The following is an 886934-nucleotide window of genomic DNA, read 5'->3' on the forward strand; positions in this document are numbered from 1 at the left end:
AGGGATCTACCCCACTCACACTGAAGCAGCTATTTCCCATTAGAGAAACAGTTCTTTTGCTCCCCTAGGGGCCATGTCCTGCATAATAATGGGAACTAGCCCAATCACACTGAGAAGGCTAGTTTCCATTAGAGAAATTGCCTTTTTTTGCCCTAATGGACAAGTCCTACATAATAATGGGAACTAGCCTACTCACTTTGAGAAGGCTAGTTCCCATAAGAGAAATGGCCCTTCGACCTGCAGAGGCAGAAAGGTCCTTTCGTCCAATGAGAACTAGCCCACTCCCACTGAAGCAGCTATCTCCCATTAGAGAATCAGCCCTTTTGCTCCCCTAGAGGCCAAGTCCTGCATAATAATGGGAACTAGCCTACTCACATTGAGAAGGCTAGTTCCCATAAGAGAAAAGGCCCTTCGACCTGCAGAGGCAGAAAGGTCCTCTCGTCTAATGGGAGCTAGCCCACTCGCACCAAGCAGCTATTTCCCATTACAGAAACAGCCGCCCGACCTGCAGAGGCAAAAAGGTCCTCTCGTTTAATGGGAGCTAGCCCACTCCCACTGAATCAGCTATTTCCCATTAGAGAAACGTCCCTCCGACCTGTAGAGGCAGAAAGGTCCTCTCGTCTAATGGGAGCTAGCCCACTCCCACTGAAGCAGCTATTTCCCATTAGAGAAACGGCCCTCTGACCTGCAGAGGCAGAAAGGTCCTCTTGTCTAATGGGAACTAGCCCACTACCACTGAGAAGGCTAGTTCCCATTAGACAAATGGCCCTTCTTGCTCCCCTAGTGACCAAGTCCTGCATAATAATGGGAACTAGCCCACTCACACTGAGAAGTCTAATTCCCATTCGAGAAATGGCCCCTTTTGCTCCTAGTGGCCAAGTCCTGCCTAATAATATAACTAGCCTACCCACACTGAGAAGGCTAGTTCCCATTAGAGAATTGGCCCTTTTTGCTCCCCCAGTGGCCAAGTCCGGCATAATAATGGGAACTAGCCCAATCACACTGAGAAGGCTAGTTCCCATTAGAGGAATGGCCCTTTTTGCCCTAGTGGCCAAGTCCTGCAAAATAATGGGAACTAGCCTACTCACATTGAGAAGGCTAGTTCCGATAAGAGAAATGGCCCTCCGACCTGCACTCACACTGAAGCAGCTATTTGCCATTAGAGAAAAGGCCCTCCGACCTGCAGAGGCAGAAAGGTCCTCTCGTCTAATGGGAACTAGCCCACTCACAGTGAAGCAGCTATTTCCTATTAGAGAAACGACCCTCCGACCTGCAGAGGCAGAAAGGTCCTCTTGTCTAATGGGAACTAGCCCACTCACAGTGATGCAGCTATTTCCTATTAGAGAAACGCCCCCCCGACCTGCGGAGGCAGAAAGGTCCTTTCGTCTAATGGGAACTACCCCACTCACAGTGAAGCAGCTATTTCCCATTAGAGAAACGGCTCTCCGACCTGCAGAGGCAGAAAGGTCCTCTTGTCTAATTGGAACAAGCCCACTCACATTGAAGCAGCTATTTCCCATTAGAGAAACGGCCCTCTGACCTGCAGAGGCAGAAAGGTCCTCTCGTCTCATGAATACTGGCCCACTCCCACTGAAGCAGCTATTTCCCATTAGAGAAACGGCCCTCTGACCTGGAGAGGCAGAAAGGTCCTTTTGTCTAATGGGTACTAGCCGACTCACAATGCGAAGGCTCGTTCCCATTAGAGAAATTGCCCTTTTTTGCCCCTAGTGGCCAAGTCCTGCATAATAATGGGTACTAGCCTACTCACACTGAAGCAGCTATTTCCCATTAGAGACACGACCCTCGAACCTGCAGAGGCATGAAGGTCCTCTCGTCTAATGCAAACTAGCCCACTCACACTGAATCAGCTATTTCCCATTAGAGAAACTTCCCTCCGACCTGCAGAGGCAGAAAGGTCCTCTCGTCTAATGGGAGCTAGCCCACTCCCATTGAAGCACTTATTTCCCATTAGAGAAACGGCCCTCTGACCTGCAGAGGCAGAAAGGTCCTCTCGTCTAATGGGAACTGGCCCACTACCACTGAAGCAGCTATTTCCCATTAGAGAAACGGCCCTCTGACCTGCAGAGGCTGAAAGGTTCTCTCGTCTAATGGGAACTAGCCCACTGACACTGAGAAGGCTTGTACCCATTAGAGAAATGGCCCTTTTTGCTCCCCTAGTGGCCAAGTCCTGCATAATAATGGGAACTAGCCCACTCACACTGAGAAGGCTAGTTCCCATTAGAGAATTGGCCCTTTTTGCTCCCCCAGTGGCCAAGTCTGGCATAATAATGGGGACTAGCACACTCACACTGAGAAGGCTAGCTCCCATTAGATAAATGGCCCTTTTTGGCCCCTAGTGGCCACGTCCTGCATAATAATGGGATCTAGCCCACTCACACTGAGAAGGCTAGCTCCCATTAGACAAATGGCCCTTTTTGCTCCCCTAGTGACCAAGTCCTGCAGAATGATGGGAACTAGCCCACTCACACTGAGAAGGCTAGTTCCCATTCGAGAAATGGCCCATTTTGCCCCTAGTGGCCAAGTCCTGCATAATAATATAACTAGCCTACTCACACTGAGAAGGCTAGTTCCCATTAGAGAATTGGCCCTCCGACCTGCAGAGGCAGAAAGGTCCTTTCGTCTAATGGGAATTTGCCCACTCACAGTGAAGCAGCTATTTTCCATTAGAGAAACGGCCCTCCGACCTGCAGAGGCAGAAAGGTCCTTTTGTCTAATGGGAACTAGCCGACTCACAGTGAAGCAGCTATTTCCCATTAGAGAAACGATCCTCCGACCTGCAGAGGCAAAAAGGCCCTCTCGTCTAATGCAAACTAGCCAACTCACACAAAAGCAGCTATTTCCCATTACAGAAACAGCCCTCCGATCTGCAGAGGTAGAAAGGTCCTCTCGTCTAATGGGAACTAGCCCACTCACACTGAAGCAGCTATTTCCCATTAGAGAAACGTCCCTCCGACCTGCAGAGGCAGAAAGGTCCTCTCGTCTAATGTGAACTAGCCCACTCACACTGAGAAGGCTAATTTCCATTAGATAAATGGCCCTTTTTTGCCCCCAGTGGCCAAGTCCTGCATAACAATGGGAACTAGCCTACTCACACTGAGAAGGCTAGTTCCCATTAGAGAAATGTCCATCTGAACTGCAGAGGCAGACAGGTCCTTTAGTCTAACGGGAACTAGCCCGCTCACACTGAAGCAGCTATTTCCCATTAGAGAAACAGCTCTTTTGCTCCCCTGGGGGCCAAGTCCTGCATAATAATGGGAACTACCCCAATCACACTGGGAAGGCTAGTTCCCATTAGAGGAATGGCCCTTTTTGCCCTAGTGTCCAAGTCCTGCAAAATAATGGGAACTAGCCTACTCACATTGAGAAGGCTAGTTCCCATAAGAGAAATAGCCCTCCGACCTGCAGAGGCAGAAAGGTCCTTTCGTCGAATGGGAACTAGCCCACTCACACTGAAGCAGCTATTTGCCATTAGAGAAAAGGCCCTCCGACCTGCAGAGGCAGAAAGGTCCTCTTGTCTAATGGGAACTTGCCCACTCACAGTGAAGCAGCTATTTCCTATTAGAGAAACGACCCTCCGACCTGCAGAGGCAGAAAGGTCCTCTTGTCTAATTGGAACTAGCCCACTCACAGTGATGCAGCTATTTCCTATTAGAGAAACGCCCCCCCGACCTGCAGAGGCAGAAAGGTCCTTTCGTCTAATGGGAACTAGCCCACTCACAGTGAAGCAGCTATTTCCCATTAGAGAAACGGCCCTCTGACCTGGAGAGGCAGAAAGGTCATTTTGTCTAATGGGTAGTAGCCCACTCACAATGCGAAGGCTCGTTCCCATTAGAGAAATTGCCCTTTTTTGCCCCTAGTGGCCAAGTCCTGCATAATAATGGGTACTAGCCTACTCACACTGAAGCAGCTATTTCCCATTAGAGACACGACCCTCGAACCTGCATAGGCATGAAAGTCCTCTCGTCTAATGCAAACTAGCCCACTCACACTGAATCAGCTATTTCCCATTAGAGAAACGTCCCTCCGACCTGCAGAGGCAGAAAGGTCCTCTCGTCTAATGGGAGCTAGCCCACTCCCACTGAAGCACCTATTTCCCATTAGAGAAACGGCCCTCTGACCTGCAGAGGCAGAAAGGTCCTCTCGTCTAATGGGAACTGGCCCACTACCACTGAAGCAGCTATTTCCCATTAGAGAAACGGCCCTCTGACCTGCAGAGGCAGAAAGGTCCTCTCGTCTAATGGGAACTAGCCCACTGACACTGAGAAGGCTAGTACCCATTAGAGAAATGGCCCTTTTTGCTCCCCTAGTGGCCAAGTCCTGCATAATAATGGGAACTAGCCCACTCACACTGAGAAGGCTAGTTCCCATTAGACAATTGGCCCTTTTTGCTCCCCCAGTGGCCAAGTCCGGCATAATAATGGGAACTAGCCCACTCACACTGAGAAGGCTAGTTCCCATTCGAGAAATGGCCCTTTTTGCCCTTATTGGCCAAGTCCTGCATAATAATGGGAACTAGCCTACTCAAACTGAGAAGGCAAGTCCCCATTAGATAATTGGCCCTTTTTGCTCCTCAAGTGGCCAAGTCCTGTATAATAATGGGAACTAGCCTACTCACACTGAGAAGGCTAGTTCCCATTAGAGAATTGGCCCTTTTTGCTCCCCCAGTGGCCAAGTCTGGCATAATAATGGGGACTAGCACACTCACACTGAGAAGGCTAGTTCCCATTAGATAAATGGCCCTTTTTGGCCCCTAGTGGCCAAGTCCTGCATAATAATGGGATCTAGCCCACACACACTGAGAAGGCTAGCTCCCATTAGACAAATGGCCCTTTTTGCTCCCCTAGTGACCAAGTCCTGCAGAATGATGGGAACTAGTCCACTCACACTGAGAAGGCTAGTTCCCATTCGAGAAATGGACCCTTTTGCCCCTAGTGGCCAAGTCCTGCATAATAATATAACTAGCCTACTCACACTGAGAAGGCTAGTTCCCATTAGAGAATTGGCCCTTTTTGCTCACCCAGTGGCCAAGTCCGGCATAATAATGGGAACTAGCCCACTCACACTGAGAAGGCTAGTTCCCATTCGAGAAATGGCCCTTTTTGCCCTTATTGGCCAAGTCCTTCATAATAATATAACTAGCCTACTCACACTGAGAAGACTAGTTCCCATTAGACACATGGCCCTTTTTTCTCCCCTAGTGGCCAAGATCTACATAATAATGGGAACTAGCCCACTCACACTGAGAAAGCTAGTTCCCATTAGAGAAATTGCACTTTTTCCCCCTAGTGGCCAAGTCCTGCATAATACCGGGAACTATCCTACTCACAATGCGAAGGTTATTTCCCATTAGAGAATTGGCCCTTTTTGATCCCCTAGAGGCCAAGTACGGCAGAATAATGGGAACTAGCCCACTCACACTGAGAAGGCTAGTTCCCTTTAGACAAAGGGCCCTTTTTGCTCCCCTAGTGACCAAGTCCTGCATAATAATGGGAACTAGCCCACTCACACTGAGAAGGCTAGTTCCCATTTGAGAAATGGCCCCCTTTGTCCCTAGTGGCCAAGTCCTGCATAATAATATAACTAGCCTACTCACACTGAGAAGGCTAGTGCCCATTAGATAAATGGCCCTTTTTTGCCCCTAGATGCCAAGTCCTGCATAATAATGGGAAATAGCCTACTCACACTGAGAAGGCTAGTTCCCATTAGAGAAATGTCCCTCTGACCTGCAGAGGCAGACAGGTCCTCTCGTCTAATGCAAACTAGCCCACTCACACTGAATCAGCTATTTCCCATTAGAGAAACGTCCCTCCGACCTGCAGAGGCAGAAAGGTCCTCTCGTCTAATGGGAGCTAGCCCACTCCCACTGAAGCAGCTATTTCCCATTAGAGAAACGGCCGTCTCACCTGCAGAGGCAGAAAGGTCCTCTCGTCTAATGGGAACTAGACCACTACCACTGAAGCAGCTATTTCCCATTAGAGAAATGGCCCTCTGACCTGCAGAGGCAGAAAGGTCCTCTCGTCTAATGGGAACTAGCCCATTCACACTGAGAAGGCTATTACCCATTAGAGAAATGGCCCTTTTTGCTTCCCTAGTGGCCAAGTCCTTCATAATAATGGGAAATAGCCCACTCACACTGAGAAGACTAGTTCCCATTTGAGAAATGGCTCTTTTTGCCCTAGTAGCCGAGTCCTGCACAATAATGGGAACTAGCCTACTCAAACTGAGAAGGCAAGTCCCCATTAGATAATTGGCCCTTTTTGCTCCTCTAGTGGCCAAGTCCTGCATAATAATGGGAACTAGCCTACTCACACTGAGAAGGCTATTTCCCATTAGAGAATTGGCCCTTTTTGCTCCCCCAGTGGCCAAGTCCTGCATACTAATGGGAACTAGCCTACTCACACTGAGAAGGCTATTTCCCATTAGAGAATTGGCCCTTTTTGCTCCCCCAGTGGCCAAGTCCTGCATACTAATGGGAACTAGCCCACTCACACTGAGATGGCCAGCTCCCATTAGACAAATGGCCCTTTTTGCTCCCTAGTGACCAAGTCCTGCAGAATAATGGGAACTAGCCCACTCACACTGAGAAGGCTAGTTCCCATTAGATAAATGGCCCTTTTTTGCCCCTAGTGGCCAAGTCCTGCATAATAATGGGAACTAGCCCACTCACACCGAGAAGGCTAGCTCCCATTAGACAAATGGCCCTTTTTGCTCCCCTAGTGACGAAGTCCTGCAGAATAATGGGAACTAGCCCACTCACACTGAGAAGGTTAGTTCCCATTCGAGAATGGCCCCTTTTGCCCCTAGTGGCCAAGTCCTGCATAATAATATAACTAGTCTACTCACACTGAGAAGACTAGTTCCCATTAGAGAATTGGCCCTTTTTGCTCCCCCAGTGGCCAGGTCCGGCATAATAATGGGAACTAGCCCACTCACACTGAGAAGGCTAGTTCCCATTAGACACATGGCATCTTTTTCTCCCCTAGTGGCCAAGATCTGCATAATAATGGGAATTATCCCACTCACACTGAGAAGGCTAGTTCCCATTAGAGAAATTGCCCCTTTTGCCCCTAGTGACCAAGTCCTGTATAATAATGGGAAATAGCCTACTCACACTGAGAAGGCTAGTTCCCATTAGAGAAATGTCCCTCTGACCTGCAGAGGCAGACAGGTCCTCTCGTCTAATGCAAACTAGCCCACTCACACTGAATCAGCTATTTCCCATTAGAGAAACGTCCCTCCGACCTGCAGAGGCAGAAAGGTCCTCTCGTCTAATGGGAGCTAGCCCACTCCCACTGAAGCAGCTATTTCCCATTAGAGAAACGGCCGTCTCACCTGCAGAGGCAGAAAGGTCCTCTCGTCTAATGGGAACTAGACCACTACCACTGAAGCAGCTATTTCCCATTAGAGAAACGGCCCTCTGACCTGCAGAGGCAGAAAGGTCCTCTCGTCTAATGGGAACTAGCCCATTCACACTGAGAAGGCTATTACCCATTAGAGAAATGGCCCTTTTTGCTTCCCTAGTGGCCAAGTCCTTCATAATAATGGGAAATAGCCCACTCACACTGAGAAGACTAGTTCCCATTTGAGAAATGGCTCTTTTTGCCCTAGTAGCCGAGTCCTGCACAATAATGGGAACTAGCCTACTCAAACTGAGAAGGCAAGTCCCCATTAGATAATTGGCCCTTTTTGCTCCTCTAGTGGCCAAGTCCTGCATAATAATGGGAACTAGCCTACTCACACTGAGAAGGCTATTTCCCATTAGAGAATTGGCCCTTTTTGCTCCCCCAGTGGCCAAGTCCTGCATACTAATGGGAACTAGCCTACTCACACTGAGAAGGCTATTTCCCATTAGAGAATTGGCCCTTTTTGCTCCCCCAGTGGCCAAGTCCTGCATACTAATGGGAACTAGCCCACTCACACTGAGATGGCCAGCTCCCATTAGACAAATGGCCCTTTTTGCTCCCTAGTGACCAAGTCCTGCAGAATAATGGGAACTAGCCCACTCACACTGAGAAGGCTAGTTCCCATTAGATAAATGGCCCTTTTTTGCCCCTAGTGGCCAAGTCCTGCATAATAATGGGAACTAGCCCACTCACACCGAGAAGGCTAGCTCCCATTAGACAAATGGCCCTTTTTGCTCCCCTAGTGACGAAGTCCTGCAGAATAATGGGAACTAGCCCACTCACACTGAGAAGGTTAGTTCCCATTCGAGAATGGCCCCTTTTGCCCCTAGTGGCCAAGTCCTGCATAATAATATAACTAGTCTACTCACACTGAGAAGACTAGTTCCCATTAGAGAATTGGCCCTTTTTGCTCCCCCAGTGGCCAGGTCCGGCATAATAATGGGAACTAGCCCACTCACACTGAGAAGGCTAGTTCCCATTAGACACATGGCATCTTTTTCTCCCCTAGTGGCCAAGATCTGCATAATAATGGGAATTAGCCCACTCACACTGAGAAGGCTAGTTCCCATTAGAGAAATTGCCCCTTTTGCCCCTAGTGACCAAGTCCTGCATAATAATGGGAGCTAGCCTATTCACACTGAGAAGGCTAGTTCCCATTAAAGAATGTGCCCTTTTGCTCCCCTAGTGCCCAGGTCCTGCATAATAATGGGAACTAGCCCAATCACACTGAGAAAGCTAGTTCCCATTAGAGAAATTGCACTTTCTCCCCCTAGTGGCCACGTCCTGCATAATACCGGGAACTATCCTACTCACACTGCGCAGTTTAGTTCCCATTAGAGAATTGGCCTTTTTTGATCCCCTAGACGCCAAGTCCAGCATAATAATGAGAACTAGCCCACTCACACTGAGAAGGCTAGTTCCCATTAGAGAAATTGCACTTTTTTGCCCCTAGTGGCCAAGTCCTGCATAATAATGGGAACTAGCCCACTCACACAGAGAAGGCTAGTTCCCATTAGACAAATGGCCCTTTTTGCTCCCCTAGTGACCAAGTCCTTCATAATAATGGGAACTAGCCCACTCACTCTGAGAAGACTAGTTCCCATTTGAGAAATGGCCCCTTTTGCCCTTAGTGGCCAAGTCCTGCATAATAATATAACTAGCCTACTCACTCTGAGAAGGCTAGTTCCCATTAGATAAATGGCCCTTTTTTGCCCCTAGTGGCCAAGTCCTGCATAATAATGGGAATTAGCCTACTCACACTGAGAAGGCTAGTTCCCATTAGAGAAATGTCAGTCTGACCGGCAGAGGCAGACAGGTCCTTTCGTCTAATGGGAACTAGCCCACTCACACTGAAGCAGCTATTTCCCATTAGAGAAACAGCCCTTTTGCCCCCCTAGTGGCCACGTCCTGCATAATAATGGGAACTAGCCCAATCACGCTGAGAAGGCTAGTTCCCATTAGAGAAATGGCCCTTTTTTCCCCTAGTGGCCAAGTCCTGCATAATAATGGGAACTAGCCTACTCACATTGAGAAGTCTAGTCCCCATAAGAGAAACGACCCTCCAACCTGCAGAGGCAGAAAGGTCCTCTCGTCTAATGCAAACTAGCACACTCACACAAAAGCAGCTATTTCCCATTACAGAAACGGCCCTCCGATCTGCTGAGGCAGAAAGGTCTTCTCGTCCAATGGGAACTAGCCCACTCACACTGAAGCAGCTATTTCCCATTAGAGAAATGTCCCTCCGACCTGCAGAGGCAGAAAGGTCCTCTCGTCTAATGGGAGTTAGCCCACTCCCACTGAAGCAGCTATTTCCCACTAGAGAAACGGCCCTCTGACCTGCAGAGGCAGAAAGGTTCTCTCGACTAATGGGAACTAGCCTTCTACCACCGAAGCAGCCATTTCCCATTAGAGAAACGGCCCTCTGACCTGCAGAGGCAGAAAGCTCCTCTTGTCTAATGGGAACTAGCCCACTCACACTGAAGCAGCTATTTCCCATTAGAGAAACGGACCTTCGGCCTGTAGAGGCAGAAAGGTCCTCTCGTCTAATGGGAACTAGCCCATTCACACCGAAGCAGCTATTTCCCATTAGACAAATTGTCCTTTTTTGCCCCTAGTGGCCAAGTCCTGCATAATAATGGGAACTAGCACACTCAAATTGAGAAGGCTAGTTCCCGTTAGACAAATGGCCCTTTTTGCTCCCATATTGGCCAAGTCCTGCATAATAATGGGATCTTTCCCATTCACACTGAAGAAGCTATTTCCCATTAAAGAAATTGCACTTTTTTGGCCCTAGTGGCCAAGTCCTGCATAATAATGGGAGCTAGCCTACTGAAACTGAGAAGGCTAGTTCCCATTAGAAAAACGACCTTCCGACCTGCAGAGGCAGAAAGATCCTTTCTTCTAATGGGAACTCGCCCACTCACAGTGAAGCAGCTAATTCCCATTAGAGAAACAGCCATCCGACCTGCAGAGGCAGAAAGGTCCTCTCGTCTAATGGGAACTAGCCCACTCACAGTGAGGCAGCTATTTCCCATTAGAGAAACGGCCGTCTCACCTGCAGAGGCAGAAAGGTCCTCTCGTCTAATGGGAGCTAGCCCACTCCCACTGAAGCACCTATTTCCCATTAGAGAAACGGCCCTCTGACCTGCAGAGGCAGAAAGGTCCTCTCGTCTAATGGGAACTGGCCCACTACCACTGAAGCAGCTATTTCCCATTAGAGAAACGGCCCTCTGACCTGCAGAGGCAGAAAGGTCCTCTCGTCTAATGGGAACTAGCCCACTGACACTGAGAAGGCTAGTACCCATTAGAGAAATGGCCCTTTTTGCTCCCCTAGTGGCCAAGTCCTGCATAATAATGGGAACTAGCCCACCCACACTGAGAAGGCTAGTTCCCATTAGACAATTGCCCCTTTTTGCTCCCCCAGTGGCCAAGTCCGGCATAATAATGGGAACTAGCCCACTCACACTGAGAAGGCTAGTTCCCATTCGAGAAATGGCCCTTTTTGCCCTTATTGGCCAAGTCCTGCATAATAATGGGAACTAGCCTACTCAAACTGAGAAGGCAAGTCCCCATTAGATAATTGGCCCTTTTTGCTCCTCAAGTGGCCAAGTCCTGTATAATAATGGGAACTAGCCTACTCACACTGAGAAGGCTAGTTCCCATTAGAGAATTGGCCCTTTTTGCTCCCCCAGTGGCCAAGTCTGGCATAATAATGGGGACTAGCACACTCACACTGAGAAGGCTAGTTCCCATTAGATAAATGGCCCTTTTTGGCCCCTAGTGGCCAAGTCCTGCATAATAATGGGATCTAGCCCACACACACTGAGAAGGCTAGCTCCCATTAGACAAATGGCCCTTTTTGCTCCCCTAGTGACCAAGTCCTGCAGAATGATGGGAACTAGTCCACTCACACTGAGAAGGCTAGTTCCCATTCGAGAAATGGACCCTTTTGCCCCTAGTGGCCAAGTCCTGCATAATAATATAACTAGCCTACTCACACTGAGAAGGCTAGTTCCCATTAGAGAATTGGCCCTTTTTGCTCACCCAGTGGCCAAGTCCGGCATAATAATGGGAACTAGCCCACTCACACTGAGAAGGCTAGTTCCCATTCGAGAAATGGCCCTTTTTGCCCTTATTGGCCAAGTCCTTCATAATAATATAACTAGCCTACTCACACTGAGAAGACTAGTTCCCATTAGACACATGGCCCTTTTTTCTCCCCTAGTGGCCAAGATCTACATAATAATGGGAACTAGCCCACTCACACTGAGAAAGCTAGTTCCCATTAGAGAAATTGCACTTTTTCCCCCTAGTGGCCAAGTCCTGCATAATACCGGGAACTATCCTACTCGCAATGCGAAGGTTATTTCCCATTAGAGAATTGGCCCTTTTTGATCCCCTAGAGGCCAAGTCCGGCAGAATAATGGGAACTAGCCCACTCACACTGAGAAGGCTAGTTCCCTTTAGACAAAGGGCCCTTTTTGCTCCCCCAGTGACCAAGTCCTGCATAATAATGGGAACTAGCCCACTCACACTGAGAAGGCTAGTTCCCATTTGAGAAATGGCCCCCTTTGTCCCTAGTGGCCAAGTCCTGCATAATAATATAACTAGCCTACTCACACTGAGAAGGCTAGTGCCCATTAGATAAATGGCCCTTTTTTGCCCCTAGATGCCAAGTCCTGCATAATAATGGGAAATAGCCTACTCACACTGAGAAGGCTAGTTCCCATTAGAGAAATGTCCCTCTGACCTGCAGAGGCAGACAGGTCCTCTCGTCTAATGCAAACTAGCCCACTCACACTGAATCAGCTATTTCCCATTAGAGAAACGTCCCTCCGACCTGCAGAGGCAGAAAGGTCCTCTCGTCTAATGGGAGCTAGCCCACTCCCACTGAAGCAGCTATTTCCCATTAGAGAAACGGCCGTCTCACCTGCAGAGGCAGAAAGGTCCTCTCGTCTAATGGGAACTAGACCACTACCACTGAAGCAGCTATTTCCCATTAGAGAAACGGCCCTCTGACCTGCAGAGGCAGAAAGGTCCTCTCGTCTAATGGGAACTAGCCCATTCACACTGAGAAGGCTATTACCCATTAGAGAAATGGCCCTTTTTGCTTCCCTAGTGGCCAAGTCCTTCATAATAATGGGAAATAGCCCACTCACACTGAGAAGACTAGTTCCCATTTGAGAAATGGCTCTTTTTGCCCTAGTAGCCGAGTCCTGCACAATAATGGGAACTAGCCTACTCAAACTGAGAAGGCAAGTCCCCATTAGATAATTGGCCCTTTTTGCTCCTCTAGTGGCCAAGTCCTGCATAATAATGGGAACTAGCCTACTCACACTGAGAAGGCTATTTCCCATTAGAGAATTGGCCCTTTTTGCTCCCCCAGTGGCCAAGTCCTGCATACTAATGGGAACTAGCCTACTCACACTGAGAAGGCTATTTCCCATTAGAGAATTGGCCCTTTTTGCTCCCCCAGTGGCCAAGTCCTGCATACTAATGGGAACTAGCCCACTCACACTGAGATGGCCAGCTCCCATTAGACAAATGGCCCTTTTTGCTCCCTAGTGACCAAGTCCTGCAGAATAATGGGAACTAGCCCACTCACACTGAGAAGGCTAGTTCCCATTAGATAAATGGCCCTTTTTTGCCCCTAGTGGCCAAGTCCTGAATAATAATGGGAACTAGCCCACTCACACCGAGAAGGCTAGCTCCCATTAGACAAATGGCCCTTTTTGCTCCCCTAGTGACGAAGTCCTGCAGAATAATGGGAACTAGCCCACTCACACTGAGAAGGTTAGTTCCCATTCGAGAATGGCCCCTTTTGCCCCTAGTGGCCAAGTCCTGCATAATAATATAACTAGTCTACTCACACTGAGAAGACTAGTTCCCATTAGAGAATTGGCCCTTTTTGCTCCCCCAGTGGCCAGGTCCGGCATAATAATGGGAACTAGCCCACTCACACTGAGAAGGCTAGTTCCCATTAGACACATGGCATCTTTTTCTCCCCTAGTGGCCAAGATCTGCATAATAATGGGAATTAGCCCACTCACACTGAGAAGGCTAGTTCCCATTAGAGAAATTGCCCCTTTTGCCCCTAGTGACCAAGTCCTGCATAATAATGGGAAATAGCCTACTCACACTGAGAAGGCTAGTTCCCATTAGAGAAATGTCCCTCTGACCTGCAGAGGCAGACAGGTCCTCTCGTCTAATGCAAACTAGCCCACTCACACTGAATCAGCTATTTCCCATTAGAGAAACGTCCCTCCGACCTGCAGAGGCAGAAAGGTCCTCTCGTCTAATGGGAGCTAGCCCACTCCCACTGAAGCAGCTATTTCCCATTAGAGAAACGGCCGTCTCACCTGCAGAGGCAGAAAGGTCCTCTCGTCTAATGGGAACTAGACCACTACCACTGAAGCAGCTATTTCCCATTAGAGAAACGGCCCTCTGACCTGCAGAGGCAGAAAGGTCCTCTCGTCTAATGGGAACTAGCCCATTCACACTGAGAAGGCTATTACCCATTAGAGAAATGGCCCTTTTTGCTTCCCTAGTGGCCAAGTCCTTCATAATAATGGGAAATAGCCCACTCACACTGAGAAGACTAGTTCCCATTTGAGAAATGGCTCTTTTTGCCCTAGTAGCCGAGTCCTGCACAATTATGGGAACTAGCCTACTCAAACTGAGAAGGCAAGTCCCCATTAGATAATTGGCCCTTTTTGCTCCTCTAGTGGCCAAGTCCTGCATAATAATGGGAACTAGCCTACTCACACTGAGAAGGCTATTTCCCATTAGAGAATTGGCCCTTTTTGCTCCCCCAGTGGCCAAGTCCTGCATACTAATGGGAACTAGCCTACTCACACTGAGAAGGCTATTTCCCATTAGAGAATTGGCCCTTTTTGCTCCCCCAGTGGCCAAGTCCTGCATACTAATGGGAACTAGCCCACTCACACTGAGATGGCCAGCTCCCAATAGACAAATGGCCCTTTTTGCTCCCTAGTGACCAAGTCCTGCAGAATAATGGGAACTAGCCCACTCACACTGAGAAGGCTAGTTCCCATTAGATAAATGGCCCTTTTTTGCCCCTAGTGGCCAAGTCCTGCATAATAATGGGAACTAGCCCACTCACACCGAGAAGGCTAGCTCCCATTAGACAAATGGCCCTTTTTGCTCCCCTAGTGACGAAGTCCTGCAGAATAATGGGAACTAGCCCACTCACACTGAGAAGGTTAGTTCCCATTCGAGAATGGCCCCTTTTGCCCCTAGTGGCCAAGTCCTGCATAATAATATAACTAGTCTACTCACACTGAGAAGACTAGTTCCCATTAGAGAATTGGCCCTTTTTGCTCCCCCAGTGGCCAGGTCCGGCATAATAATGGGAACTAGCCCACTCACACTGAGAAGGCTAGTTCCCATTAGACACATGGCATCTTTTTCTCCCCTAGTGGCCAAGATCTGCATAATAATGGGAATTAGCCCACTCACACTGAGAAGGCTAGTTCCCATTAGAGAAATTGCCCCTTTTGCCCCTAGTGACCAAGTCCTGCATAATAATGGGAGCTAGCCTATTCACACTGAGAAGGCTAGTTCCCATTAAAGAATGTGCCCTTTTGCTCCCCTAGTGCCCAGGTCCTGCATAATAATGGGAACTAGCCCACTCACACTGAGAAAGCTAGTTCCCATTAGAGAAATTGCACTTTTTCCCCCTAGTGGCCACGTCCTGCATAATACCGGGAACTATCCTACTCACACTGCGCAGTTTAGTTCCCATTAGAGAATTGGCCTTTTTTGATCCCCTAGACGCCAAGTCCAGCATAATAATGAGAACTAGCCCACTCACACTGAGAAGGCTAGTTCCCATTAGAGAAATTGCACTTTTTTGCCCCTAGTGGCCAAGTCCTGCATAATAATGGGAACTAGCCCACTCACACAGAGAAGGCTAGTTCCCATTAGACAAATGGCCCTTTTTGCTCCCCTAGTGACCAAGTCCTTCATAATAATGGGAACTAGCCCACTCACTCTGAGAAGACTAGTTCCCATTTGAGAAATGGCCCCTTTTGCCCTTAGTGGCCAAGTCCTGCATAATAATATAACTAGCCTACTCACTCTGAGAAGGCTAGTTCCCATTAGATAAATGGCCCTTTTTTGCCCCTAGTGGCCAAGTCCTGCATAATAATGGGAATTAGCCTACTCACACTGAGAAGGCTAGTTCCCATTAGAGAAATGTCAGTCTGACCGGCAGAGGCAGACAGGTCCTTTCGTCTAATGGGAACTAGCCCACTCACACTGAAGCAGCTATTTCCCATTAGAGAAACAGCCCTTTTGCCCCCCTAGTGGCCACGTCCTGCATAATAATGGGAACTAGCCCAATCACGCTGAGAAGGCTAGTTCCCATTAGAGAAATGGCCCTTTTTTCCCCTAGTGGCCAAGTCCTGCATAATAATGGGAACTAGCCTACTCACATTGAGAAGTCTAGTCCCCATAAGAGAAACGACCCTCCAACCTGCAGAGGCAGAAAGGTCCTCTCGTCTAATGCAAACTAGCACACTCACACAAAAGCAGCTATTTCCCATTACAGAAACGGCCCTCCGATCTGCTGAGGCAGAAAGGTCTTCTCGTCCAATGGGAACTAGCCCACTCACACTGAAGCAGCTATTTCCCATTAGAGAAATGTCCCTCCGACCTGCAGAGGCAGAAAGGTCCTCTCGTCTAATGGGAGTTAGCCCACTCCCACTGAAGCAGCTATTTCCCACTAGAGAAACGGCCCTCTGACCTGCAGAGGCAGAAAGGTTCTCTCGACTAATGGGAACTAGCCTTCTACCACCGAAGCAGCCATTTCCCATTAGAGAAACGGCCCTCTGACCTGCAGAGGCAGAAAGCTCCTCTTGTCTAATGGGAACTAGCCCACTCACACTGAAGCAGCTATTTCCCATTAGAGAAACGGACCTTCGGCCTGTAGAGGCAGAAAGGTCCTCTCGTCTAATGGGAACTAGCCCATTCACACCGAAGCAGCTATTTCCCATTAGACAAATTGTCCTTTTTTGCCCCTAGTGGCCAAGTCCTGCATAATAATGGGAACTAGCACACTCAAATTGAGAAGGCTAGTTCCCGTTAGACAAATGGCCCTTTTTGCTCCCATATTGGCCAAGTCCTGCATAATAATGGGATCTTTCCCATTCACACTGAAGAAGCTATTTCCCATTAAAGAAATTGCACTTTTTTGGCCCTAGTGGCCAAGTCCTGCATAATAATGGGAGCTAGCCTACTGAAACTGAGAAGGCTAGTTCCCATTAGAAAAACGACCCTCCGACCTGCAGAGGCAGAAAGATCCTTTCTTCTAATGGGAACTCGCCCACTCACAGTGAAGCAGCTAATTCCCATTAGAGAAACAGCCATCCGACCTGCAGAGGCAGAAAGGTCCTCTCGTCTAATGGGAACTAGCCCACTCACAGTGAGGCAGCTATTTCCCATTAGAGAAATGGCCTTCCGACCTGCAGAGGCAGAAAGGTCCTTTCGTATAATGGGAACTAGCCAACTCAAACTGAAGCAGCTATTTCCCATTAGAGAAACAGCTCTCTGACCTGCAGCAGCAGAAAGGTCCTCTCGTCAAATGGGAACTAGCCCACTCACAGTGAAGTAGCTATTTAACATTAGAGAAATGGACTCTCCGACCTGCAGAGGCAGAAAGGTCCTCTCATCTAATGGGAACTAGCCCACTTACACTGAAGCAGCTATTTAACATTAGAGAAACGGCCCTCTCACCTGGAGAGGCAGAAAGGTCATCTTGCCTAATGGGAGCTAGCCCACTCCCAATGAAGCAGCTATTTCCCATTAGGGAAATGGCCCTCCGACCTACAGAGACAGAAAGCTCCTCTCGTCTAATGGGAACTAGCCCACTCACACTGAAGCAGCTATTTCCCATTATAGAAACGGCCCTTTGACCTGGAGAGGCAGAAAAGTCCTCTCGTCTAATAGGAACTAGCCCATTCACACTGAAGCAGCTATTTCCCATTAGAGAAATGGCCCTTTTTTGCGCCTAATGGCCAAGTCCTGCATAATAATGGGAACTAGCCTACTCAAACTCAGAAAGCTAGTTGCCATTAGGGAAATGGCCCTCCGACCTGCAGAGGCAGAAAGTTTCTTTCGTCTAACGGGAACTAGCCCACTCTCACTGAAGCAGCTATTTCCCATTAGAGAAACGGCCCTCTGACCTGGAGAGGCAGAAAGGTCCTCTCGTCTAATGGGAACTAGCCCATACACACTGAAGCAGCTATTTCCCATTAGAGAAATTGCCCTTTTTTACCCCTAGTGGCCAAGTACTGCAAAATAATGGGAGCCAGCCTACTCAAACTGAGAAGGCTAGTTCCCATTAGAGAAACAACCCTCTGACCTGCAGAGGCAGAAAGGTCCTTTCGTCTAATGGGAACTCACCCACTCACAGTGAAGCAGCTATTTCCCATTAGAGAAACAGCCATCCGACCTGCAGAGGCAGAACGGCCCTCTCGTCTAATGGGAACTAGCCCACTCACATTGAGGCATCTATTTCCCATTAGAGAAACGGCCCTCTGACCTGCAGAGGCAGAAAGGTCCTCTTGTTTAATGGTGACTAGCCCACTCACACTGAAGCATCTATTTCCCATTAGAGAAACCGCCCTCCGACCTGGAGAGGCAGAAAGGTCCTCTCGTCTAATGGGAACTAGCCCATTCACACTGAAGCAGCTATTTCCCATTAGAGAAACGGCCCTCCGACCTGCATAAGCAGAAAGGTCCTCTCGTCGAATGGGAACTAGCACACTCCCAGTGAAGCAGCTATTTCCCATTAGAGAAACGGCCCTCCGACCTGCAGAGGCAGAAAGGTCCTCTCATCTAATGGAAACTAGCCCACTCTCAGTGAAGCAGCTATTTCCGATTAGAGAAACAGCCCTCCGACCTGCAGTCGTAGAAAGGTCCTTTCGTCTAATGGGAACTAGACCACTCACAGTGAAGCAGCTATTTCCCATTAGAGAAACAGCCCTCCGACCTGCAGTGGTAGAAAGGTCCTTTCGTCTAATGGGAACTAGACCACTCACAGTGAAGCAGCTATTTCTCATTAGAGAAACGGCCCTCCGACCTGCAGTGGTAGAAAGGTCCTTTCGTCAAATGGGAACTAGACCACTCACAGTGAAGCAGCTGTTTCCCATTAGAGAAACGGCACTCCGACCTGCAGAAGCAGAAAGGTCCTCTCGTCTAATGGGAACTAGCTCACTCACACTGAAGCAGCTATTTCCCTTTAGAGAAACGGCCCTCTGACCTGGAGAGGCAGAAAGTTCCTCTTGTCTAATGGGAACTAGCCCATTCACACTGAAGCAGCTATTTCCCATTAGAGAAACGGCCCTCCGACCTGCAGAAGCAGAAAGGTCCTCTCGTCGATTGGGAAATAGCCCACTCACAGTGAAGCAGCTATTTTCCAATTCGAGAAACGTCCATCCGACCTGCAGAGGCAGATTGGTCCTCTCGCCTAATGGGAGCTAGCCACACCCACTGAAGCAGCTATTTCCGATTAGAGAAACGGCCCTCCGACCTGCAGAGGCAGAAATGTCCTCTCGTCTAATGGCAACTAGCCCACTCACACTGAAGCAGCTATTTCCCAGCAGGCAGTCAGGAAGAAAGAACAGTACATATAATTTAGATACAACTATCCCATCCCAAACAAGAGAAAAAAGCGTTTGGAAATCTTGCACTTTTAAAATGACATTCGAAAATGGCTGAGCAAATAAAGAAAAGTGTGCAAAAGTCCTTAAATCAATATAAATCCCTACGGCAGCCACATGGGAAAGATGCCAACAATCTTAAGCTTCAGTATGAGCAACAGCAAACACTGTAAATCTTAATGGAAGTTTGGAAATACTTGAAATTGAAAATCACATTTGTAAAACTTTGCAAAAATGCAAATGTCCACCTAAAATTCACTAAACATTTTTTTTGAAAAACAGGTGTGTTGGGATGTAGCTACAGGCCTTATGTTTAAGTCGGAGTTGAAATGAAGTCTCTAGCGATTAAATTGAGGAAGTTATGCAAGGTTGAATGAGAGGTCTTTTTAGAAAAATAGAACTGAGAAAAACAGAAAATCGGTTTTAAGATCACAGGTTAATTTTACTTAAACTAGATTTAATGGCTAAGAAAAAGAGAATGCCACACGTGAATCTCCACAGTTACACAGCCGCTTGTAACCCTTTACGTTGCGGGTACCCCGTTTTCTTTATAGAAATTACTTTATTTAATCAAAATCACTAATGGCTTATGGTCTAGTAAAAAAAGAATGAAGGTAAGATCGGCGCTGACATTAAGGATAACAGACTGGGTTGCAAGAATGGTTCTGACAATTTTACACGTTCTTCAGGTAAAGATAGGATGGTTGAGATTGGGATAGGACAAGGCAAGGCAAGATATGCTATGGTTTACTATGATTCCTATTGATACAGTCAACTTTAAATTAAGATAGGGACCGTCAAGGACTCTGGTCATCACACGGATCGGGTCTAAGGGACAGCAGGGCACATCTGGCGGAATTGCATCAGCTGAGCGGTTCTGGTCACATGGACTGGCACCTCAGACCGGACTGCACTGGACTGCGCTGGTTACTGGAGACCGGAGATCAGTGGAATGGCGAGTTTGGAGTAGGCAAGCATTTAGTGGTAGCAGGCGAACTGGATCAATTGCTTCCCTTAGTTTTGCTGAAGCCTTGGCTTTGTAAAGAAATTTGGAATCAGGAACAAGATGGAGAATTCAGGAGCAGGACACAGAATGGAGTCAGGAATCAGTGTGTGTGTGTGTTGTCAGTTCCACTGGCGTAACAGGGTACCCCGCAGCCCCCGCGGTGCGGGTGGCCCCGCGAGTGAGTGTTCTGAAAGGGGCCCCACTTGGAGTAAAATAAAAGATATATATATATATTTTTTTTTACATTTTCTTTTTTGTATTCACTCTGCATTTCTAAAGAAATGATTTCTGTAACAGAAATAATTTCTTTATGAAGGCAGAGTGACTTCAAAAAGAAACAATGGGCCTCATTACGAGCATGGCGGTAGCCGTGCCTGTATGGCAAGCACGGCTACTGCCATGCTCACTACCGGCACCGCCTCCCGCGAATTGGGCAATAACCGGCCCATTACAAGATGAATGGGCCAGAAATTGCCCATTCGCGGGTGGCGGTATTGCCGGGCTCCCGATCCCCATTCCGCTCAATAGGGCAGAATGGGGGTGGGAAGCATGGTTGCGCCGGCACCGTTGATAACGGTGCCGGCGCAATTATAAGTAATGCTCGCAAGTGCCGCCCAGCCCGCCAGGTAAAACCTGGCGGGCTGTCAGGAACCCGCGAGCAGAACTTGTAATGCAGCAGGACGGTATGAACGGTGCCGGTGCCTTACCGGCACCGTTCATACCGTCACCGCCAGGGTCCTAATGAGGCCCAATGTATTTTTGAAGTATTATGGCTCCCCTCAACCCATGACGTGTGCGTGTGTGAGTGTATGGTGAAAGAGTGCACACAAATGTATGGGTGGCTGGGTATGCATGTGTGTGTGTACGGTGAAAGGATGCACACTGAAATGTCTGGGTGGCTGCTTCGGTGTGCCTGTATGGTGAAAGTGTACACACTTAAATTTATAGGTGACTGTCTGTGTGAGGGTATGGTGAAAGGGTGCACACTTAAATGCATAGGTGACAGCCTGTGTGAGTGTATGGTGAAAGGGTGCACACAAATGTATGGGTGGCTGGGTGTGCGTGTACGGTGAAAGGATGCACACTGTGTGGGTGGCTGCCTGGGTGTGCCTGTATGGTGAAAGGGTGCACACTTAAATGTATGGATAGGTGCCTGGGTGTGTGTGTCTGTGTGGTGAAAGGTTGCAAACTTAAATGTACGGGTGGCTGCCTGGGTGTACCTGTATGGTGAAAGGGTGTACACTTAAATATATGGATGGCTGGGTGTGCATGTGTATATACGGTTAATGGTGTGTGTGCTTGTGTTCAGGACAAAACCTACATTTCAGGGCGGCTAACTTTTCAAATGTTGGGAGAGGTGCTAACTTCACGTGTGGTGGGGAGGAGCAAACTTATTTGTGTGGGGGCATCTAACTTCTTTATGCATTTTAATGAGACTATTCAAGTGCAGCTTCAATGTTATAAGCAGTTAACCCTCTCCTTTAGATCTGAAAGCACCCACTTATGGGCTGCTGTGAGAATGACTGGTCTCCTGTTTCCGCTCTACCCTTCCAATCACTCCCCTGGCATGCAAGTACTAAACCCACATCACAATTTCAATTGCTTAAAAAATTTGGCATTTGAATGCAGGTAAAACAGTGAAATGATGTACATTAGTAATTGCTTTGCCCTTCTTAATGGCAAAACCGAGGTGCCGTTTAACATCTGTCTCCTTTTCTGTCAGCAACTGCTCTGAAGGTCAGCCAGGTCAAGTCAACATAGCCCACAATTTCAGTGGGGGGGGGAGTGCTGAAGCACAGTCAGCTCAATGGTGTTGCACCACTATCTTTGTTTAATTCCTTGATTAATTATTGGTAATCTTCTTTACACCTATCCCTATTCCTCCTCATCCCAGTCCTTGTGTATGAGGCAGTACTTGTGTATGAGGCACTATGCCTCATACTCAAGTACTGGGATAAGGTAGAGGTACATGAAGGAAATGCCTGACTTAGCTACCTGTAATCTTCATTACTCCTAGTCCCACTCTTACTCCAGTACTTACTAGTGAGGCAAGGAGCCTCATACGTAAGCACTGGGACAAGGAAGAGGGACGTGGAGGTAATTCTGAGCCATTGAGCTGATTTTGGAGGTTGGGGTAGGGTTTGGGAGGGAGAAGGGATGTGTGTTGGGTGGGGTTGTGCAATAAATCATAATGGTCATCCATGTCCATGCTAAGCAGGCATGATATGTGGTATTAGTGGCTAGAGAGGCATTTTGGTGCAGCCAGTCTAGTCATTCCTCAGTTTGGTATGACTTTTTTTAACTGGACATTTCTGATAAAGCAGTCCTGCTAAGTGTAATTACCTGGCTAGACTGGCATTTGGGTTCTGCCAGTCTAGCCGTTTCTTACTGCGGCACTGTATATTTTTCTGGGCATCTGTGATAAAATGATATGTTATGATATGATAAGTCAAATATAACGCACCTGTACACAAGTGTTTTTAGGCACGACAAGACAAGAGAAGGAAAACTGAGGGAGGACAAGACAAATGATCTTACTAAGTCTTGTGTCATTCAGATCGTGCAAGTGTGAGAACGAGAAGTGCAAGGGTAAAGGGAGGGGGAAGTGCAAGTGAGAGGGGAGGGGAAAACTGGGCAGCAATGCTCTGGCAGAAAGCCTTGTGGACAATGAAAAGGGTCTTCAACTTGATCCTTGCAGCCACCGATAGCCAGTGGAGAGATTTCATGGCTGGAGAGATACAGTCCCTGGGCTTGAGGCCAAGGATAATTCTCGCAGTCCTGTTCTGGATTAGTTGCAGAGGGTGGAGAGTAGAGGAAGGCAGATTGAGAAAGTGGCTGTTGCAGTAGTGCAGCCTAGAGAGAACCGGAGCTCTGGAGACAGTGAGCTTCTGGGGGAAAGTGAGAAATTGAAGAGTCCCTTTGAGGCGGTGCAGTTGGTAGTGGGATTTCTTGGCGATGTCCCAGATGTGAGGAGAGAAAGATAGAGTGGAGTTGAAGATGACACCAGGAATGAGCGAGAGAGGAGAGTAGGCAGAGGGGAGCCTGAAGGAAAGCTGAGTGTCATCCGCATAACACTGTAAGTTAGAGGATAAGGTGGAGATCAGGTGGGTCAAAGGGGCCAAGTAGAGGTTGAAAAACCAGTGTGAGAGGATAGAGCCCTGGAGAACACCACATGTAGAGAGAGGTGGCGGAGTGAAAGGGACAAAGTTGGACCTGGGAGGGCCGGTCCAAGAGGAAGGAGGTCAGCCACTCCAGGGCCTGAACCATGATGCCCAGGTTCTCACAGAGTCAATTGATCAGGATGGCGCGGTTGACTGTGTCAAAAGCAGAGGAAAGTTCCAGGATGATGAGGACAGAAGGAATGCTGGAATCAAGGTTAGAGATTAGATCTTCACAGGTGTTCAGGAGTGCAATTTCCGTGCCTCTGGCAGCTCTTAAGCCAGACTGATTGTTATGGAGACAACCAACAGATTCAGTGTGGAGTGTAAGCTGGCAGTTGGCCAGCTTTTCCAAGAATTTGGGAGAGGGGAAAGTTCCAGTGGCAAAAGAATGATTACAGAAATCGGCCAAGGCTGGAACGTGTCAATGTGGTCCTTGCTGGTTCTGGAGGAGCAGGCGAGCACCTGTTTCGACGACACTTCCATAGATGGGACTTTGTAAGCTGTTAGAGAGAAAGAGGAGAAAGGAGGAGGAGAGGGAGAGATGGCCAAAGGTGGCCGAGAGTGGACGAGGGGGAGGAAGAGGAGATAGTGGACAGGATGTCCTGAGTTTTTGCAGAGAAGCGAGAGGCCAAAGCTGTACAGAGGGCCTGTTGAGAGAACAGGAGAGGTAGAAACCGCAACAGGATTGACCAGTTCCTTGCAGATTTTAAAGAGTTTGGCTGTGTTGTTAGAAGCCGTAGAGACGCAGGATTGAATGTGTGCTCTCTTCTTGATGAGTCTTATTGCTTCAACTGGCATTTGGTGCAATCAATTTAGGTATGTCTTAATTTTACTCTAATGTTATTATGTGTCTACACTGGTCTACATTGTGCAGCCAGTTGGACATGTTTTTATTGTGGCATGGCATTTTTAATAGCAAAGCATTAATGTTCATGTGCACTGTTGGTGACTTGCATGTTTTGGATTGCTGTTACCCTACACAACAATAGCAAACACTGTGGCTTTTTAGTCAATTTTTCTCAGAAAGTGTGCTGTATATTGCATTAAAACACATATTTATATCTTTCTCCTAGTGCAGTGTGTGGCATACCCCTTCAGCAACACGTTTGTGCGTATTGCGCAAGCGTGGTAATCTAGGGCGGCCCAGAGGGTGGCGCGACTCATGATTTTTTGCCGAGTTGGGAGGGCCCCCTCAGCATGGCTTGCATGGGGGGCCCCAGAGCTTGTGTTACGCCACTGGTCAGGTCCCCTTATTTATCATGCCAAATTACATCACTAAAGTTTGTGGTAGGGGCAGACTTACTACCCACACCCACAAGGCTTTGATTGGGCAAGGGCACAGTTCCCACCTTGCTCTCTGCTGGTTGGAGGACAGAAAGGGCTGTCATGTTTTATGATATGATCTGGAAACCTCCCATAGGTATTGGGACTAAAATCTAACTTTCCCACAAATACATATTTATGTAGGTATGCCCTCTAAGAAAATCGGATACATACATTACATATTTCGTGGGTCACATTCTAATCTAACTCCCAAGTTGGTGGGACCTGGCTTAGTCTTTCTGTTGAAGTTTGGCAATTTTGACCATGAAAGGTTTGGCCTAACATTTCCCAATTCTGTACATATATGCACAATTACCCCATGAATATGGGTACACAATATAGTATTTGCAACATTAATAGTTTCTGCGCAATTGGTCATTCTTTGTAACTTCTGTTCCTTACGCAGTAAGAAATTCTACCAATTTTTCAAATGAGTAGCAGAAATTCATATTTAGATTTATGTACTTTTCACTCTTTTTCTTATTCTTGCTGCCAAGTTAAATGTCTTTAAGTTCAGTGGCAAAATAAGTACTTTAAACCCAAAAATCACATGTCCATTTTTTTTTCTTTCTTCGCAAGTGTGAGCAAATGGCAAATCTTTTGAAGTTGAAATAGGGGCCTCTCCCTGGAGAGTGGAGCTTCCTGTCCCTACCCTGGAAGGGTGAGTGTCCAAGCCTGCCATTGTCTTCGCCTGGGGCACAGACGAATGTCTAATGAGGTTCTTTATCATGAGTATGTGAGGCCTCCCAGCAGCAATTAGCCTTTCCTGCCAGCAGTGGAGCTGTCAACCTTTCTCAGGCTCAGAGCAGGGTTGTTTTTTTTATATAGTTGATTGACTCAAACTAGGCTTAGCTTTAAGTTTCACCTAAATCTTTCATTTAAACATATAAAATTAACACAGTTCATAGGTGGATTTTTTTTAACATTAGTAATCCTTTGACATTCTTAAAGAATTAAGCCTTTAAACAAGAACATACTTTAAAACAGGCGATTTTGCCTTTCATCCATGAAAAAGCACATTAAACTGATCTCTTTAAATCCGATTTTTCTCTGCAGCAAATACACCTTTTAGTCAGCATTAGTCCTCCCTTTGAGTGCTGGGATTGTTTGCAGCCTGGATACATGTATCATGACTTTGTTTACAGTTTCTCTCTGCACGATGATTCTGATACTTGTTGCAAAGTTTAGCGCTTCTCCCCCCCCCCGCGGAAAATGAAAACAAGGGTTCCTGGGTTACATTTTGTAGCAGCTGTCATTAATTGAGGCCCGGGTACTCTGAGCCACACTGGATGGTCCTGGGCATCGCAGGTCCCTTTTAATCTCAATGATTCAGTAGAAATGAATGGATCTAGTGCCAAAAACAGCACTTTTTAAGGTTGCAAAGCTAACATTTTAAAAGGCATTTTTGGTTTCCAGCACAATGATGCTGTTTCTTTCCTTGGCTCCATGTTGAATGTGGCAGAGCCCACTGGCATGCTCCTGCAGTGAGAACTCTGTTTTCACCCCCCCTGACTGTGTGTGGCAGGGTGTGCATCTTTTTTATGGTTGTGACCCAAACGCAGTTTTGAAGATTTTGGCGTGCATAGGAGCGAGCGCATCCATTCTGGGCTGTTTCTTTCACCATTTCAGTACAGTGATGTAGTGAGGCAAATCGGAATGGGTCAACATATCCCACAGCAACTAACCCTGTACCTGCTCAACCAGGGCAACCACAATCTTTGTCATTGCCGTAACTCATCACCAGTTAAGGAAGTGAACCAGAACACAGCCAGTATGTGTGGCTTAATTTATTTTTAGTTCATCTTTATGCAGTAACAACTCTCTCTGTCCTCACCCTTACACCAACCACCGTACTACTTGCCTTGCATTCTCTTCTAGTGTTCTTTGTTCGCATTCCACACCCATAACATTCCCTCTGCTGACATTCCTAACAGCATGAGGAATCACACTTTCTTCTAGAGGACTTTATTATCATGGCCACTTTCCGTATTCTAATATTACTCAACTAGAGTAGTACTGCCAAGTGTGAATGGTTCAGTTAGTCCCCCTCTAGTGCTCTATATGAGCATGGGTTGACCCTCCTAGGATTGACGACACATTGGCCCTATTAGGCATGAAGATTTGATTGCTCTCCTGGCCAGAAAGACCATTTGTCGGTCCTGGGCTTGAAGATGTGCTGGCACTCCTGGGCTTCAAGACAAAGATAGGCCCTTCCAAGGGCCAGAAACTGATGATGTGATGCATCAGCAGGGCCAGAAACCAAAGGGAGGCCCACTCAGCTTGGTGTTGAGATTTAAACCACAGTCAAGTTGGTTTATCCAGGGTACTGCACCCCTCCTCATCTTTCCACTACCCCTCTCTACTTTTGATGGGCTAGTTATTAGGTTAAGATGTACAACCAGGCACCAGATAGCATACTTAATGGACACAGATCTTCTTCCACAGTATTAAAAAAAAAAACATTTTTAAACTCTTTATTGATTTTATAATAACATTACAAAAACAAACACAACATATAACATAATTGGCTGTTTGGCACTATGCGTGGGTATCACTTCACATCTTCCATCTCACAGTGATTAGGCGATCGTGTTGCTTCGGGCTGCCTCTGTCCCTGTGATAGTTTCAGAGTTTTCGGTTTATGCCCTCCTGCTCTTGGGGGCTCCTCAAGTGTATTTACGTCCTTTCTCTACTGTTCCTCTTCCCTTCTAGGATCGTCCTCTTCACTTTCCTCTCTTTGTTCGAATAAGTTCTACATCAGGGAGTTCCATGATGTTATTTTTTGTCCTGTTTCCCCTTCTCCTTTCTGCGCCGCCCTCATCCACACTGTCGTTTCTGCCATTACCCACTTCCTGAGGTCTACCCACCATGAGTCTACTGTCGGGCCCTCCTTTGAGTTCCACGCCATTGCTATCCGCCGTTTAGCTAGTATGCATACTGGGTCTTTCATTTTTGCAAGGTGCGACCTATGTCTGCCTCCTCTCGGGAAGAGACCCAGCAGGTACAGTTGCGGGTATTCTAATTGTATTTGTAGTCCACTTCCGGCCACTCTATGCTTGATTCTGTCCCAAAAGACCTGTATAACTGGGCAGGTCCAGAACATGCGTATCATGTCTGCTTCCTCGTCAGGGCAGCGGGGGCATGTGCAGGGGTCTCCCAGCTTCATTCTATTCATCCTCTTGGGCGTGAGGTACGCCCTATGGGTGGTATATAATTGTGCTTGCCTGAACCTTGTGTTCATCAATAACTTTTAGGGTATCTCAGTGCCCTGGTCCATTCCTGGTCGCCAAGGGGTCTTTCAAGTTCTTCTTCCCAGCGTCCTCTTATGCGTAGCTCTTGCTGGTTATTGGTTCTGAGCAGTTGTTCGTATAGCCTCCAAGTTGTGTGTCCCCCTTCTGATATATCATACCATTCATCTAGTTCTCCTCCTATGTCGTCTTGTTCTGGCCATTCCGGCCACCTCTTTTTAATTGTCAGTACTATTCTGTTATATCAGATGAATTGGCCTTCATGTATGTCATATTCATCCACCATATCCTGGAACTCCACCCATTGTTCGTCCTTCCTCAGATCTCCTATTTGCACCACCCGTTTAGCTTCCCATTGGGATCTGTATATTGCGAGTGTATTTGTGTCTGTGCCTAGTAATCCCGCTAGTGGGATCTGTGTTGAACAGGGATCTGGTAACATAATTTCAATGCTGGCTGAAAGAGTATTTTATCTATTGATTCGTCTTCCCCTAGCCATTTGACTACAAATTGCAGTTGCCCTGCTAGGTAGTATCTTTCTAAACCTGGCAATCTGATGCCGCCTTCCTCATACTCCCTCTGCAGGGTTGTCATAGCGATTCTACACCCCCCCCCACAGGAACTTTCGTGTTATTGTGTTCAGCTTCGTGAAGAAGGCTCTGGTTATGGCGTGCGGAATGTTCGTAAAGTAGTATAACAGCCGTGGGAGTACCACCATCTTTAGAATGGCCGCTCTTCCCATCATCCCCAGCGGGAATGTCTCCCAAAAGCCCATGGCCTTTTGTATTTTATCTAGGGCCGCCTGTATGTTGCGATCGTGTGACTCTGCGGTGTTGTGATGTATCTCTATTCCCAAATATCGGAAGGAGCGTGGTGCCCATGCTAGACCCATGTCTGGAAGTTTGTCTCGGGGGACGCGCTTCAAGTCAGCCAGGGGGAATAGGACGGACTTCTCTTTATTGATGGCTATCCCTGAGAGTCTGGTGTATGTGTTAGCCGCTTCTAAGAGGCAAGGTAGGTTAGTGCGCAGGTTCTCTACGAAGAGAAGGATGTCGTCTGCATACAGCGAGATCTGATACACCACTCCGTCTATATCTATCCCTGTGTCCCCATACTCTGCCCTGAGAAAGTCCACCCACGGTTCCAGAGCCAGTATGTATAACATTGGTGACAGTGGGCAACCCTGTTTGGTTCCTCTGTATATTCTCCAGGCTTTCGAAATATGTCTTCCCGTTTTCACTCTTGCTCTGAGATCTCTGTACAGCAGCCTGATCCATCTAAGAAACCCCTCCCCTATACCAAAGTGGGCCAAGACACTCAGCAACCACTTCCAGTTCACAGAGTCACAGGCTTTAATGGCGTCTAATGACACTACTGCGTATTCGCCCAGTCTCTGATTCGTCTGATCTATGACATGATGTAATCTGCGGAGGTTCCATGACGTGTTGCGCCCTGTGACGTAGCCCGTCTGGTCTGAGTGGATCAATGTGGGTATTACTAATTTCAGACGGTTAGCTAGGACCGCTGTGAGTATTTTGGTGTCTTGGTTGATGAGGGAGATCGGCCTATAGGAGGCGCACTCTACTGGGGACTTGTGTTTTCTCATATGCCTCCTGGCATGTTTCTAGCAATTTTGGGGCTATAGTGCCCTTACATGTCTTATAAAACTCACCCGGGAGCCCGTCTGTGCCTGGAGATTTGCCCGAGGGGAGCTCAGAAATCACTGTCTCGATTTCATCTACCAAAATAGGGGCATCCAATAGTTGGGCCTGTTCTGCTGTTAGTTTCGGTAGCCTTATCTCTGCTAGGGCGTCTACGATGTCCTTCGGCTTCAACTCCGGATTAGGGGCATAGAGCCGCTCATAAAAGCCAGCGAATAGATTGTTTATATCTCCCTGGTTCCTGACCTCTGTCCCTGTTCCATCTTTTAGTACAACTATGGGGTCTCTCTTGTTTTCCTGTTTAGTAAGCCATGCTAGAAGTCTACTAGGTTTATCCCCTTCTGCGCGCAATCTCTGTAAATATTTCCCATACTTCAGCTTCCCTAGTTTCTCCCAGAGTTCTATACATCTTTTTCTTAACTCCAGTAGTTCCCCGGGTTCCTCACCCTCCATCTCTGCCCTATGTTCCTCTGTTTTTATCTCCCTTTCCAGTTTGTCCAGTTCTTCTGTGATTGCTCCTTTCAACCCCCCTGTTTTCCCAATTGCCGCCCCTCTTATCACTACCTTGAATGCGTCCCAGAGTGTGGCGTTACTTTCTACGCTACCCTTGTTGTGTTCAAAATAGTCTTCTATTACATCATGCAGGTGTTCTTCAAGTTCGCCCTCCCCTAGAGCTTCAGCTTGGAGGTGCCATGTTGGAATTGGGGTGTGGGCTGTGCCCATGTTGCTAATATCAGGGCGTGGTCTGAGAGTGTGCATGCTTTTATGTCAATTCCCGTGAATTCTATTAGAGACTCAGCGCCCGTATATAGGTAGTCTATTCGTGTAAATATTCCGTGGGGTGCGCTATAGTGTGTGTACCCTCTCCCGCTTCCTTGTACCTGCCTCCAGAAGTCCACCAGCTGTAGTTCTGCGAGGGTCATCTGGAGCTCTTTAGCAGGGGGTGCTGGCTTCCTATGCTTGTCATCCGACCTGTCGAGAAGTGGATCCAAGGTGCAATTAAAATCTCCTGCCCAGATGAATGTAGCTTCCCTGTATTGAGCCAGTGTGGGCGCTAAGTTCTTGAAGAATTCTGTTGCATGGTGGTTTGGGGCATAGGTATTGATCAGACATATTTCCCTGTTTTCTAGCATTCCGTGCACCAACACTAGTCTTCCCTCTGGATCACTTTCTTGCTTTATCAGCTGGAACGGTACTCCCGGCGCAATCCATGTTAATGCTCCCCTTGCATAGTTCGAGTATGTAGTACTGTATACCTGCCCTCCCCATTTCTTGCTCATCTTGGCCTGTTTTTCTGATGTTAGATGGGTCTCCTGCAGCATTGCTATCTTAACTTTCATCTTGTTTAACCAGACATATACTCTGAGTCTTTTGACATAGGCATTGAGTCCTTGCACATTCCAGGTTGCTATTTTTATCTCATCTGGGCCCATATATGTATTGTTTTCCTGGGCTCTGTTGTCCCATAGCCTTCATCTGGTTTTTTGCCCTGTTTCTTATTCTTACGTCCATCCCTTGGGGCGTTCGCCTTCCTCAGGGTCTTTTTCGCCTTTGCGTCCGGGGTGATTTCCCCTGGTTTGTTGCTGTATGTCTTTCCGCTCTCCGTTCACTCAAGCTGTCCTGTGATTGCATAAGTTGTCCTTCCTACCGTTAGTGCCGTGTGCCAACCAGCCAGACCCGTTACTGACCAACATGTAAACAAAAACTTCCAAACTAACGCCCAGCCACCCCCCCCCTGCTCGGGCCTCGCCACTTCTCTTGCTCTGCCTGCCGAAGTGGAACTGGCTCGCCGCAGCGTGATGCCTCCAAACTAGCATCCGAACTTGTAAAACGTTCTTATTAGGGGTGTGGATTTTCTGTGCCATCACGGCTGGATTGGAGCAAGTCGCTCCTTCGTGCTGTACATCTGGCCTGGTCAAGTTACTTTATGTTGACATCTTGTTCCTAGGAGTCGACGCTCCCTTCCACCAGGGCTGGTTCTCATTGTTATTCGGCTTTCTCTGTCTTTGCTGGGGGATGCCTTGCTGGTCCATCCATATGTGGGCATCTTCGGTTGAGTCAAAGAAGCAAGATTTCCACTGATGTATTACCTTAAGTTTGGCGGGGTATAGGAGCATGTATCGCACTCCTGCCGTCCTGAGGCACTCTTTAGTCGGGCCGAATCTCGCTCTCTGTTTTTGGACCATGACTGTGTAGTCTGGGTAGATGGTAATCTGGGAGGAGTTCCTTGTAATCACTCCCCCTTCTCTTGAGAATGATAGTATCTTCTCCCTGTCCCTGAAATTCATGATCATGGCATTCATCGCTCTCGGGGGGGCACCTGGCTGAGGTCTTTTGGTCAGTGCTCTGTGCGCCCTCTCCACCGCGAAACCCTGGGACAGTGTTCCAGCCCTGATCTCCTGGAGCAGCATGGATTTGCCATATTCTGTGGGATCTCTGCCCTCTTCGCCCTCCGGAAGCCTGACTATGCGGCTATTATTCCTTCGCGCCCTTCCTTCTGCGTCTTCCGCCCTTTGTTCAAGGATCTTTATCTTCTGCATCACCTCCGACATTTGTGTTTGTGTGACAGCGACGTCTGTGGTGTTTTGCTGCACTAGCTGTTCCATTGTTGTTACTCTGTCTGTCAAGTTTCTGGCATCCTGGCGAAGGAGGCCCACAGCTACCATGACTGTATCTAGTTTATTTTTTAAGGATGCTTTGAGGGCGCCTATTGCGATGTCCATTTTGGTTTCAAGGGACGCTTTCAGGGCAGATATTGCTTCTTGGATCGGTCCTTCATTTGTGTTTACCACTTGTTGTGTCGCGCTTGAGGTAGCCATTGCTGTATTAGGCTGAGCAGGTTGTTTATTTCCGGTTGTTTTAGTGAAGGCTTTTATGCTGGTTTGTTTAGATTTTCCCTCTGTTTTCCGATTTGGCATTATCTCTGTGGAGCCCTCTTCGACACTGCTCGGTAGTCAGTGGGTCTGTGCCCCGGCCCTATCGGATTCTGAATGTCCTGGGTTCGGTTCCTGGGCTTCTCAGCTGTAGGTTCTGACTTTTCTGCGGGTTGTCGTGCCCCTCTTTATCTGCTGGGGGAGCTTATTGTGCTGGATGTTGTGCCTTGGCTCTGCTTCGTGCAGTCCCTTCTCTAGTGCACTTCGGTGTGCCTTAATAGTTCTCTCTGCGGCACTAGCCTTCCGGGTTTACAGGGTGAGTAGCGGTCCCGTTTCACTCATTATTTGCATGAATTGCCCTGTGGTCAATATTGTTCAGTGTGCACTGGCTCTCGTCCACTGTGTACCCTCATTCTCCCAGTTTTATCTGCTCTCCTCACCTGGCAACGTGTGGTTTTCTCCGTGTGTGCCTTCCGTTAGCCGCAGGTCACCGGCACGGCAGGGTATGCTTCCCTTTATGATGTATGCCTCTCTCTCCTCCTGCTGCTTCCCCCAGCATCTGGGTATGCTTCCTCCAACAGCCGTGGGCGCTTCCGGCTGATTATCGTGGCCCTCGTGTGCTTTATTTTCTTTCAGACAGGGTGGCCCCGGAGAGGGATGGGCCTGTGGGCCGCCGTGCCTGTGTCGGAGTGGGGCCCGGGTGCGCTCTCTCCGCTGGGCTGGGCCACTGGGCTGCTGGGCTTCTTCCAGCCCCGTCCCTCTGCCATGTCCGTAACGACGCCCCAGGCTCCCCTTCCCGGATCGCCACTGTTCGACTTCGGGACGCCATTCGGGAGGATCACCTGCTATGCTGGGTGTTGTCTGTCCCCAGCCAGCCACTCTCCACCTGTGGTCTCCTCACCCCCAGGTCACGAAGCACTGACGTTCTCTCCGGTGGTTCGGCTGCTCGCGGCCGCCATTTTGTTTCCCGCGGGCGGCGTCTTCGTTTATCTTTTTCTCCTCGATCCTGGTTCCGATTTTTGTCGGCAGACTCAGCAAGTGTTCTACGGATGTTCCAACGTCTGTTTCTATTCATTTAGATGCTGTTTCAATGGTTATGCGCCAGTTTGACTGGATCTGCTTCAGGATCTCTAAGGAGCTTCTCAATGGTACCTCCTACTGCATGGCCGCCAAGCCACGCGCTTCTTCTTCCACAGTATTTACCTCATTTTCAGGGTCTACCCTCTGCACTTCTTCCTTCCTCCACCTTCCTTTTCTTTCTCCGTACCTCGCCCAAAATGTTCCTCCATCGGTGGCCCTCATCTTCTTACACCGATTTTGTCTGTACCTTTCAAAAGGTTCTCCAAGTAATGTCCTTCTTTCTCTTGTGTCTCACATTCCATCTCTCCTTTCCCCCTTGCTAGTTTTCCCCTCTTCACGCTGCTCTCCCCTCTCCCTTCTTTTGACGCATCTTCACCTTTCTCTCCCATCCACCTCAAGTCTTACTCTCCATCCACTCCCTTCTTCCTCTTTTACTCAGCTCTTTACTGCAATGCTTGTTTCCAAACTCCCATACTAGGCCTTCTACCAAAGCCTCCCTGTATAGTACTGCCCCTTTTGAAACTGGAAAAGGAAGGATGTTAATTAATGTGCCCAAGTCCTTGTATGTACGTGACGAAGTGATTGGCTCTTCTGCGTAACTTACCATCTTCAGATCTAGAGATTTGTATCAGTTATAAATTGTCAGCTGCCAACTTGAAGTCAAGCAATGCTGTCATGGTAGCTGCCTGACCCCACCATGGTGCCTCCTGCAGGCAGCTGCACAATAACTCTGCCAACCTTGAACCTCCTCATCTGCCAACTTCCTTGCATACCCTCAAGCTCAAGTAGGTCTTTTTCACAGTCCATCCTGCAGACTGTGTATTCAAATGCACTTTTAGTGAGATCAAAGACGATACCCACAGACCTTTTGGCCTTCTAATGCAGAGTTGTTCATTCTTCAAAACTCTACCAGGTCTTGAATTATAGAGTGGTACCTTGTGTTAGGCAGAATCCTGTGCAGTTCCTTTAGGGAGTACTACAGAAGATTAAGACTACAGGTATGAGCTATAAATCCCCTTTGGTATCAGTCTGTACCACAAAGATTTAGTTGGTAGCTGTGGCTAAGCAGTCATACTTATCTCAAGAGGGAGATGAGCAGTATTCAGGGTTTACACAAAAGGGCTACAGTACTATGGTACAAGGAAACACTGACCAAAGCTTTGTATTAAAAAGAATATATATATTTATTTTACACACTTCTAATTCAATACATTAATCACAGTTATTAAAGCAAGTTAAATTTGGTCAAGAAAAGTATACACAACTCCCTGGTTAAATTGTAGACAAGTTTGAGCAAGAGTGAAAACTGAGCAAAACGGCACCGTGAAAACCAAACACAAATGGCACTCTAGCAATTTCTCACAAGGGAGGGAAAGAACAAGTTATACAGGAATATACTCTTAGCAACACTTCCCAATAAGTTTGTGAACAAGTTTAGGCAAGTCAGTACTTTAGTATGTAGAACACTTAAATGAAAACCGAGCAAAATGGCACTTCACAAGTTTTAAAAGTGGGAAGGAAAAGGTGGTTATAAGAATTAGGTGCACCAACACAGTTCTAGTTGAGAAGGCAGTTATAACAGATTCATCCAGAGTCAAAAAACCTGTGCCAGAGTAAATGGTACAGGGCAAAGAGCCCAGGAGCAAATGTTCTTGTAGCTGCAGTCAAGTCTTTGTTAAACGATTTGAAAAGGTGGTTGCAGAAGGTGAAAGACAATGTTAGATGATAGGGGTGGCCAACCCAACAGGTAGGTAAAGGATTTAAAACACCTTTAGCGCTACCAAATGAAAAGGGAGGCCTGGCGGAACAAAGTACCTTAAAAAGCAGAAGAGGCTCCTGCGGTGGCGGTTGTTCCTGGCAGTTCCTGCATTTCGGGAGATCCAGCAGAGGAAGAGAGACTCTCATCATGGAGGAAGGTTCGAGTTACTGCACTGCCCAGGGATGAAATCAGCTGTGATGCTGCCAAACGAATAAAAGGTACGCCCTTTAAATCGCGGTCCGGGTGGACAGGTGCCTGGCTATCCGGTCTCCGAGTGCAGGACACTAGAGATTCAACCAAGGCAGGTCCTGGAAAGCGATTGGCAAACTGGTTGGCTCCACCAGCTCAAGGGAAGAAGGCTCTTGCAGATGAAGATCTCCTCTCGTCGTGTGGAGAAAAGTGGTGAGACGCTGCAGCAGGGCTTCACCGGTGGTTCAGTTGGTGCAGATGTCTTTGGCTTCTCTCCTCTTCTGCTTCTTAGTTCGAGTAGCGACATCTTGCTCTTCCAGTCCTCAGGACCCTGCTTTTATGCAAAAAGATCCCCATTCATACAGCCTAGCTGTCACTCACGCAGTGGAGTGGTCATCCTGGCGGGAGACCCTCCAGCCTATCAGGGCACAGTGCGACATGCGTTGCTGAGGCAACCCTGTCCAGGGGTCCTACTCCCCCTCCCACGCAGTGGTCCCACCCCAGACTCAGTGGCGCCAAAAGGAGGACTTCTCGGCAGAAGCCCGCCAAAAGGACGAACAAAGGATCCCCGACCTGGGTTAGGATCTTGGAGAAAGACACGAGAAAGAATTTATATAAAAGTTCTGGCAAATAAAACCTACCGGAGTAAAGTTAATAATAAAATAGACTGGCGGTATGTTAGAGGCTGTCAGTAAAAGTGGTAGCCTCAAACAATGGTAAAATTCCATAGGGAAATATTTGCGGTCGAATATTTTTGGTAGTAACCACTGCCACCAGCCAGAAACGTTTGAGAGGGACTGTACGGTACCCTCTCGGAAATTAACATAAGGGAAAAACTATTAACCCTTGCCAGTACCTCCATAGTAAGATGGGTTGTGCTGGTTTTTTCATAAAGATTGACTAGTAAAGTCAATGGGGACTTTACATGCCCTGGGAGACAGTAGTCAGTCCCAGGGTATGGAGTCTATGTTTGGGGGTCACTACGACACCCCTGTGTCACTGCACAGAGGTTGCTGTGTAACACATGTGGATAAAGATGGTTCCTATGAGGGTGAGATAAAACCCCATAGACATTAAACACAAAAAATAGCCTAGAACACACATAGCAAATATGCCTAAGAGTGGAAAAAAGAGTCACACTCTTAGCAGGAGAAAAAAACAAACCCTTTAAATCCAGCAAAGCTGCTGGGGGACTCTATAGGTAAGGGAAATTAGCCATAGAATGAGAATTCTCCCTAACACTCACCCCCTCCCCCCAAACTAAGGGACAGGAGGATCTAATCCACTCCTGGATGAGTCTCTTACCTCTAGTCGGTTATAAACATCCTAGAGAGACCATCAGCATTTTGGTGGTGACATCCTGACCTGTGCTCAATGGTAAAATCAAACCCTTGGAGGCAGATTGACCATTTTAGCAATTTTGGGTTTTCCCCTTTCATTTGCATAAACCATCTCAAGGGCTGGTGGTCTGTTTGAATAATGAAAGTAGATCCATACAAGTATGGTCTAAACTTCTTCAAAGACAACACAATGGCAAAACATTCTCTTTTAATAGTTGCCCACCTTGTTTCATGTTCCTTCAGTTTCCTACTGATGAAGCAAATGGGGTGATCCCTACCTTTCTCATCCAGTTGACTGAGGACTGCACCTATACCTATATTGGAAGCCTCTGTCTGCACAATGAAGGGTTGGTGGTAGTCAGGAGCTCTGAGAACTGGAGCTTGACAAAGGGATTTCTTCAGGTTTTCAAAGGCCTGATTGCACTCTTCTTTCCATTTGACCCTTTTAGGGGATTTTGGAGAGGAGAATACATTCAGAGGAGAAGCTATAGATCCATAGTTCTCAATGAAATTCCTGTAATACCCAGTGAGACCTAGGAAGGCTCCATCTGGGTTTGAGTAGAAGGGGTTGTCCAATTGTGCACAGCTTCAATCTTGCTGAGCAAAGGCCTTATTTCACCTCCTTCTACCTCATGCCCAAGGTAGACCTCTTTACTCTGACCAATTTGACATTTACTTGCCTTTATGGTCAGATGGGCCTGTTCAAGAGCCTGCAAAACATATCCTAGGTGGTCAACATGTTCTTTCCAAGTAGGTCTGAACACTGCAATGTCATCCAAGTATGCCATGCAGAAGTTCTCCATCCCATTCAGAACCTGATTAACCATCCTTTGGAATGTAGCAGGTCATTCTTTAGTCCAAAAGGCATAACCGTAAACTGGTATAAGCCAACTGGGGTGGAGAATGCAGTTTTCTCCTTTGCATGGTCAGTCAGGGCTATTTGCCAATAGCCTGACATGAGATCAAATGTGCTGAGGAACTTGGCTGAACCAAGTCTATCCATCAGCTCATCTGTCCTTGGCAAAGGATGGGCATCAGTCTTAGTGACTGCATTTAGGGCTCTATAGTCCACATAGAATCTCAACTCCTTGGATCCTGTCTTTGGTACTAACACAACTGGGCAAGACCATGGACTAGTAGAGGGCTCTATTACCCCGAGATCAAGCATCTTGTTGACCTCTCCTTTGATGTGGGTTCTTACATTTTCTGACATCATGTAACCCCTGCTTTTGACAGGTAAACAGTCACCAGTATTGATATCATGCTGGCCCCAAGGGGTCAAGCCGGGTGCTAGAGAAAACAGAGGGGCAAATTGATTTAACAAAACTTTGCACTCCTCTTGTTGTTCAGGTGTCAGATTAGAAGAGAGATTAACTCCTTCTACTTTCTCATCTAAAGGTTTTCCTCCGAGGAGGTCAGGTAGTGGTTCACTTTCCTCCTCCTCTTGAGCTGAAGCTAGAAGCAAAGCTCCCAGTTCTGGTCTCGAGACATAAGCTTTTAGACGGTTGGTGTGAAAGACTCTCAGAGCCTCCTTAGGATTGCCTAAATCCACCAGATAGTTCACCTCTCCAGGTTTTCCCACAATCTTGAAGGGTCCCATCCATTTGTCCTGAAAAGGCCCTCTGCATTGTTGGCACCATAACAAGAACTAGCTTGTCTTGAGTGAACTCAACCATGTTGCCCTTCTGGTCATGCCAATGCTTCCTCAGAGCCTGACCTGCTTTCAAGTTATCACTTGCTTCAGCCATCATGTGTGACATTCTCCTCCGGAGTCCTATCACATAGTCAGTGACTCTGACTGGTGTGGAGGAAGGACCACTCTCCAACCCCTCCTTGATCAGGGCCAATGGACCTCTGACCGTATGGCCATAGAGAAGTTCGAAGGGACTGTAACCCACTCCCTCTTGAGGGACTTCTCTATATGCAAAGAGAAGGCATGGCAGTAGAAGATCCCACTTTTTCTTAAGGGGGTCCTCTAAAGCTCCTATCATGCTCTACATGGGTCTGTTAAACCTTTCTACCAACTCATTTGTCTGAGGGTGGTAGGCTGTTAGAAGTGTAGGTAACTCCACAGTTTTTCCACATGGCCTTCATGTAGTGGGACATACAATTTGACCCCCTGTCGGATATTACCTCCTTAGGAAACCCAACCCTGGTAAAAATACCAAGGAGGGCCTTAGCCACAGCCTGAGCTGTAACAGTCCTCATAGGAATTGTTTCAGGGTACCTAGTAGCATGGTCTACTACAACAAGTATAAACCTGTTGCCTGAAGATGTTGGAGGGTCAAGAGGACCAACAATGTCGATCCCTACCCTTTCAAATGGTACTCCCACCACAGGGAGAGGCACTAAAGGTGCCACATTCTTGGAGCCACTTTTACCAGAAGTTTGGCAAGTGTGGCAACTCTTGCAATACTTATCTACCTCAGCCCCCATTTTAGGCCAATAAAAGTAGAGAGAGAGTGCCTTTCCTTGGTCTTCTTGAAACTGAAGTGACCAGCCAAAGGTATCTCATGGGCTAGTTGCAAGAATTGGAGTCTGTTCTCTTGGGGCACTACAAGTCTTTTGTAGTCTCCAGGGATTGACTCTGTCGGTTCACTATAGAAGAGGCCATCTTCCCAGTGTAACTTATACTTCACAGGCTCTTGCCCTTCAAGCTGAGAGGCTGCCTGGTGGCAAAGACCTTCCAGAGTTGGACATTCTCTTTGTCCCCTACTGAAGTATGCCCTGTTGGGGCCACCTTCTGCCAGTAAAGACTGCAGCTTAAGATGGTCCCCAGGGTCAAGATCCCCAATGAGTTCCTGGCCTTCTACTAGATCTGAGTCCTCAGGCTCTAGTTCAACCACACAGGATTGTACCTCACTCTCAGACCCAGCTGGAGGAGGAATCACAGGTGTGATTTTGGACAACCTAGGAGATTTCCTGGTTGGAAGCACTGGATTGCTTTCTGCAGGTTTCTTCTTAGAAGTCTTCGGTTTCCCCTTTGCTTCTGGTGTTTTTGAAATATCAGTTAGTAACTCCGGTGGAGTAGGAGTGATCTCTTTGTCCATCATCTCCTCAGGAGAGCCTCTCAAGGTCCTCTCCCTTGCAGGTCTGGTGAGCTCCTGTAATCTTTTGCTGGGAGGTTTGGGACTATTTGACACTACTCCCAGTTCCTTAAGGTCATTCCCTAAAAGAACCCTTCTAGGCACTTCAGATTGCACACTAACAGGTAGCCTCACAGTCATTTCATTGCACTGGATGAGAGCTGGTAATTGGGGAACGATCTGCACAGGCCCTCCAGCTAACTTGGTGAGGCGTTTGGGTGCCCTAGCAACATTCTCCACCTTGAAAAAAGATTAATCCACCACACAGTTATGCTGGCCACAGTGTCTCTAATGGCAGGGGTCTCTTGACCATTTACTAGGACACTGTCCTTATAATACTCTTTAGTATTAGGAGGGATAGCATTATACACATCTAAATTCTGTTGTTCCCACAACCATAGGGATACTAAAGCTACACCAGCTGAGACTCTGATGGGGTCTTCAGCTAGTAGTTGAAAGTTTCCACTGGCCATATGTACTTCCTCCTCTGGAGCGAAGGCTAAGGAGACAGTGTGGACCCCTGAAGGTTTACCCTTACATCTGGGATCCCCTTTCACATGGTCAGTAGAGCCACAAACATAACATTTCACAAATGTCTTTATGAAAGGTGGCTTGTTCTTACCTCCTTCTGGTCTGCGACCAGAAGGTGCACTAGCCTGATTAGGTTTCCCTTGGGGCTTACCCTTAGAATTTTGTTTGGGGGCCTCTTTGGAATTGGAATTATTTGAATTCTCTTTGTTGTCTTTCTTAGGCTGCTTTCCCTCATCCTTTTTCTGAGTGACCCCTGAATCCTTGTGAGTAGCCCTGTTGGCAACCCACAAGTCAGCAGCCTTAGCCAGTTCTTAGAATCTAGTTCTTTTGAATCAGCCAAGTGCTGTCTGAGTTCAGGAGAGCAGGCATCATAGATATACTCCAACATTACAAGATTTCTCATTCCTTCATAAGTGTTAACTCTGTAGCCCTTGATCAATCCCTCTAAGTTCTTCAAACACTCATTCACCCAAGTAGCCCAAGGGGTACTATCATGCTTTTTGAGGGTCCTAAACCTCTTAAGGTACTGGGAAGGAGTCTTCCCAAATCTAGCTATTAAGGCTAGCTTTACACATTCATAATCCATCCTATCCACCTCCCCCAACTCCATTACCACATCAGATGCAACAGGGGGGAGCCTAGAGAATAACCAGGGGATCAACTGATTCCCTGTGATATCCTGGAGCCCATGATTGTATTCAAACATAGCTAACCAATCTAATACATCCAAACTAGGTTCATACCCACAATCTCTTTAGGCATCCGGGGTCTTTTTGGACGGGAAGATCTAGAGGATTTGGGGAGAGATTAATTTTCCAAAGACAATTCCTTCATCTCTAGCTCATGATTGAGCTCCAATTCTTTGAGCCTTAGTTCTTGATGTCTCTGTTCAGTTTGGGCACTAATTCTTTTGAATTCTAGCTCAAGTCTCATTTTCTCTAGGGTGATAAATTCAGGACTTAATGTGGACCCGGCACAATGGTCCAGTAGTCAAGGGTTGAGGCCTTTGGCCAGGCAGAGAGCCAGAGGGGGTGACATTGTTATCCTCCTCTTCCTCATCTGCTTCAACAATAACATCATCAACATTATCATCCTCAATGTTTGCTACATTTGCTGGAGTAGTGGGCACTACAGCACCACTATCCAGACTTTGTTTTTCTAAGAGTCTATCAATCATTTCTGATTTCTTGCCTTTGACAGGAAGACCTTTCTGTCTACACAGATCCCTTAGAGATAATCAGCAGTATTAGCAAGGAGGGTCTCCTGGCTGTAACTTTCCACACTTTGACTTTGTTTAAAATAAACCTTTTGTGATTGTTAGACTTGTGGTTAATTGAACCAGGGTACTAGCAGCAAACTAAAATGTAAATCCAATACTTTTATCCTCACCGCTGTACACCAGTGTTAGGCAGAATCCTGTGCAGTTCCCTTAAGGAGCACTACAGAAGATACAGGTATGAGCAATAAATTCCCTTTGGTATCAGTCTGTACCACAAAGATTTAGTTGGTAGCTGTGGCTAAGCAGTCAGACGTATTGCAAGAGGGAGATGAGCAGTATTCAGGGTTTACACAATAGCGCTACAGTACTATGGTACAAGGAAACACTGACCAAAGCTTTTTACTAAAAATAATATATATATTTATTTTACACACTTCTAATTCAACACATTAATCACAGTTATTACAGCAACTTAAATTTGGTCAAGAAAAGTGTACACAACTCCCTGGTTAAACTGTAGACAAGTTTAAGCAAGAGTGAAAACTGAGCAAAACCGCACAGTGAAAACCAAACACAAATGGCACTCTAGCAATTTCTCACAAGGGAGGGAAAGAACAAGTTATACAGGAATATACTCTTAGGCCCCCTAGCAACACTTCCCAATAAGTTTGTGAACAAGTTTAGGCAAGGCAGTACTTTAGCATGTAGAATACTTAAATGAAAACCAAGCAAAATAGCACTTCAAGATTTAAATGTGGGAACAAAAAGGTGGTTATAAGAATTAGGTGCACCAACACAGTTCTAGTTGAGAAGCAATCTAGAGAAGGCAGTTATAACAGATTCATCAGAGTCAATAGGCCTGTGCCAGAGTCAGTGGTACAGGGCAAAGAGCCCAGGAGCCAAATGTTCTTGTAGCTGCAGTCAAGTCTTTGTTAAACGATTCGAAAAGGTGGTTGCAGAAGGTAAAGACAATGTTAGATGATAGGGGCGGCCAACTCAACAGCTAGGTAAAGGATTTAAAACACCTTTAGCTCTACCAAATGAAAATGGAGGTCTGGCGGAACAAAGTACCTTAAAAAGTAGAAGAGGCTCCTGCGGTGGCGGTTGTTCCTGGCAGTTCCTGCAGTTCGGGAGATCCAGCAGAGGAAGAGAGACTCTCGTCGTGGAGGAAGGTTCAAGTTACTGCACTGCCCAGGGATGAAACCAGCCGCGGTGCTGCCAAACGAATAAAAGGTACGCTCCTTTAAATTGCGGTCCGGGTGCACAGGTGCCTGGCTATCCGGTCTCCGAGTGCAGGGCACTGGCAATTCGACCAAGGCAGGTCCTGGAAGGCGATTGGCAAACTGGTTGGCCCCACCAGCTCAAGGGAAGAAGGCTCTCGCAGGTGAAGATCTCCTCTCGTTGTGTGGAGAAAAGTGGTGATACGCTGCAGCAGGGCTTCACCGGTGGTTCAGTTGGTACAGATGTCTTTGGCTTCTCTTCTCTTTGGCTTCTTAGTTCCAGTGGCAACGTCTTGCTCTTCCAGTCCTCAGGACCCTGCTTTTATGCAAAAAGATGCCCATTCATACAGCCTAGCTGTCACTCACACAGTGGAGTGGTCATCCTGGCGGGAGACCCTCCAGCCTATCAGGGCAGAGTGCGACATGGGTTGCTGAGGCAACCCTGTCCAGCGGTCCTACTCCCCCTCCCACACAGTGGTCCTACCCCAAACTCAGTGGCGCTGAAAGGAGGGCTTCTCGGCAGAAGCCCACCAAAAGGACGAACAAAGGATCCCCGACCTGGGTTAGGATCTTAGAGAAAGACATGAGAAAGAATTTATATAAAAGTTCTGGCAAATAAAACCTACCGGAGTAAAGTTAATAATCAAATAGACCGGTTTATGTTAGAGGCTGTCAGTAAAAGTGGTAGCCTCGAACAATGAAAAAATCTGATAGGGAAATATTTGCGGTCGAATATTTTTGGTAGTAACCACTGCTACCAGCCAGAAACTTTTGAGAGAGGGACTGTACGGTACTCGAAAATGAACATAAGGGAAAAACTATTAACCCTTGCCAGTACCTCCATAGTAAGATGGCTTGTACTGGTTTTGTTCATAAAGATTGACTATTAAAGTAAATGGGGACTTTACATGCCCTGGGAGACAGTAGTCAGTCCCAGGGTATGGAGTCTATGTTTGGGGGTCTCTACAACACCCCTATGTCACTGCACGGAGGGTGCTGTGTAACACATGTGGATAAAGATGGTCGTATGAGGGTGAGATAAACCCCATAGACATTAAACACAAAAAATAGCCTAGAACACTCATAGCAAATATGCCTAAGAGTGGAAAAAAGAGTCACACTCTTAGCAGGAGAAAAAAGACAAACCCTTCAAATCCGGCAAAGCTGCTGGGGGACTCTATAGGTAAGGGAAATTAGCCATAGAATGAGAATTCTCCCTAACACCTTGCAAAGGATAAAGTGGATTGGGTCGACACCTTGGGAATACCTTAAATACTGGCTATTATCTTTCTGAAGGTACAGGCCCCACACCCCCCTCCCCAAAGTCTAGTAGCTCCATTCTCATGTGTCCACCTAGAAACATGGTCACAGTTCTCTCCTTTTTTAATGCTATCACTCAGTTCATTGTTGTACTCAATATGTAATTCGTTTCATTGACAGTTTCATATTTTCAGTCATTTTATATTCCATGAAAGTATTTATATCGTTAAAGTAGGCCTTATTTTCATTTATTATATTACTCGAGTTATCAGTTCATGGTTCTTACATATTTATCATATTCAAGATTATAACCATTTAATTGGACCAAAGTGTGAGATATCTTAGCCGTTGGCATAATTATGGATCTATGTGTTCAAATTGAACCTGAACTAGTTGCATTTTTTCCAAATGTTCTGTACCTAATTTTTTTTAATGCCAGATTTTGGGGTAGGTCGCCCCTCCACCACTCACCTCCCCACCCCATACACAATCCAATATGGCCTGACCCCAACCCACCATCTACCTTTGGTGGTATAAAATATGTAAAGAAATTGAGGGGAAGAGCCAGGGGATTCTCAACCAGTTTGGTGGGTGGTCGACCAAAATCCATAAACCTATAATTATACTGTTAAATGGTGTTATGGTCACTAATAGTCTTAATAAAAATCTGCCCCTAGGAAGGGGCAAATGTGCTTTTACTGGGGTGTGAGGGTCACTAGACCACCAGGTATGGCTTGAAAGGCGGGGCAGTGATCGGAACCTGATAGTTGCGATTTGTTTTTGCTGGGCTGAACATAGGTAATGAATGTTTTTATTTTGTATACAGGTTTCTTTACGCAAGGAGCTGCAACGTTATGCGAGTAGTTTTTTTATTCTACGGGATTGGGCAGTCTGGGGAGGTATTTTGGTGGGCTGGGACACAAATGCAGGGTCAGGCCACAAATTGCCCATGTCAGTAAAACATTGGTGTTTCCCTGGGAGCGGCTGTCTCCCATGTGGGTTGACTGTCCGCAAGCCCAGGCTGCAACTCTGGCTGTGCTGCATTACAGATTTCACCTCCGGGGAAGAATGGGGACCCTTCGCCTCCAGGGAGGAATGGAGACCCTGTCGGGGCTTGCCAGAACTGCAGCGGACTTGGGGATGATCAACCCACATTGGAGACAGCAACCCAAGGCCAGGGACATCACCCCCACCTTCCTGGAGCTCTGGCTGGCCTGCGTTACAGCTTCTCCCTCCGGGAAAGGACAGGGACCCTGCCAGGGCTCCCTAGGACAGCCGCTGTGCTTGAAGATGGTAGACCCACATGGGAAATGAATGTCCAAGGCCAGGGATAGCACCCCCAACCGTGCTGGAGCTCTGGCAGGGTTGCGTTACAGCTTCCCCTCTGGGAAGGGTGCAGACCCTGCCGAGGCTCCCTGGAGCAGCTGCTGGGTGGTGGACAGTCAAACCACATGAGGGACAGCCGCTCAAAACCATGGATAGCACCCCTGACCATCCTGGAGCTCTGGGCTGGCCTGCATTATACAATTCCCCTCCGTGAAGAGGACCCTGCCAGGCCCCCTGTGGCTGCAAACTGCACTTGGGGATGGTGGACACACATGGGAGACAGATGCCGAAGGCCGGGGACATCATCTCCAGCCGTCCTGGAGTTTTGGCTGGGCTGCATTAAAGCTTTTCCCTCTGTGGCACCCTGTCAGGGCTCCCTGGTGGGGAAAAGCTGTAACAGAGGCCAGCCAGAGCTCCAAGATGGTTGGAGGTGATGTCCCCGGCCTTGGGCGGCTATCTCCCATGTGGGTTAAACCTCCCCAAGCACAGCGGCAGTCCCAAGGAGCCCCTGCAGGGTCCCTGACTTTTCCCAGAGGGAAAAGTTGCAACGCAGGGCAGTCATAGCTCCAGGATAGTCGGGGGCGATGTCCCTGGCCTTGGGCAACTGTCTCCCATGTGGGGTAACCATCCCCAAGTACAGCGGCTGTCCCAGGAAGCCCCCAGCACGGTCCCCATCTCTTCTCCAAGGGAAATTCTGTAACAGAGCCAACCAACACTCCAGGATGGTCAGGGGTGAAGCCCCTGGCCTTGGGAACCTGTCACCCATGTGGGTCGACTGTCCCCAAGTCCAGTGGCAGTTCCAGTGAGCCACGGGAGGGTCCCCATTCTTCCTTGGAGGGACAAGCTGTAACGCAGCCCAGCCAGAGTTCCAGGATGGTCTGTGGTCATATCCCTGGCCTTGGGTGGCTGTCTCCCATGTGGGTTGACCATCCCGTAGCCCAGCAGTGGTTACAGGAAGCCCGGGAAGGGTTCCACTCCCTCAGGGAAGGGGACCCTGTCTGGGCTCCCGGGGATAGCCGCTGCACTTGGAGACGGTCGCTCTATATGGGAGACAGCTGCCCAAGGCCAGGACATCAACCCCGACCATCCTGGAGCTCTGGCTAGGCAGCATTACAGAATGTCCCCTCAGGAAACAGATGGGGACCCTGCTGAGGCTCCTTGGGACTGCTGTTGGACTTGGGGACGGTTGACACTTTTTCTTTTTCACCCAGGTAGGTACACTCACACATTAGGTACTGTTTTCATCCAGACACATGTGGGAAGGTAGGACATGTGTTGTTTGCAGTATGTTTCAGTAGTTCCCAGGTTGGAAATGTCAGAAAATTCATTTTTTTTCCTTAAAATTTTTGACTTTGCCGGGCTTTTGGGTAATAAATTCTGGGGCAATTTTGCACTAGTCTGACCTCTGTGGGTTCCGACTGGAGTCTGCTCTCCTGAAACACTTGGGTTACCAGTGGTTTAGCCTTTTCCCTTTGCACCCAGGTAGGTGCACCCACACATGAGGTACAGTTTTCGTCGAGACACCTGTGGGAACACGGGAAGGTACATGGGTTGTTGGCACTGTGTTTTCGTGGATTGGAGGTGGGAAATGGCTGAAAATTGATTTTTTTCCCTATTTGCCAGAGCTTGTGGGTAAATACATTCTGGGGCGATTCACACAAGTCAGACCTTTGTGGATTACCATGAGTGCCTTCTTTTCGGAAATGCATTGGGTTCCCTGTTTTCCATGGTGGCTGCGACACCCCAGGCCCAAATCTGTAGGTTGACCACAAGAGCAAATTCTTGCAAAATCTGCTCTGCCAAAACAGTTGGGGTTACCAGTGGTTTAACCTTTTTCCTTTGCGCCCAGGTAGATGCACCCCCTCATGTTAGGTACCGCCTTCGTCAGGACACCTGTGGGAATGTGGCAAGGTAGGACAATTGTTTTTCTTTCTTGGTTTTCATACATTTGCTACTGCACTTTGTTACACTACCCTTTCATTTGCCAAATGTGAACTACATGTAGTTTGTCACCTGCACAAGTCTCCTGGCCGTCAAAAGGTCTGCAGTGCTCTTTCAAAAACGGTATGCTTGCCATTCCTCACATTTATTTTCCTTAATTACACATGCTAAGTATGTCTGTTTAGGCCATCAGCATAAAAATCCTGTGTACCATGGCTCAGTTTTTGGCTTGTAGTATTGCTTGGTTTGTGAAACAATACAAAAAATGTGCGATTTCCTAACTGGAAAAGTAAGGGGAATGTAGCGGGGCATTACTTTTCTCAATATTCACAGGAGCCATTATGTTACAGGTCCAACCATGTCCAGCACATACCTTTTTTTAATCTGTCATTTTTCAAATGTATCCCCAAACTATGGGCATTTTCCCTACATTTATATTTATTTATTTATATTTTATTTATCTATTTATATAGCGCCGACTGCCCGCAGGCCTCGGGGCACTTACATGGAGGCAGGCCTCAGGGCGCTTACATGGAGACAAGGACAGACACAAATTCGAACAGTGATGAGACGGAACAATTCACATGAGTTTAGTCGTTAACTGGTTCGAAGGTCTGGAAATTGGTCTACTTGAAAAGCTCAGTTTTGAGCTTTTTGAGAAAGACGGAGAGGTTGGTCTCCAACCTAAGACATTTCGGCAATTTGTTCAAGTTAGCTGCAGCTCGGTTAGGGAAAGCTCTACCTATACCAAGTTCTTTTTTGTGTTTCAAGGTAGTTATAAGTCCCTTGGCTTCTGATCTTAGTGCCCTGGGGGTTGTAAAGAGTGAGTTTGGACTTCAGATAGGCTGGTGCTTTGCCGTAAAGGCACTTGTGTGTTAGGCACATAGACTTGAATTGTACACGATCCTCCATTCTCAGCCAGTGGAGATCCTGTCTAGCTTCACTGATGTGTTCACTTCTTGCTTTATGTTTAATCATTCTGATGGCGTTATTTTGGACCAACTGGAATTCTTGCATGCTTTGCAAAACATAGATGTTGCCAGACCTGCGCAAATCACCCTTTCCTAAACTTGGAATTTTGTCTACCTTTCAGAAATGTATGCCTTTGTCTTCCAATTCAGCGTTCCTACCCTCCTCCTCCATTCCGTCCACGCATGGACTATTGGGAAAAAAGTGATAAAATCACATAGCTCTCACAAAATTGATGGTAACCTTATAAAAATGTTTTTTTCTGGTTTCCATTCAACCTGTAGTTGAAAGTCTGGAAAATGGCAAATTCAGCACAGCAAACCATATGTTCCTAGCTCTTACAAGGAAACAACCACAGGCTTCTTTGTACATCATTTTATTGGCATTTTCTGGAAAAACAAATAATGTGCTCCTTTTTGGTTATTTTCTCTCACCCCCATACAGCAAACTAGGATTCCTTGGTGGCGTTATGAACGCCTACAAGTGGGAAGAAAGGGGGCCAAATTTGGCAGAGATATCACATGTAAAAATAAAGGTTACAAGGGATTGAATGGCGACATACCAAAACCACCAAAAAAGGGCTTAGCACAGGGGAGTAAGACGACCATTGGCAGTTAAGGGATTAAAAACAAAAAACACATTAGCTTAAAGAAATAGATAGTTGGGTAATGGAAGTGTTTTTATTAAGACAAGTGCTTACACTGTAAAGCAACAAATAATACATATACATGTGTAAACCAAAGATCGCATTGGTGGAGCCATATGGAGTGAACCTGCTTTACCTGAGGGGGGAGGGGATGGGAGGGCAGGGGTAGGAGGGGATTGAAAGAAAAAGAAGCCGAAAAGTGAAACATTTATGGAAAAGCAGTTCTCATAACTGCACATGAAAAGCTACAAGAATTGGATAACAGAAAAAGTAAACCTTATTATTGCAAATGTGCACATTCTTTTGTCACAATGACTTCACACCTCCAGCAGGGGCACGCTGATACACAGTGCCAGGGGTTTGTGACGCAATTATCAATCTATAAATTATTTGCTTTGCATAATGGTGCTGTAGTGTGAACAAGTATGACTAAACTAAAGACAACTAAAGACCTCAGAAAGAACATTTCCAAGTTAAAATGTCACTCGAAATATGGATTTATAGGAAAGTGTGTTAAAATAACATGAAAAGCAACTCACACTGCCTAAAATAAAAAATGCGATTATAGTTGAAGAAACACTAGACACTTTTCTCAAGCGCACCTGGCACTTTGTGAATCCGTTATACTCTGCACTTTACTCAGGCATTTCCAATAGTTACGATTTGCCTTGGTGAAGTAATATGGTTCGGCTTTGACTTTATGACGCATTTTGCACACAGCACTTTTATGTGGATGTATAATGGATTTGTATGTACAAGGCAGTTTTGTCAGTATTTAACATCAGGCATTTACCAAGCGGAGTAGCCGAGCAGGAATGTACAGACAGAATTTGGCTTGTAGATATTCTGCCCCAGTTCCATAAAAGGCATGATGAACTAGACATTAGGCCATGACCTGAATGTGCTTGGCCATGGGTAGCCAATGAAGATGGTGCACAAATGGAAGTATGTGAGCACAACGAGATGTGTAAGTGGCTATTCTGGCTGCTTAATTCTGCAGGACCTGAAGGTGCCATAAGAAGTAGAAATAGGGCATTGTAGTGGTCCATGGAGGACATAACAAGTAAGGACACCACAGGGGCATGCAACTGAGAAAGGAGTAAACAACGAACCTTACTTTGGGGTTTTCAGTTGAAGATAGCCCCTTTGGCATACTGGACTTGAGATTCCGCAGACAGAAAAGCTAAAAATGTCCAAAAAGAGGGGGTCCAAAAGAGGGGGTCAAAAAGAGGGGGTCCAAAAGGCAGTAGAGGAAGGAGGGCCCACCACCAACACCTCAATTACACATCCATGCACCCACAGCTTCGAAGCAGGCCCTAAATCTGGTCTCTGTCTCGACAAGAGAGAGATCTAAACGGACCAGGATCTGTGTCATCTGTAAGAATAACATTGGAAGCCGTGAGAGCAGATAAGCTTGATAAGAGGCTGCATGTACATGTTAAACAAAACCTGGAAGATGGAGGAAACCTGAGGGGCTCAACATCTCAAGGCAGACGGCACAGAGTGAAAGGGGGGGGGTGGAAATTGACTGTTCGGTCAGAAAGAAACGAAGAAAACCAGGAAAGAACGGCACCAGAAAGGCTGGCCCGGACGAGCAAGGCAGCATGGTCAATGGTTTCAAAGGCAGCAGATAAGTCAAGTAATAAAGCATCCTTGTAGTTGTGGACTTATTCTCGAGGATGGCCCATTTTATTCCTCTCAAAGTTCTCCCAGACGCAGCCACTTTAGCAAAAGTGTTCCTGGAGGGCGTGGTTAAGCTACATGGCTTCCCTTTGGTTCTGGTCTCTGATCGAGGCAGCCAGTTTGTTTCAAACCTCTGGAAAAAATGTTGTGCAATGGCGCCGATCGACGTTCAGCTATCTACCAGTCACCATCCCCAAACGGACGGCCAAACCGAGAGAACCAATCAGACACTCGAGCAATATTTACGGTGCATGCTGCACCACGAACAAAGGAATTGGAAAGACCTACTATGGATAGCCGAATATGCATATGACAATTTTTTGCATTCAAGCACGGGACAAACGCCCTTCTATACCCTTTATGGCAGACATCCACGTACCTCTGAACTAGACCTTCCAGCCAGCTTGGAAATGCCAGCGGTAAAGACTCTACACACAACCATTACTCAGGCTTTCAAAAGGGCGAAGGAACACCTTATTCATGCCAAAGAAAAACAAAAGAGATTTGCCGACCAACACTGGAAAAAGGCCCCTGATTATCAAGTAGGAGACAAAGTTTGGTTAGCCGCTAAATTCCTACCCATCAAGGGAACCCGGACCTTTCATCCCAGATTCTTAGGACCCTATACCATTAAGGCAATTGTCAACCCAGCAGCCGTGAAACTGGATTTACCACCTTGGATTTACCACCTAATCTACACATCCACCCAGTATTCCATGTGTCTCTCCTGAAACCAATGCAACCCGGCACACGGATTGGGACACCACCTAAGCCCATACTTGTTGACGGAGAGCCAGAATTCGAAGTCAAAGATATCTTGGACTCTAAATACTCTAGGACCAAGCTATATTATCTCGTCGATTGGAAAGGATTTGGACCACAAGATAGATCCTGGGAGCCCAGTGAGAATATCCACGCACCACGTCTAATCAGGAAATTCCATCGGAACTTCGAAACCAAACCTGGGCCAGACAGAATGAACAAACCCATTGGCCAGGTGGAGTCAGGATTCGGGCCTCTAGAGCCTGGCATCCTCTTCAAAAGCCCTCATGGGGCCAGTCCTGGTGCCTATGGCGCCAGGCTCATACATCATGAAAAACAATGTGCTTGGGAACTACTTTATTGTATTGTCAGCCAACATGGAGGTATCCACATAGCTTGGTTCCTAAAAACCAAGCTATGCGGTCTAGTGTTTTGGGTGTGGTAGCCTAGGGACTACTTTACCTGGACTATTTTGTTGGGGCTATTTAAACCACACCCGAGCAAGACAACACGCTTCGCATTACTTTGCTGCTTGTAACGTGACGCTCACCGTGTCCAGCTATTCCCTCGAACCTCGGAGAAGCAGAACCTGCAAGGAGACAAAAGGAACATCATTAGCAGCAGCATCTTACCTGCAGTCTTGATCTTTAAACACTCGCAGCTACTGAGAACAGCTTCCTCGAATCTGCACGCCTCCCGGACAGAACGACCTGAAAGAGGAAGATAGAGGCAACATCAAAGAAAGCAGTAGAGACATTTACAAATTACGAACTGCTCAAAGGGCTTACCTGGCTGGTCGCCTCTCGGCTGGCACCACTCCGGACATTCCACTTGGGCTGAAGAACACCGCAACCTACAAGGAAGGAAAACACAGGTTAGCAAAGGGAAGACTTGGCAGCGCTGCGCATAGCCCTTGCTTACCGCATCATAGCGCTCTTAATGCGCCATCATTTACCAGCGGGGCTCAACCAAGCCAGTTCGCCGCACTGAAGCTCTGCATACCTAAGGGAGAACAAAGAGACATTTTAAACAAAGAAAGGCATGCAGGATAGCAACAAAACTAAAGAACAGCAATAAGACCTACCTGAACAATATCAAACGGGCCAGCGTCTGTGAAGTAACTGGACCGCACTCGCCCATGAAAGACAACGCGCCCCTGCAAAGAAGGCAGGATGGAGATCACGCCTAATTCTACCACAAGGTGAGGAGAGGGTGCCAGAGGGACTGATATCATACGGGGGTGGAGGGAGGATACTTACCCCAGTCGGTCAGTCTTGATCACAGTCCTCCTGTATTTTCAGGCAGAACCTTCCCCGCAGACCACAACAGGGCAACATAACAGTGAATAACCCAGCTGGGTGGCGTCCCTGTGGATACCAGGTGAGCATAACACTGGCCAAATCCATACTAACAAAGAGGAGGCAAATGGGCCGGTGACCAAAGCCCTTACCAAAACCCAGATAAGATCCAGGTGGACATTCCCCCTTGGAATGGTCTTCAAGTGGGAAGGGCGCCAACACTGCATCAACACGTTGGATGAGGGACTCAAGATTCTGAATATTGAGGAAGAAGGGGATGCTGGGAGAGGACATGATAGGAGGCCAGAACATGAAGGCCACCAAGAGAAGCCATGCGAGTGGAGAAGAGTAGAGAGGCCAAAGAATTGCGGGGTCCCAGGAGGGCAGCAACCGAAGCCCCAGGTTGAATAGGCCACCCACTTAACAGCAGCAGCGTGGGATCACGAGACAAGGGTTAAGACCCGGTGGGGTTAAAAGGAGAATATCAGCCTAAGGGTCAGCTTGGGGAGACAGGGTCAGGGGGAGGTTTGTGGTGACGGATCTTGGAAACAGATGAGAGCAGAGGAATGGCTCACCCCGCACAGTTATTCTCCTGGGTGGGAACGAGATCCGGCAACCTAGGACGACGTTAGAGCCTGGGGAAGTTGAGCCGAGTGCAGCTGGAGGAGGCGAGAGGGAAGGTGGGGTGGGAAATCGAGGGGGATCGCTTCGACATGGTTACTCTCAGGGCGTAATGGGGTATGGGTAGCAGAAAGTGGGAAATTGAGGGGGATCGCTTCGACATGGTTACTCTCAGGGCGTAATGGGGTATGGGTAGCAGAAAAGGGATCCAAATACTAACACTCAATGTTAGAGGACTAAACACACCAGCTAAGAGATGAAAACTGGAGAACTGTAACACTCACCTGATTCCCACGGAGGCGCAGGTCTGGCTTCGAGTGCTGATGCTTCTTCAATGGTGAAGCGCAGGACTCTGAAGATGGACAGGAAGGGCCCTCTACTCTGGCTTCTCCGGCTCGCAGGAATATTCCCCTGTGCGTGAAAAGGGAGTATTACCTACTGACTGAGTTATGCTCGAGCCTCCCACTCTCTTCCAACCCTCCACGATACCCTTCCACGATTCCCCGTGAAGTCTCACCTTAGGGTCAGAAAGGATGAGCTCTCCATCCTGCTTCTGATGCAGGGGCGCGTTGAAACCCAGTTACTTCACTGGATTGAGGATTGTTGGGAGTTCAGGTAAGCTTGACTATTCAGGTAAGGCTCTGTAAAAGTTCTGTTGCAAGTTCAAAAGTCCAAGCTTAATAATAATGTTCATTGTCTTTTTGCAGCAAGCGCTAATGCTTATGTCTTTTTTCCCCTTAGGGGCCGGGGTTCGGAATGCCGGAGATATGGCGCCGACCCGAAGTGAAACGTGCAGTTCCAGTTCCAGTAAATGGCAGGTTAGTTCTGGATGAGCGCTCGGGAACTGTCTTTGCATACGCTCATTCAATGTCTTTGTCTTTTTTCCCCATAGGGGCCGGGGTCCGGAAAATGCCTGGAAGCGGCAAGACCCGAAATGGGAATGACCCAACAGGTAAGTCTTATTCCCTTCCTTCTCTCACCTCTTATTCTTGTCTTTTTCTCTAGGCTCCGGGAAGTGGCTGTGTATCCGGATGATCGCTGCTGAAGATGGAGGAACCCAGGAAAGGGGAGTGAAATGCAGCGCTGCAGCGATCGTAACGAAATGCTTTTAAAAATGATGTCTTCCCTTTCAAGATCGTCGGTGATGTCTCCGTGGTGCAGATTAGCTGGTAGGTCTCTTGTCTCCCTTTGCAGGTGACCCAGGATGCTGACAGGCGTGGCTGAAGTCCAGATGCAGGAGCTGACACGGTGAGCGTCCAGCTGCGAGGAGCAGAACAATGCGAAGCGTGAGTTACTGATCGGGTGTGGTTTAAATAGCTTTGGAAGAAGTTCCAAGTGTGTATCCTTCCTCCGATCAGGTATGTATCCTTTCCCGACCACACCCGGGTGGAAAGTAGTCCCACAGGTAAAGTAGTTCCATTCAGGCCTCAAGAGGGCCTGGATGTGGCAGCATGGTCTGCATCAGGTAAGTGCACATTAAAACACTTGAACACATGTCTAGCTTTATGAGCCTGGCGTCTAAGGTGCCAGGACAGAGGTCCAACATGAGCCTGGCGCCTAAGGCACCAGGACTGCGTCCAAAGTGCCCCAGCTTGGGCCCGCTGGCACTCCCCTGGGGGAAATGATGCCTGCCTCTGGGGTTGCTGGGTCGGACCTGGCTCCTTGGAGGTAGGCATCATGACAGTACCCCCCCTCAAGGCCCCTCCCAAGGTTCTTCCGTCCGGGGGTTTGGGCTTGTTCGGAAATCTCCCGTGAAACCTTTGTACTAATCGAGGTGCGTGGACATGGTTACTAGGCTCCCACAATCTCTCCTGAGGTCCATATCCCATCCAGTCAACAAGATAGAAGAGTTTCGACTTTACCACCTTGGAGTCTAAAATGTCTTTAACTTCGAATTCTAATTCCCCTTCAATTTGAACTGGATCTGGAGGCTTGGACAATCGGGTTCCTGGTTGTACTGGCTTCAAAAGTGATGCATGAAAAACTGGATGAATACGCATGTTGGACGGTAGATCCAGTTTAAAGGCCACTGGGTTGATTATAGCTTTGATGGGATAAGGTCCTATGAATCTGGGATTGAAGGTTCACGGGCCCTTGAGGGGTAAATGTTTAGTTGCTAGCCATACCTGGTCTCCTACTTGGTAAGGAGGAGTTTTACTTCGGTGCAAATCAGCGTTTTCTTTATACTTTTTCTTGGCTTGCTGTAAATGAGTTACAGCTTCTTTGAAGGCTCGGGTTATTGTGGAATGCAGATGATTTACTGCAGGCATTTCCAGGGTCAGAGGTGGATCTAGGTCAGAGGTCCGAGGATGGTGACCATACAAAGTATAAAAGGGGGTTTGTCCGGTTCCAGAATGCACTGAATTGTTGTATGCATATTCTGCGATCCAAAGGATGTCTTTCCAATTTAACTCGGATTGGTGTAACATGCACCGAAGATATTGCTCGAGAGTCTGATTGGTTCTCTCGGTTTGTCCGTCGGTCTGGGGGTGGTGGCTGGTGGATAACCGCACATCTATTTGTGCTAGTTGGCAACACTTCCTCCAAAAATGTGAGATAAATTGACTTCCACGATCCGAGACTAATATGGAAGGGAAACCATGTATGCGAACTATATTCTCCAGGAATTCCTTGGCCAAGGTGGAAGCTGAAGGCAAACCCTTTAAAGGGATAAAGTGGGCCATTTTGGAGAATAGGTCCACAATTACAAGGATTGTGTTGTAACCAGCACAAGGAGGCAGATCGGTTATAAAGTCCATTGACAGGGTGTGCCATGGTGCCGGTGGAATATCCAAGGGTTGAAGTAGGCCGGCTGGCCTTTTCTTTTGAGCCTTGTTTTGGGCGCAAATTCCACAAGACAGTACAAAAGACTTTATGTCTTTTCTCCAAGAAGGCCACCAGAAGTGGCGTTTGATTTTTTCCTCCGTTTTAGCGATACCAGGGTGTCCTTCCATTAAAGATTCATGATGATGGGCAATAACAAGTTCTTGCAATTCTTTACTTGGCAGAAACAACCGCTCCTGGAAGTAGGGTAAGTCATCCTTAACGGTGTAATGAGGACCCTTTCACTCCATTCCAGTAAGGTTGAAGAGTCTAGAAGTTGTTTTACTTGCATTTGGATATCCTCAATAGTTTGCAATGAAGTTAAGCCTAGGATTCTTTGCTCAGGTATGATGGGCACAGGTTCTAAGCTCGAATTAGTGTTAAAGATGACGTCACTAGGGCGCAGCGTACCTGTTCGTCCAGAAGTCTGTTTAGTAGATGATGCCAGATTGCCAGTAGTTCTGTAGTGAAGTGAGAGTGACACCAGGAACCAGCCCAACTCCCGTCCAAATAGGTACTGGACTGGAGGTGAACCAGCTCCCGATGCCACAGGTTCGCTCACCCCTGATTAATGTGGCATCAGGACAGTGCAAGCACTGACAGGGGGAGCCTGATGGTCTTTAGCTGGAGGTTCTCTGAAGACAACTGGAGCGAGATGAGAAGTGTCGAATCCAGAAGCAGGAATCAGGAAGCCACTGAATGCAAGGGAAGGCGGGAAGGCAAGGAGCTCAGGGAGGACAAAGAACCCAGAGAAGGAACAGAGAACCACTAGAGAGGGGAACCACCCCAGGAGGGAAGGAGCAAGGAACTGGGAACAGGAAGGGATTCCCTAACCGGCTAAGGAAGGGACAGACCGGAAAGGAAGGGAAACCAGCAAGCAGGACAGAACGGTATTCAGGACAAGGGCAAGGAGCAAAACAACGATCCGGTCAAACCACGTTGAGACGCGATTTGCCAAACCACCGGGCTCCTTAAATAGGACCTCCCACAGCCGGGAGGCTTGAAACGCAAGCCGTGTAGCTTCCCAGGTGCTGGAGACCCAAAGCGAGGCTTGGGCCGCAAATCGGCCGGGAGCCGAGAGCATCGTACACCGCGCATGCGCAGAAAGCAGGAAGAGGTCGGCCGTACCTGCGCGGAACGACACGCCCCGTACCTCCCAGGCGAAAGCGAGGGTAAACCCTCCAAGGCGTGGCACGCCGCATCGCCCGAGTGGGCTGGGACAGGACCGGGTTGGGTGGCGTGACACCATGCCCCCTCCCAGAAAGACCCGGGGCCCCAGGCTTCCAGGGAAAACGGAGAAAAAAGTCACGGACAAGGCGAGGTGCATGCACGAAATTGTGCGGTTCCCAGGTACGGTCACAAGCAGGATAACCCTTCCAATCTACCAGAAACTGGAGCACACCTCGACGAATTCGGGAGTCACAAATCTCCTGTACTTCAAATTCCGGTACCCCCTGAACCTGAATTGAGGCTGGACATGGGCTGGCACGTCCAAATGTGTCTTTCACAAAGGGTTTTAACAGGGAAACGTGAAAGACAGGGTGTACCTGCCAAGATTGGGGCAATATCAATCGAAATGCTACTTCCGATATGCATTTGGAAATCTTGAAAGGCCCAAAAAACCGTGGTGCTAGTTTAGTGGGCAGATTACGTACAGGTAAGTTCTTGGATGATAACCAAACTTGATCTCCCACCTGAAATCTGGGTTCAATGGTCCTTCCCCGATTGGCCTGCTCCCTCATGCGCAGTTGTGCATCTGCCAGGGCACTCCGAGCCAAATCATGCTGCTTTTGGATATCGCGGATCATCTGGACAGCCGATGGAACAGCGCTTGGTGGCATAGGACAGAAGGGGATCAGCTTAGGATGCTGTCCGGTAGAGCACATATAAGGACTGACACCAGTGGCTGCGTGAGTCGCATTGTTGTAAGAAAGTTCCGCCAAATCCAGGTATTTCATCCAGTTGGATTGGGTGGCATTAGTGTAGCAACGCAAGTATTGCTCCAAGGTCTGATTTGTTCTTTCAGTCTGCCCATTAGTCTGCGGGTGATAACCCGAACTCAAAGCTCTGCGTATTCCAAGGTGACTGCATAACTGATGCCAAAAGGAGGAGAGAAACTGAGATCCACGATCTGAAATGATCTTTTCTGGTAAACCATGTAAGCGGTAGATGTTATGCAGAAAAGCCAAAGCCATTTGAGAGGAAGTAGGAATCCTGGTAAAGGGAATAAAATGTGCAGACTTAGTGAAACAATCCACCACTACCATGATGCAGGTGTGTCCCTCTGATGGTGGAAGCTCAACAATGAAATCAGTGGCAATGGTATGCCAGGGATAGGGTGGTAGTTCTGTGGGTCGGAGCAACCCCAAAGGTCTTCTTCTGGGTGTCTTGGTCTGGGCGCAAACTGGGCAGCTCTCCACATATAGTTTAGTTTCCTTAGCCCAACCTGGCCACCAGAACTGTCTGGAAATCAACTCCTGAGTTGCCTTGATGCCCCGATGACCTCCTACTAGTGAGTCATGGAACCCATGGAGAATGTCCAAACGTCGTGCTCTAGATGCTATGTACAACCGGTGTAGGAAGAAGAGAAATCCTTCACGTTCTGAGATTTGAGGACGTTTCAGTAGATTGGTGCGGTCTGGGTCTGTCTGGGTTTCCTGGAGGATCTTCTGCAAATGGGGAGAGATCGTGAGAAGAAAGTGCTTGGGGGAAATTAACGGAATGGGTTGGTTGATCCCCTCCACCTCTCTTTCCAAGGAGCGAGATAAAGCATCAGCTTTTAGATTCCGGGCACTCGGAATATACGTGATGTTAAAATCGTAATGGGAGAAGAAAAAGGCCCATCGAGCTTGACGGGCGGTATGACACTGCAAAGATCGCAAATACTGCAGGTTGCGGTGGTCGGTGCGGACTTCAACTGAAAAGCGGCCACCAAGTAAATGATGCCTCCATTCTTCAAACGCTGTCTTGATTGCCAATAACTCCTTTTCTATGACTGAGTAGTTTTGTTCGCAGGGAGTGAGTTTCCGTGAGTAATAGGCCACAGGATGTTCGTCACCCGTAGAGGGATGTTTCTGCAACAGGACTGCACCGACAGCAAAGCTGGAAGCGTCGGTTTCGACGATGTAAGGCATCTCGTCATTGGGGTGACAAAGTACGGGTGCTGTACAGAATGCAGACTTCAAAGCATCGAATGCTACTGATGCCTCAGTATCCCAGAGATAGGGTATCTTCACACTGGTCAGACGTGTCAATGGAGCTGTGAGTCGTGAAAAATGTGGAATGAAACGCAGATAGAAGTTTGCAAATCCCAGGAATCGCTGAAGTGATCTCACGTCCTGTGGTTGTTTCCAGTTCTGAATAGCCCGGACCTTACCGGAATCCATACTAATTCCTGTAGCCGTGATTACATATCCCAGGAATTCCATCTCATCCTGATGAAAAGAACATTTCTCAGCCTTGGCAAACAGATTATGTTGTAACAATCGTTGAAGAACTACGCGAACGTGGGAGATATGTTCCTTTATATTGTCGGAGTAGATCAAGATGTCATCTAAATACACCCAGACAGAGATGCCAATTAAGTCGCTGAAAACATAGTCCATAAACCGTTGGAAGACAGCCGGGGCGTTACACAGCCCAAAGGGCATGACCTTGTATTCATAATGCCCGAAAGGTATCTTGAAAGCCGTCTTCCACTCATCTCCCTGTTTGATTCTGACGAGATGATAGGCTCCGCGGAGGTCTAATTTAGTAAAGACCCTGGCTGAACGTAAGGACTCCATGATATTCCGGATCAATGGTAACGGGTACCTGTCCTTAAGGGTGATGTCGTTCAATTGGCGGTAGTCAATGCAAGGCCGTAAAGAACCCTCCTTTTTCTTCACAAAAAACAATGGGAAACCTGCAGGTGACTTGGAAGGGACGATGTACCCTTTCTTGATGCACTCATCGAGATAATCCCGGAGGACCTGTTTTTCGGACTGGGTGAGGGCATACACCTTACCATGTGGCATTACGGCTCCGGGAACCAAGTCTATGGAGCAGTCAAAAGGCCTATGAGGCGGCAGAGCTATGTCCCTTGGTTCGGAGAATACCGACATCCAATCAGCATATTCAGATGGTATCATCGACAAGGAACATAAACCAGATGATTCTTTAGCTGGGACTAAGGCCGTCGAGACTGACGTCTTAGAGGATGTGTTTGAGTTACAGCATTCTTGAAGGCAAAAAGGGGAAGCGAACTCCAAAGTATGTGTTTCCCAGTTTATAGTGGGGTTGTGTCGCTGAAGCCAAGGTAACCCCAAGACCACTTGATATGAAGGTGTCTTTATAACATCCAGCGCGATTTTCTCCTCGTGTCCCTTGATGCATAACAACATACCTATAGTATGTAATCGTATGGGGCCGGAAGCCAATGGTGTTCCATCAATTACTTCAACTGGAATCACTTCTTTCTTGGTAAGCAAAGGTATGCCGTTGTTGATGGCAAAGCGCTCATCGATGTAGTTCCCAGATGCCCCACAATCCAATAATCCATGGATCTCGACTGTTCTATTCAGCCACTTGAGACTGACCTTCAAAATCATGAGGACTGCAGGCAACATGGGTGGAAATACCGATTCAGAGCAGGAAAGGACTGGTGGCTTGATCAGACCTGTCGGGGCCTTTCCAGAGCAGGACAGGTCACCTAGTTTCCCCCTTTCTTGATTGGTCTTAGAGGACAGGTACCTAGAAAATGACCTGCGGCTCCACAGTATAAACATAAACGTTGGCTCCTCCTCCTCTTCTTCTCTTCCTCAGACAAAGGGCCCCTTACGGCACCTAACTGCATGGGTTCTTGAGTGGTGCTCGGGGACACTGGTGTCCCAGCGGGCGGAATTGGAGGTCTGAGGTCCGATCTCTCAAAACGGCGTCTTTCGCCTCTTCTCTCTGCCAATCTCTGATCGATCTTTAGCACCTGTTCAATGAGCTTCTGTAGATCTTCGGGTTCAGGAATGTGTAACAACTCGTCCTTGTACTCTTCTCTTAATCCTCGGCGAAACAAGGTCTTTTGTGTTATTTCAGGCCATTGAGAATCTGTTGCAAGTTGGCGAAAACGGCCTATATAAGAGATTATGTCTGTGTTGGCTTGTTTTAAATCCATTAACTGGTTCTGTGCTGTTGAAGCCAGATTGGGGGACTGAAATACTTCCAAAAATGCCTTTTCAAAGGCCACAAAATCACCTAAAATGGGACTGTTAGAAACCACAAGTGGTGTTACCCAAGCAAGCGCGTTGCCAGACAAATTGCCCAAAATATATCCAATCTTGGCTCTATCGTTGTTAAAGTGGGCTGAACGGTACAGGAAGTGTATCCGGCAATGATTGCAGAATTCCCCCACACGTCTGGGGTCTCCATCAAACTTGATTGGAGTGGTATGAGCCATAGCACTCTCAGGCGGAGGAACAGCATTATTGCTTTGGGTTACCATCTGGCGTAGGGTCTGGTTCTCCTGGCGGAGTGCAATCATCTCAGCACGTAAGGCCTGCATCTCATCACGAAGACTGGTGTTCTCATCCATCTCTGATTCCGAAGAATTTGAAGTCTGGCGTCTCAATCTGTTAAAGATGGCGTCACTAGGGCGCAGCGTACCTGTTCGTCCAGAAGTCTGTTTAGTAGATGATGCCAGATTGCCAGTAGTTCTGTAGTGAAGTGAGAGTGACACCAGGAACCAGCCCAACTCCCGTCCAAATAGGTACTGGACTGGAGGTGAACCAGCTCCCGATGCCACAGGTTCGCTCACCCCTGATTAATGTGGCATCAGGACAGTGCAAGCACTGACAGGGGAAGCCTGATGGTCTTTAGCTGGAGGTTCTCTGAAGACAACTGGAGCGAGATGAGAAGTGTCGAATCCAGAAGCAGGAATCAGGAAGCCACTGAATGCAAGGGAAGGCGGGAAGGCAAGGAGCTCAGGGAGGACAAAGAACCCAGAGAAGGAACAGAGAACCACTAGAGAGGGGAACCACCCCAGGAGGGAAGGAGCAAGGAACTGGGAACAGGAAGGGATTCCCTAACCGGCTAAGGAAGGGACAGACCGGAAAGGAAGGGAAACCAGCAAGCAGGACAGAACGGTATTCAGGACAAGGGCAAGGAGCAAAACAACGATCCGGTCAAACCACGTTGAGACGCGATTTGCCAAACCACCGGGCTCCTTAAATAGGACCTCCCACAGCCGGGAGGCTTGAAACGCAAGCCGTGTAGCTTCCCAGGTGCTGGAGACCCAAAGCGAGGCTTGGGCCGCAAATCGGCCGGGAGCCGAGAGCATCGTACACCGCGCATGCGCGGAAAGCAGGAAGAGGTCGGCCGCACCTGCGCGGAACGACACGCCCCGTACCTCCCAGGCGAAAGCGAGGGTAAACCCTCCAAGGCGTGGCACGCCGCATCGCACGAGTGGGCTGGGACAGGACCGGGTTGGGTGGCGTGACAATTAGGTTCTTCCATGCCAATCCGGGATAAGGCGTCCGCTTTTCCATTCTTGCAGCCAGGGCGATAGGTAATTACAAAATCAAATTCCGCAAAGAACAGAGCCCATCGGAGTTGTCGTGAAGATTGAGCTTTGGCCGTCTTTAAATACTGTAAGTTTCTGTGGTCCGTAATTAAGGTGATGGTGTGTCTTGCCCCGAGAAGGTAGTGACGCCAAGCCTTGAAAGCAGATTTGATGGCCAGTAACTCTTTATCGGTAATTGCGTAGTTGATTTCAGGAGGAGAAAACTTTCTGGACCAAAAGGCCACTGGGTGTAGTTGGTTAGTTTTTGGGTCTCTTTGCGACAGGACAGCTCCCATGGCCGAACTGGATGCATCGGTTTCCACTATGTACGGGAGATCTGGGTGCGGGTGCTTGAAAACAGGTGCAGAGGTGAATTTGGTTTTCAGGTCCTGGAAGGCTTGTTCGGCCTCAAGAGTCCATTCAAAGCGTTTGTTTTTCTTTAGGAGAGCGGTGATGGGTTGGACTATTCGGGAAAATTCCGGGATGAATCTTCGATAGAAATTGGCAAAGCCGAGCATGCTCTGAACTCCCTACACCGAGCTTGGAGTTGGCCATTTGAGGATGGCGTCCACCTTTCGCGAGTCCATTCGGACTCCTTGAGGTGTCAGGATGAATCCGAGAAACTCAACTTCTGTGGTATGAAAAACACATTTTTCGAGTTTTGCAAATAGTCTGTGCTGGCGCAGTTTCTCAAGAACTGCCCTAACATGTTTTCTGTGATCAGATTCTGAAGAAGAGTACACCAGGATGTCGTCAATGTAAACAATGACACAGACATCGATAAGTTCCCGAAGAACATCATTCATAAAGTACTGAAAGGCGGCAGGTGCATTGCACAAACCGAAGGGCATCACCTGATATTCGAAGAGCCCAAATTTGGTGCGGAATGCAGTCTTCCATTCGTCGCCTTCTTTTATGTGCACCAGGTGATAAGCTCCTCGGAGATCTAACTTGGTGTACACACAAGCGTCTTTCACCTGGTCGATAAGCTCAGGAATCAAGGGCAGAGGATAACGATTCTTAATCGTTATTTGATTTAGGGCGCGATAGTCTATACACGTTCTAAGATCGCCTTCTTTTTTCGGCACAAAGAACAGAGCTGAAGAGACAGGAGACTTGGATGGGCGAATAAAACCATTGGCTAGGTACTGATCTAAATACTGACGCAAATGCAGGTTCTCAGGTTCCGTAAGAGCATAAATCCTACTACAAGGTAGTTGAGCATTGGGTACCAGATCGATTTGGCAATCATAAGACCGATGGGGAGGTAATGTGTTAGCCTGTTCTTTCTGAAAAACGTCTTGGAATTCTTGGTATTCTGACGGTAGCTGTACAGGGGTGGAAGTTGCTGAGGCTAGACCCATAGCTGGATTTCTTGGATAACAAGTTGGTTCACAATCAGGAAAACTTATCTTCTTTGCTCGCCAGTCAATTCTGGGATTATGTGTTTCTAACCAAGGAATTCCAAGAATTACTTGAAATTGTGGGACCTTGATCACATCAAACACGATTGCTTCCCGATGTCCATCCTGACCCACCAGTGTCACTTCAACAGTGGAATGCGTTACAGGCCCTGAGGCTATTTCGGTTCCATCTACTGTAGTAATGACATCTTGGGTTACTTTCGGGCGGAGAGGAAGCTTAATCCTGGAAGCCAATTCACGGTCTATGTAATTTCCAATAGCTCCACTGTCGATGTATGCTTTTAAAGCATGCAACTGCTGAGGCTGTTTTGGTTCCACGAGCACCATTGGCATGACAAAATGCGAGGTCAAAGAGTTAGTTTTCAAGCTCGGCAAGCGGACCCCTACGCTTGCCGGGCTAGGTCGTTTCCCGAATCAGATGTCACTAATTCGTTATCAGTAGCTCCAACCACCTTCTTAAGTAGTTTAACTGGACAATTTCGAAGAAAGTGACCGGAAGTCCCGCAATACAGACAAAGTTGCATATGCTGCCTTCTCTCTCATTCTTTCTGCGTTAATGATCCTTTAACACCACCGATTTGCATAGGTTCAGATACGTCGGTACTCTTGGAGTTAGCGTGGGTTTTGATCGGTGCTCGGTTTTCATACTTGAACTGATCTGCTTTTCTATTTTGAAGTCTGTGATCAAGTTGAACCACCAAGTCAATGTAGTCTGCGCAGACCTGGGGTGGGTTTACTATCTGAGCTAGAACATCCTTAAGCTCTCCGCGCAGGCCTCGATGAAACAATGTGATCCTTTTGCTTTCTGGCCATCCAGTTTCCACAACCAGTCTGTTAAAGGTGGCTATGTAGGACAGAATATCCTGATTACCTTGTCGTAAGGATAGCAGTTCGTTATCAAGGGCCTGTCCTTGAGAGTGTCGAGCGAACAATCTTTCCATGCTGGCCTGGAAGCCCTGAAAATTCTGGAGAATGGGATCATCCTGATTTACCAATGGAATAGACCAATCGGCAGCACTGCCACTGAGGTAGGATAGTATAAAGGCTACCTTGGTCTGGTCGTTAGGGAAGGCTCCGGGTCTGCATAGAAAGTGTAAACGACATTGGTTCATAAAGACGGCATATTTCTTGGGATCCCCCGCAAAACGTTCAGGCGGGGCCAAAGGCATGTGCCCAGGTAGATTAATTTGTACCGGGTTACTCAAACCCATTGATGTGGAAATGTCTCCGGAATTAGGTAAAGGAGTGTGCCCTGCCTGGGCCTGTAATAACCTTTTGGCTAGGTCATCTGTTCTTTCCTTGGATAAGATCAGTTCTCTTTTGAGAGCGTTAGTCTCCTGGCGGGCTGAGTGCACCTCTGCCCGTAATTCCCCCAAAAGCTGGGCCAGCTGATCAGTCTCGGAAGTCTCCATAGCGCCCGGGTGGGAAATTGTGGGTAGGCTTCGCGTTCTGTAACGCTCACCTGATTCCCACGGAGGCGCAGGTCTGGCTTCGAGTGCTGATGCTTCTTCAATGGTGAAGCGCAGGAATCTGAAGATGGACAGGAAGGGCCCTCAACTCTGGCTTCTCCGGCTCGCAGGAATATTCCCCTGTGCGTGAAAAGGGAGTATTACCTACTGACTGAGTTATGCTCGAGCCTCCCACTCTCTTCCAACCCTCCACGATACCCTTCCACGATTCCCCGTGAAGTCTCACCTTAGGGTCAGGAAGGATGAGCTCGCCATCCTGCTTCTGATGCAGGGGCGCGTTGAAACCCAGTTACTTCACTGGATTGAGGATTGTTGGGAGTTCAGGTAAGCTTGACTATTCAGGTAAGGCTCTGTAAAAGTTCTGTTGCAAGTTCAAAAGTCCAAGCTTAATAATAATGTTCATTGTCTTTTTGCAGCAAGCGCTAATGCTTATGTCTTTTTTCCCCTTAGGGGCCGGGGTTCGGAATGCCGGAGATATGGCGCCGACCCGAAGTGAAACGTGCAGTTCCAGTTCCAGTAAATGGCAGGTTAGTTCTGGATGAGCGCTCGGGAACTGTCTTTGCATACGCTCATTCAATGTCTTTGTCTTTTTTCCCCATAGGGGCCGGGGTCCGGAAAATGCCTGGAAGCGGCAAGACCCGAAATGAAATGGGAATGACCCAACAGGTAAGTCTTATTCCCTTCCTTCTCTCACCTCTTATTCTTGTCTTTTTCTCTAGGCTCTGGGAAGTGGCTGTGTATCCGGATGATTGCTGCTGAAGATGGAGGAACCCAGGAAAGGTGAGTGAAATGCAGCGCTGCAGCAATCGTAACGAAATGCTTTTAAAAATGATGTCTTCCCTTTCAAGATCGTCGGTGATGTCTCCGTGGTGCAGATTAGCTGGTAGGTCTCTTGTCTCCCTTTGCAGGTGACCCAGGATGCTGACAGGCGTGGCTGAAGTCCAGATGCAGGAGCTGACACGGTGAGCGTCCAGCTGCGAGGAGCAGAACAATGCGAAGCGTGAGTTACTGATCGGGTGTGGTTTAAATAGCTTTGGAAGAAGTTCCAAGTGTGTATCCTTCCTCCGATCAGGTATGTATCCTTCCCCGACCACACCCGGGTGGAAAGTAGTCCCACAGGTAAAGTAGTTCCATTCAGGCCTCAAGAGGGCCTGGATGTGGCAGCATGGTCTGCATCAGGTAAGTGCACATTAAAACACTTGAGCACATGTCTAGCTTTATGAGCCTGGCGCCTAAGGCGCCAGGACAGAGGTCCAACATGAGCCTGGCGCCTAAGGCACCAGGACTGCGTCCAAAGGGCCCCAGCTTGGGCCCGCTGGCACTCCCCTGGGGGAAAAGATGCCTGCCTCTGGGGTTGCTGGGTCGGACCTGGCTCCTTGGAGGTAGGCATCATGACAAGAACCTCCTCCAGGATACCAAGCCCGACATTGTGACACTCCAGAAGACCCATATCCTTAAGCAAGACAGACACAGAAGGAAGTTGAGAGGGTTTCCCCAGGTTCTGAAGGCTAACGACAAGAGCAAAGCTCGAGGGGTCCTCGTAGTGTTTAGACACCTACCTGATGTCGAAATAATAGGCACAAAAGACAACAAGGAAGGTAGATTCCTCTTCGTCCAGCTACAATGGGGGGGGCCTCTCACAATCGCCACGGTGTATGCCTCCAACTCAGGGCAGGAAGGATACTTGCAGGGGGTTTTGGAAAAGCTAGACCAGTTAACAACAGGCCAGCTAATACTGACAGGGGATTTTAACTTGGCGTGGCACCCATCCATGGACAGAAGCGCGCACAGGACGCCCACATATAAAGGCCCATCCAGTAAACTACAGGCTAGCATAAACAGAATGGCATTAGCGGATGCATGGCATGAACTAAAAAGGGACTCAAAATAATACACAAGGGCAGAGCAATCTTCCTAGAATCGCCGGCAGCAGCCACCATTTGGCTAGAACACAACAACCTAGCAGACGGAGATGAGAAGGCATCATGATCTGCCCGCTGAGCCCACCAGACAGGACCACCCAAATACAAGCTGAATTCAAGGATCGACCCACGGATTGCATATTACAAGGCAGGAGGGAGTCGGCCCACCAGACCGAACCAAGACACCCCCCAGCGAAAGGACTCGCGACAGCATCCTGCTGTCGCACCACACCCGCTCAAGATGACCTGGAAGCGCCCTGACAGAGCGGGTGCTCCCGAGCAACGCAGAAACTGCACGTCTGCTGGGTGCAGTTTGTCCATTTGGAGAAGTTTGGTTTGTTTTACTTGTTGTTTATGGTTAAAAGGTCTTGCAGTCTTCAATATCATCACCTTCCGGAGTCATGGGGCACATCACAACGGGCCGGGGGTCCAACGCTACAACAATTGCAACTGACATTAAAGTATTGACATGGAACGTCAGGGGGATGGGGACATTCATGCGCCGGAACAGGATAAAATCCTTCCTCAGAAGAAAACATGTATCCATCGCGATGCTCCAGAAACACACCTCATCGCGGAAGTCGACTCCCGAATCCTGGACTGGTGGGGGGGACAGGGCCTTGGAGCACCATACTCCAAATATGCCCGCGGAGTCCACACATGAATAAATGGCAAAGTACCCTTCAAACTCTGGTCCAAGGAGGAGGACCCCGAAGGCAGATACCTGATACTTCATGGCAGCATTGAGCAGAAGGAAGTATGCCTAGTCAACATATACCTCCCCAATTGCGGAACCACAGCTTACCTCACTAAACTCCAGCAGAGGCTCGCACCCTACAGAGACTGCTTTTTCATATGGGGAGGCGACTTCAATTGCGTCCGCGACCCTGCTCAAGACAGGTCCGCTCCTCCGACGCAGCCATCCAACCAACCTTCCTCAGCCCTCCGGAAAAACTTACAAGAGCTGGACCTATCGAAGGTGTGGAGGGACCTGCACCCTGAAGGTAGGGAATTCTCATACTATTCGTCCCCACACAAGGTATACAACCGAATAAACTATTTACCGATAGACAAGATGCACCTCCCCCAAATAGAATCCGCCTCCTATCTAGGCAGAACTATATCGGACCACTCCCCGGTCCTCGTTGAATGGAGACCAAAAGTCCCTAGATCACCCATACCAATGTGGCGAATGCCAACCGACGCCCTAACAGATAGAGCATTCAAAGAGGGGCTCTGCGATAAAATAGTGGAATATACGGACAATAACGTGGGTAGCGTGGACAGATGGAGCACCATTTTCGAAGCCCTGAAGGTAGTCGTAAGGGGGGAGGTCATAGCCAGCGCCGACGGGATCCGGAGGACACTCAGGGGAGAGTTGGAGGCCAGTGAGGAAAAGATCCAACAACTAGAGGCCGCGGCCAATAAATCGCAAGAACTTGAAAAGGAAATGTCCACAGCGAGGAAAGACTGCCAAGAGGCCTGGGCCAGATTGGCCAAATTTGACTATATCACAAAAACCTCGTAGGGGTATAACCAGGTAGCCTACTTTCGTGGCTCTGCAAAAAAGAGAACCCGAAAACCTCAATCCTCGAAATCCAGGATCAGTCGGGTACCAAACACATTACACAAACAGGGATCAACGAGGCATTCAGAAACTTTTACTCCCACCTATACAGCCACAAATCCATCATTCCCCAAGATGACATTTTCGACACTCTAGAAGAAATAGGTCTTCCCTGTCAGGATTCCGACTGTGCCTAATGCAGGTTTGGGGCATTTGGTACACACCACGCACAAAGAGCAACATCCTGGGCTAGGGAAGAACAGGCAGTGGTCCAAGCATCTGTATTTTAGGACTTTGTTGTGCCCTATTTGTAGAATACAAGCCTGGAGGCAGCAGAATGCAGCATTCGGCATCAGGAACAAGAAAGACTTCAATACCCAGCATGCTCGCACCTTCGTGAGCAAAAGAACTACTTCGGGACAACGTCCGAGGACCAGCGCATGCCCGCGACGCGCGTAAGGATCCCTGCTTGTGCTAAAGGAGTTTGACCTGAGAAGACATGCAGATCGAGGGCTCCTGCAGGCAGCGACCCATGGGGCCAAACCCCGCCTGTGAATACTGCAGGCCCCGCGCACCATGACAGATAAGTGCATTCCTTTCTTGGGCTAAACTAATGTGAACAAGCGACCGCTAACGGAACGCTTACAAAGAATAACAGATACTTCCAGCGTGTGTCTGGAACACGCTGGTTGGGATTCAGCGTTGTGTGCACACGTCGGGAGTGGGGTGAAGCCTAGCACTGGAAGGGATTCCAAAGTCCGTCTTGGCGGAACATTCACCCGGTGCCAATTAGTTTGTGTGAAGTAACACGGCCTGACTATACTCGGAACTAATGAATGTGTGATTGTGCCGTGTGAGGAAACACGGTTGTTGACATTACACTCACACCTGTTTTTGGTTTTCTTGTAGCGGCGCTCCGCTGTAGTGTACAGCAAGAACTCGTATTGCGCCGTAGTGTTACGGCAAGAACTGGGGCAAGCCGCATACCTCTCAGCTGCATCACACGAAGCTAAGTGTCTCTTGAGTTATTCTATTACTGTGTATAGTAATACTTGTTCCAGGGGTGTCTGTGCGAACAGCTCAAGAAGCGTGATAGGAACGCTTCTATCAGAGTAACGTACTATGTGCATCAATCACCATTGTGTATAGCGTGAGACCCAACAGGTCTCTGAGGTTCTTGCTGAGTGTAAGAGTGAGTGTAAGGGCGGAGTGCCATCGATCTCAGGAACCCCACAAGGGGACAGCAAGACAGACCTTTCCTAATAACCCCCTTTACCTACCATTCCCTTACCCCTTCTTCCCGGTTACCCTAACTTCCCCCTACCTATCCAATCCAGCGGACCCTAACCCTCTTTCCCCGGCGGGTTACGGAAGCTTGAGTTTATTACCAAGCCAGGCACCAAGACCCAACGGGGAGGCAGGTGTACGTGCTACCTCCGCGCAAGGTTGAGTGTCTGACAGTAGCACACGCCCAAGTATTTTTAAGCGCCTGGGTAGCACGACACCATGGAGGAGGTTTTGGCAGCATTACGGGAGTTGAAAGACGAATTGCAGGCCACCCGTCAAGATTATGTAAACTTAGCTGGTCAAGTGCATACCCTTACTGTGCAGAGTAATGTCCAAGCTACCCCCTTGCCCAGGGATCAGGTTCCACCCACCCCAGTTCAGGTACACGTATCTACTGAACCGCCCTTGCCCTTGTCAGCCCCGGAAAGGTATCATGGCGATCCACAGCGTTACAATCAGTTCATCATGCAATGTCAGCTGCATTTTATCACCAAGCCTACTATATTTCGCAGTGCTCAGTCCCGTACAGCATTTGTAATCTCTTACCTGGGTGGGGATGCTGCATCATGGGCTACGCCCCTGGTATCGAAGGATGACGCTATCCTGTATCATTGGGATACTTTTCTAGAGGAATTTGGTAAGATCTTTAACCGTAAGGCAGCAACTCTAATTAAAGACAGAGAATTACTTACCCTGCGTCAAGGAGGTAAGGACTTGGTTACTTATGTAACCACTTTTAATCGCTTAGCGGTGGAAACTGACTGGCCAGAAGAGAAGCGCCTGGCTTTGTTTTACCAAGGGCTAAGGGATGAGATGAAGGACCTCATAGCGCAAGTAGACCCGCAGCCTGAAAGCTGTTCCTCCATGATAGACCTTGCATTGCGTCTGGATCAAAGACAAAGCGAGAGAAGGCAGGATAGAAGGAAATGGGATTCGAGACCACTAGCCAGATTAGACCATCAACCAAAACCTAGTAAGAATGAGAAGCCAGTGGACGAACCCATGCAGATAGGAACGGTGCGTGGGCCGTTAACCAAAGAAGAGAAAGACAAAAGACGTAGGGAAAAGCTTTGTTTGTATTGCGGTAAAGGCGGACATTTTGTAAGAGAATGCCCTGCTAAACCCAAGGGGGAACTGCTGCCGGGAAACGAGAAAGCGCGCCAGTAAGGGTGGTCCGGGCGAGCCAATTAGAAAACACCCCAAAGCACTTGGCTAATACTCACCACGTACAGGTGGTTCATGTGACAGTCTTAGGTCATATCAGTTGGGCGGCCAAACGGGTTCCAGTATCATTGATGATAGACTCAGGAGCCACGGGCAATTTCATCAACCAGGACCTAGCATGTAAATTGGGAATACCTCTACACGCAAGGAATGCAAGGAAGAAGTGCAGTCAGTGGATGGGTCACCACTCACTTCTGGATCATAACTAAGCAGACTAGGTGGGTACATTTGGAATGTAATTCCCAGCATCATGAAGACATTAGGTTCGATGTAATTGCAGCACCCCAGTTCGGAATGATCCTCGGGTTGCCTTGGTTGGGAACTCACAATCCGGAAGTGGACTGGGCTCGGGGTACCTTACGTTTTTCGTCTTACCACTGCTTGGAACATTGCCTCAGCAACCCCACCAAAGTTCCGGAAAACCCTAAAATCCAGGGTACGCCTAGGCAAGGGCACGTGATTGGGAGTACAGAAACCCCACCAGCAGTCTACCAAGCCTATAGGGATGTTTTCAGCAAGGCCGCAGCAGAAACCATACCACCTCATCGTACATTTGATTGCAGAATAGATTTAGAACCAGGAGCAGCACTTCTGTGTAGTCGAATCTACGCATTGACCGAATCAGAAAACAAACACCTGCGAGAATACATAGACACGAATTTGGCTAATGGATTTATACGTCACTCCATGTCACCGGTGTCGTCACCCTTGTTCTTCGTCCCTAAGAAGACCGGAGACCTAAGAACTTGTATTGATTATAGGGCAATCAACCGAATAACCGTAAAAAATCGATACCCGCTTCCATTTATACCCACCTTGTTAGATCAGGTGCGAAATGCTAAAATCTACACCAAACTAGACCTACGAGGGGCTTACCATCTCGTGCGGGTGCGTGAGGGGGACGAGTGGAAGACTGCTTTTAGGACCAAGTGTGGGCTCTATGAGTATCAAGTCATGCCGTTCGGACTCTGCAATGCACCCGCCGCCTTTCAACATTTCCTAGATGAAGTTTTACGGGGTTATTTGGATCTTTTTGCCATCGTTTACATAGATGACATACTTATCTATTCCCAGAATCTAGACGAGCACCAAGAACATGTTAAGGCTGTCTTGCAGCGATTAAGAGAACACCAACTATATGCCAAATTAGAAAAATGTGTATTTCACCAAACCACGGTAGAATTCTTGGGATTTGTTCTCTCGCCAGAAGGAGTCACCATGGACCAAGGCAAGGTGAGAGCCATAGTAGAATGGCCTTCCCCCACGTCTGTTAAGGATGTGCAGACTGTCCTAGGTTTCGCCAATTTTTACCGACGGTTCATTGACGGGTTTGCCCAAAAAGTACAGCCGATTACCCGTTTATTGAAAAAAGGGGTAGTGTTTCACTGGGATGAGGCAGCGGAGGCAAGTTTTCAGACTCTGAAGAAAGCGTTCACAACTGCCCCAATTTTGTTACATGCAGATCCCACTCGTCCCTACGTCTTATAAACGGATGCTTCGAGTTACGCTCTTGGTGCTATTCTATCCCAACGAGATGGCACTGGTCAACTACACCCAGTAGCGTATTTCTCTCGCACCTTGTTACCTGCAGAACGTAACTACGTGATAGCGGATAGGGAATTACTAGCTATCAAAGCGGTGTTCAGGCAGTGGCGTCATTATCTAATGAGAGCCCAACATACAATAACAATATTGACCGACCATAGGAATCTGCAATTCCTGAAGTCAGCCAAGGCTCTAAATCCCCGTCAGCTGCGATGGGCCATGTATTTCGCTGACTTTGATTTTGTGGTCACATACCGTCCAGGGGTAGAGAACAAGAAAGCGGACATCCTGTCCCGGTATCCAGAACCAGAGGTCAAATACGATACAGAAGAGGAACCAAAACCCATTGTGCCACCAGCACGGATCATAGGTAGTGTTGTAGTGGATGATATGTTTACCAACATCAGAAAGGCGCTAACAGCACAAGAGCTGGCCCAATGGAGTGATCCTAGCAAGAAAAAGACTGTTAAGGATGGGCTCCCCTTTTTGGGAACCAAATTGTATCTGCCCACGACAGCTATTCGGCAACAAGCAGTCAGGTGGTGCCATGACTCGCCCTTCGTGGGACATCCCGGAATAGCCAAGACTTACGAACTACTGACGCGTCATTTCTGGTGGCCCAGAATGAAACATGATGTTCAACAAATTCTGCGAACATGTGAATGCTGCTTACGGAACAAGGCATGTCATCAAAGACCAGCTGGGCTGTTACACCCTTTACCCACACCACCAGTACCGTGGCATACTATTTCATTAGACTTTATTGTGTACCTACCAACGAGTCATGGTTTCACCACTGTGTTAGTGGTTGTAGACTCCTTGACTAAGCTCGCACACTTCATCCCTTGTAAAGGGGTTCCCACGGCCAAAGCTTTAGTTGATCTTTTTCTCCAGAAGATAGTGCGCCTTCATGGTATCCCCCTTCATGTTGTATCCGATCGAGGGGCGCCATTTACGTCACGCTTTTGGCAAGCCTTTTGCGCCAACGTGGGTATGCAGCTAAAATTGTCCACTAGTTATCATCCAGAAACAGATGGGCAGACTGAGAGGGTGAACCAAACCCTGGAGCAGTACATCCGTTGTATGACATATGATAATGAATCCTCTTGGGCAGATGTCATCTGGCTAGCAGAGTTAGCATACAACAACTCGGTGCATGCATCCACCAAAGTAACTCCTTTCTATGGTACTTACGGCTTTCATCCACGTTTCCAACCGGTGCCTCAAGTGAGCTTTGCAGAAGTTCCGGCTGTGTCCCAGCATAAAAAACACCTTGAAGGCGTGTGGCGCGATATCATCACTAATCTAAACACTGCCAAATCAAACTACAAGAGATATGCTGATACTAACAGGGAACAAGCTCCAGCATACAAGGTTGGGGATATGGTGTGGCTGAACACGCAAAAACTTCACTTGCTAGGCCCACGTAACTTCCAGCCCAGTTTTGTGGGTCCATTCCCTGTGGAAAAGGTTTTAAATCCCGTAGCAGTTTGCCTCACTTTGCCAACACAAATGAAAATTCACCCTGTGTTCCATGTTGCATTGTTAAAACCCGCCCCAACGTCCATTTGCCCCAAGAAACCTCCACCTGTCACTGTTAACGGGGTTCCTGAGTTCGAAGTAAAAGCAATTTTGGATTCACGTTTTCGTTTGGGGCAATTGTATTACTTGATAGATTGGCTGGGTTACGGGCCCGAAGAGCGCTCTTGGGAGCCAGCGTCGAATGTTCATGCACCCCGGCTGATACGTGTTTTTCATAAGAACAACCCCTCTAAAGCAGGCCCTGTTGGGAGGGGGAGTACTGTCAGGATTCCGACTGTGCCTAATGCAGGTTTGGGGCATTTGGTACACACCACGCACAAAGAGCAACATCCTGGGCTAGGGAAGAACAGGCAGTGGTCCAAGCATCTGTATTTTAGGACTTTGTTGTGCCCTATTTGTAGAATACAAGCCTGGAGGCAGCAGAATGCAGCATTCGGCATCAGGAACAAGAAAGACTTCAATACCCAGCATGCTCGCGCCTTCGCGAGCAAAAGAACTACTTCGGAACAATGCCCGAAGACCAGCTCATGCGCGGGACACGCGCAAGGATCCCTGCTTGTGCTAAAGGAGTTTGACCTGAGAAGACGTGCAGATCGAGGGCTCCTGCAGGCAGCGACCCGCGGGGCCAAACCCCGCCTGTGTATACTGCAGGCCCCGCGCACCATGACAGATAAGTGCATTGCTTTCTTGGGCTAAACTAATGTGAACAAGCGACCGCTAATGGAACGCTTACAAAGAATAACAGATACTTCCAGCGTGTGTCTGGAACACGCTGGTTGGGATTCAGCGTTGTGTGCACACGTCGGGAGTGGGGTGAAGCCTAGCACTGGAAGGGATTCCAAAGTCCGTCTTGGCGGAACATTCACCCGGTGCCAATTAGTGTGTGTGAAGTAACACGGCCTGACTATACTTGGAACGAATGAATGTGTGATTGTGCCGTGTGAGGAAACACGGTTGTTGACATTACACTCACACCTGTTTTTGGTTTTCTTGTAGCGGCGCTCCGCTGTAGTGTACAGCAAGAACTCGTATCGCGCCGTAGTGTTACGGCAAGAACTGGGGCAAGCCACATACCTCTCAGCTGCATCACACGAAGCTAAGTGTCTCTTGAGTTATTCTATTACTGTGTATAGTAATACTTGTTCCAGGGGTGTCTGTGCGAACAGCTCAAGAAGCGTGATAGGAACGCTACTATCAGAGTAACGTACTATGTGCATCAATCACCATTTTGTATAGGGTGAGACCCAACAGGTCTCTGAGGTTCTTGCTGAGTGTAAGAGTGAGTGTAAGGGCGGAGTGCCATCGATCTCAGGAACCCCACAAGGGGACAGCAAGACGGACCTTTCCTAATAACCCCCTTTACCTAGCATTCCCTTACCCCTTCTTCCCGGTTACCCTAACTTCCTCCTACCTATCCAATCCAGCGGACCCTAACCCTCTTTCCCCGGCGGGTTACGGAAGCCTGAGTTTATTACCAAGCCAGGCACCAAGACCCAACAGGGAGGCAGGTGTACGTGCTACCTCCGCGCAAGGTTGAGTGTCTGACATTCCAACACTCGAAGATGCTCAGAGGGATACATTGAACCAGGAGCTCACAATGGAAGATTAGGGCCCTGTCCACATGCAAGACCCCTGGGAGCGATGGGCTACCCCCGGAGTTCTACAAGACCTTCGCAGTCGAATTAACTCCTATCCTAAACGAGGTCTATAAAGAAGCCTTCGATACGGGGGTGTTACCAAGCAGCATGAACGAGACCCTGGTGATCCCCATACCTAAACCCGGGAAACCAACCACTGAATGTGGCTCTTATAAACCAATAGCCATTTTACGATATAAAAATCTTCACCACCATACTTGCTAAAAGACTATCAAGAGATATTGGGTCCCTAGTACATGGGGATCAAAACGGGTTTGTCCTCAGCCGCAGCACAACAGCAAACTTATGTAGACTACAGCATATCATAGCACAAACAACAGGCTCGCAAGAACCTTATGCTGTAGTCTCCCTAAATGCCATCAAAGCATTTGACTCCATATACTGGGAGTGGCTCCTGGCTACTTTGAAACAATTCGGGCTGTGCGGATACTTCATCCGCTGGATCGAGATTCTGTACAAAACACTGCGGATCAGGGTGAAGACCGGGAGGATGGTGACAGCGCCATGGGACATACAGAGGGGCACCAGGCAGGGATGACCCCTTTCCCCAATGTTGTACATCCTTGGGCTAGAACCGTTGGCCATATTTATTAGGAAACAATTTTTCGACACAGGCATAAAGATTGGGGGCCTTTACCACGTGATCTCGCTATATGCGGATGATGTCTTACTTTACTTAAGGGACCCTCAATTCAACATACCTACAATTCTGGAGGTATTAAGAAATTTTGCAAGAGTATCCGGGATATCATTCAACCCGGAGAAGTCCCGTATATACCCACTGGCGGGGTTGGTTGGGGCCCAAACATCAGCACTCCCAGAGGTCAGGTTAAAATGGGAACCACACACGTTTAGATAGCTGGGTATCAACATTTGGCACACCCCTGAGCAGACACATGGAGGAAACACCCTGGTGGCAGTGCAAAGACTCAAGAAGTCAACACGCTTCTGGATCAGACTTCCTTTATCGATGATGGGCCGAGTGGCCATTGCCAAAATGATAGTGCTTCCATGCTTTTTGTACTTTTTTCAAAACATCCACTACTACCTGCCCGCCTCCTTCTTTCGACAGCTGGGCATACTCCTAAAGGACTTGGTGTGCGAAAGCTCCAGACACAAGCTCGCCCTCGGCACACTAATGCTACCAGATCTGGAGAGATACTTCTTGGCAGCACAACTCACCTTTGTGACCAAATGGCTCGCAGACGATTCTACGTCAGAGACTGACCTCTTGAGCCACCTAATAGCACCGGTGCGACTAAAATAAATTCTCTGGGTCCGATGGAAACACTCAGCAAAAGCCCCCCTGCTTGTTCAGATGGGACTCCCCAGAGACACCATTGTCCGCTGACGCCTGCTCTAGCAGGGACAAATTGGCGCTCATACGCCTATAGGAAAGGCACGCCATCTACAGCTGGTGGGCCGTCTACGAAGAAGACTCCTTCCGGGAGTTCGACTCCCTAGTATCGAATGACAGACTTCCCAGAGACCAGCACCTCAGCTACCGGAAAATTCGAGAAGTGGCAAAACAAAAATGGAACGTATGGCCAGAGGAACCGGAACTAAATCCGACCCTGACCTTGCTGCACAATCTGGGGGATAACTGGAAACCAACCTCCCGGATATATGCCCAGCTCACAGACAGGCCCAACCCCAGGAGTGACGCCCTAAAGAGCTCATGGGAAACAGATCTAGGTAAAGCATCACGGAACAGGAATGGGGAAGGATCCTACAATACCCCAGAGAAGTGTCTAGAAATGCAAGATTCAGACTAAACCAATTAAATGTCCCCCACAGAACTTACATGACCCCCAGCAAAATCGCGAAATTCTGCAGACCCCCGGCCCGCTATGCCCCCGGTGCAACTCAGAAGACTCAGGCATGGCACACATTTTCTGGAGCTGCCCAAAGATACAGCATTTCTGGACCAATATCGAACAAGCGTGCAGAAGAGCGGGCCTGACCCGCTACGAATGGACACCTAAGGAATGCTTGCTGGGATCCTACCCACGGATAAGCAAGGTCAGGCATACTGTCAAAGTCATGGACATGGCCTGCATAATGACCAAACGGGCAATCGCCATGACATGGAAAACATCAACAGGCCCCTGCTATGCCAAATGGCTCAAGGAACTTGAACACTGGTCAGAGGCGGAAACTAGGCTATGGCTTGAAGGAATAACCAAGACGGGGGAGGGGCCGATCATGACCTATGAAGCCTTGAAATCTCTGCTATGATACATGTTCCACCCGCCTGACGACAAACTCCTGTGAACGCGCCACCCTATCAATAAAGTTGACTTGGAAATAAACCCTACGACGAGCCGTCTCGCCCCACCCAACAACTGCAGCTCCCCCTCATGGCGGGCGATACACCTGCCTCACTCCACCCCCAAATCGACTCCAACAGTAGACATGGACTTGTTACGACCTTTGTTGTTTTTCAAAGTTATGTTAACAGCTGATAATATTCCCCTTTCTCTCTCCCCACTCCCCCCTCTCTTCCTTTTTCCTTTTGCCCGCCTCATAGAAGAAATTATTCTTAATATGAGTATGCCTAATATATGTTTGAAATGTCAATAAAAATATTTTAAAATAAATGAACTAAAAGGGGACCCCAAGGGGTATACTTACTACTCACATATGGACTGATCATTCTCAAGAATTGATTACATATGGGTTTCGGTGACACTGCTTGGCCAAGTACGGATCATAGAAAGGGAACCCATAGCCCTGTCCGACTACACCCCCATGCAGCTAGAAATCCAATGGGAAGGGGGGGCGGAGGCTCTGGAAGTGGCGGTTCCCCTGCCATCTGCTGAGAGACGCAGTACTTTGCGACGAGATAGGTGAGTACATCTGCAACTTCTTTAGGGAAAATAAGACCCCCAAGGTGCAGTAACATGTAGTATGGGACGCCTTTAAGGCAACCATGCGGGGGGTGCTCATAGCAAAGAAGGCATCTCGAGCCAAACAGGAGAAGGCCCTCCAGGTGGACCTAGAGCAATGCTTAAAAGGTGTAATGGAAACAATGGAGACCAATAGGGGGGTTAATGATCAGGAGGGAGCATAGGCATATCAAAGGGAAAATCAATATCCTATCTAAACAAGCAGTAAAATCGCTCCTATTCTTGAGGCAGAAGTATTACCTCCAAGCAAATAAGACAGGTCGGTTAAGCAGAAGATGGCGGTAGGTACTATACGCAGTTTAGAAGAAAAGTAAGGTAGCATTACCTTACTAAAGGCTAGAGCTCTCAGTTGACCCTTGGCAGGGTTGCGCAATTTTATTCAAAAATTCAATCAAGTATTAAATATTGATTCAAAGATATGAAATGGTTGTAGTGAATTCTTCAACAAGAAATGTTTTATTCACATTTCTAGGTTTAGTATCGCCAATTCAATTCTCATATAGTGAGGCAACTTTGAAAAACATAGGTTGTTTCATCAGTAAGCACATATGCCAATGCATTTCGGTCTATGACCATCGTCAGGGCCATGTTTTAGTGAATATACCAACAACTAATCATTCATATAACAATACAATATTTCAACACAAAACATATATCAATGATTCAAGGATAATGCAAAAACAGATAAAGCACATACCCCCAGGTGGATCCGTGTGAGTGAACAAGGGAGAAAATAATTGGAAAGTATGTCAATAATGTTAAACAACTATGTATTTACAGTGTTTAACTATTCCCAACGTGTGGCAGTCTGTACCTGCTTTAAATTGGTTGTCCTCTCGTATCGGTATTCTCAATAGTTGTCTCCAACATTCCTGTTGATTAACAGTAGGAGAGTCTGAGTGCTTCTATCTGTTCATTTACATATAACCAATATCTCCGCACTAAAGAGTATCTTACCTTTGTGCACGGAGCTCGCACGCAGAACCGATCGCGTTGAAAGCGAAAGTGTAATGCGCGCGAACCCAGACGCCATCTAAGATCGCCATGGGAACGTGGGCGGGGTGACGCTGAGCAGCGCGAGCGCTGCTGCACGTACGCCTCGGGTCCCACCTCTCTGCAGAGCAGCAGAGGGGCGGGATTGTTGCCACAGAGATCCGTGTCATAGAGCGTTAAAGAAAAAGTGTATTTTACTGTGCGCAAATGTCAGTGTATATACGATCACTTCATTCTGTGATCTTGGATCCTGAATCAAGTAATAAAAAGTTAGACATAAGAAATAAGAAATAAGAATATTAATGTTTAAAACCATATGCAAATGCTAATCCAAAAGGAACATCTTAATTGAGGAAAGAACGTATAGCCATATCCGGAATACATCTGCTGTACGTTATTATAATGTCCTTATGCTGTGTATGGAACAAAATTTCTTTGCAAAAAATTGCGTCCACAATGTTCTGGTTCGCAGTGCTACAGTTGGGAGCTGCAGACATACACTTGTTATCTAAATTAGAGAAAACACATGTGATTGATACTGCTTCCCAGAATATCTGTCCCGAAGCAACATCTGGTTATGTTTATTACAGGAAACACATGTAATTGATATCTTCATTAATTCCTTTTGGGGTGAGAGAACTCAATCTATCAATCCAAAACGTCTCACGTTGATCCAGTCTTTTCTGTAAATCCTCATGTTTCTCTCTTCTTTGGACCCTCTCTAAGATCACGAATTTTATCTGTGCCAAATTGTGTTGTTTGTTCTGCCAATGTCTTGCCACCGCCGAGCTTACAGTATTGTTCCTAATACACGATCTGTGCTCGTTCCACCTCATTTTAGCAGTACGTTGCGTTTGTCCAACGTAATACAATCCGCATGGGCATTTGATCCCATATATGATTCCTGGAGTGTCACATGTTGCATAGCATTTTAATCTTATCTTCTCTCCAGTATAGGGATGATTGATTGTTTCTCCTTTCATGATATAACTGCAGTTGCTGCAGTTCAAACATGGAAATGTGCCTATTCGGTCTGTGTTCTTCTTCTTCTGTGGTGGTCTCGTGTGAACTAATCTGTCTTTGAGGTTGGAGCTCCTTTGGTAGGCAAACATGGGAGTTTCTTTAAATAGATGTTCAACCCTTTTATCGCATGTGACGGTGTTCCAATTTTTCTTTATAATTGCCTTAATGCGATTACTTTGGCGTGAATATTTGGAAACAAAGACTAGTGGAGGTGAAGTATCTTTCTTGGTTTCTCTTGGTTTGAGTAGATCTTCTCGATTCTGTGTAATTGTCCGTGCTTCTGCCGATGCAATTTCTTCCTGTGAGTAGCCTCGTGCAAGAAATTTGCTGCCCGTTGCCTTAACTGCTACTTCGTATTCACTTTGGTTGCTGACAATTCTTTTAACTCTAAGCATTTGGCTATAGGGTAGATTTCTAATCAAACTTGGTTGGTGAAAGCTGAGCCGTTGTAACAGACTGTTCCTGTCTGTGCTCTTCCGATGGATTGTTGTCTGATATTCAGTTTGTGTGATGTTAATCTACACATCTAGAAAGTGGATGGATTTCTGTGAGTATTCATATGTAAACTGTATCCGAGGGTCTATACTGTTGATATATCCGAAGAATTCTAAGAGGCGTACTTCTGTGTTCTTCCAAATGCCAAAAATATCATCGATATATCTGATCCAAATAATAAGATCTTGATTCCACAGATGATTTAAGAGGACATATTCTGTTTCAAATTTATGCATAAATGAGTTCGCATATGAAGGGGCCATGGTTGCCCCCATGGCCGTACCTGCGACTTGTAGATAATATGAATTCTTGTATTGGAAGTATGAGTTATTACTGATAAATTCAAGAAGTCCCATGATGAATTCTTTTTGTGCAGCTATATTTCCCTCTTTCAAAAGCATCCACTCCACTGCTTCTCTGCCGAGATCATGGGGAATTGAAGTATATAGGCTTTTCACATCCACCGTGAAGCAGATGTTGTTGTTGTCAAATGCGATGCTACGTAAATACTGTAGGAAATGTGTAGAGTCTTTGATGTAAATGCTCGTTTTCTGAATTAATGGCTGTAAAAAATAATCAATGTATTTGCCCAGTGGTTCAAGAATGCTGTTGATCCCCGCTACTATAGGTCTTCCTGGAGGTTTTTGCATATCTTTATGGATCTTTGGGAGAGTATAGAAATGTGGAATCTTGGGATGTGTGTTCATCAAAAATTTCTTTGTGTTATGATTAATCCATTCGAGTTCTTCAGCCCTTTCAAGGAATGTTTCCAAGTTGCAACATATTTCTTCTGTGGGATCTGATTCAAGTATAGCATAGGTGTTACTGTCACTATAGGTACTATACGCCGCATTCAGATGGTGGGGGGGACAGGAAACCACACGTACAGAAGAGATCCTGCAGGCGTTCACAGAGTTCTATACGAGCCTCTACTCTACCGAGGCACCGGAGAGTGACCTCCAAAAGGCCTTAAAATCTTGCCAGCTAAAAAGATTAGAACAGAGCCAGCATTACGCTTTAGAAGGGATGATTATCGAAGACGAGGTGTGTGGGGCGATCCAATCGCTACAACCAAATAAAGCCCCGGGCCCGGACGGGTACCCCGCCACATTCTATAAAGCATTCCATACCACATTAGTCCCATTAATGACATCCCTGTTCAACTCCTTCTCCGATACGGGCTGCATCTCCCAGTCCATGGAGGAGGCCAAGGTAATCCTCTTCTCTAAGCCAAATTAGAAACAAACCCTCCATAGCTCCTACCGCCCTACTGCCCTAATAAACATTGATGCCAAAATCTTTACAAAACTTCTAACATCTAGAATGGATAAAGTAATCCCCGACCTGATCCACCCGGATTAAGCACGCTTTGTCAAGGGGAGACAAAGGTTTGACAACATTAGGCAAACATCCCACCTGATAGAGAAGTCAAACCTGAGGGCGGGGGTGTTAGCGCTAGATGTAGAAAAGGCATTTGAATGAGTCGAATGGTCATTCTTGTTTGCTACCATGGAGGTTATGGGGTTTGGCCCGGGCTTTCACCACCTGGCCAAAGCCAACTATGGAGCACCACTTATCAGGCTAGCTATCAATGGGCATGTCTCCCAGGAGATAAAGGTCACTAGGGGTACTAAGCAGGGCTGCCCCATGTCACCAGTCCTGTACGCAATCTTTCTCGAACCCTTCCTACCTAGAATTAGACAGGGAGGGATTACATTCGGTGGGGAAGGCAATGGCCTTTGCCGACGACCTCCTGGACGTGCTAACAGACATGGACACTTCCCTCCCGAGGTTAACGGCACTCTTAGGGGAATTTGGGAGAGTGGCAGGACTGAAGACCAACAACCAAAAATCAGAACAAATGCTTAAGTCCGTGAGCGTAAAGGGCGAGAGTTTTCTCACTGACTGTTTGGCGTTTGCTCTTTGTCCAGTGGGAGCAGCTCACGGACTGCATCTTTGCCCCCTGCCTTGTTTGCTCTGCATCTGCGTCATTCTTCGAGCCACAAGGAAACTGGCCCTGATACCAGTGACGTGACGTGTGAGAAGAACACGCCCCTGTGAAGCCACGCCCACACCCGGAAGCGAGGAAGAAAAAGACTACCCAACCGCCCCTGCGGCGTTAAGCCAGTGAGCGTAAAGGGCGAGAGTTTTCCCACTGACTGTTTGGCGTTTGCTCTTTGTCCAGTGGGAGCAACTCACGGACTGCATCTTTGCCCCCTGCCTTGTTTGCTCTGCATCTGCGGTGCTCTTTGAGCCGCGAGGAAACTGGCCCTGATACCGGCGGTGCGACGCGTGAGAAGGACATGCCCCCTGTGAAGCCACGCCCACACCAGGAAGCAAGGAAGAAAAAGACTTCCCAACTGCCCTTGCGGCGTTAAGCCCCTGAGCGTAAAGGGCAAGAGCTTTCTCACGGACTGTTTGGCTGTTTGCTGTGCCGCTGTCCCGCTTCGCCATAAAACCACAGTCACCTAAGAATTGTGGTCGCAAGACAACAGGTAATTCTCCATAACATCATTACCTGACTTTAATTCTATGCCCCATTTCACCAGTTTGACACTTAAACATTTCAACACTGACTATAATTGATCTTCCCCTTGCTAACCAAGTCTATTAGAGACGCATGGGCATATAACATCTACATCTCTGCGACCCAATACCATGTTGACCAGCACTACAAGTATCCGGTGTACTGTATAACAACACAAGACTGATAAACCTAAAATAAGTGTAACATCTGTCATCTACTGCAACTTGAGAAAAGTTTACATCCATTTTTACTTTCTCTTGCGGACTTTCTTTATCCTTGAACTATCATTAGCGGAGCATATCAGTTCGAAAAGGCGAAAACATATGGGTATCCCATAAGCAAATCAACATTGAGGACTGCGGGCAGTAGCCTTTGACTCAGTGTGATAAATTACCTAGCCTTTCAGCATCACCGGCACTGAGGACTGCGGGCAAAAGCCTTTGACTCAGCAGCACGGACAGACCCAAAGTAGCATTTTACACTGACAAATTGCAATTCTTAGAACCACTCAAGACACCCGTAAACTCAGATCAATGCAAAGTCCTAATAACTCTGCACTCTGCCATAAAATCAATGCTTGACCCTTAACCCCACCACACTCAATGATTCTAAAATGGTCCTCACACCAGGCAACACGCAAAGGCATTTCCTATCATAATACCTTAGGAAACCACAATACCAATGGAAGAGGAGACTCAAATGAATCAATCCTCTGGCACGCCACAGCTCCTACCTTTGGCTAACCCCAAAAAACTACATACTCATCTTGATCCACTGATAGAACAATAGAACAAGGAAAGCTATCGCAAATACCAAAGACCGATCAGAAGAGCAATGATCCTACACACACCTCTTCACCTGCCTCGATCATGCCAGAACAAGAAAATTTACCACCCAAAATGCCAAATTCAGCTTTAAGCTGTATAACGAAATCCCAAACCTCAGATACTGTATTAGATATAATAACACCAGCAACCATCCATCAACCTGCACAAAGTCTTATGCAACATATTAGTTCAATCTCGCCCTCAAATGCTACCACAATCCAAACAAAAGATATCATGGAATCTATAAGCAAAGAGGAGAGCCTTTAATGTGATAAGAAGACAAAAACCCAGGAGATTGATTCACAGACTTCTGCCTTTCTAATGATCTCTGGCCTACAAAAACAGGTCGATGCTGTAAGACCACAAGCCTGCTATTCCACTCTCCCAACCTGGAATCCAGAAGTCGACTCACAATTCACTCTGGTGATCTCACAGCGAGATAAAGTAGCATTGGCAAAAAGACGATGGCAATCGCTCTACGAAAGCAAACGCCTATCACGAGATATAGCAAATTCACCTACAGCTCAATGAAATCCAAGGATCGCTTGCTTATCCCTGGACATGATCGAGATCGAAGCACTTTTGGCAAATCAAGAAAAGCGCAAAGAAGTGTTTGGCCATTCAACTTACAACACTTCGTCTCCCATCTCACCATCATGTCATCTAGGTGGCCTTTCCAAATTCGGTCCATCCAACACAGAGGTTCCAAAATCAAACCTCAAGCGACAAATTTCACCACTGAGACAACCAAATCCTATTGTTGATACAAGAGAGACCAAACCACCGATCTCTCTGAACCCTGACTCTTCGCATGAAACAGGCAACATGCCATCCATTCCAACGACTATGCAAGATCTTCAAAATATGCTAATAGCGGTAACATCCCAGACAATGATACCATTCTTAAACATGCAAGAAGCATGCGTAGATGCGAGTAACGATCAAGCAACACTTCTGGCACTTATCCATGCAAAACAGATCTTTTTAGAAGCTTTTGTACACAAGATCCAGGACCGATTGGACCATGAAGCAGAAATGAGCCAAATGTGTCAATCCCGGTTATCAGATACCGCCAGAAAAGATTGAGCAGATAACACACAGCTCACTTCGGCTCTAATTACCATGATGACTTCTATGAATCGCCCAAGCAATCCATCATCGATCATTAACCTTCAACGGTCTACACATACTATGAATCAGATGGTGAGTAAAGAAAAAACTGCCAGAACCCCGGTGAACGTACCTCAAATTCAAGTGGATCCTAAGCCAACAACCTCTATTCCACCTCCAAACGATCAACCTCAAAATAGGGAAATACATTTGAATTCAAGAGCAAGCACCTATCCCATTTTTCTGCCTACTGTACCGAACCCAAAAGCACAAAATAAAACAAAAACAAAAAAAAGGCAGACTGGATCTAGAGCTTTCCTCTGAAACTTGACAGCGCCCAAACCAGCGCTCCACAAGCCATTGATTAAAAATCTACCTGGTCCAACCATCGCCCCTACTCAATCTGTAACTCCAGCCGAAGCCAGAACCTCGACACCTCAAGGAGAAAACAGGGTGGCAGAAACTTCTGATGATGCACATATGAATGACCTATTAAACCTATCGCAACACCTAGACTATGAAATAGACATCTCAGAAGAAGCACAAATACAGCCAAGTGATACCTCACTCGTCATTGTAGACGAATACGAGCAAACCAAATCTCAGCAGGACTCTCAAATGAGTCTATAATTTGAAGACATATCAAATACAACGTAGGGTGCAGATGAAGTAGCCCTGTTTCCTGACGGCTTCATTGCTCCTCAGACTCAACACTCTCCTCAAACAAAAAAATCGTCAACTGCTGCATTAACATAGCCAATTTTTTATAATCCAAGAAAAACTAAACCGCCACGGGCTGTACTTTTGAAACGTGCAGAAGTCGACACTCAGGAGTTGATATTGAACAGAACAAATGTCCTACGTCTCTTCAAAGCCATACCGCAATTGCAAAATATTACAACACAAGAGATCCTCACAGTCGAATTTGTGGATGGAAACCATTTGGATCAAATTTATTTACTCCTTATCTCTACCAATGTAAAGGATCAGATCATGAAAGAAAAACATAATCTAAATACATTGGGATTTGATATACAACATGTTGACTCCAAAAAAGAAACGCAGATGGAACTAATTTTACAAAGGAAAGGTCATTCAAAGAAACAAGAACATCAGACGCATAGCAATCGAAGGAGACTAGGAGATGAAAATATCAATAAACAGGACTGGCAGACACAACATTTTCATCAAGAATTCCCTAAAATGGAGGCCCGGCCTGCGTGCCAACAATGTGGACATGAGCTCAGTGAGCTCCTCCAAGCGCCGAAAGAATCCTGTCAAAATATCCTGATTTCGTGGGTTCATCAGCCCCAAAACACAGCGACTGAACCCCAGGGGGTTGCTGAGCGGTGGCTGGCCAAATCTGAAGCACACAACTGGTCGGATCGCAGAGAAATTCGATGAGCCACGGAGGACCGCGGCCTCGGAGGGCGCAAATCCAAAATGGCGGACGCTACCTAAGAACGACCTGACACCCGGGGGGCCCCGGAGGTAGCGGCACAGGTGGCCTCCAATGACCTCCTGCAACGTCACATAGAAACCCGTGCACACCCACCTCCACGGAACCCGCTGCAGAGGTGACACGCAACATGACACGCGTCCTGCCTGGCGGCGCGTAGTACAAAGCAATACGGACCTGGGCAGCGCCTGGGCCCCACCAACGAGGCATTCGGAGCCGCACAGCGCAGATCGGCCCAACACTCACCGAGTGATCAGCAACTGGGGCGGCTCTTACAGAAACCTGTGGAGGCCAGCCTGCAGCCCCCCTGCGGCGACGTGCGGACTACCTGTTCGCTCTGTGCAATAGCCCGGTGCGTGGTAAACGACCTGATCCAGGGAAGGGAGCTGCCCGAGGCGGAGGCTGTTCTGCCGTATCCAGGTGGTGAAGGCGAGCGGGGCTGCATCCACGGCCCGGGGCGCAAAACAAGTAAGTCCCCCAACCCCTCCACCCCGGCAACCTGCCTTATAACCACTGGATGGGTGAAGCCCTATATACCTAGACGGACCTGTCTCAGAGAAGGGGTGGAAGTGGACCCAAACCCCTGACAACCTTGATCTGCCACTACCCTGGGCCACAGATTCTACCAAATACTCACCTCCTGCCAAGGGCGACCCCTCACTCGCAACAACTGTACACAGACAGGCCTGGGTCACGGTGGTGCAAGACCAGCCCTCATATCATTGGCTTCCAGAAATCAGAACCACGGCACAGGCACGTTACCAAACAACAACCAAATCTCACCCCCAATAGTGCTCTGCAGGGCCCCGACACGAAGCAATGCGACCGAAAGACAGCAAGGCCTGCGCCTCCGTGAAGCACCCAAAGAACTACGCTGGTGGGGGGGAGGAAGCTGCGCGCACACTGACGCTGTGCACACGGGCGAGAGCCGAACCTGGAGACCCGTCGCTGCGGCGGGGGTGGTGTAGCACAGCCACGCAGACTGGTGTGACCCTAATCCGGCATAGCTAGACAACAATCGGAAAGAATCCAGGCACCCAAGTCAACAACACGATTGGCAAGGACAAGCAACAATGGAAGACAGTTACACAGAGCAGCATGGACCAATTCGCGGTCGCCAACACCCCGGCATCGGCAAGTCACATGCCACACTCAAACTCTCCAGGGGGCGAAGAAAACCTGTCACTGCGAGATGTAATGGCCGCAATAGCCAGCTCGCGCTCCTCCATGGAGATCAAGATGGACAGCATTGCTCCAGACGTTTCCTTCCTACGCCATGATCTCCAGAAGCTCACTGCCTGTACAGGGGAGGCAGAACATTGCATCTCTGGAACAGAGGACAACATCAGAGGCATCAACCAGCAACCATCGCAGGCTCTAAATCGCCTCAAAACACTAGAAACCCGGGTGGATGAAGGTGAGGGCAGATCACGCCGCAACAACGTACGCATTCTCCGACTGCCAGAGGGAGAGGAAGGGCAAAGTATGGAATTGTTTCTGAAACAGTGGCTAGTGGACATCTTTACACCCCACTCCTTCTCAAACTTTTTCTCAGTGGAAAGTGCACACAGAATGCCATCGGGCAAACCACCTCCGGGCACACCTCCACGAACGGTGTTTGCTAAATTGCTTAACTATCGGGACAGAGATGCACTACTCCAAATGTCCCGCACAAAAGGATTGATTACCCATAATGGATCCCAGATTACATTCTTCCCTGACTACACCAGGGAGGTACAGTGAGCAAGACAGTCATTTGAGCCACTCAAGAGACAACTGGCCCTCATGAAAGTGAAATATGGGCTACTGTTCCCGGCCCAACTCAAAGTTTACTGTAACGGATCTACGATCCACTTCACGGACCCACAAGAGGAGTGGAAATGGGCGGAAACAAACATCGAAGGCGACTGGTCTGCGAGACCACAAAGATGCGAGAGGAGGCCCCGACCCGGGCCGGACTGCCCCCTCCCACGGGAGAAACCCAGAAGCCCCTGGCGTGGACGCCCCAGACCCGGCAGCTAACCAGATGGAGCATTGACAGCCGCCCGGGTCAACGGATACCTGAAGCACAGAATGATGCAAGGCCAAATGGCCCGGAACCTCGTTGGGTTACCACATAAAGCAACCTAACATGAAAACTCTGAACAAATGGTGCTGGAGAAAGAGCCCCAGAGGAAGGTTCCTCCAAAGAAACCCCCCCCACATAAGACTTTTCAGCAAAGACCGGAAAGCAAAGATCGAGACTAAGCAGAGGGAGGGAAGTTGGGTAACAGTTATTAACTAATGAGTTGACTGTCTATTTTTGGCAGTGTGTTTAGTTTGTTATATTGGGCGACATGCTTCAAGTTGGGTGGAGTATGGGGTGGGCGGATCCAGGTTACAATGTTAAGAATCACACCGTCTCTAACACACACTATGTAATGCTCTCATTGCTAGTAAACTACGTAACACAAATGAACAAGCATGTCTCGAAAAGAAACCATCCTACACATAGGCACGGCAAACCATTAACTATGGTGCAAATTTACACAGCACCCCAAATGTCCGACGCATACTGACACAATTTATATACAACTCAAATGACAGGGGTTACCAATGCGAATAAAAATAGAACCATCCAAGTGATGACATGGAATGTAAATGGGCTTGCCAACAGTATCAAAAGGCGACTGGTACTGCAAGCACTGAACCGACACTCCCCTGATATGGCGTTCCTTACGGAGACACACCTAGCTGGTACAAATTGCACACTATTTAGACGCACTAACTACAAGCTAGCACTACATGCCGGATTCACCATGGGATCGCAAGGGGTACTAATCCTGATACACAAAAGACTCCCCTTCGCACCCGTGACCATCACATACGACACAGGAGGGAGATTTGTACACATGACAGGGACCCTCTGGGAATGCACTGTAACTATGATTGCTGTATATGCACCACCTAATCTACTAACCCCTCTGACCAATGACGTTAAACCCCTACTCGCCGACAAACCTGCAGACCTCACACTAATTAGAGGAGACTTCAATGAAGTAATGATTGTAGACCTCGACAGAACACATGTACGATCCAGCAACCCAGACGTACACACCAAGCTCGCCACATTCACTAATGCATTGGGTCTGCAAGACGTGTGGAGGACGCTACACCCCGACACAAGGGAATATTCATACCACTCCGGAGCACATGCCTCACTGTCCAGGCTAGACTATTTCTTTCTACCATTAAGTAACATACATGAAGCATGTGAAGCACAACTACTCCCCAGAGGTATATCGAATCACTCCCCACTCACAATAACGATTACAACCAACAGATCGATCCCCCCACCCAGCTAGCGACGGAACAGCTACTATCTAGGATTCCCAGAACTAGTAGAACACATCCAAAAGACTACTGAAGCATACTTTGAGATAAATACCAACTCTGTAGACAGCCCGGTAACGCTATGGAAGGCGCTAAAGACAGTGCTCAGAGGCAAAATGATAGCCTGGACCACAGCCCATAAGAAAAAACACCTTAAAGCAATACGCGAAGCCAAAGCAAAGGTACAAAAAGCAGAGGCTGATCGCCCAACCCATGACCAACCTGAAACACACCGTGCACTACAATTAGCACAGAAACTGCAACACATAGCTTTCGATAATGCAAACAGGCACACACAGCGATGCGGGTGAAGGTATATGAAACAGCAGACAAAGCCGGGAAAATACTGGCATGGCTAGAACGTAGAGATCTGGGCCTCACCCAAATTAGGAAACTAACAACAGAAGAATCAGAACCACTAGTATCAGACATAGACATAGCAGAAGGCTTCTCAAAGTACTACGCTGAGCTATACAAAGCACCATCCGCACCACTCGCGGCCGACATCCTGGAGGAAATTACCCTCCCCACCCTAAACGCACAACAGTCTAACCTATTAGAACAAGAAATCACTGAGGAAGAAATAACACAAGCCATGTCAAAACTCCAATCGGGCAAAACCCCAGGCCCGAACGGCTTCCCCATCAAAATATGGAAGAAAATAGGCACGAACATAATCTCCCCACACTTGTTACACCTATTACAACACTCACACTCACAGGGTTGTCTCCCCCCAGACCCAAGGAAAGCCACGATAATAGTTCTGCCAAAAGCAGATAAACCACCCGACAAGTGCAGTTCCTATAGACCCATCTCTTTTATAAATTGAGAAGCCAAAATACTTGCGAAGGTATTGGCCAACCGGCGGCAGCAAGTTATACACACACTGGTACACTGGTACATCCGGACCAGTGTGGATTCATGCCACAGAGATCCACTAGGCAGAACATATACAGACTGCATACAGCGCTAGGAAAATCACTCAAGCTACAGGACACCCTGGCCCTACTAGCCATAGATTTCGAAAAAGCCTTTGACTCGGTCTACTGGGAAGCAATCTGGGCAATTATGCAACGCATGGGCATAGGACCGTACTTTATGAGCTGGGTTAAACTGCTATATAACCTCCCAGAAGCGGTAACAAAGGTGAATGGACATGTTCCAAACCCTTTCCAGCTAGGCAAAGGCACGAGACAAAGTTGCCCCCTATCAGCTTTGATCTTCGTGCTAGCAACTGAACCTCTAGCAATCCTATTAAGATCTACACAAACATGGAGTGGCTTCAGGTGGTGGAGAGACTGGGAGGTCAAGGTGTCCTTATACGCAGACGACCTGCTAATATACCTAAAGGATCCACGTGAATCCTGCCCCATAGTGACACAATTATTAAATAGAAATGGCATGTTCAGCGGTCTCCCTGTCAACTGGTCTAAGTCCATATTATTCCCACTGAAGCAAACGGATGATGCAGTGCCAGACAAATGCCCCTACCGTGTGGAGGAGGAGCAATTCAGATACCTAGGCATACAAATTACAAACAACCTAACAGACTATGTGCCCAAGAACCTACACCCAATAACGGCGACATTCAAAGAAGACATCCGCCATTGGATGTCCTTATCATTAACACTACTAGGTAGAGCTGCACTTTTTAAGATGATGGCTCTCCCCCGCTTTCTGTATATATTACAAAATGCTCCATTACACATAGCGCCCAGTGAATTCCATAAAATAGACCAGACACTTCGGAAATTGCTATGGAACGGGGGTCACCCTCGTTTGGCACTCACCACCATACAAAGATCCACATGGGAAGGTGGAATTGGACTCCCTCGTCTACAAACCTACTACTGGGCCAGCCAGATGGCAATAGTGAACGATAGACTCCACTGGGACACCACATTACCACACAACAGAACGCAGGACCACAACCAGCAAGAAAGACCCATTATGAAACACCTCTATCGTAAAAAGGACTGGTCTACTACCCCATCCATGATGTCACACATAACTCGAGTATGGACAGATACACATAAATACGTAGGCGGGGACAAAAAACTAACTCCAGTACAACCACTGTGGAACGATAAACACCTCCCGGAAGTGAATAAGCTACCGAAATGGCACTCTTGGTCCCAATTAGGCATTAACAGAATTGGGGACGTAGTGAGAGAAAACGAAATAATACCATTCGCAGACTTAACCACCACCTTCACACTCCCACCCAATGAGTAGTATCACTACACGCAACTTAAACACGCAATGCAGACCCATCTCCCTGAAATGGTTGATATGCCTGACTATACCCCGCTGGAACGTAAACTCTTCCCAGAAACGATTAAACATAAAGTCACATCCACCATGTACAGCGGCATAACCTCCTTTGCTACCGGGTAACTGTCGGGTCTGAAAACCAAATGGGAGAGGGATGTGGGTGCCATACCTCCGGAGGAATGGGTGGCTGCTTTGATGTTCCCCAGAGAATCCGCTATTTCTTGGAGGCTCAGATTAATCCAACTGAAGATATTGCACAGAATCCATTACCCAAGGTGGCATTATTCAACTGGGGCAAGACCGCTAACTCATCCTGCTTGAGATGCAAAAGGGAAGAAGGCTCTTATTACCACATACTATGGGAATGTACCTTGATTCAACAATACTGGCAGAAGTGCTGCGATGAACTGTCAAGGGTGATGGGCAAAACGATCCACAGAAACCCAAAACAGCTACTGCTGGGGATAGAGGAGGAGATCGAGCTATCATGCTACGAAAAACTGTTTTTATCCACCAGCACTGCATTAATCAAGAGAAACATAACGCAACTCTGGGGTTCTGAGACGACACCGAGCTACATGCAATGGACCACGGACGTGGACATTTGTATTGCAATGGAAAAAAGAGTTTACACAGCTAGGGGATGCCCTAAGAAAGCCCAGAAAATATGGCAAAAGTGGGAAGATGCACACTGAGAGTTAATCTGCACCGACAGACCGAGCCCGTACCCAAAGCCATGCAAAGGAAACTAGAATTATGAGACACTAGTGCAACAAACGCAACTAGATGTGTTAAGAGACTCCATTGCATTGGAGCCATGGTGTGGAATTTTGTTGGGTGAGAAAAGGGAATAACCGTTACCTTGCTGTGCAAGGCTGTATGTTTTCATGTTACTAAAAACAATAAAATGTTTTATTAAAAAAAAAAGAAATCCCTAAAATATCCCATAAATACCCAGACCACACTATGCATCACATACGGATGGTAATGGAATGGTCGCAATTAACAACTTCAGGGAGCGCAGACTCTACTCAATAACCACCATTGCAACCGTCCAGATCTGAAATTTCATTATGCTCCTGGAACACTCGAGGACATGGCCATCTTTTTTGCAACCAGTCACACGATCTCTCTCGATACGACATCGTCTGTATCCAAGAATCATGGATCACATCACAGCCAATCTGTGACGGATACACAACAATGATGGTTCCAGCAATAAAGAACAAAAGAGGACATCCATCTGCAGGCCTTTTGACCCTCATTAAAATGTCCAGTAATTTCATAATCACGGACTCAATGAAAATAAACGACTGGATCCATATCACGACATATTTGGAATTCTCAATACTTACTGGATTCCAATGGCCATTGCTGATGACATATATATCGACAAACTCTTTACTTGCATCGATGAAATAATATGTTCCCACAAGCTCGACGATGGCTGAAAGAAACATACACCAGGGGCCTCATCAGAGTGTACTTCCTTGACACTCAAACCAACAAGCCTATGAATACATGGAACCGAGGCTCATCTGGCAGCATCATAGACTACATCTATACACCGAATCAGATCGCATTGAAGCTAATACAGAAAAAAATATAAAAACAGATTACAGCGATCATACTTCACTGAGAATCACGTGGGAAATGTATAATCCTCAGAAAACAAAGCTAAATCTGACAAAACTAGTTGTAAACTCGGGACAGAATAGGCTGAAGATCTCTCAACAGTCCCTGACAACGCTAGCGCATCAAATTACCTCACCCACTATGACTGATGATGAACGGCTAAATTATCCGCAACTATTGGTTCCGTTCAAACTAATCAGAACAACAAGTACCTATAAGAACCATTGCCACACACATGCTTATTCGACTATAATTGCAGGAAAAAAAAGAAATTGAGAAGCAACATAAAAGAAATACTGCAGACGTCACATAAGGACCATGACAAAATAAGATTACTAAAACAACAGTACAAAAATTGGATGTGATCCAATAGAGCACTTCAAGTTCAAAATGACACTGAAAAAATGCTGCTCGCTCTTAATACAAGAGACCTATGGAAACTATTGAACCCACAAACAACTGGGGTAGAAAAGATATCAAATGACGTCGACGAGCACGGATGGAAATTACACTTTCAGAAACTCTACACCACTACCTCCAACCCAGACATCCAAGATCCAACTCAACAACATCCCTGGACCTTTTCATGGCAGCCGGAAGATATAGAAAAAGCTATTACCAACCTGAATCCCTCACGTACTCCGGGACCGGATGGCCTCTCAAATGAACTTATTAAAGCTAACAAAACCCTTTGGGCAGTAATCTCCTCCCACATCTATAAAACAATCAACAAAACCCAGATCATTCCACCTTCCTGGCAAACGGCAACTCTGATACCAATCTTTAAAAAAGGAGACACAAAAGACCCATTGCCCTTTTAGATCCCCTAGGGAAAATGTTTGCTAATCTTTTGCTGGACAAACTAAACATCTGGGCTAAAACAAATAACATACACGCAGCTAGGCAAACGGGTTTTGTTAAACATGTCGGAACCAACATCAATCTACTTTTACTCAATTTGTTGAAACAAGAGGCCATCCATAACCAAAGGCAAATATATGTAGCATTCATAGATCTAAAACTTGCATTTGATCTAGTCAATAGATCAATCCTTTGGTCGAAATTATGGAAATGGGGCTGTCCTGATGACATCTTGGAACCAATAAAGTTACTTTTTGGGAAAACATCTATCAGAGTCCGACTATCACAAGACGGCACAGTAACAGATCCCATATCAACCAACAATGGACTCAAACAAGGCTGCCCACTTGCAGCCACGCTTTTCAACCTCTTTACATCTGATTATGAAATTGAGACAAACTCGCCACAGTCAAATCCACCAAAATTAAACGCTACAACCATCGCCTGCATGATGTACGCAGACAATATCGTTCTGCGTTCGCAAACTCCAAGAGGCCTCCAAACAGCCTTGTCAAAACTAGAAGCGTATATAAAGACAAATTAACTTCAAATAAACACATAAAAATCAAAAGTGATGCTTTTAGCTCCATCCCACAAAGCAAAACAGCACCCGAAACCTTTTCTTCTAAATAATCTACCCCGTGAACAGGTGACAACAGTTAAGTACTTGGGGATTTGGTTAAATCAATCACCCACTGAAACAAATTGGTCCAGCTATCTAATGGCGAAAACTCTATCTTTAGCCCGCCGGGGACGGTTTCTACATCTGAAACACAGAAAATTCACATTAAAGCCAATCATAACATTCTATAGGCAAAAAGTCACTGCAATTCTTCTCTATGGAAGTGAATCTATGATTAACATCGATAGATGTATATGGCTGCGTCTTGAAGATATGTTTTGGAGGAAAGTTCTTTCTTTACCTGTGTCGTTTCCGATGGCTCGCGCTCGTTACGAATTGGCACTTCAGTCTCTCACCTCACTTCACACATGGCGAAAGCTAGATCTTTATAGGAAAATCGTCTCTGGCGCACATATCCCAGCGCTACATGTTTTCCAGCAAAAACACTGCACAACTCAGGCAACTGCACTACAGACCTGGAAAAACCATATGGAAAATACCAGATTAATGGCAGATATATCCACTGAACAGCTAACCCAGCGCCAGAAAAAGCGAAAAAAAAACTTGCTCGTGATGATTGGATAGCGACCATCAACGCCAAAACACAACTCAAACTTAATTTGGAATGCAAATTGGATATGCACCCACTAAACTGTCTTCTGTTATATCTACAACGTTTCCCATCTGCTTCTGTCAGAGATACCTTTCTACGTTTTTGATTGAATTTGATGCCAACCAGAGAGCTATTACTATCCAGGCAACTTGTATCAAAAGACAATTCCTTCTGCCGTTTCTGCAAACAACCAAACAACCAAATTAATTGGAAACATTACAGCCTACAGCCTTACAGCCTATAGTTACTTCATGCCCGGCACTGGATGACACAAAAGCATACATTATTTTGAATTGAATTGAGAAAGTTAAATAGAATAAGAATTTGCTTCTTTCTCTGACTGTACAAAAGATTAAAGGTTTAAAATTTGAACCATATCATTTTAATAAAAAAAAAACAACAACAAAAAACAAATGGTGCTACAAGAAGGCATGCCCTCAGAATCAGATACTGTTACGCTCACCTGGTCTCTGCGGAGGCGTTGGGGCACGGTTGCAGCCCTCCCAGGAATTAGATCTCTCCCTTCAGGTCTCTCCCCCTGCGGATACGCTGTGGGCGGCGACAATTGGTGGCACTGCTCCTGCGTGGATATGGGAAAACGTGAGTGCACTGATTGGTGACTGTGTACCTCTCAAACCCTTCCACCCAAGGTGCAATTTCTGTGGGCATGTACCGGCCCATAAGGCTCACCTGGTAAGTATGGATGATGAGCTCTCCCACCTGCTACTTCTGACTGGGGCGCTTGTTGGTGGGATCTAGTTCCTTCACTGATGCCTGGTAAGTAATAGTCCAGTCCAGCTGCGACTATGCTTCTCCTGGTTGGTGGTAAGTGTCTATCAATGTCTCTTGCCTTTTCCCCTTTCTGTTTTCTCTCAATGTCTCTTGCCTTTTCCCCTTTCTGTTTTTCTGTCTAGAAACTGTAGTTACTGTGCCGTCTTGTGATGTCTGCTCTCCGAGATTAGGAGGTGAGCCGGGGTGCCAAGATGAAGACGCGCACAGGTGAGAGCAGGATCCTCCATGTGGTAAGTATGGAGGCAGGAGACAAGATTTCCAAAGGTAAGTTGAATCCCAGGTGGCGGTGAGCGTTACGCTGCAGGGAAGTGCAGAATAACGCGAAGCGTCTGCCTCAGGGATCGGAGGAGCTTTTATAGCTGTGATCGTGGGCACGCCCACTAGGCTTGGCTTGCCTGCCACTCCTAGTGAGTCAGCACGTGCCAGGCAATACAATAGCAGTAGCCACACCCAAGAATACACGCGGGGCTGCTTTAAAGATGAAAGTTCCATGTGAAATACACGATGCACCCGAAATGAAAGTGCCATGTTCATAATAAAAGTATTTCTTACTCAAATGAATGTCTTGTTTATTGTTCTTTATGAGCCTGGCACTAAAGGTGCCAGGACTGTGTCCATCTGGGCCCCGTGTGTGTGTGACCCTGTAAGGTCTGCGTCTGTGGCCCGATGACCATGACAGATACAGGGCAATTTGCACAAGCAGAGGATCCCTTCGATACCTGGGGGTGACAATAACCAGTACCCTAGAGGATATGTACCAATCAAACTATCCCCACCTGTTGGAAACTATCAAGACCTGGCTGGGAGAAAGGAGGCTCCTTCACATATCATGGATGGGCCGCATCAATGTCATTAAAATGATAATTCTCCCAAGAGCACTATTTTACTTTAAGGCTCTCCCCCCTGGCGGTCCACCGAAAACTCTTCAAAACCCTGAATAAACTAGGACGTAACTACATCTGGCATGGGAAAAGACCGAGGGTAGCCTGGAGGGTCATGGTCACTCCCATGGGGGCATGGGGAATGGGAGTTCTGAACTTTCAAATGTACTACCCAGCAGCTCAATTGAGAGTCATCCAAGACTGGTTCAATGGGAATCCCTAACAAACTCCAGAGAGACTAGAGGAAATATTTATATAGACCTCTTGTGAACAGCCCTCTACAACACAGTACAATATAATATGTTCACAGGGTCACTTGCTTCCCCAAGACCATTTGGGTTTGCCCCTTTTGTATGTAAGTAACATTCATAAAAGTATCACATACGATTCAAGTTTGTATCAAAAATAGCAATTTATTTATCCTTTATATAAAGTGTTTCAATAAAAACTTTCTCATCTATAATTATATAGATTATTTTTACACAATTCTAAAACAGACATTTCACATTAGAACTCGATTCTACTGTACAACAGCAATGTTATGTGGTACTCCAGTTCATCAACAATTCTTCATATCACAAGAATAATTTTTCAATTGGGATCTGTTGTTTGCTACCCTCTCTCATTAGAGAGGCACACCCCAGTCCATACAATTTTTAACTGTCCGTGCTCATGTCACTCATTCCATCTCTCAAACAACACTCATAACATACCCAACATGTTTCTTTCCTTTACACTGTCACGCTTATAGCTAGGAAATTCTTCAGGGGTTATGTCCCACATTCATTAGAAATGTACACTTGTGTTTGTCTTCTTTTGGATTCGTTGGGGGCTTAACTTCAAATAAACTCCCTTTGATCCTTTCTTCGGGCCAATTCGCCGAATGGATATCTGTGGGAAGCAAGTACAGGATGTTCAAATTTTAATGCTCAAAAAATCCTAGTTGTCATTATTATTACAAACAACCAGCTGTACTAAGTGTCACAGCAGAAGAGAATCATTAACTTGGTAAACTCCTTCTTGTCACCTGTTTAGAAATCATTTCTCTTGGGACTTGGTACAGGTTTTCCATGGTCTGGTCATTCGATATCTATTTGTCAACTAGCCAATTTTAAGTTGAAATATTTTGCCCAAGTTTTTTGGGGAAAAGTATTTGTATACTCATACAGGGCTGTGTCTTTAGGCACCCACCCTTTCTTTTTACCTTAAATCGGTTGCCCCGATTCTTTTTCTTTCTTTGACCTGTTTATGTTATGGCTACACCTCCAAGCCAATGTAGTGGGCAATGTCTCCTCACAACCTCTGTTAGTCGATGGAAGCCGCCCCTGTGCAAACAGAGAGTGTGTACAACGAACATTTTGTCAACCTGATCATTTAACGATAATTGCACATCACCCTAGCATACTGTTGTTTCTAGTACTATTACCCTGGCTATGAAGATGTTATCTCACCAGCTTGATTCAGTTGTTCTGATAAGTCCCTCTGTTATCATAAGGATCCTTCGTCCCTCCTTTGATCAGTTATCTTGGATTCTAACGTTCCCGACTGTGGAGGACACAAAGCAACATCAGTCCTCAGTTGGCCTTTTATGCTGTTTTATACCTAACTACTAGTTGGCTATGCGTCTATGGTGAAAAATTTGCAATTGCACCTTTAGTCCTTACTGCCAAAAAAAACAGGCTGTTGTCTCGCTCTTGTTTCCCCAGGCTTCTCAATGCCTGGTGGCTTAATTCAATTCTGTCTACGGATCGCACAATAATCTTGGGCTGGTGTTCTGATGTCCTCAGTTGATGGACTATGGGGTTCAATCCCACGCTGTTTCTGTGGGGGACAGGGTAAGGCGGAAAAAGAACTTTATCACACCCCTGTCATTTATCTGGCTTGATCTATTTGCCTATCAGGCTAAGAGTCAGCCTTCTACAGCTACCCGCCCCTCCAGTCTTACCTGGGGTTTCCTTTGATGGCACACCCCTTCTGGGGTTAGGGTTGCTCCTAACCCGGCTCCTGTCTGGATTGTACGCATCCAACGCTGTCTGCAAATTCTCCTCTAACCTCGCCGGTCGCTTATTTTTCACCCAGTGTTGAACTTTGCTTTTTGTTAGTTCAGACCATCACGTGACCACATTGTCACATGATCCTTTGTCTCTTCAGGTGGTTTTTTAAAACTATTTCAACCCGGGTGACCGTGTCCTGCCTTCGGCCCACCCCAATGCCGCAAGATTCAACAACACGCCGACCGCGCACTGGGAATCCTGACAGCATCTGGCAAAGGATGGATAGGGCAGTGGTGGGAAAGGCCCCTGGACGAGGTTATGTGGTGCCCAAGAGCGGACCTGCCCCCCAACATGTACAGAAGCCGACTTATAGCCCTGGTGGGGGATACATGGGATGCTATGGTTAAAAAAGCAAAGTTCATGTCCTCCCCATCTCCGATCACTCCCCTATTCCGCAACCCACAGTTTACCCCAGGGCTAGAGAAAGGAACATATGCCAGATGGGAACAGGCGGGCAGCATTCGGGCAAGGGACATGATGGTGGGACAGGAGGTTAAGTCATTCCAGCTCTGCAAACAAACCATGGGTTTGCGGGAGAAGGATAGGTAGCGCTATGCTGAACTGCGGCACTGGCTCTCTTCTCGAGATATGAAACAATCCACCACCAGAGAATTCACTCTGCTAGAAAGTTACGTGATAGGCAACGGGGCGAGCTGCGCGCCCACCTCAGAACCAACCTTCGCACCCTCTGGGGCTGTCTGCAGGATCTGAGCGTCAAAGAGCACCCCCCGACGCACGCAGGCGGGTGGACAGGTTGGTCACGCGGATGCCGGCGACCCGGCCTGCTCCGTCATGCCAGAGGGTGGGAGGGAGAGGCCAGGCCCAGGCACAACTTGAACCAGTAGGAGGTTTGCCCGCATGCCACCACCCGTCAGAGGGGGTCAGCACCCAACGTGCATTCTGATCTGCTGGGGAAACGTGCTTGGTGGAGGAGGGGCCGCGTTGTGGCTTGCAGGGGGATCCTGTCTGATCTGGGGAGCTGCTTGGCCTTCGCTCTGCTCGGAGGGGAGATCCACCCACACGAGGGGGCCCTCCCAGAGGGGGGCATACCCTTGACATGGTCCCAAGATGGGTGGAAGCAAATTGCTTGAAATAGCAGCCAAGGCTGGCCAAGCAGTCCAACCCTAGACGGCTCAAGTGCACCAAATCGATCCCATGGAGTGCTCGGAAGAGCACCCCCAGCAGGCTAGTCTCTGCTGTGCATTGTGTGGGGCACACCCCCCCGGCCGGCCCCCCGGTTAGGTCAGTGGCTTTGCCACAGAGCTCGGGTCGGGCAGCGAGTGTAACGCTCACCTGATTCCCGCAGAGGCGCCGGTCTTGACTGGGTGAATGCCGTATCTTCAAAGGTGATGTGTAACACACGGTTGGCTCTTTGGGCTGGACCTCTGTGCACTGTATGTCTGACTCGAAGAGTAAGATGTCTGCAGATAGAAAATATGGGATTAATGAACTGGGGTTATTGGGTGCCTCTCTCCTCTTCCCTTTCTCTTCTCCTGTAGAACCCCAAAGGTTAACGCCCTCACCTTAGGTAAGTGAACGCCAAGCTCTCCATCTGCCTCGGGGCAGGGTGCCGTAACCAGTTTCTTCACTGGATAAGGGTGCAGGCCTCTTGACCTCAGAGGATTGCTGTCCGTCGTTAACTGCACGAAAGGTAAGTTCTGGGCACTTGAAATGTCTTAAAAGTCTTTTGTAATGATATCTCTTGTTTTGCAGGGTTCCGGCGATGGCGGATGGCGGGCTGATGAGAGTTGAGGATCGAACCCGCGTGAGGAATAGAAGCGCCTGGAAGCACGTAAGTAAGCGCTTGTAGCCTGCTTCACGATGCGCACTAACTGTCCCTTTTATCTTGCAGGTACAAGTTCGGAGCTTTAGAGAAGCTGAAGGGTGCTGGATACCCACTGGATTCGGCGTGGGAAGGAGTAATGGCACGTGAGTAATAAAGTTGCCCAATGTCTTTAAACGCACCTTCTTTTGTCTTTCAGATGCGGGATGCAGCGCCGAAGGCCTCCGGAGCGTGCGAAGAGCTGGTAAGCTTTTGTCTTTCGGATGCTGGAATGCAGTGCGAAGACCTCCGGAGCATGCGAAGAGTAGGTAAGCCTTTGTCTTTCAGATGCCAGAATGCAGCGCGAGGCGTTGGTGACAGCCGATGGACCAGGTAAGAGATGCGCTGCCACTGAAGACCGTAGTGCTAACCTGTTCTTTCTTTGTCTTTACAGGTGCTGCTGAAGACTGGATTCCAGGATGGTAAGCCTTTGTTCCCTTAGGCCCAGGATCAGAAGCAGAAGACACGATGAGCGTTCTGCTGCAGAGAATGCAGAATAACACAAAGCAAGATTCATCCATCGGGTGTGGTTTAAATAGCCTCCTGTAGTGCTTAGGTGTCTCCTTCCACAGCCACGCCTAGGTAAGAAAAGAGTTCCTGCTTTCCAGAAGAGTTCCAGTGTTCTGAACCTAGGGAGTGGCTCCTGCCCCACCCAACAGGAAAAGTAGTCCCAAACAGAAGAGGATCAGGGGTTCAACTGGCAGGTAAGTAAGCAGCATGGTCTGCTGCAGGTAAATCCACCCAAGCATTATGAGCCCGGCGCTTCCAGCGCTGGGACTGGGCATCTTTATGAGCCTGGTGCCACTGGCGCCAGGACAGGGTCCAAAAGGTCCCAATTGGGACTGGCTGGCACTCGGAACCGTGGTTATGGGTCTGCTTCCAAGGGAGTCGGGCAAGTCCTGATCTTTTGGAAGCAGAGATCATGACAGCGAGAACCAAGAGGAGCGCAGACAAGCCCCTCTCACCCTGTTTATAGTAATCTGGAGGAAGGTGAATAAGCTTTCCTGTAATCTGTGTACCCAGAGGGACAGAGTGGGACCTCAACTGGAGACAAATGTAAAACTGACACCCATCCAGAGAAGCCCGGCCATCTGGTCCTTGCAGACATTCCTTTGGCCTATGACCAGGCTCGGAGAGCGGCCACTGGGAGGGCAATGCATTCCAATGGGCCTGGACGGAAAGGGCCTTTGGTCCCACGCCTGACAAAGGACAGGTGACCGGCAGGTGACCAAGGGCATGAGCCAGCACCAATCATCTTCCTTGAGCTCTGGCCAGACCACCATAGAGCTTTTCCCCATCTCCACGTAAGAGGTTTTTCATCCGCCTTGAAGCTTACCCCTCTCGGGAGGGACAGTCCACCCAGATGTGAGACAGGCACCCAAGGCCGGGGGTGGAGGGCCCTCCCCCCCAGCCAGCCTGGAGCTTTAGTAGGGCCCCTTCAGAGCTTCTCCCTCTGGGGAGGGATGGGGACCCCACCGGGGCTCCCCGCGACTCTACCGCCATGATTTGGGACTCTCTACCCACACGCACAAGGCTGGCACCCAAGGCCAGTGGGGGAAACAGCCCCGGCCACCCTGGAGCTCTGGCCCTGGCCACCATAGAGCTTCTCCCGCCTCATTAGAGCTTTTCCCTACCGGGGGGGACAGGGCTCCCACAATCACCACCAGGCTTGGGGACAGTCAACCCAGACGTGACAAAGGCACCCAAGGCCGGGGGCCAGGACCCCCCCTCCAGCCACCCCGGAGCTTTAGCAGGGCCCCTTCAGAGTTTTTCCCTGTGGAGAGCGATGGGAACCCAACCAGGGCTCCCCGCGACCACCCCTGGCCTCGAGGGCTTTCAAAACCAGGCATGAGACAGGCGTCCAAGGCCTGGGGCAGCAGCCCCAAATGTCGTCCTGGAGCTCTAGCCGGGCCCCCACATTAGAGCCCTTTTCCTCCAGGGCTAACCCACAAACACTGTGGAACTCAGGGCCGGCCACTGCGAGTGCATTTATCCCCACACAGAGGAAATTGACCCATTCAGGGTGCTCCTTGACACACGCACCTCGTCTTGAACCTGACCACACATGGTTGATACTTGCCCGAGGACCGGGAGCAAACCACGAACACCATTGAACCGAGGCTGGTAATTGCACCACGGCCGCCCTGGAGGCCGCAGGGTGACACTTCCATGCAGACTATTAGGACACGCAGTGGAGGCTTATGAAACCCGACCAGAGACAAATGCAGGAGTCAACCATGCCAGTCGCAACTTGGGCCAGATGGTCCAGTGGTCGTGCCTGTCCCCACTGTCCAGGGGCACTGGCTTGAGGTACCACCCCGGTGCTATGTGGTGGGTGCTTAAGCTGCCGCCTCTCTTCCTCGCCCTGGGCAGGGCTTAAGGCACCACCTCCACACACTCGGGCCAGAGCCTGGGAGACACTTCCATGCCGACTATTAAGCCCCCACAAGATAGGGGCTTACAGAACCTAACCGGAGACAAATGCAGGAGTCAGCCGCAACTCAGGCCATCTGGTCTGCCAGCCACAAATCAAGCCATCTTGGCCTACTCCCGCGCCAGTTGGCCCGGCCGTGCCTGCCCAGACCTCACCGTCCAGGGGCACAGGCTTAAGGTACCACCCCCGGCACCCTGTCCGGGGCCTTAAGGCACCACCTCGAAGGCCCAGGACCGAGGCCATCCGGTCCACCAGACTGACCGGTAAAGGTGACAAGAGCGCTCCCAGCCCAGCCTGCACACCCCCACGGGTGCGCATCTAGGGTGGGTGGGATTATCCTGTGTGCCCCCAGGCACCAGGAGGAAGGATGGAGAACTTTGGCGGCGGCGCCTTGCGATAAAAGCGTGGCTCAGAGGATGACTTTCAATAGATCGCAGCGAGGTAGCTGCTCTGCTACTTACGAAACCCTGAACCAGAATCAGGTCGTCTACAAATGATTTAGCAGAAGATTTCCCACGAACATGCTGTGCACTATGGGCAAGAGAGGAGACCCCCTTCTGTCCACACTCAAGTCCCGAGGAGAGCAGCTCTACACACCGGCCCGAAGGCCGGCTATCCTATGCCAACTGATGCTCGACAGCACTGCAGTATCATAGTGTAGGGGAGTGAGGGGAATTCTGTCTTGGAGGCGTTCAGTTATAATCCCACAGATGTTAGCTTCACCCCATTGGCTCCTCAGCCAAGCATGCACATCAAATGTCTGAACCTGCGGTTCCTCTCGTACTGAGCAGAATTACTATTGCAACAAAACATCAGTAGGGTAAAACGAACCTGCCTCACGATGGTTTAAATCCACCTCACGTTCCCTATTAGTGGGTAAACAATCCGACGCTTTGGGAATTCTGTTTCACAATTATAGGAAGAGTCGACATCGAAGGATCAAAAAGCGACGTCGCTATGAACGCTTGTCACCACAAGCCAGTTATCCCTGTGGTAACTTTTCTGACACCACCTGCTTGAAACCCAAAAATTCAGCAGGATCGAGAGGCCCTCTTTCACGGTCTGTATTCATACTAAAAAATCAAGATCAAGCTAGCTTTTGCCCTTCTGCTCTGCGGGAGGTTTCTGTCCTCCCTGAGCTCACCTTAGGACACCTGTCATGCGCAGTAGGAAGGTCAGGCACACCAGGCACACCGCCTTACCAAACACTCATACCCGCTGTGATTCTCTGACACATAACACAGCGAGAATCTCCAAGTCACAGTCAGCCCTTCACATGATCACGCTACCTGTGGTGCGAGGGAAGCGTCACCAATTTCCAGGCTCTATCAGAGGGCGATACTATTTGTTCCCTCTTTTCCGCTGGCAACTGCCATGGAGATTGCGAGAGGGCTGCAGCAAGAGTAATCGACAACAACTACTTCCTGGTTCCGGGCCGAACTCTCGGTCACGTGCCTTGAACTCCGCTCACGTGATCAGGAGTCGACAGGTATAAAAGCGAAGCACTTTGAATCACTCGTCGCTTCACAGCTGTTTCGCAACACTGTTTGGCGTTTTCAAGTCACGTTGGATTCATTTGGTTACAGATCTCAAGCTTACGGATTACAGACTGGGTTTTCTTGTTCCTTGGATTTGGCGTTTGGTTTCTGCTTGGATTTATGGACCTTTTGACTTTAGCTCACGTTTCATGGATTGATTGGGTTATCCTTATCTGCTTTGTCAAGTATTCTACGCTCTCCAGAGTTCCTCGAACTGCCACGTTACCACAGTTTTCAGAATACTTCCAAGAATCATCAGGTGGTAGCCAGTGCTGAGTTTCTGGCGCCTTGGCTTTGAAGTATTACCAACGCTTCCCTGCACCACAGCCTCAGAGTTACTGGCAGTTAGAATATAACCCTTGGGTAAGCCCTATTTCAATAACAGTTACATTGTTAACAGTACTGTGTTTGTTTGCACTAATACCTAATTCATTCCACAGCTCTGGGGTCCTCAGCGGCGTCTGGTCCTGCGAAAGAACAGCAACCACCTGTGGCCTCAAGGCTCGCACGAGGAGTGATTTTCCTTCTCTCCGTGTGGAACTTGGGGACAGAGGCCCAAATATTCTTCACAACGAGTCAAGTTACGACAACACCTGCGTTATCCTTTGACAGGTGTACCACCCCAGTCAAACTCCCCACCTGCCACTGTCCCCAGAGCGGGTCGTGCCCGGCAGGTGCCAGGTGCTTGAAGCCAGAAGCGAGAGCCCCACGGGGCTAGCCCCCACCTTACCGGGTAAGTGGAAAAACAATAACAGTAGTGGTATTTCAACAGCAGCCCAAGGGCCTCCCACTTATCCTACACCTCTCATGCCTATTTACAGTGCCAGACTAGAGTAAAACTCAGCCCGGTCTTCTTTCCCCGACAATTCTGCCAAGCCCATTCCCTTGGCTGTGGTTTCGCTAGATAGTAGGTAGGGACAGTGGGAATCTCATTCATCCATTCATACACATCACTAATTAGATGACGAGGCATTTGGCTACCTTAAGAGTCATAGTTACCCCAGCGGTTTACCCACGCTTCATTGAATTTCTTCAATTTGACATTTAGAGCACTGGGCAGAAATCACATCACATCAAAACACCCACCGTGGGCCTTCGCAATGCTTTGTTTTAATTAAACAGTCAGATTCCCCAGGTCCGCACCAGTTCTAAGTCAGCTGCTAGGTGTCGGCCGAGGCAGAATGCCGGCCCTGAACCCCAGGAGGGGGAACGAGAGAGGCGATCATTGCAGCTAGGGTGATACACAGGAAGGGCCCGGCTCGCATCGTTACGGATCCAACTTGCCGACTTCCCTTAGCTACATTGTTCCAAAATGCCAGAGGCTGTTTGGCTTGGAGACCTGCTGCGGATATGGGTATGGACTGGCGCGACATTTACACCATCTTCCCTGGATTTTCAAGGACCAGCGAGAGCTCACCGGATGCCGCCGGAATAGCAACGTTTTCCAAGGCTCAGCCCCCTTTCTCACCCATTCCAGGGTGCCCTGCCCTTCACAAAGAAAAGAGAACTCCCCCCAGGGTTCCTGCTGGCTCCTCTTGGATCATTTGTGTTACCGCACTGGATGCCGCAAGGGACCCTGTCTCTGCCACTCCAGGTTTGGGGATCTAAACCAGACTCCCTTTTGATCGGCTGAGGGCAACGGAAGCCATCGCCCGTCCCTTCCGAACGGCGCTCGCCCATCTCTTAGGACCGACTGACCCATGTTCAACTGCATGGAACTCTTCTCCACTTCAGCCTTACAATTTCTAGTTTGAATATTTGCTACTACCACCAAGATCTGCCCCTGCGGCAGCTCCACCCGGGCCCTCACCCCCGGCTTCTGTGCGCACCACAGCGGCCCTCCTACTCGTCGTAACTTAGCCCCCGTGGCTCTCAGCGCCGGCCGGGTATGGGCCTGACGCTCCAGCGCCATCCATTTTCAGGCCTAGTTGATTCGGCAGGTAAGTTGTTACACACTCCTTAGGGGATTCCGACTTCCATGGCCACCATCCTGATGCCTATAATCAACCAACACTGTTTCTGGGGTCTGATGAGCACCGGCATCAGGCGCCTTAACCTGGTATTCGGTTCATCCCGCAGTGCCAGTTCTGCTTACCAAAGTTGCCCACTGTGCACTTGCATACAATGCCCGGCTCCACGCCAGCAAGACGGGCTTCATACCCATTTAAAGTTTGAGAAAAGGTTGAGATCATTTAGGCCCCAAGACCTCTAATCATTTGCTTTGCTAGATAAAACTGGGGTTTCTGTGCGCCAGATATCCCGAGGGAAACTTCGGAGAGAGCCAGCTACTAGATTGTTCAATTAGTCTTTTGCCCCTATACCTAGGTCGGATGACCGATTTACACATCAGGACCGCTACGGACCTCCACCAGGCCAAGTTCAGCATCTTTCAGGTCCTATCACATACGCTCATGCACCATCTTCCTGACAGAGCGGGTGAGACGGGTCGGTGGAGCGCCCACCGCAACAGGATCCCACTGCAATCGGCGATTGCTGGCACTCACCATCATTACTTCAAAGGGTTTCATTCGGCCCTCCTTGGTCCGTGTTTCAAGACAGGTTGGGTGGATAACCGTCATCCCCTCAGGCCCCTGGCGTCCTTTTTGGGCCTCCTCGCCCAGCAGCACGACATGGTCGGGGCGCACTGAGGGAAGTCCACCACAGTCCTGTCTCCTGTCACCACTCTGGCGTCCCCAACAGGGGCCAGGACGCTTGCCGGAGAAGGGCACAGTGGCCCTCAATCTCCCTCGGCCCTGTGGTTACAGCAAAACTGCTGTTAGGGGGCTGTAAAACTCTGCTGGAGCAGAGAGCCACCTGCCCCCTGGGGCCTTCCCAGCCAGTCGTGGCGCACCGCCAGAGGAAAGGCGCCCTCCTGTGGCTGGGTGTGCCCCGGCCGCAGTCCTGCAAGGGCCTCCACCGTTCCAGGTCGACTGACCTGAATGCCATGTTGAATCCTGTGGGCGGACTGCACGGACCCCACCAGAACGGTTTCACGCCCTCTTGAACTATCTCTTCAAAGTTCTTTTCAACTTTCCCTTATGGTACTTGTTGGCCATCAGTCTCGTGCCTGTATTTAGCCTTAGACAGAGTTTACCACACTCTTTGGACTACATTCCCAAGCAACCCGACTCCAAGAAGACCTGATCCGGGTGTGCAAGAGGCTGCTACCAGCCTAACATAGTCTGCAGGGATGGACTCGATCAGAGGGACTTCAGCACCCTGAGCGATGCCGGTGAGTTGGTCTTCTGTACTCCACATTTCCCACACCTGCCGCTGAATGGGGATTTGGCGCTGGGCTCTTCCCTCTTCACTGGCCGTTACTGAGGGAATCCTGGTTAGTTTCATTTCCTCTGCTTGGTAATATGCTTAAATTCATCAGGTCACCACGTCTGATCTGAGGCTGTAGTCGGGGGAGCACAAAGCTCGGGGCAGCTGGCCTTGGGCCTTGGGCCCATACGGGGGGTTGCCCCAGCCCTGTGCCTTTGGCACAGGTGAGTGTGCGCTGTCACAATCTGCGACCGAAGCCCATACGGTCACGAGGACCGCGCTCCATGGCCATTCTGCGCCGTAAGTGTTGGGACATCACAGACAGCCACACACAGCACGGCTAGGTGCCCAGGGGTAGGGTGAAGGTGCAACAGGCTTTTTCAAGACCCGCTGCCACTGCCACCACATCCAGGCACAGCAGCCACCCGGCCCTCCTGAAACCAGCATGAGGCGGGGAAAATGGGGAGGCCTGGACAAGTCAGCAGTGATCGTGCGCGCCAGGTCCAGGGATCCAGTCACGGTGCTGATTGATGTACAAGCGACCCTCAGACAGGCGTAGCCCCGGAGAAACCGTGGCCGTATGGTGCGTTCGAAGTGTTGATCAATGTGTCCTGCAATTCACACTAATTCTTGCAGCCAGCTACATTCTTCATCGATGCACGACCTGAGTGATCCACTGCCAAGAGTCACAGGCAACTTTTTTTTGTTGTTCCAGACGTCGGCCTGACCCTGCCGGTGCAGGAGAGGCTGGGGGGAAGCAGCGCTCCCTGTGGCGGGAAAGTCCAGCACCCTGTCTAGCTCGGCCGAGATCATTGTGGATTAAAAAAGAAAATGAAAAAATGAAAAATCCAGGCGCTCAGCCTGACCCCCGCCTGCAGCAGCACAGTGCTTTCCAGGGGGATGGAACCAAGCCGCTCTACCACCTGCCCACCCGGCACGATCCACTCATCCTTCCCCGACCCCTTTCCTTTGGACGATGGCTGGGAGACGGACGGCGAGGCGGGCCTGAGACAGCACAGACAGGGAGTCGTGTGGGACTGCTAGAGTCTTCAAACCCCAGCCTGGCTGCATAGGGCCCGGCTCCAGGTACCTGGGCAAGAGGGAAGGTCACCCGCTGTTCCAGCGGGCCTGGCCATCGCTCACCCACAGATGCTGGAACCTTGGCGCCTGCCCATCGTCAAAACCTGCTGCACCATGGCTCAGGGGTCATGGCTGGCGTGCGGGGCCCCTGTCTGTGTGGTGAGGCGCTCCTCGAGAGCAGTCAGGTTTCCCTCGGCTCCTGGCTGCCCTCACTCGGGGCTTCCCTGCTGACCGGGGTGTGCCCACCAATGCCCACCCGCTGGCAGGTCAGAAAGAGGAGTGCGCACCCCAGCTAGCGCAGAGGCGGGCTCAGTGAGTAGAGGGGGCCGCATGGGGCTCCCTTTCTGGTGTGTAGTTGGGGACATCCCGAGCAGGTTAACCCAACCCTGCCAGGCGTCCCCGTCCATCTGCTGGGTCACAGACCCCCCTCCGGTGACAGGTAATCCTCGCTCCCTGGCGCCTGGTTGACCGCGTGCACTGGCCGTTCTGCGAAAGGTGCCCCGGGCTGTGGGTGTGCGTGTTTTGGGTGCAACCAAGGTCGGGCCTGCGGCTCTCCCTCCTGCTGCTCTGTTGTTAATGATCCTTGATGCCCCCACTCAAAAGCAGATACCCCAGCCCTACATGTCCCAATTCACACTCAAATACCCCATTTCTCCTTCCAAACACACATTCCAGATTCAAATGCCACTTCCCTCCTGACCCACATGCCACCATCCCTCCATCCAAACCCACACAAAGACACCAACATCCTTCCCTCCATACCTACACCAACATGCTCCACCCCTCATAGCCACACCCATATGCTTCACCTCTACCGACTCACACTCGGATGGCGCCATCCACCCCATCCCTTCAACACACACATGCTCCCACCCCTCCAATAAACCAACATCCTTCTCGCCAGACATACTTACCCCATCCCTCCATTCACACCCATATACCCCTCCCTTTCCACCAGAGTGCTCCAGCCCTGACCCACATGCTCCATGTTAGGCAGAATCCTGTGCAGTGCCCTTAGGGACCACTACGCACAATTAAGACTACAAGTGGTAATACAAGTTCACCTTTGGTACAAGCCTGTACTACACTTTTAAAGTGGTAGCAGTAGCGGAGTAGCCAGACTTATCTCAAGAGTAAATGAGCAGTAGTAGAGATTACACAAAGGACCACAATTACTGTGACTCAAGCAAACACTGACTCAAGGTTTCAGGGAAAAAATATAAGTACATTTATTTTAAACCATCTGTTCACAAAACACTAAAACCACACGTAAAATACACTACACATACCCACTTCCACGTGTTCCAGCAAATTCAAGCTAAGTACATTAGGATTTGACAGACCGGTGTTGCGATACTAACGCGTACCCGCGAATAGAAATGCTCACGAAGTTAAAACACACTTTGTACTTTAGAATTTCAAACAATGGAAAAGGGGATAAAATCACAGGCAATACTTTTGTCAAGGCAAGGGAATCGGAGGACTCGTTCAAAGATACAGATTAAAGTCAATAGGCCTGGCCAGTGTCAATGGAGCAGATGCTCAGTTGCCGAGGATCACACGTTGAACAGTTCGAGATTCGATATGCCAAGAGTACTTAGATATTGTCAGATGGAAGGAAAAGTTATAAGAGGGAAGGAAGAAAGAACAAATCTTCATGGAGGAAAAGGGGTTCACCCCGATTCTGGATGGTCAGTCGGAGAGAACGACCAAATGTGCATAGTACCTTATTCCGTTGGAGAAAAGCTGGTGCCACGGCAGTTGTTCCTGGTAGTTCCTGCAGACTCACGGTTCCTGCGGCTTCAGTCATGGGGACAAGAAGGAGGATGTCTGGAGCGATCTGCACTACCCAGGGATGAGGCCAGCAGCAGCGAAAAAGACAACGATGAATAAAAGGTGCGCTCCTTTAAATCAGGAGAGGGCTCTTCTGTTGGCTATCCGGACCACTACAGCACAGCAGTGATTTCGACCCAGGAGAGGATTCTCTGACTGAAGAAAGGGTGAGCTGGTTGATCCCACCAGGCTCCAGGGAAGAAGACTCAGGACTGGATCTTCTCTTGTCGTTGAAGGATAGATAGCTCAGGACTGCAGCAGGGCTTCACCGGGATTTGGAGTTGCAGTCTTCTTCTCTGCTTCTCTTTGGTTCTTTGCAATTCCAGTGGTGACTCTGACTTCTAGCCCAAGTGTCCTGCCTTCTACGCCAAAATCCCCCATTCACACAGCCTGGCTGTCAATCACTTAGCAGGGGGGTTGTCCAGCCCGGACAACAACCTCAGCCAATCAACACAAAGTGCGACTTGGGTCTCCAAGGAGACCCTGTGCAGGGGGTGACTACACCCCTCCCTCACATTCAGCCCACCTAGACACCCAGACGCCAACAGGAGGGCTTCTGGTCAGAAGCCCGCCAAAGGTCGGCGAACAAGGAAGGCAAATCTGGTTTGCCACGCAAAGAAAGACCCAAGAAGGATATTAACAAAAAGAAATGGTGATTAAACCCAACCGGAGCCATAATAAAAAGTATTTGGACAAGCGGATTTAAAGTTCGAGGCTACTAAAATAGCATAAAACGTTACCACGTTATGTAATATAATCACGTTAGGAAAATTAGGGTAGATAACACTGTCACCAGCCAAGTCTTAATGTTAAGGGAGCGAAACAATGCTCCAAGAGGCACAGATAAAAAGGGCTAAGAATTAACCCTCTCCAATACTCCATATAAGATGGGGTGTACTGGATCCGTGGTAAAAGTGACTATGTAAAGTTAATGGCAACTTTACCCTTTTCTGGGGGACAGTAGTCAGCCCCAAAAAATGGAGTCGGTGGGAAGTCTAAGAGACAACCCTGTGTCACTGCTCTGAAGGTGCTGTGTAACACACAAAGGATGGGGCTACTGAAGTGGTGTACTCCAGAGTCCACAATCACAGAAACAGTTGAAATACACATGGCAAAACACAGGTAAGAGTGGGGGAAAAGCTCACACTCTTCCCAGGTGGAAATATAAACTCCAGAAATCCAGCAAAGCTGCTCAGGGACACACTAGGTAAGGGAAATTAGCCATAGAATGAGAATTCTCCCTAACACTTATGCCCCCCCGCACCAAACTAAGGGACAGGAGGATTTAATCCACTCCTGAATGGATCTCATACCTCTAGTCGGTGATAAACATCCTAGAGAGACCATGGGCCTCATTTTGAGTAGTGCAGTAAAAACGGGGTCATTACCGGGATGGAGGTACGAGCGGGTCCGTGCTCATATGACGCCGCTAATAGCCGGTGATTATGAGTGCACGAGCACGCGCGAACCCCCATGCCGGTAATGGCGATACCGACATGCCACTAAAGGCCCTCCAACCCCCCGATAGCGCCATCATGGGACTTGCCGATATCGCCACCGCCTAGGAGGAACTCCTTAATACCGACCCGGTAATAAGAACATGCTAATACCGGAATCGTAATACCGGACCCGGAAGTAACGTCATCGCGGCGGAACGGGAAATGGGCCCGCGGCCATCTTTAAAAACACAATCCATTGCAATCCTCCCAAACCACCAGTTGTTTCCAGGAGAGCTCAGTGGCAAAACTTTCATTATGTCTAAGGCAACCCGGAAGAACATCTCCCCCCCGGCTGCGGAAACAGCACTTTTCAGATGCTGAATTAAACATGCTTGCAGACACCCTTGCCGCACATGCTGATGTCATCAAATCCGAGAACCTGAAGCGAGAGGTGCAGCACCGCAAGAAGGAGATCTGGCAGGAGGTAGCCTGCAAGGTCTCCGCTGTTGGAACCTGCCCACGGACTGTTAGGGATTGCAAGAAGAGGTGGGATGACCTCCACCTCAGGGTCCGTAACATTCTTGCAAGCAACAGGAGGGAGGCCATGGCCGCAGGCGGGGGTCCCCACTCTCCTGCCAAACTGACCACCTGGGAGGAGACGGCAAGCACCTTCATCAGTCCGGAGTCTATCAAGGGATTTGGGGAGAGGGAGACGGGTGCGGCAACATCACCAGAAGGAGGTGAGTGACCTGTAGGGGAAACCATGATGTAGAACAAGTGATGTGGAAGAGAGTCTAGGCAAGGCAATGCATGTCCCAACCCCCACATGAACATATCCAAGTCCAGATGGACGGCCAAACCCTGCCACACAGAAATGCATGCTGAGTGCCAATCCCATTACCAACACACAGCCAACACACATGGACCTTGCCCATGTAACACATCACACAAACCCCAATACAACGGCATGCCACCTGCCATGCAGCAAATGCCAAAATGCCCCCTCAGACTACCCTCTGTGAGACACCTGTAAGACATAAATGCATGATTAAATAAATATTGAACAGCACCATAGTATGCTTCTGGCATGTAACACCATCACTGATGCCCTGCATCTCTTCTACCCCCCCAGGCACTGATGTAGAAGATGCCAGCCAAAATACCACCACAAGGGCATCCATGTCCCGCCCACAGAAAAGGGCTACCGACACCACCACCTCCGGGGCAGCCTTGCAGCCCACACCTACAGCCAGTGCGCCTGACACTGTCGAGACCCAGCTGACAACACCTACAACCAGTGTGCCTGACACTGTCGAGACCTAGCTGCCCAAACCCACACCAGTGGAAGGGGAGTCCCTAGAAGCACTGGCCACCACAGAGGATGACTTGGAGGAGAATGTGGACCAGGAAGGAGTCACGGAAGTGGCATGTCCACCCACCCCAAGCCCCGTGTCCACACCCCCGCCCCAAACTCAGCCTTCACCCATCTACAGCAGTGCTGATCCCTGCCTGCATGATTCGGACCTGAGCCCCTTCCTCGAGGACAGCACTGAAAATGCAGGCCCCGTGAGAGCACACCCCACCACTCATGCTCCCACCAACACCCTCGAGTCATGGCTGTTGTGGGTGGAGGCCCGACAGGAGTCGATGTTGGAGCTCCTGCGCCAATACATAGTGGATGGCAAGGCCACCAGGCGGGAGATAGCCACAGCCATAGCGGGGACCACAGCCACCATTACAACCAACACAGCTGCAGTGAATGCCTCGGCAGTGCTGATGAGAGACTGTCTGGGGGCCATAACACAGGTACTGACATCCATCCTGCTGCACATGCAGCGGCCACGACTTGCAGCAGGCATGGAAATCCCCACCGACTCCTCATTAGCCACCACATCTGCTTCCTCTGTCCCCACCAGCCCTGTGCGTCCTACCAGAAGGAGTGCGAGGCACACCGAAATGCTGCCTTTGGACAGAAAGAAGTGCTGCAAATGGTGTGGGAGGACAATGGGAGTGGGTCACATGGTGTTGGGGGTGAATGGGAGCATTTGGGGGAGTTTAATGGGGGGTCTGGGAGTTCACTGGGGTTTTTTGGAGTTTATTGTGGGGGTTTGGAGTTAACGGGGGGGTTTGGGAGTTCACTGGGGTTTTGGGGGGGTTGTCACATTTTTGCAGTTTGAACCAATACACCCGTTGTGAGAAAAAACATAATGCCTGGACATTGTTCAATTCGTGTGTATCCATTTAATGTATGACGGTGTTCAGTGCCCAAATCCCAACATTCCCTGTGTGCATGTCCACATGGACCCGGTGTGTCACTGACACTTGTCTATCAAAGTCCCTGTGATTCAGAAGCATTTGTGAATCAGTGATTGGCGTACTGCATGGCCATCCTGTGCATCACATACTGGCAGGGTTGCTGCTTCACCTCCGTCTCTATCCTCATCATCCTCACCCATTGCATGCATGTCAATGTCAGGTGGCAGTGGTACATTTCTCTGGACGCACATGTTGTGCAGCATGACACAGGCCATGGTGATCTTTGCCACCTTCTCAGGCCTATAACGCAGTGCCCCACCAGACCTGCTTAGGCAGCGGAACCACGCCTTCAACAGGCCAAAGGTCTTCTCAATCACAACACGGGTACGGGTGTGAACCCGATTGTACTCCTCTTCATGGCTGTTCTGCGGGTTCCGCACAGGGGTAAGTAGCCACAGCTTCAAGGGATATCCTCCATCACCTGCAAGCAAATACAAATAGGTGTGTGTCACTCTGAGCTGCCACCTTTAGGAATCATCACAGTCATGGCCGCAGCTATTTGGTGTGGACATGCACATGTCCCTGTATGTATGCACGAATGTCATCTAGAAGCATACTATACTGCTATGAGATGTGGTGGTAGTCTGGATGGCGTTCAATAGATGATGCACAGTGAAATAATGCATGCTGAGGCGGATTTACTGTGGTTGTACGACAATGTTTAGCCTCCCATTTATGCTGTGTATACTACACTGTGCATGGACACACTAGCCACATTGGCACAGTTGCAATCCTGTTTAGTCATGCATTGCTTGACATACACATGGTGGTCAGGTTGTGCGTCTTACATGTGGTCATTGATATGCGTTAATAGTCAGATGTGTGCCAATGATGTGTCCTGTTGGGGTTGGGGGGGGTTCAGGTCAGATGTCATTAGCTCTGCGTGCATTCTCCACTCCCCGTCCATTCCCACCCAGGTGGTGTATGCAACCCCCATTCCCACCCAGGTGGTGTGTGCATCCCCCCCATTCCCACCCAGGTGGTGTATGCATCCCCCCCATTCCCACGCAGGTGGTATATGCATCCCCCCCATTCCCACCCAGGTGGGGTATGCATCGCAACACATCCCTGCCCCGATTCACTGACATGGCCCACTCAGGCAACTCACCAAGCAGCCAGGCACGTGGTCCAGCATGTCGCTCCATGTGACAGGGTAGCGTGGAGTTACGCAGCACCATGGCATCATGTGTTGATCCGGGAAATCTCGCGCAGCAATGTGTGATGATCTTGCTGGAGTCACATACCATCTGCACATTAATGGAGTGGTATTGCTTGCGATTGCAGTACACCGCCTCTACCGCATGGGGGACTACCAAGTCTACATAGTTGCAATCCAGGGCACCCACACAATTGGGCATGCCTGACAGTGCATGGAAGCCTACTTTGGTGTCGGCTATCTCCTGGGCAGTCCGTGGTAGGGATATGTGGGTGCTAGCATGCTTCAGGAGGGCATCCAGCACTTGGGTCAGCATGCGTGAAAATAGTGGTTGTGAAATGCCATGCAGCTGGCCCACTGTGTGCTGGTAGGTGCCTGTGGCCAGGAAGTGGAGCACAGAAACCACCTTTAGTAGCGGGGGGATGGCAGTGCGTATTTCTATGAGGCAGGCAATGTCGTTGCCTATCATGTCCACTATGGTGGTGACAGTGTCCCGGTCCAACCGGTACAGGGTGTGGATCTGGTCAGGGGTTATATTGAATGGGCTGGGTCTGATGCGAGGGATTGGCGGCTGCCTATGTGGAACTACTAGCTGCACTGGTGGTAATTGCTGGGCCTGTCTCACCCTCCTTCTCCTCCTGCGTCTCCTCTGTGCTGCCTGTTGTTGCTGATGTAGTTGTTGTAGTTGCTGTTGTTGCTGTAGCTGTAGCAGTATAGGCATGTCCTCCAGCGCCATGATTGCAACAGCTAGTGGTAGCATTTTGGTGTAGGAAGGGGTGTGGTGTGTGGGTGTACTCCTTTTATACTGGGCCAGACTAAATTGAGTCCACCTGTGGCTATTGTGTGCACCTGTGCCAGTTGCCTTGATTGCTGATTGCTGTTTACGGGTGGTCCGCGATGCCTGTATGGCCGCCATCGTGCAGCCCCTAATTACCACCTTCGGGATGCTGGTATTTGCATGCCCGTCTGGGTTGTGATGTCCTCCAATTACCGGCATGCCGGTATTTGCTCCACGAAGGGGCGCGTGTACGCACCCATGCCGGTATGAGGGGGCACGGTAGCGGCGGTGCCGGTATTGCGGGTTGTCGGGTCGTAATGACCAGGACCCATTAACGATGCCGCTATTACCATTCCGCCTTCCTTTTTTCATTACCTCCATTCTCGTTATGAGGTCCCATCAGTCTGTTTGGTGGTGACTTCCTGCTCTGTGCTCAATGGAAAAATCAAACCCTTGCAGGCAGATTGACCATCTAAGTAGTTTTGGGTTTTCCCCTTTCATTTGCATCAGCCATCTCAAGGGTTGGTGGTCAGTCTGAATAATGAAGGTGGAACCATACAAGTATGGCCTAAACCTCTTCAGTGACCACACAATAGCAAAACATTCATGTTTTATTGTTGCCCACCTTGTCTCAGGATCCTTTAACTTCCTGCTGATGAAACAAATGGGATGTTCCCTACCTTTCTCATCCAGTTGACTAAGGACTGCACCTATACCTACATTTGAAGCATCAGTTTGTACAATGAAGGGTTGGTGATAGTCAGGAGCTCTTAGGACTGGAGCTTGACAAAGGGCTTTCTTTAGACCTTCAAAGGCTTGATTGCACTCCTCATTCCACCTGACCTTTTTAGGAAATTTGGGAGAGGAGATGACATTCAAGGGAGAAGCTATGATCCCATAGTTCTCAATGAAGTTCCTGTAATACCCAGTGAGACCTAGGAAGGCTCTCACTTGGGTTTGAGTAATAGGGGTGGCCCAGTTTTGTATAGCTTGTACTTTGCTAGGCAATGGCCTTATTTCACCTCCTCCTACCTCATGTCCAAGGTACACCACTGTACTCTGACCAATTTTACATTTACTTGCCTTTATGGTCAGATGGGCCTGTTCCAGAGCCTGCAAAACATATCCTAAGTGATCAATATGTTCTTTCAATGTAGGGCTGAACACTGCAATGTCATCCAAGTATGCCATGCAGAAGTCCTCCAGCCCATTCAGAACTTTATTGACCATCCTCTGAAATGTAGCTGTCAGGGATGGCACTCTATTAAGAGTGGCACAGGACACCCAGAAAGGGTTTGGGTGGTTGTGCCAAATAAAGTGGACAGATAAGAACACACACAGCGGAAAGGAAAGAAAACGAAGAGTAGGCAAGAGTAGCAAGGGAAAAGATACAGAACGAATACCCTCTTGGGGTGTATGCAGATATAGGAAAAGAGTATTCCACGAACCTTGGAAATACTCTAGCCTTCTGCACAGTTTGCTATAACAGAGGCCCACGCTGTTTGCTCATGACTTGGAACAGCAGCTATGGGTGTCTGTAATGTAGAAACGAGACAAGGGAAGGGGCAGAGGTTGACTGATGGGAACCAACAGACAAGCTCTGTACAAAAGGGTCTACAAACAGTACAAGAGAAGATACTACAGACAAATCCAGGAAAGGAGGTGATAGCAAACTAGCAGAAGGAAATGAAGGGAAAGTCGTGTAACAGGATAGGATAGCATAGGACAGTAAGGAACAAGGTTGAGAGCTCAGAGGAGCAGGAAAGCAATGAGTAAGCCCACAGGAGTAGGACTGTAAGGTAGAAAGCCCAGAGGAAAAGGGCTTAGGGCAGCAGAGTAAAGAAGACTGCACGGCAAGGACCCAGAAGGGCCGGGCAGTAAGGAGTGAACCCTGAGGGGCAGGGCCGCTGAACGTAGAAGGTAGCAGAGGACTGTAGAGGGCTGCTAGGCCGAGAACCCAGCGGAAAAGGTAGGTAGTAGGCAGCGGAGCGTGATAAGCTGCAAAGTAGGAAGGCCCAGAGGACAAGGGCTGTAGGTAGCTGGAGTGAGGTAGGCTGCAGAGCAGGGAGCCCAGAGGACAAGGGCTAAGGCAGCCGGAGTGAGGCAGGCTGCAGAGCAGGGAGCCCAGAGGACAAGGGCTGAAGGCAGCCGGAGTGAGGCAGGCTGCAGAGCAGGGAGCCCAGAGGACAAGGGCTGAGGCTGGAAAGCAGCAGAGCGTGATCAGCTGCAATGTAGAGAGCCCGCAGGTTAAGGGCGGAGGCTGGAAGGCAGCAGAGCGTGATCGGCTGCAATGTGGAGAGCTCAGAGGACAAGGGCTGAAGGCAGCCGGAGTGAGGCAGGCTGCAGAGCAGGGAGCCCAGAGGACAAGGGCTGAGGCTGGAAAGCAGCAGAGCGTGATCAGCTGCAATGTAGAGAGCCCGCAGGGCAAGGGCGGAGGCTGGAAGGCAGCAGAGCGTGATCAGCTGCAATGTGGAGAGCCCAGAGGAGCAGGGCTGTGAGGCAGGGAGCCTGGAAGGCTATAGCTGGAGGCAGCAGGGTGGAGCAAGCAACAAGGCAGGGTCCAAGCAGGAGTGAAGGTAAACAGCATACAAAGATCCGTAGGAAGACGCGAAAGGTGGAGGAAGGACTCTCAATGCAAGAGGCTGAGCCACTGCAGGCAGCAGCCTTTATACTGCCTAGCCCAGCACAGAGGCAGGCTAATTGGTTGCACCTGGCTAAGCACACCTGCAGGCAATCGGCCACCTCCCTTTCTGTTCCTGGGCTGGTGGAAGCAGGGCAAGTCCCTAGGGCTTCTGGGGGGTGTAGTTCCTTTGATGACCAATAGGAACAGCCAGGAATCGATGCTTGTAGCCAGGTGCATTGTGGTATACGTAGTTTGTTGGAAAAAATAATAAAGCACCAAAGTCTCGCAAATGGGAAATAAAGTCCCCAAAGTAAATATAGATTGATCCAAGAGTCTGTTGTAAATAAATGATAAACAAATAGTCCATATTGAGCGTAAATGGATGCGCCCATGGCGCAGGCATGACAGTATGCCCCTCTCTAGACCCCTCTCCAGGCTCCCTGAAGACCGACCTACAAGAAGAGTGTCTGTCACACCGTACAAGAGTCTTAATCCAAAAAGGCACATCATGAAGCACCAGAAACGGGTTGCAAGGTGAAAGTCTTGAATGACGGAGACAGTACCAATGGTCTGAACTTTTGATGTAGAAATCAGAAAAGACGAAGTCTTTGGAACACAGACCCCAACTGTGTGTGCATGAAGAGAGGAACTGCGAAAAACTGCTGCAGGCTCCATGATAGATTTTGCTTTGACGGGCAACAGTATGATGCTGGAAAGTGGAGCCATAGGTACAGCAGAGTTGGTAGCTTTAGGAAGGTTTTCCAAGACATCCGGAGCAGCAATGACAACGTTAGGGTTAGCCGCAGAGAGTTCAGGAGTCACAGCGGCGGTTTTCCCATGATTAGTAGACAGTTCAGAGGTTACAGCAGCAGTGAGATCTTGAATGGCTGTAGAGAGTATCAAGGCTGTAGCAACTGGGTGTGTGGGTGCCATGAGAGAACCAGCGGGCTGGACGCACCTGAGACTGGTAGAGTAGAGTCTGGCAGTCTTAGTGCTATAGATACACCAGCAGGAAAAACTGGAGCAGTAGTCTTAACAGGGAAACCCTTCGCTGACTTAGCAACAGTTAACATGGCGGATGTAGGATCAGGAAGAGAAGGTGCTGCGGGATCAGGTTGTGTAGCAGAGGATTCTGCTGCAGCGAGCACAGCTGCGAAGGAAGTAGAAATCTGGGCATCGGGAGCATCAGAATTAGCAGTAGCTTCAGGAATCACAGTAGCTATAGCAACCTCAAGATTTGCAGCAGGGACTTCAGGAGTCTCAAATGTGGCAGGGAGTTTAGGAACCACAGCAGCAGGAAGATCATGAATTGCAGTTGGAAGTTCGGGTGCTGTAGCAGCTACAGACAGTTCAGGTGTTGCAACGACTGGTAGATCGGGTACCACAACCACTGGCGATTCAGGGGGTATCGAAGCAACTGAAGATGTTGATTGCTCAAGAGTGTTGTCTGATAGCACAGCCACACTTTGGTAAGCCCCGCTTGCCAACTCAGCATGCTTGGTGTGAACTGCGCCAGTCTCCTCAGCTGCCGTTGTCATTTCAGAGGTTGTAAGTGTGCGTACTGGACAATAGGCATGGGTGAGGGCAGAACCATCCTTTGACTCAGAGGAATCTCCAATGAGAAGACCACCCTTGTTTTGTGGTGTTATGGCTGTGTGAGTGATTTGACCCACCAGAGGAGTTAATTCTTTTCTGTCAGTACAACAACCTGAGTTACTGTGGCTGGAAGGTGAACGAGCTGTGTCAGTCTTTAGAAGGGATACATATGCTGCATTTAGGTCTTCCATCTGCTTGTTATAAGTCTGTATCCTTTTCTGCGTGGCAATTCCAGGCCTTATCATGTCGATCTCTAAAGATAAGATGTCAGGTGTTGGACATAGTGTCAGATGGTCTGGTAACCTGTGTCCCTTCATAAGATTCTTATAATGCAAATAAACAAAGTCATCATAGAGGTCTTCGGTCTTTCTTTTAAGGCGTAGGAGTTGTTCTTGTAGCAGGTAAGTAACATTAGTTTGATCTAAAGCTTCAGAAGCTGGTGTGGCAGAAAATTCGGTTGTAGCAATGGGAAGACTGACCTTAGGGTTATTGTGGTTAGTAGATACTGTGGAAGCATTAAGACAACCGATGGTTAGTACAGGTCTTTTGTACCCAGGATCAGATGCACAAACCTCTGGATAATGACTGCCTTGTCCTGTCAAATAAGGGTTTCCAGCATTCTGGGGAGCTTGCAAAGCTGATCTTGCGCATATCACTCTGGCAACAGCGTATTCTGGTTTAGAGTCTCCCACAATGAGTGCTATATCCTTGGCTGTTGCGGTGTTAGAAGGCTTGTCAGAAGACGCAGGAGTGTTTTTCACTCTTTGGTCTAACAAGATCTGTAAGAATTCATTATCTTGCTGTAGCTCTGCAACAGATAAGGACTGCGGATCATAGTCGCAAATGTCATAATAATTGTACATGGAAGAAGGGTCAGCTAGCCAGTGAGTATAGTACCGTGCCGTGCTTGTAAATCTTTGTTTACTAAGGCGAGACTGTCCTTTAGACTAAGGTTCTTGTTTGCTGACTTTAGGGAAACCATAGGTTTATGCAAAGGTTTCTTAACTCGAAAGGAAAGCATCTTTGGTCTGTGTGTGCCTTTCCGGCCAATGGAACAAGAAATTTTTGGCTCTTGCATTCTGTCAGGGATGGCACTCTATTAAGAGTGGCACAGGACACCCAGAAAGGGTTTGGGTGGTTGTGCCAAATAAAGTGGACAGATAAGAACACACACAGCAGAAAGGAAAGAAAACGAAGAGTAGGCAAGAGTAGCAAGGGAAAAGATACAGAATGAATACCCTCTTGGGGTGTATGCAGATATAGGAAAAGAGTATTCCACGAACCTTGGAAATACTCTAGCCTTCCGCACAGTTTGCTATAACAGAGGCCCACGCTGTTTGCTCATGACTTGGAACAGCAGCTATGGGTGTCTGTAATGTAGAAACGAGACAAGGGAAGGGGCAGAGGTTGACTGATGGGAACCAACAGACAAGCTCTGTACAAAAGGGTCTACAAACAGTACATGAGAAGATACTACAGACAAATCCAGGAAAGGAGGTGATAGCAAACTAGCAGAAGGAAATGAAGGGAAAGTCGTGTAACAGGATAGGATAGCATAGGACAGTAAGGAACAAGGTTGAGAGCTCAGAGGAGCAGGAAAGCAATGAGTAAGCCCACAGGAGTAGGACTGTAAGGTAGAAAGCCCAGAGGAAAAGGGCTTAGGGCAGCAGAGTAAAGCAGACTGCACGGCAAGGATCCCAGAAGGGCCGGGCAGTAAGGAGTGAACCCTGAGGGGCAGGGCCGCTGAACGTAGAAGGTAGCAGAGGACTGTAGAGGGCTGCTAGGCCGAGAACCCAGCGGAAAAGGTAGGTAGTAGGCAGCGGAGCGTGATAAGCTGCAAAGTAGGAAGGCCCAGAGGACAAGGTCTGTAGGTAGCCGGAGTGAGGTAGGCTGCAGAGCAGGGAGCCCAGAGGACAAGGGCTAAGGCAGCCGGAGTGAGGCAGGCTGCAGAGCAGGGAGCCCAGAGGACAAGGGCTGAAGGCAGTCGGAGTGAGGCAGGCTGCAGAGCAGGGAGCCCAGAGGACAAGGGCTGAGGCTGGAAAGCAGCAGAGCGTGATCAGCTGCAATGTAGAGAGCCCGCAGGGCAAGGGCGGAGGCTGGAAGGCAGCAGAGCGTGATCGGCTGCAATGTGGAGAGCCCAGAGGACAAGGGCTGAAGGCAGCCGGAGTGAGGCAGGCTGCAGAGCAGGGAGCCCAGAGGACAAGGGCTGAGGCTGGAAAGCAGCAGAGCGTGATCAGCTGCAATGTAGAGAGCCCGCAGGTTAAGGGCGGAGGCTGGAAGGCAGCAGAGCGTGATCGGCTGCAATGTGGAGAGCTCAGAGGACAAGGGCTGAAGGCAGCCGGAGTGAGGCAGGCTGCAGAGCAGGGAGCCCAGAGGACAAGGGCTGAGGCTGGAAAGCAGCAGAGCGTGATCAGCTGCAATGTAGAGAGCCCGCAGGGCAAGGGCGGAGGCTGGAAGGCAGCAGAGCGTGATCAGCTGCAATGTGGAGAGCCCAGAGGAGCAGGGCTGTGAGGCAGGGAGCCTGGAAGGCTATAGCTGGAGGCAGCAGGGTGGAGCAAGCAACAAGGCAGGGTCCAAGCAGGAGTGAAGGTAAACAGCATACAAAGATCCGTAGGAAGACGCGAAAGGTGGAGGAAGGACTCTCAATGCAAGAGGCTGAGCCACTGCAGGCAGCAGCCTTTATACTGCCTAGCCCAGCACAGAGGCAGGCTAATTGGTTGCACCTGGCTAAGCACACCTGCAGGCAATCGGCCACCTCCCTTTCTGTTCCTGGGCTGGTGGAAGCAGGGCAAGTCCCTAGGGCTTCTGGGGGGTGTAGTTCCTTTGATGACCAATAGGAACAGCCAGGAATCGATGCTTGTAGCCAGGTGCATTGTGGTATACGTAGTTTGTTGGAAAAAATAATAAAGCACCAAAGTCTCGCAAATGGGAAATAAAGTCCCCAAAGTAAATATAGATTGATCCAAGAGTCTGTTGTAAATAAATGATAAACAAATAGTCCATATTGAGCGTAAATGGATGCGCCCATGGCGCAGGCATGACAGTAGCAGGTGCATTCTGTAATCCAAAAGGCATTACCTTAAATTGGTAGAGGCCTGCTGGGGTAGAAAATGCAGTTTTCTCCTTGGCATGGTCTGTCAGGGCTATTTGCCAATAGCCTGACGTTAGGTCAAATGTGCTGAGGTACTTGGCTGCACCAAGTTTGTCCACCAGCTCATCTGTCCTTGGTAAAGGATGGGCATCAGTCTTAGTGACTGCATTTAGAGCTCTATAGTCCACGCAGAATCTCAACTCCTTGGATCCTGCTTTGGTACAAGCACAACTGGGCTAGACCATGGGCTAGTAGAGGGCTCTATAACCCTGAGATCAAGCATCTTGTTGACCTCATTCCTTATATGGGTTCTTACATTGTCCGACATGCTGTACCCCCTGCTTTTGACAGGCAAACAGTCACCAGTGAGGATATCACGCTGGCTCCAAGGGGTCAAGCCTGGTGAAAGTGAGAACAGGGAGGCAAACTGATTTAACAGTAATTTGCACTCATCCTGCTGGTCAGATGTAAGACTGGAAGAGAGATTAACCCCTTCATCTAAAGGTAAGCCTCTGAGGAGGTCAGGTAGAGGTTCACTCTCCTCCTCCTCCTGAGCTGAAACTAGGAGCAAGGCTCCTATGTCAGGTCTAGAGACATAAGTCTTTAAACGGTTGGTGTGAAAGACTCTAGGAGCCTCCTTAGGATTGCCTAAGTTCACCAGATAGTTCACCTCTCCAAGTTAACTCACAACTTTGAAGGGTCCTATCCATTTGTCCTCTGCCTTGTGGGCACCATAACAAGAACAAGCTGGTCTTGTGTAAACTCAACCATGTGAGCCTTCTGGTCATGCCAATGTTTGACCAGAGCTTGACCAGCCTTCAAGTTATCACTTGCCTCTGCCATCATGTGTGACATTCTCCTCCGGAGACCTATCACATAGTCAGTCACTCTGACTGGCTTGGGGGAAGGAGCACTCCCCAACCCCTCCTTAATCAGGGCCAATGGACCTCTGACTGGATGGCCATAGATAAGTTCAAAGGGACTGTAACCTACTCCCTCCTGAGGGACTTCTCTATATGCAAAGAGAAGGCATGGCAGTATAAGGTCCCACTTTCTTTTAAGGGGTTCTTCTAAGGCACCTATCATGCTCTTCATAGTTCTGTTAAACTTCTCTACCAATCCATTGGTTTGGGGATTGTAGGCAGTAGAGAACTTGTAGGTGACTCCACAGGTTTTCCACATGGCTTGCATGTAGTGGGACATAAAATGTGATCCCCTATCAGATATCACCTCCTTAGGAAAACCTACTCTGGTAAAAATACCAAGTAGGGCCTTAGCCACAGCCAGAGCCGTAACAGTCCTCATAGGTATTGCTTCAGGATACCTAGTGGCATGATCAACTACAACCAGTATAAACCTGTTGCCTGAAGATGTGGGAGGGTCAAGAGGACCAACAATGTCAATCCCGACCCTCTCAAAAGGAACTCCCACTACTGGGAGAGGCACCAGGGGTGACACATTCTTGGCTCCACTCTTGTCAGATGTTTGGCAAGTGTGACAGCTCCTGCAGAATTTGTCTACTTCTGAACCCATTTTAGGCCAGTAGAAGTAAAGAGAGAGCCTTTCCTTGGTCTTCTTAAAACTTAAGTGACCAGCCAAAGGTATCTCGTGGGCTAACTGCAGGAACTGGAGTCGGTTCACTAGAGGTACTACAAGTCTTTTGCCGTCTCCAGAGGTTGACTCAGTCGGTTCACTGTAGAAGAGGCCATCTTCCCAGTGCAACCTATACTTTCCAGGCTCAGTCCCATTGAGCTGAGAAGCTGCCTGTAGGCGAAGACCTTCAAGAGTAGGACACTCCCTTTGTCCTCTGCTGAAGTCTGGCCTGTTGGGTCCACCTTCTGCAGGTAAAGACTGAAGCTAAGGATGGTCAACGGGGTCTAGATCCCCAACCAGAGTAAGATCTTCTTCTAGATCTGATTCCTCAGTATCTAGTTGAACCATACAGGGTTGAACTTCACACTCAGCCTGAGCTGGTGGAGGAGTCACAGAGGTGACTTTGGACAATCTTGGAGATGTCCTTCTGGGCACGGGAGTGCTTGCTGGTTTCTTGCTGGCAGACTTGGGTTTCCCCTTGGTCTCTTTCTGTCCTGCAATAGCAGTAAGTAAGTCCTGTGGACTTGGGGTGATAGTTTCTTCTATCAAATCCCTAGGAGAGCCTCTGAAGGTTCTCTCCCTAGCAGACCTTGTGAGCTCCTGCTTCTTTTTGCTGGGAGGCCTGGGGGTACTGGACACAACTCCAAGAGTTTTAAGGCCATTACCCAACAGGACTCTCCCAGGCACATTAATTTGCACACTTACAGGTATTCTGACAGTCATGTCATTGCACTGGATGAGATCTGGTAACTGGGGAACCATTTGCACAGGGCCTCCAGCTAACTTGGATAGGTGTTTGGGTGCCTAAGCAACATCCTCCACCTTGAAAAAACATTCATCAACAACAGTTATGCTGGATCCAGTGTCTCTGATGGCAAGGGGTTCCTGACCAGTCACAAGAGCACTATCTTTGTAATACTCTTTAGTATTATATGGGATTGAGTTATAGACATCTAAGTTCTGTTGTTCCCAAAGACCCAAGGACACTAAAGAAACACTAGATGAGACTCATAGGCTCATCAGGTAGTAACTGAAAGTTTCCACTGGCTATGGGTACTTCATCCACTTGGGAGAAGGCTAAGGAGACAGTGTGGACCCCTGAAGGTTTACCCTTACATCTGGGATCTCCTTTCACATGGTCAGTTGACCCACAAACAAAGCATTTACCAAATGCTTTATTGAATGGGGGTTTGTTCTGACCTCCATCTGGTTTGGGACCAGAGGGTAAACTAGCCTGATTCGGTTTCCCTTGTGGCTTACCCTGGTTATGTTTGGGGCCCTCTTATGGATTGGAATTATTGGAATTCTCTTTGTTGTCTTTCATTGGCTGCTTTCCCTCATCCTTCTTCTGAGTTGCCCCAGAATCCTTGTGAGTAGCCCTGTTGGATGCCAACAAGTCAGCAGCCTTACCTAACTTCTTAGGATCTATCTCCTTTGAATCAACCAGGTGCTGTCTAAGCTCAGGAGAGTAGACATCAAAAATAGACTCCAACATTACAAGATTTCTCAAACCTTCATAAGAGTTCACTTTGTAACCCTTAACCCAACCATCTACATTTTTCAAACATTCACACACCCAGGTAGCCCAAGGGGTACCATCATGCTTTTTGAGGGTCCTAAACCTCTTAAGGTACTGGGAAGGGGTCTTCCCAAATCTAGCTATTAATGCTAGGTTCACACACTCATAATCCTGTTTATCCTCCTCCCCCAGCTTCATTACAGCATCACTTGCAACAGGGGGAAGCCTAGAGAAAAGCAAAGGAATCAACTGTTTCCCTGAGATACCCTGAATCCCATGATTGTACTCAAACATTGCTAACCAATCCAAAACATCAAGTTTAGTCTCATACATACCAATCATTTCCTTTGGCATACAGGGTCTCTTAGGACAGGAAGACCTAGAAGACTCTGGGAGAGAAACATTTTCCAAAGACAATTTCTTCATTTCTAGAGCATGAGCCATCTCCATTTCTCTGAGCCTTAACTCTTGATGTTTCATGGCAGTTTGTGCTTCAATACGTTTCACTTCTAATTCAAGTCTCATTTTCTCTAGTGCAATAAACTCAGGAGTGAATGTAGGACCTTTGGGGGTCCCTGTGGACAGAGGTTGTGGTTGCTAAGCAGGCAAGGGATGGGTAGGCACTCCTAACAAAGAGTTATTTACTTCTTCTTCAACACTCTCAGAATCAGAAACATCACTATCCACATTTGCTGGAGGGGTAAGTCCTTCTGACCCACTCTCCAGACTTTGTTTCCCCAATAATTTAGCAACCAGTTTAGATTTGTTTTCTTTACCAGAGAGACTCCTCTCCCTACACATGGTTCCCAAAACCTCAGCAGTGTAGTTTAAGAGACCCTCCTCAGTGTAGCTTTCCATATTTGACATGATTTCTCAGTTAATATAATTAGTGGTGTTTAGCCTTGTGGTTAGTTGACCCAAAGCAATAGCAGCACTCTAAGCGTAATCACTATACTCCCAAATCCTCACCGCTGTACACCAGTGTTAGGCAGAATCCTGTGCAGTGCCCTTAGGGACCACTACACACAATTAAGACTACAAATGGTAATACAAGGCCACCTTTGGTACAAGCCTGTACTACACTGTTAAAGTGGTAGGAGTAGCAGAGTAGCCAGACTTATCTCAAGAGTAAATGAGCAGTAGTAGAGATTACACAAAGGACCACAATTACTGTGACTCAAGCAAACACTGACGCAAGGTTTCAGGTAGAAAATATAAGTACATTTATTTTAAACCTTCTGTTCACAAAACACTTTGCTTCTATAAATTCAAAACCACACGTAAAATACACTACACACAACCACTTCCACTTGTTCCAGCAAATTCAAGGTAAGTACATTAGGATTTGACAGACCAGTGTTGCGATACTAACGCGTACCCGCAAATAGAAATGCTCACGAAGTTAAAACACACTTTGTACTTTAGAATTTCAAACAAGGGAAAAGGGGATAAAATGAAAGGCAATACTTTTGTCAAGACAAGGGAATCGGAGGACTTGTTCAAAGATACAGATTAAAGTCAATAGGCCTGCGCCAGTGTCAATGGAGCAGATGCTCAGTTGCCGAGGATCACACGTTGAACAGTTCGAGATTCGAGATACCAAGAGTACTTAGACATTGTCAGATGGAAGGAAAAGTTATAAGAGGGAAGGAAGAAAGAACAAATCTTCGTGGAGGTAAAGGGGTTCACCCCAATTCCGGATGGTCAGTCGGAGAGAACGACCAAATGTGCACAGTAACTTATCCCTTTGGAGAAAAGCTGGTGCCACGGCAGTTGTTCCTGGTAGTTCCTGCAGACTCACGGTTCTTGCAGCTTCAGTCGTGGGGACAAGAAGGAAGACGTCTGGAGCGATCTGCACTACCCAGGGATGAGGCCAGCAGCAGTGAAAAAGACAACGATGAATAAAAGGTGCGCTCCTTTAAATCAGGAGAGGGCTCTTCTGATGGTTATCCGGACCACTAGAGCACAGCAGTGATTTCGACCCAGGAGAGGATTCTCTGACTGAAGAAAGGGTGAGCTGGTTGATCCCACCAGGCTCAAGGGAAGAAGACTCAGGACTGGATCTTCTCTTGTCGTTGAAGGATAGATAGCTCAGGACTGCAGCAGGGTTTCACCGGGATTCGGGGTTGCAGCAGCCGCCTTCTTCTCCGCTTCTCTTCGGTCCTTTGCAGTTCCAGTGGTGACTCTGACTTCAAGCCCAAGAGTCCTGCCTTTTATGCCAAAATCCCCCATTCACACAGCCTGGCTGTCAATCACTCAGCAGGGGGGTTGTCCAGCCTGGACAACCAACTCAGCCAATCAACACAAAGTGCGACTTGGGTCTCCAAGGAGACCCTGTGCAGGGGGTGACTACACCCCTCCCTCACATTCAGCCCACCTAGACACCCAGATGCCAAAGGAGGGCTTCTGGTCAGATGCCCGCCAAAGGTCGGCGAACAAAGGAGGCAAACCTGGTTTGCCGCGCAAAGAAAGACCCAAGAAGGATATTAAGAAAAGGAAATGGCGATTAAACCCACTGGAGCCATAATAAAAAGTATTTGGGCAAGCGGGTTCAAAGTTCGAGGCTATTAAACTAGCCTAAAACGTTACCATGTTATATAATATAATCGTGGTCGGAAAATTAGGGTAGATACCATTGCCACCAGCCAAGTCTTAATGTTAAGGGAGCGAAACAATACTCCATGAGGCACAGATAAAAAGGGCTAAGAATTAACCCTCTCCCATACTCCATATAAGATGGGGTGTACTGGATCGGTGGTAAAAGTGACTTTGTAAAGTTAATGGAAACTTTATCCTTTTCTGGGGGACAGTAGTCAGCCCCAGAAAATGGAGTCGGTGTGAAGTCTAAGTGACAACCCTGTGTCACTGCACTGAAGGTGCTGTGTAACACACAAAGAGTGGGGCTACTGAAGTGGTGTACTCCAGAGTCCACAATCACAAAAACCGTTGAAACACACATGACAAAACACAGGTAAGAGTGGGGGAAAAGCTCACACTCTTACCAGGTGGAAAAAATAAACTCCAGAAATCCAGCAAAGCTGCTCAGGGACTCACTAGGTAAGGGAAATTAGCCATAGAATGAGAATTCTCCCTAACACTCCATCATTCCCTGACATGCCCCATTATATGCCCTGTCTCTCCATTCCAGATCAACAATGCCCCCCTCCGATCCAGATTCCACCAAGATGCCCAATCCCTTCCTCAAGACCCATACTATGATGCCCCATCCTCCCTCCACACAGAAAGATGTCGATATCCCTCCTCTAACCAATGTGCCTCATCCCTTCCTCCAGACCCACATCAATGTGTCCTATGCCTCCCTTCATACCCACAGCAATGTCCCCATCCCTCCCTCCAGACCCACACCCAGGTGCACCATCCCTTCCTCTCAGACCCACACCAATATGCACAATCCCTCACTTTCAGAACCACACCAAGATGTCCCATACCTCCCTCTCAGACCCTCACCAAGATGCAACCATGCCTCTAGACCCACACCAAGATGCCACCATGCCTCTAGACCCACACTACAATGCCCCATCCCTCCATTCGAGAGCCCACCAAGATGTCACCAACCCTCGATGCCAGACCCCACCAAGATGCCACCAATCCCCCCTCGAGACCCATACCATGATGCCCCATCCTTCCTCCACACAGGAAGAAGCCCCCATCCTGCCCTCCAGACTCAAACCAAGATATCCATCTCCACACGCCAAGATACCACCCTTAGGCCCCAGAAAAATGTTCCCCATCTCTCCCTCCAGACCAATGTGCCCCATCTCTCCCAGACCCACACCAAGATGCTGCCATGCCACCCTCCCAACCAACACCTAGATGACCCATGCCAACCCCCAGAACAGATGCCCCATACCTGTTTCAAACCAACACTAATGTGCCCTCACTCACTGCAGAACTCCCCGCAAGATGCCACCATCAGTCCCTCCAATGAGCAAGATGCCTGCATTGTGCCCCCCAGACCCACACCTAGATGATCCATCCCTCCAGACTCATACCAGGCCCCTATAGCTCCCCACAGACCCATACTAATGTGCCCTGCCCCAACATCAAACCCACACCAATGTACCCCATTCCCACACTCCAGATGCACACAGATGTCCCCATCCAACCCACACCAGGATGCCCCACCCCACCCTCCAAACCAACAGATGCCCCTACCTGTTAAGACCGACACCAATGTGCCCCATCCATTGCAGACCAACCCAGGATGCCACCATCCCTCCATGCAAAGCAAGATGCCCCCATCCTGCCCTCCAGACCCTCACCTAGACAAACCATCCCTCCTCCCAGATGCAAAATGTGCTCCCATCCTTCCCCCAGACACAGACCAATGTCCCCATCCCCTCCCTCCAGACCCACATCGATGTCCCCATCCAACCCAAACCAGGATGCTCCATCCCTCCCTGCAGACCCAAACCAATGTGCTCCATCCCTCCCCAGACCCACACCAATGTGCCTCCATCCACTCCCTTCAGAGCCACACCAAGATGCCCCATCCCACCCTCCAGATGCACACAAGATGTCCCCATCCCACCCACACCAGGATGCCCCATACCTGTTCCAGACCGACACCAATGTGCCACCATCCATTGCAGACCCCACCAAGATCCCACCATCCCTCCATCCACAGAGCAAGATGCCCCCTTCGCGCCATCCAGACCCACACCTAGATGAACCAACCTTCCCCACACACAGACCAGTGTCCCCCATCCCTCCCATCAAACCCACACCTATGTGCCCCATCCCTTCCCCCAGACCCACACAACTATGTTCCTATCCCTCTCTCCAGACCCACACCAATGTGCCCCCCGCCTCCAGACCCACACCAATGTGCCCCATCCCACCAGACCCTCACCAGCGTGCCTCTATCCAACCATTCAGACACCACCAAGATGGCCAATGCCTCCCTCTAGACCAATACCATAATGCCACATCCCCCTCCACATAGCAAGATGCCCCTTCCCCTTGCAACAGATGCCCATGTGCCGCTCCCCAATCACACGCAGATAGCCACAGGCAACCCCCTCTAAAACCACCCATCCTAATATGCCCCCATCCCCCAGACCCACACCAATGTGCCCCATCCTCTCCTTCCAGACCCACACCAATATGCTGCCATCCTTCCCCAGACCAATGTCCCTGTCCCTCCCATCAAACCCACACCAATGTGCCCTGCCCCCACATAAAACCCACACCAATGTGACCCCAGACCGATACCAATGTTCCCCTATCCATTGTAGACCCCACCAAAATGCCCCCATGCCTCCATCCACACAGCAAGATGCCCCATCCCACCTTCCAGACCCACGCCTAGATGAGCCATCCCTCCCCCAGTCCCACAATGTGCCACCATCCCTCCCCCAGACACACACCAATGTGCCCCCATCCCCTCCCACAAACACACACCAATGTGCCCCCATCCCAAGCCAGACCAAGATGCCCCATCCACCCTCTCAAACCCACACCAACGATGACCCATGCTACCCTCCAGACCCACTGTGCCCAATCTCTCCCTCCAGAAACACACCCATGTACCCCATCCCTCCACCCAGACCCACACCAGTGTGCACCATCCCTCCCATTAAACCCACACCAATGTGCTCCTATCCCCTCCCTCCAGAGCCACGCCAAGATGCCCTGTCCCACCCTACACCTAGATGACCCATGCCACCCTCCAGACCCACTGTGCCCCATCCCTCCCCACAGACCCACACCAATGCGCCCCATCCCTCCCATCAAACTCACACCAATGTGCCCTCACCACCTCCCTCCAGACCCACACCAATGTACCCCAACCCTCCCCCCAAACCCACACCACTGCCCCTATCCCCCAAGTCCCACACCACTATGTTCCTATCCCTCCCTCCCCACACCAATGTGCCCCCTTCCTCCAGACCCACACCAATGTGCCCCATCCCACCAGACCCACACCAGCATGTCCCTACCCAACCATTCAGACACCACCAAGATGCCCCATCCCTCCCTCTAGTCTAGATCAATACCATAATGCCCCATCCTCCCTCCACATAGTAAGATGCCCCTTCCCACTTGCAACAGATGCCTGTGTGCCGATCCCAAATCACACGCAGATAGCCCCAGCCGATCCCCTCTAAAACCACCCATCCTAAACACACCCTCATGAAACATTAAATTACTCTATTAGTCTCATTTAATCAGTTAAACACCACCATCCACTGTCTCCGTGTTCCTTGTGTTAGCCCTCCATACCTTTCATGTTGAATAGCTGAACATGATTTTAAAGTAAATCTAATTTCCCGCTCCCCTAACGAAATCTGGTGTCTTCAGGAACCTTCACGATATCCCGAAGAAAATGCAAATTGTATTTGAAGCCAGGCAAGAGCACACGGATTGCTGCTGCTCCTGCAGCCTGGCAGTCAGAGCCTTGCCGCTCAGACAAGATGAAGTCGGACGCTCCAGGGTCTCATAGAAACGTTCCCGGTATCCCAAAGAAAATGCCTACCCCAAACACTTAGCCCCAGCCGACCCCCTCTAATACCACCCATCCTAAACACACCCTCATGAAACATTAAATTACTCCATTAGTCCCCTTTAATCAGTTAAACACCACCATCCACTGTCTCTGTGTTCCTTTTGTTAGCCCTCCATACCTTTCATGTTGAATAGCTGAACATGATTTTAAAGTAAATGTAATTTTCCGCTCCCCTATCGAAATCTGGTGTCTTCAGGAACGTTCACCATATCCCGAAAAAAATGCAAATTGTATTTGCAGCCAGCCAAGAGCACACGGATTGCTGCTGCTCCTGCAGCCTGGCAGCCAGAGCCTTGCCGCTCAGACAAGATGAAGTCGGACGTTCCAGGGTCTCGTAGAAACGTTCCCGGTGTCCCAAAGAAAATGCCCACCCCAAACACTGCAAAAGGCAGGCAGAGTCCGGATGCACTTGCACCGGCAGCTAGAGCCTTCCTGCTCAGCCCTGCTCACTGAAAGTGCTCCCGAAGTAACCGCTTCATTGCTGTGGAAATCACACGGATGACATCAGAGGTCACGTGAAGACGAGTGGGTGGCCCGTTGCTATGGTCCTTTCCTCGGATGGGAACTAGTCGCTACCATACACATACTTGCCAGCCCTACTGATTTAGGCAGTAGGCAACTGCTTTTTAAAGGAATAGTGCGCTCAAAAATATTATTGTCCCGGGCGTTTGGGCATGTGGTTTTAAGCATATGTTGATCGATCGTAAAAACATTTCCTATGCACCTTACTGTCGTTTTCCTCACTTTTACACATGCGAAATCAGACAGCAGGGTGCAGCCATCTTGTGCTAATCTTATCCATTTATCCATCGCTCTAAGGTGAACTGCCCTGGCGGCACTAAATCATATCCCCCTCCCCTGAAGCTGACATCACCATTCCTAGCGATATTCTCCGCCTATCTCCATGACGTTGTTGTGCAGCATAGCCAAACACAACCAGTCATTGACGTCTTGAGGTCAGTTGACGCAGAACCCGAAATATCAACGCACATCCTCTCACAGCAGAGCGCATCCCGATTCTGAATACAAAACACTATTTTTAAAGGAAACCACAATACTGTGCAATTTAGAATGTGCTTTTATTTCACAATAAACGCTCTGAGAACATTCGCTGATTTCCATATTCAACCACATTCATAATTTCTTTCTTTGTTCTCGATCCACCAATGTTTATCGTGAGTCACACGGTGTTCCATTGGGTATAAGAAGCGCATTGGACGCACCGTGAATCGCAAGGCTTCGGCGTCAGCTTGTTGCTAGACCACCGTAAACGATGTAAAGTTGCTCCATGCCGCTGGTACAGCGAAAGGGCATATCGGCCCAGGCGATCATCCCAAAACAGTATGATGGAAAGCCAGCCATTTAGGTGCATCTGCAACTGCCTGCTGAAGAAGCCGTCCATTGGTATCTGGAAATGATGATATTCGCAGAATGGGAGGATGTAGCTTTGTAGAAAACATAACATAAATGTGTCTCAGTAGCCGTTCTTTAATCTAATTTATCAATTTACACATTCATTATGCACCCTGTGAAACTAATGATGAACATAAACGTGAAAAATTGGAAACACAAAGAAAACATTGTGCAATCGTGGAGTCTACGATGTGCTTGAGAGGTTAGTGCGTTGAGTATGTTTAGCTTGCAATGGGATGCTGATGCAGAAGAATTCGAAGCACACATAGAGGGCATTTTAACGGAATATTAGCGTAGAATTTGGCGTTGGTGGAACCTGTGGGAACCCAGACGTGGACTACATGCATTTCGGTGCTGGACTGCTCATGTGCCTGGGACAAAGACAAGTATACACAGGTTGTTTTTGCGTGTCGTTACAATATGCCAAAAACAACAACCCATTACAATGTTAGGCAGCAATACCGGTCATAAAATGAAACCTTGACTCGTTCGTCTATAAACTCGTCTACAGTAAAACTTAAATAATAATCGGCATTCCATTCTCTCGGCTTAACGCAGAGTGTCCGTTCAGATCAACGAATTTTCATAAAATTAAATTACATGTTCCTTTGTCCAGTTTTGGAATGGTGAACCTTATCATATTTGACGGTATTACACACCTCCCTTCATTCATTCCATTGCGAATCCTCCCTTTCTTCCAAGGACGAAAAACAATCGACCCTGCTCAGAAGTGCCTATGCTACGTTTGCTTTTGATGAACGGAAGCCACAAATCAGAAACATACAGTGTATGATGCGTGGGTGTGCGCAGCTCACAAGCAAAAATCAAAAGTGGTGACCTTCAGTCCCATGGGAGCGATTAGCCCTGCAGACCAACGTGTATTTGAAATATTTTTGAAAAAGGAAGAAATTGTTTGCTGGCATCCACCAATGGCGTGCAAAGTTTATAGTGATTTACTTTTTTTTATGAAAACAGTTCCAGTTAGTGTCCTCTCCATTGTCACATCTGCGTGCGCCCTGTTTTCGAGGAGGAATGTGCTATGCGGATAACGAGAGACACTCACAAGTCATAAATAGAAGTGCCCTTCCCATCTCCACTGAACTTCGCTCGCACTAACAAATGTTGGAGGAGAGGCAGTATATCCCACCCCCCTCAACCATTCTCGTACCCATTCTCGTACCGGTCAAATGACGTCTAAGATAAGGTGGGAGACACCTTCACCACTCCGGTACCTATTTGCATCACCCATGTTTCAATGTGTATGTATTGAACCTTGTTTTGATTACTTCCAAATGCCTTATTTTTAGAGTCCCTCTGCCCCTCTGGTGAACTGCTCACTCTCCCAGCGCCTCGCACAGCCAGCCTCTACCACCTGTCAGCTCAGCCTGTCTCCTGTTCTCACGACAATGCAGCTATTCATTTTTGCAAGTAGCAAGTCTCAAGCCCTGACACAATGTGCTTGTACGAGAATGTCAGACCAAGCCCTGCTCCAACCTTTGGGCACAATCCGTCTCTGCTGACTGACTCATGCCATCTCCAACCCCCTTGTGCCGGGCTGCGGTCCCCCGAACCCATGACCCCTGTTCCCTTTGAACACATCTGTTGCCCAAACCCCACCCCCGCACCACCTCAAATTCAACTCCCATATACCTAATCTGCAGTGGTCATATATTTTGGTAACACTAAGACCTATCCCCATTGTGTTTTAAATCGTTAGACTCCAAAGGCCGCAAATCAAAGATCGGCCCTTCTGATAAGGCATCCGATAGCAACAACGTCTAACACATGCCCCCATAAAAACATATAGGTCAGAATGCACCTATTTCACACCAACAGCCCCCTTTCATGCATTGTCTTGCTTACAGTCAGTAGTTCTTGTATGCCATGTTTGTTATCTAGCCTAGGTCTCGTTCCTTAATGGGACGCATATTTATTCAGCAATTTGGACATGTGCTTGCTAAGGCAACTGCAGACCCCGCAGTTGCTTTCATGCTGACTCATCTGACCCTCCCCCAATCAGTGAAGGACCCACAAGAGCTCGGCGAAAGCAGGGATTTACACTGTATGGCATCCTCCAACAGGCACTTCTTGCAAAAAGAAATTGAGAAAGAGGACACAATTGAATAGACAGTTTGGATGCTTTATTTGGACAATTGACAAAGAGGATACATTTGAAAAGACAATTTAGACGCTTTATTTAGACAATTGACAAAGAGGATACATTTGAAAAGACAATTTGGATGCTTTATTTGGACAATTTATACTTTTAATAGCTTTGAAATTCAAGTTGAATAGATTTCTATTGGTCATGTACAATGTATAAACATTGTTGAACATATATATAGCAGCTAATCATTTGAACCGGGAAGTGAACTGTTCAACAAGGTCTGTTTTCGGTGGACAGGGCATGTTTGCAATGTTTTGTGGCAATGTATGTGTCCTAGGAACTCATGAGCAATTCCATGAGTATGCATGTCCAACACAATCAAAGTGAGAGCTTTCACAAAATCAAATTCCATTTCCTGGTATATTGGCTTGAATACCCCTTTTTTGATTCTTTTTGCAAAGGCCATTGTGTAACGAAGCATCCCAAAGTTTCCCATAGTTCATGATTGTTCTCGTTATGCGCTAATACCGCTAGTAGTGTTCCATATGGCTTCCCGTCTATGCCGAAATGCAATCTCTTGGGCCTGTACTTTAGGCACATATTGTGGAACACCTCCAAATCACCTGTGTGACAGAATTCTGTGAGTCCCTTCAGATCTCTTGATAGAGTTTTATCAAACACGATCTTCTCAAGAGCTTTGTGTGGAGGTGAAGATGGAACCAACCACTTCTTCTTGCGTTCCTGCTCCTCCGATAACGGTCCATGTGCACATTGGTGAAAAAGTAGGTTTTCTGTCCACGAGTGGACGTTGGAACAGTGGTGCATCAATGAGCATCATTTTTCAAGTAGAATTTCCAAAGACCCATCACAAGTTTTGGAGCACCACCAAAGATGGTTGCTGAAAGACTGGGACCACTGTAAAATATTTTCAGAACCCTTTTTTTACTAGCAGTAAAAAAAGGCTGTGGCAGCTGTGATTTTTTTATTGATTGATTTGGAAACATGCCATACATCAAATTGACGGTGAATGTTTGGAAACTGCACTCACATGGCCTTGGCTATTGAAGCATGTCAGTCGGTGGCTATGAGGTCTATTTGCATTCCCCTTGATTGGAGGGATTGTATAAAACCATGTTTGTCCATGTCCACTGAGGATATACATTGGGACATCTGCACGATCCCAGAGCGCACAATTCTTTTAGTTTCCATGTCCTGAAAGTGGTATGTGCAGTACTTTGCTGAAATTCGGGGCTGTCACACTGTCCATCGCCAGCTAGCCTGAACCGTTTGCCAGAGAATGTCCTTTCAAAAGACATTTGTTCAATTTTCCAGGCTTCACTAATAGCGGGAAAATAAATTCTCTTTGATATTTATAGTACTGCGTTTTAGCAAGGAACTGAAGTCCCACAAATTGACAGAAACTGGACAACTTACTAAAAGTAGAGCCACTGAAAAGTAAAGCTGCTGCACACAGTAGATTTCCAGCAGGCACTTTGCCCAGCATCGGTTGAGCTGACCATGAAAATGTGTCATGGAGCAGGACACAGGTGGCTTGGATTTTCAGGTTAGTGCCTTGTGATACACAAGTCACATTAACCAATGGCCCCCCGCATACTTTCCCCTTCACTGGATGGACACATTTCAGCATCAGTATAATCTGTACCAGGCAGCTGTCGAATGCAATGTATTTGTGCTCCTTTCTTAGACTATCGTCCTGCATGAATGTGGTTTGTGACTCAACTGTGGGGGACATATCGGTCAAACTCACTGAAGTCGAGATCTTTGGAAAGGTCCTCTGTAAATTGCGTTGAGGCTTCAGTGTCTGTTATTTCAGCTTGTGTTATTTGCACACAAATTGGAGAAACCATCTATGTCGATTTTTTATTAGGTGGCCCCTTTTTTGTGGGTGTAGATTGTGTGAAGCGGTCACTTACTAATTCAAAAGCATCTTCCTTATATTCAGCTTCTTCTTCATCTTGTCGAGTTCTCATACTGTAGCAATGGTCCAAAGACACTTTACTTGCTTCGCCGGTCACATTCAATTCATTTTCTGGCCATTGGGCAGAAGCATCTCGAGTCTGCTTTTTGACTGGACCACGCCGCGCCTCAAATAATAGTTGCTCCATGGTGAAATCTGTTTGGCAGGCAGCATCTTTGGTTTCATTTGTTGTCTGTGTCTTCATACTTTTTCCCCTTCTCGGCCTCTAGGAGATGGGTTGTAAAAACATGTTCAATGTAATTCCAACATACAGTATATAGCACTTTAGATTTTTTTTAAAACATGCTATGAAGACAACACCAGCCCAAAACACTTTTCGTAAACGAAATAGTTTGTAAGTTACCCTTGTTTTCTTGATTTTCTGTGAAACCGTGTTCTTCAATGTAGCGACCGCACCAGCAAGTTGGTCCACCACCTCTAATCCATGTGCCCCCTCTTCTAATTCCCGACCTTGTATACATCCCTTGAATATAATATTCATTAAAAAAATCTATTGTGTTTGAAATCAAATTCTTTCATCGCACACATCGCTTACATACATACCCTCGTAAACAGTGTACGTCATTTAGTGAGAATAGACATTTCAAATTTCACCTGATTGATGACAAGTGTACTCACGAGAGATCAACGTGCAATACCTACTGATTGTAATGCTGCACTCAAGCATTTTGCATTGTATTCAGCAATAGGGTAGAAATCCTAACGTTAAAACTGAAATTATAAGTTTGAAACACTGCACGTTTACATGAATGTCACTGTCTAATAGTATCAGATGTAGGATTTACTTTCTTCCATTCAAGGGAACTGTCATGACACATACCTCATACTCTGGACCAGCTCCAAAGGATGATATAATTGTAGTCGAAGTACCAGCATCCCCCTGCAACACAGTACTTGTTTTGGTATGGATGAAAACAGTGAAATTGTACAGAGACAATCGGATGCAGACAATGGTACATATAAATAAAAACCCATAACTGAAGAATTATGTAAACAAACAATAGTATACATAAACTTTTTCATATTATTTAAAATTCCATGCATAATACATACCTTTAATCAAAAGGCGAAATTAAACTACCTGATCGGCGCTCGAAGTTGTCGTTGACTCCTGAAAAGAAATGGATGCAGAATCTTGCTTCTTCATTTTCAGTGTAGTGTCACGAAGTGGTAAAGGTAAAAATAGATTTGCATTAGATATGTGGGATGGTGCAACTCTCAATAATATGAACTTCTACATGTTTGTATGGCTCACCATTGGTATACTGGACGTGTCGGTTATGTCGTCACTACCAATGGTCTGTGCTTCAGTCAATATGCTCACCTAAAAGAATTGACATGTGAAGCAACCGATTACGAAAAGATTATGCTTATTTCAAAGGGCACTATGGCATGCTTTTCTATGTTCATAATTAGTTTCTATGATGCTCCTAAAACCAGGGATAGATGTCTAGCAAAATGTGGTATAGTTATAAAGTAATACAATCCGGTAAATATGCAAAGTTTAGTAAGAAACATTTACACCGAAAGCACCAATCCGTTCATGTAGTTACCTGTTCAGTACTAGTATAAACTGGAACAGTCGTAGGCTGATTCCGGCGCTCCTCAAAATGTTAGAGAGAGAGGGGGAGTGGAGCTGCGAGACTGGGGTCTATTGCCCTTAGACTGCAAAGGGAAACAAAACTAAATAACTATCTATTTAGACCTCTAGGTGTTTCCCGCTCCACTAATAACTAAATTGTGATACTAATGTATTCTGTGAAGATATGTTCTTCAATGCTTAGCCCAGGCTAAAATAGTTATATGATCTAGAAATAAATTTATGTAGACTGTTATATCACAATAAGTACTTTTACCCAAATTGGTATAGTTTAATTAGGTGCATTCCCAAGTGGTTGAACATCGAAGACCAAAACTTAGAAAGTAAAATGCATATAATTCAAAAGTCCTATTATGGATGAAACAAAAAATAGCAATAGTTCTCTGTTTAGAACAAAAAGGAATTGGTTGCACTTGTTGGTTTACAAATTCAGTATCTCCTGATAATTCACGAATGGATCCAAGTTTATGAATTCAGTATTTCTTATTGGTTCACAAATGGATTCAGTTATCGGTTAATGAAATGGATATATTAAGTCACTGTTGCTTCACAGTTCAAGGTTGCCTGAATTACCAGTTGTGGAGTCAAAATGTTTGCAATCACTGTTACTTCACAGTTGGAATGAAGTTAAATATTTTAAATCATTGTTGCTTCACAGTTGGAGGTTCACTAAGTTTTGGGTCTGGAATAATCAGAGGTAATTGGTCAGAGTCTAGGCCCTCTTATGTTTCAAAGTTGTTATCGCAGTTCCATTAAGTCTGTTAACCCTGTGTTAACTTTGCCGTTCCTTTATTTGTTTTGTTCCCCGTTCTGTTGCCCAACACGTGTTTCACCGTCTGGTTGGTGACGGATCTTCAGGGGTTAGTACGGTTTAGAGTTATACTGATGCATGGAAACAAATATGAAAAATATTCATCAAAAAATACTATGCGTTATGTATCCTGAGGTTCTTGAGTAGCCCTTGCTTTGCGTATGCACTGTAGTAGGTATGTTTCAAAGGAAATGGCGAAATCACAAGAGATTTTCTATGGCTACTCTCCACGTCCTATAGTTGTGGGTAGCGCTGAGGTGAGGCACGGGTGTGTGCGGCTTGTTGTCGTCCGTTCGTTGTGAATTGCTGTATGCGAGTACCTGTTCAGTACCCCTATGCCTACAGCTAATTGATCATCCGGGACTCACCTGGTCCCGTGTTTGCATGAATAGAGTTGGAATTGCATTTGGAAGCAATTTAAGAGACGTTCTGGGTTGATGTTTCTTTGTGTACTGCGATTGGTCGTACATATCCACGGTAAAGTGCAGGCTGCAGATGCGCAATCGATCGCCCCTCAAGTTCCCCAAGACATCCTGGGCTCTACTTTCAAGCTAGCCTGGCGCAAATCCACAATATCTGACCCATTCTCTTATTAGATCTATATTCCTTGGGAATGTATGCATTATTGTGCCCTTAGGTTTGTTATGGGTCTTAGAATGGAAACCGCCAACCATACAAGCAGGCATTTTTGAAAAATCTGTTTAAAAAAAGTACACATAGGTACAAAAATGTTTTACGTGAATGTGTGAGAAAGATGGAATTATATCATAACTTTTCTATGCAATGTTTGTTTTGGTCACAGAAGCAAAACCTGTGTAGCGTATTCGACTATACACTAGGATAACTTTCATACAGAATTGATTGATGTGACGCAAATCATAACGTGTTACTCGTCCGTTGAATGTACTTTCATGCATCAAAAGGAAACTTGCTTATAGACATGGTCTGCGAAGGATGCACTTCTATCCGAATTTACACTGATGACATTTGCCATATATCGAGAACAGAACAAATTAAACAGAAGACAATGGTAAAGGCAAAGACATGAATGAACATTACACTACTGGGTACGTTCGTTCAAAATAGATAGAAATTTAGAGATCAAAAAGAGATGATTATGATTATGTGGCCTGTCCTTACCTTGACTAACAAACAGTTAGATTCAGCTAGCAGGGTAGTTAATAGCAGGAGAACAGGTAGCGCAATCACAAGCTGACTTTCACTGCTCACAGATGTTCACAGGTAGCACGATGACTAGCTGACTTTCACTGCTCATAGATGTTCTCAGCATAAATATCAAGGGGTTTACAAAGAATTAGAAAAGTGGGTGTGTATGTGAATGAGTGTCAGTAGACACAGGTTTTGGCTAGGCCATGTGTTCAATATCCACTCTGCGGAAGATACCTTTGAAGTGTACATGATGTTTGGCACCTTGGCCGTTCCCGCCCTGTCAGCCCCCTCGGAAGGGCATGGCCACAGGTGCATACTGCCATTGATACTGGAGGGGGGGGTGGATGACCAAGAGGCATGCAGATAAGGGCTGGAACACTACTGAATGGAGACACATTTATGTGGATTGCAGGGGCGCGGTCTGCTTCACGGGAGCATGCCTGGAGACAGTGGATCTAGGGAAGCCATGTGTACAATGGCCCATGCGTGTGAAGTGTACATGCTGTTTGGCACCTTGGCCGTTCCCGCCCTGCCAGCCCCCTCAGGAGGGCACGGCCACAGGTGCGAACTGCCATTGATACTGAAGGGGGGAGGGTGGATGGCCAAGAGGCATGCAGAAAAGGGCTGGAACACTGCTGAATGGAGACACACTTATGTGGATTGGAGGGGTGCGGTCTCCTTCACGGGAGCATGCCTGGAGACAGTGTGTCAGGGGAAGCCATGTGTACAATGGCCCCTGCGCGTAAGATACCTTTGAAGTGTACATGCTGTTTGGCACCTTGGCTGCTCCCGCCCGCCCTGCTAGCCCTGCCAGGACAAGTGAGCGTGTCCTTGATTCAATGATGCTATTCATAAAAGTTCAGTTGTATTTTATTTTGTTGCTGATGTTGAGGGCACAAATGTACTACACATTGTATACTTCAGGTTGCAGCACAGTGTGGGAAAATCCACTGTACTGACCGCTGTCACTGGGGAATGTGGGTCTAATGGCACCAACGACACATGCAGGTATTACTTGTTGAACGCGATATCCGAGTCTTCCATGAAGCCACCATGTAACGCACAATAGGCCTCCAGCCTGTACCACCTGTGGAAGAGAAAGATACAAACTGTATTTAAATTAATATGATAAGTGCAAATGCAATCTTGTATCCTATGACATAGTTGCCAGCACAAATGTTACTTCATGGATAAATCAACTTGTGCTTTAAAGTGTAGACACATTACAAATGTGAACAGCTATGGATTCCGTAACGCTTGGGGCACAGAGAAATATTGTTTCTTGGTTGTACGTGAAAGACACATAAGATGACCACTATGATTTCCCCCAATCGCGAGTGATGTATAGAAATGCAAGACTACATTAATTTGGCAGTGATAGATCAAAGTTAAGACAATATAGGAGACAAACATGAAATTTAAGTGGCCTAAGTGACATCAGAACTAGAGTACACTTACTCGTTATTTGGATTGCAAGGGCGAACTGTTGCGCGAAGTTTGTGCATAAGCACCATCATAATCCTCACCACGGACCTTGTGAGGCAGGCTGCCCTGAAGTCATGCAGCTCGGTAATGCATATTGGTGGTGTGTCTTCTTCTAATATGTAGGCCGAGCATCCAGAGTTTTCTCGGCAGCAGTAGTTCTCCTCCTTGGTTGGCCTGACTTTGCACCGATTGCAGGTACACCAGGTGGAGATGTCGTCCATGCGACTAGGCTCAGGCTCTTAATCTGGTGATTCGTCCTTCCAACTGTCGTCCGAAGCCCCATTGTTTCTGCATCTTTATCTTTTGACTAATTCCGCCTCGGAATACTCCGGCTCATACTGGTAGGACTTTATTGTTGCCATTATGCAACAAAATTAAAATAGATAGTAATGTTAGTACAGGTATCTGTTCGCACGGACTATGAGCAATGAAGAGAGCTGAACAGAGCAGAAACGAGCCACAGGATACACAAAAAAAGACAGTGAAATGATTGAAAAAACAACTCTGATGTTGTCTGATGAGAAGCGGTCTGTTTATACTTATTGAGGAAAGAGGCGTCCTGCCATTTCCATGGAGACACGTCATTAGCTGGAGTGCAGAGAACGTTGACACGAGACGTGCATTGGCGTTGTGAAATGGGCCGTACGTGTCTAGTGATGTCAGCTTCAGGGGCGGGGGATATGATTTAGTGCTGCCAGGGCAGTTCACCTTAGGGCGATGCAGCAACGGATACGATTAGCACAAGATGGCCACACCCTGCTGCCTGATTGTGCATGTGTAAAAGTGAGAAAAACTACGGTAAGGTGCATAGGAAATGTTTGTGCAATCGATCAACGTATGCTTACAAACACATGCCCGAACGCTCGGGACAATAATATCTTTGAGCGCAATATTCCTTTAAGCAGGCCTACCACCTATAGATTTGGGTGACAGGTCCAACTGCTTTTTCCAGTGGCAGGTAATTTGAGTGACTCTAAGGCAGGCTGCTTGAGACTGGGTCTTGGTCAAAGCATACAACACATTAATTTGTCTGTGCGGTGGGCGGGTAAGTGATTACTTTAAGTGATTGGCTCAAATCAATCCATTGACCTGACAGCTACGTGACTCTGCCCTGCACTCTTGCCGGGACAGACCTTTGGTGAGCCACCAGTGAAGTGAGTGGCAGAGCGTACCACCATAACACAGCATCTGCCTATCAGACATAGAAGGGTATCAGTCTGTCGTTCAGTATTCAATTTGCACTGCAAGAATAAGTATGTTCTCCCAGGCTGATTCTACAGAGCAGTGGCAAACGTTGCCTAACAGCTCTGTGTGATGATCTTCTGTGAAGTTAGGTAATTGAATTTGGTGTTAATTTACCATTCAGAAGTATACATTTTAAACATTTGTACATCTTTCCATGTTGCGGTGTTTGAAGGGTTGTGTATTTTGGAATGCTCCAGTGGTGCCAACAATGTATGTTTTGTATTTTCCTGTGATATCAGCATTATTTTTGAAACTTGAAAAATTCGACATCTTTTTGGTCACAGAATGTTGGCAAGTATGCATACATGCCAACCTTTTAGCTCCCCTGAGAGGGAGATTTGTTCAAGAAAATCGGGAGAATGAAATTTCCCCATTCAATTACATTGGGCTTAGGGATAAATCGGGAGGGTTGGCATGTATGCCTGGGAGGCAGATTTTGTTTGAGAAATATTATTTTTTCCATAGGAATGTTTTGGGGTTAGAATTTATTAGGCAGGAGAACGTGAAAAATAGCAATATTTTTCTGTGAAAAAACAGGAGTCTCCCACCTAAATTGGGAAGGTTGGCATGTATGCTGTTATATCTGCCTCACATCCCGCATGCGCAGTGACGTGAGGCGCAATAAGAACCCACCCTGCCGGGAAGTGATCAAGCAACTGGTGGGACGCGTGTTCCTTAGCTCTGCACTGCGCACCAAGAGGCCTACATGTCGGGCCCATCACTACCCCGCACTCTGCCGGCAGCACCAGCCGGGGACTTCACACTGGCGACGAGCACACAAAATGAACACACGCGCACGGCTGGCAACACGTTCTCATCCTGCTGAATGAAAACAACGCAGACATTTTTTAAAACACAGAGGGGCGAGTCTCCTCTAATTGTGGAAGTAAAACAAGCAACGTTTTCAGCCCACGCACTACAAAGGCACTGGTGCAGTGACAGGAGGCACATCCTGACCCCATGCAACCCACACCTCGCCACAGCAAACAGGTGAGGAGGAGGGGGACACCCATTGCTCACAACCACACGAGTGAGCACACATACATTGGTCCAACATGGCCACTGGACTAGCCACACTGAGGCCCAGCACACCACCAAGAATGGCAGCGTCACTGACGCCACCAGCACCATTACTTGGAAACCACAGAGAACCCACAGCATCACTAGGACCTTTCGGCTCATATACAGATCCATCATCAGTGGGGCCTTGCTGGATTATCTGGATTCAAAAATGTGAGATGGCAATGGATTGTAAGGACATGACAACACCAAGAATATTGAGATCACACCTTCTGCTCAACGTTGGTGACGATGTGCTGCACATCTTTAACTCTTTGTCTGTGGGCGATGGTGCAGATATGTATCAACTGGCAAAAGACGCTTTGACGGCACACTTTATGCCACAATTAAACCCGATTACGAAACATTCAACTTTTGCATCACAGTGCAAACGGAAGAAGAAGCACTCGATGTATACCACACAAGACTCAGATGACTAGCACTATCTTGCAAATTCAATGACATAGAAAAGGAAATAAGGTGCCAAATAATCAATGAGATGAGCACGGAAAAGCTGAGTGAACAAGGAATCACCATGTGAGAATACTGGAATACGGACGCCAGAGGGAGCTGTCATACGCAAGAGCTGCGCAAATTGGTACCACCATACAAAATAACAACTTGCACCAATGACAGCAACGATAGCACAAATCACAAACCATCTATCACCAAGGGAAGAAAGTAGCAAAACCCACTATACAACACAGTAGCAACCAAGAATCCTGGAGCTGACCGAATGAGGATGGTGTGGCGGAGCATGAAACAAGAAAAGAAATTGGCCAGCACAAGGGACCATGTGCGGAGCATGCAGCAGAAAGGACAACTACCCACGTGTCTGCAGATCATCAGGCCCTCCTGAATGCACGCAACCGCAGCTGCCGAATCCTCTCCCCAAGAAGAAGAAAGAAGCCGACACATGTTTGGTGGTAACCGGGCACAATTCTTCAACAGACGAATCCAGGGACGAGCATGAAGAAGCAGCAACGGCTGAGGATGCAGGATGAACGAAGAGAAGAGGCAAGATTCACCTCATCTCAGGATTGTAACGAGGAGGTATAACACTGAAAAAGAAAAAGAGAAGACCCAAGTGCCCCGTAAACATAAAAAGCCTGGAAACAATGATGGCGATTGACACAGGGGCCCCTGTAAACGTGATGCCGACCGACATGTTCCGACGATTGAGTCCACAGCCAGAACTCAAACACACAGAGACCTTACTGTTTGCCTATGGCAGCAAGAAGCCACTTCCAGTGGTGGGGCGTTTCAGAACTGTACTGAGTAGAGCTGAAAGGACAATTCAATCAAAGCTCTATGTAGTTGAAGTAGGCATTGAATGTCTGCTCAGTTGTGAGTCAACTGCGGAACTAGGGCTCATAAGATTTATCTGTGACATCACTGACTCTAAGGACATCACTAACCTGCTCGTTAACTGCCCAAGCATCTTCAAGGCATAGGATGCCTGGAAGGCAAGATGATAAAGCTACACATCGACCCTACAGTTCAGCCCTGAGCAGTATGCTACAGGAGAACTCTGTTCCACATGCAGGAACTACAGGAACTGGAGAAGGCAGGCATCATTGAACAAGTGACCAGCCCAATGCCATGGGTAACCCTGATGGTTGTCTCGAAGAAACTCAAACAACCAGGAAAAGTATGGATCTGTATAGACATGCGCATACTCAATGATGCGGCAATAAAAATGGAATGGCACATCACCCCTACTCTAGGTGAAATAATCACAGGCCCCACAGGGTCCAAAGTCTTCTCGAAGCTAGACCTCAATGCTGGCTACCATCAGTTGAAGCTGCACTGTGATTCAAGATACATAACAACATTTTCGACTCCCCTGGGCGTGAGGTGGTATAAGAGATTACGTTTTGGAATATCGTCAGCGGTAGAGGTGTTCCAACAAGCCAACCAAGAGGCAATCCAAGGAATTCCAGGAGTGCTTAATGTCAGTGACGACATCTCATCCGCGCCAGCGACAGGGAAGAACACATGCACCACCTAGAGATGGTAATTAACAGACTGGAGACAGCAGGTCTTACAATTCACCGCCACAAATGTGAGTTCCTAAAAGAAGAAATAACATTCTTTGGGTACGTCTTCAACAGTGATGGAGTATCTGCCGACCCCCATAAAGTGGCAGACATAAAAGGAGCATCGCCACCAACCACACCTACAGAGATGCACAGTTTTCTGGGCATGGCCACATACTGTGGCAGGTTTATTCCTAACCTCACAACTATGTCAGAACCACTCGGATAACTCACCAGATACAAAATCAAATGGGACTGGAGCCCCAAATGTGAGGAAGCGTTTGAACAAATTAAGGCATTGTTGTTGTCGGACACAACCATGGCACACTACAATCCGACCCTACCAACAGAGCTATACGTGGATGCAAGTCTCGTTGGACTCGGAGTAATACTTGTCCAACAATCATGAACAGGTGAGACCAGACCCATTGCCTATGCCTCCCAACTCTCACAACAACCGAACAACAGTATTCACATATAGAGAAGGAGGCCATAGCGGTTCTCTGGGGCTGTAGACATTTTCACATCTATCTCTATGGGTGGAAATTCAAAGTCTACACTGACCACAAGCCTCTGATTCCAATTTTCACTGGGTCATCAGCACACCCACCAGCCAGAATGTGGAAATGGCTGCTACACCTCCAATAATACGAGTTTGAACTGGCATACTAGGCAGGAACTGAAAATCTGGTGGATATCCTATCCAGGCATCCAAGAGCCGCAACACTCTGCGAGGTAGATGAGTCAGAAGAGACCGAAGAACACATATGTCAGATCCTCCTCACCATGAAGTCTAAAGCGGTCAGAATTGCCTACATCGTGGCGGCCACACAGGCCGACCCATGTTGTGACATCGTGAAGAACACAATAATGGCAGGAGAATGGAAGTCATTCCTCCGCCATGTGCACAAATGCACACCAGCTGCAAAGGACTTCCTCACTGGGATGTTCCTGGTAAGACAGGAACTGTCAATTACCAGCGAGGAACTAACCCTGAAGGGCAGACACATAGTAATCTCCATTAGTCTACATGACAGGATTGTCACACTCGCTCACAAAGGACATCAATGAATGGTCAGAACAAAGGCCAGGATATGACACTGAGTGTGGTTCCCCCAAATAGATGCTAAAGTAGAAGAAACCATTGCATCCTGCCACCCATGCCAAATAACGGGGGCACCGCCAAGCCCTGAACCAATCCAGTCAGCCGAGCGAGGATCATCAAGGCGGTAAGCCATCAGCGTTGACTGCTGCACAGTACAGGAAGGGACATACCTGCTGGTGGCTATTGATGACTACTTGCAGTACCCGGCAATGGAGATAATATCATCAATGGCGACAGAAACAGTGATCCCATCACTCGAAAAAATGTTTGCCACACACGGACTGCCAAGGTACATCAGAAGCAACAATGGACCGCCCTTCCAAGGGATCAAACTAAAGAAATACATGGATCACCTACACATCTGGTACCACCACATCGCCCCAGGTGGCCGTGAGTGAACAGGGACGTGGAGAGATTCATGAGGATGGTCAACAAAGTCCTAAGCATATCCAGAGCCCAGAGCAGCCTGTGGCGAGTAGACCTGTACCGATTCTTATGAAACTACAGAGTGACTCCCGACAGTTCCACAAACATACCCCCAGCAGACTGCATGTATGGAACAATAGTAAATTCAACCATGCCACATCACTCCAACAAGAGTGTGGATAATCTCGACAACGAACGCATACAAGCCAAGAGAGTAGCGGCACACAAACATATGAGCATCAGGAGAAAGGCGAGACAATCCAAGAACATGATTGGCGACCAGGTACTGGTGTTACAATACCCCACGAAGTCAAAGTTAGAGACCCGTTATGACCACACACCATGGAGGGTAATCAGAACGGAAGGAACGATGGTGGGGGGTGCGTGAGAGTCCCAGCTATATGGCGGCAGGTTGAGAGCGCTCTGGCGTAGAGGAGCCTTTGGCGCCAAAATTTGTCCTGTCTTCGCAGCGATAAAGAGACTTCAAACGCCGCCAACATGCTGCCAATGTGTGGGGGCTGATGCCACCCAAATCTCCACTCCCTTGCTGAGTTTCACATGACAAGCGCCCAGCGTACCGTGATGCACAGAGCGCTGACTGACGATGCAGCCGCAGCCCCATGTGGCACTGGGTACTACGCAACGCTTTGCCCGAACTCTCTGCACCACCTACCATGGCGGGCTGAGGCCGAACGCTCCCCGCTAGAAATGCAACCGACAGAGGCTATGAGACCGGCTACAATGCACAGAGACTGAAGCCCGCAAGGGCACACATCGCCCACACATAAGAACTGGTCCGGAGGCCGGCACTGCAACGCACCACCCTGGGAATCCCTCCGGCTGCCAACAGAGGTACATGCAGTCGCAGAGACACCAGGCTGAGGCCGGGGAGCCACATTGAACGAAGACAATCAGGAGAGTTAATCACCCCCCCTGCAGGGCACACTAGGCTCCACGCGGATGAAGCGGATGAAGCGGATCACCGGCCCCCGCCAGGCTGATATTAAAAACAGGTGAGCCGTTGAAATGAGAGGCTGAGCATGGGGATCCTGGTGGGGGGAGGGGTGGACCACGCGCCGGAGCGCCCCAACTGCAACCCGGGGCCAGGACCCAGGCGGCTGAACTAATAAGCCTGGGAAGCACACATAACGCACTACCTCCAACGGGAGACCACAGAACCCTGTACACCAGAGCTGCTCGAGACACAGAGGCCATAACACCCAGGGCAACACTGATATGTGCTACTGGGAGAACACTCATACCTCCAGAGCAGAGGACATCCCGCCTACTCCCCCCATGAGCAGACAAGATCCCATAGGGCCTCCCCCGACAAAGCCAACCCAGGATAGCGACCTAGATCACTGCTGAGCAACCACAAACGAGGGGCTTCTAGATGAGCACGTGTCCATACCATTGGTGCCACCAATAGCCCAGCAGCTGAATCCAACTGCACAACCAAGCATTCCACCCAACTGGGATGCTGGAGCCCCCGCCCTCGATATTGGCCCCAGAGTAGTAGACAGAGACAAAGGGCCTCATTACACGGAAGGCGGTGAGCCATGGCGCTATTAGCGCCATGGCTCATGCCGGTAAAATACTGGCACCGCCTTGGCGGAAAGGGGATTTACCGCCCCATTCCAAGGTTGGAGGGGCGGTAAATCCCCCTTCCGCCATTGCCCTTCCCCATTCCCATTTCTGCCCCATAGGGCTCTATGGGAATGGGGAAGGCGCTAATTACGGCACCGCAATTTTGCAGTGCCGTAATTAGCTCTGAGGTCCCTTAGCGGGTTGGTTTTTAACGCCTGCAAAAAGCAGGCGTTAAAGCACCAACCCGCTAAGGGACCTCGTAGTAAGGCGGTAATGGTTAACGGTCACCGTTACCATTAACGGTGGCCATTAACCATTACCGCCTTCCGTGTAATGAGGCCCAAAGACTCAAGGAGCGCACAGCTGCAACGCTAGATGCAGAGACAACAAACTATGGAGGCCCAAATCCATACCGAGCTACAGGCGATTCTCTAGGAAATTAGACTATAGGCCAAAGGACACAAGAAACAAACAATACAGTTCAAGACATCAAAAAAGACCTTCAAGGCGTCCATACCCGCCTTAACGCACAAGCGGAAACCGACAACGGATAATGAACAGCGCATCAGCTCATTGGAGGACAACACAGACACGGCTGTAACCGACATCGATGGTCTAATTAAAGAGGTTCAAGGCCTGGGTGCAAAAATGGAGGACCAAGAAAACAGGTCCCATCGCAATAACCCCAGTGTGGTGGGCCTCCCTGAATAAAGCGAGAGACCAGACCTAGAATCCTACATGTATGACTTCCTCCAGGGTAAACTCCAGATCCAGAAATCGAGGAGCCTCATCATTGAAAGGGTACAGAGGCCGCCATTCCCCAAGCCCGCTCCAGGCGAAAGGCTGAAGGTCATTACTATGCGCCTATTGAACTTTCAACATAAGCTCAGCATCCTAAAAGCCTTCCGGGTTGTGGGTACAGTATGGTTACAAGGTACCAATACCCGGATATTTAATGACTACGCCATCAAGGTCTCCAGACGCAGAAAGGGGTTCAACACCATATTTGATGCTCTGAAAGGAACTGACCATAGACATTACCTGAAATTCACGGTCATCTGGTGCATCATGATCGATAAACAATGGCACTCATATGAAGACCCAGAAGAAGCCTCGCGCTTTCTCAGACAACGAGAATTGGTCTCCATCGAGTTCCCAACCACTGAAACCCGGAACCCCGGAACTGAATACACATCACCCTCTTCCAGACCACAACGCCAACCTCAGAGCCATTGGCAGAGAGTGGGCAGGTGGTCAAGGCAACTAGGTCAATGCTATGAGGCCCCGGTAAAATGAGATCCAGAAGGTCAGCACCAATGATCCATATCCGGGAGACAAAATTGAAACTCTAGACCTAAGGCACTCAGAAAGAATACTGAAACTCTGATGCGGGCGGCTATCATATACCCCCTCGATCCGTATCGAACTGAACCTAACTGTGTGGATTCAATTGGCAGATCATGAACAGGATGATGCACAAGCCACCGCCTGCCTTACTGTGCTCATCTACCCCACCACTGGTTTTATGTTTTAAGTTTCTGTTTTTTCTCTTTTTCATTTTCTACTCGATTTTACTAATCCCCCCTGAACGGGGCACTGGTATGCACGGGGAACAATGAGGCTCCTCGGAACCTCTCAGATGATCCCCAACGAAGGGCTTTTTTTTGCTCTGTATTGGGACACAGTTTTTAGGGCCCAATGTTGTAAAAGTTGTTTTTGTTCGGGGTGTTGTTGGGGTTGTTTAATATGAAGGACAGTCCTCCATATATATCCACACTGGTATTGTGGCCAAATACCCTAACAAATGATTGGTACAGCGAACCCGGAGATATCGGGCACCCACCTTCAGAAATATGATGACCTCTCATATTTATCACCATCAATATACAAGGAATAGGTCACCCAATAAAAAGGAAGCGAATGCTTAGCTACATGCAGGACATGAAAGGGGACATTATCTTTTTACTGGAAACCCAGATAAATGGGGCAGAATCAGGGAAGCTGGGGCGGGGTTGGGTGGGGGTAGCAGTACACTCGCCATGCCATGGGAAGAGGGAGTTTCTATCCTAGTACATAAACGGGTTCCCCTCCAGGTTACGCATACATTGGTAGAAGGGGATGGTAGATACATACTGGTAACAGGGCCGCATATGACACCAACAGCTCACCCTCCTAAACATCTATGCCATAGCTCTCAACCATTTATGTCGGAAAGGCGGGTGAAAACACCCGATTTTATTTTTGGCGATTGAGAGACCCATTGAAACGAATGGGCGTGAAGTTGGCGTGGCGGGTGAGTCAGCTGTTTACAAGGCGGGTGACACCCGCCAAAAGCGTGTGAGTTGAGAGCTATGCTATGCACCTACATCAGACTCCATGTCCTTCTTTACCCATGTTTGTATATGCACTACAGCTGTGTAAACAGCCCGAGGTAAGAACACACAACGGTAGTTAAAAGTAAACCATTGCCACCAGCCATTAATTGTGGAAAGGGTAACATAAAAATGTTACAGGAGAAACTAGAACAAGGGGATACTAAGTAAACCCTCCAGCACCCTTTTGTAAGATAGTGTGTCAATTTCACTTCACTGCTCTTGAAAACAGTAGTTATCCAAGAGAAAGGTATTTAAACCTTTGGGAAATCTGAGAGACTTCCTTGTGCCACTGCATCTGCACCTTTATGGTGGGATGGGCCTGTTCAACATCGACAAAAGAAGCTCCGGAAGGGATGCCTTCTTCCCTTGGGTTAGTGGGACCAACTAACCCAGAGACTAACTTTGCTGGAAGACCTTCCCCAACTTGCTGTGCTTCTTTGCTGCTGCGGGAACCGAGTGCCAGGGGTTGAGAAACCACTAGTCGAGTGCAACGTCTGTAAGCCTCCTCTGGGCCCGTTAGCCTCCTCTCCCTCGCTCTGATCTCCTGCTCCAATCCCCTTCCTCCCGCCTCCCAAGCCGCCCACCTCCCCTGATTGGCCTTCCGCCGGTGTTGTGTTTGGTGCCCCGTTCGAGGTGCACACCGTGCTCACCATTTCTGTGCGGCTGAGCAGGTGAGTCAAGGGCCATCCTCTGAGACCCTCCTGGGCTCTTTTCACTCCATTTGGCCTCCTCTGGGCCTGTTAGCCTCCTCTCCTTTCCCTGCTCCCTTGGTCTGCTCTCCTGCTCCATTCCCCTTCCTCCTGCCTCCCAAGCGGCCCACCTCCCCTGATTGGCCTTCCCCTGTTGTTGTGTTTGGTGCCCCGTTCGATGTACACACCGTGCTCGCCATTTCCGTGTAGCTGAGCAGGTGAGTCAAAGGCCATCTTCTGAGACCCTCCTGGGCTCTTTTAACTCCAATTGGCCTCCTGTGGGGCCGTTAGCCTCCTCTCCCTTCCCCGCTGCCTCGCTCTGATCCTCTGCTCCCTTCTCCTCCCTCCGCCTCCCAACCCACCCACCTCCCCTGATTGGCCATCCAACCCTTCATCATGACCTTCCCAGGGCAGGCCTCTGCCCATGCAGCCCCTTTGGCTAAGGTGGCTCCAGAAAGTGTCAACAGGTGTCCGCAAGAGAAGCCAGTTGCCAGCCGTCAACTAGCATCTACCAGGACCAGTACGGTTGGAGGGACCTAGAATCCCATCCATTGTCAAATTCACCTATAGTAGCACAATATTGCATTAATTCCGCCTTCTGCAACCTCACATGTCTCTAAAATCTAGCTGTTCCTTGTTTGAAGCTACACTGTTTGGTATTCAGGTTGCATTGATAGGCCTCTCTCCCACTATACAGGTCTCTCAAATCTAGCTGTACCCTGCTTCAAACTGCACTGTTTGGTATTCAGGTTGCATTGAGAGACCTCTCTCCCACTATACAGGTCTCTCAAGTCTAGCTGTACCCTGCTTCAAACTGCACTGTTTGGTATTCAGGTTGCATTGAGAGGCCTCTCTCCCACTATACAGGTCTCTCAAGTCTAGCTGTACCCTTCTTGAAACCGCACTGTCTGTTATACAGGTTGCATTGATAGGCCTCTCTCCCACTATACGGGTCTCTTAAATCTAGCTATGCCTTGTTTGAAACTACACTGTTTGGTATACAGGTTGCATTGATAGGCCTCTCTCCCACTATTCAGGGTCTCTCAAATCTAGCTGTGCCTTATTTGAAGCTACACTGTTTGATATTCAGGTTGCATTGATAGGCCTCTCTCCCACTATACAGGTCTCTCAAGTCTAGCTGTACCCTGCTTCAAACTGCACTGTCCGGTATCCAGGTTGCATTGATAGGCCTCTCTCCCACTATACAGGTCTCTCAAATCTAGCTGTACCCGGCTTCAAAGGACAGCCACTTGAATACCCTGACGATATAACCCTAACAAACCTCACCGACCTTACCCGAGACAATGACTGAACTAACCAACAATATTAGCTGACCAGACCAAAACAGACTGAACCCAAACTTCCACCGGACAACTCCTGACACCCGGTACCGCACCACAAACAGCTCAACCAAAGCAAAGTCAACTCTGCATCAACAAACACAAATAAAGATCAACAAAAACACTCAAGCTAAAAATGCCACGCAAATGACCAGGACCAAAGGAAAGACAAAGATCAGAAAGAACAAAAACAACCGGCTACCACCGAAGACTCACAATTGTACAACACACCCCCACAGATAGGAACGACAACCAAACCAACACTGAGAGAAGAGAGAAATCACTCTACCTAACTCCATACCTCGCAAAAAACCAGTCACCAGAACAAGCCAACCTATAGCAAGAATCGACAACAAACACAACCACGCAGAAGAAGAACGAACAAAGCCAGAAACAACAAGAACCCAACCGACGCAATAACACCCTACATCACCAAAACTAGAGGAACATCCATCCAACACCCACAAAATTCAGAAGAAGAACATGATGAAAACAAAAACCCAAGACTGAACCTAGAAGAACTCTTCGACAACACAGACACACCCGTACCAACACCTTTACTAGAGATCGTCCTGGAAGATAACCTTAACTCCAATCAGAGGACAACACCGTAAACAAAACACAAACCAAACCACACCTTTAAACTCCACTGCAACCTAATAAACGCAAGATCCATGTCAAAACACTCAACAGAGATCTTCAACCGCATGAGATGGTTAACTGCATCAACATCCTATTCATCACAGGCTGGATGACAACTACAAAATCACACTCCAAAGCTGCCTCCCAACAAACTTCAAATGCCTTCAGGTAAACAGGAAAAACAAAAAATGAGGAGGCCTCGCAATAGCATTCAAAGGACACCTGAACATAAAAACTGACGAACCTCTCAACATCATCAACTGCGAAACCATGGTCATGCACCTATCAGAGAACCCAAAAACTAACATCACATTTGTTATGATGTACAGACCACCGACATATGATCCAACCTTTTTCGTCAACTTCATAGAAGCCATCACCAACCTAGCCATCAGGCACAAACATCTAATAATCCTGGGGGACTTCAACATCTGGTTTGAAGAAAAACACGCCAACTCCAAAAACTCAGTAATTGCCATGACGACTACCCCTCGCCCTGGCAGTCAGGCCCCCCGGGCCGCAGCACGGTGTCTCATCATGGCCCCAAGGCCCAATCTTGTTCCCCAAGACTCTGTTGGAGTCAGTCCTGGCGCCTCTGGAGTTCAGAGTGGCAGTGTCCCAACATGGATGCCCCCACATGGTTCAGTTCCAGAACTGAACCATGCGGTCTAGCATTTAGGGTGTGGTCTGGCCTGAAGGCACCTGGGATACCGGCAGGCTGTATAAGCCACGCCCAAGCTGGAGAACATGCTTCGCGTTGCTCTGCTCTTGCAGCGTGACATTCACCACGACCTGTCGGATCTTCTTCAGCATTCCGAGCCGACACCTGCAAGAAGAAGAAGAACACCATTAGTACTCTTACCTGTTAGCGAGCCCAGCTCCTGCCATCTGCTCCAGACCATCCAGCATATCGGCAAACGCTCGCTCTCTCTCTTGGAAGCCGCAACCTGGGAAAGAAATAGAAAAGCAGCATTAGTAGGTGTTTATTGTTCACATTTAAACAACGATCGGCAGTCTCACACTTACCGGAGTTGAACTTGCTTCTGGTTCATTCCGGTCTTCTTACAACCTGCAAGAGAAAAGGCAAGACTGATTAACACGCATAATTACTTGGAGGCAATTCGAACAACACCTACTCAAAGATCCGCATCCTCTGAGCAGCTTATCATCCGGAACATCACGGTGGCCTGCAAGAGAGGGACAACACAGGTTAGCACACCGCAAGAAAAGCACATAACGCTGCGATCTGCGCTTTCACTTACCATTTCGAGCACAGCCCCAGCCATCATGGCATCTTCAGAACTCTTTCCGTACCTAAGAGAGAAGGAAAGACATTAACAGGAGCAATTATAATTAAGGACAAGTTGTCAAAACAGCAGATTTACCTGAGGAACTGAGTCGCAGCAGGACTGGACTCACAGGGCCCACACCAGTGAAGCAACTCGGTTGTGAAGCACCCATCCACGAAGCACCCCTGCACAGAATAGCAGGACGGAGAGCACACTATATTGAAAACAAGGTGAGGAAAACACTAAGGGGTTGTTGGGTCCACAAGGGAGGTGGGCTCAGGGAAAAAGAGACTATAAGCTAACATCAGAAATCCTGTATTCCAGACTAGGTCCTCAGCAGAACAAGAACCAGAGGGAGTGGGTCCAGGTCGGAAGCAGGCCAGCCAGATTGGGTGGCGTCCCTGTGGATACCAGGTGAGCGTTACAGAACGCAAAGCCTCACAACCACTATCCACCCGGGCGTCAAGCATGGAAACCTCGGAAACCGATCAGTTAGCTCAGGTGCTGGGGCAGTTACGCACTGAGGTGCATTCAGCCAGGCAGGAGACCAATGCCTTGCGGAGAGAATTAATAGTGGCCAAAGAACGCACTGATGATTTGAGTAAACTCCTTCAATCACAGGCCAGACAATCCCCATTGCCTGGGACCGTTCCATCACTGTGAGCACCACCAATCAATCCGGTGCAGATTACCCTCCCAGGAACAGTTCCTCTAGCCCCACCGGAGCGTTTCACGGGGGATCCAAGGAAGTATGCGACCTTCATGAACCAGTGTCGCCTACATTTTCTTTGCAGGCCTGGGGCCTTTCCTAATGATCAATCACGGGTGGCCTTCGTGTTGTCTTATTTGAGTGGCAGTGCTGCGGACTGGTCTGTACCTTTCGTCAGTCGGGATGACCCACTGCTACATGACTTTGGGGGCTTTCAGCAGGAGATGGAAAAGCTCTTCGCCCGTTGTACCCATGGACAGGCACTAGACAACAAACTCTTGTCCCTCCGTCAAGGAACCCAAGACCTATTGACCTACATAGCAAACTTCAATAGGCTCGTGGTCGAAGCAGGGTGGCTGGAGGAAATGAGAACCACGCTATTTCACCGGAGCCTAAGGGGGGAGCTTAAAGATGTTCTTGCCCAAGTAGTGGATCCACCAAAAGACTGTGCCGAGTTTATCAACCTTGTGGTTCAACTTGATCACAGGTTGCAAGACCGAAGAGCAGATCGGAGCAGACCAGACACTCATCCTATGTTCGTGCGCTTGAAGGACCATGTTCCAAGAGGGGCAGACAGTTCTGTGGAACCAATGCAACTAGGTGGGGTAAGACCTCCTTTAACCAAAGCTGAAAGGGACAAAAGGAGAGAACAGCAGCTATGCCTATACTGCGGAAAAGCAGGTAATTTCCTCAAGGAGTGTCCAGTAAAGCCACCAAGGAGGACCGTAGGAGCCACGGATAAGGAAAACCTGAGTGAAGAGTCAGAAAACTGCTAAGCCTGGCAAACGTAGGGGTCCATTTGTCAAGCGAAGAAAGTCAACTACAGACCTCCCATTTTGCATTGCCAGAGATCTTAATCAACCACCAACAGTCGTCTAGGATGCATACGGTAGAAACATACATTGACAGCGGAGCCGTTGGGAATTACATGGACCAGGATCTTGCAGCAAAGATGGGGCTCTCTCTATGTTCTAAGTCAACCACCGAGACAGTGACCACTGTAGACGGTACAGAAATTGCTTCTGGCCCTGTATCCAAATGCACAACAGTTCTAACCCTCCTATGTCAGGATGGCCACAGGGAATCTATCGCTTTTGATCTCATCAAGGCACCTCAGTTCCGGTTAATCCTAGGGATGCCATGGTTGGTCGCACACAATCCGCACATCGACTGGCATGCAAGGAAATTGGTCTTTTCCGAAGGCTGTTCACACACTTGCTATTATAATGGAAGGAAGTCAATGAACACAAGCTCGCCTGCCAAGGAAAAAGCGGCAATTACCCTGAGTGTGATCGGTACCCTACCAGACGAATACCAAGACTTTCAAGATGTGTTTCAAAAGGAACAAGCTAACACCTTACCACCACACAGGCCCTACGATTGCCAGATCAATCTGATACCTGGTGCACAAATCCCTTGTGGCTGAATTTATGCGCTTACAGAACCAGAGAATCAACATTTGAAGTCCTACCTAGAACAATATCTGGGTAACGGTTTTATCCGCCCCTCAAAGTCACCTGCAGCATCTCCCCTATTCTTCGTGCCGAAGAAGGAAGGAGATTTGAGGACTTGCATTGACTATCGCGCACTGAACCAAATCACTGTTAAAAATCGTTACCCCTTACCCCTTATTCCGGAATTGTTAGACCAAGTTAAAGACGCCCAAATCTACATAAAATTGGACCTTAGAGGGGAATACCATCTTGTCCGAATTAAAAAGGGGGACAAATGGAAGACCGCATTTCGTACCAAATATGGCTTATATGAATACCAGGTAATGCCATTTGGCCTTTGCAATGCCCCCGCCGCATTTCAGTATTTCATGAACGATGTCTTGAGAGAACTGAATGACATCTGTGCCCTGCCTCAAAACAGGAACACGTCAAGCATGTTCGTTCTGTCCTCACCAAGCTCTGCCAACATCACCTCTATGCCAAACTGGAAAAATGTTCATTTCACGTCACTGAGGTAGAGTTCCTTGGGTTCATCCTCACTCCAAAGGGAATCCAAATGGATGTACACAAGTTTGACGCCATTCTAAACTGTCCAGCCCCAAGTTCATTCAAAGGGATCCAGAGCATGTTGGTCTTTGCAAACTTCTACCGCTGATTCATCCCGGGATTTTCTCAAATAGTACATCCAATCACATCTCTATTGAGTAAGTGCAACAAGAAGTTCCAGTGGGCAGAAGAGGCACAAAAGGCCTTTCAAGAACTCAAAGTGAGATTCACTTCCACCCCAATCTTACGGCTCCCTCACCCAGATCTTCCGTATGTGGTGGAAACGGACGCTTTCAGCATGGTGATGGGTGCTGTTGTATCGCAAAGGGACCCACACACCGGCCAGTTACATCCAGTAGCCTTCGGGTCGCGCAAGTTTTGACCACCAGAACTTAATTATGCCATCACGGACAAAGAGCTCCTGGCCATAAAATCAGCCTTCAAGTCCTGGCGACATTATCTGCTAGGTGCCAGGCACACTATCACCGTGATAACTGACCATCGAAATCTACAAAACTTACAAATGGCAAAGGCTCAATCCTCACAACAACTACGCCTGGCCCTCTTCTTTGTGGAGTATAATTATGTGATCACATTTCGACCCGGGGTAAAAAACGGGAAAGCCGATGCCCTTTTGCGCATGGGTACTGATGAACTGGGATACAAGACCCCTGATCCTGTGGCCATTATCCCGAGTGACAAACTTTTGGGCATCACAACCACATTGACTCAAGATGAATTGCTGCAAGGAATCCGACATGTGGTGACTCCTGAATGATTGCAAGAATGGGGTTCGCAAGGAGAACACTATGCAGTTAAAGACCAACTCCCATACTTCAGGAACCGTCTATTCGTGCCCAAGAAAGAGCTTCAGGAACAGGTCATCTCAGGATATCATGACTCCCTCATGGAGGGCCACCCTGGATTTGCTAAAACACTAGCCAAAGTGAAACAAAGTTACTGGTGGCCCACGTGGCGTAAGGACATCATTCAATTCATTATCTCTTGTGGTATTTGTGCACAGAATAAGTCATCTAAGAGAAACCAACTGGACTCCTCAGACCATTGGAAATTCTGCCAGCACCCTGGCATACATTGGCCCTCATCACAAGGTTGGCGCTCCGGTAAGAACGGCACCGGTAAGGCAATACCGGCATCGATTACCGGGCCGGTGTATCATGACCCTAGATGCCGTTGCTACGGGCATCATCAAGGACCCGCTGTGGCCGTGCACCACCGTACCGGCATGTGGGCAAGCGCGCAGATGGGGAGGCCTTAATACCGGCATGCCGCAAAGAAGGGGATACCACGAGTCACACATACAAGTACATACCAGCATTGAGATGCCGGTAAGAAGGGCCGCCATGATGCCGGCAATACCGGCATCGCGGACCACCCGTAAACAGCAAACTGCTGTGTAACCAAGTGCCACAGGTGCACTCAATCAGCACAGGTGGAGGCAATGGAGTCAGGGTCAGCACAAAAGGAGCACACCCACACACCACACCCCCCTCCAAGGCAAAATGCTACCACTTGTACTTGCCATACTGGGCCTGGAGGACATGCCTGCACTGCTACTCCTTGAACAGGCAGTACAACAGGAAACACAGAGGAGACGCCGGAGGAGAAGGAGGGTGAGACATGGCCAGCAAATCCCACCAGTGCAGGCAGTACCTACCCGCAGACAGCCAACAATCCCACGTATAAGGGCCAATCCATTTGACTTAACCCCAGCACAGATCCACACCCTGTACCGCCTGGACAGAGACACCATCACCAACATAGTGGAATTAATGCAGGATGACTTGGTCAGCCTGATCAACATCCGCACAGCCATCCCCCCTTTGCTGAAGGTGACATCTGTGCTCCACTTCCTGGCCACAGGCACTTATCAACACACAGTGGGCCAAATGCATGGCATGTCCCAATCATGCTTCTCTGTTGTGTTAAACCAAGTGCTGGATGCACTACTGAATCATGCAAGTGCCTACATATCCTTACCAAGGACACCACAGGAGGCAAATGCCACCAAAATAGCATTCCATGCACTGGCAGGCATGCCCAATGTAATTGGTGCCCTCGACTGTACCCAGGTAGAGTTGGTAGTCCCACATGCCGTGGAGGCGGTGTACCGCAATCGGAAGCTATACCATTCCATCAATGTGCAGATGGTGTGTGATGCCAGCCAGATCATAACACATTGCTGTGCCAGATACCCAGGATCCACGCATGATGCCATGGTGCTGCGGAACTCCTCACTACCCCGCTACATGGAAGAAGACGTTGTACGAAGTGACTGGCTGTTGGGTGAGTCTGCCCTCTGGGCCATGGGGGCAGATGGATTGGGGGGAGGTACATGCATATGCAAGGGGAATGCCCTCTGGCCCATGGGGGCAGATGGATTGGGGGGAATGGAAGTTTCTTAAGTCATCCGCCGACACACAGCCCTCACATTTGCATGCAAAATGCCCCTAGCCAAGACATACATTGGGTGGCCTGGTGCTTTAAAATACTAGGACCCTAGGTCGTGTATGTCACACAAGGCTCCCTCTATGGATTGGCATGCACTGTACAGGGCTGACAGTCATGTGGATGTGGCTGCCATTGACGAGATAGTGCATATGAACTTGAATGATGTACAGGCTGAGCACACCTGTCAACTGAGCCTCATCCTCACACATACCTCCTTCTGCTCCCATGTAGGTGATTCTGGATATCCTCTGAAGCCGTGGCTACTCACCCCTGTCAGGAACCCGCAGAACAGGCACGAGAAGGACTTCAATCTTGCACATACACGTACACGTGTGGTCATTGAGCAGACGTTTGGCCTTTTGAAGGCACGGTTTCGCTGCATCAGCAGGTCGGGAGGGGCACTCATATACGGGCCTGAGAAGATGGGCAAGATCATCACGGCATGTGTAATGCTACATAACATGTGCATCCGGCGGAACATACCCCTGCCACCTGACGTGGAGCTGCCACCACCTGGTGTAGGAGAAGGAGAGGAAGGAGTAGAAGTAGGACATAGGCCAGGGCGCGAAACTCGTGAGGGTCCCGCAGTGCGCAAAATGGTCATTGACAAATCATTCTGATGTACTTTAATGCAGAGGGTGCCATGTGTTGTGTACTGTGGGCACTGGTTGTGTGGGCACATGTGCACGAATCACCATGAAGCAATAAATTGACATACAAAAAATCAGCAATGTCCACTCATGTGATGTTTGTTACACAACTGGTGTATTCGTGAGAAATTATGTACAACATGATTCAACAATCCATGCCCCCACCACCCCTCCACCTCCCCCACCCTACTCCCATGCCCCCAAACACCCCAGTACTACACACTACACCCACCACCACCCTCTAACACCCAAAGTCAACTATGGCACGACATGTGTCTGGATGTATGCCCAAAGGGATTATGCAGGGTGGCCCTGCTACTGTTGAGCCCCCTTCGGAGGTGGGGGTTGGATCTCTGAGTGGTGCGAATTTCGCAGGGACATGCGCACGGGGCTGGTCTGCCTCGAGCTCTCTGGCATGGATGATGCGGATGACCCAGATGGTTGTGATCCAAGGGGCAGGGTTTGCCGTTGGTCCATGCGGTCAGCAATCCTGGTGAGGATCTGACCCAAGGCATTGAAGCCATCACGCACTTGCTGTGCACTTGAGTTAATGGCCTGGATAACGGCCGCAGTGCTGTCCTGGATTATATGGCGTGTTGTCTCCCCTTCAGCAAGGTACTGCTGCACATAGCCTTGCATCACCTCCTGCCGGGCCTCCATCCTGGAGAGACGTCCCTCAAGGTCCCGTATGGCAGTGTGGGTTGTGGTCGGTGGGTGATGTGGTGGGACAGCATGGATCATGGGGCTATGCATGGCCGGAGACCACTCTCCATGGCTGCCCTGGTCGGATGAGTCCCGCTGAGGTGTGTCCTGTGGGGTGGCCGGCGGGCTTGGTGTGTGCACTACAGGCTCTGAGTGGACAAGTCCTGCATCGCCCTCATTGTCCGGCTCAGCTACCTCATCAACACTATGATCTGCCGATGCAGCCATCTCCCCAATTGTGCTGGCAGCAGCAGAATGTGTGCCATCCTCCATGCCTGCTGTGTTCTTAGCCAGTGTGGATGGTGTCACCACGGATGCAGGTGCAGGTGTCAGCTCGTCCTTTGTGTTTGTCTGTGGTGCTGTTTTTGCACCGGTTCTTGGCCCGCTTCCCGCATGGTCCATCCTTGGTCCACTTGAGGTTGATGGATCTGTGCCATCAGATTGCCTCCTAGGCCTTTTGGCTGGTGTTGTGCATTGTGCACTCCCTTGCGCTTCGTCACTATCAGCATCTGTACCTGTGGGGGACAGAGAGTGGCAGGATATCAGTGATTGTTCCGCTTGCATTGTGCACGCATTAGTCATTGGACATGTGGCGCCATCTGATCAGTTGCAGTTGTGGCTTTGTAGGGGACTTTGTACATGCAATGTTGAAGAGTGGATTTTGATAGCATAGTCCACATGTACGCATTGTTGGGTGCAGTTGGACATTGATGTGTTTTGGGAGGGTCGTCCTGGGTGGCACATGCCCATGAAATGTGTCTTGTGGGTGTATTCGTGTATGACCGCAACATGCATTGGGATGGGATGGTGGTAGACCCAGAATGTGTACATGGATATGTGTAGGTGTGCATGATGGCCCATTTGTTGACTGGTGTAGCAGCCACATTTAGGGGAGGATGATTATGATTATTTTTACTGTTTCAGTAGGGACACTCACCTTCATCTGCCCATGTTGGCACGCCAAACTCTGCTTCACCGACTCCTTCGATGTACTCTACGTCTATGATGGAGCTGCAGGTCTCCTCCCATCTGGCCAATTTCAGTGGGGAGTGTGGTCCTCCTCCTGTTGCCAGCCCCTGGCTCCGATTAGCTGACAATATGTGCCGGACTCTCAGCCTGAGGTCGTCCCAATGTTTTTTGCAATCACGCACTGTGCGTGCGGTGGTGCCGACTGCACTTACTTTCTGTGCAACTTCTTCTTAGATGGCCTTTTTCATGAGCTGGGCTGGACGCCTGAGGTCGTTGCAGAACACCACTTCAGCATTTGCCACAAGGGTGTAGGCCAACATGTTCTGCTCATCGTCTGTAAAACGTGGTTTGCGCAGGCGGGCCGCGCCTCTCCGGTTGGTCTTCAACATGTTGTCCGTGGTGGCCTGGGAGTTGGGGTGTAGAGGATCCTGTAGGTGGAGGATGGCAATGGATTGTGTTTTTAAAGATGGCCGCCATGGCATTTCCCGTTCCGGCGTGATGACGTTACTTCCGGGTCCGGTATTAACGCACCCGTTATTTGCACTTTGTTAATAACGGTAACGGTATGTGCGTATTGGTCGATGCCGCTGTCTGGGGGTTTGTGGGTCGTTACCGGCATGCCGGTATGGCCGTAACCGGCATGCAGGGATGCGCGCGCCCGCACACTCTTGATCATCCGCTATTTGCGGGTTGCTGCCAAGCCGGACATGTTATTACCGCCATGCCGGTACGGCCAGATTTTTAGCGCCTACCTTGTGATGAGGGCCATTGTCTCTTGACTTTATCACCGACCTACCATCCAGTCAGGGATACGATACCAGTCTAGTGGTGGTAGACTTGTTTTCTAAAATGGCCCACTTCTTGCCGTTTAAAGGTCTTCCAAATGCATCCAGACTGGTGAAGACGTTCCTGGAACACATCGTAAGGCTACATGGGTTCCCGTGTCATGATGCCTACCCCCGGGGACCCAGACCGGTCCAGCAACCCTGGAAGCAGGCATCAAGTTATTTTGGGCAAGCTCATATGGAGAGTCAGTCCTGGCACCAGGCACATAGAGTAGAACTTACCAGATGCAGGCCATGCTGCAAGCTTACCTGATGCAGACCATGCTGCAAGAGCTCCAAGCCAAATGAGGCTTCGAAGGGACTATTTTACCCAGGGACTATTTTTTTACTCGGGCGGGGCTGGGGAGGAATACATACCTGGGACTACTTTGGAGGCTATTTAAACCACGCCCGAAGAGCAGCACACGCTTCGTGTTATTCTGCATCCAGCAGCGTAACGCTCACCGTGCCTGCAAGTCTGCATCCAGTCTTCTGCCACGCCCGCCTCGAGTTTGGAGCTCCTACAAAAAGGGAGAAAGAAGGAGAAAAGGTTAGAACAAGAGCAATACCTTTGATCCTTATCTGAATTCCTGATCCATCGCGCCTTCGAGCTGGAAGAAAGAAGTTATTTTATGCGCGTCGCCTCGCCTGCTGCGGAGCCGCGCTTAACTCACCGGACTTCGCAGCATCTTCACATTCCACCGCATCCTCCTGCATGTTCCCGCGCATTCCGGCACCTAAGGAGTAGACAAGAACAGCAAGGCGAGCCAAGGGAATACACACAGGAATATTAGTAACCATAGACTTACCTGATTTTACCACCGGGGGGTACTATTCCTCTTCACGGGTCGGCGCAGCGTCCAATGCATCTTCGCCGAACCCCGGCCCCTAAGGGGAAACAAAAGGACAGCAAGGTGAAACAAACAGACTATCAAGGGGAACACTCCTCAACACATTAGACTTACCTGATTTTACCGCCGGAGGTATTATTCCCCAAGACTTCATACTTTCTCTCAGTGCCTGAATAAGGGAGAAAGCAACAGGTTACATATTGACATTATTTATCGAACTGTGTTGAAAATACAAATCCTTAGCAGAATGTTACCGGTTGCCACGAGGAACTCTTCACTAGGGTCAAGCTGCAATCTGCAAGGAATCGGACAAGAGTGAAAGTCAGGCATTTGAACTCTTACGAACTACATACTTTTCGGAGTCAATATTGTTCTGGAACTCACCAATTCCTTCGAGCCAGTGAAGCAACTGGTCATCAACGAGCCCCTGCGCTCAATGCAGGATGGAGAGCTCATCTTTTCAAACCATCTGGTCAGACTATAAGAGGGTTCATCAAAGGTGATCCGTGGGGAGAACAGCGGGGGTGGGGGGATTTACAATCAACTCCACGGGTGGTTAATTCCCTTTCTCCATTTGCAGAAGAATATTCCTATGGGCCAAGCAAACGAAGCTAGGTGGGCCAGTCCAGTCCATCATCTCGGCCCTACGCGTCACATTGGTGGAGACCGCAGCTGTCCAGTTCAGATCGACGCCTCTGTGGGAGCCCGGTGAGCGTAACACCTGTCAGTACTGATCTCGGATCGAGGTACCCAATTCGTATCTAACTTCTGGAGAAAATTCTGCTCAATGGCTCAAATCGACATCAGACTATCCACTAGCCATCAAACGGATGGCTAAATGGAAAGAACAAACCAAACACTCGAACAGTACTTACGCTGTATGCTCCTGGGAACTGGAAAGACTTGTTGTGGATTGCCGAGTATGCTTATAATAACTCCCGGCACAGCAGTACTGGACAGACCCCATTTTATACAATATACAGCAGACACCCACGCACGTCCGAACTGGACGTCCCCATGGCTCTGGAAATGCCAGCCATCAAAACCTTACACACCATCATTTCTCAGGCCTTCACAAAGGCCATCGAACATTTACGTCAAGCCAAAGACCGCCAAAAGAAATACCCAGACCAGCGTTGTGAAAGGGCTCCCAACTACCAGGTGGGAGACAAAGTTTGGTTAGCATCAAAGCATGTACCTATAAAAGGGACCCAGACATTTCGCCTACGATACCTAGGACCGTTCATTGTTGAATCTGTTATAAATCCAGCTGCAGTCAAACTGGCCCTGCTGACCAACATGCATATTCATCCTGTGTTCCATGTATCTCTCTTGAAACCAGTGCAGCCTGGAACACGGGTAACCACACCACCCGAACCGGTAATGGTCGATAGGGAACCAGAGTTTGAGGTCAAGGACATCCTGGACTCAAAGTACGTCAGAACAGAACTGTACTACCTAGTGGACTAGAAGGGATATGGCCTGCAAGACCGGACATTGGAACCCTGTGATTACATCCATGCACCACGTCTGATACGATGTTTCCATCGTGATTATCCCACCAGGACCAGATAGAACCATCCTGAGAGGGGCCTTGGGGGGGAGTGCTGTCATGACCACTACCCCTCGCCCTGGCAGGCAGGCCCCCCGGGCTGCACCACGGTGTCTCATCATGGCCTCAAGGGCCCAATCTTGTTCCCCAAGACTCTTTTGGAGTCAGTCCTGGTGACTTTGGCACCAGGCTCATATGGCAGAAGGGGAACTGGAGTTCACAATGGCAGTGTCCCAACATTGATGCCCCCACATGGTTCAGTTCCAGAACTGAACCATGCGGTCTAGCATTTAGGGTGTGGCCTGGCCTGAAGGCACCTGGGATACCAGCAGGCTATAAAAGCCACGCCAAAGCTGGAGAAGAGGCTTCGCATTGCTCTGCTCTCACAGCGTGACGTTCACCACGACCTATCGGATCTTCTTCAGCATTCCGGGCCCACACCTGCAAGAAGAAGAAGAACACCATTAGTACTCTTATCTGTTAGCGAGCCCAGCTCCTGCCATCCGCTCCAGAACATCCAGCATTTCGCCGAACGCTCGCTCTCTCTCTTGGAAGCCGCAACCTGGGAAAGAAATAGAAAAGCAGCATTAGTAAGCGTTTATTCTTCACATTTAAACAACGATCGGCAGGCTCACGCTTACCGGAGTTGAACTTGCTTCTGGTTCAAGGCCATTCCGGTCTTCTTACAACCTGCAAGAGAAAAGGCAAGAGTTATTAACACGCATAATTACTCGGAGGCAATTCGAATAACACCTCCTCGCCGCTCCGCATTCTCTCAGCAGCTTATCATCCGGAACATCACGGCGGCCTGCAAGAGAGGGACAACACAGGTTAGCACACCGCAAGAAAAGCACATAGCGCCGCGCTCCACGCTTTCACTTACCATCTCGAGCACAGCCCCAGCCAGCACGGCATCTTCAGAACTCCTTCTGCACCTAAGAGAGAAGGAAAGACATTAACAGGGGCAATTGTAATTAAGGACAAGTTGTCAAAACAGCAGACTTACCTGAGGAACTGAGTCGCAGCAGGACTGGACTCACAGGGCCCGCACCAGTGAAGCAACTCGGTTGCGACACGCCCGTCCATGATGCACCCCTGCACAGAATAGCAGGACAGAGAACACACTATATTGAAAACCAAGGTGAGGAAAACACTAAGGGGTTGTTGGGTCCACAAGGGAGGTGTGCTCAGGGAAAAGAGACCATAAGCTAAAATCAGAAATCCTGTATTCCAGACTAGGTCCGCAGCAGGACAAGAACCAGAGGGAGTGGGTCCAGGTAGGAAGCAGTCTAGCCAGATCGGGTGGCCTCCCTGTGGATACCAGGTGAGCGTTACACTAATAGGGCACCTAATAACAATGAAACTACGACAGTTGGTCAAAGGGGCAACACACTTGGCAGGACACACACTTGACGCAATCTTCGCAAAGGAAAAACTCATCACCACGGCACCACCATACAAATACTGTGGAGCGACCATCTCATCATCCCATTCGTGATCACACTACCAACCCAAGTCCACATCCAGCCCCCCAAGCTCACAACCATCACAAAAAGGAACTGGAAAAACATCAAAACAAGCAACCTAATGGAACAACCGGAGATGACAAAACCCTCAACTACCGAACTAGAGCTGGCTGACCTAGACGGGAAAGTGGAGCTACTCCACAAATGGATTGCTGATACAATCGAAAACATTGCCCCGGAAAAACCATTCACCCCCTCAAAAAAAAGGGCCATGGCAAAATGATTCACCCCACTACTAAGCACCATGAAAAAGGACAACAAAAAAGATGGAATTGGAATGGAGAAAAGAATACAACCAAGACAAGAAAATACTGTTCCAGAAACAAATCCGCGCCTACAAAAAGGAAATACAAAAGGCGAAGAGAAGGCATTATGATGGCAGAATCACCAATGCCAGCAAAATACAAAAAGAAATGTTCAACATCATTGAAGAAATGAGAAACCCACTTGGCTGCGACAGCACTCCAACCCCCTCAGAAAAACTCTGCCACAACTTGGAAGACCATTTCAAGAAAAAAATGAACGACATCCGACAAATAACCAACCATAACACTGAACCAACCGGACTTAAAGAAGAGCCACAGCACAAACTCCAAAGCTTTCCTGAAATTTCAGCAGAGGCTTTCGTCAAGCTGGTTAAACACAGCAAGAAAGCAGGATCACCCATGAATCCCTGCCCCCCCCGACATCTACAAATCAATCCTCGCACAAGGAACGCTATCAGAATACTACAGAAACCTCCTAAATCTCTCACTTGCAACAGGAACAGTACCAAAATCCTTCAAAGCAGCATATATCAAACCACTTCTAAAAAACACAAGTGGTGACGTTGATGACCTCTCCAACTACAGACTGATTTCAAACATTCCCTACCCGGCAAAACTCCTAGAAATGTACGTATACATATTAACACAAGAACATGTTGAAAAACACCACCTGCTAGACCAAGCACAAGTCGGTTTCAGACCCACAAGGGGAACAGAATCGGCACTACTATCCATCTGGGATGACCTAAAAACAAACGCAGACTCCAACTCAACCTCAGCTTTAATTCTACTCGATCTTTCCGCAGCCTTCGACACAGTTATCCATGGTACCTTAACCAAAAGACTGGAAGACATAGGCATAACGGACATGGCAGTACTCTGGATTAAATCATTCCTAGCAGACAGAACAGAAACTGTATGGCTAAAACCCTTCAAATCTACTCCACGAGTTAATGACTGTGGAGTACCACAAGGATCCTCACTATCACCACTGTACTTCAACATCTACCAGACTCCAGTAATCAGAATCTTCAAAAAATACAACATTACATGCTACAATTACGCAGGCGACACTCTAATCATCTACAAAGTTGAAGACACTCAAGCCGATTACTGAACCCTAATTGAGTGCCTAAAAGAAGTCTTCAACTGGATGAGCACCAACAACTTGAAGATCAACCCAGGAAAGACAGAAATCATGATTATATCCAATAACCAAGAGAACAACATCTACATTGCGTGGCCGACGGAAATAGGAACAGAGCCAACTCCATCTAAGTTAGCAAAAAATCTGGGAGTCCTGATGGACAACACCCTACCCTTAGAACCACAAATAAATGCAATAGTCAAGAAATGCTTCTTCCTCCTTCACACAACAAGAAGAAACGCAAACAGCCTCTATCTCGGGATGCCAGAATACCTCATGAAGAAACTAGAAACGCATCCAAAATGCAGCAGCCAGACTTCTCCTCAAACTATTCAGAAGAGACCACATCACCCCAGCGCTAAAAATACTACACTGGCTACCAATCAAACATCGCATCACCTTCAAAACAATGTGCATAACACAGAGGGCAATCAGCGGACAAGGAGCAGAATTTCAACAAAAGAAAATAATCTACAAACCAACCATACTTCTCAGGTCAAGCAACGAAACCCGCCTGGAACAAAAACCATACCTCAAGAAAAAACTAGGAGGCTCCTCCTTGTCCCACCTTGCTGAAAAAACCTGGACCATAAACCCCCAAACCATACCAGCACTGCAGAATTGGGATTTGGTCCCCTGAGACGGTTGCCGACTCCTAAGAAATCACACGAGATACCACAACATTATAACTAAGAAGACAATGCCGCCGTTGGCCGGAGCCTGTACATAACACACAAGGAGACCTACCTGAGGTTCTTCACAATTTGGAAGCGACTCTTCTGAAGGAAAAAATATACTTGGATTACCAATTGTAACACTTTGTGAAGCGAAAGGAATTAGCTTGGAAATTGAATGAAATTTGTCAATTCACATCAATCAGAACTTTGTTTTTAGAAATTGTGTTTGTTTGTAATGTATACGTCCTGATGAGGTGCACCAGACAGAAGTTGTATAGACCGTTCTGGCAGTCCGAAACTCAAGTCGACAACACCATAGAGCCTACTCTTCCCAGAGCTGGCTCTAACTTGGGTTCACACAGACAAAATATGGGGATCAATATGTGTCCATAAATAATCACTTTGGAACATCCATCCAGTGTTTTATATATTTTTATAAACAAAATAATGCCAAATAGGCATACTTTGAATTATTGAAATGTTAAACCCAATGGATGGGATGTTCTGAGTCACAGAACAAAACTACCAGGATTGCGTTCTTTGCACAAGTATGAGTGGTTGTTTGTATGTATGGGGATGGAAGAGTATGTAAGGAATGATATGTGAGACGTGAGCTTCTTTTCGGTTGATGTGATAAAATGTGTATTGTCTAACAATTGGTTTGTTTATAGATGTGTTATTAATATATTTTTTGATATGCTCTTTTTTGTAAAAAATGTCCGCAATTAAAATATGATGAAATAAATTTTAAACAAATGAGTTCTGACATGCTGTCTTGTACCTTAAATATACACTCTTCAAATAGGGTTGTTGTTTTTGGAGGGGATTAGGCAACGTTCTCTACATATGAATTTATAGGAATCAATAATAGGAGGATGTGCAGTTTATCTACGGGTAACTGCGACCTTTTTTGTTCGAAAAAACCTGGAACAACATCCCAAAAAGAATAAGAAACACCAAAGACCACCTACAATTCAGAAAACGACTAAAAACCTGGCTCTTCAATACTGCAAGTTCAAACTGAAAACTAAAACAATCAAACAAGACACAAAGAACAGGATGACAGATGTTAGGATGACACTGACAAAAACCAAGGCCCGATCAAATAAAACCCCTGCAATAACAAAAGAGACGACGCTAGATCACATAGGTGTAACGCTCACCTGATTCCCGCAGAGGCGCCGGTCTTGACTGGGCGAATACCGTATCTTCAAAGGTGATGTGTAACACACGGTTGGCTCTTTGGGCTGGACATCTGTGCACTGTATGTCTGACTCGAAGAGTAAGATGTCTGCAGATAGAAAATATGGGATTAATGAACTGGGGTTATTGGGTGTCTCTCTCTTCTTCCCCTTCTCTTCTCCTGTAGAACCCCAAAGGTTAACGCTCTCACCTTAGGTAAGTGAACGCCGAGCTCTCCATCTGCCTCGGGGCAGGGTGCCGTAACCAGTTTCTTCACTGGATAAGGGTGCAGGCCTCTTGACCTCAGAGGACTGCTGTCCGTCGTTTACTGCACAAACGGTAAGTTCCGAGTATTTCAAATGTCTTTAAAAGTCTTTTGTAATGATGTCTCTTGTTTTGCAGGGTTCCGGCGATGGCGGATGACGGGCTGAAGTGAGTTGAGGATGGAACCCGTGTGAGGAATAGAAGAGCCTGGAAGCACGTAAGTAAGCGCTTGTTAGCTGCTTCACGATGCGCACTCACTGTCCTTTTATCTTGCAGGTACACGTTCGGAGCTGCTGAAGGGTGCCGGAATACCCACTGGGTTCGGCGTGGGAAGGAGTAATAGCACGTGAGTAATAAAGTTACCCAATGTCTTTAAACGCACCTTCTTTTGTCTTTCAGATGCGGGATGCAGCGCCGAAGGCCTCCGGAGCGTGCGAAGAGTTGGTAAGCTTTTGTCTTACAGATGCCGGAATGCAGTGCGAAGACCTCCGGAGCACGCGAAGAGTAGGTAAGCCTTTGTCTTTCAGATGCCGGAATGCAGCGCGAGGCGTTGGTGACAGCTGATGGACCAGGTAAGAGAAGCGCTGTCTCTGAAGACCGTAATGCCGTAATGCTAACCTGTTCTTTCTTGTCTTTATAGGTGTTGCTGAAGACTGGATTCAGGATGGTAAGCCTTTTTCCCTTAGGCCCAGGATCAGATGCAGAAGACACGATGAGCGTTCTGCTGCAGAGGATGCAGAATAACGCAAAGCAAGATTCATCCATCGGGTGTGGTTTAAATAGCCTCCTGTAGTGCTTAGGTGTCTCCTTCCACAGCCTCGCCTAGGTAAGAAAAGAGTTCCTGCTTTCCAGAAGAGTTCCAGTGTTCTGAACCTAGGGAGTGGCTCCTGCCTCACCCAACAGGAAAAGTAGTCCCAAACAGAAGAGGATTAGAGGCTCAACTGGCAGGTAAGTAAGCAGCATGGTCTGCTGCAGGTAAGTCCACCCAAGCATTATGAGCCCAGCGCTTCCAGCGCTGGGACTGGGCATATTTATGAGCCTGGTGCCACTGGCGCCAGGACAGGGTCCAAAAGGTCCCAATTGGGACTGGTTGGCACTCGGAACCTGGGTTATGGGTCTGCTTTCAAGGGAGTTGGGTAAGTCCTGACCTTTTGGAAGCAGAGATCATGACAGCACCCACCCTCAAGGCCCCTCCCAAACCGGGCTTCTCCGGGTGTTTGGGCTTGTCAGGAAAGGTTTGATGGAATCTTTTGATTAGACGAGGAGCGTGGACATATTCTGCAGGTTCCCAGGATCTTTCTTGGGGGCCGTAGCCTTTCCAGTCAATTAGGTAAAATAGTTTAGATTTGGAGATCTTGGAGTCCAGGATGCTTTTGACTTCAAACTCGAGTTCTCCATCAACTAGGATAGGTTTTGGAGATTTAGTTAGTCGGGTTTGAGGTTGCACGGGTTTTAATAGAGAGACGTGGAAGACCGGATGTATCTTCATGTGAGGGGGCAAGTCCAACTTGACCGCTACTGGGTTTACTATGGTAGTGATGGAATAGGGACCAAGGTATCTTGGGTTGAATGTGCGTGGTCCTTTTAGAGGTAGATATTTGGTGGATAACCAGACTTGATCTCCTACTTGATATTGGGGGGCTTCCTTCCGATGTTGATCTGCTCCTTTCTTGTATTGTTCCTTAGCCCTTTGAAGGTGAGAAACGGCTTCCGTAAAGGCTTGGGTGATTGTAGAATGCAGGTAGTCTACTGCTGGTGTTCCAAGATCTTGGAGTGGATCCAACTCCGAGGTTCGAGGGTGACTGCCGTATAGAAGAAAAAACGGGGTTTTCCCAGTTCCCGAGGGGACAGAGTTATTGTAGGCATATTCGGCTATCCAAAGGATATCTTTCCAAGTTTTTTCAGTTTGTTGCAGCATGCAGCGTAAATACTGTTCCAGAGTTTGATTGGTCCTCTCGGTTTGTCCGTCGGTTTGAGGGTGGTGACTGGTAGATAGTCTCACATCAATTTGAGCCGACCGACAGCAACTTCGCCAAAAATGAGAAATAAATTGACTACCTCGATCCGAAATAAGAACTGAAGGAAAACCGTGCAGTCGGACGATGTTTTCGAGAAATTCTCGGGCCAGAGTTGTTGCTGTTGGCAAGCCTTTGAGTGGAATGAAATGCGCCATCTTGGAGAATAAGTCCACGATTACTAGGATCGTATTGTATCCGGAGCATGGAGGTAGATCGGTGATGAAGTCCATAGAAAGCGTATGCCAAGGGCGAGGTGGGATGTCAATAGGGCGTAAGAGGCCGGCTGGTTTTTCCTTTTGACTCTTGTTTTGGGCGCATACTCCACAGGACATTATAAAGTCTCTGATATCTTTTTTCCAAGACGGCCACCAGAAGTAGCGCTTGATCTTTTCTGAGGTTTTGGCCATACCGGGATGTCCTTCCATTAAGGAATCGTGATAACAAGAGATTACCTTTTTCTGTAAATCTGTGCTGGGTAGGTATAATCGTTCTTGGAAATACAATAAGTTGTCCTTCACTGCAAAGTCCTTTCCCTGCAGATGCCAATTCTGTATGTCTGCTGGAGTTACAAGTTGCCTGGCTTTATCCTTAACTTCCTCTATGGATTGTGTGGCGATTACACCCAGAATTCTTTGTTCGGGAATGATAGGTACAGGTTTAGGGTTGATCAAGTGTTCTTCCACTCCCATCCGAGAAAGGGCATCAGCTTTACCGTTTTTTGTACCAGGTCGATAGGTAATTATGAAGTCAAACTCGGCAAAGAATAGTGCCCAACGGAGTTGTCTAGAGGATTGGGCTTTTGCGGTTTTCAAATACTGCAGGTTTCGGTGATCCGTAATCACAGTAACGGTGTGTCGGGCCCCCAGAAGATAATGCCGCCAAGGCTTAATGGCAGAATTGATAGCCAGAAGTTCCTTATCAGTAATAGTGTAATTGATTTCAGGAGGCGAGAATTTGCGGGACCAAAATGCCACGTGATGCAACTGATTGGTTACTGGGTCCTTTTGTGATAGAACTGCCCCCATGGCAAGGCTCGAAGCATCAGTTTCAACGATGTAGGGGAGTTCGGGGCGAGGATGTTTTAAAATTGGTGCAGAGATAAATTTAGTCTTCAAATTCTGGAAAGCTTGCTCCGCCTCGGTAGACCATTCAAAACGTTTGTTTTTCTTTAACAAGGCAGTGATGGGCTGGACTATTCGAGAGAATTCGGGGATAAACCTGCGGTAAAAGTTAGCAAAGCCTAACATGCTTTGAACACCTTTTACTGAGGATGGTGATGGCCATTTGAGAATTGCATCGACCTTCTTTGAATCCATACGCACTCCGCTAGGTGATAATATGAATCCCAAGAACTCAACTTCAGTCACGTTGAAAACACATTTTTCCAACTTGGCGAAAAGTTTGTGTTGACGCAATCTCTCGAGGACCATTTTCACGTGTTTCCGATGTTCAGATTCCGATGAAGAATAAACGAGGATGTCGTCAATGTAAACAACAACACACACATCTATGAGCTCTCTGAGGACATCGTTCATAAAATATTGGAAGGCGGGCGGGGCATTGCAAAGTCCGAAGGGCATGACCTGATATTCAAATAGCCCATACTTGGTGCGGAAGGCCGTCTTCCATTCATCGCCCTCTTTTACTCGTACCAAGTGGTAGGCTCCTCTAAGATCCAGCTTTGTATATATGCATGCTTTTCTGAGTTGGTCCAGGAGTTCAGGGATCAAAGGTAACGGATATCTATTCTTAACGGTGATCTGGTTCAGGGCACGATAATCTATACAAGTTCTAAGGTCCCCTTCTTTTTTTGGAACGAAGAACAAAGCTGAAGAAGCAGGGGACTTGGACGGACGAATAAACCCATTCGCTAGGTATTGATCCAGGTATTGTCGGAGGTGAAGGTTCTCAGGCTCGGTGAGGGCATAAATTCTACTACAAGGAGGAGTAGATCCAGGTATCAGGTCTATCTGGCAGTCATAAGACCTATGAGGAGGTAGAGAGTTAGCCTGATCCTTCCGGAAAACATCTTGGAATTCTAGGTATTCGGGAGGTAACTGGGGAGTCTCCGAAGAAATTGCTGCTAGTGCAACACCAGGTGGAGGGTGAAAAGTAGAGACACATTCTGGAAACTGAACCGTTCTTGCTCGCCAATCGATCTGAGGATTGTGTTTCTCTAACCAAGGTATTCCTAGAATAATCTGGAACTGAGGGGCCTTGATCACATCGAACACGATCTTCTCATGGTGTCCAACTTGACTTACTAGCGTCACTTCTTGAGTGGTATGCTTTACTGGTCCGGAGGCTATCTCCGTACCATCCACCGTAGTAATGACGTCCTTTACAGCCTTGGGACAAAGAGTTAGATTCATCCTCAAAACCATTTCATGATCCACATAATTGCCGATGGCACCGCTGTCGACGTAAGCTTCAATCGCATGTAATCGATCCGGATGATCAGGGCTAATGAGGACCATAGGTATCACGAAATGCGAGGTCACGGAACTGGTTTTAACGCTCGGCAAGAGGACCTCTATTCTTGTCGGGCGAGGTTGTTTCCCTGCTCAGAGTTTGTGACCTTGGTAACTGCAGCTCCTACTGCCTTCTTGGCTGGTTTCACCGGACACTCTCGAAGAAAGTGCCCTGAGTTTCCGCAATAGAGGCATAATTGCAACTGTTTTCTCCTTTCCCGCTCCTTTTGTGTTAGTGGTCCTTTCAGGCCCCCTATTTGCATGGGTTCCCCGGAGTCTACTCCTTTGGAAGGAGTTGGTGGTTTGGAAAATAATCGAGCATCAAACTTGGAACGATCGGCCTTCCTGTTCTGCAGTCTGTGATCTATTTGAACGACTAAGTCTATAAAGTCCGAACAATCTTGCGGGGGATTCACTACTTGGGCTAACACATCTTTGAGCTCTCCACGTAGACCTCTATAAAACAGCGTAATCCTTTTGTCCTCAGGCCATTGAGTTTCCACTATCAGTCTGTTGAAAGACGCAATATAAGCCAAAAGGTCTTGATTACCCTGTCGCAACGAAAGAAGCTCATTGTCCAAGGCCTGCCCCTGTGAATGTCTTGCGAACAGTTTTTCCATACTGAGCTGAAAAGCTTGAAAATCATGGAGAACCGGATCATCTTGATTAACTAGAGGGATCGACCAGTCTGCCGCATTGCCACTAAGGTACGAAAGCACGAAAGCTACTTTAGCTTGATCAGTTGGAAAGTCTGCTGGCCGGCATAAGAAATGCAACCGGCACTGATTAATAAATACTGCAAACCTCTTTGGGTCACCAGAAAATCATTCGGGCGGAGCCAGAGGTACATTCCCAGGTAGGTTGATTTACACTGGATTCATAGAGGATGTTGAAGGAAGATTTGCCCCTGATGCGGGTAATGGGGTCTGTCCGGCTTGTGACTATAGCAATTGTCTAGCGAGATCGTCTGTTCGCTCCTTGGAAATAATCAGTTCCCTTCTTAGAGCGTTTGTTTCCTGACGGGCTGCATGCACTTCTGCTCTTAGTTCCCCAAGTAACTGGGCTAGCTGGTCGGTATCCATAGCGCCTGGGCGGGAGTTTTGCGGTAGGCTTTGCGTTCTGTAACGCTCACCTGATTCCCGCAGAGGCGCCGGTCTTGACTGGGCGAATACCCTATCTTCAAAGGTGATGTGTAACACACGGTTGGCTCTTTGGGCTGGACCTCTGTGCACTGTATGTCTGACTCGAAGAGTAAGATGTCTGCAGATAGAAAATATGGGATTAATGAACTGGGGTTATTGGGTGTCTCTCTCTTATTCCCCTTCTCTTCTCCTGTAGAACCCCAAAGGTTAACGCTCTCACCTTAGGTAAGTGAACGCCAAGCTCTCCATCTGCCTCGGGCAGGGTGCCGTAACCAGTTTCTTCACTGGATAAGGGTGCAGGCCTCTTGACCTCAGAGGACTGCTGTCCGTCGTTTACTGCACAAACGGTAAGTTCCGAGTATTTCAAATGTCTTTAAAAGTCTTTTGTAACGATGTCTCTTGTTTTGCAGGGTTCCGGCGATGGCGGATGACGGGCTGAAGTGAGTTGAGGATGGAACCCGTGTGAGGAATAGAAGAGCCTGGAAGCACGTAAGTAAGCGCTTGTTAGCTGCTTCACGATGCGCACTCACTGTCCTTTTATCTTGCAGGTACAAGTTCGGAGCTGCTGAAGGGTGCCGGAATACCCACTGGGTTCGGCGTGGGAAGGAGTAATAGCACGTGAGTAATAAAGTTACCCAATGTCTTTAAACACACCTTCTTTTGTCTTTCAGATGCGGGATGCAGCGCCGAAGGCCTCCGGAGCGTGCGAAGAGTTGGTAAGCTTTTGTCTTTCAGATGCCGGAATGCAGTGCGAAGACCTCCGGAGCACGCGAAGAGTAGGTAAGCCTTTGTCTTTCAGATGCCAGAATGCAGCGCGAGGTGTTGGTGACAGCTGATGGACCAGGTAAGAGAAGCGCTGTCACTGAAGACCGTAATGCTAACTTGTTCTTTCTTGTCTTTATAGGTGTTGCTGAAGACTGGATTCAGGATGGTAAGCCTTTTTCCCTTAGGCCCAGGATCAGATGCAGAAGACACGATGAGCGTTCTGCTGCAGAGGATGCAGAATAACCCAAAGCAAGATTCATCCATCGGGTGTGGTTTACATAGCCTCCTGTAGTGCTTAGGTGTCTCCTTCCACAGCCTCGCCTAGGTAAGAAAAGAGTTCCTGCTTTCCAGAAGAGTTCCAGTGTTCTGAACCTAGGGAGTGGCTCCTGCCCCACCCAACAGGAAAAGTAGTCCCAAACAGAAGAGGATTAGAGGCTCAACTGGCCGGTTAAGTAAGCAGCTTGGTCTGCTGCAGGTAAGTCCACCCAAGCATTATGAGCGCAGCGCTTCCAGCGTTGGGACTGGGCTTATTTATGAGCCTGGTGCCACTGGCGCCAGGACAGGGTCCAAAAGGTCCCAATTGGGATTGTTTGCCACTCGGAACCTGGGTTATGGGTCTGCTTCCAAGGGAGTTGGGTAAGTCCTGACCTTTTGGAAGCAGAGATCATGACAATAGGACACAAGTAACGCCTCATGAAGACAGAATCAGCTCCCCTCTCCAACCCTCCCTACAAGCTCACCCCTTCCTTAAACGCTACCAGATACCATACTTGAACTGAGTTGAGTGGATTTTGGCAGCTGCCACACTTGAACTGAGTTGTGGACATTGGCATGGACTACGCCAGGATAGACTTGTGGATGATGGCAGGTGCCACGTATGCACGCATCAGCCGGCGTCGCATCTGGATGGAATCATGAATGTCGGCGTGAGCTGTGCCTGGATGGAGTTGTAAATGTTGGCATATGCCGCACTCGGATGGACCTGTGGTTGTTGGCACGTGCCGCACTTGGATGGAATTCTGAATGTTACGACCACACATGGTCGTAATCGTGACCACTTGCCGGTGACATGTCTGGATGGGATCGTGAATGTCGACATGTCGCACTGGGACGGAGTTGAGAATGTTGGCATGTGCCACACCTGGACGTAGTCGTGAACGTTGGCCAATGTCGCATCTTGAAGTAATCGTGAACATTGGCCGGCTTCATGTCTGGATAGGATTGTGACGGTCGGCTTGTGCCGCACTTGGATTGCGTTGTGATTGTTAGCACTTGCCCAAGCAACCACCTGAATAACAATTTCACCCCTATGCATACACCTCTCAAACTCTAACCAAACACAACCATAAGCCTATAACACAACAATCTGCACAAACTTCACTACACTGCAACAACAAAACAAACCACAAATAGACTCACACAACAGCACACGACGACTACAAACCGGAAAACACCCCAAACCCAGCCAACAGAGTTACCGGGTTGAGGCTGCCAACAGCACATCACTGCTCCCTTGCACTTTTCCATCTTATCCCCACTAACTCACCCACCTCCCTTTTTTTTCAGAGCCGCCAGAGCACCAGGGGACTACTCCGGTGGTGATAATGCGCGGTACAAATATCCTTTAACATTAACATTAACATGTCTATGCTGAATGTACATGCTATATGGGAGAAATTACACTAATTGGAAGGGATCTAAATGTTACTCTATACCCAGCGCTGGACCAGAAGAGCTCTCCCACAACACCACAACCCAACCCACAGAAGCTAACTACCATCCAATCTCTACTCACTGAACTTAGATTCAAAGATGCATGGCGAGTAACCCACAAACATCTGAGAGACTACACCTTTTACTCTAATAGACATGGCAGCTACTCCAGTCTAGACTATTGGCTCCTCCCATCTAACACTAAGCATCTCATCCATAAATGTGACATACTGGCCTCTACTCTCTCACGCGCCTGTCCTACTTAGCATAGAATTACCAGTGGTCCCACACAGGAGAATGACCTGGCGCCTTAATTTAAGGACCTTGGGATACGCAGACATCCGTGAGTACCTCGAGGGGGATACAGACATGTTCTGGCAAACAAACCTATCCCCGGAATACCCGGCCCAGCACTGCTGGGATGCGTATTAGGCATTCATGAGGGGACAATGGATATCAAGATGGGGTCATAAATTAAAGAAGTGGGGAGAACAGGAAAAATAACTGATGACACACATACGGGGAGCTGAAAAAATCCATAAAAGCACACATGACCAACAAACAGTCGCGAAACTCAGGGCGGTCAGAGCAGACCTGAAACAGGTAACCTCCCCCACGGCCAGAAGTTCTTTACAAGCTGGTAGCAAACATATTACTGTGAGGGAGACAGACCGCCGCGCCTTATGGTGCTGGCCCTGTACAGCAGGCAAACAGCAGAGATCATCGACTCCATCCGGGATCAAAATGGGACATACTGGAAGGAGAGGAACACAGTTAATGGTTCACACAATTCTATGGTACACTTTACACGAAACAAACCCCAATTGCCCCCACCATATTGATAACTTCCTGGCAACCATGAAACTACCCAAATTAGACCCGACCCAGGCCGACAGTCTCGCCTCACTGATTACCGCGAACGAGATAGCCCGCGCCATTCAATCGTTATTGGCAGGGAAGGCAGCCGGCCCAGGTGGGCTCCCCATTGCCTTTTACAAGGCACTGACCGATCGCCTTGCACCCACTCGAGAGTTGGTGTTTGAGGGGGCGGGGACCAGCGGACAATTACCACGCTCCATGCTGGCGGCCAATATAATAGTATTCCGCAAGAAAGGACGTGGCCCAAGAGACTGTGGGTCCTACCCCCCATCTCCTTCATCAATTCTGATGCTAAAATCCTGGTGAAATGCCTAGCGCAATGCATCGAAAGACTGATCCCGCACCTCATCCATAGGGACCAAACAGGCTTTATCTGCAGCAGACATTCCAATGACAATGTCTGCTGATTACTACATGTTATAGCTGGAGGGTCCGATCCAGAAGAAGGGATCCTAACGCTCGATGCCGAATCCTCTCGGGAGGATAGCTCAGTGGCAACATGCTCGCCTTGGAAGCAAGTCGACACGGAGCAGCACAGGTTCGATCCCCGGGTCAGCGCTTAGAAACCTCTGGGTATTAAACGCGGTATAAATAACCAATTACAAAAAAAGGCTTTCGACAAAGTTCAAAGGGACTTTATGTTTTCAGTTCTGGACACCTATGATTCCCGAATGCATACAATAGATGGTAAAACCCCTGTATACTAATTCAATAGTATCAGTGGTCACTAATGGCGTCACATCGACCCCCTTCACTGTACACTCAGGCACAACATGAGGACCAGGGGACCGAACAAATAGACCATCCACAGAGCGGACACAAATACTTGGGGCCCCCAACCTACCTTTGTTTCCTATGTACACCATGAACGGCACTTAGAGGAGTGTGGGAAGAACCCGATACTACAGGGCTGGAACCCATAATCTCAACACTCAATACTGATGAGGGGGAGGCCAAACAAATCAAACAAAAAATGCTGAGTGAAGAAGCTAGGGGGGTGAGACAACCCATGAGTCAACAGGGGGGCCTTTAGAACCTGATGCCATACACGAAATACTACTGATCATAAGAACTGTGGATGATTAAAAAAGTCTTGCCACTGTGCTGATAGAATGAGCTGGTGATGAAAGGAGGATTGTGGGGGAGGGGTTAAGTATTACAGAGATTGTAGTGGACAAAACAATATGACTACCTTAATTCTGAAAGTGTAGAGGACTTAACCGCAAACAAGGTAAACTACTTACTGTAACATATGCTCACTGCCTTTAATCGACTGAACTGATGGAACAATGGTGACAGCAAGCCGAGGGCAAGAGACCATTGCCAGAAATGTTCAAAAAGTTACCAGAAGAGATGTGGACTGTAAGGAACTCATGGTGGCAACAGTAAAGACAGATACAAGTGATCACAGTTCAAGGGTTTTTATTGAACTTTAAAGTGGGTGAGATAAACGCGTAATCTAAACCTAAATCTAAGATGGGAGCAAGCTACGACCATCAAATAATAATAAAGCAGTACAAGTGGCATCTTGTCAAATGAGAAGGGCCTATACTAAACGAAAACTGTTGCCAATCCTTACTACAAGTTACAAAAAGACTGTGGGAAAAAGTTCACCAGAAAAGAAAGAAGTGTTCACAAAATGATAAGTCAGGATGGTATGGCTTGGTCCCCCTTTCCCACCTTTTAAGCACGGGACAAGGCAGGGTTTTGCGTCCTGGCCACCTGGATGAAAGATCTTCGGGGACCAGTGGGTGAGACACCTTTGGGTTTCTCACAGGACAGACGGGGAGAGACAGCCACGAAAGGATGTTGAACACACACTGCACGCCTCAAAACAAAGGACAGAGGAGGACGTTAAACAAGGCCATGACACAGATGACCTGTCAGAATGTGAGGAGGCCTTTCCCCAAGTTGAAGGTGAGCCGGAAGGGGGAGGAGAATCAGAGACAATGGGCCTCATTACAAGTTTGCCGGTCTGGAAACAATGGTGCCGGTAAGCAAACTAGGAGTCTGCTGGGCGCAGCGGCCATGGTAGGTGGACCGTTCACAGAAGCATCGGCACCGTTAGCAATGGTGCCGGCGCTTCCGAGTCCACACTCCCATAGAGTCCTATAGGAATCTATGGGAATGTGGACTTACCTTTTACTGGCGCCTGACTTCCCAGGCCTCTGGATTTGTAATCTCTCTGTGGCACCGGGAAGTCAGGCGCCGGTAAATGTTTATGAGTCTGGTAGCAACCCGCTGGTAGCACCGGCAGGGTTACTGCCAAACTCGTAATGAGGCTCAATGCCTCAGCTGCGGTCCAGTGGATACAACCTGAGGGCAGCCCCGTGGGCCCCAGAGAAGTTGAGAGACTATGGGCCTCATTACACGAATGGCGGTAAGGATTTACCGGTACCGGTAAAATTCCGGTACCGGTAAATCCTTACCGCCTTACTACGAGGTCCCTTTGCGGGTTGGGGGATTTAACGCCTGCTTTTTGAAGGCGTTAAAATCCAACCCGCAAAGGGACCTCAGAGCTAATTACGGCACCGCAAAATTGCGGTGCCGTAATTAGTGCCTTCCCCATTCCCATAGAGCCCTATGGGGCAGAAATGGGAATGGGGAAGGGCAATGGTGGAAGGGGGATTTACCGCCCCTCCAACCTTGGAATGGGGCGGTAAATCCCCTTTCCACCAAGGCGGTGCCGGTATTTTACTGGCATGAGCCATGGCGCTAATAGCGCCATGGCTCACCGCCTACCGTGTAATGAGGCCCTATGAGTGGTGAAAACACATTCAAGGGGCAAGGCAAAGACAAAGTCACCATTTCCAAAAAGAAAACAAAAGGTTGCACAGGTGGAGGCGGCCGAGAAAGGAAGATGAGCAGTTAGTCAGGGAAGAGGATTATTATTATTATTATTATTATTATTATTATTATTATTATTATCCACAATACGGACACCCCTATCCTCAGCGACACAAGTGCCTTGGTTAACATGATGGCCGACTCTCATTACATAGCTCTGCATGAGCCTCCACCACTAAATTGCACACACATGTGAATATTCATGTTTGGGAGAAAACACCTTTGCTGCTGGAGGGCATCTTCATTGCCTCTGTACAGCATGGGAGAGAATTAAGCCCAGGTTCTTTGTAACGAAAGTGAGTGAAGACACGCTCCTTGGCTGTGCTGCGACTGAAGCTCTCAAAATTGTGAATTTTGCATTCAGATTATACATTGAAGATGTGCAGTCATTAAATGAGCGGTTCATGGATGTATTCTCAGGGATTGGAACGATGAAAGGAGAACCAATTCATCTACATACAGATGAGACAGTTCAGCCAGGGGCTCTTAAACACAGACACATACCGTTCGTTCCACCTAAGAGAACAAGTAGCCCACAAGCTTGAAAAGCTGGTGCAAATGGACATCATTGAACCTGTTGACGGTCCCACCCTCTGGGTGTCCCCAATAGTGGTGGCACATAAGCCCAAACTGCCAAACTCTGTTTTTTATCTGTGTTGACATGCATCTCCCCAATAAGGCGATTAAAAGGGAGATGCACATCACGCCAACAATAGATGATATTGTAGCTGACCTGTAGGGTGCAGTGTTTTTGGCAAAGCTAGATTTGCGGGCTCACTATCATCAGTTGTTCCTTCACCCTGCTTCACAATACATTTAGTTCTTTATTAAAATTGTATTTTATTATGTATAAAGCACCAACGCTAGTCCGTAGGCATCAGGATGCTAACACAAACAAGACCAACAATAAACAAGTATAACAAAGCATAGCAAACAATTAAGAAAGAAACAGCATGGGAAGCCATATCAAAGCCAGCACATATAGAAAAGTCTGGTCAGTATGCACAAATCATAATATGCAGAGTGGACTATCCATTCCAAATCATATCAAGAACACTACACATCATCAACAATCAATTTTAGATTAGATGGCCAGTGGGAAGGTTTTTGTAAATGCTAAGCAAATGTGGGAGGTTGCTGCCACCACACCCCATCAATACACCATCTCTATTTTCCTGTGTACACCATCCATCTAATTCAATTTGCCGAAGGATCTTAAAATCAAAGGTTCTAATAATCCTGAGCCCAGTTTTTTGGTGAAGCCATGCGAGCACTTTATTTCTTAATGCTTCCCTGGGATCGTTCCCTGCCGGCTTCTCCACGTTGGTGATTAAGACATTTCTTTTGTCCATAATACATTTTTTCAAGGTCTTATCCTCGATTATGGGCATATGCGTTTTGCCTACACGCAGGTCCTTGGTACAGCAAGTTTTTCTTCTAAACTGTGTGGACGGTGCAGACATAGGGATATTTGAGTAAGCTATATATCTGCCAGAGGAGGAAGATATAAGAAAACTAGGGAGACAGATGAGCCTCCTGTGTTTCAGTAGATTTTTCCTCAAATACAGAGCTCACATTCACCCCAAAATTAGTCTGACAATGCTGATCTAACAAGTCATATTTCGGAACAGTTTGCGAAAGATTTTCTAACGTATCCGTCAGGAACAAACAGGCAGAGTCATCAATAGTATCCACCCAGGCACACAAGTCTGCAAAATATCTGCACTGAGTTAACTCCCGAATTATGTATATCATGACGTTCACCACTCACAAGGGCCTATACTAATATAAGCAGTTGAATTCTGAAATATCCTCGACCGCTGAGCTTTTCAGAACGCAGTGATGGGGGCGATTGCTGGCTTACAAGGGGCCATCAATATAAGTGATGACTTTCTGATGTTTGCCCTATCTGAGATTGAATACCTGGAACGATTGGAGAAGGTACTGGAGAGGATTTGCTCTTTGGGCTTAACTCTGTATGAAGAAAAATGCACATTTCTACAGCAAAGGCTGGAGTTCTTTGTTTTTATATTTCAGGAACGAGAAATTCTCCACGGATCCTGCTAAAGTGAAGAGCGCCAAGCCTCCAGAGAATGCCTCAGAAATGGGGAGCTTCCTATGCATGATCATGTTCTGTGGGAGGTTCATTAAGGATCTTGCTACCATAACCAAGCCTATACCGAGCCTCTTGGGAAGTTGACGAAGAAAGAGAGTCTGTGGCAGTGGACACCGTTGGACCTAGCAGCATTTGACGACATCAAAGGTGCGCCCATTGCGGTCAGAACAATGTTTTTATTTCTATCCTAGATGAAAAGGGGAGATGGTCACAGATGCAAGTCCTATTGGCTTACAGGCCATGCTAACAGAGTCAAACAAGAGAGGGGTGGTGATTCTGGTGGCCTATGCAATCAGGGCACTGTCAGCTACGGAGCAACAGTACTCGCAAATTGAACAAGAGACCCTGGCAGTGCTGTGGGGATGCACGCATTTCTATCTATATGTGTATGGAAAACCAGTAGAATTGATCACTGACCACTAACCTCTCATTCCCATCGTGGCAGGGTCTTCTTCAAAGCCCCCGGGCACAAATAAAAAAGTGGATGCTGGCCCTCTAAGAATATGACGTGAGCTTGGTATATCACCAAGGGAGTAATAACACAGTGGACTATTTGTCAAGGCACCCGGCTCCTCGCAACACAAGGTTGATTGATGAAGAGGACGAGACAGAAGAATTTGTTCAGGTAATCATCAAAGCAACCCTTCCTAATTCCATGTTGGTTGATTAAATGAAGAGTGCATCTGCGGACGATGAGTGTTTTCAGATAATGCGAGAAGCAGTCACGAAAAACAGGTTGAAAGGGGTGCTGGCTAATCTGGACAAGCGCACAAGCAGTGCCAGAGTGGCGTTGGAACAATTGTGGCATGTCAAGAGTGAGCTCACAGTCACAGCAGATGGGTTAGTACTGCAGGGGTCATACATGATAGTAGTCACTAAGCTCATACCAAGAGTGATTGCGTTGGCACATCATGGACACCAGGGGACGGACAAGACGAAAGCTCACCTGAGGATGAAGTAACAGCTTTGGCTTTAGGTGAGGACTGGTCAATTTGGCGACACCTGTTCACTTGTTGCTGCTTAGGTTGAATGATCAAATAGCTTCTACTTGTTCCAAAAAGGAGTATCTCTCTTTACTATCGCATCATGGTGAGTGAGGTGTTCCAAAAAGCCATAAAACCACAAAAATTGTGAAGTAAAGCAACACTCATGTAGATCTGTGCCAGTGAAGTATTATTCATCAAGATTAAATTAAAAAAAAAGTCATACAGTGCCTTTATGATGACACGTGTTTCGGCGTTCACTGCCTTTTTCAAATCAGGGCATCAAAGAAAAAACATTTGTCTTCCATATGCCAATGCAGTTGAGTATGATTTTAACGGGTTCAATCCCACAGCTCCATGTGTTAAGGTCTTCCGCGTTGGCTGTTGTTAATTGCATTAGCATAGCAAGTTGCTCATGTTTTATCAACATATCATCATAGTTGCCACCTCTTCGTGGTGGTCTTTCATTTTCCAAAATTGTCCATTTAAACTCATCCAAACTAATGGACATACTCAGGATGAGTTTAAATGGACAATTTTGGAAAAGGCAAGACCACTGCGAAGCGGGGGCAACTATGCTGATATGTTGCTAAAACGTGAGCAACTTTGGATCTCTCGTCTCAACACAGTCCAGGATGGCCTCAACGAAGAGATCCAATGGCACGATTTGGCTCTGATGAAAAGAATATTTCAACGTAAGAAATTGGGTTTGTGTACCTATCAGAAAAGATGTCGATGGAACATGATGTCAGACAAGATGGGACCGAGAAATAATTAGACACAACGGCTATTGCGAGACAACACTAGCCGTCATGGTAACCTGGAAACCAACTGTGATACACAATATCCCTCTAGGGCAACTCTCTAAGAAAAAAAGTAAAAACAATAGTGAGACTGAATACTCTAATATAGCCGACACATGAGGTTATACACAATGCCACGCTACCAAGTAGTCAGATACAATGACCAGCACCAGATGACCTTGTAACCTTGCACACCAAACTGGGATACATATTATTCCCTTTGCAATACCAGTCTGGAAGTATTATATTACTTGCATCTGTCATTATATCAGAGATCCATGCACTAGCATCTATGGCACTTAGAGACAACAGAGAAAAGGAAAGCATTAGCTGCCTATTAACCACACTCCAACATAGCCGACAGAGCTCCAACAGAAATAGAAGATGGTGCTTATAAGGAACCAGGTGGTTCCCTAGCAGCCTTTTTGTTTTACCGGCAGAGGAGCGCGACTCGGATGGCGTCTCCCCACATTGCAGGATAGGATCTCCCAAAATTACGGTAAGGAAGAACCAGATGCTATGATTGTTCCCGTTACAAGTATTGTTACATTAGCCGATCCTTAGCCCACACTGGGAAGCTGGATCAGGCTTGCCGTAGATTCATATTGCAGCTACACAAACACAAAGAGCTCCTCCTCTTCTGTAACAGCAGACGCGGCAGCGCAATGCAGACGCTGTAATGTGTAAACGGATCTGTATATACATCAAATATTTCGAATCAGCAATCCCTGTTGCACTGTTCAGACAGTGCAACAAGATAGGCATGTCCTTAACAAACCCAATCGAAAAAGATGCAAAAGACTAACACAGACGCCGATCTCCAGCGCATATGCATGGACACACAAAAGAGAGCTGGTTTCAATATATCAATGGTGAACAGCTTCAGCTAAGAATGCACACGCTTTTGTAAAAGTAAATACGTGCACTGGGCTGTGGAATCGATCGGTCTAGGTCTAGACACTACAGACAGAGGTGACCAATCGCCTACATTTTCATATTGGGACCTGACGTCGTGACAATGATTTACAGGGATCCATATTCTAAAGGATAACGTGAATCAATGGATTTAGCAACTAATAATTACATTTTTTCCCCATTTGGTTCTAGGGGACCGGACAGTAAGCCCATATACCTGGGATCTCTTGCACTAACCCAGAAACCGGGTTCTTCACACCACCAGATGTAGATCCATCACATCTGGCTATAAGGTAACCATTTACAATTTTTGATACTGATCCAAGTCTAACTAGACTACTCACCAAAGTGAAAATGTTACGAAGTTTTAGGGGGGTGGCACAAGTGCCTGTTGGCTCTTGCCAGAACATTGAACCTCTCATTAAAAATAAGTTCTTCAGATTAAATAACATGTATTGATGCAATAAAGCATATAAAAACCAAAAGAAAACTACAGAACCCAGACCAAAAGCATTTATATTAACTCTCCCTAGGTAGATGAGGTAACCGACACCATATCCCGTGAAGTGAATGATCTAACCAGACGCAGAAAGGGAAAGGACCTGATGAAGATGATATACGCAAGAAGGTAATCGAAACCTGTCGACCACCCAAATTGACGATAACCCCCAAGGAACATGGGATACGGGATATAATCGACACTACTGCACTGGAGAACATATCTCCTCCGCCTTTTGATATCTGATTAACTCTGTTGAATAATTATAGTCGGGATAACCTAAGTTTGTGACAGATAGCCACAATAGAACAGAATAGCAAGTTCCGAACAAGGAGCACTCCTGGCTCCTGAGATAGAAGACAAAGAGAAAAGAAAAATCAGACACGAGTGGCTAATCAGTACTCTCTCTCTGTACCCGTAAAAAGCACACCCTGACCCAGAAAAATTCAGATTTCTAGGAATTTATTCTCCAATTCAGCTTTTTAGATAAGTGGGGCTTGCCCACAACCCTTTAACTTTATAGAATCAACTTTTTAGAAGTATTTCGTTGGCCCACTTTTCTGGAAGGTCAATAAAGCAATATAAGGCCCAGGTGCCTTATGGAAATAGTTCCTCCTGGAAATGTTAACGTGACTAATCACTGATATCTGTTTGTGAATCAGAACAATATCTAAAGTAGAAATAACATTGTAGATGTAGGGACAGCTCTCCTTGTCTTTCCCTCTTAGATAGGCAGTCCATCACGCGCTACCTAGGGATTGACACCCGACACTAGGGAAAGGGTGTTCTTCCTCGAAAGGTTTTTGCGCTTCAGAGCAAGTGTGTTCTGATAATGCACCCCCATTTCAGGGAGAAGGATTTTCATCCTTCGATGTGAGGATAATGAGAATGGTTCACCTAGAAAGGGGGCTCATTCCTCAAGGTTGGGGGAGAGAGACGAAGGAAATGAGAGTGAGTGAGTGTATACAGTCAATGGAAGAAGAGCGTGACCATGTTGCACGAAGTAAAATACAGGGTTTCATTTCTGTGTATGACTATGCGCTTTTATCTGTTATGTTTTCATTGTGTTCAATTGGCAGAATAAAGTATAAAGAGTGAAGATCTGTGTTTCTATAGGCACACATTTACATAGGTAAATAAGCACACACGCATACCCTGGATGATTCACCCAAGCCTTCAGTGGCATCACATGCCAGCATCTTGCTTTGCAGTCAAACTCTGATCGGGGCTGCTGCCACAGTTAGAATGCCCTGCATGTGTTGCTGAAACTTCTGGACCTTTACGGTATCAAAAAGGATCCCTTTGAACTGGGGCTATTATGCCGGAATCAGAGAAGACGCCTAGTAATTTATCCTGAATCATGACTCTTCAGGAATTTGTACACCCTTGACATATCAAGAACTTAGCTATCCCTTGTTGGGGCTTGCGGTATAACTGGATACCTTTCTCGTGGAGCAGGCCCTCAAAGGTAAACAAGATCTTGGTAAAGCCTCAGCGGATGATACTAAGCCAAAATGGAAGGGCCTGATAGCTTTCCTCTGCTACTGAAAACTGGAGGCAATGCTGGTGCACTTCCTTAATGGGACATGCAGGCAAACATCCTCCAGATCTATTGCTGTGAGCCAATCCCCTGGTTGAACAGCTGCAATGATCTTCTGCTGGGTTATCACATGAAAGGGCTGGTACTTCACACACTTGTTAAATTGCTGATGTCCTGATGACTTGAAATAGTGTCTGGCTACCTTTCAGGCGGGCCTCTCCTTTCTCTGGGAAGCTGGACAGAGGAGTAGAGATAATCATGGAATGTGGAGGCATCTCCCTGAAGTCGATGGCGTATCCATCTAATATGACTTCCCCGACCCAGCTATGTGAGGTATCTGCAGTGGTTACCAGACATTTGGTCGAAAAAAATTGGTCGACTGGACAAATGGTGGAACCAATTTGGTCGAAAACCAAATGGTCGCATTTTTTTTTGTTTATTTTCACCCCTTTTTTTGGGGGGGGGGCCCCCCAACCCCCTTTTTTTCTAAAAAACCCTTTTTTTGAAAAACGAAAACCCGAAAAATAAATATATAATTTAAAAAAAAAATTCGACCATTTGGTTTTCGACCAAATTGCGTCGACCAAATGTCTGGACACCATCTGCAGTAGCTTGTGAGATGCACAAGCAATGACATCCTATAGAAAGGTCTACAAAATGTCATTGCACGTGAGTAACGGTTATGCAAAACTTGAGTATCTGGCTGATGTATGCAGCTGGGGCTTACTCTATACAATAAACTTAATGTTATTACCTTAACATTGGGAGTGTTAATTACAACACTGTGGCAGCAAGTCAGAGAGAAAGCCTCAGCGCAAACATACATACTGCGTGGGTCGGCAGACCCGCCAAGAAGACATGTCGTGAGCAGACAGTGATCAGGGGCACCAGATCTCCAGAAATTGCTGAGCGAGTAGTCAGTGATGGCAAAGATGCATGGTTGCATGGACAGCTGTTAAGTTGTTCGGCTCTTGACTGCCCCAAGCAACGAATGCCTAAGCAGTTCCCCCCAGAGGCATTGGAAGCAGGTCCAGCTGAAGTCGTTGTGGAGGTACTTAGGGAAGTTGGAGGCCTTGGAAGGAACGGACTGACATTCAACAGAGGGAGATGTCATTATGTAAAGGTGCCGGCAGCTATTTTTGAACCAGGCATCCTGAAGGACGCTTGCTGACACCTACATGGATGGTGGCGCCCATTATTGAATCAGGCAACTAGGTGGCGTGGGATTAGGATGTTATAAACAATTGGATCGGAGTGCATGGATTGGAGTAGGCCATTTTTGGATCAGGCGAACAGGTTTCCTGGAAGGAGGAAGATATAACTAATTTGATGGGAGTACTTTCAGTACTGAAGAAGAGAGGAGAGTGATCAACGAAAATAGAAAGAAGCAAGAACTAGGATTACCAAATAGTAGAACATAGGAATACTGTGGCAGTGCAGAACCTGGGACCACCACCTAAATTCCTGGCAACACCTGTGGAACCACCAGTGCCTTTGGAGGATTAGAAAGACCTATTCAGATTCTATTTTGTGGCATCGGGTGACTGGGGGTAGAGGTTTTCTGACGAGTGTTGTTTGGGAGCTGAAGCAGTGAGGAGTGTGAAGAAGTTACCTGAAATGGAGAGGGGTGGTGAAGGTGGGGAGGATGGTAGAGGGGAAGGGGGTGGCTTGTACAATAAGCCCATGAGAAAAATTGATGAACTGTTTGGGAAACAAATTAATGTGGTATCGGAAAGGTATACGTTTTTCACGAGAAGGCAAAATATTGGGGACACAGTGAATGTGTTTATAGCTGATTTGAGGGGATTGTTGGCATCATATGAATTCACTACGGTGGGAGACAAATATATAAGAGACCAGTTAATGATGCACACATCTAATCTTAAAATACAGGAACGACTGTGGTAAGCAAAAAATCTATTGTTAGAGGAGGCATTAACGAATGTGAAAGGCATGGGGCATTACCCAATTTTGTAATTTTTAAAAATCGTTTTGCCTTTTTGACGTACCTTTTGCTGTACTTTTTTACCTTCTTCGTTTTTAACCTACATTCACATAAACCTACATGAAAATGAGGAGCAGGGGTTGCGGTGTCTGCGGCAGGGCTGGACTGGGAACTAAAAGAGGCCCTGGAAATAATTACTGGGGACCAAAAGAGGCCCTGGAAATAAAGTTCAAAGTGGCCCTGTATGACACCTTTCAGCAAGCCCAATGCTTTTCCTATGAGAAAATTTGGAAATACCACAGAAAAGAGGCCCAGGGTGCAGAGGCCCACCGGGAAATCTCCAGAGTTCCCTATAGGCCAGTCCACCCCTGGTCTGCGGCCTCACAAGTTGTAGGGTTCTCCCCCGCATCCTTAACAATGGAGGTGGGGACAAAAATTGCTCGGCCCCCGTTTTCAATGAACGGGCAAAACGGGGGCCCAAGCAGTTTTACGGAGGGAAGCCTGCCCGCAAACAAAACGTTCATGGGCAGATCACACAGATCCGGGCATGGAACTTACAAGTAAATGTCTTAAGGAAGTTCATGATAAAATGGAAAGGAAGATGTAGAAGTAGTCAGTGAAAGCCAAAATAAGTGTGAGGCATGCGGGGATGAAGAACAAGTGCATGATGTAAAGAAAGAAGGGAGGTCTCAGACAGTAGAAGATGGCAAGAAAGGGCAATGCACTAGGTGTGGATCTCAGAAGCATGCAATGAATTCAAAGGAATGCACAGCAATGACAGTTAAATGCCACAAATGTGGGAAGATGAGACACTTTGCGAGATTATGCAAGACAAATGAGATAGGGAATGAAAGAAGTGTAAAATATGTAGGCGAAGAAAGGCATGAGTGGTGCAAAAAAGTTGTAAATATTTTAGGGATGGTGTAGGATGATGGGGAGGGTGAGTATGTACCGCCAGAAGTGGAAATAGAAATAGCGGGAGTGAGTGTGGAGATGTTGGCAGACTCGGGATCACCATACACCATAATATCTGAAGAGAAGTATCAAGATTTAGTTTGAGGAAGAAATATGTATTGTATGGAAGTGCTATGAGGCCAAAAGCATATGGTGGGGGGTAGATTGAGGTGCAGGGGTTTATTTATGATAATATTGCATTTGGTGAGAAGACGGTGAGGCAGGAAAATATATGTGACAGTGAAAGGCGATTGCCTATTGGGATGGCGACAGTATGGGAGGTTGGGAATGGAATTACACCAGAAAAGATGCAGCAGGTGAAGACGATACTGGAGGACACGTTAGCTATTTTCTGAAAAATAATGGTAAAAACGTACAAGAAAGTATTTAGTAAAAAGACAGGGAAGTTGAAAGGCTATTGTCATCAGATCAAGCTCAAAGAAGAGACAATACTGTGTGTGCACAAAGCGAGACCGGTTCCACTGGGTGTACCTGCGAAGGTCAAGGTGGAGTTGGAAGGGTTGTGCCAAGCGGGGATAATTCAACCTGTTGAATGTAGCAAATGGTTGTGAAGAGGGGGTCCCAGGAGTCCTAGGAGTCCCATGAATGCCCCTCTGCCCTCCGAAGTTCATGACAAGAAGAAAGGCCAGAAATGCTCACAGCCACCCATCTTATTTTGGATGAATCCCAAGTGCACCAATGATTGACAAATACACTGAATGGTATCCTCTCAGCCAGCCATACAGACCAAATACAATGCAAATCTTTTTATGTGTGGGAGAAGAGCCTGTGATCGTGGACAGAGACGCCTATATGGACAGCCTCAACTGAACACCAAGAAACCATGATGCTGACGTCATTAGAGACACCATGACATAGCAGCGTTAGACATGAAGCACATTCGCAGTCCTGCATCCCACAAACACACACTCGAATACATGAAGAACATGAGAATACAGTTCTATAGCTAGAGGACAGATACATATACATACGGTCATTACGTTTATTATTTTTGCACTAGCAAAATGCAGTAATGCAGAACCACAAAGCGCAAGAGATCCTGAGCAAGCTTGCTGATGCTTAAAGCCAATAGTCGTGTGGACATACAGGTGTATATGAAACCTGATCGAACAACGTATAACTAACCCATAGAGAACATAGTATAGCATGGACGATGTAGAAACTGCATTATATGGTTTAGGAAAATTACAGCAGGCCTCAAGCCACTAAACATGAGACGAGTCGAGCAGACTCAGGCTGCACAGAGAGCAAGACGCGTGAGACAGGAAAACAGCCAACGTGAGAGATACAAAGACACATTCCAATCTCCAGACGTCAAAGGGACCAGCTGCAGAGAAACGGGATACATTCTCATAAATGGGAGCTGCAGAGCTCAATTATGTGGTCTCTAGACACATGATGCATCCAGACGAGACAATGGGCAGCCATCCACTGTGGGAAAGGGTAGCCGATCCCAGCAAGACATTTGCAGACAGCTACAAGTGTTGCAAACATACAGAGCATATTTTCATAGGCAAAGGTGGTACACACAAGTTACAATACAGACACATAATCGTTCACATCACCTTGAAGAGGTGCACAGCGAGCTGAGAACTCGATTGAGTCCCAGGCCTGGGGGCATCAGCTCTAACCAATCACAGCTTAGAATCCCAGGGGTGGATGGCAAGGGGCAAGAACCAATGGTAAGCCCACTACTCTGCAACAATGTAATAGATTGTTTTTGGGGATGGGACAGGCCCGCCACCTGACATGTGAGGAGCAGTAGAATAACACCTATAGGTGACCGTATAGGTTATACAACTCTCAATACCCAATCCCTCAGCCCGATTGGTTTGTTGGAGAAGGGTCACAGTGATGACGCCAGAGTCATACAAAACCGGCCTGCGCGCCGTGGAGCTTTGTGATGTACCAGAACCTCCTGTGTTCTTGTATTGATCCCTATTGGATTTATTTGCAATAAACCACAGTTTGTATTTGCCGTTGACGGAGTCCTCCGATGGTCCTGGGGAGGCTGTTGGGTCCTCCAAGTCTGTGAACCCCTATTCTCACTCTGGCATACCTGGGAGCCGCACCCAACAAGTTGGTAGCAGAGCTGATGGTTGGCTGCACCAGCCCATCAAAAAAAGGTGTCGCCTCTGCAGCGAAACCTGAGAGGCTGCAGGACCCTCGCATATTTCGAGAAAGACGGGGAACGCGTACCCGTGGGAAGGCCGCCAGGAGCCAGCATGGAAATATCCTGCCCGAAGTCAGCGAGGAGTCCAGGCAGACCATGAGGGGGAAATGGCAGCTTTGGAAGACGCAGCGGCCGAGCAGCGTCAGCAGACCACGGAGTGTAAGTATTGACCCAGTCACACAGCAACTATGGGTGTGAGGGAGGGTATTGAGTATTGTGGAGTATTGTTTAGTATTGTCTAGCACAGTCGAGTATCATAAACGTATTGTCTAGCATTGTCAAACTTGGTAGGGACAGGAACAGAGGAAGACGTCATTTTTATGTGGTTAGGGTACATTTGAGTTTAGAGGTAAACAGTTCTGGTGAACAACCTAGACTATTCACTCGAGGGCACGGATGACAGAGGTTATGTAAATAGTGCATTTGCTGTGGGTTGGGCATTTTAGCTTGGGTCATAGATGGCGGTATCCCCGTAAGGTTTAGCAAGAGGAGCTGGGCTAGGTTACAGAAGGTGATTCGACTTGTTACGTTTCGAGACAAAGCATATTATTTGCTAAGTGTTGCAGCAGGTACAGCTCGACCACAGGAGAATAGTGGTATACTCTGCCTGGAGGCAGGAAGACATCTGTGGGGTTTTGTGTTGGGGATGTGTGAATTTTGGGGTAACGGGTTGTAGAATTGTGTGCGCGGTATTTGATTTCTTAGCACTACGTGGTTGATAAATTGGTGACGTCACCCATAGGTTTGTGAATAGGACAAGGAGAGCACAAGACGGTAGGGAACTAGCATTGGAAAACTTGGGATTGACAGACGAGGTGAACGAGTGGCGGTGCGTGGAAGGTGCATGCGCACGATTGGGGATGTGCCTGACTAGGCAGTGATTTTGAAAAAGGGGTGGTGCGCAGAGCACGCCTGACAGGTTGTGGAGCAAGAGAGGCTCGTAGTAAGCTAAAGAAGGTATTGTGATTACATTGTGATTCTTCTGTAACATTGGATTATCAAAACCCTCGACTTGAGGTCAGGTAAAACAAAAACAATGTATTAAGGGAAGTGCAGGGGTGACACGCCCATACAACAAGGGTGCAAGACACTCCCACCCTATAAGGACAAAATCTGTAAATATAGCATAGAATGGTCTAAGGGCACAGAGGAAAAGTTAACTAAACCATGGCAACCGTGTAGAAGTTTCTCCAAAGATGTGCAGTAATCACTAGTGACACACATACAAGGTGCCTATAAGGGGAAGAAACTAGTCGGCTGGCTATATTCGAGCTCTGGCAGATTTTTCAAGAGAGCGAGGGGGACAAAGCGAGGCATCAGTGGATGCTGAGCCAGCAGGAGCTGCAGGGGTCTATGACCCCGCCCTCAGCTCCCCCATATGTCCTGCCGAGCGTGGTCTCCGATGACACAGACGATGAGCAGGGGATGTACCCATTACAAGAGTTAAGGGCAGCAGAGGGGTATTCAAATCCGACACATACACCAGTACCATATACTAGGGAAGAGGGGTGAGAGAGGTGCAGGGCAGCCGACACTGACAGAGGAGAGAGCAGCGAGGCACAGAAGGGTGCAAAGGAGGGGCAAGGGGGCATAGCAAAAAACAAGTGGATATGGGACAGATACTCCAGAAGTTTGAGGGGAAGATGGTTGGGGAAGCAGAGGGGGCGACTAAGGCAATGGAAGACTTGAGGGGGAGCAGCAAGGCTATGGACTGGGCTGAAATTATGGAGGAAAAGGACAGAAAGGAGAAGGAAATAGAAGAGAGATTAGAAAGAGAGGACAGGGGGAGGAGAAGAGAGGAAGAGAAGGAACAGGTGCAGAGAGAAAAGGAGGAAAGAATGGAAAGGAATCATAGAGAGAGAAAGTGAGAGGAGCGGGATCACCGGGAAAGGAGGATAAGAGAAGTAGAAGAGATTAAGAGATGGAGGGAGGTAGCAGAGAAGACAAACGTAAGTTTATTCAGAGGGAACAAAGAAAGTTGCAGGTGGACAGATTGGCAAGCTAATGCGCACGCAAGAAGGAGGACGAGCGAGCAATCAGGGCTGTAAAGACACAATGGACAATAGAACGGGGAAATGACAGAGCTGGAGGGGCGGACGAGCAGAAGCAGAAAGCACAGTACAACCACACAGAGTAAGGTTAGGTGGATCAGGCCAAGGGGAATGGGGGGAGGAAGCAGGTACGACTTGCAGGATATCAACATTAACTTGAAACCTAACATGGACATGACAACTAGAAGGCTGAGCTTCGTAGAGGACTATTGCAGTAACATGGGCTCGGGATCCGACAACCAGAGGAGGAACAGTGGGGATGAGAGGGGTGAGCTACATAGGCTCCAATCCACGGGGATGGGTACAGACAAGAGGGTGATGTGGGAAAGTGGGATAAGAGCAGGGGGAAGGAGGCAGCACGGATGAGCGGATACCACGTTCGATTTATGTAATATTAATGACATAGCATCATATGTAGGGAGGCTTCGAGACCTCCCAGGATGAACGAAGGGGGAAACAGCTATAGTATGCTCAAGAGAAAGGTTAACGTGGGAACATGATGACAGTGTCTGAATACCCATACCAGAACTGATAGACGTATACATTGGCATTGGAGATGCAGACAGACAGATCAGGCTGACTAGGAGCATGCACGGGGAGGTAGGGTGTACACAGATGCCCTTACTGAAAAAGGGAGGGGGCTGCCTCAGTATATACCATGGAAGCACATCGATAAGGAGAATGTGAGGTGTCGGTTACCATCATTATCAGCGGGGGATGGAAAGTGGATATACGAGATGGAAAGGATGAAAGGGGGTCAGAGGTTAGCAGTGGGGGACGTTAAAGGACTGTTGGTAGCGATCCTCAGGGATGCTGTCGATGATGTATGGAAACGGGAGGGCTTCCCTGGAATGACAACACAAAACACACACACGACGGTTCACTGTTTGCAAATTGCAGGGCTGCCATCTGGCAAGCCAAAGGACACAATACCCATACACATCAGACATCGGTGCAATTATGTCTCCCAAAATGGAACCAGACGAAGACCCCTTACACTGTATTCAAGCGATCCAAGAGCTCTGGCGCCTTGAAACTTGAGAACCGTGGGACAAAACAGTAGCAGTATTTTATCACATATTATGCCGGGGATTGCCAGAACTGGTCCAGAAGTAGCTAAGGAAACCGATAGGCATGGAGGCAAAATCTTGGCGAGAAATACAGATTATGATTGTTCACCATTGTATGCTGTTGCAAGAGAAGCTAAAGAAAAAGGCAGAGGAAAGAAAGTTAGAGGAGGCGAAACTAGTGCAGAAAAAACTATTGAAGTATGCAATAGAAGGGGCGGTGATAACAAGCACGAGCATACAGGGGACACAGCAGCAGCAGTACACACAGCCACCCATGGGGGGAGGATTCATGGGGTGGGGAAACATGCAGCAAGGGTTCTGAGGAAGAGGAGGGCAATCGAGAGGACACGGGTTTGGGCTGCAGATACATCAAAACCAAGGGGGCTTCCCAGGGGGGTTTTGGGGATATGGACAGTAGGTGCAGCAATGCCCAGGGGATTACGCAGGTTTCCAAGGGCAAGGGAGGGAGCCACCACAGTGTTGGACGTGCAGGGAGATAGGACACATATTGAGAGCTTGTAGGAGCAGGGGGATGCAGAGGTATTGGGGAGCACAGTATCAGCAGGCATATCAGGGGGACCAGGAGAACTATTACACACCAGACCAACAACAACAACAACAGAAAGGACAGATACAGATCACACACCAGCAGGTACCACAGATGCAAGCAACCATACAGCCGAAGCAAACACCTGTACCACAGTATCTACAAGCCCCACAGATTCAAGTAAACACACAGCAGTTGCCCCAGATACAAGACAACACACAGCAAAACAACAGCACAGTGTAACACATGGATTCCATGGCAACGGTCCCCATTAGAAAACTGGGAGGGATCACCATGGTGGGCAACAACCCCTTTTCAGGGAACGGGATGTCCCTATACCCTCAATAGGACAGCCCACAGGCAGACTTGATGTGTTCCATCCTGTCATTACACCCAACCCTGCAGAGGAACCTCCCATAGGGGTGGCGATAGGTGACAACACTCTTTCTTTCTTGTAGACGCAGGGCGACTAGGTCCTGCATTTGGGAAGGAGCATTTAAATTGTCAGGCGATACCATGAATACTCAAGGATTCTCTGGGGCTCAGGAAGTGGTACCTTTCATAGACGACATTTCTCTTTCTTTTTTTTAAAAACGTTTTATTTTTATTGGCAGAGGTTTACAACAAACACACATGTCAAAGTGCAAGATGCATACAGCAAACACATAATTAGTGGTACAGTAACTGCAAAGGCAATAGTCATATATGTGGGGAAGCAACAGAGTCCAATGTTTCATAACGTTTAAGTACTTTCTAATGGGGCTAGGGATGAGCCACTCGCAGATGTTCTTTCCTATTGATTGTTAAGGTAGCTGTTGAATGCAGTCCATATGTTCCTGTGGCGGGAGTGGGCAGGGAGCATAGTAAGGTACTCTTCTTCACAGTTTCGAGACCATGTGAGCAAATTCAACCATTTCTGAAATGTCGGGGGAGAGGGGCTCTTCCAGCTTTGAAGCACACATTTTTTAGCCACTAGGCAGCTTATGTTGAGGAATTTAGCCATGCATTTAATATCGTCGGTTTTCCACACCCCAAACAGGATCCCCAGCGGGTCAAGGTAGACCGTAGTGTCAATTACCTCAGCAAGTGTCTCTAGGATTCTGCTCCAGAATTCCCCGAGTTTATGGCAAGACAAAAACATATGCAAATGATCAGCTTTCTCCGCCTTGCAGCGGGGGCAGGAATGCGCAGTGGTCTGGGCAAACTTAGAAATTCTGAGAGGGGTGTAGTACAACGTGTTCAGTAGTTTATACTGCATGGCTCGGCAGTGGAAGTTAAGGGAAACCTTTCGGTGTGTAAGCACATTTTCCTCCACAACTGGTCAGTGATCTCTAGGCCCAGTTCCTCTGACCATTTGCGACATGCCCTGGAAACCGTGTCCAGGGCGTTCTCCTGTAACATCTTATAAAAGGAGCAGATGACGCCGCAGGCGCCGCCCGAATTAACAATATATGCAATTGCCTGAGTGTCAGGGGGTTCATTGGGGAAAGTGGGCCATGTAGCGCGGAATGCAGCCCGGAGCCTATAGTATTGCAGGGTCTCCAGAGCAGACCCAGAATGGCCCGGTTTCCATGTCTGTGGGTCGATAAACCTGCCATCGGGGTAGAAGTCTGTTAGTGCCTGGTAGCCCAGATTCCCCCAGTGCCGAGCCAGAGCGGTGTCGTATGTAGGCTCCAGCCCAGGGAAGGCCCACACGGGGAGCCATTTATAATATGGAGGGGATTCCGCTGCTGGATGTAGCAGTCGATTCCAGGCATGTAAGGTGGTTCCGATTGGGTCGATGGGAGAGTCGGGTACATAGTGCTAGTGTAATATTAGGGACATTATGTTGATTCCGGAAGCTGCCAGGATTTCCAGCTTGACATGTGGGCAGGTTGGGGAGCCGGGGTACCAGAGAGTGGTGTGCTGGCCTGCGCCGCTGTCCAATAGGATATTAGGTTGGGAGCAGTAAACCCCCCTTTCTCGTATGTGAGCGTCATATCAGACCATTTCTTGCGCACCGCACCAGAGTGCCATAGGAACTGTGCACATGATTTATGTAGTCTCATGAAGTATTTCCCTCTGGGCCATATGGGTATGTTACCGAAAGTGTATAACAGCTTGGGAAGCAGGACCATCTTGATAAGAGAGAGCCTCCCAGCAAATGACAGTGGGAGAGAGCACCACTGTGCCATTTTCGGCTCAGCTAGCTGTGCTGCAGCCAGGTAATTATCTGCGAGCAGGGTGGTCTTAGTTAAGGACACCTGAACTCCCAAATATCTGATTCCACCGGAGGACCAGCGGAGAGGGTATTCAATAACTGGTTGTGGGGTAGAGTTAGTGAGCGGAAAGACTTCAGATTTGGAATAATTAATTGTGAATCCTGAGAGGGTGCCTATGCGTGTGATGTCTCGTAGTATGGGGTCAAGATGGGTTGCAGGATCCCTGATATATAGTAATACATCATCTGCATAGAGGGATATAATTTCCAGGGTGACTTTTAGTCTTATCCCCCTTTGGGAATGTCGTGCTCTGATATGGTCTGCCATAGGCTCTATCGCTAGAGCAAAAAGGATCAGGGAGAAAGGGCAACCTTGCCGGGTGCCCCTGAAGAGTGTGAACAGGGTGAATGTTAAAGAGTTAGCCAGAACCCTAGCCACCGGGGAGGTGTATAGTAGTTTAATGTATCTAATCATATTGGGGCCGATGCCCATTGTCTCCAACACCAGCCACATATACTTCCATGATACCATATCAAACGCTTTCTGAGCGTCGAGTGTGACCGTGATTGTGTGCACGTCTTGATCAATACGAGCCATCACATTAAACAGCCGCCTGATGCTATGGGAAGTGGATCTCCCTGGTACAAAGCCCGCTTGGTCTTCATGGACCAGATGCGTCATAATCGGGAGGAAATGGTTCGCTATCACCTTGGCGAAGATTTTAGTGTCTAAGTTCATAAGGGAGAGGGGACTATATAAACCGCATTCGCTGGGCTTGCCGGGCTTGAGCAGCACCTTTATGATGGCCTCACGTAGCGAAGGAGGGAGGACGACACACGGAGCAATTCGTCCCAGACTTCCAACAACTTGGGAGCTAGTATGGCGATGTGTTCTTGGTAAAATTCAGCCGTGAGACCATCAGGACCCGATGCTTTAACCTTGGGCAGGTCTGAGATGGCCCTGACTATCTCGTCCAGAATGATTGGGGAGTCCAGCTGGTCTCTGGTTGAGGAGGAGAAGTATTGGACTTCTCTGGTGGCATGTGTGTTGAATGTTTGGAGTTCCTCGCTAATTAGAGCAAGTTTGGTGGGGTCAGCAGCAGTCGAACATTCCTGTTCCAACTCCCGCGATTTGGTTTCAGAGCGACCGAGGGTGACTCTTATCATTTTTAATACTCCTGATTCTCTGGATATGGACATCACCCTGATATATGCTTTGAAGGCATCCCACCTGACGCCAATGGAAGTTGCCTGGCGGGTGTTCTGCTCAAAGAAGGACTCAATGTCAGCTAATATGTCAGCCTTGAACACAATGTTCCTAAGGCCCGTGGATTTGAAGCGCCAAGTGCTGAATGTCAGGACAGGTGTTCCCAGTTCTACCGATAGGGTAATCGGGGCGTGGTCAGACAATGTGCAAGTTAGTATCTGTGCTCCCTCCACTCTGCATCACATCATTTGACACTAGGAACAGGTCAATTCTACAGGAGCTATCGTGGACAGAGGAGTAATGAGTATATTCACGCCGTTGAGAGTGGAGTGCCCTCAGGCGTCTCGGATGTTAAGCGCTGCGCTGTGACTATGTAGCCTGCATGTGGCGCTGGACATGACCTGGAGGTGCTCCCGGTCCTGTCCAGGTTAGTGTCCAGTATTAGGTTCATGTCCCTCCCATATGATCTGGATTCCACGTAGCCCAGCAGTATAGTCGCCACAGTGTCAACAAACTCAGGGGTATCTACATTAGGGCCGTAGGTCTTCACAAGAAGGTACTCCCTGTTTACTATGGTACAGTATAATACTACATATCTGCCTTCAGGATCTATGTAGCTCTTATGCAGTATGAATTTGATGGATTTATGGATCATTGTCAGTACGCCTCTGGCCTGTGTGGAATATGAAGTGAATTACCTGTTAGGGCCCCACGACGGTGCCATGCTCCCTGCCAGGTGGCCCGTAGAGTGCGTTTCTTGCAGCAGCAGTATTTTGCTACCGTGTCTATTGGCATAAGCCATCATTTTCTGGGCCTTGGTGTGGTTACTCAATCCCCGTACATTCCAGGACATTATGGTAGTAGGCATTTTACTGGTCTAGGGCACATCCCAGCTCACCTGTCGTGGCATGCACTTGCAGTATGTGTAGTTACTCTTAAGACGCTTTAACATAGCGTAATTTGTTAGTTCACCTTTGCCTTTTCCAATGTAACTCTCCAGAACTCTGCCTCCCCCACCCTTACCATCCAGTTGTGACCAGCGGCACCCGCTCCCTCCCTCTTCCACTCCCCTCTAACAGCCACCCAGAAATAGGTGTCAGCGGATGGGTCCCAACATGGACCATCCGCGTTTTGGGCCCAACGGGGGTCCACATCAACCAAAAATTCCAACATAGTTTGCAACTGCAGTGGGGTACGCTGTTGACGTGTTGCCAACCAGCCAAAGTAAAGAGAAGTGTTTAAGTACTGCAAGGGTACGTAAGTTTGGCGCTGTAGGTACTTAGAACGTAGTTTTTCCCTTTGTAAGGAAGGACATGTGGGCCAGCAGATGGAATCATTATATGAGTAGCTGTGGTCCAGCAGTTACGATCAAGCCAGCTAAAAATTGTTGAATTGTGTGAGAGCATAAGCCAGTGTCTCTTCACGGCTGAGCTGGGAGTCGCAGGGCAGCTTCGAAGTTGGCCTGTGCAGCATAACAAGGCAAGTGTCAAGAGTAGAAATTGCTATCTTATTGGAGACCTAGGGGCAGTTGAGCAGGGTCAGTCATTATTCACGTCCATGTGGTCCTCAGGTGGGGCATTGAGCGGTATCTGTGCTTCTATGAACTTCACTGCTTCGTCGGGAACCGTGAAAAAGTAGATTTTCCCTTTGAATGTAAAGTTCAGCCATCCCGGGAACAGTATTGCGTAGAGGATGCTACGTTCTCGCAGCATCTTCTTGACCCCAAGGAACTGGAGCCTGTCCTGCTGTACTCCCACCGAGAAGTTAGGGAAGATCCTGATTGTCTGGGAGCCCAGGTGCAACTCCCTCTTCTCATGGGATAGACGGAGGATAAGGTCCCTGTCTCTGTAATTGAGTATTTTAGCGATAACAGGCCTGGGACAATCTCCGGGTGCAGGGCGTGATGATAAGGCACGATGAGCTCGCTCCACCGTTAAAAAGGGAGACAGGGCAGGGTTGTCAAGCAGCTCTTTGAACAGATCATCAACTGCCAATTTCATGCGGCCCTTGAGAGCATTCTCGGGAACACCAATTATACGTATATTGTTCCTGCGCGATCTAGATTCCAGTCATCACATTTGGCCTTAACCATTTTCATATCACGTCTGAGGGAACCAACTGTGTGTTGGAGGGTGTGTATACTATCTTCATTAGCACTTACCCGTGTTTCGGCCTCCGTGATCCTAGTACCAGCGTAGTCTTATTGGGAATTGAGCAACGCGACTTTGGCATTAAAGGCATAGTCCAGTAAAAAATGTTATTGTCCCTACGGGTCGGCCATGTTTTTTTAATCCTAAGTGGCTCGATTTTAGAAAACTTTCCTATGGACCTTACCCGAGTTTTCGTCCATTAAACGCACGCGAAAACAGGCACCAGGGAGCTACCATTTTGTGATAATCCTATCACTTGCCGCATCGCCCTGGCTGACCTGCTTCTGCGGCACTAAATCAATTCCCCCGCCCCTGAGCCTGTCATCAGCAGACTCGTACCGCCCATTTCCCAACGCCAAAGCACGTCTTGTGTCAACATTCGCTGCGCTTCAGCTAATGACGTGTCGCCATGGAAATGGCAGGACGCCTCTTTCCTCAATAAGTATAAACAGACCGTTTCACAACACACAGCAGAAGATTTTCGATTCCATTCCTCTCTCTGTGTTACTTAGAGTATTTTGTGACTCGTTTCTGTGCTCTGGTCAGCTACCTTCGCCGCTTGTAGCCCGTGTGAACACCTGTACCATCTCGGTAAATTATTTTACTTTGTTTACCACACAATGGCTACAATAATGCCCTACATGTACAAGCCTGAGTATACCGAGGAGGAACTACTGGAAAGGGAAGCACGCGAAAACGATGGGGATTCGGACGGCAGTTGGCAGGACGAATCAACAGATGAAGAGCCTGGGCTTAGTCGCATGGACGGCGTCTCCACCTGGTGCACATGCAATCGGTGCGAGCTAATGCCAACCGAGGAGGAGAACTGCTGCTGCCGAGAAAACTCGGAATGCCTGGCCTACATTTCGGAAGGCGAGCCACGACCGCAATGCATCACCGAGCTGCCAGACTTCAGGGCAGCCTGCCTCACACGGGCCGTGTTGAGAATAATGATGGTGCTTATGCACGAACTTCGCGCAACTGTTCGTCCTCGTAATCCGAGTAACGAGTAAGTATACTCTGCTTGTCATGCCACTCCTATTTCATGGTCTTCTACTATATCCAAAATTATATATTCATATCATAGTAACGCATGAAAGTCGTTCAATAGTGTGCATTGTCTAGATAGCATTTGTCCGTGCAGAATGCCATTAGTTACAAGAATTGCCATTGACAACAAACGTTTATTAAACTTATCTTGGTCATTTAAAAACAGTTTGTTTCATTCCTTTTCACAGGTGGTACAGGCTGGTGGCCTATCGTTCCTTTACATGGTGGCTCCACGGGAGGCTTGGACACCGCGTTCGAAGAGTGATACCCGCCTGTGCCGTTCCTGCCATAAGAGAAACGTTCCCGAGTGACAGCGGTCAGTACAGGGGATTTTCTCTCGCTGTGCTGCAACCTGACCTGTATAATCTTTAAAGTCTTGTATTTTTGTGTCATGAAAATAAGATACAAAATAAAACACCACATATATTTTAACAACGGTTGTTTCGATTTATTAAATGAATCAAGTGTGTCTCCATTCAAGGATGGACGTCAGACATCTGTGCTCCGAATGGGTTAAGGTCTGGTCGCTGTGAAGCAGGGTGGTCACTATCTATCTAAGGTAACATAACATATTCTCGATAATGCATGCACTAAATAACACTTGTTCAAAGTCTTTCAGTAGGTTATGTCTCTATAAAAGTCACACATATATCTATACTAACAATTACCATTGGATTATATAGGCCTTAGGGTCTTGACCACTATAATACACCGGTTGAAGTGTGTCTGTGCTCACAAGAATCTCCGGTATGTGGCATTTGTTATTGATAAGCAATGATATACTATCAAAGGCGGTTCGCGCCAGTGGATGAGCACTGGCATGGGGGGCTGTCATGGGCGCGAAAGGCCAAGGTGCCAAACTACATGTACACTTCAAAAGATATCCCAGGCCAAGGGGCCATCAGTCACATGGTCTCCTCAGACCCCGTGTCTCCAGCCAGGCCTCCCCTTGCAGCAGGCCGCCCCCCTGCAATCCACATAAGTGTGTCTCTATTCAGCAGTCTTCCTGTGCCTTATCTGCACCCCCCAGGCCCCTCCATCCCACCCACCCTCTATCAAAGGCGGTTTGCGCCAGTGGATGCGCGCTGTCAGGGGCTCGAAAGGCCAAGATGCCAAACTCCATGTACACTTCAAAAGGTATCCCACGCCAAGGGGCCATCGGTCACATGGCCTCCTCAGACCCCATGTCTCCAGCCAGGCCTCCCCTTGAAGCAGGCCGCTCCCCTGCAATCCACATAAGTGTGTCTCTATTCAGCAGTCTTCCTGTGCCTCATCTGCATGCCCGAGGCCCCTCCATCCCACCCACCCTCTATCAAAGGCGGTTCGCACCAGTGGATGTGCGCTGTCAGGGGCGCGAAAGGCCAAGGTGCCAAACTACATGTACACTTCAAAAGGTATCCTACGCCAAGGGGCCATCGGTCACATGGCCTCTTCAGACCCCGTGTCTCCAGACAGGCCTCCCCTTGAAGCAGACCGCCCCCCTGCAATCCACATAAATGTGTCTCCATTCAGCAGTCTTCCTGTGCCTTATCTGCATGCCCAAGGCCCCTCCATCCCACCCACACTCTATCAAAGGCTGTTTGTGCCAGTGGATGCGCGCTGTCAGGGGCGCGAAAGGCCAAGGTGCCAAACTACATGTACACTTCAAAAGGTATCCCAAGCCAAGGGGCCATTGGTCACATGGCCTCCTCAGACCCCGTGTCTCCAGCCAGGCCTCCCCTTGAAGCAGGCCGCCCCCCTAATACCACGACATACATACGTCATTCATTCACAAACACACCCCTGTTTCTAATACTTTATAAACCACTTGATATGTCTCATAAGAACATCTTTGTGCTTTGCAAGTCAACTCCTGAACGTGCTACCTGGCAACCACTGAGATCTACGCTAATCTGCTCGTCGTCGTGCTATCCGTGAATTTATGTGACCGCTTAGAGCAAACCCATCAGTGTGCTACCTGTGGCCACCCACCTATTCTCCTGCAACATACTGCTCTGCTTGCTGAATCCAACTGTTTGTTGGTCAAGGTAAGGCCATGTATCCTAGTCATATTTCGCAGATTTTTTAATTTCTATCTATTTGCGAGTAGAGTACACAATAGTGCTATGTTCATTGGTCTCATTCCTATTGACTTGAGTTTCCATTGCTATGCTATCAATAGATCTATTTATTTTCATCTGTGTCTATTGTCATCGAATTGCATCCTTCGGGGGTCCAGTCTATAATGTAAGCATGTTTCCTTCTTGCGCAAGACAGAACATCCAAGGGATGAGTCACATGTTCAGATTTTAGTCACATCATTTATACATTTCTGCAACTTATGCAAATACTAAGCCGCACATAATGAACTGGTATAGTTCCTGCGACCAAAACAAACCTTGCATTGATCATTGTATGATTCATTTACTTTTGTATCAAATCTTTATTCTTGAAGATTGTATAATAATGTCGATATTTACTTTTCAGATTTATCAACAATGCCTGCCTGTTCGATTAGCGGTTGCCCTTCGAAGACCCATGCGAAATCTGAAGGCACTACAATGCATGTATTCCTGAAAACTGTTGATCGAATAAGAGAATGGGTCAGACATTGCGGATATCCATTGGATGAGCTGGAAAGTAGAGTCCAACAAGTCTTACAGGATAAGAGGGGTGATCGATACCGCATCTGCAGCCGGCACTTTTCCTTGGACATGTACACAACATCGTGGGTAACAAAGAAGAATAAACGGCGAGCGACACGGAAATTGCTCGAAAACGCTATTCCCACTCTATTCTTCCACATTCCGCCAACGGTGAGTCAAGTGTCCGGATTTAGCTTTAGGCCTTGCGGTAGTGTGTAGGTAGCCAAATGGATTAATTGATATTGTAGGTGTTCTATCCCTTGTAATAATTTCGATATTGATATGAGTGTATAATTTTTTGAATAATGACATTTATCAATATATTCTTTTTCGATTTCATAACCCACAAACGCAATGTATATATATGGGAACAGGGAACTGTGCTGTATTGAGCATTTTTCAAGTATTCTGTCGCCTTACATGGCTATTTTTAATATTGGCATTTCATTATCAATCATTAATTTACCTTTACAACTTCTTGACTATCCCTTGAATCTGAAGCAAGAACATTCTACATCCTTGACGTGGTCGCAGTTATCATCCACTTCTAGCGCGTATCAGGTAATCTTACTAGGCTAATCCGCTACAGACTTGTTTTATGCATGTCAAGTAATAGTTTTATTCTATCGTGTAATTATTTTACCGAATGTTTGGTTAGTGCTTTCCAATTGATATATACCTTAGTTATCGTCCACTGGTGTTTGTTTTCAGTTATAATTAGTGTTATCCTTACTAATGCATGTACTGTCTTTCAGGGAGATGCTGAAGCGTCCGCCACATCTACAACATTTCTAGATGTTCTTCACCAGCAGGAGGTATGGATACTGACAGCTCCATCGAGTGTCATCATCAGAGCTGGAATTCTTGTTTTTTGATTATTCTACACAATGTTTCATTCGTGGTTAGCCGTTGATATGTACCTGTGCTGTCGACCCCAGGTGTGTGGTATGTTTTCACTATTGTAATCCTCACTAATGCAAGGACTATGTTTCAGGCAGTTGATGGAGCATCAACCCCTGCACTTGATGCAGAGCCTGACATTCAAGTAATTCCAGGGGAAGTGGAAGCGGGACCATGCGTATACGAATCGGCGCAACAGCTTTCGAAAGTGCGCACTACATTTGCAACATCCATAGATATTCTTCAGCAGCACGAGGTATGGATACTGACAGCTCCACCATGCGTGATCATATAACGTGATTCCATTTGCTATACTTTCTTCCCTATTAACGCAAGTGCTGTGTTTCAGGGAGACGACGGAGCTTCCACTACAATCACAACATCCCATTTAGATGATGCAGATGTAAATAAATCGGAGAAATAAGTCGATGAAATGTGATCATATTTAGATTTTCCTTGATTCTGTTAGACAATGCATCATTTGTGGTTATCGCTTTATATGTACCTGTGCGTTCGACCCCAAGTGTGTGTTATGTTTCCAATATTGAAAACCATACTAATGCAAGTACTGTGTTTCAGGGAGATGACGGAGCTTCCACTACAATCACAACATCCCATTTTGATGATGCAGATGTAAAGGAATCGGAGAAATAAGTCGATGAAATCTGCATATTTATATTTTCCTTGATTGTTTTAGACAATGCATCATTTGTGGTTATCTCTTTATATGTACCTGTGCCGTCGACCCCAAGTGTGTGTTATGTTTCCAATATTGAAAACCATACTAATGCAAGTACTGTGTTTCAGGGAGATGCTGATGCCTCCTCTCCAATACAACCATTCATGGCAGTCCATGCAGAGCCAGAGGTATGGATACTGACAGCTCCATCGAAATAGATAATCACTGGTCGAATACTTGTCGTTTGATTGTTGCACACAATTTTTAAATCGTGTTTAGCTATTGAGATGTACCTGTGTGTTCGTCCTCACGTGTGTTTTATGCTAACAATATTTTGATGCAAAGTAATGAAAGTACAATGTTTCAGGGAGACGATGGAGCCTCATTCCGTGCTGTCTATGCGGATACAGAAAATATAGTCGTTGCAGCGCAAGAGGAAGGGAGGACATGCGGAAACGAATCGTAGCTACAGCGTGCAGATGTTGAAGGTCGAGTCAAAAAAGTAGCTAAGAAAAAAAAAACAAAAAAAGGTTAGTTACAAACAGTTCATAACTTTAAAAAAATGTTTGTGCTGGGGACTATTTTATGTTTTTTCCAGTCAATTGGACTACACTTTATCTTGTGTTTAAACTGAACATCCCTTTTCCAATCTCTCCTCCAGTTACCCGTCGGTGTCAGAACTATACATACACAGACAGTGAAGCGAATGAGAGATGTTGCTTGCCAGACCATGTACACTATGGAGGAACTATTAATTGAGGCGAGGTGTGTTCAGGCTCGAGATGCTCATGTCCAATGGCCAGAACATGAATTAACTGTGTTTGGAGAATACAGCAAAGTTGCATTGGACCATTGCTACAGTGCGACCGCACCACCACAAGAAGATGATATTGAATGTATTGAAGATAGCTCTGAAGTAGTTGCAGATCAATTCACACAATCTACACCCGCCCAAAAAACCTGTCGACATTGTTGTGTTCTCCCATCAATGTTGAAGTAACAGATGTCGAAATGACAGAGAATGAACCAGCCGCAGCATCCATAGACGCATCGGAACTTGATATTAGCGATATTACTTTCCAATGTGTTGAAATCTCTGCAACGTCACAGGCCGAAACAACGTTGACGCAGGATGACAGTCTAATGAAAGAGAGCAAATACATTGTATTCGACAGTTGTTTGATGGAAATTATAAATATGCTGAAATGTGTGCATTCCGTTAGAGGGAAAGTATGTGGGAAGCCATTGATTAATGTGACTCGTCAAATAAAAGGCAGTAACATCAAAATAAATGCCGCCTGTAGATTAAATCATAGGTTCTCATGGTCTGCACAAACGTTGCTGGGGAAAATGCCAGCAGGCAATCTACTGTGTGCAGCTGCATCACTTTTTAGTGGCTCCAGTTTTAGAAAGTAAGAGGCTTTCTTTCAGTTTGTGGGACTCCATTTCATTTCTAAATCGCTGTACTACATATACCAACGTGATTATCTGTTTCCGGCCATTAGTGATGCTTGGAAAATTGAACAATTGTCTCTAGTAAGTACATTCGAAGGGAAACGTTTCAGGCTAGCCGGCGATGGACAGTGCGACAGCCCTGGATTTTCTGCCAAGTACTGCACCTACCACTTTCAGGACATGGATAGTAAGAAAATTGTGAGTTCGGTGGTCGTGCAGGTAACACAATGTACATCCTCAGTGGCCATGGAGAAACTAGGATTTATAAAATCAGTGGAATATCTAAAATCAAGGGGAATGCACATCGACCTCATAGCCACGGACAGACGCGATTCAATTGCCAAGACAATGAGAGAGCAGTTCCCACATATTAATCATCAATTTGACGTATGGCATCTTGCTAAATCAATCAGTAAGAAAATCTCGGCTGCAGAAAAAAAAAAAGGTTTTGAAAGTATTTTGCAGCGGTCCCAGTCTATCACCAACCATCTTTGGTGGAGCTCAAAAACTTGTGAAGGGTCAGTGGAAATACTACTTGAAAAATGGCGGTCACTGATGCACCACTGTACCAACGTTCACCGCTGGTCAGAAAACCTACATTTCCACCAATGTGAACATGGCCCTTTGTCCCCAGAGGAGGCACGGAAGAAGAAGTGGTTGATTCCATCTTCACCGACACACAAAGCCATTGAGAAGATTGTTTTCGACAAAACTCTATCAAGAGATTTAAGAGGACTGACAGAATTCTGTCACACAGAAGATTTGGAGGTGTTCCACAATATGTGCCTAAAGTACAGGCCAAAGCGCTTGCATTTTAGCTTTCAGGGCATGAAACATCGCACTCTACTAGCGGTCTTGGCCCATAACAGCAATGTCGAACGTGAACAATCTAGGACTACGGGTAAAGTAAGGATGCCTCGCTACACTAAGGTGTTTTCAAAATGAAGTAAGCAATGGGTGATCAAACCAGTCTATGATGAAATGCAGTTCGACTTTGTGAAAGGCCTTATTGTTGCTGTGTTAGAGAAGCACAGATATGGAATTTTGGACGTTTCTGTGCAGAGCAGTGATCCATTGTCACCGAACATTGCAACTGTGCCATGTCCACCAGAAGCACAGCTGGTTGTGAAGTACAAATCCCGGTTTAAATAATTGCAATACGATTGTCTTTTTGTAAATAAATGTTATTATACAGTGTACCTGTAACCCTAACCCCTACCTTCACCATCATGGGTGGCGAACAAGCTGGGTGTCATCTTTGAATTCTCTCTATTCACCTCATATATGTGTATGTATATATTTTTCTCATGTCTCATCTCATGTAAATGTAAATGCTGCGCACTGTTGCGCACTGTTAACGGAGGGGAGGCTTGCGTATTGCAAATAATAAAACAAACAAACAAACAATAAATCTCCCCTTTAACTCAACTCCTGTGGTACTTTATACTTTCCCTGACCTTCCGCCAAAAATTAAATGTCTCCATAGTTATGATTTTTTGGGGCTGCAAAGCTCGCAGACAACGGGGACAAAATTGGGGGCCTTAGAATGCGCCAAGCGGGACGTGGCATTTGGGAGAGAAGCCAGTTCGCATTTGCACATTGAGGCGCACTACATAGAGGTATTCTAAACTTCAAGTTCTCACAGATGCCTTTACTACGTGATGTTGCAAATAAAGAATGCGAAGGACAGCGGCTGTGATTTTCAGCTCGCGCCCAGAAGAGGCCCACAAGTCACACTGGAAGTATTAGGGTCTATTGTTTTTTGACCTTGAGACAGGGACCATGCCGAATGAACTTCATTTGAAGGGGGTGCGCAATAACGTAAGAGACGATAAGGCAGAAAATTCAGAAACTAGACCGAGTTTCATTTTAGTTCAGTATACGAAAAATCGTTGTCAAGAGCACGGTCCGTTTTACAGACTGCATTACGAAGAGACACAATGGAAATTTCAAATATAATGTGAGTAAATCTTTAGACGCTTTTATACCGGAATGAAGAATTAATGAATGGATGCATGAATAAATGAATGAATGAAGAGCTAGGAAAAGCAAGGAAAACGTGTTCGTAGTGGGCACATGGGCATGCAGGTCCACTGGTCTCACCGATCTCGGTCCTTGGCCCAGCCACTTTTCCCTGCACTGCCTACCTGCACTACGGGACTGTCTCTGTATCCTTTGGCCCTTTCTCCCGGCATTTACCTTGCACTTGCCACCAGCTGGCCCTATTATTTATCTTGTATTCTACTAACCATGTACAGCACTTTTACCCCCCTCTCCCCTTCCCCATGCGCGATCTGAAAGACACCTGGCCTAGTAGGATCGTTGTCTGTCTGCCCTTGTTCCCCCCCTGCCTTGTCGCGCCTTGAAACACTTGTGTATAGGCGCATTACAAATGTGGTTTCTCATTGTGTGTTGGCCTCAATTTATTTCGTTACTTTTCGCATTGATTTTAGAGCCGAACATACTCCATTGAACTATCCATGCAAGCAAATAGTTTCTGATCGACCGTAATAAATAAAATGAGTAATATTAATGAAGATCCGCTGGCGAGACTAATTATAATTTTTTTGTTTTCATACAGGTATTTGCTCCCCTTCTGCTACTGTCATCGGTTTGAGACACCGGCAGACGGTTTTTTTGTCAGATACCTGCAGCTTTGTGTGAACAACTGGAGCACACTGACAATTTTATGGGATGATCGCCAAGGGCCCACATGCCCTTACGCTGTACTAGTGGCTAGAAGCAACATATCAACCTTTACGATGGACTAGTGTCTAGTTGATGGAACAGCCTTGTGGTTCACCGTGCTTCCAAAGTGCTTCTTTTAACGAAAAGCAACACCCTGTGTACCATTGCGGATACAGATAAAAGAAAATAAATGGCTTTCGGAGTTCATATGGGAATTGCTGAATATTCTCTAAACATTTAATGTCAAATAAATGTACTTTACCAAATGTACCGTGTTGCTGTTTGATTTTAAAGTACAGTTTCATCTTCCGAATTGTGGCGCGCTGTGTTGTGAGATGGTCTGTGTTGGTTTCTGGGCTCTGTGTGGAGTCGCATAGAAGACGACTGGGCGCGTTTGCCTACGCAGCTCAGTAACGTCACGGAGAGAGGCGGGGAATATGAATGTTTTGATAATGTCAGGCTCAGGGGCGGGGGAATTGATTTAGTGCCGAAGAAGCAGGTCAGCCAGGGCGATGCGGCAAGTGATAGGATTATCACAAAATGGCGCCTCCCTGGTGCCTGTTTTCGCGTGTGTTTAATGGACGAAAACTCGGGTAAGGTCCATAGGAAAGTTTTCTAAAATCGAGCCACTTAGGCTTAAAAAACATGGCCGACCCGTAGGGACAATACATTTTTTTACTAGACCATGCCTTTAATATCATCTAGTTTCTCATGAAAGGAGGCAAAAGTTTTGGTCATAGATTCCAATATTGCCGCAAGGTCAGATGCCGGGGCAGGTGATGGTGAAGTGGGTTCATCTTGATTGGATGATGTGTGGCGCTGGTCAGATCTAGGCATCGCTTTAGCAAATATAGCTCCCGTTTTACTGGCGCCCCGGGATCTGCTAGACATGACAGTGCAGTTGAATGTATGGTTTCCACCGCTGGTCGGTATCCAAGTGTAGTGGCAGGGCAGCCAAGCGGGTGGGAGCCAAGGAGTATTATGAGTCCGTAATAATGGAGAATGTACCACTATGGCGGTGCAGATGCACCGTAGTAGGCAGACAAAGTTGGTGCGCTGATTATGCGCTCTCCGTTCAGAGGAGTGGGTATTTCAATGTGGTAATGCAAACCAGTTCGTGGCTCGAGCGATGGTGAAATAGGCAAAAGCAGACAAAGAAGTAGTATGGGTGATCACACCCCCGTCACCTGCCCAGTGAGGTGCCCTGTGGTTAGTAATGTCTCTGTCGAAAGCTGCACGTGCAGGGGCGGAATCCAGCAATCCATGAAGTGTAAATGAAATATGGACCAAAGCTCAGAGCGCACTACAATTAGGGGATTTAGGACTTAGAGCTCCCACCCAGACTCTACACATCAGCCTGGGCCAGGTCACTGCAGCTCAAAAGTCATTTCCCCAAGTTCGATGGGAGATGGGTGGGCCGGGGCCCGATGGGGGGAGTTATGTGAGGAGGTGACAGGGATACTAGGGGGCCCAGGGGCCCAAAAGGGAAAAGAACAGGCAACAATCCATGTGCAGGCCCCCAGCACCCACCTCTCAGCCTTCAGGGCGGCTGTGCCCGTTCCGCACGTAGTGTCCAGCTGTAGGCCAATGGAGCAGCTCAGTTGTGATGAAGGCCCCCGGTGATGGCGTCTCGGAGGGGTGGCCGCACCACACTGGGGCGCAAAAGGTCCGCTCCCAGGTCCCCCACGGGTGGATGCAAGCAGAAGAGAAGCGAGGGAGCCGTCCGGGGGCAGGCCACCTCGCAAGCCGGCAGCAACAGCCACAGGCCACCCACAGGAACGTTGATGCCCTCGATGCCGCTCCTATGGCAGTGGAGGGCAAGGCAGGCAGCCACTTGGCCTCGGGGACGGATCCCAGCAGCAGTATCACAGGTAAGCCAGAATTGAGGGCCGGAGGCTCCAACACACCCCACGAGGCGCCGCGGCCCGCAGAGTTAGTCCAGGCCGGCAGCGGAAGTGGCAGAGCGATCACCTCGCACCAAGGTGCTGCCAGGCGCTGGGTGCCTCCAGGCAGGGGGACCCCGCAGCACTGCCCCCACGGGTGCGGATGGCACCAGTCCCCTCCAGATCCGGTGTATGCACCACAGGGCCCGCAGGAGCGGGGAGCCGACGCGGTGCGTCATGCCGCAGCCCAGATGGAGTTCACTCGTAGGGCCAGTCAGGCACGGCAGCGGCCAGCCGCACCACGAGGCAGCGCCACCAGGCCGCACGCCGAGTCAGATTTCGGGAGGCCACAGCATGGGCCCCCTACTCCGATTCTCCTCCGACTTGCATGAAAGTGCCCAGCAGAATGTCAGCTGTCAGACCGTGAAGTGATGGCAGGGGATTTGCCAGATAGCCGCTGGTATTTTCGGATGAATGCTGGCGGTCCACGGAGCACAAGGGCTAGGCAGCCATTACTTGGGCTGCTCAACAGCGCCCCCGACATTTCTTTTTCAATAGGGGAACATGACTTATCTCTACCATTACTTTACTCTCGACGGACACCTGCAAATATACTAGGACGAGACATTATGAACAGACTGAACATGACGATTTCATTCACAGACAAGGGGATAGTGTGCTCCACACCAGGAATACACATGCTCAATGTAAGAGAGATCATTCAAGCATATTATGGACGGAAGGTACAGAGGGGGTTGCCGGTGGAACAGGAGCTGTTCCAGTACGCAACTGATATTGCTATTGCATGGCTCCCAGGGATTGCAGGGAAGATGTGGCATGTCCCAAACTAGTATTTGTTCAGTACAGAGATACCATTGGATGTGGCAGAAGGAGCAATAGTCCCAATAGAAATTGAGGCAGTGGTTGTGACTGTCATATGTACTGGGGTACAGGCAGGGGCAAGTTGGGCTAGGGCCTGGCACACTAGACACACCTTGCAGGCATCCTCCGCTCCCATTCCACCCTCTCTCAATAAGGTTCACCTTACAACTGGCCCCAGCCCCATAGATGAGCCTGATTGGTTCAGCCACACTTCCTGTACATCCAATATGGCCTCTGGCAGCCCTTCATTGAATCTTGGAGCACGCTCTAGCCTCTGGGCGTGGATAGCTTTATAAGCCACGGCCAGAGGCAGACCCGTGCTTTGTGTTGCATCTGTAGCATCAAGCAACATGCCCACCGTGGTCCAGCTCACTGCGGCCCTCGAGTGGGACACTTTGAACTTCAGCTACCTCGGTCTGCTTTCAGCTCCGGAACTGCTGCACGTACACTCCTGGACTCTGCACCTAAGAGAAAAGGAAAGACAAAAGACAATACCTGTAAGTGCTCACGCTTTGATCCGACTCCTGGCTCACCCTCGTAAGCACGCACGCAAGCTGCAGCACAATTTACCTGAACTCTTGGGTGAATCCAGAGCAGCATCGTGAGTTTTCGCAAACTTCCTTCTCTCAGCGAACTCTTCTGAGAAACCTGTGGAGAGAGAACAAGGATTAGACTTGCATCAGCAACTCTTTTTCTCACGTGCGCTGGCATGCAAAACTCCCCATAACCTAAGACTACATCGCGGCCGCTCAAAGTCGCCTTAACACTTACCTTCAGATACTCACCAACCTACGAACTGGGAACAGCACCGGATCCAGTGAAGCAACTGGACACCCAAACTTACCTGCAACAGCACGCTTGAAATCCCACTGGGGGGAGAAACTCAGTGAGTGGCAGAACAGTGATACCAGACCCAGGATCCAGTGGAGTAACTGATCCGTGGGCTCCAGAGACACAGCGCCCCTGCCTTGTTCAGGATGGAGAGTTTGTCTAATTAATCCCTAAGGTGAGCCAAACTCCTTACGACTACACCACCACAGCACACTACATGGGGAGGGAGGAGGAGGGCTCAGGGTCCGAATCTTGGCAGTCTAAGCATCTTACCTCTCTATCGGCAAGTGGTCTGCGGTCGAACGCTTGGGGTCCCGAGGAAGCAGGGAAGGGTTTAGAAGGCATCATCGCTCCCACAGAGACCCAGGTGTGTGTGACAGAACACAAAGCCATTCTAAAACACTCTGCCTGAGTGATGGAGACTTCTGAGGTTGACCAGTTAGCACAATTGTTTGGGGAGTTGCAGGCAGAAGTACATGCGGCTCGCTCAGAGACCAACTCATTGAGGCAGGAGTTAGTGGTAAACAGACAAGACCGAGGAGTTGGCAAGGCAGTTACTACAGACACAGGAAGGTTTGTCCCCTCTTCCGGGCGGGGTTCCCCAGGGGCCGAGCCCAACATCTTCATCTGCGGCACCTGTACAGGTAGTCTTCCCTGGGAATGTACTCTTGGCCCCTCCAGAGCGGTTCACAGGAGATCCAAGAAGGTTCGGAACCTTCATGAATCAATGCCGCTTACACTTTTTGTGTAAGCCTGGACTGTTCCCCACAGACCAGTCGAGGGTAGCTTTTGTGCTCTTGTATTTAGGAGGTCATGCAGCAGATTGGTCGGTACCATTGGTCAGCAGGGACGACCACATACTACACAATTATGCAGGTTTCCAACGTGAGTTGGAGAAGCTATTTGCCCGCCGCACGCAGGGCCAAGCACTTGATGAGGAGCTACTGTCTCTTCGGCAGGGTAACCAAGAACTTATAGCATATGTAGCCACTTTCAACCGCCTGGTTGCTGAATCAAACTGTCCAGAAGAAAAACGCATCACGTTGTTTTACTGGGGTTTACAAGGTGAATTAAAGGATGTCTTTGCCCAAGTAGTTAATCCTCCGGAGAGCTGTTCTGAGTATTTATATTTAGCTATGCAATTAGACCATCGTCTACAGAACAGCAAGGCCCATACTGAAAGTCAGGCAATTTACGTACGACCTAAGGAGAACTCGACCCGACAACACGCAGAAACGCATCCAGAACCCATGCAATTGGGGGTTCTCAGTGGCCCTCTCACAAAGGCTGAACGCGAACAAAGACGCCAGGAACAACTATGTTTGTATTGTGGCCAATCAGGTCACTTCCTTCGAAATTGCCTCGCAAAACCACCACGAAAACCGGTAGGAGCCATGGATAGCAGCAAAGTTGAAGATGAGACGGGAAACGCCGATGCCCGACAGGCCTAGAGGTCGGTCTGTCGAGCGCAAGAAAGATTCACTTGACCTCCCATTTTGAAATTCTGGTGGTCTTAGTATATCAGCAACAACCAACTAAGATGCATGCACTTGAGGCATTTGTGGACAGCAGAGCTGTCGGGAATTACAAGGATTTAGAGGCCGCCGGCAGGATAGGGTTGCCAATCTGCACGAAAAAGAACATAGAGGATAGATGGAACCCACTTGCTTTCGAGCCCAGTGACCCAATGCACCGCCAAAATCACATGAATCTGTCAAGACGGCCATAGGGCAAGCATCTCATTTGACCTCATCGCTGCTCTTCAGTTCCAGGTGATACTTGGCATACCCTGGCTGGAACTACACCATCCACTTATAGATTGGCGCGCACGAACGCTGACTTTCCCCAAGGAGTGCAGCCACAGTTACAGACAGGGAACGGGAATCAGAATATCCATTACCAGCGTCCCTAAGGGTGATATTGGGGTTGGGTATTATAGGAATATTACCTACAGAGTACCAAGAATTCCAGGATGTTTTTGCCAAGGAGCAGGCCAACACATTGCCTCCACACAGGGTCTACGATTGCCAAATTGACCTGATACCTGGTGCGCAGATACACTGCAGTCGGATTTACACCCTGACCGAAAAAGAGAATGCTCATTTGAAGGCTTACTTAGACCAATATATAGCAAACGGTTTCATCAGACCCTCAAAATCCCCTGCAGCCTCGCCACTTTTCTTTGTACCCAAGAAAGAAGGTGACCTACGAACATGTATCAACTGCCGGGCCTTGAACCAAGTAACGATAAAAAACAGATACCCGTTACCATTGATCCCAGTACTGCTCGACCAGGTGCGACGATCTAAGGTCTTCACAAAATTGAATCTTTGCAGCGCCTATTTAGTACGCGTCAAAGAAGGCAATGAATGGAAGACCACTTTCCGCACCAGTTACGGCCTGTTTGAATACCAAGTAATGCCCTTCGGGCTTTGCAACGTGCCAGCAGCATTTCAACATTTCATGAATGATGTACTCAGGGAATTACTGGACGTCTGTGCAGTCGTATACATCGACGACATTCTTATCTATTCAGCTAATATGCAAGAATATGTGTCGCATGTATGAGCAGTGCTTCAGAAATTACGGCAAAACCACCTATATGCCAAACTTGAGAAATGTGCGTTTCATATAAACGAAGTGGATTTTCTGTAATTTCTGTTATCATCGTGTGGAATTAAGAAGGACAACTCCTTACTACCACACCACCACAGCACACTACAGGGGGAGGGAGGAGCAGGGCTCAGGGTCAGAATCTTGGCATCCTAAGCATCTTACCTCTCTATCGGCAGGTGGTCTGCGGTCCAATGCTTGTGGTCCAGAGGAAGCAGGGAAGGGTTTAGAAGGCTTCATTGCTCCCGCAGAGACCCAGGTGAGTGTGACAGGGACGAATGGATAGCAATGCATGGGATGGATGACACAGGACGGCTATGGTGAGCAGTGATTGCAGTAGCAGAAGGGTGCAGGCTAACCACAGTAACAGATGAAGAGCTATTCAGGGATGAACGAAATGTCAGAGAGCGAGGTGGTGTTTGAAATGAACACGATGTAGTGGCTGAAAATACATTACAGAGAGGTACCACAAAGGATGGAAATGGGGTTGGAAGCACCACCATCCTTCTGCTAGGAGGATCTGACCAAGGTGACCAGCATGCTATGGACCACAAGTCCCTATGATGTGGGGCTTCTCAAGGGAATAGGGGGAGTGAAGAAAACTGAAACAAGGAGCAATCTTACCCAGAGTAAAACAATATCCACTATCAAAAAGGCAGACGAGGGCATTTATGAAACAATTGCAGTACTAGTGGAGCGAGGCATTCTAGTACCATCAGAATTACCATGCAACACTGCCCTGTTCCCAGTCAAAAAAGCAAAAGTGGGGCTGTGGCGTTTCATCCAGGACTGACACCTCCTGAACCACATTGTAGAAGCAGAGTATCCACTGGTTCCCAATCCAGCAACAATTTTGTGTAGCTTTCCAGCTGAAGCTGCCTGTTTCACGGTCATAGACTTGAAAAATGTATTTTTCTCAGTACCATTACACCCAGAATCATAAGACTTGACTTCCTTTATGTATAGAAACCGGAAGTGGAGACATACAAGACTTCCTCAAGGGTACTGCGAGTCACCATCTATCTTCAACAGGGCCCTCCAGATGGACTTAGGCAATGTACAGATGGAGAGCACAATTCTGCAGTACATACATGACATTTTGATTTGTAGCACGACTGAGGACCAGTCTAGAGACGACTCAGTGCACATGTTGACAGTGTTAGCAGAAAAGGGATATAAAGTGGACATAGCCAAACTACAGTATTGTCAAAAAGAGGTGCTATCCATTGGACAGACAATATCACAAAATGGCTGACAGATAACACCAGAAAGGACGGAGACAATAGGCAAGACAGCCAAACCCACGACAGTGAGAGAGATGAAGCAATTTCTGGGGTTGTGTAATAACTGCAGAGCATGGGTTTTTATTACAGTACATATAGGAGACCTTTACTGGGAGCTCTGAAGGAATCATAAAAGGGGCACAAGACACTGAACTCGACAAAAGAGATGACTGAGGCATTGGAGTAGCTGAAAGAAGTCATATGCATAGCTCCAGTGTTAGGGATCCCGGTCTACAGACAGGAATTCATCCTGTTCTCACACACCGACGGAATAGTGATGAAGGTAGAACTGACACCGAAGACAAGTTTAGGGCACAAGCCCATAGTTTACTACAGTGGGAAACTTGACCCAGTTATGAGAGGACACTATCAGTGTGAATAAGCTTTGGCTTGTGCCGCATTCGTAGTGGAGAAATCAACAGGAACTACAATGGGGTGCACAACCACTCTCTACGTGGAGCATGCACTGTTTGCGATACTGCAAAAGGCAAAGAGCGAGCACACTGACAACACAGAGAGCATCAGGGTACGAGGTGCTACTATCAAACGCATCACTAAAGGTAGTGAGGTGTAGAGTTGTTAATCCAGCGATTTTCTTGGCAGATATTTTAGAAGAAGAGGACTATGCACATGACTGCACAGAGACTTTACAGGAATTCAGTGACACTCGTAAGGTACATGAGGGCGCACTTGAGGGGGGAGATGTGCTGTACATTGATGGGTCTTCGACAATTGACCAGACAGATGGGGTCAGACATGCAGGCAGTGCAGTGTTGAGGTTGAGGGAAGACGGAACGAGTGAGGTAATAGCCAGTGTGCTGTTGCCATCACACTATTCGGCACAGGTAGCAGAATTAGCGGCATTCATTTTAGCATTAGAACAAAGTAAGGGAAAGGAAGTGACAGTGTATTCTGACTCTGCCTATGTGACATTAACAGTGCCCTCAGGACTGGCACAATGGATGAGGAGGGGGTTTAGAAGAGCAGATGGGACACCTGTACAGCATGCACTTCTATAGAGTAGACTGATTGACGTTATACAGCACCCCACATAGATTGCAATAGTGAAATGCCAGACACACACCCGAGGGGAAGATCCTATCTCAAGGGGAAACGAAGCAGCAGACTCAAAAGGAAAATGCACAACAAATATTGGAGAGTTACTAGAAGTGGAGACAGCATCACATGCCCGAGACTATGCAAGTAACATGGTACTGAAGGAAGGGTACAATGCGCTGCCAGAAGCACAGATTATGGAGTTGTAGGGAGCTATACGCAGGGAGGAGAAGGATCTATGGACCAGGAGGGGATGTACAGTATCTCCGACAGATGCCCTATGGCGACAGAACAACACAGGGAAAGTGGCGATGCCACTAGCATTATTGAACACAGCACTGATCCAATGACGCTATCCAACACACACAGGAAGTAAGTAATTGCTACCGATATTGGAAAAACATGGTTCTGTGATAATTTGGCAGAACACATGCTTGAATTTGTAAGCAATTGTTTGATACGTAAACAATTCACAGCAGGGCATACATTGACCCATTCCAGCATCTACATGTCGACTATGTTGACATGATCCAAGTGTGTCAAGGATACCGCTATATGATAGTGGTTGTGTGCCCATTCTCTAGGTGGATTGAGACAGGTCCCTGTGCACATCCAGGTGCTCTCAGAGCAGGAAAGTGTCTGGTCAGAGAAGTATTTCCGAGATGGGGCGTGTGTGAGGTCCTGCGATCTGACAACAGCCCTCACTTCACCAATGAGATGTTCAAGCACATCACTATGTTGCTGGGCATTCAACATAAGTTCTCTTGTGCTTATCACCCACAAGCAAATGGACTGTGTGAACGCCTGAATGGTCTCTTGAAAGAAGCAATAGCTAAAACAAAGCAGAACACAAAAAAGAACTGGCTACACTGCCTACCCATTGCACTGTTTGGACTGCGCAGCCTTGGTCCGACCACCATTTAACGCCTCATGAGGTGGTGACAGGATGACGCATGCAACTCCCATTGGCTTCTCCCACAGAGCATTGAAGGATGCAGAGAGCAGAGCAGATGTGTTAGGTCAGGACATGTATGATTACATTACTTCCTTGATTGCTAGTGCCTCTTTTATCTCTCACCACATACGAAACTGGGGAAGCCTAGGAGACAGCAGAGAAAGCAACAGTGACAACAGACCAAAAGACTGTGGGACAAAAAAGCAGGTTAAAGTTTGTAATACCGTCCTCCTCAGGAACTTCGTCAGGTGGGATGCTCCCAGATTTACGGGACCCCATATTGTAAAGGCGATAGCAGACAGAGCGGTGAGGTTGGCAGGGAAAATTGTCTGGAATCACCACTCGGACGTCAAGCACTACCAAGCAGTGGCCTTGCCTGGCAACGAGATTGACAGGGCCAATGATCAGCAGCAAGAGGAGCAAAATATTGATTTGGAACTTACACTGCTGAGTGGAGGACAACCAATGGTTACTCTCTTAAGGGCAGTAGAGCTAGGGAAAGAACTACTCATACATTTAGAGTGAGGATATACTGTCTGTTATTTTATCCTCTACACACATTCTTCGAGAAAGCCAACTGTAATAAATGTGTGTTTATGTTACCCACTGACTATCACCCTGATACTTTCTCGGATCAATTTGTCCACAATGTGAGAAGCCCCACCAGTTTCAGAGCACGATCACCCAGAGTGTGTTATCTTGCCTTGATAGAATATTTGCCCAAGCTTACCCACAACTCGGACAAGGCAACCCTTCTGTTCTCGCCACATTGAGAGACCTAGGAGTAACAGCAGTGTGGGAGCAGATGATTGTCTTTGTGATTAATTTCTATGTGGTCCACGGGGCTTAGTGTACTAACAGAATGCTAAACAAATAATGCTAATTATTGTGCATTTCAGGCAGGCAATTATATCTTCAAGTTGCACAAGAATTAGCAGCACAGGCAAAAATGGGTGAAATAATCAAAAATGTGATTATATTGTCGTGTCTCTATATTCCAAGTGGAGTATTTGCATTTATATTTTGGAGAATTTCGCTGGTTGCTAGCGCTACTGCTGTACCCTCTACTAACATTCCCCCGACCCAAGCAGGTGGAACAAGCACATCAGTTAGACAGGAGAGCACTGCAAGCACGGTAAGGAGAGGTAAGCGCAGTGCTGACACAGACATGAAAGGGGTAAATATCTATCTCAACGACACTGCTCGAATGTCTAACAACATGTGGTATAAACACATGACAAAAGTAGGTAAGGAAACCACCGAGAAGAGCTGTTATGTTGGCTCATCAATCCCCTATGCCATGAGTGCCTCCAGAATGTTCATAGCAAATGAAATACCAGCAGCAGGAACTCAATGCCCGATGTACCTGTCGATAATAACAACTCGAGGAAGGTTTCAAGGGAAGACAGAAACACTAAGGTGGATGTCTCGAGCAACGTTCCTGTATGAAGGTGTTATGACCTTTCCTTGGTCATAGGTTCACTCATCAAGGAGCTACTGGATACTCAAGACAGGTACTCTTGGTGGTTACTTTATTGGCTTCTTAGTTACAAAGATCAGATGTCATAAAGTCATTAAGAGATAAAAGGAACAAGGGACTCCCCCTCCCGTTTCCACTCCTTCCAGCTCCTAACCCCCCTGCACTGGAACTCCCCACCTCTCTCAATCCACTCTCTTCCTACCTTCTCCTCATTTCGCACCTCCCTTTAATCTCTCCTTCTCCATTCCCCGCCTTGAAACCTCTTCCCCTTCTTGCTCCCCTACATCCCACTCTCACCCTTTCCCCTTCCCTCCTCCTTCTCCTCCTCACCCCTCCCTCTCCCTCACAGTCCTACGGCACTACTCTCCCAATTCCCTTCAGTTTAATTGCTCTTCTTACCGTTTAGTTGACTGATTCATAATTGTAATTTGCTTCTACCATTATATTGTTTTATGTTTTATGTATCAAGTTGTTCAATTGTGCAGCGTTTTGGTGTAAGGAGCTATATAAACAAATAAATACAAATACGACTACAAGAGCCCACTGGCTCCCACCACCCAGGCTCAGATACTCTAACTGCCTGGATTACAACCAATTCAACTCCAAACATTCTAACCTCACACTCCACGCTCACAGCCTACATTCTGAGGATGACATCAGTCCTGGCACAGAACACATGCAGGAGTAAGAACTAACCCTAACAGAAGGCAATTACATAAAGGTTTCAAAATAAAGGGTACCTAAACTGCCACAGACCCTTTAGCCTAAATATACTGAAACAACAAAAATGGACCTTGGCATCTGAGAACATTTCTTAATATTGACAACACCAACTTTAAAAAAAAAAAAACATTTGTCGAACAGATACCTGTATATATAAAAGACATGACTCATATGCTCCTCACTCTATAAAATGTCATTATGGAACCAGGGGACATTTCAGTGAGGATGGACGTCGAATCATTATATATGTCCATCCCACAGATGCAGAGTTTAGGGGTTTTAAGGACTATCCTTGATACAAGGGAAATACCATTAACTCCACCAACAGGCTTTACACTTGAATGTGCACGTTTAGCTATGTGCAAAAACTTTTTCTTGTTTAAAAAAAGTCTATACAAACAACTGAGCTGTAAGTATGGGCGCTACTTTTGCGCCCAATGTGGCAAATTTGTATATTGAAGATTTCAAGCACATATTTGTACTGGGACCTTCAAACGTTTTGAAACAACAACTGTTCGAGGACAACCTGGTAGTGTGGAAACGGTTCATAGACAATGTGTTTTTTGTGTGGAGAGGTGATGAAGACTCGTTGTTACCCTTCCACCTGTGGATAAACTCTTGTGATCCTCAGATCAGTTTCACGATGGAAGGGAACAAAGCTAGTGTAAGTTTCCTGGATTTGCTGATCCAAAAGAAGGAAGACCATTTGGAAACAACGTTAATTAGAAAGATCAAGGATAAGAATACACTGTTACACTATTCAAACTTCCATCCTGTGGGTTTAAAATTAAATCTACCTTATGGTCAATTCCTTTGTATTAGAAGGAATTGTACAGAAAATATCGAGTTTATCAATCACTCAGTGAAATTGAAGGACAGATTAATTGAGAGAGGGTATCCTAAAAAGTTGGTTAAACAACATTACAAACGTGCCTTGAACACTCATCGAAAGGTCTGTCTGTCACCAAAGGTCAAAGAAAAAAATGACAGACTTATCTTTGTATCCACTTTCTCCCCAATAATCAACCTGATTAAAAGGAGTGTGAATAAGAACTGGCACCTGGTGAAATGTCCTGGGAGTTTGGCACAAAGACCAATGTTTTCATTTATACGCAATATGAACCTAAAATAAAAACTGGTACAGACCTATAAAGAATCTGAAGACAACAAAACAGTGATGAACCAATGGGGTCTGAAACCTGTCACAGGACATCACAAATGTGGCCACTGCGTCGCGGATCAATTCACCTTGATGAGAACATCTTTTTAAAATGGCAATAATAAGGAGTGCATCCTAAGAAACCACACTAATTGTCTGAGTAAAAACGTTATGTACGTTATTCAATGCCCATGTAATCTAATATATGTGGGAAAAACGATGAGAGAGGTGTGCCAAAGAATATCCAAACATTGTTCCTGTATAAGGAACAAGGTGCAAGACAAACCACTGGTAGAGCATTTTTCTAAAATGGGACACACAGGAAGGATTTTAGGTGGTTTGTTCTTCAAACTATCAGGACCCCCATGATATGTCCCTCATGTTACATCGACATGAACAAAGGTGGATCCATTCTTTGGATTCAGTCAAGAAGGGCCTGAATATCTCGATCGAATGGAACAAATTGGTCATGGGATAAGGGAATGGGACATGAGTATGCACTGTCTCTCCAGGGCAGTAGATTCTTGTGGGAAGATTTTTACATACTAGACACTTTTTCTTGTATGTTTGTGAATCCCGCATAGATTACACTGTGCGACAGCAGCCAATGGAAACAGAGTTTCCTTTTTGACATAAGCACGTGTGTTTATCCACCCCATACAATTATATACATAAGGTTGGGGCACTATATGGGCAGAAGTGACAGGATGCTGTTTGCATATAAGTATATATACCCATAGAATCTGAGACCCGCAATAATCTTTAAAAGAAATTTGTTTTGCAAAAATTATAATGCTTTGTAAGAATGTTTTTGCGGGGAACAGCCCACACATGGAGGTGAAATACAGGAGACAGTGCACTTCAAATAGGCATCACGAATGCAGAACTTACATCCCTACATGCATGTGAAGGCAGCAACATTCATATGTTTGTTTTAAATGGGAGCACTACATATCCCAGGATTCCGAGAGGTTGACGCAGAGCAGTCCTTCTGCCGTGTCCATGGTTTTGATAAGGAAGCCATGCCCAACCTCACTTGAGTGTGTCTACGGCGAGTGGAGACAGAGCAGCACACTGCGTGTGTATAAGTAAGAAACAACGGCAAGAAACAGCTTTTTTTCCCGTAAGAAAAAGACTAATTACACACCCATATGTTTTTTTAAATGGTGGGACTATATGTCCCAGTATTCAATGAGACTGATACAGAGCAGTCCTTCTGCCGTGTCCATGGTTTTGATAAGGAAGCCACGCCCAACCTCACTTGAGTATGTTTGCCGCTAGTGGAGATAGATCAGCATACCGTGTGAGAATAAGTAAGAAACAACGGGAAGAAACAGCCTTTTGTCCCGTAAGAGAAAGACTAATTGCATAAAAGCATGCCAGGGTTTTGAGGTTGAGGTTGTTTAATTTTACAATAACCAGGAATAGTCCGTTCTTGCAGGCAATGGACATGAGACAATGCGTGAGGTGCCAGGGTATTTAAGCTGGGCATGACCCGAGCAGAGTGAACTTGAAGAGTGTGGGAGAGTATTTATTTGCCTGAGGTCCAGGATGCAACGGGATGAATAATTTTCTTTTCTCTCCTGGTTGCTGCTGATATACCAAAATGGAAAGGGGAGCCACACCCATACCCATGGAGGTGCGCTTCCTTCGTGTAGTTACACATCAGCATGCCGTGTGGGTTTTTGAAAAACACCAGTGAGGAAACAGGTTAGAATAGCTCTTCCATCCAGGAAATGATGGATTGCGAACGCAAGTGCGTGCATATAACGCCTTGATTGAACTTTGGATGGTAAGATGCATTCTAGACGCATGTTAATTCCAGGATGACATTGTTATAAGTGCCTAACTCTGCACATGAACCAGAGAGAGATTTATTTCTATATGGTCTGACCAGGAACCATGAGGGAGGAGCCAATACACTCTCCCACACTGAAAAAAACAGCAAAAACTCTCAAAACACCGTATCTGGGTTGCAAGGTAGCGAGACTAAGGACAGGAAGTTTGATAAATCACCTTATTTTGAAGGTTTGGCTGACTGCCAAAAAGCAGCACTAGTGGGTTCCTCTGGTTCAAGTGCAGTGAACATGGTTAGAATGCAGTTTGACAAGTTCGATGCAGCTGAACAGGACACCTTAGTTGATCGCGACCTCCACATGCTGTGAAACCCACTCCAAAGGCTCTAAAATGGGATGAGTCTGTTCAGGTTTTGCTCTGCCAGCCTAGGGAGGTTTGGTGCTCAGTGCACAGTGGCAGGTCCTTACTCTCAGAAAGAGTCACCCCCAATGTGCCCTGGGAGTGGGTATGGAGCAAAGCTTGCTTCTGCATAGGAATGCTTCTTCTTCACTACAACGGACCTCAATAGAGGGCTTTGGAAAGGTTACTTCTTCCATAGGAAAGGTCCAAATTAATTTTCCTTAAGCTTTTGTCCAAAAGTGAAAAGGAGTTGGAGAGACCTCTTCATTTAAAGGCAAAAGTACACAGGTGACTGGATTAAAGTAAGCCTGCTTCGGGGATCCAATCCGTTTCCTTGAGATAAGTAGCCTTTTACCTTCTGACATCATACCCAGAGCGCTTTGTGTTAAAGGAAGTGAAGGGGACAGGAAGGAGGGAGAGAAATAGGGGAAAACAAGATGGTAGCATCTTCCTCCAGCGATGCCGGACTCCCTCTGTCTACACTATCTCCGACCCTTCCCTTGTCAATAGCATGAAAGGGCCCTTCGTGTGAGGCTAGTCATTTTGGGGGTCACTGCCCCCTTTGATTCCTGTTTCCCAGGACACCCCCTGCTGGGAGGTGGTCCTGCTACAGAGAGGTGTTACGAGACCTGACAAAGGATCAAAGGAGAGACCCAGCCATTCTGTCTCCTGCGTTGCTACTGGCAGGGGCAGGCAGTGTCAACAGAATAGACATAATCCTTCCACAGCTGAGCTGGACTCACAGGGCTGGCATATATATGATAGCAGTCAGATGTGGCTTAAGTAATTATGAGAGATACTAGCCACCATACCTTAAACTCAGGTATGACCTATAGTCAAAGTTTACAACTGCCACCAGGATAGTAACTGTGATAGTTATGAGCTTTGGAAACAGGTGCATATCTTAAATGCAGACCCGACACTGGAGTCACTAGGCTGTCTCTGCAGCTGTCAAGAGTGCACCCGTGACCCCTGAACCTGCTCTGCACGACTGGAGAGCAGGTGCTGCAGATCCGGATACTGATTCAGGAGGGCACATGTGTACACCATGTTTTTGGCATGGAGTTTGCTAAAAGGGGGTTCTGATTAGCAGACACTCCTTCATTAGACAGATTTTTCATTTTATTATTAATAAAAATATTTTAAAAGCCAGGGCTTCTTCATCCTTTATGGAGAGGTACATGTGCTCCTCTATAGCCACTTAACAATGATGTTGGCACCTGCACGAGTGGGAGCAATAAAGTTCTGTGTAGTGTAAATCTACAAAATATGTCTTTTTGGACTCAGAGGAGGCTGTAACATTTCTGGAGAAGGTCATTGCAGAAGCTCCTACCTGATCATCTATGGTGGACAGCGTTTGCCTACGTATGTCAATGGAGTTGGCTATCCCAGCAAACTGTCCTCTTTAACGGTGCCCTTGATTGTCAGTTAGCAATACGGGGAGGATGTGGAGAGTAAGGAGTTCCATAATGGATGATTATCCTATGGTTTTTGCATATGGTGTAATTTGCTCTGATCTCTTGTCCTCCCACTTATGTACACTAACCCCATTCTATCCTTCTTACCCCTATTTATACTTATTCTTTCTGTATGCATTGCTGCTGAGTTGGTTGATTGGGTGTTCTTTGGCCAGTTAATCTTTACATGAACGGAGCAGCTTTCTCACTTTGTACTTTCATTGTGGGATTGCCTTTGTACATTCTATTGTGGTTTTGAAGATCTTTCAATAAAACAAATGTCAAATCACAGAAATAACTGGGCAATTGGGACCAATTGAGTGGGAATGAAAAGTACTGTATTAAAGAAGTGTGCTAGTCAGGTAAGAAATTGGAATTACTGAATAGAGTTGAATTATGACATTGATAGAAAAGAGGGTGAGCCCTGAACGAATGACTTTGAATGAATAAAACACGTATATACCCCTCTTTACCTCAGATATCCTTGAATCGATTATCTAGATGACTTGCAGAGGGTCCAGATTGGGTCATGCTTGCAGATGAGTATGTTCAATACTTTGGCTGCAAGAACCAAGATCAGATGGAATGTTTTCTTCTTAAACCTTTTTTTTTTTTTAAAAAAGAAACATTTATTTATAGTTGGACACAGATCGGACTCATACACATTATGTATTAATTACGAAACATTTACATTACAATAAGTTGCATTCCATATTATTCTGGGTCGCCGGCCTCAGTTTTGTCAGACAAGTATTGTTTGTATCTGGCCCATATAATTCTGGGTCTAGAGGTGGCCTGTACTGAGTCTATGTATAGTTCCTTGGTGTCGTTTGTCCATATCATACCTCTATCCCAGTCTCCCTTCGTTGGGTGGGTGTTGCTTTTCCACTTCAGCAGTATCGCCCTCTTAGCTATCAGTAAACTCAAGTTCAGTAGCTTCCGCCAAGTTAGGTTCATCTTTCCTGTAGCACCCAATAAACATAGCATCGGTGACCATTCGACAAGCTGATCAGCCATCTCGTCTAACGCTGTACAGATCTCCACCCAGTACTCTTTCAGTTTTATACATGTCCACAGCATGTGGAAGATGTCTGCATCTTCGGATTGACATCTCGGGCATGTACTTACTACTGTAGGGTATATGCGTTTCAGTTTGGCAGGAGTGTAATGTGTCCTGTGAACATTTTTATAATGAATTAGTTTATATCTGGCGTTACGTGATATGTGTTTGGTCAAAGTGCATATCTGTTGCCATTGGTAGTCCTCTATTTGGTGCCCCAGATCTTGTTCCCACTTGATTTTGGCGTTATGTGTTTCTGGTGGGGGGGTCTGAGTAATGGTCTTGTACAGTGTGGATGCCGAAATGTTCCCTTTCGCCGCAGTGAACATGTACCCCAGACCCAGGTTTATCACTGGCTCTGCTGGAAAGGCAGGCCATAGGTTTGCAATGGATTTTTTTATACGCATATAGTGCAGCTTGTGTTTGGCCACGTCGCCTACTATGTCTTTGAGGTTTTCCCAGGTCACAAAGCCTTTGTCTGGGAACAATTGACCCCACTGGACTAAGCTCTTGGCGCACCAATGTGTATCTGCCTCCTTGTCCAAAGTAGGTGGTATACGGGGGGCGCCCCAGATTGGCATGCTCAGGTGGTATAGCTTATCTGTGCCATATATGTCGGCGATTCTGGCCCAAGCTGTGGCCTGTGTGGGGTCAGTGGAGTTGTGAAGTTTGGGACGCCACTCTGTCATATTTTGGAGTAGTGTGGTGGGTTTTGGTGGGTGGTGTTCATTCAGTGTGTCCTTGGGATTGAGGAAGTCTGTATCCCATTGGGCGGCATAGTGTGTTTGTGCGGCTAAATAATAGAGTTCAAAATCAGGCGCCGCTAGGCCTCCCTGTGGACATGGGTCAGTTAGTACCGTTAACTCAATCTGGAATGTCCCCCCCATGTGAATGTGGTGAAGGCACTTTTTATTTTTGCGAACAGTGCACGACCTGGCCATACTGGAACTGTGTTAAATAGGTAGAACAGTTTTGGAAGAATTATTTTGATAAGGGCGATTCTCCACATCATTGAGATAGGTAGGGCGCTCCAGCGTGCCATTGTAGCACACAGGGCATCGGCCAGGGTGTTGTAGTTCAGAGTGAGAGATAATTGAGCAGTCCTAGCCACATATGCCCCTAGATATTGAATGTGTATCGGGCTCCAAATGAGTCTGTGAAGGTCAGTCGGTGCAACTGTTGCTTCTGTGAGTGGAAACATTTCAGATTTTTTAGCATTGAATCTTAGGCCGGAAAACTCGCCGAAAATCTTGACCTCTGATAAAACCTTCCCGAGCGCATGGTCTGTGTTTTTAGATATAATAAAATGTCATCAGCATATAATGTTATGATTTCCAATTTTTTTTTTTTTTGTTTTTTTGTTTTTAATCTTTAAGATTTTTACAAAGGAAGGAATAATTCTTCGTTGCTAACTTCATGTCCTGAGTCTCTCTGAAACTATCAGCGGAGACACTTTTGTTTTAATGTGGAGAAGACGTTTGTGGAGAGCAAGACACCACTACGTTTGGAGGAGCCTGCAGGATTTCCTGTAAGTTGCGTAAAATGTTGTAGGATGCTATCAGCCATGAGGTCTTGTCGCCCGCTATTAGTCTTGACCAACAATTTGCCTCCGAGCCACAGTCCATGCGCGCTGTAGCGGGCCCTAAGTATGTCCGCCAGGGGTACTATCACCAATGCGAATAGGAGGGCTGATAATGGGCAGCCTTGACGGGTGCCTCCTAGGAGCTCCAGTATGTCAGATAAGGAGCCATTGATACTTATCCTGGCGTAGGGGCGTGTGTATAATATTTTGATCCATTTAATAAAGTTAGGGCCAAACCCATAGTTCTGTAATGCCCTGAATAAAATGGGCCAGTATACTGTGTCAAATGCTTTTTGCATGTCCAGAGAGACCGCCACCCCCTGTGTTTCTTCTGGTATTGCCGTCAAAATCTTGTGGCAACGTCTAATATTTGTTGTGGTGGACCTACCCACGACGAATCCCGCTTGGTCTTCATGGACGATCTAGGGCATTAACGAGGTTAGCCGGGTGGCCAGTATTTTCGCGAAGACTTTAGCGTCAATGTTTATTAATGATAGCGGTCTGTAGGAGCCGCATTCCTCCGGCGGTTTTCCCAGATTAAGCAGTAAGGTGATGAGCGCTTCTCTGGTGGTTTCTGGCAATTCCCCTTTTTCTAAGGCCTCTTTCCATACTGCATATAGCCTGGTTACTAGGAGCTGGCTGAATTCTTTGTATAATTCCGCCCCAAGGCCATCAGTGCCTGGTGCTTTCCCGTTGGTTAGCGTTTTTATAGCTTCAGCTATCTCAGCCTCTGTGATTGGGTTTTCAAAGGTCTCTCTGGTGGCATCTGCTAGTAATGTCATGGGAATGCGGGAGAGATATTGGTCTATTCCCTCATCAGTAGCATTACTCTGAGGGGAATATAGCTGCTTATAGAAATCATAAAATGCCCACATAATCTTTTGTCTGTCCGTGGTCACAGTGCTGTCTGTTTGTTTTATGCATGGGATGGTAGTCGGGCCCCGCTCGCCTTGCACCATCCTGGCCAGCAGTCTCCCAGGGCGCTTGCGCTCCCCGTATCGCCGTGCTGCTGCGGGCCTGTCGAAGTAGCGGATCACGTAATCGGCCGCTTCTTTAAATTTGTCAAGTTTTGTTTTAATCTCCAGTCCTAGTTGTGGGGACGGTGATTGTGCATACTGCGTTTGTTTATTGGCAATGTCTGTTTCACGGCGCACTAGGTCTCTGCGGATGTCTTTGAGGACTCCGAATTCAGTGGACATTGAAGTGCCTCTGATACAGACTTTAAATGCTTGCCATAATACCGCTTGACTGGACACAGAGCCCTCATTAATGTCGAAGTATTCCCATATGCTGGGCTAATGTCATCTTATAGACCAGATCCTGGAGGGCAGCTGGTTTAAACCTCCAGGGTGGTCTGTTTATTTTTATGTCGGGGATTCGTAATGTTAGCTGTATAGGTGAGTGGTCGGAGTATGTCCTAGGGTAAATATGAGCATCAGGAACCCATCTTAATGCGTCATTAGCAATTAGCCATATGTCTATTCTGGAATGCATATCATGCATGGACGAGTAGAACGTGTACGTCCTTTTGGTGGTGTTTAAGGAGCGCCATGCGTCCCTCAAGTTCAAATCAGTCATATGGGTGACTATCATTTGGGCGGATTTAGACAGTGCCCTCGGCTGATCAGACGTGCGGTCCAGATGTACGTCCAGAATGGTGTTGATATTGCGGCCTCATATCAGACGAGCCGTGGGAAATTTTGCAAGTTTCCCGAATAAAATGGAATAGAAGCCAGCGTCATCTGTATTTGGGCCATAATATTTAGTACCACCTCCCTGTCAAGATATGTTTTGGATATCTGCCCTCAAGATCACATTCAGTGTCGAGACATGCGAATGGTAAAGTTTTGGGTATAAGGGTTGCTACCCCCCTCGCCCGTCTGGAGTATGATGTATAGTATTGATGTGTTCCCCAACTCGGAGCAAGCTTTCCGGCTTGTTGGTGTAGTAAATGTGTTTTTTGCAAGAAAACTATCTTGGGGCCCAATCTATTGATGTATGCTAACATCTTTCTTCTCTTGATCTGGGATCCCAGCCCTTGGACATTCCAGCTTAACATTTTAATATCCTCATTTCCTGGTTTAGCCATCTTCTCGGATGTGTATGTAATTGTGGTTAGTATGTTCCATCTTTGGTATGATCGTGTTCATGCTCAATACCTGTGTGCTTTTTATTATAGTACCCTCCTCTCCCAAACTGTACCCCAACAGAATTGCCCCGTTTCCCTCCCCCACCCTTATAGTGCCCCGAACTTTAACTATGCCCGCATATCCCTCCCTTTTCACACCCATTAACTCGTAGTGCACCTGCTACAGGGGGACTGTAGTAACATCCCAGGCCACTGATGCTTATGTTCTCTTTCATCGCGGACAGTTCCGCATGTTGTTGCTCTAACTCATTATGAACACTAAAGGTGCTCACAACATTATATAGGTGGACTAAATTGGTTCTTCCATTGTTATGGAGCTCGCCCAAGCGGGGGGAGCCCCGGTTTTCACGTCATTGTTCCTTCATCTTGTTTGTTTGTTGTCGTAGGGTCTCATCACTTCAGGAGTCCTCTTCAGTTCTTGGCTGGTGAGTTGGTATTGGGATATGAGTCTCCACAAAGTTTGCCGCCTCCTCGGGAAATGTGAAGAAGTAGATTTTGTTCTGGCTTAGCCTGGCTGGGTATAGCATCGCATAGGTGACATGCTGTTCGCGCAATAGTTTTTTGACCCCGGTAAATAGACGCCTTTCTTGTTGTACCGCCAATGTGTAGTCTGGGAAAATGCAGATAATATTGGCCTCCCTTCTCAGTTCTTGTTTTTCTCTGTCGGTTTTCAACACTAAGTCTCTGTCTCTTTACTTCATCATGCATGCTATGATGGGCCTCGGGTATGCTCCAGGCTTGGGTCGTGGCGCCAGGGATCTGTGTGCGCATTCCACAATGAACATGGGTGACCATCCGGGATCTCCCAGAAGATCGCGTAGGAGTTTTTCCACCGCTTGTGCCATGGGCCCTTTCAGGGCTTCCTAGGAGAATCCTTGCTGCATAGCCAGGAAGACTGCCTGAGGGTCTGTCGCTGGAGCAGCTGTAGCTTGCTGGGCTTGCAGTGGTATTTCTCTGGACATCGTGGCTTCCGCGTCCCTCTTTGTCATTTTTGTATATTTCTCTATAGCTCCTTTCCCTTTCTTGGGACCGAAGCCCTTGGGCATCGTATTTTGCTCCTTCGGGGCCGGTCCCTGAAGATGTTCTGCTTTTGGTTAGTTTGTTGCCCTGCACCAGGGTCGTGGCGGTTACATTATATCCCATAGCGTGCATGGTGAGGTAGGGTGATGGGGCTAGGGGAGATGGCTCTCCGCCCCGTCCGACGTGCCTTACTATTGTCTGTTACGCTGTAAAGTCTGGTAAGGCTGTTCACTGTCGCTGTCTTTTGTTGCCTTCAGCGGCACTGTTAGTGCTTAAGGTGTATTTGCGGCCAGAGGGCAGGGGTTTGTGGGTCTCATGCAGATTATGGACCTTGTGTGTGTCCAGGATGCACCCCCCCTTGGGTTCCGTAGGGTGATTTCTGTTAGTCTTGATGATAGCATGGGTATGTAAAGACCCCACAGCTTTAGGCGGAGGTGAACTGTGCCTCAGCATGTTCCCTTTCTCCACGGCCGTGATCTGTCCTGAGAATGTAACTATCCGCACTTGGGTGTGGGCGCCTTAGTTTGGGCCAGCCCAGGGGACCTATATGTCCGTTTTGCTGTAGTTGCTGCTCATTGGCCACTGGAATGGCTTGTCCCCGAGGTGACAGTGGGTGAGCCCCCTTTTGTGGTATGTCCAGTATGAGATACGCAAGAATACATGTGGGGTGTCACTCTGTGGAGGTAGGTAGAGTCCATCCGTATCCTTGAGGCATTGCATGTGGAGACTGCCACTAATGTGCTTTGGATCATGGGTTCAAAGATTAGTGCAGCTGAGTTTGCTTGTGGATCAGCACCACAGTTAGTCGTAATGCTGAAGTTGGCAGTGGAGTATCTTTGCCTGCGGTTATTCCTGCGGCGTTGCCTGGGTTTTTAAGTGATGTGTGCTCACCCAGAGCAATTGGTGGTGGATGGAGGAGCGGCCGCGTTGTTGGCACTCAGAACCGCTACAAGTGTTAACAGGCTTGCAGCGCCGGTCACGCCTTGGAGCCAGGCGCGGGCCGGTTAGAGCCACATGTCTATGCTGTTGGGCGACTAGTGTTTGGATCCCCCTAGTCTTTCTGTGGTAAATTAATCTGGTGGAGGAGGTGGGGGCGGCCAGCCGGGCGGAGGACGGCCTGCAGGGGCCTGGGTCGCTGTGAGGCAGGCTGGGTAATACACACCCTCCACCCGTGCCCCTTCTCCCTACCATTCATTTGGGAGGCTGAGTTTGTTAGGTCAGCAGGCGCTCAACAAGAGTCGGAGCGCCCGCTGCCTTCTTATGTGTGTTGGCAGGCCACACCGTTCGGGCTTCCAGTTCTCAAGTCCTCTCACTGTTGGGCTCCTCCCCCTGCACCGTGGGCTGGCTGGCTTCTCCCGCTGGCCGCGTGGTAACTCTCCCACGGTGTATCTCAGGACCCGTGCTGCCGATTTAAACTAGACTTTCCAGATATGTTCTGTTATCTCAACGGAGCACTTTTAAAGATTTTTAGGTGGAACCAGCCCGTTCTGGCAATGTTGATCACATTACGGCCCAGGATGTCTGCAGGGCTCACACGGGAGAAACCATCTCTCTGCATGCGCAACAGCGCCCCCCGCTTCTTCTTAAACTTAAAACAGTGGTACAATTTGTTTCCTGGGGAATGAAGAAAGGCTGGGTAAATGTACAGTTTGAATGTGTTACTGAAATAAAATAGGAGGTTTTGCGTGTGGGGGCCTTATATTTAACTTTAGAAGCCACAAGTAGTCAGGGGGTAGCCGTCAATCTTTGAAAAGTTATCAGTCTTCCAGAGTGGGACGGCTATTCCAGATGTGGGTCCCAAGCCTGCTGGGCCTAGAGACCCAAGCTACTCCTCACCGATGATGCCTAATGAGGCCAAAACATGTTGGGGAAGCTTGTGGTCTCGTGCAGAAGGGAGGCGACCTTGCAGTTTGGGCTGGACAGCCCCTTTTGCAGTGGGACCAAGCCTGTTTTGCATATGGTCTTTCCCCTTCAGTAACGGCTTAGCAGACTGAAGAACAATGGTGTGGAGGGTTGCCGAGAGCAATGCCAGAGGTTAGGATTAATTCCAAAACTTTCCAGCCATTACTTCTTTTGTTTTCCTTAGGTCACAGACATGCCCAATGTAAGTGTTCTGGTATGTTGTAGTTTTGCAAACGCTCTCCTTGGTGTGGCCTGTGTTCAAAATATAGTTTTGGGGATAGTGCTGCTCCCACAATTGAGCCTTGGTTTTGGAAATATAGCACAGACATGGCTTTCCAAAGAAGCAGGCATTAGCTGAAACATCTTTGGACATCCCTGGAAATGTGTGATTCGTGGGGTCTAGAGAAAAAACAATATCTATTTTTTCCTTTTTGGAGAGAGTTGGAGTATCTGCCAGCAACAACAGAAAGCTTAGTGATTTCATTCAGTAAGTTTAACTTACCAGAATGCATTTTGGTTTTTATACATTAATCTGGACCTTATCCAGTTTTTAATGCTGCCCCTCTCCCTTCCCAAAGGATCAAAAGTGAGTTGGTCCGAGACTACCCAAGCAGGACTTGTGTGTCATTTGCCTTTGAGTTACTACCCGCCCAGGACTAGTTCCTCGGAAGAGAAGGGCCATACAGAAAACATACAAGAGAAGAGCCAAAGGGACTCCACATGTGCTTTCTAAGGGGGATAAGTATGGGTCCAACCTGATCTATTTGGTCTAATCCTCCATGAATCACTGAAACTAGGCTATATCCCCAAAATGTTTTCATCCAAGCAGTGCAATCCACTGAATGAGGGTGGTCAACCATGTCAAATATGTGGCAGAGGGCTCTAATTAGGGCCGGCATTGATGTATTACCTTCATTCATATACTTTAAGGTGGTAGCCCAGATATCAATCCATGTCGTTTATGTTCCATGGCTTGGGCGGAATGCCATTTGGAGCCGGTGAAGCCCTCCAAGTAATTCTAGGAAGGCTAACTATGATTAGTGAGCAAGCAAGAAGGGCTTTGGAGATGCTGGGAGCCGCGCAGGAGCTTTTGGATGTCAAGCCGCTCGAAGAGACAGCGTTCTTCAGTCTGGGCCGAAAAGGAAAGCCGGTTTGTGATTGCAGAGCCGTGCAGGACACTCAAAGAACGTCTGCACACTTCAAAAGTAGAAAGCGGGTGATGGAATCACAACCCCAGAGGCGCGAGCAGAATCAGAGATGCTGGAAGGAACCGGTGAGACTGCCCAAAGCATTCCGACAAGTGCACCAACAAATGTGTGAATGGTATGAAATTGCTGATGCAGAAAATACCCAAAGTTTGTTTGAATGTAGTCAAGGTAAAGTACAAATCCAACACCCAATATGAAGAATGTGTGGGAAAAATGTGAGCAACACTCAATAAGAAGAATGTTTGAATGCCGACAAGGCAAAGCACAAAGGCAAACCTCAATCAAGTACAGATGCATGAGATGCCAGTGTGGGAGAAAAGTTTGCACTAATGTTATCATAGATAGATTTACCAAGTACCTCACGGTATATGCTATTGTGGTATAACCACAGAACTGTGAAATGCTTAAGATGTCCTGGCAGGCAAGTACACCAGGCAGCTGAAATTGTATAAGGATTCCTGGCAGGGGAGTATACCAGGCAATCTACAGAGTTAAAAGAAATTCTACAGAAAGACTATTACAGAACCTATTGCTTAAACAAGAGCTTTGTGAGTCCAGCGAAGACACAAAGGAACTGTTAGTTAAAAAGACATTTGTGCCATTCTATTTAAGGGGAAGGGGACCACCCTCTGGATACAAGGGTTTTTACTTTGGAGAACATTTTTCCTTGGAGTCATTCTTATACTTTTGATTTTGAACACTTTTGCAAACATCAAGTTAAAGAAATTTTCTTGCACTGCTATGTTGTTTTGTTTATAGTGTGAGGGGCAGGATAGGTCACAACGGCTGCTTTTCAGTTACTGACATCTTGACACAAACAGATCCTTAGTTTTTTATTTCTAGGTAGGGAAATTCCTCTTTAGAATAGGGCCAGAAAGGTATTTTCCCAAGCCATTTTTATTTAATAAATGTGTCTTTGTTTGAAAACATGACTACCTTGTGTCCGTCTCTCAATCCTGACCTCTCACAGAGTACAGTGTAATTATTACTGTACACATTGAGACCCTGTGTGAGAAGGGGTTAGTACAAAGAAGTACACTGTTTAAACATTAAATATTTTCCTTTTTGGATACTCAAATAAGAAATTTGAAGATTATGTTTCATAATTTATGCAATCGACTATAGCGTGATTTAGCCACAATGGAAACTCTTACTATATATATACTTTTTCTGAAACACCAGGGATACATGTGTTCTCTTTTGCACCAATCAGCAGCAGACTAGTCAACAAAAACATACATCAACAAGCGCCAAAATAAGAGCTTTAATATATGTTTAAAACATATAAGATAAATAAAATGCTACAATGCACTTCGATATTCAATGTTCTTGAGTGTTTTGCTCATTCGCCATATTTGCTTTCTAAGTAACAGTCCTATGTAAGTCCTATGATTTTAGTGAGGCGCCACCAATACCCAGCACCCCCACTGAAATCATTGTTCCAGCACCACTGCGCCATGCCCCTTTCTTAAAGTGCTGCTCATGCAGACTTTGGCAGAACGCTCGGCAGCAGCTGAGCTCTTTGCTGATGCACTCCTATTTATTAGGAATAAAATACTTGTCCATGCAAGCAGTGTCTTGGGCCTTTTTCCCTAGTGGGTTGTATATTTTCTGGTGTTCGTGTTGAGTGGCTTTCCTACATTATTTCAGTAGTCTGAGCTGGTTCAATGATCTGGAAGGAGACCTTGTGTTTCCATGCAAAAGTTATCCTCCATCTCCTCGATGATTTTTCCTTCTCACTTTTGCCCCAGCCCTTTCACTACTTGGAGCCCCGAGGACGCTGTTAGGCAGCGAGTAGTGAGTGACTTTCAAGGGACCTATAAATAGGTATGCAAATAAATGAATATTCCAAGGGCTAAAAATAAACCTCAAAGAAACTCTTGCATGATGCCAAATTAGCCACTAGGTGTCAGACTCCCCAAAGCTGTTAGAGCCAGCGTAAATGCATTCTGAAGTTACTGTTTCCTGAGAAATAAAAAGCAAAACATTTCAATATAAGGATGGCATTAACATCTGATGAACTGGATATCATCCAGTGAGCTAAGGACATCAAGGATCTGCTGTAGAAGAACAGAAAGGCCGCACACCTAACTTTAAAAAGAAATGATACCAATGTCCCTTTCCAAAATATAAAGTAACACACAAATTGCGACTTTTTATTTAACATCTTATAGAGGAATTCCCATGTAGCAACATACAATGGAATAATAAGAACGCAAACGAAAAGGTGTTTGGTCCATATTACGCACATTATCAATATATGACTTTGAGATAACGTCAGTTATAAAACCCAGACTGACAGGCGACTAGTCATCATATTGGCTCATTTTTCTAAGTTTCTGAAAATCACAATTATAAATGTGAACAAAATGGATAATTGTGCGACTCCCTGAATAGCCAACACAGATGTACTGTCAAAAGTAGTACCTTGTAGCTGTCTGTCAGCGCTTTGGCGTAAGGCGCTTTATAAATCAATAAAATACAAATACAAAATAGTGGGTAAACTGAGTGTCATTTAAAGGGGTAGTTCGCTCAGAAATGTTATTGTCCCAATTGATCGGGCATGTATTTTCAATCATACATTGATCCATCTTAGAAAAAAATCCTATGCCTCTTACCTTAGTTTTCCTCATTTTTATACATGCAAAAACGCCTTCCCGGGCAGTGCCATTTTGTGGAAATCTGTTGATCCATTGCCCTAAATTCAAGTGTCCTCGCAGCACTAAATCATTTCACCCGCCCCTCAAGCTGACATCACTTGTCATAAATATATGCTCCACCTATTTTAATGAAGTTGGTGGGCAGAGTAGCCCACCAACATCATAATATCTCATCATCAACATCATAACGGTATCTAACACTGAACCCGGAACATAAATACACAGATCCACACAATACACGATACTTTTCTTTCGTTTCACAAAAAGGGTAAAAAAATGTATATTTAGAAGAAAACAGCGATAATCGTAATGGTAACAAGTCCTTTTTGTTTGTCAAAACGATGAAAAGAGGAGATTATGGCCCCGAAAACATGTTATAATGCTGATTACCTTCAGCGATCGATTAATCACAGTCTTTGTATTTTTCGCAGAAAGATTTTTTAGATTGATGTACACTGCGATACGTTAGTGAGAAGGACGGAGTGCAACACTTCCATATCCATATCTGCACGTTTTCATAATCTATAGTTTGCCATGATGCTCCTTGCTGCTGCAACGGTGAAAGGACATATGTGTCCCAGATAATGGTTATCACTGATGCGTTGTTCAATAGTATTTTCCAATTTCTATTGAAGAAGCCATCCACAGGAAGCATCACTCCATGACATGCACACATTGGTACGATGTAACTGTAAAATCGAGAAAAAAAACAATATTTAAGTACAAACTTTTAAATATAATATAGACAGTAAATAGATACGTTAACTATGATTCCAAGTTATAATGAACACAAAAATGTCGATTCTTTGCATCTACTTGAACATTCATCCATTACATCGTTAATCATATAGCATACAGCACACTTGAGATTCTCACTTGCATAAATATTAATTAAAATTTTGCTTACATTGTGTATTGAATATCCATTCTCTCTGTCACGGGAGACCAACTGCTTCAAGATTTCACTAATAGAAACCTAACTTTGCCGTGTCTGCTTTCAATATAATTAATCTTATCAATTCTTTGTGGATATTCGCAATATTGGGTCTCATTACAAGTTTGGCGGTAGCCTTGCCAGTAAAACCGGCAGGCTGCCGCCAAACTTGCAATTATTTCCAGTGCCCGCAAATGGGCAATTACCGGGTCATCCATTGCCCATTTGCGGGGGCTGAAAAAAAGATGCTCCCCATTCGGCCCCATAGGGCTGAATGGGAAAGGGGAGGTTGGATGCACCGGCAATTCGTACTACAATTCGTAGTTTGCCGGTCTCGAAACTACAGTACCGGCATGCTTACCGGTACCATAGTTCCGGGACCGGCAAACTTAGAATGAGTCCCATTGTGTCCTTCAAGTTGTTGATGTGGTGGATTGAAGCCCAAATAACATTGGGACCCTATATCCAGTGTTCACAGTGAGTTTAGTTTCTGAGGGTATGCATCCCACAAAAAGGAACAATATTCACGGGAAGCTGTGCAGTGAAACACAATGAATTCTTTCAAGTATTCCGCTTAGAGAAATATTTACCACCATTCTAACGGAAACAACGGGGATTGTGACACAACATTTACAGATTCTGTCACAGATGCGCCTAGTCCAGGGGCAGACAGGCTCCTGTACGGCAATAGGGCAATGTGTGAAAGTGTGGAAACCTTTTATGGCAAAAAACAGAATTTACATCAATATAATTAATGCATGTCTAGTGTGGTTTCAATTTTGAAAGGCTTACTTGCCTTATGTGTCGATCTATTACAGCAATCATCTTCATTTCTGCATCGATTTCACTTTGATTTGATGAGTATTTGTAAAGCGCCACAAATAGTGTTACCACCATGACATAGACAATGTTGGTGGTGAAACGAGGGGAGTTACTAAAGAATAACAATAAATAAACAATAACAGTCCTGCTAAGCCTTGTTACATTCGTATTGTGAAAGTGATAGTGGAAGTGAAGGAGAGAGGAAAGGGGCTGGGTTGAGGGTGGTGGACCAAGTTATGGGCAAGTGCAGGTCAGAGCCCAGGATGGTAAGTGCCAGGGGGGTACCAAAGGAAGAGGCTATTGGCTAAATGCTTGTGTGGGCATGTCTCAAGGGGTGGATGCCCAGCCAACCGGAAGTAATGGGGGTGGACCAGAAGGAAGTGCTGATGGGGTGGGTGCTGGTGTCGGCTGGGCAGAGGGTGTGGTAAACTATAAGACACATGAAGGACCAGGCTGCAAGTGACAGCTGCTGTGGGCGACCACCACGAGCCAGTGGAGGTATTATAAAGCTGTAGAGATGCGGTCCCTGTATTTGTATTTGAATTTATTGTGTTTATATGGCGCTTTAATCCAAAGCGCTTTACATTATAACAACAAGATACATAGAAATTTATAACAGTAGAAAAAATTTACAAGATATGAATCAAACCAATAAAACAGTAAGTAGAGCAATTAACCTGTAAGGGTAAGTAAGGGAAGGAGCGGGGTGAGGAAGCAAAGGAGGGGGTGAAGAAGGGAAGGAGGAGGGAGACAGAAAGGGCATTAGGGTGAAGATGTAAGGAGGGAGAGGTACGGGTAAGGGGAAAAGGAGCGGGTATGGAGAGGTTAGCAGGGGAAGATGTGAGGGAAGAGAGAGAGAAGTGAGAGGGGGTAAAGGGTATTGGGGTGGGAATGGAGAAGGAGAGATTTCAAGGAAGGACAGAAGGAGGAAAAGGTGGGGATGGAGTGAATAGAGAGAGGTAGGGAGTTCCAGTGCATGTCATTTGAAGCTTGAATTCAACCTTTCAACAAGTTGAAGATTGGGAGGGCAAACCTCTTTGGCAATGTTCTGTGGCACAGACTGGGTTATGGGAACAAAATCAGGAGCTATTCCAGGCATTGTATGGTCAGCACATTCAATGTCAGATCTTTAACAAATTTGAAATCCATCGGCAGAAAGATTGGCTTTGCCACTCACTGTTTGCTTCTTTTGATAAACTTCTTGATGTAACAGAGATTACCGAATGCTCCGGCAGTTTTTGATTGTTCCATGCCAATGTTCTCATTATGTGCAAGTACATCTATTGCAAAATGCAACCTTTTAGGCCTGTACTTTAGGCACATATTATGGAATGCTTCCAAATCTCCAATGTGGCAGAATTCGTTAAGTCCACTAATGTCTCTTGAAAGCGTTTTGTCATACACAATCTCCTTGAGTGCTTTGTGAGGAGGGGACTCTTGCACCAAACACATTTTCTTATGCTCATGCTCCTCGCTCAATGGTCCATTCTCACATTTGTGGAAATTATTGTTTTCTTCCCAAGAGTGTTTTTTTTTAACAATGGTGCATCAATGAACGCCATTTGTGGAGCAGCATATCTACAGATACATCACGCATTTTTTGAGGTCCACCAAAGATGGTTGCTGATAGAATGTGACCAACTTAATATGTTTTCTGTAGCCTTTTTTCCAGCAGCTGAAAGTTTTTTAGAAATTGATTTTGCAACATGCCATACATCAAACTGATTCTGTATGTGTGAGAACTGCTCTTGCATGACCTTGGCTATTGCCACATGCCTGTCATTGCTATCAGGCCTATTTGCATTCCTCTGGACTGCAGAATTTCAGGATTTAATGAACCCATATTTTTCCATTGCAACCAAAGATGTACATTCAGACACTTGCACGACGACTGAACTCACTATTGTTTTGGTTTCCATGTCTTGGAAGTGGTAAGTGCAGAATTTAGCTGAAAATCCAGGACGGTTACACTGTCCATCACCCGCAAGCTGGAGACTTTTTCCATGTAACACATTGTCCAATGATATTTCTTTCTGTGTCCATGCCGGGCAAATCAACGGGTCCAAGAATTTCTTCTGATAGCTGTAGTATTGTTTTTTTAATGAACTCAAGTCCCACAAATGTACAGAAACTTGAAATTTTGCTCAACGTTGTTCCGCTGAACAGCAAAGCAGCTGAACAAATAACATTTCCAGCAGGCACTTTTCCATGTATAGATTGAGCAGACTATGCAAATGTGGTATGGTTGTGTAGACAGTTACCCTTCATCTTTAGGTTTGTGCTGTTAACTACACAAGAAAAGCTCACCAATGGCTCCCCACAAACCCTACTATTTAATATTTGATGACATCTTATCATTTTCATAACCTGAATCAGGCAGCAGTCGAATACAAAGTATTTTGGCTTCTGTTACAGCAATCGTCCTGCAGTACTGTGGTTTGCAATTCTGTGGTGGTGGATAAGTCCTCAACACTCAGAAGAGTGAAGTCCAGATCAAGAGCACAATCGTCAACCACTTGCGAATTTGCTTGACATATTTCAGATTGTGACATTTCTGGATTTTCCAAATGTATTGGGGACAAAGTGAACAGGTTCTCTTTCTTAGATTGTATGTTTTAGCGGGTGTGGATTGTGTGATCGGTTCTGCCAGCAATTCGGAAAAATCGTCAGTTATTTCTCTATCTTCATGGAGCCTTTTTTTTCTGTAGAAATGATCCATGGTTACTTTACATGGGTCACTGGTGACATTCCATTCAAACTCCGGACACTGGACATCTGCATTACAGCTCTGAATTTTGATTGGACCATGCTGAGCTTCACAAAGTAGCTGCTCCCAATTGACATTGGTTTGGCAGGACACTTCATTAGTTTGTGTTGTTGTCTGCGTCTTCATGCTCCTCTTCTTCCTAGGTCTCTAATGGATGAAAAGGAACATATTTAATTTCTTGTACACATACATTATATAGGAATCACACCCTCAAAATGTAAAATCAACACAATACTGCATAAACCAATGATTTAGATTTTTAAAAAAAGCTTTTGTTTGCCCTTTTTTTCTATATTTTCCTTGGAACATTCGATTCTGATTTGCTGATCACAAGACCAAGCTGAAAAACAACATTTTGGGGGTCATTCCGAGTTTGGAGGTAGCCATGGTGCCTCCAAATCCGGTGTCATGATGCCTACCCCCGGAGCACCAGGCCAGGCCCAGCACCCCCGTGAGCACCAGGCTCATAAGGGGAAGTGTTTGGTGCACTTACCCGAAGCAGACCATGCTGCACACTCACCTGATGCAGACCATGCTGCATGAAGAACCAAGCCAAATGAGGCTTAGGAGGGACTATTTTTCTGAAGGAACTATTTTGTTACTTGGGTGGGGCTGTGGAAAAATACTCACCTGGAACTTCTTCCAAGGCTATTTAAGCCACGCCCGGACAGCCACACGTGCTTCGCGTTGTTCTGCATCCCAGCAGCTGAACGCTCACCGTGTCTGCTCCTGCACCTGGACTCCGGCCACACCCGCCTCGAACCTGGAACACCTGTAAGGAAAGAAGAGAAGAGAAAGGTGAAAACCAAGAACTTATTCAACCTTCTTACCTGCATCCGGAATCTTCACGCCAGCATTCCTGAAGGATGACTTCCATTTAAAAGCACTGCGTTGCTCGCTGCAGCGCCGCGCTTCACTCACCTGTTCCCGAGACGCCGCCCGGCTCCATCGCGGCTCTCAGCACCGGTCGCCACATCTCTGCACCTAGGGGAGAGAAGAAGAGACAAAAGGTGAGCAAGGGAACACAAGAGGAAAACCGAATTTTCAGCCATATTACTTACCGGCTTTTCTTGGTGAACCATTCCAGATCTCGGGGTGGCGCCGCATCTTTGGCAGGTACCGCACCCCGGACCCTATGGGGAAAGGACAAAAGACATTACTGGGGAATTATAAAGACATTTAGAGGGGTCGCCCTCATCACTAACTCACCTGATTTTACCACCGGCAATTTAACCCCTCAACGCATCGCCTTTGTACTGCACCTGAAATAAAGGACAGATCACAGGTTAGGAAAAACAACATAAAGGAGGCTCACACTTGAACTTTTGCATCTTCATACTTACGGCGTATCGCTCAGAAAAGTCAAGTGGATTTGCCAGCACCATTCTGAAAACCAGTGAAGTAACTGGACGAACGCGCGCCCCTGCACCAGAAGCAGGATGGAGAGTTCATCCTTCCAAACCATAAGGTGAGCTTAAACCGGGGGTTTTGGAGGAAGTCAGAGAAGAACGAAGGGGGAAAGGGGGGAGCAAGCACACTATTCAGCAGACAGTTAATCCCCTTTCTCATCTGCAGAAGGATATTCCTACGGGCCAGACAAGCAAGATTTGGGGGCCCTGTTCAATCGGTGGTCCGAATTCTGCGCATCAGGCTTGAAGAGGCCACAGCAACCCAGACCAGACCAGCGCCTCCGTGGGAGCCAGGTGAGCGTTACAGAACGCGAAGCCTTCCTACAAATTCCCACCCAGGCGCTATGGAAACTTCTGAGACTGACCAGTTGGCCCAACTACTGGGGGAATTACGGGCCGAAGTACACGCCGCTCGTCAAGAGACTAATGCTCTCAGGAGGGAAGTGATTGTAACAAAGGAAAGAGCTGATGACCTGGCTAGACAGCTTTTGCAAGGTCAAGCTGGACAAACTCCTTTACCCGGTTCCGGAAGGAACCCCGCTCCTGTGCTTTCCAGTAACCCGGTGCAGATTAATCTACCTGGAAACATGCCGCTGGCCCCACCCGAACGCTTTGCTGGGGACCCCAAACGATTCGCCGTATTCATGAATCGTTTGCATTTCCTGTGCAGACCTGGGGCCTTCCCTAATGACCAGACCAAGGTAGCCTTTGTGTTGTCATATCTCAGCGGCAGTGCTGCCGATTGGTCAGTTCCACTGGTAACTCAAGATGACCTGATTCTTCGTGATTTTCAAGGATTTCAAGCAAGCATGGAAAGGTTATTTGCTCGTCACTCCCAGGGGCAGGCTCTAGATGACGAACTTCTATCTCTGCGACAGGGCAATCAAGACCTCCTTTCCTACATTGCAACCTTTAATAGACTAATTGTGGAAACTGGGTGGCCAGAGGATAAAAGAATCACGTTATTTTATCGAGGTCTACGCGGAGAACTTAAAGATGTCCTGGCCCAAGTTGTAAATCCGCCCCAAGAATGCTCAGAATATATAGACTTAGTGGTCCAATTGGATCACAGACTGCAAAACAGAAAAGCAGATCGGTCCAAGTTTGAGACCCGGGTGTTAGTCAAGACCCACGCTAACCTCAAGGGGGCTGAAGCCTCTGAGCCAATGCAAATCGGAGGAGTTAAAGGACCTTTAACTCAAAAGGAACGTGAAAGAAGACGGCAGATGCACTTATGTCTTTATAGTGGATCCTCTGGACACTTTCTACGAGATTGCCCGGCAAGGCCGCCCAGGAAGGTGGTAGCAGCCGCTGATAAAATCCATGAAACCTCTGTATCGGGAAACGACCCCGCCCGACAAGCGTAGGGATCCGCTTGCCGAGCTTGAAAACGAACTCTCAGACCTCGCATTTCATTGTGCCAATGGTCCTCGTAGATCCAGAACAGCCTAAGCGGTTGCATGCAATAAAGGCATACATCGATAGTGGGGCTATAGGAAACTACGTGGATCGTGAATTGGTCTCCAGGATTAACCTCCCTCTGCGTCCTAAAACCAGCAAAGATGTCATCGCCACAGTTGATGGAAACGAAATTGCCTCGGGACCGGTAACACATTCCACAGCTGAGGTGACACTTGGAGGTCCGGACGGCCATTGGGAGGCAGTTGTGTTTGATGTAATCAAGGCTCCACAGTTTCAGGTTATTCTCGGAATCCCTTGGTTAGAGACACATAATCCTCGAATTGATTGGCGAGCGAAGAGAATAACCTTTCCGCAGTGTGCACGAACCTGCTACCCAGAAAATCTGAAGATCAGTCTAGCATCAGTAACCTCTGTCTCCATGCAACTACCTCCGGAATACCAAGACTTTCAGGACGTCTTCCAAAAGGAACAGGCCAACACGTTACCTCCTCACAGATCGTACGATTGCCAAATCGATCTGGTGCCCGGTGCACAACCCCCTTGTAGCAGGATTTATGCCCTTACAGAGCCGGAGAATCTGCATTTGAGACAATATTTAGATCAATACCTAGCCAATGGTTTCATTCGCCCGTCAAAGTCTCCGGCATCCTCGGCTTTGTTCTTCGTGCCAAAAAAAGAAGGCAACCTTAGAACTTGTATCGATTACCGCGCATTGAACCAGATAACTGTTAAAAATCGTTACCCTCTGCCTTTGATCCCTGAACTCCTTGACCAGGTGAAGGACGCTTGCATATACACCAAGTTAGATCTCCGTGGGGCTTATCATCTGGTACGAGTAAAAGAAGGCGACGAATGGAAAACGGCCTTCCGTACAAAATATGGACTATTCGAATACCAGGTGATGCCTTTCGGGTTGTGAAACGCGCCTGCTGCCTTCCAATTCTTCATGAACGATGTCCTTCGGGAACTCATCGATGTCTATGTTGTCCTGTATATCGATGACATTCTGGTGTACTCCTCTTCGGAATCAGATCACAGAAAACATGTCAGGGCCGTCCTTGAGAAATTGCGCCAGCACAAACTGTTTGCAAAGCTGGAAAAATGCGTTTTCCATACCACCGAGGTTGAGTTTCTTGGATTCATCCTGACACCTAAAGGGGTCCGAATGGACTCATGGAAAGTGGATGCCATCCTCAAATGGCCATCACCTAGTTCGGTGAAAGGTGTCCAAAGCATGATTGGTTTTGCCAATTTTTATCGCAGGTTTATCCTGGAATTTTCACGGGTGGTGCAACCCATCACTGCACTCTTGCAGAAGAAGAAACGTTTTGAATGGACCGAGGAAGCTGAACAGGCCTTTCAGGAATTAAAAGCTAAATTTACGTCCGCACCTATTTTGAAACAGCCGCGTCCTGATCTCCCATATGTAGTCGAAACCGACGCATCCAGCTTAGCCATGGGAGCTGCCCTGTCTCAGAGAGACCCCGACACCAACCAACTGCACCCTGTAGTATTTTGGTCCAGAAAGTTCTCGCCGCCGGAGATAAATTATGCAATCACCGATAAGGAATTATTAGCCGTTAAGTCCGCCTTTAAGGATTGGCGCCATTATCTTCTTGGCGCCAGGCATACCATCACCGTGATCACTGATCACCGAAATTTACAATATTTAAAAACTGCCAAGGCTCAGTCTTCACGACAGCTCCGATGGGCTTTATTCTTTGCTGAGTTCGATTTTGTAATCACTTACCATCCCGGCTGTAAGAATGGCAAAGCGGACGCGCTATCTCGAATTGGAATGGGAGAAATAGACACAAACTCAGAACCTGTGCCGATAATTCCCGAACAAAGAATCTTGGGGATAAACACTTTACAAACCCTTGAAGACATCCAAGCACGGGTAAAACTATTCCTGGACTCTTCAGCCTTGCAGGATTGGATCAAAAGGGGGTCTGACTTTTCAATCAACGATGGCTTACCTTACTTCCAAAGACGTTTATTTTTGCCAGAAAAGGAATTGCAAGAACTGGTTATTTCCCGTCATCACGATACTCTGATGGAAGGACATCCTGGCATTGCCAAAACAGAGGAACAAATTAAACGACAATTCTGGTGGCCGTCCTGGCGAAAGTATATTAAATCTTTCGTGATGTCCTGTGGAGTTTGTGCCCAAAACAAAGGTCAAAAAACAAAACCCGCCGGTCTTCTTCAACCCTTAGACATTCCACCAGCACCTTGGCACACCTTGTCACTAGATTTTATCATGGACCTGCCCTCTTGTAATGGATACAATACTATTCTGGTTGTGGTAGATTTATTTTCCAAGATGGCCCATTTTATTACATTGAAAGGATTACCTTCAGCTTTTGTTCTTGCCAAGGAATTCCTCGAAAATATCATCTGTCTGCATGGATTCCCGTCCATACTAATCTCCGATCGGGGAAGCCAGTTTATTTCTCATTTTTGGAAAAAGTGTTGTCAACTGGCACAAATCGACGTAAGACTCTCAACCAGCCACCACCCACAGACCGATGGTCAGACGGAGAGAACGAACCAGACCCTTGAACAATATCTACGATGTATGTTGCACCAATCGGAGGGTAATTGGAAGGATATTTTATGAGTGGCTGAATAGGCATACAATAACTCGATACACTCTGGAACTGGTCAGAGCCCCTTTTATACCCTATATGGACATCACCCTTGTACTTCAGACTTGGACTCACCTTTGAGCCTCAAAATGCCCGCAGTGGACCATTTGCATTCTACGATTACTCAAGCCTTCAAGGATGCTACTGCACACTTACAACATGCGAAAGGGAAATACAAAAAGAATGTGGATCTGCATCAAAAGGAGGCGCCTCCATACCAAATAGGGGATCAAGTATGGTTGGCTACCAAACACTTATCGCTCAAGGGATCTCAGACTTTTAATCCAAGGTATTTAGGCCCTTACTTGATCAAAGCTATAATTAACCCAGTGGCAGTCAAGCTAGATCTACCAGCTAACATGCGGATTCACCCCGTTTTTCATGTATCGCTTTTGAAACCAGTGCAACCAGGAACCAGATTAATAAAGCCACCAGAACCAATCCAGATAGATGGGGAGCCTGAATTCGAGGTGAAGAACATTTTGGACTCTAAGATCTCAAAATCAAAACTTTTCTATCTAATTGATTGGAAGGGGTACGGGCCTCAGGAAAGATCTTGGGAACCCAGCGACCACGTACATGCACCTCGGCTAGTAAAAAGGTTCCATCGGAATTTCCCAAACAAACCGAAACCTCCTGAGGGAACGACCTTGGGAGGGGCCTTGGGGGGGGAGTGCTGTCATGATGCCTACCCCCAGAGCACCAGGCCAGGCCCAGCACCCCCGGGAGCAGGCATCACGCCCCCGGGTAAAAGCCCAGCGGCCCTTTATAGGGGCTCTTTGGACTCTGTCCTGGCGCCGTTGGCGCCAGGCTCATGTTGAACATCAGTCTGGCGCCAGGCTCATAAGGGGAAGTGTTTGGTGCACTTACCTGAAGCAGACCATGCTGCACACTCACCTGATGCAGACCATGCTGCATGAAGAACCAAGCCAAATGAGGCTTAGGAGGGACTATTTTTCTGAAGGAACTATTTTGTTACTTGGGTGGGGCTGTGGAAGAATACTCACCTGGAACTCTTCCAAGGCTATTTAAGCCACGCCCGGACAGCCACACGTGCTTCGCGTTGTTCTGCATCCCAGCAGCTGAACGCTCACCGTGTCTGCTCCTGCACCTGGACTCCAGCCACGCCCGCCTCGAACCTGGAACACCTGTAAGGAAAGAAGAGAAGAGAAAGGTGAAAACCAAGAACTTATTCAACCTTCTTACCTGCATCCGGAATCTTCACGCCAGCATTCCTGAAGGAAGACTTCCATTTAAAAGCACCGCGTTGCTCGCAGCAGCGCCGCGCTTCACTCACCTGTTCCCGAGACGCCGCCCGGCTCCATCGCGGCTTTCAGCACCGGTCGCCACATCTCTGCACCTAGGGGAGAGAAGAAGAGACAAAAGGTGAGCAAGGGAACACGAGGAAAGCCGAATTTTCAGCCATATTACTTACCGGCTTTTCTTGGTGAACCATTCCACATCTCGGGTCGGCGCCGCATCTTTGGCAGGTACCGCACCCCGGCCCCTATGGGGAAAGGACAAAAGACATTACTGGGGAATTATAAAGACATTTAGAGGGGTCGCCCTCATCACTAACTCACCTGATTTTACCACCGGCAATTTAACCCCTCAACGCATCGCCTTTGTTCTGCACCTGAAATAAAGGACAGATCACAGGTTAGGAAAAACAATATAAAGGAGGCTCACACTTGAACTTTTGCATCTTCATACTTACGGCGTATCGCTCAGAAAAGTCAAGTGGATTTGCCAGCGCCATTCTGAAAACCAGTGAAGTAACTGGACGAACGCGCGCCCCTGCACCAGAAGCAGGATGGAGAGTTCATCCTTCCAAACCATAAGGTGAGCTTAAACAGGGGGTTTTGGAGGAAGTCAGAGAAGAACGAAGGAAGAAAGGGGGGAGCAAGCACACTATTCAGCAGACAGTTAATCCTCTTTCTCATCTGGAGAAGGATATTCCTACAGGCCAGACAAGCAATATTTGGGGGCCCTGTTCAATCGGTGGTCCGAATTCTGCGCATCACGCTTGAAGAGGCCACAGCAACCCAGACCAGACCAGCGCCTCCGTGGGAGCCAGGTGAGCGTTCCATCCGGGTCCGGTCTGGCTGAATGGGGACCTACCGGGTCATTCCGACCCTGGAGGACCCAGTAAGTCCCCATTCAGTACACCATTCCCCATTCCCATTTGAGGCTTCATAGGGTACAATGGGAATGGGGAAGGCGCTAATAACAGATTAGCTCCAAAGTCCCTTAACGGGAACCGCAGAGAACGGGCGGTCAGACCACCCGTTCCTGCTGGGACCCGCTAAGGGACCTTGGAATAGGGCGGTAAGGGTTTACCGGCACCGCAGCCTTACCGGTGCCCATAAACCCTTACCGCCCAACTCGGAATGACCCCCTTTGAAATTGTATCAACCATGCAATTTGCTCTTCAACTGCAACATTCATATATACTAATATACAAATAACCAATTTCACTCTAGTAAACATTTGAACATTTACAAATATGACATGAATGTTATAAATGATGATAACTTGAAATGTATAAATATCTTATGTATACCAAGAGACATGGGTATATTTATTTTCAACCACTTCAGTGGTACATTCCTTATACATAACAAATTCAACAAAACATATTAGATTGTTAAAGAATGTAATATTAAAATCATTGATCTCACAAAACTACACCTTGAGACAGTTCGCCTAATAATTGTCCACCTTACAATATCAGTTACAAATGTATAAAAAGATATGGTTAATCGTCTAATTACAATTTTGGCATTATTATGGACATATATTCTAACACTGTGTATATGTAACATATGAAAAAGACAGATTTGAAAGTGTATCTGATAAACCTCAGAGATTTTGAAACAAGCAGATGGAACTCTAAGAACAAAAACATACTCCTTTTATATAGTTAATGAAATTGTCTATAATTCAGTGACAAATTATGTTTATATGAAGTTTTACTTCAATTGTGGCATAGGTTTGTGAGGAATACGTAGAGGTTGTTGAGATAATGCTTAGCAATTTGCAGACTGTATTACAAATTCTAACCCAAAAGGTTTAGTCACTTGTCATACCTCATCCTCCAGAACGGTTGCAGTACAAGAATAGTATGTTGCTGAAGTTCCAGTCTCCCCCTATATCAAATTGTATTATAAATTATACCACATCAAAAGTGAAAATTTAAGTTTATGTGCAATTCACTCGGCCTCACCATGTGGATGTTGGAAGTCTCAGTGGTTACCGCCATGGTAACGTTCTGTACTTCCATTGGTGTCACCTCCGTAAAGACAGACATGCTAATGAACACATTGAGCAAAAATTAGCTATTTGTAAAAGACGCAATGTAAGTTCTTCTAGAAGGCTCACATTTCACTGAGATATCACTATATCCATGAACTCATTAATCTACAGTTATATTTGTATAAACTTTCATTGTGGTATTTGTTTCTGTGAGAAATGCATCGAGGTTGTTGCGCTAATGATTTGCTATTTGCAGATAGTATTGCAAATTAAAATAAATAAATAATGTAATAAAAAAATGTATCATTTGTCATGGTTTCTGTACAAGAATAGTACGTTGTTGAAGTTCCAGCTTCCCCTTAGATCAAAGTAATGTTAATATTAAAGATGTGAAAGTAAAATCAGAAAATAAATTACACGCACAAGATGGACAATATTTACCCAGAAGCCTACATGTCACTTAAACAGATTTCTGTGGTGCTATGCACTTAAAAAATAAATATTTGGTATAGTCGCATACAAATGATTGTTATCAAATAATTACTTGAATGGTCAATGCGGTTGCCCTTGACTCCTGAATAGTGGTAGATGTACAATCTTGGTCCTTTAATTGATGCATATATTCATTACAGTGTGAAAAAGAAAATGTACATTAGTATTATAAATTAGACCACATGAAAAGCAATAAAGTAAGCTTATGTTCAAGTCACTCGTCCTCACCATTTGGATGTTTGACGTGTCCGTGGTTTCCTCCATGGTCTGTACTTTCATCAGTATGGTCTACGTAAAGACAGAGATGCTAATGAACACATTGAACCAATTGACCTATTTGTAAAAGACGCAATGAAGGCTTACATTGCTCCGAACATTTACTGTATCCATATACAAGGGCTACGCAAAGTAATCTACAGTTATAAATGTATAAACCACAGTACATTGTGCCACGAAGTAAACTTGTGTAGTAAAATGTAAATTGAAGTATTCTGCAAAAAAATCCAAATCCTTCATTGTTACCTGTTCACAGACTAGATCAATCTATTGAATGATCATTTGAAAAACATATTTTATATAAAAAATGTGCAGAATTGTGCAATACATAAAATAAATCTGCCCCCATTACACTACTCACCTTATTCAGCATGTGCTCAAATTCAGTAGGACTGCATTAGGAAGTAATTTTCGATGGAGTCTGGGGCAACCCTTTTTAGTGAATTTTGACTGTTCATACATATCTGCAGAAAAGGGCATGCTGCAGACATGGAATCTAGTGCCCCTCACGTCAGCCAAGACATCGTCGGCTCTGCTTTCAATCTCGGACAATGGAAACCCGCAGTTGGACAGCCATTTTATTACTAAAAGGATATCCTTTGGAAAGACATGCAGGACTGTACTTTCACTTTTGGCATGGCTGACATTGGGGCAACTGAAAACGATACATGAAGGTCTTTTTGGATTGCCCTTATGATCTGTTAAAAAAACAAATGTCAAAGTAATGTGACACTGAGTACTACAGCAAACATGCATTGAAAACATGCGCTAGGAAATATTACATTTGGAAGCAATACTCAGTAATGTTATGCGATATGAGGATATAATATGTGTATCTAGGACCCACAAGACAAGTGAGGAAATATAGGGGGAAGACAAGGCAAAGGATCCTACTAGCCCTTATGTCACTCGGATCGTGTATGTGCGACAACGTGAGGTGCATGTGGAAGGGAGAGGGGGAAGTGCAAGGGAGAGGGAGAGGACGGGCAGAATGAGAGATGGAAAGCGGGCGCAAGGATCCCAATGAGAAGGATCTCTGTCTTCCTGGCAATAAGGCAGAGACCGTTTGAGGTGCACCAATCCCGAATCGCGGAGAGACACTCAGGAATGATAGTAGTAGGAGATCAGGCTGAGGGGAGCCTGAAAGAGAGCTGAGTGCCATCAGCATTACATTGAAAGTTAGAAGAGAAGGTATACATCAAGTGGGCAATGAGCTAGTAAGAAAGATGAAAAGTACATAGGCAGACTTTTTGCATACATTGGGCCTCATTATAAGTTTGCCGGTCTGGTAGTAACGGCGCCGGTAAGCTAGCGGCGATGTTAGTACCGGACCGGCAAACTATGAGACCGGCAAACTATGAGTTCTGTTCGCGGGTGCCTTTTCGCCGCCGTCAGACCTGGCGGGCGAAAAGGCACCTGCGAGCAGAGCATGTCGGATGCACCGGCACCATTCACAAATGGTGCTGGGGGCTCAATGGGAATGGGGAAGAATATTTTACGGCGCCCGTGAATGGGCAATTACTGGGTCCGGCAAGGCTGTAATGACCCGATAATTGGCCATTCGCGGGGAGCAGAAAAAAATTATACCGGCGGCAGCCATGCCGGTAAAACTGGCACGGCTACCGCCAGTATCATAATGGGGTCCATTATATTGAGAATAGGGTGTACATTGAGCATAATGCAATAGAAAGTGGCAGAGCACATAACATTGACACGAAAGAAAACAATAGTAAAAATTGACTAACCGTTAGTTCGAAGAACAGATGAGACGATTCAGTAAGCAAGGAAAAAAGTGGATCGGTGACGATATCCCTAGTCAATTTCAGAGATGTTTTCTTGTAACTTGCACAGTGTTTGTAAAGGCTTACAGAAGTGGGTGTCTGTGTGAGTGTGTGACGTGTTTGGTCACAACCACCAGGCCTCTATGTCAAATTTGGACCACCTACATCCCACCATTGGAGCCCCTGTGACAGCCCACGGCCACAGATACGAATTGCGATTGATGGCAGAGGGAGAATAGATGAATGTGGATGAGGGGAGCGCAAATGCGCCAGAAACCAGTCAAAGGGTACATAGATATGTGTATTGCAGGGACGGGCCTTCAAAGGGGAGTCTGGAGACACCGGGCCCGGGAGGCCATGTGGTCAGTGGTCGCTGTGTCAAAGAGCCCTTTGAGGTGTATATTGTATTCGGTCAGCATGTGCGTTCCCACCCAGCCATCTCCCTTGCGAGCGCACGTCCAGAGGTGCGAACTGCCATCCATTGATCTCAGAGGGGAGATGGATGTGGATGAGGGGAGCGCAATAGGCCTGGAACACATTCAAAGGACACAGAGGTATGTGGATTGCAGGGACGTGGCCTTCAAAGGGCAGTCTGGAGACACCGGGTCTGGGGAGGCCATGTGGTTAATGGTCCCTGTTCCAAAGGGCCCTTTGGGGTGTACATTGTATTCGGCACCTTGTGCGGTCCCACCCAGCCAGCCCCCTTGCGAGCGCATGGCCACAGGTGCGAACTGCCATTGATACTGGCGGGGTGGGGGGTGGATGTGGATGAGGGGAGCGCAATAGGCCAGTAAACTTGTTGAAGCACACACATCTTTCATGATCCTCTTATATTTCTGTACGTGGTGTGCATTTACAAATCATTTGCAACAACTTTTCATATACAATCAGTTTTTTATTTATTTTTAATAAGTTTTGTAAAGTGGGTTGCAATGACAAACAACAAATTGAACTGCAGCGGTCTAGTTACTTTCTGCATAAATCTGCGGTATTGTCCAGAGTCATTTGGGAATTTGGCACGAATGGTGCGAACCACAAAGGCAGGTGGCACTCGTCGAACACGGAATCCCAGTCTTCCATGAATCCACCATATAAACACACGATAGGCCACAAGCCTGTATCACCTGTGAAAGAGATACAGAAATTGTTTACTTAAATGAACCCAACAATTGCATGTTTTATGTTTGAAATACCTTTTTAAATGTAAGGCATTGTCATGCTTTAAAAAGTAAAGTTTCGTGGAAAGTACTAAGGGTGCATCAATTGAAAATGTGAATGCCCATTCGATCAAAAACAGTATGGGCGACAGTTGAAAAATGTGGACAGAAACAGGACATTGCCACATAAACCTTTGTTCTGTTTCATTTTGCAGCAGATTGGCAAGATTGCGACTTGCCAGCCTAGTTAGAGTACGTATCTGAAAAGACGATTTGCACCCCCATCAATCTTTGTATTTATATTTTATTGAGCATTTGTAAGGCACTTTAAACAACAGAATTGTATTTCAAAGCGTCACAAGGCCAAATGGGATGGGAACTGGGGAAATAATACCAACAATGGCAAACATTGTATCTATACAGTCGTGGTCTGACTATTTATTTATTTATCTATCTATTTATTGGGCATTTGTAAGATGCGTATGCAGCTAGAATAGTGTTTAGAAGCACCACAGGTCAAGAAGGCAAGGGAGCAAGGGAACAACCAGGGCAATAAATAAAACAAGACAACAATGGTCTTGCTAGTTCTTGTGACATTCAGAACATGCAAGTGCAGAGAGGGGGGGAAAAGAAAAGGGGGTGGAATTGCTAGGGGACCCCTATGGCAGAAGTGCCAGGCAGCCTGTTTAGGAGACAACAGGTAAGTCCCAAGGCTGTGACAGTCCAGTGAGAGGATGCCAGCCACCAGACCAGTAAGTGCAAACCAGAACTGATATAGCTACACAGGCAGGAGAGGGCCCGAAGGCAAGTGCATGGATGTCGGATGCTGGAGGTGATTCGGCAGAAGCCTACTACCCGGTATGACTCATGAGGTACCTTTGACCGCAGTCTCGAAAGCACTCCGAAGGTTCTCCCCCCTACAGAGTACTGCGTCGCAGCACATGCACAATATTGTGACCCTCGAAAGGTAAGGGTCAACAGCATCATAAATGACCTGCGTGGCACCTGGAGGGATACGCTGTCCCACAGGAGTGTCTCTTGTGGTGGCAGGAGCGGAAACAGAGTTTGCTGCAGGGGAACTCAACCTACTACATTTATCACAAGGTACAACCTTACGAATATCCCCACCGTGGAATGACCTCAGGTGTCGCTTCATTGATGTCGTACCATAGCTATACGAACCAGGCTTGCCACGACTCAGCACCATGCAGTACTGTGTGCAGATCACCTTGTTCACACAAGCTAAAGTCCTATACAATCCATTCCATAACACATCACCAAAAGTCCTATTCAATTCACTGATCTCGTACTTTATCCATTCATATCAACATACTGTCAAACATTCATACATACATGTCCCCTTGTTGTTATCACTTACAAGAGTATACTCACATGTGTGTGTCCACTCGAGTTTCCTCTGTTATGAAGTCCCAATGCTGGCCTGTCTATCTTTCTGGATCCATTCCCTGCGCTTTAGTGAGCAGAGAGGATTTCTATTAAAATGGCTACTACTAAAACCGCTCAGGATCCGCATACTTTTTTATTTAAGGGACTGGTCGCTATAGATGGGCGTGGCTCTTTCCTGGTAACTGACTTGGGGCTTCACAAAGTACGGGGGTGAAACTGAGATCACGTCGGGGGTCACCACTGTAAGGGTGGCCCTAATTATAAGGGTGTCCCTAATTACGCTCACACCAGAGTAAATTACACCCCTCTAGGGAAGTAAAGCCAAGAGTCTATCTTGCAAGGTTAACAAGTTTATTCTTTACCAAAATGAGGATGCCTGCCTATGTCTGTGTATATGATTATTTTTGCATGAAAAAGCCTTCCCAGTCCTCCCTCCTCCCCACTGGTCCCTTGTAGTGCCTAGAAGCAGTCAAAAGAAGTCTTGCCTAATTCAAAAGCACTTGGGGTGCAGGAAGGCACTAGCTCCTTCCCAACATGTGCATGCCACAGAGCATTAGGATTGACGACGGGAGCTGCCAGGCCATGAGCCTTCTGTGGGGGTGACAATAATGTAACTTTCAGACGATTGCCCTCAAATACGCTGCAATGTCAGGAGCAATTTCCTATGCATGGTCTCAGCTCCCAACGATATATAGCCTCCGTCATCTCTCTTACCCTCTGGCTCATCACTGTAATTGACGCTATTTCTTCTGTGAGGTGATAACGCTGCCTGTTCATTGTCCTAGCCATCTGCCGGGCTGAGCGTCCTGAACAGCACAGCTAATTACCTTTAGGTGTTACAGATGCTGCTCTGTTAGGTTTTCATTGCCGTTCAGCCTGCTCCCGATGCCTTGAAGGGTGTACTGGGGCATACCCTCAGAGGTGCGGATAGGGCTGGGGGTGTTACTCAGGTACCTGTTCCCTCACACACCGGTATGCACAGGTCCAATGTCAGCATCATCATTTCCTAAGTCAGTTTCCTAATGCTGCTGGCACTGAATCAGTGAATCAGCAGAGGAGTTGTTGTGGGTCGCGGGGTATCCATAGGGACCTGCAGGATGCTGGTGCTTGTGGCAGGTTGAGCTAATGCATGAGGAGCATACCATAAACAACTTCAAAACATGTATAACTGAAATGCTAACATGAATTTTCTCCACGAGGGAGGAGCTAACTACTAATACACGTAACGTCAAAAAGAAGCTGTTTCAATACGACTGGTGTGAGACGACGGACTTGCTGCCATCATACACTCTCTACACTGAATATGCTAAATTAATTAGGAAAGGGATGATACCATGAAATACATATATCTCTTTCCTTGTCCCAACACTCTGACCCTATTTTTACGTTCCCGGCTAAATCCATTTTTAACGTTGGAGCGCAAAGGAAAATGGAACAGGTTTAGAACTGATAAGCACTGCAGGTTCTCTAATGATTGTGAAAAAATGGAGAGTATAAAGCATTTGGTCTTGGACAGTCATGCGTTCAGAGAGCAAAGGCTAACATTTTTGGGATCAATGCAGTTGATTGCATCTATATAGATTAAGTTAATGTGAGACAATCGCCAAACCCTAATATTATCATTGTGTTCCTTTTTAAGGACACTGAAGGTAAGGCTGAAGGCACCATAGAGACCTCCAGATATGTTACCTTTTTGCTGAATGTGACCCTCTTCTTTTTTTCTGAATGGTCATATGTAATAACAGCAGCGGGTGGGCTGAATAGTAATACCATCGTGTTCTGGGGTAGGAATTACCGAGGAGCAATGTATTAGCTACGTGCTGACTTTGGACGTGCCAAGTTAAATTGACGTTTAGACAGTATGTATATCAAATAATGTATAAAGCATAGAGCAGTTACACTATGTGGTTTTATTCTACTTATCAATTTGTATGAGTTTTAACTGTTTTCTCTTGGGTAATATGTCTTTTTTACTGTATGATGTGAAAGGTTTATACTTCTGTTTATAAGCCAAAGCACAAAGAAATAAAATAAAAAAATAAAAAATGTATCAGGAGCATTGTAGGTAGTGGTGATATCTGTAGTGACAGTGGCTGCAGTGGAGGCTTTCTGTCTTTTGCAGGCAGGTGCCGGACAGTTACTGGCAGCAGGTGTATTCTTGCCAGGGGTCTTCCAGCAGGTGCCATGACTGCGATGCAGGAGTGGCATCCAAGGTAGTAGGGGTTGGTGCCACCAAATTCCCTTTTGCCAAAGCCTTTAGGGCATGCCAGTATTTTCCCATCAACTTATCTTATGATTTAATTTGGGCCAAGTATTCCTTAATTGTGTCCCTGAGCTCCTCCAAGCAAACTGTATCACTCATAATTCCTGAATTTAGATGCCATGTAAATTGCCTTTTTCCCTTTCTTCAGCTGAAGAGCAAGGCTAGAACCACACTATTCTACGATAATGTTCTAGCATCGATATCGCCCAATCTAAGCATGCCAGTCTGCCACAATGAGATAAATATATAGATGTGAGATAAATATAAATATATAATCAGCCCTATATAGGCTCACTTGCTGGACAGTATCAAATACAATTCTAGAATTCTAATCCCTGTGTTTTAACATAGCTTGATCCCCTTCCTCTTTTACTTTAGTTTATTCATAATGCGCAACCGTAAATCCTTTGGTGTGAGGGCGCAGTCAAGACAGGAACATGACATGAAACACATAAGGTCCGGACAAAAAGGGGAGAACAGAGTCTCACCAGGCAGAAAGAAGCAAGAAAAGGACAAGCAACTGATTACTTATTGAAACAACCAGGTTTTCAGCTCTTGCAATACGAATCTTTTAAGCTGCAATTGTTTGAACTCTTTAAACATGCGTGCCCCTTTCTCAGGAGTAATAAGAGCTCTGGCATTCAATGACTCAATAGCTTCAATCATTCCGAAAACTCAAAATAATTGGCAACCAAGAATAATTTTGATTCCAATCTTCCCTTTTCCTAGGGGTTTCTTCCCCTCATTAGGCCAGTCCTCCTTCATTGTTAGGAAGTGTCTTCAACACCTTACGTGTGACTTATTGTATGACCTTCCAACACTGTGTCCTGTCACCCTTTCTCTCAACCCTACAAAAGTACATTAACCAGTACTTGGGAGCTAGTCCTCCAGCTCCTTCCCGTAACCAGCACCCAGAGAAAACTCCAGATGGTTCAATGATAAACCACATCAAGCTGGTAGAACCACCACCTCGGAAACTGAACTCACATATACTATTAACCAACAACTCCCAACCTCAAATCACATATACTGTTAATGGTATCACAAAGAACTTCTCCTGCACATCATCCCCTTTTATCTGTACCTGCCATCTCTCCATCCTGTCTGGCCATTGAAAATACAGTAACATCTGAATGTTATGGATGTCAAGCTCAGTAAATATTACAAATATATATCGAAGCTCTAGATCACTCTAAACTCAGGATAGATTGGCTTCATTATGGGAATTACATTTGTGTATTCCACAATGTACACTATAATATCATGGTGGAATCTTTGCTTGATTCACACCTCTACCTGCAAATCTTATTCTTTGTTCTTAATTTCCCTGCAAGGTCTTTTCACCTGGCACTGATCATTCTGTTTTTTTCCCTTCGAAAAAGATGACCCCTCCAATGGCACTGCACTTATATTCAGAAGTTGTAATTTTGTTTTAAGTAAAGTTTTATTGGTTTCAAACTAATACAACATCGTAGCAAAAGAAACCTTTAACAGTTTAAAAAAAATAAAAATCCACCAATCCCAGATACAGACTTTTTATTTATTTTTATTTTTTTCCCTTAAAGTCAGATAAAAGATAAAATGGGGTCCAATTTCCACCCCGCTCAACAAGTCTGCTCAGCGCCATGATCTTAAATGTAGATCATACATCCACACATTTCATTTTGCTGCCTGACTAGTCAGCGTATACAGCGTATAAGCCGATTATTGAGTTGATGAATTTAAGCATTCCCAAAACTCTACCTATTTTTTTGTCGCATTAGCAGCCAGTCCCAACATTCTTCCAGAGATAAACATCCTGTTCCTTCCAGAAAATATCGATATATTGTGATCTTCTCACAGGCATTCCATTTCGATATGAAAGAGCGATTCCATCTGATCGCTTTTCTAACGGAATCAGCAAAAGTTATTTTCCACGCCTCTCTGGTGTCGTCTGAACTGTATCTCACAGGTGGGCATAATGTTCAGATGGCATCGCATAAGGAGGTCCCTATAAAATGCTGAAAGACGGATCATTAAGACCCCTTTTTTCAACCCACCATCTAAATGTTAAGGGGGCAATGGGTCTAGCTTCACAGGTGTTAATCCAGTCTGCCCTTTCCAAAGTTGTCTTTACCTTAAGAGGGTTTACCCTCAGCAGGTCAATATCAACCCCACAACTAGACAGTGTCTCATTCATTCTTACAAAACATAGGTTCAAGGATCTTTCATTTAACATGCTCACAGATCTCAGGATGGCAAATGGAGGTGGAGCCTCTAACACAATGCACTTCTGGTACAAGGAAATCTCCTTCCACAGGACTATGGAGCCCATTGAGGGTAGTCGCAATTCATACAGAATATTTGCTACTGGTAAGGACTTATGGTCTTAATACACTGTGCCAGAAATGCCCCTTCATCAGGGGCCATACCTTTTTACTTAGATTGGGCAGTGTTTCTGCTGCATATGTAAGACCTGCATCTCCTTTTGCCTATAAAAGGTGAGAATTGGTATGTTAGAAAAGGGCCATAGCACCTATGGATGGCGATTCCTTGGTTTGTCAGATTTTTTTTGTCATTTTGTTCTCAGCCAATCCAATTGTGCACTTTCATTTATGTTCTTGACTCCCAAGTATATGATAGTTTCCACTACTTATAGCCAAACTTCCTCAACCCTCCATGAAAACAACGTCCTTGATTTCCTCCTGGCAGTTAACATGATGAGAACCTGACATTTTTTGACATTCATTTTCATGCCATTTTTATTAAGTAAACATTGAATGCTGAGATTCTACGTTGCAGGCCTATGGCCGTTTGATCGAGGAAAACAATATCATCTGCATAAAGCAGCCATGGGAGTTCACATCCAGTTTGCTTTGTTGGAAATGCACAAATGGTCTCCTGTGAAATCCCAAGATCGGACACATACAGACCAGATTGCACCCCAGGCAGGTAGCATGGTTGGCGCCCCCCAAACTGTTGGCAGAGGTGCTAACTTCAGAAACGATGGGGGAGGGGCAAACTTACTCATGTGGGGGCATCTCACTTCTTTACACATTCTAATGAGACTATTATAGTGTGGCTTCATTGTTACAATCAGTTAACTCTCTCCTTCACATCTGAAACCAGAGAAACCACACACTTAAGCAATTGGATCCATTTGTAGCAGGTGCCAGTGTTTCTGGAAGATCCTTTTTATCCTCTTACTCTGGGTAGAATAAGTCGTTGCGTATACCAATTTTTGTTGTTCCTGGGTACTCCTGGTTGTCAGGAGAGTTTCTCTTTGGGTCAAATTCACTTTCTCTTTGATTTCAGAGATTACATTTCTGTCCTAACCCCTTTCAATGAATTTCGTTTGTAAGGATAATGATTGCCTCGAGAATTCTCCCATTTCCGATATATTGCGTCTGTATCGTAAGAATTGACTCAATGGTACACTATCCAGTGTTCTTTGTGGATGAAAACTTGTGGCTAAAAGTAGGCTGTTCCTATCTGTCTCCTTTGTGAAGATACGTGTCTGCAATTTCCCTTCTTTCACGTAGACTTCGACGTCCAGGAAGTGTATTTTGGACTCACTGGTAGTTGTTGTGAACTTGATTCTAGGATTCATCAGGTTCATCATGCACTGAACCGACATTCTACTCTGTTTTTTCTCCAGAAGTTCTTCTTGTGAGAGTCTTCTCGAGGTATAACTGACTACACACACAGCGAGCTACGCACAATCGATCCTACCTACAGGATGTGTCCAAAGACCAAAGATAAAGGTGCTATTGGCACTATAAAAGAGGTACTTTGAGTATTATGTTTATAATTATTAGAGTTGCAACTCTTAAAGTGATAATTGGCTTAAAGATGAGATTGTCAAGATTGACCCAGCGTAATGACACTGATTATAGAATACCTTCTTATATTTTTTTTGCTTCAGGAACTGAAATCACGAATTTATAGAACTTTTGGAAACAAATAGTATCAGTGGCCCTCAAGATGGACTGGCGTAAAGTCCGAAACGCGTTGGCAATACATTGTAATATCCTGATGCTACTTTGGATTGGTGACTTTGAACCAAAGAACTTTATCATATTATTTGATTTTGTTATTATCACATACAGGGAAAAGGGATTTTGCAAATGCAAATTTATGTGCAAATCTTTGTGTGAAACAAAACACTTACAAATTGTGAATGTACTAAAACAAATTTTGTGAGACAAACCAACTATGGTGGGACTTTGATAATGTTCACTAAAAAAGGTTTTGTATAATTATACACTTTGGTTGATTAAAATAACCCACTTAGGGTTTTCTGACTCTCTATGGTGTAAATTATTGTATGACGGAATTGTTCGTTACATTTTGTGAACTGAATTAAGTGCATGACAAACAATTAGTTGTCAAACTATATGTTAACTAGAGGTTATACACCTATCTTAACTTCATTGAACATTTGTATTTTGAAATCCTAATATAAGCCTTTATAATAATACACTAAACTTTGAACAGCAAGCAGTGGGACCTGTATTAGACCCCACATGCCGGCAACATTAATGTTTTTGGGATTGAACTCCCCTTGGAGTGCACTAAGGGTTGGCATGTAGCAATACATGCCCTCTTCCCTAGTCTTTCTACCAGTCCCGAGTGGCCCCGTGACATTCACCCTGGTGCACCTGAAGCTTCACTACAATACAACAGCAACAAATAGAATCTCACATATTTTGGAGCAGTAGAAACTTTAAATTGAAACGACAGTTGTGCCTCCTTCTCCATCCCCATGCAAATACAAACACCCCTCCTCTTTCATTTGCCTAAAAAAGTATTCATACGAATGCATGTGCTAACAATGAAATGTTTTATATTAGAAATCGCTGTGGAATTTGTTTACTGTGCAGCCGCCAGCACCATTTATTGTTTGTGTCCTGTTCTGTCCGTCTATGGCTCTGTTCGCCTTATCATACAAGATGAACGGAAGAGGGGGGATTGCTGAAGTCTGAAATGTCTTACTAAGGTAAGGGGGAGGGGTCATGTGGTTTGATGTGTTTTGCTTACGATTCCAGGTGTCGGATCTGTATCACTGAAGCTGATCAGGGGTATTTTCCTGGGCTCTGCTTGATTTACTCGAGGTGGGCGGTTGGGGAGGGGGACATGGGTGGGTTGTCTAACCAGTGCCTGTGCCCCCCATTATCCCCTCCCTCTCATTTGTGTCTGATCTGGTGCTTCTCCAGTGCCTCTGTGCGCCTCGGTGTGTGACCGGGTGCAACACAATGATGGATGCAGCTTTTTGTCTGTGTGTACCCTGTGCAGTCTTTTAGCAAACACAGGCATTACGGGGAAGCCTGGCCTGTGGGCACCTTTGTGACACATTGCAGAGTGCTTGGGAAGCAAGGACGACCCGCAAAATATATAAGCATATGTGGGTGCTTTATCAGTTCTCTGCATGGCCCGTTTAGCCTGCAGTCATTCATTTTCGAGTTGGTTGCATTGTTTCATTGACACCATGGATCGCGAGGTGGAAACTTAAATGGTGGACTTTTAATATATAGATTGATGCTTCTGTGGTCCGCAACCCCAACCTTACTTTGTGGTATTACATTGTAATACTACATTCCGAATGCTCTTTCCTCTATAGTGTTTATATTGGTTGAACAATATTAATATTAAAAAGAAGCTATTTTAGGTTATTTTACACTCATAACTTTGGAAATTAAATACTTGATGTATATAAATTGCTGAGCTTGTGCTACACCCAGAGCACAGTAAAGAAAAAGCTTTTCATGTCTGTGTTAAAGTGGCGACCCTCACTTTAAAAGTAGGGTATTTAAGTATTTCTTAGTATGTGAGTAAAATGTACATTAAAGGCGGTTACTCATTTAATGAAGGGGCTTTGTAGTGCTCCATTACAGTGACAAATGAACACCTTTGCATTAATAATACATACAGCCTATGATATGAGCGACTCTTATATTACTGTGTTACGCACGTACTGCATGGTCGTTGCACCACTGCCCCACACCCACCTGCACAGCACTGGCATCGCAGAGCAAGAGGCAGAGATACAATATTGCAAACACAGGCACATCACCTCTTTGCATCCGGACCGTGTATCCCACACTGGCACGAAGACTTGCATGTTCCTGAGATACTAATCTCTCAAGCACAACTTTGCAAGTGCCGTCTGTATCCTACCAGTTCAATCAATCTGCCCCAACTCTGTACACAGTGCTTTAAGTGGGGTAAGAAATTGAGGGGGGGGCCCACATTTGGAGGCGTGGCTTGCCTGGTGGGCATGGCCTAACATTTGAAGGCGTGGCCTAAAGAAGAGCATGTAAAAATGAACAGGGGTGGTCTCGTCTACACAACTAAGCGCATACTGCAACTCAGGGGGCTCGACATAAAAAAGTTTGTATACCACTGCCATTGCCCAATGCGTCCAGGGCATGGATGCAGAGCCCAGCGCCTGAACGTGGGTCTGATGCCGACAGGGTAAGGTGACAGGTGGTAGATGTTGGCTATGAAAACGCACTACTGGGGGCTCTCATTTCCCCCACCCCAACAAGCAAACAGAAAAGTTTACAAATGGTTCTGTCTTTAAATGCACTGGGTTGTCCTCTGGAGTGAATGCCACGATGCCTGCTCACAGGGCGTGTTGTGTAAGAAATAAGAGACCGTAATAACCGTGTGAGGAAGAGAGGGTGGGGAGCAGGGGAGGAGCGGGGCAGAGACGGTGTGTGTGTTTGGGTTCCACTGATAGGCCAAAGTTTTTCTCTGCGTCCGTTCTCAGCTCTGTTCAGTTTATGCAAATGATATAACAGCCCCTAAAATAACTTCCCTCCCTCCCTCCTTACCTCCCTCCCTCTGTCTCTTCCTTCCTTCCTTCACCTGTCCCTCCCGCTTGTACTTATTCTGACATCTGTCTCTGTCACTGCCCCCCTCCCCCCACGTTGTGTCCCTCTCCTGCCGAGCGCTGCCACCCTCTGGTTGTCATGCTTCCCCTGGCGGCTGTCCCAACCAAGCTGTGACAAAGAAGCCTGGGCACCTTTTCAGTCCCGTTATGGAGTTAATGGGTCAAACATTAACACCCTTTTGTCTCTACTCCTGTTGTGCCTATTGCTCTCAGCCCTATGCTGTAAATGGCACAACAGGGGGTGGAGACAAATGGGTGTTAATGGTGGGTGGGGATGCTGAGCTGTGACTAACACAAGTTCCAACCAGCCCCAGCTTCCCGCAAACTCGTTTGAGCGGAGCTGTGACTGCCCTGCACTTCTGTCAGTCACAGCTGCCTGCCTTGATGACGGCGGGCTCATCCATTGTTCCGCTGTCAAGTGGTGGGACCGGAGGGCCCCGGCTCAGCCTCACTTTTTTGAGACTGCCGGGGCTCAGCCCCGGCAGGCCCCGGGCCACTTAAAGCACTGTCTGTACAGCACATGCGCTGAGGAGGATGCACGTGTGATCAACCAAGTTTCGGCCTGGGAACTGATAAGCAGCACATGTTGCTTTTAAGGCCCGGCCGCAAGCGCTTGCAAAGACCCCAGAGGGGTCTGGCTTTGAATGCACTGCTGTTGACTGCAGGAATTGGAGAGTCTGATGATTTAAAAGGTTTCACTTTGTTTTTTGTGTACTGTATGTACTTTTTTTTACAATAATTTAAATGATGACAATCGTGTGGTTGAAGTCAGACTGGCGCCCCCCAGAGCCTGGCACCTCAGGCAGCCGCCTGCACTGCCTGATGCAAAGACTGGCCCTGCATACAGGCTAAATAAGAGGGGTGCATGCCACAAAATGTCAGAATCTTTCTAGACATCAGTCCCCCTGCCCCCAATCTGATCTGTAAATAAAGCCTGGATGTCTGCAGGACATTTCCAGGTTTTCAATTTAGCCAACAGACGATTCCTGTCCACTCCATCAAAGGCCTAATGTAGGTCCAGGAAGGCCATGTAGATTGTAGAATTGTTATCAATTGCCCTCTGTTTTAATAGGTTCAGGACAAAAAGGTTTAAGAATGTCCCTACACCTTTTATAAATCCTCTTTGCCTGGGGTCAAGTATCCCCACCCCAGTAGCCCATGAATTAAGATCTCGAAGGACCACTGAGGCAAAGAGCGTGCTTAGTGAATCCAGGAGGAGGATAGGGCGATGGTTCTTAGGATCAGCCCTATCGCCCTTCTTGAACACCGGTACAACCCAGGCTTCCTGCCATGACCCCGGAACTCATCTATTTGACATCACCTGTGTAAACAGGGATACCACAAATTCCGCCCAGGTCTCGGGATTGCTCTTCAGCACACAATTGGAAATGCCATCAGGCCCAGCCCCTCTGGATGATCTAAGCCTCATGATCATTGGTGTGCCTCCACTACATCAAACTCAAAGCACAAGCCCCCTGTCTGTCGAGTCACTTGGGGAGGGTATATTGCAGGCAATCCTGCAAATATTTTAGAGTAGTGGCTGACCCAGCCCGCTTCCATAACCCCACCCATCAATTGATATTTTCTGCAATTGCCGCCATTATTGATAAGCTCCCACATATTGCGGGAGCTTTTCCCACAGACTGCTAGCAGCATCCTCTCAGCATCCTTTTGGATGAGTATGGCCCAATGTGCTTTCAACCAGTTTTTATAGGTCTCTCTGCGTTTCCTTACTAGTACTTCAGAGTCCATTGTATTCAGGTGCCTTAATTTCCTCACCTCCGCCCTACATACTCTACAAGCTTTAACTAGCTTGGTTTTGTAAGTATGTTTAGAGGCATGGTGGAGTTGGCCACCTCTTCTGACCCTCTGTTTGAAGTCTCTCAAAATCCACGCATACTCCACCAGCTTATCATCCCTAGCAATGGCCAGGTCTAGCCATGATGAGAGGGGGGGAATTTTACTTTTTGGGTTTTTACTTGATTCAACCATCCATTTAGCTCGACAGGAGGCATAATTTTGTGTTTATATCGGCCTGCTAGTACCTCCATGGGGATAGATAACAGGTCATGATCGCTCTGCGGTAATGGCACTACCTCAAATTTAGAAACCTTTTCTCCCAAGTTTGATGGCACAAAGCAATAATCTATACAGGCTGCCTGGATACCATTGCTCCAAGTGGGTGCACCTGGACAGTCACCCATGGTTTGCCTATTGAGCAGCCACAATTCCTGCATATTGACCTCCTCCACCGATCTCCGAGCAAACCCGTCGAGCTTCTCCAAATGCTGAGGCCAACCCTCTTTAGACAGTAGTAAAAAATTAAAGTCCCCACAGATCAAAATGTCAGGGTTTTCCCCATCTATTAGGGACCAATCCACCTTCTCCATAATAAGAGCCATCAATGTATCAGCCAGTGGACCTTTCAAACCCCGATTAACATTTATCAAAAGGAGTTTAGAACTTCCATTTAGATGGTTCCTTCCCATCTCCAAAATGTGGACATTGGGATATGGTGTAAGATGATGACATCTCTTAAAACCCTGTTCTACTTTATTTAGGGTGAGTAAACCAGAGAAGGGGTGACCCAAGTTCCCTTTAAGAGATGGATTCAGGTATATCTCATATCCCTGACAAGCCGGCTTGTCCCGTAACCATGTCTCTTGGATGCATATGATGTCATAGCCCCTCCCCAGGACCTTCCCATCTTCTGTAAACAAAAACTCAAACCCACGGGTGTTCCATGATCCAACTCTGAGATCTTCTACAGGCTCTTTCTCAGCAGTCTATTCTTCCACGGGTCTTGCCAGAGCTCCAGCAAGCGAGCTCCAATCAGTCTGGCTTGAAGCAATGTTTGCCGAAGGTGCAGTGCTAGGCTTCCCAAAGCTTTTGCATCCCTAATTTCTAATTGTGAAGCTTCCAAGGAGACTCATATCTTTCTGCTGCAAACACATTCTAGGCCTTAGCTGGTTTACTTCATCTTTCTCTAAAGGGTTTTTTGTGGATTTGATTGGAGGTGGTTGAGAGGCCTGTTTCTTAGCTTAGTTACTATGAAGAAGTTCCAGATTGTAGTCGCTAAGATCGTACCCAAATGATAGCAGCCTTTCACTTTGTTCCAGCAAAGCTTCCATAATAAGGTGGGATTCTAAATGGAGGATTACGCGGTCTTCTCGTTCCTCTGTTGCAAATTCAACCACTCTAATATCTTAAGTAGTTATAAATCTCAATGCTGGAACACATGGAGAGCTGCATCACATTGCTCGTATTTAGGAGTAAGACCTTTTGATCCAATATAATTCTTGTCAGGCATACTTTTGGGAGTCTCCTCTTTTCTTCCGGGGTAGTTTAAATGCTCTTCCTGCGGGAGACTTTTCCTAGGTTGATCAGCATTACCAGTAGCTTGTCTCCTTTCCACCTCATTTATTCTGGGTCTCTCAACGTCAGGCTTACCGGTAGGCTCTTGAGGAGGCACAGTTTTAGGCATAATGAATTCCTTATGCTGTCTTTTAGTGGTACCAGGTAGATCTATCCGGGGGAGGGGGGCTTGTATATTCCGAAGAAAAGCTCTAGATCCATTCATCTTTCTTTTTGGGGCCATCTTAAGATTTTTTGATTTTCTTTCTTGCAGCAGATTGCTTTTTCTTTTCTGGCCACGAGTTCATCCTTCAGTAAATACTGATGATTTAAATATCGAGAACATGTTTCCCCTGTGAGACTCAGGACTATGTATTTTTGTCAGGTCGACCGTGGTCTTTCCTGACTCCTTTATTGCATTTCAGGTCGGCCCTGCCTCTGACATTTGGTTGGCCTAGGAGACAGCTTTTACATTTAAGGCTTCCTGTTCTTTAGACTTCCAGTGATCCCTCATTAATTTTCCATCTTCCATCTTCAATGATGGCCTTCATCAGCAAAGCTTTGTCTCACTCCTGGCCAGCTCACAAAGCCTTCTCTGCCATTGGTCCGAGGTCTCTGCCCAGTATCTAGCCTTTGTTCCAGTTTTTTGTGAAGATGTCCAAGTTTGTCCATTTTTGTTGCCACATATGCATGAGGTTTACTTGTTCTTGGATGGCTGAATATATGTATTCGCACAGCTTACAAAAAGGAAATGGTGAGTGAAGCCATTACTGTATTTTGGATGTTAGCCACTTCATCCTTGGAAATTTGACTCCCTTGTCGCAAACCACTTCTTGGTACACTTAATTATACAGCATGCTAGAGTCCGAGGAGGAAGAGCCACCTCTATTAGCTTGGTTATTCTGAAAACAATCCTCCTCCTCTAAGCTTTCGCCTGTCTGTGGGGTTTCCACTGGGGTTTGCTGTCGTTCGGGCACAATGCTGAAGTTTGCCATTTGGCTTTGAAAGGCATTTTCCACGGCAGTTTCTGATTCCAATTCTGCTTCCTGGGCCCCTGCTGGGGATTGTCTAGATCCATACTCTGTTGCTGATCTTGGGGAATCACTGTTTTGGAGGGGACTGGATCCTCAGTCAAGGCATCAAGCCTCTCTTTTATCATAGCGATGCATATCGGACCGTTCTTATTTGCTAGAGGCACTGAGGAAACCTGGGAGATATCAGGGCCCAAAGGACTTTTCAATTTCCTAGGAGGGGATCGTAATTGCAGTGGTGTTCAAGTGCTTGATTTTAAGTTCTTTACAACATGCTCCGGCATTACTGTACCCAGTTTTATCTGGAGTCGGGTCCTGGTGCCCGCTTGGCTGTTTGGCTCCATTAATGTCTTTCACAAACCAGAAATGAGGGACGCCGACGGATCCTTGGTTTTAAGAGAGCAGCGATTTTAAATTTCAAAAGCAACGAGCAAAGGCAGCATCAGCCAGACAGGTCTCTCTTACTTCACAATGTCAGTAGCCCAAACGTGGACCGTGAGGAAATTCGGGAGGCGTAAGCCACTTCCCTCGCTGGAGATCCCCTTGAACCAATACCCTCAGTTCTAGTTCGGTTCTAATTCCAAACCCCCTGTTCTAGTTGATAGAGGATAAGCTGCAGGCGGCCTTTGCAAGGAGATAAAAACAGTCAGTACGACCGTCAAGAAGACCGCCAGCTCTAGCCTGCAGGCTCTTTTAGCCGGAGTATCCACAGTCCCTTAACATCGTTATGCGCCGCAAAGCACTTAGAGCAAGAAACTTTCCTAGTCCCAAAAACCGAACAGCAAAAGATTTAAATGCGCAGTTGTAAGCTTACGTTCGCGCTTGTACAGGGGAGGCAGGGGCAGCACAAGCCTTTTCCCTGGCTGGCTGGTTTCCGCCACAGCCTTCACCCCGACGGTACAAGAAGGGCGTTCTTCCGCATACATGGTCTCTCCTCCACGTAGGTAGGTGCAGGGGGCTATGAGGCAACACGGCCCGCTGTTCCAGCTCCCACTTTGTGAACACTCACCACACTCCACATACGCTCCGCTTACACTGGAGCTAGTGTCTTTGAACTGGATGCTCCTCCTCCTTGCTCTAACAGTGCAGAGCCACTGAAAAAAGACCAAAGTCAAATATAGAATGCTGCAAAACACTTGCCAACACTCCTCATACACTCCGCTTACCCTGGAGCTAGGGTTTTTGAATTGGATGCTCCTCCTCACTGTAACAGTGCAGATCCACTGAAAAAAGACCAAAGTCAAACATAGAATGCTGCAACACACTTGCCAACACTCCACATACAGAAGTTGTAATCCTGGCTAGGGTGGAACGACAGTATGCACTGTTCAACTGGTTAGAATGTGTAGTCTGGATGTGTAAGTCTACTCGTATATGATTTCTCGCTTTTTAGTTGGTCCGCTATGAGTTTCATTGTTTGCCTCCTCCAAAGGGTCAGTTGGGCTAGGTCTTCAAATATTTGGACTCTGCTGCCCAGGAATTCTCTATTCATTTTCTTACAGGCCTCCCTTACATTGCTTTTTTCGTTCTGATATCAAATAGCTTCACATTATATATTGCGAGGGGGTGTTCTTTCTCAGACCTGATCAGGCCCACCCTATGCACTCTGTTAATTCTGACAAGTGTTTCAGGGGGCTCCTTCAGTACATTTTTATAAAGTTTCAGAGGGCCACCATCCTCATCTTTGCGCATCAGCTTTGTAAGAAAAGAAATAAACTCTTGTGAATGTAAAGGAGGAACACTTAGATTTCCCTCCCCGCATCTCCCCAACAACTGCACACCCTTTTATTCCCACAGACCTTTGGCTGATCCAATGGCAGTCAGCAACCTTCCCCCCCCCTGTACCCAAATCAATCCTTCCCTCCTTAGTTCCCCAGAACAGTGGCTGGTTCACTGGCAGGCTTCAGTCTTCCTACTCAACAAACTTTGACTGTTTTGTTCCCTCTCTCAGTTCCACTGTACAGTAGGCTCAACTACTGCATACATTTTAGCATACTATGCTGCTCTTGTCCCTGCTCCCTCAATGAAATGTATGCCTACAGTTATAAAATGTACTTATTAATTGTATTTTTTGTGTGATTGGCGCAGTTTAAAAGTGGATTACTGTAACATGACGATGCAAGCATTTCAGAGGTCGGCCATATAATCCATTCATATATTGCTCCCTGCCCAAATGAACTCCATGACCACAGGGAGCACCATCTAGTTTACCATTCCCATGCACATATCTCGGGTTAGAACCTGCCACCAAACCTTTGCAATGCGCTCAATGAGATGTGCCTTGTGCACACACTTGATGTACCCCTTAATTTGTATCCAGATAAACTGAATAGGAGTTAGGTCAGAAGATTTTGGGAGGCTTCAAACCCAAGAGTGCCACTGTCCTTCCATAAGGGCAGCTGCAGAGGAGTGCTTGGGTCATTGTGCTATACTATGCCTAATCTGCAACAGCCCCATACAATCACGTACTCTTTGAATAAGTCTGTGGCTGTTTGTTAGAATAGATCTCTAAACTCTGCTCTGGTGAACAGATGTTTAGGAGGCCACCCTTGTTAGTGAGAGAGGGAACACTTCTGTGAGGTTAGCCAGGACAATTCAAGGTAGCCTGGAGAGCAGCCAAGGCTAAGTCTCAGGAGTAGTCAGGGTGATCTGGATGAGTGGTCTTGGACAGGCACACACAATAGGATGACAATAATTACCCTTAGACAGTGGTATATCAAACACATACAATGTATTAGGCCCAGAACAAACACAATTGAATAATGGAAAACACAGTAACAGCACTACTAAAACACACACTAGTTAAAATATATAGTACATTTTCAGTCAATGCGGTAAAGTGCAGATCCCTGCCAAGACCTGTAAGGAGGGAAAGCAGACAGACCTTAACACATTGCCAAACTCACAGAAATAGGTTTCCCTAACTTTATAAGTCCAGGCCTATGAAGATTGGAGCCTTGTGCTCAATGTCATGTTTGTGCATAAAAGCGAACAGTGATGCGTATAAGTACAACGTACAATACTCAATGGGGTGGTAAAGTTTGAGGAGAATTCTGGGGGGTGGAAAATTCGGTCACAAGAGTCTCGGGAGGATCTGCTGCTGAGAACAAAGTGGTTCCCAGCTGTGGACAGCTTTAGGAAGCGGAGGCCATCCAAGCCAAGGCAAGGACCACAAGCGATCCTTTCTGTGTAAAAGGGGTTTGGATGAACTAGGGGCTACTGGTAAGTGGTATGAGTATTCACCGCCCTTAGCTCACTCCGGGATCAAAATTGGCAGATTTGAAGATCACCCGGAGAATGAAATCCCCTCCTTGGTAAGCTTTAAAGTGCACAGGCACTGCAGGTGCGGATGCAGGTCCGGTTTACAACTGGAGCTGGATCTCTTGTCTCGAATTCAGGACTAGGAAAGCACTGATGCAGCTGGTCTCAGGACACTTGAAGAAAGGCGGGAATGTCACCAGCAGCGACCGCCGCTGTCGCACAGTGGTTATGGGGCACCCAAGTCATCGCAGACTGATGCACGCTTCTCTCTCACAGCCCAAAGCAGCTGGGATAACGAGATTTGGCAAGAAAATGCTTTGCAGTGCGAACTAGGATTTCCCCAATGATCGACCTGAAACTTGATGAAACAACGCTCCAGCATGGGTGACAAAGTACAAGCTAGTCAGTACACTGGAGGTCCCATTGCCACTTTCAAAAAGGCTTGTTGGCAGGGCACCAAGGAGGTGTCGGGAGTGATTGGTCCCACCACTCCAAGGTGTTGAAGCACCTTTGCTGGCCTTCAGAGATCGAGCGCAAAGCAGGCCTCTACCGGGACAAGAGCGGGCTCAGGGTGCCAAACCTTCTCTGCGCAGTTCCGGGAAGTCCTTGGATATGCTTTGCTTCTCTGGATACCTGGCTTTGTGTATGGGTCAATTCAGACCTACGGGTGATCTGTGGGTCTGCACTCAGCACCCAATCTCATATCCTAAAGTCCAGGGGCAGATTTGCACCCAGCTGGCCAATGAGGAGATCTGCCCACTCATGCACACCAGTAGTGGTCCAATCAGGGACCACTGTGGCCCTCATGCCCTCACGCACACCAGACATCCTGGCAGCAATAGTGTGGATTGGGACTAGACAGATCTAGCCCATTTCCTGGGTACCTACACATGTGACATGCATTAGCCAATGAAAACCGCCGGCTTTTGCGGGTGAAGACATGCCCAAATAAGGACTCCCCGGGTCACAAAAATCAGGAGGAGGGCCAACGGACAAAATGGCCAAAGGAGAAGACAAAATACCTTGTGGCACGGCCATGACGGACACTAGCCACAGTCATGAGCCAAATGCGGTAAGCGCGGTATGGCTCGCTAAGGGTTCATAAAAATACATGGAAACGCTTCTGTTGTCACTAGTCTACTCCTAGGCACATTATACTACAGTTACCAAAAAATCCTAACTGGATGCCAAGGGCCCGATAACGCAAGGATCCCAGTGCACGGTACAGTAATGTACTTTGCACACTGAAATACAGTTGTCAAAAGTGGCAACAAAGTCATAAGACTGTGGGAAACAAAGTTTCCCAGTACTGACTGTCAGAAGGACAAGTCATTTTCCCCAGAACAATGAGCAAAAGCCCAGTGGAGTGCAGCTGACGGCTGTGCTCCACTGGAGAAAGGCAGGACAGGAGACTGAAACAAAAGCAAAATGTTTAGGGGGTCCACAAATATAGAGGTAAAATAGCAGTAAGTGAAATTCTACCTAACACTGTTATGCCAATAGGAGAGGAGGTGGGCGGAGTTGGGAACGGATGAAATCGGAGACCTGAAGATAGTGACCTGGAATGTCAGAGGTCTCAATAATTATATCAAACGGAATAAGGTTATGATGTACCTGAAGAGACAGAAAATGGATATTGGGCCTGATCACGACTTTGGCGGTAACCCTTAAATCCGCGGTAGCGCTATTACTGCCGGATTTAAGGGTCTGCCAAATCAGGACTTCGGCGGATTTTGCCCCAGCTCTGAGCTAGGGGGAAATCTGCCGAAAATTTGCGCTATTACCGCCGGCGGGAAATCCGCCGGCGGTAAGAGCGCGAATTTTCCCCATTGAGCCCAATGGGAAGTGGGGCATTCCTGAATGGGCTCAATGGGGAATGGGGAATTACATTACCGCCGAACTCGTGATCCGGCGCTATTAGCGCCGGGGAGTTCGGCAGTAGGGCTAATACCGTCGGTGGTAAAACCGCTGGCGTTACCGCCAAAGTCGTGATCAGGCCCATTGCCTTGTTACACGTTGATAGCCTGAAAGCATATAGTAGCTACTCTGTCTGGGTCTGACCAGCCAAGCCCGGAGGAGAGCAGGATGAGAGGAGGGAGGGAGGCCAATGATAGAGGTTGGGGAAGGCGGAGGTGGGGGGTAGGCTCGGGAGAGGGATAGGTGGGGGGAGAAAATAACATGAAACTGCACATGAGAATTGCAATGTATACTTGCTGCTACAATGTAAGGTTATCGAGTTGGAACTAATACAATTTTTTTTTTAAAAAAAAAAAAGAAAAAAACACTGTTATCCCATCAAAATAAACTATGGAACCTGGGCTCTTCTTGGAGATGCCACCTCAGATATGTAGATTGAGTGGAGTCTTTTGGGATGGACTTGCCCGAAACCTTTCGTTTCCCTCTGAAGGACATCCTGTTGACAAAGATGCAGTAGTCTTGCCTATCTCCAGCTATAGGCCCTCATTACAACCTTGGCGGAGGACCATGCTGCTATTAGCACCATGGTCCATGCCGCTAAGGTTACGATTCCGCCATGGTGGATGGCGGAATTACCGCCCCATTCCAAGGTGAGTGGGGCGGTAATTCCCCATTCACCATTTGCCCTTCCCCATTCCCATTTTGCCCCATAGGGCATAATGGGAATGGGGAAGGCGCTAATTACGGCACCGTAAATTACGGTGCCGTAATTAGCTCCAAAGTCCCTTTGCGGGTTGGATTTTTAACGCCTGCTAAAAGCAGGCGTTAAACACCAACCTGCAAAGGGACACTTGTAATCAGGCGTTAAGGGTTAACGGCGCCGTTATACCCTTAACGCCTGAGTTGTAATGAGGGCCATAGTGTGACAGCAGGCTCCCGCTTTTCTATGGAGAGTGGGAAGGCACGGTTACAATAAAAAAATAAACATGGTCCTCATTATCGCCCAAATGTGTTGCATAGAGGTGGGTGCAATGAATCAGAATAAGGCATGGTGATAGGCATCATTATAAGGTATGTTAATGATCAAAGAAATAAGCACTCTCCTTGTTAATACCCACAATTATACATGGGGGAAGCCAAAGGAGCCACAATAAGACTTGGTGATAATGAAAACTGTCCTGGTTGGCACTCAACCAAGATGCGAGGGGGCATGGAGACAGAAAAAAGGCATGGAGATAATAAAGTAAATAAATGCTGTCCATATTACAACCCAAGCACGATGTAAGAGCCCAAGCCATCAGAATAAGACATGGTGATAATAAGAGAAACAAGGGATCTATGAAGTATGCAAAAAATTAACTGGCACAATCACATTTTGCTGCTTTTTCAATGATTATTTAGCACAAGTTACAGAGGTAGACCCTTGTGCCCTTCCTCGCCAATGCCCTAATGCCCCCTTTCTATATACCTCACCCCAACCCACCATCAATTTTTATGAGGTAAATAATAAGTTAAGACAATGAAGCAAAATGTGTTTGAAACAAGTTTGAAAGGCAAAGTGGGGAATACTAAACCAATCACTGTTCTTTTTACTACCCAAACATTCTGCATAGAAGGAGGAGACCATAAATTCATAATTAATCATGGTTCTAAAAATAAACCCTGTCCTGCTTTCCACACAAACATGATGCCCAGATGGGGGTGTCCAAAGATTGTTTTATGCATGAAGTTTATGTTACGGCTCAACAAACATGAGCCCCTGTGACTCTACCCTCCTTCAATATCGTTGTCGTGTCCGGATACCCCAAACTCCATAAAGTCTGAAAAAAGAGGGAACATTTAAAACATCTTTGAATGCAAAATCCAACAGCACCCGCTCCACTTGCTGCAGTATTCAGTATTGTACAACATTTACTTGGCCTCATGTCTAATTCTCCCCTTCTGTGGGCGTGCTTTCTCACTGGTTTGGTAGCAGGTCAGAACACTTGAGGGAAATCCCGAAAGTGACAGGCCATTGCTGGGTTTCTGTAATGGAAAAACCAGCTCCATAATGCTCACTCAGCTTGGCCCTCATCTCTGGGCTGGTGCATTAAGGCATCAGTGGGCTCATGCTTTCAGGCACCACAGGAACAGCAGGTGAAGTAGCTCCCAAGTTGCAAAACATAACAAATAACTGTAAGGTTATCTTCAGAGCAGAACCCTTTAAATGTGGTAAAACGGTAGGAACAGGGCGACCCAAGACATTTAAATGTCTTCAGTTGAACTATTTCACTGAGTAGCAACTTAAGTACAGGTATCAACCCATACTTCCAAAGAAAAACATGAATGCTGGGTTCACAAGTGAGCTTAAGAAGTTACCAAAAAAGTTAACATTTGGAGGAAACGTAGAGATTCCATGACAAAACAATTGGCAAAAATGGCTCTAAAGCCATAAGGAAAGCAATTTTCATAGCTAAAGCCACCTCAGGATAATATTGGGTAAACTATTAATAGGTCAAGAGAACCACTCTCCAGAATAAAGAAACAAATTAATTCCTTAAGTATATCCTCAATACTGACACCCGCAGCCACATTTCCCAATTATTTCAATACTGTTCTACAGAAGATAGAAATGATCCAAAGTGATATTAGCCAAAAGGCAGCAAAGCTAAATACTATCTTCTTAGAACCTGAACCCATGAGGTTTTCTTTTGACTTTTCTGATGTTTCTTCAGATACAATTTCTAAGATTCTTCAAAATCTTAAACCCACTATATGATTCTGGCCTATGTCACTAGGAATAGGGCCTCTGACCTGAAAGATGTCATAAAAGCTAATGTCAACTTTCCCCTTCCTCAGGGCATTGTCCCTTCAGTGTTAAAAGCCACTACTATAAAAACTGGTGCTAATAAATCAACTTTGGATCTAGAAATCATGCAGAACTTTCACCTTGTTGTGGTCCTATCTTGGCCGGCCAAAGTGTTGGGAAAGGTAGTGGCCTCCCAATTGCATCCTCATGTAGACAAATATCAAACACTGGATCATTTTCAATCTGGCTTCTACCCATTACATGGGATGGAGATAGCTTTGGTTGCGTTGTTGGACGAAGGGCCCCTGACTTTGTTGATCATGCTGGACATCTCTCTAGCATTTGATACAGTGGACTTTGATGTTCTGCTCTCCAGGCTCACAAGGGTAGCAGGAATATCAGAACAAGCATTTGGCTGGTTCTGGTCTTTCTTTGAAGATGCCTGCCATTGTGTGAAGCTGGGAAGGCTCTCATCAAAAGCCTTTCATGTTAAATGTGGAGTCCCACTGGGGTTGTCACTGGCACCAATTCTATTCAACACCTATATTTAATGATTGATAAGTGCTTTATCTAGATGTAATCTATCATACCACTCTTATGCAGATGATACACAGAACTATTTGATGACAATGACCCATCAGATCTCATTTACAAATATGGTTTACTGTACTGATGAGGTAGCTCAGTGGAGGATATTGAATAAATTACAACTTAATCCAAACAAAAGCGAAGTCATACTGTTGGGGCCTAAACGATTATTGAAAGTCACAAATGCCATCCCTGCTCTCCCTCACCTTTTCGGTCTGCCTCCATCTTATGATTCATAGGTAAGGAACTTGGCTTGTTACCAGCAGTGCGACTTGGGGTGGGATCAGCAAATCGGAACTACTGTTCAATCTGTGTATTAAACACTATGTTTGCTACGCTCTGCTTTCTTTTATTACCCCTTAGGATCTTCTAGCAGTGGTTGGTTCGTTAGTGAACATAAATATATTTGGATTATGCTAATGCTATTCTTACAGGCACCCCAAAACAACAAATACAGTAATGTCAATTGGCTCCAGACGCGGCAGCAAGATAGATTTTCAGGACCACCAAGTCCGCCTCAGTGTCAGCTCTTCATATTTCTCTAAATTGGTTAACGGTGTGTCAGAGAATTGACTTTAACGTCCTCTTTTTAGTTTTAATATTTGTAAATGCACTTGCCCCCGCATATTTAGCAGAGAGGATTTATTTTTTGTCATCCAACAAAATGACTCTGATCTGCAGATAAAAAGCTATTAGCGGTTCCTCTTTCCCGTTATGTTCAAGGGGGTGATGAGCATGTTTCATCTATGCACCACGATTGTGGAATTCTTTACCTCTGGATCTTAGAAGTATGGTCTCACTACTGGCCTTTCGCAAAGCTCTCAAGACATATCTTCTAAGGTGATTTTACACCCCTATTGCTCTCCTTTACTTCCTGGTGCCAGGTTTTATGATAAGATCTTCGATTAAATGCAGCTAATTCTGCTCTGCTGCGCATTGCAAATACAAAAAAATAGAAAATACAAAAAAATACAAATGCATCCAGGTGGTGTGGTGCCTTAATTAGGGGCCACTGATGTTTTTCATCCGGAGCAGAGAGAAATCGTCCATGTGAAAAGGTGCAAACACCTTTCAAGAGGCAAACGGCATTATTAGCCACACTGCAAGATAAACACATCTTCATAGCAATGGGGCACACTCTCCCTACTGCAAACAAATGCAAAACGAAATCAGTAGCCATATTGAAAAGGATTTTGCACACAAACCAGAGCCTAGACAAGGAGCACGACTGTGAGTGTCTGTTTCTTCTCTTGCTGTTTGCAGATTAAGCTTTGAAAATCAAACTAAATATATATTTTTTAATTTTTTTATTAATTTAATTGGTTTACATTCAAACCTTTAAAATATTACACAAACAAGACAAAACAACAATTAACACAATTACTATTTGTCCCCAACTATCCTCCTCCCTTCTCACACCCCATGTCATGGTATTAAAAAAGGTTTCACATGACCGAATCTTTAACGTTACTGCTCGTCCATAAGTATGCTTGACATCTTATGCTGGAGGCCATTCAATTACATTTTTTAGTCTCTCTTCTATTACGGCCAAGAAGGAAGTCAGGGGCATAATTAATTTCATGTGCAATCCGTTCCACATTCTCTGCCACCATTCATCCGCGCACACAGTCTGGTGGGCATCGTACCACTGGCCCAGATGAATTCATCTTACATCCTTTAGTTCCGGACAGAAAAGCACTAGATGCTTGAGGGATTCCAGCTCTTTATTGCAAAAACGACAAGTGAAATTTGATCCAGCGTTACACGCCCAATGGCTAGTCCGCTCCTTGGTTTTAATCGCATTTAACCGGAATAACATGAATAGTCTTCTGGCTTTCGAATTTGGGAAGCGAATCAGGTATTTTTGAAGCACATTGTAGCCTCTTGCTTCAGCAGGAGAGTCTTTCATAGCGCTGGCAGAATGGCGCTCACTACATGTAGCGATCCAATCGGCTCGCCAAATCATCCCTTTAACTGGCGTAGGATTTGAGTGGAGGGTTTCCAAGCTGATGTTATTAGTTAGTAAGAGCTCTTCACATCGTTTCACCCATTGAGATAGAATATCAGGGCCTCTAGTTGACGCATTGTGAAAGATTTTAAATTGGAAAATTCCTTCCTCTGCTCTGGATTTTCGAAACAAAGCCAGTAGGTTCCAGCAGATCCGGGCATGCAGCGAAATTAGGGCGAGTTCGTACCTCATGCAGGCTGTTGAAATTCCGATTGGTAGGCTTAATGCCTTGGTCCAGAACGTATGTTCCAGTGAAGCCCAGTGATTCGACGGGAATCCAAAGGCATTTTCCGCACCATAAGTCAGGATCGGGACAACTTTCTGTTCATAGAAGTTTTGCAGCGGTTGCATTGAAAAGCACCCAAATTTTCTGTGTATGACAACACCCTGACATGCCAGCTGACCGCATTTCCACTTGGATTCAGCTACCCAAGGCTCATCACAGATGCTGTAGTTCAGAATCATGCCCAGGTACTTTGCACTTTTTGAGATACATGGATGGTATTGATCTAATGACCACACATATTTTGAGACCCTTGACTTTTGGCTTGTTTTTAAGTTCTCAAACACCAGTATTTCAGTCTTTGCTGTGTTTATCTTCAGGTTGTTCATGCTCACGTATTTTTGCACTGCCTCAAGTTTACGTTGAAGGCCAATCGGGGTTAAATCTACGAGTACCAAATCGTCGGTTTACAACAGCCAGCTTATCTTCGATGTGTTGAGCTTAGGTGGAAAGGCTCTCGCAGATTGTATCGCCTCACCGATGTCGGAAATGAAAAGGCTAAAAATTGCAGCTGCCAACGGGCATCCCTGTTTAACCCCTTTGTGCGTCTTGATTTGAGCTGACAGGGACCCTGATTGATCTAGTCGAATAGCAATTGAAGTGTCTGTGTGGAGTTCTTTAATTGCCTCAAGCAAACCTGCCGGGCAACCCCACACTTCCATTTTTTGCCACAAAGCTTCACGATCAATCATATCAAATGCCATAGAAAAGTCAACAAAGGCAAGATACACTTTCGTGTTAGCTCGCAGGGCTTCCATTTTCAGTAGATTTAGGATAAGCAGGTTCAGAGAACACCCAACAAATTTCACGAAGCCCGCTTGTCTTTCGTCCACTATTTTAGCTGTTTTGGCCCAGGTGATCAATTTTGTTTGCAGCAAATACGCGTAAATCTTACCCAGTACATCAAGCAGGGCCACCGGACAATAGTTTTTCGGTGATGATCTATTTCCTTTCTTGAAGATCGGCACTATTATCCCTGTCTTCCATGAAGTTGCCACTTGTTTTTGCGAGCTGATTCTAGTAAATAGATCGAAACACAGGTCAGACCAAAGATCAGGAAACTGTTTGATCATGAAATTTGACAAGCCGTCAGGGCCACGCGCCCTAGAGTTTTTCGCTCTCATAATTACCTCACGGATATCTTCCCTTGTAAAGTGTAGATTCCATGATGCTAGGTTAGATGTTTCCAAGTTAGGAGTAAGATTGTTGTGGTATAAAGCAGTAAAATGATGCTCCCACTCAATTTCTGGAACCAGGCATACTTGCAATGCCTCTTGCGGTGTTTCCATGCAATTAATGGTTCGCCAGAACTCGCCACTGTTCTTATTAGATAGAGTCCTCAACATAGCCTCAGCATCGTTCTGGTGTATTGCAGATCGATGGCTTTTAATCCAATTTTTATAGGACTGTTTGGCTACTTTGTTTCTTGCCGTTATTTCCTCCTTTGGGCCTTGATTGTTTTTCCGGATTTCAGCTCTCATTATTCTTTTGCACTGCATCACCGTTGGGTCGAAACAGTGTTTGTTCCGAAATGACCAATTTTTCAGCCCGATATTTTTGGTTTTAAATTGCGACAATATAGGCACATATTCAATCTCCTCCGGCGTAGACTTGAATTGGGAGCATATATTGGCCACCTCATGTTCCTCCAGCCTCACACGTAGACGATTTGACTCCACCAGATCTTTTGTGCCCCGTTTTTGGCTTTGCACGCCTCTTAGATCTTGAAATTTTAATTCCATCATTTCATGGTCACTATTGCCCTTTGTAAGGATTTCCATGGTTTTTATCCTTGCATGCATCGTATCAGAGGCAAAGATGTAATCGATGATAGAGCTTTGGCCATCACTCTGCCATGTGGACTTCGCCGGAATGTACCCATGAGTACAGCCATTTAACATTGAGAGACCTAAGGGGGCGTGGCTAACCGCCATGTTGGAGAGACGTGTTCGGTGCAGCTCCGTGTGATACGTTTAACGATCTGCCGCCAACTACTGATTTTTTTCGACTACAAACATCTGAAAACCGCACTCAAGCCGTGCGAAAGCCTGATCCACCCGCTGTCGAAGTTTGGAAGCCCTGCGTCCCTCCGTTGGCCCGCAACGACGAGGAGAAAAGAACGCCATGCGGACACAGAAAATGGCGGCCATTGTGAGTCCCGGCCCGACGCTGTAAGCAGAGCGCTGCGGCCGACCCCGAGGGAGCTCGCCGAGGACCTGGGCGCCCGACCAACGGTGATCTGAAGAGGGCTGCCTGCACCCGCGGGGCCCGGACCTGCACGCCCGAGCCCCAGGCCGTCGGAGGGGGAGTCGGAACGGCCTGGGAGGAAATCGGACTGAGGCGGCTGTGGTGGCCTCCGCTGGGATCCGCACTCCCGGAACTACGAAGGAAAGCGGTAAGGAGTCGGAGGGTGGGAGCACCTGGCATGGCCTTTACTACACTCCCACTGGACCCGAGGCGGGGGCCCCGAAGCCGAACTGTACCCAGCCACCTTGCCAAGCAGCTGAGGCGCCCACACTTCGCTGACATTGCCCGGTGGGCCGTTGACCCACATCCCATTGGCACCCTGAGCAAGGCCTGAGGACAACCAGTGCTCTAACAGGCCCCTTGGAGCGTGAAAGCTTCCCCCCACACTAGCCGGCCGAACCGGCCCCGACGACACACGCAGGACTACCCATTCCGGGCATCCCTCGCACGACAGTAGACCATCGGCACAACCAGAGGCTACAGACCGTGCAGTGCCTGCCGAGGACTAGGGGGCCTCGCGTCGGGGACATGACCACCAAGGACGCCCGAAGCAAACACCGTCAAACCACCATGGAGTCCTTCGCGGCCGCCGGAGCGACTGGGCCAGGGGCGGCTCCCACCCCAGGAGAAGCGCCAAGCGCTGAGACGCCCGAGCCGGCCAACTCCCAGCTACTAGAGGCCATCATGACACTTCAGAAGACCATGGAGAACAAAATAGATGCGGTCGCCATTGACCTGAACTTACTGCGGCAGGATGTGTGCTCCATCGCCAGCAGAACGGATGCCCTGGTGATCCAAGTTCGGGACAACTCTGAATCCAAAACACAGCTTTTAAAGGAAGTGGACATTTTGGCGCAAAAGGTGAAGAACCTGGAAGACAGGGCCGATGAGGCCGAAGGACGGGCCCGCAGAAATAACATTAGAATCATCGGCCTGCCCGAGGGCATCAAGGGCAACGACCCACTAATTACATTGAGGACCTCCTCATACACGAAATTGGAGCCGGAAAACTGTCACAGGGCTTCACCATAAAAACTCCGGGGAACCCACCGAGACCCTATAATAGCCAAAGTCCTCAATTACAAGGACAGGGAAACCATCTTGGCCTTCTCCAGAATGGGTGGCTCTATACAGAGGGACGCTGCAAGGATCGCAATATACCCCGATTACACCCTGCAGGTTCAAAGGAGTAGGGCCCAGTTCCACCACACCAAAGCCAGACTCAAGAACGCAGAACTGCGGTATTTACTCCTCTACCCGGCTATACTGAAAGTCCTGCGCAATAACAAGGCACACTTATTCGACACCCCCGCAGAGGCCCGCAAATGGATGGACAGAGAACAGATCCCAGACATTGAACTGAAGCAACGCAGGCCCTAGCCGCCCGCAGCGATGGTTCCTTCCTCACTCTTCTTGGGCAGCACCCATTAAACACACAGCAACACGCCAGCAAAGGCGGTGACACCGATGGTACCGGAGCGGCACCAGACACGGCGTACCTCTTGATAATATCCCCGGAAGCAACCCCTCCCCTACCCCCAGACTAGTTTGGGTGAGTTCACCCGCCCGTAGGGCACCAGGAGACCTAGGTCCGATGGGGCAGAAACGGGAAAGTCAGAGCAAGAGTAACCTCGCTAGACGTGTTGTGTTTAAAGTTAAGTTAGACGTTATTATTCATGGGGATCAGAACCCCAAGTTGGGACTTCAGTTTAAGTTCTTCACACGCCAGACCGGGACCACGTGCAACGGAATCGCCACCAGGCTGACCAAGTTTGTTAAAAACGTCAACCTCGGGCTGCCCACAGCCCCACGACCACACCCAGACTATGGATGACAAGATCAGAGTCATGTCCTGGAACGTCAGGGGACTAAATAGCTACATCAAACAGCGCTGCATCCACGCCTACATGAAACGCCACAGAGTTGGAATCGCCCTCCTTCAGGAGACCCACCTAAGCGCCCCCAAGCTAACAGCGCTGGCCAAAGTCTGGAGAGGAACCCTGGTGGGCTCCTCGTACTCCACATACTCTAGAGGAGTCTTGATATGGATTGCCCCCTCCGTCCCTGTCTCGCTGACCCACACCAAAACGGACACCGAAGGCAGAATGGCCCTGGTACAGGGCACCATGGAAGGGCGCGATATACGCCTGATCTGCACCTATGCCCCGAATCATGATGCAACTGTCTTCTTTCGCTCGTGGACACCCGGCTGTCCCCGAGTAACGAATGCATAACAATATGGGGAGGCGATAACAACTGCACCTTAGACCCTCGCATAGACTGATCGGATAGTAAGCATGGCGACCCCTCCCCACCCGCCAGAATACTGAACGCCCTTATGCAGCAATACGCCCTGAAAGACCTGTGGAGAGCACAAAACCCCGAAACCAGAGGCTACTCCTTTTACTCTCCTCCACACAAGGTTCACACCAGAATAGATTGTTTATTCGTTAGTGAAGAGCATGCTGCCAGATTTGAGGACACGCAGTACCTGGCCAGAGTGCTATCGGACCACTCCCCCCTGATGACCTCATGGGCGATCACAGCCCCTAGACCCCCCATCCCGACATGGAAACTGAGAAGCGAAGCGCTACTAGACAAAGCCTTTAACGAACAAATCAGGGAGGGCACCACACACTACTGGCAAACCAACATTAACAGTGTCCAACACATAAGTACAGCATGGGAAGCCTATAAAGTGGTAACAAGGGGGGAAATGATAGCCGCCGCTGGAGGGGCCCTAAAACTCATTACGTCCCAACTCGCGCACACTGAAGCCGAACTCCAAGCCCTCGAAGCAACGCCATCCCTTGACCCTGCCCATACGCACAAATTAATCGAACTCAAACAAACCTGCCTGACACACTGGGAGACACTGGGGAAACTAAGCTACACCAAATACACCGAAAGGAACCACGCCCTAGGCGATAAACCCGGGAAACTACTTGCGTGGCTTTACAAGCGGGAAACTCCCAGGAACCCCATCTGCTCTATCCGTAACATAGATGGCCTGACCTTCCACACGCAAGTGGGGATCAATGCAGCGTTCAAGGAATATTATCAAACCCTCTATTCCGATCCCGCACCGCCCCCAGACTCCGCAATTGAAGATGTCCTGGACATCATCAGACTCCCATGCCTAGACGACCACCTGGCAGATCCCCTCGGAGACCCCGTCACCCCGGACGAGGTCATGGCCACCATCAGATCTCTACCCTCTGGGAAAATGCCGGGACAAGACGGTCTAACAGGCGAATTTTATAAAGCCTACGAGGACATACTAGCCCCCCTATTGTCCAAAGTATACAACGAGGCGTATGAAAAAGGCCACCTCCCGGACTCCATGGCTGAAGCCACCATCATCCCTTTACTTAAACCCGACAAAGATAGCACTGACTGCGGCTCGTATCGTCCCTTGTCCATGCTAAACGTAGATAACAAAATCCTCACAGCACTACTGGCCAGAAGGCTTCAAGCAGCCATCCCACACCTCATACACCAGGATCAAACGGGTTACGTGCAGGGCCGTTCCATCTCAGAGAACCTGCGCAGGCTGCATCACGTCATACACAGCACAAACAGCGTACCTGGCAAATACGCAGTTGCGTCCCTCGACGCTTCTAAGGCCTTTGATTCGGTCCGATGGAAATGGCTCTACGCCGCCCTATCCAAGATGGGGATCGGTCCGGCCTTCATAAATTGGGTCAAACTCGTCTACACCAATCCCACCGCCAGAGTGCGAACCAATAATACCTTTTCAGAAAAATGGAGCCTGGCCAGAGGCACCCGGCAAGGGTGCCCCCTATCCCCTTTGCTCTACATCTTAGCGATCGAACCGGTGGCGGCATACCTCAGGCAGGAGTACGGAGACGGGGGTATAATGATAAATGGGGTGAACCACCTCGTTTCCATGTACGCGGACGACATGCTCCTCTACTTAAAAGATCCCAAACACATCTTCCCCTACATTCTTGAAACCCTAGATGGGTTCCACAGATGCACCGGGATCCAGATCAATCACAGTAAGTCTTGCCTATTCCCCCTGGCTGCCCTCAGCGAGATCAAGAAAGAACACCTCCCCCCTCTAGCCCTCAAATGGGAACCCACCACATTCAAATACCTGGGCGTTATGATCCACCGCGACCCCGTAGCCGATCACGCACTAAACACCGGCAGGGCAAAGGAGGGCCTGGATAAATCAATTGACTTCTGGTGCAAGCTGCCCCTCTCGATGGCTGGCAGGGCGGGACTCCTTAAAATGGTGGCACTCCCGCGCCTCCTACACTTCTTCACCAATGTCCCTTACAATATCCCGCAACAATTCTTCAGAGACTTGAATAAACTTTGTAGGAAACTTCTATGGCGGGAAGGAAGGCACAGAGTCGCCCTAGACATAACACAGAGACCGTACGATAAAGGAGGCCTAAAAACCCCCAACTTTGAGCTCTACTATATAGCACCCCAGCTCAAGCACGTGATTCAGTGGATGGCTGATGACGCCTCAACGGACACACGCCTCTTACAGCCCCCGACGCACCCTGGTTGCTCAGGGACCTTCTCTGGATCAAACCAGCGCCAAAAACGCATAATACACACCTAATCCACCTGGGCACCCAGATCTGGAATCGGGCCTGCAAATCGGTCAAGCTGACCGACCCTTACACCCCACAAAGCCCAATAGCTGCCATCATGTCCACCAGACCAGAGGACCGAAAGGCGATCCGGAACATATGGGAACCCTCTGGTATCGCCACCCTGGGTGACCTGGTGGATGACCAGGGCATCCACACATTCCCTGAGCTGCATGAGTCGACAGGGGTCCCGCTGGGTCAGTTCCTTCTACACGGGGCGGTGTTGGAAAAGCTCAAGAAGCGATGGCCAGATGTAGAATCCCTCTGCGCCGGGCACGAGGCCATTGAAAACTTGCTGAGCGTTGCAGAAGGGGGGCACGAAACCTCGAGGCTCTATGAGATCCTAATTGACAACACCACACATAACAAACTCAAATGTAAAGGCAAATGGGAATCTGAACTAAACACACAGTTTGGAGACACGGAATGGGAAACCATAACACATTACCACAAAAAAGTTTCCAGGAATGCCCGATTCCAGCTTATTCAATTCTACATCATCCACAGAGCCTACCTTACCCCAGCTGTCATTTCAAGATTCAGCAGCACTGGTGTAGTGACGTGCCCCAAGTGCCAAGAACCCGCAGCCACACTGACCCACATGTTCTGGGCCTGCCCGGCCATACAGACCTTCTGGTCCCAAATTCAAGCTAGGGTAGCAGTAGAGGACATAACACTGGACGTGCAGTCCCCCAGGGCCTGCATATTGGGCTCATACCTGCGAGGCAAAAAGAACAAGCCCCTTAACAGACTCAAGGATTTAATGTACATACTGTCAAAAAGGCGTATCGCCATGGCCTGGAAGCGCCCCAGAGCCCCTAGCCTCACAACATGGTGGGAAGACCTCCTTATGGACCATGGCCGAAACCGGGGCCTGGGAGCTGGCGCACCGACAACAAAAAATTGGCGACTCCGAGGACCTTTTACAATGGATAGCCCTCACAGCAGCTCTGTTCCGCCCTAAAGAGGACAGCTCCTCAGGCGAGGACCTGGACAGCCCAGGCTCACCATAGCGCAAACAATAGACAGCCCAACGTCCCGGTCTGGGTTTGCATTGGGGGGGAGGGGGGAGTTACTATTGACACATAACTGATCACTATGTTGATGATGCTGGTTGTATTGTATTTTGAAAAAACAATAAATATATTTAAAAAAAAAAAGAAAAAACATTGAGAGACCTCAAGCGTTCAGTTCTTCTGACCAGGTTTTAGCTAATTGACCTTTGAAAGAACACTGTGGTTTGAAAAAGTCAATATTTAGATCACCACAAACTATCAAGCCACTTCCACTGCTTGACTCTAGCAGGTTATCGATTATTGAGGTGACCTGATCGATAAAAGGATATGTCCCGGTCCATCAATGGTTCCAATATAAATTGATTATGTGGATCACATCAAGCGCTTTAGGTGTATCCATCAATTTTCGTATCTCGCAAACTTGAATGTAGGGCGTATAGTTTTTTTTGATTCAGCAACCGGTAGCCTGAGGATCATTTGATCATCGTCAAGAGTCCTGCTAACGGACGCCCCTTCTCCGCCTTGATGGCTGGGTTCAGAGCACATTCAAATCCTGAGATCACTGGCAAGTCGCACATCCAAGTTTCTTGAAGACAGATCAGTTGTAAATCATGTAGCCAGTCATTTTTTAGAAGATGTATGATGCCGCGCGTGTTCTAGGAAGCAAAAGAGCATTCCTGAACCGCGCTTGTCTTCGAGCGTTAGCTGTGAGTATTAGCGTTCAAAACCGAGGCCATCCAATTCCATTCTTGCATAGAATCTTGTTCCATAAAGCTGCTTGTTTTCGTGGAAGAGGACTTGTCGGCTGGGCCACCATTATTAATGGTAATTTAAATTTTGCCATTGGACTAGTTCTCGTTATCACATTTTGCTCAGCCGCAACTACCCTTTGAGGGGTGAAAACGGGTTGTCGAACTTTGAGTACTGGTCCGTTCTTACCAGACTGTTCCTGCTGATTTTGTTCAAATACTGTAGTTTTTTGCGAGATCTCCAATGGCCTTAAATGACCCTTTTGAGCAAGCCATGCTTCGCTTGGTCCATCTTTCATCTCCGCTCGTTTATGCCCTTCCGGTTCCATTACTTTATAAGTATCGAAACCCAGCGACAACAACTCTTCGTCTGCATCCGAAATTACATTTGCAATTATATTAGAGTTAACGTGCAGAATCGCCTTATCGATGCACAGATAGTCCGTGTTACGCTCACCTGACTCCCACGGAGGCGCAGGTCTGGTTTGGAGTGTTGTTGCTTCTTCTATGGTGAAGCGCAGGACCCGGAAGATGGACTGGACCGGACCTTCGAATCTGGCTTGTCTGGCTCGCAGGAATATCTTTCTGTATGTGAAAAGGGAGCATTAACAATCTGCGGGAGAAAGGATAAGCCTCCCGCTCCCTTCTCACCCCTCTACGAAACCCTCCTGTGACCCCCACGTGAAGTCTCACCTTAGGGTTTGAAAGGTTGAGCTCTCCATCCTGCTTCTCATGCAGGGACGCGTTGTATCCAGTTACTTCACTGGGATTTTGATTGTAGAGGGTTCAAGTTTTGTTTTCCCGGTATAGTACCGTAAGGATTCTGTTAATGAGTATGATTCTGCAATAATAATTGTTCGTTGTCTCTTTTTCAGGTGCGGAAACTATTCCGAGAAGAGCTGTGGAACCGAAGAATGAGACTCTGGTGAGCTTGATGAGAGTTCTCTCAGTGTCCTTGTATCAATGCGCTCACTAACGCTGATGTCTTTTTTCCCCATAGGGGCCGGGGTCCGGAAATGCCTGGATGCGGCACCGACCCGAAACGAAGCTCAATCCAGAAGAAATCAGGTAAGTCTTTAATGGGCGTTTGGGTAATGTCTTTTCATGCGCCCACTAACGCTTTTTTCCCCATAGGGGCCGGGGTCCGGAAATGCCTGAATGCGGCACCGACCCGAAACAAAGATCAATCCAGAAGAAATCAGGTAAGTCTTTAATGGGCGTTGGGTAACGTCTTTTCATGCGCCCACTAACGCTGATGTCTCTTTTGATGCGGCACCGACCCAAAATGAAGTTGGAATAACCCAACAGGTAAGCTTTGTAATGGAAATTAAGGTTTCCTTGTTTTCTTTCCCCTCTCACCTTTATTATTGTCTTTTTCTCCCTAGGCACAGTGATTTGGCTGCGAGTCCAGATGTCGCCGTAGAACGTGGTGGTACCTTGTACAGGTGAGTGAGATGCGGCGCTGCAACGATCGATGCGATGTGCTTTTAAATGGATGTCTTCCTTTTCAGGACCGTCGGCGAGATGTCTCCGGAATGCGGTTTTAGCAGTTAAGGACTCTTTTTTACCCTTTTCTCTTCTCTTCTCTCTTTGCAGGTGTTCCAGGATGCTGGCAGGAGTGGCAGAAGACAGAATGCAGGAGCAAACACGGTGAGCGTCCAGCTGCTAGATGCAGAACAACGCGAAGCGTGAGTTGCTGCTTGGGCGTGGCTTAAATAGCCTTCAAAGTAGTTCCAGGTATGTATCCTTCCTCTCAGGTATGTATTCCTCCCCTGACCACACCCGTGTGGTTAAGTAGTTCCAAAGATAAAGTAGTCCCATTCAGGCCTCAGAAGGCCTGGATGTTGCAGCATGGTCTGCATCAGGTAAGTTAACACTAAGCACCTTTAACACAAAGTCCCCTTTTATGAGCCTGGTGCCTATGGCGCCAGGACTGTGGCCCGATATGAGCCTGGCGCCAAAGGCGCCAGGACTGAGTCCAAAGAGCCCCTACTTGAGGCTGTTGTGACTTCCCTTGAAGACATGATGTCTGCCTCTGGGGTAGCTGGGTCTTGTCTGGCACCTTGGAGGTAGGCATCATGACAGTACCCCCTCCCAAGGCCCCGCCCAAGGTCGTCCTTTCCGGGGGTTTCGGCTTGCTTGGGAATTTTCGGTGGAATCTTTGCACTAATCGCGGGGCATGTACATGGTCACTTGGTTCCCAAGATCTTTCGTGAGGTCCGTACCCCTTCCACTCAACTAGATAGAAGAGTTTTGATTTTAACATTTTGGAATCCAATATGTCCTTAACTTCAAATTCTAATTCCCCATCGATTTGAATTGGTTCAGGTGGTTTGCTTAGTCTGGTTCCAGGCTGCACCGGTTTTAACAGTGATGCATGAAAAACAGGATGAATTCGCATGTTGGCTGGTAGATCGAGTTTAAAGGCTACCGGTTAATTATAGCTTTGATGGGATAGGGTCCAATGTATATGGGATTAAAAGTCTGCGGTCCTTTGAGAGGGAAATGCTTGGTTGCCAGCCACACCTGGTCTCCAATGTGGTACGAAGGTGCTTCACTCCGATGTAGATCAGCATTTTCTTTGTATTTTTTCTTGGCTTGTTGCAAATGAGTTGTAGCTTCCTTGAAGGCTCGGGCTATAGTAGAATGCAAATGATCAACTGCAGGCATTTCCAGGTTTTGAGGAGGGTCTAGGTCTGAGGTTCTAGGATGATGACCATACAAGGTGTAAAAAGGGGTTTGTCCTGTTCCAGAATGTACAGAATTGTTATATGCATACTCTGCGATCCATAGAATATCTTTCCAGCTGTTTTCAGATTGACGCAACATGCACCGAAGATATTGTTCAAGGGTTTGGTTAGTACTCTCGGTTTGACCATCGGTCTGGGGGTGGTGACTAGTGGATAAGCGTACATCAATTTGTGCCAGTTGGCAACATTTCCTCCAAAAATGGGAAATAAATTGGCTTCCTCGGTCTGAGATTAATATGGATGGAAAACCATGTATACGAACTATGTTTTCCAGAAATTCCTTGGCCAAGATGGAGGCTGAAGGTACCCCTTTTAAAGGGATAAAGTGGGCCATCTTGGAGAACAGATCCACGATTACCAAGATAGTGTTATATCCATAGCAAGGAGGCAGGTCGGTAATAAAGTCCATTGACAAGGTGTGCCAAGGGGCCGGTGGAATATCCAAGGGTTGTAGGAGACCGGCTGGTCTCTTCTTTTGACCTTTATTTTGGGCGCAAACTCCGCAAGACATCACAAAAGATTTTATGTCTTTTCTCCAGGATGGCCACCAGAATTGTCGTTTGATCTTTTCCTCAGTTTTTGCGATACCAGGATGTCCTTCCATTAATGTATCATGATAGTGAGCAATGACCAATTCTTGCAGTTCTTTGTTGGGCAGAAATAACCGCCCCTGGAAGTACGGTAAATCGTTATTAACGGAAAAGTGTGACCCCTTTTGAGTCCATTCTTGCAAGGCTGTGGAATTTAAAAGTTGTTTAACTCGAGTTTGAACGTCCTCTATAGTTTGTGAAGAGGTCAAGCCTAAAATTCTTTGTTCGGGTATAATTGGTACTGGTTCTAAGTTTGAATTTGTTTCATCCATTCCAATCCGGGATAAAGCGTCCGCTTTGCCATTCTTGCAACCAGGGCGGTAGGTGATTATGAAATCAAATTCTGCAAAGAATAAAGCCCATCGGAGTTGGCGGGATGATTGGGCTTTGGCCGTTTTTAGATATTGCAAATTCCTGTGATCTGTAATCACCGTAATGGTGTGTCTTGCGCCGAGGAGGTAATGACGCCAAGCCTTGAAGGCGGACTTAATAGCTAGTAATTCTTTGTCGGTGATTGCGTAATTGATTTCAGGAGCCGTGAATTTCCTGGACCAAAAGGCTACAGGGTGCATCTGGTTAGTTTCTGGATCCCTTCGAGACAACACAGCACCCATGGCCAAACTGGAAGCGTTGGTTTCAACAATGTAAAGGCGATCTGGGCGCGGATGCTTCAATACAGGGGCAGAGGTGAATTTGGTTTTTAGGTCTTGAAAGGCCTGTTCTGCCTCAGGAGTCCATTCAAAATGTTTATTCTTCCGTAAGAGGGCTGTTATGGGTTGAACCACTCGAGAAAATTCCGGGATGACTCTTCGATAGAAATTGGCAAAGCCAAGCATACTCTGAACCCCCTTAACAGAGTTAGGAGATGGCCATTTGTGGATGGCGTCCACCTTTCGCGAGTCCATTCGGACTCCTTTAGGTGTCAGGATGAATCCGAGAAACTCGACCTCTGTGGTATGAAAAACGCATTTTTCGAGTTTCGCAAACAGGTTGTGCTGGCGCAATTTCTCAAGAACTGCCCTGACATGTTTTCTGTGTTCGGATTCCGAGGAGGAGTATACCAGGATGTCATCGATATATACGATGACACAAACATCGATAAGTTCCCGAAGAACATCATTCATAAAGTATTGAAAGGCGGCAGGTGCGTTGCATAATCCGAAGGGCATCACCTGATATTCAAAGAGCCCATATTTGGTGCGGAATGCAGTCTTCCATTCGTCGCCTTCTTTTATACGTACCAGGTGATAAGCTCCTCGGAGATCTAACTTGGTGTATATGCAAGCATCTTTTACCTGGTCAAGAAGTTCAGGGATCAGAGGCAGAGGATAACGATTCTTAATCGTTATTTTATTTAGGGCGCGGTAGTCATTACATGTTCTAAGGTCGCCTTCTTTTTTTCGGCACGAAGAACAGAGCTGAGGAAACAGGAGACTTTGACGGGCGAATAAAACCGTTGGCAAGATACTGATCTAAATACTGACGCAAATGAACGTTCTCAGGTTCAGTAAGAGCATAAATCCTACTACAGGGCGGTTGAGCATTGGGTACCAGGTCGATTTGACAATCGTACGACCGGTGGGGAGGTAACATGTTTGCCTGTTCTTTTTGAAAAACGTCTTGGAACTCTTGGTATTCAACCGGTAGTTGTATCGTGGTGGAAGTTACTGTGGCCAGACCCATATCAGGATTTCTTGGATAACAAGTCAGTTCACAATCAGGAAAGGTTATTCTCTTTGCTCGCCAGTCAATTCGAGGATTATGTGTTTCTAACCAAGGGATTCCTAGAATTACTTGAAATTGTGGGGCTTTGATTACATCGAACACAATTGCTTCCCGATGTCCATCCTTTCCCACTAGTGTCATTTCTGTAGTGGAATATGTTACCGGCCTGAGGCTATTTCGGTTCCATCTACTGTAGTAATGACATCCGTGTTAACTTTCGGACAGAGAGGAAGATTAATCCTGGAGGCCAATTCACGATCTATGTAGTTTCCAATAGCTCCACTGTCGATGTATGCTTTTATAGCATGCAACCGCTGAGGCTGTTTCGGGTCCACGAGCACCATTGGCATGACAAAATGCGAGGTCAAAGAGTCTGTTTTCAAGCTCGGCAAGCGGACCTCTACGCTTATCGGGCTTGACCGTTTCCCGAATCAGGTTCTATTAAATTGTTGTCCGTGGCTCCAACCACCTTCTTAGGTGGCTTTACCGGGCAGTCTCGTAGAAAGTGACCAGAAGCCCTGCAATAGAGACATAGTTGCTTTTGCCGTCTTCTCTCTCGTTCCTTCTGCGTCAATGGTCCTTTAATACCGCCGATCTGCTTAGGTTCTGAAACGTCGGTACTCTTAGGGTTAGCGTGAGTTTTGATCAGCACTCGAGTTTCGAACTTGGACCGATCTGCTTTTCTAGTTTGCAGTCTGTGGTCAAGCTGCACCACTAAGTCTATGTATTCTGCGCAGGCTTGAGGTGGATTTACTATTTGAGCTAGAACATTCTTAAGTTCTCCGCGCAGGCCTCGATGAAATAGTGTGATCCTTTTATTTTTGGGCCACCCCGTTTCTACAACCAGCCTATTAAAGGTGGCAATATAAGATAAGAGATCTTGGTTACCTTGTCGTAAGGATAGTAGTTCGTTGTCAAGGGCCTGTCCCTGAGAGTGTCGAGCGAATAATCTTTCCATGCTCGCCTGGAAGCTTTGAAAATCCTGGAGAATTGGGTCATCCTGACTTACCAACGGAACAGACCAATCGGCAGCATAGCCACTGAGATAAGATAATACAAAGGCTACCTTGGTTTGATCATTAGGCAAGGCCCCAGGTCTGCATAGAAAGTGTAGGCGACATTGGTTCATAAAAACGGCATATTTCTTGGGGTCCCCCGCAAAACGTTCAGGCAGGGCCAAAGGCATGTTTCCAGGTAGAGTGATTTGTACCGGGTTATTCGAAACCATTGACGAGGCAAAACCCCCAGAACTAGGTAAAGGAGTTTGTCCTGCTTGACCTAGCAACAATCGTTTGGCCAGGTCATCAGTTCTTTCCTTGGATAAGATTAATTCTCTTTTGAGAGCATTAGTTTCCTCGCGGGCGGAGTGTACTTCTGCCCTTAATTCCCCCAAAAGCTGAGCCAGCTGGTCTGTCTCGGAAGTTTCCATAGCGCCCGGGTGGGAAATTGTAGGTAGGCTTCGCGTTCTGTTACGCTCACCTGACTCCCACGTAGGCGCAGGTCTGGTTTGGAGTGTTGTTGCTTCTTCTATGGTGAAGCGCAGGACCCGGAAGATGGACTGGACCGGACCTTCGAATCTGGCTTGTCTGGCTCGCAGGAATGTCTTTCTGTATGTGAAAAGGGAGTATTAACAATCTGCGGGAGAAAGGATAAGCCTCCCGCTCCCTTCTCACCCCTCTACGAAACCCTCCTGCGACCCCCATGTGAAGTCTCACCTTAGGGTTTGAAAGGTTGAGCTCTCCATCCTGCTTCTCATGCAGGGGCGCGTTGTATCCATTTACTTCACTGGGATTCTGATTGTAGAGGGTTCAAGTTTTGTTTTCCCGGTATAGTACCATAAGGATTCTGTTAATGAGTATGATTCCGCAATAATAATTGTTTGTTGTCTCTTTTTCAGGTGCGGAAACTATTCCGAGAAGAGCTGTGGAACCGAAGAATGAGACTCTGGTGAGCTTGATGAGAGTTCTCTCAGTGTCCTTGTATCAATGCGCTCACTAACGCTGATGTCTTTTTTCCCCATAGGGGCCGGGGTCCGGAAATGCCTGGATGCGGCACCGACCCGAAACGAAGCTCAATCCAGAAGAAATCAGGTAAGTCTTTAATGGGCGTTTGGGTAATGTCTTTTCATGCGCCCACTAACGCTGATGTCTTTTTTCCCCATAGGGGCCGGGGTCCGGAAATGCCTGGATGCGGCACCGACCCAAAACGAAGCTCAATCCAGAAGAAATCAGGTAAGTCTTTAATGGGCGTTTGGGTAATGTCTTTTCATGCCCCACTAACGCTGATGTCTTTTTTCCCCTTAGGGGCCAGGGTCCGGAAATGCCAGGATGCGGCACCGACCCGAAATGAAGTTGGAATAACCCAGCAGGTAAGCTTTGTAATGGAAATTAAGGTTTCCTTGTTTTCTTTACCCTCTCACCTTTATTTGTGTCTTTTTCTCCCTAGGCTTCGAGTCCAGATGTCGCCGTACAGGTGAGTGACATGCGGCGCTGCAACGATCGATGCGATGTGCTTTTAAATGGATGTCTTCCTTTTCAGGACCGTCAGCGAGATGTCTCCGGAATGCGGTTTTAGCAGGTAAGGACTCTTCTTTACCCTTTTCTCTTCTCTTCTCTCTTTGCAGGTGTTCCAGGATGCTGGCAGGAGTGGCAGAAGACAGAATGCAGGAGCAAACACGGTGAGCGTCCAGCTGCTAGATGCAGAACAACGCGAAGCGTGAGTTGCTGCTTGGGCGTGGCTTAAATAGCCTTCAAAGTAGTTCCAGGTATGTATTCTTCCTCTCAGGTATGTATTCCTCCCCTGACCACACCCGTGAGGTTAAGTAGTTCCAAAGATAAAGTAGTCCCATTCAGGCCTCAGAAGGCCTGGATGTTGCAGCATGGTTTGCATCAGGTAAGTTAACACTAAGTACCTTTAACACAAAGTCCCCTTTTATGAGCCTGGCGCCTATGGCGCCAGGACTGTGGCCTGATATGAGCCTGGCGCCAAAGGCGCCAGGACCGAGTGCAAAGAGCCCCTACTTGAGGCTGTTGTGACTTCCCTTGAAGACATGATGTCTGCCTCTGGGGTAGCTGGGTCTTGTCTGGCACCTTGGAGGTAGGCATCATGACAGTCCGGGAATTCGACAATTTTCAAATCTTTCGAACCAATGGATCGCAGCCGAGGTATGTGATGGAGCAGTCTTAACACGTTTGTTCTGTTCAAGATTAATTTGTCAGTGCCTTCCAGCCTCTCCAGCATTAGTTTGATCAAAGGAGTCGGTTGTACAGGACGGGCTGTAACCTGACAGTTCCTAGTCTTCTGATGTTGCATCAACGTTTCTGACTGATGGTGGTCAATTTTCAGGGGCATAGATTCTTCGGCAGCCGCAACGGCCGCCGCGTGCTCTACATTTCCACTTGCAAAGTTCAACCCATTCAAAAGCCGCTGGCATGGACTACCAACCTCCTGGTGTCTCATCTGCACACTTGTCCTCTGTCTTTCCCATTTTGCTTGTAACGTGATGAACTCCGAGGTGGCTGCGTTTGGCAATCGGTCTTCATGGCGGAGATAGCAGTGTTGGATGGAACTTGTAAGAGAGAAGTCTGATTTTTCCTTACCATGTCTTTCATGTTGCCAACATGGCCCAACTCCTCTCCCCTTTGATCAAAGTGTGATTTGCGAAAGAGAGACAGTGCTTCCTTCGCGACCTCTGCGAACAATTTTTTATCAATCATGTCATTCCGTTTAGCATCGTTAGCTGATTCTATGCCCGCCAATATTTTTTGATTCGCCTCATCTTGTTTGTTCCTTTGTGCACCATGCATTCCTTCTAGGTGCATCAATTTTGAGTTCATCATAGCCAATAAAGTCGTGACATCCTTCACGTTTTCATTTAGTGTTTCATACAACTTGGTGGAAGGTGGAAGCGAGATTGCCATTGCAGACGTTAGGGCTATTAGGAGATCATTTGAAGGCACGTGTACGCAAGGGGCTGGGCACCCACCTCCAGCTTTCCCTTGTGGCTCTCGTGCAGCTCGTGCAAACCGTGCCCGTTCTTTCCTAATTTTTGGAAATGGACGCTCAATAAGTGACGAGTCCCCAGTAGTTGGGTCATCTGACGAGTCCTCACAATTAGAAGATTGACTTAATAGGCTTTGGTTTCTCATCCTAAGCTCACGCCCTACATTATTATGGGCGGGCAATCTTTTCTGAGAGTCAGCCACCTTTCCCTCTTGTGACTGCACAGATCCGTCAGAAGACGCAGTCTCTCGTGACTTGAGTCTTTTGTAATTGCCGGATCCCCATATATCTCGATTTACATCAGTAACATTAATGCAGTGCCTTTTCTGGGGGGCTTTATAGATCAATTCCTGAACTGTGGCAGATACGGCAATCCGTTTACATGAGTGGGATTTGTTTAAGTTGATCAGATTTTGTAACACAGAGGACACTACCTCCAAAGAATTTCTTTTATCAATATGGAATGGATCGTCCCCTACAACCCACTGCTCGCTTTCACTTTGTAATACTGTGTTAGAAGTGGATGCTTTGAGGTGAGGATCCATTAAGTTTGCATCAGGGGTAGGGGTAGGGGTTTTCTGAGTGGAGGCAGAAGCCTCGCGATGATCAGCACTTAGCATTCTGTTCGAGTGTGATCTTCCAACCCTGGGAGAATCAGGAATTGCGCTTACTTCTGAGTCGTCTTCAGAACCCACAAGGCATCTTCCACTTGACACAGCTTTCAACCGCCACGCCGACTCAGCATGGGCAAGCGATCGGCTGATTAAGCGCGCCTCAGCCAAGTCCAACTGGTGCTGCACGGCTTTGGTGGAGACACGGTGCTTGCTCACGGACGCCGCACTTCCATCCTGACCCCGCCCACCAGTGTCATCAGTAGCGGCCGCGGACAACATCGCGGTTTCCCGCGCCCGCTCAACAGCAGCCTGCATGCAGCTCAGCACCGCAGCCACCAACACAGCCCCCCCATCCTCACATGACGACCACGGCACAGCGACCTCACCAGCCGGTACGTTGTGATCAGTATCGTTGGCAGCCTTGTCAATTAGACTTATTGTACTTGTTGTGCATATCGTCTGAGACTGAGTCATACCCTCAGCTGGCTGAGTAATATTGGGAGAAGGGGGGGGGCAACGAGGCAGGGGAAGAGGGTGAGACTGGATGAACAGGGTGCACTACTGCGTCACAAGTAGGATAGGAGCACTCCTTTGATCTCGAAGGTTCAAAAACATCTTCTACCGTTACCACTATTGGATCTTCGGATATTCCTGTGTTTTCAGACATTGAACCGCATGAAAAATATTGGCTCACCTGTTGTTGTCGCGCTCGTTTTGCAGGGAGCTCCTCTAAATTGGCCATGCGTTTTACTAGGGCTCTGGTCCTTGAAATGAGATTAGATGGGTCCATCATTTGCGGAGCGTGGACGGGCCAACGCCTTACGCCACTCGCCACAGCCAAATAGTGAAGTCCTCAGCCCTTTGGTCCTCAGGGCTTAGCGCCGCAAGGGCGGCAGAGGCGCCCTTTTGTACCAGGTGACCTGGGTCAGGTGACTTGATCAGGTGGTCAGTTGTTAAGGGTACAGGCACATGCACCTCTGTCTCTACTTCTCCTCTCTTCCTGATAGAGACACTCGCCACAGCCAAACAGTGAAGTCCTCAGCCCTTTGGTCCTCAGGGCTTAGCGCCGCAAGGGCGGCAGAGGCGCCCTTTTGTACCAGGTGACCTGGGTCAGGTGACTTGGTCAGGTGGTCAGTTGTTAAGGGTACAGGCACATGCACCTCTGTCTCTACTTCTCCTCTCTTCCTGATAGAGACTCTCGCCACAGCCAAACAGTGAAGTCCTCAGCCCTTTGGTCCTCAGGGCTTAGCGCCGCAAGGGCGGCAGAGGCGCCCTTTTGTACCAGGTGACCTGGGTCAGGTGACTTGGTCAGGTGGTCAGTTGTTAAGGGTACAGGCACATGCACCTCTGTCTCTACTTCTCCTCTCTTCCTGATAGAGACACTCGCCACAGCCAAACAGTGAAGTCCTCAGCCCTTTGGTCCTCAGGGCTTAGCGCCGCAAGGGCGGCAGAGGCGCCCTTTTGTACCAGGTGACCTGGGTCAGGTGACTTGGTCAGGTGGTCAGTTGTTAAGGGTACAGGCACATGCACCTCTGTCTCTACTTCTCCTCTCTTCCTGATAGAGACATTCGCCACAGCCAAACAGTGAAGTCCTCAGCCCTTTGGTCCTACTAGCGCCATGGTTACCGCACGGGTCGTAATGAGGCCCACTGTCTGCAAAGTGTATTTGCAGGCAGTGTTTCAGTTCTATCAAAGCTGAGAGTAAAAGAAAAGAGTGAAGGCAGTTTTGCTTCATTTTACTCGTTAGTTTTACACTCCACTTTAAGAGTGTTAAACATTGCATGCAGGGGACAAGCAACACGTAGTTTTGGTGGACCCCTGCATGCAATTACCAGGTTTTTAAAATAATAACCCCCATAGTAAAAAGGCTTCTGTACACTGTAGTGACGAGAAGTCTTTCTACCATGTCTATTACCATTGGTGTTTTTCTGCAAGCACTAATTTGCAAACATGTTTGGAATTACTGGCTAAGAGGAGCCCAATGATTTACTGCATTCTAACCTATAGATGAAAATTGGAATAAACAACGACAAACGTGAAGAATATTGGCTTTGCCAATGCTTGTTTGTCAAGGCTACAGTAGCTGGAGCACTTAAAAGCTTATTCAGTTGTTTTAAAACTAATGCTATTAACGCATGCAGGTCTACTGTGGAGCTTTATTTAGCTACCCCCTGTTCCAACAATGTTGCCATTGCTTATAACCGTTGGTTTGCCTGGAAAGAAAAAAGAAAATTACAGGAACTATAATGTAGTGCTGAAACAATCCTAGAGGGTGAGTAAAGAATGGGAACTTTATCCTTTTTTTAATGTATTTTAAATTGTGATTTATACGTGATTATGAATTCTTTTGGAGACTAACCCTCTGTTAATCAGTAGTATGGAAGTAGGCGTTTGTTAATAACATTTATATTTATTGTACCTGAAATGTTTTTTAAACATTTATTGTAATGGCATTTTACTATACACTATGAAGTTGATGATCATAACAATGTATTGAGATTGATATACACTTGCACAAACACTCCTTCACCAAACGCATGATTATATATAATTAGTGTAGAAGCCTGTGTATATGGGCCAAAGTGCAGGTTTAAATTAACAGTAGGACCACGATATATCCTAGGCAACAGCTCCCTCTAGCAGTGACAACAGGTGAAGCTACTCCATCGGACAAACATAAATCCGGCCTTTTATTATATTGTTAGATTGTTGCCTAATTGGTTGGTGGTTGCACAGTTATTGTAGTAGGCCACCAGATTGCGGAATGCCTTGTAGATGTACTGATTCTGGCTGCAAATAAACCCTCCACTTCTCCAAATTTGGCTTTCCTCTCTGTTGAGGTCTCCCACGCAGGTCCACTGGTCCTCATGTCTCCAAGATACAGCCCACTTTGCGTGATCATAATGGGAATAGAAGGAGGACAAGTCTGGCAACCTGACCGTCTTGATGTTGTAGACGTGATATGGGAGGGAGCAGTTTGATGGGAGGGCTCTCCTAGTAGGCTGCCAGCTTTCGGCTAACAAATGCGTTTCCAAGCTTTCCGCCATCCACGCAGTATAGATATCTGTGCATAGAAATAAATAAATGGGAAAAAAAATCAAAATCTTTCCGTGTTCATCTTTGTTTTTACACAGGACACCAAGCACATTGCAAAGCCATTCAGTGCCATGCACTTCCATTGCCCAAATAATGTCACCACCTGCTCTATCCACACTCTAACCGCATTCACCGTGTAGCCTCAGAGATGTGCCAGTAGACTGAATAGGTGGAGGGGAGGCATTTTACATTAAGATACACAAGCATTGATGCAAAAGGACACCCAAAACAATTGGCAGTTTTAGAACCAATGTATTGTAGCCCATGGCCCCAGGGGGCCCGGCTAGTGAGGCTACATGCTTGCTCTCTGAGGGTACACACACATAAAAGAAAGAGACACAGACACTATAGCAATACAAGTTTCATTAAAAGTGTAGTGTGTGTTTTACTTATATGTTATGTACTGTGTGTGTCTGAGTTTGGGAGGAACCATCCAGCCCCTTGGTGGGCTGGATGGTTCCTCCCAAATATCAAGAGAACGCGAAAAAGAAAAGAACAATAGGAAAGACCCCCCCCTGGCCAAGAATGGGCTGGGCAGGTGAGAGAAAAAGAATCCAGAGGGATTTGAAAAAAGGCAGTTAAAGAAGGCATTTGGAGAAAAGAAAAAAGGGAGAGAGTGACTTAACTGATGTGGGGAGGGGTCGCTGCCTCCAGCAGTCCCCTGGGGTGTGAATGCATCCAGCAGCACAGTGGGGAGCACGGGAAGTCCTCCCAGAGACTTATGATGTCAGGGGAAGCTCGGCCGCCCCTGGGCCCTGGTGCTAGTCAGCCCGCTCGGGAGCCAGACCAGACACCCCCAGGGACATTGGTGGCCCAGGCAGCGTGGCGATGACTGCCTGGGCCTATTAAGAACAGCCCAGCGGGATCCGTGTGTGGGGAGCAGCCTCAACCCGGCTGCCCGGCCGTGCCACCAAAGCCCACATCATGGTCAGCAAGGCGGGCCCGTTATGAATAAAGTCCTTCCGAGCTGCGTATGCCACGAGCAGTCCAGGGGTTGAAGCAGAGTTGCGCAGCGGAAACCTGGGGTTGGCCTTAGCAGCCAACCGGGTTGAAGAGAGGAGGCGTGAAGTCCCGGGCTGCTCCATTGAGCACCCGGGTATAGAAAGCCCTTGGTTTTCCAGTGGAGCGGCTTGGTTGAAGGTGAGTGGCCCACCCCTGTGTCTCGCAATGCATTGCTGAGGGGGCGGGCCTGAAGATCAAGGCAGTGAGAGGGGCGGTGAGCATTGCCACATCGCCTTGGTAATGGGGACACCACCGAAAATACGAATTGCACCCAGGAGCGGTGTTGATGTCGAGTGGGCCCCCCAGCCAATGCCCACCCAGCCAACGGGCCCCACCCATTTAAGTTAAAACAAGCCATGGGTCATGATGGTGATGTAGGGTGGGCCCCTCAGCGAACAGGGCCCACCCAGAATAGTATTAATACTGGGGACCATGGCAGTGAGTGAAGGTGAGGCCCCCAGCTAGCGGGGCCCACCCAGCAATAACAAATACATTGTGTCATAGCCTTTTATGTTGTATGAGTAGTTATGTGTATATATTTATTTAATTAATGTTATGTAGGGTAAATGCTCAGTAGAGGGAAGTAGAGAGTTGGGATATTAGGGGGTATGTTAAGTGGGCGGAAAGTTAAGTAGGGGTAAGTTATAAAGATGACCATAGTTTTCGGTAGAGGGGAGGTACTCTGGCATGAGGTAGCAGGATATGTTGGCAGTCCTGCCTGAGGCCGCCTAGCCAGATGGGATCACCCACAGAGGTCATCCTCTGGCCTCACAATCCACGTGGGTGATACCTGAGGTTAGGAAGGGGATCATGTTGAGGCAGGCTCATCTTAAGGGTCCCTGAGACCCCTCCAAGGAAGGGTGAGCTGATGTAGCCGGTCGCCACTTAGATGGAGTTCACAGCAGGGGTATCCTAGGGTAAAGGTTGTAGACATTAAAGGTGTTTAATAAAGTGGGGTCCCCGATGGGATCCCTATAAAAGTTCCCTATGGTGTCTGTGTCCATTTTTCATCCAAGGACTCAGGGTGGTATCACATCTCCTGCATTGACCATTTTATTTGCAGGTTGCTCTGCGCCTGACCAGAACTGCTGTTCTGGTATGGTGGGTCGGTGCCAGTATGTTCCAGTTCTGACCCACAGTAATTTTAATGCTGGGCGCTACAGTATAAATGGTAATCAGTTTGAAATAACTTACCATTTGAGACCGAAAGCTAATCAAAGTCAATGAAATACAGTGGTACATGTGACTGTGGTATTGCATTTTGTGCTCGTTTTACTGTGTAGTTCGAGGGCTTCATAGAACTATAGTTTAAAGCCTTATAGATAACATACTTCCAGGCTTTATCAACTTGCACAATTCAACACCCTAAATGTGTGACATACTCCCCACTTCATCATATTATTCACTGTATAATAGTGTTCGCCAAGCAAAGGAACTACACCAACAGGGACAATTTGACAGTAAAAGGAAAATACAGTAAAAGGAAAATGCTTCAAAGGGATTTTAATTATTCTTCCTAAATTTGAAAACCTCTTTGTTACCTGGATAAGTTAGCTGCTGCTGCCCTTTAAACAACAATATGCAGAACCACAGTGAGAAAGCTCAAGAGGATAATGGGCTTGCTGCAGAGATTGTGCTGTACATAACCTATACAGTTTCCAATCCCTGTATTACAGATCAGTGTGTTAAGGCGCCCGATGTCCAGACTGCCACATTCTAACCCTAATTCGTATAATTGGCCCAAACCTGCATTCAGAGTTTAGCTGTAAACCCTTGTAAAGCTCCCTGTTTTTGCCTCTTCATTTCCCAGAACAATATTTTTCGGAATTATCCAGCAGGCTGCGGTGTGTAAGGGAGTGCCATTTTCACTAAGCCCTGTGGGGTACTGCATAATTGAAGGAGGCGTGGGTTAATTAACACCCTTTGGGGAGACCGAAGTGCAGGTGACGCGCATGTCAGGTGTGTGTCGTGATGCAGGCAGAATGCCGCATTGTGAAGAAATATGTGGTTGATCGAAAACATGTACACTGAGGTACTGGCGTTAAAGGCATGGTCTAGTAAAAATTTTTATTGTCCCTACGGGTCAGCCATGTTTTTTTAAGCCTAAGTGGCTCAATTTTAGAAAACTTTCCTATGGACCTTACACAAGTTTTCGTCCATTAAACGCACGCGAAAACAAGCCCCAGAGAGCCGCCATTTTCTGATAATCCTATCTTTTCCCCCATCGCCCTGGCTGACCTGCTTTTGCGGCACTAAATCAATTCCCCCGCCCCTGAGTCTGACATTATCAAAACATTCATATTCCCTGCCTCTCTCCGTGACGTTACTGTGCTGCGTAGGCAAACGCGCCCAGTCGTCTTCTGCGCGACTCCTCACAGAACCCGGAAACCAACACAGATCAACTCACAACACAGCGCGCCACAATTCGGAATATGAAACTGTACTTTAAAATGAAACAGCAACACGGTACATTTGGTAAAGTACATTTATTTAACATTAAATGTTTAGAGAATATTCAGCAATTGCCATATGAACTCCGAAAGCCATTTATTTTCTTTTATCTGTATCCGCAATAACTGTTCCGTTTCATCTTGAGTCACGCGCTGTTCCTTTATGGTACACATGGTGTTCATTTTCGTAAAAAGAATCACTTTGGAAGCACGGTGAACCGCAAGGCTGTTCCATCAACTAGGCACTAGTCCAGCCTAAAGGTTGATATGTTGCTTCTAGCCACTAGTACAGCGTAAGGGCATGTGGGCCCTTGGCGATCGTCCCATAATATGGTGATCGTGCTCCAGTTGTTGACACGAAGCTGCAGGTGTCTGCTGAAGAATCCATCCGCCGGTGTCTCAAACAGATGGCAGTGGCAGAATGGGATCAAATACCTGTTATGAAAACAAAAAAATTATAATTAGTCTCGCTAGCCGAACTTCATTAATATTACTCATTTTATTTATTATGGCCGATCAGAAACTATTTGCTTGCAAGGATAGTTCAATGGAGTATGTTCGTCTCTAAAATCAATGCGAAAAGTAACAAGATAAATCGAGGCCAACACACAATGATAAACGACAGTTAGTCTACATGCGTGAGGAATGATATGATATATGATATGGCATTTGTAACGCGCCTATACTCAAGTGTTTCTAGGCGTGACGAGGCAGGTGGGGAACAAGGGCAGACAGACAACGATCCTACTAGGCCAGGTGTCTTTCTGATCATGCATGGGGAAGGGCTGTACATGGTTAGTTGAATACAAATTAAATAATGGGGCCAGCTGGTGGCAAGTGCAAGGTAAATGCCGGGAGAAGGGGCTGAAGGATACCAGAGACAGTCCCGTAGTGCAGGTAGGCAGTGCAGGGAAAAGTGGCTGGGCCAAGGATCGAGATCGGTGAGACCAGTGGACCTGCATGCCCATGTGCCCACTACGAACACGTTTTACTTGCTTTTCCTAGCTCTTCATTCATTCATTTATTCATGCATCCATTCATTAAATCTTCATTCCGGTATAAAAGCGTGTAAAGATTTACTTACATTATATTTGAAATTTCCATTGTGTCTCTTCGTAATGCAGTCTGTAAAACGGACCGTGCTCTTGACAACGATTTTTCGTATACTGAACTAAAATGAAACTCAGTCTAGTTTCTGAATTTTCTGCCTTATCGTCTCTTACGTTATTGCGCACCCCCTTCAAATGAAGTTCTTTCGGCATGGTCCCTGTCTCAAGGTCAAAAAACAATAGACCCTTATACTTCCAGTGTGACCTGTGGGCCTATTCTGGGCGCTGTCCTTCGCATTCTTTATTTGCAACATCAAGTAGTATAGGCATCTGTGAGAACTTGAAGTTTGGAATCCGTCTATGTAGTGCGCCTCAATGTGCAAATGTGAACTGGCTTCTCTCCCAAATGCCACGGCCCGCTTGGCTGGCGCGTTCTAAGTGCCCCAATTTTGTCCCCGTTGTCTGCGAGCTTTGCAGCCCAAATTGAGACATTTAATTTTTTGCGGAAGGTCAGGGAAAGTATAAAGTACCACAGGAGTTGAGTTAAAAGTGAGATTTATTGTTTGTTTGTTTGTTTGTTTTATTATTTGCAATACGCAAGCCTCCCCTCCGTTAACAGTGCGCAGCATTTACATTTACATGAGATGAGACATGAGAAAAATATATACATACACATATGTGAGGTGAATAGAGAGAATTCAAAGATGACACCCAGCTTGTTCGCCACCCATGATGGTGAATGTAGGGGTTAGGTTTACAGGTACACTGTACAATAACATTTATTTACAAAAAAACAATCGTATTGCAATTATTTAAACCGGGATTTGTACTTCACAATCAGCTGTGCTTCGGGTGGGCATGGCACAGTCGCAATGTTCGGTGGCAATGGATCACTGCTCTGCACAGAAACGTCCAAAATTCCATATCTGTGCTTCTCTAACACAGCAACAATAAGGCCTTTCACAAAGTCGAACTGCATTTCATCATAGACTGGTTTGATCAACCATTGCTTACTTCGTTTTGAAAACAGTGTAGCGAGGCATCTTACTTTACCCTTAGTCCTAGATTGTTCACGTCCGACATTGCTGTTATGGGCCAAGACCGCTAGTAGAGTGCGATGTTTCATGCCCCGAAAGCTAAAATGCAAGCGCTTTGGCCTGTACTTTAGGCACATATTGTGGAACACCTCCAAATCTCCTGTGTGACAGAATTCTGTCAGTCCACTCAAATCTCTTGATAGAGTTTTGTCGAAAACAATCTTCTCAATGGCTTTGTGTGTCTGTGAAGATGGAATCAACCACTTCTTCTTCCGTGACTCCTCTGGGGACAAAGGGCCATGTTCACATTGGTGGAAATGTTCATTTGCTGTCCAGCGGTGAACGTTGGTACAGTGGTGCATCAGTGACTGCCATTTTTCAAGTAGTATTTCCACTGACCCCTCAAGTTTTTGAGCGCCACCAAAGATGGTTGGTGATAGAATGTGACCACTGCAAAATACTTTCAAAACCTTTTTTTTTCCTTGCAGCCGAGATTTTCGTATTGATTGATTTAGCAAGATGCCATACGTCAAATTGATGTTTAATATGTGGGAACTGCTCTCTCATTGTCTTGGCAATTGAAACGTGTCTATCCGTGGCTATGAGGTCGATGTGCATTCCCCTTGATTGTAGATATTCCACTGATTTTATAAATCCTAGTTTCTCCATGGCCACTGACGATGTACATTGTGTTACCTGCATGACCACCGAACTCAGAATTTTCTTACTATCCATGTCTTGAAAGTGGTAGGTGCAGTACTTGGCAGAAAATCCAGGGATGTCGCACTGTCCATCGCCGGCTAGCCTGAATCGTTTGCCTTCGAATGTACTTGCTAGAGACAATTGTTCAATTTTCCAAGCATCACTAATGGCCGGAAACAGATAATCACGTTGGTATATGTAGTACAGCACTTTAGAAATGAAATGGAGTCCCACAAACTGAAAGAAAGCCTCTAACTTTCTAAAACTGGAGCCACTAAAAAGTGATGCAGCTGCACACAGTAAATTGCCTGCTGGCAGTTTCCCCAGCATCGGTTGTGCAGACCATGAGAACCTATGATTTAATCTACAGGCGGCATTTATTTTGACGTTACTGCCTTTTATTTGACAAGTCACATTAATCAATGGCTTCCCACATACTTTCCCTCTAATGGAATGCACACATTTCAGCATACTTATAATTTCCATCAAACAACTGTCGAATACAATGTATTTGCTCTCTTTCATTAGACTGTCATCCTGCGTCAACGTTGTTTCGGCCTGTGACGTTGTGGAGATTTCAACACATTGGAAAGTAATATCGCTGATATCAAGTTCTGATGCGTCTATGGATGCTGCGGTTGGTTAATTCTCTGTCATTTCGACATCTATTACTTCAACATTGATGGGAGAACACAACAATGTCGACAGGTTTTTTGGTGGCAAATTTTTGGCGGGTGTAGATTGTGTAAATTGATCTGCAACTACTTCAGAGCTATCTTCAATACATTCAATAACATCTTCTTGTGGTGGTGCGGTCGCACTGTAGCTATTGTCCAATACAACTTTGCTGTAGTCTCCAAACACAGTTAATTCATGTTCTGGCCATTGGACATGAGCATCTCGAGCCTGAACACGCCTCGCCTCAATTAATAGTTCCTCCATAGTGTACACGGTCTGGCAAGCCACATCTCTCATTCGCTTCACTGTCTGTGTGTGTATAGTTCTGACACCCACGGGTAACTGGAGGAGAGATTGGAAAAGGGATGTTCAGTTTAAACACGAGATGGAGTGTAGTAGAATTGACTGGAAAATAACATAAAATAGTCCCAAGCACAAACATTTTTTTAAAGTTATGAACTGTTTGTAACTAACCTTTTTTTGTTTTTTTTTTCTTTGCAACTTTTTTGACTCGACCTTCAACATCTGCACGCTGTAGCTCCGATTCGTTTCCGCATGTCCTCCCTTCCTCTTGCTTTGCAACGACTATATTTTCTGTATCCGCATAGACAGCACGGAATGAGGCTCCATCGTCTCCCTGAAACATAGTACTTTCATTACTATGTTTCAAAATATTGTTAGCATAAAACACACGTGAGGACGAACACACAGGTACATCTCAATAGCCAAACACGATTTAAACATTGTGTGCAACAATCAAACGACAAGTATTCGACCAGTGATGATCTATTTCGATGGAACTGTCAGTATCCATACCTCTGGCTCTGCATGGACTGCCATGAATGGTTGTATTGGAGAGGAGGCATCCGCATCTCCCTGAAACACAGTACTTGCATTAGTATGCTTTTCAATACTGGAAACACAACACACACTTGTAGTCGACGGCACAGGTACATATAAAGAGATAACCACAAATGATGCATTGTCCAAAAGAATCAAGGAAAATTCAAATATGATCACATTTCATCGACTTATTTCAACAATTCCTTTACATCTGCATCATCTAAATGAGATGTTGTGATTGTGGTGGAAGCTCCGTCGTCTCCCTGAAGCACAGTACTTGGATTAGTATGGTTTTCAATATTGGAAACATAACACACACTTGGGGTCGAACGCACAGGTACATATAAAGAGATAACCGCAAATGATGCATTGTCCAAAAGAATCAAGGAAAATCTAAATATGATCACATTTCATCGACTTATTTCTCCGATTTATTTACATCTGCATCATCTAAATTGGATGTTGTGATTGTAGTGGAAGCTTCGTCGTCTCCCTGAAACACAGCACTTGCGTTAATAGGGAAGAAAGTATAGCAAATGGAATCACGTTATATGATCACGCATGATGGAGCTGTCATTATTCATACCTCGTGCTGCTGAAGAATATCTATGGATGTTGCAAATGTAGTGCGCACTTCCGAAAGCTGTTGCGCCGATTCGTATACGCATGGTCCCGCTTCCACTTCCCCTGGAATTACTTGAATGTCAGGCTCTGCATTAAGTGCAGGGGTTGACGCTCCATCAACTGCCTGAAACATAGTACTTGCATTAGTGAGGATTACAATAGTGAAAACATAACACACACCTGGGGTCGACAGCACAGGTACATATCAATGGCTAACCACGAATGAAACATTGTGTAGAACAATCAAACGACAAGAATTCCAGCTCTGATGATGACGCTCGATGGAGCTGTCAGTATCCATACCTCCTGCTGTTGAAGAACATCTAGAAATGTTGTAGATGTGGCGGACGCTTCAGCATCTCCCTGAAAGACAGTACTTGCATTAGTATGGATAACACTAATTATAACTGAAAACAAACACCAGTGGACGATAACTAAGGTGTATAACAATTGGAAAGCACTAACCAAACATTCGGTAACATGATTACATGATAAAATAAAAATATTACTTGACATGCATAAAACAGGTCTGTAGCGGATTAGCCTAGTAAGATTACCTGATACACGCTAGAAGTGTTTGATAACTGCGACCACGTCAAGGATGTAGAATGTTCTTGCTTCAGATTCAAGGGATAGTCAAGAAGTTGTAAAGGTAAATTAATGATTGATAATGAAATGCCAATATTAAAAATAGCCATGTAAGGCGACAGAATACTTGTAAAATGCTCAATACAGCACAGTTCCCTGTTCCCATATATATACATTGCGTTTGTGGGTTATGAAATCGAAAAAGAATATATTGGTAAATGTCATTATTCAAAAAACTATACACTCATATCAATATCGAAATTATTACAAGGGATAGAACACCTACAATATCAATTAATCCGTTCGGATACCTACACACTACCGCAAGGCCTAAAGCTAAATCCGGACACTTGACTCACCGGTGGCGGAATGTGGACGAATAGAGTGGGAATAGCGTTTGAGCAATTTCTGTGTCGTTCGCCGTTTATTCTTCTTTGTTACCGAAGATGTTGTGTACATGTCCAAGGAAAAGTGCCGGCTGCAGATGCGGTATAGATCACCCCTCTTGTCCTGTAAGACTTGTTGGACTCTACTTTACAGCTCATCCAGTGGATATCCGCAATGTCTGACCCATTCTCTTATTCGATCAACAGTTTTCGGGAATACATGCATTGTAGTGCCTTCAGATTTAGCATGGGTCTTCGAAGGGCAACCGCTAATCGAAGAGGCAGGCATTGTTGATAAATCTGAAAAGTAAATATCGACATTATTATACAATCTTCAAGAATAAAGATTTGATACAAAAGTAAATGAATCATACAATGATCAATGCAAGGTTTGTTTTGGTCGCAGGAACTATACCAGTTCATTATGTGCGGCTTAGTATTTGCATAAATTGCAGAAATGTATAAATGATGTGACTAAAAACTGAACATGTGACTCATCCCTTGGATGTTCTGTATTGCACGAGAAGGAAACATGCTTACATTATAGACTGGAACCCCGAAGGGTGCAATTCGATGACAATAGACACAGATGAAAATAAATAGATCTATTGATACCATAGCAATGGAAACTCAAGTCAATAGCAATGAGACCAATGAACCTAGCACTATTGTGTACTCAACTTGCAAATAGATAGAAATTTAAAAATCTGCAAAATATGACTAGGATACATGGCCTTACCTTGACCAACAAACAGTTGGATTCAGCAAGCAGAGCAATATGTTGCAGGAGAATAGGTGGGTGGCCACAGGAAGCACACTGATGGGTTTGCTCTAAGCGGTCACAGAAGTTCACGGATAGCACGACGACGAGCAGATTAGCGTAGATCTCAGTGGTTGCCAGGTAACACGTTCAGGAGTTGACTTGCAAAGCACAAAGATGTTCTCATGAGACATATCAAGTGGTTTATAAAGTATTAGAAACAGGGGTGTGTTTGTGAATGAATGGCGTATGTATATCGTGGTCTTAACGGGGCGGCCTGCTTCAACGGGAGGCCTGGCTGGAGACACGGGGTCTGAGGAGGCCATGTGACCGATGGCCCCTTGGCGTGGGACACCTTTTGAAGTGCACATGTAGTTTGGCACCTTGGCCTTTCGCGCCCCTGACAGCCCCCCAAGCCAGCGCGCATCCACCGGCGCGAACCGCCTTTGATACACGGGGGTGGGATGGATGGGCCTGGGGCGTGCAGATAAGGCACAGGAAGACTGCTGAATGGAGACACACTTATGTGGATTGCAGGGGGGCGGCCTGCTTCAAGGGGAGGCCTGGCTGGAGACACGGGGTCTGAGGAGGCCATGTGACCGATGGCCCCTTGGCTTGGGACACCTTTTGAAGTGCACATGTAGTTTGGCACCTTGGCCTTTCGCGCCCCTGACAGCCCCCCATGCCAGCGCGCATCCACCGGCGCGAACCGCCTTTGATACACGGGGGTGGGATGGATGGGCCTGGGGTGTGCAGATAAGGCACAGGAAGACTGCTGAATGGAGACACACTTATGTGGATTGCAGGGGGGCGGCCTGCTTCAAGGGGAGGCCTGGCTGGAGACACAGGGTCTGAGGAGGCCATGTGACCGATGGCCCCTTGGCGTGGGACACCTTTTGAAGTGTACATGTAGTTTGGCACCTTGGCCTTTCGCGCCCCTGACAGCCCCCCATGCCAGGCGCATCCACCAGCGCAAACCGCCTTTATATCAATATATAGTATATCGTCTTTAAATCAATGATAGTATATCGTTGCTTATCAATAACAAATGCCACATGCCGGAGATTCTTGTGAGCACAGACCCACACTTCAACCGGTGTATTATAGTGGTCAAGACCCAAGGCCTGTATAATCCAATGGTAATTGTTAGTATAGACATATGTGTGACTTTTATAGAGACATAACCCAGTGAAAGACTTTGAACAAGTGTTATTTAGTGCATGCATTATCGAGAATATGTTATGTTAGCATAGATAGATAGTGACCACCCTGCTTCACAGCGACCAGACCTTCACCCATTCGGAGCACAGATGTCTGACGTCCATCCTTGAATGGAGACACACTTGATTCATTTAAAAAATCGAAACAACCGTTGTTAAAATATATGTGGTGTTTTATTTTGTATCTTATTTTCATGACACAAAAATACAAGACTTTAAAGATTATACAGGTCAGGTTGCAGCACAGCGAGAGAAAAACCCCTGTACTGACCGCTGTCACTCGGGAACGTTTCTCTTATGGCACGAACGGCACAGGCGGGTAGCACTCTTCGAACGCGGTGTCCAAGCCTCCCGTGGAGCCACCATGTAAAGGAACGATAGGCCACCAGCCTGTAACACCTGTGAAAACGAATGAAACAAACTGTTTTTAAATGACCAAGATAAGTTTAACAAATGTTTGTTGTCAATGACAATTCTTGTAACTAATGGCATTCTGCACGGACAAATGCTATCTAGACAATGCACACTATTGAACGACTTACATGCGTTACAATGATATGTAGATGTAATTTTGGATATAGTAGAAGAACATGAAATAGGAGTGGCATGACAAGCAGAGTAAACTTACTCGTTACTCGGATTACGAGGACGAACAGTTGCGCGAAGTTCGTGCATAAGCACCATCATTATTCTCAACACGGCCCGTGTGAGGCAGGCTGCCCTGAAGTCTGGCAGCTCGGTGATGCATTGCGGTCAAGGCTCGCCTTCCGAAATGTAGGCCAGGCATCCCGAGTTTTCTCGGCAGCAGCAGTTCTCCTCCTCGGTCGGCATTAGCTCGCACCGATTGCATGTGCACCAGGTGGAGACGCCGTCCATTCGACTAGGCCCAGGCTCTTCATCTGTTGATTCGTCCTGCCAACTGCCGTCCGAATCCCCATCGTTTTTGCGTGCTTCCCTTTCCAGTAGTTCCTCCTCAGTATACTCGGGCTCGTACATGTAGGGCATTATTGTAGCCATTGTGTGTTAAACAAACTAAAATAATTTATAGCGGTGTTACTGGTATCTGTTCACACGGGCTACAAGCGGCGAAGGTAGCTGACCAGAGCACTGAAACGAGTCACAGAATACTCAAAGTAACGCAGAGAGAGGAATGGAATCGAAAATCTGCTGCTGTGTGTTGTGAAACGGTCTGTTTATACTTATTGAGGAAAGAGGCGTCCTGCCATTTCCATGGCGACACGTTATTAGCTGAAGCGCAGCGAATGTTGACACGAGACGTGCTTTGGTGTTGGGAAATGGCCGGTACGAGTCTGCTGATGACAGCCTCGGGGGCGGGGGAATTGATTTAGTGCCGCAAAAGGAGGTCAGCCAGGGCGATCGGGGAAAAGATAGGATTATCAGAAAATGGCGGCTCCCTGGTGCTTGTTTTCGCATGCGTTTAATGGACGAAAACTCGGGTAAGGTCCATAGGAAGGTTTTCTAAAATCGAGCCACTTAGGCTTAAAACAACATGGCCGACCCGTAGGGACAATAAAACATTTTACTAGACTATGCCTTTAAGGCACACATGGCATGTACAGCATTGCCAAGCAAGATATCACAGTACAGGGAATCACAAACCTACAGGTTAGGCAAAGACGTTGCACAGCTTTGTTTGAGGAAGCCCCTGCACATCAGAACAGGAGAAAGAAACTGTGGAAACAGACTCATTTGGACATTGGAAGTAAGTGATGCGCCGAGCATTATTTCACCTAGCTTCAAGTTCCGTTTAAGAAAGGATTACAGGGCATGCTGACATATTACCACACATTATGCCCTGAAAGGAAAGAGATAAGAGGAAACTAAAGTAGGGGTTAAAAAAGAGAACATCCCCAAATAAGAAGGTACACTACCATGGCCAACATTCCAGGTCCAGCATTATTTGTTTCACATCCAGGAGAACCCATTATCAGTTGGAAAGACTGGAAGGAAGACTCTTTTTGTAGTTATTTTGGCAGTGTATGGGCCTAATTGCTTCCCAGAACGTAAGGACGCTTTACTGTATCATTGCTTAGGCCATAAAGGGCAGGAAACACTTGAATTGAGCTCACTTAAGATATACACACATTTGTCCTGTGAAAGAGAAAAAGATATTGACACAGTACCATTTTGCCATGAGGGAACCAAAGGAAGGAGAGCCTTTTGAAGAATGTGTTACATAAGTGACAGGCTCAGCACAGAACTGTCAATTTGGGTATTCCCCATAAAGAGAATTTGAGGGATCAGCTAATGATTAAATGTACAAGTGATAAGGTCCAAGTTATGGAAAGACGAGGATCACACACTGGAGCATGCCATAGAAATAGCCAAACAAGTAGCGCACACTATGCACTGCTCCATGCATTAAAGGTGTTGAGTGTGGATGACAGCAAGACAAGTGGAGAAACTCATTTTGTGGGGAAAGGAAAGAATGTTGTCAATTATGGCGGTCCACAGAAAACAGAAATGAAATGGATTGTAGGACTAGAAGTAAGTGACGTGGGAGAGGGAGTGGTATTAAGAAAGAGCCATATAAAAATAGCACCAGTTAAAAGACTCTATACATGTGGCAGCACCCAAAATCTGGCAAATGACAAGCCATACAGTATTTATAGAGTTTAGGTTGTGTGGAAGGAAGGCACATGTAGCAAGTGCTGTAGGATGAGTAACAACCAAAGTAGCCATAATGTTACCGAGTCAGGTGTGAATGAGAAAACTGGTGAAGAGAGTGATGATGAAATGACATATGGTGGAGCTGAAAGAATAAGCGGTAACAGCTGTAAAATTAGAGAAAACAGAAACAAAAATCAAGGTCAACAGGGTAGCGATTTTAATGCTGTTAGAAAGGGGTGCTGGTTATACATTGATTAGTCGGAAAACATGGCGGTCTGATTGCAAATGTACATTACAAGAATCAACTGTCAAAGCCAATGTCCATGGAGAGAAGCCCATTGAGATATTAAGAGAAATGCAAGCCAGGGTAGAGTCCAGGATATCTATCACAAGCTATGAAGGAGATGTGTAGTCATGAGGGGGCCAGCCAGAATTAGAAATCACGTTAGATTCCAATGCAAAGAACTGAGGGGAAAGGAGAGTATTCAAAAAGCAGGCATGACAATAAGTCTGCTTGTAAGAAGGTTGCATTTAGAGTCGGTGATCAAGTTAAAGTCAAAATGCCAAGGAGAGTGAGGAAGGATGAGTCTCTGTATTCCGCCAGAAATAAACTGTTTTGGGAGACTGTGATAGGTATGAAACAAAGAGAAAGTAGTCAAAGTATGACTCAAAGGAGGATTTCAACTATCACCATTGGCACTATTATCCATGTTAAGCAATATCATACAACAACAACAATAATATTGTTTAGAATCAGTCATGTTGTAAATACATGTATTGTTTTTAGGAAGCACTGTAAATAGTTTTTAACAGTTTGATAGCATGTTGCAATGTAGTGAGGAAAGGAGATGTGTTGTATCTTACAAACCGTGGAACATCGGAACCTAGAATGAAGGAGACAAGCTAAAACATGAGGAGAGTGGAAAAGACTGTTAGAATAAGGCTGACTAGGGAGAAGAGTTGTACAGCAGCTGTTTATAGATAGACTCTGAAATAAGCTGCATCAACCTTTCAAGAACTACATTGATTAAAGGGGTTTGTACTACAACATAATAGCAGGTCAGTAGCACAAGGGTGGCCAGCCCACTTGCATACATTAGTGCCGGATTGCGCTTCTGACACTAATGCATGACTGGCTTCCAGCAAACGTGTGGTTACAGGGAGCGTTTTTCACAGAGAAATGCCCTTGCTCTCCTGTCACTCTGAAACGTGAAAGATACTGTCATGCATTATCACCCCCTTGGACCAGTTCAATATAGGCGCAGGCAAATGTCTACGTTTTCTGCGCATTTTAAAGGGCATCCCATTTGTGAATTTGAGATACGTTTTAAATGCGAAGAAATGCCCCTGATTTGCGCGAAGGCACACAGGTGTGAAAAGGGATATTGTGCTTGCATTACGACCACTGGCTTCATACCGGAATAACCAGCCAGCTGCTGCCGCTACCCTCGGGCCATTCACCATATGATGACTGAATGGTGGGAAGCTACATTTACACCAGGCGGTAGATGTGGTGCACACTGTATATCAGCCTGACTGAGTGGGTGTGGTATTAGTGCGTGATCAAGAATCAGTTTCTTGACCTTATTGACCGACCGATTGAGTGGGTCTCATACCAGTATCCGCAGCCTGAAGTGAATTGTCATTACGAGCCTGGTGCACCGAAGGGCTGTGAGCTCTTTGTGCTGTCCACATATATGTACCTCTATGTCAACTCCCCTGAAAACACCAGACCTACCTACCCCTGAAGAATTTCTACAGAATGGAATAAGCATAGAAAGAAATATGTTGGGTTGGGGAATTTGATGCTGTAGTACGCAGCAGTCGATATCACAGTATTGTGTATTGTTTTGAATACATTGAATATTGATTTGTCGCCTTACTGTGAGGATCTCCTGTTTTCCTTATAGTCAACAGAGATTGTATTTTAGAATACTGTTTTAGAGTTGAGTGTTAATTGCTATAATTGGATGAAATAACAGTGGTGTGAATTTGTCTGTTTGTGTATGATTGAGGTTTGTCTGAAATATGCTTTCTGGGAGAGGATGTGAATAGTGTAATGACCAAGACAGATTTATTGTGTCTTGGATGTTTTAGAGGCGCTTCTGTGTCGGCACTATGGATGATTTTTAGATTTATGTGATTAATTCATTGTGATATGTATTTTTCTACAATTTAATAAAAAGTTAATATTTTAACGTGTCCAGTGAAGTAAATCAAATTGTTTTACTTGACTCCTTGTTATATGTGGACACTGTGTAATCCTGTGGTTTGTCCGAGAGAGACAATGATTGTATAAATGTGTGTACTTCTTTAGAGCTCACCACATAGAGAGACCCGTTCTATGGTCTTTTTTGTTTATATAAATATAACGGTGTTCCCCAGGTTAGACTATAGAACAGAGATAGACCTGGTATCCCCCGTCACTCTAGTTTTTTTCCTGATCAGTGATACCCAGGTTGTCTCAGAGATGTTTGAGCATGATGGCATGATTGACTGTGTCAAAAACAGACGATAGATCGAGGAGAATTAGGAAAGAAGGGAGATTAGAGTCAAGATTGGAGAGCAGGGCTTAACAGGTGTTCAGGAGAGCAGTGTCCAGGCTTCTGGCAGATCTGAAGCCAGACTGGTGGTGGTGGAGGCAACCAACAGATTAAGTATGCAGATTAAGCTGGGAGATGGCCAGATTTTCCAAGAGTTTACCCAGGAACATGGGAAAGGAGGAGAAACGAGGAGGAGAGACGGCCTAGGACGGGCCAGAAGTGGTAGAGGAGGAGGAGGAAGAGGTAGAGGAAGTTTGTTTGTTTATTGAATTTCTAAGGTGGGTGATGAGGTTTTTTCTGAAGTGTGGGTAAGGTTTATCGGCTCCCAGCTTGTGAGGCAGGGAGTTCCAAAGTTTAGCAGCCTTTACAGGGAAGCTCTTGCCACCAATCTTTGAAGATTTGAATCTTGGTACCACCAAGCAGTTAGTATTGGCAGCTCTGGTAGGCCTAATGGAAGTTCTTCTTGATAATTTGTCAATTAGGTAGAAAGGGGCAGCATTATGTAAGGATTTGTGTGTCAGGGAGGCGATTTTTAATTGTATTTTGTTATGGGTAGATAGCCATTTATGTTGGCCTCTGATTATGGTCATATGCTCTCTTTTATTAATGCCTAGTGAGGCTCTAAGAGCGTTATTCTGTAGTACTTGTAGTTTATGGATACTGGTTTTGTTAGCGCTACTGTAGAGAGCATTGCAGTAGTCTAATCTGGAGAGAATTAATGCTCTGGCCAGTATAATACATCTATCGTTGGAGAGGAAGGGCTTACCTGCTCTGATAAGCTTGCACGTGTAGGCTGTCGTAGAGGCCAGGGATTTTAGTTGTTTGTTGAAGGACATAGTGGAGTCAAGGTAGAAACCTAGAGTTTTGACCTCCTTTGAGACTATGGTATTGTTGCCATCAATGATGAAAGAGTCGTATTCGTGACCTAGTTTAGTGATGTTGGAGGGGGTACCAAGAATTATCAACTCTGTCTTGTCGTCATTCAGGCATAAACCGTGTGTGGCCATCCATGCCTGAATGATGAGGTAGATTCTATTCACCAATGCCAAGTCCTTGCCATGATCCCCAGAAAGTGGGAGGAGAATCTGTGTATCATCTGCGTAATTAGTGTAGGTGATACCCAGAAGATCCAGATCATCGAACAATGGTTTGGTGAATATGTTGTACAGAGTTGGAGACACGCATGAGCCTTGAGGGACCCCGCATACGATTGGGGTAGGATCAGCTGCCGCTGATGGGTGCGAAAATTCTGATGGTTCTGTCGCTCAGGAATGATTCTATCCACTCGACAGCATCTTTGGAAAAGTGGGCTGCTGAGTCAAGGTGCCTGCAGAGGACCTTATGATCCACCAGATGGAATGCAGCTGAGAGGTCAAGTAGCAGCAGTAGTGCTGTCTTCCCTTTATCTCTCAACTCATCGATTTGTGTTTTTAGATCTATCAATGCAGTTTCCGTCCCATGTAGCGGACGGAATCCTGATTGTCTGACCCCTAGAAGTTTATGCAACTCAAGGTATTTTTGTATCTGTGAATAGGCAACTTTGTCAAAAATTTTAAGTAAAAATGGAACCGTTGTAATGGGCGGTAGTTTGTGGCGATGAGTGGGTCTAACGTTTGCTTCTTCAAAAGTGGGAGAACCCAGGATTGTTTGAGGTTGAATGGGACGGTGCCAGTGTCATATGATGCGTTGATCAGCTTGGAGATGAATGGAGAGAGGTCTCTCGTGACATCTTTTATGATGTGTGCTGGGCAGACATCTCCTTTACAATTAGAAGATTTAAGTGATGGGATGGTTTTTTCGACTTCTAGGATGGAAGTTTTAGTGAAAAGGAATCTGTTGTTTTGATCAAAGGTTTTATTTTCCAGTGGGATAGAGTTAGATGGCAGTGGTAGATTCAGAGCGTCTTTCTTATTTTTTATTTTGATTTGTAGGGTGTTTATTTTATTAGTTAGGGCTTGTTGGATCTCTGAGCACCAGGTCTTATTTTTGTTACAGATATCGGGAGTGGAAATAGGGGACTCTAGTTCTCTTAGTGTTGTAAATAGTTCTTTCATACTGGAGTTGGAGTTGTCAATACGTTCATTGTATGAGTTTAGTTTTGCCATACAAATTTCATTTTTGTAGTGTAATGCAGTGGAGGATAGCTTGTTTTTATTCTCGCTAGAAGGGCAGAGCCGCCAGGCGGTTTCACATTTTCTTTTTAGTAGTCACAAGTCCTTTAGTTGTGGAGTGCACCACTTGTTAAGGTGTGCTTTTGCTTGGTCTCAGTTTGAGAGGGGCAACTTTGTCCAGTGTGGAGAGCATAATCTTATTATATTCCTGCACCAAAGTGCTTGGGTCAAGATTATCTGATACAGAATTTAGGGTAGGTAGAATATTAGGAATCACACTGTCCACTGTAATATTCTTTTTTATTCTGGTTAGACAGGGTAGCGCTACTTGAGGAGTTATGATTGTAGGTCTTGTGGTAGATAGAGTCATGGACACGAGGGAATGGTCAGTCCATGATAAGGGGGAAATAGAGCTAATGGTAGATGTGCAATTGTAGTCAGCTACCCAGTCCAAAGTTCTGCCCTTGATATGGGTAGGTTTGTTTACATTTTGCTTAATTCCTAATGCATTGAGGGAGTTGGCAATTTGTAATGCCTGTTTATGCAGGGGATCGTTAAAGCCTAAGTTAAAGTCGCCAAGCAGCAATACTTGGGAAGTAGGTTTAAGATTACTGGCAAGTATGTTATGCAGGTTCTCCTCAAATGTTCCAATGGGCCCAGGAGGTCTGTATATTACATGCATGGTAAGAGATTTGGAGTTATTTAATGGGAGTTTGATGGAGAGGAGTTCACAGGATTGCAGAGTTTGGGGAGAGGCTATTCTCATGGATAAGTTCTCTCTGGATATGATGGCTATTCCGCCGCCTCGGGTTCCATCTCTGTCTTGTCTGGAGATGGTGTATCCCTCCGGGATGGCTAGCATAAGTGCAAGTCCTGCAGCAACGTGTATTTTTTTTTTTTTTTTTTTTTTTTTTTGTAACTAGAGGGAAAGCCCTTGGAGTGTCAGAGCAGAGGGCTGTAGAGAACAAGATACACAAGTGGGTTTGCTCTGACAACTGGATTTGGGGGGGGTACTCTTTTTTTATTTTTTTATATAGTACCCATTAGGTTATTTAGTCATGACACACGTGTTCAATCATGTGTAATAAAAGTGAAATCTAAACACAAATAGACTTACAGATTGACATCTTCATATAAAGTAAAGGTGCATTTATTCATTTTACATTTCAACATAAATATTTGGTTTTTTATCTTTGCATTTAAATTTTTAAATTCAAAAAAGTTTTTTTGACAAACATAACTCAATTGTGATGCCTAGGAGTTAGAGTCGTGACCACCACTTATTGGTGACAAGTGACAAACAAGTTTAACTTAAGTAAACATATTCCAACCAATGTTCAAAACAGTGTAAAGAGCTATTGGTTTTCAATTTAAATGCAAAGATAAAAAACCAAATATTTATGTTGAAATGTAAAATGAATAAATGCACCTTTACTTTATATGAAGATGTCAATCTGTAAGTCTATTTGTGTTTAGATTTCACTTTTATTACACATGATTGAACACGTGTGTCATGACTAAATAACCTAATGGGTACTATATAAAAAAATAAAAAAAGAGTACCCCCCCCAAATCCAGTTGTCAGAGCAAACCCACTTGTGTATCCTGCAGCAACGTGTAGCCAGGATTCTGTAGTGGCTAGGAAGTCCAGGCTATTTTCAATAATTAAGTCGGCAATGTCAATAGCATGAGCCAGCAGAGACCTTGCATTAAGGAGAGCTCCTTTGAGGGGCTGGTTGTCTGTTTTGACTGCAGTTGAACGTGCAGTAGGGAGTATTATTTGTGAAATGAGAATCCAAGTCCATGCAGAGGGCTTGGGAGGGGAACAGGAAAGGTAGAGACTGCAGCAGGATTGGTCAGCTCCTTGAAGATTTTGAAAAGTTCGGCTGCATTGTTAGATGCCGGAAGAGACGTGGGCATGGATGTAGGCTCTCTTCTTGGAGAGGTCAGCGAATAATGCCTTTGGAGCAGACAGCAGGCCAGTTTGTCAGGGGGTGCGCCTAAAGCCCTCCACTTCCTCCCCACCACCCTACACATGCATTTAAGAGTGGCGAGGTCGGAATCGTACCAAGAGTTACACTTGGATTTGGGCTCCAAGTGGATCTTCATGACGGGGTCAAGGAAAGCCTCAATTGACACACGCCTCATGGGTCGGATGACAGAGAAGGTAGGTGACAGTGCTGGAGTCGGCTTGGTCTGAGGGGTAGAGAGAGCGAGGTGAGGGGAAAGGAGAAAGTGAACACTCCAAGAGAGAGAAGTGGTGAGAGGGTTAGTGAGGGGGAGGTCTGAGGAGATCAGAACATCCAAGGTGTGCCCTGCAGAGTGAGTTGGACGAGAAGTAAGAATAGAGTGAGAGAGTCGCAGAGGTTGCAAAAGAGTCCCGAAGAAGGGCTGGCATCATCCAGGTGGATGTTCAGGTCTCCAGAGGAAGTTGAGAAGAAGAGGCAAGTAAGGAGGAGGAGAGGCCGTCCACTCAGAGAGGAAGTGAGGGATAGGCCAGGAGAGATAGAGAGCTAGTTGAGAGTAGCGATGTGGAACAAGTTGCCACATTTGAAGGACTTCCAGGAGGGGTACAGTCCAGATGTATGTCCTGCGGAAGTGTTGGAGGTGACCTAGGATGGGCAGAGGAGGAAGGAAGAGAAGGCAGGGTAGTCAGCAGAGGAGCCTGAAAGGGGTAAGAAGGGATAGCAGGACAGGAAGCATCTATCAAAAAGGAGGAGATTGGCCTGCGGGCCCCCGGACCAAGATGGTGCCATTTAGGTATACATTAATGATGGTCTTAGAGGAGTGGAAGGGGGCCAAGAGGGCCTCCCAATGGGTGCCACCATTAATGGGAGAAGAGGAAAAACGCAAGAGAACAGATATCATATGGGGGTTCATAGACCTGCAGAGGGAACGACAAAGAGTATGTCGGTAAGGGTCTGTCTGGAGAAGACACTGGTGAAGGAATCAGCGATAGGGAGGCCAGGGCTGGAGAACAGGATGTCCCTTTTGAGCTTCTTCTTGCCAGACGTAGTGGGTGGGATAGGATAGTTGATAGAAAAGCAGTTAGAGAAGATAGGTGAGACAGAGAGCACCATAGGGGTGCAGGAAGGAAAGAGGAGGGAGACCAAAAAGAGACAGGGGTTGGTGGCCTGGGGGTGGGGGGTAGATAGTAGGTAGGCACAAGGGGGTGACAAAAGAGGGAGGAAAGCACAAGAGCAAGAACAACGACCTAAAAATCAGAAGCAATACAGAACCAACAACGCAGCACAGAGTGCAGCAGGGAACCTACAAGTAGAGAATACAAATTCAATACGGAACCAGAGACAAAGCACAGAGCACAACAGGGAAATTTGAAGTAAGACAAGATTTAATACAGAACCAAAAACAAGGCACAGAGCACAACAGGGAACCTATAAGTAAGTAAGCAGATGTAATACAGAGCCAAAAGCAAAACACAGAGCTAACAGGAACCTGGAAGTGAAAAATGTAGGAAATGCAATGTATTGTCACAGACCGCTGAGAACAACACAAAAATAAAAACTAGAGGGATCAACACAAAGTTAATACCATCAACAAGGCACAGAGCACAACTGGAGCCTAGAGGAAGGAATGCAGTCGAGCAAAATCAATGTCAAAAACAGATCACAAAAGATCAGGAAGGGAGCAGATAATATACAGAAGAAAGGGAACACAGAGGGGGGGCGGAACAGGATGAGGGGACCTATGATATGAGGGAGAAGACACGGCTAGAGAAGGTAGGGAGCGTACACGAGAATTGCCAGGGAGCGCACACAGACAAGCAGGATGCGATGACCTACGATGGGAGGGAGTGTACACGGCTAGAGAAGCAAGGGAGCGCAGGTGACCAGTTGGGAGGGAGCACATGTACACAAGCAGGATGCAGGGACCTACGATACGAGGGAGCGCACGTGGCTAGAGAGGCAAGGGAGCGCACAGGGCCGGAAGTTGAGAGGGAGCACACGTGGCCTAAGTTGTGAGGGAGAGAATGTAAGAGGGGGGAGACGCAAGCATGTGGGGGATGCGAGGGTCATTTGCGTGGAGAGAACGCATATGCAAGAGTACGAAGGGCCACAAGGTCGGGGGGGTTGCATGGAAATTAGCAAAGCAAACTCTCCATGCACCTTCTTACCTTGCAGCCGCAGACAGGAGGGTGAGGTTATCCGCGCTCACAATCTGCGCCGCTACCCCATCGCCTACAAACATAAATTCTGAATCTATTAAGTAAACTAGAAATTGCAGTTTACATTTAAAATTCCCCCTTTTCAGTGCCACAGGTAGATTTCATACGGTCGGATTACTGAAAAATCACACAACGCAAATGCATTTTTTACACGCAGAAACAGTGTTTGCACATTTTCATGGCACTAATGTGTTTGTGCAAACAGTGTTTGCCCTTGTGCAAACATGGATTCACAGCCTGCGATTTTACAGCAATCTGGCCACACACCTATATCCCAATTTCTGTTAAATCGTTTCAGCGTATCTATATTAGATTGATAGGGATGGGCATGCCTCTACCAATGTTTTTGTGGATGTTAACCTGCGGATGAATTAATTTATTTATGGTTCTATTAAAGTGCTAACAGATGTCACTGCATGGCCACTTTAGACCACTACAGCTTGTTTCGTCTAGGTAAAAAGGTTTTAATAATCACTAAGCAGACAGTTGTGATGCAGATGTGTCATAATGGCTTTCTTTGTTTGTAACACTTCTCCCAGTGACTACTGCGAAGGCATCAGAAAGTAGACACAGACAACTGAGTAAAGTTTGGGCTACAAACATTTATTAAAATCACAAGAAGGTTGAGAAAAGGACCAACATGCCCTATGCAAAAAGGGGTTCCTTTCTCCAAGCTTTCAAGTCTCTCATTGTTTCCAAAATAACAGGATACTTCCCAGCTTTTCAGGTTTCTCTGCCTTTCACCAAAATCACAAAGTGTTGTTCTTTAAGTTCAAAATACACAAGCTTTCCTTGACATTCAATCACAAATTTATAGATGAGTTAAGTGTCTTTCTTTAGTTGGATGTACTCGGTCTAGGCGCAGTTGTCAGAACACACGGTCCACCCCTTATAGGACACACAACCGACAAACCTTATTTGCTTCTTTTCCACAGTAACACTGACACTGCTTCTGCGTAACAGTGGTATTGGACTTATACTCATGCAGCGTTTTCAATACTTGTTTTGCCACCATTCACTTGTTAGATTATCAAATCTTCTCATAGTTGCGAAAAACCTGAATGTGTCTCACCCACTAGTCACCGGGGATCTGTTATCCAGGTGGACAGGACACAACCATCGTTTAGATCCAGTTCCTGGGGGTGGACCAGTGTGGGATGATCACCTGGGGGAGGGGTCTTCGGGAAATGGGAGTGGGATACCAGATGACGAGATGTAGTATCCCCTTCCCTGTAACACCTTTACCCCATCCTACCAAGTAGGATACTTAGGAACTAAGCCCCCCCCTTCTATAACACAAAAACTTTCTCACGGATAACTCACTAAGAGAAAACGGACTAACACCCGAGACGTGTACCTGACATGTCCCAATACAATGGTCAGGCAGGGTCAGGCAATTACTGACCATCACACACCCACCTGACTTACATTTCACTTCCCCACACGGATAAAGGATGGAGCATGAGAGCACACTCTGACCAAGGCAACACACACACGAAGAAGCAACAGTTCCAAGATGGCAGTTTTACACAAGGAGAAAGACAACAAAACAGAAGGGGATTGCAAGGAGAGAAGTGCCTTTGGCCTTTTCGATGAGGAACAGTTACTTTCACAAACCCTCGAGAATAGAAAGCCTAAGACCAGGAAACCAGGCTGAAGAATCCTGTATTGTGTGTCTGAGGTACCCGGGGCCCTCCCGCATCAATAATCAAGGCGGGGAGAATCACCTGCTGCCGTGGTACTGTCCTTGGCTCCTACCAAAAAGCAGTGCCAGTGAAATCAACACAGCCGGTGAGTTTGGAAGACTGATACCAGACCGGTCTGTGCTGAAGCCAAGGTTGCAAGCATCAACATTGGGCCTCATTACGAGTCAGGCGTTAAGGGTTTTACGGCGCCGTAAACGGCGCCGACCCTTAACGCCTGATTACAAGGTCCCTTTGCGGGATGGTGATTTTAACGCCTGCTTTTTGCAGGCGTTAAAAACCATGCCGCAAAGGGACCTTGGTGCTAAGTACGGTGCCGCAATTTGCGGCACCGTACTTAGCGCCTTCCCCATTCCCATTATGCCCTATGGGGCAAAAATGGCAATGGGGAAGGGCCATGGCGGAAGGGGGTTTTACCACTCCGCCAACCTCGGAATGGGGTGGTAATTCCCCATTCCGCCATGGCGGAGTCTGAGAGTTACCGGTATGGACCATGGTGCTATTAGCACCATGGTCCATCTGCCAGGGTCGTAATGAGGCCCATTGTATGGTGAGTGCTGAAGTGGAAAGTCTGTTAAAATGCATGCGATAACCAACGCAAGTGAAGTTTAACAACAGATGAGTGATTGAACTTTGAAACCAAGATAGGATACCTTTGACAGAGTGGTCTGGCACCGCGTGCGTGCTCATTCAAAGGTCTCTGTAAGGTATCCAACTAAGAGTGGATAAAGGTGAAAGAGTGGCAAAAAACTGTGCATCGAAGTGGTCCTGCGACGGATCAAGCATAATCCTGTGCACAATCGAAAGTCTTTGATGTTGACACTACCAAACGAGTTGATCACAAAATAGTGAGCCCAAATGAGGGAGATCAATTGAACAAGTTAATGACAAAGTGAATTAAGTTGGTCTGAGCCCGAATAAGGGAGATCAATTGAAAGCTTGTGGGATACAAATAAGTTTTGTGTTAAATAGAATTAAATTGGTCCAAGCCCGGCGGAGGGAGACTGATTGAACATTGGGTTAAACTGGATCTGGGCCCAGCTGAGGGGGATCCGAGGTGAATAGTGAATCAACCAAGAAATTGGACACATGAAAATGCTACAAAGTTTGTATTAAAGGGGATCTGAACCTGGCTCAGGGGGATCCGAGGATAATAGTGAATCACCTGAGAAGTTGAGTATGTGTGAAATTCCGAAGGCAAAATAACGTATTGTTTGTTTGTCGCATCAGGCCCTCTGAAAGAAAAGACTTTGAAAGGCAAAAAGACTTGGGCACGGAAGGCCCTGATGCTAAACTTTGAACTGCACCCTCATGCCAGAGAAGACAGAGACTCTGCTAAACTTGAGTGTACCGCCTTGTCCCATGCTGAAAATGTGGGCAAGTGAGGCCAACGGCCAGAACATCCTAACATAATTTCTTGAACACTTCTTTCTTTTTACATAGCATTATTTCCCACACCATTTGTGTTTAGATTAAGGATTGCCAATCGTTTTTTTAGTATAGGCCCTTTTATTTTGACAAGACATCACTAGGACTGTGCCATTATTATTTGATGGTCGTAGCTTGCTCCCATCTTTAGATTTAGGATTAGATAGGTGTTCTTCAAACCCTTTCATTTGAAGTTAAATAAACACCCTTGAGCTGTGGTCCCTTGTGTCTGTCTTGCTGTTGATACCATGCCTTTCCTTACATAGCTTTGCCACTGCTTCAGCCTCCAACCTGTACAGTTCCTCTTTTCCTTATGGCTCTTACCAATGCTTGTTTTGCTCGGATTATACAGTTCACAGTTCTTTATATTCTTTAGGTTACATACTTCACAGTTCCTTTGTATCAGGGAACCTTATCCACTGCTTTCAAACCAAATGGCATTCAATAATGTTTAGATTCTTTTGTTTTGGTATTCAAAACTTCAAATCAATCACATTAAATAAAGCAACCTCAAATTCCCAGTTTACTCCCCTGCTCGGAATTTAAAGCCTGTTCATGTGCTTATTCACACTTTCAAAGTGCACTGCTTTTCTGGCCCTTCCTTGGCCTTGTCAGTTTCATTACAGTTCAGTATTCACAAATTGTTAAGTTCATTTCTTTCAGCCATCAGAGTATCATAGTTATGAGTCATCTGTATTTTAAGTTGGAATGGCATTCCAATAGCTTACACTGTTGTTCGCTTACTCACGAACGATCAGACCTGCATACACCACTTGGCTCGCAACACACCATCCTGGAGTCATTCGGCCTGCTTTGAATCACTGGGTACGCTGTCTCTGTGTGCTGTTGTCTACTTCGGCAGGCTCTCTGTGGCTGGTGCTGCTCCAGGCTCGGCATGCCTCTCCTCCAGGGTCTCTGCCTCAGGTTTACCGGAGAAGGAGTCCTCCTGACTCCAGGAGGTCGGCAGGCCAACCCTGCTACTGGAGACTTTCCGAATACATCTGCCACAATTCGCTTATGCTGCAACGACTCTGCAGCTCCTTGGCGCTTAGGACACGCGTCTCTGTGCCTTCACCTCTGGCTTCTCCTTCTGTAAGCGTGCCACAGGCAATCTCATTGACCTCACCTGAGCGGGGCATTTATACCCCCCCTTTTGCCTCAGGTGCATGCAATATTCTTCAATTGCATAACAGTCTTGGTACTCGGCATCCTTCTTCCTCGTCCCAGTACCAGAGTGACGTTTCTGTATGTCTGAGTCAATAAAGGAAGGATGTATGTTTCAATGTTGTCTCTTCCTCATCTCAATACCATGTTGGTGTGTATTGGGAGATGGTTTTCTGGCAAAATAGGGAAGGGATTGGTAATAACCTATAAAAGCCTGTGGGACCTTTGACCCCTTATAAAAGGGAAATAGGGGATACTGTGTCTCACGCAATGGTGCCTCATCCCCACTCCCCAAGTTTTCTTCACCCAGTTGATCCTCCCTTGCATATCCACCCCAGGATCAGGATCCAAAAAAGTGACAACCTTTCCCTAGCAACCTTGGGGGAGGATATATTGAGGAGAGAAGTGAGGATGCCCTCAGATTCCTCACACTACATGTACAATAATTTGTTACAGACAACAGAGTGTGAGTATTCCACTGTCTAATTGATTTCTAGGATGTATGTGTGCTTATTCACTGACCGCATAACTTTCACCGCTTTTCTATTAAGGTCACATTTACTGGTACTCCATCATAAAAAATGTAGCTTCTCTGAAGTCTCTTGAGCCAGTAAACATTTGAAGGTTCCTATGTCCATCAGGACATCAGTATATTGTTTATTTATTTATTAATACAAATCACAGGGAAAGCAATGCATTTTTGGCACAAAAACGAGTACAGAATTCACCATTGATAACAGAGAAGAGGGTATAGGTCCTTTACAAACTGGTGAGAGAATTTGACTTGAAGACCATGTGTTACAGGAGAATGTGGAAACAAAAAGCAGGCATGAGGAGGGGACAGAATGACATAGGAATGGGATGGTGGAGAAAGTGCTGAATTAAGGATGGAGGGATGACGGAAAAGTGCTGTAGGATTGTCCAGGAAGGGTAGGGAGAGAAGAAAACAGAATTATGCAGTAGTGTAGAGTGCTAGGAAACAGGTTCTTCAGTAAGAAGGAGATATTTGAGGTTGGATATAATAGTGGTACAGTTGTAGTAGTATGGAGAGGAAGAACATTCCAGTGTAGGGCAGTGAGGAGAGAGGGATAGAAAGAGAGAGAGAGAGATAGAGAGAGAAAGAGAGAGAGAGTAAGAGAGAGAGTGAGAGAGAGAGAGGAAAGTAGAGGGAGCACAGGGGGCTTGAGTGGTTGCAAGGAGGTGAGTTGAGGATGATCTTAACAAGTGAGGAGGAGAGTAAGGAGTATGATGAGCATATTGGTACTGTGGGAAGAGTCCATGGATAGTTTTGAAGATGATGAGAAGATCTTTATACTTAGCTCTTTATTTCATTGATAGCCAGCTAATCTGATGACGGGAAGAGCGAAAAAGGTTGAAAAGTGGTGGATCCCAAAGTTGAGGACTTTGTCCAGACGTTAAAAAGCATAGTTGGGAAGGCCATAGAGGATACTGGCACAGTAGTCAGATCTAGAAAGGACTATGGAAGAGCATAGCTGGTTAGCAGAATTGAAAGGAAGAAGATGACAGATTTATCTGATATTGAGAAAGTGGAGTCTGGCAGCAGTGGCAGATTTGGAAATGAAGAGTAAGAAGTTGTGTGATAGGTCGTAGATGACACCAAGGCTACGAGTGGAAGCAGATTAAGGAAGGTAGCCGTGAGAGAAAAGAAGAAGAGGAGTAGAGGAAGAGATAGCCCGTTTGGCTTGGAAGTGAAGAACTTCAGTCTTAGTGGAGTTGAGCATGAGCGAGTGAGATGCTATCCAATATTTGATGGCAGAAAGACAGTTTGACATTTTTGACAACAGCTTGTCGGATTAAGAATGGTAGGAGAAGAAGATCTGAGTGTTGTCAGCGACCAGTTGATAGAACAAGCCGTAAGAGGAGATATGGATGCCAAGAGTTGAAATAAAGAAAGTGAAGAGAAGTGGACCAAGGCCAGACCCTTTGGGGATTCTAACAGTAAGGGGGTAAGTGAGGAGGCAAGGCTGTTTTCCAGGACAAGTGTCTGGGGCCAACATATGAAGCATTCTAGGTGAGGGCCTTATCTCTGATGCCAAGGAGAGATAATGTAGAGAGAAGGTCAGAACGGTCGACAGTATCGAAGACAGCACAGAGGCCGAGAATAATAATAATAGAGGAAAGGTTTGCATGTCGAGAGTAACAGATGAAATTGCTGGCATTGAGGAGAGATGTCTGGGTAGAATGCAGAGGTCGGAAGCCAGATTGAAGAAAGTCCCAGAGGTTGTGAATATCAAGGAACTCAGTGAGTCATTGAATACTACTCACGCTAGGATTTTGGATTACTGTGGTAGAAGTGAGACAGGGTGAAAGGTGGCCAGACAGTTAGGATCTAGAGCAAGTTTCTTAAGGAGAGGGATGCCAGTATCTATTTTATAGGATGAGGGAAAAGAAGTATTGTCAAGAGAGGAGTTGAAGAGGTAAGTAAGATGTGGAGCAACACTGGGAGCTATGTGCTTCACAATGTGCTGGGACAGTCGGGGTACAAGAAGGGTTAGCCTTGACCAGTAGGACAATAACTCATCGGGGTTAATGGGGGGAAATGAAGGCATAGCAACGGGAGAAGAGGGTAGGAGTGGTGAGAGTGCATCAGGAGGGGATAGAAGAATATCAGTGAGGGTATTGTGAATGGTAGAGATTTTAGACGCAAAGTAGAGAGCAAGATCATTTGCAGGAAGAGTTAGAGGTGATGGAGTTGGGGTTAGGAGGTGAGAATTGAATTCATAGATTTTTGTAGGCACTTAGGTTGGGAGGTTTGAGAAGAAATGAAAGAGATAGAAGTCACGTTTAGCTGAGTCAAGAGTAGAGGAATATGTGTTTTTGTTTTTTTATTATTGCGGTTTGGTTAAAAGTTAACCTTTCACAACTTACAAGAAACAGCAAAGCACACTTACATAACTGGATATATACATACCTTAACCTTACATACAAGATATTGTTTCTAAAATGTAAACTATCCTACACTCAAGTAAATATAAGTTCTTATGAATCTAAAACCTCTGAAGCAAATTTCCAAAAGTATAAAGCACTTTTGAAGTGCAGGACCAATTAAAAACTGGTGTTGCAACGTTTCTGACAAAGAATCTCCCACACAAAATCTACAGTTAGGGTTAGGTTAGGGACCTTCCAGAGACATAAACGCTCCAACTATTTTTCATCGACAGCTGCAGAGACACTAAAAAACATTCCAGAGCTGTTCAAGCTGTTCAGCAAGACAGGTGTGTTTCTCGTCTCCCTAGTGGCTCCTGGTGGTCAGGCTGCTGTGAATGCCAAATGCTTCAAGTGACTCGCTATGAACTGCTCCAAATGCCTAACCATAAAAAGCATGGGCTCAATGCCATCAAGGAGGAAATGAGAGTGATTTGATTGATGACTCTCCAAAATCGGTACATACTCAACCTCCTTACTGCCATGGAGGGAGTGGTGTGCCAGAGGATTGGCAGCTCTTGCTGCACCTACCTTCCTCCTAATGATCTAGATAATGACGGTTTAACCCATGCCATTGGAGCATTGCATAATCTTTTTATTGCCATGGAAATGGAGGCTGTAATACAAAGCCAAACATGGCTGGACTCTTTGTTTTCTTGGGTACTGTCTTGGTTGGGCCTAATTGTCAAACTGTACGTGGCCATTGTTGTTTTACTGCTTGTGATTTTTTGCTCTTGTCGTCAGGTACTTCTGAGATGCTGTTCTCCAAGGCAAGAATGATATTCTTTGTATAGAGTTCAGAATATAGCACCAAGTCCATTTAGTCGGTTGTCCTCACTGGGACCAGCGCAGGCGGTGACGGTGGAGCTGATTGTCCCATTTGATTTCTCCCTTGTATTTGAGGACTATGTGCAGTCTTTAATCCTGGCTCTTAAAACCACCAATGATTCTCTGTTCACCACGCCTGCCTATGCAGCAAGGCGTATAGCTCAAAAGATTACACCATGTCTGACTGCCTTTATTAATAAATCTCTGAACCAGGGTATAGTGTCACAGGGGCTAAACAAATACTATTATGACATCATTGCTTAAAAACCAAAATCTGGTACCTATAAATCTCCAGAATTATCGAGCGGTAGCAGGACTCACATGGCCAGGGAAAATTCTGGAGAAAGTCATTACCTGCCAGGTGCAGGACCATGTGGAAAAGGATTCTCTGTTGGACTCCTTTCAATCAGGTTTCTGAACCAAGTTTGGAATAGAGATGGCTTTGTTGGCCATACAGGATGATCTTTTAGGGGTCGCAGATCGGGAGAGCTTTCACTGCTAGACCTGCCCGCTAGACCTGTCTGCAACATTTGACACAGTCAATCACAACATTTTGCTTGACCGCCTGAGAGTCATAGGCAAAGTCTTGAAACATGCAATTAAGTGGTTTGGATAATTTATGGCTGACTGACAACAGCAGGTCAAAATTGGGAGATATATTTCAGACCCTACTGTGAACGGATGTGGAGTACCTCAAGAGTCCTCATTGTCGCCTCTGCTTTTTGACCTGTAGCTGAGACCGTTGATGGATATTCTGAGGTGTCATGGGATGAAGTATCATTCCTACCCTAATGACACCCAGGTTTTCATCAAAATTGGAAACATTGAGGAAACCTTCCTGAAGTTCAAACAATGCTGGGAAGAACTGAGTGAGTGGATGTCTAAAAATGAGCTCCAGTTGAATGCGTCCAAAACTGAGTTTGCATTGTTTGGACCTAGACATCTACTCACAGCCACAAAGGAATCATTAGTTCCCAATTTCTTGGAAACTGAGTGGAAGTTTGCCACCAAGATTAAAGACCTGGCCTGTATTTATCAGAACAACCTAGGTAGCGAGAACCAGATAGGAGCCAAGGTGCAGGCAGTTTTTTATTCACTGCGATTGCTACGGCAAGTGCTGCTGTTCATCCCAGATGAAGATCATGCAAAGGTCGTAGGTCCCTTAACGAATGCCCATCTAGACTATTATAATAGTCTTTTGATGGGCATCCCGGCTAAACAAATGTGTAGGCTTCAAAGAGTTCAGAATGCAGCCGTCAGATTGGTCTGCCAGCTAGACAGATCGGCCCATGTATCCCCCTCCCGTCGAGCACTGAAATGGTTGGCAGCAGAGGAGCGCATCAAATTTAAGGTTGCATGCCTTATTTTTAAATGCGTAAATGGACTCGCCCCTGCCTACTTAAGAGACTAGATCTGTCGTTAGCAACCTACTAGGCTGTTAACGTAATGCGATCTGTTGCTCCTGATTGTTCAACCGTCGATAGGTTGCGAGGGTTAGACTGGGGTCAGTCAATAAATACATGAAATGGATGCTCGAGGGCAGAGCTTGTCCAGTGTTTTATGATTCCATTTGGTTCTCAGAAAGATGAGCAGGATACGTGCTAGGAAGTCTTTTAATAACAAAGATCATCCACAACCTTTTTGTTTACGGGGGGCCTGCACTGCAGCGGAGAACATAGTTCATGCAACACAAAAAGACTGACAGGCTACTACTCCCTCCTGTTCAGTTACTTCGCAAAAATGCAGATAAACTGAATTACCGCAAAAAGATCTCCACCTCTTATGCTCAATTAACACCACAATGTATTCATATTACAAATCCGTTATAAAAACATTTTGAAACACAACAGACCAATGCATCTAATACAAGACATTACCGACAAACATGCAAAACTGCTTGTAAAGTGCAAACATAGCGTCGTATGGGGTAAGTCTTAAAGTGTTGTTTGCGCAATACAGTACTTTTCCGAACATTTTCCTTTTTTTAACTGATGAGGCGCGACTCTGCCGAAACACGTGCCTGGGGTTGCACTGGCCATGTGGGTGGGACAATAACCATTTGCCTATCAGTCTTGCAGACTGATAGGCAAATCGTTATTTATCCTCTGTGAAAGGTACAGTGAGCTAAAACGTGGCTGTAGACCCTCCCCTTCTCAGTAGAGGGGCTCCCTGATCCTTGTGTGTCTCCATACAGCGCTCCCAGTAAATTGGTGTCTGGCAACTAAACCATTCATACGATGTTTGTGTACATTTGCCGAAATAACGTGAATTTAAGAACTGTCCCCGTGACTCATCTTGGATTACGGAATCATTCCTTCACTCTACTCAGTCAGTATACGTTTCCTGGGGGAAAACCTGTCCATCTGTGATCTGAATCTAAAAAAACTGAATAGTGAACAAGGAGAGCTGTCCTCCGTGGAAAATCATATTTCTTTTTTTTCAGTCAGGTGAAATATAGATTTTTAAAAAATTATATTTATATGTATAGTGTAGGGATACAATACGTGTTAGTATTAGGGATGTAACGGTATACCGTTAAAGATACCGTGAACCACTTAATTGAACAATAATAACCGTCACATTGTTTATACCGTTATACCGTTCATACCGTTAAGTGTGCTTTTCAACCTGATTTGGAAAGGCTGCAGTAAGCAATTGCTGCGCAGTCTTGGTTTTGCACTGTTGGATGTGCCGTCTGCCAAGTAGTTTCAGTTGGAGCAGTTTTTAATGCCATTCCATAAACCACACGTGCCTTACACAAAATCAATATGTTAGCAATAGGAAGAATAGATACAGTGCCAAGAAGGAAAAGGGTTTACTTTGGGGTGGTGGCTTTGGGGTTTATATATTTATAATGGATAATGTTCTCTAAACATATGGCAATGGGGGATTTCGTTGGTTCTATCATTGAATTGACATATAATAAGTTACACTGCGAAATTCACTGATCTCTGTGGGTATTCCCTGCTGCCATACCAAAGGGTAACATGTCAGTGATTACTGAACACCTTTTGGCCTGCAAGTAAACTAAAGGCTGTAGCGTAAAGAGAGAGTGCGTGTGTGTGTGTGTGTGTGTGTGTGTATGCGCACAAGCGTATACTACCATCACCCTCCATTGATCTGTGGCATGCAGGTTATCAAGATGGCAACATGTTCATCTTCACCAGTAGCCAGTGGGGGAGCAAAAAGCCTAAATGACCACTTAAGAAAAGCTATTCAGTTTGGTTTGCCAGTTGCAGCAGGCCTCCACCCCACCCACTCCTCTCCACACGTGTGTTTGTGTTTTGGTGGAAGCAAGGCATTTCAGTGGAAAGTATGTTGAAAAGCCCAATTCTGGCCCTGGGTGCCTGGTTTTGTTTGTGATGATACATCTGTCAATTTATGACCTTTTAGAAAATATTTGTTACGATTAGTTAACTCCACCTGCTATACCGCGATAACCATGATATACCGTCATTTGGCAAGAAGGTTATCCTACCGTCATAAAACGAATACCGTGACACCCCTAGTTAGTATATATGAAAAATAATCACTATTGAATTTAAAGCACCAATCACTTATTGAAACTCCAATACTTTCTGAATCTCGTACCACATTTTAAGAGGCTATAATTGTCGATGTATTGCACACAATGTCTACCCAAGTGACACTTTCTTAGGTGAGCCCACGCCTTCACATTGTATAATAAGAGATGTTTTGTTGTTTCAATAACAGCCTCGGTTTCACAGATTCTACACATCTGATCTTTTTTGGGGTTACGGTACTTGGCCCCCTGCACCTCCCTTGTAGGTAAGTGGTTACATTTCACACAAAGGCATCACTCCTCAAACAGAGGAACACAAACATACATCTAGGTGTTTCCCATAATAGAGATATGTGTTGCATGCATGAGTCTTAGTACCAAGATCAGCCAGGTTCAGTCCGTCATCAAGCTCTGCCAGGTTAGACCTGAGTGCAGGGTCGGACTGGGGCATACCATTGTCTCGGGCACCAATTAAAAAGTGGCCCACGACTGCAAATGGCAAGTCATTACTTTTGTGAAAGACTGAGTAGTACCCAAGGGGGAGGTTTTTGATGAAATGTGATGAAATGTGATGCAAATGGTGCATAAAAAGATATTTATTCAACAACACTATTCAAAACTACTATCCATATAGTGAAGTAACTCATCAAAGCGGCCCGCATTGGCCAAAAAAACTGGCCCACACCAGCAATTAGCGTCTTTGGTTCGACCATGGGTTTATTGCCCTATGGGGCAGTCCGAGCATGCCCGAGTGTAGTTCCTTTATAGATATTGGTAGGGGTCCAAACAAAAAAAAGAGTCACGAGCGTAAGGTTAATTCTACTAAATTGTGCAAACGCGGTCGAAGACATAATTGTAGCTGGCTGTGCACCTGCCTGATTTACTTAACATTGCAGTATACCAATGAAAGCCTGCATGACCTTTATATAAGATGTAAACATACACAGCTAGGCCCTAGATCTCAAAGGCCTCAGGCCTAGCTCTGCTCTAACGTATTCACTGGTGTGCCACTAGAAAGTTCTAGAAGTTTTGTTAAAGTTTTACTCTACAGTTTGTCTATATATGCTTTTTTTAGCATTTCCTTGAGCTGTCATGGTGGACAGGTCACATCCCATGAATCCCAACTTCAACAATGCATTGGTAAACATATACGTGTATGGGATATGATTTAGATATGTTTGCTGAGCTCACCATCAATGTAATAATGGGATTTGGCAAAGTGCAGAAAGGGCTCTCCCTGGGCTGACTGGAGCTTTGCAAGCCTCTTTCTCGGGGTCCATGACTGGTGGGCGCCCAGGCATATTTTCTGCAGATTGGACAACTCTTGGTGAAAGACTTCAGGGATGGAGCAATTATAGACGTCTGGGTTGTAGATTAATAGCTGTCGTGCTGTGAAAATGAAATATAAAAATGACACATTAAACCAGAACAATACACTGTCTACAAAGATAATCTTATTCTGAAATAGATATGTTTTATTAGCATTTTATTGTATGGTTCAAATGATTACATTGTAAAAAGTATTGAAAAATTACAATACATTTCAGAATGCAAGGTGAATGCATTATTAAAAGAGCATACGTAGTCATCAAATGTGAAAAAAGCTGAAAAGTATTTTTAATAATATGCTTGAATGAGTTTCCCTCCTATGGGTATTGGAATGGATTTGGTATTTTCTGTATAGGGGGACATGTTGCTAAAGAGAACCCAGTCCCTGGGACCAGAACAGTTCTCCAACTATCAACACTTCAAGAAAAATAGTCTGCAACACCTGTGCGAACTTGCTTTGGAATTACTCTTCTTGCACTGCAAGGATTTGTGGATTATCATCTGAAAAAACCCATGTGTGTTCCCATCCACACAGAAGACCCGAGAAAGCAGCCTCAGGAGCTACAGAAATTAGGGTGGAAGTACCTGTTGAGTGTGTCTCATACAAACATATTTTTGTTTGCTTCACAAGTACGTGTCACAGAGAAGAGGGAGGGTCAATGGCAACATAGCAAGAAAAAAATGGCTTTGGTGTCTTGCACCATCTGGCGTTTACAAGTTATCACCGTGGATAATCCAAGTTATCACCGTGGATAATCCAAGTTATCACCGTGGATAATCTTGAGTATAGAAATTCCTGACCTTTGGTCAGATTAGCTACCTATCTGCAGTTCAGGCCTGGATGAATGAGACCAAATACCCTCTATCTGGTGAGGAAACAACAATAATTCTAAAGATGAGGCTCACCGGCTGTAGCCCAGAACCAATCCCGTGCAAAACCTTAAGGAGCTAGGGGTCACCAGTGATGAACAACTTGCATTCCTGCAAGGATCTCTTCCATGGTGAGCTGCTGTCACCCTCAAGCTCCGTCTACTATGGGACCTTCTCTCATCACTTACAATGAACAACAAGGTGCGGTTGGTTCGGACACTGATCATGTCCAATCTAGACTAATGAAATAGTGTATTACTGGGGTTCCCCCAAAAGAAATTGCCAATCTCCATGCAGTCCAAAGTAGAACTGCACAAGTGTTACTTTGTCTTAGAAAACATGACCAAAAAGCTTTAGTTGATGTTCCATTCAGGAACGAATTGACTTTAATGTCTTATGCATTGTTAAATAAGAAGTTTGGACATGTGTTCTAAAGAACATTAGTACCCTGGTGGGGGGAGCTAGCCAATCAGGCGGCTAGGAATGCGATCTGAAACCGGTGATCTCAGCCCGTGTTCCATGCTGCCTGACAGCCAGTTCCAACTGCCGCCATCTTCCCCCACCTTTTTTTCCTTAGCAAGTGTTGCTGCAGCCGCTCCATCCCCAAGGCTCCTGCAGGCTGCCATGGAAAGGGAAGAGGGGCTCTGTACAGAGCCCTGCTGTAAGTGATTTCAATCTGGCATACACCCAAGTCACGCTCAGCGTGTAGTGCACAATTGAAACCCTTATATATTTGTATCTATAAGTTCAATATTCTGAACGATGTACCCCTCTTATCACACCCTTCTCCTGAGACCCCCCCCCCCGGTCACACTGAACCAGGAATCAGGCTAGTTTGCAAAGGTAAATATTTATTTATGTATTTACAATTTAATCACAATATATTTTTAGGTAAACAACAATCACCAATGGGGTGACGGAACAGTGGATAATATCTTGAATACACTAGGAATCAAGTAATGAGCACAAAAACAAATGCAGCACAGAACAGAATACTTTTTTGTTGGTTTGGACAGATGGCACTATGGTTAGAGGTTCCCCCTGCAACACCCCTCAATCCCCCAATAGGCAATTAACGAGATGGGAGGAGAGAGCAGATATTCAGGAATAGCACAAATCAAACAGAATATCAGTCCCACCTTCCCCCTTCAAACACAAGAGAAAAACGGAATTGAGTTTTCAGCTGTCAGGATGGATTTGAAATTGTCTTTCTCAGAGACCTCCCTTTAGCTACTGGTCTCAAAATCGGATTTTATACTAAATACACATTTCTACATTGGTCACTTTTACACAAATCTCACACAAAGATGCCATATTTTATGTGGTAGCTGTTCATCAAAATCTCGCAGCTGTAGGATCTTGTTTTAACTTTCTACAGAATGTTGTCCTTTTTACTATGAATACAATTTCAAAACATTATGCAAATTTCCACAAATGTGTGTGTTTAACATAGGGGTGTGTGTGTAAATTTTCACAATTCTAGGATTCATACATTTCACATAAAACCACATATATTGCCATTCCTGTCCAGAACATGCCACACAGTTCTGCCACCTCTTAAAACGTGCAGCCAAAAAGTAGACTAACAGATATGTCCTTGGGATATTTTTCATCATTTTGAATCACAAGTTATGTATCTTTTAAAAATTGTTCTCTGTTTATGCTTAACAGCAAATGGTACGCCCCTTTTTCTCTCCCTTTAGTCCAGGAGCATGCCCCTCCTGGTTTGTTCCTTCCAGGAGCCATTTATGACCCTCTCACACCTCCGTTTCATGGGCTGACGGGCCTGCTATTGTTCATTCTCTTTCTGTAGACAAGAGTCTGGGTTCACCCACAATTAGACCTCCCCATGAGTTTCAGCTGAGAGGATATCCCTCCTCCTGGGAGAAACCTGTTTGTACACTTCCAAAGGGTTGCAGCTCAGCCAAGCTAATTTATTCTTAATTAAAAATCCAGGAAAAACCAACCTTGTTGCATCAAACATAAATACATTACTTTCTTAGCTATAACTCTGTGAGATAAAAAGCAACTGAGATCTGTATTCTTTTTAGCCACAATCCTTTTTATGTTTCCGGCAGACTTTTTAGTTTAGATGACTTTAAAGTTTCATCAGTAACTCCTCTGACAGCTGTCATTCAGGGAGCTCAGGGTACTGCACCCAGATTTTGACAGGGGATGTCAGTTTACAGACAATCCAGTTTGTCTGATAAAATGTTTTGCTCTTCACCTTAGGACTTTGTATGTTCGCAATGCTTCATTAGATTACATACATTTTAGTGCCAAGCAAGGTTTTGGATGTTGACAAGTGTTGTGTTACAGGCATTTTGGAGTTTTTAGCAACAAAGCAAATGTCATTTATAGGCACATTTTGGCGTTTCATTTGTGAAGTGCTGCTTCTCTCTCTGCACTCTGTTTGCTGGTCATGGAGCCCACCGGCACATTTTCTGCAGGGTGTGCTCTATTCCACCACACAGGCACCATGGGTAAAGTGGAGGGCAAGTGGTGTTTGTCGGTGTTGGTTTTGGTGTTGGAACCTTTCTTTCCCGTAATACAGACATTGTGCCTTTAACTGCCTGGAGGCGGTGCTTCAGCAACAGGAAGAACCTTTATCTGCACTTCCCCCAGCGAAAGTGAAGTGAAAGTGGAGGGCAAGTGGTGTTTGTTGGTGTTGGAACCTTTCTTTTTTCCGTAATACAGACATTGGGCCTTTAAATGCCTGGAGGCGGTGCTTCAGCAACAGGAAGAACCTTTATCTGCACTTCCCCCAGCGAAAGCGAAGCGAAAGTGGAGGGCAAGTGGTGTTTGTCGGTGTTCAGCAGCGTTTGAAGGCATATTGGATGCGTCGCATAGGACACCGCTACCGCTCGCACGAACACCGAGTGACCAAGCACGCCCTCGGGACTCTGGTAAGCCACTGCTTGTAAACGTTGACTGTGTTCCGCAATAAACTTGCTAACACTTATTCGTCACCCTGACCCTCCCTCCTATTCTTCCCATTCATCACATGAGTGTAGTCCAAGCAACACTGTGTGCGGCGCACACCTACGACGAGCGATCCTTGTAGTGCATCTTCTATTCTGGTCTCCCTCAGTAATCCACATGTCCGAAAAGTGCCTATAACTGCATAAATGCATGGGGACTGCAGGCTAGTCTTTTGACCCACGCGGTTTCTTTTTTTTTTTCTTCTTCCCATTTCATCACACAAGTGTAGTCCAAGCAACACTGTGCGTGGCGCACACCTACGACGAGCGGTCCTTGTAGTGCATCTTCTACTCTGGTCTCCCTCAGTAATCCACACGTCTGAAAAGTGCCTATAACCACGTGGACACTGCGTGCTAGTCCTTTGACCCACGTGGTTTCTTTTTTTTAAAGATTCCTTTGAACGACGTAGTTCAGCTTAAGTAAGCTTGCGCCAAACATCCTTTTGAACTATACTGATCTCCCTGAGTGGGGACTGTGGGTAAACCTTTGACCCACTCGGCTCCTCCCAAATCTCAGTCTCATTCAAGTGTGAAGCAAGCCGCTGTATTGAGACCGTGGCCCTTTTACCTGATACTGCAGCAACACACCAGAAAAGATGCAACACATCCCTTCTATGGGCCCACAAACAAGGCACCGGACCCATTTACAGAATTTACTGGATACACCTTGCCATCAAAATAAGAGTGTTGGCGCATTACCAACAATGACCCATACATCTCTCCCAGACGAGATCCATCAGAGAAGACCTGTCTGTGCTTTCCCGAGCGAGGCAGTTCTCACGCCATCAATACATCCGGTGATAGATGGCGCAGGCCAAGGTATGGGACAGAAAGAGCGTGCGCAGATTGCCAAACTAAAATGGAAATCTCTACATGAATGACGCTCTAATACAGAATTACAACACAAACTTTCACAACTGGTCTCTAATCAATGTCTACAGAGACTAGAAGCATTGATGGAACTGCAAGAGACCAAAAAGAAAGCACTACGAAACCATATAGACCCCAGACTCAGGGCTCACGACCATCCTCTCCTGAATCCAAGTAAACCTCAAGGCTATCCTACAACAAGCACGTTGGTTCCTGATGACTTTGATACTGGTGCAATACCTACATCTAAGCAACCTATTTCACAAAATGGAAACTATGCGGACCACTTAGCGGGACCCAATCCACAGGAATCTGTCACCACGACAATGGTGGATCTTCAAAATATGCTCATTGCAGTATGCACTCAAGCATTAATTCCCTACATGAAGCTCCAAGAAGTCCAAGCCGAAGTTGCTAAAGATCTAGTAACAATCCTTGCTTCTATATTTCTATATTTTCTAAACAAAAAATACATGAAGCTTTGATGCCTCAATCTGGAAACTCGGCTCCAAGCAGAAGCAGAAGCGAGCCTAATGTGGCAACAATGCTTAGCAGACATAGCTCGTAAGGACAGGGCAGAAAAAACACCTCTTACAGATGCCCTCATTGATCTCATGAGAGTGAATATGTCTAAACCTACGTGTTCTCAGCGTCAACATCAGATTCAGCCAAACCAAGATGCCCACGTTACTGGACACCCCCTTCACACAGTACCCAAGGCACTGCTTCTGAACAAACACGACAATCTGAACCCCTCGGCTGCAATTACAACCTGCAATGAAAAAGTGATACTTATAGATCTTACTACAGACAATATTTTGCCTGAATCGACCCCCAAAACACTCCAATCTGGAGATCTGGTTAACAAAGACCCTTCCATGCGCGACAAAGCGCCAACAATCATGGCCCCCGGAAAGTCTACCGATACTAAACTATTTCCTTCAGAGACTAAAGATATGTTCAGCATATTTGACTCCAATTGACAACCAACCAAATTATCCAATCAAAGGCAGCAAAGGAAAAAACAACAAAAGGGATCCAGAGCCTTCCTTAGAAATCTAACACTCCCTGTGGCCCACCAGACTATACCATCCAGTAAGCAAGCAGCAAAGAGAGACCGACTTGAAGAGATTCCAAGCACTAAATCGAACATCCAATAAGATGAAATAGATGCAGCAACACTGGATCTTTTGATAAATCTCTCGACGTACTCAAATCAAGACAAGAACATAAGCATCCACAAGGATAATCAATTGAACACATCATCACAATTAACAATAGACTGTTATGAATAAACATGCTCTGAAATCTACTCGACAACTTCACCTATTGGGACATCCATTGAAGCTATTGCGCCCCTTGAAGATTTGCTTTGGAAAGGTTGCTGTTACCGCTGCGAGACGCTTTGTTACTGGATTTATTGGACTCGCCGACGAATGACGAAGTGTGATTGACCGTTGCCTCCACCAAGACGTGCTGCGGTGAAATCCCACCCCCAGCTAACAGGAAACTATTTACATCAAATGCACGCGCTTTGCGCGCGCGCTTTGCAAGTTTGCTTTGGAAAGGTTGCTGTTACCGCTGCGAGACGCTTTGCTACTGGATTTATTGGACTCGCCGACGAAGTGACAAAGTGTGATTGACCGTTGCCTCCACCAAGTGAGAACTCTTGCGAACTCTTGTGACTGTTACAAACTAAGGTTGCATAAGGCTACTGTCTGAGCAACTGCTTAAGCAACTGCTTAGGTGAACTCTATCAGTGCACTCACGGTAGTTTGTCTTCTCTTCACCCATAGGACGTGCTGCGGTGAAATCCCGCCCCCAGCTAACAGGAAACTATTTACATCAAATGCACGCGCTTTGCGCGCGCGCTTTGCAAGTTTGCTTTGGAAAGGTTGCTGTTACCGCTGTTAGAGCGGGTATAGCGGATTGTGGGCTGTGGAGTAAGACTTTTTCACTTATATCCAATTTGTTGCATTGTTAACCATTTGTTTGTTAAACGTGTCGAATGAAAGGTATTACATATACGCTGACGTCTGGGATGCCAGCAAACATCGTAATTACAAGAGCCTCTGTGAACCTTAAGCCTGCAACCCCTAAAGCCTCCCCCATTAATATTCTTAAAAAAAAAAAATTAGGAGGTTCACCTATTGTGACTCCCATGAGAAAGAACTCTACTAGTGATATACGAGGATTTTGCACGCTAAGGGGTGATTCAGATTTATTTTTTCCCACGTGTGTTGAAAATCAACCTTCGAGCCCGGTAAATATGGGAGGAGGGAAAATTGCACCGCACGTGGTTTCGGTGAATTCAAATGTGTCGATTTCGGACACTATTATTGTAAAGGAGATATGCTCAACACAACGCGACTCCGAGAGAACGGAGGAGTGCCCTCTAATTGATTTAACTACACAAAATCCTGTATTATCATGTAAAAACAACCTAAATTATATTAATGATGAAGCGGCTAATGAGGGTGAGAATAAAGATATGCAGGAGGAGATGGAAAATATAACTGTTACAAACAAATCTAATCTGGATGATTCCATTAATAAGGTTGTGGTAGATGACCCTGCTTTGTCTGAATCTCCAATTCTCAATGATAGAACTAAGGGTAATGATGGCAGTTTATATGGCTCTCCAAGCCTTTTTGATCACCATACACAATGCCCTAGAGACTTGACATCTTCCTTCGTCTATCCTACACCACGTGCACCACACAAAAAGATTGTTCCGAGTGTGGGAATCACAGATGGTAATGGTGGACAAATTGGCTCACTGGTGGAAATAACGCTGAATGCCATAAATATCTCGATTATGTCCCTTTTTAAATTGTTTGAGACCTTCGATGCTAAGATAAGCCGACAAGCTGTGCAGATTGAACTGATTACCCAGAACTTAGACAAAATGTCTAGGTACATTGACGTGGGTGATAATAAGCCACCAAAGACAACGAAAGATATTAAAAATAGAAACTCTGCACAAATGACATCCGATGTAAAGGAGAAGAGTGAGGTTGAGAATGTTGTATCGACTTTACCTGTTTTTGAGGCTATTATATGCCCTGTCACATCCAGTGATGATGAAGTGCACTGTAGCCCCTCTAGTAGCGAGATAGTGACAGTGGAAAGTTGTACCTCTGTTAAGGTGAATGCAGATAAAACTGTTGTAGATAACCGAGGGAATGACTTTGGTGTGTATAATATGTTTGACTCAAGAACCAATGTAAGATCCAAAGCTAACACAATAACTAAAAAGAAAACTAAGAATCAGAAGCAGGCCCTGCGACCAACAAAGGCCGCTACTAATCAATTCCTAAAACGATTGCAAATTACTTCCAAGAGTAAAGCGGTTGTGGGAGGAGGATTAAAAGTTAATTATACTAACTTAAGACAGGCTAGAGAACCGGTAGCTAGTCAATCTGTGAATGTTGTATCCCACAACGACTATGTTCCACTAGATGATCTAGTGGCTCTGCTTGCAAAAAAAGGGTCCGAGGATCAATTGCGGCTGCAACGAGCTGCTGTTAACATCACAACCCATGAAACACCTTGCTTCCCATTGGCTAGTACCGTTGTGACAAACCATCCAAAGAATGATGTTACAACAAATACTACAAGCGCGAACCCTCCTCTAGCGAGAGAACCTTCACTGGACATACTAAAAGACATTAGAGAGACCATACAGAACTCGTTTGATGAGTATCTAAGATGGAAACAAGATCAGACCCTCGCGACAAACACTGTAGTGGAGAGAGGCAAAGTGTCATTTAACAGTAAAACTACAGTGTATTCATCCGATACAATACAAAATATTGAGAGAAATTCGGAACCAAACCAACGATTTGAGATGGAACGGTTGGGTGGGGGTACAGGAAAGAAATTAAAACATGCCCTAGATCCGAAACTATATCACAGATTTATTCTGAAATGCCGCCCTGCTCCCCATATATCCTATGACCTAAATAGAACAAGTGTGCTGATGATATTTGAAGATATTGAAGAGTTAAGAGATATCTCTAAAACTGATATTCAACAGGTTGAATTCTTAAATGAGGAGAGGCTTGACGTTGTCCGATTGTGGATTTCATCCAACCTTGTCAGAAATATTATATGGCAAGCTAGGATGGAATTTTTCACAATGGGTTTTTTGCTAGCAGTTGATCCTACAATTTCACCAACTAATATGAACTACGAACAATTACAGGACCCAAATGATAACGTGACTGCTAGATCCCTAAACATATATCATAAACAAAACTTACTAGATCAAAATAAGATAGTAGGAGATTTGGGGAAAAATGAATACAGATCGAGTGATAAAAGATCATAATACAAGGAGTGGCGGGATGACACACTGACCTTGGTGAGTTGGAATACCTGTGGTCATGGCCATCTCTCTGCAAAAGATAGCAATGATCTTAACAACTATGATGTAGTTGCCCTACAAGAGACGTGGCTGGTGGATTGCCCGGTATGGAATAATCATGAAATAGCATTTCTGGCAGCCAGATCAAATAAGAAAGGACGTCCATCCTCTGGGTTACTAATTGCCACCAAAATGGGGAGGGGCTTGTCAATTAGGCCATGGGCAACCCCCAATATATTCATGCAATTAGTTAAAATCCTCTACCCTGGAGGATGTTTGGCTCTAATTAATATCTACCGTAACCCGATGGCTATTTCAGATAAAATTTTCATTAAAGAACTGGAGAATTTCTTCAACATGATTCTTATGACCCCCGAAATAACGAATGTTATTCTTGTGGGAGATCTGAATATGCAATGTCTGAAAGACAAAAAAACGCAAAAGGGCCGCATAAATGAAATATGGGCGGATGTGATGTGTGATCGTAATATGCTGATGCTTAACGGTGCGATACCTGGTGACACACCCGCTAATGAGACGTGGCGTAGAGGACTCGGTAGCTCTACAATTGATTATATTTATACGGACAAAGCAATGTTCCAAAACATTGCTTCATTTAAAGTGATAACACAGACTGCGAGCGATCATCATATGCTAACCTTGAAATGGAACTGTTATAAAGAACCACAAAATGGAATTGATCTATCCTGAATGAGTTGAATGAAGAGCTGCTGGGTGAACAGATGGGGAATGGTGGGGTAGAAGAACCGTACAACGTCACACTCCAAATGTTCAAACTGCACTCTTCAACACGAACTCATGTGTACTTTGCACCCAGACACAGTGCTGACGATCAGGTTCAAAAACGTAAAACCTTACTGAGATGAGAAAAGAGAATGGCATTATCATTGCCGGTGAATATCAGGTTTGAGGTCATTCGTTCTCTCCAACGTGCATATACGGCTTGGATTCGTACTCGTAGATGTATTCTATACCAGTCTGGTGGTGAAGAAATGCTCAAGGTGATTATGTCAAAAAACACAGCCCAAATTTGGGCTTTGCTTAATGCTGCTAACCATTTGGAACAGGGCCCAGTCCAGATAAACGGTGTAACTGAAACACTATGGATCGACTATTATACGGAACTATATGCTGACCCTGAAGTCAGACAAAATAGCCCTGTGATAATATGTAACAGCATGGATCTATTACAAATATCTAGAAAAGATATATTAGGATATATCTTCAGAGCGTCTAACTCAAGGGCCCCAGGACCTGATGGGTTAACCAACTATATGATGAAGCAGTATCCGGAACAATGGGCGCTGATTCTGTATAACATTTTTACCCATGTCCTACAATCTAACAGTATCCCAAAGTCTTGGAAATCCTCTGTGGTAGTGCCCATCTTTAAAAAAGGTGACAGGTCTAAACCGGTCAATTATAGACCGATCGCACTCTTGGATATACCTGGGAAAATCTTTTGCAGGTTCATTTTACGGGACTTTAACAATTGGGTAAGAACTTGTGACAAGCAAGATCCGCATCAAACAGGGTTTATACCTGGCATCGGAACTTCTATAAAACTGTTATCAATAACAGCTTTAATACAGCATCATAACCTCCTGAAACAACCATTATTTTTTGTGTTCGTCGATTTTAGAGCGGCGTTTGACTCAGTGGTTAGATCAATATTATTTGACAAACTAGCCCGAGAAAAGTGCCCTACATACTTAATTTGATAAGTATGTTACACTCAGAGACCAGCATACGAGTGAGGCTAAATCTACAAGGCTTACTAACCACGAATATTCCAATTTATAGAGGTCTCAGACAAGGCTGCATACTTGCGGCAACTTTGTTTAATTTTTTCATCGCCGATATATGCAAAGCCTTCAAAGAGGTTGTTTCTGATGCCCCGAAATTAGCAGGCAAAGCACTTGCAGCTCTGCTATATGCTGACGATTTGGTACTGATTTCGAAAACTCCCAGTGGCCTTCAAAACCTGCTTGATGCACTTGCCAGATATGTCGCTGAGAATAAGTTAACCGTGAATATGAACAAAACAAAGATAATGGTCTGTAACCCAAATCCAATTGGTACCCTAAACAAGAAACAAAAAGCATCAAGGTGGTGCTTACAAGAGCATACACTAGAGATAGTTCCACAATATACTTATTTAGGAGTTATTATTGATGGAGCAAGTAATAAAGCATTCCTACTAAGCCTCAACCAGAAGCTGAATATGATGATCTCACAAGCCTTAATTATCCAAGCCAAATATGGTAAATTCACTATTACACCTGCCATAACATACTTCAAACAGAAAGTGGTCCCGGCACTACTCTATGGAGCGGAAACAAAATCATGTATAATGGGAAATACATGGTTACGTTTCGAGAGTAAATTTTGGAAACGCATCCTGGGTTTACCAAAATGTGTACCTATGGCTTGGGTTAGGTATGAATTGGGGTTAATATCATTGCATGCACGCTACATCTGGCAAATGATATCATTGTACAGAAAATGTATTTTGGTTTCTGGTAGGCATAAATTGATTAATACCCTTGCTGATTACGTGTTCACAACTAATGATCAATATATGGTGAAATGGCGGCACACTATAATTGAAGCTTTGGCTGAAGCGGATCTTTCCCTTGATGACCTCCTTACAAATCCGGATAGAGCCAAAACTAAGATATTTCAGCATGACTGGTTACGTACGAGGGAGATATGTTTGAAGTATCATGATTTCCCCAAAAATGCGTACCTGCATAAAAGGCATAGTATAGTGGAACCATATCTATTTAGATCACCTTCAACTGATCATAGAAGACAATTTTTAAGAATACGGTTTAATTTATGTGAGACGAGGGATCTGAAAGCTAAAAGGAAAATGATAATGAAGGAAGATAATTTATGCCGCTTCTGTAAAATAAATGATCAACCTGAAACTTTACGGCATCTCCTTACAGAATGTCAAACCCTTAAACAGAAACAGGAGCTCAATTTTAAACCACTGTTATATGAAAACACCCAAATTACAACAGAATCTCTTTGGTGGTTGATTTATTGCAGGCATACCACCCCTCTAAGGCTTGCTACCATTGCTCTTGTGAAGGATTTGAGATTGGATATTGATCAAGAACTGACAGAACCCAAGATATAACCATTATGGTAACCATTAGTGAGGGATATTGAGAGAAGAGTAAGACTAGATGAGTCTTGGTTAACATAGTACAACATGGATAAGCAAATACGTACAAATACTGAGATAAAAGAGTGCACATATTGATACTGATGAATGCCTAGTCAGTTTTTTTATATAGCTGAAATGCTAAGTACATATATACATACCTGTGTTAGAACTCGGTTATGAGTAAATTAAAATTCTCTGAGCAGAATATTAGGAAGTTTGTTAGGATGAAACTGCATGGATAATGATGAGCAAACCTTTAAGAAGTGTACTGATGGTTGGAAGGAGCAAGTAGAGTTGATGTTGGTTGTTTAAGTGATAGAAGATACTGATGCTCTGTTTTACTTTAATGATTGAAATCTGTGCTGTTTATTTTGTTTATTTTGTTTATTTTGTTGTTAAGCCCAGTGGGTGTGTCTTTTTTTCTCCTTTTCTGTTCAGTTTACTGGGTGATACATATGTATAGATATGTATGTATATGTGTACCACTTATATGTATTTTTATGTGTGTATTTTTATGTGTACTTTTTATGTGTACCTTTTTATATGCAATTCTATAATTTTATAAATATGAATGAAGATGGAATATCAATGAAATATTGTAAAGTTGATTCAGTTCAGCTATAACAATAAAAAAAAAAAGATTCAAACTCTAGAATAAATCTAGACGGCTCAGCAATATCGGACACATCCTTAAATGACATCACGCTACCCCAGTGAGAACTAGCCTCCCTGAAACTCCCACAATTTATAGATCCACTAAAATCCTGTACAAGAAATACACTAAAGTTAGAAAGAGTGAGTAGAAATGGCGAAACACTGATCCTCAATTGAACACATTTACTTCGGCTTCTACACGCCATACCCAGTCTAACTACAATAAGAACAAAGGATATCGAATTGGTAGAATTCACCAACCCAGACAAACTCGACTCAATATGGATTGACTGTCGCACTAACAAGATCCTACGAACAATTACAAATCAAACAGATGCCTTCCATGTTCTGGGATTCTACAATTGAATCCAACCAAGATGTGCAATACGAATCATATAACACCACTAGAGAAATATCCGTGTATTCACAAATCACGACATTGAGCAGCTCGTCATCTCCGAACACTACATACAATCAGAGAAACTATACCTACTCTTCTGTTACCGGAGAAGATAGACAGGAGTTTTTAAATCACCAAATGGATCGTCATCCCATCAGGAGAGTAATGAATGACTCCACTAGACACCCGGATTCAACTTATCACAATCAACATTAGCAACCAAGTGGTGACACCCTCACTTTGCTAACTGTTTGTTCATAGAACACGAGAGGCCATCGTCATCTTTATGGACATAATAGATCAGAATTCATAAAAGCAGATGTGATCTGTCTCCAGGAAACATGGCTCCTCCAAAAACCGGTATGTGACGGATTTAATTTATTTATGAATCCAGCGATTTCCAATCAAAAAGGACGTCCTTCTGCAGGCCTATTGACCCTAATTAGGATGGACTCGCAGCTGCAAGAAGTCAAACATGAAATTATTAACCCTTGGATCCAGATCTGCTACAGGAACCATATTCTAAGCCCTCTGATTCCATCAAGCACTCATCCCTACAACACCAATATTTAGGCATGCTTAACGCATACTGGAACCCCCAAAGTATTACAGATGAAATCTTTCTAGATAACTTTTTTACTACAATGGATGAAGCAAAACTTGATTATCCTGGCATTAACTTCATAATTTGTGGGGACCTGAACATACATCTGTTCTCCTAAGCGGGTCAAGAGCTTGATGAATATATTCTAGAAGAGCGTGCTCGAAGATGGTCCAAAGAGATGCTTCACCGAAACATGACGCGCTTCGATGCAATCCATACAAAAACCAAACTCCCAACCATTACATAGTCACGAGATCAGAGCAGCGGGATCATCGACTACATATATCGATCAAGTTCTATACAGTCACCCATCCAATGTGCTGAAAACATCTACGTCGAAGACAGTGATCACTATATTTTAGTAAGAGTATGGTCGACAACAAGCCACAGTTCGACACACCTAGAGCTTCCAGAGCTTGAAACAAATAATGCAAATACTCGACTGAAGTTAACGAAAACACAAATCAAATATCTCCCTGAAATGTTTCACTCCACAAAAATGAAAGATGACAAGAAATTAAATTATGAATGGTTACTTCATAATTTACACCAGAAAACCAATAATAAGAAAACGACCTTGGTACACGAGCACAAGCATGCTTACCATCCCACAATAGCTGCAAGGAAGAAAGAGCTAAGGCAATTGATAAAACAACTTAAAAAGGGCTCTTCTATAACTCAGAATGCTCAAATCAAAAAGCCAAGCAAAAACTCAAAAACTGTTTCAAAAACACCAAGATGATCTTAGAACAACATTACGCAGAGACCATGCTGCGAGCCCTAGGACCGGGTAATACACGAGACATATGGAAGCTTCTAAATCCCCCAAAACAGCAAGGGGATAATCAGATTTCTGAAGTTTCCGAAGCGAATTGGAAACTACATTTTCAACACCTTTACCAACAACGCCCTAATGGAAATGGAAAAGTTCTAGTTTCCTATGACGCCAAATGGATACTCCATTGGACCTTCGTCGATATTACTGAAGTGATCAATAAACAAAATGTCTCAAGAGCCCCAGGGCTGGATGGCCTCACCAACCTAATAAATACAACAAAAACCGTACCTCGCTCATGGCAAAGTGATGTACTGATACCAATTTACAAACAAGGTCCGTCTGAAGAGCCCTCAAGCTACCGACCTATTGCCCTCTTAGATCCACTGGGCAAACTTTTTGCAAATTTATTATTACAGCAGCTCAACAAATGGGCAGTGGGAGCGAAAAGACATGCGATAAGACAGACAGGATTCACAAAGCACCTTGGCACGACGACTAACCTGTTTATCTTGAATCTGATAAAGCAAGAATCATTGAGAGCTAAAACTCAGACGTACGCTGCATTCATTGACCTTCATTTGGCTTTCGACAAAATTAACAGAAATATGCTATGGGCCAAATTAATGAAATGGGGGTGCCCACATAACATCATAGAACCAATAAAGCTACTGTATTCGAACACTGAAATCCGGATCAGGTTATCCAAAGCCGGCCTTGTATCCCAACCCATTAAAGTATGGCATGGGTTGAAACAAGGCTGTCCTTTGGCGGCTGCGCTCTACAATCTCTTCACCTCAGATTTCGAAGATTTGCTAATCTCTCCCCTAATAAACCCTCCAAAATTGAACTCTACAGCGATTCCTACGATTTTATATGCTGATTACATTGTGCTATTCTCAAAGACTCCCAGGGGATTGCAACTTGCGCTGAACAACATTCACAGCTATATGATCACTAATAAGTTAGAAATAAACACCAAAAAAACTAAAGTGATGGCCCTCGCTTCTGAAATCGGTTTTTCAGCTAAAATTAACTCCTTCTTTCTGAATAGAGAAAAAAACGCCCAAATCAAATCATTTAAGTACTTGGGGATGTGGATTAATCAGTCCAAAACTGAAAAACCATGGCAAGCTCACCTAATAACCAAAGTAAGAACATTAGCACGTCAAGGCTTAATTATCCATAAAAAATTTGGAAAGTATTCATTGAAACCGATCATCCTCTTCTGCAAGCAGAAGGCAGCCCCAATCCTCACGTATGGTGGAGAGACTATGATCGACCTCCAGGATGACATATGGAACAAACTAGAACATATCTTCTAGTCAAAAGTTCTTTCGTTACCAAATGCTGTCCCTGCCACACGTATTAGATTCGAACAGGGTTTGCAATCCTTGAACTCCCTAATAAAATGGAAACAACTTGACTTGTTAAGAAAACTTCTGAACAACGACTGTACCCCTGCGTGGAATATAGTACGCACTAACTCAACGAATATCAATGCCGCAGTTCTAACCAAATGGAAAGACTTTGTTCAAGCACAAATGATCGACAATGACATCTCGATGGATACCCTGCTTCATAGGCCACAAAAAGCGAAATTGCAAGTCGCAAAACTTGACTGTATAAGAACTCAAACCATCAAAAATCAGTACAAACTAACGCTGAATTGTACAAACGACATTAGAGCTATAAGCAAACTTTCACTGTATCTCAAATTATTTCTAGACCGCCTAATCAGAGATTTATTTCTTCGCTTAAGATTGAATATTTTACCCACACAACAAATCAATGGGATCCGAAATCCTTCCATGAATCTCAACAAGTCCTGCAGATTTTGTATATAAGAGGCTTCCATTTAAAAAATATACCATCTCTTGATGGAATGTACTGCACTCACAGAAAAACGCATCGCAATTGCGCAGCTATATCTAACTTCCACAAGACTCTTGGACCCAGATGAACGATGGTCGCTTATATTAACTGGAAACAATCGATGAATGATCACTGCTGTGATTCGCTTTTGGATTGAAATTATATCTGAAGTCTAGTTTGATTTTGTCCTCCCGTTTTGAGGATCTCAATGCTCTTAACTTGACTTCTTTTATTTTCTTTTTTTTTTTCTCTTCTTCTTTTTTCCTTTTTCTTTTTATCTTCTTTTCTCCTTCTCTCTTTTATTGCTGTCTTCGTATCTTTTTCAGATGAACATAAATGTAAGGTTTAATTATATAAACCAATGACAATTTAAATAAATTAAAAAAAAAAATCTTTAACTAAAGTGAAGGTTGTGTTTCCTTCACCAGGACAATGACTCCCCACTCCTGGTTTCTTGCTTCTGTCTTATAGTAGAAGTAACTCTTCAATGTTCCATCACAAAGGACCAGGGGAATGACTCCCTTCTCCCGGTCCTTTATAAAAGTTCTGGACAGTGGGCTTTGAGCACTCTTGCTGAAAACCTGGATTGGTGTCTTTAACTACTTCCAGGAAGAAGGAAAGCCCATAGTCTTATTTAGCTTCCATTTACCACTCTGATGAGGAAGATGGTTCCCTTTCCACTCTACTTGGGCAGCAGTACTGGATAGACTACTGCAATGAGGGAATGACTCCCGACACAGTCTGTTTGCTCAGTGGTATTGGATTGGCCACTGCAATGAGAGCGATGCCTCCTATGCGATCTGCTTGGGCAATGGTGTTTGGCTGACCATTGCAATGAGGGAGATGGTTCCCAATACACTCTTATTGGGCAGTGGTGTTTGGCTGACCACTGCAATGAGGGAGATTATTCTGATAAACCCTGCTTGAGCATTGGTATTTGACTGACCACTGTGATGAGGGCGATAACTCCTGATGCAGTCCGGCTCAATGGTATGGTTCGGGTTGTCACCACTGTGACAAGAGAGATAACTCCTGATGCACTCTGTCTCAATGGTATGGTTCGGGTTGTCACCACTGTGACGAGGGAAATAACTCCTGATGCACTTTCGTTCAATGGTATGGTTCGGGTTGTCACTACTGTGACAAGGAAGGTAATTCCTGGCGCACTCTGGCTTCTTCGTTTGGCTTCCCAGATCCCTCCTGGTCTTCCCGCCATTCCCATTACCTTGGGACACAGCTCTGGTTCTTCCTGGGGTTTCAGGTATCTTCCTCTAAGATTTCTGACACCAGAGAGGCTCCATGGTAGACTCCATCTGGTGGTCTCGGGCCGTTTCCAGACCACATGGTACACCTATCTGAGTTTGCGCCACCACCTCAATTTCTTGTTTCTTCTGGGGAGTCGGCTCTTGGGACGTTGTAGCAGCATCCCGTTCTTTGCGGCCTCTGCCTGGAGAAATAGTTTCTCTGTGTCTCTGGTCCACCCAGTTTGGATCTGCTGGGCAGGACTTGTGTGCTGCTGGCTTCAGCATTCTACTTCAGTCTCCCTTGTCCAGGTTATTCACCTGATTCTCTCTTCTTGTAGTCATTTGTCACTTTTAATCCCTGACAGCTGGTTCCTCAGCCAGCTGACAGTTTAAATCAGTTTTCTTTGCCCGTGAAAAGTTCATCAAGTCTTTCCTTGCTATCAATGGAATGATATTCATATTTCTTGATAGCCCCTCGTCCCTGTACTTAAGTGGTTTTCCAGGTTGTTGCTCCACATGTTTCACTCACTCTTCTTCGGCCCAAAACTACCAATAATGGGTATTGCAGTCACATTACCATAACAGATGGTATTACTGTCAATTGAGGAGGAGGGAGCAGACAACAAGGGTAAGGCGTTGTGGGGTGACGTGTTTTGTGACCTGGTATTGTCTGGGTGTTTTCCCAAATGGCCGTCCTTATTCCCAAGAGGGGAATCCCTCCTTATAAGGTCCTCCTGCACATTACTACCCCTATGGGGATTATTGGGTAGCAGCCTCATCACTCTAGGCTCATCAGGAAGGTCTCCCCATTGGGGAGAAGTGATGAGACCTGGAGAATCATCACAGGGGCCACAGCCATACAGTCACAAAAATGGAAGGAACTATTTAGGTCCCAAGGCTACAGAATGTCAGAAGCCAAGTTCACCAAACTGGAGATTGTGGAAGACTTGGCAGGACCTCACATGTTAGCCAAGAGGACTCATACTGAAAGATAACAGAGTTAAGTACCATCGGTCCTGATTGACAGTCATATACCTTATACACAAAGGACATCAAGGTGGGAAAAGGTGTCGTTCCGGGACCTGAAGAGTATAGTGGAAGTTGCTGTTCAAAGTTGTTCTACTTCTTGTACCAGTGTGAGCATGAATTTTGTCATTATTTGAAGAGATGTTTGCCACTCATGGTCTTCTGGAGAAGTACTGACTGAAAATGGCCTCCTTCTTAAGGATAGACATTCTTGCGCTCACTGGGAATTAGTCATCATAGAATAATTCCCGACTGACGGTGGGCGAAGGGCAAAGCAGAAAGATTCCTTCAAATGATTAGAAAGACTTTCAGAATTGCAAAACCTCAAGGAAAGAACTTGTAAAGTGTGCTATATGAGTACTGCAGAAAGCAGCAAACATCAACAAGTAGGCCCTGATGAAGCACTTATGAAGGACTATGCCAAAAGTGCCAGAGAGACCTATTCCCAATTTAAAAAGGTGAATGTAGTAGCCAAGCCACTAGCCACCACACACTATACCTTCACAGCCAGAAGTGGGGACAGAAGTGAGAAGGAAGTGTTCCATGGTGACTGCATAGATAGGAACACAGTCAAGAAAATCTTACGTGCAAGAACTTTAGAGGATCAAGCTAAATACAAATTCTGTGGCATGTACCAGGAGAATGAGAATGGCAAAACAGGACATTTGACACCACCACCACATGAAGACAATGAAGAGGAAAGTGAACACGCTGGCCAACAACTTGCATTTGCCAGTAGGAGCACAGCAGGCTGTGGCGAGTCAGACGAAGGACACAGACTCTCAGGTGACATGTGCAGGATGATTTATTAAAGTAAGAATCGTAAGTGCCCTAACAGACTTTACCACTATGTAAAATAACCAAGACTCGAATAATGACTCCCTTCTCCTTAGGATACTTCTAGTATCAATCTGTATATTAGTATAAAATCCTAAAATATCCTCTTGTTACTTCTTTGATCAGTCTCTGTAACTCTTCCAATGGACTTGTAAACTTTCCTCTTCCTTTAGGAATCTCTTTGCTACATCGCTGACAACCTTTCCCCTCTTGATTGCAGGCCTCAATATATCCTTGACGATAATCATTACTTAGGACTATTATCCCCCTTGGTTTATTGCAGTTCAGTTCACATTCGTCTTTTTGACCTGGTATTTGTTGTACTACTTGTGCTTTTTCCCGAGGTATTATCATCACTGGTTTTCTCTCTCTTCATTCACCCTTTCAATTGTTTGTGTTTTGGGTTATCGTACTTTAAATTTATTCCAGACTCTTTTCGCTTTTCCATGTTATAGCAATTAAGGGTTCTTCTCTCTATTTATTCAGCTTTTAAACAGTTTCCTCTTTCTTGTTCTCACTCTTTGGAGTATCTTGGTTCAAGATTAACCTTGTTTAATAATTAGTACTGAGACGAGTTGGCTCTATAACATAACTTAACGATTCCCTTAGCAAGGCCACCCATGACTTCGGTACTCCCGGTTATCTTTCTCTTCCAGGGAGAACGTCATCTGGAGTAGGGTTCCTCTGAATCCTTCTCACTTGCTGCGACCACCAGTGCTTTTCTCTCATCAGCGTTTGTTTTCTCTCTGTCTCTCGTCTCCTCTTGGTTTCTCACTTCATCTTGGAGTTCTGATGTTCGAATGGGGAACCAGAAAACTTATGGTTGCTCCCATATGATGGTCTTGGTAGAGTTGGTTGCACCTATGGTCCACCACGGACACTTCTCCATGGCCCTGCCACCATCCATTATCTGGCACTTTCCCTGCTGGATTTTCACGTTGCTGCTCCGTGCAGTCGAGCGAGTTTGAAACTCGCAGGCTCTCTGATTCCTGCCTCCTGCAGTTGTTACGCTGCTCGAAGTCCTACCGGGCCAACGTGTGTCTTTCTCAGTCTCTCTCTCCCTCCCTCTCTTCTGGTTCACTGTAGTTACGTTAATAAACGTACTCGCCTCAGTCAATTGGCTATTTTCATTTAAAGGGACATAGTCCTTTTCAGTATGATAACGGCATCTCTGCAGAGTTTCTTCATCGCAGTCTTTATGTAAAGAGGTTTCTGGTATTTGAGAGCACCCCTTGATGTGTGTAGCTTTCGGGAGTTCCTCACGGGAACGGGAGTCCTTGTCCCCTAAGGGGGAGTATCTCCCAGTGAGGTCCTGCTTGCCTCTATTGCAGAGCAGGCTCACCTCCCTAGCCTCACAGGAAGGGGCTCCCACTTGGGAAGAAGGGACACATTCCCTCGATTCGTCACAAGGACCAGAGTGCAACTCACAGGGAGGCACCTGAAAAATCTACTGAGGCTTCAAAATACCCAAAGAGACCTAAGCAGGCTAAACCCCATTGCGTTAAGGATGATGTAATGTATAGGTAATTTGCACCACAGAACCTCAGTCTGTGAGCCATTGTGTTGGACAGATAACTTAGTTAAAATGGCCATAATGATATGTTTATTTTGTTATCTATTTTTGGGATGTTACGTTTACACAGGTATGTGGGAAGTGTGAATGCAGTAAAAGGAGCTGGCACAAGCATGCACTGCCAGACGTTCCATCCTGAAACCAGAGTGGGTTCTTGCTCCATGTGAGTAATTTGTCTCATGCAGCACATGAATGAGGAGTCTGCAAGGTCCCCCCCACTCCAACAGTACCACCATTTAATAGAGCAATAACACACGATCCAGTGGGCCTGTGATATGAGCAACCTGATTGGCTGGCCCCTCCACACCGGGTGCTAATAGAGCTTATGTTCAGTGTGAGAAACTAGAGGGTGTTCTCACTCCTATTCCCTATGGATCCTCTGCGCAGGTGGCCAGGGAAAGGCCATCACTCTTGGATCCTGACCCTGGGGGGGGTCAAGCGAGGGAGGATCACCTGGGTGGAGGGTCTGTGGTAACTGGGAGTGTGATGCCCTTGGGAGGGACACAGTGTCTCCCTTTCCCTAATAAAGACCAAACCAAGCCATCTCCCATCTTTATGGGGTATTATAAAACAACTTCCCTGAATCATTCACACAGGACTACAAAAAGTACTGGGACGAAGAAGAGGTCAGGCATGTCCCCTCAATGATGATCAGGCAGGGCTAATTGGGAACTCGCACCTGAAGTCTGTTACATCATTGTCAATGGTCTCCCAATAGAAACCTTACGAACCAACGAACAGTAAACACTTGTTAACTCATGAAAGCTGAATGAATACTTTCTTACGGAGTGGTTGCATGCAAACGAAAGTATGCTATCGAAAATCTCCAACTGATGAGACCACTTTAAAGGCAAATGAGAATTACAATACTTAATGAACTGATCGAGGATAACCAAGTTACTTACCTTAAAACCTTTACACATTATGGCGTTGCCGAACGGCAGTGATTACTCAAACCATAAAACCTGCACCATTTTTGAATACCGCATTGAATAACGAATTGAATTAAAATAACAAAGCTATTTACCTTAAAACCTTTTGACGTTACAGAGGTGCCGAACCGTAGAGACGATTCAAATTATAAAACTGCAACATTTTGAATACTGTATTAAAGGAAAGCTTTTACTTATGAAGGCAAAGAGAGAAGGGTTGCTTTCTCAATATAATTAAATACATCAGATGATCATTTCTAAAGTGAAAGAAACTTTACATGGCAAGCAACTTTCAACTATGGTATTTCTACAGAACCATTCAATATAACTATAAAGAGGCCAATGAATTATGAACTACAAAGGGAATCAAAGGCCAGCAAACTCAATGGGCCTCATTACAAGTATGGCGGTAAGGCAACAACGGCGCCCGTATCACTACTGGCACCGTTGCTACCGTACCACCATACTAGGAGTTCTGCTCGCGGGTGCCCTTGCAGCCACCAGGTTTTACCAGGTGGCCGTACCAGCCCCCACGAGCAGAACTTAATGGTAGCAGCGGTACCGTTAATGATGGTACCGTTGCTACCACCCTCCCCATTCCCATTGAGCCCTATGGGGCTCAAATGGGAATGGAGAATATTTTTTTACCGGTGCCCAGAAAAGAGCAATTACCAGGTCCGGCAAGGTCGTAATGACCCGGTAATTGCCCTTTCCTGGGCGCCGGATAAAAATCAATACTGGCGGCAGCCGTGCCTGTGTTACAGGCACGGCTTGCGCCAGCCTCGTAATGAGGCCCAATATGCATTATTTCTCAAAGTGAAGGGAACTTTGGGAAATTAACTTTAAAAAATGCAATTCAAATGATTTATCAATTCCAACCAAAACCTTTGTGATATACAGACCAGCAATATACAAAGGGCCCCAGGGTGGCATAGAACATTAAAGAAATTGGGAAACATCCTTGTATGAAAATATCACTGAAGTTGGAATTGTTCATTTGTCTTGAGGACGGAGCCTCAGGATGCTTTGTGTTTTGAACTGTGTTTTGGAAACTTGGGGAAGGGAACCCCGAGTACTACTGAAACATATATCACTTTGGAACTCAAGGCAATCTTAAGAAATGTTCTAAGAACTGCTTTATACTTGGGGAAGGAAACTCAAAGAACGCTTCAAGCTGAACCAAGTTTTGAACTTTATACAGAACCCTATTTTGTTGGTTACTGAGATTGATATACTTTGTATAAGACTAGTTGTGAGGGCAAGATAGTCATTTTTCCATCCTGATATTTAAGCTAATAAAAGAGTTTGTGTTGAGCTTTGAATCTGTTATCTGTGGCTTACTCCAAGATGCCCTCACATCAGGGAAGCAGCTTCTGAATGAAGGGTCCTCTACTAGATGGGGGAATGTTCCTTTGTTAATTCCACCAATTATTTCCCTGGGTGTTCTCATTTTACTGTGTGGTTTTCCTTTAGTGACCTAGCTCTCTCTCTCTCTCTCTCTCTCTCTCTCTCTCTCTCTCTCTCTCTCTCTCTCTCTCTCTCTCTTTCTCTCTTTCTCTCTTTCTCTCTTTCTCTCTTTCTCTCTTTCTTTCTCTCTCCCTCCCTCTCTCTCCTTCTCTCTCCCCCTTTATCCCCTCTCCCGCTCCATTCATATTCTAAACTCTGATAGAGTTGATTTAGGGAACCATTCATTTATATTTTGTTTTGATTGTTTGTTATATTTTGATGTAGGAAAACAGTATCCATCGATTTGTACCGCTGAATATTCCTGCTGAAAGTTCAGACCGTTAGATCCATGAACCTACAAATCCTTGGGCACAGAGGTTATCATTACAAGAGAGAAGAAATTCTCACCTTGGGCCTACAGTTCGCAGGTGTGATAAAAACTAATTGCAAAGAGAACAAACCTTTACACAGTTGGCTAATTCGTGAGTAATCAATGCAGTTCTCTTCCCCATTGCTGCAAAGTCTTAGAGCTTACCCCAGCATTTAAATATAATGGGCCTTCAGCTTATTTCAATCCTGTGCCTGGGACAGGCGTGCAGCATTCAAAAGGTGAAGTATGACCAGGAAGCCTACTTCATACATATACTGTTTACACTATCTTCTATGGTGTCACACATGACCACCACAAGGAAGACCATAGGTAGTGTGATTCATGTCATGTCTTTGATTCTGGTCAAGATCTGCAACCAGAATATCTGTGTTTTGGGGCACAGATGCCACATGTGTGCCAAACTGACCTTGAAACCACATGCACCCCCAACATTGCAGGAACTAACCAAGTAAATCTGTGTTTGCTTATGGGCAGTCAGGTGCTATTTTAGAAAGGGATTGTATGTATTTTCATTGATTGAAGTGCACTTTGACAACCTATGGGCACATTCCCAATTATGGCTGCCAAAGCTGTCGAAATGTCGTTCTCTAATTCCTCCCCCTTTTTGCATGTATTCTAGACAATGTATTTAGCTGTCCTTTTCATCAATTTGTACAGATAGAATATTGTATTCCGTGCCATCACTTCTCTTATGCCATTCCATACTTGCTAAATCGCTGATGCACCTTTCCTATTTTCCCTACCCTTGATCCAGAAATAGTTGTGCGTAGGGGTTTCACTCCACTTAAGGTAGGGCAAACCTGGCTATATATAATGTTCGAATGTGACTTGGGTTACACTGGGGTTCCACTGTGGTTCCATTTGGGCTGACTTAATTTCCAGAGGCCATCTTTCTCCAGATTAAAAAACTATCTTGAGACACCCCAGGAAAATAAATCTGTATTACAAAGTGCATGTGGTAAGGGGACAGGAAATGGTTGAGCTCCTACCTATCCTGTTACTTTGTCCCACTTGGCTCAAGGTCACCGTAGCTGCCTTTTGGAGTCCATTCAGATGTAAGTTGATTTGATTTTGGTAAGGATAAAAGCCTCTCTGGACAGTATAATTACAGTCACTCTCATGCCCTCTCTTGTCTTTAATCTTGGGTATCCAGTGAGAAGTTGTAAGTAACCAGTTAATTGGTATTTTCTAATATTGGGGACTTCCAACCCACCTGTAATAGGTGCTGCAAGCAATACTTTACTTATATAGTACGATTGGAATTGTTCTATTCCAGTTGAAAAAAACAAATTGCACCAAATGCTTACATGCCATACTAATCTGAAGTGGTTGAAATATTTGGGAGGATTTTCAGTATCATGGTCATCTTTGCTGCTTGAATTTTGTCAAGCTTATACACTCCATTGTTTAGGTCTTTTGTCAAGTCTGTCCTAAGTGTCAAGACGTACTAGTATATTGTATTTTGGGGAAAGCATAAGATTTATGCCTGGATATTTACATTTATTGTAATCCCATTAAATACAAATTGGAGATGATGTGCTCTGATCATTGCTTGTGTTTTGGATATTTGTATTTCATATTTGTATTTATTGATAAATATAGTGCTTTCACCTGTGGGATGTATTGACCCACTCGGCTATGCTATGCGGCATCACCCTACCAGTTATGGGGAAAGAAATAGCAACAATGGCGGCAAAACCCTTGTGCACGCCAAAAACCTACAAAAACCTACAAAACCCTTGCGCTTCAGCACACAAAAACAAGGATGTACAACCAACCACCCATGGTACATGTGTGGGGGAATAGAGCACACCCTGTAGAAATGTGCCAGTGGACTCCATGACCAGCAAACAGAGTGCAGAGAGAAAAGCAGCACTTTGCAAGCGAAACCCCAAAATGTGCCTACAGAAGACATTTGCTTTTTGCCAAAAAACTCCAAAATGCCCATAACACAACACCTTTCAAGATTCACAATCTTGCCTGGTGCTAAAATTCATGTATCAAATGAAGCATTGTGAAACATGCAAAGTCTGTGAACTGACAGCCTATGCCAAAATCTGGGTGCAGTACCCGGGGATACCTGAATGACAGCTGTCAGATGAGTACTGATGATACTTTAAAAGTGACCTAAAACTAAAAGGTCTGCTGGATTAGCAAACATAAACAGGATTGTTGCTAAAAAGGAATACAGATTTTAGTTGTGTTTTTTCTCAAAGATTTTACGGCCAAGAAATAAATATATTTATGTTTGATGCAACAAATATGGTTTTGGCTGGATTAAAAAGTTAATTAGCCTGGCTGAGCTACAAGAACTGGAAAAGCAGGTTTTTCTCTCAGAAGGAGGGCCTTCCTCTCAGCAGAAACTCACTGCGAGATGTTAATTGCGGGGTTAGAACAGAATCTTGTCTACAGAGAGCGAAGGAACAATGAAAAGCTTTTCAGCTCAGGAAGCAGAGGTGTGAAGGCAGTCGTAAACTGTAACGCTCACCTGACTCCCACGCAGGCGCTGGCCTGGTTTGGATTGCTGTGGCCTCTTCTAGGGTGATGCGCAGGACTCGGAAGATGGAATGGACCGGACCCCCAAATCTGGCTTGTCTGGCTCGTAAAAATATCCTTCTGTGTGTGAAAAGGGAGTATTAACAATCTGCGGGATAATGCGTAGGCCTCCCACTCCCCTTCTCACCCTCCACGAATCCCTTCTGCGATTCCCTGTGAAGTCTCACCTTAGGGTCTGAAAGGACGAGCTCTCCATCTTGCTTCTGATGCAGGGGCGCGTTGTTATCCAGTTACTTCACTGGATCTCGGATTGGTGAGAGTTCAAGTTCGCTTGACTTTTCCGGTAAGGTATCGTAAGAATTCTGTTGCAAGTTCAAGCTTTAAATAACCATTGTCTGTTTTCTCTATTTCAGGTGCTGAATGAAGATTCCGAGTTAGGGAATGGAACCGTCGAAGGAAAATTCTGGTGAGTTTTTGATGAGTGGTTCCTCTAGTGTTCTTGCATTAATGCACTAATGCTTGTGTCTTTTTCCCCTTAGGGGCCGGGGTTAGGAAATGCTGAAGATATGGCTCCGACCCGAAGTGAGAAGAGGTGTCCCAATAAATATCAGGTAAGTCTTTGATGAGCGTTCCGCTAATGTCCTTGCATTCGCTCACTAATGCTAATGTCTTTTTCCCCTTAGGGGCCGGGGTTCGGAAATGCCGAAGAAACGGCGCCGACCCGAAGTGAAGAGGGATTGACCCAACAGGTAAGTCTTATGGTGGAAATTAAGCCTTTCTTATTCTCTTCCCTAGCTCACCTTTGTTCTTGTCTTTTTCTCCTTTAGGCGCTGAAATGCGGCGGAAGATTCAGATGGTCGCTGATGGGCAAGAAGGCGCCTAGTAAAGGTGAGTGGAATGCTGCGCTGCAGCGAGCTATGCGATGTGCTTTTAAAAATGAATGTCTTCCCTTTAGGATCGTCGGCAAGATGACTCTGGAATGCGGATTAAGCAGGTAATGTCTCTTCTTTCTCCTGTTCTCCTCTCTTCTCCCTTTACAGGTGTTCCAGGATGCTGTCGGGCGTGGCTGGAGTCCGGATGCAGGAGCAGACACGGTGAGCGTCCAGCTGCTAGGTGCAGAACAACGCGAAGCGTGAGTTGCTGCTTGGGCGTGTCTTAAATAGCCTTCAAAGTAGTTCCAAGTATGTATTCTTCCTCTAAGGTGTGTATTCTTCCTCCAGCCACACCCGTGTGGTAAAGTAGTCCCATAGGTAAAATAGTCCTATTTAGGCCTCTAGGTGGCCTGGATGTTGCAGCACGGTCTGCATCAGGTAAGTTCACACCAAGCACTTCTTAACACAAAGTCATCCTTTATGAACCTGGCGCCTATGGCGCCTGGACTGTTGTCCAACATGAGCCTGGCGCCAAAGGCGCCAGGACTGATTCCAAAGGGCCCCTACCTTGGGCCGCTGGGACTTCCCTCGGGAACATGATGTCTGCCTCTGGGGTTGCTGGGCCCGGTCTGGCTCCTTGGGGGTAGGCATCATGACATAAACTCTCTTGGAAGGAGCTTCCCCCAAGGAGGGGGATGTACTGGACTCCCAGGAGAGACAAAGGGGTGGAGCCAAGTGACCATCTGCTGTTAAGAATGAACAATGAACAATTTTTAAAAGACTCATAACTTGTTATTCAAAGAGGTGAAAAATATAAAAAGGACAGAGTTGTTAATTTAATTTTTGGAGCCACGTGTGAAGAGGCGGTAAAACTGTGTGACACGTTCTGGACAGGAATGGCAGTATATGTGGTTTTATGCAAAATTTATTAATGTTAGAATTGTGAACATTTACACGCACATTCCTATGTGAAACACACACATTCGTGGAAGTTGCCTAAAATTTGGAAATTATGTTCATAGCGAAAAGGACAAAATTCTGTAGAAAGTTGAGACAAGATCCCACAGCTACAGAGTTTTGAGGAATAGCTGCTGGATAAAGTATGGCATCTTTGTGTGTGATTTGTATAAAGGTGACCAATGTAGAAATGTACATTTAGTATCAAATCCGATTTTTGAGACCAGTGGCTAAAGGGAGGTCTCTGAGGATTGTAAAGCAAATCATAAAATGTGACATCATCCGGCCTTGATCCAATCACTCAAATTGCAACGCGCAGATGAAGTGTGGTCCCATCCCAGCTCACAGGGGCAAGCTTAGCTAAATCAGCCCATACACCCCCTTTGTGATGTAATTTTAATGCATAAATAGAGACAGCTGACAACACATAGGGACTCACAGATCCAATCCCTTTCCTGATCCCGCGAATCACTCTGATCCTACATCCAGCTGTAATATTCTTCCAGATCCAGATGCCAAAACTCTTGCCAGCAATAGAGAGCTATTGATTTCCAGCAAGGCCCAAATCCTCAAATTTATTCTCTCTACCCAGTAAAGCGCTGGGTGGTGGGAGAAGGCTTTTTGAACGAGTATCCTGTCATCCTCTGGCTTGCCACCACTAGGCTTGCCCGAGGGACTCGCCATCCAGCTGATTCAAATACCCACAGACTAGGAGGGCAGATCCTGTGCCAATCTGGTGACTAGCCTAGATGATCCAGTACCAGGCCTGATGTGCTGTCTTTCATAGACCAGACCCAACCCAATGACCAGAGCTGACGGTCCCATTTAAATGTTTATAGTATTAATAGGAAGCACTGTGGCCCATAGTATATTTACTTTGCCTGATCCCTATCTCAACCCATCCTGTCTTTCATTCAGAACCAGTATTGTTAGAACCATCTTTGTGCTGGCCCTTTTCTCATCTGAAGAAGTCGAGTTTCCTTAGCAGGCGGGTCACCCTGATCAAGTGACTGTAAGATCCCTGTGTGGTATCCGCTTTTTCATAGTCATCCTCTAGTGTAAGCAAACCCATTTGTCATATTCAAAAGTGTATTTCTGTTTTCCATTCTCGTGCCTATTTTACAAAAATGACCTTTACTAAAACCACTATAACTCCCTCAGTTTTTGTGATAGAAATGAAATTTCAACTTTTACTTGTACCTAACATCCATAGCTATCCACAGAAGCACTGTAATTCTCCCTCCCGTTATCATGAATATCGTGCAATGAAAAGTTTGCCGCAATGTTAAAAATCTGAAAGGTATACACGTGCGAAATAGCTCTAAACGGCTTCCGACTTGGACTTTAAGATTTCAAATGTTTTCTTTGGACTAAATCATTGCTTGTGATTGTGTGCAACTGTTCAAAGCGGCTCCCATAAGAATTTATAACAATTTAAGTATTTTTGACGACATTCTGTGTTTTTGTCCAGTCAATTCTAAAGACATTTGTAAAAGGCACGCTGACAGCTGAAAAGTCAATTCCGTTTTTCTCTTTTGTTTTATCGGGCGAAGGTGGGACTGATATTCTGTTTAATTTGTGCTATTCCTGAATACCTGCTCTCTCCTCCTATCTCTTTACATTGCCTATTGGGGGTTGAGGGGTGTAGAAAAAGAACATTTGTGAATCATCAGCATAGAAATGACAATAGTACCCAAACTGATTGTTTCCAATTGATCGTATGGTAAATCTGTCCGAAATTCGGCCAGTACCATTCAATCGTTTGGAAACGATCAGATTGGGTAATCCAGACCAAACATAGGGAGCAGGGGTTGCAGGGTTTCCCCCTGTGTTTGGTAGTGATGGATCTACCCACGTAGGAGGGATGGATCTCATGCTGCAGGGTCAGAAGATGAGTTGACGCCAAACAGGTAAGTAGTGGGTGGGTGGGGGAATGTATTGGAGGCCATGGGGGGTTTATGTTTGGGCAGATTTGGCTTTTGCAATATTGTCTTTGCGGCCAAATTGACCACGGTCAATTCGGCCATGAACAATTGTGCCACGGCCAAATCGTATACATCCGAAGTGACAGGATAAGTTAAAAGATGAAATGTGTAAGAAAAGAGGAATCGTATGAAAGGGAAACAAGAGGGGGGTGAGAACAGAGCATTGGGGAACTTCATGTAGGTGGAGGGGGGAAGTAAGACGACCAGCCGAAGACACAGAATACGAGCAACCAGAGAGGTAGGACTCAAACCAGGTAAGTACTGAACCTGAGATACGAAGATCGGAGAGGATAATCAGAAAGGTGGGGTGCTTGATGTTGTCAAAGGCAGCTGAGAGGTCCAAAAGATTCACTATAGAAGAAAGCTTATTATGGTGTCCAGAGAGAAGTAAGTCACAGACATGCAGAAGAGCGGTTTGGGATATGTTTAGCCTCCTTGATTTCCTGTAATTCATTGATAATCATGGTACCTCTTGAAGTTCTCGTATTGCCCAGGGGAGAGGAAGTTGCATGCTTTTGAAAAACAATTCAAAGGATTTCATCTGAATATAGTGCTATTTCATGTGATTTATGCAGTTTCCAATATCCCTATCTATGAGCATTTTGCCTCACTATATGTAGAATTAATTGCATGGTTCACACAAGAATCAGGGGGGAAAGTGCACATCCTTGGTGTATTGATCTTAATAGTGAAACCTTTTTGGTTGGATTCTTATTGATCTTAATATTCAAACGAAGTAGGCTGAAATAAGCTAAGATTATTTTTCAAAACTAGGGCGATAGCCAAATGTACCAAATATTCTGCCTACAAAGTTCCAGTCTAGTCTATTGTGTTAAAAGCTTTGTTTGTAACAATGGTGAGGAGTGAGAATGGATCTTTCTACCTATTGGACAACTCTGATATTAATGATGACCCTCTTGATATTCTTACAGATGTTCTGAACATTGAGGAACAGAGCTTGATCTGAAGAAATCAATTTTGCAACTCTTTGGCCTATTGCCCGCTTCAAATGGGGATTGTTGCATATCAGTAAAATATTTCTCAATTTTACAGTCAGTAATCTCTTAATCTTTTAAATAAGCTCTACTTAATTGTCGCAGCATTTTTTCTATCCTCAGGTTCTGTGAAAAAGCCTTAAGTGCATCCCAGACCAGATAATTGATACATTCAGCATCCAGAGCTCCTCCATAGATTACCCCAAGTCTCTAAAGACATCTGAGTAGTTCAACATTGGGATCTGCGTGTCAATAGATATGTAATGGAAAAGATCAAAGGGCATGATCAGAAATTAACAATAGGTAGTATTCCACTTTGCAGTATACCGAGTGCCCATTTACTATGCATGAGCCATTAATCTAATCTGGAATATGGCACAATGGGCATTGAAAAGAATGTAAACTCTCTTCTTGAAGGGTTCAAACATCTCCAAACATCAGTCATACCTAATCCATGCAATTGATCCATTAATGTCTTTGCAAATCTAAAGCATCTCATAGACAAGGAAGGAGATCTATGCAGAGTGTTGAACCCCTAATCTTGTCATGGGGAGAAAACCTTCAAGTGGTTTGAGTAAAGGTCGATGACAGTGGAGGGTTTATGTGCCAGTGGAGCATATACTTTAAGTAGTGCCACAGTATGACCAGACCACCCCTGGTTCCTTATTTCATTCTAGTTAATGAAAGCTACAGATTCTGTGAATAATATTGCCACCCCAGAGCACTGAGATGTGCGAGGAGCATAATAATTCTTTCCTACCCATCCCAGGCATGATCCCTGTCGACAATGTAAAGTATTATTTCCTGTAGAATTGCAGAGTCTACCATGCATAGCTTTAGTTGTTTAAGATGGTTATATATTTTTATAGGGTTTCTCAACCCCTTTACATTCCATGAATAAAATGTAACCATGTAACTGGTTATGTCTGGTCACAATCGCCATATCCATTGCTGTTCCAAAAGAAGCAAGAAATATGAGCCATATAAGGAGACTGGAACCAAGCGCAACATGCAAATCAATATGCACCCATAATTCACCATAATGCAAAAGATCAAATAAAGACACATCTATACCTGTTATTCATCTAAACATATAACTCTCTTCGACAAATCATTTTATCACAGACTTATTACCAGTGCAATGGTTAGTGTAATGCGTACATGTAAACAAAACACAAAACAATGCAACCGGCATATAAATTCAGTCCCACCCTGGGACAGAAAAGTCAGCACCACGAACCTCAGAAGAGGGAAGCAGGCCACACAAACCTCAAGATCATTGGGATATATATGAAGTATTGTAGTCGCTGAAGGTTTTAATAATAGGTAGTGGCTTACGGGCTGGCAAGTCTTAAAGGTTTAGATTCTAGGCTTTTCGGGATCTGCTTGATGAACTTCCTGTCAGGTTCTGGGTCGGATGAACACGTGAAACTATCAGAGGACCGAACCGAGGTTTAGGTCTCATCTGTGTCTTGGTATCAGTTTCAAGGGGAGAAGTCTTAGTCTGGTGTTTTCTTTCTGTGGAGCGCGAATCGTGCAGAAATGGGTGACTGTCTCTGCACGCCACCTTACCTGATGAATGTAAAACCAGACAGGGAAACACCAAGCCAGCCACCAACCAGGAAAAACCCACATGTGAAAAAACCTGATCCGGAACTAATAAGTGGCAGTGCAGCTGTAGTAATCCGGCAGTAGTTTCAAGTAATCCAAATAATCACAGGAAGAAAGGTAAGGGCCATTCCAGACAGGACCCAGTAACATGGAAAAATAGGCAGGGTCAATATTAGGTCCAGGCAGACGGAATATCTGGTGCGCAGTGCCATGTTGGAAACACACAGCCTTCCTGAACTGGGGATAATGTTGGCGCCATCTTGGAGTGGAGCACCACGATGGTGCGCCTATAGGGAAGCCTCCACGTCGACCACAGGGACCAGTGCCTTCACTGTGTATTAACTACACTTCCTGCTTTCTGACAGTTTTGAGTAGACTCTCCTTTTCCTAGATTGTGATCTTCAGCGCACCGTCGAGTGATTCTTTGTTCTCATCATTTTCCTGGTTGTTCCGATGTAGAGTTTCGTACTACAAATTAGATTCCTCCTCTTGAGTGATAACTCCCAGGTCTACAGAAAGGACAGTACCGACTGAGGATCAGTACAACTAGACCACCCATCTAGGATCTAAACATAAAGAATGGCAGGATACTTAAGCTAATGTTGGAGGGTAGACCCTTTCAATACAGCAAACACTTGACTGAAGTTGTGCCACCTGGCAACTACCTCAGCTGAGGAATTGATGGGCAAACCAGCATATTTCACCTCTGGCATAGCTCTGTAGGCCTTAAGAATAGCCTGCTTGCTGAAATTCAAAACACATACTATAATGGATTTCAGTCTTGCAGTGTTCTCAGTTTTGGGATCTGGAGTTTGAATGCATGCTCAATGAGAATATCATCTGTCGTGGACTTTGAGAGTATCCTTTAAAATTGTCCTGACATATGTAACTGCATCACACCCTTTTTGTCCTATTTCATGCCGATGAAGTAAATATTATTGTGTTAAGTCCTGCTTTCCTGGTCATTAATTATTTCCCCTAATTTTCCGATCTCCCGTACAGCATCAACCAACTCCATATTCAGAGTATCATAGTTGTCCTCACTGGCATTGATCCTCATTTTGTCTTTAATTCCCAGCATCAGGCTGTCACGTTCTTATAACAAGTTTCAAAGCTGTTGTTCCTGAGATGCATTTGGTGACAAGTTCTGACATCTCAGACTGGTTAGAGTCTGCTTCCATCCTGACAAGGAATACAACAAAGTACCAGCACAAGCAGTGGATCCTATGGCTATTGCAACAGGTCAGCGGAGGTCAATGTAGGGATCTCAGATTAGGGGAGTCCTGTAGTATCATCATAAGGGGGAGAAGCCCTCCCAAGGTCTCAATCAATTCAAGATAGGTTCACAGAGGAGTTACCCCACCATATATACTTGTACAAGGTTCCCATATGTGCCTGGTTCCCTTGTTTCTATCATCTGAAGCGTGCCCACTCAGTTGTAGAATGATCAGTACCTCAATCAGCTTGCATTGCTTTGCAGAAGATGCTGGCCCCAACCACCAGCGCAGAAGCATGTAAGGTTCTGGCTTCAGTGAGGGTCATATGCCACCTTGCAGGCCTCGCCAGACGGTGCCTGGCTAACTCCCAGGCAGGAATCCACAGCACACATCTGTCCTGCCAGTGAACCAGGGGTTGAATCTAATCCCACAGCTCTGCAATGGTCAGCAGACCAGCTCTCCCTCCTGGCATATACCAGGTTCTTTGCAGTGTCGCTGAAATATCCTATCGGCGGTGCAGTCACGGGTCCATATTTGAACAAGCACGCAAGCACAAGGCAACACTGCCATGACTGGAGCAGCAGTCTCATATCGCTCATTTGTCTTGGAGCAGCGCAATCCACAATTTCCACCCACAACCGCGCACAAGGTATAGACATAATAAGTCAGCAACCTAAAGTTTTAAAAACAGATTGCACCATGGAACGGATGCTTACAGAAAAGCGCCCATCTTATTCAGGCACCAAAGTGCCTCCAATCAGACAATATTTTGTATGCATAATTGATTCATTTCAAAATGTTTATAGTGTGCATAATGTGTTAAATGTATTGTGCAGTAGGAACTGCAGCCAAGTGCAGCTGTCAATAAAACTAGGGCAAGATGACATGGACACGATAAGAGTGGGTCAAGGTTTTATCTAAACAACTGACCCTTTACTTCTTTAAGATTCCAACTTCCGGATGTGGAGCGGTAGTGAGTCCCAGAGGTGCGGTCCTGCAACTGAGAATCGTCTGTCACCACTGATGTCATGGTTCGAGGCAGGGATAACCAGCAGGTTCGTATTTAGTGATTGCAGCAAGCGCAATGTTTGATATGGTTGCAGTTTCCGTGCCAGATAGTGAGGGTCTAACCCATAGAGGCACTTGAAAACCAAAGGATTATGAGGGTGAGATGCTGAGTGATTGGCAACGAGTGCAGAGCGTGCCACGCGTCTGCGACTGGAGCATGTTTAGGTGGCTCATTGAATCAGTCTGAGTAGACTTTAGTTTTTGCAGCATATGTCCAATATCCACAGGAGTGGCCTAGATACAATGGGGGTCAGATGTAACTCTTAACGATCTGGAAAGAATACATATTCTTGAATAGTTCAATGAGCCGACCTTATATTAAGGGAGAGCCATTTTTAAAGGTCATTGACTTCATAATTCACGAAGGATCCTAGAAGCTGAAGAAGCCGGCTCCCGTCAGACTGCTCTCCAAGCCACGCCATTTTTCTAAATATTTCCATTTTGTTTCTGCTTGAGCAAGAAGCAATGAGGACGAAAACATAGTTTTGTGCTTTATGTTTGCTTCTTGAAATCCCGGTTTATAATGAGTGAGCACTGAGACTGCATCTCCCAGAAGGCATTGGCCTGAGGAAGGTAACCCTCCCTGTAGCGTTTGTGAAGTGAGAAGCGCTATGTACTAACTTTTTTAACTATGCAAAACAAGAGAAGATTCTGAGACTAAGCAGGACGCTGTCTGCATATCGTTTAAAGCTAAATCTAGATATTTGCCAATCATCTTGTGTTAAGGTGGAGAAGAAGGAAATGACGTAGAGGATGGCAAGGTCACCAATGAAAATGAAGACAAGGTTGGAAATAGAACCTCTGTCTACCGTGTCTTTCCTTGAACGAAGGCCACCAACTGTATACACCCAAATACTCGGATCTAACGCTGGGTTAGATATAACATTGGCGACGATGGACACAGACCTGCCACATATGACCAGCAACGTACGCAGCGACGACGGGCTGCATGAGCCTATTTTTTTTTTTTTTTTTTATTTACTTAGTTTAATAATAAACTTTTTGAAAAACTATTTCTTAATCATTTCCCCATTCTATTAAGGAAGCTCAAGGATTACAGTTCTCATATCCGTCCTACAATCTTATACATCGAGCATGTCGATGAAGTTTATCACCGAACAAGCTAGAAATACGGAGCTCCCACTCAGTATTCTAAACCACCAATCCTCCATATTTCCATTTGTTGGTGCATATTTGCTCAGATGTATCGATCTAATTGAATTCAGTTTAGTGCAGCCAATCACCAAATGTTTTATGGTTTCGGTTTCCCTTAGACAAAATCTGCACCAGCTGTCACAGATCATTGGGGCTTTCCGTCTTAGTAAAACTTCTTTTGTACGTAGCGCATTCATTCGCAGATGAAGAAAGCGGTCACGGTGATGTCTTGAAGGAAACTGAGTAAGATATCTCGGCATCTTATTTATCTTGTTGATGGTAGGTCCCAATTTAGGCGCCGATGCCATTTTCTCCAGACGCTTGATGTTTTGTACCCAAGCCCATTATTTTAGTTTTTTCTTTGCGAGTTGAGGCCATTTTACCAGCATTTCCTTACTTATATTGGCTGCTCTCATGATGTCATAAATTCTTGTGGCCCAGATGTTTAGGATCGTCTTTGAAGGGCACACGTCGTCGGTTGCTAGGATTTCATAGGCGGGTTCTTTCTCTGTTATTGTCATCTTTCTCAGTAGAGCTATTGATTTCCAAATAACTGTTGTGTGTAAAGCATCCAAGGCAAGTTCATGCCTTATTATTGATGTTGAGAAGCATTTCGGTAGCTTTAAGACACGTCGCCAGAAATATCCTTCCAGTTTTGCCCAGAGATTGTAATCAAGATTCCAACCAGCTTCGGATCCATAGGTGACACATGGAATTACTTTTTGCAAGTAGAATAGCCGAATTGGGGTCAGGGAAAATTTACCGAAAAGGTTATGAATTCTGGTTCCTTGGATGGCCAAGGTATTCATACGACATAGTAGATGTCTTGACCAGCTCTTCTCACATATCGAGGAGGATATCATTATACCTAGGTATCTGAATTCATTTACTTCCTCAAGACTCGAATTTCCAATTTGCCACTTGAAACATTTTTTCTTTGTTCCTTTCAGCGTTCCAATTTTCATAATTTTTGTTTTTGACGTATTTATCTTCAGATGGTTTATGTTCATGTATTGGTATAATTTATGTAGTAAACGTTGTAGACCGATCGGCGTGGTGTCTATTAAGATTATGTCGTCTGCGTATATTAAGCAGTTTAGGTGGAATCCATTCAGTTTCGGTGGAAAGCAACGCACCTCTTTCAATGCTGATGGAATATCCGCGATGAATAGTTTAAACAAGCATGCTGCAATAGGGCATCCCTGTTTTACACCTCTCTGGGTCTTCATTTTATCCGATAGAGTCCCTGCTTCATTTAGCCTTATCTGAATGGTCGTAGCTGTATGCAATGCAATGATGGGGAACAGAATCTCCTCTGGACAATTCCAGTTGATTAATTTAGCCCACAATGTTTCCCGATCTATGCAGTCAAAGGCTTGATGAAGATCAATGAATGCTATAAATAACTGTGTTTTTTTTTCCAAAGCATTCAACTTGAGTAGGTTTAACAGGGTCAGGTTGTTTTCAGTTCCAACGCCTTTCGTAAAGCCCGTTTGTCTGGGATCAGTAATTCCTCTCGTGTTAGCCCACTTCGTTAGTTTTTTTTGCAGGAAGTTCGCAAACACTTTGCCGATGGTGTCCAGTAAGGCGATAGGGCGATAGTTTGCGGGAACAGCTCGATCGCCTTTCTTAAATATAGGGACTATAATTGCAGATGTCCACGATGCCGGTATCTCTCTAAGCTTTTTGATATTGACAAATAGAATTTCGATCAATTTTGCCCATTACGATTTGTGTTGTTTGAGCATAACGTTAGAAATGCCGTCTGGCCCAGCGGCTCGCGAGTTGTTCAGTTTTTCAATGGCAGATAATATGTCATCCCTGGTTTCGGTGCAGTCCCAGTTTACAGATCTTAGATTTCTTTGTTTGATATCTGTTTCATTATCTCCTGAGAAAACCTTAAGAAAATGTTTATTCCACTCCGCCTCCGTGACCACGTTTGCCATTTTGGTCGATTGGTCGGCTGTACATTTGTTTAGAGTGTGCCAGATGTCTCTGCATTTGTGTGATCTTATCATGGTCAGCATGAGTTCGCCTCTTTCTTGGTCGCGTTGGAATTTAAATGCCTTAGACCAATTACGGTATGTTTGAGACCTTTTTTTTATTAGGATGGCGCTGTTAACACCACCTTGCGCTTTCAGCTTGCGTATATCACTCTTTAAACGCTTTTTTTCTTCGTTGACTCTTGAGCTCCATTCATGGATATGTTTTTTCTCAGAATTTTTCTTCCACAAGGTCGGTAAACTTTTCAGCGGTAAGAGTGATACATAATCCACGTTACACAGAGACAGACGGTCTGCTTCATCCAGTTTCGCCGTTAGACTGGTTATCTGAGTAGTAGATAATCGTAGCCTGTTTTTTCCGTTGTTTACTTCCAGAGCTTGAGTCGCTGTTGACTTATTTGTTCCTGGATGTATCCTCAGATGTAATACTAATGGGTCATGGTCACTGATTTTTGTGGGGGTTACATTCAATTCATGAAGTAAGTTCCGGGCATGTTTTGAGACCCATATATAGTCCAGAACCTTTGCAGTGTCCAAGTTCTGCCACGTAATTTTAGGGGGCCTGTCGCCATCAATTTGACCGTTGACCATATCACAATCATACGCCTCCATGATATTATCCCAGATGATCCTTCTCTCCTGATTTGAGGGGTTATTGGCACGGTCATTGGATATTCGCACACCCTTCTCAGAAAACCAGGACAAGTTCATGTCACCACATATTAATAATATGATATTGTTCTTCTTGTGCATGTGCTTGTCCAACATATTTGTTACCGTGCCTATAAATCGTTTGGTGGTGATCATCGCCGGATTCCAGTATACATTTAATACGAGGAGTTGTTGTGGGTTGTTCTCATCGTGACTTTTTTGCTGCATCAGCGTACATTGCACAAACAGATTTGGGTTTTCACTTCTTAGCACCTTCCAATCACATCCGATTTTCATCATGGTTATCAGGCCAGAGAAAGGGCGTCCATGAGAATTTTTTCCTGCAGAATTCAGCATAGTGACATAGCCTTCTTTCACAGGAGGACATCTTAACCATGTTTCCTGTAGACAAATTATGAGATTATCGTTCAGCTCAATCGGAAAACTTTCATAGAGATGACGGAAGCCTCTTGTGTTCCAGGAGATCAGGGAAGTCAATTTCATCTCTTTGTCGGAGACTAGCTAGTTTGAGCCTGCCCCGTATTTGTTGATTTTCCCAGAGTGGAGCAAAGGCGGTTCAGGTCTTAGTTGTTTTCTTAGTTCACTCCTCCGGTGATCTTGAGAGGGCACTTTATGTCCGAAGCTGTTTAACTGATTCTTTAAATTGACTGGTCTATGACTTACCAAGTCAGACGATACTTCTCTTGTCTCAAAGCCAAACTGCAGAATTTCATCCTTTGCTGCCAGAATTGTATTGCGTACTGCTTTGGAAGATATGTGAAGCTATACTTTGTCAGTGTATTTCTCAGACACATATTCGATAATAGCAATGTCATTAGACGTCACAGTTCTCAGAGCTGGTACCGAGTGTAAGAGGCGCATAACGTTCCTTCTGTTCAAGTTCACATCTGGATCATCTTTGTGGATGTTCGTGATTGCAATTCGTGGGTTTCTATCAACCGTTGATTCGTGGATTCTAGGCCTGGTCTTCACCGCCTGATGTAATCTTTGTCCGGCTGTACATTTGGGATTTAGACTTCTCATGTTAATAGGGCTGCCACCTGAGCCTTGTGTTAAGGAGCCCACGTCTGACAAATCGTCTCTGGGCATTTTTTGGTTTTTACAGTCCGATTTGGCCCGATGCACGGGGGCCTTCGAGAGAGATTTGGATTTTAGTATCCAAGGGTTTCCCGCCCTTTTTCCCTTGGATGTATAGGATTCATTTTGGTCAGAATTGAGGGACTCATTTGTTTCCAAGCTGCTCGTCGACATAATTGAGGCGTTTGGGTTGTTTGTCTCGCGGTCATCTTCTATTGAATACGTTGATAGGTTGCAAAGGTCAATAGACGAAGTTTGGGCTGGGCTTCCAATTTCTTCCGTTTCCACTCTCTGGCGTTTTTTGGGGTTTCCCTTTTCAGCTGTAGGTTCGCCGACATCTTTACTCCTACTTGCGGTCTCTTTAGACGGCATTGGTGCATTACTTTTTTGAGTTCTTAAAAAGAAATTCGGTTTGGCCGGAGACGTCAGATTGCGTATAAATTTTCTAGATTTGTTAGTTTGATTGCGAGGTTCACAATGTTTTTTCTTTTCTTTCCGTTTCTTCGAGGTGTTATCAGTGGCCAGCAGCTTTTTAGGTTTCTCAGCGTTTTCTTTCTCCAATGTTGGATTTTTTCCTATTCCTTTAAAATTTTTTGCTGCTCCAAAGAAAATCCCGAAAGATGAGCATGGTCGGGTTTGAGTGGCACATTTAATAGAGTCTTGGGACTTGGGTTCACACTCATCTAGTCCTGGCTTAAGGTTAGAAGACATAGAAGGTGGCTCCACAGGCCCTACTATTATTGCCACGTCGTTGGACACGGCTGGCTCCTTCGGCATTAATTCCATTGAGTCGGAATGAGGTGTTCCAGTGGTTTCTTTTGCTTTAGGAGTCGGTATTATAGGCTCCATTGAACGCATCGATCTCATTAGTGTGATTGATTGCTTTAGGCAGGCAGCAATTGATGTTATCAAGTCATTCTTTTCCTGATTTCCTTTTGCCATACCTTCATTTACTTGCTTTTGGATCTCTGACAGCGCTGTTTTTTCAGATTCAAGGTTGTCTTGCAACTGTGCAATTTGTTGTTCTTGTTTGACTAATTTTTCAACGATGTGGGACAGTAGCCCTCCATTTGATTGCAGCGCCTCATGTAAATTTTCATATAATTTGGTGAAGGGTAATAAAGCAACCGATGATGCGGCTAACACATTATTATGAATTTGAAGAGCGGCGGCAGCCGACAGATTTGATTTGTAGGCTGCGGCCGCATCACCGTCTGTGTTACCATCAAACGGGATCATTGGGTCCTTTTGCTTCTTAGGCCCCATTTCTCCAAGTCCGGTCCTTTTGTTACTCGTAGGTTTGAAGTTTAACGGGGTTCTCGGGGTGGAACAGGTAGATGCAATCTTCGTCGATGAGTTTTGGTTGTTACTGGAGACGCGGACCCCCCCTAGATTCTCTAGCCGTGAGAGACTGTTTTTCTGATGGCTTGAGACTTCATCAGCATTTCTCTGCACCTCTTTTGATACGTGATGGAACATTTGTGGAGGGGAGACCATTGCGGCGTTATAGGGGCTGACTGGGCGAGGCTTTCTAATGTAGATGTCAAGGGGCTCCATTCCAGTTCTTGAGGGGCCTATAGACAAGCGTTCTTTCATTGTATCAAAGTCAGCTTTCAGGCGTTCCGCGAGTCTAGCTTCACGTCCTGCTAGATCTAACACCTGAGTTGGGTTTATGCTGCTTGCAGGGGAGTATGCAAATGGGTTTTGCAACTCGGCAGTAGCACATCTCTCTTTCCGAATTGCTTTGGCTTTACTCAGATTAATCGCAATTTCAGCACTTGATCTTGGAAATGCTTTCGGATCTTTGTTCGAAAGTGGATCTAATCTCACTTCCATATCGTCAGAGGGTTCGAGGCTCGATTCTACCTCTAGTGTTTGATGGTTACAAGTGTTAGCAAGGTTCGTTAGTTCGAATGTTTCAGCATTAGTAGAGACCAACACCATTTCTTTCTCATGTTCAATGAGTTCAAGGTCCGTCACATCGCACTCATGCAGCGGTCTTCCACTTATTCCTTCGTTCGCATGGTGAGAGTCATTTGTGACAGGGACGGAGGCATTTCTCTTCAATTTGGTATGATCGTTAGTTATAATGGATGCACAGACTTCGTCAATCGAAGTTTCCTCCTGGCCGACCACAGGGACAGAAGGTACTGCCACGGACAAGTCCGTCGCTGACTGTGTATATGACGCAAACAACTGAGGGGTTTCACCCACTTCCAGATCTGATGGTGACACTATGGGATCGCTCGATAGTTCAGGTGCTAGGTCAGGAATTAAAGACTGACGCTGTGATGTTACGGCGCAGGGATTACAGGAGGGACTGTGGATGCAGCCAGGCATCAAGAGTTCAAGTGATGAGTGTGGGCTTGATGAATTTATGGAGTGGGCAAAGCCTGAACCTGGGCTGAGGAGTGCTTTGCCCACCATACAAGGCCCACTCGACCTCTGCTGCTCCCAATCATGACTCCCCAAGGAGCCATCTGACAAACCCTCCTTAGGCACACAATCTCTCTGAAAGGAGGACACAGTCAATGGATTCAATTCCCGAGACACCGCCACATCCGTTGGCACGGGCTCAGCTGGGTAGGCGGACAGGGAGCCCTCCGCTCTAAGAGAGTCCAACTTGCCATTGGATTGTAATGTTTGTCTGGACATGGCACGAGTCAGGGGCCCCAACTCAGCCATGGCGGCAGGTTTCTTACCTTCTCTCCGGCGGGGCTTCACCTCGGCGGCGTACGGCGGCGTACGGCCGCGGACTGCCGCAGACTGAACTCAGCCCGAACTCCGCGCGCGCTCCACGCTCCGGGCGAGTTTTTAAAGGGAGTTGGGCTTCTTTTTCTTAAAGAAGAAGTGGTCCAAAACACAGAATCTCCGAAAACGCTGGGTGTAGCAGCAGCTCCTCACAGCAACCAGCAGGACCAGCGACTGCCGCAGACTGAACTCAGCCCGAACTCCGCGCGCGCTCCGCGCTCCGGGCGAGTTTTTAAAGGGAGTTGGGCTTCTTTTTCTTAAAGAAGAAGTGGTCCAAAACACAGAATCTCCGAAAACGCTGGGTGTAGCAGCAGTTCCTCACAGCAACCAGCAGGACCAGCGACTGCCGCAGACTGAACTCAGCCCGAACTCCGCGCGCGCTCCGCGCTCCGGGCGAGTTTTTAAAGGGAGTTGGGCTTCTTTTTCTTAAAGAAGAAGTGGTCCAAAACACAGAATCTCCGAAAACGCTGGGTGTAGCAGCAGCTCCTCACAGCAACCAGCAGGACCAGCGACTGCCGCAGACTGAACTCAGCCCGAACTCCGCCTGAGCCTATGGGGCACACAGTGATGGCCAGGAAGGCCTCTGCAGTCTGTGCTCATGCGTGTAAAGGTATTGACTGTGTATGTTCCACATTACAAGTGATGGTGAGAGTGTGTATGAGCAATATACACACGCGCACGTGTTAAATTGAGAGAGCTGGTGCAAGAAAGATAAAAAACACATTTGTGTTTGTCTGGCAATAAGTACTCTGGCACCAAGATGGCTGGGGAAGACTACAGAGCCTGCCACGAGATCAGGAGGAAGACCTACTCCCAGGACACAACAGACACGAGATTCCATCTGCTTGGACTAGGGGAAGGAACATGCCGGAAGCACCTTGGTGCATGGCAGAGCAGGGCAGGCTGAAAGAGCTTTCTACTAGAACCAAACGAAGACATCAGGATCAAAGTCATGTCAGATCAAGACATACCAGTGACAGTCTCAGTGCGATCATCAGGCATGTTCCTGTTGGCACCCATTGAATCGATATTGTTACAACTGCCGACAGCATTTGATGTAACTGATACCAGCAATTTAGGACCACTTGGGATCCGTGACTATAAAGTGTACATAGGAGCGCTGGGTCATCACAAGAAGAACCTACTTAACACAACACTGGCTGTGGGAGTAACAGTACGTGATATTCTATATGTACTACTAGACAATGAGACAGTGTCGTTTGACAAACAGAAAGATGCACTATCACTATAATTCGTACCACACACCAATGTCGACTACAAAAGACAAATATTTGACACGACCATGCAAATTCCACAAGTACTCAAATGAAGAGGCGCTACAATCCCAAGTGATAGCTGGGTGAGAATCTCGATCATTTAGGAAGAATTTACTATAAAACGATCTATGGAAGAAATACTTGCGATGGCCCATACTGAATGAGCCATAGAACAACAGGTGGAGAGCATGAACAAGTTGAAACTACCACGCACACTAAGGAATAGAAAAGCATTAACAAATTGACACCAGCGGGGGCGTGCCTACACAGACATGCTATAGGATGCGATTCCTGCAGCTCCTGGGATCCTTAAACGATATGAGCCAGAATACTTTGAATATGTAACTCTACAGCAGATAGATCCTATATTGGAATTATAACAGCGCCGGGAATGGACTGACCGCCCTACAGAACAAAGGCAAGCCTGATTCCCGAGTGGCAGCCATCCGAAACACGGGACCCGGTGCAGCTGCAGAGGAAAGAAAATGGCAGCCGGAGACAAAGGAAGATAGCAGGGTGTAGCAGCAACAGGACTGTGCAGCAAGACAACTGCCGGGACCAAGAGACTGGATTGGGTCGGGGAAAGCAGCAGACCGGCACCAAGAGAAGGAACGCTGCCAGGGACAAAGCACCCAGACGCTGGGCACTGGGTCTGAACAGAAACGTATTGAGAGGCAAGCACTCATTAGTGCGGTGATCCGTGGAGGCGGCGGCGTAGTGTTGGCGAGAAAGACTGAAGGCAGCCAAGGAATGGAGCCGAGCCACATCTGGAGAATGAGCAAGTAAAACGCAGCAACATACAAGAGTCGGCAGCAGCAGAAATGTTCATGGGTCACAGGCGATAGCGAGCTCCGGCTGCACTGAAGAAGCCAGTGCACAGCGTTTATGGCGGCAGAATAAGACAACAGACGAGCAACCCCGCCTCATTGTCACAATCTGGAAGGACAACGCATCAACAGCAGAAAGCCCGACAGTTGAGGTAATCAGCTGCTGGTCCGTGAGCGGGGACGTGTGGGCCGATCGAAGGGAGCACCGGAGCGGAAGACATGACATGGAACACAAACACTGTTGGGGGTTTGTCCTGACCCCCAGCGATACCCGTAAGCCCCCCAGCATGTACAGACCACACTCACACATCTGTACTGCTCAGGCTTCCCGGTCGCAATGCCGCGGCCGGGAACGCCCCTTTTATTTATACTGCACGCGTCGGCGTGCAACATCATGCCGCCGCGTGCGCCTCCCTTCAAGGGGCAGCGCCACACTCCTTTTTCGGGAGGACAAACAAGAAACGCTATAAGAATACACACTGCAAATCAAACAACTCTGCTCACACAATACTTCAAAAAATAGTTTCCCCACACACCCATTTATTAACAGCCACCCGGGTCCCCTTAATCAGCAGTCCTCAGACTCTGGTCGATCAGACAAATGTACCAGCACTTAATCGCTGAGGTAGGCGGATTTCCCTCGCCCAGCACTCTGGAGGTACCTCACGCTTACCTCCGGCACGGGCAGTCTATCCGCAGGCGTTCTCCTGTCAGGCATCTCCAGTAAGTCCGGTTCCGGGGGTGGGTCAGTTCTCGGGTCCCCTAGCTTCTTGAAGAAGCTCACATTCTGGGTGACGGCTGAACTTCCGTCTGAGGCAGTCTCCATAGACCCCTTGACGGCCACCACGTCCAACGGCTCCGGCTCGTAGGGAAGTGAGAGTTTTCCATGAGGGTGTCTGTTGCGGATGAGGACCTCGTCCCCCGGCTCCAGCCGCTGCAGGCGGAGGCCCCTTCGCATGTTTTCCTGCTCGATCCTCAATCGCCGGTCCACCTCAACCTGTTGGTTGTCGATCACCCCTGGCTCCTTCTCCCCGACCTCGGGTAGCAGTCCCCGCGGGCAACGCCTGAATTAAGCCTCAGCCGGAGCCACCTCCGTGGATGCATGCGGGGTGGTGCGGTATACCCACAGAAACTGATAGAGAGCCCTCTGGAGGGACTGTCCCTGGCCTTGGGAGATCCTGAAGGTCTTGTTCAGTGTCCTCATTAGCCTTTCGGCTTCTCCATTTGCCCTAGGCCACAAGGGGGATATCTTCCGGTGCTGTTCCCCGCAGCTCTCCATCAACTCCGAGAACCGTTCGCTCTGGAATGGCGTCCCGTTGTCAGAGCACAATGTGAGGGGGAACCCATGGGCCGCAAACACCTTCTCCACGGCCACCACCACATGTTCGCAAGCCACAGACTCCACGAACTCCACCTGCGGATCGCTTGAGTATTCATCGATGATCACTAAGAAGTGGGTGTCCATGGTTGTTGATCCGAAGTCCACATGGACCACTTCCCAGGGTTGCTTGCCTCGCAGCATGGCCTTACTGGCAGGTTCTCGCTGTAAGGGAGATGCAGCCTGACACCAGACACAGGCCGCCACAAAGTCGTCCACCTTCCTCTCTAGTTCAGGGAACCAAACCTTCAGTCTTAGCCTGGCCTTGGTCTTTGCAGCGCGCTGGTGTCCGCGGTGGGCAAGGGTGATTACGTCCTTCACCTTGGACTGAGGGACTACTATTCGGTCACCTCTGAGCAGCAGGCCTGATGCCGAGAATGACAGCTCTTCCTTGACCTTCCACAGCTGCTCCAGTCCCGTCTTGGCCTCCTGAGTCCGCCCCACCAGGGATTCCAGCACCGACTTCCAGGAGCCTTGCTGCATGGAGTGCTTCAGGATTTGGAAGCACTCATCTTCAGCTGAAGCTGCCTCCAGCTCTGCCAGGGGCATTGCGTTGGGCGTGGCTGTCTCCACCACCATTCGGACATGATCATCGGCCTCCTCCGCACGTATGTCATATTCTACCCCCCCCCATGCGCTCCCGGGTGCCTGGAGAGATAGGCCGCTGCGTTGTTCACCCCCGGCCGATACACCAGAGTGACTTCGTATTCCAGAAGAGCGAGCATCCACCTCTTGATCCTCGCCGGTGGTTTAGATGATGACCCTGCCAGAATGGGAAGCAGGGGCTTATGGTCCGTCACAACCGTCACCGGGCGCCCCAGGACATAGAGCCTGAAATGCCTGCAGCCCCAGAGAACCGCCAGCGCGGCCCGCTCAATCTGTGAATACCTCTGCTCCGTCTCAGACCACGCCTTGCTGGCATAGGCCACTGGGCGGACACCCCCGTCATGATCTATCTGAGTCAGCACGGCGCCCAGGCCAAATGGGCTGGCGTCCACAATGACCTCCGATGGTAGGGCCGGGTCGAAAAACGCCATGGTGTCCTCAGCCGTCAGCGCGCCCTTGATGTATTTGAATGCCGCCTGTTCAAGCGGGCCCCAGTGCCAGGTGGATTCTTTCTTCGTCAGGGCCCTGAGGGGTTCAGACCTGGAGGCGAGATTTTGAATAAACCGCCCACAATAAGTGACCATGCCAAGGAAGCTCCTCACATCGGACACTGACTCGGGCGGCTGTGCCTTCTTGATGTCCTCGACCTTCTTAGGATCTGGTGACACACCCCCCTCCTTGAAAACAAAGCTGAAGAATTCGATGGAGGGGCGCAGGAACTCACATTTTTCCCTGTGAAGGGTGAGGCCAAGTGACTGCAGTCTCTCGAAGGTCTTTGCCAGCCTCCGCAGATGGTCCACCTCAGTCTTGGCGAACACCAAGATATCATCACTAATGTTCAGAACGCCCTCCAGGTCTGGAGGGCGCCTCGGATGATATTCTGAAAAACCTCTGCTACCGAGGACACTCCATAGCTAAGTCTTTTGTAGCGGTAGAGTCCCCGGTGGGTGGTGAATGTGTTGATGTACCTTGATTCTGGGTGGAGGACCACCTGATAGCCCGCCCGGGGGTCCAGCTTGGAAAAGAACCGAGCACCCTGCACCTCCGCAATAATGTCATCAATGGTTGGGGTAAGGTGCCTCTCCCTTTTGATGGCCTTGTTCGGCAGCCTCATATCAACACAAATACGGACAGAGTCAGGTTGCTTGGGTTTCCTGGCCACGACAATCGGGGACACCCAGGGGGTCGGGCCCTCCACCTTCTCGATTATGTCGAGGTTAACAAGGTTGTCCAGCTCCTTGTCCACCTGCTCACAAAGGTGCAATGGTACCCTGCGATGTTTCAGGCCAATGGGCTGCACGGACTCATCATTATGTAACCTTACAGGGTTACCAGCCATCTGTCCAATTCCATTAAAAAGGGCAGCATACGTGTCAAGCAGGTCGTTAATGTCCTCCAGGTATACTGAATAAGCGAAGCTGACAATGCCGAGAGCCTCAGCTGTGGCACAGCTCAACAGAGTGTTCGTGCTTACTGGCTTTACGTAGAAACAGGCAGTGATCTGCGAGCCATCGTGCTCCACCTTCGCCACGAAGGCACCATCCAGTGGGATCGGTTCCAGCCCACCAAACGCAAAGATGCGAGCTTTCGGTGTAATTAGCTTGGGGGCACGTCCATGGCGTCATAATGCCCAAGTGCCATCACATTGACTGACGCCACCGTGTCTACCAGGACTGGAACTGGCAAATGGTTCACCTCCACCACACACCTCGTCTGTCTCCTGTTCTTCCCCCTCAGAACTCCCACACTGGAGACAAAGAAAATGTTCTCTTCCTCCTCTTCGTCTGCCTCCTCCACCTGGGCATCTTCCTCGCTCTGATCCACCTGGGCAACATTTGGCGGGTGGCTCTGGTGTGGGAACCCAGACCGGGCCGGGCCTCTGGGCACCATCACGGGCAGGGCTGCCTTGCATAGCAGAGAAAAGTGATTGGGCAGCCTGCACCTACCACATGTCCTTCCCGCCGCCGGGCACTCAGTCGGGTGGGGAAGATCGTACCCACACTTCTGGCAAGACTCTCCAGCTCTTCCAGCTCTGTCACGGGGACCTACACCAGGTCTTCTGAAGCCTCTTCCACCTCGCCACATGGCACACACCTCCTCAGACTTGACTGAATGGGACCCCGCCTCCATCCTAGCTGTCTGAGCCTCCGCCACTTCGTGGCACCGGCCCAACTCAAGGATGCGGGGTAGTGTGATGCCAGGCTCTCTCAGGACCTGTCTTCTGAGTTTGCCCGAGGAGCACGACTGTATCAGCATAGTTCTTATCATGCCCTCTGCATCGCCCCACGCAGAAGCCAACGAGAGGCGCTGAAGACGTCCTTAAAAGGTGTCCAACGTTTCATCTTATTTTTGCCTTGCGGACAGCATTACAAATCTTTCATAGTCCGAGTTGGCAAGGGGCAGAAAGTGAGCCTGGAGGGCAGTATCGCATCGTATCGTAGGAGCCATCCCCTGGTGGAAGCGACTCAAATATCTCCTGGACCGAAGGCCCCGCCGAATACAGCATAGTTGGCAGCCTGCTGTCATCATCCGCCACCTGCGCAGCCCTAAAGTACATATCGAGGCGTTTCACCCACCTCTTCCATCTGGGCCCCATGCTCGACGGCGGGCCCGACACGTCAAACTCAGGGATGGGCTACAGGGCCGCATGGGCTCGTACCTGGGCCATGACGGGAAGTCCTTGGTGGGCAACCGGCTGCACTGCCGGCAACGCCTGAGGCACTGGAGCCTAGCCTCCTACTAGAGCTTGAGGGGGTTGCTGTTGAACCGCTGCCTGCGGTAGCGCCTGAGGCAATGGAGCCTGACCCCCTGCTGGAGGGGGCTGCTGTTGGGCTGCTGCCTGTCCGTCGTCCTGGGGAGGCTGCTGAACACCAGCCCCACTCATTGGCTTGAGCGCACAGGCACCCCCAGCATAGACCTTGGGGGCAGCAACTCAACACCCACCACCACAACACAGTTCCGATGCCCCACCCAGGCAAAATGAAATGTCCAACCTGGGGGCGAAGAAGATGATGGCAAAGTATCTCCCTCTCCAGACTGCCTCATGCTCAGACACAGCAGCTGGACATGATGAAGAACAAGAAGAGAAGAAAATGGAGGGTCTCCCGCTGCAGCAGTCTTCACTGATGATGAAGAGGATGAAGAAGATGAGCTCTCCAGCCTGATGATGAAGGGGATGAAGTAGTAATCAGAACCCCAGCTGCAGCAGCACCTTGTGGGCACAAATGTTCCAAGAATTGAGCCAAGATGGAGAACTGGGCTATGCTGGCCCAGCCCTTGTAGCCCTTCTCCTCAAAAATCGGGTATGGGCATGCAGGTATAACTGCCTGCTAGCAGTATGTCCAAAAATTAGGCCTGGATGCCACTCACCGCCCAAACCGGAGCTCGGTGAAGTTCCATGGCCCAACACACAAAATGGCCGCCAGCCGCGTGGGTGATACACGGCCTACAGCACGAAACTAAACGCCTTGAAGATTCCGTTCCAGGGAAAAATTGAAGATTCCGTCACCGCCGGACCCAGGCATCATCCCCCACTCGTCGCCACTGTTGGGGGTTTGTCCTGACCCCCAGCGATACCCGTAAGCGCCCCAGCGCGTACAGACCACACTCACATGTCTATACTGCTCAGGCTTCCTAGTCGCACTGCCGCGGCCGGGAACTCCCCTTTTATTTATACTGCAGGCAGCAGCGTGCAACATCATGCCGCCGCGTGCCCGTCTCTTCAAGGGGCAGTGCCACAGCCTTATGGGCCGGCAAGCTATAAGAGTGCCAGAGCAAGAAGAAACTAAACCCTGACATAAAGCACAGAAGAGACATTTGAAGGAGCAATGGGCCGCTGCTGGTGCAGTAGAAAGACAGTGGATCAGGTGTTTGCTCCGGACTGGTTGCCAGTCCGATCGTGGGAAGAATATGATATGATATGATAGGCTATTTAAAACGTGCTTAATACCCAGAGGTTTCTAAGCGCGGACCCGGGGATCGAACCTGTGTGGCTCTGTGTTGTCTTGGTTCCATGGCGAGCACGTTGCCGCTGAGCTATCCTCCTGGGACGCATGAGGCAGTGACCGCCAGCTGGGAAATCGGGTATAATTTATCTGACGGCACCAACGGTAAGACCTTCTTGCCATATGTTCTGGGGCTGGATCTATAGGGAGTGGACCCAGCAGCACAACCGAAGGGGGCCACGTGTACTAATCCGAGCGGGGCACATAACATTCTGCAAGATAAGCGCCGGTGCTGATAATAGTCATTACCAAGCCGCTGTAAGAACGGGCGGACCGCAAGTGTAGCTGCCCTGCAAACGAAGTAAGCGGACCGCATGTGTATCCAATCCCGAGCACAAAGGTAATGCTGAGGGCACAGCAGGGAGCCCGGCCTTGTGATGCGGGACAGGAACATAATCGCTCTTGTTAACAATGCTATTTAGGAAACCAACATACCTCCTAAACAACTTAGGCCATAAAAGAGGCTGGAATAGGTTCAGTCAAGCCCGGGAGGTATAGAGACTCAAGCAAATGTAAAGGACAAAAGAAAGGCAGCAGCCTGAATCATAATACACCAGTCCCCAGATCAGTGACAACCCCAGTGGCAACAAGGGGACCAAAGCGTGTGGCATAGCATGGTGGAAGGCTAACAACACAAGGGGCAAGTAGACTGTTCTGAGCCTGCCAGTGAGTAACCATTGCAACGCTATTGCCCACTTCGAACACCATTGTAGTGAGGCAGATCTTGGGTGGAACACGTCATAGCATACAGGGTCATGCAGCGCCCCTCAGGTGGGAGTGTTGGAAGAAGCTCCTCCAGAGGTAGAGAAACAAGACTGAGGTGCAGTGGATATGCTAAGTGGGGCACACCAGAAGATCTGGATTTAGTAAACACAAGGGGGGGCCAGCAGGGAGAGGAACAAGGCTGAGAGCCTGCCCGTGCCAATGGATCGAGCAGCAACAGTAGCAGCACACCTGAAGAGCGCAATTATGGCGTCTAAGACATAAAAAGGCAAGGGGAAACAGCTCACTCTGGAGGCATGTACCAAATCAGCGCACCGAGTGGAGAGCCAGGCCCGAGCTGCCTCAGCATCTCAAATGCAACAGGACCTTGTGGAAGGAGATCAGAGAATTCTGGAAGCCATAGCTTCCCCGAAGGAGACATTGGAGGCTAAAATAGACGCCATGAGTATCAATGTGAACCTGCACAGGAAGGACGTGAGAGTGCTTGCGGAGGCGAACGGGGTCATTGGGGAAATCAATGGCAGATAATACAAGCGGCCTTAAAGACACCACCGAAAGAAGTCAGTTTTGCGACAACAAGCGTGCAATCTGGAAGACAGAGCCGAGGATGCAGAAGGCAGAGCCAGACGCAATAATGTTCGGATTGTCGGGCTCCTGGAAGGCAAAGAAGGAATGAACCCGACAGAATACGTAGAGACCCTGTTGCAGAATGAAATTGGCCCAGGTGCTCTCAGTCAAGGTTTTACAATAGAAAGGGCACACACAGTGCTAACAAGGAAGCCACCACCGGGAGCACCGATGAGGCCAATAATAGCCCGGGTTCTGAATTACCGGGATAGGGAAAAGATCTTTGAGTACTTCCGTAAAGGAGGGACAATCCATAGAGCGTCAACCACGTTAACAGTTTACCTGGACAATACCTTGCAGGTACTAAAGCAACAAATGAACTTTATAACTGTTAAGAGGAGAGTGTAGGCAGCCAGCCAGAAGTACATGCTGTTGTATCCGGCCAAGTTGAAAGTGATACATAAGGGCCGTGCAGTCTTCTTCGACAGCCCAGAGGAAGCTCACTCATGGATGGATACACAGAACTTGTCGTCTGCAGAGGCAGGCGATCCAAGCACAGTCAGGAGTAATACTCAGAGCAGGGAACTATGTCGAATACCGTCCGACAAAGGCAGAGAATGCAAGCCTGAGGAAAGCAAGTTGCTAAATTCAGGAGCCAACCATGTAGTGCTTACCCTATATCGCACTACGCAGGAATGTCCTACGCCCAAGTTTGCAGTGGTTTGCACAGATACTAGCGGTTACCTATCTGCCTACCACGCCTCATGCATTGGGTCAGAACCCTGGCACAGAGGCGAGAAGTGGGGAGGCCTAAGCACAAGGAACTGAGCTGGGCTATTTTTGGGCTGGGGGGTTGGGTGTTACGGAATTTAAGGGGAAGTTAGCCTATGGATCCACATGGAATAGACAGCAATGGATAGTGGGACTGATGATGCATGTCAGCACTTACCAATGGGATGGGGGAACTTAAAATAGTAACCTGGAACGTTAGGGGTCTTAATAGTTACATTAAACGAAACAGGATTATAACATACCTCAGGCGTCAGAAAATTAGCATTGCACTCTTGCAGGAAACACACCTCACGAAAGAGAAACAGGTCACGCTTGCACAAAAATGGAGGGGCACAACACTGGGCTTGCCATAATCAGCCTTTGCTAGGGGGGGGGTTAATTTGGGTGGCACCTTTGGTCCGCTTGAGAGTGCTGGAGATGTTCCAGGATAAAGAGGGGAGGATGATAGTATTCTGAGGCCGGATAGAGCATAGAGAATTTTGTATTGCCAATACATATGCAACGAACCAAGAGACTGCAGCTTATTTTCGCAAGTTATATCCCGTAATCAGTGCATACAAAGATAGTACTATGATATGGGGGGAGATTTTAATTGTATGCTTAAACCTACATTAGACAGATCGGACGTTAAATTCATGCACCCTGCCCGACCTGCCAAGGCCCTGAGTACATTATTACAAGCATTGAAAACTTGCAGATATACGGCAGACTCTACACCCGCAGGCCCGCAAATACTCACATTACACTGCCTCCCAATCCTTCTACACGAGTCTGGATTATGTATTCACAGGAGAAGACACCCTGGGTGAATTTGTTGGGGCAGAATACAAAGCACAGGTATTGTCGGATCATGCTCCGCTGTTGGTAATGTGGCGTGGTTCTTCCCCGAAAGCATGCATCCCTACACGGAGGCTTAGGAGTGAGTCTTTAAAGGATGACACGTTTCGGGAACAGTTAACGGAGGACAATCAAGATTATTTTAAGTTTAATACTGGAAGTGTAACGTCCGCGGGTACGCTATGGGAAGCCTTTAAGGGACGATTAGAGGGACCTCTATCACCAAGGTGAAGAGGGTTCAGGCCGCAATTGAGACCGATCTAAGTAAGGCGGAGGTGAAGCTTGAGGCCATAGACGGCCAAGGAGACCCATCCAGGGAGAACAACCGTGAGGCTATGGCACTGAGGCACGAATGTTTAGCACACTGGGATAGACTGGGCAGCTTGAGTTACAGGAAATATGTAGAATGGCAACATGCAGAAGGAGACAAACCTGGACGATTGTTAGCATGGTTTTACAAGAGTGGGACGGAGGGGAGCATGATCCAGTCAATTATAGCCAAGACTGGGAGACCCGGGAGTCACAGCAGGATATAAACGAGTGTTTTTATGTCTTTTACAAAGAATTGTACGAAGAGGCGGCAGACATGCAAGAGTCAGAGAATGAGGATACCTTGAACCTTCCCAAGTTAGATGCAGAGGCGGTCGACACATTGGAAGCCCCCATAACTAAGGAAGAGCTGGTCCATACGTGGATTACTGTCAGGTAAAGCCCCAGGGGCAGATGGCTTTCCTAGTGAGTTCTACAAAGAGTTTGTAGCAGAGATTGCCCCCCAATTGTCAGCCATGCTAAAAGAATCATTAGAGAAAGGCATTTTGCCACCGACACTGAGGGAATCCATAAAAGTCCCACTACTTAAGCCCAACAAACCGGATACAGAATGTGGCTCTTACAGACCCCTCTCATTACTCAACCAAGACAGGAAAATATTGACTGCATTGATAGCTAATAGGCTTAAACCAGTAATACATAAACTAATACACCAAGATCAGCCAGGTTATGTCACAAATAGGAATATTGCATGTAATCTGAGGTGTTTGCACCACGTTATCGACCAGACCCGAGACAGCACCCAGCTGATGGCGATAGTCTCGCTGGATGTGGTCAAGGCGTTCGACTCGGTCAGATGGCCATGGCTGCTGGCAGTGTTGAAAGGATACGGTATGGGCCCCAATACATTAAATGGGTTAAATTACTGTACAGTAACCCAGTAGCGAGAGTTAAAATAGGGGTTACGATATCGGAACAATGGGCACTGAGCAAAGGAACGAGACAAGGCTGCCCTTGGTCCCCCATGCTATTTATATTAGCCTTGGAGCGGCTGGCGATATACCTGCGTAAAGAATATCACGAGGCGGGTATCAGCATACGAGGCAGCGCACATCTGATTTCCCTGTATGCAGATGATATGCTTCTGTGTACCTACAGCAGCCGAAGACTACCCTAGAATATATACTAGAAGTGTTCGAGCGTTATGTAAACCTGTCTGGAATTACAATAAATCCGCAGGTCCCGGAGAGAGGTACCGCAATTACCAATTAAATGGGAAATGGACACATTTAGATATCTCGGGGTAGACATTTACCATGACTTTAAAGTAGAACATGTACAAAACACGGGGCAGAAGGTTAAGAAGATTGAGAATTCCATGACATTTTGGACTAAGCTACCGTTATCACTTATGGGGGGTGGTGCGCTGCTGAAGATGGTGGTGCTATCAAGGTTGTTACATTACTTCACAAATGTCCCATATAATATACCCAGAACCTTCTTCAGGACACTGAATGTCTTTTGTCAGAGCTTTTTATGGCATAACACGAGATGTAGAATGTCGCTGGAGAAGGGAGCAGGGAGAGATAAGGGTGCTGGATTTCGAGGGGTATTCTATAGCGAGCCAATTGCAGTTCACCACGTATTGGCTGTCAGATGAACAGACGTAAGATGCAGGGTTGCTGCAGGCAGCATGCATTCCATTTTTGTTTAAAGGACATGGTATGGACTGCAATGACGCAAAAACCCGGATTGCCACTGTTGCTGAGGTTAGGCAAGACAATATGGCAAAGAACATGCCGCCGGTTAGGCATAGAAAAGCCCTACTCACCACAAATCCCATTTGTCACAATAAGGTGCGATGAGTTGCAATTAAGACAGAATATACAGAAATACTGGGAGCCCATGGGGGTGGTTACATTAGGGGATATATTACAGGAGGGACGCCTGTTGACCTTTAATGAGGTAGTGTTGGAGTTAGGAATACAGGAAGGGCAGCACATGACCTGCGCTTCACTGGTGCACGGTATTAAAGCGAAATGGACAGGCCCGGAGAGAGTATTTACGGAAGATGCAACAATAGAAACGTTTTTTGATGCTTCTGAAGGGGGACATGCAGTATCAAGTTTATATGATCTTCTACTGTCAAGGCCCGAGTATACTCTTACATGTATTAAACAAAGGTGGGAAGTCGATTTGCGAGAGCAGCTGTCAGAGCCATGGGTTATCACAAGAAAGTGTCCAGGAACGCAAAATTACAACTGATGCAATTATGTATCACGCATAGAGCATATTTAACCACGAAAGATATAGCAAAATTTTACGTTGAAAAGGAACAAACCTGCCCGAAATGTGGCTCACTCAATGCAGACCTGATACATATGTTTTGGGAGTGCAGAGACATATGCCAATATTTGGAGGGGGTGGCTCAAGTTCTAACTAAAGTGGGATTACGGACGGATTTGATCACCCCCAAAGCCTGCTTGCTAGGGATTTTTCAGAGACCAAAAGCCGTGAGACATGTAAGTAAATTGAAAGAACTAGCGTACATTTTACCGAAGCATTGAACAGTGATGGGGTGTAAAGCTCAGTAGGCTCCAGCTGTGGCGGGGTGGTTGAGGGACCTTCAGAAATGGTCTATGGCGGAAACAGCAATGTGTCAGGAAGCAACCCGTCTAGGCCAAGTAGAACAGAATATGGATCTCATGTGCTGGAGACAAATGTTACAAGAATTGGTATCCCCTGAGCATGTAGAGACTCCAACGCAAGGAGATTCAATAGCACAGGTGGTAGAATAAGGAGTTGTGACAGTGCAAGCAGTTTCACATATCCAAGCAGTTATAACTAGCGGAATAGGCTGGGGGACCGAGGGCGGACGAAGGGGAGGGAGGGTAGCACAGACGAGTTTGGATAGATCACATTTGGCATTGACGATGGTTATGCACAAGTCTGTGTGCTAATGTTGGTGTTTTGTTTGGATAAAAATCTAATAAAAATGTATTAAAAAAAAAGAAATTGGCACCAGCGCAAAGCAATCAACCCTCAGTAAGATGAGGGGACAGGTAATGTTTTAGGTGTGGCTATGAATTTCCACATGAAGGTGGGTGCTGTGACGAATCGTGGGATTCGGTCACTTCTCTGCGGGGGGAGACTTTCCTTGGGAGGGTAGGGAGGTGCTGTGCTATTCTGTTAAGGCTCTTGGGGTTCCCTTGCCCAAGCTCAGGCCCCTTCAGTTTCAAACACAAAATTCAACTTGTCTGGATGTACCTTTTCCTCTATATACAGTTCCTTAGTCAAACAACCCTCATGGGGTAGAATCAGAGACTTTAGAAAATTCCAGGTTCCTTTGTTCTTCCTAAGCGTGACCACTCTGATCTTTGGCCCCTCTCTGTATTTTCTGTACCTGCTTTTCTTCTATCCTTTTATCTTCAGGTGCTTCCTGCACCCCTTCGTTATCCTTCAGTTTACTGTGCCCACTAGCATCTTCATTGGCTTTCTCTTCCATTACCTTGTTGTGCCCCTGGCACCTTCCTTTGATTCACTTTACTTTCGTGCACCCTTGCACCTGTCCTTTTCCTTATAATGCTTCTTGCACACTTATTTCACTCTTGCACCTTTCCTTTACTTTTTTGGGTCACTCGCACCCTTCTATTAACTTTTATGCCTTTCCTTGAACCAATACTGGCTTCCTTTTGGCTGAGACAATGCTTGTGTGTCAAGTATTTCGGCTTCTTTATTACATGGGTCCCAGACCCCTTTAATGTTTTCATACATGTGGGTCCCAGACCTATTTGGCTTTTTTTATATAACTTGGCTCTTCACTACAAGTCCCAAAATGCCACAATTCCTATGGACAACAGTGAACTTTAAGTTCACAAAAGGATTATTTTCTCTTGCTTTCCTGCTTCATGTCGCTTTACAGTCTTTTCACTTGCTTTCTGTTTCATGCCTCTTTGCAATCTGTCGCTTGCTTTTCATTCAGTGCCGCTTCACAATTTGTCCCTTTCTCCCACTTTGCTGCAGTCACATGTATGCTCACGAGTTTCCCTCTCATCGACTTTCAGAAATGTCACCAGGCTGCGGTCCGTTGACATGCGGTCCCATCAGGATACTCACGGTTGAAGTCAGGGTCTCACCATCTGCTCCTCAGACACCCGTGGGTCTGGCACAGGTCCCAAGGGAACAAGCATGCCACTGAACACTGCCAGCAGGATGCAGGCAGCCTCACTCTGGCTCCTTGGAGACATTGCTCCCTCTCCACGCTGCAGTCCCTCACAGACACCAAAGCACCCCATTAAAACTGAGGGACAGTGGGTTGTTGTGGGTGATGTTTTCCATCTGTCTTTATTTGGGTTTAAGTATATTCTCTCAGATTTGAGGAAGGAGAGACAAGGTTAGTGTCAAGGGTTGTCTAAGGGTTTCGTCTCCCTAGATGTTTTATCTTCCTTTTTCTTGAGGGAAGGTCAAGGGGTAAGACTGAGCTTAGGTAACAATATCCCATAGACAGAGAGGGAGGGTAGGATGGATTGGGGCAGGGAATGGGGGAATGCCATTTCTCGCCTTAGGTCCCCACATTCCTCAAGAACCTCCTGCCCAGGTGATCTTCCCTCGCTTGTCTGCCCCCAGGGCCAGTATCCAAGAGCCAGGGCCCCCCTGGCCACCTGCACAACAGATCCCTGGAGGCTACTTGTGAGAACGCCCTCAGGTTTCTCACAGTGGCTAGAGAGTAAGAAAGGCCATATAGAAGATAGTGAGTCTGAAGGAGGTGAATATGACACTCATTGTCTAATACACCAAGAAGTGAAGAAACAAAATAACATTAAGAATAAGAAGGATAAGAAGAGGGAGTTATTCTAACTAGTGGATCAAGGAAGAGAATGACTTTCAGAGACACTAAATAGAGACTTTTGCCCAGGATTTCTAATGCTCAGGAGAGGCCTAACCAGAGAGCAAAAAGGGGATGAAAGACTGGGAAAAGTCCTATAAAGGAACGACATCAGTTACTTAGTGATATTGCTCAACTATATCTGAGACTACCATATTAAAACCAGGAAAGAACATCTAGGAGAAGGGAGTCCTTCTTCTAGACTTTTGTTGTCCAGATGCTGAAGGAGTCTTTCCAGGAGAAGGGAGTCATTCTCATTGCTTTCTTTTGTTTTTGCATAGTGGTAGGGACAGAATAGTTTAGATTTGGATAGATGGCAGACTATTTACTTTTCGATTTTGCTACCGACGATGTGCACCTTAGTTTGGTTAGGTAGTGAACCCCAAGGCATTTCTTTCTTATCATTTAATTGGTCTGCCTCCTCCATCTGACTTACCACAGTGCCCAGCGATGGGACAAACATGTGCAGCCTGTGGGCGAGAGAACCATTTTTGGGCATTATGCGTAAATGCCCCCAGAGTGACCCACCTAAGCACATCCCTGTGAGGGTTACGTCCCTACACAAAACATCGGAGCACTGGATCCAGGCAAAGTAGGGAACAGAAAATGCACCAATATCAAGGAGGGGAACACAGTAAATACCAATCTCACAGAGAATACTGATCACTGAAGAGAAGAGAACTTAGACGTCTGAGGAGGAATGTTGAGTCCAGATCGCCATAGGGGAGTGAGTCCAGCTCGTCCACAGAAGATCAACTGAAAATGGGTTAAGTGTGGGTGCTGGAAAATGCAGCGGCAAAAGAACATAACCCTGCGTTACTGATGCAAGTGAATAATAGACCAACAGAATTCCTGATAGACACAGGAGCAACAGAGAACATGCTCAGTGAAGAAGCGTACAACACTCTGCCACACCCACCAGAACTAAAACCATCCGCAGTGGACATTTACCGATACAGATCAAATGTCCCCTTACTTCGTAGAGGTGTATTTTTCACACTATGCACTCACAAATCACACTTGGCCAAAATACAGCTGCATGTACTCAAACGAGAACAGGGAATGGCTGTATGCTGCGTTACAAGACGTCCAGGGACATGAGTTTGGTGCACATATTATACCACTTCATGGCGCACAAACACATAGTACAGGCGGAAAACGTGGAGCAAGCGATTCCTATGTTATTCAAGGGCCTGGGAAAGCTGTGCAACACCAGAGTAAAACTCCACATTGACAAATCGTTCAGACCGGTGGCCCAACCCTATCGGGGCATAGCCATTAAACTTAAACATTAAGTAGAAGAGGAAATAAGGAAACCTTTAGATCATGACATTTCCCGAACCATCAGCGGGGCCCACCACCTGGCTGTCACCCATTGTACCAGTCCCCAATAAATCGGCATACGGCTCCATAGGCCTCTGTGTGGATATGAGACAACCCAAAGAGGCCATACAGCATGTACACCATCAAGAGCTGAGAATGACAGGCATAATTCACCTACTGAACGGGGAAACAGTATTCTCAAAACTAAACCTTAACAAAGGATACCACCAGCTTGAGCTGGCCCCAGAGTTCCGCTACATAACCACTTTTGTAACACACTTGGGGTTATACCTATGCATGCAGTTGAGTTTTGGGGTCTTCTCCACCGCCAAAATATTCTAAGAAAAGATCCACAAATGCCGAACTGCCTAAACTATAGCAATGACATCCTGGTGTTTTGAAAATCGATGGAGCAACATGACACCATGCTACATCGTGTCTGCCTGGTGCTGGTGGCAGCCCGTTTGACACTTAACAGGAAGAATTGCGAATTCTGGAAAAGGACACTCATGTTTTCCGGACATATCTTCTTAGAGCAAGGTATGAGAGATGACCCCAACAAAGTGGCAGCCTCAAATGGAGAACTCATCAAGAACAAAACAAACTTCAGGTGGATGCCAGAGTGTCAAGGAGCATTTGAAGAAATCAGAAGGAATATTACCTCGGCAGAGGACATGGCATACTTCAATCCTAACAGAAAGATGAAGGTGGCAGTTGATGCCAGCCCCATGATACTCTGAGCCATTTTGGCACAATATGATCCAAACTCTAGTCACTCCAAATATATTGTGTTATATGCCAGCAGATGTTTGTCTGATACGGAACAAGTGTATTCTCAGGTGGAATAGGAGAGTCTGCCGGTGGTCTGGGCCTGTGAGCATTTCTACCTGTTTCTGTACAGAAAGGCTTTCACCATCGCCACAGATCATCAAGCTCTCCTCACTATATAAATGGCAGCCTGAAAGCGAGAATGCCAACAAGAATTGCAAGATTGGGTTGCGTCTCCAAGACTACAATTTCACAATACGACACCGGCCTGGAAAGGAAGACAATCCTGCAGATTGATTATCCCGACACCTCATTAGATTGGCCAGATTGGAACCCTCAATTGCGGACTCCTACATGAATGATGTCATACATCAAATTAAACCATTTCTGCTAGAGTGCTCTTGCCATCCTCGCTGCATCCCTAGCCAAAGGGAAGATGAAGCATACATTGGTGATGGAACGGGACAAGGGTAGCGTTATTCTGGAGGAAGTAAAGAGCCTACCACTGGTACAATAGGAATTGACTGCCATGGAGGATCACATTATCCTGAAGGGTTGAGAAATTGTACTACTGATGTCACAATGCCAGCAGGCCATGGAGCTAGCTCATGAAGGACATTGCGGGATCGTCTCCACAAAGCGACTGATGAGGCAGAAGATATGGGCCCTCATTACATGTGTGTCGGTCCAGAAACAATGGTGCCATTGAGCCTACCGGCACTGTTATCAAACCGGCACACTACGGGTTTGCCTACTGGAGCCGCTGTGCTGAACAGGGCAGACCCTGCCAGAAACTGCGAACATGGTAGGCAAGCCGTCACGGAAGCACCGGCATCGTTATTAACGGTGCCAGTGTTTCTGTGGTCCCCACTCTATGGGACTCCATGGGAATGGCGATTAACCGAATTACCGGCGCCTGACTTTGCGGCCGCTGGGGTTGTAACACCCCACTGTTACTGGGAAGTCAGGTGCCGTTAATTCTTTACGGGTCTGGCGGCAACCCACCAGTAGGGTTACCGCCGGACCTGTAATGAGGCCCATGGTTCCCAAAACTTGACACAAGAGTGGTAGATACACTATAGAAATGTGCGACCTGCTGTGTGATAGCCCCACCATCACACCCCAGTCCACTACAAATGTCAACGTTGCCAGAAGGTGTGTGGGAAGTGGTGGTGGTTGACTTCTTCAGCCCACACAGGCACGGGACCTACGTCGTAGTGGTGATACATGAATTCCAACATTCCCAGAGCAAATTGTGATGACTACAACAGCAACAAATGTTATTTCCGCATGGGCAGAATACTTACGGCCTTTGGCATGCCGGGGATCATCAAGTCGGATAGTGGACCGCCGTTCACAAGCCAGGATTTTGCCAACTACATGGGTTTCAGACACAGGAAAATTACGCCATTATGGCCGCAGGCGAACAGCATTTAAGAGCGATTTATTGCTAACATAAAACGGGCACTCCATATCCCTCATGCAACAGAAAAGATGTTTGAACAAGTTTTATACCAGTTGCTTTGTGACTACCAGACCTCCCTGCATAGCATGACAGGGGTGTGCCCAGCGGAACTGATGTTTCGTCTGGTGGTCAGGACACGCCTATCTCGAGTGAAGAACGGAGGCAATCACTGGGATATGGATCATCAGGTCAGGGAAAAGAGGAGGCAGAAAAGCGAAAGATGAAAGGATTTGCTGACACTAGAAGAGGCGCCAAGGAAGTGAACATCCAAATAGGGGATCAGGTAATGGTGCGACAACCTCAAAAGAGAAAGGAAGTCCCAACATTTCTACTGAAACTCCTGACTGTCACATGCAAGAAGGTCATGATGGTAACAGCTGATGGAGGGAAGAGAGCCATCACTCAAAACAGGTCACATTTTTAAGGTTACCAGGATCTGGAAAAAGGACAGTGACACAACCTGAGCAGCGGAGGGAGTTGAAGCGATTTAGAGGCCTCATACGAAGGTGATTGCGAGCTGTCTGACAAATAATGTAGGAGAAGCCAGAGCACGATGTCCCGAGGCCTTATTTATAGAGCATGGTGATGTGGCCCCTTGTCACCACGTGTGTGCCTGCATGCGTGTGGGCATGTGGGTGAGTGTACGTGTGTATTACCCGCTGACACAGCACAGAATATCTAGATTTACTTTGAGATTATCAGGATCTCTCATGACCAGCCTTCTTCATATGGAGCTAGAAAACTCCAGAAGTGAGAGGTGTGGGACACGTGTGGGCAGACGTGGTGCATTGCTGTATTATGGGTCATTGTGCATGGCAGAGGACTATTGACTTGCCAGAGACACATGTTGGCTTGAAATAACTCATGCCTCGTGTATTATGCTATAGAAGATTTACTTTGACTCCTTGCTGCATCAATTACAGTTTAGATCGTACATTGGTGCTCATACAATTGTCACAAGAGGGTCATTGGTAGCCTTGACAGGCTGTGATCATCAGCTAGATCCTTTAAAGCAGCAATACAAATTAGGTCATCTGTTTGGCTCTCAAATGAAAACATTTGTGGCAACAATACTAAAACCTGCAGTATGTGATGAAACTTGCAAACCAAAGTTCTTAAACCATGTCAAGATGTTCAAGGTTGATACTTTACTGACAGATTCTGTGCTTAGTCTCCATTACAGAAGGTTTTTTGCGCCAACAACTATGTGCCAGCACAGAACACTTTTCAAGGTAATCTACTGAACACTATTCGCCTTCATCACTTTGAGGGCCAGGATCCATCTAGAGTCTAAATAGTTCTGTTATTTTCTTTAACCTTGCCCTAGAATGTCTCCATTGAGGCCCTTCAGCTGCTGTGAGGCGTAGCATGGATTGGGAGCCTACTGGCTATGCCAAACCCTTTCCGCACGCTTGACTTCATGTTACTATCGCAGTTCGAGCAATAAAGTAGAACATGGCATCTTTTCTAAAAGCAGCGCTTTAACTGTTACCATGGTATAGGCTGATCCACACTCAGACTACTTTTTGGAGAAACCCTTTGTGGCACGTGTGCACACTGTGAATCTCCATTTGGGTGATGCCTTTCTGTGGCAGCCTACTAGACCCACATGTGCATGGAAATAATGCGCATGCCAGGAAGAAGCAGTGTTGCACGTTGGCTATAATGTATTAGTGGCAAGAATTGACCAGGAATTATACAGTCTTCAGGTATATTCCTAAATCTGTCAAAATGGAAACACAAGTTGTAAAGTGGAACTGATAATTGCACAGGTGGTCATGACAATGGTGCGTGACTAGTGGAGCAGAAGTGCTGAATATGTTTGTGTTTTGTGAGCAGGCTCAGACCTGGCAATAGGGCAACAGGGCAATGCCCGAACTGAAAACGCTAGTGTGGTACAGTATTCTGGGTCAAAGTGGGTCAAAGTGGGCCACTTTTTTTTTTAGCAGTGTCGGCACTTTGATAAATTACTTCACCTTGCAGCTTGTAGTTTTGAGGTGTTGCTGAATACATATTATTTAAAATGCACAATGTGCATCACATTTTATCCCGCATGGGTAAGATTCAGTCTGTCATAAAAGGAATGCATTGTCATTTGCAACTGTGGGCCATTTTTTCAATGGTGCCCGAGACAATGTTATGCCCGAGTCCGACTTATCTCTCTCTCTCTCTTTCTAAATCGATTTCTTTTCCTTTGGGGAAAAAGATCCCTCCCTCCCTTCCTCCCTTCCTCCCTCCCTTCCTCCCTTCCTCCCTTCCTTCCTCCCTCCCTCCCTCCCTTTCCTTTCCTTTCCTTTCCTTTCCTTTCCTTTCCTTTCCTTTCCTTTCCTTTCCTTTCCTTTCCTTTCCCTTCCCTTCCCTTCCCTTTCCCTTCCCTTCCCTTCCCTTCCCTTCCTTCTGACCTTTTGCAAACAGTCACAGAGTCGTAGTTCTCTGAACTGGGCTTTTACTGCCGTCCAGCCCTGGTGAGACTAGACCATACCCCCCACCCCCCAACCCCCCACATTCCACCCTGTCAATTTATGTTTTACTCTTAACAAGGTACACGAAATATGAAACAACAAACATATTCTTACACCACTGTGCATGGCTCTCTATCTTTTAATCACCATACCTGATACCTGCTCCAGTTTTCCTGTTTTTTTTATTGTTGTCTGTCATTTCCCCCAAGATATGTACCTGTAACTGATTCACAACAGCACCTTGATGCCCCTGGGCTTAGGCGCTTTACAAATGTAAATAAATAAATACACTACGAAGGCACATTTGAGTGAATGTATGTGTGTATGAATGAAGGTATGCATGACTATATGAACCAACCATTCCAACAAATCTCTCTACTGCACTCTGGCACTGATTTGACTCAATTACTGTTGAAGCCTCCTCTTTGGCCTTCCTCCTTACTCTTTCAACCATTTAATAAAATCCTTAACTTTGCAACACTCACTCTTCAGAGCCTTCCCTGCTCCTCACCCACTCAATGCCGATCCTGCTATACGTCTCTACTAATGTCCTTCAAATACATTCATGGGCTTGGCCCATGCCTCCATAGCCAGTTACCTTCATATCCTGCTACTTCCACTCTTGTTTCTAAGTTAGTCTCCTCCATCGTTCTCATGCTCTCTGTTCCTGGCCCTCCCTGGTCATCCACTGCCTTCCGCTTCTTCTCCCTTCTCAATTTACCGAGAAATCAAAAGCACCACCAACATTCAAGTCAGCCCTTAAGCTCCACCTCTTCAGTCTTGCCCCCATGAAACCCGCTCCTCTGCCAGGAATGTATAATAAACACACATTCGGGACCATATTATTTGGATATTTGGGTATTACGGAACCCAAATGCGTCCTCAATAAATACATTCCTACTCCACAGCTAAATCCGTTGGAAGTACCGTCACTCGCTTCATCTGGAATAAAATGCCGACCCTTTTATCTAAATGGCATGACCACTTTTTCGCACATGCGTGCTTCTTCAAGAGGGTCACTCACGGTAGCAGAAGTCTAGTTATCATACAAATGCATAGTGCGCAGTCCCTTGAGATAAGTTAAAGAACGCGATAATAGGTAACAGACAGCGAGAGAAGTTGCTCTGCTGCCATTATTCTGATCTTCCCTCTCTACTCAACGCCTCTACTTGCATCTTCGATCAGTTTTGTTACAAAGCACAATCCTGCAATGAGAAGCAGGTTCAAGGACTCATGTCTATCCCCTAGAGCCATGTGCCCTCAAGAACTGCCAGCATTGGGCCTCATCACGAGGTGGGCGGTAACGCCGGTGGTATTACCGCCGGTGCTATTAGCCCTACTGCCAAAACCCCCGGCGCTATTAGCGCCGGATCACGGGTTTGGCAGAACGGTTAGTGCCCATTCTGCATTGGGCCCAATGGGGAAAATTCGCACTATTACCACTAGCAGATTTCCCGCCGGCGGTATTAGCACCGAAAATTGGCAATTTTGCCGCGGATTTCGAGCTGGGGGGGAAATCCACAAAGGCCATGATCTGGCGGACCCTTAAATGCGGCGGTAATAGCGCTACTGCCATATTTAAGGGTTACCGCCAAACTCGTGATGAGGCCCATAGTCCGCAAAAGGATAACATTGGGCCTCATTATGATCCCGGCGGTAGCCGTGCTGGTAAAAACGTCACGGCTGCCGCAATGGGGAATCACCGGGGCATTATAGCCCCAGCGGTCCCTGAAGCCAGGCATCGGAAAAAGTTACTCCCTATTCCCATCAATGGTAATTGGGAAGACGGTAGCACCAGCACCATTCACAATGGTGCCGGTGCTACCGTCAAAGTCTGCGAGCAGGTGCCGCAAAAGCATAACATTGATTTCAGTGCCACACCGTCAAGAGACTACCATCAGCTCATCTTAAAAAGCGGTTTGTGCACATTTCACAACCAACCAACTTGTCACATCCCTATACAATTGTAACATACGGCAATACATTGCGGAAGCATGCACATGTAGAAGCCTAGGCAGCAGCAATCCATGGCTGTGAAAAATAACGTTTCCTAAATGCTGTGACTGGCGGCAGCCGGAAGTTAATACCATCAATTTCAAAGGGCTGCATACTTCAAATCAAAACGCATTCTTCCTCAGGCAAGCGGCGAGCTTCAATTACTGAACATTCGGTCGTCTTCCTTTCATGCGTTGAATCCGGGGAAAACATTCAAAAGGTACTGTTCGCCATGCATGCACAATAGCATGCGATGCGGAAAGGACATGGCACATTTGCTCCTGGCATTGCAACCAAGCGCTAATGCGCACCACGATCGGTCTGGGGCAAGAAATAGACCTAGACGGACAAAAAAAAGTGGTCCACCCCTTGCCTCAAAGGACCGGTGGGGGGTGTCTGTACTTCTGCTCTCTATATGGTAGAAGAGAGGCACAGAAGACCCCAGCCAAGATTCTCTATTACGGTAGCTATGGTCGAGCAATCAAGGCCTAGCTTCTCAGGAGGTGATGCAGGCTGGTTCTTAAGTACAGTGTAGTCCCCAAGCCCCCACAAAGGAATGTCCACACACTGTATTTGTTAGAACACAGTCTTTATATAGTCAATATTCAAGGTTATGTACACTTATCATAATAACTCACTTTGTACTTAGGAAAATCAACAATGGCAAATATATACAATTCTAAAGTGGTACCACCCTTTGTATTAGATCTCATTAAAGTGCATCAACAATACTGTAACAATGTCACACAGATCAATAGAGTGAAACCAGCAATAGAGAGAGGAGAAAAAAATAAGATGGTTGAGCAATAGGCAGAATACTGGCCCCTACCACTAGACACAGTTCTGTGTGGAGATCCCCCCACCTGGGCAACCTGTAAAATAAAGATATAGCACAAGCCCAGTCCATATATTGTTCTGCAAGTCTTATTCCCTCCTACAATGTTTTTACCCCCCCAATGTACCTGGTGGAGTCGAGTTCTTCGAAGAGGCGTCGACAGATCCTTCTTGAGCGACCCCCTTTCAAGCGGGAGTCACGGATCGTCGAGAGGCGTCGAGAAGCGTCGAGGAACTCGGCGTTCGGCGTCGGGGAATCGGCGGCCCTTCTTGAATGCCTTCCCTTTCAAGCGGGAGACACGGGGCGTCGAACGTCCGACAACAAACAGGGTAGAACGGCGTCGATGAGGCGGCAGCTTCGATCCAAGCGGTGCTCGTCGACGACAGAGCGTCGGCGTCCTGCAAGGCAGAGGCGTGCGGGGCACCTCGATGACAATTGTTCTGGACCGCAAAGATTGTGGAGACGGGGGCCCAGCAAGGGCGTTGAGTCGTTCGAGTCTTTGTGGTCTTCGGGTGGCGGGAAACCCACCGGCAGGTTTCTCCTCGGCGCGTTGGTCGTCCTCGACTTTCTCCGGCAGGATAAAGCGGTCGACGGTGCGGACGAGGGAGTCCTTCGATTCAAATGTTCTTAGGCAAGGAGCGGACGGCTCCGGTCGTCGGCGGCACGGCGTCAAGTGGTTCCCACGGCTGGGCAACACAACTTCGACGGGCCTCCAGCGGTTACACAGACCTGCGAACCCTGGTCGACGGCAATGGACTTCGACGGCGGCGATGTCCGGGTGCTGCACTTCGATCTCCTCGGCGGTCCCGTCTCGGGTCGGCAGCCTTTTGAGGGTCTGACTTCCAGGGCGCTTCAGCCATTCAACACTACACACTGCATTCAGGCCAGTTTCGGGCAGGGCTGTCTCAGTCTTTGTCTCTCATGCCAGAAACCAGACAACCACAACAAGGAGTGTATATTGGCCACACACTCCATTCACCCAGGTCCCACCCACAGGAGGTACCCACAACATACAGTCACTGGGAAGGCTCCAGTCAGTCTAGCTGGGCCTTCACAACAACACCATATATGGAACTTCCACCCAACAGCCAGTCAGGGGGAAGGGACAGAGTCAGGGCTTCCCAGGACTTTGGGAAACAAGGTAACAGGCAATAGAAAGCAAGAGGCCACAGGGGCCATCTTGTTCCCTATCAGGAATCAACTGATCCCAATGGCAGGGCCTGGGTATCCCAAAATGGAGGACACCCAGAGCACCTGTCAAATTCAGCATGGAGCTGCCACCAGCCCATACCCTGCTCTGTGGGCCACCCACAGGTGCCCAAAAACATACACTAGGGGCACAGGGTTGTACCCCTACCCATGGGTGCCATAAGGGTATCCCATGTGTCTGTTCACCAAACCAAAAGAGAGAGCTGCACTGCCAGGAGTCCCACATGGACTCCTGGGCAGAAAACATGACATAACACACGATAAAAAGCAGTAAAGGACAAGGATTCAGAGGCCCTGTCCCTCTGATGCATTTCCAGCATCACAGTCGCCCCCCCCAGACTGAGGTGGAGGGTGTCTAATCTCCCACGGGATAGACACCCTCATCCAGACGGTCAACATACCTTCTGGAAAGGCCATCTGCATTATCGTGACTCTTCCCTGGTCTGTGCTCTATGGTGAAGTCTAGCCCTTGCAGGCTAATGGACCACCTGAGCAATTTCGGATTCTCACCCTTCATCTGCATAAGCCACTTCAGGGGCTTATGATATGATATGATATGGCATTTGTAACGCGCCTATACACAGGTGTTTCAAGGCGCGACGAGGCAGGGAGGGGAGGAAACAAGGGGAGACAGACAACGATCCTACTAGGCCAGGTGTCATTCAGATCACGCAAGTGCAGGGGTGGGGGAGGGGGAAAAGTGCAAGGGGAAGGGGAGGGGGGGAAGTGCAGTACAAGGTAAGTGGCGTAAAGTAAAAAAATAAATAGGGCCAGCTGGTGGCAAGTGCAAGGTAAGTGCAGAACAAGTGCTGGAAAGGGGGGGGGCTGTAGGGATACAGAGACAGTCCCGCAGTGCAGAGGGGATTCCAGGGCATCAGTGCAAGTGGAGAGTGGCTGGGCCCAGGACCGAGGCCGTTAAGAGTGGTCCAGTTGCAGAATCAGTGCAGTTTCAGTGAAGAATATTAGCTGTTCAGCAGGGGAGAGGGAGAGAGAAAGCAGAAGCAAAGAGGAAGGTTTTGAGGTGCTTCCGGAACCGGAGATGGTTCTCCTCAAGTTTCAGGGAGGCAGGAAGGCTGTTCCAGAGGGAGGCCTCTGCCGTGGAGAGAGATCTACCCCCAGCTCGTTGCTTCGAGAAGCGGCTGACCCTGAGGGAGTTGGAGGCGGATGAGCGAAGGGCTCGGGAAGGAAGATATTTGGGAAGAGAGAGTTGAAGGCATTTAGGACCAAGGCCCCAGAAGGCCTTGTGGACAATGCAGAGGGTTTTGAACTTTATCCTCGCAGCCACTGGGAGCCAGTGTAGAGATTTCAGTCCTGGAGAGATACGGTCCCTGGGCTTGAGGCCAAGGACAAGTCTCGCAGTTCTGTTCTGGATGAGTTGCAGAGGGCGGAGAGTGGAGGCAGGCAGATTAAGATAGAGGCTGTTACAGTAATCCAGCTTCGAGAGAACCAGGGCTCGGGAGACAGTGAGCTTCTGGGGGAAGGAGAGGAAGGGAAGAATACCTCTCAGGAGGTGCAGCTGGTAGTGTGACTTCTTAGCGACGTCAGAAATATGAGGAGAGAAGGAGAGTGTGGAGTCGAAGATGACCCCAAGGTTTTTTGCATTGCAGGTAGGAGCAGGGAGGGGGCCAAGGGAGGCAGGCCAGAGAGCTGCAGGGAAGGAGGGAGTGGGTGTACCGATAAGTAGAATCTCAGTCTTACTGGCATTAAGGCAGAGGTCATTGGCGGCACACCATTCCTGGATAGCAGACAGACAGTCAGAGATGAGGGAAGGAGAGGGGGAGGCTGAGGGTAGCCTGAAAATGAGCTGGGTATCGTCCGCATAGCACTGGAAATTAGGGCAGAGAGCGGCAATGCGGTGGGCAAGGAGTGCCAGATACTGGTTGAACAGCCAGGGAGAGAGATTAGATCCCTGGGGGACACCACAGGTGGAGAAAAAGATGTCGGAGAGGAAGGACCCCAGTTGGACCTGGGAGGGTCGATTTGAAAGGAAAGAGGTCAGCCACGCCAGAGCCTGACCAGTGATACCCAGGTTTTCACGGAGACGGTTGAGCAGGATGGCATGGTTGACAGTGTCAAAGGCAGAGGAGAGATCGAGCAGAATGAGAACACACGGAGTGTTGGAATCGAGGTTCAAGAGCAGGTCTTCACGGATGTTCAGGAGAGCAGTTTCCGTGCTTCTGGCAGCTCTGAAACCAGATTGATGGTCATGAAGACTACCAACAGATTCAGCATGGAGGTTAAGCTGGGAGATGGCCAGTTTCTCCAGGAGCTTGCCCAGGAAGGGAGTGATGGAGATAGGGCGATAGTTAGCCGGGCAGGAGGGGTCGGAAGAGGGTTTCTTGAGAAGAGGGTGCACAAGGGAGTGCTTGAGGGGGGAAGGGAAGACTCCAGAGGCGAAGGAGTGGTTGCAAAAGTCAGCCAGGGCAGGAGCCAGGGAGTCGATGTGGTCCTTGATAGTTTTGGAGGAACAGGGGTGAACCTGTTTAGACGAGACTTTCATAGATCGGACTTGTCTGGAAACCTCGTCAGCAGAGAAAAGTGGAAAGGCAGAGAAAGAGGGAGGAGGGGTGACTGCAGAAGGGCCAGAGGAAGAGCCGGGAAGGGAGGGAGGGAGGTGAAAGGAGGAGAGCGAGGACAGGATGTCCTGAGTTTTAGAGATGAAGTGAGAGGCCAATGCAGTGCAGAGGGCCTGGGAGGGGACAGGAGAGGTAGAGACTGCAGCAGGGGTGGCAAGCTCCTTGCAGATTTTAAAGAGTTCGGCCGAATTGTTAGATGCCGCAGAGATGCGGGCTTGGATAAGGGCTCTCTTCTTGGTGAGAACGGAGAGCCGATACTGCCTTTGGAGCAGGCGGCAGGCCAGTTTGTCAGAGGATGAACATGAAGCACGCCATTTCCTCTCTGCAACCCTGCACTTGCGTTTTAGGGTGGCGAGATCCGAGTCATACCAGGAGTTACATTTGGCTTTGGGCTTCAGGCGGATTCTCATGACGGGGGCAAGGATATCAAGAGTAACAGATATAGCAGAGTGGAGCATGGAGAGGGCTGTGTCAGGGTGGGAGTCAGCCGATATGATCTGTTTGGACCTTGAAGGTAGACCCCGTAAGGTAGGGCCTAAAACGCCTAAGGCTCCAAACTATGCTAAAACACTCCTTTTCAACAGTAGCCCACCTAAGTTCTCTACCCTTGAGTTGTCTACTGATGAATATGATAGGATGTTCTCTCCCTTTGTCATCTAACTGGGACAAGACAGCTCCAATTCCGGTGTCGCAGGCATCCGTCTGGACGATAAAGGGTCGGCTGTAGTCAGGCGCACACAACACAGGTGCCCTACACAGACTTTCTTTCAAGCCATCAAAGGCCCTCTGACAGTCTTCGGTCCAATTAACCTTCCTAGGCTGTTTGGGTGAAGTTAGAGCTGTCAGGGGTGCAGCTATGGTTCCATAGTCTGCCATGAAATTGCGATAGTACCCAGTGAGGCCCAAAAAGGCTCTCACCTGGGTTTGAGTAGTGGGACTCTCCCAGTTCTGTACATCCTGTACTTTACTGGAGAGAGGTTGGATTTGAACCCCTCCTACCTCATGACCAAGATAGGTAACTTTCCCCTGAGCTATCTGGCACTTGGTGGCCTTGATAGTGAGGTTAGCCCTTTTCAAGGCCTGCAACACCTTATCCAGATGTGTCAAATGCTCTTCCCAGGTGGAACTGTAGACGGCAATGTCGTCTAAGTAAGCCACACAAAAGGCTTCCAGCCCACTGAGCGCATGGTTGACCAATCTCTGGAAGGTGGCAGGGGCATTCTTCAACCCAAAAGGCATGACCCTAAACTGGTAGAGTCCCTCAGGTGTTGAGAAGGCCGTCTTTTCCTTGGCATGGTCCGGCAGAGCTATTTGCCAATAGCCTGAGGTAAGGTCAAAGGTGCTCACAAATTTGGCAGCACGTATGGTGTCCACGAGCTCATCAGCCCTGGGCAATGGGTGCGAGTCAGTTTTGGTGACGGCATTGACTCCTCGGTAGTCCACACAGAACCTCCAATCCTTGGTACCCGCCTGGGAACTTGCCTTGGGGACAAGGACCACTGGACTGGACCAGGGACTGGTTGAGGGTTCAATAACACCCAGATCCAACATCTTGGCGACCTCAGCCTGGATGTGGTTCTTGACGGTATCTGACATACGGTAGCACCTGCTTTTGACAGGAACACTGTCACCAGTGTCAATTTCATGCCTACAGCACGGTGTAAGGCTTGGCGTCAGTGAAAACAGAGAGGCATACTGTTGGAGTAAAGCCCTGCAGGCCCTCTGTTGCTCTGTTGTCAAATCCGGAGAGAGATGTACTCCCTCTACTGAGCCATCCTGAGGGTTGCTATGCAGCAAATCAGGAAGGGGCTCACTCTCATCCTCTTCTTGCCCTGAAGCTAGCAAGAGACATGAGACTTCTGCTCGCCGGTGGAAAGGCTTGAGCCTGTTGACATGGAATATCTGAGGGGTTGCCCCAGAGGTTCCCATGTCAACCAGATAATTGACTTCGCCCATCTTGGTGATGATCCTGAATGGTCCAGTCCACTTGTCTGCCAAAGCTCTAGGCTTGGTAGGCTCCATCACAAGGATTTCCTGTCCCGGAGTCCAATCCACTTGCGAGGCTTTAAGGTCATGCCAGTACTTATTCAATTCCTGGCTGGCCTTGAGATTTGCTGTTGCCTGACCCATCATCTGTGTCATCCTCCGTCTGAGGCCTAACACATAGTCCCCCACTTGCTTGGCGGGACCTGGAGGGGTGGCTTCCAAGCCTTCTCTGATCAAGGCGAGGGGCCCCCTCACGGGATGTCCAAAGAGTAACTCAAAGGGGCTGAAACCAACACCCTCTTGAGGTACCTCTCTGTAAGCAAACAGCAGGCATGGTGGGAGGAGATCCCATTTCCTCCTTAGGGGTTCTTCCAAAGCCCCTAGCATGCCCTTGAGAGTTTTATTAAATCTCTCAACCAGACCATTGGTCTGGGGGTGGTAAGAGGTGGAGAACTTGTAGGTTACCCCACACTCTTTCCACATGGTTTTCATGTAACTAGACATGAAGTTGGATACTCTGTCAGAGACAACCTCCTTGGGGAATCCAACACGGGTGAAAATGCCCAGGAGAGCCCTGGCAACCACCTTGGCAGTAACAGTCCGAAGGGGTATTGCCTCAGGGTACCTGGTGGCATGATCTACCAAGACCAGGATGAACCGATGTCCACCTGAAGTGGGAGGGTAAAGGGGACCGACGATGTCGATGCCCACCTTCTCAAATGGTGTGCCAACCACTGGCAATGGCTGCAGTGGGGCAATGACACTGCCTCCAGTCTTGCCAGACAACTGACAAGTTGGGCAGGTCCTGCAGTGGGACTCTACCTCTACTCCCATCCGTGGCCAGTAGAAATGGGCAGAGAGCCTCTGCTTAGTCTTCTTGGTCCCAAGATGACCAGCCAAGGGCACCTCATGCGCCAACTGCAGTAGGAAGGGCCTGTAAACCTGGGGTACCACCAACCTCTTGAGGGCACCAGGTTCAGGCTTAGTGGGCTCACTAAGAAGGAGCTCACCCTCCCAATAAATCCGGAATGTTCTAGGCACTTCTCCTTGTGCCTGGGACAGGGCCTGATTCCTCAGTCCCTCGAGAGAGTGGCACTCTCTCTGTCCCTTACAGAAGTCTGCCCGGGAGGGTCCCCCTTCAGCTAACAAGCAATGAAGGTCGGGATGATCCTCCGGGTTGAGAACCTCTCCCACAGGAGAGTCTTCTGTCTCTTCTCCCACAAGAGTTGAGTTTGGGTTTTCCACTGGACCCAGCCCGTCCGGAGCATGGATCCCAATGGGTGCTGTCGGAACAGCAGGAAGAGAAGGTGTTCCCTCCACAGAGGTGGCCTTCTTGGTCTTCCTTCTTCTTGCCTTAGGCCTCGCCTTTGGCTCGGGTACCTGACTCACAGCCAGACCCGGTGTCACCTGTGACCTAGTGACTGCAGCAGCAGTCATGGGAAGACCATCTGAGATCAACCCCAACTCTACTAGATCATTTCCTAACAGAATGTTGGCAGGGACATTGTCCTTAACCAGGACAGGAAGCTTTGCTGTCTTGTCTCCAATCATGAGTGTGACTAAGGCTACAGGTGATAATTTGGGAGGCCCACCAGCTAACCTGGTGGTTCTCAGAGGAGCACCTACATAGTCCTCTGGCTTGAGCAGGGTCCTGTCCACCACTGTCATGCTTGCCCCAGTGTCTCTCAAACCAGTAAAAGGCGGCCATTCAAGAGGACACTTCTCAAAAACCTACGGGTGTTCTGTGGGATAGTCGCCAGTACTTCTGCATACTGGTCCCAGGCCCCAATGGACACTAAGGAAATCTCTACCGGAGCACCAAATGTGATCCCGGTAGAGGAGGGGAGGACAGTGGCCTCCACCTCAGACACGGCGTAAGGGTAGGTCAGGCTGACAGCCTGTACTCCAAGTGCCTTACCTTTACACTTGGAGTCACCCCTTTTGTGATCCAGAGCCCCACAGTCCCAACAAGCGCCAGGAGTGCGGGGTACGGTACTGGAACCACTGGGAGCCTGCTTTGCAGCAGGTGGACCACTACTCTTATTCCCACCCACAGATGACTTATCCCCACTAGATTTTTGGGTCTTGGGAGAGGGAGGCTTAGGTTTACCCGACTGTGACTGCTTGTGGGACTCCTCAGCTTTCTGAGAGGCCCCCTTTTCTTTGTCCTTGTCCTTCCCACTGGAGTCCTTAGGGGACACCCGGTGGGAGATCCACTTGTCAGCCAACCTAGCCAGCTTAAAGGGGTCCAAAATGTTCTGGTCAGCCACATACTGATGCAGCTCTGGTGAACAGGCTTCAGAAAAATGCTCAAAAAACAAGAGGTGGGACAATTCAACAAAAGTCTTAACCTTGTATCCATCGATCCACCCCATCATGTTCATGTGCACAGCACTCGCCCAGTCAACCCAAGACACATTCTCTCTTTTCTTAAAATCCCTGAACCTTCTAAGGTATTGGGTAGGTGTCTTGCCAAACTTGGCAATCAAAGCAGATTTCATACACTCATACTGCCCCCTTTCTTCCACACTCAGCTTCAGAATACAGTCATATCCAGTTTGAGGTACTCTGCTTAATAAACACTTAGCCCAATCTCTTTTATCAACATCATGAATCGCACAGGCCATTTCAAACGCTTCAATCCATTGGAGGATATCTGAACCCTCCACAAATACACCAACCAAATCTTTCATAAACTTGGTGGCTGGGGACCTGACACTCTCACTGGTTTTAGCTGAAGTCTCCACTCTAGCTTTCTCTAGCTGGATTCTCTGACATTCAGTGTCCTGGGTCTTGAGTTCAAGGTCCTTATTTCTGAGTTCAAGATCCCTATTCTTGAGCTCCACTTGTTGAGCCAACTCCTCTTTCTTAAGTTCAGCATCTATTTCCAACTTGCGGTATTCAAAGGCCAATTTCATCCTTAATAACTCAAGCTCCAAGGAATTGCTGGGGTTTGGAACAGACGCAGCAGGAATGGCGGCATTCCCAGAAACAGATTCAGCAGAAACCCCAGGGGCAGAGTCCTCATTGGTTGCATTCCCCCCCTCATCAAGAGTTTCACCATCAGTCTGGTAGTCCACCAGGGCAGCTATCAGCTCAGCCCTAGACTTATCCACAAAGTCTAACTCCCTGGCTTCACAAGCACTCTGGAGAGCCTCCAAGCTCATCCGAGTCAATTTGCCATTTGCAATAGACTCCATTGTTGGTAATGCAGTTATCTTGTACACAACTAAACCTTAATTTAATAAAGTGCAGATATCTTTTGTAAGTGGCACGGTTATACACTGATTCTTAAAACCATAAGCATCCCACCGCTGCCACCAGTGTAAAGGACCGGTGGGGGGTGTCTGTACTTCTGCTCTCTATATGGTAGAAGAGAGGCACAGAAGACCCCAGCCAAGATTCTCTATTACTGTAGCTATGGTCGAGCAATCAAGGCCTAGCTTCTCAGGAGGTGATGCAGGCTGGTTCTTAAGTACAGTGTAGTCCCCAAGCCCCCACAAAGGAATGTCCACACACTGTATTGGTTAGAACACAGTCTTTATATAGTCAATATTCAAGGTTATGTACACTTATCATAATAACTCACTTTGTACTTAGGAAAATCAACAATGGCAAATATATACAATTCTAAAGTGGTACCACCCTTTGTATTAGATCTCATTAAAGTGCATCAACAATACTGTAACAATGTCACACAGATCAATAGAGTGAAACCAGCAATAGAGCGAGGAGAGAAAATAAGATGGTTGAGCAATAGGCAGAATACTGGCCCCTACCGTTAGACACAGTTCTGTGTGGAGATCCCCCCACCTGGGCAACCTGTAAAATAAAGATATAGCACAAGCCCAGTCCATATATTATTCTGCAAGTCTTATTCCCTCCTACAATGTTTTTACCCCCCCAATGTACCTGGTGGAGTCGAGTTCTTCGAAGAGGCGTCGACAGATCCTTCTTGAGCGACCCCCTTTCAAGCGGGAGTCACGGATCGTCGAGAGGCGTCAAGAAGCGTCGAGGAACTCGGCGTTCGGCGTCGGGGAATCGACGGCCCTTCTTGAATGCCTTCCCTTTCAAGCGGGAGACACGGGGCGTCGAACGTCCGACAACAAACAGGGTAGAACGGCGTCGATGAGGCGGCAGCTTCGATCCAAGAGGTGCTCGTCGACGACGGAGCGTCGGCGTCCTCCAAGGCAGAGGCGTGCGGGGCACCTCGATGACAATTGTTCTGGACCGCAAAGATTGTGGAGACGGGGGCCCAGCAAGGGCGTCGAGTCGTTCGAGTCTTTGTGGTCTTCGGGTGGCGGGAAACCCACCGTCAGGTTTCTCCTCGGCGCGTTGGTCGTCCTCGACTTTCTCCGGCAGGATAAAGCGGTCGACGGTGCGGACGAGGGAGTCCTTCGATTCAAATGTTCTTAGGCAAGGAGCGGACGGCTCCGGTCGTCGGCGGCACGGCGTCAAGTGGTTCCCACGGCTGGGCAACACAACTTCGACGGGCCTCCAGCGGTTACACAGACCTGCGAACCCTGGTCGACGGCAATGGACTTCGACGGCGGCGATGTCTGGGTGCTTCACTTCGATCTCCTCGGCCGTCTCGGGTCGGCAGCCTTTCGAGGGTCTGACTTCCAGGGCGCTTCGGCGAAGATGGAGCGGTGCTCGATGGTCCCTCGGAGCACGGGAAGAGGGCGCCTTACCAGGTCCTCTCTCGGGTCAGTCTTCGACGATTTCGGCAGCCTTCGGATCGGTCGAAGCAAATGCAACAGCAAGTCTTCTTCTTCCAGCTGGACGTCGAGGATCAGCAGTTCCAGTTACTCTTAGAGTGGAGACTCAACTCCAGAACGCTTCTGAACGCTTCTGAACCTTTCTGAACCAATTACCAGTGGTGAGAGGTCCCCAGATATACTATTCTGTCTCTCACCCACACTGCTGGCACACACTCAGCAGCCAATCATACAGAAGGGCATTCATGCAGTCAGTCAGCCAATCAGGCACACAGTGCATTCAGGCCACACTCCTCCCTTTCAGACACTCACAACAAGGAATGTGGATTGGGACAAGTACCCAGCCATTCAACACTACACACTGCATTCAGGCCAGTTTCGGGCAAGGCTGTCTCAGTCTTTGTCTCTCATGCCAGAAACCAGACAACCACAACAAGGAGTGTATATTGGCCACACACTCCATTCACCCAGGTCCCACCCACAGGAGGTACCCACAACATACAGTCACTGGGAAGGCTCCAGTCAGTCTAGCTGGGCCTTCACAACAACACCATATATGGAACTTCCACCCAACAGCCAGTCAGGGGGAAGGGACAGAGTCAGGGCTTCCCAGGACTTTGGGAAACAAGGTAACAGGCAATAGAAAGCAAGAGGCCACAAGGGCCATCTTGTTCCCTATCAGGAATCAACTGATCCCAATGGCAGGGCCTGGGTATCCCAAAATGGAGGACACCCAGAGCACCTGTCAAATTCAGCATGGAGCTGCCACCAGCCCATAACCTGCTCTGTGGGCCACCCACAGGTGCCCAAAAACATACACTAGGGGCACAGGGTTGTACCCCTACCCATGGGTGCCACAAGGGTATCCCATGGGTCTGTTCACCAAACCAAAAGAGAGAGCTGCACTGCCAGGAGTCCCACATGGACTCCTGGGCAGAACACATGACAGAACACACGATAAAAAGCAGTAAAGGACAAGGATTCAGAGGCCCTGTCCCTCTGATGCATTTCCAGCATCACACCCACGCCTAAAGAAAGTGGCCCTCAAACCATCATCCGTGAATCCCGTCAATTCACAACTTTACAGATAATGCTATCCCAAAAACTCACACCTGCATAAATTGCCCTTTGCAATAGGGTAGCCAACTTTACAAAATGGCTTCGCAGGACACTTTACGCACAGAGGATCAAAAATGGTTTGTAGCGCACACCATTTGTTCGCACCAACATATGGATACTTTTGTTTACATATGACTGTTGTGATGTTTAAATGTCCTGTCCTCTCTGGGTGCAGAGCAGTCGACCATTGACTGAGGACTGCACACCTAGTGCACATTATTTTATAGGCTTAGCCATTCTTGTATGTCACATGTATTTTAGGCCTGGCCGTTTCAGGTCTGTTTTTGGTCTCATTTTGCCATAATGTGTCCATGGGTGTGTAATACATGGAAGGGGGCATTAATGCCTGTGCCCTCCTAACTCGGGCGATACCACAACTCCAGGGGAAACCTGCGGCAAATTGGTGTTGCCCCGGCACCCTGATCCACCAGAGAGGGAGTGTGGTTGTGTATGCATGGCATAGAGGGAGTGAGCCTTATGATTTGAGTACTTAGCATAGCATACACTGTCCATATCTCGTGGGCTGTGAGCACCTGGGCATTTGATGACAATACCTGGAAAGACAGAAAAGTATTTCTCTATGCATAAGATGTTTTATCAAAATTGTTTACTGAAAGTTTAGCAGAAGTTAATAAACCGAACCACTCAATAGTGCTCTTTTTATTGCATCCAGTCGGACTGTAGCAATCAGTGGTCTAAGTGTATGAAAAAAAAGTAGTGGAACTATGTTCCCTACTGGCCTGCACCACTCATCACAACAAACCCCCATCTCCGAGATGCTGAGAGTACGGCAAGCTGTGGCAGTCACCCAGATGGTGTGACTGCCACAAGCCATGGCGGTAACTCTGCACGTTTGGTTTGGGAAGGCACTGCCTCATGGTCAAAGTCCCAGGCATGGGCTTGAGACTCATGATTTGAATGATTATTCTACATCCACACACGGCGTGATCTTCGGCATACCACTTTACCTCCCTGGGCCTCATTGATTGCTTTTGAGATCACAAATGGGATTTACATGTACTCCCCCTTTAAAACGGGTTCATGTGAGGTCTAGGTGCTTCACTGCCAGTATGTGGGAAGTGCACAGCCGCGCAGAGAATCTCCCCCCCAATTCTGAAGCAAGCATTCTGCGGCATAAACAGGATTTTCCATCTGCTTGTGAGGACCAGAACAGCCGTTGCCTTTAATTAAGAAGCGAGTTAACCCAATCGACCCCCCCATGCACAATACAAACCCCAAAACACATGTGCCAACTGTTTAGGGAACCGTTCAGTGCAGTGCACTGAAAGTGCAAGTTTCAACTTCTTCCTACACTTTTATATTAAAACGAAACCATTCTGGAGCGGTTTCTTTTTAAAATAAAAGCATAGGAACACTCTACAGAACAGTTAAACTGGATTAAAAGAAAAGTGCTTACCAGTAGTGACGGTGACGGCGTCGGCAAGGTCGGCAGCAACAGAATCCAGATGATGGCAAGATGGCGTGGGCTAAATGCAGGCCAGCCAGCCACCCTTAAGAAGGCCTGCTGTCCTGCAGTGTACATGTAGGGGGGCGGAACCAGGAGAGCACTCATGGTGACAATGAGCTGCTCTCTGCCCCCTACTCCATGCCGTTGCGGGTGCTTTTTTTGTTTTCCTCGCTCAAACCGGACAAGGCGTGGGCAGAAACTGTCACCCAGGGACTCGCCCGCATACACATGATTTCGGCCCGGCCATGGGCCGAGTGGCCGATGGGCCTATCTGACCCTGAATGCTGTATGCTGCTAGAAGCTGAGCCACCATCTAACAATTCCGTATTATCAAATGAAAGCACATTTAATAATAAAATCTGATGGGGCCTGATTTGCTTGACAACATATTTAATTGTGGTTTACTCCTCCCTTTCACGACGTTGTCTAAGATTCGAAGCCCTTTGACATTGTGTCAAATTCTATGTCAAGACCGGAGGCCAGCATTATGCTTCAACTTCATTAATTACTACTCTTCAGCAGTTTCAACAAAATAACAGAAATAACTGAAAATGACACCAACAACTCATTTTCTCTTTTCTACTTTGTTTACTGCTCTCAAACTACATTTCCCTCTGCTCTCACTGGTTCTGTAGTCCTTGCCAATCCCTGCCCTCTCTACATGTCACTTCCTGTCCTTCACTCGTTCTCTTCTTTTCCTGCTCTTCAGCAAGATAAGTACACTTTTATGGCAGAGTGTTTTAATAACCATCTAATATATGATTTATATGTTGGTGTATAGACATTGGCCCTCATTCCGAGTATGGTGGTAGCCATGGAGCAATTTTCTCCATGGCTGCCTCCCATACCGGTACCGCCTCCGGTGTTGTTCAATGGGGACTTACCGGTCCATTCCGACTCTGGGGGGACCGGTAAGTCCCCATTGAACAAACGATTCCCCATTCCCATTTCAGCCCCCATAGAGCTCAATGGGAATGGGGAGGGCGCAAATAACGGGCTCACGAATGGCAAGTCCGTTATTTGCGCCGTGGTCCCCTAACGGGACCCATAAGGGACGTGTGGTCTGACCAGATGTTAGGGAGAATTCTCTCTTTAGGCTGACTTTCCTAACCTAGTGAGTACCCCAGCAGCTTTGCTGGATTTCTGGAGTTTGTTTTTTTCTCCTGCCAAGAGTGAGACTCTTTTTCTCCCACTCTTGGACATGATTTATGGTGTTCCTTTGACTGTTTATGTGTTTTATGGGCTATGGGGTCCTTCACCCCATAGGGCCTCATGTGTTTTTACTATGTGTGTTACACAGCACCCTCCGTGCAGTGACACAGGGGTGTCATAGTGACACCCCACCATAGACTCCATACCCTGGGACTGACTACTGTCTCCCAGGGCATGTAAAGTCACCATTGGCTTTACTAGTCCCAAATTATGAACAGAAACCAGTACAAACTATCATATTGTGGACGTACTGATCGGGGCAATTCGATTGCCACCGGGGTCTGTTAGTCAAGGGGGCACGTCTCCGTCCCCACTGATCGAGTTTTGGCTGGTGGCAGTGGATACTACTTTTTATATTCGACCGCGAATATATCCCTATGGGATTTTCCCATTGTTCGAGGCTACCAACTTTAATTATTTAATTCTCATAGCCTCGAACATACCGCCGGTTCATTTATTTGATATTAATTCGCCGGTTGGTATTTTTTGCCAGGACTCGATTCTAAAATGGCGCTTGTGTTCTCTTCTGTGACTTCAACCCAAGTCGAGCCCTTTGTTCCACTTTTTGGCGGGCTTCTCCACAGAAGCCTCCAAAAGTGGTGCCACTCTGTCTGGGTACCACAGGAGGTGTGGGAGGAGGTTTAGGCACCCTGGACTGAGTTACCTTGGTAACTCAGGTCGCACTCTTGTGTGATTGGCCCAAGTGGTGAGCCGGCCGGCTCACCACTTAGCATGTTTGATTGACAGCTAGGCTGAGTGAATGGGGGTGTGCTGCATAAAAGCAGGGCTTTGGGGACTGGAACTTCAGAAGTCGCCACAGGACCTGAGAATCCAACGAGGGAGAAGCTGAGCCGACCTACCACGACGACACCACCGGTGGAGCCCTGCGGAACCGACTCACCACTTCCCGACGACAGAGAAGATCTCCCGGCTGGAGAGGCTTCTTCCCCTGACTGGTGGGCACAACCAGTTTACCTTCTTTTCCTCGCATCCCAGGACGTCTTGTGGTCGAATTGCCCGTGCCAAGCACCCCGGCAACCGGATAGCCACTGGACCGCGAATAAAAGGACCGCTCCTTTTACCTGAGAACTCCACGGCTGGTTTCTTCCCTGGCAGTGCAACGGACTCCTGTCTTCCTCCCCGACGAGATCCTCTCTTCCCGCGGATGAAGCTCCGACTTGCATCCGCTGCCAGGAACAACTGCTCCCGCTGGAGTATTCTCACCACTTTAAGGTCCGTGTCCGCCAGGCCTCCCTTTCTAAAGATTGCTACAAGGTAATAATAATCCCTTAACCTTCTGGACTGGGCTGGCCGCCTTGACCCTCTAACTGGTCCCTTTCTTTTGGTCCAACTCTTTCTGAACCTTTGCAAGACTGTTGTGCACTTCAACCGTGTGACCTTGGACACATTTCGTTCTGATCCTCTTAAAGTGGATCCGGCCTTCTGAACTATAACTTCACGCTTTTACTTTGCCTTCCTCTCTTGTTGTGTTCTTGTGAAAGTGTTGGGATCTGTTTCAAATGATACTCTGCTTTTCTCTCCCTTTTAAAACAAATTATTAGAGTGCCATCTGCGTTAAGCGCTCACCGCTGTCTGAAAATAAGTGGGGCTTTACTTAAGACTTGTCTAATATTCTTCTAAGGGAGTGTATATCTTTTAGTGACCGTGTTTTTGAACTGCTTAACATTAGTGCCTGTGTGTTTTTCTAGATGTGGTTTTAAATAAATAATGATATCTCTTTTACACCAAGCTCTGGTCAGTGTTTACTTGTTCTACTGTGTTCTTTTGACCTATTGTGCATACCCTGTATACTGCCTAACTCTTCTTGAGGGAAGTCTGACTGCTCAGCCACAGCTACCAAGTGATTCTGTGTGGTACAGACTGCTACCAAGTGGGTTTACTGCCAAACACCTGTAGTCTTAAATCTTTTGCAGTGGTCCCAGAGGGAACTGCACAGGTTGCTGCCTAACACCACATGTCCCTATGGTTCCCGTTAGGGGACCTCGGAATCGGGCGGTAGGGTGCCCGGTATCCCCTACCGCCCAACTCGGAATCAGGGCCATAGTGCTAAGGAATTAAGAATCAGGCTCAGGCGTAGTTCTACAACGTTATTAATAGAAGAACGTGGTGCGTTCATTTGTAGTACCTCAGGCAACAGCATCGTTCGCTAACTCAGCTGACAGGTGGCGAAGCGAGGCCGGTCAACTCAAGTAGAAAAAGTCCCACGATCACAGAGCAGCCGCACGGGAGGGACAAGCAGGCAGCGGAGGGGAAATGGGGCCCGTGTCACATTACTGACACAGCCAGGGGACTGTCTCACCTTCCACAAGACCGGGAAGAGCACAGCGGCCCCCTCCCTCAAGGGGGGCAGAGCCTAAGGAGACACACATCACAAGAGCGAAGCACCGCCTGAGGGAATTACACCATGCAATGAACTCGGGCTCAGCAGTGTACAGAAGACAGCCAGCTACATCATTAAGAGGCTTGTGCGAACGGCATTGAAGGCCTAGCATGGAGCAAACAGAAAGCGGAAAGCCCGCAAGATAGAGCACATAAAGGGCAACACCCTTAAAACAACATAGACAGTACATGAGAAGGACAGATTGTGCAGCCACAAGGCTACACCCTTAAAGCAACGTTAACAACACAATAAAGAGAAAAAGGTGCTCACCACATACAAATATTAAGAAACATCCATAGCAACGCAGCAGTGGACATGCAATTCAGCCTGCTGGTTCAGGTATCGGCACAGAGCACCCGGTGTTAGGCAGAATCATGTGCAGTACCCTTTGGGAACACTACACACAATTACCACTACAAGTGTAAGTACAATTTCACCTTTGGTACAAGCCTGTACTAAACAGTAAAGTGGTAGCGATGGCTGCGCAGCCAGACTTATCCCAAGAGTAAAGTGAGCAGTAGAACAAGTTACACAGAGGACCAACAATCACAGTGATTCAAACACTTACTCAAGGTTTCTTGGTAAAAGAATATACATTTATTTACACAGTCAGTTTGAAAACATTAGACTAGCAAGAGCAGCAAGAGCAGCTCAATATCACTCACTAATAAAACACCAATACCCAACCAGTAAGTAAAAGAACAAGTTTAGCTCCCCTGAAGTGGCAGCAAAATGGCACTTCAGATACTTTAAAAGGGGGTAAAAAGACAAGGTTATAAGAATAGACAGCACAAATACTTGCATAGACAGGGCAAAGGGTTTCAGTAAACTACAACCAGCAATTCAGTTCATAGGCCTGGGCCAAAGTCAATGGTTCAGAGTCTTTGTATAGGATAGCACCGTTCTGGTAGTAAAGGGTTAGGTCTTTGCCACAGGGTTTAGAAGAATTTGGCTAGGCGAAAAGTTAGATGAATGTTTAGGGAAGGAAAAGCATTTGAAGTTGAGAAAGTTTCCATAAACTTTCGCAATGGCCGAAAAGATTTCCAGACCGCGTTTGCACAGTACCTTGAAAGTGAAGAAGAGCTGTAGCTGAGGCAGTTGTTCCTGGCAGTTCGAGCAGATCTCGCTGTTCCTGAGCTTCAGTCGTGGGGACAAGAAGGAGGACGTCGGGAGGTTCCTGCACTGCCCAGGGATGAGGCCAAAAGCTCAGCAAGACGTTGGTTTAAGGTGTGAGTGCCTTAAAGTCCACAAACTGGTTTCCTTCCATCTGGCTATCCGGTTTTCAACAGCACTCTGTAGAAAGTTCGACCAGATGCGGACGGTGAGGAAAGAAGTTAACCTGAAGGGCTTCTCTGTCGATGGTGTTTCAGGCAATTCAGGCCTGCAGCAGGGCTCCACCGGTCGTCCAGGCGTTGCAGCAGTCCTCTTCCTTCAGCTCGTCTTCGGTTCTTTCATTCCAGTAGTCGACTCTGCTTTCCAAGTCCCAGAGACTTACTTTTAAACAGTTTTCCCTCATTCATTCCAGTCTGGCTGTCACTCACACAGCAGGGTGGCTGTCCTTGCCAGACAGCCAGCCAGCCAATCACGCCAGAGTGCATTCAGGTCTCCTAGGAGGCAAAGCACAGGGAGTTTCAGGCACCTCCCTCACATCCTGTCCACCCCAGACACCCTGGTGCCAGAGGAGGGCTTCAGCACTGAAGCCCGCCAAGGACCAACGAACAAAGGGACCAAACCTGGTTTGGCACGCAGAGACAAGAAGGACCTTTCCTAAAAGAAATGGTGAAAAAAGTCGACCAGAGTCTGTTTTTACAGATAGGTCTTGGGGGCCATATTGAAAAACATGGCTAACCCGATTTTTAGCTACCGTTGTTCGCGGTAGGATAACATTTGACTGTTACATGAGTGTTTTGACTCAGGGGAAGCTAGGCTACCCCACCAGCCCTCTATAGGAAGATAGTGTGTGCTGGGTCTGTAAACGTAAAGAGACTAGTAAAGTCAATTTAACTTTACATGCTCTGGGAGACAGTAGTCAGTCCCAGAGAAGGTATTTAATCCTTGGGAAGTCTGAAAGACATCCCTGTGCCACTGCACTGAAGGTGCAGTGTGACATACAGAAATATATGATGCCCATGGAGTTTTTTAAAACTCCATAACCAAAGAACACAAAAGTAAAACACACATCAAAATACAAGGAAGAGTGGGCAAAAAAAGGCTCACACTCTTCCCAGGTAAAAAAATAAAATCCTAGAAATCCAGCAAAGTTGCTGGGGGTCTCAAAAGCTAAGGGAAATAAGCACATTTTGAGAATCCTCCCTAACACCAGGACATTGTGAGAATGTCAGAATATGAATAGAGAGAGGAAGAGCAGGTGCAGGACCAGGCATACAGCTTCAGAGAGGTGCTGGGAAGCTTGTTGGTAGATGCAGTGGCATTAGGAGTGAAGGCCTTGCAAGACAGACTGGCTACACTATAGCCCATTCTGAGTCAAACCCATGAAAGCACCGAGTTGAATAAGAGCTCCTCCACCAAGACCTCGGAGAGAGACCTTCAGGGGAGTAACGAGACCCGTAAGAGGAAAGGCTCTACTGGCCCCCAAGCAATTACAGGAAGAGCAAAAATGGCCCAGAGGCTGCTGACGCTTTTGGAAAGTTGAGGAATGCTTTCCTGCAGAAATCAGTGGTGCCAAGCATCCTGACCCCCTCCCCTGGGGAAGATAATATAGAAAAGGCAGGCATTCACTCAGAAGAAGAGTCACCAGAAGCCACATTTTCTTCACAAGATGAAGAAGACAAGCTGGAGGAAAATGGGCAAGACCCTCCAGAGGCAAAAGAGCCCGGAAAGAAAAACACCCGGAGGGTGATGGCGAAGAAATAGCGGACATGCTCGAACCAGATAACATCAGGGACCCCAGATCGTCAGACTGCCAGCTGTCCCCCATAGTAGCTGTCCCCCATAGTGTCTAAATACATGACACAGAGACTTAGGAAGGTGCTAGACAAGGACATAAGACAACGCATGAGAGCAGAGTGTGCTCTCCCAGACCTGCCAGGCAAAGTAGCAGAGGCACCTGAGTTAGACCTCAAAATGCTAGCATTTGTCACCAAGACAGGTAAAGACCCTTGCTAAGGTATGGAAAGGTCTTGAGGAAGCTATCAAGAGAAAGTGCTGGACCTCGCAGGCCCATTAGCAAAGATTATGGACCTAGCGGAGTGAGCCAAATAAACCGGAGAAGAAGTAGACGCAGACATGCTAGCGAATTGGGCACAAAGAGCAGTTTGCTTGCTTGGGAACGCGAACTGCACAATATCTTCAGAAAGGAGGAGAGGACTCCTTTTAAAGATAGATGCAAAACTGAGGGACTTAGCCATTACGACGCAGAGGAGGCAGCGCAGGGCCTTCTCTTCAGAGAGACCTTTGGCAAGGAGATGGGGAGGTTCGTGGGGAACTACACCTCTCTCGAAAAAAGGCACAAGCCTCTATTAGGAAAAGTCTCTCGAGCAGAGTTTTTGCCGGGACCGGCCGCTACAGAGGTAAAGCAGCTAGTTGCTTCCAGTGAGGGAGTAGCCCTCAGAACAACAGAGCCCACTACTGGGAGAACAAACAACAACACTCCTTCTTCCCCTCCAGAGGATGGTTTTGCTGAGGCCGCAGGAGCAGAGGCACAGGAAGTGGGAAAGACCCTTCCAGAAGTGAGAACCTTTATGTACCCACCTGTGGGGGAGGTCACTGCAATTTTGGCAGAACTGGGGTGCGCTTTCCAGCGATGCTTGGGTGCTGCAGATAGTCAGAGGGTTGCAATTAGATTTTATTCAGGAGCCGAAACAAGAGTGCACCCCACATGCAATATGTATGGCGCAAGCAGAAGAGAGCCTGCACAACAAATTGAGGCAGCTTGCATGAAAAGGGGCTATCGAACTATGCGCAGCGACTCCAAGATCTACAATCAATATGTTTCTGGTTCACAGGAAAGAGAAGTGAGACCAGTCATAAGCTTGAAGGAATTGAACGGCTGGGTGATATTCCGCACTTCAAGACGGAAGGTATTCACCAGTTGAGAGACACTTTAAGAGAAGGGGACTGGTTAAGCAGGATCGATCTGAAGGACGTGTATCTCACAGCACCGTCCAAGAAGAGTTGCGACCCTTCCTAGCGTTCATCTGGGATGAGCAGTTCTGGCAGTTCAAGACAATGCCCTTCGGGCTAGGATCGGCGCCATGGGCTTTCACCAAGCTCATGAGACCAGTAGCAGCATGTGATCAGAGACAATGGGATCCGCATGATCACGCATTTAGACGACCTACTGTTACTAGCAGATGACAGTGAAGCACTGGTGCATCAGACAATGTGGGTGAAGGAGCTCCTCGCATCACTAGTATTCCTAGTGAATAAAGAGAAATCAGACATGACCCAGTCAAAGAGGCTAGACTTACTAGGCTTCGTAGTAGACCCAAAGCAGCGACTCTAGAATTGCCAGCCAGGAAGATCTGAGACATCAAGAGGGAGATCAAAGTATGTCGAGACAAGCAAGTGATATCTTCGAGAGCCCCAGCAAAACTAGTAGGGCTATTAGCATCGTCGATCCAAGCCATATTCCCGGGGCCCTTGCATTACCAGGACCCTACAAAGGCTAAAAATCAGGCACCTACAGCAGGGACTGAAATACCGTCAGACGATTCCTCTGGACCACAATTCCATCGCAGAACTAGAGTGGTGGTTGTGCAATATGGACGCTTGGAATAGGCGAGCCAACTTTGGAGACCCCATGACCTAGTGATAGAGTCAGACACTAGCAGAGTAGGCTGCAGAGCATGGTGCAGCCCGCTAGAGACAGGGGGCAAATGGACCGCAGAAGAATTGCAACTGCACATAAATTGCTTAGAGTTACTAGATGGATCCTTTGCGATCAAAGCATTCCCGAAAGGCATGGTGAGGATGTGCATTCTGCTGTAAATGGACAACATTTCAGCAGTCAAGTACATCAATCACCTAGGAAGAATGAAGTTCAGGCTCCCTGCGGAGCTAGTGAAAGACTTTTGGCATTACTGACTACAATCAGGGACCTCAGTGACGTCAGAACATCTGCCGGGAACACTCAAATAGTGGCAGACTGGAATTCCCGATACCTGACCTGACGGATTCCAACGACTGGAAACTGAACCGGGAAGTATTTCAGCAGCTAGAACAGCTATGGGGGTCAGCCCACACAGATTGGTTCGCATCCAGGTTGAACGCGCAGAAGAACAGCTACTTCAACTGGAGACTAGACCCAACAGGTCGAGGAGCAGATGCATTTCTGCAAGCCTGGAGCGGGGAACTGCACTATGCATTTCCCCCATTCATGATGCTTAGCAGGGTACTAGCGAAGACGTGCCGATAAGTGGCGACTCAGATTCTGTTAGTCCCAGTTTGGAAGTCACAAGTTTGGTTTCCGACTCTGATGGAACTTTTCACGGATTTCCAGTGGATTCTCCCTTCAGGAGAATAGCTGTTGACGGACCCAGTTGGGTCGTTTCATCCTCTGAGAGTGAAAGGGACTCTCCCTCTAATGGCGTGCAATATATCAGGAAATGCTTGGCACTTCCAGGCATTTTGAAACAGGCTGCAGAGCTCATCCCAGAGTCCTGGGCACCTTCTACATGGAGGAGCTACGACACAGCTTGGAATAAATGGTCGAGTTGGTGCAGGAGACATTTTCATCCCATTTCTTCCCGTGTAGTAGCAGTCCTCGATTTCTTAAACTACCTGTTACAAGACAGGAAAGCTTTCAGGACCATCAGGGGTGGATAGGGCAGCAATGTCAGTGGGTCACTTGCCTGTAGACAGGGCCCCGTTAGGAGAAAACTCGGCAGTGGTGAGGCTCATAAAGAGAGCCTGCTTCCGAGTGCCACCACAGCCCAAATATTTGCAGTTATGGGACGTGACAATAGTGCTACGCTTCCTAGCAAGTTGGCCAGCAAATAAATACCTATCCTTGAAACAACTGTTGGTAATTTAGCTATGCTATTATGCCTAGTGTCATGCAGGCAAGTAGCGGACTTCAAAGCCCTAGATGTGAACAGGAAAACATTTGGGCCAGATGGAGTTACCTTCACACCCAAAATGATGCGTGGTAACATGTATTAGAGAATATAAATGCAGAACAGCAGAGACACGTACAGCGGGAACTACACAGCTCTTGATAGCGCGTAGGAAGCCATACAAAGCAGTAGCGACAGCCACCATTGCCAGATGGGTGTGTGAAATGATGCAGTTATCAGGGATTGACCTGAAGAGATTTGGGGCACATTCAGTAGGCCTCTAAAGCGTTTGCAGCAGGAGTGACACTGCAGGATATTTTGAAAGCAGCAGAATGGGCCAGTGATAGTGCTTTTTAAGACCATTTACTTTAATCAATGGCGACAGCAGTAATGGGAAGCTTTGAACAAGCATAATGCTTGCCTCTGGTCTTGACATAGAATGAGGATTACCCCTGCATACTGCGCAAGGAGTCTTGATTCTATTAAAGACACAGAGGCGAGCATTACTTTCCCACCCGGCGCATGCACTGCAATAGACCATGAGTAATGTTTTGATTATGAAATGATGGACAGGGCATTTTCCTCCACCTTAATGACAATTACCTTATCTGCTCCACAGGAGATGACCAGAAGTGAAACTGGGAGATGAGAGTAGGCTACTGCACAGCGAAGCTGGAGCGAAGAAACACGTCGGGCTGGCGACGGACTGAAAGCAGTTGAAAGGCCAGAATTGTGTTGGAACTTTTCATTTGGTTTGAAGCTGCCACTGTGGATCAGTTCAGAGCATCCAGTGAAGGACAGGAAGTGACATGTAGACAGGGCAGGGATTCGCAAGGACTACAGAAGCAGTGAGAGCAGAGGGAAATGTAGTTCAAGAGCAGTAAACAAAGTAGAAAAGAGAAAATTAGTTGTTGATGTCATTTTCAGTTATTTCTGTTATTTTGTTGAAACTGCTGAAGAGCAGTAATTAAAAAAGTTGAAGCATAATGCTCGCCTCTGTGTCTTTAATAAAATCAAGACTCCCTGCGCAGTATGCCGGGGTAATCTGCATTGTAAACAGGTTGATATGGTGATATCAAATCGGTTACAATGGGACGATCATTGTACACCTACAAATAGTATTGTGCATTAAAAAGGTTTAACCTAATTTATTGGTGGTACAGTCTGAAACTACCCCATGAGGGGTTTACATTTACCTTGACTGCTGTACGGTGCTGAAATGCAGACATTTAAATGATCCAAAGCTATTCATGCTCTAGAGAGCAAGTGCTAGAAGTTACTATTGAACATGCCCAGGTCATTTCCAATAGAACGTTTCTATGCCTAAAAGTGTTATTATCCGTTGAAACAGCTGCACATGTAGGGTACTACTACCATGTTATTTCAACATTTACAATTCTACTCCTGTAGCATTTACATTGATTTTAAAGAGATATTAGGGCGATAGAATATGTTGAACTTTGCCTCAGGTTGGCAATTATATTTATATTATAAAGTGCATTTTATTACACGTATAGATTTTTTTAATGCTATGTCTTCTAGAACGCTGCCAAATGATTGCGGACATTTAAAGAATGCATACAAAATTAGGAAAACACCTAGGGAAGACCGACTGCAAAAGGCTTTATTGTACCCTAGGTATTGAACCGTATGCCAAACATCAATGTTAAACAATTCTTCTGTTGTGAAGGACAATCTGCACTCTAAAGTGCCCTCTTTCTCTGGAAATGGTTTCATGTATGGGGTGGGGGTGTCGGGGTGGGTTGTGTGACACTTAACGCTTTCAAAGTGGACACTGTAAGGGAACTGAGGTTGTTCAACCCCCGCAAATGCCCTACCATTTTTGCCACCTACTCTGCAACTTCCAAGAAGTTTGTCTTCATTCGTGCACGTGCTGTAATAAACAAGCATTGGCAATGCCAACAGTTTGGGCTTTTGTGGGCATCTAATAGCAGTGCCTGCAAAATGCCTAACACTATATACACAGGGTCAATCAATGGGTGAGCAAATAACCAAACACCTACAAGCTTTGTGTCGTCTCCAACATACGGTACTCACACAATCCGAAGAGAAGCAATAAAATGCACCAAAACGGAAGCGCCCGCAACTTCAAGTAATCAGTTTGGGGCTCTGCTTGGCTGCAAGATAAGCTAGCAACCAAAAGAATGTTTGCCGCTGCGCTACTAAAAAGAAAATAAATATCCCGAAACATGATTGTCCTAATTCTGGTCAATCACAGATGGATGAAATCCTGATTCCACCTCAATGGGATTCAAACATCTGATCTACAGATTGCATTCTGTGCTCAGTCAGCAGCATTCGCTCAACCCAGCCATCTATCGAAGCTAGCAAAGCTAAGATGTTTCCCACGCCTCAAACCTGCCTCTGTCCCTCAGTTCCTCTACCTTCACTCTAGCATGTCATCCATCATGGTCACATTCTAAGCGGAGCTGGCCGTACTGCCTCCCTGCCCAATGTCCAATGTTGGTTGTCCTTAATCTATGTATGTCCACTTAACAGGTTACTGCCTTGGAGCAGCAGCAAAGGTGCAGAGATATGTGGGGTATTCCTATCCTGGTGTCAAGTGGGTTGGATATGAGCCTAAAACACTTTCAAGCCTCCAGATTGCACGGCAATGTCTGCTAACTCGGGAGGATAGCTCAGGGGCAATGTGCTCGCCTTGGAAGTAAGACGACACGGAGCAACACAGGTTCCATCCCTGGGTCCGTGCTTAGAAACCTCTGGGTATTAAGCACATTATAAATAACCAATCATATCATATCATATATCATAACTGGAACAAAAGCAACTCTGAGATCCTGAGTGTTCTCCTGCCAGGTAGAAAACAAGATGCATGTAGCACCGGCTTTCCAGAGACCACTGCTGCACAAGCAAGCCAATAAGATTGGGGGCGGAGTCTCAACGCAGTTTGTTAGTGCAGGTAACTAGCATAAAGCCTAGCTTCATCACAGAATGGCCAAGTAACCACCTTTGGTTGGCCCGGAAATACTTTCCGGGAGCTGAGCCCGCACACTTACTGGAATTCTGTTCTACTGACCCATAAGAGGGTATTGGAGGAGAATTCAAGTCTCCTGTGTCTTCAGGTGAAGACACAACAAGAGTTCAACTTCATGTCTTCGTTGGCTTCTCAGAGTCACCGGGGGGGGAATGACACAACTTGCTCACAGGGTGGCAAGGGGTTGATGAACATTTATGCCTTATTATGTTTCAATCAAGGAGGCGGCTAATCAATGATATACAAAATCAAGCGAAACTTGCAAACATGTCCCGGGGGCTTCCCTACCTGCAATACTCACCAGCCACACCTTGCATCTCTGTTATGTGGTCTTTGCACTTCAGAACAGGTGAAAAGCTGCCGACAGACTTGCTTGCTGAGAAAAGGGGAGCCCCCTAGCGAGGTCAAAATTGCCCTAAACAACAGAAATTCTATGACAAGACAGGAGGCTCATATTATGCATTACCATCTTTACTCTGAAACCACAGCAGCAAAAAAAAACTTTTACAAACAAAAAAGTTTTAAAGAACAGAACTAATAGAGTTCAATGTCAATGAAAGGGAGCTCCCCAATCCATCATCGAGGACAGGTCATGCCCTGCAGGAGACCAATGAGCAGGGACCCTTCGTAAATCCATTACTCTAATCCCAATTCCTCTTTCTTTGCTGCTGAAATCCACAGCTAAGTCACTCCTCCTAGTTCTTGCCTTAGTGTTGAATTATGGAGTTTAGAGTGTTATTTTATTTTATGTTATTTATGTTATATGGCAGAGTTTGGTGTTTCATTACACCGTGCTGGTGAAAGGGTCATGTATTTTCATGTTCTATTGTTAATTGGCTGAGTGCCGTGTTCGCGTTCGAACAGTGACCTCCAGGTCACATTGATACATTGTAGTGGTGTTCCGCTGCGAGCGTTCCGCTTCTGCAGTGTTTGTTTTTTCTTCCTGCCCGTTACGCTTCACCTGCCTCATAAAATCAGGCGGCAGCGACGCGTGAAATTCTTTTCCCTCCAGGGAAGTTTGTTATCTCCGGAGCCAATGCGCATTTCCCACAGGTGGTTGGGAACGCATGAAATTCTTTTTTACCCTGGGGGGGGGGGGAGTTTGTTTTCTTTAAGCGGCTGCAGGAACCAGTGCGCATTTCCCACAATGGTGACGCGCACGGTCTGTTTAAGAAGCTCAGCTTCTTACCGACGCGCTTCACTACTGTAAAGACTGCAGCTCCTTGGAGTGTCAGTCACTTCAAACGCGTCGCGTGTGTGGATTTTATATTTATACGCTGCTCGCGTATGAAATTAGGTGTATACAGGCTAGGACTGTTCTGGGGATCCAGCTGGAAGGCAGTTTGCTAGGCCCTCATTACGTTGGGAGGAACTTTCATGAGCATTCCTACAGAGGGCAGCTGTGTCCTCTCTCTCTTTAAAGTTTAACGCTTCCATGTTTCTATATTTCTTTGTTTATATATGTATATTGGTGTTGGTAGGCTTCTGTTTCAGCTCACAAGAGACATAGCTCAAGGAGAAGGTTGCAGGTTTACCAGGCAGAGGGGCCTGGGTTCACAGCCCGCCTTTGGCAGTATACACATGTGGATGTGGATGTATATATATGTATTTACATGAATGTTTCTATGTATTTATATATAGTTATATTCACCTGGCGCCACTCGTCACCTGCCCTATGACACTTGATGAAGAAACAATATGGTTTCGACTGATTGCGGGCGATTCTACGAGATGGTCTAGAGCGGCAGCCAAAGTTCTCAAAGTAGCCCTTGCGAAAGCAAGTGCTCTTGGCCCCGCTTCTTCCATTTCGTCAAAGCTGACGCCCGAACCTGAACATTAAACCGGACCTGCAGACCTTTGAGTGGTGTCCTGAGTAGCCTCGATAAGATGAAATACAGTTTGCCATGGCACTTCGATTTTGTAAAAAACCCAAATTGGGTTAATAAACAAAAAAAAAATATATAGTTATATTTAATATTTTACTTTGCTTTTATATTGATATTTTCAACTTATATTAACACTAGTTTGCCTACTGAAGAGCCTCATACGCTGCCAATCTGCTGTTTTTAGTTATTTACTTATTTATTAAGTTAGGTGATTTACCTTCTCTGTAGGTGCCATAACCTGTTCGGTTTCAGGTTCTGCCTGAATTCTATTGCGGGGTTAACCCCTCGTGTGCTGCTGGTTTCTACACCCTACTGGGGTGAGCAGTTTAAGGTACACTTGCTCAGGGTATTCCTCCCTTAAACTTGACAGTTTGTTTGGGTGCTGCTGGTGGCAGATGTCCTTATCCTCCCTGGAAAGGTGCAGTCACCTGCTCAGTGGCAAGGTTGCCTGTGTTTTCTGCGAGGTGACCCCTCGTATACGGCTAGTTCCACACCCTGCTAAGGTGAGCAGTTTGAGATACACTTACTCAGTGTTTTCCTCCCTTAAAGTCAGCAACTTTGGTGATTACATTAACTGGTGTGTGCCATACCCTGCTCGGTTTCAGGTTCTACCTGAGTTCTAATGCGAGGTTATCCCCTTGTGTACTGCTGATTATCACGCCCTGCTCGAGCGAGCAGTTTGAGATACACTTACTCAGTGTTTTTCCTCCCTTAAAGTCGGCAACTTTGGTGATTACATTAACTGGTGTGTGCCATACCCTGCTCGGTTTCAGGTTCTACCTGAGTTCTAATGCGAGGTTACCCCCTCGTGTACTGCTGATTATCACGACCTGCTCGGGCGAGCAGTTTGAGATACACTTACTCAGTGTTTTTCCTCCCTTAAAGTCAACAACTTTGGTGATTACATTAACTGGTGTGTGCCATACCCTGCTCGGTTTCAGGCTTTGCCTGGTTTCTACTGCGAGGTGCTCCTTTGTGTACTATTGGTTGCCACACCGTGCTGGGGTGAGCAGTTGAGGTGCACTTGCTCAGTGTACGCTTTTGCTAAACAATATGTTTAAGTGTTGACTGGAACACATTTGCGTTTTTCAGAATTGTCAGTAGCCCGGATAGCTCAGTAAGTATCAACTTATATAAGGGCCGGGGGTTCAGACTCCTGTGAGGGCGTATCCCCTCTTCTTTTTATATATTTTATATATTTTATATATTTTATATATTTTATATTATTTACTTTAAAGAAAAGAGTGAGTGGAGGTTGTTGTGAACAGACCCATGTGGGAGGTTGTACCTTCCTCTCTGCCATCGCACTGGTGTTAACCTTTGTCTTTTAGTTAAAATTCTGTTGCCCTTTACCTTAGTTAGTTTCAGGACAACTCAGTCCTTTCCTTAGGTTTTGCTTTCCCCGATATTAATTGCTCCACCCAATACCTGTGCTGTTTAAGCTGCAGTATTTTCTCGCAACATGAGGAAGAAAAAGATGATGCGTTATGCCTCTATTGAGGTCTGCAGGGCTTGACGCTCTCTGTAGTGGGGACGTGTTTTCCCTTACTATTTGTCCCATTGGACATTCATTATTCTATTGGGACTGTTGGTGGAGACAGGGTCAGCTCGAGGCTAACTGTTCAGTTTTGTTGCATGGCAAGTTGAGCAACCATGTTCTGCTTGGTTGGAGTGTTTGGAAACACTTGATGGTATCAGATAGACGAGTTGGCAAATAATAACTTTATGGCGCCTGCCCCATGGTTTTCCTCCCAAAGCTTGGTCTGTGGTTCAGCTAACCATCTAACAGTGGGTTGCAATTTCTCCTCTGCTCGAGGAGTTCAAGCAGGCTTCTGTACCCTCAAGAGAGTTGCTTAACCTCTTTCGTTTTATATATATATATATATATATATATATATATATATATATACATGTATATTTTTTTCTACAGCGCAACGAATAGAGTGCTGGTTTTCACATCCGTGCTGCCCTACTGATACAGTTCCTAATGTGGAAAGGTCTAAATCAGTCTTTTATCATGCTGAGATCGATAAGTGAACACCTCACACCACACACCGTTCGTAGTAGTGATAAGCACCACTAGTATACCTGAGGGTCGTAGTACTATATATGTGCTGTTTTACTATGTACAATGTGCTTAATTTTTCCTTCCCCTGATTCCCTTGGTGGCCAGTCAGCCTCACACGAATACAGAGACTCGGACCTTGGGGTTTGAGGGGACAGTGGTCCCAGATTTCTTTCTCAACCTTTCATTTACGGGGCATTGATAATTATCCCAGAGTCCTTTCCCCCTCATTCCCCTTCCCGCCATCCCTGGGGAAGATTGCATCATGATATACACCTCTTGGAATAACTCGATGGTTTCTGTTTTTCCTTTTTACATGAGTTCTGACTCGTGACCAGTGCAGACTCGCACTGAGCATTTCCCTCCCATCAGTTACTTTTCTTTGCACTAATTCCTGGTATTAAATTCTCTTAAGGGTATAAAGCGGGGCTTTAATGCGGTCCTCATTTGAGAAGGCTCAATATCCCTTGGTGGGATAGCGGGGTCTGGGAGTGATACTAATATCCCATCCAAGTTATTACGACCCTCTATCACGATGCGTTCCAGCGTCTATACAGTAACTATCAGAAGGTGTCTGCCAGTGCGATTCCCAGAGGGCTGGGATATATATATTTAGTTAATGACTTGATTCTCCGAGTCACATGCATGGCAGGTGGACCTTTGGGTTTCGCAAGAGTTTGTGTTTTTGCAATAAGGTGCCAGCTCAGGGTGCTGTGAGCTTCTAGGATCTTCAAAATTGGCTGAAATAGAGGTTAGACCTCTTCTGGTGTGCAAATTCAGTTTAACTGTTTAGTGATCAGTTGTTGGCAGTTTAGAGTCTTGCTAAGACTTTGGAATTTAGGAGTCCTCCTGCGGTTAGTTTTTGATCCTCTAGGGGATTTATCAACCAGGGAGGAGGGAACAAGGTTCAAGCACCGGGCATATCTACAAAGGGGTTAAATATCACTATAATAGTAACGATTGGTTGTAGGATACATTTTTTCTCCTTGCCAAGTATGGCCTCTTAAGGGTCAGGTTTGTAAATATCTGCCTTTTGTCATGGTAGCAGAGTCCTTCTTCAAGAGCTCGGGAGATCTGAAGGTCTCCGTGTTGGCGGTTTGGCAGGTTTAGCTTCTCAGTTGGGGCCCCTCTCTTCCATTCTGCTTTTGCCTCCAGAAGACTTCCTTCCTTAGTATACACATATGTCTGAAGACAATTGTGGGTTAAGTCTATTGCTTTCTGCCCCGCTCAGGATGGGTCGTCCTATTACAAATTAATAAAATGACTTTTTACTCCCATTTTACCTTCTATGGGTATTTGTCTTTCCCACTTGGTTTCCCAGTGTAGTTATGTGTCTTGCTCCGTTTCTAATGCGTTATCTTCCTTTAACGCATGGGATGGAACCTAAAAACTTTCACCCCTATGGGGTACTTTATCTTTATCTCCAGGAGAGCTAGGTGCTTATTTTCTTTGGTTGGCTATCTAGGTTCCCAAAGATGGTATGAATTTAAGTGTTTTAAATGTTTGATTGCACAACGGAGGCATTTATTTCAGATGGGTTCTTCCTAACCTATTAGTATAGGAAAACTTTGTTCAATGTTTTCCCCCTCTTTTAACGAGTTGGTTTTGGTGGCCTTTAAGGAACGCTGGAATTGACACATCTTCCAGTTGTTTTTTCTGACAGTAGATTTGTCTATGCCTTCTAAGACAGTTATTCGGGCAGCCTAGTCTTGGGCAATTTTTCTTGCGGTCAGCTTATTGATTTAATGAAATCATTTCAAACATTTTCTTTTCTATTATTTGATTATATTATTTATTATATGTCTCTATTGTATTGATCATGTGGTACTAATGGGATGCAAGGGCTTCGAACTTGCATAATATGAGCCTCCTGTCTTGTCTTAGAATGGCTAATCCCCCACACTAACGTGAGATGGGGGTTTAGATTCTATTAAAGACAAGGAGGCGATTATTATCCCACCCACCCACCCTGGATATGATATGACAGTTATGACATGCATGTACACAGGTGGTTCAAGGGAGAACATTCTTTGGTTTGTTGTTCTTCCCATCCACCTACCTTTCGTGCTTGTTGTTCTTACAGCTACGAGTTGAGGTTCTGATCAGGAGTGTGGCTCGCAGTGACAAGTTATGGAGTGGAGTGCGTGGTACGAGAGCTTTGCTGGATTTGCCTTCATCGTTTATCATCTGATCTGTGCAGTAGACGTCTGGTTCAAGACAGCTACAGAAAGAGGAATTGGGATTAGAGTAATGGACTTATATGAGGAAGGGTCCCTGCTCATTGGTCTCCTGCAGGGCATGACCTGTCCTCCATGATGGATTGGGGAGCTCCCTTTCATTGACATTGAACTCTATTAGTTCTGTTCTTTACAACTTTTTTGTTCGTAAAAGTTTTTTCTTTGCTGCTGTGGTTTCAGAGTAAAGATGGTAATGCATAATAATCGCCTCCTTGTCTTTAATAGAATCTAAACCCCCATCTCACGTTAGTGTGGGGGATTAGCCATTCTTGCTTACCATTTCTGAAGCAGGTGGAATGTTAAAATGACAGGTGCCAAGTGGTAAGAAGGCATTTCTACAAGCAGTTCATTTATTCTGGAAGCATTGACATTGATTTTCCCATTCAAAAACAATTTTTCAAATCAGGCCCATAATGTTTACTAACAAATAGCATTGCCACACAGTTTTCATTTTGTGTCTTTATGACTAAAAATCTGCATAACGCATGGTAATGAAAGACAGAAAGGACAGAAATAATGACTGCTTTCGAAAGTATTGTAAATTACTTTAGCTATTTAAAAAAAAAGTATACTCATATGATTAAATGTATTATTTTATTTGGAAGATTCATGGCATCTTTCCTATTCAAAGATGTCCGCTTGTTTCGGCTTGTTTCTAGAGAGCTTCCTTAGAGACAGTCATCCAAGATGGCAGCCTCCATGGAAGAGCTCAAAGAGTTCTGAGATGGGCAGAAATGGGTGGGATTAGCCATAGGGATCAGCATGGCTAGGGGCAGGAAATAGGAAGGATTCAATAACCAATCCCTCCTAAAATGTCATCTCCATTGGAAAAACATTACAGACTCTCATTTGAAGCCCATATTTGAAGCTCTTATGTTAAAGCTTTTATTTTAATTTCAATAGATTTGGCTTAAACGTAGCACTCTAAAAATGAAACAACGCAGCAACACCAATGTATTTATTTATTTATTTTATATATTGTCTATCGATCTGAAATATTCCTGCACTGCATGGTCCACTTACCTAGAAGTCCTCAGAGGACATGAGCAAAGGACATCTATTACCTTCACATGGCACGGGAATCGTGCCTGAAGCACAGGCCTATAGGCGCTACATCAAGTACAAAACTTCGCCTATGTGTGAAGTGCTTCCTGGTTACTGATGGATGATTGTGTGGCATGAACGTTGTTCTGTAAGGCCCATGATAACCACATTCTTTGCAAATTACCAATCCTCTTTAGAACGGGAACACCCAATTTAGTAGAGGCTTACCATGTAAGCATACACTTGTTCCAAATAATGCATGGTATGTTGCTGGTTGAGGCGCTGAATTGACAACATACATAAAATAGGCAGAATATTATGAGGTTTTATGAGCCTACAACCCTCACAGTTGTAATTTGAAAAGGGACTGACGCAGACTCGAAAGCTTACATAAAAACACTCACATTCACAGATACGCCCAAACCCTACCTGTTGCAGCAGCAGAAAGCATTTCCCCAAAAACAGGATCCCAATGGAGTGCCGAGCTCCCTCTGCTCGGCCTCAGCGCTCAGGCTGCTCACACAACCCAACCCTGCAACCCCCCACCATTTGTTATTCTTAAGGAGAGAGTATGGCCCGAGCGGCTGCCGGGCTGCCTCCTGACCTGCAGGCAGCCTCTGTTGTGTTCTGCCTGGCGGCACCACGCCAGCGAATGGCACACACTGCCTCATGCTTTTTCTAGTGCATTCATCAAAGCAAAGTGAACACTTAGTAGCTAGGTGTTCACTTTCTTTGATGAATGTGCCTGTGCTGTGTGCATGAATGCACCCATCCGGCCTGGTGGCAGGCAATGTAACATTACTAGACTAAGTGAAAAACATATGGATGGATGTTGTCGGTGCTTATAAAACCAGCCCCAGGGTGGCTTACAAAACCGGCCCAAGGCCATTCCCAAGTCCAATCTCATTCTGCCCACGGCCAAATGGGCGATAGGCCAGTCCGCCCCTGGTCTGGCCCTGTTTGTGAGAACCTCAGGTCTCCTGAGACTGTGCAAAACAGAGTAATTCTTGGATTTCTCTGATAACTAAAAGGTTTAGCATTGCTTTACGGTCTGCTTTCTATGAACACTTCAGAACAAGAGCTGAAAACCTGACTCGTTGAAATTAAAGTAGCAACTGTGTAATTCGGAGTGAAAGTGTTTTCAGAAACATTGAGCAGTTATGATGTTTAGGCTTTGAGCCATAACTTAGGCTATGGAAGAATGAAAAGAGCCATCCGGATGCTGCTTTTTTACATCACATTATCACAACATATAGTACTGGAATAAGCACTGTATCAGTAATACTAATTAAAGGCACTAGAAACTGTTGTATGTACTTAACCTGATCTCGTAATCAGGGATCCTGAGGTTTGAGTGAACCAAATATTCCTGTGCATTTCCTCTGATGGGCAAAAATGGCTAAAAATCATGAAATTATTGTAACGGGAAGGGAAATTATCTTTTAACTAGTGCTTCTACTACCATAGTATGACATTCATCAATTCTCCCATCCAAGAGACGTCAGCCATGTACCAATCAGCTGGTTGGCAGGGGGGGCAGGGATAAAGTAGGGTTCATTAGGGGCATATTAAGTAGAAAAAGAAGGTCAGGCGCGCACTCTGGTTCCAAGTAATTTAATCCTGATGTAAGTAATAACAGGGTTGAATCCCAACACAGTTCAAAAAATAATAACAGGGCTGAATCCCAGATGCAAATAGTCCCAACAATGTTCAAAAATTACCAGGGTTAAATCCCAACTGCTACAGTTCCAAAGCACAATAGTTAGTTCTACTCCTCCAAGTACTTTCAAGTCTCAAACTTTCATCAGGGAGGCTGTGTTAGCTGTGTTCCTTTTCAGGTGTTGCTAATTACTTTTTTCAATTTCAGTCTCAAAGGATTCTGGTTATTGTAGTGATGGCACAAGTGTTTCATTCAGGAGACCAGGAACCAACTCCCCTCCAAACACAAATCTTACCCACAATTGGGGGAGGGGGGAAAACCGTGCCTGGGCTGATTGAGTTTAAAGATAGCTAATAGCAACACACTGTATCCCCTTATTGTAGAGAATTGCATTTTTACAAAGTCCTTAACCCTCAGCTCATGTTTATTACTTACCCTTTAAAGCACCCCTTGTTCTAGGGAAGAGGTCTGCAACACGTGGCTTTACTGATGTTTTGGACTACAAATCCATAAAATGCAACCAGCATAGCCAATGGTGAGGGGTCATGGGAGTCAAAGTCCAAAATATCTGGCGAGTGACAGGGTGCAGACCCCTATTCTAGGGGTTGCCAAGACCCATTCTACTGCATAATCTGCATTATTTTCATTATTTCCTTTTATGATAGTGTTTCAATCAGAAGGATGACTGACCTCTTTGGGTCCTTTTTGTTTACACTTTGAAACTGGCTCAAAACAGAGCAATGGATACTTGGCATCTTCCTAGAACTGGCTGGTGGTTGCCTGGCAGCATGTCTGCACAGTGAAGGTGCACCTTGCATACCATTGGCACGCCATACTCAAGCCATTCTGTACCTATCTATGACCTTTCGGGCCTTAGGGCCAGACACATGACTCCTGCTCTAAACCTGTCCATCCAACCCAGTATTTCAAATGCCTTTAACACTTCCTTTCCAACCACCCCTGATAATTTAATTTAATTTTGCATTGTTTAGTGATAGAAGTACACCCCCAAAACATACTCATTTTGCACTACGGAGTGCAAATGGGATGCATAAAGGTGCTTCTGCCACCATTTTGCACCTCTCTTTTGCACTCCACAGGACAAATGATGACAATTGCCCAGATGGGACTTGTTTACACCCAGAAGTTCAAATGTAAGCGGTCCCCTCTGGGCAATTTACACCTTTTTTAGTTTTAGTTATTAACATGGGATATGAGGGCTTCTGGCCTTCTGAAAGGAGATGACATATGAGGAGGGATGCATAGCCTGCAAGTGTTGTTTGGTTAAGCGTCCACTCATTAAACTCCCATCTGCAGGTTAAACGAATGTCTATTTCTACCCATTCCCACCCATTCCCGCACAAATCAACATCCCTTTTGCACTCTTTCCATGAATTTGCATTGTGGATTGAATTTGGCAGCCATTTTTCCTTCCAAGATGGTGGCTGCTGTATGTTTATGTTTTTAAAAGGTATTGTAACTTTTTTTGGCTAAAACAATTGTACACTGGTGCTTATAAATTATGTGAGGATTGTTTTTTTTTTTTTTTGATTAAAAGGCAACTTAACACTAAACCCCAGTGTGGCTATTGAAATAGCCATTTACCCTGAAATGTCAGTCTAGTGCTTTTTTGTGGATTGGGAATGTCATTGTGTAAGTAATGTGATGAAACATTACCTGATTGGATATGAGTGCTTATTAATGTAAGCATTATCTGATTGGCTGCAGAGTGGGCTTGTTTCAACAATGTAGCCAATTTGTGCGGCCACCAGCATTGAGATGCATCTATTTGTTTGCTGTGACAAATTTATGTTTTAATTTGGACAGTTCTTAACCTGTTTTCTGTGCTCTGTTTAAATTACATGCAGCTAGCACCTTCGGTATGCAGAAGGGGACAATTCCTCTTTTTTCTCAGTACCGAGCACAGTGGGAGAAGTGGGCTGCAGCGGTAGAGGGCAGTGCTCCTCTACTTTTATTTAATTAAGTTGTACTGTTCCTATACTATTATTTTAAAAAAGGAACCCTTCCGGAATGCTTTTGTTTTAATATAAAAGTGTAGGAAGAACTGAACATTCCCTTAAACAGCAGGTACATGTGTTTGGGGGGTTTGTATTGTGTGTAGGAGGGGCGTGGCGATGGGGTTTGTACACTTCGACCACTGACCGAGCAATACATTAAGGATGAGGCTCTTCCTTTCGAGCACCCAGGCCAGTTGCACATGGGGGGTCGGTAGGGGTGGGCTGTTAACCAAACGAGGCCCTGGAAATAATTTTCTGCAAGCCCAGCCCTTTCCCTATGGCCAAATTTGAAAATACCACATAAAAGAGGCTCTAGGTACAGAGGGCTACCAGGAAATGTCCAGAGTTCCCTATAGGCCATCCACACCTGGGGTTGGGGGGTGGAATGGGAGGCTGCAGTTATGACTGTATGGGCCATGGTGGTGATCTGGCTCGGTCCACAAGCAGTGCAGGCTGCTTTTGGAAAGCTACGTAGGTAAACATTTATTTTGATGGGTTCCATGTGTTAATATCGTCATATTTTTGTGGCGATATTAAGCCATGGAACATGCGGGGGACACCCACCGCCGCAACCCCCATAATTTCGTTAATGGAGCGGGGGCACCCCTGCAACCCACGGTCCCAATAACCCCATAAATTATCCCCATTGATAATATTGCCTATGGCCTTACCCCACGACCATATATATGGCGATATTATTGGTGGGGATAATATTACCTGATACCCTTTGATGGCTATGACTAAAGAAGCCAGTTAACGATTGTAGTGCTTAAGGTCTCTTTTGCAGCAAACAACATTTGACAATATGTTACAGGCAGAGTAACAGGGGCGTGTACTGTTGGGGGCGTGGGGGGGTAGTTTACAATTTAGGTTGCACAAGGGCTAGCCATTTTCCTTGAATGCGCTGTAGCACATTGTCGGCTGTAGAGGTAAATGAACACACTTACCATTAGGATAAAATGCCTGTTTTGTTAAGGATTTTATAATTAATTAATGAACTGTGATCTTATTTGAGATTTACTGAGCAAACATTTTTTCTTAAGGTAATGGAACAGTGTGCCTGCAGGACTTCATGTTTTCTGGTCTTTATAGACTTTAACGCAGTGAGAGGATGAGGCAAACAGCCCCGTTTTATATTACGGTTTATGTAGCATAAATCGTTCTTGTTTGTCTTGAAAGCGGTGTAGCACAACGGTCTGAAACGTGGCTATGAAACCCGTTGTTCATGCAGACCCCATGCTCAGCTCTTAAGGGAAACACTATTTAAATACTGCACTTTCCATTAAAGCAAAATGTCAATGTGTGGTTTCTTAGACACTCCTTCCATCACGAAAATAATGCACAAAACCACTTAGATACAAAACAGGATAGCGCGCGCGGGTTTCTTCAGAACATACCAGTTCTCCCCCCTACAGGAAGGGTAATGCACTGCTCTCACCTTGAGTGAATCCTTGTCCTCGCCCGGATCCTCTTCCTCTGCGTCATCTCGGGAAACGCGAGGCAAGGGGACAACACAGCGGTTTAAACTATAGGGCTTTACATTCGTTCGTTTGATATAGATGAGGCTCTAGACCACGTAATATTTACTGTGTCCATATGCCACAATGGTGCAAACACTACATAACAGTTGAGGTTGCATTCGAAAAATGGCGCAGCCTGACATTAAGTACAGCTGCGAATCTGCTTTCCTTTGAGGTGACTTTCACTGCAAGTAATGAGTTGCTAACAGAGATTACAGAAAGAACCCAGACATCCACGTTGTGTGCTCTTTTATGGGATGAAGAATAGGGTGACCAGGATTTCAAAACAAAAAACTGGGACATAGATAACAAAAACGGACAAATTGGATGGACTTGGGAAAGAAAGATGTGGCGATAGCAACAAGAGGGAAACTAACCTCACCCCCAGCATGTGGAGAAGCAGGGAGTGGATGGGGTGATTGAAGGCACCCTTTGCTATGCCCTCCGCCCCTCATGGGCAGTGTTGGTATTACAGCCCTGCCCAGGAGGAGGGAGGGCTAGAACAATGTGTACTTGTGTGCAGAAGAAGACTGATTCAGACAAGAGCCAGAGTGAGGAGACTTCCGAGCCCTGAAAGCAACAGAGGAGCAATACTGGGCACGATCAGTGACAAGGGTGTAATACTGGGCTACAATAGCGACAAGGGTTGGAGCAACATAACTGGGACCTCAGATCTCCATGAAGGCAGAGTTTTTTCCTGAGGCCGACTCAGGGCAATACTGGGCCAGAGAGCTACATGGGGGTGTAGCTACGCCCCGAGAGCGACATGGGGCAGAATTGGAAACTGAGAGCGAAAGGGGAACAAACCTGGGCCCTAAGAGTGACATGCGGTCAACACAGAGTCTAAGAGCAACATGCTGGCACGATCATGGGCCCTAAGAGCGACACGGGGGAACTACTGGGCACTGAGAATGGCATGGGGAAAACTGGGAATTGACTGTGAAGTGAGGCCAAGCATTGGCCTATAGGCACTGGCATCATGAAACGGGGCCCAGTGGCGACATGGAAGATCAGACACATCTCATGGAAAATGTGTGTATACAGTGCCAATGCTAACATATATTGTGACATGGCTCATGGTTTTATATGGGCACCGCCGGCACGAAAATGTTCATGAGTATTGTTGGCTACATGGCATGTATTGGAGTAATTCTTATGTTCTCCTACAGAACCAAATGTACATTCCCAGGCTTCTTGCCAATCCTTTCAGAAATGTATGCGTTAAAATGCACAGTTGAGATCTGTTATTTCATAATATTTCTCGATGGTGGGCGTACCCCTCTAAGTTCTGCTAAACTGATTCCAGGTCCCTCAGTATGCTTGCTTGCAGCAGCAAAATCGTGGAAAAGATGAATGCCATACGATACCACTTTCAAGGTTCACCAGCTTCTACCTTCTACCTTGAGACCCAAATCCACCCCGAGCCACAGGAGGATCAGGAAGTTAGCAGCTCACATTTGGAGCGGAACATTATAGCAATCAATTAACATGGACGGGCACTGAGGGAGGCAAAGAGTGCAAGGTAGCAGAGGACGATCTGGGCAAGGTGCACCGCCCATAGGAGCAGTGGGCTGGTTGGTAGGAGTATTGAGAGGATTGCTTTTCCACCTGCAATGTGATATCGCTGCCTCTTCTGGTGGACAGCACACAAGTCAAATGCTTACCTCTCACATGGGGCCACATCTACTTCACAAGTTTGAATCCGGTGGCAACTTGTCCCTCTGAAGGTCAATTAATTGGGTAATAAGATAAGAACACCCTATATTACAGCACTTAGAAGTGGGGGAATCCAGTATAAAGTGTAAAGTGCTATAAGAGCAAAGATTATTATTCGGGTGTGTTTGTTGTGAGGTCTTTCGAAGCTGAAGGGAGGCCTTGCGGTTAAAGACTGCATGGTTTGCAGTGCAGTAATGAAGAGGCGCACGCTTAACTTTACCTCAGAGTCAGACCTATTCTGCCCAGGCATGGAAAAACCTGCGCTTTTATTGTTACAGTGATGCGTGTCTAATGTCACTTTGGGTGACGCCTCAAGTTTGATGCAGTCTGCCAATGCGTCGCTCATCATAACATTCCATTCACCAAAATACAATATACGATATAGTAGTCTCTTGAAAGTCACTGCACTGCAAGCCAAATGTTATAGTTGTGGTGTCACGTGCCCCGCCAATCGAGGGTCACGTGACACACAGGAAATAAAGGAATCACCGGAACTGGCGTCATAACGCGAGTCCGGGTTTACGCACTGATCGAAGTGGTCCGTGTGTTTCTTTGCTGCGCCCCTTCCCCGCGCTGCGCACCAGAGGCCTGCCATCCCGCGGTCCGACGCTGAACCAGGGAACCCGGGGGCATATCATGACACTGGCGACGAGGCGGTAAGAACCCGCGCCTCTGAAAAGCACAGCCGCTCATCATCACTCCGCGTGCCGGTGCGACGCGGAGCTGCGTATCATCCCTCCGCCAGCTAACGCGGATGACCAGCTGCTGCTGCATCTACCCGGCGAATCCACGCAGCAGCATTACAACACGCCGGGGCCTCTCCCACACGGACAAATGAGCCGTGCATCACACTGACAACCTCTCCCACATGCCACAAGTCGGCTACAACACGTGGGACACTAAACAAGAAAAAAAAAAAGATTTTTTTTACAAGACTGGCAAGCAGCAAGCTCCTCCTCAACCATCACCCCTCTCACATCACCCAGAAACGAGAAAAGGGGAGTGTAGCAGCAACGCAGGCACCCTGCACCTCGAGAGGTGGAGACACAGCCCTCACCTCACCCCAGGAGCCATCACAAACCCCCACAAACTATGCCTCAAACCAAATCTGTTGAGCTCATTCAAATAACAACCTAACCAGGAAGGGCAGCAGCGTGAACCTTCTAGAACATGTCCAGCCCAAATAGTAGCCCCACGAGGGCCAGCACAAATTCATCATCCAGGAGGAGCCTCACCTTAGACCCTCCAGACCCAGCGCAGACAACCTTCATGCCGCTGTTTGATCCTTTTACCACCGGAGCCGCTATCAGGTGGGAAATCTGGCTACAGCAATTTGAAATGCATCTAGATGCGAGAGACATTACCATAGCGAAGAAGAAGCGCACGTTCCTCCTACTGAACATTGGAGCAGCCGCCCTGCGCCTATTCAACGCGACCCCAAATCGTGGTAACGACAACAACTACGACGCGGCCAAAGCTACGCTGACTAATATGTTCAAGCCTGATCTCAACCCAGATTACGAACGTTTCCATTTCTGCATGGCGAGACAACGCGAGAAAGAGACTGTAGACAAATTCCACGCTCGCCTTCGAGAAATGGCGGTAGGCTGCGAGTTCCCGGACGAAGAGTTTGCTATCCGCCTCCAGATCATCAACGGGATATCCTCAGAAAAGCTAAGAAGAGCCATCCTATCTGAGAGAAACATAAGACTCTCTCGCATCCCAGAAATGGCACGCCTCCGTGAACAAACTGAAGACCAGGTGGCGTTTATGGAGGCCGCGATTCAAAGATTGCCGCTAGACAGCCCTAAACCCACCGAGGACGTTGCTGCCATCTCTAAACATCAGAGCAATCGCACGAAACAATGCCAAGGGCCCAACACGGCACAGGGACGAGAAAGGAACTGCAAATGGTGCGGAGGCCCATGGCACAAGGGTGAGTCTTGCCCAGCATGGGGATCCACGTGCAGAAAATGCAACCGCCTTACCACTATGCCGCAGTCTGTTTGAACCCACCGAACAGAAATGACGCAGCACAGCAGCCTGCACAGGATCGCAGAAAAAAGTTGAGAATCCTCCCGCCAACAAGAGCGAAGAGGAAAAGCTAGAGCCGTGGACGACTCCCAAAAGTCCCCAGACACGAGCAGCAGCGACGACAGCTCGTCCCCAGAAGAGAGAGACAAAAACAGACGGAAAAGGGGGAGTAGGCGGACACACCGTGTACACCTGATCTCGGCAGTTGAGCCGCACCGATCACGACAGAAAAAGAGACCGTCATGCACCGTTCTTTCCAACGGGGCACTGCTGAAAGTAGTCATCGACACCGGCGCAACCGTGAACGTCATGCCGGTGACGGCATACAGCAAGCTCCGCCCGAAGCCTACTCTCCAGAAGAGGAAAGTCCGGCTCTATGCCTACGGAAGCAAGAAGCCGTTGCCCGTACAAGGATCCTTCAAGTCGGATTTCACCTACAAAAACGCCAACCATAGAGCACGCATCTATGTAGTAGATGCCGCCTGCGAGACATTACCGAGCTGCAGAACAGCAGAAAAACTGGAGTTGATCCACTTCGCTTTCAACCTTCAACATGACGAACTCAACAGCCTGCTAAAACGACACAAGAAACTGTTCCAAGGAATTGGATGCCTAAAAGGAAGAACCATCAAGCTCCACATAAACCCCACCATTGAACCTAAAGCAGTAAGACATCGACGGATTCCATTCCACTTAAGAGGAGCAGTGGAAAAAGAGCTGGCCAAGCTAGTAAAAGCGGGAATCATAGAAAAAACGTCAGGACCTACCCCGTGGGTCTCGCCCATCGTGGTCGCTCAAAAACCCAAACAACCAGACGCGGTAAGAATTTGTATTGACATGAGGCTTCCCAACGCAGCCATCGGGAGAGAACGGCATGTAACACCTACGATAGACGAGCTTATTGTAGACCTCACAGGAGCAACAGTCTTCAGTAAACTTGACCTTAGATCAGGCTATCACCAACTGAGGCTGTCCAGAGAGTCGAGATACATCACTACATTCTCCTCTCACCTCGGCCTGATGAGGTATAAACGACTCAATTTTGGAATATCATCTGCCGCGGAAGTGTTCCAGCACGAAATCCGCAAAGTCATCACAGGGTTAGAAGGCACCACCAATATCAGCGACGACATTCTCGTATACGCATCAAACAAGGAAGATCACCACAAACGACTGGCAGCGGTCCTAGCAAGGTTAGAAGAAGCGGGCCTAACACTCAACGCCGAAAAGTGCGAGTTCGACAAAGATGAAATATGCTTCTTCGGGTATATCTTCAGCGCCAAGGGCGTATCCCCGACCGTCCAAGGTACGAGACATAAAGGACACCAAAGCACCCCAATCAGCCTCCGAAGTGAGAAGCTTCATGGGTATGGCGACATATTGCGCACGCTTCATCCCCGATTTCGCCAGCATGGCAAGCCCACTCAGGAAACTAACGAAGAAGGACCAGAAGTGGGAATGGACCACCTCCCACCAACAAGCGTTTCAACAAATTAAAGACACCCTATCCGTGTCCACCACCATGGCATTCTTCAACACAGATAGGCAGACTGAACTCCTGGTCGACGCCAGCCCCGTCGGCCTCGGAGCAGTCCTGACACAAACTGACAACGAGGGAAACGTGGTCCCCATCGCGTTCGCCAGCCGAGCGGTTACAAAACCTGAACAGAACTACACACATATAGAGAAAGAAGCACTAGCCATTTTATGGGGATGCCGTCACTTCAAAGTGTACCTGTTAGGCAAACAAGCAAATGTCCTCAAGGATCACAAGCCTCTGATCCCAATTTTCCGTGGATCCGCTCCTCACCCACCAGCACGCATCAAGAAATGGATGCTGCAGCTACAACCGTACAACATCGAGGTTGAGTATCGCCCAGGAACAGACAACCCAGCTGACTACCTATCCCGCCACCCGCGGCCTGCCACTGACAGAGAACGGCGCCAAGCGAAGGAAACCGACGAACACGTCTGTCACATAGTCGCCTGCGCGAGGCCGTGGGCCCTGACCCTACAGGAAGTGGCCAGTGAAACAGAAACAGACACCGTCCTGCAACACACCACTGACGCTGTCCGAGCTGGCAACTGGAAGAACTATCTCACGTTGATGGCCCAGCACCCTGCGTCAGCCCAAGTCAAACTCAGAGCTCTGTTTGGGATCCGACATGAGCTCTCGGTAGCCCCAGAAGGCATCTTACTCAAAGGACATAGAATCGTGCTGCCCCAGTCATTAGAAGATAGAGCTCTACGCCTAGCACACAGTGGGCATCAAGGCATCGTCAAAACCACTGCATACCTCAAGTCCAGGATGTGGATACCCAACATACAACAAAAGGTAGTAGAGTTAGTCGAATCCTGCGCAGCATGCCAAGCATCCAGAAGACCAGAACACCCCGAACCGATAAGCAGCACCCCAAGAAGCTGCAAACGCTGGGACACTGTCAGCATGGACCACTGCACAATTGCTGGCGAAGGGTATCTTCTCGTAGTGATCGACGAATTTAGCCAATACCCGGAGGTGGAAAACGTAGCATCTACTAACGTAGAGACCACAATCCTCACACTAGAGAAGATATTTGCCACACATGGAATACCGAGGAAAGTGAAAAGCGACAATGGACCATCATTCACTAGTCAAGAGCTGCGCGAGTACTTCCAAGAAGTAAATGTCAAACACCAGCGAATCACCCCAAGATGGCCCCAAGCAAACGGCGACGCTGAAAGATTCATGGGGTCACTCAACCAAGTCATCAGGATCGCCAAAGAACAGGGACGCCCGTGGCTGAAAACAGTGTACCGGTTCCTGAGAACACACAGGCAAACCTCGCACTCCTCTACGGGGATCAGCCCGGCAGTCCTCATGCTTGGCGTACCCATACAAGCGGAACTACCCATACACCCCCAGTGGATAGCTCCAGAACCAGACATCCCTGCCATAGACGCTACGCGGCTGAGGCGAAATGAGCAAGAAAGTATCGCCAGACGAGCTAGCCACAGAGAGCTGACGCCAGGGGACACCGTCATTGTCAAGAATCGAGCCCCGCCTAGGAAAATGTCCCTCAACTTCGAGCTCCAGCCATGGACAGTTAGTACCACAAACCACAGTATGGTCACAGCCACCCGAGGGGGGGAGACAGTTACGAGGAACGTGTCTCACTTCAGGAAGGTACCCCCAGAATTGTGGGAAGAACAACCAATGCCTTCTAGGGAAGAAGCAGAGGCTCCACCCTCACCCCCCGGCCAAGTGGCACCTGGAAGCCCAGCTATTCCCGGAATATCAGACAGCCCACGCCAGCAAAGAGAGAGAGATAAAGCCGAGACTCCAAGGACGGACGCACCGGAGAAAAGAAACACCCGGTATCTTCTGAGGGAGAGGCCCAAACCGTCGTCCCGCCTGCATGGATATGTCATGGACAGAGTAAGCTGGCCGAAGCCTCGCTAAGGTGAACTCTAAGCCCAGTCAATAAGTTTTGTTTATCCAAGATGTATGCCAAGTTATGTAGAAGACCAGTTAAAATGTATGTTTGTTGACAACTGCGCAAACACCTCCAAAATGGGGAGGAATGTGGTGTCACGTGGCCCGCCAATCGAGGGTCACGTGACACACAGGAAATAAAGGAATCACCGGAACTGGCGTCATAACGCGAGTCCGGGTTTACGCACTGATCGAAGTGGTCCGTGTGATTCTTTGCTGCGCCCCTTCCCCGCGCCGCGCACCAGAGGCCTGCCATCCCGCGGTCCGACGCTGAACCAGGGACCCCGGGGGCATATCATCACAATAGTCACGCCAGGGGAGTATCCAGCATTGCAAGAGTGGGTCGGGCGTGAGCCACGATAAAGGTCCCGTTACTTTCCCCCACAAATGCACCTTTGGAAAATTAATGCTAAACTGACACACAATCGTTCCTGCCCTCATATGATGACTTGACTCCATACCCTCTCCCTGAAACATTCGGACAAGAGTGGGGCATGGAGATGTGTGCTCCTGCTCTGCCTCTGGCTCTGCCCCTTATTGGGACTGCAGTGCAGTCAGCGGCCTTGAGTGGGACACAGAGTGTGTTCCTGCTATGCCCTTCATTGTGCACAGAGGGTCCAGGGCAGGAGCATACGGCCACAGTGCTATCCTGTCCTGCGCCACACGCAGTGGTCGAAGTACACGAAAAGAAGTAGTGGAACTATGTTCCGACTGGCCTGCACCCACTCCCCGCAAACCCCATCACCACGCCCCCTCCCACACACAATACAAACCCCCAAACACATGCACCTGCTGCTTAAGGGAACGTTCAGTGTAGTGCACTGAAAGGGCAAGTTTCAACTTCTTCCTACACTTTTATTTTAAAACGAAACCATTCCAGAACGTTTTCGCTTTGAAATAAAAGTATGGGAACAGTAAAACTTAATTAAAAAAAGTAGAGCCAGGTTGAGCAGGAGCACACACCAACACTGCTGTCCTGGACAGATCGCCTAGAAAAAAAGACTAGGCAAGTAATAACACATACCCTGCTTGGTCTATCATGGAACCCCAGAAAAAAGTCATGCCTCAGTAAGAAAGGGTTAGACTGGCTGCCTCAAATGCCAGTCTAGGCAAGTAATAACATATACCATACTTGGTTTATCATAGAAGCCTATTAAAAAAGGATCCGGGTTAGAAGCCTGCAGTGGAAATGTTCGAGGAAGAAAAGACCGAAAGTAATTTTTCCGAAAATAACTTTCAATATTCTCTCCCTTGAACATTTCAACCTTTGCCCTTGCCCCCACATCCATCCCCCTACTTACCTTACACTGGCACACTTTGCTGTGTGCTGCCGACTGGCCGTGTCCCTGCAGCGCCTGTTCCCTTTCACGTCCGTGATCAGGAACCAACGCTGCAGGGTCCTTTCCTTTTTTTATTTTATTTTTTTATATTACTTTTTCGGGACTTGCTGCGGGGCACACACCCGCAACCCCACTCACAATATAGAGAACAAGTGTGCGGAGGACACCCCCCAACCCCCCCCCCCCCCAGCCCTTTCCACCGAATGGGGGATTTGGTCAAACCTTTCAGCCGTTCGGAATTTTTAAATGGCCGAAATTCGGTCAAATCTCCCATTTGGTATTTTTTATCAGACTTTTTGGGTGTTTCGAAAAAAACACATGCCACAGTAAGAAAGAGCTAGACTGGCTGCCCCAGTCTAGCATGAACCTCCCACATCCCTATTGGCTTGTAGCCAACAGGTGGTGAAACACCTGTGTTTGACATCCAGGGAGTCAAGGAACCGGTGAAAGTCATTATTGTGCAACAGTAGCCAAATATCAATTTGACTATTTATAAATATCATTTTCAGCTTATGTATGACAGCAGCCGTAGCAGTTGATTCGACAATCTCAATTTTGGAATAACAGGAAACTTCACCTACGACTACAACATGTTGGCAGCAATCTGACAGGTGAACGGATAGAATGGAGTCTCGTGGACTGGCACAGGATGCAATTTCCAAGGGCTGACTCAACTCCATATTTCAGCCACTGGAACCAAACTTCTGTGACAAGCGAGTCTTTGTCTTTCTTAAACCTTGATGGCCAACATGGGCCCGGGGGTTTATCCTTGGCACGATGAAAGCAGGGACCCAAATCCCTAAGGGGGAGGCCTTCCGCGGTTTCTGAGAGCTTGTCTCTGATCATGAAGAGTCTTTTACTACTTGTTGGGTCTCCTCAGTGTGATGGCAGTGAGCTTGCAAGAAGCCTATCCATTAGCCGCAGCCAGCGATCATTTCAGGACGCAGACTTTGTCTTCATTTGCAGCCGCTGTTATTTGTTCGTCAGAAATGGCTTTCGGCATCGCATTCAACATCACAAAATGAATATGTTTTTCTAGCCAGAGTCCTGCTTTCTCCTCTTGTGCAGTCCCACTCCTGAGTTACATGACATAAACTTTGCAAGGTTGCTTGCCCCAGGTTGGTAAGTTCCTTGCAATTGCAGGATACATTTTCAAATTCCTGTGAAGAAATGTCTTGTGGGGATGAAGTGCACCCCCATTGAATGTTGGTGCTAACAGTTTGTGGTCAGTGTTAATCACACAAGTGTTGCCATATATGTAAATGTGAATGTTAAAGTGTCTACATCCCACACAACATCATTTTGTAAATAATATCGCCAGGGAAAATGTCGTGGCGATATTATTTGGGTGACCATATATATGATATATGGGGACAGGGGCAAAAAAAAAAAACATTTCTTTTAAAAAAAAAAGAAAAAAAAAAGTTTGGGGGCTGCAGGGGTGTCCCCCGCATGTTCCATGCAATAATGTCGCCACAAAAAATGGCCATTTTTCAGCGATATTTTTGCATGGCGAGATTTTTGTGGCGACATTATTACATGGAACCATTGATTCTGGATGAAAGGAGGAGTGTTCTGCTTGCTTATGTCTCAGGGAAGAAGGCCCGCGTCTGAGTCCTATGTGTCAGTCCAATAGTTAGCGCTTGGGGCTGGCCTCAACCACCAGCTCCATACGCGTGTCGAGTGAAAATAAGCCATGGTCGTATCTGCAGCTAAAGTGTCCTTCGAGGCGTGGAAGTCATGTTTCTGCAGCGCCTCCTGCATCCAGGATTCAGAAGACTTGGTCAGCCTCCTGTGTGGCTGTGTGACAGGGGCTAGGTTAGGGACGAGCCGGCAGCAATAATTAACCACACCGAGGAAGCTCTTTATTTCTGACAGATTTTTCAAGTCACAGGGCCGACTTTGTCTTTAACTTCATCCAGATCGGCGGAGATGCATTCACTGCGAAAGACGTCTACAAAGAACTCCAGCTTTTCCCTATTAAATTCACATTTCTTTCTATTTCGGGTGTGATCCTGATCTCTGAGTCATTGTAGGACCTTCTTCAGGCGATTGTGATGTTTGGCTACTGACTGTGCATGTAAGTGACAGCATAAATAATTATGCTGTCACTGACAATGCCGGCCCCAGGTCACCCAGCGCACCTGATTTATGGGTTTGGCCCCTCACACCGTTCTGGCCTACGTGCACGCGCATAGAAGGGCCCAGAATAAAACAGCTAGACTGGCTGCAATAAAATGCCATTCTAGTCACATAATAACACATACCAGACTTGATTTATCATGGATCCCCATAAAACAAGCCATGCCACAGTAAGAAAGGGCTAGACTGGCTACCGCAAAATGCCATTCTATCCGAGTACTAGCACAACCATGCTTGATTTATCACAGATGCCGGAAAACCAGTAATGCCACAGTAAGAAAAGGCTAGACTGGCTACCCCGAAATGCCATTCTATCCAGGTAATAGCACATAACATGCTTGATTTATCACAGATTCCCAGAAAAGTCATGCCACACGAAGAAAGGGCTAGATTGGCAACCCCAAAACACCAGTCTGGCAACATATTAGCACATACCATGTTTGATTTATCACTGATGCCCAGAAAACAAGTCATGCCACAGCAAGACATACCTAGACTGGCAATCCCCAATAGGCCAGATTAGGCAAGTAATAGGACATACTATGCTTGATTTATCACAGATTCCCAGAAAAAAGTCATGTCACAGTAAGAAAGGGCTAGATTAGCTACCCCAAAATCCCAGTCTACCCAAGCATTAGCACAATACCATGCTTGATTTATCACAGATGCCCAGAAAACAAGTCATGCCACAGTAAGAAAGGGTTAGACTGGTGTTGGGAAGGGGTGACCCCGTCCCACCCCCCTAAGCACACTTGAGTAAGGCGAGTGGCAATCGAAGCACTATAATGGGCCAGGGGGAGGGGAAACGGTGGTATGACCCCACCCCAATATAATCAACCCACATAGTGTAGCGCAGGGCATGAGCAAGACTGCCATTTTGCATAGAAGTTAGTAACCATAGTTAGGAGACAAGGCCTGCATGGCGAATGCAGCATTTCCGGCACTAAACCCTAATTGCGAAACAAGGGAAACTTCCAGCCATGCCTGAGCTCCCAAAAACCCACACCCCCAACCGCCATAAAGCTCATTCATTGTTCTAACAGTGTTCCAACAGGGGGGTGTGGCCTGCTTACGAACGATGTGGACGTGAGTCCTGGGAGCTCCGGCAAGCACCGATTATATCCTGCTCTATTATCCTGTTTTCTGTGGCGAATAACCTATCAAAAGGCACAAATGACTTCTACAAGGCATGGAGCTTTAATTGGTCGTGTTTTCCCATGTGCACTCGATCGACTGGCCGAGGAACCAGGATGATAACTGTGCACCGGTGATCTGGCTGTCAGCACTCCAAGATGGCCGACACCAGATGAACGACTAAACGGCTGGTCGGGGTGACTTCACCGGCTGCAACCCGGACCCCTTTTGTGACGACTGGACCAATCCTGGTGAACACACCCTGACTCCAGGGAGGGTATAAGCTGCAAACCTATCAGCTACTGTGCCTCAAGATACTGGGGACTAGCGAGCTCTGGAGACACTGACCCGCCAAAACATCGTAATACGTTCGACTGAAAGTGGAAGCTCGGGTGGTTCCCTGGAGTCATCACTGGCCTCAGACACCGTGCCACACGGGATGGCTCCGCAGTGACGGCTGGGGAAGAACACACGCCGTCTCACACCCCATCCTCATGGCACACGAGTGATGGATGGCTGTGCCTGGTGGACAGTGCCCCCTCCCCCGTGCGTGTTAACACACTGTACGGACCCAAAATGGGGTGGTGAGTGAATCTGGCCCCGCAACGATTGCCGCCCCACGTATGGTTGGGGCTCAGATGGATTGCACCAAACCAATGCATAACTGCATGTGGAGCTCCGGGGGGGGGGGCGCCTGCCCTGTCACTGCCCCATCTGCGCGGCGTGCGAGGTGCAAAGCGGAGTGACCTATACTCCCGCTGGTGCCGGCACAGACAACGTGCTCTGACCGCCACGGCCGCACAATGCGGGACGGGCGATTGACCGGACCCGGACCATTGAAACATCTGCCCGGGACTCAGACATCACCCTGCATGAGAGACCACAAAAGAGACCATCCCCACATGCCTTCCACGAGTGTGGCATAAGAAGCAGGCCTGGGCCTATCACACGAGACAATGCTGGTGCTGAAACAGATGCCTCCGTGCACATTACCAAAGTATGTGTCTCCCTCTTCAAAGCTCTCCTCACCAATTACTGAAACATTGCACAGAGACAATTTAGGAACACGATGGGGACTGGTAGCCTTGCACGTACACAAGGCCATGTAGTAGGACGGAGGCGGTGTCACGGCCCTTCCCCCCACACTCCCTGTTGGATGTACAGGTACACTGACCATTGAGCAAGCTCGGGAGAACTGTGGTGCTACATAGGGGATACACAGCAGCTGACACTATATTAGGGATCCTTGGACTCTGCCTGTAACACGCTCTGAGCCTGTAAGCCTCCTTGACTCCGGCCTGCTTGGGAACAGCTGTGAGAGCCGTTTGCGCTGGTGGTTGGATGGACGCCGTGCCTTTGAAGCCGCCTGGCCTCTCCATGGCCAAGGTACATAAACAGCGGGTCAGACAGAAGGCCATTGACCCATTGCCAGTGGCCCGATACAATAACTATCAGAAACCCAGGGACGCTACTACAAGATCCCTCTCGGGGGGTTCCCGTCCTCCCCCATCTTCAGCTTGTGCTTAAATACTGGTGGGTGGTCTGCCTTGTGCCCCTGACAACACTACGCCGGTCCTGAGGACCCTCAAGAAGAGGGTGAGGCTGAAACAGACAGGAAGAATTGACACAGAGGTACGTGCCAAGGTGCTGGGGCCTGGCCGAAGCACTGGGATCTGTAGTTACAGTGCCCGGATGCACTGATTAAGCACACCCGGGGGTGTAAACCTGACAATCTATAGATCTGTACCAACACACCACTGGGCTGGAAATCAGCTACTGCAGGGCCTAGCTTCACACCAACGGACCTTGGCTCTAAACGCCCTGCAAAATGGGCAAGGATAAACAACGGAAAACTTCGACTCAAAGCAGCATGGATCAATATGCAGTCACCAGTGCTCTGGCATCGGTGAGCCAATCAACATGACTGGCCTCCCCCATTGACGAAGATACCCTCTCACTGCGGGATGTGATGGCCGTTATAGCCAGCTCTCGCTCCTCCATGGAGATCAAGATGGACAGTATTGCGGCGGATGTCTCCTTTCTTCGGCATGATCTGCAAAAGCTCTCCTCCCACACTGGAGAAGCCGAACACTGTATCTCGGGAGTGGAGGATAACATCAGAAGTATCAACCAACAGCTATCACAAGCTTTGACCCGCCTAAAAACCCTTGAGACCAAGTAGATGAAGGAGAGGGAAGATCACACCGCAACAAGGTGCGCATCCTCGGACTTCCAGAAGGGGAGGAGGGGCCCAGCATAAAGCTATTCCTAGAAAAATGGCTAACAGATGTTTTTGCACCTCACTTCTTCATATTCTTTTCAGTGGAAAGAGCTAACAGAATGTCCTCAGGTAGACCGACTCCTGGTGCACCACCCAGAACTGTCATCGCTAAACTGCTTAATTATCGGGACAGGGACGCGCTTCTTCAGATGTCTCGAACAAAGGGGACAATGACTCATAACGGATCCCGGATTGCATTTTTTCCTGACTACACCCGGGAGGTGCAATGAGCGAGAAAATCATTTGAACCACTCAAAAGGCAGTTAGCTCTCATGAATGTGAAATACAGACTGCTGTTTCCAGCTCACATCGATGGTGATTGGATTGCGAGACCAACAAGACAGGGAGGGAAGTCCCGGCCCAGATCGGATTGTGCCCCCCATAGAAGAAACCCAGAGGTCCGAGGGTCGGACCCCTTGGAACTAGCAGCCGATTGGGATGAACGCAGAATCCAATGCTGCCCCCGCCCCTGTTTGCAAGATATGGCGGATCGCCACAATACAATGGCACAGAATTCCTTGGACTAGCCTCTTTGTAGCGTATTCCTACATTACCACGGAAGTCTCGACAAATGGTGCAATCCGTAGAGCTCCCCCCCTGTCCCCACTTTTATTATTTTATTCTTCTCCTCTGACTTTTTCTCCTGTTCTATCTCTTCTCTCTTTGTTTTCATCGGCTTTTCTACATCTGCCTGACAGTGCTTTCCTACGGGCAGCAATTTTGGGGTATTGATCGATGAAGTTCCAAATTTAGGCTGACGCTCTAGCTCTGAGTGTCGACAATGTTCGGGTGATAGATACTTCGGGTTGGGGTGGAGTATAGGGAGAGGAAGGGAGAAGTTCATGCTGTTTTGTGTTGGTTTTCGGTTACTATGTATTTACAAGGCTAATAAGTCATATTACTCAGCATACGCTGGCTCATATTAGTTCATACTCGCAACACATTCCCATTGCAACCAATACCTGCACACTATTCCTGTTCTTCGGCTATATGAAGTCGGCAAATCCAGCACTGCATACTATGAATGGCACATACACTAACCCAATCATCGACCATTGAAAATCCTAGATCTCTCAAACTGATCATGTGGAATGTAAACAGACTGGGCTCTGGGATCAAGCGACGTCTTGTAACGCAGTTCTTGAATAGGCACTCCCCTGACATTGCCCTGATAACTGAGACACACTTAGTGGGAACTACTTGCACCTTCTTTCGCAGAACCAACTACTGATCTGCACTACACGCAGGATACACAATGGGATCCAGAGGGACTCTGATCCTGGTACATGAAACGCATTCTATTCGTGCACTGACAATCGAGCAAGATCCCTGGGGTCGTTATGTGGCGGTGCTCGTTACACTGTGGGGTGAAACACTTGCTATTGCTTCGGTATACTCTCTGCTGGGACTGGGTGAGAACTGCTAGAGGATCTGGTTATCCTTATGGCAAAGCATCAACCTGACATGTGGATTCTGGGGGGCGATTTTAATGACGTCATGTGTAACACCTTGAAATGCACCAATATCAGAGGTCGCAACCTGAATACCCCTACTAAATTAGCGAAATTTGTGTCAGCCCTGGGCCTCCGAGATGTGTGGAGACATCTCCATCCTGGTACTAATGGTTACTCGTTCCATTCGGGAGCACATGGCTCCCTGTCCAGACTGGACTATCTCTTCCTCCTAGGCACCGATATACACAGGGATATGTGGACTGTGGGACTGTGGATCTGCTCCCTCGTGGTATCCCTGACCACTCGCCATTGATTATGGTGCTTTGTATGCAAGGAATTACTCCCCCTAAGTCATGGAGATTGAACAGCTATTATCTGTGCTTCCCCGACTTTATCGATCGTCTCACTGAGGCTACTTATGAATACTTCAAAATAAATGCCAATACTGTCGATAGGCGTGTTACGATATGGGAAGCCTACAAAACAGTGCTGAGAGGAGAGATAATCTCCTGGATGACAAATAAAAAGAAAGAACGGCTCCAGAAATTACTAGAAGCAGAAGCAGAAATGGGCAACTGGGAAACCAAATACGTTCTTGACCCGAAACCTGAGATCCTTAAAACCCTTTGAAGCTCTAGAGAGCGGCTCTGAAACATTGAGCTAGATAACGCTAAAGATGCCCACCAACAATCCAGGGCATGGATCTATGAATATGGGGACAAAGCGGGTAAAATGTTGGCCAGGCTTGAGAGGAGAGACGAGGGCAAACGCCATGTCAGAGAGATCATAACCCTGCAGAACAAGAAATGCCAATCAGATCGTGATATTGCAGAGGTGTTTGCTTTTTTTTATGCTGATCTGTATTGCTCCCTTATGTCCCCACTGAATCCCTCCCTCCTAGACGATATCATACTGCCACGTCTCTCGGAACAGCAGAAAACACAATTGGACTATGATCTTACTGATCAGAGATTGCTGAGGCTATAGCACAGTTACAGTCTGGGAAAACGCCGGGCCCCAATGGGTTTCCGGTTGAAACCTTGAAATAACTGGGTGGGGAAAAAAATGGCAGCACACCTCCATAAAATGCTCCTCAAGGCCTGAGATCAGGGCACCCTCCCGCCAGATTTATGCAAGGCCACAATTGTCGTTTTTCCCAAACCGGGTAAACCACCTGAGCAGTGTGCCTCATATAGGCCTATATCGCTAATCAACAGCGAAGCCAAGGTCCTTGACAAACTCCTGGCAAACCGCCTACAATCGGTCATTACCTCGTTGGTCCACCCAGACCAATGTGGTTTTATGCCACACAAATCAACACGTATGAACATACGGCGTCTCCATTTGCTACTGGAAAGAGCTCCCATTATAAACACACCTCTGGCACTATTGGCAATCGATTTTGAGAAAGCGTTTGATTCTGTCCGATGGGACAGCCTTTGGGAAACTATGAGACAAATGGGTTTTGGGGACACTTTTCTCGGCTGGGTAGAATTGCTCTATACGAATCCACAGGCAGAAGTGAAAGTGAATGGGTGGCCCTCTGAGCCCTTCCCTCTTGGCAAAGGTACACTTGAGGGATGTCCCCTATCACCCCTCCTCTTTGCTCTCGCGATTGAGATGCTCGCTTTGTGGCTTCGTCAAAGCAAGGCCTGGGTGGGGTTTAAATGGCCAGAGGGCCATGAGGATAGGGCGTCTTTATACGCTGACAATCTCTTGGTGTATCTGGGTGATCCGATTCATACCTGCCCCATAGTCACACAAATGCTTGTCCGTTTCGGTGAGTTCAGTGGGCTGAAGATCAATTGGGGGAAATCTATCCCTTTTACGGTAAAGGGCGGAACGTGAGCTATCCCCCAACATTGCCCATATAAATTGACCGAAATGGCTTTCGATATCTGGGAATTTGGATATCTGGGGATTTAACATGCTATACAACCTACAGTCTCCAACCGATTATAGACCGACTCACTGACGATGTCTGTCACTGGAAACTTCTCCCGCTAACACTTAAGGGTAGAGCCGCCCTATTTAAGATGATGACCCTACCAAGATTCCTATATGTATTGCAAAACGCCCCCCCCCCCTCGAGATTCCGGATTCTGAGTTTGACCGGCTGGACAATCTCCTTAGAGAATTCATCTGGGGAGAGGGACAATCCCGCATTGCGTTGGCTACGCTTCAGAGGTCGATTTGGGAGAGAGGTATAGGTGTGCCCCACCTCCGGGCCTACTACTGGGCATCTCAATTGGCGGTGGTCAATGACCTGTTCCATGGATACCGGGAACCGCCACATATTAGAGCCGAAATTTCTGCAATTCATGACATGGACCCATTACATCTGCTCTATCAGCTCCTTCACAGACCCCCCACTACAGACAATCGCTGCACATGTTACCACGGTTTGGAGGCGGGTGCATGCTTTTATGGGGTGTAAAGATAGAATTACCACCGTACAACCCCTGTGGCACAATGGTAACCTGGTCAAAATGAGGGAACTCGGACCGTGGTCTAAATGGGAAGGGGCCGGAATCTCGAGGATCGGGGATGTCCTGCTAGATGGGAAAATGGCCTCTTTTGAGGCCTTACTAAATAAGGAGGGATACCCAAATTACCACCGAGGTGGTAGCTCTATCTTTTTCTGGGAAGTAGAGACTATTTAAACGAGAGATAGATTTTACACAACAGTGTCTATTAAAGACTGCATCTAGTTGAACGCGACATCTGTTATTTCTACACTGTCTCGCCTGTTATCTCCGATCCATGGTGGAGATTTAGCTGTTTATATGAGACTTGGTCTGTCATCTACAGCTCCATTGTCAAATATTACAGAGCCGCATAATTACGGCAAAGCTGACATCTCTTTTAAGTAATGAAAAAGCTCCTTTTTAGATAGATATAATCAGAAGTTGGCGGCTGCCATTATAGGTAGTTGGTTCCCGGAGTGCTAATTCCTAATTGGATATAATCCCCGAAATTTCTCTGGATACGCATTATGATGCCTAAATTCAACCCTCTATTTGTCCTTTTTGTATAGAGGGATTAATGGTCTATGAGCCAAATTTGAATGAAGAGTCTAGAAATGACAGAAACATAGACTGCGTGCAGGCTGACAGGTACTCTCACTAAAGGTATAGATAAAATAAGACTAGAAGGGTAGTGATTCTTAATTTGATCTAGTAAACCTGATACTTATATGGGATGTTTCAGGGGGCAGATTCCTAAATAATGGTAATAGATACTGCTAACAATTCAGGGAGTGCTAAGAGGCACTTTAGATTTTATGCCACTCTACGGCTTCATTCAGCCCATCTTTGTCACTATGAGTTAAAAAGATTAGTCTTTGCTCCTTTTCTATTAAGGCTTGTTTCTTTTTATTAATATCAGTGCCCGTCATTATAAACAGGACAGTCCATCTTAGATCTTCCCCTGTATGGTTATTGTCTGTGTAGTGTTTAACCATTGGAGCTGTTAATACGTTGTTGTTTATACAGCTCTGGTGTTCTTTAATCCGGGTTTTGATCTTTCTGTTCGTTTTGCCTATGTACCTTTTCCTGCAAGGGCACGTGATCATATAGATCACATATTCTGTGTTACAGTTAGAGAATGTCTGTTGCCATTTTTTATTTAGGCCTATCTCCATTTCTTTAGATTTAGTGTTAAATTTACACACACTACAGTGTCCACATGGATGGTGTCCTATTATAGGACTAAGGCCCCAGCTTTTTGTTAGGGTTTCGCCTTTTTTAAGAGTGGATTTAAACTTACTACTACTGATGTGATTCCCGATGGTTGTGGATTTTCTATAGGCAAATAAAGGGCAAGCTAACTGTACTGTGGATTTATCAATGATTTTCCACTGTTTCCGGACTATATTAGTGATAGTTAGGCTCAAATTGGTAAAGGTATTCACGCTTACTATTCTGTCATCCAGAGGTTTTTTAACTTTATCTTCTAGGAGAGATTGATTATTATTGTTATAAGCTCTTTTCGCTGCTCTATATAACAATTTTTTAGGGTAGTCTCTTTCTTTAAGTTTGTCTGACAATATGCTGGCTTCCTTTTCATAAGCTTCATTAAGGCTACTGTTCCTTTTTAGCCATAAGAACTGGCCAAATGGTAGATTGTCTTTTAAATGTTTCACATGATGACTTTTATAATGCAGTAACAAGTTTCTATCGGTAATCTTGTGGTATGGTTGTACCAGAAGAGAACCTTCACGGTGGAAGATAGTGACGTCAAGGAAGTTAATACAGTCTTGGTTGATGGTCATTGTAAACTGCAAATGCCGATTTCTTAAGTTAAGCCAACGCAGAAAATCTTCTGCTTCTTGAATCGAGCCCTTCCAGACTACGATGACGTCGTCTATATAGCGAGCCCACGATATGATGTTCGCTATATAGGGATGCCTGGTGTAAATATGAAGTTTCTCAAAGTATTGCACGTAAAGATTGTCCACACTGGGAGCCATAGTGGCTCCCATTGCGGTACCCTCTATCTGTTGATAGTACACACCTTGAAATTCAAAGAAGTTTTGTCTTAACGCCATTTCTAAACACCACAGTATAAAGGATGTCGGAACAGGATCGTTATCTGTGCGAGTAAGGAGGAGTTCTCCGATAGTTTCAAGTGTGGCCATTTGGGGTATATTCATGTACAATGAGACTATGTCAAATGTGATCAAAAAGTGGGTGGTGTTGTCATACGGTTGATGTTCAAACTTTTTTATAACGTCTTTGGTGTCTTTTAAATACGATTCCATTTGAAAAGTATTTTCAAGTAGTGGTCCACGAACTTCGACAGGGGTTCCAAGATCGAATTGATCCCTGCCACTATAGGCCGTCCTGGTGGATTAAGTAGGGTTTTGTGTACATTTGGAAGACCGTTAAAATTGGATATGGACGCTTCTTTATTCACCAGGAATTCGCTCTCTTGTCTGCTTATCCAGTTTCTCTCTTTTGCCTTCGTAACCTTAGATTCGATCACTTCTAGAAGTTTATCGCTAGGATTTCCGGTCAGTTTATTATAGTATTGAATGTTATTGAGTTGACTAAGGCATTCATCTACATAATTATTAGTATCTAGAGCCGAAATTGCTGCTATTCATGACATGTACCCATTAGATCTGCTCTATCAGCTACTTCACAGACCCCCACTACAGACAATCGCTGCACATGTTACCACGGTTTGGAGGCGGGTGTACACTTTTGTGGGGTGTAAAGATAGAATTACCACCATACAACCCCTGTGGTACAATGGTAACCTGGTCGGAATGAGGGAACTCGGACCGTGGTCTAAATGGGAAGGGGCCGGAAGCACGAGGATTAGGGATGTCCTGCTAGATGGGAAATTGGCCTCTTTTGAGGCCCTCCAGCTGAAATTTCAACTTCCAATAACCGAACAATATAATTACATACAACTGGCTCATGCCTTGAGATCGCACATACAGGTGTCTCCGCTCTACCTGAGAGTGCACCCATAGAACGCAACATATTCCTGGCATACATTCCAACTGAATGCACTTTGATACTATATAATGCCATGTCCTCCTTTGCCACTCCGGAACGTTCTCATCTTAAATCTAAATGGGAGAAGGATGTCGGGGCCATGGACCCAGAAGACTGGATTCAGATCCTAATGCATCCTCGGGAGGTTGCTATCTCCTCTAGACTCCGTCTGGTACAGTTAAAAATCCTGCATCGAATATACTATCCCAGAACTGCGATGTACGGTTGGAAGCGGGCCCCAAATCTGAACTGCCTCCGTTGTGGTGGGGAGACGGGAACTTTCATACACATCCTGTGGGAATGCCCCCGGATCCACGGCTTCTGCGGTGAATGCTGCACTGAATTAACCAGAGTGTTGGGCTGCAATATACTGCTGGATCCGAAAGTTCTGCTACTGGGTAAGCGCGATGAGGACGTTGCCAATAAATGGCAGGGGCTGCTCCTATCCACGGCGGCAGGGCTGATGAAACGGAATGTCACACAAAAATGGGGCGCCCCAATATCTCCGACACTGGACCAGTGGGCAGATGATATGGACGCATGTGCAATGATGGAGCACAGGGTTTACAATGCAAGAGGCTGTCCCGCTAAAGCCTCTAAAGTATGGGGAAAATGGGAAGAACGTGAGACTTTATAAATTTTGATATACGAAGGAACACAATGAGACAATATGTGGATGTGTTTGCATGTGGGATTCCTCTGACTGTAGCCATGTTCAAATCATTGAACTATCCTTTGGATGGTGTATGTCTTGTCCTTGTTTTGTTTATTGTGATTGTTGTTTAAATCAATAAAATCTATAATTTAAAAAAAACAGTGTTCCAACAATGTTTTTCTACTCGAAAGGAATGTGACCTACAAGGCTGCGATCATAGACTTGCACCTGGTGTGCATGTTATGTCACACTGGCCAAAGCCTGACCCGGCCCACCCCCAGGTGACCATGAGTTATAGGCCATATAACTGACTAAGCCCCAAGATCTTTGAATTCCATGGCACCAGGTGACCTTCAACCACTAACCCTAAAGTAACAAGTTCTGAATGTTCAAAGAGAACAGACGTTGCATGTCTTTGAGCTCCAAACATATGATTTGCATTGCGAAGTGCTGGGAGGGATACAATATAGGTCAAAACAAGGGTGGAGACCTTGGAGCCGGATGGCGCAGTAGGGAGTGAGTGAAATGTGTGTGTGGAGATTAGAGTGCCCCAGAACCTCCTTTGTGTCAGTCTTAAAGCCTGCCAGTTGCACAGTATAATGATGAAGTAGCATTGTGTTAGGAGTGTAGTTAATCTGTTCTTTGACCTTCATCGGCAAGAAGAAGATGATCTCTGCAGCACCTGTGTGATGGAAGACTGACAGACTGGGCTGGAACCAATGACCTTATGGTGCAGGTGCATCCTGTATAGGTGCACACCAACCAGAGGCATGGGTTTTTACTGTAAGGTATTACATCACAACAATGATGTGTCTCCTCTTAAGCCTCTGATTGTACCCTTTTTCACCAGAACATTCTCGGCAGCAGAGTTCTTTGCTGTTGCTCTCATCTTTGTGTGAGATTAAAACTTGGTAACCTTACAAGACTGACTTGGGCCTTTCTTCCCTGGTGGGTTGTATTCTCTATGGTGTGAGCATTCAGGGGCATGCCTTCAATTGGTGACCCCGACGTGATCCCAGCGTTTACCATATTTGCAGAGGCTTCCATGCCGCTTCTCCAGAAAGAGCCGTGCCCACCTACAGTGACCGGTCCTCAAAACACATGTGTTCTGATTAGTTTAGCAGGAGCCATTTTATGAGAAGTCCTCTCTGCTCTTTGAAGCGGGCTGCGGCTCTGAGGACAGTGCAAGCCAGTGTAGGAACCCTGTGACAGAGGAGTTCGGGTGAGCACGCACATGTGAGTAGACTATTGTAAGTGATAACCAGTAGGAGACAAATGCATGGGGAAGTGTGAGGTGTGAATACGTGATGAGTGAGGTTGTTGATGCGACTTGGGTGTGGTTGATGTTATTTCTTATTGGTGTTTGTATTGTAAAGAGATTATATTGGTAAGGAATTATAACGTAAGGCAAAAGTAAGAAAGGGAGCCCCTCCTCGGAAGGGGAGGGAAGGTGGCACCACGATAAAATATATTTAAAGGAAGAATACGTAAATAAAAGTTGTGGTCTAGGCCTGGAACAAGTAGTGGTTTTTATTTTAGCTTGTTATTTTAGTTCATTGTATTCATGTTTTATTAGATGATGAACAGGCCCTAGGAGGGGCATCAATTGTGTGTGTCACGGCGTGGTGTGGCATTGGATGGTTGTGTGAAGTATTGTGTGTGCATGGGGGAGGGGAACAGGAAAGGGTGTGGTTGACTTCCTTTTTTGTTACAAGCAGCAGCAGCACGTGCGGTGCATTAGCAGGGCTTTGCGGGGTCAGTATGACATAGACATCATCAGCATAGGGTAGAAACACCAATAGAGTATATGTACAAGGCCCTGCCACTGTACCGTGAAAGAGTGGAGAAATACCATAAGCAGTGGATCGCGGGGACGGGAGAAGGGGGATGCTGTGCATTTGGCCAGAGCAGGTCTCTCACAATATGAGCGGCCTGGAACATATGTCTACATTTTTAGTAGCTAAGTATAAGGGGATACAGCCACAGAAGAGAAAAGACATTTTAGACCTCTGGCAAATATTTGAGGACACAGAGGACTAAGGGGACAGAGCAGGGGCACAGATACAAAAAGATGGAAAGTGCAGGAGGGGAGAAGCAGAGGGTGGGCGCCAGTGGCGGGTAGACAAATCCAACCTATGTACCCACCGTGATAGGGACCCCTTCAGCATCAGTAACACTACAGGCTACTGCTCCCCAACACCCATATGCACACCCGCCAAAAGTACCGGCATTCGCAGGTGTCAAGTTGAGAGAGTTCCATGAAAGGTTGGCAGAGTTGCTAGCAGAGCTGAACAAGATGCAGGCATCCTCAAGAGAGGTGAGGATGTAAGGGTGTAGGAAAAAGGATCAGGAGAATGGAAATCAGTGACATTTTGCTCAGGGTGGATACTGAAGGAATAAGACGATGAAAAGGAGGCAAGAAAGGGTGAGTGCATACTCTTGGGACAGGAGAATACAGTGTTGGGAAACAATTAGACGGAGGACAACAATGGCACGTTTGATGAGGGACAGGGTGAAGAAGAAGGAAGGGGTGAATAGGTGGCCCCAAGTAGAAGGCTTGTTTGCGGTGGGCAGGTTGAGGAATAGGTTCGGCCGGATGGCATTAGTAAAGAGTAGGGGAATTATGGAGAAGGGTATGGGAAGTGGGGCAAATATGCAGATGCCCCTCATAAATAAGGGGGCAGGGAGGCCACAGTATGTGCCCTGGACCCAGAGAGATTAAAACAACTTGATTAAGGCTCTCCCACAGCTCACAGAAGGGGTGATTAAGTGGAAATATGAGTGTGAAAAGTAAACAGCAGGGCTTCCCCTGGTAGTGGGCGATATCAAGAGCTTGATGGTTGCTATAATTGGGTCCAGGCCGGGGATGTGTGGGTGAAACTTAGGTATCTGGGAATAATCCTGGGGGACGATGCACATGATGGAGCATCATTCAATGCAATTAGAGCACAGGTGTAGGATGCGCTACGAAGGGCTTTCCCAGATACCCCCGATTTACAGTCCCTGATGCAGTGTACAATGGGTGATAATGAGGACCCAGCTAAATTCATTCTTAAATTGCAAGAGATGTGGACAGCTGACATGGGAGGACCGTGGGATCGTTTGACACCATTTTCTGTTTTATTGTAAAGAGGGGCTTGCCAAAGGAAGTGCAGAAGGCGTTAGATAAGATTGTGGGTGTCGAAGCAAAGGGGTGGCCAGAGATATATAGTATAATAGTGCATCATTGTAAAAGAATCAAGTAGCGGGATAGGGAAACAACCCAAAGGCATCAAACGGAGGAAGCAAAATTGGTAGAAAATAAATTGCCAAAAGTTTTTGTCTGGGCACCAGTGTCAGTTCCAATACAGGTGGAGGGGGCAGAGAACACACAAAAGGTCATGAGCGCCACTATTGCTGCGCTCTGGGCTGAAGGAGGACAAGGACAGTGGGGCATGGGTCAACAGTATCTCGTCTCACAGTGGCAGCATGGAGGACCACAGAAGGAAGAGGGAGCTTTCGAGGAGCAAGTGGTGGGGGGGACCCAGAGGGGGTGTTTTTGGACCATCACAATGTTGGAATGCAGGAGCAGGTCTGCAATGGGGTATAATTATGGGTCACAGCAGCAGGACCAAGGGCCCCAAGGGCCTCAAGGGCCAGAGCATCCACAACAGGGTAAATGTTATCTACAGGGGCAACACAAAACATATAACCAGCAGCCTCAAGGATCTTGACATACAAGTGCGGCACCCACCATAGCAGCAGCAGGGCGGTGTTGCCCCAGTCAATAGGGTATCAAGAGGGACCACCACCCCCTTTGGAGGTGCAACAATGATGGGGATAACCCCTTCTCATTCCCCCGGAGTGAATACATATCCTGATTAGGACAACCCACAGAGAGCAAGATGCGTGTCCGGTCTTGTGAACGACCATCCACCTGAAGAGGGACCCTTGGTGGGGGTGGATCTAGGAAACAAGCAGTTCATATTTATGGTGGACTCAGGTGCAACAAAATCATGCATCATGGAGGGGAATTTCTCATTATCAGGAAAATATCTTGAAACAAAGGGATTCTCTGGGGCTATTTCCACGGTTCGTACACTGAGGTCCTGGATGTAAATGTGGGAGGTAAGGTGGTGCGAGCTCCCTTACTATATTCTGAAAGTTCCCCTGTTAATTTTCTGGGTAGGGACCTGCTCAGCAAATTAAACATGACAATATCATTTACAGATCGCGGTATAGTTTGCTCCATGCCTGGGATGTGCGGAATAAGCACAATGCTGCTAATACACACAATAACAAGGGAGGTAGTGGTTCGCGGGACTCGAGGGTTGTCGTGCTCGGAATAGACAAGGATGGGAGTGAGTAGTGCACAGTGTTCTGCATAGATCCAACAGTAAAGTTAAAGGAAGTGACAGATGATGAGCTGTTTGAGAACAATGACAGAAATGGGCAGATAATATTAGAGATTTGTTTCCCCTGCAACATAATGGTACAGTACCGAAGGGTGCGGTGCCCTCTGATGGCAGTTCTAACTCCACATCTATTTTGTGGCAAAAACTTAAACATGTGCCTCTGCATTTGTGTACTTCAAATCCACCCAATGTAGGACTACTGAAAGACATGACCCCTGTGCATATAAAACTGAAGCCAGGTGCAGTGCTGCCCAGGGTAATATAATTTCCATTCTCAAGGGAGGCAGAGGAGGGTATTAAAAATACACTACAGGCCCTATTGGACCAGGGGATCATTGTGCCATCCATGTCTCCGCATAACACTGCTATATACCCTGTCAAGAAATCAACACAGGGCAATTGGAGAATGATTCAGGACTTACACCACCTCAATGCTGTGGTACAGAATGAATATCCGGTCGTTCCTAATCCTCTGACAATTTTATGCAGTATCCCCAAAGAAGCCAAATACTTCAATGTAGTGGACATGAAGAATGCATTCATCTTGATCCCACTCCATCCTGAGTCAAGGTACCTCACAGCATTTACACAGGGCCAAATATGTTTCGAACATACTAGGTTACCTCAGGGGTACTGTGAGAGCCAAGAATTCTTAACAGAAAACTGCACGCTGGTTAAGGGAACATTCAGATACCCAGCACAATTATCCAGAACGTGGACAATCTGCTAGTGTGTAGTGACAGTGAGCAGCACTGCTGAAGGGATTCCATTATACTACTACAATTGCTGACCCATAAGGGGTCCAAGGTCGACATGGCTAAGTTACAATACTGCCAACAGGAGGTGCTCTATCTGGGGCAGTCCATATCAGCGAATGGTAAAAGAATACTACCAGATAGGGCAGCGTCAGTATGCGCCACCCCCAGACCCGCCTCAGTTAAAGAAATGCAGACATTTTTGGGACTGTGAAACTACTGTAGGGCATGGATCTTAGATTACGTGGCAGACACAAGACCACTTCTGCAGGCCTATAAGGAAGCACAAAAAATAAAGGATCATAATCTACAGTGGACGGCAGATAAGATGAAACAGTTTGAGTCTCTAAAAGAAGTTATTAGTTCATTGCTCGTACTGGCCACCGGAGTCTGCACAAAGGAATTTGACCTGTTCTCACATTCAGATGGCCAGCTCATGACCGCAGTGTTGACACAGAGGAGCACTATGGGTCATAAGCCATTGGCCTATTACATCGGCACTCTGGATTCAGTGATGCAAGGGCAGTTCGTGTGTGAACAAGCATTAGCAGCTGCTGAATTTGCAATAAAAAATGTTCCACAATTGTAACGGGGGCACTCAATTACATTGTATGTGGAATACTCTCTATTTGCCTGCCATCCTGGAAGGGTCAAAATCCACCCTGACTATAAAGAGATCTTCGGCGTACAGGATTATTATTTCAAAGCCCCACATTCATGTGGTTAGATGCAAAACAGTGAATCCTATCACCTTCGTAACAGATAACTGCCCAAGATCTAACAGTGCATGACTGTGCCACATACAAGGGGGAGGAAGTTCACATCACTAAAGCAAAATATTGCGCATTGAGGGAGGGTGAGGTACTGTTGATTGATGGGTCATCCACAATTGACCAAGAGAGTGGACAGAGACATACAGGGGCAGCAGTGGTCTAACTTGAAGAAGGGGAGTACGAGACTGTGGTTATGAAAAGATTGCCCATGCATTATTCTGTACAGGCGGCAGAACTTATAGAGTTCATCGAAGCATGGACAGCCTCCCAAGGGTGCCATGTCACAATATATTCATATTCAGCTTACGTCACAACAATTGTGCATGCCGGTCTATCCTGCTGGAAGAGGAAGGGGGTTACGATGGCAGATGGGTTCTCCAGTGCAGCATACGGCCCTACTAGAAACACTGATAGAAGCATTATCCCAGCCATCTGTTGTGGCGGTCGTCAAGTGTGCTGCCAACACTAACAGGACAGATGAAGTATCAATAGGAAACACAGCTGCCGATGCAGTGGCCAAAATGGTGGCATATCTACCAAATAAAATGCCTGCTGAGTACATCGTGACCACTCCACCAGCAAGCGAACATCCAACACCTTACACAGCATTGCCTATCTCTCAAATAATCGAGTTACAGGAAAGGGCACAAGAAAGGGAGAAGGAATTGTGGCTACGATGGTGGTGTAAGCAATCCCCAACAGATCTATTGTGGAGACAAGAGAGCTCCGGGAAGGCAGTAATGCCCCAGGAGCTGCTAGCAATATCCCTCCCGCAACGTGGAGGTAACCAGCCCAAGTGACTTCATACTTCAATTGATTAATTAATTCCTTCCGGATTTATGTCCTTCGGCCTTGCATTATTTTTTGCAATTCATTTCTATTTGTGCATATATCATGCGCAAATTATTTCCGGCATACGCACATCTCAAACATATCATTGTCTATATCGAGTAGCCGTAATGATTTTCTTTCCATTACATCTATACTAGTCCATCATGTCGCTCTTGTTTCCCCTTAATTTTGTGGTGACTCGCCTGCGCACGGGCGTTCTCACTGTTGCTTCCCTCCCAGCTCCGAGTTAACTCGGCACACAGAGGGTCTCCGTTTGGCTCCAGTTCCTCACTTAGCAGTGAACGCACTGGTGAGTCAACATTGACAATTTGTACATGGACCCTTCCTGCGAGCATCACTTTACGATCCTTGTTGATTTAGATGTCCACAGAGATAGCCCACTTAATTAGCTAATTGACCCTTTATTGCTTTGTTTTCTTTGGTTCTTGCCGCAACTGCATTCTTCGATTCCTGCCCGTGCCGCAGCAACTTAATAATTTACTGAAACATCATTCGTGCAACTGCAAAATATTGGTATGTCATTTCTTTATTTTTAAATGACTGCTAGGTGGAAATCTAGTCAGTCAGAATCCTATACAAATAGTCATCCCCTCTTTGTTTTATAGGGAGCCCACGCCTAACTTTGTCAGATTATTCAACTTCTATTATTGGTAAGTGGGGTAAAATTATATATATATATTAAAACAATTTTTTTGATGCAACACAACTGCAACCCCCCCTTTTTTACCGCAATTGGTTCATTAATTTGCCCCTCGATAAAATTTCTTCAATTTTGCATTTCTTTCTAGTATCCAAACTTTACACAAGCCAAGATCAAGGTATAATTTTAACAGTCAGTGGCCTTATACATGTATTTCTGGCTGATTACCATGAGCATCTTCTCTCACTGAATATTTATGTTGTTTTTTCTTCTTCTTTTTTCTCTTTCCCCCCCTCTCCTTATTATTTTTCATAATGTGTTATGTTTTTTCCACCGGATTACGCACTTTCTGTGATTATAATTTCCTTTATCTGAACTGGGTTGATTTGAAATGTGCATTCGGTGTAACTGTCTGCTACTCTAATCACATACCCAATGTGTTGGTTTTGCTAACCCTAACTGCCTTCATGCCCTGGGTCTGGGGACTTTGTTTGTTTTACTATTGAATCATGCTCAACAAATGTTTTTGCTGTACATTAATGCTTTATATTTTTACACAAGCAGCCTCAGTAGAAGAGCGGGAAGCTCGAAACACGTGTCAGGCTGCACCAGCACTGATTAAAACCACTTATTTAATCTGCATTATGCTTATTATTCTATGTGTGTGCGCAGTTTGAGAGCAAACCCTTTCTTTTTCTCATTTGAACAATTACACTACCCATCCCATAGTTCAAAGCAGCACATCGCAGCAGATATACAGGAGGACAGGTTCATACCAAACATTCAGGAGAGCATCACAGAAGTGGTCGTACATTGCACCACATGTCAAAGTTTCAGTCCAGGGATGAACCTACAGATGTTGCAGAGCATATTGCCCCACCCTACTGGGCCGTTCAATAAATTACACAATGATTATGCCGACATGGGTGAGCGTTGCAATGGCTCCAGGTATCTCAGCCAGTAGTGGTTTGCTCTTTCTCAAGGCGGGTGGAAGCAGGGCCTTGCACACATCGGATGCCAAATGTGCTGCTATTTTGGTACAAAAGTTTTTCCCTTGATGGGGTGTGTGCAAGGCTTTAAGGTGAGACAATGTCACACATTTATTCAATGCACCGTTTCAGCACATCACAGTACTACTTGGCATTGAGCACCAGATGTGTTCAAGTTACCACCCATAGGCCAACGGCCTTGTGGAGAGGATCTATGGGCTCCTCAAAAGCAAATTGTCCAAACTGTGTACCACATTGAAGAACTGGGTACACTGTTTGCCCCTGGCCCTCTTTAGTTTGCGCACACAGCCCAGCAAAGACCACTATTTGTCACCTCACGAGGTGGTCACTGGTTGGTGTATGCACAACCCCACATCTCCTGTAAGAAGAGCTTCAGATGCACATAGGGCAGCAGCGGTGTTAGGCAATAAGTCCAAAGATTATTTGACCACACTAACGCAGGCAATTAAATGTGTTTCCGACAAATTGCACCTCCTAGAATGGAGACAGTATGCACACCGAACGTAGCAATCATGACAGCGACTGATCCTGAGTGCATGGCCACACAACCACTGCTGCCTGGTCACAATTTTGTGCGTAGGTGGAACAACCCTTGGCTCCAGGGGCCGTATGAGGGGGTGTTTTGCACTCCCATCACTGTGAAGGTAAAGGGCTTGCAATATAGGGTCCACATCTCCAACGTCTACAGGGCACCATCAGCCAGCACATCAGCACTTCAGTTGTCTTAACGGAGTGGGAGTAGTACCTGCACCCTATCTACCTCACTGGCCTGTGCAGGCACATCAAGTCTGTGGTGGCACACTCCTCTAACAGGCAAGCACTCAGCTGCTAGCTCTGTATTTTTCTTTTTTTTGCAAGCTCTTTCTCTCTCCCTCTCTCTCCCACCCCCTCTCAGTCTCTCTCTCTCCCCTGTGTAAAGGTACGTCATGTGCGTCTCTCTTTTTTTTTTATAGTTCTGTGCATTCTGCTTCCACTTCAGGAGAGAAGATGATGAACCTCAGCAATGTAAATAACTGTTCGTTAAGTAGGGATATGAAGTATAGATGCACAAATGATAATATATGGGCCTATGCCTATTACTGTGGAATGACTGTTATTGCAGGTTTATTTATGATATTGATGTATTGTTGGGGCTTTATTGGGGAGAGTAGGTTATAGGGGGAAGTCCTATAAAGGGGGTAATGGGACTGTATACTTAAACAGGACAGTACATATACATGTTAATAAAATTAGTGGATTTACATATATTAGTAGCAACATGAATGTTAACAATAATAATGGAAACACATATGGGGTAGCAATAGTGTTAATACAAGTATTGATGATGATTATAGCAGGAACAACATGACAGCAAGCATGCGTGCACAAATGGCAATGAGGGTAAAAGTAGAGTTTATTTTCAGTAATTCGAGGACTGTTTAATAATTCTAAACAATATGATATTTTCGATAGCAATGTTAAGGCCGGCACCCCTGAGAGCGTGTGTAGAATAATGAAAAGGGAAGTACGAAAGAAGTTTGATAAGCATCAAGGGATGGGTTTTGATGCGATTGAGTATATACGCCACCCCAAGTTTACCAACAGTTGGTATACTGACATGAGTGGCGTGGGAAAAAACATTGTGAATGGAAGTGGTTATGTGTGTTCGCTCATTCAACATGCGTCAGGGGCTTCCAAGGTGTTAGTACTGCAAGCAGTCCCAATTATAGAGGTACAATGCCTATTGCACTATTCAGAATAAAAGGAACGTTCCAGGCACAAAGTGTGCAACTGCAAATAGTGGGTCCAGATATTGTGAAGTTTAACGATGATCCAAAAAACATGAGGCGTGTGGAGCTACCCTGTTTGATGGTGAAAGAGTGTAAAAATGTCAATAACAAATGGCAGGACACCACACTACCTTGCCTGGCAGAAAGACTGGTAACATAACAAGGAAGTGATAACGCAGGTGGACAATTTCTGTGCACAAATATGGACAGATCATATCACAAAGCTGATGTGGATTGCAACAATGGAAATGCTGGTGTGAGTGCACAGAGAACAAGTATATGGACTTTGTTTTTGTAGCATGGGTACAGTCTTTGTCAGCTCGAATGAACATTGCAACAAGACTCTCCTGATTCCAAACTTGAAGAAAGGAATGGCAGCTGTGATTAATTACTGCTGGGTCTGTGGCCAACAAACTTACTTACACCTACCACCATCATGGTGGGGCTGTTGTTCGCTTGCCACGCTGCACTCAGCGCTACTAGTTATCCCAGAAGAACACTACCTGTCGAGGAGCCAACTGCCCCCCCTGTATTCGGAAAAGAAGAAAAGAACCTGTTGTGCACACAAAAGCTCAGCTTCCTGCCAGGGAAAGTACAGGTCTAACAACTAAGGAGGAAGAAAAGATCGAATTATATATTCAAAGATTCCTGTGCATTGCTTGCTGAAATACCAGAGGAGTACCGACTCTTCAGCTCAGCAGAATCCTTTTTCGCATCTCTACTGTTGCCGGGAGTGCAGGCCTCAGCAAACACCAAATGGCTGCAGATCGTGCGCTGGGAGGTGGTCCAGCCCCGAATGACACAGAGAACGGGTTCAACGTGATCAAGGTTAAGTCGTGTGCATTGATACGTATACCGATGCAAAACTGCTACGTGCTGGACATGTTAAAAGGAATGGAAGGCAAGGTTTACAAAAAGTTTGTCGATTCTTGCTGCACATTTGTGCCTTCAGAAGATGCCGAGAAGGCGTCACTATCCCACATCATTGCAGCCGTCTATGATCTGGGTGTTCGCATGAAGAAGCAGAGAGGAGTACATGAGAGTGACTGGTTCACCTTAACATTTAACTGGGCCCTGTCTTGGCTTGGAGCGATCATGAAGATGTTGATGTGCATTATCGTGTTCACCCTAGTTATCTTCTGAACCTGCCAACTGGGCCTCCAATGTTGTGCCAATGCGGCACCCAACAGCGCAAGAATCATGGTATCAATTGGGGTTTCAAATGCACCTAGCGAGAGAAAAGATAGTGAAGTACAGACTGATATCTGACAGAGTGGCCCTAAGTATGAAATGCTCCCCATTCCATATGGAAATGAATTTGACCACCTATACCATACTATCATTACTCCACCCCCGGATCTAGAGAACTACATAGAGGTTTGGGTGGACCTGGCGGGGGATGGGGGTTGCATCTACATGACTTGTTCACCTGAGGAATAGGTGCGTAGGGGGCAGAGTTTGCGGTCAGTATGCAGGGCTTGTATACCAATAAAGGGAACACAGCCATATGTGGAAGCAGAGAGGAGACAGTGGGAGCAAAGGGGTATTAAGGAGTTTGTTACTGTAAAAGTAATGAAATTGGGAATGTTGGGAAGGGGGCGTCCCCGTCCCACCCCCCTGAGCACTTTACAGTAAGGCGAGCGGCATTCAAAGCACTATGATGGGCCAGGGGGGAGAGGGTGGTAGGACCCCACCCCAATATCATCACCCCACATAGTCTAGCGCACGGTGCTAGCAAGGCTGCCATTTTGCATAGATTTTAGTAACCATAGTTATGAGACAAGGTCTGCATGGTGAATGCAACATTTCATGCACTAGGCCCCAACTGCGAGACAAGGGAAACATCTAGCCATTCCCGAGCTCCCATGAAGACAACTCACACCCCCAACCACCATAAAGCTCATTCATTGTTCTAACAGTGTTGCAAACATGTTTTTCTATCCAAAAGGAATGTGCCATACAAGGCCGTGTTCCTAGACCAGTGCCTGTTGTGCATGTTATCTCACATTGGCCAAAGCCTGACCCGGCCCACCCCCAGGCGACCATGAGTTATAGCCCATATAACTGGCTAAGCCCCAAGATCTTTGAATTCCATGGCACTAGGTGGTCTTCGACCACTAACCATAACCGTGTGGAGATTAGAGTGCCCCAGAACCTCCTTTGTGTCAGTCTTAAAGCCTGCAAGTAGCACATTATAATGATGAAGTAGCATTGTGTTAGGAGTGTAGTTAATCAGTTCTTTGACCTTCATCGGCGAGAAGAAGATGATCTCTGCAGCACCTATGTGATGGAAGACGGACAGACTGGGCTGGAACCAATGAACTGGCATCCCTTATGGTGCAGGCGCATCCTGTATAGGTGCACACCAACCAGAGGCATGGGTTTTTACTATAAGGACGTCACAACAACGATGTGTCTCCTCTTAAGCCTGTGCGTGTACCCTTTTTTGCGTGTACCCTTTTTCACCAGAACATTCTTGGCAGCAGAGTTGTTTGCTGTTGCTCTCATCTTTGTGTGAGATTAAAACGTTTTATCCTTACAAGATCGACTTGGGCCTCTCTTCCCTACTGGGTTGTATTCTCTCTGGTGCGAGCGTTCAGGGGCATGCCTTCACTGGCTACCCCAAAATGCCAGTCTAGCGACATAATAAAACACCACATGCTTGGTTTATCATGTATTGGCTGGCCATTAAAAAATGGCAGTGCCATTACAGCAACCCGCCCCTCACCCCCCACCTGCCAAAATGAGCTCCTCTGTGGCCTGCCTCATCACATTCAAAAGCCAGCACCCATTCACCCAGCCCCACATAAATCATACACTCATTCATTCACACACATTTCAATACACTCATCATAAACACACTGTACAGCAAAGATGTACACACAAAAAAAAGAAATTCTTACCTGCTCGGGGTTCGAATATGTCTTCGCCAGGAAAGCCCTCCACTCCAGCTGACTCTCATGCTACAGGTTCCACTAGACAGTCAAGAAACTAGGAAGGTGGTTTCCTGTCCTATGCAGTGGGGCCTAACAGAAAGTTACTTTCTAGTTGCGGAGCACTGCGCTGAAACTAGAACGTTACTTTGCTTTTATAAATGATCTTACTTATTTCCAAATTCAAAGTGCATGTGCTCTGACTTCAGAAAGCGCAGGGCCAGCTTGAGGGCTGATGGCTGCAGTGAGCCCTTCATGTCTTGCGATCCTGTGCGGCTGCACTGCTCGGTCGCCCCCTTAAGCCAGCCCTGGTCACTGATATTGAAGATCCTTTAATGCCGGCAATCCTTCTCCAGATAGTGTCCTGAACCACTTTTATAGCAGATGAAGTGCATGAATCTGTGCAGGCCAATGTGCCACAGGCCAATGTGCAACAAAAAATTGTTATATACCTAGTGTCCTGGTGTAACGGAATTTGGTCAGAACTTGCATAGAGGTTCACTTTTGATAAGTATTGCACCCTTCGGATGTCTACAATGAGCTCCTTGAGGGTTGGTGTTGAGTGTCACTCCTGATTCACTGCCATGTTAAGGAGGCACATGTCAATGCAGATTTGTATTTGGCCCAATTATTTCAGAATCGGGACCACCACATGGGTTATACCCACAGAATCGGCCATTGGACTTTTTCTATGATGCCTGCCTTCTCCACTTCTTCTTCCACCTGGGATCATAGGCGAAATAGGATCCGAGGGTGCTTCAGGGCAACTGGCTGTAAGGTATCATCAATATGGAGGAGCACCTTATGACTCGTCAAACAACCTGTACCAAGGAAAATGTAATTGAACGCTTGAAGAAGGCAACCGAGACCCACTTTGTATATGCTGTAGGCAAAGTGGACTAATTTGATGCTCTTAGAAGTGCTGCAGCTGAGGAAAGTAGCAGTGTTGGCTGATGCTACACAGAATTTGCACACATTGCTCACTTTATCATGATAAATTTAAGTCTGGAACACCCAGAGAAGTGGTATGGGCATGTTTCCTCTTTCTGCATATATTCTCACTTTTGTGGTTACCAGGTGCCGCCTAGGTTTTAGAGTGGTAAACTGGGAGAGGCCTTCCACCTTGCCCAAAGCTCCTGGTTCAATGAGGGCTGTGATGGTTTTTCCTGGAGACAAACACCCTGCATTTTGGTTGTCAACAGCTTCTCGCCTGTTGAAAAACACCTGTTTTTCTTGGTTAGATTAGTTAGGATCTTTTGGAGGTTGTGATACTACATGTTTTATTATCAGGTGGTGGGATCTGGTGCCTCTTGGAGCAGGCAATCAGCACTGCTTACCTTGGCAAAGCAATTTAATCATTTACGTTTAGAGCATTGGAACCAATGTTCTGGGCAATGTCCAATGGAATCTGGCATGAAACACGTCAGTGGGTTCTCGCATCGACTGTCTCCTCTGCTACAATTAAAAGCTTTCAAAATAGCATTACCCCGAGGATTAAAATAATCCTCTAAAGCGTGCATTATTGTTTTGTAAGATTTGTTGGGAGGATGCTGCATCTTGAAAGTGTTGTGTACTTTCATTCCTGTGTAGAATAGTAGAGAAGAGTTTCTGGCCTCATTATCATTTTGTATGATTGTGGAGGGATACATCTGCAAGCGTTTGTTGGGATTGTCAGGAATTTTTCCCATGAGCAAGCAGGGTTTATGTGGCGCGTGCCATATTGATGACTGAGGGTGCAGTGAACTGAGCGTGATGTTGCAACTTCATATGTATCCAGTGTAGTTAATTATGGATGGGATATGTTACTGTAGTGTTATCTTTTGTTTAGAACTGATACATATTACCTTAAATGCACGCAGAATGATAAAACCACCAATTGAAACATAAACACAATTCACACATGGGGTGTTCTGAAGTACATGGAAACGGAGAGACGGGGATGGTTTTTAATGCGCATGTAAGGAAGAGGACCGGTCATAGAGAACCCGCTGTGAAGAAAATATAACAGTTAGGACATGCATGCACACTGATACAAATACATAGGGAATTTCTGAATCTAAATTTAGTGGGCTTTTTACAAATTGATTAAAACAAATCAGTCAGGGCTGTTTGCAAAGTGAACGTTGACTTTTGAGAAACTGATTCTGCAGAATTTCAGAGGCCAGAGGATGGGTACATAAGTAACTTCAACCTTCGCTGTCACCATAGCTGAAGGAGTCGCCGATGAGATTTATGGTATGATAAGTATTGCAGACGGCAGATGTAATCACCTGAATGCATGGGAGCTTGACAGAGGGGTTTCACTATTTGTTTTTGGACAGCAGTAAAACATGGGCTGAGTTAATGCCCAAGGCTAAAGCAATTTAAACGCAGGAGTTTGAATTGTACTTTCAGATGCGCTGTGAGCGATGAAATGGAAGTTATTTAGATTACAATGTTCAAATCGAACCAATGACCTGGAGAATGAGCTAGTTATCGCTAATTCAAAGAGAAATTGTTTACTGAGTCTTCCTCATATCACTTTCAATATTTATACGAACCATGTGCAATTAAAAGTTAAGGTTAAAAGGGCTTAGGCCATTTAATACTAGTAATTAATAATGTTTGCATACAACTGTTTAACTGGTTGAGGATGTAATGATCTACCACAGACAAATCCTAAAAGGTGGTGTGTTCTACATCTTGTGTAGGCGCTGATTCAACGCCGTCAAGGGTGGGAACACCAACCAGCTGCATGAATTATGGGAGCAGGGACAGGTATTCCTAGATGGGGAAGGGGCCCCATTGACAGCTGCAGTGTGTACTTAAGATGACAAGTGCACACTCACAGCTCGAGACGTCTAGGAGCAAGACAGGGGTGGAGCACTCAACGGGGACACATGGGGCCAAAGTGGACATGGGGCAGAAATAGTAATACAATGCAATGGGAACCACACAACAGCCCTTGTGGGGTGAAAAACACAGGTAAGTAAACCACTTGGGTTTAACACTGACATTCCCTGCATAGCGGGCAGACATGAATTTCATGAGTGCCACACAATAGCAGTGTTCTGGAGAAATGTTAAAAGCTGGCTCTTCCTAGGAGACAGCAGTCACTGAGAAAGGGGAATGGCATATACATACAAGGACGGCGAGGCCATGGCTCTAGGGCGCTGGCTGGGAAAGGAGAAAATCAAAATGCATAAAGGCATGGTATGAGAGGCAAATTCACAGTGGGGCCAGCGGTTTCAAATTGTCCCTGGTAGAGGGGCATGGGAAAAAGACTGAAGAGAGGGGTTGAGACGGGAGGGAGCCAATCAGCAGATGAGTTTTGGTGTCCCTGAGATGCAACAATGTTTTGTTTTCTCACTGATGTCCGCTAGGCGCCTTATTGGTTGGATGCCGTGTGAATAACTCCCTTCCCACAAGCTCAAGGTTTCTCATGTGTGCTGACCACCGGCAGGTTGATAAAGTCCTGGAGGTGAGCACGATTACATATTGCTAATAAAAAGTAATTCCTCGGATGGAGCGGGAAGGTATGTAACGTCACATGGGTGATAATGAACAGAGGGGTCAAGATTTTTTGCTCCAATAATTTTTAATTAACCTATGTCTAGCTGTAGGGGGCTGATGTGGTCCCACCAATCAGCTTTGTAGGACGTCTAATATTTTGTAACACTACTTGCAGCTGTTTCACTATGCAAATAACGTGCAACCATATAAGATTTGGCCTCAGTGGATGATTTTGTAAACTCCTATCAACCAGTCCTGTTCCACTGGGCTGTTTGATTTTTGCTTGCCCAGCTGTAATAAACACTTTGTTGGTGTTCACTCCTTCTTGGATTGCTTCCTTTATCCCAGTGATTACTTGCCTTCGGAGGACCCCTGATACATACACATGAGCTGAAGACAGTAGTTAAGATTACAGCTGCCAATGAGAATGTAGATTGGAAAAAGATAGGATTTCTTTGAAGAGGTTTTGTCCAATCACATGTGGGTGGTCGATTGTAATAAAGTATATGGGAGTGTTTTAACTGTTGCAAAAATGTATATAAGATGTCAACTGATGTGGTTCATTGAGACTTGGGTTAGTTTGGTTCTAGAGCACCATGTAAGTGCTCCCCAGATGATCGTACAATAAACTTGCTTTGCGTACAAAACATGCACTCGTTCCTCAAGTGGTGGGCCTGCTTGGGTCAAGGTGATTAAGGAGCCCGCCCCAACATGTTCCACCTATAACAACCACCTTGGGCCTAGAGAGGAGAGCGCCCCAAGTACTTGTATTTCCTGAAATGGTGCAGAGGCAACAGTGTTCCTTATAATGGAGTGGGCATGCCAGAGGGACGGGGTAGCAAGCAGAGAAATGTGTGCGTTAAGTCCATCTCTGCCATCAATCCTCATATGCCATTTGTTTTTTCACCTCTCTGGGCTGCGGAGAGGCTTCACGGCTACATTTATTAAGGCTGTGTGGTTCGTAGCCCAGGAAGGAAGAGGCTCAAACTTAGCTTTACCTCTGAAGTTTTTTGTGAGTGTGCGGGTACTCCAGTGCCTTTGACACAGTGATGCATATCCTACACCAATTCATGAGGGCGTGCATGTGTGTGGAGTGAGGATGGGCCAATGCATCAAACACGACAGTGGTCTGGCAATGCGTCGCTCATCATCACACTGCACGCTGGTGAGTACATGCACAAAGGTACATACATTATTCATGGATACACACACACACACACATACACGAACACACACACAAACACAATAGTACTTTACTATAATGTATTATACAATTACAAAATTATACTGTTCTCTGTACCGTGGCAACAGTAGTTCGGTGTTAAGAGGAACTAAATAATTATCTATGATGTGTAACTATCACCTTTTCCATGTATCCCTTCCCCAAACATTCTTCCAAACGTTAGGAATCTGTCTTTCTCTTCAAAGAGAGAGTGGATACATAGTAAAACATGGCAACATGTAGTTACATCCTGATGATCTCACAGGTTAAGCCGAAAAACACTGGCACATTTATGAGCGTAGTTGATGGTTAACAAGACAAAAGTGTGAGGATTGGGGGAAAAGAACTAACATGGCAATACCTTAACAATGTAAAAAGTAATGTTTAATACGGTTTGGGTACTAACTTTTGTTCGTCCAAAGCTCTTTTCTCGCCATTATCTTCTGGTGATGCCATTGCGCATGTTGCAATGATTCTTCTTCTTCTGGGTGAACGTGCCAAAACAGAGACCCATGGGGGGCATTTTGAGATAGCCAATAAAATAACCGAGCGAAATGAGGACGCTCTTGCATTTCCTGACTGTGTTAACACTCTCCGCTAAATAATGTTTGTCAAAGAAAAGCAAGTCGTGCCTCACACTTACCTATTTCTGGAAACTGGTTGTTTTTGTATGTGACGCAGATGGCGGTCTGCCCATTGCGCTTGCCCGACGATGGATAACCGTAGCCTTTCTCCGCAAATGGCGGGAACCGAGGAATGCTGTGAATTAGCCAGAAGCCTTGGGATTTATCGAACAGCAGGCATCCTATCGAAAAGAAAGACCTATAGGTAAATTATATATGCCCAGGCGCGTCATTCTGAGTTCGTTTTTAGTTTATATTGGCACAAAAGTAATAGTTTACAAATGAGTATATTTATAAAGTAAACTGCAGATAATTAATGTTTCTAATCCAGATTGTTGGATAACACATGGATAGAGTGATCAGACGTCCCCGTTTTGTCTCAACAGTGCTGAAATTAGGCCCTCTGCCCCCTCCCCCCATCCAGAGGGTGTTTTTAATTTAAAAACCCTGTTCCAGTTTTTGATAAAGGGAAGATTCCAACACAAAATGATTGAATATTGATAGTGGGCAACAAATATAAATAAAGCAAGCATCAATTAACGTATTTTATGTTGTTTCCCTCCGACATCCCAGCAGTGGCTTGAACCCCCAACTTTTCAGGTACCCACCACATATATTACCTGATTGCACCACAAAGACTGGTTACGAAACTGAATACATATGAAAGCTTATAATATTAATCAGAGCAAATTACCTGCTTACATTTAAAAAAACGTCAGTTATATGCAGTACAGCAGCTCAGTCTTGGAAATATTGCGTGCACATGGGGGAAGAAGGGAGGCTGGAGGGTCTGCAGATGGTAGTCTTTCTTTAATGTTTGTGACCGTCCCATTTTTCTATTTTGACAATCTGGTCACCCTACACATGGAACGTCTATTTTTTAGGGCATTACCGGGTGGCTGACAGTAGCATTTGTTTGGGGGCACACTGATGTGCAGTTGGTTAGTACCACTCATCTCTGTCACCACCCACCCAGGGATGGCATTTGGGGGTTGCCAGGGGTAGCAGCTGCTACCCCTGGCTCCCCCTCTGCTACCCCTAGGCCTGTCCTTGTGACGCCTGAGCCACTGGACAAGAGGCAGTGTCAAGAGCAGACATCTGTGTTGCACCTCAACAAGGCAGTTGTGAATGCAGCTATATGTGCCACAGCTTTTTTCACCTGGAATCTCAATCTCGAAAGCTGTAGAAATAACAGAGCTGCAGGAAAAACCATGAAGCCACCATCACCAACAGGTTGGCAGTCCATTAGTGAAGATTGCCTGAATGGTTGGATTCAGAGGCGGGCTTTCTGTGCAGCTCATACCCAGTAGTGTAGCAACAGCAAGGGAATGGGGCTAGGTCTAGCTAGCTGGGAATGGGTCAGAGCAGCCTGCAGTACTCAGTGACAGCACAGCATGAACACAAATCTCATCAGTGTTACTCGTCTGCTTTACACATCCAGTGAGCCACTGGGCCGGTGATGAGAGGTGTGTGCCGCAGTGGCTACTGCCACCAATCCTGCCTGGGCACTGTGTGACCTGACCCAGATCTGTGAGACCAGCATCACAGGCACACTGTAGATAGAATCAAGGTGAGATCATTCATTTACATGAAGATGTCCTCCGCCTTTGAAGTAAACCATATGTCGCTTCCTCAAGCAAAAAAAAGAAAAAGAAATAAATACACACATATGCTCTAGCTTACTCATTGAATGTAAATATGCATATTACTGCCTCTAATGTACATGCTCTACCTATCCTATTTGACGTGATACGTCCGGCAATGTAACCCCAGCTGGACCTCACCTTACTGTATGTAACGAAGCTTTGCAACCCTCTTGCTGCCTCTGCGCCCAGTTACCCTTGGGTTTGGTGTGCATTACAAATAAATAAATACAAATACAAATACATATATATATTTATTTTTGGAAGGATAGATCAGGGGCAACATACTTGCTTTGGGAACAAGTGGATGCAGTGCAAGGTGGATTCAGATCCTGTTCCAGTGTTTAGAAGCTGGAGGAGGCTGGCAGTAAGCAAGACAAAAAGGACCAAAGAAAATATTAAAATGAGCCTTTTCTAAGGATGATGTCATGGAGCTGCTGCTGTTTATATTTTAAAATGAAAAACAACCTGCAATTACTCTGACCTGCAACACATCCTTCCCCTATATCTCCCATCTAACAAAAAAAACAGTGAGTTACTTACCAAATAAGCAAAACAGATAGGTGATGGCTGGGAGGTTTCATCTTTCATAACCACTGGCACAGCTCTGGGCAACCACGCAGACCATCGTTCTTCTGGTGCACTTTGTTGATCAGTTTCTGTTTTCAGTCTGTGGCCAGACACTTAGCAGGCACTGGATGTCTGTGCTTTGGGGTTTAGGCCTCTTCGAGATGATCTGTCTGTTTACAGTTTAGCCCGAGTGATGTACAATAATCCATGTTGTTGTGTTGGACGTCTCCTTACATTCACAGTAATATGGTAATACAGGCCTATACACACTGATATTAACGTTACATATGGTGATCCATTCTTGTATGGAATGTATATCATATTACAGTGATAGCTTAACCATATTTTTCTTAGTGTACTGAGGAACAATGCTATCGGATGCCACTTCCTGTTTTGTCAAGGGGTTGAAAGTTCATGTGCCATCAATTCCAGTGATGTTACTTGGGGCGGGGTCAAATGACATCACTTACCGTGATATCATCACAGGTCAACGATCGTGTGGTGTGATTTCCGCTACCCCAGGCATTTTGGTGAAATGGCGTCCCTGCGCCCACCTTGCTTTTTCTTCGTATGGGTTCTAAAGCTGTCATGGCAGAGATGTTTTTATGGAAGGGCACCTTGGAGGGGTCTCCCACCAGGCTGTCTGATCTAAAGAAGTTAGTTCCCATTGCTCACCAGACTTAAATAGCACATGTCAAGATATTGTTTGGGTACTTCTGAGGCTCTAACCCTATTGTCTTTCTGTTGTTGACAAGTACATTTTGCTCTTATCAATTCATCCTGTAATGCTTTCTGTGTTCACTGTGGTATATACATTGTATGTGCGTTCACTACGGAGCAACTCCCGTAGCATCTCACCTTGCTGTGGAAATTATAGTGATCTTGTGCAATAGGAAAAGTTTAATGCTTATTGATACATTTGAGTGCTGTGATGGTTCAGAAGTTAGCTCAGTGTGTTAGGCGCCCATTGGGCTTCATTACAAGTTTGGAGGTCTGGAAATAAGGGTGCACACTTTCAGGACCGCCAACCTGAGAGTCTGCTGGTGTGGGCACGGAACTCCCAGAATGCCTGACCTGCCAGGAGTTCAGGCCTCTACCAGCAGGCTTTTCACTGAAGCACTGACACTGTTACTAACAGTGGTGGTGCTTCAGGTTACCTATTCCCATGGAGTCCTGTTGGACTCCATGGCAATGGGAAATAACCATAAACTGTTCCACAACCGGCTATGATATCCCAGTGGCACCGGAATGTCAGGCAGCGGAAACAGTGTTACGGGGTCAACGGTAGTCCGCGGCCCACCGGTGGGTTTTAGTGCCAACCCTGTAATGAGGCCCATTGCTGAGATCGTTGTTCAATAGCAAATTCCAGCAAGGTTGACTCAGCCTTTCCTATTTCTGAGGTTGATACACCTGCATGTACATGCACTTTCTTTTGTAGAACAACAGGTGTTATTATCAACAATGCACATGCACCAGACAGCGGTTGCTATAAAAAGTAATATAGCATCAATATGGTGGTCTAGAAATTGGTTTGTTCAGATGGGGAGTTGGAAAACCTAGGCAATCACCTCCAATGTTATCTTATGTTATAGTGCATTTTTATAGCGCCTTATGTACCATTGGTATGATCTCAAAGCACTGTTGGCGGAATGGCCTCGGGGACAGTGGTCCGTGTCAGTTGAGAGAGTAGTGTGGTATATAGTGCTTGGGTGCACTTGGTATGTGAGCAGCCAGAGTGGTTTGCACTGGTTGGTTGCATACTAATGTGAAGTGTTGTGCAGAGGATGTGAGAGAACAGTGTAATGTGCGCAGAAAGGAGGGTGGTCTCTGAGTCTGCATTCTGGCTGCCGTGGGGCAAGTGTAGATTATGTGTGCCGTTAGGCAGATTTTATCGTGGCGTACAACAGCGTTCTAGCAGGGTGTTGAGGTGTATTTTATGAGCAATGTAAGTATGTGTGCAGCTATGCCAAAATTGTTTGAGGGGTGTAGCTGTGTTCTATTGTTTGATGATGAAAAGTGCAGTGTGAGCATATTGGTAGGAATGAGTGTCTGTGGTTATCGGTTGGTGGCCCCATACTTGGAAAAATGTTAAAGGTCAGAGGGCCGATCGTGTATCTCCTGGTGGTTTATGGTAGTGTATTTCTAGACTCTGTATATTGGGACTCAGAGGCCCATTCTCTGGGTCCCTGGTGGAGTTTGCTGCTGGTTCGCTTAGTATTTCTTGGGTTATTGCATGATTTACCTGATACTTTAGCAAAGCATAGTTATCTCAGTTCCTCCGGCTTAGGGTAGTCGGTTCTTTCATGGGTAGGCAGGGGTTGCCTATAACACTAGCAGCGCCTTAGTGGCTGAGCTAGGTGCGTGGGGCTTGCAGCTGCATGGACCGGAAATCCTTTGTCGATTGGCCAACTTCCGTGCCCTGACTGTTTGTTTTTCGGGGGGGAGGTATTTGATTAGTAAGTGAGACATCTTCCGTGGCGCTTCTGCTGCGTTTCCGGTTTGTGCTGATTCTCACAGAACTATGTCCATTGGGGGATGGTTTCTGGCATTAGGCAGACTTTTTTATGGATTTGGGAAAAACCATGTTATAACTGCTTTACGGAGGGCATGTGGTCTTGGTTATGTCGAATATGGGGGGGTAGTGAGTTCCATAGAGTTGGTGCCAGGGAAAAGTAGGCTGACTCTCCGAGTGTGACTGAATTGGAGGCTGGGATCATGAGTATGAGGGCCGTGATTGACCTTACGGTGCGTATTGGGCGGTTGCGCATGGTCTTCTCTTGGAGGTACAAAGGTCCGGCCTTGTGCACTGCGCGGTGGGTGATGCAAAGGAGTTTGAACGTGGCCCTTCTTCCAGTGGGAAGCCAGTGGAGGGTGCAGAGAGCAGGTGTGATGTGGTCTCTTCGTCCTAGTGAAAGGAGGAGTTTAGCAGCTGCATTTTGGACTCTTTGGAGTTTGTTAGGTCAGTATGCCAGATCACCCAGGTACATGGAAATTGAAAAGTCCAGTCTGGACATGACAATTGACGTAATTGAAGTCAGTCTATTTGAAAAGATGAGATAGGGGAAGATGCGCCTTAGCTGCCTGAGGTGGTAGTGACAGGATTTGGATACATTTTTTATATGGTGGGACAGCGTTAGGCCAGAGTCCAGTGTGCAGCCATGGTTTTTGAATGTGTTGGATGCAGGGGGCGGGGGGCGGTGGGGGTGCCGAGGGAGGCAGGCCATGGGAGTGGTTGCGGGAGTAGAGCTGTATTGCCACATACCATGATCTCTGTTTTCGCTGGGTTGAGAAGAAGGTGGTTTCTAGTCATCCATTCATCTATGTGACTGAGGCAAGCTGCTAGGTCGAGGGGATGATCAGAACCTGTTTTGGGGATTCTCAAGATAATTTGGGTGTCGTCAGCATAATTGTAGCAGGTGAGGTTGTGAGAGTGGATTATCCCTGGCAGCGGGGTCATGTAGAGGTTGAAAAGGAGCGAAGAGGGGCAAGCACCCTGGAATACTCCAGTGTTTACTGGGCGAGCAGAGAAGGTAAAAGGGGGTAGGATAGTGATTTGTTTCCTGTTGTTAAGGAACCACGCAATCCAGTTGAGTGCTAAGTTTCAGATTCCAAGGGAGTGGAACGAGGATTCAGTGGTTGAGGGCATGAAGGGCAGCCGAGAGATCAAGGAAAATCAGAGAGGCACGTCCTTCAGAGTATGGTGCGACTTTGAGGTTGCCCCAGATGGAGATCATTGTGGTTTCAGTTCCATGGCAAGGCCGGAAGCCAGACTGAGCGGGGTCTAGCAGATTGTTGCTTTCAGCAAAAGAGTTGAGTTGAGAGTAGGCAGAGAGGTCAATGAGTTTCGCAAGGAATCTCATGCTGGAGATGGGCCTGTACTTGGATGGCTGGAGGGGGTCGAGACCTGTTTTTATAAGAAGAGGTTTGACGTGCGCTACTTTGAACGGGTCTGGGAAGCAGCCAGAAGTGAAGGGGTCATTGAGGATGGACCTAGCCTGTTTTCCTGCACAGGTGGAGGAGAAGATTCCTTTGAGGAGAGAGGCGGGTCAAGGTTCAAGGGGGGACCCGGAAGACTTGCTGCTGGACAGTAGTTTGAGGGATTCCTCGCTTGAAATTGGCTTGTAGGAGTTGAAGGTCAGCATTGCAGGGGGTGAGATCTTGAATGGCGGGTGTAGGGCATGGGGTGAGGTTGGCCGTCCTATCCAGCGCTGTTTTGTAGAAGTGCACGGAGAGGGATTTGCAGAGCGCTTATGTGGGCGAGGTCGGGGCAGTGGTGCAAGTGGGTTCCACGAATTCTGAGATGATTTTGTGGAGTTCTGTACTACTGTTGTGGCAGTTCAAGATTCTATTTTTATACTCGTTTTTTTTGTGCTTTTCGGATCTTGGATTTGTAGATACAGTGATGGTAGACAAACAAGTTGTTGGAAGGTTTTTTTAATGCTCGCCATTTGCACTCGAGGGAGCGGTAATGGGTTTTGACAGTCTTCAGGTTGGGCGTGTACCATTTGGGGATGGTCCTATGCTGGTGCATGCCGGGCGTGAGAAGCTGAGAGGAAGGAGTGAGTCATTGAGCCAAGAGTCAAAGGATTCGATAGGTATTGGTTTGTGTGTGGTTGGGAGTGAGCGTAGAAGGGCTTCAGCGAGGTTATGTAGTACCTTGACCACGTTCCAACATTTGTGGTCATGGGGTGGGACCGGGCGGGCCACGGGTGGTTTGGTCGGTGTGCGGATGCAGAACGGTAGGGCTGAGTGGTCAGTCCAGATGAGGGGTTTGGGGCTGGACACTGAAACAAGGTGAGAGGAATTGAAGATTGCGTCAAGGCTGTGGCCTCCGGTGTGGTTGGGACCTGTGGTATGCACAGATCGGTTGAGTGCCTCTAGGCTGTCGACCATGGGTTGGGACATGGGGTGTTGGGTATGTCAAACCAGATATTGAAGTCACCAAGTAGAGTGAGTGAAGGGTGGTTGACCAGAATGGTAGCTAGTGAGTCACAGAGATGTTCGGCAAAATGTCTGTCATATCCTGGTGGCATGTAGATGAGTAGGAAGCTGCGTGAGAAAGTGGGCAGCACAGAGATTCTGACACGCAGGGTTTTGCATTTAGCTGTGCACGGCTGAGTTTCGGTGAGAGAGATTGATATGTAGGGTTTGTGGAGGATGGCTATTCCGCCACCTCTGGTGGTTCTGTTGTGGGGGATGAGAGTGTAGTGGGGTGGGAAAGCTTTGTGTATGACTGTTTTAAGGTCATCACTGAACCATGTTTCAGTGATGAAGATGAGATTGGGGTTGTCAGAGGATAGTAGGTCGAAGATACTGTGGCTGTTTATGGCCACAGGGCGAGCATTGAATAAGAGGCAGGTAACTTGGTGGGGAGCGGTGGTTCCAATGGTGCTTGTGGCTGGATGGATATGGTGGGCCTGGGAGGTTGGTGGGGAGGGTTGGGGTGTAGCGGGAGGCTGAGTGGAGGGAGAGGCTGGAACAGTTGGGATGGTCAATGATGATGTTTGAGGGCGGAGAAGGAGTAAGGATGGGTTGGAGAGGGAAGAGATAGCGTGCAGTCGCTGGTTTGCCTGCATTGGAGGTAAGTGGAGGGATAGAGGGATGCTTGGCAGTGGGTGATGTCAAACTGGTGGGAGGGTACCCGCTGGTAGATGGTTGGGCTGCTAGTCTGGAGGGAAGTGGACGTGTAGAAGTGGTAGGTGAGAGGTTGTGTGCAAAGAGGGACAATTTGGGAGTTGTTAGCAAGGAGTTTATGATGGCCGGGCTATGGGTTTTTGGAGAGGAGGACTGAAGCATAAAGAGTCGAGGGTGGGGTCAGTCATTTGTCTTGAGTTTTGTTTGTTTCGGTGCAGGAGGAGTGTGAGAGATGGTAGGGGGTTCGAATGGGAAGGGGGATGAGGCGATAGTTCTGGAGAGAGCAAGTCGTGCCATGCTGAGAGAAGGGAAGGGGGGGGAAGGAGGTTGTCATGAGAAAGAGGGTGAGTGGATGCTGGGTGTGTGTGTGTATGTGTGGGGGGATGGGCATAGCTAGTGGAGAGCGAAGGTGGATTGATTGAACGGAGAATGGGGGAAGGCGGTGTGAGCAGGTTGGGCCTGCAGAGGGGACACCGGGTATAAGTGGGAGGTGGGAAAATGGTGGGGCGAGGCAGGTTAAAATTGGAGAGATTCGTGGGAGGGTCTGTTGGCGGGATGAAGGGTTTATTGGAGGGACATGGACCTCTCTCTGAAAGGGTGATTGGTGTGGTTTGACGGGGGTGGGGGTCTGCAGGGTTCTGGCTGGTGTGTGGAGGGATGAGGACAGTGGTGATGATTTATGGGCTGAAATTCTGTATGTAGAAGCAGATGAGGCAGTGGTGGTAGGGAGGTTCTGTAGCACCAGCATGCTCGTCTGGCTTGGGAGTTGGATGTAGCGCGGTGTGCAGATTTCGGAGATTTGGGCTGGGAAGAAGGAAGTAGACCTGGGATGGTTGAACAGTTGTGCATGGAATTTATTGGGGTAGGTGAAGATGTTGGCCTGGTTGCTTGGAGGTTGTGTTTGAAGTGCCAGAGGGCTCCTCTGGCTTGGGAGTTGGAGGAAGCGTGGTGTGAGGTGGAGTGGTGGTGGTGGTCATTCTTGGCGTATGACCAGGTGGAGGTGTTTGGCGAGGGCTGAGGGTGAGTGGTATTGTGTGTTGGCTTGGTGGGGCGGTGGTGGTATGTAGTGGGCTTGATGGCTCCACTGGTCTGAGGGGCGGGGGCAGAGTGGTGAGAGTGTGAAGGAAGTAGGGCCACAGCATATGGGATGCTTCTGGGGCTGGGGGAGGCGGTGTGTGTTTGGAGTTTGAGAACGAAGGTACAAGAATGGCGGTGGTGGGTCGGGCACAGGGCTTATTTGCTTGCCAGTGTGTGTTTTTTTTTTTTTTTTTTTTTTGCAGGTTGGGAAGTGTGAGCGGAGAGGCTGTGTGCAGAATTGCTGTTCTGGGTGACTGTGTAGTTGCTGGGTCAGAGTTGAGGAGGCGGGGGGAGGTCTTTGTTCTCGCTCCTTTTCTGTCAGGTATGAATTGTTGATCGTGGTTGTGTGGGGGAGCATTGGTGTTGGTTGGGCTTGGGTGGGTCGCTGTAGATAGTTGTCGCTGTTGTCGGGTCTATTTTGGCAGAGGGAGTCACTGAAATCCGGTAAATCTAGTAATAGCTAGTTCTAGATTTGACACTGTGGTATTTGCAGATTTGAGACAGTGTTATATTCAGAGTTACCTAAATCAGAAGCACGTGAGTAGTGGGAGGACCCGCCTGAGGGCACAGTGGTGAATGCAAAGCCACTTAGATTTGGGACACTTAAAATGGGGAGGCACAGTAGTGAAAGCGGGAGGACCCACCTGAGTGCACAGTAGTGAATGCAAAACCGCTTAGATTTGGGACACTTAAAATGGGGGCACAGTAGTGAAAGCAACAAAATCTAGAATTGAGAGGCCTAATGTGGGGGTGCAGTAGTACATTTAATAACACCTAGATTTTAGACTCTTAGAAAGGGAGCACAGTAGTCAGTCTGACAGCATCTAGGTTTAAGACATTTAAAGTAGAGGAACAGTGGCGAATGCAATAACACCTAGATGTGAGACACTTGAAATGGGGGCACAGCTGTGGATGCAATAATACTTAGAACTGAGCTACCTAATAGGATACAGTAGTAAATGCAACACCTCGGATTGTGATACCTGGATAGCGGGAAAAACACCTAGAATGGGGCACAGTAGTAAATGCAAGACCTAGGATTATGATATCTGGATGGTGCGAGAAATACCTAAAATGGGGGTACAGTAGCAAATGCAAGACCCAGTATTGGGTCCTTAGCCATGGGGCTGCCTAGCAGGGGCCTGGCCTATGAGATAGGACTAAATGGGTCCTCTTGGCCATTCAGGGGCGGTGGGATAGTGCTCAGAGGATTTCCCAACTTTAAATACAAGATTGGGCCAAAATTAAAAGCACAGCAGCTGAGGGGCTGGTCTACTCACCCTCTAGCAGTGGAAAGGTGTGTGCACGCTGGCTTAGGCAAGGCTAGTATCTCGTGGCACAAGTGGACTAGGGCGGTGGGCCAATCAGGGGTGGTGGGAGGGCTGGGATTTGGACGAGAGGGAAAGCAACACGGAAATGGATGGAAGCACAGGGAGCATGCCGGAGAGCGCTTGGAGGATTTCCCAACTTTAAATACAAGATTGGGCCAAAATTAAAGGCACAACAGCTCAGGGGCTGGTCTACTCACCCTCTATGCAGCAGGAGAAAGGTGTGCGCATGCTGGCTCAGGCGAGGCTAGTATCTCGTGGCACAAATGGACTAGGGCGGAGGGGCAGTGGGAGGGCTGGGAGGTGGAAGGGAAAACAACAGGGAAATGGACTGAAGCACGGTGAAGGTGCCGGAGAGCGCTCAGAGGATTTCCCAATTTAAGATACAAGATTGGCCCAAAATTATACGCACAACAGCAGAGGGGCTGGTCTACTCACCCTCTAGGCAGCAGGAGAAAGGTGATGAATATAAAGTGTTAGTCTGAGAGGGGAATTAGGCATCCACATTCACGACTGTAGAACCAAAGCGTACATCCTTGTACCCTGACTTTGTCAGCAGACAATACAGTGATCCTGGTCAAATCATCTTATGTCACTTCCATCAGTCTACTGTCTTATGTGAAAAGGTTTGCCTTTTCACATGCTGGCGGCCTTGACTAGCCCATTACCTGATCTTTCTTTGTATGTAGGTCATTTGAGTGAAAGGGGTTCTAGACAAACGAGGAGGACCAAATAACGCAGGCCTTTTGCAAGCATATTTTAAGGTCTGCCCATTTGACACAAAAAAACGGTTTCCTTTTTTGTAAAATTCAAAAGGTTTTTCTGCACGTTTATAAATAACAATTTAACTAGCCTGTGTTTTGGACTTATTTAAAGCTTTAAAGTACAAAATGGAAACCCAGATGAAATCTTTTAAATCACATCATTTAGTATGCGGGTACTGCTATACTTTTGTTCATGGTGGAGACAATGAAACTAGAATCATTCCCATTTTGCATAATACTCTTCTATAACATTTTGTTTCTAAAAGTTGTCAGGTTTGGTTATGGGATTTGTACTTTCCAAGTCAGTTCTATAAAATGGGATAATTTTAGTTCATGGTCAGAACTGGAAAATATTGTTTTAAAGTGCAGAATTTGCGTGGGTGCAAAACCAGCTTCAACTTTAACCAATGTGTGATCCTGGGCATCTCATTTAATCTCGAATTGCCTAATCTGTCAAATTTGCCAGTCCCCAAACCTTCCAAAATTGTTGCCCTTCGTAGTGATTTCGTTCTCATGGTATTTGTCCTCAAATGATCCCTGACAGAACGTGTCAGTTTAAAGTGGATGCAGAAGGGAGGGAACTGGAATGAGGTTGGGTCAGTTGGAGCCTGGAGCTGACAGGAGAGGGTGTTACTGCAGTTGTGTCTATCTCAATAAAGCAACGTTGTAAAGTACCGAGGAATGAGATCCGTACTTTATTACATCTGCGTCATCTTTGGTGTCATTCTTTATTAACCCTTTCCTGTGATGCCCATTCTTGTCTACTTCCTTGCGTCTAGGGGGCCCAGATATTTTTATTGGTGACCTTAACAATCTTTCCTTCCTTACCTTACCTTTATTAAACCACAAGCTATCTTTGGACCCAGGGAGACACGGGGTCAAGTTAAGTCGGGTAAGAAGTGTTGCAAAGAGCCAGAAAAAAAACATGGACATATTTCTTATTGGTAAAACGCTTACTTAGGCCGTTTTTTCTTTCTCTCTTTTGTGTAGGCCAAAAATTCAGCTGCGTAGTTTCTTCTAGCAATATGCCAGAGCCCCGGGCATAGGGCCCAACGTCTCTGGATGGATTCAGGCAGCCTGTTTCCTCCTTAGTGGTAAGTTCCTCTAAAAACAGGGAACTTCGGTGCCTCAACGATGCTACCGGACACTGAGATGTGGGACACATTTTTGTCCTGCACAAAACAGAGAAAGATAAAACGGCCTGAGTAAGCGGCTTACCAATAAGAAATCTGTCACTGTTTTTGTCTACTGAAAAAGATGGTCTTAATAATGTGGGGTTAGAAGATTATGGATCATTGCAAGAAAAAACTACTGCTTGTCCTGATGCAGGCCTTGTGAGTCTATCAGGTAAACCTATCAGGGATGGGATTTACCTTGGAACAATAGGCCGAAATGCAAAATCAAAGCTGTTGACGTAATGGATATTCAGTACCCTCCAGAGACAAGTAAAGACAGTGAGGAGATAGGGCCACAGGATAAGGGCTGGTTTCCTTAAACACATGTATGAACAAAAGTGATTTATAACATGCTATCCATGTGCAAAAGAAATGTGAAGAAAATAACACCGTACATGTGTCCTGTTGTGAGTCTTTTTTGATGCTCTGTTGTAAGACGTTCAGGAATTAAGTGAACTTCTATAACATTTGTTTTTTGGAGAATTAATGAATCCATGGTATAAGAAAGATGCACCGTTTGTACACTAACCCGTGAAGGGTGAGAGCAATTGTTTTATGTGATCATGCAAATCATGATGTGTTATATGTTTTTTTAACAATGATACATCTCAGACGAATAAAATTATTGTTCCCTTGTGATACAAAAACATTAAGTCATGAGTCTGGTACTTGCCTGTTGATATGAGTGTCAACAGTGTGCAGTTAAGTCAGGTCTAAAAATTGTGAAATACCAGAGAAGGAGGTAGTGTGTGATTCCTATATATATATTACCTAAATATACCAGCCACCAGTGGCGATTGGTTAGTTAGTTTGGGTGAATATTTGCGGCGCTTGCATCTGGTTAATTGGTTTTGGTGAATTTCTGTGGCGCTTGTGAACAAAATTGACAAATCCATTGTTATAGAAGAGAGAGAGAGAGAGAGAATTGGGGTTCTGAACTGAAAATATCTGGTTGGCATAGCAACGGGCAATGCCATGGCATGAAAACGCCAAATCACTAAAATATCTTTTTTCCAAACTCCTCCGCCATATTACCCAATGAGAAGTTCTGTAACATTATTTGATCCAATCAGCAGCTTTGTAAGAAGCACGTCCGGTGCTGGGCTTTACATTTCCCTGCTGCGCAGTGATTGCACATTGGGCTATTTTTTTTTGTAGTTAATTTGGGCTATTTTGGGACTATTTTTGACGTAGATTTGTTTTGGCCTCCTGAAGTTGCCTTTCAACAATCACCGACCCACCCCACGTCCACTCTCGTTACCCCATCCCAATCTCTCTACCCCCACCCACGGCACTCTCTATACCCCCACTCACTCACCCCCATTACGTGTGCTGGTTGGGTTTTGTTTAGGCTATTTTGGGCTACGTTTGGTTTTGCTTTTCATGTTTTTTTGCACCCAACACGCTACCATCACCCACCCACCCCACCACCACGCTCTCTAACCCCACCCACTCACCCACCCCACACTTGCTCTACCAGCACTCACCCAATCACCGTACCCCCACTCTCTTTACCACGACACACCCACCGTACCCCCACGCTCTCCACCCACCCACTGACTCATTCCCACTCTCTCTACCCCCAACTGCCCACCCTAGCTCCACTCTCTCTACCCCCACCCACCCTCTGGCCACTCTCTCTACACACACCCACCCTACACAAAACAAGCACCCACTCACCCCCCACTCTGTCTCCCCAACCCACTGTACCTCCCCTTTCTCTACCCCATCCAACCACTCTACCCCCACCCACCCTACCTCTACTCTCTCTACCCCCACCCACCCTAACTCCACTCTCTCTACCCCCACCCACCCTAACTCCACTCTCTTTACCCCACCACCTTACCTCCGCAATCTCTTCAAAAATACACCCACCCAACCTACCTCCACTCCCTCTATCTCTGCCACCCTACCAACACTCTCTACACCCACCCACCAACCTCCACTCTCTGTAACGCCAACCACCCACCCTACCTCCACTCTCTCTACACCCATCCACCTACCCTACCTCCACTCTCTCTACCCCATCGACCCCCAAACCTCCACTACATCTATCCTCACCCACCCTACCCACACTCTTTCTAATCAACCCACCCACACTACCCTCATTCTCTCCTCTCCCACCCTCTCTACATGGTTGGGAAAAATAGTAAATAGGAGAGGAATAAGCTCAATTAAGCGCCACAATCAACTGAGCAGACAAGGATAATTGAAAGTATCAACTCAGCTAACAAGTCAAGTTCAGGATGGCTTCGTCTTAGTAAGGGTTTGCTTCGGGGCTCCTGACCCCAGGTAAGGTTTGACTAAAGTCCTCACATAGGTCTGTCGTGTCTCATGGTAGTCCGAGGTTCTGGGTGGAATTTACAAATCCGGACTTCATGGTTGCCTGACACTTTCTCGCAAATCTCTCCATCTGCATTCCATAACTTGGGTTTAAGCATGGCCCTTCTTCTTTGATCCCTGCAGTCACCACAGTTTTGCCCGCTAGACCATGTTTCGCTGGCTTCATACTGTCCGGCTCAAGTCTCCTTAATGCAACTTTGGGGACCACCAACGTTTTCAGACTGCGTGGCTCAGTCAGCGCTTGTGGCAGTTCTCATTGTCTCTGACGTGGGCCAGAAAAGGGTGCAGAACGAGTGAGCAGGAAACTGAGCAAAGCCTACCTACTAGGATGTTTCATGCCGCTAGATCTTGCCTTTGGCTTATCTTTACTATCTGAGCACTCTCAACCTCACTTGTCTCCCCTTTTGTTTTTACTACTTCTCTTATCAAGCATTTAATTAACTCTTCCTCACAATCCCCTACATCCTGCTCCTTCCTTCTCCATCTGTCTGATGGCCTCAGCTCCCCACCTAGGTTTTCTTCTTTGCCTCTTTTGGATCTACCTCTTCACCTCTTTGAGCACTTCCCTCCTTCCATTCTCCAATGTCTAATAGACTAACAGGGTAATTCATGGAAATTCGCACAAAAGTGGCGTGCGATAAAATCCATTTCAGCGCACAGCGTATTCATGGATTTTAGCCTCCAAATCCAGCCTTGGCGCAGAGTGGTGCAGCGACCCTGCAGCAGCGCCAGTTACGCCCCCAAGAACGCCCTCGCGCAAGGAAAAGGCATCAAAATCCCCAATCCAGCGCAAAGGTCTGCGCCAACCCAAAACCAGTTTACCGGACTGCCAAACAGCAAACGCCAAGCGGGGAACGTGTATTACGGGTTTCGCGGTAACTTCCACACACGAAAGGGCCTGTGCGAACGGGGTACGTGTATAACTGGGGTTCGCGGGAAGTTTCACACGCGCGATTGGCCTGGGTACGTGTATTCCAGGGGTGCGCGGGAAGTTACACACATGAATGGGCTGGGTACGTGTATTTCAGGGGTGCACGGGAAGTTTCACACGCGATAGACCCTGTGCGAGTGGTGTACGTGTATTCCTGGGGTGCGCGGGAAGTTCCACACACAAATGGGCTGGGTACGTGTATTTCAGGGGTGCGTGGGAAGTTTCACACGCGAATGGGCTGGGTACGTGTATTACAGGGGTGCGCGGGAAGTCTCACACGCGAATGGCCTGGGTACGTGTATTTCAGGGGTGCGCGGGAAGTTTCACACGAGATTGGCCTGGTTACATGTATTTCAGGGGTGCGCAGGCGTTTACCTGTACACGGGTGCATGTTACACGTCCAAGAACTGCACGTCCGAGTGTCAGCTCGTGTAATTGGAGGATAGGGCCATAGCGCGTATACGCGGAAGTGACGTGGGACGTGTGGGTCGGTACAAAAGGCACGTGTAGGGCGTCATTTCCTTGTACGTGCTTTTTGTGGAGAGCGAGTGGGTGAATCCTGTACTTGTCGGTTCACACGCGATTTACTTCACAGCGTTTCTAGTTCGTAATCCCTGTTATCTCTGACAGCTTTTTTCTGATTTTCTGTTGGGCCTGTTTCCTCAAACAGTGTTCACTTCTTCTTTTGTCCTGTCTCCTCAGACAGTGTACAATTCTTCTTTTGGCGGGCGTGTTGCCAACGCGCACACGTGCGTATTTTTCACGCTCATTTTCCAGGCAGACGGTGAGTCGCGCACGTATTTACCAACTGTGCTTGCCCCGTGTGTCGCGTACCCCTTCAGAGGTCATTGTGGGCTGTGTGTAACACGCGTATGTTCATTTTTGTGTTTCTGGGTGCCACAGCGTAGTGCGGGTTCATTTTTCCACACATGTGGTCTACGAGGGGTTGCGTGCACGTTATATTCTGTTTTTGGTGTGCCTTTCCTTTGCGTGACCCGTCATCTTTCCCCAGGGGTCACATACAGCCTTGCTAGAGCACTAGGGTACGAATTCCATCTAGTACCCTACCCCTTTGACACACAATTGCCTAGGACAATAGTTTACTGCAACTCCCATACGCACAACAACATCAGTGCCATGGTTGGGAGACGACCAAGCGGTAAGGGTGGCAAAGGTGGCTGAGCCTCAAGAGATGGCCGTGGTGGGTGCGGTAGGGGACGTGGCTGGGATTTGCAGAGTACCCCTAGGCCCCCATGTGTGGAGGACCAGTCAGGGACACCCATGCCCCCCCATAGTTAAGGGAAACGTGGCTGACACCATCTCTGATCAGCCCTTGTTGGACCAGCCCATTGTGGCACCTGACCTGGCAGAGGGTGACTCCCAGGCTGACTTCCAGGTCGCCAAGTCTAGGACACGTGTGGCGGTGCAAGTTGGTGTCACCAGGCCACTTGGATCAGGGGCAGCTATTTCATCTGCTGCCCCGAGTAGGCAGGGTGGGGAGGCTGCAGGGGCAGCTGCAGATCCATCCACCCCAGCTTTGACTCTCCCAGCCAGGGCAGTGTTGGTCCCAGTCCATCTTGCTAACATTCCCCCTGACTAGGTAACACTTCAGCCAATGCCTGCACCAAGTCCCATGCTCAGTGTGCATTCCCACACTCCAACTCCCCAGTCCACCGGTGCTCCTGCCCCTAGTGGCCAGAGCGGCGTAGGCCACTCAGGATCCCCACCACCTTTCAAAAAAAAGAGGAAGAGTGCTCGTCCACTACAGGCTGATACCCCAGATACGGCTACGCAGTCCGGCACGCAAAGGAAGCCTAGCTTCAATGATGCCGAACGTGATGCACTTGTGCAGTATGTGTCCGCACACGACAGCGAAATGTTGAGCACTTCAGGGTGCAAGACCACACCTGCCCGACGTCAGGCACACTGGCAGACCGTCGCGGACATCATAAGTGCCCTTGGATCAGTGAGGTGCACAGCTGGTGAGTGCTACAAGCGCTGGAATGACCTTAATCGCAGGGCAAAGAAAAAGCTGGCCTCAAGTCATGCCGCTACTCTGGTGACTGGAGGTGGGTCTCCACAAGAGGACATTGAACTCACTGTACATGAGTCTGTTGCTGGGACCTACGTCACAGAGGAACAGATCCAAGGTGTGGGAGATCTGCCAGATTACGAGGCATTGTCCGGTGAGTGCACATGCATGTGTGTGTGATCCATGTGTATGTTGTGTGTGTGAGGGGTTCTGATTGAGTGCCAGGTGAGGGTGTGTGTGCCTGAGTGGTTTGTGTCACCCATGTGCTTCATCCAAAACATTCTGCGCCCCTGGAGTTGGGTATTACAGTATCCCTTCTGCCCACAGTAGACTTTTTGTGCAACATCACGCCAGTTGCCCTTGAAGTGGCATCTTGCTACAACATTGTTCCGTATTTCTCATTGTTCATTCAGGCTGATTGTTTCAATCCCCCCACTTTCACTACGCATATCTGAGCCCTATTGTCAAACGATATGTGACATGCCTATGGTACATGCCATCTGTGAGATGGCATGGTCATGTATGTGGATTGGACATGCCACTCACAGGCCAATGTGTGATGGCTCTGCTAGCCAGCATGCAGCTAATGTGTTGCTCTTCCATCTTGGTGTCATCAGTGTGTGACATTTTCCTCCCCTTCAAACTCAGTGACAGTGCATGCATGGGAGGGTTATAGTCATGTGGGACATGTGTCAATCAAGTACTGGTTCTGTACCTCGTGAGGCCTAATTGTGTGCCATGGTGCTAATGCCTGTGTTCCATTTTTTGTCTTTCATGTTTCTGCAGGGGATGACGCATTGATTCTGTTGAGGGTGAGGAGATGGTGCAGACCCAGGAGGGATCGCAGGCACGACCGGGCACCAGTGGGGGACGGGGTGTGGTGGTGGGTGAGAACCCACTCTTGCTGCAGACCGTTCTCTCCAGAGGTGTCTCTGGGTGCACCTCACCAGACCTCCTTTCGGGTGTTGATTCGGATGATGAGACCTATGTGGCTTCGCAGGTAGGTGTTTCTGGGAGGGATTCTGTTCTGTCCGACCCACCTGCACCAGGGGTACAGCCCACTATGGGGATGTCAGTGTTGGTAGGTCCGCCTTTGGTGGTTAAGGATGCAGGGCCACAATCCGCAACATCTGATCCTGTTCCTGGGCCAGCAGATCAGAGGGGGAATGCAGTCCTGCAGCCTCAGGCAGTGCCGACACAGCAAGGCACAGTTCGCCTTGCCCCAGACAGGTGTGGTGCCCGCCAACGCGGTGGCCGTACGCCACCAGGCAATACCGTATGGGAGAGATGCATATACGGTATGGCAAACCAACAGGCAGCAGCATCTGAGATGATGGCTCAAGCTATGGAGAGGGTGGCCACTTCCATTGTCCCCCCAGAGAGGCAGATGGAGCAACTACAGCAGGCAACAGACTCCATTTGCCAATCACTCAGGGACGACATGTTGGCGTCCAACAGGGACAGACGGGCAGCCCTGGACACTCTGCGGGAAGCCATTTCTTTAGAGTCCCAGGGCCAGAGGGAAGCCCTGAGGGTAGAAGTCCGTCACCTCAGGCAGACTCTTGTGGAGCTTGAGGCTTCCACTGTCACAAGGACAGAACAGCTGCTGGAGCGTGTCACACGTACGCTCTCAGCAGAGATGCCGGCAACTCGGGAGGAGGTCCGGGCATCACGTCAGGTGGTGCATGGGGATCTCCGCACCATAATCCACCAGAACGAGACCTTCCACACCCGCATGCTTGCTGCCATGGAGGACCAGACTAGGGCTTTGCGTGGGCTGCCTCCCATAGCACCACCACCTCCTGTGGCGGCAGCAGCACAGGGTGATGAGAGCGAGCACAGCGATTCAGAATCTCTCACATTAGCGTAGCCGTGCAGGCCATGAGCCCATGGAGGTTTTTTTTTTTCCGCAACATTCACACAGGTGGCTTTTGGTGTGCACCTTGTCCTCGGACCTCCTGGGTGGCCTCCCCCACCCCCGCTGGTTCCCACATGGCCATTTTTGATTTTTGATTTTTTGATTTTTGTTTTTGATTTTTGCTTTTTTGTTACAGTGTGTTGCCTTGTGTGGCTCCCGTGGGCATCCACTGTATTGCGGCTGGGCACATGCAGGCTTGTCCTGAGTTTGGGTTAGATGCTTGGGTTCGTGAGACACACACCCCTCCTGCTTCCCGTTACCATGGGCTTGCAAAGGGTGTGCCCAAGTGACAGCAACTTACACAGTGACATTGGACTCCAATGACATGTGTGGGCAGTCTGTAGTCAATACTGTGTATACATTCCTGGTGCATATTGTTGTAGTATTGTACACTGCATGGTGTATTGATGTGTGCTTGTGCATCCATGTCTCCCTCCTAATTTGCAGGTTCATTCCACATGTCTTCACAAGGCCGTCTACTTTGGAGATGGAGTTCATGTTGTAAGCAGTGCACTTCCAGATTTGCGTGGCACCAACACTGTATAGTTGGGGGTGGTCGATGTGCTAGCATCACCAGGTTGTAAGTCTATGTATCCTTTTACTTAGTACTGTCATGTGAATGCTATGTTTGGGGTGGCTAGCTGCATTGTATTGTGGTAAGTCTTTGGTCATGTGTGTTGTCAGTTCTACATTAATGGGAGCACATTGTGTGTGGCCATTTTCCCACCGGGACACTGTACTTTGTGACACTTGTGTCATGTTTTGGGGATTCCTTTGTTTGCTCTCACATAGCATGACATGCCATGGTGTGTTGGGGGCGGTGCTCGGGAGGTGCTGGGTGACATGTCACTGTTGTCATGTTGTATCTTGCAAGGGGGTAATGATTTTAGCAGCATAGACGTGTGTCTTTTGATGACACAGCATTGGTGGTGTTTGTGTAGGTAGGGATGCACACAATGGAACACTACCAGGTGAACAATCTCAGGCTGGTATGGTTGTGACAGTTGACTGTCAGTTGAATCATCATCATTGATAGTCAGCTGATATGTGCCAGGGCTGTGTGCACTCCACAGGGGTGTGATTTTAGGTGAAGTAATTAGCCACCAGCTGCGTACGGGCTGCCTCACCCCGTGCCCTTTCCCCTCCAATGCGCAGCGGGCGTGCATGTGGTTGGGCATGTGGGGGCACCACCATGTCCACCGGCAGGCCCCTGCGTGTTGCAACGTTGTGCAGGACACATGCTGCCACTATGATCCTGCACACTACTGGGGGAGCGTATAGCAGCTGCCCACCAGAGCGGTCAAGGGAGCGAAAGCGTGACTTGAGCACTCCGAATGTGCACTCCACTATGCCCCGGGTTGCAATATGGGCTGTGTTGTATCTTACCTGGGGTGGCGCGGTGGGGTTCCGAATTGGCGTCATCATGTGGGTGCTCAGAGGGTAGGCACTGTCCCCTGGGGAGGTGGTGATGGGTATCATTAGTGGGGTTGTGACATTACTCAGTATGTGACATGCATGCATGTCCAGTGGCATTTATACTCACCAACCAGCCATGTATCGCCATGCCGACCAGCTTCTAGGTCCCGGTTTAGGGTTGACATTCTGTAAATGAAACTGTCGTGGGTGGACCCTGGATTGTTGGCATATACTGAGGTGATGATTCCCTTGGCATCACATACTACCTGGACGTTGATGGAATGCCAGTGCTTGCGGTTTCTATAGATGTGCTCAGTTGCCCTGGGGGGACGTAGTGCCACATGGGTGCAGTCAATGGCACCTAGCACTTTGGGGAAGTGTGCCACCCCGTAGAAATCCTGGATGGCAGCTTGCCTTTCTGCAGGTGTTCTGGGCAGGTATATGTGCCTGCGTACTGATGGGCGTGCAGTCATGATGGCCAAGACCTAGTGTAGGCAGCGTGACTGCGTGGCCTGTGAGACTCCCCCAACTATGGCACTTGTCCGCTGAAATGAACCAGTGGCCAAGAAGTGCAGTACATTAAGGACCTTCACCAGGGGGCTCAGTGCTTGGGAGCAGAGGGTGGGTGATGTGAGGTCATCCTCCCACTCACTGACCAGGTTGAGTATTATGTGAGGTGGAAACCTATACCTCCCATACACGTGGTCATCAGGCATCCCAAAAAGGCTGGTTCTGGGTGTAAAAATTCTGGCCCTGGCTATCCTCCTCCTCCTCCTGCGGTATCCCACGGCCACTGCTGCTAGGAACGGTATATTCATCCTGGCGTCTGAGCTTGTTTGTTGTTTGCTTGCACTTTTATGCTGCGCGGGTCGACGTACGCCTGCTTCCTGCTTGTGTACGTGTTTCCGGATTAGCACAACATTTTTTGCGTGTGCGTGTGAGCGTTCCACGCATTTGCCTCCTGTACTTCCACGCCCACCACAGTGATACACGTACCCCGCTCGGCCAGGCCCAATCGCGTGTGAAACTTCACGCGAGCCCCTGAAGTACACGCACCCCGCTCGCACAGGGCCTATCGCGTTTGACACTTCCCGTAGCCCCTGAAGTACACGCACCCTGCTCGCACAGGGCCTATCGCGTTTGACACTTCTCGCACACCCCTGAAATACACGTACCCAGGACAATCGCGTGTGAGACTTCTCGCGCACCCCTGAAATACACATACCCAGGCCAATCGCGTGTAAAACTTCTCGCGCACCCCTGAAATACATGTACCCAGGAGAATCGCGTGTGAAACTTCTCGCGCACCCCTGAAATACACGTACCCAGGCCAATCGAATGTGAAACTTCTCACGCACCCCTGAAATACACGTACCCAGGCCAATCGCGTGTAAAACTTCCCGCGCACCCCTGAAATACACGTACACAGGCCAATCACGTGTAAAACTTCTCGCGCACCCCTGAAATACATGTACCCAGGACAATCGTGTGTGAAACTTCTCGCGCACCCCTGAAATACACGTACCCAGGCCAATCGTATGTGAAACTTCTCACGCACCCCTGAAATACACGTACCCAGGCCAATCGCAGGTAAAATTTCTTGTGCACCCCTGAAATACACATACCCAGGACAATCGCGTGTGAAACTTCTCGCGCACCCCTGAAATGCACGTACACAGGCCAATCGCGTGTAAAACTTCTCGCGCACCCCTGAAATACACGTACCCAGGCCAATCGTGTGTGAAACTTCTCGCGCACCCCTGAAATACACGTACCCCACTCCCCCAGGGCCGATCGCGTGTTAAACTTCCCGCGAGCCCCTGAAATACACGTACCCCGCTTCCCCAGGCCCGATCGCGTGTTAAACTTCCCGCAAGCCTCTGAAATACACGTACCCCGCTCCCCTAGGCCCGATCGCGTGTAAAACTTCCCGCTCACCCACGAAATACACGCACACGCTATTATTCACACAGCGGGTGTCCGTGTTTGTCGCGTACCCCTTTGCACGTCATTTGTCCTAGAGGGCCACAGTATGGGACATTCATCAGAACTGTGTATACGTGCTTTTTCTTAGCGCACATTTTGGCGCACATTTTTTTCATGCGCAGGGACGCTACCGCCTGCTTTCGTGTAGCGGACGTGTACGGGCCTGTGCACGTCTTTGCCCGTGCACTGGTTTGCCCTATTCGATTCCACGTGTTGTAGGGCGAGCATGTGGGCGTTCCACGCACTTGCCTCCTGTACTTCCCCCGTGACGCCCACATTTTCACGAGTTATTCCCCATTCCGTGTGTCACGCCCCGTGTTCCGCCTACTTTTGTTGTGTGCGCCGCGCTATGTGCGCTTTCTTTGTGGCCTTAGCGCACGCTGTTAGATGACCTGTGCGCCGGCGTGCGCCGCGCACTTTTTCAGCGCACATCCCACATTTTACTCGCGCACGGACTTCCATGAATAGATGTGCGCTGGTTTCCCTGCGATATTCGCACTTGCACTGCGATTTTTCCTGTAGCACTGTGAATCGCACGTTTTTGCACGCGTGCGCCGATTTTTTCAGCGCACATTCATTCCATGTATCGGCCTGTCAGGATATCTCCTCCTCATCCTTCTTTGGCCCATTTTTCTGGTCCTGTCAATCAACCTCTTCTCCCTCCTGATGTTCGCCTCTTTCACATTTCTGAAATTCACTTCCCTCAGCTGCCTGATAGTCCCCTCTTTCCACGTCCAGAAAGCCCACTCCTTCTGCTTCCAGATGTTCACTACCTGTCACATGCTGATAATCATATCTTATCACCCTCTCAGAACCACCAGTTCTGTTCTCCTTCTAATAACTACACCCACTCCCTCTTGGCAACTCAAAATCACCTCTTTTGCCCCCTTCTGAAGTTATCCTTCTCTGGCCATTACACCCACCCGACTTGTCTGTGGCAGACATCTGTCTTGGTTGTTTCTCCAGTCTCCTTGACCTCTTCAACAGATCTGGGTCCACAGGCCTTTGGGGTCTCTCCTCCAGCCTTCAGCCTCCTTGTTCTGGCTTTTCTACAGTCTCTGCTCCTGCTCCTTCCAGCATTAAGCTGCAAATGAACTCCAGACTGCCCCATCCGGTGAAGGCCCTGCTTTTTATATGGCCTTGAACCCACCGTCTAGACTCTCTGGGACAAGGGGATTCAGCTATGTTAAGTGGGATGGGGATGAGCTGTTAAGCTATGCCCCTGGGAATGGCTAACAACCATGAGGGCTGGCTAGTTCCCTGCTGTGCAGCCCTCTATCACACCCTGGCCCTGCCTTCTGGGTGGACCTCTTTCACCTATCTGTTCTTAGCTGCATGGGTAGGGAGCTTTTTCGAGGTGACTGATGGATTACTAGTGTACTGTCTCCTGGTTCAGGGCGCTCTCATCCCAGAGGGTTTGCATAGGGTTTCAGTACCTGCACCTGGGATCCGAGCGTTTTGAGGCAGGATCACCGCTCCACATTCTGTTAAAGGGACTGTGTGAGTGATCATATCAGCTTTCTCAATATTTGAAAGACTGACATTTGAAGATAGGGGAAACGTGCAACTGTAACAGAAGTCAGTTAGGGTCAGCTCCTCCTCAGCCAAATGTGTGTCTCTAAAAATGACACAGGCCAGGTTCTCCTTCATGTGAGAATCCCCTTGCATGAGATGGGGGCTAAGTGAGGTGTGGCAGACCCCCCCAGGCCTATCATCCACTGGTTTTGGGAGGCACCGAGCCTGGCTTTTTCACTCCACTGGATGTCCCCAGAGCCAAGCAGGGGACTTTGATGCAGCACTCTTTTGCTCCTTCACATTTATATGAATGTCTATCCTTATTTAAAACCTATTGTAATGTTTGCTCTGTCTGGCAAGGCCCATAGCACTGTCAACAACCTCCCAGGTTTCAGAATGCCTCCCTCTGTGAATGTACAGCTGATTTTAACTATGACGTTGTTAATAAAATGATGGAAATAACATTTAGATGACCTGCATCTTTGCGATTTAGATTATCTTATTTTCCTATTTTGGATAAAAGTGCTGTACAACTATAAATGATTGTCTTTTTAATAAATCCTATCACGGGTCCGTACACCCACTTTTAATGAGCATAATGATTGTCAAATCCAGTTTTTGGAAAGTTTTGTATCTCCACTAAGGACTTGCAAAAAGGCATAGATGGGAAATGGCAACGATTGAAATGTGTTCTGGAGTGCCATTCCTTTTTTACTACACATTGGGAAGACAGGGAGAAGGCAGGATGTCTGTGCACGCCTCATCGTGACTTCCATGAATCCCTCTGCTGAGAAGAGCCTCTAGATTGGGTTGTCCAACTCTGTGCCTCGAGTGCTGGAATCCTGATGGGGTTTCAGGATATCCCTCATTAATATTCATGAGGAAACATTTGCATGCATTTAGAATCATTGTATGCAAACGTATCTCATGTATATTATTCTATTCTATAGAATTTTTGTATAGCGCCAACATGCCCGCAGACCTCAGGGAGCTCACTTGGCCGAAGAAAACAGAAACACAAAAGAAAGGAGGTGTGGGACACTGGGGGGAGATGAGAAAGAAGGAGAATCCTAGACTCCTCCTCCATCCATATATTAATGAGAGGTATCCTGAAAACCCAGAATGGCTCCGGCCCACCAGTCTCGTAGAATGTCCTGCGGATCAAGGACAGAATCGTAAAGGTCCTTTTTAGCAGGAATTGACCAGCCGCAAGAGGGTTAAGAAGAATGTCTTCTGGCTATTCCCCCACAGGAGCCTGCCAGACAATCTAACGTGAATTTAGGTAAACTAAGGGATAGCACAAGACAGTTTCGAATCCCTTGCAGTAGAAGTCATATCTGATAGAGTAATGAATGTTCATCCTTCAAAATATTCCAAATAACAAAGTAGTCCAGACACAGAGCCTATCATGAACATTCACCCCAGTTGGATACTTTGACTGAGTGGCTGCATAGCGGTAGAGGCATCCGCACAGAAGAGATCCTACCCATTTTCAAAGTCCGCAATGAGAAGATAATCCTTTTGTGTATTTATTCCATGCTGACTTCTGCTTCAGAGTTCCTTTGGGAGGCGTTATAGAAGGAGGTTAAATCCAACACCAGTGCATCCAGTGAACCGTGATCGCAGGCCAACCCCCACCATTTCATAACTTGCCAAAGACGGCTGTGAGGTTTGTTTTATTATTTATAATGCACGATCATACCCTCGGGTAACAGGACACAACAGTTACATGTATATGTGAAACTTAGTTACAACAGCGAGATTATATACATACAATTAAACGAAATTATATACATACATAGAAATATAGGTACACTATATGTAACAAGCGGACCACTTACTGGCATTGGAAGTATAAACAAGTAAAAGATAGATAAAGTATGTACAAATAAACAGTGGGGTGGAGGGGCGGTGCTCCTCGCGGTAAGACCTGGCAACATGTTGCGTTTAAAGATCCTACGTTTTCAACCATAGGACAATGATAGACCGGAAGTTGTGGTAGGGAAGGTCCATTCTCAGAGTGGGAGGTAGGGAGTTCCACAATTTAGCTGCTTTCACCGGGAAGCTGTTGCCCCCTATTGTGGAGCGATTGACGTTAGGGATAGAGAGGCAATCTTTGTAAGCTGTTCTTGTGGGTCTCGGGGAAGTCTGTCTGTGGAATCTGTCGACCAAGTAAGTGGGAGCTGTGTTGTTAAGAGATTTATGAGTAAGTGACTGATAGGGAGCCAGTTATTCTGTTGGCTATATGCAGAGATGAGGTCTCTTCTGGAGATGCCTGATGCCGCTCTGAGGGCATTATTATGTAAGGTTTGTATTTAACTGGTGATAGCTTTGGTGGATCCTAGATAAAGGGCATTACAATAGTCCAGGCGAGACAAGATAAGGGCTCTGGCAAGGGTCGTGCAGCTGGTATCGGAGAGAAATGGCTTGGCTGCACGGATCAGTTTACACGTGTAGGCCGTAGAAGATGCTAAGGAGTTCACCTGTTTGTTAAATGAGAGGCTTGAGTCCAGGTAAAAACCCAACGTTTGACCTCTTGTCCTACTTTGATACTGTTGCCATCGATTATAAATGAGGAATAGACATGGCCTAGTTTCTTTAGGCTAGAGGTGGTGCCCAGGATGATGAGTTCAGTTTTATCATCATTCAGGCATAGTCCGTGTGTGGCCATCCATGCCTGGAAGATGATGTACACTCTGTTCACCAAGGCCAAATGCTTTTCATAATCCCCAGAAGGCGGAAGGAGGATCTGGGTATCATATGCATAATTAGTGTAGGTGATACCGAGATGATCCAGATCATCAAAAAGGGGCTTGGTGAAAATGTTGTACAGTGTGGGCAAGACACAAGAGCCCTGTGGCACGCCACAGGTGATAGGTATAGGGTCTGCTGCTGCTGTGGGCGAGAAGACCCTCATGGTTCTGCATTTAGGAAGGATCTAATCCAGGTTATAGCATCATCGGATAAGTGAGCGGCTGTGTTGAGGTGGGTGCATAGGATAGTATGGTCGACCAGTTCGAATGCAGCCGAGAGGTCTAGGAGGAGGAGTAGTGCGGCTTTACCGTTGTCTGTAAGCTCATCGACTTGGGTCTTAAGGTCAATGAGGGCAGTCTCTGCCCCATGTTGGGGACGGAAGCCTGATTGTCTAGATCCTAATAGATGGTGTGCTTCCAAGTGCTTCTGTATTTGTACGTAGGCAACCTTGTCCAGGATTTTTAGGAGAAAGGGTACGGTCGTGATAGGTCTATAGTTTGTTGGCGTGGATGGGTCAAGGGTGTTTTTTTTAGGAGTGGAAGTACCCAGGATTGTTTGAGATTGGTGGGGATGGTGCCAGAGGAAAAGGATGCATTCATTAACTTTGTGATGAAGGGGGAGAGGTCTCGGGCAGCATCCTTAATAAGCTGTGCGGGGCACAAATTGTCAGGAGGGGCCTGAGGGTAGAGGCGTGCCCACTAAGCTAAAGGGAGAAAGGCACACAAGAAGCTGGACTACAAAGAGTCCTGTAGACAAGAAAGGATAGGCAACAGAGGCTGTGTACAAAAAGGGCAGGGAATACAAAGATACAAACACACTGGGTTCCCTCTTGGGGTGTACGCAGAATGGGGTAAGAGTGTTCCACAGACCTTTGGAAACTCCAGCCTTCTGCACAGATTGCTATTACAGGGGTGCACTCTGAATGCTCATGGCTGGGAGCAACAGCAGTGGGTGTCTGTACCTGAACCCTAAGGCACGAACAAGGTAACAGTACTCACAAGACTGAAGCCTGTACAGGTCCAGCAGGAACCAAACAATGACTGCTTCCTGAAACAGGAACCAGTACACTTTAAAGAATGGCACGAAGTACAACACTGAAACGCGACAAGGGAAGGGGTAGAGATTGCCTGTTGGAATCCAACAGTCAAACTCTACATAGGATTTACATAAAACACACGTGAAGACAAGAACAGAAATATCCAGGGAAAAGGAAGTCAAAGAGAGCAAGGTTCAGAACAGAGAACCAGAAGAAAGGAAGGGCAGAAACCTAGTATCTAAATGCAGGGAATGGCGACCGGAAACTGTACACGGGAATCAAGAACAGTAACTCAGGGCTGGAAAGACAAGAGAAAGCTAGCAGAGGGAAATTAGGAAACAGTATAACTGAAGTGGATAACCAAAGGGGAGGACTGAAGACTCAAGGAATACAAAGACGGGAGTCATGAACAGAGGGCTGCAGACAAGGAAGAGAGCAAGGGAGCAGTAGCCAGGAAACAGAGGGCTGCAAACAAGGAAGAGAGCAAGGGGGCTGTAACCAGGGAACAGAGGGCTGCAAACAAGGAAGAGAGTAAGGGGGCTGTAGCCAGGGAACAGAGGGCTGCAAACAAGGAAGAGAGAAAGGGGGCTGTAGCCAGGGAACAGAGGGCTGCAAACAAGGAAGCAGGGCTGCAGTATGGAAGGCACAGAGGTGCAGGCAAAAGGCAGGTTAGAGAGGGCTGAGAAGCAGGGCAGCAAGGCAGGAAGCACAGGGCTCTGGAACAAGAGCAGGAACTGGAACTGGAAGCCGCAGGACACAGCAAATACCCAGGGAACAGGGCAACAAAGGGCTGGTAGAAAGCTCAATGCAAGAGGCCCGTGCTCCTGCAGGCAGCTGCTTAAATACTGAGCTGCTCTGTGCTGAATTAGGCTAATTAGCTGCACCTGGAGCAGCACACCTGAATGTAATTGGCCTCCGCCCTCTCTAGTCCTGGGAAAGCGAAAGCTGCACTGTTCTCTAAGGCTTCTGGGGATTGTAGTGCTAGAACTGCTGTATAGAAATAGCCAGGAAATGGGAACTCCCACAAGGTGCATCATGGGACATGTAGTTTGTAAAAGTAAATACGAAAGTTCCAAAGCCTTGTAAACGGAAAGTAAAGACAATAATATGAATAGGTGCTGTCCAGGGAGCATTACGGAAACAATTGAGTCCCAAATAGTCCACGATGGGTGCCAATTGGTGTGTCAGTGGCACAATCGTGACAGTATACCCCTCTCCAGGCCTCATGTAGTTAGACCAAAACGAAGATTGAGTCCAAGGCCTGTCTCACTGTAGAAGGGTCTTGTGATAGCACATCATGATGAACCAAACCCTGTTTAAGGCTTCAAGGTGAGAGTCTTTAAAGGATGACACTTTTACATCCAGTAGAACCTTGTTGTTTAAATCCAGAAAAGGCAAGTTTTCAGAGGTACAAAACACTGCAATGCGTCCATGGACTGAGGATTTGTGAAGCTCTGCTGCATGCTCCATTGCTTCTCCTTTCTTGAAGGAAGACATTTTCAGTAGGGCTGGCAATGGTGCAACATTGATAGGTGGAACCAGGGCTATGGCTGGATTGGTTGCCTTAGGGGGTTCTTCCAAATCTTCCAGTGTATTGATAGTCAGTGTGATTTTCTTATTGGAAGGCACATCAGGCAAGACAGGAAACGCATTACAATGTACAAACAAGGGTGCATGTTTGTTCGTAAATGATTCTTCACTGGCATTCATGTACCTGGAAGGGTTCTTGAAAGGAACAGTATCCTCTAGAACAGTATCTGTCTCAACAAAAGTGTAATTTGAGGGATGTAGATCAGGATTCCCATGGAGGTTCATATAGTTTTTGTGAACAGAAGGAAAAGCTTCAAGAAGCATGCCACCAACGACTGTGCTTATCAATAGGTCATGGACCACTTTGTTCAAGTTCATGTCTTCACTGTTGGTTAGGGTAGTATCAGCAAGGGCTGGCTTTCAGGTGGCTGGCCTTCAAAGTCTTGTGTGCTCCGGTTGACTGATGGATCTGGGGTATTGACTGAAGACAGAACTGAATTCCATACAGGTGCTGGTTAAGTTCATGATGGTTCTCAATATCTGACTCATGGTCTGGTGCTGGTATGTCCATAGAAGCAGAGTGTATATCTGACTTGGTCACTTCAGTAGAGGCTGCAAGTGTGAGTAAAGGACTGACATCAAGGGCAAGAACTGGCAAGTCCTTCAACTCAGCGGAAACTTCACTCAGAAGGTTACACTTGGCTTGCGCTGTTGTCCAACTGGAGGAGTGAATTCTTCACTTGTTTTGCAACAGTCTGAGTTACTCTGGCTGGCAAGGGTATGAGCTGTGTTAAGCTGTAGTTGGTATTCATATGCCAATTTCAAGTCTTCCATCTGCTCTGTGTAGGTCTGTATCAGTTTCTGTGTTACCATTCCAGGCCTTACCATGTCGATATTCAAAGACAGAATGTCGGGTGTTTTACATAGTGCCTCATGGTCTGGTATATTGTGGCCCCTTGCTAGATTCCTGTTAAGCAAGTAGACAAACTCATCATAAAGGTCTTCAGTTTGTTGTTTAAGGCACACAAGCTGTTTCTCTAACTGATATGTTCCTGTGACATCTTCCAGACCTACAATGTCAGACTCTGGTGTAGCTGGAGAGCAGGGTATTGAAATGTGAAGACTAACCTTTGTGTTGCTGTGGTTAGTATTTATCGGGGAGGTATTAAGAAATCCTATGACCTGTATTGGTCTTTTGTACACAGGACCAGCAGCACTAATCTCAGAACACTGAGTGTCATGTCCTATTGAATCAGTGTTTTTATTAACCTCGAGTGACTGTGCCGCTAGCCATGCAGATCTAGAGCAAATTACTTTGGCAACAGGGATCCCATTAATGTTTTGCTGGGGTATGGTTTCTGAGGTAAGAAGCGCCTGGAGAAGGAGATTCAAGTAGATTCAAATGGGGAGTAGTGTGCTCTGGGAGAGGCTCAGTGGAACGCAGGTTCTATGAGGTAAGTACAAAATTGGCAAAAGGTTCCGACTTGAGATGTGCATTGGCAGCACTAAAGCTATTATGGGAATTTCTCATGGGCTGTGTTATTTAATGTCTGCACAAAGTGGTTTTCATCTTGCTATTCCTCTATAGATAGTAGCTCAGGGTCGTAATCACATATGTCATTGTAGTTTAACATTGTTGGATCACTGAGCCAGTGCGCGTAATAAGCATCACGCAAAAAGTAATTCTTTTGAAGATATGTCTCCCTAAGATTAGCAGTTCTCTTAGCAAAGGTGCGTGAACCTACAGTCTTAGGCATGGTTTTCTTTTGCAGGGATTCAGATACCTTAGACTTAAATGTGCGTACCCTTACTGGGAAAGCAGAATAATGTGGCTCTTGCATTCTGTCAGGAGGGGTCTGAGGGTAGAGGCATGCCCACTAAGCTAAAGGGAGAAAGGCACACAAGAAGCCGGACTACAAAGTGTCCTATAGACAAGAAAGGATAGGCAACAGAGGCTGTGAACAAAAAGGGGCAGGGAATACAAAAATACAACACGCTGGGTTCCCTCTTGGGGTGTATGCAGAATGGGGAAAGAGTGTTCCACAGACCTTCGGAAACTCCAGCCTTCTGCACAGATTGCTATTACAGGAGCCCACTCTGAATGCTCATGGCTGGGAGCAACAGCAGTGGGTGTCTGTACCTGAACCCTAAGGCACGAACAAGGTAACAGTACTCACAAGACTGAAGCCTGTACAGGTCCAGCAGGAACCGAACAATGACTGCTTCCTGAAACAGGAACCAGTACACTGTAAACAATGGCACGAAGTACAACACTGAAACGCGACAATTGAAGGGGCAGAGATTGCCTGTTGGAATCCAACAGTCAAACTCTGTACATAGGATTTACATAAAATACAAGTGAAGACAAGAACAGAAATATCCAGGGAAAAGGAAGTCAAAGAGAGCAAGGTTCAGAACAGAGAACCGGAAGAAAGGAAGGGCAGAAACCTAGTATCTAAATGCAGGGAATGGCGACCGGAAACTGCACACGAGAATCAAGAACAGTACCTCAGGGCTGGAAAGACAAGAGAAAGCTAGCAGAGGGAAATTAAGGAAACAGTATAACTGAAGTGGATAACCAAAGGGGAGGACTGAACACTCAAGGAAGACAAGGACAGGAATCATGAACAGAGGGCTGCAGACAAGGAAGAGAGCAAGGGAGCAGTAGCCAGGAAACAGAGGGCTTTAAATAAGAAAGGAAGCAAGGGGGCTGTAGCAAGGGAACAGAGGGCTGCAAACAAGGAAGCAGGGCTGCAGTATGGAAGGCACAGAGGTGCAGGCAAAAGGCAGGGGAGAGAGGGCTGAGAAGCAGGGCAGCAAGGCAGGAAGAACAGGGCTCTGGAACAAGAGCGGGAAATGGAAGCCACAGGACACAGCAAATACCCAAGGAACAGGGCAACAAAGGGCTGGTAGAACGCTCAATGTAAGAGGCCTGTGCTCCTGCAGGCAGCTGCTTAAATACTGAGCTGCCCTGTGCTGAAGTAGGCTAATTAGCTGCACCTGGAGCAGCACACCTGAATGTAATTGGCCTCTGCCCTCTCAAGTCCTGGGAAAGCGAAAGTTGCACTGTTCTCTAAGGCTTCTGGGGATTGTAGTGCTAGAACTGCTGTATAGGAATAGCCAGGAAATGGGAACTCCCACATGGTGCATTACAGGACATGTAGTTTGTAAAAGTAAATACGAAAGTTCCAAAGCCTTGTAAACGGAAAGTAAAGACAATAATATGAATAGGTGTTGTCCAGGGAGTATTACGGAAACAATTGAGTCCCAAATAGTCCACGATGGGTGCCAATTGGTGCGCCAGTGGCACAATCGTGACACAGATCACCCTGACAGTTGGATGGTTTCAGTGACAATATGATTCTTTCTACTTCGAGTATGGAAACTTTGGTGAAGTTGAAACGGGTAGATTCAGTATCTGTAGTACTCTCGATTGGTTTGGATGGGGGGTTGGTTTAAAGAAGCTCTTTTTCAGGAAATCTTGTTTTGTAAGGTGGAAATCTTGTTGGCTAATGCATTTTGGATCTCTGAGCACCAGTTTTTATCTTTGTACACGTATCAGATGGTGCTAAATGAGTCTCTATTTCTTTGAGGATAGAGAATAGTTCCTTCATATTTGATTTAGCTTGGGATATCTGAGAGTCGAAAGAGATACGTTTTGCTAGGCATATTTCTTTTTTGTAGAGGGCTGAGAGTTTAGTGAATTTAAGTTTATTGGCTACTGATGGAAGTTTTTTCCAGGTGGCCTCACAGTTTCTTTTTTGCTGCCTTAGGTTTTTGAGGAATGGTGTAAACCATTTGTTTAGATGTGTTTTGGGCTTACTTGGTCTGAGTTTGAGGGGGGCAATTAGGTCCAGCGAGGAGGACATGATTTTATTGTATTCTTCAACCAAGGTCTCAGGACCCGAATTGTCCGGGAGCGTGTTGAGGGTGGGGAGTAAGGTTGGGATAAGTCTCTCCACAGTGATACTCTTTTTTATTTCTGGTTAGCGTGGGTGGAGCCCTGATGGCTAGCAGGGGTGGGGGTCTGATAGTAGAAAGCATGAATGACACAAGGTGATGGTCAGTCCAAGCTAAAGGTGAAATAGCGATGATGTTGGCTTCACAATTGTAGTCGGTCACCCAGTCGAGTATTCTACCTTTAACGTGCGTGGGTGCATTACTTCTTTGAGTAAATCCTATTTCTGAAAAGGTGTTGAAGGTAGTACTGGCAAGCTGATCAGATGGGTCATTGAAACCCATATTGAAGTCCCCAAGAATAAGTACTTGTGTGGAGCTTTTGAGGTTGCTGGACAAAATGGTGTTAATGTCCTCATCAAATGTTCCCGTTGGGCCAGGGGTACGGTAAATCAGGTGGATGTTGAGGGTTTGGGCATTAGTGAGTGGAACTTTAACAGAGAGTAATTCAAATGAGAGGACATTGATGGGAGTAGCTAATCTCATGCAGAGACTACATTTGTAGATAATAGCAATACCGCCTCTTCTAGAATTTAGTCTGTCTGAGGTGAAGAGATAAGGGAGGGAGTTCCACTGGTTTGAGGCTTGTGGATGTAGTATTTTACTTCCAAAATATCTGCATCTCACTGGATGGGGAGACTTCTATTGTTTAGTTGATAAAATGTTTTATTGGCTTTTTTTAAAATAAATACAATGCAATAGAACCAAACACGCACACAAGCACCAAACAAGTCTCCTATCCCCCATGCCCCACCCCGTAAAAATACCTTAACTGACACCCACACACTCAAGAGTCAAATACATATGGGAGTTCCTTATAAAATGTCAGGCTTCAACTCTCGGGCGTATCACACCCTACACCCTTAATCTAAAGTTCTGCTTTGCCCTTCGGCCCACATCTTCACATGCTTGGCAGGTCGGTCACCCGTGCTGTTTGTAGCTCCCCATTTCTAGGCAATATCCCACTTTTCCATCACTAAAGCCACAGCTGTAAACAGTGTATCAAATCTAGAGCGCCCCATACATAGCAAAGCCGGTTTGTATTCCAAAAACAACTGCCAAACCAACGCCCTGGTAATCTCACCAGAAATATTCTGCCATTAATCCTGAATGTGTGGGCACGCCCAAAATATATGGAGGTAGGAACAAGATGTGACTCTCAGACACGTTGCATGCAATCATTTGGCCATTTTGCACAGATACTCTGTTGTGCAACAAATTCTGTGCAATAGCTCTGGGGCAACATCCTCGCCTTGGAAGCCCGATGACACTCCGCGCTTAGAAACCTCTGGTTATTAAGTGCATTATAAATAACCTATCATAATAATATTAATAATTTCGCATTTATATAGCGCTACGAACCCTCGGATATCTGAGCGCTGCTTATTATTACCCACGGTGTGTGGTACTCGCTGTGCCACTTGACTGGCTATTATATCATATCATACCTTTATCAGATGCAGCATTGTGTTTATGGCCTTGGCCTCGCCCAGGTGGGATTACATTGAAACCTGTAGAAACACAGCATACACTTGCACCAACACTGACCCACTCAAGGCTAAACATTTGCCAGCATGAAGGTAAAGTGGAATCAACTCACAGAGATATCTCGTGACAGTTCCTTGGCTTTGTGGATGGCTTTGTGATACTGTGTAAAATGCTGCAATGGATGTGGGTGAACCAAAAATAAACTTGCCTTAGATAATAATGTATTGACATTCTGCAGCCATTGTAAAGGCTGATTTGTTTCTGTGTACTGAATTTCATGAAAAGATGCACATTCCGTAGATTGGGTTCAAGGATTATCACAAAGCGATATTGTGCCGCAATGCCATCTGTGAGGGTGTGCAGTCCTGAGTTCTTTTTTATTTTTGATAAGCTGGTGGTGATTTTCTCTTTCAGAAACTGGGACCTGCTAAACAGGTACCACTCTCAAATGCTCCATGCTGAAAAGTATAGTGTACATGTGTGTACTCTGCTAGACCTGTCTCCTGAGCAGCCAAAAGTATTTCCAACATCCATGGGCTGCCAACCATGTTCAAAATACTTTTAGCAGCCTATGCTCATTTGTCTAGTGGCAGATCTTTGGCAAAATATGAATATATCTGGTTAAGTAAAGTGGCATATGCAGCAATACAATTATAATGACCAAAACCCAATCATTAAATTATCCACTTGGCTTCAACCTTCATCCAAAGCTGTATATCCATTTCTATTGCGTCTGCCATTGAGGGATTTGCAGAAAACAGGTAGTGGCTTGGCCAAGAAGCCTTGGTTCTTCACTGGGCGGCTATGGCACCTTCTCAGGAGAACCGGAAATACCCGCTCTAGGGAAAGGCGTGAAGTGGGAGCTTCAAAGGAGAATCTGCAACATAATGTGGAAGTCACTCCCGGTAGAACATTGCTAGAGACCTTTTGATCTAAGACAGACAGGGGATAGGGGAAGGACAGTGTGGCCGGGAGAAGACCCTGACACCTGGGAAGGAGACAGTTTGCAGACAAGGAACTCCACGAGCTGACATCACAAGGAATAGACTTTTTACAGTGGCAAATATTGGCCCCTTTACAGAAGGCTTGGAAGGGGCCAATGTGCTGTGACTAAGTGATTATATCGGGGGATGAGACCCTCTCCCCTTCATTAAAGTATCTTTGGGATCCCTTTGGGGAAGCACCTTTAAGTATCAACTTTGGATAAGCTTTGAGACCAGCATGAACAATTATCTTGCAACCATCTTGGAACAACTTGAAGATGGTTTCACCGGGACCTTGTTGGGGTTAAGGCTGCCCAAAGTTCCCATACTTTGGGTGAAGGCAAGGATCTCCAAAGAGGGTGCATGCCTGCTACCTAACCACTTCTAGGGAATATTTGCAGCGACCTGCTGGAGGAAAACCTTGACTGCCGTTAGCACTCTGCCTGCTGAAATGGCAAACCCTACATGTGTCCTTGGTATCTTTCCTGGCTGAGAAGGGCAGAAGACGTACTCACCTTTCCCCGTGGGCCGGATAAAGGGCCTCAAGCACCACAAGGACCAAATGAAACTGTTTTTGGCTCTCTCTGCAATTCTGAGCTGCTTCGAGCCACTGCAAATGCTGCGACCACCTTGGAGCTGCTGTAAAGACCAAACAAAGCTGCCTTTGACACTCTCCCAACTTCAAACTGCTTCCAGCATCTTCCAGCTTTGCCAATGTCAACATCTCCTGCCTGTCCTATATGCCTGCGAGCCACGAGCCGTTTCCTCATATCACACTGCACTGCTTTTTTGGACTCAGTCGAGCCAGCTCAGTGCTGGAGCTGTATCACTACTTTCGTCACATCAGGATCCTATCAAGCCTTTCAGCTGCACCAACTAGACATCCTCCTCCTGGCCCACACTTCATCAAGCCATGAGCCCTTTACTACTTGTTCAACCATGACAGCTCACCAACATGTATACACAACTCGACTCACTAAAAAGCTCCCAGAAACCAGACTTGAGGCTGTCAAAATCTGAAAATAGATAAGAAGGCATATATCTGGCCTTCTGCTATGGACCATAGTGACGTTTAAGACTCCACTGTATGCTTTAAAGACATATTCCTGAACATGTATGACTTTTCTACAAGACACTTTTTCTGCAGACCGCTGTTGTTCAATGCTCAGAGTGCCCTTTTCGGCCAAAGTCTGCATTTTCTGTGTATCGCATTACAACGGTGGGTTGTTAGTGTTTTTAATAGTGTGTGTGTTCTTTTGGTTGAATTAAAGTCTTATTTTTACGGAACCTTGATTGGACATTCTTTTTATTTTGACATTTACCGAACAATTTTCCAAGCAAGGAGTTAGGGGCAGATCTCTTTTTTCTGCTGGGGCCTCCCTCTGGAACAGCCTCCCTGCCTCTCTGAAACTTGAGGAGAGCCATCTCTGGTTCCGGAAGCACCTCAAGACCTTCCTCTTTGCTTCTGCCTTCTCTCTTCCTCTCCCTTGCTGATCACCTGCCTGTTCCATGCACTGATCACCTGGCCACCCTCTGAATTCGGGCCCAGGTCCCTGCCTGTCCAGCTGCAATTCTGCAAAGCCTCTTGGTGCCCCTGCATTTGTGGTCTGTATCTGTAACTTTACAGTCCCCTCTCTTGCACTTATTTTCCACCCTGTGGCTGCACTTATGAATACGCGCACTTGCCACCCGTTGGCTGCACTCTTGTTTTTTCGCCTTTGTCCCGCACTTCTCCATCTTCCCCCTATCCTCAGCACTCCTCCCCTCCCCCTTCCCTGCTCTTGCGCGATCTAAATGACACAAGGTCTAGTAAGAGTGTTGTTTTGTCCTCCCTTTTGTTTACCCGCCTTGTCTTGTAGCGCCTAGAAACACTTGTGTGCAGGCGCGTATTAAATGCCATATCATATCAATTGTTGTTTGGATGCTCCCATGCTGGCTCACAACCTCTTGAAGAGCATAGCCTGCCCTCGGCCCATGCTACCTTAAAGAGGAGAAGGATATATACCTGTCAGACTGTGCATGTTTCACCTTTATGACTGAGATCACTGCTGTAGTTATTTAGTCACGTATGTAGTTTCTGCAGTGGAAGATTCATAAAAGTTGTTTCCAAACAACGGGCAAGTGGGGTGCTGGGTGGGGGGTGCAGGACCTAACATAAAAGCTTTCCAAATTGCCTAGTTTCAAACACAATTGTGGGATGAATTTCTAATCCCACGAGGTGTTTTGAAAAATGACATTCTGGTTTTCAAAATCTCCAGAGTTTAATCAAAATAAAGGCGTTGGTTCCACCTAGAGGGGCAACATATTGCAATGGGGATTTCAGATGTGGTGGCAGCGGCAAGCAGTGTCGGCCCTCACTGAGAATCCCTGGAAATATGTGCATGAAATGAGGTCAGTGGGATGGAGCAGCTGGAGGCAGAAAGAGGAACCAATGCAACCACCGAATGACCAATCAGGAAGTAGCTTTCACAAGGGCTCGGGTCGCTAGTCAGATATTCAATTATATGAGCTGTATTTCTCAGCAGAGACTGACCTTTGCTAGAAAGGGAAAGACGTGGATATTACCTTACCTGCACGGCAGGTATTACTGAGGGGTACCATATGTACATTAAACGCAGCACGCCTCCGAACCGGTGAGCCACATACGCTCAAGAAAGGCAGGGATTGGGACTAAGTGGACAGGAATTGCAGGAGGGATGGGGGCGGGGTAAGAGACAGGTGGAGGAATCCACGAAACCGGAGCAATACTATTTCAGGATGGCCAAGGTAAATCCGTGGAAACAGTAACAAATCCCCAGCAGGAAATAGCAGCAAACATCAGATGGGGATATTGACAAATCCAGACCTCAAATTCCAGGGTCAGGAGATGGCCTCAAGGCAGCAGGCGGGAGGATGCTGAAGTCAAAACAAAATGTACCACTGGCTAGAAGGATTGACAGGGAAAGATTGGCAAAGGGCTGGCAAGCATTCGGGGCTGCTTCAAAACCAGAAAACAGAAAGGTGTTCAAAATATACCAGTGGGACACCAATACAAGGGTGGCAAAGGGGGTTAGGGGGGAAACGGTATGTCCGAGTAGGGGAAAGAGAAGTAGAAAATAACCGGCAGGATGGGGGTAGCAACATCAGGACGAGCCCCATCGATTCTCAGGAAAAGCAGGCGCAGTTTCATGTGAAACAGCAGAAGGTTCACCAGGTCCAGGGGATACAAAGCCAGTCCCACGAGGGACAGCTAACACGAATGGGGGCGCAGACCGAGACAATCTACTGTAAAGCAGATGAAGCAACTTTTCGTGGATGTTAATTAATTAATTTTATTTATTTGCATTTTTAAAGCGCTCACACAGCCTGGGGGCATCGAGGCGCCTTTACAGGATTATGTCTCTTTAACGAAAGAGACACTGAAGAGATAATGATCAAATCCTTGGCCTCAAAAGCAGCAGGCCCCAATGGCTTCAAATATCAAATACTTAAAAATGAGCCAAAAATGTGGTCGCATTTACTTTACTGTTTATTTAGTGAAATACTAAAAAGACGTGTATTTCCAGCATCCTGGAAAACTGTACTGGTTATACTTATTTTCAAGAGTGGGGATCGTCGAGCAGCGACGAGCTATTGACCTATAGCGCTGCCCGACACAGAAAGCAAGATTTTCATGAAGCTCTTGTTAAATGAAATGACACAGTGGGTAGAAGATTGAAATATCCTATCCCAGTTCTAAACAGGTTTTCAAAGGGCATGTCAACAGCACTAAACAGCCTGATTCTCAATTTAATAACTGAGCAGGCAGAGGGAAATAGATCACTGCCCCTGTATGGAGCATGGGTTGATCTATCCAAAGCTTTTATCAGGTAGACATGGCTCTGCTTTGGAATAAATAAAGGCACTGGGGTTTACCCGAAACACTTTTGGCAATGTTGGTGGAGTTCCACAAAGAGACCAAACCAAGAGTTTGTTTGGAGGAGTCCGGGCACCTCTCAGATGTCATTGGGGTAGAAAGGGAGGTAAGGCAAGAGTGTTTAGGTGCCCCACTTTTCTTTAATCTCTTCCTGGCAGACATAGGCATATCGTTAAAACCGTCTGCATTGGCCAGCCCCATGTTGAATGGAAGAAAATTCTTTTGGCTGGCCTATGCAGACGACATTGTGCTGCTAGATAGAACACCAATTGGGCTCTGGCCTTTGCTAACGAGGCTGAGTGAGTATGCGGAAACTAATAGGCTCTCTATAAACCCCGCTAAATCAAACATCATGGTTTTTAAACACCCTCAAAAAAAGGTCACATCTTCAAACTGGGACTTAAATGGTCAAAGGATTCAAAGGGTAGAGATGGTCAAATATCTGGACTATAACATCCATGCCTCCCCTGCCCTTTATAAAGTTGAGGACGAGGTCGCAGTGAAGATGGCGCAGGGTGCAGAACAAATGCTCAAACTGAACAATAAGATCTGTAAGTTCTCCATTTCTCCGCTGGTCAGATACTATCTGGCAAAAGTAGTTCCAGTAATTCTCTATGGGCTGGAGGCTAGCACGCGGCTTTGGTTCACTAACTGGGGCGTATTTGAAGGCAGGTTATGGAAGAGGGTATCAGGCCTCTCTGCCTGCACACCCAGTTCGAGTCTCAGGTTTGAACTGGGCTTAAAATCACTGGGATGTATGGCAAATTGGAGGTTACTCTCCTTATACCGGGAGATTGTTATCCGAAAAAATACTAATCTCTATTAGACGTCATATGTCAAATTCTAATTCCGCAATATTGCCGTCATTAGAGAGTAAGGTGAGAGAATCCCTCTCTAAAATTGACCTCGATATAGATACCCTCATCTGCAACACTTTAAAAATCAAGAAGAAGCTAGAATCCATTGACTGGATAGAAACAGTTGAGAAAGTGAGAATGGCCTCTTCTACAAATGCCTTTTTACAGGGTGAGAAAAAACTAGATTGCCTTTCTAGTTATCTCCGGAAATTTCCAGAGAGCCCGATACGTAATGACTTTTTAAGAATAAGGTTAAACCTGGTATATTGTGGAGAAGTGCCGGAAAAGAGAAAGCAAGGAGACAGAGCAAAGCAGCTATGCATAGTCTGCACTAATCCAGCAAAACAAACACTTAGGCACTTGCTGATGGATTGTGAAGGGACATGGAACTCACGTCTGGGACTCTTCAGGAGGTTTATGCGACATGAAGAAAATCTTATTTCAGAACTTTTTTGGGACAGATTGGTATCGGGCTCCAACGCTGCATTAACATCTGCGATGGTACGCGTTTTGAAAATCTGTGAAATCATTGCCTAATATATGCAACCATAAAATTGTAAAGAGCTGAGGATCAAAAGTTGGATTTTGCCAAATGTAATGTTGCTAATTTGAGAGAAATGTAATTTGTAGTTTATAATTAGCTATATTTGAAGTGTTTTTTATTGAATTTATAATGCGTTTTGTAAATATTTTTATGATTTTGTAAAGACTCGCCGAGTCATAAACAAATTTAAAAAAAAAGAATATGTCTCTTACTTGTGTATTTATAATGAGCTAAATACCAGGCGATTTCTAAGCGTGGACCGGGGATCGAACCTGTGTTGCTTCGTGTCGTCTTGTTTCCAAGGCGAGCACGTTGCCGCTGAGGGACGTTTGGGCAGAGTAAGGCCCTAAACAGTGAAGCCTTCTGGGATGGAAGGTGGATGCTGAAACACCCAATGGGGGAATCTGCACCCTCTAAAGACTCCTCCATGGCCAATGCTTCTCGGGGCCTGTACCATGTTCCTCTAGCCACATCACCCCTCTCCTACCTACGCATTTCATGGGACCTTAGGAAGAGAGCAGATTTCATTGCGTGGGCAGCTCATTAGGAAAGTGCACACATCCAACATGGGTCCAGCCAGCAGTCTGCAAGTTCGACTCTCGAAACAGCGCTAATTCAGCCTTCATCCTTTGGAGGTGCTTGAATGTAGTACCATTTAATTGCCAAATAGTAATACCTTTTATTCCGAAAGAGGAGAAATCTGGCATGCGGCGCAATTTCTGTGTCAATATGCAATATTCACGAATGTCCCAAACCCACACAGAAATTGGGGAAATACTGTCCTCGTACGTACACGTTGAATCGGCGCAATCCTGAACAAGGGCAAGGGCAATATAAGCAGTTTGCTGACCTCTGACCTCTCTGGAGGCTCTGTGACAATTTCAGAGCCACACACAGAATCTTACAACTGTCCTTTGGCCTTGCTCCTCATTTTAAGAGCAAAGGCAGTGGGCCCTGGCAGCAAGATGAGGAGCTAGGTGAAGTAGCAGAGTGCTATCATTGCCACAAAGAAAGCCAGGCAGGTCCTTGTAGGGGCACAGTGGGGTACCCCTCTTCTGCCCGGGTGCAATAGAGCATCGTTCCCAGCTAACCAGTCACCACAAGCCCGCCTGCACTAGACGGGGATCCTCAAATGCCTCAAGTCACGACGCCAGTGTTCTCATGAAATATGTGCACATTTCTAAAGATTAACACACTACTTTAAATGGTAATTGTTATGTTCCGCCCTGCGTCCCGCTACGCGGTGACGCAGGGTGTCTCTAATAAAAGCCCCGCCCCCGCGTTCGGGAGGCGGTTCCGGGGCACACCAGCAACGAGCGTGGGTGTGCTTCAATACAGCTCGCGCTGGCGCTGCGCCACAGGCCGCGCGGCCTAGCCCTGACACGCCAGCCCCCGGATGCGCACACCGCGGGCTGGAATCTAACAATGGTGACGAGGCGGAACGAAATCCAACACGCGCTCGGCATGTGAAAGCATACCGATGGCCCACATCCATCGCGTCAAAATTTTTGGACACCCGGTGGGGGGCGGATCGCACACGTGACCCCCCCACCCAAGAAAAAAAAAAAAAAAAGTTCATTTGCTTCCACATCTGCATTTCTCCTTTGCCCCACGACATCCAGCTGGGCATGGTGGAGCCAGTCGACATCTGGAGACCCATATTTGAACGCAGTGACACGGACTGCCAACCAGGGCAACGCTGAAGCACCAGGTCCTGCGCTTCCACACTCAGCGGTAGGGGGCCGCGCCACATCCGGTGAAGGCTCGATTCCTCAGCGCTGGCAGTCACTTGAGCGTATCACGACAGCACCGACAAGGTACACGTCGACATGGCGGCCGGCACATCAACCCCTGGGCCCACCACGCCATCCAGAATGGCGGCAAACCTGTCGCTGTCATCCCCCCAGCCTCACACGCAAGGAGGGTCGTCAACTCTAATCCAGCCATTTGACCCCTTCACGGACCCATCATCAAGCGGACCCAGATGGCAGCTGTGGATCCAGAAGTTCGAGATGGCGATGGAGTGCAAGGAGGTTACGGCGGCCAGGAAGACGCAAGGAGGGTCGCAGTGGCCAACTCCTCCACGGAGGAAGAAGGGGATGACGTCTCGACAGTGCAGCAAGACATCAGTAAAGACGACAGAAAAGGGAGGAAGGTGTATCTGGTGCATGCTTTGAGCCAAGGTCAGGGACCGCCAAGAAAATCTGCCCGAAGGCGCAAGTGCATGGTCACCGTCCAGAACCAGCGCATCCTCATGACCATTGACACAGGCGCCTCAGTGAATGTGATGCCCAAAAGCATATTCCAGACTCTTAAACCCCTACCAGATCTGAAAAGCACAGACACGCTGTTATACGCATATGGCAGCCGGAAGCCCCTACCAGTGATTGGCAGGTTCCGCACGATGCTGCAACATGGTGAAAACAGACTATGGTCCAAAGTCTATGTCATGAAGGCAGGAATCGAATGCCTCCTGAGTGGGGACGCAGCAGAAGATCTGGGAGTGGTCAAATTCGTCTGCCACGTCGATGAGGTCGAGGAGGTGGAGAACATATTAAGACAATACCCCAAGCTACAAGAGGGAATAGGCTGTTTTAAGGGCAAAACCATCAAACTGCACATCGATGAAACCGTACAGCCCAAGGCCGTAAGACATCGGAGAACACCGTTCCACATGAGAGACCAAGTGGAGCAGGAACTCAAGGCCTTGGAAGAAGCCGGCATCATAGAAGAGGTCACAGGACCCACACCATGGGTCTCGCCAATGGTGGTAACGCGAAAACCCAAACAGCCTGGAAAAGTGCGGAACTGCATAGATATGCGCCTCCCGAACACTGCCATAAAAAGAGAGCGCCACATCACACCAACAATAGATGAAATTGTGGCTGACCTCACGGGGTCCTGTGTGTTCTCAAAGGTTGACCTGAAGGCGGGGTATCACCAACTCAAGCTACACACGGACTCTCGCTATATCACGACATTCTCGACGCACTTGGGGTTGCGGAGATACAAACGCCTGAGTTTCGGGATATCATCGGCGGCTGAGGTATTCCAGCAAACCATTCAAGAGGTCATCAGGGGCATCCCTGGTGTCCTCAATGTGAGCGACGACATCTTGATTCACGCCCCCGACAAAGAAGAGCACATCAAAAGGCTTCGAACCCTACTAGGCAGACTACAAGAAGCTGGGCTCACCATACACCGGGAGAAGTGTGGGTTCCTCCGGTCAGAAATCACTTTTTTTGGCTACAAGTTTGGCAGCACGGGCATCTCCCCCTGACCCCCAGAAGGCCGCAGACATTCAGGCCGCAAGCCCACCGATGACCCCCACGGAAGTACGCAGCTTCCTAGGCATGGCCACCTACTGCGGGAGGTTCATCCGAGACCTGGCAACCCTATCTGAGCCATTACGGGAACTGACGAAAGCCAACACCAAGTGGGACTGGGGGCAAAAATGTCAGGACGCGTTCGAAAGCATTAAAGATTCCCTGTCCGTCAACACCAAAATGGCATATTACAACACCGAACTACCCACAGAACTGTTCGTGGATGCAAGCCCGGTTGGGCTCGGTGCCATCCTGATGCAGGTAACGAAGGAAGGGGAGAAAAGGCCGATAGCGTACGCCTCGAGAGCCCTCACAGAGACCGAACAGAGGTACTCTCACATCGAAAAGGAGGCTATCGCCGTGTTGTGGGGGTGCAGGCATTTTCACCTTTACGTATATGGGCGTCGGTTCACGACGATCACCGACCACAAACCCCTACTGCCCATCATCATGGGGACATCGTCGCACCCTCCGGCACGAATCACCAAATGGCTCCTACACCTTCAGCAATACGACTTCAATCTCATCTACCGACCAGGCAGTGGAAACCCCGCAGATTTTCTCTCAAGGCATCCGCGAGCGGCAACCCAACACGAGATCCAAGTAGCCGAAGAGACTGAGGAACACATATGCCAAGTGGTACGTGCAATGAGACCCAAGGCGGTAAGCATCGAAGAAATTGAGTCGGAAACCCACAAGGACCCTTGCTGCGACTTAGTGAGAGATGCCATCATCTCAGGTGACTGGAAGACTTTCATGAGCTACACCCACAACAGGACCGAGGAAGCGAAAGGGTTTCTGTCCGGCATGTTCGCCGTCAGGCAAGATCTGTCGATCACAGAAGGCGGAGTGATACTCAGAGGAAACCGCATCGTAATACCTCTCAAACTACAAGCCAGGGTTGTGGCCCTAGCGCATGAAGGACACCAAGGACTGGCGAGAACAAAGGCCCGCATAAGGCACAGGGTATGGTTTCCCCAGATCGAAGAACGTGTCGAGACGCTAATCAACACGTGCCTATCCTGTCAGATAACGGGAGCCCCGCCAGAACCGGAACCTATTCTATCGGCTGAACGCGGCCGCTCTCGGTGGGAGGCAATTAGCATTGACTTCTGTAAGCTGCGCGAAGGCCTCTACCTCCTGGTGGCCATTGATGACCACTCACGATATCCTGAAGTAGAAATAGTTGAATCCACAGCGGCCGAAGTGGTCATTCCGGCCATCGAGAAGATGTTCGCAACTCACGGATTACCCACATCCATCAAAAGTGACAACGGGCTGCCGTTCACAGGGGAGGACTTCAAAAACTATTTGCAGGAACTCAATATACAGTACCACCACATCATGCCGGGATGGCCCCAGGCAAACGGGGACGTTGAACGATTCATGAGAACAATTAACAAAGTGCTCAGCGTATCCAAGGCGAACGCAAGCCCATGGAAAATTGACCTGGACCGTTACCTACGAAACTATCGAGTCACCCCCCACAGCACAACTGGCATACCACCGGCGGACCTCATGTTTGGCACCGTCATCCGATCCTCAATCCCGCATCATCCAAGCAGGACCCCGGATGCGATCAACGAGGAACGCACAGAAATGAGGAGACGGGATGCCAATGCCCACATGAGCGGCAAGAGGAGAGCGAGGCCGTCTAACCATCAAGTGGGGGATCAAGTCATCATGCTACGCAACCCCACCAAGGCAAAGCTCGACACCAGATATGAGGAACTGCCATGGACCGTCAGTGATCGGCACGGATCCATGGTGACAGTGACACGAGGACGCCGTCAAGTGACGAGGAATTCGTCGTGGTTCAAGGCGGTACCCCGCACCCTGTGGACAGACAAAGAGTGTCACTGGGAAGAAGAAGACGCTCGGGCCCGCGAAGGAGAGCCTGGATCCATCCCAGATGAAACAGGAGCGGAGGACAGAACTTGGGAACCACCGGAGGCCCCTAGCCTCAAGGACACCACCAATGAAAGTGAACCCGATCGGGAACCAAGGGGGTGTAGTCCCCGAGAAGGGCGATACCGCCTGAGAACTGCCACGAGACCGGCAGCCAAGCTAAGTGACTATGTGTGGTAGCCAAGGCACACCAGTTGAGTGCATGTTGTATTGTGTTTTCGTTGTTTTACAATAAAGGAGGAATGTTATGTTCCGCCCTGCGTCCCGCTACGCGGTGACGCAGGGCGTCTCTAATAAAAGCCCCGCCCCTGCGTTCGGGAGGCGGTTCCGGGGCACACCAGCAACGAGCGTGGGTGTACTTCAATACAGCTCGCGCTGGCGCTGCACCACAGGCCGCGCGGCCTAGCCCTGACACGCCAGCCCCCGGATGCGCACACCGCGGGCTGGAATCTAACAGTAATGTCACCTGGTTTCCATATTAAATACATTAAAGGATTATGTGCACCAAAGAAAAACTACCATTGGACCATTTACTACCTTTTCCACCAAACTGTTTTCCCATTGTATTTTGGAACTGTTTTAAGCGTTTACCTTTGAATCTGTTCTGCATGTTTTCTTTAAAATTGTGTTTGAGCTCATAGGACCTGATTCACAAAACCTTACCTATACAATAAGAGGGATGCCCTAAAGGTTATGCACTGTTCACAAAGGGCATCAGAACGTACAACTCATTTATACGTTCACTCAAATGTCCTCTCCACGTGTGCAATTGCTCAAACCAAGGAGTGAAAGGGGGTGTTTCTACGCATGTAACTGCAGAACTTAAATTCACACGCAGGGTGCACATTAAAGTAAGTCAAAAAGGCAAGCATTCTCCCATGCTTGTTTGGAACATTTGTAGGAGAATGTGCAATGTAAAGAAGGATAGTGCAAGAGTGTTTCTGTTTTCTGCATTTCCTGTGCTGCTGCTGAGAGTCTGCTTTCACTCTCTATTCTGCATATAACACTCTCCTAGGACGTGGAGCATCGAGGAGAGTGCAAGAGTGTTTCTGAGTTTCTCACTTTTCCTGGACCACTGCTGAGAGTCTGTTTTCACTTTCTATTCTGCATAAAACACTCTCCTAGGACGCAGAGCGTCACAAAGGGTGCGAGAGTGTTTCTGTGTTTCTGCATTTCTTCGACTGCTGCTGAGAGTCTGCTTTCACTCTCTATTCTGCATATAACACTCTCCTAGGATGCAGAGGGTCACTGAGAGTGCGAGAGTGCTTCTGTGTTTCGAGGCTTCGGGCACTCGGCGAGGATCCACAAGAGCCTTTGTTTATCTGAACACGACTTGCTCGATAAACCAGTGATGTTTTCTGGACCTTTGAAGCTCCAGCCGGCGTTGTACAAGATTAGCGTACTGAGCCCATACAACAAAATGCTGACAGCTGGCGCAAGAATGAGCCAACAGGTGAGACTTCTTGAAGCTTCTCCCACGATCTGCATCCAAGTCTCGCATTCAAATATTATTGATACTAGACTGTTTGCTGGCCTGAATGCGGAAGGAATAGGGAAAGAATCACCCTTAACCACGCAAACAAATGGGGAACTGCATATTGGTGATCAGTAAGCTTTCCCTATAGTGAACATGGCAGATGAGGTTGTCCCGGGTAAAGCCGTCCCATTAGTAAGCTCAAACACTCCCTCAGCCTTGTGCCACTTAGCAACCGCGCTGGGGGAGGGCGGGTGAGGATCTAGAGGAGACGCCACACGTGATACATAAAGTTGATAAGGACAATAACATGGCCCCATCCCCATCGGGCGACCTGAGGGACTCTTGGCAGATACAGGGTGAGTCAAAGGAGGTGGGTCTCACGCAAGTGGTCAGCTCTGGTGGGGATGAATGGATCTCCTCGGATGGGCTCTGTCCCTCCATCCCCCTGTTAACTGTGCCAATGCAAAATTCTTCACCTCAACAAGTTGGCAGTGGTGAGGTGAAGGAGCAGGTACTTTCAAGAAGGGAGGAAATCAAATCTTGGGCTTTAGCAGCTCATCTGTCAAGAGACATACTGGACCTTACAGCCAAAATTACATCACAAAAAAGATTGAGTCTGGCAAGGATGCAAGAAACATTAGGAGATCAGGCTTCGGCCACTTTTGAGTAACGAGATCAGAGGCTCAACAAATGAAGGGAATTCACTGGAATCACGATCTCCATTGGGAAGGGATGCTATGAACCTCTTTGCTAAATTCAAGAGGTGACTCAGTTTATCGCTCAGTGCCAGGTGCCTAGAGGTTTGCATTTCTATCATGGCAATGACGCAATTACAAAACAACATACTGGCGATCCTCTCCATATCCCTGGCTCCATTTTTAAAATTGTACAAGGCTCTCAATGATTCCCTCAAAGATCAGGCCACCCTGATAGCAATGGCCTATACCGAAATGATCTATCTTTGTGACTAAGATTCAAGACAGACTTGATAAAGAAGCTGAAACCTCAGTGAGCTGGCAAAATCGGTTGTGTGACTTAGCCAGAAGAGAAGAACTAGATAAGGCTACACTGATGGCTGTGCTGCTAGAACAATGTAAATGGATGAAAAGACAGTTTAAACATGAGCAGTCAACAAGGTCAAAATCGAGGGAAACTGCGGTGCCTGCACAGCCTTTATCTGAGGATGGGATGAACTGCTCCCAGTGCAAGAAAGCGGCACAAACCCTTGTGGAGGATTTTCCAGAAATGGCTGGAAGACCTGAGCCAGCCGTAAAGAACCAAATGATATCACAGAAAGTGAATTGTGATCCGTGCTGGCAGATAGTACAGGAGCTGCTGGAACCTCCACTGGTCCAAACAATCAGACCTATTGATGGAGTGGAGGACATTGCACCTTTGAGTGCAAATGTTTTCTCAATCTTTCAGACCTAGGCAACAATTGATGGTAGAACTTCAAAGCAGGGAAGAGGGAGCTTTCATGACAAAAAAACAAAAAATATGAGGTTGGGGCAGGAACGGAAATCTAATGGATCACGGGCATTTATGAGAAACATGAGGTCTCCCCTCCCGTATCCCTGCACCCGATATCGAAATGCCCCAAGAAGGACACCTTTGTGGCTGCTAAATCGCTGATGGATCTACTGGAGAATGCCATAGTTGTGGTACCAAGCATCTCTCCAAATCAATGCAAAATTAATGATACAGAACTGGTTTCTGGGTCCTGTCTGAGTGACCTTATTGAAACGATCGCCAGAGAGGAGGAAGCTGACGACTGGGGAAACTTGAGCAGTTCTGAGTTTGTAGGAATAGACGGGCAAGTGACTCAGCTAACAATCAAAATCCCCTCCCGTCTATCACTCGATCAAGATCATGGTGGCACGACGAGAACAAAATGCTACGACAATCTTCCCATTAGAATGTTGGAAGGTAAGAGGAAACGTCTTTCGGCTGTGAAAGTGTCCTGTAAAGTGCGTGCAATTCAGGATAAGATTATTTCCCCTGAGCTCCCCCTGAAGTAACCTCGCGCAAACAAGCTATTCTCAAGGCAGGAAGTACTTCAACCTGGTAGCTTATTTAAGGATAATCAAATCTACTTGGAAAGATAAGTCGAAACCGAAGACAATTTAATTATGAATCGCAGAAACATGATGACATTATTTCACCACATCTCCAAACTAAGATTCATTACCCCTGACGACATCCATATTGTACAGTTTGTCAATGAGAAACAATTGGACTGGGTAATCCTTCACTTGGCCTCTGCTCTGATAGAATTGGCCCTATCAGAAGTGTGCGAACAGCCACTACCTCTTGGCTTTAAGTTAAGTGAATATGTTGAGCCAATCAAGTCCTCTGTAGGTCAGGAGAGTAGGTAATCGAAAATGGGGGATTTTAAGACTGGAAAAACTGCCTCCTCGAAGGTCTAGGAAAAGCAGAGGTCGGATCTCCAACATTCATCCGTCAAAAACCTTCCATCATTCACAATTACGATTGGTTGATCGTCTGCAAGAAACCAGTCTCAAGCAAGTGCACAGGATCCAATGGCTGGTGTGGCCAATTCTCAAAATTGGTCATGGTTAGCAGCAGTATTGGTGCAGCCTCGTCAATATTAGTGCCAGAAGAAGATTAAGAACAAGATCCTTTTAATAGGATCTTGGAACTCTAGAGGCTTTGCAGACCTTTTTTCAAATGATCAAATGGATTTGGGCCAGTATGATATAATCTGCCTTCAATTGACATGGCTCTGATCTATTTGCGATGGCTATCAGACATACTTAAATGTAGCATGTAAGGAGGCCTTATTCAGGCTTGCTGATTAAAAAGGACAGAAATCTAATTGTGAAGAAAGTTTCTCAACCAAATCCCTTTGTCCAAATGCTGTTGTTGGAATGGCCTTCCTTATGGGTGATGAAATAATGTCAATAGTACTTATAAATCTGAACTGGAGTGTGAATATGTGCACTGATGAGGGCTTCCTTGATTGTGTAATGAATTTTCTGGATGAAGCTCTTATTGCTGTGACCAATTCACACATTATTGTACACGGGGATTTTAATCTGCACTACTTGGGTACTCAAGGAGATGTGTTAAGGGATTCCCATTGAGATAAAGAGCCCTTTCCTGGGCAAATGAGTCTAGGGATCGTGGCTTAGAGATGTTAAATGGTCAGACAAAGGGGGATATCCCAGAGACCTGCACTTGTTCCACAGGAGTGCAGCAAGCCTGTTTGGATTACTGCTTCATATCTGCAAATATGTTGCCCGCAATTAACAAGTTTGAGGTCATAGATATGCCGCTAAGTGACCCCAACCTTCTAGCAGTAAGCTAGGCAATGGCACAGGGTCCTCCTAATGAGGTATTGATGGACTTGATTGAAGCATCCTGAGGCAGAAACAGATTGAGACTTAAACCAAGGGAAGTCGCAGGGGTTACAGCTTCTTTGACTAATTTGTGTCTGTCAATCCTAATGAAACTGAATATGCGTGGATACTTAGGGATTTCATTGAAGCCAAAGGCCTGATGGGTAGATCACACTTCAAACCATGTCATACGATACGTACATAGTGAGGTTGTCATGGCTTAGAAAACCCTACGAGCTGACATTAGGAAATTGAAAGAGGCAAATGACACATTCGTCGGGCTGCAAATTAAAAAGAGGAGGCAACAATACCATAACTGGCTTTTGTCGTCGAGAGCTTTAAAAATGCAGCATGATGTGGAGCATATGTTGCGGACCATCTGTAAAAAATAACACCAGAAATCTCTGTGAAATACTTAACAATCCTAAAAGCTTTCAACCCGCAATCACATTTAGTCAAGTTTCTGAAGATCGATGGATAGACCACTTTTCCAACTTGTTTGGTACGGTAGTTGAAAGGACAGATGGTGACAGTCCCAGTACAGGGGTAAAATGGTCTTTCAATTGTGATATAGACAAGATTAAAACAATAATGGGGAAGTTAAGTAGTTATAGGGCTGCAGACACGGATGGCCTTACAAACTCGAGCATAAAAGAAAATATAGATTTGTGAGCTAAATTCACTATCAAGCTCTTCGACAAATCCTGGAGACCAAGCAGATCCCAGTGTTATGGAGGGACGCAGTAATTGTTCCGATCTTTAAGAAGGGAGAACGGATCGATCCGAAAAACTATCGTCCGATCGCCCTGTTAGACTGCCTGGGTAAAATATATTTGCATCCATCCTATTACGAGACCTAAATGCCTGGGTGGTTAGATTGGGTCGTTTTCACTCTTGCCAGATGGGCTTTGTGAAGGGAGTGGGCACCTCCTTAAACCTGTTCCTGCTCAACCTCTTGAAGCTCTGACCAATTGAATCCAAGGAAAATATCTATCTGGCGATCATGGATCTAGAACAAGCTTCGGATGGGGTCTGCAGGGAGCGGTTATGGACAAACCTACTGAGTTGGGATTGCCCTCCAGGCTTGATAGAGGTGATTAAAGCATTCTACACCAATACTTCGATCCAAGTGAGATTGTCGGCTAATGGTTCTCTTTCAAAGAGAATCTGTACTTATCGGGGCCTGAAGCAAGGGTGCTCCCTGGACCCTATATTTTTCAATCTTTATATCTCAGATTTGGGGGAGTCCCAACTGAAGGTATGGATGTTTCCCCAAAAAATCAATTAATGGGACCTCCCATGGATTCTTAATGCTAGGCTCCTTTATGTGCTATCTTCAAGAAAACAATCTGCGAGTGGAAATAGTGGACTTGATCACTTATCTGGGAATAGAAATAATAACGAGCAAGCTCACTACCTGATGCTGCTATCAAATGTTAAGAAATTAGTGGCCCAGGGAGTTGCGCTCCATAGGTGATATGGGTCTTTTACTGTACTCCCGTTATTAACTTTTTATGAACAAAAAGTGGTGCAGATCCTTGCCTATGGAGCCAAATCCATGCTGAACCTATCTTGGAGTGTATGGGGGATATTGGAAGGCTAATTTTGGAGGAGGGTTTTCAAATTGCCCAACTCGCTACCCATGGCTTCTAGTCGACTTGAATTAGGACTCCAATCTATGGAGTCAATTGCATTATGGAAAACTATATCCCTCTTTAGAAGATGCATTGTCTCAGATACTACACCTTCCTTCGACATTTTGAGAAATAACAACCTGTCTGCCTTAGATGCGAGGTTTGCAATCTGGAACGGGAGATGTGTGGCACATTTTGAGCTCTGTGATATTACATTAGATATGATCATTGCAAACCCGACAAAGGCGAATAAAGGTTGAAAGAACTCGATTGGGTAGCCAGGATATTAGTACCAAAAACAAGCTAGTGATAGCACTAACCCAGGTAAGAAGAAGATTTCACAAGGTACCATCCTACCTTCAAAAATTCCATTTAGCCTACTATTGAGAGTTATTTATGATATGTCACCTAAATATACTCCCTACGAGAGAAGTCCAACTGGCTCGGGGATGATATTAGAGGCTAACTCGTCTTGTAGTTTTTGTGATGAAATTGGGGGTGCAGAAACACTATTTCATTCACTTGTTTGAACCCGTTACTTGGAAACATGGGTTATGCAGTCAAAATCTTTGTTGGCCACAGAATGGTGGGGCATGTTTTTAATCGGTGAAAAATTAATCTTGGACCTGGCTGCATTGAAATTCTTAGATCATATTTTTAAGGATTAACGATGTTAGATCGGTTAGAAATGTAACCTGTTGGGACACAGGATTTGATCTGATTTGTTTTGATCTGTGATTTTGATTTCATTGTCTTTTATGCTCAGAAATATGGAGGCCTTCATATGGTTTTACATGGATGGGTTGTAAATTGAAAATGTTTTTTTTAATAAACCATAAACAAAAACAAAAAACAAAACAAAAAAGGATCTTTTGTCAACATTGTAATCACTGATTTTAACTCTAGACAGCATCTATCTGAATCAGTTATGTCTTGAATGCATTTATATCCCAGTCATAAGGATAGTATCCAATTTCATTATTCATTTTAACATTTTCTATGTCTAGCCATGTGGGTGCTGGAAGACAGAAGTCTGGCATACATTCGTCCAGCATTGATGCCATTTGTGCTTGCACAGTTTCTGAGAAAAGTACAGATGCTCTTTGTGAATTGAGTGACCCGTGAAGAATCAGGCAACTGAAAAAGTGCATCCTTTCAGCTTTGATAAGTTGCCAACTTTTTTCGAAAGTGGCCGAAATGATTTGCATATGTTTAAAATAGGCATTTTTAATGGCCCAGAAGTGTATTTTATCAGTGTTAGTTTACCCTCTGCTGTCCGAATGGCAAATTACACCTCTGTGTGCCCTTACACTTCAAAAACAGCTATAATTTTAACAAACAGAATGAGCACAGTTCTACATGGTCACCGTTACCTTCCACTATCGCAAACATTCGGAAGAATTTCAAGTTACTTCTTTCCACCCACACTTCTCTTCACACATGGCACGGCGGTTCCAGTGTCAATGAACAGTTAATTACCGGCTCAACGTTGCAGTCTCTGAAGAGGGAAACGCTGGAGGATGAATGTCTCCTCACAAGATAAAACTGAAAGTATGTGCTGTAATTATGCTACTACACAATCTTATGCCATCACAGGGACTCTGCAATGGAACAAGGTTGACAATTACACATCTACAAAGACACATCAAAGAGGCCCATGCAATCAGTGGAACTTAGATACTGTTCATATACCGCGCATACCTCTCATTCCATCTGATAGATATGTGCCTTTCAAATTTAAAAGAAGACAGTTACCTACATGTTTAGCCGTTTCAATGACTGTTAGTAAGTTACAGGGACCTACACCCGCTTCCTGGAAGCAATTAGCGGTAATTCCAATATTTAAGAAGGGAGACCAAAGTACCCCTATGAATTACCGACCGATAATGACCTTTCAGATCAACTGGAACCGCGTATGTTATGCCATGAAAGGCTAGTTTTATGAGAAATCTTGATGATCCAACATAAAGGGCATCCATGTTTTGTTACCAGATTGAAGAATACACTCCATAAGACACCCTGCATGTTTCCATACAAATGAGGTACATGGGGGAAGCAAGTAGCAGCAAATCTGTTGCCAGTTTCTGAGTTGTTCCCTCAACTTTTAAAATGCTAAAAAAACATTGTACCCAAAATATTTGATCACATAAATACTGATGATTTCACATGTTTGTTATTTCCCTCTAACCTTTGCTTAACTGTGGTCTGCCCCCACCTGACCAGGCTGGTACAAGAGAGAATGGCACTCAGATCATGAGCAGCATAAATATTCCTAAAGTATATCTTGAGAACCAAAATATAAAAACGACGAACAAAAAACATGACCAATAATCAGAAAGTAAAGTTGCATTTAAGAGTGAAGTATACCAAACTAATTATAAAAGAAACATGCCACTTCTGGCATTCGTCACTGGAGGCAGCAGACCACTCAGAAGCTGTTAGGAATGCAAATCAACGGCTTACAGAGAGAAAAACCAGGTCTTTATGAACCTTCTAAATCAAGGATTGTTTGAAGTGTTTTGAAGGTTGATCAGGATGGCATCCCTGATTTGTGCCGCTCAAAAGGGGAGGCACATATTCCAAGTGGAAGTCTCTTGTAGCGGGAACAGAAATAGGGAGGAAGCAGAACAAAGCAGAGGCTATGCAAAGCGATCAGCACAGTTTATTGTGAGTAAACCGCTTTTGGATCCATCGTTGTTGAAGGTCCCATACTCAAGGCAGAGTGATTTGTGTGAGGTAGAATGGCCTAGACTACAACTCTGCTGAGTGGCCATCATATTTTGGCATTTGGTCCTAACCGGTTAACCCACCTTTTCCCTGATGAGTCATCATTCAGCACCTTATTAGGGACATGAATCCCGAATGTCGTCCTGTGTGAACTGTCGCATCTCAGGGTTATCATAATAAAAGTACACTGTTCCATGTACAAGTGTACTTGCATAGAGACTATGCAGGCTCTACTGGTTGATGGCAGGCTAATCTAGTGTGGTACAGTGTAATATGTCAGTACCAGGATTCCCTGTGCAAAATCAAGCACAGCAACGTGTCCTGCAAGAGTGAAAGGCACAGGTTTTGCCATATATGGTCATAGCTTCTGCCTGCCACTATAATGCAAAAGCTGCAGAGCCAGGATCAGGCCTGGCCAGATACATGAATGGAGTCTGTATTCCTTACTGGAATACACATCAGATTGAAAGTTCAGGAAGGTGGGCAAGAAAGTTTGAATGAGGTGACCACCAATAATCAGAAGACTGCCATCATTTTTAATGAATGCAACCCTTTGATTGCGAACTGAGTCAGCAGTCATCTTCCAAGATTCCTTTTTAATCCAATGCTTTCCACCCTATCTGGTCTTTCAACAGAACTGGACCCTGGAGGCGAGTCTCACAAAGAGTGCAATCTGTGCTGGATAGTAATCCTCCAAATCTCCTTTTCTTTGAGAAGAAGCTCCACCAACGTGTATGTACACCAGCCTTCTCTTGACATGGCAGAACACGCTAAGTATCAAGCTCTCCTGATCCTCTACTCTAAGATGTATGGTTGTGTGACATCCACACAGGTCCTGACCCAAGAAGGCATAGGCATTGGAACCCTAACAACAATGACATCTAGCAATGTCTGTGACCCGTGGTGGTGATAATCATCACGAAAGGGCCTGCCAACATTGTCTATGCCCTACAGAGTGCAGTTTTCAGAGACGTGATTCGTCCATGTGGGTCACTGCTGCATTCAACGGTAACTGGATCTTCTGGGAACTGCTACTTAAGACACAGAGAATACTGCAGAACATTAAGAGGCTGGATCAGGAAATCCTGCCACGGCAGTGACAAGAACGCCTCGCTCAGCTGATCTGGGTATCAGGAAAGAGATCAAAGTCTACCCATCCGAGTCGAGATATGTATGTATGGGATATATAAAGTTCAAACCTAGCTGGGAATCAACAAACCGTTGTAAAATTCTGCACACCAAGGGGTTACAGGTAGGATGCAGGGCTAGCAGAGGAGCTAGGATGGGTATGGGAGCAGTTGAGGGGGGACTCCAGAGGGGGAGAAAATATCAAGTGGAGTGATCAGCGATTGGCAAGATGTTCTTTGAAAAGCAGGGTCTTCAGGTCATTCCCGAAGTGTTGGTTAGTGTGGAGCCAGACTTATCTGCATTTGTAACTTGTTAAAGAGACAGGGTGCACAGCAGCACAATTCTTGTTTTCTGGTTGTTTCCCTCTTGCAGTTCTTAGTTTCGAGTCTGGTGATATTGTGGCTCCTGGTGGTGCGTTGGACCCTGAGATGGTGAGTTTTTCATCCAAGTAGAGCGGTGTTTTAGCTGCAACTGCTTTAAAGGTGATGCAGGCAGTCTTGAAGAGGATGCATGCTTGAAGGGGCAGGAATTGCAGCTCCTTGAGGATGGGGTGGTGATATTGAATGTTCTTAGTGCTTTTATGAGGCATGCATGCTGCAGTATTCTGGATGGCTTTCAGATGGGCCAAGGTGGCCTCTGGCACTCCTGCAAGCAGGGCACTGCTACCGTCAAGGTGGAAGGTGACCAGGGCTTAGGCAACTGTTCTGAAATTAAGGGCAGGGATGAAAGGCATGACTTTGCGAAGTAGAGCAAGCTGGTACCATGCTGCTTGGGCCTTCTTGTCAGTATGTATTTTGAATGAAAGGTCATAGTCAATATCAAAGCTGAAGGCGTTTCCACTGGGTGAAAGTTGAGGTGTGAATCCATTGAGCTTCATGTCAGTCAGCTAATTATGGATTTGGACATGCTTGGTTTCTTTTTTTGCATGACTCATTTAAACAAGGTAGTATGGCTGCTTTCCCAAACACTGCATCGACTGGCAAGATTAGGTTGCTCTATTTTGCGACACAATTTCTACATTCAAGCATAGGAAGATCGTGAATGCCACGGATGTACATACGCATACTCAGCTTGATGAAATGAAAAGATAAGGCCAACATAGTGTACATAAGTGTTACATACTAGATGGTGGGCATTGAGTAGCCTGGTGGCACTCCTCACTATACAGTTCTAAATGAAAATTCAAAGGAATGGATCGCAGTAGCTTATTCTCCACCAGGAAGAAATGTTAGACTCTACTTTTTTTTCTTTTGTTTAAATAATTCATTGGTAAATACATTGGCATACATGGCTTATTTGTAACATATAGAGATCAATTCAATGTAAATATCTCATAGTGAAAGCAAACATTTCAGATATAAATTGATAATATAGTAAAGGCCTAGCATGCAGAACTAAACAAGATGAATCTTAATGCTTAAATGAAACATTACATGAATACAATCAAATATTAGATGTCTAAAAGATCCTATCGTACATGAGCAGCTCCGACAATTTTCATATTTTGAGAGACCTGCTTTGAATAGGATAGATGGAGTTTTAAAGGCCCTGTGGTGAAAGAAGTATATAGTTTGGAGTGGACTTGCTGATACAACTTTAGACTCTTCTTTCCAAATCAGTGGCCATTTCAGTTGAGAATTCATCAAAGAGCAATCTCTTTTGCAGTCTATTTGGCTTTTCCATGGAGCTATATTTTCTGGCACAGATATAAGTATTTTGTAAAACATTGAGGTATTGAAATTTTGATTGAGTAAATGTTGCATCTTGTTATCTTGATACATACTATCACAATGTTTTAACAAATCATACTGACCCACAATCCCATCAACCAAATTTAAGTATTGGCGCATGAAAGTCCTGGGAATATGATATTTGATAACCATTTCATAGAAGGTTAGAGGTATTCCCTTAATAAAAAGTTGTCCTACGAATGTAATGCCATGAGAGAGCCATGGTTTCCAGCATATCATTTTTTTGTTGATCTTAATTAATGAATTTGTCCAAATATAAGGTGATACAAATTGTGACATTTTAGAGATATGTGTTGATAGATATGCTATAGGATAAATAATGGTAGTGTTGATGCTATTTCTGATTATACATCTGATGGATGATGTATGGGCAATCCGCTAGGATGTGGGGGAAAACCATTGCTCTCTCAAAAAGAAGCCAACTTGGTGGGTTCAACAAAGTGGGTGCAGACCATAGCTGAGCTTGGCTTAGAACAAACACTATGTGGTATTTTTTTAAATCAGGGAGACCAACTCCACCCTCCATTTTAGGGGTTTTAAGTTTATAAGCTGAAAGTCTGTGTTCTTTTCTTTCCCCAAAGGAACTTAAGAATGCATGTGCCCAAAGATTTAAAGAACGTAGCAGGTAAGGAGATAGGGAGCATGTATAGTAAATAAAAACAAATGGAGCAATTGGTATTTTGATGGATTTCAATCTTCCCCACCATGACAAAAACAAAGGAGACCATGAGTTAGTGAGATTGTTGACTCTATTAAGGATGTTCGTGGTATTTTGTTTTATGGTATCCTTAATTGAGGAGGTTATTATAATACCTAAATATTTAATCCCAGTGGGGCACCATTTCATTCCTAGATTGGAGCAATGGCTGTAAATTCAATGGTAGAATTTCTGATTTTTCAATATTAAGTTTGTATCCGGATGCTAAGGAAAACTGTGAGATGGTGGTGAGTAAAGGATTAAGGCAAGAGTTAGTGATTTGTAATAGGAGTAAAATATCATCTGCATAAGCGGATGTTTTTACATGGATATGGTCATGTTGAATTCCAATGATGTTTTAATTTTGTCTGATTGCCTCTAGGAATGGTTCTATAGCCATGATGAAGATAAGAGGGGATAGTGGGCAGTCTTGGCGGGTTCCTCTACTAAGAGGAAAAGAGGAGGATATATGTCCATTCACAAAAACTGCTGTTTTGGGGTTAGAATATAATATTTTCACTATTCAGATAAATGGCTCGGGGATACCATGCATTGAAGAACTTTGAACATAAAATTCCACTCCACCCTGTCAAAAGCTTTGTCAGGATCGAGTGTTATAGCTGCGTAAGGATTAGTGGATGTCTTAATTATATTGATGACATTTCGTATAACGTCTATTATTTGCAGAAGATAATCTTCCCTTGGCATATCCTACCTGATCATTTTTAATTAAATTTGGAAGAAAGGCATTTAATCTATTAGCTAGGATTTTGGCTAGCATTTTACAGTCAGTATGGATTAGGGGAATAAGTCTATAATTTTGGACTAATTCAGGGTCTTTATTTGGTTTGGGAAAGACAATTAACATTGCTTCCGAAAAAGAACCCATAGCTTTTTCATTAGAGATGAAGGAGGAATAGAGATCATGAAGTTTTGGAGTCAAGAGAGCTTTGAAATGAGCAAAATAATTCTATTGGGAATCCATCTGGTCCTGGGGCTTTTCCTTTTTTAAGATCTTTTATAGCTTGATAAATTTCATTCACTTGTATAGGTTTATTTAAGGTTTGGAAATTAGTGATGGTTTATGCATCACAATGTATATTTCTAAGAAAATCTGCAGCGTGGGTGCTGTTGGGTAGTGATTCTGAGGAATATAATTTTTGATAGAATTTGGAGAAGGCCTGTAGTATTTCTTCAATCAAACACAAAAAGAGGTTGGGGGAAATGTTTATCCTGTTCAACCAAACTTGCCCCCCTAATTTAGGTGAACCTTAATAGTATACATCGGGTTTGGTAAACAGTGTTGTCACACGTGTGAAGCATCCACCTTACACTACAACAAATCTAAATGAAAGGTTACAGTAATCATAAACAGATAATTGGAAAGGCTAACCAACAACGCTATCGCTATACCATACACATTGAGCAAAAAGTTGACATATACATTTTATTATTGTAGTGTACAAAAATTAAAAAATCAGTGCCTTCAAAGGTTTTTACAATTATACAACACATTAAAGTAAAGAATTCAATAAAGGGGGGGGAAATCGCACAAAGCACAGTACACGGGAAAGGAACGTGTAAATGAACCAAGATCGCTCTGGTTGCAAAATAATGATAGCTGAAATTATCACTATCTACAGTTACACAACAAAGAATGAAGATAACAATGAACTCAAAAAGACACTAAATCTCACACTCCTTCACTCCCATTCACCCCAACATGTTTCATTCCTCACTCATTTCAAACACACACAGTAAAGGGAAATTCATCAGGGGTGTGCACTAGTATTAAGAAAACAATTCACATTAAAAAAGGTTTGTGCAATTCTGAAAGGCTACAAAACAACAGCAACAACCATAGTCTAGTAGGAGAGTTTCTCACTCAGAAACAGACTCCACCCTGCCACAAACTATGGATGTTGGAGGGCGTGGCTAACTAGCCATGGAATAGGACGTGCTCCGGGATGAGCTCCTGATGATCCGACTACATTTGATCGACTTACGCTGTTGAAATTGGCATGCATGCCTTGAAAACACAGGATTGTATTTTGGAACACATGGGCTGCAGAAATCCCGAAGGAGGAGTGTGCGGACTCGGTGGATTGAGAGTTAAATGAATCTTTCTGTTGCTGCCGGGTAGATACTTTGTCATCAAAATAGTGGCGAACAAAGGGACTGCCGAAGCGAACTGAAACTGAAACTAGCTCGCCTCATTGTTGCGAGTGTTTGCGGGCGGCGGCCTGAGCCTACAGATGGAGTGTCTAATCTCAGTTTATTCCCTGCTCTTGTGTAGATCATGAACATTTCTAACACTGACATCGTTGTAACGAGTGACCCCGATTCGGCTGGGAGGCACACACGTCGTGGCCCGACCTCGCTGTGCGTGAGCTTTGGCGGACTGCACCGATCAAGGATGAAGGTCGTTTGAGGGGAGCCCAGGCGAGCATCTGCAAGGAAGATCTAGTAGGACACAGCCGGGGCGGCTGCCTGCGAGAGACGAACGCGGCGCCGGCCGGTGTGAGGGACGGCTGCGCTCGCGTATGAAGACAACTGTATACAAACAGGACTGAAGCTGCCCGCGGGACGAAATAGTGCTGCACGGAACGTGCAGCAGTGCGGTGGTGTCGGTTGGCGAAGTGCGCACTGCGGATTGCGGAGCTTGGGCCCTGTTGCTAATATCATGTAGTAACTGCTTCAGAGGGAGGCTGTATAAGCGCGCACACGCCAGACTTTGCAGATCACTCAAAGAGGCGACCAACAGAAGTACAGCAGTGGCTGCAGAATGGGCTGTGGAGACGTGACGTGGATAAGGAACACACTTCTTTGACGGGGCCTGTGACATATATAAGGCCAGTGTGGGACACGTGGGCGCACTGCTAGCCAAATCGAATAGGGGCACTGAATAAGGCCAGGTCCTGATTGCGGCAGGTGGGCATCATCCTTCACGGAAAACTTTGGCCCGCATGTCACGTGGGTTCAGGTAAATTGAACGGGGGAGCCTAGGTCGCTGTCACAGCATACGTGGGAGGCCGCAACCCATTTGACTGGCATTTAAAAAAGGCGCATTCCTACCAACTGGCAAAACCTTGGAAGTTGATAATAACATTGGCCGGCACTGCACACGAACGGAGGGTGACAACATGTCTGCGAAACCTGCTAAATCCAAGACCAAACAACCTACTATGGAAGTCTTCGCAAAGACGCAAAGGACCCCTACTATGGTTGCGCAGGGCAAGCATGTGGCTAGTGCAGAGGAAGCCCCAGAGGGAGATAAACAGCAGATCCTGGAGGCGATAACGGAGATGAGCACGAAATGGGGCCTGGCAATGGCAGACTTACGGATCGCCCTAGAAACTAAAATTGACGTGGTGGGGACGGAACTCACTCTGTTGAGACAAGATGTTAGAGCACTTGCTGACAGGACCAGTGGCTTGGAAAGTGAAATAAAAACCAATACAGAGGTTAGCAGTGGTAATGTCAAAGAAATCCACGTGCTGGAGCAGCAGGTTGCCAACTTGGAAAATAGGGTTGAAGAAGCGGAAGGGAGGACGAGAAGGAATAATATACGCGTGGTCGGCTTGCCGGAGGGAGAAGAAGGCCAGAACCCTAAGAACTACGTTGAGAACATGACCATTCAAGGGATAGGAGCTGACAAATTATCACAGGGCTTCACGGTGGAACGGGCGCATCGCGCATTGATGAGGAAACCACGACCTGGAGCCCCACCGAGACCGATAATTGCTAGGATTTTGAATTATAGGGACAGGGAAAAGATCCTAGAATTTTTTCGCAAAGGCGGAACAATCAAGAGGGCATCTACTAACGTCACGTCATAAACGGATTATACGATGCTGGTACGGAGGCAGAGATATAACTACGTGGCTGTCAAAAGGAGGCTACGCGACGCAGGCATCAAGTACATGCTCCTGTACCCGGCGAAACTCAAAGTGTTGCACAGGAACAGGGCTCTCTTCTTTGAAACCCCGGAAGATGTGACGACATGGTTGGATTTGCAGGGTTGCCCTGAGAAAGAGGCGGACCGTGACCAGCGAGGCGGTGATTCCTGAAGGACTTGAGTCATTTACACAGGAGGGTAAGTGGGTGGGTGATTTGGTTTGCATTGGGAAATGAGACTGGTTAAACATTGATTAACATGCGGGCCTTGGCTCGTACTGGACTAGACTATAGTGTAAATGTATTTACGGTTGTCTAAGCATTAGCACAAAGTGTAACGTTTGGTGGAACAGGAGTAACGGAACTGGAGCAATCCTCCCCCAAACAGTGTTAGTTAAGTGGCCACTAGGGCCGCTTTACCCTACTGGGCCCTGGACATAGGTGTGTGTTAGTCGGGGCTAGATGTGGGAGCGCCTGAGATCCAGGAATGGAGCTGGGCAAAAGTTGAGGGGGGTGTTGTTGGGAGTTGGGGAGGGACGGGTGGCGGGAGGGGAGGGAGGAGGGGAGTTTAGCGTGTACATAGTTCTGGGGAGAGGGGAGTTCGGTGTGTTTATTGTTAAAGGGAGTTGGAATTTGGGAACGAGCCTATGCAGAGGAGTAGAGACCTCAGAGTCGGACAACGCCTGTGGGAGGCGGAATGGCACTTGGAGACTCCATGGGGGACCTTAGAATTATAACATGGAATGTAAGGGGGCTAAACAGTTACTTGAAAAGAAATAAGGTTATGCTCTACCTGCGTAGACAAAAAGTAGACATTGCATTGCTACAGGAGACTCACCTGACACGTGAGAAAGCAGACACGATTGCTAGGAAGTGGAAGGGAGTGATGGTGAGCTCATCCTATTCTGCCTATGCTAGGGGTGTGCTTATTTGGGTGGTGCCGCATGTCCCATTCCAACGGTTACAAGAGGTAGTGGAAGCAGACGGGAGGATGGTCATTCTGAGAGGGCTGGTGGAAAATAGGGAAATAAGCATAGTGAATATATATGCCCCGAACCAGAACACAGCGGCATACATCAGGACGCTGTGTACTAATGTGAGCAAGTGTGTGGGGAGTGCTGTGATTTGGGGGGGACCACAACTGCGTACTTGACCCAAGGGTAGATAGGTCGGATGGGAAAATGGATAGACCTGCTCCTGCGGCCAAAGCACTGCAGACATTGTTGAATGATGTTGGGCTAGTGGACGCTTGGAGAGCATGCCACCACCTAGAGAGGCAATATTCTCATTACTCTGCCCCGCAGCAGTTGCACACGGGACTAGATTATTTCTTTCCTACGTCTGAAGTGTCAGCAGAGTTGGTACAAATAGAATATAAAGCAAGGGTTCTTTCAGACCACTCGTCCCTGATTCTCACTTGGCGATATAGCCATCTGAGAGCGAGGATTCCGACATGGCGCCTGCGAGCGGAGGCATTGAAGGACCCCCTCTTCAGAGAAGACATGAGGGAGGAGATTGTGAATTTCTTTGAGGAGAATACGGGTAGCGTAGATTCCGCGGGTACATTGTGGGAGGCCTTTAAAGTGGTGTTGAGGGGGGCAGCTATCGCAAAATCCAAAGGGCTACAAGGTGGCATTTTGGCTGATTTACGAGAGATGTAAGAGAGACTAGAGGAGGCTTTAAGGGGTGAAGACGACACTAAAGAGAAGTTAGAGTTGATACTTATGCTGCAGCAGAAATGTGCAGAGCACTGGGACAGATTGTGTAACTTGAATTATAGGAAATATGTAGAGAGGCAGCACGCAGGGGGGGATAAACCAGGTCGACTCTTAGCATGGTTATATAAGAGTGAAAATCCCAGAGTTACGATTAGGACCATTACAAGGGAGGGCGGAAGTGTAGCGGATACCCAAGAGGAAGTTAACCAAGAATTTGTGGACTATTATAAGACATTATATGCAGACCATGGGGGTAACTGCCGAGATACGATAATGGGAACGTTAGAGGATATTGGGTTGCCTAAGATTAGCGAGGAGGAGAGAGAAGAGCTAGACGCACCGATCACCCTGGAGGAACTGGGGGAGGTAGTGAGACAGTTACCTACAAGCAAGATGCCAGGGACGGATGGACTCCCGAGCGAATTCTATAAAGTATATGCGGAGGAAGAGATTCTCCCCCCGCTGTTGGAAATGTTGAATGAAGCATTTGAGACAGGAAGTCTGCCAGAGTCATTGAGAGAAGCGACCATAATACCGCTACCCAAACCCAATAAGCCTGGGCACAGCTGTAGCTCGTACCGCCCCCTGTCGATGCTTAATCAAGACAGCAAAATACTGACGGCTGTGTTGGCAAATAGATTGAAAAAGGTGATTGGTAGATTAATACACCCTGATCAGACGGGATATGTCCCAAGCAGGAACATCTCGAATAATCACAGGCGACTCCAGCGAATTATTGAAGATAGCAACGAACACACCGGGGAAATGGCGATAGTGTCCTTAGACGCTATAAAGGCCTTTGATTCGGTTAAGTGGCCATGGTTGATAGCGACCCTAGAAGGGTATGGGTTGGGGCCAGGATATGTACGATGGGCGCAGATATTGTATCGGGAGCCGCTGGCCAGGGTTAAGACAGGGTCGGTGATATCGGAAAGGTGGCAGCTCGGCCGGGGTACCAGACAGGGTTGTACGTGGTCCCCAATGCTCTATATACTGGCCCTGGAACCTCTAGCGATATACCTAAGACAACAGTATGATACAATAGGCATTGAGGTGAAAGGGGAAAAACATTTGATTTCTCTATATGCAGATGATATGTTGCTGTACTTGAGGTACCCGGAAGAAAATCTCCAATATATCTTGGAGGTAATGGATAGATATGCGGGTCTTTCTGGAATAGCGGTGAACCCCCAGAAATCAAGCATGTTCCCGCTGGGCAGGTATGCGGGAATTCCGGTGGAGAGGTTACCTGTATTACAGGTGCCATGGGCGGTTGATACGTTCCGATACTTAGGGATAGGCATTTATCACACCGTGGAAGAAGAGCATAGGCATAACACTGAGGTGGCTTTGAAAAGAATTGAAAATTGCATGCGGTTTTGGGTGAGGTTGCCCTTAGCTATGATGGGGAGGGGAGCGATGCTCAAGATGGTGGTCCTGCCTAGGCTCCTGCACTACTTTGCGAACATCCCATATCTGATACCTAAGAAGTTCTTCATCAAACTGAACAGTATGAGTAGGGATTTCTTGTGGCATGGCACACGGAACAGAGTGGCATTATGGAAGTTACAGAACTTCCATGAAAGAGGGGGGATAAAATTGCCCAACTACGAGGTGTATTATGTGGCAAGCCAACTGCAGTATGTGGCTAAATGGCTTTCTGATGACGAAACCTCTGAATCCAGGTTGTTTGGGCAGGATTGCACACCCTTTTACTTGAAAGAAATGATGTGGGTACCCAGAGCACAACTGAAAGGGCGTCCCATGATGATGCTGCTGGGGTGGAAGATGTGGCGCAGAGCATGCACGATGTTGGAAAATACAACCCCATGCTCTCCGCAGATACCATTGGTTACATTGACGGGGCGGATGCACAGTTAAGGAAGATAATCAGGAACCACTGGGAGCCGGTGGGGCTTGCAACCATGGGAGATACTTGGCAGGAGGGCTCAATCGTTGCCTTTGAGGAGTTGCGGGATGTATCTGGGTTGCATTCGGGTCAGTATATTTCATACTATAGAATGGTGAAAAGAGTTAAGGAAATGTGGCCTGAAACCGTGCTAGAGGGAGAGCCAGATGTCATATTGGATATGATTTACGACATTGCGGAAGGAGGGCAGGAGATATCTAGATTATATGAGATGCTGATGCACAGAGTGGGGAAAGAGGTCACCCAATTGAGACTGGATTGGGAAACGGAAGTGGGGACCCCGATGGAAGACGGGATGTGGGAACGGGTACAAGGGTATCATAAGAAGGCGTCTAGAAATGCTAGGTTGAAACAGATAAAACTGTATATCACGCATAGGGCATATATGACACCCCAGAGGATATCGAGGTTCGCAATTGTAGGTCGGCAGGCATGCCCCAAGTGTGACGAGGAGAATGCGGGCATGGTACACATGTTCTGGTCGTGCCCGGTCATTGCACTCTTTTGGAGTGAGGTGGAACGTAAACTGGCCGAGAAGGAGGTCCAGATTGTAGTGGACACGGTGTGGGCCTGTTTATTGGGGGTGTTCCCAAGACCTAGGAAGCTAGAACATGTGAGCAAACTGAAAGACTTAGCATATGTGTTGGCAAAGAGGAGAATAGCCATGGGATGGAAGACATGCCATAGACCACGGGTGGAGGTGTGGTGGAAGGACTTGCAGAAATGGGCGGAGGCGGAAACTATGGTATGGCAGGAGGCAAGCAGTATTGGGGGATCGGAGGGAACAGAGTCCCTGATGGCTTGGAAATCACTAATAGCGGAACTGTTTGGGTCAATTCCGGACCCAGGTGAATCCACGGAGTCGGAGCGTCTGCCATAGGATGCAGATATGGAATGTGAAGATGGTTAGGCTCGGACCGGGGGGGGGGAAGCAGTGCATTGATGTAAAATGTGCAATGGTTTTGATGACATATGCTCTGCCTGTTTGGTTTGTATTGTTTTGTTGGATTTAATAAAAACTTAAAAAAAAAAAACTATGGATGTCGAGTGGGGGTTGGATACTGAAAAAACTGAGCGGCTGGTTACTACTCTAGCAATCAGCTTGAGTTCTGATCCAACGGGAGGTGGATGCAACACACCTGTGAACAACAAAAGGGGATAATGGTGAAGAGACTAGCCAATAGTCCTTCCATATTTACAGACTGTGTAATTTCAAAATCTGGGGAGTACCAAACATTGCTCCAAATCCCCGCATCACAATGGCTCTCTGATAGGAGGAAGGTAAAACTCATCAATTCATGCAGTACAACCAAGTTGTACCTACTACTCTTTCAACGGTTCACACCTAGGGGTTGGCCTAGGAGAGGGCTCTACCAGGGCTGTTGGCACCGATATTAATAGGTTTTTGTCAGAACAGTTCACATACAGCAAAACATTACCAACAGATTCATAACTCTCAGTAAACTTACCGACAGGGATTATGTATACAGCCACAACATGTAGAAGCGTATTACTCAAGTGTGCGTCCTGCGGTGGGAAAAGGAAATGCTGTGCAATCAATCCGCAGCAAGATGGTAAGAGGATCTGTTACACAGAGCAGAATAACCACTGTCAAACAACCAAATTGTAAAAACCCAAAGACTACAAAGTGCATACTAGCTCGGGCACCTTCCTGTCAGGCCCCATCGTTAGCATTAATCCATACCTCACTACCAATTTCAAGTGCATGTATCTTGTTGAAAGTTTTGAAGTAGAAAAAACTAATCGATATCCAAACACTGGAAAGGCCCCAGGGGCATAGGCAATTTAGCTGGTGAAAAAATGAATAGACAGTGCTCTTTGTTCCTGTCTCACAAGGGACTCTGTACGCAAAAAAAAGCGTTTGCCTTGAAATGTAGAAGACAGCTCAGTACCTGTAACTACAACTTGCACCGGGCATCATCGGGCTACGCGTCGCGGCTCACACTGTCAGTGGTTAGGGCTCACTCGACGTTAATTATTTCAACGATATGACAATTGACCAGAGACAAATCAGGTCGTCGTGCCTAATAAGTCATAAAAGAAAAGAAAAGGTGCTACGGTTAGAGTTACTAAAGTGTTCTCTGTCCATAACCGTACCCTCATGTGCATGAGGCATACTAAGTTACTAGGGTGGCACACAGACTACAATGGCTAAATAATCAGAACGCCACGGGAAATACAAAACGCTGCTTACCAGGGACGTGGAATGAATCTCACACGGGGCTGGATGGTAATGGTGCCTCCTCCCGTCAGGCTACGCTCAGCGTACGTCCACCAGTGGTCCTGGTATATAGAGGAACCGCTGCGTCTCACTTCGTGTCTCGGGGGTAATAAAGGTTTGGGAGCTGGAATCCGCTCCTGCCTGGGCGACACCGCCCACAACAGGGGGGGAGAAATCTAATCAGGTGTGCATATTTACGCTAGTCATCATGGTTGATGAAGTCCGTGCCTATCCAATGCACACACGGGATGATGTTACATTATTCTAATTGCACCAACCTATGCAGACTAAAGGTGCAATACGTCTCTTCACAATTACGAAGTGTAAAGGTGCCACGCTAGTGGGTCTCATGAACAAATCAGCCTGAATGTCATCAAACATGAAGAAAACATGAAACAATTCTCACAACCAAGGTAAAATAAGTGTTGTTGAAATAGTTATGTCTCCCAGGATGGCGACATATATGACAAAGCAGCCTTGATTGACTGCGGTAATGAAGTATAAGGTCACTTGTTCGCCAAAAAAGGGGGGAAGAGACGTACTTGGCAAAAAGTACTCTTAATGGATGTATCCAGGGAGTACAGGGTCGAAAAAGCAGAACTGGCACGCAGCTAATATTTATACATTTAGCTAGTCATAGGGCTTTTAGCGGTGTGCTGTAACAACACATCCATTAACTGTGTGTTGTAATGATGGGATTCCAGTGCAGAAGTACAGGTAGAGAGAAGACGAGAAAATCGTGGTTGGGGCTCAAAAACACAGTGATCCTGCGGGCTAGTTAGCTCATAATTGTAGACTCCCGTGGTGGTTAAGCCCCCCACTCTATTTTTTCATTAAGTCCAGTATCTGAACTTTTAGTGATAAATATTAGGCATTGCTCCATCGCAAATCGTCGACTTTATGCACAAATTCCACCCAGTGGTCTACCAAGGGGGCGTTCTGTGTCCTGTTCCGGATACAGCTTTTGTGTGCTCCAATCCTTATTTTTACCTTACGTTCAGTTTTGCCAACATATAGTCAATCGGATGGGCACCAGATGACCAGCATGCTAAAATTGCAATTACTGAATTGGTATTGATGCCACATGGTATTAAGACCCAGATTTAATTATATACTTCTAAATGTGGAGCTGCATCATGAACACTGCCCACATGCTGAGTGACCTAGGAGTTTTGGAAGACCCCATTTTTCTGGAAGAGTGCTCTGTTTGTGGGTCTCAAACTTACGTCATTGCGCGAGATACGCTCTTTCAAATTGTGACTTCTTTTAAATGCAACAATAGGTTTGGCAAGAGGTTTTTGGTCTTGTTGTAAGATATTCCAATTCTTGAGCATTACTGTTTTGATTTTATTGGATAGATGGCTGTAGGTATTGACAAATACCAATTTCTCATCCTCATTGGTCTTAGGGTGAGTTTTATATTCCAAAAGGGTCTGTCTGTTGTTGTTAAGGGCACGTTTCTTCGCCCTGTGTGTCAACTTCTCTGGGTATCCCCTCTCAAGCAATCTTTCGCTCAGGGCGTCTGCCTCTTTCTTAAAATCTTGTTTTGAGCTGCTGTTTCTTTTGAAGCGTAAGAATTGGCCTAAAGGTAGGTTATCGCTCACATGTCTAGGATGAAAACTCTCATAATGTAGCAGAGAGTTTTTATCAGTGCTTTTGTGAAAAGGTTTTACATTAAGGACTTTGTTGGTAACACTAGACAGAATCGTAATGTCTAGAAAGTTCAGTTCAAGATTGCTCTGAGTATAAGTAAACTTCAGGAAGTGATCTGTACGTTCAACCAGCTGAAAAATGTGTTCAATTGTTGTGGGTTGCCTATCCATTTCATGAAAATATCATCGATATATCTTTTCCAGGTTCTGATGTTGTGTTTATAAGGGTTCAGTGCGATGAGATTTTGTTCTCATCAAATTGCTCCATGTATAAATTAGCTACACTCGGTGCTAAAGTAGCACCCATCACTGTGCCCTGTATTTGTTTAAAATACTAGCCGTTGAAATGGAAGTAGCTCTCAGTAAGTGCCATTTCAGCACACCAAAGCACAAACAACATTTGGGTCGTGGAGCATAGATATTCAAGCAGTAGACGTTCTTCAAGCATCTCTAGGGATGCCCTTTACGGTATGCTGGTATATAGGGCGACTACGTCTAGACCCACCAACAATTCACAACCTGGATCAAATGCCAAACCCTCGACCTCATTAATCTTCTGGAGTGTGTCTTGCACATACGATTTCATCTTGCGCACCATTGGTTGTAAGAAAAAATCTGTAAACCTATAAAGTGGTTCCAACACGGAGTTCACACCCAATACAATTGGCCTTCCCGGAGGTTGTTCTGTACTTTTATGTATCTTGGGGAGGGTGTAGAACTGTGGAATTTGTGGTTTAGGAGCGCACAAAAAATCAGCTTCCTTCAGCAAAATCCAACCGCGTTCTTTTGCCTTGGTGACTTTAGCGCAAATGCGCTGTTGTAAATCTGTGGTAGGATCAGTAAGTAAAGGAGTATAGCATTGGAGATCAAGTAGTTGCCGATTGCATTCCAAGATGTAGGCCTCACGGTTTTGGAGGACTATCTCGCCTCCTTTATCAGCTTTACGAATGATAATGGCTTTGTTGTCAAGTAAGCTTTGAATCGCAAGTTTCTCACGGTTGCTGGTATTGTGAAAACAAGGTTAATTTATACATTGAGTCTCTAGTTTTGTTAAATCTCGGAGCACTCTTCTTTCGAATACTCGTGCCTCAGCTGTCCTTTCACTGATCAGTACACAAAAGGTAGACTTGTTGTGCAGCCCCGTATCGGTGTCATCAGTTTCTAATTCTTTGTCCTGAAATTTGTTTTTAGATGGACCTTCCTCATGAAAGCATGAAATTCTTGTCAAAGTAAGAATTGGTTATGAAGGTTAGTCGAGACATAACCCATTCTTTCTCCAAGACTGTGATCTCATCCTTGGTGAGGCTGTGGGAAGATAGGTTCACCACAAGTCTTGCATGCTTCTTGTCACTCGTGCCTCGGGTTCCCATGCCATTTCACCCAGATCTAAAAAAGGTTGTGGGGTAATGCCACCTCTACTACCATGTGAGCCCCGGTTACCAGGGTTTCTCCCTCGAAGGTTATTGTGCTTGTTTCCTTGGCCTCGTTTTTGGGCCACCTCGATTAGTGCTGGAATCGCCATAATTGCTGCCATCACTGGAACTGAGTGATCTATTGCGAAAAGCAACGCATTTTTTATTCTTCAGGGTCACTACATTGGATGGATCATCTGGTTTATAGTCGTCTCTGGTGTAGCAGAACGCATTTTCATGTGTGAAATTCTGGATGTCTTTGTTGAGTCTTCTAACTCGATCTTTAAGAGTATCATCTTTAAAGGCATTCATCTCTGCAAGCAGAGACTCAGCTTGTTTCTTTTCAAGATGGAGAGTAATAGCTTTTTTAATTTCTTCTTCTAAAGCTGAGAGATCTATCAACATTTTCTCAGACATTTCGTTGGCAGTGTCGATAATTAAGATCATCCAATCTCTCCCACATTTTGTGGCAACATAACTCCACTGGAGTGTGAAGTTCTTATTATCAAGAAAGAGCCGGGGATCATTCCATACTACGAGTCCCTGGGGCAAAATGCCCTTGCTAAGGTATTCTAACATTATGGACCCGTGTAGCTCTGTACGGATAAGTCTCTTTTTGAGGAGGCTTTCTTGAATAGTTCAGTGACATAGTTATCATCATAGCTTCTGCAGCGTTCAAGTGCCATTGTGATGAGACCAGGCCACTAAAGGGCTAAGTCACGGACTGTACTTCTGCCTAAAAAACAGAGAGTAGAGTGTACCTTCTCATGTATCCAACAAATCAGAGGAGAACCAAGTGATGCGGAACTAAACTTCACAGCCACTCGGCTGTACTAGGTCAATCAAACACTTCAGTATTTCTTCATCCTTGCAAACTCTATTTCCATTTTGATCCTTTATGACCATAATTTTTGCTCTATCTTTTTTAAATTTGAGGTATGATGCTAATGATTTACTTGATTTGTTGGAGAATTGGTACATTTTTTATTTATACATCAGGAGTTTAGCACAGGAGTATTGCATAATCAGATTGTTATACTGGATTTTTAACTTGGTTATTTGTGTGAAAATTAGATTAGTATTAGTGCAAATATATTCTGCTTCTAAGCATTTAATTCTTTTGAGAATGTCAGAATATTCTTGTTGAAGTTTTTTTCTTTTTTGAGCTACATATGAGATAATCTGGTCTCTTAATTCAGCTTTATAGAGTCACAGTTGTTATGAATGGAGGTATCGCCATTTAGATTTTCGGGAAAAAAAGTTGATGTGTTGTTGCTGGATGAATTCAGTGAATAAGCTATCTTTTAAAAGGGTCGAGTTGAATCTCCACCTGTTTTGTTGGTGCATATTATACAAATTAGATAATTGAACATGAACAAGGGCATGCTTAGACAGGATTATGGGTTTTATTGTAGCATCCAACAGCCGATTAGTCATAGATTTCGATATAAAAACATAGTCAATTCTTGGGGAATAGAAAGTATATTCTAGGTCTGTAGAATGGACTAGACGCCAGGTATCAACAAGCCCTAATTCGGATACGAAGTTGGTGAAATGTGCATGGGAGTTCGTGTTTTGAAAGCATACATTAGATTTTTTATCAAGAAGAGGATCTACAATCTCGTTACAGTCTCCACATACTATAAGATTGGTTGGGTTAGATCTAAATATGTGGTTTCTTAATTGAGTCAAAAAAGTGGGGTCAGCATTAATGGGGCCATAAACATTTAGAATGGGGTATTCGACAGATTGAATAAGGAGCTTAATGAAAAGCCATCTGCCCACATCATCAGACTCTGTCGATATAACTTGGTATTGGAGATGTTTGTTAATAAGGGTAATCACTCAGTTTTTCTTTCTGCATGCTGCACTTGCAACAACTTGCCCTACCCATAAATATTTCAGTTTGGCAGCTTGCAATTGAGAGAGGTGTGACTCTTGTGTACATGCTATAGCTGGTTTACTCCTATTAAGATGTGAGATAATATTTTGCCACTTGATTGGATTGTGAAGGCCTTTGACATTCCACAAGGTTATATCAAGTGACATGGGAGGCATTCAGAAGAAAATAAGTACTCATAAAATTCACATTAATAGAGTATTGTACAAATAAGGTAGGGAGACTTGGGGGGGAGACAAAACATGGAGTTTTTCAGTTTACATAACACCAAACTTGTATGAGAAGGAGGAGTGGCTAACTGGATACAGCCACTCCAAACCATGTTCTTACACAGTCAATAGTAGGTAGGAGGTGGAGAGCCGGTTATAGATGGGCCCTTCCAGGCCCCGTTCCCGCATAACTATCCTTAATAAAACACCAACATTCCGTGTGTAATTAGTGACTTATATATATGGTTTGGTTGTGTCCATCTCTTCTTTTCTGTGACCTTGAATGAAGCTGCACAAGTCTCTTGGATCTTGGAAAGTATACTTTTGACCATTAAGAGTGACTGCTAGGGATACTGGATGTATGATCCCATATCTTGCATTAAGCTGTCTTAGTGCAGGTCTAAATGCCAGTAGTTCTTTCCTTCTTGCTGCTGTGATTTTAGAGTCGTCCTGAGTCATGAGGATTTTGGTACCTTCCCATACAAGAGTTTTCTTCTGTTTTGCCTTATCCAAAATGCGCATTACGTGAGTATAATCCAATAGAGCGAAGATCATAGTTCTTGGAGCATTCCGGAAAGGATTTTTAGGACCTATCTGATGGGCCCTTTGGATTTTGAACTGTGGAGGCGTAGTAAGATCCAATAGTGTAGTGAGCATGTGATAAAGGAATTGAGTAGGATTGTCGTTTTCAATGTTCTCGGGAAGACCAACAACATGTATGTTGTTCCTCCTGTTCCTGTTTTCTAAATGTTCTGTTTGCTTCTGTAGAGATACAACTGTGTTTTCCAAAGATTGTACTTTACCTGCAACATCCTCAGCATCGCCTACCCTTCTTTCCACTTCCGTTATCCTAGATTCAAATGTGGATCACTTATCGTCAAGCATCTGCAATTTGCCAGTTGTGGCTTCCATAAATGGTTTAAGAGAGTTAATCTCCATTAAGATAGCATGCATGACTGGGTCTTGAGCATCTTCCTTAGGCGTAGGGGAGTCGCTTTTCTATCTCTTGGGGGCATTGCTGATTGGTGTAGCTGGTATTTCCTTGGGTTGACCCTTCTTTGAAGACATGTTTGGGCAAGATAAATTCTGCTGGATGAGAGGCTGCTTCACAATAGATGGAGATTTTAAAGCCAAAAGCCTGGTAGCGCACACTTTTTTCCCAATGTGCCCAGTCATGCCCACTTATTTTCCAATGTGCTCAATTGTGCACACTCATTTTCCAATGTATCCAGCTGTGCACACTTACTTTCCAATGGGCCCCATCGTGCACACTTATTTTCCAATGTACCCAGTCATGTACACTTAATGACCAATGTGCCCAGTCATGCACACTTATTTTCCAATGTGCCCAGTCATGCACACTTATTTTGCAATGTGCAACACTTATTTGCAGAGTTCTGATATGATGCACATGAATTAAGGTTGTTTTCAATTTTCCTGTTAGTAGTAAAGGGTGTTTCACAGAGCTTAGCAGGACTTTAATTTCTCACAAAATTGGCAGAAGTAAAACAGAATGAAGCATTCTTTCCTATACATTAATAATGATGGACCAGAGGCACTAAGGGTTTGTTACTCTCATTTCAAATAATATGCACTTTAGGTCTTGATTATTTACAAAGCCATTCCAAAACTTAATTACTAATGAAGGATTAGCAGTCTTATTTTCAGATATATATCACAAGTGTCAAAATCCCTCAGTAGTGAATGTTCTTGTAAGTTCTATGGGTATGCCTTGTCTTAAAAAGGATTATTTATAGTCTTACATAGGCTTGTTTGGCATAAGTTAACACTATATTTCTTTTACGAGCCTCAGAACAAATATGTTTTCATTTATAAAGTAATTTAGTTGAATAATATTTCAGTGTTCGTGCTGAAAGATGATGTTATTAATTTGGATGGTACTTGCGTGAGGAAGCTAAACCGTGTTGTGAAGCAAACGTGCTTCCCAACGTCTCTGGAGTTTTTCAGCTGCGCTCCCCGAACAGCTGACGAAACGTGACGGCTTTGTATCAGCACAACCTCTGCTGATTGATAGGCCACGCATCCTCACCTACGCAGCTTCCTTGAACTCTTCACACTGTGAACACAGACACGCTCTGAGCCTCACAAACCTTTGCGGCCTCTTTAGTAAGTTATTTTTAGTTTAAGGGGGTAATTCATAGAAATTGGCACACAAGTGGCGCACGCGGCTGGCGCACAGAGTGCGCGTGCGGCAGTCTGCGCCAGCCGTGTGTGCCAAAACCCATTTCGACGCACAGCGTATTCATGGATTTTAACATCTAGAACCAGCCGTGGCGCAGAGTGGTGCAGCGACCCTGCAGCAACGCCAGTTACGCCCCAAACCCACCCGTGTGTGCCATGAACAGCGCACAAATCCAGTACATGGCGCAAAGGCCAGTGGACCAGCATACAGCCCCCCAACCACGAAATCGCATGTAAAACTCCCCGCGCACCCCTCAGAATACACGTACCCCTCTCGCGCTAGCGAAATCACGTGTAAAACTCCCCGCGCACCCCTCAGAAAACACGTTCCCCTCTCGTGCTAGCGAAATCGGGTGTAAAACTGCCAGTGCACCCCACAGAATACACGTACCCCGCTCGCGCTAGCGAAATCACGCGGAAAACTCCACACGCACCCCTCAGAATACATGTACCCCGCTCGCGCCAGGTAAATTGCATGGAAAAAGTCCGCCCTGTGGTGTGGGCTGCCTGTGGGGCATGGCCAGGGTGGATAGGCTGCCTGTGGGGCATGGGGAGGGTGGATGGGCAGCCTGCACGAATTTCATGGGTGCGTGGGCAGTTTCACACGTGATAGGGCCTGTGCGAGTGGAGTACGTGTATTTGTGGGGTACGAAGGGAGTTTAACATGCGATAGGCTCTGTGCGAGCGGGGTACGTGTATTTTCGGGGTGCACGGGGAGTTTCACACGCGATAGGCCCTGTGCGAGCGGGGTACATGTATTTGTGGGGTACGTGGGGAGTTTCACACGCGATAGGCCCTGTGCGAGAGGGGTACGTGTATTAGTGGGGTACGCAGGGATATTTACATGCGATAGGCCCTGTGCGAGCGGGGTACGTGTATTTGTGGGCTACGCAGGGATTTTCACACGCGATAGTCCCTGTGCGAGCGGGGTATTTGCATTTCGGGGGTGCGCGGGAATTGTCACACGCGATACCCCATGCGAGAGCATTGTGGGACTTCCTGGGTGTGCGGTTTCCCCCCTTCCCATGCCCTGCAGGCAGCCCACACCACAGGGGACTACCCTACAACCCTCACCATGCCCTGCAGGCAGCCCACATGGCACCATGCACTTGTGAGCACACGGGTGATCCCCGACTCGTGTCCCCCACCCATCCACCCACCCCCAGTGATGGGCACCTGCCAGCAGGCCCCAACTCATGTCCCCCCACCCACTTACCCACCCAGCAGTGATGGGCAGCTGCCAGCAGGCCCCGACTCATGTCCCCCTGCACCCCTACCCACCCAGCAGTGACGGGCACCTGCCAGCAGGCCCCGACTCATGTCCCCCTGCAGCCCCACCCACCCAGCAGTGATGGACACCTGCCAGCAGGCCCCGACTCATGTCCCCCTGCACCCCCACCCACCCAGCAGTGACAGGCACCTGCCAGCAGGCCCTGACTCATGTCTCCCCACCCACTCAACCACCCTGCAGTGTCGAGCACCTGCCAGCAGGCCCCGACTCATGTCCCCCCACCCACTCACCCACCCAGCAGTGACGGGCAACTGCCAGCAGGCCCTGACTCATCACCCCCTTCACCCCCACCCACGCAGCATTGACAGGCATCTGCCAGCAGGCCCCGACTCATGTCTCCCCAACACGTCATCACAATCCACATTCATGGCCCTTATGGCCACCCAAATCCCACCCCACGCCACCCCAGTCCAAACACCCAACCAAGTATTCCATCCACCCCACATTGAAATCCCCATGTCATGATAGATCCCAAATGACAAGTATGCACATTAATACATGTCCGTCACACACACACAATGGGTGCAAGTGAATGAGAAAACCCACATCGTGACATGCATTAAACCAATGAGAGAATACAACACAAATGAAGCATGAAACAAAAATGTATTAAATACAAAAGCAAGGGAATGAAAGAAAATCACACAATAAAAGAAATGATAAACAAAAGGCTGCATGTCCAAAAGGAATGAAAAATATATGAATGCCGAAATCCAAATAAATCCAAATGAAAAAGGCTCCGAAGTGTTCGTCCATCAAACCAAATCCAAAGGTAAAAAAGAAATCCATTGCTCCATGGGGAAAAAAAAAAATCAATCAAGTCAAATCCAGTCCAGAACTATATACAATGTAAAAATCCAGGGTCCATGAGCCCAACAATCCAAAGGAAACCTACAAAATATCCTACCTAACAAATAATGATATACAAAAAGGTGGGGCATAGTCCATGCGCCCCAAATGAAAGAAAAATAGAAAGGAAACCTAACACTAATGAACTATATACAATGGTGGCGGGCAAGTCCTCCAGCTCACTTGTTGATTTCCCGGGCCAGGGCATCATCGAACTCCTGTTCAACGTCCTGGAGGTAGGCCTGTTCTCTGGCCCTGAGGTCTCGCAGGGATAACACCATGTCCACCTCCAACTCCCTGTGAATTTCCTCGAGGCACTCAGCCCGCCTCAGCGCCCTGCGCATGGAGTTCTCTGCCCTGACCATAGTGAGCCATGCCTCGTCTGCCCGCCGCCGCTCCACATCTATTTGCTGGCCCAACCGCTGCCACACGGAAGACACTCCCAATCCAGGTTCCCCCTGCCCTCCAGCCGATGCCTGCCCCTCTGATCTTGATGGCCCCGAGCCATCATCGCTCCCACCTTGAGCCTGCTGCTGCCGTGCATGTGCCCTGCCTGTTGATGCCTGCACATCTTCCTCCTGCTGGGGTCCAGTTGTTGGGGTGGCCACCCCTGCTGGACCTCCGACTCCCGACTGTGGCAGGGATGTGTCCTCCACCAGCCTGGCCGCTGGGACAGAGGCAGCTACACAGGGTGCCCAGGTGATAATTGGGCCAGAAGATGGCACAGAGGACGACTGGCGCATAGGGGGTTCAGTTGAGGAGGGGGTCGGTACAAGGTCCAGCAGACGGAGGAAACCAGCACTGGCGACCTGTCCTAGTAGGTCGTCGCGGTCAATGAGGCATCCCAAATAACGTGCAGAGTCCTCACGAAAACCCTGCACGTCATCCCGGATGCCCCATTGACGCAACGCCACCCTAGCCAGGACAGGCTCAACACGGTCCCAGATAGCCACGTCCACAGGGAGAGGAAGGCCGGTTGTTGTTTGCGCATCCCCTCCCTGAGAATGGGTCTGGACGAAGGCATCCCTGCTGGTGCGGGATGATGCAGTCACAGGATTGGGGACAGGATTACACACAGTCACCTCCGCGGCCACCTGTGCTGCCTCCTGTCCCTGCCCCTGGACTGCACCACTAGCACCAGTAGAATCCCCCCTCCAGACCCCGTGTGTGGCCCTTCCACGGCCTCCTCCTCAACCAAACCCCCCACCAACCTAGATGACTCCGTGCCATCTTCCTCCATAGGTCCCTGCGGGTCTCAGCTGCCCCTTCTGCTGCCGAGGAGTCCAACTCCGACCTCTGCCTCTTGGACCTACCCTCAGCAGCTGCGGCCACGGACGCGGCACCAGACTCCTCACTCCCCGACAAGATGACAACCTGGGAGGGGAGCTGGGCCTTGTGTCTCCGGCTGGCGGTGCGATCCCTGCCTCTATGCTCCACAGCACCGTCTCTGCCTCTTCATTAGTTGACGCTGGAGACAGGGAGAGACAGAACACAGGCATCAGGACACTGTACAATGGTCTGATACACACATGACAGTTGCACATGAGTGGCAGTGTCAAACTTCACACATGGCATCACACTCCCCAACACACATATCATTTGAACCCACACACATGCGCAAATTACCATGAATGTTGCAGCAGGCAGCACCATCCACACACATACAACAGCATGAGCATCCGAAGGTTAGCCTGACATCACATGCAACACGGGGAGTGCAAAACACATGCACACACGCCACCAGACATACATGCATCTGTACATCTCCACCACCTGTCGCAGTGATATCATCGCCATCCATGTCACATCTGCCAATCAGCCTCCTACATGTCAGTGTCACATGTATCCATGGTGTAGCACAGTGGCACACATGTCAAATACACACACATGCACATGTACATTGTGCACATACATGAAGGTGGAATCAGCATCCATGTGTCACACCACAACCATGCCACAGTACATACACATCATTATACACATGTGTGCACCGACACATGCATTTGGGCACCATGCATTTGAACACATACATCATTGATGTGCCTCACACATGACTGGACTCGCATGCGGCAGGCACATGTCCCTGTACATACACATCCATACATGGGCCTTCCAAGACATATGTGCAACCTGCACACTCCTGCCACACCTCAACATGCAAAGCGTCCAATCAGTACGCATGGACACTTACCGCTCGACTCTGGATGGGTCTGCCTCTAAAGGATCTGGAGGTGGAGCGCTGGGTGTATGCGTTCCAGGACGCTCATCTGGATGTTGGTAAGGCAGACCCGCACCCCTCTGCATGCTTTGCCTTCAAGAGGCGCCGGGCCTTGCTGAGGGTCCTGGACCTGAAGTCCTCCCAGCGCTTCCGGACGTGTTGCATGTTGCAGGCTGCCACCCCCTCCACGTTGATGGCAGCCACAATGTCCTTCCAGATCCTCTTCCGTCCTTCATTGTTGGCACGTGAACTTCCAAAAAGGGCATCATAATGCCCCAGGACTTGCTCCACCAGGATGCCAACTTCATTGGCACTGAAGCTGGCAGCCCTCTGCCTCTCTGCTGGAGGGTTGCCACTGGTGCCAGATGGTGTTGTGTCGGACATGGCAACCCCCGAGGCAGGTGGGCAACTGCGTCCTGGAGCTGGGCTTTGGAGCGATGGAATGCCAGTCGGGAGTCTTCTGTCCCAGCAGGGGTGGTCACAGCAACTGGACCCCTGCAGATGGCTGACGTGCAGGCACCAAACAGCAGGGCACGTGGCCAGCAGGCAGGCAGCAGCAGATGGCAGGTGGTAGTGTGCTCAGGGCTCTGGGGGGCAGGAAAATGGCCTTCAGGGCAGGAGCGTGGTCTTCCATGTGTTGTCGCGTGGCCAGCTTGATACAGAGTGATTTGGCATGTGAAAAAACTGCACGTCAGCGTGTAATTTGAGGAAAGGCCCTTAGCGCATAAGCGCTTATGTGACGTTATACGCACGGGTGTTTCCCTCAGCACGGGTGCATCCACACGTGGAAAAAAATCACGTACGCGTATTAATGCGTGGAATCCGAGGAAAGGGTCTAAGTGCGTAAGAGAAGTGACGTGCCGGCATTTCCCTCAGCACGGGTTAAAGGTGAGCGGGTCCAGCAGTTCGCTGTACGTATCTTTCATGGAGACCGACGTGTGTGTCGCTACTTTGTGTTGTTTCACGCGCCATCACAACTTCACAGCGGATCAAGGACGTATCTTTTCTTTTGGCTACGCGTGTTTTTCATGATCACGCTAGTCTGATGGTCGAGCATGCTATTTTTCCCACTGCGGGTGCCCCTGTGTATCGTGTACCCGTTTTCGAGGTCATAGTAGCCTGCGTGTCCCACGTGTACGTGTTTTTCGTGTCCCTGGGTGCCACCGCGTACTGCGGGAGGTTAATTCCACACACGTGGGCTACCGGGTGTTGCCTGAGCTTTGCATGACCCGTCACTTCATCACCAGGGTCACATACAGTCTTGCAGGTGCAGGGGTGCTGTTAACATCTTGTATCCCACCCCCTTCACTCCAATTGCCCAGGACAATTGTCGTGTACACCTCCCATTGGCACTACTACATCTGTGCCCTACTCCATCTGTGCCATGGCTGGGAGGCCACGAAAGGTGAGGGGTGCCTCAGCTGGGCATATTCCACGTGGCGGGTGTGGTCAGGGACGTGGCTGGGGTGACCAGGGAGTAAGGGGGACTCCAGGGTGTCCAGGGTGGCTGCAGAGGGGGAAGAGGCAGGGGCGCCACTTCGGCACGATGTTGTGCCTCGTGTTGGTGCAGTCATGCCACCACCCCCTGCGGCTCCAGGAGATGCAGTTCTTGCATCTGGCACTGGCGCCCATGTGACCTGGCAGTCCGTTTCATCAACTGCCAAGGGCCCAAGGGTAGTGGTAGCTGCAGGAGCAGCTGTGGACACCACCACCCAGGCTCAGGGTCTGCCAGCGCAGGCTGCGTTGGCACTTGAAGAGTCCATGGAAGATTTCCAGGGGCTCAGGAGGCACACCGTAGGTGCACGCAGGACTGCCCTGACCGAGGCATGTGTCCCTGGGGCAGTAATGTCATCTGCTGCCCCGACCAGCCGGGTGTTGGCAAGTGCATGGGCAGATGCAGCCGACACCTCCCCGGTTGTGAGTCTACCATCCAGGACAGTCCCGGTCAATGACCCTGGCACAGCGGATGTTGCTGCGCAGGGTCCATTCCAGGGCACCCAGCAGCCACTGACGCAAGTCAGGGCCTCCGTCCTTGTTCCACCTGCCACTCCCTCAGTTCATTCCACCAGCGCCACTGCCCATACTGATCAGGGTGGCATTTGCCAGCCAGAGTCCGGACCAGTGTCCAAGAGGAGGAAGGTTGACCCTGCAGTAGAGGCTGGAACCCCAGACACAGCACCGGCCTCCAGCACGTCGAGGAAGAAGCCTTTCTGCATGCAGGAACTGGACTTCCTTGTGGACTACGTGCTGGAACACAACCGTGATATGCTAGTGGGGCCGAATTGTCAAACTACAGCTGCCCATCGTATGTCCCACTGGAAGCAAGTTGCGGATTGTGTGAGTGCATTCGGCCATGAGGTGCGCGCAGCCCAAGAGTGCAAAAAGCGTTGGGATGACCTCAAATGCAGTACTAAGGCGAAGCGTGCCTCTAATTACAACATGACTCTGGCAGTGGGCCACCACCTGAGGAGGAAGACCTCACTCAGCACGAGTCAGTTGTTGCCGGGTTCATACCAACAGGATTGGTCGAAGGAGTGGGAGAGATGCTGGATTTTGATGCCACGTCCAGTGAGTGTTGTTGCGTGTTTGTCGAGGCCATGTGTGGTTTGCTTGTGTGATGTGTGGTGCTTGACTGGATGATCATCGTAGTATGTGTCCAGGATGACCTGCAGTTCATGGCATTTGACCATCCATTCCATGTCTACTCTGGCTCAGTCCTGTATCATACACATGTTTACGGTGTCACATTCTGTGTGGGGCACAGGCCTCCTCCTGTTCCAGGCCTACTGAATCGATTCGACTGGTGTTGTGGCTTCTGCACACATGGGTGTACTACTGAGGGTTCATCGTGTCTCCTGCTTACTGTCCCATTATCATCTGCTGTGTTGTCAGGTGACTCAGATGATGCAATTGACACTAGTCAACACTGTCTGCCAATACACAGGTCTCTGACCACCCTTTCGCTGCCATGCAATGCCTCCCTGCATTTCCACTTAGGGGGGGGTATGCTTGTAGCCATGCAACCCATTGCATGCACATTGCACGTGATGCCAGAACTTGCCCCTGCACTGCCTTCACATTTATTGATGGACATCATAATGTACTTGTTCATATAGATAGTGGGTAACGTACACATGTTCTACACTGCATCAACCCACTTCTGAGCCGTGCCACACCGTTCTACATGCCTACTCACTGATGCAATGTCAAAGTGACCTGGCATTTATGGTCAGTTTTTGATCCCTTCTCTGTCATGAATGCGACGGGCACAGGTGCATCCTGTGACACATGTACTCAGTATTGGAACTCCCTAGTGGTTGTTTCGATGATTTGATTGGTCAATCTGCGGCCTATACCAACTGGCACAGGGCGCTGATTGATTGTAGCCTGCCAATTGGGTTGTAATGACTGTGGAGCTTCACGTGTGTATGTGTGCACTTCCACATACAACAAAACAAGCAGCGTTGTAGCTGCTTGCTTTGGTTTATTGGATGCTGGTCATGTTGACAATACAGGTGTATGGGGAAATGGGTGTATTTGAACGCTTTCACATGTACATATGCAAGCAGCTTGAACGTTGTGTAGTGCAACATTGCGAGTACTCACTTATGTGTTTGTGAAAGTGCTCATTTACACATGTCTCTTCCGCAGCTTTTTTGTTGACTGACTAATATGTAGTTGTTTGACGTTTATGCTGGTGAGATTTCTGTATTGCACACGTTATGTGGAACTGGAATGATCCTGAAGGTCCACTGTTGTGCAGTATGTGTATGCCCAGGCCCACTTAGCAAATATGGTGGGTCCTGGGCATGGACATTTTACACACGGAATGATGGAATAGTGCACATTCATAGCCCAATGTGCTCAATCAGGCCCAGAAGGGTGTTGTGGAGACCTCATGTCCTGCAGCTCGGACGGTACTGGGCGTAATGGTCCCTCATGCCTGCTTGCAGGCACTTGCTTTCCTTGGGACATTCACTAAATCTACATGGCCCATGCCACCCGGTACGGGCCGAGCTGCAGATGGATGGAGCTATATTGCTGATGATGCATTAGTGATGCATGTCTACATGCATGTTACCTGTGTCATTGTGTGTTTGGATTTACTTGCAGCAGTGGTCAATTAGTAGTTCTGAAATGCTTATGGCGTGTTGCATCTCTTAGTTGCCATCTGTCTTTTATGCCTGTGACATGTGCCTGACAGAAGTGGCGTCTGATGGAGTTCATATACTACATTTTATACTTGTGTAGGCTTGGCTATTTAGACACATCAATTAATGCTTATGGGATGTGTTTGCATGTCAAGGTCACTGGATGCATGCCAGGTTCTCATTTGTGTGTGACATGTCTGCTTCATGTGTTGGCTGTCTATGTGATGTCTATGTGTGTGTTATGTGCTTCTGACATGTGTACTAATGTTTATTTTTCTCCACTTTGCAGATGATGACGCAAGGGAGCCAGAGGATGGTGTTGTCATGCCAGACACAGGGTATGCTATCACACCAGCAACCCGGCAGAAGTGGGGGTCTTGGGGTGGTAGGCCACGAGAACCCACTTGTGTTACAGACCATCTTGTCTACGGCTGGCAATGAGTCTAGCCCAGATGATCACTCTGACAACAATGTCGAGTTGGATGTGCATCGAGTCCATTCGTTAGGGGTGAGTGATTCTGATGTGGACGCTCCTCTGTCCATGACACCTGCACTGGGGCCAGGCGGTGGTGGGACCTCCGCCTGTGGTGGATCGGGATGCAGGGTCACCCTCCACACCAGTTGCTGATGTGCCTGGGGCATCACGTCAATGGAGGAATGTAGTCCTGCAGACGCGGGCGGTGCCAACCCAACAAGGACGTCGGCTCCTTGGGCCCCGCAGGTGTCAAGCCCAGCAACGTGGTGGCCGTGCGTCACTGGGGTATACTGAGTGGGAGCAAGCCATGGTTGCCAAATCAGAACACCAGGGGGCAGCAATTGATAACATCATTGAGAGCATGGAACGTGTGGCCCAATTCGTGCTACCCCCTGCTAGGCAGGTGGAACTCCAGCAGCGGGCGGCACAGTCCACGGCCTGCTCGCTCAGGCTGGGCATGGCAGCCTCAGACAGGACACGCCGGGCTGAAATGGTGTCTTTGCGTCAAGCAATTGCTGCTCGCACAGAGGGACACATGGAGGCCATGAGGGTTGAGTATGATTCCCTCAGATCTACTCTGGGTGTGCTCTTGATGTCCCAGAGGAAGCGGTCAGAGGAGAGGTTGAAGCAGCTAGAGAGTACCATCTCAGCTGAGCTACGTGCTTGCCCGGCGGTATACCAGTTGTCAGCCAGGCCATGCAGGAAGAACTTGTGTTACATGTGTTACCTTGCAAGAGGAAGCACTCGTATCATGCAAGGTTCTACAAACTGACCTACGTGTCATTGCTGCACAGAACCAGGCTCACCCGTCCCGCAGACTTGCTGCCGACGAGGGGAAAGCTGCGCCTAGGCGTGGTCAGGGTACTGTGCCACGTCAACCTTTTCAGCCAGAGGGTGACTCGGACGACGAGATATCTCCCACACAGGTCGAGCTGTGCAGGCGTTGAGCCCATGGAGGTTTTTTTTTGTCTCAACATCATCGCATGTGGGTGTTGAGGTGAACCCTGTACCTCCCCCCTCCTGGTTGCCCCCCCCCGGGTCGTATGTGGCCATTTTTGATTTTTTTTGTTAGTTTAGTTAGTTAATATGGTTTTTCATAGTTAGTTTAATTAGGTAATGTAGGTTTTTTATAGTTAGTTTAATTAGTTAATATAGTTTAAAATTGATTGTCTATTGTGCATTCATGTGACGGTGTGGTGCTTTGTGGCTTTTAAAAGCATCCACTGTCTCTTCCAGCTGGGCCCTTCAGGCTTGTCTCGTGTATGTGTTTGCAGCTTAGGGTCCTGGCTCACATAGGCCACTCCTGCTTCCCTTATCCATGGGCTCGCAAGGATGGTTCGGTGTAACAGCCATTTACACAAGGGCTTTGGACTTTCGTCATATCTGTGGCCTGTCTGCTGCTGTACTACTTGTGTTAACAGCCCTAGTGGGGATTGATTGGGTTTTATCCATGCCATGTCTGTAATCAATTTGGGTGAGTACATGATTGATATCTCCATTAATTGATGTGGATTGTGATGTATGTTCTTTTCTTGCCTGTATATGTGCTTGATGCACTTCATGCTGTAGACAGTATCCTGCCCTCTTTGCATGTCAAAGTCACACTGATGGTGGGAGGAGTTAGGATGTAGGTCTCTAACATGGCCCAGTGACAACCAGCATGAAGACACATACAGGGCACTTTCCAGCCTTAATAATATCTTTTATGACCTTTCTGCAGGAAAATGAACCTCCAGACTACCTTTGCCAGCAGATACAGGGCCAAGTACTACTGAGACCTGGCCACCTTTGGTGGTGCAGAAGTGCGCATGGGTGCATAACCAGAAGCACAGGGCTTGTGCTCAGACGTCCGACAGAAGCAGACGTTTCCAGGAGCTCCAAGCAAGGTGAGCAGCACAAGGGGCCACACCGCAGACAACCTTCCACCAGGCCACTTGTACATGCATGCTAAGTAGCGCCAGTGCTGGGGAGCTTGGCCAGGCATTGTTGTAGAAGTGCACAGTACAGCTAAGATTTGTTGAGGGACAAATGGCAAGTAGCTTTACAAGTTGTCAGGGGCACACGCAGGGGCCATCGGACATATCCTTGAGTCCCCCCTGCTCCATTGACGCAGAGTTATTAGCGCAGTAGCGTTCGTAGCCAGAAAGTGATACTGTGCACAGGGACACCCAGCGAGGCACAGACTTGTGTGCAGTGCATGTCATTTTCATGAGCAAATTACCACGTGCAGTACCTATTGAGATCCGCGGCTGCCAGAACACAACTTGTACTGAAGAAGCACCTCGCTATACGCGTCTAGCAGCTCACCCAGGGACCATTGTATCATGTGTTATTCTTCACGCATAGGTCTTCCATTTCCCGTGCGCCCACGTGCGCCTGCCTTACTGCCTGCCTTACTGCATTGACAGTGTATGAACCATCACGGGGGCAAGCTAACATATATGTACAAAGCAGCAGACAAGAGTGTTTGTTTGTGGAGAAGTCACTTACTTTGGGGCATGAATGGTGTTGTGTGTGTGTGTTGTGAACACACACAGATTACTAACTCACGCTCTCTTTGCAGCATTGAACTGCTCCTGTTACCGGACCTGAGAGTGCACAGGCAGGAGGCCAGCGCTCACCCCAGAGATAAGTCTCTGTTTGGCTTGCATTTGACTCATTTGGTACAATGTGCATGATGAACATGTTTTCTCTGATTGAGTATGTGTTATTGTCAAAAGTTGTATTTTGTTGTTTGCCTACTTTCCCTTGCCTCCCCTCTCCTGCCCCTCTTTCCGGTTATCCTGAATTCCAATGCCTGTCCAAACAACAGATCCCAGACCCTCCTTCCCCGCCGGGGTCTCAGAGGCCTGTGTAAGTTTGGCCTTGCAGGCGCCCAGACCACAGAGGGGGTGGTTGGTTCATGCCACTCCTGCGCCTGGACACCAGAGCTGTGACAGTACCCATCAGTTGTTGCCTCCTCATTGTATATTATGTACAGAAAATGGTACCCATCCTGTTGAACCATTGTTGAACTCAGCTACCTTGGTTGTTCTATCATTCTGCTTGGACATGTACTTTGACTTTTTCTGCTACTTCAAGTCATCTATTGGAGACTCTTCAAGGCTTTTTTGGTGCCTACAGGATTTTTCCCTGGTTTGGGGGTTTGGCTCCTTGGAATTCTCTGCGATTTGGTATTTTTACAAGACAAGGTGGCCTCTGAGGGGGCTGGACCCTATTTACATGCAAGGTGGAACACGGAGAACAAGGGGTGAGGTGATCCTGTAGCCAGGTAGACTTGAAGGAAGAAGGCTGCATACCCCAGACACAGTTGTTCAGAAGGTCATGGTGATGTGTAAATAAGGGAGGGCCTTTTGTTGTTGGACAGTTGGCTTGGGCTACAATGTTTGGACACTCTCTGACATTGTAATTGTGGGGTACTATGTACATGATGTGTTCTGCTGGTCAATGCCTGTTCCTGTGTTGTGTTTACTTTTCAGGTGTCAGGGGATTGTTGTGGTTTGACATGCTGGGGTGTACACATGGGCAATGTTCGCATGTGATGTGTACAGGGCACTGAGGGTCACTTGATTTCACATGCATATATTGAGTGCATGTCCCTACTGACACACACAGTTGCACAATACTCCACCACACGTACAACCACCCTTCCATGACCACAGGTGCACACAGATTGCCTTCATAGGCACGCTGTGTCCCTGCAGCGCATGATCAATTACCATTTGTGGATCATGTACATGCGTCAATAGGTTGTTTATTTTGTTTGTCCTTTTCATGTGATGCTCAAGATGTATCCCCAACACAATGGCTGCTCACTGTGCTGTGTGCTGAGCAGTGTGTTGCAGGAGACACACACAGCACACGGGTTCGGGAGTAGCGTTTTTGCCTTGCCCAATGTGCATGTGAACAGGCATCCAGTGTTTTCTTCATGCTACCACAAGTGGAAAGCATTTGTGTATGACTTGGTATGTGTGGGAGGTTGTTGGTCAGTCATTTCATCTGATTCCATGTCAGGTGTCATTGTCTCGGGCCACTTTCCATTTATCACATGTCACTTCGTATCTTATTGGTCATGTGTTGGGCTTTTGCTATTGCATGCCATGTCATGGTGTGGCAGACAAGGGTGATGTGGGTTGGGAGGGTTTGGGTGACATACCAGGGATTGTCATGGGCTCTTTTGCGGGTGGGGTGTGTGATACAAACCTTGCATGTGTTCCTTTTGGTGACACGGGATTGGTTATGTTTAAGTAGCTACGGATGCACACAATGTAGCACTTCCATGGCAACATTCTCAGGGTGATAAGGTTGTGACAGTTGACTGTCTCTTTGTCATCATCGATTGTCACCTTGTATGCGCCAGGCCTGTGTGCACTCCGCAGGGGTGGGAGTTTAGGTGAAGAATGTGGCCACAAGCTGGGTCCGGGCTGCCTTGCCACGTGCCCTTTCCCCTCCCATGGGCAGCGGCTGTGCATGTGGTTGGGGATGTGGGGGCACCACCATGTCCACCGGTACTTCCCGCCGTGTTGCAACATTGTGCAGGACACATGCTGCCACAATGATCCTGCACACTACTGGGGGTGCATATAGCAGCTGACCGCCGGAGCGGTCAAGGGAGCGGAAGCGTGACTTGAGCACTCCGAATGTGCACTCCACTATGCCCTTGGTTGCAATATGGGCAGCGTTGTATCTTACCTGGGGTGGTGTGGTGGGGTTCCGGATTGGCGTCATCATGTGGTTGCTCAGAGGGTAGGCACTGTGCCCTGGGGTGGTGATAATGGTTGTGATTAGTTGGATTTGTGTATTTGTCTGTGTGTCACATGCATGCATGTGCACAGGCATTTGTCCTCACCTAGGAGAAATGTGTCGCCATGCTTCCCAGCTTCCAGGGCCCGGCTCAGGCTGGATATTCTGTATATGAAACTGTCATGGGTAGTTTGCATAGACAGAGGTAATGATTCCCTTGGCATCGCATCTAACCTGCACGTTGATGGAATGACAGTGCTTGCGGTTTTGATAGATGTGCTCAGTGGCCCTAGGTGGACGTAGGGCCACATGGGTGCAATCTATGGAACCAAGCACTTTGGGGAAGTGTGCCACCCTGTAAAAGTCCTGGACCATCGCCTGCCTTTCTGCGGGCGTTCTGGGCATGTATATGTGCCTGCGGACTGAGGGGCACACAGTCATGATTGCCAACACCTGGTGTAGGCAGCGTGACTGCGTGGCCTGTGAGACCCCCCCACTATGGCAGTTGTTCGCTGAAATGACCCAGTGGCCAAAAAATGCAGGACATTGAGCACCTTCTCCAAGGGGGTGAATGCTTGGGAGCACAGGGTGGGTGATGTAAGGTCATCTTCCCACTCCCTGACCAGGTCTATGATGATATGAGGTGGAAACCTATACCTGCCATAGACCTGGTCGTCAGGCATCCCAAAAAGGCTGGCCCGGGGCAAAAAAAAAAGGGCCTGGCTATTCTCCTCCTCCTGCGGTGTCCCACGATCAGTGCTGCGACAAATGGGGAATTCATCGTAGCTGTATATATGTGTTTGTTGTTTGCGTGCACTTTTATACTGCGTGCGGGGACGCTTCCGCCTGCCTTCGTGTGGCGGACGTGTTGACGCCTGTGCGCGTCTTTTAGCGTACACGGGTTTCCCCTATTCGATTCCATGATTACGTGTTGTTCGTGTGCGTTTGGGCATTCTGTGTACTTCCCTGCAGTACTTCCCCAGTTACGCCTTCTTTTTCACGCGTTGTTCCCCATTCCGCGTGTTACGCCCTGTGTCCCGCCCCCTTTTCGGTGTGTGCGCCGACATTGTGCGCTTTCCCTGTGCGCATAGCGCATGGAGTTCTCGATGTTGCTGTGACGTGTGCGCCTGTGTGCGCCACGCTCGGATTTGGCGCACATCCAGCAGTGAACACGCGCAGGCCCTTCCATGAATCGCATGCGTGCACTTGCTTTTTCACGCTTGCGCCAGCCTGCAGCAAGATTTTCAGCACACATTTGTTCCATGAATCGGCCCCCAAATGTTTGAGTTGCCGCACGGAAGATGTTTGATATTTGTGCCGGGCTGGGAGCTCATAAATGAGGGGGCAATCTGCTACGGCGCTTGACCACGCCCCCCCAGACTTCACATTATTGCAGTACTTGCATGTCTGTTGAGATCTAGGATGGGTGCGGGGTAGAAAGTCTTGAATCCGGATCAGTGACACCGCCTCCATTCAACGCTACTCCTATTTCCACATGTCAGCAAAAGCCTGATGCTAGGGAGTAACGAAGTTGAGAAACAGATCAAAAATGGCCCCTCCAAGCGGTGCAGCAAAGCTTGTTTTCATATTTGCTATTAAATGCAGGTTCTCAAGTTTTGATGTCATGTAACCCATAGTCAAGAAGCCTTCTATAATGTTAATAGGATCAGGTTTGTTATGAAGGGTCAGGTATTAGATGAAGAAGTACCAGCTGCCACTTGTAGCTTGATTTGCAAAGGAGCCGCCAAACCCAGATGCCCCAACCGCTATGGATACATGATGAGAGGGGGACTGCAGAAGATGGGTCATTGATGGAGAGGTTCAAGGCCCAAGGAGGGCATTGTTTTCAGGAAAGGCTCTTACACACGTTGTGTTTGGGCCTTGTGTATTGCCATTTTCCTTTACCTCAGTTACGTTGTCAGAAAGCTGTACAGCCTGAGAGCAGATAAGTACAATATGCAGCAGAGTAAGCTGTTCACACGGCGGGTAAGGGTAAAGAGTGGAAGCCCTGGGGGCTGACCTCTTGCATGGCAGTGTACGGCTCTCACACGGTCCTGTTTGTGTGACGCTCTACACACCGTACCCGCTCTTATTTTCTGCCCCTAAGCCTCAGACTAGTCAAAACACTCTATCATGCCACAATCCCTTCATTCCGGGTACACATGTGCCAGAACCCAATATCCTGCCCATGTGCTCCAGGCAGTGGTAGCCGTCCTACTGCCCCAACCCCAGAGATAACAATGGCCGCTATCGTATCCCCCCGGGATTAAGAGCAGTGGAGGCCATCACACTAGGCCACAAGTAGAGGACAGTGGACGCCAGCCTAGCCTCCACTGCTCATTTACAGGTTCCTCGTTGGTAAAATACTTGGATGAGGAACGCCAAAGTCTCATAAAATAAGTCCTTAAGTCATGTCTAGCTTTACCAATGAACGATACCAGATCTACTTTAAAATCTGACTATTTTCCTCCATTTTAAAGGTTTTTGTTAGTGAAATCTTTACTAAGTCCACTTAGAAGACAGCTGTGCAGACACACATAGATTTCCGACTATTTCGTGTTGGAAAGGGCTCTCGACTGCTTAAAAACTTGAGTCTTTTTTCCTGTAGGGGCAAGCTCTCTTGTAGGGTTGTGAAGCACAGGCGTATTTGGCTAACTCATGAGTAATATACAAACCTTTCTTTAATACTTCTAATGTGGCTTCCATTTTGAGGCACCCACTAGAATTTCTATCTGTACTCACTTAAAAAAATACCCCTTTCCTGTTGTGACCCAAATTATCTCTTCAATCCTTTGCAACTCATTCAGAATATCTCACTGTTATAGGGTGACCAAAGATCCCGGTTTTGCAGGGACTGTCCCGGAATCGGGTGCTCTGTCCCCCTTTCTCAAGATTATTTTTCCATTGGAAAATGCAGTGGACTCGGTTTTTGGTAGTAGGTCTTCATAGCTGGCAAACAGGAATGTACAATCTCATACAGAAGAAATGCTGCATTTTACGAATTAAGATAGTGGGAGTTTGTGATAATTATACAATGTGTTTATTCCATCAGTAACACTTAAACCTCCTTCTCCAACCGCTACTGAAATGTAGTGCTTTGACAGACACTTTCAAAGTAGTCCTACTTTTATGTTAGTTGCCCTGTCACGGATTTTTACTTTTTAAATCAGTTCACCCTACACGGTTATGATAGCAGTGGGGCATCCTTTAAAAACCATTAAAGGCTCAAACCTGTTTCTTTTGGTCGTGGGAAGGGGGGCATTGACTCCTCCCCTAGTCTCTTTGTCCGGGTCATTACTCATCATAGGGCTGAGATTAGGAAGAGAAGGACTCAAAGTGATGGGATTACCAGCAAGGGATCTAGTCATTAGATAACATCAATCAAGATAGCTCAGCAGATTCAGTGCTGGTCCCAAAACATCTGCATTCCACCTACAATCACAGGGACAAATCCCAGCAAGGGTGACAGCGCCCTGTGCTCATCTGATGTTGGCACACTAAGTACCATTACATTGGGTGATAATACACATATATTTGCAGCGCTGCATTTAAGTATGATGTTCTGATAACATTCTTTTGGTCTGAGGTGCTCACGCTTATTTGCTGATGTGCACCATGAACACCTTCCTTGAATAGCTATGAAGCACTGTACAAACTGTGCAGGCTCAGAATTATGTAACCATGCAACTGATTGCAGCCAAAATCAGGTGTTAGTCCTGGCAACTGGACTTGCTGACCCGACCAATCAGCTCTCAGCAGTCGTGCAAGGTATTGTACAGTGTGCATGTTCGGAGAGCCTCCCCTGTAGAGCGCGTTCTACCATGTTCTAGATCTCTCTTTCCCAGTGGCGAAAGTGCCCATTGTCTAACTTTTGAAGGTGAGGTGTGGTGTCCTGAAGTCTGCCCATAAAGGTCTGCGCCTTTGGCAGTGTAACTCTAGATGTGTTATTTCCACATAATGCCACGTCCTGTGCCCACCGGCATAAGCCGGCTCTGGGGGAGACCACACCAGTTATGCTGGCAAAGCATGGGTCAGGTACCAGCATTCCATCGTGGCATTATTTACACTATAGAACCTGGGCAGGGATAAACTTAGTGTTGCCACACCGTCACGGGTTCTGGGGTTTGCTGCATTTGTGATTTGTATTGCCTCTATAGCAGTAATGCTAAACCTGCTCTTTCTGTCTATGTATCCTAGCCGGGAATTCCAGGTGCATGCCAGCACATCATGAATGTCAAGCCATCTTTGCAATTTCCATGCATGGCGAAGTGTGCAGCTCGTCTTCGAGCCTACAACAGATACAGTACGACCTTACCTAGTTTGTGTCCTTCTTCTTGCTCCTCTCCTCGTCTTTTTATTTAAGTGCCCCCTTCTCTCTGCCTGCCACCTTGCATTTGCCTCTCTTTATATCAACGGAGTGTTCTCTCTCTGTCTCTTTCACTCTATGTTTCTATCTCTCTCTCCCTCTCTGTCTCTCTCTTTCATTTTCTTCCTCCCACTCCCTGAATATTTTACTTCAAATGTGCTACGTAGGTGTCAAGATTATGGGACCGGTCAGCAAAAAAGGGTGATCCTTCCCTCATGCCACTGGTCTCCCTCACCAATGTCAGAACAGCACCAGGCAGAAAAACCTTTAATGGACCGCAGTGGTGGGGCGTAGCCTGGAGCGCCGACGATGCAGTCGCTCTCCTAATGGCCTCCGTAGGATGCCCGCTGCTTCTACATTTTAATGCGGTTCTAACATAGCATTGTACGACCGCACCATCTGTGGTGATTCATGAAGATTGGGGGCCTCCACTGCTGCATTGCAACCTTTTAACCCTGGGAAGGTGTAATACGAGGTGAATCCATCCCGCGGCCCGCCGCCGTATGCCTCGTATGTTTCAAGATGGTGGACGGGACCCCGGGAACTCGAGGACAGCTGGGGGAAAGAGAGAAGTAAGATGAGGCTTTAGCCTCCCTGAGCTGGCTGCAACGTTTAACCATTAAGGGCCCCCCCCCAAGCTTCGCCAGCGCTGCCCTGCCCCGAGAAAGCAGCCCTTTTGCTTGCCTGATAAGGAGGGCCGGTAGGCTTCCCCGCTGCGTCCACCTGCATCCACCTCTGCCTGCTCTCCGTCTCGGAGCCCAGCGACCCGAGTTGGAGTAGCATTCTGGGACTGTGCTTCCCCCGACGTGCCATGAACAGCGGAGGAGGCAGAAGACAACCTCCCCCAGCAGACACAGCGTTTAACGGACCGGCACATGTGCTCCCCTTCCGGCGGTCATACGGCTCAATGATGTCGGCTTACCGGACCCATCTGGCAACCTGCCTTGTCTTCAATCCCCACTCCTCCTAAGAGTGGATTCCTATCCCTGGCAACGAGGCACCCCTGATCCTACGGACCACACTAGGGGGAGACCGGAGAGCGCCCATAACCCCCCCCGTGGAGGTGACAGTGCTGGAGTACCTCTGCCTGCAGCCCTCCCTGCCTGGGGACCAGCGCCATCTCCTGGACCCGGCCTCCATCTTTGGGACCCCCGCAGCCTTTGTGGGACTCCACGGGCGGAGTAGCACATCCACGCCTCTACTCCGGAGCCACGCATCCTGGGAGCCGGGGACCCCATGACTCAGCCCGATTCCACGGCATGTTGAAAGAGCCCTCCAACAACAATCTCTGATCCTGGAGTGGGCTGCCTCCCAGAAAACTTCCTGAAATCAAAAGCTACAGGGGGAACAGAAGAACCCCTTCTTGTCCTGGCCTTATTGACACAATACACATAATCCAGGGCTCTGAAGTGGAGCTGCGCAAGTACAGTAGGAGGGCGCTCACCCCTGCCAGAACTGTTTACTTAGGAATACTAAATCAACACACACAAGCAAACTGTGGGAACCACTTAACACGAATATTTCTCCCAGTCTCGCCCGCACTTCTTTTTCCCCCCGTGCCCCTTTGCTACTTATTACTTCCTGGGGCACCCCAGCCCACCTTCCAACTTCCGCTCTCCTTCTTTAGCCCTGAGAGGCTCTTCGCTAACAACTAGAAGGAGCGGGGAACCTCGCCATCAGCAACCCCACCACCTATACCAACAACGCACTACTGCTTCAAATTGGTGGGATCACGCAGAGGTGAAACATCTCCAACCATAATTGGATCGACTCCCAATTCACCCTCTCTTCCCCAGGGGGCACTACTCTCCCTCATCTATAACTGAAGGTAACCATGGCTAAACAACTAAAGTCCAGTAAGAATCTGGATTTTACTACGATGCTATTATCAGCTGATAAGAGTAAGAAACAAGATCCCCCTACTTCGACTCCACAGAAAGCTCTGGAGGACAAGGGAACCCTTGCTACTAGAGACGATCTCCTGGCATTCATGGCCGACATCAAATCGGAATTCAGATCTTGCATGACCGAACTTACGACGAAACTGGAATGCACCACCCAAAGGGTGACGGAGGCGGAACAAAGATTGGGAGAAGTTGAGGACCGCGCCCAAGAACACACAACCGCCTTGGAGGAAATCCAACGCACAGTCAGACTCCTACAAAACAAAGGGGAAATCTTAGAGTTCAAGCAGGAAGACCTGGAAAATAGGGCCTGACGCAATAACCTGCGAATTCGAGCGATCCCGGCCGCAGTCTCAGAAAAGAAGCTGGCGGAATATGTGGGTGACCTTTTCCAATCACTGCTTCCACAAATGGAGAAATCTCAACTCCTGCTGGATCGCACCCATAAATTGCGCCCAGGCCACGCCCTCCACCCCAATGTCATAACCAGGGTGCACTTTTTCACCACGAAGGAGGCAATTTCATCGATTACTCGCACCAGAGACGAATTAACTTTCCAAGGCTCTCCCCTTCAGATCTACCAGGACTTCTCTCTTCTCTTGCTTCAAAAGAGGAGGTCCCTCCAGCCCTTGACTCTCTTCCTTCAGGACCAGCAGATTCGATATAGATGGCTTTTCCTGATGGCCCTTCAGTTCACCTATCGAGGCACCCTAATGAAAATCAGCCACCTAGAGGATGCAGAGAAGATTATGTACCCAACCTCACCCAGAGGCTCCTCGCCTTCAGTCTCAGACAACGCCATTGACAAAGATCTGGTATCCCAGCTGGAAACAAAGCAGGCCCCATGGTCGAGGGTGCCGAGGTACAGGAAGAAGAGAAGATCTGGCACAGGAAAGGAATACTTGGGCTAAAACATTAACCCTAGCACTATCAGTAACCTGAAGCATTTTTCCTGAGGCACCCTCTTCGTCTAGGGCCTCCTTAGACCCAACTCGCCTGCCTATGGGCCCGATACACTCTCCCCCCCTTCGCCCGATGGTGCTTCACCGCCAATGAAACTGCAAATGAACCTTCGCAGCTGTTGCAGCGGGCCCATCTCCCACGGCTCATTCCCTTTTCCATGGTACAATCCATCTATGAGCCCTTGGAATGATACACAACTCTTATACATATATATTGGCTGAATACAGTTATTTGGCCATGTAGGCCAGGGGGAATGCCAATGTTACAAAACTGGCCCCCCACCCCTTAGTCAGATCTAAGCAAAAAATCCAGGACCAGGGTGTTGAGCGGTCGCAAACTTTTCTATGTGCTGGCTGATCTACACTTACCTTACGCCCCGCACCCACCCAATTCCACTGGAGCCCCCACCTCCCGCCCTGGAACATCATACTTTGAGGTTTGTCTCTCTAAACATCAATGGACTAAACTCTCCCGCCAAGCGCAAATCAATCTTACAAAAACTCCAAGATGAAAATGCAGTGGTAGCCATGCTTCAGGAGACCCACTTAATGTCAACAGACTTCGGACGTCTACGCTTGCATCACTTCCCTAAGCAATGCTTTGCCTCTGGCGGCATCAACAAAGGGGGCACAGCGATCCTCTTTAAAAAGGGACTAAACCCCCAAATATTGGATGTGAAACTATGCCCTGATGGTCGCTTTATAGCAGTGAAATGCCTATTGCTGGGTCAGCTCTATACCTTTATTTCAGTATGTGCTCCTAATATAGGCCAAGCCACTTTTTATGAGACACTGAGCTCCGCTCTTTCTCTTTTCCTAGAGGGCCAAATAGTCATGGGAGGTAACTTTAATGGAGTGCCGGATCCCATAAAGGATAAATCACACCCGCCCTCCTCAGGAGACTTCACTCAAGCACTGGCGCTCCTACACTTATTCAGATCCCTTGAGGTCGTAGACTCATGACGGGTACTCCACCCCTCGGAAAGGGATTTCCCCTTTTACTCCTATGCCCATAGAACTTTCTCCAGAATAGACCTCCTCCTGACATCCCCGCAACTACTGGCATACACCAATGATGTAACCATAGGCTCAAGGATCCTATCCGATCATGCCCCAGTAACCCTTGAAGTTTGGGTACATGAACCATCTCTTTCTGCTCAACGCAAATGGACGTTGTACGACCCGATGCTTAACGAAATGCCATTGAGAGACTCAATAGCGACATCAATCAGGATTATTTTTAGAGAAAACCCCAGCAAACGTAGTTCCCCTGCTAATACCTGGGACGCTATGAAAGCGGTGATACGTAGGGAGCTAATAGCTCAAGGAGTAGCTTTCCATAAAAACAGATGACAGACCCGCCTGATCCTTAAAGATGAACTCAGGAAAGCAGAACAGATTCATAAAGAGAGAGGTTGGTCCCCAAAGATGCAATGGGCCATCCGCATTGCGCAGAAAAAGGTTGAGGCCCACTATGCTGAACATACAGCACACCTACTGGCGAAAACTAAGCAGTTTTATTACGCAAAGAGTAACAAAGCGAACAAACTACTGGTGGCTAAACTTGCCAAAACAAAAAGGAATAACACAATCATTGGGCTAAGGGACCCATAGGGCAGGCTACAGTACTCTGAACAGGAAAAACAACGCTTGGCAGTAGACCACCTGGTAAAGGTGATGACCGCACCACCACGTGACATGAAGGAGCAAACGGAATATCTACAGAAAAGAGCACTTCTCCGACTGCGGGCCTCAGCCCATGACATCCTGGATGCGCCAATCACAGGTGAGGAGGTAGAGGAAGCTATAAAATCCCTTAAACCCTGAGCCCCCGGCCCTGATGGCTATTCCACCAAATTTTACAAAATCCTCCGGCTCGAGCTGCTTACTCCTCTAGTACAACTCTTTAATTCCTTTAGGGGCACAGGCATCATAACCCCCTCCATGCAAGAATCAGTCACGGTTCTCCTGTCCAAGCGTGGAGGGGACCCAAGGAACCCTGCCTCATATAGACCAATTGCCCTCCTGAACATCGACGCCAACATCTATTCCAAGATTGTAGCAACACGCCGATCCCACGTTCTGCCGGACATAAACTATCGCGACCAAACCGTGTTTATTAGGAACAGATCCACAGGTGATAACATCTGTAGAGCCTTGAACTTGGTGGACCTGGCCTCTCAGGACACCCAGGGATTAGTACATATGGCTCTTGACGATACCAAAGCGTTCCACAAAGTGGACTGGACCTTCATGAGGCTCACCCTGGTAGCCTTCGGGTTTGGACCAGAGTTCGGAACTATGGTCCTGGCCAACTACAAGCCACCAAAGACCCTCCTCAGAATCAATAGCAATCTTTCCACTCCAATACCCCTGTCTTGCGGTACTAGACAAAGCTGCCCGTAATCCCTGCTTTTATTTGCATTAATCATGGAACCTTTTGCCCAAAGGCTAAGGATGAACAATCTTATTAAGGACCTCCGTGCTGGCCCTACGCAACATAAAATTGCCCTATATGCAGATGACGTCCTACTCACTATCTCAGAACCTTGCTCCTCACTAACCCATGCCCTAACTGAAATAGATAGCTACGGAAGGGTCACAGGTTTTTCCATCAACTTCAATAAGTCTGCAGCTCTAGGAATAGGTATAGCCCCAGCGGAACGGGGGGCCCTAATCCCAATGTGCCCGATTCAGTGGGAGAAGAGAGCCATCACATATTTAGGAGTCCAAATTGCGACCAATCCAAAATACATTTTTCACGTGAACTTTCCCCCACTCTTTAAAGAACTGGAAATTGACCTGAAGCGTTGGGCCATTAATGGGCCGGATTACCGCCTGCAAAATGAACCTGCTCCCCAGATTCCTTTACGCCTGTTCATCCCTCCCTGTCACGATCCTGACACCAGCCCTTCTTGGCCTGCAGAAGAAAATGTTGCAATTTATTTGGAAAGGGAAAAAGCCCAGGATTCCCAAAGGACTGATGCTCGGGAAAGCAAAGTTGGGCGGCCTAGGGGTCCCAGACCTACAGGGCTATCAGATGGCAGCACAACTGGCCTGTACCCAGGCATGGCAGTTTCTCACTAATCGCCCCAGATGGGTGGAACTGGGACAATCACGCCTGCCTCTCCCCCTTCACTTTCTCCCGCACATCTCACCCCCAATGCGGCGGTGGTGGCAAGGACTTCTATCATCCACCAAGCACACGATGGACGTCTGGGACAGGGCCCTGAGACAGAAGGGGATCCCAAGAGGAACCGGCCCCTCATCGCCGGTGTTCATGAACCTGGCCTTCTCACCCGGGGCAAACCCCCAAAACTTCAAAACCTGGATTGCAGGAGGCCTAGAGACTCTGGGACAGCTCTTTGAAGGAGGTGCTCCTCGCACCTTCGAATAATGCAAGGAAACCTTCCGGCTCCATGAACATGACAGATTTACTTACATCCAGCTTCGCCACTGGTGCTCCCACCCTCAAACCTGCCAAGCAGCAACCCGCCCCCTCACGGCCCTAGAACTGACCCTTAAAGACCTCCCAACCTGGGGCAAGATCTCCACACTGTGCAGATGCTTCCAGAAGGATTTCCTCACCTCAAAAACTCGATCCATGAAACAATGGGATGCAGTCCTAGGCCACCCAGTGGAGGACCAACTGTGGGTGGACATTTGGACTCGCGCTCACTCCTCATCCACCTGCATCACCAACAGAGAGTGCACCTACAAAATCCTGCTATGCTGGTACTACCCCCCTCCCCTTAGGCTACACCATATGAACCATACTCTCGACCCTGCTTGCTGTAGGCGATGCGGTCAGGTAGGGTCCTTTTTTCATATGTGGAATTATAGAATATATTGATCACAGAGAAAGTGACTGCAATCAGGGCAGGTCTCCTCCATCGCTTTCAAAATATTTGGGGCCCAATACCTGACTATGACTGAAAATTCCCAGTTCTGACTCATAAATCCCAACTGGCCAGAAGGATCCTGGGCAGGGAAGATACGTTCGAGGAACAGGAATAGGAACTGGGATTCCCGACACCGAGCCGGGTCCACGGATCATGGGGAGGGGAGGGAGGGGGGAAGAGGTAAAGCTTTATAGTGATGTATGAACATGCTTTGATACATTCTTGTACTGTTGACACCCTGTCTTGATTTAAAATAAATGTATATATTTTTTTTAAAATAGACCGCAGTGGCGGCTGGTGAATTTTTTAATTGGAGAGGCAAAAATATTTCCCCCAAATTTGCCACAGTGACCTAGCAAGCCTAGCCAGGAAGCTGAAACCAAACAAGGGAGGCTTGGGGGTTCTCCCCCAGAAAACGTTTTTTTATTAATGGGATAAAATGGTGCCTTTTACAGCACAGATTAAGTAAAAAAAAAAAACAGGTAAATAGCCAGACAGTTTCCAATAGGTTTTTTTAGGCTAACTCATGAAAATTCCAATTGATGTAAGCCACCAACAGTGCACAGGAGCTTTTCCCATTTTCATGATGAGCTTTGCCCACAATATGTGCCAGTATAAAAACCTTTTCAGTCTGGCTGTGCTCATACATTTCCATTCTGGCCGGACCAATATATGCCAGTATTCCCATATAAGAATACACTCAGGTGGGCTTTGCGCATAATGCCAGTGATGATACTCTAAGAGAACAATAACCACGCTGGTTCTGTCAATACATGATAGTACCCCCCCCCCACCAACATTAATAATAATGCCATGCCACAATATGAAAACTAGCCACACATAATAACGCATTATGCTTGCTTTATCCTAGATGCTCAGTAAAAAATGCCATGGCAAAGAAATAGCTAGACTGGCTACCCCAAACTGCCAGTCTATCCACGTAATAACACTCATCATGCTTTGTTTATCATAGATGCCCCGTAAAAAATATCATGCCACAGTAGGAAATGACTACCCCAAAACGGCAGTCTATCAGGGTAATAAAACATCATCATTTCTTTTGTTAATTACATTTTTTACTGGGCATCTATGAGAGATTCCCAGTAAAAAATGATGATGTTGTGGCGCCCCCGCCCACTCCCCGGCTCTGCACAAACACACGCAAACACATTCACACAACATTAATTCGCTCATTCACACAGAGAATTCACTCACTCATTCACAAGCGCATCCATAGACAGAGACAAATCTGCTGATGTTTCAGAAGCATCTTAGAACTTAGAACATATCTTTTTAAGAAAACCTACTTTTGTATTTCACTATGTTTTCTCCTTTTCAGTTCAGGTTGTTTGTTGCCTTTTCTTAGTCTCCACATTGCCGAGACACCTTTGGGTATTTGAGGAGTCACTCCATACAAAAATACTTCTGGGTCTAAAGTGACCCTTCGTAATGCTTTCTGTGCTGTGAAGGCTAATATAAACTCTCTCACATTCATATAATAAATCCCTGGAGTGTAACACACTATTCCTTTTTCAGTAAAATAAATCGCGATATTAAGTTTCGTCATAAGTAACTGCCTAATATGTTAACTGGCGTTTGCCTAGAATATAATAATGGCCTACAATATAACAATGTCATAGACATGTCATATTCTCCTAAAGAGATTGGTAATTCGTCTGTAAAAAAAACTAAATTCATCGCTCCAGAGAATCCCTGCGCCATCATTGCAATACCTGACATTGGGAATTTTACCTCACGGACACAGGAATGAGTTGTTCCAGTGTCCACAAGAAATGAAAATGTCTTGCCTCCTTTTGTCACCTTGACCCTTGATTCTCCTTCAGGTCCGGTGTCACTGATAGTACTGAATACATGAGGTTGCTCTGTGGTCTGTCCTATTGTACCTGTGAAAGGATTCCCTCCTACCTCAGTCACTTTCCCTAATTTGGGTGCAGGTGCTTGCAGGGCTCCTGTAGTCCTATTCCATTGTGGCACAATGGGCTGTTGTGTCAGTGCTTGCTGAGTTTGTACCTGCTATGCTTGCATGGGTACTTGCTGTGATTGCCCTTGTGGCGATTGCATTTTTAATGGCACTTGCTGCATTTGCTTTGGTTGCAGCGCATATGTCTGGACCTGCATGTGATTCTGGCCATAATATTCCTGTGGTTCTGTATTATATTGTGGAACATAGCCCATCCACCCCTCTTAGAACTTGCCAATTTTGCTGCATGCCTCCTCTGCTTCTACATGTTCTAGCTATATGTCCTGTTCTTCCGCAATTCCAGCATTGTTGTGGCTGTCCACCATTAAATCCTCCTCTTCCCTGGGGGTTTTTGAAATCCACCTCGTCCTAATCCTCTATGCCCATTTCCTCTTCCCCTTGGTCAAACGTTGTACCCACTCTGATCTGTGGGATACCCTACATTGTTTTGCTTCCCTGACTGCATCTCCTGTGTCACCCCTCGTTCATTACTCATCAATACTGCTTCCTCTATGGCTATTTTCTCAACAACTTATTCTGGACTAACTTGGCTTCCTCCTGCTTTCTATTCCCGGCTTTCTTCTTATTCTTCTCCTGCATTAATCGGCAGTGACACGCGATCATCACTTGTATTTCTGCCCATGGCTTTGCCTCCATTCCCACCTGTTTCTTCAGTTGCCGTTGCCCAGGCTCAGGCAGTCCCTGATACAAAATGTGGTAAAATAATGCTACCGTTTTATCCCACGGCTCACACGTCTCAAGGCACAATCTGTCTTGAATATCTCGAATATAAGCAACAGGGTCTTCGTCCTCCCCGATTTTCCTAATCATAATCGCACCCATGACTTATGCATCAGGGTATTGCACTCTGAGCACCCGCCATACATCTGTTCTGCAATTATTAAATGGTGCTCCGTTGTGTGTTGTGGTTTGCACAGTCACACCTGCATATCCTGCTTGTTTCCAAATGTCCTCAGCTCTCTCACCTATAATCGCTGCTAGCAAGCCTTTTATGTCACCTATAGCCAATGTCATTCCTGATGTCATTCTCTCTAATTCATAAATCCATTTTCCCGCACTGGAAGTTAAACTCAGTAATTTACAACTCAAATTATCTTTATCAATTTGTGGCCATGGTATATATTGTGGTTGTCATCCCCCTTTCTCTAATAATGGGAATTGTGAAAACCCTGGTGCATAATCATACCTGTCTACATTTCTCATCTTCCAGACAGGGCTAGTCTCGCCCATCTTTCTTCATCCTGGTAGTTCCCTTAATCTGCTTACATAAGGCGGGGATATATCTCCTGCACTGCGCAATCGTGCTTGTGTTCGCTCAGTGTATGGTGTTAACTCTGGTGTCCTTTCTTTGGGTCCTCTAAATCTGACCATTTTACCCCTTTCTCTACAGCCGATTCTTTTGAAAAACTGCATGCGCCCTCCCCTTGCTCGCTCTCATTTTCTTCCCTTTCTTCATCTGACATTATTATGCCCCAGCTTGTGTGACTGTTAGCTTTATCCACGTCATCAAGATCAAGTCTACTTAAAGACAGCGTTCTATGCTCGTCTGTTACGATGTCATCTGACCTACCTCTAATTTCCCTCAGAAGAGATCCTTCTATGTTCTCTTGGGTTCTGTACCCTTCTTTATCCCTCATTTGCCTATGTAAATCTCCAAGTGGTTTCTCTATGCCTTCTGTATCTTGCACATCAGCCTGTGATGGTATTCTTGGTACCCTGTGCAGCTTTCTATGGGGCTTTTGTGACCCTCTCTCTACCTTAAGTCGTTCTTGTGCTTCAATCAGCACTATACTTCTATGACATAGATAATCTATCTCGTCATCTTTTAGTTCCTTCTGTTAATTTCGTCTTCCCTTCTCCTCATCTTCCTTAATTCATCTTCCTCTCCCCTTCTTTGCAACCTACGCTCTTCAATTATTTGCACCTCCACCTCTTCTTGTCTCTTCGAATCTCTTATTTTCTTTCCTTGCATCGTATCTTCTTCATTCTTCCCTACACTTGCATTCTTTCTTTCTCTTCTTTTCATGCTCTCGCTTTTTCCTTTTCTTTCTTTTCCCGCTCTTCTCTTTCCCAAACTCCATCAATGCCCTTATCATCTAGCTTGAGTAATAGCTGTCCTCCCATCCATTCATTCTGTACTTTTATTATTCTGTTAGCTTTGTCTTTTATTTCTTTCTGCTTCGTTGCTTCCTCCTCTATCTCCATCTGTTTATCTTGTCTATCCTTTCTCTCATCACGCTGTTTACTTTTATCGCGTGTCGAGATATATTGACATTCTCTGCTTTTGCTCTCTTCAACATTATCCTCACTATTATAAGCAGGAAGTTCATATGTCGAATTAACGTACCCCGCTGCTGCTTTTAATTCCTTTAAAAAATAACATCCCTTCTCTTATGTGTCTATGATCTAGTTTTCAGGAGGGGAAGGGGAAGCCAAAGACGTTTTATCCTCCCTTTTATGCTGACTAAGCAGACTCCTTTTCCACTGGATCTTCTTACTCACTCTGGTACATCTTCCACAACTCTAAAACAGACAACCTTTTCTGTAACTTCTTTTCCTTATATGTAGCATGCATGTGATATGTTATAATACTGTTTTTGACAACAAACCCTCCCGAGGCCCCAGCATAAGTGTCTTATTAGTTGAGCCTCGAACCCATTCTGCATGAAATTTCCTTATCTTAGCTGTGTATCTTGGCAATGTCCTGCATAGTCGTAGATGAGGATTGTCTCCCATGATGACAAGTCGATCTCGACTGTTCGTACTTAACTGATTTTTTATTCTTTTCTTTATATTATCAAATATATCACACTGATCAATTTGAGGCACCATCAATTGCTGTTTAATTTATTTGAAAATCTAAATATTTTATCTGCTTTTAAAAATAGGATTCTACAAAGCAATGTTCTTTTTGTTCCTTCGTTTACACTTGCTCACAATCTTTAATATCGCGTTGTTTTATCATTGATATTTTAAGACTCTCTTCTTGATTTATTTATTAGTTGCCTTTGATATCTATCCTTCTGATTGACATCAATCTTTTGATAAAGAATCTAAAAAATCCCTTTACTTTTTTATTACTGTTTTATATCTACTAGTTTAAACACACCAACAGCTTTACACTGACATATTTATAATCCCACACATGTGCACTTCAATACATTTTCCCCTGTGTATGCCTTCATTTACTACCTTTAGTAAATGTATCTCATCTCATTTTTGCCTTGGAGCTTCAAAACACACTCTTCATGTTGTCATTGCCTCAGGTATCCTTAACACCCCTATTTGGAGTCTTTTTAGTGCGTACCCTTTCATCTGGGAATCAAGGTATCTACTTCTCTTCTTTATAATCCCCAAAATGTCTGTTACCTTTATACATATATTTATATTCAGTAAAATAACTTTGTTAAAGGGACGTTATGGTTAAGTTGCGCTACTAAAAACCTATGAAATTCAGTGAAAAAAACATTGTTAAAGGGACATTATGGTTCCAAGTAAAACCGAAAAAACCCTGAAATTCGCCAGTTATGGTAAGCTAAGCAACCATAACTCACGCCACCACTGTTCACTGCTAAGACTAACTTACCCAGGACATCTAAGATGACATCACAAATGTCATTGATGACATCACTGATGACATCACATGTCTGGCTCCCTCTTTTTTCCTTTACTGACATATCTAGACCAGTAACAGTCAGGAACTAAAAATTCAAAAAATATTATAGACTTATACTTCCAATATGTTCTTATAGTAATTCACTTGGGGTTCACTCACAGCATATGAAACATATACATAGGGGAAATACAGACTTCAAAGACAGCAATGCTTTCTATGTATGAAGATGATAGGTAAGGTTATGAACACCTTCTTATAGTTCTGCTGTTTTTTTATTACTGTACTTTACCTGGATATGCTCATATTTGTACACATTGTACTCACACTACTTTCCTTATGGCCCAGTCACATTATGTGATAGTTATACATAGGGAAGTAGTAGCTTTGAAGTAGAGCAATCATTTCTCTGCATTAAGATAATTAGTTAGGTATGAAGATTGTCCGTTAATACTGTTGTTTTTGTTTACTTCATTTTCCCTGTATATGCTCATATTTGTATGTGCTGTTGTCTGTTTGTGTTTTGTTTGCAATAATGCAATTATGTAGTAAATGGGTTTTATTAGGTACTTATTAAATGTTTACAGTATGCAGAACTCTAATAAGAAAGCATTTATAATTTTTGTATTTAACATAGCAAGATTATTAATATTGCACCTCCATCATTTCTGCTGCTCACTATAGCTATGTTTCTACATATGTACCTTACATAGTGTACTGGAAAAAACTTCATATTAGAATGCTATTTGGATTAATGCACTACTTACCTCATGATATTTATTCCAATTATCCTTGACACTTTTTTATTAACATTACAATAAGAATCCCTTGAACACACTTTTCATGAAAAGTAAATGCACATGTGATGTCATCAGTGATGTCATCAATGCCATTTGTGATGTCATCTTTGATGTCATGGGTGTTAGTCTTAGCAGTGCACGGTGGTGGCGCGAATTATGGTTGCTTAGCTTACCATAACTGGCTAATTTCAGGGGGTTTTCGGTTTTACTTGGAACCATAAAGTCCCTTTAACAAAGTTTTTTTCACTGAATTTCATATGGTTTTAGTAGTGCAACTTAACCATAATGTCCCTTCAACAAAGCTTTTTTTACTGAATTTCATAGGTTTTTAGTAGCTCAACCTAACCATAACAGCCCCTTAACAAAGTTATTTCACTGAATATAGATATATATAATATAAATTTGATAAATATTTACTAGGATTGTCTTAGTTTATATACATATAACATAGAAGATACTGAACCCCTTGACCCAGGCTAGTGATTTTTGAGGTCCGCGGACGGACACGGTCGACATCAATACTATCCAAAAACTCAGGGGGTATCTTACATTGTTGTATCATGAAATAGAAACACTGAACATGTTCAAAAAGCAGCACATAAACACATTACATTTAATAATAAATAAGAAGTGAAGACCGTATATGTAAGACATCAATTTTCCAATTAAATACCATATGCAACAGAATGGAATATACCAAAACAAAATAAATATGCCACCAACATAATTACCTCACAGAAACTGCACAGCAAAAGGCAACAGCAGACCTACGCAGCAGTAACAGCAAAACTTAGCAAGAAACTAGTAAGTACACTACATTTACTTTATATATTTATAAACTTTCTGTATTAGGTACACTAAAAGTAATTCTTTTTTGTTTTTTTCACAGAAATGTCTAGTACTTTGGAATGGCTGGAAGAAAATGTTCCTCGGGATGAAATGAGTGAAGACAGTGATATGATACTAATGGTAGACAGAACACTTCTCTAAATAAACCAATTAATAACCATTAATTTATGTGTACTTAACACATTTTATTTTTTGAACAGACCATACAGACATTAAAAATAATATACCAAGAGAAAATCCTCTGCAACGAATGGAGCAAAAAATTGATTTGTTAATGAAAAATGTCATTCTTTTAAAAAACCTTGTGGAGGGCCATATAAGAAAGAAAATTAAATATCACTGTCCCACATATACCTGTACCCCCTCTCCATGTCCCACCCCACTATCCCCAAAACCTCCCCAGCAAGAAAAACGTTACGATGAGACTTCTCTCCCTTCCTTCCCTACCATCCATCATGTCCAAACCCCTAATTCCCCTGTATTTGTTTCAGTTTCTGCTCCCCCCTCTCTTTCATAATGTTTATAGTTTATACAATAATAAAATATTAAGTATGTTGTTAGTATGTTCCTCTGTGTCTTATTTTTTTTAAAATGGCAGTTAGGGTCTCCGCAGACAGCGCAGGGGTTCGGTGTGTCCGCAATTAACCAACATGGGGGTGTCCTAAGGACATTATACCTGTTTGCACTGACTCCAAGCATAATGGAGATGTCCTTAGGATACACAAGATGACCGCCTGTCCAGAATTTATCAAAATGGGGTGTCCTAAGGACACTATTCCTGTTCGTACTGTTCGTAATTAAAATGGAGGTGTACTTAGGACTTTGGGATGTTCTGACCCACTAGGCTCTGCCCTGCAACATCACTGTGTGCTGCTTTCATCAGAAACAACAGAATGGCCGCCAAAAAGCACTATGCGTGCTAGAAATCTCTGAGAGTGTGCAGGGAAACCGGAAAAATAGGCCGCCAATCCACTTTGCCTGTGTCAGTGGTAGAACAGGAGACCACATTGCCAAAACCTGTCATTGGGCTGCCCACAGAGTGAAATGGAACTTCCTGAAAAGGCACTGCTGCATTGCCAGGAAAACCCTGAAGTGCTCTAAAATCCGTTTTTCCTTGGCTGTTGAAATTGCCAAATAAAGGTTCCCCAAACATCAAAAAAGATCCAACATCCTTGTTGGGTGTTAACCATCACCTGATCTAAGGAATCCCCATAAGCACAATGTCAGGAGAAGCACAATTCATCACAAAAACATCCACATTCAAAAAGGTGCTTGCTTCTGTCAGAATATGGGTGCAGTACCGCCTCCTGCCTGTGTCAAAGCTGTCATTTACTTATACTGGTAGTTTAAACTGGTACATTGAGATCGAATTGTTTGGCATCAAAAGCAATATAGGTTGCTACTATTCAATCTCTATGGGCCTCATTACACGGTAGGCGGAGGACCAAGGTGCTGTTAGCACCTTGGTCCATGCCGGTAAAATACCGGCACCACCTTGATGGATGGAAAGGGGAATTACCGCCCTATTCCAAAGTTGGCGGGGCGGTAATTCCCCCTTCCCCCATTGCCCTTCCCCATTCCCATTTTGCCCCATAGGGCTCTATGGGAATGGGGAAGGCGCTAATTACGGTGGCGCAAATTGCGGTACCGTAATTAGCACCCTGGTCCCTTTGCGGGTTGGTTTTTAACGCCTGCTAAACAGCAGGCGTTAAAGTACCTACCCGCAAAGGGACCTCGTAGTAAGGCGGTAAGGGTTTACCGGTACCGGTGCCCTTACAGGTACCGGTAAACCCTTACCGCCGTCTGTGTAATGAGGCCCTATGTGTTAAAAAGACTGGAAAAAGAGATCTGTGTGTATATTTGTTGAAAATGTAAAGTTTATTTAGAAAAGACAATTTTAAACAAAGTGTTTTAAAGTGAACTGATGTCAGCCACCGTACTTAAAAAGCACATTCCACAGTTTGCCCCAAACAAAGGTGCCTTCCCTTTTGCTCTCTGCCCAGGAACTCTCAGTTAGATGCTAATGGAAGGAGGAGGGGATTTTGCTCTGCTTCTCTGGGAGAGACAATAGGCTTCCTGGACTGAAAGGGAATGCAAATTCAGGTGTCAACAGGAACAACTGCCAGCAGGAAGAGAGCCCTGGACTGCTCTGGGCCCAGCAAAACCATGGAGGCGGGACTAGACAGATTTGTGTATCTTAAACCCAAGAAAATATCTTTTTGAAAAAGACTCATAGAGAAATGTGCAAAATGTGTAAAAGTCTGTAAATTATAGGTTGTTAACATGAAAATTCTGCTCACAGTTTGAAACTACTCCGAACTCTGTGCGATGTTCACAGACAGGACTACCAAAATTGTAATTTTATAGCAATTGTGATAATGCTAGAAATATGAAACTTCACAGGATTATGCCCAGATGTCATGCGCATATATGTAGAAAAATGTGGACAGATCTGACACTGGGTACCCAACCAAAAGCGCAAAAAACGGTCAAATTTGAACCGAAGCTCGCACTGAGCTGGGACTCGGACGGATACGTGCTCTACTAAATCTGTGGTGTAAATATGTATTGTTAGCAAGTTGGTTGTATTGTGAATATGATTTATGTGAAAAATAGATATACTGTACAGAAACAAAGGGGAGGTACTCCCTGGATTGTAAAATACCGCATCATCATGAAACCATGTATTCCTTCTCAAATCAAGAGAGAGGACAGACCCTAACCAATAGGATTCCTAGAGGGTGTGCTTATTATAATTTAGCCTACCCACCCCTTTGGGAAATACATAAATAGGGACAGTTTAGGAGCTAGACACACAGACAGATTCATCCATCAACTGATTACCGGCGAAGCGATCTGCAGGAGAAACCCAGATCCAAGACTCCAGAACTTTGAAAGCAGAGAAGCCCAATTCCAAAGCTGAACCCTCCTCAGCTTGGCCTTTAAAATCTTGAAACCTGATTTACCCCAGACTTCCAAGGGGAACAACACCAAATAGAACAGCCGGGCTGTGCTGTTTCTGCTTTCTTGCCAAGAACTCTTGCTAGAACCCAGACATCCAAACCAGTAGAGCAGAGCTGTAACCTGATAGCTGCAACCCAGAACCCACCCATCAGATCCAGTCCAGAGGCCGTTAAATATCCAGAGTGCCATGCTGAGTGCAGAACCGAGTGCCTGAATCCTGTCCGGTGGGCTAGCAGAATTCCAGTCCAAAACCCTTGACCAGATCTTTGACGGGCCTATTTCAAACCATAGTTGTGAGTATCTATAGCATAGAATTGTCCATAGCCAGTATCTCATCCTTAAGTAATCCTATCCAAACCATTCGATCCAATCCAGAACTGCATTGTAGAAAATTTCTTTCTTGTTTTTCTGAATCTTTCCCTCATCCATATACCCTTTGATAATAGTAGTGATAATATCATCTTTGCGCTAATATATTTGCTGGAGAAAGACAAGTGTCTCGGCGGGCAAAAGTCAGAACAGAGGCGCCGCTAATCTGGTGGCTGTTCCGTTGGGTATCTTGTATCTTCTTAGCCTCCGGAATTTACTTGTCAAATTGGAGCTAACATCCTCAGCTTTCAAACGAACACAGAACCGCATTCCAACTCCTTATAGTTTTCCCGCAATCACGTTTCTTGCACACGGAAAAGTTTGCCGCAAATCTTTCGTTTGGCTCAATTTCATCCCATGTAAAACAGCTATTTCTTGCATCCGACCTCAGAATTCAGTTTTCAGTCTGCTAGTTATTTTATCATCATTGCTAGTATTTATCTGGAACTATACCAAGTGGCTCCCACTAGTTTTCAATCCAATTTAGAGAATTCCATTTTTTTTCCCATTCATTCCAAGCCACATTCAAAAGCATTTGACCTGTTTTGAAATCATTCCTGTTTCTCTCTATGCTTGCTGGGGGGAATTGGGACTGAAACGGTATTTGTTGAGTGTTTATTCCTGAAACCTCTGTTCTCTTCTTCCATCTCTTTATCCTGCATATTGGGGGGAATTGAGTAGTGTGCAGAGGGAAAAAGTGACATTGCATTTGATTGAACCCATATCAAGTATTATTCTATGGTGCATTATTTTTCTTATCCATACTCCTTCTGATTAAAGAGATTGTTGATTGTTGTGACATCACCCCAATGGTGATCATTGTATAAATATTCATAGTGTGATATATATATATTGTTCAAATTCATAAAATAAATCTTTTAACTTTGAAAAACAGCCTGCTTCCTGGTTCAGTGAGGCCAGGGGATTCAGAGAGAGGGGCGTGATATAAGGGTACATCATTCAGAAATAAAAGAACTTATAAACAAAAATATATAATTAAGGTTCCAACTGTGCATCACACGCTAGGCATTGACTTAAGTGGAGTGCTGGGTTGAAATCACTTACAAGACACACAACATGTGTGCCTGTCCGCAATTAGCAAAAAGGGCATGTCCTAAGGACATTATACCTGTTTGCACTGTTCGCAAGCAAAATGGAGGTGTCCTTAGGACACACAAGATGTCCGCCTGTCCGCAATTAATCAAATTGGGTGTCCTAAGGACACTATACCTGTTCGTACTGTTGGTAATTAAAATGGAGGTGTCCTTAGGACACACAAGATGTCTGCCTGTCCGTAATTAAGCAAAAAGGGGGTGTCCTAAGGACACTATACCTGTTCACACTGTCTGTAGTCAAAATGGGGGTGTCCGCAGGACACTAAATCCATCTGCATGTCCACAACTATTCAAATTAAGGTATCCTAAGAACATTCCCCCTGGTCTCAATGTCCGCAACCAGAATGAATATGTCCGTAGAACACATATTGCGTTCGCCTGTCCACAAAGTTGTGATGCACATTTATTTTATTCGGGGACCTGAACATTGTCCGTAGAACACCCAAGCGCATGCATATCGCGATCTTGGGTCCTATGAGCAGTGCGGCTGTCCGTAACTGTCCACCGCATGTGTGTTGCACTTAGTTTGGGGACTGCAACACTGTCCGTAGAACACCCGCACGCGGGGCACAACCGACCCTGCGCATTTACGAACGTGTCCGCGACGTCATCATGTGACCGCACCCGTGCTAAGCATAACGAACACTGTCCGGCCATGGTCACCCAAAAAGTGTTTTCTTGAGCAATCCAAGGTATTTTTCTGGGAAAGTTCACCCTTGCACATGTCCCAGACCATGTCCCTCGCGATCTGCAAACTTTGTGGAACTTTTTGAACCCTTTTTTGGTGTTCGAAGTGTTTGCGGGCAGCGCGGGCTCCGCGAAGCACGCCCCAGCACCCCTATAAAAGGCCACACCCCAGAACTGCTCCTCATTCTGTTTTTGGAGTTCCAGGACAGACACTGCTGAATTTTATATTCTCATAATTGCTGCCTTTGCTGTGCCTCCTGAAACCATTGAAGATGGCAACCATGGCTGCTGCTGCTACGAATGGAGCTACTTCTGCCTCAGCACCACCCCCACCCCCTCCACCACCTCAACCTCCCCAAGGGCCTACAGAGGGGAACAGGCATGAGGATGCAGAGGAGAGTGATGAAGAGGATGAAGAGGATGAGGTAGTGGAAGTCCCCACTACTAGCACTCATCGTGAATCTTGTGTGTGGAGGTTATTTACCACTCTTGATGGAGTACCAAAAGCATGTGCAAACAAGGTGCACTGCACTCAGTACCAGATGGTGCTGAGTTGTGGCAAGCTTGCTTTGTATAGCTATGGTACTACATCAATGAAGCGACCCCTAAGGTCGTTCCACAGTGGGGCTATTTGAAAGGTTGTACCTTGTGATAAACGTAGTAGGTTGAGTTCCCATGCAGCATCCTCCGTTTCCACTCCTTCCAGAAGAGACACTCATGTGGGACAGCGCATCCCACCAGCTGCCTCGCAGGCCATACGTGATGGTGTTGACCCTTACCTTTCAAGGTTCACAGTATTGTGCATGTACTGCGATGCAGTGCTCTGCAGGTGGTGAGAACCTTCGAAGTGCTTTCGTGGCTGCAGTCAAGGAGCATGAGAAGGACTGCTACCTACCTGAATAAGGCCCATCCTACATCCTCTTCTCTCCACCTGCCCTTTCTTATCCTTGTGGTTGGTGTCCCTTCCTTACCCTCCTTTCCCCTCCTTTCCTTGTGTGTCGTGTTTAAAAAAACAAAGAAAATATGAAACAAAAACCAAAAAAACGCTCTTTTCAGAGCCACCTTTCATAGTTTAAAAATAGAAGTGTCAATGAAATGCTGCAGGGCCCTGTGCATTTTTAGAAGTCTGCGGACTGTCCGCGGACATCTAACATTTTTGCAGTAATGCCCTGTCAGAACCATTGCACTTTTCTCTGGGAGGAAGTGGTGGCCTGAAAAGAGCCTTTTTGTGGTGTTTTTTTGTGTTTCAAAAACTTTAAATGGTCAACACCTACTGCAAAATGGATTGCTATAATTCCAAAAAGTGTTGCAATGCTTTTTGTATATTTCGCAGAAAGATCTGATATAAGTAAGATGTACTCCATCTCTGCGGAAAATGTGTGTGCTACGAAACATAATATTATCATTGTGAAAAGAGGACATGCCAACATCTCTCAAAAAGGCACAAACAGCTTTGTTGACATTGTGCCTTGCCTTCTCCATTTGTGGACCAAATGAAGAAGAACGCAGCCACATTTATCTCTATGCAATACGAGAAAATATTACTCGGGGTTTGGAAACATGTCCATGACTTTCCCAAGTCCTTCTTTCATTGCAAATTGCTAAGAAATTCCAGATACATGTCCTAAACTGTTCCCTCCACAATAAATAATAATAATATCTGGATAACACTGTGTCACCAAAGTAGCACAAAGAGGTACTAAATCCAGTCACTTCATTCCACGCACTCCATGCCACTGCACTTCCACATGAGGGAATCCAAAATGTGCCGCCAATCCACAGCAATCTGCATGCACCTCCAACCAATTTATCCATGAGTCTCCCAAAATCCAGACAATCTGCTTTCTGAAACACACAGCCATAGCTATCTGCTCTACTCTCAGGAAAAAGACTTTCTGACAAAGTCTCTCCTTACCCATCACACCCAGTAAACCTTATTAACCAATCCCTTCTCTGCTAAGTCTCATTTGCATGACTCTCAACCTCAAAATCCCTGTATGTAATACGCGCTGTCCGCGGACAACCACACTGGCTGCGGACAAATCGAAAACCTGAGCATGGGGAATCAAAATTTAAATAGTGTGGGCACACTTTTTCACTTTGAGGTTGGCTCTGAAAAGAGCTTTTTTTGTTTTTATTGTTAAGATGCTTCAGAAACTCCTTTTATTTTGTATTTATTTTTTCTTTTTTTTCTCCTTATTTTCCTCCAAAAATCTATCTTCACATTAGCTTCTTCAGAGCAATCCTTATGTTCCAAAACAGCATGGCATTTCTCATAAAAGATAAAGACATGCCATCTTCTTTAAAATAATAACATTACCAGTGTCAATGTTGTCATTGTTACAAAAGAATATGCCAGCTCTAAGCATAAAAACAAACATGCCTCGGTTGATTAAACACCTAGCAATATTTTGCTGAGAACAAAAAACAGAACTATTGTCCCATATTGCCCTAGATACCAAACCAGAAAAAATTACCTTGGCATTTGGAAGTAGTTTCATTACTGCCTCAAACAAGTTTTCGAGATCTTTCAATAAAGTAGGGACACTGACATAGCCCAAATGCAAAGCACCACAGTGCAGAACAACCACATGTGGACTGTTCACCCTGCCCATATATTCACAAACGTGTACATTTGCCTGCAAATTGAAACCAGGCACAGTGCTCCACGCCACCTCCACTCCTTTTACATAAAAATTGTTTGCCACATTCCTACATTTTGCATACTACTCCAAACCATGCACAAACATATCTCCAAGCACAAACACCCTGGCTTTCTCCACCTCTGCCATCTTCACTATACACAACCTCTCTCAATACAAAGCAGAACCTCAACACCTTATTGGCTAATCCCTACAGTCCCCTTTCCATGCTGGATTTGCTAATAAACCTGGATGTGGCAATCCCTGTCCGCGGACAACTGCAGTGTCCGTGGAGCATGTAACAATGGGGCAGCCCTTCTACCCTTTCCACTTCACTCTCTGCACCATTCCCTCTTTGGCTACTGTTAAGCAGTCACACAACCATCCACCAATCACATGCAAGATCTCTACATCTAACTCCATTATGATAGTTCAGCACTTTAGATGTACTATTGATCACTCTTAGTACAATTGTACTGTGACTGCCAAGCACCTAGAGCAACAACTACTATAAAACTCCCCAGGATTTCTACTTGCAGATTCATGCACATCCACATGCATGAACACAAACTACAGGTATGAATATTTTCTGCACAGTACATGTACAGCTCTTGTACGAATGCATATAAAAAGAGTAATTGCCACTTACCCTGCATAACGTGTAAAACAAACTTACTGTAATTTCTCCCATCTGATATGATCAAGTGTCACTTGCAAAGCTGTCTGCTCTCCAAATTTTTATTTACACACACAGCTATCTAAGAAAGTGTCATTTCATGTTACAAAAATGAGAGAAATAACAGTATAATTGTGGGAAAAGGCTTTGTAGTGTGTTATAAAAAGACATGCAGCCAGGATGAGTACATGCATCTTTATCCATGCACACAGATAACCAATATCATTTAAAAGGCTCCCTGCTGAAACAACACCACTGCCTCTAAATCAAATCTTTCTGCTTTATTTCCCACGCCTTCACAAATGCATAATTGCATGCTTTTCTGTACAGTTCCTGCCATTTACCCTGTAAAAATAGCAAAAAAAGCATATGATTATTTCTCCTAACATCCAATAACACCGCCTTAAGTAGCCAAGTGTGCTTGTGCGCTTACTATTGTACTAATTTCTAAAGCACATTCAACAGATTCTAAGTAAAATATACACAAATGCACATAGGCAAAAGAAAGTGAATGTATATACTATGCTCAGTTATCAGAAAGCACTACTACTGCAAAAACAAAGATATCAATGTCTACATTAACAACAGTGCTATTAACACACATATTTACTAACTTATTTATTTTACAATTGCAGTGAAGACCACTCTCCTGAAAAGCAGCAGCGTCTGAAGTACAAACAAGAATTCAGAAGAAACCTACTCTTTCCACACAAAAACGTAAGTGCAATACTACCATAATGTTCTAACTGTTACTCAAACACAGTAGAATTATAGTATTGTAGAACAAACAATTGTATTAACCCTGTAACATTAGATTCAGTATTAGGGCTGCCCTCACCAGCTGCATACTTTGTATTGTCATCTGGCTACAAAAATAGCCTTCCCAACCTGATGTTGCGGCCCATTGCACAATCACACACCTCCACATACATCCTTACCATCATACTCAGACACTCATGCACAAAGCACACATACACTGCACAACAACCCAATCCACACTTTCTTTTTTTCTCCAACAGACCCCAAAGAATGCCTACCCAAAAGCAACTCTGTAGAAAGCAACACAAAAGTAAACAATATCAATATCAAAAATAAAAGTCTCCAAAATAAGCATCCACCTCTAGCAGAATTTGTAGAAAAAGTTCAAACTAAACAGGTAATACAGTCATTAAGTGAAACAAAACAAGCTTCCAGTACATAAACTTTGACTCCTCTTTCAAAATGTAAAACGAAACAGAAAGTGATTCAGCTACCACTACTGCTAACACTGCTAACACTGCACCTATACATCTTGATATAGTGACAAGTAAGCGTACCAAAAAATTATTTTACAAAAAATGTTCAGCCACAGAGTCCTTCAGAACCTTATAAAAACAGGAGAGAAATCACGCACAACCCTTAAAACCTACTGTAGAAAATGTATCCTATTAGCTCTGATATACAGTGCAATCCTTCTCAAAAGGAAATTATTAATTTTAGTTTTAAACAGAATGAAACCACTAACAAAACTAAGTACTAAACTAGAAAATAGAACTTCACAATAAACGAAATAGCAACAAAAATAGCTTCTCAAACATCTGTGGAGGTGAATGGAGTCACACCACAAGTACAGAACCATATTTCAAGCATACAAACAAAAGCAAACAAACCCAATTGCCATACATAGCACTGGACGAGGGTATGAAAAACCTAATAATACCATTATGGAATAAGAAACACTGCTCACAAAAATATCCCCAGAAAACTCAGTATCACCTCTCCATTCCACTGAACCAATACGTCCAGTCTACAAATGGCCATGCACATCAATGTGTAACATTGCCAAAAAATATTTCAAATCTTTGCGCCAGTTCCTAAATCAGTATGTGAAAGGCAAAGACAATATAAAATTAAACTTCTACTAAATATGGACCCCTGTCCAGTGCGCAAATACACAGGACTACAAGGACATTCATTAGCCTGCATTTCTGGACCTATTTGCAAAAGCACCTTCAATCATATCAAAATTATATCAACACATCATTCAACTAAAAGAAATCTGGTCCATAAACTGTACTATGCCAAAAGTCCTGCTTTAGCACTAGCCAACTTAAATAACAATCTTCTACATGGTACAGCCAAACAACTACTCGAAGAAATAGAGCATATCTAGAGAAAATATTTTGGAACTGAAAGCCACTTACAAAATGCAATATATTTACAACAGACTAGCAACGACTGTACAGATGGCAACCTTCTATTACATACATACAAAAAAGAAATACTAAAGTACATCTGCTGAAGTACCAAACCATGTGTGTGTGTGTTGCCGCAGGACATTTTATAAAAATAGCACAAAAACTGTATACATAAAGTACAAAACAGAAGACAATGAAGATTCCAAATGGTTCCAATTAGCTCTCTATCTTATAGCAGAAAACAAATACGAAATTACTGACCCCTTAATACTTTGCAGTTACTGCACTGCAAAACTTGACAACAACCAAACACCTTCACATGCTATCACAAATAACTTGGAATTATTCCCACTACGAAAAGCCCTGCAACAACTCAACTTATATGAGAGCATCATCATTCAAACAGTGCACCAATTTCAAGCAATAATACGCCTTCAGCCAAAAACAGCAAATTTACCTCCCTAGTGAAAGGGGTTTTGGCAAAGTAGTTTATTTGCCATTAGATCTCAAAGAAAATGTACACGCTCTGGGAGTGCAACGTCCAATAGATCAATCTTTCATTATCTTAGAAAATGGTGTACCTACAAAAGACAAAAAGATTTGTCAACAGCTCGTAGACTTATATAAAGTTAGACAAGCCCTGCAATATCTAAAAGACAACAATGAATACTACAAAGAAATTAATATTGAAGAAAACCTGAGGGAAACCACTGAAATAATTCAAGAGTCATCAGAACCTGGTCAATATTTAGACCATTATACAATTCATCCATTACACTCTAAAGACACCATAGATGATGCACTGGAAACGTACCAAATGCGACAAGCCAAAGGATCTCCAATCAGCATATGGGAAAAAAGTATAGAAGCACGTGCCTTTCTTTTACTCTTTCCTACTGGAAAATGAGGAAGGTGCGATGATAGAGCCACACAAATACCAGCATCAGAATACCGCTCTTTATGAATGTATTCTGAAGACCCCAGATTCAGACAAAATGTGGAATACATATTCCACCTTTTCTTTGAAAGTGAACTAGCAACTCTATGCTACGGAGTTGCACACACATTGAAATCAGGTACCCATTTTCAAAATATGTCAGCTACAGTATTACTACAAAAGGAGCATGAAAAAGATGAGGTTTTACAGTCAAGCATTACAAATATTTTAGCAAACATGTGTGGTACAAAAGAATACTGGTTCCAACGTCACAGAGATTTACGCTGTATGATAAGAAACCTTGGCCCACCCACTTGGTTTGTGACACTAAGTTGTGTGGAATATGCATGGGAAGATTTACACGATTTCCTATGTGTAGCAAACAAAAACAAAACAAACATAGATATGAAAACACCAGGAGAACTCTGCTCTCTAGATCCTGTAAATGTATCAAGATATTTCCATCATCGCTTCATTGCTATGTTATACCTCATTTGTAATAAAACTGTTCCTCCCCTCGGAGAAGTGCAACACTTCTTTTGGAGAAAAGAATACCAAGCCAGAGGAGCACCACACATCCACATGCTATTGTGGATTAAAGATGCTCCTAAATTTGGTCAGGACAGTTATGCCACAGTTTTTCAGTTTATCCAAAGATATGTCACTTGTGAAATCCCTTCACATACAACACATAGTGACCTTCATGCACAAACTTTACAATTTCAAAGACACAAATGTGGGAAATATTGTCATCGCAAATATAAAAACAAAGGGAAATACTACATCAAATGCCGCTTTGGTTTCCCTAGACCAGTTTCACAAAAGGTCAAGTAAACAACTTCATGTCTTCAGTTAGACATAGTGTCAAAGGTAAATCACCTAAGAAAACATATTACATAAAAAGAACAGAAGAATCAAAATACATCAATGATTACAATGCAATCATTGCCCTCTTGTGGAATGCAAACATAGATGTGCAGTACATTGCAGACAATTCCACTGCAGTTGCACGATATGTCATGGCCTACTTAACCAAAGCAGAGAAAACAGAGCTTCAAGACCTCTGGGATTACATATCATCTGACAAAACACTGTCACAGAAATTGTACAGCTTAGGCATAAAAATGTTCTCTCATAGAGAATGTGGCTGCTATGAAGCTGCAGACCGTTTAGCCGGTACTGCCTTGTATGGAAAATCTGAAAATATAGTATGGCTAAGTCTTGGTCCTGCTAAATCTAGAAAAAGAGTTCTCAAATCACATGAGGACATAGAAACAATAGCCAAAAATGATCCCAACAGCAAAGACATATTCAAAAACAATTTACTAGACACATACTACCCAAACAGGTGTACCACTTTGGAAACCATGTGTCTATGCCACATAGCCCAAAACTTCACATACAAAAATAATATTAAACCCGATGAAAAGAAAGGTAGATACAGAGTGGCGGCAAATTGTTAAGGCAGCTTAGTGAAACATACCAAACGCAGCTTAATTAATCATATCAAATTGTCATTAAAAACTCCTCAACATTAAGAACTCTATTACATGTCCCTGCTACAACTTTTTAAACCATGGAGAAAAGAAGAAGAGTTACTGGATACCTATGACTCATATGAAGACGCTTTCAAAGTAAATGAAAGCACTATAACAGACGTAAACTTTACACAGTACCAAACAATGTTGCACAATGAACAGCAACACAAAGAAGAACTCCACGCGCAACTAGATGTGGACACTCCTGACAGTAATCAACCTTCTGGATCAGGAAGCCAAGAACCACTTGGATAGCCACTAATAGCAAATGAGGCAGAATTAGCCATGACAGAAGTAGAAAACACCATGTGTCAGTATGAGCAATCTACAGAAGACTTTCCTGTACTGAAATCACAACTAAACACTGAGCAGCGAAAAATGTTCCAAGAACTAATAAAACAAATTGAACATGGTATGCAACATGAGAGAATTAAAACTGTACCTGCCAAGACTACAAACCTATACTACTATACCTGAGTGGTCAAGCTGGTTCAGGCAATGCATTCTTAATCAAAATCATCAGCAACAAATGACAAACAAACTGTCAGCTGTTGTAACTGCCTCCACAGGTCTAGCTGCCTACAACATCTACAACATATGCGGTGTCACTTTACACCGATTACTACTCTTTCCAGTAGAACACCAGGCTACTACAAACTTTATCCAGATGCTGTAATGGAACTACGCAGAGTTTTCAAACAAATGCAGATGCTGCTAATAGATGAGGTGAGCATGGTCTCCAACCTAATGTGGCTTTGATTCACCTCAGATTACAAGAGGTCCTCAAAACAGACTACGAAGAGCTCTTTGGAGAAAAAAACATTATTGTTTTTGGAGATCTTCTTCAATTAACACCAGTGAAAGGTGAACCTATTTTTAAAACCTTAAGGCACAAACTGTGCTGTAAAATTCTTGGCAGCATAAGAAATGTCAACCTTTGGCAACATTTCCAATACAGAATATTAACTGAAAACATCCGTCAGTCTGCAGACCTCACATATGCCAACATTTTTAAAAGTATTAGAGTTGATGTACTATCACAAGAAGCACAATCTATATTAAAAACCAGGCACATCCATGCACTCTATGGACATAACTCATGTGCTACTGATGTCATGGAACAATTAGCACACACAAATGTCAATTGTATGTCCTTGATGCCAACTCTTGCAAGCTGTTCAAAATTTAATGAAACAATGTTAAAAAAAGAAATCCAACCAATAGTTCAAATTGGCTCCACAGACAAACTGGACGTACATGGTATGACACTACCCATATGTCAACAAGCCACAACAAGGCTAAACACCTTGGAAAACTCTATCTCTAACACAGCTGGTTTGGAGAAAATATAAAAATTATCTTTAAACTGTAGAGTAATGCTTAAACGTAACCTTGATGTGGAGCAAGGACTAGTTAAAGGAGCACTTGGTACCGTTGTTGGCTTTCAAACACACCCACGTGACAACAACATTCAATTTGTCAATATTCTCTTTGACAAACTATCCGAAGTTAAAAGGAAAGGATGCTCAATAGCCCACTTCCTTCTTTTCAAAGACGTGTATGTACGCAGAGAACAATTTTCTCTAACTCTAGCATACACAGTCACTATTCACAAATCACAAGGTCTTACCCTAGATAAAGCATTGATAGATATTGGTAGCACAGTCTTTAAAGAAGGCATGAGCTATGTAGCACTATCACGCTTACGTACACTTGACGGACTATTACTAATCAACTTTGATGCAAGTAAAGTAAATGTTGACATTCCTTGCATTCTAGAATACAATAGACTGCGTTCACTCTACACCCCATCTAAAAACCTATCCTGTTCCGCAAAAAGCAAAATGTTGTAAAAGAAAACTACTTCAGACTTAATCTATGCAGGATCTCACAGCAATTCCTCCAAAGAAAGTAAAAGAAGCCAATACTTCATCAAGGACCACAACCAAAGAAGAATCTATGGTCAAAGTAACTCAATTACCTCTTCAAAGAAGCAACGCACACTCCGAACACATGATTTGGACACAGAACTGTCAGGTCCATTCATATTTTCAAATATAACTGGTGTAAATTGCTACTCAAATGTAGCAATAGATATTCTATTCCAATTGCCACCAATTATTGACAACATTTACTTATACGGTACAGACCTATTGTGTTTGCAAATGTTAGTCCTTCATAGAAATGCAACCAACAATCCTGACAACACTTACAGTGCTTCTGGAATAAGGCAAGAATTGGACTACTGTGCTGGAATGGTCAAATTCACTATAAACTCACAAGAAGATCCACAAGAATTTCTAATGTACTTACTACAAGTACTAGAAAACAAAAACATACCGATAAATGAAATATTCCAGATTTCATACATGTGGAAACATACATGCACTCTTTGCAGGCACATAGTACAAGAAGAAGTTCCTAATGAATGCGTTGTGTATGTATCCATACCTAACTCTGAATCCATTCCATTTCAGCAACTTGTACAAAATGCAAACCATGGCAGATTATGTAGTACCTGCAATTCCGATAATCGTTCCACCTCACCAATACAGACACATAGTAAATAAGTAATAGTAATGCTTTTACGTTACAATGCAGATGGTATCCAAAACAACTGCAAGCTGACTGGATTCACACATGGTCAAGTATCACTTGGTAAGAAAATCTTCACAACAATAGGAATAATCTACCATGCAGGAGCCACAATCAATGCAGGTCACTACACTGCATATATAAAAAGGGTTCATAGTCATAGTTTCTAATCAAAAGATTTGAAAAACAAAAGTTTCGAAACAAAAGTAGCATTTCAATGTTTTTTTTTGTAACGATGAAACGTTAGATGGAGCTGCCAGTGCTGTAATTTCAGCACTGGACAGCTCCATGTAACGTTTCAGGGTTTTAGTGTATTTTGGGGGTTCCCTCCCCAGCCCCCCAATCACCACACCACCCTCCCACCTCCAACCCTGCCCCAACCCTAACCATAACCCAAGTTTCGAACGGCAAACTTTCGAATTCTTTTCTAAGAAATTGTCATTCGAAAGAATGGCATTTCAACAAAAAAAAATTCAAAAGTTTGCCTTTCGAAACTTTCGTATTCAACAAAATGACTGGACACCATAAATAAGAAATGTGGATGGTTTGAATGTAATGATAGTACCATTACTCTGAAACAGAGATTACCAGCACATTTTGTAAACGCTTACTTAATATTCTTAAAACCAAAATTTAATATCTGATCTGTGCATGAACATTAACAAAACTTTAACATCAAAACTATGAACAGTTACAATACGCCAACAGGTATCTAACTACCCCAAGATTCTGCAACAAGTAAACAGATAAATGAATACCACTAAAATGTGAATGAAATAAACAGTTAGAATACGCCAACAGGTATCTAACTGCCCCAAAATTCTGCAACAAGCCAACCAATAAATATCACTAAAATCAAACAAGAAATATACAGTTAGAATACGCCAACAGGTATCTAACTGCCCCAAAAATCAGCAACAAGCCAACAGATAGATGAATAGCATGAAGCAAGAAATAAACAGTTAGAATACGTCAACAGGTATCTAACTGCCCCAAAAATCTGCAACGAGCCAACAGATAGATGAATAGCATGAAACAACAAATAAACAGTTAGAATACGCCAACAGGTATCTAACTGCTCCAAAAATCTACAACAAGCCAAGAGATAAATGAATACCACTAAAATCGAAAAAGAAATAAACAACTACTATCTAATCGCAACAATACTACCACCACTTCCAAATCAAAACCATACACCTATTCAATTCCTCCTACTGAAATCAATGAAATAAATATATTCTACCACAATGTAGAAAGGTTTTTTTTTTAATCCAGCATGAATTTTTTTCCCACAGACCTAATGATTTAATAAACAAACACATGAACTGAGCAAATTGCACAGTACACTGGTTTGAACTATAGTACTTCTAAAGTGCTAACTATGAGGGTCAACAAAATACAGACATTTCTATTATGCAATGCAATAATTCATTATGAACTACCTACACTGACATATGATCTTTTCTTTTATCACGGAGATTGAAAAAGAATGTCTGCTCCAATTACCCATGTCATGAAAGAACTGCATGCAACCACAAAAAGTCAAACAGTAAGTATATCATGAATGGACTAACAAACACCACAGCATAACACACCCATTCAAGCAAACATCTAACCATAGACCACAATCCAAAATGTTTGCTTCCATGGGTATCTTATGCTGCAGTGCTTGTTGCCAAACCGTACAATCGTGACTGCATGGCCTGGCCAAAACTCTACATACAGCCTCAACAAATGAAACAGTACGCAAACTTTTGAAAACATGTATCCCCTAAGCAGCCCACATACCACAGTCAAAATGTTTGGTAGCATGGGTGTGTTATGCTCCGGTGGTTGTGGCGAGGGCCTAGAGTCTTGTGTGCATGGCCTATGGCCTATGGCCATGCACCTAAGACTCTAGGCCCTGGCCACAACCACCGCAGCATAACACATCCATAGAATCAAACACCTACCAAATATCCACAACCCAAAAACATAACACATCCACCTCAAAACCTATCCACTTCAATTAACATTCTAAAAATGATTACAATCAATGCTCTACGAACAACCCAAAACCAACATCATACTAAAGTAAAATAGCCAGTAGGGCGCCCAGTATTTGGCATGTCCGTGGACAACCACAGTGACCGTGGACACCGCGGATACATCAAGGCCTCCTGCTACCTAAACAAATACAGAATTTGACGCATCTCTAACTCCCCCACCCTCTCCAAGCACTCCCACACAACAAAATAATCCCCAAAATTGGATTTATGCTCACTTCCACGCCACGCTGTCCGCGGATCTAATATGACGGGTGCATCGAAACAATGTGACGTACCTCACCCTTCATCCCAGCCAATCAGAGAACACGTTGCGTGTCCACGGACATGACGCAAGCCGATTAACCAATCAGTGTCCTGTCCTCAGAGACATACTTTTTGGTCATTTAAAAAAAAAACTACTGGACAGATTTTCACCAAATTTACAAATGTTGGGTCCAAGCCACCGCTCCTGCCGCAAATTTGGTGAAAAACCGTCCAGTGGTTTGGGCTGTATGCGCAACAGAAACTTTTTCTCCATTCAGTCTATGGGAAAAAAATAAATTTTGGGACTCCCCTACAACTTTGCTCCCCCTGGACCAAATCTCACCAAACTTCAGAGTGGGCCATATACTTTTTTTGCAAAGTTTGGGCAGGATTCGTCCATGGGGAGCGAAATTATAAGCTGCCCAAAACGTGCTCTTCCTATGGGTTTAGCAACTTAACCATAACTACATGGTCGCTATCGCAGGCCATGTAATATTATTTACAACACAGTCCCTCTACCTATTTTTTCCATTTTTAATGTTCTACTTATGCCCGTGGCTCAGCTAGAGTCCCGCGGCATTGACTCTCCCTCAACCGACCAGTTCGCCTTCTGTCCACGGGGCACCTATGGGGACCTGACAGGAATTTTGTCAAAGTGGAACCTGACAACCGTATCTTTGTTCATGTAATTTACTGTGTACTGTTCTCCACAGGAAGCTCTGCAGTCTTCTTTTGGGAGCACATAAAAGTCTGAGAATCTGGGCCTAGGTCGATTAGACCTGAACCATCCGCACTGCTACCAACATGTGCACTATCACCTTAAAGCGTCTCTTATGCTAGAGAGAACCACGAATAAAGATCTTAGACCAAATAACCAGACAGACTCAAGGAATATGGCAAAGTACTACTTTATTCTCAATTTAATAAAGCAGAGTCATCTGGCAGACTTCAAACTGATGCTTGCAGGCTCACACACAAACATGATTACACAGGGGTTTTATACCCCAATATGTGTCATCTATGACGTCATCCTACGTGGCAAACCATAAAACCTATTAGTGGGAGGGATTGGATTAAGGGAACATATCTACTTATAGAAGGTGTATGGGTTAATACTTCATTGGCTGTCTCTTATCTGTAAAACAACCCTCGAACTACCTCTACATACATATAATACTAATTATAGCAAACAAAAAGGCGGCTGATTGGCCTATACATCATTGTACAGCAGGTTTCCCCTTAGACCCACTGATTGGTTGGAATTCTGACCCAAACTTGGACTTTCGACTCAGGTAGCAGCACGTAAGGAAACCGAAACCCAGTTGCTTGGATCACGTCAGATTATCCCTTCTTTACCAGTTAATCCATCATCTCTCATCAGTTCGTTCATGAGCCCAAGTTTACCATCTGTAGTTGACCTTGCTGCCTGTTCTCTGTTCTAGGGCATTCAAAGGAGTGAAAGCACATCACTATCTTCATTTGAGGCTTAATTAATAGCACTAGTTTTCAACTTCTGTGTCACGTGTGAAGAGACCATGAATTTGTCCATTTCAGCCTTTAATTTACTGCTATTTGATTTCATTGTACTAGGTGACATTGCTCCGCTTGGCCTCTAGACACTTGCTTACTCTCTCTACCTTGCATAGACATTATACACTTTTAATTGTCCAATACTTGGCTCTTGCAGATGTTTTCTTCTTAATCTTAGAGAAATATGTCTCATGTCCATGACTCATCCGTCTGCCTCCCTTTGCGCTTTGCAGCTATTCCTTAAAAATAGTCTCCTTGATCCCAACCCCTCTTTGTTTTGCACACAAAGTTGTTCTTCCAGTGTCTCCTGACTCTCCAACCCTGGTCGGCCTCTTAGGTAGTTGAATTAAATATTTACACGAGCCGGCGTCCATTTTCCAATAATTGCTACCCTTGCCACGTTATATATTCCTCTATCACAAGCTTCTATAAATGTTTTCTATCTTGCGTTACTGAGTATTTACACTTATTGGTCAGCAAGTTATTTTATCTTCTTTTGCATTCATGATAACTTTATCGATGTGTACATGTTTCTCTTATTGCTTCAGTTACAATGCCACTCTTCAGTATTTTCATATAGTTTCAGCATGGCTTCGTGTATCTTCTTTATGGCATCATTTTGCCCACGTCAGATTTTATTCAGTGCTCCATGATGTCCAATGGTGTGTGCTGACATACTTCCATATGGCATCCTTCCACACTTCAGTGCAAGGGTACATTCGGTCTGGTTGTCTGAGTGCATATCTTCTCTCAAACACTCGATGAGGTATGGGCATAACAGATGGAGTCCCACATATAGCCCTTCTCCTGCTGTTCCAGTCTGACTGCAGTGAGGGGGGTTAGGGTAAATGCAGTCACCTGCTCCTCTACAAGGGTATGGAAGAGATATGGCCATCTTGCAAGACTTACTTGCGTGTGTGAGTTTTTTGGCAGAGTGTATGTGTTTCTGAAGAGGAACAAGTGTGTTAAAGGAATTTGTCATACAGTAGCAGTTGGCCCTTTTTTCTTTATAATGGGGGCTGGAGATAAGTTGTGGATTTGTTGTGTGTGTGTGTGTATTGTCGTGACATGTTACTGTCTAGAAAGGGATGGCTAGCTGGTGGCACTAGAGGAGTGGGACTGGGAAGGAGATCTCTCAGACTAAAAGTTGAATCCAGGGTGTGTCCTGCTAAGTGTGTGGGCCTCTTGATAAGTCCTCTAGGTGCAGAGTCATGAGTTTAGCAGTTCCGGATTAGTCAGTAGGTCAGTTTGAGAGGCCAACCTAGATGTTAAAATTACCCAGATATAACTTGATCCAGCTTAAGACCCTTCATAGGGGCCTCCATCTATGTCAGCCAATCCTCCAGCGCAGAAGCAGCACAAACTCCTGCCTCCCCTTGATGGTCTTGGCACCTGGATTGTGTAGAACACAGGCCACCGCGACCGCCACGGGGAAAGAGGGTTAGGGTCCACGGGTTGGATAGGTTGGGGGGGTTAGGGTAACCGGGTAGTGGCTTAGGGTAGGGTAATTGGGTAGGGTAAATGATAACAAGGGAAGGTATGCTCCTCGGCTCTTGTCTCTGCTGAGAGCCTTACTGTTTTGGGCATTGTGCCTTTTAGTGATGCTTAGGTTTTCAACACCACCTCCACAACACCACATTCACACTACACATAAGATTGCACCAATGCTATTGCTGAGACTAAGCACTCAGTATGCTTCTGCACTGAGTTAAGTCTCAGCAGTAACTGCGCCTGATTTGAAGACTGGTTAATCCCCCTAGCACTCACTGCTTACAAAATAACACTGGGCGCCAGTGGCCCTTTCTACAACCAGCACAATAACTAAAACACTTTTGGAAGGAACCTTCCTTCTATACATTATCACATGCTTACTTCAATGTGCTCGAAACATAAATTAAATACAAAATACAGGCACTTACCTCTGGTTTTTTGTGTGTGCTTGAGCGGCACGGCTCAATAGTTCAAAGCCCCTGTGATCGCGGGCGTCAGAAAGACGTTATGCCTATCAAAAGGGAAAAGCAATTAGTGTGCGCTCTACCGCTTGTTAGCGTATCCACAGTTCGTTTTCAGAATGCTGAGTTAGTTCGTTACGAGACCAGGTGCTCGTTCACATGCAGTTAGTCCCAGTTCGTACTGTCTTAGTGGCTGTTAATCCCCCATGCATTGTTTATCCACAGAAATACTCTGTAGTGTCACTGCGGGAACCGGGGTCCCTCCCAGCCTGGTATCATGCGTTACGAGGGCTTTGCTGCACTCCCCAATATCGCGTGCACTTATCTTTTGCTTTCGCGGGGCCGAAGGAGTAGCTTCTGGCAAGGATAGGCTCTGCGAGGAGTTTTTTTTTTTTGCCGGAGCTCTTCTTTTCTGCGCCCGCTCAGGAAGAAAGAGGAGCGCGAACGAAGATTCAAGGCTTGCGCATGTGCAATGGGGTTCTCGCACATGCGCGCTGGTGTGGGCGTCGCACTGGGCATTGGCACGCGAGTTTGCAGGCCCTGTGTGCCTGCCAATTCCTCCAGGCCGTATCCGGGCTGCTGGGGCTGTATTGTCTGCAGTTCAAGGCTTGCTCGGGTGCGTTGTTTGTTCCCTATGAGTTTCTTGTGTTTTCTTCCTGCAGATGTCATCCTGCCACATCTAATGCACCTGTAATAAGGCCAGAGATGACATCTGCTGCATGTAATAGCCCTCACCACTCCTGCCACCACCCTGCGCAGCCCAGGTTTTGTAGCTTGCTTTATGACACTCTACCTATTTGATCCTACTAGGGATGACAGATGTCTGAGATGCCTGCGGGGAGGCTGCAGCCTTTCTCCATATGTTGTGGTCCTGTCCTGGTGTGTAGGACTTCTGGGTGGAGGTGGCGGGATTCTCTTCTCTGCTGCCATGGCCTGGTTGGAGGACATGATCTGGCTAAGCGACATTGATAGGGATTATGGTGCACTTTGCAGGGTGCAAAATGGCAGAGAGATATTTGGGGCCCCTGGTGGCTTACCTTGTAGTTCAACATAACAGGTGTATTTGTAAAGCACAGGTTCAGCCCTGAAGGGGCACCTTGGCACTAACAACAGATGTTTATTGTTACCCAACTTAATGGTACTCATTTTATCGACCTGGGAAGGTTGAAGGGCTGAATGGACCTGCAACCATGAGGTCAAACACAGGCACCTGTAGTGGATGCATTAGTCCACTGACCCACAGACCAGGCTGTCTGAGGGAGATGTGGTGGGAAGCATAGGCTAAAGCGCAATGGTAACTGTTTTTGCGCTGTAAATCTGGCTTGCGTCACCCATGGTTGGGCATTGTTTATTGTTGATTCCCGCAATGTACAGCTGAACACTGTTGCATTAAATGTAGCCGTGAGAGATGTGAATCTTTATAAATAAAGTTAAAAAAAATAAAGAATGACCCAGGAAAGTGATGTGTGGGTAGTCCAGGATGATGTTGGCTACCAAGCGGCATAAAGTGTCTGCAAAGGTGAGTTGTTTAGGATCGCCATGAAAGTAAGAAAAAGAGTGTGCTGAGAAAGGATACATTTTAGAAGAGATTCACAGCCCGATGCAGACAATTTGGGGAAGCTTCTAGAGTTTGCTTGTTCCTTTTTGATGAATGCAACGCCTCCATCATTTGATCATGTAATGTGTCCATCTATTTATTGAAGTGACTGAAGCCTCTAAATTTAGCTTAACGTTAGACCCTAACCATGCTCACCAAATGTTACACTCCAAAAATGGCGCTTTGATGCCTTCTGCAGTGGGGTTTGACTCAATACTAATATCTGTTAACCCAACTACAATATGGCATTATTGCTGTTTCTTCAATATGACAAAGAACATTTAAATCATGAGAGTTCTATTTCATAGATCCATACATCCCTGTAAACTGGACACTCAAGATCTGCAAGTCGAAGAAATAATGTGTGTGCGAACTGTTCTCAATCGTATCCAAAACTCACCACAACAGGGTCGGACTGGGACAAGAAATAGGCCTGCTCACCCAAAAAAAAGTGGGCCACCCCTCGCCTCAAAAAAGTGGCACACCCCTCGAGTCCCGACCCTTGACCTCTGATGACATCACCGGAAGTGTTGTCATTTGACCCCACCCCAAAGTGACATCCCAGGAAGTGATGAAACACGACCTTTCACCCCTTGGCAAAACAGGAAGTGGCAGCATTGTACCCAAGTACACTAAAATACTGTGAATGCAAGCAGACGTCGAAGGCTAAATGATGATATGTTATGGTATAGCACTTACGTTTAAGCTCTTTTTTTATAGAACAAATGTGCATACAATATCACCCAACCTGTGTTGGTACTCATGTAACGACCTAAGAAGGATGAAAGGATTTTTGAAAAGAAGAAAAAAAAATGAAAAAAATATATATATTTTTTCAATTTTGTTTTCTTCCAAACCGGCCCAGGTATGGCCAGAAACCAACCCCCCCTCCCCAGGGACGATTTCGTCCTGGCCACGGCCCGAAAGGCCGAGGGGCCAATCCGACCCTGCACCACAACGATGATCTACAATTCAATCTGGTAGGCCTGGGTTTGGTGCTGGTGCCACCTGTTGGGGGCTGCTCCGGATCACCGGGCAGCCCCATGCTCATGTCGGGAAACACCCGGCGGAACACACAGGTGCGGCGCTCGGGCCGCTTACACAGGGGTGGGGGTTCATCCCACCCGCTCCGGTCCACCGGAGCGGCGCACACATGGCCGGGGCACCCGGCTCACCGCGGCCCCGGCTCTGGGGGCACCCAGGCCGGGGTCGTGTCCCCAACCCGCCTCACATGGCTGGGGGACCCACAGGGACGGCGTTGCCCGGCAGGGGCACCGTCCGGACGGCGTTGCCCGGCAGGGGCACCGTCCGGACGGCGTTGCCCGGCAGGGGCACCGTCCTTAAGCTGGCACACACAGCGTAGCACCTACATGGTGCTTCCCAAGAACGACGCTGGAGTCAGACAGATCGTGGTGAGACTGACGAGCCGGAAGCGGCTCGCTTCTTTTATTATCTTGGTCACGTGGCTACTGCTACGTAACCCATTACAACATCCTGGGAGCTACCATGCTCCCAGGAGGGGTCACACTGCAACACCACTCCATTTTTTAATAAACAACAACACAAAACATATACCACTAACTATACACTATTACTCCTAGGACCACTCTACTACGACACCCTTTATTACCCTGGGTGAGTGGTCCTACTAACACACAACCACCAGTTCAAGTCACTGGCGCCAAGTACACCACCCAACATTGTCCACCCGCTAGGCCATTCCACGCACGGCAGTGTAGGCCGACCCCAGGACTTCATGGGGCCATCGATGATGAGGTTCATCTTCTGCACTGGTGGAGCTGCAGGAGACCAGTTGGGGTCTTCCTTAATGTTCCCCTTGCCCACAATCAAAAGTCAAAACGAGGGCCGGCAAAGCCGCACCTGGGTAGGCCCAGGGGCCACATCGGCCAAGTCCACAGTCTGAGGGGGGCACTGGTGGTCGAGTCCTGTCACGCTGACCATCGGCCGCCCATGATACTTCCTCTCTCCTATAGGAAGGCGGCAGGGAACCTCCGGTGGCAGGGCTTGGTGGGGGCACCAGGATACCACCACACTGACGCCCATCCCCGGCACTCCTCCTTCCTTTTCGGGGTTTACCCCCTCTGGCTCTTGAGTGATGTATGGCCATTGCCAGTCACTGCCCCAGACATTCAGGGGGGCTTGCACCTCTTCACCTCCTGCCCATGCGGGCGGCCACTCAGCCTTCTTCCTCCCACCCTTACTGGTGGGGAGCAACGGAGCACAGCACCACCCTCATCCACGGGGGCCCGGATACCACGAGGGCCAGGGAGCGGCGCCTGCTGCGCGGCACACGCCGCCACACCTGCAGGGGAGGAGCGGCTCACCTCTCTACATTGCGGCCGATGCCGCTCCATTTATTTTTGCCCGCGGCATGCCCTTGGCTCTTGGGGGCTGCCGCGGACTTCCTCCCGGCTCTCGGGCCCTGATGGGACTCGGCCCTCCTTCGGTTGGTGGGGGTAGGCTCACCCCGTCGCGGCCGACGCCGCCGAACCCTCGCGGCCGGGCAGTTCTTTTGCAGGCCTGCATCACATCTCATGCGGCGATGTTCGCCGCTCCTCCCCCCCATGGGTCACAGGGGAGGGGCAGCGCCTACTTGCCGACGCTGGGGCACTCTCGCCCCCCCACAGGAGAGGGGAAACAGCCTCCTCGCCCCCGCTAATGGCGGTGGGGGCAGACTCGCCCCTTTTCTCGAGGCCGGCGCCGCAGATCACCTCACTCCCACATGGTTGGGGGCTGTGGTTCCAACCGACTCCCCTTCTCGGGCCCCGTTGGAGTCGGGCCCGCACTCCTTTGTTCGTGGGGTGACGTTTGCTGGGTGGGGGAGGGGCAGCACCTCCCCAGCGGCTGCCGCCACGGACACTCTCTCCTCACCCTGGGGACGGTCCTCCCCCCAGATGAGAGAGGGGGGGGCAGCCCATGCGGCCACCACCGCACATCCTCCTCCCCCCGGGCCATGGCCGAGGACATCTTCTGTCCCCCTCAGGGGACTGGCAAGCACCGCGCCACGTTGTTCTCCTTTCGCGGGCCCAGTTGGAGTCGGGCCCGCCACACTTCTCCTTCTTTTGGGCTCGCGGGCCTGTTCCTCGTCGCCATTGTTGGGGGCTGCTCCGGATCACCGGGCAGCCCCATGCTTATGTGGGGAAACACCCGGCGGACACACACAGGTGCGGCGCTCGGGCCGCTTACACAGGGGTGGGGGTTCATCCCACCCGCTCCGGTCCACCGGAGCAGCGCACACATGGCCGGGGGCACCCGGCTCACCGCGGCCCCGGCTCTGGGGGCACCCAGGCCGGGGTCGCGTCCCCAACCCGCCTCACATGGCTGGGTGACCCACAGGGACGGCGTTGCCCGGCAGGGGCACCGTCCGGACAGCGTTGCCCGGCAGGGGCACCGTCCTTAAGCTGGGCCCCGTCCTTGGGCCCAGCACACACAGCGTAGCACCTACATGGTGCTTCCCAAGAACGATGCTGGAGTCAGACAGATCGTGGTGAGACTGACGAGCCGGAAGCGGCTCGCTTCTTTTATTATCTTGGTCACGTGGCTACTGCCACGTAACCCGTTACAACATCCTGGGGGCTACCATGCTCCCAGGAGGGGTCACACTGCAACACCACCCAACATCCTCTGGGTATCAGGCTCAATGGATGACGTACGTTAGACACGCACTCCAGGAAACATTTAGAGCATCCTTTATTGTGTATCAAATGTTAATGACTCAGTTATTAACACGTGATAAGTTTTGGTATTTCCTTACCCTGCTGTCATTTATGTGATTCAAAACCTCATCAAACTAGCCAAACTACGTTCTGGGAGTCGGTGGAGCAGGGCCTGTGCTGTGTTTCTCCCCTAGTTCTCTGCTGAAGTACAACTTAAAAGAAGCAAGAAGAAATTGCTAAATACATTTAGTATTTTAAGAGCGAGAAGATTTCTGGCAGAAGATCAGCGGGTTTCTTGCACCTGTCTTGGCGGAAGCGTCTGACGTAAGTGCTCTGTTGACTCCTTGTTTGGCGACTGCAGCTATGTTTGTTGTTCTTTGGCGTAAAGAGGTACTGATTGTGAACTGAAAAATATCCTTCAGAATTGGTTGAGTGTCAACGAATGGTTGGGGTTAAAAAACTCATGGTCATCCAGAATTGGCGTCAGACGATAGCGGGTCGACCTTCGGTCCTTTCTCTTTAGTCAAACAAGACTTGTGTGGCGTTTCACAACCAGAAACACACAGCACTTGTTTTTACCCAGGTCGGCAAAAATGACTTGCGCTAAGGCAACAAGCAGGATCATCACACGCACACATGCAAGAGGCGTGAAACTAAACGTTCCGGTTTTCCTACTACGACTTTATATGTCTTAAGGCACAGCCGCCTCTGAAAAGGAGTTTACAATTACTAAAGTGGGCCCAATTCTTACCGTATGGTAGTTTATTGGTTTAATTACTTAAGCACTTTGAAGCTCGTGTTGCAAACGATATTGTCTTTTTTAAGAATGTTCTTTTTGATCAAACAAAATTATTTGGAGGACTGAAGAGGCAATCTTAAACCATTTAATTAAAATCGCCACTCTTTAAATAAAGAAACCCGCCTTGCTGCTTCCCTTTAACTGGAAAGCTGACAATAAATACATTAGTAAGATTATTTCGCCTAATAAATCTATTTGCAGCACATGTTCGTGTGTGCGTCCTGGTTTCATTTAATATCGAGAGATTTTCAACCCGGGAATATCAGTAGAAATACACAGCACATTGTCACGTCCTTTATTAATGTGTGTGCAGGGACTAGGAGCACACTGAGAGGAGGGAGTGGCACGAGTTCTCTCGTGGACATCGATTCTTGCTGGGAAACATGTAGGAATTTGCCAGTATGGAGTAAAGCACATCCATGTGTGCCTTTTTACATTTGTTTTTTTTACTGTGTACGAATAGAATGCCTGGACATTATGCTGTGCCTACTGAAATGAGCTGGAGGAATACAGTCACAGCAGCTTGAAACTAAAAAGTGCCTGCATCTGAGAAGCCATGACAGCTATTACCACTGTTAGTCCACCGTCACTTTCTCCAATAGGATCAGCAGCCCAGCTAGGCCAGTCAGTATCCACACTCTGCTGGTTATCAGATCCCCTGGAAGACAGCATGCATTGCTGACGATCAGCAGCCCAGCTAGGCCAGTCAGTATCCACACTCTGCTGGTTATCAGATCCCCCGGAAGACAGCATGCATTGCTGACGATCAGCAGCCCAGCTAGGCCAGTCAGTATCCACACTCTGCTGGTTATTAGAACTCCCGGAACACAGCGCCCCCGGAACACATCATGCATTGCTGACGATCAGCAGCCCAGCTAGGCCAGTCAGTATCCACACTCTGCTGGTTATCAGAACCCCCGGAAGACAGTATGGTTTGCTGACGATCAGCAGCCCAGCAAGGCCAGTCAGTATCCACACTCTGCTGGTTATCAGAACCCCGGAACACATCATGCATTGCTGACGATCAGGAGCCCAGCTAGGCTAGTCAGTATCCACACTCTGTTGGTTATCAGAACCCCCGGAAGACATCATACATTGCTGACGATCAGCAGCCCAGCTAGGCCAGTCAGTATCCACACCCTGCTGGTTATCAGAACCCAGGAACACATCATGCATTGCTGACGATCAGCAGCCCAGCTAGGCCAGTCAGCATCCACACTCTGCTGGTTATCAGAACCCCCAGAAGACATCATGTATTGCTGGATGTATAACCCGGATACCTGCTATGTCATGTGTCATTATGTTGTCTTCTTGTACAAAAGGGCTTCTAAGCACTGAAGGTAAAGAGGAGAGATAAAAGCAGGAAATGGAGCTGAGAGGGAGTATCAGAGGAGAGAAGGCACAATCATTAGAGTTCTAGATGCTTAGCTATCAAATATCTTACGTTATGTTAACTTGACTTATACCAAGCACTGTTATAGCATAGTCTCCAAGTGCTCACATCGCTCTGTAACTAAGAGGGCGGGGTGGGTTAGTGAGGGAAGAGGGATAGGATAGAGGATGTGTTCTTCTGTTGATGATTGTAGAACCAGGAGAAACTGGCATCTGTGCATGTCTGCTTTCTAGGTGAGTGTGATTGCGTGCACTGGCTTGTTGTTTCCGGAGGGGTAAGGTCCAGTGTCTGGGATTGTTTGTTGTATGGAAATGTGTGTTATGTTGGATGTGTGCTTTGTGTGTTTCGCGTATTGTGTGGCTGACCCTTCGGCATCTGTAGTACTTAGGAGGTATGCAGGAGGGGAGCAGGTGCAGGGGTGGTTAGTATATAGTACTAAGTGTGATACATTGACTATCCTCAAAATTCTTCTAAGTGCAATATGTTGGCTACCCTCATAAATGTATCTACGTGCAATAAATTGTCTAGTTTTAGAGCGCAGCAAGAATAGTGACTTTGCTGTAAAATATGCTCTAAATTCAAACAGTGGCTATGGACTACATGGGTGCCTCGGGTCAGAGCTGTGGCTATCCTCTAGATATGCACCTAACTTCAATATACTAGGTATACTTTGACACGCACCAAGCTTCAAACACCTAACTTTAGCTATGTAATTAACATTACACAAAAGAAACAAATGCCATTGTCTCTTGACTGAAGGTTGCTGCAGACAGGTGTGTGGCTTGGCTGGGGTGCCCTGGGCAAACAGGGCAAACAGGCAATGGGAGCTGCCCTTTGCTTCTGGCCCTTGGCTGGCTGCCTCGGCAAGGCTGCCCTGTGGCACTCAGCTAAGGAGACTTCCTGGAGCAGCTGTCCAATCAGGGACAGGGTGGCTGGGTGTGGGGAGAAACAGGGTGTAGGCGGACAAGAAAGTAAGCGACAGCGAGGAAAAGGTGAAAAAAAGAAATAAAGCAAAAAAAGAGCGCGGATGGTGCTGGTGCTAGGATGGATAATGAACAGATGGGGTTTAGTTCCCTGTTCTTACTGTGTCAGATGGATGTACACGGGCGCACGACAAGCAATGGAAATGACTCTTCCTGTGCAGCAGAGCAATTGCAGGGCTTCCTGGAGCTGCTAGCCAATCAGGGAGGACGTGGGTGGGTGTGGAAAGGAGCGGCAGTAGAGATATGACGAGAAAGGAAGCAAAGGTGAAAAAGAGAGGAAAAAAAGAATAAAAGAGTGTGGATGGCGCAGGGACAGAAAAGGCACAGATTGGGCCAGGTCACTGTTCTTACTGTGTCAGATGGAAATACACGGGGCCACGACACACGATGGAAAGGGCATGGATTATGCTCCACTGACGGGTTCCGGGTAACATCTGTGCCGCGTAACAGAAACTTTGCAGTGGTTCAAGTGCAATGTTGCACAATATAAGCACTGAGGAAAACATTGCCCCGGTGAAAAAAATGTGGTCTTTCAATGTGCACCACAGCTAATACCATTCCCTATTTGAACTCTGGAAGACTGACCTGGTGCAAAAATGCACAGAAGGAATATTCTTTTACAAGGCCAATGTTTGCCCGGATTCAAATATCATGCACCCATGAATTTTCCCAGAGAGCAGTTTCTGGAAAATGGCACACGAGCGATGCTTGAGAAACCTGTGATGTACTTGTAGCCCCAAGGTGGCACACACGCCGTAGCTAAAAGTTACACATCAATAATTGTATTCCCTTTTCATCACCATCTGACCTGTCCCCGTTGACCAGCACTGCAGCAGGTGCAACAAAAAATGCCAGGTTCTCTCCACACTTCACAGTGAAGTAATGGTGGGACACAGGTAGGCGTTAAAGAAAGGAGCTCTATTGAAGCTGCAAACCCCGTAGCCGCACCACCACCAAGCCCCACCAACTGAAAAAGGAACCTCGAATTCTGGCCACAGAATGCAGGCCAGAGTTCCATTACAACACACAGCAACCCAAAAAGGGGAACTGCCTACCAGAGAAAAAGCTGCCTCCTCCTACTGTGATGTCACAGCAGTTGATTATGAATTCCAGACTCCTCTGGCACGATTTCTCTGTTGGAGGATACAGCATGAAGAAAATGTCAATACTTTCTAATATCTTTATATGAGAGTCATAGACCACAGTGGTATAGTTGCTAGGCCACAAATGGCCATACATGATTTAAGGCACAATAACCATATATCCAAATGGCACGTCAGTCGCGGGGTTTGTTTTCCAAACAAGCCTGGTTTTATTCAGAGTATCTCAGTCAGCCGACTGGGTCTCAACGCCTCACGACATGTGTTCCTAGACCCCGTGAGATGCGAGAGAGAGCGAACAGCGCTCAAGCAGCAATATATATACATCATACATCATCCTTTGCTAATGCTATTTGACCCGCCCTCATACATGTCATACAGGCTAGGGTTCAGTGATTGACAATTATGACACATTATGACAAGTCTTCATTCAGTCTAAACATTAGTTATTCTAGCAAAGGCTGCAGAGACAGCTTTCTGTTATGAGGAACATGGAGCTCTGGCTCGGTAAGGATATCTTGTTCTTAGTAGAGAAACATTCCATACTATGTTATCTGTTTGCTACAGCTCATGAGCTAAGGGTCAGGCAGTTCTGAAGCAGAAAATACCATCCTCTGTGAATGAGCACTGCTAGAAGAATGTAATTCATGTTTAACTGCCTTTTACAACAGTGCTTGCAAGACAAACCGGCACCTGGACTACTGATTAGGCACAGCTTTTGCACGGCTTCAAGGATTTAGTGAGAGGGAAAACAATGTATTTCTGAACAGTTCTACATTCCTGTCTGTGTTAGCATTTCAAGTTCACGCCATGCCCTGGCACCGTGGGCGGATCTAAAGCATAGAATCCATTTGCAAAGCGTTACAAAAAAGAAAATGGCCGCATTTCACAAAATGGACTCCCTTTGTTACATTCAGGTTTCTCAGATTGCGATGTTTGTCACATGATGCGATTCGCTTCTGGCCAACATATTATATGTATCATTCGGCTATGTGATTACTTTTTCGGTATAACATAGTAGTTGGCCGTATACAGGGCCGGCTACAGATGTGTGCTCCCCCGGCCGCCCAGAGCCTCACAACCCATTTGAACTGAAATAGGTCCCGAGGCGCCCACCCCCGCTAGTATAGCTGTACTGCTGCCTCAGTGAGGATGGACTGTAAAGATGGGGCGGAAAGTAGGAGCACAGAGGGAGATGCAGGGGGAGGAAATCCATGATGTCATGCTATTTTTAATTCCATCTTAGTGTCAGAACCCCGGATCCTCCACATGTGCCCTGATGTCGACATGGGTGTTGCTGTACCGAATTTGGCAGCGGTTCAAAAACTGTGCCCTCGTTTGTTTGTTTGTTTTTATTATTTGTAATGTGCACCTAACCCAGGGGTAGCAAGGCGCAGGAGCAACAAGAGGGTTGTATAGCTTAGGTTACATATGGCAAAATGGATGGAGTCCAGCTATGGTTACAGTACTGGACACATTAGCATCATTGATAACAGATACAATAAATCATATTTACAGAAACTATAATGTACAAAATTTACAAGTTGTAGCTAAACCTATAGGGTAGGTGAGAGGAGCAGGTACATTAGTTGTCGTGTTCCTTGATCCAGTGGATAAGATTGGATCTAAATTGTATGTAAGGAAGGTCTTCCCTTGGGGATGGTGGTAGAGAGTTCCAGTGTTGTGCTGCTTTGACGGGAAAGCTACTCCCCCCGGTCATAGTGCATTTGAATCTTGGCACCAATAGGAGGTTTGAGTTGAGCTTTCTGGAGGGGCCGCAAGAAACTTGTCTGGTAAATCTTTTTGACAGGTAAAGAGGGGCAGAATGGTGGAGACATTTGTGGATCAACGAGACAGATTTAAGGAAGATCTTGTCTGTGGTGGAGAGCCAGTTGACAGATCTTCTCATATCTGAAATGTGGGCTTTCTTCGGGAGACTAAGGGCTGATCTTAAGGCATTCATTTGCAAGATTTGAATCTTGTTTGTGATGTATTTGTTGCTGCCTACGTATGGGGCATTACAATAGTCCAACTTGGACAGGATCAAAGCTCTGGCTAAGGTGATGCAATTTTTGGAGGAGAGGAAAGGTTTCGCTGCTCTGATGAGTTTGCAAGTATAGGATGTGGCGGATGCCATAGCATTAACTTGTTTTTTGAATGTTAGTGTAGAGTCTAAATGGAAGCCAAGGGTTTTAACCTCCTTAGCCACGGCAATGGAATTGTTGTCAATTTCAAACGAAGAGTAGTTCTGGCCAAGTTTGTTAAGGTTAGCTGTTGTGCCCATGATAAGGAGTTCCGTTTTGTCATCATTCAGGCATAGACCGTGGGAGGCCATCAATGCCTGGATGATGAGTTACACTCTGTTTACAAAGGCCAAATCCTTGTCTTAATCCCCTGTCAACGGGATGAGGATCTGGGTATCATCGGCATAGTTTGTGTAGGTGATACCCAGACCATCAAGATCATCGAAAAGGGGCTTCGTAAAGATATTGTACAAAGTGGGCGAGACGCAGGAGCCCTGTGGCACACCGCAAGTTATAGGTATTGGGTCCGCAGCTGCTAACGGGGAGAAGACTCGCATTGTTCTGTTGTTGAGAAAGGACTGAATTCAGTTGATTGCCTCTTGGGAGAAGTAGGTTGCTGTCTCTAGGTGCTTGCAGAGGATCTCATGGTCGACCAAATCGAATGCTGCTGAGAGATCAAGTTGCAGCAGTAGTGCCGTCTTGCACTCATCTCTCAGCTCATCTATTTGTGCCTTAAGGTCTACAAGCGCAGTCTCGGTTCCATGTTGGGGTCTGAAACCTGACTGTCGGACTCCTAGGAGGTTGTTGTATTCAGGGTAGTGTTCGATCTGTAGGTACGCTATTTTATCAAGGATTTTAAGTAGGAATTGCACTGTGGTGATATGACGGTAGTTGGTAGGGATGGAGGGATCTAAATTTTATTTTTTGAGGAGTGGGAGGACCCAGGATTGCTTCAAGTTATTGGGTATGATGCCTGAGGTGAAGGATGGATTTATAAGTTTGGTAATGAAAAGGGAGAGTTCACGAGCTGCATCTTTTATGGGTTGCGCTGGGCATAAGTCACCATGGCAGTTTGAAGGTTTAAGCGTAAAGATGACTTTTTCAACCTCTTTGGTAGATAATTTGCAAAAGTTAAAGTGAAGGATGGCTGCATACGGTGGAGTCAAAATTGGTAGCAGTGCTGTTGTATTAATGTTACTAGATTTCGAGGTGGTAAGAAGAGTGTCTTTTTTGTTATTGATCTTAGTTTGTAATGTTGTAATTTTGTTGGCCAGAGCATTTTGTATGCCTGTGCACCAGTTTTTGTCCTTGAGGCAGGAGTCTGGGGTTTGGATAGAGGATTCTACCTCTTTCAGAATAGCAAAAAGCTCTTTGGTATTAGACTTGGCTTGGGAGATGCAGCGGTTGTAGGAAGTTTGTTTAGCAAGAATAATTTCTTTTTTATAGAGGGTGGCTTGTTTATACAAGTTATTCTTGTTGGTCTCAGATGGATCTAGTCTCCATATTTTTTCGCAACAGCGTTTCTCTAGTCTAATTGCTTTTAGGTGTGGAGTGAACCAGGTATTCACATGTTTGCGAGGTTTGCTCTTTCTCATTTTTAATGGTGCTATGACATCAAGGGATGATAACATTGCTTTGTTGTACATATCTACCATAGTGAAGGGATCAGTGTGGTCTGGGATGGAGTTGAGAGTGGGTAATATCATTGGGAAGAGGTTTTCTGGAGTAATATTTCTTTTGTTTCTGGTGGGGACCGCTGGTGCTATACTATCGATAAGCAGTGGAGCTGATGCCTCTAATGAGAACATAATCAGATGATGGTCAGACCAGGACTGGGGCATTATGGACGTGACCGTAATTGGGCAGTTGTGCTCGGCAATCCAGTCAAGAGTTCTCCCTTTGGTGTGGGTGGGAGCTGTGATCTTTTGGGTAAAACCTAATTCTTCTAAGGAATTATTGATTAGGGTAGCATTAGAGTCTAGAGGGTCACTGAAGCCAAGGTTAAAATCTCCTAGTATGATGCTTTGAGAGGGATTTTTAAAGTTGTTGGACAAGATGTTTGTTAGGTCCTTTTCGAAGGATCCTAGAGGGCCTGGAGGTCAGTATGTAAGGTGGATGGATACTGACTGAGTATTGGATATGGCTAACTTGGCGGTAAGGGATTCACAAGAATCATTGTTGTGAGGTGGAGAGAGTCTCAGTGTAAGGTTAGTTTTAGAGAGGTGGTACGATCTAGTCTTAGCAGGGTGTAATCATCTGGGATGGCTAACATAATTGCTGGACCAGCTGCAGGGTGGAGCCAGGATTCAGTAATCGCTAGGAAGTCTATATTTTCTTTTTGTAATAGATCGGCGATATCTGTTGCGTGGGCAACCATAGAGCAGGCATTTATAAGAGCACCCTTAGTCCCAGACTGTGTTGGTTGGGGCAGAGAAGGCTGTACCTTAAGATTGCATTTCGGGGCAGAAATGGGCTCTCGGAAAAGTCTGCTGTTTAGTCGGAGGGGGTGCTGTGGATGGCTAGTTTTGCAAGGGCTAGTAGTAGCATTACTTGATACTTTTTTAGGTAGAGGGTCGTACAGTCTTGGGAGTCTTGCGCGTCGTTTGAGGTTCCTCTGTAATAGGATACACAGTCTAGTGATTATGTCAATCTGCTTAGGCAGGTTGTGCGCGGACACTAGTGGAGGTGTGTAGTGTAACATGGTGAGGTCTTGCATGGTGATTATATGGAGGAGTGTCCTTAGTAGGACCGTGTAGAATGGTGGGAGGTACATATCGTGTGCGTAGGGCTGGTTGCGGGGTGGACCAAGGATAAATGTGCAGTGTGGGTGGCTATGAGGCAAAGTTCATAAATGGGACCACAAGTCTATAGTTTGGCAACTGAGCATGTGACACAAATAGTGGGTTGAACAATGCATTGCAATGCATCATTTTAAGTTACAGTGACAATGCCACTCCCCACTTAAGAACCAAATGATCGGCTTGCAAATCGCTAGTTGCGTTGCATCCTGCGATAGCGCAGGAACTACGTCACGGGCACTGGTCAGATCGGGCTGTACCCCCTCCCCTCCCGAAATGTTGGGCTATGTTGACTTGACCCGGCTGACCTACAGAGGCATAGTAGGACATAACAGGACACAGACAATAAATAAATGGGAAACGTTTCTTTGTTAGCACCTGCATTTGTATGCATACATTTTTAGGCAATTGAAATTGTGATGGCGGTTAGTACTTGAAAGGCAGTGGAGTGACTGGAAAAAAAGGGGGTTGCGGGGGGGAAGGACATGAGACAGCTAATTCCCACAGCAGTTCTTAAGTGTGTGGGTTCAGACGTGAAGGGGGAGGTAACTGCTTGTAAAATTGAAGCTGAACCAGAATAGTCTCATTAGAATGTGTCAAGAAGTTAGATGCCCCCACAAAAGTAGGTTGGTCCTCCCACACAGTCTCTGAAGTTAGTGCCTCGCCCAACATTTGAAGGGTTACCCCTTCCGAAATTTTAGCCTTGCTGATTCCCTGTACTACTGCGTTAGGTATTCTGGCAACCAGTATTTGACTACCAGCAGTGTTCGCACTGTGCAGGGCTTAGCTGCAGCAGGACGCCACCATACAAATGGCACACTGCTGTGAAGTACTTTGGTTTTCTGATAAACGCTTGGGGGGATAACATAGGCAAAACATTTATGTTTGTCTGGTGCCCATTGGTGACTTTTCTTTTTTTGTTGTAATCGTGTTGTGTTAAATCGTGTTTACATTTGTTTCCTCATATGGGCCAACTGGGGGTCTGCCTCTCTTGTGCCTAACAGAATAATACAACCATTGTATTTGCGCACAAGCTTACTTTTCAAGAAATGCGTGCTCCTCAGCACAACAACAATCCCATCACAATAAAAAGTATCATGTACTGGGAGCAAGAATGTTTTAACAGCGATGCATTTGCTATCCAGAGGTACACCAGTATCCTAGGAGATCAGTACAAATGCGCAGCATTCAATTATTAGCCTGTAAAACACAGTGAATATGCAGCAAAACTTGCCACAGACGGCTGAAAACAGCCCGCCTGGGAACACAGCCGTGTTTGACAGCGGTCACGTGATCCCGGCTGCTCCACAGCGGCCGGTCATCCCTGGCCACCGTGAGGATTTCCGCGCCAGGACTGGCTGGTTTAAAAAAAAAAGCACGTGTGCTGACATTTTGAGATCCACAATCAGAAAAGTGGGTGTCCTGCGCACAGGCATTGAAGGGGAACTCCGGGGGATACCATCTGGATACCCTATCAATGCCTAAATGATGTCCCCAAGGAGCATAGAGTTCGTAATATTCACGTAATAGCTGGAAGATTGAAATACCTGTTTAAACACCTGTACAGAATGAAACAGTACCGGAAATGAGAGCGCGCAGGAACAGGGGCGACACCCCTCTCCACATATAGTTTTCAGAATATAAAACCGTTGCAATTTGCTGATCTGGCGGTGCTCTACTCCCCTGCCAGGTAAAAGATGGAGCGTTTAGTTAAATAGTAAACTCACATGTCAAACCTGGCCTTCGGTTGGTATATGTCTGATAAGTTATGGTGAAACACGTGGCCACCACCTTTGAAGTTTGCTACATACCACCGATATTCAAGTGTGTTGGACTCTTCTAGAATCTTCTGGAATGTATTATCTAGTTGGGCTGCTCCCAATCACTGGCCAGTGGTTGGTTCGCCGCTTTCGCATGCAGGGCTCATGGCCACATTCGTAGGGTAGAATGTTAAGGGCTGAGAGGGAGACCAGACCAGCGGTCGAGGATGAGCGATTGAACGCAGCGGTACCGCCGCTCATTTCCCATCAGGCATCGAATCACATGCACCACCCTTCAGCAAGGGACCATTTAATGCAAATTCGTGCCCACGCATTAACCGTCTTCCCCTGAACTTTGCTACTAGCACTTTGCCGTGCATCATACGACTTTGCAAGCACAGGCTATACTTCTGTTTTGCTCTTCTTAAATGGTGGTCAGTGGTGGAAGTGGAAAAAAAGAACCAGTGGTACTCTGGCTGAATCCAAAAAAGGGGTGAGTGGGAGGGCCGGATGGATGGTGGGTGTGTGTTCGTGCGCGGGGTGGTCAGTGCGGGTAGGGGGGACCAGGATCACAAACCTTGGCGGTACAGTGAAGCAGGGATTTTAATCCACGCTGCAAATGTGACCACATACCTTCTAAGCTTTACTTGGTACAAATAGTTTGGATTTCAAGGCCTACAGTAATAATGTCTTTTAGAGTTTACTTACAAAAACCGAAAACACATGTCATACCAAAGCCACATGACAACATGTAAATCCTTACAGCAGCATGTTAAGGCAAAAGAATATAATTGTGACTTTAATTTTCACATATTGAATGGTAAACTATAAGTCCCAGAATGCAACATATGGCCAACTTGAAAAATCTAGTCAACCCCACTGTACTTTCAGAGATTTAAGACATGTCATAAAAGATGTGTAATAAACTAAGATAGATATGGAGATTCTTTCTCACAAACCTCCAGCTCGCTGTTATTCATGATGTTTTAAACATTTGATTAGCGACATAAAGCAACTTTATTTTTTTGCATGTCCAGATAGTAGTCATCATGGACATAAACACATCTTTAAATGGGCACTTTGTGTTGCTCTTGTGTTTAACTAGCACAGATTTGCAAGGGGTGCTTTGCAAGCTCTCAGTTGGAAATGTCCCATCATGCATATATAAAAGCCTCTGCCAGTGCCACTGATAAAAGAAATGTGTTTGCAACCTGAGCACCTTAACGACCTGCAGAGCCACGGACACTGTGGGCCTCATCACGAGTTGGGCGCCAGCGTTATTAGCCCTACCGCCAAACCCACAGGCGCTATTAGCGCCGGATCACACGTTTGGCAGAACGTGAAATCCCCATTCCCCACTGAACCCATTCGGGAATGCCCCATTCCCCATTGGGCTCAATGGGGAAATTTCGCGCTCTTACTACCGGCGCATTTCCCACCGGCGCTAAGAGCTCTTAGCTGGGGGGAAATCAGCCGAAGCCGTGAATTGGCGGACACTTAAATGCGGCGGTAATAGCGCTACCGCCTCATTTAAGGGTTACCGCCAAACTTGTGATGAGGCCCTGTGTGTCTGTGTCTGCCTAGCTAAGTCCTGGGAAACTGGCAGTGCTTGAATGTTATGTTGATTCTATATTTGGCTCGGGAGAAATAAAAAACGTCCCGGATGCATTTCTTGAGCCAATGGTACGGATTGTAAAAAACAAACAAACTAGTGATAAGACACTGAGTTCCAGTGATTTAGATTTTGTCTAGATGCAAGGCTGTCCCTGAAATAAGGGTGATGCGCATGCCCTGCCCAGGGCCCTTCAGCCGGCCTGACCGTTCAGTCACTTGCAGCTTCAGCTGCTGGCTCAGCTGCCCGGGGAAGCAGCGGTTATACACTGTCTGAGCCACGGTCCCCGAAGGGACTCTAGGGACTGGTGATTCAGTGTCACTTCGGCGCCAGCGCTGGCCCGTCGCCCGGGTTGAATGCCCGGGACAGTGCCGACATACGCATAGGCACCAGTCAATGTCACATCATCAAATTGGTGTGATTCTGGTGACGGTCCAGACCCAGGGTGAGGCTGGATCACAGGCAGCCGCCCTCGCGCGCACTGTGGCGCTGCTCATTGGTCATATGCTGCACGGCTCACGGCAGCAACACTTGCGTGAGGCCCGCGGTGTGATAGCATAGGCACGGTGTTGTTACTGGCGTCACCACGCCATGCAACTGTGCCACCATCTCTGGGGGTGGGGCTCAGACTCGGAGTCAGTCCAAGGCCCCCTGCGAATAGCACGCTGAGTTGGTGGCGATTGCATTGGTGATTGATAGGGTGTGTGAGTTGGGGTATGAGAAAGTGGTGGTGTTCTCAGATTCATTGAGTGGGTTACAGGCGATTGTGGCAGGGGATGGTGATAGGAAGGATGTGATTTTGGACATTAGGATGAAGATTGATCGGTGTGTGCGCGGGGGTATGGATTTGGAGTTGGCGTGGGTTCCCAGTCACAGTGGCATTTTGGGAAATGAGTTGGTGGATCTGGCGGCGGGTGAGGGTATGAGGAGGGGAGCGATTGATGTGAGGTTGCCTTTGAGTGTGGATGAGGTGAAGGCTGTGATGGTGAGGCGGGTCCTGGATGAGTGGCAGGAGAGGTGGGTGAATGGGGTGAAGGGCAGGTGGATGTTCGGTGTTCGTGGGAAAGTGTCGGTGAAGGTGGATGCAGAGAGTTCAGAATGGAGGAGGGGGGAGGAGGTGATGCTGAATCGGTTGAGGATAGGTCATGTGGGGCTGAATGACTGTCTATTTCGAATAGGGAAGCGTGAATCAAGGGACTGTGCGGTGTGTGGGGTGCCTGAAACGGTGGGACATTTTCTGATTAGGTGTGAAAGACATGTTGCAGAGAGAGAATTGATGAGGGTTCGGTTGACTGCGTTGGGTGTGGCTGAGCTGAGTGGGAGGACTATACTGTGAAGTGATGGGGAGAGAGGCAGGAGGAGGAGTAGTGTGATGTTGGATTTTGTGAGGCAGACGGGGAGGTGGGAGGAGTTGTGAGCTTAAATGGAGCCAAATAATATTTAGTGGGTACGGTGCACATCATCCTTTAGGATGGGGAAGCGCCTGCGTGGGTCCGCCAACGCCTCCGATAATTAAGAAGAAGAAGAAGAATAGCAGAAACACTAGTATTCTGTTCCAGTCACTCACTGAAGAATTAGCTGGGAACCGGGGCCCTTTATTTGTTTTGCCCCTGGCACCAATTGATCGCCCCTTGAGCCGGCTCTGTACCGTGCATCACTTTGGTGACAGTTACTCGCCATTGCCTGCCCTGCTCATGCCCCGCTCACCCCCTCACCTCTAAATTGTGCGCTGGGACAGTGTTAAGGCAAGGGCTCTGTGTGTGGGGGTGCAGAGCGTTCTAGTGGTACCCCCTCTAAATGAGGGCCTGTGTGACTTTATTTTGTGTCACACATTTCCAAAAGCCGTCTCGGATCATTCCCCACAGAATCTGTTTGAAAGACTTGACATACATGAGGGTTATGGGTAGAGGGAGCAAACGAGTAGGAGGGACTAATTGAAAGTTCACAACACTATGGCATCCAAGTATTTAGGAACTATATCCTAATTTTATGGCGTGCTCCAGAACAGAAAGCTAGCATATAAGCCTATACTAGGAACAATGTATAACAAGCATTGGCAATGATAACAGTTTGGGTTTTTGTGTAAGCATGGGAAAGGTATTTGTCAGGCACTGCCATAGTACTATTAACTGGCCATTGATGGTAAACAGCTGCAAAATGATGTGAGTACCTGTGCCTACAATAGCCTTGCTTGGCAAATACCTAATACTTATACACAAGCTGAAAGTGCTGGCTTCGCCAATGCTTGTTTTTAACAGGATTTCAGTGAAGGCCACGCATAGTGCTAATAAATTGAGTGACTGGCGGCAGACCTGGTTAAGACATTTGTATTACACCAATAGCCTTTACCTCTCCAATGAAATTATTAACTCTCAGAAGACTGCTCTGAAAAAAACGCTGGCAGGCACTTCGAGCACAAGGTTTTGATGGTAAGGCTTGATAAATGTATCTCAAAGAGACCCCAGGAGGATGGGGTTTGGGTGCATAGGGGCAGGAAGTGGATGGGAATGCCCGTAGGACTTAGCATCCCCATGGGCATTCAATGGGTGGGTACATAGTCAAGCAACACCTACAAGCTGTGTGTCCCTCTTCATATGCCATTTCTCCATAGCAGCACCCTAATACAATAGTTTCAGCCTATACCTAATTGCCAAATCGAAAAATGCTCTGAAAAAGGGCTTTTCCTATTTGGGTCCAGTGCATAAATGAACAGTGTGCCCCAACGCCGTGTTTCACATTTTATCCTATAGACTTTGAGTCAGGCACTTAACAATTCTGATCCCTATGGATTCTCGTTACAAGTTCATTCTAAACAAAATTAAGCTATTCCATATTTTTAGCGCCGCCTGAAAGGGACACTTGAAAATTTGGGGCTAAATTGGCCTTGAAAAGTGATCTATTACGTGTGTGAAGATTTTGTCATAGAATTAGTCAGAGTGGTTATGCAGAATCTTCACAGAAGTCTAGTGCAAATGTTAAGGGTGATTGTGACAATTGGGCAGCAATCAATTGTACTTTGTGTGCAATGGTTTATGTTACAAAGGTTAGTAACCACCCAAGATCCTTATACCTATTGATTGCATTCCTTATAGTATATCCTTAATATATATATATATATATATATATATATATATATATATATATATATATATATATATATATATATATAGATAACCCATTTTTAAAGTCTGGGAGGATATAAAAACGAAAGTTTTCATAGTGTTTTTGTGATGTACGTTAACATTTAAGATGATTCTGGATTTTGGTATAAGTATAAAAAAGGTTTTTGCAATGCATAAAATGTCTAATTGGCTTATTAACAGCAAAAAAGAAAAAGAAGCCACATTCAATCTACACTCTTTACTGATGGGAAGTGGGGATGGTGTGACATTCCGATGGTAGCTAATGGTGCTCTCCAGGTGTCCGATAGATTTTCCTGTGTCCCCCAGCATTTTTGCTGAACTGTTGGATGTTTGGATTGATTCTCCTGAGTGAGTGAGAACCTTTTTCCAGACTCACTCATTCTTAACCATCAGAACTCTTTTTACCTCTTTTTGTTATTTTGTGATGGAGTCGTGCTTTCCTACATGTTTTCTGGCATCTACTTTTTATTATTGCAGCACGCAGAACATTTTGTGCAGTGTTACTGTGAGCTCCTTGAGCTTCCATTTTTTGACCAATGTTAACACGTTACCAGGACGTGACCAGGACAGGAGAACACCCTTCTGTCCCACCTGTATTTTATTTTGCAAGATCAGAACACCCTACCATAAGTGGAGTGCTTAAGAGAAATAATCTCTCTCTTTTCTCGCTTTTCCAGTAACTTTTATTTACTGTTACAAGTTCATCTGAAAGGCTGGTCGCAGTGTACCTTTTTGCATGACTTTGTGGACTTTTGCCACAGGATGCCGTCGCAGCTGCGGTAAGGGACACAAGGGTCGCTGTTTGCCTACCATGGTGGCTGTACATTTTTAAGCCCTGCTCTTGATGACTTGTCCTTACGCTTCTTCAGCCTGCTTGGGTGGGGAGGTCTTGTTGGGTCTTTTGTCTTTGACAGGCTTCCCTTGGAAATCCCGCCAAGACTCTCTGAGTGCCAGTGTGCCTGCCTGGAATTAGTTTGTGCTGGGAGGCTGGATGTCCCCATTGGACAGCCAGCCCCCAAGTTTGAATGGATGCGTGTCTGGTGATTGGTGGGCTAAACTGGTTTTCCTGCATAAAAGGCGAGGGTCGTGGAGCAGAAACTCAAGAGTCGACCATGGGACAGAAGATCCAAAGAGGAATTCGTAGAGGGACGTCCCGGCAACTTCCAAGCGACCGCCAGAGCCATTGAGTGACTGCTGCAGACCTGACCTTTAATTCCGAGTGACAAGGAAGATCTCCTTAAGATGACTTCCTCCCCTGGACTGGTGGGCCTTACCAGTCTTAAGACCAACTGCATTTTGCGCCATCCCTCGAAGAGCTGTGACCTCCTGGGCCTACAAACTCTCAATCCCCTGGGACCTGTGTCTTTTTGCGGTTAAATCGTATAGTGAAGCGTTGATTTCGGCTGAAACCTTGTGGGCATCCTTCTACTTGCAGTGACTCTTTCCCGCTCCTAAACATCCCCTCAACCAAGTCAAGGAGCGAGAACCGGAAAGAAGTCAGCCGAACGGCAATCGTTGCTGTTCCGAAGCCTTTGAAGGGCTTAAACGAGTCAGTATTGTGACGATCCTCTGCTTGGCATCCCACTGCAAGAGTACAACTGCCTGATCCCTCCAAACTTCCTTCTTCAGCCACCAAGGCTAATAAACCCGAACCTGGGTATGCTGTTGCGCCACCTCGGGGACCGTCCTGTGACATTGCATTCTTCATTGAAAAGGCACTGGCCTGCTCCTAGGTACTTACCTGGGACTTGCTGGATTGCTCTGTTGCTCCTGGGGGCTGCAGGCAATTCATCCCTTTGGTTTGAACCCTAGGCAGATATGTGGCGTATCATGAAGTGCACAATATGTGTTATGCGTGTGTACAAACTACACCCATCTTAAATACTATGTCACAATGCTTTTGATGCATCATTGTTCTTGTATCAGTTAATGAGATACACTTTCAATTCCCGGAAGATGTAATAAAAATACAATTCCCATTGTGTTTTAGGGTGTTGCCATCACATGGCAGCATATTTTCAAGATATGTCTGAGTGCTGCTCAAATAATCTAGGTCGCTGGCTGTCCCAGGGTGTTGCTCAATCAATTTATGGCACTGCTAATGATAGGCTGCTCAATGTGACAGCCTGGCAGGGTCACTGATCAAATACAGTATAGTGCTTCTGAATCTGCTGGCGTTCAGCTCAGTGTGCCAGCCTGGCAGTTTTCACATTGTCATCTATACCGATTTCACCTTGGATCAAAGGGCACGCTGTTATGCCTCATCATTGCCCCTACAATACAACCGTGGCAGATTTAAACTGCCCTCAGGTTAGTGGTTTTATTTTGCCCACAGAAAATTACAAACTTGGTGTCCCATGCTCCACAACATGGCTCCAGGCCAGTTTCACATTGATGGTAACTACTAACATGTCAGTTTCAACAGTGTCATGACAGTTTCAAATTTCCCCTTGATATGTTTTGCATTGGTGGTCATTTTATATGAAATGGTAATTGCATGGGACCAGCAACACTTGAACATACGTGCCGCTAGTAAAGAGTAAAGCAAAGCGAAATCGCCCTTCCTCTTTACTTTTACTCTCCGCTTCGAGAGATCTAAAACACTGCCTGCAAATACGCTTTACAGGTGTTATTTGATAATGAATTTCAATGGAATCCGCCATCTCACATTGGCATGGTATCTACTTGCTCATTAGCTGGTGCTAATGAGAGGCATATTCCATTGGAATTCATATTTTCTATGCCTGCATGAAAATCTCACTCAGGCGCAGAATAAAGCGCTCTCCTGAGACTACCTCTGCTTTGCGTCCCGCCTATTCCTCAGAACAGCTGTAAAATTAAGTGGAGCGTAAACGGAAAGTGTCAACTGCCTTTACGCTTAGCTTTTACACTTGACTTCAGAAGTAAATGACTCCCTAAGTGCATTCTAAGAGTGCAGTAGATGGGCGCTCATGAATTGCAGGTTAGGAAAAGAAATTCTTGGGGATCTGTACAAAACATTACCGAAAGAAAAGGCAGGATATCAGAGGAAACCAGTTCTTCAGGAAGTCGAGCCAATTTACCAAATCCATTGGAGGCACCAGGAAAAGGTCTATAAAAGGGCTAAAGGGTCTTCTGCACCATATTCATCAAAGGCGATGAGTGTACTCTTTCTAGACTCTATGAACAGTCTTCATCAAACTTAGACATGGCACGCACGGCGGTCCTCTGGAGAGCTCAGACATGTGTCAAGAAGATTACATCAGAAATGTGTAATGAGCTTTCAAGCTGTGTACCTCTCCATTTGTGGTACGGGTTCGGGGAGGTTGTTACATCTCAGTTTTGGTCTTGCCTTCATGGAATGACCGTGGGCAATTGTTAGGCTGTTTTTATGCACATCCTTTTACCATATGTCGGAAAAAAACCCAGTAAAATAGCTCAGTGGGTTCAGCGCTCTCTGCTGCAATCTATGTGTCATCTGCAGGTCACTGGTTTGAATCCTGTCCAATCTAACCCGGCCTTTCACCCTTCCGAGGTTTATAATTGACTACCAACTTTAGTTGGAGGATATTTTATGTATATATGTTCTATGTAAAGCGCTTAGACGTAGGCACTATATAAATAACACATCATTATATGTTTGGAATCCAGAATGGTCATCGAGGAATATCAGATGAAAAAGAAAACCACTGCACTTTTTCTACTTCATCATTAGCATCTGAAACAAAACAATGAATTGACACTTATTTCAGTAGAATGTGTGATGTGAGACAGGGATAGGTATGGAGTAAAAATGCAAATGTTGTTCATCCCTGTCCCTTTCTGAATGCTGTAGCCTCCTACTGTGACGTCGGCCAGAGGCTTATGGAATTCATAAACCACTGTTGTGTTGAGAAATGACAGAATTGGGGTGTGCATTTCCCTAGCATGGTTTGCTTCCTTTTTGGGGTGTTGTCAGGTGAGGGGAGAGGGAACAATACAAATTACAATTTACACATCCATATATCCACATAAAACGATAAAAAGAATTACACAAACAGACAATAAATGAATTTAACAATTTTCCAAACCCTGAGTGTAATGACTCAGGTACAAACAACTCCCGACATGTTTCAGTTCTCGGTTGCTCAGATGCATGAACTTTCTTCAGGGGAATATTTCAATTTCAAATTTTCCACCATGGAATCCAAGGTCACAATTATGGGTTCTCACGCATTTCCTCTTCAATTGGTACAGGTAGCGCCAGTGTCACAACACCACAATTTGGCCGTAGACTCCAACAAGTCGAGTCTTGATTATTCGATAGCTCCTAGTAGCTGAGGGCCAACTTAAAAACTCCTTTTCCAATACGTGCAATGTCAATATCTTTCCTGTTCCTCTTAGAAATGGATTATAAATCGCTGTATTAAGGTATCCAAGGCTAAGGACCTGTGACACGCGTAGCGAAAGATATATTCAGGAGCAATGTAAAATGTGTAAATTGTAATTTGTATTGTTTTTTATTACCATGCAGTGTGAGGTTGGGTTTGACTCATACCAAACACTTTTATAAGTGTTTTTATATTTGTGAATTAATGATTAAAAAATGATTAAAAACTAAAAAACTTTTTTACAACAGAAACAACAAGTACCGGGTCTATTTTTTCAGGACTGAAGGTACCAGTATTGTGGGGTACACACCAACACATATGCACTAGATCAGTAAAATGTTATATGTTGTAATGATCTCCTTTAAATATTAATATATTTAGGTCATCCCCTGACCGTGTGAGAACGTTTTGAAGAAGGGTTTTGTTTTCGCCTTATATGAAGTGGGGACATTACTATAGCGGCCATGAGAAAAAGATGGACGCCGGACTCGTGTTGAAACCATTCAAGGTACCTCAAAGACAGACCAGGGCTGCAGAGTCAGGAGACGCTGGAAAAACTGCTTTGTGTGAGTAATAAAGAGGAGTCTATTGGCCTGGGATCAAGGATGCCATATCAAGGAATAATCAGGGCACCAAGGGAGTCAAGAGGACAAGCTATATACATAAGACACATTTCTCTTATTGTTGGTATTGAGCATTTAAATGGTGCCCTATATATCATTGATGTGATCTTAAAGCGCTTGTGGGTTGAACGCCCTTGGGGACCGTAGTCCAGGTCAGTCGTGAGAGTAGGTTAGTATAGGGTGCTTGTGTGCGCTCAATATGTGTGCAGCAAGTGTGATTGCCTGATGGTAGCGGTCACAGGGTCATTATTCATAGGCTCAGCACTATGTGTCTTTGGAGCCCATTTTCCGGTCTCTGGTTGTGGTTTAGGTGGGTTGCAGGGTCAGTCTAGGGAGGATATTTGGTTGTTGGACAGGAGATATCCCACACCGACGTGGTCACACTCAGACAGTGATGATAAAGGTGAGGCTGGACATTTGTTGTTCGGCTGTGACATTAGTTGGACATTAGTCGGACGGGTGAAGAATTTTACAGCGTAATGTCATTGAAGTCATGAATTATAACGTTGGAGGGTTTCACTGGCCCTACATAGATCTAATCATGGTTTACGGAAAGAGCCAGGTTTTAGAGCTTTGCGAAAGGCCATGTAGTCTTGGGTGTGTCGAATGTGCAGAGGGAGTGGGTTCCACAGAGTCAGAGCTAAGGCTGAGAAGGCAGACCCTCCTGGCTGAATTGGAGGGCAGTGCTTGACCTCAAGGTGCGAGATGGGAGGTAGGGTTTAATCTTCTCTTATAGGCAAGCTGGGCGGTCATGTGCACTGCTTGGTGGGTAAGGAACAGGATTTTAAAAGTGGTCCTTCGTCCAACAGGGAGCCAGTGAAGGGTGCGGAGAGTGGGGGAGATGTGGTCCCTGTGTCCCAGAGCAAGAAGGAGTCTAGTGGCAGCGTTTTGGGTTCTTTGGAGTTTGTTAAGTTGGTATGCCGGTGCACCCAGGTATAAGGAGTTGGCATATATAGTATTGGAGGATGGAAAGAAGTCATCAGGATTCAGGTCAGGCACTGGAGACTTGAGTTTATAAAAGGAGTAAGTTTATTCATAAGTTACAGGGCTAGTTGGTTAGGAAAGGCATGGAGCTAAATAGGTAACATCCTTTCAGTTAGGTTCTTCCATCCTGTGTCCCCAACTGTAGCTCTTGGAACCCTCATGTCCCATAACATTCTAGATGACATCACTCCCTTCTACTACCTGCACAGTGTGCTCCCAGTACAGATAGATACATTATATACTACAGCATAGTTCAGTCTTGACATCACAATGGACATAATAGTGGCCAGTCTCTTCTACTACCTGCACAGTGTGCACCCCGTACAGATAGATACATTATATACTACATATCTCCCTCTCTTCCAAATGAACACACAAACAAGATATTATAAACCAGACATTCAGAGGCCATCAAAACTACCACACTGCTGCACATCTGTAAACAAACTCATAGAGCATTCACAACCATAAAAGCGTATCCACATTCACGTAACTAACATTCAACACAATCAAGTACACAAATCACCACCTGGCCGGGACTGCCACTCCCGGGCCTCACAGCTGACACCTGCGAGCACACACATTCCTTGCCACAATCTCAACCATCAGAGCGTATCTCCTCCCACTCTACCTGCCACCTGGAGACAAGGGTCTGCTACACCCAGCAGAACCGCGTACTCACGCAACCATCAGGAACTAGCTAACATTCTAATGAACCATATAATTTACATCCTTATCACAACTACATCACAACCAACTACATCACATCTATAAATACAATGAACCACCCCACCATACTTCTCAGAAACACCTGTCATTTGTGCCATCCAGTTATTCATTCGCATACACACTCCTGCCATAGGAAACACTGAAAAGTAGCAAAAGGATAGAAAAGAAAACTTACAAAAACAAAGATCACACCAAAACAACGCAACTGGGAAAGAACAGTGTGAGAAAGAAAAAAAAACACAGCGACAGAGACTGATCAGATCTGAGTCCAAGTGCAAAATTGATCTTTCATAAAACTGGAATGCAGTCAAAAACATGAAAGCATTCAAGGCTTAAAACATGTATGGCCAAGGAAAATAAACCGGTTAATTATTCATTATAAAATGCATGCTATTTACCATGTGCCCAAAACTTGCGTACCTATCACGCATCATTCATATCACATTTATATATATATATATATATATATATATATATATATATATATATATATATATATATATATGTATACATTGGGTTACAAACTCATTCACACATTGCTCATACAACTAATTCATGACACTGTCAGACCTTATTCATGAACATGTGGGGTAAAACATAACCTATTACAGGCTCATGTACTTCATGTCATCAGAACGATGCTGTGCCACTACTAATATACTTGACAATTCATGGCATCAGAACAATGCCGTGCCACTACTAATATATATATATATATATATATATGACAGTTCCCATCATGAAATAAACATAGTATATATCATCATCATTGTTCTTCAAATTTCACAACATAGAATATCAAAATATAGTATAACACTATATAAAATCCAGAATTTCAAGAACCTGAAAATCCTGTAAAATTGGTTAAACACTACACAAAAAAACACATATATTTTTTTTCTTGTGTTGTTTGTTTTATTTTATTTATTTGCATTTATAAAGCGCACAGAACTTCCCTGAGGCATCGTGGCACTGTTACAGCGGGCTTGAGCTTAAACATAGGTATGATGTAAACATTCGGTTGCTATAGTAAGACATATTAAATGCTTTGAGTGCAGTGATGACAATGACAGGTGGTAGGAGACCGAGTGGGGCAAAATGCAAAATGTTATGCTTTGCTATGGTTACAGTGCAAGCATAACTATGCATGTTGGTTTAACACATTAGCGGTATAGAAAGGTTATTAGGTTTTTTCGAAAGGTGGTTATGATTTTTCATTCCTTAGTGAGGTGGGTGCAAGGTGTTGGAAGCTAGACCCTCCGGCTTTGGTTCTTTTGAACGTAGGAACATAGATCTGGTTTGCGTGGTGGGCTCTGGTGGGTCTGTTAGATGAGCAGAGGGTGATTCTTTCCGAGAGATAGGGTGGGGCATCTGATGAAAGGCATCTATGTGTGATGGCCATGGCTTTAAAGAGAATGCGTTCCTTTACCGGTAGCCAATGGGCATCTTTCCTTGCTTGAGAGATGTGTTCCCTTTTGGGAATGGTCAGTGCTGCCCGCGTTGTTTTGCGTGATTTGGAGTTTTTTTAGATTGTTAACAGAGGTGCCTAACAATAGGGCATTACAGTAGTCTAGTTTGGTACCTATTGTGGCTCTGGCGATGGATAGGCAGTTTTTGGTGGAGAGAAAAGGCTTGACTGCGTTGACCACCTTGGCGGTGAGCGCTGAGGAGGATGCTATGGCGTTGACCTGGCGGGACATGGATAGTGAGGCATCTAGTTGAACACCTAGGGTTTTCACAGTCTGTGATGGTGGAGTTATCGATGTTGAAGGATTTATATTGTGGAGGGAGTTTGTTGAGGGTTTCGCTGGTCCCTACTATGAGGATCTCAGTTTTATCCCTGTTTAAGCAAAGGCCGGTTATTGTTGGTTATTGTTATGAGAATATATATATTATTATGCATAGACCATGTACCCTCAATTCAAACATATAATGCATCACAAACATACATTGCAATGCACCGTGTGCCTTCCCAGCCAGGCACACTACATATTAAACATCATCCTGTCTCATAAACAACAGTTCCAAGCCTATTTACACTGCAGCACCCACACTGCCAAAACCTAGAATAAGATACTAATCTAGTGCATCCAATGTATACATAAATATAAATGGAAATAAAAATATGTGCAGTTAAGATTCATAAAGCAACAACGACATAACTTACACAATTAAAACATGACGAGACAAGTAAAAGTCCATGAGTTGCACGTGGAATATGGCGGCAGGCAACTGGACAAAAGAAAACACAGTATCATAATGATATTCGCCGCTTGCAGGTACATGTAAAATAAACAATACCTTAATTGTCCCTATCTTTACGGATAGTGAAAAGTTCTGCCTCATGCTTTCAGAGACACTTTGAATCCGATTATCCTAGATTCATAATCTTTGCAGACAAGGTATGCACAACGATGTGTACATACTGATCCTCTCGGAAATATGTGCAAACAAGCTACTCATCTTTGCCTCAAATCAATCTTCAATTCTCGAAACGCACGGTAGCTTCCAACGGATCATGTTTTCCTTCCTGTATATGTCATCACGCACAACGTGCTGTAAGGACCTTTCCTTGAAGGTTTTTCCGATGCACGAATAGCTTTGTGAACCTCACACAACTTTGAAAACGAGCACCTGCAATCGAGATGTTCAATTGCTTCTGCCCTCATGTTCAGAATACGCAAAACAACATCGTGCCTAGAACACCCATGCAGCAATGTTCGGGGCTCCGCCAAACCCCTTCCTGCATTCATGATGTCATCATATGAGTCGGAGACACTACAGAGTGTGGATCTCTGCTGCCTCCATCATGGTGATGATCAACTTATGACGCACAGCATAAAGAGTCATTCAAATGCCCCAGATTAGCTATTGTCATGGGCGCAGCGAAATGCAGTTTGGCCAGAAGCTAAACCCGACATACTACGCTTGCACGCAGTTTCAGCACCACGCCGCAGCGCTGCTCCCCCTGTAAAGTACTCTAATGGAGAGTAAACAGCATATCCCGGAGCTGCCGTATATGTGCAAAACTGCACGCTGTCTTCTGGCTGCCTGTTCTTAAATCATGAACGGCTTATAGCATCAGAAACTCCTTAGCCCTGTAACTAAGCAGCTTCTACAAGCAGTCTGGCCCTTAACTTAAACGTTGCTGCAAACATGCTGCACAGTACCTTAGTTTGTAGATAAATCAGGATACTCTTCAGGAGACAATAACGTGCTGGCTGCCTGCCATGAATAACAGCAGGACTATACCTTGGGCATGTTTTATTGAAGTCCTCTCACAGGAAACTGGCGCTGGACTTCGTCACTGCTGGGCTCATCATGGCAGGGATGAAAAACCTCTTCAGCAGATTCTCCCCATAACCTTTTTGAGTATATTTATGGATCATCAGCAAACTCCATTGGGGTCCTTTAATCTTGGGATCAACAGGCTATGTATATCAGTTTTTCTGGAACCAGCAAACACCTGTTGATCCCATCCTCGTCGCCATTTGTAGTATTGGAGGATGGAAAGAAGTCATCAGGATTCAGGTAAGGCACTGGAGACTTGAGTATATAAAAGGAGTAAGTTTATTCATAAGTTACAGGGCTAGTTGGTTAGGAAAGGCAGGGAGCTAAATAGGTAACATCCTTTCAGTTAGGTTCTCCCATCCTGTGTCCCCAACTGTAGCTCTTGGAACCCTCATGTCCCATAACATTCTAGATGACATCACTCCCTTCTACTACCTGCACAGTGTGCTCCCAGTACAGATAGATACATTATATACTACAGCATAGTTCAGTCTTGACATCACAATGGACATAATAGCTGCCAGTTTTTTGGGGTAGGTGAGATAAGGAAAGATGCATCTGAGGAGTCTGAGGTGGTAGTGACAGGATTTTGATACATTGTTGATCTGCTGGGAGAGAGGTAAGCTTGAGTCCATAGTGCAGCCAATACCTTTGACTATAATTGGAGATTGGAGGAGGAATACCAAGGGAGGTGGGCCATGGGAGAGTATGAGGGAATAGGGCAGTGTGCTGCACACCATAATTTCAGTTTTACTTGGGTTCAGAAGGAGGTGGGTTCTTGTCATCCATTGGTCTCTGAGGCAGGCTTCAATGTCATGGCGAGGGTTAGGGCTTCTTTTGGGGATTCTCAGGATAATTTGGGTATCGTCAGCATAGTTGTAGCAGGTGAGGTTGTGTGCGCAGATGATCTCTGGTAGAGTGGTCAGATAGAGGTTGAAAAGGAGAGCAGAGAGGCAGGCCCCTTGGGTACTCAGTGTTCACGGTACCAGCGGTTGAGACAAAAGGTGAGATAAGGGTGGTTTCTTTCCTGTTGTTGAAGAAGGAGGCAATCCATTGGATTGCCGAGCCTCAGATTCCTAAGGAGTGGAGTCGGTCAAGGAGAATAGGATGGTTCTCAGTATCAAAGGCTGCTGACAGATCAAGGAGAACCAGCGCTGTACAACCCTCTGAGTCCGCTGCAACTTTGAGATCATCCCAGATCGAGCTCAGGGTGGTTTCTGTTCGATGGAGTGGCCAAAAGCCTGATTAATATGATATGGTATGATATGTTATTCATAATGCACTTAATACCCAGAGGTTTCTAAGGGCAGGCCCGGGGATCGAATCTGTGTTGCTCTGTGTTGTCTTGCTTTCAAGGCGAACATGTTGCCCCTGAGCTATCCTAAAGCGGGGTCGAGTAGTTTGTTGGATTCTATGAAGCGGTTGAGTTGAAAGTACACAGCACGGTCAATGAATTTTGCCAGGAATCGGGTGTTGGAGATCGGCCTATAATTCTGTCAAGTGGGCCGAGAGATGCTTTTTTAGAAGCAGTTTGACATGTGCTATTTTAAACGCTTCAGGAAAGATCCCAGTGGTGAGGGAGTCATTTAATATGGACCTTGCTAGTCCTGCCCAAGTCGAGGAGAATATTTCTTTCAGAAGAGAGGCCGGGGAGAGGTCAAGGGGGGATTCGGAGGGTCTGCTGCCTGATAGTAGATCAAGGAATTTGTCTCTTGAGATGGGGTTGAAGGAGTCGAAAGATGGGATTACGGTAGTTGTAGCAATGGAATCGATAGGGGCCGGTGTGGAGCAGGGGGTGAGGGCAGAAAGGTTGGTATTAAGTGATTCCATCCTCTCTAGTGATGTGTTGTAGAAATACAGCGAGAGGGAATCGCAGAGCGTTTGCGTGGGTGAGGTCTGGGTAGTGGTGCAAGTAGGTTTCACGAATTAAGAGATGATCCTGTGGAGCTCTTTGCTGCTGTTGCGACAGTTCATGATTCACTTGTTTAAATAGGCCTTTTTCGCCTTTCTGATCTCAGATTTGTAATTACGGTGGTGGCATGCGAACATAGATCTGCTGAGAGTGGTTTTAGATGTTCGCCATTTGCACTCGAGAGAGTTATTTTGGCTTTTCAAAGTCTTCAGGTGGGGAGTGAACCATTTGGGGGACGGTCCTTTGTAAGGCGGGGCATGAGAAGGTGAGAGGAAGTAGTGATTCATTTAGCCAGGAGTCAAATGATTCCATGGTTAAGGGTCTATCTGAGGTTGGTGGTGCCGGGAGACTGTGAAGCAGAGCTTCAGCTAGGTCAGGGAATACCTTGACTTTGTTGCAGCATTTGTGATCATGAGAGAGGACAGGGAGAGTCATGGATGGAGGGGATGGTCCGTGGACAGAGAAAGGGATGTCGGAGTGGTCTGTCCAGATGAGCAGTATGGGACTAGATACAGAGATGAGGTCATAGGAGCAGAAGATTGAATCAAGGGTGTGACCACCATATATGAGTAGGAAGCTGAGAGTCAGTGTTGATGATAGCGGGTTTAAAAGCATAGGGAAATGGGGATTCAGAGGGGGACCCCCAAAATAAAAGAAATAAATAATTCAATATTTTTTCATTATGAAACTTTCGTTATTGAAGCATTATCTGTAATTTAATTTGTTATAATCACACGTAACTGCTGCTAACGTGCCGAAAGTCCAAGGTTGGGATAGAATGCTAAGCAATCAGTCTATGTAGCAACAGACTATACAATGTTGCACAGGACAACCTGCTGCTGATATGCTGCTATAATCTGTATTATACATATTAGGGGGTGGTCCAAGGCATGCCTACCAGATATGGGGAATAGCCCTTATTTTCGACACCTGAATCATGTGTGATGAGACCAGGATTTCGTCAATTTCGAGCTTTTATTTGGTGCTATTTAATTCAATTAAGCTGGGTGTCATTCCTTCTCTTGTCCTGTTGAGACTTGGTTGCTCTACCTCACATAAGCTTTCTGCATCCTTGACTGTCCAGTACTTGACATTTACAGAGGTTTTCTTCTTTGCTTAATCAAAGAGAAATAGGTCTTAGATACATGGCTTATACTGTTGACTCACTTTGTGCATTGCAATTACTCCTTGATGTGGCATCCTTGATCCTAGGACAATAAACCCCTCTTTATTCCTCACACAAAGCTGTTTTTGCAGCGTCTCCTGACTCTGCAGCCCTGATCTGTCTCTGAGGTAGCTTGATTGGTTTCAACACGAGTTCAGCGTCCATCTTTTTCTGATGGCCGCTTTAGTCACGTTACATTTTCTTCTGCAGAAAGCTTCTATATGTCTCGTCTACCTTTTGTTGGTGCCTATGTACATTCACTTCGTCTTTACTCACTTATTTCTTTGGTGCACATGATTTCTTCATATTTGGTTACATGTTTCTCTTGTTACTTCAGTTACATCTTCAATCTTTAAGTATTTGCATATCATTTCAGTGTGTCATTATGTCTTCTCTTTCTGACATCACTTTGCAGGTGTCTGGATTTATTTACAGCTCTTCAAAGTTTAGTGCTTCCAGCAAGTCTCCCACTACCCTTTCAGTTTGTAGGTACCTTCAATACGGTTGTCTGAGTGCATATCGCCTCTCATATGCTCGATGCAGTATTAGGACAATACCTGGTGTCACACCTAGGGCTCTTCCACTGCTCATCCAGTAGGACGGAGGTGAGGGGGCGGGTGCTACAGATGATGTGTACATCTGCACCTCTACAATGTTGAGTGCTGACGCTATGTCACTAGGGGGCTCTCATGTTCAACATGTTGAGTGGCCTCATTACAAGTTTGGTGGTATTACTGTCGCCGCTACATGGTCTGGTGGTATTTCTGCCGGATTACAAGTGGTAGTAGCTGGTGTTAGTCCCCATTAATAAGAGTCCATAGGAATCCATGAGCGATTTTGGTGGGATTACTGTTGGTGGAAAATCTGTCAAAATTGCCATTTTATGGGCAGAAAGGTGGTGGATTTACTTCCAGCTCTCCACTAAACTTGTAGTTGGGCAGTGTGGTAATGTGGCGGTAAGGGTAACTGCTGCATTTTAACCACACCACCCAACTTATAATGAGACCCACTATGTCACTTCACGGCCCTCATGTTCATCATGTTGAGTGCTGACACTATAAGGGCCTCATTACGAGTGCGGCGCTAGCCTTGCTGGTAAAATCGTCAGGCTGCCGCTGAACTTGTGCATTTTTCCGGTGCCTGGATCCATGGAAAAACCAGGGGATTATGACCCCGGTGTTCCTGGAAGTCAGGCGCCGGAAAAATGTTAATCCCCATTCCCATTTGGGTCCCACAGGACTCAATGGGAATAGGGGATGAGGAAAGCACCAGCGTTGTTAATAACGGTGCTTGTGGTTTGGAAAGGCTGCGAGCGGGTGCTGTTCCGCCCGACAGGTCTGACCTGACAGGAGGAACAGCAGCCGCCTGCATACTCGTGTGCCAGTCTGGTAACAACTGTGCCGGTAGGCTTACCGGCACCTTGGTTACCGGACTGGCACACTTGCAATGAGGCCCATCACCACACAGCCCCTAGTTTGTGAAAGGAGCTCATTTGAAAAAGTATTGGGCCGCCAGTTCCACCAGTTTCTACAAGAAAGTGCAGGGTTTACCCTCACATGTAAGCCTTGTGCTTTACAACAAAGTCAGAATTTGCTGGTTCCGGAAACAGGCCGTAAAGTGGCAGTAAATACATTACTGCCACCATTTTTCCTGCACCACCGAACTCGTAATGAGGCCCAATTGAGGCCCAATTGTGCTGACAATCTTCACCAAAAAACACTGCTCCCATAAACCTTCCTGCCAAGAACCTACGTCAGTCCATAAAACCACCATTTTGGTTACAGTTGAAAACAAGATTCTAGACTAACAAGCATTGTACTGATAGATATTTTGTGTTGTTTTACCTGAAAGGTGTCCAGTTAAAGTATCGACTGTAAAAGGATCCGAAAACAAAAGGAATCTAATTTTTTTTTAAATTATATATTTTTTTGGGGGTTTTCGTATAGGTAAAAAAAGTGGTTTTAACCACAAAAACAGGGGTTTGGGGGGCGACCCCCCAAAAAAAGAAATGTAAAAAAAATATATATATTTTTTCTAACCTTTTGTTTTCGGTCCTTTTGAATCGATCCTTTGACCATTCGATCCTTTTGAATCGATCTTTTGACCTATAACCGTTGTGAAACACACCACCTCTTATAAATTTCACGGTTGTAAAATTAGGCAATCTTGGTGGACTCCTGAAGGCACTATTGTTTTTGATCTATTTCTATAGACTTTACAAGCTACATAAGCAATCCTAAAAAAATGTCTTGCATTATGCTGCATATGTATATGATAAATCCTATTATAAATGAAAAAAACAGGTCTACAAACCATGAAGCGTATTTTTTTAAATTTGTGTACCAAAGATAATAAGGGAAATAGGGGTTGTAATAAATCTGCTTTATTTCAGTAAGGGTGTCATTTAAGAACAGGTGGAAATTGGAAGAACAAAAGCAAGACATACTACATTTTCCGATCTAGCTCATTGTTGTGTCTTTCCGAGACCTAGCGGGAGCAGCAAAGCGCAGGAGTTTTCATCGCTGTGGTTTTACGACTCCATGAGATTTCCATGCAGGCGTAAAACCAAAGCTTCCTATGGACTACGCCTTGATTTAGCACTTGCTAAAGACCAGGTGGATTACAAAGGAATCCATTATAATTTATAAATATAATACAACATAATTTAAAGGGCAGTGTCTTATTTTTCAGAAAGCGGAGAGTAAAGGCGATATCACCTGGTTTTACTCTTCACTTTTGCGCTATGCTTTGTACATTTTGAAAATGGAAAGCAGAGGAGCCAACAGCGCTTCAGTGTAAACGTTGGTGGTCTCCTGCATGAAATTTGCATTTACGGCAAATGACCGCTGAGTAGTTGGCCATCTGTCTGTAATGTTTTAGTAGGTCTTAACAGATGCATGCTTACCTGTGAATACTTTGATAGTGCCTGGTTTTGTTGTGTCTTTATTGGTGTGATTGAAAGCCTCCCCCCATAACTCTTCCAGAGAGAAGCCTGTCACACATCACACATTCTCCTGAAATAGGGGTCAATTGATAGTTTTGTTTCGAACGCTAATGATGATGAAGAAGGAGTGCAGTGGTTTCTCTTTCATATGACATTCCTAGACGACCATTCAGGATTCTGAACATATAATGATGTGTAATGATAATGATCTGGTATTTATATAGCGCTTGCGCCTAGGTGCTTAACATATAACATATATACATACAATATCACCCAACCAAAGATGGTACTCATTTAACGGCCTCGGAAAGATGAAAGGCTGAGTTAGCTTTCTCGGGATTCAAACCTGCAACCTGCAGCGCAAACATAGATCGCTGCAGCATGTGCCCAGCTGAGCCATCTTACCTGCTTTTTCCGACATATGGTAAAAGCATTGGGCCTTGAAGGAAATACCAAAACTGGAAGGTAACAACCTCCCCGAACCACAAATGGAGAGGTTTACAATCTGAAAGCTCATAAAACATTTCTGATGTAATCTTCTTGAGACCTATCTGAGATATCTCCATGGGTGCATTGGTTTTGGGGATTCATGGGCGCCCTGCGTGTTCCATGTCTAAGTTTGATGAAGACTGTTCACAGAGTATAGACAGAATACAGTTATCACCTTTGATGGATGTGGTGCAGAAGACGCCTTAGCCCTATTATTGACCTTTTGCTGGTGCCTCCAATGGATTTGGTAAATTGGCTCGACTTCCTGAAGATCTTGTTTCCTCTGATATCCTGCCTTTTCTTTTGGTAATGTTTTGTATAGATCCCCGAAGAAGATTTTTCCTAACCTGCATCACATGAAATATTCTAATTCTTTCAGTCATTCATGGGCAATGAGCCATTACTCACAATATCTTCCAAGCCCCACTGAGTTAGAGTTACTGAGTGATCCTGTACAATACCCGTGAGCGAGTTTTGCATGCATCACTTCTTTTCATCAGCCTAATAGACCACATCGTTCTCAGATCTCAATGCTGATTTGGCCACGATCTAGCTTCAGTATTGGTTATGAACAGCATTTCAATACAGTGTTCATCATTCCACTACTAGGGGGCTCATTTTGTAAGACCTGTGAGAAACCTGATGGTGTTCTCCCACTTACTCCATTGGATCGTCCATTCGGGTGGCCAGGGAAGTGCCATCGCTTTTGAATCCCAACCCTGGGGGTGGACATGCAAGGGAGTATCACTTGAGTGGATGGTCATTGGGGATTGGGAGGAGAACACCCAGGGGTGAGACATGGCATTCCCCATTTTACCATTTCACCTCATAATCCTCTCCCTCAGCTTTCATAAGGTATTTCCAAACCCATTTCATCTCCCCCTACCCATTTCTAACAAATACTGAGACGAGGAAGAAGCAACCAGGAGTAGTGAAGATTTCCCATAGGAATAATATGGGGAGTGTAAGGAATCCGGCTGTAGAAAGAACTTAAGTTGTCCCATTGATAGAGTCAGGCAGGTTCAGGCATTTACTAATTATCACTCACACCTGACTCCACTTGACTGCTTTTCTAACTATAAAAGGTGTGGTTTTACACAGGTGGGAGCGCAAGCTGGGGATGTTGTTTGGGCCAAAGAAGGCAGAGAGCAGTATGACTGACGGCCCAGAGGAGAACGGCGTGTCGAGATGCTGACCCGGTACTTGTGACGGGCTGCAGCGTGGCTAGGGAGCTGTGTCTCCAGAGAGCCAGAGCGAAGTATACTGCAGGCAGCTTTTGGAGGTCGGAACATTGCTCGTTCCCTTGGGACCTGTGCCGGCCCCAAGGGTGTCTGAGGTGCAGGTGGTGAGATCCGGACCTCAGGCCTGCACAACCAGAAGAGACAGCTTGTCACTGCGTTGCTGCCTGGGTGAGTCTCATGAAAGTAAGAGAGAGAGAGCGAGAGAGAGACTCGTGAGCATGCGGCAGACTGAAACAGAGCGGGCGAAAGAAAAAAATTACGTGTCATGGAGCGGAAAAGAGGAAAGAAATTAAAGGAAATTAGTAAAGCGATATAGATCGAAAGAAAAGTGCTAAGATTAAGAGCAAGTTAGAGAAAGCAAGAAGGACAGAGCTCGCAAGAGGTGCAAAGTAAAAGAACTGTGTTAAAGAGGGTGCGAGCGACCTGAAATGATAGAGAAGGGTGCAAGCGACCTGGCAGAGTGGAAAGTGTGCAAGTGAGCATGGGAAAGCTGAAAAGGGCGCCAGTGGGCACAGATGTGTGCAAGTGTGCACAGGAGAACTGCAAAGGATGCCAGTGGGCATAGAAAGGTGCAAGTGTGCACGTAGGAAGTTAAAGAAGGTGGCAATGGGCACAAGAAGGAGAGGAAGGTGCAAGTGTGCAGGAGAAGGAAAGAAAGGTGCCAGGGGGCACAAGAAAGAAGTCAAGAAAACAGAGTGGAACCAAAAGGGGTGCAAAAAGCCCCTGAAGATAAAGAGTAATGAGCAGGAAATAAAAGAGAGGGGTTAAAGCTCAGACTGTCGCGCTTAGGAGGAGCTAAGAACCTGGCACTTCTGAAAGTCTCTGATGCTACCCCCTGAAAGAACTGTGTATGAAAGAAAGGTACATCCTGACAAAATGAACTAGCATTTTGAAATGCAAGAGGGGCCTGAGCTTGGGGAAGGGAACCCTAAGAGGCCCATCAAAGTGGAATCTTGATTATTTGATGTTACTGAAGGCATTGAAGCTTGGGGAAAGGAACCCCAATGCATTAAGAACATTGACATTGTTTGAACTATGAAGGTCCTATGAACAGTCTCTTTTGAGTGAGCGCATCCTTTTGAAGCCGACTAACGTACAGCTGGTGAGAAGACCACCTGAAACTAATCCCGGTTTCTTTTTTTTGTTGAACCACCACTTTTTACTTTTATAAAGACTTAGGGCCTCATTACACGGATGGCGGTAAGGATTTACCGGTACCGGTAAAATACCGGTACCGGTAAATCCTTACCGCCTTACTACGAGGTCCCTTTGCGGGTTGGGGGATTTAACGCCGGCTTTTTGCAGGCATTAAAAAGCAACCCGCAAAGGGACCCAGGGAGCTAATTATGGTACCGCAATTTGCGGTACCGGAATTAGCGCCTTCCCCATTCCCATTATGCCCTATGGGGCAAAAATGGGAATGGGGAAGGGCAATGGTGGAAGGGGGAATTACCGCCCCGCCAACCTTGGAATGGTATTTTACCGGCATGAACCATGGCGCTAATAGCACCATGGTTCTCCGCCATCCGTGTAATCAGGCCCTTAGTAGCACATTTTTGTCAAAGAGTGAGGGCAAGCATAGGTCGAGACACAGACAGATTTCTATTTTGGACTTCCAGATTTCGATGGCCCTTAGGAACATCAGTTAAGGGAACCATCCCTTTAGTGTTAGGGCCAGTTAGGCAATGCAACAACCCAGGAACATTAGTAAAATAAAGGTTTTGAACAATTATCTTTGAGTCTTTGACTCTCTTGATACCATGCCTGTCTCACGGTCCCCATAACTTGGCAACGGGGCCCCATTACGTGAACATTTCAGTGACACATTTTGTTCATTTGCATGGCAGAGTGAAAATGTGCAGGGAAAAAGGTGGCATACAAGCGTGTATGCTGCCTTTTGTCCTGCACTTCTGCCCTCCGCTGTGCCACCATTTCTTCTATGCATCAGTTCTTCCATTGATGCCACAGGGTTGATCGTCGCCATGTATACCTCTTCCAGCGTCTCTTTATTCTCATCCATGGGAACATGTATACTGGCTAAGCTATGCCCAATGACATTTTATTTCTCTCAGCACATGCTCTGGCTCCCTTTCTTGGTCTGGACCTGAGTTGATCTGTTCCATTTAAGTATAGGTTGTGTTTCTCTTGTTGCTATGTATGTACCCTCTCTAGGGTAGCACCATTATTCCTTTCGGGCCCATCAGCGCTTTATAAATAAATTCAAATAAATTGAAATTAACCAGTCCTTGAAGGTGGTAAGAGATGGTAATCCCCTGCCACATCCCTGCGATCACAGTGCAGGCCATAATTGGGCCACGCCGGGGCAGAAGGGTGGTGAGGCGTGGAAGAGGGGCTTCCATCACACAGCAGAGCACAAGCAGCTCCCAGGAGCAGGCGCTATGCAGCAGAATAATGACCCACGGGTGAAGGAAATCCAAGCAGAGACCTCAGGACACAACCGAGAACCGAGAGTAAGAACGGGGGATTGAGAGGACACCAATTGTGACAGATTTCGCAAGCAAAAGAAGAAGTTGCTTGGTGACATCTCTAGTCCTAGCTGCTTTTTATGTCTGTCTTAACCAGAATTGTTCTTTGCGTTATTCAGAGTACCATCTTAAAATGGAGTTTCTTCAAAATAATTTATATTGAAGATACCACACTCCCTTTTCTGCTCTTCTTCACATTCTTCCAGCTTTCCGTTCTTCAGTATGTTTATATATTCTATCTGTGTCTCTGCCTCCTACATATTCTTGGTACATTTCTTTCTGCTTCTCATCCACGTTCTCTCCCAGACTGCAATATTGTTTTTGTTTCTCTCTTTCTGTTTACTTTTACTTTATATCTCCTCCTTTCTTTTAATCTCCCTTCCATTACCTTTCTTTCTTATTTAATCTATTTTTCCCATTCCCATATTCATAAATATTTGCTCTTCCTTTCTATTGTTCTTTGATTCTTTACGACTTACCTTGTCCTTACTGTTTTCCTATGTTCCTGGCTTTCTTGCTATCTTTTTTATATCTTTTTTATATATCTTTTTTTATATCTGTTATATATTGATGTACTTATTTTTTGTGACCTTGCCTTTCCTTCGTTCAGCCCCTCTTGACCAAAGCAAAAGCTTTGTAAGTTTAGCTCTTGATGCTGAGAACTGGGTTCAAAGTTGTGTGCAAATGTTTATTGTGCTATTATTACAGTACACAAGATCCCAGAGTCAAGGAAAAGAGCTGTTAGTGTGCCTATTATCCATTAGGGAGATGGGGTTCATGGGGACTGTCTTCTCTCTCCCATTGGTGGCCTGACCACTTGACCATGCTAAAAGATTACCCCTTGAAAGAGATGTCGGTAGGTGTGAGGCTTAGAAAACAAAAAGAACAATGTAAAACAATTAAGAAATGCATAAGCTAATGTCCGAACAAAGTGTATTGCAAAATGTGTTAAATAGTTACAACAAAAATATTAGCGTTGAAAATCAGCAATCAGGATAAACAATGAGCTTAATCATCCAATAGGATTAAAGAATGGTGAAGTAGGATAAAGGTTTATTAGTGCCCATATGCCAATGGTGAAAGAGCTATGCTATGGGTGTTTTTCACAGGACCACAATCAAGGGCCAGATCGTGTCAAGGCAAAACGTTCTGGCAAATAGCTTCATAATCCTTGTGTGTTTTGGGCTCTAAATGTCTAAGAGAATTTGTGTGGTTAACCCTTCTGTCAAAACAAACCTCACTGAAGTAAGAAGAAGATATCATCCTTTCTCTGTTAGTAAAAGCAAAATCAGGTCTTTCCAATGAATGACTCTTGGAAAGGCCCGCGTTTGTATGTCAATTTAGCCTGACGGATATACAAAACTGCTGGCTGAATAAAATGAAACCCTTGACAAATTCCACATTTTAGACATGTTATAGAGTGTTTTAAAATAGCAATTTATGATCAAATACTTACTGTCACTGTTCTGCTATTTCAGGTGTAAATTTAGTTCAGGCATAGACAAAAATACCAGGCTACAGAAAATGTGATGGCCTTCTTTAGAGGTGCAATATAATGCACCGCCAAAGTAGGCGCATTTGCATGGTGTATGCCAGCTCACCACCTCTTCCACAGAATAGGAGGATACCGTATTTTTGGGGAATCAGTCAATAGTTTCCGTTTTGGTCAATGGTGTATATAACCAATGCCTACTTTTCCAAGAATTCCCTTGTTATCTGCACTCGTCCAATAGGAAGTCTTAACTTATTAGGATAGGTGTTAGATTCCACAGATATTCCAAATATCAGACTAGGAATATCCCTATAAATGATGTAGCCTACAGTGTATTAGTCCTGATACTATTTATTCAAGTACATATTAAATTGTTGCACAATAAATGCAAAGGTTATTCTTGGAAATGTTAACAACAATCTCACTTCACTTTTGATCAAACGTTCACAAAAGCAGATCACTTGTATACGCACTAATGAAGATTACGTCCCGTCCTATAGATATTTTCTCAGATAGGTGTGTATTAGGAGAAGAGTAAAATGACCCACAGGATACAATCCAAAACACAAGTTTCATCTCACAAAGTATCCTTGTTGCTAGCCCAGTCTGGTTCCTTAGCTTCACTTAACAGAAACATCTCCTGTATGCATTGATTGGACGTGGCCGACTCTGTGAATGCAAATATACTAAGATAATTGGTCAAATTATTCATGCCTTTATAATTCCACCCCTATATGGTTAATGGTAACTTCTGGTCTGAGATCACAGAAAACTGAATGACATTTAGCTGGATAAAGTTCAAAGGTCAGAACTTGTGTTAAGGGCTTTTTCTCCATTGATATGCCATATAATTGTATCGATCTATCGGTACATCCCAAATATGCCATCATCCTGAGATTTTTAGCCTTGCGTTAATTGTTTAGCTCTTATGTCCTGTAAAGGGACAGGTTTATGGTACGGCTGCCCAGGACCCTCAGTTCAGAGCCTCTGGTTGGAGCTGAACAGTTTCAAATGAATCTGTTGTGACACTAGATTCCTTACCTCCCCCACGCGTGACAAACCATAGATGCTCCCACGGCAACATTTGGCAAAAATCAATCAAGAGATAGTTAAAGGCTTCTTATACAGTCACGTGACAGATTGAAACAAAGGCGTAACAGCCAAGTTGTTCTAAACAGCAAAGAGCAAATTTCTAGGGGAAGAAAAGTATGCATTAATCACAAACACAGAAGGGGCTGGAATGCAGGCAACAATCACCTCAATAGCATAGGAACACCCAGCCCTGGATGTGTCCTTTGGAATGAAATAAACAAACAGAGCAAAGCAGCTGGTTCAACGACTGAACACCCTAAGAAGAAACTAGGTGAGAACAATTAATGGCTAAAGCCCCATTATGATACACAATCCCACCCACTTGAACAACCACCCAACGTGTTTTATTTATTATTGTTGAATTATATGGAACTAAATGCGAGAGTGCTCCATCTTCTAAGTACTGGACCATTCCCAAGCCGAGCAAACTGCTGCTGAGCTAGGGTGACCAGATTTTCAAAATAAAAAACAGGATGACCACAAGCAGAAAAGAAGGACTACCAGGGCACACCCTCCAGCCTCCCTCCTTCCCTGTGCGCAGCAATATTTCCGGAACTAAACTGCTATCCTGCATATAAATTATGCAGTTTTCTTTTTTTTATTTTAGCATGACATTAATTATAATTATACTTATAATTGGTTATTTTTAATGTGCTTAATACCCAGAGGACTCTCAGCGCGGATCCGGGATCGAAACTGTGTTGCTCCATCTTGCTTCTGCTCTGATTGATATTACAAGCTTTCATATGTATTTGGGTCCTTAAACAATCTTTGTGGCACACCAGGTAGTGCATCTGGTGGGTACCTGAAAGGTTGGGGGTTCAAGCCCACCCTGAGATGTCAGAGGGACACAACGTAATTTAAGTATTCCGATGTTTGTTATATATTGTTGCCCACTATCGATATTCAAACATTTCGTGCTGGAACTGTTAGTGGTCAACTTCCCTTTCTCAAAAATTGGGACAGGAACCCTCCCTTTCCCCAAAACCAGGACAGGGTTTTAAAATTAAAAACACCCTCAGGATGGGGGGAAAGAGCCTTATTCCGGGACTGTCCTGGCAAAACTGGGACGTCTGGTCCCCCTATACTGAGCTCTCCTCCCAGCCTCAGTCTGACCTGTATTTTAACACAATTCCAGACATAAAACTCTTGCCAGGATTCAATGTCTATGTAAAATCATTTTATCCTTACAAATTTGGGAGTAAACGACTCCAAAGACAAAAAAAAATCTATATTTTAATTCAGAGGAATTATTTTGCTTTTTGTTTTATAACATTGAGAATAACAGAGAAGAGAGAGCAGCAACCGGATTTGTAAAAGTCTCAATCTGGCCACAGGTATGCTGAAAGATGTTCATGAAACATACAAATACAGTCTGTGTGCTGCACAGGGGTGTTGCTAGGTCTGGAAAAGATCCGTGGCTATGCTAATGTCGGGACTCGGGGCTAGCTAGCCTTTTGGTTGTAGACCGTGATCTTCTATCTGGGGCTACAACCAAAACACCTGGTGGCTATAGGCACCCACTCAGACTCCCCTAGCAACACCTCTTGCACTGCTGGATACTGCTAAGGCTCCAGAACTGGAAGGCATGTTTGAAACACAGCACAATCTATGGAAGGCTTTGACCTCCTGGCCCATATTTACTTTTTTGGGATGTATCTGTCTTTAAAAACGACTGCACACATTCTCAGTTTGGAAAAGGTTTAAGTTACGTACTTGTAACTATTGTTGTCCAGCATGGATCTGGCAAGTATTCACATGCTCATGAATATTCCCTGTTGTCAGGCTGGAATCCTCAGTAAAAGAAAAAACAGTTTCACTTTCACTTTAAAACTGTATTTCTCTTCTAAACCAATCACTGTCCACTAGGTCGTACTGACACCATCCAATGACAGTCCTATCCCTAAGCTCCACCCCTGGTGGGCATCTTCAGATTTGGTAAGCACATAAAGTGGCAGTATGAACCAAGAAGAGCCACAGAAGGGAACAAGGGAGGGTTTGCATGTGAATCCATGGCAGACACATGCCGGAACACAATAGTTACAGGTAAGTAACTTAAAACTTCTCCAGCATTGGGTCTGGCATGGATTCACGTGCTCATAAATAACGATTACACAGCAGTACATATATACAACCACAGAAGGTGGCAAGGCTCAACAGAAGCAATATTACACGCACCTCTGGAACAGACTCACCTCAAGTGAACAGGTTGCGTAGCACCACTTGGCCGACTCTGGACTCCTCTGTGGAATCCCTGTCGACACAGTATAACATTGTGAAGGTGTGCGTGGACCTCCACATAGCAGCCCTGCAAATGTCGAGCAGGGGCACACCAGAGAGAAACGCTGTCATTGCTGCAATGAATATGGTGGAGTGGGCTCTCGACCTGCCTGACAGCGGCCTGTTCACCAGTCGATGACAGTGCATGATGCAGCCAGTGAGCCACCTGGAGATGGAAGCCTTTGATAAGGCTTTTGCGTGAAAGTTAACAAACAACTGAGAAGTCTTCCGAAAATTCTTTGTACGTGCCACGTAGAACTTCAAGGTACGAGCAATATCTGGCGAATGCAAGGCCCTCTCCGCTGGCGATGACGGATTCGGGAAGAAGACAGGTAACACCAAGGGATCATTGAAGTGGATTTCTAACGGTACCTTTGTCATAAAGGAGGGGTGTGTACGCAGTACCATCTTTGAAGCATGACACAACAAGTAAGGTGGCTTGCACGATAGGGCCTGGATCTCCCCAACCCTCCTGGCCGTGGCGATAACCACGAGGTAAGCCGTCTTCCACGAGAGGAACTTGAGCGGGACATGATGCATAGGTTCAAAAGGTACTCCCATGAGCTTAGTCAGTACTACATTGAGTTCCCAAGCCTGGTCTGATGCCTTCACTGGTGGAAAAGTCCTGAAGAGTCCCTTGAGGAACTCTTTGACAAGTCTGTGCGACCGCAGGCAGGGTCTACCCGGACACCTGGTTTACCAGAATTTGGCAGCAAGGCACACCTTCATAGAGGCATGTGCCAATCCCGCCTTGGCCAAGGAAAGGAAATAAGGTAGAAGTTGAGGGGCTGTAACACACAGAGGGGTAATCTTCTGTGTCCGGCACCACACAGAGAAGCGCTTCCATTTATGGCCATAGCATTTCAACGTTGACGAAGCTCTGGCCAGGATCTCCTTACATCCGCTGGTAAAGCATAAACCCCAATCTCTAGGGCTGTAGGAGCCATGCCCTCAGGTTCAGCGACCCCAGGTCATGGTGTAGAATCGCCCCTCCCACACTGGTGAAAAGGTCAGAGAACAGGGGTACCCTGATGGACAGGGCTACTGACAGACGGAGCAGGTCTGGATATGGGGGTAAAGCATACAGGAACAGTCGCTCCCACGGGAACGAGAACGCATCCCCCATGCTCCTTGGCTGAAGGAAGCGGCTGGTGAACTTCTGGCACGTGGCGTTCGCCACCGTCGCTAAGAGATCAACCTGGGGTTTTCCCCATCTGTCGAACAGAAGGTCCACCTGGTCCTGGCAAAGACCCCATTTGTGGTAGGAACCCAACTCTCTTCTGAGCAAGTTGGCAAAGGTGCTCTTGACACCAGTCAGGTGAAAAGGAACATGCCCTGCCGAATGGTCCAGAGCCACAGATCCTGGGCTTCCTTGGAGAGTGCCGGTGAGCAGGTCCTCTTTTGCTTCCGGATGTAGAACATGATGGTGGTGTCGTCTGTGAACATCCTCACCACCTTACCTTTCAGCGATGGCAGAAAAGACTTGAGGGCCCAGAATACGGCCGAAGTTCCAGGATGTGGAGGCCCTTTTCCTCTGGTTGCCAGAGGCCTCTGGCGTGTAGCTGTACGTGTGGGATCCCCATCCTTCTAGAGAGTCATCCATGGTGACTGTCTCCTGGTAAGGCAGAACTTGAAACAGAGTCGCCTGGACGAGATGCGGTCTTACACCCCACCAGTGTATCGCCTGATGGAACTCTTCGCTGAAGGATATCGTGTCCGCAAAGGTCCCCAATACTTGCATCCGCCTCGCATCCAGGAACTCCTGGAGAGGTCTCATGTGAAGTTTTCAGAGGCGGATGAGGGTGATGCAGGAGTGCATCATGCCGAGCAGCGAATTGATGAACCATACCGTCGCTGTCTGTGCCGATGACAAGCGCTGCACTTTGCCTTGTATGGCTCCCACCCTCTCCTCTGAGGGAAATGCCAAACCCTTCGCTCTGTTGAGGTTAGGAGAAGTACGGTCCTTGATGTGTACTTGCTTGCCAGAGTGCGTGAGCGGAAACGCACCAGCCAGTCTTCCAGGTAAGGGTATACATAGATGCTTTGTTGACGAAGATACACCGCCACCAGGGCTAGGCACTTTGTAAAAACCCTGGGGGCCGACTGCAGGCCGAAAGGCAGAACCTTGAACTGGTAGTGCTGTCCTAAACTACGAATCGTAGGAACTTGCAGTGTTTTGTTATTTTCCCACCTCGATCAATTTCTTTATTCAATGTTTTTTTCATTTCTCAGACTTGAGAGTCATAGTTTTCCCTCAACATCTTTCTATACATAGTGGCAAAAAAACATACAACTGTATACATAAAGATTAAAGGAAGCAACAGAGGGTCTGCATATCCAATGAGACTGCCACAACTTGGGCGTCAGGAGGGACCTGAACCAGCACATTATAGAAACGCCTTATGTTAGACACTGTGGATCACCCTGGAATTAAAACGGATTGATCCGGGTGTACCATAGGGGTCATTAAGGGGGACAGCTGAGTCGCGAGAACCTTAGCATAGATCTCTGCATCAATGTTTATGAGTGAAAATGGCCTATACGATCCACACTCATCTGCTGCCTTGTCCGGCTTAAGAAGGTGGATAATAATTGCTTCACGTAGCGTATCAGGCAGGATCCCTTTGAGAAGTGCTGCTTCCCAAATCTGTAGCATGTGCAGGGCTAGCTCGTGCCGGATTTCTTTATAAAATTCAGCATAGTACCCATCCGACCGCAGCGCTTTACCATTAGGGAGAGCATTAATGGCTGCTTTTATCTCAATTGTAATGCGGACATCCAGCGCTTCATTGTCCCCTCTGGATTATACATTTGTCGGGACACCCTGCCCCAGGTACTGCCCAATCTCCAGGCCGGTGGTGGTGCCTTTCGGTTGGTAGAGGATGGAATAAAACTGGTAGAACACCTCACTAATGTCTGCGTCAGTATGCACGATGGACCCGTCCAGCCTCTTCACACATGGGATGTGCGTAGGTCCCGCCTCAGTTCTAGTAACCTGAGCCAGCAGCCGGCCAGGGCTGTCTGCCTCCCCATAGCACCTAGCCGCCATTGGCCTGTCCAAATATTGTAACTCTCTATTAGCCCCTTCCCAAAATGCATCCAGCTCAGTTTCGAAAGCGTGTTGCACAACGCACAGCTGTTGAAAGGAGGACAAAGCAGATTCGCGATTGAGGCCCCCAAATTCAGTAGACATTGCTATCCCCGGGATATACGCCTTAAAAGCTTGCCACACAGTTGCGGCCGAGGATACCGAACCCATATTTGTCTCAAAGTATGTTGCGATATGGTCACATAAACCCACAGAAAAAACAGGGTCCTGGAGCGCTGCAGGCTTGAAGTGCCAGAATGCTCGCCCAACGCCCTCCCTAGATAGCTGCAAAAACAAAAGAATGGGAGAATGATCAGGCAGTGACCACAGCAACATCTTGCATACCTCAACCCCATTGCGCAGGGAGCTGGATATCAACCACACATCAAAACGAGAATGCATATCATGTACAGATGAGTAGAATGTATGCTCACTGCTCGTGGAGTGCAATGAGCGGCAAGCATCCAGCAATTCGGCATTGGCCATGTTGGCAAGAACGGCCTGGACTGCACTGGTAAGTGCCCTATGGGCATCGAGGTATGATCCATCTCTGTGCTCAATATTGTGTTTAGGTTACCCCCGCAGATCATTGAGGCCATAGGGTACTTTGCACAATGACGAAAGACCCTCTCATAAAAGTCAGGGTTATCTATGCTGGGTGTGTAAATACTGGCCAGAAAAACGTCCAGCTTGCACAGAATGCCTTGTACAATCATATACCTGCCATCCTCGTCTATTCTGGATTGCAAGTGCACAAATTGCAGTGAGCGATACACCAGTGCCATTGCACCTCTCGCCTTTGTGGAATATGACGTAAAGTGCCTGTTCGCCCCCCCATCCATGTGCGAAGGCCTCCACATGCCTACCCAGCAAATGAGTTTCTTGTAAAAACAAAGTGTTAGCGCTATGTCTGTTTCCATCTGCCACTATCTTTTGGCCTTCATCGGTTTTCCCAGCTCCTGCACATTCTAACTAATGAGGTTAATCATCTGTCTCAGCCCATCTGTCTGTGCCATAGGAACATATACCCAACAAAGCAGCTGGGGTGACCGCATCGGTCCTAGCCGTCCAACTTCTGTAATCCATCACCAAATGCATTTTAACATTAATACCCCACAAGCCAACCGACTGTCCCACCCTCCCCACCCGCAAACCCCACCGAACTTTGGCTATGTGAAACCCTCACACCCCAACCCTGACCACAAACAAACCAATTACACTTACATAGGGCACAACTGTTCCATGTAGAGTGGACTGCGGAGGAAGGGTCTCAAACCATGGACACTCGGACACATATGCGGGCACTCTGGCCCACTGTAACATTTAATACCATCAACTCGGTGCAGCAGACCAGCAGATCTCAACAGGCGTCACCTGTCACAAACTAGGTGATCACCCAGTCAGTGGAGCAGGCAAAGGGATCTGCATCTCAATACAAGACACTGCCTCCTCTGGCACCGTGAAATAATATGATCTGTTATTGGGTTGGATCTTGAGAAGGGCCGGGAAGAGCATGACGTAGGGTAATTCTTTTTCCCTCAACAGTGTCTTCACACTCAGGAAAGTATTCCACTTCCGCTGTACTGCCACTGTGAAGTCCGGCTATATATGCACAATGCTGGAGCTCTCCCTCAAAGCACTTTCTTGTCTATGTCCGTCCACAGTCTTAAGTCTCTATCCCAGTAATTCCTAATGCGTGCAATTATTGGGCGGGTATAGTTCCTGTGCCTGGGCTTTGCAGCTAGTGTCCTGTGGCCGCGCTCAACCGTGAAGTAGGGAGACCACCCTGGGTCACCCAGCAGCTCTCAAGGCAGATCTTCTACCGCTGATTCTTTATTTCCACAGAGCGCATCCTCAGGCACTCCTATAATACGAACATTGTTCTGGCAGGACCTGGATTTCAGATCTTCACATTTAGCCTTGACCTGCCTCATATCCCTGGTCTTTGTGACATGGTCCTCCGTGGTGCTTATGTGACCATCAGCATCTGTAATATGCTGCCTCTCTCTCTCCAACTGGGCTCACATGGATGACACGTTAGCAGTAATGTCATCCAACTTCACATTTACTGATGCGAAGCCCTGCTGCATCGTGTCAAGCATACGTTGAAGGTCCATGGAGGTGCAGGCTGCCTGAGCTACAGGGGGCTCCAGAAGCAGGGTATCATCAGTGAGGCCCCCATACCACCACCCTTCCAGGGTGCAGACCCCTTGGTCATACTGGTCACTGGATATCGCAGTACAACCGAATACCCAGCACGAGTCAACAGGGGTGTTCTTATGGGGCACTACTCTAAAGGGCCCACACTCCAACATGCCCCCCCACCGGGGGGGCTGGGTTAAAGGCAACCGCCATACAGGGCGATCCCTGGGCAACACCATCTCCAAATACCAGCCCTCACCACCTGCATTTATCCACAGTGACCTGACCAAAGACACCCAGAGGTTGTGCATACCAGTTAGATAATGTTGTGACCGAAATCAGTTAGTTCATCTTGGCAAACATGATTGACCTGTCAGCAGTCAAACATTTATACAGCATTGCCTCCAGACTCACCACCCAGCCGGTGTGGAGTTTTAGACATATGACAATCCCCAGGGCTCAGCAGGCTGACTCCAGCCAGGAGGGGCACTACCCCCATCTCAGCTGCCTTTCCGCTTCAGCCCAGCGGCCTGGTTACTCACAAACGCGGAAGATGCTGCTTGCTGTCCTCCAAGCACCCGTTAGTCTGCAAGGTGTGCAGGGAGCTCCGCCACCAATCTCGGCACAGTACACCCCCCGACTTCTGCCGATCTATGCACCTCCACACCACAGAGCTGCCAACAAGTCCCAAGCGGGTTCACCCCTGGCACACGCAGATACAATGGCTCACATATCACGGGGTCTTGGCCACGCCGGGAGTCTGCCGATAGATTGGATGAATCCTGTTACCTTCCAATGCCCAAATATTGCAATGCAGTATGGCGCAACAGCAGCAGGCCATTCTTGCTGGTTGATTCTATATCAAAGATGAACAGGAAAACACTTGACCACGTAGACAAGCATGGTTACATTACAAGTATATCATCACTCTTGCACGGGCAGGCTTATGCTAGAGATTGGTTACTGCTGAACAGGCATTTAGAGTTTGTATTATTCTCATGAGACATGTTCACTTCAAAAACGTGCTCTGAGTATGGCATTTGTTGATTGAAGACCACCTTTGAGGGGATTACCAGACAATCATAGTGGTATAGTTTTGCTACAACTGGGATGGAAGCAATCTGGACTGAGGGACTTATATGCCTAAAATGTAAAAATGATACGCATGAAAGCATGAGGAATATCCAATGGTCTCTAAAAACTATTGATTCTTTTGCATACAAACACATCAATCAGAGTCAGTCCCTGTTTAACACCCCGAGATTTAAGAGAGGGGTGCATTTTAGCCCCATGTCTTTTCAGGTTCCCTTGTCCCAAAGCGTTTCAAAGGTTCCGTATTAATCTGCTCCCAACTCTAGAGATGATTGGCCCTAGATATAAGTTAGCTGATAGCCTGAACTGGCATCTATTTGGGAATAAAGACCAATGGGAAACATTGAAACATTTGGTACTACACTGTCGTTGTATAACCTGATGCTCATACATTTTAGTCAATTTGAATATTCTATATAAATGGTTTTCGCCTGAATGTTTTGCCAGCGTCTGGTTTTTGCAACAACAAGATTCTTATGTGGTTAATTCAAATGACGAGTGTAATTAGTGAATTGATTGAATATTAAGAAGAAACTAAAATGATTGGTTTTAGAGGGATACATCATTAGATATGCTACATTGTTAAGGTAACTATGTTCTTCTACGGTATTCCGACTGATAGTAGATTATTTTTGAATGATAAGAATTGATTTTTATTGAAGTATTTGTCTTTCTTGTTTTCTTTCTGTTTTGTGAGAGGTTTGTTTAACCTGCATCACATTGAATATAAAAATAATATGCAAGAACATTTTGACATTAATTGAAAAACTCCAATCCTTTCTGCTGAGCAGGAGTCAACATCAGTACTTGGAAGGGAAATCAGGCAAAGTCTGCCGATTCTGTATGTAATACATTTTCCTGAAAAACTTCTGTTCACTCCTTGCATTTTCCCTATGCAATATTACTAATGGGTTAAATTAACTAAACCCCGCTTAGTACCCACTAGCATTAGTTATGTTAGAACAACCTTGCAAGTGCAAACACTTTATTTGTCCAACATACCGTAGCCAGTTTTGCTTGCACGGCATCAGTGATTTCAACAGCTTTCTTAAAAATGCAACATAAAATCTTAATTTCAAGAGCCCAATATTGAAAGGCAAGACGTAACGGGCATTCCAAGAGATGTTTTACTTTTAAAATGATCAGAGCAAAGTCATTTAACCTTTGTGAATCACAGATGAACTAAGGAAACATAAACCTAGGGGGCTGGGCAAGATTGGATAATAAAAGAACAGAATGTTTCTACAACTTGGCATCTCATTAAGGTGGCCCTGCACATTTAGGAATGTGGATAACATTAAACTGAATGGATAGTATGTGTACAAGCACGAAGTTCTGCAGGAATACGTAATTTTTTTTTTTTTTTAATATCTCTATATGGATTTGCGCACCTGCGTGCCAATGGTTGGTGGTGGGTTTAGTCAGCTAGGCAATACATGCTATCAGAAACCAGCTTGAAGCTTCCACCGAAAGCTTGGGCAGAGAAACTGAAAACGTTGAATATCAGTGATCTAATAAACCGTGATAAGGGCTAACTTCTCACTACCAAATATTCGGTGACGGGCATCATTTTTTTCTTACCATAAGGAGATAAACAGGATCCAGTTTTTCCACCTTGCAGATGGATCATCTACAGTATTGATACTTTCCAAGAGCCCACATCGCAAAACATCGGCAAATTCATAAACACCTTAGCTCTTTCTTTGGCCTCGGACATCTGGGACCCAAAGGATGCAATGTCCCATCCCAGCTAGATAACATAGGTCCTCATTACGAGTTTGGTAGAATAACCACATGATTCCGTCAAACTCGTTCCTTTCACGTCACTCATTTTGGGGGTAAATCTGCCATAATATGAATCGCAGGAGGCAATGTTATCCCCCCTTACTGAGTCTCATAGGACTCCATTAGGCTTTGGAGGATACATCGCCTGCATATTTTTTACCAGCAATAATTACTCCACCATTCTGGAGGCAATATCCCCAGCCAAATGAAGGAGGCAGTTCCTCTGATTTCCCTCCAAACAGTAATTCTGTTATCACCATTTCTATCACTACCACCACACTTGTAATGAGGGCAATTGTCTGGCAAGGTCAGTATCTACCAGTCACACTCATTTTGGGAGCACTATGCACCAGAGTTAGGGAAGATTTTCCTTTTTCACCATTCCCTCCATAGTTTTCTATGGAACCCCATTCATTTTGCTTTGTTTGTAATCCTTTCCTGACTTTTTGAAGATAAGTAAAGCCTTCAGCTTCAGTCGCCCCTGTGCCTTTTGCTCATTTGTTATAGGGAAACTGACTAGTCCTTCAGACTGTCAGTGCTTGGAAACTTTGTTTCCCTTTTGAATTCTTTTTTTTAAAATTGCACACAGGACCTTTACAGTGCAGTGGAAGGGGAATACCTTTGTATCACCCTAGCTTTTACACATTGGATTGCCGGTTACCTTTATAATGTGCCTACAGACAAGCTGGTGGGAGCAGTTCCATTTTTCCCTTTTTTGCATTATTTTTGGTATGCACATTCACCTTTACCGTATATGGCTAAAATGGCTGTGTCACAATATTTTTGCTTGTTTATTTAGCAATATTGTAACTTGTCTTCTTCCTGCCTTCTTAGGTTAGGAAAGTCCTTTTATGGTCATGAACTTGTCCATGAAAGCTGTTGCTTTAACTGGCTTGTGAGCCCATCTGTGTGTGGCCCTGGAAGGGTGATGGGACTGTCTAGTCCCTGTACACAACAGTGGTGCCAGAAAGTCTGCTACTCGGGTGGATGTGAAGGCAGTAGTTGTCCCTGATTGGACAATTACTTGGCTGTTTGAAAGGTGTCGATGCATACCATTGGTGGGCTTGGACTTACTTTCAGCTCGGATTTTGGATAAGAGGGGGGCTTCTGCAGCCATTCTTCAGATCTACGAAGGAGCCAAGAATCCTTCAAAGAAAAGCAGCCAATTGAGGAACCATAATCAACTTCTGCAATGGACCAGCATCCCCTCCAGCGATTGGCCTTGTGAATCCCTGCTTCTCTACCCGATCTCCAAAGACCCCCATGGGTGCTTCAGTCCTTGTACTGGTGGAACCAACTAGCCTCAACACCTTTGTGAGGATCCAGCCCCTCGGAGCCTTCGGAAGTGTCCCTGGACTGCCCGGCAGACTGACCAGTTCTCTCATGGGCTACCTTGCCAGAATCGTTGCCATTCGGCGTTCAAGCCCTGATCTTCGGTAGTCGCTAGCATGTGCCATAAATCGGCTCCTTTTGAATTTTCAGCTTCCTAGCATCAAGGGAGCCTGTCCTGGAGCTGGTTCTTCGACCACAACTGGAAGGACGCCTGTCGTCACCTGCTAACGCTGGTTGTCGATGGCACTCATCTTCTTCAATCTTGTGAAGTGCCCTGAAAAGGTCTGCATCATTGCAATCTTCATTTCTTCATCGACTGGGCTTGCATCTTGCAGTTTCACCTGATCAGAAGAAGTCTTAAACCTGCAACTCCTGGGCACCTTCACCTGAACAAATGATGGAACACTGCACTCCCAACGACCCCAGATGACTCATCATGATTACTGGGAAAATCGGAGTCTGCGGGTAAGTAAGCATAACTGTGCCCCCTCACCCCCCGTCCTCCATAGGATAGCATTGGGACCAATCTCCTCTTCCTCCTATCTCCCTCTTACTTACCTTTGGTCGCAGAATCCTGGTCAAGTATCCTGCCCCTGGGTTAGCCTTGGGTCTGGAAGACAGAGGAGTACTTACCTGTCTTCTGGTAAATTGTCGCTGACTTTTAAATAGTTTGAAACTATTCTGACGTACCACCACAAGTCCTCTGCATCCTTTCAGAGAATACATACCTGTGACAAACCTTGTGTTGGAAGCTGCGTTTGGGCACTTCTAAAGTATAAGGAATTGAACGTGTGACTGGTTCTCAACATTTGTACTGCATCTGCATTACTTACCTGTCTTACATGGTTCGTTCTTTGATGATTTATTGTAAATGAACATACCCGCCCTTTGTTTATATATTTGTTCCATTTTCACTGTGTTCTAAAGGCCTAAATAAATGACTGTATTGTATAACTGACTGTCTAAGCTGAATTATTGGGTATCATTCTGTGTGGACTCATTGAGGGCCTCTGACCACACTCGCACTCTCCCGAGAATAAGCCTTGACTTCTCTTCATTGCTACCTTGATTGAGTTTTGGCTAAACTCTCAGAGCTTCCTGTTCACCATAACTGGAGTGGCTCCCCAAATTCTGTCCGCATGGGCTGAATTTAGAAATCCACCTTAACAGCCAGCATACGACAAGATCTAGCATAGCCATTTCCATTACCGAGTATTTGCCGAAAGACAAGATCCTTCTACATGGAACAAGCGGGCATGCTACTCAGAGGATTGTGAGAACTTTGACACATGATTATAAGAATTGTAAACCATTTCACACAATGCTAATCATGCACAGTTACACCACGATCGATTACATTGGAGTATTTGCAAATTAATTATTTGTCTCAAATTATTCTCTAACCAAAACTGGAATATACTGGAAAATTTTAAGTCAGCACAATCTGTAACCACGCTGTAGCTGCTCGTTGGAAGGTCTGTTTACCTTGTGTAGGCAATGAGGCCAAGGGGTAACAATGCAGCAATTCTGCCACAGATCAATTGGCAATATCACAGGCCAAGACCCGTTGTTGCAACCTAAATTCCTAGAAGCTTCAAAGATCGAACGGTACATTTCCCTTCAGTATTTGTGTAAGACTCCTCACTGCAGGATGGAGTGGGTGAGTGGGTGAGGGACTGTGGTGCACTGACCTGCCACTCCAACCTCTCCAGTGGTCTGCAGACAAAGGCAAGAAGGTAGATCTCCTCAAAATATCATTTGGGAATTTGATCCGAACTCAAAGACTGAAACTCTGGCAGAGGCACGCTTGGATTCAATGCCTCCAGTTCCGAATTTGACTTTTGCATCTTTGTGTTGTAGCTGCCCTGCAACATGGGGCAAGACTCCATGAATGTGTCCACTTAACTCTTGAACTTCTGCCTGTAATGTATTTACCTCCTGTCCTGTAACCATAAGCACTGTAACCAATATCCTAAGCATAAGCGCCTAGATACCTCAGGGTTTGGTGGCTATATAAATAAAAAAACAAACGGTAGCACAGTTGATAATTACATAATTCAATCACCAAAACAAGGGTATTATACGAAAATGGTGATATATTACTCTAGTAGGCATTGTTTTAGTGCCCACTAGTATAACACATCAGAATCTGTGGTATGGAAGCTGGGGTTTCCCTCAGAATCTACACCTCTATTCATCCTTCAAGTGATAGTGGTGGCGATGTGGATTACAGATGTTGGCCCGTGATATTCTCTTTAGTTTTCAGGGTGCCTGTTAAATCTTTGATGATCATCAGGCATTTATATCTGAATGTGTGCCAATCCCACACACATGTGACTGTCACATGCCCATGGGAATGGATGCAGGGGATTTATAAAAGGCAAACCTAGCTGGGACGCAAAGGAGCGCTGTACATAGCGGACCTACACAGGTGGCTACAGGTAAGGTGTGGAGGTAGTAGAGGCAGCTTGAATGGCTAGGGATAGCGGGGCAAGTGAGGAGCTCCAGAGGGGGAGAAGCAGGGTGGAATGGGGAGATTAGTGATTGACGAGCTGTCGACAAGTCCTGATGAAGTGTAGATGGTACGACGTCCTTTCATCGCGGGATGTTTTTTTGCAAGGTTTTTTGCAGTGAATTTTTTTTTTTTAAACCCATCGAATTTTTTAGTAGGGGTTAGTAAATTATATATATGGGGTGTGGGTGTTTGGGAATAAATACAAATTAAACAAAATCGGGTGGTTTGGGGGGAACCCCCCCAAAAATAATTAAAAAAAAATCGATGGGTTTTTAATTTAAAAAAAATCGATGGGTTTTTTCATAAAAAAAAAAACCCAGTAAAAAACCCTGCGAAAAAACATCCCACGATGAAATGGCATGGAACCGTGTAGATTGGAGGGGGCCAGTCGTAACTACCTTGGTAGCTTGTTACAGAGACAGGGTCCTAGTTGTTTCCCTTGTTTCCAGTCTGGCGATGTGGTGTATTGGCCTCTAGAGATGGGGAGCCTGTCGGCCAGGTAGCGTGTGTGGTCTCGCCTTTTGATAATAGCTGCCATTTCCAGTTCATTTTCACCCTGTATTACATACCCATTTTGAATTCCCTTGCTTTGTTCTACGCGTGCTGTGTCACCATCTTCGTAATAGAACTTCTTTTAAATAAATACATTCAAGGGTGAGCGCTCAGCATTTCATAACTAGGGTGTTGGCTTTCTGTTCATTAATTGTCTGAATTGATTTATGTGCTTGTAATTTTGTAAGTGCATAATTATTTTCTAAGTGTTTGGGAATTAGTGGTTGACGTGCACTTTTGCACCATAGAGGTCTTTCTCTATAATTAGATGTATATGCAGAAATAAGAATGGTATACAGCCTTGTAATAAAGAAACACCTTATTTAGATTGTATGCACTCTAAAAGGACACAATGCAAAGCAACATAGCATTGCTGGAACACTTGCAAGTAGGTAGGAATGAATCACACAACAGGTGCAGAAAGTGAGAAGTGGCACATACAGCAAGGGAAACTAAACAGCATAAAAATTTAGTGGACGCACAGGACATAGAGGATATGTCCGCCACAGTCAACACCCCACGCAGCACATGATCAGTGGGAGGTTGCACACACTATGCCACACAGCAGTCACTGCCCAAGCAAGGCAGGTCTTACCGCCTGGTATTAGGCTCTGATGCTCTTAACACCACAGGACAGTACATGTAAAAACGGCAGTCAAGTTTCCAGTAACTTTACATGCTGAGCAGCAGGCATTTAGTTAAAAGAAAGAGCCAAGCAGGCACGCACGGACGCACGCGCAAACACACACACACACACACATACACAACCCCCCCCCCCACCACCACACACACCACCCCACCCCTCATGGATGGAAACATACAAAGTAATGGCAGGCATCTGAAAGTGAAGTCATGCAATTTTGGACAGTAAGATCACAGAGCATCAATTGCAGTAGAAAACAATCCTTGGCAAAGGCAACAGTTTTGGCTTCTTTGTAGGGCTCGGATACGCTTTTACCAGGCACTCCATTCATGGGCCTACCAGGTCATAAGATGGCATCTAATGGCAAAAGTGGTAGTACCTGGGCATATTACAGAAGCGCCTGGGAAATGCCCATCTAATGCATACAGAAGAGCCACAACTGTTGGCTTGGCAATGCTTGTTTTTAGTGCAAGAAACTTGTTTAACAGATTTGAATTTCACCGTGAGCTGGTTTAAAGCGGCAATTAAGCCATTCCCTTTCAGAAGGCCACTTAGTAATATCATTAGCATCCACTTAAAAGCACAGAAGTAGCTCAAAGTGATCCCAGTGGTGTGTGTGTTTGGGGCAGGAGGGGAACAGTAGCTAGGAATGGCCATCAGGACTAGCATGGTCATGAGTGGATAAAAAGCCGAATATCCCCCGCTGCCTGTGTGCCCCTTCTCATATTCCACCTCTCTCCTATCTACACTTTGTATGCTACTAGATTTAACTTGTAGGCAGTGCTTAAGTCCAGGGGAGTTGCTAGGTCTGGAAAAGACCCGGGGCTAAGCTGATGTCGGAACTGTTGGGACTGGGGGCTAGCTAGTCTTTTGGCTGTAGCTGCCGAGATTCTATCCGGGGCTACAACCAAAAGATCAGGGGCTATAGCCCCCTTAGCCCCCCCCTAGCAACGCCCCTGCTTAAGTCCAATCTAATAGCCCAAACTAACCAGCCATAGCATGTGATATCTTGACAAGCAAATACGGTATTACCCAAATTGATCGTTTATAAACAATCGTATCGTAAATCTGGCCGAATTCGGCCAGTACCATTCGATCGTCTGTAAACGATCAGTTTGGGTAATCACTACCAAACATGGGGAGCGGGGGTGCGGGGGTGTCCCCTGCTCCCCATGTTTGGTAGTGATGGCTTTTGGGGGCAGCGGAGGTTTGGAGGCAGGGGATGGGAAGAAAATAAAAAAAAGAAAAGCAGACCCTGCAGCGTTGGATGCCGACCCACGTAAGAGGGACGTATCCGACGCCGCAGGGTTAGAAAATGAGTGGAAGGCAAAAAGGTAAGTAGGGGGTTGGTGGGGGAGTGTATGGTGGTGTTCTTTTTTAGTTTGGGTGGATTTGGCTGTGGCAAAATTGGCTTTGTGGCAGAATTGACCACAGTCAATTTGGCCGCAAACAATTGTGCCACAGCCAAACCGTATACATCCGCAAATATAGCCTCCTGTACCAAGCATGACACATACATCTTCAAAAAGTGTCCTTCATGTAACAGAGGAATCGAAGAAAAGTGGTGGAAGCACACAAACACAAGATGGACACAGGTTGGAGATCAGATCACGAGCTGAGAATTAGCCTGGTGCAGCAGAGGATCGGAGCGATCATGGATCCGAGGATGATGGAGAGAATTGGATGGAGACATTGGATAGGAGGGTTCTATGTGAAATTACCTTTTTTTAAAGGTCTCAAGATAAAAAGACCTATTTTATTTTGACCGATTTTCTTTTGATCCAAAAACCGTCATTTTTATAAAGGTCTTTTTCGAAAGAGACCTTTAAAATGCGGTTTTCCCTTTAAAAAAAATATCCTGGGGCTTTCACCCCCCGAAACCCCATAGCTTTCCCCCACCACCTCCCACTCCACACCCTCTGTCGTGGGATTTCAGTCCCAGACCCTCAGACCCTCCACCCACTAAACCAAAACACATGCATCCAACACACACATCAATACACGTGCACACACACTTACCTGTTCTCCTTGCCCTCCGCTTCATGGTCCTGTAGAGCATGTCAGCCCCTGTGCGCACTTGTGTGTGGCAGGGGCATGACAGTTCACTTTAGAAAGACCGATCTGTGCGGCCACGGAGCGGTCTTTCTAAAGGGAACTTTTAGTGAAAAGATATTTATAAAAAGATCTTTTCACTGGGAACGGACAGAAGGAGCCGATATGAGCAAAATCATCAACTAGACAAACTAGAAACACAAAGCTATTATTATTTAATATTATTATGGTATTTATTGGGCACAGACCTAGTTTCGAGAAGCAACAGTCCACTTTACAGAGGTATACACCAATACAGATACCAAACAGAATGCTTTACAGAGGTGTACAACATTACGGATGCTTAAAATAGCGCTTTTGAGGGGTAACAACAGAACACATATACAGCGGCGGTAGGAAACATAGGGGGACAGAGCAGGGGTACAATTGTACTGGGTGACATGGAGGAGAGGGGAGAGCAGCCTCCAGCAAGTCAGGTGGCGCGAGGGGCAATTTGACGGCTAAGGTGTTGAGAAGGAGAGACTCCTTGAAGAGGTGGGTCTTGAGTTCTTTTCTGAATTGTAGGAGCGTTGGGGCGAGTGTGATGCCGATTGGCAGGAGGTTCCATAGTCTTTGGGCATAGCCAGAGAAGGCTTGTTTTCTGGTCCTTTCCTTTTTGCAGCAGCGGATTTCAGGCCTGCACGTGTCCTGGCTTCTCGTGGTGCGCTGTTCACCAGAGATGCAGAGTTTCTCTGACAGGTAGCTGGGTGATTTCAGAGTGACTGCCTTGTAGATGATGCAGCAAGACTTGAAGGTGATTTGTGCATGCAGTGGGAGCCAGTGAAGGACAATGAAGGCCGAGATGATGTATTTGTATTTGCGTAGACACTTGATGAGGCGTGCATCCGCGTGTAGGACACTTCTCAGGGGTATAAGGGAGGATGACGGGAGGCCTTCGAGGAGTGCATTGCCCCCATCCAGGTGGGATAGGACCAGTACTTGAATGGTGGATCTAAAGCTTTCTGGAGGGAGGGCTTGACCTTTCGCAGGAGGGAGAGCTGATAACAAACTGAGTTTTCTTAGCTATGAGTGTCCTGAAGGAGAGGTGTTTGTCGATGTGGAACCCAAGGGACTTGGTGCAGGAGGGGAGCTTGGGTATGAAGCCCTCAGAGTTCATGTTTGATAGCCAGGTCTGTATGTCTGGGTGTTTGGTGTTGTTGGTGACAATGGAGATGATCTAAGGAGTATGTGTTAGCTTGTTAGGCACCACATGCAAAACATTTAAATACACACAATACACGTCTCAGTATGAGTGCCCATGTGTGGACCCCCAAATTAAAGGAAGATCTTCAGAGGCAAATTTGTGTACTACTGTATCATATTTCACATCTTCCAATAGAATATATGGAACCATGCCGTCATACAAAGCACATAATAGATAGATAGATAGATAGATAGATAGATAGATAGATAGATAGATAGATAATGTTAACTAGTAGATGGAACTACACGCAGTTGTCCATCACTGATGAGCCACACTTCTTGTTGACACTGCATGTGGATGCATCCTTGTCTGTTCCAAGATGAGATATTAGGAGGCACCCATTATGCTGGTCCTGCGGATCGTGGAGAGAAGAAGCACGGGTAACTGGATGCACATCAGTTCCCCTTTATTGAGGGCATCAGGGCTTAACCTCCTTGGAGCTGCCCTCTCAGTATTCATTTGTCCATACAGCTAACCTTCCTTTTCTTCTCTTTACCACAAAGGGAATTCTCTAAAAGCTCTGCTTAATGTTATCGATTTCTGCTTAAAGCACAACTCTGATATCCTAAGAAAGGTCACTTGAGTGGGCACTGTCTTCTGAGCCCCTAGAGAGATCGTGCAGAGTTTCTTGTCTAGCTCTGCCGTGAGTAAAAGATTTGCTCATGCATCAAAATGAAGATGACCCCTGCATGCTGCACAGGGAGTCTTGATTCTATTAAAGACACAGCGGCTAGCATTATGCTTCAACTTCTTTAATGCCCTTCTTCAGCAGTTTCAACAATAAACTGAAAATGATCTTAACTTTCTCATTTTTTTTTTTTTTAAACTACATTTCCCTTTGTTCACACTCCCTTCTGTAGTCCATAACACTTCCTGTACTTGGTCCTCTAGTCACTTCCTGTTCTTTGCCCAACCTCTTATATGAATGCTCTGAACTGATCCATAATCCTCTTTGTCCATTCGCGTCAGTGCTGTTGAGGTTTAACTTCACCCCTTCTTCTGATCAGCCGTACTTCTGGTTGCCTCCTGTCAAACCAGAAAGGAAACCATTAGGGTGGAGAATGCACTGCCCTACACATCATAATAAATAACTTATTACACAGACTTAGCACACAGTGCATGCGCCGGGTGGGAAAGTAATGCTCGCCTTTGTGTCTTTAATAGAATCAAGACTCCCTGTACAGTATGCAGGGGTAATCTTCATTCATTCTATGTCAAGACTGGAGGCAAGAATTATGCTTGTTCAAAGCTTTCAATCACTACCTCCGCCACTGATGGCACTCGCTTAAAGTGAAACATCTTAAACAAGCTATCGTTAGCCCAGTCCGCCACTTCTAAGATGTCCCTTAGGGCTATCCCAGCCGTGAACGCTTTGGAGGTCATCGCTCCTCTCATGAATGTGTCTCAAATCTATTCAGGCCTATTCCTGCCTGCTGCAGATTTGCGGACCCGTCAGGCAATGGTGGCCGTAGACACCACTCTGTAGGGCTTCCTATGCTCAATCAGTATTTGTGACACCCCAGCTGGGTGTAGCTCAGCAGTCCTGTGTTCATACTCTCGATTGCAAGCTGGGTCGTACGTTTTCTTATCTATGTGCCAAGCCCAAACATCCAATACTCGTCTGCACGACACCAAGCACAGCAAAATAGCCAGCTTCCCTGATAATTGCATCAGGGGCAAATGTCTGTTCGATGGCCTCTGCCAGAAATTGTAACACTAAGTTTACGTCCCATAGCTGCATGTACCTTCGCCGTGGAGGAACTCGAAATCGAGCCCCTTTCATGAGTCTGATCACTGACGTGTGGTCTCCCAGCAGTGCCCGTCAACCTGCTCATGACCTGCAGATATTGCTGACCTATATATGCCTATGGTCCTAAAGGCTTTGCCCTCCTTTGGGAGAGATAGCAGGAAATTTAGAACCGCTACTACAGGGGCAGAAATGGGAGGAATACCTCTCCTTTTGCACCAGGTAACCATTTATTCCATGCTCCGTCGTAGCTCCTCTGAGTGGAGGGGGCCCACAAGTCTGCGATGAGCTGTGCAACTTATCCCGAAATGCCTGGGAGTGTCCATCTTTCCCTGATACCTTGCATGCCAACAGGGGCAGAGTTCCCCTCACTCTCAGACGGTGAAACAATCCAGTTGGATCCGTGAGCAGGTGCTCTCCTGACGGGAGAATCCACAGGAAATCCAAGGAAAGTTCAATCAGAGCTGGAAATCATGTGTGTGGCTTCCATATAGGTGCCACGACTATAATCATTGCTCTTTCTCTGCGGACTTTCGCCAGCACCCTGCTCAACATCATGAAAAGAGGAAACTCATAGTGCAGTTTCCCACTCCAGTCTTGCATCTGTTCCCTCCCTGCACGGTCGGGTCTAGCCTCTTCTGTGGGTTGAGCCTGGAAGAGAATAAATCCATGTCTATCGGCCCCCATAGCTGTTCCAACCTTCTGAACACATCCTCGTTGAGCTTCCAGTCTCTGGAGTCCGTCAAATGACGTGAGTTCCAGTCTGCTACTACGTTGAGCATTCCTGAAAGATACTCGGCCATCACAGAGATCCCAGTCTGCAGGCAATAATGGCAGAAATCTTTTTCTAATTCCGCCAGGAGTCTGGACTTCATCCCTCCCAGATGATTTATGTACCGGACTGCCGAAATGTTGTCCATTTTCAGCAGTATGCAAAGGTACGCCCTGCCTTTCGAAAAGACTTTTATTGCTTACAGCCCAGCGAGCAGTTCTAGACAGTTTATGTGAAGTTGTAACTCTTCTGAGCTCCATTTGCCCCCCCTTTCTATAGTGTGCCGCATCGCGTCCCCAGGTTGCTCTGCTGTTGTCTAATTCCACTACTAGGTCTGGGTGGTCTCTGAATATGGTGCGGCCGTTCCATGCATCCATATTCTGTAGCCACCACTGTAATTCTGTTTTCGACTCTTGATCCAGTGGTGGTACCTCAGGCCTTGTTGAAGGTGTCTGATCTTCAACCTTTGAAGAGCCCTGTAATGTAGGGGACCCGGAAATATGGCTTGAATGGAGAATGCCAACAGCTCCACTACTCTCGCTAGTGCTCGTAGAGTAATCAATTGCTTGGCGAGACATATTTTGATCTCGCTCTTTATTTCTCTGACCTTTCTCGCCAGCAACTCTAGCGTCGCCTTCTTTGTGTCCACTACAAAGCCCAGAAAATCGAGCCGTCTCCTCTGTGTCATATCTGATTTTTCTTGGTTGATCAAGAATCCTAGTAACGTCAAGAGGTCTTTCACCCAGGTCGTTTGGTATATCAGTGTCTCTCTGTCATCTGCTAGTAGTAGGATATCGTCAAGGTATATAATTATACAAATCCCTTTCTCCCTGATAGCTACTGCTACCAGTCTCATATGTTTGGTGAACGCCCACAGCACCAATGCAAGACAGAAAAGCATTGGGCCTCATTACGAGCATGGTGATAACCGTGCCTGTATGGCAGGAACGGCTACCGCCATGATCGCAACCGGCACCGCCTCCCGGGATTGGGCAATAACCAGCCCATTACGAGATGAATGGGCCGGTAATTGCCCATTCGCGGGTGGCGATAATGCCGGGCTCCCGATCCCCATTCTGCCCCATAGGGCAGAATGGGGGCGGGGAGCATGGATGGGCCGGCACCGTTAATAACGGTGCCGGCGGGATTATGAGTTCTACTCGTGGGTGCCACACAGGCTGCCCGGTAAGACCTGGCAGCCTGTCTGGAACCAGCGAGAGGAACTCGTAATGCGGCGGCCCGGTATGAACGGTGCCGGTGCCTTACCGGCACCGTCCATACCGCGGCCGCCACTATTGTAATGAGGCCCATTGTCTTGAATTGCCAGAATAGTCCTGCCCAACTGAATGCTAGGAACAGATGATATTCCCTTTCAATGGGTATCATGAGGTAGGTCTCTTTCAAGTCTATCCTCGATAACCAGTTCCCTTTTCTCAGTTGATGCATACCTTCCATCTTGAAATGTCTGTATATCACCCAACTGTTCAACTCTTTCAAGTTTCTGACTGGTCTGACTTTCTCCCTCTTGTGCATTAGGAGAGTCCTGCTAACAAACGTGGGTGGCAGCGTACACAGTTCCATTGCCTCCTTCCTTTCGAGCTGCCGCAGCTCATCATGAAGGAGCTGCTGCTCTGCTTGGGACATGTGCATAGGTTGGGGGCACAACTCTTGCCTTTGGTTTTGGATAAACTCTAACTGTAGCCCTCGGGTAGTCTGCAGCACCCACGCATCGCTGGAAAGCATGCGCTAGTTCTGCCAGAACTCCAATGTCCTCCCCCTACTGGTGGATAATAAACGGGCCTCACCTGTGCCAGAGTTCTGTGCTCTTCCTGCATCCCCTGCTCCTGCATCCCCTGGGGAATCTCCCTCTGGTCGGAAAGAAGGAGTCCTGTTGTCTTGTTTCCCAGTAGTGGGCTCTGCTGCCCTGGGGTTTTCATTATGATTGAAACCGACCGGCTGCTCGACCTCTATAGCGGCCGGTCCCGGATAAAAACTCTAGTCAGGAAGATCTTATTAATGGAGGCTTGAGCTTTCTCCAGTGAAGTGTAGGTATCTGCAAATCTTCCAATTTCCTTACCAAAAGCTTCTCCGAAGAGCAGGCCCTGCGCTGCTTTGCCTGCTTTGTAATTGGCGAGATCGCTTAGTTTTGCGTCGATCTTTAAGAGGAGCCTTCTACTCTCCGCTGAAATTGTGCAATTACCATTCCCCAGCAGACTGCTCTCTGAGCTCAATTAGCCAGAGTGTCTGAATCAATTTCTTTGCCATTATCGATAACCAGTTCCCTGCAGGAGAGTCAAAATATTACTTCAATAGGACTTTTGCAAGGTTTGGTAAGTTCCTCTTGCCCATTAAGACCTGATTAAATTGGTCCAATAATGAGCCTGAAGAGCATAATTCCTCAGGTTTCAATACATTTGACGAGTCTGTGGCATAGTTGCCAACATGACCCATTCCAATCTGTAGGTGCTTACCCAGTCCTGTTTTTTTCTTTGCATTCTGGGACTTGTAGTCCGAGTTTTATAATGGGAAAAGTGGAACTGCAAGTCCCAGAATGAAAATTAAAAAAACAGGACTCGATAAGCACCTACAGATTGGAATGTGGCAAGTTGGCATTATACAATCTAGAGAGATTTAGTTTTGGGCAAACCAATTTGTACTTATAACTTCTCCCATTTGAAGATGGCAAAAGCCTCTACTTTCTGGTAAGAACTCCCTACCTTACCTTGTTCCTTCTTGCACATTAAAGAGAGGGCTGGCAAAGTTTCAAATCTTGGTTGACAGCTTCAGCCAGAGTTGGAGAAAAAAAGTAATGCTGTTGACAAGAAAAATAGTCACCCAACTAGGGTTAATGAACAAGCAGAGGACCTTCTTTCCTAGCCCGGGCATAGTTGTGGCATAGTTGTGGCATTGTAGGCAGAGCTTCCATTGCATATTCATTAACATAGTTATGTCTATTCTGTTTCAGTTTCATTCCAGATTGGCATTTTGCATATTGGTCCGCTGAACTAAAGTTAAACTAAAATGTCTGCAAAAGTATACTTTCGAAACAAGATCTCATTGGTCATATGTCAGATTATGCAGAATGTACAACTAGGGACAGCTTAAAAAAACTTTAAAGATTTAATTAGAGGTTTGTCAGGCACTCAATTTATAGGATGTATGTGCCTATGTACTAGCAGTGCCCAGGAGAGCGGTACAATCGCAGAGACTTCGGAACATGGCTGTCTGTCTTCATCTGGGCCTCGGCATAGCAACCTCATTACCCAAGTCCTTCATGGCTGTATTAGCTACCACATGCCCGAAGGATCGAGTTCCTCATGTGTCTGTACCTGACTCATCAAGCAGTTTATGATCTAGGTCCTTCTTTCAAGCGCATAAAGATTCTGAAACTCTGACGCTTTAAGTCGCTAGATCCCTACAGATTGTCTGGGTGGGCGCTCTTATCTGCCTCATGCCTTTGGGATCTGTTGCCGGTTCCTAATCAATTGACTTAGGACAAATAGCTATTAAGATGGCAATTGAAAACCTGACTCTATTTTCACAGTAACCTAGATTACTCTCCTCCTCATAAAGACAGTGCAAGGCGACTTTCATGGTGACAGTGCAGTCTGTACGTGTAATTAACATTATGCTTGATATAGCGGGTTGTAAGTGTGGGCACCCATATTTGATGCTTATGTGGCTTGTTTGAAAATCGCACTTACTGTGAAACAACAACTATCATCCTATGGCCGTCTAGAAAGGTGCAATACCAAAAGGTGATGGCTGAAAGGTTTAGAATTAATATTAACCACGGGCACAGCTCAGGGTAACCTTCTAGACCATTGTTCTTCTCCTGCCAAGCCATTACAGAAGGGGAAGACTGTATGCAAAAGGGGCAATCCAGCCCAAACTACTAGGCCACATCCCTTCTGCACTAGACCACAAGCATCCCCAGACATGTTTAGGCTTTTTTGGGCATCATCGGTGAAGAGTAGCTTGGGTCTCTTGTCCCAGCAGCCTTAGGACCGACATCTGGGCCTACCCGTCCCCCACTTGGGGACTAAAGCAAAACCAAAAGTTGATGTCTGGAAGGTTTTGAATGAATCAAGGATACGAGCACAGCTCTGGGCAACCCTCCAGACCATGGAGTGGTATCATTTTATTTATAAAAAGAAAATATCAAGACCATTTCATGCCAGACAGGACAAACCACACTATTATTCTAGGGCTAAAGGCTTATGGAACATTAAGTACCATGACCTTCAGTTTCTGTTACTTTATCATTTATTACATTTGATTCTGTTAAACAGCATTACCACTTTCACAACGCTGTATGAAAATACCATCTATGTAAAAATATCTTACATTAATCTGTGCAAAACAATCCATGCAAACCACTCTTCCATACACATTATTTGCCCCTCGATCCCTATCATTGCACGCTAAAGATAGTATAAATTACACAAAAATTGACAACGGATGAATCTGTTTGTCGACACATGTTTCAAGCCATGCTCGTTGGCATATTTTTCATGCCAAATCCTGCACTAGCCATCATCAGGTCAAGGAATGACTAGTTAATGAGCTGCATTCCTTTATATCGATCAGTGTTTATGAAAAGTTTAGAATACAGAGAATAAAACCTTTAGTTTAAAAAGGGTCCTGTCTGCACACATTATTGAAACTTTATTTAATCAAATGATGTTAATTACAAATTAAATTAATTGTGTTAAAGCAGTGCATACTTTGTGTTGTTTGTGTGCACTTGATTCAAATTTGCTCTTAACCTTCTTTAATTGGAGAAGGGTAAATGTCTGATTAGCTGTAGACAAAAGGTACAAGGGGATTTCAGCTGTTTTACAAACCCGCTGTATTTTAGAAATTCATTTTCTATCTCAGGGGTTCTTTCACCTGTCTGTTGATATTCAAATCACCTGTGTACATTTTCGACCATGTCCCAAAGGCACCTAATCAGATTTTTTTCAGAAATTCTTGGTTCTCCCCTCTTAATAAGCAAGACCAGAAGTTTTATAATGTACGATACGCTAAATGCACACTGTACTAGACCACAGCTTGCCCGTGAACTTACTCATGAGGAATATCTCCATGTTGTATTCAAGGGACACTTGGTTGAGAAACTGCGTTCTTTCTTCTTGCTCAACATTTAGATCTGCATGCCTGCCAGAGTAAAGTACAGACAGTTGTTGGAATGTCTTGACTGGTGCCCTTTTTATTAGCAATTTAAGATGCAGGACAAACTTGCAACTAAACAGGCGATGGTTTTGTCGCATGATGTGTCTCTAGAATCTATCAATCAATATTTAGATGTCTTCAATTATGCTTTCAACTAAATATTTTCATTGTTAAAGCAATCTATATTAATGGCACAATGCAGTTATTGCATCTTCATGTCTAGACCCTCCAGTAACTTAAACATGCTGGCGGCAGAGATTTTTAACGAGATTTCTTGATGAAATTTAGTGGGTGCTTAACTTGCTAATTCTTGTTATGTCGGTACAGGTAAAGCGTCTAAGCCGGAACCGTTCTGTGTGGTGCTCAACTTTCTTTGTCTCCGTTGATATGCAAAGAAAGAGGACTAGCAAAAAGAAACTGTATCAGCGGCATGGCACTAGACTGATACCTAAATAAAAACATGTGTCCTGCAATACTATATGCCCAACTGATATAGGTGTTGTTTAGAGTTTTCTTTTTCACTAATATACTATCTATTGACTCTAGATGCAAAAGTTGCCACAGTACCATAACACATCAAAAGTCCCTTCTTTACCTCGATGATTTAAGGACATGGGAAACTGACTATTGTCAGTATACTCAAACTGCTGTGTGGGCTCAAATACACCTTGGGCATACACCAAAGTACAATGAGTAGCATTTAATGAATAAAACCTCTCTAACTGTTTGATGGCAAACAACAAAAATCTATATGTTGCTTAACGTTCTTCTTGAAACCCAACTTGTCAAGTTGGACAGTTTAACTACATCATGCAATGTGAACCTGTTTGTTAAAGGCTCCATACAGCAACATATAGTTTGTAGATCCGTTATTTGAGTAGTTTCCGGCATTTGTCAAAGATCTGTATGTAACCTGACATGATTATAGAGCCAAACTCTCATGATATGGAAAAGCAAAAATGGTGGAGGCGAGAGGTAATGTGAGACCGTACTGCAAATGAGACAAATCTACCATTGGCCTACCCCTTAGTGGGCAACCATGCATCAGTCTTAGACAAACTTCTAGGGGGGTGTGGATCACTATCCCCCCCCTGCTCTTTTATCTCAGGGCCTTTGTGCACTGTGTTACTCCTAAATTACTATGGTATGGACACTCAAACATAAGCTATTACCATAACTATAAGAATAGACAAAAAACGAAATAAAATACACAATGAAAATACGCAAGTCAGTTTCAATTATAACAATAGAATACATGTATTCATGCACAGCAAGAAATGATGCAAACAATACTATAATGCAAAACTCGAATTTGCACCTTTTGTACTTTTGGTGCAAATCTACCATGCAGTGTAATAATTGTAAGCCTTACAGGCTTCTAATACAAGCCTGTGATTAGCTGGATCTATCATGTCTAATGCAATATACATATGGCAAGTGTCAGCATTCCTCTCCAATCCACACCATTCCTCACTCTCTCTCTTTAAGACAATCCATGTCTGATTTCCCCTTCTCCAAACCCAAAGCACTGTGTGAGTGTCTGCCTTAATCAGTTCAGTTTAGGCCATAAACCATACTTCCCATTTGCATGTGCAAGCTTCCCTTGGTCTCATCTCGAATGTGTCCCATCTCTCCCCTCTCCAGCTCCCTTTGCCAAGTCTGGTCACTCGAACTGCCTCAAGCCTCTGCCAAGCTCTCTCGATCTCAGAGTCATCCAAACGTCTCTCCTATGCCACCGCCAAACATCTCTCTTCCAAGTCAGTGTCAGCTCCTTCGATCTCAGAGCTATATCTCCAACTACATCCCATAGAGCAGACCAGCTGAGCAGCAACTATCTACAATCTCAGAGCCTCACCTCTCATTATACTGTTCAATGACGTATTCAAATCTCTATGGTTACACTCTCTTTCTGTCTGTCAGCAATTCTAAATATGAGCAGTGCCTAAATGTCTGTGTTTCATGTACTTGTTCTTTGCAATCACAGCGTGTTCTGGTCAATCACTGCATGTTCTGTCATCGTAACGTTTGCCATCATATCTATACCATATCTATCTTCTGTTTGCGGTACCATCCTACCATCTATTCATATTTCTCCAATCACTCCCTCTCTCCTTCTGCTGCATGTCTCTGCCTACACAAGCTCCTCTCCCTCTCTCCATAGAGCTGCCCCCACCTTCCTCTGTCTGTGAAGGACAGCGAGCCATGCTGATAAAGCCAGCATCCCTCTCCACTCGAACAAGGTGCATGATATTTCTGCCTGCCAAGCAAATGTTTACAAATACTTGTACATTCTAACTCATAACAATCTCTCCGCACTCCGCGGAATGAACAGCTTCTGTGAGTCTCTATTCATAATGGCTTCATGCTTTCTCTATTCTCGAATGTAGTGCCTAACACTAGTCATTCATAACAAGCACTATACTTAAAGCTCAATGCATATTCTAAATGCACACTCAATGCGTGTCTCTCTACAAAGCATACATAATACATAACATATATCTACATGTATAACGTGGCTCTACATGGCTCTACATGGCACTTTAAATATAACAGGCCTCATTCTATAAGCAAATACAAATGCTACATATATGTGGCAAAATAATGTGGATAGTCTAATGATGCTACTTCATGTACTAATCAGAATATATGATGGATAACTGGATCCCTAAATGGGTAATGATGGGTAATAATTCCATAACAATGAGTAATGATTCCATAATGATAACAAACCAGGCTTCTCCATACTATCAGGTTTTACAGTAAGGTACTCGATAAGTATCACATCGCCTCCACTATTTAAGTTGGCCCACTCCATCTAGACAGATGTGCAGGGAGCTCCTCATCTGTTTTATGGATTATGCGAAAATTAACTAATTCCACTCTACAGAAATGTTCAGGCCCTGCTTGACAGTGTTCAAGTGATATATCCATCTCTGTTCCAGTCTGTGTAGCTGTTCAGCAAGTTTCCACAATTAGGGTGTGGTTTAATGGTCTGTATTATAAACCGTCTTATATCTCGGTCTGTGTGTCCCTTTCTGATATAATGTTCAACCAGCGGTTTGTCATTAATTTTGTTCCTGATGCACGACCCGTGCTCTGATATATGTTGTTGGACTGGCCTGTTAGTTTTTCCAATATATAGTAAATCAAATGGTCATTTAATAATATAAATGGCATTTTTGGTGTTACACTTTGCGTGGGTTTGAAGTTTCCACTTTATGTGTCCATGTTCAAGGAAATGTTTGGTATTAGTAAACTGACAGGCCTCACATGTGCCCCCTTTGTAGTGACCCATGACCTGGGGTAAACCCTAGGTACTGCGTACTGTTGTTTCAACCTCTGTATGTCTGTATGTGTGTACTAGCTTTTGCTTCAGGTTGTAGTTTTTTTTTTAAAGCAAACATGTTTCTTTTTTATAAGGTGCCAGCCACTCTGATTAACCAAGTGTCAGTCTTTGTGAATGATGTTTTTAATGGCATTATTGATAGGGCTGAAAGGTGTAACTCATATCAGTCTCTCGGGGGTTGTCTCTTTGTTCAAGCTTAGGCAAATATCCCTGTCAGTGTTAGTGGCTCGTTTATAGTTGTTTTTCAGCAGCTTATGTGGATACCCTCTGGAAATGAGTCTGTGTTTTAGGTGTTCAGCATGTGTCTCAAACTCTTTTTTCACTGAGCAATTCCTCTGAATTCTCAGGAATTGGCCATATGGTAGATTGATTTTTAGCCCTTCTGGATGGAAATGATGTAATGTAAGAGGCTGTTATTATCTGTTGGTTTTCTGAACAGGGTAGTGCGTAGACAACCACTGTCTTTATGGATCTTGAAATCTAAGAAGTTTACTGACTGTGAATTACTTTCTATCGTGAACTTGATGATTCTATCACAGTTGCTTATCCATTGGTGAAACTCATTTGGTTCTGCTGATGTGCCCCTACAGATGAGGAATACATTGTTGTTGTAGTTCTTCCAAGTTAGGATGTTGTTGGTGAGGTGACTGATACCTGAAAAGAAGAACTTTGTTTCAATATTTGCCATGTATAGATTGGCCACATCTGGGGCGAAAGTAGCTCCCATAATAACCCCTTTGTTCTGGATGTACATCTGTTTCTTAAAGAGGAAGAAATTCTCTGTTATAGCAATTCTGGCACATTCTAAAATAAACTTGTTAGGTGGTTCTTCAGGATACGCAAAACAGATATGAGGCCTTCCAAACGGTCTAGTTGTGGGATGGAGGTGTAGAGTGCGTCAACATCCATGGTGACAAGTATACCAGTTTAAGGATGCTAAATCTTCGGATCGAAAGTAAAAAACCTGTACAGAAGCCAGATTGGTTGGTTAGGGCCTTATCCTCTGAATCCTCCCACACAAGATAGCCACCTATTTCCACCGAGTCAGCCCTCAAAACTGTTCTTGCTTTGAGGCAGGGCCTGAATTACTCCTGACAAAGGAATGTCAATTAAGTTTATATCCTGGAATGTTTGTGGCTCTGTCAATCTGAATCTTATGTGGGAAAGCTCCAGGTCTTTAAGGAATATTAATGTAATTTTTCTACGAGAACCCATGTTTACTGTAAAAATGGATCTGGGGCCACTTCAAACATATAGTTTGCCGGCCACTCTGGATGAGCTGGGCCGCCCTAATGGTCATAGCCATTGATCTTGCTTTCAATTTAATATCTGAACTTTGGTGGGCTAAAGATGGTATCCTGGCAGTGAGAATTTGTTGTCCTTGGTTGAAGTTAGAGTTTTTACTTGTTAACGTATACTGGAATCCTGCTAGGTACTCCATCCACAACTATATGGCCAACTTCTCACGAAACCCTCCTCACAAGTTCTAATACTAGGTGACTTTAACTTGGGGCTCAACGACCCTAATGACCAACCTGCCATAACACTGGCTAACTCGTTGTCCGACCTAGGCCTTACTCAAAGATTATGTAACGCTCACCTGATTCCCGTAGAGGCGCCGGTCTTGACTGGGCGTATACCGTATCTTCAAAGGTGATGTGTAACACACGGCTGGCTCTTTGGGCTGGACCTCTGTGCACTGTATGTCTGACTCGAAGGGTAAGATGTCTGCAGATAGAAAATATGGGATTAAGGAACTGGGTTATTGAATGTCTCTCTCTTCTTCCCTTTCTCTTCTCCTGTAGAACCCCAAAGGTTAACGCTCTCACCTTAGGTAAGTTAACGCCGTGCTCTCCATCTGCCTCGGGGCAGGGTGCTGTAACCAGTTTCTTCACTGGATAAGGGGAGCAGGCCTCTTGACTTCAGAGGACTGCTGTCCGTCGTTTACTGCACGAACGGTAAGTTTCGAGTAATTCTAATGTCTTTAAAGTCTTTAGTAATGATGTTTCTTGTTTTGCAGGGTTCCGGCGATGGCGGATGACGGGCTGAAGTGAGTTGAAGATGGAGCCCGTGTGATGAATAGAAGCGCCTGGAAGCACGTAAGTAAGCGCTTGTTGCCTGCTTCACGATGCGCTCTAACTGTCTTTTTATTTTGCAGGTACAAGTTCGGAGCGGCTGCAGGGTGCCGGAATACCCACTGGGTTAGATGTGGAAAGGAGTAATGGCACGTGAGTATTAAAGTTCCCCGATGTCTTTAAACGCACCTTGTTTTGTCTTTCAGATGCGGGATGCAGCGCCGAAGGCCTCCGGAGCGTGCGAAGAGTTGGTAAGCTTTTGTCTTTCAGATGCCGGAATGCAGTGTGAAGACCTCCGGAGCGCACGAAGAGTAGGTAAGCCTTTGTCTTTCAGATGCCGGAATGCAGCGCGAGGCGTTGGTGACAGCCGATGGACCTGGTAAGTGAAGAGCTGTCACTGAAGACGGTAATGCTAACCTGTTCTTTCTTGTCTTTATAGATGTTGCTGAAGACTGGATTCAGGATGGTAAGCCTTTTTCCTTAGGCCCAGGATCAGATGCAGAAGACACGATGAGCGTTCTGCTGCAGAGGATGCAGAATAACGCAAAGCAAGATTCATCCATCGGGTGTGGTTTAAATAGCCTCCTGTAGTGCTTAGGTGTCTCCTTCCACAGCCATGCCTAGGTAAGAAAAGAGTTCCTGCTTTCCAGAAGAGTTCCAGTGTTCTGAATCTAGGGAGTGGCTCCTGCCCCACCCAACAGGAAAAGTAGTTCCAAACAGAAGAGGGTCAGAGGCTCAACTGGCAGGCAAGTAAGCAGCATGGTCTGCTGCAGGTAAGTCCACCCAAGCATTATGAGCCCTGCGCTTCCAGCGCTGGGACTGGGCATATTTATGAGCCTGGTGCCACTGGCGCCAGGACTGGGTCCAAAAGGTCCCAATTGGGACTGGTTGGCACTCGGAACCTGGGTTATGGATCTGCTTCCAAGGGAGTTGGGAAAACCCTGACCTTTTGGAAGCAGAGATCATGACAGTACCCCCCCTCAAGGCCCCTCCCAAACCGGGCTTCTCCGGGGGTTTTGGCTTGTCAGGAAATGTTAGGTGAAATCTTTTGATTAGGCGAGGAGCGTGGACATATTCAGCAGGTTCCCAGGATCTCTCTTGGGGGCCGTAGCCTTTCCAGTCAATTAGGTAAAATAGTTTAGATTTGGAGATCTTGGAGTCCAGAATGCTTTTGACTTCAAACTCGAGTTCTCCATCAACTAGGATAGGTTTTGGAGATTTAGTTAGTCGGGTTTGAGGTTGCACGGGTTTTAATAGAGAGACGTGGAAGACCGGATGTATCTTCATGTGCGGGGGCAAGTCCAACTTGACCGCTACTGGGTTTACTATGGTAGTGATGGAATAGGGACCAAGGTATCTTGGGTTGAATGTGCGTGGCCCTTTTAGAGGTAGATATTTGGTGGATAACCAGACTTGATCCCCTACTTGATATTGAGGGGCTTCCTTCCGATGTTGATCTGCTCCTTTCTTGTATTGTTCTTTAGCCCTTTGAAGGTGAGAAACAGCTTCCTTAAAGGCTTGGGTGATTGTAGAATGCAGGTAGTCTACTGCTGGTGTTTCAAGATCTTGGAGGGGATCCAACTCCGAGGTTCGAGGGTGACTGCCGTACAAAAGAAAAAACGGGGTTTTCCCAGTTCCCGAATGGACAGAGTTATTGTAGGCATATTCGGCTATCCAAAGGATGTCTTTCCAAGTTTTTTCAGTTTGTTGCAGCATGCAGCGTAAATACTGTTCCAGAGTTTGATTGGTCCTCTCGGTTTGTCCGTCGGTCTGAGGGTGGTGACTGGTCGATAGTCTCACATCAATTTGAGCCGACCGACAGCAACTTCGCCAAAAATGAGAAATAAATTGACTACCTCAATCCGAAATTAGAACCGAAGGAAAACCGTGCAGTCGGACGATGTTTTCGAGAAATTCTCGGGCCAGAGTTGCTGCTGTTGGCAAGCCTTTGAGCGGAATGAAATGCGCCATCTTGGAGAATAAGTCCACGATTACTAGAATCGTATTGTATCCGGAGCATGGAGGTAGATCAGTGATGAAGTCCATAGAAAGCGTATGCCAAGGGCGAGGTGGGATGTCAATAGGGCGTAAGAGGCCTGCTGGTCTTTCCTTTTGACTCTTGTTTTGGGCGCATACTCCACAGGACATTATAAAGTCTCTGATATCTTTTTTCCAAGACGGCCACCAGAAGTAGCGCTTGATCTTTTCTGAGGTCTTGGCCATACCGGGTTGTCCTTCCATTAAAGAATCGTGATAACAAGAGATTACTTTTTTCTGTAAATCTGTGCTGGGTAGGTATAATCGTTCTTGGAAATACAATAAGTTGTCCTTTACTGCAAAGTCCTTTCCATGCAGATGCCAATTCTGTATGTCTGCTGGAGTTACAAGTTGCCTGGCTTTATCCTTAACTTCCTCTATGGATTCTGTGGCGATTACACCCAGAATTCTTTGTTCGGGAATGATTGGTACAGGTTTAGGGTTGATCAAGTGTTCTTCCACTCCCATCCGTGAAAGGGCATCAGCTTTACCGTTCTTTGTACCAGGTCGATAGGTAATTATGAAGTCAAACTCGGCAAAGAATAATGCCCAACGGAGTTGTCTAGAGGATTGGGCTTTTGCGGTTTTCAAATATTGCAGGTTTCGGTGATCCGTAATCACAGTAACGTTGTGTCGGGCCCCCAGCAGATAATGCCGCCAAGCCTTAAAGGCAGACTTGATAGCCAGAAGTTCCTTGTCAGTAATCGTGTAATTGATTTCAGGAGGCGAGAATTTTCGGGACCAAAATGCCACGGGATGCAACTGTTTGGTTACCGGGTCCTTTTGTGATAGAACTGCCCCCATGGCAAGGCTTGAGGCATCAGTTTCCACGATGTAGGGGAGTTCGGGGCGAGGGTGTTTTAAGATTGGTGCAGAGATAAATTTAGTCTTCAAATCCTGGAAAGCTTGTTCCGCCTCGGTAGACCATTCAAAACGTTTGTTTTTCTTTAACAAGGCAGTGATGGGCTGGACTATTCGAGAGAATTCGGGGATAAACCTGCGGTAAAAGTTAGCGAAGCCTAACATGCTTTGCACACCTTTTACGGAGGATGGTGATGGCCATTTGAGAACTGCATCGGCCTTCTTTGAATCCATACGCACTCCGCCAGGTGATAATATGAATCCCAAGAATTCAACTTCAGTCACGTTGAAAACACATTTTTCCAACTTAGCGAAAAGTTTGTGTTGACGCAATCTTTCGAGGACCATTTTCATGTGTTTCCGATGTTCAGATTCCGATGAAGAATAAACGAGGATGTCGTCAATGAAAACAACAACACACATATCTATGAGCTCTCTGAGGACATCGTTCATAAAATATTGAAAGGCGGCCGGGGCATTGCAAAGTCCGAAGGGCATGACCTGATATTCAAATAGCCCATACTTGGTGCGGAAGGCCGTCTTCCATTCATCGCCCTCTTTTACTCGTACCAAGTGGTAAGCCCTCTAAGATCCAGCTTTGTATATATGCATGCTTTTCTGACTTGGTCCAGGAGTTCAGGGATCAAAGGTAACGGATATCTATTCTTAACGGTGATCTGGTTCAGGGAGCGATAATCTATACAAGTTCTAAGGTCTCCTTCCTTTTTTGGAACGAAGAACAAAGCTGAAGAAGCAGGGGACTTGGAAGGACGAATAAACCCATTTGCCAGGTATTGATCCAGGTATTGTCGAAGGTGAAGGTTCTCAGGCTCGGTGAGGGCATAAATTCTACTACAAGGAGGAGTAGATCCAGGTATCAGGTCTATCTGGCAGTCATAAGACCTATGAGGAGGTAGAGAGTTAGCCTGATCCTTCCGGAAAACATCTTGGTATTCTAGGTATTCGGGAGGTAACTGGGGAGTCTCTGAAGAAATTGCTGCCAGTGCAACACCAGGTGGAGGGTGACAAGTAGAGACACATTCTGGAAACTGGACTGTTCTTGCTCGCCAATCGATCAGAGGATTGTGTTTCTCTAACCAAGGTATTCCCAGAATAATCTGAAACTGAGGGGCCTTGATCACATCGAACACGATCTTCTCATGGTGTCCATCTTGACTTACTAGCGTCACCTCTTGAGTGGTATGCGTTACTGGCCCGGAGGCTATCTCCGTACCATCCACCGTGGTAATGACGTCCTTTACAGCCTTGGGACAAAGAGTTAGATTCATCCTCAAAACCATTTCATGATCCACATAATTGCCGATGGCACCGCTGTCGACGTAAGCTTCAATTGCATGTAATCGATCCGGATTATCAGGGCTAATGAGGACCATAGGTATCACGAAATGCGAGGTCACGGAACTGGTTTTCACGCTCGGCAAGAGGACCTCTATTCTTGTCGGGCGAGGTCGTTTCCCTGCTCAGAGTTTGTAACTTTGGTAACTGCAGCTCCTACTGCCTTCTTGGCAGGTTTCACCGGACAGTCTCGAAGAAAGTGCCCTGAGTTTCCACAATAGAGGCATAATTGCAACTGTTTTCTCCTTTCCCGCTCCTTTTGTGTTAGAGGACCTTTCAGACCCCCTATTTGCATGGGTTCCCCGGAGTCTACTCCTTTGGAAGGAGTTGGCGGTTTGGAAAATACTCGAGCATCAAACTTGGAACGATCGGCCTTCCTGTTCTGCAGTCTGTGATCTATTTGAACGACTAAGTCTATATAGTCCGAACAATCTTGTGGGGGATTCACTACTTGGGCTAACACATCTTTGAGCTCTCCACGTAGACCTCTATAAAACAGTGTAATCCTTTTGTCCTCAGGCCATTGAGTTTCCACTATCAGTCTGTTGAAAGACGCAATATAAGCCAAAAGGTCTTGATTACCTTGTCGCAAAGAAAGAAGCTCATTGTCCAAGGCCTGCCCCTGTGAATGTCTTGCGAACAGTTTTTCCATACTGAGCTGAAAAGCTTGAAAATCATGGAGGACCGGATCATCTTGATTTACTAGAGGGATCGACCAGTCTGCCGCATTGCCACTAAGGTACGAAAGCACGAAAGCTACTTTAGCTTGATCAGTTGGAAAGGCTGCTGGCCGGCATAAGAAATGCAACCGGCACTGATTGATAAATACTGCAAACCTCTTTGGGTCACCAGAAAATCGTTCGGGCGGAGCCAGAGGTACATTCCCAGGTAGGTTGATCTGCACTGGATTCATAGAGGATGTAGAAGGAAGATTTCCCCCAGATGCGGGTAACGGGGTCTGTCCGGCTTGTGACTGTAGCAATTGTCTAGCGAGATCATCTGTTCGCTCCTTGGAAATAATCAGTTCCCTTCTTAGAGCGTTCGTTTCCTGACGGGCTGCATGCACTTCTGCCCTTAGTTCCCCAAGTAACTGGGCTAGCTGGTCGGTATACGAGGTTTCCATAGCGCCTGGACGGGAGTTTTGTGGTAGGCTTTGCGTTCTGTAATGCTCACCTGATTCCCGTAGAGGCGCCGGTCTTGACTGGGCGTATACCGTATCTTCAAAGGTGATGTGTAACACACGGCTGGCTCTTTGGGCTGGACCTCTGTGCACTGTATGTCTGACTCGAAGCGTAAGATGTCTGCAGATAGAAAATATGGGATTAAGGAACTGGGTTATTGAATGTCTCTCTCTTCTTCCCTTTCTCTTCTCCTGTAGAACCCCAAAGGTTAACGCTCTCACCTTAGGTAAGTGAACGCCGTGCTCTCCATCTGCCTCGGGGCAGGGTGCTGTAACCAGTTTCTTCACTGGATAAGGGGAGCAGGCCTCTTGACTTCAGAGGACTGCTGTCCGTCGTTTACTGCACGAACGGTAAGTTTCGAGTAATTCTAATGTCTTTAAAGTCTTTAGTAATGATGTTTCTTGTTTTGCAGGGTTCCGGCGATGGCGGATGACGGGCTGAAGTGAGTTGAAGATGGAGCCCGTGTGATGAATAGAAGCGCCTGGAAGCACGTAAGTAAGCGCTTGTTGCCTGCTTCACGATGCGCTCTAACTGTCTTTTTATTTTGCAGGTACAAGTTCGGAGCGGCTGCAGGGTGCCGGAATACCCACTGGGTTAGATGTGGAAAGGAGTAATGGCACGTGAGTATTAAAGTTCCCCAATGTCTTTAAACGCACCTTGTTTTGTCTTTCAGATGCGGGATGCAGCGCTGAAGGCCTCCGGAGCGTGCAAAGAGTTGTTAAGCTTTTGTCTTTCAGATGCCGGAATGCAGTGTGAAGACCTCCGGAGCGCACGAAGAGTAGGTAAGCCTTTGTCTTTCAGATGCTGGAATGCAGCGCGAGGCGTTGGTGACAGCCGATGGACCAGGTAAGTGAAGAGCTGTCACTGAAGACCGTAATGCTAACCTGTTCTTTATTGTCTTTATAGGTGTTGCTGAAGACTGGATTCAGGATGGTAAGCCTTTTTCCTTAGGCCCAGGATCAGATGCAGAAGACACGATGAGCGTTCTGCTGCAGAGGATGCAGAATAACGCAAAGCAAGATTCATCCATCGGGTGTGGTTTAAATAGCCTCCTGTAGTGCTTAGGTGTCTCCTTCCACAGCCACGCCTAGGTAAGAAAAGAGTTCCTGCTTTCCAGAAGAGTTCCAGTGTTCTGAATCTAGGGAGTGGCTCCTGCCCCTGCCAACAGGAAAAGTAGTTCCAAACAGAAGAGGATCAGAGGCTCAACTGGCAGGCAAGTAAGCAGCATGGTCTGCTGCAGGTAAGTCCACCCAAGCATTATGAGCCCGGCGCTTCCAACGCTGGGACTGGGCATATTTATGAGCCTGGTGCCACTGGCGCCAGGACTGGGTCCAAAAGGTTCCAATTGGGACTGGTTGGCACTCGGAACCTGGGTTATGGATCTGCTTCCAAGGGAGTTGGGAAAACCCTGACCTTTTGGAAGCAGAGATCATGACAGTGTACTCCTCCCCACTCATGATAAAGGAAGAAGCCCAGATTGGATAGCGGACCTCAATTGTGAAACCACCATATCGTCCATCGATCCACTTCCTTAAACTGACCACTGCCTGCTCTCATTTACTATCCAAAATTGCAAACTACCAATTAAACAGAACCCCATCGCTCCTCCGATCCCAACCAGAAATAAAAGGAACATCACGGTGGAAAAGCTCAAGCCATTTCTCCAGCCGCTACTCAACCCTCTACCTGCCACTTCCAAATCCAAAAGAATTAGTGGAAGTTTACAATAAAACCATCACCTCAGCGCTAGACAAAATTGCGCCATCAAGCTGCGCATAGGCAAACCTAAAGCACACTTGAACACCTGGTAAACTTAAAGCCTTACGTAATGAAAAAAGAAAACTCCAAACGTCCTGGAAAAACAATCCTACCACTTCCAACAAAGACAACCTACTTAAAATCACAGCGAACTACAAAAATGAAATCCTACTAGGCAAAAGTAACACCTACAACAATAGGATTGAGAAAGCCAGTTCAAGCTCCAGAGAACTTTTTACCATACTAAGAGAACTGGAATCCCCAACCCCTCCAGGAGACAACTGCATTAAAGACAAAACTTGGTGTACCAAAATCCAAGACACACTAGCTAACAAGATCACCTTATTACAAAACAAAATAATCACAAAAAAAAGTAACCTCCCCACTCAAGTAAACATCACTAAAAGGTGTCCTGACCAGCCCATACCTCCTCACCCTTTTAGATTCACCCACGTATCCACCCTTGATGTGGAAAACATTATTGCTTCACTGAAACCATCCAACTGCCAAGGAGACTCTTGCCCAGCATCTACTATCAAGGAGGCTGCCAGTGAACTTGCTTCCTTTATCACCACGCTTATCAACCTATCCTTCCATACATGCACCGTCCCTACCAACCTGAAAAATTCATGGGTACTCCCTCTTCTAAAGAAACCGTCCTTATACCCAAGTATCCCTACCAATTTCAGACCCATCATAACTGTCCCCTTCCTGCTTAAGATCATCGATAAGGTAGCCTATATCCGGATTCAATCCTACTTAGAGACTTATAACTTACTTGGACTCTGACAATCAGGCTTCAGACCTCAACATGGTATTGAAACAGCCCTGATTGACCTGAAGACCCAGATTGAAGACTTAAAAGACAAAGGAAAATCTGCACTCTTGCTCCTGTTGGACTTGTCAGCTGCTTTTGACTTGGTCGATCACAAGGTGCTTTGCAAACACCTTTCATCAGCGGCGCAATTTTCAACAGAAGCAACAGCATGGATCCAATCCTTCTTAAACAATAGATTGATGAGAGTTTTTTCATCATCTGGAGCAGCAGACCCTATCCCCATAACCTGCGGTGTGCCGCAAGGATCTTGTGTATTGCCAAACCATTAATTGATTACTTAGACCATCTGGGTGTCACCTACACTAATTATGAAGATGACACCCAGATCCTTATACCTCTGACAGGCGATTACGAGACCAATCTAGCAGTGGTGAACAAAATATACCTCATCATTCAGGCTTGGATGACCACTCATGGTCTGTGCCTGACTGATGAGAAGACTGAGCTTCTACTCCTAGCCACCCCATCCAATCAGAAGAAACTGAGTAATCAATATCTCTCTTTCAACATTGATAGCAATGACATCAAGGTGGCGAAGGAGATAAAAACACTGGGCTTCTACTTAGACACCTCCTTGAACCTGCGCAAACAAGTCAGTGCTACGGCTTCGGCAACAGCATACACCTGTAAGCAGATCCACGCCTGCAAACCTTTTCTTTCCACAGAAAGCTGTTTGACTTTGGCCAGAGCTCTTATTCTGTCAGAAATCGATTACTGCAACACATTGTACCTAGGTGCCAGTAAATACATCACCAACAAACTCCAGATTCTCCAGAACAATTCTCTCAGAACAGCACTGGGCATTGCCAGGAGGACGCACATTTCTATGTCTAGGCGTAACAACAATTGGCTATCCATCATGGATAGAATTCAACTCAAAACAGCTTCCCTAACCTACAAATGCCTCAACAACACAGCCCCACAATACCTTGTCAAAGAATTCACCAAGAACATTCCCTTAAGACCTACCAGATCCACTAACTCCAGATGCCTGAGAGTACCCAGATTTAAGCTGAAAAGAGCAGGGGGCAGCAGATTCCCTGTCTTGGCAGCCCAGCTGTGGAACTCTCTACCCATCACCTTAAGAGCCGACCAATCCTTCTACAAATTCAGGAAAAACACTAAACTTTGGCTAACCTCCAAAGACCTCCCATCCTGTTAGATCGCCTCCCACATCCAGCCGTTTGTGCACACCTATGTCTCTCTCATCGTGTCCATCTGCATCGACACGCACCCTGACATTATATTATAAACTTGCTGCAACACGCACGTATCCTTCTCTCCACTGTAAATAAGAGTTAACTATGTATTATAACTGTATTGTAATAACCATGTACTATAACTTTATTGGAATATATCATGTTCTTTCCTACCTGTATTGTAAGTAAGAAAATGCATATTCTTGTAAGGCGCCCAGATACCTTTGGGTGGGGAGCGCCCTATAAATAAATAATCAAACAAACAAACAAACTTAAACAATGTCCTAGAGGCTTGGTTGGTGGAGGGTCATGATCACGCAATAATCATGGAGGGAGATTTTGATTCCAACTGTTCTGAAGGGTCCAATTACAACAGTAAATATTTTCACTGCAAGCAATGTTCTGCTACACATGGCGCTATGTGGACTCATTTATGACTGATTTGGAATTGATACAACTGGATCCTCCCATACAGGGTACCTTTCAAATGTATACTTGTCATAGGGGCAATTCCACATCCTGTATTGACTACTACTTTGTTTCTTCTTCTTTAAAACCCATGAGTGGGAGGCTCTGTTGCTTTGACCCAAGTTTGGGTGACCATTTGATGATCTTATTCAACCTTTCAATTTCTCTTCCCACTCATGACTTGTTTCCGCTTTCGCTTCCAGTAGTTCCAGGAATTAGAAGGTTTTCATGCTGCTCGGACAACAAAACCTACAAAAAACTTGTCTTGTTCCTTATGAAGAGGGCTCCGACTTTTCGAAACCATTTGATAGAGATGAGTCTGAGGAAGGGTCTAATCCTCCTTACTTGGCCGACTTGGATCCACTAGGTATGACCATAGGCCATTGTATTAGATGTTTAGTGTTTGAGCAGGAAAGGTCCTCTAAAAAGATCTACCCTCATTATTTTGATGAAAGGATTGCGATCTCGAAGTATGAAAAATGACAGAAGATCGGGAACCTTGGGGCTGAGGGTCTCTCTAAGGAAGAGTACCAGATATAATAAAAACATATATGTCAACATCATAAAAATCTGGTGAAATCGATCAAGTATAACATGTACTTGAGGGACAATGAAGCCATGTTGGGTTCTCTTATTAATGGCGACTCTAGACCATTTTGGCTGCGTATAAATCATACCGCTGGAACCAGGAGTCTGGGTAGTGTCAGTGGTATTCCAGAGCCAATATGGCTCTCCTATTATACCAAAAAATTCTCCTTACCCGCTGAGTTTTGGAGTTTGATTGACCCCACTAAAGGTCCTTTTACATCTGAATCTTGTCCATGGACCGAGGAAGACCTTACTGGGACCAAACTGAAACCTTCAAGGGCTCCTGGCCCCGATGGATTACCACCTTTTATTTTCAGAAGGGATCCTGAAATGTGGGCCTTTCTTCGAGGAGATTTATAAAACCCATATTGTTCCATACCTCCTGGATCCAGTCAGTGATTATACCGATTTATAAAAAGGGTGAAAACGGTGATCCATCCTATCACAGACTGATCATTTTAATCAACTCTGTAAGTAAGGTGTTTTCTCCACTCCTATTAAGAGAACTCAACACTGCCTTGAATTTAAATCACATCCTTTCTCAGCCCCAGGTTGGCTTTCGGAGGTACATGGGTACCTTGTTACTGCCACGATTCTGGTCCACCTTCTACTTAGTGTCAAATATAAGCAAGCTGGTAACATCTATATGGCTTTGCTAGATATGACATCGGCATTTGATTGTGTGGTATGCCCTAAGTTGTGCTCCAAATTACTGAATTGCAAGGTACCACTGAAATTGGTTCAACCTATAGCTTTATTACATCAAAACCGACTTTGAAGATCCGATTGAACCAAGAATAATAATGATAATAATTTAGCATTTCTATAGAGCTATGAACCCTCAGTTATCTGAGCGCTGCTTATTATTACCCACAGTGTGTGGTGCTCATTTATCGACCTCGAAAGGATGATAGGTTGAGTTTGGCCCTGCCGGGATTCAAACCTGTGCCAGCAGTCCCTGCACAGATGTCAAAGCAAGCGCTCTACTCAATGTGCTATCGGACCGGCTTAGGAAACTACTAAGAATGTACCGGTTTAGGAAACTACTAAGAATCGTAGTTTCCAGTTCTATTTTGGTCAACCTGGGAGTCAGACAAAGCTGTACCTTGGCCCCTACTTTGTTTAATTCTTATCATAGTGGTATAGAGGACTTATGGCAGGGGAATTACATCTTCCCTGTTAAACCGGTGCATGGAAGCATACACTGACTTGCCTTGTCAGATGACATCATCCTGTTTCAAAGGACTCTGCGAGGTTTACAACGCAAGCTGGAAATGTTCCATCTTTATGCCATAAGGAACAATCCTAAGGCAAATGGATCCAAATCGAGAATCATGATCTTCTCCAATTACACTCAACCCAAAATGTTTGGGTGGACTTTGGGAGGGGTTGGAGTAGAGCTGATCTCGTACATGCGTTATTTGGGCTACAATTTGCCAAATTTGAATTCTCTGTCTCTGTGGAAAATTTCTTCGAGGTCAAGGTTAATTCCCTTACTGTCTCAGGTGAAGCGTATATACGCTAAACTGTGTAGATTTTGAATCTAACCAATCTTGAAGTACTATCTTGCCAAAGTTGAGCCCTCACTTTTGTATTGCGTAGATATAACTTCTATAGACCTTGAGCCCTTTCTTAATTCCATGCAGTGCCTCATTTGGAAAACTGTATTGGGTCTTGCAAAATCTATTCCAAATCCAGCCATATGCCACGACCTGGACCTAATGTCTCTGCAGGCTCGTTATCATTTTTAATTATGCAAAAGTTCTTTCACCTTCCAGTAACACATTGTATATTAATTTGAAGAGAATGATGGAGGACATGTCTGTAACATCTATAGAAATCTATAAGAACCAGATGCAGAGCTTGCTATATGGCTCATTCATAGACCTGGCACAGCCAAGGCTAAGCTATTTAGGGATGATTGGCAATACACTATTGATATGATATCCACTTATTCTACATTCTGTGAATATGCTAAATACCCGCATGGGAAAGATCAACTGTCTCTCGATCTGAAACGCATCACCTGTAATAAATTGTAGGGTGTATACTTACATTTTCAGACTTAACCAAATTCGTACTAGAGAGAGGACCAACTGTTGGTTGACATCCCATGCCGATACAACTTCTTCGCTCTGCAGGTTCTGCCATCTATCTGGTGTTCAGAAAACCTTGAATTGTTTGGCACTTGTTAACATTAGGAGTATGATATTCTGGAAAAAGGTGGATAGCTTCTGTACTAGTTTTTCTAAGGAACCAATATGGTCTATATACATGTGGGGGGAAATGTGTCTTTAATTATCTCTTTGGGGAGGTTTTGAAATGATGCAATTAAACTTGCATATGAAAATTAAATGTTCTTTCTGTTTTCGTATCTTGTGAAAAGTTTTCTGTAATGTTATGAAAATTGTATAATGAAATCTCTTTCTAATTTTGTACTTTGTGTAAGGTTTCATGTAAACCTCTTTCATAATAAAAAAGTTTTTTTTAAAAAAAAAACTCAATATAGAAATGTAGGTAAAATACTATAAAAATATACAGAAATATTTACTCAGAATCATCATTTCAAATTGATAAAATTAATATGATACAAATATTTGATCACTGCTTTGTCAAAATAGTTTGTGGCCTGCCGATCGACATTGTCAAAATTCTTTGGAGTGAGAGCGAATCTATTTTATGTATGATTCTTCCAAATATAATAATCCTCTATATTTAAGACTGACCACTTCATTATTAAGTGATATAGGGATTCACTAGTGTTCTACTCACAATACCTACAGCTGGGAATTTGGTCTTTTAACTTCGAGCAAATAGTTATAATTTTTCCCATTGTTAACAGGTACAGCCTAGACTGTAAAAACTGGGTTTGACCGTATGCGTTTGAAAACCTACATAGGTATCGTGGAAGATAACCACTTTCTTTCCCCCCCTAGGCCATGCACTGCTAATCTCTTTGTTAAATCGATTGTATTTATCCAGTCACTTTCAAAGAATTGTTTTACTGAGGACGGCTGTTGACTAAAACATCAGCCATTCCCCAAAAGTGGCTAAGAAGCGTTCACATTTAGCCCTGAACTGGATGACAGGGTCATACTTTCATTTCTTCATAACAGTTTGCAGATCCTTATACAAAGATCCCACTGCTGGAGATATGATATATTTAGAAAGCTGTAATAATCTTCATTTCCACCAGCCGTCTAAAGAGACTGGGCCTAGTTCATAGCATAGTCTCGCTGTTGGAACAGAATTAGGTAATCGCAAAATGTTTGTCCATACTAGAAATTCTATTTTTTCAAGAGCCATGCCCTGGACCTGATGCAAGGCTTCCAACCCATAGAGTAAAGAGGGAATTACTTTAACTTTAATGAAATTGATAAGTGGTATTACTAAGAATCTACCATATTGTCTATCAGTGTGTTTAATCTGCAACATCAAAATAAGTGCCTTTGATTTTAGTTTCTCAAAGATGCCCCGTGTATTTGGAGTACCCCAAAGACAAAGTCAAGATATTTTACTTGTTGCACCAGTTGTGGACGGAAGTTACCTACTTTCCACATATAATTACAAGTCTTTATGTTCATTTTAGAGAATTTTATCATCATTGTCTTGTTGTGATTTATTACTAGCCCTTGATTCACAGCATAATCTTGGATGATGTCAATCAAATATTGGAGCCACTGCTGAGTATGGTCTAATAGAATCAAATCATCTGCTTTTAAAAGCTAACAGGTTTTTGCAGAATCAATAAGCGGAGCCACAAAAGATAAATCTCTTAAAACGTTTCCTATGTCTGACATACATTGGTTAAACAGACAAGGAGCCAATATGCATCCCTGTCGTAAACCTCTTGACGTCTAAAATTGTCTTGTCAGGGCACCACTTTGATTTACTCTTAGTTGGATCTGTGTGTCTGTATGTAGGTACACAAGGATCGCCAACAGGCCCTCTGGAATATTCAATTTATTCTATTTGGCTCACAACAAAGATCTATTAACTGTGTCAAAGGCTAACGAAAAGTCAATGCATGGAAGGAAGACTGGTGGAGCTTCATACCGCCAAGCACTCTGCCATAAAGCAGCTATAATGAAGCCATTAAGAGTAGTTCCAGTCCCTCTTCTAAATCCTGTTTGGAACTTCTCTAACTGCCCAGTCGCAACCTCGCATTCCTCCACTTCTGCAAGTACCAAGAACATCTTACTGTCAGCGTTGAGCAAAGCAATAAGGTGGTAGTTTGATGGATTTAGGTGGTCTACTTTTTTGTAAATAGGGATAATTATCGACAGCTTCCAGGTGTTTTACGTTTCTTCATGATTTCTAATAGGATGAACAAAAGAGCTGCCCACACATCCAGAGCTTGTTGTATTGCATAGTTACTCAGTTCTTTTGGGCCAGGAGCTCTTGAATTTGAGACTCTTCTCAAAAACCAGACCACACCTTCCAAAGAAAAATTCAGAGACCAATTAGTGTTAAGGCAATTGATGCCAAAGTCACGCTTTCTTGATTATACAATTTATCATAATAATTCCCCCAAGATGTCTCTGCAATTGACGTACACTGAAGTTCTACTTCAGCCACGTTTGATCTGTTTATCAGACTCTAAATATACACAAGTGTTTTTGTGTAATAATTTTCAGCAGCTCTTCTCCATCTTTCTGCAGAAGAGTGTTGCGGTTGCCCTTATGCCAGTTTTTATGACGAGGGCAAGTGGTACGAATTTGCCTTTCAATTTTGGGGCTAGATAAGAATGGTTTTTTAATTTGTCTCAAAATAGACCGAAGTTCTTTCTTTTTGCTTTAACAAGTTCATCATTTAAGAAAAAAGAACAATTATAACAATGACCTGTCAATGGTTTTTTGCACTCTTTTTGAGGTAGCTCTGATATAAAATGTGTGCAAAAATCAAAAGGTTATCGGCTATTAGTTCCACCATTTTGTCTTCCAAATAAGGGGTGGGAAATAGTGAGTAATATGAGCATTAAAACGTGTTGCATTAGAGATACACCATGCTTCCTCATTGGGTTGACCACCAGATTTGTAAATTTATGTTGTATTCTCTCTCAATCCCAACACTCAATTTAAAAACAGCAGTCAGCATGCTATGATACTATGATCACTCAGGTCTAGAGGTACATATATATAGTCGATATATGAACTATGGTGTCCCCCTTGCCATGTAATTTGTGTAAGGCAAGACGTCCAAACAACCAGACAGTAAAAACACTCCTCTAGGAAAAAGGTCTCAGTGCACCGCTTTGCAAGGAAAACAAGATTTATTTTGTATACAAAAACGAAAAAGGGATCAGAAGGTCCCGTAGAACCAAACTGGTACGGAGCTCTCTTTTAGTTCAAAGCAGGTTAACTCTAAACCGAGAATTTTGGCAGCTGGAAACCTATGATCTAGTTCCCATGGATTTGTCCTTCAGGAAGGACACAGCCCTACCCTCACTCTGCCGTTCACATTCCACTCTTGTTCCACAGGCCTACACCTTGATACAATTAGATAATGTTGCTATTCTCAGCTTCACTACTGGGGCTTGGGAAAGGGAAAATGATTGGAACCTTTCATTATGCCGCGCTGCTACACCTCCAACATAGAATACAAAATCCTAGGCCTCACTTCCAATATGGCGATTCTTCAATGTTTACCGCACCCATGCCAACCGTGTACATTCTCATTGTTATACATTATATTTCACTACTGCTACACAATATCACCCATGCCCTAGACCTGGGCCAACCTAAGCTTCTAGAACTACTTTAAAAATACATGTGTTGCTCCAGCTGCGCTCCCCACCCCTTCTACAGCCGCGTATCTTCACTTTTCTCATGAGCTAATAGATTTTTCTTAGCCTGAATTGGTTGGCCTTGTATGGGAGCTGTATGTGCATCCCAACATTTGCCTAGGTATGACATCCTAAAATTACCATTGTTAATGAAGTTACCCAAATAGCCATCCCAAGAGGGAAATTAAAACAAGCATTGGCAAAGTTAACCATTTTTGCTGCTGTGATTGCATGGGAGAGGCATTTGCCAGTTAGTGCCGTAACGGTACTGCCTGGTCATAATAGTGCAGCATTTATAAATGTAATTATACCATGTCTTCTATGTCCGTAACCAACTGTACTCCTGCCCCATGGTTGCTACGATTGTAAATGCAATTCTACCGCGTTGTTTATGTCTGTAACAACTTCTGCATGTGTTCTAACACGCCCAGATACTCCAGGGTTCGGTGCGATATACAAATAAATAAAACAAAAACTAAACAAACAAACAAACAAAACTAGAAAATGGTATGATTAACTGGGCATACGATTTCAGTGTGTGGCTAATGCCTATACATATGCCAACACTGTTGGCTTTGCCAATGCTTGTTCTTTGGTCAGATTCCAGAGACACACACTGTTTATAAAAACAAGTGGCTAAAGGCAAAGTTTGTTAAGACATTTTTATTACAACAGTAGTGCATGTAAACATGCAATTAAACCATTTACTCTCAGAAGACTGCTTGGATATAACCCTGGAAGGACATTCAGGGGACAATGTGTGGTGTTACTCCTTCATAGAGCTAGCTCAAAGAGATTCCAGGGGAATGACTGTTGGGGTGGGGAGTGGCATATCGTGGGTAGGAATTACCGTAGGCACTAGGATGGCCAGAGCCATCAACGATTGGGGAAATAACCAAACAACACCCACAGGCTGCGTGTCCCTCCTCACAGCTCATCTCTCGCCTCTCTTTGCTTCCTGTGACAATAGTTTTGGCTTATAGGCAGCACTTTCATCACTGCCTAACAGCCAAAACTAAAAAAGAAGGTCCATTGAGTTGCACCTGTCCAATGTAATAAAGAGGCGATTGTGTGCAACTGAAAAACCTACCTTTGGTGTGTCCTAGCTTTGTGCTGTAGTTTCTCGAGTTTGGCCTCCCGTCATTGTACATTAGATAGGCTGTGCTGTTGTCCTATTAAAAAAAATGCAACTGTTCAGTTTGTCCAGTACTTCAAAACAAGCTTTAAATCCAAACACATTATCGAAGACAGACCATTTTGTATATTGTCTGCCTCTTGATGAAAGGAAGAAAAGGGGCAATGCAACAACTTCTGCCGATTTACAAAGAATTACCAGGAGTAAGTTTGACATATGCCTGCCTTACTCTTCTCTTTCAAGGAGTAAGTCAGAGTTAATCTTATTAACTTCTTTATGAATCAGTCTCTTTGCATGGTTGATGAAAGGAATGAATTTGATGCAGTGAAACGCATTCCATAACACACTTGGTCAAATATAGTTTTTCCAAACTGCAAAAAAGCATCACAGAGAAGAGAGTAGCCCTACCCTCGTAATGCCTCAAAAATAGACACCAAATTTCAGTATGGTGACTCAATATCAGAAATCAATTGCAACAATGCACAATGCTAGTGCTTACTAACTAGGTTCTGCAAATCTCTCAAGCAACCATTCATACAACACATCATCGTATATTAAAAAAAACGTTATTCTTATAAAGACATGCATTCTTTAAAATGCATAAACAGACATTACACTACTCAACATGGATCATTTAAGTACAAGAATGCAGAAAAAAGTGCTTCTCAATGCAACATTACAAAAAACATGTTTCAATATGCCATAAAGTGCATAGTGCATTAAAGTGCAAAACAATTTTTAGTACAACAGTATTCAAATACACTGTGTGGGGGAATAGTGTCTGTGTGTCTCACTGTCTGACCATATATTCAGTCTAACTTCATCTTGCAATCACTTGATGGAAACATTAAAAGTTATCACCAGAAAGATTTTTGGGGGTCGACACTACGTGTTTCGTCCCATAGTGGTTAGAATATATTCACCCATAATGCTTCTTCCAAGAAAATATGAAGGGCCTTCATCAGGAGATAAACTAATTCAAAACTGAAGCCAATTCATGCACATATTAAAAATGCAACTCAAATTTCCAAGTTTATCCCTGTTGATAAAAACATAGAGAGAGATTTGTAAAACCTATATGATTAAAATATATGACAATGTGTTGTATGAATGGTTGCTTGAGAGATTTGCAGAATATTGTAAGCAATAACAGAGTGTGTTGTTAGAATTGATTTCCGATATTGAGTTGCCATAATGACCTTTGGTGTCCATTTTTGAGGCATTATGAGGGCAGGGCTACTCTCTTCTTTGTGATACATTGTAGTATTTTCCATCTATTTGAGTAGTAGTCCTTTCTTAGGTTAAATTCGAGGGGTGACCCTTTAGAGATTTTGCAAACTGCAGTAAATACAGTTACATTTCCTGAAATTGTAAATGACTGCCATAATTTGGAGTCAGAAAATCTGGACTTTTTTGTCAAAAGTGGGCAGAGTAAATTTTTGAGAATCCAAACGAAGGTCAACTTGCAGGATAAGCAAGCCCCACACGAGGAAAGGACAAAGTCCACTCAATGTATGCACATGTGGAAACCAACAACATCAAAAACAATATAAAACAGAGTGGACGATAGTTTGAAATTGCTACAGTCATATGTTTGTAGACAAATACTAACATTTATATCACAACGTTAGGGGAGTTCCATTGGGTAAATAAGGTGCTCTACATCAGGAGAAAGGCCTCTGATTCAGGACACAATGCTATGACTGTACAACAAAGTATTTATTGATGCCACAGAACACAACATGACACATCATGTGTCTGGTTCTTATGACTGTTTTCAATATAAATTGCAACTAACATTTTGATTCAGCCTCTTGAATCTGCTAAGTCTCTATTTTTATAATGATCCGAGTTCACAGGATTCGGTTTGGGTCTGGCTCAGCCTCCTATCCCACTGACATTGCTGGAACCCGGGACCTGAAACGTAGAACCCCAGGTAGTCAGAACATAGGGTCCACACAGTTCCATGTTACATCACATGATGTCGCAGGTTAGTGCATCTGAGATACAACACACTTTCCTTCCTTGCAAATAAGTGAATAGCAAAGAGAACTTGACAACACTAGCATCGCACATGTGGATACTCGGTGACTTAAAGAACATGTTTAACAAAGAACAACAGTAAGTCTTCATTCACATTAAGATAACAATAACTGATACTAACCCTTGCGTTGAGTACTTAGAACCCAGTGGAGAGGGACTGTGGCTCATCAGCCATATCTCGGTGGCCTCACAATAGTGAGGTTAGACTGCTTTGCCCATGTGGCAAAGCTGGATCCATCCTCCCTCTGGGTCAGCAGATGGTTACCTCTGCCTTTGTGTTCAACTTCATTACAACTGTGGTCATGGCCACATGCCCTACATTCCATAAAGTACCGTCCTGCGTAACTTTAGAGGACTTGGACATTTTCTGCACACTGCATGGCTCACTGACCTTTGATGCACCTTTGGGTACTGAGTACAGTAGTTTGATGCACGCCCTTTCCACCAGTGCTATGGATTGCTATTTGGCTGCTTTCTTCTTATTGTTAATCCTGTGATACTTCCCTGCGGACAGCTTTATACTCTCTCTGTGCAACTCCTTATTGCTTCTCTGCCTGTCCTTGCAAACCCCAATGAACAGGTCAATGTCCTTGTCTACTACTGGCTATCAGAGGTGCTCCTTCACCGAACCCATGGTCCCCATTAGATCAGAATGGTCAAAGTGTGTATTTTCAATAATCCATTCCTAGGCCACCTCCAGTGGTTTACTTTGTTCAGCCTTCCATAATGCTCTCTCTTCTATGATGAGTTTGCCTCACACTTGAGCTCCTGGCCTTACTCCATCCTCTACCAGTCTGAGACGGGAGCACCCCTTTATGGCCATTGACTTGCCAACCTAGTGGGTTGCATCATTTGCCTCCAGGTTCTCCCATTCCTCCTTGACTGGGATACACCACCCCCTCCCACAATGCACTCACTGTGGAAATCACAGGAATCACAGTCCAGTACTTCACAATCATTCCTTCTCTCATTAGTGTCAGATAATAGTGTACGCTGTGATAAGCAATCTGCCACCACGCTGGAGCAATCTGTCTTATGCTCAACAAAGTATCGAAATTCTCTAATTTTAGATAGTACTCTAGCTATCCTGGTTCAGACTTCCGTTGCCCCATCAGCTTTCAGGAAATTTGCCAACTTGTTATGATCTATTTTGAGAGAACACTCTGCCCCCCGCAAATTGTCAGATATGTTCTGCACTCCAGAGGCAGGCAAATACCTCTCACTCGATGACAGAGTCATTCCTTTCTGGATCAGTTAAGAAATGGTAGACAATTGTTTCAGTGGCTCTTTTTTGCTGGTGTAGATGGCTGCAATCCTTTCACACTTGCATCCACCGTGAGAGTGGAATGTCGGTTTGCCTCAAAATACCTTAGAATTGGAACCTTCAGTGCGCTTTCTTTAGCCTTCCTGTTCCGCCCCCAAAATAAAGGGAAAACTTTTCATCACTAACTTCTGAAGAGGCTTGAGCACTCTGAAAATTGTTTTCAGTAACTTGGCATAGTATTCGCACATCTCGAGGAATGACATATTGGTCCAAAGCAATGTCATTAATCTATTGCTCTCCATATATCCCAATGCGATTTTGCACATTGCATATATTGCCAGAATTTAAGGTCCGATTATAATAATGAGCAGGCTTTGCCTTAGTTATACCAATATTGTGTATTTTAGGGAATTAGCCATGAGCAATATTAACTGCGATTAGATGACCCTCAATGTATGTACGGCACATAATATGGAATCATCAGTTCAGAAATACGTAGCACTGTGCATCTTCAAGGTAGAGCCTTTTAAATCAGCACTGTGCATTTTGTTTGTGGCTGTTTTGCCAATATTCACATATACAAAGAACGGGTATGCATAGTTCTGTACCTTAGGGTACAGGTGAAAAATCAGTGGCAATGGCAGAAGGCCATGGACTTGCAGACTGGCAATTGTGGTGACCAGTAAGGTGCTTTGCTTTGCTTCTTTCTGGCGGGAAGAGTACCAGTGGGACAACAAGGAAGATATCACCTTCGTGGCACTGGAGAAAATATCAACCGACTTAAGAGGTGGAGACAGAGAACTCCAACTACGCCAGAAAGAAGCAAAGCTGATATGCAAATATCGCGCAGTTACTTTTGGACTAAATAGTGACCATGATTTCCATGTTTTCCTGTAAATATTCATACATAAACTCATGAGGGTTTCTGATAATACATGTAGTAGGGACACAATTGATGTAACTTCCTTCCATGTTCTAATCCTATATAAAGCCCATACCAACACCTCCATCCCATCGGCTGGCACTCTTGCCCCCATTGCACCAAGGTCTTGCCCACCTCTGGGCCAACGCACCATTGCCTTTCCTGCCCACAGATTAGGGGGACACACTACATCCCCCCCTCCCCTCACCTCCACCCTGACTGTACCTATACAGCCCCAATTCTGCAAACCTCAGGGACATATCCTATAGCAACGTCATAACTCACCACGCGAACACTTGCATACCATGACTGGTTCAAACATACCATCAGAGCTATCCCTCCACAGCACCCTATCAGACTAATCCGTCTGATGGACCAGGTTCGGTCTGGACATTTCCAAATTGATAACTACATTTTTCACCCCTGTGACGTAAACCTTGACAGCTACCAACCCGCGGGACGGTCTCCTTAGACCAATCACACCGCTCGATGAACCAACCAATCCACGCTATGCTTCTATAAATTCACGGAAGCAGTGCCGTTCTGAAGCACACGGATTTCCGAGAATGCTCACACGCAAAGAACTCGCCGGACCCGGCCAACGGTAAGCCTCCCACTAGACGCCCCTCCATAGACGTCCCCTCCTGGCCTCCTGCCAAATTGCTACAACCTAGCACCTTCACCTCTCCCGCTAGATAACGAATTCACCTTACTGGTCACCACAATTGCCAGTCTGTAAGTCACCACGCGGCCCATTCAGGGCACACCACATTAGTCGCCCTTCTGCCACTCGTCCATGGGTCCATCCCTGCTGAGAACCCTATCTATCTACTTTTCAGATCGGCTATCGAGCCCCCTGGCGCCCTTATCTGGGAGGACCAGCCACAGCATCTTGAAGCCCACCCCCTAACTCAATTGGGTAAGACTCCTCCTTTTCTAATTCCTCCAACAAGACTGTCATACCAAATTCTGTTGGCCCTTGACTCAACTAATTGACTCTCTTTGTTTTCTTTGTCTCCCTTGGTACATTGTCACTTACTCTGTCTCATTTTGCTTTAACTGTAATTATGCCCAAATGTAACTATCAATTGTTGATTGATAGTTAATGATTGATTTTCTATAAATGTATGCATATTGGATGGAATATATATGTCATGAATAACAATGGGTTTCACCATGTCACCTCACTGTGTGCATCACATCACCATCAAACCAACTCACAAATCACAGCCTTGAAAAAGACTTAGGTTGAAACGCGCGTCGGCTGTGTAGCGATTTACCATGTCAAAAATTGTCATTCATTTCTACAATGATGTTTTCTTTGGTGCTAATTAACCAAAAATAAAAAACCAAATTAATGACTAAGACTTGACTGGACCTTATCATTGATTAATTCGCTCAACAGCGACCACTGGACCATCAAACCCGACCAGCGCCCAACTGATCCAGAGTTTGTCATCCCCATAAATCTTCTAAACAAATGGGAACCCCGGAGTTGGTTCCTGACAAACCAGGATCCAGGCTGCTGGTCCAATTCAGAAACAAGAAAAGAGGAGGTGCGCAGGAGAAAGGAGTCCCGCCACTAATAACTCCACCATTGCTAAAACGTCAATTGAACTACATTTGTATATTTCACTCTAAAATATATGGTCACTTACTTTTTGCGTATATTCATGGGTGCCAGCTTTTGATTTTTGCTATGGGGGAAAAAGTCTTTCGGCATATGTTATCCTTGCAGCTGATAATTCTTTACCCTTTGCTGTGCTGCTTAAATGCGGTTAGTTGGGGTTGTGCAATGTATCACAACAGTCACCAAGAGACTGGCATACAACAAGGGGCTTGTCACACACTGCTTAACCAAGTGTGTGATCCTCTGCAAAGAATTTAATCACACAGGGCATTAAGTAAAAACATTGTGAGTTATCAAAGCCTGCAATCTTTTCTACATAATAAAAAAAGAGATATGGTTACAGCTTCAGTGACATTGAGGGTGAAAAATCACTGGTGACCTGGGTCTCTCATCCATGTAGTAACAAGGACAGACCCTGCTTAGCTTCAAAGTGAGGACAAGGCCAGTGCCCTTGGGCCAAGGTGCCTAATAAGTGAAGCAAAGTTACAAGACCACTTAGAGCAACATGGCCTGAGGGGGCTGGCCCCTTCCTCATTTTGAAGCTAAACAGTACTGTGCGTATATTCAATAGTGCCAGCATTTGATTTTCGCTATTGGGTGTAGAAAGTACCTGGGCATATGTTATTCTTGCAGCTGGTAATTTCTTTCCTATTTCCGCGCTGCTTAAATGGGGTTAGTTGGGGTCGTACAATGTATCACAACAGTCACCAAGAGACCGTCCATAAAACAAGGGGCTTCGATACAGGACAGGACATTTCGGCATGGCCAGTTAGAAGCACACCGTTATGGCGCAACCGTTTCACCGCAGGTCCTGTTTGTCCACGCCCAGTTAGACACAAGCCAGTTGGGCACAGGGACCTCTAGCGCAAGGATGTTTAGGCGTGAGAGGTAACAATTGGCATGCCATGAACCTGCAGGCACTTTGCATTTAGTACCTCTTGGTGTAAGGATGTTTTGGCACGAGAGGTCGCAATTGGCATGAACCTGCAGGCACTTTGTATTTTGTAATATGGATGAAATGTGAAAAACATTTATTTACTGCAACATTATAAAACAGGATGGGACATGTATTACACCGTCGTGGCAGAATTGAAGATGTATTAAACATGAAACACACTTATTTACTGCACAATTATAAAAACAGAATGGAACACAATGGAACATGTATTACACTGTCTCTATGCGAAATGCTAAAAATCAGGGTGAGAGATCCATAGACAGCTGTCTAGTTTTGAAGCTATTTTATTTTGCCTCAAAAACGATTTTGCACAGATGAATATATTTAAACATTTACACGACTTTCGATAAGCACAAATGTTTTTGCAGGGAAAATACAGGTGAGTATCGTCCTTTTCTATTGTCGAGGAACAATTTCCACAGTGATGCACCAGTATGCAGTACAGATAAGTAGTGACATAGAATTTTTACAGAGTGCGACCCAGGACTGTGGTAGGTCCGGGGGCACTTAACACAATAGTGAACACAACACTATCTATAAACACATGTACACGGGGGTTGTGTCACAAAACATCGACACAGAGGTGTTTCGGCCAAACGGGGCTGTGTGAGAGCCCGAGGTGGTGGTGGCCTTCATCAGAATAATCACTTATTAGTGGTGCTGTCCGTACAGGTAATCTGTGGGGGAAGGGATAGCTGTCAGGATCTCGGGTAGTAGATGATTCATTTAAATATTAATAAATAATGGCTGATTGGTGCCCGAAAATACACTGGAGGTGTATTTCAATGGAACAGCTTACCGTCTGCTGTGGTGCAGCGCGGACACTGTGCTGGGAGTCCTGTTGTGGGTGCCGGACTCTTGGAAGCATGTCAGCATGTGACATGGAAGGACTTGTGAAATTCGGGTCACTAAGGCAAATTAATATAGCCTTGAGTCTCAAGGAGCTGTGAAAGAGAAGGAATGTATGCCGTTATCTTTACACTTGGGGGACCGTGTCTAATCTAAAGCATGGGCCAAAATGCATCCAGCGAGGGATAGTGTGGTACGTGTTGGACCAAGAGCTAGGGACTCCAGGGGTGAGGGTGTCTCCAAGAAGTGGTGCAAGCCTAATGATGGTTGGGCTATCTGTTACATCCGCTGCCGTAAGCAGGGAACAAGTATTAATGCTACTGTGAACTAAGGGCTAGGAGGTGCCGCTAAATATAGTCCAAGGTTTATTAAAAGGTTAAACCCACGAGCAATCCTAACTACAACAGCAAAAAAGAGGAGGCGACATCAATCTAGCCCTCACTAGGCTCGAACAAAAATGGGTCCACAGACTGGACACAGTGAAAACTGGCCTTAATATCACCGTAGAGTGGAAACACTTCTGGGACTGATCCCTACTTTTGCACCCAGACCTCTTATAGGGACATCAGATGTCCATCACAGCTCCGTTCGTGACTTTACCATCAGGGCACCAGCAGGGCTCCATGTTTTATCATTGTTTTTATCATTGTGCACCTTACAACACCAGTATGAATATGCACCACCAATGCTATTTTCCTGTGTTATGTCCAGTCTGCTCTCCGATACTCTGTAGCACCTTGTAAAGATAAAATTGGCACATTCATAGGTGAGTGACTCAGCCACTGATTACCAATGTGTTTTATGTGATGTAATTATTGGCCTTGTCATCCGCAGTAATCACATAACAATGCACAACCAATGCTGGTTTCCTATGGGTCGTGTGTTTTCCCGACCTGCGGCACTTCTGCACCCTGTCAAGACAAACTGTAACATGTACTTAATCACAGAAGCATCAAATGTATTGGGGCTGTATCATCCGTTGCCATCACAGTACTATGCCCAGATCACGACCCATTTACATCATTGTGTTCGTTTATGGTGTGTATAACATGTTTATACCAACGGCTTTAAACGTGTTTTCTATATAGGGCATTCTCAGCCACAAGTTTAGCCATGCTACCATCAATCAGGTCCGATGTCCCTAGCCTTAGCGCCCTAGTTGGGCCACTGTCCACCCAGTCCACTCATTTGCCTTGGCTATCCACATTTTGGAGTTATTTGTGCCATTTTTATGGGCTTCTCACATACGGGTCAACTTTACCTCGGATGTGCCTACCTGCCATTGGCTCAATACACTCCACCAATAGTGATGTCTGGTATTAACCCCAAAGCTCCACACTCACCCTAGCACCCAGCAGGCACCCTATTAGCTGGTTGCTGTGCTGGGTGATTGCTTTTAACAAATGGCAATGACACTCCTCGGCAGAATCCATTGCCGCGAGGAGTGCAGTCGCCATTGATGGGCATCGGTAAGTGAGGCTGCTATTTTGCGTGGACCTGGCTTTTTCATATAGTAAACAGCTTAGGCACCAGCTCTCCCCACTTGTCTCACTGGGTTTTTACGATCCTTTTGGCTCCTCACGCACTGATTATTTATACAGTCATGTTTTCAGTCATTTCTGCCATGGTAATACATCTGCACACCGCGGCAGCGCTTCCGCTTTAGAAAAAGTGCTTTTACTATCACTATGTTGGTGGCGAGTGACCTCCATCTTCACCTTGCTCTTCCAATTTACCACGGGCATTTCAGCTTTAGAATAACCACGTTGAGTAGAACTGCAATTTTGAAACCACGGGTTTGGCAGCTAGTGATTTCCATCTTGCATATACTTGTTTTTATGCGCAATCCTTTGTTGACACCGTCCCCGCATGGGCCCACACCACGACCACACTGGTTACTCCGGGCTATCACCATTATACACGGGCACAATACTCTAACGTGTCACTGCCTGGCCCACCACGCTCGCTGTGAGAGCGTTTTTAACCTTTTAATAAACCTTGGACTATATTTAGCGGCACCTCCTAGCCCTTAGTTCACAGTAGCATTAACACTTGTTCCCTGCTTACGGCAGCGGATGTAACAGATAGCCCAACCATCATTAGGCTTGCACCACTTCTTGGAGACACCCTCACCACTGGAGTCCCTAGCTCTTGGTCCAACACGTACCACACTATCCCTCGCTGGATGTATTTTGGTCCAGGCTTCAGATTAGACACGTTCCCCCAAGTGTAAAGATAACGGCATACATTCCTTCTCTTTCACAGATCCTTGAGATCCAAAGCTATATTAATTTGCCTTAGTGACCCGAATTTCACGAGTCCTTCCATGTCACATGCTGACATGCTTCCAAGAGTCCGGCACCCACAACAGGACTCCCAGCACAGCGTCCCCGCTGCACCACAGCAGACGGTAAGCTGTTCCATTGAAATACACCTCCAGTGTATTTTTGGGCACCAATCAGCCATTATTTATTAATATTTAAATGAATCATCTACTACCCGAGATCCTGACAGCTATCCCTTCCCCCACAGATTACCTGTACGGACAGCACCACTACTAAGTGATTATCCTGATGAAGGCCACCACCACCTCCGGCACTCACACAGCCCCGTTTGGCCGAAACACCTCAGTGTCGATGTTTTGTGACACAACCCCCATGTACATGTGTTTATAGATAGTGTTGTGTTCACTATTGTGTTAAGTGCCCCCGGACCTACCACAGTCCTGGGTCGCACCCTGTACAAATTCTATGTCACTACTTATCTGTACTGCATACTGGTGCATCACTGTAGAAATGGTTCCTCGACAATAGAAAAGACGATACTCACCTGTATTTTCCCTGCAAAAGGAATGTCTGTCCAAAAAACATTTGTGCTTATCGAAAGTCGTGTAAATGTTTAAATATATTCATCTGTGCAAAATCGTTTTTGAGGCAAAATAAAATAGCTTCAAAACTAGACAGCTGTCTATGGATCTCTCACCCTGATTTTTAGCATTTCGCATACAGGTACCCTACTGGGCATATCAGGACTCCGCCAGGCGCTCTTTATTTATCCCTACACTGTCTCTGGGCAGCATTATAAAACTGAAAAAACGAAATAAAAACACATTGGTGCTGAATGCTGGCTTCGAGAACCCTGCCCTGCAGGAGTTCACGACCCAGCACTTAACCATTATGCTACAATGATATTATTGTTTGGATGCTCACAAGTTTCATACTTAGCCTTTTACAATTGGACAAATTAAATTGCAGAATATTTTTTTTTAAAAAGTATGTATGCACCTTGAATCACTAAGCCATTGTGGCATAGTGGTTGAATGCTGGTCCTTGAACTCTGGCAGACCAGAGATCAAGACTTTTTTAAAATCTTTATTTAAAACAGTATATTTTGGTAAAAACTCTGTATTTTGGACTAAGCAGTCTAACAAGCATGCCTTTGATACATGTGGCGTCCTTCATGGAAATGTTCACCCAATCACTGCATGATTTTAAGAAAATCTTTTGAGCTGCACTACCAACGGGTTAATAATAGCTGTGTGTCTTCCATTGCACGTGAGCCAGCGCAAACAAGACTTTCTTTGCAGCTCAAGGGAGGGGCTTGCCACACAGTCCCATTATTCCAGTAACATTTTGAGCTACTTTTAGACTTTGAAAACGGCGGTGGCACGTAGACCTCGCTCATCTCCAGCCACTTATTCTCACTTTCCCCAGCTGGAAAAAAAATATTTTACTCCCCACCCCACCCCCTCTGATTCTACATTACATACCTCCTACTTCAATAACTTACAGATCCCCTACTGTCATTCAACCCAAACAAATAAAGGTGCAGGAGAAATCATGAATATAGCCAATTTACGTGTGCTGTATATATTGTTATATGCCATACGTCCCTTATTATTTGTAATATGATCATTCAGATTTCCGTTTTACTTTGCATTTTGGGACTTGTAATACAGGATTTGGATTCTACAAGTGTCATACCCAACCTTTTATCATTGAACATATTCAATTACAGGCTAAGTATGAAAATGTATGCCCCATGAAGCACCAAGCCATTGTGGCCTAGTGGTTAAAGGCTAGGCCTTATACTCTGCCAGACGTGGGTTCAAAGCTATATGTTTTTATTAAATTGTAACTAATTTAATGTAATTAAAAGAAACGCAATGCAACTGGGAGGTGGCAAGGTTTGTTGCAGTGCATTCCTTTGATCTTATTTGGCATGAGGATGTTTAGACGTGGCTGGAATGTCAGCCACGTCCAAATATCCCTCGTGGCAAAATAACAGCGCCGGAATGGCTTTCGCACAGAAAAGGATGTGCCGAAAGGGGCGCTGCAGCGAAATGGTGGCCGCCAAATCGGGCCGCGCCAAAAGGATGGTGTCAAAAAGGGGTGTACTGTTTGGAGCACGCTGCTTAACCAAAGTGGCAAATAATGTAATCTCACTGCGCTTTGCCTAATTAATGTAAGAAAGGCATGGTATCAACAGTTAGACAGACACAAGTAACCACAGTTCAAGGGTATTTATTAAACTTCAAAAAGGGTTTGAAAATCGGCTATCTAATCCTAAATCTAAAGATGGGAGCAAGCTACGACCATCAAATAATAATAACGCAGTCCTAGTGGTGTCTTGTCAAAATAAGAGGGCCTATATTAAAAAAACCTATTGCCAATCCTTACCTCTAAATACAAATAGTGTGGGAAACAATGTTCTGTAAAAGAAAGAAGTGTTCAAGAAATTAATGTCAGGATATTCAGGCAGCTGGTCTCCCTTCCCCACATTATCAGCACAGTACAAGGCGGTACACTCGAGATTAGCACAGTCTCTGCTGTCTCTAGCATGAGGGCACAGTTCAAACATTAGCATATGGGCCTTCCGTGCCCAAGTCTCTTTGCCTTTCAAAGTCTGTTCTCTCAGAGGGCCTGATGAGACAATCAAATAATATTCCTTTCCTCTTTAGGATTTCACACATGCTAAATTTCTCAGGTGATTCACTATTCACCTCGGATCCCCTTCAGCCGGGCTCAGATTCCTCTTAACACAATGCTTGTGGAATTTCCATGTATCCAATTTCTTGTGTGATTCTTGGTTCACCCTGTAACCCCCTCAGCCTGGCTCCAATCCGTTTCAACACAATGTTAACACAATGTTCAATCAGTCTCCCTCCGCCTGGCTCGGACCAATCTTAATTCACTTTAACACCAACTTGCTTTAACCCAAAGCTTCAATTGATCTCCCTCATTCGGACATAGACCAACTTTATCTACTTTGGCATCAATTTTCTTTACTGTATCAGCATCGAAGACTTTCGATTGTGCACAGGATTTTGCTTGTCCCGCTCCAGGACCACTTCGATTCACAATCCTTTTCCACGCTTTTGCTTTTGTCACCTCGCAGTTGGATACCTTACAGAGACCTTCGAATGAGCACGCACGTGCTGCCGGACCACCCTGTCAATAGGTATTGTATCTTGGTTTCAAAGTTCACTCACTCATCTGTTGTTCAATTTTACTTGCGTTGGTTATCACATGCATTTCATACATTGTTCGCTTCAGCAGTCATCTTACAATGTTGCTGCTTGCAATCTTGGCTTCAGCACAGGCCGGTCGGGTATCTGCCACGCCAACTCACTGGCTGTGATGATTTCACTGGTGCTGCTTTGTTGTGGGAGCCAAGGATTGTACCACGGTAGCAGGCGACTCTCCCCTCCTTGACTATTGATGCGGGAGGGCCCCGAGTACCACTGTCACACAATGCAGGATTCTTCAGATGGGCTTATTGGTCTTACGCTTTCTATTCTTGAGGTTTCATGAAAGTAATTGTTCTTTGACGAAAAGGTCAAGAACACTTCCCTCCTCGCAATCACCTTCTGTTTCACCATCTTTCTCCTCGTGTTAAACTGCCATCTTGGAACTGCTGTCTCCTCGTGTGCTTTGCCTCGCTCAGAGTGTGCTCTCGTGCTCCGCCTTTTATCCATGTGAGGAAGTGGAATGGAAGTCAGTTGTGTGTGATGGTCAGTAATTTTCTGATCCTGCCTGACCATTGTATTGGGGCATGTCAGGTATAGGGCTCGGGTGTTATTCCGTTTTCTCTCATAGCGAGCTGTCCGTGAGAAAGTGTTTGTGTTGTGAAAGGGGGTGAGTTCCTAAGTATCCTACCTGGTAGGATGGGTAAAGGTGTTACAGGAAAGGGGATACTGCGTCTCGCCATCCGGTGTCCCACTCCCATTCCCTAAAGTCCTCTCACCCAGGTGATCCTCCTGCACTGGTCCACCCCCAGGAACTGGATCCAAAAGCGATGGCTGTGTCCTGGCCACCTGAATGACAGATCCCCGGGGACAAGCGGGTGAGACACCCTCAGGTTTCTCACACTAAAAACATAGTTTTTGAGTTCTCAAAGCCTGCAATCCGAACACTATGGCTAGTGGCTGAAGACCATGTTAGTAGTCTTGAAGCATTCTAAAAATCTATGGAATAACAAAACCCTTAAAATTCAATGAAAACACTTCAGTTGCAGGGACGTTAAAGTGAGCAATACATTGTAACAAAACGTTTGAATAATAAGGAAAACATTTTAGTTGCAGGGACGTTAAGGTGAGCAATACATTGTAACAAAACCCTTGAAATTCAAGGAAAAAACTTTTGTTGCAGGGACATCGAGGAGAAAAACTTAACACAACCCTTGAAATTCAACAAAAGCCACCTTAACTTCGCTCCCCCTGTTGCGCAGCATATGACCACAATGATGACATCACACCACTGATGACATCACTAATTACATTACAACAGTAATTGACATTAAACATGGCCTTCAGACATGGTCAGTGTGCCTGGCCAAATATATTTTAACACATGAATGGGTACAAGTCATGGCCTTCAGCTATGGACAGTGATCACAACCTTCAACCATGTGCACTGAATATTTTAAAACACTCACCGGCTACCAACCATCGATGCTGTCCTTTACCAGTGGATACAGCTTTCAACTGTGTCCACTGAATATTATATACACTGATAAGGCCCTAGCCATGGACTTTAGCACAATACTGGCCTCTATCTTTGGCTGTGTGCACTATATATTCTAACATATAAATGGGCCACTATCCATGGCCTTTGACCTTGAGCAGTTTGTACATCTTTTGGCCATGTCCACTGTATATTTTAAAATGATAAAATGCAATAAGCGATGGCCTTCGGCTGTGCCTACTGTGTATTATTTAACACTAACCGGCCACTATCTATGGCCTTTTGGCCGTGCCCACTGTATATTATATACACTAACTAGCCACTATCCATGGTCTTCAACACAATACTAGTGGCCACGGCATTTGGCTGTGCCGACTGTATATTCTAACATATTAATGGGCACTAGCTCTGGCCTTTAGCCATGGCTTACTGACTACAGCTTTCAACGTTGCCCACTGTATATTTTAAAACAGAGAAGGGCTACTAGGCATGGATTTTAACCAAACATACACCATGTAATTAGTGATGTCATCAGTGATGTGACTGTGATGTCATCATTGTGGTCATATGCTACGGAACGGGGGCGCAACGTTTTTTTTTTTTTAAATTTCTTTATTGGTTTTAACAATATAACAAACATAATCGTCATCATTTATGATATTTAACGCAAATCAACAGGATTACGCATCCCCACCCTCCCCCAACTCAAGACCACTGTCAACATTATTGTCCATACTTATTGGACCGGATTGATGGCTAGGACAGTCCGATCCATCCGAGGTATCGACCATATTGTTAGAATGAAGTAATGGCGCTTTTAACGCCACCCAGCGATGCAGCTCCCCACTGGAGTCCAGCCTCTGTTCGTGGATTGCCATTTCCCATGCACCGGTGTCAGCCGTTATCCATTTCGTAAGGTCCCACCACCACTGTGCCTCGATCGGGCCCTCGGGCTCTTCCATCCCAAGGCTATGCGTCTCTTCGCTGTTATGTATATCAAGTCTTTGAGTTTGTTTAGAGGCTTATTTTTGGGGTTACGTTTGCATCTGCCCAAGATGCAGGCCGCAGGGTTATACACTTCGAGCTCAATGTCTGCGTCCGCCACTCTTTCCTGTACCTGTGTCCAGAACTTGCGTATCTCTGGGCAGCCCCAAAACATATGAGTCATTCCCGCCCTGGGCTCCTTACATTTGGGGCATACTTGGGTCTCAGCTCCCTTGAATTTAGATATGGCCTCAGGTGTTAGGTAGGCCCTGTTGGTGATGTATAATTGGATGAGCTGTAAACGGGCGTTCCTAGAAACTTTCTTGTGGTAGTGGGTTATTTTCTCCCATTCTTCACCTACAAAGTCCTGGCCTAGTTCGGTTTCCCACTTTTCTTTACTTTTGAGCTTGTTCCCTGTCGTGCCCTGCAGTAGGGCTTCGTAAAGTCGCAAAGTTTCATGGCCTCCTTCGGCGGTGTTTAACAATGTTTCTATGACCTCATTTTCCGTCGCTAGGATGGTAGCTGCTGGCCATCTTACCTTTATGGCTTGTATCACTGCTCTATGGAGCAAGAATTGACCCGCAGGTAATCCCGTGGTCTCAGTGAGATTGGGGAAAGATATGATCTCCTGGTCCCGTACTAGGTCTCCTAGGGTAGCCACTCCATAGGGTTCCCACTGGGCACACGTTTCCAGAGAGCCCCACGGCTGGTTGGCCATAATTGCTGCGATGGGGATTTGTGGGGAGTAGGGATCAGCTGACCCCACTGTTCTGCATGCTCTGTTCCAGAGCTTAATTCCGAGTTTGGCTAAGTATGGGAAGGGCTGCGGGGGTCTGTTCTGTATCCAGAGTAGATCCCTTAGGAGCAGATTGGGCAAAGCTGGTTGGAGGAGCCTGATGTCTGTGGAGATCTCGTCGGCCATCCATCGCATCACATGCCTTAGTTGGCTTGCAAGGTAGTACAATTCAAAGTTGGGGACTTTAATTCCCCCTCTTTCGTAAGGTCTTTGGAGTGTGTCCAGCGCCACCCTATGTCTGCCTCCCTGCCAGAGAAACCGTCTACATAGTTTATTAATATTTCTGAAAAAGGAGGGGGGGATGTTGAAGGGGACATGTGTGAAATTGTGTAGTAAGCGGGGGAGTGCAACCATTTTGAGGAGACCTGCCCTTCCAGCCATCGAGAGCGGGAGCTTGCCCCAGAAATCCATGGATTTTTCAAGAGTGTCTTTTGCTCTCACCGTGTTGAGGATATGTTCCGTGTATGGATCACGGTGTAAAGTGATTCCCAGGTACCTAAAGGAAGTTACTTGCCATTTTAGATCAAGGAGGGGTAGGGATGTAAGGTCTTCCTTATACAGTGCAGCTAGTGGGTAGAGGCAGGACTTATGCTTGTTAATTTGGATTCCCGTGTATTTACTGAATCCGTCCAGCGTCTCTAGAATGTAGGGCAGGAGGTGTTCGGGGTTGTGTAGGTACAATAGTGTATCATCCGCATACATGGAGACCAGATGGGTCACTCCGTCGATCACGATGCCTCCATCTCCGTATTCTTGTCTGAGGTATGCGGCTGCGGGTTCAGTGGCAATGATGTATAACATCGGGGAGAGTGGGCAGCCCTGACGGGTGCCCCTGTGTAGGGACCATTTGTCTGAGAAGGTCCTGTTCGTGCGCACCCTAGCGGTGGGGTTGGTGTAGACTAGCTGGGTCCATTTCAAGAAGGCGGGTCCGATTCCCATTTTAGTCATAGTGGCATATAGCCATTCCCAACGCACTGAATCGAAGGCCTTGGTGGCGTCTAGTGACGCGACCGCGTATTTCTGAGGCCTCTGTTCCGTGCTGTACATGATATGGTGCAACCTGCGTAGGTTCTGTGTTATGGACCGTCCGGGCACGTATCCCGTTTGGTCCTGATGGATCAGGTGGGGGATCACCCTTTGCAGTCTATTCGCTAGCAGGGAGGTTAGGATCTTACTATCAACGTTTAACATGGAGAGGGGCCTGTAGGTACTGCAGTGCGTTCCGTCTTTACCGTGTTTCAGGAAGGGGATAATTACAGCTTCCCTCATGGAGTCAGGGAGGGCACAACGCTCGTAAGCTTCGTTAAACACCTGCGCCAACAGTGGGGCCAAGGTCTCCTCGTACGACTTATAAAATTCCCCGGGGAGTCCATCAGTGCCAGGGGATTTTCCAGACGGGAGAGATCTAATGATTACCTTAACCTCATCTGGGGTGATGGGCTCATCTAGGATGTCAGTCATTTGAGAATCAAGCCTGGGGAGGTCGATATCGTCCAGGACATCTTCAATGCCAGAGTCGGCCATGGGCGGGGGTTCGGAGTATAGTTTGCAGTAAAAGTCGGAGAACACTGAGTGAATTTCTATTTGGGTGTGCACTAAGGAGCCGTCTGGTTTGAGTACTTGGCAAATGGGTGTTCTGGGGGTCTCCCTCTTGTATAGCCAAGCTAGGGGTTTACCGGGTTTATCACCTAGGGCATGGGTTCTCTCAATGTGTTTGGCGTAGCTCAGCCTTCCCAGGGACTCCCAGTGCGTTAGGCAGGTTTGTTTTAGGTCGGTTACTTTCTGTAGGTGTTCTGGGGATGAGTCTAACCTACCTTCCAGTTCTACCAGCTCCCTCTCTGAGTGTTCTAGGGAGGATGTAATAGACCTTAGGGCTCCGCCCATAACTGCAATCATCTCACCCCTCATGACCACCTTGTATGCCTCCCAAGCGGTGCCTATGTATTTAACTCTATTAAGGTTTCTTTCCCAATAGTCCTCCGTCCTGTCTGCTATGTGTTCCGGGAGGGCTGTGTCGTGGAGGGCCTCGGCCCTAAGTCTCCAGGTGGGGACAGGGGGTCTAGGCAGGAAGACTTCCCAGGCAGCCAGTAGTGGGGAATGGTCGGACAGCACCCTGGGCAGGTACTGAGCCTCGCCAAACATTGCTTGTTGCTCTTGGCTTACAAAAAGATAGTCTAGCCTAGTGTGGACCGCGTGTGGTGGGGAGTAAAAGGAGAATTCTCGCAGGTCTGGGTGTTGTTCTCTCCACAAGTCTCGGAGTTGTAGCTGCTGTGACAGCCTGGATAGTATTTTGGCCGGTGGAGAAGGGCATGTATGCTTATCATCTGACCTGTCTATCAGGGGGTCTAGGGTGCAGTTGTGGTCGCCTCCCCATATCATGGTGTTGTCCCTGTAAGGGCTGAGACGTGAGTATAGGGAATGAAAGAAAGCTGTTGCGTCGTGGTTAGGTGCGTAGGTGCTGATTAGGCATATCTCCCTGCCTTCGATTGTGCCGCACGCTAGTGCCATCCTACCTTCGTCATCTACTTTGGAGCTTACTAATCAGAAGGGGATAGAGGGGTCTATCCAAATCAGGACACCTCTGGCATAAGAGGAGTAGGAGGATCCTATCAGAGTTCCGCGCCATGTCTTGGCTAATGCCTTCAATTTGTGCAACGTTAGATGCGTTTCTTGTAGTAGGACTATTCTAGCTTTACTTCTTTTGATGTAGGCGAGAATGTGGCGTTGCTTCACGAAGCTATTCATGCCTCTGACGTTCCACGTCATGATTTTTATCGAGTCAGCCATGAGAATCAGAGGATCCAGTGTCTGTTTCTGGCTTACCAGGAGGTTCTGCAGGTGGCGAGTGGCGTGTGGAGTTCATTCGAGGTCTAGATGGTTTTTGGATGTGGGTCCCGACTAAGGTGCCTGCGTCTCTTATCTTTTGCTTCGATAACTGCGAACCCATCCAGCGTAGGGACAGTGCTTCATCCGTGCTGCCTGCAATGGTTGTTGGTGGTCTTGGTTTTTCCCGAATCCGGCACCTAACTTCTGTGCCAACTCCCTTTTCTCTTCCCCCCCATAACTTTGAACGTCCCCAACATAAAACAGGTCGAGCGAGGTCTCCCTCACTATGACAGTCCCGTTTCCGCTCCTTTAGACCGTGCATCGGTCGCTTGGTGCCCTACGGGCGGGTATCTAAGTACCCTTAACAAGAAAGAGCTTTAGGGGGTAGGAGAGTGTTCGTCTCGGGCGTCTCATTTCGAGGAATCAAGTCAGCTGCGGTGTGTATAGCCGTTACTTGGTGGGGCCCCTGAGAGTCATTGGGTCAAGGTGTAGCCGTTGAGGGGTGAGACTCAGCGTGGTTGTCGCTTCTTCACTTCGATATCAGGGATCTGCTCACTGTCCATCCAGTCCCGAGCCTCGGTCCGGGTATCGAAGAGATAGGATTTGTTGTTGCGTATCACCTTCAATCTGGAGGGGTATAGGAGCATGTAGCGTAGACCGGCAGACTTCAATCTAGCTTTGGTGTGTATGAACAGTGCCCTCTTCATTTGGACCTGAAAAGTGTAGTCCGGGTAGATGGATATTTTGGCTGAGCCCTTGCAAATCTGGCCGCCTGATCGCGAGAAGGCAAGGATGGTTTCACGGTCCCTGTAATTAAGTACCTTTGCTATCACAGGTCTGGGTGGGTTGCCAGGGGGAGGTTTCATGGTGACGGATCGGTGCGCTCTTTCAATTGTGAAACCCTGGGAGAGTTTCTCTGCACCTATCACTGTAGTAGGAGGTTTTCGACATAGTTCGTGGGGTCCGATCCCTCAATGCCCTCCGGTAGGCCCAGAAGGTGAATGTAGTTCCAGCGTGCGCGCCCTTCTGCCTCCTCGGCCCTGTCTTCCAGGTTTTTCACTTTCTGAAGGAGTGCGTCTACATCTTTGAGGAGCACAGTTTTGACTTCGGTGTGTTCGCGGACCTGGGCTTCCAGCGTATCTGTCCTGCTGGCCAAAGAGCGGACGTCCTGGCGTAGGAGGCTCAGGTCTATGGCGACTGCGTCAATTTTTTGTTCCACGGCCGTTTGGGATAGTTTGATGGCTTCGAGGATCTGTGTGTTGCTTGGTTCAGTTGTTGGCACTGAGGGGTCGGGCAGATCTGCGGCGTTTGCCCCGTTCATGGTCTCAGGCGCTGTGGGCCCCACCACCGTGAAGGTATCGATGGTGGTCTGGCGTTGCTTAGCCCATGCACCTTTGGTGGACATATCAACTGGTCTACGGGCGCTTCTCTGTGCCTGGCGCGGGCTTAGGGGTGGCTAGGGTGTGATGAGGTGGAGAGGCCGTAAATTCCCTGTGCCAGCGCTAGTGGTTGAGCTATTGTGCAGCTCGGTCTGGCTGGAAGCTGTGGTAGAGGGCAGCGGTATGCTATAGGCCGCTCCGGCGGTCCAGATGGATAGCTAGTGTGCAGGGGCCAGACCGTGTCGTCAGGAAGTGTTCGTCGGGGCATGTAGTGGTTAGGGCTCGAACCCCAAGTCTCTGCTATGTTTTGCTGGGCGCTTTGTGCAGGAGGACACCGTGCATATGTAGGGTGGTGGAGGGGGGGGCAGCTCGCGTGGGCCAGCGGTATATAGCAAATGGGTTTGTTCCCCCCCCCGCTCACCTCGAAGATCCTACGACACCCAGGCTCACGGTTCCAAGTTGCAGTGGGTTGCGCTCGTATCAGGCTTGTATCAGGCTGGGCTCTGCGTCCCGGGTGCTCCTCCTCCCGTTCGCGCACTCGGCCGCTCGAGTGCTTCTGGCCAGGCGCTCTTGTACAGCGGGGGTGTCTTCTCCACTCAGGCGGCTTCGGCGTTGCGGCGCGGAAGCAGCCTTAGGGTTCGGGCCGCTGCGCCGAGCAGGGTGAGGGAGCCGCCATTTTGGCTCTGATCCGCTGGATCGTGTCGCACGGTCTATAAGGCAAAGTCGGTCGCTCAGAACCATGGGAGTCGGGCCGCAGGTGCAGGATGGTATCAGCCCTCAGTAAGGCAGTTTGTGGGCTTCAGGGGCCCGTACAAATGTAGTTAATGGCAGCTTATGATGGTCGCATCAGACGGAGCGCACGGAGCAAACGTCCTCTTCACATGGCGGTTAGCCACGCCCCCCACGGGGGCGCAAAGTTAAGGTGGCTTTAGCTGAATTTCAGGGGGTTTGTTGCGTTCTCACCTTAACGTCCCCGCAACTTACATTTTTTCCTTGAATATATATATATTTACTTTAAAAAACGTTGTTAAATGGACGTTATGGTTACAAGCAAAACCGAAAACCGCCAGAAAGTCGCCAGTTATGGTAAGCTAAACAACCCGCACCACCACCCTGCACTGCTAAGACTAACACCCAGGACATGAAAGATGACATCACAAATGTCATTGATGACATTTTCCATTGAATTTCATAGGTTTTTATTAGTGCAACTTAACCATAATGTCCCTGTGAGGCTTTCCATGGAAATTAGCAAAGGGGCCTCTGCCTGAAGTGTGCGGGCATCTCAAAAGAGCTGAAGACCCTCTATGACAAGCAGGAAGTGGTGATGTTTGCAACCAGGGACATATACCCATACGCTGGCACTTTTGATGGAAAAAATGACCTTGGTCGAATATTTTCACAGGACCATTTGCCGGGCTGACTCCTCGAGCCGGGCACCCTTCACAGAGGATCTACCTAAAGCAGCCATGCACACTCATACTGTATCGCTGAGGCCGAAGGAATGCTTAAATGACCCTATCCCTAGAAATAGAGGTTGCTGCCCACCATCACTAACCGAGACGTCAATTATTTTTAATGAAAATTCAGAGGGAGTGATGATTGAGGCAACCTCACCTGCAGAGGTGGAGGTGCTTTGCCTTGCTGTAGAACATTTGGCTGAAGGTAGAGGTGAAGGACCGAGCAGTGCTTTACCGACTGAGGAAGGATATGGATCAGCCGGGGTTTTTGCAATTTTTAATTTACCAGGTACTAAGAAAACCAAAAAAACTATTGAGAAAGGGAGTGAAACTTAAGAAAAGCAGCACACCCCTAATGCTCTGCTAGCACCTTTGAAAAAACTTTCAAACAAGAAGGGTGTAAGAAAGAACGCAGTGAGAAGCTCTAAACAATTCCTTGGAAAAATATTTAACTCCATGGCTCTGTACCAGACTCAAAATATCGGTCTGCACCAAACAAGACAAGTGCGGGAGACGGGCAACAGATCTGTGACAACTTAGATCTCTGCTACCAGAGAGGAACAGATAGGAGAGGAAATGACAGATCCAAGTCAGGCAAGTGATCTTTATGCGGGCAATGCTCCTCTCCCACCTGCCGCTGCCGGTAATGGCGAAGAGGCTCAGCAATTGCAGGACCTGAGCGTGGCAGCCATGGCAACTCCTCTGATGGTAGAACTGTGAGCCAGGGCATTGGCGTTATTACTTCTGCCCCCCCAGGAGGACCCTACTGGTGGTACTACAACTTACACCCAGCTCCCGGTGCAATAGCCTGGGGAGATGCCTTTCCAATTGATCGGATAGGGCGCCTGTAAGTGCGGGAACTGGGGAAGTCCCAGGCTTCATTACTATGGAAGACAAAAGGAGACAAAGGGTGTGCGGACTTTCCATCGAAAAAATTTCCATCGAGGGTTTTTCCATCAAATTTTTTTCCAACGAAACAATGTGCATCAAATGCATACATTTTGCATATTTTTGTGGGGTAAAGGGTTAATTTTGTTTGGGGTGTGTTTTAAGGGTTAAAATGGTTAGAAAAGTACTCTCCACGAAAAAACAAAAAAATAAATCTGTTGAAAAAGAAAGAAAAAACAGACTCACTAGCTAAATGATAAAAGCTGTGTGAACTCAATGTATTATTTTGCTCTTCGACTGTGTAAGTTAATAATAGGAGACACAGAGTTGTTCCTGTTAAACTAAAAACATGAAAAAATAAGCATTATTTACACAAATATTAGTAAATACCTGATTGTATGTGGCAGGATGCCTACCCTTTTGTTTCAATTGTATTCAGCTCATAGTCCTTCCACTGGTTAGAGCTGTCCCACTAGTTATCCAACTTACTAAAGTCAGAACAACTGAAGATTTGGGGATTTCTGGTTTTCGCACCTGGTTCATCTGTAAATCCACCAAAGTGTAACATTCCAATTTATCCCCTCTCGAGCATGGTTAACAATGCTTCCCTTTCCCCAATTGTAACAGTAAAATGCCCAACTGGTTGGGATGGGGGCAGATTAGTTGTCAATCACTTAATTGAAGACGCAGAGTCATCTAATGGCTCTGACTGGAGTTGGGTGGCTGCTTGTTTAAATGCACGTAAGAAGTAGCTGGCTCCCGTGCTACACAGGGACTCTTTTGGAAGATCAATGTGTGTGTCTTGGAACTCTAAGGGCTTTGCTCATTTGTTTGCCTCCGCAGGATCACTAATATTTTAGACAGATATGTTTTATATTCAGGAATCATGGTTGAGAACTCTCCCCTCAGTAGATGGTTTTGCATGTTTGGGGAGAACAACCTCAGGCCTTCTTTTTGGTATTCGTCAGGATCTGAATATCTCAGCTACCAATTTTGCAATGCCTTGTTCTTTTGTTCAAGCTGTGGAATTGGAATGGGATAGTTCTCTCTATCCAGGTAGGGACTTCTCCCTAGTCCTTAATGTATATTGCCATTCGAGAGCAACCCAACAGGAAGCCTTTTTTGATCCATCGAAAAGAGATTATCCACTTTTGGCAGGAAATATAACTATAAAATATAAATATAAAGTATAACTCGCCCTGAATTAGGGAAAAAAACACACAAAACACTGCTTGTGCATGTTGAACGGTAAAGTTATGGGAGACATCCCGCCTAACTATAGTTGGCATAGGGGAAAAGCTAGGAGTATAATAGACTACTTCTTTGCCTCGGATGACATGTTCCAAAAGTTAACCTCCCTATCAATTGTTCACTTTGATCTGAGTGATCATAATCCCCTAGTTCTAAACTGGAGTGTGGAAAGGCAGGTAACTCCTGCTGGTTCTTATAGCCCGGCTATGAATGTCACTGGCGGGAAGAATAGAATTGTTTGTAATGTTAAGAATATGCAGAGGTTTTACTTCACTCTAGGTAAACTATTTGTCAAGGGGGATCTTGAGTGGCAGCTCCTTACAAACCCATATGGAGACTTATTGGCTAGAATATATGCTGAAATGCTTTGCCCTACGCGCAGGGTCAACTGGTTAGGAATCATTCCTACGATCCAGTTGTCCAACAGAAAAAAAGGGAACTAAGGTGGTCGCTTAGAAATGGCAAATACCTCGCTTCCCAGGATTGGAAATCCTTGAAAGTTGCATATAGGCGCTGGCTGCGATCCCATAAGTATGAGACGGTTCTGAAGGATGCATCCAGGATGCTATACTTAATTGAGTCTAAGAACAAGGGTGCATTTTGGCAGGCAATGAATGGTGATTTCTGCACTGTGATTTCTGGCCCCACCGACAGAGTTTACATACAGCGGAATGCGAGGCGTAGAGAGCTGGAAATGCCCGCTAGCTGTGGAGGACTCTCACTCCCCGTGGAATGCAGTGAACAGCAGTAACCAAAAAGGAAGCAAGCTCTCACTTGGATCCGCGGGAGACAAGAGGGATCGATCCGCAACACCAGACCAGAAGGCTGAGAAGGTCAGAGGAGTGGGCAGCCTCCCCCTGCAGGGAGTGCAGTGAGTGGGGTGAAAATCGTGTGGGGGCCAGAAATCACACGGTCCCCTTCCACCCCTCCAGCAACACCTAGCGAGTCCCTGTAGCTTCGGAGCTCAAGGATGGAAATAAAGAAACTATCCAAACCAGAAGGGACGGGAACGGAGGACCTAGAGAACCCTATTTGCACTCCAAGAGTCGAGCAGAAAACAAAGAAATGCGGAACCAGTCGGGGATCCCTACTAGCTGCGGCGAGTCTGCCTGTGACCCCCCTCTTCCCTGATCCTATAAGGGGGAAAGAAGGGGTAAGAACAAACCATTGGCATACAACCCCACGGAGGTGGAGGCAGGGAACCCGCTTGGGTACAGCAAAAGGAAGCAGCACATGACACACCGGGACTATCACCAGGAGGGGACGCACGCAACTAAAGTCTGGGGATTCAGTGTTGAAGCTGAAAGTGAAGGCCCCCCGCGCATGAAAGGAAACTAAGATACTTGGAATAAGAGGCCACAGACACACGCCCCGCTGTATCGCCGTCTACAGTGGTTTCAAGCAGGTCACAGGCCACGGAGACACACCTCGGGAGGGGTCATAATTTGCAGGAAAAAAGGATCTACCACCGCATAGCCTGGCGAGAGTCTAAATAAATCTCGGGAAGAAAGCGCAGGTAACCTGGGAAACTCTAAAAGCAAACAGAACAAACGGAGGGCCAAGACCATACCCTTGCCTCCCGACTTACCTAGACACCCTGCAGACCCTCCCTGGGGAGGGGAGAACATTCCAAATGGAAATAGGGACCAATCCCTCCAATACTCAGTGGCCCCATACCAACGACAAGAGGGGGCACCTGAATACAATACCAAGAGTAGATTACAGATGCCAGGAGCCAGAGGAAAGACCGTCCCAGGTAAAAGCAGAGGGTCAGTGGACCACAGGGAGGACAACTGGAGCGGTGCTGACGGCATATTCCAGAAGGCACTCTGACAGCGAGCCCTGGTAACCCACCAAAGAGCAGGCCTAAAGAAGGCGAACCACCTGCCATGGCTTTGAACAAGGAAGAACTACAAGAGTGCCTAAGGGAATGGAGGACAGAATGGTAAGCTCCTTCCTGTTACAGGCTTGTCCTGCTCTCCACACTACCAGTGCTCATCCAGCACCCCCACATCACCTCCTGCATTCCAGGCACTCGGCACTCAGACACAAACAATACACAAGATACCAGAAGTGGGGTGAAAAGCGCTGTAATCGTAACATGTATTCGCCTAACACTACACCTTTCACTGGCATTTTGTTCACTGCCCAGTCTAAGGTTCACACTGCACAGTCACCAGCCCTTCTGAAATCCCTTTTATTTCTTGCCCCTTTGTCTTCCCCCATGCTGTTAGGACCCCGTTTGTGTGTGCAGAATGTGGATGGTACACTTAGTAGCGGCCGTCACCACAACCACTGGCACTACCAGTAACCTGCCTCCCTCTCCGTGCTGGCCCCTATTTGCCAAACCTGTCATTGTATCTATTTTTTCCAAAATTTCCTCCCTCCCCTCTGTTGCACACAGTTGCCTCCCCCGGTACCCAGCCAGCCTGTGTCTCCCCCCTCTTCCTCTCCCTCCCTGTGCTCGGAAATACACAGAGCTACCCCCACAGCGTTCTGCGTCATCCACCCCAACCCACACATGCACTGGTGCTAGCACATCATAACCCTGCTCCCCTGTGTGGTCTCCCTCCTCCCACTCCTTGCACTCCTTCATTGGCACTGCTTTTCTCGTTCTCAGCCATGCGTCATCAGCTGCATTCAGAATGTATGCCCACCTGTGGGTGGACCTTAACTTTTTCTCCACATCCACATTCCCTTCCACTACCCTCATTATCTCGTCTGGCAACAGCCGCCATATTGTGGCCCTCATGAAAATGTGTGCAAGCATTACTGCAATTTATGAGGGTCTCTGATCCCTCTCAACCTTCATCCCCTTTGTGATATCTTTGTGATTTGCTTGTAGTTCAGCACTATCTCCCCTGTCCCTACCCTGCGGTACCCTTTGTAACTGCTGTTCCTGGGCAACCCCCACCTCCTTATTCCTTTGTACCGACTGGGGACCAGATCCCAATTGTCCACCATGCTCCTCAACCTCTCCAGCAATGCCCTCGACCCCGACTTATATGACAGATCTGCCCGCCTTTTGCCTGTTCAGTGGACTGGCATCCGCCATATTGTAACTGAAACTGTAATCTGTAAATGTCTTACTCCACTTTAAATCAAGCTTCCGACCGCACACTCCTACCCTCTGCCCTTTACTGCATCAACACTGCACGTCTCTCCATGACAGGTGCTATGCCCTTGCGACCCTGTACTGTATCACAACAGCACTCTGCGGCACTATCTCTGTATTATTCCTTGAGTCCCTGAAGACTCAAAATTCCAGGAGGAGTTACAGATCCCCCAGATATCTAACGAGGGAAAAGAAAATCTAGAGAAACCTATTACGGCACAGGAGGTCAGTGACGTAATATCATCCGTGACAGTCAACAAAACACACGGACCTTATGGTTTCGGGAACGGATACTATGAAACCTTCTGATCACAACTACTTAACCCTCTAACACGCCTCTTTAACGCGATTACAGAACAGGGGATAGTCACAGATGATATGGGTAAATACACCACAGTATTAACCCTTAACCCAGGGAAAGACCCAACAGATTGCTCCAATTACGGCCCCTTCTCTTTATTAAACAGCAATACAAAAATCTACGCCAATGTCCTGGCAGGAAGCTCGACATGTATTCGGCCAGGGATAATTCATGAAGATCAAGCTGGGTTCATTACTGGGAGACACACCCAGGTTAATGTAAGGAGGGCAATAGATATAATAGATCTGGGAAAAAGAACACGGCAAACACTCCTAATAGCGGCTTTGGACGTGCATAGAGCTTTTGATAGTCTAGAATGGGGGTACTTGTAGAGAGTGTTGGAAGCATTTGGAAGTGGCACAGAGTTCATGAGAATGATATTAGTGAACTTCCAACTACCCACAACGAGATTCCTGGTTAATGGACAAACGACACTGCTTAAAATCCCAAGAGTTACAAGGCAAGGATGTCCGCTGACCCCCGTAATATTTGCTATGGCTATGGAACCACTGGCAGCTACAATCAGACAGGATCAGGGGATCCATGGAGTAGTAAGTGGAAAAGGGGACACACAAAATAGCGTTATACGCACACAAAATACTGCTATTCCTGAAGGACACGAAATTCTCATTGCCCAGAGTGATGGAGAAACTACTCCCGACACTGGAAGACCTTTTCCACAATGGAGACCCAATGACCTTTGAAGAGTGCAAGCAGAAATTTTGCATAGGAGAGAGGGAACGGTACAAGTATATACAAATTAGACATCGGATCTCTCAGAGGACGGTAAGAGAGCCAGGAACTAGAGCACCAATAGGGCTTGAACTAATCCTCAGAGAGGGCCTGATATCTAAGGGAATCTCGAGACTATATAGACTACTGGATAGGGCACACCCAGTAGATAAGCTCCCCTATATGGCTAGATGGGAAAAAGACTTTGGCACTCCTACTACAGAGGAGGAATGGGGTCAAATCTGGAGGAGGGCACATAAAATATCTAAATGTACTGCAATCAAGGAAACTACATATAAGATCTGTTATAGATGGCACCTAACTCTGCAGCGCCTACACCCGATGAACGCAACCTACTCCTCCCTATGCAAGAGGCAGTGTGGGGAAGCAGGGGACCTATACCATATGTGGTGGGCATGCCCCAAAGCTAAAATCTACTGTAAAGAGGTCTTAGGTCACATAAAGGAGATCACAGGGGCACAACTACCTAATACACCAACTGTAATTCTGCTGGGGTCGCAGGTGGCGGAAATCTATGCTGCAAGTGGCGCCCACGCTACCCTTATCACACACCGGTTGATAGCAGCCCGAATTACATTAGTCCAGGGATGGAAGACGGTAGAAGGACCAGTTTTAGCCTGTTGGTGGGTAAATATCTGGGGGGTGCTTGCCATGGAAAAGGTGTGCGCACTTAGATCGAGGAAATACCAGAAATACTTGACAGTCTAGCTACCCTTCCACGACTATTTCAAAGACAGAGAACACCACTTTCATAAAAAACGGCCCTACTCAAAACCATACAGGTGACATGAATATAATGGGGGAATGGACAATGAAAACTACCCTGAAAAATAAAGAAGGTCTAATTAAGCCCAGGAGAATTGTACATGAACCACACACGTTGGGGTTCTGGGGGGAGGGCGAGGGATGGAGTTATTGTTAATGTTATTTGAATTACATAAAATTAATCTCAAGATCACCAAAGACATGTAAATGGAACAATGATGCCATCAGAGCTATTGAATGTTGTAATCTAACGAATTAACCCAATAAGAACTGGAGCAAATGTCATATACATGCAACATGTGAATAAGAGAAAATAAATAAAATCTTTTTTTAAAAAAAGATTCACCACATCTTTACTGCCACCTTCCTCAATGCTGAACTCCAACGTTAGTGATGAAGTATAGGCAAAACAGCCAGTATTTGGCTGGAGGTCTTCTCTCCACTGTGCCACCAAGAAGATTTGTCCAGAGAGATTTCCAAAATACAGTCAATCTGAGCCAGCACCTTGAATCAGAATATTTTTGCGGTGGGGCAATACCCAATCATGTGACTGAAAGACACATAGACAGAGGCTGGTAAGGCCTTGACTCCTACATCTTCCCCATATGAAGGCTATCGCATGGGCACCGGCATTAGTATAAAACAAATGTGACAAGCACTTCCCAGCATTGAGGCTGCCCTGGAAAGGGGGCCTAGGAGTGGCTCTTTCTGATGGTCCATGGGAGAAGGTGTTGAAATTGCTCTGTCTGGACCCTCGGTATGCCAACACTAAATTGACTAGATATAAGGTTATACATGGGGTCCACTGGTACCGCCAGCATTTACGCAGAAATCAATCTCTCTCTGAATGTAACCTGTCACTATTTGTGATTGTGCAAAAAAGGTTTTCTTCCAGGCACGTGTAGTTCACAGGGCAGTGGGCATTCGAAAGAATAATGTTTTTTACACTCTTTTGAATTAAACTGATTTATAGTTCCAAACATGAAAACATATTTCTTTACTTTAATGGTCACAAAATCTCCACATCGAAATGCTGACACCGCAGATTATTGAGTCAAACCTCTTATTAAAACACTTTCATTTACGCTACTTTTAAAGTTTGCACGTTGCAGTCAACTGGTTTGCTAAAACGATTGTCTGTCATTTGTATGAAGTGTTTCGGAAGACTGCAATCCTCACCCAAACTAATTTTCTTCAGTTAGTCATTCACCACTCTCTAGATGGTGGGAATTGCACATTAATCTTAGGATTCATTTTATTCTGGCCCTTTTTTGTTTTGTTCTGTCCCTGGTATATGCCCCACTTGTTCTCATCTTTGTGCTATTGTACAAGCACCCTTCGTGGGAATACCTCCCCCATCTGTAAATGTGTTACTGTAAATCATTTCTGTTCGAAACTGACATCACAGTTCTTCAAATAAATATACACATACAAGCATGGGAATACCTCTATTTGTATACATTTCCTTCCAGTAATTAGAAACATAATCATGTTAAAATGGGGTAACTACATATGCTACACATTATTATAATATTGAAATAATTGAACTTAATATGTCAGAAATGTAAAAAGAAAAAAACACTTTGGGCATCACGATAAGTATGGCAGTGGGGTACAATTGTGGAGTTAACAATAATGGAGGTAACATTTAGGTAAAACCTCTAGCCCTTGGCTGGTGGAATATCCGCTACTTTACCAAAAACAGAGGCTTCACCATATGTTCAATTTCAACCCATGGTAAATCCCCCAAATCCCCAATGGGGTCCTGCGGACTTCATGAAAGGGGATTGGCACTGTCAACCCAACGCTAATAATATGCTGGATTTACCAAGATTACGAGTCACGGTAACAGTATTTCAGTTTGGCAGTATTTCTATTACAAATACTGCAAATTTCAAATTGAGTCCCTCTATCTGTTGCCATTATATCTTATGCACACCAGATACATTTACAAACATATTTTTAACTTCATCATGTTTACTCACATAAAGAAAGTTTTTTACACAATATTCAATTTGCTAAAAAGTGTTGACTGTGTAAAGTGCGTCTCATTTGATAACTTATAATTGATATACGGTGTAATGGAGCATACATACGTATTCTAAATGAATCAACAGCTGCTACTTTTCTTGTTATACAATCAATCAGTTACCCACCGAAATAACTTGAAATCTTCCTGACAAAATGAAATGAAATTGATAGCGCTCCTACATTCTTATCACTAGCGGTGCCACGACGGACATCTGCAGGCAGACATATCAAGGGTCTACGTCTTTCTCCTCGCAGAGGCTGGTACATTGAATGCCCTTTAGTTCAGCTAACAATAACACTGGCTATTCAAAGTACTATACAACTTCATAGATTGTGCTAGCAGATCCTATATTAAAAAAAAGTTCATATGAAAATACCCCATGCTAAAGCAAAGTGTGACCTAAAAGAGAGAGAGAGAGAGAGAGAGAGAGAGAGAGAGAGAGAGAGAGAGAGAGAGAGTGTGTGTGTGTGTGTGTGTGTGTGTGTGTGTGTGTGTGTGTGTGTGTGTGTGTGTGTGTGTGTGTTACTTTATATATTGGAAATGTATAACCCTGTGCATAGTAGGGTATGCAATGTTTTGAGCGCTAAAAACAAACATTGTTGGGTAAACAATATTTTTTTTCAGCCTCTCTCCAACACTATACCCAGGTATTCTAGGGCTGGAGTTTCTTTGTATAATTTCACCAGTCCTACAATATGTTGGGAAGGGTGCCAGTAAAAATAGCGGCCAGGGCGGATAATCAAGACAAGGGAAGTCAAAACAGAAAAGGTAGCAATAAATATGGATGACAGGGAACTCCTCTGGGTAAGTGTGAGCCCACTTTCAGTTTCCAAGCAGAGGGAAGGGATTGGGAAGAGGTTATCAGTTCCTCTAGAAAGGATGCTGTTATGCATGCAGAACTAGTTCTGGGGGTAAGATGAGTCGGGTTAGGATGTCTTTAAAGTTACTTTTCTCAGCCTTCCATAATGCTCTTACTTCTATGAAGCGTGTGCTTGCCACTTGAGCATGTGGCCTTAATCTGCCCTCTTCTGGGGAGGTGGTTCGCTACCAGCCATGTCATTCAACGTACGAAGGGTAATCAATAAAGAACGGCCAATGAGTCGATCCAGTTGAAAGAGATGTTCAGATTTTGACTTCTGATGCAGATGTTATGGTCGGCAATGGCTACCCTGCCCTTACATGCATAAGAAAGTAAACCATATACTTAGGTTCAAACTCTGAGGGACATAACTCAACTGAAAAAGTGGTCAGATAAACTTAATCAAGAAACAACATGTCACAAGTAAAACATGTGGACAAAACTAGAGTCCTTGAGCAATAACAACTAGGGCGAGGCAGATTAATGGTGGTGTTAGTGAAAAGTGTGAATGGCGAGTCATTATAGATATCGAATGGCAATTCACTGGAGATGTCAACACATCATGTGTCTCTAGTTAGGCAGGCAGAACTGTATCTAAGATCAGTTCTTTAGCTGGTTGAAGCCCTCAAAGCCTTCATCAGGGCACATATTCCTTGCTGAGGGGCAAAGGTCCGGAAGTCAGTATGAGCTCTCAAGGAACATACTGGATGTGCACTGTGGCAATGTCATGCAGGTGGGTGATTTCGACTAAGGTATGGATCCGGATCTGGACAGCTTTCTGGAAAAGTTCAAGGTGATGTTTTTGGATTCTCTGGGAGACACACTTCTCAGGTATTCAATTAGAGCCGAGAGAGTGGCACATTACCTTGCAAATTGAGTCTCTCTGTATTGAGACTGTGATCAGCAAGAAATGGAAGACAGTGGATAAATGTGCAACCTACGGTCCAATTTCCTCGCCGAATGTCAGTGGCAAAAAATATGGGACCGACCCACTCAGCTGCAGCCGTTTCACTGCATTTGGTTTTTCCACAGCTCTTTTAAGGGTGTGGATTATGGTACATGTAAAATTGTTTTTTAGGGTAGTGGGGTTTTGGGGAAGGGGTGTGGGATTGGCGATGGATGTCTGCCCCCATAAAAAAACACAGCGAAAAAAATGCAGCAAAAAGGCCCGAGTAAGCAGATGTTCCTGACCCACAAAATCTATGCAAAGATAATTGCGAATAGACTAGAGCCGGTCTTGTGGAAGTTAATATTTAAAAGCCATGGTGGCTTTGTAAGTGAACCTTAGAACTTCAGAGGATGTGTGCCTTCCACCGTGGCCCTCTGGTGTCAGTGACACTGGATGCAGATAATACGGCTTATCTGCATCCAGTGTCACCTGAACTAGAGTGAATTGGAGGTTCCTATTAAAATACCTAGAAGTGTATGATCTTGGGAAAAACCCACAAGGCTGGTGAAATTGCTGTACACATTACCTAAGGCAAGCATTTATGTTTCTTTTGCTTGCTAATTATTTAATGTTATTTTATATTGCGCAAACCTTGCCAGAGGGCATGCATGTACAACAATAATAACAAATGAAAACAGTATAAAACAATAGGCCCACAATATGAATAGACACAAATAAAAAAATATTTTTAAATGCAAGAGTTAGATCTGTGAGAAAAGAAACATTTCAGTTCCTTACGGAACATTAGAAGGGTAGGAGCAAGATGCAAAGAAACCAGGAGGGAATTCCAGATTTGGGGACAATTGATTAATTTATTTATTACATATGTATAATGGCCAGACCAGGAGGTAGCAAGAGGAGTTAAGTTGTACGATAGAGATACAGATAGGCATCAGTCATATTTGTTAATTCAATGCAATGAACAATGCGGGAGAAAGTTTGTTTAGCAGTGAAGGATTTCCTGACCAATGCTATTTCAAGGCTTGCAACAGACATCTTGCGTGTTACATGTGAACCCCAGGAAAAAATCAGTTTATAAGAAAGGTAGGAAGGGTGATTGAGTAGAATCACCTTAAAGGCGATTTAACACTTCTTAAAATGTATCTGAAGATCAAGGCGGGGCCAATGAAGAGAAAACAAAATCAGAGCAATAGGATTAAATTTACGGGCACCAACAACAATGTGAGCAGCAGTATTAAAAGCTGAACGCAGGGTCTTTAAAGTGCATTGAGAGACACAGAAATGAAGGCTATTACTTCTGTCAATGTGAGACAGGACCAATGCTTGCATGACGGAACCAAATAAATCAGAGGCGAAAACAGGTTTGATCTGGTGTAAAAGAGAAATTTGGTAGATTGCTAATTGTGTTTTCTTGTTAACATGGATTAACAGGGACAATTTGCTGTTCAACCAGAAGCCAGGTGACAGGGCTAAAGGGACATTAGGTGGAGAAATTCCACCTAAAGATGTAAAGCCAGGACTGACACTGGTAAGTCGATGGAAGAATAACATTGCGGATTGATTACTGGAATCCATGGCTCAATCAAATTTCAATCAATTGCTCTGTTAGCGAACATTATCTTGAGACGCCACTTTCATGTATAATCAATAGTAATACATGAATGTGTTTTTCAGTCCAGCCAGAGTGTTAGGACTGGTTTTCGATATACATTCTGGCCTAGTGGACAGATGTATAGGAGGCCAACCTATATTTGTTGTAGGGACAACTCTGGGAGCTGTAGCCAAACCATTCAAGGTAGCATGGACAGTGGTCAAGGCTAAGTCTCAGGAGGGGGAGCCTGGTAAGGTGTTCACAATGAGTCCAAAAGGAAAGTAGACAAGAATAGCCCCTAGACAATCAGTTATAAAAATAACATTTATTATATGGCCAAACACACACAGTGAATAATGACTTTAAGCAGATAATGCTATCACACAAACTAATATAAAGCACATATATACAACCACATGGACAGTGCAGTAAATCCAGATATACTACACTACACCTGAAACGTAAGGTAAGTAGATCATATAACAATGTCGAATCCCAGAAACCCCAAAATCCTAACTTTAGATTCCATCCTTAAGTCGCGGGAGGATAGTTCAGGGGCAACGTGCTCACCTTGGAAGCAAGATGACACGGAGCAACACAGGTTTGATCCCTGGGTCCGTGCTTAGAAACATCTGGTTATTAAGCAGTTTCTAAATAGCCTATAATATGGGGGCTTATGCCAGAAAAGTTCAGAAAAGTTCTGAGGAAGTTTCTGAAGCGGGAAAAACTAAGGTGGGAGACCCGGGGATTGCACCAAAGGTTAGAAGACACTCTGTTGCAGAAGCAACGAAACATGCCAGTGATGACTCCAGTACCACAAGCTGTCAATCTCCAAAGTTCCGGGCCTCAATGCAGAACGGTGACGTCTGCAGCACCATAGCCCAAACTCAGAACTGGCCTTCCAGTGGGAGTTCCAGGGACACTTCCGATGGCTCTTCTTCAAGGATGATTGTTCCCAGCACCCCAAGGAACGAAACTCCTTCCAAGGATTTCTGTAGATCACTGGCCAAGCAGAGCTCTCCCAGGACAGCAGCAGAAGTTGGTTGTCAATCCTTCTTCCAATGGGTCTTCGGTCTCCTCACTCATCTGGCAGCTGGACAGGATGCTTGGCACCTACAGGAAAATCCAGGATCTCTCTGGCACATGGTGCAGGGTGTCTCTGGCACATGGTGCAGGGTGTTTCTTCCTATCCAAAAAGCAGGTAAGAGTCGAAACTCCCACTAGCCAATCTAAGATCTGCTCCACACACACACCAAACACCCCACAATGGTCCAATCAGGACCACTGATAGTGACACTCATGAATACCACTCAGGCACACTGAAACCAGTTTGTGGATTGGGACCAGACAGTTGCAACCCCCTTCCTGGCATGCAACACACATGGCCCTGCAGCAGCCGCCCGCTAAAAAGCGCACCCCTTAGTGCCCATGTAAGGATTTTACTGTCCTTGCAGATCAGGAAGAAGTGTTCGTGACAAGGTGACCAAGGAACAAACATAAGACCTTGTGGCAAAGCCATGTTAGGACAGTAGCCACAATCAGTAGCCAAATACAGAAAACACATTAAGTTTAACACAAAATACTGCCAAAAATGGGAAAAAGCCACCGCTGCCACCAGTGTGTCCTTATGAACATCTCTAGTAACCAAATAATCCTCTGAGTGTTAGTCTAGGGCAAAGCAAAAAGTGCACTCAATTGCACTGCATTGGAAGATGCTGTGTACAATGATACAAAGTTACCAAAAAAGATAACATAGTCAAAAGACTAAGGGAAACTAAGTTTCCCAGTACTGACACCCTGAAGGACTAGTCAGTTACCCCATGACAAAACAGCAAAGGTCAGGGGGAGTGAAGCTCAAGGCTTCACTTCACTGGAAAAAGGTCAGATTAAAAAATAAAAGCAAAGGTTTGGGGATCCCTAAAAATGGAGGGAAAGTTGCTAAACGGGGAAAGCTTTTCTAAGACTGATGAATCTGGAATGGGTGCTGGCTCTTCCCGTTATTACTTCACCTAACATTAAAACCACTAGCTGACACCATCCACCAGAATCCAAACATCAGAGGAATAGCTTTGAGGAGTAAGGGGATAGTGAATACAAGTTTGCAATTAGTGATCAGCAAAGGAGTTCTGGCAAAACTCGAAATAGCTCCATTTTCAGCAGTTCCTGTCCTGTGAACGTTTGAGCTTTTCAGGGGGTTTCAGCTGAAAAGGTTTGCGGGTATTCAGGGATTAATTAGGAGAGACAAAGCACCGCAATTTAATTGGGGCATGCTAATGTTTTTTTCTAATTCCAACACTCTTGCTCTGGAAATAGAGATCATTTCAACATTCTTGTGGCGTTGCTGGGAAGGGAAGCTATGGGGAGTGGTGGTGGGCTGGGCGAGGGGTGAGAGAGGCAAAGGGGTGCTTTTAGAAGGGCAGTGTGGCTGATTTGGTAACCCCAAAAGTGTCTGGTGAAAATTTGAGGGAAACAGAATGTTTAGCTTAGATTCCCGTGAAACTTTTGCAGGACACTTTTGGAGGAGGTTGCACATGGTCATTGCTTCTCAACTAGACTCCAGGCAAAGTAAAACAATTTTGCAGTTCTCAGGGTTCAAAGTTAGCCAAATCACCTCAAAGAGTATGAATTGATTGAGAGACTTTGAATGAGGATGTGTGGAAAACTGGTAGATGAGATGGCAGCCAGACAAAATTGAAGTATCTGGATATGGTTATTCCTGGGAGTCTCTAGTTGCATTCCTGCCAATTTTGAGAACTTACACTGGCATATCAGAGGTGATATGTACACATGGGAAAAAATTTAATGTTTTCCTTTGGGAAGAGTGAATTGTGTAAAGATCAATGTATTCCCAAGAATCAAGTAAACATTGAGAGTTCTACACATAGTGATATCTGCTGCCTACCTGTAAGGAATAGTTGATCATCTTTCTTCAGGGGGTGTGGGGGGTGCTAGACCTAGCTCTAATGAAACTGTCAAGGCCAACACTGGTAGGGGGCTTCAATCACACAGATCTGAGGAAATGAGTACAAGGAAGCAAAACAAAAGCCTTCTACTATGGGAACCAGCAAACCAGCAAATCATGATGTACTCCACAGCGTCTTCTGATGGCTGGTCATACCACCTGCTGTGTGTATGTGTGAGAAAGGAACATCTAATTATCATTAAGGACCAGGAAATGGAGCTACTCAAATTGCCATCTGCACCCTTAAAAGGCAATCCTGTTTTGAGACTGAGCAGTGGAGAAGATGCTTGGTTTGGGAAGGATCCCTCAGAGTTAATCAGGGTAGGGCAAATCCAAAGAGGAAACGAAATCAATGGATATTTTGAGGTGCAAGCCGAAAATGGCCTAGGAGAAGGAGATAAAACATTGTATGGGGAGTGACAAGCTGTGGTGGATTCCTGTTAACCCCATCTGGAGGGAACAACATCCCCAATGCTGCTTGAAATGGTTACTCTAGAGAATCAAAAACTACAAAACACTATGTTTACCCCCAACTTAGTTCATTGGATGACAATGTCTGTTGGTTGCTCTTTCTGAAATAACAGGCGGAACAGTGCACTGTGCTGAGGGAGTATCAGTGAAAGTACAGTCTGAGGAAAATAAAACTATGTTTCAGTGACTTAAAGATGAGGAGGATGCAGAAACATTCACTGCTGTGACTCTTTTGCAACCTGGGGATCAAATACTACATACAATCAACACTCAGGTCTATGGTGTAAGTGTCCACATATCTATTTAGCACACGGTGAAGTCCTGCGACAATATGAGGCACTCCATATTAAACATCTGCCCTTCAACTGTGGAGTCCTAAAGACATTAATCCTTTTTATCAATGATCATTCTTCAGTTTCTACATGGATCCACTGGGAACCCTCATCGACAGCCTCAATACCCACATCAACCAATAGGAGATGGTACACAACTACACCTTGAAATACATACCACCTAAGACATCCTCCAACTCAAGGGGTGCCTCACCCTGATCCAGGCTGTTGTTTCCAGAGCCTCACACCACAAGACGGAATGTCTGCTCCTCACCAAGAACAATGAACACCACGGCCGCCAGTCCTGGCTGTACACATGCACCTCAAGAGCTTCACCTGGCAGCGGACACCCCACGCCAGTCTCTGGAATTCCACATACACAGCCAGCATGGTAACATCGACTCCACGGCAGAATCTCTCTGACTTTCCCACCAGTCACAAGCTATTGGTGCACCGTACATGACCGGGTACTACTATCAGACTTTAATGCAGGAATCTCCATACTCACTGGCCCTGCAGCACCTAACTTTAAATGTTAAAGTCAGCTGCATCATATACAAACAAAGCTGTCAGGATGCACCCTACTGCATACCTCGTAGTCAAATCCCCATCTCTGGTAGTCAATGCATCACAAGAAGTCAGGGCCTTGGAAAAGATTGAGCAATGCAAAGAACTAATAACCAAGAAGAAAGCATTCTTGATCTATGTCAAGGCTGTGGAACCTCCCACCTGTCAAGATCAGACTGGCTCGCACTCCAATGCTCTCATGCAATTAAAAAAGGACTAAAAACACTGTTCTCCAAGGAACACCTTCTTCTTGCCCGATAAGACCCACCCACAAACAAACCCCCTAGACCACTATTCCTCCGGACAACTAGTATTTGCAGCCCACGTCCCGGTTCCACCCCAAATGCCTCTCACCACTGTTACATGGACCCCACTAACAGTAAATGTTAACTATTCCCTGCTCCCCATATGGTATGCCAACAATACATTCTAGGCTGCATGGCTTCTTCCCCCTCAACGCCCACCCCCCCAACCGTCTAACGCATATCAGTTTCACCTACTGCTAGGTTCACCCTAATACATGCCCATGAAAAAGAAATGATGAAACGAACGAGAAGCTGTTTTTCAAATTTAAACTTGTTTTCCTTTACAAAGCTTATTGATTATTTATTTTTGATGGAAACACTTTTAGTGAAAAAACCTTTTGAGCCAGAAAGATAGTTCAGCACGTTAACCAGACTTCTTTCCAGCACACATGTTCAGCAGAAATGTGATTGCTTGCTTACCTTCGTTTTGTAAGTTTGATAAATCTGTTTCAAGGTTATTCCCAAAACACTCTGGGTCATGTTAACCAGACGCATACTCATTTGCCATGCCGGAGTTTGGGAATCCAGGTACATGTATTCCAGGCCCGTTCTATCATTTTCTTTTATTTTATACTTGGGCAACTTATAGAGGATAAACCTGAAAAAAAAGAGTTCAATGAATTATGAAGCATTTTAATTGGAGTGTGCCATAGCATTATTACAATTCAACAAAGACGAGAGGTTCTGAAAAAAGATTTTGGTAACTTATTATGTCAAACTATACAATCTTAACCACAAAGAAAAGGTTGTGTATTATTAACAACAAACAATTTCTATCGAAAGAAATTGTGAAAAAAGGATTTTTGTTGTCCCCATGACTCATTTCCCGGATAGCAACATTACCAACAGAACACAGAGAAGACTAGCAGTACTCACAGAAACAGGCAAAGACATACACCACTGGCACACACACACACACACGCACACACACACCAACACAAACACACACACACTCATTTTGATTGACACGCACTCTGTCTGCTAAATCTGTTCCACCCCATGGTGGTCATATTTCCTCTACAGAAATTGAGAACGGACTGCATAGTCACTAAAGTCCACTCCGCCTGAAAGCCACGCGCCGTGCACAAAATTCACCAACATCTCCAGCCGCAATACCGCTGTTTTGTGTTACGGGGACAAAAAGGATTGCCTGAATATGCACCACATTGAAAAGGAGGGACATAAAGGTAACTCGGCTTATTCACCCTTATGGATGATGAAGCAGAGGAACAATCCTCCTGCAATGTGCCCACTAAGGTGCCCTGAACGTGATGGAGTTCGAAGACGAACACCGAAGTAGAACATCTATTGAATAACACCATGGGGCCCTGAAAAGAATTTGCCTTATGTAGAGATCAACCTGCCCCACAACAGATGAGCTGTTCATGGGGTTACAAATGCAAGCACTCAACCATAGCATTCAACCATTCTAATGATGGATCTATTTGAATTTGCTAGAACCACTCATCCGTTTCAAGGTGCTGTGTGTTGCTCATCTAACAACTCATTTCTTCGGATGGCATTTTCTGCTAGAAAGCCGGACAATTCTCTAAAGCCACTCTGATCTGGTTCATTCCCCTGTTTTTAGAAGGTCAGAGTCTCTTCTTGCCAAGCGCCCTTCTCCAGAACACCACGTTGCGGTCACTTTGAAACATTGAGCTTCTTTTTCCATTTCGTAAGGCATCGAAACGTGGCTCTTTAATCAGTAGTAATGTCGCCAAACCATGTTGATAAAATGATCCTGCAGTTTGTGAAGTCAGATTATTGGGAACAGTGCCCTGAACAAATACAATTGGCACAACAACAAAACAACATACTACCTTGCAAAGACTGTAAAGTTTTGCTGCATACTTTCACAACACTTTGGCAACTCCATTTCTTATTAGAGAGTAAAGTGTCTATTTAACTTAATCCAGCCCTTCGTAGTCATACAGCAATTCTACCCTTTAGGGAGCAAAGATTTTCCAGGCTGTCGGGTGCATTTCCACTTATTTCATGGCCAGGGTGTTTGGGGTCATTGCGATTACGAATATATGCCCCCCGCAGATAAGTCACTAGCATCAAGAAGTTTGACACAAATGAGCCTCCAGTAAGGAGAAATGGTGAGCATCTTTGAGTGCTGTCTATATTGTTGTAATGGAGGATGCTTGGGGCATCAGGTAAGTTGATTGCAAGTTTATCTGATTGTGGTACATCAAAGGAACAGAGCAAGGCCTAAGGGAGAGGTGTGGTTACCCACTGGCTCGCGAGTGAACTTGGAAATGAGAGTGCACTGCTTGGTTTGAATTACACTTCGTATTGATACCAACAAAATATCATTATTACAATTATTGTATATGCATTTGAGTTAAATAAAGAACATGACAATCATTAACAGGATACCCACATACAGGAAGAAAGAACATAGTAGCAAAACAAAACATAAGAAAAAGTCATAAGCATCACAGCTTTCAGCATGTTATTCCAACCAAAGAGTTTAACATTAGTAGACGTCGTGATATGCACTACTCCCATAACCTTATCTTGTTGTGCGATCAACGTGATCCTGTATTAAGCTACTGTCGGAGCATGATTAGTAATCATCATGTTTACTCAAGTCTGTGCGCTACCAAGGTATGCATAGTGTTGTTATCTGTTTGTTAAATGGTGTGTAGCCTAGTCCTTCACCCCCAGTGTCAGGCTGCCTATTATGTTGTGGACATGCATTATTGCTAGTGCACAGAAACATTTCTAGTTAGTGCGTAGGAAAAATTCTGAAATGGTGAAAGCCAGCGTCTCAAAAATAAATGCAAATCACAGCATTCGGCTTGATGATTTACAGCGTCTACGGCATTGCACGGTTCAAAGCGTTTGTCTAGAATCCTGCAAGCAATGTTATAAAGGCATCACTTTCGCATAACATAATTCATTATACTTTGACTTACATGGTGGGTGATCGCATATATTACCTTGAGGTGCAACTTGTGCTCCCGATCATACGCTCGGCGCCATCGATCGTTATTCTTTCTGACTAAGTAAAAATTGCACTAGTGTTGTCAGGGTAACATCCCCTAACAACATGGCCATCTGCAACTATGCTGTCGGCCATCTTGGAAAGGGCACCGTTCCGTGTGTAATCGATGTACTTCTTGCAGTGGTTAGTTTTGTTGCACTAAATGTAAAATGTCTGTTGCGCAACCCTGTGTGTGTGCGTTCACAGTAGAAATAGATGAGCAGTAAATGTTTATGCAGTGGATTGCCACATCTGCATAAACATTTAATCTCTGGGCAGTAAGTAACTGCATACCGTATCGGTGTCAAGGTGGTGACTTATACTGGCTCTAGGTCATTGACTGTCACATGTTCGAGTTCATATACAGTTTTGAGACAGTAAGTTGTAACATATTGTTGTATATGAACATTACCTCTCTGGGCAGTAAGCAACCACGTGCTGCATGAATATTTCAGTTGCAATTAAAACTGACAATTACACTCTGGATATGACAAATTAGTTTGGTGGTTTCAACATGATTCAGCTGTTATCGGAGGACTTCCTAACAATGTGTGAAGTAACAAAATGAATAATAAAAAAACAAATTATAAAAAGCAATTCAAATCAAACTCTTCGTTCATTCCTTTGGGTGATAGTGTGTTCAGTCGATCGATCCAGTAGGCTTCTCTTTGTTGCGTCGAGATTTACATATCTTTCTTGCTTCTAGGTCTTACTTATAACTCTCAAGTCGTTTGTTGATGTCTGCTAAAATATCCGTAAAGGTATCTTTGTTGGTGAGTGCCGTGATTTCTACAGTGAGATCTTGAATTTCCTTTTCTAAAGTAATCAGATTGGCTGACAATTCCTTGATGGTGAGTAATATTAAGTCCAATGAACATCTATTAAGTATCTGCTCCCACTTTATTACAAAGTCCTTATTTTCTTTACATAAGTTTGGTTTGAGGCTGATTCTTAATCCACGAGGAATGCGTTGAGCTTTATAGTAGCGTCCTAATGTAACCGCGTGCAATTTACGGTTAATTTCTTTTCAAATGATGCATTCTAATTGCTTAATCCTCTTATTGAGGTCAATATGTTGCATAGTGAGATTGGTGTCTTTGATTAGACCAAGGATTGCGTTTGCTTCATCAACTGAGAAGCCTTGTGTAGTTGCACGTGATTCTGTATGTTTTTCTATTTCTTCATACGACATACTAGCGTGCCACCGCTCTGTGATACACGGAAGTGTGAGATACAGAGTGAGCTAGGAAATGAGCGGGGACTGCTTGGTACGAGTTGTTAGTTTTTTAAAAGATGTTGATTGATCACAAATTAATTTGTTTTTGGGGTCAGCCCACTAAAGTGTGCCACTGTGTTAGGCACAAAATTATGGACAGAAGAAAGAGACCTAGGCAAAATTGCCTTTGGTGTGGGCCGCACACCCTTATTTCCCTTTGGGATTTCTAAATAGTTTTGAAGGTAGTTGCAATGAATACTCAAGTCTTTTTGTTTTTTACAGTAAATGCTCCAAATTTTAATTAGGTATTTCACAATAGAGTTCTTCAAATTAGAGTAAAGAAAAGTTGCTTGCTGGTTCCTTTATAAGCAAACATCAATAAATGGCTAATGCATTTCAGATATTATAATCCTTCATCAGGGCCTTATCCAATCTATGTCCAATCTATTTTACACTTCGTATTGATTCCATCAAAATATCATTATTACAATTATTGTATATGCATTTGAGTTAAATAAAGAACATGACAATCATTAACGGGGTACCCACATACAGGAAGAAATAACATAGAAACAAAACAAAACATAAGAAAAAGTCATAAGGAAAGCATCACAGCTTTCAGCATGTTATTCCAACCAAAGAGTTTAACATTATTAGATGTGGTATGCACTATTCCCATCACCTGACCTTGTTGTTCGATCAACGTGATCCTGTATTAAGCTACTTTCTGAGCATGATTAGTAATCATCATGTTTACTCAAGTCTGTTCGCTATCAAGGAATGCATAGTGTTGTTATCTGTTTGTTAAATGTTGTGTAGCCTAGTCCTTCACCCCCAGTGTCAGGCTGCCTATTATGTTGTGGACATGCATTATTGTTAGTGCATAGAAAAAATTCTAGTTAGTGCGTAGGAAAAATTCTGACCTTGTGAAAGCCAGCGTCTCAAAAATGAATGCGAATCACTGCATTCGGTTTGATGATTTACAGTGTCTATGGCATTGCACGGCTCAATGCATTCGTCTCGAATCCTGCGAGCGATTTTATAAAGGCATCACTTTCGCAAAACATAATTAATTATTCTTTGACTTACATGGTGGGTGATTGCGTATGTTACCTTTAGATGCAACTTGTGCTCCCAATCGTACACTCGCCGCCATCGATCGTGATTCTTTCTGCCTAAGTAAATGTTGGACTAGTGTTGTCAGGGTAAAGTCCCCTAACAACATGGCTGTCTGCAACTATGCCGTCGGCCATCTTGGAAAGGACACTGTTCCATGTGTAATCAATGTACTTCTCGCAGTGATTAGTGTTGTTGCACTAAATGTAATATGTTTGTTGCGCGACCCTGTGTGTGTGTGTTCACAATAGAAATAGATTAGCAGTAAATGTTTATGCAGTGGATTGCCATATCTGCATAAAAATTTAATCTCTGGACAGTAAGTAACCGCATACCGATTAAACACGGAAGGGTGCCCTTTCCAAGATGGCTGACGGCATAGTTGCAGACGGCCATGTTGTTAGGGGATGTTACCCAGACAACACTAGTCTAACGTTTACTTAGGCAGAAAGAATCATGATCGATGGCGGCGAGAATACGATCGGGAGCACAAGTTGCACCTAAAGGTAACATAGGGGATCACCCACTATGTAAGTCAAAGAATAATGAATTATGTTATTCGAAAGTTATGCCTTTATAACATCGTTTGCAGGATTCTAGACGAACGCTTTGAGCCGTGCAATGCCGTAGACACTGTAAAACATCAAGCCGGATGCAGTGATTCGCATCAAAATAAAACCCTTTTGTGCAGAAGAACAGCCTCATGAGAATTCTGTGACCACCCACACAAGGGGTCACCCACTCAGAGTGTAGCACTGGTTTCTCTTCAGCAGAGATTGACCTGACCTTGCTCATTCGTTTGTTGATATTATTGTACCAACCTGGGCAGAGCAAGGCAGTAACCAGGTACCCTTCAGAATACTACCATCAGCTTCATAGTTGCCCACACCCTCATGCAATTCACAAAAGAAATCCTCAACCTCTTCTTGATGATCACAAATCATAAGATAGATCCCTCCCATAAGATAGATACCGCCCATACTTATCTATCCCATTGTCCTTCTTGGCAACTACCCAATTCATCCCACCCATCTCTTCCACCTCTAACCCTCCTCAGCACTGCTAGATGTTATCCACTTATTGTATATTTGAACTTCTCCCGGCTACCCTAACTAGTTTGCGATAATAAGGGCTATTTTGCAAGGTCTGTTACCCCCTCCCCCCTTTAACGATCTCATGTATGCTGGTAACCCCTAGCGAAGTGTAGCCTGAAACGTTTGGTCGAAGGCCACCAAAGTAACCGGGTTTAGGGGGAAGAGTGGGTGGGGCTGTGGCATTGCATTTCGTGTCCACCCAATAGCCCTTAAAGCCATGCCCCTGTCACAGCACCATTCTCCAAAGGTAACCTTTAGTCACAGGGCCTTCAACCTGTCATTCAAATGTCAGCACAGCCTTGTTTTGTCATAGGCCAAGCACCACTATTGAGGAAATTGAGGGATTAAATATACAAACTAATCACCAGCACATCCAAGTAAAGACCACAAAAAACAAATCCCAACTGTCCGTGTGCCTGATTCATAGAAGTGTTGTATATAAGCAATATGACCCGAGCGGTGGAGGCATTACCGACTCAGGTAATGCCCTGGGGCCCATAGTCATAGGCCCGAGCGAAGCGAGAGCCTTAACGAAGGCCCAGGGGCATTACCTGAGTCGGTAATGCAAAATCAAACATCATTGTACAAACTATGCCTTCTGTGGAAAGTCAAGCCTTTCCTGCTGGGAGCAACCTATGCCTCCTCAGTACAGGCACTGGTCCTAGTTAATGTGGGCATTCAAAACCCCTGCTCGAGGACTCAAGATGGCCGCCGGCACCGAGTAGACGTGCCGACGGCGCTCTCCGATCCCGTTGGTAAAGAGGTGCCCACGCCCCTTAACGGGAGGCAGAAGCAGTCGCGGATGTCGTACCGGCGAGTGTGGAAGGCGGGGAGAGCCGACTGGTGTGGGCCGGAGACCGGGGCTGGGTTGTGAGCCCAGCACGGCGGAGAAAAACGCCAGAACACCAGGGCCGCGATTTTGGCCGACAGGTGACCAGCGAGCCGGCGGGCGAGGGACCGGCCCCAGCGAGGAACAGAGCTGTGAGGAGCCGGCAACTGCAGACAATTGACTGGGGCTGCCCTGTGCAGAGCTCGGGTGGCGGGGAGGCGGGACTGGCTGCGCAGCCTGCTTCCACCCACGTAGCGCAAGGAGAGGAGCGCTGGGAAAAGCCGTGGAGGCGCAGAGCGGCGCCGGGATAGACCGCTACTTGGGAAGAGTGAAGAAGTGCCAGGGAGAACACTGCGGTGGCGAGGAGCAGCCCTACGGCCCCCCGCGGTGGAAAGTGTGTAAAGGAGCGCTGGTACAGCATGGGAGCACCGGAAAATTAAGTGGAGCAGAAAAGAGCGGGCGATCTGGTGGAGGATCTCCTTGGCGGTGCCCGCTCCTCCGGATCCACTGGTGGCCATAATTGGAAAGCCGGGCTCCCGGCATCGCCCTCACTACAGCGACATTACAAGTGAAAGACTGCCGGCGAAAGTGCAGATCAAGGGCCTGGAGAGCTGGGAACTGAGCCCTGGGGAGGGGAGAGAGGTGCTTCCCCCACCCAATTGTTTAGCCTTTCGGTAGGCAGGAGCTCCGAGGCACTGTACAGCACCTGAAGGGGAGAGTGAAAGCAGATCGAGGTGAAAGAAGGCCTTGGAATTTGTGCTGCACTGCATAGAAGGTGAAAGAGGGACAGATCTATTCAACGCACAGCGGCCCTCCGAGGAAGCTGAGTGGGCTTGGACGAGGAACCTTCAGTGCAGCGGGATACCCTCAGAGGACTCTAGGTGTGCTCCCCCACAGTAACCCTGTGCTGAGTCCTATAGAGACAGAGTGAGATCTGGAGTATCCCAGGAAGCCCAGGATAGGGGGAGTAGGAGTGTGAGGCTATACTCAACAATCTTCACAGGTAGAAGGGGCCGCAGAGTCTTTAGCCCGTGGACTCTTGGCACCGGTAATTCTCTGGCCCGTGTCTGGTGGAGTGGGGGCGGCAGCGGACTGGATCTGGCCAGCAGTTCCATAAACAACAGGAACAGGAGCAGCATGACCACCAAGTCTAAGAGCAAAGGAGGAAAGGGGGCACTAACCGGGGGGGACTCTGTTGGCACACTCCCTGCAATCTGGCCAACGCATACCCCGAAGGAGGGCCCCGGTCCAGCTTGTGAGAAGTCAAGAGAAGAACCTTCTTCTCAGGGAATGGAGGAGGAGCAGACGGTGATGTCAAGGCAGGAATTTCTGGGGGAACTGCACGCCCTACAGGCGAACTTGGCGAAGACCTTCCAGGACCAATTTCAACTGATGAGAGCAGATCTGAATGATGCCCTGGGAGAGATCAGACAAGAGACGCGGCAATTGGGGGAAAGGACAGACACCCTGGAAAAAGCCCTCCAGGAGGTAGAGGACGAAACCACAGCTAATAGCAAAGCAATAGAACAGTTGGATGTGGCTACAAGGAATCTTGAAGTGCAAATGGTAGACCTAGAGAACAGGTCACGCAGGGTCAACATCAGAGTGAAATCGCTTCCTGAGTCTGTCCTAGACAAGGACTTAAAGGTAGTGCTCCAGGGCATCTTTGCAGGTATCCTGGGTGAAGAGAATCCTGAGCAGATCGAGCTGGACCGAGTGCATAGAACTGAGCGGATGACCAAAGGCCAGAAGGCGAGACCCAGAGATGTTCTGGTGGCTTTTGCTAGGTACGCTCAGAAGGAAGCAGTGTTGAGGGCGACCCGGAAGCGGGAGCCTATAATGTTTAAGGACCAGCAGATCACATTATTTCAGGACTTGGCGAGTAGCACACTAATTAAAAGGAGGCAGATGGGCCCACTGTTAAGAGTGTTAAATGAAAAGGACATACAGTATAAATGGACATTCCCGTTCGGCCTACTCGTTGAGTGGGAGGGGGTTCAGAAGCGCATCACATCCTTGCAGGAAGGAGCTGACATTCTTCGGGTGGAGTTGGAGGAAACTCGGCCAAGTCCGGAGCTTCGAGGTGCCGTGGGGCGCATTAGGCTGAAACCCTGGAGCTGGACGACGACAGGAGAGAAGAGAAGAAATGGAGGCAAAGAGGGTACGAGGCCGCAAAAAGAGCCTCCAAGTGAAGAAATCAATGAGACACACGACAGCTCCTGATTTAAGATGTAACCAAAGGGGCGGTGGGCCTCAAAAAGAGAAAACGTGGCGGCGGGGGGAGGAGAAGCAACCATTTTGGGTACGGAAAGGGCAGAGATGCCCCGAGTTGGGAGTGGTGAGTAGGCGGGAAGGGAATAGCCTTCTGGGGAGGGAGAGGAGGGTGGGGTGGGGGGAAGGAGAGTTGGAGGGAAGGGGATGGGGGGAGGGGACGAGACATTCATAGAGGGGAGGGGAGGGTGGGTAAGCGCGAACAGACAGGCTCAAGTTCTACATGTTAACTCCTTAAGTGGTCAACGCATAATGTGAGAGGGTTGAACACCACACTAAAAATGAAAAAGCTGGAGCTTTTTGCAAGGAAGGAAAAACCGGATATTATGGGGCTTCAGGAAACTCATCTGGTATTGAAGGACCAAGGTAGATTAAGACTGAGAGGCTTTGATCAAATTCTACATGCCTCAGGTCCCAATAAAACAAAAGGGGTAGCACTGGCTATTAAAACACAGTTGATTTCAGAGTGGAAGCAGTACAAAGAGATAAAGAGGGGAGATTTCTGGTAGTCAGGGGAAAGTATCAGGATGCGCCTTATACGATTGCAGTGGTTTATGGCCCAAACTCAGGTCAGGAACAGTTCTTGCTGCATGTACTGAATGTAATAGAAGAGCAGGCCTGGGGACAGATTGTCTTGTTGGGTGACCTGAATATTGCATGGGACAGGGAAAGGGACAGAAATGGCAAAAGACTGAGGGGTGGCGGGGCGGTAATGTCAACTGCATTAAAGGTAAAGTTTGCTGGATTAGGATTGAGGGATGTGTGGAGGGAAGTAAAGGGTGAAGAGGAGGGGTACTCCTTCTTATCTGGGGTACATGGTTCGTGATCCCGAATAGATTATATATGGGTCTCAGTAGGATTAGTGGGTGATATCCGGGAGGTACAAACGGGTCCGATTGGTATAGCGGACCATAAGACGGTATCAGTGATCTTGGAACTGGGTAAGAAAGCGAGGGAACTATGGGGCTGGAAGTTTCCAGGTGCGGTCCTGAGGGATCCAGAGGTGTGGGGGGATATTGAGGAGAACATCAAGATTTTCTTTGCAGTTAATAGAAAGGAGGACACGGGAGAGGAGGTACGATGGGACGCTTTCAAGGCCGCAATCAGGGGGGACCTCATCGTGGCGTCCGCATACCACGCCAAACAAATGAAAGCCTTAGAGGCCCAACTGGTGTCTGAGGCAGAGGCGGCTAGGCGGGCGGCGGGTGGGACCCCATCCCTGGCAGCCATGCGGGCATATAGGAAGTCACTGGGTCAGTTAGAATTGTTACGCACTAAGAAGGCGGAAGGAGCGCTCCTTGCTGTGCGGCAAAAATACTACGCGAAAGCAAATAAAGCAGATATGCTTCTGGCTCGGCTCCTTAGGGGAAAAAGGGTGAGAAACGCCATAACAGCTTTAAAGGTAGGCAATGGGGAAAGGATCACAAAACGGGATGAGGTCCAGGAGGCCATAGCAAGTTTTTATGAGTCCCTTTATACATCCCAACACCCCTCTGGCGAAGCTCAAGATATGTTCTTACAATCAGTGCACTTACGAGAAATTAATAGTGAAACGAGGGAGGCCCTAAATCGCGAAATCACAGAAGAAGAGGTACGGGAGGTAATTAGAGCCCTCCCCATAAATAAAGCCCCAGGCCCTGATGGGTATACTGCTGCTTTTTATAAAATGTTCGTTACACAGCTAGCCCCACAGTTGACCTCCCTATTCAATTCATTTCGGCAGTTGGGTAAAATCTCCCCATCAATGGAGGAAGCAAAAGTAACCCTTGTTCTCAAGCCACATAAAGACCCGGAAGAACGATCTGCCTATCGCCCCATAGCTTTGATCAACCTGGATGCCAAGATCTATACTAAGATTCTGGCTAATAGGTTGGACGCTATCCTTCCCTTTTTAATCCACCCCGATCAAGCGGGGTTCATCAAAGGCCGGCAAACTGCAGACAATATCAGGTGGGTGGCCCATCTAGTTGAAAAGGTTCAGAGAACGTCCACTCCCGCGGTCTTGGTGGCTCTTGATGCGGAAAAAGCATTCAACCGCGTGGAGTGGACCTTTCTGTTTCGGGTAATGGAAAAAATGGGCATTAGAGGGGAGTTTCTCACAATGGTCCGGGCCAACTATCGTACTCCTTTAATTAGAATAATGGTAAATGGTACAGCCACCAGGAGGGTTGCTCTACACAGGCGGACCAAACAGGGCTGCCCACTATCCCCCATCCTTTATGCGATCTATCTCGAACCACTGTTGCAAGCGATCAGGGAAAGGCCGGATATTAGGGGCATCCCATTCGGGGGGAAGCAACAGAAAGTTGCAGCTTTTGCTGATGACATGCTCCTTATCCTGACGACACCAAGAGACTCGATCCAGGTCAGCCTGTCACCTCTGGACAAATTTGGTGAGGCCTCGGGGCTTAAGGTTAATGCTACCAAATCGGAAATTCTAAACTTGTCGCTCAGGGGTGCGGATCGGGATGAGCTGCGGGGCTGTACTCGTCTGCTATGGAGCCCGGGAGGGATCAGATACTTAGGGGTGAGAATTACAGGAACGTTAGGATGATGGTACTCTGCGGATTTCCCCCCGCTCCTTAGGGCAATTAAGAGGGACTTCCAAAGATGGAGAGGCCTCAGAGTGTCATGGCTGGGGCGGATTGCTGCGGTAAAGATGGTCACGCTCCCATGGCTGCTGTATTTGTTCCAGGCGATCCCGCAGCCTGTTCCTTCGCACTTCTTTAGGGAACTGGGGACTTTGACCAAAGACTTTGTATGGGAAGGGAAGAGACCCAGGTTAAGTGGTAGTTTACTGATGGCTCCCAAGAATGAGGGTGGTCTGGCGTTACCAAACTTTCGGCGGTTTTACGAGGCAACTCAGTTACGTATTATTAGAGAGTGGCTAAAGGAGGAGGAGAGTCAACAAGACAAGTTATGGGTGAGATTGGACAGGGCGGTGGCCCACCGTAGTCTCTCAGAAGTGCTTTGGCTTCCTAAAGAAAACAGGCCGAGACATCTCTCTGAGAGCACTAAAACTAAATTGATGGCAGACATATGGGATAACTTGGTGGGCTCTAAGGGTATTACTACATACCCATCTCCATTTACTCCACTTTTCAGTAATGGCGACTTCACCCCGGGTCTTGAAAAAGAGTTTTAAAAAAAAAAAAAAAACCTGCTCACTGGCCTACCCAACATCACCCTACCACCTACGCAAAGCATCCTCCAAACCACTGACTGATGCCTCAAATGCCTCCAAGTATATTACCACAAAACGCCTACACTCATCAAGCTTCACTTGGTACTGCTACACAAATGTATCACTTTCAAAGCCAGCTCCATCATATCGAAAGTTGCGACCATGCCCGCTCCCCCCTGACCGACAAAGCCACCATCTCTGGCGGTCCGTGAACACTGGGAGTCAGGACCCACCCTGACCAGAGCAGCAGAAATGTAAAAGGAAAGAATCAGGATACAAGCATTCTTCAAGCATTCTTCCCACACAACATGGGACATCAGACCCATCAGCTTCATAGTTGCCCACACCCTCATGCAATTCAGAAAAGAAATCCACAACCCTTCTTGATGATCACAAATCATAAGATGGAACCCGCCCATAAAATAGATCCCGGCCATACTTATCTATCCCATTGTCCTTCTTGGCAACTACCCTATGCAACACACCCATCTCTTCCACCTCTAACCCTCCTTTCAGCACTGCTAGATGTGACCTCTTCCCAGCTACCCTAACTAATATACGGTAGTAAGGGCTATTTTGCAAGGTCTGTTACCCCCTCCCCCCCTTTAACGATCTCATGTATGCTGGTAACCCCTAGCAAAGTGTAGCAGTCTGTTACATCCCATAGCTAGGTTCACTATCAATGAATAACCCAAATAAGTAAATAAATACAATGCTCCCTCATTCAGACCGCAAATCTCTCCCCCTCCTGAAACATCTCATGTCCAAAATACCCAGCCTGAAACGTTTGACAGAAGGCCACCAGAGGAATCGGGGGGCGGGTGCGGCGTTGCATTTCTTTTCCGCCCAATAGTACTTAAAGCCATGCCCCTGTCACAGCACCATTCGCCAAAGGCAACCTTTAGTCACAGGGCCTCCAAACCTGTCCTTCAAATGCCAGCACAACCTTGTTTTGCCATAGGCCAAGCACCACTATTGAGGAAATGGAGGGATTAAGTATACAAACTAATCACCAACACACCCAAGTAAAGACCACAAAAAATAAACACCAACTGTCTGTGTGTCTTTTCAATGCTGGATAGGATATACAAATAGACTTACAAATGTACAAATTGATAGAAGGATTTGTTCTGTAACTACTAGCCATCACAGAATCCTGGTTTACTGACACCTTTATCACTTCACCATGATGTGCCCAACTGAGTATAAAATCCATTGCAAGTATTGGTGGAATAATATGAAAAGTCTTTAAAAATGTGTCGGCAAATGTTTCTATATGAAATGCCAAAATCACTGGAGCGAGAGCACACTCTTGCCTGGTCCTCTTTCAGTTGAGAATATAGATGAAATCACACTCACATTGCACATTCTGGCCTTCATTTTGGCTTGCAACGCTAGATGATAAGAAATACATTCTTTTTACCAAGGGCAAATTCATCAAGCAGCACTCATAGAAATGTTTTTGAGAATCTTTTTTTTTTTTTATTGATTTAGCTGACAGTATATAAACTTTTCAATATCAATACAAAATATACACAAAAATACACAAAACCTTCATAAAAATGAATGAGACCACATTCAAAGTAAGACAGCAAGACACTGCTGAAACAATTATGAGTCCAATTTAAGAGATTTCAGGAAATTAACCGATGCTATTTGAATGGACATTTTGCCAGCACATAAAATATAAGGCCAATGTTGCTCCACTTCCAAAGAGCCCAAATATGAACAATGGAGATCAAAATGAATGTGTTGCATCTCTATTAGTGTGGGACAGATTGAGATAAGATGCTCAAGCAACTCCGGTGAGGCTCTATTCTCACAGAAGCAACAGAAATTCATTTGTGTGTCTATGATTTTGCGTCTTGCTTGAATGACGCACATGGACCAAAGATTGAAGCGCAGCCTTAGGATGGCACTTCGCATGGCGGGTGAAGGAGATTTTAACAAATACCATTCCATAATTTTCATGTGTTTAGGATAGAAAAGTCAATCGCAATGGTTCTTATATTTTAGGCAACTGGTCTGGGTCTCAATACAGTCATGGCGATATAACATCTGTTTAGCTATGTCTGGATTTGTGACCAGGATCTCTAAGGTAATGTCCGCTCTAGCTAGGGTAGAGTAAACTTCCCTCGTCCACTTTTGTGCAAAGACATGAGAGGTTGAAAACAAATATGATGACAAGATTTGTAAGATGTTGTAACAATCAATCGAAATCAAGCATTTCCGGAAAAGAGCACAAAGATGCCACAAGTAGACAGCATGGAGCGAGACTAAGCCAAGTTCATAGCGAATCCATGAACCCGGAATGCATTGTGGCAAGGAGAGAATGCTTCTCCAAAATTTAGATTCTAATTTGTCAAGCGAAATTTGAGACCAGATCGGCTGTGTTTCAAGGCCCTAAAGAATGCACAGGATAGCTTTCTGATTCCAATAGGATAAGGCCGGATTCAGTGTGAATTTGCCGTATCGGTATAGAATTATTTTGGTTTGTGAAATAGAAGTAGCTAGTTTTTGTTCCACGCTATCTACTTGGCCTACAGCATTAGGCCCTCGCTCAAAAGTCATACCTAGATGCATATAACTTGGAACAATCAGCAATGTAGTTTCTTTAATAGACCATGTGAATTTGTTATGGGCAATTATGGACGCAGAATGAACTATGATTTGTGTTTTGTTGGTGTTAATTATAAGTTGGTTTGTGTCAATGTAGGAAGTGAAAGCGGTTAATAGTTTCTGCAGACCTATTGGCGTCAGCATAGATTCATGTTTTGACAGCAGTGCCATTTAGAATTGGAGAGTCAGAGTCTACATTCGTGAAGGTCTGTCTAACATCATGGATGAAATCATTGAAAATCGCTGAGGCGAGTAGACATCCTTGTTTGCGGCACCGCGCTGTCGGGATGGGACAGGATAATAGACCATCTAGATTTAGACGAATATGTATGGAAGATTGAGAATGGAGAGCATAAATGATTTCTTGTATGGTCGCAGGGCATCGGTCTCTCTCCAACTTCGACATCAACTTTATACGAGATATTGAGTCGAAGGCCGCATGTAGGTCTATGAATGTGAAGTAATCTGATTGTTTGGATTTGTGACATTGAGCTTTTATGTCATTGAGACAGAAAAGATTAATGTGGGTGCCCAAGCCAGCAACAAACCCTGATTGATATGGATCTCTAATCTGACCGACTTTAGTCCATACATTGAAATCACAGAGTATCAGATTTGCAAATAGCTTGCCCGGGGCGTCCAATAATGCAATGGGACGATATTTCTGCGGCAGAGTGTGGTTGCCTTTTTTGTAAATAGGCACAATGATCAATGTTTTCCATGATGGGGGTATTATTTTGGATTTCACAACTTGTTGAAATATTTTGTCCAAGATCACAGCCCATAATCTTGGGTTGGATTTGAACATTAGGTTGTGAAGCCCATCGGGGCCGGCTGCCCTGGATGAACTTATTTCCCGAAAAAACTGCTCTAAGATAGAAGGAGAACAGTCTACAGACCACACTACTGCCGCATCAGCGACCGGAGAAAAGCAAGCATATTCGGGATCAGTGTATAGTTGAGTAAAGTGAGCTAGCCATTGATGTTCTTTGACGGAATTCACTTGGGATACTGATTGATGTGGATTAGTGCTTCTGTTAAGAAGGACCCAAGTGGCAGACACATTTTTTGTAGCTATGACTTGTAACATTTGCTCACTGTCCTTCTGATATTGTTGGGCCTTGTGTGCTCTAGTCCATTGCCGACATTTGCATTGTAAAGAGTTGAGGGCTGCTTTTGGCCAGTCCTTCAGCTTTTCTGGCTTTGACTGCAGGATCAAAGGAATGGGCATGTTTAGATTTTTGTTCATCCGAGGCAAAGATGGGCCGAAGGAAAGAGTCCAGAAGGTTTGTGTAAAGCATTGGGGATCGACATTTGCCATTCTGGTCAACCGCTCAGTCGAAGACCTCTAAAGTGTGCTTTAACCAGTGAAGATGAGATCTGGCATTGTTAGTCGACAGAGACTGAGTCATCCATAGTTTCTCACTTGGTAGTGAGCTCTAAGAGATGCATGCCAATAGTAGATTATGATCGCTGTTTGATTGAGGTATGACATTGAAGGTCCCAGCGTGTTGGAAGAGATTTTGATCGACAAAGAGCATCTATGATGCTCGTCGAGGGCCTCGTTGCCAGGTTGCTTTGGCCGGAATATCTCCTTCGACCGCACCATTGAGCATGTAAAGATTTCTGTCTGACATGAACGTGGACCATTTGTTGACTTCTTTACCGTGGCCGGTGTACTTAGCAGACAGGCAGTCTATATTTAAGTTGCCAACAGCTATTGTGTCAGTGATATCGGGATAAAGAAAAATTGACTCAAAGAGTCTGATTAAACCTAAGTAGAAGGCATCATTTGTTAGGCCAACAGGATTTCGATATATGTTAATAAGAGCAATGACATGCTGTGGTCACACAATGCGAACCAATTGTATAAACGAGCTGACTCCGTCCCAGGCCAAGATTGAGAAACCTCGATTCGTGTTTACTACGACCAGTAGGCCGGACAATGGATGACCTATTTGCTGTTTGATTGCTGGTAGGAGAATTGTGTCATAGTTGTCCCAGACTGGCGGAACAGAAAGCCACGTTTCTTGGAATGCCAAGATATCATGACTAACCAAGAGATCACGAAGGGAGACCTGGAGATGGGAGTGGCCACGCGTGTTCCAACTAGCAAGTCTAAGGAGTTGGTTGCATGGCATTGCTGGTGGTTAATGCGACTGGCAAGGATTTGTGGTGTATCCGGTTTCGTCTCGCATCTGAGTATAGATATTTGATGTCGGGACTTGTTCAATCGATCTAAGGGTGAATCTTTCTGAGTCTTGTGCAATTAAGAAACCCATATCAAGTCTAATGACCGAGGAGACCACATCAGAGATAAATTCAACCTGATGTCTCTTGAGCTGATGTCCTCTAAGTCAGGCACGTCTCCAAAAATGTTGATCACACTCTGTCTGTTTAGAATGTAAGTCGGAAAAGAACCCACCCAACATTTCAAGATCAAAGAATGGCATTCTGAGTTGAAAGATTCAGTGTGTCGGGAGAACCTATGCGGCTTATCCCAAATCGTGGGAATGCTGGTGTGGTGTGGCCCGATCTGGGAGGATCGCCAGGGAATGGATTGCGTAAAAGACGCCAGCTTGTCCGGTACACACTGAGGTGGTGGGATAGCAAAGGACACTGATCGAGTCGGAGGTTTATGTGTCTCAGGACAGGATGGCTGCATCAACACTATTGGTGTTGTTTCTGGTTGTGGTTGAGTCACTGGGTCACATAACCGTTGGGCCAGATAGCTATCCACTGCGCCCTTCAATTCCTCAACTGACAAAAGCATGGGATGACGTTCGGCAAGTCGGGGGCTCATCACTGCCTTAGTATTGGTGATTATGGGAGGGACCTGAGATACCTTCTGCGTTGTGGTCGATAAGCTAACCTTGTGTAAGTCATTTATCAAGTCATTTAAGGGGGGATATGACAAGGGTGAATTTTTACAAGTCAGTTCTTCTGATTGACCGGCGGTAGATTTGCCAGTCAAATTGATTGGAGGGTCCAACGATTTTTGGTTTGGCTGTCTCAAGTGCGTTTTTGCACCCCTATGGCTTGAAAGAAAGAAGTAAAAGTGTTTTTTGTGTGTCGAACTGAGGGTACATTTTTTGATTTCTTGAGGGAGATGTCAGAGCTTTTTTTGTTGTTTGAGTGTGGCACTGGACCCCTCTTTGGTGGCCAACGTGCGAAGGTCATCTATATCTGGCATCATCGACAGATTGTGCAGATTGCTAGGGGCAAAGTGTGGAATACTTATCCATGAATCATTTTCTTTCGATTTGGATGGTGCATGTGAGTGATCTGTAATTGGGCGAATCACTGCCGGGAAGCTACGGAGAACAGACTGTGGTGGCGTTCTTGGCACAGCCGTCTCAATCTCATCAATAATTACTACCTCTTCATTAGGTTGCAGAGAGCATTTAGGCACCTCCAAACTGCGAGCACTAGAATCTGGAGTCAAAGAATTCAACCAAAGCATAACTTTGTCAAGCTGTGAGGATTGTTTCGATTTTTTGGCATCTAGAGATTCAAAAAGTTTGAATAGAGTTAGCATCGTAGTGTTGATGGCCGTCAATGCAATTTCAATCATTGGATTGCATTCAAGAGCAGGAGTAATCGAAGGAGGGGGTTGATTAGACGGCCTCAGTGTAGGGTGTACATAGGAAAGGGACAGGGAGTGATGTTCAGAGGGATCAGAACAGACATCTGGTCGTGTGAAGTTAGCACTCTGGATAGATATAGGCGACTCACATTGACTGGCGTAGATAGAGATGTCTGGATTATTAGACAAAGGGGACAAGGGGGCTTCTGACAAAATGGGGCTAACCATCGGCACAAAACCAGGTCGATTATCAGGCAATTGCAGCAGGGTGGAGTCAGACACCATATGAGGCATCGCTTGGACCTCTGCAAAGGATTTTGGAGTACATGGGGGGCGGTATTGTTTGTGACATGAGGATTTACAGTGCAATCTCTGTAATGAACAGTAGGTTTGTTCATGTTGGATACTGGTAGTTTATTGTGGTTGTTAGAAGCTGGGACAGCAAAACACAATTGTATTGGCTGCTTACCCTGACACAATTTTTTGTCAGGGGAAGGAGCCAATACAATTGTTTTCTGGCTAATGCGAATTCCTGGGTTTGTCGCCGTGCAACTGCTCAGGCCACAATTGCCAATAGAGAAAGGCATGTTGGATTTCAGCGAATAAGGCTTGCCACAAATGGGCAAGAGATCGCTGGTCATCTCGCTGAGTATAAACAGCAGTGGGAGAGGCGCCCCTCTCACTTTACAACAGAAAGTTCCATAAAAGCTCCACCAAAAAAATAAAAAGGAGTGCCGCAGCCCGCGTGCCTCGCGGCTAAGTGGCGAAGCGGTACTTAACTGTGTACTTCCATGTGTGCGCGTGCACTGTGCGCATGCAAGTCTGATTTATGGGAAGTCCACGTGAGCGAGGGGCGGGCCAAAGGGCGGGCCAAAAAAGCAGACTGCAATTAAGGAAACAAACAATCAGCAAGTTGATTCGCTACGAAAGGTAGCAATAAGTCACTCAGACACTCAGCCACTGGAGCAGTGAATCACTGGGGAACAACCAACTGCAGGCCCATTGGCCAAAGTCACATTTGTAGTTGTTGTTGGAAAATCACAGGCAGGGAGCAGCAAAGGCAGAAGCAGCAGCGTTCCTCGCGGCGAAGCGGTACTTAACCGTGTACTTCCACGTGTGCGCGTGCGCTGTGCGTGTGCAAGCCTGCTTTATGGAAAGTCCACATAAGCAAGGGGCGGGCCAAAAAGGCAGGCTTTGTAGTTGCTGTTGGAAAATCACAGGCGGGGAGCAGCAAAGGCAGAAGCAGCAGCATTCCTCACAGCGAAGCAGTACTTAACTGTGTACTTCCACAAATCTATTGACTGCCATCTCTGTGTCTAACGGAAATGCAGGCATTAAAGTGTAAGTAATGTTAAAAGATCCATTAATTCTATGGTCGTATGTGTGTGATCTGCTGTGTCCCGTGCCAGAATAGAACCTTGCTGATGTGGTGATAATATGTATAGCCATTTTATAAGCAAGATATTCAAAATGCATTTTAGGAGAAAATGTAGACATCTCCAGGCACGCCTGTGTCTACCTGCATATCTCATTAGACCCTTGATTCAGAGAACATGCAGCCACTGTTTTCTTTAATATGATATTATTTTTGATAAACCTTGTCATCTAGAAAAAAAAAACGTGTTCATGTAATGTTATTACGGTAAGGAGAATTGTAAATTCAAGTGTGAACATTCACTATTTTTATAACATTTACTATTAAACATGTTTCTACTTCTACGTATTCCTCTTATTTACTACTAGATCTACTTATTATATTATCTTTGAAATACCTAAAATAGATATAGCTGGATCAGGTACTTTCTCTTCAACAATGTATTGTATCTGTTTACTAATATATGAAATTCAAACCATTTGTATAACGTTACAAATGTTACAAGTTGATAGGTAGTACAAATTAATGCTCCAAGCATAATCATATGATACTGGTGTATGACTGTATTCTTCCATGTCATGTTATTATTGATAAGTGTAATAAGTTAAAATATGTGTCAAAAGTGGGCAACAAAAATATTCTAACTTATATAATCAGAAGTCACATATGATAGAATTATTGATCTCATGAATGATGTTGTGTGGGATGTAATTAGTGACACCAACGGTGATGTCCTCAGTGGAGTCATGTATGGTGTAATTAGTATCATCAAACACAGTCCCAACCTACCTAGCACTCTACAGGTGTAAAAGCTAGAAGGCCAACATTCTGGCTTTCTATGAGTTCTGGATGTCGTTATCCTATATTAACAACCGTTATTAAAGACAAGAATGTCTAGGAAGGCTATTGTGAGATCTGAAGTGGATTTGTATAGAAAATATACTTTATTAAAAAAAAGTTTAATTAAAAACAAGCTTTGTATACCATTAGAAATGTGACTTGTGCTCTCCAAATTAGTGATTGGTGTAGCGATAGATATGACAATAGTATTAAGGTTGAATTATCGACAATACTACCTTAAGGTTAGTTAAAACAATATTTATACAACTGTGGTGTGCTAACCAATCTTCTTAACAACCAAATGTAACATGTAGTGGTTTAGTGTTACAGGAACCGCAAGGTTTAAACAATTGAGATCACGTTGCTACTAAAGTTGAGCGAACAACAGACCAATTTATGACAAGTTACTCGGGTATTATTCATGATGTAATTAGTGATATCATCAGTGATGTCATCATTGTGGTTGTACGTTGTGCAACATGGGGCACAAAGTTAAGGTGCAGTAGAGAAAGGATTGCAGCCCAAGATGAAGAGTAATGTAACGAGTAATGAGAATGGATGGTACATGTTTCATTATACCGCAAGCCATTGGACAGGAACACCCTCAGACATGCATGCAGTCATCACCCTGAAATTAGGCCTCCACCACCCACTGTTCCTAAGAGTAATCATCACTACTTCAGAGGATCTGAAAGGAAACTATGCCTGGTATAGGAACAGAGTCATTGAGTGAGATGATCCCCATGAGTAGAATATGACCAGACACTTAGTGAAGCAAAGCATAATGGAACACTGGCACATCTCTCTATTCTCACATCTGTTGAAAATCTGAATGAGATATTTCCAGTGCAACAAATGTTGATGGCCCAATGGCTAGTGGGTGCCAAAGAAACTCCTTGGTGCAACATGTTCAGTCGCTACGGCCGAAGGCCATGGCTAATGGGCCCCAAAGAAATGTATTGATTCAACAAGTACAGTGGCCACGGCCAAAGGGCACGGCTAGTGGACCCCAAAGAAATGTATTGGTGCAACAGGTACAGCGGACAAGTCCGAAGGCCATGGCTACTGGGCCCAAAGAAAACTATAGTATAACAAAACCCTTGAAATTCTGTGAATATACATCAGTTAAGAGAGAGTTAAGGTGATCCAATTTAATGTGAAAAAAACATTGCAATAAACCTTTGAAATTCCGTGAAAAAACCTTTGTTAAAAGAAGCTGATCAGATTTAACAATTAATTCAGCATTTGCATTTCCCCCTTAAAGTTGTGCCCCCTTTTGCGCAGTGTATGATCACAATGATGACGCCACTGATGACATCACTAATTACATCATACATGACAGCACTGATATCACTTGTTTGATTCATGACATTTTGAAATATGACAGATTTGCTTTGGTAAATCCCATATATGTAGATATATCATACTTACACGATACATTGTAGTGTGCCCTTGTTTCTTTAGCATACAGTATACAATTGTAAGTACATACAGACATTATTACAAAGAAGAATAGTACATACCAAAGTATGTAGTTTGGAAGGAAATATGTTATATTTGAATACAAATTCATAATTTATTTTCAAAAGAAATTACTAAGAATATTAGCAATACAATTGCTTTGTCTATAATTAAACATTTACGTTCTAATATTCATGTACTTTCCATACGTTGTATAATTTACTGGTGACCACTATGCTATAGTTAACAAAGCGCTGAGTGGAAACACTATTTCACGGAAGCAACCCTAACACATGCCCTACCCCTCTCGGCCTCAGCCATTTATGTCAGAAATCGCCACCTCAGACAGCACTTCTGCAACACTCTGAGCCTTAACACCAACGGCCCTGCACCTGTCCGCCTCTACATGGCTTCTGGCAACCCTGAACCCCATAGTCGCATTCACTACCCTCTTTACATTGCACACCCTCAACCTACAGCAATGAGAAATGATTGCTTGGGTGCGTCCACCGCCACCACCCCTAGGATTAGATCAAAGTGAATAACCACTCACAGGGGCCGCACAGAAACCAAGCCCACCACCCTCCTAATTCCAGCCTCCGTAAGCCCTTTAATAGCAATGTACACTACCTACAGCAAAGCCTGGACCTCTCCATAAAGCAAAAAGCTAACATTAGTCGACCTAACAACCACCAACTGAACCTAGACAACCACAGACTGAACCTAGATATCGTAGCTGTCACAGAAACCTTGCTACATGCAACATCAGGCCCATCCCTCTCAATACCTGTCCCTCCAGGCTTTACCATCTTCAGATGTGACAGACCCAATGCCAGGGGCAGAGGAGTTGTACTAATAGCAAGGAACTCCCTGCCTATCAGAGTGCTCAGTACCATCTTAAATGATAACTGTGATATTCTCTCAGTCAAAAGGACCATCTCATACTCAGGTACCATGACTGTCCACACAGTCTATGGCCCCCCAGGCCTGCCACCTATATTTGAGGAGGACCTCCTACACAGCTTGTCTGCACACATTAAGCCGACTTCCAAAACCATAATCCCAGGGGACCTGACTGTAGGTTACAATGATCCTACCAACTCTAAAGCCACATCAGTAGCCAACTCACTTACTGCTCTAGGCTTTTTACACTGTGTCAGCGATCCCACAAACGTCAAAGGTTGCATTCTAGATTAAATTTTTGGCCTCAATTGCCAGTTCCCTGTCTCCAACAAAAGACATGTCCGTAGTTGGTTATAGGTCAAAGGTTCGAATCAAAAAGTTTGAATTACAATAGGTTCGAATCAAAAGGACCGAAAACAAAAGGTTGGAAAAAAAAAATGTTTGGGGGGGGGGCTCCCCCCAACCCCTGTATTTGTGGTAAAAACAACTGTTTTACCTACACGGAAACCGCCAAAAAAATGTATAATTAAAAAAAAAAATCAAACCTTTGGTTTTCGGTCCTATTGACTCTCACCTTTTGCATTCAAACCTTTTGTAATCGATCCTTTAACTGGACACCCCGTAGTTTGATCATCACATAGTGCACTTCTCAATTTCACCCATCGGACACTCCACACCCTCCACCATCCCACTGCCCCCGACACTGGCATACAGCTCTAGAAGATTCACCAAGGTGTGTATTTCCCCCCCGCTCAGCACACTCCTACCTGAGTCTCCTCACTCCACAAACCCTAATACACTTGCTGACATGTATTCTGAAGTTCTAACCACAGCCATTGACATCATTGCTCCGTTAATGCTATGTAAAACTGAACTGTCAGGTCAAAGGAATTTGTTATTCACTCCGGACCTTCCTGGGCTCTGTTCTAAAAAAGGGCTAGCAGAAGCTAAATGGAAAAAGTCACCTACAGAAGCTAAGACACTGGTGTTCACCTCTGCAGCCAAATGCGATAAACAAGCTATCCTACTTGCCAAGTCAACTACCTATAACAGCCAAATTGCCAATGTCATGTGTGACACCTGGGAGATCTTCACCATCCTTAGGGAACTTGAAACCATAACCAACCCTCCTGACACTATGAGCAAAGATCGAACATGGTGCAGGAATGTCCAAAATGCTGTGCTTGCAAAAATCGACACCCTTCACAAATAAATCGACTTAAAGCAATCCATGCTAACACCCTCGAGCCAGTCTCTAATGGCCACCTTTCCCCCATCAAGACTTGCCCATGTTTTGCTTCGTCAACATCGCTGTAGCTGAGGTCAAAACCATCTGAAAAGGTCTTCAACCTTCAAGATGCAAAGGAGACATATGCCCAGCAGCCCTCGTTAAGGACTGCGCTGAGAACCTGGAGCACCTCATCACCTATTTCACCAACACCTCCTTCTCCACTGGCGTACTCCCCTCTAGCCTCAAGGAAGCCTGGGTACACCCTATCATTAAAAAACAGCACTAGATCCCACGAACCTCACTAACTACTGCCCCATCACTACTGTCCCGTTCCTGCAAAAAATATTGGACAGAGCAGCCTATCTGCAAAGTCAGCATTACTTAGAAGCTAACCACATCCTGGGCATGCGCCAGTCAGGGTTCTGCCCAGGCCATGGGACTAAATCAGCACTTCTTGACTTAAAAAATCAGCTTGATGACATCAAGGACGAGGGCAAGCATGCCCAACTACTACTTCTTGATCTATCAGTCGCTTTTGACTTGGCACACCTCAAGATCCTCTACCACCACCTAACCTCTGGAGCAAACTTTCCCCCTAGAAGCCACAACTTGGATCGCCTCTTTTTTGGGGGAAATACCCATTAGAGTATTCACTGAGAACACCAGTGCCCCCTCCCCACCGCACCCATCTCTTGCAGAGTACCACAAGGTTCTTGTGTCTCTCCAACACTATATCTTCACGAAACCCTTGTTCATCCTTCTAGACTCTATCGGCATATAACACAAACTATGCCAATGATAGCAAATTCTACTCCCCCCTCTCCAGCAACTACCTGGAAGACTCTACGAAAAGACAGAGATCCTTCTGGTGGGCCTCTCTGCAGTGAACAAGAATCTTGATTCCCAATACACCTCTTTCAAAATTGATGGCATCTCGATCCCTGTCCCACAGTCAGTGAAGACACTTGGAGTTTATCTGGATGCCACACTCTCACTCACACGACAAGTGAATGTCATTGTCTCATGTGCCGCCTACACTATTAAACTAATCAATGCAGCCAGACCCTTCCTATCCCCGGGCCGTTGCCTTACAATCGCCCGAGCCACCATTGGCTCAAGACTTGATTATTGTAATGCATTCTTTGAAGGAAACCTTGTAGCATAACATCCAGAAGACGCAGGTTATTCAGAATAATGCCCTTCGAGCAGCTCTGAATATCCCCAAACACATAACTGCAGCAAAGAGAAAGGCCTGCTGGGCCCCTGGCTCCCCATCCACGAGCGGATTCTATCAATCACGCACAGGTGCCTAAGGAGCCCCACCTACCTCGCACAGAAAATGACCAAAGCAAACTCATCCAGACTTATCAGATCAGCCTATGCCCATCGTCTCCTTTGCAGCCAAACAATGGAACTTACTCCCATCAACCATGCGACCTGAGCACTCCTACTGGGACTTCTAGAAATTGATAAAAAATATTACTATTCGCATTACCCTGGACCTTGTAACTGCCGATCTATCTTAAATGTAGATCTTGAATTTGCTTGATACACTGTCCTGCTCTTCATGCTCTGTCTTGCAAGTAAGCGGTCATGTAAGAGCACCTTGATGCCTGAGAGCTTAGTGCGCTATACAAATGGAAAAATAAATAAACAGTTTTTTGTATATTAACCAAACTTTGAATGTGTCGATTCTATACTATCACAACGCACAGAGGCATGTTCTTTCTTTTAGATGAGATTATTTTTGATAAACCTGGTCATCCAGAAAAAAACGTGTTCATATAATGTTATTACTGTAAGGAGAATTATAAATTTATTTCATGCCGTCTTTGATACCATCGATCACAGTGTCCTGTTGGGTCGGCTGGCTGGGGCTGGCCTCTCACGGACCGTTTTGGCCTGGTTTTCCTCTTTCCTTGCTGATCGTCACCAAATCCTCTCTCTTCCTCCTTTCTTCTTTACGGCTATGGCCCTCACCTGTGGTGTTCCTCAAGGGTCCACCATTCCCCGGTCATATTTAATATCTATGTTCAGCCTCTGACCAGGTTCATAGTCTCCCACAGATTCCTCTGCCATTCATACGCTGACGACATGCAAATCGTGGTTCGCCTGGATCTTTCCAGCTCGGAGTCAGCTGCCAGATTTCGTGCCTGTCTGGAGGCCATGGGGGAGTGGATGCTTGATAATTGGCTTAAATTGAACGGTGAAAAGACAGAGGTGTTAGTGGTGGGCCCTCCTGCAGCTGCTTCTCTCTGGACACCTGCCTTTTGGCCAGACTCCTTGGGCCCCTTCAATCAACCAGTCTCCACAGTCAAGGACCTGGGGGTTAAACTGACACCTACCTTGCCCATGGAGCAGCAGGTAAACTCAGTCTGTCAACAGGGCCATTTTCAGCCAAGGCTCCTGCGACGGGTCACTCCTTTCATTCCAGCTCCCCTCCTGGCCTCTGTTAATTCGCCATTGGTAACATCGTCATTGGACTATTGTAATGCCCTGTATCTTGGCCAGCCTGCATACGTTTTCTATCGCCTGAAAGTTCTTCAGAACTCTGCTGCCTGGCTGGCGACCTCCACTCCACGCGGCTGCCATATCTCCCCTGTCCACAGCAAACGTCATTGGCTACCGGTGACTAGATGTATCCAGTTCGAGGTGCTTTGCTTTGTCCAACGGGCCTTCAATGGCCAGGGGGCAGAATATCTTAGGGATACATTTCTGCCTTATATCCCGAGCTGAGCTCTGCGGTCAGCTAATGCCTGTCTGCTGACTGTCCCTCCAGTTAGGTATAGCCGTATTGGCAGCCGCTCCTTCTTAGTGGCTACTGCTATTCTTTGGAACTCTCTCCCTCTCTCGCTTAGAGCTATCCCTGCTCACCGCAAGTTTTGTAAAGCTCTAAAAACGCTTCTCTTTTAGACTTTTTTTCTTTTTCACTGTCCCACAAGGAACGCCAGGATGCCTCAGGGCGAATGTTGAGCTTTATAAATAAAATCCAATCCAATCCAATCCAAGTGTGAACATGGACTATTTTTGATAACATTTACCATTAAAGATGTTTCTACTTCTATTGATTTTCCTTATTTTTTTACTACTACATTTATTTATTATATTATCTTTGAAATACCTGAAATAGGTATAGCTGGATCAGGTGCTTTCCTTTCAACAAAGCATTGTATTTGTTTACTAATAACTGATGTATGACTGTATTCTTCCATGTCATGTTATTATTGTTAAGTTTAATAAGTTAAAATATGTATCAAAAGTGGCCAACAAAAATATTTGAACTTATATAATCAGTAGTCACATATGATAGAATCATTGATCTCATCAATGATGTTGTGCATGATGTCATTAGTGACGCCAACGGTGATGTATTCAGTGATGTCATGTATGATGTCATTAGTATCATCAAACAGAGACTCCTCAACCTACTTAGCACTCTACAGGTGCAAAAGCTAGAAGGCCAACATTCTGCCTTTCTATGAGTTCTCAACGTTTTTATCCTATATTAACAACTGTTATTAAAGACAAGGATGTCTAGGAAGGAGTATGTGAGATCTGAAGTGGATTTTTGTAGAAAAATATACTTTATTCAAAAATGTTGAATTAAAAACAAGCTCTGTATACCATTGAAAATGTGACTTGTGCTCCCCAAATCAGTGACTGGTGTAGCGAAAGATATGACAATAGTATTAAGGTTGAATATCCACAATACTACCGGAAAGTCAATTAAAACAATATTTGTACCAGCGTGGTGTGCTAACCAATCTTGTAACATATAGCGGTTTAGTGTTAAGCAATTGAGATAACGTTGCTACCAAAGTTGAGCAAACAACAGACCAATTTATGAAAAGTTACTCAGCTATTATTCATGATGTAATTAGTGATGTCACCAGTGATGTCATCAGTGATGTCATCATTGCGGTCATACACTGTGCAACACAGCACACAAAGTTAAGGTGCCTTGCTTTAAATTCGCGGGATGAATTGCAAGTGGTTTGTTGTGTTAAATCTGATCACTTTAATTCTATCTTAACAAAGGTATTTTCCCTGAATATATAACTATTTGATTTCCTGATGAACATTCTCCACATTCAACACCAACAAAAGCATAAAGGCTATGAATTACATCACCTGTGACAGTGACTGTGATTTACCTGCTGACAGTTACTTTGACAAAACTAACCACAAGACGAAAAGACAGATTATTGAACATAAGAGCAAAATTAAGAAAGGAGAATAACCAAACACCCTTATCTAACATTTCCTAAGTTTTCAAATTCCCCATCAGACGTTAGCCTTTCTCTCATACTCCAGAAATCACACAAAAGTCCAAGCACTCAGGAGTCGTTTTGGACCTAAAACACTTTTTCACTTGTCAGACTCTGTACAGCTACTTAGTAAAAGAACAGGTCTCTCCCAGACACTCACTTCAGAGTCACCTCCCACGCTACGTGCTGTTGAAGAAGGTTATCTCTGGATGCATTCAGATGATGGGAGCACATCTCCCTAACTCTCTGCTATCTGAAAGGGTTCCCATCAAATCCTGGATCCAGTTTACACATGTGCAACACTAAATACTGGGATCAAGCGTACATTGTCAACAGCATTACTTCTCCCCACTGATCATATCAGACCCCCATTCCTAATCACAATTTCATCCAGTGCCTACAGTACTTGTCACCGACATTTGTAATATCAGCCAACACAATGTACTCTTTGATATGATGCTGCACATGTCGGCGAGCCACCTCCCACACATGTATTCCTTTGTTGCCCATCATTAAAAGGCCTAAAAATAAAGCAAATGCACCTTTTCATTGACTCCAGGGTGTGGCGGTTGACACAAATAGCACTGGCCCCATGCAAGGTTTGCCATATACAACATGTTGCAGCAGTTACAGTAGTGTGCTGCATTTTAGGCACCTAATGGCATCTGCAAAATGGCAAATGGTCTTTCTAAATGTAAACTCTTATGACCTTAAAGTGACTGCAATTAAAATGCACTTGTTGATTTAAAAGTGCACTGAAGGGGAAACCTCCCTAAAAGACAGTTTACTATCTCTGCCTTATCTAACAAAAGAAAAAAAAACTATCAATAGAGGCTTTCGGAGATCCTCAACTCACAATTGGCATTGAGGATCATCAAGAGCGGGGACTTTAAGTTTGTGGAACAGTGTCCGGGTCTAATTACTAGGGTCCACTGTTTCTCTGAAGCAGTGGTTTCTCGTATCCGTGATCGCACTAATGAGCTGAGAAGGAGTGGATATGTGCTTGACGTGAAATGAATGATGGTGTGAAACTGAGGGGAAAGAAACAATATGACAAGGTGGGACAGCACGTGGCATCTAAGACCCTTGCCACCAATGAGGCCTCAGTGAAATCCCATTGGGAATGGCTCTGTTCATTTTCACCCCCAATTATGAATGTTAAATGAGCCTCCCCAACTATAATATGTTGGAATACACAAGGGCATCACCATCTTTATTGGCTTTTGGGCTCAGTTTGCCTTTTTAATAAGGCAGAAATAATATTTTTACAGGAGACATGGCTCCTTCAAGCTGTTGGTTTTGATGGCTACACTGCTACACTGCCCACTATAACTATGCCAATAAAGGAGAAAAGGGCAGACCATATGCTGGATTAGCCACCCTGGTCTCAAATGACATCTGTTCTTCTGAATGTGTGTTGGAGACAAGCAACCCTAATGTTCTTATAGTGGAAATACAGATGGAGGGTGATTGTAAAATCTTATTGGTTAATGTATATGAAATGGACATCTCTGAATGTATATCTGCCAAATATTCTGGTGACAGTGAAGTCAACGTTATCATAGGGGGTGACCTTAATACCAATGTAATAGGGCATAATCAGCACAATTCGCGGACTGGGGGGGTCTGCAGAAATCTGAAAGAAGGAAAACCTTTATTGCTGATATGGAACTGTATGTGGCCAATGAATAGCATATGATTAAGTCACAAATTGAAACTACATGAACTAATGGCCTATATTCCTCCACATTGGACTACTTGTGTCTTAGTGATAAGTTATTTGCTTTATTGGTTAATTTCCAAATACTAAGAAATTCTTTTAGCGATCACTCTATGTTGGTCTGTACTATTGCATGGGACAATAAGAAGCTGCACCCCTATGATAGGACTGGTGCGGTTGATGCCTCTTGTAAAGGTAACAGGATAGGCTGGTCGGATCAAAATCTTGCAAAGGCCTGTGCTTCGAACAAAGGATTGGATATCGAACATGTGGTCACGCTTACTGCGGAAGAGATTTCATGTTGGATATTGTCCTGTATGCATGACATGATGCCAATTGGGGGGAAACTATTACCTCATAAGCACGGTCAGGATAATCAGAGGCCATTTGATAAGGTGATATGCATTGGGAAGAACCGAATGTGCAGAGAATTAAGAGCAAGTGTGCGCAGAAGTTTAACCCCTGTGGCTCTTGCTATGGTGAAACGCCAAATCAAAAATAACTATAGAGATTGGGTTAGCCGATACAGGGCCTCGGACAACAATACCAATTGGCAATACATGGTTTGGATACTTTTGGACGGGGATACAAAATGATTTTGGGCTAAACTTAGATCTGCTACAAATTGTGGTAAGTGTGAACTTACATGCACTATTGATAGTCCTACTTGGGTTAATTATTTCTCTGACAAGTTTAAAGGCGAGTTGACTTACCTTGAGAAAAAACCCATATCTAATCTGAGTATCGATGGTGATGATATTGTCGCCATCATTAAGAAATTGAAATCTTCCAGAGCTCCAGGCCGGGATGGTCTGTGCAATGTTGTCATCAAAGAAAACCCTGAAATATGGGCTCATATCCTCGCAATAATCTTTGGCAAGATAATAGATACCGGTACTATCCCAAAGTCATGGAGGATATCTAACATCATACCAGTGTTTAAGAATAGTCTTCGTAATCTTCCCGAGAATTATCGCCTTCTGGCCTTAACAGATGTACTGAGTAAAATATTTTGTACTTTGATATTAAAGAGATAAATTCCTGGATTGTTAGTGAGAATATTTTTGATACGGCCCAAACAAGGTTTCGTAAAGGCTGCTCCACTAATGATAACACCTTTATAGTTAACACTCTGATAGAGCAAGCCAGTGGTGGGGACGAGCTTCCCCTGTACATGCTATTCGTGGACTTTTCATCTGCGTTTGACATGGTGAATCGTACAAAACTAAGGGCTAAACTCGAATTGCTAGGCATGCCAGAACATCTCCTCTACGCAGGTAAGATGATGTATGAGGATAACACGGCTAGGGTCCGGTTAAATAATCAAGGTTTGATGTCAACCTCTATCTCTGTCAGAAAGGGTGTCAGGCAGGGGTGTGCCTTGGCACCCATATTGTTCAATCTTTTTATGGCTGATTTTGGGAGCATTTATAAGGAGAAACCTAATGCTTTCCCAAAAATTGGCAATCTCAAAAATGTGTGGATTGGCTATGCAGATGATCTTATTATATTTGATAACACCTAGATCGCATATGCCACAGTACCAAGGCTGTTTGCAAGTTTTCCGATATAAATGGCCTGAAAATAAATGTGGATAACACCAAATTCATGGCTGTGGGCCACAAATGCTGCTAAAGGTCTGTGATTTTGTGTCCTTTGGGTGACATTAAAAAAGGTTACCTGTACAGGTACTTGGGCTATGAGGTCTACTCAGGTAGAACAAGAGTGAATGAGAGGCTCCAACATAACAAAAGAGTAAAAATACTGTCTACCATGACGGCAGTGATGTCTTTATCTAAGCGTACTGCATGTTACAGCTTGTTGGGTATCCTCAACATATATGAGCAGAAACTCACTGCTGAATTCTTGTATGCGCTTGAGACATTCTACTCTGACTGGTCTGCATGGGCTGATGTTATTGAAGGCATTATCTGGAGAAGATTACTGGGGCTTACTAATTATACACTGATACAGGCAGTTTGTTTGGAGGTTTGATTGATCTCTTTGTCTGGCCTCATTGAATTTAACAGAGCTGTTAAAGTTGTACATTAAGATCAAATCTGCAAGCCCCAACTCTCTATTGTTCATCTTCCAAGTTGCTTTAGAGGGAGGCAAAACTGTGGTATTGAATACATTCCAGGAAATAAACTTACAATTCTTTGGGAAAATAGGATGGACACGTTGTTGGGAGAATGGTGAAGGAGCCATGCTTACGTTTCGCAACATTTTTGGGAGAAATTGAACTGGATAATGAGCCATGAAAAGGTGGCTAGCATGAGGTCTTTCTGTTCTTTCTCTATGATGTTTTATGAGTTTAAACAGCCTGAAACGTACTTAACGCTCTTGCCCTCACCTAGTACACATAGAATATTCCTAAATATAAGGCTCAACCGCTTGAATATTCTTGAAATTAAAGGTGCATAGATGGGCATCCCGGTTGAGAAGAGGACGTGCAGACTATGCCTTGATAGTCATATGATCGAATCGGCTAGACACGCCCTGACAAGTTGTCCAATGATGAGATCTGTGTATGAATGTTATTTTTAGCAGGAATGTTAAGGCTTTTTCTGAGAGGAAGCTTATTTCTTTGTGCATTGCAACTCACAAGCTACTTAATCCTGCTGTACTCTCCACTTTTCAGGTCCTTCACAATGACTAAAAGATCAGGCCAGAGATGAGCCCAAGCTTCGAAAGAACACTTCTGCTGGGTATATTATTGAGGAAGTTGTTATGTTAATGTTAAAGGGTATTTGTACAGCGCACTATCACCACCGGAGTGGTCCCCTGGCACTCTGGTGGATCTGAAAAGGAAAGGGGCTGTGGGTTGAGTTAGTGGGAAAGAGCTGGATAAGTGCACGCGAGTAGTGATGTGCTGTTGGCAGCTTCAGTTCGGTTAACACCGTTTGCTGACCTTGGGGGTGTTTTCCGGTCGGTAGCCCTCGTGTGCTGTTGTGTGAAGCTATGTGTGGTATGTTTTGTTGTTGCGGTGTAGTGAAGTTTGTGCTGTTTGTTGTGCTTTAGGGTTGTGGTTGTGTTTGGTTAGAGTTTGAGAGGTGTTTACAGAGAGGTGAAATTGTTAGTGGGTTGGTTATTGGCCTCGCTATCTAGAAGTGATATGTGCTAAATTTACACATTCTTTCTAGATGTGGCACGTGAATATCTCAGCATTTCTATCTAGATCCGGCACTGGCTAATATTCACAATCCTGTCTATATAGGACGCATGCCCATATTCACAATTATATCCAAATGTGGCACTTGCCCGCCGTCAAAATCCTGTCTAGATGCAAAGCAAGCTAGCATTCACAATTCTATCTAAATGTGGCATTGGTAATGTTACCAATGCAGTCTAGATGTGGCAATGGCTAGTATTCGCTATTCTATCTAAATGCAATGCAGGCTAATGTTCATAATTCTATACAAGTGTGGCACTTGCTAACATTCACAGTTCTTTCTAAGTGTGGCACTTGCTAACATTCACTGGTCTAAGTGTGGCACTTGCTAGCCTTCACAACCCTATCTAGATGTGATGCAGGCTAGTGTTCACAATTGTCTCTAGTTGCTAAGCAGGTCAGTGTTAATGTCCTGGTCTGCTATGGTCTGAGGGCAGCTAGAGGGGCAGGGTTTCTGGAGTAGAGTGATTGCTCTACTCCACACCCAGGCCACAGCTACCTTGATGGTTGCTAAAACAGGCCAAAAATGGATTACAATTTACAACTCCTCACTGAGCATCAACCATCCCCTAAAGCTGCTTCCCAAGTGGTTTCCATACCAGATCCTTCACGATTGCAGTCCAGCAATGGTGTGTAACTCTCACCATTTCTCTATTGTGGTCTGATGTCTATTACCTCAGTTGTGAAAGGCACACCCACGGGAGTGAATAATTAAGAAACAAGATGAGAAAGTGTTCTAGGGTGTTCTATAAGGGTTGTGGGCTGTAATATATTGTACACTTAAAATTAGCACAAAGGACATGTGTTCTGAGCAATCTCACAGCTGCTTGTGCCCGCACTACCATTTTCCCTCCCTCTCCCTGACATCCCTGCTTTTCACCCCTTGTAACCCCCATTGTTATCAGTAGGGGTTGCAATGTCTCTGCACCACTCCGCTCATGTCTGCCGAGGCCAGCATAGAAATGGAAGCGAGGCTTCGCTCAGAGTCTGCCTTCCATGTCCATGGTAGCCATGATGTGTGAGTGTTTCTTTCAAACAATGGGTTATGCGATTGCTACAACTCTTTGTTTCAAAGAAACACATCACAATTTGCAACTTGGAATGTTAGCCAGGGTGCCAATAGCCATATTCACAGTTCTGATGGATGTAACAGGTGGCAATGTCCCGGTCCCTCGTTAAAGACCCTCAATTCACTCGGGCGTATACATTCTGGCCCCAGGTGGTGAGCACCCGCTAAAGCCCTCAAAATGCATGATCATAGCTAAATGAAAGTTGTGACATGGTTCTGGAAAGTGTCATTCCCTTTTTTCTTGCTATTCTCTACGTTTAGATGTGTCCGTGAGATCGGTGACTCCTTTTGTCAGGAGGATGGTGAATGAACTGTGTTGCAGCTGAAATCCTAGCCATCCTCAATTGAAGAGATTGAAGCTACAAATGGACTACTATATCATGCTCGCCATGCTCGAGGTTCATAATGGTGTACGGTAGCATAGGTTTATTTTACTGGGTTGTAGCACACAAACAAAACTCTCTATGCCCAGTGCAAAATCTCCCTTGGACAGTTGTGTGTAGGTAATCTTTCTTTGTTAATTTTCCATGATAGAGAAATCAAAATTAAATATACTGTACACATGTCAGGTGCTCTTAAGTGAATGCAACATCAGTGGAAACACTTTTTGTTCAGTGTTTATATACAGTGTAGTAAAGTCTGGTTTTGGGATGTCTTAGGCTCTCACCAATTATCTATGACATGAGCGAGGAGAAGCACGTGTTGTATTCTAAGTACTGCATCGCGAGAGGCAAGGAATCCACACACATTCACTTTACCTACTAAAAATCCCCCAGCCGTAAAGGTTTCATCAGGGCAAGGGCCTGTCAGTGAAGACAGCAGTCTAATAATGGATGTCCGTGAAAAAATTGAATGTAAAAAGTCAGGAGAAAGAAACGCAGTTTATTTACACGAAAAACGTCGTGTTTTTTTTCCCTGCAGACTTTTTACTTTTGTTTGATTCAGACATCCCCTTTTGTTGACACACTTCGCTGTGTGCCGCCGACTCTCTGGGCCTCATTACAAATCAGGCGGTCCGGAAATAATGGTGGCGGTAAACCTGCCGCCACCGTTGTTTCCGGACCGCCTGATCCTGACTCCTGCAGGCGGGAGGTGATGTTCCCGCCAGGTTTGACCTGGCGGGTTTAACACCGCCCGCCTGCAGGCGGACGAGGGAACACCGGCAGCATTAGGAGATGCTGCCGGTGTTTCAATGATCCCCATTCCAATAGGACTCAATGGGAATGGGGATTAACACCATTCCGCCTCCGTGATTCCCGGAAAACCAGGGTAGTAATGCCCCGGTAATTCCGGCAATCACGGAGGCGGAATGGTTATACGAGTCTGGCGGTAACCAGGCGGTTTTACCGCCTCGGTTACCGCCGGACTCGTAATGAGGCCCCCTGTCTCCCTGCAACGCCAGCTCTCTTCACTTACGTGGTCGGGAACCACCACTGCAGGATACATTTTTACTTTATTGTATTGGCAGCAGGGGACACCGACGCAACCCCTGATGCCATCATAGCGAACAATGGTGCGGGGACACCCCCGCAACTACTCGCTCCCCTACTTCGCTATAATGGCACCGTATGGCATATTTGTTCAAAATGTTCGGCTGTTCGAAATGTTCATACAGCCGAAATTCAAACAAATATATTTCAAACAAACATTTCTACCGCAACCTCTAAAAATTAGATAACTTCATGCCAATGATCAACAATTATAGTTTTTGAATTGTAGTCTACAGAATACAATGCGCAAAAAACAGCACACTTTAAGCATGGACAATAATGTAGCATCATTTGGACATGCAAAACCATCCATGAATTACAGAAAAGGCCAAGACTTTAAAAAATATAATCAGTCCAAACTTTGTACAGAAACATCCATCCACAAATCACGACGACTGTCTCTCGTACATTCACAATGTGCTGCTAGACAATGCCCATTATGGAAATATGTGAAGAATGGCACTCAGAACTTCAAATCAATCATGAGATTCCCATGTCACATCAGAAATGTGTGCAACACGTATGTGGTCTAGATCATTGAATGTACCAGTACAAAAAAATACAAAAGAAGTGCCATCCACCAGCTGAAGTACAGAATCCAAGAACATACCAGAGTCGTCATCAATGGTAAACATTAGAATTGTGTTACAATTCACTGGGGAAATGCACATTTAAAATGAAATAACAATCAATGGGGGAGATGTGGCATTGTGCAAGGACCCCAACAGCCTGGGGCTGCAAACTGCTCACTTGCCCAGAATACTGCAAGTGGCTTGGATATAGAAGCTGGACTTAACACTAACCCAGGGCAGTAGTATTTTTGGACTAGTAACATGCGATACACTTTATTTTACGTATAAACTGGACTACATAGAGTGCTTATCTGTCCTAATCCCTCCCCTGAATTTAATATATTACATAATGGAACCCTTGGGTGCATTAGAAATATGTATTGTGACTGTTTCCGGTTCCTGTTTCAGGTCCCTTTTTATGTATCAAGTTTTTTGGTTGTGTCTTGGACCTTAGGCTATTTATATTGATTTGTAGATATAAACCAGCATTAATAAGCATGTTCTCTACGAACTGCGAGTCTTAGCATTTTTCCATGTTCATTCTAAATATATTTGCTGTGTTGCTGGTATTAGCTCTAACGAACCTTTCCTCTTTTTTTCTACTTCTGATTTTCTTTTTATTCAGAAGTAAGGTATTTGTGTGGTTCAGTTGGAAGCGCTTATCGAGATCCTTTCTTGTGTGTTATTGCCAGTGTGTTATTGTTAATGATGAGACTGTAAACCTTAGACAATCATTTTGGACAGGGTCTTCCTCGAAGGCCTGTGGTTCTGGGAAGGCAGCCCTGCTGATTTCAGCTGGTTCCATTTCTATTTCTGGGCAGTGTGCACTCGTGTCTGTCCTTTTCTTGTTTGCATGGTTGTGTTTTTTTAATTAAAGTGTATTTTTCACAACATAAAATACTTAAATTTAAAAATAACATTTTGTTTGTATACGGTTCAGGTAGTTTGAAGTTTTTATTAAACGCATTTAGGCCATTGGCCTTTGGTGTATCAGACTTAAAAAATGAATATTCAAATACAATATAACCCCAAATAGAGGAACAGAAATTTAAAATGGTGACTTGGGAATTGGCACTACATGATAACATTAATGGTCCTTCTGCAGACAATTTGAATTTATTACTGTATGCCTACATCAATACATTAGAAGTGGTAGCATTCACTAGGATCTTAAGAGTTGAAAGCCCTTTCCTTGGTTCAAGGTACGCTGGGAAATTGGTATTTCTGCAACCTATAATGATGCAGTCGGTTAATCAATTCCATTCTGAAATATGCATTCTCATGAATTTCCTCAAATCCGTCAGTCGGTTTAATGCAGGCCCAACTCAGCCGTGGTAAAGTTTCATTTCGGGGAGCCTACCTTGGCTCGTATGTTGTTGTTTTGGGAACATTTCATTGTCATTAACATACACCCTCATTTCTAAATTCCCAATTGCAGGCATTTCCTAAGTGTTGCACTGGCACACAGAGCCGGGTCAGAACTTGAACGGTAATTGGAGATGTGACAGGTAACTTTTCCTCCTTGCCCCCTGTAACTTTCTCTGGACTTGCGCAAGTAGCGCCTAGATGCCCACGGGCTTGGCGCATTTCTATAAAAATGTTTAAATAAATAAATAATGCATAAATGGTTCCTGGGTTGGGAGGACTCAGGAGTTTGGAGGAATATCTTGTGAGTAATACATGTACACTTATACATAAAATTCATACATTTCTTTCAAGAACATTCTGCACTGCATTTGATGTTATATTCCCCATTTCGTAATACAATGTTTGAAGAAACTTCAACGAGAAATCCATAAAATGAGATTTTTTTTACAAAGACACTGGCTGGAAGGAGACGGTGATATGGAGGATGAGATGGGAGAGGGACCTAGCCACGTCTGACTGTGCTGCTCTTGCAGACTGTGACACCTGCTGAGGTGCCTCCCAGAGATGGTGGTGGAGGTTGCTCCTGGATGCTTGAGGAGACTTTGGCAAATTTCCCTGGGATGTTTGTGGTGGTCTTGATGTTCCCAGTAGCTGCCCTGTTAGTGGTGGAGGCCATGGCTACAAGGTCCTCGCTCCATCTTTGGACTCCTGGGCTCTGTTTGCATACGGGTTATTTGATTTCCATCTGGGGCTATGTTTGGGTTCTCTCAGTGCCATTCTTACCGGCGGGCGCTCTGCTGGGATTGGAACAAGAACATTTTCACGTATTTTAGTTGTTGACCTATCCCCTCCCATTTTTTTCAGTGGAGGCAGTTCCGTTTTGTCTTGCAGCCCCTCAATTTGTTGCTCGACTCTTGACTGGTTTTCTAGGAAACCATAGCTAGAGCATCTAGTCAATGCTGGGGGACAGATCCAAGCATGGGCCAGGACACAGAGTGATCTTTGAAGCTATAATGGGCCCAGGCTTCTCCCAGGAGAAGATTGTCCACAGCTGGGGGAGTCATTGGGACCCTGGGCCTTTGTTGAGTTAGGACTTTCCCTGACTCTCTGGACCTAAATCCGATCAAAATGGGCACAGCTCAAGGGGTGTTTAAAATGTGTTCACGAATGGCAAAGATGCAGGATGGTATCACATTGTTGGTAACAGGTAATTTCCAAAGACATCTGCTGATGGACAGTTGGCATTCTGACAAAAAGTGGGCTTCCAGTGGTCACTGATCAGAATGGGGCCAGGACAAGCACGTGAGCGTGTATCAGCTGGTCTGTCCACTACATTCCCACCTCGCTTCCATTCACCTGGCCAAGACAGCGACTATCCTGGAAATGGAAAGATCCCGCTCCTCAGTACTTGCACAGGACAGGCTAAACAGACAGATGCCGTGTTGAGGCGTGTGTCCCACTTTCCCCAGCACACTCTCAAGGCACTGGCTGAAGCTAAACATTCATGAGTTACCAGAGTGTTAGCTGGGGCAATGGAATAAAGAGACACTCACCCTAATTCTTCACAACCAAAAGAGCCAGAGAGAGAGACCCTTATTTTCATCAGCCCAGCCATCACACATATATGCTTGCAGGTACAAAGTCCCTTGATGACCCTAACACAGTACTGTGGCTGTGCTCAAAGATGAGGAGTGGTTCAGGTGTGAGGCAGGCAGAGAGGGGAGGCCAAGAAGAGCAGCAACGAAGGTGCTGTTAAGCAATTATTATCCAGAATGGCTGCTGCCTTTCATGGCTGTGGTGGAAATCTGGAGAGCAGGAGATGGGGTACAGAGAAAAATAACATCAAGAGAACGTTGGAGTTGCTGTACAGGAGCCAGTGTAAAAGACCTCCCCCGCTGCACAACTCACAGTTACATGCATGCTAGCACGTTCCTTTCTCGAGATGCATGTCCGCTAACAAATGTCCTGATTTCCCCATTATAAATTGAGGACTAATTAGAAATCTTGGACAATCATCTCCTGAAAAATAATTGGGGCGCACAGAAAAATTCAAACGGCTGTCTAATATTACACACAATATTTCAGAATGAATAGTAGTGTATCCAAATTGATCATATGAGATCGTCGAGGGGAAGGATGCAGCCCACAGTTGCCAGAGCTATTTGTTTGCCAGGCGAGTGTTCTAACCTGGGGCCAGCAACGCCCAGGCAGTGCTGCAGCCAGAATCATATGAACTTAGTTTCAGACAATATGTCAGCGCGCGTTGCTAACAGAGCACGCGTGTTCCTGTAAAATGGCCTCTAATAAATGAACCGTGTTGAATGACACAAAGTGGCCCAACGATAAAGAGCGCTTTAGAAGGCTTTCTCGGGCGCCTTGCAGAGATATTTTGGGGCCAAGACAATGGTGATAATGCTCTGATGATCAGCAGTTTCTGACCAGAGGGAAGGTCGATATGGCCAAATGTCGCTCCACAGTAGCACATTGTAGGGTGCCGAGAAGCATGTTTCCCCAGTGAGATTTTGCATTGGTGCCCAGATGTGTTCCCTTCTCCCCCATTTCTGCTGGATTAGGACCATTTAGTAGCAGGGCGAGGGATCAGTTTGCAGTAAGACACGCATTCTTGTTTATTTAGGCACAGATGTCACAAGTATTGAAGGCCACTCGTTCAGAGCTACAGAACCCTTATTTCTGGAGCACTTCACCCCAACCTTTGCACTGGACTAAAGATCTCCTGAGCTTTACTCACCTCTTCTCCCGAACCTTTAATCGCCATGGAGAAGAGTAAGACACCACGTCGCAACCTTGACGCACACCCCAAGCATAATGCATTCAGCTGCCTTCTCCCCCTTCCCATGATGAACGGTGTGGGCTTGCCCCGTCCCGCTACCCTTAGCTACCACAGTCATTACCTCCATCGACTTATACTGACACTCGTCCCATAGCACCCAGGAAGGCCCTTAATGATTGAGTTTCCGCCACCCCGTCCCTGTTGCCTGCTAGTAATCCATCACTAGGAAATGTGACATCGAGACTACATTTATTTAGTTATTTATTGTGCATTTGTAAGGTGCTTATATGTTAAGTAAATTGTGTTTCAAAGTGCCCACAGGGCAACGCGGAAGGAACATGGGAATGAAAGGCAAATATAATAGCAATGAAGAGAGAAAAAGGCGGTCCTACTAGGCCTTGTGAGCAGTCAGAACGTGCAAGTTTAGAGAGAGAGGGGGGTGAGGACGGCAGGGGGGTGGGGTGTAAGTGCTTAGGAGTGCCACACAAGGAAGTGCTAGGGAATAAGTTGCAAGCAACTGTTAAGTGGAGGCATAGATCACTTGGTAGGAGTGGTCAACTGACAAAAGCAATAAGTGCAGGCATGTGAGACAGCACAGGCCAGTGGGGTCCCAATGGCAAGTGCTGCGTGTGGGCTTAAACTGAAGGCTATTGGGGGGGTGGGTGCCCATGTATTTTGAATAACTTCTACTTTAAAAATATCACCTAATTAATGGTTTCAATCACATGGGCTGTTTACAACATGGGGTACAAAGAAACTTTGCATGTCTCGGGAGGATAGCTCAGCGCCAACGTGCTCGCCTTGGAAGCAAGACGACACGAGCAACACAGGCTCGATCCCCGGGTCCACGATTAGAAACCTCTGGGTATTAAGCGTGTTATAAATAACCGATCGTATCGTATCATGTGGTGGTAAAAACGTACAGTATTTAAAGTGTTTAGGATCGCGAGGCAAATGCACATGATGGCTTACATAGAAAGTAAAGCATGGTGTAAATCACATATATTTCCCCCATGCAGTACTTTCTATGTATACTGTGGTGTACATTTCCCATGCAATCCCAACTCATCAAAATTAGGTGGCATTTTAACAAAGTGGGGTATTTCAAATAGCACAATAGTTTTACCATACAATCCGCATAATGAGGTCCTTGGTCATGCAGGGGTGGACTGGGAACCAAAAGAGGCCCTGGAAATAATTTCCAAAGCGGTCCCATATCACACATTTTAAGCAATCTCAAGCCTTTTCCTATTAGAAAATTTGGAAATAAAATATTGTTACCACACAAAAGAGGCCCAGGGTGCAGAGGCCTACTGGGACATCTCCAGAGTTCCCCATAGGACAGTCCACTGTTAGAAAGAGGGTCGTTTTCGACATAGCGCAAGCACTGTGGATCTCAAAGAGGGACAGAGTACACAATACATTCAAACTAGGCATTTTGGTCCAGAAATATGGCATCAGCAGTTTTGAGGACGTTCTTCTCTATCAAAGGAATAATTGGCAGGTATGGGCATTCATGACAACAACTGCGTCTAGCTACCCACCAGTCGACAGGTTCACCGGCTTCATTTCTGCAGGAAATGTCTGCTGTCGGCGGAACCCCAGCGGCACTGAGCGGGAGCAGGAGCAGGCTGAGCCAAGCACAGGACGATCTGGCAGCCATTCTCACTGACGACAAAGTCCACTAGACGGTGGCTTTGCATTGAGGTCTGCCCATGGACTGGAAAGAAACAAGAGAGCTTCCAAACACTGACACGTTATGGGCACAGCACGGCGTGGAGCAGCAAGGGCAGTGCCAACAAAGGAAACATCGACTTTTATTAGAAATGCTTGGAAACAAAACAGCAGGTGTCCAATCGTCAACCGCAGCACGCGTGACAGAACAAGCTCCTTCCTGTTTTATTTTTTCTTGTGTTTCATTTCCCTCTCACTGAGTAATGTCTTCATGATACTGCATGTTAGACTGAGTGAGCGACTGTGTGAAATCACCACGCACACATTATAGATATAGAAAGAGGAAACACGTGTTTCACGGGGGTGGGGGGGAGGGGGGGGTTTCGGGAGGGGGACATGGCGTTCAGAACAGTGTGCCAAGACGTAATACGTGTTTTCAACGACTGCTGTTTGAAAGTCAGCAGTTTGTTCCTGCACCTTTGGTCGAAATCAACCAATTGCACACATATATATATATATATATATATATATATATATATATATATATATATATATATATATATATATATTTATTACACAGCCACGGTAGAGCTGTGTAGTTATGGTTAAGTTGCTGTTTCCATAGGAAGAGCACTTTTTGGACGGCTTATAACTTCGCTCTTCCTGGACGGATCCTCACCAAACTTTGCAAAAAAACGCATATAGCCCACTCAGAATTGTTTTGCAAACTTTGGTGAGGTTTGGTCCAGGGGGGGCAAAGTTATAGGGGGGGTCCCAAAACTTATTTTTTTCCCCATAGACTGAATGGGGAAAAAACTTTGCTCACGCCTACAGCCCAAACCGCTGGACGGATTTTCACCAAATTTGCGGCAGGAGCAGTGGCTTGGTCCCGAAAGTGTGCTTTTGTAAATTTGGTGAAAATCCATCCAGTAGTTTTTTAAAAAACGACCAAAAAGTAGGTCATAAAAAATGAGTGATATCTATGTCTGCATTGCGGACACACTTCCCTGTTCGCTCCGCGGACAGTGTCCTGATTGGCTAATCGGCTTGCAACATGTCCGCGGACATGCGGTCTGTCCGCTGACTGGATGACGGTGAGCGTCAAGTGCATCAGATTTTTTCTGAACGCCCGTCATCTTGTAGCGCGGTGAAACTTGGTGGAAAAATACTATTTAGTCAAGTGTGTTGGCGTGTAAGACTGTTTGGGGAGGGTGGGGGAGTAAGAGATAGGTCAAATGTTGTATTTATTTAGGTGGCAGGTATCCCTGTTGTGTTCGTTCTGACCACGGACAGCAGCGCTGTCCTTAATGTCGGTAGTTAATGAAAATGGGGTGTCCTTAGGACACGGTACCTGTCCGTATAGTTCGCATGCAAGTTGAAACTGTTCTTAGAATGCATCAAGTGTCCTAGGATGTTCGTAAATATCAAAATGGGGGTGTCCTGTGGACGCTATGCCTGTCCGTGTTGTTCGTAGGCAAGTTGAAACTGTTCTAAGAACACACGTGGTGTCCTGAAATGTTCGTAAATAAACGAAATGGGGCTATCCTGAGGACACTATACCTATCCGTACTGTTCGTAGGCAAGTTGAAACTGTTCTAAGAACACATCAAGTGTTCTGGGATTTTGGTAAATAAACAAAATAGGGGTGTCCTTAGGACACTATGGGCCTCATTCCGAGTATGGCGGTAAGGGATAGCGGCCACCAGTAACGAGACCGGTGGCGGTGATCCCTTACCGCCATACTCCGAGTTCCCTTTGCGCCCTCGCCCTTAACGCCTGCTTTGAGCAGGTGTTAAAGTCGAGGGCGCAAAGGGGCCTCCAAGCCAATAACGGTGACCGTAATGAACGGTCACCGTTATTTGCATCTTCCCAATTCCCATTGAGCCCTATGGGGGCTCATTTGGGAAGGGGGAAGAGCCTTGGTGAATGGGGAATTACCGCTCCGCCAACCTTGGAATGGGGCGGTAATTCCGCCATCCACCAAGGCGCTGCCGGTCCGGGTACGGCGTCAACCAAGGCGTTAATAGCGCCATTGGTTAGCGCCGTACTCGGAATGAGGCCCTATGCCTGTATATTGGTCGTAAACAAGTTGACACTGTTCTAAATACACACACGGTGTCCTGAAATGTTCATTAATAAACAAAATGGGAATGACCTAAGGATACTATACCTGTTCTTACTGTTCGTAGGCAAGTTGAAACTGTTGTAAGAACACTTATATTGTTTGCAGACATAAAAAGTGCCCATATGGCATAGTTAAAATGTTTGATTCTATGGGTGTGATCTATGGGTGTAATATGCTGCGGTGGTTGTGGTCAGGGCCTAGAGTGTTGGGTGCATGGCCGTAGGCCGTAGGCCGTAGGTCATGCACCCAAGACTCTAGGCCCTGTCCACAACCACCGCAGCATATCACACCCATAGTGGCTTATAACTTCGGCACCCAAGACCAAATTTATAAGCAACAAAGTTATAAGCTAGTATGGGTGTGATATGCTGTGGTGGTTGTGGGCAGGGCCTATAGTCTTCTAAGAACACAACAAGTGCCTGTGACTTTCGTAAATAAACAAAATAGGGGTGTCCTGAGGACACTAGACCTGTCAATATTGTTTGTAAGCAAGTTGAAACTGTTCTAAGAACACCCACAGTGTCCTGAAATGTTCATTAATAAACAAAATGGGAATGACCTAAGGATACTATACCTGTTCTTACTGTTTGTAGGCAAGTTGAAACTGTTGTAAGAACACTCATATTGTTTGCGGACATAAAAAGTGCCCATATAGCATAGTTAAAATTTTTGATTCTATGGGTGTGATCTATGGGTGTGATATGCTGCGGTGGTTGTGACCAGGGCCTAGAGTGTTGGGTGCATGGCCGTAGGCATAAGTGAGATCTGCAGATTGCCGCATGTGTTCTGTTAATTCTCTGTATTGGAAATGTTTCCTATGCTGCCAACAGTTTTATGCAGAGTTTGTGTCCTAAGGTTTTAAAAATAGGTTCACCTTTCATTTGTATCAATTGAAGAAGATCTCCGAAAACAATAATGTGTTTTCCTCCAAAGAGCTCTTCGTAGTTTGTTTTTCAGTACTTCTTGTAATCTGAGGTGAATCAAAGCCAACATTAGGTTGGAGACCATGCTCACTTCATCTATTAGTAGCATTTTCACTTGTTTTAACACTCTGCGTAGTTCCATTGCAGCTTCTGTACAAAGTTTGTAATAGTCTAATTTGTTTTGGTGTTCTACTGGCAGGAGTAGTAATCGGTGTAAAGTGACACCGCCTATGTTGTAGGCAGCTAAACCTGTGGGGGCAGTGACAACAGCTGACAGTTTGTTGTTTGTCAATTGTTGAAGGAACTTGCTGATGATTTTGATTAAGAATGTTTTGCCTGAACCAGCTTCACCACTGACGTACAGTAGTATAGGTTTGTAATTTTGGCAGGTGCATTCTTTATTTTCATGTTGTACACCATGTGCAATTTCTTTTGTTACTTCTTGAAAAATGCTACGCTGCTCATTGTTTAGTTTTGATTGTAGTATAGTTAAGTCTTCTTTATCTTCATACTGACACATGGGCCCTCATTACGACCCTGGCGGAAAGTGACTGACCGGACCGCCACAGCGTAAATAGCGTTTCCGCCATTGCACGATGGAGCAAAGTGCGGCCCATTCCGACCCATCGGGCACGAGCACCACGGCATGGCGGAAGTGCAAAGTCCGCGATGGCGGAAATGACCCCAAAACGGCCCACACCGCCGCCGTACGGCACCCTAGGTGCAATACCGCCACCCATCATAGCGGACACCGCAGTGAGCGCCAACCGGAAAGTACGGTGACCGTAAATATACGGAAACGGAAGTAAAAACATGGGCCCGGAACGGGAAACAACACGCCGTACACCTATAAAACCACAAAATACACACAACCACTAAAAACACCACCCTGAGACACATCCCAACCCGTCATCCACCCTAGTGAAACCAAGAAAAATGGGAAAAGTAGCGAAGAAAGCGTGCGACCACAAGCGGCAGGTCCACTTCTCCCGTGAGGAACTCACTGTGCTTACAGAGACCCTCCAGGAGAATGCCGCCGCCGTCTTCTCCACGCAAATGACCAGGACGGCACTTGCGAACAAGAAGGCCATATGGGCCCTGGTGGCACAGCGGGTAAGTGCGGTGGGGACCGCACCCCGCAACCCACAGCAATGCAGGAAGCGGTGGGACAACCTGCGGATACGCGTCCGTAGCATACTTTCTGCCAACCGCAACATTGCCACAGCCACCGGGGGAGGATCGGAATCACCCATCAAGTTGACCCCCTGGGAAGAAATCTGTGCCTCCACCATTGGAATGGAGAGCATAGAGGGAGTCGGAGGGATGGAGAAAGGAGTGCAGACATCCGGAGAATCAGGTAGGTGGCCCAAATAAAACCATGCCAAATCCACAATGTCCAATCATGTGATCCACATGTGTCCACATAGCGCAACAGCAACACATGGCCAGGAGAACGTCCACACACATTGGCCTGATAGCGCACTTTAAAACCACAATAAATACATAAATAAGTAAAAACCCCAAAAACACCCACTACACGTGCAGCAGGCACACCCTAACTGCAGGCTGCCAAACAACTGCACCCTCACTCCACACACAAATGAAAGCACCTCCAAGGCCCCGACCCAAATCACCCTCAGGTACCACCCCAATGCATGTGATACATTGCCATTCCAATTCCCACAGACCCATTAATAATGCTCGCCCTCCTTTACTCCACCACAGGGTCCGATCCAAACGACGAGCTCCAGGACACCCCTACCAGCACACCTGCAAAGAGGGCCAAGACCGACGGCCAAAGACCCTCCACCTCAGCTGCACGCATCAAGACACGGCAGCAGCACATATCAAGTGGCAGCACACAGGAGGGAACATCAACAGGCACCCCAGCAGCCAGCATGCCCACAACAGCACCACCACAGGTCCCCCCAATGGATGCCACAGAAGGTACTGCCTCTGGTGGCAGCAGCACCATAGGTGACACCCCATTAATGGCAGCATGCTCCGACACAGAAGACGGGGATGTCGAAGTCAGATCCATCCATGACCTGTCCCAATCCCCCTGTCTGTTCCATCCCGTACACCATGAGGATACCACGCAGGGGCACCCACAAGACGACGACTGGCCATCCCCCACAAGCCCTGTGGCAGGGCAACATGAGGCGAACAGCCCCTCTGTGACACCACCGCAAATGGCCATGGCACAGCACAGGCAACAGTCCCTCGACCAGTTAATCGTGCAACAGCAGCAACTGGCCACGCTCCTCAAGGACCATGCCGATGGATGTGGGGGCACTAAGGCAGACATAGAAACATCAACTGAGACACTTAGGGCACAAATGGAGAGTAGCACCGAGAGCCTGAGAGTCCAAATGGAGAGTAGCACCGAGAGCCTGAGAGTCCAAATGGAGAGAAGCACCGAGAGCCTCAGGGGGGAACTGCATGCGACGTCCAAAGACGTATGTGCCGAACTTGCCGCAGTGCGCCGTGTGCTCACTGAGCTCTCACAAACCCTTAGGGACATGCATGGACGTGAGCAGGCAGAGACATCATCCGTTGCAAGTTCCGTCCAGGGCAGCCCCCAACGTAGATCTGGGAGGAACCTGCGCTCCACAGGCAGGGGTGCCCCTGATACCCGCAGAGGGGGCTTGCAATAGCGACTGCCCACTGACAATGAGCATCTTTGGACACTGGTGTTCGGGGGGGAGGTAGGAGGGTGGAGGGGGTGTGTTGGGCTCACTTGGGTGGCGGGTCGATAGGGTGTTCAACATGATATCACATATGCCATAAACAATGCACGATCAACCAATGAGATGTGTGGACAATGATCTTTGTGTACTAGGCCATCATAGGCGTACAGTCCATATTGTGCATGTACCAGACACACACAGTGCCACGAGTCCCGTGTCCATGTATCAGCCACCAGGCGTGAGTGCTAGAAGCATGCATCTATGAGATGCTGACGAATTTCACGGCCCTCCTGTGCCTCGCAGACTCCTTGAGGTGCTGCCACATCCCCACCCTCATCATGACCATCTTCAGGTGCTTGCAGTTCTGCGTCAGGGGGCATGGGCACATTTCTACGTACGCACATGTTGTGTAGCATGACACATGCCATCACCATCTTTGCAACCTTCTCATGGCGGTACAGGAGTGCCCAGCCAGACCTGCTGAGGCACCGGAAACGGGTCTTCAGTAGGCCGAATGCCTGTTCAATGACTACACGGGTACGTGAGTGGGCATGGTTGTAGTCCTCCTCATGCTGGTCCCGTGGGTTCCGGACTGGTGTGAGGAGCCATCTCTTCAGTGGATATCCGGCATCACCTGTATGTGGACGATAAACGAATTATGTGGAATGCCATTGCTACGTACGCACCCCCCCCCCTTCCTGCCAGGTCATTGCCGCATCACATACCCCACATCATCATGCATGAAATGAGACTCACCGAGTAGCCAGGATCTGTTCCCTGCGTGTCGCTCCATGTAGCGTGGTATTGTTGAGTTCCTCAAGACCATAGAATCATGGGTTGATCCAGGGAATCGGGCACAACAATGTGTAATGATCCTGTTGGAGTCACACACCATTTGTACATTCAGAGAATGAAATTGTTTTCGGTTGCGGTACTGGGCCTCCATGGCATGTGGGACGACCAATTCCACATGGGTGCAGTCGATGGCACCAATGCAACCCGGTATGCCGCCAAGTGCATGGAATCCCACTTTTGTGTTGGTAATTTCCTGCTCCGAGCGTGGTAGAGAGATGTAGTCGTCTGCGTGCTGCAGGAGGGCATCGAGCACTTGCAATAGTGTCCGTGAGAACAGTGGCTGAGAAATGCCATGCAACTGTCCGACTGTGTGCTGGTAGGTGCCTGTGGCCAGGAAGTGGAGTACAGACACCACCTTCAGTAGGGGTGGGATGGCGGTTGGGCTATCTATCATGCTGACAAGGTCAGCCTGTGTCATGTCCACAATGGCGGCTATGGTGTCCCGGTCCAAACGGTAGAGGGTGTGGATCTGCTCATCAGTGAGGTTGAACGGATGTGCTCGGAGGCGTGGGATTGCGGGCTGCCTGCGTGGTGGTAGTGGCTGTGCTGGCAGCCCTTGCTGGCCCTGCCTTGCCCTCCTCCTCCTCCTGCGTCTCCTCCGTGCAGCCGGTTGTAGTTGGTGTTCGTCTTCTTCTTGGAGTTGGAGTACTTGCAGTGCTATCAGGTCCCCCAGGGCCAACATCGCGAGTCCTGCCGGTAGCATTTCGGAGTGGGTGTGGTTGTGGGAGGAGACTGGGTGTGCAATTTATGTGTTTCCAGGCTGTATGGCCTCCACCTGTGGTGATTCATTCCACCTGTGCAAGCTGCTCTCCCCTTTGGGCGAGCACGTCCCGCACACAACGCTGCAATTCGAGGAATGGCATCTTGCTATTACAATCATGTATTAGTACCCGATGGCCGTGTGACATTGGTTGATATGTTCATTCGGCTATGGTCCCATTGTTTCACATGCATTCTTTGCAGTCGCGAACAGACTTGTGAAGGGTCAGTGGAACGTAGTACTCGAGTAACGGTGGACCCTCATGCATCACTGTACCGAGGTTCACCGACGGGCGGGGCGTGCCATTTGTGAGTGAAGGCAGTTGCCATTTTCACACACAGCCGCACTAGATGGATTAATTTGTGATTTCAAGCGGCCACAGATGCCTTTTCGACGTGATGTTGCAAATGAGGAATTCGAAGGGCGGCGCTTTCGGTCTTCAGCTAGCGGCGAGGAGATGCCCACAGGTCTGACTGCAAATATAACGTTCTATTGTTCAGTGTCCTTGGGACAGGGGCCATGGCGAGGATGCAATGATTGATATGAATAGTTTGGGATGCGCAATAGCGAAGTGGATGATGAGGCCGGACGTTCCCAAATACATGTTACTTCACAACACTGGAATTACGGGCTGGGGCACAGTGGATTTTGCAGGCTGCATAACGCACAGACTCAATGGAATTCTCACATGTTATGTGAGTATGGAAACAGGCGTTATCATTACGGGATGAGGGTATGATGAATGGATGCATGGACAGATGATTTGATACGGTGTTTGCCATGTACAGGGCTTCTTGGAATCTGTCCGCCTCCCCTGCGCTATGTGATGCAGGGCTGCCATAGTGGGACCATCGTCTATCTGGCCTTGTTGAGCCCTCCCTGTCTCGACGCGCCTTCAGACACTTGTGTCCATGCACGTTACCAATCCCATCTGATGGATTCTGTTTTCACAGACGCATGCACAGGTACACTCGTTTGTGATGGTGTTTTCACCTCGATATGGATAGTTATGAGTCGCAAGTGGTTTTGGGGTGGTGATGATCCTTTGGAGTGGGCTAGCATGCATATGGCTGTGGATTTAGTGTGATCATTGAAGTGAGTTGTTCGAATGTAGTTCTGATGGCCATTCTATTCTTTTTCTTTTCTTTTGGTTGACAGGTATCTCCTCCCCTTTTGCCACTGCCATCTGTATGCCACTCCTGCAGATGGGTTTTACTCCCGACACCTGCTGCTTCGTGTTAATCAGTGGAGCAGCATTACGATCTTATGGGACGATCGCCAATGGGCCACATGCCCTTACGCAGTACTAGTGGCTCGGAGCAACATTTCGGCCTTTCAGCTGGACTAGTGACTCCCTATTGGGACGGCCCTGCGGTTCTAGGCGCTTCCATGTTGCCTTTTCGTACGAGAATGTAGCCCCTGTGTACCATGAAGGAACAGGGCGTCACACAAGAAGTAGCTGGTCATTTATTGCGGATGCAGCCCACAATGGTGAAATGTGTTTTGGAGTTCATGGCCTAATGGCTGTATGGGCTTGGTGAATTTGTTGTGCATTAAATTTCTATTCTGATATGGGCCGTGTAGCGTTCTTCTTTGCAAGTGATGTGGCATATTCCTATTTGGGGGGCGATGTATTGTGAGGAGATCTGCATTGGGTTCCAGCTTCGGAGTATAGTTGCGTGGTACTGTGCTGGGCGCGTTTGCCTACGAAGCCCAGTGAGGTCAGGGGTGAGGGCTTCCAATATGACTGTTTGAATGATGTCATGCTCAGGGGCGGGGGATTAGGTTTTGTGTAACAGATGCTGGTCAGCCAGGTGGATTGGTGGAATGATGTGATTATCGGAATATTGCTGGTCACAGGTGCCTGTGTTTGCGTGCGTTTCTTGGTGGGAGACTGAGGTCATGTCCATTGGTATGGCTTCTGTATTCGTGCCATCTGTGCCCTGCAGCTCCCATTGGCCCCTCTTGTGATTCTTTTGTTCGTTGGCATGCATGGGTGACTTGTACATTTCACTGGTTGCATTGTGACTTCGTTGCACCTACGGGGAGTTGTACTATGTGGCCAGGGAGCGGTGTACAGGCACTCAGTGGGGCCGTTTACGGTTGATTCGCGATGCCGTACTTCTCACCATGGCGGAATGGTACTTTCCGCCGTGCTTGATGGCGTTAAGTACATGTCCGCTAGGGTCGGAATTCGCGTACCCTTGCGCCATGGTGCTAATTACGGTTTGGCATGGCGCGCGCGTACTTGGTGCAGTTAGCATTGGCGTTCACTACGGTGTCGCTAATGGCATCGTACTTTACGGTGACGGGTCATAATCGCACCGAGCGCTATTCGATGGCGGTATTGCATTTCCGACATCGTTTTTCGATTTCCGCCAGGGTCGTAATGAGGCCCATGGTGTTTTCTACTTCTGTCATAGCTAATTCTGCCTCATTTGCTATTAGTGGCTGTCCCAGTGGTTCTTGGCTTCCTGTTACAGAAGGTTGACTACTGTCAGGGGTGTCCTTATCTAGTTGGGCCTGGAGTTCTTCTTCGTGTTGCTGTTCATTGTGCAACATTGTTTTGTAGTGTGTAAAGTTTACATCGGTTATAGTGCTTTCATTTGCTTTGAAAGCATCTTCGTAGGAGTCATAGTTATCTAGTATTTCTTCTTCTTTTCTCCATGGTTTAAAGAGTTGTAGCAAGGACATGTAATATAGTTCTTTATGTTGAGGAGTCTTTAATGACAATTTGATATGATTAATTAAACTTGGTTTGGTGAGTTTTACTAAGCTGCCTTCACAATTTGTCACTCTGTATCTACCTTTTTTTTCCTCGGGTTTTAAATTATTTTTGTATGCAAAGTTTTGGGCTATGTGGTATAGACACATGGTTTCCAAAGTGGTACTTCTGTTTGGGTAGTATGTGTCCAGCAAATTGTTTTTCAAAATGTCTTGGCTGTTAGGATCATTTTTGGCTATTGTTTCTATGTCGTCGTATGATTTGAGAACTCTTTTTCTAGATTTAGCAGGACCAAGACTTAGCCATACTATATTTTCAGATTTTCCATACAAAGCAGTACCGGTTAAACAATCTGCTGCTTCATAGGAGCCACATTCTCTATGGGGGAGCATTTTTATGCCCAAGCTGTACAATTTCTGAGACAGTGTTTTGTCTGATGACAGGTCATTCCAGAGGTCTTGAAGCTCTGTTTTTTCTGCTTTGGTTAAGTATGCTGTAACATATCGTGCAACTGCAATGAAATTGTCTGCAATGTACTGCACATCTATGTTTGCAATCCATAAGAGGGCAATGATTGCATTGTAATCATTGATATATTTTTCTTCTTCTGTTCTTTGTATGTAATATGTATTTTTAGGTGATTTACCTTTAACACTATGTCTAACTGAAGACATGAAGTTGTTCACTTGACCTGTTTTTGTAACTGGACTAGGGAAACCAAAGCAGCATTTGATGTAGTATTTCACTTTGTTTTTGTATTTGCGACGACAATATTTGCCACATTTGTGTCTTTGAAATTGTAACATTTGTGCATGAAGATCACTATTTGTTGCTTCTGATGGAATTTCACAAGTGACATATTTTTCGATAAACTGTAACACAGTGGCATCATTGTCTTGACCAAATTTTGGAGCATCTTTAATCCATAAAAGCATGTGAATATGTGGTGCTCCTCTGGCATGGTATTCTTTTCTCCAAAAGAAGTGTTGCACTTCTCCGAGGGGAGGAACAGTTTTATTACAAATAAAGTGAAGCATAGCAATGAAGCGATGATGAAAATATATTGAAACATTAACAGGATCTAGAGAACAAAGTTCTCCAGGTGTTAGTATATCTACGTTTGTTTTGTTTTTGTTTGATATGCGTAGGAAATCATGTAAATCTTCCCATGCATATTCAGCACAAATTAATGTAACAAACCAAGTGAGTGGGCCAAGGTTTCTTATCATACAACGTACATCTCCATGACGTCGGAACCAGTACTCTTTAGTACCACGCATGTTTGCTAATAGATTTGTAATACTTGATTGTAAAACCTCATCTTTTTCTTGCACTTTTTGTAATAATTGCGTAGCTGACATATTTTGAAAGTGGGTTCCTGATTTTAATGTGTGTGCAACTCCGTAACAGTTGCTAGTTCACTTTCAAAGAGTAGGTGGAATATGTATTCCACATTTTGTCTAAATCTGGGATCTTCAGAATACATCCGTAACGAGCGGTATTCTGATGCTGTTATTTGAATGGGTCTATCATCGTACCTTCCTCCTTTGCCAGTAGGAAAGAGTAGAGGAAAGAGTAGAGGAAAAGCACGTGCTTATATACTTTTTTCCCATATGCCGATTGGTTATCCTTTGGTTTGTCGCATTTGGTACGTTTCTAGTGCATCATCTATGGTGTCATTAGAGTGTAGTGGATGAATTGTATAATGGTCTAAAATATTGGGTACTGTAGCAGGATCTAGAAGCTCAATTTGACCAGTTTCTGGTGATTCTTGAATTATTTCAGTGGTTTCCTTCAAGTTTCCTTCAATATTCATTTCTTTGTAGTATTAATTATTGTCTTTTAGATATTGCAAGGCTTGTCTAACTTTATGTAAGTCTACCAGTTGTTGCCAAATTATTTTGTCTTTTGTAGGTACACCATTTACTAAGATAATTAAAGATTGCTCTATTGGACGTTGCATTCCCAGAGTGCGCACATTTTGTTTTAGATCTAATGGTAAATACACTACTTTGCCACGAATGCCTTTCGCCAATTCAGAGGTAGGTAATTTTGCTGTTTTTGGTTGAAGGTGTATTATTGCTTGAAAGGGGTGGACTGTTTGAATTATAATGCTCTCATATAAATTGAGTTGTTGTAGGGGTTTTGGTAGTGGGTATAATTCCAAATTATTTGTGATAGCACGTGAAGGAGTTTGGTTGTTGTCAAGTTTTATAGTGCAGTAACTGCAAAGTATTAAGGGGTCAGTTATTTCATATTTGTTTTCTGCTATAAGGTAGAGAGCTAATTCAAACCATTTAGAATCTTCATTGTCTTCTATTTTGTATGTTAGGTCTACAGTTTTTGTGTTACTTTTATAAAAAGTTCTGCAGCAACACACACACACATGGTTTGGTACTTCAGCAGATGTACTTTTAAATTTCAGTATTTCTTTTTTGTATGTGTGTAGTAGAAGGTTGCCATGCGTACAATTGTTGCTAGTCTGTTGGAAAGCTATTGCATTTTGTAAGTGGCTTTCACTTCCAAAATATATTTTCTCGATATAGTCGATTTCTTCGAGTAGGTCTTTGGCTGTACCATGTAGAAAAATGTTATTTAAAATGGCTAGTGCTAAAGCAGGACTTTTAGCATAGTACAGTTTATAGACTAGATTTCTTATAGTTGAATGATGTGTTGATATCATTTTGATATGATGGAAGGTGGTTTTGCAAATAGGTCCTGAAATGCAGGCTAATGAATGTCCTTGTAGTCTTGTGTACTTGCGCACTGGACAGGTATCCATATTTTGCAGTAGTTTCATTTTGATTTTGTCTTTGCCTTTCACATACTGATTGAGGAATTGGCGTAAACACTTGAAAGAGTTTTTGGGAATGTTACACATTGACGTGCATGGCCATTTGTATACTAGACGTTCTGGTTCAGTCGAATGGAGAGGTAATTCTGAGTTTTCTGGGGATATTTTTTTAAGCAGTAGTTCTTGTTCCATTATGGTATTATAAACTTTTTCATAACCTCGTCCACTGCTATGTATGGCAATTGTATTTGTTTGCCTTTGTTTGTATGCTTCTTCATTAAAATATGGTTCTGTGCTTGTGGTGTGACTCCACTCACCTCTACGGATATTTAAGAAGTTATTTCTGTTGACATTTTGTTTATTGAAAAGTCTTTTTTTGTAATTTAGTCATTAGTTTTGTTAGAGGTTTCATCTTGTTTAACACTAAAATAAATAACTTTCTTTTGAGAAGGATTGCACTGTCTATCAAAGCTTCTAAGATTAATTTTCTACGGTAGGTTTTAAAGGTTGTGCAGGATTTCTCTCCTGTTTTTATAAGATTTTGAAGGACTCTGTGGCAGAACAATTTTGCTAAAATACTTTTTTTGGTATGCTTACTTGGCACTATATGAAGATTTATAGGAGCAGTTCTAGCAGTAGTGGTAGCTGAATTCTTGTTAATCGTTTTCTGTTTCGTTTTACATTTTGATAGAGGAGGCAAAGTGGATGCTTATTTTGGACACTTCTATTTTCATTTGCTCTACTTCTGCGTTGCTTTCTATGGACTTGCTTTTTGGTAGGCATTCTTTGGGGTCTGTTGAAAAAAATAAAGAAGGTATGGGGTGGGCTGTTCTGCAATGTGTGTATGCTGTGTGCATGAGTGTCTGAGTATGATGGTAAAGATGTATGTTATGGTGTGTGATTGTGCATTGGGCAACTAAAACTAGTTGGGATGGGTATTCTTGAATTTGTGTGTTACTATACTGGGGTTCAGATGACAGTAGAAAGTATGCTGGTGGTGAGGAGAAGCACAAATAGTAAATCTAATGGTATAGAATTAAAACAGTTCTTTGTTCTACAAAACTAACATTCTAGGGGCTGAGTTATGTAATTTGTGCACCGAAAAACAGGGATTTGTGCGCCATTCTGCCTGCAAATCCCTGTTTAACAAATGGGGATTTGCGGACAGAATGGTGTACAATCTCTGTTTTTAGGCGCAGAAATACCATGAATGAACCCCACAGTGTGTTTGAGTAACAGTAAAAATATTATGGTAGTATTTAACTTACTTTTTTGTGTGGAATGAGCAGGTTTCTTCTTAGTTGTTGTTTGTACTTCAGATTCTACTGCTGCTTTTCATGAGAGTGGTCTTCACTGCAATTGTAAAGGAAAGAAGTTAGTAATTTTGTGTGTTTATAGCACTGATGTTAATTTAGACATTGATTTTTATGTTTTTGTAGAAGTATTCTTGTTTGATATCTGAACATAGTGTGTGCATGCAATTTCGTTTGACTACGTGTAGTCTTTATATTTACTTTAAATATGTTAGTTCAACATGCTTTGCAAATGTGTGTGTAAAAAGAAATTAAATAGCAGATAGGTTTGGAAGTGACAGTTGATTATCGCAGATGGGAAAAATGACAGTAAATTCATTTTATAAGTTATACAGGTTAAAAGACAGTTAATCTGTTTATATGCATTTATAAGAATTGTACATGTACTATACAGAAAATATGAATTCCTGTAGTTTGTGTTCATGCATATGGATATGCATGCAGCTGCAAGTAGAAATCTTGGAGACTTGTACAGTAGTTCTTGTAGTAGGTGCTTTCCAATGATATGACACTTGCACTCAGAGTGATTAACAGTACATTTGAAGTGCTGATCTATGATGATGGAGTTCGATGTAGAGGTCTTGGATCTGATTGGTGGAGGGTTGTGGGACTGTTTAGCTGTATCTAATCAGGGAATGGCACAGAGAGTGAAGTGGAAATGGTAGAAGGACTGTCCATGTTACGATATGTCTGCGGACATGGCGGTAGTCCGCGGACATCATGTGTTACATACAGGGATTTTGGGGTGGGGAGGCATGCAAATGAGAATGAGCAGACCAAGGTATTGGTCAGTAAAGTTTAGTAGGTGTGTTGTGTCACGAGAGAGTTTGTCAGAAAGTATTTTTCCTGAGAGAAGAACAGATAGCTATAGCTGTGTGTTTCAGAAAACAGATTGTCTGGATTTTGAGAGACTCATGGATACGTTGGTTGAAGGTGCATGCAGAAAGCTGTGGAGTAGCTGTAGATCTTGGATTCCCACATGTGGAAGTGCACTGGCATGGAGTGCATGGAATGAAGTGGCTGGACTTGCTACCTCTCTGTGCTATTTTGGAGACAGAGCATCATCCAGACATAATAATAATAATACTTTAATGTGATATAGTAAGAAAATAAATTCAAACTTTACACATATGTCAAAAATCAAAAAAGTTAAGCACATACAATCATACAAAAAATACAAAAATAAAATCATAAGATCCTCAAACATTAATCACTAAAATGGGATCTAATACAAAATACACAATCTAGATTCGAAGAAACTCGAAGAAACTAAATTCCTTCTTTCCTGATCTTTCCAACTGCTTTCACAAGTTAGCATAAGCGCCTACGCCACTTTATGATTATTGCTAATAGAATGAGCTAAAATTCCTAATCCGAGTTCTATCTGTTGCCAGACATTATAGAGGGCTATAAATAGGTGCATGTTGGATGTATTAGTACAATAAAGCCAGAATGAAGATTTAGATATGGTACTGAGATCATGCACGAATTCCGCCAGAAACTTAACAATAGTCTTTTTAAGTGCAGTGCATTGAGTTAGAACGTGTCTGGCTGTTTCAGGACACAAGGAAGATTTGCACATGCGGCAAATTCGCTCTGAAGTAGGAATGTTTTCCCTGGCTCCTGTGATCGACAAGGTAGGTAGTAGGCCTAGTCGGAACAGAATAATAAATCGGCGGAGTCTTCTTGTGGGACAGAGTAAAAGGTAGTCTTGTGGTTTCATGAACTTGAATGTTCTATAGTTCACAAAACGATAAGATTTAAGAGTGTCCAGATGGGCGAAGTTCTCCAGCCAGTCCCATAGGTCCACCTTTTTCCCCAGGGCATTTAACATTTCCTTGGTCACCGTAGTCCCTTTGTGCTGCCAACCTATTTCGTCGAGGAATTTTCCCATGTCTTTATACAAAGAAGAGGACGTAAGTTTTTTACTAAATTCCTGATGTAAGACTGCTAAGAGGGGATTGGCCGATCCACTTGTCATTTTCAGATAATACCCAGTTCTTCTTTTCAATACCATGGCCTTCAATGAAGGCAGGCCCAGTTCTAATCTTATCAGGGCCATCGGCACCCCCGGGGGGAGCCCCAAGATGCGTCGCCAAAACTTTCCCTCTAGCACTTGGAGCCAAGCCAGGTTCACCGTCAGCAGAGATTCTAGTCCATATATGACCATTGGTGCAAAGACTTGCATGTAGAGGTGACGTGTTCCCCACAGAGTGAAGCCTCCTTGTTTATTAGTGAAAGATGCAATAAGTGAAATCACTTGGAGGGCCCTGATGATACGGCCCTGTTTACATAGTGCATAATCACCTGAGGGCTCTATTTCCACTCCTAAATAGCGATAGGACGGAACATACATAATTATGTGTTTGAATACTGTTAGGTTCACACGGGTCACCCTTTTCCTAGTGAATCTCAAGACATTAGTTTTCTCTAGGTTAATAGTCAAGCCATTAATCTTTGCATATTCCCAGAGGGCGTGGGCAGAACGCCTGAGGCCGCCGATGGTGTTATCAAGGACTACTAGGTCGTCTGCATATGCCAGGACCACACATAGCATATCCCCTATTTTAGGAGGACAGTTGTTAACCTCCGCTAGAGTCGCCGGTATGTCGTGTACATACAGGTTATAAATGAGGGGCGCTGTAACACAGCCCTGCTTTACCCCTCTATTTTGTAGTACATTTTGAGTCGATTGGCCCTCCTGGTTTAGACGGAGGCGTACTGAGGTATCACAGTGCAACAGTCTGAGGTAATACAGCAAACCAGAGGGGCACCCCAATGCTTCCAGCTTGTTCCAAAGCCTTGCTCTAGGGATCGAGTCAAATGCAGCCTTAAAATCAATAAATAGTGCATATAGAGGTGGCTGATCCCTACTAAGTGCCCTCGTACGCAGAACATCCATTACAAGGAGATTATGCGTTGTTGAGAAATCCCGTCTAAAACCGCACTGGAATGTACTGAGTATTTGCTTGTCATTCACCCATTTTTGCATTTCACTGAGCAGAAGTGAGGCAAAGAGTTTCCCAGTAACATCCAACATGGATAGGAGTCTGTAATTATTTGGATCTGAGCGATTGCCTTTTTTGAATACCGGGATCAAAATAGCAGATTGCCAGGTTCGAGGAATTTCCCCCGATGCAAAGACCTTATTGAACAGTAAGGAAAGCAACTCTGCCCAAAAGGACGGGTTGCTTTTTATCACCACATTAGCTAGCCCGTTGGGGCCTGGAGCTCTAGATGACTTGAGAATAGCAATTTTGTTAAGTATAGCCCCCGGGGAAACATCAAAAGGTTGTAAAATAGGGGGCTTCCCCATGGGACAGCTTGTGGATCCGTCCTCTTCCATATTGCGATTCAGGAGGAATAGTTCCCAGGTTTTCTCATTGATAGGGTTGACAATAGTGCCTTTGCCCTTGGTTCTATTCTCATTTAGGAGTGCCCAAATGCTACGCGAGTTTTTAGAGCAGATGGTTTTAACAAGTCGCTGGTAACAATTGTTCTTCTCAGTTCTCTTGATATTTTTCACCTCTGCTCTATAGCGATTTTTAATCGTTCTTAATTTTTCAAGATAAAGAGCTCCTGTGAAATTCAGGCTTTTTAGGCTACGTATCCCTTTTCTGAGTCCTCTCTTGGCATCCCGGATTTGCCCATTATATCGAAGTGGGGCAGTTCCTTCTTTCACGAGATATCCCTTTTTGATAGCTGCGTGGTGACCTGAGAATCCCAGTATCCACTCTTCTATTTCATTAATAGTCATAGCCAGGAAATCATTCCCGCCCTCTTCTGTGACCCGCTTAAGAGCTTCTGCGGCAGCTCTAACATTCTTCTCTGACCAAACTATTCTAGTTCCTGCACAATTAGTTGAAATATTTCCTATATTCAACTTCGGAGTGTCAGGAATTGAGGTCAGGAATGAGCATATTACTGCCGCATGGTCACTCCAGCTGTTGGTCTTTACCCACAGGTCCTCCACTCTAGTCTGCATCAAGGGGCACATGAATATATAATCCAATGTGCTCCGAGACGATCCGTTGGACCAGGTATGCTTCCCCGGCCTATCGCCCAGGGTACGGCCGTTGATCATTGCCAAGTCCCACGATTCAAGCAATTGCATCCACCCCAGTCCTTCCTTCTCTCTCTTATTATGTGTCATCGTACACCTGGTATTGAGGCCCGGGTTGGGCGAAATAGAAGTTTCGTCGATCATATGACAATTAAAATCTCCAACTACCACAACTGCAGTATTACTAAATCCCAATGACCAGGAAGATAATAAATTCTGTAGTGCCTCTTGGAGAGAGTCTCTTACAATTGCTCCAGGGGGGTTGTATAAATTAACAAGAAGAAACTTAGTACTTCCCTGGTAAGCAACTTCTACTGCCAGTAGTTGGTCCTCAGCTCCACATTGGATTTTGCGCGACAGCAAAGAGTTGACAATCCCCGTAAGAAGGCCGCCAAATGGGCGTCCTTTAATACCACGTCGTGCCGGAGACTGGTGTACCACATAGCCATCCATAAAAAGAGGGTCCAATGCCCATGTCTCTTGTAGACAAATACAGTTCTGCTGAAATAATAGATCAGCCGAGCCCTCCTCTCTCAGAAGATGTGAGAAGCCTCTGCAATTCCAGGATAGTAATGATAAACTTCAATGCTTCTGTATCAACTGGGGAAGGGACTCCAGTAGGGATTTGATTGCCTGTTGCACTTCGTACAGTAGGGGATTCTCCCCTAAGACAGGCTTGTTTTCAATTTCCAGGTTCGGTGTAAACTCCGGGCCCTCCGGAATTGTTGAGGGGTCAATTTCTTGTAAATCCACATCAATGGCGATGTCCACTGCTCTCAGCTCTTCTTTATGGTCTCTTAGTAATTGTGCTGTGTTCAAAAACACACAGTGTAATGCTGATACATTCGGGTTGGGCCCCGATAGTGGCTCAAGAAACAGAAAGTCGTCTGATTTTAGCACTCGAAGTTGCGGGATATGATAGAGCCTGGTCAATAGCTCTGAGCGTGCCAGCCAGGAGTAATTATCCCTGGCATATAGGTTCTTTATGAGACAGATACGGTTAGTATAATTTTCATGTGCGTCCTTCGTTTTCTCTGGTAATGACGGCTCCGAAAGATCACTCAGTGAGTGTCCCTCATATACAGGCTCTGCCGGGATCAGCAGGCTTACTTCACACTCTAATTCCAGAACCTCCCCCTTACTGGAGTCCAGGTCCACCTCGCAATCCTTTTCTTTAGGCGTCAGCCATCCTGTAAGAGGGCCTTTTTTTTCTGCCACCCGGGCTGCCGCTCTCATCATCCTTTTCCGGGCTTTTTTTGATCGAGTTTCAATAGCGGGGCCACTTCCAATAGGGGGCGATGGGGGGCCCGTTTTTAAAGGCATGTTTTTGAGAGCCTTTTTCGTCCGTCTCCTCTGCTTCCGTGAGCCGGGGCCCCGAGGACTGAGATTCAACTCGAGGTCATCTTCCTCCATAGGAGCCTCTACGATCGAGATGTTCGTCTCCCGTACCTCTTGGGCCCAGCTCTCCTCCCTCTCGGCTGCCTTATCTTCCATCTCTTTGGCAATAAGGAGGGCATCTGATAAGTTTTCTTCCATCTCCTCTTGCAGTATGTTCTTCGTATCCAATGCTAATGAAATGGCATTGGAATTTGCCAAAATACGCCCTGTCATCTGTAGCAGTATTTTTAAAGCAAATTGTAGAGCTCCGACAGATGTTTGCAACTCTGCCAATTGAGTGGAGCTGGAGCTGGCTGCTGATCCCGTACCCCCATTTATCTCATGTTCCGGCTCATCCTCCATCGAAACCATTACCAGATTTGGAGATGCAGAGAGACGCTCGCGGTATCCTGCCGCACTATGCTCCTCCACTGCATCATTTAGATTTTTATCATTCTGGATCGGTAGGCCACTAACCGTGGGCTGTGAGGTATAAGACTGCATTCCTCTCTTTATTGACAGACACAGGTCCAAAAGGGAATTATTATTGATGTCCTCATAGTTGGAAGAATTGACAGATTGATGATCCCTGGGCACTTGTGCTGGCCCTTCATCGATTATGGTGGAGTTAATCTCGGGAGGAGGGTTCACCGGAAAAAATTTGGTAATGGCACCTTGTACTACGGGAAGATCGTGTTTGGCATTTTTCCTACGTTTTTTCCCCTTTCTGTTGGGCTCCTTTTGCTCTTTCGAAGCTTGCGGCTTGTTGTTCCTCAGATTGTATATAGAGTGCAGGGCTCTCTTCCCCCGTTGCATCTCTACACTGCTGCCGCCTTACTATACAAGGTGGGGTTTAAGGGTTTCAGGGCTCCTTCAGCAACACTTAACCTACTCCGTTAAGCCCACAGTGTAACTGTGAGTGTAACTGTGAGCCAGTGAGCACGACAAGGTACCCGGTGCCACACAGAGACAGAAAGTCAGCAAACACCCTGGGCAATTCACACACTGGAATTAATCCCAGTCCAGCCTAGGCGAGACCCTAGGGCACAGCCAGAACCCGTGGCCCCCTAGGCCCCTCCACTTACTTCTCCTCCGTCTAGGCGCCGCCGTGGGGCCACCGTCCTAACCCCTCCGGCTTCTCTGGCTTCTCTGGTGCACACGGAGGCTGTCACAGCACAGATGTGATAAACACAGCTTTCCGTGCACTGCTGTCTCACCTTCCCAGGGCACCACTGTGCCACTGTGCCACGCCAGGGGGGGGATCCGGGATCCGGGATCCTGTTTACACCATACAGCACCTTGGACCTTACACTCGCGGGCCCTGCTGCCGATCGCTCGGCTCGCCTCGAACTCTTCCGGATCCCGTGCTAGAGGAAGGGACCTACCGGCGCGCACTCATTACGCACTTTCGGCTCGTCCCGTGTCAAGCCGCACCTCACACGTCTCACACTCGTCTCGTTTCTCCAGAGGCCGCTTCCGACACATTGTGTAATAATAATTCATTGTGGAGGGATTAATTTAGGACGTGTCTGGAATTTCTTTGCAATTTGCAATGAAAGAAGGACTTGGGCAGGTCATGGACATGTTTTCAAATTCTCAAGTAATCTTTTCTCAGATTGCGCAGAGATGGTCCACAAATGGAGAAAGCGAGGCGCAATGTCAATAAGGCTGTTTGTGCCTTTCTAAGAGATGTTGTCATGTCCTCTTTTCACAATGAAAATATTATGTTTCATAGCACATACATTTTTCGCATAAATGGAGTCCATTTTACTTATGTAGGCAATCAGATTTTTCTGAGAAATGTACAAAATGCATTGCAACCTTTTTTGGAATTACAGCCATCCATTTTGCAGTAGGTGTTGACCATTTCAAGTTTTCAAACACAAACAAACACTACCAAAAGGCTCTTTTCAGAGCCACCACTTCCTCCCAGAGATAAGTGCAATGGTTATGATAGGGCAGCACCCCAAAATTTTATATGTCCGCGAACTGTCCGCAGACTTCTAAAAAATACACAGGGCCCTGCTCCATTCATTTGTCACTTCTATTTTGAAACTGTGAAAGGCAGCTCTGAAAAGAGCCTTTTTTTGTTTTTTGTTGTTTTATATTTTTTGGGTTTTTTATACACAACTCACAAGGAGAGGAGGGGAAAGGAGGGTAAGGGGGGACACCAACCACGGGGATAAGAAAGGGCGGGTGGAGAGAGGAAGATGTAGGGTGGGCCTTACTTAGGTAGTGGGCAGGTCTTCTCGTGCTCTGAGACCGTAGTCTCAAAAGCACTACGAAGTCTCTCCCCCCTGCAGAGTACTGCGTCGCAGTACATACACACAACTGTGACCCTCGAAAGGTAAGGGTCATCAGCATTGCGAATGGCCTGTGAGGCAGCTGGAGGAATACGCTGTCCCACAGGAGTGTTCCTTGTGGGGACAAGATCGGAAACGGAGGATGTAGTAGAGGAAGTCAACCTACTACGCTCCTCGCAAGGTACAACCTTGCGAATGGCCCCACAGTGGAATGACCTTAGGTGTCGCTTCATAGTTGTACCAAAGCTGTACGAACCAAGCCTCCTGCGACTGAGCACCATTTTGCACTCTTTGCAGGTGACTTTGTCCGCACGCGCCTTGGGTACGTTGCCATGAATGGTCAATAACCGCCACACCCAAGAGTCACGGCGAGTGCTGGTAATAGGGACTTCCACTATCTCATCCTCTTCATCCTCCTCTACATCCTCACTCCTGTTCCCCTCTTCAGGCCCTTTAGGAGGTGGTGGTGGTGGAGGGGGTGAGGGTGGTGCTGAGGCAGATGTAGCACCAGGTGGAGGTTGCCATCAGGTTTCCGAAAAATCAGGAAGATTGGCAGCCAAAGGACAGTGTTCTGTCAGGTAGCCAGAAACACCATGAGAATGAGCTCTGGAGTGTGGCCATTTATAGGGGTGCTGGTGCGCGCTTCGTGGACACCCGCACTTTCTGCGGTCAGATCAAACACCAAAAAAAGGCAACAAAAATTCCCAAAAAGTTGGTAGAAAGTCAGGATCATTGTCTGGGACATGTGCTATGGTGATTTATTATTATAAAATATTGTGGATTGCCTGAAAAGGTACTTTTAAATTGTTTGGGGACACGAACAGTGCCCACAATCAGAACATACGCTTAGCGTGGGCGCGGTCACATGATGGCGTCGCGAACAGGTCCGCGAATGGAATGGGTGTCCGCAGGACACCAAATGAACGGGAACTGTTTTGCGCATGCGCTAGGTGTTCTACGGACAGTGTTCGGGTCCTCAAAGTAATTAAAAGTGTGACACCAGTGTGCGGACAACTATGGCCAGGCACGGTGTTCGTAGGACTTATGGGTGTGGTGCGCATGTGCGTAGATAGTCTACGGACAGTGTTCGGGTCCTGAAACGAATTAAAAGTGTGACACAAGTGAAACAAACAGTTACGGACAGGCGGTTGTTCTTAGAACAGTTTCAACTTGTCTACAAACAATATGGAGAGTCATAACGTCCTCAGGACATCCTCATTTTGTTTATTTACGAACATCCCAAGACACTTGATGTGTTCTTGGAATAGTTTCAACCTGACTACGAACAGTACGGAAAGGTATAGTGTCCTCAGGACACCCCCATTTTGTTTACTTACGAACATTTCAGGACACTGTGCGTGTTCTTAGAACAGTTTCAACTTGCCTACGAACAATACAGACAGACATACTGTCCTCAGGACATCCCCATTTTGTTTATTTACGAACATCCCAGGACACTTGACATGTTCTTAGAACAGTTTCAACCTGCCTACGAACAGTACGGACAGGCATAGTGTCCTAAGGACACCCCCATTTTGTTTATTTACGAACATCCCAGGACACTTGACATGTTCTTAGAACAGTTTCAACCTGCCTACGAACAGTACGGACAGGCATAGTGTCCTAAGGACACCCCCATTTTGTTTATTTACGAACATTTCAGGACACCGCGTGTGTTCTTGGAACAGTTTCAACTTGCCTACGAACAATACGGACAGACATAGTGTCCTCAGGATATCCCCATTTTGTTAATTTACGAACATCCCAGGACACCTGATATGTTCTTAGAACAGTTTCAACCTGCCTACGAACAGTACGGACAGGTATAGTGTCCTCAGGACACCCCCATTTCGTTTACTTACGAACATTTCAGGACACCCTTGTTGTTCGCGGACACCAAAACTGACTTTTTTTTTAAAAAAAGCACAAAGGACTAAATTAACACACACATAAGATTTATTTTTCATTATATTATATATATATGTACAATTTATGATAGAGAAGGCGAAGCAGAAACTGACACAAACACAAGGGAATTGGGGTTTTCAAGAGGATGGACAGGAGAAGATGAAGGGATGGAAGTCTCATCAAAATGTCTTTCTATGTGGGGAGGGCTTGGGGATAATTGACTGGGATATGGAGAAGGGGACAGGTACATGTTGCACAATGGTATCTATTTTATTCTTTAATATGGTCCTCCACAAAATCTTTCAAAAGGTAGAAATTTGTCATGAGCTTGTTCATTTTTTCTTCCATGTGCTGAAGAGTTTGTACTAAAGTATCTTGTTTTGTATTGTTTTCAATGTTTGTATGGTCTGTTAAATATATATATATATATTTAGTGCACATAAAGTAATGCTTATTAATTTGGTTATATAGAGAGGTGTCTACCATTAGTTTCACTATCTTCAGACATTTCACCATGTGGGAAATTCTCCTCAAGCCATTCTAAAGTATTTAACATTTCTGTGAGGAAAACAAAATATATTACTTTTATTGTATGTAATACAGACATTTTAGAAATATATAAGAAAAAAGAAGTTTACTTACTAGATTGTGGTAAATTGTCTTCTCACTGTTCTATAGGTCTGCTGTTGCTCCTAGTTGTGCAGTTTCTGTGAGGTAATTATGTTAGAAACATATCTTTCTTGTTTTGGTATATTTCATTTTAGTATATATGGTATTTAAATGGATGGTTGATGTATTATATATATAGGTTCTACTTCTTATTTATTACTACATATAATGTGTTTTTGTATTGGTTTTTCAACTTGTGCAGTGTTCATATGGCATGATATAACAATTTAAGATACCCCTGAGTTTTTGGGTATTGTTGCTGTTGTCCGCGTCCGTCCGCGGACATTTGCCCAGTCCGCGGACATGAAAATCTCTAGCTGGGGGTTCAGTATGTTCTATGTTACATATATATAAAGTCAGGGATATTATGGTTAAGTTGCACTTCTTATAACCTATCAAATTCAGTAAAAAAACTTTGTTAAAGGGACGTTATGGTTCAAAATAAAACCGAAAAACCCTTGAAATTCGCCAGTTATGGTAAGCTAAGCAACCATAACTCGCGCCACCGTGCACTGCTAAGACTGACACCCAGGACATCAAAGATGACATCACAAATGTCATTGATGACATCACTGATGACATCACATGTGCATTTACTTTTCATGAAAGCTCTGTACAAGGGATTCTTATAATGTTGACCAAAAAGTGTCAAGGATCATTGGAATAAATATCATGAGCTACTTGGTACATTAAGCAATGCATTGATATAAATAGCATTCTATTATGAAGTTCTATCCAGTATGCTAAGCTACTCATGCAGAAACATAGGCATTGTGTGCAGTATACATGATGAAGGTGCAATATTCATAATTTTGCCATGTTGAATAGTGAAATGATAACTGCTTTCTCATTACAGTTTTGCATACTATGAAATATGTAATAAATAGCTAATAAAACCCACTTAATACATAATTGCATTATTAGAGACAAAACACAAAGAGACAACAACACATACAAATATGAGTATATACAGGGAAAGTGAAGTAAGCAAAAAAGCAGAAGTAGTAGCAGAAAGAGTTCATAACCTAACTGACTATCTTTATGCAGAGAAATGATTGCTCTGTTTCAAAGCTGCTACTTACCCTATGTACATGTATTACATGATGTGACTGCATGGGCGTAGGACATTGGAGGGACGGGGGTTATTGTAATGTCATTTATCCCTCCCAGAATATGTGTTTAGTGTGTCGTGCAGGGATCTGTTTTTGAAGTGGGGGGAGGGGCTGCTTACTATGTAAGCTGCTCTCTCCCCCCTGGCCCCCAAAGCATGGGGGCAATACCCTGGGGCAGATGGGTGATCATCTTCCCCCAGGGAAGGGGGACAAACACATTTTTTTTTAAAAACATAGTTTTGGGTGGGGTGGGTGCGGGTGGGACCACTAGCCACCAGGGATTTTTGCAAGGGGGGTGGCCCTCTTCCCCCCCACCCTAAGTGGATGCGGGGACCTTATGTAGCCCTTCCTGTGGGCAGATTTCTGCCACTAGGAACGGGTACATGAGATGCCCTCCATCCATTTGGGGCGGGGGGGAGAGGCCACTGCAAATATTGGCAGTGCCACCACTTCCCAGCCTGGGGCAGTACGTTTTGAACCCTCCCTGGGGGCAGATGGCCACACACATGTGCCCATCTGCCCCTAGGGAAGGGCAAAACAAACATATATATATTATAACTTTTTTTGGGTGGGTGCGAGGGGGGCCCACTAGACCACCAGGATTTTTTGTGTTTGAAAGGGGGGCGGCCCTCCCCCCCACCCTCGATTAGGGGGTACCTTATGTAGCCCTCCCTGGTGGCAGATTTCTGCCCCGAGGAATGGGTAAATGAGATGCCCCCATCCATTTGGGGTGAGGGGAGAGGCCACTGCAAATATTGGCGGAGCCACCCCCCAAGCCCGGGGCAGTATGTTTTGCCCCCTCTGGGGGCAGATGGCCACACACATGTGCCCATCTGCCCCTAGGAAAGGGGCAAAACAAAAATAAAACAAATTATAACTTGTTTTGGGTGGGTGTGGGGGGCCACTGAACCACCATGGATGTTTTTAGTGGAAAGGGGGGTGGCCCTCTCCCGCCACCCCAAATGGATGGGGGGCATCTCATGTAGCCTTCCCTGGGGAAGATTGCTAGCACAATCTGCCCTAGAAAGAGGCAAAACAAAAACAAAAATAAAAAAATGATAACTTGTTTTGGGTGGGTGTGGGGGTCACTAAACCACCATGGATGTTTTTAGTGGAAAGGGGGTGCCCAAAGGTGTCTTCTTTTCGGAAATGTATGGGGTTCTTTGTTTTCCTTGGTGGCTTCGACACCCTAGGCCCAAATCTGTAGGTTGCCCACAAGAGCAAAATCTGCTTTGCCGAAAGGCTTGGGGTTACCAGTGGTTTAGCCTTTTCCCTTTGCGCCGAGGTAGGCGCATCCACACATGAGAGGTACCATTTTCGTCGGGACAGTTGTGGGAACGCGGGAAGGTAGGACATCTGTTGTTGGCGGTGTGTTTCAGTGGGTGGGCAGAGGGAAATGTCTCTGAAATTTGGGTGGAAAAAAACACAATTTTCAGACATTTCACTCTGGCCACCCACTGAAACAGGCCACCAGCAAAACATGTCCTACCATCCTGCGTTCCCACTGGTGTCCCGAAAATAATGGTACCTCACATGTGTGGGTGCACCTACCTGGGCGCAAAGGGAAAAGGCTAACCCAGTGGTAACCCCAAGCCTTTCGGCAGAGCAGATTTTGCTCATGTGGACAACATACAGATTTGGGCCTAGGGTATCGAGGCCACCAAGGAAAACAGGGAACCCCATGCATTTCCAAAAAGAAGACACCCGTGGGAATACACAGAGGTCTGACTTGCGCGAATCGCCCCAGAATGTATTACCCACAATCCCCGGCAAAATCAGAAATTTGGTGAAAAAACAACCATTTTTAGACATTTCCCTCTTGCCACCCACCGAAACACGCCACCTACACCACATGTCCTACCTTACCGCGTTCCCACAAGTATCCCAATGTAAACGGTACCTCACATGTGAGGGTGCACCTACCTGGATGCAAAGGGAAAAGCCTAAAACACTGGTAACCCCAAGTATTTTCGCACAGCAGATTTTCAGGAATTTTGCTCATGTGGACAACCTACAGATTTGCGCCTAGGGTGTGGAAGCCACGAAGGAAAACAGGGTACCCCATGCATTTCCGAAAAGAAGACACCCGTGGGAATCCACAGAGGTCTGACTTGCGCGAATCGCCCCAGAATTCATTACCCACAATCCCAGACAAAGTGAAAATTGTGCTTTTTCCACTAAATTTCAGAATTTGTCAGGGATTGTGGGTCATAAATTAAGGGCCGATTCGTGCAAGTCATACCTCTGTGGATTCCCACGGGTGTCTTATTTTCAGAAATGCATGGGGTTCCCTGTTTTCCTTCGTGGCTTTGACACCCTAGGCCCAAATCTGTAGGCTGTCCACATGAGCAAAATTCCTGAAAATCTGCTGTGCGAAAATACTTGGGGTTGCCAGTGTTTTAGGCTTTTCCCTTTGCACCCAGGTAGGTGCACCCACACATGCGAGGTACCGTTTTCATTGGGAAACCTGTGGGAACGCGGGAAGGTAGGCCATGTGTTGTTGGTTGCGTGTTTCGGTGGGTGACCAGAGTGAAATTTGCGGAAATTGTGTTGTTTTTTTTCTGTCATTTTCCCAATTTTCCCCCCAAACTATGGAATCTTTCCCTACATAGTTGTTGCCTGACCTGTGCAAATCACCCCTTCCTAAACTTGGAATATTGTCTACTTCCCAGAAATGTATGCCTTTCTGGCTTCCCATTTAGCTTTCCTACCCTTTTCTTCCACTCCGTCCATGCATGTCCTATTGGACAAAAAATGCCAAAATCGCCTACCTCTCACAAAACGGCTGATTAGCATATCAACATATGTTATTTTGGTTTCCACTCAATCTGTTCTTGAAAGCCTGGAAAATGGTGAATCCAGCACAGCAAACCATTTGTTCCTAGCTCTTACAAGGAAAACACCACAGGCTTCTTTGTACAACATTTTATTGGCATTTCCTGAAAAAAAGAAAAAATGTTTTCCATTTTGGTTATTTTCTCTCACCCCCTACAGCAAACTAGAATTCCTGGTTGCCGTTACGACCGCCTACATGTGGGAAAAAAGGGGCCAACTTTAGCTGAGATATCTCATGTATCAAAAAAGTTACAAGGGATTGAATGGTGACATACCAAAATCACCAAAAAAGGCCTTGGCACTGTGGGGAAATACCCATGGCAGTTAAGGGGTTAAGACGGTAACGCCCCAGAGGAGATATCATTTGTAAGTTAGCTCAGTTAGTTAATTCTCCAAATGCAGATTGTGCACAGGAATATGTAACACCTGTGTTCAGCAGCTAGCTTAATCTTCCGGTGGGATAATAGGCAGAGTGAATGCATTCAGCTTCCAATGCCACACAGCATTTTCCAGGTCAATTGGTTCAGAAAAAGTGGTGGAAAACACTATTACTCTTGCTTTTTCTAATTGGCCAGATTTTCGTGCATTTTCTGGGTGGAGTTCGGGAGCCGAGTGGACACACCAGGACCCCATGTATTTCCCGCTCCAACAGACAAATGCGGCCTTACTGCCAGCATGGATTCTCATGCTGGAAATAAGGAAAGGGATTCCTCTGCGATCTGCTTGGAAATGTCTGTAACGCTCACCTGATTCCCTCGGAGGCGCGGGTCTTGACTGGGCGGTGAAACCGCCTTCAGCGTTAGGCGTAGGATTCGTTTGGTTCCCGGATTAGGCCCCTTCTTCACTGAAAATTTGACCCGAAGGGTGATGTGTCTGCAAGTAGAAAATCTAGGTATTAGTGGCTGGAAGGTTGGGAGAAGTTCCAAGCCCCTCTCTCCCTCTCTCCCCGTGGTACTGGGTTGTAGTCGCGCTCACCTTAAATAGGTGAATGCCGGGCTCTCCATCCTGCGTCTGGTGCAGGGGCGCTGGGTCCAGTTACTTCACTGGATTCGAGTTCAGCCTCTTGATTGCAGAGGGTGATTTGAGAGCGATGCCGCCGTTTGCTGCACGAGCGTGACTTGTAAGTATTAAAGTTCTTTTTAGATTGCTCTCTTTTAATGTCTATGTCTTTTTCCTTTTCAGTTGCTGCCGGTGCCAAAGAAGATGCCCTCCCGGTTCGTGGCAATGAACGAAGCAAGAAGATGGAGAATAGGATGGCACATAAGAAGAAAGGCTGCTCTAGGGCTGTAGAATGCACCTTAATGTCTCTTTTTGTCTTTACAGGTGATGGAATGCGGCGCGAGCAGCGTTGGGGCGAGCGTAACGCAGGTAAGTCGTTTTGCAACCAAGCGTTAGTAACCAATGTTCTTTGTCTTTGCAGGCCCGATGCCGGACGAGAAATGCAAAAAAAACGCCTAGGATGCTGCCGATGGATCGGGTAAGTTGAAGCGCCAACCTTGCTTTTGCCTAACCTGTGCCTTTTGTTTTTGCAGGAGTTGCTGAAGACTGCAGATTGGTTCCAGCAGGTAATTTTCTTATTTACAGGATCCGGAGCTGAAGATTCCCTGGAGCTGACACGGTGAGCGTCCTGCTGCAGATGCAGAATAACGCGAAGCACGTTGCACCAATCGGGTGTGGTTTAAATAGCCCACAGGAGTGCTTAGGTGTCTCCTTCCACAGCCTCGCCCAGGAAAAAAGAGTTCCTGCTTCCAGAAGGGTTCCAGCATCAATGATCCAGGGAATGGTGCCTGCCCCACCCAGAAGAAAAAGTAGTCCCTGCCAGAAGAGAATGAAACATCATTCTGCTGGTAAGTAAGCAGCATGGTCTGCTGCAGGTAGGTCCACCCAAGCACTTTCACACTTGTTGTGAGCCCGGCGCTTCCTGTGCCGGGACTGGTCCATTTTATGAGCCTGGCACCACCGGTGCCAGGACTGGGTCCAAAAGGTCCCCATTGGGACTGGCTGGCGCCGATGGTATATGTTATGAGCCTGCTTCCAAGGGTGTTGGGTTGGTCCTGACTCCTTGGAAGCAGTGGTCATGACAGCACCCCCCCTCAAGGCCCCTCCCAAATTCGTCTTCCCCGGGGGTTTCGGTTTATCAGGAAAAGTTTGATGAAACTTCTGAACCAGACGGGGTGCATGAACATGTTCCGACGGTTCCCAAGATCTTTCCTGAGGGCCATAACCTTTCCAGTCAATCAGATAGTATAGTTTTGATTTGGAAATCTTGGAGTCTAGGATGTCTTGTATTTCGAATTCCAGTTCTCCGTCCACAAGAATAGGGTCTGGAGATTTCGTCAAACGGGTTCCAGGTTGCATGGGCTTCAGTAGAGAAACGTGGAAAACTGGATGTATTTTCATATGGGCAGGTAGACCCAATTTAACTGCCACTGGATTTATTATGGCAGTGATTGGGTAAGGTCCCAGGTATCGTGGATTGAAAGTACGTGGTCCTTTGAGAGGTAAATGTTTGGTTGATAGCCAGACTTGATCTCCCACAAGATATTGAGGGGCCTCCTTTCGACGTAGGTCTGCACACTTCTTGTATTGTTCCTTGGCTCGCTTAAGGTGAGACGTGGCCTCTTTAAAGGCTTGAGTGATTGTAGAATGCAGATGATCTACAGCTGGGGTCCCAAGAGTTTGAGGTGGATCAAGATTTGAGGTGCGGGGGTGGGTCCATATAAAAGAAAAAAAGGAGTCTTTCCGGTTCCAGCATGGACTGAATTATTATAAGCGTACTCCGCAATCCAGAGAATGTCTTTCCAAGTACTCTCCGATTGTTGTAACATGCAGCGCAAATATTGTTCCAGGGTTTGGTTGGTCCTCTCGGTCTGCCCGTCGGTCTGGGGATGATGGCTCGTTTAAAGCCTTACATCAATTTGGGCTAGGCGACAACAACTCCGCCAGAAGTGGGAAATAAATTGACTTCCTCTGTCTGAGATTAAAACTGAAGGAAAGCCGTGCAACCGAACGATGTTTTCGAGGAACTCTCGGGCCAGAATTGAAGCTGTGGGTAACCCTTTCAATGGGATAAAATGAGCCATTTTCGAGAATAGGTCCACAATTACTAAAATTGTATTAAATCCGGAGCATGGTGGTAAATCCGTGATGAAGTCCATGGAGAGAGTATGCCACGGGTGTGGAGGAATGTCTAGGGGTTGTAAGAGGCCTGCTGGTTTCTCCTTCTGGCTTTTGCTTTGGGCGCACACACCACAGGAATTTATGAAATTCTTAATGTCCTTTCTCCAAGACGGCCACCAAAAATGCCTTTTTATCTTTTCTGACGTTTTGGCAATACCTGGATGTCCTTCCATTAAGGAGTCATGGTAACATGAGATCACCTGTTTTTGTAAATCGGTACAAGGTAGATATAACCTTCCTCGAAAGTATAGTAAGTTCTTATCCGTAGTGAAGTCTTTTCCCTTGAGTTGCCAGTCTTGCACCTCTGCTGGAGTCAGAAGTTTTTTAACTGTAGCTTCAATGTCTTCAATGGATTGTGCATTAACCAAACCCAGGATTCTCTGTTCCGGAATTATGGGCACGGGTTCAGGATTGGTCGTGAGTTCATCTACTCCAATTCGGGAGAGGGCATCAGCTTTACCATTCTTGTTGCCAGGTCGGTAGGTTATCACAAAGTCGAATTCGGCGAAAAATAGTGCCCAGCGAAGTTGTCTAGAGGATTGAGCTTTGGCTGATTTAAGGTACTGTAAATTACGATGATCTGTAATGACGGTGACTGTGTGTCGGGCTCCCAGGAGATAATGCCGCCAGGCTTTAAAGGCGGACTTAATAGCCAAAAGTTCCTTATCTGTAATGGTATAGTTGATTTCGGGAGCCGAAAATTTGCGGGACCAAAATGCCACTGGGTGTAACTGGTTTGTCTCTGGGTCCCTTTGCGAAAGCACTGCTCCCATTGCGAGACTGGAAGAATCGGTCTCAACGATATAGGGGAGTTCCGGACGAGGATGTTTTAAAACCGGAGCCGAGGTGAATTTTGTTTTTAGTTCTTGAAAAGCTTGTTCAGCCTCTGTCGACCACTCGAAACGTTTATTTTTTCTAAGGAGGGCTGTAATGGGTTGGACTACTCGAGAGAAATCTGGAATGAACCTACGATAAAAGTTGGCGAAGCCCAACATGCTTTGAACACCTTTCACAGACGTTGGTGAGGGCCACTTAATGATAGGGTCCACTTTCCTTGAGTCCATGTGGACTCCATTAGGTGACAAAATAAATCCTAAAAATTCAACCTCAGTGACATGAAAAACGCATTTCTCCAGCTTTGCAAAAAGTCTGTGTTTACGGAGCCTCTCCAGTACTGCTGTGACATGTTTTCGATGTTCCGCCTCAGAGGACGAGTAGACCAGAATGTCATCTATATAGACAACTACACACACGTCAATGAGCTCTCTGAGGACGTCATTCATAAAATACTGAAAGGCAGCCGGTGCGTTGCATAATCCAAAGGGCATTACTTGATACTCGAACAGTCCATATTTAGTACGAAAGGCCGTCTTCCATTCATCGCCCTCTTTTATTCGCACCAAATGGTAAGCTCCTCTGAGGTCCAGCTTTGTGTAGATACAGGCACTTTTAACTTGGTCAAGAAGTTCAGGGATCAATGGTAACGGATACCTGTTCTTAATCGTAATCTGGTTTAGGGCACGATAATCTATACATGTTCTTAGGTCTCCCTCTTTTTTTGGAACGAAGAACAGAGCTGAGGAGGCTGGGGACTTCGAAGGACGGATAAATCCATTAGCCAGGTACTGGTCCAAATACTGCCTCAGGTGAAGATTTTCAGGTTCTGTGAGGGCATAAATTCGACTGCACGGAGGAGTGGATCCCGGAATCAAGTCTATCTGGCAGTCGTAGGATCTGTGAGGAGGCAGAGAATTAGCTTGATCTTTCTGAAAAACATCTTGAAATTCCCGGTATTCTGGAGGCAGTTGAGAGTTCTCAAAAGTAGTTGCTGCCAGCTTAGTAAGGGGTTGAGGATAACAGGTAGGAGCGCATTCTGGAAACCGGATTGTCTTTGCTCGCCAATCAATTTGAGGATTGTGCTTCTCCAACCAAGGGATTCCCAGGATAACTTGAAACTGCGGAGCCTTGATCACGTCAAACACGATCTTCTCTTGATGTCCATCTTGGCTTATCAATGTCACTTCCATGGTGGTGTGAGTTTCTGGTCCGGAAGCTATTTACGTACCATCCACGGTGGTGATGACGTCTTTCACCGTCTTAGGACAAAGAGATAGATTCATCCTGGTGGCCAATTCACAGTCCACGTAATTGCCGATTGCGCCACTATCAATGTATGCTTTAAGGGCATGCATACGATTAGGTTGTTCTGGACTCACGAGGACCATGGGCATGATGAAATGCGAGGTCAAAGAACTGGTTTTAACGCTCGGCAAGCGGACCTCTACACTTGTCAGGCGAGGTCGTTTTCCGACTCAGAACCTTCGGCACCTTTATCAGAAGCTCCTACTATCTTCTTCCTTGGTTTCACTGGGCAATCTCGAAGGAAGTGTCCCGAGTTTCCGCAAAAAAGGCACAATTGCAATTGTCTTCTTCTTTCCCTTTCCTTTTGGGTTAGAGGTCCTTTCACAACCCCAATCTGCATGGGTTGCACGGTATCATTTCCTTTTGCTGAACTCTGTGGTCTAGAAAAAACTCGAGTTTCAAATCTGGAACGATCGGCCTTCCGATTCTGTATTCTATGATCCAATTGAACCACCAGGTCGATGTATTCGGAACAGTCTTGTGGAGGGTTCACCACCTGAGCCAGAACGTCTTTAAGTTCTCCACGCAGTCCTCTGTAGAACAGGGTGATTCTCTTGTCCTCAGGCCATCCGGTTTCAACCACTAATCTGTTGAACGATGCAATGTAGGCCAGAAGATCTTGATTGCCCTGTCGTAGTGAAAGAAGTTCATTGTCCAGGGCCTGTCCCTGCGAGTGTCTTGCAAACAATTTTTCCATACTAGCTTGGAAATCCTGGAAGTTATGAAGAACAGGGTCATCTCGAGTCACTAAAGGAATAGACCAATCTGCGGCGCTGCCACTAAGATATGAGAGCACGAAGGCCACCTTAGCCTGGTCCGTTGGGAAAGCGGCGGGTCTGCATAAAAAATGCAAGCGACACTGATTGATGAACACAGCAAATCTTTTCGGATCACCTGAAAAGCGCTCGGGCGGAGCCAAAGGTACATTTCCTGGTAGGTTAATGTGCACCGGATTGGTAGAAGTCGTTGGAGCATGACTCCCACTAGGAGTAGGCAGAGGAGTGTGTCCCGCTTGGGCTTGCAGCAATTGTCTAGCCAAGTCGTCTGTTCGTTCCTTAGAGACCACTAACTCCCTCCTTAAGGCATTCGTTTCCTGGCGTGCTGCGTGTACTTCTGCCCTCAACTCCCCAAGTAACTGGGCCAATTGGTCTGTGTCTGAAGTTTCCATTGCGCCTGGGTGGGAAATATGTGGTACGGCTTCGCGTTCTGTAACGCTCACCTGATTCCCTCGGAGGCGCGGGTCTTGACTGGGCGGTGAAACCGTCTTCAGCGTTAGGCGTAGGATTCGTTTGGTTCCCGGATTAGGCCCCTTCTTCACTGAAAATTTGACCCGAAGGGTGAGGTGTCTGCAAGTAGAAAATCTAGGTATTAGTGGCTGGAAGGTTGGGAGAAGTTCCAAGCCCCTTTCTCCCTCTCTCCCCGTGGTACTGGGTTGTAGTCGCGCTCACCTTAAATAGGTGAATGCCGGGCTCTCCATCCTGCGTCTGGTGCAGGGGCGCTGGGTCCAGTTACTTCACTGGATTCGAGTTCAGCCTCTTGATTGCAGAGGGTGATTTGAGAGCGATGCCGCCGTTTGCTGCACGAGCGTGACTTGTAAGTATTAAAGTTCTTTTTAGATTGCTCTCTTTTAATGTCTATGTCTTTTTCCTTTTCAGTTGCTGCCGGTGCCAAAGAAGATGCCCTCCCGGTTCGTGGCAATGAACGAAGCAAGAAGATGGAGAATAGGATGGCACGTAAGAGGAAAGGCTGCTCTAGGGCTGTAGATTGCACCTTAATGTCTCTTTTTGTCTTTACAGGTGATGGAATGCGGCGCGAGCAGCGTTGGGGCGAGCGTAACGCAGGTAAGTCGTTTTGCAACCAAGCGTTAGTAACCAATGTTTTTTGTCTTTGCAGGCCCGATGCCGGACGAGAAATGCAAAAAAAACGCCTAGGATGCTGCCGATGGATCGGGTAAGTTGAAGCGCCAACCTTGCTTTTGCCTAACCTGTGCCTTTTGTTTTTGCAGGAGTTGCTGAAGACTGCAGATTGGTTCCAGCAGGTAATTTTCTTATTTACAGGATCCGGAGCTGAAGATTCCCTGGAGCTGACACGGTGAGCGTCCTGCTGCAGATGCAGAATAACGCGAAGCACGTTGCACCAATCGGGTGTGGTTTAAATAGCCCACAGGAGTGCTTAGGTGTCTCCTTCCACAGCCTCGCCGAGGAAAAAAGAGTTCCTGCTTCCAGAAGGGTTCCAGCATCAATGATCCAGGGAATGGTGCCTGCCCCACCCAGAAGAAAAAGTAGTCCCTGCCAGAAGAGAATGAAACATCATTCTGCTGGTAAGTAAGCAGCATGGTCTGCTGCAGGTAGGTCCACCCAAGCACTTTCACACTTGTTATGAGCCCGGCGCTTCCTGTGCCGGGACTGGTCCATTTTATGAGCCTGGCACCACCGGTGCCAGGACTGGGTCCAAAAGGTCCCCATTGGGACTGGCTGGCGCCGATGGTATATGTTATGAGCCTGCTTCCAAGGGTGTTGGGTTGGTCCTGACTCCTTGGAAGCAGTGGTCATGACAAGCCGAGTGGACACACCAGGACCCCATGTATTTCCCGCTCCACCAGACAAATGCGGCCTTACTGCCAGCATGGATTCTCATGCTGGAAATAAGGAAAGGGATTCCTCTGCGATCTGCTTGGAAATGAAACCTTGTAAAAGAGTCCAGAGGAAGCCATTGTCAATTCCGCCAGCAATCGCTATTTGCGTGAGGTATTTACACTCTTCCAAAGTGGAAAACAATGTGATTTCACCTGCCTTTTACGCTAAAATCTTCCATTTTGTGGCAGAAAAGTAAAAACGTGCGCCAATGGAAGTGGTCCACTCCATGCAGTTTACTTTGCGCCTTGATGCTTGGGGGTTTTGCGTGATGCTACACATGTAATAAATAAATACATTTAACATGACCCCAGATAAATGCCAATTCGTGATCAGAATGAGTGAGCATGGCATGTCGCTGGTAAGATGGCGTCCTGTGCTTCTTGAGTGCGTTGGCAAATGCCCTTAATTGCCATCTCGCGTTAAGCAGGTGCTGAAACCCATCAATGTGGATTGCGCAATAATAAGTCGACAGAGGTATTTCAAATGGCCAATTTTGCTCTTTGGGTGACATTGTCAAAGTGGGAGAATGTTGCCCAGCATGTGCCACTTTCTCTGCGGAGTGAATTATGCCCACCCTGAGGAAGAAGTGTAAAAAACCCACAAGGGCACTGTGCCCTGCTCTTTCTGTGTGTGTCTTCCCCACAGGACGACAGATGCCGACTCAGAGATGGGTAAGTCTCAGGTGGCAAGCCTGTCCCCTAGTTGATGTGGCAAAGAATTCCAGACTTCTGAGGCTGATAACATTAGTAGCATTGAGTTAAATGCCACCTGACAGATATGTGTGATAAAGTTGCAAAGCAAAGCTGTTAGTGGGCTAAAGCAGGAGGCAATGTCTGCCCACCCTCAAAGGGTACATACAACCAAAAGTAATAGGCCCCTCCCCCCATCATGGCTGTAGGGGCCAGGCTCCAAAACAGGGCAAGAATGCCCTCCAATCATCCATGCCCACGAGTAGGGTACCCCTCGTGCTCCAGGAACCCTGTTCAGCAAACTCTGTGCTTTCCAGGTGATACTAAGGTTATTTAAAGCCAGAAGTCTAATAGGTACTCGTGTCATGATGCCTACCCCCGGGGACCCAGACCACGTCCAGCAACCCCGGAAGCAGGCATCAAGTTATCCTTAGCAAGCCCAACAACCCCTGCTAGGCTCATAGATTAAAACTCACCTGATGCCGACCATGCTGCAAACTTACCTGATGCAGACCATGCTGCAAGAGCTCCAAACCAAAAGAGGCTTGGAAGGGACTACTTTACTTAGGGACTATTTTTTACTCGGGCGGGGCTGGGGAGGAATACTTACCTGGGACTACTTTGGGGGCTATTTAAACCACGCCCGAAGAGCAGCACACGCTTCGCGTTAAGTCTGCATCCAGCCTTCTGCCACGCCCGCCTTGGGTTTGGAGCTCCTAGAAAAAGGGAGAAAGAAGGAGAAAAGGTTAGAACAAGAGCAATATCTTTAATCCTTACCTGAATTCCCGATCCATCGCGCCTTCGAGCTGGAAGAAAGAAGTTATTTTATGCGCGTCGCCTTGCCTGCTGCAGCGCCGCGCTGAATTTACCGGCCTTCGCAGCATCTTCACATTCCACCGCATCCTCCTGTATGTTCCCACCGCACTCCGGCACCTAAGGAGAAGGCAAGAACAGCAAGGTGAGCCAAGGGAACACACAGAGGAATATTAGTTACCCTCCCATAGACTTACCTGATTTTACCACAAGGGGTACTATTCCTCTTCATGGGTCGGCGCAGCTTCCACTGCATCTTCGTCGAACCCTGGCCCCTAAGGGGAAACAAAAGGACAGCAAGGTGAAACAAAGGGACTAACAAGGGGAACCCTCCTCACGACAATAGACTTACCTGATTTTACCGCCGGAGGCATTATTCCCCAAGACTTCATACTTTCTCTCAGCGCCTGAATAAGGGAGAAAGCAACAGGTTACATATTGACATTATTTTATCGAACTGTGTTGGAAAATACAAATCCTTACCAGAATACTACCGGTTGCCACGAGGAACTCTTCATTAGGATCAAGCTGCAACCTGCAAGGAATCGGACAAGAGTGAAAGTCAGGCATTTGAACTTTTACGAACTTTATACTTACGGCGTCTTGCCGGGAATCTCAGAGTCAATATTGTTCTGGAACTCACCAATTCCTTCGAGCCAGTGAAGCAACTGGTTATCAACGCGCCCCTGCGCTCAATGCAGGATGGAGAGCTCATCTTTTCAAACCCTCAGGTGAGACTGTAAGAGGGGACATCAAAGGTAATCTGTGGGGAGAACAGTGGGGTTGGGGGGATTTACGCTCCACTCCACGGGTGGTTAATTCCCTTTCTCCATTTGCAGAAGAATATTCCTATGAGCCAAGCAAACGAAGCTAGATGGGCCAGTCCAGTCCGTCATCTCGGCCCTACGCGTCACATTGGTGGAGACCGCAGCTGTCCAGTTCCGATCGACGCCTCTGTGGGAGCCAGGTGAGCGTAACACTCGCTTAATTGCAGCTGGAAATTAGCTCCTGCGTGATCAAAATGTTTTAACCAAGTATGACATCATCCCCTTCATTTATAAGCAAATGTGTGCTCTCACGATTCTTCATCCACTGAATTACTGTTAGAAACAAAGGCAAGAGTTGTGTCTCTTGTGTAGGCATTAGGAAGGCAGTTGCCAGCCTCTGGCATAATATGCCCATGTTCTTCCAATATTGGCTAGCTGTTGCCCTCTTATGGCCAGGTAGAACCATCATGGCAGTGACTGGCAAATGCCTTTCAGCTGCAGACAGAAAAGCGGAAATAAGAGGCCAATTCAAGACACGGAACAAATAGAAGTTAAGACAGACTGCAGCTGCCTTTGCTGTGTTCGGGAGAATATGTTGAGTATTCAAGCAAGGAGGTATGTATTAAGCAAGCAAGCAGTGAGACAAGGGAGACGCAAAGAAAGGGCAGAGGGGTTCTTTGAATAATGTAACAGGGCAGAGGACCCATGCTCTGCCGCCCTAGTAACATATGAGAGAATCAAATAGATCAGGCTTTGCAGCAAATGTTAAACGAGAAAGGAAAGGAGTCCAGCTCTGCATTCAGAATAACAAAGGCTAGGCTCTGAAGCCAGCATGAGATGGAATAAGAGGGACCAGACTCATCGTGAGGGGTTCGCCTGGCCCTCGCTGGGGCGCTAGAGGGGCAGCCCATTTAGCGGGCTGCCCCTCTGGCCACCCCCCTGGGTCCACATACACCCTTCCTACTAGGTATCCCCCGGGTCCGACACATCCGGCAGCGGACCTGGGGAGTGCTTATAAGGGGGTGGGCTTGTGATCGCTCATCCTCCTTGTTTGCTGTACCCCCCCGGAGGGCAGTCAAAGCAGCAACATCACACACCTGGTTCTTCTACTCCCATAACAGGGCTTACTCAGAGGTACAAACAAAATGTCCTCTTTCTTTGAAATCCCCATCTTTCTATTGCAAGAGACATGCACGTCTCCTTGCCCCACACAAAAAAATAGCAACTTGCAGTTGTTGGAAAAGGATTCAACTCCTTTATTTGGCAGGAGTCCACTTACAGGTGATCTGCCTTTTAACGAGCTGGCGTCCTAGCTGTGGCCCACTGGAAGTAATTGTTATTTCCTCTCTGTTACCATGAGCTCATAGTCAGATGAAAAATCCAGAAATGCAACAAAGACATGCTCTTTGCTGCTGCATCCTTTAATTTTCTTCTGTTTTCTTTTCTTCTTTTCTCTTGTTTTATACAGTGATATTTGTAATTTAATACGTACTGCTATTTTAATTCTAATTTTGTGAAAAGTCGAGTTCTTTGACTAAAACACAATAAATAAATAAAGCAAAGTCCCCAAGATGTCCCCTGTCCCCCCCAGATTTTGTGTCTCCTACGCCCCTGTGTGACTGGACCCTAAGGAAAGGACTATGAGTACAATGTATACAAATATGAGTATATATAGGGAAAGTACAGTAATAAAAAAAACACTATGAGAAAGTGCTGATAAGCCTAATGATTATCTTGATGCACAGAAAGGATTGCTCTCTTTCAAGCCTGTGTCTTCCCCTATGTATATGTTTCATATGATGTGACTGCACCCTAAGGGAATTACTGTAAGAACATACTTGAAGGATAAGTCTACAAATATAGTACCTTTTCAATTTTTAGTTCTTGACTGTTACTGAACAAAACCATGTGGTCTAGATATGTCAGTAAAGGAAAAAAGGGGGAGCCAAACATGTGATGTTATCAGGATGTCATCAATGACATTTGTGATGTCATCTTTGATGTCCTGGGTGTTAGTCTTAGCAGTGCACGGTGGCGCGAGTTATGGTTGCTTAGCTTACCATAACTGGCGAATTTCAAGGGTTTTCCAGTTTTACTTTGAACCATAACATCCCTTTAACAAACTTTTTTTACTGAATTTGATAGGTATTTAGTAGCGCAACTTTACCATAACGTCCCTTTAACAAAGTTTTTTTTACTGAATATATATATATATATATATATAACTGAGATATATATATATATATATATATATATATAACTGAGATATATATATATATATATATATCTGTGGTAGTAGGGGGTTTGCGGTGTGGGTTAGGGGGTATATGTGATGTGGGAACTCCCCAAAATAAGATTGAATTCATGTCAACCAAAAGTGAACAAACTTCTGACTTTTAGACAGTAGTAGTCTTTGAAAACATGCAGAACCGTTCCTAGATGTGTATTCAAAGACAGATGCACCCCCCCCAACTGTACATTATAAGAATATCATATGAAGCTCTGTGCAAGCCACAGAACTCCGTGGTGTGAAACCATAACTTTGATATATATTTGATGGGGGCTTCTTTCCATTTAAAAAGAACAATCACGTTCTTTGTTTCTTTTGAAGCAGCCAGTGCGTGCCTTGAAGTTTGGAAAATGTTCCAGTGCTTGAAAGGTCTGCCTCATGCTTGGGAATTACCGTTTTCTGTACTCTCTTCTTGAGTGTTGATGTTTGGCCTTCAAGCTGCACTCATCTCCCATGCACTTCACTTCCTGCCAAGAAGCATTCATTGAAATAAAAGAAATACGATTATAGTATTAGCAGACTGTTGTGATTTAGCAGCTAAAGGATTATACAGTTATTATTGTGTTCGAATTCTAAATGGCCTGAAGTATCCAAAGGTATAGAATGAACTAGAAAATGACTTGCAATAAGGTTTTTATGCACAGTTTAGCATATGTTATTCCTCAATATGCATGGTCAAGCCATCGCTCTGATATTTGATATCTTGCTTCTTCTGCAGCGAGACATTTTCCAGTTGTGGACATGTAGAACACATCTACAATCAGTATTGTTGGAGTAAACATATCAACTGACAAAGATTCTTTTTTAAAATAAAAATCACATATAAAGCCAACTTTCTGGTTAGAAATAAGTAGAGTAACGTGCATATAGATTCCAGCCCTTCTTTCCCCTAACCAATTGTTGCATATGAATTGCCAGAGAAACCTCATTCAAGATATAGGAATGTGGAAAGTGCTTCAGATGAATTTTTGTAAAAGGAAGTCAAACAATTCGAAGCCTTGAAACTTGGCAGTAATTCAATTTTTGGGGGAAGTTCAAATAATTCTGGGCCTAATATTTTGGGAGTAGACCACTGTCATGACAAACAAATGCAAATGCATACATACTGTAGACAAAAGGACAGGTAAAGTACTCCTCCCTTCTGTTTTTAAGCCTGAAAAGAAAAAAGACACAGAAACAAGTGGATTTGTAAAAGTTTCATTCTGGCCATAAGGAGGAGTGCAGGAAGGAACTCCAGGAGAAAAGAAAATACCCTCAGCATTTTAGAAATAACTTCTGAGGCTCCACAGTTGAAAATGGCATTATAAATACATTGCAATGTATGGGCATTTTTGACCTTCTAGCTCCTGTTTTTGGCCGGTATTTGGCTTTTGTGTGGATTTATAAACAGCGAGGAGAGATGCAAGTCTGCGCCCGTGAGGGAAGGCACCTGAGCACCGAGGCTCTGTTGGGAAGGTCACCACTTGTATCCAGAAAACTTGGTATCCTGTACTCTTGGGGGAAGAGAGATGCGGCACAGTTTGGGAGAGACCCCCCCCTGATGTGAAGGGAACAGCCGTGGGGCTGGGAAGCTTCAGTGCGGAAATCTAGGAGATAGAGATGGGCTTTGCCCGCCATCTTTGGGTCAGGTGTAAGCGCACAGAGGCCTCAGGAGGTGCGTCAGTGTAGTGCGGTGTACAGGCACTGTGTAGTGCGGTGTAGTGGGGAAGCCCCAGGTGGCAGCCATGAATAATCAGCCACCCTACAACATGGAAAGCGACCCTGGTGTCCCTCTCTGGCTTCCCAGCTCACGCTCTCTGCCCACTGGGGGTGAGACAGGGAGCCGGAGTGAACTGCTTGGGCTCTGAGGGACAGAAGCACTGTGGGGACAGAGAGGGAACCTGCTGTCAAAGCATGTGCAAGAAGGCATGGAGGTGAGATGTCATGAAATGGGTCATTGAGGATAGAGGCCCTTAGACACCCAAGAAGGTATGATACGTTCCCAAGGCCCAATTTCCCACATCATTATTTCCACTATGGGATGGCCGACGCCTGGAGAAACCCAGCCACAAGTGCCACGTGCTCAGGGGGTAGGTGGTTCTGCATGTGCTTCTATTCTGAGCAAAGGACAATTTGATCCCCTACAGATGCTGACAATTAAGGTCAAGGTAGTTGCTTCGCACCAAAAGCCTAGAAACCCAGCTGGAAGTGGGGGGCTCCAACGTTGCTGGAATGTAGGAGGTGAACCTCAGATCCACTCACCTGACGTTGTAATGGCAGTGCTCCCTGCTCCAGCGATCTCGTTATCCGTCCTTGCCATGTCCAAAGAGTTTCGGCAATGCCTGGCATCATTCCAGCAACAGTTTCAATCCCTCCAGGCCGACCTAAAGCAATCCATTACGGAGATAAGGAGTGGCGTGGCCCAACTGGGAGAGAGGACGGACATAAATGAAAGGGCCTTACAAGATATCTCTGAGGATGCCCAAAGAAACACTGAGACATTGGAGCACTTAAGCAGAGTATCCCAGAACCTAGAATTACAATGCAAGGATCTGGAAAACAGATTCCTATGCTCTAACATTCGAATACGGAACCTAACTAAGATTATCCACAAAGATCTACATTCAACAATCCAGACTCTCTTCTCTAACTTGCTGGGGGATGCACCTCCTGACTCAATTCTACTGGATAGATTACACAGGGTTGGACTGTAGAGAAGGGTTGCCAGTGCCATACCGAATGATGTTCTGGCTGCTGTAATGAATCCTGCAGTCATTACCAGACCCCAGCCTAAGGTCTCCTGTCATGTGGCCAGGGGAAGGCAGCCACTACCTGATCCCACCCCTGGGGGTGGTATCAAAGGGAAGGATCACATTGGAGGAGACAGCTATCAAGGGCAAATAGTGACTCCGCTAGGAGAGACGCATTATTTATCTTCTTCTGAGGATGAAGGTCAAATTCTTTCCAGATACCGAATGGCCTGTTATCAATGTACACCCCCCCCCTCCCCAACCTCCACCCCATATAACTACTCAAAGAACCTGCCATGGGAAATCATCTAGACAAAAGAATGTTGGTACTTCAGGGGTTCAAGAACCAAAAGTAAAACCCTTGAATCATTCTAACTCCACTATGAACTCTTCACTCCAATGAGAAATCACAGACTATTCTCACAACCTCTCTTGTCCTTTTATTATTCTCAGCTTTTAAAATAGTCAAATTTACTTAAAGGTAAAACAGGACAAACTTATGTGCCATCTCATATGGACTTCATTAACTATAATGCTTGTGTTACTGTCACGAAGAAGAAGAGCCCAGAAGCAATGAGGATTCAAAGTACTGTTTGCAACAGGTGCGGTCTAGTCGTTATAGACCTAGGCACCTCAGTGGAATATTTAAATCCCAAACTGAAGCACAGCAAGAGAGTGAGCAGGAAGAAGATGGAGGTCATGGTGAAGCTGAACCCTGTGCAGGAGGCGTTGCTGTCAAGGCAGAAGTCATACAAAGAAAACGCCCAGCTGGTTGCAGAGTACACGCAGCAGAAATCGTAGTGTCAAGAAGAGGCCCAGCTGACTGCAGCGTACACGCAACGGGAAGCGGTATGTCAGGAAGAGGCCCAGCTGAAGAGGAGACGTGCTCCCCATTCAGCATATGGCATGTCGGTGAGAGAGAGGCAGCAGAATAACAACAGAGCTGACTGAGCTCCAGAGTCCAACCTGCAACTCACCAAAGGTACGTAGGCGCAGGAGAAGGAAGCCGGAGAGTTTGTAAGAGTCAGTGCTGACCCCAGGGCACTCCGTAAGAGAAAGTTGTTACAACTAATGACTTTGAATATCGAGCAGTTGATAAAAGAGAGCAGAAGTTACAGAATTTTGAATGGCGAACAACTAATGAAAGGAAGTTGAAAGCACATCAGTTTGGATACCAAACAATCAATGAAAGAAAGCAGAACCTGCATAATTGCAAATTACAAACAATTAATGAAGCAAACCAAAAAACAAGTGGGATTTCCGCGGTATTGGGCGCTGTGGAATATATATATGTAGGTGTCATTACATGGAGAATGTATGACTGCCGCACCTCCTTACAGTTGCAGGATAATCCCGACCTGTACTAGCAACTGGAGCAAAAAAAGGTTCTCGTTGGGCAATAAATAAGACCCACTTCATTGTTTAAGGTTGCATTGACATGGGGCAACTAATAAGACCCACATGTTTATAATTAAACCATTTATCTAACAAGGGTATGTAATTTTGATTGTTGACTGTTTCATTCACATTATCGGAATCAGTGGCAGCGCACACTCCCTACACAACCCCTCCTTCTTTCGCTCCAATTAATGAAGCAAAGCAGAAGTGGCAAGAACTCAAGTTCCCACATAGGGGACTACAGTTGGCGAGGCTTACAACCAGCATTGCCAACAGCCAATAGGCAGTGAGACAATTGCAGTGCACCAATAAATATATCCTCTTTCAGGAGACATCCATTAGAGAAAGCTTATTGCCCACATTGCCAACAGCCAAGAGACTGTGAAACCATGCAAAGGCGATAAGGGCGCAACTCTCCCTTCTTGGGATACCTTACAATTCAGAAAACTAATAAAAACCTGGCTCTTCAACATCACAGATCCGAACTGAAAAACCAAAACCCCCAAATGAGAAACACAATGGAAATGTCGACAAATCTAGGGCGACAATGACAACATCTAGAACCGAATAAAGAAACTCTTACTACAAAAAGAGAGACGACACTATGTCTAATAGGATACAAACGACACACATAAGAACAGAATCCAGTGTCCCTAGCCAAGTCCCAGCGAACAAATCTAAGACGACAATGGCAACATCCAGAACCAAATAAAGAAACTCTTACTACAGCAAGAGAGGCGATACCCATAAGGACAGAATCCAGCGTCCCTATCCAACTCCCAGTGAACAACCATCACCCACTCGATAAATGCTACAATAGATCATACATGTATAAAGTTGGGTGAACATTAGCACTTAGTCACACCAATTAATCTATGGATATTCGTAAGGGCATGGACCTAAGAGAGTGGTGAATGCAGACATACGCTGTCCCTGGACATATGTGCAAGCATTAGCATTGCGACATACCAAAGGGGGTAGGAGCGATAAGATGAATGAGCAACCGAATAAGATAATGAATGCCGAGCAGACCTCAACACATGGAGGGAGTAAAGCCTGGCTTACTGATGCCGACCTCCGTCTAGATTAGGAATGCTTTCTGGGCTAGACCGCAAGGGACGCACAAACGCCAGACCGCAAGGGACGCACAAATGCCTGCCTGCCCCGCATTCAAACAGGGGCTACGTAGGCAGCCGGTTGCCCAATTTGGGCAAGGAGATGCATATTAACGGTTGCCATACTGGAAAGGGACCGTGAGTGTCGTACAGCTCCCGAGCTGGACATAGACACGGAGATGCCCAAACACCCCACCTGATTAGGAAAACAGAAATTCAGCACCTCACTTCAAGCAAGGTATGCCAACTAACCAACCCACTAACAACTTCACCTTCTCCATACAACTCTCAAACTCTAACCAGACATGACCACAAACTTACAACACAACAATCTGCATAAACTTCACCACACTGCAACAACAAAGAAAGCAAGCAGAGACCCGCACAACAGCACACAACAACTCCCAACAGTATAACACCCCAACACCAGCCAATGGAATTCTGGGCTGAGGCCGCCAACAGCACATCACTACTCTCTTGCACTTCTCCAGCTCATCCCCACTAACTCCCTCATCCAGCCTTTCTTTCAGAACCGCCAGAGCACCAGGGGACCACTCCGGTGGTGATAGTGCCTGGTACAACTATCCTTTAACATTAACGTAAACATTAACATTAACATACCAACTGGGGAAAACATTGCAACCCAAACTGCCAGAAGTCAAAAGATTGTCAAGAAGCACTTAAGAGACACTTTGAGAATTATTCTTCTATACTAAGTTATCAGTTTAGGGAAAACCAGAATACACAGTACCAAGAGTTAAGAAATCCTAAGAAAAAGTAGTTGTTGTTTAATTCTCTTTCCAAGAGGGATTGGTGTGGAGGATCGTGGATCCAGTATTGCCATCAAGTTGAATGTAGTTGTAGGAATTTTCTTCCTGGCAGGCGAGTACACCAGGAAAGGAATTGGAGTAGTTGGTCCTGGTAGGCGAGTGTACCAGGAAACAAGAAGATGGTTTGATGGAGTAATTCTATGGTTAAAAGGAGTGTTGGAAAACCCTTTGCTGAATCAAAGAACATTTTTAAACCTTATAATGTGTTTAAAAAACTGTGCCACCCTGACAAAAGTAGATTATTTGAAGAAGTTGTGTCAAGAGAAGATGTTGCAATATCCTGACAAAAGTGGTTTATCTAAAGAAGATGCAATGCACTAATAATTGTTGAACATTTTTTAAAAGAAAAATTGCTTTGGTTTTGACCAAAGCAATTCTGGAAGAGGAACATTTATTTTCCAAAGAAGGATATCGTGAAAAACGTCAGTTGGTTTGAATTGTGGACACACATTTGAGGAAAAGACATTTTCTGTGTCACAAAGAAAGACAAAGTGGTTGGAGAATACTTTTTGTGTTACCTTGAAAGGAACTTAGTTAAAACGGAACTGTACTCAAAGTGTGCCTGAATTGATCCAGGGGAAGAGAGTTTAACCCAAGTCACAAGGAGTGCTTTTAAGAACTCTTATTGTGAATTGAGAAAATGCTTTGTTGAACTAGCCGTGTCTTCCTTGTATAATTTTATTGTGTGTAATAATGTGAGGGTCATATACTTTTTGGACATTAGGTCACTTTACTTTAGCCTTAGTTTACTATGCAGGTATCTCCTTATTAAAGTAGGGAAAGATGGGTGTTTATACAACCCTTTTTGCTTTAATGAACAGTGAAACTTGGGAAACATTATCTTTGTGGCGTCTCACATTTCTGACCCCTCACACTGCACTGTACACCCAGAAGGAAGCTATGTGAATGGCAAAGAAGTTCACCTTTTTCAGGATATAGCAATGTCCACCTTGCAGAAACGAAGATAAATGTGCCCCTTGCTTAGGGAGCTAATGAAACGGATGATCAGATACCGTTGGACTTTACCTTTTGGCCTCCTTTCCACCTGGGAACGCATGCAGCTACGCATCACTGTGGTAGGGGAGGAATTGGGGCTCCTACAAATTGAAGAAGAGCCCTCGGGAGGGAGGGGCCGCCTCTCTGAAGCAGACGCTGTCTTTGAGCAAACAAAACTCTGTCTGGTACCGAACTCCATTGGGGACTAAGTAGAAGAGACTAAAACATACTTCAGACACCCCCTCATGATGTACAACAAGACTATTCCCACGTCCACTCTTGATACTTGTGAGACCAGACTCTTCCTTTGGTGCGCTGTGGTGCTGATGCCTGGTTCTTGCAAGTGTATCTGAGGATTTTGGTGTTGCTTTTAAGACCTAGGTGATCCATAATATTTTTCTTGAAGCGATAGGTGGTGGCCTGAACAATGGTCCGGGCAGTTGAATTGTTAGTTTGGACGCCTGCTGAGAGCCTTAGCATCCTCTCATGGTTTGAAAGGCTGTATCTGTCAAAATCTGGGTCATAGGAATTTGCTGCCTTTGATCTCTTTGGCCATCATCTGTCATATCAAATGGGAACAATGTGGGAATGGGGAAGGAGGTCCTCACCTTCTGTGCTAGTGCTACTGTAGCTGGGTCGGGTGCTTGATCCCCAACTCCCCCCTGATGGACCGCTGCAGTTATGGTGTGTGGTTGTTATGTGCTCATTGACTATTGTGAGATACCTGGGTCCCCATGATGCAGTCTTGGAGGGTATTGTAAAGGGCCGCAGTGGGCCTTTCTTGACCTTCTGTGGTTGCAGTATGCCCTATTTATTGGCAAGGCCACGCACCGGTAGGCTGGAATCAGGGTTTCTGTTGTGCGATTTCCCTTCTTTCTTTCTCTTTATATATGCTTCATGGACCTGTTCCCCTCTCCCTCTCCTCACCTCGAGGTGTGCAGGTGTGCTGCAATGCGCCCTGGTGTACCAGTGCGCTCCGTACAGTAGGCCTCGCTTGGAGTAATGGCGAGTTCACGCTCCGCAGGAGCAGTCGCTAACGTGTGCACGTGCTCAGGAGCCAGATGTTGGTGCGAGGAAGCGCCGGGCCCGTCTTCTTCGTGGGCCTATTGGGCCTGCGGCTGCGTGCAGGAGGATTCAGCGTTGGCCTGTGCTGTGCACCGCAGTGCCACAGGGGTGCAGTGTGATGGCCCGTGGGGCGCTTTCCGCGGCTCAGCAGCGGCGGTCTTTTCCGCTTCCGTAGGTGGCAGGCCTGGACATGGACATGGCCTGGATATGGAGCGCTTCGCTCCACAGGGTGCCGGACCGGTGCTTAGTGTGAGGCGCACGCAGGTATGGCAATTACCTCATCACCAGTGCCTCGTGGGCAGCATTCATTCCATAACACTAATAATGGAGGCCACACATGTTTACACTTATGCATCAACTGCCATTTATTGCCGCTCGCTCCTCCCTTATATGTGGTCACATGACCATGGGTTACTACAGGTGTCCTCGCATCACGTTTTGTCTATGATGCGGCATCACAGACGCCACCAGCATTAGACAGAGTAGTGAGTCTACCAATGGCAAAAGTAATCCCTGTGCAGGGATAGTGTGTGGCAAAATGATACTTTGCCTAAAGTGGTCAACATCCTTGCACTGGATTTGATGGGCACTAAAGCAACGGGGACACAGATTCTAAAGTTGAGAGTGAGTTTAACCCCGTTGCGGGCAGCAGGGTGGATCTTTCAGATGAGCGATTAGAATCCAAAAACAAGGAATGTTGGCAAAACAGTGGCATGTGTACGAAAAGTGCCAGTATTTTATTGGCCTTCCCAAGATATGTCCACACAGAACCTGCACTTCCAAAGTCTACACGCTCTAGGAAAGTTACCAAACATTCATAGTTGCCAACATGACCCATTCCAATCTGTAGGTGCTTATCCAGTCCTGGTTTTTTCTTTGCATCCTGGAATTCGTGGTTCCACTTTTCGTATTTTAAAACTCTGACTACAATTCCCAGAATGCAAAGAAAACAAAACAGAACTGGATTATCACCTACAGACTGGAATGGGTCATGTGAGCAACTATGAACATGTAATGGCAGCACCAGAAGATAGCACGCCTGATCCCATCAAAAGCGGTGGCCTTCGCAGGACCAAGCCTTCTTAGAAAGCAAACAACTCTCTCCTCAACATGAAAAGCGACAGCGGCAGTAACCAGAAAGGATACTGCGGGGTTCTCAAAGTCTGCACCGTGAACAATCCAAAGGTTTTGAACACAACCGTAAATCACAAAAATGCCTACATGCCTAAAAGTGTTTAAATCTTGGTTTACAGTTTCAGAGGTGGGCTGAAAGTGGCATTATTCCATGCAGGCCCGCCAGCCGCATGAAAGGCTTGTGGAGAGCTCTACGGAAAGAGCTCATCCAGTTCTAGTTTACACATTATCTTACAACAAAACAAATCAATGCACATGTTTGAGCACACCCACCGCCATGAAAGCAGCCAGCCCTGGCTCACATCATATTGACTGTGCTGTGGCTGGCTGTCACCGCTCCCGGGGGCGGAGGCAGTTCTCATTAATGGCTCCGCGACGAGACACACTGTCCACTGCTCTGTGCCCTATCTCCTCAGCCTCTCTGGGAACCGCGACCCTCTCTCTATCCATATAGCAATTAAAAGACAGGGGTCATTTTATATCAGATGCACATTTCTTGCAGGGGCCCACTAATATTTGCGCTTAATGTGATGTTGGGGACGAATGCATGCAGTTTTACACATTTACAAGAATAAAACCAGGCGAAATCGCATGTACTCTTTTGTTTAATGATACATCTTTAAAAAATATATATATATATATATCAACACAAAGAAGGAAGAAAACCGCACTCTCCGGAGGCCAAATAACGTCTCCAAACAAAAAGTTAATGAGCAGAGACCCTCACATCCAGAATAGATACGAGTGAAAATGATTTATTACATTACAGAACCACGGCTGGAATAGCATCAAGGCAAAAAGAGGGGCAGGACGCCATAGGGCATGGCCTGCAACACAATATATATATATATATATATATATATATAAATATATATATATATATATATATATATATATATACTGCCTGCAGTTTAGGCTTTAGAGGCAGCATTTGTTAATGTGTTTCGATGGAATTCGCGTACCTTAGTAGGTGTTAAATCGAGGCAGATTCGAATAGCGATCCGTTCCTTTCTTTTTACAACTGCATGAAAATCCCATAGAGGGGCATAGAATGAAGTGAGGAGGACGGTGGGACAGAGTTCTGAACTCTGCTGCATGCCTTTCCCAGGGATGTCATTTCACCAAAATGCCAGGGGTAGCGGAAATGACATCACACGACCCTTGACCCCCTGATGACATCACAGGAAGTGATGTCATATGACCCCACCCTGAAGTGATATCGCTGGAAGTGATGGAACACGACCTTTCACCCTTGACAAAACAGGAAGTGGCATCACATAGCATTGTACGCTACGAAAAAATATGGTTACTATACCACTATTGTTATGTACATTTCATACAAGAATGGATCGCCATATGTATCGTTGAGATCAGTGTGTATAGGCCCATATTACCAAATTACTGTGAATGCAAGCAGACGTCCATGACCAAATGATAATGATGTGTTATTATATCGCACTTATGCTTAAGCGCTTTATATAGAAAAAATATACACCCAATATCACCTAACCTGCGTTGGCACTCATTTATCGACCTCAGAAGGATGAAAGGCTGAGTTAAGTTGTTTAACAACCGACTAAATCAGTGACTCACCCCCTGAAATGTGCCTGAAATAAACCTTTAATGAGTCTAGCAATTATTGTGTAGAATTCCAGAAAGGCACATTATTTGGTATTCCTATTCTTTCTTATTTAGGGTCAGTGCTGAAAGTGTTAGACTTGTGGCATTCCTGTTCTTCTTTTTCAACTTTTTTAAGGGGCCTGAACAAGAAAGCCAGTCACTCCAGAAGTAAGGAGCCACATGGTGCTGGCCACAGCCCAGGAGCTTGCATTACAACAAAAAAACTTTTTTTTTTAGAGGTCGCAAGGAAGACCACAGAGGTCGCAAAGGAGACCTTAGAGGTCGCAATTACGACCTCTGGCGACCCCTAAATGACATCCCTGGCCTTTCCTCCTGCTCATCAGTGCTGGATTAAGGGGCAAAGTGGATATGCCTCCATTTTATCACACCGCTCCATATAAATGAGCCGGATAGTAAAAAGACTATCACCCACCTGGAACAGATGCCCTTTTGTTCTGACTATTAATTTTGTACTTTGTGTGCAATTAATAACGTGCACACATTTTTGGACCTTCAGATATGGATCTTGGATCCTCTCTGCGATATTAGATGTAAGTCAAATTGAAGAATCCCGTTGCAACCTTTATTATGATCGAGATGACATACTATATTATATACATAAAAGTAGCCGTTCAAGAGCCGCAGGTCCAGATGGACTTTCTAATGCTACTCTATTTCCCGAAATATGGGCAGATATTTTGCTGACAATGTTTGATGATATTATATACTCTGAAAAAATACCAAAATCTTGGCAATGTTCTATTACAATCCCTATCTATAAAAAAGGTGATCGAGCAAGCCCGGCTAGTTATCGGCCTATATCCTTGTTGGATGCCCCGGGAAAATGTTTTGCTAGACTTATATTAAGAGAGCTCAATAACTGGTCAGCAAAAAATGAGATGAGAGACCTTCTGCATGCAGGTTTTGTTAGTGGGCTAGGAACAATTCCTAATATAATCACACTTAACTTGATTAAATCTCAAATGGCCAGTCGAAACCAACCTCTGTACCTGGCATTTATTGATTTTCGCAGAGCTTTTGACTCTGTTGATAGGAGTCTACTATATGCTAAATTAGAAGCCTATGGCTGTCCACCATCATTACTAGCTCTAATTAAACAATTGCACACCATGCAAGTTAGGTTATTTTATGAAGGCCTCTTATCAGCTGCTTTCAAGACTTTGCGTGGCCTGAAACAAGGATGCATAATGGCCTCAATATTATTCAATCTCTTTATACTTGACATAGGAGTTTTTCTTCTTAACAGTATATCAGATCCCCCCAAATTAGGAAATCAGCGTATAGCCTGGATGCTCTACGCGGATGATTTGATTTTATTGTCTCAGACTCCAAAAGGCCTTCAAAATTTGCTGAATGCACTGGGAGATTTCATACAAATTAATAATTTAGAAATTAATCATGAAAAATCCCAAGTGCTTATTTGTAAAAATTCAAGGAATTTGAAACAGAATAATCTGGTTTGGTCAAGGTAGTGCTTGAAACGGTAACAGAATATAAATATCTCGGTTTACCTGTACATCACAAGATAACTAATGTCACCTATTCATTATATCTTGAAAATAAAATCAATACACAAATTTTGCAGGCAAAGATTCTACATTTTAAATTTGGAAAATTCTCCTATAGGCCTGTGATGATGTTCTACGAACAAAAAGTCATCCCAGTGCTATTATATGGAGCGGAAGCGAGACCATTCGTTCAAACCAAAATGTGGAATTCCCTGGAAGCACGATACTGGAAATCAATATTAAAGCTACCGAACTGTACACCAATGCCAATTCTGCGTCATGAGCTAGGTCTGGTCTTTTTAACAACTCGCTTGCTCTGGCGTATGTGCAGCTTACTTCACAAATGCCAATTCTGCGTCATGAGCTAGGTCTGGTCTCTTTAATAACTCGCTTGCTCTGGCGTATGTGCAGCTTACTTCACAAATGCCAATTCTGCGTCATGAGCTAGGTCTGGTCTCTTTAACAACTCGCTTGCTCTGGCGTATGTGCAGCTTACTTCGCAAATGCTTACTGGGGGCAAACAATAACAATATTTTGAGTGTGATAGCTGATCAGTTAATAGCTTCTTCTGATATCTTTCCAATGAGATGGCGTAAATGTGTAATTGATGCTATGGTGGAAGCCGATGTTACCATAACTCAACTTTTAGACAATCCAGCCCGAGCCAAAGTGAAAATATATCAATGGGACTGGTTGAGAAATAGAATGAATTGTATGAAATATAAGGATTTTAATACTGACTATTTTGGTTACAAAAGACTGCAGATTATGGTGTCTTATCTACAAAAGTGCCCGTCCACAAACCTAAGAAATACATTTTTGAGACTTAGGTTAAATCTTTGGCCCACAAGGGAAATCCTGGTGAGAAGAAAAAAAATCATTAAATCATCTTTGAACTACTGTTGCTTTTGTAAGGTGATTACCGAAAAAGAGACTTTGCAGCATTTAGTGGTATCATGTTCTGAACTGAGTACCCAAAGAATGTTCTTTTTCAAAAATCTTCTATGTTTATATCATTATGAAGGTGAGAACAAAGTTTGGCGCATCTTGTTTTCAACAGACAGAATAACTCTAATGAAAGCAATAATCCAATTTTTAGACTGTGTCTTACCAGAGGATCATACAACATGAAAACATTTGTGAAAAAATGCATATATGCACAGTCTGTTTATTTAAAGGTATTGTTAAAACTTAGGTCTGTTTCATTTAGTATCTCCTGTGAATATTGTGAATGTAACCTGTTTTTTTTTTTTTTAACAGAACATATCCGAACAAAGATTGAAAGTTAGGACGTCATTTTATATTAATTTGATGATCTATGAAGAGAATTTCAATTTCAATCAATTTTTTCATTCCTGTTTTATGACTTTATGATTTTAGTATTTTTGTATCTACTTTATAAATAACTTGTATTTGAAAAGTTGATTTTTAAAAAGATATGGATCCTACGTAAGCAATTATGGTCTATTGACACTGAGTTTTGAGAAGGTGATAACCCCCTCTCCAAACACGCTGTCCAGTCACCACATTTCCTTAAACTCGCCCAACATACCCAGCAAATACTTTCAAAGCATTGTTTGCATGCAAAGCAAACACGTATTGGCAAAGCCAATCGTTCTGGCATTTGCTGCTGCTCTTTGCATTTTGCATTTGTAGGCACCATGGTGCAAGGAGGAGAGTGCAAAGTTTCAAAGGAGGATGCAATAAGGGGTGTGGGTGTGCAAGAGAATGCGAAGGAAGAAGAATTGAGCAAGGGAGGAAATGATTGAGAGAGGGCACCATCCATGAGGAGCAAGACGAAATATGGGCGAGAATGTTTCAGAGTGAGAGGATAAGAAATAAAGCAAGAGTGTGAGAGTGAAGATGGGAGGGGGTAGAGAGCGTGGGTGGGGAATCGTAGAAGGAACTGGGTGGGAGGGGGTGGAGAGAGATGGGTGCGGGTAGAGAGATTAGGGTACGGTGGGTATTGGTAGACAAATAAGGGTAGGGTGGGTGGAGGTAGAGATTATGTAGAGAGAATGGGAGTAGTGTGGGTGGGGGTAGAGAGAGTGGGGGTAGGGTGGTTGCGTGGGGGCAGGGTGGTTGCGTGGGGGCAGAGAGACTGGGGGTAGGGTGGGGGCAGAGAAAGTGGGGCTATGGGTAGTGAGTGAGGGGATCGGGTGGGTGGAGGTAGAGAGAGTGGGGTAGGGTGGATGGTGGTAAAGAGTCGGGGTATGGTGGGTGTTCATAGAGAGAGTGGGGGTAGGGTGGTAGGATGGGGTTAGAGACAGTGACAGTAGGGTGGGTGGGGTTAGAGACAGTTGGGGTAGGGTGGGTGGTGTTAGAGGGTTGGGGTAGTGTCGGTGGTGGTAGAGAGAGTGGGGTAGGGTGGTAGGGTGGGGTTAGAGAGAGTGAGGGTAGGGTGGTGGGGTTAGAGACAGTTGCTATAGGGTGGGTGGGTGTAGAGAGAGGGGGTAGGGTAGAGTGGCGCTAGAGTGAGTGGGGCTAGGGTGGGTGGAGGTAGAGAGAGTGGGGGGTGAGTGGGGGGTGGATGGGTGGCAGTAGAGAGAGTTGGGTTAGGGTGGGAGTGGTAGAGAAATGGGTTTAGGGTGGGTGGGGTAGAGAGTGTGGGTGGGGGCTCATAGAAGGAACTGGGTGGGTAGGGGTGAAGAGAGATGGGTGCGGGTAGAGAGATGAGGGTACGGTGGGTGATGGTAGACAAATAAGGGTAGGGTAGGTGGAGGTAGAGATTATGTAGAGAGAATGAGAGTAGTGTGGGTGGGGGTAGAGAGAGTGGGGGTAGGGTGGTTGCGTGGGGGCAGGTAGACTGGGGGTAGGGTGGGGGCAGAGAAAGTGGGGCTATGGGTAGTGAGTGAGGGGATCGGGTGGGTGGAGGTAGAGAGAGTGGGGTAGGGTGGATGGTGGTAAAGAGTCAGGGTAGGGTGGGTGTTCATAGAGAGAGTGGGGGTAGGGTGGTAGGATGGGGTTAGAGACAGTGACAGTAGGGTGGGTGGGGTTAGAGACAGTTGGGGTAGGGTGGGTGGTGGTAGAGGTTTGGGGTAGTGTCGGTGGGGGTAGAGAGAGTGGGGTAGGGTGGGGTTAGAGAGAGTGAGGGTAGGGTGGTGGGGTTAGAGACAGTTGCTATAGGATGGGTGGGTGTAGAGATAGGGGGTAGGGTAGAGTGGCGGTAGAGTAAGTGGGGGTAGAGTGGGTGGGGATAGAGAGAGTGGGGGTTGAGTGGGGGGTGGATGGGTGGCAGTAGAGAGAGTTGGGTTAGGGTGGGAGTGGTAGAGAAATGGGTTTAGGGTGGGTGGGGGTAGAGAGAGTGGGGGTATGGAGAGTTGGAGATAGGGTGTGTGGCTGTGGGTAGCTTGAGTTCGTCTAGGGTGGGTGATTGGGGGTGTGAGGAAATCAACCATCCGCACAGGGAGTGTGCGCTCGCTGGGCTTTTTTGATGATTTTTTAGGAAATGGAATGATAGGAGATCAACCTCTGAAAATGTGTGGGCCTAACCCGCACGCATTTTCTAATGCCCGCGGCACAAAAAACGCATAGTCTAGGGTAATCCGGGGGACACAGCCTAAAGACGCAGTCCTCCTTGTCACATTTATTTGACAGGTGACAGCGAGGGGTGCACAAAAACCTCCAGAGGAGAAGGGCAACACCTTCCTCCTCCCATGTCTATCTTAATTAAATATCAAAAACTCCATGGATCCGCCCTGTTCTATTGTATAAGTTCTGTGAAGAAGCTAGGAGGGGTGCCAAACAAGCATCAACAAGCACCTTTTAAGGACATTTTGGAGGCAGTCGAGCCCTCGAACCGCGACCGGCTGCACCACTGACTGTTGTCACGCTGCAGTCACTAAAGCCGTCCGAGATGCCTCGACCACAATTCCAGATTAGCCAACCAGCACAGAGACAACGATTCTTGACACCAAGCCGCTGTGTAGGCCAGCCTGCAGCCATCCATCCAGCCTTGCTTACCGAACTACCTGCCGCCTGATACCCGCAGCTGTCACCCGTCTTGAACTCTGTCGCAGGAGCTGCAAAGCATCCAGGAACCGAATTGACGCTGTCGAGCATCAAGAACTTCTCAAGCAGCATGTACATATATTGTGGTTCTGTCCCCGTGGTCCTTCTCCGAAGGCCCCTAGTGACATTTATGACTCCTTGCTCCCTTGGTGCTGAAACCAAATTACCGTGAACAGTTAAGACGGATTGGTTCACCGACTACCCTCCTGACAGTATCCAGGAGTGCATCCCTTTCCTTTGTGAAACTGTCCATTCTCTGTGTTCCTTTACAGTGTGGGTTGTATTTTGTAGTGTGCTAGAAATGTCTATTCTAATAATAATAAAGTAGATATTTTTATACAACCTTGACTGGACAGTCCCTTTTACCACTGGATAATAATTGTATTTTCGCTGTGTTGCAACTAACCAACGATCCACGACTTTGAGGAGATAAACCTTCCGTTCCGTCCACATTACCAAAAATTGGACATGGAGTTTTATAATTTACTTGTGTTCCGATCTGTTCGGATCCATTCTGGTGTAGTAGAGGTGCGAGGCTGATTGATGGTTTAGAAACCGATATTCATCCCTGGACCACTGGTGCCCCGGAAGATGAATCGTCACAGGGGGTGAGAGAGTGGTGTGTCGGTAGAGAAAGTGGGCTTAGAGTGGGTGGGGTAGAGAGAGAAGGATGGGTGGCTGGGGTAGAGAGAGTGGGGGTAGGGTGGCTGGGGGTGGGGAGAGTGGGGTAGAGTGAGTGGGTGGGTATAAGAGTGAGTGGACGTAGAGTGGGTGTTTGAGGGTAGAGAGAGGAGATAGGTGGGTTGGGGTAGAAGGATGGGAGGTATGGTGGGTGCGTGTGACTAGAGAGAGGAGGTAGGGTGAGTGGAGGTAGAGAGAGTGGGGCTAGGGTGGGTGTGTGGGGGCAGTGACTGGGCGTAGGGTGTGGGCAGAGACAGTGGTGTTATGGGTAGCGAGAGGGGTTTGGGTGGGTTGAGGTGGAGAGAATGGGGGTAGGGTGTAGTTAGAGAGAGTGGGTAGGGTGTAGTTAGAAAGAGAAGGGGTCAGGAGTATGGTGGCACAGAGTTGGGGAATGGTGGGTGGGGGTGCATAGAGAGAGTGGGGCTAGGGTGATTGGGTGGGGTTAGAGACAGTTGGGGTAGGGTGGGTGGGGGTAGAGAGAGTGGGGGTAGGGTAGGGTGGTGGTACAGAGAGTGGGGTAGAGTGGGTGGGAGTAGCATGGGTCGGCGGGGTAGAGAGAGTCGGGTAGTGTGGATGGGTGGCAGTAGAGAGTGTTGGTGGGGATAGAGAGGTGGCCTTAGGGTGGGTGGATTAGAGGGAGTGGGGAAGGGAGAGTTGGCAGTAGGGTGGGTGGCTGGGGATAGCGGTAGTGGGTGTAGGGTGGGTAGGGATAGAGAGAGCGGGGGTAGGATGGGTGGCTGGGGTAGAGAGAGTGGGGTAAGGTGGGTGGGATAGAGAGAGTAGAGGTAAGGTCCCATTACTTGCAGGCCATTTGGAAAAACTGTGGAGTAACTTGCAAGTTCTCAACTGCCTACCATCCACAGACAAATGGATTGGTAGAGAGGTTTAACCGTACAATGAAGAGCATGATAGGTGCTTTAGGAACCCCTTACAAGAAAGTGGGACCTTCTACTGCCATGCCTCTATTTGCTTATAGAGAAGTGCCTCAGGAGTGAGTTGGATTTAGTCCCTTTGAGCTTCTCTATGGTCATCCAGCTAGAGGTCCATTGGCCCTAATTAATGAGGGGTTGTAGAGTGCTACTTCTCCCAAGCCAGTGAGATTCACTGACTATGATGACAGAAGCATCTGATAACTTAAAAGCAGGTCAGGCTCTGGTGAAGCATTGGCATGACCGGAAGGCCAACATTAACATGGTTGAGTTTACTCAAGAGCCTTCTTAGGTCTCACTGGTTATTATAGGAACTTCATTGAGAACTATGGGTCCATAGCTTCTCCCTTGAATGTGGTCTCCTCACCCACATTTCCTAAAAAGGTCAGATGGAATGAGGAGTGCTACAAGGCATTTGAAGGACTTAAGAAAGCACTTTGTCAAGCGCCAGTCTTAAGAGCTCCTGACTACAGCCAAACCTTCATTGTGCAAACAGATGCTTCCAATACAGGTATAGGTGCAGTTCTGAGTCAGCTGGATGAGAAAGGTAGGGAGCACCCCATCTGCTTCATCAGCAGAAAGCTGAAGGAACCAGAAACAAGGTGGGCGACCATTGAAAGAGAATGTTTTTTTATTTTTTTATTTGTATTTAATTAAAAAAAAGATTTTTACAAAGTGTGCTTTTGTCGTGGATTTCTCATAAAAGACCCAATTTCTCTAAAAATGTGCCCTCATTTACGACTATGGCCTCGGCAGATTTACTGCTTCCAATATCTTGTATGTAGCTATTTGCCATTTCGTTTTGTCTCCTCCAATCAAACGAGACCAACATATTTGTTCATCCGAAATGATAAAGTCCGAGGAGATGGATCTTAAGTATCGTTCTCTTATATGTTGGTTAACGGCACATTTTAGAAGTAGGTGACGAATTGATTCTTTTTCTTGTGTATTGCAGAAGCAGCAACGATTAGTTACGGCTTTGCCTCTAATGGCCAAGATCTTGTTTGTCGGCAGCAGATTGTGCCGAGCACGTAACAACATATCTCTCCCCTTCTAGATGGGAATTTCTTAATATATTCTTGGAGCTCGTTGACCTTTTTGATGTTTGGAGCTAGATGTGTGGTTAGTTTGTTCTTTCCTGCTGTTTCCAAGGTCGATATCCAGTCGAGCTCTCTCATTATTGTGAGGATTTTCTTCGGGTTAGTGATTAATGTTTCTTCGTCAGCCTGTATTTGCTCCAACACTCTGATGCTCTCTTGTTTCCATTTGATGAGCATTTTGCTGCTGTTTCGTTCTATTTCCTGATTTATTAGGTTATAGATTGATGGAGGCTCCGCTATCTGGTCTTTCCTGTAGAGCATTAATGTTGATTGTACCAATGTGCTTTTGAGAGACGGTAAACTGAGCTCCTGACGGATCGAAGCACCCGGGGTTGAGTTCGGTAACATAAGCACTTTCCTCCAAAATTTTGCCTCCATTTTTGACCAGATGTTGGTAGGTAGGTTTATCATTCCATCTCCTCTGTATGTTAATGTTGGCATCACGTTTTTCTTATAGAATTCTCGTACTGGAATTAGTGAATATCTACCAAACTTTTTGTCTATGGCCCTGGCTTGGGCTGCCATTTTGTTGACTTTCGCTGTTAAAGCTGCTTGCATCGCTTTGTCTTGTTTTGAGGAGTCTAATGTGACTCCTAGGTATTTAAAGTCAAAAACTCTTTCAATCGGTGTTCCTTCAAGGTTTAGTCGTGATTTTTCTTTTTTTCTAGAAGATGCCTGGAATGTCAGAAACTTCGTTTTTTTTTACATTGATTTCCAGTTTATTTTTTTGCATGTAGTTTTGTAGATTTGTCAATTGGCGTTGTAGTTCTATTGGCATGTGGTCCAAAAGGACCAAGTCATCCGCATAGAGAAGCCTCGTTATTGGAGTTTTGTAGAGTTTTGGTGGAAATGATCGTACGTCTATGTCTGCATTATTAATGTCACCGATGAATGCCAGGAAGAGAGCCAGAGCCAAAAGGCAGCCCTGTTTCACACCTCGTGCCGTTGCAATTGGAGATGACAAAAGTCTGTTTTGGTCCAGACGGATGCGCATACTGGTATCAGTATACAAGGCCTTAATTGGTTTCAACAGGGCAGCTGGACACTCCCAGGCTTCCAATTTTGACCAGAGGCTTGATCTATCAATACGACCAAAGGCCTGAGTGAGGTCAATTAAAGCGACAAAGATTCTTGCGCCTCCTTCCAGTACTTTGTTTTTCAGCACGTTCAATATCAATATCTTGGCTGCCGTGCCCATGTTTTTCTTAAATCCCGTTTGGAAGGGATCCTCACAGGGGGCGTTAAAAGCCAAGATCTTGAAGCGGTCTAGTAACATTGAGCCGAACACTTTCCCCATTACATCAAGCAACGCGATTGGTCTATAATTCGCTGGGTCCTTTTTATCTCTTTTCTTGAAAATTGGTATCACTGTGGCTGATTTCCATGAAGGTGGTATAGTTTTTAAATCTGCACATCTTCCAAAGATTTTACTCAAGAGACTGGCCCACTCCTTTGGATTTGTTTTTAAATCCACATTTGTGACCCCATCGGGTCCTGGCGCCCTTGAGTTTTTCAAGCCAACGATCCTTAGTCGGATCTCCTCTGGGTCATCCACTCTTACCCATGGGTCAAGTCTAGGCCCTGTTAGTGAAATTGTTGAAATTGTTGGAGCCAAGTACATGGTTTTGAAGTGTTTTAACCAGATGGTTTCACCGATCTCACTTATTATGGATTTTTCTTGTACATCGAAGGTAGCTCTCAGGGTACTCCAAAATTTGCTTGTGCTTCTGCCACTTATGAATTTTAGAATGTTTTCTGAGTCCTGTTGGTAGAGGTTTAACCTATGTCCTCTTACCCATGATTTGTAATATTTTGCTGCAGGTTCCGCTTCTTTTTGTGCCGCTGGTGTTGCAATCAATTTTGCTCTACGCTGGATTCTTCGAAGCTCACAGCGTTTCTCAACCAAGATTTTATCAAACGCATGTCTTGGAGAGTTTCCGCCAATCTTTTTTGAGAGAGACTTTTTTTGTACTTCGTCAAAAGAGGGTTATAGTCAGTTTTATTTGCGCCGTTTGTCTCCGTCATAGAGCTAAATCTATTTTCTATATCAGCAATAGACTCCTTTGACAGTTTGATGACTATATTGGATTTTATATAATCATTCAAAGGACCTGTTGACTCCTAGGTGGTCGAAAGAGGGTTATGGTCACTGGCGCTTACTCTTGTTATTTATCTAGTCCCCTTGGAATCATTTCTTTCCCACAACGGTGGACGCTTTGAGTCTGGGAAAGCTTTGTGCAGATTGTGTAGGTTTCTCGAGTCCATCAATCAGGACCATAATTTCCCTCGCTGTTCTCCTGTCGGGTTGTTTGCTTGCTTTTTCCAGTTTCTGCTGCCGTTACGCAGGTGGCATTCAGATCGCCACAAATCAGGAATTATTTTGCCAGATGTCCTGCCAGGGCCTCGTCTATTGCTGCCTCTATCTTTTCCAGGAAAGTTGTTGTTTCCGTAGTGGCTGGGTTCCAATAGATGTTGGCTATTATTAGTGTAGATTTTTCATACCCTGTCTTATTGTTTGCCTGGCGAGTCCATTAAGCCTTGACCATCAGTATCGCTAAATTACTGATCAATGTTTCTTCTAATTTGATCCCACATCCGTTTTTATAAGCAATCAATAGCCCAGATGAAGGTCTTCCTAGACAACCTTGTTTGGCCGGCGCTAGGATAAGTTCAAAACCCCTCATTGAGGGTTGTTCAATCAGCCAAGTCTCCTGCAGACATATTAGGTCAAACGACCCCAGGTCCATGTCGCTCGTGGATAGTAAATGTGTATGACCTCTCGTATTCCACAAGCACATCTTTATCGACTGATTTTGCTGGATCAAGCAAGATCTTTCCTAGTGGATGTGCTCGTCGCCGATGCGTTGCTATCTTTGCTTTTTTTCTGTCAAGGCTTTTGGCAACCAAGACCAGATCCCTTTCATTGGCTCACATTTTTTTAAAGGTTCGCGCTCAATTTTTTGAATTCGGTCCTCTTGTGGACTAGTTCTCCTGTCTCTGTTGGTCTTTCTTATGTCTTTTATCTCCATTTTTCTGTCATAGTTACTGTTTTCTTTGGAGGTTGACAGCTTCGACCCCGGTCTCCTTTCAGGCTCCCGTTCCTTGTCTCTTGCAATGGAGCTTACATGACTTGACTTCATTTGAGTTTTAGGTATTTGCCGTTTGCTAGGCTTTGTGTCTTGCGTTTCCTGGTACTTCTTGTCTTCTTTGCTTCCTGATGATTTTTTTGTCTATGCCGGTTGCTGAACACACTTTTAACTCATATCCCATGTCTTCTAGTTCAGTTTTACTGTCGGTGATAATGTTTTTTAGCGTTGTTGATGCTATGTGCAGCACAGTTCTAGCCTTGGTGTCTTCAGGGCTTGGCTCTACCACTAAAAGCTCTTCTCACTTGATGTATTTCAGGTTTCGAATATTTTGAAGAGTTTTAGCACAGAGTTTCTATTCAATGTTATCTTGTCCTTGTTTTCTTCCACTTGTGTTAACTTAATTCACCATTTAGCTTGCTCCCATTTCCTTGGTTTTTGATGATACATTTGTGTCTTGGATCTATACCGAAGGTCCGTTGCCCCAGGGTCCCTTGGTGAACGGAAGAGGTTCTTTTCATTATCTCTAGATCTGCCATTCTTAGATTTGGTGCGGGCCGTGTTGGCGTTCGCCGTTTTGGGCTTTTTTTATGTTTTCTTCTTGGTCCTCCCGATGATGCTGAAGTTCATCTGGCTGTCTCCTATTTAGTTGTTCGTCCTCGCGGACCTAAGGCCGTGATTGGGAACGCTTTTGCACTTTCGCTAAGTATCTGGAAGACTGCTTGTTCTCGATCTGGCTGTTTCTCTTTCTTTTTTCGTTTCTTTCACCAACTGTTTTAAGGTTTTCTGCCTTGAAGTTTCTGAGGTCTGGGTGACTTTTTTGTTTTGGCTTTTCTCATTGTCCATAGTTTGCTTCAAGAAATTCTCACTACTCTCTACCTTCTTCCCCAAATTGGACTCTGTTTTGCTTACTTTGCTGGTAATTTGAGGGTTTGGTATTTTACTGATTTTATCTGAGTTTGCGGCAATTGGAACATGCTCTGATAAGTGTTGACTCAGATTCATCAATTCCTCAGTTTCGAGGAAGTCATTTGTCGTCGTTGGAGATGGAGTGCCATTTTTTCCAACCTTTCTTGTTTTTTCGTTTGTTGTACATTTAAGTCACGCTCTCCCATTTGTAGTTGTTCGGTTTGATTTACTGTGCACGAGAAAAATTGGAAGATACCTTCTGCCGTCTAGGCAAAGTTATCTTTTTTGACTTCAATTTAGTGTCAATTTGCCCTGGTTGTAATTTTGTATTTACCATTTAGCTTGTGCCCTTGTTTACTGTTTTATTTGATGTTAAGTCAATCGTGGTGATGGTTTGACTCCCTACTGTTCTTTGTCTTGCCGGTTCGCTTGTTGGCGTACAGAAGCTACATCCTATGTAGCTTCCAAGGTATTTGTTTTCCTTGCTTCTGACGCCATGATATAGGCTTCTAAGAAGATAACTTTGCTGTACATCATTGCTTGTATGCTGGTATGTTCCTTCAGCGAGTCTGCAATAGCTTCGTAGAGCTTCATTAATGGTGATAATGCTATGTGTACTGATGACATAATGGAGAGTAGGTCCATCTTTTTGTTGGGGGCATCCGCTGAGCTTGCCAATTGATGTTGCGTGGAAAGTCGTCTAGTTGGTGAGTCAGATGAGGTAGTTGTCGTGTTTGCCCATTGAATTGACTTCTTGCCGGCCTTGTGGTTTCTAATGAACATCTTCGATTTCTGTTTTTATCTATAAGGGGGCTGTAACTTTCATTCCCCCATGTGTTTTGATTAAGATTGTGCTGTAGTTTCATAGCTGGGGTCTGGCCTATTTCGGTCATGTGAGGCGGGCTTTGTAGATCATCAGGATTTAACTTCTCCGCCCTCCTACTCGACTGCCGTGTAGGTTTTGCCCGCTCAGTTGACTTAGGCTCAGTCTGCTGAGGTGGATTTTTTGGTGTTATGTGTCCTCCTTCTGGGATTCCTTCTTTATCACTCTGTAGAGGCAATGCGGTTTTTCCCGTCGATGTTGGTTTGTTTGATGAAACTTGGGAGAATCCCCCATTTGTTTCTATTAATAGACTGGTAGACCGTCTATTTCATCTGTGATGTGCTCCTTTTCCTGAGGGCTTTCATTTCGATTTGGGTAACGGATGGAGCGTGTCCCGTTGCGGTCACTTTGTCAGAATTCTCCCGCTCTTCTCTCTTCTTTAGATCGATCTGTGGATTCAGGTTGCTGTGTGATTCTGACAGTTCTTGTGGCGTCGTTGGCAGAGCTGTCAATTTAGATTGCTCCCGGGCTGCCCTCTCTCCATGGTTTAGTTGATTTAATATCCCCTTACTCTCATCTAGGGAAGAGAGTTCCCTGGAGATCAGCTTTTCGCTGTTGTTGTGCTCCAATCTCCGTGTTTTGGAAAGAGGTAAACATTCATTTAGAGCTTCCAAAAACCCCATGCCCGAAAGCTCCATAGTCTATTCACTGCTCTTTGACTTCCTCGGGCCATGAAATAATTTGTTGCAGAGTTTTTGGCCTCCCGTCGTTTGGCCTGTTTTTCTTTTAATTTGGCCAGGGCCGTTGACGAAGTTGTTTGTTGTGCTGATTTTGGTCTTTTGCGCCATCATATTTGTTTTTCGACCCTTTTTACTATGGTGGCTAATAAAGTTTTTATGTTCTATTGCAATTGTGACCAGGGGTCTTTGGGCCTCATTACGACCCTGGCGCTAATGGTTTAATGGCGCCGTAAAGAGCATCGGCGCCGTTAAACCATTAGCGCCTGATTACAAGGTCCCTTCGCGGGTTGGAGGCTTTAACGCCTGCTTTTTGCAGGCTTTTTCCAGGTTCCTTATATGATCCTGTAGCTCCATATGGTTAGTTGCAATAAGCTGCTGCAAACCTGCTCGGCATCTCTTGCTTCCTTGCATTTCTGCGTTTCTGCATTTGGCTAATGAAAAAAATAATAAAAGGCACTTGACAGCATATATGTATCTGTCCTCTATCTACAGACCTGTGTAAACGTGTGTCCATGTAACTTCATGCAGGGATGCAAGTGTGCTTCATAGCTAACGTTACTATGTCGTGGTGTCTGTAGCGTCGTCAGCGCCACAGGATATTTATCATTAATCAATCATGTCCATTGAGGTGTCTGGATTGTAAGAACCCTGAAGGTGTCTCCCTGACTAGTGCCTGGGGTCTGTCATCCAGGTGGCCAACACACGGCCATCGCTAATTGGATCCAGTTAGTTCCTGGGGGTGGGCCAGTGAGGGAGGATCACCTGGATGACGCGGTATCCCCCTTCTTATGACAACTTTTCCCCAGCCTGCCACGGAGGATACACAAAAACCTCACCCCCGTCCACTTTTCCAACACGAACACTTTCACACATCACGAAAGACGACGGACAAACACCAAAGCCGTTTACCTAACATTTCCCAACACAAGGGTCAGGCAAAGTCAGGCAATTGAAGAGGAGGGTGGAAGGTGCACACACTAAATTTCTAGAAATACTGATTCATATGGCAGTTTGTCAATAGGTAAGGATTTTTGGGGTGCAGGGGAGGAAATGTAGCCCTGGCACAGGGTTACTAAAGGTACAAAAAGGAGAGAAAAGAGGATCCAAAATTGGAACTCTCCCGTCCCTTGCACACCTTAAGTTTGCCCCAATAAGACGCCTTGAGTTTGACGACTTTTGTCACAATAAATTAGATATATATTCCAGTGAATTTCAAAAGATAATACAATTTGTTTAAAAAAGAGTGTAGTAATGATATCCAATGTAAAAGAAGATTCTTTATTCCAAACGCGTGAAACAGGAAGGATTCAATTCATTTGATTGTGGCTGACGCGTTTCGAGAAGTTCATTCTCTTCATCAAGAGCCCAGAATAATGAATTAAACACTGAAAATAAAGAAATATGTACAATCAGCTATTTGTGAACTCTCCACATCACTGCTACATGTATTTAGCGTTCTGCGTTAAACATATAACGTGTTACCAGGAACCAGTAAATTGAACCAGACAACAGTAAAGTCTTCGTCATACATTGTTTAGGGAAGCAAGGGTAGAATACAAAGAATGGGTCAACATGACCAGCACCTGTAAATAGAATCCAGAGCCACAAGCTATTGGGACAAAAGAATGGCCATTTTGCTAATGGTAGATTGGAAATGCATTGTAAGTTACTTAGGAATAGGGCAACTTCCGAATAGATGTGGATGAATGGCTTACCAATTTTCTCTTTACACCTGTAATTCAGTGCATATGGAAACCGCTCGATATGGGCGGGAAAGAAATTATAAGTTGAGTTCCAACACAGTTCAGCCAGCAGAGAACAGCGGAGGATTGTGCACTAAAAGAAAAATAGTGCGTGTAACTATAGGTGTAAAATGCAAAAGACAACAGTATCGGTAGATCAAACAATGAAAGGGCAACTACTCACCACTGAGGGGTTCCCAATGTGTTCTGGATAGGACCAGTTATTACATCAGTGCGGTACTTGTGTAGCACGCAGTCTAAGGGTTCTCAAATAGTCCACACGGGGCTCGCTGGGTCTATAAAGAAAAACAGCGGCCCCTTTAGTGTGAAAATGACATCTATATATGTGAGACTGAAGAGGCACAGCGAAAAGCGCCTCGTGTAGCTTAAAACTTACTTGAATTTGTAATAATTGTAGCACCCGCTGATGGAACGTGAGCTTCGGAATCGACGGAGCTCGTTTAAGCCCATCCAGCGGGGAGGATGTCCCCAGAGACTGTTGCTATGCGCGGGACGCTAGTGCAGCTCCGCAAGCCCCTCGCTGCGGTGTAGGTCCGTGAAGCGAGGTGGGCATGCGTAGTAATAAACAAAGGACTATAGGAATCAATTCAAATGAGGGTATTCGGCACTCGCTCGAGAGCGGCGGCCATCTTAGAAGGTGAAGAAATTAATAGATTCAAATAGAGTGTGCGAGCTGCTTGCAAAAGTTTGCATACAGAAAAGACTGTAATTAAGCAAAAAAGTAATTGGCCATCTAAGTTACGATATGGTGGCTCTGGATTTACATTGTGTGAGGTTCTTAAGGTGGCACAAAAGTTCACTAATAGTAGCAGTTTTAAATTGGAGAGAGGTCAAAAAATGGCCCAAGAGGATATGGTCATATAATGATATATGAAAAAACATCTTTCTAAGGGTGACAATTATGTTATAAAAACACAATATACAGACATCTGTTGAGTACAGGCAGAGCTAGCGTATAGAGAGAGATATTAGGGCAACAAGTCAGACAAAACATTTTAAAGAAAATTCATCATTAAGCCCCTTCGGTAGTAGTGTGTTCAGTGTATGTATCCAATATTTTTCTCTACGTGAGAGCATCGATGCATAATCACCTCCCCTATAGGGTTTTATGACAACTTCAAGGATTTGAAATTTTAATTGTGCGATTGTGTGATTATTCTCCATGAAATGTCTGGAGAGGGGGGATTTGATGTTTTTGCATCTAATATTGGATTTGTGCTCCGTCAGGCGTTCTTTGACCGGTCTTGTGGTTTGACCCACATACAGTTTGCCACAAGGGCATTTGATCGCATAAATAACCCCGGATGACATGCAGGTGGCATAGTGGCGTAGTTTAATGTTCTTCCCAGTGTATGTGTGAACAATTTTGTCACCTTTTATGACGTTGTTACAGTGAGTACAACAGAGACACGGGAAAGTGCCAGTTTTTCTAGTTTGTAGGACCATCTGTTTGTCTTTAGGTGGTATTTCTGCTCTGACCAGAGTGTCCCTCAGATTCCTACCCCGTCTGAAGGCCATCATAGGTGCTTTAGGGAAGAGTTCTTTCAGTGTCTGGTCGTTGTGGAGAATGCTCCAGTGTTTCCTAATGGATTTACTTATCTGGAAGCTCTGTCTTGAGTACTTGCTGATGTGAAGTAATGGTGTATCCTTTGATTTGTTTTTGGGTACCAGTAGTTGTTCTTTGTCGATGAGTACAGATCTTTCTTTGGTTTCTTCTAGGATGGTGTTAGGATAGCCTCTGGCTGAAAATTTTTCCAATAGGGTATTGCTCTCTGTGTCCAGACCTGCTGGGTCCGAAATTATCCGTTTTAATCTCAAGACTTGGCTGTATGGTAGACTCTTAAGCATGGATTTGGGATGATGACTTGTAAAGTGTAATAAGTTATTCGCATCAGTGGGTTTATGGTAGACCGTGGTCCAAATCCGATGTTCTTTTATTTCCATGTCTACATCCAAAAAGTGTAGACGAGGTTCACTGATTTCCATGGTGAATTTTATGGTGTTGTGAATGGAGTTCATGTAGGTGAGGAAAGCGTCCAGTTCTTCACGTGTACCACACCAGATGCCAAATATGTCGTCTATATAACGTTTCCACATTAGTATCTTGTAGGACCATTCTGGGTGGTCCAGTACATGCTGATGTTCAAACCTGTACATAAATGTGTTTGCGTAGACTGGGGCCATGGATGAGCCCATGGAGGTACCAGTAGTCTGAAGGTAATATTTCCCTTTAAATCTGAAATAACTGTTAAAGAGTATGGTTTCAAGGAATTTCAGAATCAGATTGTTATTGGACATGCTGTTGTTGCCATTAGAGATGAGCCATTGAACTGCTTCGAGGCCTTCGGTGTGGGGGATGGAGGTTTATAAACTGAATACATCCATACTGAAGATAATGCACTCTGTGCTTAGAGCTGTAATATCGTTGATACAATTCAGGAAGACTGTTGTGTCTCTAAGGTAGGTAGGGCTCTCCTGTACCAATTTCTGAAGGGATTTGTCCACATAGATAGCTAGAGGTTCAAAAATGCTGTCAGTGCCAGGTACTATCGGTCGCAGTGGAGGGTTGGTAGGGTTCTTATGAATTTTAGGAAGGCCGTAGAATACTGAGTGATTGGATGTACATTAAGTAAAAATTCACTTGTCTTAACATCGATCATGTCTTGATCTAATGCTTCTTCAATGATCATTTTGATCTCAAAAATAACCCCTGGAAGTCTGTTGTGTCTCTAAGGTAGGTAGGGGTCTCCTGTACCAATTTCTGAAGGGATTTGTCCACATAGATAGCTAGAGGTTCAGAAATGCTGTCAGTGCCAGGTACTATCGGTCGCAGTGCAGGGTTGGTAGGATTCTTATGAATTTTAGGAAGGCCGTAGAATACGGTGTTGTGAATGGAGTTCATGTAGGTGAGGAAAGCGTCCAGTTCTTCACGTGTACCACACCAGATGCCAAATATGTCATCTATATAACGTTTCCACATTAATATCTTGTAGGACCATTCTGGGTGGTCCAGTACATGCTGATGTTCAAACCTGTACATAAATGTGTTTGCGTAGACTGGGGCCATGGATAAGCCCATGGAGGTACCGGTAGTCTGAAGGTAGTATTTCCCTTTAAATCTGAAATAACTGTTAAAGAGTATGGTTTCAAGGAATTTCAGAACCAGATTGTTATTGGACATGCTGTTGTTGCCATTAGAGATGAGCCATTGAACTGCTTCGAGGCCTTCGGTGTGGGGGATGGAGGCATATAAACTGCATACATCCATACTGAAGATAATGCACTCTGTGCTTAGAGCTGTAATATCGTTGATACAATTCAGGAAGTCTGTTGTGTCTCTAAGGTAGGTAGGGGTCTCCTGTACCAATTTCTGAAGGGATTTGTCCACATAGATAGCTAGAGGTTCAAAAATGCTGTCAGTGCCAGGTACTATCGGTCGCAGTGGAGGGTTGGTAGGGTTCTTATGAATTTTAGGAAGGCCGTAGAATACGGGAGTGATTGGATGTACATTAAGTAAAAATTCACTTGTCTTAACATCGATCATGTCTTGATCTAATACTTGCTGATGTGAAGTAATGGTGTATCCTTTGATTTGTTTTTGGGTACCAGTAGTTGTTCTTTGTCGATGAGTACAGCTCTTTCTTTGGCTTCTTCTAGGATGGTGTTAGGATAGCCTCTGGCTGAAATTTTTTCCAATAGGGTGTATACATGGAAATAAAAGGACATCGGATTTGGACCACGGTCTACCATAAACCCACTGATGCGAATAACTTATTACACTTTACAAGTCATCATCCCAAATCCATGCTTAAGAGTCTACCATACAGCCAAGTCTTGAGATTAAAACGGATAATTTCGAACCCAGCAGGTCTGGACACAGAGAGCAACACCCTATTGGAACGATTTTCAGCCAGAGGCTATCCTAACACCATCCTAGAAGAAGCCAAAGAAAGATCTGTACTCATCGACAAAGAACAACTACTGGTACCCAAAAACAAATCAAAGGATACACCATTACTTCACATCAGCAAGTACTCAAGACAGAGCTTCCAGATAAGTAAATCCATTAGGAAACACTGGAGCATTCTCCACAACAACCAGATACTGAAAGAACTCTTCCCTAAAGCACCTATGCTGGCCTTCAGATGGGGTAGGAATCTGAGGGACACTCTGGTCAGAGCAGAAATACCACCTAAAGACAAACAGATGGTCCTACAAACTAGAAAAACTGGCACTTTCCCGTGTCTCTGTTGTACTCACTGTAACAACATCATAAAAGGTGACAAAATTGTTCACACATAAACTGGGAAGAACATTAAACTACGCCACTATGGCACCTGCATGTCATCCGGGGTTATTTATGCGATCAAATGCCCTTGTGGCAAACTGTATGTGGGTCAAACCACAAGACCGGTCAAAGAACGCCTGACGGAGCACAAATCCAATATTAGATGCAAAAACATCAAATCCCCCCTCTCCAGACATTTCATGGAGAATAATCACACAATCGCACAATTAAAATTTTAAATCCTTGAAGTTGTCAAAAAACCCTATAGGGGAGGTGATTATGCATCGATGCTCTCACGTAGAGAAAAATATTGGATACATACACTGAACACACTACTACCGAAGGGGCTTAATGATGAATTTTCTTTAAAATGTTTTATCTGACTTGTTGCCCTAATATCTCTCTCTATACGCTAGCTCTGCCTGTACTCAACAGATGTCTGTATATTGTGTTTTTATAACATAATTGTCACCCTTAGAAAAATGTTTTTTCATATATCATTATATGACCATATCCTCTTGGGCCATTTTTTGACCTCTCTCCAATTTAAAACTGCTACTATTAGTGAACTTTTGTGCCACCTTAAGAACTATTGTCTGTTTCTCACACAATGTAAATCCAGAGCCACCATATCGTAACTTAGATGGCCAATTACTTTTTTGCTTAATTACAGTCTTTTCTGTATGCAAACTTTTGCAAGCAGCTCGCACACTCTATTTGAATCTATTCATTTCTTCACCTTCTAAGATGGCCGCTGCTCTCGAGCGAGTGCCCAATACCCTCATTTGAATTGATTCCTATAGTCCTTTGTTTATTACTACGCATGCCCACCTTGCTTCACGGACCTACGCCGCAGCGAGGGGCTTGTGGAGCTGCACTAGCGTCCCGCGCATAGCAACAGTCTCTGGGGACATCCTCCCCGCTGGATGGGCTTAAACGAGCTCCGTCGATTCCGAAGCTCACGTTCCATCAGCCGATGCTACAATTATCACAAATTCAAGTAAGTTTTAAGCTACACGAGGCGCTTTTCGCTGTGCCTCTTCAGTCTCACATATATAGATGTCACTTTGACACTAAAGGGGCCGCTGTTTTTCTTTATAGACCCAGCGAGCCCCGTGTGGACTATTTGAGAACCCTTAGACTGCGTGCTACACAAGTACCGCACTGATGTAATAAATGGTCCTATCCAGAACACATTGGGCACCCCTCAGTGGTGAGTAGTTGCCCTTTCATTGTTTGATCTACCGATACTGTTGCCTTTTGCATTTTACACCTATAGTTACACGCACTATTTTTCTTTTAGTGCACAATCCTCCGCTGTTCTCTGCTGGGTGAACTGTGTTGGAACTCAACTTATAATTTCTTTCCCGCCCATATCGAGCGGTTTCCATATGCACTGAATTACAGGTGTAAAGAGAAAATTGGTAAGCCATTCATCCACATCTATTCGGAAGTTGCCCTATTCCTAAGTAACTTACAATGCATTTCCAATCTACCATTAGCAAAATGGCCATTCTTTTGTCCCAATAGCTTGTGGCTCTGGATTCTATTTACAGGTGCTGGTCATGTTGACCCATTCTTTGTATTCTACCCTTGCTTCCCTAAACAATGTATGACGAAGCCTTTACTGTTGTCTGGTTCAATTTACTGGTTCCTGGTTACACGTTATATGTTTAACGCAGAACGCTAAATGCATGTAGCAGTGATGTGGAGAGTTCACAAATAGCTGATTGTACATATTTCTTTATTTTCAGTGTTTAATTCATTATTCTGGGCTCTTGATGAAGAGAATGAACTTCTCGAAATGCGGCAGCCACAATCAAATGAATTGAATTCTTCCTGTTTCACGCGTTTGGAATAAAGAATCTTCTTTTACATTGGATGTCATTACTACACTCTTTTTAAAAAAAATTGTATTATCTTTTGAAATTCACTGGAATATATATCAAATTTATTGTGACAAAAGTCAATCTCAAGGCGTCATATTGGCGCAAACTTAAGGTGTGCAAGGGACGGGAGGGTTCCAATTTTGGATCCTCTTTTCTTTCCTTAAAGTCAGGCAATTGACCAGGATCACACACACCTGACAGCCCTTTCCCTTCCCCACAGGAATAAAAGGTGGAGCACGAGAGCACATGACCAGCAAGGCAGACCGCACAAGGAAACAGCTATCCAGGCACCGCAGTTCAAGAGGAGGAGAAAGGCAGCAAGAGCCGAAAGGCTGACAAGGAGAGAAGCAACATTGCCCTTTCCGACCCAGACCCGCGATACCTCTGCAGAAGGAATGGTAAGACCGCAGACAATAGCTCAAGTGTGTTGCAGCAGATGTCCACAGTACACGGAATGTGCCTACGCTGATAAGCATGACAGAGGGAGATGCCTGCTACCGTGGTACCTGCCTTAGCTCCAGATACAAGGAAAGCCAAGCGGTTCATCACGGCCGGTGAGTCGGGGGGAGAACCGATAAGAAACCGAACTGTGTTGAATTAAAAGTCGCAAAGTGGCACATTGAAAAAAGTTTAAAGAACTGTCAATAGTTAAGGGAAGACCAGCTACAGAGGGAAACTGCACCAATTAGGTGCTCACTTGAGAGACTCTGGTTAATCCCATGTTGAGTGTAACTACTGATACCAGAAGGCCATAGGAGAACCACCAAGAAAGGTCAAAATGGTCATACACGGGGCAAGCAAAATCCCTGTACAGTCGAAAGTCTTTGACCAACAAACGATTCAGAAAGCAAGGGAAGTGAATCCCGCATCAAGAGAAAGTAAGGGAAATTAATCCCACATCAAGAGAAAGCAAAAGGAAATATGAAGTGGCAAGAGTGAATCCGAAGGAGGTATGCCGATATAGAGGGGTGAAGTCTAAACTCCCAAGAAACAGTGTGTTGGCAAAAGTGAACCCGGCAGAGGGAGATCCATGGGAAACTGTTTAAAAAGACATTAAGATTTGTGAATGCCAAGGAGAAGGAATCTTTGCAAAAGGCCGTAGTGAACTCGAAAGAGGAAGGCAAATGCTTGAAGGGGTCTGAGCCCGGAAGTGGGAGACCCAGGGGTGAGAAGCCATCACCCCATCGACATATGAAAGCAATCAAGAAATCATTGTGAATGTAAGCCGGAGTGAACCCGACAGGAAGGAGGCTGATACCCGAGAGCGTTCTGCGCCTGGAAGAGGAAGGACCCAGGAGTGAAGAATCCTCACCTCAAGTGTAATCCAAAAGGAACATTTATTTGTAATATTTGAACATATCAGGTGCTTGGAAGCAAGAAAGTCAATCACTGAAGGTCCTGACATAGAAAAAAATTGTTTATGGATCTAAGCCCAGAAAAGGGGGATCTAAAGGTGAAACGTCATCACCCAACGTACCTTTGAAAGTAACTTTTGTTTGCTATCCTTTGAACCGATCAGACCATCGGAGGCAAGAGAGTTAACCACAGAAGGGCCTGATACCGCTGAGAATTGTTTGTGTATCTAAGCTCAGAAAAGGGGGATCCAAGGGTGAAAAGCCATCACCCAACATACCTTTGAAAGGAACCTTTGTTTGCTATTCTTTGAACCGATCAGACCATCGGAGGCAAGAGAGTTAACCACAGAAGGGCCTGATACCGCTGAGAAATGTTTGTGGATCTAAGCCTGGAAGAGGGGGATCCAGGGGTGAAAAGGAATCACATAACATACAGGTTGAAAGGAACTTTTGTTTGTTATTGTTCATTTCATCAGATCCTAGGAGGCAAGAGACTTTTTGTAGAAAAGAGACTTGACCACCAAAGATCCTGATCCTGATAAACAGAACTGTCGTCCCGTGCTGGGAAAGCTTGAGACTGTGCTGTGTTCAGGAGCCCCCCCTTATTCTGAGCTCAAAACGTGGGCAAGGGAGACCCCTGGCTACCACATCCTGTCTTATCATTTGTGAGCACTTCTTTCTTGTGAATCCTATCCCACACTCTTTTTGGTATTTAGTTATAAGGATTGGCAATAGGTTGTTTTTAGTACAGGCCCTTTTATTTTGACAAGATGTCACTAGGACTGCCTTATTTTGATTTGATGGTTGTATGTTGCTCCCATCTTAGATTTAGGTTTAGATTAGGCTTTTTCCACCCTACCCATACAGTTTAATAAACAACCTTGAACTAAGATCACTTGTGTCTATTCTTGATACCATGCCTTCCCTACAGGATCCATGATCAGTGTTGGGGCACCTGTACCATATGTATATGAGAGAATATCTGTTTGTAAATGTATTTGTCACTGGCCCTCCGGGGGCTGTCCAAACAGTGACTGCCATCTTGCATATCTTACTCTTTGGGCTGTTATGTTTATTGGAGTCAAGACGGGCATTCCGGGAACCCTTTCTCCAAAATCTTGTAAGGGAACTTCTCATTGATTAGTAGTGCAGAGGAGTTTGGAAAAAGAGATTTTAGTGATTTGGCAGTTTCATGCCATGGTATTGACTGTTGCTATCCCAAACTGATATTCTCAGTTTGGAACCCCCATTCCTCTCTTTCTCTTCTGTAACAATGGTTTTGGCAATTGAGTGGCACAAGTAACGCAAACATTCGCCAAAACCAAACATGAATAGGCATTGTTGAAATACTTCCACCCACTGAGAATAAGTCTTTTTACAATGTCTATAACTTTTCTTCTTGTGTGCAAAAACATAAATCAGCCTATGACCACATTGATAATAGCAATAGAAACATGATGTAATTCAATGCCAAAGAGGAACACATCAATGTGCTGAGCATATTGTGAACAAAAGAAGTCCTTTAACGCAACATTCAGCAAATCTCTCACCAGTTAACAAAATGGCCACTACTGTAACAGCGCTTTGAGCAGGAAGCACTGGTAAAGCATCACCAAGCACTTGACTGACACCGGAGCCCTTCTCCTGTATGTGTCTTCATTAGTCTAAATGGCAGCAAGTAAAGCTTGCTCCAAACAAATCTGTAAATTGAATCCTCACCAAATGGATGGGCCAACCCTAAATGTTTGAAGGAGTACACCACCAACACTGATCACTCAAGCCTCAGAGGATAAGCACCTCTTTTCCACATTTCATGCGGTAAAGGGTGATATGGATGAACGTGGATGATGAGTCATTTGCACCTCCTCACTGTCCCGTGCTAATTGCGAATGTCAGAACCACAGCAGCAGGTGGCAGAGAAGTTGGCTTGAGACAAAAGGTGCCTTTACTGGGCTGCCACCGGAGGTAATGCAGTGGGAGGAGACAAAATTCAAAGAGGTGCATATTATAAAGATAAGCAGCTAAGCCGACAAACTGAACAACAGTGGCACACCAAGTGACAATGTGTGCTTCAACCCATGGACTAAGCCTAGGATGACAGCGGCCATGATAATGAACCGAGCAAAGCTGCAGCAGTGGCTGAAATGGGACCCTGGTAACTACTATTTCTTAGAGGTGGGGACATTTGACTAAGTCGAAAAGTGTGACAGGGACAGTATCATATTTCTAACATAGGGATGGGAACATACATACTTTATTTAAAATAAAATATGTGATATGGTTTTAAAAGTAAGCCTTTCACAAATAGCCACACAGTGAACAACATTAAAATTACATCCAATTATAACATTTCATATTAACAAAAAAAGAAAGAAAAGAAAAATCGAACATCAATGGAAACAAGCATTGGCAAAGGCAACAGTTTGGGCTTGGCATTTGTTAGGCATTGATACAATGGTAGTACCCGACCATAAGATTTCAACAGCTGACGCATGTGATTACCTGGGCAGATTATCGCAATATCGAACACAAGTCCATCTAATATCTCTAGCCAAAACCGCTTTGCCTTGGCTTGTTTTTAACAGGACTTCAGTGCAGGAATGAGATATAAATAAAGTGACTAAGGCACATTTGGTTAAGACATGTGTATTGCACCAGTAGCCATTTACAACTGCATTTAAGCCATTAAATGTCAGCAGACTATTAGAAATAACGTCAGGCCAAAGTTTGATTGCACTACTTAATAGAGCGAGATCAAAGAGATCCCAGGAGGAGGTGTTTTGGGTGGGGCAGGTAATGGGTGGAATAGCCATAGAAGGGTTACAAATTGTATACATACGGGCTACAAGCAGATCCTGGGTATCCGGCATTTTCCAGTTGGTTGGAAATATTCTCATTTATGTGAAGGTTTCCCTCCAGTTGTTTACCCCTTCAACTTTTTTCTGCTGTTTAAACACCATAGTCTAACTTTGCCAGTGGAGCAGAGCCTTCAGCTGCACTCCCCTGGGTTTTTCACTCTTTCCTTTTGTGATGGGGAATCTGACATGCCCATAAAGACAGTCAGTATAGGGAAACCAAGGGATACTTGGTTTCCCTTAGTCCTTGCCAATGTTGCAACTTTTCTGCAACACGTTACAAGCGCACAATGTACCTTACAGTACAGTGCGCATGGGTCTTCCTGTCATTTCCAAATGCCCTTGAAGGATTTTTTAGGAGAGGTGCAGATGTGCCTTGGATAGCGCTGGTGACAGTTTATCTATTCATGTATTTTTAACGCGTGTTTAAGGTGGCCTGACTCCAAAATGGCCATGCCACAAGGTTCTTTGTCCTGTCTTTTGGCCATCTTGCCCCTTCACCTTCCCCAAGTCAAGCCGATCGGGGTCAGTCCTTATTTGGGTATGCATTTTTCCATGAAGTGCCAAGCTTCTGCAGGCTTCTACAAGCCTTGTGTGTGTGCCCCCAGGATGTGGGTTGGACTGTCTAGTTCTAATACACATCCTGGGTGCCAGAGAGTCTGGTGTGTTGTGAATGCCTGGGACCATTGTGGTCCGTGATTGGTCCACGTCTGATGTGCCTGTATGTGAGCAGATCTCCCACTGGGTCCTCTTTGTTTTGGTGCGAAGGAGATTCTGGATAAGAGAAGGCTCCAAACACCCATACCTGGTCGATCTCTTGAGTTCTTACTGAACCTAGGATAAGTTCCAAGCATCCTGAAATTAAGAAGCCGAGTTGAGGAACCACTCGTGACCCACTGTAAGGTTTGGCACCGTAAGCACGCTGTTGTCCCACGGACTCCTCTGCATCTGATCACACTCGAAGGTCTGCAAAGATGCTTTGACCCATTAGAATAGTGGGACCAACTATTATCGGCACCTTCATCAAACACTGCAAGTAAGGCTTCTCGGAAGTGTCCCTGGCCCAACCAGTGGGCTAATCAGCTTGCGCAGGACCTTTGCTCTGACACCGCCACCATTTTGAGGAGACTGTTGAAACTTGGTACATCGCACGCTCTCTGTTCACGGTACTCTCACACCGAATTTCGTACATTTGCCATTCCCAGTTATGGAGTAAAGAGAGCGCGCCCGAACCGGAATGCACACAGATACTGTGTTGACCAGCCGTGGTGACAAAATTCGCAGGTGCCTTGCTGCAGTGCCCATCTGTGCCCTGAAGCCTGCTACAGTGAAACTGGACAGATCCATCCGCCAGGAGCGGAGAAATCGCCACTGTCCCGCTTGGGAATCAACGCTGTAACTTCGCAGCAGACAGCTGCACAGCCACACAACTGACGCATTTGAACCTGCAACCCAGGTGGACTCAACTGCCGAAGTTTGGTCTGGAGTGCGCTGGGGGTCAGTGAGTACTTGCAACCCTTACCGGTGGCCCCAAGCGCATCCACCCATTGTTACGCACAAGTATCCCCTGAGGGTCACTCTCCTTTCCACAGATAGCCTGAGCTATCCAACTATTCCCAACTCCTGGATCCTGTTCTGCCCTGTTGGGGAGACCCTCCACAAATAGTGGGAACTTATTCTGCATCACCTCACCCACCTTCCTGAGCTGCTACGGACCCTACAAGAGACCCTGTTTTTGCCCTTCTTCATTATCCCATGCACCAGCACCTGAAAGTACATTTGAGCACTAGGCTCCTCTCAACGTAGGGACTGGACTGCCTTTCAGTTAGGTATTGAACTTTTCAGAACTGTCCAAAGATAATTTGCACTGCTTGATTCCTTCCCTTGCAGGTTGTGGCCCATTCTGTGTGTTTAACCGTGTAGGCCACTTGGTCTTGTATGTATGTATTGTAGTATTGGTTTAAAAGTATTACTGTTGATAATTACTGTGTGTTGAAACTCAAAGACCTTGAATAAATGTATTTGTATTTTTAATATATACCAGACCCTCCAGGATATTGCGGCATGAAATAGCAAATTTTGCGGCATGAAATGGCAAATTTTGCGGCACAACCCTTTATTTATTGCAGCATTTTTGCGGGACATTTTGTATTAACTGGAGGGTGTAAGATTGCCACGTTGCAGGAAAGAGTCAGAGTTCAAGGCTACAAGAGAGCCAGGGTGTCATTATAATGTATCTTTTTTTATTGATTTAAAGGAAGAGTCTCAGATGTCTCTGGCTTGACAGAACAGTTTTTGTTTTGACTACATTTTTGGTTTAATGTGCATGCCTATTTAATAGTGTTAACTAAATTGATCATTATCAGTTGTAATGCTGAAAATATTCATGTTGTATGTTTTCCAATCCCCCAAACACCTCTCTCACCAACACACATCTCACCAACTCCACATCACAACTTGCAATCCTGGACCTCTCACTCAGTCATACAAATGCTCATGTGCTATATCACACTGTCAACTCACAATTTGCACTCTGCAGCCCCTGCCACACTCCAAATCATACTCCCAACTCACACCTTACACTCTACAATTCCTCCCGTAATATAAAGTCCTTGAATCTTTTGTGCTGCTTCTGCATCTTGCATCCTTTCTCCTATTCGATCACACTCTTCTCTCATCCTTTTTCCCAATGTGCAGCTCACTGCCTCTTTCTGGCCAACCGTTTCCTCTCTGATTTCTGGCTCACTGCTCCCCCTGACCACACACTCCCTCTACTTTCTGTACCTCCGCTCGCTCTCAGATTTCTGGCCCACTGCATCACTGCTGCCTCTGTTCTCTTGTGCAGCGCTTCCTCCTCTGACCCACTGCTCTCCCTCTGCTTTCTTGCCTATGACATCACATCTCATCCATCACTCTCCCTTGTACTCCTTTCCTTCTCATGGTGTGACAATTTTTTTTACAAAATGTAAAATGTAGATTTTGACCCAGATCCTCAAATAATGGGGCATTTAAAAATAGAGCCGAGGATATGCTATTTTTAGATAACCCATTTTTGGAAATGAGCAGGTCACCTTATTCTCAAAGGTGACCTGCGCATTTCCACAGGGCTGAGCTGTAGAGCAAATTGTGCGCTGGCCAGCTGCCTTGAATAGGGTTCTGGGTTGTTTGACCCAAGTGTAATTATTTACGGTGGAATTGACTGTAGTCAATTTCGCCGCAAATTGATTTGCACTTCAGCCAAACAACTCAAAATGTACCTTTCACCACCACCCCACCCGCTCCCCTACTTAACTGCTTCATCGCTGATGCTTCCCCGGCAACCCTGCAGTGTCAGATCCATCCCTCTAACGCATGTCGGATCCAATGCCGCAGGGTCCCTTTTTAGTTTTTTTTTCCTGTCCCCCACTTCCAATTTTGAGGAAGATGGGGACACCCCTGTAACCCCCAAGCCCAAAAATACTGAACATGGAGAGCGGGTGACACCCCGCTCCACATGTCAGGTATTTATAAAAATCGATCGAATGGTACTGGCCATAATAGGTCAAATTGTATAATTTGATCGATTTTTGTCAGTCGAAACGGGTAGTACCTTGAATAGAAGCACTCTCCCGACAGTGTTCTGCAAGCTCCCAGCCCCTTTCACAGTGACAGGCCCTTCAGGAGCTTGCCACTGTAAATTGCGACCCAAAAAACACATTTCTATCCTGTTTGAGGAACAGAAATGCAAGCGACACAGCAGCGGTTCATGCCTTAAAAAAAAATGCATGACCGGGTCAGGAAAGACCCTGTCATGCAGTGGTACTCACACCTCACGTGCGCGTAGGGTTGCCTAAAATTTCTGCACATTTAAAAATGCATCGTGCTTGGAAATTTGTGATGCGCTTTTAAATTGGCAGATACATACGCCACCTGATTTGCTCAAGGAGGTGAAAAAGGCCATCTGAATGGGCACGAATATAAAAGGTGCCCATTCAGGTGTCCCTTGTGATTGGGCTGGTCTTTTTTGGGCATAAGTGATGAGATGTGTTAGGGTATTTCATTTCTTGTGTAAAGAAAAGTTTTCAGAACCTGCCACCCTGAGTATTTTTATTTTTTTTAATTGGTAGCTTTTGCAACTTCAGTTTTCGTTCCATTTTGCACAAAACGGCAGTTTTGGCAGCATTTTGTGGGATCGCAAAATCGCATTAAGCTGGAGGGTCTGTATATATACCTGACTGGGAGTGATTCGTAAGTGTCCTTTACTCTGTGTGCTCATTGAGGTCTTTCAGTCATCCTCACCCCTCCTGAGACCTAGTCTTGACCACTGCCAAGCTACCTTGATTGGTCTGCCTTGTCCAGAAGGTCACCCTGTTCCAAGAAACTAGGCTGGCCTTCTGAACCTCTGGCCAGCAGGTCAGAGTTCAGAAATCCATCTTAACACCAGTGATGAGGAGTTACCCCTGAGAAATAAGGAGCTAGTGCACTTTAAATGTTGTATAGATGTGCTCTAATGTACTGTAATGTTGATTTATAAATTCGCATAGAGTAACATTCACATAGGTTTGTTTGGCACTAGTTGGCTTTGCGAGCTAAAAGTAGCTTCTAGTACCTGTTGGTATCAGGCTAATCAGGCTCTTCTAGGCTACAAGCAGGAGCTAAATATCTGCTAGCTGGCCTCAATTTCACCCAATAGCCCACACTGAGACACTACTTTGTAATTTATGACTGTTAGTCCTGTTTTTACGTACTGATACTGTTCTAGTAGATTGTCATTGAATGTCTTATGTATTTATGTTATGTATGGTAACGGACAGATTTAAATGTCTTGTTCTGGTTCACAAATCTATCGACGTTAATGCACCACTGTATCCTCCTCTACCCAACTCTACAAGCCTCTCGTAATCTCTGCTCTTCCTCCTCGACAACCCTTGTGGCTGCTCGCACTCCCTCTGCTTCCTCTCACTTCCGCTCTTTCTCTCTTCTTGTTCCGAGAAACAGTCCACGTGGATTTGTTCACTAAAAGCCTACCTCCTCGCCTCTGGGTTACCCTCTTAAGCTATCTCCAAACGGCCCTCTAGCTAACATTTTTCCCTTGTCTCTAACCTACCTTTGTCCCTCACTTCCTCTGCCTCCACTCTAGCACTTCACCCATCATGGTCACATCCTATGCGCAGCTGGCTGTGCTGTCTACCTGCACTTAAACATGGCCAATGGTGGTTGTCCTTAATCTATGTATGTCCACTTAATGGGGTGCAGCCCTGAAGCAGCAGCGAAGGTGCAGAGATAGTGTAGGGCATTCCTGTCCTGGTGTTAAGTTGATTGGACATGAGCCTAAAACGCAGATTGGCCAGCCATGACTGCTGACTGGAAAAAAAGCAACCCTGAGATCCTGAGTTTTTTCCTGCCAAGAAGAAAACTAGATGCATGTTCCATCTGCTTTAAGAGTGGCCTTCCCAGGCAAGCCCTACACCAGAGATCACTGCTGCACAAGCAAGCCAATAAGATTGGGGCGGGCAGGCATTGGGAGACGATCGAATCTCACTGCAGTTTGTTAGTGCAGGTAACTGGCAGAAAGCCTAGCTTCATCACAGAATGGCCAATAACCACCTTCGGTTGACCCGAAAATACTTTCCAGGAGCTGAGAATGCACACTTTCTGGCATTTATTTGTTTATGTATTTATTTATTTGTTGCTTGGTATGCACTTATACAATAAGAAAATACAGTTTCAAAGAACCCACAGGGCAAGGGAGGGACCAGGGGTGGGAAATACATTAAAAACACACAATTTAAGAGCAATGGGGGCAAAAGGAAAAGAGGATGAACCTACTTTGCATTTTGAGTATTCAGAACGTGCAAGTGCAGCAAGGAAGAGGCAAGAGGGGGTAAGTGCTGGGAAGTCTGAGCTCATGGGTGAGCCACAGATGAAGTGCTAGGAATGTTGAGTGCTACACGGCCTAGGGCTGTGAGAGGTGTAAGTGCAAGCCTCCAAGGCGCTGGGTGTAAGTGCAAGTGCAGTGGATAGACAGGAGCTGGGCCAATTTGGTGTAGGAGGTCAGGAGTCCTGAGTATTCATAAAGGCCCAGGACACCAATCGCAGCAACTCTGGGATTAGCAGAGGAGAGAAGAAGGGAAGGAGGAGGTAAAGAGGAAAGTCTTAAGGAGCTCCCGGAATTGCCCTACACCAACGGAAATACTTGCTTACCATTTCTCAAGCAGGGGGAATGTCTAAATGACAGTTCCCAATTGGTAAGAAGGCACTTCTGCAAGCAGTACATTTATTCTGGAAGCATTGATTTTCCCATTGAAAAAACATTTTTCAAATCAGGCTCATAATGTTTACTAACACATAGCACTGCAACACATTTTTGTTTTTGTGTGTCTTTATGACTTGACTAAATTGAAGATTAATTTAGGCTGACATCATTTTGCATTAATAGACTTGATTTCATCCATTCTATATAGGGAAAACTAAGTTACTGCAATACTACATTTGGTTCACATAAGTATTTATATATTTGTCATTTCAGTTTACATTGTAATTTGTGTACAAAATCCAGCGAACACACAGAGGACAGTGTTCAAAATCCGTGAGCACCGACTTGTGTGTGGTCGAAGGATTTTGCTCGCACTTTGGATTTCTAGCTCGCCGCTGCTGGCATGCACCACGTTACTGGCAGCAGGGAGCTAGAAATCTGAAGGGCGAGTAAAATCCCATTAACATATAGAGGAGATTGCTCACGTCAGCACTGAATTAAAGCAAAATCCCATGAACACACAGAGGACAGTGTAACCTTCGGAGAAGATCTCAGGGCTAAAGACCCTGAGATCCTCTCCGATGTGGGCACTGTTACAGGTTCGTCCTGCTCCTCACAATACCAGTGCTCACCCAGCTCCCTCACACCATCTCAGGCATTCCAGGCACTCGGCACTCGGACACAAATGTTACTCAAAGACAGAAGTGGGTTTAAAAGTGCTGTAATGCTAACACACACCAGTGCTTGGGAGGGCTGCATTTGGCTCTGCCCCTCCCAGGCCTGGCTCATGCTTATGTACAATGCTGAAGCTACATATTAGTCTCCACCCATTAACACCACATATGATAATACATTTCACCGAACAGAGGGAAAGAAAATACATTTCATAACAGAGCAGACTGTCTTTGCATGGCAACCTCTAGCAGCCTTGGGACTTCAGCCAACAGCATCAGAACTGTGACTTCTCAAGGGAGGGCTGCTCATGCCCACCTCCGAGGCCTGCCGGCATTCCACAGATGAGCGGTGCTCTGTGACATTTCTTCCATCGCTGTTAGTTGTTAGGTCAGTCCTTAAGAAAGTCTTTAGGCCAGTCCCTATGCATCCGATGAATCTCAAAGAAACCGAGAGAGAGTGCAGAATCAGAAATGTAACATGTAACAAGCACTGTGTGGTTTCAGTTATTTTTGCAAGTTTCTTATTTGAACACTTTACAGTTGGTTTAAAAGCGGTGGGGAAGGAAAGCAATGGAAAGGCAATTCATCGACAGACACAAATAGAGGGGGGGTGAGCCAGAAAATGTATGTGTGAAGCCGAGCACAACCAGTTGGATTACGGGACCATGCAGGGCAAGCATCTGCATTAACTTTCTTAGCTAACAGAGGAAATCATTGAGCTAGTAAGGGTTTGAGTACTACATGACATGCATCACAACATTGCCGATTTGGTGTTGTAAGACATTGATACATATTAATCTGATTTAAAAAGGGCGAGCAACAAACCTAGCTCTATTTAAAAAAACAAGGAAATGAAACACAGAAAAGACATAAATAATTTCTGCTATCGAAAGTATTGTAAATCACTAGCTATTTTAAAAAAGATTATGCTTGCATGATTCAATGTATCCTTTTATTTGGAAGATGGATGGTATCTTTCCTATTCAAAGATAGATGCTAGTTTTGGCTTGTTTCTAGAAAGCTTCCTTAGAGACAGTCATCCAAGATGGCTGCCTCCATGGAAGAGCTCACAGCTCAAAGAGTTCCGAGATGGGCAGGAATGGGTTGGATTAGCCAAAGGGATTAGCATGACTGGGGCAGCGAATGGGAGGGGTTCAATAACCGAACAACTGAATGTCATCTCCATTAGAAGAGCATTACAGGTCATATTTCAAGCTCTTATGTCAAATCTCTAATTTTAATGACAATAGTTTCAGCTTAAAGGTAGCACTTTTAGAGCCACCTAATAGCCCAAACTAAAAAGAATCCATCATCATAAAGCCAATCTCTCATGTTTGACTGATTATCGATAACATTTCCTTAATTGTTCTTAACACAGTAATTGTTTGAGAGGTTGGAGAAACTTCAAGTAGCCTGAATCAAAAATGCACAGTTAATAGAAACCTTGGATTATTTACAACTGTTTCCAAGTAAAGTATTCTTATTTGAAGGGTACCTATGGAGTCCCTTAAAAGGTGATATCATGATTCCAACTGACTGTCTTGATTATAGAAATGGCAGAATCTTAGGTTTGAGGGTATTCCAGAACAAATGTCCCTAATTTTACCATTTTGGAGTATATGTTGGTGAAATCTTAAAAAATGGTTACGAGAAAGTTGACAGGGAAAGAGATCCAGATAAGCTGGAAGGGACCCCACTTTTCTTAAATTCATAGATGTTTGGTTAGACAATGTGAGAAACCCTTTTCCCTTCACAACTCAAGCCCCCTCCCTCAGTTTTATGGGGTATTTCAACACCCCTTCCATCTCACCCTCCCCAGTTCCACATAACACTGGGAAGTAGAAGAGGCAACTAGGAGCAATAACGATTAACCATAGGAATAACATGGGGAAAGTAAGGGAACACTACTGTAGAGAAAACCACTGTCTCACTAATAGAGTCGGGCAGAGTCAGGCATTTGCAATTACCATTCACACCTGACTCCACTATATAAAGTGTGGTCATGCACACAGAAATGATTGAGCTGGGGATGAAGACCGGCCCCGTGGGGCCCATGAGCAGAGAGAAGCAGGAGCTGCAGGCAGAAGGAAGACTGCAGGCAGAAGGAAGACAGCATGCAGAGGCACTGGCATGGTGTGGAATAGGGGCTACAGCGTGGCGAAGAAGCCGTGCCTCCAGGAGCCGGAGAAGCACAGCCGGCATTTTGCCGGAGAGTTGTCATTCCCTTGGGGCCAGTGCCAACACCAGGGGGTGCCTGAGGGGTAGGTGATAAGACCCTGACCTCAACTCCGCATTTCCTGGATGAACCATCTCTCAACGCGACGCTGCCTGGTGAGTTTCGTGGAGAATGTGAGAGAAACTCAGGAGCGTGCATTTGGATGAGAGCAGGAATAACAGCATAGAATTGCAAAGAAAGGAAAGTGTAAAGGTTGAAAGCAAGAGCGAAGCAGAAAGCGAAAAGGCTGAAAGCACAGCTAAAGCAAGAGCGAAGGAGAAAGCGAAAATGAAGAGAGTTAGAAAGTAGGTCGGTACAGAAAGCGAGCAAAAGATTGATCGGAGAGGAAAGTGGGAGAAAGTGGAAAGAAGCACAAGAGGGCGAGTGGCCATAACAGGAGAGGGGCATGAGAGAAGGCAAAGAAAAGTGCCAGGAGCACACTAAGGAGGAAAGAAGAAGAGAGGATGCAAAATAGCATGGAAAGAATAAAGGACAAGTGCCAGGGGCACAATAAGAAGAGCAAGAGTAAACAGTACAGGGGTGCAGGAAGCATCTGAAGGGAAAAATAAGGTATCAGAAAAAGTGAGAGCAAGAAAACAAAAAGAGGGGGAAAGGGTCAGAGTGGTTGTGCCTAGGAAAAGCAAAGAGCCTGGTGTTTTTGAAAGTCTCTGATTCTACCCAATGAAAGTATGGTATATGAAAAAGATAGTTAATCAGAAAAAGGTACATCCTAACCAGCGGAATTTGTGTTGTGAATTAAAGGGGCCTAAACCTGGGGAAGAGCACCCTGTGAACTGAAGAAAGAACTATGATAAATTAGGTTTTGTGTTTGAAAGCTAGAAGACGCCTAAAGCTTGGGGGAAAGGAACCTTGAGAGGCCTATCAAAGCAAGCATCTTGATAACAGTGACTTTGTGTTTAGATGGTGAAAGGGGCCTGAGCTTGGGGAAGGGAACTCTAAGAGGCTTAGCCACATTAGAGACGTGTTAGTTTTGTTGTCCTGTTGAAAGGATTGAAGCGTGGGGATGGGAACCATGTGAAGCTTACAAAAGGAACTGTGTTACAATTTTTCCATGGTGGTTTGAAACTTGATTAAGCTGAAGCTTGGGGAAGGGACCCCCAAGGAAGACACTGAAAGTAGTGAGAATAACTACGAGGGCCTGTGGAGAAGGTGTTTTGAACAACCCTGTTGATTGAACTCATTTGTGTGACATTGACCCAGCAGCACGTGGTGAGAAGACCACCCGAAACCAACTCTGGCTTCCACTTTTTGTTGAATAATTATTTATCATATTTTGAAAAGACTTCCTATCAATTTTCTTTTACAGAATGAGGGAAGGAATAGGTTAGACACAGACAGACTTTTATTTTGGACTCTTAGACAATGACGGCCATTAGAAACACCAGTTAAGGGAATTATCCCTTTAGAGTTAGGGCCAGTCAGGCATTACACCAACCTAGGAACCTTAGTAAATAAAGGTTTTCAAATAAACCCTTTCGAGTCTGTGTCGCTCTTGATACCATGCCTGTCTCACAACAGCTTATATTTGGAGAGGGAATCGATTGTGCACACCCAATCTGCCTCGCGCAACTTCACTTTTGCAATAGATCTGTTATTTTTTAATTCATCTAGGGAGATCCCAAGATCATGCAAACTAACATTAGACTTGTGTGTTAATACATTCAAATGATCACAGGATTTGGAGAAAGAACCTGAGTTAAAGACATCAAACATGGAATTAGGAGGACAACACAATTATTTGGTGACGAAGGATAACCTATTCCATTTCACCCAAGCTTTTAGGGAAGTCAAACCCAGCTCAAATCTTAACAGAGGTATTGGTACACATTTTTACAATACCCTCTTGCATAGGATATCTTCCAGACAGCTAACTAAATCCCAATTATCGAAATGCCAACGTTCCAACCCATAAACCATTGCCGAAATGACTTTGGCCTTGAAGAATCGCACCACTGGTGTTAACGAGAAGTGGCAAAATGTAGACTTTCTTTGCTGAATTTTGGCTGCGTTGTGCGTTTGGATTTATTATAGATCTGAAATCCAAGATAACATATGTGAGCTGGGGTTTCTAACGTAATGCCCTCTAGACTCCAATTGAATGTATGTATTTGTTTCATGCCTCTTGAAAAGCAAGTGATCTTAGTCTTGGTGACATTGAGTTCCAGCTCTTTTTCTTTCTTTATGTTACACAGTGAGTGCAGGAAGTGCCCTTTAAGTCCTATGGGCATTTGGTCAAATAAAACAATGCTGTCCGCATACGTTACATACGAGGTAACATTGGGCACTCCACCACTTAAACCTTAAGAAAATATCGTGCAGTGGGACATCATACCATCCATTAAAACTTAACAACGACATTGAAATCACGACACCATCCGGACACTACACAGAGGCTGTAAAACACATTTTTAGACACTATGTGAAGAAAATTGAAAACACACACTGGTTTCCAATTATGGATTTTTAAATCTTTAGATAAGGCAGCCATCATAGGCCTGTATTCCCTACATAGTATTCCTTCACCCAATTTTAAACTGAAAATCATCTATTTATTTTTGCTGTGAGAATGAACTGTCTAATGTGTGCTTCTTTGCCACTATCGCCAGGCAGTGGAACTCCTTCCCACTCGCCCTCAGATCAGAACCCTCACACCTTGCGTTTCGCAAAGCTATCAAGACAAGGCTATTCACTTAAGCCTCATACGGAAGCCAGCAGTTTCTCCAGGCCAAGTCGTATGTGTACACAGACCATGCCAGCAATATGTAATGTGCTATGCCATGATATACAACACACCTTGTAACCTTGTAACCCTGTGTAGACATATG

At 46.1% G+C, this 886934-nt stretch overlaps 1 protein-coding gene, 1 non-coding gene and 1 pseudogene across 8 annotated transcripts; all 3 read right to left on the reverse strand.

The window, feature by feature from the left end:
• Window positions 1-105399: 105399 nt before the first annotated feature.
• LOC138565519 (28S ribosomal RNA) lies at window positions 105400-109944 on the reverse strand (annotated as a pseudogene).
• Window positions 109945-110347: 403 nt separating this feature from the next.
• LOC138565086 (5.8S ribosomal RNA) lies at window positions 110348-110496 on the reverse strand. Its single transcript, XR_011301004.1, has one exon. It is a non-coding gene; the product is annotated as a 5.8S ribosomal RNA (ribosomal RNA).
• A 152245-nt stretch (window positions 110497-262741) lies between these two features.
• DNASE2B (deoxyribonuclease 2 beta) lies at window positions 262742-797232 on the reverse strand. Of its 7 annotated transcripts, XM_069641600.1 has the most exons (8): window positions 797021-797232; window positions 754730-754907; window positions 715027-715108; window positions 492221-492382; window positions 491984-492061; window positions 345791-345988; window positions 332957-333020; window positions 309958-310165 (listed from the first exon to the last, which is right to left on the reverse strand). In XM_069641600.1, exons 1-8 carry the CDS (start codon window positions 797137-797139, stop codon window positions 310096-310098), a joined length of 951 nt encoding a protein of 316 aa, XP_069497701.1. In that variant the 5' UTR covers window positions 797140-797232; the 3' UTR covers window positions 309958-310095. The 7 variants fall into 7 exon arrangements, with proteins under 7 accessions (XP_069497700.1, XP_069497696.1, XP_069497698.1 ...); XM_069641599.1 differs by lacking the exons at window positions 309958-310165; window positions 332957-333020 and adding an exon at window positions 262742-262970; XM_069641595.1 differs by lacking the exon at window positions 332957-333020 and having other exon boundaries at window positions 309492-310165; window positions 797021-797224.
• Window positions 797233-886934: the final 89702 nt, after the last annotated feature.

This window comes from Ambystoma mexicanum, chromosome 1q (assembly GCF_040938575.1).
Source record: "Ambystoma mexicanum isolate Mex_15411 chromosome 1q, UKY_AmexF1_1, whole genome shotgun sequence".
NCBI lineage: Eukaryota > Metazoa > Chordata > Amphibia > Caudata > Ambystomatidae > Ambystoma > Ambystoma mexicanum.

Excerpts from the sequence above, each read along its gene's own strand:
- DNASE2B (XM_069641595.1), bottom strand. The coding sequence starts at position 797,139 with ATGGCTGCCAGATCGTCCTGTGCTTGGCTCAGCCTGCTCCTGCTCCCG. Across the intron at positions 492,383-715,026 it reads AAAGCTAGGACACACCAAAG|GATGCCTGCTGTTCGATAAA; the intron begins GTAGGTTTTTCA and ends TCTTTTCGATAG. Across the intron at positions 492,062-492,220 it reads CAACCAGTTTCCAGAAATAG|AAGAAGAAGAATCATTGCAA; the intron begins GTAAGTGTGAGG and ends ACGTTCACCCAG.